Raw genomic sequence first — 1,153,433 nt, 5'->3', positions numbered from 1 at the left:
GGTGAAGATCGATGACCTCTACATAAACAGCTGTTATGCCGCCCCAAGGATGACAATACCAGAATATTGCAACATGCTAGATAGATTGGCAAGAGACGTCAAAGATCGCAACCCCAAAATTATTGATGGCGACTCAACGCTGGGGCAATGGAGTGGGGAAGCCAGAAAACAAAGGAGGAGACGAATCCTACTCGAGATTCTCTCCTACCTAAAGGTCACTCTGGCTAACATCGGAAACGTAAACACTTTTACGCGATGAAAGCTGGACCCCGTTGTAGATCTTATTTTCGTAAGTGATTCGCTGGTCAAACGTCTACACTGACATGTCAGCGAAGAATACACGCATATCGACCACCAGGCGATATATATTACCATTGATAAGGGATCAAGAAACCAGAAACAGGTTGGTCATCAAGAGCACTTCATGAGGATACATTTCCGGAGGAATTGCAGCGGAAGACCGAGTTTTCTGGAACGGCATAGAAAAAGCATCGCAGCTATCCCAACAGATATACCGCCCATGTGACGCTTCCATGTCAAGACATGCACACTCTCGGAAGCGCAACCCTAACTACTGGTGGAAAGCTGAAATAGCGAAGTGTCATACGGAATGCTTGAAGACCAGAAGGCGAAGTTAACGCCGAAGAAACACGGCAGACTATGACAAAGGTACTTCCAATATAAATAGGCAGGCAAAAAGTTGGTGTGGGCCATCACGAAAAGTAAAAATTATTGCTTCAAACGACTCTCTGTTCCATGGAGAGGAGCGTACAATTCGGTTATGTCGGCAATGCGGTATGAAGTCCCACTTGTTTGGTTTCATCTTTTTGAGGATTATGGCATTTAATTAACCGATTTTTTAGCAAAAAAATCGATTCCAAATACTACGAAAAATTGAAAAATGATTCTATCGCGAGATATCGTGTACACCGCAAACCAACTATTTCCCGAAGTGCTCCCGGAGAATCACAGTCACTCGTTAAATTTAATATTTTTTGCAACCGAAGTTTCGGAAAATATTGTTCGATTGTTTCTTTACTATATGGAAATCGACACTATTTGTATTCACAAAAAAAAGATCTTAAAAGCATGCCATCTGTCATCTCTCCGCCTTTAATATGGAGCATCATACTGGAAAGTTTGGTGAAAATACTACTATTATTAACAAAGCTGCAGTGAGTCAAAGTTACCTCTTTGGCGTCAAATTAGTACTCCCTAAGTCAATCAATATCATATCCAATTTAATATCCGGTATGTTAAACGTATTTACACTACGAGCTATGTATAAATGAAACCATCCCGAATATGATTACTTTTCATACCTGAAGCGCCGAGCTTCCGGTTTCCGGCTTGTTTATTTTTCATTCCTGTACTCATTTGGCTACCACGAGTATGGGGGTTAGGAAGTCTGCCCTAACATAGCCCTCCGTAGCACGGTAAGTTCAAACTTACTCACTGAGGCGACCAGATATCAGTGAAGTTCCGCTCAAATACCGTCAGTTATCCCCGACTGAAAACTATTCATTGGGTACGGTCCGCATAACACTCTGGATCACGACAGATGTTTTTCGACTCGTCAGTCTAGATCCGCAGCATTTTGTTAATAGTAGGGTCACCTCGTACAGGGTCTGGCTATCACCACTCACTAACGATCTTGGTAGACAAGAGGCTTTTAAGATAGTGGCTGGCGATTTCAACGCATGGGCTGAAGAATGAGACAGCCGAGAAACAAACGCAAGAGGACGTATATTACCCGAGGTCTTTCTCGTCTGAATCTTGTAGTTGCTAACACTGGATGCGTGAATACTTTCCGTAAGAGAGAAATGGGGTCCGTGATAGATGTCAATTTTGTTAGCGATGTTCTAGCTAAGGATCTGCAGTTGTATGTCAGTGATGAGTATACACATAGCGACCACCAGGCCACCATTTTTGAAATCAGGCATGGTAAACGAATGAAATGGTCTCGGACGAGAGCTGAAAGGTGGGCCACTAATAAGTTTGAAATTAGACCCATGGTTGAACAGAAAGCACGGTGAGATTGATTACGTCCTTACCCAACTTCTAAGTGGGCATGGAGGTTTAAAGTCTTACCTGCACAGGATTGGGAAGGCGCGATCTCCTGATTGTGTGTTCTGCAATGGAGTGGCGGATGACGCTGAACACACCTTTTTCTCTTGCGAGAGGTAGGACGGCCTCCGCCAGCAGCTTTATGCAGACGCAGGGGAGCTCTCTCCAGACAATATTGTCAGAGAGATGCTGAAGAGCGCTGGCAGCTGAAGTCGTATTGCGCATTATGTTCGGGCTCTTCTTACTACGAAGAAGATTGAACTCGACCGGCGGAGGGATCGGACGGTAAGGGGTTCCCTGATCTAACAACAACTCCCTTCCTCCCCTCCCCTCCCTTTGGTGAAAGGAATTCCCTGACTTGAAGGCTCCCAAAGCCGGGAGAGCAGGAGGGCTAGCCCGAAGTAATGTGTCAAACGGTTCCAGGCTAGTTCTCTGATGACAGGGAGGTGTTTAGTTGGTAGTCCGCCAGCGTGCTGTTGCGGGAGTCCAACACTCTGTGCGTAAACGCATTCACCTACCCTACTCCAAAAAAAAAGTTGGAACGCAAGTTCAAATTCATTCCAAGCCTGCACTTAAGTACTTAAGTGTAATGATTGACCAGAGGTTAAATTGCAGATTGCAAGTGGAGGGTGCAGCAACCAAAGCATATAACATTGGAGCGTTGGTTGCGAGAATGCTACCAAATATAGGTGGCCCAAGGCGAGCCGTCGACTCCTTATTTCGAAGGTAGTCAGTTCGATTCTACTGTATGCAGCCCCAGTATGGGCAAATGCACTGGAAAATATAGCAAATAACAGAAAGATTGGAGCTGCGTATCACATAAGTGTACTCCGAACATGTTGCGCTTACAGAATAATATCCAATGAAGCAGCTTGCATGATAGCAGGAATGGTCCCGGTTGAGATTCTGGCGAAAGAAATACAACGACTTTACGACCGAACGTACCCCACTGGAGAATCTCCTGCCCATCGGTGAGAGTTCGCACGAACTGAAACTGTCGCGGAATGGCAAGAGAAGTGGGACGAGTCAGAAAAAGGCCGCTGGACTCACAAAATCATATGGGATATCGGGAATGGATCGAGCGACCCCACGGCGAAGTAGGTTTCGTCCTAACTCAATTCATGAGCGGACACGGAGGCTATCGAACATATCTGTATCGATTTGGGCTTGATGATTCGCCATATTCCAAAGTGCCCAAATATTGCAGAGGAGCAGAACACGTCTTTTTTCATTGCCCCAGATTCGAAGCCCAAAGGCTACATTTGAAGCTACAACCGGGGAGCACTTTATACCCGAAAATATAATGGAACTTATAGTGAAAGCAAAGGGGATATGGACCGAAGCCGAAAAAGTGAGTGCAGCCATCGGAAAGAAGCTTAGGCAGGAAGAAGTCATCCGAAAGAATGAACGCGAGAGGAACACGAATATTAACATGAGCGCAGAATAAATTCTGATCCAGCCCCGCGACGTATTAACAAATGGGAGTCCCCGGGGAGAGTGGAAGGAGAAGGAGGTAGTTTTAGTGGGTAAGAGACCCACATAACCGTGTGGCAGGAGCCTGCGGTAGCTTGCATCGGAAAAAAAAGACAAGAGGCTTAGCCCTTGGGAAGCCATATATCATTCTTGAAGAAAGACATATCACCATATCCTGCAGTGCACTGTTTGACCCCGAGGTTGCAATTACTCTCATGCATAAAAAGACACGTTACTTCTGCTGAAAATTACATTATCTTATTTCGCTTATCTTTTCTTGCTCAAAAATTCTTGAAAAATAAATCAAGGATGGGTTGATCGCGTTCTTTGGCCCATTTAAAGCAAAAGGGCAACACAGCTTTGTAAACGTGGTCAATTCTAAAAGTTTATTGCAAAATATATAAACTTTTCAGCACCGACCTCTCAATAAATTACAAAATTATCCTTTATTCATTACATTACTCGTACAAATGTCAACGTACCAACATATCCGGTTTCTGTTCACTTTTTCTTCTAGGGTCCTCATAATATTTGTGTAACCAAAAACCTCCTTCTCCTCCTCCTCCTCCTCCTCCTCCTAATAAATACTAATAACCACTCCCTTGAATAAACAAAATTTGAACCCCTATATTAGTTGAATTGCCCTCCTTTGATCCCTTGTTTGCTGCTTCAGACCTATCATGTCTTACATAAACAATCATCATTCAGATTTATTCAATATCTTTGACCCAATTAGGTTGGCATCCATCAAGATGCGTCAATACGCACTGAAATATTGAAAGATTCCCATGATGGATCCCGAACTGTGCCCAAAGTTATCTGACTGAAGCATTAATCAAAATTTTATCGAGTCCAGAGCAATACGAAATGGACTCTCGAATTCTTCGTCCCTGTAAGCTGCTGGGCTTAGGCAAAAATCCAAATATATACAGTTCAGATATGTCCTTGTATGAGGAAGTTGAACTGTCCGTTTGACCGGTAATCTACCTAACTAAGGAGGGTCTCAAAAACATTCTCCGATACAATTTTATGGTTATTTGAAGAGCACTCACTTGTTATGTGTGCACGGATGGAAAGGGGGCGGAAAATGGCAAAGGCAAGATTACCGAATGATAGCATATTGCTATTGTGGAATATTTATGTTCGCCTGAAAAACCGATATGTTGCCATGAATTCCTGCATGATGGAGTGCTTGGCATGTATCTAGCCGCCCACAACTTCCGATTCATGTCGATATTATGTCTCCAAGGTGCGATTCTCTGTCGGTGTTATCAGCAGCTTCAGATGGAAAAGTTCTCAAGAAAATTCAGGGTGAAGTCTTCAAAAGATACACAAGTGTCCGCTCCGGACTGATTGTATCTCTTGATCCCTTAGTCCTTGAGTAATATATCACCAAGGAATGAAATTAGTTGTAATTCTTCTAAGAGGACTCAGGATAGATGTCGCAATGAAGATTAAGTAAGATAGAAACGTGCAACTCTTTGAACGTTTGTATTCTTTTAATTCGAAAGGAAAATGGTCAGAGTTGATAATATTTTCATCATTATCCTTTCTCGAAAACATTTGGCTTTTTTCACAGGAATCTTCCACATCCACTCTTCGTAGGGCAACAGCTCCAATTTGACAACACTTATGTGATTCGAGAATACGTGTTCCGAGAATACACTTGAACTCCTGAGTCCTATCTACGATCGAGGGCTATTGTTCTCAACGTAGAATGTTCCTGTGAGGCATTTGTTTTATTCCCAATGCTCCCCCGCTATCTGATCAAGTCGACGTTTGGTTACTTGAATGACATAAAGACGACACTTTTGTATTGAAGACGAAATATAACGGAAAGAGAGGCAAGTTAAAGACAAGATTTCCAATTTCCCTGACGTGCTGAGACTGGGTATAGGTGTACCGATAAGGTAAAGGAGGATGAAGTGTGATTGAATTGAATCGACAGGTTCGACTGGTATGCGATGTGTGTAAGGTATTCGATTTTACAGTATTTTTTGTTTGTGTTTTCTAGGTGATAAGGACAACGGTTGAAAAGGACACGCTTCTTGCGTGTTCAAGGTAATGTTTATCGAAAACGTACGTGTATGGTTTCATTTTGTAGACTGAGAACCGAAGTAGAAACATATTAAAAAGTCAAAGGTTGTGAATGTGTTCCTTAAGACGCCAGTAGATATTTCGAACCGTCCATATAGCGTTAAATGTAACTTCCTTGTCCTAAAACTGACATGCGGAATTTGCTCTAGCTCATTGGTTAGAGCTCTGGCTTCATAATGGTTCCAATGAAATCCTCAAATTCTAATCGATATCCTTACATTTACAATGAAATGTCTGAAACTTTCAACAGTTCCTGACCATTATTTTGCCACCACAAGCCAACTATCAATTGGCAACATTTCAAAACTAATCGGCTTAGGTTCCGGACAGCACATCGTACATGCATATAAGGATATTTTATTGTACTCGTATATGGTAAGGTGAGTATTCTATTTCAACTAATCGCCTGAAAATGTGTGATGTCCTTTCATAAGAACGTTTCATTGGAAACGGGCAGTGTTGCGAATTATCAACTAAATTGGCAATGAGTTCTGACCGTTATCCTGAATACGTGCTAACCTCCTGTATGAACCTTCGAATCATGTGATAACCATACAAATATATATGGACACGTGTCTTACATAATCCAGTTAGCCCTGGATGAACACGTTTCTATTTACGGTTGAGAGTTATTTGGCTCAAATCCAATTCTGTAAGCAAAGGTCCTTCAATGTTATGTTATTATATGCAGTGCATAGTTTGCTTTTAAGTGGAAAAAAAAAAACAAAAAATAAAAAGAAGCTAATGGTTATGGCCGTTAATAAGTTGACTTTTTCACAACGATGTTTTTGGATCATTAGAAACAGATCAACTTACACAGAAGTCTCATCCTCATGCTATCAAGAGATTTTGGGCGGAAGCTGACTTACAAGATTTTATTGTTTTCTGTTTGCTTTTACTGTCTGCTTTTAATTCTGTGCTCAGAGCTCCCCTCGGACACCACCTTATTGTGGTGGGGGAACTTGTGGTGGTTTACTATTACACTAAGGGTAGGACTGCAGGACTGCAACTCTCCAAGTTGTAAGAAGCCACAGACTTCGAATCCACCCTCGACTTTGAGAAATCAGAAGTGGCCCAGGCACGGATTTTGGGGGCTTCACCTAATTCATGTTCCCCCACGGAGAAATCTGTATAAGACAGACTATTCACTTCAGTGAAAACCTACACCCAGTGTCTACGACACGGTCAGCCAAAAAGGATAGTACAGCAACTCCCTTAATGACAGGAACTGGATATCTGACTACGGCTGTCCTGTCGGTGACACTTTTGCGTAACTCTCCTAAAATACGGGAGAGGAAGTCTCGGCAGAAGGAAACTTTACTGCAAAGGAGCAGGGACTACAGGGTTACCTGGCAGAATCTTTTCCTCCGACTGTACCCGGAAAAACGAAAGAAAGGGAAGCTGGTAATTTGAACACAGCTGGTCTAACCCCGGTATATGAAAACAGATCCATGCAGCCCAGACTCCGTGAACCTAGGAGGGCTCCTTACCGACGACAGCAGAAGGCCTGCGAAAGAAGGTGAAGTTTCTTGGGAATGCGGACATGGACGTTGCTACACCACCAAGTATGACGATATCCAGAGAAATCGGAGGCAAGAAAGTATTAGAGTGCACTTATGGCTACAAACATAAGAGTTAGTCAAATCAACCTGCAGCCTGCCAAAGCTTCTTCCTGTCTACTAGCGGCAAATCTGGCAAAGTTGCAGGACTGTCCTTATATATTTCTGGTTCAAGAGCCATTTTAATAGAATCTGTGGTATTGGATCAGTCAAGGGGACTAGGATCTTCTTCAACGAATGATCCTCCAGACCGAGGGCCTGCGTTCTGATGTCAAAATTGTTAGAACCAACCATTCTGAGACAATTCTGTTCCCAGGACCTAATTGCAGTCAACTTACAATACCAGGTTGATGGTAAGAGGAGAAACATCATAGTTGCCTCTGCCTACTTACCCTATGATTCTTTGTTGTGTATGCAGAATCAAGTGGCCTTGAACTTTTAATAGGTTGTGATGCGACCACTCAGCATATTTGTTGGGGCAGTAGCAGGTGGTCAAAGGGTAGTATAAGTCCCAGAGTGAAACGTAGATTGGTACCCACGATGGAGCATAAAACTTGGGAAATGCCTGCTGAACCAACACCAACAGTTCTACTACCAAACCCTATCTCCAACTCCACGTGGTGACCGCTGGGAGCTCTTTCGTAATGAACAGTTGCAGACGGAGAAGGATGAAAGCGAGTCTCCCGCGCCTAAAAACCGGACAAACTGTACCAACTGATCATCCAGGTTGGGGGTTGGGTAGGGCTGACAACCCTATACGGAAAACCGATGTTACGGAGTCACGAAAGGAGCCTGGGACAGGATGGACTTAACAACGACGAACCCGACAACGACAACGGATTAACAATTTGCGCATTTTATCATGGAACGTGCGCTCCCTGTACACAGATAAAGCTGATGAGCAGCTAGCCGATACCCTGTCCCAATATAGGGCTGATATAACAGCGTTGCAAGAGATGCGATGGACAGGGACCGGTTTCCTGGAGAAGAGGCGCTACACCATATATTATAGCGGTCATCCAGTAAACCATGTGCTCGGAGTAGGTTTCTTAGTCAGCCAAAAAATGAAACCTGCTGTTATCGGCTTTGAAAACATAAGCGAACGGCTATGCACTCTGCGCTTCCGAGGCAAGTTTAGAAATATAAGCCTCATAAATATTCACGCTCCTACAGAGGAGACTGCAGAGTCGGCTAAGGATACTTTCTACGAGGCAGTGGAACGAACCCTCGAAGTCTGTCCCAGATATGATATTCAAATCATGCTTGGGGATTTTAACAGCCAAGTAGGGAAGGAGTTCTTATTCAGGCGATGCGTTGGCTCCCATAGCTTACACGAAAAAACAAATGATAACGGCCTGCGGATTATTCAATTAGCAGGGTCACACGGAATGGTTGTTGGAAGTACCTGGTTTGCGCGGAAAGCGGTCTACAAACATACGTGGGCCTCTCCAGACGGGACCACTTTCAACCAAATTGACCATGTGTTGATCGAACGCCGTCACCTCTCAGCCTTGATGAATGTTCGAACATATAGGGGGGCCAATATAGACTCGCATCACTATCTCGTTGGCATGGTGCTCCGAGCTCGAATAACAATACCACTTAGAATCCCCTCTGACAATCAGGTGAGAGTTAACACTGAAGCCATCCACAACACAACCCTCGCGACACCTATAAGAGGGAAATGGATGCCGCAATAACTGCAGTCAACAGAGGACCTGGACATAAAGCATCAACAAATGATCTTCACAAAAACCTGAAGAACGTTATCATGGATACAGCCACAAACATACTTGGCCCCAGCCGCAAAAGGAGTTGGAACGGCTGATTTGACGATGAATGTAAGCTAGCAACGGAACGGAAGAATGCCGCATACCGAGTAATGTTGCATTCTCAAAGAACGCGGGCACACGCAGAGACTTATCACGAACTCCGTCGAGCGGAGAAGCGACTTCACAGACGGAAAAAGGAAGCCTGGGGTCTGTGAACTCGAAAAGTACAGGGAACAACCGCACCAAGCACGCAAGTTTTACCAACAAGTCAGCAGGATGAAGCCTTATACACCTCGATGCTCATCCTGCCGAGACAAAGGGGGAAATCTGATTTCCGACAGAATGGGCATATTAGCGATGGGTTGAGTACTTTGATAAGCTACTGAACAACCAGAACATCGGCGATTTGGAGGTCGCGCCAACTGAAGATGACGGACAAATACTGCCACCACCAAGTTTAGAAGACACAGTTCGTGCAATTCATCGGCTAAAAAATCATAAGCCGCCAGGAGCTGAGGGAATTACAGCCGAATTGGTTAAATATGGAGGCGACCAGTTACACCAAGTGGTTCATCAACTTGTGCTCAAGGTATGGGACAACGAATCAATGCCTGACGATTGGCAACGAGGCATTATCTGTCTCATACAAAAAAGGGGAGATATCACATAGTGCAGCACTTATAGAGTTATCACGTTGCTGAGTACCATCTATAAAATATTCTCCTCTATCTTGCTAGGCCGGATAGCCCCATATGCCCAGAACATCATTGGCCCATATCAAAGAGGCTACACTCCAGGCAAATCAGCAACAGATCAGATTTTCTCTGTGCGGCAAACGATGGAAAAACTGTTGAAATATGGACAACAGTTGCACCATCTGTTCATCGACTTTAAAGCCGCCTATGATAGCATAGCCAGGGTAAAACTGTACACGGCTATGGGAGAATTCGGTATCCCGACGAAATTAATAAGACTGACTAGGCTGACCCTGACCAATGTGCGAGGCCAGATAAAAGCAGCAGGATCACTCTCAGGACCATTCGACATCAACAACTGTCTACGATAAGGGGATGCGCTATCATTCGTCCTCTTTAACCTGGCCCTCGAGAAAGGGATCCGTGATCCTGAGGTAAATGCAAGAGGTACGATCCTCTTCAAGTTCACCCAACTACTGGCCTATGCTGACGATGTCGACATAATGGGAAGAACCGCCCGAGATGTACAAACTGCCTTCATCCAGATCGAGCAGGCGACAATTGGCGCGAGATCTTGGGTTGCACATCAATGAAGGCAAAACAAAATATATGGTGGCAACGTCAGCACCGAAGACGAATCATCCAACAACATCAAACTGCACTGGTCAAACACGAAGAAGAATAAGGATAGGATAATACAACTTTGAGACCGTTGACAATTTCTCCTATCTAGGGTCGAAAATCACAACCGATAAAAGCTACGATGATGAAATCTGCGCACGGTTGTTGTCAGCCAACAGAGCCTATTTCAGCTTACAAAGACTGTTCCACTCGAAACGTCTCACCATAGGGTCAACGCTCTTATTGTACAAGACTGTGATCTTGGCAGTCCTCATGTATTCCTCGGAAACTTGGGTTCTTAACAAGAAAAATTGCGAACTCTTGGCCGCGTTCGAGAGAAGAATCCTCCCAAGAATTTTTGGCCCCTACATGAGGATGGACAATTCTGTAGCCTACACAATGACGAAATCTATGAGCAATACCATAGCCGTCCGGTTGTGGATAAAATCCGGCTCAATAGGTTACGGTGGGCGGGTCACTTAATCCGTATGGATGAGGATGATCTCACCCGGAAAGTGTATAAGGGCAATATCTATGGTAGAAAAAAAAGACGAAGCAGACTCTGCCTAAGATGGAGCAATGACGTAGGTCAGGACGCCAGACAGCTTTTAGGGATATCGAATTGGTGGACCTCGGCGCAAAACCGGAATGTCCGGAGTTCCATATTAAGGCAGGCCTAGACCGGATACCGGTTGTTGCGCCGTTGATGATGATGAGTAGCAAATGCAATCCTGGAGGTGGGAAGCTGTTTGATTTTATCACTTCAGCTAGTCTGATAACCGCGAACCTAGGGTGCGCCCTACGTTCGTGGGGCCAAGAAGAAGTGAAGTAATTGACCTAATAATCTGCACTTCAAAGTTGTCAAAGTTTATTAGAAACTAGCGAGTGTTAGATGAAATCTCACGCTCCGATCACCATTACTTAGAATTCAGTCTGTCTATTGGTGGTGAACAGCCTGTTAGACAAAGACGGAATCCTAAGAAAACGGATTGGACGAAGTTTAATGAACTTCATGGTGACAAAGTTTGGTTCCCTAGGGGAGTAAGGACTCCTTTGAAGGCAGAAGATCAATTAAAAACTCTGAATCGCACAGTTTTGAAGTGTGTTGAACCCCTTGTTTGTCCTATTTCCCGAGGCCAACGTGGCAAAACGGTTCCATGGTGGAACCGAGAACTGCAGGGACTCAGGAAATCAACCAGACGACTTTTAAATCGTGCTTGCAAAAGCAATAAACATGAAGACTGAACTGGAAAACGTTCGAAACGAGACTCTTTTAAAGCATACCGTGACGAACTGCAAGGTAAAAGGGAGATTGTACAGAGTTCTTAATAAAGATGAGTCGGCCAAATTGAACTCTCTTAGAAAACCGGATGGTACTTTCACGAACTCCAGAGTTGAGTCTACACAGACTCTCTTGGAAGTACACTACCCGGGAAAACAGGCCTCAGAAGTGGGAAGAAGTGAATTGGCGGTTTCTGCAAACCCTTCAACATGAAGGTGTTGCAAGGAGAATTGGGACACTGCGAGAGCGGTTGTTACTACTATCAATTGAACACTTCAAAGCACCTGGCATGGATGGCATCTACCCAACGATACTAAAGGAGGGTATAGAGCACATAGAGCAACTTCTAAGAAATATATTTCGAAGGTGCCTTGCTCTGGGTTACGTGACTTCCTCTTAGCAGAAGGTGAAGGTAGTCTTCTTACCAAAGCCTGGAAAAGAGGACTATTCAAACCCAAAGAACTTCAGGCGAATCAGCTTAACATCATTTTCGCTGAAATGTCCGGAGAGACTGGTTGAACGTCATATTCGGGAGAAGGTACTAAGGCACTAAATGAAAACCAACATGCTTACCAACGTAGAAGGTCCTGTGAGTCTGCTCTTCATTCTTTGGTTTCAAAGATAGAGGATGCAATTCTGGAGGGTGAGAACGCGATGGGGGTATTCGTGGACATTGAATTGGCTTTTTACTGTGCGCCCTTCCAAAAGCTCTGTGATGCCGCTAGAACGCATGGTGTTGACGAAACTCTAATAAAGTGGATCTACGCTATGCTAACGTAGAGATTGTTATGTGCTGAAGTGGGTGTTGATCGTTACCTAACAATAGAAGCGACGAAGGGCTGCCCTCAAGGAATTGTGCTATCGCCTATTCTGTGCAGTATGCTGATCAACTCAATACTATGCGAACTGCAAAATGTGCCAATACACGTTCAAGCTTATGCAGATGACGCAGGTTGCTGGTCAAGATTTCGGAATGGTGTGTAGAAATACACAAGGCGTCGTTGATTTGATTGACAGTTGGTGTCTCAGGCATCAACTTTCAGTAAATTCAAATAAAACCACAATGGTATTATTTGCAAAAAGGAGGAAACTGAATGGTCTTCGCCTTCCAGAGATGACGGGTAGAACCCTTCAATTCTCCGAAAATGTGAAATATCTGGGAATTATTCTAGACAAGAAGCTTCTTTGGGAGAAATATGTAGAGATAAAGATGAAACGAGCTCTCGCAGGTTATGGGTTGTGTAGGTAGACCTTTGTCTCGACATGGAGGCTTACACCTCAGGTAGTAATGCGCTTATGCATTGGTAGTGTGGTGGTTTAAAGTGAAACAAAAACGTTTTCGGTGTGAACTTGCCACACTGCAAAGAACTGTGTGTCTGGGTATCATCGGTACCATGAGCACCACATGCGGCGCAGCTCTGAATGCTTTACTCAATTTGTAGCCTTTGGATTTGTTTATTCAGAGCACTGCAATGAGAGCAGCTCATAGACTAATTCGATCCCACAGTTTTACTACGGGAAAACAATGGAAGTGGGTCCACAGGGCATTGGAAGACCCATTGGAAGAACTGCATCTAGTTTTCGCAATGCCTTCCGATTCTTAGATACTCGTACATCTGTTTGGTAGAAGATGTGATGTTATCTGGAAACAAGAGAAAACTATGACGAACCAGAAGAATGCATGTCAGGATATACTGACGTCTTCTACACCGATGGTTCTTGAGCAGGAGTATACCTCAAATATAAACGAATAAAAACTAGAAGTGGACTTTTCCTTTGGGACAATACACAACTGTCTTTCATGCTGAAGTATATGGGATCCTTAGGGCGGCAATCTGGATGATTGATGGGCGATTGAAGGGCAGGCGCCTCGCAATCTGTAGCGATAGTCAAACTGCATTGAGCGCATTGAGTAGTAGTTTGATCACTTCAAAAATCGTTCAGGAATGTGGGAACCGATTGAACTCTGATTCTAGATTCAATATGATGGATTTACTATGGATTCCTGGTCATTGTGGTATAAAGGAAAATGAAGTCCCAGATGCCTTAGTAAAAGAGGCTTCAACTTTCCCCGTGTCCGAACCGGAACCAGCAATTGGGGTGTAAGTAGCATTGACTGATGCTGCTATCAAAAGCTGGGAACAAGCTTCCCATAATGACGGGGGAGGGGGCGAAGCCTTAATGCTGCTAGGTAGACTAAACTTTTCCTATCAAAACCGAACAAACATTCTGCAAAGTTATTCTGTCGAAAAGTAGGAAAATTTGCAAAAGTACTCGTATTGTAACTATTCTGACTGGCCATAATTCACTAGCTGGACATATGTTCTGAATAGGAATTATTCAAGATAATACATGTCCATCCTGTAATGAGGAAGCGAAATCTACAGAACATTTCCTATGTGGGTCCCCCCCTCCCCCCCTATAAACATATCAGATATCAGATTTTTGGCGCTGATGTGCTCCAACTGCAGCGACTAGCATCACATCCACTAACCAAAATTCTGCGATACATAAACGAATCCGGGATATTCCGTTAGACGGAGGAATCGAGTACAATGTACCACTAAGGTCTGAGTGCTCGGAGGCTTTGCCTCTCCCCTACTTCGAACACACACTGTGCTCAGAAGATCTACAGCCTTCCTTCATCCTGCTCCACCAACTATATGTCTCCCTTTGTTTACCTTTCTACAGCAATTATGAATTCCCACTACCCAAAATTTCTAGATTCTCCGATCTATACCTGAGGGTTGAAAGGTTGAATTTTCAGCCGATTCCCTTGATGGGGTGAAATCTTTAACCCCGATCAAAACTCAATCAAATAACCTGCACTGGGTGTGAGATATCATATATAGCTCACACAGAAACTCACTGACGAAAAGGACAACTGGTTTTCGAAATACTGGTATATGAGGAATAAAAAAGAGGAAAATCAAAGACTTGTGGCCGTGGTTTAGTCGAAAGCAAGGCGGCGTTGACTATTACCTACCTCAACTACCCATGGGCATTTTCAATCTTACCTGTACACAATCAAGAAATCATAACTGCATTTACTCCGAGGAGGTGATGAACTGCATCGCCTGTCGACAGAAGGGGGTTAAGTGTCCCCGGATACCATAGTTTAGATCATGCTGCAGAGTGAAGACATGCGGAAAAGAGCGGCAGGAATAGAAGAGCTAAAACTCGCTGAACCGCGGGGCTATGCTTCAACTCTGGCTAGACCTGGCCTGATGTTATGTCCTAGACGCAACAAGCGGGGCTTTAGCCGGTAGTCTGTGTGAGACAGTAATCCTGCACTTTGTGAGTAAATACTGAACTCGTCCCTACCCCCAACAATAAGACACACAACGGAAACATCCGAGAATATTTTACAGAATTTATTTAATTATGTCATGAAACTGCATTGGTCCTTTCCACGGTCCTTTAATTCTTCCATAACATTTTACGAAATTTTACAAAATACCAAAAATATCCTCTCATTTAGATTCTTATGATTTACATGTTTTCACAAATGAATTCAGACAATAGTAATGGAAAATCAAATTGGACAACATTTTCAATTCAATTAAAGATTGGTTTGGGTAAAGGCAAAACTGCGGAAAAAGTTCATGCACCTTTGAGAAGCTAATTACTTAATAAAGTACTCATCCCGATAACGTAGTTGCTTACAAATTTGATTCTCATTTCTAGATAACTTAATTAAAAAAATAAATTACCTCCTGAACCGTTTTTACTCCAGTCGCTGTGGTACTTTAGTCATGATTTTTTAAATTATTATTTCTCAATTACTCCGGGGAAGTCATTACTGGAGAAGCTGATAAACCAAAAAATTCTTCCTATTTACGAAATACATTAAGAAAACGAATTATTTGATATTAAAACCAGTCAAAACGCGCTTTTACAGGAAACAGGACTTCGGTCAATACTGGATAAAATACCCAAGGGGATTGAAGGACGGACCTAATTTCCTTGGGGTCAAGTTTCCCACAGAGGAAAAAAATCCGCAATCAACTTGATGGTGACTTACAATCCGTAATGAAATGGGAACAACGACAATACCTAATAGGGTACAAAAATGATCCACAACCTACAGAATTGGGAATAATGGGCATAATCAGGACTGAAACTGTAGAAGTCAACACGGACGCTTTCGATCTCAGTGTGCGAGTCAAATTGTTAGTGGCTCCTGAATATAAAGCGCTGTAATTTCGCTTGTAAAAATACCGATTTTTTGGTAAAGTCAATTGAGCCCAGAGCAAGGAGCCAGCGCATTGAAATAAAGGCTTCATAGAACAAAGTATTGTACATATTTCAATCTCCTCGCCAAAAAGCGATTGGAATTTTCACAGAATTTTAGAATTTCAGGACAACAAACATCCCCTCGAGCGTCTAAATGTTTCCAGTTTTTGCCGGAAGCAATCAACAATAACGACAGCTATTTTTTCTAGGGCCGGGTAAATAGTATCCTGAAGCGAATGACTGCTAAAACCCTATTCCGTATATACTGTAATGACCTGTGCGCTACGCCCCATTATACATAACGATATTCACCCGACCTCAAACCGCCAGAAGACACTTGTTGAGTTTAATTCAGTTTCGTTGTTTGCCTGGTGAAAGGTCCTTCGCTTAACAGCGGGTTTCTTCCTTGCGAAGGACATAGAACCGACGACTGGAAAGTAAGTGTATGCTTCGGGAATCTCATTGGAATAGAGGGAAAGCTTTTTATCCTATAATGATGTTTATGACATGATAGAGGCAGTGTTAGGGCTCTGAGGAAGAAGTTATGCGGGAAAGGAGGCGCATGTTAATTTCGCGGATAGTTGTGATGATGATTTCAGATGAATTACCGAATTCCGGAGATTCTTATGCTAATAGAATATTTGCTGCCGAATTATTTGATATTAAGAGAAACACTAATTGGGAGGGAATGATTGCTTCACTGAGTTTTATCCTTCAAATACACGTGAAGCACAAACATTGAATTACTTTACATTTATTGAAATAATAGAAAAAATGTTAGAGTTGCAAGGATCTATCTATCAATCAATGAGAGTAATGCGAAATGCAATGCGTGCAATTGTCCAGTAAGTCAAAAGGATAGAAGAGAAGAAGAAAAGTTTCCGGACTTTCTAGCATAACAACTTTGAGGCTTGAATCTCTAACCAATTGCCTCTAGAATATTCAACCTCTTCATCGCAAGTACAAGGTCATCTTTTGCTCCAAATAAATCGTAATCATAGAATCGTCGAAAAAATGGCATTAGAATTACGTCTCCGCCAAATCGCATTACAAACCGGTTTACAGCTGCCCTCGTAAATATCCATAATAGCTACCCCTGGATGGATTGGTAGGGGAAACCACTAAATTTTGAGGTTGTTTTACACAATATTGCCATTACGGATTCTATGACTGTTAGAAGTAATCACTTTACGTTAAAGTCTACTTAGGACATCACAAAGCTTCTCCAAGTGCTGGTTGGGGCGTGGGTTTGTCGGGAGAGGGCATTTGAGATCACCAAAACAATATTTCCACGGAGAACCTTAATCTGTTGTAAACACCTTGCTCTACACCAAACACGAAATAGACTTCTGGTCCAATTCTGAGGCACAGATTAATGGTTCACCAAATAATTAGCAATAGGAAGCTCATCAACGCAAAATAAGAGTTACAGTTCCTAACAAACACCGAAGACAGCAAAAACTGTTCATGAGGGATGTCAGCGTTAAAGTCCAGAACTCGAAACTTAGTAACCATTGCCTTAGCATGGGCCGAAGTTTTGTCCAAGAATTGCCCTTAATGCTGCCGCGCTGGTAGGTATACGTAACGACTTCATTCGATGATGCGAACAAAACTGTGTCGTACCACCATAGAGAATGATGGGATGGATCCACGGCTGGGACTTGGGGCTAGTCAATGATTTGAACAGTTAGCAAAATTCCCAGCTGCTCATCCCAGCGCAATCTTCTTTTTTCGTACGTACACCGAGGTAATAAAGCTTAGAAAGACACGCCACCACCAGAACTGCCTCACCTGATATGGTTCTAAAAGTACTGCCAATCTATAGTTTGAAAGCGTATTTGCCAACACGGGTGAAGAGTAAAGTAGGATGGAATGTACCACTCTGGCTAGAAGAAACCCCCAACAGTGTTTCAGTCCGACAATATTCGGCAATATTATTTGCGCTCTTGGCACGAACGTATATCCACCGACGGCCCATTTTTACGGTGTTCCTATTTCTACGGTTTGTTATTAATACCGCTTCCGTTTTTACGTCCGCTAAGGTCAACTCGACTCCATTTGGCCAGTACATTAGCACTCTCACTCGTTGCGTCACGTAATCACATTATCTGGGTGCTCTGGTGTAACAAGCACAGCTAGATTATCTGGGACAAGAAGAGCAAACATCCCATCGTACATAACATTTCACAGCAAGGGATCCTTTACCAACCCCTCAGGTAGCGAGGACAGATACCGGCCCTCATCCGTTCCGTACCAGAGAGTTTGAAGCAAATCTTCTTACTCCTCCGAGTGGCCTCTTTTAAACGGCCAAGCAGTTACCTGTGTGTTTCCTCTCGATCATCGCTACTGGGCTTCACCTGAGCCCCTTTCGACGGAAATATGCAGTTCGCGAACTTACAATTTCGTTGTTCCACCAGTAGTTCGGTTGACTACTGGGGAGCAGAGCATAATACCATCACATGCTTCCGTAGCTCATCCGGTAATTTAGGTGACTTTTTCTCTGGCCATAACATCCAATGTGTCTGGCCGGAGTGCCATGAAAACATATCCCTGTCTAAAGTTGTCCAGGTGAGCAACCTCCCCTCCCCCCTTTTATTTATATTTATATCAATCTCACCAACGATTTGTCTTGTTTGCTCTCTTCTATACGAGGCATCTGCTGCTGCCTGCAATGTGCCGATGGTCCACACACACCTTCCTTTTACAAAGTAAGCAATCTCCCAATCCGCGTCTCCTGCATTGACCTGTCATTTAGGCTGATGCCAAAGCCAAGGCATCTGCAGTATCGCTGCACGTGCGCACGTGCTCCTTAAGCCAAAACTTAACCCAGTATATTCTTACACTTCTTGCTGGTAATAGCCTGAGTCCTGCCTCCATCGGTAAGCAGATGATAACAGTTTGTGTTCCTCAGCGTTTTCACTGCTAACTCAAATCTACATTTTCGCAGATTACAATGATCTCCTGCCGGCTAGCCCTTATGCCAGCTTTCTGTCCTAACCATTCCCGGATTCGGCTCTAGAATTTGTCCGCGATTACATCCTTGGATTCCTGAACTTCAACATTCTTTCTGGGATCGTTTAATACTGCTGATGTTGTCTCCTAAATTGAGAGGTGGGGTCTGTCTTCTCTTTCTTGACAATGTTTGTATATAATGAACATTACATTACACTCCTCTGATCTTTTTTTATAGAGGTGCCACCTAAACCTTCGCAATTACGTGAATTTCTCCGGCCGCTTCGGGCGTCCTAATCATGTGCTCCACTTTTTTGGAAGTAGGGCGCATTTCACTCTTCTAGGTTTACTGGCTTCTTGATTTATTCAACCGTTCGCGCAGCCTCTTCCCCGGTTTCTCCTCTCTCATGTTTTGAACACTTACTGTGCAACCTGGCTCACTTTTTGATTGTGCCTTGCCGTACACTAAGCGGATCCCTCTGATCATGGTTCTTATATTCTGGTGAATATTCCCCTTTGATGAATTCCATGACCTCCCTATGGGCGGGGAACTGTGAAAAATCGAACCTTTTATGAATGGATCCGTAGATGAAGCCAGTCTAATCCCTACGATGCTGTTGTAAAATTATAATCACAGTAGCTAATGTTTCCACTACTGAGGCACTGCGCTATATCGACAACCAGGAACCCGCTTACCGACTCCCAAAAACCGCCGATACCAGGGTTTCGAAGCCGTTCACCGTAAGTTTATACCACCTCTTCTCCCCCATGTTTGGTTTTATTTCTGGGTATTCCATAGCAAAGTTCTATTCACGGACCGGCGTTTTGTTCTCAGCTATCTAATCTATGCACATTTCCGGATGCATGCATGTGCATGCCAATAGTACATTCGCCGAGCATTCCCTTATTCGCCCGAAGGGACGCACCTCATGGAAAATTTAACAGGTCCTCTATTCAACGTAACATAGGTTGGAAATCTGGGTCAAGCGATCAAATAGCCGCTAGCTACCTAAGATAAGAAACTAAAGGTTCGTGACAGAAAAAATCCACTGATCCCAAATTGAAAGGTGTCAAGCGTTGCCCTGGAAGGCTGAAGGATGAACTAGACTGCTGTTGAAGGTGGTCTAGAGAGTGTTGACCGCTGCTAAAAATGCTTTCGAATGGAGGAACCTTGGTCATTTCAGGCTGGATGGGTCGTGCTAAAAACGTCGCCTGCTGAGAAATCATGATTCTGTGATGTATCCACAGAACATTCACGTTGTGAAGATGGGCAATGCCTGGTGGTGCTCCAAAAGTTCTTCAATGTAGTTGAAGTTTCTGAACTTTTCAACATATAACACCAAAGTGATATTCAACAGAACCACCGCAGTTCGAGAATGAAGCTAGCATACAGAGAGCGCAGGAAAAAAGGCTACCATATCAGAGAAGGAAACAGAAATGTTCGTGACAGCAGACTTTACCGGCCTTTTCGTCTGTCCGATATACGCTTTCGAGCAATCTGAGCAATCGATTCTATAGATACCGCTCATCTCATCTACTGTTTTTCGGCCCTCTTCCCTGGCAAGCTGAAATTTCAGCTGGTAGATACGACTTGATCCTCCAATTGTATATAGGTTACTTCGTTCTATCCTTAGTGTGTGCCTCCAGATCATCTTATCTATGATGGTGCTATTGCATCCCTTCTTCCTTACAGTGGATATAATATATTGTTTTTGGATCTCGAAGTCTTCGTGGGTGGAATTGTCAGAAGACGGTGGGTCATCGTGCCATAGGCTGCCATTTTATGTCGGTATGGTGAAAGGGCATATAAGAGGTGTAATCCCGTCTGTCCGAGTTTATCAAGAGCAAGCACAACGCCACTAATAAAGAATATGATAAGGCCTAACTGGCCTAGATTCCTCTATAACAGGTCGCAGGAGGACGAAAGAAATTCCAAGGAGAAGACAAAGGCGGTTGTCCCAACAGTGCAACAGGCCACTCAAGTGCAATTTACCCGCACTGCCATCGAATTACGGCCACATGAGAGAGTGCGGAAAAAGGAGGGGGCCTCCTAGAGAATCAACAGTCCCCTAAAATAAAAAAGGAATATAGGCAATCCCTAGAAGCGGAACTACAAGTTCATAAAACCCAAGGGAAACGAAAACACTGAATGGATGAAAGTTACCAACAAAAAAGTGAAAAGGAAAGCAAAAGTGCGAATTCCCCCAGCAGCCATAGTTATCTCTAGCAAGAGCAATCCAAACGGATCTAACATGAAATGTCAACAGAATGAGCAGAACCCAAAAAGGGGATCTCATGTTTGACCTGAAAATATCCAGTGTGTACATAACTAACAGCTCTCAAGTAAAGAATGCTTCAGTACGTGTCCAAAAATATGAGATCTACATACAGTATAAGGATGTCGATGAAGTGACATCGAAAAGAGACAATGCCTTGAAAGAACAATTCAAGTAAAAAGAACTTGCGAGGAGTCCCTTGTCAATTTAAGAAAAGCCTACGGCGATACTGAAACGGCCGCAATACAATTACCAGTGGAGACACAATACGATTACCAGTGGAGAGTTGTTGGCGACCGGAAAAATGAAGATTGGATGGGTTGTCTACCGTTTGAGAGAAAAGATCTCATTTTAGAGATGTATTGAAGACAACCCTCATGTTTTGACACCATACTAAAGTGTGCACCAGCATCATAGATCAATCCGATCAACACCGAAGGTGTGAAGGAAAAGGCCACATTGCCAGGGGGTACAATGGGGACCCTAATGCCTGTTGTGCGAAAGAAAGAAGGGACGGAATAGCCGACACATTGTCAGAAGTGGTGAATTCCCGGAATTCAGGAAGGCGATGACTACAATAAGGAAATGATGTTTGTTCAAATAAATCTAAATCGTTGCAGATTTACTTGAGTAGACCACCTACGAATCGGTGATAGAAATTGCCATTATAAGTGAAGCTTTTAGAAACCGTCACTATGGCGTACGGGTTACAGATTCAACTGATGACACGGCCTTGGGTGTATATATGTTTACAGCTGCTATGCTGCACCAAACCTAACACTGTGTGAATCCGAGGAAATGTCTGACGGTATGCAGGACCGGCCAGAGGTGAACATAGCATAGCCATTCAGCTGGGGGTTGGTTTTAATGAATAAAAATCCCACACGCTGACAGGTCCAAGCCAGTGCCTGGAAGTGACGATTTCAGAAGGTAGACAGACAGTGGAGGTTAAGAAACCTGAAAGCTGACGAAACGAAGAAGCAAATGGTCCAAAAATAAACGAAGGCTAACACAACCAAAATTAATTAAACCGGTGGATAACACAAGTTGATTCATTTTTTTTAAGATAGCGGTAGTTAATAGTTAAACAAATAAAGTTATTTGATATAATACAAATTTTCAATTATAGCGTGCCTAAACTGTGTACGTCTTTGGGTAGGTAGGTATTAGTGGCGGCTCCGAGGAGCCCAATGAGCGCTTTGGTGCGCCGTTTTGATGCCACAAACTCCTAAGGCCGTGACTGTTGTTATGGGAGCAGGGAGGCAGAGTCCAGCCGGCTCGGATCTTCAGAGCCAGCCCGTAGCATTCACGAAGGAAAGCAGCTCTCCCACCCTGCAGCTAGAAATCTCGCTGAGATCCCCAAAGAATGGTTTACCCAGTGTCCGCAGCCTGACTCTAGCCAGAGCTGGGCAATCGCAGAGAAAGTGCATGAGGGTTTCCCTTGCTTCTCCGCAGCTTCGGCAATGCGAGTTGTAGAGTATGCCGAGCCTAGCGGCATGGTCCTCTATAGGCCAGTGCTCCGTGCAAACCGCCGTAATCTTGAATGCATGTACGTCTTTAGTGCCGATTGCACATTCAAAACGAAATATTTCTAAACTACGAGTAATTCCTTCAAAATTCAAGTTAAAACTTTTTTGCAACTTCCACATCATAACCATTTCCTCTTGCCAAGATGTTGGTATATTTTCACCATCACATCATTGATCAATAGTCTTACCCTACATAACATCTAAAACCACAGATATTAAAAGATTAGTCAAACTTTCCTCCATCAAACGGACGAAATCCTTCGCATTTTATTTCAATATTTTGCTCGTTTACCTTTTCCTCATTCAATAGCTGAGAGAAACCTAAGTGGATGCATATTATGGTGAAAAGGGAGGACTTGGAACGTTTTCATTTGGCCAACGAACTAGGATATGATAGCTGGACTAACTTTATCCGTGTAGTCCGAAAGATTAATGGCTTTGGCTGTCGACAATGTTATCGGAGCTCCTGGAAGGTATTCTTCAATGGGAGGTACTTCTTTGAAAAATTTTCGTTTAAATGGTTTTGAAACCGACTTTTGCATAGCAATGGTGGTGTTTCAGATAAGTGGCAGAGGGAAAAAGGAAATTCAGGAAATTTCAATTCAAACCATGAACAAAATGTATTCATATGTGTCTGCACAGCTAAATTACGCGATGCTCTCACACGGGCAGAAACAATCAGAGCAAAGATATCAGTATTCACTTTCTTTAGTAATTTTTCAAGATTTTGTGGCACAGCAGGGTTCGATTCGATTGACAGTTGCCACCACCGGTGTTCTCCGTGGCGGAGTAGGCCTGAATTAGGTCGAAAAAAATAGTGGAATTTAAAAAATGAATTTTGACATTTCAATTAAGAAAAGAATATATACAAAGTTTTTAGTTTTTCATCCACTTTATGTAATAAAGCTATTTAAATTCTAAAATTAAATAAACTTTTTATGATTAATTTCCTTCTGCGGTTTTAACCCATAAACATCAAGTTTGTAGACTTTATAAAAGGGTATTGCGAAATCTAGAAGCGTGGTCCGATCGAAAGCATATTTATCGCTACCAAGCTGTACTCCTGAGGAAACGGTTTGACGAATCTAGTTGCATTAAAGACTTGCGGAAAGCTCAAGATTTCCTCGAAAATTTGAATACTCTACTGCACGTCAATCAGATCGAAAGTTAGAAGAAGCACAATTTCGATATTAATTGGGTCCGACAGTTTCATAGTAAAAAGGATCTCCGTTAGAGGAACCAAATTATTGAATCATATCATATACAACTGGTTATCGACGCTACACAGCGACAGTACGCTGACTTGTGGTCACCTGAATTTCAACTGACCGGAAGCGAATATTTAATCAAGTCGACCATATCGCATAGCAGTAGATTTAGAAGTTGCTTTCTGAAAACGCGTAACATTCTAAAGAGCCTGCCGGGATAAGCACATGGAAGCAAACAAAAGTGCCTTTTTCTGTGGTACTGACATATATGTCGCCCATGGCCCTAAAGGACGTTACTACACTTGGTTGACTTGACTGAATGCGGAAGCATGGAGGGGGTCAATAAACGTAAAAACCTGAGAGCTCTGTTGGTGGCTACAAACGAGAGTAAGCACGTCACGCAGGAGTATCATCGCCATGAAGATTATGAGATGGGCAGCGTAGTATACGACAAAAGGATCTCTACCACCGCATTGGTGAAAGAAGCGAAAGCTGCCGCAAACAATGATGCGGTCAGGGGCATTGAAGGTAGGTTGCTCAGCCATAATGATGAACTGAGCGGGGAGAAAGAGGACTTCACCGCAATTCTGTGTCATATAACATGCCACAACAATTTTTTTTTTGTGGGGTCCAAAGTCCGCATCAGCAATGCCGGACTGGACCAAATGGGGAGCAACTCACTCCCTCCTTTTTTGATCCACAGACCCCTCGTTTAGGGCTTAGCCCCCAAATTTAAAAAAAAATGTCAGGCGACCTCACCTCTACCCTGGCTTTACGGTTTCTTACGAGGGCAGAGGCAAATCCTCAGACGCTGCCTCAATATGATTCGTAACCATGTTGTGTTCTGCGAATTATATAAAGGAGCACTTAACATCTGCGAGCCACTTTGGTCACGCTGCTCCCAGGGCTAAGGTGAGGCAGCGTCTGACGATTTACCTCTGCAATGGTAAGAAACCATAAAGCCGACATCGCCTGACATGACATAAGAAGCCCTTCTAATATTCACCCGTTTTGAGTGCAATAATTGGAGTGGTATTTGTGCGCTTTCTAATGCCGCCAAAGTATTAGCTAAAATCATCATGAAGGACATCAGAGAGCAAAGCTTGATCGACACGGAGCGAGCAATTTTGTGTTATGGATCCTTGTGTACTGACAATATTAACATGCTGCGCATCTGCTCATCATCATCAACAGCGTGAAAAGCTAGTATATCTGAAACACTCTAGCGTTAAAAAACATAATTTTAAGCTGAAGTTAAGGGGACCCCATCTGTGCAAAAGGGAGGGTGTATTTTCTTGGGGATACAACCATTCAAGGCATCAAATGAAGGGTTCTCCAGCCCCACGTTGACGGTGGAATTTTCGAATCCCAATATGAATGGTGGATTTTCTCTTGCTGAGGCTCGGAAACTCTCGGCGTTCCCACCAGATTATACCACACAAGCCGAGCCTCACGAGCAATTTTATCGTTTGCTTTTCAAATAAGGGTCTATACAGAATTCTCGAGTGGCACGGTCTCCCAAGATTCGCAGTCTATTCCAAGCGGTTGTGCTATCGGTACTGAAAACCTTTCGATGGTGGAACATGATCCGAACTCCAAGCGCAACATAACTATTCTGACGGACAACCAAGCAACTATAATATTAAGGCTTAGTATTCACGTCCCATTCTCTAGGTTGGTGGGGCAATGCACGGAGACGGTGAACAGTCTGGGAACACCCCCAAATGAATGAGTGGGCATAGTCTGCGTGCAGCTGGCGACTACCAAAAGTAGAATTTATTCGCACTACTATCTGAAGTCCGCGGCTGCTGCGGACTTCAGATGGCAAAAGTCGCATTGCCTAAGCTGCGGAGAGAAAACGCATATAGCGTTACTTCTTTCGCTTCTACGGAATCCTATAAGACTTCCATCAGTTGATATAGGGCAATTTCGGTTTATCATTCTTTCCCTTAAGCGTATTGACATCGATGTAGGGATGTATTGGAACTTTAGTTGTATCATAATATAGCCGTCTATGAACATCTCCACCGTTTTGAGCACGAAAGATTTTAGGCAAATTGGTCTGAAAGAATTAGGCTGGATAGGATGCTTCTTATCCGCTGTTGGAAACCTTTGCCGCTTCCATGCGCTTGGTATATACTGCCAGGCTACGCTGTCCCTTATCACTTTAACTTGTAACTATAACTTGTAACGTGAGTATCTGTTGAGTTGACTTAATCCCACGCTCTTCTTACATACTGGTGGATGCAAAACATACCTAAATCTCTACCGAGGTTTGAAATACGGCATCTGCGTTCAAACGCAACGCCACGTTTGAAACCCGAAGGTCTCTTGTCCGCGTGGGCGTAACTACAACCCCTATGAAACTCGCACTAGGGGGCCAACCATTACAACCAAGCTGAAAGGAATTCTCCGGAGACAATTTAAATTCAAAGGGTATCCCAGTTCCTATTTAGGCATTACTACCCCTGTTAATGTTTCGTGACCAAAACCACTTCGGATGAGCCTCCGTGCAGGCTCGTGCGCGGAGGTGGAAAATTTTTGAAAGACACGTCTGCAGCAGCTCCGCGTACAGACGTCGGGTGAATGTGGGATTCGCTAGCACTAGAAACCATTCCCGATTCGCCAAGTCCCCATTAGTTCGGGATTACTTCGCTAGGTGTTTACCTTTAGGCACTCGTACTTCTATCCCTTTCACCTTTCTCTCTCATCTCCTTCGACCTCAACATTCCCACAAATATGCAGCCCGGGCTCACATTCGTTCCCAGCGCTTGATTCAGGTTTCTCCTCTCCATTGGAAACCTTGGCCAGTGAAGCGTTACATGCTCTGCATCCTCCTGTGTTTCACTGCATATAGGACAGTTTAGGGCATCATGCAGCAGGTGGTCAAAGGGTAGTATAGGTCCCGGGGCGAAACGTGGATTGGTACCCACGATGGAGCATAAAACCTGGGAAATGCCTGCTGAACCAACACCAACAGCTTTACTACCAAACCCTATCTCCACCTCCACGGGGTGACCGCTGGGAGCTCTTTTTTGACGAAAAGCTGCAGACGGAGAAGGATGAAGGCAAGTCTCCCGCGCCTAAAAACGCGACAAATTGTACCAACTGGTCCTCCAGGTTGGGGGTTGGGTAGGGCTGACAACCCTACACGAAAAACAACTTGTTACGAAGCCACAACAGGAGCCTCGGAAAGGACGGATTTTAAAACGACGGACCCGGCAACGAAAAAGGAACAACGATTTGCGCATTTTCTCATGGAACGTGCGCTCCCTGTACAGAGATGAAGCTGATAAGCAGCTAGCCGATACCCTGTCCCAATATAGGGCTGATATAACAGCGTTGCAAGAGATGCGATGGACAGGGACCGGTTTCCTGGAGAAGAGCCACTACACCATATATTATAGCGGTCATCCAGTAAACCATGTGCTCCGAGTAGGTTTCTTAGTCAGCCAAAAAATGAAACCTGCTGTTATCGGCTTTGAAAGCATAAGCGAACGGCTATGCACTCTGCGCTTGCGAGGCAAGTTTAGAAATATAAGCCTCATAAACGTTCACGCCCCTACAGAGGAGACTGCAGAGCCGGAGAAGGATACCTTCTACGAGGCAGTAGAAAGAACCCTCGAAGCCTGTCCCAGATATGATATCAAAATCATACTTGGGGATTTTAACAGCCAAGTAGGGAAGGAGCCCGTATTCAGGCGATACGTTGGCTCCCATAGCTTACACGAAAAAACAAATGATAACGGACTGCGGACTATTCAATTAGCAGGGTCACACGAAATGGTTGTTGGAAGTACCTGGTTTGCGCGGAAAGCGGTCTACAAACATACGTGGGCCTCTCCAGACGGGGCCACTTTCAACCAAATTGACCACGTGTTGATCGAACGTCGCCACCTCTCAGCCTTGATGAATGTCAGAACATATAGGGGGGCCAATATAGACTCGGATCACTATCTCGTTGGCATGGTGCTCCGAGCTCGAATAACAATACCACCTAGAATCCGCTCTGACAATCAGGTGAGAGTGACCACTGAAGCCATCCACAACACAACCCTCCGCGACACCTATAAGAGGGAAATGGATGCCGCAATAACCGCAGTCAACAGAGGACCTGGAGATGAAGCATCAACAAATGATCTTCACAACCACCTGAAGAACGTTATCATGGATACGGCCACAAATATACTTGGCCCCAGCCGCAAAAGGAGTCGGAACGGCTGGTTTGACGATGAATGTAAGCTAGCAACGGAACGGAAGAATGCCGCATACCGAGTAATGTTGCACTCTCAAAGAACGCGGGCACGCGCAGAGACTTATCACGAACTCCGTCGAGCGGAGAAGCGACTTCACAGACGGAAAAAGGAAGCCTGGGAGAACCAACAAGTCTGTGAACAAGAAAAGTACAGGGCGAAACCGCACTAGGCGCGGAAGTTTTACCAACAAGTCAGCAGGATGAAGCCTTATACACCTCGATGCTCATCCTGCCGAGACAAAGAGGGAAATCTGATTTCCGACAGAATGGGCATATTAGCGATGGGTTGAGTGCTTTGATGAGCTACTGAACAACCAGAACATCGGCGAGTTGGAGGTCCCGCCAACTGAAGACGACGGACAAATACTGCCACCACCAAGTTTAGGAGAAACAGTCCGTGCAATTCATCGGCTAAAAACTCATAAGTCGCCAGGAGCCGATGGAATTACAGCCGAATTGCTTAAATGTGGAGGCGACCAGTTACACCAAGTGGTTCATCAACTTGTACTCAAGGTATGGGACAGCGAATCAATGCCTGACGATTGGCAACGAGGCATAATCTGTCTCATACATAAAAAGGGAGATATCACACAGTGCAGCAATTATAGAGGTATCACGTTGCTGAGTACCATCTATAAGATATTCTCCACTATCTTGCTAGGCCGGATAGCCCCATACGCCCAGAACATCATTGGCCCATATCAAAGAGGCTTCACTTCAGGCAAATCAGCAACAGATCAGATCTTCTCTCTGCGGCAGGCGATGGAAAAACTGTTGGAATATGGACAACAGGTGCACCATCTGTTCATCGACTTTAAAGCCGCCTATGATAGCATAGCCAGGGTAAAACTGTACACGGCCATGAGAGAATTCGGTATCCCGACGAAATTAATAAGACTGACTAGGCTGACCCTGACCAATGTGCGAGGCCAGATAAAAGCAGCAGGATCACTCTCAAGACCATTCGACATCAACAACGGTCTACGCCAAGGGGATGCGCTATCATGCGTCCTCTTTAATCCGGCCCTCGAGAAAGTGATCCGTGATGCTGAGGTAAATGCAAGAGGTACGATCCTCTTCAAGTCCACCCAACTACTGGCCTATGCTGACGATATCGACATCATGGGAAGAACCACCCGAGAAGTGCAAACTGCCTTCATCCAGATCGAGCAGGCGGCGCGAGATCTTGGGCTGCACATCAATGAAGGCAAAACAAAATATATGGTGGCAACGTCAGCACCGAAGACGAATCAACCAACAACATCAAACCGCACTGGTCAAACACAAACACGAAGAAGAATAAGGATAGGAGAATACAACTTTGAGACCGTTGACAATTTCTCCTATCTAGGGTCGAAAATCACAACCGATAACAACTACGATGATGAAATCCGCGCACGGTTGTTGTCAGCCAACAGAGCCTATTTCAGCTTACAAAGACTGTTCCGCTCGAAACGTCTCACCATAGGGTCAAAGCTCTTACTGCACAAGACTATGATCTTGCCAGTCTTCATGTATTCCTCGGAAACTTGGGTTCTTAGAAAGAAAAATTGCGAACTCTTGGCCGCGTTCGAGAGAAGAATCCTCCGAAGAATTTTTGGCCCCCTACATGAGGATGGACGATTCCGTAGCCTACACAATGACGAAATCTATGAGCGATACCATGACCGTCCGGTTGTGGATAAAATCCGGCTCAATAGGTTACGGTGGGCGGGTCACTTAATCTGTATGGATGAAGATGATCCCACCCGGAAAGTCTATAAGGGCAATATCTATGGTAGGAAAAGAAAACGAGGCAGACCCTGCCTAAGATGGAGCGATGGCGAGGGTCAGGACGCCAGACAGCTTTTAGGGATATCGAATTGGTGGACCTCGGCGCAAAACCGGGATGTCTGGAGTTTCTTATTAAGGCAGGCCTAGACCGGATACCGGTTGTTGCGCCGTTGATGATGATGATGATGCAGCCCAAAGCGGTGCAGATGTCACTTGTAGCAACCACAACCGCTTCAATTTTCTCATTCGGCAGAGTCAAGCCACTAGGTGATTACTGTAACAAATACAGCCAAGTCATCGGCAAAGCTTATAATCATAGCCTCCTCTGGGACGGGAAGGACAAGTACTCCATTATACATGATGCGGTAGCAGCACTCATGCTATAACCAAGTACTCTTTAAGAACTTCATCCATCCCGTAGCACAGAGTTCTTATTGAAAGACAAGGGGTAGCTTTCTCCAAACTATAATTAGCTTCGAACTGATAAAGGGGGTAAGTCGCTCCTCCTGAAATATATATTTACATTTAAAATTAACAATTGTAGTTTGGAGGAAGCTACCCCTTGTCTATCAATTTTAGAATAGACTACAAGTAGCAGACAAAAATCTAATCTCTCTCTGAGAGGTAATTCCCAACCAGACTCACCAAATATCTAGGAACACATATGTCATCCAATGCACTTTTAATTCAGCACCAATTGGCGGAACAATAACACAGCAGAATGGCCACCAGAATTCAGTGCATTTTTTGCCAAACTCACCATATTGGCACCGTAAAATCAACGCATACTGGCGCTTTCGACACTGGATAACAGAATGTTGTAGATGTTGTATTCGGCAGTCATATCGGACAATATGATGCAAAATATCCAACTGGCTTATTGTGTTTGTCAAGCATAATTTGTATCAACCTTACTTGCGATTTGCGTTGTATTCCTACACATTGCTGCTGCCTGCAATGACCGAGGCCAATTCATCTAAGCACGGTTTCAGCGACACCTGCCCCATTAGATGACACATAACCCAGTCTAATCTTACTCTTCCTACTGCTAATAGTTTGAGTGCTGATTTCACTGGCAGACTGATGATGGCGGTTTAGGTCCCACGGTAGGCTTTCCGTAGCGTTTTTACCGCCTTAATTAGGTAGAACTCCTTTTCCAAGGCTTCGTGAACCTCTTCCTTTCTGTTGACCTCATCTACATGTATCCTTGTCGATTCAAAAATTTATCTGCAGCTATATCCTTGGATTCCTTGAGTTCCAACACAAGGCACCTTTCTGGAAATTCGGATAGGATTACCTTTTATGCAAGGACAGTTTCCATGAGATCCAGTTTAACCATATATAACTAAGATTTGATGGTGTAACAAATACACGCATCGTTAGGTTGTCTGCAAAACCAGTCAACCTTGCTTCCTCTGGCACGCGAAGACCAAGCACTCCATCATACATGATGTTCCAAAGCAACCAACCGAATACGAATCCAGAACTTTGAAGAATCCCAACTGTGCTAGGGAATTCTTTCGTCAGTCTAGTATTAGAAAAGCTTTTGTGAGAGGTAACTCTCAACTAACTCAGCTAAGTAACTCAATCAATTAGCCAAATAGTAGTTCCTTTCTGGTATCCCCAGGAATTAAGAAGGTGTCCTAGCGAATCATTGGCCGAAGCCCACTTTTCTGCTATTACTGAAAAGGAAGTTGTGATTAGTTTGAACAAATGTCGCAGGCACGTTACTTGCGGTGATTTTTACAGACGTATCTTGCTCATTACAGATCTGACCATCCCCCCGTCTTGTATACATATAAAGAATATTCAAATATTACACTAATAAGTGTCTATTAAGGTCCTCAAAAAAAATTAAACAATTCTTCCTGAAAAGAACCTAAAATTTTAAACAATCTCAAGTTGCTGTAGAATAAAGGATACTCCAATGGCAAAGGTCATATTGTCCCAAAAGTACCATCTACACATGTGTGTACATAAACCTTCATCTCTTCGTCTGAATATTTGTTTAAGTGAATATTATTGTATTATACCAAATTGCATGGGAGGCTTTAATGCGAAACTCAAAGAGCAGTAACTTTGCCTTTTACTCTCCACCTCCGTTCACTTGTTCCTTTTGACTGTTGACCTTTTTAAGTTTCCTCCGTCACATCTTATATTTGCATTGAAAATATTTCAATCCCTTTCGTTCATATTACATACAGTTGTGAGCATATTCAAAAGAAATGTAAGGACCATATATTAGACGTTGGGTCGATTTCCTGAATAATGTGCTACCGTAACTATGAACGTATACAATATGTTATTATCTAGAAGGAACAAGGTATTTGATATGTATATCATACATATGTAGTACATCCACGGTTATTTGGCATGTTTGATGGATTATATTTTGAATTGTTTCAGTACAGTGTTTCATCAGAGAGAGAAAGAAGACATTGTGTTGGTAACCTACCAAGAGTAACTTTATAATCTAATAAGGGATAAAATAACAGAAGAGGAACAAGGCTTTTTGAAATTAAGGGTTCATAGTTGAAACTGAAATCAGTGGATCCCTCTTATACTTTAATGTTTGTCCCCATTGATCCAGTGCAAGTCAAAAAGTTTCCAAATTACCGTATATCCTGTCAAATCATTACTTTTCCGGTAAACCCTTTATTTCATTCTCTTCTATCATTAGGCGACGTTCATTATCTTTTATGGCCGACCAGCACTCGGAATCATAGAATGCAACAAGGATACCAGCGTGACTTCAAGTAGCTTCCGCTTCCGCTGATATGTGGAGCGATTTCATACTGGAGTTTATCATTGGCTCAAAGCACCAACCTGATGCATTTAAACTGCTAAGTTCTGGACAGATCACTGTCGGTGCCGGATTCATTGAAATCAATCGTGAGAAACTGCTGCACGAGATGATCAATCCACACTTGCAGTGATAATATGGTTGCAATAAACCTCGCGCATTAACCACGCCCACGTACCACCACTGTCGGTTCCTCACAATGTGATTCAACTCACTCCACGATTCTCCAAAAAGAGTGGGTCCCTCCTCCGCCGTTCTGTTGTTCCATTACTTACACCGAAATGTCATTCCGTCGTAAAACATTCCAACTACAGTTTCTCTTCACATTGCCATGGACTTTATGGAAATTGAAGAATTCCACACACTGCTCCACAATGATCCAGAGGATGTTAATGTGGTCCCTGCAGGAGGACTCAGATCAGAACCCACCCTGCCCTTTGTCGATCAAGTCCTCGCAGATTTCATTGATGCTTTCCAAGAAGCATGTAAATACCCCTAGAAGCGTGTAAATACCCCTTCAGTTTTCGCACTTTAAAGGGGCGCCCTTTCTCGGTATCTTAACAATTTGTCCACTCGCTGGGAACAATCTACCAATGAGTGGAAGTGGCAACTATGCAAAGGGGGAGGAGCTACATGGATAACTTCCGTAGGGAGGCTATCGAGGTCGCCGATGGTCTTACTCTTGCTAGGAAACAACATCATTTGCATAAGGCAGTGTGTATGTAGACCACTGGACCTTGGATATTCCACGCGGAGTACATAACAATGAGAAAAGGAGTGACAGGGCCACTGCAATAATGGGTACCAGCCGACTTACCTCCACTGCGCAAACCACATCAGATAGTGACTTCGTCATCCCGACAAACCTGGGGAAGCCAGCAAGTAAACCAAAGATGGCACTCGAAGCGGAGAAGATGTGCCTTGAGGTCGATGGGGAGAAGCAACAAGAAAATCCGTTCAACGCGTCTGTCGGCAGAAAAAAAATTGTAAGTGCACGCCAAGTGGCATGTGTCAGTGTCTCCTTTGCTTTCAGTGTCCTATAGTCTAAAAAGGAGATGAGTCCGCCAATTACGGCATATATTATTCATTTCACGGAGCTACTGAAATCGCCAAGGGGCGGAGTCTACGGGGGACCACGCTTTGTGCCACCACAAAGACCCCTCAGTCCCTTAGGACTTAGCCCATAATTATCTGTGGTCTCAACAAGGAAACTAATCTTTGAAAAAATATGGCGATATTCAGTTCAAGCCAACTTGTGAATGTTCGCTCGGTTGCTAATTTTATAACCAGGAAAGACAAGTCCTTCCACAAGAAGAATGCCTCTCTCGCTATAAAAATCTCCATATGGTTTTTTAATAGCCAACTTTGAGCCCTCTCAGGAGCTAAGTGAAGTTTTCTAGGTCAAGTACATCGAAAAGGTGAAACCAATGGATAAAGTACAGTGCTATAACTGTCAACTGCACAGAAGCATCCGTGTGGGAATGGTCAAGACCCACTGCGGAAGTTCCGCATAACTTCGCTACTTCCAGCTTATGAAAAAATGATAGCCGAGCAGAAAGCCGCCAAAAGCTGGAAGGTAATTGAGAAATCCTCAGTTATGCAAACACTGGTTCAACTTTCAGTGAGTTTGATTAACCCCAAGCCACTAGAAAGCTGCGATTCAACCGAACACCAAGCAACCAACCAGTGGTTTACGAGAATCGGTTGAAACTCTTGCTTATGCGACCACCAACGAATTGTAGCTAAGTATAGTCACATTTAACTTTGCGGCCCTGACCTCAAACAACCAACGTGCCAACGCCCAATTGTTTATAGACACTCTGAAAGCAGACTTTTACTATATTTCGGAGACTCATCTTAAAAGCTGGCTTAACACCAATTTCACCGAATATAACATTATCCGGAACAGCTCCGCCCTCCTATTCTGAAAACCTTTTAAGGAAAATCGAGAACCTGCAAATGCTTCAGTTGGCGCCGCAATAAATAAAACTACCGGTGGTAACAGATCTTGGTAACCTCATTAAAGGTAATTCTAGACCTGGGCCCTGACTTGCAAGTCTTAAGCAATTTCTGGTTCAAGTCAAAATACCTCCTTTTTGGTAAAACACACATTGTGGGGTCACAAAGCAGTCAGTATAAATGGGGAAACTCTGCAGAAATGGATCCACAACCTTTTTTGCTCACCAGAATTAAGATGGTTTTACTGGATAAACCGACAAGAGTGAGTAATCAGTCTATCCTTGACTACTTCCTGCTGTCTGACGAAACTGAACAAAGCTTTCAGCTAAAATCCTGCAGAGCATCACCATGTATGTCTGCCCATTTTGCATCTGTGTTCCAAATTTTCCCTTCCCCTCAACTGTGAAGGTGCGTCTTAATCACTATTACATCCTTCGCTCACCCCGAAAGTCAAGTCAGACTTAGCCCCTAAACTAAACTTGAAAAAACGAAGCTATAATTATGGCTACCGACGCCCTCTACGCTGCTATGAGCAGAAATATGAAGCTGATTTATTTGCTTATTTATTTTATGACAGTAAACAGAAAACAAATTCCTTATTACTTGTCCTCAGAGGGAGGAGCAAGTAGATGGCTTACTTTACGCTTACAACTAGAGTAGGAGACAGAGTCAAAGGACCCAAGCTGTAGGGCGTTGTAGGACCGGCATAGCCTCGAGATCGGAGAGTGGAAGTAAATCTCGAGTTCAGCGAAGGGTACTTCAAAAATGTCCGCACTGCGTGAATTATGAGAGATGCATAGATCAGGCAATTGCAGAGTTTGAAACTAGTACACATATTTGGGAAGATACGGCGTTGCTGCAAGAGATTGAGGATGCAGAGTCGTGGAAGGTTCTTTTCATAAAAGAGGGTCCGGGTGAATTTGCGCTGTACAACTTCAAGAGCGCGGCAGTCACGAAAGCGGAAGGGGGACCAGAGTACACAACAATATTCAAGGATGTTTCTGACAAGGGAATTGAACAGTGTTAACGAGGGCTAAATTGAGATAACGTCGGAGGAGAAACGTTAGATAAAACCAGACATTTTGGAAGCTCTATTGATGATGTCAACGAAGTGGGAATTGAAACGAAATTTGTCGTCGAATACTACACCCAGGTTTTGGAAGGAGGTCAGTAATGAAAGGGATGGTCCACTAAGAGAATAGGAAAAGGGTGTTGGGGAGGGTTTAAGCGAATAACATATCCAGTGGCATTTGCTGATATTCAGGGTTAGCTTGTTGACCAAACACCAACAGACTAAATTATAAAGGTTGGACTGCAAGAGAGCACATTCCAGCGGAGACGAAACAGAGGAGAATAATTTAAGGTCGTCTACGTGAAGCAAACACGGGCAAGTGAGGATGGGGGCGAGGTCATTGATAAAAAACAAGAAGAGTAGGGGGACAAGTATGGAGCTTTGGGGAACGCCAGAGAAGGAAAGAAAGAATGAGATGAGTAACCATGAAAATAAACTTTGCAGAAACCGTATGAGAAATAAGAGGAAAACCAGGAGATGACTGAGGGAGGGAAGTTGAGTAATGAGAGTTTAGAGAGGAGAATATTATGATCAAGGTTATCAAAGGCATTCGAGAAATCAGTATGAATAGCATGTACCTCCTATTGTGAATTAAAGTATTAAGCAACGAAGTTGTTTCACCACGAGCTGAAATGATGAAATGAAATATCTTCTCTCCTCTGTAATTGCACTTGCTACTGTTCCAACAAATATGTTGAGCATTCGTATCGCAACCTATTAAGAGTTCAAGACGACGTGATGCTGCATACGCTAACAGATTTCTTAGTTCTTACGTCGGTAAATAAGCAGAGGCAACTATGATATTTTTCCTTTCGCTATTAATCTGGTATTGTAAGATAGCCGACACTAGGTCGTGGGAGCAGAACTGTTTCAGCATAGTTGCCTCTAACCGTCTTGACATTAGGACACAAGCTCTCGGTCTTATGGATTTTTCATCGTAAGAGATCCTAGCTCCCTTTACTGATCCAATGCCACAGATTCTATTAAATCAACCCCACGGCTCTTGCACCAGAAAAATGTGCGGTTGTCCTGCACCTCCGTCAGCATCGCTGTCAGCAGATAGGACGAGGCTAATTTACATATACTCTCTCTAAAACTTCTTCTAGCAGTTTTCAAAAATGTAAAGTAGTAAAAGTTGTTGCGATTCGGCAACTCTCATCCGAGGTAAACAATTCCAGACTCATTTCCCTACTTTCCAACCTGAAATGCTTTTTGAGGGAGTCAGGACAACTAGGCTTGTTTAGCATCACAATCTCACAAATATTATTCTAAATCATCGGTTTTGGTTCCGTTATAAATATGGGACGCAAGATACACTTAACTATGTACCTTCACAACAGTTCGTTTCTAGACTTAACGTCAACAATAAACCAACCGTAGTTTATGCATCAAATCTAGAAAAGGTCATTGACTCCATATAAGTAAGCGGGCTCGTATACAAACTAATCGAAAATAGCCTTCCAATTGCGACTATCAGAATTTCCATCAGCTTTTCCGAAGATAGGCTGCTCTATATGAACGTGGAATATCCTGCCGGTGACATCGGGAATACCGCAGAGATCCCTTTCAGGGCCATTTTATAATGTAGGTGAAACCGGCACTGACATTATCCAATATTCCGATGACACGCTTTTATTCACGTCAAACTTTCTACAAAATAAGGCCGCCAAGCAGTAGAGAAGTACTTAATATTTCTCTGCAAATACTTCCGCTATTCGAAGAAATTCGAAAACCTAACTGTATACTTTCAGGAGACAATCTAAATACTTGGGTTCTAAAAGTATCCACAACAATGCTAAACGCTTGAAAATTCAAATCGGTGGTGTCGACTCGTCGTCATCGGCTTAGCCATTTGGTTGGATGTCGCGAGGCTTTTAAATCCCCATTTAGCGTATCAAGCCACCATTCTTTGGCCCTTTGATCCATTACCATCCACTTCGATGTTCAGACGAATCCTGGAGAATGAATTCTCCTTACTGCGAATTACGTGACCATACCATCGAAGACGCCTCTCCAACAATCTTTCCACGATCGGTGCAACGCCATATCGAGCGCTGGTATCCTTACTTCGAATGTGATCAAAACATGTGACGCCACAAGTCCAACGCAACATCTTCGTCTCCATTACCGCAAGGCGACGTTCATTATCTTTTATAGTCATATATACTCAGAACCATAGGGAACAATAGGACAGACGGTATTGCGGTAAATTTTAGATTTGATGATCACAAAAAACACCACTTCATCCAGGTTGCGTTAATGCGTGAAGCAATTTCATAACACAGTTCTCCATTGGCTGATAGCGTTGACCCGAGGTATAATGTATAAATCGTTCAGTTCTGGGCAGGCCATTACCGCTGACATGGATGTTCCGTGTGACAGTGTTCATAACAAAAACAAAGAGAAATTGTGAGAGGTCGCTTCCTTGATGAACATCGAAGTGGGTTTGATACACCCGCCACACTTCGGACTTCACTGTTCCGATCGTGGTAGAGCAATTGAACTCAGAGCAGAAGTTCTTCTGGCACTAAGTGTTGTCGTAGACCATACCAGATTAGTTCGTGTGGGACACGATCAAACGCTTCCTCCAGATCTAGAAATGCAATGTTAAGGGGGCGATGCTTCTCGGGGTGTTTCTCTATGAGTAACCGCGCAGCGTGTATTACGTCAGTAGTTTCGCAGTTCTTGACAAATCCGGCTTAATTCATGGTTATTTGAACGATTTCGCGAATGCGGTTGTCAAGAATGCGTTCAAAAATCTTCGTGGTTTGGGAAAGTAACCGAATCACACGGTAATTTGAACATTCTGCTACCTTTCTTTTTCCATATGAAACTGAAGAAATGAACAATCCTGTTTCAATCTCCAAGCAACAGAGTTCCAACCTCAAGTACAATTTAGTCAATGATACCTGACACCAATTCTTCTAAAGCATCACCTGCACTACAATACGATGATATAAAACTCAACCAACAAAACTCATAATTACACTAAATCTTATCCAAACACTGAGTATCCTTCCGAACTCAACGAGCGTCCACTGCATATTCCATTATGCAATGAATAAATAAATGCACCCGCACTTAAGTGCATTAACCACGTAACGATAAAACCATAATATCAGAATTGCCCCAACAAATTTAATTTGCTCGCGGCTACGATTAATCCAACCAGTTCCTGCAAAAGCACTCAAAGCTGCATTCGTTGGAGAACCTCTTCGTTTGTAGAGTGGCTGAAATGTGCCATCATTTGAGGCGTGAATGAAATTAATTAAAATTTTCCCTATGGATATTGACATTAAATTTGAGTCGAATGAAAAGCGGCGGCTCTCATCAAACAGACAATCTGGAATTATTTTGAATGCAAGTTGGAAAGTCCAAATACAATTTTCAGAGTAATTTTGAGATGCAAAGGACATGAATAATATTTAATACTCATAAGGAGAGCATATAGCACGTATGTGTATAAAATATATTATATATGAATTCACCCAGCTGCTCGGTAAAGGCAAATGAATCTTCTCATGCAGATCCGTCATCAACAGGAGATAAAAGATTTACGAGTATAAGTGTGTTTACTTGGAATGGTCATACATTGCAACCCTTTGTATGATGGGATTACGCACTGATCCACAACGTACACTAGTTGCCAATATTTAGACCGATTCGTTCGTTGTACCTCTTCAATAAAGCCTTACCGCTCCAGCCTTGTTCTATTTAATTATCTTTGTTAGCCCCAATTAGGCGACCTTCCTTTTCCATAAATCCTTTTCGCATGAATCGTCATCCTATTCAATTGTCTGATGAAACCAACTATTTTGTTCCTCCCTGATCATAAGCTTTTATAAGCTCACATCCTTCTATACCACCTCATGGTTTACTCCAATTGAAGTAAAAAATAGGGATGAGATTTATCTTCCTACGCTACATACAAAATCTGCCTGAAGAGTCGAATTTAAGAATTGAACGAACATATTTGCGTATGTTCTGATTGTACGCAATGGACCCCTAGTTTCTAAAACTGAATTTAGATAGTTCAGAAACCAGAAGTAGCCAAAACTGAGATGAAGGTCATACGGTGCCAGAGTCAAGACAGACGCCGACCTCATAAACAATGTCAGCCGTATTAGACGCTCAAAAAGTCCAAGAATGTTGCCACGGGCAAATTCTTGAGCCAAATCGCAATGTCGTTGGAAGAGGAAGCTAATAAAAAGACTAGCAGTCGAAGATCACTATTATGTGCAAATATGTAGATGAGCTCACCACGAAGGAGAAGATGCGCGAGGCCTTGGAGAAACAACCCGATATTATCGAATTACAAGAATCAGCTTACAGGAAAACTTGAGCACTCAGACTGCGGAGATAGCACTCAAGCTATCAGCACCAGGATGACTAAGAATAGACAGGGTTAAATGTCGACTTGAGGAGCAGGTGGCGATGAAACGATGCTTTAGATACCTTAGTTCCAGTTACATTGCGAAGACATTCACCAGTCCAAATGACAGATCAAAGTAATGCAGGAGGTGCGGAGCAGAAGACCACACAACAAGGACTATGTACTTAACCCAATTTGCTTATTGTGCAAAGGGAACGAGGGCGGACACCATTAGCACATCGCAGGCAGCAGCAGCTGACCGGAATATAGGACAGCCCTCAATACAAATCGCACATGATGATAGCAGAAATCAAACCCGCTTATTGCCCAGGCCCTCACGGGATACGGTGGGTGCTACAGGACCAATCTACACTGATTTGGGTTGGATGATTCACCGAATAACTTGAAGAATCCAGAGCATATGATGTTTCACTGTTCAAGGTTCGAAATAGAGAAGAGCAATATGCACCAAGCGTTGGCTAGATGCGTATCCCCGGAGAATTTATTTGCGGAGATGCTGAGATCACAAAAATGCAGCAAGAGTAGCTGTGTGCCCGGATGGCTGAAGTGGTTAGAGCACTGGGCTATCGTAGCGGAAGGTCTCGGTTCAAATCTCGCTGGTGGCAAAGGGATTTTTTATCGTGACTGGATGCCGGAGACCAGCTGTGAATGAGTACCTGAGTTAAATCAACGTAATAATCTCGAGCGAGTGCAATGTTGACTACATTGCTTCCTATAGGGCACTGTAGTGTACCGTTATGGTCTTGAATAAAGTGCTCTAACACACTTCAAGGCCCGGATCCAATATGGATTGTTGCGCCAACGATTATTATTATTATTAAGGGTTGATGAAAGAGAGAAGAAGGAGTAAAGCGACGTGGAGCAGAAGGACGTGTACCTAAAGGCAAGCCCACCCTATGAATAGCACCTAAATTGATCCTCCGGGGCTGCGCCTACAGAGACCAGGGGTGGTGTTTAGTGGGTGCGAATCCCACAGGCGCCCGCTCTACTTCCGAAATTTGTGTGGCGGAGCTGGAAGGGACGCATCTTTCTAAGATTTTCCACCTCAGTGTACGAGCAAAACAAAGCTGACATCCTTCCACACCATCTAATGACTTTCAAAGTTAGGGTTGTGACTTTTTAAAACGGATTGCATGAAAAGTGTCTGACTCCAGTAGAAGAAGACATCACTCATCGGCAAAATTGAACGAACATACTTGCACTTGCTGTGATACTATCCAACAGACACGCAGTTGATTTTTGACAACAGCATTTTTATGAACATGAAGGAAATCAAGTATTGAGCCGTTATTAATAATCTATTTTTTTCGAAATGAAATACACCTGTTCACATCAAATCAATCCGAACTTCTTTCTCTACCCATGACGTAACTATGGCTGACAGGAAGGAAAACTTCGTAATGAAAAAATTCTATACTTGAGGGACGTATTGGTAACATTACGATCTAAGAAGACAACATACAGGAGAAAATCGGGGGTAAGATATGACGAAATTAACTGGCGCGTGTGTCGATGACGCCTAGATAGTTTACTGGTGTATGCTCCTCACCCTATGCGTAAGAAACACGGCTCTAAGACCAGTAAATACGCGAAATTTTTCCCGAGCAAACGATTGATGAACGTCAAACATGTCCGATGATTTTCTTCCACTATACAAACTCAATCATTTCGCTGGTACGCGAATCCTTAAGATGCAAAAAGTTACCCCGTGGAGAGTAGCTTACGTCGACTCCAAGCACTTTTTTTTTTATGGAATTCACCTTTTGAGGATCTGTGTAAAAGAAAACCTTGCTAAAATCGGTTTGTCTGCCATACGCCCTTTTCTCAGAAACGGATACGAAATTTGGTGAAAAGGTGAGGACTGCGAATTCCGTCGCATGCAATGAGTATAATATTATCAAGAAATGTCGCACTGCACTCCAGAAAAACTGTTGTGCCAATTTAGTGATTATAGTACACCTATCAAATATAATATGTTATGTCATTTAAACATATAACTGAAAGAAGCTTTACTATGTTCCCCTTAAGTATTCTACTTTGCACAAGTACCGCACACTGTGTCAGAACATGTATGAAGGTTTCATCACTCTCCTTACAAAACCTAGGGACAGTGTACCCAGATATCCCTATCTTCCCCAGGTGATAGTTTAGTGAGCAGTGAGAATTCCAACAAGGATCCGGAGGCTCTTCTTGGTAAGATTTAACCAAACTTTTGAACGCTTGAGTTTTTACTGAGCGAACCGTGCGTGTTTAGTCTGTTAAGGCATTCCCATACTAGTTTGGAATTTACCTGTTAAGACCTAAGATTTTAAAGCCGCCTATGATAGCATAGCCAAGGTAAAACTGTATACGGCCATGAAAGAATTTCGGTATCCCCACGAAATTGATAAGACTGACTAGGCTGACCCTGAGCAATGTTCGAGGCAAGATAAAAGCGGCAGGATCACTCTCAACACCATTCAACATCAACAACGATCTATGACAAGGGGATGCCCTATCATGCGTTCTCTTTTACCTGGCTCTGGAGAAAGTGATCCGTGATGCTGAGATAAATTCAAGGGGTACGATCCTCTTTAAGTCCACCCAACTGCTGGCCTATGCTGACGATATCGACATCACGTACAAACTGCCTTCATCCAGATCGAACAGGCGACGTGAGATCTTGGGCAGCACAAGAATGAAGGCAAGACAAAATATATGATGGCAACGTCAGCACCAAAAACCAACCAATCAACAGCATCACACCGGATGGTTGTTGGCAACCAACAGAGCCTATCTCAGCTTACAAAAACTGTTCCGGTCGAAACGTCTCACCGTAGGGTCAAAGCTCTTACTGTACACAATGATCTTGCCAGTCCTTACGTATTCTTCGGAGACTTGGGTTCTTAGCAAAAAGAATGAACTTTTGGCCGCGTTCGGGAAAAGAATCCTCGGAAGAATTGTTGGCCCCCTACATGAGAATGAACGCTTCCATAACCTACAGAACGACGAAATCTATAAGCGATACCATGACCGTCAGGTTGTGAATAAAATCCCGCTCAATAGGTTACGGTGGGTGGGTCACTTAATGAAATGACTAGCCACCGCAACGAGGTCCTGGGAACAGAATTGTCTCAGCATGGTTGCCTCTAACAATTTTGACATTAGAACGCAAACACTCGGTCTCGAGGATTTTTCATCGAAAAAGATCCCAATCCCCTTGTCTGATCCAATACCACAAATTCTATCAAAACGACCCTAAGGCTCTTGAACCAGAAATATATAAGGACAATTCTGCAACTTGCCAGCTTTGCCGCCAATAGATAGGAAGAGGCTTTGGTATACTGCGGATTAATTTGACCAACTCTACATGTTTGTCGCCGTAAGTGCAGTCTAATATGAAAGCGGCCGCTAACTGAGAAGTCTGCTTCGTTCAGTGTGGATTTTACCGGGGTTACCAGCTTGTAGTCACATTCCGCCAAAAGTTCCGCTTTCTTGCACCCAATTTCTCTGGATATCGCCACACTTGATGGTGTAGCAACGTCCATGTCCTCGTTCCCAAGAAACTTGGCCATCTTTCGCAGTGTCTTCCATTGTCGTCGGGGAGGAGCCCTGCCAGGTTCACGGTGTCCGGGCTGCATGGATCCTTTTTCACATGCCAGTGTTAGACGAGTTGCGTCCACATTACCAGCTTCCCTTTCTTCCGTTTTTCCGGGTACAGGCGGAGGAGAAGGATCTGACAGACAAGCCTGTAGTCCCTTCTCTTTTGTGCCAAAGTTTCCTTTTGCCGAGCCTTCCTCTCCTGTATTTCAGAAGAGTTAGGCAGCAGTGTCACCGACAATCCGGCCGTAGTCAGGTTTCCAGCGTCTCTCATTAACGAAGTGGCAGTACTATCCTTTCTACAGTTTTGCCATTGAAGTGGAGAGCCTGTCTTCTACAAATTTCTCCGTGGGACAACATGAATTTGGTGAGGCCTCAAAGATCCATGCCTTGGCCACGACCTGATTTCTCAAAGTCACGGGTGAATTAGAAGTCTGACTTTTTACCACTTGCAGAGTTACAAAGTTTAGCTTCCATCTTCATGCGTTTTTGGACACCCTTAGTGTAGTAGTAAACTAGCACAAGCTCCGCCACTACGACAAGGTGGTGTCCGAGGGAAAGTTCTAAAGAAAGAGTTGAATCCGGTCCTTCCCGTAAATATTCCTAATTAAAGACTGCAATTGGCTTCACTCGTTTAAACCAAATTGTTATCCACGGGAAAGCCAATTTGCTTTTGAGCAGAATAACACTTTCAGATAAACTGCTCTCGAGGCAACCGCCTACAAGCAAACTGCCTCAGTTTGTACTATGATATCTCTACCATAACTGTAAACTGTAGATTTGCTACCCTCGGAAAGATCGCGGGGGGTATCTGCGGCAAAGTTAAATCGAAGCGGTAGCGGTCCTCTGATGATCCCAAGTTACAAATCCAAATCAAAGCAAAAAGACTGAGCCGGCAACATATAAGTTTTATTACTTTGCCGACAAAAGTGCGATCGGTTAGCTTAGGCAGTACTGCTCCTCCCCAACCGATGTGTGGGAGGTTCCACGACTAACCCTAGAGGGGTTCACCAATATGTCGTCATTCAACATGCGCTGGCTTGTGTTATTTGGGAACATCTTGGTGTTCAAACCAATCTGAACACACCCAGAAGAAAATACTAATAGACCAGAAACTTTCCTAACTACCAAACAAGCTATCGGCTCTTCTTCAGGCTTGGCATCGCCCCTTACAAGTCCGTTTATACTGACTAAAGTCATACTCTAACAGTAACCGAATTTCAACTACCTGATAGTCCAATGAATCTTAACGGAATTTCGCTGAAGAAAGCAGCAAGTAGTTGCCCAGATGTATAATCGGTTACTAATATAGATTCACTGAACTTTCCCAAATCTCTGAATCTTTCGAGCCCACAAAACTGTGGAGAACATTCAACCAACACTTGATTTCAACGGAAATGGCATACCATATGGAAGGCCCACCGCTAACTGTTAAGTTGCTTGTAACCATACCTTATTTGCTGCTAACATTCACTGTTCAGGAGTAACCTGGCCGAAAAGGATCTGATATTGGAATGGAAATATATATATCAATATATAATAATCCATTTGTGGTTTTCCAAATGCATATAAAGGATCAATCAACAGCTGGCAAACACCTTCACTTCCAAGGCTGTTTTTGCCCAGATAAAACCGTCAATCGCTTCTTTGAAAATGGGATACTTTGAACGAAATAAAGGGTCCGCCTCGTATTCCTTGGTAACGTGAATTTATATATTACCCCGTAACAAGTTATATATATGCCAGTATATTATAGATACAACCCTGACCCTTCAAGGAACCAATAACAGCTTTTATGGAATCGTGACTATTAGTTTCCATCCAGGTAATTCCCTCTTAAAAAAAACTAGCGGGAAAGCTTAAAAAATTAAATACCCTTTTAACGCTACCATCCATTTGCCTGCATACTTGGGAGCACAGTTTGAAAAAATCCAGCTCTTATTCAGATACCATCAGAAGGTAATTACAGGATTGAAGAGGCAAGATAACCAACGGAAGACCATTTTACCTTCATCAACATCCAATTGGATTACCATTTCACCGTAATTGTACAATTTCTCTGTCGGACGAGACAATGATAAATCGTTTATCCTTAGCTCACCTCGGGAGAGAATGTGTTACTTCACGCAGATGCTTCCATTCCATACGAGAATGTATCCGAAGCAAGTTGATTGTTACTCTTCCAACAACCAACGAATAAATTATCCTGGCCAGCGTCGGGTACCTGTGTAGGCGTAAAGGTGGATGAGTGCTCACCACCTGTAGCTAGTTGGCTTGAAGGAAGATGAATAGTGAAGGAAAATGTCAGACAACTATTTGTGAATAAATTCGGCTAAAATTGGGGCGAATGAATGTGAAGTGGGGTTGAAACATTGAGAATGCTTTGAAACTATCAACTTTTAGTGTGAGTCCTTTTTTCTGAGAGTTTTTATTCTCCTGAAAGGTAGAGCTATTCGTTTACTAATTAGCGCACCTGAGTAAAGGTTTTGGGATAAATCGAATTAATTAGATTTCTGTAAGAACGTTTCGTTTTTTATACATTCTTTCCAAATTCTTCCAGTCAAGCTCCAACATTCTTTTACGATAACGTTCAGGAATGACTCCCCATCTTATACGATGAAAAGTTAAAGTGAAGCTTTTAGTGTGACCTTCCTTTTAGGGCAATAATATGTTCAAATCTTCGATATAAAACACATTATCTCGTATTACAACTGGGTGCAGGGTCGTCTCTTCTTCCTCCTCACATTGCCTGCATATGTGGTGCTGTGGCAATTCAAGGGGCAGTGTCCCGTTAAAAGCCCTACGGGGTCATGTCCCACTTCTTAATGGAAAACAAAAATGACGCTCTAGTGGCCCCGGGTTCCTTCACAAAGATTTTCGCACGCCGGTAGAAATGCTAATTTCTCCATTTGGCTGTATGAGTCCTTGCCATTTTCCCCTTCATTGTATACTTGACAGTGGACGACCGGATGCCAAAAGCTGGTTGTAGTCCCACCATTGTGGATCCAGAACCTTGGTAAGTCAGTCTGCCAGCTTCCTCATTACCAACGATGTTTGATTGTCCTGAGACCCACATCAGGAATGTTTCAGGGGCACCTGATGACGACTCCACACTAGCCAAGTAACCAATGAAATGACATATGGTTGTCATTTTTCTGAGAGGTCAAGCCAGTTTCATAAACGGATTTTCCGAGAACACCCCTCCACCTGATCAGTTTTCCATGACTGACCCCTCGCTGAAAATTATTAAGTCTGTAATACCAAAAGACTAGCGGCAATTCATCGACCATTCTTCTGTTTTGGCGATTAGAGCTACCTGATTTTTGTCAAGGAAGTTCTATATGGACGCATGACGGTGTGATTGACTGCCTTTCTAGGCGCCAATAGTATCAAGCCTATATGCGTCATTAGCTGCTATCCATTTCACCTCCAAACGGATTTGGGGTAAATTTAGAATAGCTACAGCGCCAGAGCAATCTACAAGACTTTTGGTATTGTTCTTGGATATGGTACTTACACGTTAACTTGGAGCCAAGGTATTCGTGTGTTCGTACTAGCTAGATTTCCGTCCGTGCTGAGAAAGGTAGCATGTAGCTGGCCCACCCCTGAACATAACTAGTCCAGGTTTCCTAGCCTTCACCGTGAGTCCATTACGGAGGCACCAACTGTGGATTACATGCAGTGTTGGTTTCAGGCGATCACATACTGTGTCCGCAAACTAGATCGTCCGCAAGTGCTTCTGAGAAGGCCTTTATGTCCTCCAGGAGTCATAGCAAGGTGTTCATTACCAGGAGCCACAGCAGAGGAGAGAGCACCCCTGATTGTGAACAACCCCTAAGAAACCCTGCCCCAATATACTTCTGTCCGACCCATATGTGGATTTTTCTCCACTCTAGAATGTGAAGGACGCAGATGCAGATTGATTCTATGCTATCTTGCTGCATTACAAATCTCCGCCAATGAGGCGCCTAAGGCGAACTCTTTATCAAACATCCCCTTCTCAATTTTTGTCGTTAGCTCATAGAGTGCTGTTCCGGTGGAGTTGCCTTCCTGTTATTCGTGTTGCCTACAGTGAAGTGACCACCTAGGGATTTATGTATCTCATATGAATCGATCTACTAGTCTTTCCAGTCCTTTTAGCAGAAAAGAAGTTAAACTCATCAGTCGGAAGCTTTTTGTATCTATGTAGGTGGGTTTCTCTGGTTTGGGAATAAATATTACCTTCAGAACACGCCAGCTGCTTGGAGTATAAATATGTGCTAGGCAAGCACGCCATATATTCCGAATGTATAGACGCAGGGCATCCATTCTCTCTATTACTAGAACAGGAACCATGCCATCCGGACCTGCTGACTTGTATGCATGAAACAAGTTAAGTGCCCATTTCACTCGTTCCAGTGAAACTACTTTGCATGCCAGAGTCGAATCTTCCGGTTGAGGGCTGTATGTGTCTGTCGGCTCCGAGATGAGATTTTCTTTTTCTTTCACAAGAATCCACTTTAGCTTGGAGATTGCTTGAAGAGAGTTGGACTCTTCGCAGTGTCTCCATGATGATCGTTTGATCGACCTTATGCTCTTCTTTGGAGCTTCATCAGCGTCTTTGCACCGAATCCAGCAAGCAGCTGCCATTCTCCTCTATTTAGCCAACTTCGGTATTTTACCCTTCTTTAGCATCATGAGTGAACAACTGGGTGGAAGTGGACCCATGACCATTACGAAATCAAGCCGTCTGTGATCCCAAAGCTCTGATATTCTCCGCTCTCCGACAAGAACCGCAATGTCAGGGGATGCCACCGTGATGTCGATGACCTCTTTCCTGGCCACGTGGCAGGAAATGGGTTCATTACCCAAATTGGGGATCTACAATTCGGCATTGATGTTGGAACTGCCTCGGCGTAGATAATACGTCCTGCTATTATTCCCATTTTGGCATGAATGGTTCATGGCTCTCATGAATGTTCCATTGGGAACTTCGTCTACATCATAAGGGAAATCAGCAGAGCACCATTGAATCTCATTATCTCCCTGTTCATCTTTTATGGTTTTGATTGTTGTGGTGTCGCCATCACATAAGGCCGTTCGCCGAGAGGCTGTTCGTAGCACGAAGGTAGATGCTTATCCGTGAGTAAAATTTTAACGTCAGCAGGTACCTCCAATTGGAGCCTGGGGTCAGTAGTACTGACAGAAGAGGACTGCTTCGGCTGGTTCGTTAAGGACTGGGTCCCAATTGGGTTGATTCCCATTTGAATAAGTGGAGAATCTAAATCTAGACTCAGGTACTCCAACGAAGAGCTCAGGGTTGCAATAGTAAAACTTAGATTGCAGGATTGAATGCAATGGATCGTCATGATCGATGAACTGTTGTTTTCTTTTGTATTTTAGATTTTTAATTTCTTCATAAATGGCTAGCATAACCTTCGTTTTACAGGGCAAAATAAATCGATCTCGGCAGAGCCCATTTCTGCCAAGGACAAGTTGACCGTTCACGAACGCATCTTAACTCCTGTGACCATTCAGCCCAAGTCCACTTTCCAAACTTTCAAATAAACACAAGTTGAGAAATCCAGTTGAATGAATCGGTTCCGCATAACAGGGCAAAGACGATAACTAAATATTAGAAAACTGGGTTGAAACCTGGTATGAAGTTAAATGAGCGATAAAGTCAGTTAAATCCTACAAATTGCCTGGTTCACAAAGAATCTAGCTTCTGTTCAGGGAATTCTATTCATGGAATGTTATACTCGGCTACAGACCGATCACGCTGGTATCAAAGACAGTCGAAAGCCTACGTGCCAATCACTCTGTGCTCCTTCCTTGTTAAATTTTAATGGAGTCAGTTTAGAAATAGATGGGGGAAAAGCTGATGTTTTACGCTCTGCATCCCAGCCAGAATGCTCACTAACTGGGGAAGCGGCTTTATTCCGTCAATATTGGAGGTTGAATCCGTTTTTAAAAACAAAGGGATGGACATCATAGTCCCAATGGAAGTAACATGAGCTTTTAATAATACTTCCTCTGAGTCTGTGATATCAGTAAGCAGAAACACGCTGTACAGACATTCTAAAATCCATATTCTTTTGACAGTTACCTAGCCTTAAAAGCTAGCTATATAGCTGCATGTAACATTCCCATCTACTAGAAGAGGGCGATCAAACCTGAGTCTGCAAGGGACTCATCTGAAGTGGCTCTTGCCACAAAGCCTCACCTCAGGGTAATTGGCACTATGGGAAAGTATTTACTCCAGAAGAATTTTGTGGGTTGTATTCTGGGCCCAGTTATTTATGTTGAGGGATTTTCATTGTGGTCGTGGTAGCGCCCATATTGTGGTCAGCGCTCCTTCTGGGCTCAAGCTGTAGAAATTGGATGCCATTTCCCTTAGTTGCGGTAGAAGTATTAAATGGAACCGGCGTCCACTTTTATGAAAGCTGGGACAACACACAACTAGTACCGCTGTGCCAGTCACGGCGGGGCTCTGATTATGGTCTCCCAATCAATTCGCTGGACCGAGGAATTATGCCCTCATGGCAAGTACTCAGGAATTTTGATGTACCTCCAGCTACCGTGCACTTACGCCGTGGAGGTATCCTACATGAAAGAAGGCAAATACTAAAAGAGCTTAACCAGGTGCACCTAGACAAATATTTCTTGAGTCTACCAAAGCCCTTAAAAGGAATTTAATTGAGCAAGTCATTTGGCAGTACGTCATACAAAACCTGTGCTAAAAGAGCTCGTGAGTAGGGTCAAACTACTCTACCATGAACCAAAAAAAGAATTCGAAATTTAGCTGGTATATCAAAACCGTTCCGCGTATCCATTGGTGTTTGTAAGGGAATGTAAGACCAATGTATCCATTGGTGTTTGTAAGGGATTGACCTAAACATTCAAGTCGATGAAAAAATGAGCGAAAAGCCAATCAAAACTGCAATGGGCTGACATTCATACTAGATTTTTTCAGGAAAATTAGTGATAATACAGAAAATGTAGAATTCCAAGGTATAGTACGCCATCAATCTCCACAAGCCTTCGCCAAACCAGAACTGTAAGGATCATCTCAGCCCCAATAACTATTCACCAACACTTTCGGGTTCCACTTAGCATTCATTTTATATTAAGCATCGATGGTTATCGTCTGAAATATTAACAAACACGAAAATCATCATCGGCACCGAATGTATTACATAAAACCCCCACAAAATACAACACTAATGACATTCCATTAAGCCATCTTCCATTAGGTGCTGCAGAGGATACTTCTCCCTCTCTACCCACGCCGAGAGCCTCCTCCTTGAAGTACCAGCGTCTTAGCAATTCTATTGAGAATTTCCACAAATGACTTTTTCATGATAAGGAATTGAAATCACGAAATGATGCCAATGGTTTCTGAGCACGCCGCTTACTAAGTAGGTGTTGCTATTATAAACGGCAATCGGCCTGAGGATGAGATATTTCGATGGTAATGGAGTGATTAATGTTATCCTTGAGAAAGATGAACTCGCAAGAGCTTAAGGAATGTGCTCTCCAAATAAGGGTGCATTGACTTCAATGATGTATTGATCAATTTGTGTGCTTTTCTCCAAATTTATGTCGCCTGCAAAGCTGTGTAGCTCTCCTCGATGGTAACTTACTCATACGCCAAATTTATAAGATAGATAAACCACTCAATTCGTCAAGAAGTTAATCTAATATAACTGGAGACAACAAATATCGACTTATCCAATATTACATTATTCTACGTCAACTTAGAAGAAAAGATATAGCACCGGAGCCACATCAAAGGAGCCAAAATCAAAAGACTGTGGGAAGTAACTAAAATCCAGTGGAAAACTTCAACCGCGTGGGAGAAGTAAATCATTCCTCGCAAGGTGACATTTGTTCCATTACAAGGACTCCCACGTGGATAATTTGTTCAGACGGCGTCTCTACTTTACATAGTTGGATTTTGTTTATATTTACTTTCACATAGTTTGCTTTCTTCAACGCCAAAGAGTGAATTGATGAAGGAAAATTTAAGACAGGACTCATTTCTAGAAAACCTAGACTGGTGAGAATACCGTCACCACCTATGTGGATGGCATCAAACTAGAGAGTAGAGTAGAAAAAGTAGGAATGCTTTGAGGTAACTTCGAGACTTTGGGAACTTTTTGGCGTAAAAGGTTAGAGTCTAATATTGAAAATTGGAAAACATCAGAAAGAATTCGAAGAAAGGATGGTGAGGAGAAGCCACTTTGATTATAATTATGATGAATTAAGACTGAAAGAAGTATAAAGTCAACGGTAATTTCAACAACGAATAGCATTTCGTTAGAAAATTTAAGCAAAAATTAATTTAGAAACGCCAAACCACTAGAAATTTAATCATTATACCGGTGAAACCCGTCCTTTATAACTGATGAGAAACATAACAATATATTAAGCACGACTTTTCATTTGATACCCCACACGGCTATACTTAATGAAAAAAAAGTTTGCACCCCCATGTGCAGCCCACCTCCTTCTTAATGTCCACAGTTCCAGTCTTTCCGCTAAATATCTCAAAAAATGCGCACGGCAGATAAGTCCATATCCCTGTGGGGAGATGCAGATATACCATCAGGCGCAAGCGCGGTTGGCGGATAGGGACATACCTATTGATGTGTAAATATGCGTTCATACACTTCCTTTTCAGACTGTGCATGGGCTGGTGTTTGCTCATCTCTGGTGCCAAAACAGCTAAGGGAAGGATACCCAGAACATGAAACCAGTCCAGGGGCTCACAGATCCCACTTTCCCTCCAAATTTCCTATCAATAGGAGTAACCGCTTTTGAGATATAAGGTGTGACTGACAGACAGACAGACCGACAAACGGATTTTAAACGGGTTTCAAATTTCCCCATTCGGCTGGGTGACTCCTTGGAAATTTCACCTTTCAGAGTAAATTTGACAGTGGATGGCCGGATGCCAAAAGCTGGTTCTGGCCCGTCCATTGTGGATCCAGCCAACGATGTTTGAGTGCCCCGGCACCCAAATAAGGAATGTTTCGTTCAGTCGACCAAGCTTCAGCAGCACCTGATGACAACTGCACACCAACTGGCTTGATATATCGTTGCTGTTTAGTGCCGATAATGCTACCCGACTATCGGAACAGATTCGAATGGAGTGACCCCTCTATTTTTGTCGCAGATATCCTTCTGCTGTCAATGAAATAATGCCATATATCTCTGCCTGGAATATGATCGTCATTTTTCCGTTGGGCCAGGCCAGTTTCATAATCAGATTCCCCGAGAGCACCCCTGCGCCCGATCCGCCTTCCATAATTGACCCGTCGGTGAAGATGATTAAATCTGTAATTTGAAAAGACTCAATGCTATTAATCGGCCATTCTTCTCTTTTGATGATTACGACAGTGTATGTCTTTTCAAAGATGAATCTGAAAACCACATGATTGGCCGGCATCAGAGCTACCCGAGCTTTATCAAGGAAATTCCAGAAAGACGAATGACCATATGATTGACCGCCTTTCCACACTCCAATGGTATCGAGTGCATATTCGTCGTTGGCTACTTCGAGTTTCACCTCCAAGTGAGTGAGGAGTGGACTTCCTGCTATATATGTATCCCCTATGAACCGATCTACTAGTCTTTCTAGTCCTTTTGGCAGAAAGGACGTTAGACTGATCGGTCGGAAACTTTTGGCGTCCGTATAGATGGGTTTCCTTAGCTTAGGAAAAAATATCACCCGTGCACTTGGCATGCACGATATATATTCCAAATATATAGACTCAGGGCATCCATTCCCTCAATTACTAGCGCAGGGATGATGCCATCCGGACTTGCAGACTTGTATCTATAAAACGAGTTAAATGCCCATTTTACTCGCTCCAGTGGTACCACTTTGCATGCCAGATTCCAGTCTCTCGGTTGAGGGTTGTATGCACCTGTTGGCCCCGAGATGAAATTTTGGATGTTGCCTGGAAAGTGCACTTCAAGCAAATGATTTGCAGTTTCTTCGACGCTTTCTGTGCACCTCCCTTTCTGTAAACGTAAATAACCCAGCTTCTGGCTACGTTCTTTAACAAGAATTCGCCTTAGCTTTGAGGTTGCCTCAAGAGAGTTAATCTCTCCGCAAAAGCATCTCCATGATGATCGTCTACCCGTTCTTATGCTCTACTTTAGAGCTTTCTGTGCCTCTTTATAGCGGCTGAATCATACATCAGAGCACGATTGAAGAGCATCCTTGTCATTCTCCTCTGTTTCACCAAATCGGAGTTCCACCATGGTGTTTTGCGCCTCTTTGGCATTTAGAGTGGGCAGCTTTCTTCCAAAGCTTCTCTCATGCTAGTTGTGATCATCGGGTTGTCTTCTCAATTCCAGCAATGGATTTGATGCGCCCCCCAGGGATCGTAACTCGGGCGCTCAGTTCTATTTTATACGTCGCTCAATCTGTCTTCCGCAGATTCTGAAAAGGAGTGGGTGGAAGTGGATCTAAGCCCATTACGAAATCAATGCACCTGTGATCTGAGAGTGTGATATCGTTTGATACTCTCCACTCTCCGACCAGAGCCGAATGTCAAGGGATGCCACCGTTATGTCGGTGACGTCCCGCCTGACCACGTTGAAAAAAGTGGGTTCATTACCCAAATTAAGGATCTGCAAATCGGTTCCTACGAGATACTCCAGTAGTCTCGATCCTCTTGCATAGCTGTTGGAACAGCATATGTGGTGACCCTTGACATTACATCCTGCTATTATCCCCATGCCTTTACTTTTGGTATATTGAATAGCTCTGATGAACTTCAGGGGGGAATTCAGACCACCATTAGCATACAACAGGTCAGCATGTTAGAAATTTAGGCCCCTGGCAACCCCATCGACAACCCATATACGTAAATGTCTTTCAGCTATTGATCTGACGGCTTTACAATGCTGCAAATTTATTTGAGAAATATGGCACTTTACCGACGCTTCAGATGAAGATGTCGAGGGTTGCGCGTCCCCTTCAATGGTTTTAGGAGGCGACATTTGTAACGTGGAGGTGTTAAGGTTATTCTGGATACCAAGCTGTGAAAATTTCAAGACCACAAGTCGTCTAATTTTTGCTTCAGATACACTCTCTCTACAATATGGGATAGCAAAAAGGTTCAAAAATAGTTGCTTTATGGAGAAAAGTCATATAACCCATAATTTAGAAGATGAAGTTGAACGCAAGTGGCGCTTAGAAAAGAATAAGTTTGAGAAACTGATCTTGGTCTGCCTGACACACTACAACAAAGTTAAGAGTCGTAAAAGGCTTATTTCCTTAGATTTACTGTCTAGAAATTTCACGGATGTTTGGGCCCCATGCTCGGAAGGACCAAAATTGAACATCTGTATTGACCAATGACCAATGAAGAAGGAACCCCTATATCCATAACCAATGGCCGAAAGATGTTGAGTCTCTCCCTGCCAAAACCAAGAGGAGAAGAGAACACAGCACTCAAGTTACAGGTTTTCTGGGATTTCTTTTAGTTTTTCCCATTTAGTTTCATGTGCGTTCTCGAAACTTCGCGCAATTTCCATTAACTTATTTCAGTTTACGACGGGCGGGTGATCTAATCCATATGGATCAGGATGATCCAGCCCGGAAAGTCTATAAGAGCAATATCTATGGTAGAAAAAGAAGACGAGGCAAACCCTACCTGAAATGAAGCGATGGCATAGGTCAGGATGCCAGACAGCTTTTAAGGATATCGAATTAATGGTCCTCGGCTCAAAGCCGCGCTGTCTGGAGTTCCTTACTAAGGCAGGCGTAGACCAGATGCCGGTTATAGCGCCGTTGATGATGGTGATAGAAAACCTTCTTCCCTTCTGTATCGGAAGTGCTCAATGGTGGATAACTCTGCTCTATTCGAATGTTGATTATTCTGGACCGGAATCTCTCTGTCAATATCCTATCCAATACTGGATCCCTGGATTTGAGGATGCACCTTGCGGATGCGATTAAGGTTGGTTCGATTCACGTTCGCTTCTGACAAACTTACCAGAGCACAATGACATATACCGCAAAAAGGAGGGAAGTGCTACCCAGAGTCCTATTAGCTTGCTTCGCTTAACGCTAGAATGTACAGCCTGTACCACCGGAATACTCAAATGTTCGAAAATGGTATTCTAGAAGGCTAAATACCGTCATTAAGGAAAGTTCGGCTCTTCCAAAATAGAATCTCTGTCCGTCGTCGAAAGCAAAAATAAGTTCCCGTCCAAAACAGGTTAGCCGTTTCAAAAGAATAAGATTCGAGATTTGCGGACTGCTAACCTTCAAAACTCTACGACTTACGACTATTAGAGAATAATTCGAGTGGAAATCCACCCCCCCCCCCTCCAACAGTTTCTGCTTCGAAAAAGTAAAACTTACACTTTACAACTATTTGCAGAATAATTACGATAAATTTCGAAGCAATTCCTTAAATGAGATCGAGTGTGCCTAATATAATGAATCCTTAAACTTGATTACTCTTCTACTTAAAACATTTTTCACCCCCGATTACTTCTATTCATCGGCGTGATAATTACAGAAGAATAAAATTTTCAATTTTCCCAAAATTTCTCAGAGTAAATTGGATCATTTCCGAGGAAAAAGAAACCTAAGAAACCCCAAAACGGTAATTAAATTACGAAAACACAAAATGAAATAAATTCAAAAGTTAATGATGCCAACATTTGCTGTATGCACACGTGAATAAGCAAGTCCTGGCTGAAAAGTTATTTCCCTTGAAAATTTTAATGATCATATTATATAAATGCTTTTCCTTATCTCCTGAATTTTAGGCTGATGAAAATTAATTAAAAGTGGATTTGATTCAAGAAGTCGAATGCGGTAAACACACGAGTGAAATAATTACATAGAAAGGATATCAAATTGTACTTACTCAGAGATTTAATAAGTCTACATTTCATAATTAAATATTGATTAGGCAAAAGGGGAAATTTCAACTCAGACTCGATTCAAAGAGGGTAATTTCGTTCTTGTGGAAACAAATAACAGACTCAGGAGATTGAAGAGATTGCATGATGGATGCTCCGTCCTCTGTTTTTGCCACAAAGATAAAACAATAGTAAATTGTGTATGTTTGCCAAGACACTGTAAGGATTATCTTACTTGAGTTACCTTGCTAGATTTACAGAAGGAAAATGCACACAGTAAAATCTCTTCTTCTCCAAGTCTAACTTTGTAAGGTGTGCACAGCAGACACTGAATATTGAATTCTATATAAACCCTCGGGTCGTTTCAAGTGAAACAAACAAAGCAAAATAAACATTCTCACTCAATGCAAGGAAGGACCTACATAATTCCTAGAAAATTCAACTTCATCAATGATCGACTACATATGTTAAAGCACTTAGTCTCCCTTGAGATACACAGATCTGAAGGTAAAAAATTAAAAATTCTTTAGCGTAATAATGTTTTCTCCGAAAGTAGTTGAAAATACTCAAGGATATGTGATACGAACAAGGACAGCAGAGTCCGACCGGTTCAGAACTTCAGAGCCAGTCCGTAGCATCCACTCTAAAACTAGAGATCTCTTTGAGCACCTCCAATAATGGTTTGGAGGAATCCTACTATCCACACCCCGGCTTTAGCTAGAGCCCTCCCCTCCGCAGCTCCGACAATCCGAATTGTCGCGTCCGACGGAATGTACGTATTTGCACGCGTCTAGCACAAAAAGCCTTGCGATCGGATCTTGTTATACGAGGGCCAAATCCACCTTGACTTGATGCAGATGGTGAGTCTTCGCAGTAGATTCCGCTCCTGACAGTCGCCAGGGGAAGACAGACAGGGTCCACTGAGAGAATACTTACCGCAGAACTCAGCCTGGATGTTGCCATTGAGTACCAAGCCAAGTCGTCCCACCCGAAGTGATAAATGTATGCACGGTAACGTCGGGGTCCGCTTAGGAATTGGGTTAGGTCGTAGCTAACTTGATCGTGCCTTCGTTTGATCCACTTTGAGACATCTGGAATAATCCTATGTGTCCAGCGTCCTTTAGGTGAATCATCCCATATTTTAACATGCTTACCATGGCACATACTGCTTCGTCTGATATTGTACGGACGCACACGACCTTCGCACTGCACTCAATTGACATTGGGCTGTGATTTTTCTTCTATTTGCTTCTAGCTTTCATGCCGATGCCCAGAAGAGGGCTGCATAAAGCAAGATGGAGCTGACAACTCTCGAAAGAAGGAGCCAACGGTTTTACCTAGGGCTGCATACATTCGGTAGCAACCCGTTTGCTGCTAAATTCTCAAGATGCAGCTTTAGCCTTTGCTCAACTGCTGTATGATGTGTTGGCCAATTCTGATCTCTCGCTTGGTGATCAAAACTCATCATCAACGGTGCAACAACCGGTATCCGGTCTAGGCCTGCTTTAATAAGGAACTCCAGACATCCCGGTTTTGCGCCGAGGTCCATCAATTCGATATCCCATCTTAGGTCGACCTCGTCTTCTTTTTCTACCATAGATATTGCCCTTATAGACTTTCCAGGTGAGATCATTCTCATCCATACGGATTAAGTGTCCCGCACGCCGTAACCTATTGAGCCGGATTTTATCCACAACCGGACGGTCATGGTATCGCTCATAGATTTCATCATTTTGTAGGCTACAGAATCGTCCATCCTCATGTAGGGGGCCAAAAATTCTTCGGAGGATTCTTCTCTCGAACGCGGCCAAGAGTTCGCAATTTTTCTTGCTAAGACCCCAAGTTTTCGAGGAATACATGAGGACTGGCAAGATCATGGTCTGCTTGGTGGTGCTTTGACCCTATGGTGAGACATTTCGAGCGGAACAGTCTTTGTAAGCTGAAATAGGCTCTGTTAGCTGACAACAACCGTGCGAGGATTTCATCATCGTAGCTGTTATTGGTTGTGATTTTCGACCCTAGATAGGAGAAATCAAAATCAAAACTACTTCGGTTTTATGCTCTGCGAGCGTTAGAACAGCATGTTCTAGTCAAAAACATCGATCTCATTAATATCTTGTGCCACGATAGTCACTCCGATGTCGTCTGCGAAGCCAGTGATCGTCACTCCTTTGATCAGTTGCAGCTTTAAAGTTTCGTCGTACATTATTACCCACCCGGATCCTTGTGGAGCCCCACAAGTTGTCCTATGCATCTTAGGTCCATCGTCCGAGTAGTAACACAATAGTTTCTCCCGGTGGAATTCGATGACTATGCGCATCAGGTATTTGGGAGCGCCCAATTTGACTAAATCCGCAGTTATTTTGCTCCGTTTTGCAATATTGAAGGCACGTCGCAAGAAACAATCGTGCAAGATTTATTGGCCTCTACTGCTTCCTCAGCGATTTTCCTCATCATACTTATGGCATTGACAGTAGATCTTTTCTTTCGAAATCCAAACTGCCGACCTGAGAGGCCAACCTTCCTTTCTGTGACCGGCACAAGCTCATTATAGATGACCCGTTCGAAAATTTTGCAACGTTGTCTTATAGGCTTGTAGGCCTACAAGATGAAGGATTACCCAAAAATTTATTCGGTTTCGGGCGCGCAATGAACCATCTTGGAATTACTTTAACGGCCACTATCTAAACTTCGAGCTTGATTTTATACGATCTTCTTTGCCGCTTCCAGCGCTTCACCTGGACAGTGGGCAGGTTCGATTCTATCGATCGGTTCTAATTATATCCCGCAACAAATCAGGGTTGGTGATCGGTGACGAGCGTTTACCTTTGATTGATGACATGACTGTCTTACTTCCAAGAACTTGGGTCACCTTTTCTTCTGCGTTTTCAATCGGCATCGCTTCCTGCACAAGTACTTCCTCGAACCTTTGCTTGTTCAGTTTCTTGGATATCCAACCCGTTGCTGCAGTTTTTTCGATACGTTTTGCTCCTCTCTTACGCTTCATCTGAAAGATGATAACCTGACGGCTCGCTCACATGCCATTGGAGATCCTTAGATAATGTTTCGCTAACAGACATAAGGTCTATCACCGATCCTATATCCCGTCTTGAAAAGTGTTGACGCAGCCAGTATTTGCAACAACCACATTCAGACGTGAAAATACTTCGAGCAATATGCGGCATCTTTCTTCTTTCATCCAGCGTAAGACTTGGCGCAGCGTAGCAACAGAATATGTGAATGCCGCCTATCCTAGCTCGTTTGAATTCGTCTTCTGCTCTATTGTTCGTGTCTTCGATTGCTAGGTGTCCATAGGTCCAGATTGCCGCTAAAAACACCATTGTGGAGATCTTTGTAGTATTCACATATGATGGCAACGTTACTTTTATTTTCAAGCACGTTTTGAGACAGCGGATCCTGGCCTGCTTGACAGTGGTTGAAATTCAGGTGCAGGAATTTCATGTACGAAAAGATGAAATCGCCTTCTTGAACGCCGGAAATCTGTAACTGTTATCGGCCAGAATGGTTGTATTACGTCAGAGGCTCAAATCATGCTTCAGCCATCGATAGGCATCCAGTATCTCCAGTACTTCCATTTGGAATATTTTACGGATTCCTCGAAGATCGTACGACTCAACTGCACTATGTATGTCCGAGAAAATCCCAGCACTGACTACGCAAACTATTTTTGAAGAAGAATACTCTCTCATAAGCTTTCCTCAATTCGCTGCACCTACACCCTTTTCTGGTTAGAAAGTTCATAGCAAACTTCCTTGTGAAGTTTAGCTTACATGTGGCTTAGCTCGTTGACCATAGGGATTCACTGTACAGCATCCGGACTCATATGCACTGACAGCACATCACGCTATAGCGTATGTAATGTGGAGGTCCAGATAGAAAAGGTGCCGGAAAACATTGAAGACAGTAGAGTAAGGGTCTTACTTAACACTGGGGTGCCAAAGTATTCAGAGTCCGCATACTAAAAACCAAGCTTCCCATTGACAAATGGAAACAACGTCCAGTAAAATCGCGAGGCACCCAGCAAACCGACTTTCTACAAGGAGAGAATGATGTTGCAATAAAAACAAGTCGGGAAACCGGAAGCTAGACGCTTCAGGTATGAAAGGTTTTGTGTATTTCTTTTATAAAGAGATTTGGGTGTGTATTTGTCCCATTAGCATGTAGCACGTAAAATATGCATATATTATGTGAAAATAGCCACTTTCAAGTGATATTGACATTCATAGTCTCGAATTTGCAGAGAAGCGACAGCTTTGACCTAGTATTACTTTGTTAGCGATAGTGCGATTTTCACCAAATTTGGCAGGATCATGCTCTATGCTGTAGCCTATATTGTTACAAAATTTTGTGGTTCTAGGGTGAACTTAAGGGGGGTTTTCCTGTCAATTGCTAAAAATTATAGTAATGTACTATTATTAACTTTATTTGAACAGGTATCGGTATGGAGGGTATTTCGGAGCCTAGGCACCATATAGTGACAGCCCCCTGATTTTTTTCGGTTGGGTAGTTTCTGAGAATGGGTTCGTTAAAAAAATGACCGCTTTCAACTCCCCGCACCCCCCACATTTTCAATAAATGTCAAAACTAAGACTGGCTTCGAAAAGTACTAATCGAGACCTTTAATTTGATACCCCACATGACTATATTTAATGAAAAAAAAATTTACACCCTCCCTTTGCATGTATGGGGACCCCCCCTTAAATTCGTCGTAAAAGGATGTAACTCACTATATGCGTGAGCGTTCACAGTTCCCACCTTTCTACCAAATTTGGTGCCAATCGCTACAACCGTCTTCGAGAAAAATGCGTGTGACGGACAGACAGACAGACAGACAGACAGACAGACGGACAGACAGACAGACAGTAAACCGATTTTAATAAGGTTTTGTTTTACAAACAAAACCTTAAAAATTGGCAAAGTGATTGCTAAACGGACCAAACAGCATGGAAAAAAGACTAAAATGGAGTAACAGTAGTTCAAATTGGAAAACGACTCTAAACATCATAACAAACTTGAGCTCAATTACAATAACAACGTTTGCACCAAAGAAAAGAAAAGAATCCAATCTTAGCCACACACCCTACTCATCAAGCCGATAATGAGGACCCCTTTGTAGAAGTTTTTTTCGAAATCCACAACAGTGCCAAATCAGAAGACGTCGGGATGGATGTCAATTTATCCAGTGGCGTACTTTGGGAATTCGGCTTGAGAGCTGTGAAGAGCAATAATGAGTTGATGATCTCGGAATTTTGTAATAAAAAAGGGGTCATTACTCTCACCAGGACCTTTGCTAAGAAGTCCTCAGTGATAGTAGTGCAATATTGGGAATACTGGAAAATTATACGATCCGTAATCACCTTCGAAAGAATGAACGGCTCCACTGAATATTCTATCGTCCAGCGGATATCTATCAGGACGACCTTCTTCAGAACATTAACCCAGGAAACCGTCAACACAAACACTTGTGATGGTTCCCTCCTCACAAAAAGATATCGCCGCATGAAACCCGCGTGCTAGTGGATAAATCAAATTTTCAGTTTAAAAACAATTGGCTCGGACTTCGGCGGATTGCACAGTGCATTAAAAGCTAACAGGACGAAACCCTTAAATCGGCAAATAACCGTGAAGAACGAATTGCGGGACGTAATCAATAAGCGAAAAAAGTGCTGCTAACAAGAAGTATCCAATGACATTAACAAAGACCTACAGGACCATAAAGCCAGCTCATCCGAGCCGGCTTGCTACTCGTGTGTTAAATGTATGTTTGACAATGGATGCTAGGGGTCCATTGTACTCGATTCCCCCCTCTAATGGAATATCCCTGATTCGTTTATGCATCGCAAGATTTTCGTTAGTGGATGTGATGCTCCCGCTGCAGTTTTAGAACATCAGCATCAAAAATAGGCGGGGCTTCCACATAGAAAATGTTACGTGGGTTCCCCTTCCTCATTACAGTATGGATACGTATCATTTTGAAGAATGACTATTCTGAACATATACCCAGCCAGCGAATTATGACCAGTCAGAATGCCCTCAATACTTCTGCAAGTCTTCCTGCTTTCGACAGGATACACTTTGCAGTAAGTTTGTTCGGTTCTGACAGGAAAAATTTGGTGAGTTTGGCAGCATTAAGGCTCTGCCACCTGCCATTACGAGAAGCTTGTTCCCAATTAATAATAGCATTAGCGAATGCTACACTCCAATTGCTCGTTTCGGTGCGGGCATGAGGAAAGTTGAAGCCTCTTTTGCTAAGGCATCCGAGATTTAATTTCCCTCTACATCGAAAATACCCGGTACCCAGAGTAATCTCATTGTATTGAAACTAGAAACAGAGTTCAGGCAGTTTCTACATTCCTGAATGATTTTTGAAGTGATCAAAGGACTGCTCAACGCCCTCAATGTAGCTTGACTATCGCTACAGATTACACACACTTCAGCCTAATAGCCGATGCATATTGTTTTTACATCGTTTTTGAGCCATCGGTGTAGAAGGTGTCAGTTTATCCTGACACGGATTCTTCTGGTTTCATCTAGTTTTCTCTCCATTTCAAGATAACTTCACATCTTCTACCAAACAGATATATGGGGTTCCGAGAATCAGAAGGCATTGCGAAAAATAGATTCAGTTCTCCCAATAAGTCTTCCAATGCTGTACGCCCCCGAAGTCCATAGATCTAATCGAATTAGTATATGAGCTACTATCATTGCAATCCTCTGAATAACTAAATTCAAAGCTTGCAAACTGAGCAATGCATTCAGAGCTACGCCGGAAGTCGTGCTTATGGCACCGGTAATACATAGATATACAGTTCTTTGCATGTACTTAGTTTACAGCGAAAACTCTTTTGTTTCACCTTAAACTAACACCCTACGAATGCATAAGCGAACATCGGCCTATTAATATCAACATATATCCACATTACTTCCTAAGGCCTAAGTTCTCATGTTGAAGGAAAGGTCCGCCTACAGAGCCCCCTCAACATGTTTGTTCCAAAGAAGCTTTTGTCTAGAATAACTTCCAGATATTTCACTTCTTCGGAGAGTTGAAGGGTTGTACTCCTCATCTTTGGAAGGCAAGAACCATTCAGTTTCCTCTTTTTAAGCTTTTGTGTAAACACAAAACCTTATTAAAATCGGTTTACCGTCTGTCTGTCTGTCCGTCTGTCTGTCTGTCTGTCCGTCACACGCATTTTTCTCGGAGGCGGTTATAGCGATTGATACCAAATTTGGTGGAAGGGTGGGAACTGTGAAAGCTCACGCATATAGTGAGTTACATCCTTTTACGATGAATTTAAGAGGGGGTCCCCATACATGCAAAAGGGGGGTGTAAATTTTTTTTTCATCAAATATAGTCATGTTGGGTATCAAATTAAAGGTCTCGGTTAGTACTTTTCGAAGCCAGTCTTAGTTTTGACTTTTGTTGAAAAGGTGGGGAGTGCGGAGGGTTGAAAGTGGTCATTTTTTCAACAAACCCATTCTCAGAAACTACCCAACCGAAAAAACAAACAAAATTTCGGGGGGCTGCCACTATATGGTCCCTGGGCTCCGAAATACCCTCCAAACCGATACCTGTTCAAATAAAGTTAATAATAGTACATTACTATAATTTTCAGTAATTGACAAGAAAACCCCCTTAAGTTTACTCTAGAATCACAGAATTTTGCAGCGATGTAGGCAACAGTATAGAGCATGATCCTGCCAAATTTGGTGAAAATCGCATTATTACTAACGAAGTTAAGCTAGGTCAAAGCTGCCGCTCCTCTGCAAATTCAAGACTATGAATATCAATATCACTTGAAAGTGGCTATGTTCATATAATATATGCATATTTTACGTGCTATATGCTAATGGGGCAAATGCACACTCAAATCTCTTTATAAAAGAAATACACAAAACCTTTCATACCTGAAGCATCTAGCTTCCGGTTTCCCGACTTGTTTTGTAAATAATACCATTCCGGTTTTATTTGGATTTACTGATAGTTCATCCCCGAAGCACCAACTATCAATCAAATCAAAGACACGTTGTATTTTTCTACACACCAGCAATCTCAGCGTTAGTATAACATTGACCCACTTAATTAAAGTTTCATTAACACCCTGCTGTCTGACGGTATCACAGAGCTTTTGGAAGGGCGCACAGTCAAACGCCCCTTCAATATCCACAAACACCGCCATCGCGTACTCACCTTTCAAAGTTGCGTCCTCTATCTTAGAAACCAAAGAATGAAGAGCAGACTCACTGGATTTCTCACGCTGGTAAGCGGGTTGGTTTTGCTGCTACTTTAGCGCTGCTACTTTAGCGCCTTCTCACGAATGTGCCACCCAACCAGTCTCTCCAGACATTTCAGCGCAAATTATGTTAAACTGATTTATCTGAAGTTCTTTGGATTCGAATAATCATCTTTCCCAGGGTTCGTTATAAGGACTACCTTAACCTTCTGCCAAGACATCCTCGAAAAATATTTCTTAGAAGTTGCTATAAGTGCTCTTTGCGCTCCTTTAGTATCGCTGTTCTGAAGTGTTCAAAGCATAGCGACTTTCGCCTTTTCATTGGTAGCAACCGCTCTCGCAATGTTCCAATTTGCCTTGCAACACTTTCGTGTTGAAAGATTTGCAGAAACCGAAAACTCTCCCCCTCCCACTTCTATCACTTGTTCTCCCGGATGGTGTACTTCCGAGTAAATCTGTATAGACTCAACTCTGGAGTTGGAGAAAATACCATCCGGTTTTCAGAGAGAATCCAACTTTGCAGCCCATCGTTTTTAAGGACTCTACACAGTCGGGAAGTCTCCTTTTCTCCTTCCAGTTCCTCACACTACCCTCTAAAGAAGTTCCATTTCGAACGTTTTACGAGCCTCTTATATTCACAGTTCCGAAAATTCAAATAGCCTCTTCTCTAAGTTCTTATGCACGACTCAGTTTATTTTCTGAGTCTTCGCAATTTTCACCATGGAACCGTTTTTTTTTCGTCTTGACCCCGTTAACATAAGGGCGCACCCTACGTCCGTAGTTATCTGCCGTTTACGTTTGTAGACGTAAGTGTAGTCTATTTTGAAAACCGCTGCTATCTGAAGAGTCTCCTGCGTCCAGTGTGGATCATACTGAGGTTACCAACTTGTCCTCACTTTCCACCGACAGTTCCTCTTTCTTGTATCTGATTTCTTTGGATATCGCCACACTAGGCGCAATGTCTTCCATTGTAATTGATTGGGAGCCTTCCCAAGCTCACGATGTCCGGGCTGTATGGAACTGTTTTTCCATACCGGTGTTAGACCAGTTGCGTCCACCTCACCAGCTTCCTTCCCCTACCACTCTTTCTTCCACTCTTCCTGGTAGAGGCGAGCCTGTTGTGTCTCCTTTACGACTGAAGTTTCCTTCCGCCGAGACTTCCTCTCCCGTTTTTTTGGAGAAATTAGGCAACAGTGTCACAGGCTGGCCCTAGTCAGGTAACCACTTCCTCCCCTTTGAGGAGTTGTCACACTAGCCTTTCTAGCTGATCGCGCACTAGATACTGGGTGCAGGCTTTCCACTGAAGTGGGGAGCATGTCTTCCACAGATTTCTCCGTGGGGGAACATGAATCTGGTGAAGCCTCCAAAAATCCGTACCTCGGCCACGACCGGTTTTTAAATTCCAGGGAGGATTTGAGGTCTGTGACTCCTTACCACTCGGAATGTTACAATCCATTGCTTCCATCTTCACGTCTTTTACTATAGACTTCCCATTACGACAAAGTGGTGTCCGACGAGGAGAAGGAGGCTCTTAGTTACAGTCATAGTACCGTCCTCTGAATATGTTAGACACTACCTAGCCTTATTGGTATGATGCATGCTTCGGAAAACCAACCGAAAAGTTGAGTAATGCGCCTCACAACTCCAGGTCGTCAGACGAACTGAGGCGTACAGCCATTACTGTCAACAGTAACGCGGGGCGAGGTGAGCCGTCATAAGGACGACAAGGAGCAGCCAGCGTTTGAAATAATAAAAACTTGTTGTTTCTTTCTCGTTGCTAACAAGCACTGATGAAGGGAACAAGTGGTTCCCGAAATATGGGTTTTTGCAAGAATAAATATTCACACCAACGAAAAAGAAACAACAAGTTTTTATTATTTCAAATAATTAATCGTTGGAAACACCGCATAATTTCACTCGGACATGTAAAGCGGTTTAGGGATTTATCCGGATCCATATTTCTATGTCTCAAAGGCTGCGGAGAACCGCACCTGATATAGTATCTAAACATTGATGCGGCACTAGGTACCGCAAGCTCGGTAGAACTAACCAAATACACGAAATCGTGATACGACTAGTTGCTAAATTCTACCTAAGTAGGTATATTGAAAGTTGAATTGGCCCGCTTGGCCACAAAAAGAATTTTTACAATCGCGATTATGTTACTTGGTAACCTCACGGGCGAGTCCGAGCTGCTGATGAATTACTTCGGGATTATAATAGACTCAAGGGTGACTTCCATCGAGCAAATTCGGAGCGAACATTGACAAAGATGCAGCTGGAGGTTTCGAAATTAGCTCGCAAATGACCAATGTCGGATGTCCGGCAGACGCCGTTTGCTAATAAGCGCGATTCAGTCCGTCTCTTGAATGTAAGCCCTTTCACTGTTCTACGGTAGGTTTTCCGCCGGGTAGCAGCACCGAGTTATACTTTATTTTGTAGAAAGCTCTCTCTGTCCAGGTGCCTAATTTAACCGCACCTCTGCAAAAGTTTACTGGGTCGTCTCTTTCACTTGGTTGACAGCTCCCCATTTTACTTTTGAGACTTCATACAGCTGTTCGCAGTTTGAAAAGAAATAACCTTGTGGTCTCTGTAGAAATAATCCTCCTTAAGGTGCTAAGATATGTGACACACAAACGCAGCTGTTTAGTTGGTTGTCGAATCCAACAACTGAACCAGAGCCTCGGTAAGTATTCGGTCTCACTTTTATTGGCCAGTACAATTGCCGATCATCAGCAATCATATGCTTAGCAAATCTGGCTGGCGAAGCATGTCCTGAACTTTTTCGAAATAAAACTTGGAGAAGCTTGGAAACTATCCACATATACGCCGCATACCATAGCTAGAAACAACCATGCCTTGTTCCCTGCAGTTCTATATAGTTTCGCCGTCCAACACTCATGTTCCAAAGATCCCTGTAGGGTTCAATGTAGAAGTATCCTGTACCTGCAAACCCTGAACAACTCTTCAAAAATTAGCGTCGAATTAATTTTGATTTTGCATTCCGGTTACTACCTAAATTCTGGGTATTCGACTCTGGTCAATTATGTAAACACTCCTCCCTTCCACACAGCATGTACCCTTTTTCTACACAACTTCTGGATGAAACACAAAGTATTCACATATGGGTTGGACGGTATGAAGAATATACGGGCCTAGTATGAATAGATTCCGAAAGAAAGGATATATTTTTATCTCGACTCTGATCCTCCAAGGATATTCCTTGTATCCGGGAAACACCTCCTTCCTTATCCCTTTTCATCAGGCCTAATAACAGAATGTCCATCCAACTTTACAGGGTTACACAACACATCCTGAATTATAGCAGATATTAGGAGTGGGCATATGTTTGCGCCTAGTTTATGAATTCGAACATCACGGCGAATCTTCTATAGGGTAGTTTGCGATTATAAGTTCTGTCTAAGAAGGCTGTATAGAGGAAGAGTAAATCCAACGACAAAGAGGTACGGAATGGCACTGCGTATCTTTGGGGTAGGGACAAGGTAGCTAACGTGACCCATGTAGTTAATGTATATTTGTGTCAGTGTGCCTACGGTACTGAAATATGTGTATATCCCCATCCCATATGTCAAGCCATAAAGAACTATGCAATGCCACATGCCCACAGCCACAGTAGATCTACTATAGGCAGTACCCTTACAAAAATGACCCCACTTGCAAATGTGCTTGCAGAAGCTTATCTGCACACATCAGAGACGCTAAACAAAGAAAAGGCATAATCTTCGTCAAATCGTGTTGGTAAGAGAGATATCGGTGAGCTTCTGCTATTCTGGTACTACGGCGTGCTCACCCATATAGCAAAAAGTTGTTTCACGTATTCACTTATGCATAAGCAAAAACTTGCCAATCTCACCAATACATTGGCAAGTCCGGGCGGTATGTCAAACACAGCTGATCGGGTTTTCGGTACATCTCCCTCATGCTCAAGGGCAAAACAATTTGAAATCGTGTGTACTCGCACTGATTTCCCCCCTTGAGGGGCAAGGGGGAGTGAGGTAGCTGTCTAGTATCTAACTGTGCCCATAGCCATGTGCTCAGAACCACGTGGGCACATACCAATCACTGAATAACATACACGGCACTAGCACCAGGCGTTTTGCGCGGAATTTTTCTCCCACAGTTACCGGTCGAAGACGCGCAATGATTTTTCGCTACTATAAATTGTTGAACAGTAAGCTTGGAGTTGAATCTCCTATACAGTTTTGGTTTTATCTCACTTATTTGTATTATTCAGCCTGTCTCTGCCTTCTCTACAACCAATTTCACAACAACGACCTATTTCATAAAGTGCTAATCGATGCTTCCCACATCCTTTAAACAAAATCTAAAAAACCCAATCGGGCCAATTGTTATTACACTTTTGGCAGCCTTACTTCCCTTCACATTCAAATCAAAATTAATGATACCACAAGAAGTAGAGAAAACTTTCTCTAAAAACTAAGTAAAGGGTTCATCCTTCCGTCTCGGTACACCAAATTAAACACAAAATGATAATACCAGACTCCCTTAGCCCTAAAACCAGATTTTGTGGCTTTGAAAATAACATCAATTATCATAAAATTGATTGAATTTCTCTTGTGAATCATTTCATAAATATTTCACCCGAGTAAATTGAAAACTTTCGTCGAAAAGAGATTATTATGAGTAATCCCATTTGCCTAAGGTTATCTTGTCTTTAATATCGTACTAAAACCACTGTACAGAAAGTTGGCTTGCTTCTTGCCGGTTTCCGTTTTATGAATGCTTGCTCCTTAGCCCATAACCCACTTACGTCTGTTTGCATACAGCTGCTTTGTTCTGAAGAGGATTCTCCTAACATATAAATATCTTCACGTATATTATACATATGCCGACTCCTTGTATCTTTCGTAGTCAGAATTTAATCTCGAAAGGGTTGGAGCGAATAAAATGCCTTTATTTCTTTTGCCTTTGTTGCTGCCCCTCGCCACCCACGATCTTGAAAGTCCGTGTTGGATAGAACCCAACAAAGTTGCGAAAGATTCCGAGAACTGTTGTAAAAGTGAAGATAGGACTTCACGTGACATGGAATATAAGCATTTCAAGGGTATCCTTCCCAAACTAATCAAATAAAGATATAATGAGATTTGAGATATGTCTGCATATTTGTGATTCCCTAGTGAGGGCTGGTGGGTGTGGGAAATACCATTAGCACTATTCAAGCTTCATGAATTTATGATTATTTATGGTGGCATTTTAATTGCAGATCTAAGAATGCCTTGGGGCAAACTGAATTTTTGCAATGCAAGTATAAATATTACTAAGTTTTCAAATACCGCATAAAGCTGTCCACAATGATGCACTAACAAACAAAGATTTTAACATGCTTCATGCGAAGGCTGGTAGTGCAGGCTTAAGGTGGACCCTAGCTAATACCTGATCCGAGCTTGGCGCACAAGCTCTCATAAGTACGTATTTGTACCAATCCATACGATGCTCTAATGTGGCAACAAGGAAGAAGGGCCAACAAACCTGTCGGCGATATAAACACCAAGTGGTTGAGCAGAATTTGCTATTCAAGATGCAGTAGGCGCTCCAAAGACTAATCATCCGAGGCCGGGATAGCCTTCTGAGTTCATACATCTCAGTAGAATGCCTGGGATATATACCCCCAGCTCCGTTATTTGCAAATGGTCCCCTAGCGGGAGGTTCATGCGAGTTGAAATGAAGGTCCTGAGGGTTAAACGTGAGTACCTGCTGTATAGGCAGTACTCTTCGGACATGAATTAATTTAGAGACCATCATCAGATCCACGCCATGACTGGCACAGCGTTACTGATTTATAAGGAATGAAGGCTTGGCATTCAGACTAGCGGGTGCGAAGCTCATCAAACACCTCTGCCGAAATTAAGGAGTACGGCGCACTAGTTCTACAGCGCAACTCCATGTTTGAGCCCCCAAGGAGCTCTGCCCGCGAAATGGCCTCAACCACAACCATCATGAAACTTCCCCAAAGGGGTCAACCGGACCAGAACCTAACAGTATCAATCCATGCATAACTCCCTGATGATTGTACAGATAACTACAGAAATCATAATCTAAAGAGCCTTGGTATTTTAGCAGAGAAAGAAGGTGGAACCCATTATTAAGCACTAACAACTGCAACAGCACCAATAACTGCAGCAACAACGATAATCGATACTCACAACTAAAATGAAGGATTTTACCATAAGTAGCTTTGCAAGAATCGGGAAGTTAGCTCTAATGACCAGGAGGGAAGTCGCCGAGATAGAGGCCAAGAAAAATGATCGCGAAACATAAAGATATCTGCACTATATGATTGTCTGAGAACCTTAATGAAGATGAACGACAAATATTGGCTTGCTCTTGCACCAAGGACAAGCAAAATTAAAGAAGATAGGACTGAAAGGGTCGCACGAAAACGAGGAAACTACTAAATTAGCATTAAGTTTCGCTTCAGAGGAATACGCTTAACAACAAAAGTAGTAATTTCCGATTGACTTCGTGCGCAAAAGCATACATATGTACATATATAGTACGTATATTAAATACGGCTCGTACAAACTACTAGACGTACAAACTGTCTTCATCAAAATCGAGCAGGTGGTGCAAGATCTTGGGCTGCACATCAACTGCGAACTCTTGGCCGCGTTCAAGAGAAGAACCCTCCGAAGAATTTTTGGCACCCTACATGAGGATAGACGATTCCGTAGCCTACATAACGACAAAATCCATCAGCGATACCATGACCGTCAGGTTGTGGATAAAATCCGGCTCAATAGGTTACGGTGGGCGGGTCACTTAATCCGTATGGATGAAGATGATCCCACCCGGAAAGTCTATAAGGGCAATATCTATGGTAGAAAAAGAAGATGAGGCAGACCCTGCCTAAGATGGAACGATGGCGTAGGTCAGGATGCCAGACAGCTTTTAGGGATATCGAATTGGTGGACTTCGGCGCAAAACCGGGATGTCTGAAGTTCCTTATTAAGGCAGGCCTAGACAGGATACCGGTTGTTGCGCCGTTGATGATACCCCACAAGGCCACATTTTATGAAAAAAAATGTAAACCCTCCATTCACATGTATGGGGAGACCGCCCTTAAACTTAATAGAAAATGGTGCCGTTTGTTGCATGTAAAGGAAACAACAGATCTCAGGCTCCTACCAATTTTCGTGACAATCGGTTCAGCCATTTCCGAATAAATTGAGTGTGACGGACAGACAGACAGACGGCCTGTGGGGAGTTGCCATATCTCCCATCAGGCGCATCTCTTCATGCGTAGGAATATGCACATTTACGCATTTGGAGGTGTGCGTGCATAGGCATCTTTATGCGGAGGTCGAGTAGGTAGGAGAAAAACACCCATCCGTGGTCGGCTATGGGAAGGATACCCAGAGCAAGAAACCAATATTGAAAAAAAAAGAAGGGAAAAAGTTACGGTACGGGGACTCGGAACCCCAGTACCGGCGCTTTTTGGGAGTGGGCAAGCAGGCTCCCGGCGGTCGATATCCTTCGACTGCAGTGCCTCGGTGGTGGATTACTTGGTCACCGTTGCATCGAATGCTACAAGTAACCTGGATTTACAAGGAGTACATCAATCTGGAGAACGCCTGTTCAAAATATATGGAAAGATGCCCACAAACTGGTCATTCATTAGCCCATAGTGGGGTGACTATACCTGATCGGAACGTGTCGCAGGACTTAGTTTTTGATCCATTTAGGAGAAGCTCGACGATCCTACAATCTTCTCCGAAAGCAACGTTGATGAAGGAAAGAAACCAGGGAAGCTCCCGGAAGGCTAATAAATACGTAAGTGCCCAGTGGGAAAACAAAGCAAAGGAACTGTGTCAGAATCCGGACGAATCAGTGTACTTGGAGGTAAAATAGTAAAGTTGTCTGAATTTAGAAGAAAAATAATAGAATTGTCCGAATTCATAAAGAACAAACACAATGTGCATCAGGCCATCAAAAACATGGTCCGTACCATTCGTGTACTGTACAATGGCGCCAAGGACGAAAAAAATGCCCCGAAGAAATCAAGCGTCACCCAAGCAACACAAGTGACACTCCCTCAAAATCCGAAGAGCGGTAAGCTTGAAAAAAAGAGTAGAGAGGGCGTGAACGATTCTTTCCGGTCCTCACAGGACACGAAAAGGAAAAAATTCCTCTCACCGGCAAAGGAGAAGGCAAACAAAGTTACCAATCGATCCAAGGGTGGTAAAGCCCCAAAAAGGAATCAAGAAAGCATGGACCATGGTTGGCGGAAAGCAAAATGCACCACAGAAAAGAAGATGACGGCCCGAATTATCATCTCCAAAAAAGGTGATATGACTTACGCCGATATCCTCAGGAAAGTCAAATCCGATCCTGAGCTGATTTGCCTTGGAGAAAACGTCAGCCGAATCAGACGCTCCCAAAAAAAGGAGATTTGATACTGGAGCTGAACAGTTGAAAATTCCCTCGGCAAGGTGGAGAAGCCCTTAGGAGAAGAAGCAGAAGTACGGGCCAGATTGTTATACAACGCAAGGACATTGATGAAATCACGTCCAAGGATATCCGCGACGCCTTAGAAAAGCAGTTCGGACCACTTGGCTTGCAAGATTCCGCAATCAGGGGACTGCGGAATGCATACAGAGGCACGCAAACGGCAATCATAAACTTACCAACTAAAGCAGCATTCAAACTGCTGGCGGCTGGTAAAGTAAAAATAGGTTGGGTCGTTTGCCGGCTCGGGGAGCAGGTGCCCCTGAAGCGCTGCTTTAGATGCCTGGAATTTGGCCACATAGCGGCGAAATGCACCGGTGACCGTGACAGTTCAAAAAATTGCAGAAAATGTGGGGTGAGAAAGCCATATCTTCAGGGAGTACAAGACTGAACTTGAATGTAAGCTTTGCAAGGAGAAAAAGGGCGTCGACTGTCCACACGTTGGAGGCAGCAGCAAATGCCCAGTGTTTAGGAGAGCCTTGAATGCAGTAAAGAAATGAGGTTGATACAAATCAACCTCAACCGCTCGCAGACCATCTAAGAGAAGGGAATCCGAGCTGCCATAATCAGCGAGTCTTATCGGAATAATGAGAGCGGTGTCTGGACTGCACATGTAACTGGCAAGCAACAATATGGGCGTGTGGAAATTATGCTATTCAAGAAGTGATTGAGTTTCCAGAAATTGGATTCGTCAGGGCAAAAATAGATGGTATCTAGATATACATTTGCTATGCTCCACCAAGCGCAACGATAGCAGAATTCGAAGGAATGCTAGGTATGCTAGTCTCGGATGCAGGAAGACGAAACCGCAAGATCATAGCGAGTGATTTCTTGCAGTCGCATTAGGAACAACAAGGGCTGTATCCTGCTCGAGACTATCGCAGAGCTAGACTTGGTGCTTGCAAATACGGGAAATGTTTCCACTCCGTAGGACAGGGTCGGACTCAATAATCGATCTGACATATATGAGTACCACATTAGCAAGGAAAATGGCATGGTTTGTCAATGAGCATTATACTCATAACGACCACCAGGCAATTTTCCTCCAGATCGAATATGGGCCATACGGCGATGTGCGTTCCTGCGGAGCTGGAAACCAGTGCTATTGGTAGACCACAATCCCAGTGGGACGGCTATAGAAAAGACAGAGCAAATTATGGGACACAGAACAAGAGCATGCGACGCTACTATGCTGAAGCGGCGAGTCCTCACGAAAAGGCGCTGAAACTATTAGTGAAATGAAAAGATCCCGGAGTTGTGGGATGCATATTTTCGAGCTAGAAGGATCTTCCAACGGTCTAGAAGAAGACCGGACTTCGACGAGAAACGGCAAGTATATGTAAACCTTCGAGGTATGAGCAGGCTATACGGACCAGCAAGCGAGAATGCTTCAAGGAACTTTGCGCAGAGGCAAACCAAAGCCTCTGGGGAGCAGCGTACAGGGTGGTTATGAAGAAGATGAGAGGGCGAACACTACAACTGACCCGCCCGCATCTTCTTCTTCCCCGGATAAAGAGAACCACAAACAACACAAGCAAGCATTCGACGTCTACACCATATCTGCGGTAACTGAGGAGGAACTTGCGCAAATTTTCCAGAGAAATGGTGATAACAAAGCACCCGGTGTGGAAGCTTTTCGCAACAGAGCTCTTAGATTCGCTGTTAACACGAGACCAGACTGGTTTATCAGCGTATTTGAAACATGCATGTTTGAACGAGTTTTCCCCGACTGGTGAAAGAGGCAAAAATTAGCGAAGCCGAATAATCACCCAGGACACCCATCATCATACCGCCTGATTTGCCTCATCGACACGAAAGAAGCTCGAAAGGACCATCTACAATAGACTGCTCCCTATCATTGAATATAAGGATGAACTATCGGAGCGACAATTTGGATTTCGACAAGCCCACTCAACGATCGTCGTCGTAGACGTTGTTTTGAAGCTGTCTCAAAACGCGATATCGTCTAAAAAATGCATGCCGTGGTGACGTTGGACCTCAAAAATGCATTCAATTCCGCTAGTTGGGAGTGGATAAAAAGCTCACTGGCTAAAACGGATGTTCCTAGTTATTTGACTAAGCTCCTCGACAGTTACCTTTCGGAGAGGACATTTGGTACGACACGGATGAGGGATCCCGGCAGAACACTGTGACTGTAGAAGTACCATAGGGCTCAGTTTTGGGTCCTTTCCTCGGGAACATCATGTACAATGGGGTCCTTGTTTTTCACGTGCCAAAGGAGGCACGATAATCGGTTTTGCAGATTATCTAGCTGTGGTTGTCATCGCGAAACAACCTGAAGACGTTAAAGTGTATGCTAACGAAAATATTAGCGCCATGAAAAGGTGGCTAGAGATGGTTTAGCTTGACCTTGCGGAACAAAAGACTGAGGCGGTCTTGAATACCAACCGTATAAGGAACGTAAGAGGAACACGATTAATATTCATGTTGATAGTCACATCATCACTTCGAAACCGGTTATGAAATACCTAGGGGTGATGATTGACGCAAAAATCAATTTCAAGGGACACCTGGACTATTCCTCTGAGAAAGCGACAAATACCAGCGTATCATTAACGTGGATGATGCCGCACATTGGAGACCCAAGATACAGTCGCAGATTATAGATTATGTGAAAGTAATCGGAAGAGGGTAAATATGACTTACCGTTTAGTGGCGCTAAGGGTGTGCAGCGCCTTCATAACAATATCAGGCGCGCAGCATGTGTTACTGCGGGACTGATCCCGATAGACATTCCGTTAAATAAGACACGCTGCCTGTACGAGAAAAGGAAAATGAATCCTCCTGAAAAGGATGCATAATACCGAAAGGCGAGAGTCGCTGGAGAAGTGGCAATGGTTGGATGACTCGCAAAAGGGTCGCTGGACCCACATTTTGATTCCTCGTATTGAGGAGTGGATCCAACGACGACACGACGAAATTAACTACCATCTGACGTAATTCCTGTCAGGACGTGGTGGTTACAGGAAGTATCCGCACCAATTCAGGCTGGATGATTCTCCCTTTTGTCCTGAATGTGGTTGCACACCTGAGGACCCGGAGCATGTTATGCTCCACTGTCCACGATTTTTCTCAGACAGGAGGAGTGTGGAAGACTCCCTGAAAATCAATGAAAGGCCGAAGAATAAAGTGTTAAAGTTGGTTGTTGGTGGACGGTGAACTCCGCAATCAAAAGAATACAGGAAGAACTTAAAACAACGGAATGCGCAAGGAGGACGCGAAGAACGGAAGGTTTGGTCGCTTAGAGCGCAGTCTATCCCGCTTTGCGGCGGTTCCGCAGGGAGGGAAGAAGGATTAAGTGGTTGAGAATCCCACACGCTGCTGCAACCTGGGGCGGCAGTGTCTTTGTAAGATTGCTACCTCGTTCCATACAAAAAAAATATGTTTAGGCAAGGTGTGCATCGCCACTTCCTTCACACTCAACCCCTTCCCCATAACAATCCCTAACTTTCCATCTACTCGCCAAGACTATGTTATAGCTTCAAAGCATCAAACTCGGCACACACTCGATTTTCGTCAATCCTTCAACTACCCCTTTTCCAGGCAAATATTCCAGAAAACTTAGATGTCACAGCCTCATTTTAAAACTGGCGGCATTTTATGTTTTTATATTGTTGTTCTATGAAAAGCAGTATTTGACAAAACTTTAATATTGAAGTCCCTCCATCTTTAAGCGCCCCTTAACACCAAACTGAAGTTACATTTATTATACTTTCATCTTCCTTTTGATCTCTGCCAATCTTAAATTGAACTTACGGAATAGCGACACATCTGCAATTATCTTTGTTCCTCGAGGAGATTACCATTTTCACAATCTTAATAACGTATCCTTGCGGTAGAGTCTGGTCAATGTGAAGGTAAACTTTCCATTGCCTTTGTAAGTTCTATCAAATGACTTCGAAGACGTGGACAAATATTTGAAGATTACTCAACATTGCATTATGAGGGTCTTATGATGTTGATTTGGCAAAGCAATCATTTCATCTCTTGTGGGATGTATCCAAGGAAACCTCTTAATTGAGAAGATGATAGGCATCTGCTGTGGACGAAGAACTTCTATCACAACTTAATCATCAGCACGAGTTCTAGATGAATTGGCATTTTGAATAAGCAAAGTTTTATTAATTGAAATTTGTTTGTGTTTGTTCAGGTAAATAGATACTTCAAAAGAAATTAATGAATGACCGCACGTCAAACGCTTGAAAAGAATACATTTGATTGAGGTCCTTTGATGGACATGAAATTGGTAAATATGTCTATGGTAGATCTAGAAAAGTTTTCTGAACCGCATTTGCACGTCTCCTCTTGAAGTTTTAAAATTATATTTCCATTGTTAGCAGCAGTATTACTTCAATATATCCACCCTTAATGCTAACTCCTTTCTGCCTTTGGAAATCTCCTAGACGGTGAAAGCAAATAACGAGTCCCGAATATCCCCGTCGTCACAAAAGAATTTTCAGGTCACATGTTTCCCTCTTTGCCTTTATCCAACACTCAAAAATATGTTCATAGCCGGAACTAGCATTTGCATGTGTTCCTGTCCGTAGTCAACGAAATATACATACTCATGTACATAATTCCATGAACAAGAGATGAAAATGTACGTTTTCTTCACTTAAAACTTTTTACGGAAAATTCTATACATCTTTAAGATATTATGCAGGATTTAAATGTCATGAAAAAGAGGCTTATCCATAAGTCCAAACGATTGTTTTGGCAGTAAATGACCCTCCAGTTCCATGAATTCGCCGAATTGAGGAAGTACTTATGTAAAATATAGTGGAACATTTTTTCTAGATATTTGGAATTTACATATGTATATGTATATGTAGGCAACATGGTGCAATCATAAAACTCAATTTGTATTTTTCCGACAATCAGAAAGAAATATCACAACAGATCCCGCATGAAACTTTATAGTTCTGGTGCTGAATATTGACTAGCGCATATCTTTATGTCACTGATAGGTTTTTAAGGTTTTGTGTAAACACAAAACCTTATTAAAATCGGTTTACCGTCTGTCTGTCTGTCTGTCTGTCTGTCTTTTTTTTTTTTTTTTTTTTTTTTTATGGATGGAGGTGGAAATCTTAGAAAGACACTGCCGCGCCAGGTTGCAGCAGCGTGTGGGATTCTCACCCACTAAAACCACCCCCACTTTCTCCTTTTCCCTTCCCCGCGGGACCGCCGCAAAGCATTACTTCGCGGGGTGGACTGTGCTTTACGCGACCACGCCTTCCGTTCTTCGCGTCCTCCTTGCGCGCTCCGCTCTTGCCAGTTCTTCTTGTATTCGTTTGATGGCGGTGTTCACCGCACACCAGTTTTCCTGCGATTTCAACATTTCCCCGACGATGTTCTGCGGGCTTAGAGTGGTTTTCAGGGAGTCTTCCAGACTCCTCCTTTCTGAGAGAAATCGTGGACAGTGGAACATAACATGCTCCGGGTCCTCAGGTGTGCAACCACATTCAGGACACAAGGGAGAATCATCCAGCCTGAATTGGTGCAGGTACTTCCTGTAACCGCCATGTCCCGACAGGAATTGCGTCAGATGGTAGTTAATCTCACCGTGTCGTCGCTGGATCCACTCTTCAATACGGGGAATCAAAGTGTGGGTCCAGCGACCCCTCTGCGAGTCATCCCACCGTTTCTGCCACTTTTCCAGCGACTCTCGCCTTGCCGCCTTTCGGCGTTCTGCATCCTTTTCAAGAGGATTCATTTTCCTTGTCTCGTACAGGCAGCGTGTCTCACTTGCCAGAATGTCTATCGGGATCATTCCCGCAATAACACACGCTGCCTCGCCTGATATTGTTCTGAAGGCGCTGCACACCCTTAGCGCCACTAAGCGGTAAGTCATATTCACTCTCCTACGATTACTCTCACACACTAATGCTTCCTCCCAAACTGGTGCCGCGTATAATAGTGTGGAGCGAACCACTCCGGCCACAAGTAATCTGCGACTATACCTTGGACCTCCAATGTTAGGCATCATCCGCGCTAATGATACGCTGGTATTTGCCGCTTTCTCACAGGCATAGTCCAGATGTCCCCTGAAATTGATCTTAGCGTCAATCATCACCCCCAGGTATTTGATAACCGGCTTCGAAGTGATGACGTGACTACCAACGCGAATATTAATCGTATTCCTCTTCCTACGATTGGTAATCAAGACCGCCTCCGTCTTTTGTTCCGCAAGGTCAAGCTGAACCATCTCCAGCCACGCTTTTATGGCGCTAATGGTTTCGTTAGCGTACATTTCGACGTCTTCAGGTTCATTCGCGACGACAACCACAGCTAGATCATCTGCGAAACCGATTATCGTGGCCTCCTTTGGCACGGGAAGGACAAGGACCCCATTGTACATGACGTTCCACAGGAGAGGACCCAACACTGAGCCCTGTGGTACTCCTGCGGTGACGGTGTACTGCTTGGATCCCTCATCCCTGTCGTACCAAAGTGTCCTCTCCGAAAGGTAACTATTGAGGAGCTTAGTCAAGTAACTAGGGACACCCGTGTTAGCCAGTGAACTTTTTATCCACTCCCAGCTTGCGGAATTGAACGCATTTTTGATGTCCAATGTCACTACGGCACAGCATTTTTTAGACGACATCGCGTCTCGAGCCAGCTTCAAAACAACGTCTACGGCGTCGATCGTTGAGTGGGCTTGACGAAATCCAAATTGTCGCTCCGATAGTCCATCCTTGTATTCGATGATAGGGAGCAGTCTGTTGTAGATGACCCTTTCGAGCATCTTTCCTGCCGTGTCGATAAGGCAAATCGGTCGGTATGATGAAGGGTGTCCTGGATGTTTATTCGGCTTCGGGAGCAAAACTAGTTTTTGCCTCTTCCACCGATCGGGGAAAATTCCTTCTATCATGCATGTCTCAAACACGCTGATAAACCAGTCGGGTCTGGTCTTAACAGCGAGTTTAAGGGCTCTATTGGGAACAGCATCCAGACCGGGTGCTTTGTTATCACCAATTCTCCGGCAAATTTGCATAAGTTCCTCCTCAGTTACCGCAGGTATGGTGTAGACGTCGAGTGCTCGCTTGTGTTGTTTGCGCTCCCCTTTATCCGGGGGGAAGAGCGCCGTCACGATATCGAGCTGAAGATGCGGACAGGTCAATTGTGGTGTTCGCCCTCTCATCTTCTTCATAACTATCCTGTACGCTGTTCCCCAGGGGCTTTGGTCTGAATCTGTGCAAAGCTCCTTGAAGCATTCTCGCTTGCTGGTCCGTATAGCCTGCTTAAGCCTACCTCGAAGGTTCACATATGCTAGCCGTTTCTCGTCGAAGTCTGGTCTTGCTCTAGATCGTTGGCAGATCCTTCTAGCACGAAAACATGCATTCCGTAGCACCGCGATCTCTTCATTCCACCAATAGTTTGAGCGCCTTTTTGCGAGAACTCGTCGCCTCGGCATAGCAGCGTCGCATGCTCTTGTTATGCGTCCCATCATTTGCTCTACCTTTTCCGTAGCCGCACCACCGGGACATTGGGCTCCCAATAGCATCTCTATGAATGCATCCTCCTCAAGCCCTTTCACGAACCAGCCCCGGTTTCCAGCCTCACGGGAACACGCATCGACGCATGGCCCATATTCGATCTGGAGGAAAATCGCCTGGTGGTCGCTGTGAGTATAATGCTCACTGACAAACCATGTCATTCTCCTCGCCAATGTGGTACTCACATATGTCAGATCGACTATTGAGCCCGACCCTGTCCCACGAAAAGTGGAAGCGTTTCCCGTGTTGGCAAGCACCAAATCTAGCTCCGCGAAAGCCTCGAGCAGGATACGGCCCCTGGTGTTCGTAGTGCGACTGCCCCAATCCACGGCCCACGCGTTGAAATCACCAGCTATGATCTTGGGGTTTCGACTTCTTGCATCCGAGACTAGCATACCTAGCATTCCTTCGAATTCTGTTATCGTCGCGCTTGGTGGAGCATAGCAACTATAAATATAGATACCAGCTATTTTTGCCCTGACGAATCCAACTTCTGGAAACTCCATCACTTCTTGAATGGCCTGATTTCCACACGCCCATATTGCCGCCTTGCCAGTTTCATCTGCAGTCCAGGCACCGCTCTTATTGTTGCGATAGGGCTCCCTGATTATGGCAGCTTCGATTCCCTTCTCATAGATGGTCTGCGAGAGAAGGTCTTGCGCTGCCTCGCAGTGGTTGAGGTTGATTTGTATCAACCTCATTTTTTTACTGCATTCAAGGCTCGCCTAAACACTGGGCATCTGCTGCTGCCTGCAACGTGCCGACAGTCGACGCCCTTTTTTTCCTTGCAGAGCATGCATTCAGGCTCAGCCTTGCATTCCCTGAACATATGGCCTTCTCCCCCACATTTTCTGCAACATTTTGACCTGTCACAGTCACCGGTGCATTTCGCCGCTATGTGGCCGAATTCCAGGCATCTAAAGCAGCGCTTAAGGGATACCTGCTCCCTGAGTCGGCAAACGACCCAACCTATTTTTACTTTCCCAGCCGCCAGCAGTTTGAACGCTGCTTCAGTTGGTAAGCTTATAGTTGCCGTTTGCGTGCCTCCGTATGCCTTCCTCAGTCCCCTGATTGCGGAATCTTGCAAGCCAAGTGGTCCGAACTGCTTTTCTAAGGCGTCACGGATATCCTCCTTGGTCGTGATTTCGTCAATGTCCTTGCATTCGATGACAAGCTCCTGCTTTCTGGCCCGTACTTGAGCTTCTTCTCCTAAGGACTTCTCCACCTTGCCGAGGAAATTTTCCACCGTTTTGCCCGGAGACTTCTTCAGCTCAAGCATCAAGTCTCCTTTCTGGGAGCGTCTGATTCGGCTGACGTTTTCTCCAAGGTCCATCAGCTCAGGATCGAATTTGACCTTCCTAAGGATATCGGCGTAAGTCATATCCCCTTTTTTGGAGATGATGATTAATTCGGGCCGTAATCTTCTTTTCTGCGTCGTGTTTTTCCTTCCACCAACCTTGGTCCCTTTTTGAGGCTTTGCCTCCCTTGGGTCAATTGGAGCCGGCGCCGCAGTTTCCACGATGTTGGTAACTTTGTTTCCCTTGCCTTTTGCCGGTGAGAGGCCTTTTTGCCTTTTCGCGTCCTGTGAGCATCCGAAAGAATCGTTCGCGCACTCTCTACTCCTTTTTTCAAGTTTACCGCCCTTTGGATGTTGAGGGGGTGTCACTTGTGTTGCCTGGGTGACGCTTGATTTCTTCGAGGCGTTTTTTTCTTCCTTGGCACCATTGTATAGTACCCGAATGGTACGCACCATGTTTTTGATGGCCTGGTGCACGTTGTGTTTGTCCTTAATAAATTCAGACAACTCTATTATTTTACCTCCGAGTAGGGCAAACGATGATTCTTCCGGACTCTGACATAGCTCCTCCGCTTGGTTTTCACGTTGGGCGCTTACGTACTTATTAGCCTTCCGAATGCTTCCCAGATTTCCTTCCTTCATCAAGGTTGATTTCGGAGGAGATCGCGCTATCGTCGAGCTTCTCTTAAATGGATCAACCACTAAGTCCTGCGACATATTTCGACCAGGTGTAGTTACCCCGCTATGGGCTAATACCTGACCAGTTTGTGCCCCATCTTTTCGTGGGTTTTGAACAGGCGTTCTCGGGAGTGATGTACTCCTTTTAAATGCCTCTTTCTCCAGGCTACTTGTAGTATTTGATGCAACGGTGGCCAAGTAATCCACCACCGAGGCACTGCAGTCGAGGGATATCGACGGCCGGGAGCCTGCTTGCCCACTCCCAAAAGCCGCCGGTACTGGGTTTCCGAAGCCCTGCACCGTAACTTTATTCTCCTTCTGTTCCTCCATGTTTGGTTTTATTTCTGGGTATCCTTCCCATAGCCAATTTTTATCCACGGGCGGGCGTTTACTTCCCACCTACCCGGCCTGCGCATAAGCATGCCCATACACGCACACCTCCAAATGCGTATATGTGCATATTCCTACGCATCCGCCGAGCATTCCCTTATCCGCACGAAGGGACGCGCCTGATGGGAGATTTGGCAACTCCGCACTCTGTCTGTCTGTCTGTCCGTCTGTCTGTCTGTCTGTCTGTCTGTCTGTCTGTCTGTCACACGCATTTTTCTCGGAAACGGTTATAGCGATTGACACCAAATTTGGTAGAAAGATGAGAACTGTGAACGCTCACGCATACAGTGAGTTACATCCTTTTACGTCGAATTTAAGGAGGGGTCCTCATACATGCAAAAGGGGGGTGTAAATTTTTTTTGCATCAAATATAGTCATGTGGGGTATCAAATTAAAGGTCTCGGTTAGTACTTTTCGAAGCCGGTCTTAGTTTTGACATTTGTTGGAAAGGTGGGGAGTGCGGGGGGTTGAAAGTGACCATTCCTTTAAGGGGGCCATTCTCAGAAACTACCAAACCGAAAAATCTGAAAAAAATCAGGAGGCTGCCACTATATAGTGCCTGGGCTCCGAAATACCTTCCATACTGATATCTGTACAAATAAAGTTAATAATAGTATATTACCATAATTTTTAGTAATTGGCTGCAAAACCCCCTTAAGTTCACGTTAGCACCATGAAATTTCGCAATAATATAGGCTATACCATAGAGCATGATCTCACCAAGTTTGGTTGAAATAGCACTATTACTAACAAAGTTATAATACGTCAAAGTTGTCGCTTCCTTGCAAATTCAAGACTATGAATGTCAATATCATCCGAAAGTGAATATTCTCACATAATATATGCATTTATTACGTGCTACGTACTAAGAAATACACAAAACCTTTCGTACCTGAAGCGCCCAGCTTCCGGTTTCCCGACTTGTTTAAGGTTTTATGTCTGTCTGTCACATGCACTTTTCTCCAAAACGGCTAAACCGATCCGAACGAAATTTGGTGGACAGATGTGAACTAAGAAATCCCACGCATTCAGTGAGTGACATAAATTTAGGTGGAGTTTAAAGGGGAAACCCCATACATGCAAAAGGGGGGAATTTCAATTTTTTTTCAGCGAATATAGTCATGCAGGGTATCAAATGAATGGTCTCGATTAGTAACTGATATTAGTTTTGGCGTAAATTACAAAGTGCGTAAGTAAAGAGTCAAAATGTACGCACTTAAAGTGAGACAGGAGATTTTCGGAAACTACCCAACCGAAAAATCCGAAAAAAATCAGGGTAGTGCGCTTAGATCTAAATCTAGGCTTCAAAATATGTCCCATTCCGATATATGCTCAAATAAACTTACCAATAGTATATTACCAACTTTTGAAAATTGACTAAAAAACCCCCCTTAAATTCCTAGAACCTATGGCATAGAGGGCCACATTTCGCATACATGTGCCAAATTTCATGGGAATCTGGCCATTAACGCCAAAGTTATACCAGTTCAAGCTTAGCAATTTCGTGCAAATTCACTACTTCAAACAAGTCGGGAAACCGGAAGCTAGACGCTTCAGATATGAAAGGTTTTGTGTATTTCTTTTATAAAGAGATTTGGGTGTGCATTTGTCCCATTAGCATGTAGCACGTAAAATATGCATATATTATCTGGAAATAGCCGCTTTCAAGTGATATTGACATTCATAGTCTTGAATTTGCAGAGGAGCGGCAGATTTGACCTAGCATAACTTTGTTAGTAATAATGCGATTTTCACCAAATTTGGAAGAACCATGCTCTATATTATAGCCTACATTACTGCAATTTTGTGATTCTAGGGTGAACTTAAGGTGGGTTTTCCTGTCAATTACTAAAAATGGTAGTAATATACTATTATTAACTTTATTTGAACAGGTATCGATGCGGAGGGTATTTCGGAGCCTAGGCATCATATAGTGGCAGCTCTCTGATTTTTTCCAGATTTTTCGGTTGGGTAGTTCCTGAGAATGGGTTCGTTAAAAAATGACCATTTTGAACCTCCCGCACTCCCCACCTTTTCAGCAAAAGTCAAAACTAAGACTGGCTACGAAAAGTATTAACCGAGACCTTCAATTTGATGCCCCACATGACTATATTTAATGAAAAAAAAATTTACACCTTCCTTTTGTATGTATGTATGGGGACCCCCCTTAAATTAACTGTAAAAGGATGTAACTTACTATACGCGTGAGCGTTCACAGTTCCCACCATTCTACCAAATTTGGTGTCAATCACTATAACCGTCTCCGAGAAAAATGCGTGTGACGGACAGACAGACAGACAGGCAGACAGACAGACAGGCAGACGGACAGACGGACAGACAGACAGACAGTAAACCGATTTTAATAAGGTTTTGTGTTTACACAAAACCTTAAAAACATCCAAATAAGATACTGTGTAAATACAAAACCTTAAAAACATCCAAATAAGATACTGGCGTCATAATTAGCGAGAATAATTGACATTCGCCTGAAATATTAAGGGGGTCATCCCGTGTGTGGGGTTGGAGAAATCAATTTTTTGTTTTTTCCATGAATCGTATCTATATATAGTGGAGAATAAAGTTAAACAGGTGAGGAGTTTGCAGCGCGGCTAGAGTACTCGAAGAGTTTTACCTGTTAGTTTTTTACCTGAGCCTTATAAATTCGAACACAGGTATAAATATAAAATGATGGAAAACCAATCAATTGTCTAAACTTATTTGCTGTTTGGAATAAAAAGGATAATCCAGTCTAGAGTGAGCACTGAAAGTCTTTCAAGCTATACTCAGTTATATTTTGTTGTAAGTATTGTGCTGTTTGTGTGTTCAGTGATTTTTTTAAATGGATCGTACGAAGGGAGATCGCTTTAACATTCAACGTCATGCTCGCACTAAAAAACGAGTATTTCATGGGAATCGATAGTTATCAGAGAAGAAAAAGGACTTGGCATCAATATCAGCAAAGAAACTTTTAGCAAGCATGAACATGGATGCTCCAATTGCGACAAGTTTTGTATATTGTACATTGGATTTTGCTGGAGGTTTCTCCGGTATTTCTGCAAATTTCTGCAAATAATAAAATATACGTGGTAGGAAAAAAGGAATGCGTAGCACATGTCGAGAAAAGAATGGGAACGCGGCTTAGAAATGCAAAGAAGAATCACAAAGGCATTGGTGGAAAAGGGGCTGGAAAACTTACTGATAAGGTTATTAACAACCTCACTTCATTTTTTGGGCTAGCTATTCGTCGACACGCAAATTCGATAGAAGGAATGAAGCAAGAAATTTGGGCAACTTTTTTTTCATAAATGTTCTACAGAGGAAAATCCTCAGCATCATAATTGTCCAGCAGGCGAGGACAGTTGCTGCAAATGGCGCAAAGCGGAAGCTAAAGGAGAACTGGATAGTTTCCACTACGAGAAAGCACTCTTGACTGAAGAAGTTCAAACAGTCATCAAACCAATCTACGAAGATTTGTCACGAGATGATCTTTTGAACAGATATTTAGGAGCAGAGACCCAGAATAACAATAAGTCGTTAAATGCATTGATCAGGACTTTCGCTCCTAAACACCTTCATTCTGGGGCCAAGGTCAAATAGCCACTTTTCTGGCTGTAATTATTTTCAATGAAGGATTCAATGGCATTTTCAAAATCCTAGTGACAATGGGATGTCAAGTTGGTCACATATGTCAGGTTTATGTCGACCGCCGTAATGGAGCACGAATGATCGACTGACCTCGCTAAAAGAGCCAGAATTGAAACCAGAGAGCAACAATCGGCCTTACAAGACTTTTTTGAAGAAACGGAGGGTGCTCTCTATGGACCAGATATATCAGATTAATGGTGAGTTAAAATTTTTCTGTTGATAATCACATTTAAATTTTCAAATGCATTTTTCTCGAAACTGCATCGTGAAAATCAACTGCCACGATAGCTCAAAATCTATCCAACCAAATTCTTTGAAATTTTCACGACTTCTTTAATACATATTTCTACGGTCCGCAAACTAGGCGAATTGCAATCGGACGGGTCGTTTTTTATTTATTCATAAAAAAAGCCTTAAAAAAACATCAAAATCCAAAAAATCCAAAAAATTAAGTTTAAAAGCCCACCAACAATTTACCTTTTAATATTTTCTAATTATCCTAGTTTGCGGATCGTGGAATATTGTCCACATTAAAATACCGTTTAGTTTTTGTCCTCAGATGAACACAGCGCCCTCCAGGGTGGCAGCAGAAAAACACCTTATTTTGGAGGCTTTTAAGATTTTGTTTGCAAAACAAACCCTTATTAAAATCGGTTCAATGTCTGTCTGTCTGTCGGTCTGTCGCACGCACTTTTCTCAGAAACGACTATTCCGATTGACACAAAATTCGGTGAAAAGGTGGGAACTGTAACACGTAGACATGCAGTGAGTGATATCTTTCTACGTTGAAATAAGGGGGGGGGGGTCGCCATACATGCAGAAGGGGGTGCACAATTTTTTTCACCAAATATAGTCATGTTTGGTATCAAATTAAAGGTCTCGATTAGTACTTTTCGTTATACATGACATTTGTTAGAAAGGCGGGGAGTGGGAGGGGAGGAAAGTAATGATTTCTTTAACGGACCCATTCTCAGGAACTACCCAACCGAAAAATCTGAAAAAAACCATGAAGTTGCCTCTAATACCTCAAAATACTCTCCATATCGATATCTGCTCAAATTAAGTTAATAATAGTAGTAGTTAGTAGTATTTTACCATATTTTTGGGAAATTGAGTAAAAACCCCCCTTAAATTTATCTTAGAGTTATATATGAAGCATATTATCCTCAAGTTTTATCGAAATCATAGTATTACTAACAGAGTTACAGTAACTCAAAGTTGACTTTACCGTGTAAATTTACTGCAATTTAGTTGCATCAATATCACACTAAAGTGAGCAATCTGATATGCTAAATGGATATACATAACGGGCTACGTACAAATGGGATAGTTATGCCCTCAAATATACTAACAGAAGAAGTAAACAAAACCTAGGTTTCATAGGAAGCACCGGGCTTCCGGTTGCCCGACTTGTTTATATCTGATGTAGGTTAAGTTCTTTACATTTGCTAATAATATTAAACTCAGAGTGTGAAGCGTATGAGGTTGACTATTATCAATACAGGGCTTTCCATCAAATGATTTATTTAAATCGCTTTCTAAAAACTAGAGGACAATGGAACTTTTAACTATGTGTCAGGCGCTCGTCGCTCCTCAAATCTTCTTCTTTTTCTTCGGCCTTTATCCCGTTCACAAGCGGGGTCGGTTTCGCCATTTTATTTTATCAAATGCCTGATCTGAATGTAATCGCGAGGCTTTTAAATCCTCATCCAGCGTATCAACCCACCGTTGTTTCGGTCGGCCTTATGGTCGTTTACCATCGACTTCGATGTTCAGACCAATCTTTGGAAGAGAATTCTCATTAGTTCCAATTACGTGACAATACCATCGAGGCGCCTTCGTATTTTTCCACGATCAGTTCAACCCCATATCGATCGCGGATATCCTCATTCCGGATGTGATCAAAACGTGTCAAACGTGATAGCATTGACCCGAGATATTTAAATTGGTCAGTTCTGGGTAGGTCACTACCGCTAGCAGAACTGAGCGATTTGATTATCTCGTGTCAATACTATCAGCCAATGGAGAACTGCATTATGTTCCTCATATAGGAAAACACAAAACCTTTTATACCTGAAGCGTCAAGCTTCCGGCTTCCCAACTTGTTTTAAATATAATTTTCTTACAGCCACATCCTAGTGGTGGTTTCTACGAATTTTTGGAATCCCCCCTTTGCATGTGTGGGGAGCCCCCCTTTCAACTCCACCTAAATTTATACCACTCGCTGTATGCGTGGGATTTCATAGTTCCCATCTCTCCACCAAATTTCGTTCGGATCGGTTTAGCAGTTTTGGAGAAAAGTGCGTGTGACAGACAGACAGACAGTGAATCGATTTTAATAAGGTTTTGTTTTACACAAAAGCTTAAAAACAAAACAAAAGACAAATGGGCAGAGAGACAGAAAACCATTTTACTTCCCTCGGACACCACGTAGTTCTGGTGGAAGGGCCTGCTATAGTTTACTACCACACTGAGGGTGTCCAAAAAACTTGTAAAGATAGAAACAAAAAATGTTAACTCTCCAAATGGTAAGAAGTCGCAGACGTTGAATCTACCGGCGAATTTGAAAAATGAGGTCGTAGCTGAGACACGTTTTTTGGAGACTTTACCAGTTTCATGTTCCACCACGAAGAAATCTATGGAAGACATTCATCGTTGCATTTGCATTTTTTACACAAAACCAAAATCATAACAGCATGTCTACTGAATATCGGAAAAAAATTGACCTAGTAGAGGTCGTACCTCAAAGTTCAACAAGTCGTGAAACCAGAAGCTGGACACTTCACCATCAATACCCAGCATTACGTGCTGCGTGATATAGCTGCTGCTATATCCATATACTATATCACAATATCCATTTTTGCATGCTACTGACATTCTCAGAATTTGTGCTGAAACGACAATTTTGACTTATTATAACTTTGTTAGTAATAGCGCGGTGTCAATCGGTTCAACGGTTTCTGAGAAAAGTACGTGTGACAGACAGACAGACAGAGATAAGATTTTGTTTTACACAAAACCTTAAAAGTACATACTGTGACGAAAATGCAAATCGTGATAATGACAATTAGCTAGGACACCAGTAGGGCGAATATTTAGTTAAAATAACTCTAAACAGATGGCTCTATTGATCTTGTCAAAAGCGTAAAATAGTTTTCTAGTAAAGTATTTGATTGCCTTGCTGGAATGTTTCGCAGCGTATAAAAGGGCCGGAGTTCCCCCCATGGAATCAGTCTAGTTCTAGAGTTAGAACAGATCGCGTGAATTTGAGGCGTATTTATACGCCTCAAATTGTACCAGTTGAAGGAAATGTTCTATAATTAATTGTGCCGTATGCAATATTTAGTGTAAAATGAACGCTTACATTACGGGTTTTTGTTTATACTTTCAATCCAATGATACGAGCCTACGAAATGAAGTACGTAACAATACATTTGGAAAATCGCGTCTAAAAATAGTAAAAAAAATGTGAAACGTGATTGGAGAAACATTTGATTTAATTTGTAGCACCAGGTTAGCAGAGCTCTCCTTCTTTGTTGATGTCTACAATCGAAAGTCGAAATCCTCCTGGAAAAGAGCTTACACCTAAAAAACACCTAAGCGTCCGTACGCCGCTGAAGGGCTCGAAAATACTAAGGACGCTACGTTCCAGGTTTCTTATACCTATGAAAGAAAATATATCTAACAAAATCACTCATTTGGAATATTTTTGATAATATGAGGACTCGGAATATGCAAAACAAAAAACGATTTTTTGAAACCCTGAAAGTAAAGTAACTTTAAATTATGCAGTCCAAATTTTGCTTTCAAGGAATTTTTCTTGAAACCACATTTCCGAAACCAGTAGAGGTGATTCGTCCGAAACCGTCCTCAAGATATGTAGGTGGTTTTCATTTGAACTGCAACCATTTTATTTTCAGGCTGTACCATTTTACGTTGAGATGTCCTTTCCAAAGATTGCGCTTCTTGGCCTTTGTCTATACACTGGCACATGGGGAAGTGTTCTTAAAAGTCGAACGGCCTTATTTTCGTCTCATTGCCTACTTCGCATTTTATGGAACGCAGCAACGTTTCGAGCCATAACTTAATGTTTAACTAAAGTTCAAGGAGCTTGAAGAAAATTCTCAATTACCGAAATTCATGGTAAAAGACGCAGAAGACAAGAAATTGCCTAACAATTACGCCTGAACGAACTAACAATTATTTTGTGTGTTGGCAAGGATATTTGAGTTTCATGGAAAATTAGTGGAATAGTATCGAATATCGGTTCATTAAGAAAAGAATTTGGTACACAGAAGATTTACATGAAAAATTGTATCTTCCACGAAATTCAACCTATCTATATCTGAGCTTAGACGATGGATATTGAATTACCCCAACTTCTTTAGATTCTTCTTTTCAGCGGGCATTCATACCGTAGCATGCGTGGACCTGTATAACTTGAATATGATATCCAAATAATGAATTCTACGTTCATAGATGCCAATAGGGGTGGGGCACAGAAACATGATACCATAGGCTCAAGTTCTCAAGTTCTCCCAGTTCACTTATTTCCAAAATATTCGAAATAATCACCGCAATTATGATTAAATCGACTAAAACTTTCTTATCAAAATTCTTTCAGATTTTGAGGGAGATAGAGGCTTCACTGTCTTGGCAAATCGATTGCCTTTTCCCGAAGCCTCCTGAGGGATGAATGTTATAAATCAGAAGGCAACCCGCACTGTTGCTTGCTTGGTCCTTATATCGATTTAAATTCTAACTTCATCGCGTGTGGTTGTTCGTGTAACGCAATATTTACCAGATCGCTTTGATGTTAAGAATTTCTCCTTAAAAATTTGGTTGGTACATAATACATAGGTGGGTGGGGGATTATGAAATTCCTGAGATGATTTCATACGGAGAAGTATTTCAACCTAAATTAACTCAGATTTGATGTATCCGAGTTATGGAGAAAATTTAAAATGCTCTTATGATGAAAGAAATGGGAAGGATATTGTCTCGAGAAGATGCTGTTGGTGAATCGTTGTTACTGATGTGAATACGATTGGAAGCGAATAAATTCTTGCGAATGACAAGTTGTCAAGGATTCGTTTAAGTTAAAAATGAATTAACTGGAGACACTCAATAGTATTCGAAATTCATTGAAACATTGTAAACAGAAATTGCTTAAATCTGAAAAAACGAAATTTGGAAAGGATTTATGCATAATATGACAATCGGAATTGTCCATGGTAGAGAATAGAAAATACTTCCAAATTATATTGTTATAGAATTTATTTTAAATTGTTAATAACTGAGTGGGTGACGGGCCATTCGAGCAGTACAGGCATAATAACGTTAATATTTAAAATGGTGGTCAAATGGTAGTATAGGTCACAGGGCGAAACGTGGATTCGTACTCACGTTGGAGCAAAGAACATGAGAAACGCCTGCTGAACCAACACCATCAGCCCTACTACCAAAACCCTATCTTCCCTTCCACATGGTACTTACTGGGAGTTCTTTCTCTATGAAACACTGCAAACGGAGAAGGATGAAGGCGAGTCTCCCGCGCCTAAAAACGGGACAAATTGTACCAACTGGTCCTCCAGGTTGACGGTTGGGTAGGGCTTATAACCCTACACAGAAAACTGAAATTACGGAAAACAGCGAAGCCCGCAAGAAAACGAAGCAACGAACGTGCACTCCATGGACAGACCGAATGGTGCTCAGCAGCCAACCGATACCCTGCCAAAATATAAAGATGATTTAACAGCGTTGCAAGATATACGCTGGACAGGGACCGGTTTTCTGGACAAGAGTTATTGCACCATTTCCAAGAATCCTCCGAATTTCGGCAATTTTCCTGGCACGCGGACGCCTCAACCTATATAGGATTTTGAAGCTCAGACCCTCCCCCGATAGCAATGATCACGAATTAAGCTCCTTTTCTTGAAATTCGCAATATTAACGGAGATATAAACGTTTAAAGTTTTTCCCAAGATTCCTCCGAATTTCAGTAATTTTCCCGGTACCCAGACTACCCAACCTATATACCATTGCTGAAATTCGGAGGAATCTTGGGAAAACTTTAAACGCTTTTATCTCCGTTAATATTGAGAATTTCGGAAAAAGGAGTTTAATTCGTAATCACTCCTATCGGGGGAGGGTCTGAGCTTCACAATTGTATATAGGTTGGGGGCTCTGCGTGCCAAGAAAATTGCTTAAATTTGGAGGAATCTTGGGAAAAACTTTAAACGCTTACATCTCCGTTAGTATTGAGAATTTCGAGAAAAGGAGCTTAATTCGTGATGACTACTATCGGGGTTGGGTCTGAGCTTCAAAATGGTTGAACATATAAAGGAGTCAATATAGACTCGGATCATTATCTCATTGGCATAGTGCTCCGGACCCGAAGTACAACACCGCCCTTAATAAATACTGAAGTAGTTCATAACACAGTCATCGGTAACACCTATAAGGGGGAAATGGATGCCGCAATAAACGGAAGTTTTACCAATAAGTCAGCAGGATGAAGCTTTATACACCTCGATGCTGATCCTGTCGAGACAAAATGCGTCCTGTTTAACCTGGTCCTGGAATAGTAAATGCGAGGGGTATAATCCTCTTTAAATCCACCCAGCTAGTGGCCTATGCTAACGATACCGACATCAAGGAAGAGCCACCCGAGATGTACAAACTACTTTCATCCAGAGCGAGCAGGCAGCACGAAATCTTGAGCTGCACATCAATGAAAACAATATATAGGCAACGTTGGCACCAAAAACCAACCAACCAACAACATCAAACAGCACTGGTCAAACGGGAAGAATAAAGATAGGAGACTACAACTTTGAGACCGTTGATACTTTCTCCTATCTGGGGTCGAAAATCACAACCAATAACAGCTACGATGATGAAATCCGCGCACGGTTATTGGCACCTAACAGAGCCTATTTTCAGCTTATAAAAACTATTCCACTCGAAGCGTCTTGCCAGTAGTCATGTATTCCTCAGAGACTTGTTTTCTTAGCAAGAAAAATTGCGAACCGAGAGAAGAATCCTCCGAAGAATTTTTAGCCTCCTACATGAGGATGGTCAATTCCCTAACCTACATAATGAGGAAATCTATGAGCGATACCATGACCGTCCGGTTGTGGGTAAAATCCGACTCAATAGGTTACGGTGAGCGGGTCACTTAATCCGTATGGACGAGGATGATCCTGCCCGGAAAGTCTATAAGGACAATATCTATGGTAGAAAAAGAAGACGAGGCAGACCCTGCTTGAAATGGAGCGATGGCGTAGGTCAGGACGCCAGACAACTTTTAGGGATCTCGAATTGGTGGACCTCGGCGCAAAACCGGGATGTCTGGAGTTCCTTATTAAGGCAGGCCTCGACCGGGTACCGATTGTTGCGCTGTTGATGATGATGATGTTGAGGGGTCTATACCAACTGTAAAGTTGTCTATTTTATGTAAATTTGATGCAGCCCAGAACACTAAACTGCATAGTCTGTTATCCTAAATGAACATATACTACAAGCAATTCAATATTATATTACATTAGGCATTGTTTCCTGCAAAGCCTTTAAAGTAAAGAATTTAGCAATTCTATATCGGTATAAACACCACTAACTAAACACTAGAAAAGCAAATAAAAATCAAAATTAAAAAAAAATAAAATTGATTAATTTCATTGTTTTTATGGATTTGTGCAATCTCCATTTTTAAATATGACTTCATACATAGATAACGACAAAGGCAATTGATTATATCCAACCTAACTATTCACCAACAGTCACTTATTCCCGAAAACTACTTTAGCGTTAAAGTAAGTAGAAAACGTTTCCATGACTATTATAGTTTTAATGGGGTATTTAAAATTATATTTCCGCAAATTTTCACCTACTAAATTCGAGTGGGCCATAAAAATTTCATCCACTTTCAGAAACTTCCTCAACTGTAGGAATGCTGTATAAAGTTTTGAGTAGTCCGAAAGTACTTTTCTTTACTTCTCACATGAAAATCCAACTTTGAAACTATCTTCTACTGAAACGTCTCTAAGACTCAAGTTGCGGATTTTAAATCTTAACACCTCTCGGTTTTAATTAGCGTTTGACTCGCGAAACTTACGGTTTGCTTTGTTTACTTTTGTATATGAGGATTCGCCGAAAAGCACCTTACGGTAATAACCTGTAATCCCTAGGAAACTCCGTCCGAGGAAATTTCAATTCTTGAATTATTTTAATTTTTTCGGAATTAGGCTTCAACCCTTCTTTGGTAATTATATATCCCAGAAAACTAGTTTCCCTCTGCATAAAATTGCATTTATCGATTTGTATTTTGAGATCATTTGCTTCTAGAACTTTGAAAACATCTGTGATTGCATTAATGTGCTCTTTAAGGGACGTGCTGAATATTAGCACGTCATCCGGATAGACAACACAAGTTCTATCTATAAATTTTCGGAGTACATCATTCATGAGCCTTTGGAATGTCGCCGCTGCATTTTTTAAACCAAACGGCATTCGGACAAATTCGTAAAGGCTATGAGGTGAAACGAAAGCGGTTTTATGGGATCTGATGGGAACCTTTGGCAAGATCTATCGTTGAGAAATGTTGGGCTCTGCCAAGTTTATTCAAAAGTGAGTCGATATTTGGTAGAGGATATTTATCGTCTACTGTCACCTCGTTTAGTTTGCGGTAATCAACTACCAACCGCAACAACTCTTTAGATCCTGAGTTATCGCTCTTCTTTGGGACTATTACCAGTGGACTTAAATATTTAGAGGAACTTTTCCTTATTATTTCTTGAGATTCCATTTCGGCTATTTGCCGTCGAACCTCCTCTTCGTGTTTAGGAGGGTAACGATACAATTTCGCGTTTATTTGAGCATCTGTAATCGTTTTAATTTCATGTTCAATAGATGGGGTGCTTGTTAATTTGTCCCCTTCTTTATAAAACAATTTATTGAATTTTTTAATATTTTTTTCAATTGCTGAGTATTCTTCGACGAGTCGATGCAAAAAGTTGTTTTTAACTTCCTCTAATGTACGGCTTGTTTGTGAATTTTATCACTTGTCCGTTTATTGTTTTTTTTCTTAGAAATCAATTAGAGTGTCGAGTGAATTAAGAAGATGGATACCAATTATGAATTGGTACCTTCTTTTGTGCAAGGTTTTTACCTTCCATCTAATTCTCGCCTCAGAAGGTATTTTAAACTCCTTCGGGGCGCGGGTATGTACTTCATACCTAATCACATCTTTATTTATGATAGTACTAAAAAAAATTGAAAACTTTCTTGAAACAGCTAATTGTTTCATCGATAATTGAAAAAGATGATCCGATATCGATAAGTGCTAAATACACCGTATCATCAATTGTTATATTGATCATTGGTAATGTGTCCGAGGCTAGTTGTGAAACAAGTCGGGAAACCGGAAGCTGGACGTTTCAGGTACTAAAGGTTTTGTGTATTTCTTAACATAAAGAGATTTGAGTGTGCATTTTTATCCTCTTTCGGGTGATATTGACATTCATAATCTTGAATACGCAAAGAAGCGACAAGTTTGACGTATTGTAACTTTGTTAGCAATAGTGCGATTTCTACCAAACTTGGCAGAATCATGCTCTATGTCATAGCCTACATCAATTCCGTGGTAGGTTCATGGTGGTGGTGGGAGTTTTGTAGCCAATTACTAAAAATTATAGTAATGTACTATTATTAACTTTACTTGAACAGATATCCATATGGAGGTTATTTCGGAGCCTAGGCTGCCTCCTGACTTTTTTCAGATTTTTCGGTTGGGTAGTTTCTGAGAATGAGTCCTTTAAAGAAATGATCACTTTCGACCACTGCACCGCACCCACATTTCCAGCAAATGTCAAAATTAAGACCGGCTTCGAAAAGTACTATTTGAGACCTTTCATTTGATATCCCACATGACTATATTTGGTGAAAAAAAAATTTACACGTCCCTTTTTCATGTATGGGATGTAACTCAGTATATGCGCGAGCGTTCAAAGTTCCCATCTTGTCACCCGGATTTTACCTATTACCAGTACTAAGTGCCAAGCATTTAAAAGATAAATGGGTTCTGGTAGCAGGTTAATGTGAGAATCCGTCGAGAACTCCCCGCAACATCGAGAACGTATGCAAAATGGTGTACTTCTGCATGGTCTGAACTAGACTGACAACATTAAGGGAAGCCGTGAGGGATTTAGGTACAATACCTACAGCTGACAATATTATGGGCATGGCATGGCATGGGCGTTCCATCCTGAACAGTCACCTTTGTTTGTGAGAGCGAACACGACTTAGTTTAGCCCACAGATGGTGAGAAAACTTTTGGAAATCTGCTTATCATGCGTTCTTAAGAAGCTTTTCATGCACAGCTATATAACACGATTGTTAGCTATATAAAACCTGGTGAACTTCCACCCCTCGTTGGTGAAGTGACTAGCCAGCAAAATTTACGGAGACGGAGAGTTCATTCAGTTTTGGGGCGGTCTGTCAGTTACCCCGAAAGAACTCGCAGTGCACTTGACCGCCAGTTTTCCAGAAAGCACCATCCAAGCGGCGTCATTAGTTTAACTGGACGGAAAAAGCGTTCAACCAAAAATTTGAGACATTTTTGCCAATGAGCATTTATAAAAAATATTTACCAGCGATGAAGATGCCCATAAAATTCACGCTCACAGCCCAAACAAACATTAAATTCTGGCTCACTGCCTAGGCAGTCTGTGTGCGATGACCGTCGAAAGGGCGTATCGAAGCACACACGTACCGGGTTTCCCTATATCCTTTCCGCCTGGCCGGTTGGCCAAATCATTTTTATTTGATCACCAACCGGCTGAACAGCCCAAGTGACAGGCCAGCCGCATCCCATCTACGTTCCGGCCGCTGGTTAACTTTTAATCAAACTGTGATTGGTTATGTTGGTGCCGTCCGTCTTCCCTCTAAGAATTCGAAGAGTTATTAGAGACCTTTCATTTGATACCCTACACGACTATATCCGCTGAAAAAAAATTTTGAATCCTCCCTTTGGATATATGGGGAGCCCCCCTTTAAACTCCACCTAAATTTATGCCACTCGCTGTATGCGTAGGATTTCATAGTTCCCACCTGTCCAGCAAATTTCATTCGGATCGGTTTAGCCCTTTTGGAGAAAACTGTGTGTGGCAGACAGACAGACAGACATTAAATCGATTTTAATAAGATTTTGTTTTACACAAAGCCTTAAAAACATTACCTCTTCGTTTGATCCTGAACTATTTCATCTGAAATGGGATTATTATAATTTATGCTATCAGAATTTTGGGAGAAACCACGACTACTTTTTCTTGATTGATTTCTCTGGACATTATCAATTCCCATAGGTTCTTGCCTATTAGGACCTCTATTTGGACCCCTGTAAAGTCGACTCTGACCAGATTGACGATATTGGCCAGAACTTCTATTATTTGAAAAACTTGGAGATTCTGGAAAACGGTTATTGTTACGAGATTGTTCAGAATTTGAAAAGCGATGATTTTCATTATTGTTTTGGTGGTTCCGATTACGTGAACGATATTGACCCGAAGTGTTATTAGGATTGTTATATTGATTATAGTCACGGTCCTGTTGTTGTCTGTTACCATTCGTCTTTTTTCTGTATTGTTCTGTTGTCGGTCGTTATTTGGGTTGTCTTTAGAATTGTTATCGTAACCATTTTTCCAATTTTTATTACGATCACTCCCGAACATTCTTGAAACATTTTCATTTTTTCCTTTCCTTATTCAGGCCTAATGCACGAATTTTCGAATCTTCTTCTATTCATTACATGAATCATTTCATCAATATCATAAATATCTATAATTTTGTCTAAGAGGATTCCCTGAGTAATTTCTTTCAAGGTATTAGCTAAGATTGAATCGATATTGCTCAAATCTACATGCAAAGTATTTTTATAATATATACATAATTCGTCCTTCTTACACTTTATATTTTGAACTTGTACGGCTAAATCGCTCACTGTACAGCTTGTAAACCGCTGATTCTTCTATAAATCTCGAACGGTTCGATGTCCGGTTTGTATCGCAATTGAAGTGTTTTTTAATGGATTCCCAATTATCAGGTTCCTGGATATTAATAACTACATTCTTCGCTGCTCCCTGGATTTTTTCGAAAAATAAGTGTCTAATGGCTACCCGTCTCAGCTCAGGATCGTTGATGCTGTTGAGGTAAAACTCGGTACTGCTAATTAATGAATTTATTGAAATATCGCCTGAACCAATGAACGTGCTCATATGACGGATTTCCTTTAGGATCCTTTGTGTAGGATCTACAGTGTGGTTTGTGATCATTGGGATTCGGCTGATTGCTTCCGTCAACCGATCTATTTAGTTTTCCCTGTTTTGGTTGTTAACCAGCTGCTGGACCACCGCTGCGAGTTGCGCGAATTCCGCATCTTTTTTTTTGTTAATTAGCAAAATTTTAACTTTTTTTTAATTTCACGTTTACTGACTAACCTTTTTAATTAAACCAGTTTCACGGATACTATATCGAATTGTGTTTCTGATCGATTTGCCTTTTTCGACTATTCGACCGATAATTTAACGATTTCAAGTCGCGTTCCGATTTACCGACTACGCCAATTAACTCCCCGGGCTCCGAGCGGTGACAAAAAAAAGAAAAATAATACAACAGAGTTTTAGGTTTTTCTTTGGAATATTTATTTCGCACAATAGTATATTACAAAATTAGATGACGGGTAATTCGCGGCAACTGGGCGAGATGTTATTGTTATACTTATGCATGTATAAATGCTGACTAAGCATCTGGCTGCTTGCATTTTTCCAGAAATGCGACAAATTCTTTCCAAACGGTGTCTTGTTTCTTCACGTCTAAAGTTTCTGTATGTGGCAGAGTAGATACAGGCACGTGTAATTTGTTTTTATGGTTTATGTACGCTGATGCATACATAACTCGCCTATTTCAGCTTACAAAAACTGTTTCACTCTAAACGTCTCACTATAGGGTCAAAGCTCTTACTGTACAAGACTATAATCTTGCCAGTCCTTATGTATTCCTCGGAGACTTGGGTTCTTAGCAAAAAAATGCAAACTCTTGTGGCGCGGCAGGATTCGCAGCATTCGAAATTTATTTCGAATGTTGCGAATGCGAACGAATAGATGGCGCGGATCTATCCACTTTGCGGAGCTCGCCACGGGAGTGGAGGACCGCCGAGAAAAGTGTGCCATGAGTAAGGGGCAGAAAAGAAACACATGAAGCGAGACTCTCTTCTGCCTCTAACGAGCATACAATCACACAAATTATTTAATAAAGTCACACAAATTATTTAATAAAGTCTAATGGTTAAAATATCGAGTATTGATTGTAAAAACCCAGTCTATGTTCCGGTGTACCTAAAAGGGTGGTTTGCAAAGAAATTAATATTAAAGTTAAATTGGTGACCCCGAAGAGCACAAAGCCCTAGTACTATCAGTATCCAAAGTGAAGAAAGAGAGGCTGGACCCTCACCTGTAAACATAACTATTGAACAACCTGTGCAGCCGATAACTCAGATGACTCGTTCTGTTCCTCTGATCTCGAGCGCGTTAAGCAAGTTAACCAAACATCAGCACCGCAGCCCCAGACGCCAGCACCGCAGCGCCAGACGTTAGCATCACTGCCGCAGCCACCATCGTTGCCGCCGCAGCCGCAGCCATCACCATCTCAAACGTAGCTGACACCAGCATTATTGCCGCATCAGAAATTCAACGAGCGCGACCACCTTTCAACATTGGCAGCAGCAACTTAGGTTATAGATTATTTGGTAATCAATCTTCAAATTTAATTGTTAAAAGTTAAAATTGTGATAATATTTCAATAATAATGATTGAAAATCGCTGCAAGAGACGGCGTTAGGTGTTTCACATCGCGGGTTCTCCGTTTCCTTGGTGGTGTTTTTGGTCTGCGCTGGAGAGCGTCCGCTTCGGTCGTCATTTCTCTGTTCGTGCGTGCATTTGTGGGTGCGGCCTGCCGTGTCGGAGCAAAATTCACCGCGTTTCACCATAAATTCATTGAAAACTATTACTTTTTTTTTTTTTGTTGTTACTCGAGATGTCGTTTGACAGTAAAGACGCGGCAGGCCCATCGGACCCGCAAGTGACCGCCCTCGCCGTACGCGTTCCTCCGTTTTGGCGGCGGAACCCGGAGCTGTGGTTCGTGCATTTGTAAGCGCAGTTCCAAATGTCCGGCATCACATCGGACGCGACCCGCTTCAACTACGCGGTGGTCGGCCTGGACGAGGAGTCTATTCTTCTGGTGTCCGACGTAGTGAAGTCGGCATCGTACACACAGCTCAAGAGCGAGTTGATCAGGCGCCTGTCGGCAAGCGAGTCGGCAAAATTAGACCACTTGCTGGCGGGTTTAACGTTGGGTGATCGAACTCCCAGGCAATTGGGTGGGAGCAAGATTGGCGACGACCTGATCAAGTCGCTCTGGCTGCGACGGCTCCCGGAGGGCACCCAGGCGATCCTCGCTTGCGTCTCCGGTTCCTTGGAAGAACTGGCAGCGACGGCCGACCAGGTGCAGGAGGTGTACGTACGCCCAACCTTGGCGGCCGTTCAACCACCGTCGGATGAGGTGGGTGACTTGAGGCGCGAGATAGCCGCTTTAACAGCCAGTGTGGCCGAGATGCGGGCGACGTTGGACGCTCAGCGTTCGGGCGCCAGATCGCGAGCACGCTCGCGGTCTGCCACCCGAAAAGGGCGATCAGATAGCAGGTCGTCAGGACAGTCCGCGGACCGAGGGATTTGCTGGTACCACCGCAGATTCGGGGATAAAGCGACAAGATGTACGCTACCGTGTAGATTCGCTCCTACCGCAAAAAACTAGGTCCGCGGGGGGTCTTGGCGACGGCCACCCAGAACGCAGCGCCACGTCGCCTAACTATTTTCGACCCCCTCAGCGGGCGCAGCTACCTCATCGATACTGGTGCGGAGGTTTCGGTTCTTCCCGTACCTCGGCAACATCAACTTTTCCCACAACCGCTCAAACTTGCGGCAGCAAATTCCTCCCGCATAAACACGTACGGGTATAGGCAAGTGGACGTGAGTCTTGGCTTGCGTAGGACGTTTTCGTGGCGTTTCATCCTGGCGGATGTCAGCTTGCCCATACTAGGCGCAGACTTCCTGTGTCACTATGGATTGCTGGTGGACTTGCAAAACAAGTCTCTTATAGATTCCACGACCAACCTTAATTCGTCGGGACATATGGTATCTCACCCAGGCAATAATCTTTCCGTTCTTTTAGAAGACATTACCGACTCTCGTGTTCGGGCACTTCTCCAAAAGTTCAGCCAGATTACTACCAAGTGTAGTCTCTCCAAACCAGTGAAGCACAATGTGCAGCACCACATTATCACTACTGGTTCCCCGATCTTCTCGAAGGTGCGTCCTCTACCATCCCAGAAACTGGCTATTGCACGGAAAGAGTTTGAACAACTCGTTCAACAGGGTATCTGCAGGCCCTCAAACAGCTGTTGGTCTTCCCCACTGCATATGGTCCCTAAGCCAAACGGCGAATGGCGCCCATGTGGGGATTACAGAAGGCTAAATGCACAGACTGTTCCTGACCGATATCCAATTCCACTCATCCACGACTTTGCGCATCACCTCGCGAATTGCCGCATCTTTTCGACCTTGGACTTAGCCAAGGCTTATCACCAAATCCCAGTAGCTCCTGAAGACATTCCAAAGACGGCAATATGCACACCCTTTGGACTCTTCGAGTTCACCCAGATGACTTTCGGATTGTGCAATGCGGCGCAAACCTTTCAAAGGTTCATTCACTCAGTCCTGCGAAACCTCGAGTTCTGTTTCGTATATTTGGATGATGTTTTGGTCGCTTCTTCCACTGAGTCTGAGCACTTAGCCCATCTTGAGTGCATATTTCAACGTCTCCTTGAGGCCGGTTTAGTCCTAAACGTTGAGAAATGCAAATTTCTCCAAAAACAAGTGAGATTCCTCGGCCATTTCATTTCCCCTGAAGGAATACAGCCCGACCCAGACAAGGTGCAAGCGATAACAAGCTTCCCGCGTCCAAAGACAGTGAGGGAGTTGAGGAGGTTCTTGGGCATGCTGAACTTCTACCGTCGTTTCCTGCCCAAGGCCGCCCATCACCAGTCCATTTTGAACGCGTACTTGTCTGGCCCCAAAACTAAGGACACATGAGAGATCGTGTGGTCTGAAGAGGCTATCTGCGCGTTTGACAAATCCCGTCAACAGTTGGCCGACGCTACACTCTTGGCATTCCCTCTGCAAGATGCACCCCTAGCCGTTTTTGTTGATGCCTCTGACATCGCAGTAGGTGCTGCCCTTCACCAAAAGGTGGATCAAGTTTGGCAGCCGTTGAGCTTCTTCTCGAAGCAGTTGAATTCCGCTCAACGGAACTACAGTACCTACGATCGCGAACTGCTCGCCGCGTATTTGAGCATCAAATACTTCCGTTTCTCCCTAGAAGGCAGGCCGTTCACAGTGTTCACGGACCATAAGCCTCTCACGTATGCTTTGAAACAGAAGCCCGACAAAGCGTCCCCTCGTCAGCTTCGTCATCTGAGCTTTATAAGCCAGTTTACGTCAGACATCCAGCACGTGTCCGGCAAGGACAATATAGTTGCTGACGCTTTGTCTCGTGTCTCCGAGGTTAACATCCCCGCCTCACTCGATTTCTCGGCTATTGCCAAGGCGCAGGAAGATGACGCAGCATTTCAGAGCCTCAAATCCAACCCCAAATACAAATTTCGGGAGGTGCCCATCTTCGGCTCAAACCTCTCTCTCTGCTGCGAAGACTTGGAAAAGGGACCTCGGCCATACATTCCGGCCACATTTCGCAAGGAAGTGTTCCAAGCAGTTCACGACTTGGCGCATCCCGGCATCAGGACAACAAACCGGTTAGTCACCGGCAAATACTTCTGGCCCTCCATGAACAAGGATATCAATTCCTGGGCCAGAGAGTGCATCGCATGCCAAAAGTGAAAAGTCTCCAGGCATGTAAGGAAAGAAGTGGGCTCATTCCCCCGCACTACCAAGCGTTTCCACACGATACACCTCGACATAGTAGGGCCTTTGCGAGACTCGCATGGTTATAGGTATTGTCTCACAATCATCGACAGGTTTACGCGGTGACCTGAGGCAATACCTCTGAAAGACATTACGGCGCAATCATGTGCCGAAGCCCTCTGTCGAGAGTGGATACCTCGCTTTGGCGTCCCTGCAGTGGTCATCACTGACCAGGGAATGCAATTTGAGTCCACCCTTTTCTCCGAGTTAGGCAAACTCCTTGGTTTTAAACGCCAGCGGACTACTGCATACCACCCGCAATCCAATGGGATGCTAGAACGTTGGCACCGGACGCTGAAAGCCGCCATTATGGCACGTGACGATCCGTCCTGGTCCCAAGTCTTGCCTCTCATCCTACTCGGCCTACGTACAACCCGACGAGAGGAATTTGCTGCCAGCCCCGCAGAGCTGGTATACGGGGAGAACCCAAGACTCCCAAGCGATCCGGTCTTCGACAAGAGATCGGGTCTCACGGAGTCGGGGTTGGTGCGTCTGCTGAGGGACAATCTCCGACGCATCAAAGCGCCACCACCCACTCGATACTCGTCCATACCTGCTTGTTCGCCCAAGGAACTGGACACATGCACGCACGTGCTGATCAGGACGGATGCCGGCCGGAAGCCGCTGCAGCCTCCATATGAGGGCCCGTACCGCGTTCTCGAGCGGAGAGAACATTTCTTCCAGCTCGAGATGGGTGGATGCAGGAAGGTGGTCTCTCTGTCCAGGCTGAAACCCGTGTCCGCTCCGAAGCAGCGTCGTGTCCGTTTTGTGGATTGACGGCGAACGAAGTTCCGGGATCAGTCGCCGAAACCCCTAGGTTTCATCTGGGGGCGGAGTGATGTGGCGCGGCATGATTCGCAGCATTCGAAATTTATTTCGAATGTTGCGAATGCGAACGAATAGATGGCGCGGATCTATCCACTTTGCGGAGCTCGCCACGGGAGTGGAGGACCGGCGAAAAAAGTGTGCCATGAGTTAGGGGCAGAAAAGAAACACATGAAGCGAGACTCTCTTCTGCCTCTAACGAGCATACAATCACACAAATTATTTAATAAAGTCACACAAATTATTTAATAAAGTCTAATGGTTAAAATATCGAGTATTGATTGTAAAAACCCAGTCTATGTTCCGGTGTACCTAAAAGGGTGGTTTGCAAAGAAATTAATATTAAAGTTAAACTCTTAGCCACATTCGAGAAGAATCCTGAGAATGTTTGCCCCCTACTTGAGGATGGACGTTTCCGTAGCCTACATAACGACGAAATCTATGAGCGATACCATGACCGTCCGGTAGTGGATAAAATCCGGCTCAACAGGTTGCGGGATGATCCCACCCGGAAAGTCTATAAGGGCAATATCTATGGTAGAAAAAGAAGACGGGGCAGACCCTGCCTAAGATGGAGTGATGGCGTAGGCCAGGACGCTAGACAGTTTTTAGGGATATCGAATTGGTGGAACTCGGCGCGAAACCAGGATGTCTGGAGTTCTTTATTAAGGCAGGCCTAGATCGGATACCGGTCACAGTGTTCCCAGGGCAGAGGTGATGCAACCTCTGACGATTTGTCTCTGCCCTGGTAAGAAACTGTAAAACCGACTTCGCCTAATACCCACTTTCCAATTAATTACAAATCTCCTAGTGAATCAAATGGAATGGACGCAATAACTTCTGCTTCTAACTCTAAAATGCACTTTGTTGTAGGGCCTAATAAAGCTTTAGCCGATGATTTGCAAACTTTAATTTCCTCTGGATAGCATCTTTTTTGCAATCAAAACTTTATGGTACATAGTAGCACAGAATTTTTCCTAGAATTAACAAATTTTCAAAATAATATATACTGACGTTTGGTCAATTTCGCTTCAGTAATCTAAGAAAGCATTTCGCCACCATTGATTTCACAATTATTTTTAGTGGAAGGTTCCGAACTTTCCAACAAACTTCCTACAGCTGATTGGTCCACTTTCGCCACTTGCGTTAATCTTCTTCTTAGAACGTTTAGCTGAACCGTCTATGTTAAGAGTGGCTGGAATGATCTTCCGGATTGGCCACCCTCAACTACGAAGACAGAGGTACCCCAAGTCCATAGAAGCACCAAAAGTTGGCTTTGCAAGTCCGCATAACCATAAGTGCGGGGGTTATTTTTCTGTTTAATGATCAGCGACTTATATTCCGAAACCTGAGATTGTACTTAATCATCCTTACCAAAATCAAACAAAAACTTTAAATAGAAGATTTTATTGTTACACATAAGGACACATACAAACGTCTTTTTACAACAAATTAAGACCTCCATTGGACACCAATTATTAATGCATTTAATTATAAATTCACAAATTTGCATTTTCTGCTTCGTCAGGAGCAAGACAGTAAATACATCCATAAACCAATAAATTAACTGTGACATATTCAGCAAATATAATAATAAAATTGTCAATTTTTAACACAGTGGCAATGTCGTCAATATTTCCATTAAAAAAGTTCAGTTTCCTACAAATAAATAACTTAATCAGTAAAAACTATTTTGAGGGTACACCACATACTACATCCCAACAAAACAGGCTTGGACATTCGATATAACATGAATATGTTACGCTTTGAATTTGATATCTGTCGGGCAAGTCGATATGAAACGATTAGTCGTAATTACAAAAATAGTTTTGTAATGTTGGAAGAATCTAATACTTAGAATCGAGCGCTTCTGGTTCAATGCAAAATACCAGAAGGAATTTGTCGCTCCATTATTTTACAGTAAATTGTTTTGAGTTAACTTGTGATGTCATCAGATCATATTGTGTTTGTTGAAGGGAAGATACAATTAACTTTTTACTGAAGATAAAGAGCAGAATAGACCCACGCTCTCCACTTTCCGCGAACAAAGTATATTGAAGGCTTTCGTCCTTTCTTATGTGAAACGTTGGTACGGAGGCGAAGGTCTTTTCTTTTTAGGCGAACATTTGATTTTGTGCTGATCCAAGTGCGTTATGGTCGAGAAAGATCTATCACATGTGTTGCATTTTATGGTCTTCTTCGTATTGAAGTCAATCTTTGCAGCACTTAAGATATCAACGGTCCCTCCTCCGATTGCGTCATCGTCCGACTCGAACATGGCAATGATGCGTTTGTGGTCTTCCAGCTTCTGGAAGTTATTGTGATATTTCAGATTATGCTCCTCTAGTGATGCTATCGACTCGAAAATCGTATCACAGGCGTTACAGCGAGCTGTAAAGTTCATTTTCACAGATCCGAATGGCATGTTTAGAGGAGACAATGGAGGAGGGAGATTTGGCGTGCTTGTGCGCTCATCTGCAACTTGATTGAAACTATCAAGCAGTGATTTTCGCCCGTTAGGATTGCTTCGGATTGTTATATTTTGTTCGGTATTCGTTGTGCCTGAAGAATGATCTGAGCTTGTGCTTATGCTGGTTTTCGATGTCTGATGAGCATGCGGAGACTGACATAAAGATGTGCTTCCGGTATTCCGACTTAATCTCCCCGAACTATCACTTACATATCGGATGGTCGAGGAATCAGCCTTCTCTCGCAGAAGATTCATTAGGGGATCAGACTCTAGCGAATGACACCTCTTATGCTTTCCTTCACCATTTTTCTGCTGCTTATCATCGGTCTCTGACCCGGTCTGATCCTTCCCCGTTGATTCCGATTGACCTCCGACATTCTTCGGCTCTCCATTCGTCAAAAGATCTGGCATTGAAATTTCCTCACCACACGAATTAGTTAAGTATTGACAAGTGGCACGCAAACTAAAAATCGTTCTTCGTATAAATTCGTGGGGCGAGATAGCTTTATTGCGACGAAATCCTGCCAACCGATTGAGATTTTCGATAAGACTTAAAAACTTATATTCTAAACAACTATTCATATGGTCCTTATATGAGTCCTCAAACATGAAACGACGGAAGCACGCTGGACATTTTCGCTCCTTCATGTGTTCCGGAATGTTAATAACAATATTGGCGTCTTTAATAAAATCTAAAGACATGATATCGTCTTCGACGAAGCTTTTCTCCTTATAACTAAAATAATCTCTATTTTCTGCACCCTCAGTATCATCGCTGGATGCCGTTTGGAATTCATCCCCGCCCAAGGAATCTGTTTGGTCGAACATGGTGTCTTCAACGTCGTTGCGCTTATTTTTCACAGTGTTTCTTCTGGGCCGCTCGGCCTTGCGGTCGAAGAGCAGGTTGAGATATGCTGTCAAATTAGATGTGTTTGCTACGTTATCCGATCTACCACAATTTTGATTATTAGGAATAATTTTCGTGCTAGTCAGTAACGATTTCGGTGTGCTGCTGAACACGTTGTTAACTAAGTTGTTGGTTTCAGTCTTGCGTTTTTCATTGAATATTAGGTCCTCCTCTGTATACTCCACTCGAAGCTTTTCGATATCAATACCATTCAGATTAGCTTGACCTTTGGTTTCAGGTTCATATTCGATTTGAATTAGACCGTTTCCTTGTCGATCGCGTGTGCGACTCTCCAGAACAGCCTGGGCTGCTCGAAGGCTCAATGTATTGTCGATTACTTGCTGTCGAAATGTGGCCGCATGCTTTAGATATGATATACAGAGTGCGCACATTTTCCGAGGTAATCCATCGTCAGGGCGAATCTAAAATTAGCAAAAGACGATTCGATTAAATTTTGCAAGGGGGAATTTTCATTAGATGAACTTTCATTTGATTTCTGCAGGGAGAAAAAATTTGCTGGCAATATGACGTTTGACTTGAATAAAATTTGATAGTTTGAAATTGGGTGCTTTTTTAAAGTCAAATCGGTTGCAAATAGGAGACATTTACGCATGGTCTACTGAAAAGTGTTCGGAGAAGAATATTATTTATTAACCTTCTTTCCTTTTATTTGAGTAAATTTACACTATTGGTTTTCATTATAAGAATTAGGTTGGTGGTCAACTTCTCGCTTGCATTCTTGCTACTCTTAAGTCTAATTTAACATTTCCTTTCTTGCCATTGCAGTAAGAGTTTTATGAACAATTACATAGCTGTGATAGTTAAAGACCAGATATTTTACAATATATTTATGGATTTATAAATTTATGATAGTTGTCGGATCTATTGCAGTTCGGTTGTCCAAAGCTTGTGTTGATAGGGGATTTGTTTTTGTTTCGGCGTCCTGGCATTGCAATTGTTGGTTTTACTGGTTAGGTCGTTGCTTCTAGCGAGTTAGGATATCCCTTTCCAAGCTCAGCAAAGGTTTGTACTATTCGCATATTTCTTTTTGAGACTCTGTCTGTAGTCTTTATAAAGCTGATACGCTGGTGAAGCTCCAACCGGTGAAGTTAGTACCAGCAAAGTAGATGCAGGTGCTGATGATTTCTCCCTCGTTAACTTTCTTCGTCTGTGATCCTCCCATTTTGCCAGTGTGTGCCACTAGGTATTAGTTAATATTAAGCCAAATTAACCAATTGCAGTGGGAACTCCGCCATACTATTAACATAGTATGCAACACCATCTAAGTGGCAAAGAAGTACCACTGTTCCAGGGTGGAAAAAGAAAAATAGTTCAGCAGAATGTTCAAATTGCCGTCCGATCCGGTTACTTTCCCAAACCATGAAGATTTTGGAACGCATTCTTGACACCATATTCGCAAAATCGTTCAAATAACTGTGAATCAAGCTGGGTTTATCAAGAACTGCGAAACTACTGACGCGATACACGCTGCGCGGTTACTCATGGAGAAACATCGTGAGAAGCATCGCCCTCTTTACATTACATTTCTGGATCTAGAGAAAGCGTTTGAATGTGTGCCAAACGAACTCATCTGGTAAACTTTACGACAACACTTAGTGAAAGAAGAACTCGTGCCCTGGGTTCAATTGCTCTACCATGATCCGAAAAGAAAAGTTCGAAGTGTGGCGTGTGTATCAATACCGCTCCGTGTCTTTGTTGGTGTTCATCAAGGAAGCGCCCACTCACCACTTCTCTTTGTTCTTGTTATGGACACCATCACACGAGACATCGAACAGCTGTTTGATGCAAATGATACTTTCCTAGCATCCAATAGCAAAAATAATCTCAAACAACTTGCTCAAAAATGAAATGATCGCCTCATGCAACACCGTCTCAGGTTGAATCTGAATAAAACTGAATTTTTGACGACCAATCTCCATGAAGCAGCCACAATCACTGTCAGCAGCAGTAATGTGCCCAAAACTGAGCAATTTAGATATTTCGGGTCAATGCTATCAGCCCATGAAGAACTGCGTTATGAAATTGCTTCACGCATTAACGCAACCTGGATGAAGTGGCGTTCCACAACTGGTGTTTTTTGCGCGTCGATCAACTCTAAAATTAACCGTCTCAAATCTAATATTTACCGCAATGTCGTCCGTCCTGTCACTCTCTATGGTTCTGAGTGTTGGCCGACTGTAAAACACAATGAACGCCGTCTTGCGGTAATGGAGACGAAGATGTTACGTTGGACTAGTGGCGTGACACGTTTTGATCACATCCGAAATGAGGATATCCGCGATCGTTATGGGGTTGCACCGATCGTGGAAAAGTTGCGAGAGAGGCGTCTTCGATGGTATGGTCACGCAATTCGTGCTAACGAGAATTCACTTGCCAAGATTGGTCTGAACATCGAAGTCGATGGTAAACGACCAAAAGGCAGGCCTAAACAACGGTGGCTTGATACGTTGGATGGGGATTTAAAAGCCTGGAGATTCGATAGAGCCAAATGGCGAAACCGATTACGACGAGCTGACCCCGCTTGTGAACGGGACAAAGGCTGAAGAAAAAGAAGTGTATATCTGCTCTATGGTTTAATATTTCTCTCGAAATCCAAACTGGTGTTCTGGTACAAGGGTTCTGCTTATTATTATTGGCACTAGCTTATCAACCAGAATCGTTTCGAAGATCTTGGAGAGGACTGGGAGGAGACTAATTGGTCATTCTGATTCCACTTTTGTTCTGTCTTCCGCTGGTTTCTGGATAACTATTATCCTAGCGTCTTTCCAGTTTGTTGGATAATAGCTACTTCTGAGGATTCCGTTAAAAATATATAGTATAGCGATTCTCCTTTTAGTGGCAGTTCTTTGATTAAGGGGGTCATCCCGTATGAAGGCCGTTTTTTTCGCTTTTTTTAGAAATTTTTTGTAAAGAACTGGATAAAGATACAAATACGAATTTTTCACCATATATTTACTAATATCTTGAGCAAGCGTAATATTTTTTTCAACTTGATAGCATAATTCATTATAAAAATACAGAGTAATTTATACACCCATCTCCAAAAAAAGGCGTTTTTCTCCTGCCACGCTAGAGGGGTATCAAGTTCATGTTTAAGCGCTTTAGTTGCATTGTTAAGTGTTTTTTGGAGCTAGGGGATCTATATTTATTCCAATCGGTTTTGGCTTTTCTTTTCGCTCGAAGGAGTTGGAGAATTACGCTATTGTGGTGCTTATAAGTTCTGATTTCGTTATGATGGGCCATTAGGGTGGCTAATTCCGCACATCCTTTAATTGTCGCTACAAGATAGTCTATGTCTACATTCTCGTTTGTCCTAGTATTCCGTAGCCTTGGCTTCGCATTAGTGAGCGTAGCAGCATCGCTCAGAATTAAGTCGATGATATCGGTAATTTTGTTGGGGTCAGAATGTAAGTTGTTCTTAAATATTGATTGAAGTAACTATTTCCGTTTAGGGGTGGTTAGTCGGGAACCCCAGTGGGGGAATTTGGTGTTATATATTCTTCTGCTACAATGAATCCTGTGAATCTAGTAAGTTAAGTTCATCGAATTGTTCCGCTGATATTTTGTGCTTGGGAGGGCAATAGATTGCGGCGAATGTTGATTGTTATATAATGGATATTTTGCAGTGGTCTGCAGACAATTGGGAAATGTTTAATCCGGTTTCTCACAAGGATTGACGCACCCCCATATGTTTTATCTTCCGGGTGGGTGGTATTGTGGCACGTAAAACCATGGATTTTAAATTTAAGATAAGCATGATATCAGTTTGCTTGGTATCTAAGTAGGCTTCCAATTAATTATACCGTTGGCATTCCAATGTGCTATTTTAAGGGTTATCATGATTTGATTAGTTTGGCTAGTATCTCTGTTTGGCTAGTGAGCATGGACTGCATCTTCTGCATGGTAATGGTTAATTGCTGCAGTTGCTAGCTAAGGTTATTAGAATATGAAAAATGTCACTTTGTTGCTAGTTGCTGCTATTGCCAGGTGGTTTTCTGACTGCTTCTGCGTATGTTACGGTCTTTTGTGGGTGGTAATAATTAGTTAGTTGGCTCGTTGCGGGGATCCCGTTTTTTGGACCTGTGCCAGAAATCACGTTATTTGGTACCATATTAAGATTTTCTTGATTCCCTGTTTCTACATGGGCTGCCAATAATCCGTCGGATTTGCCTGCTTGTTTAGGATATGTGGAGCGTTGGCTGATTGAGAAGTAAACCGGACATCCCCTGTAGTTTGCCGTGTGGTTGCCGCGCCAGTTGCTGCATTTTTTTAATTCTGGGTTATTTTTCTCTTTGTTGCAAGCGCTAGTTGGGTGAAGTTCTCCACACGTTTTCGTGTGTCCGAATTCTTGGCAATTATGACATTGGACTGGCGTTGATCTTTTGAAGGACTATAGCGTATGCTGTATATTGGATGAACTTCACCCTTAGGTGCTTTGCTAGATTCTGGGACCAACTCAACGTTAAACATAGGCTGCCTTTGCCTACTATGTAAAAGTTGTTGTCTCCGACTAACTTCTTGATGCCGTTAACTAGTGCCCTATTACTGGATTCAACTGACATATATTTGGGGGTGGTTTCAACTTTATCCTATCCGCTGCATGTACGCCTTGCTGCTTTTGCGTGTTAGGATTAGTATTAGTGTCGTGTATAGGGTAGTAGTTGCTGGAGGCGGTATTATTATCTTTAGTGACTTTGGCCTCTTGCTTAGTAGCATTGGTTTGGGAGCTACATTTTCCTTTTTCCTTAATGATTTCATACCTTTCGATGCCTGTTTGTATTATCCTAGCTGGTGGTGGTTTTAAGCTTGTGCTGATTGGGTTGATCGAGGCTGGATCTTGCACCCCCATTTCAGTGCGATCCGTGATCATTGACTCTGCCATTACCTTTGCATTTATTTGGGAACGATTAAGTCTATTGTGCTTATTAAACGGGAAAATTTGCGATCGACGAAATTGCAAAATAGCCTGAAGCACAGTTTATTGGTTGCAATCGAAGCATAGATACAGCAGATGCGGCACTTTTATTCGCATTTTAGTTGGATCACAAATTACACTTAGTTAACTGATAACTATTGATGTTTGCTTTGCACAGTTTGCACAGCTATAGGCTTGCACTTTCACGACGTTTCACTTATTGTGTGTCACTTGGACTTTAGGACTCGCGTTTGCTTTCTTGAAGTTTATTGTCCTGATGTGAACTATAACTTTAGCTCAAGCAGCGGAATACTGAGTACATGCGCATCATCAATGTGTGGTTGCTTAAAGTCGGTGTCGCGGTCTCAACGGTGAAAAAACCGGTGCGATGTTACTGAAAGGCAACCTACGCTGTCCGCCTCTAGTAAAATTTTGCGCAGAAAATTAAAAATACAAACAGAAAATGACATACTCGGGATTCACAACCGCGGAACGCATGTACTTGTATCCGCATCCAATTGAACTCAAAATGAGTTTAACCAAATCAGTATGTATGTTGGGGCATGTGGAATTTTTACTTACACGCTCTAGGTATGGGTCTCCACTTTTGCATAATTTTGCGATGCCGGTATAGAGCATGAAACAGTTCATGTCTTCCTTTATGGCGCATAATTTCGATCTGATTTAGAAATAATCCGGAGTGCCATGGCTTACAGAATCAGGAGGGGCGTACCTTTGCTCCGGTCGCAGAAAATACAAACTTTAAAGTATACTAAATATAAACTTTTAACATAATACTACAGTGGTGACTCCGAACACGAACAGCCCACCAAATGGAGCTGCGGATTTCACCACACAAGTCATCGTGATCAACCATCCCGGGTCAAATCTCTGTCCGTATTGGATTGTCACACCGTCCACAAGGAGCAAGAACCGGTGTGAAGTTTTCGTAGCGTGCTCCGCTCCGGTGTTCCGCCTTCGCAGTTTTCGCTTCGGTTCTTTTAGTTCGAATCCGCTCTAATTTTGTTTCGTGCTCCACCACACTCTGCTCCAGCGATGTCCACGGAACAAGAACCCGTGACCGTCCTAGCCGTGTGCATACCACCTTTACCTACCCGAAGCACAACGGCATGTCACCTTCTTGTTTACGACCCCCTGAGCAGACGCAACTACTTGATTGATACATGCACTGAGATTTCAATTTTCTCTGTATTCAATTGCCATCGGTTAACGCCTCAGGATTTAAAATTGCGACAGCAATGCGCAGATTTCCTGTGCCATTTATGGTTTGTGGATCTGCAACGCAGATCCCTCATTGATCCTAGAACTAATCTTACGTCATCAGGGACGATCTTCACCTACCCATCCGATACTCTATCCATCATTTTCGAAGCGTTGCCGATCCACGCGTTTGTGCACTTCTTCGAAAATACCGCAACATAGCTACCGAGCGTAGCCTATCCGAACCAGTGAAGCATGGTGTTCAGCACCACATTAACACCACCGGCTCTCCTATCTTCTCTAAGGTGTGTCCACTACCGTAACAGAATTTCGCTGGCGCGCGGAAAGATTTTGAAAAATTCCTCAAGCCGGGTATATGGCGACTATAGATGCCTAAACACACTTTTGAGTAAAACAAAACCTTATTAAAATCGATTCATTATCTGTCTGTAACGCACTTTTCTCCAAAACGGCTAAACTGATCCGAACGAATTTTGGCGGACAGATGGGAACTATGAAATCCCACGCATACAGTAACATAAAGTTAGATGGAGTTTAAAAGGGGCAAAGGGGGGAGTTTAAAAAAAATTTTCACCGGATATAGTCGTGTGGGGTATTAAATGAAACGTCGCGTTTAGTACTTCCCGAAACTGATATTAGTTTGTGAATTGTAAAGTGCGGAAGTAAGGAGTCAAAATCTGCACACTTAAAAAAAATCAGGGTGGTGCGCTAAGATGAAATCTAGGCCTCAAGGGTAGGTAGGTAGGTAGGGATCAGTGGCCGCTCCGAGGAGCCCAATTAGCGCTTTGGTGCGCCGTTTTGATGCCACAAACTCCTAAGACCGTGACTGTTGTTATAGGAGCAGGGAAGCGGAGTCCAGCTGGCTCGGATCTTCAGAGCCAGCCCGTAGCATTCACGAAGGAAAGCAGCTCTCCGACCCTGTAACTAGAAATCTCACTGAGATCCCCAAAGAATGGTTTACCCAGTGTCCGCAGCCTGACTCGAGCCAGAGCCGGGCAATCGCAGAGAAAGTGCATGAGGGTTTCCCTTCCTTCTCCGCAGCTTCGGAAATGCGAGTTGTAGGGTAAGCCCCCTATGGGCCAGTGCCCCGTGCAGACCGCCGTAATCTTGAATGCATTTGCACGCGTCTGGCACAGGAGCTCTCGTGATCGGGCTATGTTATAAGCGGGCCAAATTCTCCTTGATTTGGCACAGCTTGTAAGCATTCGCCATCTCAGGCCCGCGGCTGCTAGGTAGTGCGAGTAGACTCGGCCCCCGACAGCTGCCAGCGGAACACCGACTGTGTTCCCCGAGGGACTGCCAAGAGCAGAGCCTTGCCTGGCCAATCCGTCAGCCCGCTCATTCCCTTCTATGTTCCTATGCCCGGGAACCCAGAGGAGAGTGATCTTGAGCGTGCCGCCCAGATGGTTGAGCGTGTCTCTGCACTGCCCCACCAACCGGGAAGATGTCGTCGTTGAGTACAAGGCCTTGATGGCCGCTTGGCTGTCGGTCAGAATGGCTATGTTACGCTTGGGACTCGAATCACGCTCCAGCCATCGACAGACTTCCAATATCGCCAGTACTTCCGTCTGGAATACACTGGCGAAACCTGGGAGACCATACGACTTGGATACATCGTGTGTATTCGAGAAAACCCCCGCGCCGACTCCATAGGCCATCTTTGATCCGTCCGTAAAGAATACCGTGTCATAGTCTTGCAACACGCCGCCGGTCTTCCACTTTGCCCTGGTTGGAAGGTCCACAGCAAAGTTTCTCGTGAAGTTCAGCTTGCGTGTGACATAGTCCGTGGGGGATGCCCAGATCTCTCGAGGTATTTCATCTAGAATGTTGCTGTGGCCGTAGGACTTCGCTGCCCAGCATCCGGACTCACGCAGTCTTACGGCACTGCACGCTGCAACATATTTGATGTGGAGGTCAAGGGGGAGGAGATGCAGGAGTACATTGAGAGCATCTGCCGGGCAAGACTGCAGAGCCCCCGTAGCACCTGCACACGCGGTTCTTTGAATCCTATTAAGCTTCGTTCTATTGTATTTCTTCTTCAAAGCCTGCCACCATACAATAGATCCGTACGTCAGGATCGGACGCACTACAGCGGTGTACATCCAGAGAACCATCCTCGGCTGGAGACCCCATTTCTTGGCAAGGCTATACAGGCCTTCTTAACCCTCAGTTCTATGTTCAACCTCCAATTTAGCTTAGGATCCAGGATTACACCCAAATACTTCACATTAGAGGAAAGAACCAATCTTTGTTCATTCAGCCGTGGTAGATGGAATTCAGGTATCCTTGTCTTGGTGGTGAATAGCATCAGTTGCGTTTTGGTTGGGTTTATGCTGAGTCCGCATCTTGCGGCCCACAGGCACACCTTTCGCAACGCTCCTTCCATGATGTCGCTCATAATGGACAGAAACATCCCAGATACTAGTATCACCAAGTCGTCGGCATACGCCACCACCTTCACCCCGCTGCTCTCTAATGTACGTAAAATTTTGTCCATTACTATTAACCAGAGCACCGGTGAGATAGCACCACCCTGGGGCGTGCCTCTGTTTACAGCTCTGGTCAAGTGGTTGCCTCCCAGATCGGATTGGATTATCCTGGTACTCAGCATGGATATAATCCAATGCATGAGATACCCCTCCAATCCAATACCGGTCAAGGCTTCCTTGATGGCGCTGGTACTGACGTTGTTGAAGGCTCCTTCTATATCCAAGAAGGCAGCAAGGGTATACTGCTTGTACTGCAGCGACCGCTCAACTCAAACTGATCCGAACGAATTTTGGCGGACAGATGGGAACTATGAAATCCCACGCATACAGTAACATAAAGTTAGGTGGAGTTTAAAAGGGGCAAAGGGGGGAATTTAAAAAAAATTTTCACCGGATATAGTCGTGTGGGGTATTAAATGAAACGTCGCGTTTAGTACTTCCCGAAACTGATATTAGTTTGTGAATTGTAAAGTGCGGAAGTAAGGAGTCAAAATCTGCACACTTAAAAAAAATCAGGGTGGTGCGCTAAGATGAAATCTAGGCCTCAAAATGTGTGCCATTTCGATATCTGCTCAAATAAACTTACTAATTTAACAATATTAACAACTTTTAAAAATTGACTAAAAACCCCCCTTAAGTTCATCCTAGCAGTACTAAATTTTGTACCGGCATAGAGGACGGAGTCCGGATAGCTGACTGGTTAGAGCACAAAGCTATCGTACGGAAGGTCACGGTTCAAATCTCACTGGTGGCAGTGGGATTTGTATCGTGTTTTGACGTCGGATACCAGTCGACTCAGCTGTGAATGAGTACCTGAGTCAGGGTAATAATCTCGGGCGAGCGCAATGCTGACCACATTGCCTCCTAGTGTACCGTTACGGTCTTGGATGAAGTGCTCTAACACACTTCAAGGCCCTGATCCAATATGGATTGTTGCGCCAACGATTATTATTATTATTATAGAGGACAGTATCGTGCATACGCATGGAAAGTTTAATGAAAATCTGAGCGGTTCAAACTTATCAATTTTGTGCGAATCAACCGCATCCTAGGCCATACAAATAAGATGCTGACGTCATAATTAACGAGAATAGTTGACATTCAAGTGAAATATTAAAATTCCATTCATGAAAAATCTACTTCTCCCCAGCCCCCTTTTGTATATGTTATAGGTTAATTTCTTCACATTTGCTTACATTAGATTCAAGGTAGAAACCAGTCGGTAAACAGAAAGCTTGACGCTTTAGGTTATACCTGTTTAAATCAGTTCTGGGCACGTTACTCCCGCTAACAGAACTGAGCGATTTAAATATCTCGAGTCAATGCTATCAGCGAATGGAGAACTGCGTGATGCTCCTCACAAAACCTTTTATACCTGAAGCATCAAGCTTCCGGTTTCCCGACTTGTTTCTACCATCTAGCCAAGGCCTATCACCAAATCCCTGTAGCTCCTGAAGGCATTCCGAGAACGGCAATATGTACACCTTTCGGACTCTTAAAGTTCACCAGGATGACTTTTCGACTGTGTAGCGCGGCGCAAATACTTCAGAGATTCATCCACTCTGTTCTACACAACCCAAACTTTTGTTTCGTTTATATGGGTGATGTTCTGGTCGCGCCCTCTTCAAGAGTCTGAGCAGATAGCATCGTTTCTTACCCAGGGTCGCACACCATCAATCTGTCCGGACCGAAAACCAAAGAAACCCGACTGATTGAGTGTTCCACAGCGGCTATCCAGGCATCTGAATCAACCAAACAACAGCTTCTGGCATTCCCTCAACAAGATGCACCCTTAGCCGTATTTGTCGCTGTAGATGTTCCTCTTAACCAAAAGATGGACCAGACCTGGCAGCCGTTGAGCTTCTTCTCGGAACTACAATACTTACTATCGTGAGTTATTAGCCGCATATCTCGCAATAAAATACTTTCGCTATTCCCTAGAAGGCAGGCCGTTCACAGTGTTGCACGGGCCACAAGCCTCTTACATTCGCGTTAAGACAACAAAGCGCCTCCTCGTCAACTCAGGCACCTGAGTTCAGTTCACCTCCAACAGGTTTCTGGAAAAGGCAATATAGTTGCTGACGCTATGTCACGCATTGAGGAGGACAAGATCCGCCACAATCGATTTCCCGGCAAACGTGGAGGCGCAGAAGGACGACACAGTTCTTCAGAACCTGAGGAGTAACTCCAAATACACTGTCAGGGAGTGCCCCATTTTTGGCTCAATCTCTACATTTAGTTGCGAGGGCTCAGAAAAGGTACCAAGGCCATACATTCCATCCACTTTCCGCAAACGAGTATTTAACGTAGTTCACGATCTGCGCACTCTAGCATTCGGACAACAAACCGGTTAGCCATCGCGAAATATTTCTGACCGTGAACAAGGACATTAATTCTTGGCCCAGACAGTGCATCGTATGTCAGAAGTGTAAAACGTTGAAGCATGTGAGAAAAGAAGTAAGTGTGTTCCCCAGGTCAACCAAGCGCTTCCACACCATCCACCTCGAAATCATTGGCCCATTGCGAAGATCGCAGGGTTTCAGGTATTGCCTCACAATCATCGATAGTTTCACGAGGTGGCCAGAGACGATTTCCCTAAAAGACATTACGGCACTATCATGTGCCGAGACCCTCTGTCGAGAGTGGATTCCACGCTTTGTTGTCCCGGCGATAATCAACAGTGACCAGGGAATGCAGTTTGAATCCTCTCTTCTCGGAATTAGGCAAACTCATGGACTGCAAACGCCACCAGACAATTGCCTACCACCCTCAGTTCAACGGGATGCTCGAAAGATGGCACAGGACACTATAATGGTGCAAGAGGATCCTTCCTGGTCGCAAGTCCGGACTCTCATCCTACTTGGCCTACGGACAGTCAACCATGAGGAGTTTGCTGCAGGCCCCGCAGAACTTGTGTAGGTGGAGAACCTGAGACCCAGTTATCGACTTGTTGCGTCTGTTCAGGGACACCGTGAGTCGAATCAAAGCACCGCCATCCACCAACCATGCGGAAAGCGTTGGAAGGGTGCTCGCCCCGCACGTCTTGATAAACACAGACGCCCCCGGGGCCGTTGCAGCCACCATACGACGGACCTCACAAAGTCCTGGAGCGAGGTCCGCACCAATTTACCCTCGACGTCGAAGGCGCACCAAAGAAAGTCTCAACATCTCGCCTAAAACCTTTCTTCCGGGAGACAAATACTCCTATGGAAAACTGCGAGCACGCGTCGGGCTCGAGTTGCCGAGCTGAGGGAGCAGTGCCTCGGACTTCCGCTGAATCCCCCTAGTTTCAGCTGGGTGTGCAGTGATGTGGAGACCGCACTAATAGATTCTGGCGCTACGTAAAATTTGCCTGCAGCGAAGTACTAGGGCGGCACGCATTCAGTGTCCGGAGTGTCCGGTCCGGCGAGAAAAAATCCGTTGGATCTAGCGATGAGGCTGCACCGCACTAAATGTAAACTTTTAATGCACTAGTTTCCTGCCTGTTCCTTATAAAAGCATACCCTAGAGAGAAAGAAGGATCTTCTCAAAGTATTCTCACTTTAAGTCTAAGTAAGCTTAGCTCCAATTTGCTCAAGGTGGTGGATGCAACCTAAGGAAAGTGACGAATGGGAAGAACTATCCCGGAAGGTCAGGGTGGGAGTCCGTATTCTTGCATAGAGCGCCCCCTTGGCTAGGGCGCTTCACTACGAAAATAACATATTGAAGACCTGAAGACATGGCATCACTTGATCCATCTAAGCAAGTAACATAACGGGATTGTGGTTGCGATTGCGGATTCTAGCGGGCGTCATATTCCACTTCCGTGATGACATGGATTTGTTTACGAAAATTCTGCCATGGACAGTGATAAATACATGCCGCCCACTACACATGTTTTAAAACAAAGGAATTTCTCATAAATTTAGATCTTCATGTTTACCGCTTGCGCCCGGAGGTGGGGTGGGAACGAGTTCCATTGTGCACTTGACTTTCGTCCGTCCGAGCCGAATTCTTGCGTAATTAGAACGTCAGACGCATTTCCTCCCAAGCAATGCGTCAGCTGATATCACCTTTCTAGACCATTCCGATTTCACAATAATTCGGGAACCCCCCCAAGACTCGAATTGGATACTCACACTTAATCCCGTTGTCTCTTCGAGCAGCGTACTGACGTCCTTCTTCCAGTACAAGTAGTCGTTGGGGCTGGCGTGCAGGTAGGCCGGAATCGGAGCAAACACTTCGTACTCCGCTTGGGCGGAGCAGACGCGGCATATGTTCCGGGAGATCAGCGGCACCACATCCGCCTCTGCTTTGTTGGACATCTTCAGCGCAGCCTTCGCCTGTTTTTCGCTTACGGTTCTGCTTCCAACTAGTTTTGTGGGCGCCGCTCGAAACGTTCCAATTAATACTGGTTCGACTTTCCTTTGTCACAAAATGCACTTAACTTAGCTTAGCCTTGATTTGTCATTTACTATAAACTTAAATACATCACAGATTTTGTCTAAAATATCTAAAACAGAGGAATCTTCCGCTCCGCGAATATGGAGCCTCCTCTTGTGTTGTTTATGTTCAATGCCCAGCTGTCACCTTGACGTTGGGAATGATGGGTAGGCGATGCTGCCATATGGACGCCATATATCCGTGTCGGTGAAAACCATTCAAAAATGGTGAAATTCAGGTTTAAATAAATGCGGTCGACAATTCATTTACTTATTGGGATAAGAAATCATGAACACTTAAAATTTCATATTAATTTACGTGAAGGAGATATGATGGCAGAAGTTTAGAGATATAGTACCTGCGATTTTCTTTCCATTTTTATGAGCATTTACGTAGCGATCTAACACACTATTTATCATTTTCTGTTTTTCTTAATTGAAAATTGATTAACTGTGTGTATTGCTGGAGTCAAACAGTACAGTGCATGGTAGACTGACGCGAAATATAGCTCCCTTGGGCCAACCTATCTCTCTTTGAGGGTGAGCTATCTCTCCTCCAAGGTGATGTGTGTCTTTTCTAGGACCAAGCCTCTCGCCTACCAAGACCGTTAGTGAGTGGTGGTAGCAATGCCCTGTACGAGGTGACCCTATTATTAACAAAACGCTACGGATTTGAGAGTTGTTGAGAAGAGTTGAGTTGAGAAACACCTCCGCCAATCCAGAGTATCATGCCAACCGTGCCCATTGGTTAGTTTGTAGTCCGGGGTAATTGATTTTATTTGACGAAGCCTCACTGATACCTGGTCGTCTCTGTAACCAAGTTTAACCTTACCGTGCTACGGGGACTATGGCACGGCGGATCTGCTAACCGCCATACCCGGGGGGATCAAATGAATAATGTTGTAAAAATAAAGGAAATAAAAAAAACAAACTGGTTAACCAAACGCAGGCTCATCTCCGAAATACTAAGAGCCAGGTGATTACACTCAAGCAGGGAGAAGTTGCGACGTCAAGCAGTAGATCCAAGGTAAACATTGGTATACTGTGAGGACAACAACCAACAAACACCACTGCTCAAAAAGCAGGGACAAACAACAGCAGCCCCTAAAAACGGAACCAATCGTGCCAACTGGTCCTTCAGGTTGGGGGTTGGGTAGGGCTGACCCCACACGGAGAACAACATATTACGAAGCCACAAAAGGAGCCTCGGACTGGATTGACAATACAACGACCAACGCTTCAATGAAAACGGAATTACAATTTGCGCATTTTCTCATGGAGATGGAGCTGCCAAGCAGCTAGCTGATACCCTGTACCAATAAAGGGCTGATGTAACAGCATTGCAGGAGATCCGTTGGACAGGGACCGGTTTTCTGAAGAAGAGTCACTACACTATATATTGTAGCGGCCATCCAATAAACCATGTGCTTGGAGTAGGTTTCTTAGTCAGCTAAAAAATGAAACCTGCTTTTATTGGCTTTGAAAATATAAGCGAACGGCTATGTATTCTGCGCTTGCGAGACAAATTTAGAAATGTAAGCCCAATTACCGTTGACGCCCCTACAGAGGAGACTGCAGAGTCGGAAAAGGAATTGACCACATGCTGCGAGGGGTGCGATCCGGAGACTTAGGTTCGCAGCAAGAAAAATTGCGAACTCTTGGCCGCGTTCGAGAGAAGAATTATCCGAATAATTTTTGCCCCCTTCACATAAGGATTGATGATTCCGTAGCCTACATAATAACGAAATCTATGAGTAAAATCATGACCGTCACGTTGTGGGTAAAATCCGGATCAATAGGCGGCGTTGGGTGGATCACTTAATCCGTATGGATGAGGATGACCCGGCCCGGAAAGTCTGTAAGGGTAATAACTATGGTAGAAAAAGAAGACGAGGCAGACCCTGCTTGAGATGGAACGATGGCGTAGGTTAGGACGCTAGAAAGCTTTTAGGGATATCAAATTGGTGGACCTCGGCGCAAAACCGGGATGTCTGGAATGCCTTATTAAAGCAGACAAGACCGGATACCGGTTGTTGCGCCACTGATGATTATGATGATGAAGCAAAAGCTCGTCTGAGATAAATATATCAGACGTCAGGAAGGAGACAGGTCTCAGTGGCGCAGGTGCTAAACATAACTGCGTTATCTAAAGGAAGACCCGAAACCAGAAGAGGACTTTAAGGGGGTCATCCCGTGTGTCAAATCCGCGGAATCGAATGTTATCTAGATATAGTGTAAAATTTATGGGCAAAGTGATTTTTTGATACTCGAAGTCGTTCGGAAAATATAATGTCAAACACGTAATAAGCCGCATGCCAGATTTATGTCGATCTCCATAATAAAGCTCGTATTTATCGGTCCTAATGATGTTCGAATGACTTGACTAAAAGGACACAAATTGAAGCGAAGGCTGCAAATGTGTTTCTTGAAGAAACCTAAGGTTTATGGACTAGGAATAGCAGATTAATGATCAGTTAAAATTTTATAACTAAAAATCACATTCTACTTTTTAAATGTGTTTTTCTCGAAACTGCATATTGAAAATCTGCTGCCACCATAGCTCAAAATATATCCAACCAAATTTTTTGAAATTTTCACGACTTATTCAGGATATATTTCTACGGTCCGCAAACTGGGATAATTATTCATTAAGTAGTTTTTTTTATCCATTAAAGAAGCCGTGAAAAAACACCAAAATTCACAAAAAAAGTTTAACATGGCGCCAAAAATTTAGCTTTCAATATTTTTTAATAATCCTAGTTTGCTGACTGTAGCTAAGTCTGCACGTTAAAATGCTGTTTACTTTTTTTTCTTTAAGATGATCACAGCGCCCTCTAGCGTGGCAGCAGAAAAACATCTTTTTTTGGAGAAAAGGGGAGAAAATCCGGGCAGGTCAGGGATGAAGGCAGGAATCAGGAAGCCCGCCATTAGCTATGGTAGTGCAGTCAAGAGCATTCGACTGGCCATACTGCTAAAAATGTTTCCCGAGCAAACACTCACTCGTTAAAGTAGGAAATTATCGAAGATCTTATCGTCAAGCAGATGTGCAAGGGATGGACTGCGAAACTTGTGTTCACCGGGATACGCTTTCAACCAAGTCATATGCTGATGGACTGCGCGACGGAATACACTGCAGACTGTCCTAGGACCATAATTCCTAAATTGCCAGGCTAGGAAGGGGCAGAACTGTCAATATGTGTTGGGGATGATATACCAGGAGCACACATAGTGACAGCTTTTCTCCCGCAAGCCGCAACAATAGAGACGGAAGATCTCATGGACCTCTTAATCGCTCAAAATGAGAATTTCCATATGTGATTATGGAGAGTCTTCAGAAGCAAGGTGGAGGGCAAGAGTAGACTCCTCACGATTGGGGTAGATGGCCCATCCCTGGAGACAATCAAACTTCGGTGGTGCTATATCAACTATCGATTTGGCTTCATACCTGTGCATGTGCACAGGGAAAAGCCGAGGAAAGACACCTCGGAGGAGACACCGGATGAAAAGCATACCGAGGGTCTCCGAAGAACTCTCGAAAGCCATAGAGATGGAAAGGACTGGATCAGCCAGGGAAGTAGACCTGCTGCCCAGTAAAGAACAGAAGCTGGACGACCTAGACCTAGGATTCCTAAGGCTTAGGGTGGATAGCGATGCGCAGGAAAACGCCATGTCGGAGGAGGAGGGTGAAACTCCGACAGTGGAGAAAAGCTCCAAAGAATAACGGAGCCAATGGCCACTACTAAGATAGCCCAGATAAACCTCCACTATGCGAAAGTTGTATCTGCGGTAATTGCAAAAGCAAGTTCCAAGGAGAATATTGGAATAGTGCTGGCTCAGGAGCCCTGGATGTACCGGGGGTAGATTCGCGGTCTGTAAGAAGGGAACATCCAGGAATTTGGGACTCGTCTTGTGAAAAACCAAGAGCTTGCATAATTCTTAAATGTAATTTAAAATATATCTATCTTTTGGAGTTTTTAATTGGATGAATAGAACCTCCTATGAAGCGCAGGGTAACATGAGGCGAAAAGCTGACGACTGCTGTGAGCCTGTGCCTGAATTTGGGGCAAATACCCGAACAAAAATATGGATGAAAGAAACAAAATACCATTAAAAGAACCAGCAACGTTTGGACCTCAAATCGGCTTCACAAATGAAATTCCAGAAGATGAGAGCAAACGTTGGGACAACTGTTAAGCCAAGGAAGCAGGGAAAACGAAGGAAATCCCGCCCGGATGCAATTGTTATTGAAAGCAGAAGTTACCTTTCTTATGCTGAGATTTAACGGATGGTCAAAGGAGACCCGAAGCTAACCGAACTGGGAAACAATGTCACATGGATCAGAAGAACGCAGAAGGGAGAAGTACTCCTGGAGCTTCGGAAGACGCACGACGAAAGGACGGTCAACTACCAGAACTTCGCTGGTAAATTCTTAGATGAGGAAATTACGGTGAGGCACGAGATAACTGTGGAGTGCAAGGACCTTGACGAGATCACTACGAGATCACGAGGAGAACATATGGAGAGAACTGGTATGGCGATTTCAAATTTCAGACAGTAATGTCGACGCAATAATTGCAATCATCAGCTTTTTGGCCAAACAAGTTGCTGGAAACTAGCAAAGTGAAGATCGGATGGGTTGTCTGTAGGATTCGGGAGAAAATATCTCCTATTATGTGTTTTAAATGTCTGGAGTGTGGTCACATAGCCAGATCTTACACAAGTGAGCACGATAGGTCTGACCGGTGCAGGCGGTGTGGCGAAGACGGACACCTTGCACGAAATTGTGAGAAAGACCCTGAATGCATGTTGTGTAAGGATGGAAGTTTCGATGATAAGGGCCATGCCTCAGGAAACAGAAAATGCCCGATGTAGGAGGGAACCAAAACCAAAGAGCAAATGAGATTTATTCAGATAAATCTCGACCATTGTGAGGCCGCACACGATCTTTTGTGTCAATCAAACGTGGCGATTATTAGAGAACTACACAGAGGAAAAGATAACGCGGTATGGGCCACCGACAAAAGTGGAAAGTAGATAATTTGGACGGAACGACGCTACCCATTCGAAGAAACAACCACAACGCCTGGTAATGGGTTCGTAAGGGCTAAAATTAGTGGTAGATATTACCTTCGTAAGCAATACGTTGATGAGGGACATTACCTGGCGAGTTAGTGAGCACTATATGCATAGCGACCATCAACCTATACTGTTTAGTGTAGTGGAGAACAGGAGACTGGAGTATCCCAAAGAAATAAAGTCATGCCGGAAGATATTTGACGGGGAAATGTTCACTAAGATATTTAAGGACAGTTCAACACCAACAGGTACAACGAGAGGAAAATCTGAGCACATTGTCAGAAACGTGGTCACAGCCTGTGATGCCTCTATGTCAAGGCGCAGAAATAACACTCACAGATTACCGATACCGATACCGAAACCGTGGGGGAATGACGAAATCGGACGACTGCGTGCCATATGCCTGCAAATGAGAAGAAATTATCAACGTGCAAATGATGAGCAGGAAATTGCAGAGAGAAAGGTGAGGTTCAAAACTTATCGAAACGAGCTGTAGAAGGCGATCCGTGAAAGTAAACGGAATCCCTTTAACGAACTCCGCGAAGAGGGCGACATCAACCCGTGAGGAGAAACCTTTGGAGCACTAATGGGTAAGTTGAAGAGAAGCAGGGCTCAGCAGATAAAGTGCCTAGTTTTGCAAAGAATCGTAACCACTCTATTCTCACAACAAAGTAAATGCATTATTGTGGCCGAAACAAAGCATCCCACAAAGAATATCCCAAGTATAATACAGGATGAGCTTACCATTGTCTGCGAAAAGATAGGGGTTAAAAAACCCTAGGCAGGGCGGAATACCGAACGTAGCTTTGAAGGCGACGATAAAAATGAGACCGGAGTGATTCATTTCCACTTTTAATACTTGCATGGAAGAGGGCCCGTTCCCGACTCAGTGGAAAAGAGAAATGCTGGTGTTGCTAATAAAGAGTCGTAAACCACGTGGAGAGCCATTGTCGTATCACAAGTAATTTTTGGGTACTTTTCTCCAGTAATTTGAATCATTTATTATTAATAAAACATAATTATAAAACAATGCCATTTTGATTGTATAAATATCTAATTAATTAAAAAATTAAAATTTAAAGTGCGGATTAGTTAGTAAGTACAGATCAGAAAAAAATTGACTAAGCTTCCCGATTGCTCCGCCAGCCTCGTGAGTTCCACCTCGCTACCCACAGGTAGGCGAACTGCTCAAGCGAGTGAGTTTCACTTTGTGGTGAATTGCATCGTTCCCGTGTGCAGCCCGCACGAATACGTGGTAATTAACTTATGCCTCCACAGTCGTCCTCTACGCGGTAGCGTTATTTTGCTCCGTTAAAGGCCTGAACTGGATACCGTGGGGAGGCTAAAATATTGTATTTTATCTGATTTTCGAAGGGAGCTAGGTTTGGTTGGAGTGGGTGAATAACGTGGTGAATTGTAACGAACCTTAATTAAAGGTAAAGACTAAATCAATAAACATCCCTTTTTTAGTTTTTACGAATTCTTTATTAATATCATAATTTCCTACGTCTTAATATCCTTAAATAATATAAAATGCACAACGCAATTTTTATTTCATATTCAAATATTCTGCTTTGATTTTCTGATAAAATAATAAACATTGTCCAATATTAAATAAAACTAAAATGAAATTACAAAATTACAACAATTTGCTTAATAATTGTAAATAATCATTAATTTTATAACACTTCGGAGCATGCATTTATGGATCTACATAAGCTTACATATTTTCGTATAAATTGAATATTTTCTTTAAAAAAAAATATTTATCGCTTTGTATAGCAGATATGTCAAATAAAACATTAATATTTGGATTTTAACAAGAAAAAAACAAGAAATAATATAACAATTGCTTATTTTCACCAACAGACAAGGAAGGTGTAAAGCATTATAAAAATAATAATTTTTTTTTTCACTCAAATGTTTGAATAAATAGAATTTTAAGGTATTTAATGTGCACTTTAAACTTGCAAAAGAACTTTTATTTTATGTTCATATCTAACTAACTTTATTGCAACCAAAATTTATTGATTGCTTAGATTTCAGGTAAGTATTTTCAACAAATGGATATAAAGCAGTTTAAGAATTTACAGGCCAGAAATCATTTTTGACTAGTCACTACATAATTTCGAAAAGTTTTTGTTTTTTTGCCAAACAGAGCCTAAGTCTAGAGGGAGTATAGAATTTTTAAATCATGATTTTCAATTTAAATATGACAATGATTTTATATTTTCAACGAATGTGTATATTTTAAACTTTTAATAATATAATTTAGCAACAAATTGGTCTATTTTATTTACTCGGATCTATTCCATACAGAGTAATAACATCACTATATATTTTCTTAAAACTATAATTGTTGGTACATGCATTCATTGTTGTTGAATTTAGAAAATTAGCTAATTTAAATCATTAGATTGAAGTCATTTATTTCATTATAAATAGTCGAGCACCAACGTTGATTCGAGATTCATTTCTTTTTTATTTTTCTCTTAAGAAACTGATAAAATTTAATGTAATTATAGGTTTTATCATTATCAAAATGTTCCGCCTATATATATGTATATGTATTCTTTCTTATATATTTTAAAGTCTATTTATGCTAAAAAAGTGCTCAATATTCGTTTTGAGCAAATTAAAAGTTGGAAGACTTTCATGATTTTGTCGTTATCAAATGCATTTGCCTTTTGTAATTAATTCTAATTTATAGAAATATATTACTTTAGAATTTATCAATTTTTTATGTCGCCTAGTGTTTCAATAAAACTTATTTTCAATTTGTTTAAAAGTAAAAACATATCGATGATATATCGGCTTATATTAAAATATCATATTGACGGTAACTTAAATAAATTGCGTTTAACAGTTTTATAGAGAAAATACGCTATGAAGTCTGGAGGTTGGCAGGAATAAGCTTACTGTAAATTATCCTTTTAGTTTTTAATTTTCAATTCGGAATTATAATAAAAGCTGAAGTTTGATCAACAAACTACTTTTTCATACTTCCTTTTAATTTTAATTGCTGATGGTTAAAATATGTAAGGAAAGTTTATTTGAATTTAGGATTTATTTATAAATTATTATAATACATTATAATATGATTTATGATATTATAAATTTACCATTTTTTACTTTTATTTTAATTTTACTTTCAATTAATTCATTTATAGACTCTGAATTAATCCAAGAAGGATGTAGTTACCATTTTCCACGGAAACTCAGGCTTCATATCATGTTTTCTCTTTTTGCTATGCTCAAGCAACAAACCTATAAAATAATTTCTAATAATTTATTTAAAAAATATATATTCCTATAAAACAACAATAACAACGTTTTATCTAAAAATATCTCTTGGAAATATGAAAATTTAAGTATCTTTTCGAGTTTGAAAAAAATTCGCTAAGCTTGCATCTTGCTTATTGCACTTATCATTCTAGATGTGTTATGTCTTTAAATTAAAAGTTAAGTCAAAAATTACAGAAATAATATAACACTTTGTTGCCAAAAGAATTGATACAGCTTGGGTCGATGTTTTTGGTGTTTAGTTGGAAATGTTGGAATGAAGAGTGGGTTGAAACCTGTATTGATGGATACGAGTAGAAATGGATATGATTTCGATTTTCAATTGTTTTTTAATTTATTATATTTTTATATATATAAATAAGTTTATGTAGTCATTAATAAAACTAAGTTCATGTAGCTCCTTCGAAGACTAGTTACCTTGTCGTGGTGAGGGTGTTAGAGTACTAGATGTAAAACTTGAAGCTAATCAAAACCCGAAGCCAAAATAGAACTTCCGCGCCGAGGGCTAAGTGGTCAAAGGGTTTAAAACATGGGCATGAACGGTAAACTCTATGTAGCAAGGACTCCCAGCCTTGTCTCAGGAAAAGAGTACTCTGCGAAATCGACTTTCCCCGGTAAAACAAAAGTCATAGTAGCTAATTATGATAAAATTCACCACACAAAAGCAAAATCAGAATTCAATATCGATCGGACCGTTCAACCCTGAATGAGGAAGCGATCCTGAGCTCACCCAAAAAGGACCCAAGTTTAGATTTATTTTGGGACTAATTCAATTGAGACCCAGTTCTCAACGCAGTAGGCTCCTTCTGTCGGCAATTCTGACCCCGGCCTTCATTCAACGTCACCTGCTGAGATTCAAGTCTTGCTTACGATTAAGCATTTACCTCAGGGCAAAAAAACCGCCCCTGATCAAACAGACTTCGAGTAAACCGCCTCTGGCAAACTACAGTCCCCGGATTTTGTCAAGGTTGAAGGGAAAGGACTGTCCGGGTCATCTGCGGTAAACCGAATTGACAGCGGTTCTCTAGCCATCCCATCTCCCCAACCCAAAACGCAGCAAAGAATGCTCGGGTGACAACTGCTAAATTTCCATTTGCAGCCAAGGCTATCGAAGCAGGTCGATAGGTATTGTATGATGGCAGCAATCCATATGGGCACGATAGAACGAACGAAAATAATCTCAACACCTTCATCTAGGTGTTGCTAGGCATCAGAGGAGAAAAGCGCTGGCATACTGGAATCTTTCCTTTCTGAAGGCGTTTCTCAATCGTGTGTTAAGAAAATTCGGGATCTACTCTCTCTACAGCGCTATTATGAGCTTGGTACTGCCACGGTACTATATCTCTTAGGTACTCTGCTTATTTTCTTTATGGCGAGAATGAAATTTCCAACGGTACACCCATTCGAATTATCTAATATGTCAAGCGGAGGAGAAGGGCATGGAGATATTAGCAGGGCGTGGTATTAACATCCACTATATCTGCTGGGGAAGTTCAAATATCAATACAAGAGGATCTAGTCTATAACCATATCTATCAGGGATCGAACTGCAGATCCTCCACTTTGGTAATAATCCTGTCAGAAGAGATGTCATCGACATTACGCGGGCAAATGGAGCGCGGCTAAGTTGCGCAGCTGGATAACCTAGGTTTACAAGGCAGGAGATACACAGAAAGCGATAAAGAAACGGCAAACCATCTATTTGTGGATTTCCTAGGTAGCATCCAAAATCTCAGCTCAGAGCCGACAACCCCATATGGCCCTCAACGGATAGACTGGATTTTGACATGCAAAGCATTGGAATTACCTTCATGGACGCGGAAAGCTTCAGTCTAACCTCCCTTCTATTAAAAAGGCTGGAAAGACTAGTAGACCGAGTAATAAGGGGTGTGATCTTTAGGAAATATAACCACCATATTCTAGGCGGCGATATATGCCTTTTTATTGGTAGCGGCAGGAGATTTGCGACAAAAATGGTGGGGTCGAAACTATTCCGGCAGTCGGGCAGCGGTATTAGCACTATATAGCAACACCATATCGATCCAGTTGGTCTGGAGCTCCCACTAGTTATGATTTGGCCAACTGAACAAAACAATGCCTGACCATTCGAGCATCACTGGTAATGAGGAGGAGGAGATCGTCACTTGTCTAAATCTACTGTGGCGCGACCAGAGCCAGCATCCTCGGTCTTCGGCCATCCTTCTTTGTAGAGTGAAAGTGCAAGGATTCACCACGCGCAAAGAAAAAAAATTCGTTTCTACGGTAGGCGAAAATCTTCATGAAAGAACCCGGCGCCTCTAGAACAACGTTTTTTTTGCGTTTCAAGAAGTGGAACCTGAAAACCCCTGTAGTGTTTTTACAGAGACTCTGCTTCTTAAATTACCACATGGAAAAATTTGAGTACCAGAGAGACCCAGCAGCTGTCCGGCCTACTAAGACCTCTGACGGTTAGGTTTTTTTGAACGAGGAATTTGCGCTCTCTTTGTATCTAGAAGATGTTCTCAGATTCACAAAAGTTTTTGAACCCCGGGACCGAGTGGTTATTGAATAATCAATTTCAACGGATAAGACAATGGACCTAAGAAAATAGTGTTGGAACTGCAGTTCGTATAGGCAGCGAATGAAACGAACTGAGGAAATGAACCACTTTATCAACCGCTCCTACACGAAATTACAACAGCGGGGCAGGTACAAAGTCGTTTACCACGGGTTTCAGATCACTGCCGCTTTATTATGCGATACAATCTCGTTCGACGCCAAGCTGGTCTTGAGGTCAACGCGAAAACTAGTGGCCAACAGTCGACGGGTACAAAGGTGACGTTATCAACAATACCATACCGCATTGTGGGCAATAGTTTCAGCACTCACTTATACACTTTTCTTTATCATCAAGCTGAAGTTCCCGTTGAATTTCAAGCCGAATCCCAGAGAGCGTGTATGGATTTTTCTAAAATGGATCTACTGCATGCATGGTATTACCCAGTCTTATGAATCTCCACCAGCTCCGATTACTTTATGTCAAATTGGACTGCAGAATAGATTGATGCCGACCCTAAGGGTCAACTTATCGATCCAAGGTGTTGATAGGAGCCAACAAACAACAAAAGTATTCTGAGGTCACCACATCAGGCGTCAGATAGGAAACAGGTCTCAGTGCGCTTTAAGAAGACTCAGGATAGACCTAAGCTTTCAACAGTGGAACCGAATAGAAGGGGAGGGGTGAAATCGGCCCCTCAAGAGGGGAAGTCTCCGAAAAAACAAAGATCCGAACCCAAGAAGGAGAAAATCTGAAGTATCTTTGGGAAGAAGGTAGGAGTCAGAGGTTTTGGCGCTGCGCTGCGCTAGTATGCTACCAAAATCATTTCCGGGGTAAATATACTCAATCGTAAGGGGCAGGAAGGCTTTATCGTCACGCAGATGTGCAAAATTCGCGTTCACGAGTATATGTTTTCGGTCAGGTCTTATACTGGTAGATTGCGCGAAAGAACACACGGCGAAATAGCTTAGGGCCACAGAATCTGCTGAAAGGACGCAAAACTGTCAACATACGAGAGTAGTATAAGAGGGGTGGCATGGTGGCAGTCTATGTCCCCAAATCTATAGTAATAGAGGCGGTGGAGCTTCAAGACCTCTTAATCGATCGAAATAAAGATTTTCATACACTAATGCGGAGAGTTTTTTGAAGTAAAGTGGAAGGCAAAGGCAAACTTCTAACCATCGGGGTAGATGACCGATTCTTGGATGCAATTAAAAGCTATTCTACATTGGAATAATTTTGCTTAAAATATCCTAGGGGCAGATGACTAGTCTGCACGCTTGCTAAAAACCAAGAACTTATTATTATTCCAAATTTTAATTTAAAGCATATATGTGTGTCTTTCAGAGTTCGTGGCCAAAGAACTCGTATCTGCTCAAGCTCCATTCGGGAGGCCGTCCTTGCGTCGGGCTACTTCCCAGAAGTAGATGATGTGCGGAAGTAACGACTCCAATCTTCTAAGGGACCACCTTCGTGAAGGACGTCTTAACAATAGGTTCGAAAACATGGGAACATTGGCGGCCAACACTCGGCAAGAGGTACTAGAGATAACTCCAGGGAACATGAATGGTCTGGTCAGGAACTGCGAAAGTGTCAGATGAATCCTCTATATGGGATCACAGAGTACATAGTGAGATTCAACATTGAAAGGAGGGACGAAAAGTAAGGAATTCAAGGAACAATATCATGGCTTATGTAAAGTTGCGAGATGTTATCAGAAACCAACTGGAACTGGAGACTACGGCGGAAAACCTAAACATTTTGACGAGTATGAGGCTAGCTGACCGGTTAAGACAATTATATTTTCAAGGGATGTACCCCGGTGGATGCTCGAAAACTCTTCAACTGAATGACAAAACCCGCTGGGGACTGGCGGAGGTACAAAAACCCATTGACTACGTACTGACTGCTAGGGGGTTGAACGAACCATAGACGTATCTAAGCTGTACCCAAAGATAGGGCAATATTCTCTATCTGTGGGTGAACATCCTCTATCCATGGGGCAGTAATCTGGTGTGTCCATCAATATCCCAACAGCATTACTGCCGTCTTCATTTCGACATGCAATCAAGTTGGGTCATCATGAAAATACCAGGAGTTGTCAGCGGGGTGGAAAACGGCCTCAATCAAAAGAAGAGTAACATTTTTTCTAGGCGGTATCTCGTTTTACTGATATGAAGGGATAACACGATAGTGAAGTTTCATTTCGACATGAAATTTGAAGCACGACGGAACAAAAAGATGAACTGGGACAGCTTGGCAGTGACCTACGGCTTAATCCAGCAACCGATTATCTGGTATACTGATGGTTCCCTTACAGTAAAGGGAGTGGGTTCATTAGTTTGAAGAGGGACGGTTAAGGGAACTATACCTGACGAACTTACCAAGAATGGAAGGGTCCAGGGTACCCATGAGGCAATAGAAACTCAAGTGCTCGTAGGGCTGTTCAAACTTCACCAGGCGACCTATTTTGTAATAGTTATTGCAAGCTAAATTACCACCAGGGGAAGCAGGGATATATGCAAAACTGTCTGCAGATTCTGTGGACAATGTCCGGCATTTGTTGAAAGTGGGTTATGGCACCTGAGAGAATGTTTAAAATAAGATGCTAGGCTGAAGCACTTAGAAGCAGGACGCACTTAAAATTCTTTTTGGTAGTGTTGCTTCGCCTCTAGACAGAGAAGGGAAAAATCCTGACATGGGTGGAAAATTGTGTGAGTCTCTGGAAATGTTGTAATCAAAACAGTTTTGGCAAAGCCTCTCTATTCAAAGCCACCGGTTCGATTCCGGTGTGGATGTGCCCATAGATGTGATGGAATTGCTTATACCAATAGAAGGCGAGGCAGAATCTGGAGAGTGAATCTATGCTTTGGACGGGACATTAACCCTAAGCGTAATAAATCACTGTAATTTAAGATACATGCTTTGCATAAAAATACTTACCAGTTTACCAGCTCAAGCTATGAAGAGTTCAACGCATTGATTTGGTGGAAGCGCTGCCGGAGCGACTGCCAAGATGGGATGCGATGTAGTTTGCAAAGGATGCGGTTGAGGAACTGCAACGGCTGTGGCTGATACCAGATATTGAGAAGCTAAGGGACCGGAGGGGGTCAGCACTCGAGGTGTGCCCAGCTTTTCGTAGCCAGATACCGCTGATGGTGGATTGGTGTCAATAGTAAGAAGGTGTTGGTGGTGTGCTGCTGAAAGGGTCCCACTCCCCCCGCTTGGAGGAGTTGTTGCTGGGGATGAAGCGGTGGTTGCTGTTGCACTAGATAAGGGTTGATGCTGCTGGGATATGGATGACTGCTGATTGTGGTGGGACTGTTGATGTAGTTGTTGTTGATGTTGTTGTTGATGATGGTGGTGGTTGTGCTGCTGAGCGGCGTATTGTTGCTGTTGTTGCTGCAGGTGTTGGTGCTGCTGAATCGCTGTTGGTGTCGCAGCGACAGTGGCAGTTGTGATTGGAGCGACTGCGGCTGCTGTTATAGGGTGAAATTGAGGATGAAACTGTGGTGGTTGTGGTGGAGGATGCGATGCGGCTGTTGCCATTGATGTGGTTACTACGGTGGGTGGTTGTGATGGGGACGCTGGCGATGGTTGATATGTCGGAGGAATGAAATCGACCGGAAACTAGGTGAAAGGGGTTTGTTTTTCATTTTCTGTCATTTCTCTTTTTTCATATACATTTATATGATTTTTTTTTATCGTAAGTTACGATTGCAATTTTCTAAGTTATACTAATATTCCATGGTACTTGTTCAGTACCAGTGATATTTTAGTAAATATTTCTTTACTACACGCAAACCGGTTTCTTTACATCGCTTATACTTAATGATAATTTTGTATGGATACCTGCAGGAAGGGGCAGAGAAAAGAGAAAAATTTACGAAATGATTTCGTTTTGAGATAAATGAATTTGTTATTTCAAAAATGATGGTTTTGATGAAGGCGACTAACTGCATGCGATTAGTTGAAAATAAAACGTGCCAAATGATAAATGAAATGAAGCTGGACGGGGGACAGTGATGTAATTAATGGAAAACTTATTTTTAATTTATTTTTAGGAATAATTGTTGGAAAGCATGTTAGAGCTTATATAAAAAAAATGATTTATATTAAGGGACTCAAACGCTTTTTAAGGTAGTCAAATGAAAGTGTGGAACCTATTGCAGAGGTGAGGCAGCATCTGATGAGTTACCTTCGCCCTACATGAAACTATCATTCGCTCTTTTGTAAAACCCCGGTCCAAAAAGGGCGGTCTGTGGATCACCAAAGTGCGAGAAGTTTCTTCTTAATTGGCCCGGTTTGTCATCAAATGGATGCGGATAGAAGAGTAGATTTTGCCTTTGTTTGGAATATTTTGTCTCTTATACTGCAAAATAGACAAACTTCGTCTGATACTCTTTAATGTATTTTGTTTTATTACAATTTGTGTGCTTTTTGGGGTTGAAGGAGGACTTCGTCATTTGAAAAGTAACCGCTAGAGAGTTTATACACGTTTGCTGCATTAATCACTGTAGTGTATGTACGAAAGACTTCTGTACTTCCTTGGGGCTGCTCCAAGGTGAACAAGAATATTCATATAATTATCCACATTTTCTATTTTCCCTGCAGCATAACATTTATGGCCATAATTTGCAGTTCGTTACTTAGACTTTTAGCTTAAACATTTTGTTTAAATGTCTTTATACGTTTAAACAATTTTTATTTGCTTTCCGTTGCTTTTAGTTTGCTATACATTGTCGTATTAACAATTAGATGGACGTTGGGTAATTTTTGACGACCGATCCCCATGAAACAGGCACAACCACTGTCAGCGGCGGTGATCTGCCCAGAACTGAGCGATTTAAATACCTAAGGTCAACGCTATCAGCCAAAGGAGAACTGCGTTATGAAATTGCTTCATGCATTAACACAACCTGGAAGAAGTGGCTTTCCACAACTCTTTGTTCTTTGTGATGGACGTATCAACGAATGTCTCTAATCTAAAATTTACCGCAATGTTGTCCGTCCTGTCGCTCTCTATGGTTCTGAGTGTTGGCCAACTATAAAAGACAATGAACGGCGTCTTGCGGTAATGGAGACGAAGATGCTACGTTGGACAAGTAGCGTGTCACATCCGAAATGAGGATATCCGCGATCGTTATGGGGTTGCACCGATCGTGGAAAAGTTGCGAGGGAGGCATCTCCGATGGTATGGTCACGCAATTCGTGCTAACGAGAATTCACTTGCCAAGATTGGTCTGAACATCGAAGTCGATGGTAAACGACCAAAAGGCAGACCTAAACAACGGTGGCTTGATACGCTGGGTGGGGATTTAAAAGCCTCGAGATTGCACCCATATCAGGCATTCGATAGAGCCAAATGGTGGAACCGATCACGACGAGCCGACCCCGCTTGTGAACGGGACAAAGGCTGAAGAAAAAGAAGAAGTTGGGTAAATCACCTCAATTATTTTAGTGTAGTGAAATCAGCTGGGCACTATTACAATGTTTTACAATGTCCCTTTGTGTGTGTCGGGCCTCCCATTACATGATGGAAACAAGTGGTAACGAAGGCTTGGGGCTTTCGAATCATAGGAACGGCGTCTTTCATTTGCTGTAGTTATATGGCGGCGCATAGAGAACATTGGTGCGGAATAACCTCAATTGTGAGCCTTCTCTCCACCACTTTTGACAAAATAGCTCCACACCATCCCAGCTTTCAATGAGGCCAATGGTCCATTATCATCATATTAAATGCTGTGAAAGCAATAAGGCGACAGCAGCGGGATAGCATTAAGACGAACACAAACATCCATGATGCCCGGGATTTAAAACAAGAGGCAACCAGATTTAGAGACTGGAGTTCAATCATCACGATCATCGCATCGGCAAACAGTCCCAGAAGCCGGCCAAACCAATAAAACGCAAACATTTTGGAAAAACTTATGTATTTATTTTTCAACATAATCTCCTTTCAGCTCCATACACTTTTCGCAGCGACGTCCAATAAGTTCGATGTATTTTTGATAATAAGAAAGAAAAATAGCTATTGAATGCCGACATCACCTCTTCATTGTTTTAAAATCTTTGACTACTGAGCCATTTTTTCAAGTTTGGAGACAGAATATAATTTGAGGGGGTTAAATTTGGCGAATATGGTGCATGAGGTAACAATTTAAACTTCAATTTATTAACTTTGGCCATTACAATAACGTATTCGGCAACTGGTGCATTATCTTGATGAAACAATATTTTCTTCTTAGGCAAATACGGCGGTTTTTGCTTGATTTCTTCGCTCAAACTTTGTAATAATTTCGCATAATACTCGCCGTTGATTGTTTTTCCTTTCTCAAAATAGTCAATGGAAATTATCCCAGGCACATTCCAAAAAAACTGACGCCATGACTTTGCCTGCAAACACAGAAAACGGTTTTCTTCACCATTTCTGGAGTCGTTACCTCATTTGGTCGATCACTGTGAGGCTTGTCTTAGTAGCTCGAACGGCCTCCAACTTTGCTACCCAAGGTTTTATTGTTGTAAACGAAGGAACAGGCTCACCCAGAGTAGAATCCAGTTCATCTTTTACATTGCGCTAAGGCCTTTCAAATAAAAGTATTGCATCACACAACGATGATCAATTTTCTCCATTTTCACAAATTCACTGAAAACATTCACTATTGATGGCCGTCAAACAGATACTAAACAACGAGGTTTCTTGAAACTGGAAAAACCTTTGAACTTTAAACAAGTCGGAAACCGGAAGCTGGGCGCTTCGGGTGTAAAGGTTTTGGTCTTTTTTTCTGTAAGAATATTTGGGTACCATATTTTTTTTTAAATTTTTCCGTTGAGTGGTTTTTGAGAACGGGCCCTTCACGTAATTGACCCCTTTCGGACTCGACACTCTTCCCCTTTGCAATCAATATCAAAACTAATATCTGCTTCGGAAAATACGCCTGGAGACCTTTCGTTTGATACCCCACATATTTTCGGTGAAAAAAATGCCCACCCCTCGTTTATGTACCCCTCACCCTTTGGCTCAACATGCAGCAATGTAATTCGCCGCTTGCATGAAAAAAGTGAGTATGACAGATAGACAGACACACTTACAATGAACCGATTTTAATAAGGTTTTGTTTTTGTTGGTGTACCGAACTTTGTTGCAAACAATCTTTCAAAACTTCTCTATCACTTTCCAACAACTACTTTTACACACAATTAAGTGAAAACTATTTCTAGAACCAATATCTCACCAGTGCAGCTTGATGTTGGGGTGGTATGTTTGCAGCTACGTGGGGCGGTGGCGGTGGAGCAGGGCCGTAGTAAGTAGTAGGTGAGACCGGTGGGCTCGGATAGCCCCAATATACGAATGGCTGCGAGTAAAATGTATGCGTCCGTGGTGGTGGAATGATCGCTGCAGGTGGTCCAAACGCTGGGAAACCTCCAAAGGGTGGTCCGACAAGTGTTCCACCTAAAGAAAATACAATTAACAAAAATTAATATGATCTGCTATAATTTCCTCAAAACCCTTAGTCTAATGGAAGGATTAAATAAATTTCAGTTTCATAACGAAAATCGTAAGTCAAATGGTTTTGTTAACAAATTAATCTGATACTTCTAAAAAGTTTTAAAATAATAATAAGAAAAAAATCAAATTATAGAACCCAAAAGATACAATTGTTTGATTAATCGATCGTTATCTGTTTTACATGCTCTTGCTATACATCATCTTATCTTCTCATAGAAAATGAGTTTTGCAATTTATAGTTATGTCAAATCTAGCGCGAACTCCAAAATTAAAGACTGCAATTTCAACTGTGCCAACAGGAAAAAACCATAAATTAAATAAAAAAAAAATTAGAAAACATAACATATGTATGAAAGTATAGATGAAAGATAGAAAAAATAACACATGATTAAATAAAAATATGAAACACTCACCGTTTAGCCATAATTTTTATTTAAGTAAAAATTATATAAACCGACTTTACCACTTTCCCAGACACCACCATATATTTTAAAATGCGATTTTGCTGTGACATTTTTTAGATATCCATTTATTGTTGCACCACAAATATAATCTTTGGTTTGTTTTTTTTTAATGTCCACACCATAGTACCACAAATTGTTGCTAAATAAAATTATTAAGTATTCCGGCTTAATTTTAATTGCTCAATGTTTAGCGAAAGAGAAAAGATTCGACACATACGATGTACATACAAATATAAAATATGCAAAAAAAAATAAATAAAAAAAAAATACTGACTGCCTCTGAGAATTAATGATAAAAAAGAAATGGCCCCCAAACTAGACACACTATCTTCAGACTTACAAAATGTCAAAAATCTATGATCACTGAAATAGAATAAACCAGAAGTACATTGTCCCAAACTAAAAATATCAATGAGAGTAAAATATCACAGGCACGAAAAGTAAATTTGAAAATAGTGGTGGTTTTATAGCGTTTTTTTATTCTTTTGTTACGAGCAATATTTTGTTAGTAGGGTTGATTGCTAAGTTTGCGTATTTAAAGATTGTTTATATTATGTTTGTCCTTTTTAGAAAAGATTCTGATTTTGTTGCTCTCCGGATAATATATTTGGGTTGAAGAGTATAATTAGGTTATATAGGTTAGGTTATTATTCAATTAATTACTTAAAAAACCAACAAAAGGTTTTAGGTGAAGGTAATATTACAAAAAGCTAAATTATTAGGAACAGGTAGGGGTGAATTGTGAATTTCTGACTGAGTAGGGATTATTATAAATACGTATAATACTGTATACTATATAACAATATGGTTTGCTCATGCGTTGTAAGTTAGAAAATGAGGGTCGGTTAAATCAGTAAGACTGGCTGATTTTCCATTAAATTATTTCCGGAAAGGCCTTCTGAATACACAACAACTAGTTTCGTGGAGAAATTTTAATTGCCAATTTAATAACGATGCGATGCAGCCGAAGAAAAATAACATCAAATATATCATTTATATAAAAAAATGAATAAATAAATGAAAATTAATAAAGAAACAACACGGAAAAGGCGCCCTGGATATCCTTTACTTCATAAAAGAGTCTACAGGATACACGTAAGGATAATTAATGCAGGTTATTTAAATATTTAGATATTTCGATTTGATGGTTTCAATTTTTTGTTCTACAAAAGGGAAGAGCCATAGATAATTCAAGATTATGTTTGCTGTTATTAAAAATACAAACAACTTTGCAATCAAACCCTTTCATAACATTAAAGATATTATTAAATATATAAACAAGAAATATATTTTTTCCCGAAATAGAAAGAAATAACTAATTCAGAAATATTGGAGATTAATTTTAATAACATAAGAGGATTTACGCTACAGTTTTCATTTCAAGTAAAACTTTCAAAAGGATAGTTATATTTTTTTATTAATTTATAATTAGCAATATATTGAATATAAAGCGAAGGTCGTAGGTGAAAAAGTAAAAAAATGGAATTTATGTTTTTTACTTTCACTTTTCTTTGTGTTCTTTCTTTTTATTGCAAAGGACCTTCCAAGCTTATCTTCTTCAAATTAAAATTAGATTTAAGGAAATATCTTCAGTTATTCATAAGAAAGAGAGTATCACATGCGTTTTACAGAACTTATAAAAAATAATCATTCAAATATTGCTCGTAAACTACAACACTTTAGTACCACACACATACACAACATACAACTAGAAAAAAGGACCCATCATATCTAAGCCAAAAATTGTTAGATACACTTAATGTGAAAATGCTAGACCCGCCTATAATTTTTTACAGAAACAATGAAATGCCTCAAGTTCCGATCAAGTACAAACCTCTCTACAAGAAACTAATGAAAGCTTATTGAGAAATGTATGCGTCAAAATCATATTTTTTTGGACGAATTTTCAATCGAGTTAAAATATTTCCCGAATCGTAAATGAGAAAGTAAGAATAATCCATAGTAGCTGTTGTTTCCTCTTGTGTAAGAAAGAACCCCCCTTAAATACTATACTGTTTATATATTGTAACAAAAAGCTCCACAGTGTGAAAAGATTAGAATTATACTTTTATTATTGATATTAATTTTCAAAAAATATATTTTAAAAATAGAATAAATCCATTTATTGTAATAATGCACTTGTTAACCTTAGAAGAAAAATAAAGTGTTGTATCAATTATTCTTAAAAATTCTATCCGAATAAATGTTATATAAAAATGTTTTTCTTTTTAATGTATAAAATGAGCAATTCTTCAATTTAAAAAAATATATTTTTCTCGTAGATATATACGAATTTGATTTGAGCTTACTAAAACATTTTTATATAACAAAATTCAAGCCATTATTCTGATATAGCTGCGCTGATCCACTATATTTTATGTCTTTTCTGTCACTAATGCTAGTAAATAAAGTAAATAAATAAGTTTGACTTTAAAAAAAGATGTCAACATTTTTGTCTTTAAAATTGTAGCTGCCTTTTGACTAGGCAATCGAATAAATTTCATTTATGTTGTGTTTCGAATTGTCCAACTAGTTTCACTAGTATTTGTATCGAATTGTTAGTCACAAAATCAATATTGCCCTCCTTGTTTATTGCACGCATGAGAAGAACAATTTGAATTTTGGGAATACGGACTTTGCTCTATTTACGAAAAAAAAAAGTTTTGTTGTATTCGATTCAATTTTATTCAATTTTTTAAAATATGAAGAAGAAATCATGAGTCCTTCATTGCTAACTAAAGTATATTCACTACTGGTTGATTTGGATATCATGGATAAAATAGATTTCATGACCCTCATTTTAAAGTTACGATAATCTTTGTCGGGGTCAATTTTAGAATACTATATATTGATATTGTTATCCAAATCGTACAACTTCAATGTACGTAAAGTGCCACCTAAAAAGGTTAAAGGTCGTATGACAAAATAAATACTATTTATTACCATATAATCATTTCATCTATCGAGTAGCGTTACGTTACGTAAGTGGTCAACATAATATCAAAATTTTTTGATGTTAAAACCATAAATAGCCTTGATCCAACCTACAGAATCCTGAAAGTTTCCCGGAAGCTTCATCCTCTCGGGAATAAATAGAACCTTATTAACACCAAAGCTGCTGATTTGCAGGTGCGAATGCGTGCCCACTTTTTAATCCACTCTGCTGAAGCACCAGTTTTGGGTGAAGGTTGAAAACTTTTTTTTGAACAATCTGCAGAAACGGTACTAGTAAATCTGGGCCGTGAACTTTATAAGGGGGATTTTTTTCTGATAAAGGAGAAGGTCGTGTCTGCATGAGGCGGGGGAGAGGCAAATTCTCTGAACACTCAGGCACTAGTGGGCTATTGTACCCGAAGGTTCATTGTCCCTTGAATTGGAAAGCAGCGTAAGTGCTTGAAACATTTTCAGACCCCGCCAAGGAGGTAAGACTAAAAACGACTGCATGAAGCATTCCATCAACTTGTCTCATAACTATTGTTGATTTACTGGCCAGAACCTCCCCCAACTGTGAAGATTGACACAAGTAGCACTGGTTCTGTGTTGGTTCCGTTTGTCCGATGACTTGGCCATGTAGTCAAAGAGTATTTTAGAAACCACAGTAAACTTAACTGTAGATTTTGCGACCATGCTAGAGCAAATGGGAAAATCTGAAAAGATTTCCGAAAGACGGATGAAACAGGATTTGCAAATGCATGGGGGGAATTTTGGTATTACTAATAACTGTAAGTCAGAACCTGATAGTGCCTATAAAATGTATTGGATTAGGTAGACCCCAAGCGTTGTTCCTACCATCCTAAAGGAGAATGTGAAGTTAAGAATCACATATTTAATAACTATACTCAGCACGGGAAAAGTGATGTGCATAGACTACCCAGATGTGGTAGTCTTCAAGAATATAAAAGAGGAATAAAATTGCATTTCTGATGCTCAATATATAAACGGACTCGGGTACCACCAGATTTAGGGCAAATTAATGCCCTTATTGGGTAGTGGGAAGTAGCCATACTGAAACAGGAGGTGTCCAAATTCGCCTTGGATGCAGGTATTAATAGGAAGGATGAAGGCCAAGTATCAACAGTTGCGCAAGCTTCGGCCAGTAGGTGAATTATGTCAGGAGGCGCAAGGGGTAGGTCCGTAGAATTTGGAACACTTCAGTTGGAGTTCATCCGATTTTAGTATGATATAAACGCGATTTTGTCAATATTTAGTTTCTAATACCTCTGGACTCCAAGGAGCGTGTCTTCTATACTCGTTTATAGAAATCTGACCTGCGATCTGAGGTCCATTGTCTGTTTTCGAGGCTTCATTAGCCTAAGGAAAAAAGATAAATTTTTTTGAGCAGGATGGAGTTAAAACTTTACCGACTTGTTTTTTACTAAAACCATTCACACGGGCGCGTGCAGACAATTGTAAAGCTACTAAAAGCCTCCGGGGATCCATAAGGGGCTGGAATAGTAAATCCTATGTGGCGCACTTAGAAGCACAACTTGGGATAGTATTCAGAGGGTGGGTGGAAAAAATTGCAATAGTCTGCAATGGCATTTCTTTGAGTTACGGTTGCCAGTTGCACTAATAGGCTTGGTTCTCTATACGCTAGATATAGTAAATGGTGAATTAAGACGACGATGAGGTGAGGAGATATGAACATAAGTTTCTAACAACAAGTACACACTCCTCATGTAGTACTCACGGGTGCTTGACAGCTCCGGAGGGACCACCCAGTGTCGTGGGTCATTTGTCCATAGAAGACAGAAAGTCAGGAAACTGACAAAATTTAGAGAGAAAAACCGGACCCGGTGGGACCGCCATATCCACCGTTAAATAAAAAGAAACGCAAAATAGCATCCAATACCATTCTTAATTTTATTCGAATTATTGGTTACCGGAAAATTGTGTATAAAAATATAAAAATCATTCTGCAAATATAAGATTCCAAAGAAGAAGAAGAAGATTCCTTAAAATTAGTACCCCAGCATAACATATTTGATTCAGTAGGTCTCGTCGTAACCATGATTAGTTCAACTAATTTTTCAGTGACACGATGTTAAAAAAAAAGAAAAATAAATAAAGAGAAAATCTAGCGATAGAATAATGATATGCAATCGAGTTAGGCACAGTCCACGAAGATTATATCAATCATCAATCTAGGTAGTTTACGGTGACCCAAATTTCAAGATGGTTCGCTTCATGATGGATATAGATGTTTAAAGGGGGTTGGTAAGATATAGGCGATAGTTCTCCCTCTGGGAGGCCATCAACTAAATCTCCCGCCCTCTCCCCCAAAGGAGTTTTAGGATGATTTCATAGAGGGTGAGCACTGAATTAGCCACACAAAAACTCACCCTAGTTTGCAAAAATCCGCTTTAAGCCGTTCATTCACACGCTGACGAGCGAAGGACGAGTGGCGACTTTAATTTTCTAGACATTTTTGTCCCCAGAGACTAAAATTTGGCTCTGAGAAGTTACTTTGGTGGAAAACCTGTCTGGGAAAATTACTAGAAAAAATGTGTAGAGGAAATTACTTCGCAAATTTCTAAATATTTGCTAGTGTCTTTTAAAACAACCCCATTCGCACTACCTTATGGTCACGCTGAGTAACCATTGCTGCTTGGAGCTTCGTTATAGAATTGGAACGTTGTCTTGTATAAGCGGGGTTGAAGGGAAGAAACCTTTCCAGGGGTGAAAACCATTCGGCCCTTAAACATTATTTTTGGCCCCTTATGTAAACTTTGGACTTGGGGAAAATCATCTTTTTCGTGCCCCTTGCCCCCTATTTATTTTATTACTTAAATGTTGATTTATTTAATTTTTGTCAAACGTCGCTGATTATTTTTTTTAAGATTATTTTTTCGCAGAGCGAATGCAGAAACTAAGGTGATCAGACTTCATTAAAAGTGCTGCTCGCTAAGTCTCTTGCGGGTTGAGCTGTTCTGGAAGTTCCAATTTGGCTGTTATTGGTGTTTCAAATCGCTGGAGCAAACACTTTGTGAAAAACGTACCCTTTCTTCCAATCGAATTCTGCTAGTCAAACAAGATAGGGCTTTTAGATGGGTTTTGCTTCCATTAAGTCGAATATCAAGCGGGCATTTGGTATTTCCATTTTCAGATGGCACGGCGTTGATGAACGCCATCCCTTTTCATTTTCAGCCTCGATCCAATGAGAAGGAATTCTTTTCTTTTAACATTCTGTGACTGTCCGCCACAGTTTTGCCTGTCTGAAAGGTTTGCATTCGACAGGCGGCCGTAATGTGGATGGGATGAAATTTTGACTGTTCTGGCTGCCGTTAATCGAATGAAAAATTATTCGGCCAACCGGTTATCCCGTCTCAAGTCCCTGACGGACATTTCCGGCAAATTACATTTTTCGAGGATGCACGAACTCATCCAAAGAAAGAAGGAACAGGACCCTAAATAGATAGGTAGCAACATTGATGAGAAAAATACTAATAAGGTTTATGATTGTCATTAAGAATTACAAGGGAGAATTTGCTATTGCGCTGCTCAAGGAAGCCCTCTAGGAAGCCAAAGATGCCGCAAAACGGAATGATATCAGAACTGTATACCGCATCATAAAAGAGCTTGTATGTGGGCGCAAATCTTTCGATGGTCATGAGAAGAACGTCAACGGTCGACTTCTTATCCACGATGATGATCAACTGAACTGAACCGTATTACAACCGGTGAGGTCTCTCCTCTTGTGGAAATGGCTATTTGTCGTAGCATGCGGATACGGACTGTTCCTTCAAGCAGAAGAGAAATCATTACGACCATCAATGCAGTCAAACAGAGTAGAGATGCTAGGCTTTATGATTCCCCGCAGAATTATTTATCGCTGTACCTGTAGCTACTTCAAATCTACTGCTTCCACTCGTACGGAAATCTTGGGAATCTCGAACATTTTCCAGAGAGAAGAAAAAGGGGTAGATCGCAAAGATTCCAAAGAAGGGCAACCGTTTTGGGTGTGTTAATTGCAGGTGTATAGTTAAAATAATTCTGGAACGCATGAAAGAGCATCTCGATCGTTCAATCGACAGAGAGCAAGTACGTTTCTACTCGGAACTCCCTGCATTGACCACACAAACATCCTGCGGAGCATTTTGGAGCAGAGCGTAGAGTTTCAATTTTCGTTGCATCTACAAACTAACAGCTATTATCAGAGCAACATAAGATGGCGCAAAATGGCATATGCTGCACCGAGGTAAAATTTCAGAGGATTTTGAGATCCAAAACGGAGGTTGCTAGGGTTGCCTTTTGTCACCGATATCATTTCTTCTTGTTATAGATCACGTACTTTATGCTACCTTGTCCGGTAGACATGGAGAAATTCAATGGACGATTACTCAAAAACCTCGACTACGCTGATGACATCTTTTGCTCTCTCATTCGGTCATAGACTTTGGGCAAATGGGTCTGGATTTGGAAAGAGAGGCAAGTAGAGTCGGACTGAAAGTAAACACCAAAACCAAGGTTCTCAGTCTGATGAGCCATCGCACTCTCCTGATTTGCATTAATGGGCAGAGCATCGAACGCGGAACCTGGAAATATAGTTATTTCAACACCAATATCAAGTTGACACTGTTCTGCACTAGTGTTTTTTGTTATGTTGTGTTGTGCTATATGGGAGTAGCACATGGAAAGTGAATTCCACTGTTACTCAAAAGCTGCAAGCATTCGTCGGCACCTGCCTACGTCGTATCGTCGGAGTCCGCTGACCTGACACTATCTTAAACGGAGAACTTGATCGGCAACGTGATCGGAAAAGGGAAATGGCGGTGGATAGGTCACACATTAAGAAGGGGCGACTGCTGGCTACGCCATGCAGTGGAATCTTCTGTCCCAAGATGAGGGCATTTGGCGCAGAATATTAGAGGAGGAGTGCGAGCGTCTCGGGAAGTCGTGTGGGGAGCTAAAGCGCATTTCAGGTAACAGTGAGCGATGGAGCGTAGGTTTAATTGACATGCAAGAAATCACAGGTTATGAATCAGGTATAGCGGATTATTTGTCAGTTAAAGTTGTATTGTTAATAATCACAGTTTCATTTTTAAATGCGCTTTTCTCGAAACTGAATGTTGAAAATCGGGTGCTACCATAGCTCAAAATCTAACCAAAGAAATTAAGTCATCAAATATTTGCAGTAGTCTGATTAAGATTAAATTGGCGGATACCCGAAGCAGACAGCGCGATGGTTGAGGGGTAGATTCCCAGCTTTCAATTGCTCTGTTTGCGAATCTCACTCATCAGAGATATTTGTGCTCGTCTTTGTGTTTGTCTCACTGCTGTGAGCTTATGATTTGCACATCAGTAAATGTAATAATAATGAAACGAAGCACGGTCTTACTGAGAATAAAAATGGCGGAAGAAAACAATAATAAAAAAAAGATTATGTGAACGTCCGATATTCCACAAAGGTGTGAACAGGAGACATACATGCTTGGAAATGGGATTCAATTGAGAGAGATAGTGACAGCGACTAAGGCGTCACTTATAATTAAATTTTTGCCTAGAAATCCAATGTGATTCTCCTGCTGGTTTCGTAACTCTCACAATATATTTGGAGACTTTTTGTTTTTGACTATTACGGCAATATTATTTAAATTTTATATTTAACAAATATATTCATGAAAAGAAAGCTATATTTTATCTCTTATTTAATAGAAGAAAATGGAGTTTCATATGCAAAACTACAAAAAATATTTTAGAGACATTTGAAATCGCTATGTGACTACAGAAGATGAAGTCTCACAACACCCATGAATCACTGATATGAATTTTGTTGACAATGGATATAAGATCAGTTGAAAGAACCAAAAGTTTTTCTGGTAATGGATCTTATCGATCGGTTTTTCCAGGTGCTGATCATACCCCGATATTTTGAGGACTAGTGGTTCTCTCTGGCAGTGAGTTTTAGTCTCTAAGTAAAAACTGATTAACACTAACTCAGGAGGAGGATGGTTTTTCTAACTAAAAACAAGCCAGAAAAGACGACATACACAACAGTAGACATTCACAATACGAATTCCGTAGGTTTTCCTGGAGCTTGTAAATTACCATAATTTACCTCAGTAGGTCTCGAAAGGTTTGTTGAAAAAAGATGGTCTAGTAATCACCGTAAAGAAGTTTACCGAAGCCATCAAATGGTTCAGGTATTAGAGTAGCCAATAATCATAATTTAAGTGCAAATCAGTAGAAGATTTTTCGATTTTTGACCCAATATTTTCTTACTGAATTACGGACCTCAACTTGCAGAAGTTGCAAAAAGGAAGGACACTCGAGCACTTGTTTTACGATGGCCCTGATCTAGCTAGGGCGAGCGTACGGACACTAGGTAAGCAGTTCTCTGGGGACCTCAAAGAGATCTTGCTTGCAAGGTGGGGGTGCTGATATCCTTTGTAAATGTTATGGGATGTTTTTTTGAGGATGGTTTCTTACCAGGGCAGAGGCAAATCGTCAGACGCTGCCTCACCTCTGCCTTGGGAGTAGCGTGACCGAAGCGACTGCCAGATGTTAAGTGCTCCTTTATATAATTCGCAGAATACAACATTACTACGAATTATATTGAGCGCAATTTCGCCCATATTATTGACCAGAGCTTGGCCAGAGCTGAAAATATTTTTTTGAGAATTGTGGGGTCCTAAGTCCATATCAATTTGATGACGGGGCCAGACCAAATGGGAGCAACTTACTCCCTCTTTTTTTGGATTTGCGCTAAATATAATTCGAAGTCATGTTGTGTTCTGCGAATTATATGAAGGAGCGTTTAACATCTGGGAGCCGCTTCGGTCACGCTGCTCCCAGGGTAGAGGTGAGGCAGCGTCTGACGATTTGCCTCTGCCCTGGTAAGAAACCGTAAAGCCGTCATCGCCTAATATGTTATGGGATGACTCAAAAAATCTAGGCTGGGTGGATTTTGCTCCCCATGACTTTCCAGAAGCAGTCACGATTTTAGAAGTATGGGGCATCAAAATGGCACACATCGGAGTGGCCACTGATGCCTACCAACCTACATACCTCATATACAGAGTATGTGATCGAAACTAGAAACGACTAATGATTTAAGAAAATTGGAAAAAGCTTTCTAATTTGGCTGAAAAGATACTATCTAGTGTAGAAAGGGGGATCTCAATTGTTTGGTAAAATAATTTGGATAGTTCTCGAGATGTTCCATTATTAGTCCTGAAGTGCTGAAGAAGTGCTTATCATATCTGTTTTTTCTGGACAAAAAATATTATAGGCTGATCATCGTTAAGAATATTTTCCCTTTCCGAAAACTAAAGAGCTGATAATGATAGCTTCCTTCATCCTGAATTTGAAGCACAAAAGTAATGTATTTGGTGAAAAATTATATCGAATGTATAGTGTCAGCAAGCAGGGTTTGGTAGAATGTTGCAGTCCAAGAAAAAGCAGAATGACGACGAGGCTTTAAATCGACAGAGAAAACAAACTGTAATTTTAGTGAATTTTGGAAGTATCATATTGAATGAAGAAACCGCTTTTAAGGGTAAAGCGTTCAAGGGATGTTGCGAAGATTAGACCACATCTGTAAATCTGTACCAAGGGAGTAGAATGGGTAAACGGATAGACCCAATGATAATCCCACTGATGATATGAGGTAAACCCCTCGTCGATCTCATTGTCCTGTGTTCGAATCCCGGAATGTCATGGATTTTTGTGTTGTCTCGCTTCTGTAGACTTATCACCTGCTTAGTATTTAGTGTGATAATAATAAAATTGAACCGCACCCTTTTTGAAAATTGAGATCAGTATAGTCTCACTTCACGAAGGAGCGGAAAGAAAACATACATAATCTTACTACTAATCTAAATCTACACAAATGGAACGGGCCTAATAGTGCTGCAAATTATTTCAGCGAGAATCACAAGGATGGCGTCTTTCGAAATTCGACTTGGATTAGATTTGAAAAAGAAAGATTTGCCACACCTTGACCATTTACTGGAAGAATATAATTTAGATACTATCAAAACTAAAGCAAGAAAAACCGTGGAAAGAAGCTGGGGAAAATAATCCAGTGGGAATAACTACGGAACGTTCAACAAGGAATGGAAGGCGCCAACAAAGAAGTGCTCGTATCGGAGCAAGAGTAGAATTAAACCCAGATTTTTAGGACCATCTAAAACAATGCAGAAACTGTAATTTGATCGTTGTTCAATTGAAAAAATTTGCGATCACAAAAAACTAAGGTGTACTACCGACTCTGCTGACGGATTAAAAAAAAATGGAGTAAATCTTGGGTCGAAAAGGATGAATGTGGAAGATTAGGTAACAATTCGACAAGTCGGGAAACCGGGAGCTTGGCGCTTCAGGTATGAAAGGTTTCGTTTGTTTCTTCGGTAAGCAAATTTGAGTGTAGAACTAAGCCATTTGCACGTAACCGGTAATGTGCATTTAACATGTCAGACTACTCACTTTAGTGTGATATTGTTATTTAGTATTTTGGGTTGCAGTCAATTTACACGGCAAAGCCGACTTTGAGCTACTGTAACTTTGATAGCAATAGTATGATTTTGATCAAACTTGGGGATAACATGCTTCATACTGTCTTTATTACTACATTATTGTAACTCTAGGATGAACTTAAGGAGAATTTCTACTCAATTTACCCAAAAATATAGTAATATGCTATTATTAATTTAATTTGGGTAAATATCGATATTTTTATGCCTGGACACCGTACAGAGGCAGCTTTACGATTTATTTTCAGATTTTTCAATTGGGTAGCTTCCGAGAATGGGTCCGTTAAAGAAATCGTCATCCCCGTCTTTGTCAAGACGCCGTCAAAAAGTACTAATCAAGACCTTTCATTTGATACCCAACATGACTATCTTCGGTGAAAAAAATTGCACACACTCCGTTTGCATGTATGAGGGCCCCCATTAATCTCAACGTAGAAAGATGTTACTCACTGCATGTCTGGGCGTTCCTACCTTGTCATCAAATTTCGTGTCAATCGGTATAGTCGTTTCTGAGAAAATGGAGTGTGACAGACAGACAGACATTGAACAAATTTTAGTAAGGTCTTGTTTTGCAAGCCAAACCTTAGAAATGGAATTTTTGGCACGGTGCCTCCTTAAAAGGATCACCGTCTGTTGTTTGGGGGAAAAATTTATTGTTGGAATTCTTCGAGGGCAGGTTAGGGTAATGTACAATTAGGGTAACGTGGAACCATATTGTACCTAGAAGTGAAGTATATTAACCTTGAAGGCAATTTTATCAGTTGCCAGTCAATGTCAACAAATTGGTTTGTTTTATAGGGATTATTTAGGGATGGTATGTGCACGTAATTCGCACTAACGAGATTTCACTCGCCAAGATTGGTCTGAACAGCGAAGTCGATGGTAAGCTACCAAAAGTCCGGCCGAAACAACGGTGGCTTAATACGCTAGATGGGAATTTGAAAGCGTCGCGATTGCATCCCGATCAAGCTTTTGATAAAACAAAATGGTAAAACCAATCACGACGAGCCGACCCCGCTTGTGAATGGGACAAAGGCTGATGAAAAAAAAGATTTGGGGAATGATGTCCATAGAAGAATTTTTCGATTCGCTAACAAAAAAGTCTAAACTCGTGTCTTAGATTTTGAGAAACTAGTTTTTTGCGATATAATTTGCAAAATTGATTGAATAAGGGTAGCAGAAAGGACTATTTTCTGAAATGGAATACCAGATTCCATACAATTTTAGGAGACCTTTTAAAATTATTTTTTTTATGTTTGCCTCATAGTATAGTATAGTTTTCTGAAATATGTATTGTTAATTGTTGAATTTCAGATTTTCATTTTTTTGGTATTTTTGATATTTTTTGCGAAGAATTTTTTTTTTATAAAATAGTAAAAGTGGTTGTTTTCCGATAAGTAAAAATATTTGTTAAATATGAAACTTAAATATTGAAGCCATAATAGTCAAAAATATAAATATAATATTCTTTAATGGTGCCGCTGCTTTGTCTCCTGATTTTATCTCGCTTAATGAAAATAGCAGAAATAAGTAACTTTATTTAATCTCGTGAATTCGCTCGACGGATTCTAGTATATTGCCATTGAGTAACGTAAATATTTGAGCGGTTTCGCCGGAGCTAATATTTATGAAATTATTTCATACTATTAATAAACTCTGTTTAGTAAAACCCCTGGAGTTAAACTATGTGTATACTTACGATCACAAAACTAAACTTGTTTGTATATTTCACTTTATATAATTACCAACTGCAGACAATTGTTATTTTTTCGATTTCAAAAAAAAAGAAGAATGTTAGAAAACCTTTCCCAAATCTAGCTGAAATTGCCAATACGAGATCAGAGGAACGTTTTATTTCTTTAAAATAAAAAAAATGTACAAATATTCCAAAAATCATGAAAATTTACCTAATTATTGGCAATTTCAGTTTGATCAAATTAAGTTATAATTATATACTTTCACAAATAAAAAAATGACGAAAAAAAATCAAAGGACTATGACCCACTTGCGATATATTCCTAGCTACCAATGAGAAATGAGAGTAATTTTTATATATAAACTTATGCTTTACAACAACAATACTTTCCCTAAAGCAGGTAATCGGAAAACAAACATGAGAGAGGAAAAAAATAGTAGCAGACTTAATCAAACGGACACAAAATATTTATATGTTTGTTTCGATTGTTTACAGCTTCCCCCGTAGTAAAGCATTCGATATCTAATTAGAAACAATAAAAATTCTTCTAGTTTTTGCGTGCGTAAACTATTCACCAGGTACTAGTTATTGTAGAGAGAAAAATCTTTCTTGAAAACTTGGTAATGGTTGAGCGATTCGTTTTTTTTTTGTTTTTCTTTTCTGACTTCCGTTAAAAAAAACAGAACCAAGTTTTAGATGAGTAGCCCTTGAGAGAAAAATTTAGGTGAAATATAGTAGAAGCATTAATGCAGGTAAAATGTTCTGTATACAACAAATAGAGACGGACAAAATTGATTTTGCGACTTACACCAACAAATAAATTAAGAAAAAAATTAGGAAAATTACTAAGTTAAATCCATTAAATGCTTGGTTGTCTTTTTAATTAAAGTTAATTATTAATATTTATATGTAGGTATATAAAAGGTATTAATTACTTCATAATGTTTCTGTATATAATATCCTTTTTAGCATATATAGAATTTAGTTGAATTTAATTTAAACAATTGTTTAAAATTATTTATAACTCTGATAGAAATCTAACTAGCAAATTTCAAAAAATAGAAATATTTTCAACTTGAGTTAAATTCAATTTTTCATCTTTATGATTATTTTGATTTTATTCCTTTGTGTTAAGTCTTGTTTTTTCTTTTACTTTTACTTTGGAAAATATTTTTCTTTCCAAATTTCTATATATTTCCCAACACCTGACAAAATTAACTACAAGAATGGAATTTGTAATTTTTAATTTTCTCGAGGAAGTTTAGTTTCGTTGCAACCAACAATACCTTTTTATAAATCTTTTTATAAACAAATTTTTAATTCCCTTTATAACAATTAAAACAATTTCCATTCTTGTAGTTAATTCTGTTAGCCTCTTTATCCATGTTGCAGTTTTGCTTTTTCACTTATCCCAAAAGCAAGAAAGGTGCAAATCATATTATTAATGTATTATTTCCAATTCAGAAATGTTTAGTGTGTTTATGTTAACAAGATTGTACTAAAACATGTAATTAAGCTATGCTTCGTTCTCTATATCCAATAAACAATTAAATGTTTAAACGTGACAATTTCAACAAACACCTTTCAAGCTTGAAAATGACTCCCAAACACGTAAAGAAGGGTTTTGTTTTCAACCTCTGTGAATCGCTAGCCAAAAGAATTTTCTTAATGATCTAAATTTTAAAGCATCCCTGCCAGCAAAGAAAAACTATTTTATTTTTCATTTCACCAAACCAGTAGCGACAGTTGTTCCAATTCGAAAATATTTAGATCATTTAGAAAACCCTCTCCTCATTCCCTTCACGGTTTTCGATTCGATCACAGAGAAAACAAGTAAAAATGACTCTATCACTAACTAGATACTAATCTATATAAATCTAAATTTCCAAAACGTTAACTAGAATATTTTTTTAAAAATATATAGAATGTAAGAAATATGTATATGTTGCATGGAATGGATAGGAGAAAGGTTTTGTCATTTAGGTGAATTCGATCACAATATGAAAATGATCAGCTTCACAAAGGCAGGAATGTTTAATTGTCTTTTAAAACTGTTCGATTTTATATCTAAATTTTTCGTAGCTATGAAAGTATTCAATATTTAAAATAAAAATATCAGTTTTCGTTTAATGGTAGTTCTCGATTCCAATTCATAAATGTGCAGCAATCCAATTAAATGCTCAAGTGAGCAGAAAGATAACATGCGAAGGTGCATGCTAAGATACCAATCAAGAATAAATATAATATTAACAATTTTTGATTCTAGAAATCATTGGATATTTTGAAATAACCTTTTATCGTCATAATTTCAAATTTAAGCTGCCTTATCCAGATGAAATCTAACATCATAAGTCATTGCAATTATACCCCAGGTGGGTAGAAAGGATTATAGAAGCTAGCAGGCGGGCGAGTTAATTGCCTTTTCGGTGCTGCAACGGTGCCAGGATCCTGCTGAAAGGCACTTTCATAGCTACGTTTAATCGTACCCGAAACTGCAGGTTGAAGATGATGGGTAACAGCTGCCGTGGCTCCAGGCGGCGGTGCTAAGGAGAAAGGTGGCACGTGAGCAGGGAGAAACCCCAGTGGAACATGGGTCAAGTATGGACGAGGCATGAAAACATATTGAGGGCTCTGGGGAGGAGCAGCGCTGGTAGGATGATGTGCCAAAGCTAACTGACTGGTTGTGCCTGGAGATGGAAGCAATCCAAAATTCTGAAACATTAGCTGATCATTTTGAGCCTGAGCTACAGCTGCAGCTGCTGACTGACGTGCCAGAAGATTTTGCTGAGCAATGAATTGAGCTTGTTGCTGAGCAAGATATGCCGGTGAAGGGGGAGGAATCGAGAGAGTTAAGGGTCCAGCAGCAACAGCTGCAGTTGCATTGGCCGTCGAAGGTGGCTGTATGGGCAAAGAGTGGGGATGGGCAACTGCTGTGGCAGTTGCTGGTCCATGCGGGGGATGGTGTGAGAATTGAGCAGCAGCAGCAGCAGCTGCAGCGGCTGAAGCCGGGTGAGGGGAAGCCGTGACGAATTGTGGATGTGGTGCGGTTTGGAAATGTGTACTGGGATGACTGACCGCTACAGTTGGAGGAATTTGTGTTACTGTTTGTGGTGTGGCTTGAGCTTGTGGTAACATACCAGGTGAAAGTAGTGGCGCTTTTGACGGTGTCACTGGTGGCTGGAGTCCTCCATTAAGCACTAGATTCATATCATCTCCGGAACATTGAAACACTTCGATGTAACGATATTTTTTACCGAATACCATGAACTGAGTATGCTTCTTTTCGGCAGATTTACGTGCGGCTTCTTCAGAATCCATTTGTATGAAAGCTTCTCCACTTGGTTGACCCTGTGAAAGAGAGAGTATTTTAAGAGACTAATGTAGAGGCGCACCTTAATTTTACCGAATTTGAAGAGAAAGGAAAATACTTATATACTTATAATACAGAAACAATATTAACATATCACACAGTTACTTCAGACTTACCTGCGCATTATAAACCATATGTACACCTTGATATAAAATATTCTTTGCAAATTCTTCTAAAAAATGGAGGATGTGTTCAACACGTGCCTCGTATGGAAGACCACGCAGTCTAATGCAGTTTTTAGCAGAACCTGACGTTATTACATGCTGTAAATAATGCAGGAAAAATAAAAATTTTATTTTTAAAAATTATGTTATCACTTCGCTGATAGTAAAAGAAACCTGTGGTATGAGCGGCATAGGTACCGGAGGCATCTGTGCTATCAAAGGCGGTTGTGGGGGCTCATAAGTTTTCGGGTCCATCGACCGATTTAGGACCTGGAAAAGAAATATCAATTATCAAAGTTTGGAAAATCAAGGTAAGCATATGCACAGTAAAATAAATGAAGGTGTGCAATCAGATTGACAACAGATCTGTGATACGTGATTCGTAGAGCTGTAAAGAAAACCTGTGGTCCGCGATTATGTGAGTGTATATAGGGCGGGAAAAAAACTCAGCCTTTGAACACTTAGACACTAGTTTTCGTTTACTTAATCCATTACTGGGTGTTATGCTATTCGCCGGAATTGGAGTACATCAGCACAAAATTTCTGATGACAGATGTGTCCATGGGCGGGGTACCCCATCGGAAGTATTACATTTCATTGATTCTCTTACAAGGCGAACACATATCGCTTTATTCTGAACATATGTCCAATTAGTGAAGTGGCCCGTAAGGATGCTCACAATGCTTCTGCATGTTTTGCTGTTTTTCGCTACGATAAACTTTGCAGTATGTGTGTCTGATAGAAAAAGTTTGGTGCGTCTTCACCATTTGGAAATCCTGCTCTCAGTTTTCTAAAGTAGTATTAGCCAATGCTACTGATACTTGATTTACCGGTTCCAGTTCCGGCAAGGGAGCAATTGCACCCTCTTTCGCTAAGCAATTCGAGATTTAATTTCCCCTGACGAAGATCCTAGTATACCTTGCCACGCGTAGCCGTCATTTAGTAGGAGCTTTAATTTACCAGAGTCGGTAATTTTTTTTTCCAAAGAAGTTTTCTCTACTGGTCTTTAAAGATGAGACACATCAATTTTCCTACGGTGTACCATCAGATTTCGCTCCAAAACTTCAGAGGTCAGAATAATTTTGAAGTAGTTGAATTTGGCGTAGACTGTCGTTTATTAGACTTAGACTAATGAATGATGACGAGGAAAATCTAGGTAAGAATGGTTGTGAAAAAGGACAAGGAATTTCCTGAGTCGATTGAAAATGACCCTATTGTCAAAGTGTCGTTAAGAGTCTTGATTCTTTATATCCGACCTAAAAGCTAAGTACCGCACCACGGAGTGGTACACTTTCAATTTCCTAATGTCAAGAAACACAAAAACTGAAAAGTCAAATTAAAACGTAACCTTTCTTCTTTTTAATTCATTCTTAACAGCATCTATAAGCGGCATATTTGTGATATGAGAATTGATTTCAAATAGGATTCTTCCTTCAGCCTTGGCCTCTCGGATGCATTGCTTCCAATTATCTCGATCTACAGACGGCGTCCTCCATTTAGAAAATCTTAGAATTGATCTGCAATCTGCGTCCATTGAGCCTCTCTAAAGCTTTCTTGGCTTCCCTTTTGGTCGGCTACCAATGGCTCTGCCGTTTAGCACTCGTTTCTCGACTCGTTTCTTCCTTCGTGCATTCATTTGATGTGACCAGCCCATTGCAATCTTCGATTTTTGGCTAGTGACGATGCTGGTGGAGCGTCAAATAATTCATACAATTCAAGAATGTATCGGACTTGCCAGGCATCTTTATCCTTTTGAAAATCTTTCGGAGGACTTTTCTTTTGAAGAAGAAGATATATCAATCTGCTCGAACACTTCCTTCGCACTAAGCATCGATCGAGCGAGGATCTTATCAGTAACGTACTTCTGGTATAAACTGAGGCCACCTTCCTGACTACGTATTCGAGCACCAAGAAGGTGGAGACGAGACCATCCCCTTGCTTAAATCCTGACAATATAGGAAAGCATTGTGTCAGTTCATGTTGGATTGTTTTCTGGCCTGGTTGTTAATCATGTTGCCTTTCACTAGCTAGACTAACTTCGGTGGGGTTTTAGCTCTATCATTATTCTGTACAGAACATTACGATTTACACTATCGTACGTCTGACAGAAGTCAATGAACAGTTGGTGCACATCGATGTCATATTCCCAGCACTTGCTTAACTGCGAATATCTGCCCTGTTGTTGATCTTCTGGATTTGAAGCTACCTTGGTATTCCCTGATGATGTTGTCTGTATACTCTCCTAGACGTTATTCGATTATATTCGTTAGCACATTGTATCAGGAGAGAGGTTATTAACTACCAGATTCTGGCCTAGCTTAACGAGCATTACAACACCATATTTCTCTGCACCATTGGATCCTTTGGTACAGGGGAGGCTGAAGCTTTCTATCAGAAATTTAATGTGATCCATTAGAGGATTTCTGGGGATGAAATAGTGGTCATGGTAGGAAATCAAAGTATTAAGGTTACATCGGGAAATATTTAGCTGAGCCATATGAAAAGGGTGCATATATGTATGTATACCCGTACCCAAAAAAGTGAGCATACAGCTAAATCTTGAGAAAAGTATATGAATCAATAAAATGTCATTGATTCGCTTAAACAGTCTGAAAAGAAAGGGTACTATCTTGGGAATGAGTAGAAGCGGTTTTGATGAAAAAACTGTCGCAATAAAAGAAGATAGAAGATTTTCCTCATTGTAAGTCTCAGAGCAAATGCAAAAAATCTGCGTACATATCACAAAATTCGGGGATTCCCCTCAATATCCAGTGATAATACATAATTTACGAGTTGATTTGTGCACCTTCACTATTGACAAAATACTTTACTGATTTTGTGTGAATTTAAAAGTATCCTTAATAACGGTTTATTGTGAAAAGGAAATAAGGGTTTGGTGAGCATAAACTGATCTTAAATTTTCAACAAAAAGGTAAAAGTTCCCGTGAAATCGCGAATTTGGTCGTAGGCACCAATTCCTCCGCATAAAAATAACCGCAAATCGGCCGGACTTTTTTCTTCACGATACCGACCCTGGTGACACCCTAAACATACACTACGTGGACATATAAGTGTTTTGAATTCCGCCAAAGGAAATCCTCATTTAACAATATGCGGCGAAACAATTCGTATAAGTTTGAGGAAATGTGATTACCATGGAGTAGTAGTTAAAACCCATTCATTTCAATCGAAATAATGGAATTGGTAAAAACGTCAACATGCCAAAAGAATTCTGGGAAAGCGTCCTTTTTTCAGATGAAAGGAAATTTTGCCTATTTGGGATAAAAAGACGCAAACTAGTGTGGACCTTCTAAATTTAATAAGAGCGGCTTTTGCGATCTGGCTTCGTTTAACAGTGAGAGATTGTCTTGCCCGATGGATGACGCCATGAGTTGTGACCCAAAGGGGCGCAATAAGACCTGGATACGTGAACACTGCGAAAGGGAATATATCGTATTATATCGTAAAAAAATCCTCAACGAGTAGCATGGGCTGGACTGGAAAACAGAAGTTACAACAAATTAGAATGAGTTCAATGTCGTACGTTCGCAGAACGCAGTACTTATCACGATATTTAGGAGATAGAAGAGCTTCACCAATCCTGAAAATACTTTTGAAATCTAGTTTCCAGCATTCAGGGCCTTTAGCGGTCCTGGTTCAATTCACCACTGCTGGCAAAATATCCTCCTGAAAGGAGGTTGTGAGTCAAGGGGTTCCCAAATCGCCGTCTAGCTCATCAAGGCATTGTTTCGGTACGCTTTTTGTTCATTTCCCATGGACTTTGGTGTTCAGGGTAATTTTAACTAGTAAACTCTCATGAGTGGAAGTTACATAATCATATCATCGAAGACGCTCTTCTCACTATTTTGCATTAATTTGTGGAACTCTATATCGACCGCGGATATTCTCACTGTGGACGTGATGACAGAATGTTGCGTTGCTGATTCCACGCAACATCTTCGTCTCCATTATTGCGAAGTAGCGTTCATTGTTTTTAGTAGCCCACAGTAATTAAAATCGTAGAAGGCGTCAGGGTAAGCTACACTGCTTTATATTTTGAATTTGAGGCGTTCTTTGTTGTATCAATGACCATAAATACCAATTGTGGAACATCACTTCAACACTCCATTGGTGCGAGAAGCAATTTCAAAGAACAGTTCACAGTTGGTTGACAGCATTAATCCAAGTTACTTAATCGGTCGCTATGACTAACAGTGAAAGTGCCTGTGTTATGGGCGTCATCAAAAACTCTGTTTTATTCAGATTGAGTTGCAGACCTTACTGTATGATGCGATCGTTCTACTTTTGGGCAAGTTACTGGAAAAATGTCATCTGCATAGAGCAATGTGAAGGACACTTGGCGTTAGATATGCCTTTCACACTATTTTTTCTCGGCTTGATTCATCATAATTTCACCGATGAAACAGTTGATGTCATCCAAATGTGGCTACGATTGGTCAAACTGGACCCGACAAATGAAAAGGCGAGGACAGTTTTTATTACCAACTGTTGGAAAAACAATATTATTGATGCCGGGATTAGTGAGCTCATCTCAAAATCGATCGTTAGACACCAGAGGTTAATGATTGATATCAAAGCACTTTGGGGCTATTTCGACTATAGGAGAAAACAAGTCGGAATACCGGAAGCTCGCGCTTCGGGTATAAAGGTTTTGTGTTCATCTTATGTAAGAGACGCACATTTTTCTGTCCGTATATAGTTACAAATCCAACATAATCCTTCATATTTTTCCAAACTACGAGACATACGTACATATTAGAGCCATAGATATCACGCTCACCCTAAACAAACAAACTGCCTATTACCTACTGTACACATATATGCACGTATCTAAATTTATCGTACCCATATTTCCGATTTACGTCTTATATCTAACTGAATTAGGCACTACCCGCAAAGTTCATTAGCACGCATATATTATATACCTACATACACACATGTCTGGTTGACAAATAACTAAAAAACTAAAACAAAATAATTGTCTGCGACCCAATTCGTAAGAACTCATTTCGTTGTGATATTGACGAATTGATATGTGATGATGACGTCATGCAGGTTGTAGAGTGCACGAAATTAAAAAAAAAATGTAAAGTTTCACCCCCTATAACTTTGTTAATAATAGTTGGATTTTCTTCAAACTTTACCAAACTGTGCACTATATTCTTCATTACACGCATGCCAAATTTTGTACTTCTGGGATGAACACAAGGGGGGGTGCCGTGTAAATTTCTAAAATGTGGAAATATACTATTATTAACTTTATTTGTGCAGATATCGGAACCGGATATATTTTGAGGCCTAGATTTCGTAGAGATGCGCCACTGTGATTTTTTTCAGATTTTTTGGTTGGATAGGTTCTGGGAACGAGACCTGTTACACTTTTTGTGGGTCATATTTTGAACCCTCACTCCCCTATGTTTCATCCAATATCAAATATTGAACCAGATTCAAAAAGTACTGATTGAGGCCTTTCATTTGATACCCTACATGGCTACATTCTGCGAAAAAAAAATTTGCACCCTCCATTCACATGTACGGGGAGCCCCCCTTAAACTTAACACAAGATGGCGCCACTTACTGTATGTAAACGGATCACCAGATTACATACTCTCACCATTTTTCGTGACAATCGGTCCAGCCGTTTCCGAATAAATCGGGTGTGACAGACAGACAGACGGACAGACGGACAGACAGACACCGTCTCGATTCTAATAAGGTTTTGTTTCACACAAAACCTTAAAAAGTAGCAACGCTTGGCTCTTCCCTAGCAGGAATAATACCTATCATGGGAGAGGAGGCGGAGCGGAGGTTCTGAAATAGAGTTGTCGCCAGAGGGACGGAAATTGAAATCGCGTTTTTACGAAGTTATAAGCACACATCGGTTCGCCGCTTGATCATAATAAAACCATATTAAACTGAGGCCCAATTCTTAATATACATAGTGAAGCCATAAGTTCTGTCAGTCGATGCGTATAGCGAGAAATGTTAGGCCGCCGAAACGGGTAACACTGCGTACGAAGGGCACCTAACCATACTTTCAGGTTCCGAAGTTCAGTAGCGCGAAAGAATCGCAATTATTGCTGCAGATAAACGAACGATTCGTTTTTAGGACATTAGCTCGATACTGCGAAACAGCTGATATGATTAACAGGCCGTGGAAAGGGCGCCAGCGTTCCGAACGTCGCCCGAATGCCATGCATGCTGGGCGCGAGCGTGTTCGTTGCAATCCTCTCCGCAAACAGAAACGAATTTCAACTCGAAGTATGAGTCGTATTTTACGAGAAGATCGCGGTCTCAGTACGGACCGGTGGTGCGTTAATCATATGTTATCGCCAAAACTGAAGGAAATACGGCAAACTCGGTGGGTTGCTCCTCTGCAACGATTTCCTGGTTAAAAATATCGCAAAATTCTATTTTCTGATGAAAAAATGTTTTCCATCCAAGAAAAATTCAACCGAAAAAATGATCGAATACAATTGTTATGAAGGCAAAGAAAATGGTCCGCTAGTCCAACGTCGTCACCATCTGACTTCTGTTATGGTATGGTGGGGCGTCTCATATCACGGGGTAATTAATACTCATATCTGCGAAACCGGCGTCAAAAGCAATGCGAGCGTGTACGAAAAGATGTAAGAGGATGTAGTCGAGTCATTGAATGGGCCTCAGGAAGCCCACATTTGAATTGAATTGAATCCTCTGGACTATAGCCGTTGGGTTAAGCTGGAGGAGACTGTCTGCAATCGAACTTACACCGATTTGGAGAATTTGAAGCCCAGCATCTTTCGTGCAGTTCGTGGAATGCCGCTTCATACCGTGCGTGAAGCGATCGATGTACGACCTCATAGACTTCGGGCCTGTATAGCTGATAGCGACGGCCATTTTGAATAATTTTTTTTTTCGTTTGAAAGCTCTATGTTTCTCTTTTCTAATGGTGTACTTTTCGATTGATTTCGTTTATTGCTTCGCCAAAACTTATGGCTATACTATGTACATGGCTTGATGTTATGTAAGATCCAGGGGTACATGGAATTAAAGCTGTTTCCTTATTGATTAACACTGCAGTCTTTGCTAAACTTTCCTGCTTGTTATAAGAATATGTGCTGTCACCCATAAAGTCCTGGTCGTAAACGGTCTTTGCCTGCTTTTCAAGGTATAAAACTGAAAAGGATATACTTTGTGTCATAGGTACTGGTCATTCAAAACTTGGAAGCATTATCATACGTAGTTTCTCCTTGGAAGGATTAATAGCTTCAATATCAATTTATAAATTTGATTTGAACTTATCGTTAGGAATTATCAATCGCGGTTCAATCGAGGATATAATGAAACCAAATATGCCACATATGGAAGAGGGAGGTAAACTCTTATGGGCATAAGGGTACGGACTGCCCGATCGTTGTTTTTCTGAAGATGAAAGTTTTGTATTTTTTGTAATCTCAGAATAATCACTCTTCAAATTTTTATTTGTGGACATAAGAATTATTAAAGAATAATGATAATTTTTCAAGTAGACTTTCACCGAGGGTAAGATTCCCTTAACTGCCTTTGATTAAATATTTGCTAATAAACGTCAGGATTCAAGAAAGTCTATCACAACTCTTTTAAGAAACAACTGCTTCATGTCTTAAATTTCCCGAAACCACAAAAAACCAATATTTTTCAAATATAAACTTACTTGTTGTACTTCTGCAATTGTTGATCGGAATAGCTCAATATATCGTTGTCCAATTGATTCTCGATGCCTAGAAAGAGCTTTAGGTGTATCTGATTCTGCTGCAAATAGCACGAATGCATCTCCAGTTGCCCGGCCATCAGGTTTTTTTACGAATAATACGCCATCCGTTCCATCAAGCACATTACAAGGATTCTCACCCGTAGTGAAAAAGTCCAACTGAAAAAAGATAAAATTTCAGTTAAATTTTGATAATAAAAATTAGATAATAGATAACTTAGTATCAGAAAGATTTTGGGGTAAAAAAATTCATTCCTTTCAAAATCCAAAAAAAAAAGGTGTTTTAAGAATTATAGAAGAAGAATTATAGAATTATAGAAAAGCGGAACAAACAAATTTATTACCCTTTATGGTCCAGCATCCATTAGTTATGTAACAGAAAAGAAAAATGGACACCATATTGCATTTGAGTCAGAAAGATTAGAATATAGAATTGAATCAAGGAAATCAATCTAAAAAGAAAGAGTTTACTTACAACTTGTTTTGCTGTGCAATCATAGGGAAGTCCTCGCATTCGAATTATCACTTGAGCTCCTTTCGAGAGGAATGCCTGCGCCTCATTGGATGCGCCGCCCGCTACTGCCAGGAAGTCATCCCCGGTAGCCCGATAAACTTCGATATATCGGTTTCCGATATGATGCTTATGACGTTTGAGGGCCATATCGCGATGTTCTTGAGATACGAAACGAACCAGAGCTTCTCCGTTGCGACGGCCTTGTGGTGATAAACAAAGAGCTACTCCGCCTCTGTAAGTAAAACGAAGTAAAAATATTATTATTGCGGAAGAAATAGTAAATTTTTTATGCGTCCATAACTGCACTCCTGGAATTTATATAAATTCAACGACCTTCACGTTACATCATTAATAGATAACAAATCGTAACGTGGATTCTTCAATCAATCAATCAACTTTTAGTCTATAAACAGTCCCGGAGTAAAAAACAATCCAAAGTCTAAACTCCATCTGAATAATGGAAAATACCTTATTGTTGGCTCCCCTGCTGGGCGCACTAAAGATCGCTAAATATTCGCTCGGTCAACGCTTCTAGAACAATAATTTGAATATTTCTAGGACTCCACATATGCGCGAGTATCTTCCACACACATGAAAAAGTAACACTGATGCGCTTTAAACCATCTCTTGGACTGACCAATACTGGGATATTTTTGTGGCACAGAGTTAACATCTACGGGGAGAACTATTAAATGCGACAAATATGTCGATTATGGCAATTATTCGACTGAAACACATCAGACGAATATTATTATAACTTTTGTAATTTGAAATGTTCACATTACGCTGATAAAGTAAACGCGAAAAGCGATATTGGTCGACCTTTTCGACTCGTCTACATACGAGCAATTTATGCACACATAAGTACAGTGTATGGGTTCGTACGTACATAATTAGGCATATAGAAAATATTCAATGACAGTAAGTATTACTAGTAGGCTTCCATGTTAGTATTATACTATCAAAACAATGAAATCGTACTTTTTACGTAAGAGCTCTGCCGGAAAAGAAAAGTAACTTTCCGAGAGATAAATCCTTCATGGCTATCGGAACAAGATGCATCGGATTTTATCAGAATCTCAGCCTTCCGTCGGATAATTTACTGACGATACGCAATGTGACCCGAGGTTTACCTGTTCTGGTAGATAAAGGCAAAAACTTCATTCAAATTTGTTTTGAAAAATGTGCTGAGAGTGCAGTCTTTACGACGGACATTGCCCTATTTGCATAGCAGAGCGGTGTTTTGGGAAGCCAGCCATGGCTCATTCATTGCACTACACAGAAATATGTTAGTTATGGGATCATTATCCGCACTAATTGTTTTAAATTTCAAATAAAGTGCATAGTTAGGCTTCCAAATTAGAGGAAAATGTTTACTATTATTTTGAATACTATTAACCCATATTATAGGTTGTGATTGTTTGCTAATGTATGAACCAAATGGAGCAAAACTTGTAATTAAAATTCACTTTTATTGTAATAAAATTTATTGCACCAAAGCAGTTGAAGTTCTATGAGCGGGCATTTTTAACGTCAAGTGCTGGGTTTTACTTTGATCCAGGAAAACATAACGCCACGAGTACTATTTGTCACGTCCATCAAGTTACCCCATTCTAAATTTGGTGTTTCGTTGTCCTTATAGTGGAATCTTCTATGCAACAAATTTGATCCATGAAAGACTTCACGCCCAGTTAAACAAGAAATAGGAATTTTTTTTGAAGAATATGAGGGAGTAGTGAGTTCCCTGTCCACTTGATGACTTGGACTTTCTGGTCCACGGATCCCTATATTTTGGACTGGGACTCAAATTTAAAAAACAAACGACATGCGGTTTCCTCCAGGGTAGAGGCAGCTCAGCAGACACTGCCTCTAGAATAGAAAAAAGTAACTAAAACCAGAATTATTAAGGAACATCTGGTCATTTACGGGAGTAGCTGAAAAGACACGACTTCATTGCAGAAAACGGATCTTCCAAAGGCGGTGAAGTGAGTAAGATATTGAGAAACCAGCAATTACTTGCCTTACCAGGGTAGGAAAGAAGAGTTAACTACCTCGGGAACAAGAGGAGAAACCAAGAGTTGAACAGTAATCGAATATCAAACAAAATCATGGCTACTGTGCCGAAGGCCAAATATTCACAGGGGTTAAACTTACTAACAAAAACAAATCTAAATCTAAGATAAGCATAAACTTTCACCTTAACTATCATGACCTGAAAAACTCTAAGTATTGTAATGGAAAACCAATTGGAAACCAAACCCGCTTGTGGCTCTTTAATCCAGCTCTCAACGAAAAACTAATGTAGGACCTTGTTTCCAACACAACTAATACAAGATGCCACTCAACGTCCTTCTGCAGGCAAAACCGTACCCGCTGGTAAATAATTACATCCAAGGAAAAAACCGCCTTCGGGCAAAATGCTGTCAAGAAAGCATCCTTTGAATGTATTGCGTTCGGGCAAACCAGAAACCTTAGATGACGTCAGCTCTCAAAAACATGAACCTCAGTGACATTTACAAGTTACGGGGAGATTGCTAGAGAGGCGTCTTCGATGGTATGGTCACGCAATTCGCGCTAACGAGGATTCACTTTCCAATATTGGTCTGAATATCGAAGTTGATGGTAAACGACTAAAAGGCACGCCGAAACAACAGGGGCTTGATACGCTGGATGGGGATTTAAAAGCCTCGATATTGCATCCAGATCAAGCACTTGATAGAGCCAAGTGCCGAAACCGATTACTATGAGCCCGTTTGTGAACGGCACAAAGGCTGAAGAAAAAGAAGGGTAGCAACTTCTTGATTTTTTTCAGATTTTTCGGTTAATTAGTTTCTAAGAATGGGTTCGTGAAAGGAATGGTCGCTTTCGACCTCCCGCACTTACCTCCTTCCCTTCCCTCCACGACTGATCGCATCAGAAAGTAATAATCGAGGCCGTGCATTCGATACCCAACCTATTCCGTGAAAAAAAAACTTACCCCCCTCTGCGCAGCACGACCTCGCCGTCCCCCTCCTTAAACTCAACGTAGAACAATGTTACTCACTGCATTTAAGGAGATCCACAGTTGCCATCCATCAAATTTCGTATCAATCCGAACAACAGTTTCTGAGAAAATATGTGTGACCAACAAACACACAAGTAGGCAGACGGACGGACAGAAGGACAATAAACCGATTTAATAAGGTTTTCTTTCTTTTGCACAAAACCTTAAAAAGTTACTGAGCTACTGAAACTGAGGTGAAGAACGTTCGGGAGGACACTTTGTTAATTTTATGAATTTTTACAAATGTTGCGCTACACGTGTCAGCATTTATGCTTTCATCTTAAGATGGGTTAATTCCCGCAGAATATGTATTATATATACCACCTAGAAGTTCCACGGGTTGTTGGTAAGGAAACCTAAACTTCTGCTATGTATTTTATTAGATGTTAACGGAAATGCTTTTCCCAGTTCTAGTATGTCAGTCTCGAAATTGATGACTCATATCCCGGCAACAACAAAATAGTCGAACTTATCATAAAGAGTCAAAAGGTCGATAGGCAACAGTTCCCCGTGGCGGGTATATCAAAACCGCTTCGTGTCTCTGTTGGTGCAGATTAAGGAAACAACTTCTCACCACTCCTCTTTGTTCTTGTAATAGGCACTGCCACACCAGACATCCAACGTCCAGCGCTCTATATCCCCTACTTCCAAAGCTGATCTTGAGCAACTAGTTCAAAAATCATTCCAGATAGCCTCACGCGATGGTCTCAGATTGAATTTGACGACCGATCCCAATGAAATAGGCACGATTATTATCAGTGTCAGTGACCTGCCAAGAACTGAGCGATTTAAATATCTCAGATCGATGCAATCAGCCAGTAATAAACTGCGCTATGAAATTGCTTGACGCATCACTATAACCTGAATGGAGTTCCACTATTGGCGTTCTTTATGATCTACGTATTAACGAACGTTTATAATTTATCGCTGTGTCGTCCGTCCTATCCTCCTCTGTGGTACTGAATACTGGACGACTATAAAAGACAATGAACGGCGCCTCGTGGTAATAGAGATAAAGAAATAGCGTTGGACTAGCGATGTAGCTTGGTATGATTATGTCCGAAATAAAGATATCCGCGAACGAGAGAGGCGTCTTCGATGGTAAGGTCACGTAATTCGCGCTGACGGGAATTCATTTGCTAAGATTGGTTTGAATATCGAAGCCGATGGGAAGCCACCAAAAAGCCGACCAAAACAACGATGGCTCGATATGCTGGTTCGTGGTAAGAGCCTCACGTTCCATCGAGGAAAATGATGCAACCGATCAAACCGAGATAACCCCCTCTCTCAAATGGGACAAAGGCTAAAGAAGGAAAAGACGACGCCTGCACCAGTGCCAGCTCCGTAAAGGAGGGAGAAATGCGGGGAAATGAGCCACTATAATCTGAATGACCGTGTAATACTCACGCATTTCATTGAGTAGACGGGGACATAATTGTGTTTTTAGAATGTTCGTACACCTGCCGACGGTGATATCGAGGGCCTCAGGTTGGTCACTTTCTCCAACTTGTGGCTAAAGAGGTTGGATGGTGGGGGTCTGCAAAACGATTCTCTCACTCTGTCACTGGCTCTCCACTTGTACACCGGAAATGCTGACGCAAGTAAGTGTGAATCTGGTGTTGACTAATGCTTACGGCGACTTCAAGATTCGCTCTCATGGGATGGCAGACATTGGCCCGCCATGAAAAATCCATTCTTAAGTGTGTCTGCGATAAATCTGATCGGAAAGTCAAACGGCTATAACTACACTAGACCAGATACGGTTACCATCGTGAATGGCACTGACTGCCTCCGATTCTGGAGTCTTCTCTGCACTGGCACCCCGGAAGCGTAAAAGGCATAGCCATTCGTCTGCATTGTCGTTTAATTTTTAGCTCACTATACCATCAGGTGCCGCTTAAAATCAGTCGATTGACAGAAGCGATCTTAATGTGGATACAAAGGAACGTGAACATTATTGACACTGCAGAAAGTGAAGAGTGCCTTTTTAAGGTTTTCTCAGTGGTGGTAATATGACCAAGTTTTTGGCGTCAGAACACTGTTTTTTTAAAAGTAATGTCGTAAGCATTAACTCAACTGAATGAATTGAGCACCTTCCAGCAGAAGAATCTCTTTGTGAAGAAATCTGAGGCCGTTAGAGTGACATTAATCTTGTTTATCTAAGATGGATATATGAAAAACCTCCGTTAGGAGATGTCCTTAAATTTGCAAAAAGGTTGCGAGTGGCGGCAGAAGCAGGAATTTGTTTTGTTTAACTAGATCCACGAAAGTATGATTTTATACATAATGGGTCTTTTGCGATATGATGAGATGCGGTTTCCTCCATTTTTCAATTCAAACCTAATCAAAGAAACATCAAAACGGTATTACGTATCAGCAGAGATTTTAGATGTAACGGGGAGAAAGAAAAACTCAAAGTAGAGATTACTTAAAAGTGATGCTGTATTCGCTATGTTTTCGTAACAATAGCGGAGAAAGTTTTGTAAAGTTTTGTCAATTGTCTGTATTAGCACAATATTGGATGGCAGGACTTAATTCAGTCATAATTTGAGTTGTGCTTCGATTGCTCTGCAACGTTCATAAAATGAGATCGACCATATCAGTTGTCAGTTGCTTTATAGATGCGACCGGTGAAAAGTGTGCAAAGATCGGTCAAAACTTGATGACCTTACACCTTCGCTTGTGTGTTGCATACGCTTTTATTTTTATGATGAGAGTTTAAAATGCGCAACTTTCACGAATATTAATAAAAGCTACTCATGAAATATAGAAAAACTTTTACCAAGACGAGGACGTATTTACTATTGCCTTGTCGCAAGAAGTGCGAGTACAAGTAGATCGCGTTAGAAAACATTTCTAGTTAGTTGCAAGTTTTCTCATTGCGTCGTTAAAAAAGCTAAAGGTAAGCTTTTCATCCTTGCTGGAGACCAGCTTGGGAAATGGGAGGAATGCCACAGTTTTAGAAAGTATCACTCTGTAAAGGTTTCGAGCATAGCGAGGACCCTATAATGCGGGTCAGTCTCTATTCTCAAAAAAATCCCATTCCGTTGAAGACTCTATTCCGAGGCCTGAATATATTCTGGAAACAGAGCTTTCCTTCCACCACCCCCCCCATTATGCATAATGAATCATAAGGGTTACTAAGTTATCTAGATGTACCAAAGTTTTGCGGTACAGGTTGAAGGTAAAGGGTACGAAATTATCTTAGCGTCAGAGGTCTATAGGCTAATATTTTGGTTGGTATCCATTCTGAAACCATATTTTCAGGAGCATTCCTTAAATTTATCTTTTATTCCGGTATAGTTAGCAAAAGATACGTTTCTATTTCTTTCATATTCTAAATAGCATAAAAATTAAAATTTGTACCAATTATTACTTTTTCAATTTTTTCCAAAATGCAAAGAAATATTTGAGACGGAAAACTTCTTAGACTCCTACGTATTATAGTTTTAGTGTAGTTTAATGGATGTAATTTTCATATAAAAAAGATGACTAAAATTTGATTTGTACTTACTTTGCTACATTAAGTCCTCTAAAGAATTTTGCTATATCTTGATCGCTGCTTTGCCAAGGTAAGCCACGGGCACGTACTATACAAGAACCGTCAATCTCGTCATCAATTGAGCTGAAAAAATAAGACAATTTGTTATATTATGCGACTTTGATGCAATAAACAATATTCAAATTTGGTATACTTATGGTATGTATAAGAAATAAAACAAGATGAATTCTGATCTCCGTTGTGCCAGTGAAATTCAACATACTTGACCGAGAACGCCGAAATAATACAAATATGTATATGTGGATATAAATTGAATCCTATTTTTATCAACTTCTATCCCTTTATCAGGTCCACAGCTCTAAGAAAGTTTTTTCGATCGAAGCACGACCACCAAAAGGGTTCTGCGAAAGTTGGTTAAAAAAGGCACGCTGCTCTATAAATCCTGCCAAATCGTCCCATATGCGGACGATTTTAACAGAGTAGCGCGATCTCTCACATAAGCAAAACATAACGAATGACGAATACAAACTAGAAAATGTAGACAACTTTATATATTTAGGCGTACAACTGACGAAAAATCGAAATTAATTCGACGAAATAAAAAGACGAATCCAGCTCGCAAATTGAACCTTCTACTCGGTCTTACAGACTTTAAAAACCAACTGGATACATAGGAAAATAAAACTGTGCTATGATAAGGACGTTAAACATGGACCCTAACACAAACTTCCAGAAAACTGGTCAATACGTTCGAGAGGAAGTTAAACGACAGGATGACCAGTGGCGAATCAGATATCCCACCCTGAAATTTTCAAATTAATAAAACTTCGGAAGTTGCAAAGTGGTGGCCACGTTCAGCGTATGGACGACATTCGGATAGTTGAAAGGGTATTCGAAGTTAGGGCAGAATGACGAAAACTTGTAGGAAAACCCCAAAAACGCTGGGTAGATTCTTTTGACGAAGGTAGCGCATCACTTCTCAGATTTCAAAATTGGAGGACGCGATGGATGGATTGAGATGGTTGAACGAAAGACATCCCGAAGGCCAAAATCCGAAATGGGCTTTAGTGCCTCGACGACGACGATCAGCTCAGTTTCACCCTCCTACAATAAACTAATTATATTGACGAGCAGCAACTGACCTGTAAAGGGAAAAGCATGTGACCTGATGAAATATTAGTCGTTTAGTCTAGGTCTCGTCGAAGGTATTGTAACTGGGGGAGGAGGAACACAGTTGGTTTTTTATGAATGTCAAAGTATCATATTTTCGCTACATAAAGGTTATGTAGTCCGTCCTCAAAGACACACGGCCCAAATTGAGACACAGGCTGCACGCCGTAAATATTTATGTAAAATATTTTTAATTTTGCGCAGAAAATATTTGTGGCGAAAACGCTCGATGTGATTTTTTTATGAAATGTTGGCTTAACATCAAGTTTTTCTTTCTCGTGAATTTTCTTAATGAATTTTGGCTTTGTCTGCAAACACGCAAGTATTCAATGAAAAGCACAGTAACAAGACTGTGTATGACTTGCCTGTACTAAACGAAAAAATGTTTAAAAAATCAATAATAGTGCCATCAACTGGCAAGAAAGTAGTGTCTCTTTAATTTTAGCTCAGTATACAGTTGGACGCATGCTATCAATATTTAGAAAAGTAAAAAGTAACCAACTGCAACTATATATGTATATGCAGTTCATTCAGAAGTATTTAATTAAATTTTCCATTGATTACTTGGAAATGCTCTCCTCCAAGCGCCCACGTAAACTAATTAATTCATCTAAATATGCAACTAATAAATACTTTGCAGGTCAAGTATTTGCTGGCGATAATACCGTATAAATAAAACATCCTCTGTAGGAAAACCTGCTAATAGCATTGATTTCCAAGTCAGCAGTATTGCCGGAAAATGCATGCGTGCAATCTACTTTACGATAGTACCTTATCAGACGGGGAGTGTGACAAAATGTAAACATAAGAAATCCGCGAAAAGTTGGAATGATTTGAATGTCAATTGAAGTGTAAATTTACGTTCATTGATAAGTGGATATATTGGACTTTTCACGTGGTATTAGGTTACAATTTGAGAACCCACTTCTACTCTTGCAAATTTGCAAGCCATTCCCTTGTCATTCATAGGAACTCCCAAATTTTTTCCAATATCTCTAAAATTAAGTCTGTGAAAATGATAAATCATTATTTCTTCCTCTTTAGTCTTTGTCCCATTCAGATATGGGTTGACTCATCTTGGTGTGGTTCACCACTTTCCTTGGTCGTAAGTTCGCTCCAGATGGAGAGAGAGGTTCTTAAGTGTAGTATTCCAAACCACCATTCCTTCGGTGAAATTTGAGGCCAATCGGTGCTTAGTGCACGTCAAGAGAAATAAAAGCTTAGGTGAGTGTATTTGGCAAGCAGGCTTTTAAGTGAAAATAGAAAGATGGGTCTCCCTTTAGCAATATAATAATAATAATAATAATAATCGTTGGCACAACAATCCATATTGGATCAGGGCTTGAAGTGTGTTAGAGCACTTCATTCAAGACCGTAACGGTACACTACTTTATTATAACAAATGCCGTATATCGTGATTCAGTTATTCCTTCCTCACTACTTTTTCTTCGTTGTTTATTATTGTGCTGCTCAAGGAAGCAGAAGTTGATGTAAACAGTGATGACTTCACTGCCCTGATGATACATGATAAAAGAACTTGCAGATGGTCGCAAATCTTTAGATGGCTCGGAGGGAGATGTTAATAGTTACTTCTTCATTCATGACGATGAGCAGGGGGATATTGCGTGCGAGTTTAGATTTCCGCTTCCCCTGCTCTTCATCAATTTAAGTAGGCAGGGAAACTGGGAGTGCACCAGGAATTCTCTGCGGACCACGTACATTCCAGTGGAACTAACAGTTTGTAATCCAACGGCAAAAGGTAGCATCTGATATTGGGAATTTGATCTCTGTGCTAGAAGGAAGGAATAAATTATTCCACAAAATTAGTGTGGTCTGCTATCAAATAAATAGCAGACTCAACACCATTTTGTCCTCAAACAAAAGTTGTTAATTTACGTTTTTTAAGACCTGCTCTTTTTGGGGCCTTTTTTGTCTGGAGTATCAAAGTTTCTCCTGGAAGCCAACTACTTATTAGTCTGTCGAACCAATTGTAAAAGATAATCGTGGATGTTGTTAATGTAGAAATCAAAAACTGACACTAATTCTCACTGGAGTGAAAGTTGTGGCGATCATTAACTCTAGATAAAAATTTTTAATTTTTTCCCTCGTTTAGTTTTGATTTTGATCTTGAAACTATCCTCTGTTATACATGAAGGTGAGGTAGGGTTTTGATGAGTTGCATCTGCCCTGGACAAAACCATTAGTTATCTTGTTTTTTACTTTTCGAATACTTGGGTGCGATATCCAAAACGAGGGGTCCGTCGACCAAAAAAGTGAGAGTAAGTTGCTCTCCATCTGATCCGGTATAACATAAACTAGATGTAGACTTGGGATCCCTCATATCCTAAACAAAAAATTTAGCTTTAGCCTAGCTTAGGCTTAAAGTACAGCCAATTTTAAGTTGGATATAATTCGCACCCTTGTCGTGTTTGCTATTATATTAAAAGGTGCAATTTCCGTCCGCCACTTTCGGTCATGCTGCTTTCAGGGCAGAGGTGAGACAGAGTCTGATGAGTTGTTTCTGCCCTTGACGAAACTGTCAGTCATCTTGCTTTTTATCTTTTGAAACCTTTGTGGGTTCATGTGTTCTCAACATCAAAGTAATTGGTCTTGACACTATACTATTTGATTTAAGCATTTCTCACCTGCAAGACCAAGACATTCACAACCAATCCTTTTGCACCTAAAATCCCAACCCTCATCCTCAACCCGTTGTTCTTAAAGAAACAGACTAAGCTAGCCCGTAAACACCATGAATGAGGCTATCAGAAGCCGAGGACGGTATTATCTGTAGGCGTTATTAAGGCTCTAGACTAATGAATCGGAGAAAAAGTAAACGATTATGGAAAATCTAAGGGTGTTCGATCAAAGTATCCTCCCGAAACAATTTCAAACAAAGGACGACGCCCGCTTACGGGCCTAGACGTGTTGTTAAGAGGGCTAAAGTGGCAGTGGAAAGGACCACACTCCAATGTTAGTTATGCTATCTAATGAATATGCTCTCCCCCAGAGTGGCCGACGAGTGGGTTGCTCTAGCGATAGATAGGGCAGAATAGTAAAGAATGAATGGAGACTTCTCGGGAAGACCTGGAGAAACCCAAAGAATATTTTGATGAACCGACATGGATGGCTCGTAGGAGTAATGGTACTCATATTTGAATTTTAATCGTAATTATGATTTTATAGAACCAAATTTCGCGAATATTTTTTTTAATTTGAAATCCTCTCTTTCTACTTTTTCCCCACATGAACCGGTAAAAGGAAATTTCTCCAAAGATAGTAAAGAACCTCAAAGGCCCAGCCTCGCAATTACCTGGGGCAAAAGAGGAATAAGGTTGGCGACGCAATCCGTCATGGATATACCGCGATAACTCTTTCTTCGCGATTGACAATAGTCAATTCAGATGGTCATCCTGGACATCCCTAAATCGGTGAAGCTATTACAACTTGAATAATTCTTTACATTATTTCATAACGGTCAGTTGAATATGGTATGATTATGTTTTATGCCCAGCAACAGGTGCTAGTACAGCAGAAATTGATAGATACGTTCGTATACTTTGGTAGTGACCGTTGGAGCACCAAAAAAATAATTGGCTGGTGTTCTTATCATTTTACAACTGCCGATTTTATCTCAGATAAGATTTGTAATAATGCTGGAACATCTGTTTTTATAGCAGTGTTGGTGCAAGGGCTAAAAAAATTATAATAACACTCATATAAACGTGCATATTAATTTGCATTTTATGGTTATACATTGGAAAAACTCGTATCTCTTACAAGCACCTACGTTGCACAATATTTGTTGCCTGATATTTACCACCATTAAACGTACTCAGTAAAAATTTCATTTTATTACAATGGAGCATTGAAAATGCATTGGACTTGCATCGTGGTATTATTCAGGGAAAATGTAATGTCACACACATCCAAGGAAAATAAAAAAAGAAACGTGTGCATTTTTAAAAGTGTATTAACCCAATGTCATTAGGCTGTAAAATCCCCATTGTGTAATATATTATACATAAGATCATGCCCACATATAAAAGTACTAATGTAATAAAACACGAGAATCTAATCTAGTTCTAATCTTGGTGTCTGAGAAGTATCAAGCGTGTTTTGTGATAAACCACGAAGTGTAGAGCTCATGATAATAAATTAATTTAATATTATGAGCTTGCGCCCATTTGAAGATGGTTAACCCCACAATTGTTCTGATTTCTGTTTCCATATTATGTGTTCAATCTACAGTGCATCCTTGCTCAACAGGGGCTTGTATCCAACTAATCACAGAAGTGGTTCATTAGCCGAGATTTCTTGATCTACGTACTATAATACGTTTCCATTTTTTGTTGAGCAACTTGACTAGAAAGTTATTAAGTTTCAAATAGAAGAATCAATTTTGCAAAGCAATTATATCATAAATTGTGTAATTTGTGATTGCAATGTGAAATGCAGCGTTAAACTACAACACTGTTGGAAAGAGAGAACTAATAACTTTCCAACTTGTAACATGCATCCTAATGGAAAAATCTGTAGCTTTTTTTATCGGAGGAGAATGAAATATTGTTAAAGCGTATTAAAGGAAATATGTCGCTTGACTGGAAATTATAAGGCGAATATTCCGTCTTCTTAAAAATTGTAAGAACTGCAAGCTTTATTCAGTTTTCCTTTGTCTTTAACGCTTATTTGCTATTTATAAATGGTTGATTGTTAGCTTTTCCTAAAATTGTCTATGATTTACTACTGAAGAATAGAAAGAAACAAGTCGAGAAACCGGAAGCTGACGCTTCAGGTGTGAAAGGTTTTGTGTATTTCTCTTATAAAGAGATTTGAGCGTGCATTTGTCCCATTAGTATGTAACACGTAATATATGCATATATTATGCAAAAATGTGAAAACTTTCAAGTGATATTGACATTCATAGTCTTGAATTTGCAGAGAAGCGACAGCTTTGACCTAGTATAACTTTGTTAGTAATAGTCCAATTTTCACCAAATTTGGTAGGATCATGTTCTATGCTGTATTCTACATTACTGGTTCGTGATTCTAGGGTGACCTTAAGGGGGGTTTTCCTGTCAATTACTAAAAATTATGGTAATGTACTATTATTAACTTTATTTGAACAAGTATCAGTACAGAGGGTATTTCGGAGCCTAGGCACCATATAGTGGCAGCCCCCTGATTTTTTTCAGATTTTTCGGTTGGGTAGTTTCTGAGTATGGGTTCCCGCGAAACCTCCCACTGATCAGCCATGCGATGCAAATACGTAGGCATATATGCCTGCGTCCTATTTCTCAACTGATACCAAGTATTTTTGTATTCATTATATGTTATGTTATTTTGTAGACTTAGGAAAAGAATAATTCGTTTGTCGCCCGAAACGTTGCCCCAAAAGGATAATGGTAGAGAGTTGATCGTGCAACCCAAAATGGGTAGTAGTGAAGGCTCCGATCTTCTGTGAGAGAATAAGAGAGTTCGTGCGGAGAATAAAACTTAGAGGGAGCAAAAAGACGAGCTGATCAGATCGATTAGTGAATTAATGAATTTGGTGAAATTCTTAAAAAGTAAACTTGAGATGGTGGTACTTTCTACATCCTTCATTTGAGCTAAGGATTAGCAGCATTAACATAGAATTGGCAGATGCAATAGGCAAGGAAGGGAAAAACGGTATGGGTCCTGGCACAGACCCGTTCAACAAAATAATAAAATTAAAGGTTGGTAATAAAATTATAAGTGCCCCTCCAGAAAGGAAACATGCCTCTTCTAATTCTACCTAATCGACAACTAAAAGAAAGGGAAAAGTTTCGGTGATCGTCAGATATAATCGAAATATTCCACTATTTCTGGAAACCCTTAAAGGCTTAAAGCGTCATTAAGAATTACAAAGGTAGGTAGGACCCCTAATTTTGCTGGGTCCATTGAGGACCATACCAGCATATTCTCTCTTATCTATGAATTAAACGCTCCAACTAGTACCCCACAAACCCTTAGGACTCAGTCTCCTATTATCAGAGTTCTCCATAGGTAAACGAATCCATAGAAATTCCTTTCGAGCCTTACCACGTAGGAACCTCAGTTAAAATTGCGCCGCTAATTTTGTGATGAAGAAAGCCAAGGTTCTCCACAAGGAGAATCATTCGTTTCCAATGAAATCTCAATCGGGATTATCCGTTGCCACTTTCAAGCCTTCTCAAGGCTTCATCGAGGTTTTCAAAGTGAAGTATACCCTTCAACATAAGATCACTCTTGACAGAATTAAGAGTATGTGCAGCGTTTTAACCGCCAAAACTGCGGGCATATTGCCCAAAGTTGTTCGATCGTACAAAAAGCGATTCTCGTATGGAATATCCAAGACTAACAAATGAAACACCACATTGCTCCAACTGCGGCCAAATCGGACATCCGCCAGTTATTACGGGTGTCTGGCATATAGACACTGGGCTGCCTGAAGGTAACAAATAAAAAGTAAGTTATGTCACATAAGCTAAGTAGACACTAACTCAATGTCACATAGTTTGGCCAAAAAGGGTGTTTCTTACTCCCAACCTGCTAGGGGTTAAATTTCCGGTCCAATCTATTTCTAATCTTCTTCCAAACCCTTCCAAAATTTCATTGAAGCTTTCCCGACGTGCCGCTGCCCAAATTTTAGTTGATTCTCTGAATGCAGACTGCTACTGCATTTCAGGAACCCACCAGATATAACGCTATCCAGAATGACTCCAACTTCAGCGTTGCGTTTTCAATCAGGAAAGAATATGATTTTGAGCAAGTTGTTGCTTCTTCCGCTGCGTCCGCTCAGAATCAGGCGAAATTCTATAACAAAGAATTCACCCGTAAATTAGCATATATTAAACCTAATTTTAAACCTCTTCGAGGACACATTCTTAACCTTATTGAAAGGTTTTTCGAAAGAACAGAGAGGGATTCAAACCCTAACGTGAGAAGATTACACCAACAGATCAAAATATTCTCATTGGCGAGAGTCCGTAGGCCCTACCAAATAATGATCACTGACCTGATTCATCCAACCACCATCAATTACCTGAACAAAGCCCCTCTGGATATGAGCAAAGCGAATAAGATTTCGCATGCTTCATATAGTAAAGTATGCATCAGGGAAATGGAACGACCTTTAAGAACGCATTTATCTTGACTGTAAGGCACAAGGATATAATTTATAGGCAAAAAGTAAATTCTCCAAAAGGAGGGTAATAAGGGATTCTTGAAAATCACCGAGTTGATTTGGGGAAGACTTCCATAGCTTCCAAAATTTGCGGATACGATCTCTAAATTGTGTGATATTATCCTCCTTATTAGAGAGAGAAACGATTTTTTGCACCCTCCAGGAAATCTGGACAATATCTGAGGCCGTTTAAACGTAATGGTGGAACAGTTTTATAAAAGCTAAACAGGCTCTATGCCTTTGAGCCAAAGTGGGGCCAAGTAAGAGAAAATCCTCCCAAATTGGTCCACCATGAAGTCATTGGCGGACTGAAGGCTCCTTCAATCCTAAAATAAAATCTGTGCCTTATTCTTCCGAGTCAAGAAAGTTGATCATTCTTGTTCCGCAGAAATAGGAAAAAATATCGTAGATTTCAGAGCTTAAACTATCCGCATTTGTCTCAAATCACACACCGTGTTATTCGCATCTGCCACGCTGTGGACTTGTATTTGTTTTTGTTTGGTGCATCTGGTATGTAGCGAATTCCATGTTGAAAGCAATATCAACATTTATAAATAACTATTTGTGAAATTCTTTTGTAACTAAGAACTATTGAGAAATATTTGCGAAAATAAGTTATAGAATTTTTATAATTTCTGTGCTAAACAGGTTTGTGACGAGCGTATAATTCATATTCAGACATAATTACTATGAAGAATAGAAAGAGTAAAATCCGATTGTAAGATGGGAGAGTATTTGGTAAAACTTTGATGGATTAACTGAGGAAACTACATAAATCGCTTTGCTGATTGTATATGGAATCTTAAGACAAATTAGAAACTTCTGGTATCTCATTTGTTCCGTGACCCACGACGTGATGGAAGAGAAAAACGGAAGAAGAATGGCTTTTCTTATGATAAGAAGCAACAAACTTCATCATCATTATGAACGGGTCAACAATCGGTACCCAATCTAGGCCTGCTTTAATAAGAAAGCACAAATATTGCCGTTCTGCGCCGAGATCTACTAATTCTACATCGTTGTTCCATCTAAGACAGTGTCTCCCAATTCTATTTTTTCTAAAATAGATATTGCCCTTATAGACTTCCCGGGCTGGATCATCTTCACCCAGACTGACCTGTTCATCATAATCTATTGAGCTGAATTTTATCCACAACCAGGCTATCGTGGTATCGCTCATAAATTTCGTCGTTATATAGACTACGGAAGGACTACATCCTCATGTAAGGGCTCAAAAATTTTTCGAAAGATTCTTCTCTCGAAAGTAGCTAAGAGTTCCCAATTTTTCTTGCTAGACACCCGAGTCCCAAGATTACAGCTTTGTGCAGTAAGAGCTCTAATCTTATGGTGGGGCGTTTCGAGCAGAACAGGTTTTGTAAGCTGAAATAGGCTACCTTCACTGTCAACAACCGTGCGCAGATTGCATCGTCATACCTGTTATCGATTGTGAACTTCGACCGACTTTCGAACCAAAACTTGTGAGCCTTTACAAATTCGCAGATTGGAAGAAAATTGATCATTCTCCATTATGGAGAAACCTTGATGACCAATTGGTTTCTGAAATGTAAGTGACCCTCCGAATAGTACCCAAAGTTTTTAAAAAACTTGTTTTCTTCCTGGATTTGGAATTCTGAAGAGTATTTCATTTTTAACTATGCCCACTATTTTTGTAGTTTCTTCCAGCTCGTTCAAGCTTGGATTTACTGAAGAACAGATATTAAGAGCATCTATGAAAGCTTAACAAATCCTGATTTGGAGCGCTTTAGTAAAGTTCTGACTAAAAATAAAAAGTTCTATAACTAAAAATACATTGATGAAGGCAACAAGTAATCGCTTAAATATGCATATTTGCAGACGATGAAACTTTTGATTTTTTATTTTTAATTATATATGAAAGCACTCTATTATATTCCGCTACCTGATTTCAGACAGGATTCTATCAGCTTCTAAATTTTATTTGCGTTCTGAAGAAAAGAAGTGGAATTTGTATGATATGAGTAACAGTGATCTTCATGGTTAGGTGGCTTTCGTAGCGACAATGAATAGTGAGTGAATTCCTGCAACTGCCATCTCTTTAAGATTGGTGACACTTAGAAATACCTTCCGGCGGTCTTGTTCGGTAAGGGAAAGCTCCGCTCTGAAAGTGGAAGTCACTGATACCTGACTTAATCTCTACTTGGGAAAGGAGCAGTTGCCAAGGCTTCAGTCTTTCATCAGTGAGCAGTTCATCGAGCTGCACCGGGGCTTAGCTTTGCCAGGCAGCGCCATATCGATCAAGTTGAATATCAAACTTAATCATGCAACTGTTCGGCTCTTACACTATAGTAGTTGGGGCTAAGAATGGTGCCCGCATCAGATCAGCCCGTAATTGTTGCTAGTGGTATTGGAATCTTTATATCAGTTTTTGAATCTCTCGAAAGCACTGACGGAGAGGACCACAAACTTCTTGCGCTTTTCTTCGCTCTGGCAGTCGATCAGTAGAGTAAGTACTTTCTGCAACTCCACTCACTGGTAATGTTCTTACCGCACCGTCTCCAGGTCGCAAAAACTCGCAGAGGACTGGAAAATTTCCCTGGAGCTTGGATCGTGTCAATATCCCAAATGACAGTATTCAATGAATTTCCCATTAATGCAGGATCTGCACCATGCAGCTGTATGAAGTACAGTACTCTCCACGAGTAATGAGAGGTGCTGACGGTGGTATGGAGAACCAGCAACCATCTGAGAAGTTTAATTGAACGTGGAGGAGTGCGCATTAATCTCCTTCTCTTCATGAAACCAAAAGGGTGATTGGAAACTGGTAACTTTCTGAAAGTTATACCACCGGGCACAAGCTTATCATAATACATATTATAATAGGCAGCATAGTATCTCTGGACGAGTTTCGGATGTTTTCAGGTAATGCGGCTACTGACCTGCTGGTTGTATTCTTTGTTTACCTTAACATTCTATTTCACCCTTGAACTTAACTAAACACAAAGTGAACGACAGAACTCGGGTTTATTATCCTTTAAAAGGAAGAGATAAATTAGTGCCTTCGATAGAGTTCCAAATTATTAATAATAATAATAATAATAATAACTCCGCCGAAGCCGGTCCCAAGCCCGGTTGTGAAAGGAGGAGGGATGGATAGCTTCAGTCTGAATGGCTGTACGCCATCGCAGCGTCTCAGGGGGTAGGTGAGGAAAGTGCAGGAACTTTACAGACTTGCAGATTACTCACTAAGGAAGCTATCTACACACCTGGCAGCTAGGGATAAAATGCACCACCAAAAATGAGAAGAAGGAGAAATTTAAGGTCCGGTACGGATAACCGGCGGGAGTCGTCTGACTTGGTGACTGGGTCGGGCTCTCGTAATGGACAGCACGGCGTCGAAACCGCTAGTCGTGGGGCGGTTCGACGTCTAGGCGCCACGACGACCAGGAGCACAGCTCCGCCTGCTGCAGCTGTTTCGCCACAACCTGTGGCGACCACTTCAGCAGGTTCGCGTAGGAAGCGGATGAAATGGACTGAAGAAATGAACCTCTTCATCATCCGCTCCTACTACGAAATAACGGCGGGGGCGGGTACAACATCTTACCGCCCCTTGTTGCACCAGAGATTCGTCGAGCGTTTCCCGCAATTCGCGCACGTGACTGTGCAGCGAGTCGCAGACCAGTACCGCTTTATTACTCGCAGCGACACAATCCCGGCCACCATCAGGGAACGTGTTCGACTTGAAGTCATCGGGGAAACTGGTGACCGAGAGTCGATGGGGGCAGAGGCGGCGGCATCAACAACATCACGCCGCACTGCAGGCAACAGGTTCAGTACTCGCCGAAGCACTCTTCTCCACCGTCCAGCTGAGGTTTCCGCTGAGGTTCGGGACGAATTCCAAAGAGCGTGTATAGAATTCTCGGATATGGATCCTTTGCATAGACCAGGCATTCCCAGGCTCTATGCATCTCCAGCAACTCCGGGAATTCTATCTCAAATCAATGATGAGATTGCATCTCGACTGTGTGCTGATATGTCGCTGCTGCAACTACAATCACTTGTGTATTGTGGTGCAGTTGCGGCTATCAGATTACACGGTCAGAAGATTCGCTTTCGTGTTATTGGTTTGAGTGACAAAAGAGATCCACCATGGAAAATTCGTCTGGAACGTCGGCGGGACTCACTAAGGCAGGACATTGCTAGACTGATTCAGATCAGCACTGGCAATGCCAGCCGACGGGTGAGAAACAAAGTGCAGAGGGTTTACCGGAACTATGCCATCCCCTGTGAGACACCCGTTGTTGAAATTCTGGACACACTAAAACAGAAACTTTCTGTCATATGCAGTCGGTTACGGCGGTATGGCGAAAGTTATTCCAGACGTGTCCAGAATGCAACATACGCGAGGAACCAGCGGAGCTTTTTCAGATCTCTCAACGAATCCCAACAGAGCGCCCAGACAATACAGTTCTCGGTGACGGAAGCGAAAGAGTATTGGGGTGGACTTTGGGGGTTACCTGCCCAGCATGCTGAGCATGCTGAGTGGATCACCGCCGAAGGCACCCGCCATGTCAATACACCTGGCATGAATTTCGCGGATGTTACCGAAGAGGAAGTTCGACGAGCCATAAACAGCTCGAAGAACTGGAGGGGCCCAGGTCTGGATCGGGTGCAGAATTTCTGGTATAAGAAATTTACCAGCGTACACAGTCGGTTGGCACGCAGTATAAATGAGGTCATGAGTCGGCCGGAGGAATTTCCACCTTTCCTCACTGCGGGGATTACCTACCTTATCCCTAAGAAGGACACGGTGCAGGACCCCGCAGACACAAGACCGATCACTTGCTTACCAACCCTCTACAAATTCATCACGTCCATTATTAGTGGAAGGATCAATGCGCACCTCGAAACCAACAACATTCTATCCGAGGAGCAGAAGGGCTGCCGAGTTGGGTCAAGGGGTTGCAAAGAGCAACTCGTTATCGACTCGGTAGTTGTAGGACAAGCAACTAGAGGCCAAAGAAACCTCTTCAGTTGCTATATCGATTATGCCAAGGCTTTTGATAGCGTTCCGCATACCTGGCTAATCGACATCCTGCATCTATATCGCATTGATCCGAAACTAATAAAGTTTTTGGCGACAGTCATGGAAGGGTGGCATACCACCTTATCAGTCCGTACATCTGAGGGTGCTAATACCTCAGAGCCCATCCGTATACGGAGGGGCATCTTCCAGGGGGATTCATTGAGTCCTCTTTGGTTTTGTATGGCACTGAACCCCCTTTCATGGCTACTGAATGATGCTAGAGGACATGGTTTTGCAATAAAATATGGCCTACGTGCTAAGTGCGAACTGACACACTTGATGTACCTAGATGACATCAAGCTGTATGCTGGTACTGACAACCATCTTAGAAGTCTGTTACGAATAATCGACATGTTCAGCCGTGATATTCGGATGGAGTTTGGATTAGACAAATGTCGAATCCAAGCCATCCGCAAAGGTCATCACGAGCCGCATGCCGGACATAGCATTGGTGACCTCCACATCGAAGCTATGACCGAGACAGACTTCTACAAGTACCTAGGAATTCTGCAAGGAACCCATGCTCGAGTTGGTGATCTGAAGGAAGCTCTGCTGTCCGAATTCCTGCGACGTGTAAAGCTGGTGCTGAAATCGCATCTCTCGGGGAAGAATAAAATAAGCGCGTTGAATGTATTCGCTATCCCTTCACTGGCTTATGCATTCGGAATATTGCCGTGGACGAAGACCGACCTGGAAAACGTCCAGCGGCGGATACGGACAACTATGTCCAAATTCCGAATGCATCACCCAAAGTCTGCCGTGGAGCGGATGAACCTGCCTCGTGACATCGGAGGTAGGGGCGTGGTTGACGTGGCGGCACAACATCATCGCCAAGTCGACTCGCTGCGCGCTTATTTTTACAGCAAAGAGCAGGCGAGTCCCTTGCATGCGGCTGTCTGTAAGGCAGACTGTGGACTGACTCCACTTAACTTGAAGGATCGATCTTTCAATCCTCTGAGTGGGGTGAAGTCGGACCAAGAGCGGATCGAGGAATGGAAGTCGAAGGCAATGCACGGTAAACACGTGAATTGTCTTTGGCAGCCATTTGTCGATTTGCATCTGTCGAACAGATGGCTGTGTGCTGGGGAGCTCTTTGCTGAGACGGAGGGGTTCATGTGTGCCATTCAGGATGGCGTGGTCGCCACCCGAGCTTATAAAAAGCTCATCATGAAAGAACGGGTGGAGAACGACCAGTGCAGAATGTGTGGTTCGGCGTTAGAGACGTTGGACCATCTCATTTCTGGCTGTACTGTTATGGCACCGGTGCAATACATCACCAGGCATAATGCTGTATGTAAGGTTATTCATCAAAACCTTGCATACAAGCATGGGCTGATCACGGGGACATGTCCGGTTTACCGATATGAGCCGCAAGCAGTACTTGATAGTTCTGCTTACAGCATGTATTGGGACCGGCAAGTTCTGACTGATCGCCATACCGCACACAACAAGCCTGACGTACTGTTAGTTGACAAGACGGGTCGCTCCGCGTATATTATTGATGTTGCTATCCCCCATAATAGCAACATTGAACGGAAATACGTGGAGAAGAAGGTGAACTATGAACCATTGGCTCGGGAAATCAAAGAAATTTGGCGTCTCGAGCGGGTGGTTGTAGTTCCCATAATATTGTCAGCTACAGGTATTGTACCTAAATCCCTCACGGCTTCCCTTGATGTCCTGGGACTTTCGCACAGTCTGGTTCAAACCATGCAGAAGTACACCATTCTGCATACGTGCTCGATGTTGCGGGGAGTACTGGACGGATTCTCCCACTGACCTACCACCGGCCACCACCACCAGTGCCCCTTTAGTTTTTAAGTAGGTAGGGTCGTCCGAGCCTAAATGCTTGGCACTTAGTGCTAGTATTAGGTAAAATCCGGCATCTGCCGAGATTGTGATAACTCGGGATAATAATAACAATCGTTGGCGCAACAATCCATGTTGGATCAGGGCCTTGAAGTGTGTTAGAGCACTTCATTCAAGACCGTAACGGTACACTAGGAGGCAATGTGGTCAGCATTGCACTCGACCGAGATTATTACCCTGATTTGACTCAGGTACTCATTCACAGCTGAGTCGACTGGTGTCCGACGTCAAATCACGATACAAATCCCACTGCCACCAACGAGATTTGAACCGCGACCTTTCGTACGACAGCCTTGCGCTCTAACCACTCAGCTATCCGGACTATCCAAATTATTGGTAAACATAAAGTCTAGAGAGAACAGCTGATAATATATGTAAGGAACGATTGTAGTCCTGTTTTGGACTGGGACGATGAAATGAATACGAGAGCTCCGCAACGCAAAAGCGTAGCTCAAAAACCTCTGCATTCCCACACCTAGTCAAATCCAAATATATCACCGAGGAACACTAAAAGAATGCTTAATTTCACAATCTGAGAAAGAAAAGTATTGGCGTTCAATGAAATGGTAAAGAAAGACTCTTCTAAGAATTCGGACAGAAAAATACTATTTAACTCGCGAAAGTATGTTTCTTCAGAGTTGGTTACTCACCATACCAAGGCACACGAGAGAGTTTCGAGACCTGAAGTCAAACACAAAAGTCATAATCTTTTGTGGTACACTAACGCAGAAAAGGATAGGAAACTCTACTTCACATGCCAGAATGTGAAGGTAATAATAATTTCATAGGGGATGAAGCGTGAAGCTGTTCATATTGATATTATCAAGTCACGTGGATATTAGCTGGGATAAATTTTAGGAAACTGGGGTACTTTATGAAACTATCTAAACATGAATCTTAGAGCCGGAATAGTTTGCTTAGTACTTTAAACTTAACAATTTAAGGATCCCACGTTGGGCGCTATTTTGTAATGGATCGAAAGGTTGCATTTTGTAGACTACTTGGTATCCTTACATACACATCGCAATAATTAGCGTTCTTCGAGTTTTCAAGTCTTGGCATGAGCGATGCCTAGGTTGAATTCGTCTGTGAACGTCTGCTGGGTTTGAACAGCTTGAACCCTTCCAATGACTCTTGCCTTTATCGAGCTTGATAGCGTAGTGTTCTATTGCTCTGCTCTGGTCGAAAAGCCGTTTATATTCCATACCTGCCACCATAAATTCTGGCATGAAATTGCAAATTATTATATATCCTTTTCATTACGTATCTCATGCTTTAAAGCTATGCCTCTGAGCTTGAGAAAAACAGTCTATCATAAAATACACCTTCGGCCTCGCAGCGTGAATGCATTGCGCTCACCATAAAAAAAGTGTTGGTACCCTCAAATGTAGCCATGCGACGCCTGAATATGTCATAAGAGAATGAAGTTTCTTTCGGCATATAATGCGCTTACCAAACGAGCAATGCAATTGATTGAATTCAATTTGGTATCCTAGCTTATGTGATTGGGATCAATTATCAATGGCGCAACACGCTCAGATTAGCCCGCAAAGAGCGATCGATAGGGTATCGCACCTACTGTCGAAAAATTGCAAGTGAGGCTATCCTGGTATAGTCATGCACGGGTAATCTGTACTAACGAGAACTCACTGGCTAACATTGATCTGAACACCAAATTCATTGAAGAATGTCTAAATGCTGAGTAGTGATTTGAGAGCTTCTCGACTCCAATTGATCGAGACAAATCGACCCTGCTGAACGGGTCAAAAGCTAAAGAAAAAGAAAAGTTCCTTGGGGATAATATGAAGCAATGCCAGCATTTTGTATTCTGTACCGGATTAAAAATTTATTAAAGGTCATGAATTTTAATTTTATGTAATTCGAATACGCAGAAAACTCTTGGACCGGTTCTGTGTAGAAACAACAACAACCTGGGGTATGGTCTGATAAGACCGATATGCAGACTTTGGTAGCCTCGGTTGGAAATGAATGACTTTCCTGTTCAAGATCGGAGCATTTGGTTAGGGGTCGTTGACATTTTGCATCTGTGAGACCATTTTGGGCCACGAAAGCATTCGCAGAGTGTTATCAACATCCAATATGCACATGACAGATGATCGCATGCACTGCTTGGATTTCACTTCCTTCAGGTCGACCATTTCTGCAGTTTATCTCCTAATGCATAGTTTGACTTTCTGAATACAAATCTGTCACACGTTTGCAAATCAGGAAATTCAGAGGGATTTTCTTCGCTGCGCTCTATGAACTGTTTTTAAGCCGTAAATTAAAAATTATAGAGGCAGAGACAAATTGGCTTACGGAAGATGTTGTGAACCTTTTCTGTGCACTATAATGATCGTGAATTCCTGAGGCTTCAATGCTCATCTAGCTGGGACTGACTTGTGACCCATTTGAAAATGATCAAAAATCGTACCTTCTACGTACGCACGAAACTTGTGCATTGCCTCTACCACGTATGTCACGTATGCAGAGGGAACTTCATCGCCTGTCTCTATTTTTTTAGCCAGTATTGTTTCGTACTAGGTCATATTGGTTGTCACAATGGATACAAAGGTCACATTGGCTGTTACGATGAGTAGATCGGAAGAGTCTGGATTGTGCAAAACTGGAATCGAAAGGGGGGTTTTCTTAATGAATCGGGGATCAAGCCTATGGCTCAGAAAATTAATCGAGACAAATCGACCTTGCTATTGAAAGACCCTGCTAGTTTTCTCAGGCAAATAAACGTGGCGCTTTTTAAAAAGACGAATTGTCAATTGTCAGGTCAGGGGAAACTCCTGAGATACTGCCTATTTCTAGCCCCGGAGCAGTGTAGTCAAAGTGGGCTCTTAAACAGGAGAACTTACTTTGGTCAAGCTTAACCTCAAAACGGCGGTTTTCCGCTTTGGTTATTATATTAATTTATACTTCAGCTATATTTGCCAATATGTATCAGGGAGAGGCTACATCGGCCAGGCTGCTCTCTGAGTAGTGGTGAGGCAGCGGCTGATGAATTGCTTCTATTCCGGTCAAAATTACAAGTCCTCTTTTTAAAAATGTTGACCATTTAGAACAAAAAAAGAGGTCCCCCAACTAAAACACATTGGTCCGGTTATTAAGTGAATGCTGACGTTAGGTCCCTTAATGTTTAAACAGCAGCCGTAGAAAAGTAGTTGCATATTAAACGTCAATATCACCGACAGGACAATTTAGTATCCGCTCGAAATATCAATCGCTCATGTTACGTATTTGTTCTTCTTGATTCAGTGATAATTTAGCTCGCCTAATGTAGATGGACATCTTCGCACATAAAGCAGATTCCCTGTGATGAGCACGACGTCATCCAAATATACATATGAATATCTGTTTTACCCAAAGGCATCTGCAAGACGTGAGATCCATTACAGAGCCCTTGCGGCATCACCAATGTTTGGAGCAGGTACCTAGAATTGTGAAGACGGCCCTAAGACGGTAATTAATCCAGCCTTTCGGAAATAGTTTAAAACAACTTAAAATGAACGATCCTAACGTCTGTGAGTAGGCGAGGATAAGAATCCTTCACAATAATGCTATTAATTTTGAGAGTTCCAGGACAAAGGCGCACTTTAACAGATTTGACAGTTAGGGTGACACCACACGGAAAATTAGGCACCTTAAGACTCAGTAATATTTTCCAGAGCCAGCGTCCGGTCGATTTTGGAATAGAGTAGTATTTTGATGCCAGGAGAGATCGAAAAGAGTCCATGTTTGAGGGATTTGTTATTCTGTATACCGGGAATCTGTAATAAACGGAGGATAAGCCAATTAATATTGTATAACTATAAAAAAATTCAATGCGCCCATAACTCTATTTTTGTGACTAGCTAGAGGTGATGTCGGAGGACCAAACTGCCTGCGATTGTATTCACATCACATTGTGGGCAAGAGGGGTCGAAATAGCATAATAACTACATGAACGGCACCCCAAATACATCAAGGTGGCGATCATTGTATTGTTATTGAATTTCGACATTACAAAACCTAAAAGGACGCATGCGTCGAACAAGGACTTTCAATGTTGCAGAGATTACAGATAGAGAAAAGCTAGACGATCAGAATACCTAGAGTAGGGAGGATTCCTTTGAAAGTTTAGGGTTTGAATAAACTGCCTTTGAACTCACTCAGTTGCTGGGCTTATAACTGTGTTGAGGGAACCATACAAAGGAAGCACACACAGCTCACTCATATTACGGACAAAGTCTGTGGACTGAATATCCATGAATTAATAGAAGGAACAAAAGATGAAAGCTAATAATTTGGAAGCTGGATTTTGTACGTCAACATTATCATAATCAAATTGGAGTTTTCTGTTGAACGTCCCACCGACATCTTTGTAGGAGGCATTCATTGATAAAGGCTGACAATCTAGATAGTAAATGGGTATCGGAAGAGATGTTTTTCTTTACATTAAGGGGCAATACGGTCCAAACGCACTACTAATATAATATCTCGAGGTTTGATTGAATTCTGCTCTGATCAGTAGCCAAATAAACAACAGAAAATTCAATCCTACAATGGCCTGTTTGTATAAAATAAATTAGGACAGATAAATAAAGAAAAATGAAAACAGAAACGGGCTGAAGATGGAACCTTGAGGTACTCCCGACGAGAAAAAAAGTGGAGACGAGATGCAACCACAGGGAAAAATCGATTTGCAGTATCACTTAAGTAAGATCTCATCCAGGAAGTGGTTGAGGGAAATCCAGAAGATTGGAGTTCCGCAAGAAGCACGGAGTGGTCAATTAATTCGTAAGGTTTTAGAAGTCAGTATATATTGTATGGACACATTTTCTTGTATTCAGCCAATGAACAATGAAGCTACCGTGTTGAAACTCAAGCTGGTACCTCATTTGAACAAACGAAACGTAACGACAGACCGTCTCCCAAATTTTGGAGAAAGAGGTGGCCAGTATAATGTCAATGGGATAATAAGAGCTAAATGATAGCGAAGGGAAAGGGGATGTTATATTTAGGTTTTTTTCGAAAGAGTTTTGAAATGCTGTTGCGGGCTCACAATTATCATTAACATTAACACTGTCGAGAAGGAATTATACAATGGGAAGGTACGTAAGAGGGATGGACAATATGATATACGAGATGCACAGAAATAATTGCGCCGAGAGAATAGTGAGGTGAATAGAGAGAAGTAAAAACGGAGGAAAAATGATCTAAAGTAGTGCATAAGGTCAATTAGGAGAATAAGAAATACGATCACTGGTTTTTATATTAACATTGGAAGGAGTCGGCGAATGGCAGAATTTCAAACTTGTGACTAGGCCCCTACTCAATGCCACTTTGTTCTGCTGTTTACTCTAGAATACCACTTTCCCAAAAATAATTGGTCGTCGTGTCAAATTCGTAGACTGGAGGATCAAAAGCTTCAATAGTGGTCTAATAGTGTGATTGGAAGCGGTAGGGAGACGGTTTTCCTAGGTTTGTTCGCAGCTTTCAGCTTCGAATTATGTTTGTGTTGGAGTATTTCCGCTTTTTATCACGTTTTGTGTAAAAGAAAACCTTATTAAAGTCGGTTTACTGTCTGTCTGTCACACGCTTTTTCCTCGGAAACCATTGCAGCGATTGACAAACAATTTGGTAGAAAAGTGGTAACTGCGAATGCTCCCGCATACAGTGAATTTCATCATTCTAGGTCAATCTTAGGGGGGGGTCTCAATATACGCTAAAAGAAGGTGTACCTTTTTTTCAACAAATATAATCATGTGGGGTATTAAATGAAAGGTCTCGATTAGTATGACGCGGATAGTTTTGGCATCTGTTGGAAAAGTGGGGAGTGTGGGGGCCGAAAGTGATCATTTCTTTAACGGACATATTCGCGGAAACTACCAAAGCGAAAAATCTGAAATCATATTGTGCCTAGGCTCCGAAATACTCTCCATACCTATCATCTGTTGATATCTGTTCAAATAAATTACTATATTACCATAATTTTTAGTAATTGGCTGCAACCGCCCCCCCCCCCCCCCCCACTTCATCCTAGCACCCCGAAATGTTGGTAATGATGATCCCACAAAGTTGGTAGAAATCGCACTATTACTAACAAAGATATAATCAATCAAAATTGTCGCTTCTGTGCAAATTCAAGACTTTGAATGTCAGTATCACGCGAAAGTCCACTCAAATATTTTTATATAAGAAATACACAAAACCTTTCATACCTGAAGCTTTCTGTTTCCCGACTTGTTTCACAGTTATCCCTATTGTTTTATTTGGTCTCATAAACACCATTGAAATCACTTATTGCCAGTTTAACTAGTGCGAACGGACATGTGGGCCAAGGAAAGGAAAGGAAATGGTTTTTATGATCGAAGCTAAAAGGAGAGTTCTTTCGTTAAGGAGCAAACATAAATATAGAGGACAATTTTTGTCTTGAAACGTTTAGTGGAAATTGCAATTGTAAAGTTCATACATATAGATAAGATAGCAATTTTTTCAGAAAATTTTTTTCGACTACTTCATTGAGACACATTCTAAAAGAGAGGATAGAATGCGTGTATTTTCAATTTCCAGTTTCTGATAATGGAGTCAAGATAGTTACGCTCCAGCTTTTCTTCGAGGCATTTCGGTCATCCAGACAGCATTAAGTATCCCATATATTTTTTCAAGAAGATTTAAGCTTGACTTTTTTCCCATTTTATGACTCCCATCGAGGGGAGATATGAGCATGTAAAGCCCATTACCATAAGTGAGCCTAGTTTTGCTATTGCAAATCTAACCTTGACCATCTTTCTCTCATTGCAGCGCCCCATTAACAATTGGACGGTTGTTGAGGGCATGTAATCATGGTGTGCTGTTATAAGAAATATTTGTATTTTTTTTTAAATTTGATTCCCCTTGGCGCGGAGTTTTTGCGTAGGTCCGGAATTAAGATTTTAAAAATAAGGAGACCCGTGCAATTTTTAGGATGGGGTCAGATTCTGGCAGTTTTTTTCGGAAGAAAGCTGAGAAAGAGATTGCATCACAGCATAAATCTCCTTTATATAGGAAGTCATCATTACTTCATTAACTCTGTATAGAAGGTGTATTATATAAGAAACAAAATATCAAGGCTGTTACTTTTATAGAAAATGGTAGCGAATATCTCACTCGTGCCGAAATTTATGTTAATACGAGTTTGTGGTCATTTCGTATTCGCATATTTCTTGGGTAAGGAATAAATTAGTCTCAAGTAGGACAAATTAAAAATGTAAGAACAAAAATTATTCAAGAGAGTACAGGATACTTCCGTTTTTGGCTAAAATGCTTTATTGAATTGTCACACAAATAGTATTTCGGAGGATTCCGCAGTATTTCTGGAACAATATGTTGCCTTCATCAGTACGAAATTTTCTCTCTCACACTGAACAAGGGAGAAAATGATTTTCGAAATATGCGGTAACATAGTGAAAACTTTTAAGAACAAACGAAAATATCTTCCACAATTGTTCGTTTTATTTAGTGTCTAAGAGATGAACGACAATTGAGACAGTGTTCTGTCGTATGAGGGTTTAGTTACGGTAGTAACTATGTCAATGTTTCGCCGGGACAATGATGCATCCTGTTCTACTGGACAATCTAAGATATCATATCTACGTACTTACTTCCACAGAAAATTGTAAGTTTTCAGTTTTTTTGAGGGCTGCTGCACAGATCTGCAATCTCCTGTGAATGAATTTGCATTAGACGGAATGCTATCGTTTCCGCAGTTGTATCACATTCAATGTCTTTTTACTCAATCGATTCAATATTTTCAAAAAAATACTACACAATCACTATTCTCTTTGTCTAATCAAAAACTATTCGAACTATCGACGATAACCTTTGCATTTTCGAATTGAAATATTCCAAAACAAATTTTAATCCCAACACACTTTATTCACGGAAATTTCAACACGTTCACGCTACGTTCACGTTACAAAGGAAACTGAATATGTTGCCTGACTGTATGGTGATCAGACAAAATTGTCACAAGTTTTTCAAAAAGTTCGTGTTTTTTTTTCAGAAAATGATATCACAATAATATGAGAGACTATGGGGAAGTAGGTCCCATTTTTTCTTCGATTTTCCGGAAAAAAAAGATTCTCTATGCAGCACCACTTTGACTCCTAGGATTCCAATCTAATAATGCTAAGAGTGTTTGGGCACTAAATACTCGTATTTTTCTCATATGTGTACATACGACGAGCGTTTCACATATAATTTATGGCCAGATCATCATACACTCGCAACAGTTTACGATAAGAAATGTTTTCCATAGTCAGTTGGCTTGGAAAGGTTTCACTCACACGGGCGATAACGAGGAGTCATATTGCATTGTCCCCTATTCAAATTTGGGATAAGATATTTTCTTCAGAATTTTCAATATCGATCTTATCTAATTCCTGACAAATCATGAATTCTAGAGAAAGGACTCGAATGATAAAATGTTGAATTAGGTACCTTTAGAAATCAACAACGACTGGGTCGAGAATGAAAGGACTCTTTTGAGGATCGGTTAAGTTATGCTGAAGGACATTTAATGTCAAGTAAATGACAGTTTGACTATATTGAGACAAATAGAAACTGACTTCAACCATTCACTGTACAAGATCACTCGTTAGCCTTATCAGTTGGCATGGCCAAGTGGAACGCCAGTATAGAAAGCAAAAACAACAATATGTAGAATAGGTAACGTAACATACATACGACGATCATATATAGAATTTATTCTCACTTCATATTATATACATGACATGCAAATGAAGCAAGACGTCCGATAAACGTGAACGCCAAGAAATCAAATCGTCTTGAGTCTGCGAAAAAAGCGATTGATACTGAATTTTGCTGATTTTTTAACAGAAGACATTGAAGAAACTTACCGGACTTGGCAGGCAAAATTTGCGAAGTCCGAGAAAGGGAATTCAATGACCGTATACAATGGAAAGTACTTATTAAGTAAACAAAATCGTAAGAGATTTTAACAAAAGATTTAATCAATTTGTTTCGTTTTATTCATGGAATAGGATATGCGGATATGGAAAGATTAGCGCCAGGTCTCACTGAAAGGGAGATTAGATTCATCATCTGTGAGGTCTGCGTATGATTGCTTACTCAATTTGAAAAGTAGCTTTGTTAGATGGGATACCTAAAAATACATTGGAACTATGAAATAAACATCAATGTGGCTCATTTTTCCTTTGAATATGTCCCCTGGTAGAGCCTTATTCAGTAACGACGGTTAAAAAAAAAATCAGGTAAGTTTGATAAATCTCAGAAATCAGACTTTGATTTTTTGAGCTAATGAGCGCGGGGGATGGTAGTATTGTCGATTCTTATTTTGTAACCAGGCAAAAACTCCCGGCATTCTTCAAAAAATATCTACCGAAGCATACCAATTTAGCATCTAGAGCGAGCATCTCTCTCTATATACTGTAACGATGACTACGGTAACGGAAAAAGTACTACGGAATCTGGAACGTGCGCTGCCGCTTGTAGAGCAGTCATCGAACAGGTCAAAAAGCACCTGTGGCGGTCCAAGAAACGATATTATTATAAATAACCTTACCTACGATGCCATTTCGGATGTGATCAAGGTGTGTTACGCGACTAGTCCGATGCAACATCTTCGTCTCCGCAACCGCGAGAGCCGTTCAATGTATTTTATAGTCTGACAGCACTCAGAACCATAGGAGATAGGGCGGATGACATTACGGTAAATTTTAGATTCGGAACATTCGTTGAGATGCCGATCACGAAGAAAGCCAGTTGTAGAACGCCGCTTCATCATGCGTGAAGCAATTTCATAACGCAGTTCTCCTTTGGCTGAAAGCATTGACCCGAGATATTCAAATTGCTCAGTTTTGTGTAGGGCACTGCTACTAACAGTGATAATGCAACTTTTATTAGGGTCGGTCATCAACGATTCTGTTTTATTCAGATTCAATCTGAGACCGTGTTGGATTGGGCGGTTATTCTTCTTTTGGACAAGTCGCTCGAGACCAGCGTTGCTTTGAGACGCTAGAAAAACATCATCTGCATTGAGCAGTGTATAAGGTGGTGGACGTTGGATGTCCCGTGTGACACTATCCATAATAAGAACAAGCAGTAGTGGTGAGAGGGCGCTTCCATGAAGAACACCAACAGAGACACCAAGCGGTTGAGAAATAGCTTTCGCAGATATAATTTAAGATCCGCTTATAACTGGCTCAAATGAATGACAGCAGAATTGAAATCCAAAACTTACCTGCGCAGGACCCGCTGGGGAATGTTATTGGAGGCATTCGGTGTTCGATGGAATCAGTCCTTTGGAAAGAGGTGTTCTCTGTTGGAATTTAGGCTAATTCAGGAAAGGGGCAGCGAAATCGCCATCCACAATAAAATTCTAAAGCTCATGTGAGCAGCCCTCGTGAAAGCTGCTCGACCTGTAAAACTATCGTTATCTACTTTTGTACCGTGTCTATGGCGTCAAATCATTATCCTTTCATGGGTTCTCTTCATTTTTAGGAATAACCAGAAGAGCCAGGTCTGAGCTATAGCTGGGATGGAGCAACCTTGAAATATTTTTCGGAAAAAGTGAAGCGGCACATCATTCTGATGAAAGATTAATTCAGACCTCTTGAGTTCAGACCTTACCTCAGCAATTATAATCACAACGGCTTTGAAACTTCAATGTGTAGCGTCCTTCTATCATTTGAGTTTTCTAGAATGAATCGTCATGGAAGTTTGTACAATTGGTGTCGATAAAGCAGATAACCATTGTCTTCACTTGCCATCGCAACGTTCTCGGATTTCGAGAACGCTTTTTTCCGATTTCAGACCTTTACTTATTTTTTCGGCAAGTCCTATTTTTGTACTGGAGGAGTTTTCATCCCCCGTACCCTTATTTGTTAACATTTTTTCAAAAAGTCGCCGTTGCTTCCGATTCACGGTTAACGTTTTTCTAACGAGTTTCGTACACAGTAAGCACATCGCTAAATATTCTTGTGATACTTAGCGGACACTCTTTTCCTATCTCAAGAATTTTAGGTATCTAACCTAACTAACTAAATAATGCAATATATTTTAAGAACCATTTATATGACGAAAAGGACAACTTTAAGTTCCAACTAATTACTACGGTAATATAGTAAAATCCCAATAATTCGGATCGTCAAGGGACTGACGACTTGGTGCGAAATATCGGGATTACCAATTATCATCATCATCAACGGCGCAACAACCGATATCCGGTCTAGGCCTGCCTTACTAAGGAACTCCAGACATCCCGGTTTTGCACCGAAGTCCACCAATTCGATATCCCTAAAAGCTGTCTGGCGTCCAGACCTATGCCATCGTTCCATCTCAGGCAGGGTGAGCCTTGTCTTCTTTTTCTACGGTTATATAGGTTCCGGCCTTATCATCCTCATCCATATGGATTAAGTGATTAAGGCGAACCCTACAAAAAATCACCGAGGCGAAGACTAAGGTTTTGCCAAACAAACACAGAGCCTGACTCTAATGAAGCTGATGCAAACCTATTATAATCATTGCAAGATAGGGCAAGATCCTCTGTCACAAACCTGGTGCTATTATCTGTAACAATAGTAGCAGATCTGATCCAAAGATATAACTAATGGTAATATCTGAGTGTTGGAATCGGGCCGTCTAAGAAAGAAAGTCCGGTTCGTTATGGCATATGTAGCTGGCACTTACATACGCCCCCGAAATCATAACCAACGTGATTTAATGTTTGGGTCGTCAAATCAAGGCTTGGGTCGTCAGATCAACAACAAAAGCCGGGTACGATTTGCCGATCGAAACGGCGAAACTGTCTGAAAAATACCAGATATGCAACCACTTTCCGAGGATGAGGCGTGAGGGAACTATGTCGGAAGCGGGACACATAATTAGACGCATAACGGAAGGATCCGACGTCGCTACTCATAAACGGACGTTAAAACTATCGCTGGAATTATAAGATCAGAAAGTTGCGGCCTGCGTATTTTCGAGGAAGAAGAGCCTGTCCGTGGAATAAAAGAAGACTGCATTTCAGCAACAAGGCGGAGCATACACGAATCTTTGAAGTAGACTCAAGCAGATTATACGCACAAGCAAGCGGGAGTGGGTCAAGCAACTTTGCACAGAGGCAGAATTGGATTTGAGTGACAATATTCGGCGATGTTTGGAGAAAGTTGAGATAGTGAAAACAACATTTGACTGGACTCATCTTCTTCTTAATATAATGACGATACTCTTTCCTCCTTCCTATGAAAAAAGTGTAAATCAACACGTGACTTACAAAAAATCTATTGATATTTCCAGAAAAATCATAGGATTCTGGTTTAGATGATGTTGTTAAAAGAGTCCGTAAGTTCGCTGTCAAAACCAGACCCGACGGACATTAAGCAAAATCTGAAGAGCATTTGGATTCTGTCTCTCACAATGAGGTCATTGAACTGATGATGCCAAGCATCGAAGGCTCCGTGAGAAAGCCACATATTTCTTGTAGATGGATTATTTCGTCCCACTCTTTTTAAAGGCACTTTGGTGGACCTGCAGAGTCAAAATTCACCATCCAATAGCTTAGCTCAAAATTCACGTCTAATAGCTTAGGATAATAAGTACTCGCTAGTTGCACCGGAACTAACAAGTGGTGCTTCCTACGGTACTTCTAGAGCGGCAGCTGGTGGAGTTAAGTTTTACGTCAAGAGGAGATCAGTTGGAAGAAGAAGTGTTCTATTCAAGCATGGCAAAATTTATAAATCGGATCCGCATTGATTGTGGTGGTTAAGAGGTAAGACTGCTTGTAAAACAGGCGTATCTTTTGCTAAAAATATGATGTATTCAACATCGTAAAACCCAATATGGACTCTATAATGATTCAAACAATGGGACCGCACGATCTTCAGGATCTCTTTAATTACAGACGCATCACAGGTTGGACAAATCTGAATATTTTATTCTGACTAACAAAGACTTAAGTTCACAACATATTATATTGAGGAAACCCAAACTTTCTTCTTTGAGACTTTCATCAGTGTTTAGCCGAGAGAGGACCAATGTTCGGGGTAGCATAGGTAATGTTGGCTCAATACCATACCGCATTTTGCTGGCGTTATGCACAACCTTCAGTTCTTCTACTCTGTTGTAGGCCCTAGCTACCCTAGCTATAATATGGTTGAAATAAATACATATAACAGCTATTATAATGACACCACCTCTTTAATTTGAAGACGCTTTTCTCATCTGCCACCTAGAACCTCGCATTAGGTGTACATTTTCGCAAAGTATCAGATGTCAAGCAATTTGGGCATCCAACGGGTTTATCGGATGGAAATTTTCACACCACGATGAAACAGCCATATTGTTTTTTCGAAAGAGTGAGAATAGGAATATTGTGAGGAGTGGTGGAGTGGGGTGATTTCTTCGTTCTGTGTTTGCTTGCTTTTGTACGCAAAAGAAAGAAAAAATCATCAAACAAGCTTTCCCCAAAGGACCTGCAGCTGCATCTAACATGCTGACAAAGACAACAATGAGGAGATATTACAATGTTATTAAACTGTAACAAACAACCAGGGTGGAAAGCTCATAGCTCATAAGTTCAAAAAAACAAAAAAAAACCAGCTGAACCTTTTGTCGAGGTTTTTCTCCGTTTTTGTGTCCGGATGGCTGAGCGTTGGGCTTTCGATTTCCCCAGTTGTGTCTCGGGAGACTTCCGCGACCACGGGGCGCGTGTACACCTCCTGCACTTTGTCGGCCGTGGCGGACAACACCTCCAGCGATCCCGAGTTCGCGCAGGCCAAGATGGTGCCGGTGCTCTCTGGGAGTCGGTACAGTCAGAGAGACTTTAGCAGTTCAGAGCCGACCTTATCCCTACCCAGCTGCTTAATTTCTCGTAGCAACTGGCTGGGGGTACGATCACCTAGCGTCAGCTCATTTAGCAAGTGATTAAGCTTTGTTTCCTCACTCACTGAAAGGCCCCGAATCAGCTGCTTCTTCAAGCGGACGTACGAGCACTTTGAGTGCAATGGTCTCCTCGTCGAGACCGATAAGTGCGTGGTTGAACCTTGTGGCGTCCGCCATAACGCCCGCCAGCACAAATTACGCCTCCAACTGACGAAACTACGCAGCCGGATTGCGTCGCCAAAAGGGAGGTATCGCGCTCAACTTGCTCCCGAAATTCCTGGTCCAGCCGATTTTCCCATGGAATGTTGGCTGGCCCACGAAAACGGCGGCACCACGGCAGACAGCGGTTGACGCACAGGCAAAGTACTCGCGACAGAACAAGGCAAAACGGCCCTTGTGCGGTGAGGCGAAGCAAGACGGGCACAATGAATGGAACGGACTTGAAAAAAAAACAGCGTCACACCTATCGTTAATTTTAACGTTGTTCCCGTTCACCGGTCTTCACTCGAATTGCCGGGTTAATTGCCGGAGGTTTTACACTTTCGAATGATACAATGATGACGACGATATAGTTCTTGAAGGTGAAATTTGCACGGGAGTTATGCACTTTTGATGCTCGTTTTCTTTTGTCCACTGGAACTGTTACCAATGCCGTTTTCAACGTGAACACGAACATGTTTGTTTCGACCAACGAAACAGGGTCAGAGTCTTTTATTTAAACACTTCAGCTTATAATGAACAACATGTTTTCACTTTATTGAACCGTAATTATATTTTTGTTTGTGCAATTCTTTTCTTTACGTCTTTTTTTCCTGTCGGCAGACGTGACTCTTTTTTTTCGAAACTCTATTGACAAAACTGACATTTTTCACACCAGTCCGTCAGCTATTAATGCAGCGGCTGAGGCGAATTCATATTGGCGCCTATGTGCCGCCAAACTGTTACGGTCTTGAATGAAGTGCTCTAGAACTCTTCAAGGCCCTGATCCAATTGGATTGTCGCCCCAATGATTATTATAATTACTTTTCTCTTTCCTTTCTCTTAGTTTCGCATGCACAGAAAATAATTTACTTTTTATTTGTAGTGCCAATGTATACATTTCTGGTGGGATAATGGTTGAACGATTAGGAATTTTGGCTCATTCTGATGCAAGTTTCAATGCACCGATCATAACCCAGGATTTTCTTTAATGGCATCTAAGGAACCGAAGTACCAAGGGTTGGACCCACCTTACTGTACTGATTGACAAAGTGACGAACAAAATTTAAGTGCTGACAGATGCGCAATTTTTAATATGTAATTTAGCTCTTCTCTCCTATTTAATTTGATCATCCCCATCCGTCGTGTTCACTACGCATGGTATGTGTAGCTGCCTTTTATTACCTAACATCACTCATATTTCCGATTATCACTTAGAGTTCTTTAAATCATAGATGTGATAATTATATTTGTTGGAACCATCACTTACCTTGCCTGTTGCAAACATAGTTATAGTGTGCCCCTTTTCCACTATCCATAGAGGATCCGTTGCTAACTTTTGGGGGTCCCTTGTCGTCACCTAAGTCCATCTACATATTCCTCATTTACTTCCCTTCATAGAGAATCTCATTTTGTTTATTATTTTTTATCACAAATAAAAAAGCCTAGAGTAAGTTACATCTGCAATATTTCTGGAATAATATTAACCTTGAGAAATCCTTCCAGCGTTATAATTGGATGCTATAAATCATACAATGTATCTACCAAAGTTCATCCTACTATGGTAACTTTTAAAAGTTTTGTGTGTTTGTTCCATATTCCGTTCTTTTTATTGACCATTTTCTGCATATTCCTCTTGACCGTGCAATTCATTCTTATTTGATTTCAATCAATTACTTTGTAGTTTCAATCCAGCTTACAGCAAAAATATATATTTCACAACAAAGATAGCTATTTTCAGCTGTTTACACCTTTGAACTTTCTCTAATTGAGTATACCACGATATGCAGATAACATAAGTATTTCAATTCTCTTTTATCTCCCTCAACGGCCCAGTTATCGTACTATTCAATTTATGTACCCAAATACAATATAATCAGGAATCTCCTACCATTCTTATCTCCTAAACCTAATACCTCTACTACGCAGGGATATCTATGAACACAAATCTTATCTTTTTTCCCAGTTACCCATTATTTTTTTTTTTATTTGATCAGTGGCTAAGTTCATTCTGACAAGTACTGACCATGTTCAGGCATATTATTACAATACGGCCATAAGCGCCTGATCCACTCTTATCTATCTTTCGAATTCGGTGGTTTTCTTAGATTGGGGTTGAAAATATACGGAGAAAAGACATGCGGGTGATAAGATTTAACACCATTCGCCACCAGACTCGCTCAGACTCTTGAACTCTTAACACGACTCTCAGGAAAATTTTTATGATTCACGCGCGCAGAATATTTCGTGATTACCGCCTTGGAACTCGTATTATTTTAATATAAGCTTGAATGATTTCGCTTATCGCGCATGATAATGATAAATGTGAAAAATTTATGACCTTTACAGTGCAGTAGTTAATTTCGATAAGTTTTTGGATAAGTGTTATCAGTTAGTTCAATTTTTATTGATTTTAAAGTTTGATAGTGAAAGGAACCGAGGCAGCATAGTTTTTTCCTTTCGAGCCCACTCACCGACTTGGAATATTTTTGAAAAGTCATGCTTATGAATGCGAGATATGATTGTATTATCTACGTCTATTTATGTAGCCCGTCCTAAATCGGCACTTGAAGAATTATCAAGCGCCTCCAAATACTTAATTATAAATAAATTTTCAGTATTTAATGCAGGAACCTGCGCCTTTATTGCCTCGCCACGATGTTTTAAATGGAAGAAAATTAAAATTAAACGAGGTGACAAGTAAACAACGCCATGTGAGGGGCCATACAATTTTAACGTTGACTTTAATTTAGTTTCAATAATATAATATCTTTTATCTTTTGTACATTTTATGGTAATATACTATAATAAACTAGTGTTTTCATTCGTGTGAAAAATTCCCACGTGGGACCTACAATTGGCAGTAAGAAGGTTCAACTAAATGCATATTCAGTCAGGATACGATAGAACGTGAACGTGACCGTCACCGGAAAAGGGTAAAATAATTACCATATACAGGGAAAATAGGTAGAGTTTAAAAGGAAACTAAAAAATGTGCAATAGGAAGGTTTTTTTTTCAATTACTTTATCTTAAGGGGAGTATCTGTATCGATGTAATTTTCTTGGTCGCTTTCGAGATTTGGAAATTCAAATTTGAAATTTAAAATTTGAGTTGTTGTGAGTGACTGCTTTGCCTCGCAACCTGGCGTGGTATTTTGAGAGGGTGAGAGGAGGGGATTGGAGTCGGTGATACCTATCCACCATTTATCGGTTTAAGTCTATAATGGCTGCGTCACATGTCACTCCTACTCGCCTAGGTTCTGACAGTCCCGTGTACCATGATGATTTTGCTAGGCGCCATTACCTTGCAAATTCCAAAAGCTTATTGCCCTGGGGTTATAAGAACATTCCCGAAGGCGTCTTTAAAGGTGTTGTTAGGATCCATGATCACATGCAGATGTAGGTGAATATAGAGAGGGGGTATTAATGAACGAACGAAGGTAAATATTCTTTTAAGCATTTATCCCAAAATACTGTCACCAAGAGATAGATTGACAAACAAACTTGTAGGAAACAATTACTGCTTAAACTAGCATATGTAAAGTGTTTTTGGACCAAGGAAAAGCACTTTGAGCCAATAGAAGCACTGGCAACTTTGTTTAAGCCTAATCAAGAACTGATATAAGATCTTAGTTGGTAAATTCATAAGCCCCTTCAGGACAAATAACCACTAAGGGGAGCCGGGAATAACAGAGAGTTGTACAGAGAGACTGTGACAAAGTAATGAAATCTCTACACATATTTTAGAAAATGTCATATATTGATTAATAGTGGCAAAATATATTGAGAAGAATATTTAATATCTGGAGGAACGCTAAAGAATCTAAACGAAGGTCACATTTAAAAATTTGTGTGGGCTTAAAATCTAATTACCGGCTGGGCGGGGTGGTCAAATTTATTCCGAAATAAGCGGTTTGGGTTCGAGTAGTGAGCAACATTGTGAGCGGAAAATGGTTATTTCAGCATACAGATTAAGTGTGCAGGAGTGTATTTAGGACAACATGTAAAGAAGCAATGAGTCATAGCAGAAATGATACCTATGGATCTACCAGTGAGCGAAACGTTCTATCTTTAACAGAAAAGTAGTATTTCCAAGAAGCCACTAGGAAAGGGCTATGCGGAAGAAGATGTGATAATTCCTGAAAGGAACTGTTGTAACCGTACACTGAATCCCGACAAGGAGAATTAAATCACCACCTAACACAATTCATTACATTATATAGAAAATATTTGCATCGCTTATAATTAAATGAGTCCCCCGACTACTCTGAATGCTCCGCTACAGTCTGTGGAGAGATCAGAGGATTGTGGCAAGCACAATGATATCCGCAACACAAAGAAGCCCCACGGACTGAATTAAGCCTAGAAAGTGCATCCGCAACATAAACGTACTAGGGTAGGTCTGACTCTCTCTGCGAAGAAGTACTTAATGATAGGCACTCGAGGGTAGAGATGTTTTTAATGAGTGTGAATCCCGCGGACTGCCGGAGGCGGAGGAGTGTCTTTCTAAGATTCCCGCCTTCAACCGCAATTTGTTTGTCTGGCTATAAGACTGGCTGATATATGGTGGTCAAAGGGTAGTATAGGTCCCAGGACGAAACGTGGATTGGTACCCACGATGGAACATAAAACCTCGGAAATGCCTGCTGAACCAACACCATCAGTTCTACTACCAAACCCTATCTCCACCTCCACGTGGTGACCGCTGGGAGCTCTTTCTTAACGAACAGCTGCAGACGGAGAAGGATGAAGGCGAGTCTCCCGCGTCTAAAAACAGGACAAATTGAACCAACTGGTCCTCCAGGTTGGGGGTTGGGTAGGGCTAACAACCCTATACCGAAAACAACTTGTTACGAAGCCACAACAGGACCCTCGGACTGGACGGATTACACAACGATGAACCCGGCAACGACAAGAGCGTAACGATTTGCGCATTTTCTCATGGAACGTGCGCTTCCTGTACAGAGATGAAGCTGATGAGCAGCTGCCGATACCCTGTCCCAATATAGGGCTGACATAACAGCGTTACAGGAGATGCGTTGGACAGGGACCTTTTTCCTGTGGAAGAGTCGCTACACCATATATTATAGTGGCCATCCAGTAAACCACGTGCTCGGAGTAAGTTTCGTAGTCAGCCAAAAAATGAAACCTGCTGTTATTGGCTTTGAAAACATAAGCGAATGGCTATGCACTCTGCGCTTGCGAGGCAAGTTTAGAAATATAAGTCTCATTAACGTTCATGCCCTTACAGAGCAGACTGCAGAGTCGGGAAGGAACGAACCCTCGAAGCCTGTCCTAGATATGATATCAAAATTATACTTGGGGATTTTAACAGCCAAGTAAGGAAGGAGCCCGTATTCAGGCGATACGTTGGCTCCCATAGCTTACACGGAAATACAAATGACAACGGACTGCGGATTATTCAATTAGCAGTGTCACACGAAATGGTTGTTGGAAGTACCTGGTTTGCGCGGAAAGCGGTCCACAAACATACATGGGCTTCTCCAGACGGAACCTCTTTCAACCAAATTGACCACGTGTTGATTGAACGCCGCCACCTATCAGCCTTGATGAATGTCAGAACATATAGGGGGACCAATATAGACTCATATAACTATCTCGTTGGCGTGGTGCTCCGAGCTCGAATAACAACACCACTCAGAATCCCCTCTGACAATCAGGTGAGAGTTAACACTGAAGCCATCCACAACACAGCCCTCTGCGACACCTATAAGAGGGAAATGGATGCCGCAATAACCGCAGTCAACAGAGGACCTGGATATGAAGCATCAACAAATAATTTTCACAACCACCTGAAGAACATTATCATTGATACGGCCACAAACATATTTGGCCCCAGCCGCAAAACGAGTCGGAACGGCTGGTTTGACGATGAATGTAAGCTAGCAACGGAACGGAAGAATGCCGTATACCGAGTAATGTTACATTCTCAAAGAACGCGGGCACGTGCAGAGACTTATCACGAACTCCGTCGAGTGGAGAAGCGATTTCACAGAGGGGAAAAAAAGCCAAGGAGAACCAACAAGTCTGTGAACTAGAAAAGTCCAGGGAGCAACCGCACCAGGCGCAGAAGTTTTACCAACAAGTCAGCAAGATGAAGCCTTATACACCTCGATGCTCATCCTGCCGAGACAACGAGGGAAATCTGATTTCCGACAGAATGGGCATATTGGAGCGATGGCTTGAGTACATTGATGAACTACTGAACAACCAGAACATCGGCGAGTTGGAGGTCCCGCCAACTGAAGACGACGGAGAAATACTGTCACCACCAAGTTTAGGAGAAACGGTCCGTGCAATTTATCGGCTAAAAAATCATAAGTCGCCAGGAGCCGATGAAATTACAGCCAAATTAGTTAAATATGGAGGCAACCAGTTACACCAAGTGGTTCATCAATTTATGCTCAAGGTATGGAACAGCGAATCAATGCCTGACGATTGGCAACGAGGCATTATTTGTCTCATACATAAAAAAGGAGATATCACACAGTGGAGCAATTATAGGGGTATCACGTTGCCAAATACCATCTATAAGATATTCTCCTCTATCTTGCTAGGCCGGATAGCCCCATACGCTCAGAACATCATTGGCCCATACCAAAGAGGCTTCACTCCAGGCAAATCAGCAACAGATCAGATTTTCTCTCTGCGGCAAGCGATGGAAAAACTGTTCGAATATGGACAACAGTTGCACCATCTATTCATCGGATTTAAAGCCGCCGAGAGGATTTGGTATCCCGACAAAATTGATAAGACTGACTAGGCTGACCCGAACCAATGTGCGAGGCCAGATAAAAATAGCAGGATCACTCTCAAGACCATTCGACATCAACAACGGTCTACGAAAAGGGGATGCCCTATCATGCGTCCTCTTTAACCTGGCCTCGAGAAAGTGATCCGTGATGCTGAGGTAAATGCAAGAGGTACGATTCTCTTTAAGTCCACCCAACTACTGGCCTATGCTGACGATATCGACATCATGGGAAGAACCACCCGAGACGTACAAACTGCCTTCATCCAGATCGAGCAGGTGGCAACTGTCGCGAGATCTTGGCCTGCACATCAATGAAGACAAGACAAAATATATGGTGGGAACGTCAGCACCGAAAACCAACCAACCAACAACAACAAACCGCACTGGCCAAACGGGAAGAATAAAGATAGGAGAATTCAACTTTGAGTCCGTTGACAATTTCTCCTATCTAGGGTCGAAAATCACAACCGATAACAGCTACGATGATGAAATCCGCGCACGGTTCTTGTCGGCCAACAGAGCCTATTTCAGCTTACAAAAAATATTCCGCTCGAAACGTCTCACCATAGGGTCAAAGCTCTTACTGTACAAGACAATGATCTTGCCAGTCCTCATGTATTCCTCGGAGACTTGGGTTCTTAGCAAGAAAAATTGCGTACTCTTGGCCGCGTTCGGGAGAGGAATCCTCCGAAGAATATTTGGCCCCATATATGAGGATGGACGATTCCGTAGCCTACATAACGACGAAATCTATGAGCGATACCATGACCGTCAGGTTGTGGATAAAATCTGGCTCAATAAGTTATGGTGGGTGGGTCACTTAATCCGTATGGATGAGGATGATCCCACCCGGAAAGTCTATAAGGTCAATATATATGGTAAAAAAGGAAGACGAGGCAGACCCTGCCTAAGATGGAGCGATGGCGTAGGCCAGGACGCCAGACGGTTTTTAGGGATATCGAATTGGTGGACCTCGGCGCAAAACCGGGATGTCCGGAGTTCCTTATTAAGGCAGGCCTGAACGATGATATATGATAGTTCTGGTAGGTACACTATAACAAAGGAAGGGATGCAATAGTTTCCAGGACGTAGTACGATTCCCCTTAAGTAGTATTTTGAGGACAGAGTTGAGGAGTGATGAAAAATAACATGCAAAATCGTGAAATAAAACAGGTCCATGAAGAAAATTCGAAAGCAAGGAAGGATATTCATGGCTCCAAAGTAGTGAAGTATTTGGCCGGTGTACTTTTCACTTCTTTCCAAGAGATCAAAACGATAGAATACGTCTCGAAAGATAAGCAAATCCCTCGGCATAAAATCTTGTAGTGACCGCGGCTTCGCGACGGAAGCGGAATCTCATTCGCCTTTTTCTGAATTAATTTGCTCAAAAAATGCATTCTATAATGTGCAATTACTTTAACTTTCGCAGCAGATTGCACATCATTGAATGCATTCGGGCGAATTAATCTTGAGAGAGGGGAATGATTTGCAACATCCGTAGGAGAACGCGCATGTTGCTGCAACAAGAACTCTCGGAGTTCAATCGAGTTTAAGGTGAGGATAGCGGCAAAAAGTTGGTTGGTGTAGAGTGGAGTTGGTTGGTTTGTTGGTCTCCCGAATTTCAGCTTCGGGCATTGATTGGTTACCAGGTAAGTTTTCTTTTCAAAATTCTTATAAGTAATATACTGGCTTGAGGAATTCATTCTATCCTCATAACAGTGGATTTTCTTTTGGTGAGACGAGAATTGAAAAATGCCGCGATTCTGAGAGGAAGTTTGCTGGCAAATGATGTCGTGGAGGCGTAGTCGGAAAATCAGGGAATTAGTTTGATTGAGTGTGCGACATCAATAGAATATCGCATTTTTAGCCTCCAAGAGGCCGGAGTGTGTACAAAACATTCACGCATGGGTATAGACACGTTAGTTTTGTACTAATGACACGGGAGGGATCGAAGAGGACTCCCCATACATTCCCGAACGTGTCGACCGAGCACTTTGATGGAGCTTCAGTCTTTGCGGGCGGAACTTCACGGTCAATTTGGCCAACTTTTTAGGTTGCTGTGATAGCTCTTCCCTCTAAGTCATCTTCGGCCATATAGGATAGTCGTTTGATCATCCTATGTCCCTTAGGTTCATTACAATCTGTTGAGTGCCAAATAAGTGCGGAAATGTTATATGTACGTATATGTATAGATCCAACATGCCACCCTCGAATTTTCTCCTATTCTGTCATAATGTAAGTAGTCTTGCTTTCTTAGGAGTCGTCTATAGAATTAATATATTTTATTTCAATTTCTAGATTTCCTTCACTTGACTATCCACCAAGAAAATTTCTTCATTGCATGTAATGATTGTGTATCTTTTATATTGTAAGAAAACGCGATGAGCTGAATAATAAGTAAAATACATATGAATAACAAAATATGAAAATTGCTTGCATTTGTAATCAGGGAAAATTTCTCGAATTAAATAAAAATAACAATTTTTCATTACAAGTTGGAATTGAAGAGAAAAAACTACAAGCGCAATCTGCAAAAAGTACAACATCGAATATAATGGGAAGAAGAAAATATATCTATGTAGTTACATATTATTGTAGATTAGATTGATTACGCAATGTCGTTATAAGACATTTCGTGTCAGCACGCAATTTACGTGCATTGCGTCGTTAGATGGTTGCAAGACTGCAAATTCTAAATGCAATTATATAGTAGCTGATATTTCTATGATATTTCTAACATTGTCTTCAACTTTTTTCTACTTCTTTCTAGTTTTCCAGTCAGAGATTTCTAGTCAACCTGGAAATCGTATTAAAAGTACATTACAAGTACAGTACATTGGTGCGGAAGGAGGAGACCGTGTACATTCAAAATTGAACTATTAAAATCGTTTTTACGTATCTATTTTTTTCAACCTGGTCCTCAACTTTAAAAATACGTCGGTCGGTATCAAGGAGTCAATTCCTATTTGTTTTGAATATTTCGAATTTTGATGCTGTCAGAAATATGTTATACTAAGGATTTTTGCGAAGTACGGTTTCCTTTTTTAGTACAAGGAACTTGAAACTCTCACTCGGATCTTTTAGAGCTTGTGCGCTCCGGCCCTTTTCAGATATAGATACTATTACATGAGCATTTGACATACCATTATTGACAGACCAAAAATAACTTCGTAATGGAGGAGTAGAGCCCTATTTCCCTGGTACCGTCAGCGTCTCCATTTACGTATTATACCAAAATTTTTCCTAAACGCGGTTGCTAAAAAGTTGTGTTGTTAAAGAAGAATCGTGTATAAAAAAAATCTCAGTTCTCTTCGATAGTTGCTTCGGGGAAAAGTTCAATAAATAGGCATGAATTTTTGGCTCAAATGTAGACCAACCCTTTAGAAAGCAATGTGTTCAATGAGCATGCAATGGGTAATATGTTTCAAAATGTTAATCCTTGAGCACTCAGGTAACTGAAAGGATGCAGGGGGGCAACAGTTAGAACTGCTGGCCAATGCAGCTCGCTTAACAATGTTAACGATTACTTCCTTCTCCACTTATTGGAACTTGGAACTTAAAGCTTTTGTATGTCTCGCGTTCAGTCCTTCGTGGAGTATAGGACATCCTTTTGTTGATGGACCTAAGACAACCAGAAAGCTCTAAGCCCACCAAGTTTTTGGGCAATTAGAAAAAGCGGGAGAGATACCAATCGGACGTGGGATATACTAACGTAACTTCCTCTGTACTGGAGCTCACCATCAAGTTCAGCAAGGAGTTGCAACTGTGTAGTGTAATGGAGAATATAGCTGGAATGACGTTGAAGGTATGGATTTGGGTGGCGCATATAACTACCCCAGTATTTTGCAAGTAATAAAGGCAGCTGCTGCGACCATTGCTGGAATTTGAGTAACTTTCAGATCTAATCTTCAAATTAATCTAATCTTCAAAATAACGTTCTGGAAAAATGAATTCTTGATTATAAAAACTTTATCATTGCGGTCCATATATACGATTTTGGCGTGATACTGTGAAGGAACAGTCTTTTAGAAATATTAGTCGAAGACCGCTTTACGGTTTCCTACCAGGGCAAATAGCCAGTCGCTGCCTCACTTCTGCCCGGGGAGCAGCTTGACGAAGCGGCTCACAGATATTAAGTGGTCCTTTATATAATTCGCAGAACACGACATAATTGCGAATTATATTGAGCGTAAATCCGCCGAAACTTTGGGCCAAAACTTGACCAGAACCGAACATATTTGTTTAAGGATTGCGGGGTACTAAGTCCGCTACCACTTGATAGCGGACCGGACCGGACTCTTTTAGAGTCGGTAAATAGAGAGGGGACGGTTAAAGGGCAGTTCAAGTCCCATGGCGAAAACATGGATTAGTACTCGCGATAGAACACGAAGCGTGGGAAACGCCTGTTGAACCAACAGCAACAGCTATCTCCATTTCCATGTACTTAGTGATCGCTGAGAAAAAGCCCAGACGGAAAAGGCAACTAAAAACGGGCAAAACTGTAACAGCTTGCCCTCTAGGTGCGGGGTTAGGTATGGCTGATAAATCCTATATGGAAACCTACATGTTGTGAAGTCACAGAAAGGATCCTCGAACTGGACTGACAATGCAAGGGTGAACCCGCCAAAAAAAGGTAAAACGATTTGCGCATCTTTTCATATCCCCATTTAAATTTGCTTGCACGTGGCGTCTGCCACTTTTCGCAGGGTTGGGGAACTGCAATCCCCAAATTCCACATCGACCGTGTGTATGATGCAGCTGTCGCTCAATACTGGGGGAGCTATCTTGTTGATCGGACGGTAGGTATACTAAGTAACCCGTCTGAGAATATTGTTGAGAATTGAGCTGCTATCAAAAACGCTTCTTTCTCAGGTGGTATGCATGGCATCGGCCACCTCCTGAACGGGCACTATAATATCTTCCTGACTGCCAAATTCTGGAAGCGGATCCATGAACCCAAATCTTTCGATAGTCCTGTGAAAAACGTCAACGTTTTTCCCAGAGAGTGGAAGAAGGTAATGATCATTAAGATTCCAAAGAAAAGCACCCGTTTTGAATGTGACAATTGGAGGAGTATCTGTGTACTCCCAGCCATTACAAAGATAATGGGTAAAATAATCCTGGAACGCATCAAAGAACACACCGATCCCTATCGTCTTGCATTGAGCAAATCCCCTCTTGTTTAAAATTTGGAAATGCAGTTACCTCAACACCAAAATCAAGTTGGGACTATTTTATGCTAGTGTTCTTTCTATGTTACTTTATGATAGAAGCACATGGAAAGTGAACCACTGTTGATAAAAAACTAGAAACTTTTGTCAACACCTGTCTGCATCGCATCGTCGGGGCATGCTGGCCTGGCACCATCTCAAACAGAGAACTTGGTCGGCGCACAGGCTTGGCACTCGTACGCATTGTGATCAAAGGCGGAAATGGCAGTGGATAGATCACATATTAAGAGATGGCAACAATTACATTAATGGTAATGCCATGCAGTGGAATCAACTCTCCCAAGATGGTCGACCAGTACCGCACTTGGCGAAGAACAATAAAGGACGAGTGCAGGCGTTTCAGGAGGTCCTGGGGAGAGCTGAAGCACTTATCAGGTGACTGCGACTGATGGCGCGGAGATGTGGTTAACACGTTATGCCCCACCAAGGGGTGAATGGCAACCTTATAATAAAGTGCTGATTTCACTGCTGCCGACATAGACCGGCTTCTTAGAGGATAGTTTCTGTGCCATATATTATAGGGGCCATGCAGTAAACGATGTGCTCGGAGTAGGTTTCCTGAACAGCAAATGAAACTTTCTATAATTGGCTTTGGAAACATAAACGAATGACTATGCACTCTATGCTTATCGAACCCTGAATATTTGCTGCAGGTATGACGTCAAAATTATACTTGAAGATTGTAACAGCCCAGGTGATTCGTCCGCTCCTATAGCCTGAATAAAATTGTCAATGACAACGGATTGTGGATTATCCAACTAGCAGTGCCACACGAAATAGCCGTTGGAAGTACTTGAATATATAGAGGCAGGGATCGGTATCTCGTTGACGTGATGCTCCTAGTTTGAATAACAACGACACCTCAAATTGCTTCCGACAGTGAGGTGAAAGTGAACACTGAATCTTACAATCACAAAGGCTGCCATAACATCTACAGATGGAAACGGATGACATAATAATGGTAGCTAGCAGAGGTTCCAGGAACGAAGCATCAACGAATGGTGTTCACAACCACCAGAAGAACAATATGATTTGCATAGTCACAAACATGTTTGGGCTCAGCCATAATAAAAGTCGGAATGACTGATTCAATGATGATTGGGAGCAAACGATGCAATGAAAAAACGTTGCGGATAATGAAGTAATTCCAAAAGAATGCGAGAACGCGTTGTAACTTAACATAAACTCCATTGAGAGGACAAGCGGTTACGCAAACAGAAAATGGAAGTCAGGGAGAACCAGCAGTTCTGTGAACTCGAAAAGTATAGGGAGCAGCTATACTAAGCTCCGAGATTAGTAGGATGAAGCCATATACACCTGGATGCCCGCCCTGTCGAGGTAAATAGGGAAATCTGATGTCCAAGCGCGCAGGCATAAAGCGATGATTAAGTATGTGTATGAACTGCTCAACAACGAGATTATCGGCGAGTTGGAGGTTTCGCCAAATGAAGACGAGAGAGAAACGCTGCCATAAACAAGCAAAGAAGAAACAGTCCGTACAATTTATGAGCCTAAGAATCATAAATCTCACTCGTCAATAATGGAGAAATTACTTTGCTAAGTAGCTCCTATAACATATTTTTTGCTACCTTCCCAGGCTGAATAGCTCAATACGCCCAAAATATTAAGCCCATACCAGGCTTCTTTACAGGCAAATTAGCAACATATTAGTTTTCTCTTTCTGACGGTTGACGGAAAAATTGTTAAAATAAGATTATCAGCTGCACTATCTTGTCATCGAGTTTAAGGTCACCTATAATACCATAGGGTAAAACTGTACATGGCCGTGAGAGAATTCTGAATTAATAAATAACTGATTGACTAGGATAACCCTGACCAATAAACGATACCACGCTCATCTGGTCGGGAATCGTGGATTCGCCTGAATAGGTTGCGGTGGGAGCGTCAGTGTGGATAAGGATGACTCAATCCCTTCAAATAAAGCGATGGTGTAGGCCAGAATGTCACGAAGCTTTTGGGGGTTTCGAATTGGTGGACTTCAGCGCAAAACTGGGATATTTGGAGTTCCTTTCTAACTCAGGTTTAAACCGGACCCCGGTTGTTGGACCATTACTGGTAATGCTGAAGTAGAGGAGTAAAGATAAGTTTGACGTTTGAGTGAAAATTCCGCACTGCATATAAATATTCTCTCTTCAGCAATTCAAGGTACCGTTAGCAAATGAGATACTATGTCGAATGAATTTTCAGTCTGAGACTGATTGGGTTGAATTGCTGTCGAATTACTCCATTGGTACCAATGATAGTAATAATGAACGCTGGCCCAACAATCTATATTGGATCAGGGCCTTGAAGTGTGTTAAAGCACTTCATTTAAGACCGTAAAGGTACACTATAGTACATTGTTGGAGGCAATGTGGTCAGCATTGCGTTTGCCTGGGATTATTACCCTGATTTGACTGAGGTAGCCATTCACAGCTGAGTCGAGAGGGTTCGTGGAGATTTTTACTGTCTATAAGTATGTCGGCCAAACCAAAACCAAGTGGCCGAGGAGAGCCTCCATAGTGATGGCACCGGGAGACGCTGTACTCATTTTGGCTTGCCGGCCGTGATGCAGTAGGCGAATGCTCCAAAGGCCTAATTAGGGCGATCAGACCCGAGTCTGCACGGGAACTCATCAGAAGTGGCAAATTGGTCACGAAACCTTACCATGGGAACCGGGATAGCTCCTGGACTCTCATACTTCGGGTGAACTCCCGTTGTATGTGAGTACAGCTCGGTTATTTGCGGTAGTCCCCCTAGTGGGAGTTTCACGGGGGTTGTGGTTATGCTCAAGCGAGAAGAGACCTTCGGGCCTTGGCGTGGTGTTGCGTTTCAGCACGGGTACCGTACTCCTTAGTTAGTAGTTAGTTAGAGATCTAGGTATGTCTTGCATCCGCCAGTATGAATGCTAAGCCATGCACTTGGTATAGACTGGTACCGCTGTTGCTTGTCTCAGCGGGGCTCTGATTGCGGTCACAAAATCAATCCGTGTCTTAAGAAGACCGTGTGATTAAGTCGCAAGACAGGCGCTCGCGTTAAACCCTCAAGGAGTTAACAGTCTATAAATATGTGAAAATGGTAAAATTCTCTTAAGTGATTACTTGCCCAGCGAAAAACCATAAATGAACTGCAATGAAGGGTCAAAATTCGCTTGTTTGACCTTGGAAGGCACACTCGCACAAAGGGCAGCACAGATACAGACATCTCATCGGACGTGTCTTTGAAGAGGAGAAGGGAAACCTTAAAAACCAGAAGTGATTTATTATGTGGAACTTTCACAAAAGTCATCCATAAATATAAAAATCAATTTACTTTGGAAATGAAGTTAAAGAAACCTTCCTTTCCTCCTTTGAAACTTATAACAGATTTTTGGGTCAAACGTTGAAATATTGTGAATGTAATTGTGGATTGAACCACAGATAAGATAAAGGTAATACAATGTAATGAAAATTTAGATTCTAAAAAGGTTAGTTATCAAAATTAATTTCTGGTCAAACCAAGATCAATAGAAAAGTGTGTCTGGCGTCTCGACCTACACCATTGCTCCATTTCAAGCAGGTTTTGCCTTGTCTTCTTTTTCTACCATAGATATTGCCCTTATAGGCTTTCCGGACAGCAACATCCTCATCCATATGGATTAAGTGACCCGTCCACCGTAGCCTATTGTGCCGGATTTTATCCACAATTTGACGGTCATGGTATTGCTCATAGATTTCGGCCACGGAATCGTCCATCCTCATGTAGGAGGCCAAAAATTCTTCGGAGGATTCTTCTCTCAAACGCGGCCAAGAGTTTGCAATTTTTATTGCTAAGAACCCAAGTCTCTGAGGAATACATGAGGACTGGCAAGATCATAGTCTTGTCCAGTAAGAGCTTTGACCCCATTGTGAGACGTTTCGAGCGGAACAGTTTTTGCAAGCTGAAATAGGCTCTGTTGGCTGACAACAACCGTGCGCGCATTTCATCATCGTAGCTATTATCGGTTGTGATTTTCGACCCTAGATAGGAAAAATTATCAACGGCCTCAAAGTTATAGTCTCCTATCCTCATTCTTCCCGTTTGACCAATGCGGTTTGATGTTATTGGTTGGTTTGTTTTTGGTGCTGACGTTACCCAAGATCTCGGGCCGCCTGCTTGATTTGGATGAAGGCAGTTTGTACGTCTCGGGTCGTTCTTTCCATGATGTCGATATAGTCAGAATAAGCCAGTAGTTGGGTGGACTTAATGAGGATCGTACCCCTCGCATTTACCTCAGCATCACGGATCACTTTCTCCAGAGCCAGGTTGAAGAGAACGCATGATAGGGCATCCCCTTGTCGTAGATCTTTGTTGATATCGAATGGTCTTGAGAGTGATCCTACTGCTTTTATTTGGCCTCGCATATTGGTCAGGGTCAGCGTAATCAATCTTATCAATTTCGTCGGTATACCGAATTCTCTCATGGCTGTGTACAATTTTACCCTGGCTATGCCACCATAGGCGGCTTTCCAGCAGGCAGCTTTCAATGAAACCAGAAAAAGAAAACTCAAAAATCGAATACGTGATGAGGGAGCAGACATTTTATAGCAATGTTTACTGAGGTATCAACAGTGAAAAATAAACGAAGGGATGCTATAAAAATGGTTTATCATGAATAGTAGAAGTTTGGGGAATATTTGCCAGCCAGTGATTGGACAAAAAGGTATTGAAGAGAATCTTGACTAACATTTTTTAATGATATTACCCTATTTATCGCATTTATAGTAATTGTGTATGGAAAGAACTCTAAAATCCTATGGTGTTATCATTTAAAAAGTAGAACAATAATTTTTCCATTTTGGAAATGCAAACCAGAAATTTGAATATACGTATTTAGTCGCCCTGAGTGCCTACTCATGAAAGCAGGAAAGCAACCTAAATACTATAGTCACTTAACTGAATAACTTCAGATACTTCAGAAATTTACTCACCAAATACCAGGTTCTAATGTCAAGTTAACAATTTCATTTGATTCAAATTTGTGACCTGCAAAATAAAGATAATAATCAATAAAAATTTCATTCATAATTACACGCAAAACTGGTCGACCATAATATCCTTATCCATATCAATCTCAATCAATCTTTTCAAAATTTATTTTTAGCTCGCTGATGACCATTTTAAATTTAAAGTTTTTTATGGCAATGATAGTGAAAAGGTTACTCTACCATGAAATGCAATGGTAATACTAGAGTATATTATAACAATGTTGACTATTGATCAGGACAATGGATGAATATGGGAGTTAGTTTTTGAATTTCAAAATTACCAGCAGTTAGTAGGGCTTGAATGACCGTAACCATATCACGAGACTCTTTGATGTAGAAATCTGGATCATCGAATGATGTTAAATCTAGCTCTGAAATAAAAAACGGGAAGTAATTAGTTAAAATAGTTATGAGATAGCAGCCTTTATAATATTTTGTCATTAGCCTTGAACAGGCTAAACTATGTATATATATTTGTATCTGAATATTTGGGCAAATGATAATGGATTTTTGATGTTCAGTACAACCGCTGCTTTTATTTGCTATTTATGATTTGCTAAAGGTATGCATACATAATCATATATATTAAATCTGTGCAGCCAATTTTTCTCCTAGTCGACTATCAGGGAGCAGAATAGAATGCCCGTAGAACAACGATAAGGTTATACAGAACTTGGAGGAGAACTTCCATTAGCTTGGTTTTCAGGGTTCTTCAAAATTTTTGATTATACACACACTCACAATATAATATCATCCCTTTTTAGGCAGCTAGCTTCCGGGAATGTCGCTCTGTTAGCTCGTAGGACTAGTAGGTCAACTGCATTAAGAGGGGTGGATATCCATACCAAAATTTATAAGTACTCCCCTTACAGGTTTAAATGGCACCAACGCCACCAACGTCAAAGGGGCATTGAGCAGGTCTTTTCAGTAATGAAATTGGTTCGTTTAAAGTGAAACCAGGAGCCAGCAGAAACGTAAAAACGACTCCACAAAAAAAAAACGAAAGAGGAGAAAAAATCATTAGCAGGGGATGCAGTAATTTTGAAAATAACAAGCAAAAGCTCTTAAAAGGCGAAGAAAACTGAGTAACATTGAGAAAATTAAAGTATGAAAGGGAGAAGTTGTAAAATGACAAGAGAAAAATGAAAACTTTCACGAGGAATCTGATAAATGACAGGATGAGAACACCCGTAGCCAAAGTGGAGAATGATTTGAAAATGAAATATTGAATTAGAGCGGACAAAAAACCGGAATAAAAAGCATGTGATGAACAATATAGACTCCACCCCTATTTACAAATTTTAATTTGAAACAATTATCTCGAGCAGTTGGCTGGCTATTGCCATCTATCTATAGATCCCTCCCCTTCCACTTTTTTCTGACATAAAGGAAACATGGACTTGATGATTTATATGTTCGTCATCTCATCTCCCAAGATGTCAGCCGGCATCACTCCCGAGATGACAAATGTTGCATCATCTGAGACGGTCCTGACGGCAGAATAAAGCTTTATGGCTGCAGTTCTGTAGACCACACATAGTTTGTGGCCCTCGATAAAATATGTAGTGCCTTCAAATGCATCTTGCCAGAGCAACAGAAGAATTCTGAATGTTCTGCTTAAAACTGAGTTTTGCATCTGTATTAACGGCCAAGCATTTGATGGCTAACTTGGAGACGATGATATACATTTTTCTTATGGCACTTGTTGCTTGAAAAACGCTTCCTTTTTTTCCGCAAGTACCAGTTTAGTGCTCTCCACCCGAGCCATAATAGCACTGCTTCACTTAAGTATAACCCAGAAACCTCTATATTCTTTGCAACTACAAACAGTGTCATATCGTCGCCATAAACCATCAAAGAGGCCACCTCCCGAACCAGAAAATTAAATAAATTATTGTGCATTACCTATTATATTCTACAACAGTTCCCCTAGTAGGAATCTCTGTAAGTCAACCGTGGAGACAACATAACCCTTTGGTTCGCCATCGGTGTTATACTGGAGACTCCGTTCATTTAATTAGTTGTCGACCATAGTAGTGAGATAGTTGGTGTGCCAACCGCCATTGGGGCCTCTATATAAGAATTATATTAGCCGAATTGACAGCATTCCTCATGTCCATGGTCATCGTTATGTATGATAATATTCGCTGCCATCCTTGAATTGCATTTTCGGCCTAGTCAGTAACCAATTCGATGGCATCAATTACATGTTGGAGATACCAATCTTCCGAAATTGGACATTATTCCGAACAAAGCCCTCAAATTGACTGCTAGGAGCAGGTCCAAAGGTTGACCAGTGTATCCTAATAGTGTACGGTGGAAAGACTGTTTCCTGCCCAGTAAAAGGGAGAGAAGTTGCTCCCTCAATCTATCGAACTACGAAAATCATAAAAACCATCTGTTGCATCTACTTTATATCTGTTTTCTAGACACTATAGGAGAAAGGGTAACATACATAGGCTGCTCTAGTTCATCGATCTTAAGGGTGATGTATTGGAGTATTACTATGAGTTTGCTGAATCCGTTCCACACTCGACATTATTTGGAAAACTTATGTTGGACTAAGAACACTTTGCGTCAAACTGGGTGCTTCACGTGGTTAATCGAAAGTTACCTTCAGAGAGGTTTCACTGGGATGAGATTTTGCAGGAAACCTGCTGATGAGTATAGTTGCAAAACATCCCGAAGGCATGTATCGTGACTACAAATGGTCAATTTTTAGACCTACGGGACACAAATACGGAGGCGCCTTCATTATAAGTTGCTTGAAAAAAAATGTCACGAAATTGTCTCAAAACGGGTGTCAAGCTGACCTTCCATTTCATATCTTGTAAAAAAGATGAAAAGTACACCCTTCAATATGCCGCGCCGTTGGGTCCGGAGCATTGGACAAGATTGTGAACCAGAAGAAGCTAAGTTCGGAGTTTGGTATTGCGAACTTAGCTACTTTAGTTGAGAGGGTGTACGCAGCTTATGGGCTATCCAGACGGACCTTTGCTCTGACATGGGGACAAAGGCGTTGCTATCATTGGGCCTATGTTCGCTTATTCATCTGTAGTGTGTAGTGTTAAAGTGAGGCAAAAGGGTTTACTACACATTAGCCACCCTGCAAAGAACTCTGTGAAAGAGTATTACCAGTGCCGTGAGCACCACATTCAGGGCACCTCTAAATGCATTACTCAATTTGGAGGCCTTGGAAATATATTCAGGACCCTGCAATGAGATCAGCTCGTAGACTTATTCGCTTAAATCTATGGGTAAATAACGGAAGTGAGGGGCCTTGAGCATTGGAAGAGTTGGTGGAATGCCTTTCGAGTTTCGAGTCGCCAAACATCTGTTTAGTAGAAGATGTGGTTATCCCCAAACGTAGAGAAAACTGGGAACCCCCAGAAAAAAAGCAAAATAGGGTTTTAGAGCAGAAGTCTTCCTATCGAGTAAAAATGAGAAGAAGGCTTTTACCTCGGGACAATATGCAACAATCTTCAGACTTAAGTGAATGTGATCCTAAGAGCGACAAACTGGGTTATTAACAAGCGGTTGAAAGTCAAGCGCATCTCAATCTGAAGCGATAGCCGGGCTGCACTGAAGACGTTGAGTAGTCATGTGATCACCTCGGAAATTGTTCAAAAGTATCGAAACCGTTTGAACTTTATTTCAAAATTCAATACCTCTAATGTCTTAGCAAAATAGGATTCAATTTCCGACATACCCAGACCAGAACCAGAAAAGGGGTCAAAAACTAGGAAGAAGCTTGCAATAATTTTATTTATTTATTTTATTTTATTTAATGAGGACAATATACAGAAAGCAAATTGCTTATTACATATTGTCCTCAGAGAGAGGAGCAAGTGAATGGCTTATTTTACGCTTAAAGCTAGAGGGGGAAATAGAGTCAAAGGACCCAAGCTGTAGGGCATTCTAGGAGCGGCAAAGCCTCGGGATCGGAGAGTGAAAGTAAATCTCGTGTTTCGCGAATGGTACATCAAAAATGTCCGCACTACGTGTGTTATGAGACGAGGCGATACGGGAAGTAATATCCGAGTTGGCGGAGCAGTCCATCAGACAATTGCAGAGTTTGAAAAGTATACACATATCAAGGAAGATATGGCGTTTCAGTAGGGAGGGGAGATTGAGGGTGTGGAGTCGGATAATGAACCCGTGGAAGGTTCTTTATGTAAAAGAGGGTCCGAGTGAATTTGCGTTGTACAGCTTCAAGAGCGCGGCAGTCATGGATGCGGTAGGGGGACCAGACTACACAGTAATATTCAAGGATGTTTCTGACAAGGGAATTGAAGAGTGTTAAGGAGGGCTAGATTGAGGTAAAGTCGGAGTAGGAACGTAGGATAAAACCAGACGTTTTGGAAGGTCTATTGATGATGTCAACGAAGTGGGAGTTGAAACGAAGTTTATCATCGAATATTACACCAGGTCTTTGAAGGAGGTCAGTAGTGAAAGGGGTTGTCCACTGAGAGGATAGGTGGCAAACACAAACGGACTAAATTATCAAGGTTGGACTGCCAGAGAGCACAGTTTAACGGAGACGAAACAGAGGCAAACAATTTAAGGTCGTCTACGTAAAGCAAATACGGGCAGGTGAAGATGGAGACGAGGTCATTGATAAAAAGCAGGAAGAGTAGGGGGTCAAGTATAGAGCCTTGGGGAACACCACAGGAAGGAGAGAAGGAATCAGATGAGTGATCATGAAAAGAAACTTTGCAGGAACGGTATGAGAGATAGGAGATGACTGAGGGAGGGAAGTCTAGTAATGAAAGTTTAGAGAGGAGAATGTTATGGTCAACGGTATCAAAGCCTTTGGAGAAGTCGGTATAAATAGCATGTACCTCCTGTCACGAATTCAAACATTTAGCAACAAAGTTGGTAAAGACCAGAAGATTTGAAGCCGTTGATCTATGTTGCACGAAACCATGCTGCTCTTTGACAATGAGGTGACCGAAGTGCGCGGTCAACCAGTCATAGAAGTATCTTTCCAGAATTTTGGAGCAAGAGAAGGTAAATGGGGAAAGTAGCGTTCATTTAGTTTTTGTTGTAGAGGGAGGGAAATGTGTTTTCTACAGTTAAGGAGGAAGAGATTAGAAAGCCCATCGGGGCCAGGTCCGACATTGGGGTCAAGATTATCAATGAGGAACTCAACCAAGGAAGGCGTAAGGAGAGGAATGGCTAGAGATGCGGAGGAGTCTGTAGTTATGAAAGGTGTAGGAGGGTGGAGGGCTCGAGGGAGAAAACACTGAAGAGAAGTAGGTGCGAGAAGGTCGCAGGATTGTTGTGGGGAGTTGGCAGTGGAGTCAGCGAAGCTGATAGAAGATGGGAGAGATTGAGTTGCATTACGAGAATTGCGAGCGTGAGACCAAAAGGGTTTTAAGTTACCGCGGGAAAGGGTGGCTTCGACGATCAATAGGTACATTTTACGCGCTTTTCTGACCATTGACTTCACAGTAGAACATATGTTATAGCTTTAAAGCGAGCAAGGTCGGCATCATTCTTATAAGCCCGAAACTTCTTCCGCAGTGTATGTTTCAAGCGAATGTTAATAAGAATTTCCGTTGTGAACCAAGTTGGGTACGAACTTAGGCAGGGAGGGGAAGAAGGGACATAACAGGAGAGGAGATCGGACAGGATATTGTAAAAGGTGACTAGAGCTTGATCACACGGTGAGTTGCTTAATATATGTACCCAGTTGAAAGACGCTAAAACTGAGTTCAGACCGTCAAAATTGGCTTTGCGGACGTTGAACTTAGCGGGTTTACGCTTGGTTTTGGGTTTTGAACGAGACAGTTCCGCTTCAAATTCAACCCCGGGGTGGTGAGCGTCAGTTTTGACATACGGTAGGTAATCATTGGTTGAAAAGGAAGAGATCGAGAGTGCGGCCCAAGGAGCTTTTGGTGGTATTGAAATTCAGGGCAGAGCAAGTGTACATCAACGAAGAAAGTCGGAGGGAAGAATGGGAGAGGTTGTTGGAAGGAATTGGAATGCTAGGATGATTAGGCCAGTTGAGCATGGGGTGGTTGAAATCTCGGCAAAGGAAAAAAGGTAGGGAAAGGAATGACAGATAAAACCTGAATACTGCTAGATACACCTAAGTTTTCCCGCCAAAACAAAAAAAAAAAACATATGGCAAAAGCTATCCTGTCGAAAAGCAGGAAGACTTGCAGAAGATTTTTTGGAACACTGACTGGCGATAATTCACCCCTGTTCAGCTATGTGAATGCCCCGTCTATGAACGCATCGGATATAAGATCTTTGGTGCTCATGTGCACCAATTGCAGCTGGTTGCATCACATTCACTAGCGGAAATCATCAGTATATAAACATAACGTAACGATTTCGTTAGATGTGGAAGTTGAGTACAATGAGCCATTTCGTTCTGAATGCTGAGAGTCTATGTTTCTCCCTCACCTCAAACTCACCTACACACATATATGAGCTCTGACCCCACATTGGGCGCCATTTATAATAAGTTCCGAATAGCACGAATTGATCAAGAATCCATTAGATAATCAAGAATTCGCATCTTGATAAGAAAAGGAACTTTCTAGTATACAGTATAGTTGATCGGAACCTGCTCGCAGCAAGCTATCTATACCAAACCCATTTGAATGAACCGGATCGCCGTCTCCTATCGATTTTTAGTAGCAACATAAAGCAGTTTTTTGCACAAAAGAATTTAAGATTGTAATTCTGGTACTGATAAAGACAATAGTTTATGAAGGGGTTGAATTTTAGGCAAGAGACTCTCTCAAAAATATTAAATTGATTACATTGGGATAGAACGAAGAAGTTGATGGATTGTGTTATCATTAAGTTAAATTGGCTTCCAGGACTGATATCTGGAGAAATTCATATTCGAAAGTTTTCAATTCACAAATTCTTTTAACTCACGTAACATACTTCCATTCCATCAAATAACGGTTTACCAATTTTTTCGGGCACACGGATGAATTTCTGACCAAACTAATCGCCGAAGCTATGATTACCTTTCAACCAGACAAAACCGTAATCAATCACAACGAACCAGACACCCCGCATACAAAAACCCGTATGGGCATTTTACAATACATTTCAATTATCACTAGATCTCTTCCACTATAAACTTTGCATCATAATCACATCAAACATAATCAGAGAAATTTATAATCACAATACGCTCCAGGCCAGAATTAACCAAGAACCTGATGCAAAAAGTCAGAATAATAAAATTTAGAACTGGTGGCACCAGACCTATATTTCAAGCTTCACCACAAAAGTCCGATATTGTTCCCGAACGAGTATACGAGGTAAACTTTCCTTTTCGTTTCTTGTTCAATGTCTTCACCAAATTTAAGGCCTTAGACTAAACACACCGGACGAGATGCTAAAGATCACAAACTGCACCACAACAAAACGATGAAGAACTCCGAACTTCTTAAGAACTCGCACTGTTCGTTAAGGGGTGGTTTTGCTCAAAATTTCAAGGAATATTTTGGTGGTGATAATGGAGGAGGATGGGGGACAGGAAAAGAGATATTGGGGATGTTATATTCCTTGTTAAGTTTCTATTGAAGAAGGAGCAAATTAAAGGTGGTATCGGGAGATGTTGATAGTAGATACAGTTAAATTGTGGGTCACACTGTATAATCCTTAGCCTCCACTGTGGGCAAGCATCATATTTTGTGAAACTTCAGTCTGCTCCTATTCACTCTCGTCTTTCACAACGAAACCTCCCCTTAAGTCTGCATCAGCGGGAACTAAGGTCCGCTGGTATTCTCCATATCACACCATCGGACTCCGTTTAAAAATTCTAGCCACGATTTTGAACCCGTATCGGAGTATCACTCTGAACTAAGCGGTATTTGTTTCTAATCTAATTCCCGCGACTTAAGTCAAAAGACGTGCAAATAGTTTGCATTGCTGTTCTTTCCGAGCGACATTTCTTAATAATTGTTTACATGGTTCCCCCATCTGATACTGAAACGTCGATGAAACCTGAAACAGGTTGCTCATTATTCACGCATACGTAGTATGACTACATCAGAAATTTGTAAAGATGACTCAAAGGTTGGCGCTAGATGTTTTCGAAATGATTGGAATTTTAAATGGAAATTTGAGCATAAGATCAGGTTCTTAGATGAATATGTATGATATCAAGATATGTATAAGTATGTAGGTGACTACTGCGAAATTGAGTCGGAAATGCCATCTGTTGGGATTTATTGGAGGACCCAATATAGGTTATCGCATGCACCTTCTCTGTGAGAAGAGACTTTGACCAGTTTATTTCAGTTTACTTTTACATTTAGAGGCAACTAGATCTGATTAGATTCTGTTCTATGATTTATCTCTCATCTTATAATACTCTCGCTGAATCAGAAATGCGCGTTTTAAGTAACTCAAAACCATCGTGGAAAAGTACATCATCGTTGGTACCATGACATCAGTTGCAATGGGATAAATTGCTAGCAAACACTGATCGCAACATATCATTAGATAGGAAATGATCCAAAGGTTCATCAAGGCAACGATGGCTTAATACGTTAGGGGGTAATTTAAAAAACTCCCGACTTTACCCTCACCAACCTTTTTCCAGAGGAACCGTCCCCATTAAATAGTTTGCAGTCGAGGTAACTGACTATATTCAGAACCGCACTGATACCTGGTCGCCGTAGTGAATAGATTGGCCTTACTGTGCTACGGGGGGCTATGATACTGCAGACCTCCTAACCCCCATACTCGTGGGAATCATATGATTAATACAGTAGAAAAAACAACAAAACAAACTACAAACAAGCAGGACCTCGTATCGTACACACACTGACCCGCCAGACGAAAGCACATCTCAGCAATACTCAGCAATGTCTGAGATGAGTATATCCAGCGTTAAAAAGAAGACAGGCCTTAATGTCGCAGGTGCTAAATGGTATCTGCGCTACCTGAAGGTAAGTCTGAAACCAGAAGAGATTCTTAAGGAAATTCAGGGCAGACCTTAGCCTTAAACATCACAGCCAAGAAAGCGAGAAACAGCAGGGATCAGTACACAAGAGTAGGGAAATTCGGAGTAGGTCAGGAGTGAAAACAAGAACCATGTGACCCGCCCTTTGCTATGCTAGTGCGGTCAAGGACATTTGACTGACTATAGCTTCGGTCCGTTTGACACCCATGATGCTCGCGAGCCCAACGAAGTGTCCTGTTTAGCGTTTGCGTTTACCGGCGATTGTTATCCGTTACGTCAGATTTCGGTAGCACTTCATCTTATTATTTCAAAACATTAAGATGAAATGTCACATAAGCTGAGAAATAAAGAAAATTTTCCAGTAAATCATATTACATACAATTACATAAAGTATTTCCTAAATCATTACCTCCCCAAAATTCAGTTTTGACAGTTAAACGCTGACAGACAAACGAAGTGTTATTCACCGCGTTTGTCAACGTGAGCTCTGCGACGCTCGCGAGCGGGGAACCGAACTCGGCTCATATTGCCGAGAGCAAATACTTACTCGTGAGAAGTAGGAAATTATCGAAAACCTTGCCATCAGGCAATGTGCAAGGGATGGAGTGCCAACCTCGTGTTCACCGGGATACGATTTCAGCAAGGTCATATACCGTAGTGCGATGGAGGACACTGCAGAATGACTTAGGATTATTGACCCTAAATTTCCAGGCTGGAAAAGAACAGAATTGTCGACTAATGTTCGGGATGATATACCAGAGGCACATATAATAAGGGTGTATATTCCCAAAGTCGCGGCGATAGAGATGGAGGATTTTATTGGCTTCCCAATTGGTCCAAATGATGATCTGCATATGCGATCATGAACAGTCTTCAGAGCAAAGGCAGATACCTCACGATCGAGTTGGATGCCCGATTCCTGGAGGCAATCAAATGAGAGGCATATTCACATGGAGGAAAGATATTTCGGAGGAGACATTGGATGGAGAATCTATCGAGGTCTCCGAACAAATCGCAGACGATGAAAGAGCAGGACTAAGTAAGGAGGCAGACCTGCTGCCCAATGAATAGGGGAAGCTGGACGATCTGAACCTGGATCAAAGTGGGCAGAGATAGGCAGGAAAGCGTCATGTCGGAGGAGGAGAATGACACTTCGGTTGTGGAGAAAAGTTTCCAAAACTAATGCAGTTAATAGCCAATACAAAAATAACCAAGGGGAACTCCACGATGCTGCATCCGCCAGGGCATTCTCAAAAACGGCAGAGACTGTTTTGACATCGGGGAACCTCCCACCGGTATACCGGTAAACTTCTATGAGAAGAAGGCGCTACCACTTCCCCTCGGTTGCGATACCAACATCCATCACGAAGTCCGAGGAAGCAGCGACACTCTACGAAGAACTGAGTACCCTCTTGAACTAATTCTTAGTAATAACTCGAAAATATACAATATAGGGAATACGCAACATTCGTGACTAGCACTAGACAAGAGGTGCTAAACGCAACACTAGGGAATGCTCTGATGAACGGATTCGTCAAGAATGGGAGGGTGTCGGATGACCTCTATGTCGACTCACAGATTAACCAGATTCGAGAGCAAACTGGAATTCCTATAAAAGGACCTGAACAATAAAATGGTCCATCTACAAATATATATGGTTGCGATTTACCCCTTGGTGGGGTATAACGCGTGAATCACACCTACGCGCCATCTCTCGCTGTTACCTTAAATGCACTTCAACTTCAACCCCGACTTCCCGAGATGCTCACACTCCTCATCGACTATTCTGGATCAAGTGCTCTTGGGGTGGGCATCTTGGGAGAGTGAATTCCACTTCATGAAGTAGCCAGTAGTGCAATTGTCGCCCTTCCTCAAAATGTGACCTATCCATTGCCACTTCCGTCTTCCTATCACATCGCATACGAGCGCCAATAAGATCATAGTGCGTACGAGTGGCAGGCGTGTGCATCGAGCAAATTGCGAGATAGGGTCAGACCAGCGCACTTCGATGATATGACGCAGGCATGTGTTCACGAAGCCTCGCAGCTTTCCAGTAACAGTTGAGTTCACTTTAAATGTGCAACTCCAATATAACGACACAGAAGGAAAACTAACACAGAAAAGCCTTAAGTTGATTTTTGTGTTGGTAATCATCTTAACAATCATCCCTTTCTCCCACTCTCTAGGGAAGCTCTCAGATTCTTAAGACTTCCATAGGCAGATATGCAGTAACTGCAGGTGCAGCAATAATTAACTCTGCAAGAGACCGTCAAGCCTCAGCCACTTTACGCCGTTTGAGTGCAATGATGGCCGGAATAATTTCTGTTTTACTTAGAGATGGTGATCCCTTTCGGGGCCGATATCGGCGCTTCTCTTGTTACGTACATCCAGAAAACAGCTCCTAAATCTACTGCTGATCGTGAAATGGTCGATCTGATTGAAAGAAAGAACCCGATACCGGGTTTGCGTCTACGACCACTTGGCTTGCCAGAGTACAAAAACCTATTGCCGCAAGAGGGAGAGGAGTACTCTCCAGAGTCCCACTAATTACTTTGCGTATATAGTTCTAATTCCCGCTCAAATTAGAGAACGCAAGCATTTTGAGGAGCTTCGCTACCGCTGTTGAAAACCGAAACCAATAATAGTCCATTTTCGACTGTCTTTGGCGCGAATTTAGGCTGTATCCGTCGCGTTATTGGCGTTTCGATAGCAATAAAGTTTTAAAATTTGCAGGCTGCTTAATCACAAATTTCCATGATTTTAGTCACCTTTTATGACACGTAGAGAACCCTTTGAGCGTTTTTTTTTCAGAATCAATTCACAGAACAGATGAACTGGAACTGGCTACCCGTCCGATTATGATAATTAAATAGTCTTGTGAAACGGTAATCTAGCCAGAATGAGAGCAGACCTCCGAAATTTCTTCTACGGCAAAATAAACGGGAGAATGAGAGAGGCACAAAAATGCATGAACGGCGTATAGGAACTCGATCAAGGAAGAAACAGGAACAGCTTCAAGGAATTCTGAGAAGGCATCGAGCAAACCAAAGAAGCATCCACGTTATACAAAGCTTTAACCAAAGAGAGGGCAATATCTGCTGTCTGTCTGAGGAACAAAGATTGGACATTTACAGAGAATGGAAAGGACAGAGTACATCTAGTTTTCAAAACTTATTTCCCGGGGTTCTCCCCCACGGCGAAAGGCGAAAAAATCAAGACCACAGCGAACGGAGTATACGGCGTTTCACCAGTGCTACTACAAAGAGCCCAAAAATTATCTTAGAGTCCTCTAAGAGCGCTAATAGACAGCATAGTCTTAGGATATATATCAAGGACATGGAGGCGAACTAAAGTGTCATTCATTTCGAAAGTGGGTAAAAAGGATCCGTCTCACCCTAAATCTTTCAGACCAGTTTGCCTAACATCGTTCAAACTCAGAACGTTGGAAAAAGCCATAAACAACTATATTAGAACTAATGCTCTAAAGGAAACAGAGGTTAAATATGTGGGAATTACACTAGACCAAAAATACTCTACGCTTGTTGGGGACATATATCGGAAGTCTGTGAGTGCTCTGATCATTCTTGATTCATCACGAAGATACTATAATACTTTGGACATACATTGCAATAATAAGGCCTATGGTTACCTATCAGCGAATAATCTGGGTAGACAGAACTAAATTCAGCAACAAAGAGTTACACAAACTTCAAAGACTGGCTTGCTGTCTTGGCTGACACGTTCGACGGCATCCCTAGTGGTCCTTCTGGTATTAACTGCTCTCCATCTTCACACACAGATGCAGGAAAGGAGGGCCATCTTAAGAATAGCCGGGAGTATCAGTGAAGTGGAGTAACTGGGCGTGGCTGTGACATACAGCTGAAACCAGCAATTCATTACCTGGTACACAGACGGATTCCTTAAATCAGTGGGAGCAGACGCCGGAGTCATTGGTCCAAGGAAAACATACTTTGAACCAATAGGTAAGTACACTTTTATATTCCTGGCAGGAATATAAGTCGTGGGCAGATGTTTAACTTCAATAGGAACTAGGTATATGGAGCAGAACATAGCTATTCTGATCGATAGCCAAGCGGCGAACAAGAAACTTAGGTCCAACGAACTGGCAAGGGGAGAGCAGGGACGCCTCTACATGAACCACCTGTAGAATCGGAAACGAGTTCATGGCTACTACCTTGAAATAACATTTAAAAATGAAGAGGAACGACCGAGGGAATTATACTGAGCGAACCTACCGGGAGTAGAGCGTTTGAGGTTGCTCATAGGGGAATACGAACCCAAGCATTCAAACGAGTGTTTAACCCTCACCAAGAAGAGCCTCCACGTCATAGTAGAAGTACTCACTGGTCACTTCCGACTAAACTATCACCTGGGGCAGATTCTGTGCGGAGAGTGACGAAACATCCGCACATGTTCTGAAATAGTGTCCGGCACTTGTGGAAAGTAGATTGAGGCACCCGGGAGATTATTTAATACAGATGCTACAGATGCCATGGTGAAATACTTGGTTATAGGCTTACTTGACATACTATTGTTAAAAGGTGTACTGAAACCAGTAAGAGGGGCACAATAATTCTTCTAGGATGCAGTATAACTTCTCTTCACAGTTTTATTATTGAAGTAAAATCTCCAAGGAATTTTATATTTTTTCTTCTTGTTAGTGGGGTGCTTTAATTACTTTCTCGCCCACAAAGCCAAGGATTGTCGACAAATAGCTTCAAAACTGGCAAGAAGAAAAGGAGAGTCAAACCAAAGATTTGCATCAGCAATATGGAAGCCCTACTTCGCGCAGATCATCAAGCTCTTCTAGATTGATTCAAACAATTTAATTTGTCTATTAAAATTGAAGGTCTGGGGGGGGGGGGTGGACCACCAGACTAAAATTGTATTGCTGCCAATGATATCAAACACGATGCATAGATAACGCTAGCTTCGTGTTCAGTATCCCGCTTTCAGTTGCCCGGAACCCCAAGTTACCAGAAAGTTAACCCAAACTGTTATTTTTGTTTGAGTCATCATTGACCCTTCTTAGGGGAAAAATCCAAAGGTTGATTCCAACTCCTGTAAATTGCGCAGAATAAAATTTCAAACATAACTTAATTAGAAAACTGACAGGGAGAAATTTAATAAGAAATTTATTTAGTTATCTACTCACCTTTTAACATTTCCGCTATACTAAGTGGCAATGGTGGCAGCGGTGGCATCTGTGGCAATTTTTTAATATCCTTAACGGGCACCAGCGCCCGTGATAATTCTTGTGACTTATATCTAACATATTCTTTACGTAGATCACTAAATCTACAATAGTATGAAGGTAGTTCTATATCTTTGGCACATGCTTCCCGATGTAGACATTGACGGATTGGCAACTGTCCGTCAGCCACTATGCGAAAATTTGATGATTCAGGATCAATTTGTAGAGAGCGTACGTAGGCATCGAACTGAAAATAAAAAAAAAATAATTAGATAGGATTGCACATGATATAGAGAAATTTGAATGTCTTTGTCGAATAAAAAGTAAAAACAAGTCGGGCAATCGGAAGCTTGATGCTTCAGGTATAAAAGGTTTTGTTCTCTATGTGAGGAGCATAACGCAGGTCTCCATTGGCTGATAGGATTGACTCGAGATATTTAAATCGCTCAGTTCTGGCAATGGCAGTAACCTGCCCAAAACTGAGCGATTTAAATATTTCGGGTCAATGTTATCAGCCGATGGAGAACTACGTAATGAAATTGCTTAACGCATTGACCCAACCTGGAGTGCCATTCCACAACTAGTGCCCTTTGTGATCGACGTATCAGCGAACGTCTCAGATCTAGAATTTACCGCAATGTCGTCCGTTTACCGCTGTCTATAGTTTTGAGTGTTGGCCGACTATAAAAGACAATGAACGGCGTCTTACGGTAATGGAGAAGAAGATATTGCTTTAGACTAGTGGCGTGACACGTTTTGATCGCATCCGAAATGAGAATATCCGCGATCGATATGGGGTTGAAGCGATCGTGGAAAAACTGTGAGTGAGGCATTTTCGATGGTATGGCCATGTAATTCAGGCTAACGAGAATTCACTTGCCAGGATCGGTCTGAACACCTTCTTGATGCGCTGGATGGGGATTTAAAAGCTTCAGGATTACATTCAGGTCAGGCGTTTGATAAAATAAAGGAGCAAAACCGATCACGACGAACAGACCCCGCTTGTGAACAGGGCAAAGGCTGAAGAAAAAGAAGAAGATGTGAGGAGCGGCGAGTGCATGGCAGCTCCGTGTCACATAGCTAAAAATTCCATTGCCCCATTTAAGAAGTAGATTCTTCATAAACGCGACTCTAATATTTCACGTCAATGTCAATTATTCTCGTTAATTATGACATCAGAATCTTATTTCCATGGCTTTAGAACCAGTAAATTCGTGCGAAATTGCTAAATTTGAACTGCTATAACTTTGGCGTTAATGGACAGATTTTCATGAAATTTGGCATGTGTATTCGAAATATGGTCCTCTTTGTTGGTGATCCTAAGATGAATTGAAGGGGGGTTTTCAGCAAATTCCCAAAAGTTAGTAATATACTATTAGTACGTTTATTTGGTAGATATCGGAATGGATATTTTGAGATCTAGATTTCATCTAAGCGCACCACCCTGATCTTTTTTCGGATTTTTGGGTTGGGTAGTTTTCGAAAATGAGTCCTATCTCACTTGAAGTGCGCATATTTTGACTCGTTACTCACGCACTTTACAATTCACGCCAAAACCAATATCAGTTTCGAAAAGAGACCTTTTATTCGATACCCTACACGACTACATCCGGTGAAAAAAAATTTTAAATCCCACCTTTGCATGTATGGGGAGCCCCCTTTTTAAACTGCACCTAAATTTATGCTACTCGCGGTATGCGTGGGATTTTATAATTCCCATTTGTCCACCGGATTTCGTTCGGATCGGTTTAGCCATTTTAGAGAAAAGCGCGTGTCACAGACAGACAGACAGACATTAAATCGATTTTAATAAAGTTTTGTTTTACACAAAACCTTGAAAACAAACATTTTGAGTCTCCAGCTTAGCCAAGTTTAAGTTTCATATTACGCATGCATGCTAAAACTCCAGAAAAATTGAAACAAGCAGGAGATTTGATCCTCCAACTTTTCCTTTCACCAAATCTCCTAATCTAAAAAATTGACAATAAGCTTGAAATATGTGAAGCTTTCAAAAATAATCTCCTTTCGAAACTGCGGCATTATTGAAATTTGTCTTGCTTGCGATCAAAAAAGGGCCAAAAAAAATTTCTGAAACGAAAATAATGTCACGGTGTCAATAACCGTATTCAGTCCGAATCTGATATCCAACCGGCAAAATGTAAAATTGATTTGTACGATTGTAACTTGTTTATTTGTGATAAGAAATATTAGCCATTGTATTTTCCGTCTGAGCCCAAAATGCACTTATAACCCAGAAAGCTGAGACCATTACAATCTATTTTTTTCTTTGCAATTTTTTTTTTTGGAAATATGTCGAATTTTTAATGGCAAACATTAACAAGATGTGTATCTTGTAATTTGTATTCAAATGTCGTCAAGATCAAGATTAACTCTCTATGTACAGTTGTTGTTTCAGAGACAGTAAATCATAGGCAAAAAGGCTAAGTAAACCTAACCATCGTTGTTAACAGCCTAACCTTGGATTACCTTCAAGCATAGTTTGTGTTTATATGTAAACGTGATACCTCGAGCAAACTCAGGTGGAATATGTCGCCGTGGTATCTTTCATGTCTGCCGGCGGCATTTTCTGTTTTGAATGTAATAATAGTCTGCAGAGTCTAACGTGTTCACCTAACTAACGAACTAGTCGCGAAAAAATGATAATAATAATAATGTGCAGATAAAATTGCGGTCACACATTTTCGTGCAATATTTTTTTCGAAATGTAGGGACTTTCTCTGAATTTTTGAAATGTGGGAAAAAAAACTGTAAATCCCCGCAAATGTAAATAATAAATAAATTTGACAGCAACTCAAAAGAGTCAACATATGCCTGACTATCGCACTCTTCTTACCCTCATCGAAGGGGAAAAAAGGGGACGTATTATCACAGCGCTAAATCCCATTTTGCCAGTTGTTTCAATACCAACTACTTTGGTCTAGAACAATCTAGAGCGAAAAACTTACCAGGAACCCGTATTCACTAGTTTAGCAGTCGAAACTGACAGTACTCCAGTAGAATCCACTATCCTTTTATGGCCAACGAGGGGATTGATTTAAAAACAGAGAGCGGTCCAGGAGGATGTCAGGACTTCCAGGAAGTCCTTGACAAAATCGGAGCAGATCGCAAAAGTTGATGCTGCGTTACCATGATTGGCATATTGTGCTCCCTCCTCTCCTCTTCATATGAATTCGCGCAATCATTCCGTTAGAATTTTACTAATACGTAGAATGAGAGACTGATGTATGTATGGTATAAAACCGACGCTTCACACCAAGCTCTCTCTCAAAGAAAATCACTACCGACAAGCTATTCTCTTTTATTGACTAACGCTCAAAGCTGTTACCTGGTTTCTCTAGCTGGCTGATCCATTCAGTTGTTGATCTTATTTTATCATCATCATCATCATCAACCGCGCAACGACCGGTGTCCGGTCTAGACCTGCCTTAATAAGGAACTCCAGACATACCGGTTTTGCGCCGAGGTCCACCAATTCCATATCCCTAAAAGCTGTCTGGCGCTCATGACCTATACCATCGCGCCATCTTAGGCACGGTCTGCCTCGTCTCTTTTTCTACTATAGATTTTCCGGGTTGGGTCATCCTCATCCATACGGATTAAGCAACCCTCCACCGTGTATCCACAACCGGACGGTCATGGTATCGCTCATAGATTTCGTCATTGTGTAGGCTACGGAATCGTCCATCCTCATGTAGGGGGCCAAAAATTCTTCGGAGGATTCTTCTCTGGAACACGGCCAAGAGTTCGCAATTCTTCTTGCCAAGAAGCCAAGTCTCCGAGGAATACATGAGGACTGACAAGATCATTACCTTGTACAGTAAGAGTTTTGACCCTATGGTGAGACGTTTCGAGCGGAATAGTTTTCGTAAGCTGAAATAGACTCTATTGGCTGACAACAACCGTGCGCGGATTTTATCATCGTAGCTGTTATCGGTTGTGATTTTCGACCCTAGATAGAAGAAATTATCAACGGTCTCAAAGTTGTATTCTCCTATCTTTATTCTTCCCGTTTGGCCGGTGCGTTTTGATGTTGTTGGTTGGTTGGTTTTCGGTGCTGACGTTGCCACCATATACTTTGTCTTGCCTTCATTGATGTGCAGCCCAAGATCTCGCGCCAATCACCGCCTCCTCGATCTGGATGAAGGTAGTTCGTACATTTCGGGTCGTTGTTCACATGATGTCGATATCGTCAGCATAGGCCAGTAATTGGGTGAACTTAAAGAGGATTGTACCTCTTGCATTTACCTCAGCATCACGGATCACTTTTTCGAGGGCCAGGTTAAAGAGAACACATGATAGGGCATATCGTTGTTGATGTCGAATGATCTTGAGAGTGACCCTGCTGGTTTTATCTGGCCTCACACATTGGTCTGGGTCATCCTAGTCAGTGTTATTTATTTCGTCGGGATACCGAATTCTCTAATGGCGGTGTACAGTTTTACCCTGGCTATGCTATCATAAGTCGATGATATATGGTGCAACTGGTGTCCATATTTCAGTAGTTTTTCGATCGCTTGCCGCAGGGAGAAAATCTGATCTGTTGTTTATTTGCCTGGAGTGAAGCCTCTTTGGTATAAGATAGCGGATAGCGGAGAATATCTTATTGATGGTACTCAGCAACGTGATACCTCTATAAATTATTATTATTATTTTATAGGTCAGTGAAACTGGCAGATGCATGCAAAGTCACAACTGAACTAGGGATGTTCACATCTAAGACGACGCCGAGTTAAAGTGAAACAAATGTCAGAAGCTGAGTGGCCAGGGATGAACTAGACTTTGAGTATGCAAATTACGAAAACGATAAGCACTTTCGGTTTCATTTAGGTCCATGTCTCTGGTGGCTCGACTAGTCCAGGGGAACTTCTTTCTGGGTATACTTTCGGGACCAAACAAGGATTCTACCTTAACAGAAACAAAAAAAGAAAGACGCAGAAGAAGCTTTGCCATTAGGAGGCAGAAGTCGTCGCCTATAGCGAACTGTCTATGATAGTATTCCTGTGTTGAAGTTAAAAATAATGAGGAGCTATGGTAGTCAGTAAGAAGGCGGCTTTCAGTCTGGAAACAACTGTTGTCAAAGTGAGGGTAGCGAGCGCAAGCCTAAAAATATCGATGTTTGAACCTCCGCGGAGAAACACTGGAAAGGACACATGTTGGAACATCGTCCGTGGGAGAAACAGGAGTCTGCAGATGGTCTCCAAAGGAGTCAATACCAAATTCTGAACAAAAATGCAAAGTTAGTACCATCGAAGAGCATAACGAAAACGCTGAGATCAAGCATAAGGCGACTGCTACATCTGAACCCTCACCTTCTCAAAATATAAATATCCGGGGCTTGCTAAATGTTACAGAGGGAGCAAGGTAAGGTTGCATCGTGGCTGGTGGAGATTTCTCGGAGTTGTATTGCGCTCAGTACATAGTATTCTTCGCAATAGTCATGAAATCATTGTTAGCGTATACCGACATTGTGGTGATACTGGTATCAGCGTATATTTTCCACCTTCAATACTGAGATTTTTTAGTATGCGCTGAAAAGGGAGTCAGTGAGTTTTGATGGTAAGCTCCCTCGGCTGAATTATCATAGAATTCCACTTAATAAATAAAATATTTTAGTATGTTCGTTTATTGGAAGTGTTATTGAAAACTCAACATGAAACTGCTGGTTGAGAATACCGATAAAGCTCTCCACGTTTGCAAAAAAGATCATTCGTGGAGTGTGGTCGCAAAATAGTTTTATAGCTACTAACAGCCATAGCTCACTCAATATCCACTTATAGTTCTAATGTATAGTGACAAGCTCGACAGGATCCGAAAAGGCCAGGCCAGGTCTGGCCATTATCAGAGGTATCCGGACAGGGGCAAAAATTCCCTAAACGGATGATTACTCCTACTCCTACTCGGTCATCATACTGGACATGATGTTCCAGGGATCAACATGATGAACGGAAACCTATGGTCATAACAATACCTTGAGCCTACTAAAAAGAAAACTTTGCATATTTCCGACTGACTACACTACATGAAGGCAGGTAGGTGACATTGTGAAGTTTGAGCGGACGTACAACATATCTGAACCGTACAGTAATCCAGCACACTAGTTCTAGACGAAATGTAGCTATCTTGACTGACAGTCAAGCCGCCATCAAAACTTTTGAAACGGCTGTAACATATTCCAAGCTCGTAAGTCAGTACAGAAATGAACTGAACGAACTAAGGGAAATGAGCGGAGCGACGAACTAGCTAGTTTGGGTTCTGCCTTCTAGCAAGTGCAGCCTACGTCCGTTGACTGTCGTGAAAAGCGGAATCTACTTGCACTGCTTGTTAATTGCTGACACCACAGGCGCAGTCTCTATACTAAATTCTTCCACCCATTTAACGGTTATGGTGCTGGGAATTGTACATGAAAGCGGCACACCATAGCGGTAATTGCGTGCCGCTTCGCCGAACGGCCACTTTTATCCACCAATTATATCATTTAAAGGATGTAATTGCACCACTATTGTGATTTGGATGAATATAACTTTATTTAAACGTTATCTCCAATGTAGGAATCGTCAGCCATGAACAAAACCCAACAGTATTCGCCATCTAAATAAACGAATAGCCCAAAAAAAGGCTTCTTAAGGCTTTTGGAAAGCTTCGAAAGTCACTGGTCTGTATATTTCAGTATTACACCCACTAAAACCACTTCCCAACTCCCAACATATTCCTGGCAGAACAACTACAATTCACGCGCGGAGTGAACATGGTGGTAGCTTCTGCCTTCGCCTTTTCGGTGCTACTCTTCTTCCCCAGGTCTCCTCAAGGCTCTTCCTTTCCTCTGCGAATCTTGAGCAATGGAAGAATACATGCTCCGGGTCGTCTGGAATGCCGTCACAGCTAAGACGTGATGCCCGTGAGAAACTGCGTCAGATCATAGTTTGTCCTTTTTGGGGAGGAGGGGGGGGGGGGGGGGCACTATTGTGGCCTCGCTAGCAACTGGAACGATCAGGACACCGTTCTATATTATGTCCTCTAATAGTGGTCCTAGCACAGAGGCCTGAGGAACACCCGCGGAGTTAACATTATACAAGGTGTCCCGTTTATGATTGTACAAATTTTAACCACGTTTTCCTGCATTTAATTTCCCATAATTAAGCCCGTTATTTTTAAATGTCATTTACAACCTAACATAATGAGGCAACTTTTGTCAACTTTGCAAGTTTGTAAGTTCAAAGTACCTTTACAATAATGCATACTGAAATTTAGAAAAATCGATTTTGAAATTTCTTTCAAATTTAAGCAGTTATGTCTTCGGACATACAGGTCTGCAGGATCATGGTTCACTACGGGGTTCACCAGCTTTAGGCAACAACACTAACCTTTGTCGTTTCCTTATCTCTTGTTCCCATCCAAATGGCTAAAAAAACTCCACAAATATGTCCGGTCTCAATTTAACAACCAGCTCAAGAAATTTTTTTGGTATACTGTCGAGGATCGGTGCTTTATTGTCCCCCCCTCCTATACACGTTGGGACACAATGGGAGTCCCTGGAGCCGCCGACAGCTCTCTCTTTCAAGGTGGTACTTGTTACGTGTATCCGAGCCACCCCCCTCGGGACCTTGGTCGAGAAGTGTGTATTGAACCGGTGTTAATAGGCCGCGTTGCCCCAAGCGAGCGCTGATCCGTGAGTTCCGGAATCCGGTAAGCGTAGGTCAGACCTCAGGGAGCTGGAGTAGGGGCTGTGTCTCCGAGGGTCCATCCTAGAGCCAGACTTCTGGAGCGCTTGATACGATAGTTTGCTAAGACTCGACATGCCAGAAGAGTCGCGCCTGATTGGTTATGCAGACGACGTTGTGGCAATTGTCGTCGGACACACAATTGAACAGGCGTAAAGTAGACTTGGCATGTTGATACGACAGATAAGCGGCTGCTCATGGTTTCTTGGTTCTTGTGCTGGAAAAAAACCAAAGTAGCCATCTTGACCAGAAAAAGAATCGCGATCCTTCGCGCCATATCGACCTTTGGTTTAATGTTCCACTTAAAGATGAGGTTTTTCGAGCAAATCAGCATAGCAGCGGACAGGGCTGTAGCTGGTGTCTCGGCATTGAGTTGGCTAATAGCGAATTTTAATAATCGTTGGCCCAACAATCCATGTTGGATCAGGGCCTTGAAGTGTGTTAGAGCCCTTCATTCAAGATCGTAACGGTACACTAGGAGGCAATTTGGTCAGTATTGCGCTCGCCCGAGATTATTACCCTGATTTGACTCAGGTACTCATTCACAGCTGAGTCGACTGGTATCCGACGTCAAATCACTCAGCTATCCGGACACTAGCGAATTTTGGAGGCCCTATATCTACTAGAAGACATCTTCATATGGGAGCAACGCAGTCCGTTTTGCTCTACGGCGCCGAGGTATGGACTGATGCCCTTGACAAGGAAGCGCAACTTAAGCGTCCTGCTCAAGTGCAGAGATGGAGAGCTTTGCGAGTGGCGTCTGCTTATCGCACTGTCTCAGATCCGTCCGTGATGGTGATCGCGGGAGTGATTCCCGTTGCCCTCCTTACTAAGGAGCATAAAGCTATATACAGCCGCAAGGGTGAAAACTTAAGAGATGTGGTTGCCCGTGAAGAACCTCAACGCACCCTTATCGATTGGCAAAATGAGCCAAGAGACAAATGGACTAAGAGGTTCATCGACCATTCAGATCTCTGGCTGAACCGAACGCATGGTGAGATTGATTACTTCCTTACTCAACTTCTAAGTGGGCATGGAGGTTTTCAATCTTACCTGCACAAGACTGAGAAGGCGCGATCTCTTGATTGTGTGTTCTGCAAACGAGTGGACGACAGAGAACAAAATTTTTTTCTTTTGGAAGGCGGGACGGCTGCAGCTTTATGCAGACACAGGGTTGCTTCCTCCAGAAAACGTTGCCAGAGAGGCGCTGAGGAGCGCAGGCAGCTGGAGTCGTGTTGTGCATTAGTACGGGCTCTTCTCATTGCGGAGGATAATGAAACCGACCGGCGGAGGGACAGGACGGCAAGCGTTTTCCTGAACTTAAAATTCGTTCCCTCCCGTCCTTTCCAGTTGGTGAAAGGATTCCGGAACGACTTGACAGCTCCTAAAACCGGGAGAGTGGGAGGGCTAACTCGAACTAACAGGTAGGTGTTTAGTTGGTAGTCCTCCGGGGTGCTCTTGTGTGCGTAAACGCATTCACCCACTCTACTCCCAAAAAAATATCCTTTTCGTCGGTCACTTTTGGAAAGTGGGTTCCATTGTATGGGATAGCCAGCCAGTAAAAGTGTGACCTACCCTGCCACTTCCGCCTCTAATTAAAACATCTGGTAGTAACAGGCCCGTACGGCGATCAAAAGCAATCTTACCGGACTCCGCTTTGGTTTTAAAATTTCTCAGTAATTTTACCTAGATCCGGTACGTGACATTTTGCGCCCCCATTTGTCACTCTGATAATAACTGTTAGTTTCATTCATGCCATCGAAAGCCTTTACGATTTAGATGAATTGACCAAGTTGATGCGAATTAGTACCAAAATTAGGACAGTTCGACATTACATTTTTAATGGAAATTTGCGGGGCCCCTGGCTGTACTATTTCCAAGTTTATCTTAACTTTCTCAAGCTAGTGCCCGGGGTTCAAATCCCGGTCAATGATAACTGAGCTCGCTTGTGTGTTTGCCTCATTATACAGCTCTAGGTATGATGATTTCCTAAATGTAACTGGTTATATCAGACGCGAGGAATTTCCTGTTTTCCTGTAAAAACATTTACTTTGACTTCATTATTGATTTGGCTTTTTTGCACCAGGTAGTGAGTCTACGGTAGTGTAGCCTCCAATAGAAATTAACACCTATCATAATTTGAAACTCGTGCTGAGGTTAACTGTGTCCATACGGCCACCACGCTGTCAACCATACTTCCTTCATGAGACCTGCCCAGGGGTTCAATTTGCAATAAGATTTTAGCATGAATGGGAGTCATTTTCAGAAATTTTTATTTTTCAAAAAAATCTTTAAATACAGGGACTGTTATGCAACCCCTTGCTCTGGATTGTCAATGGAAAAGAAAATAACCCCTGTATTTGGTTCATTTTATTTGCCTTTTTGCCCCATTCACTCTGAGTGTTTCGAGTTGCTTCCATGTGCATAACTACCCCATATCATATGTGACTCAATCAACTCTCAACTTCCTCTAAAAATCATTATTCACCATATTAGGCAATGAGAACTGTGGTCGCATAGTTTTCCTTAACCGCAGCTACTTACTCAGGATTATGCGATCACAAATTACAAATATGTAAGCAAATGGCATAAATTAACCTGACATTGACCGCTCCTACAAACAGCAGGAAATTACTGGGAGCGTGGTTAGAGTTCCTTGTTCGGAGAATACATCACGATATGCAAATATGCTTAAAAAAAATGTCGTCACACAGTCTAACTGAATCCGTTAATTTCGCTATTTGCAAATCTCAGCGGGGAGCATCATTCCAAGGAAATTCAGAGTCAAAACACTTGAACAAATCAAGTAATTTAATTATTTATATTTGAAGAGTCTTTTCCGACAACATATTTCAAAATTGAAATTAATGAGCAGGTTCGGAGGGAACTCTTTTCGGCCAAACACTTGCTGGCCGCCCACTTTTGTTAGCTCAGTGTCGGTTCAGCTGAACGTGTGTAGTTCAGTGGAAATGTTACTCTGCCTGCTTCATTGCCTACTTCTTTTTGGATTTGTTTAAAAATTGGTTTTTGTGCAAATAATAATTATCTGGCAATGTTTTGGAGTAAACTTTGTCAAGTTGGATTCTATTTTTAGCTTCGATGTACCAATGTTTATTTTTTAGCAAATATAATCGAAAAAAACTTCATGTTTCCTAAGTATTCTAAGAGAAGTTATACATTTTTTTGCATTCATCCATGAATATTGTTAATTGTATTCTTACTTTTAACCGCTATAGAAAAAGTAAGAGTTTGAATTTTTCGTTTTCAACGTCACAACATGCATCACATGATTCTTGATTGAATCGAGGATACATTAAAACTTCTGTGAAATGCAATCAAACTACCCACTCAGTGATTTATGCACATATCGTCAATGAAATATGTTTATTTTCACGGATCCATGCCCATTATACAAAATAATATTCACAAAATTCTATTATCCAAGATGAGGAATTATTTTTCCAAAAGAATCGATTTTGATGAAACTTGGTATCCACCATGCTTCATATTATATTTTATACTACTACCAAGTTTTATAGCTCTGAGATAAACTTAAGGGGGGTGTTACTCAATTTCCCCAAAAGTATGGTAATATACTATTATTAACTTAATTTGAACGGATATGGATATGGAGAGTGTTTTGAGGCCTGGGCACCATACAGATGCAGCTTCATGAATTTTTTCAGTTGGGTAGTTTCTGCGAATGGGTCCGTTAAAGAAATTATCACTTTCCACCCCTCCCACTCCCCGCCTTTCTAACGAATCACAAAACAAAGACCGGCTTCGAAAAGTAATCGAGACCTTTCATTGGATATCCCACATGATTATATTCGGTGAAAAAACTGTTTACACCCTCCTTTCACATATATGGGGAGCCCCCTAAATCTCAACGTAGAAAGATATCACTCACTGCATATCTGGGGTTCACAGTTCAGGAGAAAGAAAGTACGGATGAGTATGCAACATTTTGTTAGAGTATGGCGACTGTTTTTGCCCCTCCTCATTGTATTTTCCTATTTAATTGCGAGATTCCACGCAAAAAAGAGAAAATTCTGGCATTTTCTATATTTGCTTTTTTTGGCCTATTTCTATTGGCTAATGTCCACCATCCAGAATCCCCTCTGACAATCAAGTGAAAGTTAACACTGAAGCTCTGTAATACCTATAAGGGGGAAATGGATGCCGCAATAACCGCAGTCAACAGAGATCCTGGAGATGAAGCATCAACAAATGATCTTCACAATCACCTGAAGAACGTTATCATTGATACGACCATAAAAATACTTGACCTCAGCCGCAAAAAAAATTGGAATGGCTAGTTCGATCGCATACCGAGTAATGTTGCATTCTCAAATGACGTAGGCATGCGCGGAGACTTATCACGAACTCCGTTGAGCGAAGAAGCGACTTCACAGATCGAAAAGGGAAGCCTGCGAGAACCAACAAGTCTGTGAACTCAGAAAATACAGGGAGCAACCGCACCAGGCCCGGAAGTTTTATCGACAAGTCAGTTATCGGCTAAAAAATCATAAGTCGCCAGAAGCCCATGGAATTATATTCGAATTGGTCAAATATGGAGACGACCAGCTTTAGAAAGCTCAAGGTGTGAGACAGTGAATCAATGCCTAATAATTGGGAACAAGGCATACATAAACAAGGGAGGGAACCGGAAGCAAGACGCTTCAGGTATGAAAGATTTTGTGTATTTTTTAAATAAAAATTATGAGTGGATATTTGTCCCATTTGTACCTTGTACTTGATGTTTATGTAAATTTTATGTAAGAATAATCACTTTAGCGTGATGCTGACATGCAAGAATTTGCGCTGTAGTGATAACTTTGGCACATTATAACTTTGTTAGTAATAGAGCAATTTCCACCAAACTTGGCAAGATTATGCTTAAATTGTAGTCTATATTACTGCATTTGCAACTGCTCTCTCATGAATCTAGAATGAACCTAAAAGGGGTTTTGCGTTCAGTTACTGAAACTTTATTTGAATCGATTTGGGTATGGGGGGTATTTCGGGACTTAGGCACCATATAGTGGCAGCTTTAAGATTATTTTCAGATTTTTCGGTTTGGTTGGTTCTGAGAATGGATTCTTGAAATAATTACAACTTACCAGCACCCGCCCTCCCCCCTTTACCGATAAATGTAAGGCAATCTTTGAAATGTACTAATCGAAACCTTTCATTTGGTACCCCACAAAAGAAATTGTACACCTTCCTTTGCATGTATTCCCCTAGAAAGAGAAGAACACTGAAAGCGTCCAGCTATCTCTGAATGCGACGCCTATACCACCAGCCACCAGAGACGAGCTGCTCGAAATCTGCAGCGAATAGGCGACAGTAAAGCCCCGGGCCAGGACGAAATACCGAATAAGGCCCTTAAACTCACTATAAAATCTATACATGTTCCGTGAGTTGTTCCGGAGGATATTTCATACGGCACGAAAGCGACAAAAGCTGGTTCTGTTTACTCAACCTGGCAAATCTCCAGGAAGCATTCTCATACAGACTGATATGTCTTCTGGAGACTGTGTAGGTAATCTATAATAGATTACTCCTGGCTGTTCAAAGCCAAGGAGGCCTTTCAGATCGGCAGTATGAGTTGCGTAAAGCCAGATCAACCACTGATGTCATCGAATTGGTTGCTGGATTAGCCGAAGTGCAATTCACGGAAAGGGGAGTACCAGCAAATATTGCGTGGTAGCAACCCTGAATGTGAAGGATGAATTCAATTCGGCTAATTTAAATCTAATACGCAAATCCGTGGCGAATGTTGGTATTCCCACCTATCTCGCAGTTATTATCGATCGTTATTTAACAAAAAGGAGACTTTGGTAAGGCGGACTCTAGGAGTATGTTGTTTTCACGGGTATCTCTCAGGGCTTCGTATTGAGCCCACTATTACGGAACATCTTGTATAACGATGTACTTATATTTCTCTTCCGGAAGAAGTTACAACGGTGGATTATGCCGACGACATAGGTACTAGTTGTGGTCGTAAAGGATCTTGAAGATGCTGAGTTATATTCAGGCGAAGCAATCAGTGTTTTTAAAGGTGGGCTAAAGAGCTCTGATCTGACGCTTGCGAAGGAAAAAATGGAAGCGACCTTTATCGCCGAGCACCCCAAAAGGAATTATGCCGCATTCAAATTAAAGATCATATCGTCAATTCCAAATCGGTCATCAACTACTTGGTAGTGATGATTGACGGGAAGCTCAGTTAAAAACAATACGGGCAGTATTTTACGATAAAGCATCCGCTGTACAAGTGTCAGTTACCGCTAATAAACTGAGTACTGTCTACAGGAGGACATCCCTAAAGGTGTGCTCTGCCTTTAGGACTGTCTCAAATGATGCAGCGTTTGTCATCTCGGGAATGATGTCGATTGACATCTTGTCTGATGAAATGGCGAATATATACAATGTGAACCAATTTTTCCTTTTCCGCAGATGAGGAGTGCCGAAAGGGAGAGATCTGTAAATAGATGGCAAGAGAATTGGGAATATCCGGGAAAGAGTCTGTGGACTCACAGGCTCATCCTTGCCATCAAAGAGAGGTTGGAGGAACGACAGATCAACTGTAATCTTGCCAGTTTTTGGGCACCTCACCCGATTGTCCAAACTGTGATGGAGTCCCAGAAGACCCTGAGCATGAACTCTTCCACTGTCCAAGGTTTGTGGAAGAAAGGAGAAACCTTGAGGAGACTCTAAGAATGGTGGTGGTATTAGAACATCTGGCGCCGAGAATAGTAGCATGCGAGCAAAATTAGCATGGACTGAGACTGGGAGCAAACTGCGAAAGGCAGAGGAGATGAGGAAAGCCGGCTTACGTACGCCGTGTAGAGAAGTAAGGTCACCCAGTTAGGATGAGCTGACTCCGTCCCGTGATGTAATAGTTTCACGGGGCAGGGGGTAGTTGGAGGTGGTTTTAGTAGGTAAAAGCACACTGACGCGTCCAGGTCAGTGTCTTCCGAAGATTTTCAACTCCTCAATAAACACAACTGCAAACAGACGGACAGACAGACAGACAGTAAACCGATTTTAATAAAATTTTGTTTTTCACAAAACCTTAAAAAGAGACACCACGCAGTATAACAACTATAGAGGTATTACGTTGCTGAGTACCACGTATAAGATATTCTCCTCTATTTCGTTAGACCGGAAAGTCACTGGCTTCACTACAGGCAAATCAGCGTATCAGATATTTCGGACACAATGCAGTCGCCGAAAAAGCTTTGAAATATTTTAAGGCTGCCCAACCCTGAGAGAATTTGTTATTCCGAGTAAATTAATAAGACGGACTAGGCTGATCCTGACCAATGTGTCAACGGTCTAATACAAGGAGATGCTTTATCGTACATAATTTTTTCGCTGGAAAAGCGATCGGCGTCGCTGATGTAAACGGCATTTTTCTCGGAGACGGCTGTGACGATTAACACCAAATTTAGGGGAAAGGAACTGTGAGCGCTCACGCATACAATTTGTTCCTGAATCTACGTCGACCTTAAGGTGTGATGCCCATACATGCAAAACGGGGGGTGTACATTTTTTTTCAATAAATAGAGTGATTTGGGGTACAAATGAAAGGTCTCGGTTAGTACTTTCCAAAGCCGGTCTTAGTTTTGATATTTGTTGGAAAACGGGAGCGAAAGCGATAATTTCTTTCACGGACCCATTCTCAGGAACTAGCCAACCGAAAAATCTGGAAAAAATCAAGAGTCTACCGCTATATGGTGCCTAGGTTCTTAAATAAAAATAAAGTATATTACTATAATTTTTAGTAGTTGGCTGAAAACCCCCCTTAAGTTCATCCTAGAATCTAGACATTTTGCAGCAATATAGACTATATAGAGCATAATCCTGCTAAGTTTGGTAGAAATCGCACTATTGGTAACAAAGTTACAATGGATAAAAGTTGTCGCTTCTATGCAAATTCAAGACTTTAAACGTCACTATCAAGGGAAAGTGGGTATTCTCATATAATATATGCATATATTACGTGAGATTATAATAGGGCAAGTTTAGATTTGTTTTGTTTACAGGTTTTTATAAAAGAAATGCACGAAACCTTTCATACCTCAAACGTCCCGGTTTTCCGACTTGTTTCTAATTGATTTCAAATCTTTTATTATCCTAGCCTGTATAAAGCAGGAAAAGTTTTATTCGTGACTTGGGGGGATTGCAGTGTTTCGAGCCTGGCTCTCGCAGAGGAATTATAGGAAGCGAAGAGGAAAGAGATAAATTTATGTTAAAAAGTGGAAAACAGATAAAACTTCAGTTTTAATTGAAGTCGTAAGGATGTAAATTTTAATTTTATAACTTTACATTCAATAAAAATCATTGCTTGGATAAATTCACCCCATAAATACAATGATCTGTAATAAGTCTTCATTAGAAAATGCTGCAAATGAAATAAATACAATTTCGAAAACATGTTATATAGATATGTTCATTATTCCTTCCTTAAATACTTTTATAATCAAGATTAATGATTCCTTGACTGCAATTAGTTCAAATCAATGATGATTTCACCCTGAACCTCTATATTTATCTTATTGAGCTATAATTGATAGCGTAGATAATTGAACAAGTTCTACAATAGTTCTCAGAAAACCAAGTGGATTGGTAAGTTCGTCTTATTTAAATTTAATGTGTTAATACAGATAAAATAGCGTGTTGGAAATAATTTCATATGCTGCACTAATTGAGTAGTTATGTATAAAGCTTATTTTGATTTTAGTTAGAGTAGAGTCGACGGTTGTGATGAAGACAGAGGTTTGGGAGTGACCAAGCGAACTACTAAGTTCGATGTAGTAAACCCCCAGAACAGAGTTTAATCTCAACAACAATTGGCGATTATTTAATTTTGAGGTCACCCCATACTTACCTCCAGTTATATTGAAGTACCCATAAATGCATGCTTAGACCTCACTACCAGCTAGCTCAGAAATGTGGACCCTTCGTATTGAAGACGCCCATTTTGGAATTCTTTTGGAAATCAGGAGAATAAATCTACGCCCTTCCACAAAAAGCAAAGGTTACTGCTCATTACAGATTGTAAACATTGAACCGGATATTTGTAGGTTTGGCCAAGGGTTATGAATTTGAGGACCGGTGTCGATATAGCGTGCAGGAGGTTAAAAACAGCCGGAGAAACTCTTGCAAAAACCCGCTTACTTTAACAAACAAACAATAGATCGTTTGCAATTTCTAAGACGCCTCTTAATCCTATGAAAAGTGATTATGCAAAACTTTTTTGGTCGAAGTACTCGTAAAGTTAGTTTTTCTTATTTTCGGTCGATCGCATTTAATGGGGGAAACCACATTAGAAGCCCTATTTTCACATACCTTTCTGAAATTTATTCACTGGGAAAAAAAATTGGAATTAAATCAAATTTGGACGTTATATTAGTCATATTTCGAACAATTTTTGAGAATTTTCAAAGATTTACTCCAAAAATAAAAAGTTAGGTGACATTATTCCGTTGAAGGTCGTAACTAGAATCCTTCAACTGAGGATCGTATAGTGACTCCAATTTTTACCTGAAGCCGAAATGCTTTTAATTTTACACTATTAACTTGTTTTTTTAAATATGAATCTCAAGACGAGTGAAAATAATCGAAAATTGCAGCCGTTGAAAAAAAATTTCAATTTTTACCATTTTCTTTACTCAAACTATGCATACTCTTAAAAATATGATATTGTCCCCAATGTTCATTTATATTCTTGGTAATTTTATACAGAATCATACCTCCAAATTTCATAATCATCGGTTTATTATTTCTTTGAGAAAAATGGGTTAAAACAAAAAAAAATACTTGAAAAGCGCTTTTCGGATAAAAGAGGATTTCTCACTTGTAATTACAAACCAAATGCACTCGTAGAAGGAACTGGCGCTTTGTATTTATAAATACGCTATTGACATAGCACCACAAGTTTACATAACACGTGACATAAAGGGATGAACTTCCGGACACTCGACCCTGAGCCTGTACCCGATAACTACTCGGTTCTACACTCATAAAATCTAAAAGAACACGAATTTCGCCTTGAAATTTTCAGTGTATTCTCCAATAGCTAAAAAAAATCGATTCTGAAAACCTCCTAGTGTTTCCCCCCTTAATTCATCCGTTTGTTTAAAATCGATTTCATCGACAAAACAAGATACCAAAAATTTTGGGGTGGTAACGTTAAGGTTTACCCTATCATGTTCCCTATGACATTATTTTTGTCTACTTCTAACCTTTTCCAGTTGAGGTTTTCTTACTATAGTAGCAGCATCAATAGAGAATATGTCGGTCCATAATTTCGCATCGAAGGAACCTTGGCCTCTATACCTTATTGAAGACATGATGCAAGAACACTATACATGCATAGTCTTCTTGACATGATGTTATCACTCACAACTAAAACAAGCTAGAAAGCGGAAGTGTTAGATTATTCACTTCAATAAGATTATGACATTCAACATGTAACGCTTTAAGGTCCTATAAATTTATGAGAAGGAGGTAAATGTGACTTATTCATTTGTCAATAGTAGCAGGATTTCCGCCAAACTTTTCGGTTTCGCGCGGGCATATATCATTGCAAAATTTTCTGATTCTAAGATAAACTTTTCCAATGAATTTAACGAAGATAGTTACATGCAGTATTAACTTTATTAGAATAGATATCCGAGAATTGGAAGCCAAAACATATCATGATTTTTTTTAGTAGTGGTTAATGTTTTGCATTCAAAAATCGGGGCATTGTCTCTAATGGTTAGAGACAGCTGAATGCCCTCCCCGAGAGTTAATATCTACACATAAACTGATTTTTCTACAAAATATGGGATTGTTTCCGACACAAAATAGAAAATACATACATTTTTAAATTACAAGTCATATCGTAATACCTAAAACTATATTACTCACAAATTATTGAATTAAATCCATTTTCAGTACAGTAGAAAACTTACCTAAAATTAAAAGAAACAATACATTAACAATAAACATCATCAAATACATAATAAGTAAGAATAAAAGTAAAAATCAAGAAAAAGATATCGTCAGCATTCTAGACATATGAAAGGACAACATTTATTGTCAAATGCTATTACCTTTATCTATATCTCGAATATAGTAGCATTCCCAAACAACTAACATGAGATATAGATTAAAAGAAAATAGGAATTTGAAAAAAATGCTCCATATTATGTCATGATGGTGATTTAAGGAGGTCATCCCGTATGAAGGCCGTTTTTTGGCCTTTTTTAGAAATTTTTTGTGAAAAAGTGGATGAAGATACAAATACGAATTTTTCACCATTGATTTATTTGATTTATTTATATCTTGAGCATGCATAGTAACTTTTCTAGTCCGATCGCATAGTCCACTATTGAAATACAGAGCAATTTATACACCCATCTCCAAAAAAAAAGGTGTTTTTCTGCTGCCACGCTAGATGGCGCTGCGATCATCTTAAAGAAAACAAGTAAACGGCATTTTAACGTCCAGACTTAACTACAGTCCGCAAACTAGGATTATTAAAAAATATCGAAAGCTAAATTTTCGGTGCCGTGTTAAACTTTTTTTTGTGAGTTTTGGTATTTTTTCACGGTTTCTTCAATGTATAGAAAAAAACCTACTAAATGAATCCCAATTATCCTAGTTTGCGGACCGTAGAAATATGTTCTGAATAAGTCGTAAAAATTTCAGAGAATTTCATTGGATGGATTTTGGGCTATGGTGGCAGCCGATTTTCAACATGCAGTTTCGAGAAAAACGCATTTAAAAAGTAGAATGCGATTTTCAACCACAAAATCTTGACTGACCGTTAGTCTACTATATCTAGTCCATAAACCTTAGATTTCTTGAAGAAGCACACATAAAGCCTTGGCTTCAATTCTTATGATTTAAGAGAAGTCATTCGAACATCATTTGGGCCGATAAATACGGGCTTTATTACGGCAATCGACATACATCTGGCATGTGACTTATCACGTGTTTAACAGTATAATTTCTGAACGACTCCGAATATCAAAAAATCACTTTGCCCATATATTTTACACCATATCTAGATACAGTTGATGACAAAAAAGAAAATCGATGCCGCGAATCCGACATACGGGATGACCCCCTTAATGCAGCAGGTGAGGTTTCCTTGGTTGTCTCCTAGCAACTAAAGATACAAAGAGCTGAAGATGCTTTTGAACAAATACAATACTTTTTTTACTTGATAATTTTAGTCATTTCGCCCAGTATGGCAGAGTTTCGTGAAACAAAACCTTGTTAAAATCGGTTTACTGTCTCTCAGTCTGTCATACGCATTTTTCTCAGAAATGGTTATACTGATTGACCCCAAATTTGGTGGGAAGGTGGGAGCTATGAACGCCGCCGTATACAGTAAGTTACATTGTTCTATCTTGAATTTGATGGGGGGTTTCTTTATACAAGCAATTTGGGGGTAGTAAACTTTCTTCTCACCAAATATAGTCATGTGAGATATCAAATGGAAGGTCTCGATTTGTACTTTTCTAAGTTAATCTCACTTGTGACATTTAATGTACACAATGTGAAGGCGGGGGTGAAAAGTGGTAATTTCTTTCACGGACCGTTTCCCAGAACGTACATCTCTGATAACTCCGAAAAAATGACGAAGCTTCCAATATACGGTGCCTAGGCTCCGAAATATAACTGTTCAAATAAAGTGAAAAATAGTATATTACTATAATTTCAATTTTTTGTTTGGGGTAGCCTTTAGCCTGGCCTGGGCTTAAATTACTGCCAGTTTTAAGTGGGATATAATTCGCGCCATTGCCATTATGTAAAAAAGAGCGCTGCTCCCAGGGCAGAGATGATATAGCGTCTGATGATTTTCTTCTTCCCTGAGGGAAACCATACTAATGGACCGAATGTTCACTCAAATGCTTTTATATAAGAAATACACAAAACCCTTCATAACTGAAACTGAATTACCACTTTTACAAATAATCAAGTTTTACTTAGCTATGTGCAATTCATTGAATTTAAAACAGTACTAGAAATCTTTGTTAGTTTCGCGCCCAATGTGGGCAAAGTGCACAATGCTTACGCAGACAAAAGTCACAACATTAATGTGGATAGGTCGACTGAAATTTCAAAATAGAGTGTTCGGTAGCAGATTTGTACTTTATGAATTAAGTGATTAATATCTGCGGCAATTGAAATCAACCGTACTCTCAGGCACCCAGATATAACACAGCCACAGTCTTTCAAACGTACTTGGGCTGTCTTTCAATACTTTCAGTTTCTGCTGTCAATATACTCCTTGTCACCAGTGAAATTTGAACTTCGGCCTTTCATTACGATTACATAGTGCTTTGAACACAAAGCCAACATAATTACGATACTAAAGCGTTCCACAGTGCCACATAAGGAGGTGACCAGCTTCATCAAAATGCCATCTTCATTGCGAACACAAACTGGCAAAGAAAGAGAATGGAGCGGATTTACAAATTACAAAGAAAAAAGTCTCTGTACGTAAGTCTGTTAGTATATATTCGGTCCACGTGAAGCTAAGCAAACAGGTCATTAGGAGAAAGGGTGGTATGAATCAAATACGTGAGAGAGAACAAGGAATATATCCTCAAGAAAAGAAGGTTTGGTCTACAAAAACCATAGATATTCGTCAAGAATAGCCAGGTCATCGTCGAAAGACTGACTAAAGTGGAGGAATACCAGATGACGAAGCTCTTTTTTCAATCGATGTAAATGTTCTTTCTCCGAGCAGCCTGGCAAAAGAAGCAGTAAAATTGTTTGAAAAATGGCTCAGTACCTAGGAGGAACTACTTAAATTTACAGGAAGACTCTATCAGTAAACTCAATGGCCCATCCCATTTATTTTGAACCGTGATTACATTCAGGAAATGGCAACATACAATGTCATGATAAACAGGCTGGTCACAACATCGATGTTGCTCATTGGCAAAAAAGAAGAAGTACTAGAAACAGCTTGATAAAATGGATTCCGAAAAAACATGCATTAAAAAGAAGATACGACGGATAAAAAGACATGGGATTTCAACATTATTCAAACAACCCCTGGCTCAGGAAATCAAAGAAATTTGGCGTCTCGAGCGGGTGGTTGTAGTTCACATAATATTGTCAGCAACAGGTATTGTACCTAAATCCCTCACGGCTTCCCTTGATGTCCTGGGACCGTCTGGTTCAAATCATGCAGAAGTACACCATTCTGCATACGTACTCGATGTTGCGGGGAGTTATCGACGGATTCTCCCATTAACCTACCACCGGCCACCACCACCAGTGCCCCTTTAGTTTTTAAGTAGGTAGGATCATCCGAGTCTAAATGCTTGGCATTTAGTGCTAGTATTAGGTAAAATCCGGCATCTGCCGAGATTGTGATAACTCGGCAAAATAATCGTTGCCTCAACAATCCATATTGGAGCAGAGGTTGAAGTGTGTCAGTACTTCACTCAAGACCGTAACGCAATGTGGTCTCAATGCCACCAGTGGGATTCGAATCGCGACCTTCCGTATGACAGGCTTGGGCTCTAATCAGGCAGCTATACCATTCCACAATGCTACACGTATTCCATTTTCGAGTTACGGAGAGAATTGCAGTAACTGTGGTTTCGTGGCATACAGATGATATCGTTTTATCCTGCATCAAGCTGATGAAGCATTTATTTTCTTTTCTTCCTTTTCCTGCAGTCAAGCATCCTTTAGCACCTCCTTCCAAATTCCTAAACAACATTATAACTTCAAATTATGCAATACCCCTAACATTAACGTACTGTAAACAGTCATTTATCATTTTAGCTTCTAAATTATTCTAAATTCTTATCGTCTACTACCTTTAGCTACGCTGAAATCCGAAAACTTATTGAAATATTATTCAATTCTAATTCATAAATTTACAAATATCAAAAACTATTATGTCATAACAAATGCACTTTGCCTAGCAGATCGTCACAGGCAATGGCGAAACATTTATGTATTTAGGCATTGCAGCGAATCAGCTGAACCGATACAGCATGGGGTTGTTGTCGCGTACGATTATTTGTTCGAGGAAAGTACGGCTAATGTTTTCTTTGGCGAGTGACTAGGTGAAAGAATATTTTTTTGGGAACTATGTGAATATTGGTTGGGGAGATCAAATAGGGATTCCTCTCGAATTAGCAGAATATCGGTTTTATTAAGACCGGAATTTTCTGAGGTTTTTTTTCGTGACATTGTAAATTATGGTTGCGCTGTGATTTTCTATTTGGATTAAATTCTATTGAGCTCTACAGAAATTGACCGCAAAATGAGCTGAATTGATGCTCGTCGGGAGAGTTTCAATTTACGTGCTATATGCATTTAATCTTACCTATAGGCGAGCACATTTTTTTACTGATGCATACTTTAAAGTGGTTAGAAGAAAAAAAATTTTGGGAATTACAAAATTAGTTAATTGCATTTTCATGTATGAACATATGACGACTGCACCACAGTCACTATATTAAGAAGGCAAAAGTGTTGATATTGCTTCATCTATTTAAAATTCCTGAAAGTAAATGCACTTTAAGGGTAGTTGAAAGCAGTTTCCATAGGTGTCATATAATCTGTAGTTACGTTAATATGACGCAAAACGTTATTCACGAGAATTTCCTTCGAAATTAAATATAGAAGCATACATTTATTGGATTTCTATAATACCTTTATTTGCGCAAATGAAACAGAAGTAATTAAACAGCATCCCGCCATCTAATTTTCCATAGAAGAAAATGACATAAAATTTCAAATTGGTCACTAATCATATCTGAAGAATTACCACGAAAGACAAGCTCTTTATAATAGTTACAAGTAACCAGAAATACGTACATTTGGGCAAGTTTGAGTACATTAAAAACTAACTCACTTTTACTTAGTAACAAGACCTTGTAATTGTGGCGATTTTTTATGTATGCACTTAAAATTTGTTTCCTGCAATAAATTCATGACACGAAAACCTATAAAAGGTATCTTTTTAAATTTATGAGTTGCTGAGAGCTCAATAGGTTCATAATTTTTGTGGGGTAATTTTAAGTGAGATCAGGTGTTTCGTTATTAGTTTGGTAAAGTGCTCGTATATGTTATATGATTGAAGGGAAATTTCCCAATGAGTTCCGTAAGAGTAATTTTAGTGAGCATGAAGCCAAAGTAATCAAGATGATGTGCAAAATAAAACAACATTAACCTATTATCAATTAAAATTTTAACTAATTTTCATTGGACGAATAACAAATGATTCCATTTGAGACCGATTTACTTGAAAACGAGTGGAGCAATTATCCAAAACCCTTTACATGTGACGAGTGGCGTCAATCAAGACCTGCTACAATTAATGAACACATAATAACAATACAAAATATTCCTTCATTTTACATTACTCCAGTTTGCGCCCACTTTAATTACACAAAATCGCCTATGGTCTCCAACATTTATTTGGGGGCACAGCGCGTCAGCCACGCCTGCGCACCATGGTTTGTAGCTTCTGGAAATGTCAATCAGCCGTGCCCTTTCCCTCCTCGGCGTTGTACTTTTCCTCCACTCTTCTTAGCCATGCGGCGCAATGATAACCTACATATCGTCTATTCTGAAATAGTGGGTTCACTGTCAAAAGGCGATATTTCCATTGCTGGCTATGCTATAATGGCATATAACAGAGCCTACTATCTCAGAATGGGCGCCGTGTAGGTTACCATACCGTCATATGGCGAGAATGCAAAAGTATAAGTAAGATCTGGACGAGATCACAATCAAGTTTTAGTTATGCGAAGGTCTAAGGCTACAACTGGGCTTACAGTCTATAAGCGAGGCAAATATAATACCGATGTGAAAGCGTATGGAGGTATCCAAATTGCGACGACAAACCTACCGTACGTGTCGGTCAAATGTCTGGTGTTCGGACAAGTAGCACCAACCTACATAATAGATCTGACCTGCTGAATATCTTTTTTTTTTCAAATGGGGCGCACAATTAAACAAAAGCAGCGTAGAACTCCAGACGAAGAAACATTCTCTGAATTATTGCCGCAAGGTACAAATTTGTTATGAAGACCAAATTTCTGATGGAATGCTGAAATCAATAAGTATCATAAAGTATGCTTAAATACGAGAAGGTGATGTCAAACCCGCCGAAATAAGGTAGAATATGAGGAGCTACCCCAACTATACAAGGCTTCCAGGAAAAAACTCCAAATCGCTATTACGGCTCTACTTCAAAGCTGACTCTTATTCCTGGGATTGGGCATACAAAACAGTTATTGTATCCATCAAGGGAAAGCGTTCCCCAACGATTACCTGTCCTAAGTCGCTGAACAACTTAATTAAGGTCCTATTCCCTCAGAATAGTAACGAAGACCTTGCGAGCATTCAAACCCGCATGAAATACCAAAGATAAGCGATGAAGAATTTGAGTGATTAGAGCCGATTAGATTTAGAATAGTATAAATAGAACCTTAATGTCTACAGATGAGCAAACTTGTTAGCACTGATGAAGGGAACAAGTGGTTCCCGAAGTATCGGTATTTGCAAGAATAAATATCCACACCAACGAAAAAGAAACAACAAGTTTTTATTATTTCAATCGATGAAGAATTATTGGAAGCGACCAAGAAGCATCGAAATCAAGGCTCGCGGTTTAGATGGCATTCCGAACATGGCTATTAAATTGGCAGTAAGGGTAGCACCAAAAACTTTGGCAGAAGTATTTATTGCATGCATGAAGGAATATATCTTCCCTGCACAGTGAAAAAGCAAACATTGATACTCATCCCGAAACCGAACAAGCCACTAGGCGAACCTTCATCGTATAGGCCTCGTAATCATGGGCATCCCAGTCACAGAAAGACAAGGCGGTCAATTTGCGAGGCAGCTTGAATTCTACAGAGCGAAACCAACGTTCGATGCGGTAAATTTGATGAAGAACCTAGCTAAATCGGCTATTGAAGGAAATATATGTTGTGCGATGGTAACTCTTGACGTAAAAAACGGCTTTAACTCGAGCCCGAACTTTACACATATAAGTTGTATATTTTGCGCCTAAACGAAGAGATATGGACAATATTCGTCTTCCGCTTGTGCTATTATGTACACTGTGCTTTCGTACCCTGTAAAGCCAAGTAGTAGATGTGAACCCAGGAACATCTATATCCAGTTTGAGAGAGGCTTTTTACAAGTGACCTTGTGACCCTGGAAAGTGATCTGAATGCGAAGGTGGGACATATGATGAGAAGACATTATCTTTACATCCACAACAAAGGTTTGCAGATTTCTGCAGCTTTCTCTTGTTAGCTGCGGTTCATTTTTCGAATTCATGGTTTGCTGTGGCAGTCAGTTGACAATATACGTCAAATCAAATCGATCACATCGCGATCAGTAGCAGGTTCAGGAATTGCCGCCCAGAATATTGATTAGTGCTAGATTGTTAGCTATGTCTCAAGAGAGCATTACTGAATCTGGCTAAAAGCTCTGTTCATGGTTATAAGCGAAAATAAGCACGAGTTATAGCTTTGTTACCAAGGTAAAGTATGAGAAATGCTACGTACACCTTTCGATAATCCTGTAAGGAGCGGTATCCTTACCTTCCCATCCACACAGGAAGGAACATTTCACCACAATTCAGAATCAAAGTCTCATATTCGGATTGGTTCTCTAAACAAAAGTGAAATTATCTTTACCATCAAAGTATTTAAACGGAGTTAAGTCGTTGGTCCTGACGATAACATTGCGCAATTTTGCTACGCAACCCCCTGCAGTCTCTGCGGAACTGTTACTTCCACTTATAATCCTGGGAATCTTAGATTTTCTCCAGAGAATGGAAGAAGGAGATGATCGTTAAGATTCGAAGCAAAAGACGGGTATAATTGTTAAGATATTTACGACGACATTATTTTTTCAAATCACCTCTATTATGTGCGTAGGTGTGGTTATTGTGTGTGGTAATTGTTTAAAACAACCATATTAATTAATATGCAGTATGCCAAAACCTCCTCATGTCTACTGGGAGTACGGCCGGGAAAGTCACAGGATTGCCCTTAAATCTTTCTGGTTCAAGAGCAATCAAATCTGTAGCATTCGATCAGCAAAAGGGCAACTCCGCGATGAAGGTCCCATGCCCGCGGAACAGAAGGAGAATTGGGACCAACACTACCAGGACTAACGATATTTACTTTGAAGTCGGTAAGTTGAGAAGTCACTCAAATAATTCCCTGCTTGTCATAAAAGGCAGCTAAAGAGATTCAGATTTATATGTCAACAAACTGCAACTTGCTTTGGTATCGAACTAATTTTTCGGTTAAGACCTTCTGGTTTCGTCAATGTTTTATGACTTGGTTCGACGAGTGTATCCCCAGAATGCCCGCTTACTCTAACTTTAGCGAGAATGTGTCCTTCTGACGTTATGTATAGGGTGGACATCTTGAGTTTAAGCTAGATAACATAGTGGAACTCTTGAGGGTACTCCTCCCTCACTTCCGGCACTTTGCTGCTGTGGTCTGGCAAGTCTATCATAAGTAAGTGCGAATCTGGTACCGGATTAATACTTACAACATCCGCTAGGTGCGTCTTCATATTCTGGGAACCGTTATCAGATAGAATACTAACTGCGATACTCCGGCCCAGGAAGAGGAACATGTCAATAGTGCGGTGGTAAGTACCAATTTAGAGCTCCGTTCCAGTGAGCCAACTCAATGCAGGGCAGCTGTGGCTTCCGAAAAGTAACCTTTCGATCGTGATTATTGGCGATCTGAATAAGAAGGTGAGTTTTCTAGGCTTTGTGATTGAGAAACACGGTCTTGGGAACCTTAACGGCAATGGTGAGAGGTTTTTGCGACTTTCTATAGCTTCCACCGTCTAGTTATTGGTGGCACATTGTTCGAGCACAGATGCTTCCATAATGTCAGTTGCATCTCAACAATTGGTGAGCACTGGATCACCATAAAAAGTGCTCCTCTCTCCAATACAAAGAAGGTTGTCGGCTACATCCCGTCATAGTTATTTATGATTCTCTCTGTCCTCCACCGGCATGTAAGAACTAACGAATCTGGTAGATTATACAACCTCAAGTTGTATTGAACTCTTAAAAAGATCTGTTGTGAACGTTTAACATATTTTTGGGGAAAGCCGCAAATGCAATCCTATAGGTAAGAGGCTCTTTATTTCATTGTTTCAGCTGGTCTCATGGCTGTGAACATAGGGTGTGTTTCAACAGTTGAACAACAACGTCTGGTTACACTTGAGGAATTCTCAGAATGAATATTAAACATATGTAAGCAAATAGAATTGAGACGGTGAAAGAGAGACTTGAAAGACGTGCAGGGTCTTAAATGGAATGGGTTGGTAGAGTTGGACTCTCATAGAAAAATGATATTATATTTTTCTGGTATGCCTTGCTTGCGAAACCTGCGAAAGATGACAATTCAAACCCACTGAATAGCAGGCAAATCAACTTTGTATAATTCTCGCTGAAAACTAATTGAATATCGCATTCGCGAAGAGGTTCTAAAGTCAGACCCGCTAGATGAGAGCAAACATACGATGTCTACCATCGTAGAAAATCCGTTTGCCCTTGATTTTTTGGTTTCCAAGATAAAGGGCGAAACTTTGAAAGGCGAGTATGCGAAGGGGATGCATTGAAGAGACATTTTACCGTTCGCCTTTCCAAAACAATTTTGATAAGCGATGTGTCGATGATATCTCAGTTAAGTGGACCTACGCTATACTAACCCAGAAAGTACTTCATGGTGGTGCTAAGCGCCTAACAACATAGGCAACAAAAGGCTGAAATACCTGCCAATACACGCGCAATCTTATGGAGAGGACGCGGCTGCGGTAGTTACTGATCGATGGTGTATAGAAATATAATATAAAACGTGCCGTTGATTTCACCAAATCCAAATAAATATTGATGGCCTCCAAAGAAGTTAAATGTCTTTGGAGCCATTGTAGACAAGAAGTTGCTTCGGAGGAAAGGAGGTAAGGTAGAGGTCAAGATGAAGCGAGCTCACTCAGCCTACGGCTATGCAGGCAGACCATTGCCTCGACGTGGGGATTAACGTTCCATTTAGAAATGCATCATTCACATTTTGTCAGTTGCTACCATTAGGCTGATATTTGCTTATGCATCCGTAGTGTGGAACATTTGCCAAAATTGGTCTGCACATTGAAGTCGATGGGAATGACCAAAATTCCCTGGGAAACAACGATAACTTGATACCCTAGATTGTAATTTGAAAATCTCGCGACCATATCCACATTAGGCTTTTAACCGAGCAAAATGGTGCAACCGATCAAGACAAACCGACCCCGCTTTCAAAGGGACAAAGGCTGAAGAAGAAGTAAGTATATATTAAAAGCGCTGCAATGAGAGAGTAGAGTAATTCGTTTAGATCTATGGGAAAAATCTATGGGCATGGAACATTACAATTGTGATTGGAGAAACTGAATCGAGTTTTTGTAATGTCTTGCTATTTTCGAATTCCCATTCAACTGTTTAGTAGAAGATATCTTCAACCATAGCGAAAATCCACAAAAACAGAGAAAACTTAGACTAACTGGAAGAATTTGTGATAGGATATACTGAAGTCTTCTACTCCGCTGACTCAAAAGCAGAACAGGATTCTGAACGAGTCTACTTCCCGAATAAAACGAGAAGTGGTCTTTGTCCTTGGGACAAGCAACGGAATACGGTGGATACACTTTCTGGTCACTACGGCGTAGAGGAAAATGAAATCTCAGATGCAAACGAAGGTTGAATTTTCCCTACGCCCGGACCGGAACCAGCAACTGAATTGTCAGTAATATTGGCTATTGCTGTTATCAGAAACATTAAATTAGTTTCTCATAATAGCAGGTGGCAGAGCATAAATGTTGCTAGACGCACAAACCTTTTCCTGTCAGAACCAAGAGAACATACTGGAAGGTTATCCTGTGCAAAAGTGGGACGACATACAGAAATATTTTTGGCATTCACTAGCTTAACAAAATATCAATCCAGCAATGAGCAAGTTGAACCCATGGAAGACTTCCTTTGTGAATGCCACGCATCAGATTTTGGTACCGATATTTCCAGTTGCAGAGGAAAAGCGTCACATCCACTAACAGAATCTACAGATTAAAGATGGGCTGTGTTTTTAATTAATGACGGAAGCAGGTGATGACGATTACTTGTGTAGAGTTCAGCTTAGATTTCTCGATGTGTCGAAAACTCTTTCCGTTTAAGGATGCGAGGGAATCCTGAGACCGTCATTCAGTTGATGGCGAACGAGATTAATTGGGATGAAAATTTCTTCCTCAATTTCTGGTCCACGGACTCCTCTAATCTGGGTCAGAACCCAAATTTATACAAAAATAGACGACGATTTTGTCCAGAATAGAGCCAACCTGTAAGACATTGTCTCACCTCTATGCAGCGTGACTGAAGTAGTAACTAGTAGTTAGTATTGTTCGTCCCCTTATATACACATGACGAGCGCAGAACTCTCTCACATCCTTAAACAGAAACTTAGATTTGCCATGGCCTTTACTAGTCGGTTTTCGTTCTGAATATAATTCATACTCATGCCGTGTAACTACTTCGGTTATGCTGCTCCCAGGGGAAAGATGAGGCGTGTGATAGGTTGCCCCTGCGCTGGACGAAACCGTCGTCTATTTACATTTTTAGCTATGTGACATAAGAATATAAGATACTTATATGCCCAAGGGTGTCTAACAAATAAAGACTCCAAAACCTTTCTTCCCAGTACTTCCTATTTATTAAGCTAATGGATAACGCCAGACATTATTTCCTGGAAACATTTATTGTCAAATTGCATAATTCCTTAAATACATCTCAATTACGGTCTTCGTCATCTCTTTCAATCACCTCCATCTTTTCTGTGGGACATTACCCCATTATTCTCTACTTACTAATCATTACATCCACTGATCGCTATTCTATCTGTTCTAACAATAGCCTGTAAAACCGCAAGCTAATTTTATAATATTTTCAAGAGATAAAAAGTAAAGGCAACTCAGCAACTTACTTACATACGAGTACATATCTAAGTTTTTGCATGCTCACCTTAGGCACGTGCAAATCTTTAGTGTCTGTTGACCCCGAATTCATTTACTTGGTAATAGTCCCGAAAATAGTTATGCATAATTACTGTGCATTGTTAACTTACGCTTGAATTTGGTCAACTGTTTTCCTTTGTGGATCGTTACAAAAATAAACTCATCCATTCATAATAAATTCAATTGACGAGTGAGTACTGATGCGATTTGGATTAAACGGATTCGTTTGAGTAATTCAGCCAAAGTTGAATGTGTATCATCAAATCTAGTTCACGATACTAAGCAGATGATTTCTCAAAGTATCTTTGGATGTTTTAGGATTGCATTTTTATTCTAATATTGTTGATTTTTAAATTTGAATGAATTTGAGTGTTATTCATAAAATATGCAATTGGTTCACCGTTTTTGCACCAAAAAGGAGAAGACTTTCGGAGTTGGTTATCATTTCTACTTCCAGATGAAAGTGACTACTTCAAACTCTGAGGAGCGTGTTTAAGATTCATTTACGAGAAAGTTCTCCCAAGTATGTTTGCCTTATCCTTCAAACAGATCGACAGAAGAGTGTCTCCAACGCTTCTTAATTCAATCTGATACAAAAAGAAATTATCTGGGAAAAAAAGTGGACCCATGTCAAGTATTCGCGCAGACTTGAACGAGTACGAGCAAATATAAGTAGTAAAACCCATTCCAAGTCGGTGTTGATGAACTTTTGAGAAGAACCGTCTTCGACATGCCTACATTGGATACCGATTGGAATTTTAATATCAAAATGACACAGCACACGACTAATTTGCTTCACGAATACTCGACCAGATCATGTGCTACGAGTATATTACCATAACAATTTCAATACTATTTTTTGCCAATCAAGGAAATCTTCCATTAAGTGCGATGCGACAGAATATAATGGTCGCACTCTAGAGAAAATGTTTGAAAACAGTTTCAATTTAAACAATTTGTTGTTGGGAGATAATGTAACAATTTAATTGTATTTTCTTGGTGGCGTAAGTGCAGACAAATAATGTGTTTGATTGTGGATTAATTTGCGAGATAAACCCCACATAACATAGGTATCTCTACTGTTGATAAAAGATAAAACTAGTCATGACCATTGAGATTAAGAGAATTCGCTTACATATGTACACGTAAAAGTGAAATTGAACTCGCATGACTAATTAACGGTGATAGTGGTCTAGAGCGAACTATTATGTAACGCCGTGAACTGTAAATGGTTACGAACTTTGTAAGAGTGACCACCTCATGAGTTAACGATATGAAGGTGACTATGACAGACGTGCAAATGCAGACGATTTCCAATTGATACTGACCGCTCTCTGCGAATGAAAATTCCCACTATTAAGGTTTGTCTGGGACATGCGATTCTCAGGTGTTAATAAAGCCAAATACTGTTCAGATGATGAACCCACAATTTATGCTGGTACTCGCTTTCTGACAGACCAAGTTTAAATCAACGAATTATACCAGGCAGAGACTGAGAAAGACCAGCGCTATGAAAGTGTTTTTCAGAGACTGACTCTGACTGACACTGTACTAAGAGCACAGGGACACAGAAGCCTCGATTTATACTGAATTTGGCTTTGTCATTTATAAAAACAGGTGATTCTAGCAGCTCGCGTCCTGGTGTGAATGTTTAGGTTTTCGCTTCCTTCATGAATACCCTAAATTGATCCTTACGTTTGGCTCCAAACTCAAGGAGGAAACAAGAATGCAACGAATGAACTGTGAAGCTCCAGGTCATTATTCCGACCTGAACTTCGACCATTCATCAGTTTGATTGTTAAATCTCTGCACTGGTACCTCCGACCCCCGAGAAAAAAATGGAATAAGCGTTCGCTGTTTTAGAGTCAAAATCAACAGACCATTAAAACCTCCTCTCTCTCGAACTCTATCCTCCACGATCATTTAGGTACTCTCAGGAAATATGTTTCAGCACGTGTTGTTCAGTCGCCTTCTCTCACCCTTAAATTTATATCAAAGGAGTAGCGTATTTTAAAGGAGTCAGAATAATTCGTATAATCATCCAATCCAAAGGCAAGCCTATCCTACGCTTAAAACCACTTAAAGAAGAGAAGTTAAAAGGACCAAGCTGTTGTGCGTTGTAACTTCGGCAAAGCCTGGAAATCGGGGAATGCAAGGAGACTTCGAGCTCTGCGGAGGGCATGTTGAAAATGTCTGCGCTACGTGTGTTATGAGACGCCGGACGGCAGGCGATATCGTTAGAGGCTGCGCAGTCCATCAGACCTGAGGAAAGCTTCAAAAATGTACATAACTCCAGATAAAATCTACGCTGATGTAGAAAGGGGGGTTCAGGAAACGAAGGCGAGAGGGGTAGTTCACACGAGGCAAATTTTTCTTAAAGAAAAGGCAACGGGTGAATTTACGTCGCCCATTTCTAAAGGCAAAACAATCACAGATACGGAAAGGTGACCACATAACGGAGCAGTACTCGAGGGTATTCCTCACGAGGTAATTGAAGGGTTCTAAGGAGAGTTGGACGGAGTCAAAATCAGAAGAGGAACGAAGTATAAAGCCTGACAATTTTGCTGCTTGATTCGTGACTTCGAGGTAATGGGTGTTGAAGTGGAGTGAAATTCAGGTATGATAAGGAATGTCCGTTAAGAGAGTAACAGAAGGAAGTGGGTGAGGTTTTAAGCGAGTAGCACAAAGAGTGACATTTTCTGACGTTTAGCGCTAAACCATTACCAGAGCACCAGCGAATCAGAGTGTCTAGGTTAGATTGAAGGGAAATAGAGTCCATAGTCCAGGATATAGCGGAAAACAGCTTAAGGTCGTCATGAAAGAACAAACAAGGACAAGTAAGAAGGGGAGGCTTTTGTTGAAAATAGGGAAAGGGAGATGGACTGACCAGTATTTAAGCAAAAAGTAGTTTGGAAGATCATCGTAACCAGGGCCGACATTGACATCAAGTTCACCAATGAGCTGCACAACAAGGAGAGGGGTAAGAAGGAGAATGGTAGGCGATGTGGAGCAGACTGCATCCATTAGTAGGAGGAAAGAGGAGGAGGGAGAAAGAACATAGACTGAAGAAAAATAGCAGCATGAGGTCGTAAAGGCCTACATTTCAGCGGTGAAATGTAGGCCTTTACGACCTCATGCTGCTATTTTTCTTCAGTCTATGTTCTTTCTCTCTCCTCCTCTTTCCTCCTACTAATGGCGTCAATGATGCCCAGGGGGAAGCGTGCGGAGGCGCTAATGCAGCGATAGTAAGACAATCGACAGAACTACGTAGCGCAACGATGCTGAATAGGGAACATGTCCCTCAAATGGGAGGCAATTTCTAAGTTGCTTGCGGACGCCGTCGGGCTGGTACGATCTTTTATACATGCACTGGAGCAGTGCGTGGCAAATGCAGGCGGAGACTTAGTGGACCGGGGTGACTTAAGTATGAGTATTGTTGGCCGCAGTCGCCGGCAGGGTATAAGCAGAGCCAGTCAGCGGCGCCTCAGGAGCCAAGGCTACGCTGGCAATCAACGAAGCAGCACCTTGAGGGAGTAGAATTGATGGTGATTTTAAGACTGTACCGGTACCGCAGCAGGTGTTACAACGATAGGTAACGTTTGGCACAAATATCTACGAACGCAAAGGGAATCTCTAAACATTTTGCGTGGGAGGTCGTATCACAGTACCCGTCGCATTCTAAAAATTTGGAGCGAATATATTTCCACTCCTTCTAGATAGCAAACATAGTGCCATAAATCGGCGAGGGAGTTGCCATAATAAATTTGAAAATGGGTTGAATACACAGCCACGGGAAGCTAACGATGCCAAATGTTATACCGTCAGCCAAAGGTTCTTCTGGATAAATTCTTTCTTTCGTCAGACATTCCGCAAAATTTGTTTACCCTCTTTGACAGACATGCATGCACAATGAGATTCAACTTTCCAGCATCCCTAAACATTTGACAGCTGGCTTCAAGATGATCCCCCTACTTCTGCTTTAATGGTGTGCATTTTCTTACGATTCGCCATCATGACTGACTGATATTCTTTTCCAGTCAGTCAGGCTTAATCTTTGTCACTACTGCAGCTAAGTAGATCTCTGAACCCTTTAACAATAGCAATCAGGGCCAAGTCATCTACGGGCCAACGATTGCGGAATTTTTTCGGGACCAGAAGAACAAAGACTCCATTATTCAGCACACTCTATTTTAGGGGGTTTAGTACTGACTTTTAACCTGCTCTGGATCCGTCGTCCATCACACACCAAAGACTCCTCTCCGAAACATCTGCAACGTCTGCAACCATGCTTACTCACCTATCTTCCAAATTGTTTTCAGTAGGCAGCTATAATGTTAGGTCTCCGATTGGCTTATCAGCCTTCCGGAAAAGTGAAAATCTCTGCTTTTACACTAGGAAGGGGACATACTTTTTCTATGGCGTGTTTCGAAGATATTTGTGAATAGGTCGCACTCACTCTTTGCTGGCAACTTTAAAGTTTTTTAGGAATGTTATTCAAGCCTGCAGCCTCATTGTTGTTGACTCTCCGCCATATTCCCCGAAATTTCTTCTCCATGATTGGAAAAATCGTCTTTTGCTTTCCACAGGTTGTGTGTTGAAGTGAAAGGTTGTGAGTCAATTAAGTGACATAACCACAGGCAAGCACTATATTAACCACGTTGCTTACAAATATACTTCTATGATTTTGAATGAAGTATTCTAGCAGGTTTCAAGGCCTAGATCCGAATTCGATTGTTGCAACATAAATTATTGTTATTTTTACTATTTTCCTATATAAAGCGGGCCGGATGTTGTGAACCTTGATCTCGCTAACTTTTTATTACAACCCTATACCTCATAACTCAAAGATTAATATCAGGTTCCCCAAGCTGAAGCTTCAAATAATTGCTTTGGTTCTTTCGTAACGCTTCCGTCAAATTATTTTGCTTATATGCGTTCCTGCTTTCTGGTCAATGGCGATACTCTACGTTTTCCTTCCCACTTCATAGTATAGAATTTGGCTGGATTCTTATTAATACGACCATAAGTCCCACTTTTCCTACTTACTACGGGAAGGCATCTGTAAGATCGTTTCAGTATTACCTGCTCTCTAGGCGACACATAACTAGGTTTATTTTAACTATTGGTGCCCCTTCCGCCATACCAGTAAGCTAATAGTTGCAGTTTGCACTTCGGGGAAGCCCTCAGATAAGGCTTTCATACCCAACCCTTGCAAACCGATATGCCAACCCGTCTTTCTTTTCATCCGTATCCTTGCATTCAACGGCAATCTTCTTTTATGCCATTATTGGCCCTGGAAACTCTTCTGCTTAAGTTAAGTATGCGATTAATTCGGTTAATCATGCCCGCAGTTTTAATTTTTTTCTTCGTGTTTTGAAGGAGTATTTTCTGCTCTGCTTAGCTCCTCTTTCTATTCAACCCTTTTACCCTTATTTTATCTTGAGCATTCCCATATATCCACCTGATGTCCTTTATCATAAGCTCGATGTTCTAATAGATGTTCTTCTTGCCTAACTGAGGTAAATATCCCAAAAGAAGGTCTGATCACCCACGAAGTAATGACTGTTGGTTTGAAATCAGATGTCTTCCCGAAAATCGGGTTCCGACTACAAAATATAAAGGATGTCCGGATAACGGAGTGGTTAGAGCACAAGGGTGTCGTACGGAAGGTCGCGGTTCAAATTTCACTGGTGGGAGTGGAATTTCTATCGTGATTTCACGTCGGATACCAGTCAACTCAGCTGTGAATGAGTACGTGAGTCAAATCAGGGTAATAATCTCGGGCGAGCGCAATGCTGACCATATTGCCTCCTACAGTGTACTGTAGTGTGCTGTTGCGGTCTTGAATGAAGTGCTCTAACACACTTCAAGGTCCAAATGGATTGTTGAGCCAACGATTATTGTTATTATTATAAAGGACATTAAAAAACGATTTGATTTTTGACCTAAATAAAGTGCAGAGGCATGCTCAAAATGGTTGCTTTTTCCTTACACATACGAGATGTGTTTAAGCCTGGTGCATAGTTAGTAGGCTATCAACTTCCTCTTGTTAGAAGAAAATGATCATTCTTCGCCAACATTTCTTAGTAAAATTAACCTGGCTAATAAATCTCCCCCAATTTTCAACTATAATTTTTCTTGCTGTGTCACAAGAACCGTGTAAGCCATTCTGCTTTAAAGTCTACCAAATAATTAAAATGAACCAGTTAATAAAGAGTTTCCTAAATTTTCTACCGCTTATCTAAAGTACATACTCCATAGCCTATTATGTCTTGGATCCTATCCAAAAATTGCAACTCGTACAAGATCCTGAAAGGGGATAAATATGCCATATATTCATTTCACCGACTCATAAATTGCATTCTATTTTTTCAAAACATTTTGGAAGTGTTTCGCCTTCAAGACTTCAGCAATACTTGGCCATAATAAAAGTCAATTCATTCCGTCAATTTGAGTCTACGAAAAAATATGGTGCAGTTGCAGTTCATCAGTTGGTGAAAAAATTAAATCGAAATTTTGAAGGATAATTCGGTCATTTTACTAGACGGTCGATAGGCTTTCGGCAAAGTTTGACAAGATTGCCTTCAATCTACAAACACAACATCCATTTTCGGAAAAACTAAATTAAACGAGACGAAGTCTTGTCATGTTACTACCAGGTTAAACAGCTAGCAAGGACCAAATACCTTAGAATTCAATTAATTGGAGGTTGACTTAAATTCAGCTGAGAGTACAAAACCCGTTTCTAACTGGTGATTTACCAATTAAAACTGGTTCTTTTCTAATGGCGCTGCAGGGAGAATTGAGCTTTGGCCTCCAACAACTACTAGAATCGGAATATAAAGTATTGGTCGAGGTGTCTGTCATAACCCAGTTCTATATATATATTTGTATGGTTGCCATTCACCCCTTGGTGGGGTATAGTGCGACAACTACAACTACGCGCCATGAAATGCCCCTCAGCTCCTACACGACTTCCCCAGACCAAGTGCCCTTGGGGTTGCCCACCCATCGGCCATATTCTTTGAGACGCGAGAGTAATGCCAATCATTAAATCAATCAGCGATCTTAGGTGCAACCATGAATAAAATCAAGCTCAACATGCTGCGTTAGGCGGGTCAGTTGATCCGAATGGATGGAGATGCTGAAAGAGTCTACAAAAGCAATATCTTTCAATAGAGCAAAGTCGCGATGCCAATAATTTTTTTGGTGTTAATGAACTCCACCACCCTCAAATGAGATCAAGAAGTCTCAAATTTTCGATTATGCAGGCCTAGGTCAGACAACGATTGAGCCACCATTGGTGATGATAAATAAATCAAGAGAACCGACTACCTGTTCATGTTTGGTCACTCATGGCATAGCTCAAATGTGGAAACCTTATTGGTATGAGATCATGATCAATTTAATACTGATACAATAGAACTATCGGCACTCATATCATTTCGGTTGATCTAGTCCACGGTTGCATCTTCGTCTCATTCAGGCAACTGCGCTCTTATATAATTTGACTCCTACCCTGTTGTGCATAACGATCACGTTACATCGGTTTTTTTAAAATAAATAGGTCATTTACATATAGTACCTTCGATATAATATTACGATTTTAAGAGGTGGCTGCGGTTCCCGTCAGACCAAGTGGCCGAAAGCGCGCGGCCTTGTGACATTATCCGGAAAATTTACACGCATTGCTAGCAGCCGAAAGCTTGGCGACACAAACTCATCGCCCCTCATTGTAAACATTCCTAGAATAGTAATTAATGACAAAGCAACAGACTAATTCTTTAGCTGGTATCAATGCCCAAAGGGATGCGGTATTTTAGGCATGATAGATTTACTAGGCTCAAAGGTTTCGGATTCAAGGCTTCCCTTATTTCAATAGTCCAACCCAGGCAATACCGCCTCTATGTTCCGTAATTAATGATCCACTAGATTCGTCAAAAGTAGGCTCCTACATATCTTCTATATGGGAGTTAATGCGGGATACCTTGAGTTGCAAAGGAGTCTTGTGGGGGATTTCATTGACGCCTAAGTAAATCAGCAGACTCCTTTTCATTATGGGATGCTCATACTGCACTACTTCAATAATCTTTACAAAAATGCAGCACTAATTTTTAGAAATGGGCAGCAGAAATACGAATTTTTGGATATGTCAGACGATGTGGAATGAAACCTTCAAAACTTTGCAGAGAATCGGCTGAACCCCGAATTTGGCATATTCCCGACCTTAATTCCTTCATTTTAATACGTGTTGACTTATTTTCCTGGCAGAATTACCAAATGGAAGTTCATCGAAATTGGAAGGGAAGAGTTACAAACTCTCCTCCGTAAGGCATTTGGTCACTTTCGAGAGTAATATGAATTGAAATAATAAAACTTGTTGTTTCTTTTTCGTTGGTGTGGGTATTTATTCTTGCAAATACCGATATTTCGGGAACCACTTGTTCCCTTCATCAGCGCTTACTTTACGAATGTGGTCGAATGCGGCCATAAAGTAAGCGCTGATGACTTGAAAGTCCTAAAGCAAGTAAGAAAGACTAACCAACTGGATGCTTACGAAAGCTGGTTCATCAACAAACAACCGGTTGACACTAGGTTGAACTCAGATTTGGGTAACTGCTATTCCCCATTGTTTAGAAATGAAATAATCTCGTCTTGTTTTAGGATTGATAAATTAGCTATTAGGAAGTGAATTAAATATTCTTTTTCAGGACCTAGATATAAGTTTTAAGATACATTAGCTATTAGGTAGTTAAATTAAATATTTATTTTCTTTTTCAGGACCTAGATATAAGTTTTTAGTCGTAATTATAATATCATAGTATAGAGTAGTATAAATAGAACATAATGTCTATAGATGAGCAAACTTGTTTGCACTGATGAAGGGAACAAGTGGTTCCCGAAATATCGGTATTTGCAAGAATAAATACCCACACCAACGAAAAAGAAACAACAAGTTTTATTATTTCAATTAATTAATCGTTGGAAACACCGCATAATTTCACTCTGAGTAATATGAAGTTTGAAATCATCATTGTCATCAAGAGCACAACAACCAGGGTTGGCCCGGGGTCGTTCAATTTGCTATTCCTAACAATTTTTTCGCGTCATATTTACCAAAGCAGGGCTTACTTCGTCGCCTCTTGTTGTAAATATTGCCCTTATAGACTTCCCGGTAAAGTCAAGTGACTAGTCGACCGTAGTCTGTTGACCCTGGTTTTAACCCAAACAAAGTCCGAAATGCCCCCTCGTCTGTTATCCTTACTTCTTAGGAAATAAAAACGGTTTGCTTTCCTTTAAGTAAAACATTAAAAAACCAAATGCACTTTCGTAAAAAAGGTAATAAATTAATGCACTAAAATTGAACAATCTATAAACCAGCCCACTTCTAATACAGGCATACTTTTTGCTTAATTATAAAACCATAATTAAAATTTTTCATGTGAGTACGGCACTTTCAACTTTAAAACCGCGTTTATTTCACAATTTCCAACATTTATCGAAAATGTATTGTAGTAATCATAAAGGTGCCATTAGACGTCTACATAAATGCATCGTCTATTATCGCGGTACCAACAAAAGTTAACGTTCATAATTATGTCGGGTATGATTACATGATTCCTGCCAATACCAGATACGGAATGAGATACCTTACCTGGTGTCTGTGGCAATCATGGTTTACAGGAGATGAGGTATAGTAACTGTCCGATGATGTCCATTAAGATACATTCGTATCTACTGCTATGACTCTATGATATATCAAGTGATAAACCGCAGCCACCCAAGCAACGATTATAATTATATTTAATTGTCCAATGTGTAATTTAGGTCGTTTATAATTATCTGGTTGATTCTCTGACTGGTTTGAAGAAGGATATGATCACTAATTTTTTATAAAAAAATTAACATTTGAGATGTAAGTCGGGAAAATAATTAAATAGAATTGGTACGCACGAGATGTTACAGTTGAAAATAGGATATTTGCCTAACTATTTTATGTGGGAACATTATCAAGGGATGGTAAATTAGTTACGAGTAAAGAAACAAGCTTTAATGACAGCCATAGATGACTTAACTGTTTGACATATACAAAACAAATCAGGTGCCTAACGTTTCTACTTGCATAGGATTATCCATTAAAAACCCCATTTGGGTGTCCAAATCGTTAAAAAGAAGCATAATGATGAAGGGAATAAGTTGTTCCCGAAATATCAACTTTTAGAAAAAGTAAACAAAATAAAATGTTTACCGGTGAACAAAAGTAGTTCATCATATTATTCATCAAGTACATATCAAACCTTATTAGTCCTTGAGTAATGGCCAATGAGTACTTAAGAGAGTAAAGTAGGAAAATCAAGACGTTGAAATATTCAGATGTGCGCGAGATTCCGGTATTCCGACTTGTAAAAGCGGTGACCTGGTCTGATTATGCTTCAGGTCCTCACACGACCTCCTCGTGGTGACCGCTGAAAGCCGTCTTCGGACGGACCAAAAGTGTGTAGGGCCGGGCTGGAACTAGGCTCATCCAACTGACGAGGATCTGCTTGTCTGCTGGTCATGCGTTAGAGGCAAGTAGATCTGGCGGGGGGACGGACCGAAGTAACCGGACCCGGGGATCGTCCTCCCTGCACTGGAGAAGATACTAATAGGACCCTAAGCCAACATGGAACAGCATACGCCTAGAATTGCGTGGCCAATGGGGAGCTTGGTCTTTATGAGAACTCTGAACACCTTGGTCATATTCAATTTCAAATGACACCCTTACCCTGGTGGCCGGGCCTGCCAGGCATCCAGTCAGTAGACAGTAGCCGTCAAGAGCAGTACACTCGGTGCCAGCCGTAGCTGAAACCAACTGCAGGGACCTCCCGGAACGAAGCGGAACACGGAATCCACTGCCGTCAAACTTGATGTAGCGAGTACCTGACATAGTACGCCTAACCAGAAACCCTCAACGTCGGGGGGGATTCCTCGAAATTGAAAACCAACAAGAACGTCAGTCGCCGGAAACCGGTTAAGGAGCGAAGGTCCATTGGTGTCCTGCTTAAGCGCCAGCACCAGAAGGCCATGCATATTCTCAGCAAGATTGCTACTGCTGTGCTGCCGGTACTGTCGACGAGCGGGATTAAAAAGGCCTCGCTAAATACCAGGCGATTGTTGACGAACACAATAGCAAATGTCTGGCAGACGAGCAGAAGGCGAAACCTATCGCTCTGAAACGCAATCGATCGCAACATCCGAAGAAAATTGCGCAGCAACAGTCAGCCGACGGGCCACGAACTGCGAAACCCTTCAGCGACGTGACCAGGAGCCACTTATGTGTGGTGCTGGCGGATGGTGATTCTGCTAGCGGCGAAGCAACGCCGGAGGTGTGGACTAGTGGTAAGGCTAAGCAGTCGGGGATGGTCTTTGAGCATCTCTTGGACACCGAAGGCAAACACGCAGGACTCATCCCCTGCTTTGATTTCTCTCAGGTAGTCCGTGGGTTCCACGTTATAGCTTGCGTGGACCAGTTCTCTAGGGACTTTCCCGGTTCGTGCGTCGTTAAGATCAGCGACGCTTGGGAGGACGTAAACCTCAAGGTCATCTCTTACGACGAGATTCCCAAGAGACCGGTTGCTCTCATCTGGTTGCCGAAGATCCACATGGATAAGGACAACCTCGTCCAATTCCTGCACCTTCAAAACCCCGGGATTCCCATGCACGACTGGGTTGTTATCAAGGAGGAGGAACCGAAGACAAACAGCCAACCTTTACTACTCCGTATAAGCAAAGAGTGCCTGAAGGCACTAGAAAAGGTCGACTATAAAGTGCAGTTCGGAGTTAGGAATACAAAGGTAAAAGTGTTCCGCTCTGCAAAACCGGACGATGACCTAGATTCAATCTACGCCGCCAACGAGCTGTTGGAGGAGATGACGATCGATTGTCCGACGGGGACTGACGATTTTATTATTACTTCAAACTTATCGGTGTGTAACTGGGGCAGTACACCGACCTTCCATTTCCTCTACTCGGAGAACTGTGACGGTTGAGAGAAAGTCCTTGATATCACCCTAATAATCGACAATGGGATTCTTAGGGTGGACTATGCACTTTTTCTGCGAATGCCCAGCTCTACCTAGAGTCAGGCTACGGACACTGGGTAAACCATTCTTTGGGGACCTCAGAAAGATTTCTAGCTGCATGGTGGGAGAGCTACTTTCCTTCGGCTCTGAAGATCCGAGCCGGCTAGACTCTGCCTACCTATTCCCATAAAAGCAGTCATGAGCTTAGGAATTTGTGGCATCAAAACGGCGCATCACAGCGCTAATTGGGCTCCCCGGAGCGGCCACTGATACCTACCAACTCTAAAGCGATAAAACCACTGTCCATACGGTTTTTGTATAAAATATATTTATCATAAGTGTCGACCAATAACCCGAAAGTTTCAGTAGTTATGTTTTTTTACTTTTCAAATGAAAAAAGATTGTTAAATTTTCTTGCAAAGTATCTTTTCCTGGTTCACAATCAGAGACTTTAAAGACTATGAATGACTATTTTTTTATATTTGTTTTTTTTTTGTATGAATCTGTAATACATCTAGATATATTCAATTTTGTATCTCCAATAGTCACATTTTGCAAGGTGCATTTCGATTAGAACATAAAAATTGTGGTAAAAGATACTTAAAATATTTGAAAGAATTATTAAGTTCTTACCAAGTTGAGAATATTTTTTTCATAATAAAGATGACTTGCGTTTATTTTATTTTATATTTAAACTAAATAAAAAATAAACTAACAAACTTACATGTTCAATAGCTTCCTTAAGTGTTTTATCTGCTCTTTGAGCTATCGCTAAGGAAAGTTCGGAATTCGCGGGAGCTTCATTTTGTGTAGGCGAGGACGAAGATTCCGACGAGGTTCTGTCTTTGCCGAATTGCCCTTCGGGCCGCAGCAGGTACTGTTGTATGTCGACGATCTGCAAGTACACAAACAAAAAAAGGCCCTCATTAAAAATGCGTCTTTGAAATATTCAAATAACATCATTACGCTGTCCTTCCACCAACAATAAAACAATGTTCTGAGCAATTAAAAATCCCAAACAATCCACTTAGTATTAAAATGAGTTAAAGTGGAAAAGTTTCAAATATTGTCCATATTTCTGTTCAAATATCAGAGAAAAAGTACACAGTCATGGAGTAACGATATATAATTTGAATTTAATTTTGCCGCGGCAACAAGCCATGAAATGTACACGTAATTAATTCGTTAATTTCCAGTTCAAGATTCATGAAAAATTCAAGGGACATTAATAGGTTGAAAGGTTAATATTTTAAAGTGAGCATTGATGGCAAATGGAAAAGACTGCAAATAACTATTCAGAAGCGTAAGCGTAAGCGTATGCAAGACGAAATCGGGTAAAATGAGCTAGATTTGAGGCAAGAGAGGCTTGTACACGTGATAATTTGCATGTTCCATAATGGCGATGGCAGTTGAAGGAAAAAAGTAAATATATATGAGAACACGTATGTACATCCTACGAACAAGGTTTGATATTGTTGCAACAACCACAAGCACACATTTCGACAGAAGCTACAATGAGAGGTTTGTAGGGCCAATGAATATGTAAAAAGTTACCTTTGGCCTTTACTCACTCGTTTTCGCTGTGAATTTTATGCTGTATTACGGATGAAAATATGATAATACAAAAGGAACCGAGTATGCAACTACTGGAACAGTATATGTAGAGTATAATGGGGCAGATTACAACACGTAACAACATTAACATTTATACAAATGCCCGAATTAATATCCAAAGCGTCTCTAGGGCAAGCCTATATCGAAAGGACATTGTGCAAATTATTTGAATGGCGCCGTCTGACCTCCATGAAAATCAACTTTTAATTTCCGCTAAATACTCTTAGGTAGATGACAATATACTGTTGGTTTCATTTTTCACTTAACAAAGATACTTTCTGTCCGAATATCTGTGTCGCATACTTCAGAAATATTTAAATTCAATTTGAATCCATTGCTTGCTCTAATGGGTTTCTTTTCTGATGTATTCCGTGCTTTTCATACATAAATATGTAAACACAAAAGGAAGGCATTCAACTGAACATTAATTCCAAACTATATTGAGCTTTGACCGTGGCAATGACACAATTTGGTATTGGTATCTTTCAAAGTATGATTTAGGAAAATAGGCCAAGGTCACTCTACGCAGATTATATCCAACATTACCGAGCTAGTACCCTTAGATTGGATTCCAGAATTCAATTTTTTTCAAGGCGGTTTCCAAACTTAATCAAGTTCGAAACGTTGTTCATTTCTAGCTCCACAGGTAGTTGATCCTTTTTTTTCCCTTACCATGGTGACCTACATATGTAGAATGTAAGCAAAAGCACAAACAACTAATATGAACAATGAAATTAAGCTAAAATTAGATGTGATTGGAAAAGATAACAATTTCTTAATATTTTCTTCTAAGCGCCAACCTCATCATAGTTCAAATACAAGTATGTACAAGAAGAACCTCATTTCATCCAATAATTTTAATTGTCGATTGAAGAACAACAAGGATACTTACGAGCTGTTGTTGTTGGCTCAGAGTCCTGATGTGAATTCACTTAAACTTTTACATGAAGTAGCTAACAAAGGCCAATTAAGTACAATACTATTCAGACATAGCGCAAAATCGACACTACCAGTAAAATAAACGGAATGTCTAGATAGACCTTGTTCATGTTTTGGCCACTAATGGGGATGTTATTATTATCACAGTCCAAATACCTTTCTTCTTTTTCAGGCCAAGGAAAACAAGGGGCGAGGATAGTAGGAAATGTTTTATTCATCAGTACAGCTAAATCCTCAGGACATGGTGAGCAAATTCAAGCGAGTTTTGAAAAAGGGTGCATCTAACCCATTCATAGGCACATTTTCCATTTTACTCAGAAGCTAAAAATGTTTGGACAACATTAAGAATATTCACTAGAGACGGCTTGCTTTAAATTAATTGAAATAATAAACAAAATTTGGTCCTTAAGGTTAATGATTTTGTTCATCTTCTCAGATATGTATTTCAGTTTGTTTTATTTGAAAGAATTGATCTGGTGAAAGAGTTGGTCCCGTTTAGTGTAGGAACTATTAGAAATCCCCCAAATTTAGTTAGTTAATCGCGCTAAGCCGCCATGCGGGGCGTAATACATCAGTCACATCTTCGCGCCATCAGTTTCGATTCCTCGTAATGTGCTTCGGCTCACCCCACGATTTTCCCAGAATTGTACACTCCTCCGCTATAATTCCACCCCACGTATTTCTCGTCAGGGGGTTCCATTGCATGGGATAACCGGCAATGGAGTTATAGCCCCTCTTTTTTAATGTGTAGCCTATCCACTCCCTTTTCTCTTTTCTGATCACCACGTCCAACGCACGACGCAGATAAAACTTTATGATAGCCTAGAGCTTCTGAATAAATCTGGTGCTTTTATTTATACACTGTAATGGTAAAATGGGATTATCGTGGTCAAAAAACTATTTTAAGTGGCCCGAGACGACCAAAAGGGGAAAGCTATCCCAAAAATCTAAAATGATGGCGAAATTGACCGTGAAGGTCCGCCCACAAATATTGAAGTACCATCGAAGTGCTCCGTCGACACGTCAGCGCCTCTGTTCTAGCCAGGCTCGAGAATGTGGGGCTTGGGGGGTCCTTCGAAAACTTTGATCCCTCACGTGTCATTTTACCGGAATTCACGTGTTCTTCCTGCGCTGGATCTTGAAATATAAGCAAACAGGAGGATTCGCGCAAGGCTACCGAATGACCAACACGCGAACTAAAACTGCAAAATCAAAATAAAAAAACTACTCGACCGCACGCGTGGAGCCATAAAACTCCGGACCTGAGTGATGCAATCGAAAAAGAAGATCCACGACGGATCATATCCTCGATTGATATTTTTCCTGCCTTAAATGTATGATGGGGGGGGGGGGGGGGAGGCCTTCGAGGTTCCCTACCTGCATTGGCATCCTCAGGCCATTATATTGGAGATTGCCCGTTTGTAGAGAGAGTTTTGTGGGGTTTAAAAGGGAGGGGGGCAGAAAAAGAAGTCCTCAAATTAAAGAAATTTAGTTGAATTTCATACTATGATATTTTATTTAAGTCAAAATAAAAAATTAAGTAACCAATCAAAATAATATAAGCGAAAATTGAGAATAAGAGAATAAACAACACATCAGGCGGCCGGGCACGTGGCCCGGAGGGAATCATGCTTTCTTTCTGGCCACACCCTCGAAGGAGTGGAGACGGGTTTTAAAAATTAGTACATTTTGTAGGATGATCATTGTCGAGTTAAACTATCAACTTGTGTAACTTTTCAACATTAAATTTAGCGTAATTTGAAACGAACTGAATTTTTTAAGGAATTTCTTTTGAGCAAGTCTTCGAGCACTGTTGATATTGGTTTTCGAATTAGTGTTTCCAATCTCTCCACTAAAGATGGCACACTCAAAACGCTGTCACTCATTTCCCCAAACAATTCATTCCAGTAGGAACCTTTAAAGTTCCTTTCTTATAGGATTTTAATGACCCCTAATCGAAAACTCAGCTAAATGCACAACACGATCAAATCTAATACACCTAACTTCTGAAATCAAAAACGATCTCCCCTCTGTCCAGCTGATCAGCCGTCCATTCTATTAACGAGTCCCGGTTCCGTTCATGTCTGATTCTACTGACCCTAGCCTTAGACTTCAGCGAAAACAAAAACCAACTCAAACTCTTGCATGCCAAAGTGCATATTCGCTCCACTCCAGGTCAACCAGCAAGTTTAGGTACCAGCAAAAAAGGTCAACGTACATTTTTGCCGGTCAACGTATGGTGGAATTAAAGAATTCTATTAAATTCAAATTGAAATTTGTTTAAATCAAAATGGATTTTTGAGTTCACGGGAAAGCTACCAATTGTTAGATTTTTAAAAAAAAATTAAAATTAACTATTTTCAATGTTGGATCTAAAGGAATGTCAGGATAGGAATTAGGCAATTGAGAGGGGTAATTGAGAAAGCCAAGGCGTGTTATAATGGAAAAAAAAACATAAATAGGAAGATTACATATTATTGAATGCACCCTCCTGGCAGATGGAACCCGGAAAAGGTAAACGACAGACCACCCAATGTTGCAAAGCCGCGGAACTTGTAATGTATATATGTATATAATTTAACTTTAACTTTATTAGTAAATAATAGTAAGGTTTCCACCAAATTTCGCAATATGAAGGATCATATTAAAAGCTATATCACTGTACGAATCTAGGAGGAACTTAAGGGGGGTAGTACATTTACAAAATGTATATTATTTGATGAATAGTATTTTTAGGTCTATGCGCGTGGATCACTATAATTTTATCAACTAAATCTGAAAAAAGTATCGGTGGGAGAATGCAGCTCTAGCAGACTTCGCTCTGGACTTCAAATTGCTCTAAGACTTTATAACAATACAGCACGTGACACTTGTATTAACTAGTAACTCTTACGGAATGTCTCCCCTTTCTTCTGGAAGATGATCAAAATGATCATCTGGAGGGAGCCATTACAATAGCAAAAAAATATCTAATATAAATATCTAATTGCAGCAGAGTGAATCCTTTTGGAAATTCTAACCCTTGATGTCATTTTTTGAAGAAAAAAAAATTATTTACGCATTATATCCTTTTAACACAACAAAGTACACATATTAAATTACACGAGAAAGTAAAAATTAATTTGCTTAGCAATATTGCTATGATACGGCCGCTTCAAGAAATCACTTTTTTAATTGGTTGACAAGACATCTCAACTCTGAAAACTCTGCCAAAAAGGAAATTGAAGTATTATATTACTTAGCTCCCACAGGCCGTATCAGAATCAAGAATTTCAGGTGGAAAACTGACTAAATTGCAGCATTTCTAATATTTAGATAATTTTTCATGCCGCTTATAAAAGGGTTCAATATTAATAAATATTCATAATTTCGGTATGGAATATAGCATACATGTGTACACCAATTGTCAAAATTTGAGCCAAATCGATCCAATATATCGTTCCCAACCATGTCAACTAATCTATACAAGTCGAAAATCGGAAGCTCGAGGCTTTGGGTATCAAAGGTTTTGTGTATTTCTTCTGGAAGTGTATTTAAGTATAGATCGTTTGTACGTAGTTCGTATAGTATATGCATTCAACATGTTAAACTACTTTGGTGTCGTACTGGTATTTAGCGTTTTGGGTTGCAGTAGGTTAATACGGAATAAACAAATTTAAGATGCTGTGACCTTGACAGCAATAGTATGGCTTCGATGGGAATATCATGCTTTACACTATATTACTACATATTTTCTTGACCCCAGGGTAAACTTATGGGGGCTTTATAGTCGATTTTCCGAAAACATAATAATATACTAACATTAACGCCTGGATACCTTATGGAGGCAGCTTTCTCATTTCTTTCAGATTTTTCGGTTGGATTGTTTCTGAGAGTGGTCCATGCTCCATGAAAGAAATAATCGCCGCATTCTCCCTTTTTCCAACAAATGTCAAAATTAAGAGCGGCTTTGGAGAATACTAATCGAGACCTTTCATTTGTTACCCCATACGACTACACACATTTGGTGAAAAAAGGTTACTACCTTCTTTTGTTTAAACTCAATGGAGAAGGATGTAACCCGTTACATATGCATGTGAACATTCATAGTTTCCACCTCCACCAAATTTCGTGTCAATCGACATAGCCTTTTCAGAGAGAAGTGCGTACAACAGAGAAGGTAGTCAGAGCTGAATTTGTAAAACAAAAATAAATGCTGGCTTTACTGCGGGTGTGGACCCAGAAAACTTGTGCTTCGTATCCCCTAATAAAAACGGAAGCTACCTACACGGCAGATCATTCCTTAGAGTCCCCTCCCTACTTCAACATCTTCCGGCTAATGTTTATTGAAGATACCCCCCATACTTATTGTACGATCGTTAAAGCAAATGAGAGATAGGGGAAAGGGGGGAAAGGTGAAAGGATTCTCAAATCGAAAAGTTAGTGTAAACTCATGAAGGAAGTTTTAGTGCCTTTTAAGAGGAAATAAACAAGTAGCCTTCAGAAATTAGCGAAAGAAGCAAAAAAATGAATTCACGGGGTAATACAACAAAAACAATATCCTAAAATAATAACAATAAACAAACTCCGCCGAAGCCGGTCCCAAGCCCGGTTGTGAAAGGAGGAGGGATGGATAGCTTCAGTCTGAATGGCTGTACGCCACCGCAGCGTCTCAGGGGGTAGGTGAGGAAAGTGCAGGAACTTTGCAGTCTTGCAGATTACTCACTAAGGAAGCTATCTCAACACCTGGCAGCTAGGGATAAAATGCACCACCAATAATGAGAAGAAGGAGAAATTTAAGGTCCGGTACGGATAACCGGCGGGAGTCGTCTGACTTGGTGACTGGGTCGGGCTCTCGTAATGGACAGCACGGCGTCGAAACCGCTAGTCGTGGGGCGGTTCGACGTCTAGGCGCCACGACGACCAGGAGCACAGCTCCGCCTGCTGCAGCTGTTTCGCCACAATCTGTGGCGACCACTTCAGCAGGTTCGCGTAGGAAGCGGATGAAATGGACTGAAGAAATGAACCTCTTCATCATCCGCTCCTACTACGAAATAACGGCGGGGGCGGGTACAACATCTTACCGCCCCTTGTTGCACCAGAGATTCGTCGAGCGTTTCCCGTAATTCGCGCACGTGACTGTGCAGCGAGTCGCAGACCAGTACCGCTTTATTACTCGCAGCGACACAATCCCGGCCACCATCAGGGAACGTGTTCGACTTGAGGTCATCGGGGAAACTGGTGACCGAGAGTCGATAGGGGCAGAGGCGGCAGCATCAACAACACCACGCCGCACTGCAGGCAACAGGTTCACTACTCGCCGAAGCACTCTTCTCCACCGTCCAGCTGAGGTTTCCGCTGAGGTTCGGGACGAATTCTAAAGAGCGTGTATAGAATTCTCGGATATGGATCCTTTGCATAGACCAGGTATTCCCAGGCTCTATGCATCTCCAGCAACTCCGGGAATTCTATCTCAAATCAATGACGAGATTGCATCTCGACTGTGTGCTGATATGTCGCTGCTGTAACTAGCGCCCAGACAATACAGTTCTCGGTGACGGAAGCGAAAGAGTATTGGGGTGGACTTTGGGGGTTACCTGCCCAGCATGCTGAGCATGCTGAGTGGATCACCGCCGAAGGCACCCGCCATACCAATACAGCTGGCATGAATTTTGCGGATGTTACCGAAGAGGAAGTTCGACGAGTCATAAACAGCTCGAAGAACTGGAGGGGCCCAGGTCTGGATCGGGTGCAGAATTTCTGGTATAAGAAATTTACCAGCATACACAGTCGGTTGGCACGCAGTATAAATGAGGTCATGAGTCGGCCGGAGGAATTTCCACCTTTCCTCACTGCGGGGATTACCTACCTCATCCCTAAGAAGGACAAGGTGCAGGACCCCGCAGACACAAGACCGATCACTTGCTTACCAACCCTCTACAAATTCATCACGTCCATTATTAGTGGAAGGATCAATGCGCACCTCGAGACCAACAACATTCTGTCCGAGGAGCAGAAGAGCTGCCGAGTTGGGTCAAGGGGTTTGCAAAGAGCAACTCATTATCGACTCGGTAGTTGTAGGACAAGCAACTAGAGGCCAAAGAAACCTCTTCAGTTGCTATATCGATTATGCCAAGGCTTTTGATAGCGTTCCGCATACCTGGCTAATCGACATCGTACATCTGTATCGCATTGATCCGAAACTAATAAAGTTTTTGGCGACAGTCATGGAAGGGTGGCATACCACCTTATCAGTCCGTACATCTGAGGGTGCTAACATCTCAGAGCCCATCCGTATACGGAGGGGCATCTTCCAGGGGGATTCATTGAGTCCTCTTTGGTTTTGTATGGCACTGAACTCCCTTTCATGGCTACTGAATGATGCTAGAGGGCATGGTTTTGCAATAAAGTATGGCCTACGTGCTAAGTGCGAACTGGCACACTTGATGTACCTAGATGATATCAAGCTGTATGCTGGTACTGACAACCATCTTAGAAGTCTGTTGCGAATAATAGACATGTTCAGCCGTGATATTCGGATGGAGTTTGGATTAGACAAGTGTCGAATCCAAGCCATCCGCAAAGGTCATCACGAGCCGCATACCGGACATAGCATTGGCGACCTCCACATCGAAGCTATGACCGAGACAGACTTCTACAAGTACCTAGGAATTCTGCAAGGAACCCATGCTCGAGTTGGTGATCTGAAGGAAGCTCTGCTGTCCGAAATCCTGCGACGTGTAAAGCTGGTGCTGAAATCGCATCTCTCGGGGAAGAATAAAATAAGCGCGTTGAATGTATTCGCTATCCCTTCACTGGCTTATGCATTCGGAATATTGCCGTGGACGAAGACCGACCTGGAAAACGTCCAGCGGCGGATACGGACAACTATGTCCAAATTCCGAATGCATCACCCAAAGTCTGCCATGGAGCGGATGAACCTGCCTCGTGACATTGGAGGTAGGGGCGTGGTTGACGTGGCGGCACAACATCATCGCCAAGTCGACTCGCTGCGCGCTTATTTTTACAGCAAAGAGCAGGCGAGTCCCTTGCATGCGGCTGTCTGTAAGGCAGACTGTGGACTGACTCCACTTAACTTGAAGGATCGATCTTTCAATCCTTTGAGTGGGGTGAAGTCGGACCAAGAGCGGATCGATGAATGGAAGTCGAAGGCAATGCACGGTAAACACGTGAATTGTCTTTGGCAGCCATTTGTCGATTTGCATCTGTCGAACAGATGGTTGTGTGCTGGAGAGCTCTTTGCTGAGACGGAGGGGTTAATGTGTGCCATTCAGGATGGCGTGGTCGCCACCCGAGCTTATAAAAAGCTCATCATGAAAGAACGGGTGGAGAACGACCAGTGCAGAATGTGTGGTTCGGCGTTAGAGACGTTGGACCATCTCATTTCTCGCTGTACTGTTATGGCACCGGTGCAATACATCACCAGGCATAATGCTGTATGTAAGGTTATCCATCAAAACCTTGCATATAAGCATGGGCTGATCATGGGAACATGTCCGGTTTACCGATATGAGCCGCAAGCAGTACTTGATAGTTCTGCTTACAGCATGTATTGGGACCGGAAAGTTCTGACTGATCGCCATACCGCACACAATAAGCCTGACGTACTCTTAGTTGACAAGACGGGTCGCTCCGCGTATATTATTGATGTTGCTATCCCCCATAATAGCAACATTGAACGGAAATACGTGGAGAAGAAGGTGAACTATGAGCCATTGGCTCGGGAAATCAAAGAAATTTGGCGTCTCGAGCGGGTGGTTGTAGTTCCCATAATATTGTCAGCTACAGGTATTGTACCTAAATCCCTCACGGCTTCCCTTGATGTCCTGGGACTTTCGCACAGTCTGGTTCAAACCATGCAGAAGTACACCATTCTGCATACGTGCTCGATGTTGCGGGGAGTACTCCACGGATTCTCCCATTGACCTACCACCGGCCACCACCACCAGTGCCCCTTTAGTTTTTAAGTAGGTAGGATCGTCCGAGCCTAAATGCTTGACACTTAGTGCTAGTATTAGGTAAAATCCGGCATCTGCCGAGATTGTGATAACTCGGATATAATAAGAAAACAATATAAAATGAAGAAAAGTATGAAAATAGGACAAAAATAAAAAGGTAATTAACTTGATAATAAAAAATGGATGCCAACAGAAAGTACAAACTCTCCCAAACCCCAGACTTCAGCTTCAAAAACAATAAGAGAATATTCCTTCCTACGAGTTATTAAGGATGATAGCTGGATAGGATGATATACGTCTACAGAAAGGACAAAGACGGCAACATAACAATAGCAAAACGCTAACTTTCGTAAAGAAAAGTTCCTCAAAGCTGAGATGTTGACATCTCCCTACGACAAATCTTAATTAGAACGCTTTCTCGCGCGGGTCTATTACAATCTATAGTTACCTTTCTTTCCCAGAAATAAGTAGCTTCAACTGATAACTTTTTGACTATTTTCCCCATTCCTTATATCTTATTCAAAAATATTCGATTCCATTTGTTCACTATTACCAAATCGCTTTTGTTATTAAAGCTAACACCGTTTCTTTCGCATTATCATTTAGTGGTATTCAGGATATCAACCGGTCATGCGAAACAAACAGGATTGACCCTCTAACGTGCAACAACGACACATAAGGCTGCCTTTATTGCTAACAAATATTGCCACATACATTTCCAGGTTTACAACTTGGCACACACAAATGTTTTTCCATTGCTGGCATCGATACGTTAGGTAGAAGCGTACCTAATTGTACACTAATAACCAAAGGTACATAAGATCGTGACACTAAATATATAATGGAAAAGGTCTATGATCATGTCTGTTTCCGAAAATATATAAGCATCGAAAAGATGCAGTTGGCGAAGTTTTAAAATATTGGCTTATGTGGCTGTTCAGGCATTTGTGGTGAAAATCATCCAGACCGTTCAAATGACCTTACCATCATAAACGATCGGCGGTTGAAAGTGACTGAGATTGCTGACACTGTTAAAGTATTGCGCAAACATCAAAAGAATTTTTGACTATTTTGAAGTGTAATCGAAAATGGCTTTGGTACCAGTTCATAATTGTTGACGAAATATGAATTCACTACAATACAGCAGAGACCAAAGAATAGTCCAAACAGGGATTTTCCCGCGAATCTGCATCAAGAAAAAAGTAAAGTGATTTCTTCAGCGATCAAAGCCATGACTAAAATATAGTTTCCGTAAAAAAAAAGATGATTTTGTGAAGGACAGAGGCTTATCATGCAAATCTCTATCTGAGAAATTTATCATCCCTTAAATCTTCGGTGGAATTGCTTACTAAGACAAGGAGATGACAGCTAAACAAGAAGCTACTTTGGAAAAGGAAAGAACATCTGGCTGTGAATGAAAACAAGTTGTCTCATATTATCTATGTTATGCAACTAATAAAAAGAGGCTTTCTATTTTAACTCAGGAAAGTGGATCAAGTTGTTAAAGCTGGATCCAGGTTCTAACTACATACATTCACATGGTACACTACTCCCAAGTGCTTCTGGAAGTAGGCTACTATCCCAAGATCTGCAAAATTTCAGAAAATAATATGATTCATGAATGTCGGAAGTATAAAATTTAAGCCACAAGCTAATGACCCACACCTTATTCACTCGGAGGACTGAAAAATTACTGGTTTAGAAAGTTATACCAACTGAAGGCTGAAAAAGAACGTAATCAGATAGAGTAAACATGAATGTTGAAGATAGACAAAATGAAATTTCCGGGTGTTTATTGTCACCCATGTATTTAGTACTATACAAAGGATTGAAGCAAGTCGGGATATCGGAAGCTGGGCGCTTCGGGTATGAAGGTTTTGTGTTAATCTTATGTGGGAAACTCTCTATGCACGATTTTCCATTTGTAGATACCTATGAATACAAAACAGTAAATCAGGTGTGGCAGACAGACGGACAGAGACAGATAGACAAACCGACGGGCAGACAGACGGACAGACGGTCAGACGTACAGACGGACAGACGGATAAGGATCCATTCAAAAGAAGCTCATCAACTTTGAGATCTCCACCAATGCAAAAGGCGATGAAGGAAAAAGTACAGGCAAGATCAATAACTGGCAAAAGTGAAACAGCGTATAAAAGGAGTAACCCTGTCGGGGCTTATAAGGAGCGGAGTCCCGATTCGGGGGAATTACCCTTCACCCAGCTTGGGGCAAAGATAGTTGAGCTGTCCGAGTTTATCAAGGACAAGCACAACGTGCACCAAGCCATAAATAATATGGTGAGGGCCATTAGAGTCCTCTATAATAGATCACAGATGGAGGAGAAGAATAATAACAACACGCCGAATCCCGCTGCGCCAACCGTATCACACGCGACCCAAGTGACGCCTAACCGTACTACCATCGAATCCCAGCGAAATAAACGAGTACGTGAAAAAGAGGGGGATCCTTTAAATAATCAGCAGGCGTCTAAGAGAAAAAAAGGCGGACAGGACATCCTGAAAACCAACACCAACAGTTCAGAAGGAGGAAAGCATACAGCGAATCTAGGAAACTCGACCAGCGTTGCGAAGCCCAAGACGAACGAAAACGATGGATGGACTAAAGTAACCAACAAAAAAGCGAAACGAAAAGCAAAAGTGCGAACTCGTCCAGATGTGATTGTTATCTCCAGTAAGGGCAATCTGTCCTACGCGGAGATACTCAAAAAGGTCAAAGCTGATCCGGACCTAAAAGATCTGAGCGGAAATGTGAACAGAATCCGAAGAACCCAGAAAGGGGATCTCATGTTCGAGCTGAAAAGATCCAGCGGTGGCAAAACTGATGATTTTCGCACTCAAGTGAAAAACTCACTTGGGGAGAATGCCGCAGTGCGTGCCCAAAAACATGAGATCTATACAATGTAAGGATCTCGATGAAGTTACATCGAAAGGAGAAATTTGTACTGTTCTGAAGGAGCAATTCAAGTTGAAAGAACTTACAGAGGGGTCTGTTGTCGGTCTACGGAAAGCCTATGGTGGCACTCAAACGACCACCATACGAGTGCCAGCGGAGGCAGCGCAGATGTTGTTAGCTGCCGGAAGGGTTCGGATTGGATGGATTGTTTGCCGTTTAAGGGAGCAAACTTCACTAAAGAGGTGCTTTAAATGCCTCATGTTTGGGCACTTCGCGAAAGCATGCACCAGCAACATTGATCGGTCCGATCGATGCAGAAGGTGTGGGGAGAAAGGCCATATTGCCAGAGAGTGCAATAGGGACCCCAAATGCCTATTGTGCGTACCCAAAGAGGGACAGGATAACCGGCACATTGCCGGAAGTGCCAAATGTCCGGAATTTAGGAAGGCGCTCACTGCAATGAGAAATGAGGTTTATTCAAATAAACCTCAATCATTGCAGGGTCGCTCAGGATTTACTTGAGCAGACCACGTTCGAATCTAAGATGGAGGTTGCCATCATAAGTGAACCGTACAGAAACCGCCACGGTGGCGTATGGGTCACAGATTCGACTGGTGGAGCGGCAATATGGGCTTGTGGTCGACAAGCCATACAATGTACTGCAAGTCAGGCAGCCAGTGGCTTTGTGTGGGCGAAAATAAGTGGTGTATATGTATACAGCTGCTACGCCCCCCCAAGTTTGTCTGAATTCGAGGAAATGCTTGATAATCTTGTTCTCGATGCAAGGGGACGAAGTCCAAAGGTGATTGCTGGTGATTTCAATGCTTGGGCCCTAGAGTGGGGTAGCAGAGAATCAAATGCTAAAGGGCGCAGTCTGTTAGAGGCTTTTGCGCAGCTGGACATGGCTTTGGCTAACGAAGGTGCTGTAAACACCTTTCAGAAAGGGGGGTCAGGCTCGGTTGTAGACCTGACCTTTATTAGCCCTGCGCTGACGCGTGGTATGTCCTGGTGCGTCAGCGAACGCTACACCCACAGCGATCACCAGGCAATCTTCTTTGAGACATGTGTCGAGCCACAGGGCAAAGAGCTATCATGCCCAAAACCGAAAAAGGTTTCAGGCTGGTCTGCAAAATCTTTGGATGAGCAGAGCTTCTTAGAGGTGTGGTTAGATCAACCTGATATAGCAGGCGCCTCTACGGAAAGAGCTGTCCATCTGGCTCAATGCATCGCCAAAGCATGTGACGCGTCTATGCCTAGGAGGTGCTCATTCCCCAGTAGAAGACCAAACTACTGGTGGAATGATGAACTGACCGGTCTTCGATCAGCCTGCCACCGAGCCAGAAGAGCGGCTCAGAGGGCGGTAGGTAGAGTCGATCAGCGGCAGAAAGAGTGCGCCTATAAGGCAGCCCGCAAAACCCTCAAGCTCGCCATCCACCGAAGCAAGACAAAATGCTTTAAGGAGCTCTGCTCAGAAGCGGACATCAACCCGTGGGGGAGTGCTTATAGAATAGTGATGGGACGATTCAGAGGCCGCTCCTCTCCGCAGATCACGTGTCCCACCCTCTTGCTGAAAATCATCCAGGGGTTATTCCCCCAGCAAGAGGAGAGCACCGACATATTCCAACCACCTCTGAATGTGACGGCAATTCCTCCAGACACCAGAGACGAGCTGCTGGAGATCTGTGACAGAATAGGAGACAATAAAGCGCCGGGCCTTGACGGAGTGCCGAATAAGGCCCTTAAGCTTGCCGTGAAATCCAGGCCGGACATGTTCGCTGAGCTGTTCGAAGCGTGCATGTCCGAAGGAATATTTCCGGCGGCTTGGAAGCGACAGAAGTTGGTACTTCTGCCTAAGCCTGGTAAACCTCCAGGTGAACCATCGTCATACCGACCCATATGTCTTTTGGACACGGTGGGGAAAATGTTAGAGCGGGTAATCTATAATAGATTACTCCCGGTTGTTGAGGGCCAAGGTGGCCTTTCAGATCGGCAGTATGGGTTCCGAAAAGCCAGATCAACCATTGATGCCATCAAATTGGTTACTGGCTTGGCCGAAGACGCAATCCACGGAAAGGGTAGTACCAGCAAATATTGCGTGGTAGTAACCCTGGATGTGAAAAATGCATTCAATTCGGCCAATTGGAGTCTAATACGCAAATCCCTAGCGACGATTGGTATTCCCGCCTATCTCGCTGCTATCGTCGATAGTTACTTAACTGAAAGGAGGCTATGGTATGACACTGATGACGGACTGCAAGAGTACGTTGTTTCCGCCGGTGTCCCACAGGGCTCCGTATTGGGCCCACTACTGTGGAACATCATGTACAACGATGTACTTAATCCTCCCCTTCCGGAGGAAGCCACAGTGATGGGTTACGCTGACGACATAGCACTGGTTGTTGTCGCAAAGCATCTTGAAGATGCTGAGTTATACTCAAGCGAGGCAATCAGTGCTGTCAAATGCTGGTTGGAGAGCTCTGATTTGACGCTTGCGGAGGAAAAAACAGAAGCGGTCCTCATCACGAAGCGCCGGAAAAGGAATTACGCCTGTGTTAGAATCGGGAACATATCATCACTTCCAAGCCGACCATCAAATACTTGGGGGTGGTGATAGACAGGAAGCTCAGCTATAAGCAACACTTACAGTATGTTTGTGATAAATCATCCACTGCTAGTATGGCCTTGGCGAGGATGATGCCGAACGTGGGAGGGCCACGGCATACCTCTAGGTTGCTTATAGCCAGGGTGGTGACCTCGATCATGCTCTATGCGACCCCAGTTTGGAGAGAGGCGTTGTGGATGTCAGGGAATGCTACCAAACTGAGTTCAGTCTACAGGAGGACAGCCCTGAGGGTATGCTCTGCCTTCAGGACTGTCTCAGAGATGCAGCATTCGTCATCTTTGGAATGATGCCGATTAACATCTTGGCAGATGAGATGGCGAATATATACAATGCAAAGCCAACCTCTTCCTCATCGCGGACGAAGAACGCTGAGAGGGAGAGATCCATAAATAGATGGCAAGAGCGGTGGGAACGCTCGGGAAAGGGCCGGTGGACGCACAGGCTCATTCCTGCCATCAAGGAGTGGTTGGAGAGACGACACGGTGAGATTAATTATAATCTCACCCAGTTTCTCACGGGACACGGAGGATATCTCCAATACCTTCACAGGTTTAAATTGGAGACCTCACCCGATTGTCCAAATTGCAATGGAGTCCCAGAGGACCCAGAGCATGTATTCTTCCACTGTCCGAGATTTGTGGAAGAAAGGAGGAATCTAGAAGAGACTCTAGGAGAAGTGCTGGTACCAGAAAATCTGGTATCGAAAATGCTAGCACATCAAGAGAATTGGGATGCGGTCAACTCCATGATCGCATCTATTCAAGATAAATTGCGAAAGGCAAAGGAAAGGAGAAAAGCGCGGTCACGTGCGCCGCGTATAGAAGAAAGGTGACAAAGCTAGAGTGAGCTGACTCCTCCCCGTGATGTAATACCTTATGGTGGTTCCGCGGGGCAGGGAGGGAGTCGGGGGTGGTTTTAGTGGGTAAAAATCCCACACGCTGGTGTGTCCAGACCAGTGTCTTTTTGAAGATTTCCACCTCCTCAACAAAAAAAAAGAAAAAAAACGGACAGACGGACAGACGGACAAACGGACAGACGGACAGACGGACAGACGGACAGACGGACAGACGGACAGACGGACAGACGGACAGACGGACAGACGGACAGACGGACAGACGGACAGACGGACAGACGGACAGACGGACAGACGGACAGACGGACAGACGGACAGACGGACAGACGGACAGACGGACAGACGGACAGACGGACAGACGGACAGACGGACAGACGGACAGACGGACAGACGGACAGACGGACAGACGGACAGACGGACAGACGGACAGACGGACAGACGGACAGACGGACAGACGGACAGACGAACAGACGGACAGATGGACAGACGGACAGACGGACAGACGGACAGACGGACAGACGGACAGACAGACAGACGGACAGACGGACAGACGGACAGACGGACGGACGGACGGACGGACAGACGGACAGACGGACAGACGGACAGACGGACAGACGGACAGACGGACAGACGGACAGACGGACAGACGGACAGACGGACAGACGGACAGACGGACAGACGGACAGACGGACAGACGGACAGACGGACAGACGGACAGACGGACAGACGGACAGACGGACAGACGGACAGACGGACAGACGGACAGACGGACAGACGGACAGACAGACAGACGGACAGACGGACAGACGGACGGACGGACAGACGGACAGACGGACAGACGGACAGACGGACAGACGGACAGACGGACAGACGGACAGACGGACAGACGGACAGACGGACAGACGGACAGACGGACAGACGGACAGACGGACAGACGGACAGACGGACAGACGGACAGACGGACAGACGGACAGACGGACAGACGGACAGACGGACAGACGGACAGACGGACAGACGGACAGACGGACAGACGGACAGACGGACAGACGAACAGACGAACAGACGGACAGACGGACAGACGATCAAACAGACATTGAAAAATGGCACAACTGGCACACACTGTTTCTGTAGGTACAAGTCTGCCAGTACCTGAAAGCAATTTCGACGAAGCACCAACCGACTTACGTTTTATTGTATCTTTGGTACTAGTTTAATACTACGTTCCTTCACACATCAACCCAGGATGGAAAAGAAGATGGGAAGCACAAAAGAATTAAACAAGTTTGCAATAACGTCTCTCTACAGCGTACGTTACGAAGACCTGATCTTCATAACTAAAAGACTCCTCCCAATAGAAACGCGTGATAGTCTGTACTCATCTCTTGAAGGATGTTATGACTCGCAACTAAAATATGCAGACAAAAAATTGCCCGTTTTTGATATGATCAGTAAAGTAGGATGCAGAATAGGAGCTGGCATTCTGGGATCAGTATATGAAATACCTTCATGAGGGCTGTGTCGAATCAAGGGTACCATTTAGCACACCGAAAATAATTATCCTTTACGCGGTCTATAATGCATGCCCTTTATCTACGCCCTCAGGAAGTTTGCACTTTTGCTGGAATCTAAGATTAGATAATCTAATTAATTCTTGGAAACTAAATACCTCATAGAAAGTACTGCGCAGTTTAGTGAAAGCGCAGATAAGTATGAAACTGCCATTTTTTTCAAAGTTGGTGTCAGTGCTCCCTCCAAATCTAGAACTGCAAGGCAGTAGACCTAACTTGATAAATATTGAATGTCAATTGAAATAGAACCTCCGAAAACTTTATTTTGAACAGTGGACCGCCAATAACAAGATAGAGGAATAGCTTAGATTTTTGCCTGCTACTTGTAGTCTAGCCCAAAATTGATAGACAAGGGGTAGCTTCCTCCAAACTACAATTTTTAGTTTTAAATGTAAATATACACTACTACTAATACCACTTAAGTAGCTTTGTACTAATGAAGGGGGAAAGTCGCTCCCGAAATATATATTTATATTTAAAACTAAAAATTGTAGTTTGGATATTTTAGTTGTGATCTGTCTAATTTAGGAGCAGATCGTGCAGGGTTCGTTAAGCACTTTTTTTTTAAATATATCTGGTTTGCTCTTTATTTTGAAGTAGAGAATCATTACTTTAGGGTCACCTTCTTTCCTAGGAAGTCACAATATATAACTCGATACAATAAAAAACCGGGTGACACAATAACTTGACTTTTTGAGTAAACTTAGATGAGCCTCACCGTGTTTCGTAAGTTTTTGACTGAACTAGAATGGATAGCTAGCGTCAGTCATGGATACGAAGGAAAATACAGCAAATAAATGTAGATACAATTTAAAGACATATCAGTAGAACATGCGTGAACTTAATAAAAACTGTTGCGATTCTAGTAAATTGGAGCACCTATAAAATCAGCAATTAATTTGCCCTAGTGGGGCAGAAACTAAAATTTTTCCTTAAGTTGTACACGCAATGAATGTCAAATTTCAATATTAAGAATTTGAGCTTAAGTGACTTGCAAGTATCGATTTGATTGTTTTCTTGAAGATGGCCCGTTTCTGCGCAAGGCCACTGCTTTTACTCAATCTACTAGAAAGCGTTAATTAGTTTTCGAGTATTAGGCCTAATGGTGATTGAAAGAGTATGGAGATAAACTAACTGATTCCGGTTTCGTAGCTTTATGAAGGAGTAGTGAAATTGGAGGTTCATACCTTTCCGAAACTACGTTGACCAATACTTCTTCTTTGCTTAATTTTTCCAAGTAGGCGATAAGATTTTCTGAGTTCTTTGTCGACACATGCAGGGTCCGGCTCAAATTGATGCTAGCTACTAACTGTAACTGTTTAGAACAAGAACAAGAATCCTTTCTCGACTGAACATTGTTTGATAACGAAATTTACCTATAAAAGAAATATTCCGATGATTATCTATTCATAGAAAATCTTCACCAGATAGTTTTCTTTTATTTAACATTCACGGAGATTCGATAAATCAGACTAGTTTCATTCAACTAATTTACTCATCTGTGTTTTTGATACAATGATAAGTACTTAAAAAAATTAGATAATCTCGAATAAGACGTACCGGTGACAAACTTCGCAATTTCGAAACTGATAGTTATATGGGTCAATGTCCTATGAATTAACTACGTAGATATGGAAAGTGCAGTCTTTCTGCTAGAGCAGATTAAAGTCCTTTTAAAAATCGATGTTCCCATTATTAAACAACATAATAATATGCAACCTGTCGCCGAATAGTGACATAGAGCTACCACATCCGTCCTGTACTACACCCGGGCCAAATTCTTCATTCAAAAAGAAAGTTTAGTTATTTTGATGTTTTGAAATAATTAGCTATTCTTTATTGTCTAACTTCAGACAAAAATGCAAACTTTTTCTCCAGCAATAATTCAACCCAACAGAAATTATGGCAAATACTTTCCAAACTTTCCTGAATTTATCGAATGAGTAAACAATCCACCAGCTCTTTTGCCTGAACCAAGGGCATGTAAAATGAAACCGATTCACTGGTCCACTCTTCTAAGATCATGTATACATATCTTTGAGTTGTTAATATTTTTCAACTTCAATTTCTTCCCAAGACTGGTTGACTCTACTTCCGGTCACGAAGTTGTCTCCAAAAGAATAAATCCATTCGTAATCACCTTTCCCTCATTGAAAAATTTCAATTTCTTCACAATAGTCCGCTAACATTTAGATATCTGCACAATAGTTTCTATAAGAGTTTACAGAAATTATATATACATATTTTTGGCACATGTCCATGTACAATGAGCAAACAAGCAGAAATATTTTTGTTCTGCTCACTAGAGCCACTCAATCGGTTTCTCATTAAAAAAAAAAACTTTAAGATGAACTTATGTCGCGAACATAAATCAACATAAAAACCTAAAACGTGCGCCAATGAAGAAGTTTCTAAAATGGAACAAAATTTACATAAAAGTTTATAATTTAACACTTCTAATAAAGATTTTTTTAGGGGAACTTATATCCAGCTTTTGAAGCATAACTGTCAGATATAAAATTAAAGATTCTATTAAAGTGTCCGAAGTATCCGGTTTAAAGTTAGAACTTTAAACTTGTAATTAAGATTTTTTATATATGTGTATCAATTGGTTATATAAAATCTTCAAAAGAGTTTCTGAACAAGATAACGAATAAAGGAGCTCATTTATTGTAACCTTTTTAACATAACTTGTAATCTTGAAATTAAAGGTTTTTTCATAATTAAAAAGTTCATAAGATGTCTTACAATTGATTAAGACTGAATTTAAAATTAAGATGTTTTAACAGGTAATCGAAAATATTTCCAATTCGAAGGAATTCTAAATTTCCCTACTAAATAAGTAAACAACCACATACATAATCCTGATGGGCGAAATCTAATTAGATGCAAGAGTCAGAAATAAATAGTTGCTTCATGTTTATCGCGCTGAAAATATTGCCGCCATAGCATAAAGAACCCACCGGAACCTGAGAAACTGAATTATATTCTGCTTCCAAATCCTGCATTCACCTCCACTTGGTAATCGCTACGAGTTCTTCCGTTAGGTCATTTTAGATTTGACTCTGAGTTTCCGCGTTTTTGGGAACAAAAGGTTTCGATTTTGAGACAAATAGCACGAGGTACCACGTTGAATTCTTTGATAAGATTTTGAAATTATAGCGAAAGAGAAAAGGTTTTGAAAAAATTGTATAAACTATTAGAAGGAGCTGAAAGGTCAGGATGAATTTAATTGTGGATCGCGAGGACTACAGGAAAAATTAATCACCAAGTCGCCCAAGAGCAATTTTACCCAAATGGCTAAAGATATTCGGAAGGAAAAAAGCGACAGCCAGGTGAAAGAACCTTTATATTATAACCGGGTTTAACAGCCTGTCGGAATTAGAGTTCACCAGTGGACAGACCATAATGCCAGAAGAGTGCAATCTTTTTTCCGATTGGGCTGCGCGATCAACATAACTGAAAATTAGTGGGGGCAGATAGTTAGATAGGATGAGCAGAAAACGACAATTATTAGATTCGAAAATATCTTAAATGAAATATACAGGAGCGCAGGTTAGAACAGTAACAATATTTCAAATTCGACAATAGGATAGCTTTCTCAAACAATGGTATTACAAGACCCTTATTCCAAAAAAACCCAACGCATTTATTTTTCTTTTCACATGACCGTAGCTAGAAATACCTATACCTAAGAACCGTAATATATATGGTTGCCATTTACTCCTTGGTGAGGTGTAGCGGGTTAACTACATCTACGTGTCATTGTTCGCAGTTACCTGAAATGCGTTTCAGCTCCCCTTACGACTTCCCGAGATGCCCGCACTCCTCCTCTACTGTTCTGCGCCAAATTCATTTGGGGCGACCTACCCGTCAGCTATCTTGGAAGAGTGGATTCCGCTGCATAATGTGTGACCTATCGACTGCTACTTCCGCCTTTTAATTACATCGCCTACCGGTGGCAGGCTTGTAAGGCCAAGTGCCCCGTTTGTAATAGTATCAAGCTGATTTGACGCAGACTGGTGTTTATGAAGGCATAGAGTCGTCGCATTAAAACGTTCTCTTTGATATTGAGATAACTGCATTTCCTGATTTAATATAAGGCAGCGAAAACGGATCTAGCGCCGTTAACGACGCGGATAATAGCTAGTTCTGTACCACCTTCGGCAAAAACCACATTTTACTAGATATACAAATTGATCGGCGCCTTCGATGCAGATAGGGAGAGTACGATGACCCGTCAGACTGACAATTTTGGTTTTGTTGATGTGTGTCCTCAGTCCAACTCTACTTGCCTCTCTCTCCAAATTCAGAGTCATTTACTTACGGCCCATGAGGAGGGGAGAACAGTGATAAAAAACAGGTTTTTGAGGAAAGATTTTACGAAGAAAGTGCAGTGTTGCATCCCCCTAATGCCAACACGGTCACCAAGACTGTCAACCAACCAAACTCCCCTGACAGGTTTGTCAGTCGTGAACACCGACTGCGCGAGATAATATGTGGAATCGGATGGCACGTGCTGGAGGTAACCCGAATGGTAGCGGTTCGGTGAGATGAGAGCCAAGGTTTTTGATTCCATCATATTATCTCTCTGTCAGGACACAGAGATTTTCTCACGTGTCTTGACTCAATACTCAAATAACTAAACCCACTCGTAGAGACGTGAAGTCTCGAATTTCTTTTCGAAGAGAGAAAAACTGCCTAACAACCTAACAAGGGGAGGACAAAATCAGAAAAAATACTAACGCGGCGAGGGAGTGACGGGAAAGGCTAGCCCCAAGTTAACTCTTGCAACTACAGGATGGGCCTACTCATCGTTTTCCGTTCTTCTTTATGGGGGCTCGATGCCATAGTTGCCTTGCGGCGGCCCTGCCCAACTTAAATGTTTACTGCCTGCTGCTTCAAATATAAGGGGGGGAATGTTAAATACCTGGGAGGACTGATAGAGCTCAAAACATCACTATATTATTTCTTTTATATGTATTAAATCAGTTTTCCTTCCTAAAAATAGAACAAAAAATAACCAAGTCGGGAAACCGGATATTGGACGCTTCTGGTATGAAAGGTTTTGTGTATTTGTTTTATAAAGACGTATTAGTATGCATTTATTCCATTAGTACGTGGTACGTAATATATGCGTATATTATGTGATAATATCCACATTCAGGTGATATTGACATTCAATGTCTTGAATTTGCAAAGAAGCAAATACTTTGACCTATTATAACTTTGTTAGTAATAGTGCCTGGTGGGACAATGTTCTACATTATACCCTACATTGTTGTAAAATTTCGTCGTGCTAGGATGAGCGTGAGGGGGATTTTACAGCCAATTACTAAAAATTATAGTAATATACTATTATTATCATTATTTGAACAGATATCGGTATGGATTTTGGAGCCTGAGTAGTTTCTGAGAATGGGTCCGTTAAAGAAATGATCACTCTCAACCCCCCACACTCTCCACCTTTCCAACAAATGTCAAAACTAAAACCGGCTTAGAAAAGTGCTAACCAAGACCTTTCATTCAATACCCCACATGACAATATTTAATGAAAAAAATAAACAGCGATGTAGAATTGTGTAACTCACTGTATGCCTGAGCGTTCACAGTTTCCACCTTTCCACCAAATTTGGTGTGAATCTTTACAACCTTTTCCGAGAAAAACGCATGTGACGGACAGACAGACAGACGGTAAATCAATTTTAATTTTAAAAAGCTTTCAAATTCCTACAAATTACAGAATAAAAAAACTTTCTTCAACTAGAAATGTTTAGCTGACCTGTTAAAATATGTTTAAATGGTTAATTTTCCCCTTTTCATCTATTTAGATTTGTTTCATTTAATTTGCCAATATTATTTACTTATGTATATACTTAAACAGTTTCTTTATCTTAGAACGACGTTCCTTTCTTTTTATTGAGGGCTCCTATATTATTGATGAATACAAGTTATTGCCAATAGGAAAAACAGCTATACTTAAACCCAATATATTTCATGGAATTCAACAGATCGAATGAATAGATTTATCGAGACAGTCAGAAAACTAAAGAATGGAAGTCAACGCAAGCTAGAATTTTACAGTCAGAAACCTATCAGAAACCGGCTTCCAGGTCAAGAGAGCTTGCTCTGCAATAGCCGTCAGCAATAACCCGAATTCGGATTCGTGTCTGCAACCAACTTGGCCTTTCAGAGTACAAATTCTCACTCGAGTTCAGGAAAACGAGCATTCTGGAAACCCCCGATACTGTATTCGAGGAGCGCGCGCTTATTCCAGAAACGAATCATAGTCCGATTTCGATAACCAAAGGTCGTAACTGTAAGGTCAGTAATTATCCTAGGCGTTGCCGACATTGGTTATTAATACGAGTGGAATGCAAGTGTTATTTAACTAAGAGTGAATGAACTTTTCTATAAATATTAATAAAAGATAAAGATAGGAGACTACAATTTTCAGACAGTTTCACCTATCTAGGGTCGAAAATCACAACCAATAACAGCCAACAGAGCCTATTTCACCTTACAAAAACTTTTCGCTCGAAACATCTCACCAAAGGATCAAAGTTCTTACTGTACAAGACTATGATCTTGCCAGTCCTTATGTATTCTTCGGAGACTAGGGTTCTTAGCAAGAAAAATCGAGCCGAGAGGAATCCTCTGAAGATTTTTTGGCTCCCTGCATGTGGTTGAACAATTCCGTAGCCTACATAACGACGAAATCTATGAACGATACCACAACCGTCTTGTTTTGGATAAAATCCGGCTCAACAGGTTGCAGTGGGCGGGTCACTTAATCCGTATGGATGAGGATGATCCCACTCGGAAAGTCTATAAGGGCAATATCTATGGTATAAAAAGAAGACGAGGCAGACCCTGCCTGAGATGGAGCGGTGGAGTAAGTCAGGACCCTAGACAGCTTTTAGGGATATCAAATTGGTGGAACTCTATGGTTGGTGTCTGGAGTTCCTTATTAAGGCAGGCCTAGACCAGTTGCCCGTTGTTGCACGCCGTTAATAATGAGAATAAAAGAGAAAGGATTTCCGTTAGTATTCTACACAAGCCAGTGATACGGGGCCACGAAAATAATATGTTCAATTACTATGAACGTTTGGAATAGTGTAAAGAATTTGGAATAGTGTCAGGATTCCAATTATGGAAGTCTCGGAGTCTCAAAGGAGATTGGGAAGACTCAGATTTTCGTAAAAACGGTAACCATCGTTGCTTAGTTTGGGGGATTTTTGGTTTTCTTGAAGGCTTAATGTTTGAAGGTGATCTTCACAGAAAAATGAACACGGGAGAAACAATGCAGACTAATGTAGAAGCAACGGATTAAAAGCAGTTTCATTGTTTGAACTTCACAATGCCAAATCGGAAACACTTTCCTTCTTTTTTTATGAATAAGTGAATGCGTTGTACTCCCGTGCAGATAACGCCTCGACTATCCTTTCCCGCTCTGCTGGATTAGGTAGCTTCTTAGTCAGAGAACTTCTTTCGCCAACGAGAAGGAAGAGGAACGCCAGTCGAGCTCAATTTTCTTGGCATGAAAAACGGGTAAGGAAGGTATTGCGCATGAGGTCTCCATTTCTTTGTGCTTTTTGCTATCTCTGACCATGTTGCGGGAGAGTTCTCCTGTGTCTGCATCGAGTTTCCAACGAAAATCATCTCGCCTTCCATTGTAGAATGTATAATCAGAGAATAGTGTCTTGCCGACCTTGTGATATCGTGATAAACGTCATATCAAAAGGTCCGCTTCCAATTAAAAACATTAGTTGCAAAGAAATCAAATGAAAATTTGACTTGAATGTTTAAAAATAAGAGGTTGAAAAGCAAAGAAAAATTATTCACTTAACGTACTACAGGTTACATTACGTGGAAAAAAGTCGCAATTGGTACCAGAACGCTTCAAGCTTCCATCAACTAGTGTCTGCACCATGTCATGTTAGTTTGAGAAAATATCAAATCAAGAACTTCATCGACATACGAGGCAAATACTTATTAACGTGTTGACCAAAAGGCGTAAGTGTCAGTGGATAGGCCTTACAATGTGAAAAGGCGGTAATTCCATAGCTGCCTATGCCATGCACCTCATTTTACTATCTCAAGTTGACTGGTGTGTTGATCGCCGCAAAGCTGCAGGCCGCAAAACAGTAGAATAAGAGTGCAAACTTCTTAGAAGTTCGAGGGAGTTCATGTACCTGAACTCCTGACAATGACAGCGCGGTAAGTGTGACGCGCCATGGCCGAAGTTATAGCAACTATTGGTATAATTAGCATGCAGAATGATGTTTTTACATCTATAGAAAGATTAAAAGTTAAATATGTATATAAAATGGTCATATCCCATCATGAAGAAAAGTTTTTACTTTGATCGTGAAAGAAATTTTTGCAGTGATTCCCTTATGGTCTATCCTGAAAATACAAATTATTTGGTTAATAGTATCTTTGACTATCTTATACAAGTTATTAGCAGCAATCATAAATTAACTGATTATTGCATTTTTTGATTTTTTGTTTTGTGGTTATATTTTCCAATAACAATTTGAATTTTTTGATGAGGATAGAATTATGAAATGACTTTAAGTTCATTTTTAAGGTTTTGTGTGAAACAAAACCTTATTAGAATCGATTCGATGTCTGTCTGTCCGTCTGTCTGTCTGTCTGTCTGTCTGTCTGTCTGTCTGTCTGTCTGTCTGTCTGTCCGTCTGTCTGTCTGTCTGTCTGTCTGTCTGTCACACCCAATTTATTCGGAAACGGCTGAACCGATTGTCACGAAAATTGGTAGGAGTATGTGATCTGCCGTTCCCTTTACATGCAGCGACTGGCGCCATTTTGTGTTAAGTTTAAGGGGGGGCTCCCCATACATGTGAAAGGAGGGTGCAAAATTTTTTTTCCTAAAATGTGGCCATGTGGGGTATCAAATGAAAGGTCTCAATTAGTACTTTTCGAAACTGGTTCAATATTTGATATTGGGTGAAACGTAGGAGAGTGAGGGCTCAAAATATGACCCCCAAAAAGTGTAACAGGTCTCGTTCTCAGAACCTATCCAACCGAAAAATCAGAAAAAAATCTCAATAGTGTATCTCTACGAAATCTAGGCCTCAAAATATATCCGGTTCCGATATCTGCACAAATAAAGTTAATAATAGTATATTTCCACATTTTAGAAATTTACCCGGCACCCCCCTTATGTTCGTCCCAGAAGTACAAAATTTGGCATGGGTATAATGAAGAATATAATGCACAATTTGGTCAAGTTTGAAGAAAATCCAACTATTATTAACAAAGTTATAGGGGGTGAAACTTTACAATTTTTTGTGAATTTCGTGCACTCTAAAACCTGATGACGTCATCATCACATATCAATTCGTCAATACCACACGGAGTAAGTTCGTATGAATTGGGTGGAAAAGAATTATTTTGTTTTAGTTCTTTAATCATTTGTATATGAATATCAATTATTCCAACGAGACATGTGTGTATGTAGGTATATAGTATATGCGTGCTAATGAACTTTGTGGGTGGAGCCTAATTCAGATAGATATAAGAAATATGGAAATATGGGTACGATCAATTTATATACGTGCCTATATGTGTACAGTATTCGAAAATAGGGAGTTTGTTTGTTTAGGGTGAGCGTAACATCTACGGCTGTAATATGTACGTATGTCTCGCAGTTTTGTAGCTGTATACGGGTAGAAAAATGTGCGTTGAAATTGCTTAGATAAGATGAACACAAAACCTTTATACCCGAAGCACGAGCTTCCGGTATTCCGACTTGTTCCTATTTGATTTGACTAACTTTACTTGCCGCTAGTTTTTCTCAGCAGCTTAAGGCTACAATACTTTGACATACAATATTAGTTTTATCATCAAACGATTAATTTGATAGTCAGATTGTCTTTATGAAGCGCATATGATATAATGCGATCAACCAAAAGTCTCCCAACAGAAAAAGTTACAAAAAATCTCTTGTTAATCTTGTTAAAATCACTCATTTGAGATACAATCACACGTTTGAGATTGCAATAGGCAGTGCTCATTTAAGCCTCAAAATGTATCTGCATATAAGATTCAAATCTTTTTCCCACATATATTTTATTTTTATTTTTTATTCAAATTTAGAGAAAATAGAAAAGGTCGCGAATCCAAATCACCCATCTCATCAAATAATGTTGAATTAGTGAAAAGTTCACATCACAGGTTATTGAACCGAAAATGTATTATATTTCATCGATTAAGATGCACTAGTATGGATCACCAAAACGCTGTTATATTTCATAACATGGCCAATGAGTTCTTCCGAAATCGTCATTATTTTCATAATTTGCATAAATTGCATTTGCCACCAAGCAAAGATTCCGGCAACTATTGAAAGAAAAAAAAAATCCACTTTATATTGTTATATATAGATTTGTTTCCTCATACATATGCATGTACATATCCTCAGAGAAAAAAACAAATTCTTAAAAATTCCTAGTAGGTGTTGAAAGACAAACCAGCTCCTTCTTTCGGTGAGAGTCCGGCCATATTATTTATGAGTTATTCAGCAATTTTTTTTGTAAAGTTATATTTTTAGCTGGTTTAATATTATTTTTACGCGGCATTCAGTTAAATAAATAAAAAAAATATTATATTACTTTGTATAGTAAAATTAGAAATAAACTATACAAGTATGTCTATATTGAAAATTCATCTAATTTTATATTACTGTTGAAATAATAAAATATGTTTACCACATTACTAAACAAGTCGGGAAACCGGAAGCTTGACGCTTAAGGTATAAAAGGTTCTGTGTTTCCCTATGTGAGAAGCATACCCTAGTTCTCCATTTGCTGGTAGCATTGACCCGAGATATTTAAATCGCTTAGTTCTGTACAGGTTACTGCCATTGCCAGAACTGAGCGATTTAAATATCTCGAGGGGCAGGTTACTGCCATTGCCAGAACTCAGCGATTTAAATATCTCGAGTCAATGCTTGCAGCCAATGGAGAACTGCGTAATAAAATTGCTTCACCCATTAACGTAACCTGGATGAGGTGGCATTCCACAACTGGTGTGGTTTGTGATCGACATATCAGCGAACGTCCCAAATCTAAAATTTACTGCAATGTCGTCCGTCTACCGCTCTCTATAGTTCTGAGTGTTGGCTAACTATAAGAGATACTGAACGGCATCTTGCGGTAATGGGGACGAAGATGTTGCATTGTACTGGTGGCGTGACACGTTTTGATCATGTTCGAAATGAGAATATCCGCGATCGATATGGGTTTGTACCGATCGTGGGAAAACTGCGAGAGGGGCGTTTTCGGTGGTGTGGTCACGTAATTCACGCTAACGAGAATTCACTTACCAATATTGGTCTGAACATTGAAGTCAATGGTAAGCAACCAAAAAGATGGCCGAAGCAACGGTGGCATGATACGCTGAATGGGGATTTAAAGACCTTGCGATTACATCTTGAACAGGCATTCGATAAAATAAAATGACGAAACCGATCACGACGAGCCGACCGCGCTTGTGAACGGGATAAAAGCTGAAGAAAAAGAAAAAGATGTGAGGAGTGACGAGTGCACGACAGCTCCGTGTCACATACCTAAAAATTCCATTGCCTTCCATTTTTTAGAAAGCGTTTTAAATAAATCATTTGATGGAAAGCCCTGTATTGATAATAGTCAACCACATACTCTTCACACTCTGAGTTTAATATTATTACCAAATGCCAAGAATTTAACCTACATCAAATATAACAAGTCGGGAAACCGGAAGCTAGATGCTTCAGGTATGAAAGGTTTTGTGTATTTCTTTTATAAAGAGATTTGAGTGTGCATTTGCCAGATTAGCATATAGCACGTAAAATATGCATATATTATGTGAAAATAGCCACTTTCAAGTGATATTGATATTCATAGTCTTGAATTTGTAGAGGAGCGACGGTTTTGACCTAGTATAACTTTGTTAGTAATAGTGCGATTTTCACCAAATTTGGCAGGATCATGCTCTATACCGTAACCAACATTGTTGCAAAATTCTGTGATTCTAGGGTGAACTTAAGGGGGGTTTTCCTGTCAATTACTGAAAATTATAGTAATGTACTATTATCAACTTTATTTGAAGAGGTATCAGTATGGAGGGTATTTCGGAGCCTAGGGACCAGCCCCCTGATTTTTTTCAGTTTTTTCGGTTGGGTAGTTTCTGAGAATGGGTTCGTTAAAAAAATGACCACATTACTATATTTGATGAAAAGAAAATTTACACCCCCCTTTTGCATGTATGGGGACCCCCCTTAAATTCGTCGTAAAAGGATGTAACTCACTATATGCGTGAGTGTTCACAGTTCCCACCCTTCTACCAAATTTGGTGCGTATCGCTATAACCGTCTCCGAGAAAAATGCGTGTGACGGACAGACAGACAGACAGACGGACAGACAGACGGACACACAGACAGACGGTAAACCGATTTTAATAAGGTTTTGTGTTTACACAAAACCTTAAAGAAGGGCTAGGGAGAATTAGATTCTTCTTGAATGGAATTTTTATATTTCACTCGAATGTCAATAATGCTCGTTAATTATGACGTCAGCATCTTATTTGTATGGCTTAGGATGCTATTAATTCGCTCGAAATTGATAAGTTGGAACTGCTATAACTTTGACACTAATAGTTGGATTTTCATGAAACTTGGGATGTGTATGCACGAGGCTGTTTTCTATGGGGTTGCAAAATTTAGTACAGCTAGGATGAACTTAAGGGGAGTTTTTTAGTCAATTTCTAAAAGTTGATAATATACTTTTAGTAAATTTATTTGAGCAGATACCGGAATGGGGCATCTCTCGAAGATTAGATTTCACATAAGTGTTTTACACAAACCCTTAAAAAGGTCTGGAGATTCTTGCGACTTTAATATTTCACGCGAATGTCAATTATTCCCGTTAATTATGACGTCAGCATCTTATTTGCCTGGCTTTGGAAGGAGTTAATTCACGCGAAATCGCTAAGTTTGAACTGCTATAACTCTGGCGTTAATAGCCAGATTTCCATGAAATTTAGCGTGTATATATTCCTCTATGCTGGTACAAAATTCGAAAGTCCTAGGATGAATTCAAGGGGGGTTTTTCAGTAAATTTCTAAAAGTTGGTAATATACTATTTGTAAGTTTTTTTGAGCAGATACCGAAATCGCACTTATTTTGAGGCCTAGATTTCATCTAAGCGCACCACCCTGATTTTTTCGAAATTTTAGGTTGAGTAGTTTCCGAAAATAAGTCCTGTCTCACTTTAAGTGCGTACATTTTGACTCCTTACTCACGCACTTTTCAATTCACGCCAAAACTAATGTCAGTTTCGCGAAGTACAAATCGAAACCTTTCAATTGATATCCTACACGACTATATCGGGTGAAAAAAATATTTGAATCCCCCTTTGCATGTATGGGGAACATCAAGAAACTTCCTCTTCAGCACAACACTAACAAACGCAACTAGGATTGGGAGTTAATTACTGAACTTGTAGAACAATACCAGAACGGTGTGGAGAAAACATTCAAGGTTTTAGCCAGCAGGAGTTCGGCAAGTGCATCTTCGATTACAGATGTGTATTTCCCTGTCAAAAAACAAAGAAAAGTGCGACAGACAGGCCGATTTTAGTGAAATATTTTTCCACAAACCCTTAAAATTCAGATTCAGAAATGTGGTAAGCCTACACCAGCGAGATAGCACAAAGACAATTAGAGTGACTAAATCCAGAGCTCGGTTCTCGTCCAACTTCCGCAATTGTTGGGAAGAACTTATTGCTTGGCCGGTTAGTAGCAGAACCAGGCGGACTTGATAGAAGGACTAAGTTCGTAAAGCAAAATAACAAATTCTTATTTTTTTGTTTCAGGATTATAAGATACATCGATCAAAAAAAGTGGAAGGAGTTTCTCTCCAGTTGTTCCGAGAGCCACATATGCGTTCTGCTGACAGGCCTTCCTAGAAAAGGTTGCTTAATGCAAAGACGCTTTCTTCACTGAGGAGAATTTCAAGTCGACAATCTTAAATCTAGGGTTTTACCTTTTGCATCCTTTAAAAGAACTTTTGGGCGACTCCCACAGATGAATTTGAGAGAGAGTTTCATCCCTAAATTAGGCTTGTCAATAAATTAAGATTTCTGAAGGTCATATCGGTTAAAATGTTAGATATTGCCTTCTGTTTGTAGTTAAGTCTAAAATTGATAGACCAGTAGCTTACTCCAAACTACAATTTTATTTTATTATGTATATATATATTTCGGGAGCAACTTACTCCCTTCATCAGTACAAAGCTACTACTACTACTAGAGTAGCTCTCAGTAGTTCTCATCAGGAACTGTACAGGCACTAGCTATTCTTATGCACTGGAATAGATACTGCCATTGATTATATTCAGAAAAAAATACTTCCAACCTTTTTTACTAGAACACCTCTGTTTTTGCGATATTTCGCATTTTCTGAGACCCATTTCGATGCAATGGCCGAATTAGTTGAAAACAACTTTCTCAATTTTTTAAGTTGGAATCCTATCTCGGTTGGTCACGGATGCTTGTATATTTCTTTGTATTTTTTTCACTGCTATAGGATTCTCACTTGCAAAGCATTAGATGTGATAATAATGAGGTTTAAGCATAATTCTAAGGAAAAAGAACTATGCTACATAAAGCAATGTTCTGCACCCTTTCAGTTAGGTGAATGTTCACCTCACTTTAGAACAGGCAGATCCAGGTAGGATGCTGTTATGGAGATAGTGGCTGCAGTTCATCGAGCTGAGACACTCAGGTGCCGCTCTGGGCGGGTACTGCTCGTGGTCATGCTTGATGCAAGAAATGCCTTCAATTACTTAAGATGAACAGATATGCTAAGCACATTTGAAAATTCATTCCACTTATCGAAATATTTTTTTTTTTGGGTAATGAGGGATTATCTTACCTGCTCTGCCTGCTCTATGAGACGCTAGGGGGGGGCAACATTACTGCATACCGAGTACTGCATTCCAGTACCGAGTATTCTTCCGTGCCGTTGCTAGCTTACATTCATCGTCAAACCAGCCGTTCCGACTTCTCTTGCGGCTAGGGTCAAGTATCTTCAGGTGGTTGTGAAGATCATTTGTTGATGCTTCCCCTCCAGGATCTCTGTTGACTGCGGTTATTGCGGCATCCATTTCTCCCTTAATAGGTGTTACGAACGGGTGTGTTGTGAATGGTTTCGTTATTCACTCTCACCTGATTGTCAGAGGGGATTGTAATTCGTCTCGTAATTCGAGCTCGGAGCACTATGTCAACGAGATAGTGATCCCAGTCTATATTGGCCCCCTATATGTTCTGACATTCATCAAGCTGAGAGGTGGCGGCGGCGGCGGGTGATCAATCAGCACATGGTCAATTTGGTTGAAAGTGATCCCATCTGGAGAGGCCCACGTATGTTTGTGGACCGCTTTCCGCGCAAACCTGGTACTTCCAAAAACCATTTCGTGCGATACTGCTAACTGAATAATGCGCAGTCCGTCATCATTGGTATCCCTATGTAAGCTATGGGAGCCGACGTATCGCCTGAATGCAAGATCCATCTCTACTTGACTGTTGAAATCTCCAAATATGATTTTGACACCATACTTGGGACAGGCTTCGAGGATCCGCTCAACTGCCTCGTAGAAGTTATCCTTCTGCGGCTCTGCAGTCTAATCTGTAGGGGCGTGAACGTTTATGAGGCTTATATTTCTAAACTTGCCTCGCAAACGCAGAGCGCATAGCTTTATGCTCTTTTGTTTCATCTTAACCCATCACACTACGATTTTGCATTTCGGATAGAGCAGCGACAGCACACCACTTTGGGAGCAGGTTTCCATTGCTCCTGTTGCTAATTAGCGATCAACACCTACTTCAGCACACAGCAATCTCTGCGTTAGCATAGCATCGATCCACTTAATTAAAGTTTTGTCAACACTATGCTCTCTGACGGCATCACAAAGCCTTCCAACTAATGTGACTCTCAACCAAACTCTCTAAACATTTCAACAAGAATGATGTTACGCTGATCTGTCTGAAGTTCTTTGAGTTTAAATAGTCATTTTTTCCAGGCTTAGATAGGAAGACTATCTTAACATTTTGCCAAAAAGTAGAAAAATATTTCTTAGCAGTTGCTCCAGATGTTCTATACTTGTCATTGGATTCGTGCGTGGTGCTTTGAACTGTTCAAAAGGGCAGCTCTCACTTTTCCATTGGTAATGACCGCTCTTGCTATGTTTCAATTCCCCATGCAACACTTTCGTGTTAAAAAGTTTGCAGGAACCACTAACTCTCCACTTCTGCCACCTAATCTCCCGAATGGTGTACTTCCAAAAGGGTCTTTACTGATATAACTGTGGGGTTCGTGAAATTTCCATCTGGTTTTCTCAGAAAGTCTAACTTGGCCGACTCAGGGGCTCTACACAACCTTGACATCCCTTTTGCCTTCCAATTCATCACAATGTACTTGAAAGGAGTCTCATTTCGAGCACTTAGCAGCCCTCTTATATTCAGTCTCCATTCTTATTGCTTTTCTAAGCAGGATTCAAAAGTCATCTGGTTCATCTGGTTCATTTTCTGAGTTATCGGTTCCACAAGACAATCGATTTACCGCGTTTGCTTCAGGAAATATTACAAGCCTCTTCAAAGCGGCGTAGAAGTGTGCGATTCAGAGTTTTCAATTGATCCTCTATCGCCAAAAGAATTAGTATGGGCGGACCCTACGTCATTTGACCAGCTGAAGTGATAAAATCAAATAGCTTCTCTCCTCTAGGATTATATGGTATTTGCTACTGGACAACAAATTTGCTGAGCGTTTGCATCATAGCGTAAGAGCCCTTAGCCCTTAGGTCTTGCGTCGGTGAATGACACAAAGAATCATAAGGTAAGTAAGCAACTATAATGTTTCTCCTCGAGTCATTAACCTGGTATTGTAAGATGACCGCAACTAAGTTCTGGGAACAGAATTGTTTCAGCATAGATGCCTCTAATAATTTTAACATCAGGTCGCTGGTTCTCGATCTCTAGTCTCTAATTCACATGACACAGTACCATAGATTTTGTAAAACCGAAAACCAGGCCCTTGTGCCAGAAATAAACAAGGGCAGTCCAGCAACTTTGCCCGCCTTGCTTCCAGTACAGGCTAATTTTACCAACCTTGTATGTTTATGGACATAAGTGTAGTCTAACGTAGAAACCGGCGCTAACTGAAGAGTATGCTGCGTCCGTCTTTCACCGAAAGTTCCGCTTTCTTGCATCCGATACTTGGTGGTGGTTGCTTGTGAAGAACGGCAGCGTACACTAACTGAGTAGCAACTCTTTTGACAAAATGAGGCAAGAAGCAGATGAAATGTGCGGCTTATCGACAATTTAAATCCGTGGTGGAATCGAAAGCATGGTGAGATTTATTACTTCCTTACCCAACTTCTAACTGGACATAAAGGTTTTCAGTCTCACTTGGACAAGATTGCAAAAACACGATTCCCTGGCTGTGTATTCTGCCATGGAGTGATGCAAGCTTTCTCCAGAAAGTGTCGAAGCTGAAGAACGGTGGCAGATGGACTCGCGTTGCGCATTTCATTCAGAGTTTTTCTTTTGCGCAGAAAATTGAACTTGAAAGATGGAGCTACCTTCCTTCTCTCGCCTACCGTTTGTGAAAGAAATTTCTTGACTTGAGGGCTCCCTTAGCCGGGAGTGTAGGAGGGCTCTCCGAAGTAATGTGTCAAACGGTTCCAGGTGACGATGGAGAGGTGTTTAGTTGGTAGATCGACGGCGCACCGTTGCTAGAATCCAAAACTCCTTGTGCAAATTCACCTACCCCACCCACAAAAAAAAAATGTTTACTATGTTTTAGCCGCAGATGCATTACCAAATTTACGCAAGACTCCATCTTCGAGTTTTCAATTTGATACAAGTGTACATATACCCGCCGGTTGCCGGTCACTAAGACCGGCAAAAAAACGTAAAGAGTTTCACATGCTTCATTTTTCTTGACCATATCAACACAATCAAGTTTGAGTCCAATGTTTGCGTTGGAAAGCAGATATTGTTAGTAAACATTGCAATTAAAACTGTACTGTAGCCATAATGACCGCCATTGCTCAAATACGTATCTTCCGCAAAGAAATAAATCATCTGAAACCAAACGAAATAATACAAATTTCCATGCCCGCTCAGTGATGTTACTTTACTTGATGGGATCGTATGATATGTAAATTGATATTTCTCCGCTCATTCGTCCACACATTTAGCGCCATTGTTATTACTATAGACATTCATGTGTGAAATATAACTGAAATGTGAGGGCGGTTCGGACGGATAACATTGTCGTAAACGAAAATTTGTTCCGGCACTAAAGAATTTCAAATATGGGGGGCTGGATGTTGCAAAGTGAAATGACCATAAATTGTTGAAATAAAGATGGTTAGTTTGGAGTCATATTTTCACAGAAAATGGCTATGAGTTTGATGTTTCACGAGGAGGAGCGAAGTAAGAGTTTACTCTGTATTGGCTAAGGCTGCGAGGACAAGTTGAATTTTAAATTTAAATTTGAGATATTTACTGACGAAAGAGATTCATATTTTTAATTTGCTTTATTTTTTTTAATACGCAATAGGTTATAAAGTAATATTACCTGGATGTTTACAAAACTTTCTGAATAGCACAGAAAATGCGTGACCCCGAATTTAGTCAAGTTGTATCATTGCAATGTTCTATTTTTTCAAAACGATTCACACTATTACACAATGTTTTCTGTATATTTACATATACAAGTCTTCCCATAAATTCACTTAACAAAAACTTATTTGACAAACTTCAACCCAGGAATTGCCAATTTGAATTGGGTAATAATTAGTAGTTTTCCAAACGACATTATAGTCCGCAGACCAGATATCTTATATCTATTTATACCCAAAATATTATATATTAAATGCGTTAAATGATATCCAAAAATAGTGATCAAATTGGTTCAGGATTCAAATAATAAAAAATAGATATTATACTACACACAAAAACTTAAAATGAATGCCTAGTGAAGTCAGTGGAGTTCAAAACATAAAGTTTTTAAATTAGTCATGCCGATTTCATAATTAATTAATGATGCCAGAAAACCCTATAATATATGTAGGTATCATTTAGCTACAGCTATATATAATGTGCTTATCATTAGCATTTAAAAGCAATTAATATACTTTTCAACAGGTATTAGAAACATGACAAAGTTGTTACAAGATTTGAAGAAGTTAGAACCAGTCTTTTTGCAGAATCTGGCCTGGGTATGGTTTAATTGTTTGTTGATTGATTCCAAAGTTCATTCATATATTAGTGAAAGTCATCATTACATGGCAGAATACTGTATTTTTTAGCGATAATTATAATGCCTAAATCGGATCACTCATATGTTTGGAATATTCGGAAAGTTGTGAAATAGATAAAGAAAATAATCGTTTGTGAGCTAGTGTAACATATGTACGAAGCTTATATTATTTGCAAAGATAACACCAAGTAAATTTGACCCATTTATGCTTTAAAATCTAATGCTCCGTCATGGAGTGGTTCAATTGTTTAAAGTGACGTTATCATCCCGAATAAGAATTTGCAACTAGTTTGAAAGAAGAAAATACTCAGCAAACTGGGAATATCAGATCAGTCAGAATTAACTAAGTTATGCTGTACAAATCCTAGAAATCTGTTGCTTGAGCTTGACTTTAGCCATGAAGAAAGGTACAGGACTGTAAAATAGTCAAACAAGTATTCGAGGTAGACAGCAAAAAGTCTAATTGAAGTTAGTCATCTACTCCTCGTTTGGAAAGTAAACAACCTAAATGGAACCCGATTCCTCATAAATGTCATTGCCCCAAACTGATAACTAATTTACACACGGGGCAGCCGTAGTACTAAATGCTTAAAAATTATATCGGATGCGAAACTGACTTGGTGAGGTGACCAGAAACTGGTAGTCCTCATATATACAAATAATGATAAAAACATGGGTTTATTTTCAAATCTGGGCAAACCTGCACCTTCACCATTTGCCAATTTTTACAGTGATGGGTAATTCCGACGTAATGGCTGACAAAGGTGAACATCTCATATTCATTAATGGAGGCTTTTTGAAGAATTTGTGAAAAAAAAACAACCTTATTCAAATTGGTTTACTTTCTCTCTACATGTCTGTCTTTTTGTTGAAGACGTGAAATCACAATAAGGTATTCCATTATGATGTGGAGTTAGCTCCTCCTCTCCTTTCTTTTTCGTGCGGCGTTCGTGACTGTGTTTTCCAGATCTCTTCCGGTTTTCGCACTTTACCGTGAATCGATCTGATCATCGAGTTGATTGCGTCCCAAACTTCTGATATGCTACCATTCTCCATAGCATTTCACCTAGAGTTTTCTGTAAATTTCTCCTTTGTTCCCTGAAACTTGGGAATTGGTAGAAAACATGTACTGAGCCTTGAAAGACCCCATCGCAGTTTGGACAATCAAGTCCAAACCTTTAAAGGCACTGATGGTATACTCCGTGCCTCCTGAGAAACTGGGTGTGGTTATAATTGTTCTTCCCGCGTCTTCAGATCGAAACTAGCGGGACATATCGTGCTAAATAACCACATGGTTTCCAGGGAAAATGTAAGGTTGGTGGGAGATACAAGGAAATTAAACGTGGCTAAAAATCTGGAATTTTATAGAACACTTAAATGGACTCCTCGATAGGGACCCAGACAAACGGTTACTCCTCATATTCATAAGGCGGCACACTCGTAGGCACAATCATAATATCCGGTCCTTCGACGGACCAGTAATCCGGGGAAAGAATAAATGATAGTGTAATTACCACCCCCCACAGCTAGGAAAGTGAGTATAACCAGAAAAATTCTGGAATTCTTTCCCCAGTGAAACTCAAGCACTGAGGAAGAGAAGAAGTTGTCGCAGATATATGCATATTTGTTGGAAATAAAACTATTTAGTAAAGGAAACCAATCTTATTCAGTTGGCAGAGTAAACCGCTTCTCTTTCAGTGGTTGCATCTCGTACCCATTGCTCTTGGATCGGGGATACCACAGACTTCCACCTTCATCCCATTTCTATTATCATTTGATATGAATGATCTTCCTTCGGCGTTTACCTGTTTTAGTCTTTTATATCAAGAAATTTTCCATTGTTGATTCCCCTAACCTTGACACATTATTTTGATGGTGCGTTCAAAGTTTTGAATTAACAATCAAGCGACAACTTTGATTTATTATAACTTTGTCAGTAATAGTACGATTTCCCCCAAATTTGGTAGGGTCATGCTCTAGATTGTTGCATTTCGTGGTGCTAGGATGAACTTAAGGGGGGGGGGGGGAAGTGGGTTGCAGCCAATTACTAAAAATTATGGTAATATGCTATTATTAACTTTATTTGAACGGATATCGGTATGGAGAGTATTTTGAAGCCTAGGCCCCATACAGTGGCAGTCTCTTGGGTCCGTTAAAGAAATGACCAGTTTCGAAAAGTACTAGTCGAGACCTTTATTTGGTACCTCACATGACTATATTTGGTAAAAAGAAAATGACACCCCCCTTTTACATGTATAAGGATTAAGCAGATATTGGAATGAGACATATTTTGAGGCCTAGATTTCATCTAAACGTACCTTCCTGATTTTTTTCGGATTTCTAGGTTGGGTAGTTTCCGAAAATGAGTCCTATCTCACTTTAAGTGTGTACATTTTGAGCCCTTTCTCGCCGACTTTACAATTCACGTCAAAACTAATATCAGATTCAGAAAGCCCCCGTTAAATTGCACGTAAATGTCACTCATTGTATGCGTGGAATTTCGTAGTTCCCATGTGTCCACCAAATTTCGTTCGAATACATTTAGTCATTTTCAAGAAAAGTTCGTGTGACAGACAGACAGTGAATCGATTTTAATAAGGTTTTTTTTTACACCAACCTTAAAAAAGCTTCCTAATTCTAATTGTCTTGATCGTCTGGGTTTCTTTAATATCCCAACTCTACAATATCGAAGATTCTTGATTGACCCCTGTGTTCGTTTCAAGCTACGGCTCGAGGAACAGCTCTATGGCCTCTAAAATATAATACCGTAATATATTACACAATGTTTTCGAGGTATGTACGAATCGGAGGATTCTTTTGCTACTTCAACTCTCCCTTGCCCAGAATTTTACGTGAACATAATCGTTTGCATCTTGTCTTCATAACTAGCCATTCACAAAAATAAAGTTATTATTGGAGAGTCCTCCATTTATTGTAGATTAAATCCAGATCCATGACCAACTCAGGAACCGACCCTGGAACTTGAGGTCAAAAGGCATTATACCATTATTATGAAAGTGAAAAGGAGCCCGAGGTCTTTCATCCATTTGCATTTCAGCGCTCATTACTCGATTTTTTAGGAAAGAAACTTAACCTCATATACTAGTCCGAGTCTGGCAAAAAAGGATTGTTTAGATCAAATGTACGCATCACTGGCTTTCCTTCTTCCTTTCATTGCAAACAAATCATCAACATAACCATATTTTGAAACACACCAATAACTAATTGCATTCTCAATTACAAAAAATGTAATTCGTTTCAGCGTTTATATCAGCGTAAGCGGCTTAATATCTTACTGCAGTTATCATATTTGATTAATTTAAATAGCCATCAGTTGTTAGTGCAGGTTGTAATTGGTATAGCTTGCAAACGTAAGAAGATTATCCCATCGAACCGCAGCTTCTCAACACCAAAGTCAATAAATTGCGCTCATCACGCATTACATAGATTTCCAGAGATTAATCTGCAACGATGAGATCTAAACTTGATGAATAAATATTGTAGCAATGCCTCTTGACAATCTTAAGAGGTTTATGCAATATATGCTTAAATTGCACTCATATCGGTTTCATAATGAAGATGATGCATATCATGTCATTAGGAATTGAGGAATTGCATCCAGGTAGCATCTTTTTATCTTTAGTGTTTTCAGAATATGCACATCCGAAATGAGCACATCCGCAATCGATATGGAGTTGTACTGATCGTGGAAAAATTGCCAGGAAAGTGTCTTCGATGGTGTGATCATCTTACTCGCAGCATAAAAGTTGATGGAAAACGTATAGGGTTAAAGCTTTACAGACTATAACACTGATAGTGCAGCAAAGTTGACCTAAATGTCAGCATCCGTACCCTCAGTCAAGATTTTTTTTAAATTTTTCTGTCTATTAGCTTCTTAAATACTATATAAAAATGCGACAACCAAACGTCAGATCGAGGGAATTATCAAAAAAAGTTTAATATAAGCTCACCCAAAAAAGCACACCTCAGTGTGAATAAAAGATCGATCAAATCATTAAGATTGCGTGTCTAATTACATTGATGAAATCTTATTATTCCTCTATTGTCCTTCTGTTACAAGGAGGCATCAAATCGCGTGCTTCATTATGCAGAAAAGTACATGAAGAGGCCGAATAGAAAAAAGATACTATATTCATACTTTTCGCCTCATGTACACATAATAGATACTTTGAAAGTCAACTACTAAGAATTTTTCAAGTTTACTTGAATATTTTCTTATTGTTAAATCTCCGAACACAAAGGGTAATAGAGTTTAACGTTTTATTAGTGTGACCGACCACTAGCCTATCATTCTATACATCGTATTTGCATAGAGACAAAATACTGATTGTGCTCAGTCAAAACGCATTCAAATTATATTTGAGATAACTTGAAAGTTGTGCTTTTATTAATAATTTATACAAAAGATTCTAACTATCTTAAATTGCATAAAGGTTGCATAGTGTTTTATTATAATAGATGCCTGGCGTTTTAGGAATTGCATGTTATTGAATAGATGTCCGTGATTTTGTTGGAATCAAGATGCTCCATTATTCTGGTGATATTATACTTGGGAGAAATGTTTTTTTGCCGATAAATTAAGGTAGATTGAGTGATCATTTGAATATTTATTGACGTCAGCTACATTTGAATGCAAATTAAGTTAGGCTTAAATTTTAATTAGAGTTCAAGGTGAGTATCGCTTAGTTTCATCAGAACATTTTCCTTCTATTTGTTTTGGTCAGGTGGCCGACCACCATTATAATATTTATGTTGATAGTTTCATTTCCCAGAGTAATGATAAATTATGTTTTACTATATTATCGCAGACTTGTATGAAATCATTTGTAATGATCGCAGCATTAGATTTATATACTTTATTCAAATTATGTGCTTTTAAGCTTGCAATTTTTCAATAGGGTACTAGTCGGTTACGGCGGAAACTTCGCACGAGTGAGTTTCAAGATTTTACTAAAAAATAGATCGACCATTAGGACGAGGTCAGAGATTGTTTCTAATAAATCCGGAAATATATGAGCAGTAGTGATCGCCGTTGAAATCGGTTAAATAAACAGCTGGTTACCTGCTCAGTCGTAAATGCTAAAGGAGGCGTTATAAACCCCCATTTCTTGTAAATACAATGTTTTATCCTTTTACCTTTACTGAATCCTTCCTTTTCCTCCCCTTACCTGTAAAAAATGGGAATTCAGTTAGTAAGTTTGCATTTTATTAATTTTATAAAGTATTTTTATTTTTGTTAATTATAAATTGTAGATATTTTGTAGACGGTTATATTGAGTGATTGTAGTTGGTTACATTGAGTGATAAAGCGGATAATTATGTGCAAAATTGAAGTTAACGATCTGTGTGCTAGTTGACGGGTAGACTTTGAGGAGTAAAGGACCAGTCACTTTTAGGATGCGATAGCTCGAACTGAGTTTCCAAAGTAGGATTTAAAATGATTACCTTTAAAGAGCATTGTAAGATTTTGATCTACTTTTCTCAGCTGTGTGTAAAGTTTTTCGTTTGGAAAATTTTCGAATATTACAAATATATGAGGAGATCCGTAATTTAACAGTATTAAATTTTCTACATGTTAACTTATACACTTAAGGTCATTGACTACAGGTCAAGTAACCAAAAGAAAAACAACAACTTGCAAATACTATAATAATACAAGAGATGAACTTGAATGTTGGAAAGATCGAGGTAACATTAACATTTACAGAATGATGAGCGCAGAGCATCCGTATGAAAATTTCCTTAGGTCTTGAAAATTTTTCCTTGTGCCGCTCAGATACTTAGGATCAGTTTGGCAGGGATAATATTCGCTCCAATAGTTGGGGCAATATTATTTTGGTTGAAAATGTGAATAAATTAAATAAATTGGAACCATTTTCATTTTTTATTTTCATAGTACCGATTAAAATAATATTGCCTCCTACACATCGCCTGAACTGATTCAAGATACTGGAGCGGTACATGGGAAAGTTTCTTCTTACCGCCCCTCCTCCTTCCTCCTCCTCATAGTCCAGAGAAGCTAAAGAAGGAAAAAAATCTTGCTGGACGAGTTGAGATCCCGAAAAGGAATTATAAAAAGGGTGGACCATCTCGGAGATCAGTGAAACATTTATCGAAAAAAACCGAGAAGGATCAGAAACTTTGATAACAATTTTCAATCAGGCTCAAATCGTCGATTGACGGCAACAGAAGAAATAGTGGGACATTGGAATGCCTCCCGGCACATCGGGTGCCAAACTCAAAGCAGTACTTGCCGACGGATATACGATTTCTCGGATCACCTACCGAAATTACCGCCGATCCAGTTTCTTTTTTTACTAGTATCAGCAATGAATAATGTCAGTTCCTAGGTCTATTTAAAGTGATAATAGGCAACAATCCGTTGATTGGAGAAATACAATAGTTGCAGGTCTTGCTAAGATATCTACAAGGGGAAGAGAGCGAAACCGTTCGGCACCTATAGCTCTAGTCGCAACTGCGAGTGTTCGCGCTTTTTATATTACAAGAACAATTTTCTGATAATCAACAAGTGGCTTGTGAGTACATGGATACAATCCTCGAAGTGAAAAAGCTCAGCTACATATCTGCTAGCGACGTGATTTCCTTGTATAATACTAGACGTAAATGCTTAGCTTGGTTGAGCAACCTAGGGTACACGACTTCTCATTGGGACCCAATGATTATCCTTACCATAATGAGGAAGTTCGATAACGATGCCTTCGCTGCTTTGAAGAATACATCGAGGGTTTCAAGGGGCTATCCCCTGTGGGCAAGTCATGCGATTTCCGCCTGAACAAGTATATGGTGCTTCTGTTCAAGCCCAGCTTTCATCAATTTAACCCCAGCAGAAAAAAAAACCTTTTGCAGCACAAACGAAACGTGGTTGCATATATTGCAATGGGTAAGATGCTGTTTTTATGTGACAAATTCAGGAAGTTATCCGTTGAAGAAAGGAATTGTTTTATAAAGCAGTCCAAAGTATGCCGGAATTCTCTATCACATAGCGACCCAAGGAAGAGCAAGAACAAAGTACCATGTACGTAGTGCAATAAAAAATACCATGCCATGCTACACGTTCAAAAGGAAGTAAGCACAAATTCAGCCTGTCAGCCGATGGGCAAATAAGGTAGGGGCCATTTGACAAGAGTTAAGTATTTCGAGAGCTGATGCTAATGATGTGTGTGTGTGGCAAACAAATTAGGTTTGGCGAAGAGGCGTCAATATCAGGCCTAGGTAGTGTTCATGCTGCAACTGTCCGGAACACAGTTGAGCTAAAGATTAAGTCAAATTCAACATCGAGCTGGCGATAGAGGCTTATGTGTTACCAGCACTAACAATCTTACCAACAGATGTATGCATTAGCGAAAACAGCACTAGATGGGTGAGGAGATGCAGCAGACGATAACTTCGGCATAAAAAAAGGTTGCGTACATTTCAGCTAAAGACGGTGTCACCTGGTTGTTTATTCCGGTGGCAGCTCTATATTTTAGAGGGTTTTGCAAAGCTGCAATGAAATAAGAAAAGCAGCAGTTTAATGTGTATTCGATGAGGCGAAAATAGTTCCGACGTTAGAAGAATTTACGACATTGCTATGCCAGATTGAGTCTTGCTCGAATTCAAGGCCTCTGGTTCCACTATCTAGAAATCCTGAGGGGATCGAAACATTAACAACGGAATACTTTTTAGTGCAGGCACTACGGGAAGTCGATAAATCACAGCGGGGCCTCTATAAACGGTGGTAACAGCTAAAGCCAGACGTTCAAGAGCAGATGGTCTTAGAAATATCTGAACTACCTCCAATCCAGAACCAAGTGGACCAAGTTGTAATCTGAAGTCAGGGTAACTGCGCTCACCCGAAAACGATCTAGATCGCCTGCAAGATGGTCATTGACACGGATTCGTGAAATTCACCCTTGAATCGATGGTAAACTTCAAGCAGGCACGCAAAAGAAACAAGTCGGAATGGTGAACTTATGTTTTTTACAAATCGAGACGAAACTGAAACTTCCAGCACCACAGCCGAATTCACCACCACATAACTATCATCGCCGGGGCTTTACATTACTGAGCCTGCGTGTTCTGATAATCAATCAAAAGCGGCGAATATTTGGTGAGAAATACACCTGCGCGCGTGTGCAGTGAGGGAGCTGTCAAATGAAGTTCATTAAACGGACTTGTATGAGGCAATATATAGCAAGTCGGATGCGTAATGTGGCCCGCGAAAAATTGAACTTTTGGGATGCGTGACATATAAATTTTGTGGACACTTCACGTCATTTATAATATGGCGGCGGTTTACGATACAAATAGTGCCTTCAGCAGTTCTCAAAACGAATTCATTCAAATTAATTACATTCAAAAGTAACAGCCGAAAACAAAAAGCGCTGCCAAATTGCAAATGGCGTAATCTGTCATCAGGACGAACCTTGCCGACGTGGAGCGAACTTTGCCAACCTGAAATCTTGATTGTATATTGAAACGACGTGCGGATTAGAGTTTCTCTCGTCCGCATTACGCGCGCATCTTAATTATGTTTCCCGCTTTATCCTAATTTCGAAACTGGCGCAGACAGCCAGCAGCTGAAGGTAATCATGCACAAGGACATTAAGAAATTCAAATATATAAACGGTTACTGGACTTAATCGTGCGGGCCTCAGCCAGAATTGCAGGAAAAGGTTTTCATTATGAATATGCACTCTTAAAGTCCCACTTGCAGGGTTGCATCCATTCAAGTTTTTAGTAGAAGCATTTACGTAATACCCCTTTTGACCCGGTTCGCCTTTCTAGCGACAAGTCCATTACTTACATATATGGATGAACTGACTGGAACATTTGAGTCAACTAACTTATGAAGGCTGGTCCCAAAAACAGTAACACATGCACGCCTACAAGGGGCTTTTACGCCGGATGCTCCTTTAATATTCGAAGCGTAGACCCTTTCGAAGGCGTTGGAAGAGCTGATCTATTATATATATTGCAGCAGACGATTCTGTAGAAGAGCCGCAAACCAGTGAAAGAAGGAGAGGGAGCATTAAAACGAGTTAATTCGCGCAAGTTGGAATAGGTTGGGCATATCAATCAAATGTAGTGGAATTTCAAAACAAGTACTGAAGGGACTCGAGCAAAAAAAGGATGAATTAGTGTACGCCTTCTCTCGACAGTTCGCAGGATCAAGAAAACGGAAATCGAATTCGGAACGGATTTAGAAAGCAAGGGTCACCGTGGACTAGTGCGCTATCGAACCTCCCAAATATTTAAAAAATCGATTTTATCTTCAAACATCAGATGGCCAAAATGACATCGTCTGCAATTAAATTTTACTGAAAAATAATATAATAATCGTTGGCACAACAATCCATAGTGGATCAGGGCCTTGAAGTGTGTTAGAGCACTTCATTCAAGACCGTAACGGTACACTAGGAGGCAATGTGGTCAGCATTGCGCTCGCCCGAGATTATTACCCTGATTTGACTCAGGTACTCATTCACAGCTGAGTCGACTGGCATCCGACGTCAAATCACGATGCAAATTCCACTGCCACCAGTGAGATTTGAACCGCGACCTTCCGTATGACAGCCTAGTGCTCTAACCACTGAGGAAAATAGGAAAGACTAAATAACACAGAGAAATATGACCGAATTTTCAACGCAAATGACACCATTCCCTTGCGGAAGAAAGAAAAAGAACACTCATTTTAAAAGATAAACCAACTGTAGGCGAAAGCAAAACTATTGGTGTTTTTAAAACCCAATATATTTAAGTTTATTTACCGAAGGGTTAAACAAGCCTTTCAGTGCTAATGTTAAAATCTATCTTGAAAAAATTGAATACTAAAGCCCGTTTGTTAATAGACAATCCGCAGAATATCCTGACTCATTACAAGAAATTTACCCAAACGTTGATGCCTTATTTGCTATTATCCCCTTATTTAACTAAGGAAACATCGCAACATTTAGAGTTTACTGCGCCAGGAATTCATTTCGTTATGGATATAATAGATTGTTGTAAAAAATGTTTATTAAATTGCCATCGGTAAATAGGCAAAAAATTGCTAACTTAACTTTGAGAACCTGTTGGAGAAGGCTTCTTCCTTAGTTATCATCAAATTAATGGATTTGGTGTAGTGATCTAAAAATTGTAAAATTTGTTCATTAACTATGTAGGGTAAAGGATTTCTTTATTTGAGAGACAAAATTTGCAAGAGCACTTGGGTCCCAATTCTGATCGCTTTACAGAGGAAGCCCTTGCTGCAATGACTTTGTAAAATTAACACCCAACAATTGATGAATACTTTCTTTAATATATCACCGTATGGGTAATGTAGGGAAGGAGCCCGTATTCAGGCGATAAGCTGGCTCCCATAGCTTACACCGAAATACAAATAATAAGGGACTGCAGATTATTCAATTAGCAGTGTCACACGAAATGGTTGTTGGAAGTACCCGGTTTGCGCGAAAAGCGGTCCAAAAACAAACATGGGCCTCTCCAGACGGGATCACTTTCAACCAAATTGACCACGTGTTGATCGAAAGCCGCCACCTCTCAGCCTTGGTGAATGTCAGAACATATAGGGGGGCCAATATAGACTCGGATCACTATCTCGTTGGCATGGTGTTCCGAGCTCGAATAACAACACCAACCAGAATCCCCTCTGACAATCAGATGAGAGCTAACACAGCCCTCCGCCACACCTATAAGAGGAAAGTGGATGCCACAATAACCGCAGTCAACAGAGGGCCTGGAGATGAATCATCAACAAATGATGAAAATCTCAACCGATAACAGTTACGATGATGAAATCCGCGCACCGTTGTTGTCAGCCAACAGAGCCTATTTCAGGTTACAAAAACTGTTCCGCTCGAAACGTCCCACCATAGGCTCAAAGCTCTTACTGCACAAGACAATGATCTTGCCAGTTCTCATGTATTCCTCGCAGACAAAATTATTATTAAGGCCCTTCTTCGGAAAAGTTAACGGTGTCTTGAGAAAGTATCAGGAACAGATCAAATTGATTTAGTTAACAGGATATCCAAGAAGATAATTGAAGTCATAGAACTCGATATAAGCAGTGACCCAATCATAAGTTAGATTAGAACGTAAAGGCACCATCATTATCATCAACGGCGCAACAACCCGTATCCGGTCTAGGCCTGCATTAATAAGGAACTCCAGACATTTCGATTTTGCGCCGAGGTCCATGGCCTCATAAAATTGATCTAGCCCCAAGAAATGGAGAAGCGTTCTGGGTTAGAGAATCTGTTTGGAGAAAACGGTTTTTCTAGCCCACCACCTTGTTGAAGGATTACGAAGCACCGCCCATTAGGAATCTTTTTCTAATAGTGTAACCTTGTCTTTCATTGTGCTCAGTAAGATTCTCAAACGACAAGCATTTCAATTACCAATTCATAGTTACTTCTTATTACATATTCAATCTTAAACTATTCGTTAATGACTCTACATTCGAACCATGCTGCCAATTTTGACTATCCGCTCCTTGCTTTTCACTTGACGATGAACTAATGAATTTGGGTAAAAATTATTTTGATTTGCAGTCCATTTTGCAGTAAACCGGAAATCCTTTACTTTCAGATGATCAAGATTGATGACTTTTAATAAATCTCTCCCACAAATGAAGCACTAAGCCAATAACATATTTAACTTTAATGAAAGTAAACATTCTCATTCATTTCATTTTCATTCCTTTTGAAGTCAAAATACAAGTCGAAAACACTATGTATATGTGCGAATGTACAGCATAGATGTATAAAACTAAAAGCTGTAGCGAAGTGATAATTGCAAAAAAGTTCCACAGATGATATGTACTTTCATAAGGGGAGTAAAACATAACTAAATCAACTAACAATTATCTACTATTAGCGGAATGAACCTAATTTTCTTTAATTGCAATGACAGGTCGGAACAACTTGTTAATTAATTCTTCATTAGTGTTCTAGGTTTTGATTATTTCTGGAAGAAGTGTTACACAGAATACCTGGAATTAGGAAAGATTAATTTTCATGTTAATCAAGAGGCGACATTTTTATGGAGATTTGGATTTTAGTTTTTGCAGTTCACGAAAGTTGACCGGAATTGAGAAATGAATTTCAAACAATGTCAACCTTTTTCGTTTCATTCTTAGGGAAATCCGTATTCGATATAAACTAATTGCTCATGAATCAATTTTTCATCTAATTTTACTTTAGATATAAAATTGTATACCATACGTACTTTGCAATGGATGAAATAGTAACAATTGAAACTTTATATTTTCCCATCCTTCTATATACTTTGGGTGCAATAGAGAAGGAAAACACCGATTTAGAGTCTACCAATGTTCAAAATGTTTTTATGGAACCGCGCGGTCGAGCCGCGTGATATTCCTCTTTTACTATATTTTTGGTGCTGATGCAGCCCAAACCACCGAATAACGGCGGGCCTGGTGAGAGGGGGAGAGGGTGTATGATTACTCACGGGCCTGGCGTTTTTCGTAGGCCTGGTATTTCTGCATACTTTTCAATACGGGTATGGATATTCTCTCCACAGCACTGATGAAATCCCCTAAAACCTTTTTTCGACTGTAGGGTTACAAAGCTCGCAATTGCTTCCAGAAAATCTTCCATTAAATTTTAGCATAATTTTGAGAGCAAGGTATCTTTTAACTGGAAAAACCCAGATGATCCCCATTAAAAAAAACTAGGATTAATTCATAAGTTAATCTTTCCAAAATTTTAGATAAACGTTGTGAAACAGTGCAAATTGATCTAACACTGGAAGAAAGTACTAAAGGATCTTTGAGAACTCACGAGGTATTAGGAGTTTTTGTGACTTTTTAACTGGCTCAAAATAACATTCTTTGTGACCTTCTAACCAGAGAAGAAGACACACACAATTGCCCCACAGCTTCTGAGTATACTGAACAACAGATTCGATGGATCAAATTTAGCTTCTACACCTGGCCCGGGGGTGGGGATTTTCTGTTTTTCGTGGATTTGTTCTCCAGGCGATGTCGAAAAATCGAAGGCTATATTCTACTTGTTCCTCTTCGTCTATTACTAGGATAAGGTCTGTTCCTCCTGCTCACCCTCGAGTTTCAGTTATCCTACCTTTTGTTGTCACTTCCATTGGACCGGATGACCGCTTCAAGTGTCGTACGAAACAACTTATATTTGAGTCTCTATGGGTTTGTATAGATTGATTATAAGGCATAGAGATATTTTTGCGTCCTTATATTCCTTTAACCTTCTTTTTTACTTCAGTTTGGGATTTCATGCATAATAGCACCGGCCGCATATGACAACTCTAATGTAGACGGACCACCAGGGTCATACGGAGACACTCCGGACCCGTGAAAATTGTGCGGGCCCTCTATTTTCAGACCCCCTGAGAAAACTCTGGGTTTAGGGAGAATTTCCCTCTTCCTCACTCGACATGTCAACCAGCAACTTCAGGAGTTCATCATTGAGCTGAATTGTTTGAAAGCTGTTCGCGTTTGGCAAAAGCTTTTTTATCTACATTCAAGCCTTAAGAGAAACTTCGGCAAACCTACTGCGTTAGTCTTTCCAGTAATTCAAAAATGGCCACTTTGTAATTGTAATCAAGAAGTCGGTTGCAAAGATAAATCAGCAATAGTTTGCCCCTAACAGTGTAAATGTTGCACGATTACTGAGGTTCAGGACGTACTTGCCTGTCCCGGATCGAGACTTCTGAATTTCAGAGAATGAAGTCTACCTTACACGCAGATAAAGCCATTTTTCCAAACACTTGTGTACTCTGAGTAGCATCGTAGGAGGAAAGCCAAGGGACAGCGTAAATATTAGGAACTCTCCCCGAAATTGAGCAATCTAGTTTTGTACTCTTTTCATTTCAGGCTGGAGGAGTCACCAGCTTATCTTCCCCAAGTTCCTTTGATGGGTCTACTTTCAGACAATTTTTTCAATTTTTATTTTTCCTCTATATCAAGGAGATCCTCTTTCAGGCAACGCGACTGAACACCGATTTCTGTTTTGATAAATTAACAAATGTTTGTCACTTATCCTAACTTTGGTTCTATCTGGATAATATTAGGTTGGGGAAAAAGTAAACATATCTTGTGTTGTACTTATCGCATCGGGTCATATTATACGGCGATTTTAAGACGACAATCTGTGCTACAGGTATCTCTTTGATAGTTTTATGATCGTACGTTTTAGTCTCAAGTTATAGCGCGTCAAAGATGGAGTCCACCAAGCAAGAAATTCGTCATATTTTACATTTTTAATACCTGAGGGGTAAAAATGCAACGAAGGCGGCCAAACAAATTTGTGAAGTTTATGGGTCCGATACTGTAACGATTCGCACAGCACAGCGTTGGTCCCATCAATTTCGTTTCGGTGTAGTGGATGTCGTAGGTACACCCCCTACTGGTAGGACAATCGTCGTAGAAACCGATAAAATCGTCGAAACCAAGTAGACGGGCATGTGAGCATTCACTCGATTGGCCAGGAACTGGATAAGGACCATAAAACTCGTGCCACACGGGTTGACGGAAAAAAATCTCTTGGACCAAATCAATGCCTGCGATGCATTGCTGAAACGGAACGAATTCGACCCATTTTTGAAGCGGTTGGTGACTGGTGATGAAAAGTGAATCACGTATGATAATCTCAAGCGAAAAAGATCGTGGTCGGCGCGGCGAGGCGGCCCAAACCATCGCCAAGCCCGGATTGACGGCCAGGAAGGTTTTGCTGTGTATTTGGTGGGATTGGAAGGAAGTCATCCACTATGAGCTGCTCAACTATGGCCAGACCCTCAATTCGGTCCTCTACTGTGAGCAACTCGACCGTTTGAAGCAGGCAATTGACCAGAAGCGGCCAGGATTGGTCAATAGGAATGGTGCTCTGTTCCACCAGGACAACGCTCGGCCTCACACATCTTTGATGACCCGCCAAAAGCTACGGAAGCTCGGATGGGATGTCCTATTGCACCCATCGTATAGTCCGGACCTGGCACCAAGTGATTACCATCTCTTCCGGTCCACGCAAAACGCTCTTGGTGCTACTAAGTTCGCCTAAAAAGAGGCTTGCGAAAAATGGTTTTCTGAGTTTTTTGCAAAAAAAGGGGGGTTATAAGAGGAGGATAATGGAGTTGCCTTCTAAATGGCAACAAATTTGCGAACATAACGGCGCATATTTGACTTAAATCGGATAATTCTAAGTATATTAAATAAAGCGTTGAAATTCGATCGCAAATTCGACATTATTTTTTCTCCAACCCAATATTATTTTAGAGCCTGTTGTATTTTTTTTCTCCTGAAGACAACCGAATTTGCTGTTCTTAAGAATACAAGTAAACTTCGTATTACAATTTTCTTGTTCAAACTGCTTTTTTTGTGGAGCGGGCCTGACAAGATAGGGGTAATAATTTCCCTGATTTCGGAGTTTTCGGGATAGCATAAAATAAAGATTTTGTAGAAATAATGAAATAACAGCTGCACCAACGGTATTTTCATCTCTACGCCCCTAGATGAAAAGCACATAGAAAGTAATGCACTTGATTTCATTTCTTTGATTTGCATGCACTTGATTTCATTTCTTTGAATTTGGGTTACAGGCTTTTTTGCCATATAAACCACACTGCTAAATTTGTTCACAGAAATTTCCAGAGCATAGACATACTATCTGAATCTGAATCTTGCAAGACGAAAAGGCAGCATCGATGAACTCACAGTAAAAAAACTGAGAGCACTAACAAAAGTAACTGCAGCGCGTTCATAATGTTGAAAGTTTTGCAAAGAAGCAACCTGGGCTAATTAACTGCGGAATGGACTACTCGTCAAAACATCGCCAGAACCAGGAGAGAGCGATCATTGCTAAGAATCTAAAAGAAAAAATCAGCGTATTCTGGTAGAATGTTAATGAGGAATTCAAACCCGGGGGTAACGAGATCAGGAAGCTGGTGTCCAACCAGATCAACCATTCCACAGTTAGAGTCATGAATGGTTAAGTCAATAGAACCTTCGAGCCGCCCAACCTCCCAGTCTCATTGCTCATGATTCTCGATAATGGGATCCAATATTACTGCAAAATGCTTCCGCAGAGTATTTCTGGCAGGAACACTGGGAGGGGGTAGAACTCCCAGTAAATTTACCAAATGTAATAGTATATTATTATGGATGGGCAATGAAATTTATGAGCGATACCATGACCATCTCGTTCTGGATAAAATCCGGCTCAACAGGTTGCGCCGGGCGGATCACATAATCCATATGGTTGAGGATGATCCGAGCCGGAAAGTCTATAAGGAAAACATCTATGATACAAAAAGAAAACGTGGCTAACCCTCAGATGAACCGATAGCGTAGGTTAGGACGCCAAACAGCTTTTAGGGATATTGAATTGCTGGACTTCCGTGCAAAACCGGGGTGTCTAGAGATCCTTACTAAGGCAAGCGAAGACCGGATATCGGTAATTGCTGCGTTGATGATGATGATAATGATTATTATTTATTTTATTTGAGCAGGCATTGTCAAAATGTTTTCAAATTTTTCAATAACCAGTTTCATTGAATGATGTCTTAAAATTTAGGTGACCTTTTCTAGCCCTACCTGCTTGCTCTATCTTTTAGCTGATTTCCAAACTAACTGTATTGGAAAGTACTAATCGAAGCCTTTTATTAAATAAAAAAATACACTCCCCTTTTGAATGCACGGAACCCCCTTTGAGCTCACTGTTTCTATACATTGCATGATATCGCTGTTCCTGAGAGAAGTGTGCGCAACAGACAAACCTAAAGACATTGAATAGATTTTTATGAGAAACTATGAAAAAGGAACTATGCAGTATAGGATTCCCCGAAGGAGTCAACAGGACATACGATAATGGAAATTCATCCTGGATAAAAAAGGGTATGATGAGCAGGTCATGAAAAAGCTGAATATAAAAAACTTCCACGAGTTATGGAAAGATGTACAAGAATACGAAAGTATTATTGAAGATAATAAACCTGGAAACAACAATCCAAAGCCAGAAAAATGTTGATTGGTAAAACTAAGCGACCTCATCAATCGCACCCAGGAAAACAAGAAGCCCCCCCCCCCCCTCGGGTATGCCACCTAGAAGAAGTACACCTGGAAAAGAAAAAATGCATCCGCATAGAGGAAGAAAGGCCAATAATGCATGAAATTCTTCAAGAGGTCTTCGGGCGTTGCAATAGACAATCCTTTAATATTATTGCTAAGCGAAGTCTTCATGAAGAAACTGGAAGAAAAAATGAAAAAGGGAATACTGATGTCGCCTTTCTGTGGAAGTGGAACTTGACTTCTTCAAAAAAAGTACACACATAAAATGCATCTCAATAGCGCCAAAAAAAAAACAGATGGAGTTAAAAAATCAGTCGCTTCATGCCCTTGATCCACTAAGCAATGGTTGAAGGGGGAGGGCCGCTAGCCTCTCAATCGCTCGCCCTAAGTTCGAATCCCAGTGACCCTGAATATTTGTGTTCGCTTAGTGCTTGTCCCTTGCTCAGCATTGACTGTGAATAACTAAAGTATAACAGGTGTTTCAGGAGATCAATCTGCTTTCAACACCCACAAGCGAGAAACAGTAACCCAACCATATACTGAATTCCATACATAGATATCCCTTCCGCTTGAATGAATGGTCAACTTCAGTATGGGTCAATGCCGCTGTGACAATCACAAATGCAGTCCGTGACCGACGGGATAAGGTTTCCAAGGTAAAAATGGTCATTGAAACCACTAAGCATCCTTGCTTTCCCAGTAGTTAATATTGTTGTATATCGTACCTATCTGTGCAGAAAAGGGGTCGATTGACAGGACATAATTGACAAACATATACCAACGGAATTCCCTCCGCTTGTATAATAGAATCACCTCAGAGGGGGTAGAATATACATATATAGTGTACGACATGATCCCAATCAATCATATGCCAAGGTGAAATATCTGAAAGAAGGCGAAACATGGGGCTAACGAATTTGCAAGGTAGATTGATTATTAGAACTAGTATTCATTAGGTGTATCTCAAGAAGTGTAGGACACATCGAAAAAAGGAACTCATCGTTGAAAACAAATTTAGCCAGAGCTGTTTTCATTGTTTTGGACGTGACAGCAGTCCTTTCTGTGAAAGGATACAATTCCCTGGAAATTTGTTTCCGCATGTAATTTTCCGTCGCCTGAACTTTATGGTATCACTGACGGAATGGCATACTTCATCCCGCGTGAAGGTCATTTTTTGGCTTTTTTAAAAAAAATTTGTGAAGAACTGGATAAAAATACAAATACGAATTTTTCACCATAGATTTATTAATATCTTGAGCGTGCATAGTAATTTTTTCAGCTCGAATACACCCATCTCCAAAAAAATGTGTTTTTCTGCTGCCACACTAGAGGGCGCCACGATTATCTTAAAGCAAAAAAGTAAACGGTATTCTAATGTACAGACTTAAACACAAACTAGGATTATACAGAAATCTTGAAAGATAAATTTTTGGTGCCGTGTTAAACTTTTTTTGTGAATTTTGGTGGTTTTTCACGGCTTCTTCAATGAAGGAAAAAACTACTGGATGGATCGTAATTATCCTATTTTGCGGATCGTAGAAATATGTCCTGAATAAGTCGTGAAAATTTCAAAGAATTTCGTTTGATAGGTTTTGGGCTATGGTGGCAGCCGATTTTCAACATGCAGTTTCGAGAAAAACGCATTTAAAAAGTAGAATGCGATTTTTAGCCATAAAACCTTAACTGACCATTAATCTGATATACCTAATCCACAAAGCTTAAGTTTCTTCAAAAAATACATGTATAGCCTTGGCTTCAATTCTTGTCCTTTTAGCGAAGTCATTCGAACGTCATTCGGACCGATAAATACGAGCTTTGTTACAGCGATCGATATAAATCTGGCGTGTGACTTATCACGTGTTTGACACTATAATTTTCGAACGACTCCACTACTACTGACTGCACTATATCTGGATACAGCTGATGCCAAAAAAAAAATTCGATTCCGCAGATCCGACTCACGGGATGATCCTCTTAAGTTGGAAAGTAGAAATGGTAACTGGTATTAAATTTACCGAGAATTAAGAAGGGCGTATTGAGAGAGGAAGTCGTGCTTGTTTTTTTGCGATCTCACCAACCCCGCAAGGTGGCATCCATTGACAGAGAAAATATTGATAAAAGTTGCTCGGTGAGATAATGGTCTTACTTTTCCACGGAGGCGCCGGGTGGAGGGATGGTTTAAGTCGCGTTTACTTTTATACATTCGATTTACGGGGTAGTGAATGAAGTGAGTAATTGAAATAATTGTGGCTCCTTAGCTACTACCATTTCAATACTGTTCATTTTTAAATAAGACTGACCATTCTGTCTATGCTACCATGAGTACTACAAAGTTTCATTTAATTAGTTAAAATTATCTTTTTGATTAACTAAAATCAATTTAAACTTTTCTCTCAGCACTATTATTAAAATTTTGGAGCGTAAATGAAATTCAAACGCACAAATTTAATTCATTCATAGTGGACACATCGGATTACGTTTTTAGAATGTATCTCAACCAATAATTATCCACTGATGGAGCTAAAAGCATAATGATTGTTTCCAATTGACTGCTTAACATTGACGACTCAACACTACTCACAAGCAATTTACCAGAGAACGAAAAAAACCTCAATTTTTCACAGCCTCCGAATCTACTCCTATAATTTTCTCCAAGGAAAATACTCAAGGTTTCATTGCCACATCTTGAGAAACATTTTCTTGTGGGTACAAGCAACCGTTTTAGCAAAGTACGAGTATCTTTTCGACATTAACCGAAAACATTACTTAATGGCACCCAAAGTCATATCCATACCAAAATGACAATTGCATGTAAGAGTTATGATCAAGTAATGTAATGTCTGTTTAATTCGTGTTCATTGCATATTTGTATATTTACCGTAAGTTTTTAAAAATGCAATGATAGTATCGTGTGTACATACGCTTCTATCTTAAAAATCTACTCTAGTATGCCTTCAGTAGAAATGTGAAAAAATGGTTACTTTACGGATCAGAAATGTTACAAAACATCGCGTGCATTTAATGGACGGTCATTAAAGTGTTATTGTTGGCTTTTTTAAGTGTTTAAGATAAGAAGAGAATGGTAAAGTAATTGGGAGTATTTGTAGTAGATACTTAGGTAATGCAAAAGATAGGTTCTGACTTTGTATTTGGAGGAGAACTTAGAATTCTCCACGAATATATTGTGTGAATTTCTGCTGTTATTGGTGTGTGATTTCCGCTGATAGATCCTTGGTTCTAGCTGAAACCAAGTAAAGCGTACATCAAAACCAAATACTAATAGATTTTAACAGTTTGGAATTTACCATGAATTGCAGTGAGAGCGCTCTTTTGTAAAGGTACTCTAAAGGTCCCGATCGTAATAAAATTCTAGAACAAAGCGGAGACCCTAGGTAGGTACAGAAATTTGACTGCCATCAGCACAAAACCCTGATGCTGTCGTCGATTATGTTAAAGTCCGCTATCGTTGAAGGTGGTCAAAAGGTAGTATAGGTTCCAGGACGAAACGTGGATTGGTACCCACGATGGAGCATAAAACATGGGAAATGCCTGCTAGACCAATATCAACAGCTCTACTACCAAACCCTATCTCCACCTCCACATGGTGATCGCTGAGCGCTCTTTCTTAACGAAAAACTACAGACGGAGAAGGATGAAGATGAGTCTCCCGCGGCTAAAAACGGGACAAATTGTACCAACTGGTCCTCCAGGTTGGAGGTTGAGTAGGGCTAATAACTCTACACGGAAGACAACTTGTTACGAAGCAGTAGAACGAACCCTCGGAGTCTGATGGTATGATATAAAAATCATACTTGGGGATTTTAACAGCCAAGTAGGGACAGAGCCCGTATTCAGACGATAACGGACTGCGGATTATTCAATTAGCAGTGTCACACGAAATGGTTGTTGCAAGTACCTGGTTCGCGCGGAAAGCCGTCCACAAACATACGTGGGCCTCTCCAGACAGGACCACTTACAACCAAATTGACCACGGATCACTATCTCGTTGGCATGGTGTTTCGAGCTCCAATAACAACACCACCCAGAATCTCCTCTAACAATCAGGTGATAGTTAACACAGAAGCCACCCACAACACAGCCCTCCGGAACACCTTTGAGAGGGAAATGGATGGCGCAATAGTCACAGTCAACAGAGATCCTGGAGATGAAGCATCAACAAACGACCTTCAGAATCACCTGAAGAACGTTATCACAAATACAGCCACAAACAAAATGGCTGGTTTGACGATGAATGTAAGCTAGCAACGGAACAGAAGAATGCCGCATACCGAGTAATGCTGCATTTTCAAACGACGCGGGCACGCACGGAGGCTTATCACGAACTCCGGCGAGCGGAGAAGCGATCTCACAGACGGAAGGGAACTCTTACTGTACAAGACTATGATCTTACCAGTCCTCATGTATTCCTCGGAGACTTGGGTTCTTCATAAGGAAAACTGCGAACTCTTGGCCGCGTTCGAGAGAAGAATTCTCCGAAGAATTTTTCGCCCTCCACATGAGGATGGACGATTCCGTAGCCTACAAAACGACGAAATCTATGAGCGATACCATCACCGTCCGGTTGTGGATAAAATGCGGCTCAATAGGTTATGGTGGGCGGATCACTTAATCCGAATGAATAAGGATAATCTATGATAGAAAAATAAGATGGGGCAGACCCTGCCTGAGATGGAGCGATGACGTAGGTCAGGATGCAGACAGCTTTTAGGGATATGGAATTGGCGGACCTGGGCGCAAAACCGGGATGTTTCGAGTTCCTTATTAAGGCAGGCCTAGACCGGATACCGGTTGTTGCGCCGTTGATGATGATAATGATGAGGTTTCTTAGTCAGCCAAAAAATGAACCCTACTGTTATCGGCTTTGAAAACATAAGCGAACGGCTATGCACTCTGCGCTTACGAGGCAAATTTAGAAATATAAGTCTAACTAACGTTCACGCCCCTACTGAGGAGACTGCAGAGTCGGAGAAGGATACCTTCTACGAGGCAGTAGAACGAACCCTCGAAGCCTGTCCCAGATATGATATCAAAATCATACTTGGGAATTTTAACAGCCAAATAGGGACAGAGCCCATATTCAAGCGATAACAGACTGCGGATTATTCAATTAGCAGTGTCACACGAAGTGGTTGTTGGAAGTACCTGGTTTGCGCGGAAAGCGGTCCACAAACATACGTACGCCTCTCCAGACGGGACCACTTTCAACCAAATTGACCATGTGTTGATAGAACGTCGCCACCTCTCAGCGTTGATGAATGTTTCAATATATTTAAGGGGGGCGCCAATATAGACTCGCATCACTATCTCGTTGGCATGGTGCTCCGAGTTCGAATAACAACACCACCCAGAATCACCTCTGAAAATCAGGTGAGAGTTAACACTAAAGTAATCCACAACACAGGTCTCCGCAACACCTATCAGAGGGATATGGATGCCGCAATAACCGCAGTCAACTGGGGAATTGGAGATGAATCATCAACAAATGATCTTCACAATCACCTGAAGAACTTTAACATAAATACGGCCGCAAACACACTTGGCCCCAGCCGCAAAAGCAGTCGGAACGGCTGGTTTGACGATGAATGTGAGCTAGCAACGGAACGAAAGAATGCCGCATACCGAGTAATGTTGCATTCTCAAAGGATGCGGGCACGCACAGAGACTTATCACGAACTCCGGCGAGCGGAGAAACTACTTTACAGACGGAAAAAGCCTGGGAGAACCAACGAGTCTGTAAACTCGAAAATTACAGGGAGCAACCACACCAGACGTACAAACTGCCTTCATCCAAATCGACCAAGCGTTGATTGGCGCACATCAATGAAGGCAAGACAAAGTATATGGTGGCAACGTCAGCACCGAAAACCAACCAACAATCAACAACATCGAACCGCACTGATCAATCGGGAAGAATAAGGATAGGAAAATACAACTTTGAGGCCGTTGACAATTGCTACTATCAAGGGTCGAAAATCACAACCGATAACAGCTACGATGATGAAATCCGCGCACGGTTGTTGGCAGCCAACAGAGCCTATTTCAGCTTAGAAAAATTGTTCCGCTCGAAACGTCTCACCATAGGGTCAAAGCTCTTACTGTACAAGACTATGATCTTACCAGTCCTCATGTATTCCTCGGAGACTTGGGTTCTTGGCAAGAAGAGTTGCGAACTCTTGGCCGCGTTCGAGGGAAGAATCCGGCGAAGAATTTTTGGCCCCCTACATGAGGATAGACGATTCTGTATCCTACATAACGACGAAATCTATGAGCGATACCATGACCTTCCGGTTGTAGATAAAATCCGGCTCAATGGGTTACGGTGGGTGGGTCACTTAATCCGTATGGATGAGGATGATCCAGCCCGGAAAGTCTATAAGGTCAATATATATGGTAAAAAAGGAAGACGAGGCAGACCCTGCCTAAGATGGAGCGATGGCGTAGGTCAGGACGCCAGGCAGCTTTTAGCTACGTACTTGATTTTGTCTCCATTTTTCTCTTTAAGATACGAATAAGCTCAAAGTTTCAATGTAACGTAGCGTCCCTTCTTTTATCTGAGAACATACCTCATAAAAAAACAAGATTCCATCAACACGTACTAAAGAAATTCTGGGTATGGAAGCGTCTCTGCAACCGAATCAGCGGTACCATTAGAGAGGAATTAAGGCGCCGGATACCATTCGAAAGACACAATTAAGAATGAGGTACCATTCCCAATCACGCAGATCCAAAAAATCATAGCTTGGAAAACAGAGAGCAAGACTCTCTTCCGTAAACTAGAGGAGGAGCTCCAAGTGCCTGGACGAACTAGTTCAACTTATCCTTTCCAGAAATAAGATGGATTGATCCGCGACTAATCAAGTTTTCCATTTATACTTTGTCAACTTTCATCATTATTCGTGATCTAGGGCCACACTGAAAGATGCAAGGCATATCTGGGATATCTGGCAAACTTTGCATGATATCCTTGGCCACAACGGAGCTAACATTAATGGGCCACAGAATAAACCAATCGGCAGTGACATTTCGCGCCGACTTCACTTCACTTCGACCGGGTCATCAATAAACAAATTTTACAGTGCAAAAACTTCCAAAGGTTCGAACATTCAGCACCAATCTTCCACTTCCACCATGACTCCATGATGTGATAGGGTGAACGGCCCAGGTATCTACTCTAAGATACCGGACGACAGTCCCATGTGCCTGAAATGAGAAATAAGCGACCATCCCAACCACCACCAACGTTCCAAGTTGGTCAAAGTTGTGAACTCCTAAAAAGCTTCATTTGACTTCAACGAGAACACAATTCTCCCCAAAAAGTGCACATCCAACCAGTTCCTGTGTGTATGAGATGGGGGAGAGGCAAAGCCTCTGAACACTCAGACCCCAGTCGTTGATTGTACTCGATCCTGCACTAATCTTCCGTAAGGGTGGGAATTTCTGCTGGTGAAGTTCTTAGAAAGGTGGCAGCCATATATATCATGCAAGGACAATTTCCATCAGAGGAAAATTTTTTCGTTAATTCTCACCCCCTACAATGTTGGGGAGGAAAGGTGCTGGAATGGTCGCCACTCCCATTATCAATACATCCATTTCCAAACTCAACTTAGGAAGTGAATACTAATAGATAAGAATGCATGTAAGTTACGGGATATAGGTCACCTTCTTTACGAATTATTAAAAAGAAAGCAACCAACCAGTGACTGCGACCAACAATTCATCTCTGCTCTGGAAGAAATCTTTGTTGATTGTCTTAGGATTGAAAAGTTCAAACTACTCTTATCTGTGTCAAAACTGTTAACTAATTATCTCACATGCCTAACTGTTAATAATGATGAGTAATGGATAAGGAGGAGGTCATTAAGGAAAGATACGCATCATCCTTTGAAATGCTAATGTATTCTTACTTCGAAATTAAATTTGTGCCGTTAAACTTAAGAAGAGAAATCTTTTTTCCATTTGTTGCAAATATAAAAATGTAAATTATGCGCAAACTAAAGATAGAAAAATCTACAACCGTTCCTAGACCCGAATTACGTGCTTAGTATAAGATCTTTAGTGCCCCGAACCGGGCTTGGAGAGAAACCACAAAAAGGAACACATCGGCTCCCAATCAAAAGGCATTTTATTGCAAGCATAAAGTTTAAAAAGGAATATTTATAGATGTTTAATTCTAAGTATGTTCATTCATTAAAATTCCCTTAAGCAGAGTCGGATATGCATGCGGATTGCCATTACGTTATATTGAATTCCCAAGAAACATTAGGCTCATTTGCATAGGAGCATGCTGTAAGTATGCGTTCGAAGTGTGATATTCCGTTCAATCGCATCCTTGTAATCATAAATGACAAAACATGAGTAATGGTCTGGTCGTAATCGCATTGATTGTTGACTAAACTAAACACCAACGGAATATAAAAATATTATTTTCAGATATGCAGTAAACGGCTTAAAAAATTTATTATGGAAATTAAGATAAGCCAAGACGGAATGCATAAGTTATAAAAATAGAACAAGAAGAGAAATGAAAATGATTGGAATTTTCAAGATAATGGAAACGGATATTGAACTTTGAACAAAAAAATCTATTTTTAGGGAAAAAACCTGTTTGAGTTTTCGTGAAACAAAAAATCTTTTTTCTATTTTCTGTGGGCGGAAATTTTGATGAGAAAGTTGGTTGATGAAATTTAAGAGTTACTTTCAATATGCCATTAATCTGAGCGTAAACCTCTGCATATATCAACCCCAACAATCATTTAAAAAAAATCCAAATTTGAAATATTTTCTTGAGAAACAGCACCTTACTATCTTCGGGAAAGTTGCATCATTTTGGTTTTTTTTTTATTGATCCGTAAATATAATTTTGCACATTATATTCATCTCCTCTCCACTTGAGTATGCCCTCAAACGGAGCAAAGTCGCCGGGCCTGACGGCCTCATTGTGGAACGTTTCCGTCTACCGTCTGCAGTAGCTGCAAAGTAGCTACTTCCACGCACCTGCGATAGTAGGAATCTGGGATCTTTCCCAGTAAGTGGAAGAGAGATAGGGTCGTAAAGATTCCCAAAAGGGGGCCCCATGAATACCATTCGGATCATTGTGAAGCACTGCGCGGAGTTCAATCCCCAATTTACTTGTTCTTCATCAGCTTCGATAGGGTAAACAGTCAATGTATCTGGAATATCCTACACTGGAAGGACATGCCTGAGAAACTAACAGCTATTATTAGAGCGATATATGTTCGCACAAAGGATCATGGTAACCCATGATAAAATTTTGTAGGAATTTAGAAAGTATCGTTCCCATCGACGGCGGCGCCGAACTTGATGTCTCTAAACTCGTTAACAACGCTAAATCCACCTTTGTCTAAAATTCTAAATGCAACCACCTAGGAAACAACTTCCAGTTGAGACTGATTGCTAAACGGCACATGAAAAATGACCATCACTGTTACTCGAATGCTTTAAGGCTGTCATCGGGATACCTGATATAATTTCCAACGAACGTCGGCATACGAACCAGGTACCAGTTGATATATTGATCAGTAGGTGGAAGTGGCAGTAGATAAGTTACACTTTAAGGAAAGGCTTCAAGTCCATTTCATAGCGTAGGCAACATCATCGGACGTACAGGTAGACTTTCGTTTTTTTTTTATTTTGTTCAGCATTTTAAGACAGCTTCTATGATGGGAGGAAATTTGCAAGAAAAACTATAAATAGGTCTCCAGGTAGACGACCAGAAATGAAAAGGAATATCAACAGGATTCAAAGAGAGGAAGGCGGAGCATTCTTAGTCAACTAAAAATGTACTTGGAAGAGTGACACGGGAAGAGCTCAAAGGCATGAGACTGCGATCCAGTGCAAGGACCCACACGAAGTCACACTTAGCACTGGAATATGTACTGCTTTTCTGGAACAGTTCAAAATGTAGGACCTCATGAAGTATCTACGGTCAATCTCAGAAAGATGTGTGACGGTGTACAGACGGAAGCAATATTATTATCAATAGAGGCTACATACAGATTGCTGAATTTCGGGAAAGTTCGCATTGCGTGGGATGGAAAACCCAGCTATAGGTGGAATAGTGAGTTATATGATCTTTAAAACTTTGAACAAAAAAAAAGCGGCGTACATAGCCGAAATGTTTCATGGTACATTAGCCTGGAAATATATTACGCGCGTCCTAATTCCAGAGGTAGCCGTGATAAGATGTGCGAATGATCATCGTTGCTTCCGTCTACATACTCACCGAAATTCTTAAAATAAATCTTAGATTTTACGACGAGTATTTAAGAATATGCGTTCGGAAGACGGAAGCATTCCCTCATTCCTGATTTTTGTACCATATATCAATAATTATTTTATTATTTTTTTTTTTTTAAATTCCGCTACAGTCGGCGGGAATTTTTCAGTTTTTTGTCATTTGCCCTACTGATCTCTGCCAGGCCGTTTTCCACTTAGCTGCGGAGATTGTTGCGTCGGTGGACGCAAATTTTTGGACCACAACCGTTCTCCGCTCCGGTGTTACGTCCAATTCTCTCTTTCCGCTCCCCTGACTCTTTTGAGGTATGTCACGCGAGGAGAAATCCGTGAAAGGCGCGGTACAACCGCAGGCAGTCGCCGTTAGGGTGCCTCCCTTTTGGCGGCACAATCCCGCAGCGTGGTTCCGGCAGTTGGAGGCGCAGTTTTCGCTGGAGGGTGTTACAACGGACGCCACCTGGTTTAACCACGCCTTAATCGGCTCGACAGTCTCGACGAGGAGACCATGGAGATTGTTTCGGACGTGCTTGAGGAGTGCTCGTATGTCCGCCTGAAAGAGTACTTGCTGAATGAGCTATCTTAGGCGGTCGTACCCCCAGCCAATTGCTTCGAGAAATGAGGCAATTGGGTGGGGCTAGGCTTTTTTTAGCCTGCGCGGACTCAGGATCATTAGAGGTGATGACCGCCAGAGCGGACAAGTTGCACGAGGTGTATGCGCGGCCCGTAGTCGCGGAAGTTTCTCGGGGCACGACTTGGGAAATGGAGGATTTAAAGTCGATGGTAACGACATTGGCTGACGCGGTCACCAAGCTCGCTGCGACGGTTGGTACTTTGCGTTCGGGAGGTAGATCTCGATCGCAATCACGGTCGAGGTCTACTTCTCGAAAAGGGCGTTCGGGTATTTGCACGCTGGGACCCTCATCGGCCTGCACGGTTTGTTAATACCATCCGAAATACAGAGCCAATGCAACTAAATGTATCACAGGATATACGTTTGGTTCAACAGACAACTAGATTCGCTGGGTGCCTCGGCGACGGCTACGTTAGGGTTGAGGACGGAGTGATGGTGTGGTGCCAGGAATCTGGATGCCATTGTAGCTTCGCTTCCGCCGCTGTATTAATGGCCATAGTATCGGTAATAGATGGCCTGGCATCGACTGAGGGACAAATGTCAAGAATGACAGGGCAGAAGTGAGACAGCATCTGATGAGTTGCCTCTGGAACTGAATGAAATCGCAAGTTTAATTTTAGCATTTTCCTCACTTGGCTAAAGCAAGGGAATTCATCATCTTCATGGACCGTAAGCCGCTAACCTTCCATAAAATGAACGAGTGCTCATCATATCAATTTCATCAACTAGATTTCATATATCAAACAATTTACCACCGACATCCATATCCATTTGTTGTAATATTGTCGGGGACGCATGACCGCATATTGAGGAGTTGTAATTGCAATGATTAACGAAGCTAGCAGCATCGCAGCCTGCTGACGAAGAATTCAAAATGCTATAGCAGGAAAACAGAGAGCTTTGACTAAAACCCCGCATGGTATAGTGTGATGTGCCTACTGGTACTATCCGACCTTACATCAGTCATCCATTCCAAAAAACTGTTTTCAATAGCTTACAATATTTTTCTCATCCATGAACAAACACCACCGTTAAATTGGTAACACAGAAGTATGTTTGGCCATCCCTCAAACCCGAGTACAGGAATGAAACGTGTGGTCGCGATAATTGTCAGCGTGAGTCTTCACATAACTAGGCCTTCCATCAACTAGATTCGAGCAAGTAGTTATCGTTATATCTTATCACGAGAGATAACGTTACTGTCTGAGCCACTACCTCATCAAGGAATCATCAGGTATGGTTCCATAGATTTGGCATACCACTTCGATTCACCTTAAATCAGAGAAAACAGTTTTAATCGAGGTTATTGCAAGAACCCTGCAACTACCTCAATGACATAACTCACATCAGAACTACAGCATACTATCCTGCAGCTAAAGGTATAGTCGAATATTTTCACCGTCAGCTCAAAGTAGCAACACGCCATGACAGTTGCTGGCCAAAAACATTGTCTGTCGTACTACCAGCTATTCGCATAGCTTGAAAGCAATACTTTGACTACTGCAGATATGATGTATGGTCAACCATCGCACTTCCCAGGGGGATTCTTTGACTCACAATCCAAGAACGAGTAAGTATATATGCCATCGAGTTAAAACAGCAAAATGTTATGCGCAGTCAATGGAAGTGGACAGCAAAACAGTCTTCATATTAACGACCTGGCAACAATAAGCGATGTCTTCATCCCTAACAACAAATCTGCTCTACGCATTGACGCTTTTCTTAAATATACAATGCTAATGTTACCTTTCATGAAAATTGATGAAAAGGATTTTTCAGAGACTGTCCTACTCAGAATAACCTCTCATACCGCTTTTTGCAATTGGATTATCGATTGGGAAAACCAGTCATCACTAGAATTTTTTACATCGAGATTAATGATATTCTCCGAAATTTATGGAGCCATAATCTTAATACACTCAGGGCAAGAGCAGCCATATTTTGTGGAAAATAGAGAATACAACCTTCTGTAGGCTAACTTTCTTGACACCGCCGATATGCCGACCAGGATGAGCATGACTTCCAAGTGCTCTTTCCAAATAAGTCATAAACGTACGTAACCTCCATGGTAAGCTAATTAGCTGTCTGAGATGATTCCTTAAATTGCTTTAACTATAAAAGTTCATAATTTGAGTTCCGTATTGAAGTATTATGTCCGTCTTGGTTTCGTCACTGTTGTGCCCCTAGCCCTGACATCTCACACTTTCAAACTCTTTAGTAAGACGCAATTTCATTGATCCTTACCTTAAAAACAACTTAACAAATTCCACTGAAGTACTAACGCATATCCGCCAAATTGTTTACAAAAAACTATTATTTATCATCTCTTAACATTAATGTAATATTGAAGATCATAACCTTTGCACACTCCGTAAATATTTACATCATAACTTTGTTTGGAGCCATATAAAGACAGGGTTACTTCTAACGCGGCGTGTTTTACCCACCAGACAATCTTCGGTGACGACGAAAATGACTTTTGTAGAATTTCTAAAAGTAAAAATGTTTAGTGCGTATATGCCGGCACTCATTATGTTAATGAAAACCCATTTAAGTCACTTACTGGCTGCGTCCCTTCTACTGTCTGTTGTCTTTCGCTTTCAGTTAATTGCAGGTGAACTAACTGTTGACTTAGAACTTCAATTACCATAAAGGCCAAATAGAAATAGTTATTACCTTAGAAATTGCGTCTCGTCGTAACAAGCACCTGAAGAAGTATGTTCAGTGCTGGTACCGTAGGGAAACTTCTTGAAGATACTAAACATTCAATATTTGTGGACACCTAGTTAAGCCTCAAGAATTACTTAGTAATTTTGCAGGAAGGCACAGTTTTAAGTCGTGCTTAACGACTATCACTTTCATTTCTTAATATTCTTGACTCCACATGAGCAGAAAATGCAAAGTAAACCCTCATTGAATAAATTGGCAAGAAAATCTCATTTACTCGCTAAATGCAATTCTCGATTTAGTTGGATCTAAAATAAATTATTTTCTGCAAATAGAGACATATCGCCTTATTACACCTCGTTCAGGTGCAATATTTGTCTCCAACAACAGCGGAGAGCATCAAAGACTCTTCAAAAATTCCTAAGGAAAACCAAAAAATCTGAGGCAAGTCTAGATAAATGCATATGTATGCGCATACATATTCACCTGCATCATTGCAAAAACTGAAACCCAACACAATCTTAACAAATTTCGCGTCACTTAAATGCAAAAATCTCAATTAATACCGGCGACCAATGTTTGTTCAAAGATTCGTTACATTCATAAAATTGAGTGATTCCTTGAAATTCGAGTGAAGTGGGCAGATCGTAAGTTGGATATCTGAGAGGCAAGCAAGTATGTAATTCCTAAACGAATCGCTAATAGTCATCAGATATCCATCAATTCTGGGATAATCATAGACACTTGTAATAATTGGTGCCAAGTGACACGGTTCCAATTCACAATTCACCGCTCTAAGCTATGTCGTTACAGAACGTAGCCTTAATGTGGTGTAAATCTAATTTTACCAAACAACCAAATAGTTATTTGTATGGTTTAAGGCACAGAATAGATAAAAGTAAATAATTAAGGTGATAGAGATTTTGGAGCGGATTTAGAAAGATAATTTTCAGTTGGTCCAAGCTGCAATTATCGGAATAATTCTAGGACTTACATTGGGCAGCAATAAAATTCAGTGCCGTCAATATTGTTATCCAAATTTATACTCCTTCAGGTCTACCACTTACTTTTTACTTCACTCAAAACGGCTTTTTGCAATGGTTAGTTTAATAGAAATTTCACAAAGGAAAAAAGTCCCAAAACACCCCCAACTCTATTTTAGCAAGTCGTTACCGCTGCTTGCTTTCTCCAGCTCATTTCCGTGCACATGCATTCTCGTAAGTCTCCTGGAAAAGTATGAAAATGCTGCATGATAATCAAATTATGCGGAGAAATTCTTCTAATTCTTTGTAGAAACAATCCCTATTCAGAATTGACTATTCCGTAATCAGATAAAGCGGACTCTTCTATAGAGTTTGTATATTAGACTGCATTCCGAATAACTCCGCCATGCTATTAACATAGTATAATGGTCCCAAACCCGGGTAAGGAGGAGGGTTTGAGGCAACGTAGTTTGAAACATCCTCAGTAAAACAAAAGTAAAATGCTGAGATCAGGGAAAGAGATAAATAGAGTATAATTGGAGTTATTCCACTATTCTAAATCCTCCTCGCGACAAGCCGATCAAGAAAATGCATACAATTTCGTTACAAACAAGATGATCGGATTGAGTTACAAGCCTCGGAAAACGGCTAGGGGGTCCTCCTCAGTCGACGCGCCAGGACGGGTCCTGTCGAGAAATAGGCAAGGGTTCTTGACGCATGGATGGCGTCAGGACGTAAGCAAGTTAGTCCGAACAAAACAAATGCGTGTCTGCACGTTAAATGTTGGTACCCTAACTGGAAGGACCGAGGAACTCACAAGAGCCCTTCGAAAAAGGCGCATTCATATCTGCGCTCTGCAAGAAACCCGATGGTCTGGTGCCAAAAGCTGCGGCATTGAACGCGAACGCGGTAAAAATGGCTAGAAACTTCTCTATTTTGGTAGCCCACACACTCAATAGGGTTTCAGGGGGTTTCCGTGATGCTAGTAAACAAGTCGAACGATTTGATGATCGGCTGATGAAGGTCACCATTATATCAGCTGATCGCACTATTCACTTCTTCACCGCATACGCACCGCAGACAGGTCGACTTGATGCCGAGAAAGATGCCTTCTGACAACTTCTCGATGAAAAGGCTTGTCATGTGCCAGCTGACAACTACATCAGCATCCCCGGCGACCTTAATGGTCATGTAGGTGAAAAGGCAGACGGTAACAGGTGCCATGGGCGAAAGGTGGTCGGAGCACGCAATGAGGGTGGCGAGCTACTTATGAATACATGGTGCATCAAACGATTGACTCATCTTCCTACATTTTATAGCAGGAACAGTAAAACGCAAATCGACTATATTCTCATAAGACGCCGACATTTTACCACTGTCACTGATTGCAAAGCCGTTCCCTAAAAGACCATCGCACCTCAACATCGGCCGCTGATTGCCATCCTGTGAATTAAGCCACCGATAAAACAGCGTGAGGAACACACTGGCTCGCGGCGCATTAAATGGATTTCACGAGAAGAAAGAAGAAATGATCTCACTTACGCGGTTACCAACCATTACGAATGTGAAAAAATCGGGGAACCAAATGAAAGACACGATCTACAAAGCGGCCTCTGCTACTCTCGGGGTCACCAAGCCAGGTAAGCGGTACATCAACCGAGATACTTGGCTTTGGAATGACAATGTTGAAATAAAGATCCGTGAAAAGAAACGCCTCTACCACAAATTCTTCGACAATAAAACACTGGCCAATTGGCAAATTTATAAGAATGCCAAACGGTCCATTGCAAAAATCTTTATGATAAACTGGACACTTGGGATAGCGAGAGAGATCCGTATCGACTCGCCGGACAAGCCGAAAAGCCGGAACGAACGCATACAGGATATCGAACACTTCTGTTGCGTTAATGACAAGAACAATACTTTGCTTACCAAACGTCGAGCTGCAATGGATGGATGGCGAGAATACTTCGAGCAGATTTCTACTGAAGAATTTGCTCATCCTTCACTTCCAGAATCATTGCCGACATTTGGACCAGTTCCACCTGTCAGCGCAACTCCAGTTAACCCGTTGGGGAGTTTCGTCCCCACGTACTCGAGGAGGCGATCAGACCCGAGTCTACAAGGGACTCATCTGAAGTGGCTTCGGCCACGAAGCCTCACCGGAGGTTATCTGGTACCATGGGGACCGGGACGGCCCTTTGAGAGCATATGCTCCAGGAGAATTCTTGGAGGATGTGTTCTTGGCCCGGTTATTTGCGGTTGGCCCCCTAGTGGGTGTTTCATGGTGGTTGTGGTTATGCCTACATCGCGGGCAGAGCTCCTCGAAGTTGCGCTGTACAACTCGAGCGCCGTACCCCTTAGTTGCGGCAGAGGTGTTAGATAGGCCTCGCATCCACTGGTATGAATGCTGAGCCTGCACTCAGCATAAACCAGGACCGCTGTGCTTGCATGGCGGGGCTCTGATTGTGGTCCCAAAATCAATCCGTGTCCGAAGAGGACCGTGGGATTATGCCTACACGGCAGGTACTCACGTGAAACCCCCAGAACTTTCATGTCAGCGCAACTGAAGTCACTAAAACGAATGAAATCGGGGAAAGCAACAGGACCTGACGACATCGCATCTGAGCTCTGGAAAGCGAAGAACTGGGACCCAACACTGTGGCTCAGTGAATTATTTAATCAGGTTATTCAGGAAAGACAAACACCGTCTGACTGACAAGAAAGTACCACTGTTCCAATATGGAAAAAGAAAGGTAGTCCAGCAGAATGTTCAAATTACCGTCCGATCCGGTTACTCTCCCATACCATGAAGATTTTTGAACGCATTCTTGACAACCGTATTCGCGAAATCGTTGAAATAACCGTGAATCAAGCCCGATTTGTCAAGAACTGCGGAACTACTGACGCTATACACGCTGGGCGGTTACTCATGGAGAAACACCGTGAGAAGTATCGCCCACTTTACATTGCATTTCTGGATCTAGAGAAAGCGTTTGACTGTGTGCCACACGAACTCTCTGGTATGCTCTACGACAACACTTAGTACCAGAAGAACTCGTGCGCTGGATTCAATTGCTCTACCACGATCCGAAAAGTAAAGTTCGAAGTATGTCGGGTGTATCAAAACCGCTTCGTGTCTCTGTTGATGTTCATCAAGAAAGCCCTCTCTCACCACTCCTCTTTGTTCAAAAACAAAACTGATTTTTTGACAACCGATCCTCGTGAAACAGGCACAATCACTGTCAGCGGCAGTGATTTGCCCAGTACTGAGCGATTTAAATACCTCGGGTCAACACTATCAGCCAATGGAGAACTGCATTATGAAATTGCTTCAGGCATTGATGCAACCTAGATGAAGTGACGTTCCACAACTGGTATTTTTTGTGATCGACATATCAACGAACGTCTCAAATCTAAAATTTACCGGAATGTCGTTCTTCCTGCCGCTCTCTATGGTTCTGAGTGTTAGCCGACTATAAAAGACAATGAACGGCGCCTTCCGGTAATGAAGACAAAGATGTCATAAAGTTTGAATTTTAGCAGGAGGAGCCTGCGTTTTTACGGTAAAATTATTAAATTTCTTATGCTCAACTTTATTGTAGCTTTTTTTGTAAAATATTAAAATTTAATACCGTAAGTACATACTCACTTATAAAAAAAGGAGTGCAATATTCCAAATTAGACTCACCTGAAAAAATAAAAAAAATAATGGAGTTAGTAGTACGCCATGATAAATTAATCAAGTTACTAGGTATTATATAAGCAAGGGAGAGCGAAAGCTTAATGGACAGTGAATATGGTGATTTCCGCAGTGGAGCAGTGCGCAGGTTTCCAATCTCTGCTCCAGTAGTTTTTCATCGATTTCGAGAAGGCTTTCAACAGGGTGAATTAGAAGCATATCTGAAGTGGGGCTCTACGCAGGAAAGTCATTCTGAAGAAACTAACACACAACTGTTGCCAGTGACATATGATGGCGCAAAACCACATGCTGAGCCGAGCAAAACTACAGAGAAATTGAGGTGCAAGACAGAGTCGAGCTACATTTATTCACCAATATTGTTTCTTCTAGTTACCGGTGATGTTCTTCGTGGTGCTTCGGAGGACGTGGAGTGACATCTTGACATTTTCCCTGGAAGTCCTGGGAGGAACTGTAACCCATTTCAACAAACCAATAACGACTGCACATGGGCGCGATTGAAGCGCAATGCCCCAATAAGGGATGAGTAGCAACCTTATAAGAGAGGGTTAGAGTCCTTACGGATCTAAAGATTTTTCAAATGAATAAAGGCTTCAACAAAATAATATTGATTTGTAATTACAAAAGGGGGGGAGCGCATCGTTTTCGCTCCGGGCCCGGGAATTCTCCGTATGGCACCTATGTGGCCCCTTCTTCGTTAGTACTATTTTCTCTTCTCTGACCCGCAAGGCGGGTCAAAAGGTGGTAGGGGTCCCAGGGCGAAAAAGTGAACTGGTATTCAAGATGGAGTACGAAGCCCGAGAAACGCCAACTAAACCAACACCAACAGTTCTATGCCGAACCCTTTCTCCCCCTCGGACACATTGTCGTGGAGCCTGTTCTACTACTACACCAAGGGTGTCCAGGAAAACGAACTTCTTGGCGACAAAGTGGAGTTCCCTAAGATACTAAAGACTCCTTTGGGAGTTAGAAGATCAATTCGTAGTCCTTTGAAGAGGCTTGTCCTATTTCCCGAGACCAAAGCGGTAAAACGGTTTCATGGTAGAACCGAGAACTATAACGACTCAGGAAATCAATCAGATGACTTCTAGGATGAAAACTGGTTAAACTTTCGAAGTTCACAGTGTGAATATAAGAGGCTAGTAAAACGTTCGAAACGAAACTCTTTTAGAGCGTACTGTGAGGAACTGGAAGGTGAGAGCGAGATTTCCAGAGTCCTTAATAAGGATTAGTCGGCCAGGTTGAACTCTCTTAAAAAACCGGATGGTACTTGCACGAACTCCAGAGTTGTGTTTATACAGACTCTCTTGGAGGTACACCACCCAGGAGAACAGGTCTCAGAAGTGGGATGAAGGAAATGAGCGGTTTCTACAAACTTTTCAACATGAAGGTGTGGCAGGGGGAATTGGAACACTAGGAGAGCGGCTGTTACCAATGAAAAGAAGAGAGCTGCTATACAATCATCTAAATACTTCAAAGAAACTGGCATGAATGGCATCTACCCAGTGATGTATAGAGCCCTCTCTAGATCTCTTGGTCTGGGCTATGTGACTTTCTCTTGGCAGAACGTTAAGGTCTAAGGTCTCCATACCGAAACCTGTGAAAGATGTCTATTCAATTCTAAAAAACTTCAGACAATTCAGCTTAATATCATTTTCGCTGAAATGTCTGGAGACATTGGTTGAGCGTGTTATTCGCGATAAGTTCGCACCCACTAATTGAAAACCAAAATACTTACCAACGTGGAAAGTCCTGTGCGTCTGCTCTTCACTCTTTGGTTTCAAAGATAGAGGATGCAATTCTGAAAAGCGAGTACGCGGTGGGGTTCTTCGCGGACATTGAAGGGGCGTTTGACTGTGCGGTGTGTGAAGGTGAAATGAAAGAGTTTTCGTTGTGAACTAACCACACTGCAAGGAACTATATCTCTGGGTTTGGATTTTTGGATGCTTTAGCAAAAGAGGGTTCAGTTTCCCCTATAACCAGACCAGAACCAGCAATTGGAGTTTCAGTAGCATTAGTTAATGCTGCTATCAAAAACTGGGAACAAGCTATCCATAATGGCAGGTGGCTGAGTCTTAATGCTGCTAAACACATTAAACTTTTCCGGTCAGAACCAAACAAACATACTGCAAAGTTTATCCCATCGAAAAGCAGAAAGACTTGGAGGAGTATCGTGGGCATTCTGACAGGCCATAATTCACTAGCTGGGCATATTTTCAGAATTAGAATTCTGCAGGATGAACCAGTTGTCCTCTTCTTAAATGAGCTTTGATCTGACCTGCTTACAGCCCAAATTGTCCTTAAAATGCATAAATGTTAATTATTTAATTACTTAGGACTTAATTGAGATAATAAAAATTTGTTGTTTCTTTTTCGTTGGTGTGGATATTTATTCTTGCAAATACCGATCAGTGCTAACAAGTTCTCAGAACTCCTCAAGTTCTCAGAACTTGTTAGCACTGATGAAGGGAACAAGTGGTTCCCGAATTATCGGTATTTGCAAGAATAAATATCCACACCAACGAAAAAGAAACAACAAGTTTTTATTATCTCAATTAATTAATCGTTGGAAACACCGCATAATTTCACTCAGATACTTAGGACTATCCATTAATCCTTCTTGATTACCTTTAAATTATCTTTAGTTATTAGGCGCTTCTCCTCGTGAGGGGACAGAAGGCACCATTTTAAAAGCTGATCCCGATCCAGGTTGTTTTCTTGGCTTGGGGTTTTTATAAAACACTGCTTGGTTTTGGAAAAGCAAAGTGTTGTCTGCCCTTCACGAGTAGCCGTGTGGTAGTCGCAATATAAATCAAGCTATTAAACTCTGTCACAATAAGCATGGTAGCCAAACAATCACTCAAAATTCTATCAACAATAGCAGTGATGTTAGTTACCGAAGTAAACATTAATTTTGGAGTCTTTGACCTAGAATCTGGAAAATTTTTCAGATATTCTCTGAATGCGAAGATGAATTGGGTCTGCCACCCCAATTACTAAGCTCCACTTGACAACTGGGTCCATGCAGTGCCGTAATTTTATGGGCCCGGTTATTTGACGACTCCACATCAAACATAAGTAAAACCCCTTAGAAAATTTGTTGGCTAATTGGAAGCGCAACCCGATTATTTTTTACTATTACTCGTTATTGATTGAGAAGGTTTTGTTCTAAAACATGACTTAATCTTACTGGATTTGTTTTCATTTCCGTGACGCAGAAAGAGTTGCAGACGAGAAATTTTTTCAGTTGCTTCGCCCGAATCATGCGACTCCTAGGTCTTTCCTTGTGCTAGTCTATTCCTAGCAGCAATAGACAATAAATTGCTCGGTATATTAGCCTAGAGGCCGGGATCTGCAAACATTCCCCTTTTACCATATGTTCACAATTTAAACGAGCGTAAACTGGTTGGTCGAACCGAGCCGCGTCAGTAGTTCAGGAAGTTGACACTTAACAGCGTTCATAAAAAATTATCTACCGATTTATTGATTGTGGTAATAGCAATTAAACACAGTAAGTGATTCCGCTAGCCGGGCTAGTTGTCGTCGAGCGTACAGCACTGACTGTTTGCGGCGAAGGCTCGAGCAGAAGAGACTGGTTGTTCTCCATGCGGTCCCTCCAACCAGCGGCACTTTTTTACCGCTGGCTCTCCACTCCTGTGGCGAGTTTTAAAACGCCTGGAGAGCGCTGGTAGCGTCACCTAACCGCTCGCATTCGAAATAGATTTTAAATTCTGCCAATCCTGCTGCGCCACATCACTCCGCCCCCAGTTCCCCATCAATCGCGAAGTGAATGCGTCCACCGATCGCAAGCTGGAATGCATTGGTCCTGACCAGGACGTGCGTGCATGCGTCCAGTTCCTTGAGCACATAGACAGGTGCGGACGAGTGCCGGGTGGAAAGTGTGGCTTTGATGCGTCGGAGATTGTCCCTCAGCAGACGCACCAACCCCGACTGTGTGAGATCCGCTTTCTTGTCGAAGACCGGATCACTTGGGAGTCTTGGGTTCTCCCCGTATACCAGCTCCGCGGGGCTGGCAGCAAATTCCTCTCGGCGGGTTGTACGTAGGCCGAGTAGGACGAGAGGCAAGACTTGAGTCCAGGTCGGATCGTCGCGTGCCATAGTGGCGGCTTTCGACGTCCGGTGCCAACGTTCTAGCATCCCATTGTATTGTGGGTGGTATGCAGTAGTCCGCTGGCGTTTAAATTCCAGAAGTTTGCCTAAAGGTAGCCGAAATGTATGGCCGAGTCTTCGCACCAGAGAGAGAGGTTCGAGCCGTCGAGGTATGGTGGCTAACGACATCACTACCAAAACGTCTAAACGCGAAGAGCTGCCCCAATCTTATTGAATGGCTCTTAACCATGTTGGGTACTGTCTTCGTATCTCCGGGGTCCCATTAAAATAATTTCGTAATGCCCCATGGTTGTTTTCAAAGGTAAGGGAAGTAACTGGGGGGTACCGTTGAAACACAGTATAACATCCGATAGACTGGTCAATTCCTTCACCCCGGATTACAAATTTTTTATGGAAGTTTACTCACCCACATAGAGTAGGAGAAACAAACCAAACGGAAACATTCTACTTTTCTGCGTCTAATTATTATATTTGCATGATTAACCTGCATTATTCTCATCTAATATGGTGAGCTATGTCATTATTTGGAACCCAGGATCGACCTGATATACCAGGTTATCTTGGCAGTGTCGCAGCTCTGACAGTGCTCTCTCTATGTAGCAACTCTATTTAAGCCTGTAACAATTAAAGTCAATAGGACTAACTTGTAAATCACATTGAAGAAAGACCTTGACAATATAGCAAAGCAAAATAAATAACCAAGTGATTGAGATGGACTAGCTTCACTATTGTTTAACCTGGTCCTCGACTAAATAATAAGTAACGTACGTGTTAATGCGGGGAGAATTTTTGTATACACCTAAATAAATTGTAGCGTGTTGAGACATCAAGCATGCTCACATTCGCTAAAGAATTTCCACCGAAGCAAAAATGACGATACTGCTATTTGGCTGAAGCAACTGAAGCATCGAAAACAGGAAACCAAGGCACAAAAAGAACTAATTCATTCTTAACACAGGCCTCAAACAGGGATTGGATTTGTCCCTTTTTCCTTGAACTTGTCTCTTCAGTATTCAGAATTTGAGCTGTGGCTTGACGAAATAGCCCCAATGACCCACAGACCTGCTAACTGTAATTTAGGAAACGAGGAAAGCTACATTATATAAGAAGGATGCAGATGTGGTATAGCACAAAGAGTGCCTGTTAAATCGGAAAGCACTCACTTCAGTGTTCTTCAACAAACCAGCCTAAGATGTGTAATGATACGAGCGGAAATAGGAGATCAGGTCCATCATCCTGAGTGGCCGATAACGACCTAGAGGGCAGAGCTATCCCAAAAAATTTAAACAAATTGGCTAAATTGACCGTGAAAGTCCGCCCGCAAAGATTGAAGCTCCATCAAAGTGCTCGGTCGACACGTTCTTGCACGCCTCTGTGCTAACCAGGTTTGGGAATGTGGAGGGGTCCTTTGAGCGCTTTGATCCCTCACGCTTCACTACTACAAAACAACGTGTCTATTCCGATACGTGGGTCCGCACCGGATTCTAGAATAGACGTTAATTAGGATTTCGCGACGGTCTACCGAATGATAAACAGAACACGAACTAAAATTGGAAATTAGAAAAGAAAAAAAGAACGGCTCGACCGCGCGCGTGGAGCGTAAGTCTCGGGACCCGAGTGCCGCGATCAAGGAGGGGAAGATCCACGACGGATCACCGTCTCAATTATTGTCTCTTCCGCCTCAGATCTTGTATGAGGCGCCGTATCCGCCTTTCTCCCGCGGAATTTCTGTTAAAGGACATCCTCAAAATGAATAACTGGCCTGAGGATGTCGAGGAAGGGTTGGAACCTCAGAGGCCGCGCTTCATAGAAGATGTGGGCGGACCTTCACGGTCAATTTAGCCAATTTGTTTAGATTTGTTGGGATAGCTCTGCCCTCTAGGTCGTTATCGGCCACTCAGGATGATCGACCTGATCTCCTATTTCCACTCGTATCATTACAAATTTATATACGGGTAGGTCAAATCTGGTTTATCGGACCGCTTCAACACGGTAACTTTCGGAGTTACTGTGGAAGACGTAGTCGCAACGCCTACGCACTCACGTGCGTCCAATGCAGGAACGCCCTGATGACTGGGACTGGGTTCTGGAACTCGTCAGTTTGGACATACGGGCTTACGAGTGTTCGGGCGCCCGCAACCGAAACAAAAGAGTTTGGGATCCTCCCAACAGTCTTCAAACAAATGTCCAATCTGGCGACAATTCCAGCAGACCAATTCCAAATCTCTTTTTTGAATCTCTGACTGAGAATTTCCTGAGATGTTCCTTATGTCAACATCCTCTTCAGATTCAGCAGAATAGCTGTGTAATTGGTGAGAGAGCCTGCTTGAGAGACGCTCCTCTAAAATTTCACTCTGCTGCACTAGCTTACGCAGCTCGCGAACCGTACTAGCCGGAAAATAGAGAAGTTGCCTCTGAACGTCGGGTCTCAGCCCACGACGTAGCAACTCTACCAACTTGTCTTCCGTTAAGGAATTTTCTATCCTATTGGCTAGCGAACGCACAGCTTTATAGTAACTGTCGAAATCTTCGGATGGACCTTGCATGCACTCCCTCATCAGTTCAAGGATATCCCAGTCATCTAGAAAATCCTTAAACTCATGGCGAAGAGCCTCACGAAAAGAGGTCCACTCGATTCGTCCGACAGACTGGTGGTAGTCCCAGTACCAATCTGCTGCTCTGTCACTGAAAAGGGTGTGTACATAAGTATACAGCAGCAATTGAATAAACACGATCCGCTGATTTTGTATTAAGCGGTCGTGCCTGGCATCCATACGGCGAATGGTCCTCGTCAGAATCAATAAAGTCGTACATATAGTCGAGTCCAGATCTGTCGTCATGTCGTTGAAAGTTCTCGGATCCGGACCTGTCGTCAAGTCCGTAAAAATCAATGTTACGTCTATGGTCAGGTGTGTAAAAATTGTCATTATTGTGACTATGTCACGTCTGTCCTCAAAATGTACTGCACGAGTTGAAGCAGGCTGATGTTGAGCTGCCTGATGCACTGAGTGCGTGTTCTGGTTCGAGTCTCGAAGCGCAACAAATTGCTCTCGAACCAATCCTTCTCCTCGTGAAGCATCTGTCGCCCTAGCGCCCCGCGTGGAAGGATCAACCCAACCCACAGGATATCTCCTCGCTGCCTCATGCCACCGTCAGTCGTCACGGCGTGTTGGCAGGTCAAGCTCAGCTGAGCTCCACTGACCTGGAGGTAGCGTAGAAGGAAGGCGATAAAGGTCGCGAGACCCGTGATCTCGTTGATGTGACATGTCGTTAATAAAGTTTAGAAAAAGAAAATAAAATTGGAAACGACCAAAAGGAAGTCCAAAAAGAAAAAGAAGCGAAATTATAAGGTGCAAGAGATAACGCTTAAGGCGAAAAGAAAAAAAACGAAGCAGAAAGAAAGTTAAAGTTAAAATATTCGAATCAGTCGAAAAGAAAAAAAAAGAAAAAAAAAACAAGACAAAAGAAATAAAATAATGAAAAAGAAGAAAGAAAAATGAATTACGAGGACTCCTCTCTCTCTAAATTGTCAACTCCATATTCAATTCCCGCAAAACTCTCGGATGACCAAAAGGCCATCCCAACCTCATAAGTTTTTTTCATCTGTGTGCAGAAAACTTCCACACACAGTGTTTTTTTTTTCATGAAGAGACAACAATCGAGTTACTCCCCGTCGCAGAATATTAAATAAAAAAAAACCAAGCAAGAAGGGAACGCGAGAATTTAATCTTCCTCGTCTGGAGTCAGAGAACAAAGCGAAGATGAATCATTCAGGACGGAACGGCACAGCATATAGCCGACTACCTCCGTATACCATCAAGGATCCATCTCACCCGTCACTTCATTCCTACGAAGAAGAAAGAATATTTAATTTTCTTCAAATTCTAAAACGAAGAGATGGCCGTTGGATGGAAGGCAATCACCTACGAGACGTTAAATCTCAAGACAAACACAACAAATGACTAGCTCTTATGGTATTCTACCAAGGATAGGACAGGAAACTCTACGTTACAAGGGGGGAAAGTAAAATGAGGCTTAGGAACACTTGCTTCCGGGGAAAAAGGCGTGAAACCTAAAACCAGAAATCTGAACGCAAGTGTACGTGGAGCCTAGCCGGGAACAATATTGAGAATCTAATGATTCTCTATCCGACACCACCAAACGAAGTTGTGAGCCGGAATAGGCTATCTTCCACTTGATTCAGAAAACCTGCAAATAAGAAATTAGGCCTGAATCCAGGAAATGTTGGGCCCCACGTTGGGCGCCATTTGTAATGATATGAGTGGAAATATATCTTTACAGATGAGGAGACAAAAAAATGTTGGATCGATTTTGTCGATTCTGACAATATATCGCTGATGCATACTATATGAACCAGAAACGAATAGACAAGGTCATTAATCCGAGATGTTTGGAGGAAGCATTTTCGGAAGGCTGACCAAGGCTAGAACAGGCTATAACGAAAAAGTGAAGCACGAGGTCTTCTTATATGCGTACACGTTACAAAGTAATGTAGTATTTGTTCTGTATTCCGCATTGAAAATCTATGCAAGCTCTATCAGACCGATCAGACCTAGTTCCAGGCTAAGCACATATTTTACATTCATGACGCATTGTATACATAAAGTACCAAGAAATGCATAACGCAGTAAGATCACGCAAATCACAATTCCAATAAAAAGTGAGTTACAAAACCATAAACAAGGCGAAAATCTGAATACAAATCAGAAGCCTAATTAAGACAAATATCAAATATCCGTAATCCTATCATTGTTGTACGTAAACGATCAATGGTGGCTAATATCTGAACATACACTCTAATCTTATTCCCATTCATTCCACGATGATAATCTTCGGATGAAAACTTATGGCTCACGTCAAAGTCGACGAAATAACATTGAACCATAAATAACAAACAGAAAAGAAGGTAAAGTACGGTGCAGGCAGCGGAGTAATGGTGGGCTTTGTTGGTAATGATGCTGATGACATAAGATCCCAGCCAGCACGTTGGGGCTGGGATGTTACCGCATAAGATATCATGTACTTTACACAAGAATTACATCAATGTTATATGAAGAACTGGATTCGTGTAATTCAGAGGTACGCACGTCTACATGTACGTTGATGAAGCGAGCATCAGCTTCAATGGAATTTTCTGCAAGGAGAAACAAGCGTGATGTAGACTTCTCATTTTCGGTCCATGAGATGCTGGGGACCTCACTCCGTTCCCGTGTGGCAATAATGATTTGAATGACATCACTATCACGACTCCACGTAAAATTCTTCGAAGAATGCTGGTAAAGCGGCATAAAAAAAGTCCAGTTGATGAACGTTGGTACGTAGGCAGATACGTACTGAAATTTGAAAGTATGAATCTGTAAACAGCCTCACATGGATTCAAATCAAACCGGGCAGGTCCAAGAAAGCTCATCTGTTCACCTGGTCAAAACAAAGTTTATGTACCTGGTGCCACATAAGGTTGTGTACATATGACATGTTTTTTTCTGGAAAACATTGTCATGTCATTATTTAAAGCCATCAATATTGCAAATAGACATGCCAGGGTGCGAGTATAATGTCTAAATATGTAAATCAAAACATCAAATGAGAACTACAAGAATGCCTTGAATTTTCGTGTAGTCAAATGGACGGAACTGGATAATACATCACAGTAGGATGCACCGCCTTTCAGAGGTCTCACAAAGTGGATTCATGGATAAAAGAAATTGTACGAGTTACCAGAACCTGTCATCCAAAACCGGTACGCGGTTATATTGCATTTCATCTGAGCAGCATCATTTCTGCTACAGTCCCCGATATGCTAAACAGACAAAATACCAAACAATAAAAAAACTTACAGCGAAATAACAAGGTCTTATTTTAACTGATTTCCTTTTTTCACTTGTTATTTTACCGATCCCAGCAAGAAATGCCACCAGTGAATTGCATAAAAAGATCTTTCATCCTATACCCGCGCACGTCCGTATTTCGATTTTCACCTGTACGCATCGTACAGTTGATTACACCTGAGTTAATAGTGTGGCAGGTCTTAAGCAAGCGTGACTAAGGCGTGACTGAATGTACGAATGCACGGGGGGAAATTGTACGGACTCAGATCTACATATGTGGATTGAAAAAGTGCAGCAAGCAACGCAGAAGCAACTTCTTCTGGTTCCGGAATTCAAGTGTATTGGAGCCGAAGCTTCACTAGGCTTGATATGCTCAGATGCATGGACTGAGGTGGTGTATCTTGAAGAGATCTGTGTGATTCGTGTACTTATGTAATTCAAGTTTTTCCAGATTTCCAACCTGAAAGTATTCATTGTTGCAGCGTAAATTTCCGCTATTTTCAAGAAACTGTTTATTATCGCTTCTCTTGGAATATCTTTTTTTGTCGTATTGTTTTACTTGTCCCCTATTGAGATCTACATGATTTTGTTCAAGTTTTTCCTGAAAGGAGGTTTGCACAACTGTAGAAAATTAAATAGAGCTTCATTGAATTGATTTTCCATAATAAATAAAATTAATTACAATCGTGGTATGGATTGGATGCAAATGTGAATACAGATATTGACCTACGGTAACAAAAGATATTCGAAATTCAAATTGATTTCGAGAAATTATAGCCCGAAACGACAGATAAATCTGAAAATTAACGTTTACATTTTATAAGGGTATTTTCTGGGGATAGAACGCATCATGCCAGTCCATTATTTGAACCCCCCGCAAACCAATGTAAACCTGGATGCATTAAGACGTATGACACACTCCTGCGGTAAATATGATTGAGGTTTTCAAGATAATTTACGAGTAACCAAGTCGAAACAAGTCGGGAAACCGGAAGCTCCGCATTTCAGGTATGAAAGATTTTGCTTGTTTCTTATGTCAACATATTTGAGGGCAGAACTACCCCATTTGTATGTAGCCCATAATGTATATGCAGCATGTTAGACTACTCACTTTAGTGTGATATTGATACTTAGTACTTTAGGTTGCAGTAAATTTTGTACGGTAAAGATAACTTTTAGCTATTGTAACTTTGTTATTAATAGTACGATTTTGATCAAGTTTGGGGGTAACATCCTTCATACTATAATTTATACTACTTATACAGGGTGCGGCAGCACAACTTCCTTTTTTCAAAACTCAATAAAAACTATTGTATGCATCGGAAAATATTTATTTATTTTTTATAATGTAGGTACATGTCTAAAGTTTTTATTTACATTGTTTTGAAGATCAAATCTGTTCGGTGACGTCCCCCATTCTCCATATATTGCGTAAACCGATTTCTGGCGTTTAGCAATTTCTTCTTGGATGTTGGTCTTCAAATCTTGTAGGGTTCTTGGACGGTTCACATAAAGACAAGATTTCAAAAAACCCCATAGAAAAAAATCACAAGGGGACAGATCGGGAGAGCGTGCCGGCATTCCAAATCGCCTCTAATTGAGATAAAGCGCTCTGGAAAGTGTTCCCTCAAACAGCCATCGATGCTCTTGAAGTGTGTGCTGTTGCACTGTCTTGTTGGAACCAAGTGTCCCCCAAATCCAAATTTTCTAGCCGTGGGAAAAAAAAAATTATGTAGCATGTTTACATACCGGTCCGAATTCACTGTCACTGTAACCTCATTTTCCTCAAAAAACCAGGGACCAATAATTCCAGCTGAGGAAATTGCACACTGTGACTTTGGATGAATGCAAAGGCGTTTGATGCAATTCTCGAGGGTTGGTGTGAGCCCAGTAGCGCATGTTCTGTTTGTTAACCGACCCACACAAATGAAAATGGGCTTCATCGCTAAAAAAAACAATAGCACCCTCGGGAACGACATCAAGAAGAAGCTCACACGCGTTCATCCGAGAAATGAAGTCACGTTCTGAAAGTTCCTGCACTATCGCCATCTTATAGGGATGAAAATGAAGATCATCACGAAGAATTCTTCTCACAGAACGATCGGATAGTGCAAGGGCAGATGCGTGTTTGCGCGCAGAACGCCGTGGCGATCGCAACATTGACGCTCTCACTGCTTCAATGTTCTCAGGTGATCTAACGGGCCGAGGGACTCCAATTCTTCCTTTTGTCGCACTTGCAGTTTGTCTGAATTTAGTGACCCATGTAACAATTGATTTGCGGTCTGGGACGGGAGCTAACAGGGCTAAATTAAAGCGATTCCGAAATGCACGCTGTGTTGCAATAACCGAACATCCGCTTGAAAAGTAAACCTCAACGGCAAAGGCACGCTCCTCACTATTCCAACGCATGATGGCGACTGAACCGTGTCGGGACAAAACTTTACAGTATCCCCTCTTGAACGAGACCACTAGCGCTCCGCTATGACATCAATTAACTGAGTGGCGCGCATTTCAAAAAAGGAAGTTATGCTGCCGCACCGTGTATATTTATAACTCTAGGGCAAAGCTAAGTGGGGTTTCAAATCAATTTTCCCCAAAAAATAGTAATATACAATTATTAACTTAATTTGAGCAGATATCGATATGGAGACTGCTCTGAGGTCTGGATACCGTATAGAAGCAGCTTCATGATTTCAGATTTTTCGGTTGAGTAGTTTCTGAGAATGGGTTCCGTTAAAGAAATCATCACACGGAAAGTACTTATTGGGACCTTTCATTTTATATCCACCGTTACTATATTGGGTGAAACACATTTTACATACCCCTTTTGCATGTATGAGGACCCCCCCCCCCTTAATCTCAACTAATCTCGACGTAGAAAGATGGAACTCAGTAAATTTCTAGGCGTTTACAGTTCCTACCTTTCATCAGATTTCGTGTCAATCGGTATAGCCGTTTCTGAGAAAAGTGTGTGTGACAGACAGGCAAACAGACGGATGAGGCAGACCCCAATCCATAGAGAAGAGCGCATAAGTCGGATTTGTCGACAATAAAAGGCATAAGGTCCCCTTCTATTATGTGCTCTAGATTATTGTGGGAGATAGTTTCGATGTTAATCCCCCAACATCCGGAAACAATCTTCCCAATGACAGAAATGAGCGTTGAAGACATTCCTCCAATAATCACAGACAAAGTCTTGGATGTAGTGAAAAAGGTCCGGGATATCGAGATAACAAATCCCCAACAAGGCGCTAAAACTGGCAATGAGAAGGGCACCAAGCATGTTCGCATGGGTATTTATAGACTGCCTAAAAGAAAGGTCCTTCCTCGCAAAGTGGCAAATACAAAAGCTTGGATTAATCCCGAAGACAGGTAAACCGATAGGTTAACCAACATCCTATAGAACTATCTGTCTTCTGTATAGGATAGGCAAGATCCCCAAACGGGTAATCTATGACCGGCTGGCGGTTATTTATCAAATAGGCAGTTTCGCTTCCGGAAGGCTCGGTCAGCGGTTGATACTATCAAACTGGTTTTTGAGCAAGTCAGAAAAGCCTATGACGAAGAGAAATACTACGCACTGGTGACTCTTAACATCAAGAACGCGTTCAGATAGAAACATATCATCGAAACACTCATCACAACATAAACGCCAAAATATATTATATATTAAATATAATCTTCGACTACTTCCGACAACGGAAGATGAATTGAACGATTTGTTGTTAAGCGGGGGTCTGTTTTGGGCCCTCTGCTATGGAACTTAATGTATAATGGCGTTTTACGGCTCCCAGTGGCTAAGCAAGCGATTGTCGTCGGATTCGCAGATGACCTTGGAGTGGTCATAACATCCAATCACCCCGACGAAGTAGAGATATATGCGAATGAGACTATATGGACGATCAAGTCTTGGGATAAAGATCACGGGCTGGAGCTTGCCGAAGACGAGACGGAACTGGTGCTGTTTACAAAGTGGCGGAAACAGAAAACTGTTCAAATTTGCATCGAAGCGCCTGTTGTTAGCTGTCAGCCATCGCTAAAATGCGTGGGAGAAACATTCGACTTCAAGCTGAGCTTGAAACCTCACTTAAAGCTTATTGGGCAGCAAACCACGACTATCAGCTCAACACTGGCAAGGATGATTCCAAATGTAGGCGGCTCGAAATACAGCCGACGATTACTTTTATAGCGAGTTGTCAGCTCTGTTCATTTATTCGCAGCACCAGTGTAGGTGTCGACGATAAAAATCGGAGAAAATCGCAGACAGTTTCAAACTGCATATCGGTTAAGCGCTCTCCGAACATGCTGCGCCTACCGAACAACATGTTATGAGGTAGCATGCGTGATTGTGTTTGCACGAGAATCAGAAAGCGAGCAAAAAAAGCAAAGTTAGCGTATGAGATCATAGGCTTATCCAAGACATAAGTATGTGGACTTAGCGAAATTACGGTGAGATGAGTTACGATCTGACTCAGTTCTTAACCAGACACGATGGATACAGGAAGTACCTCCATAGGTTCGGTCTCGATGAATCCCCCGATTGTCCTACTTGTGAAGGTACAGCCGAAGATGCAGAACACGTTTTGTTCGTCTGCCCAAGATTTAAAAGCTTAAGGAGAAAGCTTCAAACAAAGTTATATAACCGTGTAACGGTGAAAAATCTAATAAGGTGCAATTAAATACAATACGCGATAGTTGCAATGGTGAAACGGATCCACCAGTAACTAAAATCAGCAGAAGTACAGCGGAGACATAGAAGGGAAGCTACTGCAATTTACACCACGTAAAGCGGTTCATCAACTTGTGCTCAAGGTATGGGACAGCGAATTATCTGTCTCAGACATAAAAAGGGAGATATCACACAGTGCAGCAATTATAGAGGTATCACGTTGCTGAGTACCATCTATAAGATATTTTCCACTATCTTGCTAGGCCGGATAGCCCCATACGCCCAGAACATCATTGGCCCATACCAAAGAGGCTTCCCTCCAGGCAAATCAGCGACAGATCAGATTTTCTCTCTGCGGCAGGCGATGGAAAAACTGTTGGAATATGGACAACAGTTGCACCATCTGTTCATCGACTTTAAAGCCGCCTATGATAGCATAGCCAGGGTAAAACTGTACACGGCCATGAGAGAATTCGGTATCCCGACGAAATTAATAAGACGGACTAGGCTGACCCTGACTAATGTGCGAGGCCAGATAAAAGTAGCAGGATCACTCTCAAGACCATTCGACATCAACAACGGTCTACGACAAGGGGATGCGCTATCATGCGTCCTCTTTAACCTGGCCCTCGAGAAAGTGATCCGTGATGCCGACGTAAATGCAAGAGGTACGATCCTCTTCAAGTCCACCCAACTACTGGCCTATGCTGACGATATCGACATCATGGGAAGAACCACCCGAGACGTTCAAACTGCCTTCATCCAGATCGAGCAGGCGGCGCGAGATCTTGGGCTGCACATCAATGAAGGCAAGACAAAATACATGGTGGCAACGTCAGCACCGAAGACGAATCAACCAACAACATCAAACCGCACTGGTCAAACACAAGCACGAACAAGAATAAGGATAGGGGAATACAACTTTGAGACCGTTGACAATTTCTCCTATCTAGGGTCGAAAATCACAACCGATAACAACTACGATGAGGAAATCCGCGCACGGTTGTTGTCAGCCAACAGAGCCTACTTCAGCTTACAAAGACTGTTCCGCTCGAAACGTCTCACCATAGGGTCAAAGCTCTTACTGTACAAGACTATGATCTTGCCAGTCCTCATGTATTCCTCGGAAACTTGGGTTCTTAGCAAGAAAAATTGCGAACTCTTGGCCGCGTTCGAGAGAAGAATCCTCCGAAGAATTTTTGGCCCCCTACATGAGGATGGACGATTCCGTAGCCTACACAATGACGAAATCTATGAGCGATACCATGACCGTACGGTTGTGGATAAAATCCGGCTCAATAGGTTACGGTGGGCGGGTCACTTAATCCGTATGGATGAAGATGATCCCACCCGGAAAGTCTATAAGGGCAATATCTATGGTAGGAAAAGAAGACGAGGCAGACCCTGCCTAAGATGGAGCGATGGCGTGGGCCAGGACGCCAGACAGCTTTTAGGGATATCGAATTGGTGGACCTCGGCGCAAAACCGGGATGTCTGGAGTTCCTTATTAAGGCAGGCCTAGACCGGATACCGGTTGTTGCGCCGTTGATGATGATGATGATGAACTGACGATAGTCAACTGAAATGATCACGTAATCATCCCCCAACCTCTTCATTATTACAGATTTTATGGACACATCAAACTATCAAGTTCACACACAGAAGTCGCCTGCTATGTCTCTTTTGATCTGACAAACTCGTTTTCATTAAAATTTGGATATTATGAAAATTTTATTGATTCAAGTGTGTTTTTTTTTTCCATTCTGGGATCTTCATATGCAACGCACAGCCAGAGCCGGTGAATAAACTTTGCTTACTATTGTGTCACCAGATGGGTCGCTAGGTTCACTCACTGGACCCCTATTGTCCACATAATTAATCGGTAGCTGGCTCTTATGGTCTGCTGAAAGATTGAAGTATTGAAAGCTTCAGAAATGAAAAATGTTTATGGTATTCTCACTCCCCCCCACTACTCTGTGGGAATCTTTTTGGTAAATCTGAGACCTGCTCGGTTTTGCTGACCTCATGTAGAGCGAAACCATCTTTTTTTCAGCCTATCACTATCTAGGTTCCCTGGATTACCAAACCACTTTGAACTTTTTGAAGACTATCTCTATTCGCTGAGCGCAAATTATAAAAATAGATTCATAGATGAAAACAAATTATCTGAAACTAGTTTACACCTTCCATTGTAGACATACTCCAAGAGCCTTTGCCTTTCAGCTAATTTTTTCTGCTAGTCTCCTACTAATTACTATTGTAAGCCAAAAAATTACCTACCTCAACATATTGCATAAAAATTTATGCTTTTTTAATAACGATTAGTTACAGGTTTTTTTTTTTTGAGAAAATTACTGGTGCCCACGTTTAAGGCAGGTTTTATTAACCCGATTTTTGATCAATTTTGAATTTCTTTTCTTCGGGGATTTGCCCAGGCGATTATGCATTAGGTATTGTGATTTGTAAGCGAAAATGATGATCAAGAAAAATCCAAAGTTTCTTTTGCTCAGTTTCTTGTTGTGTAGTAATTTTGGAAAATCCGAAGAAGTTATGTTTTTTCGATAGATTGACATAATTCCTAATGAAAATTTACAGCGGATATCCAAGGTTTTCAAAAGGTTGCCTAGTTCAAAAGCCTGGCCCGGGTGGTCAGCAAACTGAAAGAAATGTTAATACTGATATATGTATGGGTGACTGGCCGATACCAAGTTCTGGAAACGATGAAAATTCAATGAATTTCGTTGGGCCCCATTGCATAAACATCGCTGTGACCCGTCAATGCATTGTTTTCATTAGCATTCATTAGTGAATTGCATTTTTGCCTAAAAAGCTGCTTTCCAAGTGGTCCCAATACAATACGTCTCTGATTAATTAACAAGTCTATGCATTCAGATGTGAATATTGATAAAGGTTCCCCAGACATTCATGTTTATTTATAACACTTTCACATGGTCCAAGGGATCCGGATTAACGAGAATTTTTTATACGTTTACATCAAATTCAAGAAAATATGTATGTTGGGAAGAAATTGAATTCAAGCTGGTTTGCAGCAAAATTTGGAAAGGTCTTTTCGTTTCCTTTAAACATCAAACTCTTCGTTTCAGAACCCTCTAAATTTTGGAGTTGGTTTTCATTGTTTTTCTCTGAATTTAGATAGCAATTACCTATCCAGACTCTAGACCTGTAAAAGTCAAATCAAATTTTCTACTTAACCACAGTCTAATGACTACCTACACCTCAATCATGTCGTTACCATCTACATACATATCTATGCCTTTTCAAATCGTGTTTAATGTGCATATGTACATATGTTATTTGAAATAAGTGCCCGCGTCTAATTATAATGTCTTGTCTGGTTAGGGAAGCATTAGACATTGAATATGTAGATATTAGATGCTCCTCGACCACTTGTCGACATCTACCGCTGGCCCATGTCTTGATAATGATGAGACACCATCATTTACATAAACAGGTCTTCCAGGTATAATTAGCCGGAAAGTTAGCTCAATTGATGCATTGAAGTTGGCAGAAAGGATTGGCACCAAATGTGTACAATCTTAGCAACGTCGAGCAACAAAGTGGACAAGTGATAGTTCAAGATATTTTAAGTGATACCTTTTATGGCACAAACAATTTAATCTACTTTCTAACGATTTCAAGCATGTTATGATATTTAATTACCTTTTCGATGACGACTCATATTTGCTGGCTAATTTGTGAAAGGAAAGGAAAGGTTTAAAGGTACCGTAAGAAAAAAGGTCCATGGAAAATTTTGCCTAATTAAATAACTAAAAGCAGAAGTACAATCACCTTAGCAACTGTGCAGTGTTTTCGGAAAATTACTGGAATATAAGCCATCGGTGTAAAAACGCTAATGATATTGGAAACTCCTGTCAATAAATTAATCCCAACTAACAATCATCATAATTAGCAAGAAAAAGTGAATGGAATATATCTCAAAAATGTAAATCTAATAAAGCCCTCATTGAAACCTCACATTATCTTTGAGATCGATGTCCTTTAAAATTGACTAAATTAGATAGGAATCGGGTTGTTCAGGTTCTGCACTGCAATCGCAGATATTTGGTAATACATTACTGCCAAATCCTTTCACCTCTACGGTCCAGCAGCAATCAAAGCAGGGTGAACAGCGAGTTTTTTTACGCATTAAAACAGAGATAAGTTGACTGATCTTCAATGTTAGGAGTGGCTACGGCATAAATACTACACATAAGAGGAGCAAATCAAGTTCCTAGGGGCCATGGAATTTCATTGCGTATTCACGGGTTAGGTACGAGATAGCTATTTGGTCAGAGGCCCTTGTGGTTCACGTATTGATGCGTTGATAGTGCCAAGATTGTTTTCTTGTGTATGTTTCTCCACCCCACGTGGCAAGCCATAAACAGCTGTACTCGCAACACAAACCCGCAGACCAAAACACCAAATCGAAGAACGTCGAACATGTGCAATGCTTTTTTCCGCCATACAAATTCAAGCAACGTGCTAGTAGACGGAGACGGATCTCCTGTATATTATTCTTGGACTACAGCAACAGAAAAAGATTACGAACTTAGAACCTGATGCATGCACCCCTTGCTCATAATAGCACCCTTAAAGCACTCATCGAACAGGTAAAAAAGAAGAAGATTGATGTACTGATGACCAAGGAGGCAACATAATTAAGCTATGATGTATTTTCAAAAGCGGCAAAAAATCTGGATGACAAGAATGTAACCCAGCTTTTGTCATCAACAAGAATATCGTACGCAAAATAACAGACTGCAGATCAATCAATGGAAAAATTTTCAACGTTTAGCTACTCAACGTACAAATATGTTCCAACAGAAGACAATGACGACTCACTAAACAACTTCTAAAGTCGCCTTGAGTCAGTACTTGACTCAATGAAATCGTCCATCGTATATACTAACACCATAGCCTCCAAGATATAACTAACAAAAATAGCAGCAGGCTCATGGAATTTGCTTGTAACAAAAAAATGCCGGTATCATCAACTTGTTTCTCTCATTGTAAGACTCTCATGAGAGAACATGAACCTCAAAATGGAGGTACGGCGCTCATCCAGGTTGATTATGGCCTCACTGATAAGGGAGCTGCTAGTATCCTAGATGTTTGCAAATGGCAACTGCGATCACTATCTCATCAGTGCAAGTTATCGATGGGGGTAGCAGGTCCACTTCGACTATCAGGTTCGACATTGCATACCATATCCAAGTAATGACATCGAAATATGTCGAAAGGTTAGAAGAACAAATCGTGCAGATGCTCAACTGACACCAGGGACCCAGTAGCATAGGCTTGAAGTCAACGGAAAGACGCAATCAAAATAGCTACAGAGAAAACCATTGGGCACGAACCGCGATGCGCAAGAAATGAATGGTTTGACGAGGAGCATCAGCAGGTCATTGGTGAGAAAAAACGCTGCATAGAAAAAATATCAGGAGCGACCCACAAAAATCAGACGAGAGAAATACGTATAATTGGGACGTGTCAGCAATTAGGAAACGCATGGAATATAGGCTTATATACACAGACGCTGAGCATCAGATTCAGATCTACCCTCAAGAAGTGACCCGGATTGCTAACGAAACATTGAAAATAGAAACAAATTACAGGGCCGAAAATCCAGAAAATATCCCCCAAAAAAAGAAATGACAAATCACCGCCATGAAAGCCTTAAATCCGAAACACATAATCAGCTTCTCGACTTGGTGCCCGACTAAGTTCCACGTACACTTGACTTAATCTTCTAGCTTTCTTTGTTAGGCATAAGACCGTATGGTAGAAGAAAAATGTCAAGTACTATGTGGAAATAGTGAGAACCTTTAATTAATTAAAGCAAAAATGCCTATTCCGGGCCGCCGAAAAACTCCTCGCTCATGGGACACCCTTTCCGCCCACATTTTTTGTCACGACGCCACCTCTTTCTTTAAGTCACACAAGCATTCCATATCCCACTTTATAGAGTAGAGTTTTCTATCTCACTCCTCGTAATATACCGTTATAGTTGTTATTTTCTTTGTTTGCCTTCCTTCGAAATATAAGTCTGCCAAGCAATTGCCTGCCGAAAATCTATGCACTTTTGTGCCATTGATGTTTTCCTTGTGTAGAGAGAGGGGCAAGAGAGTGAGCATGTCATTAGATAGCGAGGAGTACCCGACGTGGAAACTCTAGGTAGGTATTTGGGTTGAATTCAGTGCCAACATGATCTTGGTTAAAATAGATTATTTCCACACCAGGCTCTTAAGATTTCTCATCGTAAAGAGACCCGTTTCGTCATAATGTTAACCATAGTCCCTTACGTGGGAATAAGGCGTCAACCACATCCATGCACCATTGCTGCCGATTCCCGGGAAGGTGCTTCAGATGTCTTCACGATTTTCCGACAACAATTTGATGCACATTCAGAAAAGGTGAAATGTCTGTTTTAGAACTGCACAACACTAATCTTCCTGCAAATTTTCTTATTACAAACAATCTTCTAGATTGTAATAGAATGACCAATTTTAATATTGGCACCGCAAAAAAAACTAGATTCAAGGTAGGGACTGAGGAAGTTTTATGACTAGTGCGGACTGCAGATCTTTCTGATCTCAGGAAACTGGTAAAATAATGTCCACTATCCAATTGAAACGAAAATTCTTAGGGCCCTGCAAGGGCTGTTTTTAAATCTATAACAATGCCATTAAAAATGGTAAAAAACACTTGGTTAGATCTCTACCAATCCATCGAAAGGTATCAGTGAACCAGCAACACTCCCGAAGATTACGTGACTTTAGCATAATCTTGCAGAAATATTTCCATCCACTCCGTAGCTAAAGGATTTGTGCTCGTTGAGGCAGCCCTCCACGATTTCGTGAGGATGGCTAAGTTGACCGATAAATAGTCAAACGGTTCACACTAGCCACCTTTCTTGACATAGAACGAGTTGTAAGCAATATAAATAGCTAGATTAGGTTCTAATAAATGTTAGTGTTGAAAACTGCCTCACTTAATGGATAGTATGTTTGCAATCCACCAGGATAATCGCGTCAAGGCTGAAGGAAAACCGCCTTGCCAAAATAATTAGCAGTACCTGCCGTGTAGGCATAATCCCACGGTCTTCTTAGACCCAGATTGATTTTGGGACCACAATCAGAGCCCCGCCATGACTAGCACAGCGGTACTGGTTTATACTGAGTACCGGCTCAGCATTCATACCTGTGGATGCGAGGCCTACCTAACACCTCTGCCGCAACTAAGGGGTATGGCACCCGAGTTGTACAGCGCAACTCCACGCTTGAGCTCCGAGGAGCTCTGCCTGCGATGTAGGCATAATCACAACCACCATGAAACTCCCACTAGGGGGCCAACCGCAAATAACCGGGCCGAGAACACATCCTCCAGGAATTCTCCTGGAGCATATGCTGCCATGGTACCAGATAACCTCCGGCGAGGCTTCGTGGCAGAGCCACTTCAGATGAGTCCCTTGCAGACTCGGGTCTGATCGTCCTCCTCGAGTACGTTGGGACGGAACTCCCCAACGGATTAACTGGGCTCTATTGTACAGTTAAGTCCTTGAGGGTTTAACGTGAGCATCTGTCTTGCGACTTCATCCCACGGTCTTCTTAAGACACGGATTGATTTTATGACCACAATCAGAGCCCCGCTGAGACAAGCAACAACGGTACCAGTCTATACCAAGTGCATGGCTTAGCATTCATACTGGTGGATGCAAGACCTACCTAAATCTCTACCGAACTAAGGAGTACGGCACCCGTGTTGAAACGCAACACCATGCCGAGGCCCGAAGCTCTCTTCCCGCTTGAGCATAACCACAACCCCCATGATGCTCCCACTAGGGGGCCAACCGCAAATACAACGGGAGTTGACCCGAAGTATAAGAGTCCAATTTGCCACTTCAGATGAGTCCCCGTGCAGACTCGGGTCTGATCGCCCTAATTAGGCCTTTGAAGCATTTGCCTACTGAATCGCGACCGGCAAACCAAAGTGATTACAACGTCTCCCGGTGCCACCACTATGGAGGTTCTCCTCGGCCACTTGGTTTTGGTTTGGCCGATAGGATTGCCGCCCCATCTTCCTCGCCGCCACCTCTGAGCACCTGGCTCTATTGTACAGTAACTTGCGCCAAGAATTGGTTGCAATACCCAAAACTCAAAAAGTGCAGGGATTTACATGTGCCAGCACTACGAATGCTTAACGGCCATGACTTAGAGAGGTTCCAATTCTCAAATACGAGAACTTGAATGCAGGAACTTCCGCCCAAAGAGCTGAATACAACTTCATTTAATTGGCATCACCAGAAAAATTAGACCTACTAAAAGGTACATAAAAATAATTTTAACAAGGACTATTTAAAGGCTATGATCTACTGTTAAATCCAGTGATCTTGTCCAAATATATGGAACTTATTTGACAGTGGAGCGAAAATCTAATATGGCCAAAACGGTCTAATATTATCAGCAGGAGAACGACTGGGGTAAAAGTTACAGATGGAGTCTTGAAAAAAAAAATCAAAATGATACAATAATTTGTCAAGGAATGTTACAAAAGTAACTACAAAAAAATCCCATTTAGCGAACTTAAACCACATGAGAAATTGTAAAAACTACTGATTAAAATCTTACTGGAGACAAAATTATTTGTATGGATGCAACTGACGCCTCCTTTAAAAATGAAAGACGAAGACGACATACGGTTTGGTCCAGTAGTGAGGTGTCCAATCAAACGCGGCCTTAACTCTGCCTATGGAGCAGCATAAATAAAGCACAAACACAACATGAGAATTCTAAATCGGCCATATTTCGACCAAAGCTTAGCCGGAACCTCTTTTAGATTAGAAGAGAAGATTTTATTTAATTCAGATCTAGACAATTGGTATTCAGCATTATTTAAAAAACGTAAAAAAAACTTTTCCTTTTTCAGGATATACAAACAAGTCTTTAGAATGTAATCAAATATTTCTTCTTTTTTAGGTTTAGACATATAATTAAATAGAATAGTATTTTAGATTTAGATTAGTATAAAAATAGTAAATAAACCCACTGGTGAGCAGACTTGTTAGCACTGATGATATAAATCATTACTAGTGAATAGGAAAAACAAGTTTTTATTATTTAAAACAGTCCTGTTGTTTAATATATTGCAGTGCATGTGTGTGGGCGTGGTTTACATTGATGGAACAAGAAATTGTAGTGAATATGTCTGTATAATATTCACAATGAAGTATTTTTAAAGGGAAATATAAAGAAAGCGAATTTTGTATTTCTCCTATAAGCTAGGATTCCAATAGTGAATACCATATTTATAGAAGTCAAACCTTAGAGCCTATGAAACTAGCATGCACATATCCCGCAAGGAAAAAAGATGCCGGCGAATCTACGGACAATTCTAAAATTGTCTCAGCACTATCTGCTATAACCCGAATGGGAATGGTAGTGAATGTCAAATCTTTCCCCCTAAGGCACTAAACAGAAGTACCACATTCCGAAATAAAGGACTTTGTAGCAATTTGGTATTTAGGAAATGAGCTCAGTTTAGTTCATTACATGTAAGCCGGTATATGGTTCTGTTGGAGCAACAATCTATGTGCCACTTACGAAAATCTTAATTGTAAGTAGTGACCAGTAACCAAAACATCAAGACCAGGCATATCTCCAAAAGAGCAGGGTAGAAGAATTTTCGGAGCAAGGCAGAACGATAGACAGAGATCATGCGAAGGTTCCATCATTAATATCATTTGTTAGGTTACAATCCAAAGCCATCTCTCAAGAGAGCACACTGAAGAAATTCAGTATTTGAGAAATATACATAAAAATTGTTAGCCGAAAGGGTTTCTTTCTTGATCAAAAGGTGGCAGTGGATAGGTCGCTCATTAAAAGTGAGGCGACAACTCCGTTGCTTTCTATACCATGAAATGCCCTATCCCGGCCGCGCTAGAGCTACATGGCGCAAAATATGGAAGAAAGGGGGCCTGCAAAACATTTCAACGAACCCGCAAAGGCACTTGATGCTCCCATTAGGGTTCTATGGCAACCATGAAAAATATAGTTTAGTATTGAAGTTTCGTAAATAGAGTATTTGAAGAACTTATTGTTTTCGTGGTTGAAAATAGTTATATTGGATGTTTATTTGAACATCCCCAAACTTCCCTTTTAATTGAAAAGACTAAGCTCCAAAATATAACATCCGTTTCGGGTTCCTGACCCGACTATATGTAAAATAATTATGTTAATGTAAAGTTAGGTGATCGTTAAATTTCAAGTAAAACCAGCTCCCGACTATTAACTTTTTAATGTTGTTAAATTTACGTTAATTTTATGTTGAAACCTTCTTAAAAAAGCACTAACTTTTCGATTTTTGTAAAGACGCATCAATCAAACCAATTCCTAGTAACCTTGTCATTTCGATAAGCTTAATCACAAAAATTTACGAAACTAGTTTATCGAAATTAAAACGCAAAAACAGAAAAAGCTCACAAGGAATAAATTTCCCCTTCAGTAACCTTCAAGCATTATTTTTTCATCGAAAATAAAATGCGGATTTTTCCGGACAATTTGTATACATTTTCTCCAATTCGGATAGCCTTGCAAAATTGTATACTATCTGAGCCCAGATTGCACTTTAATGATATGTGGATGACGAAAAATATACGTTGAAACTGGATTTTATTTGCATCTCGAACGGTGGTAATGAATTTGAAAATTTAAACTGCGTTTACAAGATATTTAACGCAACTATTTCACTGAACTTGTCATGGTCTCATCTTAACCTTTAATGGAAAATCGTAAAATGTGCGGTTAAGGAAAAGGTCACTTCTGAATATTCTGCGAATTTTAATATAAAGTAAGATGATTTAGGTCGTCACATTTGGTTGAGATAAGCACTGGAAATGGGGTGAATCTTCTTCTTTTCCAGACTTGGTCCAATTTACGAGGAAGGTTGGCTCAAAACGGTAAGAATCATTGTAATATTCAAAGCCAATCTTATATAGAAACGAAAACTTCATCGCCCACTCACTTTATTGAAGAGCACCATAGTAAAGTTTGAGAGGAAATGGTCAGCTACAAGCATAAAACATTATTAATTTCTTTAGTTGCCTAGGTAATTTTTAAGGTTCAATATCTGTCTCTTTTTTTTTGAGGAGGTGAAAATCTTCAATAGACACTGGCCTGGACACGCCAGCGTGTGGGATTCTTAATCACTAAAACCATTCCCGTCTCCCCCCCCCCCCCCCAAGCCCCGTGGAACCACCATATGGTATTACATCACGGGGCGGAGTCAGCTCATTTAAGTTTGGTCCCCTTTCGTTTCTACGCGGCATACGTAACCGCGCTTTTCTAGTCTCCTCAGCCTTTCGCAGTTTGCTATGGATAGATACGTCCATGGAGTTGATCGCATCCCAGTCTTCCTGGCATGCTAACATTCTTCGCACCAGATTCTCTGGTACTAGCACCTCTCCTAGAGTCTCCTCTAGGTTCTTCCTTTTCTCCACAAACCTTGAACACATCGCGATTTGGACAATCGGGTCAGGTATCTAGGTTAAACCTAAACAGGTACTGGCGATATCCTCCATGCGCCATGAGAAACTAATTAAGATTATAATTAATCTCACCGTGCCGTCTCTCCAAACACTCCTTGATGGCAGGGATGAGCCTCTGTGTCCACCGACCCTTTCCCGAGCGTTCCCAACGCTCCTGCCATCTTTTTAGCGATCTCTCCCTTTCGACGTTCTCCGTCTGCGATAAAGGAAAAATAGACTTCGCATTATATATATTCGCCATCTCATCTGCCAATGTCTATCTGTCTCTCTGTCTGTCTGTCTATCATACGCACTTTTCTCAAAAACGACTATACCGATTAGCACGAAATTTGGTGAGATGGTAGGAACTGGGGACGTCCAGACATGCAGTGAGTGATATCCTTCTACGTTGAGATTCAGGGGGGGTGCCCATATATGTAAAAGGGGGGTGTAAAAATTTTTTCCACCGAATATAGTCATGTGGGATATCAAATGAAAGATCTCAATTAATACTTTCCGAAGCCAGTCTTAGTTTTGAGATTTATTAGAAAGGCGGGGAGTGGGAGGGGTAGAAAATTATGATTTCTTTAACGGACCCATTCTCAGAAACTGCACAACCGAAAATCTGAAAAAAAAATCATAAGCCTGCCTCTATATGGTGCCCAGGCCTCAAAATACTCTCCATATCGAAATCTGTTCAAATTAAGTTAATAATAGTATATTAGCATATTTTTGGGGAAATTGAGTAAAACCACCCTTAAGTGTATCCCAGAGTAATAACAGTTGGTAGTAGTATAAAATATAATACGAAGTATATTATCCCCAAGTTTGATTAAAATCATACTATTACTATTAGTCTTTACCGTGTAAATTTACTGCAACTGAATATCAATATCAGTCAGATATGCTAAATGCATATACATAACGGGCTACGTGCAAATGGGATAGTTCTACACTTAAATATACTCACAGGAGAAGCAAACAAAACCTTTCATACCTGAAGTGCCCAGCTTCCGGTTTCCCGGCTTGTTTTACATTAGCTGTATATGTGTATGCACGCATATCGACATGGGGATGTAGATATCTAAATATATTATCCAAACATATGTTTTATACACAAATAATGAACTTCTAAAGCAGGGCTCAGCGGCATAGACCTCTTACTCATAATATTTCTATCCGCACAGCTAAACGGCCGACCAAATTTTTGGAAAAAAAAATTATGTAAAATTCAAACAAAATTTAAATTTTAAATATCTATCTGGGAAAAAATGCAGATTGTTACATATGTCCAGTCCAACATCACGTGAAAGATATTTTATAATAAGGGTCAATAGTGAGAAATCGTTTTTTAAAATAAGAAATTGGATAGCGTTTTAATATTCCATGCCAACATAATATTATTCCGATTTAATTAAGATACCACAATAAAAAACGTCAGAACATATTAATATCAATTGCTAAAATACTGTGAATAAAACAGAGATAAGATTATCTAAATAAACAGAGATAAAGCGCCTTGTATTGAACCCCCGTGGTAGGTTGCACTCTACTAATGCGGCTGCTATCAATAGCCACAAGAGCTAAGCTATCAGGAAAATATATAAATTGGGATAAAAATTACAATGACGGTTGGTCAATATTAAGTGCACCTTTACTAAGGAAGGGACAACACAGCCAACAAAAGAGTGTTGCAATTATATCGGAGCATACAATAATCTGAAGGGGAAATATCAGGACTAAACCGTGGATGTATGGTATCTCCCCAGACAAGGTTTCCAATTTTTGCTGAGTCATTAAACATGTATGTAGATTAGCGTTGTCATGATGAAGCACAATATCTTTTCTCTTTATCAATTATGACCTATTTTTTAATTACTGCTTCAACCCGCAGTTGACATTGGAATGAGGCACTATAGTCTATGATAGACAGCATCTTTCTTGCAATCAGTCCTGAGCTTCATTATGTTTTTAAGGTTTTGTTTACAAAACAAAACAAATCGGTTCAATGTCTGTCTGTCTGGCTGTCTTTTTTTTTAAGGAGGTGAAAATCTTCAAAAGACTCTGGCCTGGGCACGCCAGAGTGTGGGATTTTTACCCACTAAAACCATCCCCAACTCCCCCTACCCCATGGAACCACCTTTAGGTATTACTTCATGGGCGGAGTTAGCTGACTTGAGCTAGATCTCCTTCCGTCTACCCGCGGGGTTCGTAACCGCGCCTTCGTAACTTCTTCTGCTTTTTGCATTTTATCCTGGATTACTGCGATCATGGAATTGATCGCATCCCAGATTTCTTGACAAGTTACCATTCTACGGACAAAATTTTCCGGTGATAGCACTTCACCTAGAGTTTCCTTTAAGCTTCTCCTTTCTTCCACGAATCTAGGACATTGGAAGAATACGCGCTGGGTCCTCTGGGACCCCGTCACAGTTTGGACAATTTGGTGAGTTGTCCAATTTAAACCAGTACAAGTATTGACGGTATCCTTCATGGCCGGTGAGAAACTGGGTGAAATTATAATTAACCTCGCCATGCTTTCTCTCCTGCCACTCCCCGATGGAAGGGATCAACCTGTAAGTCCAAGGATCCTTTTCTGACTGGTCCCATCGCTGTTACCATCTGCTTATGGATCTCTCCCTTTCGGCTTTTTTCACCTCCTATAAGGGAGAGATGGAGATGTTATAAATGTTCATCATTTCAGTTGCCAGGATGTCAATCGGCATCATTCCCGAGATGACGAACGCTGCATCGTCTGAGACGGTCCTGAAGGCAGAACACACCCTTCTGTCTGTCGGTCTATTTGTCTGTCTGTCTGTCACACGTACTTTTCTCAGAAACCGCTATACCGGTTCAGACGAAAATTGGTGTAAAGGTGGGAACTGTAAACGCCGAGACATGCAGTAAGTGATATCCTTCTGCGTTGAAATTTAGGGGGGTCCCCATGCATGCAAAAGTTGGATGTCAAAATTTTTTTCACCGAATATAGTCATGAAAGATTTCCGAAGCTGGTCTTAGTTTCATGATTTGTTAGAACGGTGGGGAATGGGAGGGGTGGAAAGTGATGATTTCTTTAACGAACCCATTCTCAGAAACTACCCGATCCAAAAGTCTGAAAAGGCCTCAAAATACACTCCATATCGATATCTCCTCAATTAAGTTAATAATAGTATATTACCATATTTTGGGGAAAATTGAGTAAAAACCCTCCTTAAGTTTATCCCAGAGTTATAAAAGTAGTAGCATAGAGTATAATATGAAGCATATTTTCCCCAAGTTTGATCAAAATTATGCCATTACTAACAAAGTTACAGTAGCTCAAAGTTGACTTTACCCAGTAAATTGACTGCAATTAAAAAACAATATCACACTAAAGTGAGTATTCTGACATACTAAATGCATACACATAACAGACTACGTACAAATGGAATAGTTCTGCACTCAAATATACTCACAGAAGAAGCAAGCAAAACCTTCCATACCTTAAGCGCCGAGCTTCCGGTCTCCCGACTTGTTTCATATGTGGCTCTGCGTGATGTCACCATTCTAACGTACCGGCCTTGTTAATTTTTTTCTCATAAGTTCACAGATTTTCTGGAGGCGCAACCTTTTTAGATTACCAACCGTTCATTGGCATACTCAGGCCATAATAATGGAGAATGTCCCTTTTTACAACCAAACCGATCGCCCACTAAAGCCAAAGGAGAACGGCGGTTCTTTACTCGATTCATAACTGAAATTTCCATTACACCAAAAACAACAGCGATTTTAGGCATAACATGCGTACAGATGATATGGAACAATATATAAATACATAATTGCTTCACAATTATATGAGTCAATCCGTTAGGCAAAAGGCACTTGCTTGCACATCAGTATGGGCAATTATTTTTTGGGTTCCCGAGAAATTATTGCATGACATTCATTTTTGGACCTTTCTACTACATAGAAAATCCCTCGCCAACGTTCGGGAATATAGAATAGTCGACAGCTAATTATTTTAGTTTGGATATATTAATAAAGAAATCATGAAGGCAAGAAGTTTCTCAATATTTTAGACTGCATTCTTTGAAGGATTTCGATGTTGGATATGCGAGCAGATCCCCAAAGTTGGGCACCATAAGTCCAGATTGACTTTATCGGTGCTTTATATATCAGCACTTTGAATTCCAAGGGCAACTCAGAAAATTTGTTGAAGAGCCAGTGCAGGTTTTTGTATCTTAGGTTGGCTTGATTCTTTTTGGCCCCAATATGTTTTTTCCAAGTAAGCCTTCTGCCTAGGTGAATTTCTAGGTATTTTACCTCCTTCGACTGAGGAATGGATTCCACGTTAAAGTTAACTGGGGGACATATTCGTTTCGTCAATGTGAAAGTGCCATGACTACATTTTATTTCATTTACTTTGATTCTCCAGCGGGCCAACCATTGCTGAATCTCTTTCCTGTGATTCTCGAGGTCCTGAAATGCAGCAATAGAATTTGAATGTGTGCAGAGTATCGCCGTATCGTCAGCGAAAGTAGAAGTAAATAGGCGCTCGTTTGTAGGTAAATCTATCAAATACACCAGAGGACACTATCTTGAGGTACTCCTACTTTGATGTTACATTCTGGTGATATAAAAGTTACGATACGACGAGTTAAGATACGACTAGTGAATTTTATGGGTATTCCTAGGCAGCTTTTCCTTAATTTTGTAGAAGAGACCTTCATGCCAGACCGGCCGAGAAGTTCTCTCTACCTTCCAAAGTACAGCTTATCTCGGAGGCTAGTCGATGCACTTGTTCACCAGTTTTATTTTTGTCTTTAATCCGTACTGATGAGAAGGAATAACCCCTTTTTAGTTCAAGTGTTGTTGCAGCTTAGATAGTAGAAGTCTCTCGAATAGCTTTGATAGTGAGAGAAGCAGGCTTATCGGTCTATAAGACGTGACGAACGTAAGATCTTTACCTTCATTCGAGGTTTATTAGCGACAATTTTCAGCATTCCGGAAAACAGCCAAGGCGTAAGGCATCATTAAAATATGTGTTAGTTGAGTGAATACAGATTTCGGTAGTTATTGGATCCTTTTGCCGTAATAAGGTCGAAATCAGGGGCGTTTTTGGGATCAATGTAGTCTTACGAGAATCTCAAGACTTCGGAAACTTTGGAACGGATCGGTTGGTGTGCACCTCTAGAAATTGAAAATGATATTTCTTCCTCCCTTATATGTGGGCTTGGTTGGGAGACGCCTCTCAAGTGTTGAGCAAAGATTGATTTCTCGGCATCACTCCGTCCAACAATCGGATTGGTGATTCGCGCAGGATTGGCCTATTAAGCTCCTTCACCGCTCTCCAAAGGGAATAGTTCGTAGTCGGAAAAGGTGCAACACTTTCAAGGAAACTCATCAGATCTTGACGTTTCTCCTTTTCCAATGCTTTTTGTATAATAGCTCCTTTCTAGCCGCTGCCAGATTCTTTTCCGAATTCGGCGATCTAAACTGTTATCATTCAAGCCTCAGCTGTCGTTTTTTCTTATAAGCTGGTCTATTATTTTTGAACACTTTGGATGATCTTAAACTGCACTTTGGGACTCCGGTGCTCCATGCAGGTCAGCTGATATTAATACTTCAGTGAAACAATGTACAGCTTGGTCGAGTTCGATGTTTGATTGCAAGGACACGTTCACTTTTAAATGCGAAAAGATATATTTCCGATACTTAAGCCAATCAGTTTTCTTTGTCGTTAGTTTGGTAGACTCGGTAGGGATTGGTTGAAGATTTGAAAAAGTTATGAGAACAGGCGAATGATTGGAACTTAGATAAAAGTAGGATTGCGCAGATAGTTGGTTTCTTTTTATATTTGTCATTATGCCAAAGTCGATAAGATCAAATATTTTACGGCGATCAGTTGGCCAGCAGATTGTGTGAGTTTTGCCTCTAGGCAGGATCAGTCTCGAGTCCCATTACGTGTGTTTGGTATTGAAGTCACCAGCTACCATAAATCTTCTACCAACCGAAATGAAGAAGCTCACAGACTATTCTGCAGAGATGGTAAATCTCGGAGAGCAGTGTATAGCAGAAATTGTAACCAGATCTCCCCATTCAACTACGCATATAGATGTGGCTTGCATATAATCCTTAACAAAATGTTTCATGACGTAATGCTTTACTCGATTTTGTATGAGGATTCCTGAACCTTCATGACCCTATCAGGGTGCCTAGTATCGTAAAATTTGTAGCCGGGTATCATAAAATTATATTTGTCGGTGAGATGAGTATCCGATATAAGGTGGATGTCGATACCACTGTTGACAAGGAATACTTGTAATTTAATTTTATGTTGGCTAATACCATGCGCATTGGCAGATTGTACCAGAGCCCCGCAGTTACCACTTTTTTTTGGCAGAGGAATCTTCCTTGTCTAATGGACATTTAGCTGTGGGATGGAGGTTCCCGCATATGACGCATAAGCTTCAAAATGAACAGTATGATTTGGTGTGTCTGAACTCTTGACAATTAAGGCATAGTATAGGCCCTTTTCGTTTCATCCGTTTCTCAAGTGTTATCTTCTGATGTAAGAGGTAACGCAAGCTATAAATGCGATGCGTTTCACCTTTGCTGAGTTTCTTAAGTTCCCGCTCCAGCTCCACCTTAAATAGAGGCTGTGGTACTCTAAATCGGATCTCAATGTTATATACCGGTTTAATCTTAAAGCCCTCTTCTGAGAGCGCTTCAGCGATTTCAGTCGGGTCAACTTCAGGTTCAATGCCTTTAATTTGTACTAATAGCCCATTGCTACTTTTAAAATAGAATGTGTAGTAATTTTTCCCATCTAAATCAAAGTCTTGGTGACTTTACGATAGTCGCCTTCGCTGTTGACCTGGACGTAAACATTGTCCTTTTTCATTGCAACAACATAGAAGTTGTTGGGTCCAATCTTCTGGATTATGGAATTAACTAATGTGGAACTGTTACGCTCACGTAAGTAGATTAGCGGAGGCTTTGGTAATTTTGTATTTTCGGTAAAATGTCCACTATCTTCATTCTCAGCAAAATGTCCATTGGGAAGGATGCTGAACTGATTCTGTGAGTGCTTCCTAGTCGGAAATGTTTTAGCAATTTTTGCCGCACTTTCCTTGTAAGACTTAGGGCTCCTCAAGCATTTGGAGGTGACTAGGATGTACCTATCTAATCCTGCCAATACTTTTTCGGGTGGTCTCCGCCAGTCTTTACTTGCGATTCAATACTGGCCTTATTATTGGCGCTCCGATTGTCATCGACGCTTGATGTTGACATACTTCGGCTTTCCAAGTATTTCTCTAGAGCAGTTTGAATGTGGAGCTGATCGAGGCTGGAATATCTTTAAGGTTAGATGCGTGACAGACAATTTAGCATTATGCAAGCAAGGATGTCTTTATACTTTGTAAGTTAGGATTTGTTCAAGCGGAGCACCGAACCAACTCTTCGGAGTGCTCTGCCGCCAATAAAAAGCGCGTCGCGAACCTGACTTCCAAAACAACACTCAGGAACTTCGTAATCACGAGTATCATTTTTTTCAAAGAAGAAGAAAAAAAGAATCGACAGAAAGGAAGTTAAAATTTAAGGGAAATGAAATTTATTATCATAAAAAAAATGTAATGTGAAGTTGGGATAGCATTTTAAAATTCGAATAAAGGGAAATGGAGCAACACCGTGAGAAGCATCGCCGTCTTTACATTGCATTTCTGGGTGTAGAGAAGCGATTGTCCGAGTACCGCATAAACTCATCTGGTATGCGCTGCGTCAGTACCTTGTATCAGATGAACTTATGCGCTGGGTTAAAGTGTCCTACCATGATCCGAAAAGTAAGGTTGAAGTGTGGCGGCCATGTCAAAACCGCTTGGTGTCTCCGTCGCTGTTAATTAACAAAAGCATCCATTCACCATGTTTTTCTAGCGTCCCATAACAAAGCTGATTTCAACCAAGTTATGCAAAAATGAATCTGAATTAAACTGAATTGTTTACGGGCGATCCTAATGAAGCAAGCACAATCACTACCAAGGGCAATAACCTGCTAAGAATTGAACGATTTAAATCTCTCGGATCAATGCTATCAGCCAATGGTGAACTGCGTGAACTTGCTTCACGCATTTGCGCAACCTAGATATAGAAGACAATGAACAGCGCCTCGCGGTAATGGAGATGAAGATGTTGCGTTGGACCAGTGTCTTAATACGCCATCATATCCGCGATCGATATGGGTTGCACCATTTGCGGCAGCACATCGGAGGCCTGAACCACGACTGCATTGCCATGGTGAATTCGCATCCGCCGACGCACTATACTGCCGCCGCCACGGCTGGCGGCTTGGCACGAGGACGGCGCGTAAACTTCCGTCCTTCTGCATTGACCGCCGCCTCGAACAGACGTTGATAAAAGAAAAGGAAAATTAATTTTTTCTCTCTACACTTTTCATTACAGGCAGCCAACGTCACTGCAAATGGAGTTAATCGATTTTAGGACGACGTCTAATATTCAAAGGAGGCTTCTGATAGCTAATTTGATGCGAGTGCAGACAATTTCTAGTGCGAATATCTCTTTTTGAGACGAGAGCAAATTAAAAGTGATAGAACAAAGTCGGACTTTCTCCAGATTCAGTATACAGCACAATAGGCGACTAAAAAGTGTGAAAATGTTGTGAGACAGGCATCTTTAATGGTATGGTCAGGTAATTCGCGATAATCAGAATTCACTTGCCTAGATTGGTATGAATGTTGAACTCGATGGGAAGTAACCAAAAAGCTGGCTGAAGCAACGGTAGCTTAATACGCTGTATAGTGATTTGTAAAACTGGCGATACATCCAAATCAGGCCTTTGACAGAACAAAATGGCGCAACTGATCAAGACCAGCCGACCCCACTTCGGAACGGTACAAAGATTGATGGAAGAAAAGTAGTCTTGCTATTGTCTGAGTATGTAAAATGACCAAAGTGATGAACACAACGAGACATGGAGAAGTTCAATGGTGAAATTCAACACGATGACATGATTAAAGAAGACTCTTCATCTATAAGCGTCAGGCAGCTTCGATTGTGTCTTTTAAAGGATCTAAAGAAATTAAGATTTGATTTGAAAGCTATTTCTGCTGCTTCCCACAAAGACCAATTTGCATCGTTTCAAAATTCGCAACAAAAGAAGTCACTGAGTATTTAATGATGTACATTATCAAGTAAAACAAAATGAACGAAGATGAATGAAAAAGAACTTTAAACTATTAAACTGGTAGGTCTCATTGGAGAGTACTTCTTCATTTCCCTCATTGATCCACTTTAATGAATGAACATAAATTAAAATGAATCCTTTTCATGAGGGACACTATTTGGAAGTTCTAGTGAACGGAGCTATCTTTCCTTTTCTTAAAGAATAGAACGAAAATCTCATATGAATATACATATATCTAGATATTTTCTCCCTACCCCCAAAAATAACCAAACATTCGGTGACTTTTTTATTTTTATTCTATTCCATCGCACTGCCTTCTTTCCTTATTATCTAAATTGCAGCATCAGTAGTCTATTGGATTAAGGTCAGGTCGGTTCGATGAATATATTGGTTGCCACCATATTTAGAAGTATTACTGGAAGATACCGCCATATATACAAATATTTCTGGAAGATACCGCCTAACACAAGCGGAGACAAAGTTATGCCTTAATTATTTTTAATTCCAGGTTCCGATTTCGGGACTATAATGCATATACTAAGTTGTTCAATAAGTTTTGCGGTTCGATAAAAAAGGGCGTTGCTACTAGCCCAACTTTTTTTGTTATGTTGATACACTCTTCGTATGTGAAGTTTCATTTCAATCTGTCAATTCATTCTTTGTTTACAAGCCATTTAGTATCGACGTGTCAGAGTAGTTTTTACAATGCAAAAAATCTAGTTTTGTGCAGTGATTGAATTTTTAATTTTTTAAGGTAAAGGAAATTTATGAACGAATGATGAGAGTGTATAAGGACTCTTCGCCTTCAACTAGCTCAGTATAAAGGTGGTTGCTGAATTTAGATGTGGTTGTACAAGCCTTGAAGACGATCCACATCAAGGACGTCCAAAAACAGCAACAACACCAGAAATCGTAGAAAAAATTCAGGATATCATATTGGGAAATCGTCTAGTGACTGAAAGAAATTTAGAAGAAGCCCCAGGCATCTCATTATACGGTGTAAGCAATATTTTGACTGAAGTATTGGGTTTCAGAAAGCTGTGTGCACAATGGGTGCCGCATTCGCTAACAATGGAACAAAACCACATTAGAATGCGACTTTCTCAACCACAATTAGACCATTTTCGAAGGAATAAAGTGGATTTTGTGGGTCGATTCACCACTATAGATGAGACCTCGGTCTATCACCATGATCTTGAATCAAAACAAGAGGCAAAGAGTGGAGTGATCCCTGGTTCTTAGGCTCCGAAACGAGTTTATATCCAGAAATCGGCCAAGGAGGTGTTAGCATCAGTTTTTTGGAATGCGAAAGGAATTTTGTTTGTGGATTACTTGCAAACTGGTCAAACAACAAATTCTAAATATTAATGCAATCTTTTAGATCAGGTGAAGGAAAAAATCATGAAAAAAGACCAGGTTTTCAGAAGAAAAGCAATCTTTTTCACCAGGACAATGCACTGTGTCATAAGAAGATTCTGGCGATGACTAAAATCCATGAATTCAAGTTCAAATTGTTGGAGCATTGACCGTATTCACCCCTAGTGACTTCCAGGCCTAACAAATTCATGAAAGTAGAAAGCGTTTTTCATCAAATGATGAGGTTATAAAAGCTGTGGAAGTATATTTTTCAGCCCTTCCAGATTCTTACTTCAGGGATGAAATTTATAAATTGGACTCTTGTTGGAACAGTTGTGTTGATGTTTGCGGAGACTACACTGAACAATAAAGTGTATTTCAAACCATAAAATTGTGTTTTTCTTATCGAACCGCAAAACTTATTGAACAACCTGGTATACTCGTGCAGATGACTAAATAAGGTATATAAAGGCTTCTCAGGTCATAAAATAATCTTCTAGTTTTTACAACATATGGAGAACTAGTTAAGATATATGTAAATAGTGAAAGTTCCGAAAGGTAGTACATTTAAGTGGACACAGTTATACCTAATGTCAAAATGAAAATGATGTATTCAACTGTATAGTATTATAGCACAATATCTACAAAATTGTAACGAACATTTATAGTTTCGTTAAACATTCCTCTAGATACCATTTTTGGGATGTATCTCCATCTTTCATTTTCTCTTTACCAAACTCCTTTTATCAGTCCAAGCGAATCAACCCAGAGACAAAATGTATTGTGAAATACTCAAAAACAACTTTCCAGACTATGAATGCAAAACACATTTTTTATTATTTTTCCAGCCTTATCAAATCTTAAAAATGTTCAGCTCAAAGTTTCATCGAGACAAGAACTACAATCATAAAACGATAAAAAAGATTATCCTAAAATAAATCAATAGAAGACCAACAATAAATGATATTTTCCAGAATAAAAAGTTTTACTTTCGCATTTAACAGCCAACCGAGAATATTTTCATAATTTAGCGCTAATTTTGAAATTATAATTTTCAACTCAACCAACTTACCGAATATTATTAGAGATTTATCATTTCTTCTTCTATGATTAGACAGGATAATCCGATGATATCAGAAGATAAAATCTTTTCAGGCAATTTGCAATTTTTAGTAAGTTTGTTTGGCAAGAAAAAATCTAAACGAATTTTTCTGGAGGTGACGCTACATAATCCGGAATTTCTGATGATGGTTAATTTACACCTTGTGACGTAAAAACAAGTAAGCAGATGTATGCTTGGTAAATTTAGAATATTTTAGAACTATTGATTTGCATTTCTTGAAGCTAAGTCAGGTGAGAAAAATTGCAAGTGATTTCATCTGGTTAGTCATGAGAGCAAATATTTGGAATTGAAAATAGGATGTATCTTGTGATAGAAAACAATGTTTTGATCCTTATATTGTACATATGCATTATTTTAATCTGAACCATGGATCACTTTTCCCGGCCCTGGTTTAGCGGCAAATATGACACTCTTTCTACCCAAATTTCACCTTTAACAAAATACCATCCTGCTGTAAGGCAGTGTCTTATGTCTCATCCCTGCCCTCAATGAAATTCTCAGACATCTTTTCCAAAAAGCGAGGTACTTAGCCCAAAAAGATGGATAAAAAAATGGGAGGATTTTTGTCTCCAATTGGTTCGGTCCTACTTCCAGTACTTCGGGAAGGACGAGTTGGCTGTTGGCCACGGAAGAAAAAGAACTAAGCCGCGAATGGCGTCAAAATCGATCGCAATGCAAAGTGAAATTGGTAACGCCATGTATAAATACCTTCCAAACACCGATGGAACAAAATCATTCCTGTATTCACTCTGGAAAGTTACTACTAAATTTAAATACCTCGAAATAGTGCAAATCACTATTCGGTTGCTTCGATTGCTAAATGGAGGCTGAACAGAAAGCGACAGAGACAAAGGCCAAGCCTTTCTCCAATAGCTGCGGAGTGTCTTCCAATTCAATACTAGATCAGAATTATCGGAAAAAAAATAAAGTAGATCGCCATCGTCGTTATCTGGAACTATCTCAACTTCACAAAATCTCTAAGTAACAAAAAAAAAGAGGATTGAGAAGGCTATGTAAATTAAGAACGCACCATAATCTGCTTATCAAACGTTTTGGTCATGGATGCGTCGAGGTTACGCGTACTACGCTTTATTTCGCGGCATGCATGTACCTCAATAGACACACTGTGGTATTCTCCCAAGCACTCGTCATCACTGGTGACCTGTCTCACCGCTTTTGGCTCCTAGTTACCCTGGAAGAGTAATTCAATTCTTCCAGACAGTATTGAAAGTTTCGAGATAAAGCGTGACATGATGGTGGCAATTGCCCTTCCTGGGTACCTAGGGGTTACTCCAACCATTATAGTACCCTTCGAACTAAATCATAGAACTCCTGGAAGCCCTCGGAAGATCTCTGAACCTATTATTAAATGATTTCCCCCAAATTCAGATTTTAAACTCGGTCTCAAAACTGCGCGCAAAGCTAACTTCAATTGGCCCCAATTCGCTTGTCCAGAAGCTGTTAATACTTGCAGTGCCAATTTTAAGCCGAAATGGCCGAAAAGTGAGGGAATGTTAAAAATTTCAAGAAAAAGAGCTTCATTCGTGAGGAAAAAAAAAATAATAACTGATTCTGCAATGCACGGTTTGTTTAAATTAAAGGTTTCCGATAATTTTCAATCAATTGATGTCCTCCCATATCAACGTTTACGAAGGACGAGGTCGGAGAACTTTCGTGCAGTTAAATATCTGTCCTCAATGAAAGCCTAACTAAAACTAAGCAATCCCAATTGTTGCAAATCATCATCATCATCATCAATGGCGCAAAAACCACTTTTGCGCCGACGTCCACCAATTCGATATCCCTGAAAGCTGTCTGGCGTCCTGGCCTCAGGCAGTGTCTGCCTCGTCTTCGGACGGACTAAGTGACCCGCCCACCGCAACCCACTGCAAGATTATTGTCTTGTACAGTAAGATCTTTGACCCTACGACGAGACCTTTCGAGCGGAACAGATGAAATAGACTCTCTTGGCTGCCAACAACCGTGCGCGGATTTCACTGTCATAGCTGGTATCAGCTTTGATTTTCGACCCTGGATAGGAGAAATTATCAACAGTCCGAAAGTTGTAGTCTCCTATCTTTATTCTTCCCGTTTGCCAGCGCGATTTGATGTTGTTGGTTTGTTCGTTGTTGGTACTGACCTTGCTACCATATATTTTGTCTTGCCTTCATTGATGTACAGCCCAAGATCATGATAATCGTGATAATCATAGCAGCTTGGACTTACAGCACTTAGCTATGAAGAAATGCCGGAATCTTAAATATTAACCTCTTGTAACAAACAAGATACTGTGCACGACAACAGACACAACATTATACAATAGTTAGCATACCGGCTAAAAAGCATATGTCACTGTACCCTTCGGTGGGGTTTAACTTAGGTGCATGTTGGCTATAGTACAACTATTCGCCAATTTTCTCAAGGGGTCTCGTGGTTGACAAAAACAACTAAAGTGGCCACCGCCACTTCAACGAATTCAGGATGACTACAGAGCACCTTACAAGCACGCGTATTGAACAACGGAAATAAAGACAATATTAATGTAAGTTTTGCCTCTTCGTCTGATCGTGTATTTGGAGCCCAGCCACCATATAGTGGCAGCTTCCTGATTTTTTTTTTCAGATTTTTCAGTTGGGCAGTTTCTGAGAATGGCCCCGTTAAATATGATAACTTTCGACCCCCGAACTCCCAGCCTTTCTAACAAATGTCGAAACTAAGATCAGCTTTGGAAAGTACTAACCGAGACGTTTCATTTGATACCCCACATGACTCTATTTGGTTAAAAAAATATTCAAACTCCCTTTTTGCATGTATGGAGACCCCCCCTTAAATTCGACGTAAAAGGAGGTAACTCACTGCGTGTGCGTGAGCGTTCACAGTTCCTACCTTTCCACCGAATTTGATGTCAATCGCTGCTACAGTCTCCGAGAAAACCACGTGTGACGGACAGATAGACAGACAGACTGTAAACCGATTTTCAAAAGGTTTTGTTTTACACAAAACCTTAAAAATGGGGATCCTACTATATGCCATACATGAAATTGGCGGCACTAGTGACTTCAATGAATTTGAAGTGGAGAGGCACTGTGGCCATTCGCAATTTTGTGTTAAAAAATGTTTATAAAAATGGCGCCCAATGTGGGAAAAGCCTAGTCTATCGCCAAATTTTTGACAGTCCTACAAACTACAACTAATTTCAGAAAATTTCACAAAGATGTTTTCAATGAACAGGGAAAAGCTGAAGGGGTTGAAGATTGTTTCCTGCAGCCTATTTGTTAAGCGGCAGGAATACAAAAGCGATATTATAGTTTGGACTTCCCTTGATTCTACATTCAATCGTAATTCATATCGAATTAACTTTTTTATCTTTGTATGTATTTTCCGAACTCCAGAACTGACTTTCGTGCAAGTGCAATCGTTCACTTCTGCAATACTAACATCAATTGCCATTGTAGGCGCTGGTGCCAAGTCGTCCTGACAAGTTTAACGTAGCCAGTTCATAGCAACGTCTCAAAGCAACTAGCTAACATTTTGATGCTCAACGGTATGTTAAGGTGGAGCAATTTTTCAGTGAAAATGAAAACACAATCGACAATCCACACTACCTCCAGGAGAATTTATCATTAGACCTACGATCAATGCAATTTCTAAATTTCAATATCACTAGTTCACTAGGATTGAAGCAATAGAATGTTACCTACTTATCTGGATAGATATGCATGCACAGATACGAAAAATGGACCATCAGTGCCCTAGTTTTCGATACTCTTCAATGAAAAAAGAAATAATCAATGGGCCTCAATATCTAAACCTCCTTAATTGATACTGCGTTTTGCTCATGTAATTTCCATGTCCATGTCCATTGTATCACAATCAGCTATCTTTAAACAGCAAATAATTAGGTTTTTTTTTCAATTTCAACTACCATCTCTTTCCCAATGTGCTGCTCAGTTAGATAAAAGCATCTTTCAACAATCTCTTTCTCTTCTTTCCGTTAGGCATCTCTGATCAAAAGAGGCATACCTGACCTAGAATTGAATTGCATAAAGGCAATTATTCTTTGTACTTTCTAATTATTATGCACTTTTAGAAAGATATACCCCCCATAACTACTCTTTCATGTTCCCACATTCGCTGCACTCAACACGAACTCATTTCGACTTATCCAAAATTAACCTCACTCAATTTGTTGCCAAAAGCGGTACGCTTTAATACAAAATTAAAGGCTTTTTTTGGGATTATACATTCTTCCAGCATAGAGACTGGAAAAAAACATGAAAAATCTAAACGAGAATCTGCAGACTGCTTCGGATCTTCGGAGTTAAAAATAGACAAAAAAATCTAGCATCTATGAGTTTGCCTCCCAAAAATCTGAAGAAGGGCTTGGGAGTCATGAAGCATGTAGTATGTCTATGAGTAATGGTTCCATTGACCCGTCCCAACATCTTAGCTTGTTGATCTTCTTGTACGTACATATCTTTACGTTTTTTTCGCCGTACACGCTACTTCATTTCTTCATCCTCAGCCACCACTATCCCAAGGTATTTGCGATGTACACACTTATCCAACTTCAGTCAATTCTATACTACATTGGAGTTAGTCAAGAAGCGTAGATATAAAAAAAAACAATAATCAATTTTCAACATAGGAAAACGAATCTTCTGTTAAAGCTTTTACGGATGCATATTTTCATGATGGTATTAACAAAAAAAATTAATTGGACAACACGTCTTCAGTGCTAAGTTCCGAGCTTCGAGCTTGTTGGCGAACACAGCATCAAAGCATCTCAGATAGATGGACCATGGATGAGTTGATGATGAAGATGGCGTATCTGAAGACGTGAAAAGACATGAAGACCGAAGCATTGGCAGCATATGGAAAAAATTTCAAAATGTATGCTTTTGGGCAGTAACTAAAGGTTTTTGGAAGGCTTCAATGGTTACAATACAACTTAAAGTTAATCGTCCATTGCAATATTAATTAACACGATTTTAGTTTGTCTTTCAATAGATGATTTCGCCATAAAAGACGTTGCATTTTGTGCAGTTTGGTCTTCATTTATTTCAAACAATTTTTCAAAATTTTTAGCAATCACGACTTTGGTGTCATAAGCAAAAGATCTCGCACTTCACTGTTGAATATATTCAACCAAAATGTGCATATTTTCCATAATCGAAAAGTTTTTTCCCATCAACTAACAGAAGAATTATAAATTCCCCACCATCATTTTAAATAATTTACAAAATTTGTACAATGTTAAGTAATTTTTCACATTTTTTTGTTAGTTCTACCGCTGGAGGTATCCATTTGATGTGCATGGTTATTTGCATCACAGCCATCTCCGCTTTTTTCCTGGTCGTATCTTGAAAAGATCACCTTTCTCATCTCCATCAGGGTCTTTTTGTTAAAACTTCTCAGAGAAAGTTTGCTGGCAGTAACTGAATTGAGTTAAAAGCGGCTACACGTTACGGATACATCACGAACGTATCCATTTGATTTTAACAGAAAATTGATGCGTTTTTAAAACGCTAATGTTTGCTGATCGATGTAAGGTAATATATTTAGTTGACTGATATTTTGAGGTTTCGGTTTTTGTAATGGACACAATAAGCAGTTATAATGGTCCCCATTTAGTATTCGTTTACACGTTTTTGCAGAGAATAATTAATAATTGAAAATATTAATGAATCGACGGCACTTTGCATGAGCCCCGCTGAGTAGTGTTACTTAGGAAGCTTCCTGAAGTAACAGAACATAAATCTAAAAGTAAGTGAAATCTATTAATTTCTAGATTTATGCCCTGTCCCAGTGCCACAATCGGTATCCAGTCTACCCTTGCCTCGATGAGGAACTTCAAACATCCTGGTTTTGTGCTGAGGTCCACCAATGCAAGATCCCCTATCAGCTGCCAAATGTCCTGGTCTACGCCACCACTCGATCTAAGGTAGCATCCGTCATGTCTACTTTTCATACAAATCAGGTAACTGACCTACCGTAACAGATTTTACCCACAACCAAACGGTCGTAGTACCCTTAATGAATTACGTCGTTAAACAGGCTAGGAAATGGTCCAGCCACCTATAGGACGCCGAAAATTCTCCTCTCGAACGCAACTGCGAGTGGGCAATTTTTCTTGGTAAGAACCAATGCCTCAAAGAAATTTTGAAGGAAAAACTGATGATTACATGGGAACTGGTAAAATCATGGTCTTGCATGGGGTTCCAAACGTATGGAAAGATCCTTTCAATGAAACAGTTTTTGTAAGGCAAATTACGCTCTGTTGGCTACCAACAATTTGGCATCATAGCTCTTATCGATTGTGATATCCAACCAAACCCAACTACATAGAAGAAATTTTGAACGGTTTCAAAGTTATGGCCTCCTATATCCATTGTTTCTAATATATGCCAGCAGTTGAGTGAGCGTGAAAAGGATAATCGCTCTTACACTCACCTCAGGGTCCGAGATCACTTTTTCTGGAGCGAGGATAAAAAAAACGAATGATAGATCATCGCCTTGCCTTAGACTATTTTCGATAATGAAAGGAACCTAGTTAGTCTCCCTAATTTTGTCAGAATAGCGAATTCACGCATAGTCATATAAAATTTCACCCTGACTATGCTACCGAAGAGCGAAAGAGTCACTTCTGGTTTGTCATTTAGATCATTTTACCCCCTCTTATTTCCGAACTCACTGTTGAACAGAGGCGTAATAGCATGAGCATGATGCGTCGGCTGAGCGGAGGGATGACTATGACTGCTAACAGTTCTAGCCTTACGCTAAAAAAACCCGAAGTGACCATATTGATTAAAAATGTAATTCCAACCAATTGCACCCTTGTCAACCGGCGAAATGGTTAAAGAGTCAAACTTAACGGTTGAACACCTTGGATCACTTCTTCGAACAAATGAGAGTGACTGCGGAGAAATCTGCAGCAGACGTTTCCCCACTAAGTCGACTGATGGGAAGTTTTAGGGGTCCTATCTTTTAGCATGTCATATGTCGAGCGCACTGCTTCAGAAGTGACAGTGATGGTGGTCATGGGAGTGATCACCATAGTCCTCCTCGCATAGGAACGTTGGTGGTTGCTCGTAATGAACGTCAGCATACACTGCTTGAGTAATAGCTCTCTTGGGGAAACAAATCAAGCGGCATATGAGCTGCTCCGCTCGTCGGCAAATTAGCTCCGTGGTTGCACCGAAACTATGGTGAACCTGATTATTTCCTTACCCAACTCCACTTAGGAGGCTTTCAGTACACAGAATTGGCAGAGCAAAAGATCCTCTGACTGTGAGTTTTACATTAAGCGCTGGACTTCGCCGACCAGACCTTTTCTTCTTGTCGATGAGATGTGATGAATCTGGGTCGTCAGCAACTTTATGCAGACACAGACAAGATCACTTCTTACAACATTGTCAGAGAGGTACTGAGTATCGCTGACCGACGAAACGATGTTGTACATGACGTTCGGGTCCTTCTTCTTTTAAATAAAAGTGAGCTCAACTGGTGGAGGACCAGATGGCAGGGTTCTTTAAACTAACAAATTCCTTTCCTCCCCTCCCGTTGGTGAAAGCAATTCCCTAAATAGAAGGATAGCTAAAGCGGCGAAACGATAAAGCAAGCCTGGAGTTATGTCTCAAACGATTCCGGGCTGGTTCTCTAATGAAGGGGAGGTTTTTAGTTGGCAGTCTGATTGCCAACCGCAACGAGAGTCCAGTGTGTAAACGCATTCACCACTCCTAGCCTCAAAACGCTATCATAAGCAGCCTTGAAGTCGCCCCCTAACCAATTAATATCTACTTCAAAAAAGGCTAATCGAGGTTTTTAATTCGATGCCCCACAGGGATACATTCAGTGAAAAAACTTTCTTTTGTATTTGTATAATATATAGGGGTGCTTTTAAACTCAACATGAGATGAAGTTATTCAGTGTATGCGTTAGGGTTTATAATTCCAAGATTTTGTGTCAACAGCTGGAACCGTTTTTAGCCCTTCTAACGACTATCCTTCGAGAACGAGTATAGATTGAGTAGGATGGTTTTCGTGGATGATAGTCTCAAATACAGCTGTAACCTTGTAAAGCAACGTGTTTCCAAGAATACCATCTCCTGACATAAAAGTCAGCAAATAAAGTACTTCCATAGACAGTCTATGAGAAGTTGTCAGGTATGGCAACAGCGCCTCGACAGGGGCGAATAGGGTCATCGCCCTATTGGACCACATTTACTCGTAGCAATGTGGGCATGGGTAAATGTTGTTATGCCCGAGGTAGCAGCACAGAATCGGATGGGAGAGAAAAGGAACAAAAAAGGAATCATAGATGTTATAGATAGGCGCACAAAAGGAAAGCAATACCGGGAAAAAAGAGCGCCACAATGCACAATATGAAGATAAGGTTAAACCGACTCCTCAAGAGCAACCAAGAGATTCGAGCTTATTCCTTACAACGGAGGACCAACTAAGAGCTATGAGCCTATTCCTTAAGACATAGGAGCAACTATTACTTTGATACTCTTGATGGGATATCTGGTACAAAGCACAAGGTTGAAAAGAATGGAGATAATTAATTTATCTTCACAGGACTCCAACAATCGCCACCAAAAAACCAAGTACCATGGGGCTACTAAAATTAGCCAATTATAACGTGGCTAGCACACTGCTCAAACAAATATTTAAATCCGACATTGCTAAACGGAATAGACAATCAGCGGAAGTAACCGGTGCCTAAAAATTTCGGAATGATACTGATAAGGTCCACCGAATGCTAAGCAAAACTAGAAGGACCGGGGGAGCATAACCAGAAGAAGAGCGAATGAACAACCAGGAACTGAAAATGGAAGGAGAGCCGAATGAAGCGCTGGTCTGATGCTATGTTAACTTTCAAGACTATCAAGGACGAATTTTATAAAAAGTTTAATTAACAGAAGCTGTAGAACTATAAAACGCATTAAGAAAGTGAAAAGGCGGAACACTAGTAATCGCAATCTGAATAGATAAAATATTTAAAATCAGTAGCTAGAAGTTAAATTATCTGCAGGTTCCGAAATAAGCTAAAGTCGGCCAGTCTTGAGATCTGACGTACAATTACTTGCTTAGAACCTGCAAAAGCAATCAAAAAAAGTAGAACTTCTTTAAGGTAGAGAGAAAGAGGCAATTCCCCAAAAACAAAAAAACTGGAAAAATACTTTTAGAACTTGGTAAAGAGCCAGATGGAATGACTGCGGACACTTTGCATGAACGTTCTTACATCCACTATGAAGCTCATACAAATAATTGTGAGGTTGCACAATATATTTTGCAGCTGCTAATGCACAAAGGAATGTAGACACTGCTGCAGCGAGGTCTAGAATGTTCAGGATTACTCTATTTGGGCTACAGATTAAGCCAATAAGATTACTATTTGATTGGGCAAAAAGTACCCTCTCTGAAGGTCTTTATTTGCCTCAGTAAGGGATTTGCCAGAACGATAGTAGATGTGATCATTACCTTCAGTTGCTATGCCCTTCGAACAGTACAATAAGGGGGTATGAAAGAACGCTTGAGGAATTTTTAGCAGATTCTCTGAACGGATCAATTGTCATTGCCATTAATGTCAATGCTTGATCACTGTGGAAGGCATTAAAGCAACAAACACTGTACATTTAGCGATCACCTGGCGATTGGCTACAAGGCGGGATGAATAGAAAGCAATAATGGAAGCAACGAATGACAATGTGGTGAAACCAGAAAGAGGCAGTGGAACTTCAAAGCCTTTGATAACTGAATACTTAAGAGCGAAAAGGAGTTACCAGCGCAATAGCATGCATATAAAACCTCAAAGAGAAAGTCATAAAGAAGAGGTAAATGTCGTTTTCTGGAGCAGAGCTCATAGCAAAGTTATGACTGGGCTTAGGGAAAAGAGGTCGCCACCGATTCACTATGCCCTGTTGCTACGGAAAATAGTGAGTACTCTATTTCCTCGACTTTCAGATTAGAAACCAGAGTGTGATAAAACTCACTTTCAAATCAGCTAGTTACGATCTCATAATGTTGGAACGGAAGGATTAACCCGCCACCCCACCAACAGAAAATCGTAAAAGATTACATCTTTGATAGATAGGTATACTATGACACAAATTATGGGACTGCAAGATACCACCACCAGTTAGGGCCATTATTGTCAAACATTGCCTTTGATGGCGCGCTGCGCCTACAAATCCCTGTGATGGCAATCGCGGCGGCATATACGGCCGATATAACCAAGTGATTTCCAGAAAACTCAGCGAGAATGTACATAGAATAAACAGCCATAAGCGCTAGCAGATTTCACATAGTGACCGGCCGATAATGGGCTCCAATGGGATCAGAGCTAGCAGGCCACGAGACAGAAACAGCACTTATCTTTGTATCATTAAAATCCTGAATAATATGTATCTTGGGAAGTGCTGCCGACGAACGAAAAGGCAGGAGAGAATGCTTCGTACTGAGGATTGAAATATTTATCCCAGTCCCCCCAATACAGCCGGAGGAAGTGCAGTGAAAGGTGTCAACTGATTTCAAAATAAACTGAGGGAAGCAGAAGAAAAGTGAGTGCTCTGGGGAAGCGTAATTACATGAGCAAAATAGAATTTATGGTGGGTAGGGAGGGGTGTTAAATCGACCGGGTATATTTTTGCAGGGTCTCAGGCTGCACCTAGAGTTATATATTTTGGAGAGGTGTGCTTTGATACTGAGATGAACACGGAATAATCCGATCGAAATATCAACCATTAGTCATATTTTTGTGAAAGATGCGTTAGCGTTCGGTCTAAAAGCATTATTCCCGATGAGTAGTCCGCATAAAATCTACCTGGCATAAGACTTTGAAGGCGACGGGAGACATTCATAAACTACTGCAAGAGCACTTTCTCTCTCTGTTCCAGAAGTACTTACACCTGGACTTCATGGCCAAGATTCCATTATGGATTCGGGCACACATTTGAAGCTTAAGAATATTTCAATAAGATGAACTACTAGCAGCGCGCACCCTTTCGCCCCAAACTTGAACATTTGTCATTTACTAAATGACGACCGCCGATCCAGCTCAGCAGCTATCCTTCTAATCAGCCGGTCTCGGTCTCGCAAATTTCATTTTCAGTCCATGGCTTTAAACTTTAAAGTCCATGCCAGCGCCAACAACAACATACATGGTTGCTGAAGTATGCGGCAGGTCATTCCCTCAGCGACGAGCAATCGCTTGCCTAATACCAATAATGTGGAATACGAGCAAGTGAAAATGAACTATGCATTTTAAGGGAAAGGAACCAGTAGTTGGATTGATTAAACCATAAGAAAATTTAACTAATTGAAGTGTTAAGTATTGTATTTGATTGAAGGAAATAATAGGTAAAATTTAAAAATAGAAGTGAAACAAGGCTCTTACCAATACATCTTTCGAAGAGGCACAAAAAAGATTTACTAACAGATTAATATTCTGCTCCTTAAATTCTGATTACATCGACCCATCTCTGCGCCCATTTAAAAGACCATATATCAGGCTTAACATCAGAGTTAAGAGAGATGCATCATTGAATATTTTCGACTTTAAAAATTTACTAATCGTCGAACCTACTACAAACATTCCATTGTCAATATGATTAATGACAAACGATGAATGATTATTCGGCACAAATCAAAGAGAACAAGCATATATTCCTCACTAATTCAATATAGAAAAGTCTATCTGAATGGCAAAGATTGCGCTCAGAAGAGGACTTCAAAATAATACAGAGGGAAGTTAGTGAATTCCGAAAAGGAGAAAATTACACTTGTAGGGTTTTATAAAAATCATTCAAACAGAAGGAAATGCACTTAAAATATTGCCTTAAAAAATCAGAAACTTCTCAACTATTCAATTATTGCAGAATTTTTATATCACATGAAGATACTATCAAAGAGTCATTAAGAAAAATCTTGTAACATCCTATAAAATGGAACAAATAAAATTATAACAAAAAATTGAAAATATCACTCACCTTTGTTGTCGCTGCATCAATAATCACATATGTGAGTAAAATAATTTCTTTTTCATCAGATCCAAGTGCTGGTCCGCTTTGACCGCAAGTAGCCAAATAAAGGGATACTACGTGTCCCGGGACGAGCATTTTAATTTATGTATTTACACTTTGAAGTAGCATCCGCAAATTTCTCTATCCGTTTTGGTAATAATTTCTTGTTCAGAATTCAAACACAATCTAGATTCCTGCCAGCAAGATCTTTTTGCAAAAACAAAAAAAATACTATTTCCGCAAATGGTGTATTTATATTTTTGTGTTGTATTCCAAACTGAACTAAACTGCCGAGCGTTTTTTTTTTTGGTGAAATTTTTCAAACTCCTTCTTCAGCGGACACTAGTATCTATTATTTGACTGGGGAGTGTACGGTTTCGCCTTATTCTTCCAGCAAGCCCACAGCACCTGATGTAATCCTATAAATAATAACATTAAAAAAACAACGTCAATGAGAGTGTTACACGTATTCAATAAAAATATAGATTTACGTTTCTTTAGGAATATGTGTATGTAGATATTTGTATTTGATTGTCATTTCGCTAAGTGGCAAGTGGCGTCCAGCTTTAAGTGAAAACTTCTTCAAAAAGCGTCTTCATGTTCAGCCCACGCAGATTTGAAAAAAAATTATCATTTTGATGCTTTTGAAATAAATTTAAGATGGAATGTTTCGGAATGGAAGACTTGGCTTAGTTTCAATTTCAATGGAAATCAAATTTATGGAAATATATTGTTATCCAAGGCTGACTTTTAACGGGATTTGTTATGTTCAAGAGGGGTTTAAAAATTGTTTATAGTCGAAAGTAGGTAAATAATAGCATTTTGCAGAATGGTCTAAGTTTTAAGGAAATTTTGTGCGCAATTTTAAGGAATAACCAACAGTTATATGAGACAGTTTGGTTCGATAGGCTTAAGAGCTTCAGTAAATCCTACTATCACAAACTCCGTAATTGGAAAGATTTTGCAGTCAGTGGTCGATTTCTCTATAACTCATTTTATATATAATCCATGCAAATTATCCAAATTTATTTGCATTGTTTTTTTTTATTTAGTGAGAAATCGTAATTTTGCCCACATTTAAAAATCAAGATACAAACCTTAAAAATGCATCTTCATTTATCAACCCACTCATTATCAAATTGTACGCAGAACTCCAACTCCTAATGGAAGATTTTCAACTAATTTAATTGGACAATTAATAATTCGTGTCAAGATAATAATCCCAACAAATAGTTTTCTCACAAATGTAAATCAAGGGTTTAATGCTAAGATTTCAAGGATATGGCGCTTATTATGGTATCATATATCCTCTAAACTCGATGTCTCAATTTTATATTTTATAATACTTTTTAATCCCCTGAGTAGATGTCAATATTTCATCAAAGGTAGTAAAAAATGCTGCACTTTAGACACATAGTTCGGCTTTATTTTTTAAATGCAGGCTAGTATTCAATTTGTTCAACTTTTCATGTAGAAAATCTCTCCTTTCTTAGGTTTCTGTAAGCTATCATAGTTGAATTTCGCTTTTAGGATCACCCACATTTTTTCCTTATAGCAAATAGCGATTTAAAGCCATCCTAATTTTAACCCCATAGCCTAGGTAGGACGATACGACGAATAAAATCTATTTTCGCCGATGGCGGGGTCGGAAAATGACTTAATCATATAACCGACGAGAAAATAGGGTCAAGCACTAGCACTTTCAATTGGAACATTAAATTACAACAGTGAACACTATCAAAACTAAAGTTGTAGCATCCACCGATTTCACGACGTGCAAACCATCTTAATAATAATTCATAACACAAGAATCCAATTATATCTAATTCATGAAGCGTATTAGGCCGTGACGTACACTACAGGACCACAGTACGCTGTAGGAGGCAATGCGGCCCGTGAGGATTACCCTGATTTGACCCCGAGAGCTCATTAACAGCTGAGTCGACTGCCACCATTAATATTTGAAACAATATATAAATATTCATCTAGGTGATGTATTGAATTCACCGAATGCCTAGTACTTGCCGAATCCATAAGGGTTAGCCTTTAGCGGATCTGAGATCATTCTCTAGAGCCAGAGAGTGTGCAGATTCTTCATTGAAGAAAAGCTTACAAAGCTGTCTTCATCTGAGATCTAAGAAGGCCGGGCAGCTGCATATGAAGTGCAGGTCCGCCTCTTCCTCTTCCTCACATCAGTTGCATATAGCTGAAACCACCACCCCTACTAGGATTTTCATGTCCTACTTCTTGAGGGTAGATTTAGCACGGGTTCGAATACTTAGGCAACCAAGCCTCTGAATCAGCGTTAGCAACTTCCTGCTGTTAGAAAGTTCAGTGTCGGCCACCAGACGATGCATGCATACATCAGAATGAGTTTTATTATGGACGTATACCTCCAAAGAATCTGTTGCGGTGAAAGTCCCCAAGTCTTACCTATCGCATTCCTACAGCACCAGAGCAATCTGTAGGATTTCTGATATTGTTCCTAGATATAGTGCTTCCACGTTAGCTTGAATGTGAAATGTACTCCTAAATACTTGACTATTTGTACCAGCTGGATCTCCACCCCTGCTAAAGTGGATAGCGTATAGCTACCACACCTAACGTACCTAGTGTCCTCCAGGAGCCATAGCAGGGTACCCATTCCCAGAAGCCATAGCAGAGGGGAGAGAACCTCTGCCCTGTGCGCCGCTCCTAAGACATCTTGCCTCAATGGACCTTTGGCCGACAAATATGTGGATTTTTCTCCACTCCAGCATGTGAGGGATCCCACTGATTAACAACGGTTCAATTCCATGCTGTCTTTTCACCTAAGGCGTATTCTTTTTCGAAAATCGGATTATCAATTTTTGTTATGAGCTCATGGAGTACTGCCTCTGTAGATTTACCTTTCTAGTAGGCGTGCTGATTAAATGGCCACTTAGGAATGTGTGTATCCCTTATGAAGCGATCTACTAGTCTTTCCAGTCCTTTTAGTAGAAAGGAAGTTTGCATCGATATATGCATGATATATGTTCCCAATATGTAGACCAAGGGCAAATATTCCCTCTATTATTAGCACATGAATGATATCATCCGGACCTGCAGACTTGTATCTATAGAGCCAGTTAAATGTCCACTTTACTCACTCCAATGCATGCCAGATTCCAGTCTAACAGTTAAGGGCTGCAGGCACCTGCCAGCCCCAAGATGAGATTTTGGATGCTACCTGGGAAGTGCACTTCAAGCAAATGGTTTGCCATTTCTTCATCGCTTTTTGTGTTTCTCCGACTCTGTAAACCTAAATAACCCAACTTTTGGCTACGTTCTTTCACAAGGATCCGTTTCAGCTTTAAGGTTGCCTCTACAGAGTTAGTCTCTTCTCAAAAGCGTCTCCATGATGATTGTTTAGCCGATCTTATGGTCTTCTTTAGAGCTCTCTGTGCCGCTTGATGACCTAAGTCTTTCTCCTCTGTTTTATCAAATCCGAGTTCCACCATGGTGTTTTACCCTTCCTTGACATCATGAGTGGACAGCTCTCTTCGAAAGCTTCTCTCATGCCAGTTGTAATCATCTGGGTTGTTTTCTAATTTCTAGCAATGGATTTGATGCGTCGCCCATGGATCGTAACTCGAGCGTTCAGTTCTATTTTGGATTCTGATATGGAGTGGCCAGAGGTAGATCCATGCCCATTACGAAATCAATGCGCCTGTGGGCCGAGAGTGTGATATCGTTTAATATTCTCCACTTTCCGAACAAAGCCGTTATTACAGGGTTTGCCACCATGATCTCGATGACCTCTTGCCTGACCACGTTGAAGAAAGTGGGCTCATTATCCAAATTGAGGATCTACAGATCGGTTCTTACTAGATACTCTAATAGTCTTGATCCACTTGCATTTATGTTGGAACTTCCCCAGCATATGTGGTGGGTGTTATTATCCCCTTACTTTTGACATGTTGGATAGCTCTGATGAATCTTCCACTGGGGACTTCTTCTGCGTCATAGGGGAAATATGCAGAGCACCATAGAATCTCTTTATCTCCTTGTTGACTTCTTATAATTAGTTTGACCGTTGTGATGTCACCCACAGATAGGCCGTTAACCAAATTAGCCTGGAGGTCTTTTGATATACAAATGTCTTGCAGCCTAGAGCTAGAGCCGGCAGTCCGTTTGTTCCCAAACGTTCTTAATGTCGGGTATGGGAAAGCCGATAGTAAGGAAAGTTCCTGCCCCATCGGCTCTCTGTCCTGTTTTGCTGCCTAGCAGCATCCAGGTGGAGGTGTTGTTGTTGTTTTCATCGTCAAAGTTTTGCCGTAACATTTTGCGGTATACGCCTACCAACTCGAAACGAAGCTTAATGCTTTACGAGGAAGCAGTCCTTACAGCTAGGTGGAGTTTTCTTCTGAGCGGTCCGCACTGCTCAGTATTGTAACCGGATGGATTAGTGTCGTCATGCAAGACCCATTCATCGGCTTCGATAGCCTTGGCTGCAAATGAAAGCTTAGCCGTTGCCGGCCGAACCCTCGCCGAACGGATGAACCAGAGCAGTGACGGATGAACCAGGAAGATGAAAATTAAACAAATTTGAGACAAAATCTGCCTGCCTGAGGTGGTATGCTTCACTGATGGTGAATTAAGGTTTTAAGATTTTATTTTTGGATAAAAAAGGGAATGCTTGTTTGTATTTATATTATTTAGATGTCGCGATAATATCCGTTTCTTAATTGTACCTTAAAGCTTTAATTAGATTGAAATTTTTTTTTCGGAAAAAATACAGAAGCTCTCACATGTAACAACAACGATGCACTTAAGTACTGAGAGACCTGCACTGTCATCTTTGGCCAATTTACCCTTTGTTTATGGAATGGCTCTATACTTGTAGTTGACCATAGTCAACTGAAACTGTTGTGACTGTTGTGTGCATTGTACAAAAAGTTTGCGTAACCCACAATCAATGTTGCCAAAATACGGCACGCTTTATCTCCCTTGTTGTATGATACAGAGATGTAACACCTTTGTCTATTACCTAAAATTTGTTTGCATGCTTTTCAGAGAAATAAGGCGTGGAATTGTTTGAAGTCCGCCTAGTTAACTATTTTTACTCCAGAATTTGAAAGAAAAATAAAGACTTCATCCTTTAGTACTTTTATTTAAAAATAACCGGTTAGAGCTACCTTAAATTATAACGTCGAGTAGTGTAACAAGAAAATGTAATGGTAGCGAAGGTAAAACTTGTAATATATGGTTGCGTTTCACACCTTCGTGGGATATAGCGCGTCAACTAACCCTTAGCGCCATCGATCGCCACGATTAGTTGAAATGTGTTTCAACTACCCCCCAGGACCCCCCCCCCCCAAATTTCCACGCTCCTGCTCTACTGTTCTGTATCAAATGCCCTTGGAACAACCTACTCGTCGGCCACCTTGGGAGAGTGGGTTCCACTGCATGGCGTAACTAACATTCGAATTGTCACCCCTCTTTACGTGTAACCTATCCACTGCCACTTCCGTTTTCAGAGCTGACCAGGTTCTTCGTTTGAAATGGTTTCAGCCCAGGGTCGCTGACAGGTGTTTACAAAGGCTTGGAATTTTATCTGTTGTTAAACCTCGACTAAATTTGCTTTTTTGGTAGAATGCAAATGTGTGCAGATTTAATTTAACTTTTCCACCAGTTTTGGTATTCTTCCTAAAATGGGTTTGCACTTCTGTTGTGACTTCTTTCTTCAACTCATTTAGTTTTACATACGGACGTCAGATTTGCAGATTTGCCAAAATTGCCTGTTTCTTGTAAATTTAACGAAGAATCAGATTAAAGTAATAAGTCTTATATACTAACGGCCCAGATGCGATATTTGTACATGACATTCTTTTTACTAAAAACTACTGAATACTTTACAACTTCGCTGAATAAAGTACATTTAGTAAACAGTACCGAAATTTCCACTGGAAATTATTCGATTACCATAGTTAAGCTTCGTTGTCAATGGTTAGTACTTGGATCGAGGACCAAGTTGGAACAATTTCATTTATTTTTCTAATTTCTTTGATTAATTATAAAATAGGAGTAATTAGCTAAAGATAGACAAATTTTATAACTTATGAACCTTATGAAAAGCTTGAAAATTAAAGTCATGAATTCATCAATTGAAAATGTACGCCCGATTTTTCTCAGCCATAAGAAAAGGTATCCAATCAGAAATTATTTAGTTTAAATATTTTTTTAAATCTAAGAAACGAATGCACAAATACCTGCAATTATGTATATATGCATATACGTACGAATTAAACGACAAAATTGTTATTTTAATGACATATTTACCTAGATACGGACTGAATTCAATCTGAGTATATCTTTTACGATATATGTACATATAAACTGTCGACTATGAATATAAACACAATAAGAACTTCTAGCACTTATCGCGAAGAAATAACCGTTCGCAATGGTCAAAATAAAGCGCGTGACTGTTATTCTAAACATTTTTCCATGAATGAACCCCGGGGAGTAAACAATTTCTAGAGTTGGTCCAACGGTCCTAGTCTGTATGCATGAAGCACAGAAACATTCACCACTGCAAATTTATATTCAAACAAAGCAAAGAAAATTGTAATTTTCAGTTTGGATTTATGACTTTAAGATTTTGTATAAAAAATAAAAACTAATTAAAGTCGAGCCATCACCTGTTGACTGCCTATCCGCCTGCCTGTCTACTACACCTAACATATGCCTAGCAAGTGAAAGGAATTCCGTAAACCTGTGGGAATTTCATTATGCCACACAATTTTTAATGGGAGTATTCTATAGTCGAAAAAGGACCTACAAAATCATTTCCGATTTTCCAAATCTTAATAAATTTTTCAACTAACTCTCAAAGTGTTGATATACTGTACAGTCAGTGTGATAGGTTAAGAAGATACTGTTTATGAAGAGTTAAAATTGAAAAACAAAACACAGTAAAAAGGTTCTCTTTTCCTATAATTAGCATTTCTTTCACAGTTTATTCAACGAAAACGATGGTTAATTCCCGATATACAGTATTTGTGAAATATAAGTACGTTTCTTAGATTTAGGTCCATTTGTTAAACACTGGCTAACAAATTGGCACTGGCTACTTCAAACTCTAATTATAATAAATATCATGGTCTTTGCAAGGCTTATAATAGTCCCGGAAAAAGCAATTGCACAGCATCTGGGCCATAAAGTACCCCCGATGGCTAATAACAAGCTTCCATCTTCTTTTGTATCATTCTATCTAACCGGCCACACCTTTATGTTTCCTCCTTTCCCAGGTCCCAGTGCTCTTACCCATTCAGGTTGAGCACTTGGATCCATTAAAAGCCTCGTCTGAAAGTCGTCGCTAAGAGAAAATATTAGTCTTCTGGAAGCAACGCTGATTCCACATTCACTTATCAGCGTATGTCCAGTGTAACCATTGCTAACTTACAACCGCCCTGGTCTCAAATCCACCTAATCCGCAAGCACGACCAGCCTTCTTCTAGTTTCATAAATTTTGCCCACTCGTTTCCTGATTTGCCTCAATTATCGTGTAACTTATTCCGTAAAAACTTTTCTAGGATGTGTAACTCCTCTTTCCCTTCCTCTTTTCTCCCTAGACTTAGTTTAGCATGTTCTGCATATTCCGCAATACCCTCTCCTTATCCTTTCTTTAGCCGAGTGCCCCAGTCCTGATTGGCTCGCTAACTTCTATTTGCTAAAATTCTGTCAATATATTTCCCTTACACTCTGCAAAATTCTTTTCTACAAATGTCTGGGAGGTTATCATTTTCCTGCGTTGTGAAAAAAGGCTCTCCCTTTCATCAAAAAGTACCATCCAATTCTCCTCTTATCATCATATCTTTTAGACATATGAAAATGACTGGTTGGCGGCTCACTTTACCTGCCTGATAGCAAAAGAGCAACATGGCACAAGAGCCTATTCTGGGTCCACTTTTCATTTTACTCTTCATTAAGGATTTCCAGCTTTACTTGCTTGACGATAGTTTAGTTTAGCTCAGTAAAGATAAGTCGCTCCAAACATTCAAACCTTTATTAATCCCATTGTAGTTACACTTTACACTAATGATTTTAAGTTCTTTTCATCTGTAGCTTCCCTAGTAACTGTATGCTGAATTTAGAAACTATAGTTCACTGTCGATCTGTAAATTATTTGGCACTAAACATAATTAAATGCAATTCAATGTGCTACTCTCTCTAACCTTCTCGCACTTTGTTTTTATCATCCGACAACCTCGGTGTAATTTTGGATAACTGCGTTTCCACAGACAATGCCTTGTCAGTGCAATCGCGCTTCCAGACCGGCTCCATATTGCGTACCACTTATGAGGTCCTGATGAACTGCCCCGCCTGCCTTGACATCACATACCATACCAGTAATCTATGAACTTTCGATGTGCCTTATAACGGAGCTTTCCATTCCGAGACCATATGAGCGCAATAACGCATAGCTAGGTTGGTTTGGAAAACTCCTCCGATGCGAAGGTGAGAGTAACATGTGGAGAAAGGAGGAATAGCTTACGGCCCCTTGCGAGTGACGGCGGCGCGACTGTTGCACCTGGTCAATCGTTGAGGAGATATTTTTACTTTTTCGTTTAGAGATAATGGGGGAATAATCCTGCTATTAAAGGAGACAAGGTTCGGGAGCAAACTGTCCGCCGGGGTTGGGACCGACATGTTAAAAGTGCAGGTCTCACCGAATTGAAAGGGATATATATATAATACAGCAAGAAAACAAAACATGGATTGGAAAGCTTCGGTCCAACGTTAAGGAGACCCAATGTCAACTGCTTTTGGTCGTCCGCAGTACCTTACTAGTGGGCGTCGAATGTTAAAGATGCGCGGAGGGATTCGAACTAGTTCCACCGACGAACCCGTTCAGAAGAAGCTCTATTCTTTGTAAACTCTCCCCATTCAGCAATAGGAGGGGAGGGGAGTGTAGCGAGAGAAAATCGATGGAGGAGATTTTGACAATCCGAACAACGTTAAATGCAATTACTAATCTACAATTGCATCTATCATGCATCTTATAAACACCAGAATATAAAGGCTATAACAAGAGACGCCTAGTTTGCCTACGGAAAGGTCACGGCCGAATATTCGCAAAAACAACGAGAAAAATTGTGAGTTTGAAAAGACAAATGACACCCACTCAGAAAAAAAAAACAGAATAAAAGAAACCGGGGATGGGATCCTAAGAGACAACCGGCTTAACCTTCGAACGAGCGGACAAGACTGAACTTAATAGTAAGAATACGAAAGAATATCGCATCTTACACAGAGAGAAACAGAAAAAAAAAATCGGCAAACACTTACTTTCAAACAGGCTGAATAATCATACGCAGATATTCTCCGAACAATCAAGACATCAAACTATCCCAGAAAGGAGACCATACCGGGTTAAGAAATCACGGAATTTAGCCGCTCAAAAAGCCATCCAGAGAGAAGAAATAATTACATACAGAGAAGAGATCACCATTCTAAAGACGATGATGTTATCATCATGAATAAGGAAGTTCACGAGGCCTTGGAGGAGGCCTTCAAGGTTTTCGGACTTCAGAAATCTCCGGTCAAAATGGCAAGGAAAACTTACGATGAGAATCAAACTGGCACATTAACTTGCCACAGGAAGCAGCACGGGAAAATAATCGACTTAAGGATCAAGGATCACCTTCGGAAAGTATATAAAAGAAGGAATGTTACCTTGATCTCAAAATGGCGCTTGTTGAGATGTTTGTGTACAACATTGGTCAAAAGCAAACCTATTTTTGGGCAAATAGGTAAAAGGTTTTGAACCGTGATTATGCACCGCCGCACAGTACCATCGTTGCCCGTGAATTTCAGACCAACCAATCAACCTCCTAGCACCTTCCGAATTCAATTTATTTGGCTTCCCGCGATTTCCTTGTATTCAATCATATCGAAAAACTGCCATGGAGAACATGTTTCAGGAGAATGACTGACGATAGAAGCAACTCTTCGGACGCTACCTCACCTCTGCACTGGGAGCTGCGTGACCGAAATTGGCTATAGATGGTAATTGCCACCCGCTCCTTTATGAATAATCCCGAACAGGACATGACCGCAAATGTGGAAGAGAGTTTCTTTTCCTACCTAGTGGGAAAACAAGTATTAATATTGTTTCAAAGCCTACTAAAAGACCTGGATCATAATATCACATGACCTGCCTGTTCGGTGCAGGTGTTAGAAGTAAAAAAAAATAACCCAATGGCGAAAACTGCAAACGAATTAAAGGAGCAATGGTTAAAATAGGTTTTTCTGGATACTTGACAAGTTTGGTCGAGAATTACTTCCCAGAAAGAACTCTCTGGTACGAGACGGATCAGGGCTGCAAAAAGTACATCATAATGGCGAGGGTGTTTCAAGGGTGGACACTGGACCTACCGCTGTGAAGGACTATTAAGTATTTATATTTCTAGGACGAGAAGACCATGAAGAAGGTTACGATTGTGAATTTCGCAGATAACTTGGCTGTGGCGGCGGTCACCTAGCTTTATATGGGTCACGGTGATTGCTATAAGCAGTAGCTGTCTAGCGTTAAATTGAACCTTTTACGCGGTAACATATCGGAAGGTCACATTGGGATATTGTACTGTCCAAAATTCGCAAGCGAGGGAAGGAACCTGAACAAGATGCTGAAGATGGACGTGCGCCCGTGTGTTGAAATGGACGTATGTGGGGATATGCACACGTCGAAAGAGAACTGGCATACAGTTGCCTCTTCAAAAATACAGGAAAGCTAAAGGCAAACTCACCCCGAAAGATTAAACCTAATCGGTCCTCCCATGGTACTACTTTCAACTCTTCAGTAATCGAGCGATTTAATACTAGAATGCTTTGCATCATGTCTATCTAAGTAATCAATTAAGCAGTATCTAGACTTTGTAAACGCTCTGAAAATACTTAAGCAGTTTCGAATCATCTTAATGAAAGCATGTAAAAGTAAGCAAAAAAAACTCCCTCGAATAAGAACTTTCTTTTCCCTGTTATCGCTCACTGATTACGAAATTGTATTATTGTGTCAAATCAGGTACATATATATGTGTGTACATATTCGGATTGGTAAATATTCCTATATCCGGATCAATATATAGTTTGTAACGTTATTCTACTCCAAGCTTCGTATACAGATGCATACGCGCACATCTTGCAATCGATAAAATCTAATCAAACTGTCCAAATATTTAACAATATATAGTAGACATATGGTATCATTCAATGCACACCGCAATTTCTAAATGTATATATTGTAGGTAATACCTATGCATACCTTTCTATTACATTTTATATATATACAAATTGCACCCACAATCTTCTATTAATACAAAATTTAAACATTTTATCGTTATCCATTTTTTTCGTTTTCATATTTCGTTGCCTGTTCGTTGGTAAGCTTTTATTTGATTATTATCTTGACAAGATTACTAAGAACTCGCCAATAATCAATATTTGATTATCGTGATGCAATGATAATAATGCTGGCATTCCAGTAGGAACAAGTTAAAAGTTGCTTCATCTAAGTTTCTTGGGGAAAAAATATTTGTTGGATTTTTTTTTATTTCTCCTAAACCTTGAGTAGATTAAACGAATACAAATGATGTACAGATCCTGAGTCGCATGATACTGTTAATATGCACATCACACGTCGAAAATGAAGGTTGATTTCACAAAGACACAAAATGATAATTAAACACACTGTCTAATCTACCAGAACTTCCGAAATTTCGGCAGGCACATTTGCATCGTCAATTCCTTCCTGAATTAGCTTTTTTCCTTCTGCTAGAATGTCCGTCATTTTTCCAAATATTCCTTCTCATTTCTTTCCTCGACGACTTTATGCTGGCGCATACACTTTTTGACCCAACTGCCAAAACCAGCTTACCAAGTCTTGTAATCTGAAGACGGTTATTGAGCTTGCAAGTACCTTTTTAGCACTGGAGTAGTAAGAGCCGAAGCAGACTACAAGGGGTCAATATCAATTAAATTGACAAACCACGTATGTAATGATAATTTTAGAGATAGGAGATCAAGTCGATCCCTTGAGTGGCCGATAACGACCAAGAGGGCAGAGCTATCCCAAAAAGATAAACAAATTGGCAAAATTTGACCGTGAAGGTCCGCCCACAAAGATTGCAGCTCTATCAAAGCTCTCGGTCGACACGTTCTTGCACGCCTCTGTGCTAGCCAGGCTCGGGAATGTGGGGGGGTCCTTTGAGCGCTTGGATCCCTCACGCTTCATTACTAAAAAAACAACGTGCCTTTTCCGATGCGTGGGACCTTCACGGTCAAATTTTGCCAATTTGTTTATCTTTTTGGGATAGCTCTGCCCTCTAGGTCGTTATCGACCACTCAAGGGATCGACTTGATCTCCTACTCCACTTTTATCATTACACGTATCAATATTTCCAGAAAATTTTTTTTATCAATGTTTATGTTTAGTTGTATTGTTAGGAGCCTTAAATGGTTTTTTGAGTTTAAGGAATCGGGTTTTTCCCTGTCCATTTATCTGTCTTTCTTTCTTTTCTTCAAGATCAAAGATAGCGCGGAGGCAGATTGGACAGCAACCCTGTTTGCTGAGTCATTAACAAGTGCCCAGAATAGAGCCTCCCAACGCTGGTAGTGGATGGTGTAAACGATTGCTCTGACACCCTATGCAGGAGAGACATCACTGGTTGCAAGGCTACTATCCATTAAAGTGATGCTCTTGACAAATGCTTACCCTATGTACCAAATGGGTGGTCTCCAATGCCGAATAGGACGGAACTCAATTAGTATCTGACGAGAGGTCTTATCTGATACTATGGGAGCTGGGATAGCTCTCTTGAAACCGACTTTTCTTTAGTTTTGGCTGTAGCTGATACCCAAAATTACGGGAAGAGTTCCGGTTGTAAAGAAGACAGACGTATCATATACGCTTGGAAAACATTGGTATGAATGTCAAGCGTGCACTTGACATAAACCAGAACTTCAACTTTGAAGTTATATGGCGCTGATGGACGTTTCCCCTTCCTGTTGTTTCTACCTTAAATGGGCAGCAAAGTTATGTAAGTATTCGCTGAAAACACTTCATTTCTGCCTGTCTGGCTTCGTGGCTATCTGTGTATTTTTATTTTTTCTGTCGTTGAATGGTAGAAAGGTCCAAAACTTACACAAAATTATCACTTACTAAAACCACCCCCTTCTATTTTACTCTATTTGCTGTACTCCTGAAAGGTACTCGATCGCAGGGCTCAATCCGAAACTGCTACTCGTTATTGTTCTCCCATTCTCATTTTTATTTGGTTCCTTCCTTAGCTGTATATATACACATAGTTCTGAACTATGCATGTATGAATGACTAATGCTTAGATTTGGGTCTAAGCCTCTATTCCTGCCAGCGTTAATCTTTTCAGGTGTCAAATATCTTTCTGCAGTAATCGTTGAGCAATGAAACATAAATCACCCTGACGCAAATCGAGAAATATGGCGAATCGTCTTCACCAAATCTATGTAGATATGTGCCATGTCCTCCATGTTTGGTTAAAAATTATCTCATATTTCAGTTCGTCATGGTTTCTTTCAAGTTATCCTTTATTAACCGAAATTATGCGAAACGATAACGACTCATCCACTATTTTTTGCTATTCTGCGATAGACTACCCCCAAACCAGTTGTCGATCATCAGGAGCATCCTTGCTATTCTGCTCTCCTAATGTTATCCGGTAAACCAACAAGGAGACATTGAGATTGTCCTATAACACTAATCTTTGGTACTGCCCTCTAGATCGCTACTACAATGGAAGATGTTTTAGTCGCTGTATGATGGATGTGCTTCTTGAAGTGCAGCAATTTATCGATAATTACTCCCAAGGATTGAAGCCCTGGTTGCGAGTAAAGCAAACTTCCTTCCCCTACTGGTCAGTGCTACTTCTGCTTAACTTCAGCAACTGATAGGCCAATATTTTCCAAAGAGAAATTGGTCTCTTATATCGCTTCGTTTGCATTTTAATATGATTGGACGGTTACCGATTGTCGGAATTACTTTCGGTTTATTGTCTGAGATGACGCATACGTCTTCACTAGTACCATTAATTTTGCAGTTAAGAAGGCCTCGATAAGTTGGTTTCATCTTGCAGAGTTGACTGCATTCTTTCCATGAGTTACATTTACATCAATTTTTTAAGATTTTGTGCAAAACAAAAACCTTATTAAAATCGGTTTACTGTCTGTCTGTCCGTCCGTCTGGCTGTCACACCTTAATATCTCAGAAACGGTTACTCCTATTGATTCGAAATTTGGTAGGAAGATGTGTGTGAACATAGTTCCACGTTGAGTTTAAAGGGGGTCACCATATATGCAAAAGGGGGTGTAAATTTTTTTTTATCGAATATAGTCATGTGGAGTACCCAATGAATGGTCTCAATTAGTATTTTTTGCAGCCGGTAGGGGAGGAATGCGGTAACTGAATCTTAGCTACACTCTTCTAAGTTTAGCATGAATCTCGAACCGTGGAAGAATATGCCTTCTCGGTACTCCGGTGTATAATTTAAACCTGAAGAGGCACTAGTGATATCATCCGTGCCTCGTGGCGAAAATTATAATCGGTCGGCCCATGCTATTCCTGCCACTATTCCTGAATAATAAGAAACAGCCTGTGTGTCTACCAACCCTTTCCTGAGGGTTCCCATCAATGTTACCATACAATTCGTAATTCGTCGCTTTTCCGTGTTTTTAGCCCGCCATAAAGAAGAGACGGACTTCATGCTGTATATACCAAGATTTCAATCGACATCACTCCGGGGCAACGAATACTGGATCATCTGAAACTGCTCTGAAGGCAATGCCTCTTAAGGCTGTCCTCCTGTAGCAGCACTCAGTTTATGCACACTATATGCTGTTTGAGGAGCTTTTCTCCAAATTGTAGCTTCTAAAATCAAAATCAAACTCAACATCCCCCTGGCCACAAGCAACCTACAAATATGCTGCAGGTTCCCCAACCATAGAGCTTGATTCGCAGCGGACGCTTTGCTGGCGCTTCGCGATGAAGATTGCTTCTGTTCTTTCCTCCCCAAGTGTCAGTCCCGAATTTTCTAAGCCTTAACAGCAGCGATTGTTTCGCTTAAATATAATTTCATATCTTTTAGGAGCCTTGAGATTACAATCGATGGTATATCACCGGCATAACTCACCACAGTACATCAGTGTATATGAAGTTTTATAGAAATGGGCCCCATACAGAGCCCTTTGGATAGCTCTATGTCTCCGTCTGCCTATCAGTGTATCTATCTCTCTGCCGGTTCACGAATTGATACGAAATTCGATGCACCCTATAAGGCTGAACTTAAGGGGAAAAGTTTCCATATACGCAAAATAGAGGTATAACATCGAAAATAGTCATGTGGGATAACACTTAGTGTAACAAATATAAATGGGACTGACTTTTTTTCCAAGATTCCGAAGCAATTTTATACCTGGAAAGGATTGATGGACAGGAAACCGGTACCTTTACTGGAAAGAGGAGACTGACCGTAATTCTCTCAAACCCCTTATCCCCTTGTCATCGAAAGAAAGTATGAGCGAGCACAGGGTGCACAGGTTCGTGGAGCGAAAAATTGTTTTTGGAAAGGGAAAAGTGAAAACGATCAAACTTTTGGAGCGATTGCGCGCACAGTGCGGAGAAAATATCGTTTCAAGGACCAGGGTATTTGCGTGGCGTTAGGGATTCTTTGGAGGGCGCGAAAAAGTCTATAGTCTAAGCCACGGAAAAATGTTTCATCTTGACTTTCCCCATGATCGACGCACTATTAATGCACAGTATTACTGCGTTATCGTAATTGGATGTCGAATACCAGTCGACTCAACTATGAATGAGTACCTGAGTCAAATAAAGGTAATTATCTTGGACAAGGACAATGCTGGTCTCCTGCAGCGTAGTGTGACAGTTTCGATCTTGAATGAAATGCTTTAACACCCTTCAAGGCCCTCGTCCAATTAGATTGTTGCGCCAACGATTACTATTAATATTACTGCGAAATGCTGGATGCCGCAAAATTGGAATTTCTGCAAAAAAGGAAGCTAAAATCCGTTAGAAGTGTGGTTCTTCTTCATGACAACGTAAGTCCTCAGGTAGCCAAAGCGAGGAAACGAAAAGTGATCTCCTTTGGCTCAGAAACCTTAAGACATCCTCCCTACAGTTAGGACTTGTTTCCTTGCGATTGCCATCATTCTGGGCACTAAAGAAACGTTGGTACGCCAGTGGCTTCAAGAACGTCAGGAGAAATTTTATGGCAAAAATGCATTTCCTTGGCAGGAGAGTATACAGAAAGTATAATACTTTTGTAAATAAAATATAATAAACTGAATATTTTTTAAAATATCAGAGAACTGGAATGATAGGCTGAAAAAATGCAGTTGCAAATCAAGGACCTGACCACAAAAAAATGAAAATGAAAATGACAAGCCTGGATGTCATAAATGTCGTAAATACCCTCTATATTACTATTTGTCTAGAGAAAGTTTGTAATGATATCTTATTATATTTTTTTATTGAAATTGGCTGGAAAGTCCCTGGAGTTAAACATCCAACTATTACCGACAAACTTATAGAAGAAAATACGAAACCTTCCATATCAGAAGCATTCAGCCCCCAGTTTTGCGAACTGTTAAGCTTTTTTTCTGGTGTTTAATATTGAACTCAAACAAAATGAACAAAGAGCGGCACAGCATGCTGATTGTATCAGATGGGTTAAGAACTGGATCCAAAAAGTGATCACTACTGACACGTGAACTGAAGGAAATGGCATTAAGTAGTAAGTTAAGTTATTCCAATAATCGAACGAATGAACAGAAATTAGGTCTAGCTCCACCCAATCTTGCAACCAGCCCAAGTTCTGAAAATCTAAGGTACTCGGTGATAATAAGACCCTGCCAGAGTCGAAATAAAAGTTATGTACCTCCCCTTAAGTCAATTTTACTAAAGTCACTAACCTTCTTCCTTCCACAAAACTTCACGCCAGAGAGCATTACTCCCCTTTTTCCTTCTTCTCCCCAACCCCCTCCCTCTCCCGAATGGTCTGGACTTTGTCCAATAAGCGTTATAATCATAGAGATTATTATAGAATTTAATTTGTAAAAGTAGCAAAATGAAATCCTGGTGGCTGCAAATCGTCAAGGTAAGAAATTGTTCCCTGCGAACATTGAGGAAAGTTTACTGGAGTTTGTTGATCACTATTAGCCCTGGTGTTTGTGGTAGGGGATAAGTTATAACTTCTGAGCACTCAAGTCGTGGTGACTCATTGTACTTAATGTATCGGCCCTTGACTAACCTTCAAAACTATAGTCATTTGAGGTTCCTGGGTAATGTATTTGAACTGTGTTCTCCTGCAATGATTTAAGCGAAACTTTACTACGATGTTCCCATCCAGAGAATACCGGCTACCGGGTAATGACGCCGTGTTTTTTACTGACAAATAAAAAATAAACCATTGAATTGGAGAGAAAGCTTACTGTGCAGTAACACCTTCAAGAGTATGCCAGTGTTCTTCAGCCTGATATACTGATGATACGCTAGACCCCACGCAAAATATAGCTGTCTTGATTAATGAATAAACCCCCAAAAAATCTTTGGCGGTGAGTCGGCATAAGTCTACTCACTAAACTTGTAAGGTGCAGACTTTAGATGAATTACTACTTTTATAAAATCGATGGATTACTACCTTTGGAAATCAAGAAAAATGTATACTCCCCCCTTCTCCAACCCTAACCCAGACACTTGCGAATCGGGAGAAAATTACGACGTTTTTCATAAGACAGTAGCCGATTCCACTCGGGCATGGCGATTACAGCCGAGTCTCATCTTAATTAACTCTTGCCTGGAAGCATCACCGCAATTTATTTGGTATCATGGGTACTTGAGTCGCATATGTTCTAGGGGAATCCCCGGATGATGTGCCCTCGGTTCAGTTATTGGCTGTTGGGCCTTTGTGGAAATTTTATGGTGGTTGTGGTTGCATCTATCTACGTAAGTTATCGCGATTTTTTCATATTCTAAAACGAGGTTGAAGGCTTTGTATATTACACAGAACCGTAAATCAGTTCTTTGATTGATAGACAAGTCTAGCTTCCTTCAAACTACAGTAATTTGTTTTCAATGTAAATATATATTTCGGGAGCAACTTAACCCCTTCATCACTACGAAGCTACTAAAAATAATTGCGATTATACGGTTCTTCGTCCTTTTTCTGCCTGTCACATGTTACTTACACAAAATGGAATAGGCAGATGCGCTAGTAGAACGCTTTGATTGCAATGAATGACATAAATACTAACAAGGAGTAATATTTTTCTCTATTTTTCCTCTCCCCACTGATAAAATTGACGGAAATCTTATTATAATTAACTAAATTTGAGTGATATAACCTTTGAGGTTTGAGAGAGAATAAAGGAAATATTTTTAGAGTTTCGCCAAAATACATATTTTTTTATTTTACTCAAACAGTGTTTCAGTCAAGAGCTACGTATCTGTTCCATCTTTAGTGTTTCTGCTTCGGATATAATAATTTTTTACACAAAATTCCGTATATAAAAGAAAAAAAATATTCGAAAACGGAAAGTGTTTCTTTTATCCTTTCCAACTCTTTTAACGCGGGCAGGAAAAACACTCCACCTCCTCAACTATAATGTATGTACGCAAGTGATTTAGGAAAACATTTTCTATTCCACTCATATCAAAATTTTCAACATCACTGATGAGTATGCATATGTGACTTGTAACTAACACCGATAATTACTATTCTTAACCATCATATCTCGTAAAATGTACATAAAAGTGCCGATAAAAAATAAACGTGTTTGTATCTATTTATATGCAAAGGTATATATTTGAACATATAAAAGCTTCAAGGCTGAAATACTTTATTGAATTTCTATGACGTTACAGCCAATGTTAAACTTGAAGCTGTTACTTTGACCTTTGTGCAACCACCTCATAGCAAGAATGTTCTTATCTAAACCTTATCACTAGAGTTTTCTACTGCGCCCTCGACTCCCACGGTGACAATCAGATCTGATTAGAAAATTCAGGTGAAATATTTACGTTATGATTTTTATCTTGAGAATGAAGTTCTTATGCTCTCGTCACACCAATAATTTGTAAAAAAAAGTCAATGAAAAAATAACAAATTAGCGGTCAGATCGCACCACATATGTACTCGTATCTGGTCCGATAGAAATATGATATTTGGTTCAAAGGTAGCGGAACCGTGTGCATTCAACAGAGGAAGTTGATGAGATGATGAGATGAGCCCAAACCCATCATCCACGTCCATTTGCCCTGAATAGTCCGCATTTGACCGCGGCCTTAACGTGAATAGGATGTAGTTGGTCTGTCAGTTTTGTCTATTCCGGCGGTCAGTGATCGAATGAAAAATAATTCGACATGTTTGTTTAGGATATGAGCGAACATTTCAAGTTTGTTTAGGCTGCGAGCGAGAATTTGATGGTCATCTTTATTGCTAATGAACATGTGTGATACTATAATGCTCCCACATAAAAATATCTCAATATCTCTCGCCTAAAGGCCTTCCACGTCCAGAGTTAAATTAATGATATTGCGGCTTGCTGGTACGTGGGTGGTGCTTTCAGTTCAAATGCTTTCAGAGGGGGGGGGGGGGGTCTTCCGGCGTAACTGATAGCCCGAACTGAACGTAGATAACAGGCTTAGCGTAGGAATGTAGCAATACACATATTGGAAAACCCGAAAACTGATCAATACCCTCCCAAGTGTCCTTAACCATTAATCAGGATCAGGTAGAACGAATATCATCATCATATCATTTTTTATGGTTACTATTTTAGGGTTGAATGCACGCTCGTGCACAAAGGGTAGTAGTTTCAGCTTTGCCAATTGGTCGATTGGTGTTCAAATGACTGGCTGACAAATGATTGATTGATTTACTCCAAGCCCTCGTTAATAGTGCCACAATGCAAAATATAGTAAGTAACGTTTTTGAATTCCATTTAAGGTACCCTAGAATCCAAAGCGCTACGCATGGGGGGATAATATTTATCTGCAACCAACCAATCCACCTCTTTATCAAAACCAATCAACAAATCTCTGTATGTGAGGATCTGGCTCCCTGAAATACTTTCTGAACTTACGTATATGAGGCATTGACACAACCAACGTAGCTGAGGGATGCAAAACTAAAGGACAGTCAAAAAACGAATCGGTTATGACCTTACCGCAAAGACAGAGCTAAGTGAACCTGGGAAAGATAGCGTTATCGGGGTCCAAAGCTCGTTTTTGGTTTACTAGATAGAAATAACATTAATCTCTCATATTATTCTCGAGTAGGCTCCACTTCTTTACTTTAGTTTTGAGTTATACCCCTTTTTCCCTGAAGCATTACTATCCCAACTTATAGAGTTGAGTTTTCCTTCCCGTTCCTTCGTAAGCATACCTCAAAAGGTTGCCATTGTAGTGTCGGTCTTGAATCTTATAATCTCTTATATAATTGCGTTCGAGAACCCTCTGGTCTATAAGTTGGAAACAATTGTCGACCGAGGGACTTCTTTCCCTTCTTTGTATTAAGCGATAACTTATTTGTTCAACTATGATAATTTGAGGAATTTTTCAATCCTTTCTATTTCTTGGTAAGCTATTGATGGAATATGGAAGCATTTGTCTCATGCTGTGCCTGCTCTGTCCTCGGCCTCATCATTCTCTCTCTCTCCTGACAAAAATTATTTCAATTAATTTTATTACTAGTAACACCGCAAGATTACACTTAAGTGGACTTTTACTAGCTGTCTCCCAGCCAGCTAGTAAAAGTCCATAAGGGGGGTCATAACGGGGCGCATCGAAAACCTCACTACACCACTAAGACTTTAGACAATTCAGTTTTCTGGTACTCACTTTCCCGAGGAGAGGACAAGAGAATCCTGTAATGTGACACCTGTAACCCTTACCGTCTCGTATTTGGAGGCTCGTATTACGGCTAAGCTCATTTGTTAAAGAAGCCCTGAACGAAGAACTACGTTCGTTTACTTGTATTGATCTTTTTTTCAAAAATCTATCTTTCCAACAATATTGTAAAAACTAGTAAAAATTGACTATTTATTCAAATCTAATTTTTTTTTTTGCGATATCATAATAGAGGGTCGGACTCAGGAATTCCAGCTGCGTAAATTAGGTACATGCGTAGCTCTCCTAGAAAAGGAAGCAGAGAATGGACTTGTGAGGTAATTTGCGTTTTGATCTGTATAATAGCTTTATTATGCCAAGCTCAATCAAAGGTGAATACTGCAAAAGAATGTTATCTAGCTTTGTAAGTTTTTTTTATTTCAGTAGCAAGTTTATGTACCTCCTAGATTACACCATATTTACTTCTGAATCCGAGTTGCTAGTGAAGAAATAGCAATAAGCTAATTGGCTCGTAGGGTCTTCCCCTGCTTTTGGTATCATCATTATTGCAGATATTTTCCACGCATATGCGGTAAGATTTGAAAATAACACTAAATAGATGTGTTAAGTGTTTGATAATTCGAATTTGTTTTATTATCTGTTCGGTGATACCATTTTGCCAAGGAGCTTTTGAAGTTTCATGCTGTGTTGATTCACCTTCTGCAGCAGTTTGTATCTGACACTATATGGATTCACTTTCTCGAAATTGGATGCCAAATTAATGTCCTCAGTTTCTTCAATGTACACATTAAAAACTTAGTTAAAGTGCTCAAGGAAAGTTTTTGTACACCAGAGTTAAGGTATGGAGTAATTTTTCGTCGGTTGAGGAAGAATAGAAGAAGAAAAGGCATCTCCCTAATTTGATCAATAAATCATAATCAAGAGTGGTCCAGATTTAAAAGAATCAGATCAACCATATCACGACCAGCAATAGATATAAAAGCTTTTATCTAAATATGTGTAGCTATAATTTGATGGAAGCATACCATAGTTGCGACCCTCCGCCCGCGGGGGAGCGCCATCCGCGAAATTCAATACGAGTCGTTTTCATGGTTCTTTCATTCACTTTTTGCTAGTTGGACGATAGAAATTTTAACCAACCCAACCAAGAATATCAATAAGCATTGGGCTACCATCAAAAGTATTTTCACCATTGGCGCTGTTTCCGGGCACGTCCGAAAAGGAGGTTACAGAAATTGAAAAAAAACCTTGAAGGAGGATCGATGGCGGAGAGCACGTTTCCTTGCGCTAGCCAGGGAAATTCCGGTAATAAAATTGATTTTCCGCTGCATTGAAGAGCTTGGTGCTGGCTGTAAGCCGATGGTCATATAAGGAACGATAGGCTTTTCATTCAGCACGCCGAGCAGCTTAAGAGATAGGAAGACTTCTTCACCACAATTCTTATCATAACATTCGATTGAGTTCCCCTCCTTGGAGTAAGTACTGTAACATATGGGCACGAACTACTCCTCTAAACAGAAATGAAATCATTTTCATTTTCAATGCGACCATACGGAGCAAAACCGCTGACCCTTACAACTTTTGAAGCCTTTGCAGACTTGCTACTTCCAGTCATCCGTAAAATTTAATAATTCAAAAAGGGAAAGATCGTTAAAACTCGAAAACAAGCCCCCGTTTTCAGTACGGCAATTTAGACGAGGAGTGGAGGAAGTATTTACGTGTTCATTGCCAATAATAGACAATATACACCTGCGGATCACGACTCGATTTTGAGAAGCTTTTCGACAGCGTCAAAAATGGGTATATTTAGACGTCCCCGAAGTTATTCGTTATCATGGTGACATATAATTTTGCAAAATGCGACGTGCTGATTTCAGGTAAAAGGAATTTAAAGTCTAACGCGGTGTCTCCTAAGGTTGTATTCTATCAGCAATATTATTTCTTATCGTTATCGATGACATCCTTCATGCTGCCTCGTCTAGTAAACGTGAAGGAATTCAAGACGACTACGCGAATGACGTATACTTTTCCTCTGAAGTTTCAGAATAAGGCAAGCAGAGTCCAGCTGAATATGGATGCTAACAAAACTAAATTCGCACTCATCTTGTCTAAATTTATGGACAGAAAATGGGGGTTGATTGATCTGTATTTCCGGAAAGCGTTGTTCCCTCAACGAATCACTGAACTTAAAGTCGCTTCACGCGTTAACAGCACTAAATTCGCCTTTGCTATTTTGTCAAAAATCTGGAAATGCAGACTCTCAACACCAATATCATGTTGAGGTCGTTTCGCACCAATGTTCTCTGCTACTTCTTGGGAACAGCATATGGAATATGACCATTACTCTTATTCGGAATTAAAAGTAATGAAGTTAAAGCGCTGTTAATGATGAAAACACTTCATAATTAGAATTTGTTCTTACATTTACACACGATGGTCTTTAAATCATACAGTTAGGGCTACATATTGTCTCTGCATCCCTTGCTTAAAACTGTTCACAATATCATCAGTAAGAGTTGCGTTTAGAAAATATATCAACCAGCATTTTTTTGTGAAAACCCATCCGTTTCATGAAACTCCCATGGAGCATTCAACACAAAGGCATGAAAGGACATTTGGAATAAAGTCGGAAAGTAAACGCCTTTCAGATTACTGACGAAAAACCCGGACTTCCAGTGCACAGGCATTCACTGGTTTAACTTATAGTGGGTTTTGCCGAGGACAAGACAGGGAAGTCAGCTCTATTACATAAGCTCAGTAGAGGCTTTATAATAAAGAAGTCACATTTTCGAGCAGAGTACGGAGATAAGACAATCAATGAATAAAGACAATACTTTAGAAATACTGACCCAAGCGAAGACGGAACCTATCCTGAACTGAAATTTAAAGGGATTAGTTAGTAGTTCCCGAAATATCGCTAACTGTATCTTACTACTAGCGAAAAGAAAAAACCGTTCAGTTATTTACACTAGTTTAAACCCTATATACACCGCAAGGACACAATTCTTAAAGGAATTTGAGACCCAAAACTTCATTTTTGGTTTGCTCCATAGATATAGCACCATTCTTCCAAGGTGTTTCCAGGCTAAGTTCCACATACACTTAGCTTCATCTTCACAGTATTCTCAGTCACACGGCTTATTCCTATAAAGTAAGCATATCTTCGCTTGATTACTATCTCACTTTATGGTCGGCCTTATACGATCAGTGCTTCATCACCCTGCCATAAGTCAAAAAGTCATCAAAAATGGAGTCATGAAATGACTGATGGACTGACGTGTTTAGCATAAACAAGACGACAAAAAACCACTTTTGTTGCATGTTTTAAAGATTCGGAAGTAATGTTTCGATTAACAGTACAATGACAACTGCACATCCCCCAACTTATCATCAGTCATGCCAATCTGACAGACTTTATTTAAATATTTAAATTTTCATCAGTCATTGCAATTAAAATACACTGAACATCAGTTTGCCATAATTTTGTCATCCAAACTGATGCCAGACTGATGAAATCCTGTCCTTTTCTTTACTAGTATACAAAGAATATTTTAATTTTTGCATTCATATTAGTAGATCTAGGAAGTGATTCCCTTCTAGAAAGCACTGCAAATGGGGATCTTTCCGACCATTCGTTAAAAGGTATTTCTAACACAAACTTCTTGAAAGTGTCCTTCACGTCTTGCATGAAATATCATTCCTTCCTCTTCAACTGTTAAAAGTAAGATATCCTTTTTTAAAACGTAAAAATGTGCACCTTTTCTTCACATTTTATCCGTTTTCGAAGGGGGGAAGAAATGATTTTTTTCCACTGAACGCAACGGCAGACACCTTCCTTCCTGCTATTTCCTTCAAAGCATTGAAATATTTTTGAAGTTGTGAAGGAGCAATCGATAATTTCTCTGACTAATTTTGACATGAATGGTAAAAGCTTTTTAACCAAGAAAAAGGAATTTGTATACCCGCCGTTGAATTTTGCAAGGACAAAAAGGAATGTAATTGGCAAACTCGAGAAGCATTCGTCAGAGTTTCACTCTGTACGGATAGTATTAAAAAAATATGTGGTCTCGCCTCATTGTTTTTAAGAACCAACTTATGTCTGAAAGGTGACCTGAGTGAACACCACAGGAATATTGCTCATAAAATCCACTCAATTGATGGCATACGCAGACGATGTTTATATTACGCCCGATCAATACCTCATGCAAAGGAAGGGGTACTAAAAACTGAAATCAGCGAAAAAACTAACGGCCGGGAGAACAGAAGGATGCAGGGACAGCCACAAGGGCTGAGCTACTCCAAAATCTGGAGGAAATGGCAAAATTAATCGTACCGATGCGTCAGCACCTAAATGCAAGTCTACTGTCACAAGAGGCCCGTCGGAAAGCGCTTCCAAACCTCTATGCTACGTAGACTCCGAAATATTAGAGTGAGGCGGCCCTTTTACTGCTTCAGTGGAATTACACTTCGGTGCCAGCGAAAACGCTTGGCGAATTTGGTGATTTTCGCCACTCGGCAATTCAACGATTTATTATAACTAATAGAACAGATAAACATCCTAACTGTAAGGAAATCAATTTGCAATTTCAAAACGTGAAATTTAAAGTAAAATGTGTAAATGGGACAAAGACAAACAATACTGTTATATTTAGAGAATGCCAGGATCTAGGGCAGGAGAGACATCGATTGCGACACGCCGTGGGTCTTCCCTCTCGATGGTGGCATGGTGCTTTTTTGTATCTTAAGTTGTGATATTGCTCCCGGCATTGACAAACGAGACTTCTTTGTGAGAGAGTCTTAAAGTTTCTGAAAAGACCCTCCCCCCCTAAAGCTCCGGAGAACGCCCTACCTAGAGGTGTACAAGCGCGCATCAGCGAGACACTTCAGTGGAGCTGCACAGAAGACCTGGTGGACTTTCACGGTCAATTTCGCCATTTTCTTTAGGATAGGTAAGTCCTCTTGATTGATTATGGTCAACGCGAATTTTCATTTGGTCATTTCACAGTCCAAAACATCATTACCAGTACGTAGAGTGATCATGAATGGAAAGGACTAGCGAACTCAATGCCGGTATGAATTGTACCAATTATTTCATAACCTATCAGCATATCTTGATCTAATTGTAAAAAAACACACAAACATAATTACACAAAAACTGGGTCCCAAGGTCAACTTTTTAGGACAGAGCGCATGAAAATCGACAACAAAGAAATCACGAAAAGAGAGGAAGAACTCAAATGGCAGCCATTTCTAAAACGTTAGATATTGTCTTCTCTTTGTAGTTAAGCCTAAAATTGATAGGCCAGTAGCTTACTCCAAACTACAATTTTATTTTATTATGTATGTACAAAGCTTTGTACTGAAGAAGTTAAGTTGCTCCCGAAATATATATATACATAATAAAATAAAATTGTAGTTTGGAGTAAGCTACTGGTCTGTCAATTTCAAATGGCAGATCATTTTTAAGGTTTTTAAGGTATACTAAGCCAACAGCGTATCCGAATGGCTCAGTGGAAAGTGGTGGCAGGGGGATTTGTATTGTCATTTGACGTCGGATGTCTGTCGACTCAGCTTTGAGTACCTGAGCGAAATCAGAGTAATAATCACGAGTGAAAGTAATGCTGACCACATTACCTCCTATAAGGTACTGTAATCCTGTGGTGTACCGTTACGGTCTTGAATGAAGTGCTCTAACGCTCTTCAAGGCCCAGATTCAATTATTATTATCAACAATAGAAAAGTAAAGAATCCAACATAAAAAAAATGCCACAAAGCTAATTGCAGAAAAATTGGTGATATGAATGTATGTGTTTGGTTTGAATGAAACAGACACAATAAAAGTCAATGAACTACCGGGAACTGAGTGATTTACATATTTCCGATAGGTGCTTTCAGCCAACGGCGAACTGTCCTTTTACTGCTTCATGCCCTCTAAAATATCTCATGCATGTCCCAGATGAAGTAGCGCTCCATAACTGGCGACCTACGAGAACTTCTCAAATTCAAAATCCTCCATGGTTCCTAGAGCTAGGCAGTTACCAAAGCAAATAAACGCCGCCTCGCGGTATTAGGAACAAAGAGTTGCGTTGAACCAGTGCCATAGCGCGCCATGACTACGTTTGCATCGAGGGTATCCCGGACCGATACACGGTTTACATCCGTTATGCAGAAGTTACGAGGTATATATGGCGGTATAGTCATTTAAGCCACGATAATGAGAACTCACTAGCTAAGATGGACCTAAACAATCTATAGTATCCGTGATTAGTGGCATGCAGGTTATTTTGTTTCGCCTTTGTCTTGCACCGAGCTGACGGGAGCCATTTGCTTAAATGCTGCAGTTCCCCTTTCGTCTCCTATCTAGCATCCATTATCCTCCCGTCAAATTTCTAAATCCCATCCTTACATCACATAATTCGATAACACTAATTGATTTCTCATTTAGAATGATAATTTTAATTTCTTTTTCGAATTTTTATCGCAAAACGTCTTATGTTCAAATTCCTCGAAAGCCCAAATTCTGTTGGAACATTATTCATTTACAATACTTAAAAATATTGACCTTTTCTTTTGTTGTTTTCCTTATAAATTGTGTAGGCTAACCATATTCACATCCATGCCAGCGAATGCATTTTGCCTAGTGAATCGTCACGGGGAATGGCGAAAAAATTATGTACTTAAGTATTGCTATGAAATAACTAAACGTATGCTATTCCTGAAATTATTGTTGGAGCGGTTGCAGTAAAGATTTCAGGCTATTGCGGATGTTTTGTGCGGGAAACCGAGATAGCCGTACGTCATGTTCCCACAATTATTGACGACGGAAAGGAACATGCTGGGGGTGTGTCACCTTATAGTTCCTTTCATTCCACAGGTCGTAGAAGGAGCACGGTACTCGTTTTATCCTGAACTTGTTTTCGATTGATAGTTTGGCTTCTTGTTTATGTTCAAATTGTTTATCGTATGATCATTCAAAATTTGAAAGGGGTTTAACTCTCTTTGCTGATGCAATTAACACTTTGCCTGTATGAATCGTATATGCTGCTGTGATGAAAGTCTCTTCTCAGACGATGGCGCCGTATATGCTGCGGCGCATTCCTATGCGTATGGATAGCGAACGCTTTCTTCACAGCAGGCATTTGTGTTTTTGCCCTGACGTGGCAGGGACTTGCGAAATTACAAAACAGCAACCCATGTAATTGAAAAAATGTATTAAAGTAATGCATATTTGATAATACATTCATACCAACTTAAAACGAAACCACTACAAAGTGAGGCTACGCTTATCCCGTTCGCAATCAATTTGAATCTTATATGAATTACACACATTATATGTATGATTGCAATAGTCATGAATTTTGATCTGATGGTTAGAGCTCTGGAGAGTTTAATATTTTACTTAATTCCTCCCGACTCCCGCTGAACTCACACTAATCAAGACCATTTCTATTGTTATGGCCTGAGGACCCCAAGAAAGGGAGAAAATCCAAAAGACCGCCTAAAAATCTCCTGCAGGAGAGACGTAGACTGAGGATGTGACTCTTAATCACCGCGTTAGGATTTCGCGCAATCGAGTCGGTATTTTTTTCTTGTTTCTCCATTTTCGCTTTGCGTTCGCTGTATTTCAACTTCCCGCGATATTCCTATTTGTTTTTCTCAGATTCTAGTGCAGTCCCACACATCGAATTAAAAGACATTAAAGAATCGTTACTTTCGGTCAGGTTGCTCCCAGGGCAGAGGTGAGGCAACGTCTGATGAGTTGCCTCTGCCCTGGACGAAACCGTCAGTCAGCTTTTTCATTCTTTTTTTGAAAACTTGGGTTTAACTCAAAAAAGAGGAGTCCGTGGACTACGAAAGAGAAAGTAAGTTGTTCGACTTGGGTCCGGTTCATCACCAAGTGGGTGCGGACTTAGGACTCCAAGCATCCTCAACAAAAAAATGTAAGCGGTGCTTAAAAGCCAAAAGGGACCTCTCCCCACATTCGCTAGCCTTCCATTATTTGTTATTTATTTTCACAGGCTATGTCACCATTTCTTTAGGTTTCTTAGGTAGGTCTGGCTTAACTTTGACTTTAACTTTAACTTTGATCAATTAGGATGGTCTCCTAACATTCGCACAATCTACCAGTTATGCTGAAATTTCGTAGGCTAACACACAGATGGCACTATTGGTATTAAATCTATATAGTTTTTAGTTAACCCTAACCTTCAAAAGACACCTGTGCAAATTTAGCAACTGTCAGACTATTAGTTTGTGGGATAGAACATTTTAAGTGAAGCAACTTTTGTTAGTTTGAAGAAAATGGATAGAAAGAAATTTCGTATGTAAATACAGCATTGCTTTTTGGAAGAAAAATACGGTTGAAACCAACGCTTGGCTTGATAAACAATATGACATTCGGACTTTGCACCAGCAAAATCACCCGTTAAGAACTGGTTTGCTTGCTTAAAGAGAGCGAAATTAGCACCGAGGACGATGCACCCAGTGGACGCCCCAAAGAAACTGATGAAAACATTGAAAAAGTCCACAAAATAATTTTGGATGACCGGAAAGTGAAGTGAAGCTCTAAAGATATCAAAGGAAAATGTTGGCCATATCGTCAATGAATGTTTCGGTATGCGAAGACTCGTGAAGTGGGTGCCGCGCGAGCTCTCACAATCGACTAAAAACGACAACGAGTTGACTGTTCCGAACAGTGTTTGAAGCTTTTCCTCTATAAAAATCCGAATTTATACATGGATATGTGACAATGGACAAAACATGGCCCTATTTTATCACACCAGAATCAAAACAATCACAATCTGAGTGGACTGCACGTGTTGAACCAACTTTAGAGCGTGTAAAGACGCAACAGTTGACTGGCTAAGTAAGCTATGGCATCACTATTTCATATAATATTCATCGACTATCTTGAGGAGGGAAAAACCATCAACAGCAACTATTACATAACGTTATTGGAACTTTTTAAGAATGAAATCGCCGGAAAACAGCCCCATTTGAAGAAAAAGAAAGTGCAGGTGCATCAAGACGATGCACCGTGTAACAAACTAACAAAATGACGGCAACATTGCATGAATTGGATTTCAAATTGCTTCCGCATCCACCGTATTCAGCAGATTTGGCCCCCAGCTCGCTGGAAAGAAATTTAGTGTAGTTGAAGAGGTAAGGCAAATCGTACTATAAAATGGTATCAAAAAATTATATGACCGCTATAATCCATGTATCGCCCTCGAAGGCATATATACCTGGCGTACCACGACGTAAGTGACAAATGCAGAGCTGCATGCGGTCAGCGCGTGTCATGGGTTGCAGATAATGACATGACCCACCGCGTCAGCTACGAATATCACAAGCTAATCTTGTAAATAAGTAGATGTGAGCAAGCAGAACGTTTCCATTTGTGTTTGTCTTCCTAAACCCTTTCCTCCTTCCTGGAGAAGTAAACCTCCTTAAAAAATCTGTAATCCGATGTGAAGGAATCGACGCGCCTGTCGGATGAATTTCAGTGACGTTACACTGCGGCTTCCCACCATGGGGCATTGTAACATTGGGGCTCTGTTGCAAGGCTGACTGCTTCCTCACTACTCTTGGGAAAGAAATTGGGGATAGTATTTCAAATTGTGTTCATGGGACCCCAGGGACGCGAAGACAGTACCTAATCGAGCCTATTACTGTATCACGGATTTGAAACGGAATCCATCAGGGTACAGATGTCGACTCCATGACGCCTTCATAGCCCGCTTTCGGGATCTAAGTCATGTTACGGAGCAGAACGTCGTCAATCAATACCGGATGATAGTGAAAAGCAATGGAGGTACCCTACTAACTAGGCAAAAAAAAAATTCCACGAAGTTTCACTTGAGCTCGGTATGGAGTCTTTCCCAAATCGGACTGAACAAAGCAGCAATTCGAATACTCCACCTATAAGGCACTCCATGAACCCAGTAATCTTGGAGTGAATAACATAAGTAATCGCAGGAGGACTTTACCGTTCTGGGTGTTTCGACTCAACAAAGAGGTGAAAAGTTGAGAAAGGCGATTGGCGGTGTAACGCAAGCACTTTTTGAGATTCCATCACCAAGAGTACCCAGATGTGTTGCGAACATCAATGGAAACTACCCCCTGCCCAATGAGATGCCAATCGAGGAAATCCTTGAGATGCTGAAGCAGAAATTTGCGGTATACTCCAATCGCATCAGTAGGTATCAAAAAAGCTTTCAGCGAAAGACATACGGCACTTTCTTCTTCCAGAAACAAAGAAGATTGTATAAAAATCTCACAAACTCAAGCCAGGAAAGTGACCTCGATCTGGATAAGGCAGCAGACTTCTGAAGAAGTATTTTGAGCGAAGTCAGCCTTTGCCATTTAGAAGCAGCGTGGCTCCCCGTCCATGCGAACCCATCCCCGAAATGACCGTGCCTGATATAACTGAGGTGGACGTAGAAGCAGCCCTTAATAAGGCAGATAATTGGAAGGCGCCAGGAGCTGATAAGATTCACAACTTCTGAATGAAGCTGTTCAAGAACACTCACAGGTTATTAGCAAATCATTTTAATCAGATGATTGCTGACCCTAAAGTATTTCCACAGTTTTTCACCTAGGGGATAACTTCTATCATCTCAAAGAACAGGGCCCCTCTTGCCCTTCAAAATGTCGAACAATTACTTCTCTTCCTAACATTCCTAACATCTCAAAACATCTTGATGTTCACAAATTGATACAACAGCTTATATAATCGGTACGGTGGCTGTAAAGCAGGGTGTTCACCAAAAACGAAAAATCTCGATAGCCTACACCGATTATAAATCAGCTTTTGACTCCATATCGCATTCGTGGTTACTACAAGTATTACGCTTATACAAAATCAACCCGAATGTGGTTCTTCTTCTGAGAACAGTGACGACGAATTGGAGCACGGAGTGTGACATTTTCCAAGGCGACTTTCTAAGCCCACTGTGGTTCTGTTTAGCTTTGAATCTGTTATCTCATCTTCTGCGTGAAATCAAATATGGATTCCAAGCTAAACATGGCATATTGTCGAAATGTATATTAAGTCATTTAAGGTGTATTGATGACATCAAATTCATCACCATCACCATGGACCAAGTCAGCAGGGATATTGGCATGCAGTTGGGTTTGGAGAAATGTCGCATAAAACAATTGTTCGGGGAAAACACACCGACAACAATAACATCCGAATTGAGGGTATGCTTTCGGACGACGTCTACAAATACCTCGGCATATTCCAAGCTACAACACCTGTTGTGGCAATAGTAAAATCTAATTTGAAATAATAAAAAACTTGTTGTTTCTTTTTCGTTGGTGTGAATATTTATTCTTGCAAATACCGAGATTTCGGGAACCACTTATTTCCTTCAATACAAGCTAACAAAAGATGAAGGGAACAAGTGGTTCCCGAAATATCGGTTTTTGCAAGAATTCACACCAACGAAAAAGAAACAACAAGTTTTTTATTATTCAAATAATTAATCGTTGGAAACACCGCATAATTTCACTCAAAGTAAAATCTAAGTTGCTGGAGGAATTTGAACGAACACCTTCGCATTCCCGTCCTATATATTTTCGGTGTAATACAGTGGAGTAATACGGATTTAGAATCTGAATCTGTCAATACACGGGTAAGGGTAGTTCCTGCAAACAACAACGTGCACAATAGAGCTGCCGAGAAATTGAGGATCACCATCCCACGTCATCAGGGTGGAAGGTGGGTACCTGTTTTTTAAACATTGCACTACAATCAAGTGCATTCTCTTCGTGAGTTTTTCTTCGAGAAACAATCCTCTAGCCAAATACATCAGGCTATCGTCATGGCAGATAATAAATTATCTCCTTTGAAATTGAAAAGCAGAGAATGAGAACCCATGTCGAATGTTACTTCAATCCAAGAGAAGATCGACATGTCGAAAGAGAGAGAGATCATATAAAAAATTTGTTGTTGCCAGTCATTGAGATCGAACCCTCCAACAAAACGTTATCTAATGGTGTACTTTTCTATGAGACCGAAGCATTCCTAACTTCAATTCAAGATGCTTCGGTCCAAACAAAAATTCATGACTCGTCAATCACTAACTCCAGTTGTAGGTTATGCAATTGTGAAGAGGGGACCGTCCAGCACATAACATCCGCGTACAAGATGTTGAGCAGTACCGAGTACACCAATCGTCATAACTCCGTCTGCAAGATTTTCCATCAAAACCTTGCGTTGAAGTATAACTTAGTGGCAACTTACCATCCTTACTGTAAGTATACTCCGCAGAGAATCTTGGAAAATGATCGGGTCAAACTACTGTGGAATCACACTATTGGGGCCGACCACAGTGTTAATCAGAACAGACCCGATCTAGTTCTGCTTCTCAAGGAAGAACGAGCGTGCTTTATAATCGATGTAGCCACACCGTTGGATCGAAACACTGTAGAAAAACAGCAAGAAAAATTCCGGAACTATGGCTCCTTTGCGGACGATATGAAGCAGACTTGGAGACTACAAAAGATCGAAGTAGTCCCAGTGGTAACTTCAGCGATGGGCTTAGTCCCGCAGAATTTAGATAAAGCGGTGAAAACGCCTTTGAATGTTGCCTTCAGCCCGTCCTTAGGTTGGTCGCCCCTCGGTCCGGTTGGCCGGGAAGAAGGTCCGTGGGCTTTTTGAACTATATATATATATATATTGAAAAATAAAATCAAAAAAAATTTTCTATGTTAGCCTAAGAACTTTCCAGCCTGACAATAGGTCATTACATGTCAAATCGATGGAAAACTACCCAAAGGCCAACCGAAGCAGCGAAGACTTGATGTGTTGGCTGGTGATTCAGATACCTTTCGACTTCAGAGAAAGTGGCGAACTCGATCTAGGCGAGCCGAACCTGCTTCCAAACAGAACAAAGGTTTAAGAAAAAAATAGGATAATAGCACCAGCTTATGAATTATATCGCAGAATCCAAATGTGTAGAGCAACTAAATTCTGAAGATCTGGCTTAGGTGGTTGGCAGATAAAATGTTGAAATTTGAAGTCAAGCCAGGTACACGTCAATTGCAAATATGGTGCGAATATCACATTCTAGAAAATGTAGTTTGCACAATTTTAGAAGCAACCACCGAACTTAAAATAAAATTAAATCAAAATACCCCAGATTACCCCATAAATTAGAAGTCAGCATATTTGCAGGTTCCTTGTGCTTTACATGAGGGAATAAAGAATCATTCACAAAAATATCAAATGAACCGATCATTGCTGAAGTTAGTGGAACTAGATGCATAGAATTATAAAACAAAATAGAAAAAACTCGTGGTTAGCGAATTAGATACTTCGATTGTGATAGATATTTTAATGGAAAATGATAGCAAAAGGCTAAGGCCAGACTTAATAGAGACCTAGTTTCATACAACACATCTGATGAAGTAGTGGAGCAATATTCGAAGGAAAAGCGGGGGTCAAAAAAATGGTCACTCACTACTAAACTGTACCTGTTGCTCTACATTTTCCCCTCCCGGGTGAATCAGGTGTAGCATAGAAAATAATTCAATCATAATTGAAACTCCCAATAGAGCGATCCAAGTTTTTTCTTTCATTTCCATTTCAACTAATGGCATCGACCTGATAAAAAAGGCCTAATTTGAATAATTTGGAATAAATTCACAAAGCCAATACGCCCGTATAATAAATTCCAGCATACCACACAGGTACCATACTGAAATTCCAACAAATACTCAATTCTGAATGGGACACAAAACCTATTATCAGCCAGTCGAGCAGAACTTGTTGGCTGAGGTAAAAGCAAGTGGGGCCAACGTTACAGCTACATAAGAGCCAGGAATGAAGAATAAGGTAAAGAAAAATTGCCAGAAATATGTGATTGTCAACGAAATCTCATGAAGCTCCGCTAATAAATTTTATTATACCATACTCTGCCACTCACGCCTTCAGCCATAGCATTGTTCGGTGCCTACATAGCAATTCGCGACGTATCTAAGTATCTTTTCAGTTAAAGATATCAACTTGTTGTCACCGTACATTATGTTTATTGTAACATACTATATAGTGTGTGGAATGCATAACGGACGAATCAGGTTAATGATGTTCCAAAGATTGCGGTCAAATTGGAGAAATTTTTTTTCGCAAACTCCTCCAATAAGAAGATTTTGTCGTATCTGAGGAAAAGTGTAAAGAAAATGTAAAGTGTAACAAACTGTAATGCAGTAAACAAACTGGGATCTATGTAATTTGATTACAACTCTCTGTGGAAGACTCGGCAGAATAGGTTGTTTCGTAACGGAATCGATGCCTTCTGAAGAAGGCAATTTGTCCAATGATGTCTTGTTTACAGTTTCTTCGGAATGCATACACAGTTTTCTTTACCTTGTTGTAGTCTGGTTTTCCCCAGTCCATGTTCCAGAGCAAAAACGTTTACAAGCCAATGTAGTTGTAAATTCCAACTTGATTTTAAAAGAACCTGTTGTCAGGTCTGGGACATAATCAACAGAACAACGCAGAATCTAAGACGGTCCCTTGTGGCACGCCAGATAAATCCAAAAACCCTTACGTGGAAAGCACGAATCGCTCGTAATCACACTAATTGCAAATGATTACGTTAAGCTGATTTTAATCGCTTACCGTCCCGAAATCACAAAACCTATACCTGCCACCAGACAAGTCTGATGGAAAGCCGAAAGAAGAGCGGCCGTCATCAGGTGTATCTATAGAACCATAAAACACTCTCGCAGACATACACGCCCGATATCGTATTCATATATCGACTTTAGAATTTCATACGCGCGGTTTCCCACAAAGGCAAACACATGTTAACACGTGTCACTTTACCTAGTACTGGAGACCAACAGGTATATTTAAAGGTTAAGGTAAACCCAGGCTTAAGGTGCACAACATTCCAGGTCCTAGGGTCAGTGGTCGCAGGCGCATCCCTAACCGAGGTATCTGAACCCAATAGGGACAAATTAAGCAAATCGATTGTTTATACCGTGCGAGTGTTTGATATTAAAATCTCAAACGAAAATCTTTTAAATGTGGTGGAAAATGGGGTCTGAAGAGAGAGTTTCCATCTGAGACTCTACTGTAAATTGTGTTGTGTTTCGAGAAGCAACACCAGCAAAAAGAGCAACAAACTTGATGTCCGGTTCCGTTCTGTTTTGTTGATGCATTCAAGCGCGTAGGCAAAGTTTTAGGCAATCGACGTAAAATATTCTTTCCTCCAAAAAACCACACCACATCGCGAAGAAAAACCATAATAAACGATGGAAGAAATTTTGGATAATTTAATTCAATTCTTACACAGAATTTAGAAGCTCCGCCGCTGGTTGTAGAATAATTTAAAGTTTTTCACACTTGGCCTGGCTCTTAGGATCGCCGCTCCTTTGCTCTCGTCGGATGAGTGATTGCACAGAATTACTTACGAATATATCACAATATTATTCCAATTTTTTAGATAAAACACTAGCACTTGGCGGAAAATTTCAACAATTTTGATGTCAAATACTTCAAGCACTGCCTGCAAATTCAACGTGTCTTTTTTGCACAGAAACTCTTGACCAGGGCAAGGGATCGTAGGCCGGCCTCAATCCCTAACAGACGAAATATAACCTTAGTACCGTTTATCGGTTGTTCTCGGAACAGATTATCAATGAGAAAATCGAATTGCGGGAAAACTAGTTCGATTAGATTTTTCAAGCAAGATCACTTGGAAACAACAACAAGAATTGATCTCTTCAGTACTTCTCCCTCAAACCCGGACGAATCAATTTCGTGAAAACTGATTTTCCGCGTCTAGCTCGAATCCTCCCGATATTTGAGTAAGTCCACCAAATCGGGAAATTTGGCAGGTGGAAAATCCGCTGCAGCGAATATCAAAACGCAATCAATATCTAACAACCGATTAAGGGGTTTCAGTTCTTTTCGACGGTATGTCGCGGACAGATAGTGAAACGACGACTGACGGTAAATAGCCATTCAAGTAATTTTCTCAGTCAACCATTTCATTCCCACATTCTATATCTATCCACTACACCATTGGCAACGTGATCCGGCCAGGTGAGATAATCAACTCCGGTAAAGGTAAGGGCAATACATACGCGCAAACGAGTTTACTGATATACGAAACCCCGAGCTGTGGTGTACATCGACTACACTTACCGTAACGAACACACTCAAAATCTCACCTGGCCTGTTGAATACGGTAGCACAGATCGACGCTCTCTATCTTGCCTACAGGGTATGACCATTTGAACCACCATCTCCTCTACACTCATTCAGTAATGTCCGTTGCAATTGTCATTTATATTATTATTATTTTTGTTGTTGCTAATGAAGCGGTTGTTGGCGAGGGGCTCATATCAGGCTGTATAGTTGACTGTATTTATGAAAGGTATACCTATATTAGTAGAGCCACTGTATGGTGTGTTGCTGACAGTATGATATGTTAGGTGCAACTAGATGAGTAGCAAAATCAGCTAGAATGACAGCGAGGTGAATTGAGCGTAACCTGACTCCAAGTGAAGCATACAATATGCTTTTCGTCCCCTGAATTCATTTAGAAAAGATCGACTAGGAACACTTCTCGTCTCGGTTAGATGCAACCCTGCTCAAGTTTCCAAAGTAATCCCTCCTTTAAGTAGAGCACTTGACCCTATGCCATGGCTCACTCTTCAGGTGAGAATTTGGGAAGACGTTACACCAAATTCACCTTGCTCTGCTCACCATAACAAATTTAGCTACAGTGTCTAGCAAATTTGTTGCTGAACTTTTTGTAACTAAAGTGTAGTATTTCAAACAAGCAAAAGCAGATTGAGAGGATTTTGTTTATTAATTGATTTAGAACTTCGGATCTATTTCATTTTATGTCATTCAAGCCTGATAATAGCTGGTTCCAAGCCCAGGTAAAGGAGGAGGATTTTAGGCAACGCACTTTGTACTATCCTCAGTAAAACAAAAATAAAGTGCTGAGATCAGAGAAAGAGATAAATCAAGTGTAATTGGAGTTATTCCTCTATGCCAAATCCTACCTGATTTCTGTTTTTGACAGGTCCCACGACAGGCCGACCAAGGAAATGCATCCAATGTCGTTAAAAACAAAATGGTCGTATTGAGTCCTAAACCTCGCAAAAATGCTAGGACGTTCACCTCAGTCGATGCTGCAGGACGAGCCCCGGTCCTGTCGCGAAATGAGCAAGTGTTAGATACCTGGGTGTGCGTCTCCAATTTAACGAGCACATTAAAGTCGCGCTAGAAAACGCTCGCAAGGCATTCATGTCTCTTCGAAGACTCTTTTATGCTCCAAATCATGACCGAAATTTTACTTTGGTTAGACCAGTGCTCACCTTCGAGTGTCCTATCTGGTTTAATTTGAGTGCTAACCAAATGGAGAAAATCTTTGAAAGGAAATGTCTGCGTGCTTACACAAGGACTGCTTCATCAAACTATAAATATTAGGTAACTAATGAGGAGATGTATACAGTTGCTGCTGTGCCGAAAATCGACACAGTTATCGTCAGATTGAATCGGAATCATATAGTGTGATTCATTTCGCATGGCGAGAACGCTTGGGTTTCGCAGCCGTTCTATCCAAATGATGGATATTTCGAGAAAACACTCACGACAGGCTTCCTTCCTCCCGAAGCGTTCGTGTATCTTGACAGGAATGGTCTAATTCTTGATTCTGTCGGTGATCCGGTTATGTATCATATACATAGGCGGGCCACGGACAAAAGGATAGAATATCTCCCGAACTTGACTGTGGGGCTCCGGAATTCGGCTGGAGATACTCCAGAGCAAGAGTAATTGATATTAAGCATGTTGAAAAGGAGAAATCCTGGTACTGGTGGCTGCGAGATGCCGATTAGCGACGGCCGTGCTGTTCTGTCATTTGTGTTTTGGTGGGACTTTGTAAATATGTACATGCTTTTGCCTTCAGTTGCAATATATAGTTACATATTTTATTATTCTTTGTCTCTTTGTTAATATTACAACTATTGAATTACTTTTTCTTCCTATGGATATTATTATTGTAAAGAAAAAAAACAGAAAAAAAACAAAAAAAAAAACAGAAAAAAAATATATAAAGCGAAAAGAAAAACAGAAAAACAAATACAAATTTTTGACTAAAAAGTAAAAAAGAAATAACAATAAAAAAGAAAAGCGAAAGTAAAAATTATTTTTTCATTTTAATTTAAATTGTCTGTTGTCTTATTTGCCTTATGGAGGTCATCCTGTGTTAAAGCCGTTTTTTTTAGATTTTTTTTTGTGGAGAACTGGATAAAAATACAAATACGAATTTTTCATCATATATTTATTAATATCTTGAGCATGCGCACCAATTCCAGCCTAATAGCTTAGCTTATTATTGAAATACAAAGCAACTTATATACCCATCTCCAAAAAAACTGTTTTTCTGCTGCCACGCTAGGCCCTCTAGCGTCGCGTGGCATGGATCATCTTTGCAGACTTAACCACAGTCCGCAAACTAGGATTATCAAAAAATATGGAAAGCTAAATGTTTGGTGCTTTGTTAAACGTAGAAATATGTTCTGAATAAGTCGTGAAAATTTGAAAGAATTTCGTTGAATAAATTTTGGGCAGTGGGAGAAGCAGATTTCAACATGCAGTTTCGAGAAAAAAGCATTTAAAAAGTAGAATGCAATTTTTAACCAAAAAATCTTAACTAACCATTAATCTGCTATCTTAGTCTATAAATTTTAGGTTTCTTGAATGTATAACCTCAGCTTTAATTCTTATGATTTTAGGGAAGTCATTTCGATAGGCGCTTTATTAAAGAGATCAACATAAATCTGACATGTGACATTTTACCTGTTTAACACTCTAATTTCCGAACGACTCCGAACATCAAAAAATCACTTTGCCCACAGATTCTATACTATATCTAGATACAATTGATGCCAAAAAAATCGATTCCTCGGATCCGACACACGGGATGAGCCCCTTAAGAGCAAATAAAGTAATTTTATAATAACTTTAAGTCTAAATTATTTTTTTTTTGAGTTACTTTAAAAACATTTTTGTATTAATTTTGAATAAATTATTGATTAGATTAAATAAACAGTTTTAATTATGATAGCTTTAAGAACAATAATTGAAGTTAAAAGTATCTTCTCAAGCGATTAAACATTAATTATTACTCTTATATTCCTTTTCCTGTGTCCGAATAGCTCAGTGGTTAGAGCACTGGGTTGTTATACGGAAGGCCGCGGTTCAAATCTCGCTGGTGGCAGTGGGATTTGTATCGTGACTTAACGTCGGATACCAGTCGACTCAGCTGTGAATGAGTACCTGAGTCAAATCAGGGTAATAATCTCGGGCGAGCGCAATGCTGACCACATTGCCTCCTAGTGTACCGTTACGGTCTTGAATGAAGTGCTCTAACACACTCCAAGGCCCTGATCCAATATGGATTGTTGCGCCAACGATTATTATTATTATATTCCTTTATTTCCCACTAAGGCCAAGAGAATTTTGTCGGATTATTGACCATTTCCCGACAACTTATCGTAAAATTAGATTTTGGTTCCTTACTGTTTCTCTTCTCTGTCTGTAAACTGTTATCAAAAAATTTCGAGAGCCCACAGTGGCCATTAGATTTAAGTTATTTTTGTTAGTTTAAAAGATTGTTTCATTGTTCATTTTTCCAATCAATATATTATTGTTACCTATTTCTCCCTCTCCTTACCTCTCTCGTCAGAACTTAAGTAAATCAGTCCGAACAAATGAAATACGTAGTGGTCAAAGGGTAGTAGATCCAAACGTGGATTGGTTGGCCTGCCGAGCTAACACCAACAGCTCTACTACCAAATCCACGTGGTGACCGCTGGAAGCTCTTTCTTACCGAAAAGCTGCAGACGGAGAAGGATGAAGGCGAGTCTCACGCGACTGAAAACGGAAGAAAATGGCTAACAACCCTACACGGAAAACAGCTTATTACGCAGCTACAAAAGGAACCTCGGACTGAATTAACAACACAACGACGAGCCCGACAAGGAAAACGAAATAAAGATTTGCGGAATTCTCGTGGACCGTGCATTCCCAGTATAGATCGAATATTGCTCAGCAGCTAGCCGATACCCTGTCCCAAAATAAGGTTGATGTAACAGCGTGACAAGGGATGCGCTACTCCACAATATATTCTAGTGACCATCCAATAAATCATGTGCTCGGAGTAGGTTTCTTAATTAGTCAAAAAATAAAACCTACTGTTACCGCTTTGAAAACATAAGCAAACGGCTATGCACTCTGCGCTTGCAATGTAAATTTAGAAATATAAGCCTCATTAACGTTCAGGCCCCTACTGAGAAGACTGTCCCAGGTATGATATCAAAATCATACTTGGGGATTTTAACAGCCGAATAGAGGCGAAGCCCGTATTGAGGCGATAGGTTTTTCTCCCATAGCATACATAACGATACTAATGATAACGAACCGGGAATTATTCAACTACTAGTGCCACACGGAATGGTTGTTGGAAGTACTTGGTTTTCGCGGAGAACCACCCACAAACAGACGTGAGCGTCTCCAGACAGGATAGCTTTCAACCAAATTGACAACGTGTTGATCGAACGCCGCAACCTCTCAGCTTTGATAAATGTCAGAACATATAGCGGGCAATATAGATTCGGATCAATATCTCGTTGGCATAGTGCTTCGGGCTCGAATAACAACACTACCTACAATCCTCTCTGGCAATCAAGTGAGAGTTAACGATGAAGCCATCCACAACAGAGCCCTCCGTAACGCCTGTAAAGGGGGAATGGATAACACAATAACCGCAGTCAACAGAGATCCTGGACATCAACAAGTGATCTTCGGTGACTTTACAGATGGAAAAAGGAAGCCTGGGAGAACCAACAGTCCTGTGAACTTGAAAAGTACAGGGAGCAACCGCACCAGGAGGAATCTTTTGAAAACTTTTAATCGCTCGTATCTCCGTTATTATTGTGAATTTCAAGAAATATGTGATCACTTGTTTAGAGTAAAATCAGATCTTTCAAATGGTATATAGGTTGAGGGATTTTGGCGCTGGGAAAATGGCCGGGAAATGAAGGAATCTCTTAATAATAATCGTTGACGCAACAGTCCATATTGGATCAGGGCCTTGAAGTGTGTTAGAGCACTTCATTCAAGACCGTAAAGGTACACTACAGTAAACTGTAGGAGGCAATGTGGGCAGCATTGCGCTCGCCCGAGATTATTACCCTGATTTGACTCAGGTACTCATTTACAGCCGAGTCGATTGGTATCCAACGTCAAATCACCATACAAATCCCACTGCCACCAGTGAGATTTGAACCATATGACGAAATCTATGAGCGATACCAGAAACGTCTGGTTGTGGATAAAATTCGACTCAACAGGTTGCGATGGGCGCTTGTTGCGTCGTTGATGATGATTATTTGAGGGGTCTGCTTCCTAAGGTCATATGTTCCAAAATTGGCGAAAATGGTAGCAGATATTCCATTTCAAGCCGGATCGTATGTTATAAAAACGCGTTTAAGTACGGCTTTCCTTCAGGGCCTTCAAATTCGCCTTTAGGATCACCAGTCGCGTGCTCCAAGTTCACATGTTCCGCCTAATATCACCAAAGTCGAGCTAATCTTCCCCATAATAGGGCATAGTATCATCCCGCCGGATTGAGTTAGAGAAGTCTAAAAGGCAAACACGATTGCAAATCCTCGCGAATTATTGGAAGTTATCGAGCATTTTGGACGTATAACAGATGTACAGTCGAATGTTGCCGGTTTGGAATTTCAAAGCAGATGAAAGCAGTGATAAAAAAATCTACGTGGCCAAATAAGATGGATCCGAAATAAATTCAAATACTAATATTTCTATCAAAGGAGAACCATATTATCTGCAGGACAGCGCAAATTTCTCCTTCGTTCATTAAAGAGAAGAACGCACTGGACATCACAGCTTCACAGATACTTGCCAGTAAGTATGTGAAAAATGCCACGAAAAAAGATGTGAAAATTCTGTTAATCAAACATTTCGTCGGCAGTTGGTATAAAAATGCACGTTTATCGCTTTTCTGTGAAATGATACCAGATTTTGTTGCTAGGATTGTGGATGATGTTGATGATCCTGAAAGCAACGCTAACTCAATGGTTCAAGAATAATAGTTTTGCATACATAGTCAAAGGTGTGACCCGGAAAAACCATTTATTTAATTTAAGGTTGCTTTGTTCAAATTTTTGTTTTTTTTTGTGAGAAATGCTATTTTTAGTATATTTAAGGATTTCTGTAAAACCCGCCTACCCCATCGAACCACCTAGCGTTTCACCGAGCGTTTCCTCGAATTTCCTCCTTTCTTCCACGAACCTCAGGTGTCCAATTTAAACTTATACAGGTGTTGTCGGTATCCTCCATGATGTTAGGGATCAACTTGTGTTTTCAACGACCCTTGTTTGAGTGATCCCATTACTGTTGCCATTTAATTATAGATATCTCTCTTTACGTTTTCATTTTCGCTTCTGATAGAGGAGAGATGGACTTGGTGTTATATATATTCGTCATCTCATTTGGCAAGATGTCCATCGGCACCATTTCTGAGATGACGAACGCCACATCATTTGAAATGGTCGCGAAGGCAGAATACTCACTTAGGCTATTCTTATGTAGACTGCACTTAATTTATGTGCGCTAGATAAGATATCCAGGGCTGATCCCCAAACTGAAGCTGCATAAAACAAGAGGGAGTTGAAAGTGATGATATGACTTCCAATCCTAATGCGAACGAAATTTCTCCCCCGGCGTTTGGTGATAAGGACCGCTTCCGTCTTTTTCCCCGCGAGTGCACGCCAATCAAGTCCTAACAGCACTAATTGCTTCGCATGAGTACAACTCAGTATCTTCGAGACGCTTTGCAATCGTTGGCGTAGTCCATCACTGTTGCCTCCTCCGGAACCGGAAGATTAAGGACATCGTTGTACATAATGTTCCACAGTAGTGGACTCAGTACGGCGCCCTGCGGGACACCTGCGAAGACAACGTACTTCTGGCGGCAATTTTTTTTGAGTGTTATACCAAAGCGTCCGCTCTCGCAAGTAGCTGTTCACAATGATAGTGAGGTAAGTGGGAGTATTAATCGTCGCCTGGGACTTATCTACATGGCTCTAATCTGCCGAATTAAACGCATTTTCTACATGCAGGGTTACCACCATGCAATATTTGCTGGTACTACTCCTCCCGTGAATTTCGCTTTCGGCCAAGCCAGTAACCAATCGGCCAAGCCAGTGGCATCGATGCTATTAACAGAACATACTGGTCCCAGGCCCAGGTAAAGGAGGTGGGTTTAAGGCAATGTACTTTATACCATCCTCAGTAAAACAAAAACAAAATGCTGAGATCAGGGAAAGAGATAAATAAAGTATAGTTGGAGTTATTCCACTATGCTAAATACTACTTGATCCATCTTGGTGAGAGGACCAGAAAGAAAGAAAATGCATCCAATTTCGTTAGAAACAACACAATCGGATCGAGTAACAAACCTCGGGGAAATGCTTGGACATTCACCTCATTCGACGTTGCAGAATGTGCCCCAGTCCTGTTGAGAAATGGGCAACGGTCCTTGACGCGTGAATGGCGCCAGAACATAAGTAAGTTAGTCCGAACAAAACAAATACGTGTCTGCATGCTGCTTCAGCGATACCTGCTCTCTAAAGCGAAACATAACCCAGCCTACTTTTAGTCTCCAGTTTGAGTGCTGCCTCCACTGATAGGTTGGTGATGGCGGTTTGTATCCCACCGTAGGCTTCTCGTTACATTTTTACCGCTGACTGTTGAAGTGCAATGAGGTCGAACTCCTTTTCCAAAGCCTCATGAACCTCACTTTTTGTGGTGACCTCTATATCTTCGCAGTCTATTGAGATCTCTCGGGTTGCTAGCACTGATTTCGGATTCCTGTTCCAAGGAATTTTCAATTTGACTCAAGCATATTTCCGCCGTTATATCCTTGGACTTCTTAAGCACCAGGATAAGGTCTCATTTCTGAAACCGTCGAATGTGGCTAGCATTATCTACCAAATTGGTAAGTTCGGGGTCTGCCTACGGTCTTTTGAGGATAATAATAATAATCGTTGGCACAACAATCCATATTGGATCAGGGCCTTGAAGTGTGTTAGAGCACTTCATTCAAGACCGTAACGGTACACTACAGAACACTGTAGGAGGGCTTGAGGATGTCAGCGTATAACTCTTCGCCACGCTTGAAGATAATGATAACCCCCGATCGTATTCTCTTCCTATCTCTCTTTTCCGAAGAGCCACTTTTCTCCAGGCTTCCACATCCTCTTTAGGGGGTTCGCACCCTCCCCTCGGAATTGCAGCTACATGAGATTCACCAGCAGCTTAAGCAGCCTTACTTGCTCCACCTTTTTGGGAGTTGAGCCTTTTTTCTCTTTGGGGATTACTGACCAGTTGACTCGTTCAACCTTTCCCGATGCCTCTTCCCCGGTTTCTCCTCTCCTGAGTGTTTTGTGGGCGTCACTTGTGTTGCCTGTCTTACTTTTTCGCCCAATGCCTTCACTATTCTTTCATCCTGGCCTTGCCTAATGCCTCGAATGATGACCCTTATACTTTGATGGATATTTCGCCGTTTCTTGATAAATTCGCAAAGCTCTAGTATTTTATTGCCTAGTGCCGTGAAGATAGCTCCCGATTTGTCGTTGCACCTTATGTCGCTCAAGTAATTACCCAACATTGTTTCCTCCATCCCGTACCCCGCTACACCTTCCCCCTTGGGAATAGCATTTTCGTCCGCGGTGGCTTCTGCCTGTAAGTGTGGGGATCTACAAAGAATTGACCTTCTTCTGAACGGAGCCGTCAATAGTGCGAGTTCTACTCCATCCATCGTGCTTGTAACATTTGATGCCACAGTAGCCTAGGTTCCCACTACTGCGGCACTGCGATCGTTGGATATCGAAGACTGGTAGCCCGCGTGCCCACTCCCAAAAACCGCCGGTACCGGGTTTCCAAAGCCCTGCACCGTAACTTTCCCTCAATTCTTCTCCTCCATATTTTTAAGGTATCCTTCCCATAGCCAATTTTTATCCAGGGGTGGGCGTTTTTATCCCCACCTACCCGGCCCGCGAATAAGCATGCCCATGCACGCACATCTCCGGATGCGTACATGTGCATACCCATGACACATCCGCCGAGCATTGTCTTATCCGCACAAAGGAACGCGCCTGATGGCAGATATGGTAACTCCACACAGGATACATAGTATACTTATTATACCAAGTCGTGGTGCCCAAAGATGGAGTAGAGACTAGCTGCTAAGAAACTGGCCTCAATACCATTGTTTTTCAGGTGAAGGTATATGCAATAAACTTGCGTGTCTGGGAAAGGATCTACATGGTGATGCCAAGAAAAACTTCAAAGCGCTAATAGCCAAAATCAAAATAACGTTAAAAGGAGGTGCAAAGTACCAATAGTGAAGGCATCCCAAATACCATTTGAGGGACCAGAGCCTGCACCTGTAATCAACAAAGCCACAACTGCGAAAACTGTGCGGGGCTGGGAGCTGAACTATAATGCCCATCAATGGTTAGAAGCATAGCAAATTAATACTTCGGGATGAGGCAGCAAATCAAAACAGCACACGGTGGCAATCTGTACTGAAGACCCAGTATATAGACATTACCATGAAGAGGAAGAATGACGGTCTAAGAAATAACCACCCCTGAAAAAAGATCTTGCTCATATAGACCTATTAAATTATCTCTTCAGGCTAGCGACTAGGATGCACTTTTCGGATAAACGAATTTTAGGGAGACATGCAATTAGCCACAATTTTTCATGCCTATGCGCAACTTCCATACGACTATACGACTTCCTCTCTCCAAATATAAGTCAGGATGCAAGAACTACTTCAGAGTCAACTTTCCATCATATTTTAGACTAGGAGAGAGTATCAGTACTACTACGATTGAGTGAATGTTTTCTCGTTACCAAGATCATGCAATCACGCATATCCTTTGTGCCTTAACTTCACCTGCGAAATCTTACTTCCGGTTTCCATATCTAGATCTTGCATGGGCTGGTTTACAATAGGGAATATCTCTAGAAATCAGAGCATAGTAGTACACAAAGTATCACCTCTTTAATGTGGTGTTAACACTGGAAGTCAATTTCCAGTTTAGGTACAAGACGTGAACTTCGTAACCTTCATACTTCACTACTTCATAAGTAGCCAGCTTCCGACAAGTAACGTTTCTAGACAACCTCCTTCATGCAGTCATTAAAAATCACAGAGCTCACTTGCATCACAATAATAAATGCAAGGCAGGCTGATGCGACTTGATTGTCATTTAAGGTAATTCACTCATTTAAAGCAAGACAGTTGCATCTTAGTAAAGCGTTTCTTAAATTTTTAATTACAAAGTTGAAAAACTGCATTTTTGTCAGATTATGATACCGTTTTTATTTGCTGCTGGAATTCATCTTTGATGTTGCGAAAATATATTTATGTGTATTAAATTTATGGAAATTTTAAACACCATTATCATTTTGATTACGGCTCGCTTACAAAGGATAAGTTGAATGTTTGCTTCATTAACTTTCCATTGTAACATCTGGATTGAAGTAAATTAAACCTGATTAATGTGATAACGGATGTAAGACGGTGGCTAAGTTTCATTAAAATGAACAATAAGTATATAGGGTAGTTTATGCGTTTATTTCTTTATAAGAAATTAATTGTGTTATTAAATATCTGAACTTAAAAGTTAGCAGCTTTATATGATGATGTTTTGTACCGGTTTTATTCCACCTGCACTTAATTAATTAATTAATGAAATATAAACTTGGCTAAATGATTCGAATTTTAATCCATAACTAATTAAATTCCAAAACTGTAATCGCTTCAATCTTTTCAATGTTTATAAGAGGTCCAGATAACTACTTACCACACTGTATAAATTTCATCCAAGCAAGTGTAATAGTATATGATGGCCAATATCTCGTCTCCTAAGCGGAGTATAGTGTGTCCAGCACGCCCGCCACGCAATGCCTACACTCTTCCTCTACTGCGCTGCGCCATGTATTTCTAAGACATCCCACTCATCGGCCACTCTGGAAAAGTGGTTTTTATTGCATGAATTCTTCGCCCTTTCAGAAAGTACGACCTATCTACTGTCACTTCCGCCTTATAATCAACACCTTCCATCTCCCGGTATATGGCCAGTACGCCGACTTTGATTATCATTTGAGATTATCTCAGACCAGAGTACACCAATGACTTGCCGGAGGCAGGTGTTGATGAAGGCTAGTAGCTTTTAAGTAGCAGAGATTGTCACATTCCATGTTCTGCTCCCATATAACAACACAGAGAGTGGGGAACAACCTAAACCTGATGTTAGTGTTGAAGAATCCGCATTTCTAAAATTAATAAAAACAGAGAGGGGGGATCTAGCGCTGGAAATGCGTTGGATAACTGCAAGTTCGGTACCCTCATTATCAGAAACAAAGCTTCCAAGATAGATGAATTGATCGACACCTTCGATGTTCTGCAGATGTAAATTGGAAGAGTGCGGTGACCAGCCAAACTGAGAATGTTGGTTTTGTTTGTGTTTATCTAATTTGACCTAATGCAGAATGCAACATTTGTTGCTGCTGATGTCACCAATTTTGGAGAATCCAAAACGGAAACCAATGTACTCTCTGCCGACCGAACCTTTGAGATGTTCTTCGATACACTCCACAATTATTTTAGCTGTTATCTCTGCCACAGCATGGAACATCCATAAACCTCCCTAGTTGTCATTCTCGACACGGGTGCCCTTTTTCGTAATCTTAGCGATCATCCAATTCTTCACTTTTCTGATGAAGTTCCTGGATTCTAACGACTATCATGTATATCAGATCGTCAAACTCAGCGACATCACTTCCTTTGAATGCATTGATTGGTTGAATAATTTTACTCCTATTTGAAAAAGCACTCCGTATCCACATCTTGCGGTGGCTAACCCATAAATGTCCATCCCTCCTTTTAGTAAATTCTTAATTCTCACCACAGAGGAGAGCCACTATCTCAGAGTAAAGATTCAACAGAATAATAGTCAATACTATTTATAAGACACATCTACTTCCTTGAGGCCCATGTATGTCCTTCCTCAAACTTGACACTGAAATTAACGGAGTTATTTTCAGTATATTAGACCTATATATGTACCTTATATATCATTACATCTGTAGTTCACAGCGGGAATGGAGACCAATTAAAAAAGACAAGTCGAGAAACCGGAAGGTGGGCGCTTCAGGTATGAAAGGTTTTGTTTGTTTCTTGTGTGAGTATATTTGAGTGTAGAACTATCCCATTTGTACGTAGCTGGTTAAGAATATGCATTTGGCATATCAGATTTAATACTTCGGGTTGTAAATTTTGACGGTAAGGAAACTTTGAGCTATTGTAACTTTGTTACTAATAGTATGATTTTGATCAAACTTGGAGATAATATGCTTCATATTATATTTTATACTACTACCAACTCTGGGATAAACTTAAGGGGGGTTTTACTCAATTTTCCCAAAAATATGATAATATACTATTATTAACTTAATTTGAACAGATATCGATATGGAAAGTATTTTGAGGCTTGGGTACCGTATAGAGGCACCTTCATGATTTTTTTCAGATTTTTCGGTTGGGAATGGCTTTGTTAAAGAAATCATCAATTTGCATCCCTCCCACTCCCCGCCTTTTTAACAAATCTCAAAATTAAAACCGGCTTCGAAAAGTAGTAATCGAGACCTTTCATTTGATATCCTACATGACTATATTTGGTGAAAAAAAATTTTACACCCCCCTTTTACATGTATGGGGACCACCCTAAATCTCAACGTAGGAGGATATTACTCACTACATATCTGGGGGTCTACAGTTTCCACTTTCTCACCAAATTTCGTGTCAATCGGTATAACCGTTTCTGAGAAAAGTGCCTGTGACAGACAGACAGACAGACGGACAGACAGACAGACATTGAACCGATTTTAATAAGGCTTTGTTTTACAAATAAGGTTTTGTTTTACAAACAAACCCTTAATAATGAGTAATAATAATAATAATAATCAGGGCCTTGAAGTGTGTTAGAGCACTTCATTCAAGACCGTAACGGTACACTAGGAGGCAATGTGGTCAGCATTGCGCTCGACCGAGATTATTACCCTGATTTGACTCAGGTACTCATTCACAGCTGAGTCGACTGGTGTCCGACGTCAAATCACGATACAAATCCCACTGCCACCAGCAAGATTTGAACCGCGACCTTCCGTACGACAGCCTTGCGCTCTAACCACTCAGCTATCCGGACAATTAATTAATTAATTAATAATGAGTAGTAAATTTAAAATTGGTTAGTTAGTTAGTTAGTGATGAGGTTCGGTATAACACATGAATGCATTGCGGGCTCAAAATTCCATCTCCGGTTCAAATTCATTTTGAATACTAACTAATCATCCCCCTAACAAATACCTGACACTGAACCTCTTAATACGTTTGCTAATATATTACGCAAAATGTTGCTTAACAGCTGATTCCACAATATATAGCACCATAAACCGGCAAATTATATACATTAGATTCAGGAAGCTGCTGTTAATAAAGGGGACAATATCTCCACCCAGAAAGGAGGAGTCCAGGACTAGACCAGTTACATAATCGACTTTTGTGAATCCTCACGAGCCCAGAATGAAATTTCAATGAAAAGAAGAGATTATAGGCCGACCGGCATAATTTTCACCTGAAACCCGTATATTTCTTACCCTGGGCCCCGTTTTTCCCCATAATTTTGACCCAAAGCCCGGATTTTCTTTCTACTGCCCAACCAAGACGTCTTTGCTGCGATGTGAGTTCACTAGTTGAGTTTGTTAAATTATTATCCTGTTAAGGGAAATTACACTGCGTCCTAGAAGAACAAGTGTACACCATGAACTTGTTAAAAGATATTCCCTCGGCCGCAGACCGTTGCCATTGACAGTGATAGTGCGTGTTTCATTGGAGTGGTTACCAAAATTCTGCTTCAGTCTTACACCGTAGGAGGGGGGATATTAACGCCCAGCGATTTCCGATCACGGAAATGGAAGACCGAATTGGGGCAATTGATCACGACGAACCGACCCCACTTGTAGGCGAAGCAAACGCTAAAGAAAAAGAAGAAGTTGGCGATTGTGTTGCATGAGGCGATGTATCCACTTTTGGACAAGTTGTTCGAGATCAGCTTTTATATGAGACACTAGGAAGATATCATCCAGCTTGGTGAACACCAACACATGACATAAAACATGAAGCAGTTTTGATATGCCCGCCTCCATGGGAAATTTTACGTTTCGGATCACGGAAGAGCAACTCAACCCACCATGCGAGCTGCACTAGATATTCCTGCAAAACATATCAAATGAGTTCGTGTACCACGCCTTCCCTATATCAAGAAATACGATATAGAGAGGACGATGCTTCTCACAATTCATATCATTAGCACAATAGAAGTGTTCGATATCCAGTGTACATTGGTGTCGGCTCTTAACAAGTCAATACAGATCTCACCCGTCATCCCGGGTAACCAATTTATCATAAAGATCTTTGTAATGGACCGCTGGAATAACTGCGTTCGCTATCATTGGTTCCCGGCTGGCATTTCTGTAAGTTTGTCCTTTAGAAAACCATATATTGTCAAGTACAAATTCAAAATCGGAAGCGCCAGAAAAATCGACAATACACTCGTCATTTCATTGGGCGTTCCAAACCCATTTTCTCCGTGGCACCTGCTACAGTTTAGATTCTCACCTACATGGCCATTAAAATTGCCATAAAATAATAGTATAGCAGGGCGGAAACGCCCGCTGAACGAAAACCAACTCTACCACTACACCCTATCTCCATCTCCACGTAGTAATTGCTGAAAGTTCTTTCTAAATAAAACACTACAGACTAAAAAAGATAAAAACGAGTCTCCCGCGCCTAAAAACAGGACAAAGTGTACCAACCAACCTGGGGGATACTTCAAGCTGGAGGTTGGGTATAGTTGGCAATCATGGAGTGCAACTCTTACGAATCCACAAAAGGAGGCTTAAGTTGGATGGATTTCGCAAAGACAAAGAGGGAAATTTGATTTACGACCTTAGGGGCATATTGGAGCGATGGTTTAGTATTTTAATGAACTGCTCAACAATCAAAATATCGAGGAATTGGAGATCCCGCCAATTAAAGACGACGGACAAATAATGCCACCACCAAGCATGCAAACGAGGTATCACTTTGCAATAAGATATTCCCAGCAACCTTACGAGGCCGCATAGCCTCTTACGCGCAGAACATCATCGGCCCATACGAAGGAAGCTTTATTTTAGGCAAATCCAAAACAGATCCGATTTCCTCTCTGCGGTATGCGTTGGCGCAACAACCCAATTGGATCAGGGCCTTGAAGCGTGTTAAAGCACTTCATTCAAGACCGTAACGGTGCACTACAGGATAGCCTGTAGGACGTAATGTGGTCTGCATTGCGCTTCACCGAGATTATTACCCAGGCATTCATTCGAAGCTGAGTCGACTAGTGTTCGACGTCAAATCACGATACAAATACCACTGCCACCAGTGAGATTTGAACCGCGACGTTCCTTACGACAGCCTTGTGCTCTAACCACTCAGCTATCCGAAATATAGCCATGATAAAATTCGGTATCCCGAGATAGATATATAAGACTGACTAGGCTTACCCTGACAATGTGCTAGGCCAGATAAAAGCAGCAAGATTACTCTTTAGACCTTTCACCATTAATAAACAAGGCCTGGGCTTGTAAAAAGTGAGCCGTCATACTGATATAAATGCAAAAGGCACCATCCTCTTTAAGTCCACCCAACTACTGACTTATGCTGACGATATTGACATTATGGGAAGAACGACCCGAGATGTACAAAATGCCTTCATCCGAATGAAGCAAGTAACGATTGGTGCGATGCCTTGGCATCGCATATTAATGAATGCGAGAAGAAATATATGGTGGCAACATTAACACCAAATGAGAAACAGAAACGACATCAAGTAGGACCAGTCAAATGAGAAGAATAAAGATAGAACAATACAACAATAAAACCGTTGATAACTTCTCCTACCTAGGGTCGACAATCACAATCGAAAGCAGTTACGACCAACGACCAAGTCCGCCCTGTTTTAGCTTACAAAAACTGTTTCCCTCGAAACATCTCACCATAAGGTCAAAGTTCTTACTGTATAAGACAATGATCATGCCAGTCCTCATCTATTCCTCGGAGACTTGCGAATTCTTAGCCGTGTTCGAGAGAAGAATCTTCCGAAGAATATTTAGCACCTTACAGGAGAATGGACAATTCCATAGCGTATATGGCGACGAAATTAAGTTGCGGTCAGGTCTCTTAATCAATTTGGGTGAAATATTTGGTAAAAAGAAAAGAAGACGTGGTAAACTCTGCCTGAGATGGAGCGATAGATTAGGCAGGCCTAGACTGAATATCGGTTGTTGCGCCGTTGATGATGATGATGGTCGTCAGATCACTAGCGAATAACGATATATACGTCAACAAACACATTACAAGCCTTTATGTCAAATATTTGTCAAAAGGCGGCTGTCTCGACATCTGCCCGACCTGTCTGGAGTGAAGAAATGAATCGTGCGATTAGCTGAGATACTTTACTTTATCTATTTATTTTGCCCTCCTCAGGAAAAACAGTTGAGAGTTTAATCATATGTTGAATATGAGAGAATTCTACCAATCTTTTCATGACTCGAAGTCAAAAGGAAAAGGATGTGAGGCTAAGGCAGCGGATATGGAGGAGAAAATGAGCTGAATGCAAATCGCTACACATGATGTGGCTTTTTTTAAACCAAACCAAATTAAAATTGAAAAAGTGTTCATGGTGAGGAGAGGGTGTAGTGGTTAATTCATTTAATGGAAAATAATCTTGAACCATCTTTTTGTTCGGTAATTGCCCGTTAATTGTTTCCTTAGTTGCAATTTCCTGGTTCCGACTTTTAATTTCTTATATAGAATAGAATTAGTTTTATTAAGACTTACTTATAATAACAGGAGAGTGACATGAACTTGGTAGTATCAAATCGTAGCCAAAATAGACCGTACGCCATTTTTTCAACAATTCCTTATTTTAGTAATTTCAAACATGACGTTTATATGAAAACGTGGCCCAAAAACTGCTCTACATTCACAACCACCATTTTCCATTCAATCTATCTGAAATCTGCTACCAACAGTCGCTGCATCTCAGTATCGCAAATTTATAGCAACGAAGCGCCGCCTATTCAGCATTATTTGATTCGAGTGTATCTAATTTGGTTGATACGCGGCATACTCGCAGCATTCATCTGCTTCTCCGCCACTATTGTGGGGAGCGAAAACCGACGCCGAAGCTCCCCAACAGCTCCATTGCTCCGCACACAATTCACAGGGCATTAAGTTTCTTAATTAGAAAAACGCAGATTTATTGTTGGTTGGCTCCTCCTCCACTGCTACAGAGACGATCTTCTGATTACAATCGAAAGTGATTTTATTATGCAGCAGGCATTCTACAAAGAGCCAACAACATGCGATTTAGTATCAATTAAACATTTAGATTCGATTGCATAATGTGCATTCCCATTGGTTGCTGGATGCACCGATCATGCAACGCGGAAAAGTTGGGATTCTTTTGGTTTTTGTTCCAGTGTAATGGCGCTAAAGGCGTGCTTTAATGTTGCGTGATGATATTAGAGGAAACGCAATCATCTAACATAAATAAATATTTCATAGATTCCAATATAATGAGATGCATTCTCAGATTTTAATTATATATTTGTTGAGTTCGTAGGTGCCACTTTTTGCAGCTCATTGTGAATGGTAATCAAATACGATTTTTATATGTTCATATTTGTAAGAACACACGGTGATTTGCAGGTTTTACGCAAATGCTGGTTGCATAAGGGTACGTAGAAACTAAAGATGTTATGTCTAGCACGTTGTGAATCTTGTAAACAATGAAATTAAACACGAATAACTTTAAGATTATAAAGGATGCATAGTAAAATGTCTTTCACTGGAAGCGGTCACTTACAATCCGGATATTATTTCAAGGAATAATATTTACATATACTGCCATTAAACTTAGGAATGTATGCCAAAGCAATCCCAAATTTTTTACTAAAAGAAAAACTAGAATTCTAACAAGTCGGGAAACCGGAAGCTAAACGCTTTAGGTATGAAAGGTTTTGTGTATTTCTTTTATAAAGAGATTTGAGTATGCATTTGTCCCATTAGTATGTGGCATGTAATATATGCATATATCCACTTTCGAGTGATGTTGACATTCAAAGTGTTGAATTTGCACAGAAGCGACAGCTTTGTTAGTAATAGTGCGATTTTCACCAAATTTGATAGGATCATGCTCTATGATGTAGCCTATATTCTAGCGTGAACTTAAGCGGGGTTTTCCTGCGAATTACTAAAAATTCTAGTAATGTACTATTATTAATTTTATTTGAGCAGGTATCGGTATGGAGGGTATTTCGGAGCCTAGGCACCATACAGTGGCAGTCTCTTGATTTTTTTCAGATTTTTCGGTTTTGGTCTCAGAGAATGGGTTCGTTAAAGAAATGATCACCTTCGACCCCTCGCACTCCCCACCTTTCCAACAAATGTCAAAACTAAGGCAAGCTTCGGAAAGTACTAGCCGAGACCTTCCATTTAATACCCCACATGACTATATTTGATAAAAAAATGTACACCCCCCTTTTGTATGTATGGGGACCCCCTCTTAAATTCGACGTTAAAGGATGTAACTCACTATATGCATGAATGTTCACAGTTCCCACCTTTCTACCAAATTTGGTGTCCATCGCTATAACCGTCTCTGAGAAAAATGCATGTGACGGACAAACAGACAGCTTGGTGAAAGGGACATCTCAGCAATGCGCAATAAGCGACAAAGAGATCCCAACGAATAGGTACAATCACCCCAACGGACAGCAAAACGCAAAAAGGAGAAACCAATGCCGGCGCAACCTAGGAAGACAGGAGACGCAAGCTTTTCGGCCCACCCGGAAAAGGCTACTAACCGCGCCGAATAATCTACCTGGACTAAAGTAGAAGGTAAGAAACGGTTGCAAAGGAAAGCCAGGCCGGACACACTGATTAGAACAAAAACCAGCGAGCTGACGTACGCGGAGATTGAGTGATAATGTTATGCGTATCGGACGTACGCAGAAAGGTGATCTGTTGCTGGAGCTTAAAGCGGGTGAAGATGTAGGCGACCATCAAAATGAGTAGAGATTCGGTGGTGATAGAATGTTAGGACTTGAATGAAGTCGCCACGAAGTCTGAGATCTGTGAAGCCTTGCAATCTCAATTAGGACTACAATCAATGAGCGAGGCCAATGTGCTACGATTTAGGAAGGCGTACGGTGATACACAGATAGCGTCGATAAATCTTCCTGTCGAAGCAGCAAAAAAGGCGATAGCAGCTGGCAAAGTTGGTATTGAGTGGGTGGTTTACCGGATACGAGAGCAAAGTCAAGTGCATAAATGTTTCAAGTACTGGCAGTTCGGCCACATTGCGAAAACCTATACCAGCTCACAAGACAGATCTAGTCTGTGCCGCAAGTGTGGAGAACAAAGCCATTTTGCGAAGGATTGCGACGGAAAGCCCAAATGCGTGTTCTGTGTTGTAACGAAAAATAGCGACAGCGCCCAGATTGCAGGAAGCAGTAAATGCCCAGTTTTCAGAAAGGCGGTCATAAATAATTACAAATGAAGTTTATGCAACTAAATCTGAATGACTGTCGAGCGGCCCAAGACCTGCTTTCCCAGAGCCTGTTCGAAAATAATGTCGACATAGCTATTGTATGCGAACAATATGAAAATCTCCATAGCGGATTCCCCTTCAGAAGGAAGAAGCCCCAGTGGGTAGTATGCCGCGGAGGAATACCCAAATGAAGAAACTCTGCCTCTCTGACTTATTGAAACTTAAGAAATGCAAGGATTTAACCGCGTAAAAATTCTCAAGCTAGATTGGAAAGTCCTCAGGACAGGAAGCCGATATAAGGGTTATCAAACTGGCGATTTCTATAGTTTGCAAGGATATAGATGAAACCACCAAAAATAAGGAAGTATGCGAGCCCATCATCAACCCACCCGTGGAGGCAGTACTTAAATTGTTGGCAACAAAAAAAGTAAGCGATGGATCATGTGCTGGCTTAGGAAGCAGGTGGGATCGAAATGTACTTGACTCCAGTCACATCGCGAATGCACATGCACCAGTTCGAATGATAATTTCATGCAATGCACGAGAAGCAGAGCCATATTAGCAAGGACTGTAGTGCAAATGTGTGAAACATCGGCAATAGCAAACGCCCGGACTACAGGAGAGCCGTGTATCACCATCATCAACGGCGCAACAACCGGTATCCGGTCTAGGCCTGCCTTAATGAGGAACTCCAGACATCCCAGTTTTAGGCCGAGGTCCACCAATTCGATAAGGAACTCCAGACATCCCAGTTTTAGGCCGAGGTCCACCAATTCGATACCCCTAAAAGCTCTCTGGCGTCCTGACCTACGCCATCGCTCCATCTTAGACAGGGTCTGCCTCGTCTTCTTTTTATGCCATAGATATTGCTCTTATAGACTTTCCGGGCTGGATCATCCTCATCCATACGGATTAAGTGACCCGCCCACCGTAACCTACTAAGCCGGATTTTATCCACAACCGGTGATATCATAGATTTCGTCGTTATGTAGGCTACGGAATCGTCCATCCTCATCCTCAATCCTCAATTCTTCGGAGGATTCTTCTCTCGAACGCGGCCAAGAGTTCGCAATTCTTCTTGCTAAGAACCCAAGTCTCCGAGGAATACATGAGGACTAGCAAGATCATTATCTTATATAGTAAGAGCTTTGACCCTATGGTGAGACGTTTCACGAACAGTTTCTGTAAGTTGAAATAGGCTCCGTTGGCTGACAACAACCGTGCGCGGATTTCATCATTCCAGCTGTTATCGGTTGTAAGTTTCGACCCTAGATATGAGAAATTATCATCGGTCTCAAAGTTGTATTCCTTTGGTACGAATCAGGTTTAATAATTGCCAGGCGGCGCTGCTCTTGCCGAAAACAAGCCTTTCAAGAAATAATGGAGCATCCGCAGATGGGATTCATCAGAGCGAAAATGAATGGAATCAACATATATAACTATTATGCTCCACCAAGCGCAACACTTGCCGAGCATGAGCAGGTGCCGAGAGCGCTGGTTCAGGACGCAAAATTATTTTAACGCGTAGGCTCTTAAATGGGGCAGCCGAACAACTAATGTGAGAGGACGCGCTCTATGCGAAGCATTCGCAGAGCTAGACGTGGTAATCGTAGATGTAAGAAAGTCATATGTACACTGTCAGAGGATGAGTTCTGGGGCCCACAGTGGATTTGACATACATGAGCACCACTTTAATCAGGGGTTCTGGTTGTGGCCTACAAATTAGTCCTTCTACCAGCAAACCTCATCAACTGAAGACACGATTAGCAAGCATCGAAGACCCCAAGGAATATAGCGAGAAAAGCGAAATCAATCAGATAACCTGCACCGATTGTGAAAAATCATATATAGGGCAAACTAGAAGATGAATAACAACGAGGTTCAACGAACATATAAGGAAAGCAAAAAGCAGACCAACACATGCCCTCAAATCATTGGTAATCAGACACATCATACATCACGTATCAGAGAGACATACAATAACGGAGGATAACCTAAAGGTAATTAAGGGGGTTAATGGACTTCCGCAAATTGGACGCCATAGAGAGTCTCATCATCCGCTAGATACGGGAAGAAAAAAGAATTAACAGTGATTTAGGTAACATTAACAGTTGGCTTGCCCGGTTAATGAAGTAATCAAATTAATTAGTAATTAAGGTTTGGATTTAGATTCAAGGACAAGCTGGACCAGAAGTAGCTCTGACAAAAACTCACCGCGGAAGAGCACAGCTGGTCCTCGAAATACCGGTATATGAGGAATTAAAAACTCACTATTCGGCATTAAAAATTAAAAGTTGTCACACACAAACGACACACACAACCAAAGAAATCAATACTTGTCCAAAGTGGATCGTGGGGTTAGGCCGAGACAGCCGGTACTCACGTAAAAGTACCAGAACTTAACTGTCGGCATATGTTGAATAGTAGCCAATTTATTACTTCTTCCACGCTTTGTATTTTTCTACCTGGGTCCACGCACCCTCATAGTTGCACTACATAGTCACGCTGCTTTTACTCTATCGAGCTTCTAGGCCCCTTTATCAGTTCGAGTGACATGCCCCTTTAGCTTTCAAATACTTGCGGGTTGGCTCAAGAATCCCAAAAGATGATCCCTTCATTCATAACTTCGTGGCAATTAGGAATAGGTTTCCATTTTTCCTCCTGAGCATTTTCCTCCTACCAAGACTTATTGCAGATTAGCCTGTTCGCTTGCACTATTAAACATCATACTTGGGTTCGGTGAAAATGACCACCCCTCTGTACCACTTGAAAACGGTCAATTTTTCAATTTTCAAAATCATTTTTATTTAAACCAAATGTTGAACTTCAATAATATAGATCGAGAAAAATGAATGAAAAACCAATCTTATAATCTAACAAGAAAAAATGGAATAAACATTATGGCCACTTTGGGCACTCATTGTTTTTTACTAATAAATAACAAACTATAATTAATATAGCAAAATACATTACAATGAAAAATAATATGTAAGTTTTCGGGAAATGGTCAAAAGACCCGATAAAGTTAGCTTTGTCTTATTGACGAAAATTAAAAGAAATTCCCTAACCTCATTCTGCACTTTACATCTTAACAAAACTACTTCTGAAATTTAAATTTATTCTTAAGGCTAGTACAAAAATATACAATATACAATTTATTTATCTTAAAGCTAATAAAATGAATGATATATGTATTTAAAGATATTCTTATATTTCACAATTTTTTTTCTTTTTTGATGAGTGAAATGATCACAATACAATATAATAAAATATATAATTCATAACGACCGGAGGTGAAAGTAACACTCGTATAATATTTATATTATTTGCATAGGCCCACCAAGAAACAAGTGGCAGAACTGAGCACGGCCACCACTAACCAACATCTCGCAGCCACCGGTACCAGGATTTCTCTTTTTCATCCCGCTCTCGGTCTGGAGTATCTCCAGTCGAATCCCGGAGCCCCCACAGTCAAGTTCGGGGGGTATTCTATCCTTTTGTCCGTAGCCCGCCTATGTATATGATACATAACCGGATCACCGGCAGTATCAAGAATTAGAATATTCCTGTATACACGAACGCTTCGGGAGGATTGAAGCCTGTCATGAGAGCTTTCTCGAAATCCCAAATACTACGGCTGCGAAACCCAAGGGTTCATGCCATGCGAAATAGATCGCACTATGTGATTTAGAATCAATCTGACGGTAACTGTGTCGATTCTTGGCACAGCAGCAGCTGCATACATCACTTCATTAGTTACATAGTGCTCATAGTTTGACGAAGCAGTCCTATTAAGCCCCGTGCAAGCACGCAGACATTTCCTTTCAGAGATCCTTATTTTCTCCATTTGGCTAGCACTCAAATTAAACCAGATAGCACACCCATAGGTGAGCACCGGTCTAACCAAAGTAAGATAGCAAATAATCTTAACCTTCCGGCTAAGATGTGGAGCATAAAAGAGTCTTCGAAGAGACATGAATGCCTTGCGAGCGCTCTCTAGCGCGACTTTAACGTGCTCGTTAAATTGGAGACGCTCTTCAAGACGCACACCCAGGTATCTAACGCACTTCTTATGAGGAATGCGCTCAGAACTATCCTCGTTCGCGACAATGTGGAAATCTCTCCAATTCCTTTTCAAGTTCCTACTGGTGTACCCCAAGGAATTTCGAAAAAGAATCGTTCCACACTTTTGCGCGTTGATTTTCATCCGCCAACTGTTCGTGACGAACTTAATATTATTGAACATCTTCTGAAATTCAACTTTCACCTCAGTTACCTTCTTGTGTGCCGTGTAGGCTATCAGATCGTCAGCAAAGGCAACCAACGATCTTTTAGGAGATTTATTAAAATCGAAAGAGTTGAGTAGTTCGCCGGCAAATACCGCAAAAAGTGTAGGCGCAGTTAGTGTCCCTTGCTGTAATCCATTCAGAATATGAAATCCTCTACTAGTAGTGAGATTTCCCTCCGAAATGACAAAGCACTTGCCATACAGCATTACGCTACGAGGTGGCTGGGAAACTCGTTCTTCAGGAGCCTGGAAATCAGTCCATCCATCCAGGCGGTTTCAAAGGCCTTCTCCATGTCCATAAGGCAAGCACCTACGCAATCACCATTGTTAATCCGCCAGCAAATATCAGACATTACCTTCGTTATTGCATGTATTGCCGAATGTCGAGATCGAAATTCGAATTACGCATTCGACAATAATTCCTTCTTCTTGATATGCCCGTTCAAGGCTTTCAATACCAAAACCTCAAACACCTTGCTGATGTTAGGCAGCAAACTGATTGGGCGGTAGCTCTTAGAGCTGGATGAATCGTACCCTCTCTTTAAAATCGGGAATACTCGGGCTTTCTTCCATTGTCCTGGAAAGAAGGAATTGTTCAATAAATTATTGAACAAAATGCAATAATTAGGAATGGTAATGTCTGATAAATGCCTGAGGACCACTTTGGGAATGCCATCCATACCGGATGATCTCTTATTGTTTACTCTTCTAAATATGGAAGATAACTCCACACATGAGACAATTTAATCAAGCAGATTATCACTCGGTATGAGATCAGCCTGCTACGCAGAGCTAAATTGGAGAACTATAGTGCCCTTCAGGCTATATTTGAAATTGTGGACACCTCGTTCTACAATTTCCGAAAGTCGTGCTGGTTCTAAGTCTGTTCTGGGCCGATGCACCCATTCAAAGTGCTCCCCTATAAGTTCGAGTTTCAGAGCATCATCCATCACGATGTAATCGCCTCGCGCATCAACAGTTACACTATTGGTGTCTATACTTAAATCAATAAGGGGTTGTATGTCGCTACCACCGACTTTAATTCTTGGCACAGTTACTCGTGACTTCTTTCGGAATAACATATAATATTAATCTTTGTAAACATGGAATCTGAATCGCTTGGTGAAACACCCTTTAACTTCTCCTGGGCTTTTCACTTTTTTCAACCGTTTTATGGCTGCAGTTTCATATCCTTCCATATTATTGCGAGGTTTAATGTTAGGGACGACTTGTTCAATTGTATCCAGTGTCAAGTTCTCCAGCTTGGGAAGATACTAAAGTATTTCCTCGTTGCTCAAGTTCCTGTCACCTGGTGCAATTGTACTATCGTTTTCCCCATCAAGAGGTGGGAATTCCTCTTGATATCGCCGAATAAACTTCTCTTGGAATTTCTTCCAATCTGTTTGTTTAAAGTTCAGCCTGTGGACGCCATTGTCCATCGGCAGAAGGCGAACTCTTCGTCCACCAAACAGAACTTCAATAAGGATAGCGTTATGGTCGCTATCGTAAGAAAGAGTCTGTAATTTCCGTTGAGGATTCCAAAATTTAAAGTTCAGGCGCGCGTCAGCAATGCACAAATCCTGATAGGAATTTGCCCTGAGCCAGGTTGAACTATGCTTAGCATTTAAGTCGCCAGCCATAATATAATAATTATGCAGCCTGTTCAGTTCGAGTATCGTAAACAGAGAATGCAATTCCTCCTTGAATTTGGCTTGATTGTTTCCCACTGCATAAACTGACAGATTGTATAAATTCCCTCCTCCAAGCAGTGAAAACAGAATACAAGAGACTTCGATACATTTAAAAGTTTCAAATTCAGGCCTATTAATATCCCTGAAACGATAATGGGGACCCACAAGTATTCATTTGACAGTTCACTGCTGAGTGACCATAGCGCTGGCATCTTCGGCACTGGACTATTTCGCCCCACAGCAGGCGCTCAAAACGAATGGCTTGGTAATTAAGCAACCTGATGCCGATCAGATCGCTTCCCCGTCTCTCCGGGCTTATCTGCACGAAGAAATACGGCAGGATTCGTTTTTCCAAAACGGATCTCCTCATACTAAAGCGTGACACTGAGAGGAACTTGACCTCAGTTCCCGTCTCCCGGAGCATTTTGAGCACCTCATCCAGCTCTTCAGCAACCAAGCCTTTCAGAAGGAAGGTTTGCACCTTCTTCTCCTTTGAAGTGTAGGCGAAGTGAGGAGCCTTCACTCGCTCGAGGACCTCCCGTGCTTTCTTAAAATCTGCTATTTTGCTACATTTGACTTGGACTATCTCGGCCCCCATCATTTTAATAATAAAATCCGAGAAACCCGCGCTCCCATTAAGTAGAGTGGCTAAATCTCTACCACCTAATTCATAAACATTATTGGGGGCACCCTTTCCCCTTTTCTTTATTTCGAGTGCTGCTTGTGGCCCCGGTCGGATCACTTTTTAAATTTTCAATTCTACTTGTGATATTCTTTACGTTAGTTAATATTTTTTCTTCAATTTTGTTTTTTAGAAACATAGAGCAAAAACTCACCCCATTTTCCCTCTTCACTACTATAACCAGCCTGGTTAGCACCTTCTTCTGGCACATTTCCACCGCCACCGTTGTCCCTGTCCGGACAGACTCGCTGCCGAAAACTTGTTCGCCCTCAAGGCAGCCCGGCTCCTCCATGGCTGCAGAAGTATTTGGAGAAAGCTTCACTTGTTTCCTGGCTACCTTTGAAGAAGGCGGGCTCGACTCCCCAGCCATTAGCTGCACTGTAAACTTTCCATTTTTCTTGATGACATTTGATTTTTAAGATCTTCGTGTGTCTTCGCCAGCTCGCTATTTCTTCTTTCAAGGTTGGCTATCCTTACTTTGGCTCTTTTGAGGTCTGGATCCTCCTGGTTACGGACTCCACGACCGATCTGAGTGCCATTAGGCCCTATGGTGGGGGGCCGGTCTGGTCCGCCACCCGTCGACGGCTCGCCCCTCATTCCCGTCCACAACACACAAGCCAAAATACGAATTTTTTCTCAAATTTTTTGGGGAAAACTTAGATAACAAATCAAAAGTAAGGTAGTTTAAATTAAGTTTTTAATTATATTTTATTAATTCAGTAATATAAATATCTTTTTATATTATCGATAAAAATTAATTTAATTTAAATTTTAAATTGTTTTTATTAATGATAATAATTTGGAGACACGTCCGCTCCTTGGTCCTCACACTTTTAAACCTTTTATTCGCCTTCGCCTCAGGAAGTAATCCCCAGTAGCGAAATCTGAAACATTATCTCTTATGAAGTAAGACAACTCCTCAATGCACTTCTGAATATTAATTGGGAAAACCTAAAAGAAAAGAAAGTTTAAAAACATGTTATATTTCTCATTTTCATTTTTCGAGACGTAGATATGCGTAACAATTTCAACTTCAACAATCACCTGGACTGCACTTTACCATGTCCGTGCTCAATCAGATCTGGTAAGATCAACTGGTAACATGTTTCACAGGTGTTTAATCAAGAATCTGATGCAGGTAAACTAATCCATCCGCATGTATGGTATGTCGAAAATAAGTTATATGAGCCGAGAATATGCAACACATAAACCAATACCCTTCCCATCAAGTGATTGCTGGAAAAGTTGATTAACTTCAAGCAAAATAAACATAAAAGCAACAACAACCGATAGATTGCCTGCAACCTAAAACTACTCTTCAACTTTAAGATTTCGGTGAAAGCCTTATAATTTTAATAGTCAATACCTGTCTAATTTTTTTCTCCTTTTTTCGAGTCTATGCCAAAATGAAAATATTCCCAATTGTTTAGCATCGTAAAAATGCTTGATTGCAAACCAAACTCAAAGCAATCAATCTTCTTGAAAGTTTCGGCAAATTTAGCGGCGGTAGCAGCATGAATTCTACTCTACCTTAGTAGACTTTATTATCTGAAGGTGTTTCTTCGATATGTGCTATCTTAAGATACATGAGTACCTATAGACGGATGAACGGACAATTAGTGTTCCGACAAGAACTGTTGGAAAACCCAATAATCTTGTTTGTGATTAGCGCTTTATGCTCGACTGGTACAAGCATCTCCCCTTCGGCAGTTGGCAGTTTTTGTTGGTCTGCTGTTCCCAAGACGTGGGGATATGAATGAAAGATTATTGAAATTGTATGTTGAAGATATCGCAATCTGAATCTTTGGTTGAAGTCCTTGTCTTTCACGAATTTTAGGAAATGTTTACAAGCATAGGACTCAGATGCGTTAGCAAACTAGAATGATCGGGGGATTATTTTTTCTGAATTGATATGAATGGACAAATTCCTAGCTCCCCTTCTAATGAGTACCAAAGGTGTATTGACCTTATAGTCCCTGGCTTAGGTCCCTGACCTATGCTGTAAGTTTCGTGTAACATTACAAACTTTTTGCGAAGATGAGTGTGATTTCTTCCACTACAAAAAATGTACACAAATTGATAGTCTAATCCGAGCAGCCCCTCTTCGCGCCTCAATAGCCCCATCCATTACTGCTATACTACTGAAAAATTTAGCAGTTTCCTCAACAAAGCAGTGGAAAGTACAATTTGAAATTTGCAATGCAATTTACGCTTTTAACTAAAAAAATATAAATATGAAAAGAAGGGAAATGGAGAAGATCAAAAGAAACCACTCCACTGTTTTTTAGAGTGGCTCGCGAAAGATTACCACTTTAACCGTTCAAATTCTAAAAGTTCAAATTATACTATACATTTTTTTTCGGATTCACTTATATTACAGGTAATTCCACTTTCACTTAGCAGAAAAATGAATAGATTACTGACAAAAGCCGCCCGCTTTGTTATCTTTTTGATGGCAAACAGAAAGATTTGGCGATGGACCGGCTTTCCCGTAGCGAGCAACGTGTGCTCCACGGTCGATTATATCAAGACTTTTAGGGAATCCCCAAGCACTCCAACGGCGATGGGAGTACTCCTTTCGAATGGCATGGACTGAGCGGTTTGGCAACTTGAATGGGATTACTCTGCCACCTAAAAATCTTTGTTCGAACAATTGGGCCCAATTCAATGAGGCTTAGTGTTGCTCTCAAACGATCAAGCACGCACTCATTGATATTATCTACAAAAACGGTAACAATGAAGAATTGAACCATGACATCCGAAAAGTAATTCTTCTAATTGAAATTGCGCATTGCAAAAAAGAAAAAAAAAGATAAACTTAAAAAGTGATTTAACCTGACTTCTTCATTTATACTCCTACCCCGTGCAGAAAACATCTAATGCTATTTAAGTCTCAAGCACAAACATGTGGATAGGTTGTTTGGCTTGGTTACTAACCCTTGTTGGCGATCTGGCTCGTCCACACACTTGCCAAGCCTCAACAAACAGTCGTAACGCAAACGTGTGGACAGGGTTTTTTTCGGCTAACCCAGGATGTGGAAACTTCCAAAGACATCACTAGAAACCGCTGAAGTGAACTATTCATGGACGTAAATGCACGGCTACGTACTAAACCACACCCGTGCATCCTTCAACCGCTCACCCCGCGGAACTGTCTTTGGATATTAATTCACGAGGCCGGTTAGCAATTATGCTGTCATTCCTGTATCGCCATCACCCGCCTTTCCCTTACCACTATCCGGAGCTCTTTTTGTTAGTCACGATTCCTGCCATTTGTCTTCCGACTGAAGCATGAATATTGCATGCTCGGCGTCTCCTTCCTCGTAGGGGCAGGTTCGGCATGATGGCGAGAGCAAAACTGAACTAATGATTAGAGGTAGCAGCACTCTATTGACGTATTTCATCATCATCAACGGCGTAACAACCGGGATCCGGTCTAGCCCTGCCTTAACAAAGAGCTCTAGACATCCCGGTTTTGCGCCGAAGTCCACGAATTTGATATAACTAAAAGCTATCCGGTGTCCTGGTCTACGTCATCGATATTGCCCTTGTAGACTTTTCGGGTGGGATCATCCTCATCCATACGGAATAGTTGACCCGCCCACCGCAACCTATTGAGCCGAATTGTATTCAAAACCAGTCGGTGGTGGTATCGCTCATAGATTTAGCCGTTATGTATGCTACGGAACCGTCAATCCTCATGTAGGGGGTCGAATGCGGCCAATAGTTTGCAATTTTTCTTGTTAAGAATCCAGGTCTCCGGGGAATACAGGAGGACTGGCAAAATCATTGTCTTGTACTGTAAGAGTTTTGCCCGTACAGTGAGGCCTTTCAAGCAGAACAGTTTTTGTAAGCTGAAATAGATTCTGTTGGCAGCAGTTATCAGTTGTGATTTTCGACCCTAGATAGGAAAAATGTTCAACGGTATCAAAGTTGTAGTCTCCTATCTTTATTCTTCCCGTTTGACCAATGCGGTTTGATGTTGTCGGTCCTTTGGTTTTTGGCGCTAACATTGCCTCTTCCCATAATGTCAATATCGTCAGCGTAGGTTAGCAGTTAGGTGGACTCGAAGAGGATGGTGCCTCTTGCATTTACATTCGCATCGCGAATCATTTTTTCCAGGGCCAGGTTAAAGAGAACGCATGATAGAGCATCCCTTGTCGTAGACCGTTGTTGATGTTGAATGGTCTTGGAAGTGATCCTGCTGTTTTTATCTGGCCTCGCACATTCGCCAGGGTCAACCTAGTCAGCCTTGTCAATTTCGTTGGGATACAGAATTGTCTCATGGCCATGTACAATTTTACCCGGGTTATGCTGTCATAGGCGACTCTAGAGTCAAGGAAAAGATGGTGCTATGCTCTCATAGGCGGCTTTAGAGTTTTTTAATCGCTTACCGCAGAGAGAAAATCTGATCTGTTGCTGATGAGTGAAGCCTCTTTGGTATGGGCCAATGATGTTCTAGGCGTATGGGGCTATCTGAACTAGCAAGATAGCAGAGAATATCTTATCAGCAACTTGATACCTCTATAATTGCTGCACTGCGTAGTATCCCCCTTTTTATGTATGGGACAGATGACACCTCGTTTTCAGTCGTAAGGAATTGATTCGTTGTGTGACACCTTGAGCATCAGTTGATGAACTTCTTGGTGTACTTGGTCGCCTGCATATTTAACTAATTCGACTGTAATTCCATCGACTCCTGGCGACTTATGGTTTTTAAGCCGGTGGATTGCTCGGACTGTTTCTTCTATGCTTGGTGATGACAGTATTTGTCCGCCAGTATTTAAGTTGTTGAGCAGTTCATCAAAATGCTAACCCATCGGTTCGATATGCACATTCTGTCGAAAATCAGATTTCCCTCATTGTCCCGATAGGATGAGCATCGAGGTGTGTAAGGCTTCATCCTGCTGATTTGTTGGTACAACTTACGCACCTGGTGCGATTGTTCCCTGCACTTTTCGAGTTCACAGACCTGTTGGTTCTGACAGGCTTCCTTTTTCCGTCTGTAAAGTCTTTTCTCCGATCGCCGGAGTTCGTGATAAGTAGATATGCGGCATTCTTTCATTCCGTTGGTAGCTTATATTCATCGTCGAACCGGCCATTCCGACTTTTTTGAGACTGAGGTCAAGTATGTTTATGGCCGTATCAGGAGATAGTGAAAATCATTTGTTGATGCTTCATCTCTAAGATCTCTGTTGACTGCGGTTATTGCGGCATCGATTTCCCCTTATAAGTGTTGCGGAGGGCTATGTTGCGGATGGGTTCAGTGTTAACTCTCACCATCTGGGGGGATTCTAGGTAGTCTTGTTATTCGAGCAAGGAGAACCCTGCCAACGAGATAGTGATCCGAGTCTATATTGGCCCTCCTATGTTCTGACTCACGGCTGAGAGGTGGCGGCGTTCGATTAATACGTGGTCAGTTTGATTAAAAATGTTCCCATCTGGGGGGCGCAAGCCAAGTACTTCCAATAACCATTTCGTGTGACACTGCTATTTGAATAATCCGCGGTCCGTTATCATTTGTATTTTGATGAAAGTTATGGGAACCAACGTATCGCCTGAATATGGGCTTCGTCCCTACTTGGCTTTTAAAATCCCATGCTATGATTTTAATATCATACCTAGGACAGGCTCCGAAGGTTCATTCTATTGCCTCGTAGAAGGCTTCCTTCTCCGACTCTAGAGTCTATTCTGTAGGGGGTGAACGTTAATGGGGTTTATGTTTCTAAATTTACCTCGCAAGCGCAGAATGCATAGCAGTTTGCTTATGTTTACAAAATCGATAACAGCAGGTTTCATTTTTTTCGCTGACTAAGAAACCTACTCCGATAACATGATTTACTGGGTGGCCATTATAATATATGGTGTAGTGGATTTCCATTGCCGGGTTCGTCTTTGTATTGTCAGTCTAATCCGAGGCTCCTTTTGCAGACCTATGTCATCTTTATCGGGGCCAAGAAAGTGGAGAGCAGCAGAGATTGGCCCGCATGAGGGGAATACATTCAAAAAATCTAAACCTGAACCCAAGAGGACCAGGATAGGTCAACGGTGAAAGGAAGAATTAGGAAGCCCGCCATTAGCTATGCTAGTGTGGTAAAGGGCATTTGACTGGTCATACTGCCAAAAATGTTTCCCGAGCAAATCCTCACTCGAGGGGAGCAGAAAACTATCGAAAACTTTGTCGTTAGGTAGATGTGTAAGGGATGGACTGCGAAACTTGGGTTCACCGAGATACGCTTTTGACATATACTGGTGAACTGCGCGACGGAAGACACTGCATTGTGGCTTAAGACTATAGTTCCTAAATTGCCAGGCCAGGAAGGAGCAGAACTGTCACCAGGATATACCAGAAGCACACATGGTGACAATGTTTCCCCCGAAAACCGAGAATGAGGATCTCCATACGCGATTATGAAGAGTCTTCAGAAGTAAGGTAAAGAGCAAGGGAATAGAAACCGATGCCGATGACCGATGCCTGGAGGCAATCAAACGTCGAAGTTGATGGCAACTACCGATTTGGCAAGATATCTGTGCATATGCACAGGGAAAAGACGAGAAAAGACACCTCGGAGGAGACACCGAGTGGAAAACATACCGAGGTACCCGAAGAAATCACGGAAGCCACAGAGGCGGAAAGGATTGGATCAGTCAGGGAAGTACTTAGGAAGGACAGCGACGCGCAGAGAAGCGCCATATCGAACGGGAAGGGTGATACTTCAACAATAGAGAAGAGCTCCAAGCAATAACGGAGCCAATGGCCAGCATTAAGATAGCCCAGATAAACCTGCACCATGCGAAAGCTGCATTTGCGGTAATTGCAAGGACAAATTCCAAGGAGAACATTGGAATAGTGCTAACTCAGGAGCCCTGCGTGTATCGCTGGCAGATTCGCGGCCTGCGATGGGGAAGCATGCAGATAATTTGGGACTCCTCTTGTGAAAACACAATTTAAAACATATATGTCTTTCAGAGTTTCTGACCGGGGACCTTGTAGCTATCCAAGTGTCACTGGAAGCCCGGGGGAGCACTCGAGAGACAACCGAAACAAGTCGCTAGACTGGTGAAGTACTGTGAGAAGAAGGCGTTACCGCATCTCCTCGGCTACGGTGCCAACGCCTATCACGAAGTCTGGGAAAGCAGCGACACCAATCGCAGAGGTGAGTACCTTCTTCAATTTATTGTTAGCAATAAGTTAGAAATATATAACATAGAGAACACTCCAACATTCGTGACCAGCACTAATGACTCTACTCTAATAAGCGGGCTGGTCAAGAATTGGAGAGTGTCGGAAGAGCCCTTTACTTCTGATCACAGAATAATCAGATTCGACATTGAGGGCAACTCCGAAGTAAAAATAATAATAAAGAATCCCAAGAGAACAGGTTGGGATTCCTATGCAACGCAACTGAGCTACAACATGGCTCACCTTCAAGGGGGCGGCAACATCAGGAGCGAACTAGAACTAGAAACAATGGTGGAAAACCGGAACACAGTCGTCATTGACGCATATGAGGCCAGCTGTCCGACTAAGACAGTTATGTCATCAAGGGTGTACCCTGGTGGAATAGGAACTAAGCCACAATGAGAACAGAGGTACGAAAATTCTTTAACCGGGTAAAATAGACTAGGAACTGGAAGTGCAAAAATCCACTGACTGCGTGTAGGAACACGATCAGGCAAGCAAAACGTTATAGCTTCAGGGAATTCCATGAAGGGATCGAACAAACCACAAAAGCAACCAGTCTTTACAAAGCTGTAGCAAAAGACGGGGCAATATCTTCTCTCTGTTTGAAGAAGGAGGATGGGACATTTACCAAAAATGCTAAGGACAGAGTATACCTGCTTCTCAGAACTCATTTTCCAAGATCGCCTCCCGCGGCGGCAGGCGACAGCATTCTGCCTGATACCCCAAAAAGGAATCAAAGGGGAAGAAAAGAAAACTTGAAACTAATAAAAGAGGTATGCCCGGAAGCTAGAGTGAGGTGAGCAGTAGGAACTTTTAAACCATTGAAATCACCCGGAGTAGATGGCATCTTCCTAGCGCTAATCCAGAGAGGCTAAAAATTATCTTAGAATATTGTTTAGTATATGGGGGATCTTAAGTCCACAGTCACATGATGTTGGACCGGACCAAGTGGTGCCGTGGACGAAACCGTTAGTCCTTGATAACCATCTTATAGTCTCTTCTAAGGGTGGTAAGGGGCAGCATAGCCCTGGAATATATACCAAGGACATGGAGCTACCAAAAGTGGTCTTTATTCCGAAAGCGGGTAAAAAGGATCCTTTTCACCTTAAGTCTTGCAGACCAATTTCCCTAACATCGTTCGTATTAGAACTAATGTTCTAAAACGTAGTCCCATACATCAGTGTCAACACGCTTATCGCGCAGGACAGTTAACCGAAACTGCTCTATATCAGCTGACGGATGCACTACGGGATGCCATAGAAACAAAAGAAATAGCACTGTGTGCGTTTTTGGATTTCGAAAACAGTAACATATCCGCAAGGGAGTGGGAAACATCTTGGCTTTTTGAATGGGCAAAATGCTAGAGAATAGGCAAATAGAAATATCAACTGGTACAAATTCTATTGTCATGAATACTACAAGGTTTTCCACAGGGCGGGGTACTATCACCGCTGTGGAATATGGTAGTGGATGAACTTCTGGTCCAGGGTTTCGCGGACGACGTTTTTTAATCTATATGTGCAAATATGATGATACCCTATGAGATAGAATCAAAGCTGGATTAAGCGTTACTAGGATCTGGTGCAGGAAGGCGGTACTGCGTATCAATCCAGCCAAAACCACCATAGCACCATTCATTAGGAAATGTAAGCTTGATCACCTGAAAGTCATAAGGTTACATGACATGGAAGTGAAACGAGAAACAAAGGTAAAATTTCTGGAAATTACACTAGACCAAAAATTACTCTGGAAGATACACGTCGGAAACACTTTTCGGAAAGTTGGAAGGGCTCTGATGATTTTTAGATCCATAGTAGAAAAAAAATGGGATTACAGCCCAAAAATACTACTTTGGATATACACTGCAATAGTTAGGCCAATGATTACCTATGGGGCGGTAATCTGGGCAGAAAAAACTGAACTCATCACACTTGCCAGGGAGTTACACGAACTCCAAAGACAGACTTGCTTGTGTTTCAGTGGGGCGATGAGGACATGGAGATCCTTCTGGGATTAACCCCTCTCTAGCTGCACAGGATGACCGGGAGTATCAGTGAAGCGGGGAGCTGCCTAAATCGAAAGAAGATTGATATTCTTTCTAGGCGATATCCCGAATTATTGATACCAAGGGATAACATGACAACAAGGTTTCACTTCGATAAGAAGTTTGAAACACTTTGGAGTAACAAGGCAAACTGAGAGAGCGTGGCTATGACATACGGTTTAAACCAGCAGCTGATTACTTGGTACGGGGTCATTAATCCAAGGAAAATGTACTTAAAACCAATAGGTAAGCACATTAGCAAATTCCAGGCGGAAATATACGCCATAGACAGATGTTTCTCCTTTAATCTGCAAAGGAACTACAGGGGCCAGAAGGTTGCTACTCTGCGAAGTGCTCTAACACACTTCGGGGCCCTGATTCAATTTTATTCTTGCACTAACAATTATTATTATTATTATAATTTCCCTAATTTTATTTTTTGATATTCCACCTAGCTCATTTCTTTATTATATTTTTTATATTTTCCGCGGCTTTTTGTTTGCTATTGTTATTATATATATTTGCACTTTACTTTACTTTATTTGTTATAGAAATATTTAATTTTTTATAGGTAAAATAGATAAAATGCTTAATGCAACATCAGGCAAGTTATCACCTGGCCAGTGTATTGGACTCTTTGACCAAAACTATCGCCCAAAACACCTCATTGTTCAACCAGACTTTTCACCCCGGACCCACTTTCTAGTACTTCGGGTTAGCTTCATTTTGTAGACCTATCGAACCTTTATGTTCTTATCTAACTCATGACTATGCTTCTGCTTGCCAAAGCCCACAGTCTATAGTGCTTCCAATAGCAAGATACAATTATATTCCATCCTAGATCAACCGTCCCTAAATCTCTTCAATGCCATCACCGGTTGTCAGATAGCAACTTGTCAGCGTAAACTCCTCGATTCCTAAGTCCACGTAGCCGCATTTTGCGGTAGATTCAGACTATTTTTCTTAGGTTGTCATATCACTTCGATAACGGTTTCGTCTACATTTAAATTTCGCTTGCATTCGTACCGAATTGTCTTTTTCTGAAAAAAAGACATAACATATTCACTACGGTTCGGTTTCTGTGTATATTATAATTGTAATAATCCTTGGCCCAATAATCCATATTAGATAAGGGCCCTAAAGTGTCTTAGAGCAGTTCATTCAAGACCGTAACAGTACACTACAGTACACTGGAGTCAATGTGGTCAGCATTGCCATTGCCAAGATTATTACTCTGATTTGACTCCAACATCCAGTCACGATAACTAATATGACGAATTCTCGCTCTTGCTCTGCGCAATTTAGCGCTATAACTTTGATCTTAATTTCCTCCACGCGAGTGATATCAAAGTGTTTTCTTCTTCCTCTTCAAAGGCAAAAGAGTCCAAGTTTCGTATCTCATCTTTTGCAATCACCCTTAGGGTTTCAATGGAAGCAGCTTCTTGCACCACGATCTATTTTTAAGGTTTTGTGTAAACACAAAACCTTATTAAAATCGGTTTACTGTCTGTCTGCTTGTTTGTCCGTCCGTCTGTCTGTCTGCCTGTCCGTCACACGCATTTTTCTCGGAGACGGTTATAGCGATTGACACCAAATTTGGTAGAAAGGTGGGAACTGTGAACGCTCACACATACAGTGAGTTACATTCTATTACGTTGAAATTAAAGGGGGTTGCAAAAAGGGGGTGAAATTTTTTTTTTATCAAATATAGTCACGTGAGGCATCAAATTAAAGGTCTCAGTTAGTACTTTTCGAAGCCGGTCTTAGTTTTGACATTTGTTGGAAAGGTGGGGAGTGCGGGGGGTTGAAAGCGATCATTTCTTTACGGCGGCCATTCTCAGAAACTACCCAACCGAAAAATCTGAAGAAAATCAGGAGGCTGCCACTATACGGTGCCTGGGCTTCGAAATACCTTCCATACAGATATCCCTTCAAATAAAGTTAATAATAGTATATGACTATATTTTTTTGTAATTGGCTGGAAACCCCCCTTAAATTTATTCTAGCACCACGAAATTTTGCAGTCTAGAGCATGATCTTACCAAGTTTGGTGGAAATCGCACTATTACTAACAAAGTTATAATAGGTCAAAGTTGTTGCTTCTTTGCAAATTCAAGACTATGAATGTCAATATCACCAGAAAGTGGATACTCTCACATAATATATGGATATATTACGTGCTACGTACTAAGAAATACACAAAACCTTTCGTACCTGAACCGTCCAGCTTCCGGTTTCCCGACTTGTTTCTTCTTGCACCATCACTTTGACCTTTTGGAATATTCCAAAGTAGAAGAAGGGAACCAGCACTTATCTTCCTCATAGCGTCTACCCTTGCAGCTTATCTGGCTGAATATTTCCCTTCAAGGCTTTGTGTTAAACTATCTCCTTCTATTGATGGGATAAGTACGGTCTTTGTCCTACTATCATGTTTTCTCTGTCCTACATGATGCAGCTTCATTAGGGCTTGGACTTAAGGGGGTCATCCCGTGTGTCGGATTCGAGGAATCGAATTTTTTTTTTTGACATCAATTGTATCTAGATGGGCAAAGTGCTTTTTAAGGTTTTGTGTAAAACAAAACCTTATTAAAATCGATTCAATGTCTGTCTGTCTGTCTGCCTGTCTGTCTGTCTGTCTGTCTGTCTGTCTGTCACACGCATTTTTCTCCAAAACGGCTAAAGCGATCCTAACGAAATTTGGTGGACAGATGGTAACTATGAAATCCCACGCATACAGAGAGTGGCATAAATTTAGGTGGAGTTTACAGGGGGGCTCCCCATACATGCAAAGGGGGGATTCAAAAATTTTTTTCACCGGATATAGTTGTGTAGGATATCAAATGAAAGGCCTCGATTTGTACTTTCCGAAACTGATATTAGTTTTGGCATAAATTGCAAAGTGCGTGAGTAATGAGTCAAAATGTACGCACTTGAAGTGAGACAGGAGTCATTTTCGGAAACTACCCAACCTAAAAATCCGAAAAAAATCGGAGTGGTGCGCCTAGACGAAATCTAGGCCTCAAAATATGTCCCATTCCGATATCTGCTCAAATAAACTTACTAATAGCATATTACTACTTTTTAGAAATTTACTGAAAAACCCCCCTTAAATTCATCCTAGAACTTCGGCATCTTGTATCAGCATAGAGGAATATTTCGTGTACACTTGCAAAATTTCGTAGAAATCTGGCAATTAACTCCAAAGTTATAGCAGTTCAAACTTAGCAATTTCGCGCGAATTTACCGCTTCCAAAGCCATGCAAATCAGATGCTGACGTCATAATTACCCGGAATAATTGACATTCGCGTGAAATATTAAAGTCGCATTTATGAAGAATCTACTTATCTGCAGGACTTTTTAAGATTTTGTGTAAAACACTTATGTGAAATCTAATCTTCGAGAGATGTCCTATTCCGGTATCTGCTCAAAAAATTTACTAATAGTATATTATCAACTTTTAGAAATTGACTAAAAAACTCCCCTTAAGTTCATCCTAAGTGTACTAACACACCGACTGCACCGACATAGAGGACAGCTTCGTGCATACACATGCCAAGTTTCATGAAAATCCAACTATTATTGGGAAAGTTATAGCAGTTCAAACTTATCAATTTCGTGCTAATTAACAGCATCCTAAGCCATACAAATAAGATGCTGACGTCATAATTAACGAGAATAATTGAAATTCCAGTGAAATATTAAAATTCCATTCAAGAAGAATCTAATTCTCCCTAGCCCTTTTTAAGGTTTTGTGTAAACACAAAACCTTATTAAAATCGGTTTACTGTCTGTCTGTCTGTCTGTCTGTCTGTCTGTCCGTCACACGCATTTTTCTCGGAGACGGTTATAGCGATTGACACAAAATTTGGTAGAAAGGTGGGAACTGTGAACGCTCACGCATACAGTGAATTACATCCTTTTACGTTGAATTTAAGGGGGGGGTTCCCATACATGCAAAAGAGGGGTGTAAAATTTTTTTCCATCAAATATAGTCATGTGGGATATCAAATTAAAGGTCTCGATTAGTACTTTTCAAAGCCGATCTTAGTTTTGACATTCGTTGGAAGGGTGGGGAGTGCGGGGGGTTGAAAGTGATCACTTCTTTAAGGGGGCCATTCTCAGAAACTACCAAACCGAAAAATCTGAAAAAAATCAGGAGGTTGCCACTATATGGTGCCTGGGCTCCGAAATACCTTCCATACCGATATCTGTTTAAATAAAGTTAATAATAGTATATTACTACAATTTTTTGTAATTGGTTAGAAACCCCCCTTAAGTTCATCCTAGTACCATGCAATTTTGCAGTGATGTAGGCTATAATATGGAGCATGATCTTACCAAGTTTGGTGGAAATCACACTATTACTAACAAAGTTATAATACCTCAAATTTGTTGCTTCTTTGAAAATTGAAGAGTATGAATGTCAATATCACCCGAAAGTGGATACTCTCACATAATATATGGATATATTACGTGCTACGTACTAAGAAATACACAAAACCTTTCGTACCTGAAGCGTCCAGCTTCCGGTTTCCTGACTTGTTTATATTTGATGTTGGTTAAATTGTTGGCATTTGCTAATAATATTAAACTCAGAGTGTGAAGCGTATGAGGTTGACTATTTCAATACATGGTTTCCAACAAATGATTTATTTAAATTACTTTCTAAAAAATAGATGCCAATAGAATTTTTAACTATGTGACACGGAACTGCCTTCAGTTCACAAGCGGGGTCGGCTCGTCGTGATCGGTTTCGTCATTTTATTTTATCAAATGCCTGATCAGAATGTAATCGCGAGACCTACAAATCCCCATCCAGTGTATCATGCGACCATTGTTTTGGCCGCCTTTTGGTTGCTTACCATTGACTTCGATGTTCTGACCAATACTGGTTGTTGAATTCTGGTTAGCGTGAATTACGTGACCACACCATCGAAAACGCCTCTCGTGCAGTTTTTCCACGATCGGTGCAAACCCATGTTGATCGCGGATATTCTCATTTCAGACGTAATCAAAACGTGTCACGCCACCAGTGCAATGCAACATCTTCGTCCCCATTACGGCAAGACGCCGTTCATTGTCCTTTATAGTCAACACTTAAACTATAGAGAGCGACAGACGAACGACATTACAGTAAATTTTAGATTTGGGACGTGCGCTGATACGTCGATCACAAAGAACACCAGTTGCGGAATGTCACTTCATCCAGGTGGCGTTAATGCTTGAAACATTTCATTACGCAGTTTTCCATTGGCTGGTAGCATTGACTCGAGATATTTAAATCGCTCAGTTCTTTCAATGGCAGTAATCTGCCCCTCCAGATATTTAAATCGCTGAGTTCTGTCAATGGTGGTAACCTGCCCAGAACGGAGGGATTTAAATATCTCGGGTCAATGCTATAAGCCAATGAAGAACTACGTTATGCTCCTCACATAGGGAAACACAAAACCTTTTATACCTGAAGCGTCAAGCTTCCGGTTTCCCGACTTGTTTGATATTCGAAGTCGTTCGGAAATTATAGTGTTAAACACGTGAAACCCCTCCCCCCCCAGATTCATGTCGCCCACCGTAATAAAGCTCGTATTTTTCGATCCGAATGACGTTCGAATGACTTCGCTAAACGGACAAAAATTGAAGCCAAGGCTGTACATGTGTTTCTTAAAGAAACCTAAGGTTTATGGACTAGGTATAGCAGATTAATGATCAGTTAAGGTTTTATGGCTAAAAATCGCATTCTACTTTTTAAATGCGTTTTTCTCGAAACTGCATGTTGAAAATCGGCTGCCACCATTGCCCAAAATCTATCCAACGAAATTCTTTGAAATCTTCACGTCTTATTCAGAACATATTTCTACGGTCGCTAACTAGGATAATTGCGATTCATTCAATCGTTTTTTTTTTATTCATTGAAGCCATGAAAAAACACCAAAATTCGAAAAAAAAGTTTAACACAGCACCAAAAATTTACCCTTCAATATTTTTTAATAATCCTGGTTCGCGGACTGTAGTTAAGTCTGTACATTAAAATGCCGTTTACTTTTTTCTTTAAGATGATCACAGCGCCCTCTAGCGTGGCAGGAGAAAAACACCTTTTTGGAGATCGGTGCATAAATTGTCCTGTATTTCAATAACCAACTATGCGATCGGCGTGGAAAAATTACTATCTACGCCCAAGATATTAATAAATCTATGGTGAAAAAATCGTATTCGTATCTTTATCCAGTTCTTCACAAAAAAATTCTAAAAAAGGCAAAAAAAACAACACATCACATCATCCCGCCCCCTTAAGCACCTAAAACCCAACCAAACTTTGAAAATTGGCTTGCATCACTAAAGCTAAACTTAGAACCTGGCGGATCTGAACTGTTACAGGTTTATACAATAGCTCCACCATCGTGGTTGACAAGGCTCGACTTGGATTTTCAGTTGGGTATCCCCAAAGTCCTTATATTACAAATCCTGGACCCTTTGGTTCGAAAATTCGAAGTCAGTCCCGAAATATCCGCCCTGATCTGAGACTCGACTATCGGTAATATCTCCACGACCTAAAAGTTTTGAAAAGTTTGAAACTCTGAAACTGCTGTCCATGTTAGTATTCTTTCAGAACAAGTAGCACCTGCTGTGAGTTACCCCTCAACCACCCAGTTCACACGAGCATGAGGAATAATCGAATTCACCTCGGATCATAGAAAAAGTAACCTAAGGAGCGCAAAATATCTATACTTTCCAAAAGCACTCTACAAGTCATCCAAGAGCGGAAATTTTAGCGGCCAATTTGGAACCCTGCGAATATAATCACCCAACAACTGCGATTTGTTGTGCTGTGCTCCCAACAGTTTTCTCGCAATTTCTTTCATCTCCTAGCTGTATTTATACATTTTTTATCCATGACAGCAGAGAAAAAGAATTAAAACATAATTTAAAAACCGATTTTGATCTAAACATCAAGATAATCCCCCACAGAGGTCGAGGACCGTCCGTGGCCGAATTGAATGATGTTAAAATTTCTGTCCGCGATGACTAAAATATCCGATTGGGGACGGTTTCAGAAAAAAAACTAGTTTGTAGGTATATTCTGTGGTGGCATCTTTTTTGTTTGTTTGTAACCAATCGATTCAGATACTTTGGCTCCCAAAAGTGCAATAAACTCTTCGGATCCCCAACGATAACTGAAAGTGTTTTTGGCCTTTTTTACATACATAATTTATAATTTTTCGGATTGAGCTCGGAAAAAGAGAAAGTGTGTATCTCGTTCATCAGCATCCATCGAAAATCATGTAAACCATTTAATTTTTTCTCTTGGTCTACTTCAGTTTTGGACTGGTTTATGCAACTGTTGTGATCCAAGCGTAATTTAATGCCTCATTACCCGAAGTGGTAATGTAGAATCAGATACTCTAACATCTTCCACGGTAACGGCCAAACCAGATAACAAACCAAACCAGTCGGTTAGTCATATGTAGAATCCAAGTGGATATTGCATAATTACTTGGTTGCTCCTCTCAACTGTGTATCTATAGATTCGTATTGATCTATAATCACGAGATTAATGAATGGGCAGAGAGTTTCCGCTTTGATTAACTCTTACCGTTGCAAGGAAACACAACTTCAAGCTGTGCCCCATAATCATCAGGCATGCATTAATGAGTTTAAATATATCTTTCGTAGAAATATCCAACGACATATCTAATGAGCCATCAAATATTTCAACCAGATACATATGTATAAGAAAATGCTGTGAGCTGGTTATCGATTCACCTGCGGAGGTAGAAAAGATAGGTTTGCCGATAATAACTAAGAAGATCGCATTATGTACGACAAGTGAAAACAGGTGCTGCTCTACTTTTTCTTTTCCGAAATATTACAGGATTTCAGAACATATGTAGTGAAGGATGATTTTTTTATATATTAAATAAAATAGAAAATCTTAGAAAGAAAGCTTTCGCACCTTCCCGGCTCCATCTGTTTCCGGAAGCTTGTTTTGTATCGCGACTATTGGTGCGTTTGCCGCACTCAAATTTTCTTTCGATCTCAGCACTTCGTCCATGAGATCATGCTTAGGAAGTTGTTCAGCCTCCCTCTTTCATCCACGAATTTTGGGCATACATACCCCGGATCCTCAGGTGTAGTGGTATATTCGGGACAATCCGAATCTCTCGTAAGGAACTGTTTCAGGTGGTAATTCAATTCTCCGTGCATCTGCTCAACGCATCTCGCAAATACACGGGATCAATGTATGGGTCCAGCGGCCTTTTCGAAAGTATTCAACCATTACTGCCATCATGTATCATCATCATCATCATCAACGGCGCAACAACCGGTATCCGGTCTAGGCCTCCCTTAATAAGGAACTCCAGACATCCCGGTTTTGCGCCGAGGTCCACCAATTCGATATCCCTAAAAGCTGTCTGGCGTCCTGACCCACGCCATCGCTCCATCTTAGGCAGGGTCTGCCTCGTCTTCTTTTTCTACCATAGATATTGCCCTTATAGACTTTCCGGGTGGGATCATCCTCATCCATACGGATTAAGTGACCCGCCCACCGTAACCTATTGAGCCGGATTTTATCCACAACCGGACGGTCATGGTATCGCTTAAAGATTTCGTCATTGTGTAGGCTACGGATATGTATGTATAGCTCCGTCTTTTCAAAGATCCGCCCTCATCCCGTAGCATTCGTTAGCCTCAACCGATCCTGTCCTATAAGCACTGTCCCTTAACACCGTTGACTGGGATGGTGGAATCAACAATATTTTAGTCCTCCGATATTTGGCATCCTCCTTACCTTGCTGCCTCTTCCAGTGCGTAGCCGAAGTGTCCTTAAATTTCAACCTGGCATCGATCGCTACTCACAGCTTTCTAATAATCGATATTGAAACGACCTTGTATTTTCCAACTCGGATTTTAATAATACTCTTTTTCTGCAATTGGTATTATAATAAAAACCACTTCCGTTTTTTCATCCGCCAAGTCCAATTCAACTCTGTGTAACCATGGTATGATGGCATAAATCGCTTTACTTTTATAAACTTCCAGATGCTTGGGGTGTCTCGCAACTACCATCACCCCCAGGTCGTTTGCAAAACCAATCAACAATGTTTCCTCTGGCACAGGAAGGCCAGGCACTCTTTCATACATTATGTTCCACAGTTGGGGTAGAGTGCTATGAAGAGGCCTGTCCTATTTCCCGAGGCCAAAGCGGTAAAAAGGTGCTATGGTGGAAACGAGAATTGCAAAGACTCCGGAAATCCACCAGACGTGAATATGAGAGGCTCGATAAGTGTTCGAAACGAGATTCCTTTAAAGCATACTGTGAGGAACTGAAAGGCGAAAGAGGGACTTCCAGGCTGTGCAAAATCCTTTAAAGGGGATGAGTCGGCCAAGTTGGACTCTCCTAGAAAATTCGATGGTACTTTCCTGAGCTCCAGACTCTCTAGTAGGATGACATCTATCCAGCAATGCCAAAGGAAGGCATGCAGCACCTAAACCGATTGCTAAAAGATATTTTTCTAGCATGTCTTGCTTTTGGCTATGTGCCTACCTCGTGACAGAAGTTTAAAATAGTCTTCATGACCAAGCCTGGGAAGGATGACTATTCTAATCCAAACAGATCAATTTGACTTCATTCTTGCTGAAAGGTTTGGAGAGACTGGTTGAGCGTCAAAAAACCAAAAAAGGACTAACGGTTTCGTCCAGGGCAGAGGCCTGGTTTTTGAATGCTTGGGTGCTATGTCCCAAACTAGGGATCCGTGCACCAAAAAACGTGGGAATAAGTTGCTCCCCATTTGATTCGGTCCAACATCATGTGGATGCGGACTTAGGACCCCCAATATCCTAAAGAATCTAAGAGTCGCTCTAGATAAAAAGCTTCTTTGGAACAAATTTATAGAGATAAAGTTGAAACGAGCACTCACAGGTTATGGGCTCTGCAGACGTACCTTAGCTTCGACATGGAGACTCAGGTCTCATGTGGTAATGTTGATATACGTTGCCATGATTAGGCCAATGTTCGCTTATGCATCCGTAGTGGGGTGGGTTAAGGTAAAACCAAAGAATTTTCGCTGTAAACTGCACATCCGGCGCAGCTCTGGATGGACTACTCAATTTGCATCCCTTTGATTTATTTATTCAAAGCACTGCAATGAGAGCAGATCATAGACTTAATTGATTAGATCTATGGAGAAAAAAAGAACGTCGGAGCACAGAGCATTGGATGAGTTATTGGGAGTACTGAATCCAGTTCTTACAATGCCTTCTGATTCTCGAGTCCCCATACATCTGTTTGGTAGAAGGCGTGAAGTTACCTTGAAACGTAGAGAGAATTTGGAATTTGCAGGGGAATGCGTGGCGGAATATACTGACCTCTTCTACACCGATGGCTCAAAAACAGAACAGGGCTCAGGAGCCGGGGTCTACCTCTCCAATGAAAACGAGAAGCGGGCTTTTTGCAACGGGCCGCCGCATCGCAATCTGCAGTAATAGCCACGCTGCACTGATGGCTTTGAGTAGTAGTTTGATCACCTCGAAAATCGTTCAGGAATGCAGAAACCGTTTGCTTTCGCAAAAAGGGTTCAATCTCCACCATGCCAGGACCGGAACTAGCAATTGGAGTATCAGTAGCATTGGCTAAGGCTGTTTTCAAAAACTGAGAACAAGCTTCCCACAATGACAGGTGGCAATGTCTAAATGCTGCTAAAATCACCAAACTTTCCTGTCAAAACCAAACATATATTCCGCATAGTTTCGAATAGCAGGAGCACTTGAAGCAGTATTGTAGACATTCTGACTGGCCATAATTCACTAGCACACATGCTCAGAATATACTCAGTTAACTCAAGATGACGCGTGTCTCTCCCGTAATGAAGAAGTGTAATCCACGGAACATTTTCTATGCGAATGCCCCGCCTATGGACGCATCAGACATCAAATCTTCGGTGCCGATGTTCTCCAGTTGTGACGGGAAGCATCACATCCTCTAACGGAAATCGTGCGATACGTTAACAAATCTGGGGTATTCCGTTCGACGGGGAATTCGAGTACAATTGGCCATCCACGGCCTGAGTACTCAGAGGCTATAACTCCTCCCCCACCAAAAACACAGACACGCAAGGGTCTTACCATGGAAGCTTAGAGCCGCCTCTCATTTCAAAGAAGTCTCTCTAAAAGGTAACTCTTGATTAAGCGAGCCTAATAACCAAGAAAACCGAGTTTAAACGAACCAACCCCAGCTGCAAAAACTCCCGACATATAGCGTCATCACCGTGCAGCACTTACCAATTGCCAACTCCTCCCGAACAAAATTCGCCCGAAATTCCTCCTCGGTAACCCCATATATTATAATAAGAGGGCGGGCTATAATTATTTTGAATAACAGCGACGCGCACCTATAAGGGGGGCCCTGTAAGTTGCTTATTGCATTTCGATTTGTTTTCCCGCTAAAAAATGTTTCCTTCTCAAAAACTCCAGTAGAGGGATAGCTACCCTAGTTTTTTCACTTCTATTACGTTTCCAATATCGGGGAAAATGGTCTAGTGGTCACTATGTGTGTAGTGTTTACTCACTCAATAGACTTTCATTCTCGCCAATTTGCAATTAAGTGTGTCACGTCAACGATTGAACTTAATTTTCTACCCCGGCGTGGGTCATAATATCCAGCTTCGCAAAGGTTTCAAGTAAAATTTGGCACCTTGTGTTCGGTACCCGTCTTCCCCGTTGAAATCGTTCCCCGTGTTGAAATCGCCGGCAATAATTTTAGGGCTGTGATTTCTAGCACCCAATCTCAACCTGTCTAGCATCCTCTTATACATATTAAAAGATGAAAGGAGCAGTTATGGACTTCATTTTCCCCATACCATTATCTGTTGTAGCGTTAGGTGCCACAGTAGCCAAGTTTCTCACTACTGATGGTCATTCATTATGGTCGCTGGATATAATGAAAAGGAGCTCCTTTGCCCACCTACGAAAACCACCGGCACTGGGTTTCCGAAGTACAGCATCGTAAGAAACTTCCTTTCTTCTCCTCAATATTCAGTATATCTTCTGGACATTCTTTCCATAGTTAATTTATATCGCAGCTTCGAAACACGGTCGACAGAGAGCCTCAGATTCTCCTCCTACACCATATCTGCAGGTCTGGTTGTGAAGGCCGAGGAGGACGAAAGGCAAGGATCTGATGATTGCAGCTGGTATATCAAAGCGCGGGATCCATTGCCGACAGAGGGCCTCGCACATGATAGCGCCGTAATGTCAGTCAGAGGTATTGCTTCAGGCATCGCGTAAACCAATCGATCATTGTGAGGCAATACTTGTAACCGTGCGAGTCTCGTGAAAGGCCAATGATGTCGAGGTGGATGGTGTGGAAGCGCTTGATCGACCGAGGGAATACGCCTACTTCCCTTCTACGTGCTTGTTGATCTTACATTTATGGCAAGCGATGCACTGTCTGACGCAAGAGTTTACGTCCTTGTTCATAAACGGCCAGAAGTATTTTCTGGTGGCTAACCGGCTCGTCGTCCTGATGCCTGGGTGCTCAAGATCGTGTGCTGCATAGATCGTGTACTACAATAGCCCAGGTCCTTTGTCTGATATCTAGCCGATTAGGTACGAGTTTAAGCTGAAGATAGGAAATTCTTCCAGGCTCTGAAGCTCTATGTCGCTCTTCTACACCTCGGCGATTGCCGTATAATCGACCACGGCGGGGACTGAACAAGAACCTTCGCACATCTCATTGGAAAGGGGAAAATTATTTCGTGGATTTATTTGATTAATAAATTTTCTTTTTTTTTAAGATATAAACGGTCTGCACTCCTAGGTGGTCGAAACAAAAAGGAAGATATCGTACCGCGCCGGTGCGTAGGCGGAGGATTCGCTCAATGTGACACACTGCCAGCAATGCAGTGCGTGGTTCACGTCTTCGCTGTGACGCCACAACTTTGATACAGAACATGACATATGCCGCTCGAATAATAGCTACTTCCGAAATGGCCCCCTGCGCATAGCATTCCCACTGTTTATGCTCTCAAAAGGCTTCCCTAAAGTAAAGATAAGCAGACGGAACGAGATTTAAACCCCACAGACTGTTCCAAAACTATCCGAAGAATGTTAATGTAGTCAATATAGGGCGCCCCAGGACGGGAACCAGTCTACTCGTTGTCAACCGAGGTGAGGTGTTCCTAATGCATTCCAGGAGAGTAGAAATTACGCAAATACCTTAACAACTGTTTCATTCAAGATGATCACTGACTTAGAAAAATCTTAGATTCCCAGCGGAGACTACAGAAGGAAGACTAGCACAGAACAGTCTGATCTTGATTTTGGGGTTGAGATAATTGCATTTCCGGGTTTTAGACAAGGAAACGAAAACGGATCTAGCAATCTTAATGCGTCGGGCAACATCGAGTTCGCTGCCAGGCTTTCCAGATATATTTGTATGTTTTGCCCCCTCCCCTTCTCTCCATATCTACATCCATCACCCGGTGAGAGAGCATGTCCTCGTCATAGTCGGGTGTTTGAAGAAAGGTGTCATAGCCCATTGAACTCTTCCACGTCTACCAGACAAGCTAGCATAAAGAACATCCTCGACAACAATAAGAGAAGCGGCGACCCTGGCGGCACATGATATTTTGGGTCACCATATGTCGCTCTCATATAATGATCCTAATGTGTAGAGCATTCTAGATATACTCCCTGTTCACGCTGTCGAAAACCTTCTCGAAATCGACGAAAAGCTGGTGAATCAAAGATCTAAATCCCGCGCACTGTTCCTAAATAAACCATAGAGTGTTGATGTTGTCGATGCACGAAGAGCGGGAGCGGAACCTAGCCTGCTCTCTGTCAATCAAGCTTTTGAGATGTTCTTTAATACACTCTAGGATTGTTTTAGCTATTATCTTTGCAACGGCTAGAAGCAAGCAGTACCCCTTCAATTATCATACTCAAAACGGGTGCTCCTTTTTGCAATCATAACGATCATCCCCTTTTTCCACTCTCTGGGAAAATTCTTAGATTCCCAAGATTTACATACGAGTAGAAATAGTAGATCTACAGAAACTGTAAGGGCAGAGATAAATAAATCTTCTTGAAGGCCGCCAAGTCCAACAGCTTTGCTCCGTTTGAATACATTGGCGGCGAAGATGATTTCTCTTCTGCTTGGAGGAATAGTCTGTATCCGGTATGGTAACTAACCATTTCATTGGATGAGATACGGTTAGGAACCAGTGTTCTTTCCACTTCATCACTAAAAGAAATGAACATCCTGCAAGTACAAACACGAGCTATGACAAAACAAGATATACGAACGGATATTGAGACAAAAATTGGAAAAACACCTGAAACATACCCAAAACAGCAGCCTGATCAACTGCACGTATTGGAAATTATCTCACCATCCGAGGTTACATTACTACCAGAGCTTGATGAAGAATCGACCGTTAATATCCTCTCAAAGAACCATCGAAAGGTTTGCAACCATACGCTAATTCTTTCATGATGCGGTATACATTTCTGAGATAATTACGCTCTGTGGCATCTTGCGTTTCTCCGACCAGCGTAATAATAAATTCCCTTTTCTCATGGTACACCCTACGTCGAACCCGGGATTTCGCACGGTATCGGAGTTCGAGCGCGTCGCGCCCGCTATCATTTGCTGCGGTCAATATAGCCGTCAATCCCTTCTGTTCGTTGATCCACTTCCACGATTCCGCAGTCAGCCAGACCTTATGGCGCCCATTTCGGACGGTGCCGACGACCTGTGTAGCACCCAACAAAAGATAATTTTTGATTGCGACCTAATGTTCATCGATATTCTCAAAAATATGTCCCCCACTGCCGAATGACAACTGGACCATACAAATGCTTGATATTGAACTTGGGGAGTCACAGGTCTCCAACCTTGCAAAAAATGGCGAATGCAACACGCAAGCTGACTTATGCGACCACCAGTGCCTCTCTTGTTACGCACTTCCATGAGACAACTTCTAAATCCACTGCTGATCGCAAAGTAGTCAATCAGATTGCTCGTACGGTATCGGTCAGTTGAAACCCAACTAACATTATGGCAGGTTCTGTGCTCGAACAATGTGCCACCAATGACGAAGTGGTGGAAGTTGCAGAAATCCATAAACCTCCCACCATTATCGTTACGGTCACCAAGATCATGTTTCCACATCGCATGTCCGAGTAAGATGTTGGCATTCAAATCAGTCATCACAATATCAATGTGACCTTTAGGAAGCCGCCGGTGAACAACACGTAATTGCTCGTAGAAAGCGTCCTTATCCACCATATCAGAAGCCTCCTTTGGTGCAAAGCATTGAACAATTGTGATGCTCCTTAACCTAGACCAGAATGTTGCCTTCAGAAGTCTGTCAGAAACCGGCTCCCAGGACAAGAGACCGCGACTTGCGGCAGCTGTCAGAGACAACACGACACCAGATTTATAGTACGTCTGCTACCACATGCCTTTCCAGAGTACAAAAACATATTGCCGCAGGAGGGAGAAGAGTAGTCTCCAGAGTCCCGACATCTTACTTCGCTTAGGACCAAAATGTCCAACTTATATAGTTGGAATTTCCGCTCCAGTTGGATAAGGCAAGCATTCTGAGGAGCATCGCAAAGAATCTGGAGAGTACGCCGAATGCTTGATAATCTTCCATTCGAACTACTCGAGAGGGGCTTTGACAGTTTGTACTACGTATAGCTAGCATTGCCGTAAAGGAAGATGACTTGACCTTGCCAATTCCATCCTTTCAGTCAAACAGCTTCATTTACGTGTTATAGCTTCCAAACTTTTCCCAGGGCGCTAGTTCTTTTCAGTCCCTCTCAACACAAATCTTTAGCCTCTTAAGTTGGAAGGGGGATACTTTCTCAAAGGGTGGCTGTTTTCAGAGAGCTAACGAAGGAACGACAATTAAAACTTCCATGGAATTATTGTATAATCCACTTAAGCTGGAGATAAATATCAATAAATATGTGTTCCCTGGCTAAGAATTCAACAGTTTCTAAAGTCAATAGCGAATACCAAATTTTTTATTTTAAATGAGATGTTGCTTTTTTATGGCAATTATTTCCCCTGCTTCCTGTTTCTTGTTAACATCTGGGAATAACACCTAATAAATCAAAAATATACAATCGGTATCTATATGCACATATCGTGAGATTTCATAGTTTCATTTCTTATATGTAGTTCCGTAATTTATCTTAATAATCTCTAAGAAGATTGAGTTTCATGTTCAACTGATTTCGATGGCGTTTTTTCCAATAATGTCCGAAGTAAAAAATTGAAACCACTTTCTTGCTTCGTTATATGTACACAGACCTTATATGTAAGTATGCAGGTGGTTAATTCATTTGCCATCATGCATTAGATATTCCAAATCTCCATGCTTTTTACCTCATCAAACGTTCAGATAATTAAATGTTACAAATTATGCAAATCAGTAATTGTTACAAAGCTCTCATCTAGGGAAAGGTTGTAATCTTTGTTGATTTATTGTACCAATTTGAAAGGGCCAGTTATTAATTTCATTATTCAAATTGGGTTTATTTGCTAATGAGCCCTACCGCTGGTAACGATGCAAGTCGATGAGAATTTATCAATATTCGAATGGTTGGAAATTACAATCAGTCATGGTACTTCCGTCAAGCGCAACTAATCCGAAAACTTAGAAAGAACAAAGACATACGACCACTTTCTACCAATTAAGATGCTTTCACCTGCTTCCAAATAGTAATTTTTACATTCTCTTTGAACATGGAATATTAAAGGCACAAGATCATCCGAATATTGCGAAAACCTTTTGAATCTGACTGACTTCTAGAATGCACTCCTATCGTGGAATAGACTCCACTGAATCGCACTATATTTTTGTTGAAGTTTCCATTAATTTGCCTATCTTTTGCCTTCATCATCATCAACGGCGCAACAACCGGTATCCGGTCTAGGCCTGGCTCAATAAGGAACTCCTGACATCCCAGTTTTGTGCCGAGGTCCACCAATTCGATATCCCTAAAAGCTGTCTGGCGTCCTGATCTACGCCATCGCTCCATCTCAGGCAAGGTCTGCCTCGTCTTCTTTTTCTACCATAGATATTGCCCTTATAGACTTTCCAGGCTAGATCATCCTCATCCATACGGATTAAGTGACCCGCCCACCGTAACCTATTGAACCGCATTTTATCCATAACCGGACAGTCATGGGATCGCTCATAGATTTCGTCGTTATGTAGGCTACGGAATCGTCCATCCTCATGTAGGGGGGCAAACATTTTTCGGAGGATTCTTCTCTCGAACGCGGCCAAGAGTTCGCAATTCTCCTTGCTAAGAACCCAGATCTCCGAGGAATACATGAGGACTGGCAAGATTGTCTTGTACAGTAAGAGCTTTGACCCTATGGTGAGACGTTTCGAGCGGAACAGTTTTTGTAAGCGAAAGAGAAGAACATCAAAAGCTGATTTTTCAAATTCTAAGTTCTAAATCCACATCCATCTAATGGTGGACCGGGTCAATAAAAAAAATCCACTTTTGGACCTTATTTTAGGCAATTTTATAAATTAGTGGGTGACGATTTCGCCTAGACCAGAAGCAATTATTAGAAGAGTAAACTTGGCTACTACTATCAATTAAGTTACTTCCAGGGCTGAGGTAAAGTAGCTTCTGAATAGTCGCTTCTGCGCAGAACTAAACTGTCAGTCGTTACTATAAAAGCAGTTATGTAGTATGTTTAAGCCTTGGCTTGCACTTGCATATTTTTAAACTTACGGGAGTTCCCTTTCTTCTTCAACAGCTTTTCAAATCAAACCAGTATTTGGTCGTGTGCCCAGGTGTCATAATTCCCCAGTCTAAACGATAGAAGTTGGGTTTTCCGTACGGAAGCTCGGTCCAAAAAGCCATAGCAGGTCGACTAAATGTGTACCGCCATCACCACTTTGAAAAGCGAGAAAGGATCGTATGCGCTGTAGGGAATCCCAGAGAATCAAAGGAAGGAAGTTCCAGGAAAATCGCCTAACTTTCTTCTTTCATATTAGCGAGAAGTGCCTATGAGCGTAGTTCGAGCGGCCAAGCCAAAAAACGTCGACGAAGCAATAAACTTGCTGAAAAAGATGTCCATCAGGAAGGAGGTTCTAACAAGAGTGTCATTACCCTGCGAAAACCAGTACTATATGAGACCATGCAAAGCAATGTTCACCATTCAATATGTGATTCTTTGAAACTGCTGCTTTTCGTTTGCGGAAAGATCATCAACTTAACTCCCATTCATGAACTCTGAGTGAGAGACTCAATCGTTAGAGGGCTCCATTCATCAACTAACATAGCACAGGCGACACTTAAAGGCTTGTCTACGCCTCAAACTGTGCACCAATGATAAAACACTAATGAAGCTAGAATCCGATACGCCTGAAGCCTGGTATTCTCTCCAAGCTACATGGGCCATAACCAGGAAGCACAAACTAAAGAATTCTATCATCTGCCATTTTCTTACTACATGAGGAGGACTAATATTCTAAGGAATTTCGACGCTAATGCAAGGAATACGTTATGAAGGAGTTCCGAAAACAAACGCCAAAGTAAATTATTACTACTGTCTACTGTATGTAATCTGCAAAAAAGACTGAACTTCAAATTGGGATATATGTAACGGCAGGAGAATATCTAGAAATTACTCTTATGACAGGTGGTGCCTATGTGAATTGTCGATGGTCAAACGACCATCCTTGGTAGCCGGACGCGACCAAGAATGGAGGGCTAACCCAAAACCCCTAAAAAAATTGAACTTGAAGATGCACCCGCAAATATTGAAGCTCCATCGAAATGCTTCGTCAACACGCACGCCTCTGTGCTAACCAGGCTCGGAAATGTGGCGGGGGGCCCTTTGAGCCCTTCGATCCCTCACGTATGAATTTGAACAGATATCAGTATGAAGGGTATTTCAGTGCCTAGGTTTCCTGATTATTTTCAGATTCTTCGATTGGGTAAATTCTGAGAATGGCCCATGAAAGAAATTACCATTTTTCGGCACCCGCCCTCCTCCATGTGAATTAGATGTCAAAAGTAGAGCTAGTTTGAGTAACTGAGACGTTTCATTTGATATCCCACATAACTATTTTTAGACCCCCTTAAATTCCACGTAGAACGATGTAAGTCATTGTACGCGCAAGCGTCCACAGTTCCCACCTTTCCATCACGTTTGGTATCAGCAGGTGTAACCGTTTCCAAGAAACAGGCTTGTAGCAGATAGATAGACGGACAGACAGATAGACAGACAGTAAACCGGTTTTAATAAAAGACAGCTCGGCGCCTGTCGACCTAGCACTTCGATGGAGCTTACATACTTACGGGCGGGCCCTCGCGATTAATTCTGCCATCTTTTTAAGTTTTTGGGTTAGTTCCCTCCTCTTGAATGTCTCCGACCACTAAGGATGGTCGTTTGAACATCGATAAACCGCATAGTTTATAGAAATGGGGCCCAACGTGGGGCCCGAATCCACGACCCTGAGATTAAGAGTCTCATGTTCACCGTCTTGGTCATCTCCGGCCACTAAGGATGGTGTTTTGACCATCGACAATCCTCATAGTCATTACAGTGGACGGAATAACAACAGAAGATGTGAAGAATAAATCGAAGATTCCGAAAGAACCTCGGGGCCCTATAAGGATTGCCTTTAAGGAAATCATCACGACAGCCAAGGCAAGATTTTGGTTTGACTTCCAATTCATCAATAACATCAGTGCCACGGCAAGAACCAGTAACATTCTGTCCAAGGAGCAAAAGCCTGCATCCTTTCTAAGGAGATCGGACTAATTTGGGCATTGTCAACTCATGAAATACTGGAACTTCTAATGAACACGCTTTCCACTCTAATATAAACTACATTACATAACAGAGTAGATTATAGATACTCCATGGGTTCCTACAGGTGAAGGATAGAATGGGCAATGCAAATAACGAGACCAATGGATATTATTTGAGCTAAATACTAGGTGTCCGGATAGCTGAGTGGTTTGAGCGCAAGGCTGTCGTACAGAAGGTCGCGGTTCAAATCTCACTGGTGGCAGTGGAATTTGTATCGTGATTTGACATCGGATACCATGGCCAATGCCCTGTGCACCGACCAAGTTCTTTGTTCGAAATAGTATCAGGCCAGCGAATTTCGACGACACGTCACAAGCAAAGGAGACGAAGGTTTAGAACTTCTGAGTAACGGTGATGGTCACTTTCGATGTGCTCTTCCCATTTAGTAACATAGAAAGAACGTTAACACAGAGCAGTATCAAGTTAATCTTGATCAGACTGAACCCTTCTCTTTCTAAATCTAGAGTCGTTTGGGCAAGGTCTATGACTCGAAGAAAGTGCAAACAGATGTCATCAGAGTAGCCGAGGTATTTAAAGAAAAAGATATTATGGTTCGTTAAAACCCTCCGTATCATCCAAGAAGCGAGGCCTCGATAATAAGAAGAAATTAAATCGATTATAAGACACAGAGATTGCGAACTCCACTTTGAACCTAAAATTCCTCTGAGATTTTACCTCGGTACAGCACATAACATTTTGTATCATCATATGTAATTCTGATAATACTAGTTTCTCTGGGATGTCTTTCCTGCACGCCAAATACGCTCTACCGCCAAAAGCTTTAACAAAATCGATAAAGTGCAAGTGTAGCGAAGATCTAAACTTCGCGCTCTGGTCTAAGATAATCCATTGGGTGTTAATATGATTACTGCAGGAAGAGCCAGCCTGCTTTCTGCCAATCAAACTTTCGAGATGTTCTTTGATGTTTTCCAGGATTGTTTTATCTATTATCCTTGCAATGACGAGATACTCCTCCAATTGTGTCACTCCAGACAAGTGCCTCATCCCCTTCCTCCACTCCCAGGAATTCCCAAGATTTCTGAATAGGTGAAACTAGTAGATCAACAGAAATGGTATGAGCGACGATGAATGTAGGGAACAGTTAAGTTTAGAGATTTTACTCCTTTAAGTACATTGAAATGAATAAATGCTTCACGGTTTCTTACCAGGGCAAATCGTCACACGCTGCCTCACCTCTGCTCTGGGAATAGTGTGACCAAAGCGGCTCCCAGATGTTAAGTGCTCCTTTATATAATTCGCACGGCTGCTAACTTTATTGAGAGTAAATCCGCCCATAATTTGGCCCAAAGCTCGGCTAGGACTGAACATATCTTTTTAAGGATTGCGGGGTCCTACGACCCCATGCACAAGAGGTGTGGTTAAGAACCGTGGTAAAGTGCTTTATTTATTTATTTATTTATTTATTTATTTATTTAATGAGGACAATACATAGAAAGCAAATTTCTTATTACATATTGTCCTCAGAGGGAGGAGCAAGTAAATGACATATTTTGCGCTTAAAGCTAGAGAGGGACATAGAGTCAAATGAACCAAGCTGTAGGGCATTGTACGACCGGCAAAACCTCGGGATTGGAGAGTGAAAGTAAATCTCGAGCTCGGCGAAGGGCACATCAAAAATGTCCGCATTACGTGTGTCATGAGACGAGGCGATACGGAGAGTAATATCCGAGTTGGCGGAACAGTCCATCAGACCATTGCAGAGTTTGAAAAGAGTACACATATCAAGGAAGATACGGCGTTGCTGTAGGGAGGGGAGATTGAGGGTGCGGAGTCGTGACGGATAATCAACCCGTGGAAGGTTCTTTTTGTAAAAGAGGGTTCGGGTGAATTTGCGTTGTACAGCTTCAAGAGCGCGGCCGTCACGGATGCGATAGGGGGACCAGACTACAGAGCAGTATTCAAGGATGTTTTTGACAAGGGAATTGAAGAGTGTTAAGGAGGGCTGGATTGAGGTAAAGTCGGACGAGGAACGTAGGATAAAACCAGACATTTTGGAAGCTCTATTGATGATGTCAACGAAGTGGGAATTGAAACGAAGTTTATCGTCGAATATTACACCCAGGTCTTTGAAGGAGGTCAGTAGTGAAAGGGGTTGACCACTGAGAGAATAGGAAAAGGATGATGGGGAGGGTTTCAGGGAATAGCGCATCCAGTGGCATTTGTTGACATTCAGTGTTAGCTTGTTGAACGAACACCAACGGGCTAAATTATCAAGGTTGGATTGTAAGAGAGCACAGTCCAATGGAGAGGAAACAGAGGCAAACAATTTAAGGTCGTCTGCGTAAAGCAAATACGGACAGGTGAGGATGGAGGCGAGGTCATTGATAAAAAACAGGAAGAGTAGCGGGCCAAGTATAGAGCCTTGGGGAACACCAGAGGAAGGAGAGAAGGAACGAGATGAGTGACCATGAAAAGAAACTTTGCATGAACGGTATGAGAGATAGGAGGAAAGCCAGGAGATGACTGAGGGAGGGAACTCTAGCGAAGAAAGTTTAGAGAGGAGAATGTTATGGTCAACGGTGTCAAAGGCTTTGGAGAAATCAGTATAAACAGCATGTACCTCCTGTCGTGAATTCAAACGTTTAGCAACAAAGTTGGTAAAGACCAGAAGATTTGAAGCCGTTGATCTATGTTTCACGAAACCATGCTGCTCTTTGACAATGAGGTGACCGAAGTGCGCGGTCAACCAGTCGTTGACGTATCTTTCTAGGATTTTGGAGCAAGAGGAGAGAAGGGAAATGGGGCGGTAGTTCACAGCAAGGGAAGGGTCACCGCTCTTGAGGATAGGAATGATGAGGGCCTCTTTCCAGAGACGGGGAAAGTAGCATTCGTCTAGACTTTTGTTGTAGATTATACACAGGGGGAGGGAAATGTGTTTTCTACAGTTAAGGAGGAAGAGATTAGGAAGCCCATCGGGGCCAGGTCCAACATTGGGGTCAAGGTTACCAATGAGGAACTCAACCAAGGAAGGCGTAAGGAGAGGAATGGCTAGTGATTCGGAGGAGTCAGTGGTTATGAAAGGTGTAGAGGGTGAAGGGCTCGAGGGAGAAAACACTGAAGAGAAGTAGGTGCAGAGAAGATCGCAGGATTGTTGTGGGGAGTTGGCAGTGGAGTCAGCGAAGCTGATAGAAGAAGGGACAGAATGAGTGAGTGAGTGAGTGAATGAGTGATCCATAAAACTGCTCTAGAAACCCAATCTCATTTCACACTTCTACTTAAAGAAACAAAAAGCACTCTTTGCATAGCTCGGTCACTCATCGCTACACTAGGCAGAAGATACTTTGAAGGATACCTTCCCCTCAGACCTGATGCTATCCGAGAGTTGTACTTTACTGAAGATGGTTGGAGAGGAAACTAAAATCAGTGCAAGAGTTTCCTCTTTTGTAACAGAAGGAAAAACACGTTTTGTTTATCTCAATTCATTACATAAAAATATCATAAAAGCTCCCAAATCTGATTACATCATTGGCACGAAATTCTATCCGGGACATTGCACGTCGACAATACGTTTCTGCCAATGTACCTCAGCTTTCCGAGAAGCTCTTTCTTCTCCTTTACTATTTTGCGCCGAGGTCCACCAATTCGATATCCCTAAAAGCTATCTGGCGTCCTGACCTACGCCATTGCTCCATGTCAGGCAGGATCTGCCTCGTCTCCTTTTTCTACCATAGGCTCTGTGGGCTGACAACAACCGTGCGCGGATTTCATCGTCGCAACTGTTATCGGTTGTGATTTTCGACCCTAGATAGGAGAAATTATCAACTGTCTCAAAATTGTAGTCTCCTATCTTCTTCTTCTTCTCGTTTGGCCAGTGCGGTTTTATGTTGTTAGTCTGGTACTGACGTTGCCACCATATACTTTGTCTTGCCTTCATTGGTGTGCAGCCCAAGATCTCGCATCATTCACCGCCTGCTCGAACTGGAAGAAGGCAGTTTGTACGCCTCGGGTGGTTCTTCCCATGATGTCGATTCGTCATCATAGGCTAGTAGTCGGGTAGACCTCTTGCGTTTACCTCAGCATCACGGATCACTTTCTCCAGGGCTAGGTTAAACAAGACGCATGATAGGACATCCCCTTGTCGTAGACCGTTGTTGATATCGAATGATCTTGAAAGTGATCCTGCTTCGTTTATCTGGTCTCGCACATTGGTCAAGGTCAGCCTAGTCAGTCTTATCAATTTCGCCAGGATACCGAATTCTCTCATGGCCGTGTATCATATGCTATCATAGGCGGCTTTAAAGTCGATGGAAAGATGGTTCAAGTGATCAACAGTGTTTCCATCGCTTGCCGCAGCAGAAATCTGATCTGCCCTACCTAACACCCAAACTGCAAGACCAGTTGGTACAATTTATCCCGTTTTAGGCGCGGGAGATTCACCTTCATCCTTCTCCGTCCGCAGCTTTTCGGTAAGAAAGAGCTGGCAGGGGTCACCACGTGGAGCTGGAGATAGGGTTTGGTAGTAGAGCTGTTGGTGTTGGTTCAACAGGCGTTTCCCAGATTTTATGCTCCATCGTGGGTACCCACGTTTCGCCATAAGAAGTGAATACTAACCATATGTATATTTGTACATACAGAACCGGCAGTGGCTACGGCCTACGAAATGTATCTGTAAGAAAAAAGGCCTTCAACACCTTAGGTAGCCAGGCAATAATCAGGGACAAATTACAGGACTTTTAAATGATGAGACAAAATTAATTACATTGAAGAAAAAATTTATTTACAAAGAAAACATTCAATACAAATAAGTCGAAGTTCTTAACCTAAATCTATTAATTTATGCAAGTAATCCCAGCGGTACGACTCTTTTTTGAAAGTTGCGTAGATATTTCGTTGGACTTACGTTTCAAAGGCGCTGTCTGTTGCTCTGTACTTCGCCTCTCACGCACGAAATTCTATCCGGGACATTGCACGTCGACAATACGTTTCTGCCAATGTACCTCAGCTTTCCGAGAAGCTCTTTCTTCTCCTTTACTATTTTGCGCCGAGGTCCACCAATTCGATATCCCTAAAAGCTATCTGGCGTCCTGACCTACGCCATTGCTCCATGTCAGGCAGGATCTGCCTCGTCTCCTTTTTCTACCATAGGCTCTGTGGGCTGACAACAACCGTGCGCGGATTTCATCGTCGCAACTGTTATCGGTTGTGATTTTCGACCCTAGATAGGAGAAATTATCAACTGTCTCAAAATTGTAGTCTCCTATCTTCTTCTTCTTCTCGTTTGGCCAGTGCGGTTTTATGTTGTTAGTCTGGTACTGACGTTGCCACCATATACTTTGTCTTGCCTTCATTGGTGTGCAGCCCAAGATCTCGCATCATTCACCGCCTGCTCGAACTGGAAGAAGGCAGTTTGTACGCCTCGGGTGGTTCTTCCCATGATGTCGATTCGTCATCATAGGCTAGTAGTCGGGTAGACCTCTTGCGTTTACCTCAGCATCACGGATCACTTTCTCCAGGGCTAGGTTAAACAAGACGCATGATAGGACATCCCCTTGTCGTAGACCGTTGTTGATATCGAATGATCTTGAAAGTGATCCTGCTTCGTTTATCTGGTCTCGCACATTGGTCAAGGTCAGCCTAGTCAGTCTTATCAATTTCGCCAGGATACCGAATTCTCTCATGGCCGTGTATCATATGCTATCATAGGCGGCTTTAAAGTCGATGGAAAGATGGTTCAAGTGATCAACAGTGTTTCCATCGCTTGCCGCAGCAGAAATCTGATCTGCCCTACCTAACACCCAAACTGCAAGACCAGTTGGTACAATTTATCCCGTTTTAGGCGCGGGAGATTCACCTTCATCCTTCTCCGTCCGCAGCTTTTCGGTAAGAAAGAGCTGGCAGGGGTCACCACGTGGAGCTGGAGATAGGGTTTGGTAGTAGAGCTGTTGGTGTTGGTTCAACAGGCGTTTCCCAGATTTTATGCTCCATCGTGGGTACCCACGTTTCGCCATAAGAAGTGAATACTAACCATATGTATATTTGTACATACAGAACCGGCAGTGGCTACGGCCTACGAAATGTATCTGTAAGAAAAAAGGCCTTCAACACCTTAGGTAGCCAGGCAATAATCAGGGACAAATTACAGGACTTTTAAATGATGAGACAAAATTAATTACATTGAAGAAAAAATTTATTTACAAAGAAAACATTCAATACAAATAAGTCGAAGTTCTTAACCTAAATCTATTAATTTATGCAAGTAATCCCAGCGGTACGACTCTTTTTTGAAAGTTGCGTAGATATTTCGTTGGACTTACGTTTCAAAGGCGCTGTCTGTTGCTCTGTACTTCGCCTCTCACGTTTCAATATTTCAGGGTCCAGATATTGATTCAATTCTTTCCGTTTCACATACCGAGCTTCAATTTTCATTCCCATCTTTATCATTTTCTCAGCTTGTGAGTGAACTTGCTGAACAAATCCTTGAATGCTCTCTGATAAGTTCACGGTCGAAGTCCCAACGGCTGCAATCTCAAGTCCAATAAACCACATTGAACAAAAAGATGTCATAGAATTACCTTCATGTCGGTACATATCGAAACATTTTGGATGAATATGGGCCAAAGATACTTGGGGGTTACGATCCAGGTTGCCCACTAATAAGCGTACTTTCGCTTCAACGAATCCACACCATTTTAAATGGTCTTCCGCTGTACTGGAGTTTGCTAACAACATAATGAAATGCCGATACTTATAAAAGAACCGGGGAGGCTCTAACAATTGGTCCCATGTCGCTTTCCCTTGCATTATCTCCAATGATCCTCTCTCCTGTCCTCTTGCCCCGTTCAAATTCGTCCACAATAACCTTCCTCGTAGATTCGGTGACGTTAAAAGTAGAATTCTGCTGTGGATATGATGGTGTTATAATTGGCATCAGGTGAGAACGATCAGACAAATTTATTCGAGGATCCCAGACCGGATGACCCAAATCTGCGTCGTCTACTGGTGTAAGCAACACCGGCAGCGGCCACTTCCACATGGAAAAAATCAGAAAGAATTTTTGTATAATGGTAGCAGGTGCAGCATTTGGATATAATTGACAAACTCGAGCCACTAACATAGCCCACGTCACTCCTCCAAAATAGCCAACGGAATTTGAATAAATTCCACGATTTTTAGCCCAAAGTTTTATCGCTCTTAGTGTCGAACGAAATGTATCTACGTTCGGAACTAGCTTCAGTATCTTCTCCGTAACGCGCCGACCATTCAAACTTCGCAACGATTTCGGATCCAGATACCGCAACAACTTGTCGTTTTGCAAATCAATATCACCGGGAATGGTTTCGAGGTCTAAACGTGAGAACAACAAATCGACTTCCACGCCTTCGAAATTCATCTTAATTACTGGTACAAATGCTTCTTCTATGGCCAGACATTTCTTGACTCCAGGGTGCCCCTTCAATAGCTCAAAAAATGACTTGAAAAAGTCGGACCTCTCAATACAGTACGGGGCCACACATAAAGCATCAATATCGGCTCCTTTGTGATGCACTCCTAATAAGTATGATCCAAATGCAAAAACCTTTCCTCCCAACTTGTTGGCTATAGATGGCAAAACATTCTTGGAGAGAGCTACGGCGCGTATCCACTGTTTCACCAATTGGTTCAACTTTTCCAAAATCTCACCGCGATGATTTGATTCCGCTGTAGTTTCGAAGATACCATGAGATTCCAGTAGCTTATTCAATTCGTTCGTCTTACAAATTTCGTCTGATGTTGGGTCATCCCAGCTGATTGCCGAAGTCATCCCAAACGTTTTCCTAGTACCGACGGGCTTAGCGCTAACCGTTAAGGGAAAACTTGCCTTGGTATTATTTCGTTCTTTTCCAGCTTTCCACATCTTGGACTAAATTAATTCTAATAATAATTTCTAATTTTTCCAAAGGTTTGTCAAAGGTAGCTTATATCAGCGAACCAATCTTTTTAAAGATATGGAGGTATCTGCTCTATTTAGTATTTCCAAGCTATTTATATCATCCTGGAAGGTTCCTTAATTACCTTTCAATTATCGTCATTATAATATCCCCGCATCAATAGCCATTAAGCTAACAATCCTCAAAATCTTATTGGTAAATTTAAATTAATTAATAACTAATTACCCCATATTATTGAAAATCCTGGTTTAATCCTTTTAATGACTTCCAGTTTTCTAATGAGAATAGAATGGCTAGGCCAATTTAACTAAACGATGCCAAGAAACAAATATGCAGTGGTGTTTTTTTTTTGGTTTCTGCAACCTGCCAATTTCGACACTATCTTATAACTTACACTTTGACGGGGATCCTGATGAAATAGGCTGGACCTAAGTAAAATAACATTGTACGATTTTTGACGAAACTCTTGTTCCTTTTTAAAGGTGGACAATGTTGTTGTTCAGGTGCATTGCATAGGATTCCTAATCCTTTCTCCTGAGATTCCTTATTATTCTTTTTATTTCGGAGTTACCCTCAATGTCGAATCTGATTATCCTGTGATCAGACATAGAGGGTTCATCCGACACCCTCCAATTCTTGATCATCCCTTTCATTAGAGTATTTCCTAGAGTTATGTCTAGTACCTCCTGGCTAGTGATGGTCACAAATGTTGGAGTGTCCGTAAGTTATATATTATATTTCTAACTTATTGCTAACAATAAATTCAAGAAGGTACTATTCATTGGTGTCGCTGTTTCCCCAGACTTCGTGGTGGGCGTTAGCATCGCATCCGAGAAGAAGTTGTAACGCCCTCTTCTCACAATACAATAGTTTTGCGATTTGTTGCGGTGGAGCCCGCATTTCGTCTTCTGGGAAGTATCCCGATGCCACGACTGCCTCCCGCATGCTCCACCCGGCTTTCAATGAGGCTTGGATAGCTACAAGGTCCCCGGTCAGAAACTCTGAAAGATATATGTATTTTAAATTAAGCTTAAGAATTATGCAAGCCCTTGGTTTTTCACAAGATGAATCCCAAATTACCTGCATGCTTCCTCCTTGCAGACCACGAATCTGCCTCCGGTACACCCAGGGCTGCTGAGCCAGCACTATTCCAATATTCTCCTTGGAACTTTCCTTGCTATAACGGCAGATGCAGCTTTCGCCATTGGCTCAGTTATTGTTTGAAGCTCTTCTCCACTGTCGAAGTATCGCCTTCCTTCTCCGACATGGCGCTTTCCTGCGCGTCGCTGTCCACCCTGAGCCCTAGGAGTCCTATGTCTAGGTCGTCCAGCTTCTGCTCTTCACTGGGCAGCATATCTACTTCCCTGGTTGCTCCAGTCCTTTCCGCCTCTATGGCTTTCGAAACTTCTTTGGGGACCTCGGTATGCTTTTTATCCGTTGTCTCCTCCGAGGTGTCTTTCCTCGGATTTCCCCCACGGGTATGTTGCCAAATCGATAGTTGATATGGTAACTCCGACGCTTGATTGCCTCCTGGGATCGGTCATCTACCCCGATCATGAGGAGTTTACCCTTTCCCTCCACCTTGCTTCTGAAGACTCTCCATAGTCGCGTATGAAGATGCTCATTCTGAGCGATTAGGAGGTCCATAAAAACTGTCACCATGTGTGCTCCTGGTATATCACCCCCAGCACATGTTGACAGTTCTGCCCCTTCCCAGCCTGGCAATTTAAGAACTATGGTTCTAACCTATTCTGCAGTGTGTTCTGTCGGGTAGTCCACCAGTATAAGATCTGGACGAAAACGTATCCCGGTGAACACAAGCTTCGAAATCGATCCCTTGCACATCTGCCTGACGACAAGGTCTTCGATGGTTTCCTGTTCCCCACGAGTGAGTATTTGTTCCGGAAACATTTTTGGCAGTATGGCCAATCGAATGCCCTTGACCGCACTAGCTTAGCTAATGGCGGGCTTCCTGAGTCCTGCCTTCACCCCTGACCTACCCGGGTTTTCTCCCCCCTTGGGTTCAGGTTGGGAGTTTTTGGGCATTCCCTTCATGAGAGCTAACCTCTGCTACTCCTCGCTTTCTCGAGATGAGAGAAGACTTAGGTCTATCCTGAGCCTTCTTAAGGGCCTCTTCTGGTTTCAGGCCTTCCTTCAAATAACGCAGGTACCATTTAGCACCTGCGCCACTGAGACCTGTCGCCTTCCTGACGTCTGATATATTTATCTCTGACGTGCATTTGCTTGTCCCTGCTTTTTCAGCAGTGGTGTTTGTTGGTTGTTATCCACGAAGTATACCAATGTTAACCTTGGATCCGCTGCTTGACGTCCCAGCTTCTCCCTTCTTGGGTGTAATCTCCTGGCTCTCAGTATTTCGGAGATGTGCCTCCGCCTGATTAACCCGTTTATGTGCGGTACGAGGCCCCGCTTTATTGGTTTTCGTTTTTTTATTTTTATTGCTGGTACTCATTTGATTCCCATGAGTATGGAGGTTAGGACGTCCGCCGTGCCACATCCGCCCGTAGCACGGCAAGGTCTAACTTACTCACTGAGGCGGCCAGGTATCAGTGAGGCTCCGTTCAAATACAGTCAGTTACCCGCGACTGCAAACTAACCAATGGGCACGGTTCGCATGACACCCTGGAGTGAGGGAAGTGTTTTTCGACTCCCCAGTCTAGTCAGTTAACGCAAATCTTTCTTACTAAGTAGTAGCAACATGTGGATACCAATTTCCATAATATATGATCTGCGATTAAAAGGCAAAAATGGCAGTGTCTAGGTTTCATATCGGGTGAGAACGATATTTTTATTGTATTATGACGGAACTAAAAAGTCACTCTAAAGACCGGGGAATGGTTATAAGCCAATTAACTACTAACTTACTAATAGCGTCGACACATAAATCATAGAGCTTGCCGATGACTGTTATGTCCAATTTACATTAATCATATTTTGAAAGACAATCAGAAGGAGGCGTCTGCTATGTATTTATTGCCGCCACATTCATTTGGAAACTGCAGCCGGATTATTCTATTTCCAATAATTTGCAATAAGATTACAAATTCAAATGTTGCTGTTAGCAAGTGATAATAATTTACTATCAATTTTTTCTACCGTTTTCCTACTCTAGAAGCAACAGCGCAATTTAATCCTCAAATAGTTAACATTATTGATCCACCGACACTAACTTATGCAAAGCTGATAATTAGGCGGTTAAAAGATATAAACAGACCGTTCTCAATACCAATTTCATCCACATGAATAAGCGCAATAAAATGGCGTAAGTGGTCTTAAAACGGCGAACGAACTGTTTGCTTCGATTGCTAAGAAATAACTGCAATATTAAGCCTCTTTACTAAAGAGAGAATGTAACAATTTTATGACAAGAATTCTGGTTATGATTTATTAAATATTAGTAGTTTACAAAATAGCATAAACTAGGTACAAACAGAAGTTCGAAAGTCTAATTTAAAATTGCAATAAACCAAACAATTATTGTTTCTTTCTAATGACAGAGCGGCACATATCTAAAGGATCCCATCATACAAACAGTTATTAACCAACTACCAAACCCAACAATTCGAAATCCACACAAGAGATATTCGTAACTAAATGTATCTCACTTTTTATGAATCAAAATTGAAATCTTACAAAGCAAATGATGGCGCTACATCAAACTACAGCAGTTTAGGATTAACGCTCATTGAAATTTCCACCACTCTCGTCCTATCCTTATTTCCAACGGAGCATCACAGATCAAAAAGGGTCTCATTGTTTTCACTGCAAGCCAAATTTGTTGCAGCCTCAACATCCCTCAAATTATATTTTTAAGCCTTAATTTCATCTTCTTCCCACAACCTCTTCCAATTGGGCTTATGCATTTGCAATAGTTAAAAGGATCCACAGCAGAGTAATTTACCGCGAGATAGTCCCATGGTTACCCCTCCGCATATGCATTTGCGGTCCAAAACGGTCCAAACTGACTAACAACCATAATTTGGTGACAAAAACAGTTCGACAAAATGTGATTCCCTCCAGATCTTCCTGAGGAGTTTTCTATGCCATAATAATAAGAACATAATAAGTAAGAACATTTCCGCCTTTTCTTGACGTGTGACCTATTCACTGCTACTTTTGCCTTCGAATCTGGTCTCCTCTCTTTCCAAATTCATAGCCATTTAACTAAAATCCATGAAGCGGTGAAAGTTCAAACAGATGTCATCAATATTTATCGTCGGTTGAAGACCTCCACGTCCTTTGGGTAAAGCTGGATGAAGAACGTCCTAAATAACAAGAGGGAATGGTATCGGCGAAAGAATCCAGCCTTGTTAGATTCCGCTTTGAACCTCAAATTTCCATGAAGCTTTACCTCAATGCAGGCGGGCAGAACAATTTGAAGGATACTCTTCGGGTGGATTTTGAATTTCGCTGTTGAAACTAACTTCTGTATTTTCTACGAAACCAGAACATCTCCTTTCTCAAATAAATTCTGTTCTCTTCTCGCTATGAGAGAAGCTATCGCACCAGCCACAGTTTCCGATAAAATTTACATTTAATTCTCTCTAAAAATTGAAGTGACTACACTGGTGGACCAGTGATTTCTTTGACCCTTGGCTAACACTTTTTATTCATGAACTTGGTCTGAATGTTCGCTTTTCTTTTATTTTTGATTTTTTGTCTACTGGAGAGCAGGCTTCTCCTCAGAATAGTACCTTTGCATGCACAATTGCATGTTGTGTCAACTGACTACACTTTTCCTTCACCCTTCGTTTCAAACCATTTCTTCCTGTCAAAGCCATCAGGAATAGCAAGAATAATCGTTCGGAAACAGTAGGCTTAGTACGCTGGATGGTGTTTTGAAAGTTTCGCGACTTCATCTAGACAAAGTCTTTGACCGAGCACAATAGCGATACTTACCAAGACAAGACAACCCCGCTTCTGAATAGAATAAAGGCTGAAGAAGACAGACCACCCAACCCATCTGCCCTATTTTATTGCTAAATATTTTTTGTTACTGCATTCACGCCCGTTGATTACCTGAGGGTTGCTAATTACTAGATAAAAAATGCCTCCCCCCCTTTAATATAGAGGTACCTTCATATGTATTGCTGATAATCGATCCAAATCTTCTTCACCGCAAGGAGTGTATGATTTCAAAGTGGGTTAATTTCATTAGGAGGAAGGGAACAGCGGTAGATATGAATCCTCTTGACCTTTGTTTCTCTAAAGTCCAAATAGCCGTTACAAGAATGCAACCACTGAGCTATTTAAATACCTCGGATCAATGCTATCAGCCAATGGTGAACTGCGTTAAGAAATTGCTTCTCGCATCAGGACAATGTCGTATCTTTCGCACTCTATGGTTCTGAGCGTTGGCCGACCATAAAAGAGAATGAGCGGCGCCCCGTGGCAATTCAGTAGAAGGTGTTGTGTTGAGCTAGTGATGTAACATACCATGATTCCATAAAAAATGAGGACATTCGCGATTAACATTGGGTTGGTCCGATCGTAGAGAAATTGCGAATTGCGTTGATGTAAAATCATTTGCCAAAGTTGGTCATGAACATCTAAGTCGATGGAAAACGACCAAAAGGCCGGCCGAAACGTTGCTAGTTTGATACGCTAAATAATGTTTTGAAAGTCATCAAACACATGACAGAAAATGCCGGAACCGATCAAGACGAGCCGACCCCGCTTCTCTTCTTTTTAAGAGCTGTGCTATCGTCGTTACCCTCTTATGTAAAACTCCTCCTTATGGGCAAACTAGCATCAATTGAATTGATTCTCCGTCTTCCGTAAACACAATAATACAAAAAACGAAAATCATAATCGCGGTGAAGCACACTGATTGACCCAGGATAAATGCATTGTACACTCTGGTTTCAATTAATCGGTATGCCAAATCGGCATGCTAAACCTATGGCTAGTACTCTGGTTCACCGCGCCAGCCCATATTTTGCACCAAAAACGGCCTTTACTGCCTTCTTCTCACCGTAATTCAACTGTCCCTTGAAATGCTCTGGTCGGAATTTTGTCCAACCGAGCACCACAAACCACGACTCGTATATCCACACGTTGGCTCCAACACCAGTAATTCGTGCGCTACTGTTATATTAGGGAAAACATGTTTATCTCCATATACTACCAACGTGTTATTTTGAAAGGTTTCACTAAACATGCATTAGGCTTTTTGCAACTACTGTTTGAAGCAGTACCTCCTACCGTATTGGAGCCTTCAAGTACTTTCAAACATCCTTTCACTCTTCCGAAATTCAGGCAATTTATTGTTGGGCCTTCTACTGGGGAAAATATAACTCCGTAATGTGGCAAGTTCACTTCGGGGTACGTCCGGTATGATTTGCTAGTGCAACGCCAGCTTCATGAATGTTTGCTCGATAATTACTTCCGAAGATCAGCTTAACGTACTTCTTATTCTTGACCGTGAAAGTCCAACCACTTAACTCATTTCTCGAGTCGTAGACAACTGCCTGATTATAACTCTTGGTATGATGTTCAGTGACCTCCTACGGAAAATCGTGGACTAACAAGGCCATACATTAAAGTATGGATTTTAGTCTCCATCTTTTGCGGTTACTGCAAGGTGCGTTTCCTTGGCCTAGGAGCCCATTTCTGATGGATTTCTAACTGCAGGATTCCGATCCAGATTAACGAGGATTGCAATTGTACAATACTATCCATCAACGGAGACTATAGTGGAAAAGGATGCTTTCCACGAGCAATTAAACGCAGTTCAGAGGAGGCTTCCTAAAAGTGACATTGTGGTCGTGATGGGTGATCTAAATGCCAAGCTGGGATCTGACAACACCTTACCCGGACATGTGACGGAAAAACACGATCTTGCCAACCGAAACTATAACCCTGCGAAATTCGAGGATTCCTGCAACTTCCACCTCCTCGTCATTGGTAACACATTATTTGAATACAGAGCCTGCCATGAGATCAGCTAGGTTTCAACTGACCGACACCTTACGAGCAATCAGATCGAATACTTCGCGGTCAGCAGTAAATTTAAGAGTTGCCTTCTGGGCATGCTTGACAAGAGAGGTGCTGAAATCGGTCTCGAAAGAGATCACTATCTGATGGTGGCTTGTATGTTGAGGACGTCATTTCTCGCAGGTTTGGAGGGCTGCAACTCCCCAAGTTCAACATCAACCGCTTCTATGATCCACCTGCCGCTTGACAGTGGGAGAGCTATTTAGATGATCGAACAGCTGATGTACTGAGTAACCAACCTGAGAATATCGATGAGCATTGGACTCCCAACAAAAATGCTCTTTTCTCGAGTACCATACAGGTCGCCGGCCATGTCCCGAAAGAGCATCATAAAATCTGGCTGACTGCAGAACCGTGGAAGCGGATCGATGAACGGAAGAGGTTGAAAGTTATATTGCCCGCAGCGAGTAATAGTGGGCCTGGCGCGCTTCAACTTCGATACCGAGCAAAATTCTGAAAAGTTTAGCGTAGTGAACGCCGTGACAAAAGAGCATTTTCTATTGTGCTGATCAAAGAAGCGGAATATGCCACAGATCGCAATGAATTCATAAATGTATACTGCATCACGAAAGAGCTTGAATTTGGTCGCAAATCTTTCAGTGGTCCTTTGAAGGACGTTAACGGATGACGAACAACTGAAGAGATGACAAGAACGCTTCACCACGGTTCTTAACAGTATCACATCTGACTAGTCAGCATAACTTGCGGATACGGACTGTTCTTCCAAGCAGAAGAGAAACCATTTCGGCTACCTCAAACGGAGTAAAGCCGCTGGGCTTTTGAGCTTTTGAGTAAAGTTGTTGATATAAAAAATCCAAAAACCGTTTCCTTTTACTTTATTAAAAATTATTTAGTAAATAGCAAAATTATTTATTAAATAGCAAATATGCTTATATTTTCAGTGCTTAGGTTTGGAAATAATTTTTAGTAAAGTAAAAGGATACGGTTTTTGGAGTATCCTTTATACGCGCAGAGTTGTTTATCGCTGCACCTGCAGTTACTACAGATCTGTTACTAGCCCTCGTATGCAAATCTTAGGGATCCGAAGCCTTTCCCAGAGAGTGGAAGAAAGGAATGATCGCCAAGATTCCAAAACAAGTCGGGAAACCGAAAGCTCAGCGCTTCAGGTATGAAAGGTTTTGTGTATTTCCTTTATAAAGAGATTTGAGTGTGCATTTGTCCCATTAGCATGTAGCACGTAAAATATGCATATATTATGTGAAAATTTCCACTTTCAAGTAATATTTACATTCATAGTCTTGAATTTGCAGAGAAACGACAGTTTTGACCTAGTATAACTTTGTTAGTAATTATCACCAAATTTGGCAGGATCGTGCTCTATGCTGTAGCCTACATTTTTGCAAAATTTTGTGATTCTAGAGTGAATTTAAGGGGGGTTTTCCTGCCAATTACTAAAAATTCTAGTAATGTACTATTATTAACTTTATTTTAACAGGTATTGGTATGGAGAGTATTTCGGAGCCTAGGCACCATATAGTGGCAGCCCCCTGATTTTTTTCAGATTTTTCGGTTTGGTAGTTTCTGAGAATGGGTTCGTCAAAAAAATGACCACTTTCAACCCCCCGCACTCCCCACCTTTTCAACAAATATCAAAACTAAGATCGGCTTTGATAAGTACTAATCGAGACCTTTAATTTGAAACCCCGCATGACTATATTTGATGAAAAAAAATTTACACCCCCCTTTTGCATGTATGGGGACCCCCCTTAGATTCGACGTAAAAGGATGTAACTCACTGTATGCGTGAGCGTTCACAGTTCCCACCTTTCTACCAAATTTGGTGCCAATCGCTATAACCGTCTCCGAGAAAAATGCGTGTGACGGACAGACAGTAAACCGATTTTAATAAGGTTTTGTGTTTACACAAAACCTTAAAAAGGACCCATTTCGAGGGTGGCAATGGAAGGGGTATCTTCGTGTTCCCTGCCGTTGCAAAGATAATAGCTAAAATTATCGTCGAAAGCATCAAAAAACATCTCGAAACTTGATCGGCAGAAAGCCCCTCCTTTTGCATCGGAGTTTAGGAGTTTAGATCTTCGGGAGATGTCTGATGTTGAAGTATACAACGCGCCATTGATTTGATTGGCAGTTGGTGCTTCAGGCATGGACTTTCGATAAATCCAATAAAACGCCATTGGTATTATTTACAAAAAGGAGGAAACTGAAACACAAAATAGTTTCTCTCCAAACCTGGGCTCACTGCAAAGAACTGTATGTCTAAGTGTTACCGGTGTTATGTAGACGACATCCGGCATAGCTCTAAATGCATTATTTCAAACGGCATTATTGGAAGAACCGGATGAAGTTTTTACAAAGCCTTCTGATTCTCGGATCCTCATACTCCTGTTTGGTAGACGATATGAAATTATACTCAAGCGTAGAGAAAACTGAGTGTAATGAAAAAGAAACCGTTTCAAAGTATACAGAAATCTTCTACACCAACGGCATAAAAACAGAGCAGGGCTCGGGAGCAGAAGTCTACCTTTCGAGTCAAAACGAGAGATTGGTTTCTCCCTTGGGGCAATATACAATATGCTGAAATACATGCAATCATAAGGGCAGAAACCTAGGTGATTGGCGAGTGGTTAAAGAGTAAGCGTATCGCAGTCTGCAGCGATAGCCAAGCTGCATTGAGGTCGATAAGCAGCCCTTCAATTATCTCAAAAACCGTTCAAGGAATGTAGATTCCATTGAATTCTATTTCTAGATTCAATATGGTGGAACTACTCTGGATACTTTATCACTGTGGTGTAAAGGGATATGAAATCTCGTATGCACTAACAAAAGAGGTTTCAATTTTCAACATGCCATGACCGAAACCAGTAACCAATAGCATTAGCTAATGCTATTATTGAAAAATAAGAACAAACTTCACAAAATGACAGGTGGCAGAGTCTCAATACTATTAGACCCATCAAAATTTTTCAGTCAGAACCAAGCGAACATACTGCAAAATTTATCCTGTTGAAAAGCAGGAAGATTTGCAGAACTAATGTGCCATAATTCATTAGCTGGACATATGTTCAGAATAGAGATTCTCCAAGATGATATGTGTCCATCCTGTAATGAGGGACCGGAATCCACGAAACACTTTCTATGTGAGTGGTCCGTCTGTGGACGCATCACACCCTGTTGTACATAAAGAAATCCGAGATATTTCGTTAAACGGCGTAATCGAGTACTCTAGGATCTGAGTGCTCAGGAGCTTCGCCCCTTACCCACCTTAAATACACATACACACATGCCTGTAACTCACCGTCTCCCGTCGTACTTGTATTCCCAGTCGCGTATGGTTCTCATAGCCGGCAGTCCCACATGTGATGTTTGGGATGCATATCTTCAAAGTCAAATTCATCCAACCTCTCATTTCGACCAATGCCCTAAGGCCCTGCTCTCCATGTTCAATGTTATCTATTTTAGGCTGCCAGGATTTAGAGATTTTGCTAGCATCTGAGTTTAGATCTACACTGGGATTATACGAACGTCGCCTAATTATACGAGATAATATAGGTTTTAGCCCTTTCGTACCTCCTTCGTAGATTCTTCCTGATACACAGGTTCATCGAAAAACAATGCTATGTTGGCCAATGCAGTGTCTTGGGTTCAGTTCACCTATCCTAACCTCAGTCCGGCCTTCTCTTTTACTACCTGTGTACTACAGTATATGATCTCTCAGTTGGTTATCACTTCAATCATTCCACTCCTTCCTAATTATTGAATTGAAATCGAAGCACTCCCGTTGGATTTGTAATTGCATTAGTGATTTTGCTATGCCACAGGTACCCATATCTCGTCCAACGGAGCCTGTGCGATGCGAGTCCTTTTCATACCAGGTGCAAGAATGGCGATTATAGCAACGTTTCCATGTCAAGGGTGGATCTGTACTTCATGTCACTGATGATACCACCATAGCACGTAGCACCACGTAGCACTTCATAGATAAGCGAAAGCTTCACCACGATTTGATATATCCAGTATACCATGTGTGGTTTCAATCCCCCAGTCTTACCTACAGATGTTTCCGAGGAGAAAATGCCGAGTTACCACTGTTAATTACATCCTCAAAATGTTTGTTTTAATTTAACTTCGTATCTAGGATCACTCCTGGATATCTTGAATTTGGGTTCATTCAGTTTTTTTGCTGGAAACCAGGAGACTGATCTTGTTGCAATTTATCTTAACACTTCCCCATTTACACCATGTTTCTACTAGGCCCACAGGTTGTTTCATTTGCAGGAATTTTCAGGGATGGGTATACTAAAGTCAAAAGTATATAATTGAGCACAATATCCATAATTCAGTGCCGAATAAATCTTTTTTGTCTTTAAGAAACCACAGTCATTTGATATTGATGGTCACAGAGCCAACTTTCGAAAATCGCTGGCACTGGAGATATTACAAATCTGTCCCTGAAAAACTAACTTCACACAAAAGTTTCCTTGAAAAAGCGTTTTATTTTGGATAAAGTTTATTAAGCATAAAAACTACAAAATTATATTCGTTGCTCATTAAACGTAACACAAATCTTTGGATTTATAAACGACATTTGTGATGATTCGAACAAATATTCGAATTACAAAATAATTTCATTTTTAAAATTCCGGCTTAGCTCTTTATGTGGCAAGACGATAGAATTCAACAGAATTTTCTCCGACGGAACATTAACGAAACATCCTGCAATTGAAAAGTTGAATTTGTATATTTGTTGCTCTCTCTTTTAAAGGACAACTTACCTAAAATAGTTATTGATGGATTAAGTTTCCCTTCCTTATTGAACAATGGAGGATTATCCATTTTAGCAAATGGCTTATTTGGATCAGGGTCACTGGGCGTGCCCTCCACTCGAGCCCAACAACCAATATTTGAACCACGACCGACTAAAATGATGGGAATATTTACAGAGCTGGTTTCATAGAAAATTTTACTGAAATATATTCGAAATGAAGTACAACCCAAATAATATATAATAAATGATTTAGATTTTCTCCATTTGCGAGAAAGCTGTAAACTTAATACAGCTGCCGTTCGCTATGTATAGATCAAGAAAGAAAAAAATTGCAAACGACAACATCCTCCGCCGATTGATATTCGGGCTTTTCCAAAAAATTAATTTTGGCACAAACCACAGTTCACTTTCACTGAAATCTAAACTGCACAATCCAAAATTTCAACATTAGAGTTGAAAAAAATTTATAAGCATCGGGAAATCCAGTTATTTATAGTACGCAATGGGAAAAAAATTGAGAAACTAAATTGGGGAAGTTGCTCCCATACAATCATCAAATGAAGTACCAAAAACTGAACTAATATACCTTGGAAATTCCATTCGAACAACGAAAATTGTAAATAAGAACTCGTGATTAAAATAAGCGTTGCCAATGAGAAAAGTATGTGCCAAATTACACAAGTTACCTATGCTATGCAAAATCAAAGTGTGGTCTTTGATGACGGCATTCTCTAGAATGATGGATTCGCGAATTCGCACGCCTGGTCCAATCGAGACCCCCGGGCCAATGGAGACATTCGGTCCTAACTATTGTGAAGAAAAAAATGTATTTGTCACTTGAAATTTATGGATAGTTATATTTACGTGAGCAGTAGGGTGAACGGATGCTGTCGGATGGATATATACATCGGGATATATAGTGCAAATTAAGCTTCCATCGCCATCTCCGATCTCTTTGGTTCCAGCATTGGCCAGTCGCTCCGGATGGGTTTTTCTGTAAAGTTCTAAATAGAAAACGACACCATTATAATTTTAATACTCATTAGTATTAAATTTCATTGATCGCGTTACCTAAATAGTGACGATTGGCGTAAATGGCAGACCCTGCAGTTTTTATTTGCGACCACCAGTTGTTGACCTGAACGGAAATGAATCGTGCACGTTTTAGTTATTTGCAATTCAGTTTATTTTTATATGATATGCATTTAGTTTACTGTTTTTCATTAACCCAGATTTAAATAGTAAAATGGTTTTTTTTTCCTAATTTTAAAGCCAACAATACATTCCTTCCTTTGCAACAAGGTGATTGAACAAGGGAGTATCTGGATGCCTATATAATTCGTACTAATCAAATTGGTAGGTAGGTAGGTAGGTGAAACGCGGTGTCAAGATTAAAGAAAATAAATTCACTATTGCCAGGTAACTTAGTCGTTAGTAGCACCGTGCCAGACACTGATTTGTAACTAAAAAGCAATTATTCTTACATAATTTTGGCATATAGACAAATAGACCCGGGTTCGATGAACCTTGATTACCTATCTTTGGTGTCAAATGCCTTGCATTCATACACGGACATGCCTAACATACACAGCATATCCTTTAAATAACCAAACAAAAACACATGGAGACGAAAAAACAGTCCTCAAGTTTGTTAATTTATAGCACGATTCCTTGATTTTTTCTTGTTACCGTTTTTTATAAGTTTCAACAATCTCAAATATTGATGTTACATGCGCTCAAAAAGCGCAAATATAAGATAACGCGCTCGCTTTGGGTCGACCCGGCTACAGTCTCCTCAACAACTAAGCGATGCACGGAGCTTGGCTACGGTGGCCGCCGTTTAGGAAGCAGAAGAGGCCCTTCTTCCGAATCTTCAACAAATGTGAATTCATCCGGAAGCCGATTAAGCTCAATCCTGAAACCGAGTCACTGGAATTATTATAGTAAAAAATCTGCACACCAAATAGCCAAAAATGATCAACACTGTAAGCCGTACAAACTTGTACTTGTACAATGTACGATAGAGTCTACCAAATGCATGAAAAATTAACCTTTCATGTAAGAAAAATCCAAAGCTTCGCATACACCATAATTGCATACTTTAACATGCAAAGAAGAAGTAATTATGATTCTAGCGAACAAGCATTACTTATCACTTAGAAGCATATGCATTTCCTCTTACTTCAATCTGCATTGCAAAACATCCCCATAATCGGGGCTCAACAGCCGTCGTCGCCACTTGTACTAGGTATATTGGTGTGTCGCAAAAACACACATTATTACTCAGTAATGTTTAGTGATGCTGTGATATCACATCGACATGACAATTACAAACCATCATTTATCACAAGAGTAATACCATTACCACTTCTCTACTAAGTGGTGATGGGATGATGTTGTGATATTAAGTGTTGCTATAATGTTTGGATCACGCTCGATGTTGGTAATATGATATTGCACTTTAAGGTGGTATCACTTTTAATAATTGTTTAACTTACGCAATCGAGAAAACTTCCTCTACGAAAAATTCGTGGATCTGGAATTCAAGGTCGATCAGGTCATGTACCGTTGCGATGTTCCTGATGTCACCGTACTTACTAGGGCCCAACCGCACTTTACTGATTCGAAATTGATTTTTCAACAGGACTCCGCGCCAACCAACAGGGCGAAAAAGATTAATGGGTGGTACAAAGTCCATCTCGCTCTACGCGTCGAATACAAATCCAATCTACTAAAGAGTGTACTCGATTTTGGAGAACAGGGCCTGCGCTAAGCCCCGCAATAGTCTCAAGTCACTAAAGTGGAACGGACTTTCACTGGAAAAATTGCGTGGCTACACGAAAAATTTTCCGAACCATTTAAGGCTCTGTATTGCTGCTAGAAAAGGTTGCTTCGAAACAGCAGCAACAGTAGCATTATTTACGGTTCGTTTTTTGAAATGTGCATAGATGAAATTTCGAACGTGGAAATACTTAATTACTGTTTTTATTTGTTTGCATTGTTCAGCACGGTCTAAGATACTCACATGGACTCTTGCAGTGCTGGTTCCTCAATATCAACTACCGTGGTCAAAGTCACTTCAATAGTTCAATAACGTCGTATATCATTCATCGTTCAAGATTAGGAAATATACTTCAGATTTGGAGAATATGATAAATCTTGCATCACGGAAACTTGTGTTTTGGCCAAAACCTCATAAACAGCGACTGTATTTTATAGAATTGTGTTATCATCCGAAAGGTTCTATCTACCCGACTCACGATATTCTGAACCTACTCGCAAAATTCTCTTCAACGAGGCGCACAGTTAATAGACCATTCAAAACGAATCTCCGAAGAACACTTCTTTTGGAGTCAACCAAACATATTAACATTCAAAACTTCTCGATACGCGATTATGTCGTTTTCGTTAAGCTTTACGCATTCAAACTTGGAGCTCGTTTCTGGGATCACGTTTGAAACGTTACGACTCATCGCCTATTATAGTACAATTTAAAAAGTTTGGGTTTTTTTTACAGTTTTTATAATAATAATCGTTGGCGCAACAATCCAATGGATTAAGGCCTTGAAGTGTGTTAGAGCACTTCATTCGAGACCGTAAAGGTACACTACAGTACACTATAGGAGGCAATGTAGTCAGCATTGCGCTCAAACGAGATTATTACCCTACTTATCCACAGCTGAGTCGACTGGTATCCGACACCCAGTCACGATAACAAATCCCTCTGCCATCACTGAGATTTGAACCGCGACCTTCCGCTACGACAGCCCAGCGCTCTAACCACTTGAGCCATCCGGACACGCTTTTATTGAATCTTTTAGTGCTCGATTCGTAACTAACTCACACTATTCCGATGAGTTCATCCATGGTGGCTGTGATCGGGGGACCTAGACCTTTTTCATAAATGGAGGTGGGAATATCAAAAAGACGATGCTACGTAATTTGCAACGGAGCGTGAGATTCTCACACACTAAAACCATCCCTGCTATTCGGCTCCGACCAACGTGAAGTATTATTTCGCAAGGAAGGTATGGTCTACAGCACGATATTTAGATCAAGCATCCAAATTGTCCGGATAGCCGAATGGTTAGAGCACAAGACTGTCATACGGAAGGTCGCGGTTCCCCTCCAATTTCCCTCGATGCGCTCGGCCACAAATCACCCAAAAGTAATTATCATTTTTTCGCCACTAGGCGTAGCGAATTAGCAAATCGAAGGATTCAAGTCACTGGTTTTGTGATTGAAATATTCGATCATTCCCAGAAGTTTTAATCCCAACGGCTTAGATCTAGTACAGACCAACTGTTCGGAGATTGCCATATCATTCTATTTGGGCTAAAGTGCAAAATCACAGTCGAGAAACCAACCCACAAAGCAAGCTCGATTCGAATTGAGAAGTTTCTGCAACGATGAACCCTTCTGTTACTACTATTATCGTTAGGAGACCAAATGTAAACCCCATGCAAGTGGGCCGTGAAAACGTAGGCGGAAAATAAGCTCCATCACTTCGAGTTGAGCAGGTCATAAGTATCAGGAAAATGAAATATCATTTAATTCTACTGAATCGAAAAACCGAACGTCTCCGCACTTCCTTGGAAAATAGCCAAAGACATGCAAACACTCACTAGACTCCTGCTTTTCGTAACTAGCTATATTATTATCAACCTTGATAGGGAAAAACGTCTCCCACTTATCCTGGGAACTACACAAATTTTGAGTCGAAATTTTACAGTCACCGAAATAGAGCAACACCACCAGCTTTTCCTCATCGATTTTCATTTTCATTCATTCCACCCCTGATGAGCCACGCCGAATAACCTCGACACATTCAGAAAGGATCACCTTTTATGGCTTACATAAAGAATACGTAGTGATCATCCTTGGGCTTAAGACGGGAAAGATCGAAGGGAAGGAGTTTTACGCCTTACAGAAAAACGCGCACCTTTCCGCCAAAGGTTAAACGCGGAAAACAAGCCAAATTCAACCAGCACTAACTGGTAAAGAAAAACTATTCCTGACGTCTTTATGGACACTACAGATGCCTCAATGGTGTTACTTCCTCTGATGGCTACTCCGTCGCTAATCTATACATTTTTTTCACAACATTTGCACGACTGCAAATCCTCTCAACACTAGATTTGACTCAAGATTACAGTCAAATATCCGAGACAACCGAAGACTTCGAAACACAACTGTCATAAAGCCACTCAACCTCTTCGAGTTCAGGGTAATAATATTCAAACTATGTAATGCAGCACAAATCTTTCACTGCTACCTAAACACTACGCCGCGAGGTTTTCATTTTTGCTTTGGTTATATTGTAGACATTCTAGTTGCTTCAGAATATCCAGAAAAACACTAGGAACACGTCAGAACTGTCTGACTCGAGCAGGATTGCTTAACCACCAAAATCGAAATGCCTTTTAGGCGTAGATTGTGTTGAATATCTAGGACGTCAAGTTACCAAGAACGAATTTATACCACTAGCGCAAAGAGTCAATGCAATTGTGCGAATCAAGAGGATTGTTACAATCGATAGACTCAACCCTTTTTAGACATGTTGATTTTTTAACAAAAGTGTTTGATAGATCTGCTATAATCCGAGCTACATTGCATCAATTGTTCGTCGGAGCCGAGAAAACGGACAGGAATCCAATTAGTTAGACTCCCATACTTGAGTCTGTCTACAGGGACGCTAGTTAGTCATCCTGAAGGAGATACTATTTTAGTGATTTCATGCGACGCTTCATATACAGCAATGAAAGACTTTCTCGACCATTCTCATAACGCCAATTAGAAATGATAAGTGATGCGGATACCTAAATTAAAATCTGAATTTACTATAATCAACTACTTACTATACGACAACCTGAAAAAATACTGAAATTTAACCGTTCTGATATGCCAGCAGTTAAATTCAGCTCAAACGAAGCATCTGCCGACACACATTTGCTTGCCTCTTGGCTAGCCAATTCGTTCGTTTCCCTCATACATCATTATCAAAATTATGTATCATAAGCCCATCGAATTTCCTGATACTCGATTTAGTTATGTAAACACTGTCATTGTGGGTAAACGTGCCTAATCTCATGGATAACCTTCTCCATCTTTAACCCTTGTTTATGGCCCACAACAAGGTGAGCTGAATCGATCTACTTCCAATAGTTCTGCTTGGTACACCTTAGGGGAAGCCATCCAATCTACATATGTCACTGTCTTCGACACAATCGAGAGCAGCGCATGAACCTTCGCAAGTAGCCGCCCAACAGGTGATGACATCTCACCCTGGGGTGCCTGGAACCTGTGCCTGAGAAGCACACAAAAAGATTCTCTTCACCTAAAACAGAAGACTTATTCCAGTTCCTTAATTGCTGCTTGACTGCCACTATTGTTTAACTGGCGGAACGTTATTAACGATAAAGCTGTCTACAAATTATTTTCTTTCAAGTAACTAAGCAATATTTAAAATGACGCTGACTACCAAAATCTATTTCACAATGAATTCAAATAAAGTTGGCTACAAGCTCACCTGCTCTGGAATACATATTCTACAAACATAACAATTTACAAAATACTTAAAATTATAGTATACTTACAGGTAAAGCAAATAATTTGCCAGTCCCAGCAAGTGGCGTCAAGACCTCCTGTTCCCATTGAATATGACCCTGATCGCGTCCATTATGTCCATTACCAAATCCATGGTACTCCAACTGTCGCGAATGGAAAATCGACGACATCAAATTGAAAACTTCCGTCGAACAAACGTACACTCCACAATTGATGAATGTTGATACATATGAACTTGGTTTCTCCACATAATGCGAAACGGACCCGTTATCCTTATCAAACACAAGGCAACCATAGTGAACAGCTTGCTGTCGTGTCGCTTCCGTGCTCATAATTGTAATCATTGCTTTTCCTTCACGACTCATATGATAGTCGTGTAGAGCTTGCAATGGAAAATCGGCACAAACATCACCGTTTAAAATGAAAAAGGCTTTGGGATTGCCAATGCTGATCTGATCACGGAAGTGATACATTCCACCAGCTGTTCCGAGGGGTGTGAATTCTTGAAGGTACCTGTAAGTTAGAAATGGATATTATTAAAACTGAAATGTGGAATTATAAAACTAATCTCGAATCAAATCTCTGGAATAAATACTATCTCTGATGCCAGTAAGATAACCAAAGCAAAATTCCATCATATTTACAGCAGCTGTAGCGCAGAAAATTGTATAGGTCCTTTGAATACAATGCTGGAAATGCCAAGATACACAAGACCTTATGTCGGTTGCAAAACAACTGTGGATCTCAAAAGTCAGATCAGAAGGCTAATCGGGAAAGTAAGACCAAATCATCGAATCTTATTCCAGGATGTTTCTAGCAAGGGAGACATTTTTAGATGTACAATTTATGACATATGTTAGAGGTAAAGGCTATCAAAACGAAGCCTACGGCCAAAAGTAAAAACAGGGTCTTGGAAGAGTTCAGGTAGAATAGAGGTTTTTCACCAAGGGATTAGGAAAAAAAGTTGGTCAGCTTTTTAGGGAGTAACAACGCATTTGCAGAACTTCAGTGAACCACGGTATCTCGGTTATATTAACGACACAATTCACTGGCGGGAGAGAGAGAAAAGCAGTTAGAGATCAGCAGAATGGAAGGGTTATTGATTAAAAATAAAATTAATAGGAGGCTCCGAATAGACCTCCGACTGACTCTTAACGAACGATAGTTGTACAGAAATAAATGTAGTTGCAAACAGAGCCTCTGGAGTAACAAACGCTAAATTAATGGCTCTGAGTGTAGATCTCAGAAGCGGTTTCAAACGCAATAGAGACAGAATGATCCTTACGGAACGATTCGATGACGAAAACTTAGTTCGTTAGGGCTTTGTGGCGTAGCCATTATAGTCTTGAATAAATTGCTCGCTTCAAGACGTTGGTCCAATTGGATTGACGCGGCGACGATTATTATTACAGCAAAGCAAAGTTAAAAGTCTAGATATATTTGTGATCTGGGTGGGACTCGAAACCCAGGAACTTAGTTGGTATCTGACTTACCCTCTGACAAGCTCAAAACATGCATATTCACTAAATCTGAAAACCAAATACTATCCCTAAAAGATTTCACTTCCAATTACAGGCGTCAACACAACATAAACGGATGGCATTGTACGGGACTACGTAGCAGCAGCCACTTTGTATTTCCCATAAAATCCGCACCACCCATGAAAGAATTAAAGGGCCTGTTAACGACTGCAAGATATACAACCTTCAAGTTGTTGCTTCTAATATGCTGCGTTGGGGTATATCTAATGAGCCATCATATGGAAATCGGTAAAATCAAAAATTCAGAAAATCTGCATCGCAACCCTAAAAATCTTTCTAAAAAACCGGCGTTCCATCAGCGCCTTTGATAATACCTCGTTCGTATCAGCCACAAGAAAACAAAGCGTAAATAGCAATATGCGTAGACTTCAACGATCATTGCTGGAACTTCAAACACATGACGAGACCTGTACGCCATTTACAGGAGACTCCGTGGGAGAAGTCCTACCTCCTCTAATCTGGGACCCCGCGGTGAGCTAAGTGCTTACCTGATAAAACAGAATGGCGCCATCATGTCCCATCAACGTACTTATATCGGGAAGATTCCTCTAAACAATCTCAGAGCTTGTACCAGCTGATAAACTCAAATTTTCATGAATTTTTTATAAACAGCTTTAACTATGTTAACAAATAGGGCCAAGTATCTGGGAGTGAAGACATGGAGACCGAAACTACGCGCAAAAGCGAGCCATTAGAAACTGTTCCCGCTGTCTCTCCTTTACGCGTGATATGAAAAATGCATTCACCCTTGTCCTAGAGACTAGATAATTATTATTATTCTGTTAAGGGAAAGTCGCATCGCGTCCTTAAAGAACTATTGTGCCCCTTTTACTGGTTATAGTGTACCTATTAATCATAGTATCTCAAGCAAGCCTAGTATATTCCCTACTTCCAGACCTTTCAACTTTGAAACTTTCTTTTTCGTTGGGGTGAATATTTATTCTTGCAAATACCGATATTTCGGGAACCACTTGTTCCCTTCATCAGTGCTAACAAGTCAGTAGTATTATTTCAAATAATTAATCGTTGGAAACACCGCATTATTTCACTCAGACTTTCAACTTTGTATCTGGTATTAAATGTTCTCCCAGATCCCTTGACCTACTTTGCACAAGTGCCGGACACTGTTCCAAGACGTGTATAGAGGTTTCATCAAACTCCGGACAAAACCTGCTCCATAGATATTCCTAGCTTCCCTAGGAGCCGGCAGTGACCAGCGAGAATTCTCACTATGATTCGGAGGTTCTTTTTGGTGAGGTTTAAGCAATCCTTTGTGCGCATAGGTTCGTAGACCCCAATAAGCACCCTAGACTGCTCCACCCCTGAAGAGATAATTACGAAGGACTGGAATCACTAGAGTAATGACCATTTGACGGATCACATACTGTAGTGCAGAAGAATCGATTGATGTAGGGGCAGAACGAAAGAACTTAAAAGGAAGGAACCCCATTGCAGGAGTGGAGACTACACTTGGAATCACAAAACCGTACTCAAAAGAACCATGCGAAATTGGAAGCTGAAGCAATTAATCCATCGATGAGCGACAATGAAACATAGCAATTTTCCAAGATAGATAGAGAAATCCGAAACTTTGGTTTGCGCGGAAAGCGATCTACATATCCCTAAAAGCTGTCTGGCGTCCTGACCTACGCCATTGTTCCATCTCAGGCAGGGCCTGCCCCGTCTTCTTTTCCTTCCGTAGATATTGTCCTTATAGACTTTCCGGGCTGGATTATCCTCATTCACACGGATTAGGTGGCCCGCCCACCGCAACCTGTTGAGCCGGATTTTATCCACAACCAGACACCAGCGTGGTGTCGCTCATAGCTTTCGTCGTTATGTAGGCTACCGACTCGTCCATCCTCATGTAAGGGGCCAAAGATTCTTCGGAGGGTTCTGCTCTCGAACGCGGCCAAGAGTTTGCAATTTTTTTTGCTAAGAACCCAAGTCGCCGAGGAATATATGGGGACTGGCAAGATCATAGTCTTGTACAGTAAAAGCTTTGACCCTATGATGAGACGTTTCGAGCGAAACAATTTTTGTAAACTGAAATAGCCTCTGTTGACTGCCAACACGTGTGCGCTGATTTCATCGTCGTAGCTGTCATCGGTTGTGATTTTCGACCCTAGGAAAAATTTTCAACGGTCTCAAAGTTGTAGTATCCTATCTGACGTTGCCACGATGTTCTTCTTCTTGCCTTCATTAATGTACAGCCCGAAATCTCACCTCACGCCTGCTCCACCTGAATGAGGGTCGACTATAAATCTCGGGTTGTTCTTCCCATAATGACAATATCGTCACCGAAGGCCAGTAGTTGGGTGGACTTGAAGAATCACTTTCTCGAGGGCCAGGTTGAATTATTTATTTAATGAGGACAATACACAGAAAACAAATTCCTTATTACATATTGTCGTCAGAGGGAGGAGCAAGTGAATGGCTTATTTTACGCTTAAAACTAGAGAAGGAAAGACCCAAGCTGTAGGGCGTTGTAGGACCGGCATAGCTTCGGGATCGGAGAGTGGAAGTAAATCTCGAGCTCCGCAAAGGATACATCAAAAATGTCCGCACTACGTGTATTATGAGACGAGGCGATACGGAAAGTAATATTCGAGTTGGCGGAGCAGTCCATCAGACAATTGCAGAGTTTGAAAAGGAAGATACGGCGTTGCTGTAGGGAGGGGAGATTGAGGGTGCGGAGTCGTGACGGATAATCAACCCGTGGAAGGTTCTTTTTGTAAAAGAGGGTCCGGGTGAATTGGCGTTGTATAACTTCAAGAGCGCGGCAGTCACGATTGCGGAAGGGGGCCCGACTACACAGCAATATTCAAGGATGTTTCTGACAAAAGGAATTGAAGAGTGTTAAGGAAGGCTGGTTTGAGGTAAAGTCGTAGGAGGAACGTAGGATAAAACCAGACATTTTGGAAGCTCTATTGATGATGTCAACGAAGTGGGAATTGAAGCGAAGTTTGTCGTCGAATATTACACCCAGGTCTTTGAAGGAGGTCAGTAGTGAAAGTGGTTGTCCATTGAGAGAATAGGAAAACGATGTTGGGGAGGATTTAAGCGAATAACACATCCAGTGGCATTTGTTGACATTCAATGTTAGCTTGTTGACCGAACACCAACGGACTAAATTATCAAGGTTGGACTGTGAGAGAGCACAGTCCAACGGAGACGAAACAGTGGCAAACAATTTAAGGTCATCTGCGTAAAGCAAATACGGGCAGGAGCATGATATGGCATCCCCTTGTCTTAGACCGTTGTTGATGTAGGAATGATATGATACCTTTATAATTGCTACACTGCGTAATATTCCCCTTTTTATGTATGGGACAGATAATGCGTTGTTGCCGGTCGTCAGGTATTGATTCGCTGTCCCATACCTTGAGCATCAGTTGGTGTACTGCTTGGTGTCGCCTCCATGTTTAACCAATTCGGCTGTAATTCCATCGGCCCCTGGCGACTTATGGTTTTTAAGCCGGTGGATTGCACGGACTGTCTCTTCTATGCTTGGCGGTGGCAGCATTTGTCCGTCGTCTTCAGTTGCCCAACTCGCCGATATTTTGGTTGTTGAGCAGTTCATCAAAATACACAACCCAATGCTCCAATATGCCTATTCTGTCGGAAGTCAGATTTAGCTCTTTGTCTCGGCAGAATGAGCATCGAGGTGTATAAGGCTTCATCCTGCTGACTTGTTGATAGAACTTCCGCGCCTGGCACGGTTGCTCCCTGTACTTTTCGAGTTCACAGATTTGTTGGTTCTCCCAGGCTTCCTTTTTCTGTCTGTAAAGTCGTTTCTCCGCTCCACGGGGTTCGTGATGTCTCCGCGCATGCTCGCGTTCTTTGAGAATGCAACATTACTCGGTATGCAGCATTCTTCCGTTCCGTTGCTAGCTTACATTCATCGTCGAACCAACGTTCCGACTTTCTTGCGGCTGGGACCAAGTATATTTGTGGCCGTATCAATAATAACGCTCTTCAGGTAGTTGTGAAGAACATTTGTTGATGCTTCATCCCCAGGACATCTGTTAGCAGCCATTAAAGCGGCATCCGTTTCCCCCTTATAGGTATTACGGAGGGCTGTGTTGTGACTGGCTTCAGTATTCGCTCTCACCTGATTGTTAGAGCGGATTGCGGGTGGTGTTGTAATTGGAGCCCGCAGCATTATGCCAACGAGATTGGGATCCGAGTCTATATTGGTCCTCCAATATGTTCTGACATACATTAAGTCTGAGAGGTGGCGGCATTCAACAACACATAGTCAATTTGGTTGAAAGTGGTCCGGTCTGGAGAGGCCCACGTATGTTTGTGACCGCTTTCCGCGCAAATCAGGTACAATAACCATTTCGTGCGATACTGCTAACTGAATAATCCGCAGTGCTTTATCTTTGGTATCCCTATGTAAGCTATGGGAGCCGATATATCGCCTGAATACAGGCCCTACTTCCCTACTTGACTGTTGAAATCTTTATGATTAATTTTTATATCATACTTGGGACAGGCTTCTAGGGTCCGTTCAACTGCTTCGTAGAAGGTATCCTCTGATTCTGCAGTCTCCTCTCGTTTATGAGGCTTATATTTCTAAATTGACCTCGCAAACGGATCTTCAAAGCCAGCCCGTAGCATTCATGAAAGAAAGCAGCTCTCCCACCCTGCAGCTAGAAATCTCTCTGAGGTTCCGAAAGAATGGTTTACCCAGTGTCCGCAGCCTGACTCTAGCCAGAGCTGGGCAATCGCAGAAAAACTGCATGAGGGTTTCCCTTCCTTCTCCGAAGCTTCGGCAATGCGAATTTTAGGGTATGCCGAGCGTAGCGGCATGGTCCTCTATGCACCGGTGCCGCGTGCAGACCGCCGTAATCTTGAATGCACTTGCACGCGTCTGGCATAAGAGCTCTCGTGACCGGGCTATGTTATAAGTGGGTCAAATTCTCCTTGACTTGGTACAGCTCGTGAGCCTTCGCCATCTTAGGCCCGCGGCTGCTAGGTAGTGCAAGTAGACTCGGCCTACGACAGCCGCCAGCGGAACACCGACTGTATTCACCGGAAGACTGCCAACAGCAGAGCCTCGCCTGGCCAATCCGTTAGCCTGCTCATTCCCGTCTATGTTCCTATGCCGGGAAACTCAGAGGAGAGTGACCTTGAGCGTGCCGCCCAGACGGTTCAGCGCGTCTCTGGACTGCCCCACCGGCCTGGAAGATGTCGTACAAGGCCTTGATGCCCGCTTGACTGTCGATCAGAATAGCTATGTTACGCTTGGGGCTCGGATGTCGCTCCAGCCATCGACAGACTTCCAATATCGCCAGTACTTCCGACTAGAATACACTGGCGAAACCTGGGAGACCATACGACTTGGATACACATAGGCCATCTTTGATCCGTCCGTAAGGAATACCGTGTCATAGTCTTGCAACACGCCGCCGGTCTTCCACTTTGCCCTGGTTGGAAAGTCCACAGCAAAGTTTCTCGTGAAGTTCAGCTTGCGTGTGGCATAGTCCGTGGGGAATGCCCAGATTTCCCGAGGTACTTCATCTAGGATGTTGCTGTGGCCGTAGGACTTCGCTGCCCAGTATCCGGACTCACGTAGTCTGACGGCACTACACGCTGCAACGTATTTAATGTGGAGGTGTAGGGGGAGGAGATGCAGGAGAACATAGAGAGTATCTGCCGGGCAGGACTGCAGAGCCTCAGTAACACCTGCACACGCGGTTCTTTGAATCTTATTAAGCCTCATCCTATTGTATTGTTTCTTTCTTCAACAGACTTCGAAATTCGTCCCTGCGTGCGCCCTCCAAAGGTCTTATAAGTAAACAAATTACCTTATGTTCACATTATACAGGCTTTGCATGTCATTAACGAATTGCTCCATTTCGGACTGGGCATAGTATCCAATTATAAGGATTTCCTTGAGCTCCTTTAGCCGGACGCATGCCTCGATGTGGTGTTGGATGATGGGCCGGCCGGCGACCGGGAACAAAGGCTTCGGGACGTCCAAGGACAACGGCCTGAACCGGGTGCCTATAACCATAAAACCACATTTAATCCTCATTTAATAGAGTGAGTTTTGATTTCATACCCTTCTGCGATCCTCCTACCAAAATCACCGCCTTCAACATAATATTTTCCAGTAACTCAAACAAATTACAAGCTTCAGGCTACGTGTTCTCCGACGTGACAAATCTCTCAGAATTGACGACAGACAACATAGGTGTCATCAGTGTCAAAAGTTTGACAAAACCCTAACAGCTGACTAATGATAACATTAACAGGTTGAGAGCCTCTGATCGGTTGCCACGGGCTGCAAATGTCAACACTTTTGTTTACAACACATTGGAAAGTTCTTGTGGTCAGTCTTGTTCGTAAACAAAGGCGGAAAAACGTGTGAAAACTCCATTTTAAAGTGAACAACATTCAATTTGTTTACGCCAACAACAAGTTGACTTAATTCTCTCAGTGCTAACTTAAAAGTTTCGGTGAAATCGATAAAATTCCACTCATAAAAATGAAAAATTTGGTCGTGACTAATTTGGAAGTCTAATTGGAGTGACTCTTAGCTGAGATTCGAACACAATGACTTCCAGTATACCGGTTCGGAAAACAACTGAAACGGTTCGAAAAATAGTAACGGATCTCGATCAACCAGATGAGCCAACGGTTGGGGCGGAAGTTCAAAAAGTGAGAAAACCACATCGCCATGTCCATCGCGAAAGGACTAAAGAAGCGAAGAAAGTGAGCCGGAGTTTTCCAGCGGAACGAAGTCGAAGTTTTGAGAGGGATTCGAAACATTCGACTGGATATTTGCAAGTGCTCGTAAGTGGATAATGGATTGAAGTAAAACAAAACCTTGTCAAAATCGTATTTATTTATTCAGAGCATTGTAAGAAGAGCAATTCATAGACTAATTCGATTAGATTTTTGTGAATATTTACAAATTAATATTTGTTGAAGTTTGCAATCTAAGATTGGGTTTGGGAATGAAGGGTTGTTTGTCACTCCCTCCTCAATGACCTCCGCGTTGAGGGAAGGGAGCAAAAAAGTGACCTTCTTCCTGACCGTGGTGAAAGGCTGGCGACGCTGCCGAAGTGACAATCGCTAGGCTGACGGAATAAACCAAGACGGGCCCGCCAGTGTAGGAGGCGCCGTAGTCATCGGAGGTCCCCAGTCCAGTGTGGTGGATGGCTCTTACGTCTCAGTTGGCGTCTGACCCGAGGATGAGCACGGTACTGACGCTGATACTGGCTAGTGATCGGGCGTCGCAAGTGACAACGACGACAGAGGCGATGGTTTCTAAGAAGATGGTGTTTGGTCCGCCTGTACCATGTAGGCTGACTTGAGGTGATCTGTCGAAAGTGTTTTCTCGACACCGTTAACATCTACGAGGAAGGTTGAATCGTTAAATCTCAGGACCACCCGGTCCGGGCCTGTATAAAGCTGCTCTAGCGGCTTCTTGACAGCATCGATACGACGGCAGACGTATTGGAAGGTGGCGAAATCCTTGAAAACGAATGGATGAAGTATATGTATCTAACCGGGGTACTGGACGGATGGCGTTGAAGAGCCGCCGGAGTTTTGAGACGAAGTCGTGTGAAGTAGATTCGGTGGAACTCTACTACCCGATGAGCTCGCCTGGTATGCTCAGCGATGTGCTGAACACCATCTCGGGCGATGATGTTTGCAAGCCCTCCTCAAGGTGGTGCGGAGACCCACAGGGAAGTGCGCGATGGCAGGACGTCTCTGGAGTACACTTCAGGGCCGCCTTGAGTGTTATATGCATCCGCTCGACCATGCCGTTTGCTTGCGGATGTTATGGCGTCGTGTACACATGGTGTGTGCCCACAAGGCGGCCGAGGCGAGTCATCAGCTCCGCCTCGAATTGGCGGCCTTGATCCACTGTGATATACATTGATGAACCAAAGATGGAAATCCAGTGGTCGAAAAGGGCTCTGGCAACTGTGGAGTCCTTGACGTCTCGTACGGGCACCTCCTGAGGCCAGCGAGTGTAGCGGTCGATGATCGTGAGGTAGTTCTCCTAGCCTTACAAAGTGGGATCTTGACCAGGTCTAAATGAATCTGATAAAAGCGCCCATCCGGAATTCGAAAATTGCCCCGGCACGGTTATGGCGATGAACCTTCGAGAGTTGACAAGGAAAGCACTGTTTGGCCCATTGGAAGACGGCCTTACGAAGACTGGGCCAGAAGAACTTAAGCGCCACCCTTTTGGCGGTGGCGCTCGGGTGTTAGAGCTGGTGTGAGTATCGCTACTCGGTTTCTGATAATTTCCTCGAAAAGAAACCCAAGGGGACACAGGTGTCGTCAGGTCGTTGCTGACCGAGTACCGCGCCGAGGGTTGTGTTCGAGTCAATGGTCCGGAAAGCCAACGGTTCAGAAGGCTCGAGAAAGACCGTGGTTGCTGCGAATGCTATGTTTCTTTCGAAAACGGCGTCGGCGTCCGGTGTCCAGTTTACCTTGGACCATTTGGTTTTGCACCCTTTTAGCCACTCAGAGAGAGGCTTCTAGCAATGGGCCGCGTGTGGAATGCAACCCCGTTAATAATCGATCATGCCGAGGAAGCGCCTAAGCTGCAATGAGTCAGCCAGTTTTGGAAACTCGATGAAGCACGCGGTGAGGGGTGGGAATCCTTCGCTGTTGACAGAAAATCCGGCAAAGAGGACCTCTGGGAGACCGACTTGGCTCTTACCCCAGTTGATCCGGAGATTGGCTTGGCATCGTCTTTCGAAGAGCTGACCCAGGTGTCGTTCATGCTGGTCGTGACTGTCAAAAAAAACTAAGATGTCGTCTTGGTAGGCCCGAACGAAAGAGAGCTTTCTGAGGTGAGATGGTTCATGGTGCGCTGCCTGGTCTGGGTGACGTTCTTCAGACCCAGCGGATTCCCAAGAAACTTAAAAAGGCCGAAAGGCGTAGTGACTCGATGTGCAGAAACCAAAAGTCCGGGCTGGAGCGCCAGAAGGGAGGCAGCTTGCACTGACTAATGTTACTAACCTCGTGATGGCTGACTGACGCGCGTTCGGGTAGGAGTGGCCTTTGGAGTTGGTCGAAAAAGAAGGAAGAATCTCGTTCTTCCTCGAGGAGGTAGCGTCCATGCTCATCGCGCGCTCCTCACTCCCACATTTGACAACCACTGCCGGTGCGCCCTTTTGGAAGGACAGAAAGATGCACATTCCGTCGGATATCTCCGCCTTGAGATCCATGAAACAAATGCACAGAAGTCGTACAAGCACCGCCTTATCGACCGTGGGGTCCCGAAACACACCACGCCATAACAGGCATGTGCCACTTGGCAATAATTAAAGTTAAAGTTTGTAAGAGTGACACGGTAGAACTGTCGTAAGCGCGCCTGAAAATTCCGCAACAGCACGCTTATGACGATGGAGAGAAAGAAACACGCGGGGTACTCCGAAAACGCCGAGCCACAACAATATGCCGGTCACCGTGCACCGGTGCCTCAAACGCAAACAATAAACGGGGTCACCACTTTGCAAATTAATGTCGGCTGAAGTTTACAATCTGAGATTGGCATCGCTACATGCCACGGGAATGGAAGGCCAAATTAAAGAGAAGGATCCCTCAAAGAACAAAAGGCGAAAAAAATGCTGTCGACCAGAGAGAGTACCAGAAGACATACATATTCTGAGCAAGATTGCGAAGAATAAGAGAGTTGGTACTGTAGACGAGCCAGATGAAAAGGACTTCGCACCATATCAGATGATTCTTACTGTCTTTAATCGCAATCATTTTCAAGATTAGATCAAGCACCAAAGCAAAACGAGCAGAGTGTACAAAGACATGGACGCCAAACCACCTTTACAAACAATGAAATAATTGGCGATGGTCGCTGGCGTACGCACTGCGAAATCCTTCAATGACATGGATAGGAATCACTTACAGGTGACGCCGAAGATGTCCTATCGGAGATAGTCATCTAAAATCTCCTGGCCGGTAAAGGGGGGCAGGAGGGGCTTTAATTCCCCCAGGTGGTTCGTGGGTTGGACTTGATAGTATGCAAGGACCAGTTCGATTCGCGCGTCGCTAAAATCAGCAACGCCGGAGAGCGTAAAGCTCAAGGTCATCCCATAGGACGAGATTTCTAGGAAACCGGTTGCTCACAGGAAGCAAAGATGCTAAAGTCAATAGCGTAAAGATGTGTTCCTCTACGCGAAACCGTACGACGACCTGAATCCAGTGGAAGCCACCTACGAGCTGTTGGAGGAGATGTTGAAGGGGACTGACGATCTCCCTATGCAAACAGTTTATATTGGGGGAAAAGCGTGTATATCTCCTCGGCTTTCAAGGCTCACGAACGATTAACTCCTCCTCGCAGCAAAGAAAGACAACCTGTTGCTAAGCTGGGATGTCAATGCAAGGCATACGCTTTAGGAAAGCTCGGAAATCAATGAACGAGGTGAATCTCCCTTTGACCATATTATTAACACAAACCTATCGATATATAACACGGACAGTTCACAAACCTTCCATTTCCTCAGCTCAAAGAACTATGACGATTAGGAGAAAGTCCTTAATATCAACGTACTAGCCTACAATGGCACATTCAAGTGGTGAACTGGAGATCCTTCTCAGACCACAGTTGGATACTTTTCAGTCTAAATCTCGCTTTAGGGGTCTTCAACCCTTTTAGAGACCCTCCACTGGAGAAAATCTGGTCAGGTTGTCAAGAACAAACTCTTAGATGCGCGAATCAGTAACACTGGCACGACAGATGAACTAGAATCAAAGGTCGGGGCTTTGGAAGAGGCATTTGAAACCGTCTTGAAAGTCTCATACCTTGCCAAATATAAGAAGAAAACATTGCCACCATGGTGGCATAAAGATCTGTCCACGCTGCCACAGGCATAAATATTGGGAGCCTGAAAAGTTAGAAATCGGCCATCAAAACTACCAGGAAGCGGTCGTGGCTGAACTATTGTCAGAACATTGAAAGCTCCAACGAATTTTCGCGACTCAGTAAGATTCTATCCAAGGAACATAGGTGCCCGTACTTTCTTAAAAAGTCTTCGGATATCGGATGATAGCTTCGGGTCAAACTTTGGAGCTGCTAGTACATACATACTTCCCCGGCAGCAAGGTGGACTGTAAGGTAGAGCCTTGCTTGGAGGGTATGTAGCCCCAGACTTGAGATTATCAAATCTGTAATTACCGAGGCTAAAATCAACTTAGCTAAAAACAGCTTCCCCGCATATAAATATCCGGTGATGACATAATGGCAATTAAGCTCCAGAAACACCAAGAAAGGGATGTTGTCAGGGATGTTTTCCGCCGTTATGAGTAACATTATGGAAAGCCCACTGGGAAAGATGTTCCTGTGGGCCACAAAATACGAACTCAGGCAAACAAAACAGAGCTGATGTTATTTACCATCACCACATCCTTCAGCGACTAAATGAACGGAAAATGTTCCCTTCCTCTTATGTAAAGTATCTGGTTGCGATCCTGGATCTTAAGTTGAATTGGAGACTGAACATAAATAAGAATGACTATACAGCTTTCTATGCCTGCAAGCGGATCGTTGTGAGGAAATGAGGTCTTCGGCCGAGAGTAGTTCTTTGGATGTACACAGTCCTGATTCGTCCCATGTTAACGTACACTAAATCAAGCTCAACAGGATTCAAAGAAACGCGTATGGATGTGCTGCTAGGTCTCAGCGACCCGGCAGATGCCTCCAATGTACTTCTCCACCTTCTTTCCCTGAACTTCCAGGTTAACTATGATGTCAGATTACATGAGTGAGGAGGTTAGACAGCTAATTTTTGCGACCATAGTAACGTGATGAAGTCCCCCGGGTACTCTTTGCTCGACGGACTGTGCCACACGTAAGCCGAGCTTTACAACTCAACTATGGACTTTTCATGCAAAAAAGTGAAGAACTGACGATGTGTTGCAAGATTCACAAGACACAATATTCTACGCCGACAGATCAAAGATGGTCTGTGAAGTTTGTGCAGAGATTTTCTCAGATACACACAGTACAGTCTCTTGCTGCGACCACTGGCGACTTTCAAAGGTGGAATATACCCACACCACTTAGTAACCACTGACTTCAGATGGCGAAGGTTCAACACCTGCCCCAAATCTAGAATAACGTGGCCCTCCCATAACAAGATCCTATCACATATGCTTTAGGGCCGGATGATTTGCATGGGGCACTGGTCTATAGAAGACCACCCTATCACAGTCGGTATACCCTACAATTTGCATTGCCGAAGCTGCAGAGAGCAACCCTCAAGCACTTCCTCTGCAATTGCCCAACTGTAGTTTAAACCAGGCTGCTGACGCTATGTAAACAATTCCTTACGAACCTCAAAGATATCTCTAGCTGTACGGTGCGGAAATTGCGATCCTTCGTGGATGCTACAGGCGAGCCCTGAAGATTTGATAAGGTAGACTCTGCTCCCATCCTCTCCCGTGTCGGCCACTGGGATACCTATCTCATGCTCTATAATATTAGTCATCCATTGCAAGGGATAGGGAGCGATCAACAGCTCAAAACCGTTCTCGGTCACACTGCGCCCAGCGCACGGGGCAACATCTGGTGAATTGCCTCCAAACTGAATGAAACCGTCAAAATTAGGTGTTTAGGCAAGAGAGCAACCTGCTTGGACCAAAAAAAAAAGTACAAGTAGCTTCTCTTCAATTGGTCCTCTAAATGAAAAAAGCTTTGCTCATATCTCGATAGGATCGGGCCTCACCTTTATTGAGTAACATTTTCTTGGGTTGATGACAGCGATTTCCATTTTTTTATCGGTCTGTCGTGTTAGCAGATATATAATAGTTTAGCCCGAAAAAGACTTTGATAAGGCCGACCATAAAAAAACTGAAATTCATTCATTCATTCATTCAATCAACTATTAAGAAATCATACCATTACTCCTAATTCCAGGTCCAGACAAAGGATGAGCAAATCGAGAAACTCCTCCAAAAAGTCACGGGTCTGCACAATTACAATGACCAATTTTCTGTTGAAAACGAAACCCTGCGTTCAGAAATCCACACATTGTCGGGAAAGTTACAGGAAATGGCTAAGCAACTTACAGAATATGAGGACCGGGAATGCTCGAAATGCCTACAATACGCAAGACTTCACGATGAACTAAGTAACGAGCACCAGTCTCTTCTGAAAACCAACAAAACCCTAACCGATGACGTCTCCATGATGAAGACCCTGGTCTACCGCTTAAACGTGCAACTCGAGCGTTATCAGGAGATCCTTCGCAAATGTAACGAAAACGACGAAGACTTAACAGAGCCTGGGACCAGGACCCTCTCAGAAGACAACGAAACAACAGTCCGGAAATGGGGCTCTGTCAAAACTCACACTCTGGCTCCACTCCTTAACGCCTACGAAGAAATGCTCAAGGAAAAGGCAGATTTGATACTCCAGCACGATCGTGAGATAAATCGCTTCACGGGTCACTTAAAGGTAATAATTGCGGAAAATGAAAAGCTTCACGCTGAAATGGACGAGCTAAGAAAAGGGAAAGATGGTTGGCTTGAAGATAAAACTCGGCTGCAGGCTCAAGTCGAAATATGTCGTGGAAAAGCCGAGGTGCAAACTAGACGAGCTGATATAGCCAAAGAGAAGTTGGTTGAAGTTCTTCGTTGCTATGAACAAAAGGTTCAAGGCCAGTCCCTGGATATCGAGAGGCTGCAAGAAGCGTACTCGCGCGCTAAGGGTGAAATAATTTCGCTGAGAAATGCCCACGCCCATCCGGACACAATCGTCGAAAGCCTCAAGGAATGCCAAAGACTTTTCGAGGAATTGAAAGCCCAACATGACAACGAGAAAACCAGAATATCCAACGATCTTGCAGAATGTCGCAAACTCCATTCAGATATGGAGGCCACCGTATCCAAGCTTCGCGAGGAGAATGCAACTTTACGAGCCTCCGCTGATCAGTATAGACAATCCGCAGATTCTCTGAGGAAAAAATATACGTCCTTACGATATAAGGTACGAACTGTAATTGATTCCCGGGAGAACCTAAAGTCGAAGCTTCGCACGGCCTTGGAATGGGCTCAAAAATTGGACGAGAGTCGACAGAAAATGAAGACGAGTTGGGACGACGTTAAAGGATTGGAGACTGTTATACGTCATAAGGAGGCTCAAATTCGAGGTTTACATGCGAGACATGCGGAGGAAATCGGGCGGCTGGAAAGGAAGCTCCAACAACGTGAGGAGACTATTAAATGTATACTGCAGGAGAAGGCGAAGGTGAACATTTCGCGGAAAATGGAATAAAAAATTTAGCGGAGTTTAGTTGTTGTGGAAATAGAGGTCTTCGATTAGTACAAATTAGACAGTTTTTTTGTTATTGTTTCTTCTCAATAAAATTTTATTCATAGATCGGGCGTTGTTAATTTTTTCAAAATTAAAGCTAAATCAATCTTCTCTTTTCAGAATAGCTTATTAAGGACTCCTCCTCCTCGTCAGCAAGTGTGGAGGCCGGCAGGACGCGGTATAGGTTTTGAAGTGGAAGTTCCCAATTTCCATAGAAAGTGCAAGTTAATGAGGGTACGCCTTAATTAATGTGAATGAAGACACAGTTGCCCTTCCACCAATGGCCAATATATACCAGGCCTTGAAAATCCCCAATTAGCGTTGTGAAGCACCGTTTGATGCTTCAAACTGCAAAGACCGTGGCTACCGTGGGACGAGCAAGAGGATCAAAATCTAGCCAGCCCATAAAGTTTAGGAATGATAGTAACCTCCCGCCCCTAACCTGCAATCAGAACTGCAGAGCCCCAGTAGCAACTGAGCATGCGGTTCTTTGGATCTCATGAATCTTGGTTCTATTGAATTTCTTACTCAGCGCCAGCCATCACACAATGAAATTATACATTAAGGTGGAGCGAACCATGGCTTTGCACGTTCAAAGAACTACATCTGCCGGAGACCCCATTTCCTTGCGAAGGTGATGTGTAAATCAACCCTCCAATCCTATTCTGAGTCACCTTCTCACTTTATTGAATGTTCAATTTATATTCAGAAAGGCAACTAGGTTATGTTGCTTGTTGTGTAACAAAAACACAACTGTAGGTTTGCATTTAAGATAGGCGTCCTCAGATTTGAAGAAGGACGACCCTCCATGATCGTCGTTAAGTAGAGGTCCAGGACGCGCTCCCGATGAAGATGATTAGCCGAAACTCATTCGCGGACTCATTGCTGCGCCTGCCCGAATTCAGTAATGAAAACCAAAGGCATACGTTTCCAGGAGTGAGGTCCGAACAAAATACAGCCCCAATCAACCTTACCGGCACAACCCATTCTTGCTGTTTCTACAGCTTAACTGGAATTATGCCGTCTTGGCGCAAGGACTTTCATGCGGATAAACTGTTAACAGCCCGATTGATTTTATCCCCTTTTGTCCTTTTGTTGGTTAGTAAGGTGATATCAAGCACCTCCAGTTGTGGGAGTTGGTGTACTACCCCTGTTGCACGCTTTAGACTAAAGAAGTCCAAGAGCGAGATTTATTCTTTCATTGATTGCCAAACTGCCCCAAAGTGTGTGCCCCATATTGATATCGCAGTTTATCGATAGGTTGGCCCTTGCTGCAATGATAGACGTCAGATGTTGTAAATCTTCTGGAAGAGCTGATCGGTGAGCCATGTATTTGAGGAAATATACACGTTCTCCGCTCCCGCCCGCTCCAGTTTGACCACAGTTAAGTCACTGGAGCTCAGATCCGGACACAGAAAGATGTGTAGTCTCTTTCGGGCAAGGATACATTCTCTAGACCTGTTCGGATCAGTATCTTTTATGGAACGGAATAAATTGATGATTTTACCTATTCGAATCCAACTCCTGTATTATTAGGATGTCACTGCATTCCTCCCGAAAGAGCATCAACTAGGGCACCCTTAGAGTGTTGCAAATTTATCTGCGCTTCCTCAACATTGTCTGCTTACATGATTGATCTACGTAGAATCGTCGACTGACTCCAAAGCGTCGACATATTTCGCAAAGCGGAGCACTTTAACTTTTGTGTTCCAGATTCCAAAACGCACTTTATAATCCGCTTTTTCCAATGCCTAAAAGTGTTCTCCGTTTATGCGAAGTAGGGAAGGTTGCCTGTTCACCTTTATGCAGAATAAAGAAGCTTGACTGTTCACCTGGTGCTTTCTTTCTTCATCACCACCCAGTGGTCTATGGATATCCTAAGGTAGTATTAGCAAAAGGTGGTTTTCCAAGCGTTTGCTGTAACTTTAGTCGGCAATCACCTGGTATTTAGCAAGATCCTCTTCGTCCGGTTCGTTCGACGACTAAAAGGAGGGCCTAGAAACCTGCAGAGGCCATTTCGGTTTCGTCCTTCGACTGACGTGCAAAGGCAGCTACTGGCTTTTGAAATGTGCGTATGCTCCTGGGCAATGGTATCGAAAACTCCCCAAATGCTGGCTTTCTTCAACTTGAGCTAGAATTCCAGAATTACAAAATAGGTATTCTAAAGAACGAGCTTAGACAATGGAACTCTACAGAATACCCCTCTTCTTCTTATGACACCGTGCCCATTGTATTCCGGAAACCTTCCGGAAGTAAACGTGTATTCGTTGTTTTACTAATGCTTACGGCAACCCCAATGGATGCTTCATTACCAAGAAGAATGAAAAGCATTTCAATAGTATAGTGCTATACACCAACGGTAATTCATTGCAGAATCGTGGAATCGGATTGACGGGCGTAACGGATTGATGACTCTGTTGTTCGCTGCAAAGGGTGGCGAGGGTGACACGCTTGGGATCTGATGTCGTGCCAAATCACTGCTTGCATCCCTCTCCAAATCTAAAACCATTTGGCAAGAGTCCATGACTCGGTGAGAGAGTAAGTAGATGCCATCTACCCCTCCACGGTCCTTAATCAAGACAGCATGGAGCACGCCACCACTAAGATGAAAAAGTATTGATTACCGGATGCAACCCTTCCATAATCAACTTTCGGCTTCATACTCTTCTGAGGTTTTATTTCGTTGCAGTTTATACGGTACTTTCTCCGCACCGACGGAAAGAGCTCTCCATGAGATACAATGTATCGTCGGGAATATGACGCGTTCATGCCTAAAAGATGCGCACTCTCCAGCAGAAAACCAGATAACTATAATAGTTGAATCGTGAAATGGCTAGCCTTTAATCAGCCTGTTACCGAGCCAGAAGAGTGGCTTAAAGGGCAGTAGGTAGAATCGATCGGGGACAGAAAAACAAGCTCGCAAAAACCTACGCAGGTAATCCAACAGGCGAAAGGGAATACTTTAAAGCGTTCTGCTCGGAGAGGGAAGTGAACTCTTAAAGGAGCGCATATTGAATCATGACGGGACGATTCAGAGGTCATTCATCTCCACAGATCATGTGCCTTACCCTCATCCAGGGGTTATTTCCCCAGCAGGAGGAGGGAGGTGACACCTTCCTAAACGTACACCGATTTTGGCAGTCACCAAAGACGAGCTGCTGGAGATCTGCGGTAGAATAGGCGACCGTAAAGCCCGGGGACTGAGCTGCTACTGCTGTCTAAGGCTGGAAAGCCTTCAGGTGAACCGTCCTCCTAAAGACCCATATGCCTTCTAGACTCTATGGGGAAAATGTAATTTACAATAGATTACACCCAGTCACTTTCAGAGCGGCAGTTTTGGTTCCGGAAAAGCAAATCAACCATTGATATGATTAAAAAGCTCACTGGCTTGGTCGAAAGTGCAAGTCACGGTGGTGAACCTGAACGTTAGGAATGCATTGAATTCAGCCAATTGGGGCCATGTATAGAAGCGCCGTCAGAGAAATTACGCCCGCTTTAGAGTGGGGAATCATATCATCACTTCCAAGCCGGCCATCAAATACCTGGGAGGTATGGTAGATGCAAAACTCAATTTTAAGCAGTATATACTTGCGAAAAAACATCCACCACTACCAAGAATGATGCCGAATTGAGGAGAACCGCGAACTATTTGCAGGCTGCTCATAGCCAGGGTGGTGAGTATCATCTTGCTGTATGCAGTCCCGGTATAGGTGCTACCTGAACTGCGTGTTCTAACATAAAATGAGTGCGGTCTATAGAAGAATAGTCTTAGAGGTGCGCTCTGTCTTCAGGACCCCCTCAGATGATGCGTAGGCATCTCGAGAGCTAATCTAATTGACGTCTTGGCATACGGGATAATGAACAAATATAACGTCAGTTCGATCCTTTATCGCAGGTGAGAAAACCAAAAGGAAGAAATCCATAAGCGGATGGTAGCAACGATGGGACCAGTCAGTAAGGCGTCGTTGAAGTTACAGGTTGATCCCTTCCATCACAGAATGGCTGAAAAGAAAGCATAGGGAGTTCAATTATAATCTCATCCAGTATCGAGAGATCAATTATAACTTCACCCACGATTCACGAAAGATACCGTCGGTACCTTTGCGGGTTTAAATTGAACACCTCACCTTAGTTACCAAACTACGATGGAATCCCGGAAGACCCAGCACACGTATTCTTCCAATACCCAAGATTGGTAAAAGAAAGGAGAAAACTAGAGGATCGTCATCATCATCAACGGCGCAACAACCAGTATCCGGTCTAGGCCTGCCTTAATGAAGAACTCCAGACATCCCGGTTTTGCGCCGAGGTCCACCTATTCGATTCCCTAAAAGCTGTGTGGCGTCCTGACCTACGCCATCGCTCCATCTTAGGCAGGGTCTGCCTCGTCTTCTTTTCCTACCATAGATATTGCCCTTATAGACTTTCCGGGTGGGATCATCCTCATCCATACGGATTAAGTGACCCGCCCACCGTAACCTATTGAGCCGGAGTTTATCCACAACCGGACGGTCATGGTATCGCTCATAGATTTCGTCATTGTGTAGGCTACGGAATCGTCCATCCTCATGTAGAGGGCCAAAAATTCTTCGGAGGATTCTTCTCTCGAACGCGGCCAATTCTTCTTACTAAGAACCCAAGTCTCCGAGGAATACATGAGGACTGACAAGATCATTGTCTTGTACATTAAGAGTTTTGACCCCATGGTGAGACGTTTCGAGCGAAACAACTTTTGTAATCTGAAATAGACTCTGTTGGCTGCCAACAACCGTGCGCGAATTTCATCGTCGTAGTTGTTATCGGTTGTGATTTTCGATCCTAGATAGGGGAAATTATCAACGGTCTCAAAGCTGTAGTCTCCTATCTTTACTCTTCCCGTTTCACCAATGCGGTTTGATGTTGTTGGTTGGTTGGTTTTTGGTGCTGACGTTGCCACCATATATTTTGTTTTGCCTTCATTGATGTGCACCCCAAGATCTCGCGCTGCTTGCTCGATCTGGATGAAGGCAGTTTGTACGTCTCGGGTTGTTCTTCCCATGATGTCGATATTGTCAGCATAGGCCAGTAGTTGGGTGGACTTAAACAGGATCGTACCTCTTGCATTTACCTCAGCATCACGAATCACTTTCTCGAGGGCCAAGTTAAAGAGGACGCATGATAGGGCATCCCCTTGTCGTAGACCGATGTTGATCCTGCTGCTTTTATCTGGCCTCGCACATTGGTCAGGTTCAACCTAGTCAGTCTTTTCAATTTCGTCGGGATATCGAATTTTCTCATGGCCATGTACAGTTTTACCCTGGCTATGCTATCATAGGCGGCTTTAAAGTCGATGAATAGATGGTGCAACTGCCTGGAGTGAAGCCTCTTTGGTATGGGCTAATGATGTTCTGGGCGTATGGGGCTATCCGGCCTAGCAAGATAGTGGAGAATATCTTATTGATGGTACTCAGCAACGTGATACCTCTATAATTGCTGCACTGTATGATATCTCCCTTTTTATGTATGAGACAAATAATGCTTCTTTGCCAATCTTCAGGCATTGATTCGCTGTCCCACATCTTGAGCACAAGTTGGTGAACCATTTGGTGTTATTGGTCGCCTTCATATTTAACCAATTCGGCTGTAATTCCATCGGCTTCTAGCGACTTATGATTTTTAAGCCGATGAATTGCACGGACTGTTTCTTCTACACTTGATGGTGGCAGTATTTGTATGTCGTCTTCAGTTGGCGGGATCCCCAATTCGGCGATGTTCTGGTGGTTCAGTAGCTCATCAAAGTACTCAACTCATCGCTCCAATATGCCCATTCTGTCGGAAATCAGAGTTCCCTCATTGTCTCGGCAGGATGGACATCGTGGTGTGTAAGGCTTCATCCTGCTGACTTGTTGGTAAAACTTCCGCATGGTGCGGTTGCTCCCTGTACTTTTCGAATTCACAGGCCTGTTGGTTCTCCCAGGCTTCCTTTTTCCGTCTGTGAAATCGCTTCTCCGCTCGCCGGAGTCCGTGATAAACCTCCGCGCGTGTCCGCGTTCTTTGAGAATAAAGCATTACTCGGTATGCAGCATTCTTCCGCTCCGTTGCTAGCTTACATTCATCGTCAAACCGGCCGTTCCGACTCTTTTTGCGGCTGTGTGTTTGTGGTCGTATTTATGATAACGTTCTTCAGGTAACTGTGAAGATCATTTATTGATGCTTCATCTCCAGGATCTCTGTTGACTGCGGTTATTGCGGCATCCATTTCCGTCTTATAGGTGTTGCGGAGGACTGTGTTATGGATGGCTTCAGTGTTCACTCTCACCTGATTGTCAGAGGGGATTCTAGGTGGTATTGTTATTCGAGCTCGGAGCACCGTGCCAACGTGATAGTGATCCGAGTCTATATTGGCCCCCCTATATGTTCTGACATTCATCAAGGCTGAGAAATGGCGGCGTTCAGTCAGCACATGGTCAATTTGGTTGAAAGTGGTCCCGTCTGGAGAGGCCCACGTATGTTTGTGGACCGCTTTCCGCGCAAATCAGGTACTTCCAACAACCATTTCGTGTGACACTGCTAATTGAATAATCCGCAGTGTGTTATCATTTGTATTTTGGTGTAAGCTATGGGAGCCAATGTATCGCCTGAATACGGGCTCCTTCCCTACTTGGCTGTTAAACTCCTTCGAGGGTTCGTTCTACTGCCTCGTAGACGGCATCTTTCTCCGACTGCAGTTTCCTCTGTAGGGGCGTGAACGTTAACGAGGCTTATATTTCTAAATTTGGCTTGCAAGCGCAGAGTGCACAGCCTTTCGTTTATGTTTTCAAAGCCGATAACAGCAGGTTTCATTTTTTGGCTGACTAAGGTTCAAATCTCACCTGTGGCAATGGAATTTGTATTGTGATTTGACGTGGGATACCAGTCGACTCAGCTGTGAATGAGTACGTGAGTCAAATCAGGGTAATAATCTCCGGTGAGCGCAATGCTGACCACATTGCCTCCTATAGGGTACTATAATCCTGTAGTGTACCGTTACGGTCTTGAATGAAGTGCTCTAGCACACTTCAAGCCCCTGATCCATTTGGAGTGTTGTGCCAAGGATTATTATTATTTTTTCCGAATTGTCACAATCTCGCAGATGCCAGATATTACCTGATACTAGCACGAAGTGCCAAGCATTTAGGCTCGGACGATCCTTCCTACTTAAATACTAAAGGGGCGTTGGTAGGTCAATCCGTCGAGACCTTCACGCAATATCGAGCACATATGCAAAATGGTGTACTTGTGCATGGTTTGAACCAGACTGTGTGAGGGTCCCAGGACTTCAAGGGAAACCGTGACAGATTTAGGTACAATACCCGTAGCTGACAATGTTATGGGAACTACAACTACTCGCTCGAGACGCCAAATTTCGTTGAATTTCGAGCGAAGCGGAACGGTTTTACATCAGTGACGGTGGTAAATTGCCAGTGACTTATGAGGATGTAGTCGTTTTGCGTTTTACTGTTCCCATAATAAAATAAATGAAGATGCGTCAAACCTCTGATAAATCATGTATTGACAAGTGCAAGGTCGTGAGTATGTGGAAAATCAACTATACACCCCCCATCTATGCGTGCTATATCCCCCCATGGTACGCGTTGCGTCTGCAATACATACAAAAATATAAAAAATTGAATTTGTCTCTGAAAATTGGATAAATAAATAAAATAAAGATATGTTGGCAATTCGGTCTTGCCTGAAATCCGTCTCTTTCCATTTGGGAATTCTCTTTTCTCCTACATGCATGCATCACTTCCGCTCACGTGCAAACGCTTACCAAATTGGGACTGTCAACGAGGAAAAAGTATAAACGAAAAGTTCCGTTTGATGATTAATCGCGTTGGGGAACTCCGACTTCCTCTCTCGCGTTCGTCGTCAACAATGCAATTCATCCCATGCGAATTGCGGCTGCGCCGGTGTCGCCATTCCGAAGAGAAAAAACTGCATCGATTCAACTTTCTTTCAACTGAGCACTTCCCCGCACTGCGTTCCTTTCCATCGACGCATCGATCCGTTGCTTGCGTGCGGCTTTCTCTTTGTGCCGCCGCTCTCGCTGCCTCGAGTCAGTCGCTCACTGGCCACTTTCCTGGTGGGTGCTTGCTTGCAACGGAAAATCGTGGAAATCCGCTGTCCTCCGCGGGTGAGAAGTTACACAACGCAGCGTTCGATCGTGGAGCCTCAGATCTCGGTCGAGCGCCAGAAAATTATCGAATTTCGCAACTATCAGTGGCGCAACCGTGGATAGTTTGCCCCAACTCGGAGCGATCCCGATCTGGAGTTAATTTGGGCCATTTCCGTGCGTTCGCCGAGAAGTGCTCGACGCTGGCAGCGTGCGATAAAGAAAAGTCGGAGCCGCGATAAGAAGCGATTCGCGTGCGAAATTGGCGAAAGGTTGATTGCGGCGGCGGTGGTCGCGGCGTGGCTGGTAATCGAGGAGTTTTCCCGTGCAATCTGTGAGGCTCGGTGGTGACAAAGACGACGTGGACGTGAAAATCCGCTGGTTCGTGTGTTATCGATTTTTCCGGGGGGAAGTCACCCCTTCGACGTGTGCGGGTAGCTTTCCACGGCGAACGGCCGCTTGTCACCGAAGCACCGCGAGTGCATTGCGGGGGAGAAGTTGAATGAGAAGTGTAGGTGAAGTTTGTCATTTTCAATTTCCATTCGGGAAAAGTCTTTGTGATTCATTCATGCTCGTTTGACGGCAAGTGAAGGAAAATCTCAGCAAAAGGGGGCGACATGGAGACGGTACGGAATCGATTTCGCCCAATTTGAGGTTATGGATTTTCGCAGTGGAAAGCACTTTCTTATCAGAAGTTGAAGTCAATCGCATGGGATTGAATTCAACCCAGGTAAACAGCTGAATCGGACTAATTATGTAAAGGTGTGAAAAAGGTTTCGCGGAGATTCGAAAGATGTTGGCCCCACGGCGGCGGCATTTCACGGCCACTCGAGTTCACAGCGGTTCGGTGCATGAGACGGCATTTCTCTGTTGTTGGCCTCGAGTGCGCTCGGCCTGGTCTTCTTTCCGCGCGTTGCTGGTAGACGGCAGCGACCTCGAACTGGTTCTTGCGTTCTCTGGCATTTTTTTTTTGCCTTGGCACAAGTTCAATGAAATCTGATCTCGGCGCTGTATTTCTTTTCTGCGCGATTATTGCGCTTGGCGTACAATAGGTTTCCTCCTGGCGGCTCGTATTGTTTACGATGCGGTGGCTCATTCATGACGTATCCAGAGTACCGTTAGTTTGAAGGATCAGTGTTGCAGGTTACGGCCAATGTGATTCGTGATTGAATGTAGGCGAAGTGCTTCACTGCTTGACCGGAATTTCACAGTGAATGCTCGGGGTCTAAACGGTTGAAAATCTGCTCAACAAAGTTTAAGTTCTTATTTACGGCTTGCTCCTGCCAGCGTACCACGACCATTTAAAATTGACGATTTGAATGAAAACTGGGAAAATTATAATAAAATGCTGCCTCTCGCATTACGTTCAATTAATTACACGCCGAGCAAATACTCAAAAGTACTAAAAGTAGGTCATAGCATTCTGCACTGCAACTTGAAAATATTTGCAGAAATCTGGAGTGAAAAGATGACTCAAGTTATGGTGCCTACGTAAAGTACGAATGCGCAGGTTATGGAAGAGGAGATAGTGATTCAGCGCAAAATTGGTTCATTATGAGGTGGCAACATATGCGGAGAAACGGTGACATTGCACTCGGGAGGTAACCATGCACAGTCGCCGACTAGGATGCAGCTGAAGGGCATATATCCTACTCGTTACAAAATGTTGGAGAAAATCAGTTGAATATGGCGCTAGAGTTGAAGGATTGAACTGAAAAAGCACATTTTCTAAATCCATGTCATGTTTCATTAAGTGGTTCGCTCCCCATCCGACACCACCTTATCGTGGTGGGGAAGCCTGCAGTAGTTTACTACTACACTAAGGGTGTCCAAAACATGAATATGGAAACAAAGGATTTAAACTCCCCAAGGGGTAAGAAGTCGTCGCGGACGAAGCGTGGATTTTGGAGGCATCATCACATTCTTCTTCTTTTTCTTCAGCCTTTTTCCCGTTAGTAAGCGGGGTCAGCTCGTTTCGGTTTCGCCATTTGGCTCTATCGAATACCTGATCAGGGCGTAATCTCGAGGCTTTTAAATCCCCATCCAGCGTATCAAGCCACCGTTGTTTAGGCCTGCCTTTTGGTCGTTTACCATCCACTTCGATGTTCAGACCAATCTTGGCAAGTGAATTCTCGTTAGCCCCTCTCTCGCAACTTTTCCATGATCGGTGCAACCCCATAAAGATCACGGACATCTTCATTTGGGATGTGATCAAAACGTGTCACGCCACTAGTCCAACGTAACATCTTCATCTCCATTACCACAAGACGTCGTTCATTGTCTTTTATAGTCGGCAACACTCAGAACCATAGAGAGCCACAGGACCAACGACATTGCGGTAAATTTTAGTTTTGAGACGTTCGTTGATACGTCGATCACAAAGAACACCAGTTGTGGTTTCATAACGCAGTTCTCCATTGGTTTATAGTGTTGACCCAAGGAATTTAAATCGCTCAGTTCTGGGCAGATTGTGCCTGTTTCATGGCTCAAGTGGCTCGAGATCGTTTTTGCTATCAGATGCTAGGAAAACTGCATAACGCAGATGCTAGGAAAACATCATCTGCATAACGCAGAGACACGAAGCGGTTTTGATACATCCGCCATACTTCGAACTTTACTTTTCGGATCGTGGTAGAGCAATTGAACCCACCCCACTAGTTCTTCTGGCACGAAGTGTTGTCGTAAAGCATACCAGATGAGCTCATGTGGTACACGGTCAAACGCTTTCTCTAGATCCACAAAGGCAATGTAAAGGAGGGCGATGCTTCTCACGGTGTTTCTCCATGAGTAACCGCGCAGGGTGTATTGCGTCAGTAGTTCCGCAGTTTTGGACAAGTCCGGCTTGATTCACGATTATTTCAACGATTTTGCGAAAACGGTTGTCAAGAATGCCTTCAAACATTTTCATGGTATGGGAAAGTAACCAAATCAGACGGTAATTTGAACATTCTGCTGGACTACCTTTCTTTTTCCATATTAGAACAGTGAGAACAGTGGTACTTTCTTGCCAGTCAGATGGTGTTCTTCCTTCCCGAATAACCCGGTTAAAGAATTCACTGAGCCACAGTGTTGGGTCGCAGCTCTTCGCTTTCCAGAGCTCAGATGCGATGTCGTCAGGTCCTGTTGCTTTCCCCGACTTCATTTGTTTTATTGCCTCCTCGACTTCAGTTGTGCTGACTGGTGGAACTGCTCCAAATGTCGGCAATGATTTTGGAAGTGGAGGATTAGCAAATTCTTCAGTTGAAATCTGCTCGAAGTATTCTCCCCATCTATCCGTTGCGGCTCGACGGTTGGTAAGCAAAGTACCGTTCTTGTCATCAAGGCAACAGAAGTGTTCGATATCTTGTGTGCGTTCATTACGGCTTTTAGCAAGTCGATACAGATTTCTCTCGTCATCCCGAGTGTCCAGTTTATCGTAAAGATTTTTGAAATGGTTCGCTCGGGTGACAGCGACCGCTTTCTTTACTTCCCGCTTGGCATTCTTATAAATTTGCCAATTAGCAGGTGTTTTATCGTCGAGAAATTTGTGGTAGAGGCGCTTCTTTTCATGGATCTTCATTTCAACATCGTCATTCCAAAGCCAAGTATCTCAGTTGACGTACCGCGACCCGAGGACTGCAGAGGCCGCTTTGTGGATTCATACCCCGCAATAGATAAATCTGTAGAAGGCATGCTTTCCGACTCAGTGGAAACTAGCCAGAAAAGAAAGTACGGAAACTCTTAACTTGGGAGAAACTGGAAATCCAACTGCGGGCGGCCCGTCCGCGGTACTACAGCCCAAATCTACTCGTAAACGGAAGAGGAAAGCTCGGCAGAAGGGAACTTCAGCCACTGAGGAGGGGGACTGCAGGCTGAATCCTGCCTGTCAGAACCTTCTCCTGCACCTTGACGTGGACGCTATTGGTTTAATGCCGGTATGCGGAAATGGATCCAAGCGTCCCGGACATCGTAAACCTGGAAAGGCCCCAAGCCGGCGGCAGAAGAATGCACTGCGAAGAAGATGGAGCACCTTGAGAGTGAGGACATGAACGTGGCTGTACCACTAGGCACGGTAATGTCCAGAGAAAGTGGAATCTTCGGCGGAGGGTGGGGATACCCACACTGGATGCACCAGACTCCCGTTCCGTTAGCAGTAATAGGCGCAAGAAGCGTAAGATCAACACATTTGTGGTGGTCAACACATTATTGTGCTTCGCACCAGGGCTTACATCCACCCGTCCCGCGGGGATTAGGACCGAGGTGATCAAATCAGCGAGAGAGATTTCAATGAAGCTGGTCCCTCCCATAGAAATACGGACAGGAAGGATGAGGACGTATGCGTAAGTAGCAGCCTTAGTTCTGATCGCCGCCGTGGGAGTTTTCTCCAAGGATAGCAAAAAATCAAAGGGACAATTTACCATCCTCCGGAAATGCCTGTGGAAAAAAAATGCTGGAGCCTGGAACGAAGCTAAGATTTAACAATCAAGGTTTTCGCGATGGGCTTCTCCATTTTGAGTGCACGGATGAGGCTAACTTAAAGTGGCTCCAGCAGGTAATCCTGGGTTTGGGTTCTGGCGGTCGGTCCAAGTTCAATCCAGTGGACACTGAGCTGCGCAGGACAGAACATGTCGGTTACTACGGGCCCTCGAAAGAAGATAGAGGACACCATTCGCATGGTGGGTGAACAGAATCTGGGCACGGATTTTGGACACTGGAGGGTAAAATTCAGGAATGCCAGGAAGGATAAATCTACAAATGTGGAGGGTTTCAGCTTGGTATTCAAACTAGACCAAAACAGTCTGAATATGGTCAGGGGAAGTCACCATATGATGCTTCATTTTTTTCCTAGATAGATTGAAACTCAATCATCAAACTGTAAAGATGCATCTCCATTTTGAGAGCGAAAATCAATAATGGTCTTCCACTCACAATATAGAGCAAATTGTAGCACTATCAGTGCGATTTCCCACAACGGACGCGGGGAGGATAGTACATACAATGGCGGAAGCCCTGCATAGGGGTTTTCCATTACACATTACACTAAGTTTCTGCCGAAAAACATAAAGATTGGTCAAATTAACCTGCAGCATGATAAAGGCTCCTCCTATTTGTTGGCAGCGAGGCTGACAAAGCTGCAGGAGTGCCTCTACATTTTTCTGGTGCAAGAGCCATTTGTTTGATTTAATAGAATCTGTGGCATTGGATCAGTAAAAGGGGCTAGGGTCTTCTATGATGAAACATCTATGAGACCGAGAGCTTGTATTTTGATGTCTAGATGTTTAGAGACAACCATGCTGAGACAGTTCTGTTCCCAGGACTTAGTTACGGTCATCGTACAATATCAGATTAATAGCGGGAGGAAAAACATCATAGTTGCCTCCCTTTATTTACCCTATGATGCTTTGTATCCTCCACCGACGTAACAACAAAGGGATCTGGTACGCGTATGCAGAATCGAGTGGTCTCGAACTCTTAATAGGTTGCGATACGAATGCTCAACATATTTGTTTTGGGGCAGCAGCAAATGCAATCCAAGAGGAGAGAAGCTATTTGATTTCATCACTTCAGCTGGTCTTTCGTGGGACCGAGAAGAAGCGAAGTAATTGACCTAACAATATGTAGTGTTAGAGTTGAGTAGACACTGGCGGGTGCTAGACGAAGTCTCATTGTCAGATCACCGATACCTGGAATTCAATCTGACTATTGCTGGCGAACAGTCTGCAATATAAAGACGAAATCCTAGGAAAACGGACTGGAAAAAGTTCAATGAACTTCTTGACAATAAAGTTCAGCTCCCTAGGCGACTAAAAATTCCTTTGGCGCTGGAAGATGAATTGGAAACTCTTAACTACACACTTTTAGAGTGCTATGAAGATGCGTGTCCTATTTCCCGAGGCCAAAGCGGGAAAACGGTTCCTTGGTAGAACCGGGAACCATAAAAATTCAGGAAATCATCCAGGCGACTTCTGAAATGTGCTTGCAAAAACAATTAGAACGAAGACTGGTTAAACTTTCGGAATTCACAGCGTGAATATTACTGTACTGTGAGGAACTGGAAGGCGAACGAGAGACTTCAAGGCTGTGCAAACTCCTTAAAAGGGATGAGTCACCCTTAGAAAACCCGATGGTTCTTTCACGAGCTCGAGACTAGAATCAGTACAGACCCTCTTGGAAATACACTATCCGGGAGAACGGGGTAGAGTTGACGGTTCTTGTAACCACTTCAATACGCAAGTGTTGCAAAGTGAACTGGAGCGCTGCGAAAGCGGTTGTTACCTATGAAAAGGTGAGAACTTGCATACTTTCCTTTGAACATTTCAAAGCACCTTGCATGGCGGGCAGCTATCCAGCAATGCTAAAGGATCGTATGAAGCACTTAGAGCGATTGCTAAGAAATATTTTTCTAGCAAGCCTTGCTTTGGGCTGTGGTAGTCTTCATACCGTAGCCTGGGAAAGATGACTATTCTAATCCAAAGAACTTGACACAGATCAGCTTGATTTCATTCTTGCTGAAAGGTTTTGAGAAACTGGTTGAGCGCTACATTCGTGCATTCGTGGGAACGCTTTTAGGTCGCATCCACTTAATGAAAACCAACATGCTTACCAGCGTGGGAATTCCTGTGAATCTGTTCTTCATTCTTTGGTTTCAAAGATAGAAGATGCAACTCTGAAGGGTGAGTACGCGATGGCGCTGTTCGTGGACATTGAGGGGGGCGTTTGATTGAGCGCTTTTTCAAAAACTTGAAAGAGAAGGCAGACGCAATCTGCAAAAAATATTATTCTGCTTAACAACCTCAAGATCTGTTCAGCCTGTTTTGGAACGAAAGTTTGACAAATTTGGGTACGAAACGTGAAAATCTCCCCTGGATAATCCCACCACATTAATTTTGACCAGCATTTGCCATCATTGTCCCTTTGATGGTTTTATGAGATTATCCCCTGTATGCTGAAATTGATTTTTAATTGTCTACCGTTGCGTTACCAATGACAGATGATGAAGCCTAGTCAATTCCAGTCCAAGTTAACCGCAATTGCGTATCTTGGTTCGAACTGCCGAAAAAATTAAAACTAAGTCATGTCCGCAAACACAACTGAACCTTCAAATGCCAAATGAGAATTATCTATAATCAGCGGATCCCCATCAATGGTTGATGCTTTAAAAAAAGAAGGAACTGCTGTTAATCACCCAATTATTTGTTGCTCTGAATACAGCCACAAAGGATGAAAAGATTAAAACTCACCAGACGGGAGAGTTGTTCCCTAACCTAATTTTTTGTACAAAAATTAGCTTAATTGAAAAAGATTTCGTTGCCGATAATCATGAAATCTTTAATCTTCTTCATGTTGCAGAATTTTCAATCTCTATTTAGTGTAGAGAATTGCTTATAATTGGTGCTCTTTTCGTGTATCCTGAAAGTTCTTATCGGTAAAAGCTCTAAGATTATAATACATACGCATGGACTTCAACTGCTTAATGCATGCACATATGTAGTTTGTAATAGATGAACTAGAGAGGCTTCACTCCAGGCAAATCAGCAACAGATCAGATTTTCTCCCTTCGGCAAGCGATGGAAAAAGTGTTGGAATATGGACAGCAGTTGCACCATCTATTCATCGACTTTAAAGCCGTCTATGATAGCATAGCCAGGGTAAAACTGTACACGGCCATCAGAGAATTCGGTATCCCGACGAAACTAATAAGACTGACTAGGCTGATCCTGACCAATGTGGGAGACCAGATAAAAGCAGCAGGATCACTCTCAAGACCATTCGACATAAACAACGGTCTACGACAAGGGGATGCCCTATCATGCGTCCTCTTTAACCTGGCCCTGGAGAAAGTGATCCGTGATGTCGAGGTAAATGCAAGAGTTACGATCCTCTTTAAGTCCACACAACTACTGGCCTATGCTGACGATATCGACATCATGGGAAGAACCACCCGAGACGTACAAACTGCTTTCATCCAGATCGAGCAGGCGGCGATTGGTGCGAGATCTTGGGCTGCATATCAATGAAGGCAAGACAAAATATATGGTGGCAACGTCAGCACCGAAAAACAACCAACCAACAACATCAAACCGCACTGGTCAAACGGGAAGAATAAAGATAGGAGAATACAACTTTGAGATCGTTGACAATTTCTCCTATCTAGGGTTAAAAATCGCAACCGATAACAGCTACGATGATGAAATCCGCGCACAAAAACTGTTCCGCTCGAAACGTCTCACCATAGGGTCGAAGCTCTTACTATATATGATCTTGCCAGTCCTCATGTATTCCTCGGAAACTTTGGTTCTTAGCAAGAAAAATTTCGAACTCTTGGCCGCGTTCGAGAGAAGAATCCAGGTGGACCACATTGAGTAATCCGGTGAGGTTGGCGGCCAAACGTGTTCGTCCAAAAAGCCTGAAAGGACCTGTTGACATAATACGATTGTTGAGTGGACCGAATATTCCGATGTGCGGTCTTACTGAGCCATAAAGATAGGAACCCAGATCATTATTGAACGCCTTGTAACAATGACTTTTGCGGATGCCGTTTTCTGCTGGTTTTTCTTGAGAGCTGGATGGTCTTACTAAGGTTCGGTTGTGAAAATTTTCTCCTCCATGAGGAGCACCTTTTGGAAACTAATCAGTAACCAAACAAAGCATTTGATGTGATTTCTTGAGTTTTTCCGCTTTCGTCAGCGAATTATGTTTACATTCTCCAGATGAATGGACGATCTACAGTACTATAGATGGAAGAATGACCATTTCCATGCAGTACATGTTTTACCCACTTTCTCGCTAGGTTACCTGCAGCACTATCATATTTCAGGATCATTTTTATCAAGTATATATACTTGCCGTAATCTTTGCAGTTAACCATAGAGCGTCACTCATGTCGCATGAACCAAGTTTCGTCAAAACCTTAGAACCTTTGGGTGAACTGACGATAATTTCGCATGGGTGGTTTCCTATTCCACTGCCAAGGAGAACTTAGGGGCCAGTTTTGCAGCATTTATTTATTGCGATGTTGGTGACTTTTAATAGAACCTGCGTACGATCTTCCGTGCGAACCAAGTGCCCAAAAATCCAAGGCATTGTATCAGCTTACCAAACTCTAAAAATGGAGCATGAATCAACACTCTTGCTTTAATCACTCGTTGGATTTCAGAATTTTTCTCTTATCACAAAATTGAGAATACGCAAATCAATATGTATTAACGAAATTCCCTTTAAATCTGAAATCAAACACAAATTATTCTCCCGATCATATATTATCTACCATTATTAATCTGCAATGACGCAGTTGCCTAATCTAATTCGGTTAAGATAAACGTAAAGTTCTAATCATGCTTCCATATCTTCACTAACTACCTTGATAACGGAACAGTCATGTATTTAAAGAGATGACATACATATACAATCGCAAACAAAACAATTTTTTCTACTAGACGCTTTACGTAGGCACAGGTGCTTTGTAAATGACGTTTTGAGGAGATACAAGGGTTACTGAGCAAACCTAATCCAGAAATCGATGGAGGTAAATATTCCTACGAGTACATTGGGCAGTGACAGTACCCAATAATATTTTAGGAAGGAATATTCCGGATTCGTTATCGTATCGCAGGATTTCCGTTAGTGAATGTGATGCTACCCGTCGGAACTGGAGGACATCGCCACCAAAGATCTGATGCCTAATGCGTCCATAGGCGGGGCATTCACATAGGGAATGCTCCGTGGATTCCGCTTCCTCATTATAGGAGGAACACGTATCATCTTCAGTAATTCCTGCTTTTCGACAGGATAAACTTTGCGGTATGCATGTTCGATTCTGGCAGGAATAGTTTGGTATGTCGAGAGGTAGACTCCGGCTCTAGAACCCTCTTCTGTTTTTGAGTCATCGGTGTAGAAGACTTCCGTATATCCCGCCACGCATTCCTCTGGTACTTCCCAGTTCTCTCTACGCTTCAGGGTAACTTCATATCTTCTACCAAACAGATGTATGTGGACACGAGAATCGGAAGGCATTATAAGAACTGGATTTAGTACTCCCAGTAACTCTTCCAATGCTCTGTTTCCCCATAGATCTAGTCGAATTAGTCTATGAGCTGCTCTCATTACAGTGCTTTGAATAAATATATCCAAGAGCTGCCAATTGAGTAGTGCATTTAGAGCTGTGCCGGATGTAGTGCTCATGGCATCAGTGATACGCAGACACACAGTTCTTTGCAATGCGGTTAGTTTACGGTAAAAACCTTTTTGTCTCGCCTTAACCAACCACACTACGGATGCATAAACGAACATCGGCCTAATGATAGCAACGTATATCCACATTACCACATGAGGCCTGAGTCTCCAAGTCGAGGCAAAGGTCCGTCTGCACAGCCCATAAGCTGTGAAAGCTCGTTTCATACTTACCTTTACATGTTTGTTCCAAAGAAGTTTTTTATCTAGAGTGACTACCAGATATTTCATTTCTTCGGAGAGTTGAAGGGTAGTACCCCTCATCTCAGGGAGGCAAAGTCCATCCAGTTTTCTCATTTTTGTGAATAATAGCATTGTGGTTTTATTTGGATTAACTGACCGACCATGTCTGAGGCACCAGCTGCCTATCAAATCAACAGCACGATGTATATTCCTACACACCGTTCCAAGATCCCGATCCAACAGCAAGCGCAGCCATGTCATCAGTATAAGCTTGAGCGTGTATTGGCAAATTTTGCAGTTCGCATAGTATTGAATTGATCAGCATACTCCACAGAAGTGGCGAAAACACACCTCCTTGCGGGCAGCCCTTCGTTGCTTCTGCAGTCAGGTAGCGATCGACACCGACCTCAGCGCACAGCAATCTCTGCGTTAGCATAGCATGGATCCACTTAATTAAAACATCATAAACACCATGCACTCTGGCGGCATCACAAAGTTTTTAAAAAGGCGCACAGTCAAAAGCCCCTTCAATGTCCACGAACATCCCCATGGCGTACTCACCATTCAAAGTTGCATCCTCTACTTTTGTGACCAAAGAGCGAAGAGCCGACTCACAGGACTTTCCACGCTGGTAAACATGTTGGTTTTCATTAAGTGGGTGCGTCCTAAGTGCGTTTCCACGAATGTGACGCTCCACCAGTCCCTCGAAACGTTTCAGCAAGAATGAAATCAAGCTGATCTGTTTGAAGTTCTTTGGATTAGAACAGTCATCTTTCCCAGGTTTCGGTATGAAGACTACCTTAACCTTTTGCCAAGAGGAAGGCACGTAGCCCAGAGCAAGACATCCTCGAAAAATATTTCTTAGATGTTGCTCTAAGTGCTTCGTACCCTCCTTTAGCATTGCCGGATAGATGCCATCCATGCCAGGTGCTTTGAAATGTTCAAAGGACAGTATGGCAGCTGTCATTCATTAGTAACAACCGCTTTCACAATGTTACAGTTCCCCTTGCAGCACTTGCGTGTTGAAGGGGTTGCAAGAACCGTCAACTCTCCTGCCACTTCTCTCACCCGTTCTCCCGCGTGGTGTACTTCCAAGAAGGTCTGTACTGAATTCAGTCTGAAGCTCGTGAAATTACCGTCGGGCTTTCTAAGAGAGTACAACTTGACCGACTCATCCCTTTTAAGGACGCTGCATAGCCTTAAACTCTCTCTTTCGATCAGAGTGAAATTATGCGATGTTTCCAACGATTAATTAATTGAAGTAATAAAAACTTGTTGTTGTCCAGCAATGGAAGTTTCTCCTACGCGGAGATACTGAAAAATGTCAAAGCTGACCCCGACCTAAAAGATCTAGGCGGAAATGTCAGCAAGATTCGAAGGACCCAAAAGAGTGATCTCATATTTGAGCTGAAAAAAAAGCAGCCTGGGGAAAACTGATGGCTTTCGAACTCAGATTAAGAACTCACTTGGAAAGAATGTCACAGTACCCACCCAAAAACATGAGGTCTATATACAGTGCAAGGATCTCGATGAAGTGACATCCAAAGAAAAAATTGGCACTGCCTTGATGGAACAGTTCAAGTTGGAGGAACTTGCCGAAGAGTCCATTGTGAGTTTGCGGGTTTTCCGCATGGCAGTACTCAAACGGCCACATTGCGGTTACCAGTGGACGCAGCGCAGAGGTTATTGGCAGCCGGGAAGGTTCAATTCGGATGGGTTGTTTGCCGTCTGAGAGAGTAAATTTCTCTAAAGAGGTGCTTCAAGTGCCCCGCGTTTGGTCATTTCGCGAAGGTATGCACCAGCGGCATTGATCGGTCCGATCGATGCAGAAGGTGTGGGGAGAAAGGCCATATTGCCAAAGCGTACAATAGGGACCCCAAATGCTTATTATGCGAAGGAACTAAGGGATGGCATTACCGGCATATTGCCGGAAGTGGTAAATGCCCGGAATTTAAGAAGGCGCTAACTGCAATGAAAAAATGAGGTTTATTCAAATAAACCTCAATCATTGTAGGGTCGCTCAAGATTTACTCGAGTAGACCATCTACGAATCCGAGGTGGAAATTGTCATCATTAACGAACCCTGTACAAACCGTCACGGTGGCGTATGGGTTACAGACTCGACTGGTGGAGCGGCGATATGGGCATGTGGTCGACAAGCCACACAGACATACAGCGGCTTTGTGTGGGCGAAAATAAACGGGGTATATGTGTACAGCTGTTATGCCCCACCAAGCCAGACACTGCCCGAATTCGGGGAAATGCTTGACAGTCTTGTTCTCGACGCAAGGGGTCCTAGTCCAAGGGTGATTGCTGGTGACTTCAATGTTTGGGCCCGTGAGTGAGTGAGAGTGAGAGCAGAGAGACAAATGTAAGGGGCCGCAGTCTATTAGATGCTTTCGCACGGTTGGATATCATTCTGGCCAACGAAGGATATGTAAACACCTTCCAGAAAGGAGGGTCTGCCCCAATCGTAGACCTAACTTTTGTCAGCCCTGCACTGGCACGTGATATGTCCTGGTGCGTCAGCAAGCACTACACCCACAGCGATCACCAGGCAATCTTCTTTGGGCTATGGGTGGAGGCACCGGGCAGAGGACCATCATGCTCGAAACTGAGAAAGATGTCAGGCTGGTCTGCTAAAGCTCTCGATGAACAGACCTTCATAGAGGTGTGGTTAGACCAACCTAGTAAAGCAGGCACCTCAACGGAAAGAGCTGTCCATGTGGCCCAATGCATCGCGTCCATGCCTAGGAGGTGCTCATTCCCCAGTAGAAGACCAAACTACTGGTGGAATACTGAACTGACCAGCCTTCGATCAGCCTGTCACCGAGCCAGAAGAGCGGCTCAGAGGGCGGTAGTCAGAACGACTAAAGGCAAAAAGAGCACGCCCCTAAAGAAGCCTGCAAAACCCTCAAACTCGCCATCCAACGGAGCAAGAGAGAAAGTTTTAAGGAGCTCTGTTCGGAAGCGGACGTAAACCCGTGGGGCAGCGCCTATAGAATCGTGATGGGGCGATTCAGAGGCCGATCACCTCCGCAGATTACGTGCCCTTCACTCTTGTTAAAAATTATCCAGGGGCTATTCCCACAGCAAGAGGAGGGCATAGACAGCTTCCAGCAACCTCGGAACGACACTGCAATACCGCCAGTCACCAGTGACGAGCTGCTGGAGATCTGCGCTAGGATAGGAGATAACAAAGCTCCGACTGAGTTCTTAATTCAAATTTGCAAATCATCCCCAAGTGAGTGGGTTTCATCCTTGTTGATTACATGATATGTCCTCTAGTTCCCTCCCTCTCTTCTCGATTCTGTGCTATTTGATTATTAACCCTTATGCAAAGAGCCTTTAGACGAAGTCTAGAAGAATATTCTCTACCCCCAAAGGTCTACGTATCAAGGAAATCACCGCCCAACTAAATGCTTTCTAAACTTTGCACTCGGCAGCGTAATTAAAATCTATCTCCGTAATAAATATCGGATCAATCACGTTGGCAAAACACCAACATTTTGCCGCCACTATTAACGCCACAGCATTCAATCAGTCACATGTTAGTACTTTGATAATAATTAGCAGTCGCAGTGATATAGGTTATTTTTAACTTTGTCTTGAATGCGACGGCATTGTAAGGACGTTCAGCAGCATGTCAAGGCTGAATAAAGATTAGATAGCGAAAAAAGAATGAAAACAATTTCAGATTTTCAATTTTATATTCATTCACTTTGTATATTTTTAACTGCATTGTAGTTATTCGGGATTGACAAAAATAGGCACGTTTTTTAAGGAACGTTTTCCACATGTTGCCACTTTCGATCACGCTGCTCCCAGGGCAGAGGTGAGGTAGCGTCTGATGAGTTACCTTTGCCCTCAGCGAAACCGTTAGTCCTTTCTTTCTGTTTAGTATTAACTGACAAAATAGATAGGTGCTGAGAGATAAAATATAAAAGATTTCACCTGCAATAGTAAATTTTGTAGATAAACTTTCCAATTATGATTTTGTTTGCCTTGTTCTATAAGTTCAATGAGCGCGGTGAAGGATCATAAAATGATAAAGCGTTTACTTTTTATTCTGATAAGTTTTCTTATCTATTTATTGTATTTATTAATTCCAGAAACTGAGAAATCTGGGTATTGTATTTTAATGGTATTATTGGTACCTGTTCACATGTTGTTTGGTGGCGAAGTAGGGGTAGTGGCGATTGGGTGGAGTTCAGAGACGTCCTCAAGAAGTAGTTTTGTGATGTACTACCAAATATGGACTTTGGGGAGCGATTACGTGTTAAAATACAGTGACCAAATGAATCCTCCGATGATTACCATGGAAACATTAGAAAGATGGTTGGGCGTCAGGATCACCTGCCATGAAAAGTCAGTTTCTAGAAAACATTATCCCCGTAATACATCAAGTCCTTCCGACATGCAAACTGGCATCTGGTCGCTGTTCCCGGCGTTGCTTTTCGGAGTTAAACACTGGAATGTTGGCAAGGCTAAACCTGAGATCGGTACTTCCGAAAACATTTGGGTCTGAGTTATTTGCAGTGTTGGGACTGAAGTCAACGTGGGTAAGGATGTGAGGACTGCTTACAAAAGTGGATTTTCGTTGCAATGAATGCTTTTAAAAGCACAGGGCTGAGAATGAATGACCCAACCTAAAAAATGTGCGAATCTAGAAAACGATGGAAGATAGGGGAATTTCGTTGAAAGTTGTATAACGTAGAACTTTATTTGAGTTTTTCAATTGATGTTGATGTTAACATTCCTACTGACCGATATGTTTGGAGCTGGACATTTCGGACGATGCCTTTCGGAACGTAAAGTTGAGGGTCAACTGTCAGTGGTAGAAGAGGAATTTACTTCGTAGGGTGTAGGTCGGATATCAGCTGACTTATTTTAGTTGTGGGTGACCTGAGTCAGATCTTAAGCAACGTTTGTGAATTACGTACAAATGGAACTGTCGTGCAGAAATCTACAAAACCTCATGTTGCAAACAACGAGCTTTCACATCGGACTTTCGTAATATACTAATACGCAGAATGGTTCTGGTGCCCAAATTCATGACGATCCCCAACCTCCTTGATTAACCTCAGACAATGAAACATTACGTGAGCTGAATTTGTAAGTGTAGCGATGAATTCAGGACATTTGGAGATTCACCAAATACAAGTCGTGAAGATGGAAGTGGAAGGCCACACAGTGTTGTCGGTGCTACAAGACGCTGGCATGCTATGATGCCCAGTTGGTGCCTCCGAAATGACGAATGCTTCCTATCTACAGGCGGAGCATTGAAGATAGCGTAGTGTCTACTAATGGTGATATCAAATTTGATGTTGACAGCGCTGATTTGTCCCGCCTTCTCCTCAGCGAATCGCTCGGGCTACGGAAAGTGGCGTCCCTGAGGCGTCCGAGTAAGTAGCTTTGATCTCTTACCAGCCACTATACATGCACGCTAGGTAAGGCTGCTAGGTTTTCCGGGAATTCGAAGGACTCCTAGACGGTATTTCCTGTTATAAGCTGAAATGGACAGTAACAGAAGACGCGTGAAAGGAAGAGACAACCGTACTTCCCGCTGAGAACATTTTATAAGCCAAACGACTGGGGGAAAGGGCGGAAAGGAGAAGACGCATATGAAGGGGATTTCATCCAGGTAGTCCCCAGGGCAAAAAGAAAAAACAGAAGCAAAAGACAAAAAACAACCTGGTCCAGAATGGTGGAGCAACAAAGGAAAGGGCAAGGAAACGAAGGATGACTGAATCGCCAATTCTACTCGTTTCGCCGACGGAAGACGAGAATTTTATAGAAGTCCTCAGCGAGCTGCGCTATAAGATTAAATCCTGAGGCAGTAGAGCAGAAGTGCCTTCCCTACGGAAAACGAAGAGTGACGGAGTCCTCATTGAATTAGATCCCAGGAGAACCGGTTAGGGCATGTTTTGTGATGCGGTCAAAGGGCTACTGGCAGAGAAGGCTCTGGTTTCTAGCCTATGTGCTCTTTAGAAATCCCAAATGTTGACGGCCTTACCTACAACTAATGCCCGTGTAGATATCACCTGTGCGAATTGTTAAAGACTAAAACGTGAGGAAACCTCTTGACAATGGGAAAATCAGAATTAGTTGGATGTTATGTACGAAGCTGCTTAGAGTACGTGCACACGTCTACAATCTACTGTAGATGCAGGCAAGTAGGAAACAAAGTGAAGATTTGCAACCAAAAAGAGAGTTCCGTTCTCTTTAGACATTGTTACTCCTTTTATGAGATTGTTGCATATACCGTGGGATCGAAGCGGTATTCAGTCCAGCACAACTCTTGTGTGGGTAAAAGCATCGAGCAGTATTGGAACAACAACTCAGTCTCATAGCATTTCGATTTATCAGGTTCCGTTGCAATTTGGTTCCGTGACGGCGCCTAACTTCGGATTCGGACCCAAGGCCGGGGGATGCGTTTTAAGCGTCCATCCAACACCGAATGCGACAATACCGAACTTTTACTTTGCTTCCGGTATGGAAGAGCGGACCCTGGTAGCTTTGATTTTAATTCCAGGGGACTTGAATATGGTTTGCTACATCTAGACTGCAGGGGGCAACGGATCCTCGAAATGATGGCGAGAACGGGGCTTATAGTTTTAGATACCGCATCTACACAATTTTCCGGCACTCATGCCGCGAAATAAACATTTTTGACGTAATCTTCCCGTCGAAATCACTGGTGTCGTTGGCCCTTCTGGATTTCTGGAAGCCTTCTCGACTAGCAACCACCAACACGTTCGAAGTGGTGGGCGTACACCAGCCCGGCGCTCTCCCACAAGCCCCGCCGTTTAGCACATGTTTGAATGACCGGGTAGAGGGATGCACGAGAATGACAGAGAGCAGATCAGCTTTCAAAATTCCGCAGCGCTATAAGTAGAAGCAAAGCTTGTTTCTGGTAGGAACTAATTGACGAGGCGAAGGGGAAACCATGGGAACTCGGTTATTAATTGGTTATCCGAAAAGTTGGCGTTCTGCAAAACAAATACGAATACGCATTATTCAGTATGCATTCACTTCTGGCTGATGTCAACAGTGTCGAAGGCGCCATCATCCGAATCTACTCCTTGGTACATTCAACGTTTGCCTAAAGGTGAACTTTTTTCGTTGTCGCTGGAAGGTGACGAGGTTGGCGCAAGGCAGATCAACGTGCAGATCAACTGCTGTGCGACTGCATCGTCGACCTATGTAACTGATTCCGTCTTCAGTGTCCGATTATTCTACGTTTAATTTATCTGCGTTGACACAACAATATCCTATCATATGTATTCTAGAAACCTGGGCTGATAATAAAATAGTAAACTCTGAGCTCTCCGACGAGTATTCTATTTTACGCTGTGTCAAGGACCGGGCTGCATCACTGTAGAATCCTAATGCTACTTTCCTCACCTTTGGAAAGAGGACCTCAAAAACAGAGATCCTAACGGTGGACTACCGCTCTATTTCACTTCTCTCCTTTTGTTTTGACAGGTAGGTCAACGACTGGTTGACAGTTGATTCAGGTGTTATCATAGCGAACGAGCGATTTGACGTTGTGAATTGCCAACCTACTATGTCTAACCTTCTTGACTTTATCAAATTCCAAATTCCTGTTTTAATTCACAGCAGAAAGTGTCCGTCATTTATACGGATTTTTCTAAAGCCTTTGATTGCATCCCAAGATTATGCCGGTTCTACAACGTCCTACAGCTTGATTTCTTTGACTCTATCTCTCTTCAGCGTAATTTGTGGGCTAGCATCCCTTGCTATGGAAACGTCATCCATGTCTCGGATGAGGACGGACTTGTCAGTAACAATCTTTGGCTTATGTAATAATAATAATAATCGTTGGCGCAACAATCCATATTGGATCAGGGCCTTGAAGTGTGTTAGAGCACTTCATTCAAGACCGTAACGGTACACTAGGAGGCAATGTGGTCAGCATTGCGCTCGCCCGAGATTATTACCCTGATTTGACTCAGGTACTCATTCACAGCTGAGTCGACTGGTATCCGACGTCAAATCACGATGCAAATTCCACTGCCACCAGTGAGATTTGAACCGCGACCTTCCGTATGACAGCCTAGTGCTCTAACCACTGAGCTATCCGGACACATCCGGGCTTATGTGCTCCTCGATAATGTCATCAGGGGCCACCAAAGTACTCATCTTCTCCAACTTGAGCGTAGTTTCAGCATTATAGGCTGATTATTGTGCTTTCGTTCCAAAAGAGATCATCGTCTAATGGTGGTTTACCTTTGCTTTCGCGTTGCGTCCTTCAGTTCTCGTAGTGTTGGAGTGTGCGCCATGACGAAAAAAATATTCCGCTGGTCAAGAAAGCGGAAGTTACGCAATGATCTCAGAATCGTTTACAGCATCACTAATAAATTTGCATATGGTTGCAAATCTCTTGATCGTCCCACCCCGGCGTCAACCGTCAACTTCTCATTCACAATAATGAGCGGCTTAAAAGGTGAAAGGAGCACTTAATTACGGTTCTAAAAACATATCACATCCGGTGAAGTCCTGCCGCTCGTGTATAATGGCTTGCAGCGGTAACGTGCGGATATGGACTGCTCTTTCAAATAGAAGCAAAAGCACCTTGGCTATCAATGCATTTAAATTAAGTAAAGTGGCAAGACTTGACCGTCTTGCCGCAGGGCTATTTGTCTGCTGTTAACCAAAGTAGTCCTGGCATGGAGAGAGGGGTAGAGTAGGTGAATGCATTTACGCACAGAGTGTTGGACTCCCTCAACAATATGTCTTCGGAGTGCTAGCTAAACACCTCCTCCTCATTAGAGTCTTAGCCTGGAACCATTTGTCACATTATTTCGGGCGAACCCCCGATTTATCCCGCCTTACGGAACCATCAAATCAAAGAATTCCTTTCACCGATGGGAGATGAGAGGAGGAAGGTAACTAGTAGTTTAAGTAACCCCCTGCCATCCGGCGTCACAATCGGTCGAGTGTAATGCACAACAGGACTCCATTTGTCGGCGCTCCTCAGCATCTCCTCAACAATGTTGTCTCGAGAGAGATACCCTGTGTTTAAATAGAGCTGCTGACGAATCCCATCCCACCTTCCACAAGAGAAAGGTCCACAGCTCCATTGCTAAACACACAATCAGGAGATGGTGCTTTTCTAATATTGTGCAGGAAAGATTTAAAACTTCCACGTGCACTTAAGAACTGGGTAAGGAAATAATTAGCCTCACCATGCTACCAATTTATCCACCCACCTAAGTTACCAATGAGCTGCGCAGTCCATCTGCCTCTAGTTTCAATTTTCCAAGACAATTGCCACTTATCTAGGGTGTGTTTCCATTCTTTACAAGCCACTACCTGCCATGTCTCTTCTCCTTTGCGATTGTATATAGCTTTACGCTCCTTAGCAAGAAGGGCAACGGGGGTGATGAAGACGGTAACTCGAGGTTGTCTTTCCCTTTGCTGATCAGCGCAAGTCCCGCCATTTTCTAGTGAGAAGGGAAAATGATCCCTTTCAGGCCAGGGTTGGATGCGCCGAGCAGTAAGTCTGGCTGATGTTGGAACACAAGTTTGTACTATATATCTCTGCTGGGATGCCATCGGGTCCTGGCGCCTGGCTCTTCCAACTTTTTTATATAGTGCGGTCCATCTGTTCGACCTTAAGTGAACAGGGTTTCAACAGAGCCCCGATTTGTCGGGTTACCAGTTTGTGCTCGAGTCTCCACGGATCCCCATTCACCGCATCCACCAGATCATCCCACTAGCGAACTTTGCTCCTGTTTACTGCGCTGCAGTCTGGGTGAGGCATACCCCATTCAAGTGCTCTGGAATTGAAGTTACCCCCGTCGAAAGTCCGGCATCATCTCATTCGGCGTTATACCTATAGACACTGAAAAACATCGAATCCAAACAAAGCAATTTTTTCGGCCTTTGGTAAGAACCTCCAGGTGGGTGCGCTCCTGAACGCAGATGGCAGCGGTACCTGATATTAGCGAACTGCGGTAGCAAGTCATGAGCGTTTGCACTCCGGTGCATATTGATTTGTAGGATGTAAATCATGTTGGCTGCGTTCTAGCTTTTTCCAGTTCTGCTCTGAAGACTGCGCAGTTTGCGCAACGTTCTCATCAGACGCGCCACGGTCCCTGCATAGGATGCAATTCTCTTTTTCTTTGCAGGTGTTCGCTTTATGATCTGCCTGACCGCATTTGCTGTATCTTACCCTTCTGTCAACTCCCCGACAGGTTGCAGACATGTGCTCCTAATTCAAACATCTGCAACATTTTGATGGAGTGGCCCGGATTTTTATTTCTGTGAGGCAGTCAAGGTCTGGAATTTCCAGAGGGCGCGTGGGTTCCTGGCTAGAAACGAAAACTTTCTCTCTGAGAAGTCCCTTGATTGCTTCACTGAACGTACCTTTATTTACTGTTCTTGGGCCTTATTCGACTAGGACTCCACCACTCTTCATTTTTCGAATGGAAGACACTTTTGTTCCGCTATCTTCGGGCTTGATCTTGTAACGGATTTCGCTGAGGGCTTCTGCAAAGGTCTCGCCTTCCGTTGACTTAATAAGCAGAGCTCGCGGTGTAGTCTTCTTTCGTCACAAACCTTTTCTTTTAGTGCGTCATTCTTCGTATCCGCCTTAATTTTAAGCAGAAATTTTTCTGATGACGCAGCGTGTTGTTGCTTTTGTCCCTCTCCGTCTTCTTCTTTTGTCCCCTGGAGAGTACTTGAGTGAAGTTTTCGTCAGATGCCCCTTTCTTCTTTCGTTTTTGACACAGTTGGCTCTGCAACGGGCTATCTGCGTTCCGTTTAGCGCTCGAGGTGTTCTCAACGGGAAGCGCATTTTCTGTTGCTCTCCATGTCTGCAGGTGGTACAAAATTTTCTCCAGGAGTTCCTCCAACTCCATCAGTCCGTTTTTACGCCTTTGCTTACCTTTTTTTTGGAGGAACGTCAGAGGCCGTATGTGCTTCACAGCTGCCGCGCATTTTTTGACAAGACTTTCTTCTTCAGTTTTCGCCAGAGTAGTGGATAGCGCCCCCACCCGGTTATATTCAAAACTATCTGGTGAGTGTAAGCAGTTTCCACTGCGTCTCTTTCCGCAACTATAGGACTGCATGGTACTGTCTTGGTTGCCGTTTCCTTCGCCGGTGCTCCATCACTTTGCGAGTCTTCTTCTCTGTTTGCGCATCCCGATGTGTCGCAGGAACTGGGGTGAGCGACACATTTTCGTGCTGCGTACAAACGCAGCCAACTCAGTCTCCATTCCCATTCATTCGTATTGTGCAGGATTATAAACAGCTGTGCAACGCCAGGTGCTCGCAACCACGTGGCCGCACACGAATCCACTGCGTCACATACGCGGTACTAACACCTGAGTAAATGCGTGAAATTGTTCAAGGGCAAGTGATCTAAGAACGTCGAACATGTGCAATGCTTTTTTCCACCATAAAAGTTTAAGCACTGCGCCGGTAAAAGAAATTTCATGTATGTAGTCTTCTTGTTGTGGACCCCGCCTAGTAACCTCTTGAGATGATCCCCTAGAATGAAAATATTCTGAAAAATTCAACAAACATTTCAATTCTCTAAAAACGGGAGCGGTTTCCAGTTATTAATGAAAACAAACACATGCGACCCCCGCAAACAAGCTCGACAAATACTCAATCCAACAATAACAAATCACCGGTTCGCCTACGAAACGCCGGCCCAAAACAAATCCCACGATTGCATTTGCCTTTCCAATTTGTCGTTGAAAGTACATGACCTCCTCAACACGAACGCTGCACTCCAGTCGCTTTCAACTTACATTCAACAAGAACTGCAGTTTCAATTCCAGAGAGTTGGTTCCGTTCCAAGAGCGGAAGGGTCGACTTTTCGCAGCTTCCCGCTCTCCGTACTCCGCCAGTGGGCAAAAACCGGTTGTGAGTGTGTTCACGCTGTCATTCAACTTTCCTCTCCTTACTGACTACGGGAACCGTTTGTTTGCCTGACAGCCGCCGACCGGCATGAAAGTGCATTGCACGCCGCGGAGACGTTCAGTCAACATGAAAACAACATTCAAAACAGAGACAGTGATAAAGGCGCGAGGGCGACGGATTGAAGAGAACTCGGCCGTCTTTCAGGGGCACGAAAACTGTGCGACGCGTCACATGGCGCATTGATAAACCGGCGTTCAACGTCGACGGAGGGTCAGAGTGAGTGTGGTCGCCGCTGTTTTGTCGATTTTTTCTCGTTGATCCAAAATTACCTTCGGACGAGAAGTGTTTTCATTGCTTTGAGCGTTTTCCTGTGTTGCGACGGTGCTAATTGGATTAGAAACGAAATACGAATTTTGTCTTGTGGTTTGCTGCTAACGCCGTCGTTTGCCAAGTTCCAAACGTGTGAGTCGTGTTTAGTGGCCCGCAGAAATCGAAGCCTCGCAAGAGTCGCGAGGACGAAATCGAATCCTTTCCGTCGTCTTCGTTGGGTGTAGAAGTTTTGTGCTGAAGTGCTGAGATTTTCCTTTTCCTTGCCGAAACGAAATTAGTTAGGAAAACGAGGGTGGCGCAGAGGCGCCTGACCTCAATCAGCTGAATAACCTCTAAGTCTCCTTTTGGTTGCAGGACCTTAATCCCACAGCCAACAGGGGAGTCGTGCCCTAACATCGGACGAGTGTTGGTGCAGCGCAAGGACTACGTATTGAAGGGAATCGAGTGCTGCTGTCATCGACCGCGGCATCTCGCCTGCACCCCTCCGCCTCGCGCACCACCCCAGCTGTGGCGAGAACCAATGCAGTGCATTTCCTAGGGGCGGAAATGCTTTGTTCAGGGATAGTAACAACAAAGTGGAAAACTTGTGTTTGAAGTGAATTGGACCCGATCGGGTGGCAAGTGTTCTTATTTTAGCCCCATTTGTTTATGATTGTTCCTTTCAACCCTTGGTGCAAGTGTTTGCCTGTCAACGAGTGGATAAGTGCAATTCATAGCAGAGAAATCAAAAGAAGTGAAGATCCCTTCCCCGAATCAGTGCAGTCTTAAGTTCCTCGTTCGCCTGCAACGAAAATTCAATATTTCCTGGGGACGGATGGGATGCGACGAGAAGTGAGTGAAGTGCTGCCTCCATTCGAATTTGGCTCGTAAATGAGAGGATTGCAATGTCTTACGTTAGCAGACAATTGTTTTGGATTATTAAGTGAAAACTTCTTATATTGCATCGGAACGAGCAGTCAGCGGAGAAGTGGCAGGTGAAGACGACGGCAAAAGGTGAATAAACGTGGTAACCGGAGTAACGACAACGCCAACCACGTTCAGCGGCGATGATGATGGATCGGGAAAGCCTGAGCGAGTGGGCTAAAGATAAGCCGCTCAGCATTCTTCAACTGGATCCGGCCGATCGGGCGGTCTTGAGAATTGCAGGTAAGGCTCCAGCTTGTGTTTCTTTCAGAAGATTAATTGTGTCTTGTCGCCGCTATCTGCGGTTCTTAATAGCTCAAGATTGCGATAGGAAAATGCTCGAGATGTTGGCAAGTTTGGGTTAGAGATTAGTTTGTTTGCGCCCATCGCTTAGAGAACGGTGGAATAAAGTGCAGTAGCTTGGAAACGTCTCGAGCTAATGACGGCACTTCATATTCACGTTGCAGCCTGAAGAAGCGAAAAACACAGGAAACTTGCCGCCACTTGTAGTCCAATAAACGTCTTCAGAGTTCATCAATGGCATGCAGACTTGCTTCATGACCTTTGTCCCAGACTGGAAAAACAGAAGTTACCTTTTCGGTTACAGTATTTTGTCAATTATGTCGCTGATACCGTATTTCCGAAACCAGTAGTTCCACCGAACAAAGGACGAATTCTCCCACAAGTGAAGAGGAAAACTGGTTCCCGAAATATGGCGCCGGCAATGGGAATGGTATTTGTTATCTTGTAAAGGAAACTTCTTTTGCTTTTCCAGTCTTGCTATTGTAATGTAATACTCAATTATTAATTATTTCATATCTTAGTCAGAGTAGTTTGTCGAGCTTCACGATATACATATGTAGGCATGGCTGCCAGGAATAACTCCGCAGCTTATTGAGCAGGAAGATCCAAATATAGCTAACTAAATTCATATTTCGGTGATCAACGCGTTCAGCAATACTCTTTGGATTTACCTCAGCAAAAAGCAAATTCGCTCCTTTCTGTTCTACAAGTTCCATTCCTTAAAAAGCCGAGCTATTGTTCTATCACAGGAACAACTGGATGTGTAGCTTCGACATTGCAAGCAAGAATAATTTTTGGGTCACCGGGCAACAACAGCTAGCCAACAGGAGATGCGAATGGATGCGAAAAAATCTAGAATTTGTGTATTCGCGTGGAATTTCGTTTTCGTGGCAGTCTTGACGAGTTTTCCAGTTTTCGGTAGGTTTTAGTTTTATCGCATATTTGTTTTCTGCTAACGTACATAATGTTAGGAGGCGATTTACGAGGCATGTAACGTAACATTAAAATTGCTGCAGAAGATGGAAAGGAGCCGTTTTGGGAGTAGGGTAGGTGAATGCGTTTACGCACAGAATGTTGGACTCCCGAAACAGTACGCTGTCGGACTACCAACTAAATACCTCCCTGTCATCAGACAACTAGCCTGGAACCGTTTGATACATTACTTTGGGTTAGCCCTCCCGCTCTCTCGGCTTTGGGAGCTTTCAAGTCAGGGATTCGCTTTCAACGGGAGGGGAGGGGAGGAAGGCAGTTGCTAGTTCAGGGAACCCCTTACTATCAATTTTTTTCAAAATAAGAAAAGCCCGAGCATAATGCGCAACACGATTCCACCTGTCAGCGCTCTTCAGCATCTCTCTGACAATGTTGTGTGGAGAGAGCTCCTCTGTGTCTGTATAAAGCTGCTGACGAAAGCCGTCCCACCTCTCGCAAGGAAAAAAGGTGTGTTCAGCGTCGTCCGCCACTCCATTGCAGAACACAAAATCAGGAGATCGCGCATTCCCAATCCTGTGCAGGTGAGACTGACAACCCCATGCCCGATTCAGCACAAGTCTAAATTGTCGATAAGATGCGAAGTTCATCTGTCTCTTGGCTCATTTTGCCAAGAGAGTTGCCACTCGGTAAGGGTGCGTTGACGCTCTTCACGGGCAACCACCTCTTTTAAGTTCTCGCCCTTACGGCGGTAGATAGCTTTGCGCTCCTTGGCAACATTCGCCATTAGCCGACTCAAGGCTGCGACACTAGTTATAGCCCTTTCCGCAGCTGCTTTGATTTGGTCAAAGAAGCTCATCTTCGAGTCAACCGTTAAACCAAGGTATTTAACCGCTGGTTTTGGCTCTATAGTCAATTCGCCGATCGATATGGGACGCAGGGTCGGGATTCTCCTTCTGGTCAAGGTGGCTACTTAGGTTTTTTTCAGCGCAAGGCTGAAACCGTGAGCAGTCATCCATCCGCTTACCCGTCGAATCAATATGCTAGATCTGCTTTGGGCCTATTTAATAGTGCGTCCGGCAAGAAGTGCCGCAGCGTCGTCTGCATAATCGACCAGGCGCGACTCTTTGGGCATATTGAGTATCAGCAGACTATCGTAGGAAGCGTTTCAAAGGTCCGGCCCTAGGATGGATCCCTGTGCTACTCCCGACATGATTTCCAACCTCCTCTGACCTTCTAGCATCTCATAGAGCAGGGAGTGGTCTTTCAAATAATCCCTCAATATCCGCAAGAGATAGCTTGGCACGTGGAATGAGTTTTCTAATGTGTCTAGTATATTTGTCCATCTTACGGAAGACATTTCTGACATCAAGCGTTATGAGGAGCACTATCCGTCGAGATCGGCGGCTGTGTGCCTCGGCTCGATGAACCGCATCTACGACCTCCATAATAGCATCCACTGTGGATCTCCCTGTTCTGAACCCGAACTGCCTTGGGGATAAGTCCCCGGCAACGCGGATCGCTTCAGCGAGTCTACTTCTGATGACTTCCTCGAGCACTTTCCCGGCCGTGTCAAGCATATACAGCGGTCGGTATGCAGACGGGAGTTCCGGGTCTACTTTATCCATGTTGATCAGCGCGAGTCTGGCTGCTTTCCAGCGACAAGGAAAAATGCTCTCCTTCAAGCAAGCGCTGAACGCCTCAAGCAGCAAGTCTGGCGTTGGCGGAACACCAGTTTGTAAAGTTCCGGCGGGGGTGCCATCAGGACCTGGCGCCTTTTAGTTTTTCATAGTGCGAACCACTTCTTCGAGCTCTCTCATTGTGAAAAGGGGGCAATCCTCGACGCTTTCCGCGCTATCACCTGCACAGGACGTCCGGAGAACAATGCCCGTACAATGCGGTCCATTTGGTCGGTACTTAGTATGCAGGACCACCGCAGAGCCCCGATTTTCCGGGTGACAAGCTTATAGTCATGTCACCACGGGTCCTCATTCTGCCAGTCGCAAGCTTTGCTTTTGGTTATAGCGGTGTGAAGTCTCCTTTTTGCTGATCTATAGTGTGCCTTTATGGCGCATGCCTCCTTATTCGCGTGCAAATGTTGCGCCAAACGGCGAAGTTTATGACACTCCCTCCGTACGTCGGCAATTTCTGCCGTCCACCAGTACATAGAAGGCTTGTCGCGGTAGGGGCCCCAGCCGGGGCGTGGGAGCCTCACAAATCGTCATTATTAGATTCATCACTGAATTTACGACCGTGTCAGCTGCGACGCTACCACCCTCCGGAGTGTGCTCCAAGAGCTTTGAGTAGCTTCTCGATGTTCACCCCCGCGACATTCCACAGGCAGGGGGAGCGTCGCATTGGTGCTCACCGGCAAGTAGCGTCAACCACTTCGAACGCGATGTGCTGGTCAATCACTTTCCGAGAAGTCTTCTAGGACTCGCCACCCGTCCACCGATGATGCTAGAGATATCGACGAAAAAGTGATGTCAGGAATGCTTCCTTCACAGCCTGGGCGCCGAAACGTTGGGGTGGATCCGGTGTTTAAAACTATGAGCCCGGGTCTCGCCGCTATTTTCAGAATCCGTTTCCCTAGAAAGGAGATTACACACGAATAAAATGAACATTATGAACTTTGATTTGGAATCATAGCCTTAATAAAAGGAATTCGACCGACGATGCGATCTTCCCCAATCATTTCTGTGAGTTGAGTTTAAGAATACACTCCATGTCTTTCCTGCTTTTGGTAAAAGGCAACTAAAAAGGATTAGTGGATTTGTGGACTAGTGACCTGCAAATTACGAGACTTTCTGCTACCGAAACTTCAACAACGCTTCGGATAGGGACTGGCCTCACCGGTATCGCCTTTGGCTTTCGAAAATGGACTATGCTTGATTTCTGGAATGTGGGCACGCTCCTCGACAGCGATGGGGCTCCTCAGAATGTGTACTTCCTACAACCCGAGCGAAAATTCCCATGATATAAGCTATATATTTTGCTTTTGCTGGGCCTAAGCGAAATAAGATGGTAGGATGTGCAAATCCGGTGTAAGATTGGTTCTGACAGCCATCGCAAGGCGCGCTCTCTTCACCTGGGAGCCGTTTTCTGAAAGCTTATGTCTGCTTGATTCTGGTCCAGATAAAGTGTGATGTTCCTTTATGTGGCCCAGTGAACAATGCTATGTACTAATGTAGACTTCCGATGTAATGAAAAAGGAATGCAGGGTGGGCTTAAACAACACCTTACTTGTGCATGGGTTGGGGATATACGGTCTTGCCAACCGTAATGATAATGGTGGGAAGTTTGTGGATCTCTGCAGCTTGCACCGCTACGTCATTGGTTGCACATTGTTTGAGCACAAAGCTTGCCTTAAGTTCAGTTGGGTTTGAATTGACCGGGGTTTCAATTGAGCGAATCGATGAACGGAAGGAGTTCAAGGCTCTCTTAATCGTTGTGGGTGATGGCTGTCGTGACATGCTCTAAATCCCGGGAAGTTCAGTACAGTTGCTATTGCGCTTGTTAGGGAAGCGGAGCAGAATGCAATGATTTCAGAAGTGTATACTTCATCATCTGTGATCACAAATCTTCCGATGGTCTTGTGAAGGACGTTAATGACTCCTTATCCGCAATGACGAGTAGTTGAAATGACTAACCACTCTAACATGCGGATACGGAGTGTTCCTTCAACCAGAAGAGAAATTACCTCGGCCATCAAAGCACTCAAACGGAGTAAATCCATTGGGCTCGATGGTCTTTCCGTGGAGTTAGCAGCGACAAGCTTGCACTCGTACAGAAATCCTGAGAATTCGAAATCTTTTCCAGAGAGTGGAAGAAGGTGATGATCAATTCTAAAGAAGAGTACTCGTTTTAAGTGACATTTAGTAGGATATCTGCGTGCCCCAAGTCGTCGTAAAGATAATAGCTAAAATACCCCTGACACGTTTTGATCTCAACCAAAATGAGAATACCCGCGATCGATATGGAGGTGCAACGATCGTAAAAAAAATGCAAGAGAGGCATCCTAAATGGTAAGGTTACGTAATTCGCACTAACGAGATTCTCTCGCCAAAATTATTCAAAACATCGAAGTCGATGGTGAAGCCTCGCGACTGCATCTAGATCGGGCATGTGTAGAACCAAATGGTGAAGCCGCTCACGACGAGCCGACCCCGCTTTTGAACGGAACAAAGGCTGAAAAAAAGAAGAAGGCTCCTGGAACATCTCGAAAGCTTCATCGACAGAAAACAAGCCAGTTTCCGGTCTAAATACTCCTAGATTGTCCACACCAATAGTTCACGGATCATTTTGCGACAAAGCGCGGAGCTAATATCTTCGCATGATTTGCTTTTCACCAATTTCGAGGAAGCTTTCGACAGTGTGAAAAGGGAGTTATCTGAGGTGCTCTACCGAGAAAGGACATTCCGAAAGAACTGATGGGTATAAGTAGAGCAACATAATATCACATACAGCACCGACGTAAAATCTCGGAGTAACTTGAGATCCAAAACGAAGCTCGCCAGATTTGCATCTTGTAACCGATATTATCTCTTCTTGTTGTCGGTGACGCTCTTCCTGCGGCCTTGCCTGGAGTACGTGGAAGATTTCAAAAAATCGCTTCGACTGCGCTGATGACATCTGTTTGCTCTCTCACCGGGTCACAAAACGGCTCTGGATTTGGAAAGAGAACCAAGTATAGTTAGATTGAAGATAAACACCAACAAAACCAAGTTCATCTGACGGACTATCGCACTTTCGCTATCTGCATAAATAGGCAGAGCATCCAAGGCGTAAATCAATTTATATGGCATAACTAGTAAGCTTGGTTTTTGCCAACGGTGTCACTCCATGCCTTTATGAAAGCCTGCCTGCGTCATATCATCGGAGTACGATGGCCTGATACATTTTCCAACACTAAGGAGTCTAAACCGAATTGAAAGCAAAGAACAGAATTAATACATTACATATAAGCACAAACACGCTTTCCGGTATATCTAACAATACAAACCAGCTATTCTGGTACTAAAGTAAAAGAAGGAGACATATAAACATGGAAATTCCTCTCTCTAAAAAGGAAGAACAAAATTAGAAAGAAAGCTGGTATTGCCTGAAAACTGATTCCTCCAATAATTTCGTAGATATATATGGTATGATAACGCCAAGGATTTCTTCGGGTAAGTAGTTCGATAAACGGGTCTGGAAATATTATACAAAGGAAGCATGGGCAACATAATGTCCTCAATTGGAGTGAAACCAACAATTCACCTTTTTTAAAAAAAAAATATTTCGTGATTTGGTAATTTCTTTCCACTTGTCCTATCAAGAAGTTCTTTAATGCCTGAATTGCGCTCAACTGACAGATTATTCAAAGGTTGCTTTTGACAAATACTTTCTAGTCACGAATCCCATGCCGCTAACTTTCATCCATTTGAACATTATCCTGTTTTCAATCTCAAATCGTCTAAAGGAGAGCTGGCACCTGACAGTTAATATTGAACGTGACCTAGAAATTCCAGACTTAATTGCGCAACTTCTAGTCAATGAAGCGTTTTTATCCAATTTGGCTAATGAAATTGGATATCACTTGTGGCCCTGAACTATTTGATAATGCATGGAGATTTTATTCTTAACTTGAATGCTGACTGGAACGTAAGCACCCTTGAAAAGGTGATTTATGTAGTAAGCCTGAAGCTGATATTGATGTGATTGAAACTCGATGGTTGCGCATTGATTGGTTGGATCGATGGAAGTGACGATCTTGATGCATAAATTTGATTAATTTAACAGGTGGAAGCAAGTCAGTGTGAATTATTTGTTTAGAACCTTCTGATTACAATTAAAGAAGGAAATATAAATTGGAGAAGGAAGGTCTTGTGCACGGAATCAAACGACAAACCTATAGGCATGACAATTCAGCTAAAATGCAATGTAAAAATGAGATAATCGTCTGAAATCTATCCAAATCAGAACACCGTGAAAAAGTTCAATCCTAGGGATCATATCCCACTTCAGATTCTTCTCAAGGAAGACATCATAGAAAGGTCCTACCTTAACTCTCGGTCATACAGAGATATATCTCTTTTCTCTGTCTTTGGTAGATCCATGACTAGGATTATAGTAGAATAATAGGATATGAAAATATCCCATCTTGTGGCGGATAAGGAGTTCAGCTGGCGAACTGGCAGGTCCACTAAAAACTGGAAAACTTTTTTTGTAAGTACGCCCTTCAAGTCTTAGTCTCTTTGGTTGTCGAATGACTCCCAGAAATTAATCTTGTGGAAGAGCGATTTCTTTGATAGAAAGGCATTCCTCGAAGGCGTCAAAGAGCTGTGTGGGTGAATGCTGACAGTGGCATTCCATTGCAGACCCAAGTATATGGAGCTCGATGATGGATGAAGTGTTGAGCAAATTTAGTTCGATACCATTTTCATTGTATAATATTACACGCCAGTTGAACGAGCGAAAATGGTAACAATTAATAGACTTTTGTTTGAGAATCGAGTAATTTCTAAGTCCGCCATTCAGTTGCTGGCAGACCGCACCAGTTGGAAAGCAACATACTTCCACGGTTTGGTCCACGAACCCCTGATTCTTGAGCAAGCATCCAAGTTGCAAAAAACATATGATATGCGGTTTCGTTCAAGGCAGAGGCAGCTCATCAGACGCTACCTCACTTTTGCCCTGAGAACAATGTGACCGAAGTGGTTACAAAGCGGCATTAGCTCCTTTCTATCAATTCAAAAACACATGGGTATGAATTATAATGACAAAAACGGCTTTTTAAAATTCAGACCTAAGCCGACCGAGGCAAAACTGGACTTATTGTTTGAGAATCTAAGTATTCCTAAGTGCTTCGAGGGCGGAGGTGAGGCAGCGTCTGAGTTGCCTCTGCCCTGCACGAACCCGCAAGTCGTAACGATTTATGTTTAGAATAACTATTCCATTGTGAAAATCTAAGGTGAATTGAAGAAAGTTTTCAACACAATATTGGCTTCTGCATGAAACACTAGTGGATTTAGGGCAGGTCTTCGACAAGTTGGTATTTGGGCAACAAAAACGTACAGAAAAACAATGACAGAGTCGTTCAAACGATAACATTGCCCAAGTACATTACTCAATGGAGAATGAAACATCAGTCAGATGTCTTACAGCGCTGCTCAACATTAAGTCGTCCACATTGCACCAAATTATTTATCTCGATTTTATTTATTTAAAGATAATACGCAAAGATACTACAAATAGACATTGTCCCCAGAAGAGGGAGAAAAAAGAAATGTTAACTTACGTTAAAAACTAGATAAAAAACAAGAGTCTAGCGCGCATAGCCTCTGCATCGGGGATTAGAAATAAAGATCAAGCTTCGCGGAAGGCACTTCGAAACTGCGATAATAGGCGGAACAGTCCATCAGGTCAGTAGAATCCTATGGAGGGTAAACATTTCGAGGAAGGGTTTGCATAGTTTTAAGTAAGGAAGATTAGAAAGTGAATTTAGGTAGGATACTTCATACGAAGACGAAGGATTAAGTGGAAATGCTTCCAACTTTCTCTATGGTAAAACAATCACGGTTGCGGTATGCGACCAGATAACAGAATAATACTTAAAAATGTTATGTATGAGAGAAATGGAAAAGTTTTAGGAGGTTTAGATCAAGTCAAAGTAAGGGGAGGTTCATAATATCTAGTTAACGAAGCGGAGCTTGTTATCGAAAGTTACATCGAGAGTTTAACTCTGATATGATAAAGGGCGGTCACTAAGAAAATAGAAGAACTGATTGGCAAAGAATTTGGGAGAGTAGCACAGTGAATGGAGAGGAGGAGGAGAGAGAAACTATAGATGAAAAAGCGTGAGGTCATCGGCATAAAGCAAGCAGAGGATCGCAAGGCTGTTGATTTAGAATAAAATTAACAGTGGACCAGAGCACAACCTTGCGGGATACTATTTCTCCCAAAGTTGCTGAAGTCTAGTAGTAGATACTAGCGGAGGATCGATGTTCCACAAAGCTGTGTTGCTCTTTAGCGATAAGGTGGCCAAAGCGCACAATTTCCCAGGCGTCATATCTTTCAACAGGTGGAGAGGAGGGAACTGAATTGTTTGGTTTTTAACAACAAGAGGTTAGGAAGACTATGAGGTTCAGGGTTAACTTAGGGGTTATAGTTGACAGTGATTTTACCTATAATCGACTAAGAGAAAGATAAGAATGTATATTGCAGACGATGTATTTCTTATTAAAGATTGTACTCAGAGGGAGGAGGAAGTAAATGGCTTACCTTACGCTTAAAACTAGAGAAAGACGCAGATTTAAAGGGCAAAAGTTGTATGGTGTTGTAGGACCGGCATAGCCTCGGGATCGGGAAGTAAATCTCGAGTTTCGCGAAGTATACTTCAAAAATGTTCGCACTACTTGTGTCATGAGAGTCGATGCGGAAAGTAATATCCGAATTGCCAGAGCAGTCCATCAGGCAATTGCAGAGTTTGAAAAGAGTACACAGATCATGGAAGATACGCCGTTGCTGCAGGGAGGAGGGATTCAGGGTGCGGAGTTTTGACGTTTAATTAACCCGTGGAAGGTTCTTTTTATAAAAGAGGGTCCGGGTGAATTTGCATTGTACAACTTCCAAGGGCTCGACAGTCACGAACGCGGAAGGGGGAACATACTGCACAGTAATATTTAAGGATGCTTCAGACAAGGGAACTAAAGAGTGTTAAGGAAAGCTGCATTGAGGTAAAGTCGGAGGAGGAACGTAGAATAAAACCAGACATTTTGGAGACTCTATTGATGATTTCAACGAAGTGGAAATTGAAACGAAGTTTGTCGTCGAACTAACACTAACAGAATAGGAAAAATAATGTTGGGAGGGTTTAAGCGAATAGCACATCTAGTGGCATTTGCTGACATTCAGTGTTAGCTTGTTGACCGAACACCAAGGGACCAAATTATCAAAGTTGGACTGCAAAAGAGGACAGTCCAGCGGTGACGAAACAGAGGCAAATAATTTAAGGTCGTCTGGGTAAAGTAAACACGGGCAGGTGAGTATGGAGGCGAGGTCATTGATAAAAAACAGGAAGAGCAGGGGGCCAAGTATAGAGCCTTGGGGAACGCCAAAGATATTTCACACTATCAAATTTATTGGAAAAGATGTAAGGAGGTGAGATTTATATAAAAACATGAGAAAGACTTTCGGAAAAGCTTACTGCAGTGATAAGGGAGAATGTGATGCAATCCAGTAGGTGCAGGAAAGGAGGTAAACAAATAAAATCAGAATTTTTCATTTGACGGACCATTTCATCTTTTCTATCGGCAGAACAGAATTTTGAAAATGTATAATAGGTAAATTATTTGCTGGAGTAGTTATAGTGGCGTACGGATATCATACCTGAACTATAATAGTAACAGGTTGTTTCTCGAGGTCCAAGATATAGAAATTGGGAGGAAAAGGGGAATAGGGATTCAAGAAAGGTGGAACAGAAGAGAATTGTTTAAGGGATTACTAGGATGAATGTATGGTAAGGTAACAGTTATTAGACAATCTTTCAAAGAACTCGTTTCATAGAAACGGGAGTTGATGCAGATAAAATATTTAAAAAGGAAGCAACCAAAAATGTTTAAAAAATAATGCCCAAGGTTTCATAATCGTAGAGGAGCATGGCGACAGAAAAAGAATTTTTCTTATATTAGAAATCGATATCATTCGCCAAACCAATAACAGTGGCCTTTTTGTTTGACGGTACTTTGTAACCCCAGAAATTTAGAAATGTATGAATGTTTTGGCTACTAGGGGTTATAAGGGGTGAAATAACGGTACAACATTTTGGGAAAAATTGTATTTTTGCATGTAACCTCATAAGGGTAAAGATCTGTGAGTTCAAATTCAGCATATATATGCACCTTAAAAATATCTATCGTTTGACACCACACTCGATAGAAAATAGTATTGCATAAGGACATAAAGGACATTTTTTTTCGATTTTTTATATTTACCGTTACTGTTGATTAATGCTTAATTTCACATCCTTTTTGTAATATTCATGTGGACTAGACAATTTTTTCCTATTCACCGAGGCGAGTCTTCTTTAATATGAGCATTAAATTGTTTCTAATGTTTGTTTTCGACTTTTTTATATATTCATGTTGATGTCATTTCTTTCCTCCGAAGAATTTTTGGCTCCCTACTTGAGGGTGGACGATTCCGTCGCCTACATAACGACGAAATTTATGAGCGATGCCACGGCCGTCTGGTCGTGGACAAAATGCAACTCAACAAGTTGTGGTGGACGGGTCACTTAAACCGTATGGATGAGGATGATCCCACCCGGAAAGTCTATAAAGGCAATATCTATAGTAGCAAAAGAAAGAAGACGAGGCAGACCCTGCCTAAGATGGAGCAGTGGCGTAGGTCAGCACGCCAGACAGTTTTTAAGGATATCGAATTGGTGGACCTCGGCGTAGAACCGGGATTCTGGAGTTCCTTATTAAGGCAGTGTTATCGTATTGCTTTGTCCATCAAAAATGTGTGTATCCGGATGACTCAAATGGTTAGAGGGCTACGCTGTTGTAGCGGAAGGCCGCGGTTGAAATCTCAGTGGTGGCAGAGAGATTTGTTATGGTGACTGGATGTTGGATATCAGTCGACTCAGTTGTGAATGAGTACCTTTGTCAAATCAGGGTAATAATCTCGGGCGAGCGCAATGCTGACCACATTGCGTCCTACAGTGTATTGTAGTGTACTGTTACGATCTTGTATGAAGTGCTCTAACACACTTCAAGACCCTGATCCAATATGGATTGTTGTGCCAATGATTATTATTATTATTTGTCCATCATTTCTCTTACAATGATGCTATAAGGGGAGTTTCTATTTTTGATGAAATCCTCAGTTCCGAAACTGTGGCCTATCTGTATTCCTATGCAAGAGAAGTTTTTCCTATCTAGGGTCGAAAATCACAACCGATAACAGCTACGATGATGAAATCCGCACACGGTTGTTGGCAGCCAACAGAGCCTATTTTAGATAACAGTGTTCCGCTCGAAACGTTTCACCATAGGGTCAAAGTTCTTACTGTACAAGACAATGATCTTGCCAGTCCTCATGTATTCCTGAGAGACTTGGGTTCTTAGCAAGAATAATTGCGGACTCTTGGCCGCATTCGAGAGAAGAATCCTCCGAAGAATTTTTGACCCCCCTACATGAGGATGGGCGATTCCGTAACCTATATAACGACGAAATCTCTGAGCGATACCATGACCGTCTGGTTGTGGATAAAATCCGGCTCAATAGGTTACGGTGGGCGGGTCACTTAATCCGTATGGATGAGGATGATCCCACCCGGAAAGTCTATAAGGGCAATATCTATGGTAGAAAAAGAAGACGAGGCAGACCCTGCCTAAGATGGAGCGATGGCGTAGGTCAGGACGACAGACAGCTTTTAGGGATATCGATTTGGTGGACCTCGGCGCAAAACCGGGATGTCGAGTTCCTTATTAAGGCAGACTTAGACCGGATACCAGTTGTTGCGCCGTTGATGATGATGATGAAAAACAGTTTATTCTGGAGAATAAAGACATGTTCAAGTCATAATGTCTGCTGATTTCCCTTCCAAAAAAATACTGTAAATTAATGATAATTTGTCTTTCAGGTAATTAGTGAATTTTAAAAATGAAATAATAATAGAAATATTTCAAACTCCCGTTTTCGTCTGTCATCACGGACAACACCTCCTCATCCTTTTATGAAAAATTCATGAAAAATTGTGATTCTCCTTTTAATGTTTTTCTTTGAGTAACTTTTCACGATCACCAAATCCTTAAACAAGGACATACCAAGAAAAAATTTTAGGAGCCTATAAGGGTGCACTTTTTTGAATCTCGAGTCCCCAGAGGTCATGGACTTAACGAATGAGAGGAAGTTTCTTGCCTATTGGATCGGAATATCAAATGGATAGCGGACTCAGAGCTTCCTGATTTCCAAAAACAAAGATAATGCATGTCTCAGTAACGCGTATAGCGTTCTTATTGGCCAACAGAGTATGAGGTTTTCTACTAAATGTGAAATCTTTGTTGGAAAATCTACTGTAATTGCAGAAATACTAGAAAGAGGCGTTCACTTTACGTCAAAATGATTCATCCGAACCAACCTAATCGAATTTCATTTACGAACTTTGATTCTCACTATCATAAATCTATCAATTAACCAATTTAGTTATTACTTGAATGCAAATATCTCCCACAGTCTCTTGAGTTCCAGTTCGTGACAAATGAATGGTAAAAGCCGCGTGTCCAATGGAACAGATGCAAACATTAGCCACCGGAGCTGAGAAAACCCAGATCCGCCGTCCGGCGAACAAACGGGTTTACTGCGATGCATCAGTTGAGGTTCGATGCGTTATACTTTCAAATGCATGCACGCCATGCGAACCCTACATATGTAGCTCTACCTCTTGCGCACCATCGTGAAGCCATGAGACAGCCAACACACCCGTTTTCAGCCCATGCACCAGAATATGCATCTGTTTAATAAATTTACTTCACATTAGAGTGCATCTTTTAACTTTGTACGCTGCACAAGTACACGGTATATATCTCTCATGTGGCTGGCTACAGTTAGCGTAAAATATGCATAAAGTAAGCGTGCGAGTAACTGAACGTATGTAGCTCGTAACTAGATACTTTAATTAAAATGAACCCATTCCTGGGTTGTGTGACCTGCAGTAGTTTCAACGCTATCGTGTTCTATTTTCATTGCGGCGTTGTAATTGCGATAAGCGCCGTAACGTTTCGTAAATGTGAATTATAAATTAGAATGGTGCTTTCACAGACGCACCACACACACCCAGAGTTCTGGCTTTGGACAGTCGGAATTCCTTCTTTGGACTTTTTTTTTGAGGAACCACGAAATTCTTATTTATAGTGCAAAAGGGATTACCTCGTTTAATTACATACTTTGTAAATTTGGCTTCGGGGGAACTCGTAATGAGTTTGTATCGCATAGAAAGACAATACAGCTTCCACTATCGGGATGCCTGGCCCTCCGAAATTCTAGAACACCTTCCAGGTCGGCAATAAAAACGAGCCAGAAGCCCACCTGTGTGAAACGATAAAAGTAACACTAGACGTAACCTAGCTTAATTAGAAAGATCCCGCGGAATATACTATTTATAAACAATTTTTTTAACACGTTGCGTTCCAGCACATGATACGACTGTAACCCTTCTCTTCGGTATTCTCATTATTCTAATTAAACTTTGGTTTCTCAAGTTTTTTTTCCACTTTTACGGCCTGATCGTGATTCGGTGATAACATGCGCGAAAATGTGATGAGCTTTTTCCGTAGAAAACCAGTTGGCCAACTGTCTTATTTATGTGTTTTTAACGTATTGTGTGTACGAGTGTGTCGTAAATTTCAAGGCGGCCATAAAATGTAAAGCAGAACACCTAAAGCTCTATTGTTGTTTCCTTTTGCCTCCCTTACGATGTGGATAATCAGCAAATTTAAAACTAATTGGTGGATTTTGAATGCTATTCGAACTTCCTGTGGAATAATGAAGTCAGTTTGAGGAACATATAATGTTACTGCGGGGAAATCTATTTATAATAGCTGTTGCACTAATTTTATTAAGTATAGTAATTATTGAAACGAGTTAAAGTGGTTCTTTTGACTGGAGTAAGTGTTCACCTGTCTTTTTTTCTTTTTGATTCCAAGCTTGCAAAAAAGAAAAGAAAAGTAACCTTCTATGCCTCTTTTCAAATTGGTTCGTCCTTGATAGAATAAACATATAGTAGAACTGGAATTTTTACCTTGGATCTTCACCCGATGTACATGCCGATATTAGGATTAGGTGAATCATAAGAGCCAAGAAACAAAAAATTAAATTTATTTTTTTCGTGGAGCTCAGCTTTTTCACCGTATAATGTGTGTGTTACAACGTTTTTCGATAACGATCACTTTGAGCTTGGATAGTACCCTGCACATATAAATGTAAAAAGTCAACTAAAAAAGTCATTCCGCACTCCGCAAAAATGAGGATTCTATCACCCCTCGTGTTTTTAGGGTCGCCCTTAGGCCTTTGCTCTTTAGTGATTTCAGCAGCTGCGGGACATTAACATGCCGTAATTGGAGAAATTTTCTCCTTTTTGAGCTTTAAGGCACCAGCAGCGGAGGCTCTGCCACTTGGAATTTGGGGAGCACTTAGACTTTTAGCACTCACCTGTTGCTTTTTGGGATTTTTCCGCCGACAGACGAAGTTGAAAGGATCTTCTTGTTGTCCCTCGTCGACGACCCTAAGGTACATATTTTCTGCTTTGGTTCACTTGCGGGCTCCTCTCGCGTTGGAAGTCGCTGCTTGACGTGGCTCACGCACTGAAGGATGGTTAGCGGGTACTTCTGCTGGCTTGGTCAGGGCAGCAGCATGCTGCCCCACGTTCATGGCGAGAAAAACTGCCGCCAGCATAGATTACAGGGATTTCACTATGTCCCTAAATTCGCTGATCGTTTTCGTCAGCCGCTCGATTTGAGTGCGCTGATTCTCATTTTTCTGCAGGACACCATCATATTTGGCTCGCATTTCGTCGAGCTTACTGGCCTCCCTAGGCATTTGTTGCTGTTTTTCGAAATCATTATCATCGGATGGCATGGGTAACTCGTCATTCTCGGAAACGTTGTTAATACGCTGGACATCCTTGGTAGTTTAGCGGCGCTTAGAGCCGCATTTCTCATCACCTGAAATTGCTAAAAATCTATTTTTAAAAATTGTTTTCTTAGTTTATGAAAGGAAAGGAAATTTAATTTTGAAAGTTGGTTGGCACAGAGTGCCTAAATTTTGTTGGTATATAAGTTGAAAAAAGAATTAGGTTTTTTTCCTTATCCTGTTAATATTTTTATTTTAATCCGAATTAGGTACTAGCACTGGTGAAGGAGGCACGTGGTCTCCGAAACGATTGTATGCGGGAAAAATAAAAATATTTACAGGATAAGGAAGAAAAACCTAGTTCTTTTTTCAACTTATATACCAACTGTAAAAAAAACATGGACATTAATTTCAACTTTGTTGGTGCTAATACAAATCTCTGTTTCTAAAAGCTGGCAATTGGTAGCGGTCGTGAGAATTTTCCCTGGGTAGGCATGGGTGCAGGTTCCTGGTAGTCCACTTTCATTGAGCCTGAAAAAAAAAAGCATCTGCTGTCCATGGCAGTCAGATACAGATTGACATCGATGATTAATCTGACGATTTGCTCCAAGATTTTGCAGGAAGTTGAGAGGATGAATATACGCTTGTAGATTAAAAAAAAACTAGGTTTTTTGCTTATTTCTTATTTTTTTTTATTTTCTTTAGCCTACAATTGTTTCGGGGACCATTTGCCTCCTTCATCAGTGCTAATACCTAATTAATCGATTTGTCTTAAAATACGCCTGGAAGGGACTAATTTTGCAGAGCATTTTCTAATAATAATGGTTGGGATGGTGTCAAGCCTGGTCGACTTTCTGTTTTTAAGGTTTTGTTTGCAAAATACGCGACCCATGTGACCGCGCTTTTCTCCTCTCCTCTGCCTTTCGCAGTTTATTTTGGATAGATGCGATCATGCAGTTGACCGCATCCCAATTTTCTTGATGTGCTACCATTTTCGGCACTAGATTTTCTGGTACCAGCACCTCTCCTAGAGTCTCCTCTAAATTCTTCCTTTCTTCCACAAATCTCGGATAGTGGAAAAATACATGCTCTGGGTCCTCTGGGACTCCATCGCAACTTGGACAGTCGAGTGAGGTGTCCAATTTAAACCTGTATTGGCGATATCCTCCATGCCCCGTGAGAAACTGGGTGAGATTATAATTAATCTCACCGTGTCGTCTCTCCAACCACTCCTTGATGGCAGGAATGAACCTGTAAGTCCACCGACCCTTCCCCGAGCATTCCCACCGCTCTTGACATCTATTTATGGATCTCTCCCTCTCAGCATTCTTCGTCTGCAATAAGGGACAGATTGGCTTCGTTTTGTATATATTCACCATCTCATTCGCCAAGATGTCAATCGGCATCATTCCAGAGATGACGAATGCTGCTTCGTCTGAGACAGTCCTGTAGGCAGAGCATACCCTCAGGGCTGCCCTACGGTAGAATACTGCACTCAGTTTGTTGGTGTTAACTGACATCTGCAACCTTTCCCGCCAAACTGGGGTCGCATAGAGCATGATTGTGGTCACCACCCTGGCTATAAGCAACCTAGAGGTATGCCGTGGCCCTCCCACTTTCGCATCATCCTCGCAGGGCCATAATAGCAGTGGATGATTTATCGCGAACATGCTGTACGTGTTGCTTATAGCTGGGCTTCCTGTCTATCACCACCCCCAGGTGTTTGATGGTCGGCTTGGAAGTGAAGATATGATTCCCGATTTTAATACAGGCGTAATTTCTCTTTCGGCGCTTAATGATGAGGACCGCTTCTGTTTTTTCCTCTGCAAGCGTCAGACCAGAGCTCTCTAGCCAACTTTTAATAGCACTGATTGCCTCGCTTGAGTATAACTCAGCATCTTTGAGATGTTTTGCGACAATAACCAGTGCTATATCGTCAGCGTAACCCACCACTGTGGTTTCCTTCGGAAGTGGAAGATTAAGTACATCGTTGTACATGATGTTCCACAGTAGTGGGCCCAATACGAAGCCCTGCGGGACACCCACGGAAACAACGTACTCCGGGCCCGTCATACCAAAACCCCCTTTCAGTAAAATAACTATCGACGACAGCAGCGAGATAGTCGGGAATACCAACCTTCGCTAGGGATTTCCGCATTAGATTCCAATTGGCCGAATTGAATGCATTTTTCACGTCCAGGGTTACTACCACGCAATATTTGCTGGTACTACTCTTTCCGTGGATTTCATTTTCGGCCATGCCAGTAACCAATTTGATGGCATCAATGGTTGATCTGGCTTTACGGAACCCATACTGCCGATCTGAAAGGCCGCCTTGGCTCTCAACAACCGGGAGTAATCTATTATAGATTATCCGTTCTAACATTTTTCCTACAATGTCCAAAAGACATATGGGTCGGTATGACGATAGTTCACCTGGAAGTTTACCGGGCTTAGGCAGAAGTATCAACCTCTGCCGCTTTCATACCGCTGGAAATATTCCCTCGGACATGCACGCTTGGAATAACTCGGTAAACATGTCCGGCCTGGTGTTCACGGCAAGCTTAAGGATCTTATTCGGTACTCCGTCCAGGCCCGGCGCTTTATTGTCTCCTATTCTACCGCAGACCTCCAGCAGCTCGTCTCTGGTGACAGGCGGAATTGCCGTCACATTCAGAGGTGGTTGGAAAGTGTTGGTGCCCTCCTCTTGCTGGGGGAATAACCCCTGGATGATTTTCAGCAAGAGGGTGGGACATGTGATCAGCGGAGCTGAACGGCCTCTGAATCGTCCCATCACGATTCTATAGACACTCCCCCACGGGTTTACGAGCAGAGCTCCTTAAAGCATTTTCTCTTGCTTCGCTGACGGTGACGGGCTGATCGAAAGCCGGTCAATTCATCATTCCACCAGTAGTTTGGTCTTCTATTGGGGAATGAGCACCTCCTAGGCATGGACGCGTCACATGCTTTGGCGATGCATTGAGTGAGATGGACGGCTCTTTCCGTGGAGGCGCCTGCCTTATCAGGTTGATCTAACCACACCTCTACGAAGGTCTGCTCATCCAAAGATTTTGCAGACCAGCCTGAAATCTTTTTTGGTTTCGGGCATGATAGCTCTTTGCTCTGTGGCTCGACACATGCCTCAAAGAAGATTGCCTGGTGATCGCTGTGGGTGTAGCGTTCGATGACCCACCAGGACATACCATGCGCCAGCGCAGGGCTGACAAAGGTCAGGTCTACAACCGAGCCTGACCCCCTTTCTGAGAGGTGTTTACAGCACCTTCGTTAGCCAAAACTATGTCCATTCGCACAAAAGCTTCTAATAAACTGCGCCCCATAGCATTTGATTCTCTACTACCCCACTCTAGGGTCCAAGCATTGAAATCACCAGCAGTCACCTTTGGACTTCGTCCCTTCGCGTCGAGAACAGGTAAATCCTGAGGGACCCTGCAATGATTCAGGTTTATCTTATTATTTCCTCATCGCAGTGAGCGCCTTCCTAATGCACAATAGGCATTTGGGGTCCCTATTGCGGATCGATCAAGGTCCCAAGCATGAGGCATTTAAAGCACCTCTTTAGTCTGTCTGCCACACGCACTTTTCTCAGAAACGGCTGTACCAATTGACACGAAATTCGGTGAGAAGGTGGGAACTGTGAACGCCCAGACATACAGTGAGTGATATTCTTCTACGTTGAGATTAAAGGGAGGTCCCCATACATATAAAAGGGCGGTGTAAAAATTTTCTCCGGATATAGTCATGTGGGGTATCAAATGAAAGGTCTCGATTAGTACTTTTAGAAGCCGGTCTTTGAGATTTGTTAGAAAGGCGGGGAGTGTGAAGGGTGGAAAGTGATGATTTCTTTAACGGAACAATTCTCAGAAACTACCCAAACGAAAAATCTGAAGCTGTCTCTATATGGTGCCCAGGCCTCAAGATACTCTCCATATCGATATCTGTTCAAATTAAGTTAATAATAGTATATTACCATATTTTTAGGAAAATTTAGTAAAATCCCTCTTAAGTTTATCCCAGAGTAGCAGTATAAAATATAATATGAAGCTTATTATCCCCAAGTTTGATCAAAATCGTATTATTAGTAACAAAGTTACAGTAGGTCAAAGTTGTCTTTACCGTGTAAATTTACAACCCGAAGTACTAAATCGGACATGCTAAATGCATATAGATAACGGGCTACGTATAAATGGGACAGTTCTCCACCCAAATATACTCACAGACGAAGCAAACAAAGCCTTTCATACCTGAAGCGCCCAGCTTCCGGTTTCCCGACTTGCTTTTTGCTTGGGTATATAATGGTATGGATTTAAAAGGGGTGTATGTATCAAACATTGGCTTCCGCATCGAAGCTCTTGTCACGGATGTGGAGTGTGAAGTGGTGAGTTTTGAAGCTGGATTTGGGGTAGATTAGATCTAAAGGATTGGTTAACACCTTACCAACCGGAAGCCTATTAATAGGCTGTTTGTCGCCGACGCTTACCGACCGGCCACGGCGATAAACAAACAATATATATATATAGATTTTGGTATATTATCATCATCATCATTAACGGCGCAACAACCGGTATCCGGTCTAGGCCTGCCTTAATAAGGAACTCCAGACATCCCGGTTTTGCGCCGAAGTCCATCAATTCGATATCCCTAAAAGCTGCCTGACGTCCTGGCCTACGCCATCGCTCCATCTCAGGCAGAGTCTGCCTCGTCTTCTTTTTCTACCATAGATATTGCCCTTATAGACTTTCCGGGTGGGATCATCCTCATCCATACGGATTAAGTGACCCGCCCACCGTAACCTATTGAGCCGGATTTTATCCACAACCGGACGGTCATAGTATCGCTCATAGATTTCGTCATTGTGTAGGCTACGGAATCGTCCATCCTCATGTAGGGGGTCAACAATTCTTCGGAGGATTCTTCTCTCGAACGCGGCCAAGAGTTCGCAATTTTTCTTGCTAAGAACCCAAGTTTCCGAGGAATACATGAGGACTGGCAAGATCATTGTCTTGTACAGTAAGAGCTTTGACCCTATAGTGAGACGTTTCGAGCGGAAGAGTCTTTGTAAGCTAAAATAGGCTCTGTTGTCTGCCAACAACCGTGCGCGGATTTCATCATCGTAGCTATTATCGGTTGTGATTTTCGACCCTAGATAGGAGAAATTGTCAACGGTCTCAAAGTTGTATTCTCCTATCCTTATTCTTCTTCGTGTTTGACCAGTGTGGTTTGATGTTGTTGGTTGATTCGTCTTCGGTGCTGACGTTGCCACCATATTTTTTGTCTTGCCTTCATTGATGTGCAGCCTAAGATCTCGCGCCGCCTCCTCGATCTGGATGAAGGCAGTTTATACGTCTCGGGTCGTTCTTCCCATGATGTCGATATCATCAGCATAAGCCAATAGTTGGGTGGACTTAAAGAGGATGGTACCCCTCGTATTCACGTCAGCATCACGGAAAACTTTCTCCAGGGCCAGGTTAAATAGGACGCATGATAGCGCATCCCCTTGTTGTAGACTGTTGTTGATGTCGAATGGTTTGGAGAGTGATCCTGCTGTTTTTATCTGGCCTCGCACATTGGCCAGGGTTAGCCTAGTCAGTATTATCAATTTTGTCGGGATACCGAATTCTCCCATGACCGTGTACAGTTTTACCTTGGCTATGCTGTCATAAGCGGCTTTAAAGTCGATGAAAAAATTGTGCAACTGATGTCGATATTTCAACAGTTTTCCCATCGCTTGCCGCAGAGAGATAATCTGATTTGTTGCTGATTTGCCTCTTTGGTATGTGCCAATGATGTCCTGGGCGTATGGAGCTATTGGGGCTAGCAATATAGCGGAGAATATCTTATAGATGGCACTCGGCAACGTGATACCTGTATAATTGCTGCATTGTGTGATATCTTCCATTTTATGTATGAGACAGATAATGCCTCTTTGCCAGTCGTCAGGCATTGATTCACTATCGCACACCTTGAGCAAAAGTTGTTCCGACTTTTTTTGCGGCTGAGGTCAAATATGTTTGTGGCGGTATTTATGATAACGTTCTTCGGGTGATTGTGAGATCATTTGTTGATATTTCATCTCCAGGATCTCTGTTGGCTGCAGTTATTGCGCCATCCATTTCCCTGTTATAGGTGTTGCGGAGGGCTATGTTGTGGATGGCTTCAGTGTTAACTCTCACCTGATTGTCAGATGGGATTCTGGGCGGTGTTGTTATTCGAGCTCGGAGCGCCATGCCAACGAGATAGGGATCCGAGTCTATATTGGCTCCCCTATATGTTCTGACATTCATCAAGGCTGAGAGGTGGCGACATTCGATCAACACGTGATCAATTTGGTTGAAAGTGATCCCATCTGGAGAGGCCCACGTATGTTTGTGGACCGATTTCCGGGCAAACCAGATACTTCCAACAACAATTTCGTGTGACACTGCTAATTGAATAATCCGCAGTCCGTTATAATTTGTATTTTGATGTAAGCTATGGGAGCCAACGTATCGCCTGAATACGGACTCCTTCCCTACTTGGCTCCTAAAATTCCCAAGTATGATATGATATCAATATCTGGGACAAGTTTCGAGGATTCGTTCTACTGCTTCGTAGAAGGTATCCTTCTCCGACTTTGCAGTCTCCTCTGTAGGGGCGTGAATGTTAATGAGGCTTATATTTCTAAACTTGCCTCGGAAGCGCAGAGTGCATAGCCGTTCGCTTATGTTTTCAAAGCCGATAACAACAGGTTTCATTTGTTGGCTGACTAAGAAACCTACTCCGAGCACATGGTTTCCTGGATGGCCACTATAATGTATGGTGTAGTGACTCTTCTCCAGGAAACCAGTCCCTTTCCAACGCATCTCCTATAATGCTGTTACATCAGCCTAATATATTGGAGCACGGTATCGGCTAGCTGCTTGGCAGCTTCATTTCTTTACAGGGAGCGCAGGTTTCATGAGAAAGTGCGGAAATCGTTATTCCGTTGCCGGGTTCGTCGTTGTGTTATCCACCCAGTTCAAGGCTCCTATTGTGGCTTTGTAACTTCTGTTTTCCGTGTAGGGTTATCAGCCCTACCCAACCTCCAACCTGGAGGACCATTTAGTACAATTTGTCCCGTTTTTAGGGGCTGGAGACTCGCCTGCATCCTTCTCTGTCTGCAGCTTTTCGTTAAGAAAGATCTCCCAGCGGTCACCACGTGGAGGTGGAGATAGGGTTTGGTAGTAGAGCTGTTGGTGTTGATTCAGCAGGCGTTTCCCAAGTTTTATGATCCATCGTGGGTACCAATCCACATTTCGCCCTGGGACCTATACTACCCTTTGACCAGATCTAAAGGATTGGTTAACACTTTACCAACCGGAAGCCTATTAATAGGCTGTTTGTCGCCGATGCTTACCGACCGGCCACGCCAATAAACAATATATATATATAGATTTTGGTATATTATGTAAACTAAAAACGTTTGTCATAACGAAACAAATTTAACTTAACATTGATGTCATGCTGTTGAAGGCGGGCGGCGCATGACTCTCTCGGTGAGTTGGATGTTAAGAATCGGGGCCACAAATACCAGTAACGGTTTCCAGGAATGTATGATAAATATATTGGGGTTCGGATTTATGCCTTTCTTTCTGCAAATCAGGAAGTGTTGAACGTGAGAGTGAGAGTGGGAATTCTTTGCATTATAAGTAGGGAACACCGGGCTAAAGTGGGAGATGCTACAGCAGAACTTGCTGCCAGTGAGCGGTGTTTATGTAGGATTCAAACTAGGAAATATTTTTGACGTTTAAGTCGCCACCCAAGAAATTCCACTTCATCTAAATTGCACTGATGCATGACACAATTTCATGGCTTAGTCCACCATTGACTAAGATACCATAACCGATCTGAGATACTTAAATCGCTCAGTTCTTCGCAAGTCGCTGTCAACGACAAGCAGCAAAATGCTTTCTCTTGATCCAGGAATGCAATGCAGAAGAGGCGTTACTTCTCACGTAGTTCTTAACAAATCCAGCTTAATTCACATTTGGAAATGAGTATGAGTAGGCCAAAGTGTGGAAAAGTATCCTACAATATAAAAATCTCGTACGAAAAATCACGGTACCAAGTTTTTCGATTACCACATTCGATTTCATTATAGGCAGATCTTTCCTTTTATAAACTTCATGAACGAATTTTGTGTGCGCAGATCTTAACTAAGCAAGTCATACGTCAAAAATTTGGTAACCTTCGAAATAATTATTTAGTTTTCAATTCTTCCAGAACTCAAAACAATTTCGTGCCCTATTCAAAATTATTGACGTACACAAACACTGCCCGCTCATACAAAGCTTCTATTCCTTGTACTCGGAGTCACCTATTTAAACAGTTGCCCAAAATACACAAATTTCACCACCAAACTTACCTTTGTTTACCTATTGAGTGTGATAAGTACTGTTTGGGTCTTTGTTCGATTGGGTGTTTTTTCGCGGTAATTTTAAATGGATTAGTTCATGTTTTCCAGAAAAAAACTGGGCATTACAGCAAGAATTTATAAAGTACTTGAATTAGCTTTCAAGCAAACCGCGAAGTGTTTGCTTACATGAGTTACTGTGAGTACTAGACGTGCTTGAGAGGATTCAAAAAGAATCTTTGGGGTGTAGAGGAGTTTATCGTACAACTCACTTAAAGACAGCGTGCTAGTATGCACAAATGGGGATTTATTCATTAGAATAGGTGGATGAATCTGAGTCTGATTCATATCTCGGATGGAACCGGAACGAACTAGAGAGCCATTGGTTCTGGCTAAGCCGTTCGTGACTTATCTGTAGAAGCTTGCTTCATATTCGTGATTATCAAACATGTAGAAGTGTCCATTTTCTAAAAAAAGAGTCAAAATTGTTTCGAATTATGTGCAAATAAGCACAGCAACGTCTTTAAATTTCACACTCAATGAAATACAGCTCCATCTTATAGGATTAACGTTTTAAGGCAAAAACACTCCCAAGTCAGCTGTTTTCAAATATTTTGATATCTACTTCTGCACACATATAGCAAACGCAACAGAAACTGTAGATGATAATCTTCTCTTAAACATCTTTACGTTGGAGGAACCACTTTTTGCATGTTTACGGCACGAGTGTAATATTTGCAAAAGTGGAATGGGTTGGCTAATTGTTTTCTTGCTTCCACACATTGGCAGGCTGTACACATTTATCTTATTACGTGTCATGCTGGATACCATTAACCTTCCTTAACATATTTCTTATTGTGACATGACAAGCAAATTTCGGTGTGAATTTAAGATGGACATCGATTATTCAGGGAAATATGAATTTTGAACAGATTTGGATTTAGATAGCATCTTTAAGTGCTATGAACATCAGAAATAGTCAGATGTTTGTATCTTATTTGCCTTTGTTGCAGAGCCATATTGCTGGGTGCAAATGGTTTTCCAAGTCTACCAAATTAAGACCAACAGTGTAAGACGTTCATTTTTAACGTCATGCTTGTTACTTCCCTAATTGAGATAGTCTGGGAACTGTCAATTATTTAAGATATCTTTCCATTCAAAGAGCACAAAATTGGTTCGTCAGAGATATGTACATCCAGCAACTTTGCTGAAGTCATCGCTAAAGGTCTGGTTCAACACAAACATTCCTAATTGACACTTCGATTCAAGAAATTACGAATAGAGTGCTAAAGAAACGACTTCAAACCTCTAATTAATCAACATTCGAAACGTTAGTTACGTACGTATCTATCATGTACTCCGTATGCATTCCATCGAGGAGCTTCAAACAGCTATAAACCCCTTCAGTAACGCTCCACAAACACAACTCAAGATATGTACGTCGGATGTATTGTTTCTGGATCGTTAATCATTTGAAGTGCATCATCATCATCATTTCAGACTATTGCTCTGGAATTATGTTTTTTATTTGATGCAATCAAGTGATTCGGAAAAGAGGCGCAGAGTTTTTGCAGTCTCTAGCTAACACAAGTGTGTATATTCGCTGCCCCACATCAGGAAATCTTCCACCTGTATTACGCCTCGTAGGCAGCAAAAACGTCCGGTTATTACCCACCTGGCGTGTATATGAAAATCTATATTGCAACGTCTTGTCCGGGTCTGAACAGTTGGAAATATGCTATAGTTGCATTTTTGAGGGGAAATAGGTGCATGCCAAAAGATGGATTCTTTCGTTGAAGTTGAGTGTGGAGATTGCACACCTGAGTACACACTTGGACTCATGCGAAATGAATGTCAAGTGTTTTTGAATTCAGGTTTTGATGAAATGGGAATGAGATCATATTGTGATGTTATAATTGTAGAAATAACTGCGTTAAATTAAATTACTATTGGAAGTGCTTTTTGATATTTTGGAATATTCTCAATTTTATTCTGCGTACTGAGTATTGGATCCCTGTAACGATAAGTCTCTCCATCGTCAGAATAGTTCCCTGACGAAACCTTTTGACACACTACTCCGCTCTTTCTTCTTAGGTAGCTTTCAAATCAGGAAGTTCTTCTCACCAATGAGAGGAAGAGGAGGAAGTTGTTAGTTAGTCAAATGCAACACGGCCCCATTTGTCAGCGCTCCTCAGTATCTGTCTGAAAATATTATCTGACGAGAGCTCCTCTGTTCTACAAGAAAAGAAGGATATGATCGTCATCATCCCTCTTCCGATTGCAGAACCCACATACAGGGATCTTATCTTACCGGTCTTGTGTCAGTAAGACTGAAAACTTCTATGCCCGCTTAAAAGTTGATTGAGATAGTAATAATCAACAAGTCGGGAAACCGAAAGCTAGACGCTTCAGGTATGAAAGGTTTTGTGTATTTCTTTTATAAAGAGATTTGAGTGTGGATTTGTCCCATCAGCATGTATATGCATATATTATGTGAAAATTTACACTTTTAAGTGATATTGACATTCATAGTCTTGAATTTGCAGAGAAGCGACAGTTTCGACCTAGTATAACTTTGTTAGTAATGGTGTGATTTTCACCAAATTTGGCAGAATCATGCTCTATGCTGTAGCCTACATTGCTGCATTTTGTGATTCTAGGGTGAACTTAAGAGGGGTTTTCCTGTCGATTATTTAAAATTATAGTAATGTACTATTATTAACTTTATTTGAACAGGTATCGGTATGGAGGGTATTTCGGACCCTAGGCACCATATAGTGGCAGCCCCCTGATTTTTTTCAGATTTTTCGGTAGGGTAGTTTCTCAGAATGGGTTCTTTGAAAAAATGATCACTTTCAACTCCCCGCACTCCGTACCTTTTCAACAAATGTCAAAACTAAGACCGGCTTCAAAAAGTACTAACGGAGATCTTTCTTACTTGATGAAAAAAAAATTTACACCCCCCTTTTGCATGTATGGGGACGCCCCCTTAAATTGAACGTAAAAGGATGTAACTCACTATATGCGTGAGCGTTCGCAGTTCCCACCTTTCTACCAAATTTGGTGCCAATCGCTACAACCGTCTCCGAGAAAAATGCGTGTGACGGACAGACAGACAGATAGACAGTAAACCGATTTTAATAAGGTTTTGTGTTTACACAAACACTCCAACGAATTGCGCGGTTTATCTGTCTCTCGAAGTGACAGTGACAGCATACACTATGGATCTTTCCAAATCCCCTGAAAATCATTTCGCTTCAATAAGTTTGATTAGGTTTTCGTGTACCTTCCAAGCGGTGTTAAGTACATAGAGGGGTTGGTATGCGGATGGCAGCTCAGAGTCTCCGCTCCCTTCTTTCATTACCGCGAGCCTCGTCAGCTGCTCAACTTTAGATCCGGCCGATGGTAGAACACCAGTCTGTGTACCTCTGGCAATCCTCCTAGAATAGATGCATTTCCTATTGTTTCACTCCACATTGCAAATAACCCTCATAGCTAAAAGTTAGGTAGCAAACTTGACATTATTTTTCCAGGCCAAAATCGCAGAGAATTGAAAATCATAACACAAATTCGTAAGCGATAGTCGTCTTTGGCATTCGACAGCCACAATCGCCACTTGTACCAGGAAAAACGGTGATGCTTGGTGATATTTTTTGTAATCTGATATCACATCGGCATGGGGAATACAAAGCATTACTTTCAACAAAAGTTCTCTACTGGGTGGTGATGCAGCAGGTTATGATGTTAAGCGATGTTGTGATGTTTGAATCACGTTTTATACTTCGAAGAGTTATCACCTTGGTGAAAGCATATTATATCATCATCTCTACAGTGTATAACTAAATTTCCATGGATCGTCGACTCGTTTCTGACAGCAGCTAATTTTGGTTTTGTCAACAATTTTGGGAGTGATTTAGGCAGCCAGTTCTTCAGTTCTTACGTGCTTTTAGATATCGTACTGGGGAGTCTCCATTTAGCTGATGTGTACACCGCATTCTAGTGCATGCCTTCTCCCCGTCCCGCCTCCTATAAATACATAAAAGACGGGGCATAGACAGCGATCTTCATCATGGTTATAACTGAATTTACACCCGTTTCAGCTATAGCCCTGTAGTTCCTAAAGTGGTGTTCTGGGATGATGGCGGAAGACGGGACAATGGTGCACGCACGTGGTGACACCGAGAAACGCTGCACTTACTTTGGCTTGCTGTTCGTGACGCAGTAGGCAAATGCCCCAAGGTTTAATAAAGGCTCTCCGACGGGAGTCTGCACGAGAACTCATCTAAAGTGGGGTCGGGCACGAAACGTTACCAGGAATATACCGGCACCCTGGGCACCGGGAGAGCCTTCTGAATTTACATGTTCGGGGGAATTCTTGGTTAATTTACTTGGTTCTTGGTTAATTTACCCCATAGGGGTTATGGTTCACGTGCAAGCGGGCAACAGACCTTCGGGCCTCAAACGCGGAGTTAGTTATCAACTTGGGTACCGTATTAGGTAGTTCGGTCGAGATTTAGGTAGCTCTTGCATCCATCAGAATGAATGCTGAGCCTTGCACTCAGTATAAACTGGTCCCGTTGTCTTTGTTACAGCCGGGCTATGATCATGATCACAAAATTAATCCCTGTCTTAAGAAAACCGGGGAGTTAAGTCTACAAAATAGGAGCTCAGTTAAGCCACCAGGATTTAATTTCCAAAAGTATCCTCCAGCGCAGCTTTGCCTGTCTGAGGAGCTTCGGCGAATCTCTTGGACGCCGAGAATAGCGTCAATTATTTCCTATGCGATGCGTTGATAGTCGGGAAATCTTTCAGAATTCGCCAACCGTCCATCGATAACTTTAGTGATTTCGACAGGAAGGATACGTCGGGGATGCTGTGTTAGCAGCGCAGGTTACGATATTTACAACTATCTAACTACCATTCAAACACCTTCACATAAAAATCTCTCTAACCAGTATCTGATTGTCCGTGTCTAAAATGGCGCCCTCCTGAGCAGCGAACTTGACTCGTAAATCTGGCATCTTCACATCTGGTGTTCGATTGATGTTGCAAAAAGTTGCTCTTAAACATCGAATCGAAACAAAGCGTCATCCCTAACCCAGTTGATAGGTACTTGTTGTATCGAAATACTATGAAATTGGGTCCTTGCTCTGATAAGCACTAGGTCAACTTTTACCTTCACCGCCAGCTGCGTTAGCAACTCGTAAGCGGTTTCACTTCGATGAAGACGTGGGTCATTTTAGCCGCGTACTAATCTTTTCCATTTTACCCCGAAAACCGGGCACAATCCTGAGTCTGAAATATACCCAATGCTCTGACCAGTCGCCCCTCAATCCCTGCAGAGGACACAACTTTTCTTGCCGTTGGAAGTCTTCCCTTTTTGATTTACTTGCCCCAGCCAAATTGTAGTGTGGTTATAGTCCAAACACATATTTAATACTGTAACACTTTGTAAATCTTGATCATCTAATTGATTTCACTGAGGAATTTCGTAAAAATCTTTCCCTCTGTCGGTTCAATAAGCAAAGCTGTTGGTCTAATCCTCCTTTGTTTCTTTACATTTTCTTTTATTGCTCTACCTTTCGTGTCCGCCTGGAATGCACTGACCGGTGCGGCGGGTTGTTTGTTCATCGCTTCCTACTGAATCCGACCGATTCAGCAACTTGCCTCCATGGTCCGCCATATACAGCAAACGAACTGTGTAATAGTAAAATAAAGTAGTCTAGTAGTCCTCAGCCCGCATCCTGTTAGGAATGAACCGGACCAATTGGGGAGAAATTTTCTACCACTTTTGTGGTGTACAAACACCTCATTTTGGACTAAGCATCCATGTTTCTAAAACTTATCAGATGCTGCTTCACTTCTGCCCTGGGAGATAAAGGTGAAAGTTACTTCTTTACATACAATTGCAAACATGATATTGGAGCGAATTATTTCCTAGTAAAAACGGTCTTCATTCAGTGGTCAATTGACCGAAGCAAATTTTTTCTTAGGAATTGAGATCCAATTAATGGCGACCGGACCGATTGGAAAGAAACTTTCTGCCACTGCCCCGGGGTGCTCAGAGGTGGCGGCGAGGAAGACGGGGCAGCAACCCTGTCGGTCAAACCACAACCAAGTGGCCGAGGAGAACCACCATAGTGGTGGCACCGAGAGACGCTGTATTCACTTTGGCTTGCCGGCCGTGATGCAGTAGGCGAAGGCTGGAAAGGCCTAATTAGAGCGATCAGCCCCGAGTCTGCACGGGGACTCATCTGAAGTGGCAAATTGGTCACGAAACCTCACCAGGGGTATACTGGTGCCTTGGGAACCGAAATAGCTTCTGGACTCTCATACTCAAGGACTTAACTGCCACTGTCCCGGATGAAAAACCGCTCAAATAAAAATCTGAAGACTTTCAATCGGGTAATCTCGGTGACCAGTGAAAATGGCCACTTTTCAAGATTATTCACCCTGAGAATAATGGTTGCAACGAATAGAGTTATGTGCCGTCGCTTTGTTATTTTCACTAAATCCATTATCATGCCTCGATAACGTTCCACACTCACACTTACATTCGCTCCATCATCGTTTTCAAAAATGTCGCCCCATGATCATATCCGCGCAAACAACGCACCAAACTATAACTTTTTGGTCGCAAAGAGACCGCTTTTCCATTAATCGAGGGCTATCAGGGACATAAAATTAACAATTTTGCTTAGAAAGATAAATGTATCTCTTCAGGCATAATAATTTTTCACTCAGACATGTTTGCTGGAAACTCCCCAACGCTGGCTTACCTGGCTTCGTTATTTTCATTACCGACATGTCATTAAAATTACCGCAATTCACAAATTTTAAAATTTTATATTGCTATCCCTTGGAGCGCTTCTTATTTCTCCTTCTTCCAACTTCCAGTAGGATTTTTCAGAAAGGAACATTTTATTTTCGCTTTGCCCTAAAAATGTCATAAGATAGGAATCCCAAAAGCTGAATTACGGTGAAGCTAGGGGCATCGAGAAGTGTCGTTCCGCAGGTCATCAAGGTGCGAATGCAGATACAATGACCTATGAGGGTTCGAAATAGCCAGGTTCCTTTGCACAATCTCGAAGTTGCTAACACGGCGTCATACAAGCGCGTATAGCTCTACACTCCCTCCGACGACTCTCAAAGCTCCCAAGTTCGTTACAGTACCCATTCAATAAAGGACGCATAATGAAAGGGAAGGATCTTGTAAGTTGGAATTAGAAGTAACAGTCAATGGAAAGGTTGAGTTTCCTTGAAGAGAGAGTTCCTTCTTACAGTTTAGAATGTCGACTACTAGTGTTGCGAAATTCAATAGGAGAACAATGAATAAGTAAACAAGAAGCGTCGATATAAAATTAGACTCCGAATTGCTCTTAAATTGACCGACTGATAACAGACTATAAGCAACCAATTGTCGTATATGTATGGCATTCATTTACAGCAGAATTAATTTACAATTTATGATTGATCACTGTAGCATCTTTGGCTATTCAATGGTTTGCAATACGCTGTGCTAGCCAATTCACGAAGCAGGCGGAATTCTTGTAATTTTTTGAAGTTATAATTAGGTACTGGTGGGCCTGCACAGTAGTTTGTTCCTACTTTCCGACTATGCGACCTAGTTCTAATTATGGTTAAATAAAGTCAACCCCAGAATGTTTTTTGACTACCTTGTGTGTAAAATGAAACCTATCGATTTATATACTGTCCATTGCACATCGCTAAAGAAAAGAAAGTGAGGTCAAAATCTACAGAATTGAAATGTGGGGCAAGACTCATTTTCAAAAATTAGCCAATTAAAAAATACAAAAAAGAAACGTACCATCACATTGTACGAAATTTTGACTGCAAAATACATTCCTTCCCCATTTCTATTTAAATAAAGTTAATAATAATATATATTTTTATATTTACCGGATCTATATCTTCATTATATCATCATCATCATTAACGGCGCAACAACCGGTATCCGGGCTAGGCCTGCTTTAACAAGGAACTGCCGACATCCCGGTTTTGTGCCGAGGTCCACCAACCTACGTCATCGCTTCATCTCAGGCAGGGCTACCTTGTCTTCTCGTTCTTCCAGAAATATTGCCCTTATAGACTTCATGGGCTGGATCATCCATACGGATTAAGTCACCAGCCCACCGCAACCTATTGAACAGAATTTTATCCACAACCAGGCGGTCATAGTATCGCCCATAGATTTCGTCGTTATGTAGGCTGCGGAATCGTCCATCCTCATGTAGGGGGCGAAATATTCTTCGAAAGATTCTTCTCTCGAGCGCCGCCAAGAGTTCGCTAAGAAGTATATTATGTAGGGAACTAATTTTCGCACCAATACTAATGATAATATAGAGCACGATCCTGGAAAGTTTGGTGCAAATCCTTCTAATTCTAGCAAAGATGTAGGAATGTCAAAATTGAGTTTTTCATGTGAATTTATCACTCAAAATAAGGCATCATATCACATTAAACTTAATAATTCTACATACTGAAAATCCGAAAATATTATTGCCACCTATAAACTACTAAGTAAGCTGCTTAGAACCTCGCTTAAATCAGCAAGTGAGATGCGTTTTGAAGATAAAAACCGTCTAGAAAACTTAAAACCTATTCGCACCTAACGATAAATTACGAATTTTTCCATTTATAAAGTGTCCACCACTCACCAGCAGATTAATTTTTATAAGGTAACAGTCATAATCTAAATAAACTACAGTAAACAAACTGTAAACATATCGAATACGTAGGCCTAGATAACAAAAACTCTTATCGGCCAACGAAGTATAAATGCAAAGGCTTTTAGAATTAAAATTTGGTTTACTGGAATATCTAATTATACGCGTCGTTAGTTGATTTTGAACTTACATGCTTTGCAAGGTGGATCTAGAAAAGCGACGGACTTTGCTCAATGAAAACATAAGTCAATTAATCGCATATCTGTCGATGCGATCATTCATTAATTAAAAATGGAATTCGCTAGAAATGTGTATTATAGGCATGTTGATGGAAAATCAGCCTAGATCAGATAAACTATTATTGTTCTTCAAGATTGGCAGACATATGTATGTAAGCTTACATTTTTCATAGTAATGAAATGATAGTGCCTCTAAATAAATGATCGGCGTTTGATTGTCATAGAATTAGGACTATAAAATCTTTGGGTGAAATTCCATAAACAGTAATAATGAAGTTCGGTATTTATTACACCTATGTATTTTGGTAGATTTTGAATATAAGTATCGGCTGTTGATTAAACGGTCATTCCATTGACTATTGCCAATCACGAGGACATAATATGCCATTTTGGAAACTATTGATCCCTTTACGGAATTGCCGTATACTTCGGAAACGCCATTGTACAGAATATCACCTGTCTGTCTCTACGGCGCATCTGGACTCATTCCGGAGAAATCTTAGGCGATATTTTAAGAAGGGCTTTGGTAGAAAACAAGGGGCAATCTAACGACTCGACCGTGGACCCATGATCTATATCTTCAGGCCTAGACTATATTAGAGAAATCTGAACTAATATTGTCTTCATCATCAACAGTAATATTGTACTTACTATAGAGATTATGTTAGAAAGTCGGCGAGAACTACTACCATCCTCTTTCTAGAATTCCCAAGATCCGAATTTCGTCTTCACTGAACTGCAAATTGATACATATGTCACTTTCGCTTCTAGTTTCGATGTAACACTTGCGAGTAAGCTAATGAAATTCATTACATTCGAAGTTGCTTTACCCGAGTGCACCATCACTTGTTATAGATGCGAAATAATTTCACTTACTAAGTCGAAAGTGTACATCTAGCTGATCCTAATAATAGCAAAAGCATCATAACAATTAGCAAGTGGACCAGTCAACAGCTGCAAGGCAATATAAAGAAAAAGATGTAAGAAATGTCACTTTTATCAAATGAAGAAGCAGATTTTCTCTCTGCGGCAAGCGATGGAAAAACTGTTGGAATATGGACAACAGTTGCACCATCTATTTATCGACTTTAAAGCCGCCTATGATAGCATAGCCAGGGTAAAACTGTACACGGCCTTGAGAGAATTCGGTATCCCGACGAAACTAATAAGACTGACTAGGCTGACCCTGACCAATGAGCGAGGCCAGATAAAAGCAGCAGGATCACTCTCAAGACCATTCGACATCAACACCGGTCTACGACAAGGGGATGCCCAATCTGGCCCTCGAGAAAGTGATCCGCGATGCTGATGTAAATGCAAGAGGTACGATCCTCTTAAAGTCCACCCAACTACTGGCCTATGCTGACGATATCGACAACATGGGAAGAACGACCCGAGACGTACAAACTGCCTTTATCCAAGTCGAGCAGGCGGCAATTGGTGCGAGATCTTGGGCTGCACATCAATGAAGGCAAGACAAAATATATGGTGGCAACGTCAGCACCGAAGACGAACCAACCAACAACATCAAACCGTACTGGTCAAACACGAAGAAGAATAAGGATAGGAGAATACAACTTTGAGACCGTTGACAGTTTCGACAGGGTCGAAAATCACAATCGATAACAGCTACGATGATGAAATCCGTGTATGGTTGTTGTCAGCCAACAGAGCCTATTTCAGCTTAGAAAAGCTGTTCCGCTCGAAACGTCTCACCCTAGGGTCAAAGCTCTTACTGTACAAGACAATGATCTTACCAGTCTTCATGTATTCCTCGAAAACTTGGGTTCTAAGCAAGAAAACCTGCGGACTCTTGGCCGCGTTCGAGAGAAAAATCCTCCGAAAAATTTTTGGCCCCCTACATAAGGATGGACGATTCCGTAGCCTACACAAGGACGAAATCTATGAGCGATACCATGACCGTCAGGTTGTGGATAAAATCCAGCTCAACAGGTTACGATGGGCGGGTCATTTAATCCATATGGATGAGGATGATCCCACCCGGAAAGTCTATAAGGGCAATATCTATGGTAGAAAAAGAAGACGAGGCAGACCCTGCCGGAGATGGAGCAATGGCGTAGGCCAGGACACCAGACAGTTTTCAGGAATATCCAATTGATGGACCTCGGCGCAAACCCGGGATGTCTGGAGTTTCTTATTAAGGCAGGCCTAGACCGGATACCGGTTGTTGCGCTGTTGATGATGATGATGAGGAAGCAGATAAAAAAAAACCAAAACTAGGAAATTGAGGAAAAAAGGAATCATAAAAATACTATAGTATAGGGGGGATAGGATAAGGATATTTCGATTTCCTTTCTAGGTGGTAACGGACTAGCCTAAAGAATAATGGAGATCACATGTAGGCTTTAAACGGGAGATATTACAAAAATTGAATATTAAACTTAATGTTAATAGTCATCGATGACTCGATCCATCGATTTTTCGGTAATATTATTTTATTTAAATTGAGTTGGAGGTATAGGAAAAAGGCGACTCTCTATAGAAAACTCTTTTATGATACGGTGATTTTTTGGAAAAGGTGTCTGACAATCTACTGAACAACTAATCAGAATGTTAGGTTGTTGCAGATGAAATTTCGGATTTGGTAGTAAAATTTCAAACAACTGTAATTCTTATGAAAATAGATTTTATCAATCGAAATTAGCACCTAGAGATTCGACGCACTTCTCTCAGCGAGATACAAGAGCATTTTTGCCAGTTCGTAGAAGTCCAACTTTCTGTGAAGAAATTTCTCGAAGGCAATTTTGATAGCTGCTTCATTGCTAAATTGTTTTTCCGCCAAAAAGTGAAAGTGAATGTTTAAAAAAGTATTAGGTTGTTGCAAATGAAATGGCCGTTTTTGTACAAAAATTTGAAACTACTGTAAATCTTACAAAAATTTATTTAATTAATCAAAATAGGTGCCAGTCGATTCAAAACACTTCTCCCAACGAGATTCAAGAGCATTTATGCCAGTTTCGTAGAAGTCCAATTTTCAGGGGTTGATAAGCTCATTGAAGGCAATTTTGATGACCTCTTCTTTCCTCAATTGTTATTCCGCCAAAAAATTATCCAAATGCTTAACAAAGTGGTAGTTGGTTGGCGAAAGGTCCGATGAATATGGTGGATGAGGCAGAGTCTGATACTGCAATTCGTTCGACTTTTGATCCGTTGTTTTGGAAACATGAGGTCGTGCATTGTCGTGAAAGCGTATCACACCATCTCTGTTGACTAATCTCGGCCGTTGAATACTCAATTTTGGGTGCATTTCCTCGAGTTGGGCACAGTATTTCTGTGCATTTATCGTTTCTCTAGCTGCCAAGAAAGAATAGTGGATAACTCCAACTGTAGGCCACCAAACAGTCTCCAGTACCATCTTCGGGATGAAGGTTCGGTTTCGGCATGTGCTTCGGTGGCTCATCAGCATATAGCTATTGTGCTGATCGGCGCCGATTGTCGTATAATATCGACTTTTCATCGCATGTCACTATTCTGTGCCAAAAGGGATTGCTTCTGTTGCGGGAGAGTAAAGAATTCTTTTATTTTGTAGGCTGTATTCTGGATACATTAGGTCATTTTGAAGCAGTATCACTTTGTTTCTGTTGAGTAATCTAGGCTGTTACATGTCACTATTCTGTGCAGAAAGGGATCCTTTTTGTTACGGGAGAGCAGAGAGCTTCAAATTTCCATTTGAATCGGCATGTTTTGTTTTGAAAGTTCATGCGGAATCTTTATTAAACCTTTCCAAGCTGTTCCAAATGCAACTGTCGAATAGTGCATGCACAATTTCTCTGCAATGTCTTTGACAGATGCATGTGTGTTAGATGCCACCACAAAGCGCAACTGTCGATCGATGGTCCTGGATGTCCTTGTGGCTCAATTTGACGTCTCACGTCGCTCGACCAACATTTTTCGAACCACCGCTGTATGGTTCGTTCGTTTACCGTATCAGATCCAGCTGTCCGGCATATGTTTCTGGTTGACTTCGCTGCGTTGTGGCCAAGTTTAAAATCATAAAGAAAAAGGAGGCGATCAAATGTATACAGTGTTTCCTGTTCACTTCTTGCTGTTCACTTCTTGGGGAATCCACACAGTTGGATTGTGCTTCAATTTCACTATCATCACGCTTAATGCTGTGCAAGTGATAAGCTCACAGCAACGAGACAAACACAAGGCTAAAACAGACATCAATGGTGACTGGGATTCGAACCCAGAGCAGCGAAATTCGGAGGCTGACGCTTTACCCCCTCAATCATTGCGCCGTACATAGGACTATTTATTTATGTACCGTATTATTCAATACCACAAGCGCCACTTGGCGGCAGTTTGACACATCAAAATCGCAGCTAATCTTTCGCTGGTAACTGGAATGATGCTCTTGTGTCGGTACGCTTGACTTGAAACTCACGTTGCGGCTGCCAATCTTGTATCAGATCAGCTGTAGTTTGTTTATAATCTTGACGTGCGTGCGCGACCTCCTAGTCCTGTGAATTATACTCTTTGGGGTGGCGCATCACCCCTGTTACTATTGACGTTTGCCTGATCTCTTTTGTTTACAATGTCTTCTATCAATGTAGACGACCCGGAATTCCCAGATTATGTGAGAAGTTGTTTTGATGATGATGAAAACGAATGAAATTCGTCAAGTTATGAAGAGGATATAGTGATGACAGATAGTGAAACTTGAGACGAAGTCTTCTGATGATGAGGATGAAATGGAGTATGCTTTGAATATTGTAAAAGTTAAGAATGACCATAAATGGTCACTATTACCACCTGAGCGATCCAGAACACAGTCTCGCAACCTTGTAAAAATACCAAAACCCAAGACGATTTTGAACGTTTCATCCAAACTCAGTTCTCTAAGCTTGCTTATTGACCGAACCATAATTGATATATTGTTCAGTACACAAACATTGAAATAGGTATTCGGGCTGCAAAGTATTCTGACCAACGATTCGTTCATGGAACGGATGAAATTGAAATAAGGGGTCTTATTGGAATATTGTACTTAGCTGGAATGAGGAAAGATGGTCATCTGAGCACTGAAGAAATGTGGTCAGGATCCTCTGAGTATGGACTTGTTATGAGCGAAATGCGATTCAAAGTTTTGGTTGTTTGTTTGTGATTTGATGACAGAAATACACGTGACAGGTCTGACAAATTTGCACCAATTCACGCCTTGTGGTTTGTTTTTATTGATAACTGTGGCAAAAACTGCACTCCTCACATGTATTTAAAGTTTGACGAACAACTTCTTGGTTTCCGAGGGAAATGTCCTTTCAGGGTGTATATAGCCTTTAAACCTGACAAATATGGCTTCAAAATTCTAACAATGTGTGACGCTAGAAGGTTCTACACGATTGATGCCATTCCATACATTGGTAAGGAGAATCGCAGCATAACAGATAGTGTTCCTTCATTCTATGTAAAAACCCTAGCAGAAAGTGTGCATGGACGCAACAGCAACATAACTTGTAGCAACTGGTTCACTTGGCAGAAGAAATGCTAAAAAAATTTGGTCTGACACTTGTTGAAACAATGCGTAAAAGTAAGCGAGAAATTTCACTTTTTTTTCTTTCGAACAGAAAAAACCAGTCCTGTCATTTCAGTTCGCTTTTGATGGGAAGACTACCATTCCCTAATCTAATCTGTTATTTTGATCTCGGATGCCAAAAAGTCAAAACTTCCTGCACAAAATGCGGGAAACCTGCGTGCAGTGATCATCGCAAAGAGGTGTGTACAAACTGCTTCAGCAATTAAGAGTTTTACCTAAACAACACGTATTATGTGTATCATGTTTTCATAATTTAAGTGATGATTTAACTGTATATAAACGCATAAACCAAACAAAAAAGAAAGTTTTATTTACTTAATAACTCCTCGGGGTGACGCTTCACCTCATGTTACCTACCCGAGTTACAAAAATCATGTTACCAGCGGAAGGCTAACAAATTGTATCCTTTTAATAAATGAGCTTACGACGTATTAGCAAAATTTTGTTTTGTCTTTTCAGGTGAGTTTTCATTGAAAATATTGCAACAGCGTGAGTAATTTCTTAAAAGAGAACATATTGACTGAAGCTAATCATATGATATATTATTTATATCGTAAAAAGATAATTTATATTCTTAAACGAAAATATATTCTGCTGCCAATGAATAATTTGAATTCAATGGCCCGATCCTTGAACCGCCGAGGGACACAAAAGCTAGCAAATTAGGTCCTATAGGAGCTGAAATCTAGAGGTATCGAACGACGATTTTGCCGAACTGTTTTTTGGACGGTAAAAAAGAAAATCGTTTTTGCATCGAGTAATAATCGTTGGCGAAAAATGAATTCAGCACGATAACGCGAAACGCCAAAAGTCGTCTGTAAAGCCCGGTCAATCGTGAACACAAACGTGGAAGCATTTGGTGGGATCAAAAGGGTGTAATCTACTATGAACTTCTAAAGACTGTTCAGACTATGCTGATCTACTCCCAGCCTTTTTAGCTAGAATTGACACCTAACATATCCTCATCAAAACATAAATTTCGAATGCTGCCAATCCTGCTGCGCCACAAGACCATTAAGGGAGACTTCTACAGGAAACAACTCATCTGTCTAAAGAAAGTTATAGCCGAAAAACGTCCAGAATATGCTACCAGTTCATAACATGACAATGTTTACCCTCATGTTGTTCGGATTGAAAACTATTTGGAAAATAGATGACGAGAAGTTCTGTCTTAACCGCCTTACAGTCTAGATCATTTGTTTTGATCTATGTAAAACGCTTTGAATTCAGAACAGGGTGTCAAAAATAGGCTCGAGTTACTTTTGTCTTCAAAAGATGAAAGCTTCTTCCGCAACGGAATTCAGTAATTGCCAGAGAGATGGGAAAAATTGGTGGCTGGCGTTGGACAAAACTTCGAATAATATATCAATTTATGTTATCTTTCAAATAAATTGTTTTTCAGGCAAGAAAAGGGACCGAATTAAGTTGTACACAAAACATATAACAAAAATCCTATGGTCGCGTTTTCTAGCAAACGAGGCCAAGGGGCGAATGGCGATGTATTTTTTGCAAAGCAGGTGCGACCACACTACACCTCCGATTGTTCCGAACACTTTACCCAGTACTTTTAACAACTGCAGAAACAGAACGTTGGTAATTTGCAGTCAGTATATCCAACAGAGGCTGCTAGGCTAGACAATTGACGGCATGACTCTTCGAACTATAGCACAAACCACACGGATAACTACTTTCTGCATCCCAACATATAGTACGGCCCTAAGATTGATTGTCTTCAACGCCTCATTTAATTCTGGCGAAACTAACCTCATAACTGAAAAAATACTACCGGACTACTTGGATCTTCGGTAGGTCCCTTATCTATCATACTTCATATAGTCTGTCAAGGGGCTATAGTTCCGATTCCTTCCTTGCTCCTTCTCAACAATGTTCCGGTTCAAAGGTTCATCGATTAAGAAGCGCCTCTGTTCTTTCTTAAAATACAGGTGGGATATTCTATACTGCCCAGCCCTCTTCCCACAGACGTATAATAGATTGTCAAATGTTCATCGTTACGTAATGTAAAATTGCAGTTGGTAACTAAGGAATCGTGAAGAATGTACTGTTTATAATTTTTCGTGGATAATGAAGCATCTTTAATATTAAGTGATGCCTCTGCTCCGTGGAACCTTACACCATTAGCCAACCATTTGATGAAGGGACGTGGGAAATCATTCCCTGCTCTTTAAAGAAGTTCAAAGAAGACTACGAAAGAAGAAAGAGGGGTATTTTTCGGTGGAGTTCATATTAAATCGTAAATTGAAAGATTAAAGAGCAATGTTGATTTCCAATTATACCGGGTGGGTAGGCTCCAAACACTTCTCGTGAAATTTACTGCTTGACCCAAATTAAGATTACTTTCCCAGCTTATGTCGAGAAGATTTTTATAATATCTTTTTGGTTTCTGGAAGAGCTAGTTTTTGTTTGCCCTTTGACGAAAGCTTGCAAGTTACGGCTTCTATACTTCGAAGATTTTAGTAATTCTCATATCATTGGGCAGAGTAATTTCCAATGATGTACGAAACAAGTCTAAACACTCCCATCGATGAATTTCCAAGAATTGCCTATCTGATCCGCCCAATCTCCTTTCTGTACACTGTAAACGACATGGTCCTCTAGCGTGTACCTATACCATTCGCTCGAAGATGCTGATTATAGGTCGAATAACAGGGACAGTTGCAATATAAATAAAGGTTATAAACTTCCTTCTATCAACGACAATAATAATTTTGATCACGGAAGTAAACTTTGGTTTAGGCATCTTCGACCTAGCTTCCGAAATAATCGAATTCTTAGAATAATTTGATGTGAAATGTGATTACAGCTTATTATAAATTGAGTTACTTTTCGGTTACTAACCTTGGATGCCTTATAGGTGAGTAACTGAATTGTAGGAGTAGCTTTGAAGAAGGGAGTAAGTTGCTCCCGAAATACATAATAGTAGTTTGGAGTTAGCTACTGGTCTATCAATTTTAGTAACTGAATTGTTTTTTTGATTAGTCCAGTTAAGAGATGTTTCCACACCGAATTCAGGCGAAGCTTTTAGGAAATTTGTTGCCTAGTTGAAAACAAGCCAATAGCCCAGACGATAAATTCATTGGTTTAGTTTTTACAAGCTATACGATTATAAAGTCAACCTTCCTGCCCATATCCCTGTGAAAACGCTTCGAAATATTATTTCGCAGGAAAGGATGTGGTCTACATCAGCACGCTTACATCACGCATCTCTCGTGGACGTTTTGCTATCGCGGTATTTTTTGTAACTAGCATCTTCGATGATATGGTCATATAATTCACACTAACGAGAATTCACTTGCCAGATCAGGTCTTTGACACAGTAAAATGACATAACCAATTAAGGCGAGCCGACCCAGCTTCTGAACGGGACAAACGCTCACCTTGACCGGATTTACATCCCTTGGGGCTCAACTTGACATCGATCATCTACATACTGGGATATTGACATTATTGTTTCCCCGGGGGTCGGTAATAAAGGCGCCCTCATCTTTCGCTGAATACCTTTTGACCATTCAAACCACGATTTGGTGGAATGAATGGTTTCACTTCCATATAGCTCCCCCTCTTCGAGACACTTTTCAATTATAATCATCGTAAATTTGTCCCCAAAAGAAATCAACGTTGCCTCTTCTGGCACGCGGAAGCTAAGCGCTGCATCGTACATAACGGTATCCCGACACGATATTCTTTCGGTTCGTCATCCGACTCACACCAGGGAAACCTCCCCAAGGCGTATGAGTTAAATAGTCAGGGAAATCCAGTGTTACTAAAGTGCCCTTAATCCAACCTCAGTTAGTCGAATTAAATACATTCTGCGACCATCATCGCGCTGGATTTGGCAAGGGGCATTTCCCGAGGTGATTGATTGTAAAGCGACCTCGTTGACATCCATGACGCAATTTAGTGTTTTAACACTACCTATATGTGTTTCATCAAAAACTCTTTTTTGAGATAGGATGCAAATTGTCATTATTGTCTGGCATGGATATGATGACATTATCCACCCTCATTTTTTCGAGTATTAAAACTATAGATTTTCTTCAAGATAGCTTTATTCATATTAAAGATCTTACAGTTTGGAAGCGTTTTCATAATCCAGTTATTGGAGATTATGTAAATAAATGCGAAACGAAAATACTATTATATATAAACGTTTACCAGTCTCTCAATTTGCTCCTCTTGCATCTGTAAAATTGAAAATTACGTTTAAGCTCTTCCCCATCGTCAGTTCCATTTAAGTAGCAATCGATTAAAATGTGCTCCAAGACGCTCGAATCAAGGTCCTTTACTGTGTAGCATCCATTAACATCCCTTTCCTCCTGGAACAGTTTGATAAACATAGGATTGCCACGCAATAAAATGTGACGTTCTGCGTAATATCTCTTTCCTCCGGCCTCAAGGACAACATCGCCAAACGATGGATCTTCAAGTAGCTTCCTGACATTCGCCTCCTGATTTCGATACTCAAATTCAAATCTATCTAGCATATCTGGATGTATCATCATAGCAATGTTGACGCTAATATTTAATTGTATTACAACGCGTCCTTCGTTAAGAAATTTATGCTTTCTGTCAAAGCATAGATCGGAATGCATCACTTCAGGGTCACCAATCAACGTATCCCTTGATACTTTTTCAAAGTTTTCCGAACTATTGAGGTATATCCTTTTCAAGTTGCCATCTAGAACGGCTGTGTCGAATTTTATGGCAATTGACTTGCTCTGAAGCCATCTTGCTTTAAGGTAGATTGAAATAAAACCATCAAACTTTTTGGTAACCCCCGTTGGGAATATTTTCAGTTTAGCGAAAATTCCGTCACTAATTGTGACGATTCGTTCAAAGAATTGACGACGATGTGTTGATTTTAAATATTCTAAATAGTTGGTAAACGTTACCAAAAATCCTGAAGTTAAAATGTAGTCGTTGTATTCCTCTGAAATCTTTTCAATGCCGATGGATGGTGCCATTTTTCAAAGGTTCTGCTATTCAGTTGAGCTCGTTTAGTCAAATATGGTTTTGAAAATTTGACTTGGAATTTTATTGCACTTTTTTCAATGAAAGAGTAGGTCCTAAAACAAAAAGTTGGTCATAACTTTTCCAATCATTTAGGGGAAATTAAGGACACTGAAACATATAATAAAAACATATTCCCTAAAAGTTCAACTCAATTCCTTAAAAGTTCAACTTGGCTTCATCTAGATATAGGAGTTCCTGGCAATTGAGGTGTTCTAAGATCGATTTCGTATGGGTTTTTGCTTGGCAAATTTCTCTTTCACATCTCATTCGAAAAATGCAAAGTTTCATTCGCGAAGGCAGTAAATATGAACTCTTCCAAAAGTTTACAACCAAGGAATGTCCTTGAAATCCATTATGACTTCTCCACAAACTATACTACACAATGCCTCTAGAAAATCATCTGCAGAACACTGCTTTCGCAAAAGTTCCTCGCAAGCTTGTGAAAAATATAAGCATATTGTGCTGAGATTGGACTCCTTCTCGAAAGGCACGTATCGTTAACTGAATCTTCGAAAAATTGCTTGTCATCTAATTATTATCATCAGCTAACGACCCCAAAGCCCTCCAGATTATCATAGTCTCATTGTCCCGTCGATCTCAACCACCCCACCACTATGGAGTCCTTCCGTGTTAATCAGATCCGCAAATTATGATTCCTAACCATAGGGGCAATTGAAATGTAAGTCATATCTCTCTCTATTTTGAATCTAAGGTGCATGCGCTTCCTTGTTAGCGGAAGCATTTCAGTAAAACCATATTCTTTCTAGTGTAATCGCTAGGAACATCATAAATGCGCATTTACTTCCAAACCTTCCAATTTTTCTGGGATTAGCGATCACGATGCCTTAGTCCTTGACTTTTTACATCCGGACCGGGCGATTAATCTATTGTCGTTAATGGCACCTTATACACTCAACTTACTCAAGTTCAATCGAGTTCAACGATTCAGCTTCTGTCGGGTACCTCGCAACGTAAGACATCGGAATCAGTTTCTAAGTCACCTCAATTGGTATAGTCGCCCTAGACATTGCCAGCAACGTTATCGTCTGACAACTGTCAGCTACTTCTCCGTCTAGATGTCAACCGCATGAACGTTTTAGTGCTGCTTATCAGTCGAAAAGAACTATTTTCAACAAATTGCCATCATGATACGTCGTAATACTACCATCGAAATTTGATCAGTTCCTGGTTTAAGCATCGATCATTATCCCCAGGTATATAATGATCGATTTTGAAACGCCCGCGTGATTACCAATCCGGATTTCGACAGTGTTGTTTTTACTGCGTCTTATATTTCGCCAGGTCCAATTTCACCATTTGGAGCTATCTTTAGATGGAATGGTTTCACTTGCATATAGTTCTACGCCCTGGGGTGTTTCACAACTACTACCACCACTGCCAGGTCGTCTGCAAAATCAACTAACCTTGCTTCGATTGGCGATGATCGAGCAATTCATCATTCTGTTAAGGGAAAGCCGCACCACGTCCTTAAAGAACTATATTCATCATATATTATGTTCTACCGCAGGGGCTGCGAACATCTGTTGTCACAATATACTACTTCGGCCCGTCGTACGTCTCGTACCAAAGAAGTCTCTCCGAGAGGTAACTCTCGATTATCCGAGCTAAGTAACCAGGGACACCCAGTTTAGCCAAGGTGCCCTTAATCCAACCCCAGTTGGCTGAGATAAATACATTTCTGACATCCACCGTCACCACCGCCCAGCGCTTACCAGCGGTCGATGCCTCCCGGACCAGATCTATGACCATTGCAATGGCATCGACCGTGGACCGCGCTCTGCGAAATCCATACTACCGTTCCGATATACTACCCGCTAGCCCGACGAATGGAAGCAGTCTGTTGTATATCACCTCCTTCAACATCTTCCTCATAGTGTCTAAAAGACAGATAAGACGATATGAAGAGAGTGCGCCAGGTGGTTTTTGGGACTTCGGGAACAGAATCAACCTCTGGCTTTTTCTCTTCCTTCCGTACCATGCAGGCCTGATTTTTTAGTCAGCTTCAGTGCTTTGTTCGGAATCCTGTCCAATCCCGGAATCTTATTGTCCCCAGTTCCTCCACAGATCTCCCGTAGTCCCCGGGGATTGAGAAGACGTCCTACTGAACTATGGTATGAGGTCCACTTTCTTCCTGTTGTGGGAAAAGGTGATTTTCGTCCTCGAATCTTGTTCATCACAACTTTGTACGCAGCACCCCACGGGTTTCTTTTTGTTTCAAGGCACAACTGCTTGTAGCAATTCCGCTTATTTTCCCGTATATCCTTTTTAAGGCTACTTCAAGGATCGCTGTCTAGCATCTCCTCATATTGCGCTACTGTTGCAATGGGAGGAGCATAACAGCTGTCGATATGGACGCCGTTGATTTTTGCCCGTACAAAGCCGGCTCTCGGGAATGCTATTGTTTCTTGAATGGCTTGTCGTCCACATGCCCATATCGCCGCATTTTCCAACGAGTCTTTCACCCACGTAGCACTAACATAATTTCGGCGAGGTTCACATACTACCACCACGTCCACATGCGACCCTCGAAAGGTTTGCGGGAGCAGGTTTTGAGCTGCCTCGCAATGGTTGAAGTTGATTTGTATTAACCTCATTTAACGTGTCGGTCGTCTCCTGCCTTTGCACTACACCCATTGTGGATCTTCCGTGCACACTTCCTGCATCTTCTCGACCTATTGTGCTCACTAGTACATGCTCCTGCAAAGTGACCAAAATCAAAGCATCTGAAGCATCTCTTGAGAGATACTTGCTTCCAAAGTCGGCACACGACCCAACCAATTCCAACCTCGATCTGGTCTTTGCACTCGATTACTATCTGTTGCTTTCGAGCTTTCACGCCTGCTTGCTCACCTAGCAGAATTTGTTTAGCTTCAGCATCAGATCCCTCTTTTGCGAACGCTTCATACGGCTCGCACTTCCGCTCAGGTCTGTCGATTCCCAATCAGTTTTGATTTTCCGAACAATATCGACGAAAGATATATCTATTTTCTTGGAAATAATGATTGTTTCCGGACGAATCTTATTTTTCTCCTTTTGCCGCTTTTTACCGCCCACTTTTGTCCATTCTTCGGGTTTACGAGCTGTAGGCTTCCCCCTTTTGTCAAAGTCGGAGCCGTAATCGAAGCCTGGGGCTTTCGCCGGCTCAACTTTCTTTGGCGAAGGGGCTTTTTTTCTTGGCCGTTTGTTGGGCACCAAGTAGTTTACTTATTCCGTTCCTATTCCATTTCTTCTATTCTTACCTACCTTATGTTGTGGAGGCTTCATCTGTGTCTCTCGCGTTCGCGTGACTTTGCGACATGACGTTTCGGGGTTTTTCTCCTCCACCGCCCTAATATAGGATAATTTAATGCCCCGTATCAGAGCCCTGATGTTTTGGTGGATATCCCGTCTCTCCTTGATGAACACACATAGTTCGTTTATGCGTTCTTTCAGTGAAAGAAATGCTGTTGCAATTTGCTACCTTTCACGCTTGTCTTTTACAGCTTCAGTAATTATATCGATCCGGGGACTATCCAAGTTCCTTTCTGCGTTCCGTGACGAATCCAGACTGCCTAGGGGTAATGTTGCCTCCGGTGGTGACCATCCAAGCTTTGAGCTCTTACGAAAAGGATGCGGTGAGGATCTTATTTCCACTCCACTAAGATCTCTTATAGCATTAGATGCCAAAGTAGCCAAGTTTTCCACTACTACTGAGGCACTGGATATCCACGGCCGGGAGCCTGCTTGCCCACTCCCAAAAGCCGCCGTTACTGCATTTCCGAAACCCTGCACTGTAAATAAACTACCTTTCTCATCCTTTATATTTGGTTTGATTTCTGGGTGTCCTTCCTATAAGCCAATTTTTATCCATGGGTGGGCGTTTGCTCTCCACCTACCCGGCTTGCGCATAATCGTTCCCATGCACACACATCCCCTGATGCGTTGCCCATAACGCATCCACTGAGCATTCCTTTATCCGCACGAAGGGATGCGCCTGATGGGAGGTTTGGCAACCCCCAGGGGGACTCATCCCTTCAGTTATATGTATTACTATACAAACAATGCTGGGAAGGGCCTAATTAAAGTCATTCCATTTATGTAGCTAGAGACGTCTTTACTTTACAATGCATATCCATACACTAAGGCTATCGCGTGTTCCCGATCGAGTTTCGTCATTCCAGGAAACTTAATAAAGTCAAAGTGCACCCAGAATAACAAGACCACTTGCCATATACTTTCAACACATGCACGCAAGCAATTAACTCCCAATTCCAATCCTCCTTTACTTTTATTTTTCTCGCCGTTAGCATCAATTACATTCAATTTGATGTTTCAAAAAGGAAATTCTGATTGAAATCACAGCTGTAGGCAGCCATAAAACCGAATTAGACCTGCACCAATGCAAGATCCAGACGAAAGAGTTATCTGCCCTGAAACAATACAAACAGGAGAAGATGACACACTCTTCAAAATTTATAACCTATCATCAAAACACTGTTCACAGCTTCCGGTGACATATCGTAAAACATTCTCCTCTTATTTCTCACTGTCATGTTCTTGTGAAAATTGATGCATGCATGCATGTCAGATCCATGTAAGGAATGAACTTACGACGGGTGAATACAAAAACCGCATCATAACTGGAGTATTGTAAACAGATCGTCAAGACAAGACCGACTACAAAACAATACCTCGAATAGCATTAAAATCTTCCCACATATGAAAGGTAAGATGATGTATGAGGTTTTGTTAGGTCTTGAACATCTTTTGAGATTGAGATACTTCTTGAGATGTACAATGGCGCTTAGAAGTTTATGGTGCTTTCATTTGAAGTGTGTTTTTCCATTTTCAGAGTGATGGGGGATTGGTTCTGGCTCAGTAATCCTCCCTTAATAATCAAAAACTGAGAAACTTCCGTTTTATGATAAAATAATTATATCTCCTGAGATTGCCTTTCAGGGCCAGTTGTTTTGGCCCCGAAATGCTGGTTACTTGCTAGAAATACATCCCCAAATCGTAGCCTAGCTTTCAATGGAGAGGCTGAAGTCACTATCACTATTGTCACGAATTCCATCCCAAACTTTCGATGTTGAGTAACCGATGTTTTTCTATTACGCAACTCCAGAATTCAACTCTGAGCATATGTAGTGCGTCTCAAACAGTAATTTTTATGGAGTTGAGTAAGAACGAACAATCTCTTCGAAGCTGTACTGTTAATACCACATATTGACGTCTAAGATGCCGATTATCCACCACCGGCTTTTTCAAACGGGAAGTCGAATCAAGTTCAAGTCGGTGGAATAGGCGTGTATACTCCATATGAGGCAACCGGGGACGTGTGGGACGACGAAGAAACCGTAACATATACGATCAATGACACTAGAACCATTTAGAAACATTTCATATGAAGTAACAGAGGGCAATTGCACGTCTACTTCCTCTTTCCATCCAAACGAAGTAGTAAATCTTAACCGTGCGGATGTGTTCATCTGAAGACAATGGCCGACGAGGTTCTGCCAATTACCACTACTTCTACTTCTTTTATTAGCCGTTTATGCAATTGCGGCTATAATTATAGTACGTGCCTTGAGAATTAATCAACCCCAGCTGATAAGAGCGTACACGCACCGTCAATCAAAGAAATGGTTGGCAAATTAAATTGTATTTGAATTTGGACGATGAAATTATAGTTGATGTCAGTCACGGTGTGGCGTCATTCTATTGGAGCCAAGTTCAATTCAACTACTCCAATCCTGACCACAAATTGTTGCCACTACTCGTTGACTTAAACCAGGCAGTTAACAGATGTCTAAGTAAGCCCTTCCGCTAAACCGTCTCTACATATCTAAATTAATGTTTTCCAAGGACTGAAAGATATTATAGATTAACAGATAAAGTTCTTTTCACAATCTTGTTCCCTCTGTGGAATCCAAACTTCATGATCCACCAGATAAACAATTAATCTTGACAAAAAGTCAGTCATCCTTAAACTGTCTTATCACGACAGGAAGAATTTTTATGCGTTATTCAAATAAACAAGTTCATCGTTGTTGATTTGCTTGCCGATATGATACCACCAATTTAGTTTGTTAATTTCAATTGTGTGTACTCGCTGCAGGTTGTACACCGTGAAAATTGTTCAACGATAAAATTAAACAGACAGAAACAATGATATCATACTTTTTATTGTAGTCGATTGCTCGTCAGTGAACTGTATCTAATTTGGTATCATAAAGTGGTGTAAAACGCCTAGAGAGGTGTTAAGAATCTGGTGGAGGTGGATGACATTTCGGTAGAAAAGGCGTTGACGGATGACTTTTTGATCATCAAGCAAGCATGAGGGAAATATCCAATGCAAATACACACTTCCTACTACTAATTCCCGCATCCTCCAAATCTTTTTCCCAAACTAGTTTCCGCTACGAAATTACTACAATTCACATCAAATTGCGAGAATCTATTCCGTCCCTTCAATTACTTTGTCACTCTTTCCATTTAAACCATTACACATTCCGGAAATGACTACATGTGACGCTGGGATGCCTGGGGAATTAGACAAGATAAATTGAAAAGCAATTAATTGCACCTACAGATGATGTCAACACATTCTGAGTAAATTAATAGATTAGCATTCATACTTAAAGCGACACCATCCATCACCGTCGCAACGGATCTCGCTGAGTGAAAATAAAGTTCAATTGAATAGAATAAATGATTCACTTCACTATTCAAATAAGGAAATGGGTGATGGATTTTAGTGTCAAGAATGAAGTAGTTGGAAAGTCATACAATTGAAGTCGACAGGAATTCGCACACATTAGAGAATGGTGAATTTGATGATGAGTACCATTTGTCTAGTTGAGGTCAGGTTTAATAATTACCGTTGGACCTCTATGATTACTGAACTCTTTCCCGTAAAATTAGGCGCTAAGTGCATTAGCTGTGATTGAAGTTTTTAAAAGTCATTGTCGAAAATGGCCCTAAATTTGTCTTTCATTGAAGATAAAAAATCTGGTGTAATAGATTCATTATGTATGTCGATTATGTAGCATGCTGGCCCCAAGCCCAGATAAAGGAGGATAGGTTGAGGCAACGTACTTTGTAATATCTTCAGTAATGCAAAAATAAATTGCTGAGATCTGGCAAAGAGTATTGTTGGAGTCATTCCTCTATGCTGACCTCTTTTGCTGGCAGGTCTTGCGATAGGTCAGCGAAGAAGCCGCATTAAATATCGCTATAACCAAAAACGATCGCGTTGAGTCCTTTGACTTCAGCCAACGCGGGAGGACAGGTAGCGGTCTTGTCGAGAAATGGGCATGGACGACGTCAGGACGCAAGTAAATTAGTCGGAGTAAAACAAGTGTGTGTTACCACGCTAAATGTGTACCCTCACTAAGGAAGAAATCTCAAGAACCCTTCGGAAAAGGCGCATTAATAATTGCGATGAACAAGAAATTCGATGGCGTGGTACCAAAAGCTACGACAAAGAACACGAACGCATTAAAAATGACTGTAGACTTCTCTATTTTGACAGCCCACACACTCAATATGGTGTTGGTATTGTCATCTCTGAGGGTTTCCGTGATGCCATTAAAGAAGTCAACCGATTTGATGACCGGCTGATGAAGCTCAACATTATATTAGTTGATAATACTATTTACCCCTTTATTGCGTACGTACCACAGACAGATCGACCCGACACCGAGAAAGGTGTCTTCTGGCAACTACTTGACACAAAGACGACCTGTAAGGTGCCTGCCGATATTTTTTTTTCGAGTTATCACAATCTCGGCAGATGCCGGATTTTACCTAATACTAGCACTAAGTGCCAAGCATTTAGACTCAGACGATCCTACTTACTTAAAAACTAAAGGGGCACTGGTGGTGGTGGCCGGTGGTAGGTCAGTGGGAGAATCCGTCGAGTACTCCCCGCAACATCGAGCACGTATGCAGAATGGTGTACTTCTGCATGGTTTGAACCAGACTGTGCGAAAGTCCCAGGACATCAAGGGAAGCCGTCAGGGATTTAGGTACAATACCTGTAGCTGACAATATTATGGGAACTACAACCACCCGCTCGAGACGCCAAATTTCTTTGATTTCACGAGCCAATGGCTCATAGTTCACCTTCTTCTCCACGTATTTCCGTTCAATGTTGCTATTATGGGGGATAGCAACATCAATAATATACGCGGAGCGACCCGTCTTGTCAACTAGCAGTATGTCAGGCTTGTTGTGTGCGGTATGGCGATCAGTCAGAACTTGCCGGTCCCAATACATGCTGTAAGCAGAATTATCAAGTACTGCTTGCGGCTCATATCGGTAAACCGGACATGTTCCCGTGATCAGCCCATGCTTATATGCAAGGTTTTGATGGATAACCTTACATACAGCATTATGCCTGGTGATGTATTGCACCGGTGCCATAACAGTACAGCCAGAAATGAGATGGTCCAACGTCTCTAACGCCGAACCACACATTCTGCACTGGTCGTTCTCCACCCGTTCTTTCATGATGAGCTTTTTATAAGCTCAGGTGGCGACCACGCCATCCTGAATGGCACACATAAACCCCTCCGTCTCAGCAAAGAGCTCCCCAGCATACAGCCATCTGTTCGACAGATGCAAATCGACAAATGGCTGCCAAAGACAATTCACGTGTTTACCGTGCATTGCCTTCGACTTCCATTCATCGATCCGCTCTTGGTCCGACTTCACCCCACTCAGAGGATTGAAGGATCGATCCTTCAAGTTAAGTGGAGTCAGTCCACAGTCTGCCTTACAGACAGCCGCATGCAAGGGACTCGCCTGCTCCTTGCTGTAAAAATAAGCGCGCAGCGAGTCGACTTGGCGTTGATGTTGTGCTGCCACGTCAACCACGCCTCTACCTCCGATGTCACGAGGCAGGTTCATCCGCTCCACGGCAGACTTTGGGTGATGCATTCGGAATTTGGACATAGTTGTCCGTATCCGCCGCTGGACGTTTTCCAGATCGGTCTTCGTCCACGGCAATATTCCGAATGCATAAGCCAGTGAAGGGATGGCGAATACATTCAACGCGCTTATTTTATTCTTCCCCGAGAAATGCGATTTCAGCACCAGCTTTACACGTCGCAGGAATTCGGACAGCAGAGCTTCTTTCAGATCACCAAATCGAGCATGGGTTCCTTGCAGAATTCCTAGGTACTTGTAGAAGTCTGTCTCGGTCATAGCTTCGATGTGGAGGTCACCAATGCTATGTCCGGCATGTGGCTCGTGATGACCTTTGCGGATGGCTTGGATTCGACATTTGTCTAATCCAAACTCCATCCGAATATCACGGCTGAACATGTCTATTATTCGCAACAGACTTCTAAGATGGTCGTCAGTACCAGCATACAGCTTGATGTCATCTAAGTACATCAAGTGTGTCAGTTCGCACTTAGCACGTAGGCCATACTTTATTGCAAAACCATGCCCTCTAGCATCATTCAGTAGCCATGAAAGGGGGTTAAGTGCCATACAAAACCAAAGGTGATTCAATGAATCCCCCTGGAAGATGCCCCGCCGTATACGGATGGGCTCTGAGGTATTAGCACCCTCAGATGTACGGACTGATAAGGTGGTATGCCACCCTTCCATGACTGTCGCCAAAAACTTTATTAGTTTCGGATCAATGCGATACAGATGTAGGATATCGATTAGCCAGGTATGCGGAACGCTGTCGAAAGCCTTGGCATAATCGATATAGCAACTGAAGAGGTTTCTCTGGCCTCTAGTTGCTTGTCCTACAACTACCGAGTCGATAATGAGTTGCTCTTTGCAACCCCTTGACCCAACTCGGCAGCCCTTCTGCTCCTCGGACAGAATGTTGTTGGTCTCGAGGTGCGCATTGATCCTTCCACTAATAATGGACGTGATGAATTTGTAGAGGGTTGGTAAGCAAGTGATCGGTCTTGTGTCTGCGGGGTCCTGCACCGTGTCCTTCTTAGGGATAAGGTAGGTAATCCCCGCAGTGAGGAAAGGTGGAAATTCCACCGGCCGACTCATGACCTCATTTATACTGTGTGCCAACCGACTGTGTACGCTGGTAAATTTCTTATACCAGAAATTCTGCACCCGATCCAGACCTGGGCCCCTCCAGTTCTTCGAGCTGTTTATGGCTCGTCGAACTTCCTCTTCGGTAACATCCGCGAAATTCATGCCAGGTGTATTGGCATGGCGGGTGCCTTCGGCGGTGATCCACGCAGCATGCTCAGCATGCTGGGCAGGTAACCCCAATACTCTTTCACTTCCGTCACCGAGAACTGTATTGTCTGGGCGCTCTGTTGGGATTCGTTGAGAGATCTGAAAAAGCTCCGCTGGTTCCTCGCGTATGTTGCATTCTGGACACGTCTGGAATAACTTTCGCCATACCGTCGTAATCGACTGCATATGACAGAAAGTTTCTGTTTTAGTGTGTCCAGAATTTCAACAACGGGTGTCTCACAGGGGATGGCATAGTTCCGGTAAACCCTCTGCACTTTATTTCTCACCCGTCGGCTGGCACTGCCAGTGCTGATCTGAATCAGTCTAGCAATGTCCTGCCTTAGTGAGTCCCGCCGACGTTCCAGACGAATTTTCCATGGTGGATCTCTTTTGTCACTCAAACCAATAACGCGAAAGCGAATCTTCTGACCGTGCAATCTAATAGCCGCAACTGCATCACAATACACAAGTGATTGTAGTTGCAGCAGCGACATATCAGCACACAGTCGAGATGCAATCTCATCATTGATTTGAGATAGAATTCCCGGAGTTGCTGGAGATGCATAGAGCCTGGGAATACCTGGTCTATGCAAAGGATCCATATCCGAGAATTTCATACACGCTCTTTGGAATTCGTCCCGAACCTCAGCTGGACGGTGGAGAAGAGTGTTTCGGCGAGTACTGAACCTGTTGCCTGCAGTGCGGCGTGGTGTTGTTGATGCCGCCGCCTCTGCCCCCATCGACTCTCGGTCACCAGTTTCCCCGATGACTTCAAGTCGAACACGTTCCCTGATGGTGGCCGGGATTGTGTCGCTGCGAGGGATGAAGCGGTACTGGTCTGCGACTCGCTGCACAGTCACGTGCGCGAATTGCGGGAAACGCTCGACGAATCTCTGGTGCAACAAGGGGCGGTAAGATGTTGTACCCGCCCCCGCCGTTATTTCGTAGTAGGAGCGGATGATGAAGAGGTTCATTTCTTCAGTCCATTTCATCCGCTTCCTACGCGAACCTGCTGAAGTGGTCGCCACAGATTGTGGCGAAACAGCTGCAGCAGGCGGAGCTGTGCTCCTGGTCGTCGTGGCGCCTAGACGTCGAACCGCCCCACGACTAGCGGTTTCGACGCCGTGCTGTCCATTACGCGAGCCCGACCCAGTCACCAAGTCAGACGACTCCCGCCGGTTATCCGTACCGGACCTTAAATTTCTCCTTCTTCTCATTTTTTGGTGGTGCATTTTATCCCTAGCTGCCAGGTGTGTAGATAGCTTCCTTAGTGAGTAATCTGCAAGACTGCAAAGTTCCTGCACTTTCCTCACCTACCCCCTGAGACGCTGCGGTGGTGTACAGCCATTCAGACTGAAGCTATCCATCCCTCCTCCTTTCACAACCGGGCTTGGGACCGGCTTCGGCGGAGTTATTTATTATTTTCTTTTTTATTTCATTTTTTTTATTCTTTTTTCTTATTTTCTGGGTACGGAGGTAAAACGTATTTACTCACAAACAGCCGGGCCCCTGTCTCAAAAAGACTACCGGCTAGCACACCCTTGTGTGAAACAAAACCTTATTGAAACCGGTTCAATGTCTGTCTGTCTGTCTGTCACAGCCTATTTACTCAGAAACGGCTAAAGGGATTGTCACGAAATTTTGTAAGAAGATATGTTCTATATGTTCCTTTAGATGCAATGTGTATAATGTAGTAGCGCTATTTTGTGTTGAGTTTGAAGGGGGGCTCCCCATTTTTGCAAAAGGGGAAAATGGTCATGTGGGGTATCAAATCAAAGGGCTCGATTAGTACTTTCCGAAACTGATCTTATTTCTGATATTGGATGAAACGTTTGGGAAATTGGGCTCAAAAGTGTAACAGGTTTAGTCCTCAGAATCTACCCAACCGAAAAATCTGAAAAAAAAATCACAGTGATGCAACAATATGAAATCTGGGCCTCAAAATATATACCATTCCGATATCTGCACAAATAATAATAGCATATTACCATGCTTTAGAATTTTACCGGAAAGCCCCTCAAGCGGGGGTTCATCCGAGAAGTACGAAATTTGACACAGCATCAGCGATAACATAAAAGATAATTCTGAAAAGTTCGCATTTCAGGTAAATTTCTTGCATCCTCAGACGTGTATGACGTCATCGTTTTAGATTCCCTTTCCTGCCTAACTAGACATATAGGTACCTGGTTACCAGTGGTTTTTAATTTACGTACATAACATATACATATATGTATGCTTTTAGGCGCAGAGTAAAGTGCAAATGCGTGAAGATGCGCACAGGTATACATATGTATGCATCGTCATGCGGTAATACAAAATGTTTGTTTATTAAGAATAAACACAGTATTTATGTCATTGATATGTATGTACATACGAGTATCTTGGAGTTTGGCAAAATATGATGGAATAATTCGTATTCTTAGCTATGTACGAATAGAAATTCGTGCATAGAGAATTTCTTACATAAGATGAATACGAAACGTTTATACCCGAAGCACCCAGCTTCCGGTATTCCGGCTTGTTTCGTCTTAAGTATGATTTGAGTTTAGCCTGTTTCATGTGTCGTCGCTGTGTAGCATGACGTCAATTATGGTGTCCGAAAACCCTTGACACCCTCGCGTCGATAAACGGAGGCGATGGTGCTCCTCTCCAGAAAAAAAGGTGTGGCAGGCATAATCACATCCTTGCAGTAAATGCAGTCGGATGACCGTAATTACCCGATTGTGTGCAGGTAAGACTGAAAATACCCATGTCCGCTGGGTTATGTAATAGTCAAACTCACCGAGCTTTCGATTAAATCATCATCGCACTACTTTCTTATTTCTCTTCGCCGTTGACGCTTGCGGTACATTTCCTTACTGAGGGATTCGGCTCATACAGAACCATAAAGGACAGACTAACGCACTCATCAGCAAATGAAACCTACTGGATATAGGTCGTACGACGGTGCACATCAGCCGTCTGGGGCTTCACACATCTGCTCAAAGAAGCCTATCTTCCTAGCTATCATGATGCCGAGATATTTCACCGCCGACTTCGACAAGAATAGGGACGAGGTGAGCACTTTCGCTTTGAATAGGACGATAGATCCCTGAGCCGCCCCGATGTGACCTTCATTTTACATTGTCTTTCCCGGATCTCGTTGAATAGAGCCCGGTCCATTACAAAGTACCTCAGCATCCGCAAATGATAGCCTGGAATATGGGGACGATTTTTCAGCGCCCTAAGCGTGTGATATCACCTCGAAGAATTAAAGGCATTTCCTAAATCTAGCATCAAACGGAGCATCACTCTTGGCGACTGTATGCCTCTGCCGCGTTGAATGTACTGAATAGCAAGTATAGTTGGATGCTTATGTTTTTTTTTTCTATTTCATGGATAGGACCGCCTCTTCGAGTTCCTTTACAGTCAAGTCAGTGGGCATTCCTCAGTGCTACCCTTCTAGATGAGGCGGATATAAAAAAGTTACTGAACAATTTTTTCTATCTCGGTGGATACCAAGTTACCAATATAAGCCCCATGGCTCCCTGTTAACGTTGTTGATTAACTCCGGCTAGCTGCGTGTTTTTTGCCTTGTACTCTGTGGACTGTGGTTACCCCATCTTGGCCTCTTGCACGCTGAGCTATGTGCCGAGGTTGAAAGTCTTCAATGGTATGAACATGTGATTCGCGCTGATGAGAGCTCACTTGCTAAAACTTGTCTAAGCATCGACGTCAATGAGAAATGTCTGAAAGGCCGACTGAAGCAACGATGGGTTGTACGCAAGATAGTCCATACAGATCAGGTCTATGACTAAGAAAAATGGCCAACAGGACCAAAGCCAAAGGAAAAGTAGAAAAAAAACCTTATTAAAATCCGTTCTATCTGCATGCCCTTTCCTCCGGAGGTAGAAACCTTCAAAAGATACCGCTACATATATTAACAGGTGGTTAGACAGTTATTCATTAAAATCGCCCTCTATTACATGCCAGGGGTTTGTTGTAATAAACGTACCAGTTAGGGATGGTCAAATTATCACCCAAGTTTCCTGGAAAAAAAGTGGCGAAAATTGACTGTATAGGTCCGCCAAATGAGAATGAAGTGTCCGAAAGAATACTGGCACGTTTCCGAACCTGGTTAGCACCCTGCTTGCAAATGGCGCCCAGCGTGGGACCGTTTCTTAATTTTTTGCAAAAGTGCATCTATGGAGTATAATTAATTTCAAATCCAAATTTAGATTCTGGTTTATCGAATAGAGATTATGTCAACTGCGTTTCCGGTAAGATTCCACGTGCAATTGACTTCATCTTCACAATTCGGTTCCACACCTTTGTCCTAGGAAAGAAGTGTTTCTTGGCTCCTTCGGCGAGAGCTACCTGTGTCTAAAAATATCCGTTGGTAATTGTCTTTTAATCATATTTGTATATTTTTAAGTATGGCCTATAAAAAATCTATTACTTCATTTATAATATAATAAATTTTATATAGGTTCTATAAAAAAAACGAATATGCAAATTTACTCAGTTTTGAAGAATTTTCATATTCCCAATAAATTATTTGAGGACGGAAACATACGTCACCCACAGCTACGCTGCAGTTCTGAGCAAATAATCTGAAATTCCAAGCATCATTCGAAATTCCAAAAGATATCTATAAAAAAACTATCCGTTTGTATATTTCTCAGAAAATAGTTTCTACGTTAAAGTAATTATGACGAAAGATATAAATTGGGTGGTGATGAAATGAAGGCTTTGATGTATGCACTTTTCAGATTTTTGGTGTTTTTTTATAGAATGCAAATTGTATGGGGCGCTTTTCAAAGAATAAGCACTTTAAAAATCACCCAAGCTGCTGCATATGAATTTAGGTTTTTTTAATGCTGTATAGCTCCCACATGATTTATTTCACTCAGAATGATAAAACTGGCTTATGTTTATCTTCTCGATGCGAAACTGTTAATGTGTTTGTAAATTGAGGGAATTGAAGGTATGAAGAAATCATTTTGGCGATAATCATATCGAAGTAGATGAAATCGTATATTTTTCTTCGTTAAATCAGGCGGAATTTAACCAACAAAACAAGCCATCGATCTACTCTAATGCGACTTGCTCTGGTCAAGGTGTCTGCATTCCATACCATACAGCCAGGCCCATATATCAATTCATAGTCAACTTTTTCTGAAGGCGAAGCATCTGGCGAGTGGTCCTTCTGGTTTTTGACATTTGCTTCAACCTTGAATATGTTAACCTTCCTGAGTGGTGGCAATGGTAATTTTGCATCGACCATCTTAATGCCAAGCGTTCTCATTCAGAAGTAAAGTAGATCCTTGCCGCCTAGTTCAGAATTTAGGTTCGCGTTGTGCGTCCCTCTTCTCGAGTGCCGCATTGAGAGTCTCACCATTAAAATCTATGATCAAAGCAAACTTCTTATATGCCAAAACAAACGGTTAGACACCTTTCCTTCTTCCTGTTTCGGCTAAAACTGAAAAAATGCAGGAAAAGCTTTGATTCCCAAAGGTAATATTTTAAGGGAGGTAGCGTAAAGAACTGAATGTAGTTTTACCCCTGTCTACCTGCCTGTTAAGCACTTGGCGATGCCATTGCTTGAAGAGAAATATCTCGAATTCCCAAGCTCATTCCAGATACCATCAATCCACAACAATGCGTACTATATGGGAGCTCCCAGGTTGCTATACATACCCGAAATGTCCTTTCCCCACACTTCAGTTTCTTCTTCTTCCTGACTAAAGGTGTCCAATAGCTCTAACACTTTCTTTAACCGCTTAAGCAAAGTTTATGATTGGGCAAATTCTCGAATTCAGACCTAAAATCGCAAAGATACACTTCATCCTCTATCACGATGGTGACCCCAACGGGTTTTACTACGGCATTATTTAAAAATGTACCCGCATAATTTTCCGACGAAGGCAAACGCGGTCCCCTTAAAGATGAAATTTAATTCAACGATCCTCTCCTTCCTTGGATCTACATTTTTGTCCCCAGTTCTAATTCCCTTAGTATTGATCCCTCCCAGTTTCGAGGCTTTGAAACTAAACCGGTGGCTTCATGCTTCCGAATTCCTACTGTGCAGTCCCTTCGAACTTGACTGAAAACCCTGATTATGCATTTCGCTACTTCGTACCGACGAAAAACTCACCATATTGTCTCAAGATTATCTTCCTGAATGGCCTCCTCGGTCCTCTGATAATACTCATCTTCTTCAACATGATGAATATCAATCTGTCGTCGAGACTTCCTTGACTTAACTGCTGAAATCCCTGAAATACAAGAGGGATCCCTGGTTCTCGATAACATTAAAATTACAATTGTGCCACCCAAGCTCAATTTCACTCGACCTGTACTATCCGAGACCTGTCACTCGAAAGCTACAAGCGGGGTGCGCTGGCCTGAAACTAAAACTATTTCAAAAGAAAAAAATTATCGGCGCACAGACCTGTTACCCGCACGTACTGTGGTCTTAAGGCGGAAATGGCAGCGGATAGGTCAAACATCAGGGAGAGGCGACAATTCCATATTCCCTGCAGTGGAACCCACTCTCCCAAAAATACCCATGAGTGGGGTGTCCAAATCTGTCGGTGGTAGAGCGGCACCTAGACCTAGTGGAGTAGGTGAATGGGGACCCGTTTATAAATTGGTAACTTGAAAAATCCTCTGCGAAAACCCTGTTCACTTAATGACGAACAGATAGACTGTACTATACTTTTACTATTCCTTCATAAACAAGTTGAAAAAGGCAGTCCTTGTGAAGAAAAACGAGAAGGCGCCAGGTAGATGGTATCTCGGCATCCGAACTGGTTTTCATTGTCTGCCTACTACTACTACTGTTAAACGCATTTAACGCTTGCTCTGTATGCTTGGCACAAACAGGAGTAAATACGTTGATGCGAAACCTACAGCCATTGACTTATCTCCAAAACAGTTCACTTTTAGAGTCCGGAGATGGTGGAGGCTTTTATGCAGCGGATAAGGCTGCAACCGGGGTTTCGTAATTAAGTTAACCAATGGCAAACATTGAAGTTTCTACATCTGCTCGACGGCGTGGAGGTGTGGGATGATGTTCTGGACGAGGAAGTGTATTGTAAGCACCTTGCGGCAATACAGAGACGGGGAGTTTTGCGGGTAGTGTCTGTCTATCGAACTATCTCTGAACCGACCGCGATGATGATGTTCGGGGGAATGATTCTCATTGCTCTTCCTGTTTTTCTTGTGGAAGGTGGAATGGGATTCATCAACAACTTGATGCAGATACAGAGGAGCTCTTTCCAATCAACGTTGTCAGATAAATTTTGAGGAGCCCTGACAGGTAAAGTCGTGTTGTGCATTATGCTCGTGTTCTTTGTTTTACAAAGAAGATAGTGCTCGATTGATGGAAGGGTCGGATGGCAGGAAACTAACAGTTATTTTTCTCCTCTCGTCTTTCGTTGATGAAAGTTATTCGCCGGCATGTCGGTCGGGTTCAGCTTAAATCGTGCAGCGATTGATGGACAAAGTCATCCCTGCACACTTGCGCCTATATGCAAATATAAATATCTACACTTTATCTGAAAGATAGGTGAAGGTTCACTGAGGGATCCCTCACAGCAGAGGGAGCGGGTGCCGGTGTCATTGGTCCAAGGAAAATGTACTTTGAGCCAATGGGCAGGTACACTAGCATATTCCAGGCGGAAATATACGCCATAGACAAATGTGCCTCATTTAATCTGCAAAGGAACTACAGGGGGCAGAACATAGCTATTCTCACCGATAGCTAAGCGGCGATCAAGGCACTTAGGTCCAACCAGGTGAACTCTACACTGCTATGGGAATGCCTTGAGAGACTGAATACACTCGGCTCGTCCAACAAGGTCTGGATACTTTGGGTTCCAGGCCATGCTGGGTTGGAAGGCAACGAGGCAGCGGACGAACTAGCCAAGAAGGGAGCAGGGACGCCTTTACACGGGCCAGAACCCTTATGTGGAATCGGAAACGGTTTCATGGCTATGACTCTAGGAAATGAAGAGGAACGGTTGAGGGAACTATACTGGGCGGGCCTACCACGGATGGAGCAGTCCAGGGTGCTTATTGGGGGATACGAACCCATGCGCACACCTCACCAAAAAGCTTACTTATACCTCACCAAAAAGAACCTCCGAATCATAGTAGGAATTAGGGATATTAGGGATATCTACGGACACTGCCTGCAGGTTTTGTGAGGATGAGGACGAAACCTCTATACACGTCCTGGGACAGTGTCCGGCACTTGTGCAAAGTAGGTCGAGACATCTGGAAGAACACTTAATACCAGATGCAAAGCTGAAAGATCTGGAAGTAGGGAACATACTAAAGTTCCTAACGGTTACAGGCCTGCTTGAGATACTATGATCAATAGGTAAACTATAACCAGTAAAAGGGGCCAATAGTTCTTCAGGGACGCGGTGCGACTTTCCCTTAACAGAATAATAATAATAACTGAAAATTCCTCTAAAATCTTTTGCATACGCTAATAACTAGTACTTTCTTGTACACATCACTATTAACAATTAATCATAAATTAACTGGACTAGAACTCCTACTTAATTACAACTCTTCATGGGCCCCAAATCAAAGTGATCTAAGAATAAAAATCAAATGCAAATCCAATTATCAACTTGATTTCATGTTATTCTTCACATGATGCAATTTTCGCCGGCGGTCATCATCAATCCAATATTTATTCATTGATAATGAGCAAATTATCCACTCACTGGTAATTGTTGCCCGCTGACCCAAATGCTCGTTCATCTATGACAAACTGCGGTAATTAGTGCAAAATAATTTGTACATTGCATGTTGCAGAAAATTAATTGCCTGCAGATACGTTCGTGATTGCTTTGCTGATTAAATGGCGATTAGATCGGCGATTGTAGATATATATTGTTATATAAGTTTAGAATAAGTACTTATATGTATGCATGCATCACAGAGAATCGTAACAAGTCCATCTTAAAGTTCTAAGAAGCAACATCTCGTATGAAGTCTGTGATTCTGAAAGGTGAGCCGTGACATGATTCTGTTTTTTTTGTATGAAAATTTGTTTGTTTGTTTTGTAGAGAAGTGGGAGAGTTCACTTAATGCGCCGGTCTGCCTATTTACCACACCTATTTTCTTAGGAACGGTTACTCTTATTGATACGAAATTTAGTGGAAAGGTTGGAACTATGAATCCTCTCACATGCAGTGAGCAATATCAGTCTGCTTTAGCTTTACGTCTGCAATACATTCAAAGGGGGAAGGGGGGTGCATTTTTTTTCATCGAATATAGTCATGTGGGGTGTCAAATGAAAGGTCTGGATTAGTAGTTTCTAAAGCACATTTTTGGCATTTGTTGTAAGAAAGAGAAAGGCGGTCTAGGCCTCTAGGCCTATCTTGCAAGTGGGTATCTGTTTAAAGAATAGTTGATAGTAATATGTGACTATAATTATAATTTAATCTCTCTTCTTTAGATTCTGATATTTAGTTAGATAATACGCCGCTCGTTCGCAAACTCAAAATTTTAATGGATATTCAAAGCCTGGGGTTGGCGAAATACGCTAATGACTTCATGCTTCTTTTAAATGCAGGAACATCAATTTAATAAAGCTAGGTATTTCCCTTGGTCTTTTTGTGGACTGCTTAGAAATTCATGCGTATTGGCAAGTTTATCGCAACGCTGTAGTATCAAAGGGGGGTTCAAAAAGCGCGGTCATAGCGATTTTACACAGTTTGAACGAATTGGAGTCTGATGAAATGCCTCGACTATAACGATGTTGGGAAACATTTTTTATCGCGATATATTGCAATCAGTTCTTAACGTGCTCCCATCAGTCGAGGAGAATAGTATCCCCACCAAAATTAACAAAAAACTCCATCAGTGTTATCTTGGTTAAAAATTTAGAAACTATTAAACCTCAAATATCTCTCATTAACAAGAACTACATTGCAGGAAAAAGTCTTTTAGTGAAGCGCAAAGCCAAGTTCTTCAGCTATTCTATCTAGCTGGGGAATTTTTTTTTAATACACGGAGGTGTTATAAAATCTTAGAAAGACACATCCATTCCAGCTCTCTCCCCTGTAAACGTCAAAGCTGTAGTGTGGAATTCGCACCCACTAAAAAAGCACCCCTACGTCTCTCCTGTCTTTGCCCCACGGGACCACCATTTAAGCATTATTTCACGGGGCAGGCTTGCCTCCCGTAGGCCTTTATGTTTCCAACTCTGCAGTCTTCCGCTTCTTTCCTTCCTTCAGCAGCTCCATTCTGTCTTTAGGGTACAGCCTCTCCATTTCTTTGCGCTCTTCTTACGCGTGCTTCTCTCAGGAGTTGGGTTTGGATGACCGAAGTCCAGTTTTCCTTCGACCTGAGCATTTCCCGGATTATTTTTTTGGGGCTCACGCCTTGGAATCTCGGGCAGTCAAACAGTCCTCTGGGATCCCATGACATCTGCAACAGTTCGGGGAATCATCCACACCAATGCGATGCAGTATCAGGAATAAGCTTGTATGTCCACCGACCCCTCGACAACTCGTCCCATCGTCGTTGCCAGACTCTATGCGACTCCTCTCTTGCCGTTCGTCGGTGATCTGCTTCCGTTATTGATGGACCCGCCTGCCTCCGTTCACACAGGCATCGGGTCTCTCTCGCTAATAGGTCAATAGGGACCATCCCTGCGGTTACGAAGACCGCATCATCCGAACTAGTTCGAAATGCGCTGCATATCTGCAGTGCAATCAGACGATAGGCGGAATTTATCTTCCTCCAATTCGGTGCGCCCACGCACGCGACGTGTAGAACAATATAGACCGCACGACCCCAGCTATCAGAAGTCTGCTACACTGTCTTGGTCCATCTACGTTCGGCATTATCCTGGCAAGGGCCGTGGTGGTCTTAGCAGCTTTTTCACAGGCGTACGATATATCCCCTTTGAAATTTAGCCTGGCATCGAGAGTCACGCCAAGGTATTTGATGGTCGGCTTTGTGATGATTATATGGCTTCCAACCCGCAGACTGATCGTATTTCTTTTCCGCCGATTTGTAATGAGGATTGCTTCCGTCTTTTCCTAAGTCCAGCCCACCAAGCCATGACCGTCTCGGTGGCGTAAATCTCCACATCCTCCGGGAGTTTTGCAGCGATCACTATGGCTAGCTCATCTGCAAAATCGACTACCGTGGCCTGCTCTGCTACGGGAAGCAAGAGCACTCCGTTATACATCACATTCCAGAGCAGAGGGCTCAACACCGAACCTTGCGATACCTACGCTATGATGATGTATTTATTGGGCCCGTCGATCGTCCCGTACCAGAGGGTCCTGTCCGACAGGTAACTCTCGATTAGCTTAGCCAAGTAACCAAGTGCATTAATTCTGGCCAATGACTCCTTAATGCTCCCCCAGTTGCGGAGTTGAATGCATTCTTCACATCCACCGTCACCACGACGCAGCACTTACCAGGTAGTTCCCCTCACCAATGCGGTGCTCACGTACGTGAGGTCGACGATAAAGCCCAGGCCTCTCCCTCTGAACGTAAATGAGTTCCCACCATTGACAAGTACAATCTCCAACTCCGCAAATGCCTGGAGCAGGATACGTCCTCTCTCGTTTGTCCTTCGGCTACCCAACTCACAGGCCCAGGGATTGAAGTCACCCGCTATGATTTTCGGGGTATAACGACTTGCGTCCAGCACCAAATGGTGCAGCACCTCCTCGTACTGCGCACGTGTTGCGCTAGGATGAGCGTAACATCTTTGCTCTCACGAGACCAGCTTCTCCACGTTGCATAGCTTCCTGAATGGCCTGCCCGCCACACGCCCATATCGCTGCTTTACCGGTTTGGTCCCTGTTCCAGACACCACCACCGTAGTTGCGATAGGGTTCACAAATAATGGCAACGTCAATTCCCTTCTCTCGAATGGTGAAAGGAGGTCTTGCGTCACCTCACAGTTGTTGAGATTGATTTGAATCGATCTCATTTAGGCCTTGTATTTAGCGCTCTCCTGAACACTGGACATCTGCTACTGCCAGTTATATGTGGGTTGTCGATGTCCTCCTTTCCTTCGCACAGCATGCATTTTGGGTCAGCTGTGCATTCTTTGGCGATATGTCCCTGTCCGCACTTTCTGCACCGCTTTGATCTATCGTGGGTGCTGGTGCATGCTGCGTCTATGTGCCCAAAGTCGAGGCACCTGAATCATCTCTTCATGTCCACTCGCTCTCTGAGCAGACAGTTGACTCAGCCTATCTTCACTCTGCCCGCTGCTAGTATTTTGAACGCTGTCTCTGCTGGCAGGCTGATAACTGCAGTCTGCGTTCCCCCATAAGCCTTTCACATCGATTTGATTGCCGACACCTGCAGTCCCGGAAGCTCGAACACCTTTTCCAGTGCTGCACGGACATCCTCCTTCGTGGTAACCTCATCGACGTGCTTGCACTCGATAGTTGCCTCCTGCCGTCTGGCGCTTACTGCAGCCTGCTGACAAAGGGATTTTTCCATTTGACCGAGGAATTTCTCCGCCGTTTTGTCATTAGACTTCTTTAGCTCCAGCATGAGGTCTCCCCTCTGTGACCGCCTAGTTCGGCTGACGCTGTTTCCTAGATCCCTAAGTTCTGGGTCGACTTAACTTGCTAAAGGATGTAGACATAAGCTGCTTCGGCCTTTTTGGAAATGACGATCGCTTCTAGCCGTATCCTTTTCCTCTCCTTCCTCTTCTCGGAGACAACCTTGCTCCATGGCTCCGTGCCTCGCACTTCACACTGTTTCATTTGCAGGCATCGCAGCTGCCGCCTTTTGTTTGATATCTTTGGCTGTTTTCATTGTCTGCTCCGGTTTCTTTGGAGAAGGGCGTTTCCTTCTGTTGGGAATTTGTTGGGGTCTAAGTGGTGTCATATGTGTCACTGAATATGCAATTGGTGCAATGGTTAACGCCTCTTAATCGACTAGACGCTTTGAAATATGCTCTGAACCAGTTGAGAGAGCCCCAAATATGGCAACCCCTTGTTAATCGAACCCTGAGCTATCGCAACCTTGCGACCTAAGTGATATACAATTCAAAAAGGGCCCAATCGCGGATATAGTTTAGAGGTAGATATTCCCTACGGCACTCATACCTAAAGATCGAGATCATATGTCAAACTGTGAGGGTCATCAAAGATTAAACTTTTTATTTCTGGTTTTGCTTTACTTGGGGATTCTTCTGTCTTCGTGTTTTTAATTTCTTGTCTTAACCCTGCGACTAAATTCTGATCTTGAGTAGAAGGTTTGTTGGAGACAGCTGAGAAGTTGAAAGGTTAATTTCGCCACTAATGACTAAGGTGTCGCTAATATATTCAGGGATTCAGAGAAGTATTGAGCCATTATTATTATTATTTCTGCCATTCTTTGGTTCGCAGACTCCTCGCCTTGGAGTCTTCAAAGTGAAATTTTCCGTAGATAGTGTGTGTAAAATGTCGTCATTAGCTTGACCGTTTGTCATATTTGTGATGTGTTGTAGAAGGATTTTTGGGTGCTCTTGCTTAAAGTCACCGTAGACGTTGATTACTTTATTCTTCAGTTCGCTCAAGTCGAAAGAGACCGTTATAAATTCTTTTGTCCAGGTTAGTAATGACGCATCTCGACTTGGTTGCATTGGTATTCCTCCCAACGCGAAAAATGCTTTTACATAGGCAAAATCTATTTTGGGAAAAAGGATGACTGACAGTTTCATTGAGGGGGGTGGAGGGAGGATGTCGGCTGTTCGCTTATGTATATTAGCATACAAGAATTGGGTGAAAATTACAACTAGTGCGAAAACTGCCTTTTCAGGCTTAGGCTTGGCCCAAGCAAATTTTTTATTTAAGGAAAGAGAATGATTATGCATCCACCTGATGACAAACCAGATAAATTGGAGGGAGACTTTCTCTGACCTTTTTAATCCGCAGATGCCTCTGCTCTAGACGAAACCATCAGTCGTCCATTTTTTTAAATTTAAATTTGGGTGCTTAGTCCGAAAAGAGGAGTCCGTGGATTAAAGAAGTAGGAGAAAGTGTCTCTCCACCAACTCAAGTTGGTTGATTTGTTCTTCTGCTGTTGTATGTTTCTACAGTCAAGTTCATTAATGTTCTGCGTACTGAGGTGTCGCGAAACAAGGGTTATGAAATACAAATAAATACTTGAGCCTAAATGGGACTTCTTTCAGTTAAAATGGACAACTGGCCTGTACTTGCCAAAAATAGCGCCACAGTTGTAGCGTCAGAGGAAGGAATATCCTTTCCTGGAGGATTAAGTAGAAAGATCGTCCGCGTGTCCCCTGATTGCTGTTCAGTCTCGCCACCTGAAGGGTTTCTCTCTCCACGTAGCGCCATATATTGAACCAGCAAGAGAAGAGCCTCGGCTCGCTAAGCTCAACACGGTCCGCTTTTAAGAGCCGGCTGTCGTTTGGACGTAGGAAAACCATCTTACTGACCTAGTATCAGACACCTTGAACAGCTCGTCGGTGATTATTAACCAGCATTGGAAACCAAGTTCCCCTGTAAGCTAGGGGTGTAAAAGCCACTCAAAGTAGTCCCCATTTGTCACAATAATCGACGAAAAGGGATAGAGGTTTGTGAGCTAGAAATCTGCAACTCTCGGAACTGATTTTACTTCGCATCTTTCGGCTACGACCTTTTCCTTTCGTAACAGTTTATGGTTGGATTGAATTCTGGAAACTCAGGTGGACATTGTGGGATTAAGCGAGGTAAGATAACGGCTCTTCTCTTCTCCTTGTACTGTTGTATTCTGGAAAATCTGTGCGGCTTCATGTCCTGAGAGTCGGTTTCAGGGAGAATACTAATTGTAATATTTCCGTCCCGAATGAAGAATATCTCTATTGCATACGCACCATAGGGACTTTCGATTCTGGGGAGAAGGAGGTTTTCTATAAACAATTCGACGCAATCCAGGAGACGCTACCTAAAAGTTGCGTTGATTTGAATGCTAAGGTAAGCTCTGATGACGTCTCCCTTGAATGTGGATAGTGAAACACAGTCTTGAAGATCGTAATGACAATGGTGAAATTTGTGTGGCTTTCTGTAGCTTCTACCGCCTTGACATTGATAGCACATTGTTCGAGAACAGAGCCTTCCATATGGTCAGTGTACTTGCTAAGTACTAAAGAAGGTAGTGAGTTACTCTTGAAGTAAGTATATTCAAAGGGTGAAACTACCTGTTATTTTTATAATTAAAAACTACAAGGGACAGGGCTGATAACTGCTAGGCTAAGCAATGGAATCTAATATCCCAAATTGGTCGACAAGTGCATGCCCATAGAAGCACATGATACAGAGTCCTCTACAATTCTGCGTGAAACTTCTCGGGAGAATCGGAATCTGCTAAATCGCATTTTGTTGAACAGGCAGTAATGGCACGTAAGTCTGATGGATTCGCTGTGCTTCATTTAGTAGTGTGCGCCATGATAAAAGGAAATTTGCTATTGTGCTGATCAGGAAAGCAGAAGCTGCCGCAGTTGAATCTCGAAAGAACTTCAACATGATCGCAAATCCTTTGAAGGTGCTGTGATAGACGTCAACGGTTGACTTCGGTGCGGTTCTCAGTCATATATCTTCCGATGAAGTTCCACCTCTTGTGAATTAAATGGCAAGTCACTGCTCCTCTATGTAAGAGAGAAATCATATCAGCCAACGATGCGCATAAGCAGGCCAAGGCTGTTTTGTTTGACGATTTCACTGCGAAACTTTTCATCGCCGCTCCTTGTGTTTCTGCAAAGCTTCTACTTTCACTTGTTTGTAAATCCTGGGAATTCGAAGAGAAGAAATGCCTGCATGCGGTAATTGGAGGGGTACTTCCCTGGAGTCCTAGAGAGAAGGTCTTCGACTGCATGAATGAGGAGTGTTTTGTACGCAAGAGGAAAATTCAGCAGCAGGAGTAACTCATGGACAGTGGCCCCCACCGTTACTCGCCTTCGTTGACACCTGTCTCTGCCGTGTGAACTCTGACCCCACATAATCTCGACCGAAGAACTACATTGATCTACAGGCCAGGTATCGGTGCATGTGTTGTAATTGGGTGGTGGTGGTCGTTGCTTGTTATGCGATGCAATGGGACCATCTTCCTCAGAGTTAGCCGGCCTAGAAGCACATGGGGCAGAACAATAGAGAAGGAGTGTAGGCTTCTCGGGAAGGCAGGAGAGAACTGAAACACATTTCGGCGAACCGACAAAGATGGCGCATAGATGTGTGGAAAGTGCTTGTCTATTTAGTGATATTGACAACCATATAAACCAAAATGGCTCGCTGGTCCTTCTTCCGCGGTGCTTTTGCCCCATGCATCCAGCCTATGAGGTTGACATTCAATTAGGGCTAATGAAATAATGTAAATAGTGTTACCTATCCAGCCAGTGATATGTTGATACTGTGGCAAGGAGTAGCGAAAAAAAAATATGCCAAATCTAGTTGCCTGCGAAGCTGGTCGATTCTGATTGTTTCATAAGAAATTTTTACTTAAAATTAAAGAGGTCAAAACGACAGCCTATTTTTTGTTCCAATGCAGAATTTAGTTGCTCAGAAGCACGTAACTTCCAACCAGATTAAGGATCTCCGTTGTACAAAGATATTTTTTTACTCACAAATGAGTTGTTTGGATGTAAAAAGTTTTTGCATCTCTCTGACATAGCAAGTTTAGATACACTTGTTAAGAGATTAAATAGTTGCAGTAAGCGTTGTAATTGCCATTTTAGATGTCGTGATTGAGGAGGATACGGCTATGCTCTGTTATGATATATATTGGCAAATAAGAACCAGTTGTTAAGCATTCACAACTTTACATACTTTTCCTTAAATCCTTCGTTCTACTTTACAATTTCACCGGCGTACTTATTCCGTAATACAAAGGGTAATTGACATAAGCCTTTTCGAATTCCGGAGAGCACTTCACTCCGGTTGAAACCATGCGAAATTGAATTACTTTAAGAAACCTGTTCAATAGAATCATAAATCTCTCGTGACTACGCATGTATCTATAAATAACCGAGTAGCTTTGGAATCATAGAAAAGGCCACGAACCAAATGCCTGATATAATCCCATTTGAGGCTTAGAACCTTTGCCAGCAAGTATTACATATTTGATCGCAATTGAACAAATCACGCAAAAGTAATAAAAACGAAAGAAATGAAGCAAAAGTGAACAGGATTTAGAGATTAGCTGGCATTATCGTGGTAGGTATATCTTATATCTAGTGCGCGAAGTCTACATTAGATAAACCAATGTTAGTTTTTCTATCCATCTTGTGATCTGTGAGAACGTTGTGCAATCGTGCGTTAATGATCGCTCAATAAATAAAAGATTTTTGCTCAACTTCCGCGGGTAAATGGGTTCAAATTTGAAAGTCTGCTACAATTTTGGTAATATCTTATACTTTCAAGTTTTACTTCCCGTTAATGGGTGGAAAAATAAAAAAAAATCATTGATGGATCCAGTTAAGATACACGAAAAGAGCTGAATTTCAGTGCAAATATGCATCATTCATTGTTCGAGAGATGAATCTTTCTCGTATTTACGTAACATGTTAATTTCATCCAAATATCTGAAAACCAGTCTCTCAGATATTTGCAAGAATTTGCTCAACATTGTTAACAAATCAGAATATTCAACCCCCTGCGGGTATGGACTTGAGCTTAGCCAACGATCAGCAAATCAAGTCGGTATTAGCATGGAACGAACCTCTCGAATAAACACTTCACTATCATCAGAGCCAACTTAATGAAAGGCAAAGTGATCTTGCTCCCCTTGTTGTCGGATGATGGCGGCCAAATCAACTTTATATGCAAATCAATTCAAAAATACTTTCAGAGCCATTGGATTGTGGAAAAATAAGTGGTAAATGTTGTAGTCATTTATTGCTGTGACATAGATTAGTTCTGGGAATGGAGGACTCCAAACAATTTTTCGTTGGCAAAGTAGATTGATTCGTTATGAAGGAATTTATATTTGAGTTTATAAGAATAAGCTGCAATACCGACTTGATCTTGAAAGTATGCTTTCAAAATCGTGATTTTAGGCAAAACACCCCATCGACTTCAGAATGAGTGTCGCCGTTTGTGATGGTCTATCAAATGGTCTTGCATTCTGAGGAATTGGTTATAAAAGGAAAAACGTTCGAATTACCTTCAATAATTGGAAGCTAAAGGCTGAACGTCCCTATACGACCGTTACCTTCGGCTCTTGACAGTTCAACTTCCATTATATCGAAGCATGTCAAATTGAACCTCCCCTAGTTCTTCTCGAAAGGTTCGCCCTAATGCGTTACAAGCCAGTTGTAACGACGACTTTCTAGCTTATTTTTTGTTAGCTAGGGACCTCGCATACTAACTGGCAGAAGATAAATTTCTATATATCAACTAAGCCATTAGCATAAAACCTGAGAAGCGCCTGTTGAACCAACACCAACAGCTATACTACCAAACCCTACCTCCACCTCCACATGGTTATCGCTGGGAGTTCTTTCTTTATGAAAAGCTGCAGACGGAAAAAGATGAATACGAGTCTCCGGCGCCTAAAAATGGGACAAAAGGTACCAACTGGTCCTCCAAGTTGAGGGTTGGGTAGGGCTACACGAAAATCGATGACAGGACAGGATGGATTATACAAAGACGAGCCCGCCAACGACAACGAATTAACAATTTGCGCATTTTCTCATGGAACGTGCGCTCCCTGTACAGATCGAGTGCTGCTGAGCAGCTAGCCGATACCCTGTCCCAATATAGGGCTGATGTAACAGCGCTCTTGCAACGCTGCTGGACCGGTTTCCTGGAGAAGAGCCGCTACACCATATATTATAGTGGCCATCCAGGAAACGGAGTAGGTTTCTTAGTCAGCCAAGAAATGAAATCTGTTGTTATCGGCTTTGAAAATATAACCAAAAGGCTATGCACTCTGCGTTTGCGAGGCAAGTTTAGAAATATAAGCCTCATAAACGTTTATGCCCCTACAGAAGGGACTGCAGACTCGGAGAAGGATACCTTCTACGAGGTAAGTATGATATCTAAATCATACTTGGAGGATTTCAACAGTCAAGTAGGGACGGGGCCCGTATTCACGCGATACGCCGGCTTCTATAGCTTACATAGGGATACCAATGATAACGGACTGCGGACTATTCAGTTAGCAGTATCGCACGGTTGTTGGAAGTATCTGGTTTGCGCGGAAAGCGGTCCACAAACATACGTGGGCCTCTCCAGACGGGACCACTTTCAACTTAGTTGACCACGTGCTGACTGAACGCCGCCATTTCTCAGCCTTCATGAATGTCAGAACATATAGGGGGCCACTATCTCGTTAGCATAGTGCTCCGAGCTCGAATTATGACACCACCTACAATCCCCTCTAACAACAGGTGACAGTGAATACTGAAGCCATCCACAACACAGCCCTCCGCAACACCTACAAGGGCGAAATGGATGCCGCAATATCCGCAGTTAACAGAGATCCTTGAGATGAAGCATCAACAAATGATCTTCACAATCACCTGAAGAACGTTATCATTAATACGGCCACAAAGATACTTGGCCCCAGCTGCGAGGAAAGTCGGAACGGCTGGTTTGACGATGAATGTAAGCTACCAACGGAACGGAAGAATGGTGCATTCCGAGTAATGTTGCATTCTGAAAAAACGTGGGCATGCGCAGAGACTTATCACGAACTCCGTCGAGCGGAGAAACGACTTCACAGAAGGAAAAAGGAAGCCTGGGAGAACCAAAAAGTCTGTGAATTAGAAAAATACAGGGAGCAACCGCATCCGGCGCCCAAGTTTTACCAACAAGTCAGCAGGATGAAGCCTTACACACCTCCATGCTCATCCTGCCGATACAAAGAGGGAAATCTTATTCCCGACAGAATGGGCATATTAGAGGGATGGGTTGAGTATTTTGATGAACTACTCAACAACCAAAATATCGGCGAGTTGGCCAACTGAAGACGACGGACAAATACTGCCACCACCAAGCATAGAAGAAACAGTTCGTGTAATTCATCGGTTTAAAAACCATAAGTCGCCTGGAACCGATGGAATTACAGCCGAATTGGTTGAATATGAAAGCGAACAGTTACACCAAGTGGTTCATCAACTGATGCTGAAGGTGTGGGGCAACGAATCAATGCCTGAAAACTGGCAAAGAGGCATTATCTGTCTCATACATACAAAGGGAGATATCACACAGTGCAGTAATTAGAGAGGTATCACGTTGCTGAGTACCATCTATAAGATATTCTCCGCTATCTTGCTAGCCCGGATAGCCCCATACGCCCAGAACATCATTGGTCCATACAAAAGAGGCTTCACCCCAGGCAAATCAGCAACAGATCAGATTTTCTGGCAAGCGCAAGCGATGGAAAAACTGTTGCAATATGGACATCAGTTGCACCATCTTTTCATCGACTTTAAAGCCGCCTATGACAGCATAGCCAGGGTAAAACTGTACACGGCCATGCGAGAATTCGGTATCCCGACGAAATTGCTAAGACTGACTAGACTGACCCTGACAAATGTACGAGGCCAGATAAAAGCACCCCGCAGCATTGATTCGCAATGCCGATGTAAATGCGAGAGTCACCATCCTCTTCAAGTCCACCCAGCTACTGGCCTGCGCTGACGATATCGACATCATGGGAAGAACAACTCGAGGTGTACAGTCTACCTTCATCCAAATCGAGCAGGCGGCGCGAGATCCTGGGCTGTACATTAATGAAGGCAAGACGAAGTATATGGTGGCAACGTCAGCGCCAAAACCAAAAGAACGAACAACATCGAATGGCACTGGTCAAACTAAAACAATGAAGATAGGAGACTACAACTTTGAGACCGTTGATAATTTCTCCTATCTAGGGTCGAGAATCACAACCGATAACAGCTATGACGATGAAATTCTCGCACGGTTGTTGACTCCCAACAGAGCCTATTTCAGCTTACAAAGACTGTTCCGCGCGAAACGTCTCACCATAGGGTCAAAACTCTTACTGTACAAGACTATGATCCGGCCAGTCCTTATGGATTCCTCGGAGACTTGGGTTCTTAGCCGCGTTCGAGAGAAGAATCCTACGAAGAATTTTTGGTCCCCTACATGAGGATGGACGATTCCGTAGCCTACATAACGACGAAATGTATGAACGGTACCACGATCGTTAAGTTGTGGATAAAATTCGGCTGAATTGGTTGCGGTGGACGGATCTTGAAAAGTCTATAAGCGCAATATCTGTGGTAGAAAAAGAAGACGAGGCACACCCTGCCTGAGATGGAGTGATGGCGTAGATCAGGACGCCAGACGGATTCTAGGGATATCAAATTGGTGGATCTCGGCGCAAAACCGGGATATCTGGAGTTCCTTATTAAGGCAGGTCTAAACCGGATACCGGTTGTTGCGCCGTTGATGATGATGATGACTTGAAACTTTTGAGTCCTTTCTCTACCAGTGGGAAATACTTTCAGTTGGAAGGATTCATTGTGTGACTATATACGAGGCATCTAATTAGTCAATATCGAAATTATAATTCTATCGCGTAGTGCCCTCTTTCAACGGTTCAAGTGAGATTGGCTCACTTCAATATTCTTCTGTTCCGTAATCCTTCATTTAAATTCCAAACATAGCTGCACTTCTGTTATCAGAACATAGATTGTTTTTTTTTTGTAGAAATCATTAGTAATTATCCTAGATTTGCTTCTTAATATTGATAGGAATTTAAGTAATTAACTATCAATAAATGATATAACGTAATTGTCTTCTTCTCTTTTTCAGGTAAGATCAAAATATTTCCGGTTTCGATTCTCATGAACTAGTAAGTAGCCATACAACGATTTGAGAATGCTAATTCTAAAGCCTTCACAAGACTACCTATAAAGCAAGCCAGCGATAAACCCTCACCGGTTTCAAGAAAAATTATACTTGTTTTAGATAAAAAAGATTGAGCGGATATTTGAAATAATAAACCTTGTTTTTTCTATTGAATTGATTTTTACTTTGCAAATGCCGATATTTCGGAAACCAGTTGTTACTTTCATCATGCTAACAAGGAGAACTTGTTAGCACTGATGAAGGGAAAAAGTGGTTCCCGAAAAGGAAAAACAAGGTTTATTATTTCAAATAATTAATCGCTAGAAACACCGCGTATTTACATTCAAATTAAGCGGATAACTTTTCAGTGTACATATATCCTAATTGTATACTCTTTTCCTGTGCGAGACTTTTGGACCGAATGCGTCTAAATAAGTAAAATATTAGCGTTCAATTATTTTATCACAAATAGTGAAAAATTTCCAGTTCTAGTCACTTCGAAACACGGTGATAGTGGGATGGATACACAAAATTATTCACTGGCCTAGAGGGGCGAGTTTTGATTTTATTTCAAAGAATTTAATAAAACTTGCCTTTGAAAGCTCTCCCGTACGTTAATATCAGTAATTTGAAAAGTTGATAAACTGTAGATTTCAATTCACTGACTTCATGCCAATATTCAATATTTAAAAAGGAGTTTCATTAATATCATCAAAATTAAGAATAGTTACATTAACTGCAGACCGCAAATTCCCCTCACAAAAGCCGCAAATAATTTCATTCCATCGCATAAATATCTAGTTATAATGCAACTACCACAACTATAAGGAAGCCAATATCAGTCATCATTGAAATCCTCACTATTTAATGGAGTGTTTATTGCTGTTTTTCAAATCATGTCTATTAAACACACACTTTTTGAATTCATTTAAAATTCACTAGACCACTAGACACCATAGACTGTTAGATATCCTTGAAAGCAACCCTTGGGATTCCTTAGCGTTGTTCAACCTTTATAAGGTTTTGTGTAAAACCTTTGTGTAAAATAAAACCTTATTAGAATCGATTCGATGTCTGTCTGTCACACCCGATTTACTTGGAAACGGCTGAGCCAATTATTACGAAATTTGGTGAGAAAGTATGGTCTGTGAAACCTTTACATATAACAAGTGGCGCCATTTTGTGTTGATTTTGAGGAGGCTGCCAATATGTGTGAAAGAGAGAGGTACATTTTTTTTCAGCGAGGATGGCCGTTTGGGGTATCAAATGAAAGGACTCAGTTAGTACTAATCGAAATTGGTGATATTTTTGATGATGGGCGAAACATAAGGGAGTGAGGACTCAAAACATGTGCCCCAAAAAGTGTAATAGGTCTCGTTCTCAGAACCTATCAACCGAAATCACAATCCATACCAAATCTAGGCTTCAAAATACATTCCATTCTCACATCTGCTTAAATATAGTTAATAATAGTATATTACCACATTTTAGAAATTTACCCGAAAACCCCTTTAAGTCCATTATAAAAGTACAAAATTTGGTACACTTATAAGTAATATAATATATAGACTATAATTATTTTATAATAGATATTCGTTGGCGAGCCTTTATATTGGATAGTCTCCACAAATTTAGGGATATATGGAATGGTGGTTTCAAAATTACTCTTCAAGTCATTATTCTTGTAGCTTTTTTGCCGATATAAAACAGTAGAAGATAAAAATAAAAGTAGGTAGCTTGCTCCTACTACAATATATTTTAATAGTTAAGGTAGCTTAAGGTAGCTTAAGTACTGAGGAAGAAAGTAAGTAGCTTTCGAAATACGTATTTACTAACTATTAAAGTATATTGTGGTAGGAGCAAGCTACCTAGTTTTATTTTTATTTAGAAGAACTACAAGCATCGGAACTATTTTAAGTAGAAGATATATTTGCTTTCAACTAACATTTTTTGATTGAGTTACCACATAAACACTATTTCGGGAACCATTTGTTATTACTGTAATTCAGTAAGCAATTTTTAATTAAAAACTACACACTTCATACTCAACGCTGCTTTTTCAGCCTCTATTCATTTAACATAAAATTTTCACTATCTTTTCCTGTATTATACCAATCGGTAAATAAATTTCATCATAATTTGTAATAGAAATACAGAAATCCTCAAAGGAATATTAATGTGGGGTGAGCAAACCTGATGCAGTAAAAAACCCTTCAATTTCATGGCGATTTTTATGTATTATACATAATTTTGAACTCAGTGAATATCCAACAAGCAAAAATATCTAAATTGGATTAAATATACACCAAAACGCTAAAAGGTGTGGAAGTACTGTGTTAAATCTAAAGTTTTCAAAAGTGGCATGGAAGAACATTGGCAGTTGTAGATACATATGTAGTGCGATGCATATTCAGCAGAAACCAAACCAAATTCCTCAATCTTAAAGATGCACAGTTTTAATCTTAAGAAAACGAAAATGAAACATTTAAAATCAATAAATAGATTTGGATTATAATACTTTCCATATTCCTCTCCATAGAACCAACATCTTCAGTATTCAAAAATGCGAAGAGCAAAAATTAGAAATTTTGGCTGAGGTCTATGATCCCATAATGTCTTCTATAAATATCACACACACTTAAATATAGAAATAATATAAACACGATTTGTACTTTTTTCGCGCGAATTATACAAATCGTGGACGAACCAGGCAAGTTCCAATCATTTCACCTACTTTAATTGTTAAATTAATTACCCAGAAGCTGTTTTTTTTCTATAAATACTTTACAAGGTTAAGTTGATTTGATTCTTACTTGAGCAGAACCATCTTTTTTCTTAGAAATTTGTTCTATCACTGAAGTATAATAATTACAAATATGAGAAAAATTTTATGTAAAATATGCCCGAATGTAGTTCATGGATTGTTTTAGCTTTTTTGATAATTATATTGCCCGTGCTGCATGTCGCAATGAAATGGTTGAATTGACATGGTTTGCGTTTAAAATATTTGAATGGAAATCTCTGAACCGTTACTGCAAGTCTGGTACGCACATGTATTCGGTCCTAATTTTTTTAAGATGCCTTTCAGCGTTTCATAAGGTCGAAGATCTGAATCCTTATTTATGCATATTAACAAATAAAAAAGAAAACGGTGCTGGCAGGCAAATAGTGAGCATAAATATGTTGGAGAGCACCTACGAAAGCATATAAACAATTCAACTTCATCATTCCACGTCCTTAAGAGGATTAAATAAGCTCATGTTGGCTTTTCGGCTTCTGTTCAACTACCGTTTTCTTCATTAGTGCCCACAAGTTTTCTATTGGGTTTAAATCCAGGCTGTTCCCAGGCCAAGTCAGCTGCTTTACTTTACTTTCAACCAGAAAGTTGCGTACTTCCAAAGCAAAAACGGTCAAATAATTCGAAAACCTTCCATATTTCTTATAAAACAGCTAGAGAAAATGTAAAAAAATATTACTTACAATGTGGGATCTGTGACAGGGCGCAGAATCATCTTGAAAGATAACTCCACTTGAATACTGGTATTGCTCATCAGTTCAAGGTATCAGATGCTCCTTCAAGATCCGTTTATAGGCTGCACCATTAACTCTTCCATAAATTAATAAAAGTCCTTTTACACCATAAAACGAAAAGCACTCCCAGATCATCCTGCTCACCGGCTGGCGTACTGTGGTCTGAACTCACTTCCCACTGTATCGCTCACCTGATCTTCTCCATACGTAGTGGATCCCATCCGACCCAAAAAATTAAATTGGGATTCATTGGAGAAGATTACAGCTTGCCACTATTCCAGAGTCCAATTTACATGCTCCTTTCCCCATAAATAGCATTGCTTCCGCATTATTCTGTTTAAGAAAGTCTTCTTTACGGGACAGCGGCCATGAAATTCGCCCTCTCTGGGCCCCCAACGAACCGTTAATGCATCGATTTCTGTCCCAATGGCATCTTTGAGCGCTTTTTTAATGTCCGATGAGCTTTTAAGCGGATCCCGCAGGCAGAATCACGGCACCAGTCTGTCTTTGACTGATGTAGTCTTTCTCGGTCTTCCAGTACCCCGTTCCCGAACAATAGATCCAGTGTCCCGGAATTTTTTTCAAAAATCAGCTACAGCGGACTGACTTAAGCCCACAACGTCCGCTATTTTTTGTGTGCTATATATTTTATGAAATAACGTAATTATTTCTCCTTTGTCGATATCACTAATTCTACGTGTTTTGACATTTTTTTCATTAACGCACTTCAAAAACTTACCACTGCGAGAAACTACTAACGGTGCAAATACTTTTTTCATATCTGTATTTATACAGCAAAAAAAAAACTGCTTGTCAATTCAAATTAAAAAAATCGACTTACACTACTACTATAAGTAGGGCGCATTTAACTGATCGGATTTTTTTGCCCAGTACTGTATATCTATTATAATAATATACTATTATTAACTTTATTTGAAAAGGTTTCAATAAGGAGGGTATTTCGGAGCCCAGGCACCGTATAATGGCAACTTCGTGATTTCTTTTTTCAGATTTTTCGGTAGGGTAGGATCTGAAGATGAGTCCGTGAAAGAATTGATCATTTCTCAGTTCCCGCCCTACTCCCTTGTGCATTAAATGTCAAAATTGAGACCATCTTTCAAAAGTACTTATCAAGACCTTTCATTTGATACTCCATATGACTATATTCGGCGAAAAAAATTTGAGCCCCCCTTTTGTATGTATAGAGACCCCCTAAAATTTCATGTGGACTGATGTCACTCATTGTATGCAGGTGCGTTCACAGCTTCCAGCTTGTCGATTGATATAATCGTTTGTGAGGAAAATGCGTGTGACAGACAGACAGACAGTAAGCCGACTTTAAGATTTTGTTTTACACATTTTACAAGTCTAATTCTCCCCAATGCAAGTGATCACGAATTAAGCTCCTTTTTGCGAAATTCTCAATATTAACTCAATTAGGGTAGGATAGGTGAATGCGTATACACACAAACTGTTGGACTTTCGCAACGGCGCGCCGTCGGACTTCCAACTAAAGACCTACCCATCATCACAGAGCTTGCCTGGAACCCTTTGTCACATTACTTCGGGCTGGCTTTCGCCTTGGGGAGCTCTTATATGAGAAAATTCACTTCATCAACGGAAGAGGAAAGGGGGAAAGAGCTTTTGGTTCAGAGAGAGCACTGCATCCGGCTCCCCCGATCAAGCTCTATTTTCTCTACAAGGACCCAAACGTAATGCGTAACACGACTCGATTTGTCGACACTCCTTAACAATTCCTTGATAATGTTATCTGGACAGAGATTCTCCTTATTTAAATAAAGTTGTTGACGCATACCATCCCACCTTCCCCAGTCAGGATATCGTGCCTTTCCAATCTTGGAACACCTCCATTTCCACTTAGTAGGGACGTAAGGAAATAGTCAGTGCCACCATGCTTCCAATTCAGCTCTAGAGCGATATACTTTCTTGCTAAGAGCATGCCCTCTCCGATGTTGGAGCACTAGTTTGTATATCTATACCGGGATATCATCGGTCCTGCCCCCTTCTTGTTTTTCATAGAGAGGGCTGCGTCTTCCAACTCTTTTATATCTTTTTATAATATTTTTTATATTATTGCTATTTTGTAGTGAATGAACTAAACAGGGGTTTGCGGAGAATTTACATACAAATACGGTAATATATTTGATCGAATATCGAAATCAAGAGTATTTTAACGTTTAGATGTTATATACAAGAACATCAGATTCCAGGACTGGCTGTTGTAAGAATGAAGGCTTGAAATAAATGACCACTTTCCTACCTTGCCTCATTTTGCCCTTTATAGTTGATGTTGAAGGTAAGACCTGTTTCAGAAAATATTGATTGATGCCTTTTTTGGATGCATCACATGGCTATGCTCGGTGAAAACACACGTAGTGGCATCGGTAATAGATGTATCACTACACAGCTGTGATCAGTAACCTTCTGAACGTCATATCTGTTTGAACGTTTGTTTACGATCATCATGTTTTTCCTCTGCCTTAAAAATTCGAGCCAACTGAAAGTGGTTTTAGATTTGTTTGATCAGAAACCATGGGAAGTCATAGCAGGTGAATTCGTTAGTGCGGATAATGATGGCATTGTGTGGTGAAAAGACAATCGACAACAATTGCGATTTTTTTATAAACTGCTTCACGCAAACGTTCCATAGCGTCCATGTATGGGAATCTTCGTAGTTCACCGGCAGACCTTCTGGCAAAACTTTATACAATACAATACCGTTCTACTGAAATGAGGTTTAAGCCGAGAATTATTCTCTGGATATACGCAGTCGTGGTACCGTCCTTCCTATTGTGCGGTGGCAGGCATTGAGCAAAAAGGACAATAGAATCAAGCTTAATAGGATTCGAAACCGCGTGTGCAGGAGCTACTGGGCCTATGCAGTCCTGCGCGACAGATGCCCTCAATGTACTTCTGCACCTCCTTCCCTGGACATTAAGGACGTTCATAGTAGCATAGACGGAACGAGCGACGTGACAGACTCGCCAGGCGGGGCTTTGCTCTTGGCAGTCCCTTGATAGCCACCGACTGAGTCTCGTTGCCGACTGTCAAGGGAGGAATCTACGCACAATATCAACACCTGTTGTTCCCAGATGGCAATGGCTCACCACCTGCGTCAAATCGGATAAGGTTTGCGAAGAGAAGAACTCGGGCACTTTCTTTTGCTATTCTCCAGCTCTAGTTTTTGTGTCTTTGTAAAGATGATCTTGAGGAGAGTTAGCGGATCGGTCAACCCGATTAACAACCTTCAAAGCAAGAATGAGTAAACATAGTCAAAAGAAGTCAAAAACAAAAAAGATAATATCTGACTGAGTAAGAAATGGAAAAATATGTAGACAGCTTCATTTGGAACTAATAATCCCGCTTTTTCAGCCTTGGGAGCCTAAGACAGCGAAGTTCTGAATTGGATTGTCTACATCTCTTCGATTGTAAGGTTTTCAAATAATTATCTAACGTTGTACACTTTTTCCGTTATCGTCGTCCTTTAGGTTATTTTCTATTTACTTCGTCGTTCAGACCAATTTTGGGCTGCCTCAGCGCGCTATACGAGGTAATTTCATAAGATGAAAGTATTCGGAAACGGTGCCTGGGGAATTTCTACCCCTCCGGGCATGGAGAGAAAATTAGGCCCCACTATTATGTCTTTTTAAGGTTTTGTGTAAACACATAAACCAAGCATTGGTTTACCGTATGTCTGTCTGTCTGTCCGTCATACGCATTTTTCTCGGAAACTTTTGTAGCGATTGACACCAAATTTGGTGGACAGATGGAAACCCCCATGCATACAATTACACCCTTATGTCGAGTTTTAGGGGGGTCCCCATATATGCAAAAGCGGATGTAAATTTTTTTTTCATCAAATATTGTAATGAAGGGTATCAAATTAAAGGTTTGGGTTAGTTCTTTTCGAACCCGGCCTTAGTTTTGACATTTGTTTTAAAGGTGGGGAGTGCGGGGGGTTGAAAGTGATCATTTCTTGAACCAACCCATTCTCAGAAACTATTTACCGAAAAATCTGAAAAAGTCAAGAGGCTGTCACTGTATGGTGCCTAGGCTCCGAAATACCCTACATACCGATATCTGTTCAAATAAAGTTAATACTAGTACATTACAATAATTTTTAGTAATTGGCAGGAAAAGCCCTTTAAGATCCTTTTAGAGTCACAAAATTGCAGCAATGTAGGCTACATCATACATACAATCGCACTATTACTAACAAGTTATAACAAAGTTATAATAGGTCAAAGCTATTGCTTTTGTGCAAATTCAAGACTATCACTTGATATTCTCACATAGTGCATGCATATAATACGTGCTACATACTAATGGGATAAATGCACACGCAAATCTCTTTATAAAAGAAATACACAAAACCTTTCATACCTGAAGCGTCTAGCTTCCGCTTTCCCGACTTATTTCATTTCAATTTCTCTCTGTTTTAAGTCCGGACCCGGGGGATCTCTACTTTCCACCCCCTCTCGTCAGGCCTATGGCCAATAAACCGAAGACGTCTATTAAGTTTCACCCTCTGTTAATAAGACTTTCCTAAAGCTTTCCAATTCTTCTTCTCATGAGCTCGGCTGTTTCACAACAACACAAATAAATGCTTCCTTATTACCTGATCGATCCGTTAGTGAAAAATACATTTTATTGTGCACTAGGATGCAAAGGTACTTAACGTCGCAATGCTAATTATTATACATGAAAAAGGTAACGGGTCATTGCACAATTAATAAAAATGATTCAAGGTTGCGGTAGATTTAAAAGTTTGTAGATTTGAAGCTTGAAGTTGAAATTAAAATGATCATTTAAAGTAAATTTTTAAAGGATGCTGATTTGAATGGAGTGGGGATGGGATGCAAATAGGGGATGGAATGAAGAAAATAATAAAAGACCTCCAGACCGAACATAGCTAGCTATGCTGCAAAGAATTTTTATACTTGGCCATAAAAAAATGTATATATAATAAAATCTTTACTGCTGAAAATGAGCTGACAGATACACCGCAAACTTTGAGTTATCATTACCCCTCCAAATCTTCTTAATGAAAACCATCTTTTAGTAGATGAAATATATAAAGATTATCTTTTCTAATTAGCTTAATTGAACACCGACACCGTCTTAATAATATCCAACCATTTTCTATCTAATTTATTTTTTATTATTTATTGGTACCTATAAAAGTATCTTAATTTTCTCTCTCCTCGTATACACACACCTACAATTGATGTCACTGCAAACAATGACATCAGACCGTGAAAATATCTCAATATTTCATTAGAACTCAACTGATCTTATTTTCAATCAAGAAACTCCGTTGTATAATAAATTAAGTGACTGAATTCAATTGTAGTTACACATTCTTTGTACCACAGGTCATAATCCAAAGAATCCAACCCTGAAGTTACTTAGATATATATCTGTGAATGAGTCAGAAGGTTAGGTAATCTGCCATGTTTGATTTTCGAGAAAAATACATACTAATTTCACTCTACAATTCTATGCAAATATAAGAACGGTTAACCATACACTGCCGGGATCGTTAAAATGCTTCCAAAATTGCTGAATGCGTTGCTGCTTTTGCAATATTTTGACGTATTTTTTCTGGGCAAATATAAAAATACAATAGGAGAATGGTTTAGTGGATATGGATAGAGATAGGTAGTTACGTGCTAAAGTAAATTTGTGGAAGAATTGTTCTTATTTGAATAAAAATGTGGAATGCAAGTATTTCAGAGGTGTAGCTGTTGGTGCTTTAAATTTTTTAATTTTTAATAATACAAGACGTTAACGTCGTTTCCTTAGCTAGTAAAATGTTATTTATGCGCAAGCACCGATATTTCGGGAATAATTTATTTGCTTCATCGGTGCTTGGTCTTAAAGTGTTATGTCACTGTTTTATTATCCTAATTAATATCTTGACCCTGAAACATTGAAATAACAAACATATTTATTTTCAGTGGCCTATTATTACATCCATATGTAATTGGTTGCCTGTCCCATATCAAGATAATTATGTGGCCTTTGTTGATAATTATCTTCATTGGGTGCAACTTTTTGAAAAGTGTATGGCTTTTCGATTCAGGAATATAATGCAATTTGTATCTGATTGGCAATGCCTCGCGCTCTCTGCCGCAGGGTTAAAATTGCCTGTAATGGTGTTAATAATAATCAGATCGAAAATAATGTCGATAATTTTTACTAATGACATTCACGGAAAAATATCCGACACTGGTGTGTTGGCACTTAGCGTTCAACAAGGCTGGTTTGATGATTCGAAAACAATCTAACACTTTTTTTCAAATTCTCTGAAAGAGGTATTATAATACTTAGGATAATGAAATCTGAAATTCTATGAGGCTACATGCAAATAGACGGAATATCAGGAGGTTGACGCAATAGTTAAGTATTGTAAGAACATCCGGTTTACCGGAGTTTGACAAGCAACGACAACTTCTCGACAATCTCAAAAGAGCAAGAAAAGCAGCGATGTCGAAATTTGGGATAGCCAGACTATCCAAGAATTATTGACTGTCATTTCTCTCAGTGCTTGCGGAAACAGAGGCCGAATGGAGACCGTGTGGTGACTATAGGCAACTAAATACACGGACTGAACCAGATTTCTACTTCTTCGGACATAAAGGGTCTGCCCCAAAAGTTCTCGCAATGGTTTTTTGTAGTTTGCAACGCTGCTGAGGTGGGGGAGGATCGGAGGCTTCGAAAAAACTGATGGGGAATTTAAACTTCGAAACGAGATTGGTGCCAGTCGTTGAGACAATATTATGCTTCTCGCAGAGGTACCTACTGCACCCTAGTGGAGAAAAACATTGACCAGATTTTGAAGCAGCATTGTGCATTCAAATTTTCTGTGAAACTGAGTAAATACGGGTCAGAGATTCTCATAATGCTTCGGAAAGGATACAGTGACGATACAATGAAAAAGAGGCAAACTTTCATGTGGCACAAGAGGTTTTGGGAAGGTCAGTAGTCCGTCAACGACGACTATCGCTCGGGACGCCCATTGGCATTACAAATGGAGGACTCGTTGCAAGAAGCACGTCAAGTTTTGAACAAAAATCATCCATTAAGTATTCGGCTGATTAAAAAGAAGTGCTGAATACCCAAAACAATCATTCATCGTCTTTTAACAATTGATTCTGAAATGAGGGAGGTCTGCGTGGAAATGCTGCCGAAAGTCCTGACAAGTGAGGTGAAGAAGCAGCGTTGCGGGAATTTCATGAATTCTACGAAATAGATCCAGAATCTAGGACAGAGCGGTAAGACGAATTTGAATATGATCCCGAATCGAAACGCCAGAGCCACGAGTGACGTACTAAAGAGTTTCCTCGCCCGAAAAAAGCAAAGACAAGGAAATTGCGGATTAAGACGAAACTCATTGTGTTCTTTGATCGAAAAGATATAATTCACAGTGAATGTGTGCTCAACACTCAATAGAAAGTTTTACTATGAAGAACTCAAACGGTTCCGCAACAGGGTTCGACGCGTCCTAAGATATATTTTTAAAAATTGGATGTTGCACCATGGGCAACGTGCTAAGTGATACCACGCTCATTGTCTCCGAATTGATGTAAAAAATGGGTGTTTCCCAGCCGCCGTACACCAATGATCTGGCTTCAGCAGATTTCTAGATTTCTTTTTGTTCTCATGGATTAAAAGGATTTTGAAAGGAACTCGGCATGAGACAATGTAGGCGATAAAAGAAGCTGCGGCGACCACGCTGAAGAAGATTCTAGTTGTTGACTTCCAGGGGGCTTTCAATGATTGGTAATGGTGCATCAGATAAATGAGAAATTTATATTGAGTATAAGATTTTCTAAAAAATCATTCAGGGAACTTTTGGGTCAAACCCTGCATTCAAGATTTCTAACCGGTTTTTGTCACTCGACCAAGTGGAAGCAATTTGGAATTTTTGATCAAATGGTTCTGTCCGTTTCTCGGTAAGCTCAACTTGTACAAAAGGTTTGTACCTAGAGCAAATACAGTTCAAACATTTCTAAATGATGTTTTACAAGGAAATGTCAAGAAAGTCCGTGAGTTTCACGAACAATAAATAAAGTCTTTCAGGAATGTACGTAAAATTTGGCATTGCCTGCTCACTCCAGAGTGTGCAAACTGGCAATATTCTGCGATGCGTTAGATTTTATCAATTGTGCTGCATTGCACTAACCTGTTAACCGAGCATGGGAATCTTTACGCCTTTTTCGCAGAAACTTAGTAACGTAAGTACATTTATACAGCAATTAAACAATTGCGAAACATGCTTGACATAGTTTTCACTATTTACATGGATTCCAAGTCAATCCTTTTTATGCTTAATAAAAAAAGTCCATGGCGCACCTGGAAACTATATTGACCAGTCCTCCACTGACGTTGGACATGTGTCAGCAGAAGAAAATGTCGTGACAGATACTCTATCCCTGATGAAATATAGGAGCTAGCAGATGCTCAATGGAAAGGAATTTTGAGAGCAACAAAATGACATCTCTCGAACTGAAATTGGTCAAGATTTGGAGATCGAACTTGTCGCTAGTGTGTAATGTGCAAATTACGGTGGCTCGCTCGTTTATACCTGTGCATTCAGGAAAATGATCCGCTGAATTTCTCATCCGCAGATGAAAGCCATGTCGAAAAAAAGGATTTCCAGATATAGTTACGCTCGTTCGTTCCTTCAATATTAAGAGGGAAACAACGGTTTGAACGGCATAATCATATGCCTTTCTCAGAAGTATACAGCTGCGTGTATAGATTGCTTTTAGAGTTGGGAAGCATCTACAGCTGGGAAAGCATTTCACTAGCATTAGATAAGCAAGATTCGAAACACTGCTACATGTTCCAACAAACGAAGAACGACAACTCGAGTCGCATCTGTTCAGCGAACTAAATTAGCCGACTGGCACGACTCAAATAACCATCAATAAATCTCAGTCCAATATGGATTCTATGTGCTTTGTAGAGGTATCAAGTTTCCACTTTGAGGAGCGAGAGGATGCTTGCCAAAAGGACGCAGCCTCCTGGAGTTCTAACAGGACTGGCGTATGAAGAGGAGAACTGTTACTAAATTCTCACTTCGGATTACCGACCATCCTGGAAACTAAAGATTTACTTGCACACTTGTAGCAGAATGTTGAGGATGTTATGCTAGCTTATGTTTTATTGGCTTACAGAGTCGAAAATTTTCCTTATATCCACGAGACAGGCAATTGCAGGTGTTTCGAGAATTAGGAGGGCGTGTTTGACCGAATAACCTGCTCAGTTCGTAAACAGGAAATCTAGGATAGTATTATTATTCCTATGATTAGAAAAAAGAATTAGACTGTACGTCGATAAGATGATACCAAAGAGGTTTTCTAACTGGAAGGTCGTCAAATAACCACATATTTACGGTTGAATAGGTGCTAAAGCAGTGCTGGGAATTCAGCATTGACGTCCATATCATCATCATCATCAACGGCGCAACAACCGGTATCCGGTCTAGGCCTGCCTTAATAAGGAACTCCAGACATCCCGGTTTTGCGCCGAGGTCCACCAATTCGATATCCCTAAAAGCTGTCTGGCGCTCCATCTTAGGCAGGGTCTGCCTCGTCTTCTTTTTCTACCATAGATATTGCCCTTATAGACTTTCCAGGCTGGATCATCCTCATCCATACGGATTAAGTGACCCGCCCACCGTAACCTATTGAGCCGGATTTTATCCACAACCGGACGGTCATGGTATCGCTCATAGATTTCGTCATTGTGTAGGCTACGGAATCGCCCATCCTCATGTAGGGGGCCAAAAATTCTTCGGAGGATTCTTCTCTCGAACGCGGCCAAGAGTTCGCAATTTTTCTTGCTAAGAACCCAAGTTTCCGAGGAATACATGAGGGCTGGCAAGATCATAGTCTTGTACAGTAAGAGCTTTGACCTTATGGTGAGACGTTTCGAGCGGAACAGTTTTTGTAAGCTGAAATAGGCTCTGTTGGCTCACAAGGACCGTGCGCGGATTTCATCATCGTAGTTGTTATCGGTTGTGATTTTCGACCCTAGATAGGAGAAATTGTCAACGGTTTCAAAGTTACAACCTATCCTTATTTTTCTTCGTGTTTGTGTTTGACCAGTGCGGTTTGATGTTGTTGGTTGACGTCCATATGACAGTGTTAATGTACTGATCAAAATAACCCTTGAGTTAGGAATTCCAGCAAAACACTCCACACAAAATCGAAGGTCACAATCAAGAATAGCTTGACAGGTGCATTTGATACAAACGTTAGATCGATGCAATGAGATGGGCTAGCAAGTTATACGAAAGTTCCCTGCGGAAATAAAAGACATGATGTTCTATTTATTCCTGTCAAATCGTTGCATATCCGGACGATATAAACATTATGGCGCGATCTTTCACATCAGTGAAGGAGATTTTTATAAACCTCGGCAAAACCGCAAACGAAGTTGGTCGACGAAAATTATAAGGCAAACAAGTCAGAAACCAGAAGCACGGGGCTTCAGGTATTTTTTGATTTTTTATGTAAGACAATTTATCTCTTATATGCCACCATAATTCTTTTTTGATTTTTTCCATTTAATAGTTTCTGAGAAGGCATTCTTGAAGTAATTGATCCTTTTCAGGTCCCTTGCACTCCTCTTTACATCTAACTTGAAAACTGATTCATGGTTATATTCGGTAAAAAAAGTTGCACTCGTTTCTTACTTGCCCTCTACTTGATCCTGCCAATTTTAAGAGCTTCGCGCTTGTACAAACCAATGAGAAGACCTATGCTATGCCACGGGTGTGAAATATGGCCCCAAGTACAAAGCTTTCAAAAAACTGGTCAATACCTTATGGGGGAGAGTTCTAAATAGAATAATAGTTCAACCATGAGTTCTATTAAATATTTAGTAACCCTAAAGTCTCCAAGATAATTAAATTTCTGAAGTTGCAATGGATTTGCTACCTTCAACGTATGGGCGACACTCGAATGCCCAAAGAGAAAACAGAAGGACGAAGACCAGTGGGAAAACTCCGAATACGCTGGGAAGTTTCTGCTAGTGAAAACAGCGCATCACTACTCGGGGTTTGAAATTGGGGAATGTAATCGATGGATCGAGCTTGTCGGAGGAAAAACATCCTGAATGGCGACGGCGACGGTTATTCCTATTGTAATGCTCATCGAGGATTAGTTTGCTAATCTGCTGGTGAATTTCGTCGGAGGTTTAGAGGATAACGATGGATCTACATATAGCTGTCAAAATGGAAAGGTTTTTCTCTTTTAAGCAATATGAGTTATATGGACACACTTGCAGTTTGTGAGGCAGTAGGCGTACAACATGCAGTGATTAATTAGAGAGGACAGAAATGGACTAATGGACTTTGTCAATTCCGGTCGTGCCTGATAATACTCAACTTAATGAGGTACAGTCAATAAGTCTGTTGCGAATTTCAGGGAGGCGATTGATGCATCGACTTCGGAAGTTAGCTTTTTCAAGGGAATTTTTTTCGGGTAGAATACCATAGGACCTGGCGGCCAAGTAACGGAGAAAATATTCGGAATTCTCTGTATATATTTAGGTTAAGTTTTAAATTTGACAGGTGATTGCTATACAACATGAGACTCCTATCCCGGATTAAAGTATCGAAATGTGAATTTCATTCTTCAAGAAAGAAGTAGGCTTTTTTCCTATATATTTGAAGTCATCCAGGAGGGAGTTGAGGTTTTGGCAATTGACAGTGCAGATTAGCACAAGCTCATTCCATGCTTCCTAAATAACTTCAGTGTACCAGGGAACTGTACTATCAATCATGTCATTGGATACCCGGTGGATTCGAGGAAGTAAATAGTTGATGTCCAAGTCAATGATCCTAATATAAATGAAAAGATTCCAGGAATATGATGATAAGTTGAATAAAATAAAAATGTCCTAGATGATTTGGCAAACTGACGCAGATTGGGTAATACATACAGGTGGGTTACCGTTGCAAAGTGAAATAGCGAAGGAAACGGAATGGATAGCCAAGTTAAGAACGGTGTTGAAATTTGTTGTGTTGTATCGGATTGGTGAGCGTTCCTTTTGGCTATAGTTTCAACACAAAATTAGAGTACTTGCGGTAGTTAGGGACGGTTGCAACAGTTCATCTATTTATGCTTTTCATCTGGCGCCTTGGAGTAGTCATCTGGCTCGTACATGCCGTAACATGACACAACGATATTGAAGCGTCCCAGGTCTCTGCCAGCTTTAGCATTGCAGAATTTGTTGGTTTTTATATGATCCACACGAAGCGTACCAAAGTGCAGTTTATAGCTATTGGTATGAGATCGTTGATCCCGAAACAAGCTGCAAGCCATAGGGTCATTCTAAGGCTCTCTTGCTTTGGCTTCGTTGTGATGAAAGGTTTGATGGAAAGCACAGCTTTTAGGTTTTCAGTAATACCCTTGACGAAATTTGTGCAGTCGAAACTGCAAATGATGAAGGATATCGTCTTCTCTAAATGTAAATGGTGGTGTAAATGGTTCTTCACGACAAGGTCTTTGGTCGCGGAGTGATTCTTATTGGCTTTGAGGAGGATCTGGTGGTTGGAGCTTCTTGATTTCTTAACTAGGAAGTTTTTCGTAAAGGAGTTTGATGTTGTCGTCTGAATGGACCTGAAATATTCGATGTGTTCTACAACTGCTTTGTTGTTGTCCACTGCACGAGCAGGATAGTTGCTAGGTTGGTTTTGTTGGGGCGACTGGCGTAATGTCCATTCGAACTCATATCGTTTGCTGTTGCGATTGCGCGGGTTGTTGCGGTTGCACCTGACCTTCTTACCTTCACTGTTCTCCGAATAGTTTCCTCCTTGTACTCCTCGGACCAGCTTTTCCAGGGAATTGTTCTTGGTCAGAACCTGCACTAGTTTCTGACGAAGCATTTTGTTGGATGTCCTATCTTTAACTGTGTCGTTTAACTCCCATTCCGCGCCAGATTCGACATCTGATGTGACCGTTGATTTAGTCGCATACGCATTCTCTTTCCGACCCTATTTCCTCTGAGGCCGGATTACCTTTAGTCTCGCGGTGCTTCTCGTTTGTCGCTACCTTTTTTTCCACGTCAATTCGGAATTTTTTTAATTCCATTATTTTTGTGGATTTGGTGCCAAAATCCCCTTTTTTGTCTTTTTTTTACGAATTAGTTAAGCATCGCTTTTTAAATAAATGACTTTTGCTTGTATTTTGGACTTTGTCACTTCACCGAGCCATAATGCTGTTTGTAAATAATTTGCGATGTCATGGCATCAATTCTGCAGAACGAGCACTATGGATTCATGCACACAATTGTTGCGCTACAAAACACTTTTTGATACTGAACCACATATCAAAGGCATAGATTATCTTCACTGAAGTGCTTGAAGTTTCATCATTTTACGGGGAAGGAATGTCAGTTTCTAGGAGAGGAAATAAAGTTGAACTTTGCCCTTCCATGTAATTGGGTTTCAAAGTTGCTTGAAGAAATGTCATATTCACGTTCGGCCTGTTGTTGATGGACAAACATGTTTAAGCATATCTATTCCTATGATGCGGTACCAAAAGATTCCAGGACATACTAGAGCTACAAAGATGGCATCTGTACGCTCAGGGTTTCATCCATAGAATGAGTTAAATACTTATTTAAAGGACACAATCTTAAGATTCCTGCCCAGAGTTATGGTTGTGCAAACTGCCTAAGAAGTACATCTGAAAGAGATGTTGTCCCAGAATACGTCCCACTTTGCAAGCATGGGTTGTTTAGTGGTTGTCAGATTACTGACTATGATCTTTAACCATTACCTGTTTTATTCTAAGTTGCCTCAAATCATTATGTTATAACTGATTTTTAACGATTAACTTGGCATTGTGCCATTACATAGGCCTTTGAAAAAGATAGGCTGAACTTCTTGCGAAGACACCATGTCTCAATAAGGACTGTAGGAGAAAGATGGGGAGTATTTGGGTTTGAAGTTTCGTTACCAACAGTCTACAATGCTTAGACGAATTATACATGTATTTCTCCTGTTTACCCCTTTGTGGAGTATAGGCATCCATGCAGTTTCACGCTTCAATGAGTCAGTTTCACTATCATTACACTAAATGGTGTTCTACTAATAAGCCACCAGCAGCAGGACAGCACGAATATGAACACAAACATTCAAGACGACCAGAATAACGAGATCAAGAGGCTGGCACTCAACCATCTCGGCCACCGCACCCGCATATATGTGGAAATGTCTTAATATCTTGCAGTGATACTTCTCTCATATCTAAAAGTAGTTTTCCTTGAACTCCTAGCCTTTTGGTTTGATATTGTCGCAGAATCCACCCGTCGTCTTTGAAAATTGCAATCTACCGTTGTCGTCCTGATTGAGAGCGTTTCTCTATTCGCCGTTTCTGAACAGGAACGTATGGCTACCCGTAGGTAAAACATTGGCGACAGGTACAATACGGAATAGAGTCTCGTGCGAGCTTTAGTGTCATTAGGGTCTAGTACAGGTTCGTCCGTTGAAGACTAAATTCCAATACCATAATAACCATAATTGATATTCGTTTCCAACTGAATCTGTGAGTAACGTGAACTTAAACTTTGATGATCATCAAAATCGAAATTTTGTAAACATTTTTAAAAATGTTGCTGGAGTACGGCTTGTAACCAGATTTCACCGTTTTCGAATGCCTTTTACTGACTCATTTGTGGCGTATAAGGCATTATTATCACCCTTAATTCTGTACAAGTGCACAGCAACGGAGTAACACAGAAACATGCATGACGGACAGGGATTCGAACCCCGAAAACGAGGTCGAGAAGCTAATGCTCAAACAACTCGACTATCGGACCTCAGTACCTCAGTAATCCCTGTGAGCACTTAGCTCTCGCCGTGGTAAACGTATTCGAATTTGAGTTTTCATTGCCGTTTAGATTCAAATTCCCCCCTAGTTCTTCAGGTGGCTCAAACGGTCATTGAACCTTCAAAAATACAACTCCTTATCTCTTGATGGTTTGAATTTTAATTTCGGTGATTTTCTAATTTTTGTATCTGAAAATACTTCTACGGTATCGTTCCAGGCCCGAAATTGAATTTGCTATCCAAATTTTTAAAAGGCGAATTTATCACGTTTGATATTGGGTGGGACTCGTATACCACTTCGATTATTTAATACCCAATTAATTCAAATCAAGAAATTTATCAGACCTGAGATCAAGTCAAACCTTTTTGCATATTTCTCAAAGTCAAACTTCATATATCATTCGATCATCTCTCCACCTACACTTTTACATATTCGAATTTTAAATTTCCTTTTAGTTGGCCAATTACTACTTCTGATTGTCTTAACTGCTAACTGACTCGAAGAATAATGACACAATATTTGGCTGCTTATCTAATTTCTTCAGTTTAGGTCTTATTAATCAAACGACCGTACCCAAAATTTTTCGTGTTCTATTTGCGTGCCATGATACAAAGTGGACAAAAACTTTTGAATTTGCCATGACATCTGCAGGTCAAGGCACAAAAATAAGCTTCATTTTTTTATGCAATCTAATATGGAATCCAATAGGTTTATTATTCCAATTATGTTTATGGGAAGCGTTCATTAAGAAAACCCACTTTCGTTCTTGTTGATCGAATAAATTATGGGGAAGAAATATTAATAGTGTAGGGTGGAATAGCATATTCTGTATGATTCCGCAAAAAGAGACGGAGGATATGTATCTTAGGTCCTTGTGGGCAATATCCACCACTTAGATAAAGATAATAAATTAAATTTCTGCTTCAAGGAATACGTCTTGTCTAAAAAATTCTAATCTTCTTTTAAAAAAGTAAAACCTAGAGCGTGTCAAACAGTTTTTCGATCACCCTCCAAATTAAAGCAATGGATGAAAGAGAATGTTTTGGCTAAAAGCCGCTAGACATAAAAGTCGAGTTGGACCTTTATTGCAAAAAATGTATCGAATTTCAGCAGCAGTTAGTATGCTTTGTGTGTTGTGTGGTCATGACATTAAAGCCACATTGTGACACTGTGGTAGCCTGTACCCATATGCCGTCCCAACTGACTAATTTCTACTTTTTTGCAATAAATTTTACTCTCAAATGTTATTCGATGAGGTCATGGATTGAATGTTTCCAATCCAGTCCAAAAATACGCACAAATATTTACTTGAGTTCCCGACAATTTCGTCGTTCAATTAATATTCATAAAACGTTCGCCTGGAGTGCGTGGCGATTTCAATATTCCCAATTTATTCAGCCTGAAACGATTCTTAGTTGCCTTTCTCCTCAATATTTGGTTCCTAGTCATCTAGAATTTTGAATCATCACTTCTTTGTTGTTGTAAATCTTCTTTTCTTTGTTAAGGTTTTACTAAGTATTTCAGGAAGAACAAAATTAAATGAAAATATAAAATGACCTTCTTTTCGTCCGCCTCTGCTTTCTTTGTTGAAAAGAAATTCCGTAGTTCTGTTCAATTGAATTTGATGCATTGATAATGGAATTTACAGGAGATTCCTTTATATAAAATGCACTCAATTAACTTATGTTAGCAGCAACTGCAGAAATTGCAAGATGAATTTCTCTTTTGTTGATAACATTATTTATAGTGTAAATGGAGAACTTTCGGAAGGGAACTCAGGTTCTACTTTTATCATATTAAATTCTTTGATATGTGGCAATATATTTTTCTCAATTTAGCAATATTGCAAAAAGCAAACACGTTAGCAATGACCTTCAGATGGTCCAAGTCACATCTTAGTTCCTAAAAACGTTACCCATCACTGCATCCACATAAAATACTGCTAAATGTTTTTCAGTAAAAAATAATGTATCAAATATAAATGAAGAATAGTCCACTCGGGCGGCTGGGCCCCAACCGGATGAAGTTCATTTCAAAGTTTTGCAAGGTCTTGTGTTTTCATAGTGAATGATTTCACTGGAAATATGCTTATTAAGACTATTATATCCGAGAGTCATTATTTTGTGACACTCTTTGAATTTATAACATGCATTTCATAATAGCTTGTATTGAGCAGCAATTAGCGTAAGGTTGGCTCTTTAATCATAAACCACTATGAATTTTCATAAATCAACCTAAATACGAGATACATTATGCAATCAGGTGTTTTTAAAGATTTGTTGGTAGAGAGAAAAGATTCATTCATTCACTTTTAATTAAATATTTTTTTCTGAATTAAATTAAATGTTCACAGTTTTTAATCAATTGCCCTTAAAGTTTCACAAAACTGGTTTGTTGTAGTCGTCTCCTGACGACATTTTTCTAGCTGACTTCGAAAAAAATTTTAATTTTTTATCAAAAATACACGTGACAATCCGGTCCCTTCAAGTGCGTCTCTCTTGCCAAGGACCAGATCGCCGGGGAGTCATAGGTTCTCCCCATACACCAGATTAGGAGGGCTCTCAACAAACTCTTCGCGGACGGCTATACGAAGACCCAAGCAGAACGAAAGGACGGCTTGTCACACGCCATAATGGCTGCCTTCAGTGTCCGATGGCAACGTTTTAGCATTCTATTGGACTGCAGACTCTGCTGGCGTTTGAATTGAAGAAGCTTTCGAAGCTCTCAGAAAAGAGTCAATTTAAATTGCATTCCCTAATTTGTGGTGATTACAGCGGGAACACCAAAGCGCAGAATCCACTCTCGACAAAGGGCTTCAGCATATAACTGTGCTGTAATGTCCTTCAGAGATATTGCCTCAGGCCACCGTGTAAATCGATCAGTTTGTTAACTTAAGAAATGAACTTAATTCCTTCTTAGTATGCCTAGTGACCTTACACTTTTGACATGCAATGCACTCTCTGACCCAAGAATTCATGTCCTTGTTCATGAACTGCCAGAAACATTTGCTGGAGACCAGCCTGTTAGTTGGCCGAATGGTGGGGTGCGCAAGATCATACAACGAGCGAAACACTTCCTTACGGATATATGGACTAGGTTCTTTTCCAGAGATCTCGCAGCAGATAGAGGAAGATAAGTTGAAGATAGGAAACTCCTTAAACTTGTATTTAGAATTCAATTGCAGGCCGTGAAAAACTTCGTCATCCTTCTGCGCCCTAGCGATTGCTGAAAAATCTACTGCGGCTGGGATGACAAAGACAAAGCGTCAACAACTAAGTCGTTTTTTTTTTAACGGACACATGTCAAATGTCCATGTTGGTGTAGGCTGGGTGCCGAAATTGGCGAGAGGGTGATCTGTCGAGCTTCTGCTTTAAGGCAAAAGTTAGAGGCTTATGGTCTGTAAACATGGTGAACGGCCTGCCTTCAAGGAAAGAGCGGAAGTACTCGATGCTCAAATAAGTAGTGCCTATTGGCTACGGGTGCATTTGGCTGAGGGAATGTCTAAAGTGAAGCTTGGTTGTTTGAAACGCTTAGAAGGCTTCTGGAAACCGCACAACATCTCCCGATTCTTTGGTCTTAGGACCAAATAGAAAGGCATTAAGTAAAGCCTAGTGCCGACGGGCTTTGGGCAGGAAACGACGCCAGAAGTTTACCATACCCCAAAACTTAGCGTGTTTGATCGTCATTGACAACGTAAAGCTTGCAATTGCTTGCACCTTGTTGTCTGGGTTAGGCTGTATGCCGCCAGGGACGACGGAATGGCCTAAAAATTTCACGTGCTGCTGGAGAAATCTGCACTTTCCAACGCTAGGCCATTGGCAATTAGTTGTCGAAAAATGCACTCGAAGTGCTCTAAATGCCTGGATTCAGAAGGAGACGCAACCAGAACTTTATCCAAATATACAAAACAGATGTGTAGGCAGTGCAGAGAGGATGAATCTTTGAAAGGTTTACGCCACATTGCACAGTCCAAAAGCCATCCTAGTGAGCTCGAAAAGTCCAAAAGGTGTGCATATTGCCGTTTTCGGAGTGTATTCCTTGACTAAGTCTAAGATTGAGAAAATGCGGCAATTTACGATGGATTGCGCAAAATCGTGGATGACTGGATGGTATTGGTTAGGAATCGTGTGGGCATTTAGACGTCTATAGTCACCAAAAGATTTCTACTCGCCATTGGGTTTAGGGGCCATGTGAAGTATCGAACACCAAAAACTGTTTGAAGATCTGCGAATACCCTGCTTAAGAAGTTCATCGAAGACTTTCTGCGCAATTGTGAGCTTCTGCTGTGCTATGTGGGCGCGCCTTAGAAAATATAGGGAAGCCAGTAGTGACGATGTAGTGCTGAACATCATGCTTAACTGGCTCAGAGAGACTCCGCTCGGTAATGATGTTGCGGTACTTTTGAAGAAGTGCCCAAATACGTGGGTAAGTCAATGAGGAACCTGCTGTGCAGATCCATTAGCAATCCACAGAGGCACAGGAAATCTGTGCCTAAGATGAATATGGAATGCTAATATCCGCGGTAATAAAGCGCCAAGAAAGTCCTAGACTCCTGTCCACCTGCCTTTTGTCATACGTATAGATCGACGAAGAATTTGCTGCGCGAGTTTCAATGATTGCAGTGTTAAATTATCATTCCGAGGTACCGGAAGAACCGATAATCCAGCGCCTGTATTGACTAGGTAGTTGTATCGACTCAAGGGGTCATATGTACATAATGCGATAACGTGATGTTGCATTTCTGGTGGCAATCGGCAGAGTTCCTGGCAAGTCTGGCTTTCTGGTGAAAAACTACAATTCGCTTGTGGACATCATGGATTTTGTTCGCAGTGTCCAGAGATCCCAAATCTGCACCGGAATGGCCTGTATGCTATCCGGAAGCTTCTGTAGCTACAAAGGCTATAATAGCTCGGTGCCGTCTTTGTCACCATCCAGCTGCTTCATTTCACGCAGTAGCTGGCTTGGCGCACGGTCACCTAACGTTAGTTCTGCCAGTAAGTTTGGCCGTGCCGACAGGCGTTTTATGAGCTACTCTTTTAGTCTTTTGTAGGAACAGTCCTCGAGAACGACGCAGACAAGCTCAACTGTCTCCTCATGTAGTCCGACAAGGGCGTGACTAAAGCGAGTGACGTCCATTATCTTGTTTCTCTTCCGCCTTTATCCCGTTCACAAGCGAGGTCGGCTTGTCATGATCGGTTATCACATGCCTGATTTGGATGTCATCGCGAAGCTTTTAAATCCTTATCCAGCGTATCAAGCCACCGTTGTTTCGACCGGCCTTTTGGTTTTTTACCATCGACTTTGATGTTCACATAAATCTTTGCAAGTGAGAATTACGTGACCATACCATCGAAGACATCTCCGTCCTGCTCCGTCTCTTACGGCCTGCTATTTTATATTTGCTTGTTTTTTTAAATTAACAACAAATTTGCATTGTGAACAGTAAAACAAAGCTGTTTGGTTCGTTCCCTTAACGATACATACAAAAAATGTTTTCCGGATTGCTCATTCTTCGGCTTTAGTGGCCCTTGTGTAGGTAACTTACGTGCGGATACCGATGCTACATTCACAAAAGCACTTGCACTGAATATTGATCCTGGAGAGGTTTGAGGTGCATTGACTGTTGTAGTTGTTTCTTAAGACTTTGGTTTGCATATCTTCAGCAGTAGCAGCTCTCGACGGGAAACCATGCTTATAATGCTGCGGACTTTTTTGCCCAACATATTCTTCTTGTCAGTCTTCGAACGAAGTTCGTCAAGTATCTCGACGGTTCGAGTTTGCCGAGTAAATTCATCTCGACTTTGCTCCAATGTAGTCACTACCGTCCCTATCCAACGTACGCTGTTGTTGTGTTTTGACTTTTTGCGACACTGTTTGGTCCGTTTGGTTACTACCTTGCGGAATTCATCATGCTGCATCCATGGTGAAAAATCTAAACTCCTTTTTTGGCAGGATCGACGTTAGCTGTCTTTTCTCGTGGCCCCTTTTCCGACCTCGATCCCGATAGTGTCTTCTTTTTTTGGCCACTACTAGTCACGTTTTCCACTGGGACAGCGACCCTTTTTACCTCATCGGTAGGTGGTTGAAACACCTTCACGCTTGTTGCAAAGCGATTTATAGTAGAATCTCCCATTTTAGTTACAAGAAGCACTGAAAATGGTGTATTGCCGTTCCTTTTAAAAATGTTAGCTATTGCCGGTTGTGTCGTCGTAATTCGCGGGAACTGATCCTCGTGCCTTTCTATGTGAGCATGGAGTTCACGCATGGGTTGACACAATTCCATCTGACAGTTCGTGTTCAGAGCCGGGATCAAACACTAGTCAGGAGTCTCAACTGAGCTGTACTGTCAACGTAATAGTGCCATAGTTTCGAACATACTTGTGAGATTACGTACGTGCCAAGATTATCATCGGGGGCAACTGTAACGTTAACCCAAGAGTCGTTTGCACAAGATGTCACTCTGGTGTAGTTATCATCGCTCACTTTGATTCACCACTAGGCTGTGAGTCGACTAGGGCCGGAAATAAACGAGGATCGTTGCAATCCAGCATCTCTGCTCTGTATGTCCAATTCTCGATAAGGACGCCTTCGTCAGGCTTTTCCATCTGTACTTTAAACAGACTGGATAAGGTTATTCCGCTGTAGCCCCAATGTGGATAAATATGGGAAAACAAAAAATTCTTGTGTTGGAATCGGCGAAAGCTGATTTGGTAGCATCGCCTCTTTATCATGTCTAGAATTGATATCAATGCCACTGATTATTAAAAATTCGTCTGATAATCAAATTCCCCACGTGACTTTGTCCAGGGGCAGGTTCCGACTTCTAAGGGCATCTGGGGAAATAAGTCTGTTTGGTTATCGAGAAGCTCCCATACGCTTTGACTTCCCGCAGTTTGGTGCAATCCGTAACACTATCATTGTGTATGCTAGGCAAGTCCGCAATATCAACGTTCCAAGCCAATCATTTGAGACAATTCATTCACTACAAAATCTGGAAAACAACTGTTATACTTTCTTTTGTTCATCTCATTCATAATTCTTCTTGATGAGTAAATACTCATTGAAGCGTGTCAAGAAGTTTTTATTGGGTAAACTTGCATACTGTATATCACTAGGTGTCATTTCTATTGTTTCAAGTGGCATAATAAGTATCAAAAGAAATAATTACCCCATACTTGATTGGGCACGAGACAAATTTGTTAATGCATTTAACGTGCTCTCCTTTTTAACCATTTTTTCTCCATTTATTGAATTTTTGTATTCATTAGATAAGAGATTATGAACTGCTATTTTTAAACTTGCCTCCTATAGGGTACGTGAATGGAATGCTCTATTTCAGGCCCCTTCGTAAAAAATTTCGACGTACCTGTGTGTTTGCGAACTAGTTACCAACTATTGAGCCTTAGTTACGGAAAATTATTGATCTTTGCTTCAGCTGGTTAATCATAAGTTGTCCTGACGTTGACTCTATTTATCAAGGGGAAATTTTCAGAATACATGGGTCTGCACACGTCAGTGGGAGGAACTTTTACATAATAAAGCTCTCCCCTATTTAGTATTGACCTCTGGTTACTGCCGTATTAGCAGTCATATTCTGAGGTGCCTGGAAATCGCCAGTTCCACCTCTCATGCTCTGAGAGGGGCAGATTATCAGTAAAGATTAACGACTCTTCTATAGATAGAGTGGCAGCTTTTAAAAGCATGCTCCTGCTTTGCTTTCGAATTATCTTGAGGTTTCTGTAGGTCGTCTTATTAGCATGCTCACTTTCATCCTAAATCTATCCTGCCGATCGTTATCTGATCCATTCGTATGGTTGTACTTTTGCTACAGCATTTTCGCACCGTTTAGTTTTATGGTGTATTTTGCTGGATGGAGAGGTCTCTTCCTGACCTCACTTCTATGAAGATGTCGTTGACATAGGTCAAATTTCCAACTGAGCCATACCACCTTTCTTATTGGTGTTGACACCTTCTTTAGCTAGTATTATACGCAATTACGTGGTGTCATCTAATAAATCGAGTTCCCTTGTGTTAGTCTTTCCACTCACGCACACGAAGACCCCCCTGTTATCGTTACCAGCAATCACTTTCCGGCTTCCTCCCTTTGCGGTGAGAACGAGATATGCATTGCACTCTCAAAAAAAATTCGCAGCAATAATTCAATTCGATTTGAGTTACTTTTCTCTACTCATTATAGGTAGTATCTTTCTAAACTCCGGCCATTTGCCAGTCCGGTGATATGTCACTTATGCTTTGCCTTCTTTCATTTGCGCAAGTTGCGTTTAGAGTCCCTGTTATATTAAGGAGTAATATACCCCTTCTTCGCATATTTTGTGCAGCGAGAAGAGCAATCAATATCACTAGTGCAAGTCTCCGCAAAATGTTCAGCCGGCACGCTGCAGACCTCCTCGTCCTCCGGATGTGGTGAAAATCACCGATATATATATATGAGAAATAATATCGGCGGCTACGCGTTAGACCTTAAGTTCCTCTAAAATTTTACTTTACTGGGTGTAAACACAAAACCTTATTAAAATCGGTTTACTGTCTGTCTGTCTGTCTGTCTGTATGTCCGTCTGTCTGGCTGTCCGTCACACGCATTTTTCTCAGAGACGGTTATAGCGCTTGACACCAAATTTCGTAGAAAGGTGGAAACTGTGAACGCTCACGCATACAGTGAATTACATCCTTTTACGTCGAATTTAAGGGGGGGTCCCCATACATGCAAAGGGAGGGTGTAAAATTTTTTTTCATCAAATATAGTCATGTGGGATATCAAATTAAAGGTCTCAATTAGTATTTTTCAAAGTCGATCTTAGTTTTGACATTCGTTGGAAGGGTGGGGAGTGCGGGGGGTTGAAAGTGATCACTTCTTTAAGGGGGCCATTCTTAGAAACTACCAAACCGAAAAATCTGAAAAAATCAGGAGGCTGCCACTATATGGTATCTGGGCTCCGAAATACCTTCCATGCCAATATCTGTTTAAATAAAGTTAATAATAGTATATTACTACAATTTTTTGTAATTGGTTAGAAACCCCCCTTAAGTTCATCCTAGTACTATGAAATTTTGCAGTGATATAGGCTATAATATAGAGCACTATTACTAACAAAGTTATAATACCTCAAATTTGTTGCTTCTTTGAAAATTGAAGGCTATGAATGTCAATATCACCTGAAAGTGGATACTCTCACATAATATATGGATATATTACGTGCTACGCACTAAGAAATACACAAAACCTTTCGTACCTGAAGCGTCCAGCTTCCGGTTTCCCGACTTGTTTCTGTGTTGCCCATATAGCACATGGAAAGTGAACTTCAGTTACTCAAAAGCCACAAGCTTTTATCAGTACATGTTTGCGTCGTAACATCGGAGTACTCTGGCTTGACAATATCTCAAACGAAGAAGTTGGTTGGCGCACAGGCCTGGCGCTCGTATACACTGTGATCGGGAGACGGAAGTGACATTAAAGAGGCGCGACAGTTGCATTTCAGGCTACGCCATGCAGTGGAATTCACTTTCCCGAGGTGGCCGACGAGTGGGTCGCCGCAAAGGCCCTTGGCACAGAACAGTAGAGGAGGAGTGCAACCGTCACAGGAAGTCGTAGGGGGTGCTGAAGTGCATTTCAGGCAACCGCGAACGATAGCGCGTAGGTGCGGTTGACGCATTATATCCCACCAAGGTGAAGGACAACCATATATATAATAGCTATTAGATTCTCCGGAATGTCGCTATTCCATAGACCATGCTAGATACATTCGCGGTCGAGAACCTTCTCTAAGCGGATGAAGAGCAAGTGAAGCGAAGATTTTAACTCCACGCACTGTTCCAAAATAATCCGTAGTATGTTCGCAAAAAGAACCGCAGCGGAAACCAGCTTGCTCTCTGTCGATCAATCTTTCGAGGTGTTCCTTAATACGTTTCAGGATTAATTTGCTTATTATCTTTGCAATGATTGGAGGGCCCCTTTTTCGGAATTTCGGCGATACTCGGTTTTGGAAATTTGTTGTAACTGATGCTATTTACCACGAAGACAAATGTAGCATAATTTCTCCTTCGCGGTTAAATGCACAAAGATTGGCATACACCTGCAATGTAAAGTATCTGCGTGTGATCCTGATCATAAGTTAAATTGGAGACTGAACATAGAACTGAAGTTTAAGGCACGCCTTACAATACAGTCTTCTACACCTGCAAGAGATACCATCAGATATTTTCTTTGCGATTGTCCAGCTCTAGCTAGATCTGTGAACACAGACCATTTTTTGGGGACTTCGATTTCTGATTACAAGGTGGGAGAGCTGCCGGCCTTCGTAAACTCTGGTCCTAATGATTTGAGCTCACAAAAATCAAGGTCTTGGGAGTTTGCGGCATCAGAATGGTGTACAACGGTGCTAACTGGGCTCCTCAGAGTGGCCACTGATACCGATATTATACCTAGCTTTCTTCTACCAATTCCAAAAAGAGGCTCTGAATATTTCACTCATAGGCAAAGTAAATTAATTAACTTAATTTTCAGTATCGTAAATTCAGAGCAATTCGGAAATCCTCACAAGTTTCGTGTCAACTTCTACCAAATGTATGTACTCGTGTGCTTGTGCGACCACCCGGCTCAACTATACAAGTAAAATCCAATCACCAGGCGAAAATTGCTCCAACCACCTGAACCTTAAGAGTCCTTGAACCACTCCTAAAGGTTTCACTTGGAATTACAAAATATCACTTTCTACAATTTTACTTCTCGCAGTTTTTAAATAAATAATACAATGAGTGGAAGGATCTCCAATGACATATTGCAATTCAAATACAAAAAATAACAATGCAGCCATAACCTTATTTTTAAATGAGGCAAAGGATGAACCCAAAAGACCAAGCTAGACGGGATTATAGTCAATTCTAGACTCAGGACAATAAAAATAAAACAAAAGCTTCGCGAAAGGTACTTCGAAAATCCTAACATTGCTAACGATAGATCATGATCATGATCATCAGCCCGTTAGAAACCTTGAAAAGACTATTGGCAACCAGAATTAAAAAACATATAGGGGAAGCACGGTTAGCATTATAGAAAGGACGAGCAGTGAGTGAAATCCAATCATTAGTCAAGCACATGGTAAATAACAATCGCAACATCAATATGGATAACAACGAAATGCTACACACGTTACAAGGAACACGGACATCCTGGAAACTTCAAAAATCTCTAGACTACCCATAGGAAAAAGGATGAATTTCGACCGCGGGAACACTCCATTCTAGTTCTTCAGCCTAATTAATTAATTAAATTATTGATTAAGCGTCAATTCAATCTGAAATTCCGTACAAATTAATGGCCAGCTAATTATTCAAGTTTGTCCTTTATTAAAAAACGATTTTTTCAATTTATTTGATCACGCTAAGATCTCTGCTGGTTCCAACGTGTTATAGATGACTCCGCCAATACTATAACTTTTAATAAGACGACATTTTTATAAGCTTATAGTTACTTTATGAATCTAATACGGAATGTCATCATACTTGACGCGTATCTTTTCAATTATGTGTTCTTTTAAAGAGTTTGTTGATGGGGTTGAAGAGTTTTAGTCTAACAATTTTCTATAAATGATGCAAAAAAATTTCCAAACTCGAGGCCATTCTTTTCCAACGGCTTTGGTTCCCTTTTACACAGGGGAGTTGACTTAAAACTACAATCAAACCCGATTGTCGCCTCACAGGAAAATATAATAATTTCGCTTGCAATATCCAAATAGTCTATCCAGTTGAGCTCTATGATAACAACAACGCCATAGCAGTTCTAACGAATTAAAAATGTAATTAAGTATCTATCAAATGAAAGAGTGAATGCTTTAGGGTGATAATATAATACATTGAATGGAGATTTTCCGAAACGAACGTTGCGAAAATATTTTTTTACATTTAAATTTTTCAAAATAAACATTGCAAAAGCAAATTTTGTTAGTGGTGGATTTGGGTAGTAAGTGAAGGGTTTTGGTGTAAATGAGATCGGAATAATACGAATGGTAGGGAGAGAAAAAACTGAGGACAACTTGGTTTATGCCTCAGATGATTCTAGAACAGGCAAAAGGAATTATGGAGAACCTTGGGCGGTCATATAAACGGCAATAGAGACTACAAGATGATATTCACGTCAGCCTAATCAAGCTCCACTTGAAGCACTGATTAAGTTGTAGAATGAGGTGTCCCGTAAAAGTGGATGGTGCTGGATTAGTTAATTTCTTTGCCACTGTCTCTCCGCCAAGGTCCTAGCCAGCCACAAGAAATATATTTTCGTTCTCCTTCTCGACTCCTCTGAAATCTATATATTGATTATAACCTGATGGATACAGACTTCTACTTCCTGCCAAATCCACTGAAGCTATTTCCACGCTGATTTTCAAAATGCCTATGATATGTAATAGTTTCCCGGAAAATCTCATCGAACATCACTTATTCATGTCATATTGGTAATTTCTTTCTGCAGAATCGAAACGCTGCAAAGACTAAAAATAGATTAATCAGGGATAGAGTGGTCCTGAGTGCACTATTTACCTAATAACGGGTCGTACCTTTTTTGCGAGGATTAACCTTTTTTTTGGACGAATATGCAAAAGATTTGCTGAAGGTCATAAGTCAACAATAAACTCTGCCCTGCTGGGCAACGTGACAGCCGTTAAGTAGATTGCAGAGTCAGGATCACTCTATTCCCAAACAAAAAATTCATTTTATTAGAAGCAGCATAATTTTTTGTTAAAAGAGTAGTATCTGATGGTATTGTCTAAGACAAAGGTAACTCATCAGACGCTCGCTCATCTTCGCCCCAATAAAACTGACTAAAACTGTTTGCAAGCAATTGGTTGTTATCTTATATTGTTTCCCATACTCGGATTATATTGACCAACTGTCACTCAGGCCTGAAGATGATTTTAATGTAGGTAGGGACAGTTATAAATGACCGGGTTGATTAGAGGGAAATTACATCCTAAGGCAAACTTTAACGATGTCACAAATTATGTAAAGACTCAACGCAATCGCCATTTTCCAGTTAAAAATTCTTTATGCAAGCATCCAATAAATAAGGGCAAGTTCGGTCACTGAAAGGTTGATAATAATGTCCTTAGCGAGCTTTTTTTACAATGAATTTCTTCCCATTTAATATGCTATTAGAAATAGAAGTGTCATTATAGATATTTCAAAAGTAGCAAAAGATGATTTACTTTGATTGTAGGATATGTTCTCAATATTTCATGCTGAAAAGGTCATGCTCTTTCCACAAAAGCATCTGAAACTGGGACAAGAATGCAAAAGCAGATTGCAATCATGTGCACATTCACAGATTTAAATTCGCTGATCCAAATAAACATTTGCAATGCATTCCAGTCCAGTTTGAAAATATCACTCACATGAAATATTCTATATTTTCGAGACAACTTTTGAGAGCACTTCACATTGGCATTTCAACCCAGTCCAGTTAAAAAGTCATTGAAACGATCGATAAAATTAGAATTGTAAAATATGTTAATATTCTTATTTATGACTAACATTTGAGCTGATTAAATCCGAGCATAGGTTAAATATGGATGGTGTTGAATGGCTAATAGGAATAGGAATAATAAGTGTTATATGGTTTTTGTGATGTTCCTCTTTGTGTTGATAAAAAGAAGAAATTTCGCTGTTAATCCGATTTGAGCATTTCAAAATAACTCAATCTTGAGAGAAAAGTAAAAGAACCAGATTCGCTTTTGAATTGACGTAGCTTATGTTAATTGGCGAATTTATTTGAAGGTGAGCAGTTCAAGTTCAAGACAGGGACAATTTGTTCGTCAGATTAAAATGTGTTTCCCATTCGATACTGAAAGTGTAGCAATTTGTTTGTTGATAACATTTAAATATAGAAAAAATGCATTTTCTAAAATAACGCAAGATTACGCAGTTCTATTTTTGAGGTTGATTTGTTCGTCCTTGGTATTATAATGCTCAGTACAACGCAAACACCCATGAAACTGAATTTGTTAATATTTTCACTTTTTTGGCATTCACCTTTTAATAAAAACATGTTCGTTGTTACATTTTATGACGGAGCTGAATTTATTCTTTGCATATGTGCATCCACAAGATTTGGGAGCACAATGACAAATTTCCTTTTATCAAGGCGTAGACTGTGCTGAGCTTTTCGGAATTTCACACGGTTAAGTAGTTGACCATCACTCGCAGCGATCAATATCATATCCTGTATATATGTATCTACCGTGCCTCATCCCTCTCCTGTACGAAGATTTCTTCAACAGATTATCATAAGTCCTAACCGTACTATTGCCCTCTCCCTTTCATCTTCTGTGGTAACTTTTGTCTTCCTGTGTTCTCTTAGCGTGATAATTCGGGCCTTTCATCCCTTTCTAATAACTCCTTCCACACTTCGTGTCATTTATCAACTTTCACGAGCACCTGTGCAGCGCTCCAATTCAACCTCAAATTGTACTCGTGATTTTAAATCGCACTCAGGAAATTGTCCTTTCCAATCTTCCTGTGCATTGTTTTTCCCAATCTCCTCATACTCCCGTTTATGGTGCTCCTCACATCCCCTACCCTGTTCTCGAGTTTCATGATTAGATCATCCAATTCAACTCTCCTATGGTGCACAAGTCTGCCAAAATTAATTTTCGCAAGTTTCGAACTGGTTCATCACTGAAGTGCACAAGAAACTTCGTCAAAAATTTACTGCTACAAAAAGTTCCTGCTATCTGAAAACCATACTGACTTCGTTTTTTTATCAAAATTCTGGATTTCTCTGTCATATCATCACTAGTTAAGTCCAGAAAGGAATCTCTCTCAACGCAGAAATCTCAAACTCGCAACTCCTGGAATCTAGCCCATCTCTCTCCTTATCTTATCAAAATCGCCCACTGTCGCTCGCTTCCGTTAACTATCTTGTGATTTACTCTGCCACTACTTATCTTAAGTCTAGGTTCCCTCTTTTTCCTCTCTTCTTCTTTATCACGACTGGATATAGGCTGTCCCGTGTCTCCTGCCGCCCCTCTTTATCTCTTTCTTTGCGAGTACCTTATTGACAACCTTAACGCCAATGTTGGCCCTGATTACGATGGTCTTTCAAACTTTGTTTTGATTGAAATTGATCTCTCCATAATTTTCAACAAGAGCCTCGATAAGAACCATTTTTCTAGTTTGGTGAAAGAGACCCTCACCATCCCATTAGCAAAAGTGGCGATCGCACTTTTGTTGAGATTTACCGTGTCCTACCGCTTCTTTCCTTTGTTGCAAAATCCCGAAAATGTATGCCAGCGACTGATTGTCCGTCTTTTTTGGCCATTTCATAGTGAATGAGCAATACAACTTTGTTAAACGTAGGTTCTCCAACTTGCTCAACTTCGATAAATGGCTAGATACTTTTCTCCATGGAGTGCACTCTCAACGTTACCATATGACTGGTAGCATGGCTTGACTCTTACCTTTCCAAACGATCCGCGACTCTTGATGGCTGCATAACCCGCTCTTTTTTCCACTCTTCTGATAACCCTTCTTTATTCTGGGCTGCATATTGCTTTCATTCTTTATCAACGGCCTCCTCCTCAGTTATCTTTGCTTGTTATACGCCGACTGTGTCTGCCTACAATAAAACCTAGACACTCTGATTCGCTGGTGTTCCGCTAATAGATCAGTGCTAAACGTGACATGCTAGTGTCACTCGATCTGTTACTTGGTCAAATTCTCATCCACTGCCTTTTCCTCCTCTCTTGACGGATATAACATATCACAAGGGTCCTCAAAATGTTTGGTTTCTCCACCTCGAATGGAAATTTCAACGATATAAGGTGGACATTCGAGGCTTAAGCGAAGTTGGATGATTGGACTCTGGAGAGTACTCCTCTGACTCTTGCAGCGATGCTATCCCAAGACGCACTCTTTTGACTTGGAAACCGGTTTTTGACAGACTTTTGACTGCAAGATTCCAGTCAAAGTTGAAGAGCATCACAATTGTACAGCGCAATGCACCGACAGTCACTTCCGATATAATGGAAGAGAATGCTTTCTACGAACAATTCAACGCAGTTCAGGAGAGGCTTCCAAAAGATGGCATTATGATCGTGATGGACGCCAAAGTGGGTTTTGACATCACCTTGCTTGGACATGTGATGGTGAAAGCACGGTGTTGGCAACCGTAACGATATTGGTGGAAACCATAAAGCATTTCTGCAGCTTCCATCGGTAGCGCAGTCAGAGGTGGGGATCTACATCACGTGAGCAATCAGATTGACCACTTTGTTATTAGCAGTGCATTTAGGAGTTCTTTTCTAGATGTTGTGGTTAGAGCGCTGGGTTGTCGTAGTAGAAGGTTGCGGTTCAAATCTCACTGGTGACAGAGGGATTTGTTATCGTGACTGGATCCCGGATACTAATCGACTCAGCTATGAATGAGTACCTGAGTCTAATTAGGGTAATAATCTCAGGTGAGCCCAATGCTGACCACATTGCCTCCTACAGTGTACTGTAGTGTACCGTTCCGGTCTTGAATAAAGTGCTCTAACACACTTCAAAGCCCTGATCCACTATCGATTGTTGCGCCAACGATTATTATTAGTATTTCTAGATGTGCGTAACAATAAAGGTGCTGACATCGACCTCCGAAGGAATTACCATCTGATGGTCGCTTACGTTTCCTTCCGTGTTGCATCCGCCACTTCTCGCAAGGTTGTGGAGCTGCGACACTCCTAGTTCAACATCGACCGCTTATATGATCCAACTGTCGCTCGACAGTGGGAGAATATAGGTCGTCGACCACATTCCGGAAGCGCAGAAAATGTCATCTCAGAGAAGTCGACCAGGATTGCATATTATCACCGATATTATTTCTTCTTGTTATTGGTGACGTTCTTCATGTCGCCTTTTTCAGAGAACGTGGAGGATTTCAATAGACTATGACATTTTTCTCAAACACCTCGACTACCCCGATCATATCTGCTTGCTCTCTCATCCTGTCAAAAAATTTGGTCAAATGGTGGTGGATTTGGAAAGAGAGGCAAGTATAGTTGAATTGAAGACAAACACCAACAAAATCAACGTTTTCAGTCTGATGGATCATCACTTTCTCCATATCTGCATTAATGGGCGGAGCATGGACGACGTCGATTGCTTTGTATATGTAGGAAGTCTGGTTTCTGCCAACGCTGGCAATGAACTGGATGTAGCTCAACGTGTTAACAGCGCTAGACTCACCTTCGCTGCCTTGTCTAAAATCTGAAAATACGGTTATCTCAACACCAATATCAAGTTGAAACTGTTCTGTGCTAATGTTCGTTCTGGATTGCTATTTGGGAGTGACACGGAAAATGACCCCACTGTTACTCAGAAGTTCCAGGCCTTCATGAACACTTGTCTGCCATGTATCATCGGAGTACGCCAGCCTGATACTATTTCAAACGAACAACAAGGTCGTACGTGTTGTAATCGGAGGTCAGAAGAAGCAGTGGATAGTACACACATTAAAGGGGAGGAGGTGAAAATTACACTCCTGAGTCATGCAGTGAAACCCACAGAACATTAGAAAATGTGTTTGGGCACCTCGGGAAGTCGTGGGAGTAGTTTAAATTGATTTCAGTGGATCGGGTACTATAGCGCGTTGGTGCGGTTGACGCGCTGTACCCCACCAAGAGCTGAAAAACAACTCTATAAAGAATCAAATGGTTGCAACAACATTTTTTTCTATATCGAAAACAGATCCGTGAATTCCGAAGTGAATTTAAATTGTTGACTTTTTTCGCCGTATTCTGCATTGAAGATAATTTTCCACAGAAATGAAGATTCTGCATCAAGGATGACTTCTTGAGATAACTTACAATGAGATGACTGGTCGACCATTAGGTAGAAGGTGCTACTGGGTACACGTATCTAAGGTATAGCAAGGCGAGGCAAAGCCACAGGAAAGGCTGTTAATCCTGCTGGCTTTACATGACTACCTCGCTGTGTCAGCTTAACTCCGCGGTTTTCTTTGGGCATGGATTGATTTGGAGTCCACAATAAGAGCCCCGTTGTTATTGGCACAGCGGTACCGCGTGATACTGAGTGCAACCTCAGTGTTCATACTGGTGGATGCGAGGCTTACCTGAAGCTTCCATCGCAATTAAGGAATACGGCACGTGTGTTGCATCGCGGAACACATTTCCGCAGAATTCTTCTGAGACATATGAACTCGGAGTACTATCTCGGCCCTTCATGGTACCAGATGACCTCACTTGAGATAAGTCCCGTGCAGATCCGGGTCTGATTGCCCTAGCTAGGCCTTGAAGCATTTTCCTATTGCATAATGACCAGCGCAATGCTGACCACATTGCCTCCTAGTTTACCGTTACGGTTTTGAATGAAGTGCTCTAACACACTTCAAGGCCCTGATCCAACATGGATTGTTGCGCCAACGATTATTATATATAATGACCAGTAAGTCAATGTAAATACAGCGTTTTCCGGTATCATCAATCGGAGGCACTCCTGGGCCGGTTGGTATTGACTCGACCGACAGAGTTGCTGCCCCGCCTGCCACTTCGTCATCCTCAGAAAGTGCAGGGAAAACTTTTTCTTAGTTGGTAAAATATCTATAACTGCCTCAAAGTTCTTGAACTTTCAATTGGGTGAAATATATCCGATCGTTTACATACCTATATATGTGATACAATATAGATAAGAAAAGATCTATTGCAAAAATGTGTATACCCTTCTCTTTCGCAGTGGACGGATCTAAATCATAAAATTAACAAAACCCACAAAGAGCTGATCACAGAATCTGTGTCAATGTCAAACTAATTATCATAAATTTTTTTATCTTTCTGACTCAGCTTGCAGATTCCAACTCGACCACTTTCAGTTTCATTTCATTTCACTAGTTTCAGACTAATCGTCTTTCTGTTTCCGTTCGACATTTATTGCTACTGTATGAAATCGATGCTTCATTTGCTAAAACTCCAAAAATTGTGCCATGGGAAAATTAGTCATTTTGTGATTTTTTTTATCTTTTTCATTCAAAGGAAAATCTATTTTGCATAATAAAGCCAGCGTAGATTTATGGCGGTGTAAAGTTGAATGTGTAGATTTGATTTGTTGCTTTTTGAAGCTTTATTGTTGTAGTGCAACAATAGCAAATGTTGATGAGTTGAATAATTGGTTTTAATGACTTCATTTAGATAAAAGTGAATATTATGATGTTGCAAAGAAAAAAGTGATATTTGTTTTTTGAAAAGAGAATGTAATATCTCAAATATAACTAATGCATTGTAAAAATCTTATATAAAAATTTTCTTATTATTTCGTCAGAAGAAATTGGAATGCATTTGTATTTTTAGCTTGAACCCTTCCTTAAAAAGTTTTGTTGGGGAATACGAGCGAGGATTTCAAAGTGAAAGATCAACATTTGATCAGATATCCCTAAAGAGGGGAAAAACTCAGATTGATTTCAAACAGGCATACGGAAACATCGCTCCGTATTGTACAAAATATTGTCTGAATTTGTAGTTTCAATGAAACTGATTAGATTCCTCAGAAGGACAATGGAGCAGTTTAGCGATCAAGCATAGATACAAAACGAATTAACAAGATGTTTCGGCACAGATTTTGGATTAAAGGAAAGAATGCAACGGAGCCGGGCTGAGGCTTGATGAAGTAGCGAAGAAAGTTGGCCTACAGGGAAAAAATTCTAAAATGTTGACAGAAACCAGAAGAACGGCCCCATTGAACAAAACACGACATTAAACGATTACAACTTCGAACAAGTCGATAGCTTTAAATACTTAGGTTGAACTATCCCAAAGGGAAATAACGAAATCAATGGCGGATCATGATTGTCAACAAAATATTTTACCGCGTATTGCCAGCTATAAAAAAAAGCAAATCAGGAAAGCCGAAGCCAAACGCTTCAGGTATGAAGGATTTTGTGTATTGCTTACATAAGCATTTTGTTACGAATTTGCTTTTACGTAATCCTAACGCTGTCATCAATTATCAATTGTTACCTTCTTCGCTATTCGTACTAGTTACGCTACTTGCTTTACGTAGGCTTGTATCACTGGATTGCGTAACACTAAACAAAAACCCGTCCTATAACTTTAATATAAGCGTTTGTTAAAACTAAATTAAACAACCGTACTGCATAATTAATTATAGAACACTTCCTTTAATTAATGCAATTCGAGGCGTATTTATAACCGACAAAATCTGTTCTAACACTGGAACTAGACTGACTTTGTGGGTGAATTTCCGGCCCATTTCTACTCCGTGGAACATTCCAGAAAGGCATGTAAACACTTTACTAGAAAACTACTTGGCGCCTTTGACAAGATCCTCTTGCCGACATTAGAGTCATTTGTTAACAATTATCGTAACTAAATATTCGCCCTACTGTTATACAATTTGGCGCCTTGGCTAATAGTCATAACTACAATTTACATTGATGTCACATAATTTTCCAAAATGATTTTCGTCACATTGCCCGCCTAATTTGTTCGTCCCGAACAAAAATTATCGCTATCTTCCTGGTGTTCCGAATCGTGCCCATTTGTCCAGGTATTGCAATTTCTGACTTTATCCACTTCGTCTAATTTAGCTAACAGCGTCATTAAATTCATTCATTTTCCAACGAAGTCCTTCCAATTTCGATTGCGACTTTCGTTTATCTTCGTTCTTGGGCTGTAGACTCTGGAGCTATACTAGTTAGTCCCCGAAGGAACGGCGCCATATCAGCATCTCCCTTGATCACATAATCTTACGCAATCTGATCCAAAACATGTAGCCACATAAAACTGCTATAATTCCGGTGACATCCAATGCTCACTATTTCAGGATGTCTCAAAACGATGCTCCATGTCGTTACTCGTAACACAACTGTCAACATTTGTACAACTCTACGACCATCATTTTTCGAAACGTTGAACACGTATCTACTGACTTGCAGAGGACTTTGCCGTTGTTCCGCAAATTTTGACCGTTAAATCCTCCCAGCTTCCTCTTTGGTTCTGCTCCTCCAGATTAATTGTTTCCTTTACTCTTACCGCTTTTCCAGAGCTGTGCATTACTTGTTCGAAAGTCAGCTTTTTCTCTGCCGTGGCACTTAAAAGATAAACGCTATTGGATCGCTCTACGATACTCACACGTGAATACCCCTTACATTTCAATTTTCTTCTATTTATCTTCCTGCTTTCTTCACAGTAATTATCCCAAAACTCTTTTCCTTGTCCATTTATCCATCCATTCTGCTACCTTCTGCTCTACGATACTCACACGTGAATACCCCTTACATTTCAATTTTCTTCTATTTATCTTCCTGCTTTCTTCACAGTAATTATCCCAAAACTCTTTTCCATGTCCATTTATCCATCCATTCTGCTACCTTCTGCTTCCTGCGACGCTTCTTATAATGTTACGTACCTTCCTCTACTCCAATCATGGCACTCGCTTCTAAACATGGGCACAAGTATTATGCTCTTCAATTTTACAACTCGGCGAACCATTGTCTTCAAGTCACTAAGCGAGTTGTAAACTGTTGCTAGATTCCTTGCCGTCCAGCATATGCATGTTGCTATTTATATCCTTAAAGCTCTCAAGTTCTGCTCAATTGCTTCTCGCCACTTAACACTTTCCGTCTGCCAACGTATCACTTCTCGAATAGTCATCTCCTCCGGCTTTGTACTGTCCTGTATGCTCATCCTGCTTACAAATTTCTTCCTCCTGTTTCGTACCTTCTCGCTTGGCCTCCTCCTGCCATTTTACACCTTCACTTATGACCTCTCCATGGTCTACTGCTTCTCAGCAGTTTCGCTCCTCCTCATTAGACACCTCCTGACTGGTCACTTCTTGTGATTTTCGAATATCCTGACTGGACTGCAACTTTTCAACTTCCTCCTGTCATTTTTCAACTTCTTGCACTATTTCTTTCATCGGTTTTGGAATCTCATTCCCTGTATACTCACTTCCTGATTATTTACTTTTTGAAGCACTAGCTTCTCACTCTGACACACTGCAGTTCCCTCTTTTTTTCCTGAGATTTTTCAGAGGAATCTTCCAATCGCTTTGTTGTTTCTGTTATCTGTTCTACTACTTCTGGAGTGCCTTCATACTGCGACTTTTCATTCTCTCGGCGCGCTACTTCCTGAGCGCTTTCCTTTTATTCTTCGTTCACCTTCTTTTCGTTAAATATTTCTTCCAACAATTACTTGCATTTTTCGTCTTGACATCTTAACCATTCCTCATGTCATCTTCTAGATTCTTCCCGTTGCTTCCTACATTCTTCCCCTTGCTTTCTAAATGATTCTCCTAATCTATCACAGCTTGGATTAGAGCTGCTATGTCGTTGTTCTTTACCGTGGACGTTCCAGCTGCTTCCTCACGACTCTCAACAGACGGTGTTAGATCACACTGGAATTTACGCTCCTAACAACTTCGACCTATTGTAGCTGTTACTAATAGTGTGATTCCTACCAAACTCATGCTTTAGTATAGCCTATATTACTAGAAAAGTTGATGATTCTAGGATAAACTTAAAGGTGGTTCCCAGTCAATTTCTAGAAAATATTCTTGTAATAAATACGGTAATATATTATTATTAATTTTCTTTAAACAGTTATCTGTATGGAGAGTATTTTGAGGCCTAGATGCCAAGTGCTATTTTCAGATATTTGGGTTGGGTAGTTTCTGAAAACGGCTCCTTGAATTAATTGACTTTTTGGAACCCCTGCGCTCCACTCTGTATAACCAATATTAAAACTAATATCGGTTTATAAATACTAACCTAGACACTTTCAGTCATGTGGGGTATGACTATACTCGATGCCTGTATGGAGATGCTCGGTTGTCACGGCCTGGTGAACCGCCTTGCCAAGCCGTGATACTTTCCATTGAGCGTCGATTTTATTTTCGGGAATAAAATAAACACTGGCGAAGACAAATCCAAAAGCTCAGAGTCTTCTTTCACATGATGAATAAGATTCTGGTAGATCCATTTTCGGTTCGCCGTTTGTTTTTCTGACAAGACTCACGGCACCAACTTCGCGCACACTTTCGTCGTGGCTAAATTTCCTGTCACGATTTCAAAAGTTTGGTATTGACAGATGCTCAAGTCATCAGGAAGCATTCTGATACTCATCCTACGATCTCTGTTTAGTAAATTTTTCTCTCGCGACATATTTTCGTCGGTTTTGCTGGCCTCGTCTCCCGTTTATCTGAGAAACAAGTCGGGAAACCGGAAGCTGGACGCTTCAAGTACGAAAGGTTTTGTGTATTTCTTAGTACGTAGCACGTAATATATGTGTATATTATATGAGAGTATCCACTTTCGGGTGATATTGACATTCACAGTCTCGAACTTTCAAAGAAGCAACAACTTTGACGTATTATAACTTTGTTAGTAATAGTGCGATTTCCACCAAACTTGGTAAGATTATGCTATATATTATAGCCTACATCACTGCAATTCCGTGGTGTTAGGGGGGTTTTGCAGCTAATTACTGAAAATTATAGTAACTTACTATTATAATAATAATAATCGTTGGCGCAACAATCCATGTTGGATCAGGGCCTTGAAGTGTGTTAGAGCACTTCATTCAAGACGGTAACGGTACACTACAGTAGACTGTAGGAGGCAATGTGGTCAGCATTGCGCTCGCCCGAGATTATTACCTTGATTTGACTCAGGTACTCATTCACAGCTGAGTCGACTGGTATCCCACGTCAAATCACGATACAAATTCCACTGCCACCAGTGAGATTTGAACCGCGACCTTCCGTACGACAGCCTTGCGCTCTAACCACTCAGCTATCCGGACACATGCACTTACTATTATTAACTTTATATGAACAGATATCGGTACGGAAGGTATTTCGGAGCCTAGCCACCATATAGTGGCAGCCTCCTGATTTTTTAAAGATTTGTCGGTTGGATAGTTTCTGAAAATGGCCCCCTTAAAGAAGTGATCAATTTCAGCCCCCCCACTTAAATTCGACGTAAAAGGATGTAATTCACAGTATGCGTGAACGTTCACAGTTCCCACCTTTCTACCAAATTTAGTGTCAATCGTTCGTTCCTTTTCCATCCTATAATTTCCGATTGAATTTTCTATTGAGAATGCAAGAGTTCACGAATTTTGTAAACGTAGAAGTCAAGCCTGGCGAGGAGTGATCAGAGATTTCCCGGGGGAATAGAAATTTCTGTGAAAAAGGGGTAATGGGGTCTTACATAATTATTTTTGAAGCCAGACTAATATAATTTTCACTTTGGGTCCTCTTTTTCAACATAATTTTCACGCTGGAGTGTCAATTTTCATAGTATTTCGGCCGTATATCCGCCTTCTTCATTATTGATGGCGGGCTATTCCAAGGCTGACGAAAGAAAAGTGATTGAAGTAAGTTATTGTTAGAATTCTTTAAAAATCGTGATAGGCGTTTGACTAATATTTGGTATATACGGTTAGCTAGTAATGGAGTATTTAATAAAATAAAATTTGGGAAATGCAAAAATTCCAACAAACTCATCTATACATAAAAAAACCTATCGAAAAAGCAAATTCACTTGCAACTCCTGCTGCGTACATGTTTTTTCCAATGTATTAGTTAGAATGGTGCTTTGACCGTTTACGGGGAGAGTTTCTCCTTCGGTCCACATGACCCGATTAAAAGGGGTAAGTCTGAATTTTTGTTCGGTCTTCCTATCGTAATCAGTCGACCATAAGGTTCCTGGGGACGTTCTTATGGCCAAAGATTTATTAGACGGTGCGATGACCGATTTAGTTGAATATCATCCTCTCGATCTAGTTAACTCTTCGATTCGTCATGGATGTTTCTGTTAATCTTTGCGTGCTCAAGTGTGATGACAATAAAACTGAAGCACAGTTTTATTAACAATCAGAATTAGAAAAATAGTAACAATACGAAAAAGAAATTAGATTCCACAAAGGCGTAAACAGGAACCATAGAAGATTTATTGCACACTGTCGGGTTTTTTTTTTTCAAAATAATGCAAGCACAAAGTGAATAATTTGAATGGAGTTTCAATATAAACAATCGATTTTCCCTTCAATTCAATACTCCTCAGAATCCAAACCGACACCTACTACTATCCTTACAGCGATAATAAGACACTTCCAACAATCTAAATTCAATTTAGCTTGTCATGAATATTTATTAACTACGTCAAATTAGGCGCCAACTAAAAATAATCTAAGACAATTTGTTAGGCGGCAGTAGTTCCCGTCAATCCATTTAAGATAAGAATATAAAGTACTTCAGAGCTCTCGGGAAAAATGTATATTCGTTTAATCTGCTCCACCAATACGTCAATCATCATAGAAATGTCTTTTTTGGTCTAATTTACTTCTCTTTTGAAATGTAGTCAATTTCAATTGAAGCTTGTTTGGGTGAACATATGTCTTCTGTTTGACATGTTTGCGGCAATAAATGTGTTTCGTATATCATTTTCTAGGAGATGCCAAATTAATTTTGTTTTTGTTGATGGTAATAGGAATTTCTCCAATTTAGAAAAAAGAAGTTTTGGAGTTTTTGTATATGTCAGCATTGTATAAAAATAACTGTAATAGACGCACAGAGATCCTAAAAGCAAACGTTCTAATTAGTGTTCTTTCTTTCTTTTTAGGTATGTACATTTTTTGGATTCTAGATCATGGAAAGTAAGCAATGATAAAATATTTAGAATTGAACCTACAACTGCATATCAATATGGCTAATTTTAATAATTAATCAATCAAAGGCAAATGTGTGAGGATTCCATCTATAAGAGGTTAGAGATTTCCAGCAATTGAGTTCAACAATTTAGTGGACATAAGTCCAGAATGAAAGTTGAATCCTTCCCTCATCGAACTTATCGTATTATAAGAATATTGAAATGACACATAAATAACATACAAATCACACATCAGTGTCAAAGTTAATTCTAATCAAATGTGATCTGAACGGGCGTATCTGGAGTAGACCAAAAATTGCAGATTTGGTGGTTTTATGGTTGCACAAATTCCACCACCAACACAAAGGGAAATTCGACCTTAGCTGATGCCAGTGCAACTTTTTGATGAATGCCAAAATGCATATAGGGCGAATTCGGTCTCACCGAAAGCTGTGTTAAAGTGGTTTGGATGATTCCAGGCTGGACATTTTTTCTTCGCGGTGAGTTCCACACATTTTAAATGGCGTTCAGGAGCATGGGTTCATTTCGCCATTTGAGACACTTGAATCGTGGAAACGCAGAAATTTCGAGGGCAAGTGCAATGAATAGAGCTAATAAAACCGGCAAAATGGAACACGGCTTTATGTAATAAGTATACCAAGAGTTAACAGGCTAGGTAATCTCATAACCAGCAGAGATGTCGAACAGCATCATCGCTTCAGCTGATTCACAATGACTTGTTTCGCCCGATTATGTTCCGTGGATTCCGCTTTCTAATTACAGGATGGACACGTATCATCTTGGATAATTCCTATTCTGAACATATGCTTAGCTAGTGAATTATGGCCAGTCAGAATGCCCTCAATACTTCTGCAAGTCATCTTACTTTTCGACAGGATAATCTTTCATCATCACTATCAACGGCGCAACAACCGGTATCCGGTCTAGGCCTGCCTTAATAAGGATCTCCAGACATCCCGGTTTTGCGCCGAAGTCCACCAATTCGATATCCCTAAAAGCTGTCTGGCGCCCTGACCTACGCCATCGCTCCATCTCAGGCAGGGTCTGCTTCGTCTTCTTTTTCTACCATAGATATTGCCCTTATAGACTTTCCGGGCTGGATCATCCTCATCCATACGAGTTAAGTGACCCGCCCACTGTAACCTATTGAGCCGGATTTTATCCACAACCTGACTGTCATGATATCGCTCATAGATTTCGTCGTTATGTAGGCTACGGAATCGTCCATCCTCATGTAGGGGGCCAACCTTTGCAGTATGTTTATTTGGTTCTGAATGGATAAATTTCGTGTATCTAGCAGCCTTAAGGGGGTCATCCCTTGTGGAGGCCGTTTTTTATCGCTTTTTTTTAGGAATTTTTTGTGAAGAACTGGATGAAGATACAAATACGGATTTCACCATATATTTATTAATATCTTGAGCATGAGTAATAATTTTTCCAGCGCGATAGCATAGTTCATTATTGAAATACACAGCAATTTATACACCCATCGCCAAAAAATGGTGTGAGAACACTTCTCGTTTTTATTCGAGAAGTAGATTCCTGCTCCAGAAACATTTACTGTTTTTGAGCCATCGGTGTAGAAGACGTCAGTATATCCTGATACGCATTCATCTGGTTCGTCCCAGTTTCCTCTTCGTTTCAAGATAACATGATACCTTCAACCAAACAGATGTATGAAGATCCAAAAATCGGAAGACATTGCGAAAACTAGATTCAGTTCTCCCAATGCCTCTTCCAATGCTCTGTGCCCCCACGTCCATTGTTTCCCCATAGATCTAATCGAATTAGTCTATGAGCTGTTTTCATTGCAGTGCTCTCAATAAAAAAATCCAAGGGCTACAAATTGAGTAATGGGACTAGAATACCCAGACACACAGTTTACAGCGAAAACTCTTTTATTTTACCTTAACCCACCACACTACGGATGCATAAGCGAACATCGGCCTAATGATAGTAACATATATCCACATTACTACCTGAGGCCTAAGTCCCCATATCGAGGCAAAGATCCGCCTACACAGCCCATAAGCTATGAGTGCTCGTTTCATCTTTATCTCTACAAGTTTGTTCCAAAGAAGCTTCTTGTCTAGATTAACTCCCAGATATTTCATTTCTTCGGAGAGTTGAAGGGTTGTAGCCCTCATTTCTGGAAGGGAAAGATCATTCAATTTACTCCCTTTTTGTAAATAATACCATTGTGGTTTGCGTGTATTGGTAGATTGTGTAGTTCTCATAGTAGTGAGTTGATGAGCATACTCCACAGAAGTGGCGATAGCACACCTTCTTGAGGACAGCCTTTCGTCGCTTCCGTTGTTAAGTAGCGATCAACTCCCACTTCCGCACACAGCAATCTCTGCATTAGCATAGCGCAGATCTACTTTATTCGAGTTTCGTCAACACCATGCTCTCTGGTGGCATTACAGAGCTTTTTGGAAGGGAGCACATTCAAAGGCCCCTTCAATGTCCACGAACACATCCATCGCGTACTCGGCTTTCAGCATTGTGTCCTTTATCTTTGAGACCAAAAAATGAAGAGCAGACTCAGGACTTTCCGCGTTGGTAAACATGTTGGCTTTCATTTAGTGGGTGAGACTTTAGCGCCTTCCCGCGAATATGACGCTCAACCAGTCTCTCCAGACATTTCAGCGAAAATGATGTTAAGCTGATTTGCCTGAAGTTCTTTTTTTTCTCAGGCTTTGGTATGAAGACTACCTTCACTTCTCGCTTTTTCATTGGTAACAACTGCTCTCGCAGTGTTCCAAATTCCCCTTGCAACACCTTCGTGTTGTCCCAGTGCCATTTGGAGAGGCCCACGTATTTTTGTGGACCGCCGAACCAGGTACTTCCAACAACCATTTCGTGCAATACTGCTAACTGGATAATGCGCAGTCCGTTATCATTGATATCCCTATGTAAGCTATGGGAGCAGACGTATCGACTGAATATGGGCTGCGTCCTTGCTTGACTGTTGAAAACTCCAAGTATGATTTTGATATCATACTAATATCAACTGCCTCGGAGAAGGTATCCTTCTCCGAATCTGCAGTCTCCTCTGTAGGGGCGTTAATCCGTTATCGTTGCCGGGTTCATCGTTATGAAATGCATCCAGTTGTGGTTTCGTAACTTCGGTTTTCCAGGTAGGGTTGTCAGCCCTACCCAATCACCAACCTGTAGGACCAGTTGGTACATTTTGTCCCGTTTTTAGGCGCGGGAGACTCGCCTTCATCCTTCTCCGTCTGCAATTTTCCATGAAGAAAGAATTCCCAACGATCACCACGTGGAGGTGGAGATTGGGTTTGCTAGTAGAGGTGTTGGGGTTGGTTCAGCAGGTGTTTCTCAGGTTTTATGCTCCATCGTGGGTACTAATCCGCGTTTCGCCTTGGACCCACACTACCCTTTGATCGCCATGCAGTTAATGCGAAGAACAATGTTTACGCGGTTTTGGGGGAAATAATGCCCGAACACTGGTGCACAAGAAACTTGCCTCGCCTCTTCACCTTCATCAATAAAACGTACGTTTCTTGAAGATTTGCAGGCCGGGGGCTTTTCAGGGCATTTGAATTTGGTTAAAATTCAAAATGTTGATAATTAAACATGTACAGCATTTTTCCAAAAACGGTCTTTGAGAGTTTTGTAAGATTTCATCATAGAAATGATTTCTTTCCTTAATGAAAATAATGCGGGGAGTCTATTTCTATTAAGGGTAGCTTTTAGAACTGGTTGGCGATGAGGGTTGACCTTAAATAGGTATTTGGTAAAATAGAATCACTTTAGGATGCGTTTGAGTTGAACTGGTACTTGCTTCTATGTGCCTGCCGATCAGTTGGATTGTTTAGATCATGATTGCCATTTTTCACTAATTGTTTAATCTGGTATTTTAATGATGCAATCGGCCAGGAGGTTGGGGTGCTAGCTTCTCATCTTTGACTTCATGCCCGAGTTCGAACCCCAGTCAGAGCCATGCTTGTTTGTGATTGTATAAAATATATATTATAGAATAGTGCCAGAAGTCTACTTAAAGTTTGAGTGCTGAAACTATCACTCCCTCTTTTAAAAAAGCCTGTCATCTTCCCAGCATTCACGTTGATTCAAGGTTGAAACTATGTTATTTTTATTTGTCATTTTTGTACTCAGTACGGGAAAGATTCAATATTTTTCGAATGGTGTACTAAATACGGCGACATACAGTAAAATAAAACAAACAAAAAATAAATGACCTAAAAGTCTGCTGGCTTGATTAACGTCCAAGAGAAATTATCCTGAAATTTATGTCACTTTTGAAGATTATTCTTCCACTGTCCAACTGCATTCAATAACACAAATTTTTTGCAAATGCCATAAAGAACATTCCACTTCCTGGTTATGCAATCAAAAAAGAAACTCCCGTCGAATTGGTATTCACTGTACCCAAAGGCTTCTCTGATTCATGCAGCCATTTCAAAACTATGCGAGACAATCCTGGATGAGCTCACTATTAATGACTATGCCAACAGCCAGAATGTATATTTAATGTTTACTCCTGGCAAACTTATCTGTTGACCTACAGAGTTTTCCTTCATTTGCTGGAAAGCTTCATTTCCATTTTTTTCTCTACACGAAGCTTGTCGCATACATAGATATGAGTGTCATCGTTGAACGACCTCGTTTGACATGGAGTGAGGATAAAATCCATTAGAGCAATGACATCATTGGCGTATGCAGGAAATGGAAATTGAAGCCTGTTGATTGTATTCCGCAGGACATTTATGGCAGAAAAAATCCAAAGGAAGAAAAAATGGAATATACTGTACGTCAATGAATGGGTTTTGCGGAGGTCCTATGCTCCAACTAGGAGCGACACAGAAGAAATACTGCACATTGTATGGCGCTAGTATGTTTATTTTGCGGATAAATTGCGGATTGTTTTCTATCTTCTTGTCAAAGGAAAGGTAAATCCTTTTGAAGAGAAAGTTGCAGTAGAATCTCAAAATAGGATGCGCATTGCATGGAATCCTAAATGTTTGAGTAGAAGCCAACATTCAATTTCATTTGCTATTCCATTTTTAGATGAAACTAATTGGATTTCATCTGGATTAAGGATCGACCATGCTCATAAAAGATGGTCCAATTCGTGTCATCAGAAACGCTTTCAAGTGATGAAAATGAATTTAATATTAGAATCTGTTTAGAACATCTAAATCACATAAATCCAAAACAAATATGAATTCAGATTTACAAGGTCTGAAAGTTACCTGCGAGGAAATTTAAATTTCAAATTAATTACATTTCGAATTAGCAACTTGTTCCTTAATTTCTTATCAAAATTCACAAATCGTATCTCCTCATGTTTTGGAGGTAGCTAAGGTTTAGCCCAAATTTCATTTTCTATTCAGATTCATGCTAAACTGCTGACCTTGAGTTTTTTCCACAGCTTTACCGACTAAGTAGATTATGTAGTTTTCAAGTGGTGGTGTCGGTGGCGTTTGAAGATAATATAAAATATCTCCTGACACGGTCAAATTAATTATGAGGACGGGATAAAGGTTTTGTTTCTGATGTGTAGATCCGCCTCGGATTTCATTAAATGTTTCTTCCTCGATGCTATACAATGTGGACGAGCTATAGTTTCCATGCTTTATATAATGAATGAAATAAGATTTTTAAAGATTTTGTTGCCAAATTTTCATGTTTTTGGATTTGGGTTAGAAAGAGAAATGACTTGGTTTAGGTATGTGCAACTATACGTTTGTTTAGGTACAAGGTACCCCGTTCATCACTCTTAATAGAGGTATTATGGAAAATAGCAGGCTAACTTCAAAAATGGTATTAGAAATATAGATATTGTGGTGACTTGATAACAAGCAGTTTTATCTAGTCCCAAAAAAAGAAAAAAACAATTAGTAATTCATACCTTCGTAAGGTATTGATAAAGGATCTTCATTTTTCCGTCGTTCTGTAAGATACCATTTTATCGCACAAGAACGAGTCTATCTCTTTTTAAGGTTTTGTGTAAAACAAAACCTTATTAAAAGCGATTCACTGTCTGTTTCTCTGTCACACGCACTTTTCTCCAAAACGGTTAAACCGATCTAAACAAAATTTGGTGGACAGATAAGAATTATGAAATCCCACACATACAGTGAGTGACATGAATTCACGTGCAGTTTAAAAGGGGGCTCCGCATTCTTGTAAAGGCGGATGTACAAATTTTTTCATCGAATACAGTCATGTGAGCTATCAAATGAAAGGCCTCTATTAGTACTGAGCGATTTAAATATCTCGAGTTAATGCTATCAGCCAATGGAAAACTGCGTTATGCTCCTCACATTGGGAAACACAAGACATTTATACCTGAAGCGTCAAGCTTCCAGTTTCCCAACTTGTTCTATTATACATTTAGGGGTATCGTGTCAAATTTTCCATTTATTAGGCTGTTGTACATGAAATGGTCGATCTCGCAATCAAGTAAAGTTAGTTTCAATTTTGCTGTATCAAACCACCACGAGTTGGCGTTGTTGGTGTGTAATGGAGTATAAATACTCCTACATTTAATAAACGAGTCATTTCAGTTTTGACCATCGTTGTGATAACAGTGAATAAAAAGGAAACAAGTCGGGAAACCAGAAGCTTGATGCTTCAGGTATAAAAGGTTTTGTGTTTCCCTATGTGCGGGGCATAACGTAGTTCTCCATTGGCTTATAGCATTGACCCGATATATTGAAATCGCTCAGTTCTGGGCAGGTTATTGCCATTGCCAGAACTGAGCGATTTAAATATCTCGAAGGGCAGGTTACTGCCACTGCCAGAACTCAGCGATTTAAATATCTCGAGTCAATGCTATCAGCCAATGGAGGCCTGCGTAATGAAACTGTTTCACGCATTAATGCAACCTGGATGAAGTGGCATTCCCCAACTGGTGTTCTTTGTGATCGACGTATCAGCGCACGTCCCAAATCTAAAATTTACTGTAATGTCCGTCTGCCGCTCTCTATAGTTCTGAGTGTTGGCCGACTATAAAGGACAATGAACGGCGTCTTGCGGTAATGGGGACGAAGATGTTGCATTGCACTGGTGGCGTGACATGTTTTGATTACATCTGAAATGAGAATATCCGCGATCGATATGGGTTTGCACGGATCGTGGGAAAACTACAAGAGAGACGTTTTCGATGGTGTAGTCACGTAATTCACGCTAACGAGAATTCAACAACCAGTATTGGTCAGAACATCGAAAGCAATGGCAAGCAACCAAAAAGCGGCCAAAGCAATGGTGGCTTGATACGCTGGATAGGGATTTAAAGGTCTCGAGATTACATCCTGATCTGCCATTTGATAAAATAAAATGACGAAACCGATCACCACGAGCCGACCCCGCTTGTGAACTGAAGACTGAAGAAAAGGAAAAAGATGTGAAGAGCGACGAGTGCACGACAGCTCCGTGTAATATAGCTAAAAATTCCGTTGTCCTCTATTTTCTAGAAAGTGATTTAAATAAATCATTTGATGGAAAGCCCTGTGTTGATAATGGTCCACCTCATTCGCTTCACAATCTGAGTTTAATATTATTAGCAAATGCCAACAATTTAACCAACATCAAATATAAAAAAGAGCTAGGGAGAATTAGATTCTTCTTGAATGGAATTTTAATATTTCACTCGAATTTCAATTATTCTCGTTAATTATGACGTCAGCATCTTATTTGTATGGCTTAGGATGCTGTTAATTAGCACGAAATTGATAAGTTTGAACTTGACACTAATAGTTTGATTTTCATGAAACTTGGGCTGTGTATGGACGAGGATGTCCTCTATGCCGGTGTAATTTAGTACACCAAGGATGAACTTAGGGGGGGTTTTTTATTCAATTTCCAAAAGTTGATTATATACTATTAGTAAGTTTATTTGAGCTGATATCGGAATGGGACATATTTTGAGGCCTAGATGTCATCTAGACGCACCACACTGATTTTTTTCGGATTTTTAGGTTGGGTAGTTTCCGAAAATGACTCCTGTCTCACTTCAAGTGCGTACATTTTGACTCCTTACTCACGCACTTTGCAATTTATGCCAAAACTAATGTCAGTTTCGGAAAGTACAAATCGAAACCTTTCATTTGATACCCTACACAACTATATCCGGTGAAAAAATTGTTGAACCCCCCCTTTACATGTATGGGGAGCCCCCCTTTAAACTCCAAATTTATGCCACTGGGGGGATTTCATAGCTCCCATCTGTCCACCAAATTTCGTTCGGATCGGTTTAGCCGTTTTGGAGAAAAATGCGTGTGACAGACAGACATTGAATCGATTTTAATAAGGTTTTGTTTTACACAAAACCTTAAAAAGGATTGAAAAAAGCCAAGAACGTATACTTTTTCTGTATGAGTTCAAACTCGGTCATAAAGCAGCGGAGGCGACCAAGAACATTAACAGCGCATTTGGAGCTGATACGGTAAGCGAACGAACCACACGCCGGTGGTTTGAAAAATTCCGGTCAGGCGACGTAAACCATCAAAGTGAGCCACGTGGACATCCAGGACCATCGATTGACAACGTCGAACTGCGTTTGCTAGGCGAATCCGGCGCAAGTTAGTCTGTGAGAGACAAGGGAGAAACTAGGTGTACACTATTCGACCGTTTTTTCGGCACTTCCAACAACTTGGAAAGGTGAAAAAGCTCGACAAATGGGTTCCGCATGCCCTTACGGAGCAAAACATGGCGCTTCGAATGGAAATTTGCAGTTCCTTTACTCACCAGCAACAGAAGCGATTCCTTTTTGCACAGAATAGTGACATGTGATGAAAAGTGGATATTATACGACAATCGTCGCCGATCAACACAATGGCTAGATGCTGATGAGCCAGCGAAGCATATGCTGAAACCGAGCCTCCATCCGAAGAAGGTAATGGCGACTGTTTGGTGGTCTACAGCTGCAGTTATCCACTATTCTTTTTTAGGGCCTGGAGAACCAATAAATGTACAGAAATACTATGCCCAACTCGACGAAATGCACCAAAAATTGAGTATCCAACGGCCGAGATTAGTCAACAAAGATGGTGTGATACTCCTTCACGACAATGCACGACCTCATGTACCCAGAACAAAGATTCATTCAGCCTCATCCACCATATTCACCGGACCTTTCGCCAACCAACTACCACTTTTTTAAGCATTTGGATCATTTTTTGGCGGAAAAAACAATTTAGGGACGAAGAGACTGTCAAAATTGCCTTCGACGAATTTATCAACACCCGACAGTTGGACTTCTACTAAACTGGCATACATGCTCTTGAATCTCGCTGGAAGAAGTGTTTTGAATCGACTGGCACCCAATTTGATTAAATAAATAAATTTTTGTAAGCTTTACAGTCGTTTCAAATTTTAATATCAAAACGGCCATTTCATTTGCAACAGAGAGCATACAGGCAAGGATTGCGACACAACGTTAAATCAGTGGAACGAAGGAGGAAACGAGACTTTCCAGAGATGACAGTAGAAATGGCAAACATAACAGAGGCAGGTGAACGATGTATCTCAGGATAAACTTCTAGTTAAAGCAATTGTCCGGATATTAATAAGCTCCATTTTTGGTGATCATCATCATCAAAGACGCAACAACCGGTATCCGGTCTAGGCCTGCTTTAATAAGGAACTCCAGACATCCCGGTTTTTTGCCGAGGTCACCCAATTCGATATCCCTAAAAGCTGTCTGGCGCCCTGACCTACTTCATCGCTCCATCTTAGGCAGGGTCTGCCTCGTTTTCTCTTTCTACCATAGATATTGTACTTATAGACTTTCCGGGTAGGATCATCCTCATCCATACGGATTTAGTGACCCGCCCACCGCAACCTGTTGAGCTCATAGATTTCGTCGTTATGTAAGCTACGGAATCGTCCATCCTCATGTAGAGGGCCAAAAATTCTTTTTTCGAACGTGGCCAAGAGTTCGCAATTTTTCTTGCCAAGATCCCAACTCTCTGAGGAATACATGAGAACTGGCAAGATCATTATCTTGTACAGTAAGAGCTTTGACCCTATGGTGAGACGTTCCGAGCGAAACAGTTTTTGTAAGCTGAAATAGGCTCTGTTAGCTGCCAACAACCGTGCGCGGATTTCATCATGGTAGCTGTTATCGGTTGTGATTTTCGACCTTTTTGGTGGTGGTGAACGTATTTTCTTCGGCTGCGGAAGATGGGCAAAGGAGAGAACAACTCGAAACAAGTCGAAAATTGACAGATGCAATATCAGAAAATTGTTGGGAAGGTGATCCAGTCCGGAGAGCATTTCATATCAAGATTAATTGAAGATATTTTTCGGAAAAGGATACAGTCTCTCAATGAAGCATCAAAAAGACCTAATCAACTAAATCAAGACTTCTAGGAAGAAAATTTAGATCAAAGATTTCCACAAAGCTTTAAATTTAAATGTTTTGACGGTAAGTGTAAGCCCAGATATAGGATACGGTAGGCTTAAAAAATCGTGCCTCCGCGAAGCGTGGAAGAAAAAGGTGTTTTTAGTTGGTAATGCTGTGGAAGTAGTCCTTTAAACGATTTATTGACCTTACACGCCTGAATGAAAAAAATACCCATTACCGAGTTAGACATTAACTGGAAAGGACCGATAAAGTTAATTCAGCCTCAACTTTTCAAAAATTACTCAGCAAATGAATTCTCAGACCACTTTGGAAGTGAACCCCGTAGGAATCTTTATTAAACACAATATGAGCATTCGACAGCCAAGGTGTGCGGGTTTGGAAGATGTAGATTTGTATTAGCTATGGTATGCTTCATCAGCCTGTCCTCCAGCGTACATTATTGTTGATGAACAGCGAAAACCCAACGAAATGCAGTTCTTTGTTAAGTTTTGCTAAATTGGACAGAATAGCCTGTAGGAGGCAATGTAGTCAGCATTGCGCTCGCCCGAGATTATTACCCTGATTTGACTCAGGTACTCATTCACAGCTCAGTCGACTGGTACCCGACGTCAAATCACGATGCAAATTTCACTGCCATCGGTGAGATTTGAACTGCGACCTTCCGTATGCCGCCTAATGCTCTAACCACTGAGCTATCTGGACACTTAGCACTTAATTAGTGTCTAGTCTTAGCACTTAATTAGGATTATCCACACGGTGTCAACCATGTTATTTTATTCTAGCTAGGGAAAGATCCTGCAGGAAACTTACTAGGCCAAAAATGAAACGACTGTCAAGTTGGCTAACGAAATCAATGGTCCAATAAACTCATTTAGAGGTTTGATTAAAAAAGGAGAGCTTTCTTCTGAACGGCTCAATGTTAAGATGATTCTTCGAAATAAAACTTAACTTCTAATGGAATAATGAGCCTATGCTTCTTTCGGGTCGTCATCAAACTGAAAAGAATTTACTAAGAATTTCCTTCAAGTTTGAAGAAATTCTAAGGAAACATCAAGTAACTTGTTAGCAAAGTGAATTAGAACCTTGAAAGGGCTCTGCTGTGAGTTGAATATACATTTTTGGTTGGTAATCCGAGGGTTGTGATAGGGTCCTACCAAAGCCATGAGAGTGATTACGTACACTAGTTAGTGGTTATTGCCTCAGCGAGTGGGGGAATATTAACTGCTACAAACGACTTAGGAGATAATGATATAATAGTACTCGCATTGATCAAAGAAGAGCTGCTTGAATTCGCAGTAGAATATGGAGAAATAAAGCTTTGGGCACTGGTAACATATGTTTGACAAATTGTATATAGCATGCATTGCATAGGAAATCCTCCCATCATTATAGGAATGGCAAACTTTGTGGAATTTAAAGCTTGTAAACCTTCAGGCGACCCATTTTCTTATTGCAACATACATCATTCATGCAATATGAGGAAAGTCCTGAAGTCCTCTTGGCAATTGATGTCGTGGAAGTTTTCCGTGGGGTGATCTTACTTCTGAAATTATTATCGGCTTGGCCGAAAGTTTTCGGATGTGAGGAATATTAAATTCAGATGACTGCAACCAAATTGGAAAATTCGTAACGACCCGGAATGGGTTATTGTGTTGCTTATATGATATGCACTGATGATGGTCTCAATTAGTATATTGTCTCCATTGGTAACCCAAAGGACTGTGTTCTGCGCCCACTATTGTGAAACATGATCAGTTTTATATCCAATCTTTTACACGGATAACACCCAAAATAATAAGATTGATGAACTTGATATACATACTTTTAAGTTGCCAGGCCTGCCCAACGTCAGGCGGAAAAAGGAGTAGGTTCTCCCAAGATCTGGAATTTTCTCAGGCGACAGATTTGCAGACAAGTAAAGAAATAGTTGAAGCTAAATAGAGGCGACGCATAATTTTCTCTTTACGTTAGGAGCTAGGTCGGGAAGAAGTGGTTAAGGATAACTGATTTTTTCAAGGTGGACAAAGGGCAAACTGAAGAAATAACCAGGGTATTTAGTGAGTCAAATGGGCACCAAGATGTCAAGCGGCTTCAGAAAAGCTTAATGTTTGCAACATCGATTGCTGGATGCAATAGTTTTATATTTAGCATGAAGTCACTAGAGTCCTTCAAAGGAATATTGCGATGTCTTTATCCTTTTGATTATGCAGCAATTATTCAGATGCTGATAGCTGGGAGTTGAGGTTCCCACTCTAGGTGTGAGCTCGCGAAAACAGCTCAAACGTTTTTAGTAGGGTGCGAACGACAATAACAAGACTAATTGATGTTATGATTTTTCTTCCACTAACCTATGCATGGAAGATAAAGCTGACATATTTTTCTGGCCAAAATATCTTTTACATTATCATACATAAATCGGAAATCGTTTTCAATATTTAGCAATAGCCGACTGTTGATCGATTTCAGAGCCTGAAATAACCATCAATGAAAACATGTATCTAATCGAATACGTCACTGATTCATGGTCCCTGCCTTGTATACCATTCATGACAAAGTAGGAATTTCTTTGTCACCAACGCAGAAATGAACAAAAGGCGCTAGACGTGTTCAGTAAATCGCAATTTGGCTGAATGTTGGCTTTCTCATCACAATCTTCTGGTTTTATTTCCATTCTTTGTTTACAAATAAGATTTCTCGATATACAAGCCGATAACGACACAAGATTTTTTCAATGCTTTATTACAAAGAAGTAATTAATGATGGTATTACCAATCAATTAAAATGCTTCAAGAGCAATTAGTATTCTTCAAAGACTTTATTGTGTAGTTCAAAGATAAACAACTTTTTAATAGTTCCTTCTCAAGGCTTTATCTTTCGATAACTTATCATAAAATGATAATTTATGTGTGTATGAATCCTTCTTTGTTGAAAAAACAAAACACAACCAATCAAAGGAATTATTGAGAAATTATATGTAATGAAAAATGTTCTTGGTATTGTTTGGATGTTTATGTTTTCCATGCCTTATTCTATTGATTTAAGAATGCTAAATTTTATCATATATACTGAACTATGGAGTTAAAAATAACTACAAATTTGATTATCCAACATGGTTACAAAGATATAAGTTTTAACAATTCGATTATTTACTATCACCCTTATTCGCACAAAAGGTCCACCCGACGGTCCTGGAGAAGGCATTTGAAATCTTTTTTAGAGTCTCATGTTCGGCAAAACATCGCTAAAATATACTTCTATCGTGATGAAACGAAATCTTGTCAAATCTCAGGAAGATAACCAGGAAGATCATTAACATCTGCTATAGCCATAAATAATGCTAGCCATGCGAGGACTGCCTGAAGGGATATAAATCGGATCCGGTCCTGTTTGGAGTATTGTCAGAGTTTCTAAAGTATCAGCAACTTTTGGGACTGATTAAGATTCTGAACGAGAACGAAGGAGCTCATCCTCTCTTAAAAAGTTAGAGGGCTCCTAGACAGAATATTCTGGTGAGAATCTGGAGCTGCTACTTCGAACGCACTTTGCGGCCAGTGAGTAGAATTGCGCTCCGTAACATTCGCGTGGTTTTTATACCGAAAACGAATGGGGGCGGCGTGAAAGTCCGTGAAAGACCTTCCGCCAATGAGCCTCACCTTTTTGGGGTTTAAGGCATTAAAGCGCGTCCTGGACCTTAAGGGAAATCATCTTGAAGTTGCCCAAATCCAAATCTTAGCACACCTGTCTCAAAAGCAAATCCACAGAGGCGGTTCTTCACGAGATATTTATCAAACTTGAGGGATGTATAGGGGGCATTCAGCAACGTGGGTACTATAAGGGATACTCTAATCATAAAAGGATTGGAAGGATGTCTTACATAATGCATAGTATTCATGCTAAAATTTAAGATAATCAAATTTCATCTGGGAGGTATCAACTTGACTTGAGCTGTGAGTAGAGGCACGCCTCATGATGATGCTATCTCTCCGCTTTTAATAGCGAGGGTGAAGGGAGCGAGGAGCGTATGATGACGATTTGGTGATATTGGTGTCACGAATATTTCCCTCCGTTATTAGTGAGATTATGGACGCCAAAGGTATGCCTGTCAGCTGCAAGGATGCGGTCTCGGCATAAATTAAAAAAAAGTGGGGTTGATGCTACTTACCGCCAAAACAATGATGTACAAATTCCATCTTTCATGGCTAGATATTGAAAGATAGGCGCCTCCAGTGTAAAATATTTTGATGTAATCCTGAATCTCAAGGTAAATTGAAGACTAAACATAGAAGTGAAGGTCAAGGATGCTTGCATAGCTTTCTATGCTCGCAAGATCTTCGTGAGAAAATGGGGTATTCAGCCGAGGATGCTTGTTTGGATGTGCACAACCACGTGTGGCGATCTGCATTGAACAAGGAATAGAATAGGACCAAACTTAATAGGATCCAAAAAACCACATGAATAGATGCTTTGCAATGAAGACCTTTGTCCATAGTAATATCCTAGATGGAGTACCTCGGAGATGCAAGCTGAGCTGTACGGAGTGGAAAATAAGTGATACATTTATTTATTTATTTATTTAAGTTAATGAACAATACACAGAAAAATGCTAACAGAGCTTCAAAAGGGTACACAAATCCAAGAAAATTCGACGTTGTTGCAGGCAAGGGGGTTGAGAGTCCGAAGCCAAAAAGGATAGCCCACGTGAGGAAAGTTCTTTTTTAAAAAAAAGAATCGGATGAGTTTGCTATACGTTATACAGCTTCAAAAGTGCGACAGTCACCATTTGCAGAAGTGAGACCAAACTATAGAGCAGTATTCTAGAATGTTTCTAACAAGGGAGTTCAAACTGTTAAGGAGATCGAGATAAAGTCGGAGGAGGAATAAAGTGGGAACTGAAATGAAGTCTGTCTTCGAAAGTTACACCTCGGTCCTGGAAAGAATTCAGTAGTGATAAAGGTTCTCCACTAAGACAGCAGAAACTCACTGATGTGTAATACCAGCTTGTTCACAGAGCACCAATGCCAGAGAGTATTTAGATTCGATTGCAAGAGAGCGCAGTCCAGCGGAGACAAAACATGGGTAAACAATTTAAGCTCCTCTGAGGATAGAGGAAAAATTATTTATAAAAAATATCAATAGTAGGGGGTCTAGTATAAAACCTTGGGGAACTACAGAGGAAGGAGATATGGAACGGGATGACTAAACATGAAAGGAAATTTTGCAAGAATTGTTTGATAGGTCGAAGGAGAGCTATTAGATAATTGAGGATGGTATAATTTTCTTGTTAACGGCATGAAAGCTAGAGTCAATAGCCGTCCTAAATTACAGCATTTAGCTACGAAGTTAGTAGAACCCAGAAGATTTGAAGCAGTAGATCAATGTTTCACAAAACCCAAAGCGAACGGCCAACCATTCGTTGACGTATCTCTCGAAAATTTTGGAGCAAGAGGAAAGAAACAGGACGGTAGTTCACAGCTAGAATAAGGTCTTCGTTTTTAAGGATGGAGATAATAAGCGCCTCTTTTTTAAGCTGAGGAAAGAAGCAATCTTCGAGACTTTTTCAAAGATTACACTCAGGGTGAAGCAGAAATAATGTACAGGGTGCGGCAGCATAACTTCCTGTTTTAAAATGCGCGCCACTCAGTTAGTTGATGTCATAGCGGAGCGCTAGTGGTCTCGTCCAAGAGGGGATACTGTAAAGTTTTGTCCCGACACGGTTCAGTCGCCATCATGCGTTGGAATAGTGAGGAGCGTACCTTTGCCGTTGAGGTTTACTTTTCAACCGGATGTTCAGTTATTGCAACACAGCGTGCATTTCGGAATCGCTTTAATTTAGCCCCGTTGGCTCCCGTCCCAGACCGCAAATCAATTGTTACATGGGTCACTACATTCAGACAAACTGCAAGTGCGACAAAACGAAGAACTGGAGTCCCTCGGCCCGTTAGATCACCTGAGAACATTGAAGCAGTGAGAGCGTCAATGTTGCGATCGCCACGGCGTTCTGCGCGCAAACACGCATCTGCCCTTGCACTATCCGATCGTTCTGTGAGAAGAATTCTTCGTAATCTTCATTTTCATCCCTATAAGATGGCGATAGTGCAGGAACTTTCAGAACGTGACCTCAATTCTCGGATGAACGCGTGTGAGCTTCTTCTTGATGTCGTTCCCGAGGGTGCTATTGTTTTTTTAGCGATGAAGCCCATTTTCATTTGTGTGGGTCGGTTAACAAACAAAACATGCGCTACTGGGCCGACACCAACCCTCGAGAATTGCATCAAAAGCCTTTGCATTCACCAAAAGTCACAGTGTGGTGTGCAATTTCCCCAGCTGGAATTATTGGTTCCTGGTTTTTTGAGAAAAATGAGGTTACAGTGACAGTGAATTCGGACCGGTATGTAAACTTGCTACAGAATTTTTTTTTTCCCACGGCTAGAAAATTTGGATTTGGGGGACACTTGGTTCCAACAAGACGGTGCAACAGCACACACTTCAAGAGCATCGATGGCTGTTTTGAGGGAATACTTTCCAGAGCGCCTTATCACAATTAGAGGCGATTTGGAATGGCCGGCACGCTCTCCCGATCTGTCCCCTTGCGATTTTTTTCTATGGGGTTTTTTGAAATCCCGTGTTTATGTGAACCGTCCAAGAACCCTACAAGATTTGAAGACCAACATCCAAGAAGAACATCCAACATAACACCTGCTATGCTAACAAGAGTCGTGACAAACACCAGAAATCGATTTGCGCAATGTATGGAGAATGGGGGACGTCACCTAACTGATTGGATCTTCAAAACAATGTAATTAAAAACTTTAGACATGTTCCTACATTACAAAAAATAAATAAATATTTTCCGATGCATACAATAGTTTTTATTGAGTTTTGAAAAGAGGAAGTTATGCTGCCGCACCCTGAAGTTAACAAGGAAGAGATTAGCAAGCCAATCGTGACCAAGACTGACATTGGTGTCACATTTGTGGTGGATCGTAGTGGAAGAAGAAGATTGAGTGGAGCTACGTGAAAAACGAGTGGGAGTCCAAAGCGGTTTCAAAGCATCACGAGTAAGGGTGGCTTCTACGCTTATCAAGTATTTCTTATGCGCTTTTAAGGTTTTGTATTCTGTTCATTATATTTTTGGGTGTAAAGTACTCCCCGGTTGTAGCTTCCAATGCAGACCTCTGGGCTGCCAATTTCGGGTAATAAAATAAAACGTATTGTGCGTCCTCTGCAGGCACTTTGAGCAATATAGCGAATAATCATGCTCAAATCGATACAGATATGTTCGATGACCTCCGTGTCCGCTCAAGAACTGGGTTAGGCCGAAACCTACTTCGCCGTGGGATGGCTCGATCCATTTCAGATCAGCTGCTTCATTAGATATTGTCATGTAAACGCAACATGATCGGAGGGCACTTACGCGATACGGAGCTACTCTTTCTCTTATTTGTTGTATTTTTCAGTGCATCTTCCCACACTGTGGCTGCATATAGTGAGATCGAACTGATCACCTTCGAAATAAGGAGTCGGCGGCTCGGCCTTGGGCCCCCTATATTTGATAGCATTGCCGTAATCAGTGCTCCAATGTTATATGCCTTGGTTGTTGCACCCTCCACATGTGGTTTGAAGTTTAGCCTCTGGTCATTCATTACGCCTAAGTACTAGAGCACTGGCTTGGAATGAATTGTTTGTGTTCGAACTTTGATCTTCACGAACGTGCACTTTCTGCGCTTGGTAATAAGTACTACTCCCGTCTTATGTTCTGTGAGATGGTAACCAGCATTCTCTAATCAAAATTTAATGTCATAGACTGCTTCATTTGCATAAAGCTCGACTTTTTTCGAGGAGGCATGCAAGAACCGTCACACCAATGTCGTCCGCGAAACCAATGGAGGCCACACCAGTAGAGAGGCCTAGCGTCAGTACTCCGTTATACATAAGAATCCACAAGAGTGGCCCTCCACATGTCGTTTGTATAATTTCATTCCTTCATGTGATTCGCAACACAGGAGACTATCGATTAGGAAATCGGCAACGGTATGCACCATGCACTTCGACACGCCTAAGTTGATTAGGGATTCAAGTATCTTTCCCATCTCGCGAAATTGGAGGCGCTCTTCACATCGAGTATGATCATTGCATAACATTTGTCTTCGTCAAGTCCGGTCTTAGCTTTGTTAGCCACCAGGATAACTGCATCCATCGATGATGTTCCCTTTGAAAACCGAACTGATTCTCAGAGAAACCACCTTCCTTTTCGACACTTGGAACTAATCTGTTATAGGTTATTCGTTCGAATAGTTTCCCAGTATTATTTAGAAGGCATATCGGCAGGACGAAGCTTCAGCCAAAGGTTTGTTTGGCTTGGGAACTAGTATTAGCTTCTGCCTCTTCCATTGTGTAGGAAGTGCTCCTTCTTTAAGGTATGTAGTGAATGCCTTGGCAAACATATTTGACTGCTGCCTTGAAAGCTTTATTGGGGATGCTATCCAATCCAGGTGCTTTACTTCCAACTATTTTTTCCGCAGCTTTGAAGACCACTTTTTCATTTACCATGAGAACTTCGGCGGTGCCTATCTCGACAGTGGGAAAATTAACGATACTCACATTTTGTGGGAAAACACCCGTTACTATTCCATTAAGCAGATTAGGACAAGAAATTGCATACATCAAGGTACATCGTTCTACGTCGAAATTAAAGGGGGAGTCAATTTTTTCCCCCAATATAGTCAAATGAAATGTCCCGGTTAGTACTTTCCGAAGCCGGCCTTAGTTTTGACATTTGTTGGTGCGGTGGGTTGAAAATGATAATTTCTTTCACGGACCCTTTCTTAGAGACTAGCCAACGTGCAAATATAAAAAAGTCAAGAGACTGCCACTATGTGGTATCTAGACTTCGAAATTACCTCCATAACGATATCTGCTCAAATAAAGTTAATGATACTATATTACTACAATTTTTAATAATTGACTGCAAAAGCCCCCTTAGGTTCATCCTAGAATCACGAAAGTGCATGATCCTACTAAGTTTGGTGTAAATAGCATTGTTATTAACAAAATTCTAATAGTCCAAAGTTGTCGCTTCTGTGCAAATTCAAGATTTTGAATGACAATATCACGCGAAAGCGGATGTTCTCACATAATATAAGCATATATTACGTTCTAGGTACTAATGGGACAAATGTCCACTCAAATGTTATTATAAAAGAAATACACAAAACCTTCCATAACTGAAGCGTCCAGCTTCCGTTTTCCGACATGTTTATACATTGTCTTCACAGTGGGACACATAGCATTAAAGGAGCAAGGTCTGACACATTTTTAGGAGCCGGAAACTTCCTCCGCAGTGCATGCGGATGCCTTCACGGATTTTTGTAGTAAACCAAGTCGGATAAGACCGTAGGAATGCAGGGGAGAACAAGTATTCATAAAGGGAAGATTGGTAGAAGTTGTTGGAAGGAATTGGAAAGCTAGGATGATCATTTGGAGGCTTAAATCCCCGCAGAGCAAGAAAGAGAAGGAATGGAAACTGACGGTAAAGAGTACAGACAAATTGTCAACCAATCTTCATGCAGATGAGATGAATAAGCACAAAACGGAGTTTAGACAAAGTATGATACATTGAACGAAACGGAGTTAGGGGGGAGATACGTAAGGCAACACAATTATAAGGGGAGGCAGAAGAGAAGAAGATGGGCTCGACGCTGGTGGACTTACGTGATGTAGCTCGGTTCCTGTCGCAGCGCAAAGTGGAAGGGTGCGCGGAATTTAATATTTTACCGTCAAGCCAGGTTTCTGAAATACGGATGATGTTGGTTCTTAAACCCCTACCATTCTGGTAAAATAAGCGGACAGTGAAAACAGGGTTGTGGGATTTTCCAGGATATTTCATATCCAAATACTGACGACACTGAAGGCCTGTTAATGGAAGGTGCACGATTTGAGTGGCAATAGTAACGTAGTCATTTTGATCGCCAGCTAAGTAACTATTAAAGTCATCTACTCGGTGGAGACACATTCTAAATTAGTTGGACAGTGCAGATACACCCCAAATAGTCTGCGCAACACGATCAAAGATGGTATCCTTTGGGTCCCCAGTCATAAGAACATAGAGGGAAATGAACGGGCCGACGGACTGGTCAGACCGGGCTTCGCTTTTGATAGTTCCTAGGTGAATGCAGTCTGCATCTTACTGGCGAGTGATTCCAGACATCGTCACCACTCAGTCGGAATCTGGACCTTGTACAACAAAATCCGATGATGAGAATTTTTGTCGGAAGTGCCAAACTCGGCATAGGAGATTCTCAGGCACTTTCTTTGCGATTGCCTGGATAGCAAGGCTGTGAACACTAGATAAACAATTCTTCGGGGCCTTCAAAGATATGGAGCTGGTATCCTTCATGAGCGTTACGGGCCGGTGTTGAAAATCTGACCTGGCTTGATTGTGCCCCCTATTGTTCTTCTCACAGCAGTCACAATTTAGGAGCTTGTGGAATCAAAACGACGTACCACAGCACTATTTGGGAATATCTGTATCGTAATCGTTTCCAACTATAAAAAAATCTGAGCTATCTACAAGAATCTAACAACTTCTATCGGAACATTCCCTAAAATTATTTCATAAAACCAACCACCTTTCAGCAAATGAGACAACACAAACATCCGCTCACATTCCACATAATTTTCTGAGACATTTTATGTTGGAAAAACATATCTATGTAACTCCAGTGTATATATTTTCTTGTAATTGCACAGTCGATAGATAAATAACGGTGTTGTAAAACATTATGACTGATAACGGTTGCCAAATGGCGTGTTTAGCCCCAAAATTATTACACATGCCACTCAGAAACTAATACGATTCATTCGTCAACATGGGGGATTTTCACCACTTCACCAGAAGGCTTGATCATGTTCAAATTGTTCGAATTGATGGCAACCCAGACAGCATGATAAGACGCAGAACCTATAAAACAATTCGATTAATTGGAAGAATTTTCCCCAAGTTACCATGAAGTCATCATCATACAAAAGCTATCATTTAATTAGTTCTTGAAATATCGGTAATTATATGAGTGATTCAGATTTGCTTCTCCCCGCCCTTTTGAAAAAGTTTTGAGAGTTATGCCATCTTCAAAACTACTAGTTTTGCAGTAAATACACATTTCGAAGCCGACAAGTGTAGGATCAGTTATAAAATAAAATAACACGACTTCAAACAGAATATTGACCCCCAACCAAGTCAATCTTCCAGATTAATTAGAACACGCACAGTAATTAGCCCCTTTTCTGGTCCCAGTTCCATTTTCCGCTCGATTCGAATTGTTTACATAATTTCCCAGCATATTTTCCTCGATCTTCCCTCTTAGTCACCCAATGCAAAGAGGCCTCCCGGCATAGCTTCATTTTCCCAGCAGTAATTTGCCTGAGCGTCTGTCTGCGCATTCGTTGGATTATTTGAATTTAATTTCAAGTGCATTCTTATCATTGTTCAATGTCAGAGTCAGCCCCTGACGCTTCAGATGCACTTCAAAGGCTTAATCTCTGCGTCATGGTTCGACGGTGGCTCCAATCACATACGGACGCGTATGCAACTCTAATGAATGTAAAAGCAACAAGTCCGCGCAGCAAACAAGTTGTTCAGATACGAGCATGCACACGATGCTGTTCATTATCTTTCTTAGCTTTCTTTAGATTAGCCGATTTAATTGGAATTTTGCTCTTCAGATATTTTCCCTGAGAGTAATTTCCTTAGGAATTATGTAATGTTGTGTTTAGGCGGTGAGGGTAAAGAATTATCATTAGATGTAAATGAAGTCATTTAGAGCAATAATAATTAGTGTTATTGAATAAAGTGCATTTCTGCATCTCTGATTTAGCGTTAATTGAAAATAGGTTGTTTTGATTGCGAACTGTGCACTTCCTTGAATTTTTCTTTTTTTTTTTGAGTTTTGAGATTAGTACAAAGTAGTAAGAGCTTGTGTAACATAAAATAATTTTCTTTTTTCTTTTTCAGGTAAGTCGACAACTTGCATTGGTATTACCAAACCTCATAAAGTAAGTTATAGCTCCTAAATATGCACATTCGAGAACATATATATATGGCTATCAGTTACCCCTTAGGTTATAGCGCCTTACTTAGAAATGTGCTTGAACTGCCTCCAGATCTTCCCGAGAGACTAGCAACCCTCCCTTATTCTGTGCCAAGTATTTGTGGGGTGACCCACTTGTCGATCCTCTTGGAATAGTCAACTCCATTGCATGGCGTATTCGGAAGTGGAGTTCTTGTTCTTCCTTGTGTATATAAGCGTGTTTGTGTTTATGGGGGTAGATTTCCGTTAGTGAATATCATGCTACCCGCTGAAGGAGTATATTAGCCCCAAAAACCTGATGTCAGATGCGCCTACAACCGTGGAACTCATATAGGAAATGTTCCATGGATTCCGCTTCTTCATTAAAGATAGACGCGTATCATCTTCTGATAGCATACTATTATTCTGAATATGTGTATGCCTAGGTAGTGAATTATGGCCAAAATGCAAAGAATACTTCTAAAACCCTTCCGGTTTTTCGACAGCACAAACTTTACGGGAAAATTTTGGTGTGCCTGCCAACATTTGGGCTTTGCCACTTGTCCATATGGGAAATGTGTCTCCAGATCTTCATAGCAACATCCTGTCGACTGCTACTGACACTCCAGTTGCTGCTCCCGGTCTTGTCATGGGAGCAATTGAATCCTCGTTTGCTAAAACATTCGATATTTCCTTGCCCGCTACGTCACAACAACCAGGTGTCCAGCGCAGTTTTATCTTATTAAATCTAAATATAAACTTCAAACGAGTATTACATTGCTGGGCGATTTTTAAGGTGATCAAAGGACAGCTTTATGTCCTCAGAGTTGCTTGATTGCTAGAAGACCTGCGGATACCCTATTACGTATTATTTTGGTGAGCCCCTATGCGGTTGAGTCTAACTTTCGATCTCCTGTATGGGGATCATAGAGTCAAAAGGCGTTACAAGAACTAAATTTAGTTCTTCTAATGATCTGTGTCTTACATCCGCTGTTTTTCCCATAGGTTTTGTATAGTGTCGAATAGAGTCATTTTCATTATTGTTGATGATGTTTTTGCCTTGCCTTGCAAATCTTCAGAGCCATCAGCCGATAAATTGAATCCACCTGTTTACTTCTCTGAGAGTTTGCAAGCGTCTCTACCCACACTGGTGGCCCATAAAGCAGAGTAGATCGCATCACTTCGGCTGAAAGCAATCTTCTACCGTGTTTTGGCCCACCGAGATTCGGTAACATTCTTGCAAGTGTTGCGATGACTCTAACTGCCTTTTGGCATGCATATGCCCTAGGTGCTCACTGGCCGGCTTAGAGACGACCATATGTCCACCAATGTTTTTCCGTCCACCGTGTTTTTTTTCTATTGCACGTTATTTAAGCCGCTTCAGTTTTCTCATTCGTCACGTTCAATCCGGCCTTTTCCAGCCAAGTCTTTACCGCTCTCACCGCTTCCGTCATTTAAACCTCTTGCAACAATTACAGTCAAGTCATCTGCAAAGCCTCCTCTCGGGTCGAAAGCACAAACACCTCATTATACTTAACATTCCATAGTACGGGGTCCAGTGCCAAGCCCTGTGATACCCCGACGACGATGTACTCTTTGAGACACCTATCCGTCCCGTACCAGAGAATTCTCTTTGAGAGGTAATTCTCGATCAGACTCGCTAAGTATCCAGGAACACGAGCTGACGGAATCGAATTGGTTTTTGACATATAGTGCCAACGCGGCATAAGATGGGCTCGCCGAAATCGATAGAGGTGCTGCGACGGGTCATTATCGCTTTCAACAATAAATAACAGTCTGTCGAGGATGACTCCCTCCGTTATATCCAGCAGACAGATCATATGATATGATGCTGGACCTCTAGATGGGTTCGAGAGACAACACCAGTTTTTGTTGTTTCCACTGAACAGAGAATATTCCTCGAGCCTAGCCCTCTTTGCCAGCTTAAAAAGATCGCCTCCTTTAAACGGCCGCGATCGTTGCTCTAAGCCTCTAGCAAATCTTCCTCGCCAGGAAACATGCGACTCGTAGACTTACGATTGCGTTGTTTCGCCAGCAGTTGGGTTTCCTATTGGGAGGCGGTCGCTTTTTAGCATAGTAGCATCGTATGCCTCCGCCACCCAGTGGATGAGCTGGGTCACTTTTTCTATAGCTGGCCCACACCTCCGGCGGTAATTTGCCGCTAGCGGAATTACCACCTGCCAGCGCCACACGCAGTTCGTGGATCATCGACTGGCTATTGCTGCGCACTTTTATTCAGATGTTGCTAAGGGTTCGAGCTCTTGCCCACTCTGTTCCGCTTGTGATCTTACTCGACTTCGTCTTGAGATTAATTTCGTTTCAAAGCGATGGGTGTCGCCTTCTGCTCGTCTTCCTCGCTAAATACCTATCGCCTGGTAGTAGTAGTTCTTTCATCCCACTCGTCGACAGTACCGGCCTCTTTATTCTTAGCAATCTTGCTGAGAATACGTATGGTCTTCTGGTACTGGCTCTTGAGCAGGACACCAGTGGACCTTCTTGTCGGTTTCTGGTGACTGATTTCACTGTTGGTCTTTACTTTACCGGGATCAGCCGCGTCGAGGATTTCGAGCTAAGAGTACTATTCCTGATACTCGCTACACCCAGATTGATGCAATGGGTTCCAGGCTGGAAGCCGATGTCCCTCTGCCGCCTCGTTTCGGGAGGTCCCTGCGGTTTGTTTCAGCACAGCGGTGCTACGGTTGGCACCGAGTTTACCGCTCTCGACGGCTACTGTCTTCTGGCTGGATGCCAGCAACTCGTCCTCCGATGATGCGCCTGTAATCACCCCCTCTTCTTATATCGTCGGTTTATTTAGTTTTAAAATGTCTTGGTCACACGAGTATTCCGGAAAGAATGTCCACCCTGGCTAGTCCGGCCACCAGGGTAAGGGTCTTATTTGAAACTGAAGGTGCCCAAGGCATTCGAATACTAAAAACCTAGCTCCCCATTGGCCACGCAGCGATCGGCGTATGCTGTTCCATCTTGGCTTGAGTTCCTATTAGCACCTTCTCCAGTGTGGGGAGTATGATCCCCGGGCTGTTGCTTCGGTTCATCCCCCCGCCAGATCTACTTGGCCATAACATATGACTAGCAGACAAGCAGATCTTCGTCAGAGGGATGAGCCTACTCCCTGCCCCACCATACACACTCTTGGCCCGTCCGGATACGGTTTTCGCGAGGACGTCGTATGAGGACTTGCCGAATTATGCAACTTTGACCACCCCGCCACAAAAATTTGCTAATTTAAAATAAATCTTTAAAAAAACGCTCAAATTGGGCATGATATTATTGTGCCATCGGGGCGAAATATTGAAAATTGCTAATGCAGTGATGAAAATCTTGAAAAAGTATAATTTAGTAAGAAAAGGAAAATCCTGCGAACAACCAAATGAGTTATTTCTCAATTAGTTCGATTCAAGGCAATAAGGAAGCAAGGGTGAATCACTTATTTCGTTACTACAACTTGTATCATTAGTTAGTGCACTTTGTTCTGAAAAGTTCTTTTGCAATTTATCCCTTATTCAGTTAATTTTGTGCTGTGTAAAACTGAAACGATGGAGGACATTAACTCACGCACGAACCTCGAAATCAATCTTTAAAACATTGATATCTTACAATCTTGGTTTATTTTAATGTTTGGTTTTAATTATCTTGTAATCTGTTTAAAGAATGCCTTAAAATATCTGCGCAGAATAACAGCAAACAATTTTTACTTGGACTTTTACTCAAGATCACCCATATTCTATCCCTATTATGGAGCAAAACTATTGCACTGTCTGTTTTTATTTTCTTTATTTTTCTGCAGCTGGAAGTCAAAATTTAACTCTCCAAAAAATTATTACCTTTTTTGGCGATGGAACAAATCATCAATAATAAAAAATGTGTATTTAAAACAAAACCTTATTTTTATTTTGTTACCATTAGGGACTAGTGGAGTGCTTGTTCCTACCGTTTCTTGAGGATTGCTTTATTTTAATTAGGCTTACATCTTTTTTCAGTTTCCATCTCCCTTAAATCATTGCCTCTCAAATCAATCACCTCCATAGTTTGTTCGGTATAATGAGGTTTCCACTCACTTCCTTCCAACGGAATTTTATTCAGTGAAATCATTAAATCTTTAAGTACGCTGAGTCTTACTACTTTTCTTCATCGCTGTACTTTTTCCATTCAACTTTGTTCACTTTTCCCAATTTTCATTCAACTTATCTCATACACAATCCACATCGGCAATACAGTGTCCAAAAGTTCCATGTTTCTAACAGATGGCGCCAGCTGGCCGTTTTCCCATTTTCCTACGCTTCCACCTCGACTATATGCAAATTTAATTAAAAACTCACTGGGGAAATGTAACTGAAAACTTTATTGACGGGTTGCGTGTCAGAAGGCAGTTACGGGAAGAGTTCAATAGAAGTTTTATAACGTTCATAATTCAAGGTACTTCTATTGGTTTGCCTGGGCGGCAAATGGAGTTAATTCAATGTAATTCGGCGTTCATTGGTTTGCACTCATTAGATTGCCATTGAAGGCCGTTAACCTATTAATTTTCCGCAATAGTTCGCCCACTTTGAGCCGGTTTTCCACATTACCGGCAATAATAAATCAATGCATTGATGCGTTGTAATGATGCAATTTGGGAGTTGGTTCGGAATGAGATGCGGAAAGTGGGCGGTGCAGGGAATTTATGAGTTGTTATAGGTGTCGGCGCTGTTTATCTAGATAAAGCGGCACTACTGTAATTTGTTGAAATGTTTATTAAAGTTGGATTTAAAAAAAAAGTGGAGATGTTAATACACCGAAGAAAGTAGATTTGGTATTGTTAGGTCGATCAAATTGCCGCAAACTTTCTTATTTCGATATGCCTAGTCAGTCGTCATTTGTGCTATTTTGTTATTTTTTATTTTGTTCCGGTTTTGGCTTTTCTTCAAAATCGAAATGAGGTTTCTATCATTTGCCTAATATTTGCTGCCATTTCTGTCGCGAAGGAGGTTTAAGATGGCAAGGAGACGAGTCTCGGGGATCCCAAATTGAATGATTTTAAGAACCTCGCTTGATATGAAATTTTGGCGAGGGATTAGCAGATAATTTTCAATTTTTCAAGGCCCGCTTTTCCTTTCTACACCATACATATTGTTAGAATTAAAACTAAGCTAAATAATACTATTCCGGTCATATTTAATTTCAGATTTTTATCATTTACTGTCAATGAACGAATTTATGCTGCCACAAAATATATATATGCGCACCTCACAACTACCGCCTGGTTATAAATAGGAAAATATAACCCCCTTTTAGGATAATAAAACCGAAAATGAAAGTATATCCGTTCCCTGCGATTTACAACAGCTAAGATTATCAAAGATGACCACTAAACTGCCAGAAGCCAATCAACTAAAAGAAGTTCTTATGTAGATAGATAGCAATCTATTTATAGAGGTGATAGACAGCTGGTTTGCAAAAAAGGAATACTTTGAACCGGGGGTTTTTTTTAGTAGTGTAGGTGAATGCGTTTACGCACAGAGTGTTGGAATCTCGCAACAGTACGCTGTCGGACTACCAACTAAACACCTCCCTGCCATCAGAGAACTAGCCTGGAACCGTTTGTCACATTATTTCGGGCTAGTCCTCCCGCTCTCTCGAATTTAAGAGCCTTCAAGTCTGGGAATTCCTTTCACCAACGGGAGCAAAGGGGAGGGGAGGAATGGAGTTGTCAGTTCAGGGAACCCCTATCGTCCGATCCCTCCGCCGGTCGAGTTTAATCTTCTTCGCAATAAGAAGAGCCCGAATATAATGGGCAATACGATCCCAGCTGCCAGCGCTCTTCAGCATCTCTCTGAAAATGTTGTCTGGAGAGAGCTCCCTTGTGTCTGCATAAAGCTGCTGACGAAAGCCGTCCCAACTCTCGCAAGAGAAAAAGGTGTGTTCAGCTTCGTCTGCCACTCCATTGCAGAACACACAATCAGGATATCGCGCTTTCTCAATCCTGTGCAAGTAAGACTGAAAACCTCCATGCCCACTTAGAAATTGGGTAAGGAAGTAGAGGGTTGAAAGTTATCGCAAGGGCTTGTGCTTTCTTTGCATCGTTATGGGGCTTTTGCTTTGAGTAAAAGCGAAGTTTTTAGATGCGCAAAAGAAACGAATTCTAATAACAATATACACAAGGACCTACCAGAAGAAAGCCAAATGCAATGACCTTAACTGAAAATTCAGCAGATTGCATAAACGTAGGAACCGAAAAGTAAAAAGGCAATAAGTTTGTGAAAAACGAAAAAGCTGACTGGCGGTTTCGTCCAGGGCAGAGGCAACTCATCAGACGCTGCCTCACCTCTGCCCTGGGAGTAGCGTGATCGAAAGTAACGATAGATGGAAATCGCTCCACTTAAATATAATCGCAAACACGTGATGGTTACGAATTATATTCAAGTGAAATCCGTCATGCGATTTGAAAACTTGGGTTTAACATAAAAGAGAAAAGTCCGTGGATTACAAAAGAGGAAGTAAGTTGTTTCCCAAGTGGTCTGGTCCGTCATCAAGTGGGTGCGGACTTAGGACTCCCAGCATCCTCAACAAAAAATAACTTTGTAATTTCAGCAGAGTATTTAAAATAGTAAAGATACTCAAAGGTGATTTGCAAGCCAAAACTAGCAACGGTACAGATAGGAATGTAAATTTAATCACTGCTAGTGGTTTAATAAATAAAAGATTGCATATAGGCTAAACGAGAGCGCTGCATCCTTGCAATTGATCCCTCGCCCATAGAAGAAGCTGATATTGGTATCAAAAACCAGAAATCAAACAAAGCACCAGGTGTTGACCGCATACCATCGGAACGTTTGAAAGGTATAATTCATCCATAAGCTAATCCAACAAATATGGAATAAAGAGAAATTGCCGAATGTCTGATGCAACATTCATCCTGTCCATAAACAAGTGAAGCTGAACGCTTGATCAAATTCTGCCTTATGTTATCCCTTACACCAATCTCAAATTTTGTGCTACTAGGATGAATTTAACACCCTTTTTTTGGGAAGGGTAGGTGAATGCATTTACGCACACAGTGTTGGACTCCCGGTTCGGTACGTCGTCGGATTACCAACTAAACACCTCCCCATCGTCAGAGAGCTAGCCTGGAACCGTTTATCACATTATTTCGGGCTAGTCCCCGAACTTTCTCGCATTGCGGAGGTTTCAAATCAGGGAATTCCTGTCACCAATGGGAGAGGAGAGGAGGAAGCGAACTGTCAGTTCAAGGAACCCCCTGCCATCCGGCTCCTCCACCGGTCGAGCTCTATCTTCTTAGCAACGAGAAGGGCCCGAACGTAATGGGCAACACGGCCCCACCTGTCAGCACTCCTCAGCATCTCTTCGACAATGTTGTCTGGAAAGAGATCCCCTGTGTTTAAATAGAGGTGCTGACGAACCCCATCCCACCTTCCACAAGAAAAAAACGTGTGATGGGCATCGTCCACAACTTCATTGCAAAACACACAATCCGAAGATCTCGCCTTTCCAATCTTGTGCAGGTAAAACTGAAAATTTCCATACCTACTAAAAATTGGGTAAGAAAATAATCAATCTCATCATGCTTCCGATTCAGCCAGGCACCTAAGTTGCCGATGAGCCGCGCAGTTCCATTTTGCCACGAGAGCTGCCACTCGTCTAGAGTGCGTTGCCGTTCTTCACGAGCATATTGCGTATGGCTTGACGCTCCTTAGCAAGAAGGGCAACGGGGATCACTCCCGCGATCACTATCACGACCGGCGACAGTGCGGTACGCAGACGCCACCCGCAAAGCTCCCCATCTTTATACTTGCGCGAGACGTTTACGTCACAGAGCGTAAGCACATACCTCTGCGCGTTGAGTAGGACAGACTGCGTTGAACTCATCAGGAGACGTCGCCTGCTAGACATAGGACCCCCAATGTTTGCCATTAGCCTACTTAACGCCAAAACTCCAGCTGCAGCCTTATCCGCTGCTGCTTTGATTTGCTCAAAAAAGCTCATCTTTGAATCAATAGTCAACTCGAGGTACTTTACCGCTGATTTTGACTCGATTATCGACTCGTCGAACGGTATGGGACGCAGGGTCGGAATTCTCTTTTTAGACAGGATGACTACTTCGGTTTTTTCCAATGCAAGAGTGAAACCATGAATAGTCATCCATCCGCTTACCTGTCGCATCAATATGCCGAGTCTGCTTTGCGCCTGTTCGACAGTACGTCCAGCAACAAGCGCCGCGACATCACCTGCATAGCCGACAAGGCGCGAGTCTTCTGGCATGTCGAGTTTAAGTAGACTAGCATAGGTAGCGTTCCAGAGGCCCGGCCCTAAGATGGATCCCTGTGCTACCCCCGACGTAACCTCCATCCTCCTTTGACCCACTAGTGTTTCATAGAGCAGGGAGCGGTTCCTCAGATAGTCTCTCAATATCCGTAAGAGATAGTTCGGCACGTTGAAAGTATTGTCTAGTGTGCCTAGAATGTTTTTCCATCTTACGGAATTAAAGGCGTTTCTGACGTCAAGCGTTACGAGGAGCACCACTCATCGACCTCGGCGGCTATGTGCTTCCGCTCGTCGAACGGCGTCCACGACTTGCATGACAGCATCAACTGAGGATCTCTCTGCTCTCAAACCAAACTGCCGGGGAGGTAAATCTCCAGCAGCGCGTATTGTTTCAGCAAGTCTACTTCTGATGAGCTTTTCGAACACTTTTTCAGCAGGTCAAGCAAACATAGTGGGCATTATGAAGACGGCAACTCGGGGTCGCCTTTCCAGCGCAAACCTCGTCTCCTTCCAACGAGCAGGGAAAGTGCCCTCTTTCAGGCAAGCGTAGATTGCGCCGAGCAATAGGTCTGGCCGGTGTTGGAATACCAGCTTGTATACTTCTGCTAGAATACCATCGGGTCCTGGCGCCTTATTGCTTTTCATAGAGAGAACTGCCTGTTCCAACTCTTTTATAGAGAAAAGTGGACAGTTGTCTGCGCTCTCCCCGCCGACGTCATCATCCCATATGGGGTGCGCAGGGAATAGTGCCCTTACAATGCGGTCCATCTGCTCGGCCTTCAGTGAACAGGGTTTCCGCAGAGCCCCGATTTTTCAGACTCGACCAGATCTTGCCAGCAGTGAGCTTTGCTCTTGTCTATAGCACTGCGGAGTCTCCTTCTCCTTCGCTTAACCCCCTTAAATTTATCCTAGAAGTACAAAACTTGGCATTGGTGTAAGGGATAACATAAGGCATAATTTCTGAGTAGATTTCTAAAATATGCAAATACACAATACAATTATACAATTATTTGTGCAGATATGGAAACCAGAGGCCTAGATTTCGTAGAGATGCACCAGCGTGATTTATTTTAGATTTCTCGGTTGGATAGGTGCTGAGAACTAGATCTGCTTCACTTTTTGGGACGCCCATTTTGAGCCCTCACTTCTCTATGTTTCACCCAATATCAGAAACTAGATTTTCTAAAAGTGATGGGTTCGATGTGGTCACTGCCAAACTGTAGCTACTTGGTGATGCGTTAGATCCTGGAAGGTGTCTACGGTCGTCTTTGCGTACCTTTTCTTGCTCAGGCCAAAAATTCGGCCCGGAGCGAAAGAAATTGAAGGAAATCTTCTCATGGTGTTTTGTGTGAACACGTCATGCTAGGTACTGTATGATTGCATTGTTCTTGTTTTCTGTCCTACGGTATTGTAACAAAACAAGGCTAATTCGGTAAACAGTCATATAACATGCTTTTGCCATAATAACATTGGCCCTTTGCCTGTGTGGTCTATCTCATCAATCATGTATGTCTGCTGGTTATTTTTACCTTGGCTATTAACTTCAAACAGTTCACCCTTCCAGGTTGCTTTGAAATACGACGAAACAACAGCCTGCGGAGATGCAGGGTTCTGTACGTTTTGCGCATAATCAAAGGATAAAACCATCAGTAAATCTTTGGCTGCGTTTTTGGCAAGTGCAATCTCATCTTGGTAGAATTTGCGTTTACTTCGGTTCGATTCAAATGATGCAAATACTCCCTCGATATAAGAACATAGTTCTTCCCTTTTTAAGGTTTTGTGTTGAAAAATTGGTTTACTATTTGTCTGTCCGTCGCGCGCATTTTTCTCGGAGACTGTTGTAGCGATTGACACCATATTTAGTGGTGGGAACTGTGAACGCTCACGCATACAATGAGTTACATCCTTTTACGTCGAATTCAAGGGGAGGTCCAAAAGATGCAAAAGGGGGGTGTACTTTTTTTTCACCAAATATAGTCATGTGGGGTATCAAATGAAAGGTCTCGATTAGTACTTTCCGAAGCCGGTCCCAGTTTTGATACTTGTTGGAAAGGTGGGGGAGGTCGAAAGTTATCATCATAACGGACCCATTCTCAGAAACTACTCAACCGAAAAATCTGAAAAAAAGCATGAGCCTGGGCTCCGAGATACCTTCCATACCGATATCTGTTCAAATAAAACTAATAATAGTATATTACTATAACTTTTAGTAAAGTTAATCTTAGCACCACGAAATTCCAGTGATGTAGGTTATAATATAGAGCATGATTCTACCAAGTTTCATGGAAATCGCACTATTACTAACAAAGTTATAATAGGTCAAAGTTGTCGTTTCTTTGCAAATTCAAAACTATAAATGTCAATATCACCCGAAAGTGGATACTCTCACATAATATATGCATATATTATGTGCTACGTACTAATGGGACCCTCTCTTTATATAAAAATACACAAAATCTTTCGTATCTAAAGCGTCCAGCTTCCGGTGTCCCGACTTGTTTTAAAAATGTTTTCTTGTGCATGGCGGTTTCCAAATTCGCCTCTTGGCACGATTCCATGTACTTATAGATATATATCGGCCTTGGAGAAGACTGACGGCAATTTCATAACTCGAAAATTTTAGTCAGTTAGGTAAGCGGCCTGGCAGTGGTATGGCGAACGATCCTCCACATGAATGAACAAATTTGACAGCATATTCCACATCAGCTTGGGTGTATACTCGGGAAGTTCGACAGGGAGTACGCCCAGATACGGTAAATTCGCGCGATAAGTTTGAATTGCTATAACTTTGGGGTTAATGGCCATGAAACTTAACATGCGTATGGCAGACATTATCCTCTACGCTGGTGCAAAATTTGGTGCTCCTAGGATGAACTTAAGGGGGATATTCCAGTCAATTTCTAAAAATTGATAATATAATATTAGTAACTTTATTGGAGCAGATATCAGAATGGGACATATTTTGAGTCCTAGATTTCATATAAGCGCATCTTCCTGATTTTTTCGGATTGGGCAGTTTCTGAAAATGAGTCCTGTCTCACTTTCGATGTGTACATTTTGACTCCTTACTCGCGCACTTTACAATTCACGTCAAAACTAACATCAGATCCTGAAAGTACTAATTGAGATCTTTGATTTGATATCCTATCCTTTCGCAGGTATGAAGATCTCTCCTTAATTTCCATGTAGAACGATGTTACTCTCTACATGCGTAAGCGTTCACAGTTCATACCTTCCCACCAAATTTGGTGCTAATTGGTATAACCGTTTCTGAGATAAGTGCGTATGACAGACAGACAGACGGTTTTACAAAAACCTTAAAAAAAGTTGCCACCTAGCCAATATTACTACGGATGAAAGTGACGAAATAATTGCAAACATCCAGCTGCCGAATAAAACTTGCTACTCAGTTTTTCCCACTCTAAAACAAAATGCATTCACAATAAGACGAAGCTCTACATCTGCAAAAGGATCACCTTACGACTAGAAAGACTACATTGGGCTACAGCGTATGGATGACGTGAGAATACCTAGAAGAGTATTCAACGCGAAAAATGATTGAAGAAGGGCAGTCGCAAAACCAAGGAAAGATAGAAACACGCAGTCGATGTTATTAAGTGTAAGAAATTAGATTACGTGCAAACTGGATCGAAACAGACGAAGAATATCGAAAGAAACCAATGGCCGAAACGGGTTGACGCGCTGCTATGAAAAATTGTCAACTATGATGCTTTCTACGACCGATTACACGCAGTTCAAGAGAGGCTTTCTAAAGCTGGCATTGTGATCGTGATGGATGATCTGAAGGTCAAGATGGGCTCTGATAACACCTTGCTAGGACATATGATGGGGAAACAACAGTAACAATAATGGTGGAAGGTTTGTGGATTTCTAAAGCTTCCTACGCCTGCCATAAGCTCAGTTGGGTTTCAACTGACTGACATGGTAGAAATTGAAGGCTCTATTGACCGCTACGAGTGACAGTGGGCGTGCTTCACTTGAACCCAGAGCGAAATCCCGGGGATTTGCTATCCCACTGGTGAAGCAGAAGGTGGCGCAGAACATTATGATTTCAGAAGTGTATACTGTATCGCAAATCTTATGATGGTTCGGTGAAGGGCGCTAACGGTCAACTTCTCATCCATGATGGCGAGCAACTGAAAAAGTGGAAAGAACACTTCACCACGGTTCTTAACCGTATCACATCCGGTGCGGTTTCTCCGCTTGTGAATGAAATGGCTAGTTAACGCAACATGTCGATAATGACTGTTTCACCAAGCAGAGGAGAAATCATTTTAGTCGTCATCGTATTCAAAACGGAGTAAATTCGCTGCACCTGCAATTGCAGTTAATGCAGATCTATTACTTTCACTCGTACGGAAACTTTGGGAATCCGAGAGCTTTCCCAGAGAGTGGAAGAAGGGTATGATTGTTAAGATTCCAAAGAAGGAAATCTGTTTTGAGTGTGATAATTGTAGGGGTATAAGCGTGGTTCCTGCCGTCGCAAAGATAATAGCTAAAATAATCCGGGAACATCCCAAAGAACATCTCGATAGCTTGATTGACAGAGAGCAGGTTGATTTCTACTCTAGATTCTACGGATCATTTTGGAACAGTGTATTGAGTTTAGTTCTTTGCTTCACCTGCAATTCATCACCAGGGTTGCACCCTATCACTGACATTATTTCTTCTTCGTCCGAAATTCGATAAAATATTGTTTTATAATAAGCATTAATTTTGTCTTCGTATTTGTGGGAATTTATGGGGATTCCCGGGCCAAATTTGCCTAATTTTCATGTAGTTCATGATTTCGGGGACAATTAATCGTGGTGAAGCTCATCGACTTTGATTAATTTATTATTTCTCCGTGAAATGATGCCGGCCACAGCTATAGCTTGATCTACTTTCCTATGTTAAATTATATGTAATTACAGCTATGCCTGTCCTGAGTTCATTTAAATTAACATGAATAAAGTATGTATCTTACCGGAGTTCAACTGCAAAGTAATCAGATACACTGATTACGATTTTACATAATTTTACCTAAAGGTAGGATCAGGAAATAGTTGATTATAGACTGACTTTCAGGCCTTACGGGTGTGTAAGAATTGTGGATTCATCTTAATAGAACTTTCCCAATTTGGTTGGTTTGCGTACCGCGTCAGAAGATGTGCCTGGAGTTAAAGTCGCCTCCAAAGATCAGATTCCAACTACCGTCCTTGGATTTAACTAGCCGGCACAGCGGAATTGGTTTGAATGCTTCTGATCCTAATTACCTTGGTGTTGCTCTGGAGCAGTTGACATTATGCCTGCTAACTTGGTTATGCCTGGTTGGAAGGGAGACATGGAATTGGGAGTGATGATGTCTTGCTCCATAAATTCATAGAAAGTTCTATTCCAGCGAATTGTTGCTGCTCGTGATTGATCGTCGGTTCCGTGGAATACAATTTTTTTTTTGGCATCCCATTGCATCTAGATATAGTGTAGTGTAGTGGGCAAAGTGATTTTTTGATATTCGGAGTCATTCGGAAATTATAGTGTTAAACACGCGATAAGTCACATGCTAGATTTATGTCGATCGCCGTAATGAAGCTCGTATTTATCAGTTCGAATGACGTCCGAATAACTTCGCTAAAAGGACAAGAACTGAAGCCAAGGCCGTACATGTGTTTCTTTAAGAAACCTAAAGTTTATGGACTAGGTATAGCAGATTAATGGTCAGTTAAGGTTTTATGACTAAAAATCGCATTCTACTTTTTAAATGCGCGTCTCTCGAAACTGCATGTTGAAAATCGGCTGCCACCATAGCCCAAAATCTATTCAACGAACTTCTTTGAAATTTTCACGACTTATTCAGAACATATTTCTACGGTCCGCAAACTAGGATAATTGCGATTCATTCCAAAGTTTTTTTTTATTCATTGAAGAAAAAAAAAAACGCCAAAATTCAAAAAAAAGTTTAACACGGCAGCAAAAATTTAGTTTTTAATATTTTTTATTAATCCTAGTTTGCGGACTGTAGTTAAGTCTGCACGTTAAAATGCTGTTTACTTTTTTTCTTTAAGAGGATCGCAGTGCCCTCTAGCGTGGCAGCAGAAAAACATCTTTTTTGGAGATGGGCGTATAAATTGGTCTGTATTTCAATAACGAACCATGTGATCCGGGTGGAAAAATTACTATGCACGCTCAAGATATTAAAAAATCGATGGTGAAAAATTCGTATTTGTATCTTTCTCCAGTTCTTCACAAAAAAATTCTGAAAAAAGCCTTCACGCGGGATGGCCCCCTTAACCAATTGTTAACGCTCTTTACGGGTGGAGTCACTTCGGAAGGGGCCATTTGAATTGGGGTCTTGAGTAGGACTTTTCTAATTACTTCAGCATAAAATACACAAGTTTTTGACTTCCAGTAAGCTCCATCGAATTTGTATTATACATTGCTTAGTTTGTCTGCTTCGTTTTTGCTGCCATTTTAAAGGTTTTGTTGAAAACAAAACAATCAATTTACTGCCTGTCTGTCACACGCACTTTTCTCAGAAACGACTCTACTGATCAATACGAAATTTAGGGGAAGGTGGGAACTGTGAATCCGCACGAATGCGGTAAATTACATTGCTGCACCTGGAACTTAAGGGGGGGGAGGGTAGGAGGGCTTATCAATTTTTAATAAGGAGAGTCGCTAATTGTTTTTTCATTATGGCCATCATGGAATCAAAAGCATTATTTGTAAGGGTGTGGGAGCAAATTCAGCAAACTCTTAGATATCCATTTTATAAACTTTAGCTTCTTATAACAAATCGGGAAACCGGAAGCTGGCGCTTCAGGTACAAAAGGTTTTGTGTATTTCTTAGTACGTAGCACGTAATATATGCATATATTATGTGAAAGTATCCACTTTCGAGTGACATTGATAATCATAGTCTTGAATTTGCAAAGAAGCAACAACTTTGAAGTATTATAACTTTGTTAGTAATGGTGCGATTTCCACGAAATTTGGTAAGATCATGCTCTATATTTCGTGGTGCTAGGATGAACTTAAGGGGTTTCGCAGTCAATTATTACAAATTATGGTCATATACTATTATTAACTTTAATTGAACAGATATCGATGTGGAAGGTATTTTGGAGCCTAGGCACCATATAGTGGCAGCTTCCTGATTTTTTTCAGATTTTTCGGTTGGGTAGTTTCTGAGAATGGCCCCTTTAAAGAATTGGTCACTTTCAACCCCCCGCACTCCCCCGCGTTCTAACAATTGTCAAAACTAAGACCGGCTTCGAACAGTACTAACCGAGACCATTAATTTGAGATCCTACAAGACTATATTTGATGAAAAAAATGTACACCCCCTTTTGCATGTATGGGGACCCAAACTGGGTTGAAGCAAACACAAAAAGCATAAATAAATTTCACTGATGTATTGTAAACGGATGGCAACACTAACTTTTTTGTCACCCATCTGATACAAATTTCCGCCTTCGCAAATGGTCAAAATGCGCCTAGCACTGACTGATATGGCAATACATAAGTATTGCGATTAGTTTGTGACGAATTTCCCGTACATTAGCACTTCTAACACCAGCCATTGTTCTCGATACGATGCAAGCAAATGCTGCGAAAATTGACGCTGTAAACGGCATGAATAAAATCAAAATATTTTTATATGCACAACTAGCTGGTGTATTGTCCATTGTTCGCGACTAATGTTAAAGCTGTTAATGACAAAAAAGAGATAAATAAAAGACAGTCATAGTATGACTAATTAATTAACACTGAGACGACTGTTTGATTAGGCTACACAGACTGTGAAGAAGTTTTCGTTTTAAAGATTTCCGCTTTATTTAAAAATTTAGGCGGGTGGTTGAAGGTTTTCAACATTTTGCGGGTTGTTTTCCAGCAGCGGTTTGATTATATTCACAGAGAGGAGAAACTTGTCAATAAAGTCAGGAAAAAGTCAATGAATTGAAGAAGAAACCAATTAAATTGATCAAATTAACGCATGGTTCCTTAGTGCTAAATATAGGAGGATGGAATACCCTCCACCTTAGGTAAATATATGCATGGTGTCGTATATATGGGTGTTGGCTTTCGGGGAACCCTTGTTGAAAAATAGTAACGTATGAATAGAGCGTCGACCTCTCGTTTCGTGACATTAACATATATAAATGTTTAGATAGCAATGTGAAGAATGAAAAAGTACACACTGAGAAACGTGTGCGAATTTCTAGTTGCTACACATGAAAAGTCGTTGTAATTTGAATAGGAGCTGATTGAAACAGGTTTGTGCACTTATAAGGGGTTTTCCAGAATATTATGGCAATACAGGCCCTGCAAATAGCAGGTTTTGCCTCTCTTATTGAAAATCGAGGTGGTTATCTCTTTAAAAAATTACGGCTCTTCAGAATGGAACTATTTTGGTGTCGAAAAATAGGGTTTAATTTTGAAGACTTCCCCAGAGGGGACAGGGATGATATGAAGAGGAAGGCGAAGGTCCTTTCTTTCCAGCTCCGTTAAAAAAATGCGGTGGCCGTCCCTCTTAGAAAGTTATGGCGCGTTCTGATTATCATCTTGAAGGGCAGGGGGTAAGGACGATTTCAATAAGGAGGAGAAAGGCTTACATCCTATAGCCCCACTGAAAACTCGTGGAGTCAACCCTCCTTAAAAAGTTACGGCCCCGAAAAGGGCTCATTTCATCTCATTAATAAGCTTATCGGTAAGTCAGAGATGCGGCGGGGGGTGAAGGTAGAAGTAGCAACTTAATGATATAAATAGCCAAGAAGCAACAAGAGCGAAATGAGTTGTTCGCCTGGAAGATTTTGGAGAAAGACTCAATTTTTGTGAGCCTCATGAACTGGGCTGCGGGCCGAAACTTTTAAGCAAGGCAACTTGACCAGCGTTCCAGTTTTCTAACTGGACTATTTTCTAATAGTATAAGTACTTGAAATTCAACCTGATGGATGTCATCCGGAGTGCCAAATTAATTTGCTTCAGGCATGAGGAGACCAACATGTGCAATGAAAAGGTTGTTTGAGATAAGCTAGTAATGAAACCCTCAGTTGTGGCATTTATGTAAACAAAAACGGTTGTGAAGTAGCGATTTAGGGTGAAAAACTGAGCCGTCGTTTGCTGAGCATGGAGTTATGTCATCCACCTTTCAGTAGCTGTCGGAGGATAACTTGCTGCACTTGCAATTGCGGCCAAATTTCCTTCTGCAGATACTTCCAAGTAGGGTGGTTTGAGCTGCGTACTACTGTCATTGGTTCCCTTGCCGTTAAACAGAAGAGTGAATGGTCGAAAACATGCTACAATTTTGGAGGGGGTAGGATTATTCCGATGATCGTTTCATCCTATTTACTCTGACGAAATCATGTGGGTATGGATATAAACCCTTGTGAATGAAAAAATGGCGATAAATAGCTGAAGTTGAACAGACAAGTTTCATTTGGTCTCTGATCTTTTCAGGAAAAATTATGGAAGAGCGGTTTCATGAACTGGGCGGTTCCATGAACTGGGCGGTTCCGTGAACCAATTCAACTGCCGACATCCTCTTTGAAGCCGGTAAAACTACAAAACATTCTGATACACAGTGTTGCTTTTCAAGAGCGATCCTGGCAGACCATATGATTTCATGGAGTTAATTGTTGTCGAGTTCAATTACAGTGATGGATTCGATTGCTATGAGACTGTCGTTCCAACAAACTCTATCCAAGAGAGAGTGTCTGCTGTAACATTGCCTTTTTTTGCGACACTGATGATTTTTGTGGAAAATTGGTTGTCTTCAACTTTTTATTTGAAAGTACAAACGATCGACTTATGGCCCGTTTTGATTATGAACTTTAACCTTTAATCAAATATTACAAGAATTTTATACGTCTGCAATTTCCTGTATATGTAGCCTGAGTCGCTGAACGCTTTTGAGAATAGCCCTAATTGCCATATCGAAGTTACTCGAAAACTGTCCCGACTGCGCCAGCTGTTTTTTGAATCTATCGAATATTTAGTCAAAATCGGGTGAGCAATTAATTCATTGGAGCTTAGGAAATGAGAGCATTCATGAGGTGCTGTCAATAAAAATAAATGGTGCCCAAACGGTGACCTTTTATTCTACATTTTTAACCGAGTCGACTTTAAAACATCTTTTCATGCGTTGATAGTCAGGCTTTACATTCGGAACCTATCGAAGTCAGTTTTATATTGTTCTTCATGCTCTTGTGCTCTGAAACAGGTAGTACGTAGTACTAAAAAAAAAATCGAGACCTCAGAGCGCGATATCTACGATATCAAGTGCAACATCGGAGTAGGAGCTGCAGGTATCTGGAGGTAGTAAATATCAAGAAAAATATAGCCGGCGCAAGCCGTAGCACCACAGGGACCTCTGGGAAACTCGGCATTGGCTGGCTGATAAAGCACACACTGCCAGAAGCTATTGTCGGATGTTAACTCCATTAACGGCAGCCTAGTGCTGGAAGGGTGGACCAGCGGTGAGGCCAAACTGGTCATCGAGCGCCTCCTTGACGGGAAAGGAAAATTGACTGGATTTATCCATTGCTTCGATTCCTCCAAGGTTTCCTGTGAGTATCATATAATAGCATGCCGTTGAGATCAGGAATGCCTGAGAAGACAGTTGCTAGCTTCTACTTGCCAAAGATCTGCATGGATAAAAGTAAGTTCATCCAATCCCGGTACCCTCAAAAGTCCAGGATCTTTGTGGACCACTGAGGGGGGATCAAGGGCGAGGAATAACCTCAGGTAAACAGCTGCCGACAAGCTAGCGCAAATAATAATGCAGCTTACTAGGCTTCTTTCGGGAGGAAGAGGTGGATATCGTATTAATAGCAAATATTACCGTATATTTCATACTACGAAAGACATTTATCCGAACAGGCCTGGAGCATGTATTGTCACCAGAGAGGGGCTATATTCCTCTCTGTGTTCCCATCCGGTTTCCAAAAACCTAACCGTGGTAAAATTGGCACAGGCATCAACTTTATTATTTACACAGCCATATCAATAGACGGGATTGTGACGGTAGGGATGAGGTCCTGAATATCACCCTACAAGCAAACGATGGGAATTTGAAGATAGAGAATTGGAGAGTGTCTAGTCAGAGGTCTTTCTCCGATCACAGTTGCATACTTTTCAGTCTAAACCGCGCTGTAGAGGTTGCGTTTTCTTCCAGTGCCTTGTGGAAGCTTAATTAGAGGAAGTTTGGTCAAGTTATCAAAACCAAACTTACCGGTGTTCCCATTTGTAATGTTGGCACAGTAATTAACTGGTGTCATAGGTTCTAGCTCTACTGAATGCATTCGAGATCGCTTTAAGAGTGTCTCTATAGCAAAAAGACATTAATACCACAGGGAGGGAGCTTTCAATATCTGCTGTAAGTGCAAATACTAGTAGTCCTGCTTAAAGAAGTATAAGTCGGCCCTCTGAATTGCGATCCTGCCGGGATTACAGTCAGAACATCAAAAGAATCAACGTGCCTTCGACAATTAGTAAGATTCTGGCGAAGGAACATAGGAACCTATCGTTTCTTAAAAAAATCAGAGGGTTTCTGGACGAAATCTAGTTTGGCCGCACTTCCCCGTTAGCGAGGTGGGCTGTGAGTCCAAAGCTCCAGTTGTTTGAGATTCCGGATGATAAATTTATCTAAATATTCTACGCATATAAATCTCAGAAACAGCAAGAAATGGTTGTGGTTTGTAAAAATTTATCGCAGTGGAATTTCGTTTCCATTCCGAACCCAAGGTACTTTTGGCGAATCAGTCCTACCTCCTTCTTATTGAAGAGGAACCGGGTCTCCGGCCGTGGATGGTTCTTTGGATGTTCGTAGACGCAGTTGGTCCCATCCTAACGGTTCTCCTGTGTGATGACCAGCTCTGAGCAAGAAATACAATAGAACCAAGCTTAATAGAATCCAAATGACCATACACGGAGGTGCTACTGGGGCTCTGTAGGCCTGCCCGACGGATGTAATCAATGTACTCCTACATCTCTTCCTCCTGGAACTCCATACTATCTCCTCTGTACCATCCAGTGCTATCCGGCTCTTTAAGTCCGGATGTTGGAAAGCGAAGCCTTACGGTCACAGTGATATCTTAGATCACGGGAACTCTTCCTAACACACTTTGCCATATGTAAGTCCAGCTCCAAGAGAAATTGCTGTGGGCATTCCAAGCAGGGTAGAGTGCAGGATGAAACAGTACTTATTATCGACGGATCAAAAGTAGTCTGCGTAGTCGGTGCACAGTATAACCAAGTCGTACCGTCTTTCAGGATTCACAAGTGTATTCTAAGTAGAGGTATTGGCGATACTGCGAGCCTGTCAATGGCTGGGGCATGATTTGTGTCTCAAGCGTATCGTAATAATTCTGATCGACAACCAAACGGTCATTGTTACCCTGAATTCGGTGGCGGCATCCTCCAGATTGAGAAGGCAAGACAGAGATGCACTAAACAGTCTTGGCATCACCCTCATCTGGATTTCCCCCATAGGAACTTAAAGGCAAATTTGAATTCTACTTGGAATTTACTCGCGCTATTTGACAGCCGCTGACACCAGATGGCGAAGGCTCACCACCTACGTTAAGTCAAGTTCTGCAACAAGACCCGATCACGAAAACCTTGGGGCTAAACGCGCGGAAATACGCACCGGATTACGGAGGTTTGCACGGGCCACTGACTTATAACGAACATGCCGGCGGACCCTAAAATTCGCATTGTTCAAATTGGTGAAAGGATGGAGAAACCTTCAGACACTCCTTTTGTGATTGCTTAGCTCTAGCTAGGACCAGGCTGCGGACACTAGATAAATAAATCTTTGACTCAAAGAGAGTTGTAGGTTGTAGGGTGCCAACATTATAGGCTGGCTCTGAAGATCTGGGCCGACTAAATCCTGCTCCGTTGCCCTACCCACAGCGATCACCATCTTAGAAGTTTGTGGTTTCAAAACCGTGCACCACAACACTAATTGGGCTCCTCGGGTGGGCCACTGGCATCTTCCTACCATTAATGGCAATTTCCCAAGCTCCACATTTTGAAGCAACAAATGACGAATATCTGTTCGTTTCATCCGTATTCTACCATATAGACTTCTTATTCTCAAAAGAGTCTCATAAATATCCAGCAAAAACGCTGACATTCTTTCCAGCTTCGTCAACAATCCATATGATCATTAGTGTGATGTAATTAAAACTCATATCCAATAAATCACCTAAATTAGACATTACACTCGCATAAACGGTAATTTAACGATTGATCAGATGCCAACCTTGAATGGAACTAATAGATACATTGTATAATGCCGCAAAGAAGCTGCTTATGACCGCATCATCCTAGTTGGAGATCACACGTTGATCTTGGCTGTATCTAGCATCGCTTTAATGTCGTCTTCATGTTGTTCATGTTAATTACCAACATTAACACGGTGCAACATTCCTCGGAATCTAAACACTTCATCCCAATCCATTCATCGACTTGTGAAGTTAATCTACAAGACACGATCGTATAATCTCAGCTTCCATGTCTGTCATCATCATAACTATAACGGCTGCAATGATATGTGATGATTATCATGATTATCTATGGTCATATGCAGTCACTATGATTAGGGAGCGGCGATCAGTGTGCGGATTCAAAGTGTCTTTGGGTCTTTCATCTAAAACTCTATTTGTGTCAGAAATATTTAGATGATTTCCATGCAGATGCACTTCCAGAGATGTTTACACGTGTAGAGTGTGTCCTAGAAACGGAGGGATTCTATGGGGGTATTTTCGGATGGAGTTGTTTACGGATTGAACTTCATTAATGCAAGTTGTAAAAGGGATATTAGGGATAGAATTATAACGGTATATTAGAAGAGAATATTGCTCCGAATTTTCAGTTCCAGTTTTAAAGAGATTGCGTTTTCAGTGCCTCACGTTCAATATGAAACCACCTTCTAATTTTCCGCCACAAACTGTACAGATATCCACAATTTTCCATGCATCGACCGTAAATCATTTGAATTATCCACGAAAACTGCACCAATCAACTCTGGCTACCGAATTCATTTCCTTGTTGGACAAAATTAGATCAGCCATCATCATTTCTGTGAACTGAATAAGCATTTAAGTTTGCGTTGAGAAGAAAAAGGGCGAAGTGTACATTCAAAGACGTTTGTCTGTCCATCATCAGCAATAACAAACATTCCCCCGGTAATTGCTAAATTGCAATTTCACGTAGAATGCAAGCAGCTGGGCAGACGATAAGAGATGACGACCGGCCAGCATCATGATCGTGATGGCCTTAGATGAGTGTTTTTAAGGAGGGTATCTATCGGATGTCTGGGTAAAGAAGATGAAGATGAAAAAGAGAAAAGCTTCGAGGAGAATTTACTGACTTATCTGGGTTAATATCTAACAATTCTAACTTATTTTTATAAGCTAACCCCGCCTTGAACCTTGCAAGGTTCCGTAGGTTTATACGGACCCCACATCGACTTTTGGTACAGAAGCCCTAATTGAAGTCTGGCTTTTGTGGGACTTCGCTAAGACCCTCACAATTTCTCTAGAAAGATCCGGGATCCACTTGAAGTAACAATTGTGATGCAAATTTGCTACTTGAGCCCGAGACCTACATCTTTCTACAAACCCATCCCCTTAATGGAGAAGTACTTTTTCATAGAGGTTATTGGACTTTTGATCCCGCATTCTCATAGATACAAATATTTGCATAGCTATGACAAAAATTCGTCGTCCAAGTCATACATCATTTAGATAGCGCGAAGCAATGAAATAGATCATCAGTTCGCTTATTGGATTGCCAAACATTAGATGTTAGTCACACAAAAACCTACTCCAAATTACGGTTCCAAGCAAGTCAGTAATAGAAAAAAAGTCGGCTAAATCTTTCGGCCAACGATGAAGACTGCGAACTAGTTTTGATAGAGCAAATTTACGAATTTCGCAATCCAATCAGTCAGCACTCGATCAGTTGACCAAAATAGGAAAACGTCGATAAGAGGTTGTTGATAATGTTCTTTGCATAGGCCCCTGCGTCACATCTAACTGGGTGCATTCCGGACGGATGATCTCTTCATGCTTTGAATTGTAGATACACCGAATTGCTCACGATTGACTACTTCATGGGCTATGCTTCCATATGTGTACGTTTTGACGCAAATAAATGTGCAATTGAGCCCAATTCAACTAATCAATTTAAAATCAGTTCAGTGGAGCTAATGACGATTGATTGTGATAATCGAGTGTTTCAGAACCCGATTTTTTAGCGATTGCTGGGGGAACGCGTTTGAATATCAATCAAATAAATCTTTGGGTAAACTTGTGTATTTTGAAAATTTTTGAAAAGTATCGTCACCTGGAATATGATTAATGAATAAGGAATTTCAGTACTAAATATTTTGTTACGTTTAGATTAAAGACCGTGAAATTACCGAGAAAAGAATATAAAAAAGGTATGGACCAGCTTTTTGATCCAAAAACAAGGTCAACCTGTCAGGTGTTGCAATTTCGTTTTACTGCGATTAGTTCGACACAAGTCAGGGGATAATTAATGAAAGTTCATCCGCCAGTGAAGGTTACGGTATCTGTAACAACAAAAGATGTGTATAAGACTGGACGATTCTAGCTTCTCAGTATTTCTCAGTGAAAAAATCAGAGCCTCTCGGTTTTTATCAAGAGATTTCCGTTTAGGTGCATGTCCGCATGTTACATCATTAGCGGCTTTCCATTTCACCTCGAAACAAAAGGAGGCGAATTTAAGATACCTCTAAAGAAGTGGGATTTTACATGACTTCTGCTGTTACTCCTCGAGTGTTTGGTAGCCAAGTCGAACTTTGTTCTTTAACTGGTTTTTCTCGAGCACGCCTCGGAAATCTAGCTGCCCCTCTAGAAACCTTATTCAAATTGGTTCAATGTCTGTCTGTCTGTCACACGCACTTCTCTCAGAAACGACTATACCGATTGACACGAAATTTGGTGAGAACAGTGAACGCCCAGGCATGCAGTGAGTGACATTTTTGTACGTTGAGATTAAGGGGGGGCGGGGGGAGGGGGGACCTCATACATGCAAAAGAGGTTTTTTCACAGAATATAGTCGTGTTGGGTATCAAATGAAAGGTCACAATTAGTACGATGCCGGTCTTAGTTTTGACATTTGTTAGAAAGGCGAGGAGTGGAAGGGGTCGAAAGTGATGATTTCTTTATCGGACCCATTCTCAGAATCTACCTAACCGTAAAATCTGAAAAAAATCATGAAGCTTCCTCTATACGGTGTCCAGGCCTCAAAATACTCTCCATATCGTTCATGGTTCGTGGGAAAATCAGTCTAAAACCCCCTGAGCATGTTTGCAGGATGATGTATTTCTGCATGGTTTAAAGTGAACTGACAATATTATAGTAACTACAAACAACCTCTCGAAATTCCAAATTTCTTTGATTTTTTGAGGCAGTGGTTCATAGTTCAATGCTATGTTCGGCTTATGGCTCGTAATGATCTCTGTAGATGGCTTCGACACTTCTATGAAGCAAATTCCATCCAAATATCACAACAAACCTCCAAGGTGGTCATAAGAACCAGCATATAACTGGACGTCATCTAACTACATCAAATGCGTCAGCTCGCACTCGGCATGCATGCCATATTTTACGGCGAAATCATTCTGTAGTCATTTGGTGGTTCAATGCCAAAGTCAAAGAGGACTCAATGAATCCCTCTGAACGATGCCTTTCTGTATGTGGATGGGTTTTAAAGTGTTAGTACCCTCAGATGAATTCACTAGTAAAGTGGTGTATCATCCTTCCATGGGGGACGCCGTCAAACGCCTTGGCGTAATCGATATAGCAACTAAAGAGATTTGTTTGGCTTGCCCTCCAACTTGCGAGTCGATAATGGGTTGTTCATTGCAATCCGTTGGCTCAACACGGCAGCTCTTCAGACAGAATATTGCAGGTCCCAAGAGGTGCGCATTTTCCCTTCCACTAATCACGGTCGTTATGAATTTGTAGAGGGTTGTGTCTGCAGGGTCTGGCAACGTGTTTTTTCAGGGACAAGATTGATAATCTTCGCAGTGAATAAGGGTGAATATTCCTTAAGTCGACAAATGCTATGTTCCAACCGACCATGTGTACCGGTGATTTTTTTATAACAGAAATTCTACCCTCAATCTAGACCAGGGCCCTCCAGTTCTTCGAACTGTTTATGGCTCGTTGAACTTGTTCTTCAATCTGACAGCCGCAACTGCATCATTATACCCAAGTGATCACTTTCATCATTGATTTGAAATAGAGCCTGAGAATCCGGTTTCAGAAATTCCATACACACTCTTAGGAATTCATCCTGAACCTCAGCAGAGACTCCATGTGAATAGTGGAGAATAGTGCTTCGGTGAGAACTGAAACTGTTTGCTACGTATGCCGCGTCTCTGCTCCCATCGGCTATTGGTCGCCAGGTGCCGCAATGACCTCAAGTCGAACACGCTCTCTGATGATGGCCGTGATTTTGTCGCTGCCTTGTTTTACTGGTCTGCAACTCACGGCACAGTCACAACAGGCAGCGGTGTGATATTGTACCTTACCCCGCCGTTATTATTTCGTAGTTAGAGCGACTGATAAAGATGTTCATTTCTTCAGTCCACCCGCTGCCTACGCAAACCTGCTGCACTAGTCACCAGATTGTAGTGAAACAGCCGCAGCAGGCGTGGCCATGCTCCTGGTCATACTGACGCCTAGACGTCGAACCACTTCCCACTACGGAAGCCCGACTCAGTCACCAAATCAATCGAATCGAGCCAGTTATCTGTATCGGACTTTAAATTTCTCCTTTTCCCCATTTTATAGGTTTGCATTTTATACCTAGCTCACAGGAAACTATCAACATCCTCAGTGAGTAATCTGCAAGACTATAAGGTTCCTGCACTATTCTCACCTCCCCTTTTAGACGCTGCGGTGACCTACATCTACCGTGGCTGCGGCTATTTTGTTATATTATTCCTAAAGAGCTATTTTTGTCTATGAACCATAGATTTCTACTACAGTCTTTTCGAAATGAAAATGTGAATTCCATTGAATAACCCTTAAATTTGAGGAGTTCCGACTGATCCCCAACTCCTGTACAACTCATACTAAAATTAAGGGCTGCCCCAGCACCAAAATTTTATTAATGACGTTAGTGGACTGAAGTGTCCACTCCTCCACATTCGCATGGATCAGCAAAGAGACGTGCAAGCGCGTGTCAATGAGGCACCTCAGTAAAGCTGCATTATTTGTGGGTGGACTTTTATGGTGAAATTCGTCATTTATGTTATTTATCTTTTTGGCATAGCTCTGCCCTCTAAGTTGTCCTTAATGATGTCCATTCTTCCTATTGCAGCATCCATTTTTTATTGAAAGTAATATAATATTACCACAGGTATACTAACGGACCAAATGTATGTAGATATAGCAAGCTTTACTGTTATTTTGGTCTCTATTTTTAACATATGTATTGTTCTCAACTAAGTTTAATATTCATAATAGATCGCGGTAGTGGATAGTGCCAATCTCTCCTAGACTGAAATCCGGTATTTTGGTTTCCTTTTTACTTGAATTAACACTGTGACCTCAGTGCCCGCAGCCCACGAGTATACTTTATTCCACTGATCATAGAGGGGAAGAGCCCGGGAGCTGAAACCACTACGTTGTTCTAACTCCGATTTCTTCCAGTTTTCTCCTTTTAGAAACGCACTGGTATCCGTCGTCCAGTCACGATGACCAATCCCTCTGCCGCCAGTGAGATTTAAACCGCGACCTTCCGCTACAACAGCCCAGCGCTCTAACCGCTTAAGCCATCCGGACATAGGATCTCCTTTTTTTCCTTTTTCCCATAATGATAATAGTCCTGTGTGGGAGGCAATAGGTTTTGGTCTTTCCCACTATTATTGGAGTGGACCTTCATAACTTTCATCACGTTTCTTGTGATAAGCTGGAACAGTTCAAATTTTTCCGCTCCAAGCTGCATTAAAGGAAATTTCTTCGGGTCAGGGATCTGTTTTCTATCAGTCGTTAGCCAGGTCGATTTGTTTACCTATTTCCTCATCTATGCAGGATATGCAGGGAATTCTCCTCAACCTTATCTTCTAATAACACGCAAGGAGGGGAAAGATCTCAGAATCGAGAAGATTGTCATGATCGACTGTACTTACTTATCTTGAGGTGCTGTCTGCGTCCGCTCCTCCTCTTATTCAAATGTAGGCGGTACCGTAGACATTTTTATCGAACTGTCATCTCTCCTGGGCTCATTGTCCTTGTAAGGTAGTATTTCGTTGTAACATCGTCTTGACTAAATCACTTGTTCATCATCGAAACGTTACTCTTGAGGAATATTGGTCGGATAACTGCTTGGTCAATTCTGAAACCACTACTGGGATTCCGAGCTACTGCGCCGGACGCTTTCTCCTTATGTCATCTTCCATTTTCGTTTTGTATTCTGGGTGTCATTTCGATCCACGCATCAAAGCTGTCCAAAGATACTGCATGAATACATATTATCACATCAAGAAGTAAACGCTGTCCTGCCCATCATCTGCAGACACGCCTGAACTGGATATCTGACAATTCCTTGTCGGTCTGCCTACCTCAGTGTCAATCGGTGACGCTCAATTTATTTCAGATTGGCAAAACCTATGGAGAATGTTTATTTGGGACATGACGGATCCTAAGTCCACATCTACTTGATATTGGACCGGACCAAAGGGAAAGCAACTAACTCTCACGTTTTTTGTTCCACGGGCCCTTATAAGTTTATATTTCGTTCATTGTAAATAAAATGAAACAGTTGCGAAGCACAATCGAAACAGCTTGGAGTTATGCTTGCGATTAGAGGAACCGTACCGAAAACTCAGATTTTAGAGTAAAACACCTCTACACATGCATACCCATCTAGATTGTCTATCCTTTCAAGCCTTTATAAAATTCTGCCTGTTCCAATGATATTACATGCTCACAGATGAGAGTGAAGTGTTCCGCGAAAACACTGTCCAAGTCATTTTAAAACAATGACTCTTCAAATTCGTCCATTCATTTCTAAATAAATTTGAGATCGGAATGCACAAATTTCACGCTTTCTTCTGGCTCAGAGTCAAAATCATGGCCCCGCTGGTACACACACATAATACCCCTGTAAACATTCATAATCGGCGGTTAGCCAAGTTTTAGCCGGGTCCGGTGAATGGCTCCCCACAATATAGTCTGCTATTATACATGCCTAATGTGAAAACCATCACTAGCTGTGAAATTGGAAAATCTAGAAGTCGTCGGTGATTGAATAATAATCAAGTAAGTTGATCAGGAATCACTATTTTCAACAAAAGTGAATTCCAGTACCATCTATGCGGCTCCATCTTTAAGGTATTGTTTTGAACATTGGTGTCAAATTTTGGAAACCCTTTTCTTTCTTCAAAACGACCCAAAGCCTTTTCTTCGTGAACATTGTACCAACATATTTTGAAACTCAAATTTTCAAACACAAAACACAATCATGCATTTTCCACCCTGATTTCCGCCTCTTTGTTTTCTCTTCTCCATTTTTCACTTATTCCGTCATCGAATGGCTCGTCACGTCAACCTCTTGTGATCTCCGTCTCCAATCTCTTTGAATTTTACAGCATTTTCGTATGTTTATTCGAAATCTAATCATTTTCTTCCCTGAATCCTACATTCCCGGCGACTTCACGATTTTGAATGTATACGTCAGTTTGCCGGTAAGATATTTTTAGCCTCTCCGTGCACATCTCATCTTGATCTTGATGTGGGCCATGCCGCAATCATGTGGAAAATTCTTCTTTATAATTCGCTAATTGTTCAGATACTGTTGACGCTAAGTGGGAAAATTCTCACTTTGCTGGGAGCGCGAAAAAGTAGCTGATATTCGGCATATTGTCACAGAAAGAACCCATGTGGACGGATCTCTTTCACCATGGAATATAGTTCGCATGTCGGGACGGATTAGTTCCAACATCACATGTGATGAATTTTCTTTCAGGGAACGTGATTTGAAAAAGTCTAGTCTTCAAAAATATTCTTCAGAAACTGGGTGAAAATGTTAATGACCTTTGAGAGTGGATTATTGCCTTAAATTATTGAACATGTTTGGTTTTCCTGAAATATATTTCGAGTTATATTTAACGACCAAGTTCCTTCATAAATCATCATGTTATTTGGATGGGCTTTGTAATATTTTCCTATTGCCAAGTCCAGATTAGATTGTTAAAAATAAGATACTTATATATGCATTTATTGCGCCTCGACATTAGGAAGAATGTTTTGTCTGATAATACTTGCAAATTGATTTTGATTGATTGACTTGTTATTTATAAACTTTGTGAAAAATAGTTTGGTTTCCTTGAATGTTTTGATAAATGCCCAGTACCCTGACGCTTAGCTTTAGATTTGTTTGATAATTTATAGTTTTGTTATGCAAACATGTAGCCCACTCATAGAACTTTATTGGAGTTTCCGTATTCTGGATATTCCTCTTGATTCTTTGGCAGAAATTAATTTCTAGGTTATTTGGGCGATCTATGCCTTTTTGTAGGTCTTCCTGGGTTTCAATTGCCAGAGACCTTTCCTAAATTAAATCGTGGGAGTGAATGGTCGATATAGACTCTAGGTTCGTTAGGGTATTTTCTGAGAAAATTTTGGATCAATGGTTGGACTTTGGATAAATGCCTCGAAGGGAAAAGTAAGACAACAGAGAACGGCCACCTCGCAAGTCGCACCATTGATGCGAACGATTCCTATATGGATCAGGCGGAAACTCCCTCCGTTCATCAAAGGGTGAACAAATAAGAATGAGGTGTTCGTCAAGAGTACAGTGCACGATTGACATTCATTCTAATTAAAAACGAGCCCTATCTAACGCTTTGATTATCTTTGGGTTGGAAAGGAAGGGCCAGTCTATACCGAGCTCAAGCAAAGGATCTTCCAACCTTCCTGGTAAGAACTACCGCGAACATGAAACTAACACAAACGGGCAATCGCAAATAATCTGGCTGGAGGGAAGCTTCTCAGAGGTTATTCTGATCTCCGTACTACTCGATCAACAAGGGGTACACACTGAGGAGGCAGAGGGTTGAAATATAGCAGCACGTGGAAAGCACTAGAATTAACTTTGAAGAGGTCGCCAGTATACTCAATTTGAAAGTCGCGCTGAACATTATACCGTTGCCATTTACCCTTTGTTTGGTATAGCGCTCCAGTGTGGGACTCCACCTCTAATGAATACTTTTTAAGTTTAACCACCGCATCCTTGTAGCGCTGCGTCTTTTATGTACACGCGTCGCAGGGCAATTTACTAAGACTCATTAGGCGCAATTGACCTTAAGCTACGGGAGGCACACGTCAAAGTCGCCTCGTAGGGTAATCAGCTCAGCGCCGCAACGTACGGCCCTCCTGACGCTGCATCGCACGGCCGTTCGTCTTAAATCCACATCGCAGCACAAAATGTTCGTCAGAGTTGCTGCATCACAGCTTTTATAACCCCGAGCAAGGCAAACACTCATCTGGTGGACGTTGAAAAACCGCCGCCCTCCGACAAGAACGGTAAGTTGAGGAGGCAGCACATAGCGCGCTTCGCAGATACTAACGAGAATAGTTAATCTAGTGTTGACTGAGCTCAAATTAGGCGACAAAAAGTCCTCGGTCCTATTCCTTAAGATGATATATTTGGCAAAAGCCCAACTCCTAGTGACACCATTAAGTTTCTTTGGCTTCGGGAACTGTCCGCTCGAGTTCGAGCTATACTCTACCGGTTGCGAATCGGGTTGAAACAAAAATCGTGGCCGACATGCTGACAAAATACTTGCGGAATGTAATTCCTGGCCCACAATTTCAACCGTTACTAGTAACGTACGGCTGCAGTAGAACAAAAACAAGCTGGAACGTATTTTCCACAACAGAAACCGTCGTAGATTTGGCTCTTGCAATCGTTATACACGGCACAGAAGCAAAAGCAGCGACAAACGTTTTGGTAGTAAGGCTCAAAAATGCCAACCTTCTTTCCATATTCAGAACCAGTCGAAAAACTAGAATCGTCGTCGCCTAGTAGTGCAATAGGTGGCGAAGACACAGAACCGCACAGGCTACTAATTTTCTGCAGACATACGGGTACTGAGTTCCTAATCGACACAGGAGCGGGTGTTTCCGTTTTTCCGCGCCCAAATGCCGGTAAATGGGAAAAGCCTGCCGAACTCAAACTTTTCGCCGCCAACAATGCAATAATAATTACATATGGTCAAAAACTTATTAACGTGGATTTCGGTACTTTCATGTTGCCGATGTTGCACGGCCGATAATTGGAACAGATTTCCTCAACAAATTCAACCAGTTGGTCGATGTCAAAAGCAAACGCCTAGTCGTTGGTACTACGCAACTTTGTGCAATGGCAAGGGCATTACAAGGGCAACACTCAAGCGTGTCCGTTCTATAGAACAACAAATTCTTCCAGGTATTGACCCATTTTCCGCAATTAAACATTTCTGCCAGCTTTTTAAAAGCGCAACCACATAATAGCGTCCACCGTATTATCACGGCAGGTAGTCCAATTACGAAACATCCCTGACGACTGCCACCTGAAAAATATGCTTTGGCAGGGAATTTGTAGACTATGTGACACTCCTTGGTTTAGCCCTCTCCATTTGGCTCCAAAAAAAGACAGAAAATAGAGACCGTGTGGCGATTATCGCCGCCTAAACGCAGCAAGAGTGCCCGACAAATACGCGTTTATCATCAGGTACCAATTCATCCAGTCGATATCGCCAAAACGGCCATTTGAACACCATTCGGCTCTTATGAATTCAGTCGAATGTCCTTCGGGCAATGCAGCACAAACTTTTCAGCGCATTCTGGATACGGTTCTCCGCGGCCTACCTTTATGTTACGCTTACCTAGACGATGTTCTAGTTGCATCTGCAAATGAGGAGGAGCACATTGAACATTTACGACAAATTTTTGAACGTCTGTCAATGTTTGGAACTAAAATAAATCCGTGAAAATGCGTGTTTGGAAAAAAGAAGATAGAATACCTCGGTAACTTAATCGATCAAAATGGAACCAGGGCAATCCCAACGCGAGTGAAAGCAATGTAGTGTGCCGTTACGGTCTTGAATGAAGTGCTCTAACACGCTCAGGGCTTTGAGCCCTGATCCAATTGCATTGTTGCGCCAACAATTATTATTTATATCCAATTTGTTGCCACCGTCGACACAAACCACGCTTCTTGGATATACACATTGATCAACGTCTTCAATGCTCTGCCCATTGATGCAGATAGGGAGATTGCGATGACCAATCATACCGGCAACCCTGGTTTTATTGGTGTTTATCTTCGGTTCAACTCTCCTTGCCCCTTACTGGTCACAACGATAGTATCTGAAACTACGGGATGGATGCTTATACAGAGTTTGGAAAGGTGAAAATGGTGAAGTCACATGAAAATTACCAAAAGCCAAGAGAAAGGACAGCAGTTGATCGTTCAAGCAATGTGTAAGGGGACTGAAAACACTGAGGCATGAGGATTTTTTGGTCCATAAGTTGAGGTTTAAAAGTACGTACACTCAGAGTATTCATTTTCTGCTTGTCGTAAAGGGATTTAAATCTTTGGGCTAAAAACCTCCTAATTTTGAAACTTTGCTACCACCGAAACGTCAACAACGCCTCGGATGGGAATTGACCTGACGGCTTCAACCTTTGAATATGGAAAACGATTAATCATTAGTATATGAGATGTGTACATGCTCCTCAATAGCGGTATCGAAAGTCCCCAGACTTCTCGTTTTCTCCAACTCGAGTGAAAGTCTCAGCGATATAAGCTGGACATTCTGGACCTAAGCGAAGTGAGATGCTGAGACTCTGAAGACCCCTCCCTCTCTGGCGGCACTGTGCTTTTGCACTCTGGAAAGTCAAATGCCCGCAGGCGCAAATCCGGTGTCGAATTGTTGCTGACAACTAACGCAAGGCTAACTCTCTTGATAGAATTCTAACCGCAAGATTCCGGTCTAGGTTAAGGAGCATTCCAATTGTACAGTGATATGCGCCAACGCAGATTTCCGGTATATTAGAGAAGAATTCCTTTTATAAGTAATTATACGCAGTTCAGGGGGGATTTCTAAAGCTGACGTTGCGATCGTGATGGGTGATCTGAATGTCAAGGTGGGCTTTGACAACACTTTGCTGTGACATATGATGGGGAAATACAGCTTTTACCGCCTCGGCTTTGGTGTTGCTCGAACACAGGGTTTACCATAAGGTCAGTTGGGTTTCAATTGACCAACAGTAGATTGAGAAGTTGTCTTCTGGATGTATGTAATAAGAGAGGTGTTGACATCGGCTCACCATTTAATAGTCGCTTGCCGGCACTTGCCTCTGGCTTGGAGAGCAGTTCAACATTAATCGTTTACCTGATTCAGCTGTCGACAATGGAAAGGTTACCTTGATCGGACGACATATATCTTGAGTAACCCGCCAGAGAATATCGATGAGCGTTGGGCGACCATTGGAAATGCTCTCTTCTATCGCTAAGAAGATAGCTGACATAATGCTGGAATACATCAAGAAACAGCTCGAATGGTTGACTGACAGAAAGCGGGAACTCACGCTCTGGATCCTCCTGCATTGACCACATCACCACCCTGCGGTTCATTTTGGAACAGTGCGCGGAGTTGATGACGGTGCCACTGAGCTTGATGTGGATCAACGTATTAACAGTGCTAGAACAGCTTTCGCTGGACTTAAATCTGGAAATGCATTTATCTTAACACCACACTTCTGTGTTGTTATATGATAGTAGCACATGGAAAGTGACGACCACTGTTACTTAAAAGCTCCAAACTCTTGTGAATATTTGTCTAGACGTGTTGTCGGGATACGCAGGTAGCCCACATATTGAGGGGAAGGGATCCACTATTCCAAGATTGTCGACGAGTAGGTCGTCCCAGGAGAACATAACGCAGAACAGTGAGGAGGGGTACAAGCTTCTCGGAAAGTGCGAAGGATGTCTTAAATGAAGTAAAGCCCTTATAGTGAGCGTCAAAGAGAAATTACATTCTACAAGTGATCGAATAAAACGAGATTCGGCTTAAAAACTAACTCTGGGACAGTAACCAGTAGTCTTTTAGGCTGAAGAATGTATGATTCTAAGAGCGATAGCCTTGGTAATAAACAAGCGATTGAAGGACATGCCCATAGTAACCTGTATATTCAATACAGTGGAACTACTTTGGGTGTCTGGTCACTGTTTCATAATGAGAATTCAAATCTCAGGGGGTTCAATTTCTCTCATGTCGAAAAAGGAGCATTGGCTGATGTTGCTATGAAACACCGGGAACAAGCTTTCCATAAGAACAGTTGCAAGAGCCTAAATCCGCTAAGTACACCACCTTCAGTAGCAAACAAACATACTGGAAATCTGACTCTGTAGAAAAGCAGGAAGATTCACTAGCTGGCCATATATTTAGAATAGGAATCCTACAAGATGGTAAGTTTCGGTCTTGTAATGAAGAAGCGAAATTCACGAAACATTTCCTATGTGGACGCATCAGATATCAGATTATCGGTACTGACGTTCTCCAGTTGTGGTGTATAAACAAATCTGGGGTATTCCCTAAGGCGGGGGAGTTAAGTGCAATGGATCAGTGCCATATGAGTCCTCAAAGACTATGTCTCTCCCACATTCTGTTTACAAGTGCGACTTTGTTGTGAAATCTGAGTTGGATGCAGCCACAGTGATTCAGGTCGCATCAGTCTTCAGCCTCTCACGTGGATGAATTCATCACTACGTTTTCCTATTCAATACATCAGGGTGACGTTGCCATTGTTGACTTTTAATATATTATTAATTCAAAAATCGTCACATTGAAACCTTGGCTTGTCTGGGCCTGAGGGTGATGCGAATTTTTTCAACAGTATTTATGTCAAGTGTCAATATGAGGGATTAACGTAGCAGCTGCTCTTTTTAAGGATGCGTGATCATCAGAGACGCAAAGAATTAACTCTGTCACGATATGAATAAGTAAGAAACACGAACCCACGATGCATCGAATTAAACCAACCAACCACCAACCACCACAGTATCTAAGATGGAGGAGATCGTGGAGGCATTGTTCTTATATACATCCAGGTCAACAGTATTGATATGGGGGATCCACTGCAGAATGTTCGTTGTTCAGAAAAAAAACAACGGGCCTGCATGCTCTCAATAGCGAAGTAATAAAGCTGTGAAAATCGAAGTGGTTATCCGTCAGGAGTCATAAAGGTATAATTCCCACATTCCTTTCTATACAAGTTGATGAAGTCACAGTTAAGTTTAAACCAGTGGTGGAATACCTCGTTTTAATGGTAGACTGAAAGATGGCCATCTTGGGATATCCCGGAAAGGCAAGCCATTATATATGGTTCTAAGGTGTTGGCTGGTACCCTTCTTGGGCAGACGCATCGTAAGTGCCTAGTTGGTGACACCAAAAATAATTCCGATCGTGTTGCACGTTATGAAGCAGACATAAGGGAGGACTATTCACTCAAGTATGACTTGCAATTTAGAAAACTAGTAAGAAGGGTATCAATAACAGCTCAGAGATCACGAGATAAACCTGACGACCTGCCATTTTATTATTCGCAAAGCAAACTTAAAATTAGGCAAAAGAAGCATTTCGGCCCCGCGATGTTTCAGTCCCGTTGATTCGGTCCTGTCCCGTAAAATAAAAAATACCACATTCTAGTTCGCTTGTTTAAAAATATGGTCATCATAATATAAACAATAAACTAATACCGTAAAATAAAAACCTTTTCTCCGTTTGCTGAGTCGTCACTTTAAAAGCTACAATTGTTTGATAAAGTGGTATGACCCCTGCCATTTGAGATAGTTCTGCTCAACTGCGCCTTGTGCATTCCAACTAATAACTTAGTTCATATTTTTTTCATGGCATAACTAACTTACTCAAAATAACTATTTTTTCTTTTCTTTTTTTTCCAGGTAAGAATCGAGGAAATGTAAATACAGTTTTAAATCTGCCGGAAAAAGAACCAGGTAACAACTACAAGGAACATTTTTCAAAACAACTTCATGAATTTTGAGCTAAAAAGAATTTTATATAAAACTCTCCACTGCAGCAGAACTTATTTGGCTCTAAAATCTTAAATTTATTGGCTTGGAGAATATGGAATTTTAAAGTTTTTTTCTTAAAAGTGTATTTGAATGAAGAGCTGAAGGTAACATTCAGTTAAGTGGCTGCCTTCCAGATTTGACTAGGTTATCATTAGCATGGATACTATTCTGGCTAAAGCTTCGTGGATGGTTTTGGTACTAACATTGCTAAATGCTGCTTCTATGTCTAGGATCGCAGTAAAAGACGTATTGTTCGTATAATTTCCATCAATTCTTACTACTTGTCTTGTGAAGAGCATTCTCCGTAAATTTTACTATTACTGAGGTAGGCGGATCGAGTACTGGAGATGGGTGATTGGCTCATAATCTTCCATAAACGCATGTTTTGAACACATTTCAGGATTGTTAACGCAAAGGAGGTAAGCTTAGTTGGTCCAATCATTTGCGGATTCTTAGCCGCATCTATACCTTCTGATTTATTAAGGATTCTTTGGTCAGAATGTTTTTGAGATGTTTCAAATATGTTGACAGTATTTCGATTGGGATCAGTTCTGTACATTCCTGATGACACTCTTGCACAAGTTCGTCTAGTCCTTGCTTGGCTGCCAGTACTTATGCATGAAATTAGAAAGATCTCCAATCCATAACGGCTTTAGCATCTTTTTTCTTCTTTCTTTAAAGTCCTATATTTTGCCTTCAGTTCGTCTTTGATGCGGATACCACCAATAAGAATACTGTGAGACTTTGACCCTAACCACCTGACCAAACTTCCTTCAATCCATCATGCCCGGGCTTTTTAATTGTTTTGAGGACAACTATTACAAGATTCTGATTAAAGAGTATCAAACTATGATCCGGAAAAGATCGCTTGTCGGACATTCTCCAGTTCTTCACCTTGACGGTTCCATCAGTATATAAGGACCTTCTTTCAGCCTCACAAATCCTTGAAATTGGAAAGAAGAAGAGAGTTAGTACTGATAGTAAGCCTCGTTCGTTGATTTTTGAGCTGCCCTCGAGTGCGCGCCTTGCGTTGGCATTGTGGCTTATTAACAAGTTAGCTAACTTTGCGGTTATAAAATGAGTTAAATGCTGTCGCTTCTCCGTTAATGTTTTCAGTAATGTACGCTTTGCGCCCACCGATTCCAGTTTGATCCGCTAAAACGTATGTGACATAGAACAATATGTATGTATATGTCTGCCAAAAATATAAGCTTTAAACCGTCCCGATCGGCATCTTCTTGGCTGCAGATATGTTGTAATGTCTTGTATAGAAGAAGACGTCGATATCTTCTTCCCTGAGAAAGAATAGCAACGACGTCTAGCCTTAAAGATTGCTTATAACAAAACCCGATCATGAGAGCTCCTGTGCCAGACGCGTGCAAATGCATACCAGATTACGGTGGTCTGCACGGGGCACTGGCCGATAGGGGACCATGCCGACAAGCTGGGCATACCCTACAATTCGCATTTCGGCAGCCACGGAGCAGAGGGGAAGCCCTCAGGCACTTCCTTCGCGATTGCCGAGCTCTAGCTAGAATCAGACTACGGACACTGGGTAAACCATTCTTTTCTTCGTGAATGCTACGGGTTGGGTCTGAAGGTCTGACCCGGCTGAATTCTACCACCCTTTTCTTATAACAGCAGTCAGAGTCTTAGGAGCTTCTGGCATCAAAGCGACGCAACACAGCGCTAATTAGGCTCCTCGGAGCAGCCACTGATACCAACTTAGCTACACTTCGAAGATCGGAGCATTTTGACCTTAGCGTAGTTTGTGATCCGCCTTTTCCAATAGCACCAGACATTCTTCGTTAATCAGGAGGAGAAAAGGAAAACTATTTTTTGGAGGCTCTTCCTCCTTTAACATCACCTGGTTGTTCTTGTCAATGTGAATTTTCGGCAGCCAAATATGAGCAGTGTCCGGATAGCTGAGTGGTTAGAGCACAAGGCTGTCGTACGGAAGGTCGCGGTTCAAATCTCGCTGCCGGCAGTGGGATTTGTGTCGTGATTTGACGTCGGAAACCAGTCGACTCAGCTGTGAATGAGTACCTGAGTCAAATCAGGGTAATAATCTCGGGCGATCGTAATGCTGACCACATTGCCTGCTACAGTGTTCTGTAGTGTACCTTTACGGTCTTGAATGAAGGGCTCTAACACACTTCAAGGCCCTGATCCAATGTAGATTGTTGTGCCAAGCTTAGAAAGTACCGGAAGATGATGATGATCGCATATTACTACGTGGTACTGGCTGATCAACTAAGCTTAGTCAAAACATAAAGTCAGTCTGGTCCGACGCACTATCAAGGATGTACTCGATGACTATCTCATATAACTTGCCCTCCACACTGTTTCATACTTCAGACGATAGTTTGGTTCTAATAGACCTATCATTCGTCAGCATTTACACGTACGTGACACCTCGCTGAAGAACTTCGACGACCTTGCATTGTTAAGCAGGCGTTGTTGCTTTGGTTTTCAATGAGGAAACTTCCCGTTGTCATCATAATCAACCAATCAATGCAATGGAGTGTGCCTTCTATTGGCTTCTCAGGTGCTTGATGTTGCGTCTACTAATACATGCCTCTCTTACCTTGAAACTCTTGAACAGAAAATGGATAGCCTTTTGCTGCTGGTTGTTAGAGTGTACTCCAGTGGATTCCATTTTTCTGAGATTTCCAGTCGTGATAAATGGCGTAAGTTTCTATAAGGGGAAGTTCACGATGTCGCCGGTTTCAATGTAGGTGTACTAAGAGGGGACATCAGTGGTTTCCAAGTCGAAAGCCCACAGTTTGCCTTCTCTGTCGCTTCCGAGGGTTACCACAGTCACCAATTTTGGCTTTTTCGCCTGGCTGTGAGCAATCAGCTCGTCTTCCATTTGATATCTTTTTTTATGTTTGTGCTTTTAGAGTGGAGTATATGCTTGGTGCCACAAGGATGAAGATGTTGCTGCAAGGGGGACAGGCGAAGAGCTTTTGCTTCAGCTAATGCATTCAACAGATATAATTGCCCCTCAAACATGGCCAGCAGCCAAGTTGACCCTAATGAACTGGAAGAACCTACAACTAGCTTCTCTCAACATACTTATGGTCTTCGTCAGAAGGCAGGTTATGTGAGGTCTTGCCTGTTGATGAAGTCGTAATCCGAAGCATAGATGACTGAGCAGCCATACTTGTTCAAGTATCTAGAAGGGTCATCACGCTATGCTTGCGAACATTCTTCAAATCAGTTTCTAAACGGGGGTTAGTAAAGAAAATGTTAGTTTATCAATTGTATTTCCGGTGCCTTGTCTAACAACATCCAGATTGTGGTGCTAATTTGTCTAGGTGCTAGTTTTGCCATAATCTAGAAGCCAGAGGAAACAGTCTTTCATACAGTAAGCTTAATAACCCTTTTCAAAGTTGCTGCTGCTTCCTTCAGCCTTGTTAGGAGAAAGTTTTGCTTGGGACATTTTTTTCCTGGAACATAGATCCGCGTATCATGTTAACTGCACTTACAATAAGCTCCCGCTTTAACTTTTTCGTTGAAAACTGAGTTCCAATAAAAGAAAGAGGATTCGTTCCCGGAAAAAAGGGCTTAATTCAGACTGTCCCCCGATGAGCTAATGATTGCCCCCTCACTTGTGTTCTTAGTCCTTGGCTTAAGATTTGATTGTCGATTAGTTGCAAGTTTCTAACAACTCATTAAGTTTGGTAGTTGGCGGCAAGAACACGGCATGCCCTTGCAAACAGCAGGGTTGGTTTAAAAAAATAGTAATTCGGTATCTTTACCCATTTAGGTCTCCCACAATAAAATTTGAAGAGAATATTACACATTAACTGTCGAACGTGAGAATCATATCTGATTCTTTCCACGTAAGAAAGTATTGAAAGATTGGAATTTCTAAGACTTTGCAACTCAGAGTGGATTGCTTCTGCAAATTATGAAGAAAACCACCTTTTCCAGTTTGATATTAAGAACTATTCTGTCGCCCACATTGGGCGCATTTTTGATAAACGACACAAATCCCACATTGGGCGCTCCTTTATTTGGTAGATGTCACACGCTCGCATTGATTTTGCAATTTTTGGCAAGAGAAGGATTTCGTTGTTTTATCTCAAATTGATTTAGAAATTTTGCAATATATAAGCTGATTTGCGAAGTCTGTCAAAACGAATTATGCGGTATCTACATTTGTTTACTGTCATTTATTTCATTTTTTGAAGATTTTATCTGAAAATTTGTGAGGGGATAAAAGATTCCAAATTTCTTATTCGATTCATTAATGTGTAAATTCCCCAAAAAGCTTAGTCCTTGTATTTTGTTAAATATCTAGATAGACGGATGGCATTTGTTGGTCCCTGGGGAGTCACAGGAGTAATACAAGTGCTTTTTAGTAAACATGCTCTACTAGAGGGTTTTCATCCCCAAATTCCTACTAGTGTAGTGTGAATTGAGCAAGTGAAATAGATGCCTGAATTTTGAAGTTTACAGTATCTAAATAAGGCGATGTAATATACAATCTTCGATCGAAAAACGTCTGGTATGTTTAGCGGGTTTTTTTTCAAATGACTTACTACAGTATAGAATCCACACGCTTGGAGACCGTTGCCTGACTTTAGATACTTTTGCAGTGCAGAAATGAGTTACACATCTCCCCGTGTTGCGACGTTCTATGTTCGCTCCATTGTGTGCTTTGATTCAATGGGGGGTCTTGGGCCGCCGCTACACCACCTCATAATGCCCCTGCACCGGAAAAAAGCATGTTTCCATTCGGTGACTAACAATCTTCACTAGGGCCGCTACCGCTGCCGGCCGGTTGTAGAACGCCACAGTCGTGCGTCGATGCCCCATAGTTTTTCTTTCTATTGAATTCACTTTAGCGTGGATCGGGGCTGCTATCTAAGAATTGAAAGTCGGCAAAAAGCATTAAGTTCATCTTTTTCGATGCTTTTTTACTCGGAAGGCATTCGAAGCGCTCCACGAACGAACTGGGCACTCACAGTATTAAATCGGTCGTGTTTATGAACGTTTACTACCCGGTACGATTGTGCCTCGAATTCGTTCGCGCTTGGGGCCTTCTTTCTCGGGTGAATTTGATGTGAGAAAAAGTGCCATTTTCCTTGTATCTGTTTTGAAAATTGCTTTAGGATATATTTTCTAGTTCAGACACGTATTATCTTCTGAATTTCGCCAAGCGGAAGAGAAAATGCTGACGCAGAAACGGCAAAAACAAGCATGCATTCTACGCATTATTTCATGATGTTACAGTGATATTACCTTTTAAAAAATTAATTAAAGAGGATTAATGAGTACGAAATGATTGATACATGGAATTCTTGCGGATGCCCATTAAATCTATGACATTGATAGTGAATAAAATATAATACGTGAACAGAAATGAGTGGAATTCAAAAGCAAGACCGCAATTTCCTCGAAAAAGCTGTGAAGATAACTTAAATATCTAAAGTTGTTCAATCTTTCATCGGAGTACCCAGAATGCAATAACGTTGAAACAGCTGAACAATAAAAAATGATAAATTTTTCACCCATAGAGTGTATATCGAAGACTTGTGAGAAATTAAGTCACAAGATACAACGAATGAGTTGCTTGTGATTGTCATACACATGTGTACATATGATCAATGTGATTGCCACAGTTTTCAGCGACTACATACTCACATTATTAATAATAATATTATATGAAAAGTGCACGAGTATATTCCATGGGATTTTGGTTTCGTTCAACGTATTCTTTCCTATTCCCATACATTTGCTACAGATTTATCGTGATTTATTGTTATTTCATAGGCCTCGCTCTCTTCGTTTTCTTTTCGTAGCTTTTGCACGTCGAGAGTATCTTATGCGGCATTTCAGTGTGTTATCACTGAAAAACCTGTGCCTCAGATATTTTTCACATTATTACAAAGAGGAAAACAAAGAGAGCAAGTGCCTAGACGTGCTAGCTGCTACGGAGAATAGAGAGATGTGAATTAGAGTTAGATAAAATGACAGTATAACGTTACCAGCTGAGAATATTTACATTCACGAAAGCCTGCGTAGAAAAGCCACTATGATCTAATGTTTGGTTATCTATATATAAAACATATTTTGTCAGTTATGTTTCCAACAATTATAGTTTTTTTTTTAAAAATGGAATGACTTCCATGACTTAAAAATTGTCATATCTAACGAAATAACAAGGGCGCTATCTTTTATCTGTTAAATTGCATATCATCGGACCTATTGAAATATGACATGTAACGGCGTTTATATGCATATTGTAGTTAAATTTTTGATTTGACCAAATAGTACGAGTATCTTAAATCGTCCCCCGAGTAACGACTGAGATCACTTTTATTATTATTTGGGTTTTTTCATAGTTTCCTTGTCAAGTTTATACATTTAATGTAGTTGAGGTATTGAGTGTTGTTTACAGTCTTATCTATAAGTACTGGAGTTAGATAGCGAAATTTCGTCATTTTCAGAAAATACGACAGAATTTTACCTTTGCGGCTTCCCGTCAAAGTGAAAAAATGGTAGTCATGTAAATAACAGCAGACATCACTATACAAAATCAGTCATTGAATATTTTAAGTTTGATATGGATTGTGTCATATGTTGATAGGCTCGCTATGTAGATATGGTAAGGGAGTGATGACTTAATCCATCTGCAAGTACGCTTTTTAAAAAACGTACAGTTGATACTGTCTTGTGCCACTATGCTCTCCGTGATATCATGTAATATGGACAGTTGGTCCCCGAAATACGTATTTGTCTTCTTTTTTTCGTCAGTCTTTGTCCCGTTCACAAGCGGGGTCGGCTCGTCGTGATCGGTTTCGCCATTTGGCTCTATCAAATGCCTGATCTGGATGCAATCTCGAGGCTTTTAAATCCCCATCGAGCGTATAAAGCCACCGTTCTTTCTTCTTCTTCTTCATCGACTTCGATGTTCAAACCAATCTTGGCAAGTGAATTCTCGTTAGCGCGAATTGCGTGTCCACATCATCGAAGAAGCCTCTCTCGCAATTTTTCCACGATCGGTACAACCCCATATCGATCGCGAATATCCTCATTTCGGATGTGATCAAAACGTGTCACGCCACTAGTCGAACGCAACATCTTCGTCTCCATTACCCCAAGAGGCCGTTCATTGTCTTTTATAGTCGGCCAACATTCAGAACCATAGAGGGCGACAGACAGCTTTTAGGGATATCGAATTGGTAGTCCTCGGCGCGAAACCGGGATGTCTGGAGTTCCCTATTAAGGCAGGCCTAGACCGGATACCGGTTGTTGCGCCGTTGATGATGATGATGTTTGAGGCGTGGAACGTCACTTCATCCAGGTTGCGTTAATGCGTAAAACAATTTCATAACGCAGTTCTCCATTGGCTAATAGCGTCGACCCGAGGTATTTAAATCACTCAGTTCTGGGCAAATCATTGCCGCTGACAGTGATTGTGCCTGTTTCATGGGGATCGGTCGTCAAAAATTCAGTTTTGTTTAGATTCAATCTGAGACCGTGTTGCATGAGGCGATCATTCCATTTTGGGACAAGTTGTTCGAGATCATTTTAGATACTAGGAAAACATCTTCTGCATAAAGCAGTGTGTAGGGCGCTGAACGTTGGATATCCCGTGTGACGGTGTAAATAACGAGAACAAAGAGGAGTGGCGAGAGGGGGCTTCCTTGATGAACACCAACAGAGACACGAAGCGGTTTTGATACACCCGTCATACTTCGAACTTTACGTTTCGGATCGTGGTAGAGCAATTCAACCCAACGCACGAGTTCTTCTGGTACTAAGTGTTGTCGTAAAGCATACCAGATGAGTTTGTATGGCACACGGTCAAACGCTTTCTCTAGATCCAGAAAGGCAATGTAAAGAGGGCGATGTAGTTCCGCGGTTTTTGACAAATGCGACTTAATTCACGGTTTTTTCAACGATTTCTCGAATACGGTTGTCGAGAATGCGTTCAAATATCTTCATGGTATGGGAAAGTAACTGGATCGGACGTTAATCTGAACATTCTGCTGGACTACCGTTCTTTTTTCATATTGGAACGGCGGTACTTTCTTGCCAGCCAGATGGTGTTCTTCCTTCCTGAATAACCCGATTAAAGAATTCCGTGAGCCACAGTGTTGCGTCCCAGCTCTTCGCTTTCCAGAGCTCAGATGCGATGTTGTCGATTTCATTCGTTTTATTGCCTCCTCGACTTCAGTTGCGCTGACAGTAAGGTCCTTGAGAGTTTAACGTGAGCACCTGTCTGGAAGACTTAATCCCACGATCTTCTTAGGACACGGATTGATTTTGTGACCACAATCGGATCCCCGCTGTGACAAGCAACAACGGTATCAGTCTTTACCAAATGCACGGCTTAGCATTCGTACTGGTGGATGCAAGACCTACCTAAATCTCTACCGAACTAAGGAGTACGGCACCCGTGTTAAAACGAAACACCACGCCGGAGCCCGAAGGTCTCTTCTCACTTGACCATAACCACAACCCCCATGAAGCTCCCACTAGGGGCTAACCGCGAATGACCGGGCTGTACTCACATACAACGAGAGTTCACCCGAAGTATGAGAGTCCAGGAGCTATCCCGATTCCCATGGTACCAGTATACCCCTGGTAAGGTTTCATGACCAATTTGCCACTTCAGATGAGTCCCCGTGCAGACTCGGGTCTGATCGCCCTGATTAGGCCTTTGGAACATTCGCCTACTGCATCACGGCCGGCAAGCCAAAATGAGTACAGCGTCTCCCGGTGCCACCACTATGGAGGTTCTTCTCGGCCACTTGGTTTTGATTTGGCCGACAGGGTTACCGCCCCGTCTTCCTCACCGCCACCTCTGAGCACCAGTTCCGCTAACAGATGGAACTGGTCCAAATGTCGGCATGATTGTGTAAGTGGAGGATGAGCAAATTCTTCAGTTGAAATTTGCTCGAAGTATTCTCCCCATCTATCCGTTGCGGCTCGACGGTTGGTAAGCAAGGTATCGTTCTTGTCATTAATGGAGCAGACGTGTTCGATATCCTGTGTGCGTTCGTTACGGCTTTTGGCAATTCGATACAGATCTCTCTCGCCATCCCGAGTGTCCAGTTTATCGTAAAGATTTTTGTAATGATCCGCTCGCGTGACAGCGACTACTTTCTTTGCTTCTCGGTTGGTGTTTTTATAAATTTGCCAATTGACCAGTGTTTTATCGTCGAGAAATTTATGATAGAGGCATTTCTTTTCACGGCCCTTCATTTCAAAATCATCATTCCAAAGCCAAGTATCTTGGTTGATGTGCCGCTTATCTGGCTTGGTGACCCCGAGGGTTGCAGAGGCCGCTTTTGGTGTTCCGACTTGTTATTCTTTAGTTCAGACACCTGATTCCTGGCAAAGAAATGTTAATGCTGAGTAAATAGACGGCCTCGAAATCATCCTCAAATAACTCAAATAAAAGAGAGTCAGGAGAGTGAATTCTTTTAGGCCTTCAGTTCAGGAGGAGGGGGATTAATTTGTTAATGGTTTTAATAGTACGGGGACATGCAAGAGCAGCGCTGTTTTGACAATATGTTCTGTCTTTTATTGCGAATAGCTAGCTCAAGCTCAATTTTTTTTCTCAACAATTCACTGTAAAACTACTTGTCACCTATGACTATCTTGTCAAAACACAGCGGAATAGGGGCGGTGGTTAAACTTGATTTTTGAAATACGTTGTCCCGGTATCCATTAGCCGAAAGAGAGGAATTCGAGTTCCTCGTGGATGATGCGATAGGTTGAACCACGATTGGCAGTTAAAGAAGGCGTTTGCTCATCACGATAGCAATTCGCCTATCGGCAAAAACCACTTTTGATTTGGTTGAATCTTCTGAACCACGGTGTTGACGGCCACCCCGTTCCCATTCATTTATCACACTCATCCATCAAAAAAACCTTTTATGTGACGCAACACTCGGTCCCCGTATTGTGTCGACCAAAACCGACTACTGGCAGAGCGGACATGCTTATGCTATCACTGGAACAATGCAGTCTGGTGTTAGTCGTTAATATATTACTATAGTAGTGCCGACTTTTTGGTGGATGCTTTCAGCGCACTTCCCAAACTCAATCCATTTTTTAGAGCTCCCTTCGTACCGCCGTTGGTATAATGTTTCCAACTATCATCTTTCTCTTCACCTCAACATCTCCTTCGCGACTTTGGGGGATGCAATATTTAGGGTGTTGTTTAATTTTCTTTCTTCTTCTTTTCCTTCATTTCACCCTTTTTAGTGGTTTTTTCCAAAATCCGCAGTCTCCTTGGGCGAATCCCTTTCTCTTGCCTGGTAGAAATAGTGTGCACTATCTCAGCTAATGCTGCCCTAAATGCACTACATACTCTCAGCACAATTGGCTAGTGTACTGAGGTCACCTTTCTCCGGTGTAGCAGTATAAGATCGAGACTCCAGAAGAAATTCACGCCGATATTTTCTGGTTGCACCAGTGATTTGGTTGCCTCCTGTGCAAACATACAATACAGTGTCACATATGATAGTTATATCTCCTCCTCAAATGGCCTGGTGAACCAGTCAACGATCCCTGTTTTGCTGCTCCGGGAATACCTTCGATTGTCACTTCCTCCGTTTCTATTGTCAAACAATGATGCTCAGTTGGTCACTACTAGTGCTTGCCCACGGGCCAGATGACCCTTGTCAACAACGAGATCGACAATTGAGACGACAACGTCGGACACCTGCAGCGTGTTGATTGTCATTCGTTTTCCACAATTCCATATTGGATGACACTCTCCTCCATACTTCCTATAACTTAACAATCTATCATGCTGTCTAGTGTAGATGCAGTGAAGCATTTCTTTAGAAGCACAGTACTGACCTGTAGCCTTCAATGATTTCGAATATTTAATGCCGACCAAAAAAACGAACGCCATCTAGAGGTGAAGACTAGTATCACCTGTTATGATCAGGTCTAAAATGAGGACATTTGTGATTGTCATGACATTGCCCATATCGTAGAGAAGTTATAGAGAAACACTTGGGATGGTACGGTCATGTCATCTACGCTGAAGATGACTTCTTAGCCAAATTTGACCTAAAGATTTGATGGAAACGATCGAGAAATCGTCCAAAACCTTTCGATCCCACCTGGACAAAGATTATGACAGAGGTGTGGAGAATTTGATTCCGACGAATCAACGCCGCGACCGAACAGGACAAAGGCTAAAGAAACAGATAAACTAGTGCTGATATTCTCGTTTATTTCGTCATTTCTATTTCATTATGACAACGGAGATTCATATCTTCTATTTATGAACATTTCTTTCCCTCAGTTTGGCTGGCCCTATTTTAACATCACCTGGGGTAGTTTCATTATTGCCACTCAATTATCATCACTCTGAATCCATCTCTGTTGGAAAAATGAAAGCAAAATTGAACTCGTTCTGATTTTAATTCGAAAACCTAGGCAATAAAAAGAATATTTTATCGCTATTGCCTTCCAAACTCCTGAAGCAGTTTCGCAACATACTCATATGCAAATTCAAGTACCATACTGGTATCATGACGGATTGTATTCTTGACGATGCTTTGGCAATTAATCATTCATTCAAGCAGAGCTCTCTGCAGACAGGCTGAACAAAATAATGCTCCACATCCCAGTCTGTACCTTGGGGAATTTTACTTTCTGGCTTCTACGATATGTAGGTTCAATTACAAAATCCAATTTATTCAAGTCTAACATGTTTAGCAACTGCCTATTCGCACTAGCCAACTTTTCCTTACGAAGTTCTCTCTGCAATTTGTCAAGATACATGTTTTCTTATTTTTTTACTTAGTATCCAATTAAGTAATTAAACGCTTACTAGAGTCGTCTTTTACCTCCTAACTTTTTGAGCTCTTGGTCGGGGGTATATTTTTTTATGGGGAGTAACTATTATCCAAGCGGAACAAAGCTGGAGGTTAAAAAAGATCATTATAAATAAGTTAGGTATGGTTTTACTTAGTTGTCTTCATAAAGATATAATAAATTATATGTAACAAAAAGAATTGGTGGGTATTTAAGTCAAGGAAGTTAAAGTCCGAATGTTTGGTGATTTGTATGTTAGTGCCTCATTGAGCTACTATGGAGCCTCGAGCGCTATGGTTTTGCAAAGGTAATGACAAGAACTACCATATTTATCATCAAAATTGACGTATTATTCATCAGTGTTCAGTTTAGAATAATTACCGATCTTTTAAAATATTGTAAAACAATTCGAAGAATTTTTCCCGTATAGGATTTTAACACATATACGGTATTGCGGGAACTATTTGTTCCCTACTTCAGTGTAAGCTCTCCATCTTTTATCTCACACTGATAATTTGATGGACATACCTATTAATTATAATATATCGATCGAGCCTACAATAGACAAAATCTTTAAGATGATTCTTACTTCCAGGTGTTTGATCCTAGCGTCTGATATTAAGTATTCTCGCAGGTGCCTTAACCTACTTTACAGTGTTGGACACTGTCCCAGAATATGCGCATATGCAGGCTTCATCACACTTCCCACAAAATCTGCAGTTAGGATCTGCAGAAATCCCTTTTTGTCAGGTTGTGTTATAGCGACGAGCGCTTCGATGCATATTCCCCTATGGCCATTCTGAACTGATCCGTTTGTGGTAAGTTCACCCAGTATAGTTCGTCTTCATTCTTCAGTGGCACAGTCATGAATCCCTCCGCGATCCCACAAAGGAAGGGGGAAGGATTATGGTCCTTATAGCGCCATTTTTGCTCATTTTCTGGGCTGCTCATCCACTGCCTGATTGCCGTCTAACCCGAAATGGTGTCAACCCAGAGTATCCAGATCTTATGGTACGAGTCAAACGTATTCAGTTTATTAAGATATTCCTATACCAGTTGAGAGTTTACCTGGTTGATCCTAAGTACCTGGATAGCATCATTGTACCATGAGTTGGCCTAAGTAGTAGGTCACTGGCACGCTCTTCAAACTTTTTATGGAAATGCAACTTCACCTAGCAAAAATGTCAATCTTTTTCGATTGGGCAGCTTCCCATCTCACCCTCTCCACCAAGGTCGCCCTCCTTACCTCCTTACCTTGTATGTAAAGATGAAGTGGAGTCAATCCAAGAAGAACTTCCAGGCATGTCGTTCGGTACGCCCTCATTGTCCCAGCAATACACGCATAAGTCAATCTTTTAAGTTTGTGTATTATCATTGTAGTATATATCTAGCATAGTCTTTTTCGGGTGCATTCTTCTTTTTTCCCTGCTATGGACCTACAAATCATCAAAACCCTGATAGCTTTCCGATATATGGATCTTTTTCAGTCTAGTGTAAATTTCTCAATCTAACTTCTCTCATGCAATTTAATATCTAATGATCAAGCTTGCACTTCCCAATAGGTGGTACGATGGTGCCCTTGTCTGGATTGATGTGCATCCCGGCCCTCCTATAAAAGGTACTAGTGATTCTCAATAAAAATAAAAATTATCACATAGGCTATCCTCGTGTTTGCCCCTATATATTAATATAATAATGCCAGCGTTACCCTCAACCTTTATTCGGGTATTTGTTAGTTCTCCTAGAAATTCGTCAACTATTGTACTCAACGTTAGCGGTGTTAGTACTTCACCCTGTCGATAATCTTGTGTTCATGACAATAAAATTGCCACTTGTACTCCTGCCTCCTGTCCATCCAGTAGACCAGAGGGTTCCCGACTCCCTCGCGGATTAGGATCACTTTGTATGTCTGCATGCGATGCGTTGGCGAAAGCTCCTCCGGCGTCCGAAATCGCACACAGCGCTATTTTTTTGGTTTCTATAGAATCGCGTAATACATTCGTCAGTTGATACAGATCTACAGATGTAATCGATTACGCGTTAGAACGTTAGTTCTAATACAGTTGTCCAGAACGTTCTCCACTGTTTTCAGTAGAAATCATGTTAGGGTGGAAAGGATCCTCTTTGCTCGCTTTCGAAATAAAAACCCCTTTTGTCCACCTTCATGTCCTTCTTATATATCCCAAGGCCCACTTCAAGTGGCTTGAAATTTAACTGTCCAACTGACTCTGATTTTCAGACAATTACTATTTTTTGCTTTCAAATTTTCATCTTTCCTCCTTTTTTGTCTGTGTCCCACCGTGACCTAAGACCCCGGGAAATGAGTTTTGAGAAACAGATGGATGTATCCTGTTCTCCTTTTTCCCAGTAAATGTTCCATTTCGTTTTTCATTACGATGGAGAAAGAATATTGCCCTATCTTTCGTTATAGTCTGTTTCCTGTTGAATTCCTGCACGGTATTTCCTGAAGCATTTCGTTCTACTTCCCTGATCGCGTTACTGTCAGTGTGTTTTTGTCCCTCGGCCAGTTTCCGGTTTGTTTCGTCCCGTTGAGGAGTCTTCGGATCTCTGTTCTTATTCTGGCTAGGTTCCTGTTCCACCAAGGTAATTCTCTTGATGAAGTGACCGTCTTAATTGCATAGTTAGCCTTATATGTGTCAATGGCGTCTCTTTTAAGGCGGATTTCATCCCAAAAGCATAATTTTTTTTTCATCGGCACGACAATGCAATTGGATCTGGGCCTTGAAGGGTGTTAGTGTGGTCAGACCAGACATAACTCAAGTAGTCACTCACAGCTGAGTCAGCTGGTATCCGACATTTAGTCATCCAGTGAAATTTAATCATCTGGACATCAGGAGAATCTCAAATTACCTTCATATTTCTTTCGTGGAGTCTGCCTCCGATATGCCCAGGGTTTTTGAGGCAGCACTGTCCCAATGTTGTCCTTAGAAATTACCATTGAAGTCACTGCAGCTTTTCAATGGTGGGCTATTTTATTCCCCCCACTTGAATTTAAAGTGTTCTGACGCGAAAATTGCATGTAATTCTGTGAAGTTCAACTTATTGGATCATATATTATCAAAATTTACGTGTGTTCAACCTCTTGGCAAGTTTTATAATATCCTCTCCAATCTCCTTTCCTGTTATGTCCCTTCTTCCCAACTTGGTTCACCACGGAGATCCTTAATAACATCCGCCTGAAACATGCACTGCGGAAGAAGTTTCGGATTCCAAAGAATGACGCCAACCTTGCCCATTTCAAGGCTATGGGCTCCACTGTTAAGTGGTTGATTAGAATAGCGCATAAGAGATACTTGTTAAGCTTCGAGACCGCCCTTGCCCGCGGTAACTTCAAATCGTTTTGGTCCCACACTCGCCATTCTCATAACCTCATCTAATCTCTCCCTTCTTCCATCAACTTTGGAGTGCCTGCCAACTCCCAATAACAATCTTGCGACCTTCTTTGTTCTTACTTCTCTTCCGTGTTTACCCCTCAACCACTGCGCCCTCTAGGTCTCTTCTCGGTCCAGACTGCTTCGAGTCTCTCGCCATTCCTCCCTTCACGCCTTCTTTGAGAGACCTTGTTGAGTTCCACATTAGTAATCTCGACACCAATGTTGGACCTGGTCCCGATAGGCTTTCTAATCTCATCCTTGTTAACTGAAAACAACAAATTTCCCTCTTTTTATGTATTATCTTCAACAAAAGTTTAGAAGAATTCTATTTTCCGGATCTTTGGAAAAAGACCATTATCATCCCTATCCTCAAGAGTAGAGATCTTTCACTAGCTATGAACTACCAAAATCCTTGAAAGGTTCGGCTACGACTGGCAGAGAACAGCTTGGTTTCGGTCTACTGCGTTGAAGGCTTTGATAACGCTGACCACAATGTTCTCTTCTCAAAACTCTCTCTACTCAACTTACCTGCCTCAATTATCTTTTGGCTTTTCTCCTATTTAGTATCCGGATAGCTCAAATGGTTAGAGAGCTGGGCTGTCGTAGCAAAAGGTGTTATCGTGGCTGTATGTCGGATACCAGTCGACTCAGCTGTGAATGAGTACCTGAGTCAAATCAGGGTAATAATCTCAGGCGAGCGCAATGCTGACCACATTGCCCCCTACAGTGTACTGTAGTGTACCGTAATGGTCGTGAATGAAGTGCTCTAACACACTTCAAGGCTCTGATTCAATATAGATTGTTGCGCCAACGATTATTATTATTTTCTCCTATTTTTCCTACCATTCCTGCAGAGTTTATTTTTCCTCTAGTATTCCCCAAGGTTTTTTGTCACTAACCTCCCCTCCATCCTCACTTATCCGTGTTTGGGTGGACTATCCAGCACGGATCCGCATCCTCAATCTCCCTTCCCGGCAGCCTTCCTTAATATGTTTGTCCTTTTCAAACTCTGTAATTGCGCCGCCTTTTGTATAATAGTATACTACGTAGTGCGGGTACTTTTGAAGAATCCTTCGCGGAACTCGACATGTACTTTCATTCCCCGATCCTAAGGCTACAACGAACTACAGCTTGGGTCTCCTTCCTTTGCTTTAAGTGTAGGTTAAGCAATTTGCTTGCTCCTCCCCCTGAGGGCAACATTTAACTAGGAATTTATTTTTTGTATATAGTATCTAATTAAATAATTAACGAAGTAAATAAATGTTGACAATTGTCAATGCAATGCAATGTCGGAGTGTCGTCCTTTTCCTCCGACATGACATTTCCCTGTGACTCGTTGTCTGCCTAGCCTCAGCGAATTCGAGTCTAGGTCGTTTAATTTCTCCTCCTTAATCGGCAGCAAGTTCACTTCTCTACTCAATCCTGCCCTTTCTACCTCTGTGATCTCCGCGATTCATCAGAAATTTCGGCCGACTTTGGATTGGATGTGTCCTCCAAAAGATGGTACCGAATCTATAAACCGAGCCTCCATCGCTGCGATCTTGGTAAGGCAGACTATCACCATGTGTTTCCGTACTGTATCATTCCCGGCACATGTCAACCATTCTACTTCCATTTCTGCCTCCCAGTCTAGGAATTACACCGTGTCCTCCATCGTGCAGTCTACCTAGAGAACTATAAGACCTGGTCGAAAGCGTATATAGGAGAATGTAAGCTCGGCACTCAATTCTTTACATTTTTGGCTGACGAGAGCATGCAATTTTGAACGTTCTGAAAAGAGATGACCATGCCATTGAAAAAGTATTTTTTGACAGCTACAAAAAAAAATGGTTTTTTCAAAGTCATTTGATTGGAAGTCAGGAGTCGAGAAGACTTTACATTTATATTAATAAAATTATTTGAGTTGTGCCTTCTACGCCCCATAATAAGCGCTAAGAATCATATGAAGTGATTAAACTGATGTATGAACTCAACATTTGCTTCGGAAATGATTTTGGTAGTACGACCAGCATAACTAACGGTAGGTCTCGTGGTTAATACCTTCACCCCTGACATAGGTAGATAAGTGTTAGTAGCCACTCCAAAGAACCACATCAACGCTGTGGTGAACCGTTTTAATGCTACAAGTTCCTAAGAGTATGACTGCTGTGGTAAGAGCAAGGCGTGGGAGTCCAGCTGGCCAAGATCTTCAGAACCAGTCCGTAGCATTCACGAAAGAAAGCAGCTCTCTCTCTGCAACTAGAGGTTCCCTTGAGATAGCATTGCAAAGGAAGTCCCTGAGCGTGTCTCCCTCTTCTCCCCAGGAATGTAGGGTATGTCGAGTCTAGCGGTATGGCCCCTCTGCTCCATGCAAGGCGCCATAATCTTGTATGTATTTGCACGCATCTGGCACGGAGCTCTCGAGATTGGGTCTTGTTATAGGAAGGCCAAATCCTCCTTGCGCCAAGTGATGAGAATTGGTCATCTGAAGTTCGTGTTTACTAAGTAGTTCCTCCTTCTTGAATTCGGATTTAGATTTGTTGAAAAATGATTCCGCTGTTTTTCTCTTTTTCGGTTCTGCGATTGAAGACTTAGGTCTATTCTAGGCTTTCTCAAATGTTTCTTCCTCCGTGGGCGACCAGATATCAGCCTCTGTAGAAGGACAGGTAGCTACCGACTGCCAACTATTCAATAGGCACAACTCACATGACAGCCGGGATTGGAAGAGGTGTTTTTCGACATTCCAGTTCGGAGGTGTAGCGTTGCTAATAGTAGGGTTAGCTCGTATAGGGTGTTGCTGTTATCACGCAGTTTGTGACTGTTAGTTCTTGCTAGACAAGCGCTTGGCTTGTGGAATGCCACATGTCAACCCTGGAGAGCGGAGGCTTGGCTCTCAGAGCTATATTCCGAAACAGTCGATTCTTCAAGCAATGCCTATACCCACGCGAAAATCATCTCGACTATATTTATTTCAACATCAGAAAAATGAATTGATACCAAAGTCAAGGCTGCTATTTCTAGCCTTTTTTGAAGCAACAGAGCGTCAAGCAGACTTCAATTGCTGAGTAATTTTCCGGTTGATAACACGTGCCATAAGATAAGGGTAACGTAGACTATTTATCATTAATTAAGTGTGTAATAGACGCATTTATAATCCTATGATTTATTGTTCTCAGAAGCTTAACTGTTTAGTTATATACTCTATCTAAGTTCATGTAATTTCACGCTTGGCAGGGCTTCAAAGAATTTGAGAATTGTTTTCAGTCTATGATCCCAATGCTTACTCCTGATTTAATTTTGCATTCAATATTTGGTTCTGGTAGATTAAATTAAATCCCATTGGAATTCAGTTTTTTTAAATCAATTCATTTAATCTTTTCTATATATAGTTCTCACCCAAGCTCTTTCATTCATTTCATTCATTCAAATAAGTATGAATGTTTGTCAATGCTTTTTCACTGTAACCGCAAAAGATACTCTCTGGAATTCGAACTTAAGAAGGTCATGAAAAGAAGACGAACAAGACAAATCCAATCACATAACACCGCCAACGACAAGAATATGCGAGTAACCAGCGTTTGGAATCTGCTGGAATCTGGCCAGACGAGAAATAGAGAAAACCGACTAATAAATAATAACAGTAGTGGCTGAGGAGAAGACCGGCTTAAAAAAAACAACAATAATCGGCAAAACTTTTAACAAATCAGCACCAGAAAAACGACGACGGTCCACCATTTCTACAACTTCTTCTGCAAAGTAAAAAATAGGAAGAATGGGATGCAAACCCTATAACTTACTTAGACGAAAGAAATATAAGAGAGTGATCGAAATTCAAGGAAAAACATAGAATATAGATACATTCCATGTAAATAAAGAAATAAAGATATTCAGTATGCATTGCATACTGAAAACTAGTTCTGAAGATCAGATGCAGCTTTCTTGCGATGGAGAAAAGAAGATACATACATCGTGAAGAGAATTCGAAATATTAGTGGAGGAATGTCTGTGGAGTGGCAATAAAAAATTTGCTATGTATTTAGGATGAAAAGAGAATTCATATTTATATGTTAATGATAGAGTTAATATCTGGGGCAAAAGATAGTGTAAATGGATGAGTGAATAGTAGTAGTACGTGTCTTTTGTTTGGTTTTAAAACTGAAAGGATTTTCTTTCTCTGCTGGAATATGCATGAAATGAAATTATTTAAGCAGAAGATACATTAAAAAAAATATAGCCCCACTTCCTTGTTAAAATGATTTATAATACTTGTAGGAGTTCTCGAAAAATTAACATATATGTACACCTTAGTTGTTCGAATGCGACCTGTACGTAGCTGCTTCTGGTAACTTCTACTGTAGAGGAACGAAATTGTCACACTTTTCATATGTGACCTCTACACTGTCATTTTCGTACCTCAAGTACAATCAGATCGATATTACACGATAACAAGAAGAGATATTATTTATCATCATCATTAGCAGCCCAACAACCGGTATCCGGTCTAGGCCTGCCTTAATAAGGAACTCCAGACGTCCCGGTTTTGCACTGAGGTCCACCAATTCGATATCCCTAAAAGCTGCCTGGCATCCTGACCTACGCCAATTCTCCATCTTAGGCAGGGTCTGCCTCATCTTCTTTTTCTACCATAGATATTGTCCTTATAGACTTTCCGGGTGGGATCATCCTCATCCATACGGATTAAGTGACCCCCCCACCGTAACCTATTGAACCGGATTTTATTCACAACCACACGGTCATGGGATCGCTCATAGATCTTGTCGTTATGTAGACTACGGAATAGTCCATCCTTCGGAGGATTCTTCTTTCGAAGGCAGCCAAAAGTTCGCAATTTTTCTTGCTAAGAACTCAAGTCTCCGAGGAATGCATGAGGACTGGCAAGATCATTGTCTTGTACAGTGAGAGCTTTGACCCTATGGTGAGACGTTTCGAGCGGAACAGTTTTTGTAAACTGAAATAGGCTCTGTTGGCTGACAACAACCGTGTGCGGATTTCATCATCGTAGCTGTTATCGGTTGTAGTTTCTTATCCTTATTCTTCCTGTTTGACCAGTGCGGTCTTCGATGCTGACGTTGCTACCATATACTTCGTCTTGCCTTCATTGATGTTCACCCCAAGATCTCGCGCCAATTACCGCCTGCTCGATCTGGATGAAGGCAGTTTGTACATCTCGGGTCGTTCTTCCCATGATGTCGATATCGTCAGCATAGGCCAGTAGTTAGGTAGACTTAAAAAGGATCGTGCCTCTTGCATTTACCCCAGCATCACGGATTACTTTCTCCAGGGCTGGGTTAAAGAGGACGCATGATAGAGCATCCCCTTGTCATAGACCGTTGTTGATGTCGAATGGTCTTCAGAGTGATCCTGTTGCTTTTATCTGGCCTCGAACATTGGTCAGGGTCAGCCTGGTCAGTCTTATCAATTTCGTCGGAATACCGAATTCTCTCATGGCCGTGTGCAGTTTTACTGTGGCCATGCTATCATAGGCGGCTTTAAAGTCGATGAATAGATGCAACTGTTGTCCATATTCCAACAGTTTTTCCATCGCTTGCCGCAGAGAGAAAATCTGACCTGTTGCTGATTTGCCTGGAGTGAAGCCTCTTTGGTATAGGCCAATGATGTTCTGGGCGTATGGGGCTATCCGGCCTAGCAAGATAGCGGAGAATATCTTATAGATGGTACTCAGCAATGTGATACCTCTATAATTACTGCACTGCGTGATATCTCCCTTTTTATGTATGAGACGGATAATGCCTCGTTGCTACTCGTCAGGCATTGATTCACTCCCCCCATACCTTGAGCACAAGTTGATGAACTACATGGTGTAACTAGTCGCCTTCATATTTGACTAATTCGGCTGTAATTCCATCCGCTCCTGGCGACTTATGATTTTCAAGCCGATGAATTGCACGGACTGTTTCTCCTATACTTGGTGGTGGCAGCATTTGTCCGTCGTCTTCAGTTGGCGGGTCCTCCAACTCGCCGATGTTCTGGTTGTTCAGTAGCTCATCAAAGTACTCAACCCATCGCTCTAATATGCCCATTCTGTCGGAAATCAGATTTCCCCCTTTGTCTCGGTAGGATGAGCATCGAGGTGTATAAGGCTTCATCCTACTGATTTGTTGGTAAAACTTCCGCGCCTGGTGCGGTTGCTCCCTGTACTTTTCTAGTTCACAGACTTGTTGGTTCTCCCAGGCTTCCTTTTTCCGTCGGTGAAGTCGTTTCTCCGTTCGACGGAGTTCGTGGTAGGTCTCTGTGCGTGCCCGCTTTCTATGAGAATGCAACATTACTCGGTATGCAGCATTCTTCCGTTCCGTTGCTAGAATACATTCATCGTCAAACCAGCCGTTCCGACTTTTTTTGCGGCTGGGGCCAAGTAAGTTTGTGGCTGTATCAATGATAACGTTCATCAGGTGGTTGTGAAGATCATTTATTAATGCTTTGTCTCCAGGACTTGTGTTGACTGCCGTTATTGCGACATCCATTTCCCTCTTATAGGTGTCGCGGAGCGCTGTGTTGTGGGTGGCTTCATTATTCACTCTCACCTAATTGTCAGAGGGGATTGTAGGTGGTGTCGTAATTCGAGCTCAGAGCACCATGCCAACGAGATAGTGGCCCGAGTCCTATATTGGCCCCCTATATGTTCTGACATTCATCAAGGCTGAAAGGTGGCGGCGTTCAATCAGCACGTGGTCAATTTGGTTGAAAGTGGTCCCGTCTGGAGAGGCCCACGTATGTTTGTGAACCGCCTTCCGCGCAAACCAGGTACTTCCAATAATCATTTCGTGTGATACTGCTAATTGGATAATGCGCAATCCGTTATCATTGATATCCCTATGTAAGCTGTGGGAGCCGACTTATCGCCTGAATACTGGCTTCGTCCCTACTTGACTGTTGAAATCTCCAAGTATGATTCTGATATCATACTTGGGGCAGGCTTCGAGGGTTCGCTCAACTGCCTCGTAGAAGGTATCCTTGTCCGACTCTGCAGTCTCCTCTGTAGGGGCGTAAACGTTTATGAGGCTTATATTTATAAACTTGCCTCGCAAACGCAGTGCATAGACTTTCGTTTATATTTTCAAAGCCGATAATAACAGAGATATTATTACTAACCAAAAAACAGTTTAACGGGTATTTCTTTACCCTTTAAAATCCCATCAAATACCACCTTGAGTCAGTTCAGTAGTTTCTCTGTGATACTCATCCTGTTACAAATATTTCACGTGCTTCAAGAGGACTTTCCTTGATTTCACTGAAAACAAAGTGAAGCAAAAAGACGCTGATCCACTACAACTTGAAGATTCTGATTCTGAGGTGTTGTTAGTGAAGTTCCATGTAAAATAAAATCCTCCAATCTCTCCAATTTCCCATTTGTGACACCTTGCACTCTCCATCTGCTTCTGTTCCCCCTTAACTCTCTTGGCATTTTTAGGATCATATTTTTAATTTTGTACGCCACAAAGGAAATGTAGCTTGAATGATGACGTCATATCTACTTGCATTCTTTGTTACATTTCATATTGAAGTTGAGCCAAAGCAATAAGCGGAGGTTAACAAATTTTGTGATAATGGTTTTTCCAAGTAAAATACCAGTGGCAATTACAAAACTTAAAACTTAGCTCCAGGTTTTCAAAATCCTTCTTTCAGGATATATATTGTAACAGCGCCATCTAGGACGAGACAAGGATTGCGGATATTCAGATGTCCTTTCAAGTAAACCAGTTCCATATTGAGGAACACGTAGGTGCCCTTCTTGCTGGTATCTAAGGGCTAAGAGCAGACAGGGTAGCGTTCTTGTTTTTCAACTTTGCAGGCCTCTTATTAGTGCTGTTGATGATAATTTTTCTCGAGAATGAAAATCATGAAGCATAGTGACCTACTCACTTTCAGATATATAATGCTGAGGTCGCGTCTTCGAAGATGATGAAAACGATCCGTGGGTGTCAAGACCAAAAAAGCGTTATGCGTTTGAACCTGCGGTGGTATTGCCATTGTTGTTTTGACTAGTTTTCTCTTTTTGTCATCTCGTTTGGTATTCTAGGTACTTCCAATGACTGAAAACATATTTCTAAGAATTAGAGAAATTCTACTGATGATCACAACCGATTTGCCAATGATTGGTCGTATAGTATGAGGGTAATCTTATCAAATTTTCAATGGCTGCTTAAGGTCATCTTCGTGTCTTATTTGCAAGACCAATATCTCCTAATCGAAACTTTTCAAACCAACGCCTTCTGGTTCGATCACTAGCGGTTTCTTCTCCAAACGCCATATTAATATTTTTTTCAAGTTTAAGCTCATACAAAAAATTAGCCAGAAGAATTGAAAGAACTCACGAACATTGATATCAGTTTCTAGAAACGTTTTTCAGCTCCTTCTAGGACTTCGCGCAATGTGTTCTTAGAGCATCCAGTCGCCATCCTAAGATAGGAAATTGCATTGCATAGCATACCTTGCAATGGGGTTACAACACCGACATAGTTATTCGTTCGAGTCTGACTCGATGCAGAGTATCTTGATGGTATAATGAAACCAGCTGCTGATGAACTTTCGTGTAATAGGTCACTGACTTGGAATAGCCCGAACTGGATGTCAAGGTATCTGAATTTCCAGATTTTGTAGAACGCAACGAATGGACTGTTAATATGTCGAAAATATCCATTGAGTTCATTGACACTATCTGTAGAAAAAAGATGCTACCAAGATATGCAAATTGAGCAACGTCTTCAATCTTCTGGCTATGAACGCAAATATGATGAGTACATTGGCCTGTCTGATAATACATAGTTGTTAGTTTCTTCCGAATGCCTCTTCTCTGCAGTGCACTCCAGGAACGCTTCTGGTTGGAGTTATCGAAAGCTGTCTCACATTATATGAAAAGCAGGAGAAGCGGGATGGTATGTAAACTTCCTACACGATCTGGATGTAGTTAGTATAGGAGGATCAAGAGCGGTTGCTTGCGGCAGCTCAGATCTGGGAGCTCCTCCTTTTCCAGTTATAGTTATCGCATGAAACACGGGTGTTCTAGTTTCTACGGTCTTGAGAAGGAAGGTCATCTCGCACTTCCTGGGAAAGATCTAAGATTCCCAGGATTTTCCCTTCAGCCTGTTCTAACTGATCGCTTATCTGACTGGTCATCCAATCCAATCGATTTTGTGGCAGGGCCTGTACTTGAACAATATACCACAAATTAGGTTTTCATTTCAATCCCCAAGACCAAGTAAAGTGTTATCATACCACCTATTCCGGGCATAATAATACAATAATACAATCAGAGGCCGTCTTTTCGGCTACATTCAATTTCTCATGGAAAACCTCCTTCTCCTCTGTACCGAAAGTATCCATTGGTATGTAGAACTGAAGTATTGAATTCTGATTTTGGACCAGAATCTCCCAATCAAGGTCGTATTTCTAACCTATTCGCAGTCCATGAACCTGTGTCTTGCAAATGCGGTGATTATTAGTCCGATATTGGAGTTATGTTAGTTGCCAACAGGCTCTCCATAGTCGCATCATCCTACTTTCCCAGGGCGTCCAATTTGGGGTATTGATATATATTGGAATGGCAAACTAGCGCAATCGATGAATCTTCACTTATCCGAACCTCGCATGAAGTTTTGCCAACAATTTAGTTGGTTGGTACGACAAGCAATGATAACTCAAAAGGGGAGTTACTATCTCGGCCGGGTATTTGCCGTCTCCACTAATAATGATTTCTATTAGCAGCTCATAACGTTCAAAGATATTTCACCCTCTACAGTTGGTTCAAAAACCTTTCTTCTTTACCTACTTACATTATCTTTACTTGCAAATCATCCATTCTCAACAGGCTACCATTTGCACAACCTAATACAGGGCAAGGGAGTTCATTTGGGTTCTGCTTAGTTCACAGACGGGGGGGATGGGTTAGTGAATCGTTCCCATTTTTCTGAGATAATGAGGTCTCAGTCTATGAAGGTTTTAATTTCCGGAAGTCTATTTAAACCTTATGCAATATTGTCGTAACATCAATCGCAGCCCGGTCTTATGCTGAGCATACAGTCTACTCGCCACCCCATTGTGTCCAGTATTTACTCCATATTCTCTGCAAGTATAGCCAAAGTCGCTCACTGAGATCAAGCCCATCGGATTCGCATAAAAATGAGATGAGACTAGAAGGGCATTCGAGGAAAGTGGAGGCTCTCTCATGGTACCCAATAATAAACGGAATGGCATTGCCATAGTGGAGTCTGCAGTGATTGTTTTTGCTATCGCTCTTTTCTTCATTTGGTTTTTTATGATGACAAGTTTTAGTGAGTAACGTGTCACGCGGTAAAAATGTTGCTGAAACTGTTTTATTGTTGAAAACCGCTTACAATGATGATGCTATGGGAAAAACTCAAGAAGACGAGTGGTTTGCTAGGTGTAAAATTCCTACATATCGTTTGATGACAAATCTTGCTCTGGGATTCAATCAACTGTCCGAATCAACGAAAAGATAAAATTTGGACTAAAAGATCTTTGATTCTGAATTGTTCAACTGATCAGTAAATAGTGGATTATCCTGGAGTTTAGTTCAACGAATTTTAACGGAAGATTGGGGAATGAAGAGACCTGCTGTCGAGTTTGTTCATTGGGCTCTGACTGACAATCAAAAAAATCAACAGTTGTTGGTTATAAATATCATGGTTTCACTATCCCACGCACCTTACCCGTCTGATCTGGCTCCGTCGCGTCGTCTCTTCTCTCAAAATTTTTAAACTTTCCCAAGAGTCCAAGGTTGTCGTTCGGTTTGTATGACGCAAGAGCTCAAGATTTTCCTATTGAATGGTATGATCTTCGACTATGTGCGCTGCAACTGATGATCTTATGACTTTTATTTCCGGATACTACTTACCGCTTCCTTGATGTGTTCCTTGAATCTAGTATTTATCAGGCGCTTAGTTATTTGGTAGATTCCGCTTTTTTCCTCCACTGTCGAAGGATCCTTGACGCAGATCCAACACACGAGATGACCCCCTTAATAGCGGTGTCAATAATATGCCGTCGTTTCTTATTGAAGCCGTATTACGAGAGAGGGTATGTGATCTCTCGGTAAATCATGCAATTATAGGCAGCCATTTTTTGGGAAAATGTATGCTGTGAAGCTGCTAGTATCATCCTCTGCGTTGCTGTTGGCTTTCCAACTCAAGTTTCCCGCTAAAGTTGACGACATTCGGGTCCAGAAAGGGTAGAGCATCATCCTTTTCTACATCTAGCATAAAGTCGATTTTATGATGAATCTTGTTTATTGAGGAGATGACGTTGTCGACATCATCTCTTCTAACAATCGCAAATACGTCGTCTACATTCCTAAACCATACCTTAGGCATTATTCCCCTCGACTCAATTTCTTCTTCAATCGATGACATGAACCTTTCAGTGAGTAACGGCGAGATGGGGTTTCCTATTGCTATCCCCGAAGTAGTTTTGTAGAATCTATCCAGAAACGTAAAATAGTTTTCGTTCATGCAGAGGCTGGCAAGGTTTGCATAAATTCGAATTTTTCTCCATTTTGCTCCATTCCGGGTCAGATCTAAACTTGCTCATCCATCTTTTGAGTCCAAAAATTGACTCTTTCGCTGGCGTGTTGGGAAACAATGCCTTCTCGTCGGACGATACCATTACCTCGTCCTCACCCATCCTCTCATTGTGTTGCAGCTTCAGTTAGCCACTGAATACTTACTACTCGTCGTCCCAAGAGCCTGGCACTCGTCTCCCTCGCTGTGGATTTTCGGTTGACATCTGATTCTTGGAAGCGCAGGATTTGATATTCGGAGTCATCCAATGTTCAGGTACACCGCCCTAGCTTCCTTCAACGCTCGATCGACCCTTTTGATAGGCTCGGGAAGCGGGTTGTTTCGCAATTTGAAGAAGTTTCCACTCTTCAGTTTCCGAACAACAGCCTGGTTATACTTAGCTATGTCCATAACGACAACGTTGTCCCCTTGTCCGCCTTGAGAAAATATAGCGGTTTACCACGACGTTCGCGTATTGTTACAAATTTTTGACGGCGCATTATTTCGAATGGTTTTGCTTATACCCGAACGAATTTCATCCTTAATGTACTCGCGTCAACTAAGCTATAGTATCAATACAAAGCTGTAAAAGCGGTGAATGCTAACATGCTCGCAGGGGTGGTAGTGAATAGATCACACATTTTAAAGGCCGGAATATTAGTTAGTTCTAAAAGGGGGGTGAGTGTACTTGCTGATTTTGGTAGGCAATGGAGTCTCTGATGATAGAGTGCACAACAGATAAAACGGCGAGGTTATTTAAAAGGAGTGGGGATTTTAGTCCGGGTTGAAAGACATGCCATCAGGGTATTCCAACTGTTGAAGAACTCGATCGGCGTGCGGTCCAGGTGCTCGTTGATGTGTTAATAAAGCGAATTTGGTAGTAAACAGATCACACATTAAGGAAGAGCGACAAGTCCATTACGGGTTATGTTATGCAATGCACTCCACTATACTAGGGTGACCGATGAGTGGATGGTCCTATACCCTCCTTTATCTCTGGTTGAAAAAGAAGACGGGACAGAGCCTACCTCAGGTGGAACGATGGTATAGACCAACACTCCAGACATCTCTAGCAGTGGTTTGCAAAACCAGGATGTCAGGAGTTCTTTACGAAGGTAGTTCTAGACAGGACAGGAGTGGGTTAACTTCACAATAATTTCTTATCCTGGTGATCCTCTTTTCTTAGCTTTAGACTACCTTCTTACAAAGGCAAAGTAAAACACCTTATTACAACAGTCTCTTGAATTCTTGTCATAAACTTTCATATTCCTTTCGTAGCTCAAATGTTATTTTCCTTTGCATTTAAAACGGATATGAGGTTCCCAAATTTACAAAGTCAGAAAAACCCGAGCATGTACAATCTGACACTCATTTAACATTACCAAACTGTCGATCCATTCCTTTGATGCCGAAAGACGGGAATACATAATGAAATCCCATTTAAGATTGGTGCCTTCAATATGCTCGGAATTCGACCCAGCAATTACCCCACATAAACGAATGCTTCCTTCATTGCTGCGTAACAGATCGTTATCCTCCATCATTTTGCAAACAGCTCAACTCGTAATTTAATGCAAAAATGTGCATTTTCGAGAGTCAAAACATATGAACCGTCTAAATTGCCGCAATATATTTAGATCTGCGACATTTTAACGTTCTGGAACGAATATCTCATCATGATCTCTCCGCCAGGATATGAGGGAGAGTGAAGTTCTTCTGACGGATGAAAGACGTTGATCCGCAATTTCATTGCTTTGATGTTAAAATCGACAAACGGCTCAAAATCCGCTCCAAAAATAATCAGTGCGGATGCTGTGTAGGACTGGTAGAAGGAAGACGTTTTTATTGATGCAAATGTACATATATGTATATTGTATCCTTGGCTGGAATCCGAAATAATTTTTTTACTTAAAAATAAATCATCAGGTTTAATCCAGGACTATTTTCAGCTGAAATGGATATTTGATTTTGTTTTGCATGACTTTAGGAAGGATTCCTCTGATTTTCCGAAATTCCGATTGTCCACAAGCGCTATTTCTCCAAAATTGGTTAGAATGAGTTATCATGCGAATGCCCACAGTCTTAATCTTTATTTATGTTTAGCTCATGCTCAGATGAATCTACTTCCATACATCTTTAACGACTCACGCGATAAAGATGCTTTCTCGCTGACTTACTTCACCAAAAAGAAGGAAGCCTGCTGTGAAATCATTCTTCAAGGCTCCACACCAAGTCGAATACCATCAACGGTCGTTTCCAAAAGTCAAATTTTATGGCCTTTATGATTTGTTTACCGCTCGTTGTCGCGTTTATCTTCCAATTTCTTTTTTTAGCCATCATCTCTGGCGGTTAAGGGAATTCTATATTTACCCGCGATCGAAGGATGTCTGGAATTCTGTATATTTTCCCTCGATTTGTCTCTGCCAACAAGTTCCACATAGAAGTCTCAAATGAGGGATGATCCAGATTTAAAAATATAATACAAATATAATTGTCACAGGAATCTTCAATATCGGAAAAGATGTACAACTGCAGTCTGCTGAGGAATGTAAACATTGTCTGCGATCGTGCATGGACTATGCATGATCGGTGGATTTGGATCATTTGTGCAGGTGCATAGACGGGAGTGCAAGCCTATTCCGTGTTTATTTTCTCATAGGGATTCGTTTCGTTTGGATGTTTCTTAAGCAGGAAATTCTTCTCGGGGAAAGTGACATCCGTTTTCTGGACCTTGTTTGCCTCAAGACTATGCAGAGATCATTTGTCAAATGAGCTGAGTACTTCTGGTATCTAAATGAATCATTATTTGTAATGGCTCTCCGCTACTTGGTTGCTGATAGATGACTTCAATCGAATTCTTATCTTACTCGTTTCCGCATTAGCCATTCATTAGTAGAATAATCGACTAAAATACATACTGAGTTACATTAATAGACTTAAAATGGTTTATAAGAATTTCCATTGAAGCAAAGGGTTCAGCATTCCAAAATGTGGTGGCAATACTCTATCAAATACAAACCTTTTCCATTTAGGCCTTTTAACTTTGAAATCGACGACCGTTTAGGAATGTACCTCAGTTAGAAGCTCAAACTACAAAGCTGAGCTTATGTAATGAGAAAACTGTGTGAAAGGAAACTACGATTTTCCATCCTCAAACGGTGACCAAATAGATACTACCGGAAAGTTATTTATGGAAGCAAACGTGTATGCACACCATTCCGACCTTTCTTCTTGCAGGGGCCTAGGTACAACCAATAGATTGCAGTTAATTGAACTTGCGTGCGTGTTAGTCACATTGTGATGGCATTCGTCTAATAATAGACAAGTGGCTTTATCCATCTTTGGACATGTGAAAGATATTTTCTTAGAAGCACCAACTTATTCAATGTTCAAGTAAAATGTTTTTCCTTTGAAAATTCTTATTAACGGGTGTATTGAATATAATTAAAAAACTTTTTTTATGGTGATTGCGGTGAAGATTATAAAGCCAGGTAATTAGATAAGCAAAGCAAGCGACAAAATAACCTTCGAGACTATCGATGAACAATACCAAGCGGAAAAGTCTAGTACTGGTGGCTTTACAATAAGAGAATTGTTAAATGACTTGCTAGAACCTAAGGCATGTAACCGTCACTCATTGTCTGAAACGAGCGCGATTTGAATTAAAATGATTGAGGAAAATATTGGATAGAATGGAAGGGAAACTTGAACAGAGTTCTAGGTGTTCTGGTTATAAAATTTGGGAAGTTCATCCCCATCTACTTCATTTATTTCGCTGCTTCTACTCTTCGTCGAATGCTTCCAATTTTGGGCTCATACATTCAAATCATTTTTACACGCAAACATTTTTCTTATGAAAATATCAAATGTCTCCTCCAAGGTCGCTCATTCATTTCTAAAAGTTAGACAACTGAGAACCGTGTTCTGTTTTCTATCATAATCACCTATGGGTATTCAATTTTATTTCGAGTAGACGATAGCCTTTGCGCTATATGAAAAACTAAGTTCTACGCTCTTTGCATGCTTTTCTTTAATGATTAGAAACGGAAATCTTAAAAGGGTGTCGCTACCTGAGGTTGGAGCAGTGTGATTCGTACCTAGTAGAGTCATCTCCACTACATCCATTGTTTTTCTACTTATAATCCCGCAGGACTACCGTGAAGTATTACTTTGCACCGTATTCTAGACGCAGTCAAATTCTTAAATATCAGCTTTTGATGTGGAGTTTACTGCGATCTGGCGCTCCTTAGAGTCGTACGAGTATGCTCATATTCCTGACGCTTCCCAAACTACTTCTTCAGGTACCTCAGGCACCGGGTTCTTGGGTGTAGCAATGTATCCAAAACAACCAGATTATTCATGAACCCAAAGTAAAATAGTATATTTCCTATAAACATAAGCGGTGTGTGACTGCATCTCGATTCTCTATGGTCCAGTATCATCCTTCTTAAACACGCTGTCTGTTTCCAAGGTCTCATCTAAGTGTCCGTTACAACGATAATTACCCTGAGGTGCTTATAGTTCAATGTTGGTATGACCTCGTAGTTACTGTCTCGTATATTGATAGTATTCATTTTTCTGAGGATGGGATAGGAACCGTGTCCGAAATGTCGGCAGTCAATTGTCAGAAAACCGATCACTTGTGTATATCACTTTTTACAAAACATACAAAATCTTGAGAAACGTTTACCAAAACTATATATAACTTCAGGTCTTTGTCTGTTTCGTACCGTATGTGTCTCTCCAAGAGGTATTTCTCAGTTAACTAAGCCAAATGGACACCATCCCGATGTTGCCAAGATGCTCTTAGATCAATGCCAATTAGTCGAGTGAAAAGCATTTCTGACATCCCCCGTCACCACTGTGCAGCACTCATTTCAAATCTCGATATTGCATCAACCGCTGACTAGATTCGCCAATACCTATATTGCTTCACATCAGGATCACTCTTGAGACCATTCAACATCGAAAACGGTCTAGGACAAGGGGATGCCGTATTATGCGTCCTTTTTAATCTCGCCCTGGAGAAAGTTATTTGTGATGCCGGTATAAATGCGAGAGACACCATCCTCTTCAAGCCCAGCCAACTACTGGCCTACGTTGACAATATTGACATCATGGGAAGAACAACACGAAATGTGCAGTCTATCTTCATCCAGATCGAACAGGCGGTGATTAGCGCGAGATCTTGGACTGCACATTAATGAAGGCAAGACAAAGTACATGATATCAACGTCAGCGCCAAAACGAAAATCGAAAGAACGAACAACATTGAATTGCACTGGACAAACGAAAAAAATTGAAGATAGAATACACTACAACTTTGAGATCATTGAAAATTTCTCTATTATAGACCACCGACTTCCTGAACAGGAGTAGCATATTGTATATCACGCTGTCCAGCATCTTTCTCATTGCATCATTTAGAGACGTTCGAAGAGAGTATGTAAGAATTCCAGTTGTGAAACTAATTTCCATCTTTTGTTCAGGATGCAGGGAGTGAGTCTGAGTTTGCGTCCACTTGATGGCGGACCGGACCACTTAGGAAGCAACTTACCTCCTCTCTTGTAGTCCACAAATCCCTCGTTTTGAGTCAACTCTCCCATAGCTTCGTATTTCTCTCAGGGAAAATTTTCTCTACCATTCCCGCTTCTCTCTGTAACTGGAAATCGCAATATCCCTACTATAGTTAGAAGAAGGCCGGAATCTTTCGCTCGTAGGTAAAGTATTTACTCTCAGAGGCAGAACGAATTTGCTGGTTCCATCTATTAAGTTGGATAGCCTTCTGGGTAGCAAACGCTGTCTTGCAATGATATCGTTCAACACGCGTTAAGATAGCTTTCCCGTTTTCCCCATCACCTGTTTCTAAACCAACTAAGAACTTAGACTATATTATTGTGAAAATGGAAGAAACGATAATGGAAGGCCATTATCGTTTCTTCCGTCTTCGAGCCCGATTTTCCTCTTTTAGATTGTGAGTCACGTTTCAAGCGTTGACCAGTATCATGTCTACCTCAGCAAGGACATGGTGTAAAATTTACCATTTGGTTTTCGTCAATCAGTTATGCCTCGCCCTACGCAAGATCGTAGCCTCGTACAGTAAGAGCCTTGACCCTATGGTGAGACGTTTCGAGCAGACCAGTTTATGAAGCTGAAATAAGCTCTGTTGGTTGCCAACGACCGTGCAGGGATTTCATCGCCGTAGCTTTTGTGATTTTCGACCCTAGATAGGAGAAACTATCAACGGTCTCAAAGTAGTGGTCTCCTATCTTTATTGTTCCTGCTTGACCAGTGCGGTTTGATGTTGTTGGTTGGTTGATTTTTGGTGCTGACGTTGCCACTATATATTTTGTCTTGCCTTCATTGATGTGTAGCCCAAGATCTCGTGCTAATCGCCGCCTGCTCGATCTGGATGAAGGCAGTTTGTACGTCTCGGGTCGTTCTTCCCATGATATTGATACCGTCAGCATAGGTCAGTAGGCCACTGTCAGTATGCTGACAGTTGAAAATTCGAAGCATCCAAAGCATCTCTTTGATCATCGGCTTCTTGTCCCTACACCTGACTTACTTTATCTTCATGTTGCTTGCAGTAGTCAGCTTGAAGGCTGATTCCGCTCAAGATCTAATAATGGTAGTCTATGTTCCTCTGCAGGTCTTCTGCATGTCCTTTGTGGCGCTCTAAACCACAAGGTAGAATTGCAATTAAGATATCTCCCTCTTTGTATTTTTATATTCTATGGCTGTCTGCGCCTTTCAGATTCGTACATCAATTTCCAGAACCCGCTTGCTTTTGCCGCAGGAAGAACCCACTTTTTCGTTGGCTTTATTAATTTGAACATTAAACCTCCTTCTGCGTTCGTCTGATATGTCGTAGCTCTGAAGTAGCCTTAGTAAGGGACAATATAATGTCTCTTATTATTAGTTAGGTGAATATTCCGCCATTCTTTTATGAGTTCACACATTTATCTGTTCACCGAGCGAAAAAAATGCTAGTTTTGCTTGATCGCACAATTTGCACTGAATGCATGTGGTTTCTTTCGGGGATCATCCACGTTCCATTGTTATTTCTACAACAGTCTGTGGCGGCCTCATGAGCAGGTAACTCTTCTTAAAAAAAATTAGCGTTTCTTAAGTTATATGCCGACATCATCTCGAGTAGCACCACGGGCCGCTGAAACCAAGTTTTCCACTATAGAGTTATTGCTTTCGCTGGGTATTGACAGCTCGGAACCAGCTTGCATAAGCTTCGATCCTGCTCATTAGTCTATTTACCCGTCCTGTGTTCTATATTGGTTTCTTGTTCTGGGTATCCTTTCTATAGCTATGTTCGCCCATGACTATGGGTATTCCTCCTACCTAATCGACCCAAGCATAACTATGTTATGGCCGTGCAATTGTGTGTTCATAAATAATCTACTGAGTATATCCTTATTCGCAAGCTGAGACATTTTTTTGGCTCAGCCATGGATGGGGAATCTCCAATATGCATCAACGGAAATTACTAAGGTGCGCGATTTGAAAGTGTACACCTATGTACTAAACCACACTCGTGTACTACTTCAATCGCTCACAACACGGAACTGTCTTTAGATATACCGGACAGCAGTTATTCTCCTATTCTTGTGTTTATTACAATTGCAACTACACTCTTCACCCGTTCTCCGACTGTAGCATATGATCCATAAAGAAACGCACGTTCGAAATGTTGGTCTTCCATGTTGCGAAGCGTCCGCAAAAGAATAGTTTATGGTATGCGTCTTTGTTTTGGTTTAAGCAAGTTTTACATGTTGGGGACTCATCGTATTTGTATTTACGGTAGCCACCATGACCAAACAGTAACCGCGTTCACTAGTAACTATAGTCTCCTTGATGACGATTAATCCACGTATCGATGTATCTATTGGCCTTTCGCTGGGCTATGCCAATGGATCTTCCATCTTATCACTGATGTTGTCCTTTATTCGGTCTTGATAATTTTTACGTTGTCTTCGATTGTCCTTCTCCTAGCGTAAGAATCTACGCTAGGAGAAGGACAATTGAAGGCACTCTTCGCAACAAGCCATCAATATCTAACGGTACGTCGATGGAAATCATTTGAAAGCCATTAATGACTCTTAGAACATATATCCTGTATGGATGCGATAGGATTTTTTTGATTTCCTTGGGCGTTAATGTTGCAGCCCATACAACGTCATAGACCAATACCGAGCTAATGACTCGAGAGACCAATACGTTGTTGAAGTATCTAGCTCCACCGATATTTGGTATCATATGCGTTGCACATGTATCTCAGATTTTAGTTGATTATCGAGCGTTACTACCAGATATTTGACAATCTTCTTGCTCCTTATGATCTGATTTCCAACTAGTATTTCGATGTATTCCAGGTTCTTTCAACTTGTTTCTAAGATGACTTTCGATTTGTCATCCGTGAATACTCGTCTAGTAGTTTCAAGTCAATCTTGGATCTTTCGGATCGCTTCATTTGGTGCTGCTCTGATCTTGTGGATGTGGCTTGCCACCACAACCAGCTACATTCTTACTCCACATTATAAGATGTGTGCAGATTTTTCGAGGTATTTGCATTTCGCCTTCGAGGTATCTGCACCTTAGTATGTATAAGAAAAATGGAGGCTTATGAGGCGTATGCAATGATGATAGATTAAGTTTGGAAGTTCTACGATCGTTTTACGGTAGGAGGCTAAATAACCCCATTCGGTTGAATGAGCCATTATGATTTCGGCCTTCAGTTTTGACGGTGAATAATATGTCCAAATATTAAAAGCCGACTCCTGTCTTATCAGTGTGGAGCCAATCCGCCAGCCTCTTTATTAGCAGTTTAGTTTTTCGAATAGTTTGGCACCTAAATCAGGAATGTTTTGTTCAGCCGGCTAGGTAAAAGTGTAGTGCCTCTAAAGTCGTTTGACTATTAAAACAAATTTTACTGGTATGGCCTCGTCAGTTTTATCGAAGGTACACTTCTGTTGTCACTTGAATGAAGCTTCGCTCTATCTAGAATATGGTACCCATTTTTTAGAGGACTGACGCTTCGACGGAGATTTTCAACAATATTAAAGAACCTGTGGCGTCTGGGGACCATTCTTCTGCTCTGCTAATTACTATGGATAATGTTGTCTTGGAAAAGAATCAGGAAATCATGTTTTCCGTTGGGAATAGACCCACCTTATGTTTCTCAACTAATTTCAAAACGGATGGATGGCCGTAAAGTTTGTGAATTTCAATTGTATTCAGTCTAGATTTGAATGAATCCGTCGCGGGCAGTTTACGTTTTAATATTATTGCTTGCAATATTTGATTTTTTTGGATTCGGGAATCATAGAATCCAAACTTTTTTGAAAGTGCAAAATGTGGTGCAAATTCTACAGTACCGTATATCGAAAGATATCCCTCTCTCTAAAATATCGCAGAAGAGTACCATCTAAAACGTACTGACGCACGGCCATAGAAAGCATTTAACGCAACGAAGTTTCCTAGTAGGAGCATCGGCCGACACCCCAATTTTCGGAAAGGGACGTGGTTTAAAACAACCTTGCCTCGTCCAATGTGACTAGAGTTGGAGTATGTTTTTTTTTCGTTATTTTCTTTTTTGTCTGGCAGATTGATGCTAACAATTCAGGATCACATGGGATGTCGTAGACACTGATGTCACAATTTGTGAATTCCACAACTCTCCCGGCTTCCCTATATTTGCTGTTTGCGTAACAGATTCACACATTCTGAAGCAGTTATAATAGGTGGTAGAAATGGCATGAAATGGTCCATGTCAGAGGCAGTTACTGTGGCAATTCCCAACTTTAAATGTCATGGTGCAATCGGGTGATCATTTAGAAAACCATATTCATTCAATTATTGTTTCAGTTCATCGAGTCGTTAAGAAGAAAGCCCAATGTGAGTCATCTACTTGCCGTAAATCCTCCAATCCCAAGAAACTGAACAAAGCATTTGGCCTTTCCCTTCAACATGAACTCATCTAAATGAGCATTTTCTGCTTGATCCATTTGGGAAAATAGGCTTCCAGCCCGACTGACAGGAAAAGCCAAAATCAATAAACTAATCAAAGGAGACAGCCACTTCACACCAGAGATAGTATAAAACCAGTTCAAATCATTGAAGGGAGTTTAAAATGCATATCACTTATCGGTAGGTAAAAGGAGCCGTAGGAGCGACATCACATTGATATTTTTTAATTTATTAAAAGTCGTCAAAGGCCTGGGTAAAGCTTGAAATTATTGAAAAATTGCCATGATTGACTGTCAAATTACTAAGAGCTGGCTGCGCTCTATTTTTTTTCTCGACTTTGTATTCTTCGAATTAGCATTTGCTCAGTAGTTTAGGGTGAGGCAGCATCTGAAGAGTTGCCTTGCCCTTACGGCGGTAACTATTTTTGTTCTATGCGTCCAATGAACAAAATATCTTAAGTAACTCTCCTCATGCTGGTTTTCTACCGGGTAATTTACAACTGGTTGTTCGATTCGATAATGAGGTTTTTTGTTGTATTATAAATATGAATACATTGTTCTAAACACTTTATTGACTGTGCTTGGACTATAAGATGCAGCTAACAATTGAGAAATCATGAGGCGCATGTAGCGAATAGTTAATTTCTAACCCAGTCACACCCGCAAACACCCAATTTGAGAATGGCTAACTCACAGATCCAATCGCTGTAGAAAATAATCAATCGTTTTATCGTTTCCGTAATGGAATTTGGCAATGCAACAATTTTGCGGTTCTTCACATATTTATAGGTTTTATTAGTTGCTGACATGAAATAATGGATTAATCTGCCATGAATTATAAGCCATTCCATTGATATCATTTTGAATAGTAGGCACTGGCATACCTTTGCTGTTCTGATGCTTAATTTTCCTTGACATCGCAAAGAATCGAGGAAGGAATGTACAATTCTAGTAGAAACAGGCAACACAAGACAAATTATTTGGTTAATAAAAAAGATTTCAAAACACATTCGCGTCGTACACTGTTTCAGTGTTTTATAAGAACACCGCACACCCATATAATCTCCTCTTTTTTACTATTTCTGCTTTTTTCATTTTCAATAAAATTGTGCTTTAAATGATAAGCCGACAACAGTGAGATAAGCACAAAGTCGAAGATAAGGACTCATGACCTAAACAGGATTCGAACTCGGGGACGAGAACCAGGCGTCGCAGTCAGCATACCGGCCGAATCAGATGTTTTATCGTTGTTTTATCAAAACATAATTCACTTTTCAACCAAGTTACCTAATAACCCAGTCATCGATGTTCCGCTGGCAACTTTAATTTATTCAAAAGTTCAAAGGGAACATATTTCATTGAACCTATGCACTGACATACGTACTGCTCGCTTAGCACTTGTAACTTCACTTTTCAGCCATCTGTTTCGAATTACATCTTGTCCAAATCTTAAAGCCAAGGTAAATCTGATACCATTTCATTGAAAACCATAACTCGTTTAGCCCACTAAGCTTTCATCGGCTCTGTCACTTTGTCATGATGATGATGTGTAATTCAACTGAAAAGCAGATTACTTAACCTCGAGACGGGCATATGAATAACAACCCAAAGGTCTACGCCTAGTAGCCCGATTGGTACTCAGCAGTTTAAGAAACAAGATCAGAATTTCAATTCACTGGAACCATGAGCCCATATGTCGATCGCATTAGAGGAACAGTCAGACCCCCATAATTGAATTTCTAATTAGTTTCTTTTTTATAGTCATTTGTCAGCAGACTTTTTCTGAGAAGAAAATTGAGAACAATCAACAAGATCCATATTGTGCGGTGATCGTGATCACTCCACTTCATCTTCGTCTAACTCAAAATGTCTGGATTAGAATTTATAGATCCAGGCGAAAGGCACGAGGTTGGGTTTTTAAATATCTTGGCATTAAATCCCTGCTGAGAATTAATTATTAGTTTTGTGAGTAGACGTTTTCAGGGAAGACTACCAACAAAGAATGAGTTTTCAAATCGTTTTCCTGAAGAGCTGTCGTAAAAACAAATATCCATAGAAGAAATTGCACGGAAAAAAGATGATGGATCGGAGAGTTTACTCCACAATCTGTACTGCAGTTTTATGGTATTTCTATGTTTCTTTTCCAATCTTACACAATAGTCGGCACTTGCAGCAAGCAGGCATTGTAACTTTCCTCTGCTACTCCGATTCACATTTAATTTGATTTACATAAACATTAAATGCAAACATTCGAATGTACGCACTTTCAATTAAAACTTGAGCAACAAGTACTTCACATCAAGTGAATGTGCATATATTAAACCAGTTTAGTTGCCTATAAAACTCAGGAAAGCTCCGGAGGAAGGTGTAACAGTCCAAATGGCCTTTACCAGACATTTGCAAAGATCCTTGCCATTTTCCTAACATCATCCCACATGTGGTTCGTAATGATTTCGGGATCATAAACGACCATATGTTTCTCATTGCGATTTCAAAATCAGTTTACGATGTCTGCACTGTCTTTCTTGCATATGCGGCACTGCACCGACTGTTACTGCATTGTTTGTTTGTGCATTTTCTTTGGTTTTTGTTCTCGGAGTTGGTCTCTGGAGAGTTCCTAGAAATTTGTACCATCATAAAATTGGGGTTTGTATTCTTTATTCTGTTTAATTTCTTTTGTGGTTTTGACTGTAGAATTCCAAGTAATTTACCAATATACATCTCCTAAACACAATAATATTAATCTCAGTCCATATTTCAATTGAAAATTTCCGTATTGGGTTCATAGCTAAGGAAGGGGATATTTCATCCAAATTGCTCTCAAAAAGTGGAAATTACTAGAATCCCTATTGATTATAAATACAAGTTAAAATTTGCCAGTCCCCTGGGTTTATGTTCTTTATTTTCCACTCCCGACATTTTGTATCAAACCGTCAGTCGCTTGAAGATATGAATTATTGGGATTCTACTGTTTCACTTTAAAGTGTAATTTCACATTACTATCATCATAAGCAATCGAAACATCACCAAACATCACAACATCATCAACCAATAGAAGAGGTGGTATTGATATTAATAATAATCGTTGGCGCAACAATCCATATTGGATAAGGGCCTTGAAGTGTGTTAGAGCACTTCATTCAAGACCGTAACGGTACACTAGGAGGCAATGTGGTCAGCATTGCGCTCGCCCGAGATTATTACCCTGATTTGACTCAGGTACTCATTCACAGCTGAGTCGACTGGTATCCGACGTCAAATCACGATACAAATTCCACTGCCACCAGTGAGATTTGAACCGCGACCTTCCGTACGACAGCCTTGCGCTTTAACCACTCAGCTATCCGGACACTAATATCACCCTTGTGATAAATAATCTTTTATAATGTAAAAAACTAAAGCCAATGGTAAAGTTGATTGTGCTATTCCGCCAGAACCTAAGTGCCGCTACAGTCGTCGACACAGGCTCCCACGCTTTTGCATTAGCCAGGCTCCAGAATGGGCACATTTTAGTACCTCTGATCTTCCCGCAAGTTAATTGCGTCGTCCTAGCGACAGCCGAGCTCCACGCTTGAATACTTCACCACAGCCCGTTGGAGAGGCTACTGGACTCCTAGACGAATACAACCGCCATGAACAAGATCATCCGCACTCTTCGTTGCGCCAGTAAAGATGCTAAATTTTGTTTTGTATAAATCCTGGATGGATATATGGCAAAAAAGTTGACACATTGGCATGAAATAAAAAAGTGTAGCAAGCAACCACTACAGACTACGTCAGTTTCATCAATGTACCGTACCCTCCATTACTTAGAAAGTAACTTCTGCCGTCCCCTAGTGGTGAAATATTTTCAGGCCGCCTCGCTCAGTGCAAAGGAATGACAAGTGCCGATACGCAGTACTAAAATCCTCCAATGTCACTAAATGTTACAATACAAATTCACGCTGCTTGTAAGGGATCTTTACCTCGGCATTCGCTCCACAACCGGGGAGAATCTCGTCAGAATCCTTCAAACTTGCGAATATCAAATTTCCCGTTGAAATTATAAGAAAAGTTCCGCTCCCAACCCAGGTGAAATCGGAGAAATTGCCATCAATTCGAGAGGGATCCAAACACTATCCACTACCAACTTCCTCCTCTCGTGACCGAGCCCTTTCCAAAAACTATCTCTGCACACATCTTCACACTTTTCTCCCTCAAGTCCAAGTGCTTGTGCTATCATGAGCTCGCACAAGAAAGAAAACCTGCGGATAAAAGCAGAATTTCCGGCTTCTTTTTTGCGGTTACTTCAAGCGGCCTTTGCTGTTTGCAAATATTACCGCACGTATTCACATTCTGAAAAACTTATAATAGCTGCCTGGCGTCCTGCTTACACCATCGTTCTATCTCAGGCAGGGTTTGCCTCGCCTTCTTTTTCTACCATAGATATTGCCCTTATAGACTTTCCGGGCTGGATAATCCTCATCCATATGGATTATGTGATCCGCCCATCGCAATCTGTTGACTCGGATTTTATCCACAACCTGACGATCATGGTATCGCTCATAGATTTCATCGTTATGTATGCTACGGAATCCCCCATCCTCACTTAGGGGGCCAAACATTCCTCAGAGGTTTCTTCTCTCGAACGCGGCCATGGGTTCACAATTTTTCATGGTCTCCGACGAATACATGAGTAAGCGCTTTGACCCTATCATAGGCGGCCTTGAAGTCGAGGAAAAGATGGTGCAACTGATGGCCATATTGCAGTTTTTCCATCGCTTGGCGCTGAGAGAAAATCTGATCTGTTGCTGATTTGCCTGGAGTGAAGCCTCTTTAGTATGGGCGAATGATGTTCTGGGCGCATGGGGTTATCCGGCTTGGCAAGATAGCGGAGAATATCTTATAGATGGTACTCAACGTGCACTGCGTGATATCTCCCTTTTTATGTATGGGACAGATAATGCCTTGTTGCCAGTCGTCTGGGATTAATTCGCTGTCCCACACCTTGAGCATTAACTGGTCGCCTCCATATTTTGATCGGCTCCTGCCGACTTAAAAATTAAGCCAACGATAAAATAGGGCAGTGGTGTGAAATCTTGGATCTTTAGAGAGTTTCGCGGCTTAAAGCTCCTGAGGGCTTTCAGGTCTGATATTATCATAATAATTACTGGGAAGTTTGTTGAGAATGACGAGCTCTCAGCTACTGTTGTGTCCTGTGTATCTTGCATTCACTATGATGGTTATGAAGTTATGAGTGATGAAAGTTGAATGTTGAATTTCGTCAATCACAAGAGCAGAGCTACTCAAAAACTAAAAGAAACGCGAAGTTTGACTGTGCCATTTCGCTAGCGCCTTATTTAAATATTTTGAGAAATATTGAGTTCAGGGATAATATACACCTTTCCAAACTTCGTTTCAGATTTGAGAGAGGGTAACCCTCTCATACGTCATCTCACCTCCGAAGACGGGGCCTATCTCATCCTCTTTCAACATAGACATTGCCTTATAGACTTGACAAGCTTCACTTTTGGCTTCCATATTTTCTGAAGTGTTGCAACTGTACCGATGTATGCATCGAGGTAGACTCTCTGAAGAATTTGAAATCCTAACTGAAACCCGTCAGGATTACCGATACTATTTTCTTTTTCTATACGTGACGTTCTTTGTATTCTTCCTCTATAGCGCTACAGTCCGATGTCGGCTCTTGGCCTTCTTCGTCTTCACTCTGCTTGGTCGAATAATTGCGTTTTTCAATTTCGAAAGCCGACCAGCGTGCACGTTACATTGTTCACTTACTCCTCCCATCTGCTTCTGGGTTCACCAGGTGGTCGTTTGTATTACACCTTGTCTTAGAGTAGGCGCTTTGGAATTTTTCTGATGTCTATACACTCTACATGGCCTGCTCATTGGAGCCTTCGAATGCTAATATGGATGGCGGCTTCTGGTTCTACATTTTTTGTTACCTTGGCCTAAATTCATGGTACGGCTCAAAGGACCATGACATGACTCTTCAAACATCTTAACTTCACTGATGACATCGGCTTGCTCTCTCATTCTCTGTATTTGGACAGGAGAGCCAAGCGAGGGAACGTGTAGGGAATTAGGGCCGTTAAAAAAAGGGATTTCGAACTGTAAGCAGTCTGTGTGATCCCTACTCAAATCCTGAAAAATTTGCAGGGCGAACTACTCGCATGGTATGAATTTTAAATGTGTTTTAACATCAAATCAAATAGAATTGGTCATCTGAAAACAATGAAGATAGGAGACTGAAATTTTGAAACCGGTGAACATTTTGGGGTCGAAAGTCACAATTGAAATGACGAAATTTGCGCACAGTTGTTGGCAGCCAATAATGTATCTTTCACTTTACGATCGCTGCTCCATTAGAAACGTCCCATCACTGAGTCTAAGTTCCTAATGCACGAGACAATGAACTTGCAGTGCTGATATACTCCTCGGACCCAAGTGTCCATAAAAAAAATTACTTTTGGTGACGTTTAGGAAAAATATTCTCCGGATAATTCTGACTTCTTTCAGGAGAATAGAGGATGGTTTTGGATAAAATCCGGCTTAATAACCTTCGGAGAGTAGATCATCTAATCCCTATGGGTGAAGAATAATATGACGCGGCGAAACCGAGATGGTTGGAATTCCTTATTAAGGCAGGCCTGGACAGGATACTAGTTGTAGCGCTGTTGATGACGATGATAGTGAGTTAAAGCACATGCCTCGGATTTGGTTAAGCGTCTTCTTTAAATTCTAGTAAAAAGTAGGGGCGCCTATAAAGTCTATATATACAATATGAGACTATTTGACGTATGAGCAATATCCTATCAGAAGAAAGGTGAACACGAGAATGCATATGCTATTTTTATTGCTTTGCATTATCTAGAGCAAGATTTTTGAGGCTTCGTTGTTTTTTCGACCTTTTATTACACATTCAGCCAATGTAGCACCGGAAAAAAGTCGTGCCAAGAAGGTTTCGAAGGGATTCAATGAAGTTAGAAATCAGGTTTCATTATATTTTTAACTCTGCGGAATTCCAACTTTGGCAAGCAACGACTATCAGAGGCTGAATTTGTAATAATCACACGATCGAAAACTTGGCTCCACAACATATTTACCCATTTTGATGTGGAAAATGAGATCTTTCACTTCATTTTGATTCATACACATGATACGGATTAGCAACAATCTACCACATGTACCCATGTGCAAATAATCCAGACAAGACAAAACTGTGTCTACTCGTCTAACCAGCTGCTGTTAAGAAAATAGACTTAACAACTTAAGCGAGTAACACAACCAGCTGTTGATCGACAATCTTTCGCTACTAATTATCCGATCTGATCGATGCTATGTCACTTAATTGCCGGTCTCAGTTCTCTATCAAGGCATGTAGGAACTGTATAATGTTATAATCGTGGGTAGCCAACTCGTTTTTGGCCACGATCATGTGCGCCTTGTCTCTGGTAAATCTTAATTGGTGTAGGCGTGCTTCATATCACCTCAGGCTGAATTTTAGTCACTTTCTCTGTTGGCAATGTCGTTTAGCCAGTCCTCGTATAGAAGATACGCAATAATGTTTCATATCCTAGATAGCTTTATGATCAACAGGTTTTATGTTGATTCTGCTTTTTCGGTAGAGTTGATTTCGTTTGTTAGTGCAGTAGCGAGATCTGAAGTAGGTTTCGCCTCTATTTATATAATGGTCTGACTACTCTAAATATCCTGTAGGAAAGGAATCGAATTACGAAACTTAAACAAAATTAATAAAACCATAAAATTACGTGGAGACATTTCACGTTTAATATCAGGTCAGCCAGCAAGGAGTCAAATATATTAATCATATGGTATAGGCGCGTTTAGGCCATTTACTTCGCTAGTTATGCGACAGTACATTTTCCAAATCACAACGAGAAACGTTCAGTTCGGACTCACACATTAACTACTCATTCCCCGATTAATTTCACTGACAATGCCTTAGTAGTGCCCGTTTCCACTGCATACTGTCCACCCAACTCAATCTTTAATAGACGTGAGACGAATGCCAGCATAAATCCAAGAACAATGTCCAACAGTTGCAAAAATTTAAATACGTGGGCTGCGCAGCCAACTATTAAATCATGAGATTTCCAAATATGTCTTCATCACTTGGTTTTCACTTTCTTTTCAAAATGACACAATTGTCATGGAAAATTGGCACAAGGTCTCCTGTTACTTGTCTGATTTGTTTTATTTTCCAGTTTTCGGTTTCTGGCTCTAAAAATGAGAAAAAGATACAACTTAAATTACCCTCAATATCTTTTGAGGCAATGGAAGCAGACATGACCACCAATTATTATATTGTATCGTGCAAAGATACGAAGCATCAATTTTGGTAACGCAAATTGCCCGATTTTGTCGTGAACTGATGAATACTTACTGAGCTTGAATGAGGGTTAATCATGGTCTTTATAAATAATGATATGGTTGGGGATATGTGAGGAAATCATGAAACAAGTGAAGCAAATTTTGATCAATGTTGATAGATTGTTCTCGAGATTTAGGCTGGCCTGGACTAGAATGAAAAGTTTGTCAAATCTCAATGTCAAATAAGGATGTTGGGGTCGGGTTTTCTTCCTGCTCAACCCGAAAATTTGACGTGAATGTGACTCTACAAGGTCTGTAAATGAAATAATGAGGTTAATTTATTTCAGTCACTTTATTCGAATAGAATCACAATTCTCTTTAAGATAATGATGATAATATCCTTTTGAAGTCATTGCGACTCGGCTATTAGATATTTAACGTTTTTAGAAAAAGTCAAAAGTCTGGACATTTAAAGAGGCTGCAAAGCTACAGGAATGGTTTTTGTTGTCTAGAAACTCATTTGTTGAACTTAATGTGTTCTTTTTGTCATGATGCGCTCCCAGCTATTTGTAATGGTTAGTCTCACAAGCAGGGTCGTAGGGTGGAAAAACCAGGTCTAGGATACAAATAATGTGTTGCTCGTTAGCTGCTGGGTTCTGTCGTAAAGAACGACATGGCTGCGGTGGATCTTGGTGATGCCGCCTTATGTGGTAGGAAATATGTCGAAGAAAACAGTAGTTCAAAGGTGACGGACTTCTTAGTGGGATTTAATGTGCATTTGGGTTGAAAAACAATCGGTGGTGTCTTCGATTAAGGAGGGTTTTGAAATTGAATTGGCATTGATTGGTCCTTAAATTGCATACGAGTAACGTTAAAAAGTTGTTTAATCGGTGATGGGTGAGGCTGTTCTGGATGCTTTGATGGATTGTCTGGATGCTTTGTCAGGATTGATTGCCAATAAGGGTGGTTTCACTCTTTCCGTGGATCATGCCACCGACTCTGTAAACTGTGGTTCAAATTCGTTTAATGATGTGATGGGGTCTTTTAGATTCTTAAGCTGACGGCTTGTTGGAAGAGTCTAATTTCACGGACGCACGGTTTGAGTCGAATCTTCCTCAGATGCATTCCCACTGTGATTATCATCCAGAAACCACTCATCCGGTAACTTTAGGATGGTATAAAAAAAGGATATAAGCGGCGAAAACGTTTAAATCCTCTTTTACGCTGGTGCTAACGTCAAGTTTATTCATAAGGAAAACGTGAACCCAGCGCGGGTTTTCTGATGGCAGCCTACTCAGCCACTCAACTAAAGATTGTGTAAATTGATAGACTAGCGGCGCGGCTACCGGCCAATCGGAATACCTATCTATAATACTATAGTTAAACAGTATCGATGGTCGGTAATAGGATAGAAGTGGTCTCACGATGTTATCAGGAATTATAAAAAGCCGATAGTCGTCCTTGATATGCCTTCTCCTTGTGGATATTTGTCAACTGGTGTTTGTGCAGGCCCAATGATGTACATTCCTTCGCATCTCGGGCCACACGAACGGCCGATTGGGCCATGTCGGATTATCGATGGCCGAAAATAGTGGGATTCGCTAAACTGTTTCTGATTTATCGCCGTTGTAGTGACGCAAGCAGTCATGCAGCGAGCTCTATAAAATGGCAGCATTTGGAACAAATCGCCGATAGTAATTCAGGGATCCAAGAAATCGACGAAGCTGCTTCGTAGTGGTTGGTCCTTCAGAGTTGAAAGGAATACCAATGGTATCCGAAAAAGACGACGTCGTTTACACTGAAAATTCATTCATTTGTTAGCTGAATCGCTGAGTCTGCTAAATATTAGGTATCTGGTAAGTGCTGCTGGTGTTTTCTGGGTGGCTCGGAGCTGATCTACATATCATCAATATAGCGATATACTGATTTATATATCGCATCCATAAATCGCTGAAATTATTGGGTTGGGTTCTTGAGTCCGAACGTCGCGATGGTAAACTGAAATAATTCGAATGGTGTGGTAACTGCTGTTTTTGGAACAACATCACCTCTGTTGGGAATTTGGTAAAATGCACCGAGAAGGTCGATTTTTGAAAAAACGCTGCTCAGTGACCATATTCTGAATATACAGCATAGGGTTATGATCTTAGAGCGTGATGACATTTAACCGGCGATAATCACCAGACTGTATCCACGTTCCATCCTTTTTGGGTGCGAGGTGTGGAGGGTTCGCCCATAAATTGGCGGATTTTTGGTAAAATTCTTTCCGAAATAAGTAGCCAAACTCCTGTTTCGATTGTTTTAGCTTTCCATGTGGTAAGCGTCGGGGTCGCTCGCTGATGGGAAGATCGCTAGTTACAGTGTTATGTATAACGTTGTGAGTTTTGTTTGTTTCCTAACATGGCTGGTTGGTAATTTCCGGAAATTCATCGAATAGGTCACAAAGTTTGCAATTGCTTATAACCGTCAATAATTATCTAGTTTGAACTTGTTGTTGGTCTCAAGTTACAAAGTTGTTATGAGCGATTTCTTGGATATCCGAAACTTAAAGTAGCCTTCATTTGTTTTTGGATGTGGTGTGATTTTCTATATATGATGGAGCGCTTAATGTCTTCCCCCAGTTGCTTGATGGTTTTTGGAACCATTCAAGTCTTCCCGATTACTCTTCATTTAAGTTCAGTGGAAGAAAGAGTTGCGTTTAAAATGAGGAACCGTTTCCTCCTGTATTTCAAATTGGTTGCATGAAGTTTTACCACACGCCAATAACATCAAGCCTTTATGTGTCGTTAGTTTCCTTCCATTTAGAATACGGTGAGTGTTGCGGATAGCGTAGTTTTCATCGCTGGAATATACTTACAAATCCAAGCCTCTGGTGGCAACTTCTGGCTGTTAACATATTTTAGCCTCGGCTGCGAGGCGATGCATACATACATCAAAATTCTGTGTAAGCTGAATCATTGTCGTAGTGAGAGAGCCAAATAACCGGCTATTCCTATTTAGTTACATGTAAACAGTTGCTTCATTTTTTTAAATCTTGATGGTAATTCTGTTGTTGAATTAAGGAGCTATTGGGTCCTCATCTTTTTGTTGACGAAGCCGATTAATTGGCAGAAAACTATCTTCTATTTTTTGTCGTTCACGGACGTCTCATATTGAGCAAAGTATCCAATTTTTTAAAAAACGATGAGTAACGATTTGGTACAAAGCGTAGGCACCTGACCAGATCCCTTATCTCTGCACTGCGAGCAACGTGATCCAAAATGGTTCCCAGGTGTTTTTCGCTCCCTTATATATATGAACAAACAGAGCAAGGGTGAAAACCGCTTGGTTCAGGCCTAAGTCGCACGAAGCAGAACTATCTAGGAAGAAAGGTAAAGAATGTGATAAGAGTTGCATAACATGGTTAGTGGTTCGTCGAAGATTGCTCTGATTGGCTTCATGAATGTTTTCAACTTGTCTTACCAATCGAAAATTCAATCTCTGTTTAAATGAAAACTTGACAAGCACAGTTTCCGTTTATAGCATTCACAGAGTTTTTGTGTCAATTTTCCGAACAGGTGGAAACATTTTCCGATGGGATTCACCGTAGGAAGACATTGCAAAAACGACGACCTTGTAAAGCAACTGCCATAAGGAAATCTTGGTAAAATAAAAATTTGTTTTCGCGCCTTCCAGGTATTCAGATCTTGTTATAAACTGAGCTGATTAAGGTTACTACTTCCTGCTTTTTGGTTCATAACTTTTTCATAACTGGCGAGTTGCAATAGAATTATTACCCGTTGTTAACTACGTCAACAATAGTAAAGATTGCACCAAACTTTTCAATTTCATTGCATACGTCCCTTCGAGAAAATAGCAAGAAATTGTAATGTTTTTTTGAAAAGCTTTAATTGTTGTATTAATTACGTTAGCGATAAGAAATTGTCCGGATAGCTCAGTGGTTAGAGCACTAGGCTATCGTACGGAAGGTCACGTTCCAAATCTCACTGGTGGCACAGGAATTTGTATCGTGATTTGACGTCGGATACCAGTCGACTCAGCTGTGAATGAGTACCTGCGCCAAATCAGGGTAATAATCTCGGGCGAGCGTAATGCTGACCACATTGCCTGCTAGAGGGTACTGTAATCCTGTAGTGTACCGTTACGGTCTTGAATGAAGTGTTCTAACATACTTCAAGGCCCTGATCTAATATGGATTTTTGCGCCAACGGTTATTATTATTATAAGAAAAAGGATTATCTATCACCTTGTCTTCATAGGCTAGTTTCAAGTCCACCACCTTAAAAACGAGAAAAGAGTAAACAGGATTTTTCCCAGCGACCCGCAGGCAATACCGCATTCGCAAGTATGGCAGTTGAGCGTATTACTCCACAGCTTCACTTTTACTCCCGCTTCCTACACATGGCCAGATATCAAATTAGATAGTGCAGACTTACGAATTAAAGCTCGAAATTCAAATTTCTAAAAATTTCGAAGCAAAACTAAGGTAAAAGCCACCTAGAAGCACTTCACAATTAAAGAGCAAATAAAAACAGACAAGGTTGTAATCTGAATTCAGACCCTTGAGTAGCATAAACAAATTGGGATTTACGTCATTTCGGAGAACGTATTAGCAAATTACGCCAACCACTCCGAAGCAAGTATCTGAGGATTACTTAAGATAGCATTCGAGTAACCACATTCGGTGACTAGAGCACTACGAATGCGGTCATGCATTTCAATCATAATAGCGCAAATTATAGTTCCTTCGTGCCGAGGTACTCCCAATTTCGGTCTAAGGTTAATGACAAACTACGACAATCACACGCCTTTCTAACCATACCAAATGACAACAATAACTCAACTGTTGTATCTTGAATGGCCTTCTTAATCATAAAATTACACCACCTATTTATTTTTGCACATTCCGCAACTTTACATATTATCTTTACAAATAAATACAATACCTGAAAGCTTCGTCATTTCATGTGGCAGGAGCACAATAAATAGCTTGATAATGACTGTAAAAAGATAGATATGTGGTTGTCTGTATGGTTTTCAGGTTCACGCTCGTATTTGTTCCCCTTTATTGTTATTATTAGTTCTGTTCGTGATTGTTATCTAAACATGATGACAAATTTAAGTTTCTGAACGATGTCAAATCGACTATGATCAATAGCCAAAACAATTTTTGTCAAGGTTAGTTTGTCACTTACACGTAGTGGTTGAGAATAACAAGCTTCTTAAGTAGGATTTAAAGTTTGATATTTAAGATAAATATATAAAGTACAGTACGGGACAGGCACCTGGATGAGTTTCTTCATTAGCCGAAAGCTGTCATACGAACAAAGGAGCAGTGGTAGTACTAAGCGTTTGCTATCTGGCTATCCCAAAGCAGGTTACCATTGAGAAACTTTCAATCTCCCGGGATTTGGATGATTGTCCGTTCTTTTAAACAACCGTTGGTTTAGGGTTCTATGTGATGTTCCAATAAGATCTTACACCGGTATGATGCCGCAAAGTTCAGTGGTCAAATATTTTCACGTTTTCATAACGAAGCGACACATTCGGACGGCAGGTTTTACAGAAGGTCACATTGAATTCACTTGCCAAGCCTATTCCCTCACGAATTAAGAAGCCTGTTTGGGATGCGGATGAAATTTAAAGTAATACACCTACATAAATGCTCACATCCTTCATTTTCCCGAGAGCATAACATTGTTTCAAATTTCTAGTTCTCTTCTTAATTTTACTTTCTTATCAACACTTCATTTCAAAACTGATCCTGAAAAATGTTTACTAATCTCCTCAGTCCGCTGAAGAGCAAGAAAAATGTCTCTACATTTTGTTGTCATCATGCTATGTAATATTGTATTGACAATTAGATGGTAATTATAGTTATATTAGCACGAACTTGGTTGGTGGCATTCGGATAAGCGAGTCTTTGTTAGTCTAGTTCTGTCAGAGGAGACACTTGTTGGTCTGCCCATAATAAAAGAGATGCCAGCATTTTAATCGTTGCAAACGATTTCTTTTGACAAATCTGTATGCAATTATGCAGCTTTTTAAGGTTTTGTGTAAACACAAAACCTTATTAAAATCGGTTTACTGTCTGTCTGTCTGTCCGTCTGTCTGTCTGTCTGTCTGTCCGTCACACGCATTTTTCTCGGAGAAAAGAAAGGTGGGAACTGTGAACACCCACGCATATAGTGAGTTACATCCTTTTACGTCGAATTTAAGGGGGGACCCCATACATGCAAAAGAGGGGTGTACATTTTTTTTCATCAAATATAGTCATGTGGGGTATCAAATTAAAGGTCTCGATTATTACTTTTCGAAGCCGGTCTTGGTTTTGACATTTTTTGAAAAGGTGGGGAGTCCGGGGGGTTGAAAGTGGTCATTTTTTAACGAACCCATTCTCAGAAACTACCCAACCGAAAAATCTGAAAAAAAATCAGGGGGCTGCCACTGTATGGTGCCTAGGCTCCGAAATACCCTCCATACCCATATCTGTTCAAATAAAGTTAATAATAGTATATAACTAGAATTTTTAGTAATTGACAGGAAAACCCCCCTTAAGTTCTAGGATCACAAAATTTTAATTTTAAACAAAGTTATACTAGGTCAAAACTGTCGCTTCTCTGCTCTGCTCAATACTATGAATGTAAATATTACTTGAAAGTAGAAATTTTCACATAATATATGCATATTTTACGTGCTATATGCTAATGAGACAAATGCAAACTCAAATCTCTTTATAAAGGAAATACACAAAACCTTTCATACCTGAAGCGTCTAGCTTCCAGTTTCCCGACTTGCTTTGGTTTCAAGCTTGTTATTCCGAACTCCCTGCTTTTTGGCATGGTAACGAAGATTATGCTGAAAATGTTCAGTTTCCTATTTTTCATCAGTTTTCTCGAACTTTTCGCCTCTTTAACCTTCGCAGCTTTACTTTAGTATAGATGTTCAGTGTGAAGGTCAGATGGTTGTTAAATGGGTTACGGTTAGGCTGTCTAATCAATTTTTTGATTCAAGCCACCGTTGGTTTCCGTTGGCGAATTACATTGGGACCGATTGGTAAAAAATCGATTTTATTTAGATTCAGTCTCAGATGCGATCATTGCACTTTTGGTCAAATTTCTGGTTATCGATCTTGTTGTGAGTCGATAGGAAAACATCATCTGCATAGAGCAGTGTGAAAGGAGCTGGAGTTTGGATGTTCTGTACGATAATGTTAATGACGAGAACTTGATAAACACCGATAGAGACACGAAGCGATTTTGATACACCTGCCCCATTCTGAGCTTTACCCGTTGGATTGCAGTAGAGAAAATTAACGTAGCACATGATTTATTCTGGCATTGGGTGTTGTCGCACAGTATATCAGATTAGTTTATTTGGTGCAGATAGTAAATGCAGGAGTTTAATGTAGAGAAGCCAATGCTTCTCACGATGTTTCTCCATAGTAATAGAAGTCAGTAGAAGAGAGAGACCTGTAGAACTCATAGTTGGTTCACGGTAATTTAAAGAATATCCTGAATGCAAGTGTTAACATTAAAAAAAAATCTTCACGATAACAACCGATTTGGACGCTCATAAATATTATCCGGAATATCGCCCTCTGAGCCAGAGTAGAGGAATGGTTCAGGCTTTCCTCCAACTATGTATAATTTGAACCTAAAATTCTTCGTTATATGCGGTGATTTACCTTGAATCGCTGTGCTGGTTTACCCCATATCTACATGTGTAAATACGGCAGATTCTACCGAAGCAGTAAATATACAGCGAATTTAGAGGCTCCTGTGATACATATACAGAGATCAAGATAGTAATAATTACTTGACAGAGAGGCTTGCAGGCTATCGTGAACATGGCCCTTGCATCTGACAGTTTTGGTGATCAGCCATCGTTTCCAGTCCAGTCATTTTCATATATGTCTACAAAGAAATGATTCTTCACCAGATGTCTCTTTGTCAAGAAACGTTGAATTCTGCGTATCTATATATTGTATGGTTGCCATAAAACTTCATATAGAGTATTCTAGTCTACATCACAGCGTCCAAACCACGGGCCCTTCTCGCTTGGTCCAAATAGTGGAATTTCTTTTGCATCATTACTGTTGTTGTGTACTAATTTTCTTCTAACGTCATCATCTCCTCCACAAGTTTACGAAGTCCGACTGAATCTGAATCGATGTGAATATTTCCTATAACCACTATATCCCGAAAGGAATTGATCAGGTGGCAATTCTCAGAGCCTTCCCCTGGCCAATTTCTCAATACACGGCGACCCTTTACGAGATTCTTTCACCGCCATCTTCTGTGTAGCTCCTCTTTAGTGGTTTTTCGGAAGGTCATATCCACTTCGGATAGAGTCTTTCTATAGTAGAGATTGTGCGCCTGCTAGATCTCGATGGACCATTCCCGTGATGCACTGTACACGTTCAAGCACGATTGGCCGATGCGGCGAACTCCGATTCACAGCGTTGTTCGACTATATTTTGGCCTCTCGACTTTAGACATTAGGGCTTGCCAAAGATGAATTAGATCGCGGTTTTCTATCGCGCATTTGCATTCACAATTTCCTCTTAAAGCTCAGCTTGGCACTGATTACCTCCAGATATTTAAGGGAGGGATAAGGTTTTCAGCGAGAAAAAATGCACTTTTTTACGATTTTTTTTAGAAAAATGGTTTTAGCAATTTTTTTGAAACCTCTTGTACATCAATAGTAGCATTTCCCAGAGCGCCTTTGGAAAAACACGATTTGTTTTGTTCACTGTATCTCAGCTACAAATTATTTGAAAGAAAAAAACACTCGAATTTAGTCAAAATATGAATGAATCTTCCCCTCAACGGTCTCAGCCATTTAACGCGGAAAGTAAAAAACCCCCTAAAATAAAAAAAATGTGAAACTCACCGTTGGGGAAGGTACCTTATATGCCAAATGTGTGTACCAAATTTGAAACGAATCGGTCAAGTAGTTTTAAAATGCAAATGAGCAGTCTTTGAAAAAGCGGTTTTGAGAAAAATGCATTTAAAGTTTGAAAAGCTTAGAACTACAATTGGAGGGAGCGGAGCTGTTCGATAACTGTGAGAATTTCGCTCGAATGGAGTTGAAATTTTGGGGAATATATTCGTGAAATGTTTAACTACAAGAAATGACAAAAAAAAAAACAAAATGGTTTTTCTGAAAGTGCAGAACCTTTCTCTGTCTAAACAGAACATTCCCTTCTTTTGTGCGTGCTTCTATAATACAATTTTTAACAATTGTAGTTATTGTTTCTGGAATTCTGGTAGCTGAAAACTGCACTTGGTGGATACTTTTGATTTACCGGATGCTACTCTCTTATAAAAGGTATCTCTCGAAACAAGAAGACTACACAGAAGAGATCCGTCTCCGCGCGCATTGCTTGAATTTGTATGGTGGAAGAAAAGCTTGCACATGTTCGACGTGTTTGGCTCCGGGCGAAAAATTGCGCGCATTGACTCTGATGTTAGTTCCGTGTATGTGATGCAGTGCATTGGTGTGCGGCCACGTAGATGATGTATGAGGATTGTGTAGCGACGTACTAAGAAAAGGTGCATTCGGTGACCTGAGCGTTTGTATTTTGTCTCATTGGTTTTAGCTTTTGTAGGACATGCCAATCCTGCAATTCAACGAAAGAAGGATATTGTCAAGTGCGACATTATCAATTCACCCCAGTAAAATGCTTAGTGGGAAAGAGTTGAAAACAGCAAAAATGCATACCAAACGGAATACTTTTGGAAAACTTATGCAGATTACAAATGTAGTAAAAACCTAGACCGAATTTAATCTCGTAAATAATTTATTTTTAAAGAAAAAATCGAATCTAATTAAGAGACTTCAAAACAAGTCAAAATCTCATATATCTTGAACTACGCAATTAAGGATCACCACGAAATATTGATAACACTTGGGGATGCAGTTGCAATGATTTAAGTGTATAGGGCGACTATCCGAGTTGATCAAAGTTGACCAAGAAGGCAGAGATACTCTAAAAACCTAAAGAGATGAGCAAACTGAGCATGAATTTCCACCTGGGCTGTTGAACACTGCCTTAGGTCATTGATGAAATTTCGTTGATGCGTGGAATGTCGCCCGAAGTGGAAACGCAGTAGGACACGGACCTAAAATAGAGGAACAAAAAAAAAATTATCGGCGCGAATACGCGCGTGGAGCCTAAAATTCAAAAAATCGCTTTTTAGGAGACGCCTCCTCTGCGAATTACGGCCATAAAAATGGAGGACGCTATTCTATCAGTGTGAGCTATTTCCTCTTGGTCGATTTCGATCAACTCGGTCTTTGACAGTTGTCCAAACCACTTAGTCATTATAAATGGCGCCTATTGTGGACTAAGGTATCTTTTTTCGGCAACCTCCTTGTTGCTGCAGGTTTGTATCACCTCAATGTTTTTAAAACAGTATCATCATATCAGAGCAGTCTTATTCTTTAAAAACAAAAAGAAATCTACCGAAGCCAAGTGGGAACTCCAGAAGGGCTGAAAAAGCATTGCCACGGAAGCGTATAGTGATGCGGCTGGGAACATTGATATTTTTTAATACTCAGGTAGCAGCGTCTTCTTTGATGCACAAAGGATATCTGATATGTGAATCTTTCGCGATAATCCAAATAAACACCGACGCATAAAAACGCTTTCACTTTCGATTTGTTCACCATAGCGCTTTGTTTCGAGTCATGCTCAAATGTAAATATTTCTGGCTTTGGCGATACTCGGTTTCAACGCATTCGTTAGTGATTAGTAATTAGATCTTTGAGATGAGTTTCACAAAATCAACAATACTGATGCAACCCACGGTCGGAGCAGAATGTCCTTGACCGTATTGTGAGTTCCCACCATTTTGCTCAAGTGGGTTTAAATACGTCGTAATCGGTAAAAGGATAGGGTACATGTCACCGTCTTCTGTGGACTGCTATAGCATTTCCGGTGGAAGCCTTGCTGAAGCAAAATTCCAGAAATTGCAGTTAATGTCTAATAATGAAGGGAGATATATTTCGATCACGCTAGCAGTTACTGTGGGGAGATGTTTCCAAGAAAACTAAATTATTTCCTTATATAGAGTTAAATGTATATATGTTTTCCTATAAATTACCAAAATGTGCTATAAAAACTAAACTTACTCTTCCAGCAATTCCCTTAAAACCTTGACTGCCATAATTCACCCAGAACACCCCATTAGATTACATATAAAGCTTTGGAACTAGTAATCAATTCCGTCAAAAAACATATTCAGCTTTCCACCCACATCGTGTGTTCTACATCGAAATCACATCTGACTGAATCACCATATTTGATAAGCATCTCTAATGAGACACACGGATGCCGGCTCGACAGAAAAACAAGCCCATCAAGAACCATATCAATCGAATTTCTGAATTTCCATGGAAATCTAGATGCTTTCTCACATCATGACACCTTAGGCAACATCTCCCAAAAATAGTTCTTCCAGCGGTCGAAATTCTGTTCATTTCAGACGTGTATATTCTTAAGAGGTGGCTACAACATTTGCCTATATGTACATATCTAGCCAAATAAGGTCCAGATTACGCATAATACTAACTTACCACCGTCAAGAAGAGACTTCCAAAATGTCCCAAATTTTGTTTTTAATGCCTCCTTGGTCCGTAAACGATTGAGTAATCAGAAAGTTGAAAAAAATATATGGGCATCAGACGTCCAAGACGATTGAGCCAATCATAACTCCTAATTTAGGAAGTTACGAGTTTTACGCTGTTATTTTTTGAAAAGGAAAAGTTTTACAATTTTTTAATGGTTTTTCCTTTTGAAGTGAGCTCCAAAATTTGTTGTTGAATTTCGCGAATAAGTTTTGGGCAGAAAAACGCTGGAACGACTTATTTATCGGAGGAAATTGCCAATTTGGCAATAATTCTACAACACTTGTAATTTTCACTTGATTAATTATCAATTTAATTTTTTATGGCGTGCGATGAGATATTGTTGTGCACTTTTCATCATATTTATTTTAACCCCCTGAATTCCATGAAAGATATGAAGTAAATCAGTTGCAGTCTGAAATTATGAGGCCTTGAATCATTTTAACAATGAAATCACTTTTTGGCAATTTAAATTATTCTCAGCGAGCAAAGTGCAAAATTACCAATTACATGTTTCACATGCCAAAAATAGTCATAAAAATTGCAGTGATAATTCGGCCCCCATGCAATTGTCTCCTATGACAGAGTAATCAAATGGGCCGGCAAAAAAATAGAGCCTTGTCATGAAATGAAGCAAGCATTTGACATTCATCTAAATATAAATGCACTTGATCTCATCAGTTTTCTTGAAAATTCTCCAATCAACGAAGGGGTTAATCATGAAAATGGTAGCGACAGCACAAGTTATAGCTTTTTAATTTTTGGTAATTTAAGTCAAAAACTGTCCGAAACGGCCTCGGTGCCGCTGGGTGATTAATGCATATGAAGTTTGTTTATGATGACCATTAGCATGCATATAGTCGGTCATATTTAAATGGAAGCTGTTAAGCAGCAGCGGCGCTGGGGAAACCTTATTTGAGACCAAGGTTCGGAGAAATGAATCATAGAAACACTTAGTGACATATGGGTAGCGATTTCAGCTGAATATGTGGGATGGAAGTGTACTTGGACAACTTTTACTTCTTTGCGGTTTAGTTGATTTGATTTGCGTAAATTAAAGAAATTATTTGTGACCACCTGTTGCGGAAATGTTTGAATATTGTGCTTTGATGGGTGGACTATACTAAGCTATCAAATATCATTATTATTATGTTGTGTTATGATGCCTAAAATAGGAAGGGGAGCATCCCCTCTCTTCAACTCGCTAGTTGCTCGCAACTTTTTAAGGGGTCTGCTCACTGGGAGTTTTTGACAGGCCTAGAAAGACGGAACCTTTTTCCTTCTCCCGCATACGTTTTTTTGCCCCCTCTCTCTACGCGGGTGCGTTTGATGAATCAAACGTTATCATTGTAAGGTGCTTCTCTTCACGAAAGGAGGGGTGGGTGACCCAATTTTCCAGCGGGGCTAGAGAGAAAGCATTTTTCGATTCTTCGTCCATACTATCCGTACCCTGTCAAGGAATGTGATTCAAAATTGACCCTACCGTTTTAAATTCAAAATAACCGCATTTGGAAATGCCATAACTTTTTAAGGGGCAGAAATCATCCCAATTTGGAGAGAAGAATCCTCCTTCTTCCTGCTACAGTCCTCCCCATTCTCTCTTCCTCGGTGGTGGGGTTTGAAAATTCAAATTTTACCAGAATGTCATAACTTTTCAAAGGCAGGACCGCCACAATTTTTCATTGGGATGTATCTTGTGCCACTTCGCCTTCGAGATAGTTATGTTTTCTGCACTGTCTGGTTTCCTCAAGGTAAGTTGCTGTTTGCTTGGGGTTCGGTAGATGCCAATCCCCAGAAAAGTGCCAATCTGTGAACTGCACGTTTAAAAATACCAGACTTCGTGTATATTCCTGCCACCCTTGCTAAACAGTCGTTACCGTAATGCACCTTGATAATTCTTCCCAGAGGCCATTTATAATGAGAATATTATTTTCTCTGTCCTACCGTTAAGGCAGCTAGATCATTCGAGTCGCTGGATAGGGGTGTCAGTGGCTTTGAATTAAGAATTGTTTCCACTTCTATGCTCATATTTCCTCATAGGTTGGTGTTTTTAGGGGGATGAAATGAATAATAATCTGTCTTGTGCTGCATCCTTTCAACATTTTCTCCTGTGTGTGAGAATATATCGTTGACATTAGATCGCCCCGTTGCCGTTTTATTCCTACAAAATTGGTGGCATCATCGCAGTAAATGTTCTGATAATGTCCACGTCGTCCAACAAACCGTTTGAGTTCCCCAACGAAAGCATCAATAGACAAGTCACAAATTACTTCAAGGTACCCCACCCTCGTGCTGAAGCAGCGGAATACTGCTACATAGCTATTTTGTGAACGACCTTCCAGATAGGGTCGCAGAAATCCACTACGCAGTTGATGTGTGGACGTGCTGGTTTCACTCGATTTTCTGGGGACATGCCACCACTGTTCCTTGTTGGACAGTGCATGAATTTTGATAATTCGGCGCTCAACGAAGACTGGCTGTGCTTTGGTTTGAGCGAGGATACGGCCGAAGAAGTTTTTTTTCAGTTTTATTTGTGCTACTATTCGCTAGAAGGCAGCCCCAGGAGAATGTAGAATGGCATCCAATATGGAGTCAAGAAAGGATAGTTCACACTCATATAGAGCTCCTATAAACTGCTGATCTTGATTGCAAAATTCGTAATATGGTATGGTGGTTAGAGAAGTGAAGTCTCTAAGGACTTGTTATTAGTGGGTTTGGTTTGACACTTTATTTCTCATAAGTAATTGTGATTAAGTTATCTCAGATGGCCTTTTCGGTTAGGCGCTGACAGGTTTTCCTGCCCAAGATAAACTCTTGCAAAATTCTCATCAAGTATGAAGTCCGCGTCGTCATCGTCTATCTCGTGGTATAGGGAAAATTAAAGATTAAAACTGTATACGGGGATTGTCCATTAAATGCATACGTCACACGCCTTTCACTCTCCGCCGAAAAATTCAAAATAAAAATTTCAGCCAAAAGAAACAGGATATTCGTATTTTGCGACCATAAAGGCATAATTTTGATTAGTTCACAGGGACTGAAAAAAAATTAAAAGGGAGGAATCTTACTTTTATTCTGACCGCCTCTATCGGTTGTACAATTTCGGTTCTAACACGGCCAATCGCATGAAGCAGCTCCTGTACTTCCTCTGACTTGACGCCCTCAGATTCGCTTCACCGTTCGCTTCCCTGAAGATGCACATGGGTGGAAAAAGGTTCCAACAAACGCTGTCTCTGCTTTTATAAGTTCTTCCTTCCGGCGTTTTATTCTTTTGAAGTGCCTGACATTCTTGAATTTTTCTAGGCTGGTTGTGAGAAGGGGAGGGATAGTCGGATCATTGATTCCTCCCAAGTCGAGCTTGGGTATAACATTATCCAGTTGAATAGTTCCTTAAAGTAATCAGTCCATCTACTTTTCGTGGGCCCTGTTTTCCAAGAGGATTCCTACTTTGCTTTAAGGAAATCTAGTCCGAAGTTGAAATCCTGCTGAAAAATAATCCATTTTCTTGGATCGCTAAGAAATTTGACGACCTATTCACCAAACACCGTAAAGGTCCTTGTTCTGAAAAGTGATCGTACTTTTCAGATTCAAATCTTGTAATTTTCCGCTGTAGAAATAGATATTGTTTATACAAACTGATCTGAAATTTGTTTTGGATCCTAAAAAGAAAGTAATTTACCTTGAACAGGAGCATTTCACTCAGCCACCACTGTCCCTAATGAACATATCAAATATTTGCATTCGCGACCACTAACTTAGCTACCGAGCTAGTAACATCCACCTCTGTACCCGACTCCCAACTCTCTTATGCGGTGTCTACTTCGAGCAGGAGGATCCGATTTGATGGCAGTTGTTTTTGATGTTCCTCTGTGAATCAACCGTTTTAGCAGAGCAATGAGGTGAAGCATCATCATTTGAAGAGATTCTTACCAGCCTACGAAAAATATATTTACATGCCGTAGAGGATTTCTGAAGTAAAATAAATTTACCGAGGCAATTATCCCTTTGTGCATTATAGCACGTCAACCACACCTACGCGCCATCGTTCGCGGTTACCTGAAATGTGCTTCAGCTCACCTCACGATTTCTCTTTACTGTTCTGCGCCAAATGCCTTTGGGGCGACCTACACGTCGGTCATTATGGGAGAGTGAATTCCACTGCATGGCGTAGCCCACAATGTAATTGTTGCCACTCCTTCATGTGTCATCCACTGTCACTTCCGCCTTCGGATCACAGTACGTACGAGTGGCAGGCTTGTGCGCTGACCAAGTTCATCGTTTGAGATAATATTAGGCCAGCGTAATCTGATGATACCGCGCAGACAAGTTTTGACGAAGGATTGGAGCTTTTGGGTAACAGTGGGGTTCACTTTCCATGTGCAATACAAAAAAACAATAACACAGAGCCGTCTTAACTTGATCTTGGTGTTGAGATAAGAGAATGAAAGTGGGAAGAGATGTCATCGTAGTCGAGATATTTGAGGAAAGATTTCATGGGCCATTGAACTCCTCCAAGTCCTCCGGACAAGGTAGGATGAAGAATGTCACCGATAACAAGAAGAAATAATATCACCTGATGCAATCCTGTCGAACACCATTTTGGACCTTCAAGTCCTTTGAGATTTTACCTCGGTGTTGCACGTGACATTTTGCGCAATCATGTCTCACTCTGATAATGGCTATTAATTCCTCCGGAACGTTCCTCCAGTGTAGATCATGCTAGATACACGCTCTCTTAACGCAATCGAAAGCCTTTCTAAAATCAATGAAGAGCAAGTGCAGCGAAAATTTTATCATTGTTCCAAAATGATGCGGTGTTTATGGGTGTTATGTGGTCAACTCAGGAAAATTCGGAGCGAAAACCAGCCTGGTCTCTGTTGATTAAAGTTTCGAGATATTCTTTGATACGCTCCAAGATTATTTTAGCACGTAGACACTCCTACAATTATCACACTCAAAACGGGTTTCCTACTTCCTACTCTTTTTCTACTCTCAGGGAAAGCTCTCGGATTCCAAAGATAGGCATATGAGTGGAGCCAAGCGGCTTTACTCCGTTTGAGTGCATTGATGGCGGAAATGATGTTTTTTCTGCTTGGAGGAAAAGTCCGCATCCACATGCTACGGTGACTAGCTGTTTCATACGGTTAAGAACCATGGTGAAGTGTTCTTTCCACCCCTTCAGTTGCTTGTCATTGTGAATGAGAGACCGACCGTTAACGTCGTTCACGGAATCATCGAAAGATTTGCGACCACATGCAAGCCCTTTCGTGATGCGGTATACACTTTGGAAATCATTCTCGGAATTTCGCTCGGTATCGGAGTTCGAGCGCGTCGCAGCCGCCACCACTCGCAGCGATCAATAAAGCCTTCAACTTCTTCCATTCATGGACCGGTCTCAACGATTCTGCAGTCAGCCAGATCTTATGATACCGCTTCGGGACATGCTGACGACCTGTGTCGCACCCGAGAAAAAAACATCGTTTATGTCAGCCCAATGCTCATCAATATTCTCAGGCGGGTTACTCAGCATATTTGCCGTCCAATTAGCATAATAGCTCTGCTACTGTCGAGCACCAGTTGGATCATACAAGCGATGTTGAACTTGGGGGGTTGCAGCTCCTTAACTGCGATAATTGTCGGACGCAACACCCAAGCGAATGTAAGCGACCATCAGATGGTGATCCCTTTCGAGGCTGATGTCAGCGTCTTCTCGTAAACTCCTAACGTTACTGCTGATCGCGAACGGCATCGATCAGTTGAAACCCAATTGACCCTATTGGAGACTATGTGCTCAAACAATGGTGTAAGCTGCAGAAATCCACGAACCTCCCACCATTATGGTTACGGTTGCCAAGGCGGTGTTTCCCCATCACAGGTCCGAGCAAGATGTTGTTGTTGGCATCCAGATCCCCCATCACGATCACAATCTCACTTTTAGGAAATGAAAGCATTCGTCTCCATTGGTACATAGCACTGTAGAATTGCGATACCCCTTAACCTGAACCGGAATTCAGAAGTCTCTCGCAAACCCAGGTGGGGGAGCCGCCAGAAACGGAAAAATCGCCATCGGATTCGTGTCTGTTACAACTTGGCTTTTCAGAGTACAAAAGCACATTGTCATAAAAAGGGCAAGAGGGAGAGAAGTACTCTTCAGAGTCCCCGTAAACTTATTCGCTAAGGTCCAGAATGTCCAACTTATATCGTTGGAATTCCCGCTCGAGCTGGAAAAAGGGAGCATTCTTAGGACCCTTGCTACCGTTGTCGAGGAGCGTGTGCACATTCCAGAAACCAATCATAGTATGTTTTCGATAGATAAAGGTCGTAAGCTCAGAATTCAAAAAGAATTCTGTTACACTGTTAGAATACTTGCAAAAGTTGGTGGTTAATCTTGAAGTACCATACCACAGTCACTGGGAAACCTACAGTCCACAGCCAATAACTGGAAGTTGTGACCCACTCTAAGACCCATCAGCTCAAGTACCTTTCTTATCTACAAATTATTCCTCAGTGCTCCTCTCCAACTTATTCCTTCGATGCATCATTCGTGAGGAAAAACTTCCTAAGCTTTCTTCGACTATTTTTTTCAAACCAGCTAAGGAAAATGTTGTTTCACTCATTAGATAATTTCCTCCGGAAAATTCTTATTCGGAGATGTAACGCCTCCTCAGTGGTAATACTTGCTAATAACAACATGTGGGCTGAAAAGTTCGCTATAACCACAACTAATTTGTTATGTTCTGTAACATAAAAATCTCACTGAAAAAGATCGACTGCTGCAGGTCATACCTCCCAAACATCTAACTCGTTTCCTCAACAATTCTTCCATTTTCCTTATTACGATTTTCATACTCCATCGTTCTATTACACTCGGTACGACAACAATCTTAGTTTTATCGATCAAAATATTTTAAGGTTGATCTTATAAGGTAGTCAATATCCAATCGCTGACACAGCCATTGCGGGACACCTACCGCTTAAATGATCTTTCATGATATTCTCTTCAGGAGACAGATTTGGTTGTACTATTGATATAATATTTAGAGGAATGATGTCATCACAAAAAGAAAGATGCAAATGGGTAGGTAAAGAGGACGAAGAGTGAAATGAAATCGAAAACCATACAAAGAGGAAGTGATATAATGATCTCTCGAGGGCTATACGTGAAGCAGTGCAGAATATCTGTAACAGGTAAATAGTACGATCAATGCGCCCGATTTGGTTATGTAGATTTCATTCGCTTTCATACTCAACACACAGACCTCACTCAATAGATACTTTGACTAGACATAGATGGAGGTTTTTCGCACTTTGGAATGTGGAAATAGGTTTAACGTAGGCACCGGCTTGTGTAGGTGTTGCACACCAGGGCTGAAAACTGATTGTTGGAGCTGTTTTCCGTGGAATGTCAGACAACTAATATGTTTTGCAATACAGATATGAGTAATTGAACATATGTTGCCATGATCGAAATAAGACCCGGAAGAGTTCGAGAATTTTGGGGTACCTTATAGTGCATCTTAATCTGGATAGAGTAAATTTAATTGCCGCTAAAGAGTCAAAGTCTGGAGAGCCATAAATATATATCTTAAAATATCTGATATTAGGTAGAAGTTATGAAATACTATAGCCTTGCCTATGTTTTTTTAACTGATCAAACATACTTCTTAGAATTCCTAGAATTTGTTTGTACAGGGCATCTGGCGCCTCTGTACTTTCTTTGATCAATCAATCTTGGGATCGTTGTGATTCAACCACGCATACCAATTACCATCTCGTAATATTCCATTACGGATTAGTCATGCAAATACCGAAAGCAATCCTTTACTTTTCATAACAATTACCCATCAAACTCGGAGATTGCGTCCATATGGTAAACACCAATTCCCCGTCAACTTGATATCCAATCGACTGTGACAAAAAGACCAGTAAATAAAAACACACCCATCCAACTTGCCAAACGAATCCAATTAGCCTTTCTTCAGGTGTATACGGCGACAATACACCTTTTTGATTTTGTGAGTGCCATTTTCGGCAGCAAGCCAACCATAACGAGCTGATATATGGTCGCATAATTTTACTGGTGTAGGTTCCTTATGTGCTTTCTAGCCTACGCGCACTTATTCAGCCATTGATTCGGTCTGCGCCAATTTGGCGAACTCAACGAACAAACTAGAAATTCCAAATTTGATGAAAAGCCTACGATTTTCTCCGTTCCACGGAATCTTAACTTACATATGTTAGTGGATTTGAAGTGGAGATAAGTCAGACATCACGCTGAAGATATCTTGCCCGCTTTTAATTGCTTACTTCTTCGCAGATGGACGCAATAATCAAGCGTTGACGCAATCGAGTTCGATGTGTATTAATGGTATGACAAGGCAAGTATCGTGTCGATGACTTGATGGAGACTGTGTTTTTAAGGTGGTTTCTCTTTAGTTTTGGAAATCAAAAACAGAAACTTTTCACCTGCAGTTTGATCAATTACCCCGGAAACATATATTACCGGCAGCCTTATGTCGCTTCTCTTATTCTCCAGCGAAACAATCGAGTTTCTAATCTTTTTTTTCAATTCATTTTTAGTTACTTCTTTTATTTTGTGCCAAGAATTTCGCTAATTACAACTTACCTTTCAATATTCAAAATATGGCCATTTTTTCGATGACCAAAAACTTGAACCCCACCTTATGAAAATTCATCTTTAAATCCATCATATCTAAATAGCCGCGATACATTGCACATTTATTAATCACTTAAATCAATCTTTCAATTGAATATGCCTCATTTGTTTACTGGATTCCGAAATTCTAAGATAACTTTATGATGTATCTTGGCGCAAATATATGCAAAATCATTGACCATTACAATGGATGCATCCACTTAAAATGCACTCGATCAGACGCCAGGCGTCTGAAGTTCATATCGGACAATTTGCTTGCAATTCAGTTTTGTGGTTTTCTCCTATTTTTTTTTGCAGAACTTTCACTTGTGAGCGGTCAATTTTAATTTGTTAATATTAAAAGAAACTTAAAAGAAAGGAATATTATTGATGTCCAATTTTATGGACCGAGAAGAATTGCTTTTGTCTGGGCAATCAAACAACGAACATGGAAATGTTTTTGAAGTATCTTAATTTGCACAACGTGATTAATTAATTTCGCTTGATTGTTGGTTGTTTGAAAATCATTTCTTAAATATTTTTAATTGATTAATCTAGAATTTGATTTGTCATGATTGAGCAAATAGAGCATCGGAAATGTGGTTTGTTGAAGCAAGATGTCTGGTTGAAAAGACGTTTCAGTGACCTTCGTCGATTTTTACAAGATTGAATTAGAAAAGAATAAATTTTACAACTTGAAAGTAGAAGGGAAGGTTAAAGTTATATAGGAAGTAGACAATTTCGTAGAAATTTGATGGCGTTGACCCAGGGTGCAACAACCGGTATCCGGTCTAGGCCTGCCTTAATAAGGAACTCCAGACACCCCGGTTTTGCGCCGAGGTCCACCAATTCGATATCTCTAAAAGTTGTCTGTGCGGTTTGATGTTGTTGCTTGGATGGTTTTTGCTTCTGAGGTTGCCACCATATATTTTGTCTTGCCTTTATTGATGTGCAGCCCAAGATCTCGCGCCAATTGCCGCCTGCTCGATCTGGATGAAGCCAGTTTGCTCGTCTCGGGTCGTTCTTCCCATGATGTCGATATTGTCAGTATAGGCCAGTAGTTGGGTGGACTTAAAGAGGATCGTACCTCTCGCATTTACCTCAGCATCACGGTTCACTTGCTCGAGGGACAGGTTAAAGAGAACGCATGATAGAGCATCCCCTTGTCTTAGACCGTTGTTGATGTCGAATGGTCTTGAGAGTGATCCTGCTGGTTTTATCTGGCCTCGCACATTGGTCAGGGTTAGCCTAGTCAGTCTTATCAATTCCGTCGGGATACCGAATTTTCTCATGGCCGTGTAGAGTTTTACCTTGGCTAGCATAGCCATAGGTGGCCTTAAAGTCGATGAAAAGATGATGCAACTGATGGTCATATTCCAACAGTTTTTCTATCGCTTGCCGCAGAACGAAAATCTGATCTGTTGCTGATTTGCCTGGAGTGAAACCTCTTTGGTATGGGCCAATATTCTGTTCTGGACACATGAGACTATCCGACCTAACAAGATAGCAGAGAATATCTTATTTGCAGATGGTACTCAGCAACTTGATACCTTTACAATTGCTACACTGCGTGATATCGCCCTTCTTATGTATGAGACAGATAATGTCTCTTTGCCAGCCATCAGGTATTGATTCGCTGTCCCACACCTTGACCATCAGTTGATGAACTGCCTGGTGTAGTTGGTCGCCTCCATACTTAACCAATTCGACTGTAATTCCATCGGTTTCTGGTCACTTATGGTTTTTAAGTCGGTGGATTGTACGGACTGTTTCTTCTATGCTTGGTGGTGGCAGAATTTTTTCGTCGTCTTCAGTTGACGGGACCTCCAATTTGCCGATATTTTGGTTGTTGAGTAGTTCATCAAAACACTCAACCAATCGTTCCAATATGCCCATTCTGTCGGAAACCAGGTTTCCCTCTTTGTCTCGGCAGGATGAGCATCGAGATGTATAAGGCTTTATCTTGCTGTTTTGCTGGTAAAATTGCGCGCTTGGTGCTCCCTGTACTTTTCGAGTTCACAGACGTGTTGGTTCTCCCAGGCTTCCATTTTCCGTCTATGAAGTCGAATCTCCGCTCCACGGAGTTCATGATAAGTCTCCACGCTTGCCGGCGTCCTTTGAGAATGCAACATGCTCGGTATGCCGCATTCTTCCATTTTGTTGCTAACTTACATGCATCGTCGAACCAGCCGTTCCGACTTTTCTTGCTACTGGGGCCAGGTATGTTTGTGGCCGTATCAATGATAACGCTCTTCAGGTGATTTTGAAGATCATTTGCTGATACTTCATCTCCAAGACATCTGCTAGCTGCGGATATTGCGGCATCCATTTCCCCCTTATAGGTGTTACGGAGGGCTGTGTTGTGAATGGCTTCAATATTCACTCTCACCTGATTGTCAGAGGGGATTCTGGGTGGTGTTGTAATTCGAGCCCGGAGCACTATGCCGACGAGACAGTGATCCGAGTCTATATTGGCCCTCTATATATTCTGACATTCATCAAGGCAGAGAGTTGGCGGCGTTTAATCAGCACGTGGTCAATTTAGTTGAAAGTGGTCCCGTGTGGAAATGCCCACGTATGTATGTGGACCGCTTTCCGCGCAAACCAGGTACTGAATAATCTGCAGTCCGTTATCATTGGTATCCGTGTGTAAGCCATGGGAGCCGACGTATCGCCTGAATACGGGCTCCGTCTCTACTTGACTGTTGAAATCTGCAAGTATCTCCAGTTATGTCTTTGTCGATAGAATCGGCCAGATGGATCCTATGTTTGCCCTAATAGGCATGTCCATTGTAGTTTGGATAGTCTTTTAATCGTGAAGACGTCTGGCTTATCGTCCGTAGCGTAGTGCAAACTTTCAATTTTCAGACTTCGAACTTTATTTTCCAGAGAATCATCTTCGACTGCAGCTCAAATTTTCTGTTTAAAGTCGTTTTGCACTTATAGTAAGCTCTTCTGGCTTTTTTGGTCCATAGTTCCGTCTTATCTAAGTTATCTTTCATTATTTCAGTGATTGGAGTGGGGAATATTAACTCCAGTTTTTTTAGTTTCTTAAGGATTTTATCCATAGTATAAAACCAGGGGGTTAAAGAAGGTTCTCTGCCTCGGGATATACGAGGACGGTTCAGTAAGCACTCGTGTTTGACGACAGATAAATTGTTGGCCCGATAGGTGCCCCGATTGCTCATGTTGGACAGCGAGCGGATGCGGCTGTTAACTTCGAAACAGTGTTTGGAGCAGTTTAAGCGAGATCCGAAGTAGTTTTTGCATCGAGTTGTCACGGCTGAAGAAACCGGGATTCATCATTATACACTAGAAACTAAGCAACAATCAAAACAGTGAATCTGCTCCAAAGAAGGCGAAGACGGTCTCATTTGCCCGAAAGGTCATGGCAACAATTTTTTGGGATGCGAACGGTGTTATCCTTATGGAGTTTTTAGAAAAAGGAAGAGCGATCTCTGGACAATACTACAGTGAATTATTGGACCGCTTCGACAAAAAATTGAAGGAGCACGGCTGCATTTGCGCGACTTCTTCTTGTTCTTTAATATGAAGAAATGACTTATGCGAAAAGGATTTTGCTCAAACAAGGAAGTCATCGCCGAGACAGAGTCGTATTTTGGAGAGTTCGACAAATCCAATTTTTTTGGAGGGGCTATAAAAAAATGGCAGGAACCTTGGGAGAAGTATACCTTTCTAAAAGTGGACTACGTTTAAAAAAAATGGAAAAAATGGTGGCCTTATTTCTAACACGGGATATACGCACTTTCGGAAAGCCGGGAAGTCTTACTACAATTAATGTGGTTCGTAGCATAAATATTATTCATTTAATAAGTGAAGTAGTTCTTCAATTCAATATGTTCTGGTACCTTTGGATCGCCTCGTTGTTTACGTTGTTAAACTTTTTTTTTCATATTTAGAAAGATGGTATTTGCTTGTAGTGAATCATCTGCTCTGTCGTCCATCGTGTTCAGCTCTCTCAGACCCAGTCACCCTGAACAAGTGCAACTGTTAAAATCATTCAATTGTTTTTGGTAACAGCTAGTGTTAACCGCCGAGCTTTATCATAGACATATGATGGACCACGCCTTTTCGTCTCACCAAATACAGAGTATCGTCTTCCTACCCATGCGGTTTTACGGTAGATGTGGATACTTTCCCGTTTCCTTTGTTTGCAACATTGATATCACCGCCTTTAATATGCCGAAATGATTCTCAAACACCTTTTGCGATGGAGCGTCCTTACCATAAGTTTAACAGTTTTCTTCACATAAAAAGAAAACACAATAGTATGCAAGAGCTTTATCAGTTTATCACTTATTGATGGCCTAACAAAATGGCATGGATATCAAATTTCTATGACACACTGCATTGGTAGACCATCTGACGTTCTTTTGGTACTTTTTTTAGTCCATTTTCCCAGCTTTTAGATCTCCCAACCTATATACCATTTGGCAGGTCTACTTCTCTTTTAAACCAGTGAATTAAGCTCGTTTTCTCGAAATTCTAATTATTAACGGGAACACTTTTTTCAAAAGCTTCCTCCACTTTCCAGCCATTTCCCCAGCACCTAAACTCCCCAAGCTACCATTTTGCAGATTTGATTTTCCTCTAAACCAATTCTATGCTGGGTTTCATTTCTGTCTGTTTTATGCAGTCTGCACTCCAAAGGCTTCAGGTGGACATGCATTATGGCGAATACTATGAAAACCGTCGACCATCCCTTTGATTCCGCTGGTATTGAATTTTGGTTTCTTTAGACAATTTCTACTCTGGTTTCCCGATAAAGGCATTTGTGTACTACGGCTGGCATTCCTGGTGCCTTTTTTATAATTGGTGACTGTTATCTTGATTGATGCGAACAGTATTTCCTCTGATGCGCTTCCTGGTTTCGTTTCTTTTGCTACCCTGGTTTTCTCGTTAGGTTTTTACCATCCTGGCAAGGCCATCATACCAAGGAAAAGGGCGACCAACCGTTCACGGAAGCATTCTTCACTTCCCTGGTAATTCGACTAACAAATCAGTACTACAAAAGAAAAAGATGGACAAGTATTACGGGGATAGATAATGAATTCGCGGAAAGTCATGATGTTTTTAGCTTCAAACTAATAGCTTTATGCTCCATTTAGGAGTTTATGACAATGATATAAATGCAATGACTGGGATTTGAGGTTAGTGGCAGCGTTGGTAGCCCTTCTTAATAAAACTGAAGCTTTCCATATCTATCGTCCTTTATTCGTAGTTCATTTGCGACTAATTTTTCCACACACAGGGGTATGGAAGACCGCTGATGGGCCGATTTATTGTTTTCGAGATGTTCACAGTTACTTGGAGCTTCCTTCGAGAGAATTTCAATTTTATTGGCATTCCGCCAGAACTGTAGAGACAAAATCCGGGCCCAGGGTGAAATTTATGTGGGTTTGGAGTGAATACAAGGGGTCCGTTTATTTTTATTCCTTTTCTCACATACATTTCTATTATGGGCCCCCGAGAAAACTTCGGGTCGAGTACAAATCCTCCTCTTTCCACCCTAGTCTCGTCAGACCTGCATTCCGTAGCTGAGATAGCCAACTCATCCCCCCTTTCCAATGCATGCAGAGTGGATTCCAGGGCGGCCCGGGTTCGCGAAGGTGCTGGAGTTCTGGCGAAGTGGAGGCGATCGCGACTATTCTTTGCAGAAAGCGAATGCTATCCAGCATTTGGTTGGTGGTATTGTTGGTGGTGCGTTCAATGATTTAGTCACTGTTCGCGTGTGCTGCCGGGTTATTTTCGGTCTATGTGAGAATGTTTGTTTTCGCTGCTGCACAAAGCGGTAATGGGGGACCTCTTCATCGTTTTTCCTTCTTATCAGAAAAATTAACTTTTTCGCGATATTCTTGGAGATCTGTAGTAGCTGAAAGATGTGGCCGGGGTGGTTGAAGCGGATGATGCGTTGTAGGCACGAAAAACACTTATCTGACATGTGTCAAAAAGTTTTCACTGGGTAAAGAGGTCTTTGCCATAAATAGTGGGAAGAGGGTTGCGTAAAGAGAGAGTTATCGCTGAATTTTCATTGATGTCAGGACTCACGAGGAATTCTCGTTTTTTGCTTACTCCAGAGGTGCCTGGAACATGTATCTAGCTTTAAAATATACTTTCAAAATAAAGTTTGATTGTGAATTTCAGAAAAAAAAACATTATATAAATTGAAATTAAAGTGATTTTCAGTTTGTATTACCACCGGACAAAATGGGTTAATGATTTTCATCTTAGGTCTCCGGCAAAAAAAATTTATTTTTTTTTTAAATATATCCGTCAAATTCATTCAATTTCAATCCGTCAAATTCATTCAATTTATAGCTTTTAACAACAACAAAGAGAAGAAAAGATACACCACCAAACATATGTATCTCCTCTATTAAAAAATGTTCAACTTTATCACTATTCCCACGGCAAAACGCCAACAATACAGGGCCTAAAAGAAATGAGCCCATGCGTCTTACCCGCAAATTTTCCGATATCAGCTAAAACTAAACCAGTTCAATAACCGTCCTACTATTGCTCAACAAAGTATCTTCTACATCGGCTCTGATCGTGAGAGTACGAAACATTGATAGTACCCATACTGGAAAAAAAGCCACGGCCCAATCTATTCAGTTACTAATTAATTCATTAACCGGGCGTCGTGATGATCATCATCAATGATCATTTCGCTATTTTTCTTCATTTCATTCCGTTCAATTGATCCAACATTAATGAATAATAAAAAAAAAAAGTAGGCAAGTTCCTTTCATCTACCTAGATACGAATATTGCACGGTCAGTTGATATTTACTCAAACGTTCGTACGTATCCGCCGCTCACCTGCCTGGCATCTTACCGAATGTGCCGTGAACTGTTGATGATGTCAGACAGGTGAACCCGGCAAGTGACGTCATCGACGTTCATAGACGATATTCGTCACTATCTTTTCTGAGTGTGTATGTTGCGATTAAATCCTTATTTGTATAAAATAATGTTTGTGGTGGTGTGAGAGTTATGTTTTACCAAGAGAATTCCGTTTTATTGATATGATCTTTTGGCCCCTGCAAGCGCTGATATCTAGTAACCAAGTGTTGTAGATAGAAGATAGCTTCATTCATTATTATGTTGCATTCACAACAAAGATCTAGATGCTGTATCCACAAATGTACTGCCGTTGAAGAATTAGAAATTAGATCTTTAGTACGGCTTGCTTGATATAAGATTACTAAGGCCCTAGAGGTTTGAGCCGTACTTGTACGCTCTAACACCTTAAGTAAAGCTAGATATAGAAATGATACGTGTTGCGGCCCCAGCTGGAAACTGACATCTTTGCTTGTGAGTTTAATTATTTCAATCTTCTCCGGTTTACTCTACGCTGGATAAAATATTATAGTAATAAATACGCTGCATCGCACACAGAGACCATTGGTGGACAAAGTGATCACTCAGTCAGATTTGCATGCAAATTATTCATCTTTTCGATGAATCCCATCTATGTAATCATTAAGAACTCAGCGAGCGTTGTCTAACTCTATTTGAACTGGTTTGCAGGCCGAGGTAGTGGATAGATCGCGCGAACCACGTCAATGGGGTGTCACATACAGGTATGCCTTGCCGAGTGAGGATCGGTGAACACAAGGTAGGTTCTGCCGGGGCAGGTTGTTGATGATGATGGGTTCTTCTAAGTTCTTCTTGGTCGGCTCGTACACCATCCGGAGTTAAAGAAACTTGAATTTCAAATTTTTCAACTTGAAATTCCAGTGTGTCATACTGTTGTTGTTGCTGTTAGTAATACGTGTTCGCGATCGCCGATCGTATAACTTATACACTCATTCCCCTTGCGGGCTGCTAACACATGAGTATCTGTTGTGTGTATGGATACTTACTGCGATTTCAGATATGGGAAAAATATATTCAGATAAATGTGCTCGCTGGTTATTTTCAACGATTCTTTATGGGAGTGTGAGTGGTGTGGGCAATGTGTGCGGTATACCTTCTTTTGAAGATCTTTTTTAGCGCATTTTCTTACCTCAATCGTAAGCTGATCTTTAGTCTTCTGTTGTGTCTTATATCGAGCGGTTCTCTGGTTTCATAATACATACAAACGATCATAGAATTTTTTCTTACGACTTTTTTTATTCTTTTTGTAATATTTGTTAAATTATATTATGTAAAGTCTGTACTAATTCCATTTCTAATTCAATCCACGCGAGTTGTTGATTTGTTAACTCTACTTACTCATGGGTACTAATTTTTGATACTAACTCGAGTATCTACACTTCGACACGATCTTATTGTACGTAATAAAGTTGGAAACATAATGGCGAAGTGATCTCAATCGTGTCGTGATCAGGTTTATTGTGGCGCTCTAGAATTTGCATTTCTAACACAAATACCGAGGAATGAGAAAAAGTCAAATAAAAATTTTTGAAATGTGCTAAAAAATTCAAGTTCTATCAACCGAATGTAAATTGAAGTGCTAAAGATTGGACTGAATGCGATACCACGGTTGCAATAACAAGTGATCACATGGACTGTACTAATGAATGCCAAGAAATATCCAGTTTAATAAAAATTCAATAAAACGTACGCTGTTAAATGTTTTATTGCAGAAAAATTAAAGTGTTTCAAGAAGTGCTTTAGTCGCGTTGAAAAAATGCTTACTAACATGCTCACCGTCATGGCGATCTGATCAGTGGATCTAACTAAACGTGATGATTTGTTGAGTGGCCGGACGAACAGCACTGATAAATCTGGATTATTACGTACAACACAACTAACTTTTTTGATGAAATTCATAAATATAGATTTTAGCATAGCTTTAAGTTTCACTGGAAAGTACTTGAATGGGTTCTTATTGGCGAGTGAGGTTCGATCCACTCCTCTGTTACGGATATTTGTTGCCTTACTTTGCTCATGCTAGGAATTACATGACGGGATTGGTTTCGCCTTTGAGATATTGGCGTAATCCATCATTTTGAGTTCTTTTAACCTATTAAATATTTTTTACCGAGAACATAATCTTTCTTCAATTATTCACCATAAAAAACTCAATTCGTAGAAAAACGATCGTTTTTGTGATTAGGTTCGCAGATCCACTGTATGTGTGATTACAACTGGCCCAATTTGCAGAACCGGATATTTGTATTATTTTTTTCATATTAATTCTGGCAGTCGATGATTCCGAAGAAATCGATTTGGTTTATTAAGTGAATAACATCCCAGCTTTTACAGCGGTACCTTTGAAATTAGACAGGGTTCGATTTTTATACTTCAAAAGGAGATTCGTAGTCATCAGATAGGTTGGATAAATTTAACATTGTGATGCCTTGAAAGATAACTTCGTGTTTCTAACTTTATTGAGTTACTTTATCCTCATTACGACTTTTATCACAAACTGTTTTAATTTTAAATAACAAGTTTATGTTGTTTCATCAATCCCCCAGATTTCAGATAACTATTTTCGTTTTTCAAGCCCCCTCCTTGCTAAGAATGTCGCAACAAATAAATTCACCATTGTATCTGCTAACTCAAAGCTATCTAACTTAATTGCATTCTTTTGATTGTTGTCATATATAATATGTTTGATCATCAGCTCTTGAAACCTACCAATTAGTGCACCTGGTAGTATCACGAGAGAAGAATTCGAACGCAAACACATAAAAAAATTTAAAGCTCCATTTTAGCGAGTTTTCGTGATACCATAAAAAGTTGCAAATATAATTAGCGTGGGTACCCTGCTTTACATAGAATATCCTACTCATTTGACTTGTCGCAATAGCAGTAATGTCTTGTGATGAGTCATGGAACCTCGAAGTAGTTCGTTAAAATACTTATCGGAAATGAGCTTTCATCGTTTGAATCATTCAGTGGAATTACGAGAGCGGAAGACCTCAAAGCCTTGCACAATAGCTAGGATATTGATGACGGTTGGTTCATTGTACAGGCTTGACATTTCTTTTGTTGAATTCCTTTTCATCATCATCAACGGCGCAACAACCGGTATCCGGTCTAGGCCTGCCTCAATAAGGAACTCCAGACATCCCGGTTTTGCGAGAGCCACCACTTTTTCTATAATTTTTTTCTAATTTCATGAATTTCATGAATCCGCGCTTCAGTTTCATTATTACCTCATTTAATGCTATGCCAGTGGTAAGCCTACAGCATTAGGTGAAAACCAAAGATGTACAGCAATGTCCATGACGAAACTGGGATTCGAAATTATGAATCGAATTCGGGATCCGAGATCGAGGGGCCCTGTCACACACTTTAATCGGTGGTGCAACAGTCCAGGATATCCTTGGTCCACCTCTCCTCGAATTTTACAACTTCTTTCAGTTTAAATGACTATGATGATGACTTCAGTAGTCACTTATTTGTTTTTTTAGCTGACGCCTGTCTGTCATTCATTCGACATGTCAAACCTGTTGTGGCTTTCCGAGTTTTATCAAAGTTAATGCGAACACATGATTATTTCAGAAAACTCTTCAATCGCTGAAGTAAAAATATAAATTTGGAAGGGCTGGGCAACTTTTGGAAGGTTACTTTTTTCCTAGTCTTGTCTCTTAAGGTTATTATATTATATTAGACACAGGGAATATCGGTGGATATACCGCCAAAAAATATAACGACTCGCAACAAGTGAATCGAAATGGTTTAGTTCGACTGGATGGCATATAACCTGAAAGCTGCAAATATACCATTTCTTTAGTCATATTTAACGATTCGTGCTGAAAAGCGTATGGCAAAAGGAACTTTTAAAAAAGAGAGAACATAGAGAAATTTTTGATCCTGACATTATTTTGGATCTCAGTATATACCTTAAGTTTGATAAATTTTGCTCCGCCATCGCTCAAGAGCTTGACTTTAGAAATATCTGGGCATTATTTATTGTCATGTTGATTTTCTGATCATTTCCCTCAGTAGCAAGTTGGTCGTCGGTTCTTTCTCAATCGCGGTTAGGTCATTGTCCCATCATTTTACGTCGTTATTCCTGTTCTTAAAAAGGAAAAGACCAGCGCTGTTGGTACCTTTCGGTTAATCCGCAGGGCAGTAGTTTGCAACAACTTGACGTTCGCATAAAATCATAAATGTTGTATTTTAGCTCGCAGACTTCATTGCTAATATAGTCATATCCTTCATGCTGGTATCTGCAGATATTTTTTACCGAGTCGCCACAGAAAAGAGTAGGCCTACGGCTTGAGGTGCAGGTTCATTGAAGCGACCAGAGAAAATGTGATCCTGATCAAATCGAATCTCTATTGTGGACCTAATGTTTCACTGAAATCGATGTCTAAAATTGCTATGGGTCAGCAGATATTTTAGACCTTTCCTTTGTCGTTGTCGCTCCCTTTCAATTGGAAGGTCCGTTTGCAGTTCATGCATTGCAGTGATTTGCTGATTTATAGGCATTTGCACCAACATCTAAAATTGAGCATCAGAAAGCGACAGCTGTCCTGCTTGCTTCGTCACGCCTTTTCTGAAACTTTTGACCTGCGCCTGGGATTATATCAGGCTATTGACCTGAAGTTGTATACATCCTCCGATGTGGCTATGAAAGGGGCGGGGGGTATACATCTGAGCCCGTTTCTTGTTACGGACTACTAGTTGCTCTGCTTCGGGTAATAGCGACGGATGTAGATTGTGGCGGAGTTTTTTTTACTGCATTAATACTTATCCTTGTCCTGGCAAAGTAGCATTGTTCTGCTTTCAGGTCTCATTTGCGTTGTTCTGGTTTTGGGATGTATGTGGAAGTCTTCCCTCCGAAAGGTACGAGGCCACTCAGGACAGCGCTCTTGTTATTTCCAAGTTCAGTTGACATTTTTTTCCTCGCAGCGTTTGACTCTATTAGAGCCTTTGAGCGTGAATGTCTTCGTACTTAGGGAAAAAATCCTCTATTAGTTCAGGTATAAGGAAAACGTTGTTGAGAAATCTCCTTAGTCATCGACGTTTAGAATTATCTGGGCTCCGTGAACTTCTTGCAGATATGGAACCATTGAAAGTAACTAATCATGCGATCCCTGGCTTCAGAGTCAATCGAACAAACACTGCTGTTCTTGTCGTGGCCTTGGTCCGTTGAAAGAAACCTCACTAATAAGGGCTTCACCCACTCTGTCACCTGTGAGTTGCTTGCAGAAATTATTCTTTGACAATAGAGGACTTTGCATCAAGGGAGGACTTTAACGTTCTTCTTTCACTTAGAAATTTACAAGTACTTTTATGTCTTGAGTGCTCATCTCCAAAAAAGGATTTTCTTTTGTTACTCCTAGTAGAGTTTATCCAATTTCGCTGAGTCATGAGATGTAAGAGAAGTTCTGTAGCTCTTTATGGCCTCATATGTCGGTTCCTATCTGCTGGTGAAGTGTTGCTTCCTGGCGGGATGATCAGAGCCTTAATTTTAATAATAAGATGATAAACACTTTCCACCTCGGATTACCAACTGATGCACAAGTTCCTCGAATTTAGCTACATGAGTAGCTAATTAGCCACTTGGATTTGTGGAAACAGAAGGAGGCGGGTCTTGAGCGTTTGATGCTCGTAGACTGCAGCGAGAGAGTTTGAATGTCACATGAACTTTGTCACGTTTTGTTCCGGGGTCGAGTTTTCCAGATCGGATTCGACACTTTTCGCGGTCATGAGCTTTGTCCGGATGGAGTCAAGGGACCCTCAAATCAAAATCTAGTATAGCAAGCCATCTTTGTTCCGGTCGGTCTTTTGGTGGTTTTCTATCGACTTCGATGCTGAGGCCAATTTTAGCTACCTAGTAAGCACTCGTCAGCGCACATTGATGATCATACCGTGGAAGACACCCCTTTCGCAATTTATCTACAATTAATGCAACCCCATATCGATTGCGGATCTACTCATTATGGTTATTATGAATTAACGTTAGGATTCGCACTGCCATTTTTAGATGACAGACAAAGAAGCTCCACTCTTGGTTTTCTTTAAAATCTATTTTAAATCTTAACAGAGTGAACTGTTGTGATTGTTAGTGTCAACATTACCAAAGCTCGTTGTCCAGTTAGGTTGAATAATGCTGTCCCAATGATGACTTCAACTACTACATCGGAGCAGTGGTTTTGATGGATATTGTTAAATATCATAAAATCAATCCACATGCTTACATCTGACATACCAACTGCCTTAAATAGTGCCACTTCAGTCGAACCTGTTCTGTGCCATTAGGGCAATAGGCTTCGCAAGGTGTGTAGTCGTTATAATCTCTGCTTATGCTTAAGTCCGATTGATTTTTGTGTCCTTTGGAACATGGGTGCAATATTTCATCTTGGTAGTGTCTAAAATCGCGCTAAATTCATAGCCTCCAAGGCAGTATTGCAGGGTCACCAGAATGACGGGGATTCACGCGGTCCTTGTTATATTTCTCAGTTCCGCTGGTGTTCTCCTCTTAAAGAAGTGTTACGCTTGTCGAAAGCGAACTTATTTGCTCCATCTGCAAAACATTCTGAGGTGAGGTAAAAGGTTGACTTGTTTTTGCGAACATCACTTAGAAGGACACTAGGCTTACCATCAATTTTTGAAATATCTGGATATGAGAAAAGCTGCCCAAACAGTTTATATGTACGTTTCAAAAACTTTCGATTTCTTATGGTATGGATCTCTATTAACTGTGAGGGAAGCTGTCATAGCTGTTTGATTAAGTCTGTGTATTTTAATATGGATGCTACGCAGATGTTTGTTTTCTTTAGACTGAGTCCTACAGGGCTGCATTCTTGATCCATTGGTCTTCCTTAATTATTTCTTTCGGTATTCTATGTATGTGTGCACGGCTTAAAATGGTATTCTGTTGATTCTGCAAAGCCAAAGGACTGTGCGCAATTGAGGGCCTTCTCTCCGAACGCAGTGGTATGTAGGGCATTTCTGTGTATTTTTTAATACTTTACCATGTCTCATCTTGCAGTATTCGGATTTTTTAAGTGCTATTTAATTCTCCCAATCTGGAATACTGTGTATGTAAAATTGGATGCGGCTCGATCCTCTGGTGTCATTCTTTACTCTCGCTAAGATCCTTTCACTTGATTAACGAAGTTCTTCTCACTTATGGTGAACAAAACTGGATACTCTGAAAGCAAAAGCAGAGCTCACAAAGTGTGAAATTCTATTTTGAGGCAGATTTGAAGATATCTTTGTTGCTTTCAGGATACTACGATTGAATCGCTTGACTCAATAATAGTGGATTTTCGTAAAGCGCTAGCCTCGTTTCCATCCAATGCCGTATTTGATAGAAATTTTTACTGAGATACGCAACTTTGGATCGGTAGAGAATGCCCGTTAAATGACCATAGGTTTATTAGGATCATAGGTACAGTAAGTCCCTGACTGACAAATTAGTCATGGAAGAGAGATCAGACTCAGGGGTGCTTTCAAAAAACCTGGTTATGAAACTAGTTCCGCCTTTCGGCACTGTATTCAAGGCGAAGATATGGGCCTTTCAGTTGCAAAAAAATAATGCCTGCGAAACACTCGCAAGGACACGCCATGTGAATATAGTCCAACTACCACTCGACGTTATTAACACGGAATTGCAACCATATAAAGCCAGCCGAGACAAATCCATCTTAAATCTAACGCTCATAGACTCATTTTTGAAAATTTAAAAGCATTTAAATATCTACACGCCAAGGCATTTCCTTTTCGATTTAGTTGATAAATTCAACTTTTTCTGTTGGCTTATCAATAAAAAAGTATCGGTTATAAAAGGCAAGCCTGGCACTCTCCCCCTTGGACTTGCGATTGTTGCGGGATAGGGGAGGCAGAGTACAAGCTTCTCGCAAAGTCTTGAGGAGAGCTGGAGTTCACTGCTTGATAGTGTTGGCACTCACATGTAGTCGACATGTCACACCGCCTATAAAACGTCAAAGTAAACATATGTTATCGGCCAATTTGAGGATGAGAACAAAACGGCGTTGAATTTCATATGCAGCTCAAGGGCTTCCTCAGAACTTACACCAATATATTTCGGAAAGATCTTCTTCAGTGAAAAATCAACACAGTTTTTGTGTTAGGAAACAATCTCAGATTCAAAAGATTGTGAGCGCGTCACAAGTTGCTATCTGAATAGATGTTTCATGAGATAGTACAGTAGGAATAATGTATGACATATGACTGCTTGGGGTTGCGAGCATCACAATTTCCTAATTTTTGCGCTAAGGAAGTGAGGAGTGAATTTTCAAAAACTCTTTGAAATTAATTACGTTTCATTTTGGCGTTTTTTTAGGTAGATTGTTACGTCTGTGGCTTTAACGGGTTACACACGGCCCATTGTTACGAGAGTGTCCATCTTGTTAAATTTGCAACGATTTAGCGATTTAGGGACACCAATTAACAAAGATGTCCCGAAAGCTTTCTGCAGTCCTGCCGGTTACATTTTCTAGGAGATTGTTAAGTCATAATCAGTGTTTTTTATACGTTTTTTTATTTAGTTCAGCCTAATATTACGAAAGATTTCTTGAAAATATGCCAAGAGATGTCGCCTTTAGCCTAAAGATACTTTTATCTAAAATAGGAAAAAATTTAACTCACTTTCCTTAGTACGATTTTTTTATTTCCAATCTGAGGTGCTTGCCCAAACGCTTCGTCAAATACGTATGATATCAAATTCCAATCGATAGGCACCTCTTAACAGAGTATCTTCCATCCGGTATATGCCATCTGAGATATCTGCATTTCAGTAAATTAAGGTGCAGATAGCAAGTAAGTAGTCTCGTCTGGCCTCGTGTTTACTTGAATTTTTTCTGCTTACCGTAATTGTTGTCTGAAATGTTTAAATATTTGCGAATCTAATCGAAATATAAGTGTTGAGCTAACTGAGCACAGATGCTCAGTCCGCTACTATTCGACCAATCAATAGCAGCATGCAATATACTAGATACATGCATGAAACTTCCACTTAATCAATTAGTTAAGATATTTGCTGACGTATTCAAACTTAGTGGAATACAATAAAAATCAATTAGTGTTTCTATTGGGTAGGGGTGGACAGATTGAATGAAGAAAATCACAACTATTTGCTGTATTGGACATATCCTTTGAGCTGTTCGTAATTCATAGTGCGAAACTGTTTCAATTGAGAAAAATGCAAAATCTAAGCTAAAATTTCAAGCTTCCTCAATATATGTTGGTCATTCTCGAAATAACTCACGTCCTCCTTAAAGAAAGTAGAGAACTGCGTCTTGTACTCTTCACTTATCTAGTTTGAAGAAGACATTAACCTGGCCCGCCACTTCTGCGAAAACAATAATTTTCCTAATTAGGTCTGGAAGTAATTGAGTATTGGAAAAGCAGGCAAACACTTATCTGATGGCAGTCTAGTAGTAACAGCGATTGCGAAATACAGTCTCCGATAATAGAATCAGAGTTGTTTCGCCTGGTGTTGTTACCAAGACACAACCTTGGCGCCATCATTTCTGCCAATACGATTAAGTCCATCAGCTTAATAATACCAAAGTACCTGAGCTAATCCCAATTGTTCCATTTTGGGTGAAATACTCCTTCCTTCTTAATAGACTTTCAGTCGCATATATGGTGAAGCGCCGACGACCAAAATAAAATGGGGCCCAAAATAACACAATGCCAAGAGCTTGCTTGGTGGGCTTGGTGTGTTTGCGGAAATCATTTTATCGTAATGCATTATCTTGACAAAAAAAGTTGAAAGTAAATATTGAACGCAATGTAGTTTATAGTTTCCGAAAGAAAATCCGTAGTATAACGGGCTAATGCGAGTGTGGGATGGTGTGATAACTTCTAATTAGCTTTGGTTATGACTAACGAAATTTCCGCTGGTTTAGTTCCTTTGGGTAAGATAGTTTTATGGTAATGACGGTCCGTTGATTTTTTGCATATCATATAAAAAAGTAAATTTGAAGAATGATTAGGTAATGCTCAGTGGGATAGAATGGCGGACGATAAGCTTAGGTAACGAGTTGATATCTTATAGGCCATGGGGGTATGTGTTCATTTCCTGATAACTTCAGTCAATGTAGTACAACATAAAGTCGTAGAAGTGAAGGAAACTCAGATCTGAATAGTGTACTATTTTTTGTACGTGTCCCTCCTTGTGACGCCCTTATGACGTATTTTAATCATAATTTTCGGGTTTTATTGTTAAGTGGATGATGCTTTTTAAGGTTTCGTTTGCAAAACAAAATCTTATTAAAATCGGTTGAACGTCTGTCTTTCTGTTTGTCCGTCTGTATGTCTGTCTTTTTTTTCTTTTAAACGTTGGAAGGTGGAAAGGTTCAAAACCTATCGCTGGCTCCTGCCATACGGTTATGTGAGACATTTACTCACTAAAACCACCTCCTCCTTCGGTTACCCCATGGGACTGCCATTTCGGTATTACATCGCGGGGCAGGATCAATTATGAACTGCGGCTCCTGTTGTTATTTGTAACTTTCCTTCGGAGCTCTTCCCTCCTCAGCAGATTGTGGATCGGCTTCATTAATTTTTCGACCGCCCTCCAAGATATTTCAGAGGCTAACATGGGATCCACGATATCCTCGGGCGTCAATTTCCGTCTCCGCTCTGTGTGCGGCGAACCGCGGGCAGTTAAAAACAACATGCTCCGTATCCTCCGGAATCATTACGCATGTCGGGCAACACGGGGAGTCGTCACGCCTGAAGCGATAAAGGTATGCACGTTACCCTCCGTGTCCGCTTAGGAATTAAGTTAGGTGGCAACTAGCTCACCGTGTCTTCGTTTGATCCATTTAGAGTCATCTGGAATAATTCTGTGTGTCCAGCGTCCTTTAGGTGAATCATCCCATCTTTTTAGCCATTCCAAAATAGATTCACTTCGTGCCAATTGCCTACGATAGGTATTGGATTCGCCGATTGTGTATGATGAGTCATAGAGGCGTTGACCCTCTTTCGCCAAGATGTCGATGGAGATCATGCTTGCTATCACACAAGCTGCTTCATCTGAAGTTGCACGGTAAGCGCATGACTTTCGCACTGCACTCAATCGGTATGGGGCTGCAATTTTTCTTCTATTTGCTTCCAACTTCAAAGACGGGGTCCAGACTGGAGATGCATAAAGCTAGATGGAGCTAACAACCCTCGAGATCAGGAGCCGACGGCTTTGCCTAGGACCACCTATATTTGGTAACATGCTTGCCAACAATGTAGCCACTCTGGAAGCCTTGGTTGCTACATTTTCCAGATGGGAATATCAGCCTTTGGTCAACCATGACCCCTAGGTATTGAAACGTTGGCTGCCACTGTATGATGTATTTACCAATCCTGATCTTTATTGACGTTTGCTTCCTTCGCTGACCTGATTTCAAAAATTGCCTCATTTGTGAGTACCTCGATCTCATCAATATCTTGTGCCGCGAGAGTGACTCCGCTATCATCTGCGAAGCCAATGATTGTTACTCCTTTGGGTAGTTGCAACTTTAAAATTCCGTCATACATTATTATCCACAGGAGAGGACCGAGGACTGATCCTTGTGGAACACCGCAGGTTGTGCACCAGGTATTTAGGAGTGCCCAATTTGACTAAAGCCGCAATTATTTTGCTCCATTTGCCGTACTAAAGGCATTCTTCACATCGAGAGTAACTACTGTGCAAGATTTATTGTGCTGATGGCATTGACAATAGATCTTGCCTTTCGGGATCCGAACTGCCTATCTAAGAGACCACCCTCCTTTTCTGTGATTGGTACAAGCCTATTGAAGATGACCCGTTCGAAAAGTTTGCCGATGCCGTTTAGCAGGCATATGGGTCTATAAGATGAAGGATCACCCAAAGGTGTATTTGGCTTCAGGGTTAGCACAAGCTTGTGTTTCCTATACTGTTCCGAGAAAATCCTATCTATGAGGCAAGTCGTAAATGTTTCAGCGAACCACCTTGGAAATGTTTCGACGGCCAAATTCCACACGGAATGAGGCTTTATTTTCGTCAATCTTCTTCGCGGCTTCCAGGGCTCCTTTCTTGGTTATCTCGGGAATCTATCTGGACAGTGAGTAGGTTTGATTCACTTGAAACTTATGGGAAGAGAGTGCTAATGCTATCCCGCAGCAAATCAGGGTTGGTGATCGGTAGTCAGCGCTTTCCCTTGGTTGTTGCCATAACTGCCTTGTATGAACCTCCCCATGGGTCGAAGTCCGCTTCCTTGCATAATCTCCTGAAGTGTCCAGTTTTACTTCCAGAGATGGCTGCTTGCAATTCTTTCCTCGCCTTCTTATATCTATCTGTCTGTCTGTCACACGCACTTTTCTTAGAAACGGTTATACCAATTAACATAAAATTTGGTGAGAAGGTGAGAACTGTGAACGCCCAGACATACAGTGAGTGATATCCTACGTCCACATACATGCAAAAGGAGGGTGTTAAATTTTTTTTTCATCATAGATAGTCATGCTGGGTATCAAATGAAAGGTTTCGATTAGTAAATTAGTAGTCGAAGCCGGTCTTAGTTTTGAGAATTGTCACAAAGGCGGGGAGTGGGAGTGTGATCGAGATCTTGAAGTTGACGCCTCAACCACCTCTGCCATTGCACTATCGATATGGTGCTTTAGTTTGAAACAGACAGGAAGGCATGGATGAACATCTGTAACAAAACTAGAGCTCAAATCTAGACGGCATTACGTAAACCATCGCATTATCCAATTGCTTACCATCCCGCCGATGAAATAAGGGTCGATATTTACTTCTGGTACTGATGTCCGAAATTTAACTTCTAAGAAGTTGTTAATTTAGTGTATGAGTGAAATATTCACTGAATCTCATTGTCTTGTCCGTGTTTTAAGCTAGTTAGGTAAAAAGAGTTCAGGTTTGATTTAAGTGGTGTAAAGTCCACTTGAACTATATGAAGGGTGCTCATATTTTTGAAACCATTTTTTGTAAAAATTGTAGCTTCTACATCCCAGTACGGAATTTTAATTGTACTCCTAAATGAGAGCCACAGTTATATTTCCAGTCTATCTTTTTTGTGTACATTCCCACAGTCAAATGATACTCATCAGTATCACTTCTGTTAACCTTCACACATTTCAATAAACAAGTTTTCCACCTCATCAAAGACGGAACACAGGATAAGATACCGCTTACATACTTTACGCCAACATTTGAATTCATCAATAATAAAATCTTCCACGCGCTCAGTTATTAAATATTAAACATTTATCCACGGTGTTAGCACCTTCGTAAAGTCCAACTTATGAGTATGTATTTAAAAGTATTTATCTACTAAAATTTTGTTATTGGTTATGTTAGCTTTGCAACCATTAAATTGTACTGTTTACTGCAAGTAAGAAATGGTAAACGTAGGTTGCTAAGTGGACATGTTTACTTCGATCAAATTTCTTATAAATTGCCTGTGGAAGCTGACTTGGGTGCTATCATTTCGCCTTCATTGATTCTGCTTTTTATTGAAATAAAAGTAGTTTGTGCGAAAAATCGCTAAGCGGGTCTTATACAAGCTTAATTCGAGACTCCTGAAATTCAAAAAAGGCAAATTTGTAAATGCCGCTTCGAAAACATGCATTGATTTCCCTCATTACTTTTAAAGCTGATTAAAGTAACCACCAGTCCACTCTCATGGAATGAATTTTAGTATTGCCCTGCCAATAACCTTTCACTACCTACTATGAACTTTGGGGCGTTCGACTCTCTTCTTCCCAGGTACCGTTTTCTCAGTTGACAATACTAGTCTCAAATCTTCCTGCCTCCTGGCCTTCCTGCGGCGCCCTCAATCTCCATGTTTCATAAACTCCCCACAAATGCGGACCTGTTGTTAGATAAATAGACAACATTAGAGTGCAGTTGAGATGATACTAACGAAGAAGAAATATGTCATGGTGCAATCAGCTGGAGTTCAAGAAGTTTGACAACAGTACAAGAAGAATCCAAGAAACGCGCACTTCTGTATTTGAAACTTCAGTTTTCAGACCTCGAAATTGTCCCCGCAAAGCAGATCAAGTAATTTCAGTAAGCACTTTTGTGCTCCGGGGTTACCCAAGGCAGAAAATCCGGGGCCAGGGTGAAAGTTATGCATACTCCTAAAATTGGTGTCAGGGGGTCGGAATAGAGACTAAAAAAATAAAATTGATTGCTCAATTTCAAGTGGAGGGAGAGGGTATTATTTTCACCTAGGGCCTTTATTGAATTAAAGGAATAATGTGTGAGCCAACATTTTCATTTCATGTTCACACTGCGCCCGAATGTTTTCTTACGGCTCTGGGTTGGCATAACTTTGACCAATATTCCAGATGATGAAAATTTTCTGGATATGCACTCTATCTCATCGTTCCTATGATACGAAGTGAGAAGGGGGACGGTTTCAGAAGGGCTCTGAAAATCCTTCAGTGCCTAGGCGAAACTGTAACTGTTGCACAAATAAATAATGCTTACCACGTGCATCATAAATATCTCAGGCTTTGTTTTGTAGTTTTGATATAGTTTCTACTTGAAGCTAATTCAACTAAAGATGCCAAAAATGTTAGTATCTGAACTGTGATCGTCGATCTTCATCACAAACAGAAACATTCGTGACGTATAATCCAACTCTATCGAAATAGAGTGAACCTTTCACCTGTATTTTGTGACTACTTCAGTTTGGAGATACGAACTATCTCTAATTAAATTAGGTTGACTGCTCTTGTCAATCAGCGCCTTAACCATTTTCCTGTAGACGAGAATATTGCTAATAATCGCGTTGCTTTTGCCCTTCAATTTACTTACTTTTTTTATTACTTCTTGGGTCATTTCTAGAATGACCACAACGATGAAATATGCCCGAGGGGATTACAACGAAAAGAACTAGGACGTTTGTTCTTATGAATGATTTATGGCCGAAACAGCAATGATTTGATAGGCTTAATGGTGATTCAAAGACCTCTTGACTCCATCTAGACTCAGTCTGTGACCATAAAAAGTGGGGAACCCGATCTAGACGAATCAAATAGGACAAAGGTTAAAGAAGATTTGTCACCTTCTTTGTCTCGGCAATTATAGTGTTTTTTCTTGATATCAGTGGCGAGTTTACTAGCTTTCGTTTTTGAAATGTTATCTTACTTGGAATTTTTTGGACCTTCTTCGAAGTCCTATACTAGATTCTGTTGTAGACCCCCTCTTAGGTTTGAAGTTTTTCATTAAACTCTCTAATACTAGTGGTTCCGTATTAGATTATCGTGCTTCCGGGTCATTGTCGATACCGTCGGTAACGTAAGTCAATTGAATAATGATTGATAAATTTCAGTGCTAGTGACCTTCGGGTTGAGCTCCTTCGCAAGAGCCTTTTTCACCTTTTTCTGTATAATAATAATGACTGCAAAGACTCTTCTAGATATCACTGAAGGTCACGGACTTCTTCTGCAATCTCACTTTTCTTTGCTGGGTCCGTTGATATTGTCTTTATTAGAGTCACTGCACTCACGTTGGGGTTGCTAACTTTTTTGCGTTTAACTTTAGACGAGAATTTGAGATATTTTTTTGTTTGTGAGCATTTATCAAAAATGTTCATTAGCGATAAAGATATGCATGAAATCCTCGCTCACGGTCTAAAGAACATATCTGGCCGGTTGGTCGAATCATTTTTCATTTGATCATCCTATCCACGTTACAGCCGCCTGTCAAATGCGCACCATTCAGACGTAACTGAAAGGCAAAACTGTACGTGGATGGCGGGCTCAAAGAGTGTTGCTCTTTGGTTTCGTGAAACATAGATCTACGGCTTCAAATCTTCTGGTCTTTATCAAATTTGTTGCTAAATGCTTGAATTCACGACAGGAGGTACATGCTATTTATACCGATTTCTTCAAAGCCTTTGATACCGTTGACCATAACATTCTCCTCTCTAAACTTTCATTACTAGACTTCCCTTCATCAGTCATCTCCTGGCTTTCCTCCTATCTCTCATACCGTTCCTGCAAACTTTCTTTTCATGGTTACTCATCTCGTTCCTTCTCTTCTTCCTCTGGTTTTCCCCAAGGCTCTATATTTGGCCCGCTTTCTTATAGTCCAACCTTGATAATTTAGTCTGATGGTGTTCGGTCAACAAGCTAGCACTGAATATCAACAAATGCCACTGGATGTGCTATTCGCTTAAACCCTCCCCAACATCCTTTTCCTATTCTCTCAGTGGATAACCCCTTTCACTACTGACCTCCTTCAAAAACTTGGGTGTAGTATTTGACGGAAAGCCTCGTTTTAATTCCGACTTCGTTGACATCATCAATAGAGCTTCCAAAATGTCTGGTTTTATCCTACGTTCCTCCTCCGACTTTACCTCCATCCAGCCCTCCTTAACACTCTTTAATTCCCTTCTCAGAAACATCCTTGAATATTGCTGTGTAGTCTGGTCCCCCTTCCACATTTGGGACTGCCGCGCTCTTAAAGTTGTACAACGCAAATTCACCCGGACCCTCTTTTACAAAAAGGACCTTCCACGGATTGATTATCCGTTACGACTCCACACCCTCAATCTTCCCTCCCTACAGCAACGCCGTATCTTTCTTGATTGTGTACTCTTTTCAAACTCTGCAATTTTCTGATGGACTGCTCCGCCAACTCGGATATTACTTTCCGTATCGCGTTGTAGTGCGGACATTTTTTATGTACCCGTTCCGATCCCGAGGCTATGCCGGTCCTACAACGCCCTACAGCTTGGGTCCTTTGACTCTATTTCCTTTTCTAGTTTTAAGCGTAAAATAAGCCATTCACTCCCTCCCTCCCTCTGAGGACATTATGTAATAAGGAAATTGCTTTCTGTGTATTGTCCTCATTAAATAAATAAATAAATAAACACGTGTTTTGTATCTTCTGGGGTGGTAACACATTTAAGATAATTAGGATACCTCTGTGTCCCGTGAGAAACTGCATGAAGTGGTAGTTTACATCCGCGAAAATTGGCAACTTCCAATATTAGGAATGAGTTTATGATACAACCTGGTTTTAAAGGTCACGTAAATTTTTAGGACTATCAGAGGATAAATTGAATTTATCTTCTTTTAAGTTGACCAGCTTGTCAGCGTCTCTACCAATATGGCTGATGTATGCAGCAGTAATGGACGTCACCATTCCGACTTCGATTCGGCCCTCTGACATTCAGTAAAATTCTTGCAGTGAGTAGTGGCACTAACTGAATTTTAACAGGCATACTCCAAGCACTCCTTGAAGCTCAGGTAGCCTTCTAGGTGATCATAAATGCGCTACCACTTTTATAGGGTTCTCCACACGATTTCTAGTCATGATTGCATTCGTTCTCCTAATACCTCTTGCGTCTACGTGGAGTGAACACGTATGAAACTCATACTATTACTCGTACAATCCATTGTAATTTCCAACGATTGGCGAAGGATTTTTGCACACGGACCATTCCATTATTTTCTCCATTGTGTTCAGGTGGCAGATAGAACAATATGTCGCTGAATCTCCTGGTTGTCTATTAGGTTTGGATTAAAGTACCAATTTCTACTACTTACGCTGGATTTTCCTTGTCCTTATTTCAATATTATTGTAAATATTATACACATGATGCATTCTACGTTAAGATACTTAATTCAAAGATCGAATGAACTGATTGGTGTATGATAATACACGAAATAATACACAGTTTTTATGATGTAATATTAAAAAGATACAATGAGTAACGTTTCTACTTTTAAACTGTCCGCTATGCCCTATACTATCTTGCCTTGGATTTAAAATTCGTAAAAGGCTAACCCTATGGATAAACAAACCAAATCCAAATATACTTTCGTCATCACTTAATGCATTCGTCAACATTACATAGTGGCTTTTCCGCTTTTTGTATTGACAATTGCATTATCTGGAACTCTTCACTGCCAATGGTTCGATATCGATTACTTTCCAGTTAAACTCATTATAAAAAGTTTATTTAATAACAAAAGATTGCTTGTGTGTGTATTAGAAAAGATATAAATTTCTTTTGCCATTCTCTACTATAGTTCGTCACGAAAAAGAGATAAGAAATGTTTTCACGGGATCAAACGTTCGAATGAAAGTTGAGTGTATGTGAAAACTTGCAACGAGCTAAAGCTTAGTTTTACCTAAAAATGCAAATTCTGATGGAAACATCTGGAAAAACAAGAAAATTATCTTAGATCATAAATGTCCAGTATAATAAAATTCAAGTGCCATCTAAAAAGCGACGAAACAAGACAAAGTCAGTGTCCACCAACAATACAAACTTCTATCCAACACAACCTGGAGAGAATGTTGCAATCTCTCTAAACTTGAAACCATAAAAGTTGTAAAGTGAGTGTGATATTTTAAGTGCCAAGTTCAAGAAAATAAAAATCTAGGATAGAAGTTTGCGAAGCGGCTCAGCAACAACACTATGACTACCCAGTCTTACTACAAAGATCGTCTTGGATTTGATCCTCGCGAAGCTCTCTACGAAAGTGCAGATAATGTTCATAGTGCGGGTGGACGGCATAGCAGTTCACCGGCACGTCACCATCATCATAGCAGCAGCCATCACTATCAACAATATCATCAACAAGTGCAACAGCACTCTCGAATCTCAGTATCACCAGGAAATCATTATGATTATGATAGTCCGGCAGCTAAGAAGCAGAGACAGAGCCAAGGTGGATACGAAGATGCTCTGACTCAATTCAAAGGTACTATGTCGATATGGGAGTATTTCATTGAGAATACGGACATATTAGGTAGGTACCGGTCGATGTGATTAGGCTTGAGGATTTTCAGTTTTGTGGAATGCGAGTGTCCTTCCTGCTCGAAGTTGATGGATTTGAAGTGCATTTTTCGTTTGGTTTGATTTGAAATTTAAATGAATCTGCTGTAAGTATTAAGGCAAGCGCAATCTAGTCTCGGTAATATTAATTTAATGCGGAGCTGCTTCAGATTACTATAATTAAGTATATACAATTCATGCGATCAGACAAATAGAGCGAAGAAATTCAACTAGATGACACAGAAAAATGGATGCCTTTATTTAAAAGCCCACCTTTACAATCGTTTCGCAATTGTCGTACACCATCTGTTCGTATCATTAATAATGCAATCTTATTTCGAAGTCGTCGGCTAGCTGCTATTTATCTTTTTAAGTAGCCAAGAAAGTGAACAAACAACGTGAGTGGAGAAAAAATGTCAAGTGGCAACCTTCCAAAGAATGCAACCAACGCATTTTTTTAGTTTTTTTGCTTCTTTCTGATTCACTATCTGAAACCTGTATCAGGTATTTTCTAGGTGCTTGAGATGAAGTAACAACGTTTATTTATTTGTCTGAGTCAGTAAGAGGGTAATTTGGTATTTCATAAAAACGTTAATTCCACTAATCCGAAAGTGCATCAGACAAATTCCATTGTGAGCTATGACGTATGGGTTGGCTGACCGGGAACTTTTTATAAGTTTGGAGGAACTCTGCCGCTTTATTTTATGCTAAGAACTTTTTGATTTGGGTCAAATGTATGGAATTTAAGGAATCCGCCGAAATAAAAATACAAATAGAATTCCTTAAGTGAATCTTCGTTTAGCAAATTAGTCATCTTTCAAGAGCTGCGTCGTCACAAATAGCTAATTTCAGTAAAGTTGCACAATCCCGAGTGTGGTTTGTGGTTCTTCAAAAAAGTCGCGATGACGAAGAAGAATACTTTTCAGGTACTAATTGTCAGTTATGGCTAAAGGTTTATATATAATTCGTTATAAACTGAGTTAATATTGGGTGGAACCAGAAAAGATTGCTGACAGGTATGCCAATATTACTTCCATTATTTCATCTTGGAATAATAACATGGTTGAGAATCATCGATACCTTTTAGTCAATCAGTGAATCAATGAAGCAATTTCCGTTTTGCTAGAAGTTTCGTTCAATTCAATAAATAGCCTTTTCAAGAAAATTTTGCACTAAGGAAGGGAACAAGTTTTCCTGAGTAGTTGTATATAGACATATGAAGATAGCGAAGGAATGGGGTACGGGGAATGAGTCCTTTATCCCAAAAAGGAAGCATCTTTTTTTAATTAACATTCAAATAGACTTTTCCAAACAATAAGCATATTTATTTTTATTTTTTTCGAAAATTAACAGGAAAAGTCAGTTGTGAATCCGCCTCGTTCGCGGCCCACAGGTCTCGACCAAGGAGTGGTCTCTCAGATAACCCCTCATATGCGAAAAAGGTAGACCGGCATGTGTAATGAATCTAGCATAGCTGCAACCTTACGGAAATGAGGGCATTTCTCATATCAAGCGCTACGAGGAGTCGACTTAATGGTTGGACAACACCTACTGTGGATTTTTCTGCTCTAAAATCGAACAGTCTTGGGGATAAGCCCCCGGTAGCACTTATTGCTTCGGTGATTGTGCTCCTCATGAGCTATGTAGAGCATTCGCGTCTATTATACAGAATGATCCGTATATAGACGATAGTTCAGTGTTTCCTTTGACTTAGTTGACCTACGCCAGCCTTGACACTTTTCAGCGACATGGAAAATTGTCTCCTCCAGTTAAACGTTGAATGCGCGGAAGAGTAGGCTCCTAGTGCCTTTTTTCATACAGAAGACAGGCTCTTCCAGGTTTTTCATGGTGAAAAGTGCGTAATCCTCGACTTCTTCCACGCTGTTGTCATCAACCGGAAGTCCATCTGTTCAGCATTGAGTGAACAGAGTTTCGGCAGAGTCTCGTCTTTCTGGTAATCAGTTTTCACGCTTCCCCATCCGCCCAATCGACTAGCTTGTGTTCAGAAGCGAGCTATTTGTTTATCACGCTGCGATATCTAATTTTTGATGGTCCGTATCTTGTCATTTTGGTGCATGAGATGATAAAACTAACGACACTCTTTCTGCAGGACGGCAGTAGGAGATGTCCTTTAGGGCATTGACGCCCCATTATCGGCTGTAGCGCTGCAAACTCCGGAGGTGTCCTCCAACATGGCTCTGCCATTTTTGGGAACTCCCGCTAATTTCCCGATGTTGACCTTTGCGACATTCCACGACCATGGAAAGTGCCGGGCCTAGGGCACATCGACTGATAGCCTCAATCACTTCGACCGTGATGTATTGATCATCATCCGTTGCAGAGTTTTCCAGAACTCGCAACTCGTCCGTTGACGACACCATTAATTCCAACGAGAAGGTCGGGCATGCTTTCTTTCCAGTCCGGACGCTGGAACTTTGGTGTGAATCCAAAGTTTAAAGCTACGAGCCTCGGTCTCACCACCATTAAAAGAATCTGTTTCCCTCTGGAGGCTGGACCCATGTCGCCATTTATTCGTTATTAAATAGTTACTGAAAACCATTATCTCGTAAGATCGAATCCAGAAAAAGGCATCCCCTCGGCCTTCGACACAAACGCAAACACTGAAAAAATCTTATCCCTAAACACCAGATCTAGACAAAGCCATCCCCTCGGCCGTTAGCTCGAATCTGAAACCAACGGCAGTGGGTAATAGCGCCATGTGGCTGGGTCTTTCGGGACTGTTTGCTGATCCGCAGAAAGTTACAATTCGTATGGTTATTCTGTTTTTAAAATCCGCTTAGGATCCAGTTGGAAGAAACTGTGGAACACTGTGCATAATAGTCCACTGGTTAATCTAGTCCACTGGTTATTCTAAGGCTTACACAGGAAGTACCGAATTGTTTCATATTCTGGATCCAGTAGTCATTTCAATGGCATAATACCCAATGTAAGGATTTCTAATTCTTGTAGGAAGTAACGGGAGCTCGGGTTGAAAAATAAAATGATGACATTATTGCCCAAAATCATTTTAGTTACGATTCCGAGGATGAGGATTTAAATTACGAATCTCCCATGCGCAAGTGGAAAATTTAATTGAAATGGACCTTTGACATGCATGGCTCGAAATTAAGGATTGGCATGGTGTTATTGAAAATCTCCTATCCTTAAACATAGATAGGGACGATATACCATCCGATCAATAAGTTCTGTCAGCGAATTTCCTTTCTTTTGGTTTCAGCTCATTTTTCGCGATCCATTCGCTAGATTGGTAGACAATTTCGACATCGGCATAAACCCAAGTCTTGTCACCAGTAATAATGCATTTGATGAATGTGGGGTCATTAGCTACTTTGGCAAGCGCTTCTTTTGGGACCCCTTCTCCAGGTTTTTTTGGAAAAAGTCCATAAAAGATATTGATAGAATCTATTATCTCTCTAATGCCAACACGACAAATTTCGACCATAATCTGTTTCACATTTTTTGTGTTATCATTGTTAACAGTGTTGGACCCACCTGAGGCAAATTTGCTTCGATCTCACGACTCTCACTGGACGCTTTTTAGAACAATTCATTCTCCCCCCCTTACCTGCGGCATTTACTTTTCGTTTTCGCAAAATTTCGAGCAAACTGGTTATTCAATTTGCCTCTTCCATAATAAAGATCGCCTGACAAACTTTTCGGGTAGTGTGGGTTAGGCAGGATTCAGGTCTTAGACCGTCGTGGATATTGATTGATATCTATAGTGATCTTCCTGCTTTATCTGGCCTCACAAATTAGTCAAGGTCTTTCTAGTCAATCTTTTCATTTTCGTCGGGATACCGAATTCTCTCAGGGTCATGTTTATAGGTGACCCTGAAGTCGATGAGAATCTGGTGCAACCGATGGCCATATTTTAACAGCTTTTGCATCGCTTACCTCAAAGCGAAAATTTGATCAGCTGCCTATTTGTCTGGAGTGAAAACTCTTTGATATGGGCCGATGAATTTCTGCGTATGTGTGGGTTTCCAGCCTAGCAAGATAGTGAAGAATATCTTTTAGATGGTACTCAGTAACGTGTTACTTCCATAATTGCGGCTCTGCGTGATATCCTCCTTCTTATGTATGGGCCACATAATGCCTTGTTGCCATTCATGAGACATTGATGTGCTTCGTCAGATTTTGAACATCAGTTGCTGGACTGCTTAGTGTAGTTGGTCCCCTGCGTATTTAACTAATTCAGCTGCAACTCCATCGGTTCTTGCCGACATGATTTTTAAGCCCATGAGTTGCACGGACAGTTTCTTCAATGCCTAGTGGTGGCAGTATTTGTCAGTATTTGGCCAAAATTTTGCGTCTTGAGCAGTTCATCAAAGTACTCAATCCATCGCTCCAAAGTGCCCATTCTGTCGGAAATCAGATTTCCCTCTTTATCTCGGCAGAATGAACATCGGGGTGTATACGGCTTCATCCTGCTGATTTGTTAGTAAAACTTCTGCGCTTGTTGCGGTTGCTTCCTGTACTTTTCGAGTGAAGTTGCCTCTCCATTTGGCGGTGCTCGTGATAGGCCTCTGGGCGCGCCCGCTTTCTTTAAGAGTGCTGCATTGCCCAGTATACAGCGTTCTTCCGGTCCAGAAAGGTGGCGGCGTTCAATCAACATGTGGTCAATATGATTGAAATCGGTTCCATCTGGAAAGGGTTATGTATATTTATAGACCGCTTTCCGCGCAAGCCAGCTACTTACAATAATCCACAGTCCGTGATGCTTCTGTGTTTACATTGGAGCTATGGTAAACGACGTATCCCCTGAATAAGAGCTCCGTTCCTACTTGGCTGTTAAAATCTCCAAGAATGATTTCCATATTATACTTGGGGCAGGCTTCGTTTGTTCATTCCAATACTTTGTAGAAGGTATTCTTCTCCAACTCTGTTGTCTCCTCTGTAGGGGCGTGGATGTTAATGAGGCTTATATTTCTCAATTTGCCTCGCAGACACAGAGTGCATAACCGTTCGCTTACGTTTGCGTCCTAATACATGGCGTAGCACTTTCTAGCTCCTGCCACTTCTTCGTTCTGATCAACACATCTACGGGTAACTGGCCTGGGCGTCGACGAACTTCTTCGTTTGAAATATTATCAGGTCATAATACCCCGCTGTTTGGGTCTTTAGAGTAATAGTGGAGACCACTTTCCATGTGCTACTCCCATATAGCAACACAGAGAGAACATTAGTATGGAACGGTCTTACCTTGATACTTGTATTGAGATAATTGTATTTTTATAGATTTTGAACACAAGAGCGAAGTCGGTTCTAGTGCTGTTAATACGTCGGTGGATCTCGAAGCCAGGAAATACCCTGTCGGGAGAAACAATGTTTCCGAAATATACAAATCGATCAACACCTTCTATACTGTGCCCATTAAAGCAGATAGAAAGAGTGCGATGACCGGGCTTTTCTTCGTTTGAGTGCCGAGAAGATTTCTCTTCTATTTGCAGATGGAGTCTACATCCGAATTGATAGACCTCGGCACAAAAGCGGGATGCCTATTAAGCCAGGCCTAGACAGGACACTGATTGTTACGCTGTTGATGATTCTGTATCTGCATGCTACTGCGTATAGCCATTTCAGCCACGAGAGGCGGATCTTCACCGGATGTGAGACGGCTGAGAACTGTAGTGAAATGTCTCTTCCACTTCTTCAGCTGGTCATCGTCTTGAATGAGGAGTCAACTTATAAGGCCATCGAAAGACGTTCGACTACCTACAGATTCTTTCGAGATGCGGTATATCGTTCTGAAATCGTTGATTGGCATCTTCCGCTTGCCTTACGAGCGTAATAATAAATTTCCTTTTACCACAGAGCACACTACACTGAACGTTCCGATATTTCGCACGGCATCAGAGCTCGAGCGCGTCACGCTTGAAATCACTTGCAGCGATCAATATAGCCTTCAATCCCTTACATTAATTGTTCCACAGTTAGCCACAACTTGTGACGTCCCTTCAGAATGTGGCCGATGACCTGACTAGTGCTCAAGAAAAGACTACTCGTAATGGGGGCCCAACGTTGAATCGTACCCTCAGGTGGATTATTCAAAACAACTACCGTCCAATATGCAAGATAGCCCCCCACTGGTGAGCTACAGCTGGATATCAGTCACTGGTCACTGTTGAACCTGGTAGATCACAGCTCGCACACTCCTGCGAGAAGTGGTGGATGCCACACTCACCCGAAAGCAAGCAATCATTAGATGATTATTCCTTTCTAAGCCGATCTCAGCGCCTCTTTTGTTAATCGTATCCAGAAAACAACTCTTAAATCTACTACTGATCGCAATGTGGTCAATCTGATTGCTTGGTCAGTTTATTCCTAGGTTCCTAGGTTTCTTATCTATCTTTGCTGGATCGTTCATGAAAAGTTGAAACTCCCCGTAGAATACAAAATGGTCGTTTATAAAACTATTAGTGAACCAGTTTAGGTATCAGTAAACTAAAAAGGTGCTAGGACCTCAGTAAGATATTTCCGAACCCAGCAATGTCAAAAATGGAATGAAATTCTTGAATGCATGAAAAATATTCCATAAGAAGCAGCAGCCAGCTAGGAAATACGTAACAATTTAGGGTGGTCTAAAAATTTTGAAAACGCCTTGAACGCGGAATCAATTATGAAAGTTTTCTTGTTTGGCAAATAAATTTTTAGTAAATTGCCATATATACAGCACTTCGGGGATACTTTTGTTCCGTTTGTGAAGACTTCTAGTCAGGTTTCTTATAATCGTGAAAAAATGAGTAGCAAAAGGGGTTACTTCCATTTCTGCAGATTTTCCCAACGATCAATTCATATCTTCATTGTTCTCATTTTCTAGAACAGAAAAAAAACATTTTTAACTTAGGTGAATCTAAATCCCTGGATTGAATTTGCACCTAACAGCATATTACCAATATTTGATACTATCTCAACCAAAACTATTTTGATTCTAATTCAAATATCTATTTCTATGGGAGCATAATTTCAAGACATATTGTTATTCCATAAGAATTTCCGTTTAAAAATATTAATTGTGTCATAAATTAGTTTGGAAGTGACGATTAACACATTGTTTTGACATTTTGTTAAGAAGAAGGATGAGTAGATTCACCTTACTAATTATATTCATCAGGTAGTATCGATTTGCATTAACGGCTTCTGCAAGGTCACAATGAATTCAGAGATTCATTTTGAAATACACATTTTATTCCGGATTAGTTGCAGAGCCATGAAATGCTTCCACAAAAACTTAGACATTTTTTAATTCAAATTCTTTTGTGATGATTCTACATAATTTATCATTGAAACCTAAGTCGTCCGGAAATCAGACAGGTTCTTTCATCCTTTTCAATAGCTCTTCGCATCAACATGAATTAAAACTGCATTTGACAGAAAACAGTTATAATTTTTAAAAAATCCGCCAACATTCTCATCTATTCATACATTTGTCACGTTTTATCTTCTACACTAGACGACCTTTAAAATAAACAATTCTGTAGTGTAGACCATCGACCCCAATTCAGAAGTCAGTATCATCATAATTTTCACGTTATACTTGCTTCTTAATTCTAGCAGCCAACTTGAAATGTCATCAAATTTACACTATAAAAGATAAACTATAATGCAAAGTATACCACTTCAATCTGTTCATTGAATTTGATGACAATGAACTTTATAAAAATTTATTGATGGCCTTTTCAACTGCAAGTGGTTTAGTGGCTTGTTTGTTGAAATGAACTCCGTTTGCACGGATTGGAAGGAAATTGTCAAAAAAATTCAATTCGGTATATAAAGATATTTATAGATTTTTATAAAAAGATAACAAGTTTGTTGCAGACATTTTATAATTCATAGTATTATAGATGGTTTAATTTTATTCATAATTTTCTACTATAAGATTTATTGCGCTTGCCTTATACGCTTTTCCTTTTCAGATTTTTGGAAATATATTAACATCCATAAATGCATTTCGAATGCATTTAAATTGCATTCAATCAATTTTTCGAAAATACTTTCGAAATTTGAATGGTTTTATTGTTTATATGTTACCTGTTTGTTGCATACTCGTTAAAATAAGCTAAGCGCATCGACTTACCTATTTAACAAATAACCAATATGATTTTAATTTGAATTAGCATTAAATTTTTCCTTGCCTTTTGCTATTATTATTAGATAATAAGTTTAACTGCAAATGGCCTATGGTTTTTGTTTTTATGAAAATTTATTTTTGGATGTGTGAGAGAAAATTACCTTGATTAGTTGTTTTTCATATTATTTGATGGTTTCTTGTGTTTTACGTGTTATAATCAAGTTTTACCAGTTTCTAATGAGGCATTTTAGCCTTTTTTCTTTACCAAAAAACGACGACTCTTCTAAATAAAACGAAAGACTTAAGCCAGTAACCGAATAAAGTGAACATAGTTTTGCTGTCATCGTTGATTTATGCTATAAGGGTCAGATTTATTTTGGGAATATAAACGTATATAGTAAATTTCAACGCGAAATATTTCAAAATAATTCATCATTTTGGATATATATACTTTTTTATTTTTGCCAAATTTTTTTTTGTGTTTAATTTTGACCTATCCTGGAATTCAAGGGAAAATTGTTCTGCTAGTTTTAGACTTTAATATTGTTTTTCAACTACACAAATCGGTCATCATACCAGGTCATTTGCCCTATGCTCCAATATTTGAAAGAAATAATTTTTTTCAGCGATTACTTTTCTTTCGAAATTGATTTCTTGAAAAATCTTCCATTTTCTTTTCTCTTCTTTTTATATTATTGATTAAATTCAGTCCCAGCAAAAACATCCGTCGCTTCTCATTGTTTTCGAGAAAACTGGCTAAGAACCCACTGTGCGATCACTTCCTCACAATACCACAATTCATTCTCAAATAAATAAATACTACCGAGATTTTAGCGATTTTTTCAATCGTGCAGTACACCAAGTGTGTATATTACATTGTTAAACTTGCTTCCCAAAAAAAAAAGAAAATAATTATCTAAAAATTGATATTACATACAAAGGAGCATGTTTGTTTGATGAATATTTTAGCACTTGCGTCATGTTTACCACACTTTGCAGTATAAATTCTCATACGTTTCAATGTTTATAATAAATCCAAACGTATATGATTGTAATCTATGTTATTGATATTCAAATAGGGGCTTTAAGTTCGCGAATTTCACTAATGGTGAACGACAGGAATAACTTCATTAAAATGTAAAAGGTCGCCAGTTTGGTGTATCTTATTATGTAAAAGATTTTTTCCTAGTTAGCGCCGCTTTTAAAATTCATTTTACGATTTTTACATTTAATGGTTGCATTTAGAGAATGATCAACATCCGTGGGATATTTTTCTGGTCAAGGTTTTGCTATTATGATGTGGCTTGGGACGTGAAATAAATTTGAATATTTCAAGTCTCCATTTAGAGATTTTTTAAGCTCGTATTGAAGATATCCAAGAATTTTTATGAAATATTTCGTGAGCTGAATGATTTTTATTCAAGCTTCACTTTCTTTTCTGTTCTAAAACATTTCAAGAATATAGATTTCTAGTGGCCTCAATTCAGGAAGAACTGGAGTATTTCATTGACAGAATTTACAATCGGCTATTAACGTTGAAAGGCTACGAATTCAACGCAAACATTTTAGAATGTCATATACTAGTTTGCGAGCAGAATTTAGCAAATGGGGACAAAACCTCCGTATCAGTGATAGCCTCCGTGTTTTGCTTTAGAAATTTCCTCTGAATATTATAAATCGGAATTTCACGACAGAACTCTTTAGCATCTTGATGTAAACCTCTTATTTCATATAGGTTCTCATACCTATCGGGTCTGCCGGTTTAATGTAGATTTTTAATCGGTATTTAATATTAGACAAAAATCAGATTAGAAATAATTATAAGTTAATCACATCGTTCCTGTTCATTTCTCTGTAGGGTTTTCTTTTTAGTTTTTATTGTCCACCATTTCATTTTCAATGAAACTGTGCGGGGCAAATGATTATCCAACAACAGTGGGACAAAAACAAACGTAGGCATTGATGATGCAATCAGGACCTGACCCCACGTGATAATTGAGAAGCTGATATTCAACCAACTTGATCATAACGCCGTCTCAGAGCAGAAGCTTGGTTTCTTGCAAAAAAAGTCCCAGAGGTAGGTTTCGATAGCTAATTATTCAAGCTATTCTGCAATGATGGAAATCGAAAGGAGCATTTAGAGAATTAGGTAGACTCCTCTCTGTCTCCTGCAACTTTTACAGCGCTTATCGCCTATGGTGAAAAATTTTGTCTTTTCAGTTATCCAAAATGCAGAATAACGTTTACAGAACAAGCAACATGCAAGATGCCGTTCATTGTTTTTTATAGTCGGCCATCACTCAGAACCATAGAGAGTGATAGGACGGACGACATTGTGGTAAATTTTAGATTGGAGACGTTCGTTGATACGTCGATCACAAAGGACACTAGTTCTGGAACGCCACTTCATCCAGGTTGCGTTAATGCGTGAAGCAATTTCATAACGCAGTTGTTCATGGATGTTTGTGTTCCTTTATCTCGCCCCATTGGTCGCTGAAAACTCAAGCTAACAATAAGAAAGAAGATACTGTGAATGATTTGTATTGTATAGAGAAGTGAATAGTGTACATACGTTATGCTAACGAAATTTACATTTGATTCGTCAATTAAATCAGAGTTGCTTAATCCTTAACCCAGAATCATACTTTATTTCGAAATCAAATCAATGGAAAATATATTTAATTCCAGCAACACAACGATCAGAAACCTTCACCATTGCCCCTAATTAAATTCTCCGAACAAGGTAACCATACATGAAAACTGCATACAATACCTCTCAAGTGTGGGTTTGCATCCCAAACCTAATTATATAACTACCAACTCCTGCAAAAGCCCACACACCCTCAATGCACTTTATGATTTATTGATCAAAATCAGTTGGCAAACATCAAGGCATTCCGCTTCCAATCTAGATTTCCAGACACTCCAAAATCAATTTGGCGTTACAATTCAGCCAACAATGCAGTCTAATTTCGTAGTCTAAATAATGGTTACGAAAATAATAGACAGTGGTTAAGTAAAAGTTCAGTTTCATTGAAATTAATACAATGCACAATTTTAGTGAATGAAAGTAAGATGATATCAAAGATCTTATAATTGTTGGGTTTTGGTTGATGGAGTTTGAATGATTGCGCAAGTAATGGCGAGAACAGTGAGTTTGGAATGTACATATGAATATGTTTGGAAATATAAATAGAAAAGAAAGTTGTTTAATTTCTTCTATTAAATCTATTTTTATAATTGAGAGTTTTAATTATGAAATAGCGGTCAGATTGATGACGCAGTTTAATAACTCTGGACCTTAATTCTTAAAGGATTAATATCTGACAGTTCGAATTTACTTGGTTCCTATTTGGTCAGTATTTTTCAAAATCTAGTCATTAAAATAATTTAATTTTCATTTATTGCTGATTAGTTGACATTCAATAGAAAAGATAGAATCGACTTACGGATATACCCCGAGGAAGCCATTTATCTTACATCTTAAGCTTATGGTACAGAACTGATCCAAGTTTCATGAAACAACAGCAATTCCAAAAATATAAATAAAAAGATTAGAATAATAATTAGATAAATGAATCATCAAACCAATTACGAAAGAGCATGTATCCTTTGAATTTCAGGAATTTAAACGTATGGCAAGCAAATGATAAATCTTTTCTTAGAATTACCTTTTTTTCTAAGTATCCTGAATTCCTTGAGCTGATAAAATTTTCTTATCAATTAATCATAAATTATGGTTTAGTTGCGTATTTGTTATTTTTTTCTTATCTAAAAAAGAATGTAGGTGGATACTAGTAGAAAAGGTTTCGTATTGTACATACCTTTCTATTGATTTTTGCCTTTCGTTCTTCAAGATTGAATCCCTGGGTAGATGTTTCCGCATTTGATAATCTCATATCTCGATATGAAGGGTCTTTATAAAAGGTAGTTGCCTTATAGATTCTTTCATTTCGAAACTGCAAGTTAACTAGTGCGTGTCATCAATTGTGGAATTATTTCATTGTGTTGTTTTGATGGTTTAAAAGTTGAAGTTTTTGTGCTGAAATTCATCATGTATCGCGTTTTCTCAGGTAAACTTTTTTTAGTTTGGAATTATCCTCTTTCTGATCTGAAGCGTAATTACTTCACTATATGCCTTTTATTTGATCTTTAGAAAGCTATAATATAAATATACTTTTAATAATCTGGTTTCATCTTACAAAGTAAAATTTATAGCTTTTAAAGACTTTTGACCATTATCCTTTTTATTAATTCCGACGACTAATTGGGGTTGTCACCTCGTTCAAAATTGCTTGAACATGGTGAACATCGTTGATACTATGGGATTCTACTGATGTCTGTCATCCTTTCACTGGAGAAAATGGAATTATAGATTAAACTAACGCATACTCGTATATTGCAGTGCATTTATTAAAAACTTAAATTTATAATATTGGAAACTTTCAATCAATTCAGTTCTTTGCTAAGCTGTAGTTGAAATACATATAAGGAGGTACTAACATGGCAAGGACTATTTCCTGACAGAAATAATTTCGTTTAACTCATGAGAGCAAATGCAAGAGGATGCAATGGTTCTGTCCTTTAATGTGGTTTACCCATTGAACATCTTTTCCATGTAACATACAACCCATTTCATGGGTTGAGAAAAAGAGTTCTTTTAGGTTGTAGTTACCATTTTTTCAGTGCCTATAAGCCCACTTCTCAGGCCGCAATACAAGAAGATGTTTCAGTTTATGCATGTTAATTCCGTTGCTGTAAATCAGTGAAAAAGTTAGAACTAAATTATTCATTTGGGGAATAGTGGCTTTACAGGTTCGCCAGCAAATATGTGCAGCTCAATTGCCTAACCAATCTTCGCGTTACATCTCAAGCATTCTGCCCAAGCCGTGGATCATTACAGTACCTTATCCAGCAGCTTCTTTTAAATATTCTATGCTTCGCGTTTGATTTAGTCCATGACTTCCAATAACGTTAAACCCCTTCATGTTAGCATGTTTTTCTCATGCATTCCCAGCAGCTAGTACATTCATCTATATTTGAAGTTGGTCTTATACTTCTCATTTCGTAATATACGTAATGCTATTCTTCAAAAGCTAATCTCATTCGCCTTGATTTTACTTTGTTTCGTTAAATTTTACAATCCAGCTTTCACTCTATTCGTTTATGTGATCAACGGCTGAACGTAATCTAGTTGCAGCTTCATCAGTATTGGTTCTTGTTGTTAAAACAGCTGTGTTAACAGCACACTTTGATGTTTTAGCGTCAGCGCAGTTTAGTAAATCTTTGGTCGGCCTGGACACAGTGCGTTAAATGGCTTTTTCAAACTAGAATATTTCTCTTCATATACGACTCTGAAAAATAGCATTTGAGGCTAAAGGATTTCCGCATTTGCACCTGGCTTATTTACTTGAAGATTGAATGAATTATGTCTTGAAAGTATGTTAAAAACGCTAAAAACTTGTTTCCCTGAATAAGATGATGTCATTTTAATTCAGCCGATATCCCTACACGCTTCAGCAAGGCTGCTAGTTACGCTTGAACAGTCGATAGGTAACGAGTGGCCGGAATATGTATAGGGACCTGTTAGTTTCAACTGTGCAGCCGCTCAGTGATCGACTGAAGAGCGACCAGCCGTTTGATCTCAAGGGTCTTCAGGCTAGCCGGTACATGAGTGGGATCAGGCGCCAGCCGTTCTGTTCGTCATATGATTTTTATGTCATTTTTCATGGCAGAGTACAACTGACGGTGCCGTTTGATGCACGTATGGAGTTGTCAATTCAAAAGACACGTAGACTATCGAGGCGTAGCTGACAGGCCTGCCGGGACGACTGGCGTTAATTTTACTTGATACAACTCTCCTTAACCAATGCTAATTGAAGTGTTAAATTTTAATGAAAATGATGTTTAACTTCCAAAAAATTACATTTGTTGGTTGCCTTACACCCTGCATATTTTGAAAGTGTCACGAAAATCATTCACAGCTTGTTTCACGCACATATGCGCGCAAAAACAGTAACTCTACCATTATAGCGAAGAGAACATTTTGTATTTTTGAACGATTACGTCGCATAAATGAAGCACCGAGTGCTCAACTCATTAAAACATGGTTTAAAAAATTGAAAAGATTGAAGATTGAAGAAGTGAGGAAACTATGGAAAGCGCGCGTCAGTCACACCGATCGAATCCCATTTTTCCGGTTCGCAAAAGCCCAAGTATCTTAACTGTTCCTAAAAGTTTCCTATGCTGTATAACATGCAGAGACTTGTGTTTCCGCTACACAAAATACGGTTGTTTTAAGAGTTGAAGCCTTGAAATGACCCCGACAGGCTTGACTTCGCTAATCAATAGCGATGTCGACACCAGAATTAATTGGACCCTACCCTTTCGCTGATTTTAATCGAAATCCTAGTTGGATCATATGTCTATGCGGTCTATATAGGTTTTTTGTGCACTTTTTCCTTGAAAATTGATCCAGGTGATATAAACTGGCTTCCACGTGGTCTTGAGTTTACACCAATGGATTTTTCTCGAGGGTTTACCTTAAATTAAAGGCATACGGTAACCATCCTACCTCTTGGGATCAATTAAAATAAAAGATCCGAGAGCAAAATTTCAAACATTGTGGAAAGTCAGTTTCATTTTTAGAGATCATCTTTTAATGATGATTAACGATTATCTTTTGATGATGATGATTTTCAAGAAAAGATAAAGGCAGCACTACTTATAATGACAGATAAAGCCCTGACAAAACCGCTTTTTGCCGGAACGCACTCAATAGTTGCAACACAAACGTATCGTAGTTCGTTACACCAGAATAGGCATCTATTATACATATATTGGCTACCACGTTGTTTCATCTACTCCTTTTGCCAAAAGCCTGGAAAAGGAGCAATTTTTTCAGAGTGTGATTGAACGGTTTATGGTGCTTCTAGCATTATTCTATTAGTTTTCCTTTAATTCTTGCCCGAATTACATAGATCAAGTTTTTTTGCAAAATAGAGATACCAATGTGCCTTTTCCGAAGCCCTTTTGCCGGTTTCCTTGTCTTAAATTTGTGTGGTTCGGACTACTTTACTTACGTCACAGCGCCGTTTTTGTGTCAAGTACTGTTGCCCACATCTCGCTGGACCCGAGTCCACCCTTTTGCGTCGACTCAGGTGGATGCCTTAACATACCTTTCAAGCACGAAATTTTGTTTCTGCTAATGGCATACAATGTTTCGCCTATCGTGGGAACTATTACGAGGAAAGAGGGTTTAGTATATTGCAGTAACCTAACTCAAAAAGCTGCGAGATGGCCAGAGTAACCATCTGATGAGCGACGCGGCCTAAGCTATCCCAAAACCCAAAAAAAATTGGGTGCATGCAGGTCCGCTTGAACCTGATTAGATCTACTGAAGTGTCCCGTCGGTAAACGTTAGCACGACTCTGTGCTAGTCAGGCTGGCGAATGTAGAGGAAGAGACCACTCCAGTTCCTTTCACTTCATCGTCAAAAATTGTTCTCATCTAATGGGCGGGAGCGTATAAGAACCTGAAATACAAAAGGGAATATCGTGACAATAAACATGGACGCAAAGTTTGAAAAGAAAAAATAAGAAATGCCCCCATACGTGCACGTGGTGCCGTAAAACTCGTGAATCGGATGCCATCATCAAGAGGAAAGATCCACTGCGGATATCATCCCCAATCGATATCTTCCCTGTCTCAAACGTTAATTAGGTATGGTATTTGGGCCCCATTCTATCTTGCTATCCTCTGGTCAGCTGATTCTTGCTTGAGTACCAGGGCCAGGTTCCCCTTTGAGTCATATAAAAGCAACGGAGGCTCTGAAAACATTGCCGCGCACAGCTTCAAAATATTACAAAATTACAAAGACATTCTTACAGTGGTCATAGATCCCTTAGAAAACATTGCACTTTACCTACGTGGACAGGGGCATGCACATAATATTATGATGCTAGAGATAATACAAAAGACGGTTAATTCTTATATTTAGTTCCAAATTTATGTAACGGCAATGCTGTGTATGTGCTGTAGCTATATTAATCCGTGATTCAATCTTGCTCTTTCTGCTCTCTTTTTATCAAAGTAAACTCATAATTATTCCTGCCTTCCCGTAGCCTTTCGTCCACGTCGTCATTGTCTTTCGTCAGCAGAGTTTCATTCATGGAGGCGTCCTTGTTGGAATTTTTACTCTTGAGTTCATCCTATAACAGCAATACAGTATCGAAATTTAATTTGCGGTCGCTTGATATTCTGTCATCTAAAATGCTAGGGTTCCTTTTGGGGGTGTTACAAAACTTGTCTTTGTCTGCGCCTTCTTTCCCGTCTCTCGGATCGTGGCAGTAACAGGCAACTAAATATCTAAAAAAATGTCTTACCACGGATCGCGCAAAGCTCCTCCTTCATGGTTTGGAGTTGACGACGATAGATTTAAGTTTGCCGTCAAACACAGAAGTGACTTGGAATTCTTACTTGTGGATGACTTTCTGCTACTAAATTTTATGTGAGTTGGCGTCATTGTTATTTAAATTGTTAGGAGTACCCTCAGCACGCCTGTTCTATACAGCGCTATGACGTTTCAAGTTTCAAAGGAGTAGTCCTTGGCGGTTTGCCGGAGTTGTTACCCTTGAAGCTGTCCGGTCCGAGACTGATTAGCTGGCTCTTTAACAATGCTTGTAAGAATTTGTGTGAAGCAATACCTTATTAGAATCGATTCGATGTCTTTCTGAAAGTCATACCCGGTTTATTCAGGAATGGCTAAGCCAATTGTGAGGAAATTTGGTGAGAACATGTCGTCCTTGAATCTCTTTACAAGTGGCTACATTTTCCATTGAGTTTAAGGAGGGGGCTCCCCATGCATGTGTAAGGGGGTGTAATTTTTTTTTCAGGGAATATGGGCGTGTGGGAAATCTAGGGCTCAGAATACATCCCATTTCGATATCTGCTTAAATAAAGTTAATAATACATTATCACATTTTTCAAAATGAACCTGAAACACCAATTGCAATTTAAGACGTGTATGATGTCATCATCATATAAAGGGAACTTATACGAACGGCGAAGTTACAGTTTGGAAATACGCGAATGGGAAAAGGTGAATAGGGTATTTCTCACACAAAATGAACAGAAAACCTTTATACCTGAGGCGTCCAACTTCTGATATTCCGACTTGTTTTGTTTCGAAGATGTATGATATTGAACCCTCTCTCAAGCTGTGTTTCGCAGAATTTATCGTGGTATTTACTGTCGGTCGATTAAGATAATTATTTCCACAAAATTCTAACATTTTCCAATCAATTTGCTACATTTACCAGTGCATATTTTCATCTTCCAGCGGTAGAGAAAGAGATACAAATATTCTCGCTTACTTCCCATACAGCCAAAAATCGATCGATCAAATGTTGCAATTCAGGCAAAGTTGGGGATTTTGGTATTTCGTATTTTTACTCTCACCATTTTGGGTATAACATCTTCGAAAAAGAGTGGGCCTTGCATTACTGGATTTTCCTTTGAAACCTGTTTTCTGGCAGAGTTGATTACTCGTTCGTAAGCATCTTTAGTTACAATTGGGCATTTTCTACTTATGATTCTTTCAATTTTTGCATTGGAAACAGTAAATAATATTCAAAAGCAAAAATAATTTTGTTGTTGTTTTGTTTTGTTTGTTGTTTTTATTTTTCCTCTAAAAACTACGAGGTCAGAAAAATGCCGCATTCTACTTTCATTGTTTTATGGCATAATTTATATTCAAACGAATTCCAGAAATAGTTTTTAAATTAATAATTCTACCTTTCTCTCCTACAAAAAACCCCAAACATCCGTAAATGTAACAATGCACAGCACAAAATTAAAATTTCAACCAACAAATCAAAATTTCCACGATGCATTTTTACACGCTATAGTAACCCCAAGTATCCCATTCGAATCCAAACTTCTTTCACACCACGTACCGTATCTCTTTTTGCAAATTCATTATCTTCCTCATCACAACCTGATGATACTCGTAATTTTTAAGTAGAATTTTGAGAAATTTTTCGCAAAGCCGAGTTTTTTGTTGCCATTACCTCTCTCATCATCTAATTTCCTGTTTCCCAGTTTGCCGGTTGGCTGATTAGTTTTTTCTGAATCGGATTTTGTATCTTTTTTCTGTTTTACTGCTCCCAACTTGGCTTTTATTCGTCCCCGGTTGCAATGGCAATAGACGGTGCGGTAGGTGAAAAGTGAATCTTATTAACTTGACGTCATTCACCTTTAGTGCTGAAAACTAGTTTTTAGAAATTTTAAATTGCATTTTGTCAAGTTTTGTGCGGAAATGAAGTGGAATTGTTATTTAGATAATTTGGGAGGAAATGGCCAAGTGGTGATTTGACTATGATTCGGGGCTAATGAAATAAATATCAGGTGGAGATGATTGTAATATACAGATGCATTTCAAGCTAATTAAAATTATACTTGGTTCTTAGATCCACCTTTCTTTTTAAATAATATCACAGGTTTTGTCGGAGCTTTTGTTAATTTTTTAATAAAAATCTTGGAGTTTCTCTGGAAATAACGTATTTTATTTATCTTCCTCTTTAAAGTTGGATAAGTTTTCCATTCATTCAAAATATAATAAGCAAGAAATATTTTATGGTTTTCTGAATTTAGGTGTGACTTTCCAAAGTCTGCAAGGCTAAAAATTAAAAAGTTTCAGCAATAATTAATGAAAACCCAAAAGATTTGAACTGGGTTTTTGCCAAGATTTAAAAATTAAGAGAAAATTACATAACATTTATAATTGAAGGCTTCTGGCTTTGTTTATTTAGAGTAAACGATTTCATTGTAACGGGCCATTTGAGGCCATCTAAAGTAACTATTTAAACAAAAACACTACATATTTGTTTTCTTAAACTATTTTTCTATTGTTTTTCCATTTTCACCTTGAAGTAATATGCAATAAAATATGAAACCTGGTTACGTTTTCCGTGATCGCTTAGGAAAGTTTTGCTTCTTAATATTTCCATTGGATTGCTCTTGGTAAAAAGATTGGTAAAATCTAGATTAAGTGAGTTTCATATATTCTCACTTTATTGCAATTGAACTCTTTTCATTCTGTTTAAATTGAACAATTTCTATTAAATCGTTCAAAACTTTTCCGCGATGTTACTGTTCTTGCACAATTTAATTTTCAGCTATCTACCTCCTTTACCTTACAATTTTTTAATGGTATGATCCTCTTGTCCTGTCATTCAAGCTCCGGCCGGCTTGTCAGTTACCCTTGAACAGTTCTCAATCAACTGGCGGCCGAAACGGGTGTGTGGTCCGGAGGGTTGTTGATCGATTGAAAAACGATTATGGTGTATGTGTTTTCAGTGCCAGAGATGGCCTGATAGACTGTCTACTATTCAGGTGTAACTGAACCTACCGGATCATGTACGGCTGACTTTGGACTCCTTCTGTAGAGTGAACATCTTTAACTTCAAGTCGTCCTTTGCAGCACAAATTCTTCAGCTCGAAAGGTTTCGAGTTTCGGGATTGAAAGCTCTAAGGAGAGGAGAGTTCCAAGGTCGACCAATCGTCAATTATTTTGGAATCGTGATCAGGATGTAACAGAGTTTTAATGTCCTCTTCTTTCTGACATCACTTCATGGTAATCTTTTTTTTTCTGGAGATGATAATGTCATGAAAATGAAAAACCAAATTTCGTCGACGAAATTCGAAAATCAGCATAATTTCAGTAAAAAGAAATCCTATCGAAATCTCACCCTGACTGCAATGGCGAACAAGAATAGAGAGAAACCTTTGCCGAGCTTCATGTGCATGGGCAATCATCGTGTTCTTCAATGTTGGTGGATAGGCCAAACAAAATTGAGATACTACGCCACTACTCCTGTGCAATTTCTGTCTCCCACAAATACCGAATAAAGGAAGGTTGTCTCAAGTTGAAGCATCTCAAATGCGAAATTTGTTCCGGTTGGTACGAAAAAATGAAATTTCCGGAACGGAAGGAATTCTTGCAGGAAAGGTGTTCTCAATTGTTGACGTGACAATACAATTGAAGAACGGTGCGGAAATCAAGACTAAGGCTATTCCTCCCTTGCGACAAGTTGGTCAAGAGGTTAGCTGACTCAGCCTCTCTTTTCGAATGTTGTTGGGATCCAATTTCTTGTCTCAACTATTTCAATTTCTTGCCCCAAGCAGTGCGGTGGAGGTCCCTAACTAGCGACTTGGATGGGTACTGTTTGAACCCCTTAGAAATATTTACTTCGAAAGTCAATACGGCATAGTTAGATGTGGAGAAAGAATGCTGTGAGAAGTTAATCCAGGCAGATCGTTTCCGGTAAAAGAAAGTGGGGAATTCTTCCCATGAAGTAGTGCAAAATTTTTTTGGCGGCAAAAATCCGAACTCAATTAAAAATCTGACGGGCTAATGAAGGAATATCGAGATTTAGGCTGTATAGAAAAAATTCGAAAGACACTTAGAAGAGACACTAATGGGGAATGCTATGTAAATCTTCCACATGAGTGTCATCCATGGGCATGCAACTACGGCGATACTCAATCTTATCAGTCTTAATCAGATCATTCTTCCTCTTGCGAAGCTCTAAACTTACATTTTCAATATTGTCACTTGCATTTGGAAACTTGAGTATGTTTTTTATAGACGATCGGGGCTATGCAGAACTGGAGAGGAGAGAGGCTCGTTTTCAGAGCGTCGAAGGCCGAGATGGCTTCCTCAGACTAGCAAAACTGACTCTTTTTCTGAAGCATGTCTGTCAAAAGTGCAGTCAGCGAAGCGTAATTTGGCACAAATTGCTGATACCACCTACACATTCCGAGAAACCGCCGTTGCTTGACTATTTTTGGCCACGGAAAATCTTTAATGGCGTGCGCCTTGTCGTGATCGGTACAAATTGTCCCATTACCGATGATGTATCCCAAGTATCGAAATTCCTTCATAACAAACTTACTCTTCCGGATGTTCAACGACAAGCCAGTGCGTCTCATACAGAGAGCCACTTCGTTTAAGAGCAGCAGGTGCTGGTCGAAGGTCTCTGTAATGAGCAGCAAGTCATCTAAATATACAAAGTTTTGATGATGTAAGTGGGCAGGGATGACCTTGTGCATCAGGCGCTGCATGGTTTGAGGTGCATTGCAGAGACCAAACGGCATGATCACGAACTGATAGAGCGGCCTCCCTGGGACGTTGAAGGCAGTGTTATCCTTGGAAGCCTCATCAATAGGAATTTGCCGGAATGCATTCTTCAGATCGAGACTCGTAATGAATCTAGCCTTCGGGAGACGACTGAAAATCCCCTCAATGAGAGGTAAAGGATAAACGTCCTTCCTGTTAAATCGGTTTATTATTCCCGACATCGATGACGTGTGTCGTTAGACTTGTACGTCCTAAGTCATCCGACTCGAAGGACGGAAAACTGTCAATGACAGCCTTGCTCGCTGGTGTGTCGCCAACTGGTGTTGATTGACGTTCTCGACATTTTCGATTGAATATATGGAAGGTGTAAATAAGTCCTGTCCGAGTCCGAATTTGCGCTCCAAGGTAAAGACTTTGAGTTAAGGACGGGATAAGGAGAAATGGCATCGATTTCGTCCGATCACGAAACGTGACGTCCGCCGACACGCTGCCTACTGTCGAGTGGCTAGTCCCATCAGCTGTCCTGAGATCGATACGATCGTACGGGCGAATATCATTGCTGGGCCGACTTGTAAGAATGGCAGAGTAGTAGAGACAACGGTTGGGCATTATTCGCCGCCAATATTGGCGTAAGCGAAGGGTTGAACGCTTAAGCTTTTTCGTTGCCATCTCTGCTATTCCGAAGATCCGCTCTCTGGCAGCACTTTTTCTATTCAATCTTGTGTATGTTCCATGCTTCCACTTCAGGGTTGAAGCTAAGGAGTAAAACCTGTATTTTTTTTGGGTTTCAGCTTCGTAAGTCCTCGAATCCAAAGTAACAGAACCAGGATGCGTTTCGCCAGTGATATTCGCGAACGCAACGGTTGGCCATAGCTTCTCGGCCTAAATAAACGTCCACAAAATTGTCCTTCAGACTAATGGTCCCATTTCGGCAAATGGCATTTTTCATAACTCTCATAAGGAAAGGACCGGAAAGCATAGAAACTGTTAAGTAAAGATGGATGCGCTTTCGTGGAAAATCAATAGTCTCTAGGAGCTAATTAGTTTGGTTTATAGCTTTTTAGACCAGTAAGGTCGATCTTTTTTGAGAAAATGGAAGTTTTCGATGTATGTTTTTTTAGGAATTCATAAATCACAGAGGATCATCAACTTTCCGTCCACCAACTTTGCCCATAGTATAGCATCTTTATGATTCGTTTTGTCCTAAACTCTTAGTTCTTTTATCCCCGGGTCTAAGGTCAAATCGAATATCGATATTGTTGGCAATGGCATGTGAAGGAACGAAATACCGAAGGTCTTGGCCCACCTTCCTGTCTTTCGATTAAATTTAAATTTTTCTCTTCTCTCGGTTGATAATTGTCTACTTTTTCGAATTATCATTTTGGTCATTTACAAACCACACAAAGTTATTGAAATCTGGCTCTTATATCGCAAGTTTCACGAAAGTGAAACACTGGAAAAATCGAAATTAAATTGCGATTAAGCTAGTAATTTATGATACTAGTGTGTAGCAAAAGCAAATAAATTATTATATTTTAATATCAGGATGAAAGCATCTAAAAAATGACGGCCAATTATCAACTAATTAAATGTTAAACGACTGAAAATAAATGTTTAACCATCGAACCAGATGATTATCTACCGCCAAACATTGTATTATTGTATCTTTACTTTTACTTATTTCTGACCATCCAATAACTGTCTCTTCATCAGTCCAATTATGATTTCAACCACTAGAAAAATTGAAGCTTAACTACTTAATTATAACCATATAAAGGAGTCGATTTGAAAATATAATAAGCCCCAATTAGTCCTAGTTTTTCTCCACGAAGAGACGTCTTGAAATTTTCTAAACTTCATTTAGCAGGTTACATTGTGTGTCATACCACGTTACTCATATGTGTTCCATTCGGAAAAAGATGGAAAATATTCGTCAGATTACTCATGCCAGTTCATCTGTTTATCTGTTTATCTTTTTATCTCCTCAATTTATCACATTCTATATAGGACTGCAGGTAATTCCTGTACGGCAAACATTTAACTCACCTTTCTTACTAATAGCAAGCTTTATTTGAACTTCTCATCTAATTTCGTTCTTTCCTTTATTTTCATCCACAGATGAACGAGATGCCATACAAAAGAAGACTTTTACAAAATGGGTCAACAAGCACCTCAAGAAGGTAAGTCGGAAAGATAACCATCAACATTGCAAGAGATGTGAAATTGGAGAAAGATCATTCACCTTACATTGCGATGATCAGATGGTGCATGCTGAGTTTTTTGAATTTTTTTTTGTTCATTGTATCTTATGCTGGTGTTGCCCAGTTTTGTTGTTGTGCTGAGTGTTTGTTGTTATGGCTGGTGATATGCAAGACTTACATATATCCACTGAATGAGATGATTGCAGAACAGTTGTTGATGTTTACTACGAGGAATTTATGAATGTGCTTCACATGTATTCACGTAGCCGCACATAGTGATAATGCAAAGTGTTATTTATTATCATAAATTTTTCAAACGAGCACCTGTTGATTTGCAGATAGTATAACATTAGCCTTAATGACTCTCGAATTTCGGTGAATTGAATCGGTTATGTAGATTTGTCTTAATCGCGGTTCATTTCAATAGCGGTAGGAATAAAATAATTTCTAATATTTAAGGTCAGAAACTTCTTTTAAAGCTCAACTGCATCATATAATATATCATTTCAAAACGGAATTACCCTGAGTTTGTTGATATGTTTATCTCTCTATCACACTTTCCTAAGAAACATAGTGCTCACTACAATTCTACCCTAATGTATGTTCATCCATTCACTGGTCAACCTACTATGGTAAGGAGGACCACTCCAAGGTGCGTTTTGATCTACACATTGTCGTAGTCTGTATTCCTTCACTTCACAACAAACATATCTAAGGTTCCATGAATGTATTCAGCCCCTCCCATGACCTGACAAAAAACTTAAATATGTTCTCTATTGTTTTCCGTCACATAGTTCTAAGCTGATCCATCCATCAACCATAATAATTCTAATGGCTTCCATTGCATCGCATACCTTGCAATGGAGTCGCCGCTCAATGTTTGCCCTATCCGCTGTCGTTTCCGTCTTCCAACCAACACATTCAGGAGCATCTATCCCGTATGCCGACGAAGTTCTTCATGTTTTATTATCTAAGGCTAAATTATGCCAACGAAATGACGCCGATACGAATTAACGAAAGCTTGAGGCCTCCAAGCAGCAGTGGTGATCACTTTCCATGTACTACTCCCAAATAGTAGCATATAGAGAATATAATGGTGGAACAACCTAAACTTCATGTTGAAATAGTTGCATTTCAAATTTTAGACGAATCAACGAGGCCGGAATTAACGCTGGAGATACGTTGAGCCACATCGACTTCCATTCAGTCGTGTGTAGACACAGCGCTTCGCAGATACATAAACTATTCGACGCCTTCGCTGTCCTACACATTAATACAAAGAAGAGTGCGACAACTTGTCAAATTCAGAACTTTGATCTCCAGGATTCTTATTTTCAGTCCACTCCACTTGTCCCTTTTTCAAATCCAAACAAGGAAACCATGGTCCATGACTCGGTGAGATAGTAATCGAATGTCATCATCGTAGTCGAGATGCTTAAGGAAAGATAACATCATTCGTTGAACCCCTTCACATCCTCTAGCAAAGGCAGCATGAAGGATGCCTTCGACAACCAGGAAAAAAAAGTCAGTGACAAAGCCCAAATCTCACGGACTGTGGACTTCGAATTCCTCTGAAATGTCTATTCACGCTGTCAAAAACCCTTCCGAAACGGTGAAGGAAGTGGAGGTCTAACCTTTGAGCAATGTTCGGTGGATATTATCGTGGTCGGTACAGGATGATTCCAAACGGACGCCAACCGGCTCTCTCTCACTGAAGTGTTCGAGTTGTTCTTTCATGCATTCCAGAATGATTTTAGCTAATTTCAGTTAAAACTGGTACTCATTCTGGATTCGAGCTTCTGATCCCCACCCCGTGCTTCTGTCGTCGAACCATACATTCTGCATTTGTTCGTACTTCATCGGTTGGAGATTAAAGACAAAAAACTGGTCGAATCGCAGTTGTTTGATCAGAGAAAGATTTCTCGTTGAGGGAGTTTGTAGTCGAATGGTGCAAGGCCCGGCGAGTACGATGGATGAGGCAATACATCCCAGCCAAGTTTGGCTAATTTTTGTTGAGTGGCTACTGCCATGTGCGGTCTGTCGTTGTCATGATGGAATATGACTAATTGCTTGATCCAATTTCATTAGCTGCGTGCAGTAGACCTTTGAATCGATTGTTTTTCCTGGAGCAAGCAGCTCCTAAAACACTACAACACGATGATCCCACTATATGAATAACAAAATCTTCTTCGGATCCAGACTGGCCTACGGAGTGTTATCCGATGGCTCGCCAGCGATCTCTTCACTGCACTATCTTGTCGATGATCCGTTTTTCGTCATCAATTACTATTTGTTTGGTGTCCGAATGGTTCAAGTGGTTAGAGCGCTGGGCTGTCGTAGCGGAAGGTCGCGGTCCAGATCTCACTGGTGGCAGAGGGATTTGTTATCGTGACTGGATGTGGGACACCAGTCGATTCAGCTGTGAATGAGAACCTGAGTCAAATCAGGGTAATAATCTCGGGCGAGCGCAATGTTGACCACATTGCCTCCTACAGTGTACTGTAGTGTACCGTTATGGTCTTGAATGAAGTGTTCCAACACACTTCAAGGCCCTGATCCAATATGGATTGTTGCGTCAACGATTACTATTATAAATTACTTTTTGTTTGAGAAATGTGTCGCTTTTGTGCGGTGGGTCAGGTTAGCTTAGACACTATAACATCGAGGCTAGACGTAACCAAGCTTTTGCAACCCCAACGGTTGCATGATCTGCAGGGTCTCCGCAATCTCCCGGATCTTTATCGCCATTTGAATCAACCTCGATGGGCCGACCATTGCGGGGTACAACTTCGAGGTTTGTATCCACGGAACAAAATGTGTAGAACCATTTCTGAACGCTACGTTTTATTAACGCATCGTCCCCATATTCGCCGCAAATCTTTCGGCGAGCTTCCGCAGCTCGTTTGCCTTTCTTGAAGTAATGAAGCATACTATGCCGTAAATGCACCTTATTCTCTGACATGTTCACAGTCCTGTAGCACTGACAGAGCTAGTGCCAATGAAAATAAATTTGGCAAATGAAAATAACTCACTGTCATTTTTCTAAAACACATGGATTTGAATTCCCCAATTAGAAAACCAGAATCGGAAATATTCGGAAAAAATTGTGTTATTAACCAAAACCAAACCGAATGTATGGAAACACCCAATACGGCAAATGCGTGGGTTTGCACCTAGTGCGTTTTAATTTAATTGCAAAGCTCTATCCAGCAGCATCATGTAGTAGGTACGAGGGGGTTAGCGCCGTTGAAAACTAATGAGTACCTCTGGAAGGTGTCAAATAATTCCGGTAAATCCTTTTCATTCAATTTATATTCGCCTGCTGGCAATACTAACCCTGATTTGAATCAACTTAGCAATGATTCGCCATAGAGAGTCATAGCGACCTTCCGATCCTATTTTCCATGGTTAGCCTCGGTCGCATAAACCACCCTCATTAAAGCTCGTTTTCTGACGATGAAGCCTTGGTAGTTGCGACTGCATCACAGTATACAAGTGACTATAGTTTCAGCAATTAAGTGTCGGTTCACAAATTAATTTGAGATATAGTTCTTAAAATTATTGAAAATTCGTAGAGCATGTAAATTCCTGGTCTATGCAAGTGCTGGTTGAACTTCAAAGGGGTCTCAACTTAGCTTTTGAACAAAAGTGCTTCAGGAAACACTGAAATTGTTGCCCGCAGTGCGTCCTGGTCTTGCTGATGTCATTATATCTGACCCCATCGACTCTCAGTGTCCGGATAGCTGAGTGGTTAGAGCGCAAGGCTGTCGTACGGAAGGTCGCGGTTCAAATCTCACTGGTGGCAGTGGAATTTGTATCGCGATTTGACGTCGGATACCAGTCGACTCAACTGTGAATGAGTACCTGAGTCAAATCAGGATAATAATCTCGGTCGAGCGCAATGCTGACGACATTGCCTCCTAGTGTACCGTTACAGTCTTGAATGAAGTGCTCTAACATTCAGAGATTCAACATGGATTGTTGTGCCAATGATTATTATTATTATTAACGACTCTCAGCCACCAGCTTCTTTGGTAAAATAGTCTTCAGCACACTGAAAAGTCTCATGATTCTATTGCAAAGAACATTCGACAGGGTGTAAGTCGTCCATAAACTGCTAATAACAGATTACGACTCGAAGTGAAAAAAGATACTAAAGGCATCTTGTCGGCAGCGAATTCACGTCAAACCTGAGGTATGTCCAAAAAGTATCCGAACAGCTTTTATATTTTTTTCCTAGAGTGTTTGAACAGCCTCCGCAGAGCATGAGCGTCAACAGTAAATGAACTTATCAGTAACTTATAAAACCCAATATTTAGTTCATGCACAGCCTATATTTGTTTATAAGATCTTTTCTGCGTTCGTCCAACCAAGAGATCGGTTAAACGAATTTGCATAGAATTCTGCTTCAAACTCGGAAAACTTAATTCGGAAACTATTCAATGCAGATGCAGAAGGCCTTTGGAGGATGTGTGTATGGGCAAAACAAAAATAAAAGAGTGGTAAAATCGCTTCAAAGGTGACCGCATACATGTTGATAGTGATTCACGTTCTGGTCCTCTTTCAGCGGCAACGACACCGGATAATATTGAACGCGCGAAAAGGGACTTGATTGTACGCAAATTGAAAGATTATCTTGTAATTTCCTGCCCTTAAAGATGCACTCAAAATGCTACCACTGCCGACTGTAGGATTTGCACAGTATATATGTGCATGAAATGTGTTTAGTCAAGCCTACCGAAGGTAATGCATCATTGAGCGGTAGTCATAGTCCAACGAACCTAGTATAATCTGGGGTGTCAATCGAGTCTCCTCATTTATATAGAAGTTTTCAAGTGGACGTCTGCCTTCTACCTTGCTTTTGAGTAGGCTCTATGTATTTTCCGGTCGTCTATCTATTTTACATAGTTTGCCCAATGGAGCTCCTCGAATTTAATACGGTCGGTGGCTTCCAGCTCGTCATATCCTTTTTGCAGTTGGTTCGCCGTCGACCTTAAATTGGTCTGAAGGCTCATCGCTTGAAGGCTTTGATTGACTGCTCTCCGGTCATCGCTCAGGTCATGCTGCAATAGCACAGGATTTGTGGTTTTAAAACACAAAAACCTTATAAAAGTTTCTAGATATACAGGCCTTTCCTGTTATACTCTAAAAGGTTTTTTTTCTTAACAGAATTAAGGTAAGATAATCATTCAGTGTTCTTAGTGATCTGCTCGAGAGTTTTAATGGCGTACCAGAGACGTGGTACGCAGCCACGTCCGTTAAAAAGCGTTCCGGATTTCTCCGAAAAATGTGAACTCAACACATCCTTGAATTAATGCTCCGATTTTAAAGCTATCTTCATCGATCGAAACACAAAAGATTCGCTGTTGACTGTGGTGTGCTGATGTCCTCTGCAGTGGCTTCCTACTATACTATACCGGCAACCATTAGATTTTCGATATGAAAATAACAGCTGACGCGACAAAATCAGGATATAAACATCTTGGAATTCTTAGAATTTATTCAATTATTGAAACAGCATCTGCTAACAAATCCCCTTCTCAATATTTCCACAAACTTTGCGTTGTAATTGATATCATCTGTATGTGATATGTTCACACGCGACAATTAAATTCACACAAGGTCGGATCTCAATTTTACTGCTGCAATGTATCTTCAATGCGATTTTCTGTATAATAGCCACCATTTAAATAATTGCATCAAATAACCTTTACAGTATCTATTTTTTGCCCAGCGGGGACTAATCCTCATAAATTATTATGATTCTCTGAAAAAAGATGCTAACCATAAAATTCATCTCAGAATTGCAATATTCGCAGGGTCAATTATTTTGTTACCGCGCAGAAACTATGGGAGACCTTGTAAAAAAGATACTTTAGAAAGATCTCAAATAACATCAATTCCGTTGGAATTCATATATTGTCTTAAAAGACTGAGCTCATGGCATTTTGTTATTTTCTTGACGAGAAATACGCGGGTAGAATTTGTTAGTAATGCTTAATGTATGCATGAATAAAACAGTGATTTTCACCCGCTTTGGATGTGAGTAAACTAGCTCGATTCGAAGAAAACAATAAAATGTAGCAAACTGCATAATATTGAAGCATCTGCAGATGTGAAATGTGTGGTCCGGAACAATCGAAAATGAGAATAAAAATTTACACGAAATGAATGTGGAAAACAATGGCGTTGAGCTCAACTGAAAGTTTAGAAGGAGAAAACAATGGAATTTGCAGTGAAAAGTAATCAATGAATATTTAATTTTTGGGGACTTTCTATCGTAAATCCTGAAGTGTTGAATAAGATGGCAAACTGTGGGTAGTTTCTGTTAAATGATTGGCTTTATTGCAGGAGGGGTTTTCAACCGTTCAATTGCAGTTTGCAGAAATTATGTAGGATTCGGTTGAAATGTATTGAAATGTTCTTCATTCTTCCAAATATTAGAGCACTGACGGAAGATCTTCCGTTCTCTTAGACGGAGCCTTTCCATTTGGCACGAGAAATTATCGGACTTAAAGCTGATTGAAAATAAGGAGAGGTCTGATAAGCTGCTACTTAAATTTCTGGGACATTAGGGGTCTATGCTTCAAAATGGAATGCTTCCTGCATTCATCATTGCAGACATCGTTTGCACGGATAGTGCCTTCGAAATATGGGATATATACAAAGGAAAGACGGGAGTTCATTGTCATCTCTAAATAGAAGGGGATGGGGGTACTTTGGATATCCATCTTCATTTTTGCTTATTATTCCTTAGGTCCAGGAAACCGAGTATGGTTGGTCTCTTACGAAAGATTGCGGGAAGAATGTCCGTTTTAAAGGCAAGAAGTTAGCTTTCGTTAGTCCACCCGAACATCGAAGCCGGGATGATGTTCGGGGTAGCGGACCACTGGGAAATTATCGTGGTGATTTAGAAGATGGATGAAGAGTATTTTTGTGGGATGATTGCGTCAGAATGATGAGATCGATGAAAGTGGCGGAGCGGAATTGACTCGTTGACCCCAGTTTCGAAACCTTGGTCCCGAAGGCGCAGGGTGCAACAGTGGGCTTCACTGACTGCTCTATTGGCAGATTTCCAAATTTTGATGCTTGTACGTCTTAAACGATTCCATGTTGAGTTCACCTGTTATTTCTCGGCCTTTATACTGGCGATTTTCGGATATAATTCCTTTTGTTTTCGTTGCCTTTTCTGGTGTTTGGTGTGCCTAGGAAAGGGGTAGATCATTAACAACCTTGTTTGCTTAAAATTCCTTATACTACTTGCATGCACGGGTTTTCGTTTCCCAGGAAAGGGTTTTGTTATACTTTCAACAAATCGATCAACTAAACTTCTTTGGAAGCAAAAGCTATTGAACAACCTCTCTACTCATTGATCTGGTGCCCTTCTATATAGTTAACACTTGCAATTGTTCCGGTAATAGGTATTGGGTTGCCCTGAAAATTCCTGCGAATTTTCAATCAAAATCCGAATGAATAATATTTTTCCATCTTTCTGTAGCGTTGCTATAAATTAAACACTTTTCGCTGTCTGTTATAATTCTTCTCAAAAATGGATCGAATTTGCTGTGAATCGCTGACACAAATGGACCAGTGCGAGTATTTTCAGTTAAATCGTGTGACATCCATGCAACTCTTTTTCATTTGAAGTTTACTTAAATATTTGAAAACAGTGTTTTTCACCCTAGCTGTGATCTCCGGAACCATAATTTACAGATCCGAATCTATGGTCAGTATCCATGGTAGGCGGTCAGAACAAGCAAGACTTTCAATATTTACTTCTCCTGAATGAAGTTTAGCAAACCACATCTGTAAACAGCCCATATTTCATCGAGTAAAAGGGATTAGGAGAGCTCTAGAAACGTCAAAATGAAAGGAAATAGTCGGTTGCCAGGGTTCCTGATCCGGTTCCTGATATTCGTTGGAACCTATTCTTTACAATGAGAATGCAGCTCCAGTTTGTCCATCGATGCAAATACATCTAGACTACGAACATTTCGCCTTCGGTTTTCTTTATTTATCTGTGATATTAATTGTGGCCATTTTGGCCGTCAAATAAAATATTCTTTTGATCGCTTTGCAATATCCAAAATTATAGTTAGTTTCGTGCAAACCATTCAAATTTAAACAAAAACAAAAATAGATTTAAATTATTTGGTTACCTCACTTCAAATAATTTGTTTTAAAAATTATCCCTTCTATATGGAATGCCGGTCACAATAACTTGTTATGTCATGTTTTCTACCTTTAATTGCCACTTGTTGTCTCTTAGAACCCGCGCGGAGGTAACAGCTAGTTTTCTTGCAGTTCCGTTAAATACGTGACAGTAACAATATGAGTATACTAGTAGCAGAGGTTTGTGGCAAAACTGTCGGAGCTACGTTATTCGAATGTGTTCAAAGAATTAAGCGTATTTAACATTATTAGACTGTTGTCCACTTTTCTCGGACTCGAAATGAAATACTTTGTCCTTAGATTTACGTAGGGTAGCGATCGGCATTGGTAAGAAGCTGCCTATTTTTGGGAACATTACAGTGAACTTGTTACGGCTTAACTACCTGGAGCTGTGGTTCATCACTTATTAGACACTTGTCTTTCCTCGTATATCTCGTCGGCATCTACTCGCACGAGCGAAGAGCTTCCAACTCTCAAACTGAATATGGTTCGCGTTCGTGATGTAGTTGCCTTTCATCAGTGGAAGAACTATCTTCTCGATTGAACAACAAACATCTTGCATAGCTTCATCATCATCAACAGCGCAACAACCGGTATCCGGTCTAGGGCTGCCTTAATAAGAAACTCTAGACATCCCGGGTTTTGCGCCGAGGTCTACCAATTCGATATGCCTAGAAGCTGTCTAGCGTCCTGACCTCCGCCATCGTTCCATCTCAGGCAGGGTCTGCCTCGTCTTCCTTTTCTACCATAGATACCCTTATAGACTTTCCGGGTTGGATCATCCTCATCCATACGGATTAAGTGACCCGTCCACCATAACCTATTGAGCCGGAATTTATTCACAACCTGACGGTCATGGTATCGCTCATAGGTTTTGTCGTTATGTAGGCTGCGGAATCGTCCATCTCGATTCTCTCAAACGCGGCCAAGAGTTCGCAATTTTTCTTGCCAAGAGCCCAAGTCTCCGAGGAATACATGAGGACTGGCAAGATCATTGTCTTGTACAGTAAGAGCTTTGATCCTATGGTGAGACGTTTCGAGCGGAACAGTTTTTGCAAGCTGAAATAGGCTCTGTTGGCTGCCAACAACCGTGCGCAGATTTCGTCGTCGTAGCTGTTATCAGTTGTGATTTTCGACCCCAGATAGGAGAAATTATCAACGGTCTCAAAGTTGTATTCTCCTATCATTATTCTTCCTGTTTGACTAGTGCGGTTTGATGTTGTTGGCTGGTTCGTTTTCGGTGCTGACGTTGCCACCATATATTTTGTCTTGCCTTCATTGATGTGCAGCCCAAGATCTCGCGCCAATTGCCGCCTGCTTGATCTGGATGAAGGCAGTTTGTACGTCTCGGGTGGTTTTTTCCATGATGTCGATATCGTCAGCATAGGCCAGTAGTTGGGTGGACGTAAAGAGGATCGTACCTCTTGCATTTACCTCACCATCACGAATTATTTTCTCGAGGGCCAGGTTAAAGAGGACGCATGATAGGGCATCCCCTTGTCGTAGACCGTTGTTGATGTCGAATAGTCTTGAAAGTGATTCTGCTGCTTTTATCTGGCCTCGCACATTGGTCAGGGTCAGCCTAGTCAGTCTTATCAATTTCATCGGGATACTGAATTCCCTCATGGCCGTGTGAAGTTTTACCCTGGCTATGCTATCATAGGCGGCTTTAAAGTCGATTAAAAGATGGTGCAACTGATCTCCATATTCCAGCAATTTTTCCATCGGTTGCTGCAGAAAGAAAATCTAATCTGTTGCTGATTTGCCTGGAGTGAAGCCTCTTTGGTATGGGCCAATTATGTTCTGGGCGTATGAGGCTATCCAGCCTAGCAAGATAGTGGAGAATATCTTATAGATGGTACTCAGCAACGTGATACCTCTATAATTGTTGGACTGTGTGATATCTCCCTTTTTATGTATGAGACATATAATGCCTCTTTGCCAGTCATCAGGCACTGATTCGCTGTCCCACATCTTGAGCGCAAGTTGATGAACCACTTGGTGGCCCCCTCCATATTTAACTAATTGGACTGTAGTTCCATCTTCTGGTGACTTATGGTTTTTAAGCCGATGATTGCATAGCTTGCTGGAGAATATTGATGAGCATTGAACTGTTTTTACTTCTCTTTGTCGCTAATGAGGTTTTCGGTCAGGTCCAAAAAAGGCGCCATATAATCTGGCTTACTATGGGAACATGAAATCGAATCGATGAGCGGAAGGAATTGAAGGCTCTTATCGCCACTGCAAATGATGCCCTTGAGCGCAGATACCGCGGCAAATCTTGGGGAATGTAACGTAACGTACGCCTTAGCGAAGTCATCGGTTCACTGCAATGATTTTATCGCTGCTCAGTATAGTGTAACACATTACAGTAAAACTTGTAGGTCGTAAGTCTTCCCATGGGCGGATAAAGAACGTTAACGGTTGGCTCCTTCTCCACTATGGCAAGCGGTTGAAGATTTGGAACTTCACTTTGGTCCTCAATCGTGTAATATCTTGTGGATGATATAGTACGCTATCTTAAAATACGGATATCGGGGATCAATGCGCTCAGCCAGTGAAAGGCTGCCGAATTTGACCGCGCTCCTGTGCAACTACTCCTTGCAGCCCCTTTAGTCCGTCCAGATTTATTACTTCCACTTAATCGTAATGGGAAGGATCGTTAAGATTCCCTAATCCACAAAACTAATGACTAAAATGATTCTGGAACGAATTGAAGAATACCTCGAAAGCTTTATCGATTAAGAGCAAGTTGATCGTCCCGCACCGAACTTATCAGCACCCGACGGATCTTTATAGAACAGTTTAGTCCAACTGCTCTTCATCAATTTCGAGAAGGCTTTCGCCAGCATGATTTGGAATGCTCTACGTAGGAAATGTTTTCCGCAGAAATTAACATTGAAATCCAAAATCAAATCGAACAAGGTTGCATTCTATCGTCAGCACTATTTCTAACGTTGTTGTTTAGAGGACGTGGTGGACTTTAATTTTTAAGTTCTCAGTCTGACGACCATCGTACTTTTTCTATCTTCATTGATAATGCATCTTCGTTCCGTTGCGTCTGCTGATGACAGCGCTAAACTCGATGTTAACGGATGCATTAACGTTAAACAAACATTATCACTATTTTATCCAAAATCTGAAAGTGCATGAGAATCCTAGGGGTTTAACGTGAGTACCTGTCTCGTGGACTTAATCCCACGGTCTTCTTAAGACACGGATTGATTTTGTGATCAGAGCCCCGCTGTGACCAGCAACAACGGTATCAGTCTATACCGAGTGCATGACTCGGTATCCATACTGGTGGATGCAAGACCTACCAAAATCTCTACCGAACTAAGGAGTACGGCACCCGCGTTGAAACGCAACACCACGCTGAGACCCGAAGGTCTCTGTTCGCTTAAACTCAACCACAACCCCCCCACAAGCTCCCACTAGGGGGCCAACCGCAAACAACCAAGCTGAACACACATACAACAGGAATTCTCCTGAAGTATGTGAGTAGAGGAGCTATCCCGGTTCCGATGGCACCAGTATACCCCTGGTTTTGTGACTGTTGCCACTTCAGATGAGTCCCCGTGCAGACTCGGGTCTGATCGCCCTAATTAGGCCTTTGGAGGCGTCTCCCGGTGCCACCACTATGGAGGTTCTCCTCGGCCACTTGATTTTGGTTCGGCCGACAGGGTTGCCGCCCCGCCCCTGAAAGTGCAGAAACCTTAACACTTATATCAAATTGAAGTTATTTTGCACAGCCATTCTCTCTGTGTTATTATATGGGCCTAGCATTTATAAGTGGCCACTACTGTTACTCGGAAGCTCTAAGCCTTCCTTAACATCAGTCCCCGGTGCCTCATTGGTGTTGTCTGATCCGACACAAACTCGAATGAAGAGTTGAGTTAGGGCACGGATCAGGGACTGATAGACGTATTCATTAGAGGACGAAAGCGGCAGTAGATCGGTCACATTCTAAGGATGGGTGACAATTCCGAGTTATGCTATACATGTGATTCCAGATGTACTTCAGCTCCCTTTGGGTCTTCCCGAAAAGCTTAAAGTCACTCCTCCTAAGCTGGGATAGTGGGAGTCATCGCCTTTGCTTGATGTGTGACCTACCTCCTACCAGTTTCGTCTTTCGATCAACATATCCACAAGGTACTAGGCCCTTGCGCCGACGAAGTTATACGTTTGAAGTTATATCCGGTCAGAGTACCCCGATGATCTTCGGAGGCAGGCATTAACGAAGATTTGAAGCTTGCATTGTTAACCTATTTTATAATACAATCTTTCCAACGAAATTATTGTATAAGTATTTCGAGGAAATAAATTGTTTTTTTAGTATACGTCGCTATTCTCGAACACGATAATTATCATATATAAAATTTGCCTGATATTATTTACTTACTAACTAACCGTTTCAAATCGGGTTTCCACCAATTATCTTGTCTTCTAACCAATGGATAAAAACAACCTGTCCTCCCTAGTTCTCAACTAAAATAACGTTTTCAATGTCACGTAACGGTGGCAACATCTAGTGAGATTTGCTTGTTGAGACAAAACGAAGGTTAAATAAATCTCTTGAAATTGTTGCAATTAGCATTTGTCACTTGATTTCAATTACAACTCATTCATTATGTGTCACATTCAAACTAAGCATTATTCTTGTCTGCCACCTATATGTGCAATTATTGGTCACGATGACCGTGAGCTACATAAGATACAATCTAAATTGACATGATTTTCTCCTTAGAAACTATAATCGTGAATCAAACAATGCACTCAAGAAACTGTGCTTTTTTTTTCTCAATTTAAATACAATAGCGCATTTCCGATGTGATTTCGGTAGTTAGGTCTACTTTCCGGTGTGATGTCTAGATACAGTTGAGGTTTTCAGATTGCTGGGAGTGAAAATTATTTTATGTCAGTGCAAATCATTAGCGTTGCATGGCATCTCATGCAAATTATATATTTTTTCTCATTGAGATGAAGATTTTTAATGTACATCAATAGAGGCTTTCCTGACGGAATACTTTTTACTGATCCATGTACAATATCTCGGGAACCATTTGTTCATTTCCTCAATGTTGGATGATGCACTTTCTGATTGGGATTATCTTCTCAAACTTTGAAAATTGAGAAATTTCAACATATCTGTAACTGTCAATCTGTATTATTTCATGTAACTCCTAACTTAATACTTCAATTGTTAGATTCAAGGCACTATAATATCCTTCGAAATGCAGTTAAGCTTCCAAAGATTATTGCGTGTTGAATATGTCTCTTAGCCAATCTTTTAAATGTAATTGATTTCCATTGTGAGTTAAAAGATCAACAGAAGATTTCAAACGAGAAATGTTTGGACTAGAACGGAAAAGTCTTTGTTTTCACTTCCAAAGATGTTCAGACTGGAAAGCTTCCGTATTTCCATGAATTTTACTGCCGGTGTTAAATCATTTCAGCTTAAAATTGATTAAGTGCATTTATTCAATTAAATCCAAATCCAACTCCAACTTTTCATCAACATTCGACAGAATTTTTCCACTAAACCCATATTTTTCATTTCAATTCGCTTTCAATCTGAATAGAAATTAAAATTTTGGCACTGAACCACTGACCGATGTGAGTGAAAGCCTAATTTAAAAATTAACGGCTCAGTAAATATAATGCTGAGTTAATTCCAGGCGCAGCTGTTTCTCTTTCAATAAAAAATTTGCATACATTTTTATTCCATTGCCATCTATGCAATGATGTCTATAGAATTTCATGACTTCAAAGGCGTTTACTTATGCACTCAGTTCAGCTCCACATACCCAAGCGTGTCTAAGATGCAGATATTTGATTTGCGATATTATGAAATTGCCTCTTGAGAGCATTTCAAATTACGGACGTACGCCCGCACCAGTGACTCTGTGGATATAATAGGAAAGTGTACATATCTTAGCCTATTAATAATTCATAAATGGTTTGAATAGATTTTATAATGCTTCACGAAGTCTATGCATTGACAATTTTTTTCAGGACGCATGATGCAATCTAGATAAATACTGGTACCATGAGTGAATAATGAGAGTTTCTGAAGAATTTCGAAATGATTTGAACACCATATGGTTGCGATTTAGTGATCTTATTGACACCTCCTGTTGTTAAGAGATATTTGCTAACACAACTGTTGAGTAGTGGTCAATGAACACTCTACCGTACTTTATGCCGTTGTTTGCTAATATGTCTTACGAAAAAAATTATGCTACTTTTGGGGCTAGATCAGCATTTCATGTTACTATAAATAAGTCCATTCCAGCCCGTTAATCCATTATGTTCGGTTGAAGGAAAACGATTCATTCAGATGCCACCCACTGTAACAGTTGAACTTGGTTCAATTCTTTTGCGATTCTTTCCCACCTCCTTCACGAACGAGCAAGGATTCCTCTCAAACTAACACTTGTACAGTAATATAAAACTGTACAAGTTTATTCAGAATCATGAAAATAGTGGGAAAACCTCTTCTTATGGTAGTTCTCTGTTGAACCGGCTGCTTGGAATTACCTAAGTTCAATTTATTTAAAAAAGGTGGAAAAAGGTGCGAAACAACATTGCGCTGCAGTAAGATCTGTTACAAATAATTTCAGACCCCTCTAGTTGACATAAACGTGTTATATTCTGAAGAAAAGTTAATCGAATTAGAAAAAATGCATTTAAACAATGTAGCCACCTCGAAAAATAGCAATTCTCTAAATATGAAGATTACTTCCTGAAACAAAAGATTTAAGCCAGAAACCTCGATCAAGTCACGCATTATTTAAGCAGCTCGGCATATATATACTCTTACATAATGTCAGGCAAACCACACATGTTTAAAACTTGAGGGGGCAACCAAGCGATTAACACAACCGCATTCGCTACATTATTTAAATCGGCGTGCACCAGGTAGGTTTCGTCAAGAACTGCGGAAGTACTGATGCAATACACGCTGGGCGTACTTTATGAAGATACTCCGTTAGACGCATTTACTTTGACCTACGTTGCATTCCTGGGTTTGCTGAAGGCATTTGACCGTGTATCACACACTCACTCACAAATCATGCGCAAGGTTAAACTGTTCTACCGCGATCCGAGGAGTAAAGTTCAAACTGTAACAGCAACATGCCCAGCACTGAGGTATCATTTAAATATTTCTAGTCAGTGCTGTCAGGCAACGGTATAAAATTGCTTCAAACATCAGCGCAACTTGTATGCGTTGGCGTTCCTTGCGATCGGTACTTCAACGAGTGTCTCGAATCCAAGATTTACCGTTATGTCATCCACCTCTATGGTCCTGAGTATTGGCCGACTATAAAAAACAATGTACGATGCCTGGCGGTAACGGAGGTAACGATGTTGTGTTGGACCAGTGGCATAATACGAAATGAGGACATGCCCGATCAATATCGACCATGCAAAAATTTTAAGAGGAACGTCTTCGTTAATGTGGTATTGTAATTTACGCTAATGAGAATTCAATTATTAAGATTGGTCTAAACATTGAATTCGATGGAAAGCGATCAAAAGACCGGCGGAAACAACGATGGCTACATATGCTGGACGGTGATTTTGATAGCCTTCAGTCTCCATCCAGATCCGGACTTTGACCGAGCCAAATGGTGCATCCGATTAAGACGAGCCGACTCCACTTCTGAACGGGAGAAAGGCTGAATTAGAAGAAAGGACTGGTTTGAGTAGTAGCATCAAGTCGTTGTTGAAGAAGCTAAAGTTACGATGCGGTCATAATGTTATTAAGGAAAAAACCGGCCAACGACTGATTGAGTTGCAGTCCATACATATAAGGTGAAAAATCGTTTAATGTGGTACTGGTCAGGAGTTTGGTCAGCCTAATAATGAACGTTTCGGCATTTCACGTGTCCATAGATGCGGAAAAGTACATCGTCTGAGAAAACCAAACGGCTGAAAAACTTCCAATTAGTTGCTAAGTCGGGTTGAGGTGTCGATGGATCAGACGCTTTTCATAATCCACCAGTATCAGCTTTTGAGCATATTGAAGTTTGTAAAGATGGAATTTTGTATTCTGTGGTAAAATGAAAATGTTTCAAAAACATCAACACAAGGAAAATGCATCTGAGATGGCATTCCATCTTTCCGAGCTTATGATCCCGAGATGAGATGTGAATGTCCACGACATTTCATCAAATCTTTGAGCTCGGATTGAATATTTAATTTTGCTTTTTGCGATTTGACGAACTAGAAAAACAGATTTCAGTCCTTCATTAATAACAGTTATGCTACTGTGTCCTTCAATTTGAAGAAAAAAACTAACACCTCTTGATTGACTTTGTTGATTGAATCCTGTCATCTGGTTCGCAGCTTCTCAGGTGGTCGTCGTCTTATTTAGATTCTTGCTCTCGGGATTCATCTCGGAATCTTTGATTCGGCCATGTTTTCATGCTTTTGGGCTAATATAAAGTTAGAGGCTATTGACTTATCTAGCTTTGTGTCTTATTCGCCATTTGATATCCTTTGTTACTCGGCTCCATATTCGAGGTCTCGTTAGCTTCTACTGCCTTCGTTTTGGCCTATTTTGTAGTCTGCGTCTAGCTGATTAATTAATGTCTTCTATGTTGTCAATTTCGTTTTCCCGTGTAAGTTGTTGTTCTCCAATATAGGCATCATCAAGTAATATGATCCGCCTATGGATTTCCTTCATTTCATAGTTTTCGGTAGTTATTAGTGGCCGCCGATAGACAAAGCTGTTCGTTTGATTTTTTTATTTTCGGCTTATTGTTTTTCTTGTCTCGCCTAGTTTCATCAAAGGTTGTTTGGCGTTGTATTCTCATCTCATACGGTTTGGAATTTTCCGCGCCACTTACTCCAGCGTAAGGCTTAACAACTTTAGGCTTTAGCCCATCGCAGAATCTGTCCTGAAGCTTCATGACGATTGATCTTGTATTTTCGCCTAGACTGACTTCATTTTCATTGTAATAAGTACAATGCTGCAGGATCGATACTGTTGTATGCTCGTTACACTTTCTCGCCAATCTCTTAGCACGAATTTCGATAACCACATGTTATCATGGAAAATATTGCTAGTGCAGTATTCCTGCCTTTAGTAATTCCACTCCACTCAGCTTCAATGCTTTGTACTTTCCAAGAACTTGTTATTCCTTTGATTGATTCCAACCACTTGAAGGTCCGGCATTGTGGTGCTAAAAAATTTCTTGAAGTAATCAAGCCACCTACTATTTATTTTCTTCGTTTTTTCTAGAGAGCTCCTCTCTGTGTCCTTTTGGTATACTGGAATTCAACGAAACCAAATCCTGTGGCTATACACCTAGTGATCTGCTGTTCGGAACATAAATTTTTTTTCCCCTCGTCCTTCTTCAATTTGAAAATAGGGTCGTTTAGCTGATTATGTTACTGAGTCTTGCAAATTTTGTCAGTTGTTTTCCTTAACTCTACGTACTTGTCTTGGTAGTCGGCGCTGCGTATATTGGTTATATGCTGCATTTTGTTGCATCCATGGCGGAAAAAATAAAATTGCACATTGAAATCTGCTTATTTTCATTCAACTAACTATAACTACATTAAATTTATCTTTTATAGCGTCTGGAAAAACTTCTGGAAGGCTATAGCCAAGCATTTGCCTAATTAGGATTCCTTGTATTACTTCCCTTCCCAGTGTTTTCTTTGGGCTCCTCCTTTTCTCTGTGAATCTAGGACAATGGAGAAAGGGGTTCTCTGGGTATTTAGGAAGCTTGTCGCAGCTGAGACAGTTAATAGCATCTGGATCGTTGAGGAAATTATTGCACACAATCTTTTACAATAGTGGTTCCAACACAGAGCTTTGTGGAACACCAGCGGAGGCAATGTACTCTTTGGATCCATCGTTCGTGTTGTTCTTGCCTGCTAGATAGCTGACGATATGCTAAATTGCTGGGTGTACCTTATGTCGCCAAAGACTCCCTTATTGGGCTTCAATTGTCTGGAATGGATGCATTTTGAATAGCAAGGATAATCACTGCTCAATACTTGCTAGTAGTACCTTTTCCGTACAGCGCATTTTCAGTTGAGCCTGTAACGAGTTTGACGCCATCTATGATTAATCTGCCTGTAGGAAAGCCGAATTACAATAGAGAGCAGTCTGTTAAAGGTTTTTCACGTACGAAGATTGTCCACCAGGTGGCTTACTAGTTTTAGGTAACGTTAGCATTTTTATACCTTAGGAAAGACCCCATCTATTAAGTATATCTTATACAGATTCTTCCTCTTCAGCCTTTATTCCGTTCAGAAGCGGGCTCGGCTCGTCTTCATCGGTTGCGCCATTTTGCTGTATTAAAGGGTTGATTTGGATGCAGCCGCGTGACTTTCAAATCACCATCCAAAGTATAAGCCACCGTTACTTCGGCCGGCCTTTTAGTCGTTTCCAATCGACTCCGTAGTTCAGACCAATTGAAATATCGTTAGAGCGTAAAGCGGCTATCTGCCTCAACTTAATACGCAGCCTCCAAGGCCCGATTTTTGTTGTCTCCCAATCTATTGCAAATCTCTGGCACTTTTTCCGTCGTTACTACGGGTATAACTACTAACTAACGGTTTTGGGAGATTTTCGTCATATTTGCACTCCTGAGGAGATAAATCTCCAAAAATTTTCAGGAGGAAAACGAGACCTTTAGCTGCCTGACTTTTGAATCTTACCATTGTAACTCTGTAGTTTATATTCGCTTGCATGTTATTTGGTTCTTTGCTGTATACGCATTTTGAGGTTTTTCAAGCTTTCTTGTAAATACGCTGCTTCATCTCTAGGTCGTTTCTACCCACTGTTCTCCACGAATGATTATGCATTATCTCAACCATCATTAATCAATATGATGTCTAAATACACAAAGGCCTCCTGAAGACAACGCCTTCTTGCATTTGTGCGTGAATTTTCCCTATTCTGTGATCAATGCATTAAATTCACTGGCGAACTTGATGTCCGTCCTTTCGCGTCCGAGGCTAACCTACCGAACATGTCCTTAAATGTACAGGAGACGCTTGAAAAATCTCTTCAGAAAGGCTTATTCCCCAAAGGAACAAATCAACCATCCAATACTGACTTTCTCAAATACAAGAAATCTATACGCTGCCTCAATCAGTAATTGGATGGTCGTGGTATGGGACTTTCTGAGGGTAGCAATATATTCCTCTTTTAAATCCTACAGTTTAAACTGTTTGCTATGGCAATTAAATGTCCGTATTAAAAGTAACCTTGTCTACGGTTATGCTCTAGCTAAAGATTTCACGCTCTTGAGTACGCATCGCAGTAAATTTTTTCTTCGACTTTTTCCTCGCCGGATCTTTGCAGCATCCTGCTGATACTTTTCCCGAAGTTGTTAATATCGGGATCCTGCTCCACCATAACCTGTTGACATTTCCCAAATCTTTAAGGTTGAAGTCATTTTTTTTTTGTTGAGGATGCTGGGAGTCCTGAGTCTGCATCCACTTGATGACAGACTAGACCACTTGGGAAACAACTTAGTCCCTCTCTTGTAGTCCACGGACTCCTATTTTTTGAGTTAAACATCCAAGTTTATCAAAAAAATTGACTGACGGTTTCGTCCAGGTCAGAGGCAACGCATCAGACGCTGCCTCACCTCTGGGAGCAGCGTGGCCGAAAGTAGTGACAGGTGGTAATCGGTCCATTTATATATAATTGAAAACACAACATGAGTGTGAAATTTGTCGTAAGTTCAAATCTAAACCAGGCCGGGGTGATTTTTTTTTGTTGGGGTTGCTGGAAGTCCTGAGTTCGCACCCACTTGATGACGGATCGGATCACTTGGGAAACAACTTACTTGGAGTCATGTTTCTTAATATGCCTGCGCAGGATGTACTTACCATGTAAGAAATGACCACTGCGCCAGGCGTTTCTCCATTTTCTACTTGTTTGGCTCGCCTTTAGTCCAACCATCACGGTTTTTTCGATTGGAGCTTCTTTGGTGTCACACACGCCTTAATCACATGTCTTTCTCAAAGTTGGCGCATTTTAAATTCTAAGCACGTTTTGCTTGGCTAACTATTTCTTCTCATTTCTTTATCCTCTTTTGTTTCTTCGGACACCTGCGTACCTGGGTACGCTTAGTTGTAAACTCATCCTCTCGCGACTTATTGTGCAGCATTCCGATGGCTCTAGCTATATTCTTGATTGTTTCCTATAGATTCTGCTTATCTTTAACAAATTAAGACCACTCAACAATTTTAGCGCCCAGTAAAATAAAGGATGTCTCTTCCAGGTCAGACTTCTATTCAATAGCACTTTTCTGCGACAAATGTACCTCAATTCCCGCTTCCCCCACATTTCGAGGTGTTTGTAGAACTAATATGACCCATGGCTCTTACCGCCCAAAATATTGTAGGAGATCTCATTATCGTTGAGCTTTCCCTGAATAGATCCAGCTCTCGATTCTGAAGAGCTTCCTCTAGCCCCTAGTTGGGGTCCTGTTGATGCCATTATGATTTTAAACCCACAATGTTCTCTTCTGTCCTTTTGTTGTATTTAAACGCCGAGCATTCTCTTACCCTCACGAAGGGACGTCTCTGATAGGAGATCTGATAACTCCCATATTGAGTACCCATTGATTACTAAATTATTAAATCTGCTTAGGAAATACTAATTGGTTTCGAAGTCTAGATTTCTTAGTCTGATTCCTCCACACTGTTTTGGTAGCCCTACGAAGCTGTCACTAATATTGAGGAAGGAGATGATTAGTTTTTGTGGACGTGTGGAACAAAAAACTGAGGCGGCTTCTTTTTCATAATATTCTACATACTATTGCAGATCTTGATCCATATCACTCCGGTTCTTCATAGAGTTATTTTTAACCTAAGTAGGTTACACGTGGTTTCGGGAAAAACCCTAATGCCAAAAATAGACTCGTTTTTATTATTCTGATGGACAAAACTATAAAACTTAATTAACGAACAAAATCTAATCTTCCTTTATCTCTTCTTCGTGATGTTTTTTACGCTTTTCATGTTCAAGCGAACATAAATAACGCTTTCTGTTAAATTTTAAAATATTTGAAAACAAACTAACAAATTTGAAACTGACTAGAAAAAAAAAAACACCAAACAGTTAAAGTATTCATATCACATCATATCGTTTGTCTACTAATTACCTGATATTAGCATAATTATTAACTTAGTTTACCTTTAATAGTGATCTGCTATTTGCTTAACATTTATAAGTCGTAAAATGTTAAATTGTCGGTGAAACTTTGAAATTCAAGGAGATAAACACATAAGATATGATGGAAATGAGAAGTTGTTTGATTGATTGTCTTATTCTACATGTATCGTAGTTGCAAATCCACATTGTTTTTTGCTGACGTTCGTTTAGCGACGAATTGTTTTTTTGTTTGCGTTCTACGGAAATATGAATGAAACGTGCTGACATGCGTTGGAATTGTTAAGTAGGTTCATTCAAAATTTCTTTTTATCAATGACTTGAGCAAAGTCCTTCGGTATTCTACACCATTAGGTTATAGATTTTTTTATCGTTTCAAACTTTATAGAGTAATGTGGAGAATAAATGATATTTGATGTATGATGGCTTCACCTAGTTTGCTATGAGTATGGCAACCAAACGTTCTACTTAATAACGGGGAGCAATGTAGGGGCAGAAGAATCCAGTTCGAGAGGCAACCACTAAACCAGACTTTTACCGAACATGACTTTTCGGACTATAGCACAGGTTGCAAAGATGGTCGCTTTTTGCATCTTTATGTATAGTCCAGCCCTAAGATCGAGCGTTTTCAGCGCTTTATGTAAACTTTGCGAGACTAATCCCGTCGCTGAAAATACGACTGGGACTGCCTCGATCTTTTGTAGTCTCCAAGTCTGCTTTATATCCTTCGCCAAGGAGCCGTAGTTCCGAATTTTGTTTGCTGTTTGTGTTCCGGCCCAACGGTAAGGCAACATCGATTATGAAGCACGCTCGTTCTTCCCTGCGAAGCAGAACCAGATCGGGTCCATTGTGATTAGACTGGGTCGGTGGCAATACATACTGTGATCCCACAGTAGTTTGGTCCCATTATTTTCTCTACGGAGTATACTTATAATAAGGATGGTATATTGCCACTAAGTTATTCTTCAACGCAAGGTTTTGGTGGAGAATCTTGCAAATATCATGTACTGGATGATCTCCTCTTCACAGTTGCGCAACCTACAACTGGAGTTGGCGATTGAGGAACCGTGAAGAATGCACCGTCTGTAGTGTTCTGTTGGGAGCGAAGCATCCCGAATTGAAGTTAGGAATATTGTGGTTTCATAAAATAGTACACCATTAGTCAACCATTTGCTGGAGGCTTCGATGACAATGCCAGGCAACTACAAATTTTTAATGTGACCTTCGAGAATGGGTTTCTCTTTCCACATATCGATCTTCTATTGGATTGAAGTAACATTGGACATGGGATCGCATTCTTTGCTTTTGAAGTTCAAAGGAGATAATTTATTATTTGCCATGACGGTAGCCTGGTGTAATTGGTTAGAGGATTGTTTCTCAAAAAACAAAAAAAGAAACTCACAGAGAGAATGCATTTGATTGTAGTGCAATGTTTTTAAATCAAGTACCCACCCCTCTTCCTCCCTGGTGATGTGGGATAGTGATCTTCAATTATTGTGCATGTTGTTATTTGCAAGAACCCGTCTATTGACAGATTCTAAATCGGTGTTACTCCACTTTATCACACAGAAAGTATATAGAAGGACGGGAATGGCGAAGCTGTTGATTGGTATGATTTTATTTTCCCTGAACAGCTCTGTTTTCAGGACAAGATCCAGACGCGTGCAAATTCCCCCAGCAACTTAGATTTCATTATTGCCACAGCAGGTGTTGTTGCTTGCAATATGCCGAGGAATTTGTGGACGTCGTCCAAAACCATACCCTTAATTCGAACGTCATTTTGGTTGTATTCTTAATTTTCGGTGTGTTTTCCCCGAAGCATTGTTTTTATGTGACATTTCTTCAAACCCCATTGCATGCCGATATTCCAGCTGAACTTTGGCATACATTTTTATGTCGCCAATATACATTAAATGACTTAATGTACATTTCGACAATATACCATGTTTGACTTGGAACCCGTATTCGCTTTCAATAGGTCACGCATGATTGGTATCTCTCCCCATGTTTGTGAAGATGCCGATAGCTTTGTGCTCCCATTCTTTGTCATTGTTCTCAGAAGAAGAACCACATTCGGGTTGATTTTGTACAAGCGTAATAATTGTAATAACGGCGAATGCGATATGGAGACGAATGCTGATTTTGAGTCGATGTAGACTGTCGAGATGTTTGATTTTTGGTTCACAGCCTGCTTTACAGCCACCATATCGATTATAAGCTGTTCTTTGTAGCCCTTTGCGTATCCTTTTTGCTCCTCAGCTATAAATTTATGAACATCTAGGTGTTTTGAGATGTTCGCACAGAGAACTGAAGTGGTAGATGGTAGGAAGACAAGTAATTGGTCGAAATTTTGAAGGGCAAATGACACCCTTTTCATTGGGAATGAGAAAAGTTAACCCCTTGGTGAAAAACTACTTTCAGATCGGCAATCATCTGATTAAAATGATTTGTCAATACCCTATGAGTGCTTTTGACCCGCTTCAGCCAGAAGTTGCAAATCTTATTAACTCCTGGCGCCTTCCAATTACCTGCCTTTTCAAGGGCTGTTAGTTACGTCAAGCATCAGTCTGGGGATTGTCTCGCATGAACGCATAAGGCGTGGGAGTCACACTGCCTCTAAATTGCAACGGCTGGGTTTGCTTCAAACACTCCTCGAGAAGCCTTCTGCCTGATCCAGATCGAGATTATTTTTCCGACCTGAGTTGCTGAGATTTTTAAATCTCCGTTGGTTCTGGAAGAACACGGTGTTGCATGTCCTTCGCTGAAAGCTCTTTTGATACCAACGGAAGTGATTGAAGCATACCGCAAGTTTCTGCTTCAGCCCCACGAGGATTTCTTCGAATGGCATGACATTGGACAGATGATGATGCAACGCATCTGTGCACTTTGGTGATGGATTTCCAAGAAGGGCTTGCGTGACACGGCCAATCTTCTCAACTCAACTCAACGCAACTCGGTTGTTATTCACTATCACCTGGTGCTGGTTGACGAGGTTCTGTTCCGGAACATGATTTAATTCGGGTTATGAACACATCGTAGAGTCGGTTTCTGTACCCTGATGGCTTCCGTTGCCAATCCGTGACATGGTAATAGGCGCATAAGATAAATTCATAAACCAACCATAATATGCCTAGTTCTTCCATCCCTGGTGATAGGCGGCATAACCGCCAAGGGCGAAGAGCCGTTGAGCGACTCTTAACCGTGCTGGGTACTGTCTTCTGTCCTTGGAGTCCCATTAAAATTATTTAAAACGTCCCCAATTTTTTCCCCACGAGTATTGGGGAAGCTGTCAACCCTGCATCAGAGCTCCGATGTTGCAATGCCCCATGGTTACCTCCAAAGGTAGGGAAGGTATTTGGAGGGGAGCTGCTAAAATACAGTGTAACGTTTCTGTAATTCATCCGATAGGCGCGTCGATTCCTTCACCCCAGATTGTGGATTTGTTACGGAGGTTTATTCTCCCAGAAAGGGAAGAATAAGTTAGAGAATACGAACACGAATGGAAACGTTCTGCTTGTCCGCGGCAGGATTAACCTGCGATATTCGTAGCTGATCCAGTGGGTCATGTCATTATCCGCAACCCCCATGACATGTCATTCTGCAAACTATTTCAGGAACCATTTCTCCCCTTCATCAGTGAGACATATTCTGAAAAAAGGAACCAATCTTTTTTGGAATATAAAAAACGAAAAAAATTGCTACTGCGTTCTTTAAATATTACAAATTTAATGGTATTCAGGGTATTCATTTCCTGCTCAATTTGTCTGAAGTCGAGATGTGAGATGGGTAAGTGATGTATGTAATGTCACAAAAGCGTAATATCGCGTCCTTACAGCGTAATATCATATTACCATCAACGATGGTGATCAAAACACCAAGCACCATTTAACATCACAACATCATCCGATCACCACCTAGTTATCGGGGGCCTAAGCCGACTATCACTTGCAAATCTGTTAGTTTTATGACTCCCTGCTCTCTTGGTTGGTTTTGGCCTGGAGAAATGATTTGAGGTGTGTTTCTGATACTTTATGGTTATGGTGATTCTTTGTTTAATAATAAAAAGCAACGTAGTACCAGATAAAGATATAACTTAGCAAAAATGTAATGTGTTCGACACATCATACCGTCCTGAGTACAGAAGTATATTACCTAAATTTCTTTGATCTCTTCTTGACTTCCTTCAATGAATATCTTTATCAATTTCCCACTTATCATTGCTGTACATTTTGTACCATGTGATAAACATCAAACGCAGGGCAAATATCTTTTTAGTGATAAGTAATACCTACTAATTTTAGCTGCCGTAATGAAAGGTGATGTTTGCGATATCACAATATAATATCACTTTCTTCAAAAGGTGACGTGATACCACATCACCCACAAAGGTGATGCTTTGCGCATCCCTAGTCTAAACGGATTTTCTTCGAATATTAGCGAAGTTGAACTGTTACATTGACAAATATAAAATATGGCAAATATTCATCAGTCAGTACATAGTCGTTTTCCTTCTCTAATTGGGCTTCTCTAGTATCAAAAATGTAAAGAAGGAATTATCGAAAGGTAAAACGATATCCTTGATTAAATAGATTAGTTGTAAGTGTATTTTTAGTTACTTATTTTACTTAAAAATGTGAGGTATGGTATGGTATCGTTTTCTTTCACTTAGAAATTAGCTAGCTTAGCCACACACAGCAGTTTTATAAAAACTTTAGACTTACAAATTAACGTAACAATTGCACTTGTGTGTTTTTCTTGTTTATGGAATTCTCGATAATTATCAACAATTAACTTACCCTTGGTTTTAATTTTTTTCTATTACAAGCAGCACTGGAAGTATGCAGCGAAGGTATTGTGCTTTTTTTCCTATTACATCATTGCCATTTCGTACATTTTTTGTACTAACCATTCCAGTATATAAGATCAATACATACGAGTATTCCCGTATATCTTGGACACAGTCCTTAAAATTTATTTGATTGCTTTCCACAAAACTATATGAAACATGATTAGTTACATCCTTTTTTAAATTTTTACAGACATATACTATGTTACATGTTTGTGTTTCCATCAATGGATCACCCTGTTGTCCGCTCGCTGTAAGTTGGAGAAGAGTTAGATGTTGTGGTTTGATGAGTGTTTTAGATGTTTTTCTGCTAGTTTTGTTTTTTCAATAATTTTTGGATATTTTTTTTAACTTGTTATGGTTTTTGATGGATTTTTCACATTTTTCAAGATGTTTTTTTTGTCTATTTGGATGAATATCATACAAGTGCACGCATATATGATGATGCATTGATTTTTATAACCCTTTTGTGTGAAGTTGATCCCTAACTAGGATTCGCATGTGTTTCTCATTTTCTCTTTTTGTAAAATCAGCTCCTTGAAAATAGATTAATTTTTAATGCTTTAGGAATATAAATCCAACCAAAAAGTTTCAGTCCATGAGGTCATTCTTAAGTTCAAACTTGTTTTAAGAAAACATTACATTTCATGATTTTAAAATTTTGAGAGAGTTCATTCAGTAAGAGGCAAAGTTTATATTTGAACCTTCATACGAACAAATCATTTATTTGATTATTGGAACAGTCTTGGCGATGAATTGGTGCGTTTTTGGTCGCCTTCCTCAAATCAAAAAAAGGATCAATTTACTCCCCATTTGCATATTGAGATAAATTACTTGCTTTGTAGAACATTCACTTTGTTTACAGTATTGGACTCGAAAAAAATCCTAACATTGCGCCATGTTTCCTTCGGTAAGTTGTCATATTCAATAGATTAGATCCTTGGCAGCCACACAAATCAGATAATCAGCGCTTCGTAGATTGTTTTCTCATGAAAGCTTAACTTGTTCTTTGACATAATACACATATCACTGTAAAAGAAAATTGTTTTTCGTATACTCTTCCATGATGAAGTTTTAGCCACTGGATTATCATTATCATCATCATCACGGCACGACAGATTCTTGGCCTCCAGAATACATAGTCTCCAAAAATCTTGACCGTTGACCGCATTCTCTAATTGCCAACCCTAAATGAAATTCTGCAGTTATATATCTTCTCCTTCTATTTCTTTCATGGGTTTGCTTGAGGTCTATATTTTTTCGTGTGCTTGGGAATACGGTCTACATTGCGCCTGCCCAACTTGTGAATGGATGGATGGTCAAAGATTTCGTACGACGTTATTCGTACTCCGGGTTATATCTGATTCTCCAATCTCCAATTCCAAGTATGCATTGCAACAGTCGACGCTCAAATATGTTAATTGTATTTTAAGATGCTTTTGCCATGGTCTAAGTCTGGTAGCCACACAGGTCTGATGATAGTCCTCTAGGTGTGGAATTTGCTCTTCCTGTACACCTTTTGGATGCTGTGTAAAATTTTTAGAGCGATTAAAGCAAAACTACAGGAGATATGCAATTTTACCCATTCGAAAATCTTAGTCCCTCCGCCCCATCTCGACCCTTCATGTTTTCAAAGTTCGGCGACGAATATAGTTTAAAATCGATTGCACCGATCTTTTTGAAATTTGGCACACACTTTCCCTATATAATTCGCGAGCTAACGCTGTCGAGTTTTTTTTAAATTTGTTCTTAATTTTTATTTTACAGTAACCGTACCCCTCCCCTTCAACGTTTCTTGATTCCGCTTTTATAAAAAGTTGAGGGTTTTCTAACCAATTTCGTACAAAGAGTTCAATCTCCTCATCACCATTGAATTTTTGACTTTATAAAACTTCCTTTAGAGATCTACCACCTGGACTGTAGTTTGGATTGGTGCATGTCTCAAATGATTCCATTTAATTTCCTCCGATCGGGTTTGAGATAGAATGATTCCATCTTTTGTTTGCCAGTTTGCTTCAATTTGTCGTTCTGGTTTAATTTAGCAATTAAAAATAACGGTAAAGCTTTGTTCACCTTTCACGAACATAATTTTTTGGCGGAAGAAATTTTTTTGAATCTATGTTCCATCGCAGATTACCATTCAATTGGGAAAGCCTCCCATAATAAGCCAAAAACGAAACGAAAATCTGGTGAAAAAAGATATCTCTCTGAGAACTGAATTACTCATTAATTATTTCATAAGGCGCTAATCTTCCTCAAAAATTTCCTCATTGGGGGCGCCTCGTTTCCCGAGCGTAGACCGCCACTAGTGCCTGTCTCCTTCTTAAGACATTGTGAAGAAAAAATTTTTTGAAATCGGTTTACTGCCTGCAATAACATAGGTCATCTAACGGAACACCATATTGGAAAGTTCGGTGGAAGTCTTTTTACTATTTGCAAAAATAGAATAGGATTACTGTGATTTCCTTGAGTGAAATCACTGCATTCTAATTCGGGGTTGATAAAAATCATAATTTTTTTTTTGGTTTTTGATCCAACCTGGAATCCAAGTATTTCAACTTCAACAAGTGCTACCAGATTGGCACCTGGTATCAATCCAGTGGAAAATACTTTAACAACCTCAACACTTCTGACAAAAAATGCAAATCATAGCCACTGTGCACGTGTTGATAAAAGATTGTAATGTAAAGATATTGAGTCAGCTCAAGTAATAGTCAAGTAGACAGATTGCGGAAGCTACATCTCGGGCTTATGATGCGTTGACTTACTCTTCGAGGATTTGTCTAAAAGTTACCGCTGGACTGCGGTTTAAAATTTATTGGTAATTTTTTATTGAGGATGCTGCTCTCAGGGCAGAGGAAAGGTGAGGCTGCGTCTGATGAGTTGTCTCTGCCTTGGACGAAACCGTCAGTCAACTTTTTTTATTGATAATATTATATCCAGCTCATCATCCATTTGACGTCTGTATTATTGGTTGTATTTCAACGTTTTCCCTGACGGAGGTTGGCTTGCGATTTGTAACCTGGTTTTGAATATTTTGCTAATGCATGAAAAATATTTTTCTGATTTTACTTGAAGGTTTCTTTAGCATATCACCTAAACTCGTCATGGCCATCCTTTTTGGTTCGAATGGGTCGTTGAATGTACTGTATGTGGGATTTCGTTTTACTTGTTTATTGCATCGCTGTTTATCCATTGTGTCATGCGCATCACTTTCGAGGCCTTTTCTTAAAATTAACTTATGCGTTTTCGAAACTAAGCCGTCTCATAGCTGTTAGCGTTGAATTTCATAACGCGGCTCAAATAGTTCAGTTATAGTTCGCCCAAAGGAGGAAGTAATTAGACTTTAGTAAACGCGCTTAGGTCTAAACTTCTGATTATTGTGCTTTCTCGGATCAGATATTTTAGAAATGCCTCGTTCCTTTATGAATATTTCGATGTGAGAAGCACGTCGAGCTTAGAATCATATTTTTACTGCTTGGGAAATTACTTCTTTTCTAAAACTTTTTGGGAACTGTCCAGTCGCTTGTATCTCCTCCAGTCTAGTCCCCATACTAAAGACCCCTATTAAGATGTTTACGTTGTTCGGGAGCAGCAAATCAGATGTCGTTTCTAGGATCTTTTTTCCTTTTCTTTAATTGGTGCATGATTGCTGGTAAACTATATATCAATACTTGTAGGTTCTTCACCAGTCGCATAATTATTTTCGATTGCTAAAATACACAGGAAATTGTGTTAGTGATTTAAATATAAAGATTTTTGTTTTTAAAACTGTGATCAGATTATATTTGGCTTTGGCGATCTCAGATCGTCTCTGCTCTGCGATCGAAACGGTCAAAGCCAAATATAATTTTTGAAAGTACCGGGCGCTCACCCACGAACAGAGTAGTCCGTGCACTTAATAGAAGGAGTAAGTTGCTTCTCGAACAAGTGCAGCCCACCATCAAGTTGATGGTGGGCTCAGGACAACCCATTCCCAATTCCCAAACAAAGAATTGTGATCAGAAGTCAAAATTTATTCAATTTTCAAAGTGAAATTGACTATGTCACTCCAAAGTAGTTCGTGGCCTCAAGCAGATTGTTTTTAATTTAGGGACATCCCTATTGTAGTTGCTCGTATATATCAATATAATAGTTTGGGAGCCATTTACTTCCTTCTTCAATGCTTACAACCGGATGGTACGTAACTGGCTCCCGAAATATCGATATATATGCCAACAATCTACTTGTTTCATTCAAACACTAAAGTAAATTTATTTCATTGTAACTTAGAACTTTTAAAAGTTCAAAGTGTTTTACAATTACAGACGCAATGAGAAAAAAGCATCTTTAATTTTTTTCATTATTGCAAAAAAGTGTACGTTATTAGCGATCTAGAAATAGGCAAGCTGTATAAAGTGGCTTGAAAAAGATCTGCAAAAAGAGATGCTTGACGTCAGTAAGTTGAATACAGTCCTCTAGTTGAAGAAACGATTTGAAACTATCCCGGCAGTGATTAAACACAAAAAAGAAATATATCATGTGCACATTGATTTAAAAACTTAGTCGTTCGTTTTCTCCATTGAGGACTATATTATAATTATTGGTGGGTGACAAGTTCAGAGCATCGTTTCACTTCTTGAATCCCCTTTAATATTAATTTTTAATGCAAATGTATACAATGAATTCATCAGGGACTGGTTTCTATGATATCCCGAAAGTGTATATATACTACTTGTTCGCCTGAATCATGATATCCTTTCTTTGCATGGCATAATGCCTTACTGTATAAGGGCTGCTTTTACATTTTAAATTATTTAAATTATTAATTAATAAATGCAGGGCAAAATATCACTTTAGTGATAAGTAATAATTGATAATATCCACAGCCTAGTTAAGGAAGTAATATTGGTAATATAGCATTATATGCACAGTAAGGATAATAAGAGGTGATGTTTGTGATATTACTTTGTAATACATATTACCTTTCTCAGAAAGTGAGGTGATATAATATGACCTACTAAGGTGACATTTCACGCTACCGAGACACCAAGCAATATTCACACTAAGTTCTCGTCTTAGTAAAAATAACAATGATTGAGCAAAAATGTTGATACTTAACGGAAAAAAATAACATTTAAAACCCTTTGTTTTTATGTTGAAAATACTGGAGTATATGTCCCTCTTCAGACAATTAAAATTTTCGTGTATGTCAAGATGTCGGCTGAACAATTTAAAACGATGATCAAAAAAAAAATTTAATTGAAAATGGTATTTGACTTCTTTGGCAGATCTGGTCAAATCTTGTGAATATAGTAGTTTTTCACTTCAAAATCAATTAAATCAAATGATAACTGATGGGGGTTCGGTTGGTGTAGGCAATGAAGCATAGTAGGGAGTTCCTTTAATAGGAAGCAACAATTTGATGAAGCTGCAAATTAGCCTGTCTTCCCATTTTTTAGTGGAGATCTTCAGATTATAATTATTTCCAAAGCAACCTTGGTGCTAGTGCAGAAAGCAAAATTGAATTCCAATTTCCACATCTTGTATAGATGCTCTGGAACCCCCGATTTAGTTGATAGACAAATAATTCTTAGATTAAAAATCCACTTAAAGAAGATTCGCAGTATGACTCTTACGTATTTAAAAATAACCTCCGAAGAAGAACGTAAATAACATAAAAAATCTGAACACAAAAACAGGAAATGATAAAACAAAGTTCAAACTAAACGATGTTTTCACACCTGTCAATTACAAATTAATCATCAGATAATATGAATAAAACTAAGGGAACCCATTAGACCTTTAAAACTTTACTTTGAGCTATTCATTAATTATTGAACAGCTACTTACCATATATGATGTGTATACTAAGATAGCTAACTATAATAATTAAAATATAATATAAGCAGAGGCGTATAATGTATAATCTGGGTGATATGTAAATTTATATTGATACATAAAATAATATTCTGTTTATAATGTACATATGATGAATTTTTATACCTAATACATATACCATACACGGTAAATTCATTACTCTTTTGTCGACATGAAATAAAATTTTAAGAAGAAAGAGATTGAACTATAAAAATATAATCTAATCGTAGTAAATTGATATTACACTTTTTTTCGCTTAGTGTAATTTCGTCTATAAATACAATAATAACATTTTTTACTACGTGTAAGTTTATTAATTGAAGTCGTAAAGCATCACGAAGTGATGAATTACTTCTCGACTATAAAAAAACAGCTTAAAATGGTATAACTGTTATTTTGTTGTAGCTATTATAGTACAATAATCTCTAAATAAACAGTCTAGAAATAGCTCTTCAATGGAAATACAGACGTGGAGTTGTTACAACTAAACCCTATTTCCGGTAGAGGAAGAGGGTTTTGGAGGTGGTTATACTTATTTTACTTTTTTTTGCGTTGGAACTTTGAGTGCAATTTTTCATTGTGATGAATTTCTGTGGATGTGCCAAATACTTATCTTGCAATTGTAAATATTTGACTTACTTTGTACATTTGTATTTATATTCATACCGATGAATCACTTTGATATTCACAATGTTTCGGGTGCTTACTTTACGATGAGATAATTTAGTTGACGTGTGAGCCAAGTTTAGAGCTGTTGATAAATCAAAATATTAAAATTTGTAGGTCCTACAAATGCCATGTTTTTATTGGTTAACAATCTTATAATTCAAGTAATTGTGATCACGAATCTTTTTTAAATATGGGAATGATTGCACTTCGTAATGAATATTACTATTTCTGACTGGAAAACTACCCAACGTTTTTTGTGTCTCATCAATAATATTTTAATAATATCTTGGAATTGATTAACTAAGGCCTAAGGCTTAAAACAAGCTTATCTTTGAGAATTTTTCTAACGAATTGTATTGTATACATTAATTTAATTCCTTTTCGTTTACATTGTTATACTCTTGATATATAAATAATATTATTAATGTTAATACTGTCAATAATTATAATGTTATAAAAAAATGTTTTAAAACAAAAGTAGTCCACTTGCGCTGCAAATCTTAGGTTTGGATGGCGCGAAACCAAAAATTCAAAAAGATTTATGATCAATGAACAAGGGGCGAATGGACGATATCACAGTAAAATATGCAAGTAAAACAAAATAGCAGATGGATGAAGAAAAATTGGCAAAACCAGCTGCTTTTTGCACATTTCACTGCACAGAATAAGGCGTTTGAAAAAATGTTTAACTGAAAATAATCGACAAATGCATTTAATCGGCATAAAGTAGACCTTCTGATTTGTTTTCATCTTTGTCCAATCTGAGATTTGAGCCAAATAGCTCGCAGGAGAATGAGCGTAGAATATGCCTTTCAGCTAATACAGGTGGTCCCGTGCCAACTCTAGTTTTTGTAAGTGGTAACACTTTCGAAAAATGTAAAATAGCAAGAAACAACTTTTAAAAATTGTCTAGACAGGAAAGTTTCCTAATGATTTACTATTTTAATTTTAATATTTGAAATTCTCAACATGTCGATTTAAATAAATTCAAGTTGTAGAGCTCAATTTTGACGACGTTGGATTTATTCAGTTATTGCCTGTTATTACTGATAGACGAGTACAGGGTGTATCTGAAAGAGTAACTCATGTGTTCTGAAGTAGCACTCTTGTCCCTTGGTCTACCGTTAACAGTGGATTTTCCACGCTGGAATTCTCTTCAGGACTTGTGTCATGTCTCTATCCAGTCACTAGAATAAGAAAAACTCGGAACGAGCCACGCCAGATGAAGACATAATGTGCAGAAAGTTCGTAATACATTGAACTCTGACCGGCGACTGATAAACTGAACGTAAGCGAAATTTCAGTTTATTGTATCGTGACATAAGAGGCGTAACTGGTACCTAAAACAGAAGGCCCATGGTGTAGCAGTGAAATCCATTGATCCGTTTCAATTTTCTTAGACAGAGTAGTCACTAGTGACGAAACATGGTGCTACAAATACGACCTGAAAATAAAACATTCGAGTTCTGAGTGGCGCAGCGACCAATCTCCAAAGCCAAAAAAGGCTCTCACGAGCAGGCCACACGTCAAAAGCATTCCCATTGTCTTTTTTCGATCTGAAGGTTCACAGGGAATTTATACCTGCCAAGGGACTATTATCTATTTTACATGGACTGCTTCGCTGTTTGAAAAATATTTATTCTTGCAAATACCGATATTTCGGGAACCACTTGTTCTCTTCATCAGTGCTAACAAGTCCGCACTACGTGTGTTATGAGAGGCTTTGCGGAAAGTAATATCCGAGTTGGCAGAGCAGTCCATCAGGCAATTGCAGAGTTTGTGAAGAGTACACATATGAAGGAAGATACGGCGTTGCTGCAGGGAGGGGAGATTGAGGGTGCGAATTCGTGACGGATAGTCAATTCGTGGAAGGGTTTTTTATAAAATGGTGTGGGTTGTAGGCAAGGAGGGGGTTTCTCGCTTTTATTAAGGGCTCCTGATAATGGACAACTTATTATGACTCCTAGAGGATACAAAGGTTTTTGCGCAAACATTTGCGCGCCATCCAGTCGCACTGACCATATGGTTCTTAGATCTTAGATCTTAGATTAGATCTTAGACCTTTGAGAAGACATACTCCATCGTAATCACCATGAGAGAAGAATGGTCGATAAATGGCCACGAGTCTTTTAGGATAACATATATAATAATCTTTACCGACAGGTCAGTCATGGAACCCTGATCGGGTTCAGGGGTGATCTTGGAAAACCCAGACATCGAACTGGCCCGACCTATCTCAAAATTACGACCATATTCCAGGCGGAGCAGAAGAAGAATGTTTGGGAAAAAAGGCGAAGTCACACCATTCGAACTAGTTCCGACAGCCGGGCACCATTACCAGTACTTAACATCAACGACATATCAGACCAGATGGTGTGGAGTTGCCAGCAGCAGCATCGCTGGTAATGAAGAAGCTGAGAGACTAACTCGCCAAGGATCTGGATCCACCATGGTTGGAGCTAAAGCAAACATTTCGCTTCTGGTCATCGACTGTCAAATCAGTTCTGAAGGGTGAAATTAGAATGATTCACGCAACCGACTCGAGAAATTTGAATTTCTGACGGCATGCGAAAATCTCTGTGAGAAAACCCGGGCCCTATAGAGCCGTATTTTTATTGTCCCTTAAGAACCAGGACATGAATTGATGGCGCCACGGTTCCCTAAACTACCACATTGGAAAAATTGGAGTGTTCGTATCGGCTATATGTAGCCAATGTGAGAAAGAGGAAGAATAAAAATGCAGCTACTCGGCCTCCACCGACTTGAGTTGAGAATGTCTCAGCAATTTTCTTCAATGAAGAATCTGTTCACTCTCTACCTCTGAAAGATATACTCAAATTCACATTAGATTTTCAGAGGGCAGTACAACCGCTCAAACAAAGGCCTGAGTGCTTGAAGCTGCGGCACCTCCCACCTTACTAAACTAAATTAGGTTAGATCAGATTGAGGTAATGGAGGAACCGTACAGGGAAGCACTCAGATTTCATAGGCTACCCCCTGATACGTCTATATAAGCATTTTGCTGGGTGGGACGCTCGTAAATTTTTTCGAGTCCAATCCAACGGCAGAGAGTAAGTAGATTCTTGATTAACAAATATCTCTCCGTATATGACCGATGGCTTCCCACAGATTGATCATTGTATTTGTTTATCGAATTTTTCACCAAATTAAAACAGATTTCATATTTTATCATGTTTCCTATATTTTGTCTTACCTTTCGTCCGATTTCATAGCCACCCATTGCATCCGCTTCACATTTGCTGTTGGTACTTTCAAATATTTTCTAAATATCATCTGTTAGATCTGTAAGCAGTTTCTATGATCATTTTCACCGGCTAGTATATTTTAGGAAACCGATCCAGTGCGTTCCTTGCGCCATTGTGTTGTCAATCCAGACTCAGACTCCTTTCGTGGTTTCGTAACTGGTCGTATCCCGTGTAGGGTTGTCGGCCCGAACCAGCCTCTAACTTATAGGTTGGCGCAGTTTATCCCATATTTAGATACGGAAGACTCGCCTTCATCGTCCTCCCTCTGTAGTTTCGCGTTGAGAAAAAATTCCCATCAATCAATCCGTGGAGGTGGAGATAGGACTTGGTAGTGGAGCTGCTGGTGTTGGTTCAGGAGGTTTCCCCAGGTATTGGGTTCCGTTCTCAGTATTAATCCACGCTCTCGCTTTGGGGCCTTACTACCCTTTGACCGAAGGTTAAACGGTTGAATACATTTAATGGCTTAGAGTGACTGTTGGATGTGAGACAATTGCAACTCCATTCCAATTTAATCTACCATGCAGTCAATCTCCTTTTTGATGCTTTAACTACCAATGAAATCATTGCGACGGTATAATATTGCACCGTAGTGGTTGCAGATTGGCAAAAATATTCTAATGGTGCACCTTGAGGCATGTTTATGTTAACTAGTTTGGCTGAAAAATATTCTATAGATAAAAAAGTAAACCATGATATATTTATTTATTCACTTAGAATGTTTGACCTTTAAATTATGTGCTGTTTGTTTTGAGATCTTGAGAGTGAATTTGTGAAGCATTAATAATTATATATTTTTTGCTTGCTATTGTTATTTCGTCATTTTCAACTTCTGATACAAATCATTCTTCATAAAAGCATTCTAATTTCGATATTCCAATTTCAGGCTTCCCGACGCGTCGACGATCTTTTCGAAGATTTACGAGATGGCGACAATTTGCTTTCTCTCTTGGAAGTTCTTTCTGGCGAACACCTTGTAAGTATTACTTCTACGTTACATTTCATCGAGGTTCCTTTTAAAATGTTCCATATTATTTTCATTTTAGCCAAGAGAAAAAGGAAAAATGCGTTTTCACATGCTTCAAAACGTTCAGATGGCTTTAGATTTTCTCCGTTTCAAAAAAATCAAATTAGTCAATATTCGAGCTGAAGACATTGTCGATGGAAATCCAAAATTAACTCTCGGTTTGATCTGGACGATTATTTTACACTTCCAGGTAAGTTTTAGTTTTAAAGCTAGTTTTAAATGGTGCTGCATTATCTTACTTTAATATATTAGCAATAGATATTTTGGCCTATTTTATAATCATTTCAAGAGAAAGCTTATCTACATTTTAGCATAAAATCTTCGATTTGTTTAGAATTTGCTTACATGTTAAGAGTTAGGTATTTTTTTTCTAGACGAATTTCAAGAAGAAAGAAAATTTTTTTATCTCATAAAAATTGTGTATATTTTCTCCTTTGCACTACAACCAACATCACCATTATCACAATATATCAAAAAAACACCTGTCCCCAGTGGAGGAGGCGGGTAAGTTTTAAGGAAGGCAAAGCAGTCGTTCTTGTGTCTGAGCAGAATAAACTGTGGAATAGAAAAGCAAAATAAAACGCCAATGCTTTGTTGCTTCAATAGGCGCTTTTTTATTTTGCAGAAATAATGTTGAGTTGTGTTAATATGCAGCAATTTATATAATATTTTTGAGGTTGTTACAAACTTCCTTTTTGATGTAGTCTATAGTTTGAAACTTGCAAACTTGTGAGGAAATTTAGCAAGATACAAGGGAGAATTTATAAAAATGAGACCATCAGTATTATATAAGTTTATACCCTTTATTTTACTAAATGTTTGGAATAACTATATTTAAAGGCCGATTTTCAACGTCTACTTATTAATTTTCTTGCATGCATACGATAGCAAACAGATCAGGTTTTCAATATTTCTTTTTAAATTAAGTCTGGAAAAATTACATTTATTAGGGCTTTGATGTCATTTGTTAGTTGTGTTGTATTTACTACACTTCTACGCTACTCCAAAAGTAAATTGAAAATATTCAAAAAGTTTTTCCAAGCTTAATTGAAAAAATATAAAGAAAAAAAAAAGATTTTAAATTACCTGTAAAGACAATAAACACACAAAACTCTACATATTGAATGGATGCTAAGTCTGCAAATATTCTATATTTATTCTATTACTGTATGTTTACCATTGTATCTAACTTTTAAAATTTCTGCATAATCACTAAATATGTGATGGCATTTGGAATTTCCTAATTAGCTCTGAACTTCCATCTTTAGAAGGTGATGTCGCTGTTTTTTTTAGAAGACTATCAAACATTTAATTTAACAATTCCAAAGAAAGTATATGGAGCATAAAAATAAATTACTAAAGAGATGACAAAAATTGCCTATAATTGAGACAATTTGCGACAAAAATCTACTCATTTTCTAATAAATCACTTATACTTTACGTTTCGTCGTCAGTCCCATCTGTTCCAACCCACTTAAACTCTTGATTATTATTGTCATAAAAATTGTATTCGATTAAGTTTCCAACCTACCCGAAAAAAATATATATTGTATTTGATATAATAATAATTTCTCATTTGCTGAGTTTAGCACCCATAAAAATGTGCTCCGGCCAAGAATAAATATCAACTAAAGTTCTGATTTCGTCATTGAGAATACACCGTAACTAGGAGCTGCCTATCTTGAATATTTGTAGCAAAGCCTACGCTTTATTATCAATACAATCCATGGTTCGTTCTGTCGTATATGTGTATATGGGTGTTCTATTAAAATTGAAATTACTATGGGTTTAGTTAATTTGCACATAAATTACATAAATTGGTTCTGAATTGCAAAAATGGTCTGAATTTGGTATTGGTTAGTGAGATTTAGTGATACCGTTTAGAGTCAAATGTGATAATTTATTTGGTTGATACCACCGACCATTGGGTAATCGGTTATTATTAGGTTTGGTTAGGTTTGATGATCTCAGTAGATGTTTCGATTTTTATGTAATTCTCATTGCAAATGCACAGAAATTTAAGATTATCTAGAAAGGCGCGGCTAAACTGTAGCTAACATTTTTATGTCCACAGAATCATTTGAAAGTATTTGATTTGAAAAGTATAAACCCCATTCTAAAATAATCCTAATTATTCAGACAAAAGGTAGCTTTTGGGCATGTATGATAACAGTAGCTCCCCTTCAAGTATCCATAGATATTTTTAGGAAGAACATATAAAGCTTTTCAAATTCATTTCAAAATAGAACGATTATTAATGCTGACGTCAATAGACAACTTCTTCCTAGAACTCGTTTTGTTCCAACGTAAAGGACTTTCCTATATTTTTCTTTTGTAGGGTGAAGTTCTTCTCCTGGCTCCGTTCATCCTAAAATTCAGTTTTAAGATTATTAGATTAGATACCTCATCTGTTAAGTAAATAGATCTGCAATAAATAAGGTGGTTACAGTTCCTTAAACAAGGTCGTTGAGCATGAGACTCGTAATCGAATCCTAGTTGCTATTCTGAATCATTAGATAGATATTTTTTTTTAAAAAGTAACAGGAAAAAAGATACTTTTGCTGCATTAAGCCCCGCAAAAACTATTTTATATTGACAAAACACGTTGTGTTCGTCCATAGATCAGGATCAATGGCATTTCCATAATTGCCGCGGGATAAGAGCGAGTAAAATCTCCGGAAAGATAGTGAAAGGCAAAAGAATTATCAACGGCGTAACAACCGGTATCCGGCCTTAATAAGAAACTCAAGACATCTAGACAACAGCTCCGAAGTCCATCAATTCGATATCCCTAAAAGCTGTCTGGCGTTCTGACCTATGCCATCGCTCCATCTCAGGCAAGATCTGCCTCGTCTTCTTTTTCTACCATAGATATTGTCCTTATAGACGTTCCGGGTTGGCCCATCCTTGTCCATACAGATTAGATGACCCGCCCACTGCCATCTGTTGAGCCGAATTTTCTCCACAACCAGACAGTCATGATAATCTACGGAAAGGCAAAAGAATGGTGGACGCAATTGTGGAAAGCTTATAAGTAAGCCCCTAGTTCCCACGTTTCGGTGAGGCACAAGGGCACCACAGAATAGCTTTTATTTTGAAGGCAGCAGCACGGCCAAATAGGAAATTTAGACAAATGATATTGGCTAGGTTTTGGAGGACGAGCGAATGTTTTATTACTTCCTATTGTACGATCAAGGGATAACGGAAGCACAAACTTCCACTTTGCTGGTAGTGCGATTGTCAGTCCTTAAAACAAAAAAGCACTGCAAAGTTCGATTCGTCTTTATCACAAAACTTTGGTCACAGATGATACAAAAAGCGAACTTTGCTGTCTGTCTTTGTTACACAAAAAAATTTCATTATACTGCATAGTTATTTCGTCGAAAACGAAGGCCTTGAAGCTCTTGGCATCTTCATGGACCAAATTTTTTCATAAAAAAAGTAGATCCGCAGATATGTTGTTCATTCCATTATCCTTATTATTATATTATATTAAACAATTATAAATTAATTCTTTATAAAATCAGGATGCGTGCTTCATGTCGACATTCCAATTTTCAACTCATTTATGTCCGAAATAGTCATATATGTTTTGCACTAGACCAAACCATATTCATTTGCATTTCCAAATTTTCTCCCAAATGGCACTTGTATAAGAAAATTCATATTTTTTTCATGTTAGACTAGATATATTTCACATTAAATCTGATTGTTTGTCTTTCAATTAGACTGTAGATTTTGCCAAACCATTTTTGATGGAATTAGCTCACCACTAAACTCATTTTATAAACCTAGATTGAAGTTTCTCGAATTTCTTGCAGGCGATTGTTCTTTCCCATAAACTGACCGAATTGATTACTCGTCCTCAGTAATAACCTACCGGAAAAATCATGTGGCAACCTGAGTAACAAAAAGAGAAACATCACAAGATTTTCTGTCTTCCTCGTTTCTCTGAGAGGGCTCATGGTCTATCCAATCAGCTAGCTCAATAGCAGCATCCATGGTAAGAATTCTTCTTTGGATTATGGTCGAATGGAGTTGCAACCTTTTCGGCAAACAGGTTGACTGTGAAGATGTCGTTGTTTGTAATGAAAATCCACGAAAACCCTGTCGTCTTTTTCAATTCCTTGCAATAAATCGTCATCTCTTATCAATCATAGACCTCCTGTCCGAAATCGATTGGCAAAATGTGGCGTCTCTGATAAATGTACGATAAGGTCTTGGTCAACAAAGAATGTATGTACATACCCTTTCATTTTACAAGACGTCCTGAGATTCACGAAACCAGCAAGTCTATTTGGCCTAATACTTAGTGCTACGTCTAACCTAAAACCTGTGGCAGTTTGAGCTTTTTTGGTGATATTTCTTATCAAAACCACCAATCTTTGCTTTTTTGCTTCATTTCAGTCGTGTAGTAATGAACCCAGGTAGCTTGGTAATGCCCACATGGACTCTCTCTTGGCCAGGGTGAAGAAGTTGAGCAACGCTGCTGAGAGCTTGACTACTATCTAATCAATCGAATTATAGGATTTAAATTGGAAATATTATAAATAAGACAGGGAAAAGGGGAATCGCCAGGCGTAATTCATGAAAGGTTGGTCAAACCTTCCGAGTCTCTCTTTAGGCCTGGTAGGTAATGTTCTTTTTGTATTTGGCCACCTTCACCTTCGCATTTCTCGCTAGATCGATACTACGGACTGAACTCTATCTTTTCAAGGACATTATTCTGCATTTTTTGTGTTTTGTGGGTTTTTTGTTGAGAAGTCCGAGTTCATTTAGTTTTTTGTTTTTGCCACTAGAACTAATTCTTATGTTCCCTATTCTCTTCTCACGCTAGCAGCCACGTACGGCCAATAATGTACTTCGTATCCCGATTCAAATTATTAGAATGCTCCAAAATTTCTAGGATTTTCGCCAAAATTCGTTGTTTTGATCCGTTTACCTTAATAACGATGAAATTCTTTCCTAATTACACCCTGCCAACTCCAGCAATATCATGTTGCACTGTTGTTACAAAGTTGAGTTTTGATATTTCTTCTCGGATCCTGCTGATCTTGCTTGATCTACGGCGCTCGTTTCGAAAGGTATTTTTTGCTTCTTGGAAAACAGTGTTTCTTATCCTTATGTCGGAAGTACCATTGATATATTATAATTTGACCCGACCACTTGAAATATTAGTATTGAATTCCGCTTACCCGACAATGCCTTGTGCAGGAACTTACCCTCGCAATCATTTACCTGAAATAGTTCTCTCATTTTTTCATCGTGAGGTAGGCCTGATCATTTTATAGAGTTTTCTCGACCCAATTTAGCAGAGGTTTAAAAATGTCCTGCTTCTTATTTTCGATAAAGGTGGGAAGCGGCGTTCAAGAACCGATCCCATTTCGTAAATTTTATATTATTGTGCAAATTGTTTACATGGTTCAGACATATTTCCAAAGGTCATACTCCCAAATTATCAACTTATAATCGAAATATTCCATACTTTATATTTTTGGTTAAAAGGATAAAAATCCGCACAATCGAGGAATTTCTGTTCGAATCTCCTCATAAAAATTCAAATTCGAGCTGACAACAGGGGAAATAAATGAGCTCATTATAGCACTGTCGAACAGCTTGTAAAGTTTCCCCAAAGCCAAGAGAAAAACATTTTTAGGGCATAATATCACTAGCTTCGCTTCATGTGGGATACTTGAGATGAGATTAGCCCTTTGTATATTTAGGTTTACCAAGAGGTCCATCGTTTGCAATTTGATGTTCTTCAACGTCTCTAGGCTGGAGTTATGCAATAAGGTTCCCACTCCTATCTCCAAGCAGGTAGCAAAGATTGGATAAATCTTACAGCTTGTCTGTGCGTTTGGCGTAAACATTCTTTTTTGAAATTTGCCGAACTGAAGAAACAGCACGATCACTTTTTCCTGGTAAGACTGCATGAGCAACCTCTTTGATAACAAAAAGCAGCAATATCGACGACAGGGTGCAACCCTGGCAGGTTTGGATTTGAGCTTCAAATCCCTCAGTGTTGCTTCAGCGCGTTGACGCAAGTGAAATCGTTTCTATTAGCAACAACTTATACTTATGAAATTCTTTCTGTCAAGGCGTATGCAACACTGTACTTCTCATATGTGGTCAATCAATAGAGCTCCAGCTTGTCGCACTCACCACCACTTCAACCATCTACAGAGCTCCCAGCTCCTTACGTTAATCGATATGCCTCGACCTTGCGACAGGCAGCCATATTTTGCAACGTCTTTTTGGGATCCGGACGATAATTTCATCCACTGCTGCTCAGAACTTATCAATATTATCGGTCTGGTTTATTAGATTTGGTGTAGTTTGCCCAAGAAGAAAGTTTTTTCATGGAAACAGCCCTCATGTGAGTCGATGTAGTGGCGACCCACAAGTGAAGGTGAGCCACCATGTTATGATGGTTCCTTTCGAGGGCAATTTCAGCTTCCCTTTTATCATGCCCTAAGTCTACTGCTGATCGTGATATGGTCGATCTGATTATACATCTGTTTGTCGCGGAGTGGATTAAAATCTACGAGCAGGCGAGGTGGTGAAAGTTCCAAGTGTCTACAAACTTCTCATCGTTGTAGTGACGTCACACATGCTCGAGTAAGTTATTGTCAGAGCCCACCTTTCAGATCACTCACCATCACCATAATGTTACCCCAAGGAAGATCTTACTGAACCGCGTATAGTTGCTAATAGAAAGCACCCTTTTTTACTCTATCGGAAAACTCCGTTGATACATAAAACTGTACATTTGTGATGCTTCTTAACTTGAATCGGAATCTTGCAGTGAAGATCCTGCCAGAAACCGGCTCCTAAGTCATTAGAGTACGCCTTGCGGTAGTCGTCAACAACAGTCTGGCACTGGTTTCGTATTTGGCACCAGTGGCTTTACAGTGTACCAAAGGCAGAGTGCTGCAAAATGAAGGCAGGAATATCTGGCTGAGTCTCACTATTTCACTTCGCAAGGCTCAGAACTTCTAGCTTATACCGGCCGGATTATTACTCAAGTTGGAGAAAACGAGCACTTTGGGGAACTCAATACCATTGCCGAGAAACGCATATGCATTCTGGAAACCAATTACCCTTTAATCAAAAATGACATTGTAGTAGCGATAAAGTTCGAAAATTTGCAGTCGTTAGCCTACTTCTTCTTTTTCTTCAGCCTTTGTCCCGTTCAAAAGCGGGGTCAGCTAGTCTGTTAGCCCACTAAAAATTTCTATTCCTTTTAGTCACCTTTTATGATAAACATGGAATACTTTGAGCGTATCCCTGAACAGCAGCTCAAAGGGATGTTTGAAATCTCCTTGCTAATCGCATTTCCCGCCAAACTTATTCTACTAACGAAACTCAGTCTGCAAAAATGTTGAAAGGTATCTTTCGCAATCATATTCGGCCTATCCTATATTGCTCATTTATATTTACATATATGTATGTACACGCTCATTATAAGCCCTAGAAATGGCACCCAGTTGGAGGAGAAGAAACCTAAATTTCTCTTTCGTTAATGCATTATTTTCCCTATGGGAAACAAGCAATTCCAAAAGAAACCTCAAGAAAAAAGCCGGTTTGAATCCTTATCCAATTGAGCAAAGGGTGACTACAATAATAGGTCTTCTGCGCATAACAATTTTTCCATCTGCAAATTTAAGATTGTTTTCGCTTCGTGATCTACGTTTTGTTTTTTTGTCACAAAGTCTTAGTTTTAGCTCTTAAATGGTCCCCAATTTTATATACATCAAGATGGTTTCTACCCCTGAGTAGTTTAGAATTCTCACGGTGGAAATTTTCTCCCTCCGTTAAAAAGAGTTCCAACGGCCAAAGTTAACTCGGCGAAAAATTGGATTTGCAACAAGCAGGTTTTGCTTGTAGTGAGTTTTTTTGGTTCGAATCGTCATTTAATTAAACCTTATTGAAGTTGTGTAAAGAGCTCCTATCAAACAATTGATTTTAATATGGACCTTAGAAAACGCTTGAACGTTAAGCAACTTTCTGATAATATTCTTTTCATCTATTTGCAAGGGAAAACTGACATAATGCATGTTGCTTAATTCAGACATCAAGTTCTCATACAATATTTGAAGTTGCATCTACCATTGAAAATGACATCTGCGCCTATGATTGCATTTCTCAATCTACATTTATTTTCACTCAAGCTTGATTTTCATAGCAGCTCTTCCCTATATTGCCGCTTATCAGCAACCATTGCTTCTCTTCCTTCAACTGAGGGTGAAATGCATCATTCATCGGGTATCTTTCTGGTTGCATTATTCACACTATTGTATCTTTAAAAAAAATCTTGATTCCTGTAGAATAATTAAATAACAAATTTCAGCTCATTCCACCACTTTCCCAACTGATTGTCAGTATGAGCAAACAAATGAACAAACGGACATTGAAACGAGTGGAGATACTATCGGATTTTGAATTTTTAGTTATACCCGAAAGTAGATGCGAAGTAAGTTGTTTGAATATATGCGGCTTTGTGGTTCTGGGCGCTTAAAAGCTTTGCATATGAAATTTAGGATTAGATTGATACCATCGAATGGAATGGTTGAAAAATATGAATATGATATATGAAATATTATTAAGCCATTCAGTTGACATTGCGACAATGTGGCGGGCTGCTGTTTTTAGCTTTGAAGTCAAGGTTCATATGTGCTCCAAGGAAACGATATTCGAAACATTCACTTTTCGGCGCTATTTCCTGATCCCTTAAAAGTACTTTGCCAAACGCCCTTACCTTCTATTTATTCTGTGACACCAACTTGAACGAAACAAGCTACATCCGCCTCTGTTGAAATAAATCTAAATTTCTGTTAAACTAAATTTAACAACCTCTACGACATTCTCAATATCATAAACACCCTCCGTCTGGATATTATGTTTATTTAAAGTAAGGCATCAAATGAAAACCATTTGCCAAACCAAATATGTCATATCAGTACAAATAAAAACTGAGTAGTAGGTTGAGCTAGTTTCCTTCCCAAGTATGAATATTCGCGAGGAACTGTAGTGGGCATAGTAGGTTGTTTACCAGACGATGGTCTTTACAGAACCAGTGTAGGCTGCAAGTTTGATCAGACCACATCAATCCAAACCTGGGTGAGATCTGAAGGAAAAAAATATATGGAATGTTAATAATGTCACTTTACCATTTATCGCTGGTTTCAAATTATGAATTAAATCAGCAAAAAGAATTATTATTTTCAATAAAAAATTTATGCTGGTTTTAATACAAACAAAAAAATATGAAACCGTAAACATTTGATTTCCTCCTGGCATCATAGGGAAATATTTTGTGAATGAAAATTTTTCCAATAGACATGAAGCACTCATGAATGTGATATTGGTGATGCCAGAGTGTATTTTTAAATCATTCAAACATATTCAAATTTTGTTTATACGTATTTTGCATGCCGACTTCTCTGCGAGAATGGCATTGCATAATTACGATGTAAAAATATCGCCCACCTTTGTTGTCCGCGAACATTAGCCGGGGGCTACGAAAGCAGTGACATTGACAATGAATGAATGAGCATTCGGCATCATGGATGAAATTAAATGCCAAGTTATGCAGAGGTCATGATGTCATATCAATGTAATCAGATCATGTTGATATCTGATACATAAGTACACTGTACATATTTTTAATCCATAAATACTGGCGAAAAACAATTTTGATTCATTATCTGTTATGATATCGAGTTATTCGTACTTTAGATATACATGATGAAACCTGACACCTTAAGTTTCACGCAGAACTATTAAAGCTATGGAATATGTAATGATCCGTGCCTCTATTGATTATGATTTAACAATTTTGAATGATTCAAGTCATTCAGTGATCACATGCCATTTAAAGGTTTGCTACTGTTTTGAAGCAGGTTGTTATCTTCGAAAAACATAGACCGGTCAATGTGTGAAATGCCTATTAAACCATCATATAGGTATTAGATCACATCCAACCGCGGCGTATATAGGCGCGCTTTCCTTATTTCTATCGTCATCATTGGGTCCATTCATGAAGTTGATCAAATTCTAATCTTCCTTGAATACAAGCATTCTTCACATCGGACTGCAAGCAGCTCACTTTTCCTCTAGGATTTTAGTTTTGTCCAGATCCTCTGGGACTTCATCCCAGCTTAGACTTCTGCAATTACTACTGGAAAGTTTCGAATATTCTACAAGTTGACCGACTCTTCTTCGCCCATTTTTGTCGCTATTCCTATTGACTTTTAAATCTACGTGGATAGGTTTCTCGTTATATGTCTTTCCCATTTAATCAGCCAGATGATCAGTTGGAAGAATTCCCGGGATGAATATTTTATCATCTGAGGAGATGGTCCTGAAGGCGAAACACACTCTCGCTGCTGTTCTTCTGTAGACCGCACTCACTTTATATGCGGTAAACAAGCTAAATAGTACGCCTTCTCAAAGTAGCCACAGTGATTTGGTATCAGTGGCAGAATAATAATCACTAGATTTGACAAACGGCGCCAAAAAACATCGTCGCCACAGTCTCATCTACCTGGCCCTATTAACAAAATATATAGAATTAAAAGGAAAATCTAGCTGGCACTGATACCCACCATAAGGTGTAAATACATTGTAATGATTGATGAGAGTGGGCGATAGCGGAAAGACCATCCGAACTGGTCGAAGCCCACCAAGAGCACCGAGCTATACCAGAAAAAATAAAAAGCTGACGAAATGCGGAATCTACTGAAGTATCCCATCGACACGTTTTTGTATGCGTCTTTGCCAGTCACACTCTTTTTGGAGACTTAGTTCCTGACGTATCTTTTCAGGAGGAACCGCACTGGAATATGAAATATATAATGGAATATCACGCGAAGTTGAGATACAATGACATACACAATGCTTGGGCCATAAAAATGGAGAATTACCCTTACAAATTAGACCCAACGAGTGGCACAACCTTCGTTTGGTTTTATAATGATAAACCTGTGGTAGACAGCTTTTTTCCAGCTCCTAACTTCGTTTTCTTTGCGTCGAATAGAGAGACAATAGTTTCTTTCGCTGGCTAGTCCTCGCGACTTTTCTCCGGACGCAGGTGCTGCTGAGCCTCATTTTGCCATTCCACTCTGTAGAGTACAATTTCCTATCCTTTTCTTGGTCGCATGCCTTAAGAACTTATAGTTGCTTCTGCTCGTCTTGAGTGATTGCCTTCGGAAAGTCTGTGGATCTATGGGCCTTTGCGGCTTCACGCTGAAAGGTATTGCCAACCGAACTTCTGAGGAGTGTCTTTCCCTACTTTCGTGTAGAACAATCCCTTCGATCAATTGTTTGAAAACTTTAATATTCTTACTTGTTCTTTGAAATTACAGGTGACATGAAACTTTAACACGGAAACAGTGTGCTAAAGCTGTGTCTATTTTTTTGTCAATATTTCATTCTCACTTTGTTTTCGAATTCCAAAACAGGAGATTAAACCCTCGCGATTCCCTTTTATTTGATTAGTAATTTTGTACTCTACGATGGAAGCAACTCGGTTAATATTTCGCGGTTTGATTAAAGCACTTTGTACGGGAGTTTTTCTATTCATAATGTGATCTAATTCTATGGTTGAAGTGGTACTTTGTGCTATCAATGAATTCTGCGAGATATTTGTACGGCCTCATCCGAGGTGCTCCTGAAGGAAAACTACATTATTAGGGTGGGTTTGTAGACCTCACTCACTTTGCATTAAATAAGCTATGGAGTTCTCCTACTCAAACTGGCGCTGCATCGAACCAGATGCAGCTTACCACCCTATCCACAAACAATCTACTAGTATACTACGGCCATCGTCCATTTGGCATTATCCGTAATTCACGGCGCTTTCCAATTAAAGCCGCTTCTGTTTTTTTCTACAAATGTTAGCAAAACTCTTTTATTGTTCCGCATAACTATAATTCAGCAGCCTCGTCATTGTAACCTCCTCTGATACCGGAAAATTCAGTACATCATTGCAAATGGTAGTCCACAATAGTGGTTTCAATAGAGAACTCTGCGGGATATTCGGGGAGATACTCTTCTTATGTCTTCACCCCTTGAAAGAAATGTTGATAACATATTTTAATCCGATTTGCCATCTAAAACAGTCGTCACGCCTGGGTCAAGTTTGGACTTTACCTCGGTCTTTGGAAAAATTGCTAACCATCCTTGAAAGCAAGGTACTCCTGGGAACAGCTCGACAGTGCAATGGATAGCCAATCAGGTACAGCAGAGAAATATGTAATATGAATGACGACCCGAAAATCGATTCAAGAATACCCAAAAATATATTTAAAGGGAAAATAGATCGCTCCAGGCCGCCTGGAAGCCGAGAAATCGAAGGGAGTCGGCGCCGATAGCGTATCACTATTAGGAGGAACCATCTGACGCGGTCACTGGATTAGAAAACTAAGGCTCGAAAGTGGCTACAAAGAAGAAGATGGCCAGTCCAGCCTATAACCCACGCGAGGTTTTTGTAGGAATCAGTTACGTTCGCAATTGGATTGATCCTCCAATGTTTCAGATTGATATGATTTAACTTAATTTTCCTATTTTGTTTCTAAGTGTCCAGTTCGTTCGAATGGAATACGTCTCTAGTCTCTGTTGCACTCCCTGACAATATGCTCTTTTTCCACCACTGTTTTTGCATCGATCAGACTAATCAATGGGAGTATACATGACTTCACGAAACCCTCATACATAAGTCATTTGAAGCTCATTTTTACTGAAGTCTTATCTCCATCTAATATGAACCTTTCCGGCGGACAACACCATCTAAGCTGCCTACGCTGGTAGTCACTGTCGCATTGTGCTCAGTACAACAAGCATTGATCGTTCAGATGCAATAGATTCTTCTCCTCATCCATGCACCTTCAATTCTTCCCTCAAGGCAGTGCAGATTTTCCCTTGGATGCGACTTTATCCTTATACTTGCAGTGTATACATCGCGTTTTTGAACTTAACCGTCTATCTGCTACACGCACTCTTCTTAGAAACATATGAACCTATTAACTAGGAGGTCCCACGTATGCAGCGAATGGGATGATTTTATGTTGCGTTTAAGGGACCCTCCTCATATGCCCAAAGGAGGGAGGTATTTTGTTTTCCTCCGAATATTGCCGTCTTGGGTACCAAGTGAAAAGGTTGATTAATACATCCTAGGTTCGAGTTAAGGCACAAATTAGAGGAGTGGTAGATCTTAATGTGCAGAATTGGTAAAGGGAGACTACACCGACACACAGTACCGAGGCAGTAGTTCAAAGCATCTAAGCATCAAAATTCTTAAAGAAAAAAACACTACAATGCCTCCTTATGCAATCTTGGATAATAATAAATTTATCTTTTTGGTACTACATGCTGTTTTTCGTCTTGGTGTCTCTACGCTCATTGTGACGCCATGTCTAATCAAAAGCCGTATTGAAAATAGTTTCACTGCAAAAAAGAGCTCCGGAAGCACAGATGCGCGAAAGTATCAAAACTTAAATGCGATTCGTAGGTAAAGACGGCTTTTTCGCAAAATTCCAAACCCGTTTTTGATGACTTCAGGATGCAAACGGCGAGTGTTTGGTTTCTTTTCAAAGCCTAAATCTTCTTGCATAATTTAACTAGTTGTAGCGGAAATGGTGCCGATTTTATGCATGATTATCCGCAAGGGGGTCGCAATTCCAAAGAATATCCTCTGCGACGAGAACAATGTTTTTGTTTAACCGCAGGGTTCAGCGGCTTTTAGGCGCCACTCGAGGTGGGACTAAACCAGTTTCATGGGATTTTTTTCGTGAGCCATCTGCATCCTCAGAGGAGCGAACATTTCGAGATACGTTCCATATGCATATATGATCAAGGGCAAATTTGGACAAGTCCAAGGCGATTTGTCAAAGACAAATATCCAGTTCTTGAAAGGACTCCTGGGGTCTTTAGCTTCAGCTTTCAATTTTCTTTTAATTTACAAATGAATATAAACATCAGATATTTGAGAAAATATTGAATCCGACGTCCACCAACATGTACAAACCATAAAAGGTGATCTCACTAAGTGGCCGCAATCATTAAACAATCAACAAGCAACATAAAACAAAAACAATACGAGTATAGTATATTGATCGTGGGTTGCATTTTATTGTAGATTTGACCTGAATTCTGTGTATGTTTATCGTCCGGGGAAAATACAATATCTCTCAAGCCTTTAATAGAGAATTAAATTGATTTGCTATGATCAAAACAATTGATCTTAATCAACGTAGAGATCGCGCCACATAAAGTGCCGGGTCTATGGGAAAGCCGCTACTTAGAAATTATACCAGAATAAATCTAAATCCAAAGCACCTATTCAATGCGGTTTATGTCAGAGAATTGTCTTTATGCGATTAGAATAATGGAAGTAGCGTCAATAATGGTCACCGATTATGAGCAGAGGTGATTGTGATATTTCAAGGACTAAAGAGACTAGAATAATACTTTTCAGTGCAGCAATTTTGTCTATGTTGGTGCATTTATCCAACTTTGAATGGATCATTTAATCAACTTTGTGAAGTGTGACCTCATGGCATAACACAAGGATTTGAGCGATTTTCACAAATGTTTGTTTACATAAATAAATAAATAATTATTGCTTTAAGAAACGATCTCTTCAGATTTTTTCATTAACTGACTCACATTAGCGTCCTAATCAGTATTTTCGAGAAAAGTTAATAGGGAAATTATTTAGTTGTAGGCATTATCTGGAACTCCTAAATATCCCTTATAATTGTGGGCTTATACATAGCAAAAAAAGTGAAAAGTTCAGGTTTCTTCTGAATGAGTTCGTTGTGAATGATTGATTCTACATAGTCCTCTTTATATGGCCAGTCTTTCAATATCATCTGTTCCCCAAGTTCATCAACGGAATTCCAGATATCTTAAATGTTGAAGCATTAAAACGACCTCATTGAACGGCTTCTTGGCAAACCAATTTCTCCGACTGTTATTCCTATTTAATTGCTACTTTGACGACATTGTTGATGGCGACATATGTCTTTTTTGCTTAAGGTCTTAGTGAACATATGGTGGCAACAAGTTCTCTTAATTCATGGTCATCATTTCAAGAGCATTTCACCTACGCATGAGTTTAATTTGCCTCATTTGTAAATGATTTTATGTTGAGACAGTAATCAATGATATGTGGGTTAGAATTAGACTTGGAGGAGTCGAATTCATATTTTTTTGCCAACCTCTAGCATTTTGTGGTGAATGGAAGAGAAATCAAAAATTGTCTTCAATTACCAAATATGAGAATAAAATCGTTATGTGGTTAGATCGATGATACAAGCGAAATATTTTTGAGGAATGATTACATAAATTCAGAACAGTATCGACGACAAAATAAGAATTTGGGCATAACATATTTGGAAAATATTATGCTTCCCGAAATTGGAACCTCCTACATAATTGTATGATGCCAGTCACTCCAAACAAATGAAACCCACAACATAAATATTCCTTCTGAAAAAATAACATATTTTATGGCAAAATATATGAATGGAAATATTAAAATTCATGAAATATTTTAGTTACATCAATTTTTGACACCACTAGTATGGTGAGCAGATGGACAGACAAAGCTGTGTATCTTCTGACTACTTCTAATATTCAAGTCAAGTCCGAGTCAAGAGGAAGAAGCTCTTGACTCGGACTTCCCAGATACAGCTCTTAGGTCTATCAGCTAAAAAGATTCCGCAGATTTTCACTGGAATCTTCAAGTCCTCCCAGTTTTTACTATTGGGCGATTTCCTAACAGCTTATCTTCGAATGCCTTTTTAGGTATTCGCTTAGTGTGTATTCTAATTTTCAAAATTGGACGACTACTATTGTTGCTGGATCCTGGTTGAGAAAATATAACTGGTTGTTTTATTAGATATGTTAATCCCAATTGCCCGAAGTAGGCGAATTTGTCCACATTTTGCGGGTTGAAGTTACTTATTTTGCCATCTAGTCGCATTTTCTTCTCGTTTTCACCGTAGATTGATTGCTCATCACACTCTTCTCTCCAGATAGTCACAATATTAACAACGCTAACTGCGTTTGAACCAAATCTGGAACTGCAAATTTCTTAACGCCTTTCCAGACCAATGTTCTTTTTGAGCTGCTATACTCGAATAGTGACGGTCGCTGTTACCTGAAAGCTTCAAACCGTCAGTAATTATCAGTAAAAGTGGTTCTTTTCCGTTAGTATTTTATTTTAATGCACATATACCGATATTTCGGGAATCACTTGTTCCTAGGGGACAACGCCATTGTGAGTTATGACATGCAATTCAATCCACTGTCCCAGGTTAGCCGGCAAGGGAAACGGAAGCGAACAGCCATGTCTCTTAGGTGTGGTTAGTGGACTAGGGTTATGTCAACCATATAACAAAATTTTCTCGCTCTCTGGTATGCGGGCATCGTCCCAATTATGTGCAATAGACAGAAGAAAATGTCGTGGATTTCTATTTTCAAAAGGTTGAATTAAAATCTCTAAAACTGGCAATAAGTTTTTTTTTCTGGAAATTAAGTGGTCCTAAGTCCCTATTCCCTTTATGCTGAACCGCACTAATATCGAGAAGCGCTACTTACGGTTTCGTCGGTATGACGTCTTCAGACGCTAAGGATCAGTGTAGCCGAAAGCTGCATGCGTTGTTGTTGTCAATATATAAATTCAAAAGTCCGAAATGGGTGTTATCGGGCGGTAAAGTCTTCACTCTTTAAAACTGGCGTCTGCGAGTTGTCAAAATTATCTGCCATGTTGTCAACTTATCGTTTCCCGTGTATTTTATCCAAGAGGATGGAGTGTTGTAGCTTTTAGCTGTCATACTTTCATCAGAGTCCACCGCTGAAAGACACTATTCTCGAAACAGCCTGGAGAGCTCCAATTTGATTCTAGGATTGATGTTGCTCGCAAGTCCTACTTCAGCCTGACTAGTTACAATGAATGCTGCGGATACCATTCTTGAGGCGCTTAAAGAGCATAGAGGGCATCCTATCTTCTTGTTTTAACCTACAATTTTTTTGAAAACATACCGTTAATTCAACTGATGGATATACAAATACAGAAAAGACCTCTAAACCGTTTTAGCTCCTACATTTTCGAACATTACTAATGTTTTGCATCTAGTAGTTCATGTTACGCATTTTTCGAATATTTCAACAAATGAATGCCAAAAGTGGAATCAGAGGTTCAATAGACAGTTGGTATTGGCATGCCGACCAGAGTTCTTGGTACTTTTGTTCCTTATTTTAACAGAAATTCGCTCACCTAAATTTAAACAGAAACAGTTGAGTCAAAAAACATTTCAGTTTATTCTAAAAAGGAATCAGAGAACTCCAGAAAAGGGTGTTAGAAAAGACAAGGAAATTCCATATAAGCGTGCTACAAAAGCCTTCAATAAAGACGCCAATCCGAGCAAGCACTCAATTGGATTGACCTGGTTTTGTCAATAATGAAAAAGAAGCCTCCATACCTTGTCAGACAAGATTTGGTCTAAATTGTCCAAATTCCTAAAAGTTGTTCAGTGACGGATTGAAAGTACGGAATTTGATAGAAAGAGTCAAAAACAAGCTGTTACCAATTCGATTGCAAAGAATGTTTTCGGCATGAAGGAATTCCGAGGCTTCAAGTGAGAAGGACGGGCAAGAATGATCTTGTGGGACTGTTTCACTTGATGTTATTCCCGTTTTTTTCTTAAATCATCAATTCACAATAGGATTCGGAGCAGTATCGATAGGCGCAGCGGTATTTAACATTAAGTACAGGTTTTCTGTTCCTTTCTCTTCTTTCTTCTTTTTTGAACTCTTATGTAACTTTCAGTTCATCACTTTATAATCTATATATCTCTTTATTTGAGTTGATCTTTATTATTTGTTCTGAACATATTGTTGCCACATCGCCTCTTCTATCGAAATCCATGATTACCATTATTTTCTTAATTATGGAGTATCTATCTATTCTCCCCATTTTCCGGCTAAATTTGTTAAAAGCGAGCGAGTTTTCCCCCTAATTCCCTCTTCACCACATGTGTTTTGATCGCGTAACTTTAATCAAGACTTATAAAGTTCTAGGTAGAACAAAATTTCAGCTAGAAGCTCAGTATATCCTGATCACACTCCGGAATTTAACACATTTATTCTAAGGGTTCTCCACTAAAATCAAAACATCTCATAATGGCGTTCCAATTTCGTCAATTTGGGAGATTTTCTCTGATTTAAAGTAGGCTATCCAGGGATTTTGCTGTCGATATTCATTGTCATATCTTTCAATCTAGAATCCTTTAAACATATAATAAATTCTTAGCTAATTTAGTAGATTGACTTGAATTTGCTGAGTTCGCTTCTTTACGTATTGTCGCACTCATGCGGCATTATTGTCGTTGTGAAAAGGAGCGATCAAAATCTGTAACCATTTTCGATGACGCTGTTCCCAAGGCAGAGACAATGCAGCGTCAGGTACGTTGCTTATGCCCTGAACGAACTGCCAGTCGTCCTTTTAGTTGTTTTGTTGAGTGCTTAGCCCAAAAAAAGAGGAGCTTTCTCCCCAACTTTTCTGTTCCGTGATCAAGCGCAGGGGGATCAGGGCTCTCTCAATCACAGGTGTATACTGCTAGATATTTAGGGCCTATGATGTGTACGGATTAGCTTCAACAATACATTGGCAGCGTTAGAAACGTACATATTTCCTTATTAATTGGCAGGGAAGCAGTAATGTTTCGGGCGAGACTCTTGTGGAAGACATCAGTATATATTTGCTTATATTCCAAACTTTTCTCGGCATTTAAAAACAATGAATCGCATGATCTTGTATTTTTCATCTTGCTTGATGAGTGTTTCAGTTCTAAACAAAGAGTGCGCACTCCACGTTCAAAATTCGCAACCCATTTTCCATATTTCTTCCTCAGTTTTTGTCTCGCTAAGCAGTCGGGTCTGTTCGTCGAAATCGAAATTACCACTTTTTCGGTCGTAGGTTTGGTCCCAGAGGAGTCAAGAGACACTCAAATCACGATCAAAGATGTCAAGTCACCGCTGTTTCGGTTGGCCGTTTCCTATCGACGTCAATGTTCCATAATGGGCGTGAAATATATCGATCCCAGATGTTTTCATTTCAAATGTTATCGTAATGTGTTACGCCACTTGTGACCCATAGGATTCGAGGCTCTCGACCTGAAGAACTAGGCGGCTCATGGTAAAATTTGTTAGTGGAGTTGTCGGTGATGTTCCTTTTTTGGCTACAATTTGCTTTATTTAAACTTCTTTTTCTTCAGCCTTTGTCCCATTCACAAGCGGGGTGGGCTGTCGTGATCGGCTTCGCCATTTGGCTCTATCGAATGCCTGATCTGGGTGCAATCTCGAGGCTTTCAAATCCCCATCCAGCGTATCAAGCCACCGTTGCTTAGGTCTGCCTTTTGGTCGTTTACCATCGACTTCGATGTTCAGACCAATCTTTGCAAGTGAATTCTCGTTTGCACGAATTGCGTGACCATACCATCGAAGACGCCTCTCTCGCAACTTTTCCACGATCGGTGCAACCCCATAACGATCGCGGATGTCCTCATTTCGAGGGTCAGTTGTTCCTTTCTTCAGTGTTGATTTTTTTTTTGGAAAATGACATAAACGCTGAGGAAGAAAATGGCTGATTCCCAAAATACGGGATTTATTTTTACCAAAAAAGGAAGATCCTTCTCTTTTTTTTTCTTTTCATCTCTTGGAAGATATTAAGGATTTTTTTTCGAAGGATAATTCAATTTTGACTCATTTATTGGTGTGATGGACCTGGTCTTAGGAACAGAATTCATTTTTTAATTCATATTCATTCCGTAGTTTTTCTGGAGATCGGCTGATTGCTTGGCATCGTAACGCATTTTTAAATATAACTGGGCAGGTATGACCTCCACGTTACGCTTAATCAAATTAGCCTACGCCAATTTGTTGATGAATATTAGATTTTCACCTACCCAAGCTGTCAACTCGTATTCTTAGAGAGCGCTCATTAGTCGCTTGAATTTGTTTTCCCACATCTTAACTTTATCGAAAAAAATTTTCCAAAAAATAGTAGTCTCTATCTATGTATTTTTCTTAGAAGCAATGCGTTAGAAAGTTTTGAACCTTCCTTTTCATTTTTTAGTGTTTTTTCCTCTTGAATTAATTTATCTTTTTTATAGAGAACTGTGTACCTGGGCACAAATAGTGTCAAATAATTATACCTTGATCGAAAACTTACTAAGAAAATGATTACGATCTTGATCTTTATAATGAAAACAGTTTCCACGGAAAAAGAAATCTTATCTATCTCTTATTAAAAGTCATATAAATTAATTGAAAGTTTTTCTCACATATCAATGGATTTTGCCATCTGTAAATTGCATTAATTGTTTAATTGGAGTAGCGCTGGTCCAATAAATAATGATATAAAATTGAGTATGTGGGAGTGCACTTCGATATGGCTAACTTATTTAAGTATCCAGAATGTGGAGTCAATAGTAAGCAATTTAAGTCATATTATTCAAATACAGGAGTCTCGAATACCATTCTGAGAGTTCATAAAAACCAGCCACCTCATAACAACGTCCGTCCCCTTCCTGTTTGCTATAATTCTAATAACGATAACAATTCTAATAGAAGTCAAAATTGGAAATGGTTTCGCTGTGAATTTTTTCATGAGTACAAGTTACCAAAAAAATGCCGTTTTTCTAAAACTAAGCTTCTTGAGAAGAACAAACTCATGCTCTCCTAAGTGACCTTTTGACATCATCAAAACATCATACTCATCTAAATTCCACAATCTTCACAACGAAAGAAAATCATATACTCATTAGCCGTGATAAAAAAAATACCCGGCATAGAGTATATCTATGTAAGTTCGCGAAATGAATGAAAATTGCATGTTACATACTAGCGTACCTAATGAAAAGAATGGTCCGGACAGATAATGATGAGACGGAAATGAAAGGTGCAAAAAAAGATACCACGAAAAAGTCGAGGTAGAATGCAAAGAAAGCAACACAATGAAAAACTGTGTGGAACTTATTCACATTCTACCAGCGAGTAGCGACCAACACTCCATTGTATTCAAATATAAAGTCTGCTGCTGACTAACTAGCTGACTGAGTTTAACAGGGTTAACTAAGCGTGACACCATGTTTTCATTGCCGAGAATGAATCAAAAAAAGTTTTTATTTCAGAACTGTTTTGCGTTTAAGGAGATGGTTCTGACTAAAGTTCTGATTTTGGATGATGCTTTACCATGTATCCTAATAGATGAATATGATGCATTACCATGAATCCATAATACTAGTTAGAACCCTAGGTCAGCCCACATATCCAGTGGATTAGCATGGTCTGTCTTTCCTAAATTTATGCATAATTTCTAAAGCACAATTTAATATAGATACCAATTTTCAAATTTCAATTTCAAATTAGACTGCCATACCACCGATTGTTATAATTATTGCAATCTGCGGCAAGCTCCAGATACAATTTTCTTAAAACCGTAAAAGTGCCCTAGTTAAACCCTTAGCAATTTTCTTCAAAATCAGACACTCACCTTTAAAACATAGATTTTCCCATGCCAATTCATTTTTTTCAGCCGGCTTCCACACATACACAAGTAAAATAGAGTAATTGATTTTTCTGGTTATTACTTCCGATGCACCTATTTTGTATTACCACGGTTACAATAAGAGCGGAATAATTGCAGATTTCCTTTCAGAGGAAGTATTTCATGCCGTCATGTCGAATTACCTTTAATAGTTTTATATATAGAGGGAGTAAAAAAATAGGTTTCCCTTCGTATGCTTTTAGAAAGATAAGCTTCATCGTGATTGAAGGTTCATTGCAATTAACGAAGATATCTTTTCGTCGATAACAAGGTGTCATCATCAACATAATATAATTGTATATAAAAGGAAAAATCGACAAGTTTTGACTGCTACAGTCCACCAGACCCCAAGCGCTATTTCAACAAAGCGGCGATCCACATGCAGGGAGGGTCGTCCTGTATCTATCAAGATTGAAAAAGTAACAGCGTCTGTTTGCCTGGAGTTAAACAACTCGTTACACCGAATATCAATAGGTTAGAGGGAGAATCCAAAATGGTAAACCTTTAAAAACTCTGCCTTGATACATCTAGGCTTATTTAGGTGAAAATAGTTCCTTTACGCATACCAATCCTTAACTGTGAGTGATAGGAGCAGAAATTTACTTAGTACTTATCGGTAAAAAATTGAAAGCACTTCAGATTTGAATAAAACAAAACCATCTGAACCTATTTTTAAAAGGTTTTAGTGGTTGCACTTTACCCCATTCAGGGCCCAATAAAATATACACGCTAAATTTGCTTTCTGAGGCCATTATATAAAAGAAAAATTAAGTTTTTATTTTAAAAAATTGTTGCGTTAACAAAACAACAGAACAATTATCAAAAATATTATAAAAATTATAAAGATGAGTTTCCGTAAATTTCGTAATCTGAATTTAACTTTTTAAAGTCTAATGGATCGCATGATTTCTCTGACAATGATATTGCTGACTGTAACCAATTTTAAAAATAATATGTAGTTTAGGTTGCCTATTTTTTAGAACTAAAAATAGATAATTATAATTAATTGAACAAATAAATGATAGAAATTATGCTAATTCCTGAATTTATTAGAGTTACACGAAGTACACAAAAATTAATGCGTTGGCTGTAACAGCGTTTCACGTGTACACAACTTCATGGGGCTACATAGTGCAGAACTTTAGGAAATACCTTAGTATGGAATGTGTTAAATGTGCTAACTAGTGATAGAGTAAAGTAAAATCAGTAGTGTAACTAGGGAACTTTCTTGCAACCTCATTTTTCTGGCCAATAAACGGGTTTTGAAATTGTGATAAATTCCATTTTCTGCCTTGATTCATATTGTTAAATTGTTAAAAATCATTTAATCTTTCAACTATTGCGTGGTAGAACCACTGATTCCGTTTCCTTTTTTGTGCCTATCCCTAAAAGGCTCTGTTCCTGTCGACTAATGAGATGTTTACCTTGTTAACGGCGGTTTGTTTTTCGGCCATGCACTGTGGTCTCCGCGGAGTGATTCTACATTACATCAACTACCTCCCTGGATAACAAAAATACATCGTTACCAATATCAAACACTAGCCATACTATACTTGCCTCTAGCTATTCTATTTAGCTTCTTTCATTTGCCAAGGGTTCGCACCCTAGCAACTTTTGATGGGGACGTCGTTCAGATTAGTCGTCCGGTCTTTTGAATAACTTCAATGTCGTCCAGACGCTTCCTTTGGAGGGCGTTCTTAATCTTCACGAATAAAAAGACGCTTGAAGGCTCAATTGATCGCTGCTAATGATGGCAGGCATGATGCGCTCGAACTCGGATGCCGTGCGAAATCCGGGGAATTTAGCGCCGTGTGCTATTGAGAGACAGAAGCAGAAGATGTGATACGTAATGATTTCAGAAGTGTATACCGCATTACGATAGAACGTACATGTGGTCGCAAATCTTTCGATTGTAATGAGAAGGGCGATAACGGTCGACCCCTCATTTGTGATGACGAAGAGCTGAAAAGGTGGTAACAAGACTTTACCACGGTTTTTAACCGTGTCACATCTAGTGAAATTCCACGTCCTGTAAATGGAGTGACTAGTCACCGTAACATGCGGATATAAACTGTTTCTTCAAGCAGAAGAGAAATCATCTCGGTCAATACACACAAACGAAGTAAAGACACTGGAACCAACGTTGTCTCCGCAGAGTTATTTATCGCTGCACTTGCAGTTCTGTTATTATAATTTCACTTCTGCGGAAATCCTGAAAATCCGAGACCTTTCCCAGTGAGTGAAAGAAGAGGATGATACTTTAAGCTCCCAAATAAAGGTGTCCTGATAGCTGAGTGGTTAGAGCACAAGGCTATCCTGACGTCGGATACCAGTCGACTCAGCTGTGAATGGGTACCTGAGTCAAATCAGGGCAATGCTGACCACATTGCCCCCTATAGGGTACTGTAATCCTGGAGTGTACCGTTTCGGTCTTGAATGAAGTGCTCTAACACACTTCAAGGCCCTGATCCAATATGGATTGTTGTGCCAACGATTATTATTAAGGGTCCTTGCCCTGACTGTGACAATTGGAAGGGTATCAGCGTGCTTCCTTCCGTCGTAAAGATAATGTTGCTATATGAGAGTAACAGATCAAAACTGGCCACCACTCTCTCTCGAAAGCTCTAAACTTTCGTTAACACTTGTCTGTGTCGTATCATCGGGATACGCTGCCCTGATACTATTTCAAACGGCCTGTTACCCGGACGCGATATGATCGAAAGGGGAAGTGGCAGTGGATAGGTCACACATTACATTATGAGGTTGTAGCCCACTTCCCCAAGATGGCCGGCGTGTGCGTATCCCGAAAGGCATTTAGCGCAAAACGATACAGGAGGAATGCCATCTCGGAGTCCTGGAGGGAGCCGGAGCGGATTTTAGCGAACCGTGAGCGATAGCGTAGGTGTGATTGATGGGCTATACCTCACCAAGGGGCAAATGGCAATCATATATATAATTCAAAAGCGCTATAGGTTTTTTTTATTACTACCACAAGATGCAAATAAAGCAAGTGCCACAAAATGATAGGGAAATATTATAGATATGCTACTTAATCTGAAAAGAGTACCATTATTTCTCTGGGCGACGATCGACTGTCATGTAATTCGCTGGGACGAGGAACCTAAGAATGCTATCTACATTAAATGAGACACTATGCTATGCTTGTTTGTGCAGTTTTTTCTCTAAATATAATTATATAAGTTATTGGGGGGAATCCAACGTCCAGTGCTGTGCACACTGTTCTATGCAAATGATGCTTCCCTAACGTTCCATAGCAAAGCTGGTCTAGAGCAGCTTGTTCAGAAGAGGAATGATCATCTGCAAACGGTGTGAAACCGAATCTTAGCAGAACAGTCGACCATAATCAATGAATCGGGCACTATCACTGTCAATGACGGCGACTTGCCAATGGTGAACTGCGTTATGAAATTGCTTTATGTATCAATGCAACTTGCCTGAAGTGGCGTTCAACAACTGGCGTTCTTTGTCATCGACGCATCAAAGAATGTTTCAACCAAAAATTGACCAGTGTCATCTGCCATAGATAAAAGCTGATCGCGAAGTTAATGATATATGCTAAGCCGTGTAGTAGAAGCTTAATTGCGTTGAATTATGATCTTCTTCGTTTAGTCTAGCTTTGTCTTACTGGGGAAGTATTCACTGGTCAATGTTGAGCTTTTCTACCAAATTCTGCGTAGACTTGGTCGATATTACGATTGTTCAGAGCAACCTCAAAGTGTATTGTATCTCCAAATTTCACGAAATAAAGTTTCACCAATTTTCTGGGATTCCGCCACTGTTTTTGCTTATAAGCTTACTCGTCACAATTCGGTGCATAAGTCATCATATGCGCGTTTCGAAGTGTCCAGTACTTTTCCATTTTGGAGGTTAACAAAAATGTCAAAACTGATTTGTTAAAAGTTCGCTCAGGGCAGCCTGATACGGGATTCGGTAAGTGCTGGGGAAGGGCTACAATATTTTCCGAAGAATTTGTTTCTTCGTTCTTCATTATCCATGTTTCGTTGTGGTACATCAAAAAAAAATCCGGTTACGGTCTTATAAATGCGAAAATTGCTTTTTTAGAGCAAATTCTTTTAGTTCCTTGCACGTTGTTTAAGTTGGTGACATTGCTCTTCCTGATCTCGTATACGTCTTGCATGAACATTCTGTGTATTTTACGACTTGCGAGTAAGACATGCTGTACAGGCCGCTGAAAAATTGGATGAGAAGACAAGAGTAGCCAACATCAAATCGTCATCAAAAAGCTGTCCAAAATAATGTGCATGTTTCTGCTGCTTTTGGATTTCATCGCTAGTAGGAAAATGTAAATGATTGTAGCTAATAGTTTCAAATGTATTTAAGCCTGGCAAATATCTATATTTTTTTCAATAAATAGTGTTTTTTATGTAAAAAAATCTTTGGATCTGAACCTATACAAACCCTGGGTTTAAACAAAATTCACAGCAAAGTGTTGCATCCTCCCATCCCAAAAGTTAAGTTCAGGTTTCTGCGAACTTGACATTCAATTCGTGCTTCGGGAATTGGTGTAATTGGTGCTCCTGGAAGGCTTTGTGGAGGTTGATCGAGATTAGCTTTCGCTACTTGACAAAGTACATATGAAAAATCCAGAAAGTACATGTTTCCAGCGGAGTACCACAAGGCTGATTTTTGGAACCACCATGGGCGCTTTTTTTCATCTCAGTAGAAACCACGATTGTAAGCAGACTCAGTCTTAGTCGCTATCTGGAAATATCCAGAGAGGCGGCGACAGTAAGGTCTCTGAAATGCTGGTTAAATACGGTCCTACAGCCTTTGATATGAAAAAAATCCAAAAAATCATGATTTCAAACCCGTAATGAAATGAACCTAGTCAAAGTTTAATGGAGTGGTTCAGTCAACACCAGCTAAATTTGAAGGAGCATTTAGAGAAGGCGGCAAACCTTTTGCAATGATAACGCCGGCTTGCTGAAATATACCTATAAATTAGATTTCTTCATAGTTGGAATGGTGTTCTCTGTGAGGTCGCCTATGTGAAATAAAGACGCTGAATACCATTAGAATCAAAAGGCTATGACTTCGTTTTACTATTAATGATTGTGAGGATGAAATCGTGTTTAGAATTATTTCAGACGGTCATTCCACTTGCACTAGAAATGCGTCCAGTATACGGGTATGTGATTAGGTGGAATACAGATCACGTTCGAACACAGAATATATTGTGAGTCATATGGTCAGTGACATCGAAAACAGGGTGATTCTTCAAAGGGACGAAGGACGAATTTGTAACTAATGTCGATCGAAGTATTCACGGTCAATATTTATTTATCATCAAAATTTAAATTTGATTCCTACGGAAAGCATAAAATTTTAATGAGTAAACAAGTATGAATATATCGTGGGTATATTAAATTACCTTGTACGGTCATAATACCATTATACATCACTCATCTGCCAAACATTTGTCAAGCCATCACCAAACAAAAGGGATGACATAATCACTGACACCAGATAATACGACAAAATCACAAAACCGATTCATTTAAAATCATGACGCCGGCATGAGAAAAATGTGCGAATCTCATAATTATTCAGCTTGACCGCATTGCTTCATGTCATGGACTCCGGTAAGATGACGCAACACATCATCAGAACCAGGCGACAAATAGCAAGGCACAAGAAGCAACAACAAACTCGTAGCATCTATGGTTTACAATTGCGACTCTTTTCGAATATATATAGATATGTATATATAAAATCAAGCCTGGCATGTAGCATGTTTACTTGCACTTATTTCCACCACCAAATGAGTATTTTGCCTTTTTCAACTTCTCCAAAGTCGCGCTTTTTGCTAGGTAGTTTGCCTTTAGATACATTTTCAGCCTTCTTTTCGTCTTTCCGTAAGTTTTTTTGATGCACTCTTTCCTATACATAAGTGAAATTACAAAGGCATGTAGAATTTTTTGGATGGAGTTGAAAAGGTGACATAGACCTGAGCTGAACCAGAGAACTTTCACCATATGAATATGTTAATGCTTGTGGAAGATGGGACAAAAAAGTTATGGCTTGAGTTAGGAGTAATCAGAGCGGAAAATCTAAATTGTCTGCCACTTGCCAAATGAGAAAGATGGCCCATTTGGCCGGAAGCAAAAAGACTCCCAGCCCAATCTGAAGATGATCAGTCATGTTGCTAAAAAATTAATCGACTTTGAGACTTTCCGTACCATTCACCTAAGTCAGAGTAGGCGGTTTGGCTTGGGTGTCTCGTTGCCCTTCGAATTGAAGTCTGTGTAAGCCTCACCTTCCTGAATTGCTAGATTGTTATCGTAGGTCGTAATCCAGTCCGCAAAATTTGGGGTGGTCACGGGTAAAATGGCTTAGAGACTACGTGAATGATTTATCGGTTTTATCCATTCATTCATTCGCTATATTATTAGATATTCAAAGCAGACTTGAATAACGTTACTCCTAAACTAATTCTTGAAAAGATGCTTATATTTCGTTACGGATTTATAAACCGAATATGTCAACATAAAGCCTCGTCATATATCTTAACCTCCCATCACAAAAACTTTGTTCCCGATATGGTTCTGACCAGAGCTCTTCTAAATCTATCTCACATGAGACAGTCTCACCTGTCCGCGACCTGCTTGCCGCCTGTATGTGTTGCCTTCAGTAGAAGCCGCCGACCCACACATACCGTATAGTAAACAAAATTGGCTTCATTTCGCTTGCTAAGCCCACACCTTGCTCAGGTGAATTAATGACGGTTAACGTCGTGCACATGCAATTGTATTAGTGTTATACTCCCCTTCAAAATAGCAAGTAAAGAAAGGAAAAAAGAAAAACCAGAACGAAAACTTACATACGTATCTAAAGCTCGGTATGTTTTTAGAAGCGAACCTTAGCAAAACCTACAACTTACCATGACTATATTTGATGTTCGAAAAATTCTTCTCCATGTTGCTGCTCTTTTGCTTGCTCTCTGTTTGGTTTACCTGGCCATGGTGTATTCTATCTGCTATTGAAGCACCTGGTGGAGCCCCTCAGGTTTCAGTCTTGTGTCATATGTTCGTTGTTGTCGACGCACATAGCTTTATTGCGATTTTTTTCTCACTTGGCGCGTATCTCAAAGATATCGAAACCGAAAACCGATTTCGAGTTTGTTATTGTTTATAATAAATTTTAGCCCTTGTTGTCTCTAAACTAAAGATAGCCCTGAAGTGTATAAAATAGTATTGAATCCCTAGTAATCAACCCCTTCTGTATAATATATCAATTTACGTGCGAGTGTTACGAATTAAGTGTGAGATGTGCATGTGTATCTTGTTACCAATAAATAGGTGACAACTGACGGATTATCTACTATTTGCACTGAATCGGTATTTGCGCATTTAAGATTGAAAATATAAATAATTCTAGTGCATCGTGGATCAATAATATTATGATCAGAATTGCTGAACTTAGGAGTCAATTTGCAACACTTTTCAAGTGGATAGAAGTGATATATAAATATCTTTTATCTATTTGAAATCGAACGTTCTAAACGATGCTTCCATATATAATTTTTTTCAATGTGGCTGAAATATATTTCGTATTAGCAATACTAATTCAATTCATTTACAGTTCAGAGATACTAGAACTGAGAATTTAGAGAACTAATTTGGCTCAATATATAACAAATTCTAAAAAATATTAGTATTTATCATTTAATGATCACAGCTAGAATATGAAACGTGTGTTTAGTAGAACTTCTTTTTCATTAACCTTTGTCCCGTTCACAAGCGAGGTCGGATGTGTTTTTGACAGAACTGTTAACGTATATTTCTTTCAATCCACTCTTATGTATTTCAATTAAATCAGCTCAGAGATATTAATCTATTTCTAATTTATGTCTACTGAGAACTGAGGTCCTATTTCTTTAGTGAGGAGTTAGAAACATGAGCCTTGTAGGCCCAGTTTAGCTCCACAAAAGATAGAAATATCAGATATGAGAGACTAGTATTGTCCCTTACCTTATCTACACTAGTTTTAATAATAAATAGATGCATACCTTTAAACTTCCGCTCATGATCATGATAATGGTCTTCATTATCATGATTCATGACTAATTCCGCCATTACCCCATCATCTTTAAAATACCGGCCTGGAATTGCCATTTTAGCTTTTCACCATCTCTATGGAACATACTCACACTGTCGGCACTTATTTCATTCTTTATTTCTTCTCCGCATAATAGTTTCAAATAATTGTTATAACGAAACCCACCTATGTACACAAAGAGCACATCCACATATGTAAGAAAAAAATATATCGTTCTAGTTTGTGGGTTCAGTGCAATTTTTTTTAGATACGTATGTATCATGCATCCAGCATGTCGGTCCGTCATAATTTCCACAAGAGTGGAATTGTAAACGTACTGAGAACAAAATTAATTATTTAGACTTTATTTACTTTCCCTTGTATGTTCTTTTTTTTGTTAATTGTACAAAAATTGATTCCGTTTGTTGTTAACAGTAGGAAGGAAATTGGAAAAAGTTTATGGATGAGTTGTAAAATCAATTTGTAGATATTCTTTGTTTGTAGGCTGGGAGGCTCTTTTTGTTAGTGGTCCGATATTCGCTTTCAGAGGAGTGAGAAGGTTCAGGTGCAATATTGCTAAATTTCCTATTCATCTCTACAACATATTTCCAAATGTGTTTTTTTTCGGGAGATCCAAAAACCTCGATAGCTGAATTTCGAAGCTAATCAACTTTCCTTAACGAGAAGTTCGAAAGTTCCTCAAACAAAATACAAAGCTAAATGTTCAGGTTTCTCGAAAACACAAAATGAACATAAACATCCATGACGCAATCGGGATTCCAATATAGGGACCCAGGCCGTTAGATGGTATCGTTGATCTAGGAAGTTTCTATTAAAAATTGGGTCTTTTCTTGAATCAATAAATATTTCGTAAACTCTTTCAATGAATTCTATGATAATTCCCTGGAAATACGCTGAAATGTTGCAATTCCTTGTAAAATTTGCTTTACTATTGTCCTGTATTTCTTTATTATCTAGCCCCTAGGTTTCGACAAGGCCATAGATGGCAATTCGGGTCGTGGGTGAAAATTATGGGGAAGCTCCTATTAAATCTTTTTTCATTTAAACTTCTATTCCGGGCGAATCTCTGCTTTCACCATCCTCTCGTTAAGCCTGGGTTTTGAACCTAGGGAAAAAATACAATAGGAGGCAGCTTAATGGGATTCAAAGAAGCGCGTATGCAGGTGCTACAGGGACTCTGCAGTCCTGCCCGGCAGATGCTCTCAATGTACTTCTGCATCTTTGCATCTCCTCAAGGAGAATTTAGCCCACTTATAACTTAGCCCAATTACGAGAACTCCTGTGCCAGACGCGTGCAAATGCATTCAAGATTACGGCGGTCTGCAGGGGGCACTGGCCCATAGGGGACCATACCGCTAGGCCCGGCATACCCTACAATTCGCATTGCCGAAGCTTCGGAGAAGGAAGGGAAACCCTCATGCACTTTCTCTGCGATTGCCCAGCTCTGGCTAGAATCAGGCTGCGGACGCTGGGTAAACAATCTTTGGAGACCTCAGAAAGATTTCTAGCTGCAGGGTGGGAGAGCTGCTTTCTTTCGTGCTTCTGGCTTTGAAGATCCGAGCCGGCTGGACTCTGTCTCCCTGCTCCCATAACAACAGTCACGGTCTTAGGAGTTTGTGGCATCAAAACGGCGCACCAAAGCACTAATTGGGCTCCTCGGAGCAGCCGCTGATACCTACTTACCCTACCAGAGAGCAAAAACGTTCAGACATCACACCAAAAGCAAGGATATCCACATTTTTGCTTCTTCAGCTCATATCTAAAACATGATATGCCTAGAATCATGTCTAAAAAAGCCAACGCTTCTTAGTCTAATGTTGTTCCAAAATTCTTTTATTTTCAATTCAGCGAGTTGCTAAGCTCATATACTACTGACCAGGACTACAGTATATGAGAATACCATCTTTTTCGGTGTCGCGATAGTCCAATTGGCGGATTGACCCCCTTTATCAATGCCTTCATATCCTTCAATCATAAGATTTCTCCCTCAAGATAAAAAAGTTATTGACATTCTCGCTGTTTTCGTTGCATCCTTAGATTGCATTTTATTTATTTGGATACTTAGAAATTTGGCATCCTAAGTGAACCGAACTGTTGGCTTGTTAAATTCGTGGTGACGTTCTGCCAAGGTAAGGTATTCCTCAATGTGGCGACCGCATTTTTTTCGGTTTTGCGTGCGCTAACCTTAATCCCCTTTTTTTGCTGCTCCACTAGCTTCTGAAAAATTTCTGTCAATCATCCACCAACATATTGAGGATACCAATAGATTCGCATCCTCAGAATCTTTTTGAGATAGATTGGAAGGAACAACTGATTGTTTGTAATACCCTTTACTTGAACTTTACAATAGACGACTTTCTTTCACATTAAACGCCAAATATTAGCGACTGAAGTCCGTCATGCAGCTGAGGCCTATCTAATTTCTCCGGTAGAAATGGTAGTTCCAGTACTTGAAGTACAACAACAAACAAGTTTGCACTGATGAAGGGAACAAGTGGTTCCTGAAATATCGGTATTTGCAAGAATAAATACCCACACCAACGAAAAAGAAACAACAAGTTTTATTACTTCAATTAATTAATCGTTGGTAACACCGCATAATTTCACTCTGAGTTCCAGTACTGTTGGAATTAAGTGAAGGCGCCGATCTGAATTTTTCAATATTTCATTTCATGTTTCAGTTACAATTTGAGTACAGGATCTAGATGTTGATAACATTGGTGTAAATTAGAGACATTCAAGTTATACTACTTACACAAAGGCAACAGAAACGTGCCCTTATTTCAAAAGAAAAATCTAGAAACGTAACACACCAAAGTGGTTTGTATTCCGAAAGCTCCCTCTCCTGACAAATGAAGAAACTAGCTAGAGAATCGTAGTTGCCAGTGCGAAAATCTGTTTCAGGTTTGGCATCAGACAACTGAAAAAGAACGAAGCATTTGGCATAGCCAGATCTACCACTTACTTGTAAACCACAGCCACCCCGCATTCTCTTCAACGCAAAGAAAACACTTTCACAATTGCGAACAGTAAGAATCCGACAGGTACGCGGAAAGCCAATCGTCATTGGGATAGTATGGGCGACCAAATTCAGCATATCCTTTTTCATTGCAAAATTCACTGACAATCAGTCTACTTCACCCAGCCAAGAAGAATAAATCTGTAATCGGGCAACTAGAAAGATCCTTCCGGGTTCCAACCGCAAATGCCCGTATTCAAAGACTTCAGGAAGGCTATGCATATCAGACCTAAATCTACAAAACACTAATTTGACAAAGGGGAAGACGGGATAAGACAGTTCCCGCAACATGGCGAAGAAAACCTTCTAGCATTTAGTTGCTAAAGCACTTATTTCAAGAGGCTCCCTTTTTGAAGTCACTGACTTTTATCGTTACGACAAACACAAAACCTCGCCACAAAAATGACAAGGGCGTACTATGAACGAAACTGTAGGCAATTCTATTTTCTATAGGTCAAACTAGGAACGAAACTACGGTCCGCAGGCTTAGTAGGGATAAGTCTTGTGACCCATAATTTTGTGAAGATGAAGCCATTGCACGTAATTCCTTGCCCCTAAAACAAGTTGGGAAGCAGATGTCATTTTTACCCGGCAATCTCAAAGTAACGTTTGGAGCCGAAATAGGTGATTTACATGAGTTCCACATTCGTGAAACTTCCTTTCAGAGTCCTATCTTAGGAACCATTTGCTATGATCATGAGAATTGAGTATAGTCATAGTAACTTGACCCTCAGTGAGAGATTTTCACTGCTTAAGTTGAGAATAATGCTGTTTTGGGGAACTACCCCGGCCACTATTGAGGAAGGCCTCACAAATTATTTGTTTCTCCTAATAGTAGAGCCCTTTGAGCGACGAGGTTTCATTTTAGCTCTCGTCTAAACCCAGAAAGAACGCGAGAATAGAAACTACTCGGGGATGGTTTACCTTTTGTCACTCCTAGCATACTCTATTTTGGTTTCTCTGCTAAGATCTTTCAGAATGTTGTCGACTTGTTGCGCAAGAATTCAAGAGAATGTTTAGTTCCTTTTCCTTTGATCTCCTTGTTTCAGGGCGGACTAAAACTGATCCAAGATTTGTCCGTCGCTAGAATACTCGAACGACATTTTGAGCCTTAAATTTTATACTTATGTTAGTTTTTGTAATAGCAAAGGGTTTCTTTCATTGACTATCGTCAGCGCTTAAGTCTCTCCTTTTGTAAAATTTAGATTTTTACGGTTGAAATCGCCAGATGTCAAACGAAGGGTTTGGGGCTCAGAGGATATCGTCCTTGACATTTTTTTATTTTTGTTCATGTAGGGTTTCATTACATCAGATAATGATGAGGAACCTATGGGGGATACCCGTCTACAAGACAAAATCAAAAATGACCACTGCCTAACAATTGCATGTAGCAGCAAAAGTGGACTTTCTGTGGTTAGTTTGATGACCTAACCTAGAAGTACGTTATTGACCTGCTCGTAAATTTTGGGGATTGTTAGAAGGATGGAGATATGCTTGTAATTGTCGACAGAGGGAATTTTCGTTGTTTTGGATACGGTAGTGGTCTGGATACATTTCCAGTTCTTGAGAAAGTACGCATTCAACCCACAATAGTTTATTTAAGTGGAAAGGAAGACTAAAATGAATACCGAGCTTATTTAAGAAATCTGGTTGGAATTTCATCAAATCTAGTAGGCTTTTTGTTTTATTGGAATTAACGACTCTTTTGGGCTTGACGAATCTAAATTCCATACATTGGGGAAAATCGTGTATCCTTACATAGACGTTGGAATTAGGCTCAACCGCGCACGAGGAGCCGAGCATGGTCGGGGGGAAGAATCTTTTTCGGGTATCAGGTGGCTGTTAGCTGCAACCTACGGTCGACTTCTTTTGGCCGCAATATAGGGACTGCGGCACTTAGTCGTTTTTTCTAGCACGACTCAAAAATCCTAAAATACAGATGGCGTAAGACCTAGATAAGAGTCTATTTTGGCTTCAAACTTCATTTGATTAAAGTATGTTAGCTAAACACTAATGAAAGGAGTAAGTAGCTCCGGAAATGTCTTGTTGGACAGGGAGAAACTACTTGTTTCATTTTATACGGTGTTGGTGTTTTCCGTCCGATCTTGGACGAATTTTTTTTGGCCTTTCATTCTCTTTTGCCAGAAACACGAAAAGAATGCGTTTCAGCTCTTAGAGGAATTACGGAAATACTCGGCAATTGCTGTTTTTTCCGGCCTCTAACCGTAGATAAAATAATCCTTAAATACAACAGTCGGCTACATACCATCCGCTGGCAGAGCTTGCCTATGCAGAACAAAGAAAGATATGCAGGATGTCGGTTTATGTATTGGCTTATTCGGCTTCGGGGCCATTTCCATTTCTTTTTTAACAAGCTGGGAATACCTCCGGAGATAGATTTGCTGCCGTTCTAATTGGCTACTTCGATCAATATTGAGGGTTGCGTTATCTCGGACTCTTTATGCAGCATCCAGAACTTTGTTGTCTTTACTAAAGATATGTCTTCGTCACTAATGAATACCAAGAACAATCTCATAACTATCTCACATTATGATATGGGCACTTGATAGTTTAGACCTTTTTCCTTTATTACCAACATTACCAATTGGTGGTAAAACCACTTGCCCAAGGTTCAGAATCTGCCTCACCACAAAGTCGCTCGCAGCAGCCCTATTTCACTTTTCATGATGGACCAACGGTGCCTTTGCGTCTGTACACTCGAATTGTTTATAGTCTGGTGTGTTTCTTCATCGTTGATTTCATCTTTCGGCCTGCAGGCATTCCTTTCTACATTTCGCTATTTCCGCATTCCACCAACAGTTACGGTTTGGCTTATGGGGGTTTATGCGTGGCATGGGAGCATCACACCCTCAATTAATTTACGAGACCATTTGCGTCACTTTACGGGTAGCATTCCAGTAAATTCGGTATCTCACAGCAATATCTCCACAAAGGTATCCTCATGGTGATTCTGATGGCTAACCCGTTTTTGGGTGATTGCAGGTTAGCGTTTATTACTACGAGTCGCTTGTCAATCATCATATTATGTCACTTGCTAGTTTCTATGCGTATACTGTTCTCTGACATGCTAGTGTAAATGCTGGATCGGCGAGTCAAATCTATGTAGCTCTCCACGCCTAAACGTGTTTACATTTCCAATATTGGTCAAATTGATGTGTAGGCAGTAAAAGAGGATCCTTCGCCTTTCGTTTGTTTCCCAGAATCCTCGTGCTACTGTTCAAGTGTTGAAGTCGCGGCAGTAATCTTCGGGTTGCGAAGAAAAGATTAGAACGCATGCAGTGCAAGACATCCTTCTACGTTGAGTTTAAGGTTGTCGGTATACATGCATTTTTTCACTGAGTATTATAATGAGTGTCAAATGAAAATCCTTGGTTAGTGGGCCTCAAAGTAGTCTTCATTCCGATATTTACTTAAATAAAGCTAACAATAGGATATTACTATATATTCTAAATTTTTCACCCTAGAATCAGAAATATGGGCTATACTATGAAGAATTTTAATGGTGGAAGCCCTGCTTTTATTGACAAGATTTTAATAGGTCATAAGAAATAAAATAATGTCGTCACATTGAAGTGGATATAATTTGACAGAATGCATCTAAATTTCTTACATAAAAAATCCACAATACCTGAAGTGCCGAGCATATCTTTTCTATTTTTGAAAGGTAATTCCAAGGAACAAATTTTCTTTTTTTAGTTGCGTTACCTGTTGCGCTATTTCGGAAGCCATTTATATCTTTTTTTTTAGAGAAGATCTCCCCAAAGAAGGGAACAACTGGTTCCCGAAGTGCTGGGTGTATGGGAAAGCAATAAAAACCCCTAACCAAAAACGGAAATATTTTGTCGTAAAATCTCTTTATAGATAACCGTTCTTTACACAGATTTAATTGAATCTCTACACTTTTCATCACAAAGAATATACATAACTATCAACTGAAAACAATCTTCCAATTAGATTGAAAGTTTTATTGATTAATTCTTGAACATCGGCATCTTCTCCTAAAGACTCCTACATGTAATTAGTGTCACTTCCAGACAGCTTGTGCCATCCACTGAATTCTGGAACTAATTAAATTAAGCAAGGTCTTCACCATTGATGTAGTTACAAATCTATCTTATGCCTATTTGAATGCGTACAAATATACTGTATTAAAATGTTGATTTTGTAAATACTACGTTTAGTCGCTATTTGACCATATGTGTACGCCACGGATTAAGCGGCCAGTTGACTTTACGTTCAGGTGATAAATAACATCAACATACGCATATGGACATGAAACTATTGATATTTTTTTTTGACTCATTGAAAATGGTAGTTTGGTGGAACTATATAGTCACTGAGGGTAAATTTTTCAATTTGTTGTTTTTCAAATTATGGCTTCTTGAAAAATTTCTGTACCTTACACGGATTGATTTGCGCTGAGTTGCACAGTTTTCCTTGATGGTCTTGTAGGTCAAGGAAATTGTTGCGTGGGACTAGTTTAGCATAAATGCGGCATGTTGCTAATTGAAATTCCTTAGGCAGCATTGAAAGATATGATGAATGATTTACAAGTGCTTGTAACGCAATTTTGTATGATTAACCGTCTCAGGGGCCAGTTAATTCTTTTACAACTCTCAGATAGTTTGGGTGGAAAAGCAAGGCGTTAATAATTTCTAAAATCAACAAAAGATACATTTGTTGATATAATATATCATTGTTGATCAATCTACCACAGAACAAAGTATCTGGAATTTAAACTATCTTCGAGGCTTTCTGCATAGTCATTCCATAGAAACTTTCTGTTCAGCCGGTGTAGAATTTGATGAGATAAATCTCAAGGTGCTAACGATATTCGACTTTAACGTTTTTTCGATTGATTCTTTTCTTCAGCTCCAGATTTCAGCAAAAGATATATTGGTCTAATGAGTGGTTAGTGTGCATTCCCCTGAAGGGAAATAAGAATTGTGGTGCTGATCTTCCTCTGGAGCTTAATGATTTAAGTGATTTATCAATCACATACTGCAAAGAATGATGCACAGAACTTTTTATATTGGTGGTTCCTTAGGCGAGGTTTGGAAGATAGAAATAAACATTATACTATTCTAAGACCTAGACCAAGTTCCGTAGAAGAGATAAATGATTGTAATAAACTGCTTTTTCGTCCAACTTCCTAAAACCATCCATTCAAAATACTTCCAAGCAAACTTTTCCCATATTCCCATTCGATAACTTCTTTGCCTCTAATTGATTGTCGAGAGCCACTGTCTTAAAATTTATCAGATTTAATTTTCTTATTTCTGTGGTCCAAATGAAGCCATTCATACTTGGTCTTGAAGTTATTATGAGGTTGCGGTTTTTGGCTATTGCCTTACTGAAGTTCAGAATATGACTCATTTCTCTTACGCTATTTCTACCATTGCTTTGTATCACTTCTTTTTTCGATAGTTTAAATCTCAAAGATCATACCTTTCTATTCTTCCGTGGTAAGATTTTTCGACTGAAATCTAAGTCTTTGTAGAAGAAGAGAAAATGTTTTTATGATTTCATGGAAATCAAGCACTCAGAGGCTTTCTATGGTGATCACGATTGTCCATAATGGTCGGATGTGGAAAGAGAATGAAGAATAGAATGAGCAAAACAACCAAATTCTGACCGTCTTTCGAAAATGGAGAGCGGGATTAATCGTGGTGTGGTTATTTTGGTAGTTTTAAAACTATTTTGGTAAAGGAAAGTAGACCGATGCGATTTGTATAACATTATGGATATATTTTTAGATTAATTTTTAAATATGAGTATCTGAATCTCTGGAAGATTTTCCTAAATTTTCGCCACTTTTAAGGTTGTCATGGTATGGTCAGAATTGCATGATAAATTGACCTCACGAAAAATGGACAATGAGACCATGCATAGTTACAGCCTCTCTTAGAGCTTCTCCACGACTTATTCAAAGCTTTCCCGCTTATTACCTTTGTTCTATAGAAAATAGAGAATATTACGAATTCCGAGGCAGATAACAGCAAAACCCACTTACCTCAGTATAGATGTATATAATCACTCACCGAGAATTCTATTGCACCTATACGTGTGGATGGAAAAGTTTTCAAAATTCCGCGGAATCTTTGCTATTTTCTTGGACCATAGCTCATTAACAGCGATTCTCGCTTGGAAAAAATAATTGCTGCCGGTTTTCAGTGAACTCCGGAAGCTTGAAATTGATGTATGGATCAAGAAGTCAACAAACTTCATGAAATTTCTATTCTATATTACCAGCCATTTTAGAAAAAAAAAAATTCATACAGCGTTTGGTTGTTAGCAGTTTTATAATTCGGAATAACTCGGAATTCAGGTATTCAACAGTAGAACTCTAGATAAAGGAGAAAATCTTTCCAGTAGAATATTGGGTGAAGGTTAAATTGTTTATGGTTCAATCCTCGTGAAAGTTCATGGCGTTCACCTTCTCGTAAGAACTATGGCGAGTGGATTTTTTATATTCTCAATTCTCAACCGTGTCCTCGCAGGGGGTGAGGATGCGGATGGTGTATAGAACGAAGAGGAATTGCAATAGACACCTCACTTTTAGAACGGGGTTTTTCCTTCATTGGCATTGAAAAATTGCAGCCCCAAAATTAGTGATGGCACTTAAAATAGGCCGGGAAGGGGAGAGAATATTTTGATATCATTATAGCAAATTTTGGCTTATCAACGTCAACCAGGAAAAACGAAGTTCCCCTTTCTAGCCCCACTAAAAACCCGTAACGATCACTACTCCTTAACAAGAATCGCAACAAGGGGCATTTTCATATCAACAAACTTATTAGTAAGGCATCCATTGCTAGGGACGTTACAGAGAGGATTGCATGGCGATAGTTGCTTTACTAATAATCTTTTTATAGTACGAAATTAGCTCTTTTCTGGGATGCTATAACTTTTTGAAGGGATTGACCACCGCACTTTAACGGAACTAGAGAAGAGGGATCTTGCTCTTCCTCTTCTCCATCCTCTCCATTTCGAAGTGGGGTTGGCAAATCAACCTTGGCCATGATGATATCAAAACAGTTCCCATTTGAAACGCAATAATTTTATATTGCCGATCGCCAGGCAATTGTTTAAAAAGGTTGTTGAGAGAATATCTCCCGCTACTGCCTCCATGCTCCTTTCACTCCCACCGGCTGTAGGCTTCAAAATTAAACTCTACCCGTACGCCACAATATTTCAAGAGGACGTGACCGGCGCAATTTTTCAACGGAGTTACAGAGGGGGAATTCCCCCTTCCTCCAGGGGTAGGCTGAAAAGTATAAAATTTGCTATGATGATACCAAAAAAAACATTTTGAGGCGCCATACTTTCTGAAGGGGTTGATGTCTGCCATGAGTATTCATCCGGTTTGAAAAGGAGTTGTCTTCCCCTTTCCTTCCGTAAGCTATTCATCTTCTCCGCTATTTTTTTTTAAAGCTCTGATAAACGTCACACGACGTTGTATCTAAAAGTTCATAATTCCAACACTAAAATTAACCCACTGTTCCATTCGATGACATTTATCTCTTTCCAGCATGGTGATGCATATTAGAAGCTATATTATTGCCATGGATCTAGGACGGACTTAAGGGTGGTTTGCAATAAATTTACAAAATACAAAAATATGCGATTATTGACCTCATTTGAGCAGATATTTTAATGCCTAGAGGAGTATACATGGAACTTCATATTTTCCCAGATTTTTCAGCCGGATACTGAGAATGGTTGAAAGAATTGACCATTTTTTATCCCCCGGACTCTTCCCTGCTTTGAAAAGTACTAATCAATACTTTTCATTTTATATCCATCATGCCTATATTCAGTGAAAGGACATTTCGCACTCCCCGCAGATGGCGGGGAATATGAATGGCGGAATCTGTTATTATCACGTTCACTAAGCGAAATTATCGCAGTGAACTTCCCCTCCTCGTTCGATGAAGCAACTTTGAGTGTTCATCATTGAGTAAAAGTGTGTGAGATTGAGAATTGACAAGTCTACCCACGCTAACATGTCCAGGTTTCAAGTACAGTCAACGTATCAGAGTGCTGATAGTTTTTTATTTTCTCCGAAGGTTGTGCTGATAGTCACTGGATATTTTACCTTTACGCACCTATCTGATGGTCACTAATAACTCTGGTGCAAAGGTTCGTCCCAACCAATTCGCGGACTTGCCTTCCACAAGATGCAGGTTTAGACATAGTACATGCTACATGCATTCCAAACTTTATCCTCAAGAATGCAAAGCAGATGACACTATTTCACTAAGCACTTGTGTCCTACAGTCAGGGTAGTTCGGAAGATTTCAAAATTGAAATGAAAGTCTCTATTTTGCCTCCAGGATGAGCCCGGGCCCGAGGAATTGCTCAATTCACTTCTTGGGGCACGATTAAGGGCCAATTTTATCTTCTAAAGTTAAAAAACCTGTGACATTTATCTTAACATTAGTTAAATCTGAATAATCTTGTGTTGTCACCTGCTGCTCATTTCTTTGTTTAAAAAACAGTCCAGACTTTTTACATTAAGACTGTTAATGGACTAAAGATTCAATATCACAATTTTCATATCCGAAGTAGTACTTTTTTTACAGAAACAGGTCCTCGGACTAGAGAATTTAGTTGAAATAAGGAAATAATAAAGGGGCTCACATGAGTTTCTTTTTAGGCCCGTATTTTCTTCCTACGTCCCTACCTTCAATTCATCCGTATAGTAACAAGATGTCCTTGATAAACATACTATAGAGATATATTTCTTTGAGTTCCTTTTGACATTTACAGTAAGCCCTGAAACTTAAGTCAATGACACCGATAAACAACGTTTATTTAAAACCTACTTAATTTTACTGATAAATACTCGTTGTCACCACTTTAAACCGTTTTCTCTAAAATTAAACATATTACCAGCTTACAATTTTTAGATTTTAGAACCAACCATGTCTTCCATAACCAAATTTCACTCCCATCCAGAAACTCTACACCTTGAAAATATTGTACAATTGAAACTGTTTATCTTATTTCAACAATTTTACACATTATAAAAACTAAATTCCGATCTGCCAACGCTATTTCACTATTGGTTGAATTATTCAGCAGATTTATGGATAATTTGCAAAATTCTGCGAATTCTGAACCTTCAAAAATGTCTCCATAGTACAAGTATAGCTGCCTCAAAGTATCTGTAAATATTGCTGAAGAGCCACCACTTCCATATTAGTCGACATACTAAGTATGCGTTTCTGTAGGCTAGACAACTTCGATCAACGCTCACACAATTTATAATAAAGATACTCAGATATGAGTATCTTAGATGCATATTATTGTCGCCCGTGGTTTCCACAATCGATTGCCATATAGGCTCAATAAATTGTTGTGTTGCGCGGTGTTGTTTTATTATATAATTAAGAATGCATATGACGTCAGACGTCGCGTAGTCAGACTGCTCCATAGTTACGGTCACAGTCTGAGTGGCATTTTTGAAGGAAGTACGTATATGGGAGTTTAGTTGTTTTTGCGGCCAATAACAATCGGAGGTGGTTTCACCTGGTCCCGGATGAGTGAATGGTAAATTGTGAAAGAGAAAGGTACTAGGAAGTCAGATGCCCACCTTTATGGCTGTCAAGAGTCGGTTAGTTTTTAGTAGGAGAAGAAACTAACAAAAAATTCAAAAGCCTCTATATAATGTGGTAATTGGTAGCTAAGTTGTTCCACCAACCCAACTGAACATCATCATAATAGTACGGTCCCCCGTAATAGTTGAGTTGTTGCAAGACATCCGCTAAGATTTTCCATCAGAACGGAGTTTCCAGACGTTCGGGATAGAGGGTACTGATAAATAAGAAAATTGATTGTGCACTTTTAAGGACCCGCACAATTTTCATCCCCGGGTTTGGATCTCCTCTTTATGACGATGCTGAAAGGGACGCACTTCCCAGCCTAGTTGGCGATGAATTCGAACACTCAATATATGAACGTGTATTAGCGTCGTGATAGATTGTGTTGTTTTTTTTTGTCTAAATTCGGACAATTTGAGAAATTTAGATACGTTAGACTTTTAAACTTCTTCAAAAGCTCGTTGAGGAGGCATCGACCCAATCCACTTTACTGAGGTCGAATGATGGACGATCGTTAGCCCTCCTCCTCTTGTATAGTCATCCAAGCCGCAATTACTTAATTTGAAGTGAGGAGGCTACTCCCGATATTGTCTTTTAATACTTATAAAGATGGCTAGTGGTATAGGGAGCGTATAATAAATCTAATTTCACAGATTAAAGAATGAGATAAGAACTTCATAAGTTCTTGGTGTGATGGCGACTGGTGATGCTATTATAGCCTGAAATGCCTAACGGTAGAACAAAGCATCTTTATCCAATGTATCGTTAATTTGACACCACAAGAGAGATGAACATGATTGTTTTGAAGAACACTAGAAATTACCTTTGCGAAAAAGTGATATCACTCGTACAAAATAATTTATTATTATAGTACACTCAGCAGCCGATATTACCAAATATTATCTATTGCTGAGGTGATTTCAATTTCTGCATCTGCTCGTTGTCATGATCTCTCAGATCATGAAGAGGACCCCAAGGAACCCTAAGAGGACCCCAAGGATGCAAATGGGCACGCTCTCATGGCCCCCATTGATGCTAACATAAGCAAGTCTTTGAAGGTTGCATGGCTCCTTGAGTGTGGTATTTGGTGTCTATTTCGCTGTCCAAATTAACGCACGATAGGTACTCATTGGTCGCACTATTGCAGTATATTTTCATCGTGGTATTTTAGGTTTTGTGTGTCTGTTTAATCGCTCAAGTATGGTTCTCGTGTCCTCTTCCTTTATTATCGTGAAAACATCGTCCATATTCCTTACCCACACTCTAGGGGACGTGCCCCTCTTCGAGTTCTTTTTCCAACTTGTTCATGAAGACTTCGCTTAGGGCCGGTGAAAGCAGGTTCTTCATTAGTGCTCCCGAAGTTGATTTATAAAATGTCTCCCTGAAACTTAAAGTAGGATCCGCTCATATATGCTGTTGCCGATTTCTTGTACGATTATACTTTCCTCCTACACTCTGCAATATCCTTCTAAGCGTTGAGCTATTCCTAGAACAAATGTAGTGCATCTCTAACTCGAATTTCTCGGAAAAAGGACTTTTAGGTGGAATGACACCATTTTGTCATTGTCCCGTATTGTTCTTACTTCCTACTTTTGTTCAGTCTGTTGATGAGGTCTAAGCTGTTTTTTAAGGATCTCCCACCTGTTTGTTGTCCAACCTTTTAACTTCGCTGAGGAGCCACTTCGCAATTTTTCCCCTAGGTGAGTTAGTTTTGTCTATTATGGGAAGACATTTTATTCTGAACAGGTTGGGATTAGATCCGAGATTTTCCAAATAATCCCTTTAGATTCATTGAGGATCTTTTCAACCCTTTTGATGGATTCCGGGTGAGATCCGAGATTTCCAAATAATTCCCTTAGATTCATTGAAGATCTTTTCGATCCTTTTAATGAGTTCCGGAAGGATCCTCACTTCCTTATTTAAAAGAACAGCTTTTTTCGCAACTTCATCACGATATTCCTGCTTGTTTATGTTTACGTTTCTTTGTTTAGTTCGCCAATTATCCTCACATGATCGCTTTGGTTTCCGATTTCTTGTAGTTTAGTTTTAATAAAAAACCTCTCGGATACGGGCCTGCAGTTTTTTCTTCAAAATTCAACCTTTTTTCTTTATTTCATTAATGTCATCCCTTCTCGTGATGATGTTTTTGGTTACTTTCAAGTGGACCGAGTACGCGTTGAGTGTGTTTATGTTATATCTTGTTATATATAGAGACTTGATATTTTGTTCATTTGTTTTCATACCGAGATAATCCTTTGAGAGTATAAGCTACAGGAGAATTCTGGCAGGCGAGGCAAGGAGAGCGAGAGGTTGGCACACAACTACCTCAATCATCGCACCTTCGATCTCGTATGCCATATCATAAAAGTGAAGCAGAGTCTTACTGAAAATGAAACGTTCGAAAGGATAACAACACGGAAGTCGATGTTGTGTGGATGTTCTTTGCTCCACAAAGGAGTGACCAGGATACATAAATCTCTATTCACTGCAAATTTTTCTTTTAACGTAAAATTTTCTAAACTATTCGTCCGACTTTTATCGCCTGTTGATAGGGATAATACGTTAACCCAGATTAGATTCCGTTTATTTTTCTTTTGAACCCAATCAAACCCATCCCCACGCACAATAACGCAAGTTAAATATATAATCAAACTCTAATTTAAATATTACTCATTTTTTATTTATTGCTGGACGATAAGATAAAATAATGATTAAAATTGTATAGAAAAATTAAAACAAGGAGATTTTTTCTGCATTTAGTTGTTTGTAAACCGACTCAGAAATATGGGTACATTCCCGGAATTGGTGCATCTTAAAACTATCTGCCGGAATTAGATCTTGCGAGTTCTTATAAAGCATACTGATCTATCTCAACTAGAAATTAAAATTTATCTATATTTTCAAAATGAGTAAATCGCTACGAAGCCGACTCTAAATATAACTAAGTATCTATGGTTCCGTGAAACGATCTAGCCATGTTCAACAATTCTGATCATAATCTGTTAATCCAGAGTGCCTACTTCCAGCTATCATTAGTATATTCCGGTCATTCGTATAGGCGTAGATGCATGTAGTTACTTTAAAAATGTTTACCTTTGTTCATTTGTAATCCAGAGAAAAATCGGTGAAGCCATAATCATAGAATGTGCGCTGGTAGTATTCTGTAAGCCGGTAACTTACAGTCGACAAAGAAATTTTGAATGGACCATCAAAGTGATTTTGAATTGTGTAACGACTTTTTGCGAAAAAACGGGTTTGCTGTAATTCAAGAGTTGGATCATCCTGTGCTTATGAAGTGAGTGAAGTTTTAGTGTGAATCAATGAGACTAGTCTCTCCAGAGGAGAAAGAATCTGCAGTGATTGAATGATCAACGTGCAATTTAGTCATCATGTATAAAATCGACGATGAATTTCGTCCAGGAGGGCGAGTTTTTGTCAAAGCAACCCACGAAAATCAAGTTCCAGTGCCAGAAAGAAAATCCAGTTTGAAAAAATTCCCAGCCACTGTTGCCAAAGGTCCTGCGATCACAACAAATTTGGATGATCGTAATATTCGATTTCAACACGAAGTGAAACATGAAAGAACGGTTGAAGCCCTAATTACCGATTATCCTCCAAACTATGTTCCTCCAGCAGCTGGTGTTGGTACCAGCCAAAAATCAATAACACATACAATTCCAAGATCTGGCACATCGAGCAACAGTAAAGAGGTGGTCATTCAAACCAGACACAATGGCTCATACCCTGGATCTGGAATACCTGAAATTCCAGATCACATAAATTCCCTTCAAGCTGTCACCCGAAATAAGCGTGTTTCCACTGAAGTTTTGGGTTCGAGTCTTGAAACAACGAAAACATCACAACGCGCACCAGATGGTCATCGACGTATAACAACACATATTGTACGTAAAGTGACTACCCTGAGTCGCGCCGAAGAACACGCAAATGCACAAGATATGCTGAATAAAGCCAAGGATGTACGCACGACCAGCATTGGATATGAAGAGACACGAGCCATTGAACCGAAACGCCCTAAGGTAACATGAACAACCAACAATGTTTTGTTGTAAAGGTTAATTAAGTGCACAGGTGGACAAGTACACTGGTTAAGTATGGACTGTAATCTATCTAAGAGTCGCACGTGCTGAATCAATGAGTTTTCCACAAAGTTCCGGTCTAGGGCCTATAGTGTTCTCAACTTGAACTGAGTGTTCCAATGTAATTAGGGACGAATACATGATCATTTTTAAATGACTAGAAGAAAAGCAAAAATTGCTGCTGATTTAACTGTTTCTGTCATAAAGCAAAGTAACATCATAAAGTACAGTCTTTAATTTAGAAAACTTTAATTACTTCCGTCCCAGTGAGTTTTATTCTCAAGATTTGAATCTCATTAAATAAGAAATTTTCTATATTTCTGTTAGCTAATTCTACTTTGTCGGCTGCATCAGCATCATTAACATTAACTTCTTTGCATCAAGTTATTTTTATATTAAATCTTTAATCCTATCTCTATTAGCCACCAAGTTCCACTTTCCATATGTTGACTCGATCAATCTTTTTTGAAAAGGAAAGTTTCTTAGTGAACTTGTTTTCCTTGCCACTAGCTAATAACTGTCTAATTTGGACTGTTCGATTCTTAGTTTTTTTTTGTTTCTAAACAGCTTTAAAATCTTATTCGCAGTTCCTACATTATCCACTTCGATCCGCAACTATAAAGTGTAGTGTATATTACGGTAAAGTTGTTACATACTTTTACGGTCATTCGATATGACCATTTTGAAAAGATAAATCCAAAACACTACTCTAAAGCTGGTCTCTTTTCGATAAGATAAATTCCTCTGGAAATGTTTTTCATTCGCTCGTTCTGACGCAAGATCTTTACATAGATTTTAATTTTCTCTGGCACTTTAAGTTGAGTAGTTTTTACGTAGAAATCTTTGTATGGACATAACTAACTCATGACATAACAGTCTTATATATAGGTAGAAAGAATCATGATCGATAGATAGATATTCTGATCTAGAGACTTGTGCATCGCATCTTGGTGAAATTAAAGATAATAGAGTTACAAATTGGCGACGTCAGATGAATAAGGTTATTAATTTCCTTTGAGAAGATTAACTATCTTGTGGGATATACGGTTTCATTTGACCACTATAATGGTGCTTGGTCGCTTTCACGGGGTGTCTATTTTAATCAAAATGATATAATTGAAGTTTTGTTCTATGGAACAATTTTGTAGTTTTTGTCGTTACGTATATAGACTAGTAATCAGAAATTTGTTACAAAAGCCAAATTAGGGTTTCAGATGGTCCAAAAATTCTTATATTATCTACTGCTTTTCGTAAAAAGAAGTATTTCCAACGGCACAAATTTAAGTGAAATTAAGACTATAACGAAATACTGGCATAAATTCCACTATTTTTAGAACAATGACCAAAGAATTCAAAACCAGTTTAACATCAGGACTACAAATTCCCAGCTAAGGTCTTTAATTTTTTTCTGAGACATCAAGGATGCGTGTGATGTGGCGTTGTCGTAGTGAAACATAACATAATTCTGGTCATTTTTTTTATCAATTTCTTTCTTCTACAGTACCAATTGTTAGAGTAAATATTCAAATGATTCTTTTGACCAGAGGATAACAACTCACGATGCCTCCAATCGCAACTAAACAAAAGACCATCGTCCTTACCGTCAATCTTGGTCTTCGTAATGTTTGTGTAGGTTCATCATATTTTTTCGCATAAGATCCCTTTCGCACAATATCCTAAAATTGAGCTTCTTTTTGTAACTATGCAGCTCATTTCAACCAGCTTAAAACTCATGACATAACAGCCGAGCATTGTATTAAGTGCCTAGGCACTGCCATTGTTCAATTTATTCTAAAATTCTATTGGCTTTTTTTCACATCTCTGCACCTCATTTCCATTTTTTAATAATAGCAGGATCTTTCAGTATTATGTTCCATATCGCGGCTTAGAGTATCACGAAATACCATAATTCTAGTGTGAATTTAAGGGGGACTTTGTAGTTAGTCTACAAAAGATTGTAATATACTATTTTTAACTTTATTTGAGCAGACATCGATATGGAGAATATTTTAAGGCCTAAATGCGGAGTCGAAACACAACCATTTTTTTTCAGATTTTTTGGTTAGTGGTCCATAAACAGGATATATTTGGATGAAAAGCAATTAGCACCCGACTTTTATTATACATTGCTTAGTATCTACGTGAAAAGATATGATTCGTTATATATCAGAACGTTCTCTGTTCCAACCTTTTCGCCAAACTTCGTGCCAATAGACGCAACCGTTTTTGAGAAAAGTACGTGTGAGAAACAGACAATGAACCGTTTTTAATAAGTTTTTGTTTTTCAAAAAAAAGAAAAAAAATCTTAAAAACGGCACAAAACATTTAAATCAAACCTGGCACGGAACAAACCCATTTTCCATAACGCCCTCATACTTTTGAGTATTAACATTACAATTAACTGTGCAAACAATGCAGAAGGAGTAATAGAAGTTTCTTTCTATTGGATCGAGCCGAAATATTTCATTTCCTAGTAAATCGAATAACCCACATCTTTGCAAATCCCAATCCAAACCACGCACTGTTAATGCATCCTCTAAAAAACGAGAACTTGCTGCTCCAGTTTCTAGGAATGTTAATATAGAAGTTCGATATTTTACCCCAAAAATGCAGGCACAAAAATAATGTTATTTTATCACAGTAGATAACAAAAATGAGGACAATAAAAACATTCTAGCGTCTAATGATAGGATCTGTCTTCTCAAATGGTTTTATCCTGATCGTCTACCATTGACATATAACTCTCAAACTTAACACAGTCCACGAATCAAACACCTCGATGTTTCTTCAGGGCAACCTTCGTACTTCCCCACTAACCAAAGTTAGAATAAGCGATAAGCTACATTCTCACCAAACGGTAGTGGTGGGCTCAGAAGAATATCAGAAATCCAAGAGCTGATAATAAATATGGGGAAAGATAAGCAAACCTCGTTGGTTAGGAAAGGAGCTCATAAATATCACCAAGAACCTATGTGTTGTAAGCAAAAAGAAGTAATGATTTCTAGCACTTCACGAACAGTCTCACTGACGATAACTAAGAAACTTAAACCTTGCTTAACTTGCTGGTCAAAAATCGATGTTAAAAATAGAGAAATTTTCTCGACATACCTACAAGAGGTTATTCAATCGAAAAGTTCGAATAGTAATCCATCGTTATCTGGATCTGCAGAAGGTCAATCCAAAATCATCGTGAAGACTTTCAAAGATCTACCACTGGCTACAAAATTACTATTAGTAGGGCCAAAATTTTTCAGAATCTACATTCTGTCAAAATTTTCTTTCACGTTTGTCAATATTTACAAATAGTGCCTAGCGCTAATCAGCATTCATGTAGTCACATCTATATGTACATTTGTGAATAATTCTTCGTTTCTTCCCACTCACGTCCAATCACAATTAGTAGCTTACGAAATTCATCAGTATCAACAAATACCTAACAGATCGAAAAATGGCTGACTGTTCGTAAAATCATAGTCAACGAAGTCGAAGTGCGCTTTGAGCTGCCTTCCAACCAACTTGAATGGAGCCTACATTCCATTGTCTAATAAGGTCAAATACTTCGGTTTATATTTAGGCATTGTAGTGGATAGGCGATGGTCACAGATTACCCTAGGTGATCAGAGATGGCCTAAAGAGACGTAGACATGGCTTGCACGCCTCTGTGCTAGCAAGGCCCGTTTTCTGGGATAGCTCTCCCCTCTAGGACGAATCCAATCTATTTAGTCATTGCGGCTTATGGTTGACAGGTGAAAGACAATTTAAAACAGAAAGGCAGCTGGTGAACTTCAAAGAAAGGAGTTCGCGTTGACTACAAAGCATCCGTTCTATATTTAAAATGGAGTGCAAAGTCCTTTGGCATAGAAAGTCTAAGCATATGGGATATACATGCTATTATGAGCACAATCCAAAATTCTGTGTACAATAAAGCAAGCAATTTGAGTTCCTTATGATTTGAAGCCAAGGGATGTTGAGCCTCGCTTTTTCGCCTGTGAACAACTGCTGCAGACTCAAAAAAGGAAGAGCATCGTTACGGGTTTTGAAAAATGTATTCATTACTGCAACAGAAGAAAGTCACGAAGACTGCCCAGTCATGCCTCTATGTCATCGGCTTGGCTGGATATCCACGTTGCGAAGTTTATTTTGTATATTTGGTGGTACCAATTTGGTATTCTGCAAATAAAACCATCACCTGGAACGGTATTAATTTCAATTGACGCGATTGATTCGAGTTCTGCATGAAAATCGGCCACAATATAAGCAAGGGCATAAAAAGTTATTCTACAGCATGAGCATGCTCGGCGTCAGATTATGAAATCCGTTAAAACCTACCTGGAAATGCTCAAATGAGAAGCCCCCCCGCCCTATTGTCCAGATATTTCGTGGTTCAATTATTACTTGTCCGTTCAATGGTTAATGGTCTGACTGATCAGCAATTCCGCTCACACAAAGGTATCAAAAAATTGTTTGATTCGTAGATAGCCTCAAAAGATGCTCCACAATGATCCGAAGCGAATGGAAACGAATCTGCTCAGTGTAAATTAAACTTTCGGGGTATTCTTTAACACGATCCGAGAATATTTTAACTACTACATTTGCAGCACTCAGATACCCATCCATCCATTCACTCCCTGGAATCTACGAAGGAGTGGAAGTAACAACTCTAATGAAACTCAAGGGACAGCAAGGAATAGTTCCTTCTTCAACGCGTCACTCACTATCAGAGAAATTGTATTTGCTCTTTAATTTTAAGAGAACAATCCTTCACTTTCACGAAAGCTTATCCATGAACAGGACAGTATGTATATTGCACATGCACACCTAAAGATATTATTAAGCGAACGAGTGCGGGAAATGTGAATGGAAACAATTGCTCTCGAGTAGGGTTTATAATCAGATATCCAAATACAGGTTGAATATGTAGTTTAGAACATTGTATGCCCACCATTTTGCTGCACCTTCTCACTTATATCCCTGCTCCATCCCTTACCATTTTGCTCCGCCTTTTCACTTATATCCCTGCTCGATCCCTTAGGCTCGTGTCACTTGTATACGGTTCCATTTGGCTCCGTCCGTTTTGATCACAACCGAAGACCAACGGAACTAAATGAAACCCTTTATACACGATTCCCACTCAGTAAACTGTACATTTTACCGAAATAAAACCCGACAACTTTTAATAATTTACTTACTACTTACGCTGTGAGGTCAAACCCAACCGTGAGCCGTGCGTGTGTGATTTGATAAAACCTATTCGTGTCGCGAGAGCATTGCTGTAGGGTTTCAGTTAGGTGCCAAACAGTCACCGAACTGAAACCGAATGGTCGTTTCACTTTTGTCGGTAGCGACCGAAACTGAACTTAAAATGAACTGAATCCAATGGACCCGTATACATGTGGTACGAGCCTTATGTGACATTTAATCGCTCTTATTAGCTTCCTACAGTCAATTGAGTCCTCGAGTCTTCGAAATGTAAGTTCGCTGAACTTAACTTAGTAGCTTTGTCCTTCCAATCTACAGTCTGCAAGGTTTTCTCTATTTTATTGTCGAAGTTGATTTTAGAGTTGAATAGCTATGCCACCCAGTTATACGGTTTCTCATTGGCAGTGTCAATGCTAAGGTTGGATTAGATCTTGATGCTCAAGATGCTGCTTTTTCGGGTCAGAAACACATGTTACACATCTGTCCTTTATGCCCTACTTTGAAACGAATATGTTTCAGAGAATCCCTTTTTGAAATGAGAAGAAACAGGCGTTGTAATTTCTCAGTCTCATTTCTCTCCTCTGACTATACTCTGAAAACATGCAAAGATATCCTAATAATTGCTTAGCTGCCCACTTTAGTCCACATGGCAGTGCAGAAGAACAGCATGGCTACGCCAAACGTCGGTCTATCGTAATCATGTAAGTTTACAAACTGTGTAACTTCAGTCTTCGAACCACCAGATGTTACTTTTTAAACATGTGGGAATTCACTTTACCTTATTCATTATTATTCGTATTTCCTCCTATCCTAATTGTTCATGCCGAGTTTCTTTTCATGGTTGCTAATATTACCCCTACTTCTGAAATTCAGGTGTTCCCCAGAGCTATATCCTTTCTCGGGTTGATTATCATCATAATCAACGTCGCAACAACCGGTATCCGGTCTAGGTCTACTATAGTAAGGAACTTCAGATCACCAATTCGATATCCCTTAAAGCTGCCGTCGCCATCTCAAGTAGGGTTTACCTCGTCTTCTTTTTCTACCATAGATATTGACCTTATAGACATTTTCGGCAACTACCGCAACCTATCGAGCCACAACCAGACGTTCATGGTATCACTCATAGATTTCGTCGTTATGTAGGCTACGGTATCGTCCATTTTCATGTAGGGGGTCAAAAATTCTTCGGAGGATTCTTCTCTCGAACGCAGCCAAGAGTTCGCAATTTTTCTTGCTAAGAACCCAGGTTTCCGAGGAATATACAAGGACTGGCAAAATCATAGTCTTGTACAGTAAGAGCTTTGACCCTAAGGTGACACGTATCGGGCGGAACAGTTTTTGTACGCTGAAATAGGCTCTGATGGCTGCCAACAACCGTGCGCGGATTTCATCGTCGTAGCTGTTATCGGTTGTGATCTTCGACCCTAGATAGGAGAAATTTTCAACGGTCTCCTACCTTTATTATTCTCGTTTGATCTTATTCTTATTATTATTCTCATTTGATATTGCTGATTGGTTGGTTGGTTTGATGACGTTGATTTTACTAAGCATTTAACCCCCTAAATTCTCCGGAGTTATGTAAGCTCTATCGCTTCATTTAACTGACATCAAAAATTTATTATTAGTGAACATAATAGACTGTGAATATATGGTATATAGCTAGTTTCATTTAAGAACCTACTTATTTTCTAAATAAATAAGTTGAGTAGAGAGAGTGGCTTTTGTTCTGAAAGGCAAGCTCATCTAATGGTTGATGACTTGAATTGTATCTTAAATTAAGCTATCTTAAGTCGACCATTGACACCATCGTATTAGGAATATTAATACCTAACTAAGGAAGAAAAGAGTGTATTTATTAGTCACTTTCTTTAAAAGGGCCTTTCCAGTACTATCATAACTCCTTAGAAAGCTCCGACACCCGATTAGATCTAAGCTCTCTAATTTTAAACTTGCGCACGGATGCTATTCCGTCCTGTCATGTGAGCATCAATTTCTGCTTTTAAAAAGTTTAGTCTGGGCTTCGAGGAATTCCGGGGGCATTCTCCTATTATCTGATACTAGAGATGACTGCAAAAGTATGACCAGAATTTCATCCTTTAGAAAAATCTCCGAAGTGCTCGTTGAAGAGGCTAAATGCCCCTTGTATAAATTCAAGAATAACTTTTCTTATGTGAAGAGTTCTACAACCAACTCAGCACTCAACTTAAACATTTTTCATGAAAATTGCCATGAAAGGTAGCATATTTCGAAATGTGCATTACCTGTGTGAGTGTCTTAAGGACATTCAGAGAATATTCAAAAGTGATGCCAAGGCCATTTTTAATTATAGGAAAGTGCCTTTAAGCCTTACTCTTAAGGTATAACTCCAAGGGCGAAAATAAGTTTAAACATCTTTTTTGACCCAAATTTGAAGTTTGTGCAATACAAGGTTTCCAAGGATTCGTTTAAAGATGATGATTTCTGTCGAGAATTTAAGAATTGTGACTGAAAATTGTCGTAAATCTGAACAGATCATATTCATTTCTTATACGCGTATTGAAGCGTCACTGAATATGTAGCGAGATGAGGACTTAAACGATTTGAAATTCCTATTATGAGCTTGTTAGGGATTCAATGTATAAATTTGTGGACACCAACTCTCTTATTACTGTAGAGGTTATGATTTAAATCTTGGGGCTATATTCAAATACGACGTCGCCGCTGCGACAATTATGGCAGGCCTCTCTTTGTGGTCACAATTTCAATCGGTTTTTGAATAGGACCGTGAGGTTAATTCTTCACGCCAGGAAATTGCGTTAAATTCCCTGAACCTTCATTTCTAAAATGATTTTCAAGGGTTTTTAATTATTCGGATGGCCTTAAAAGGATAGTATTTTATCTCGCTGTACCTGGGAGCAAAAATTAAAACTAGACGAAAGTATGCTTTCAAGATATTGACTAAAACCAGCAGAATTATGGGACATTGCTGTCCGGGAAGAAAAAGAACCATTCGGCCTAGTAATTAGCACTCATTTTGATCAAATATTTCCCATTGAACATTGCTATCGAATATCTGAAACATTAGCAAATACATGCTCTGGTTAAGCCCAATTTCAATCATGGGAGAATTTATTCTCAAGTTGGTTCCCATACACCCACCTAGTTACTAAAGTTAGAAATAAATTGATCAGTAGGAAGTGAAGACATTATTACCCATCTGTTATACGTTTGCTGTTCCCAAATACAATAAGTGTCATTCTAAATATGGAGAGGAATTATATTTCTAAAAGCAGGTCGTTGGAAAAACGGAAAAAATGTACAATTCATTGAGTGCACACAATCGTTCTTTTGAGATTATCGTATGTATCGTATGTATTATCATATGTACGGTATCTTAGAAACCACTTATTCCCCTCTCTAGTGAAGGTTGCAACGAAGAAGAACAAGTAGTTCCCGAGATACTGTATATGTGGTAATTCAATACGAAAATGTAGTCAGAAAACAAAGCTTCTACTGATTTGCATTTGAGTTTTTACTTTTATTTCTTAAAAATCTCTGCACTTTCCGAAACCATTAGAGGTGTCTGTAGATGTAAATAAATTTATTCAAACTTTCCCTTGAGTCTTGGCCTTACTTACAAAATTAGTTCAAATTAATTGGCACAATTTTGCCATCAAAACCATCAAAAAACAAAAGGTCGAACCTTCTTATATAGACCATCAAATTTCATCAAAATCGGGTTCTTATGCAGGACAAAATTCATTAACTTGAGATATTGATCAATAATTATTAATTAAGATAGAAATTTGGCCATCAACTTTGGTTGTTTTGATTTCACTCTCCGCAATTAGTGGTCATGTAAGCTTCAGTCTCAATCATCTTAAATTAATTCCGTATATCTATTATTAATTGAACATTCGAAAATCATAAGTAACATCTAAACGAACGGTTTTATAAAAAAAGGTTTTGACTGACCTGGTCGTTTTCTACGGCGTCTAGCCACATTCCTACCTAACGAAATATATTATTTTCCTCAAACTTCTTGTTCTGTTTCTCTGCAAAACATTCATAGGTGTTGAAAAAAACAGAGGTTACTTTAAATTAACGAAAAAAAGTACTTTCTCATCATCGACGCTTCTTAGCGCTTCGTATTATCTGCTTTGTTTCTGCATGTTGTTCCGACTACATTTCCATCTGAAAAGCAAGAAACTACCCGAGATGGCTTAAGTTAAATTCATTTCTTAAGTTTAAATTTATTATCGATTAAAGGCCAAATTTAGGTTTAATGCCGATGTACATATAGTTTATATATTGTATAAATGTAGTGTCAATGCAACAGTGACTAATATATCTTTTGTATCTTTGTCTCATTTTAGATCTCCGATATAGTTGTTGGTAAAGAAGACAATGTATCAGCTCGTGATGCTCTACTTAGATGGGCCCGAAGATCGACAGCACGCTATCCTGGTGTACGTGTTAACGACTTTACAACATCATGGCGTGATGGATTAGCATTTTCAGCATTGGTTCATCGCAATCGACCGGATCTGCTTGACTGGCGAAAGGCACGATCCGCTCGTCCCCGTGAACGTCTCGAAACTGCTTTCCATGTTGTCGAAAAAGAATATGGAGTTACACGTCTACTTGATCCCGAAGGTAAGAATAAATTTTAAAAATCACTTTCTAATTAGTATTTGATCTTCTTTGCTTAGTGATGTGATATTAAGTTATGTATTTTGTGAATTTGATCGTGGGCTCAAGATTCACTAATAACTGCTCCCAATGGTCAACTACTCTGATTTATAAATCCACTCAGTGTATCGGTTATATTATCAATTATTAGGATAATGGTAAAAGGTTAGAATAACGTAGGATTCAATAAAGGACCTTGAGGAATTTCAGTCGAAGAAATGAATTGGCTAAATGTGGAACATTCAAAATATACTCTGCGGGATCGGCTAACAATATGACAAAATTGAGTAGAGTGAAAGCAGTACACCAGTGTCTTATGAAGTCATGTTACTATTTTGTTATAAATCAGACACGATGTATGGTTAACCGACTAATGATGTAACTTTTGAGAATTTCGGAGCAGAAGAAGAATAAGCACAGGGATCTTCATTTTTGTGGATACGAATAATAAGGGCCTACCTATCTTCTTTTTCTTCAGCCTTTTTCCCATTCACAATGGGGGTCGGCTCGTCGTGATCGATTTCCCCATTTGGCTCTATCGAATGCCTGATCTGGGTGCAATCTCGAGGCTTTTAAATCCCCATCCAGCGCATAAAGCCACCGTTGTTTCGGCCTGCCTTTTGGTCGTTTACCATCGACTTCGATGTTCAGACCAATCTTGGCAAGTGCATTCTCGTTAGCACGAATTACATGACCATACCATTGAAGACGCTTTTCTCGCAACTTTTCCACGATCGGTGCAACCCCACAACGATCGCGGATATCCTCATTTCGGATGTGATCAACACGTGTCACGCCACTAGTCCAACGTAACATCTTCGTCTCCATTACCGCAAGACACCGTTCATTGTCTTTTATAGTTGGCCAACACTCAGAACCATAGAGAGCGGCAGGACGGACGACATTGCGGTAAATTTTAGATTTAAGACGTTCGTTGATACGTCGATCACAAAGAACACCAGTTGTGGAACGCCACTTCATCCAGGTTGCTTTAATGCGTGAACCAATTTCATAACGCAGTTCTCTATTGGGTAATAGCGTTGACCCGAGGTATTTAAATCGTTCTGGGCGGATCACTACCGCTGACAGTGATTGTGCCTGTTTCATGGGGATCGGTCGTCAAAAATTCAATTTTGTTTAAATTTAATCTGAGACCGTGTTGCATGAGGCGATCATTCCATTTTTGGACAAGTTGCTCCAGATCATTTTTGCTATCAGATGCTAGACGTAGGATATCCCGTGTGACGGTGTCCATAACAAGAACAAAGAGGAGTGGTGAGAGGGCGCTTCCTCGATGAACACCAACAGAGACATGAAGCGGTTTTGATACACCCGCCATACATCCAACTTTACTTTTCGGATCGTGGTAGAGCAATTGAACCCAACGCACAAGTTCTTCTGGCACTAAGTGTTGTCGTAAAGCATACCAGATGAGTTCGTATGGTACACGGTCAAATGCTTTCTCCAGATCCAGAAATGCAATGTAAACAGGGCGATGCTTCTCACGGTGTTTCTCCATGAGTAACTGCGCAGCGTGTATTGCGTCAGTAGTTCTGCAGTTTCTGACTAATCTGGCTTGATTGACGGTTATTTAACGATTTCGCGAATACGGTTGTCAAGAATGCGTTCGAAAAAAAAAGTAAGGGCCTACCTATGACTACTGAAAAAAAAATTAATCACAGGGAGGCTGGGATAATCGGCAATACAGTTAGCGAATTCGTCCAGAGTAGAGGTAATTCTTCAGACCCTGCCTCAACTCTGCCCTGGTAGCAGCCTGATCGAAAGCGGATGCGGGAGAATACCGCCTAGTTCGGATTTAAGCCGAAAAAATCAAAACTACTTCCGGATTTGTCATCCACTTCATAACGGATCTGCTCATCTACGAAAAACTGTCTCCCAGTTTTTTTGTTCATGTTTAACTTATTTTGGGTGAAACATTCAATTTCTTTATAAACGATGGCAAAGAGTTCTGTCTAAGGTTGAGGTAGTTCATCAGACGCTGCCTTATCATTGGCCTGGTAGCAGCATGGCCAAACAAAAACCAGGCATGGGTGCGAATCACAGTGCCAGCCTAATTTGCACTTTAATCGTCAATTTATACTTTAAGCTGATCGAAGCGCAGCTAGCTTTTGTTTTAAAGTAGCAGGAGATAGTTTTTCTCCAATTGGTACGGTACCTCATCAAGTGAGTCATCAGGGCTAACTCAAATCCCAAAATACAATGAACAAGATTCGTTCGATTATCGGAAGACAGAAAGGAACCAATTGGGTAAAAGGTATTGAGAGATTTGTAGCACGACAAATTAGGTAGGATGTGACTCCAGTTAATTTTTGGGTTACGATGCGAACCACTTGGGGAGCAACTTACTCCCTCTTTTGTACTTCCCGGACACCTCTTTTTTTGAGTTAAACCCAAGTTTACAAATTGAATTCAGCTTTACGAATGTGAACACACGGCGATGCGATTAAACAGGACATTCACAGCATAGTGAAAAGAAGTGGAAAGGATAAGGAGGAGTTATTAAAAAGGATTGGTTAGACAGGATTATTAGGTCAGCAAAACCACATGTTCTGCTACTTAAGCGCAGAAAAAAGAAAACGTTACCATGAGAAATCCAGATAAACCAAACTATCAAACAATTCTTCGTACAGTAGGGAAAATTATACACAGGAAAAGTGTGCACAACAAGCATAAACTGGAATACTGTTAAAGGAAGCAGCTAAGATTATGCAATTGCAGCTCGAAGTAAAAGAGATAGAAAAACAGGACCGAAACGGGATCATGCTTAATTGCAATCAAAACCCCTCCTTTGCCAGTCAATTTGTGCTGTGCAGTAGAGTCCTTGTCGTGTTATGTTGAAGGGATTTTGACGAGGCAGGCGATCGTCTTTGAAATATATTCGCGAATTGCTGCGTTTACAAGATTTGATGAAGGCACCTTGCGGCCAGAAAGGAGGATTGACCAGTGAATCTGATTTTTGCTTTCTGCAGTCATGTATCTATTAATTAACTATAGTACCGTTATTATTCGTCTTAACCTTCATGGATTTTATTTGCGAGTCCTTCATTTCTGTGAGGATTAAACTCTACATCTTCATTATCTCCCTGAAGAAGAAGTGTCCTAACATTAATCAAATTAATTTTGAAAGACTTCTCCTGTGAAAAACTAATTCGAATTTCGCATTCCTTGGAAAATTTCTCGACCTGTAAGATCCTGCACTGAAGAAAGATCACATGGTTTCCGAAATTTGATAGAAATCCGTGTAATATGCGATACCACATTGCAGAAGCATCAGGAGTTGCTCGAAAAACTGTTCCCAGATATCATCATGGAAAAATTCAGAAAGAAACAAATGGGTGCCGTACGAATTCAAGGACACAAATAGAAGTGGTTTCTTTATCAAATTAGTATAGGAGATGCAAAATTTAAATACGTAGTTGCATTACCTTAGCACCAACACGGTCACCAAGGCAGTCGACCAACCAAATTCCCCTGACAGGTTTGCCAATCGTGAACACCGACTATGCGAGATAGTATATAGAACCGGACGGCACGTGCTGGAGATGATATGATTGCTAGCAGTTCGGCGAGATGAGGGTCGGGGTTCTTGGTTCGCAAATATCAGCTCCCACAGTCGGTGTTCACGACAGCAAACCTGGTAAGGGAGTTTGATTGGTTGGCAGCCTTGCAACGTCGTACTCTCATTGTAACAGGGTTGGCGCCCAACGTGGGGCCACAGTTACTGCGTACGTAACAAACACCTTTCTCTCCACCTCCCGTATTTGCCAGACATAACCCTTTTGATTATCGATTGTTTTGTTTGATGCAGTTCCGCCCCTCAGAACAGTACCTCAAATTCGGATTGATCAATAAATTACATCAAAAATTTTAACGAGCTAGCAAAAATTTACCACGAAAATCGTCAAAGGTCACTGCTAACGACGACAAACGTTATACTCAAAGGAAATGCATTATTTGTACATGAAATTGAAGGCTTTATCTAGCATACTTAAAATGATGAGATTTACGTCAGATATGCACCGTATCGAAAACGGATTATCATTTTGAAAGTAATTGCACTATGTCTTTGATCCTATTGGCAAAAGACTAGGGCAGTCGATTTTCTTGGGCCTCTCTTCAGACAAATTTTTCATCAGCAAAATCATTTGCCATGGACAAAGACCTTTGGCAGCCATCTGTTGGCAATTCCAGGATGTAAGGTGGGTGCAAAAGAGCCTCCCAATCCCGCCCCCAGAGCTTCTGGTAAGTTACAATGGATGTATCCAATATGTTGGAACAGAATCCCTCTACTATTGGCTGACTACTTCTGGATATTCGCTGGGTGTAATCTTTGACAGTACAGGTGCACAGCAAGAATGCTATAGAGGACAGCTTGTAGTAAATGATTCTCTGATACCAAACACACAGCAAAACCTCCTTGGCCATTAATCCTTCCAGAGCATGATGCATCTTTCATATCGAAATTACCGTACCAGAATCGATGAAATAAAACTTCCACGGCTTGTGTTCTTTGTGATCGACCGCAATGTCGTCCTCTATGGTTCTGAATCTTGAGCGATTATAAAAGATAATGAACGGCGTCTTACGGTAATGGAGATGAAGATGTTGCGTTGGACTAGTGGCGTGACCCGTTCTGATCACATCTAAAATAAGGATATCCGCAATCGATATGAGGTTGCGCCGATCATAGAGAAATTGCGAGAAAGGCATCTTAGCTGGTATGTTCACGTAATTTGCGCTAACGAGAATTCACACGCCAAGATTGATCTGATCGAAAGCAATGGTAAGTGACCAAAATGGTGGCCAAAACAACGCTGGCTTGATACGCTGGATGGGGATTTAAAAGCCTCGCGAGTGCATCCAGATCAGACTTTTGATAAAATGGCACAACCGATCACGACGAGCCGACCCCGTTTGTGAACAGGGCAAAAGGCGAAGAAAGAAAAGAAGTATCAGGATCATAAACACTATGCATATTTTCAGCCGCTTGCCTTGCGTTTTCTTCTTTATCGAAAAAAAAACTATAGAATATTGGCTATTGCTCTCTTCTTTTTACTACACCTAATACTTTGATAATTAGTTTAAATAAATGAAAGTTTTAGACTATTTCTAAGGTCCATATTTGAACTCATATTGTAAATAGTTTATTGTGCTATAATCATATTTTCTTCTCCTTTTCAGATGTCGACACAAACGAACCCGATGAGAAATCTCTGATCACGTACATATCATCCTTGTACGATGTATTCCCAGAGCCACCCCCAATTCATCCACTATACGATATGGATTCACAACGTCGCGTACACGAATACAAAGAACTCGCACAACAATTCCTTTATTGGTGTCGTGAAAAGACCGCTTACCTTCAGGAACGATCATTCCCCTCCACATTGATCGAAATGAAACGACTTCTGAACGATTTGAATCAATTCCGCAACAATGAGATACCGCCAAAGAAACGTGAAAAGACAAAGTTGATTCAAGTTTACAAGGAGCTCGAACGATACTTCGAAAGCATTGGAGAAGTTGAAGTTGATGCCGAGCATCAACCAGAGGCGCTTGAAAAGGCTTGGTATCGCCTACAAACAGCTCTCTCCGATCGCGATCATATCCTTCAACAGGAAGTCGAACGGTTGGAACGGCTTCAACGTTTAGCCGATAAAGTTCAACGTGAAATTAAACACACAGACTCAAAATTGACCGATATTGAAGAACGAATTGTCGAGGAGGGTCGACGTATCGAACGACTTCATCCGGTCGACGCTAAGAATATTGTAGAAAGTCTCGAAACCGAAATTCGTCATTTGGAAGAGCCAATACAAGAAATGAATCAGGATTGTCATATTTTGAAGGAGGGACGATATCCGAATGCAAGTGAATTACAGAAGAAAGTTTCCAAACTTCATCAAAGATGGTCCCAGCTACGTACAACATTCCATACGAATTTGGTACAGAAATTATCAGGCCTTAGATATCCCGTCCATGAGACAACGATAACGCGTCAAACGCGAACTGTTGTCGAAGCAAGACAAATAGATACAAATCCGTACTTTAGAGATTTACAAGAATATACAGAATGGTGCCAAAATAAATTGGTAAGGAGTAATTTTAGGTGAATTTTGGTGCTGAATGTAAGGACATAGCCCCGTTGCCTTGACCTTGTATTCAGTAACAATTTCACCTTAATGGGTAAAAACTATTTCTAAATTCAATTATCTTTTTACAGAAACAACTCTTAGCCGCTGACTATGGTTCCGACTTGCCATCGGTTAAAGCCGAACTGGAACATCATCAACAAGAGCATAAGGTTATCGATCAATTCCACTCCAAAATCCTGCATGCCGAACGTCAACAGACAAACTTCACTGGTGATGAACTCAATCTGTACCAGCAAAGATTGAATCAACTGCAAAAACTCTACGCCGAATTGTTGAGTACATCGACAAAACGTTTGTCCGATTTAGATACTCTTCAACACTTCCTGGCTCAAGCGTCGGCCGAATTACAATGGCTGAATGAACGCGAACAAATTGAAATCACTCGCGATTGGGCTGATAAGAATTTGGATTTGTCGGCTATTCATCGATATTATGAGGTAAGGAAGAAGTACATAGCTGTAAACGTTAGATATAAGTTAAGGGGAATATTGGTTGTAATTGGGTCGAACTTTTGAAGAAATTTCAAGAAAATGAATTTATTTAGACGTGAAATTCAATTTCAGTTTAATTTCAAGCGAACATATGGAAATGGGGATGAGGTAAGTGGAAAATGCTCACCCCCTGGAATGTTTAATTTTTTTTGGCTTATTTCTGGTGTTGCATATCATTTTTTTCGTGTTCCTTTTAATTTTTAATTTTGCTTTCCAAATTAAGTATTTTTTCTGCAAAACATAATATTCCTTCCGAATGAGGAGGTAATAGTCAAAGCCTTCTACCCTGTATAGAATACAGAAACTCACCCCTTGGTCGGGTCTTATGTGTCTAATCAGATCTCATTCGCTTTGCGGGCTTACTTAGAGTAGTGCCCAGAAACGTGGCGATTCATTCTTTTGAAGGCGATACAGTGGTTAGCTCTCATTTGGAGTCTCGGAATCGGAAGAAGCCAAATGAATTGTAATTCCTCAATGTAGTTCCTCAACATGATATAAAAAATATCACCACACTTCTTTCATATCTATTCACTAAGTATTTGAGGCATCTGTCCAACATCATCAAACTTTACACCTCTTCCGAGCGAAATTATTCAAATTTTGTGGCCTTTCGCCCCCAAAATAATCACTGAATCTTTCACTAATTACCCAGTTACACCAGCTTTTCCATGCCAGCTCTGGTATATGTGTTATGCGATTAGTCATATTGCGCCTCTTCTATCTCTGGAGTCTGCGACATTGAAAATAATTATCAGTGCATTTCTTATTTTAGTACTACAGGACCAAAGGTCAGATACATGCTAAATGAGTTAATGTGAAATGCGGTCAAGGAGATCACTTTGTTGATGAAATTTTATTTTGACCAGAAAATGAGATAATTCTTAATATGAAGTCACTGTTATGAGCGTTTTATTTAATTTGGGCAGATGATTGCGGAATGATACCCAATTTTTCCAATGGGCATGGACAAATTTTATTATATTATGGACACCATATCCTAAAAGAAATCTCGAAAATTATCCAGGGAAAACACAAGCCATTTCCCATTTGGCTTAAATCTGAGAAAAAACAGAACAGCGATAAACATTATCTTCGAAGCTGCTCTTTTTTGCGTTTTCAAGATATCTTGCTGGCAGCTGATAACTAATAAATTTTCTTTTTTTTCCACAGAATTTGATGTCTGAATTGGAGAAACGTGAGATTCACTTTGCAACGATCCTTGATCGCGGTGAAGCACTTCTAGTTCAACAGCATCCAGCCTCCAAGTGCATTGAAGCTCATCTGCAAGTCCTTCAATCGCAATGGGCGTGGCTTCTCCAGCTCACACTATGCCTTGAGGTGCACTTGAAACATGCTACCGAATATCATAAGTTCTTCAATGAAATTAAGGACGCCGAACAATGGTTGGCTAAACGTGATGAAATCCTTAACACGAAATACTCGCAATCCGACTTCGGTTTGGATGAAGGCGAATCATTGCTCCGGGGGATGCAGGACCTCCGCGAAGAGTTGAACACCTTTGGTGAAACAGTGATCGTTTTACAAAATCGAGCTGAAACTATTGTGCCTTTGAAACAACGTAAACAACCAGTGACCCGTCAAATGGTTGTGCAAGCCATTTGTGATTATAAACAACAAGGTCCAGTGAGCCTATCTAAGGGTGAGACTTGCACGCTCCTTGACACATCGGGTCGTGTTAAGTGGACAGTCAGTAAAGCAAAGATGGAAGGATCAGTTCCAGGAGTATGTTTATTGATCCCACCTCCAGATCAAGAAGCAATCGACGCTGCAGAGCGATTGAAGCGACTATTCGATCGTTCAGTGGCCTTGTGGCAGAAGAAACATTTGAGGTTGCGTCAAAATATGATCTTCGCTACAATTAAGGTTGTCAAAGGTTGGGACTTTGATCAATTCCTGGCTATGGGCCCTGAACAGAGAACCGCTATTCGACGTGCCCTGAATGATGATGCTGACAAGTTGTTGAGTGAAGGTGATCCTGCTGATCCTCAACTACGACGTTTGAGAAGAGAAATGGACGAGGTGAATCGTTTGTTCGATGAATTTGAAAAACGAGCCAGGGCTGAAGGTAAAATTGTTTGTATATATAAACACATAGAGTACCCATCAAATTGATCTAGTTTGCATCTTCGCTTACGGCTTGTCTCATTACAAATAGTTTGCAGTAAGATATCAATTTCCTAATTTTCTATTGCCTATATTTGGACTTCAAGTCATGGTTAAATAATTTCTACACTTTATTAGATTAGTACAACAAACAATCAGTCGCGTGAGTAGGTAGACATCGCGCAATACTCCCATTCGAATCCAAGTTGGGGTATACCAATGACTTTAATTAAATAATTATCAGAATTAATCTTAGCATCTCCAACTAAGTCAGTTTGTTTGAAAACGAAAGCATTCAGTTTAGATACATTTCGCCGTAAGACAAGATCAATTGTTTCAACTTCTTCAGAATGAGAAAAATATTTCGTTCATATCGTGGTACTTACATTTAAACATTAAATGTTTAGAAAGCTCAATTTTCTAATCTTATTTTAACATTTTACAGAGGAAAGCAAACAAGCTAGTCGTATCTTCTCGGAAGAATGTATTTCTATACGCACAAAACTGGAAGACATGGCCAGAGAATTGGATTCAATTATTCTTGCTCCAATGGCTCGAGATCTTGACTCCTTGGAGCATGCTGTCCACAAACATGATGACTACAAGCGTAGATTGCGTCTGCTCGAACCAGAAGTTAAACATCTTCAAGAAACATTCCGCACTATCGCCCTTAAAACGCCTGCTTTGAAGAAGAGTTTGGATGTTGTCCTTGAACTCTGGAAGGAGTTGAACACTCAGAGTGATCTTCACGGTGATCGATTGAAGTTGTTAGAAGGATCTCTAGCTGGTCTAGAGGATAACGAACAAGTGATTTCGGAATTAGAAGGCACTTTGGCTAAACATCAGGATATGCCTTCAACTGCTGATGGTCTGCATAATGTGTTTAAACAATTGTCGGCAATGCAAGATATTATCACCCAACAACAACCCCAAATGGATAAGATGAATGATGCTGCCGATCAATTAGGCCGAATGGGTGTACCGACTAAGGTGTTGGGCGATTTGAAGCGGTTACATGCTAATGTTGAACGTTTGAATGCCCGTTGGAACAGTGTGTGCTCGCAGTTAGCTGAAAGGTAAGTCAGTTTTTCGTCTTTTTTCTTTGTCTTAAGCAGCCTGATAGTACTTGAAATACAGTCTGATTACAATCTTATCTATCATTAGTTTTGAAGACATAGCCCAGTTGAATTTTACCCCATTAATAGATAATTACAAAACCACGCCCACAATTACCAACGATACAAACAATCGTTTTTATGTACCTCGGATATGGATCATTAACTGCTTTAAATCCACCTGTGAGCATCACCATTGTTTTTATCTAAATTATGGTTATAATGTGCATAATCAAAATCACGGATCGGATGTGTCATGTCTTCTTTTCATACTACACATCTTTAAAGTCTTAAGTTGTCTCGTCTTGTTTTCTATGCTTCATTGAGTTTTTGGAAAGTGTGTCTTATATCATTTTCATTCAATTAGGTTGATGATATTTAATGGGTCCATTGTTCTCGTAAATATGTGCAACGATGGGAATCTTGTAAGGTAGCAAAAATACCTGTTTGATATGACCATTTATGAATTTAATGAAGCATGCGAATGAGCAGTGAATTGATGATCGTGAAGGCAAGACATTTTACTTTTTATACGAAGTTATGATTGATCGTTAGTCAGCCGTGTTAAGGCAACAGACCAATTTACTTCATTCAGCTTAATTTTTCGTAAATCATTTTTAATGCTTGGTGTAGTTCAATGATTAATCATGTTCTTTTGAACGTTCTTTTTCAGTCAATCTATGCAGAAATATATATATTGGCATTTTCCAAACTCTTCTCTAAATCCCGATCAGTAGAAGGATATTTAGATGTGCTACCAAATTTAGAACAAAAGAGTAAATCATCCAACCATATCCCATCCGTAATTTTGTCGAGGCACCAGAATATGAATAAAGCCACACCGTTACAAAAATTCCTATTCTGATTGGCTCTTTCACTTTCTCTTATCTTGTCAATTTGGTATTTCATACATTCACTCCATGCCCTTGGTATCCACCAACCGGTAGATCATATTAAGCTCTCAGATTCCTGGGGTGTATATAAGAAATTGGAATGGACCATTTCGATTGGGATTAATCTGCGGCTGTCTTGGATTTTGGGCACTATGCCCGCCACCGGTACGTTAGTGATTGCCATATTTTCGCAGGTATACTTCAGATCTCCATACAAATTTGATTTGGCGTTGATCACCACCTCCAGGTACGTGACACCCGCCTTCAAAGTTAGGGTATAGCAACAAATCTTTTCCTATGGCTTATGATCAATACCGCCTTCACCTTTTGTTCCAGCCAAGCACGATCACTGTTAGACACATTTTTGTAGCAGTGGTGGTCTTAGTAGCGTATACTTCAACAGGCAAGTAATTCGCAAAACAAATTGTACTAGTCTTCCTCTGTACGGGATGAACGGTGACCCCATTGTAAGTCACGTTCTATAGGATTTTGTATGTGGCGATGCTCTCCTTGCGGAAAGATAATGCTCGATGAAAACCAAATTGTCGCTCTGGTAGGTCATCTCTGTATTCTTTAATAGAGAAATTTCTCTTTAGTATAATAATAATCTTTAGTATCCTCTCTATCATGTCTACAGGCCATATCTAGCAGGTCTGTCGGTTGCTTATTGGGCTTGGGGAACGACCTACCTCCTCTCGCGAACGGGAAAATTTCTCCATGCCTGCCTCCAATCAACCAATAAATCAGTGGGACCTGATCTTGGTAGTGAATTCAAAGGCTCTATAAGGAAAGACATTTAAACCAGGAGCTTTATCATCTCCGATATTAGAATATATTGGAATTTTGAACACCCCTGTAAGAAGTAAATGGCAAGGAGGGGGAAATGTATAAGAAATAAAACTATATTGCATAAAAATTGTTTCCCTGACTATATCCATATTTTCAAATGAAAATTGTAACTAGTACTTTATAAAGCAGGTCTTAGTTTTGAAGTTGGTTTTAAGGGGTTGGGAGTGGGATTAAACGGACTGTTTCATTCTTGGAAATTACCCGACTGAATAATTTAAAGCAGTATCCCGATGGAATTATTAGTTTTTAGATATATTGAAAATTTGGGATGAACGGAATTTGAATCCGTAGTAATAGGGACGCCCGCAAAAACTTTTAAGGCCAAATAAATAAATCCCCTGGAATAGAAACATCCAAGCACTTCATTCAAGACCGTAACGGTACACTACAGTATACTGTGGAAGGCAATGTGGTCAGGACTCAGGTACTCATTCACAGCTGGGTCAACTGGTATCCGACGGCAAATCACGATACAAATTCCACTGCCACCAGTGAGATTTGAACCGTGACCCTCCGTACGATAGCCTTGTGCTCTAACCACTCAGCTATCCGGACTTGCAGTCAATTGCCTATTGGAAAAAAGTCCCTGTTCGAACAATCCCAATTCCAGGTACCAGTTTTTGGCAACCGATTTATCTCTTCATTTTTTTAATTGCAGCACGTCCTAGTATCAAAATAGGCGGATTTCGCTACTATCAAGTTCACGGTAACTGGCGGTCCCAACCCCTTCGACATTCTTGGATCCATTTCTATGCTAAATCATGGGCTTTTCTGCTAATAAAGGGTGCAATGCTTATATCATTCTTTAATTCCTGAAAGGAATGTTTCCATAGAGCTGTCCCTAGTAATGACTGGCTTAAAGGCTACTACTTCTGCAGCTCAATGGATCTGTAATTCTAAGACGAATAAGCTTTCGAATTTTCTTAAGTTAGTCCTGAGCTTTACAGTGAGTGCCTTCGTCCACTATGCAAGAGCTCTGTGTGCCACCGTGGGGAAAATTATTATTTTCTAATATCACTAGATCATGTTCGGCTTCGCCATTCCCTCTCAAATTCGCTCCTGCAGATCAACTATGAATTTGTCATGGATTTTATTTATTCGATTTTTTAACAAGAGTTTTTGATCTATGGTATAGGGCCTACTACACTCACATTAGCCGTAGCGAAGTACATTTGAGCTAAACTAAACCCCCAGATAAGCATTCACTTTAAGTCCCTCTTGAGATTTTGGCAAATTTCCCCTATATCTCTGGATCGTCGATGTCTCCCTGATCTTGGTAAGACGACTGGTCACAGTGCCATGAGTGACTAATGTGACTGAATTAGTAAGAAAACAGCACATTGCCTAGGTCGTTACACTTTTTTTACACTTCATTCTTAATATTTGCCCCCTTCCTAAAACTCATCTAAGAGGAAGTCTACCTTCGCACTCTGGATGAAACCCCTATCGCTACTAAGTTATCTTAACAAAGATTAATAGTATTCCTTTTCGCTTCAATAGGGATAAGCTATACCACTAAGTTTTGGATTCATCTTATACATACTCTAATCTTAGCCTTAGAGCCTCGATGTGTATAACTGCCAGCATATTAGTAAGGTCATAACATTCTCTGCGATACCACAAGAAAATGCTACCTTCGGCCTTCATAGTTCATCTGGTTAGACTATTTACACGATGCTTATATAGCAAGGTCTAATTTCTTCGGCAATGAGGCTCACTTCCATCTTCCATGATTTATAAATAAGCGGATCATGCGCTATTAAAAGAGGTTAGCGTAACTTAATTCTAACTTCACCAGCGGTTCAAACATTCCCAACGTCTGACTGTTTGCTATGCACTATCGGAAGTCGGTATAATTGTTCTGTAAGGCAATTGTGGTGATTCTCACTATTAAGTCAACAAGATTTAAAAGATGTGTAGTTCCAGTAAGACAGTGCCGTAAACATCAATAACAGGTTGTATATTGGACATCTTCTAAGACGCCTTATAACCTTAATGGCCCTGCGACTCTTTTTATGAGACTATCTCAAATCACTTGTTTACAACAAATTTTCCAGTATTCCGGCTCACCTAAAGACCAACCCACATGATACTTCCACTCATCCGGTTTGACAAAGAGAAATAAATTGTCTGATACCATTTTAATCGGTTTGCATGAACGTTCTTGTGATCGCATCTGTTGGTCCATCCAATGGTGTAAACTGTCGCTTTTCCACGTAAACTAAGGGTCCTAATTTCACATGCTTCTGTGTCGATCAGACCGATCAATGCCGCTGGTAGATGTGCTCTGGAATTGGCCAAAGATGACTTACTTGAAGAATTCTTTATTGAAATCTGTTCTCTTAAACGGCAAACAACCGCTACGCTGCCTCTACTACTGATCGCATTGTGGATTTTCTGAGTCTCAGGTTCGAAAAATTCCTCCAATTCAAATAGTTGTTTCAACCCATTCATTTCTTCTCATTCTTTTTATTCACGAGCTTAGGTCATCCACCATTTTGATGTCATTGTTTTAATTCTATGGCAGGCTTTTGCACTTGGGGCACATGTTTTCCGCCTTCCGAATTTTTAATTTTGTTTTTACCAGTGGCAGTTAAACCAGAATGCTTTTTTTTCCTCTTAGGTGCCTGTTGATTTCTTAGAGTTTCCTCTTCTTTTTTCCGCGCTCTTTTGTTTGGCTATAGGTTGATGGCCATACGATTTGTTATCACCTGGTTTCCTGCGACATTGTTGAGCGAGTAAGTTTGTTCCTGCTGCAACCTATTATAAAGGACCTTAATAGCTCTAATCACGTTTTTAAAGGCTTATTTTTGTCCTTTACATACTCAGACCGCTCAATCATTTAAAAGGCAGTTCTTCCGAATCAATGCTCTGTTTTTTAATTAGTTTTGGGATTACTCTTTTCACACACTACTTCATGTTTGGTATTTTCTCTGAACTTTATCTTTCTACTTAGCATTGGAGATTTTAAAATTAATGAAGTTCTCCTGAATGGGTTCATTTCCTGGTACTGGGGTACCTTTTGCACAGATCTTATGATTCTTTGCCTTTGCTATTGGTTTTCTTGGTAGAGTCGAGCTTCGTTTGAACACCTCCTCCAAATCTAAATCATTTGTAACATTAGATGCCACCAATCCCGAAAATCGCCGGGACTCGCATTTCGAACGCCTGCATCGTAACTTTTTTCTTTCCCTCATCTTCCATTTTTATATTTTAAATATTCCAGGTATTTTTCCTAAAGTCATTTCGTTCCACGTACCAAAGTCAGTCTGAAATAAAAATACGTGAACGCATATGTATTTACACATCAATAGTTGTCTGCCACGCCTCATGGAAGATCTGCCAACTTCTCGTGGGTCTATTTGTCTGACTGTGGGTCAATTAGTCTGCCTGTATATTTGTCTGTCTGTCTATCACACGCACTTTACTCCAAAAAATGTTATATCCATTGACACATTTGGTGAAATCGTTGGAACTCTGAAATCCTTGAATGGACAGATATACAAAAATATGTGCAAATTAGAGGTTTCAATTAATATGTTCGGAAGCAAGAGCTAGTTTTCATATTAATTATAAAGGGGGAGTATAGGGGTAGGGAAGTGATCACTCATTTTAAGGTGTCATTCTCAGAAACAACTCAACCGAGAAATCTGAAGAAATCGTGTTGCCTTTTCTACATGACATCTGGGCCACAAAACATTCTTCAAATTAATATCTTCTGAAATAAACTTAATGATAATATACAAATTACTATATTTTAAGAATTCATTGCATTACTAAAACTGTGAAATTTCATACAAATGGGATAGTATTTAACTAAGAGACGAACGAGTGAAGTTTTAATATTCCCGCCAAGTTAAAGACTGAAATACCAAGTGCCAAAAAGGGAAACCCCTGCTGAGATTAATTAATAAAAAACAAAAATAATTCACAAACATTTACTTATTTACTAATTTCAGACTACGTGCCTGCGAAACTGCCATCGGTTTAATGAAGAACCTTCAAACTAGCATGCAAGTTGAAGAAAGTTGGGTAGATGGAACTGCGGAAAAATTATCAGCTATGCCAACAGCCACATCAGCTCTTGAGCTGGATGTAAGTATGCTCCCATCATTATTCCCTCTCCTCACAAATATTCAATACATTCCTCCCAATATGCGAGTATCGAAAAAATTAGTAATAAATGCGATGCTAAATTCTTATCACTACTCTACCACCAACAAACACCATACTTTTGAACCTTTCAAATATTTCCACAGAAAGGAAAATCTTTTGTTTATATTTTTTCGCCTTTTTTATTTGATTATTATTTGAATATTATAAAAGAAGAGTCTTAATTTTGGATAAATATGAGCAAACATTCGAAATAGATGAAGGATGAATCATAAATAGGAGAAAGAGAGAGAAAAAAACACAAAATCGTCTTATTGTGTTTGTTCTATTTGGAATATGTAAAATATTCACGAAAATTATCAAAATTGTGAGTCCTATGGTTTTGGGCGCGGTGTGAATGGGGTTGTTTTATTTATAAATATCATTGTTATATATTTGTCGTTTAGTACAGTTTTGCAACGGGGTAAAATGATGTCAATTTGTAAATATTAATTTTAGTTTGGGGTTAGCTTATTGTTTTTAGTCTTTAAGGAGTTGAGTAATTTCAAATTTTTATTATTTTAACAAAGGTAATACTTGCACACAAATAAATGCACTTTATGTGAAATTGATTTCGAAATTTCACATAATCCTTTGCACACAGTAGAAGCACCGTAGTTTCTAACAAAAGATTACCCTCTATCATTGAAATGCAATCAATAGTTTTGATTTTTCTTCAATTTCTATGACTTTCACCAATTCAATATTCTCAAAATTATATCGAAAAGAAATCTAAATTTTCTGCTCTTCAATTCTTCAAAGAATGCGCAAGTTTTTTAAATGCAGTTCAGCTAAGAGGGTTCTCCTATTTATCACCTTTTGAATTTATTTATGTACTTGGCTTTAGAAAGGATGAGCATGACTTTCCTGAGACATGAACGTTTTTTTCAATGGATTCTAGAAGAGTTAACACTAGGGCGAGGTTCTAATTTCGTAAGAGAAATTTTCCAGCTTCTAGTTTATATTCTCAAATGCTTCGAATGGCAGACACATTTGAAACATTAAATTGGCTCGAACTATTGATTGCAATACTAAGGGAAAAACTAGATAATATGACCCACAACCCTCTTACTTCATCCCACCATTAAAATTTCATTCCCCATCACTTTAATTCCCAACAACTTCCTTATCTACCACAAACGACCAAATACCTCTCCCCCTCCTTTTTCCAAAACATAAATAAATTTGACAATATATTTTTTTTTTGTATTGTTATTGTAAATACTAATTATATGTATTTGAAATTTAATTCCTTTATCAACAACACCTTCACCTTCACCATATCTACACACCAACCCTCAAAACAACCAAATCCAACAAAATTGGTCATTGGAAATAAACCACACCAAAAAAAAATTTCGTTGGAAAATCTAAAAATCAAAATATATTAATGAAACCCTTAAAAATAATAAATTTTAACGAAAATTAAAATAAAATCATCAACATCCAACCAAATCCACCACAAAATTTACCAAAACATCAACTACCACAATCGTAGAACTTACTTGGTGCGGCAATTGAGCGTAAACCAAAAATTGAACAAGTTAACCTGACCGGAGGACGACTAATCCGTGAAGCTAAGGTAATTTTTTTTATGTTTTTCTATGAATTAATTAGAATTAATGGTGATTTATTACATGATTCAAAAAAATGTATAGAATTTTGACCTGAGGGTTAAAAAAGAATGGATGGATTTAGAGATGTGAATGATGAATGTTTGCTTTAAGAGACAAACAAAAAAATGAGTTTTGTGTGTTTGTTGTATGATTTGTTGATATGTCTGAAATTATATTAGTGAGAATGTGTGCAACTTATTTATTGCTTTTTAGATTACAAAAAAAAAATCGAGAAATCAAAATTTTTTATTCAAAACTTGAATGTAGGAGTAAAATTTTAATTATTGGAGTCGGGATCGTAAATTGTCCAAAACCTTCGATAATATCGTGCTAACAATATCAATCTGATTAATCTGCAATGGTTCAAAGTTACTTTCAAGAGTTTGAGTTGATATGCTTTATAGTTAAAAAAAATAATTAGAGAAATTTTCTTTTGCCACAATAGCTATATTTCGGGAACCAGTAGTTTCCTTATTTAGCTTTTACCTTGTTAAATTTTTTTCGGAAAAATAAATGACTGGGTAAATCTCATTTCCTTAAGAGGAAATCGCAACCTCCCTTTAGCATATCAATTTGAAACTTAAGTCTTTTAACCCTACCAAAAAAGCATTAAATAACTGCTTATTTAGGGAAACTTTATGTAGTAATAATATGTAATTCACTTTATGGTTAATTACTTAACTAGAAATAATTCCTCAATAAAAACAATTAAATATATATAAATAACTTTCGTAACTTAACCCCCGTAATAAACAAAATAACATCACTACTACAACAAATCAACCAAATTAAATTCAACATCGAATTGTGAACTACGCTGGGAAAAATTCGACCCGTCCTAAACTAACAAATAAAAACCAACAAAAAAAATAGATCTACGATAGTAAGTGTCTTCACTACATCGACTGGCTGGTGGAAGTTAGACCATCATTCTCTCCGCCAAGAAGAGATCTGCGACCCTTAGGTGCTGACCCAGGTGCAACCGAAGTTTACAGTCAACGGTTGGACATTTTGAATTTGAAATACGAAAGGCTACTCGAGACATTATCGCAACGTTTGAAGACGGCCATCGAGGTGAATGGAGCTGATGGTTTGGTAAGTACACATTTCTTTTATATTACTTCAGAAATTTTAAGGCAAAATCGTACTCGAGAAGGTGATATAAACGTAGGATTACGGCAAGATCGTATGATGGTCATTGGCATTTTAAGATTACTTCGATGATTACATGTAGGACTTTTTTCAAAAACATCATTTATTCGTACATGAATTCCCCCCGTATTCACTTCACTCTCTGCAGTTTATATATTATTAAAATATTTTTTAATACATCATTCAGATATGATCCCTGCTTATCTAACACTCCTGTAACCTGGACCGAAAAAAATAATCAATAATAGATATAGTTAGATAGTTTTCCTTTTATTGGCTAAAATTGTATCATACTGTATTTCAGGAACCAACTGTTCCGTTCACAAATGTGCTCTCTTCTCTGATTATGGAGAAGTTGTTTGGGTTTCTTTTTAACGATTCAAATTTAGCGAACAAACGAATACCTCGATTGCATAAGTCATTTATTATGCACTTTGAAATAATTTGTTAAGGCCCTTTGAGGTTGTAATTTGCCTCACCAGTCATCTCAATGCTTTTCAAACCTAATCAGCTGACATTGAGAAATTCGAATAGTCTGCTAGATATATCTACAAAGTGTTCCATAGTAAAAAAGAGGACAATCTTCTATGATACCGTCCATACCTTTCCAGTGACACTGATCGTGTATCCCTTGGTCGTGCCACACATAGGTAAATCGTGCAAATTTTGTAGCACTATAAGAATTTCTCCGTGATCGGTAAAAAAGGTGGCAGTTTTTATAGTGAAATCGCCGTTTGTCGCCTTTCTAGAGATTCCTCCGCTGCGTGATTATAATTATTCTTTCTAGTTTGGCTTTTGGTTAGTACGCCCAGGGTGTCTTTCTTGCTTTTGGGACGAGGCATTTTCCTTAAGGCATCCGAGTTGGTGTTAATTAAGGCTGCCCCTTTTATATTCAACCTCATAACCGTATTCAGGCAGCTTATGATAGAACCGCACCAATCGAGTAATTAGGTCTATCACGTTAAATACACCGACCTATGATTCATGAACAGTGTAGCGGAGTTTCTGAACGATAGAAAAGATGTCCATACACTCTATACTGACTTCTCGAAAGCATTTGATTTGATTTCCCATTCCCTACTTCCCAAAATACTCAGATCGTACGGCTTTCTTTCAACTGCTCTTTCCTGGTTACGGTCGTACATAAGTGGTATATTATGTAAAGTCCCTTTCAATGATATTGCCTCAATTTCTTCTCTTCCTTAATCAAGGCTCCATTCTTGACCTGTTTCTATTTTCAGTCTTTATAAATGACATGCTGACTGAACAAAGCTGCCTTCAATTAAGCCTCGCCTGAATGTGAACAAATGTTGTACGTTATGTTACTCATTGGAAACTTACTCCGGCACCCATTTATTACCCTGATGGTCAACTTTTAACAGCAATTGAGTCTCGCAAGGACTTCGGGGTGACGTTTGATAGCAAGTTTCGTTTTAACTTTGATTATATCGATGTCCTCAGTGGAGCTTCTAGAATGTATGTCTAGAATGCTTTGTCCTTCGTTCTTCCCACCAGTTTATAGATATCCATTCTCGAACCATCCCTTTTAATTCTCTTGTCCGCAATATTTTCAAGTATGCTTCCGTAATATGATCCCCCTACTACAATTGTGACTGCCTCACACTAGTGTCAATTCGAAGGAAGTTTACTCGTCCTCTCATCTTCAAAAAGAACCTTCCTTCTCGATTGAGTGTACGGTAACCGCTGAGATACGTGTTCGTGAATCATCTTATAATGTTCGCACCCTTAGTGTTTTCGAGGTGTCTTTTGCGGAGCTTTTGTGTTAGTTTTATTCTCCTGTGCCTGGAATGCTTCGCGAATATAATCACCTGCAGCTTGATCCTTTGACTTCATCCTTTGCCTCATTTAGGAATAATGTTGTGGCTGCATTGTAAATTTATTTTGTACTTGTATTACAATATATAATTAGAGATTCCTTCGTTTATTGTACCACTTATTTAAAAGAAAATAAGCCTGAAAATAAGCCTTGAAGGTCATCCAAGAAGATACACCCTAAAAATTGTTCGAAATAATTTGTGGAAATCAACAGCGACTCTGCACTTCTTAGATACACCTGGAGCTGATTTTTTAGAAACCAATAAGAGAGGTAATTTCAAGGACATTTGCTTGGTGTTCTGATCCCCCCCCCCCCCCTGATCCTCTTTTGTTTCTGGCACAAGGAAGCCTGATCTGCTTTTGTGATGTAATGCGGAGGTTTGACTGGGCTGAAAGTGTAAAACGCAATGTACCTATCATCGTCAAGCAAGAGCACACCCATTGAGGAGTCCGAAGCTTTTCAATAAGTTCGGGAGTAGAGTCTTTAGCCAAACTAGGTGTTAACTGGGCAATTTTGGAAGAGAGGTGGACCCGATTTTCACTGCGGCCAAGATTTACTTCCTCAGACCCTACAAGTGAGATATAGAAATACAAAACCTACAGCAAACTATAACCAGACAACATATTTTCTGGCATAAGAAACGAATAATTTTTCACTTGAATATTCCTAGTTGTACTGTCTTTTATCTCCGCTATTACAATTTCGACTTATTTCAGCTTAATACCTTAGAATTGGGCCTGGACCTTTACTTTATTTGATCAGAAGTACTTGTGTTTATTACTGCAGGATGAGTTAGTAGAAGGCAACATTTTAGAATATATGAAGAGAGTTAGACATTGAATTTGCAAAAATGGACAAAATCGTTTCCATTGGGGTCCTTACATAATAGTTTTGTTAAAACTGTCTTAGATTATTACGTCGTGATGGCTGAGGGGCAGTGTATTGGCCTCGCAAAATCATTGCCGTGGGTTCGAATTCCAATCGATATGGACGTTTGTCTTCATTCTGTATTGGTCCCCCTGCTGTGAGCTTACCACTTGCGCAGCATTAAGAGTGATGATATTGAAACTGAAGCCCAGTTTCATTGAAAATGGAGAACAAAAAAAGCAACAATAACAACAAACCAAACGCACCACCACTTTTTACCCCTACCTCGCTAACTCAGTCATAGATACCCATCATTCATTCTAAAACAAATGCTTCATTTTATCCATAAAACTAAAATTAATTGAAAAGCACTACAAAATCCATTCATGCCAACTATTCTTGTCAACCATTAAGGTAGCTACTGACCTCAAGTAAGACCAGCTGTATGAAACCAATTATTACCTAGCGCCCACGTAAAATCATTTACTATCTAAATCATAACAAGCTATTCGTCCTAAATCGCCACCATCCACCGCAACTCTTTAGACATTGAGTTGTGTATGTACATTCAGTTGACCATAATGCCAACAATATCAACGAAAAGAAGCAGAAAAAATGAAATACTTATAAACAAGTATTTTTCATATAACTATCAGGATTAATAGATTTAGGAGCAGTGCACTGACAAATTTTTTTAAATTTATTTTGTTGAATGTTGAATGTTTTCCAAGAATTGAAACGAAGTTGCAATCAATTTTCAAACTATACCACATGAACCAAAAATGAGTGTGTAGTGGAGAAGTGCCTAACTTTAGAGCTTATTCTTCTATGGATAAATCGTTAACCTGAAATGGAATAGCTACAAGCTCGACACCATATAACCTGGAAAATGTGCTTGTGACAACGGGACTCACTTTTCAATCATCAAGTACAAAACATTAAAAAAGGTAGGATAGCATTTAGGATGCGAAAGGAAATGATTTAGGACGACGTGAATCGTTTTGCTTTGGTGAAGGAGCGGATTAAAAATAGGAAGTAGTGACCAACATAAAAGATTTTTCAATCCTCCCTGTCGAACAGTCGGTTATCATTGTTGTAACGAATGATGATGACCTCAGATGCTCAGTAACTGGAAAGTTATAGTGTGACTGACATCTTTATATATCTATATATCTTTTAAGGAATCTGTTTGTAAATCTATATCATATCATTCTTGCTGGTACAGTGATGGAACATTTATTTTCATTGAGGTGAAGCCTCCCCATTCGTCTCTACGAAGCTGCTAGGCTAGAAGATAAATCCAAAAGGGGGCAAAATTCTAATTAACTATTAAAGATTAAATTAAATTTTTGTATAGTGGATTTTTGAAGCGAAGGATAGGGCATAATGATATGAAGGCACCGTTTTCACCAGTTGATGCATTGTTATCGTGAGGGGATGTCGCTTAGATTGTAGTTATTAATGACGCTTAGTTAAACAATTTTTTGAAGAGTCGAAGTGGGAGTTGCCTTGAGGTTGTGCGACAGGTACTTGGTATCGGAAGCCACCTTCGAGGTCATCCACATTCTGTTCCCGCAAAAGATGATCGTCTGACAGTTTTGAGAGTTAAGAGTAATGTTTCATTTTGTAAAATACCGTTCGACTGCGTACAGGTGCAACCGATAAGGTTATCGGCATATTGAAATCTGCGTTGGGTTACTATTGCGTGGAGGTTTAGGAATGACCGTTATAATTAGAGAAGGTTTGCAGAAAAGCGAAACTTTGTGGAATTCCAGCAAAACTTCTTTATGGAGAGGAGAGTAGTTGTTGAACTTTTACTCGTGGTTACTGTCTGCCAATGATTCATCTATGAGGCAGGCAGATGAACCTCCAGTTCCCGTTTCTAAAGATAGGTGCCGCTAAGTATGGTGGGCGAATGATTCAATTTGGTGTTCAATTATTAAGGATTCATGCCAGGGAAGATTTCAAGAAATGGGAGCGTATTTAGATTAATGATACCCACCAAAAAGTCCTCAAAGTACAAATTGCGGTTTCTTGCATTGCAAGTATAACGTGCCTGGCTAAATTGGAGGATGTTTAGAGCAGATAATTAGAGACTATGATTTGCCAACTGGGCGGGGTTAGCTTACCTAGGTAGTTCTGATGATTAAGAGGTTGTTCAGATAATATGGTTGGTTGGGACAATGAAAGAAACTTATAACAAACTGGTAAAATGGGGATTGTCGCAGTCATGATAATCATCTTGTCTGCCAACAAAATGTGCCATACAAATTGAATGAATAGCTGTCGTGACGCCTGATGCGGGTACCTGATCATGTTCAAGCTACACCTCACACCCAAGTTAGTTCGAACCAATCTATCGCGCTTGCACCCTGCTTCGAAGAATGAGCTTAGATTTGGTTAATTCGGGCTTGTTTTAGGGCCTTCCTTCTCGCCATAACTTTGGAAAGTTACTTTACTTACGATAGCTTTATGTTTACGTTTGCGTATTCGTATTTGTATATAATTTGTGTGATTTGGGGATACCATTCAGAATTGAGATTAGAAGTTACCGCGATCTGACATTTTTTTGCCTTTTAATCACTGGAAATCGATCGAAGATATTCTTTTCACCACAGACAAGTTCAGTGGGCAACTTCTCTGCCATCTTATCCGATAATTGTATTTATTTATTTCGACGCAGTTGATGCGTCCCTGTTGATGTTCTGACTTTCTAAATTCAAGATTTCATTGAAGGTGTTAATTGTTTGATCAAATGGGAATCAGAATTTCAAGGAAGATCACATGATAAAATCATCACGGCATAGGTTTGCTGCGAAGATGAGCGATCAATTGTAATGTTATTGGTTCCTTAAAAATTTCAATTTTGGCAATATCATTCGAAGCCGTAATTTTTTTCCATATGATATTGATATTCAGATTGTTTATTTCAAATAAATCACAGACAGGAAATCATTGCAAATATTTAGAGAAGAGAAATATTAAGGATAGCGTTCTATTAGCATATCTTTGCGATAGCCATTCTCGTGCTCGTATCCAGATAGTTTATTTCATGCATTAAGTCTACGAATTCTAAGATTCTCGCAAAGTTTTATCAGTAATATTATATATACAAAGCCATTCCAAAGAGCTGATTACAATTTACCGTGTCATATATGGTTAAATAAACACAAAAGAAATTGCCGTAGGTTATTGCACTATAGTAAAAGCTATTTGAATATTTGGTGTACGATAATATGTTCGGTAAATAAAATGGTCCCGCGGAAAGAAATCGCATTACTTCATAACACATAAACATACGAGTACATAGCTTGCTCCGTAAATAAACAAACTCGTGTAGTTATTATCCAATAACCAAATATAGATTGTGATTTCATAGATATCCGAATACACTTCCATCTTAAGTAGTGTAAATTGATTAGATTCAAGTGTCAAGATAATAGATTAACACTCTTTTGTATCGGGGCCTGAAAAGCCTCCCGCAACATTGTTTATATACACAGAAGAATTTAATGTTTTCATTATTCCAAGTGGTCATTACCTGGCAAAATGTCTGTTACTCGCATTTATCGTTGCAAATTGTTTTGAAAATTGAAAACAGTCGATGACATCATTTTCATAATATTGTACGTTCGTTTGCTTGAATTGTTTTGAAAGCTTACTTGTATGCTGAGCATTTATTGTGAGCTAGTGTTGGTTTGATAAGCTAACCGGCCTAAACGTTGAAATTGCACACCAAATACATATCAACGCTACCGATTTTATATTGAATACACTCGTAAAATTACAGAAATGTTATTACAATTTGGAAATATAAAAATCTTTTTTGTAAAATTACAAATGACTTATTGTATCGACTTGAAATCGAAGTTCGTTTAATTGCATCAAATTTGCGGATGTTTTGACAGAATCTGATATCTGCGACTTCAGCTTGCAGCTTAGTCATTTTTACTTAAATTTATCAAAAGGGGCAGGCTTTATGTTTTATATAAAAAATTCAACAAAAAAAATGCATCTAAAATCTTACATCAATCATTTCGAAAGACATGGATATATCACTGGAAAAAAAAATCTTATCTAGAGAATCCGAGCCCGCAACTCTAGATATTTAATCGCAACACCGATGTTATTGACGAGAATTAAAGTAAATCGAATAAATTTGACTTGCAATTGCTTAAACATTTCAAAACAATCAATTAAAAGCAATGACTTTGAAACTCTCTCTTCAAACAGGAATTTAAACGAAAATGCGTTGCATTCATTGAAGTTCGCATCACCTCACTTCTGGAAAGCACTTATCGTAATTGTTCCGGCATTCATTAACTCCTATTTTAAAATGCTTCGTCATATTGTTCATTCGGAATTAAAAGTTTGATAGACTAGTTTTTGTGGTCTATAACACATCCATAATTCGCAAAACCTGAACGATGATGCAAGCATAGTAAATTCTTATAAATGATTCACTGAATTGAAATTCTGATAGGAAGTAACATTGTAGGAAAGTGTTTTCGTATTATCAGAACATGTGTTTCTTTCAAGGCAACTAATTATCTGGAAAGATCTCCCGATGTATCTAAAATATTTAAAAGTGAGAGTACAAAGATTAGAAAATGATGAAATTAATTAACTAGATGTTTTTGGTTTTTGTCTATTAAAGTTCAGCTCAGATGAATATGATAAAAAAAACAAAGACGCATAATTGAATTACTCATTGAATGACAATTGAATTATCTTCGAGCCACAAAATTTAGAATATCCGCTAGATGACAATGAAGCCTAGTAGCGAATTCAATCGACACCTTGCGAAACCTCTGCATGTATTTTGTACAAGTAACTCTGTACCAAAAAGGTTAATTCATTGAGAAACGTCAGATGCTGTTGTGCTGCTATAAAGGTTCTATCAAGAGTTTATGAGTATCTTGGCTCAAGTAAAAGGAGATACTAGTGAAACTTGATTTTCTTGGCATATTTTTCCTGAAGGATATCCATGTCAGTCATTTTTCCAGGGAATTCCCGAATGCTTTAGGTTACATGGCTATCGCAATGAATAACTCATAGTGAGATAATGGATCAGGTATTATTCCTCTACTTTCCATTTGACGAAAAACAATAGGCAATTAGGATAGTATTGATAAGATATTTATTAACTACGTAACTTGGTTGGATACAACAACTTGATAGTAGTAAGTAAGTAGTAAGAAGTATCGTAGAAGTAAATCTATTTGCTCCTTATGTGTTGCAATGTAGAGCCAAGCCTGTTTTGGTGGCTGAAGGGTCACTCTCCCCATTGGAACCTGGATAGAGATTTTAATAGAGTAAAGGTATAAAGAGGGTTCACAAAATTTCCACTCTGGACCCGGAATATCTATCTATGGCACTGTATAGAATGTTTTTTCAAAATGCAGGACAAATACATAGGTAGCCCTAAAATTCTCAAAAAAACACAGACGAAAAACATATTCTCCAAAATAAGTCACTTTATTCTTTTACAAAATATTCACTTTTAGGTTTTATAATGTTTAATACCGGGTGCGGCAGCATAACCTTTCCTTTTCAAAACTCAATAAAAACTATTGAATGCATCGGAAAATATTTATTTATTTTTTATAATGTAGGTACATGTCTAAAGTTTTTATTTACATTGTTTTGAAGATCAAATCTGTTAGTTGACGTCCCCCATTCTCCATACATTGCGTAAACCGATTTCTGGCGTTCGTCATGACTCTTGTTAGCATAGCAGGTGTTATGTTGGCAATTTCTTCTTGGATGTTGGTCTCCAAATCTTGTAGGGCTCTTGGACGGTTCACATAAACACGGGATTTAAAAAAACCCCATAGAAAAAAATCACAAGGGGACAGATCGGGAGAGCGTGCCGGCCATTCCAAATCGCCTCTAATTGAGATAAGGCGCTCTGGAAAGTGTTCCCTCAAAACAGCCATCAATGCTCTTGAATTGTGTGCTGTTGCACCGTCTTGTTGGAACCAAGTGTCCCCCAAATCTAAATTTTCTAGCCGTGGGAAAAAAAAATTCTGTAGCTTGTTTACATACCGGTCCGAATTCACTGTCACTGTAACCTCATTTTCCTCAAAAAATCAGGGACCAATAATTCCAGCTGATGAAATTGCACACCACACTGTGACTTTGGGTGAATGCAAAGGCTTTTGATGCAATTCTCGAGGGTTGGTGTCAGCCCAGTAGCGCATGTTTTGTTTGTTAACCGACCCACACAAATGAAAATGGGCTTCATCGCTAAAAAAAACAATAGCACCCTCGGGAACGACATCAAGAAGAAGCTCACACGCGTTCATCCGAGAATTGAAGTCACGTTCTGAAAGTTCCTGCACTATCGCCATCTTATAGGGATGAAAATGAAGATCATCACGAAGAATTCTTCTCACAGAACGATCGGATAGTCCAAGGGCAGATGCGTGTTTGCGCGCAGAACGCTGTGGCGATCGCAACATTGACGCTCTCACTGCTTCAATGTTCTCAGGTGATCTAACGGGCCGAGGGACTCCAGTTCTTCCTTTTGTCGCACTTGCAGTTTGTCTGAATGTAGTGACCCATGTAACAATTGATTTGCGGTCTGGGACGGGAGCCAACGGGGCTAAATTAAAGCGATTCCGAAATGCACGCTGTGTTGCAATAACCGAACATCCGCTTGAAAAGTGAACCTCAACGGCAAAGGCACGCTCCTCACTATTCCAACGCATGTTGACGACTGAACCATGTCGGGACAAAACTTTACAGAATCCCCTCTTGAACGAGATCACTAGCGCTCCGCTATGACATCAACTAACTGCGTGGCGCGCATTTTAAAAAAGGAAGTTATGCTGCCGCACCCTGTATTTTTGTTTCGCACTCGAACAAATCAATTGTCGATGCATTTATTCGAATCTGAATTGCGTATCTCAGAAACATCCTTTTCTGATGTTGAAAAAACGCTTACCTTGCATTTTCAGTTTAAGAAAAGGAAGCCGAAAGAATTCATTATTAAGTGCTAAATTAGGGAAGTATAGGAAATGAGCCAATAATTCCATGTTTTTCTTTCCAAATAATCAAATGTTTGATGTACTGTGCGCGAGCCGACATTACGAGGATGATGCAGCAATTTTCGTTGTTTTGTTATTTCTGCGAAAACTTCAGGCGTGTATATCAATTACAGTTTGCGGTTCTTCAATGTTCAAGGGCAATTATAACAACTGGTCTAGACTTACGGTATAAGTGCTTCCTGAAGAGCTTTTGATAGTTTTGATGCATTTTAAAATACCAAAATAGTTACTGTTATCTTGGTTGCCTCATATAAATATATCAAAGTTTTATCATTTATTTCGATACTTTGTGCGATTGTGAATTGATTTTATCATTTTCGGTTACCAATTCAAATTTTTAATCTATCCAATTCAATTTTCAAGTTTCGCTTCGATGAAATTGTTTGGAGTTTCATGACTGCAGAAGTTTCTTTACTTAGAAATATTTTTATAGCATCCTCTAAGTCAGGAAAAGAAACAGCCTGGTGATAAGACTGGAGGGAGGCGGTTACGTACGCAACCACTGTGGGCTCACGTCGGGTGCCAACTGTGTTACGCACGCAACAACTGTGGCCCCACTTTGGGCGCCAAATCTGTATACTTGGTGCCACAGTTGTTGCGCACGCAACTGAGTTGGCGCCCAACGTTGGGCCACAGTTCCTTCAAAGCCATGACGAGATAGTACCATTTGATTTCTAGATTGAGGTTACAACAAAAAAAATCAACCGTTTAAGTTTGCGGTATTTAGGCTCCTCCCCAACCCCAGAAAACGTCAGTATCCATAAAAAAAATTCCTATGAAGAAAAAAGACGAAAACCACCCGCCGACCGAGTAGATCAATCAATTGAAAGCCTTAATAAGGAATACAAAGGATAGGGTTGGGAAACTCTACGTTTTGTGAGGAATCTGATTGAAATTTGCTGATCTAAGTCCCTCCCAGAGGAGTGACGGCGCGAAACTCAAAGCTACGATCTAAACCAGACACCCACAAAGTCAACAAAGACGCGTCGATCAACTTTATTTTAAATATGTGATGAGTCAATAATTTGAGCTAACTCCTCGGCAAATATTTAGAAGGTGAGTTTCCGATGGGCAAGTGAATGGACAAGGTCCATTCTACTTCTTTCTACATTGATGAACAAAATCCTTCTAAGTTCGTTAAGACATCAGAGTATTCGCAAGCGAAGGGAGCTGTGATCCTAATACCATCAAACCGCATTACTACATGGATATTTTAGTGCTGTTTCGAAAGTGGGTGCTGCATCGAATCAAACAAATGATAATCAGAAGTGAAGATTACGTAGGGTTGGGCGAAAGCCTCCAACTTAGCTTTTCGGAAGGTGCAACAAAAATTCTTTGGCATGCCTATTGCCCCATTTCGCGTTTTTCGCACAGTGCCCGGCTTCCGTGGATTTTTTCCACTCAAACTAAATCACTCGTTTCGATCACCAGATGCACAGCAACGCCTTGTTGCAAGGATGTTGCATTTTGTCTGCGATAATGACATGTTTGGTTGGTAGTTTTCAGGATACCAGGTACCCAGGATAAATTTACAAGGGAATTTGTGTGTGGAATCGATATTTTGTATGGGCACGCCTAATATTTAGTTCTTCCATGGCTTTGTAATGCAAGTTCTAGCGCTCTCATGGTGAAATACATATAACGCTACCTCATCCGGGATGGTTGTTTTCCCTTAAACGTTGCCCCATCCTGCTCTAGCTGGGTGCAGCATACTTACGCTTTTTTGGGTTGGATTATGTGGTAACAAATCCCAATGAGTAATTCCTCGAATATCCTACCAAACACACAATGAGACCTCACGAGGATGAAACTTTGGCGTTTAATGATTTTGTAGAGAACACACTTCTCATCTCCAGTGACGAAATAGGAAATAAAACCTTTCGATTTTTGCCTATTCAAGTATGAAACGCAATTGCTGAAGCGGTCTTCCTTGTCCTTCGTCAAATTTTCCAGTATAACCGAGTGATCGGATTATTCCTTTCAAGGTTGTACGATGTGCGTTAAAGCCTCTTTTATAGTTCAGGAAAAGTTAGTTTAGCACCCTTTATCTATTTCCATATGGAAAACGTCGTTCATTCAAGATTAAGGCTATGGATGGGCCCCTACTTTGGTGATCTATTTCAATAAGGCAGATTCTTCTTTGTCTTCGAATATGCAATGCCTTGATTCTTCTTTTGTTTCTTTTTCTAGTATTGTACCCATATTTCATTCAAAATTATGTATTTCCATAAAATCTCGGTAGGATAACGATACAAGAACGTGATCACAAGATTGCGTTCATCTCCACTGAAAGCCAACTTAGCATCTACCTCTCCTTCCAACATTTAATACTCGAGCCTGTGGATTACTTTTATTTTTATGTGAATTTGGTTCCAAATTAAAAAAAAAAACATCTGATCGAATCTGAAAAATTTGTTTGAGGGATAAAAGTCTACGTCAAATAAAATATTTTTCTTTGATAGTTGAGAATTTTTTGAACTATTCTAGATACTAACTAACCGTCTGTCTGGTGATTTTCTTCAGCCCAATCCTTTTGGTCGTAACAACAATACCAAATTTAAGACCCCTTACCTTCTCCAATTCAAAGCAGTGTTTACATATCTATTCTAATCTAAACTATCCTCAACCATTTTTTATTGAGATAGTGATCTCGTTTGTCAATGTATTATCTTTAAACCTCAGATTCGAGAACTTAAGCTTTGATATGAAAAGAAAAAAGCGATTTATATTCAAATGTGGAAAAAACTGGATTTTTCAAAAATTCGGCTTTGAATACAAATAACCATGCCGTGGATTTCTTGGAATATAGTGTAACAAAATAAAAGGAGAATATTATAAATATTATCTTAATGGTTTCGAAACTCGCTTTTCAACATGCATTCTGTGTTGTTTTCTCTTCATTTGCTAATTCGTTGAAATAAGGCAAGGTCATCAAAAAGAACAAACTCCAATGAGCATTTTTTTAATACGCGATTCAAGTGGAGGCAGACTATGACATCACGTCAAGGTGTAGGTGGAGCACAAAATCAACATTTGCATTCCCATTGTTCCAAACGTTGTTGATTGAACAGTCGTAAACAACACAAAATTCATAAACCTTCATTTGGCCGGATAATTTAGCATTCGAATAATTGAAAGTATTAAATTGGCACAAATAGAGGCTGGAAACGGGCGACTATTGTTTACAGAAGTGGTTTTTGCAGCCGGGTGTATTCATTTACGGTTTTGATGCAAAAGGAATTAATGAAACAAATGAAATTTTTAATATCATGTGTTAATTGATATTTCCATTTAGTTTTCAGTGAATTTTTGAGTAATTACTCCTCTCAAAATTAAGCTTAGTTAATTGCAGGGAAGCCCCTTTTTCCTCTTGTCTGTCATCACGGATTTTCAATTCTTATGGAATAATGAATATTGATTATTAGCCTATAAATTGAATATTCCTATTAGAACGATAGAAAAAGATCTAAGCGGTGACTCGTTTTAGATACTTTTTACGATGTCCACTTTACAAGTATGTTCTATGTTTTTGTTTCAATTATAGAAACTCATTAAAATTTTTGCATTTTTATTAGCTTCTAAATAAGGAAATATTTTTATGGATAATACATTGATTATAATTAACTTGTATTTTTTATTTTCATTTGTATTTCCATGAATCCATGAAACCATTCCTTGACTGTCTGAACCACTGCATTTCATTTTCGAATAAGTATTATTTTTACAATTGAATATTGCGTGTTTAGCACTGATAGTTCCATTTAATTTGTATCACTGTTGACAATGAAATATCCACGACAAGGCTTGCAGGCCAATGCTTATTGGAGACGCTTATGTCATGACATGAAATTAAATTTGATAATATAATAACAGCAATTTGATGACACTTGGCCTTGAATTAAGGTGATTGGAAGATGCCTGATGTAGTCTAAATAAACACCAATGAATGGAACGAGGTTTCATTGACGGCCTTTTAACTTCATGCAAATTATTATAATACCAGAAATATTTTGATTTGCGTGCTTGAAAATTAATCCGACGCCTGATTCCTGAATGATTTCATGTAAATATACGGAACTTCTAAAATTGCTGAAGCTGAACCAATTTTAAAACAAACAATTCTCTACCGATGTTACAACAAACTTCTTCTTTAGTTCTGCACAACTACATATGCAAATTAACACGGAAACATTACGTAACTATTTATTCACCTCTCAGGTAGGAAAAAACAAAATTTCGCCTGAATAGTAAATTAGCCGGTCAACATAAAAAAATCACCCAACCACTATCATTAACCATGCATTAAAAAACAACAATTTCTATTCCAGAAAGAGTTATGTATGTATATTTTAGAGGTTTAATCGCATTGTGAATACCAACCTATGACTATATATTGGCCTTGTAGAATTTTTCGCCGGTTAATTTTGTTTTTTCTGGCAAGGTTTTTCTGCTTTCATATTCTAGTTACTGTTTCATTTCTTCTTCATTCCGTATGTGCTTTTCGGGATATATGTATGTTGAAGAAAAGTTCAGCCATGAAGTCTTAATCTACAAACTATGAAACAAGTTTTTGAGGTTTAAGGGGATAAGAAAAAGCCAGGAATGATCACATTAAGATGCAGTATATTTGCGTATCTCGTTTGAACTCACTAAACCCACTTACGGCTCAACCCTCTGTTGACCGAAGTAAATAATGCTTTGAAATATGTATAATCTTGGATATGTGAACCTCTCGAAATCTTAGCTTCTACAAAACGAAAAGATTTACAGTTTTATTGTTACTAAATGGTTTCAGCTTGATGCTACAGAGAAAACACTGTCTTTAGAAACTCTTATTCGTCATAGAACCTTGAAAAGTAGTTTCATAGTGACTACGTAATAATTCTGTGAGATTTTACACTAAACTCATCTAATTTGCCGCCAAAAAAAACTGAGATTTTATACAAAACTATTTTTTGTTTGATATTAATTATGTGCGAAATCCCACAAGGGCCTCATTAGTCATTACCTTTACTTACCTTAACATCGAAAGAGTCTCCAGTTGCCCAATTTGATTGTATTCGACGCCTATTAGTTCCGCAACTTTGGCGATAATTGCATCAACTATGTCCCATGCTGCTAATTTCATTATTTCTGGGTCGGTTGCATGCTTTTACGATAAACGTGCAGCTTTTTCGGATTTTAATCAAATTTGTAAAAAATAAATGTAGTTAATTGAGAGCATTTTTTATGTACATACATAGCTGGACCGTACTTCCTGGGACTGCTAATCTCTTTTTCTCCTTCGATAAAATTTTCGGTATATGGACTGTGGCGATATTAATGGCGTCTAAGCTCATACTAATATTTTGACAGCCGGTCTCAATTAAACAGCTACGACCGGCCGGGAATTAATAGATTTAAATATCCTGAACAAATGCTGTCAACCCAACGTTGAGTGCGCGGGATTTGCTTCATGTATCAGCTTAACTTGAGTGTAGCTGCGTTTCACAATTGGCGTTCTTTCTGATTGAAATATCAACGATCGTCCCATTTTGCCCCGCCATAAGGATAGATAAGAGCACCATCGACTCCACTCCACTTATTGGATTGCTCCTCCCACGGTGCACACCCTTTTTCTTCGTTTTGCCTTCCTCATTTCATTGTTAAATCAGAGTGATGGCCTTACTCACTGCATTCCGTACTTCATCCAACTCTAATATTTCTGGAATTGTAGTTTCAAACCTAAAGGATTGAACAAGACGTTAAAATAGTTATCGTCTCACACAAAAAAGTTACGTCCTATGTGATGAAATTAGATCCTGAAATCATCGTGTCCAGTGGTGGACTGAGGGAGGTGAGAACTAACTTCACCCAGGTTACGCTTCAACCAAGTCTCGATCGTTGCGATCAGTCACTATGTTCACCTTCCTTTCAGCTTTATCGAATAGCCAAGAGTCGCTCCAATATCCGATGTTCTCCGCAATATCGTTGATTCCGGCCTCTAGTTCTCATAGAAATATTTTACTTCCGCGCCAAGTACATAGACCGGTATCATACCGACAATCATACACACAGGGCTTGTAACTCTTAAGAGTATTCTGACAGTGTGCCGTTGTCAACAATCTTCTGTGAGACACCAACCTTTGACATGATATTGTGTTAGTTTGCCTCTTTTGGGAGTAAGCGCACGCAGCTGATTTTCCCACGAACACAAACAGCAGATGTTGAGTACTTTGTGGAGGTCAGGTCAGCTGTCTGGCGTCCTGGCCTACGCCATCTCTCCATCTTAGGCAGGGTCTGCTCCGTCTTCTTTTTCTACCATAGATATTGCCCTTATAGACTTTCCGGGTTGGATCATCCTCATCCATACGGATTAAGTGACCCGCCCATCATAACCTATTGAGCCGGATTTTATCCACAACCAGACGGTCATGGTATCATCGCTCATAGATTTTGTCGTTATGTAGGCTAGGGAATCGTCCATCCTCATATAGGCGGCCAAAAAATTCTTCGGAAGATTCCTCTCTCGAACGCGGCCAAGAGTTCGCAATTCTTCTTGCTAAGAACCCAAGTCTCCGAGGAATACATGAGGACCGGCAAGATCATAGTCTTGTACAGTAAGAGCTTTGACCCTAGGGTGAGACGTTTCGAGCGGAACAGTTTCTGTAAGCTGAAATAGGCTCTTTTCGCTGACAACAACCGTGCGCGGATTTCCTCATCGTAGCTGTTATCAGTTGTGATTTTCGACCCTAGATAGGAGAAATTATCAACGGTCTCAAAGTTGGGTTCTCCTATCCTTATTCTTCCTGTTTGACCAGTGCAGTTTGATGTTGTTACCTGGTTGGTTTTCGGTGCTGACGTTGCCACCATATATTTGGCCTTGCCTTCATTGATCTGCAGCCCAAGATCTCGCGCCGATTGTCGCCTACTCGATCTGGATGAAGGCAGTCTGTACGTCTTGGGTGGTTCTTCCCATGACTACGATATCGTCACCATAGGCCAGTAGTTGGGTGAACTTAAAGAGGATCGTACCTCTTGCATTTACCTCAGCATCACGGATCACTTTCTCAAGGGCCAGGTTAAAAAGGACGCATGATATCTTGTCGTAGACCGTTGTTGATGTCGAATGGTCTTGAGAGTGATGCTGCTGCTTTTATCTAGCCTCGCACATTGGTCAGGGTCAGCCTAGTCAGTCTTATTAATTTGGTCGGGATACCGAATCCTCTCATGGCCGTGTACAGTTTTACCCTGGCCATGCTATCATAGGCGGCTTTAAAGTCGATGAACAGATGGTGCGACTGTTGTCCATATTCCAACAGTTTTTTCATCGCTTGCCGCACAAAGAAAATCTGATCTGTTGCTGATTTGCCTGGAATGAAGCCTCTTTGATATGGGCCAATGATGTTCTGGGCGTATGGGACTATCCGGCCTAGCAAGATAGTGTAGAATATATTATAGATGGTACTCAGCAAAGTGATACCTCTATAATTGTAGCACTGTGTGATATCTCCCTTTTTATGTATGAGATAGATAATGCCTCGTTGTCAATCGTCAGGCATTGATGCGCTGTCCCATACCTTGAGCATAAGTTGATAAACCACTTAGTGTAACTGGTCACCTCCGCTATAAGTCCATCGGCCGCAGGCAACTTATGATTTTTTAACCGATGAATTGCACGGACTGTTTCTCCTAAACTTGGTGGTGGCAGCATTTGTCCGTCGGCTTCAGTTGGCGGGACCTCCAACTCGCCGATGTTCTGGTTGTTCAGTAGCTCATCGAAGTACTCAACCCATCGCTCCAATATTTCCATTCTGTCGGCAAATAGATTTCCCTCTTTGTCTCAGCAGGATGAGCATCGAGGTGTATAAGGCTTCATCCTGCTGACTTGTTGGTAAAACTACCGCGCCTGCTCGGTTGCCCGGTTGTTCCCTGTACTTTTCTAGTTCACAGACTTGTTGGTTATCCCAGGCTTCCTTTTCCCGTCTGTGAAGTCGCTTCTCCGCTCGACGGTTCGTGATAAGTCTCTGCGCGTGCCCGCGTTCTTTGATTCCTTACTCTTTAATATGTCAGGTGCACCTAAAACATTTTAAAGGTCACCTTAGGTAGATTTGTGGACGCTTTTTAAACCCAGGCGCAGATGAAAGGAGTGTCGCCAAGCCGCTATGGATTTCACATTCTTCTGGTCAACGATGAACACGTAAAACTATTGGCATGTCTGTCCGCGTTTTGGGGGAGGAGAAAGACGCGTGAGTAAAATTAGTTTAGTTTTGTAACCTCATGGGAGCAGCATATAATTTTCGCCCCACGTGTGGATTTTCCTCCCTTCGCAGTTTTCGGCGAATTCCGATGAGCATGAAATCCCGAAGCGAAGTAAAGTTATTGAACTAATAAAACATGAAGACGCGAAGATGGATTTTTTTGTTTGAGAACTCATGTTCAAAAAGAATATGTAAAAAGGGGTGTTTACATCTGGAGCTGCTTCCAGAGCAGAGGTGAGGATGAGTTCTCTCTGCCCTGGACGATTTGTTAATCAATCAAGACAAAGATCGAACTAATTGCTAGTACAAATAACGCCCCCCGCGCAACCAATCAAGACGAGCCAACCCCACTTCTGAACGGGACAAAAGCTGAAAAAGGGAAGAAGATGATAAAAATGAAGTGGTACAAAGAGGAGATGCTGCTAACAATTAAATATTTTACCGTCAGCCTGGCACAATACAACAGACATTACAGAACGTGAAATCTTTCAGGAGGATTCGTTTTTGTTATGTTTGGTGGTTATTTACCTACCTTTTTTTGCAATACACCACGACAAGTGCTAATCTATCGTGTTTGGCATATTGCAATCTGCTGATAACTTTCATTTTTAGCCACTTCAGCAGTAAGGTTTTTAGTGATTATATTCAGAAGCATTATTATCTTCAAATTCTCCCGTTAATGGCCTCTTGACCCAATGATGTGGACAGACTTTCTAATATTGCATTAGAAATTGCACAAAACCACTGACTCAGGCTTGATGATATTTTGCTTATTATCGACCTTTATCTGCCTCGATTAATCAACACAAATATCAATTCGTAAAAAAATTTACATTTTTTTAACACGAATCCACTTAACTTGGACTTCGTCTATAAGTGACGGTGATTATAAGCCGGAGAGGAAAAAGAATTATGAAAAGCAAGCACCATTCAACGTGATTATCAATTGATATTTCTATAAAAAGTAATGCTATCAAAATATATTTATTGAAGAATGAGTATATTAATTGAAGAATGCATGTTCAGATAATCGAGTATCGTTAGTTACTTGTTGAGAGAAACAGCACTTAGACTGATCATAGATAAGTATTTTTTTGGGCAGCAAAGCGACGACAAGTTGCAAACGACCCTATCAAAAATTTACTTTTAAACTACTAAAATCAGTTTTTGCCGAAAAAGGAGTATAACATCCTGTTATTTGTTTCAGTTCTTAAACAGTCATTATATAATTAAAAATATTAAGATAACACTCATGAAATAACTCCGGAAAAATTATTGCATCCGCCAATTGTTTAAATTTGGAATTAATCGGATAAAATTCACCATTAAACTCCCACATAAATCGTAAAATACGGAACATGTCGCCATTTACTTCAAGACAAAAACAAAAACACAAAATTCTTTGAAACATACTTGCATGACCTCGAAATTTTCTGAACGAATTCAATGTCATTTCAGAGCTATTAGCTTTATATTTACTAAATGGATAAGATATTTCTTTTAATTGAAAGAAATGAAATCCTTAGCGCCTAACATAAAAAAATATGTGCCAATTGCGGTGATGTGGGTTTCAATTTTTTGTTCCTACGAAAAAAAGAGGTAGTAAAATTTGTCGGGAACGTTTCGAATTAGGCAATACTACTTAAAATTCAAGGCGAACTTCTATTGTATATAGAAGCCAATATGACGACATATTGGACATCACTTTTCAGAAGATAAATTTATATAATTTGAATATAGAGATATGGTATAGTTTTAATATTTCGATGGTTGGAAAATATAAAACCATCTGAAACGAGGGAAATAAATTTGAGTGACAAGAACCCATTTTAAAACTGCTTTTCCAATAATTGGATATTTTGTTGAGCTCATCGATTTAGCTTAGCCTGGAGTATAGAAAATAGCTTCGGACCCCAAAACCTGTTCGAACGATTGACGAAACGTTCATTAAACTTCTCATTTCCAAGAATCTAGTTGAACTACTCCATATAAATCCACTAGAATTTGTCTATTTTCTTTATCTCCTTGCATGGTTTTAACCTGAGGTCAGTTTGGTAAGCTCATATACACTGGCTACTGGAGGTGTATAACATCATTGCATGCAAGCCTTTTAGATTTATTATGTATACATCACACGAAGCTCAAACTGGCCTAGCCGGTATGCCTCTATTTCGCGTAATCCAAAAATAGATCGTCAACGTTGGAAGTGATGTCGTCGCCTCTGGTTCAAGTAATCTCATTACAAACTTATATTCGTCTAGCGAAAATACACAGCCATGTGCATATCTATATATATTTGTGTAATTCCTCCCTTTCACTTTTTAGACCACCCGATTCAGAGAACACACTTTACTGATAACAGACACCTAATATCGCACAATAGTAAATTGTATCTAAATGCTCATTGATGAATATCTTAGGGCCGGAAAATTCATCTTTATAAGCTCTTTTCCGGCATATTTCGCACAAATACTACTGATATATAAAAGATAGTTACACAGTAAAAAAACGGCCGGTTCTCGAAGAGAGTGGGACCCCCCAGCTTTGAGATTGAGCCTCAAAACTCCATGCTTTAACTTTATCTAAAATTCAACTCGTATAGCATGTTCAGTTTTGAAATGGTCGTCGGTGTGCGCTATTAACGCTCTAACCAAAGCTTTTGTACGCGATTTATAATATTTTTTTGTAATACAAATTCTAAAAAAAAATATAAAATAAATCTAGATTTCGTGCAAAGCGTGTACGTGTGCGCGAATAATTTGTGATTTCCATAATAATAATCTGTTAGTGTATATTTTGATAATTATATTTTGTGGTTTTGTTAAAGTATTGTAATAATCTTTTCTGGTTTTGGAAGCTTCGGAAGCCAATACAGAAGCAGTAACAGATATTGTGTAATGAGTTTTAATGAGCATGTGGAGAGTGAATCTTTTCTTCGGGGTTTAGGAGAGTGCAATGTGCCGACACGATGTAAACGCTATCAATCATGATTAGTGCGAAACTACTATTTAGTGCCGGTCTAAAGAACACGTTAATATAATCTAGGATTAATCCCAAATGGAAATGCGTATATCTGAATCTGTGATGAATTTAATATCTTATTATTTCTCATCTACTCGGAGTATATTTTTACCGGCATGTGAAATATATTCTTAACTTTAATATTTATCATAGCGGAACAATTCCAGATAAGCTATTTTATTAATAGTTCTTACCCTTGGATTCAGCGAGCATGTTATTCGAAATTCTCTAAAAATGTTATATATTAGGAGGTGGAAATAGTACCCCTTCATAATAAACCATATTTTGCGGTTTTGTCCTACCAATTCAGACTATTCACGTTCAGTAAATCAATGAATATCAATATCATTGAATGTGCCTTTAATAAATTTTATCATTTTTTCAATAAGAATCATTTCCTTTATTTTCAAAAGACGCAGCTATATTTTTATGGCGAATTTCCGATAGAGATTATTCGTGTTTTATTTTGAGAATCGGTTGGATAGGAAAGCGAGCATTTCTGTTAACAATTTGTTTTGGAATTCTCATTTCGATATTTTTTGAAGAATTAAAATACAATTGAATCCCAATAATTCCTATCCGATTATTCGCATTTCTCGCTAATTCGTACAAATTTGCCGTCCTCAGAGTTAATTTTCTTTATTTTGTATTCTCGATAATTCATACCAAACCGTCAGTCCCTTGACCATACAATTTACTGAGATTCAACTATAATAATCCGTGTTTAGCAGGGTTAAAGTTTAGAGAATATTTGTTAGCCCCAAATTAAACAAAATAACCAAATTGGACACAGTTTCTCCTTTTATTGGAAAAAGTTGGTTCCCGAAATATAGTATAGGTCTGAAAATCACACAAAACAATTTTAGCCAATGAGAGGGAAACTCTCATTAACGTGTTTATTTTGTTTAATAGTTAACCAGCTCCCAATTTATTCTCAACACAGAGAATATATTGTTTTGCTGCTTTTTATTATTTTCCATCAAACGCTTCATTTGCAAAATCCCAATTTTTATGATATGCGACGATGTTATCTATAAAATTTATCTTTATATACCCCTTGCCTGCTATCTTCGTGATATGCTTTTAAAATGAGATCACGCAATAATTAGTAATTCTCAATGTTGACCTTACTTTGATGAGTTCGTCTGAGAAAAATAAACATTAAATTTACATGACTAAGTGCGTTGACATAATTTACTTAGTTTTGCTTCTTTATTTCTTGGTTTTCAATGGTTTCTGGTATGATGAATAGGAAACAGATAATTCATTTTTATAGTAGCTTTCTTCACTCTGTTTTCAATATGCTATACCCCATTCATAGGCAATTTGAGTGGAATATACTAAATTCATAAGATTATATATTTAATATTTTGGATAATCGTTTGAGGTCAAATTTAGGGGTTTTGGTTTTCTTTTCTTTTCTTCAGTAGATATCTTACCATATGAACTAAAACTAAAAACAAGATCCTAACGCTGAGTTATAAACAGAGAGTTTTGACCGGCTTTTCCAAGGTGCCTCATTATTTATTATAAACCCATTACCACGGTGAACGACTCGTTTTTCTTGAAAGCAGTTTATTCCAAAAGTAATTGAATATTCAATTGCAATAAAAAATCTTTTGGTAAAAATTAATGCCAATGGCAGCAAAGATTAGCATTCAAGAAGGTGTGGCTGCATAATTTGCCTTCTTCTTCAAAACTTTGGCCAGCTTTATATTCACATCCGTCTGCGTATTCAAGGTTGAAATTTGCATTGGAGATGAGGAATAAGTATAACATCACTAGCCAAAGTGTAGAATCACTTGGATTTGAGGTAATTTGTTGGAAGGTTAGTAGTACCTGCCCTATGAGTGTATCTTTGCTGTCCTTTTCTAAACTGGGGTTTATTATTTTATGACCACAACCGGAACCCTGTCATTTAAGGTCATAGGAACAGCATGATATGATCCTCAAAAACGCATATAGACGGGGAGATATTTTGTGAAAATAAATCTCCGTAGAGCTAGAATTTCACAGGATGTTTTCGATTTCCGTGTCACCAAATAATATCCACAGTGTCATAGCTTCTTTATGCAATTTTCATGAATTTCCACTATGATCAGGAGGACATGTGTGGTTTGGTAGCCACAAACTCGCAATATTTGCCCAAGCGCAAATGACTGCCAGAAAAATAATTGGCAGACTTTAGTCTTTAACGCCAGCGACAGTGCTATTTTAGGCCGGTAGCCATTATTTTACTCTGTTTTACCTAGTTCCTTATTTGTCGATTTCGCCATATTTAATTTTGTTATGAATTTCGTCGTATATAACTCTCCTCCTTGAGCTTTTCACGTCGAACAAATGCCTTGACACTTATATATGTGACATCACTTAACGACCAAAAAAAATAACAAAGAGGATGTGTATAATTTAGGCATATAGTGTGAAAGTAAAGAGAACAAATTGTGAAAATACAAGGGCTCAAGTATTATCTCTGATTTGAGGTCCTGCAAATGCTCCCGTTATGTGTCCATGAAGAGAATCATATGAATGGCTAACCTCTCACACTCAAATATTTAGACCAAAAAAAAAAGATATGATCATTTATATCTCTGACCCTATATGAATCACAATTGTTGAAGACAATATACCAATTTTCGCATGGAACGGCTCGTTGTATGGATGGTTTGTCATACATTAAGTGATGGGGTGAATACGTACAGTTTGACTGAGAGGCTCGGAAACATGTCTTTTTGCACTCGCCTAAGAAGAATATCCCAGATATCCGTACGATGGCTGGAATTCATTGGTTTAATGCAACCTTGTGCATAATATTACCATTGTGGCCAGGATACCATAGAGCACAGATTCTGGCAGAGTTTGCCGTCTTCACCACGTTGTGGATCATACTCGCAAGATAGTTTACTGGATCAGTAGTTGCAGGCATGTAGTGAGTCAGTGATGAGTGCACAATTTCCTAATATTTCTTTCCCATGCTCTCTCGATAGCTTGCAGAATACTTAAAAATGTCAGCCGATGACACTATGACATTATTCATTTTGTACCTTAAACAAAAATTTTACCTCTGAGAAAAGACAGCTTAATTAGCAATATTGCCCGCCACTGCATCAAGTGCCTATCATTTACAAGGCACTTCAGCTCTACTGCACAGGCTTTTGCTGTCTCTGAATTGTGCTAGGAGGTACCAGTGTTATAGGAGAAGATTACAAAGAGGTCGGAGCAAGGGTAGGGAACATTAACGCTTTTACACTGTTGAACCCTTCCTAAAAATTGCTGTAAATTAAGATTAGGTCATTTTGGCATGTAGAGTTGCGCAGCTGCAAGCGAAATTAACTTCCTGTCAAGGTAACATTAGTGTGAATGTGGGATCATATTATATGATCGGTCTTATGACGGGATTTGTAGATCCTTAGATTTTCTTTGGGGAGAAGTCCCCAAGTATGTCCTACGGAAAGTTCCTGCTAGCCCTTTCGACCTCGTTTGTAATGCGTAATCTACCCGAAGTCTGAAGAAGCCATTTCGTCTTCATATGGAAACAATACTGCTCGACTTCTCAAGGTTCAAGCTAAATTTGATTGAGAGCCTAGATTGAGCAGTTGTATGTGGAGATAGATTATCCTATCCGTACCTGATGCAGATTATAACTTACAAAGCCTACAATTACAGTTTCTGGGATATTTTTCGGTGGAGGGGTAATTTCTCGCGCTCTGTAACTATATGAAATTATACTTGCCAATAAAGCGTTCTATCAAGCGCTATCAACTTTGAAAAACAAAAATACACGTAAAAACAAAGTTGACAGTTTGTAGCATGTAACATGCACAATGAAACAGACCAGAGAGTAGTCTGGGAGTAATTAGGGGAAACTGTTAGCTAAAATATTTTATTAATATCATACAAATAATATATTTTGGGGAAACAACTATCCTCTTGTTCAGTGATCTCATCTCTCTTCTGAACACTAGCTTAAAAGAATAGTTGATTCCCGAAATACAGTATTTTTGTAATATTAATAAAAAAATGTTAACGAAGCCAGTGATTCATTTTTGTAGTAAATTTTAGAAAAGCAATTAATTGGCCTCCATCATAATCCTTTTTTTATTCTGTGTGTTTGAATATAGCATCCGAACCTTCTTCCGACCCCATATTGATCTCAATTCGTAATTAGCTACAATGCCCAATGGATAGACAAGGTGGGTTTGTTGTAGGATTATGTTAATGTTGGCCCATACAGCCTATTGGCTTATTGTATGACCTAGTAAAATTCATTTACGGGAAAATTCCCACCCGAATTGCTAGGATAAGAAGATAATCTACTTAATGAACCCGATAAGACCCTTATTCAGGGTTTGTTAGTCCCCAGGTGACATGTTTCGTCTGCGAGAATACCAAGCATTTCAATTATTTTTGAATGGTTACGCGGATTTCGATCAAGGCTTGTCATGCTGGCCCCTTTCCTCTGCGTTGTTTAGGAAACTAATATGAGCACCACTCTTATTAGGATATTTCTTTTGAGGCCAAGTGCAATTGGAGCGTTATGTTCAATTTCATCATTAATAAGCATCTCTTCATATAAACTAAATGCATCACTGCTTTGACTAAAATGAGTGTTGAATGGCAAACAGAAAGTATCGAGGGTCTAACACATAAAAGTTCATTATCGTTGCAAACGTTTTTGTGTGCGTTTGAGGCGTTTTTCTTGATAGCAAAAAACTCATTTGTTAAAATGGCTTCTTTACGTAATTATTGACCGGTAAATACTGACTGGTTTTATGTTAACAACCTGAATATCCAAGGTCGAGATTTGCATGACAGAAGTGGAGCATTAGTAGTCACATCGTCAATTTAATCGGATGTGAAGGACAAATAACTGATATTCTTTTCGTATTTAAGGCTTATTTTATTGGAATACTACCATTTAAAAATGCAGAGTCAATGCAATATGGTCGGCAACTACAATCACCAAAAAAGAACCGACCAAACAAAGACTAAGCCTAAGTCTCCGTGGAGCATGTACTCCACAAGATATTCTCAAACTCAAGCTTCCTGATGATCAGGGAAATATGTGTGGATCTGATTATAGAATGGGCAGGCCTGACCGGTTGCACAAGGATTCAATTTTATGACATTATGTCTCTCTTATAGAAGCCCTCACTTGGTGACAAGTCCGGACTGTAAGGTGAAAGCCTAAGAACCTGCCAGCTAAGCTCCGGTAACTTCTGACGTGTTACTATCGACCTATGTAGCCTCGCGTTGTCCTGGTGAAATACAATTAATCTTCTATAGAAGATATATTGACTAAAACTATATGCGATTGCTTTCTTGAGATGGTTCATTTGCTAATAGTGTAGGCTTGATTTATGGTAGATAATTCCTCATCAATTCCAACTAAAATACAGCAAAATCTCCTCATCGTCTATTCTGGCCAATTTCAAGTTGATCCATCCACTACGGGTGGTTAAAAAGATGAAGAAAGTGTATCATATTTTTCCGCAATATAATTTGTTAACCACGTAAAACTAGGGATCCTGGTAATTGATTACTGGTAAACATGATTCGGAAGACCCCGGAAAAGGCAGCTTTTAAAATTAATGGAATATACTAAAAAACTTTTAAATTTTAGCTGTATTGGAAAGCTCCCGGAACTTTCTGAGGTATAAAACTCTTTTGTCTAGGTCCAATCAAAAAATCCTTTATTCCAAAAACAAGGAAAATTATTAAAAGTTTGTAAGTTGCCATATCCACTGAATCCGATTGTTTAACATGTAGCAAAAGACATAGAAAGATGGGAGGAACATGCTCTAGATCAGCAAAGTGGAATTCAATTTTTCCTTGCTAGATGTCATTGATTGAGTGAATACATAGATTTCCAGAAGTGAATTATGATCCTCTCCATATGAAATTCTTAATGAAAACAGAAGGTTGTTCTGAGCGTTCCACACTAAACAAGAGAACAAATGGTTCCCGAAACAATACTGCCAAAGAATAAAATTTAATCAAAAACGGATCAACGGATCGGTGTTTCTCTTTCACTAAAAAATAACTAAATTTGAACTCTGAAACACATAGATAGAAAGATCACTGATAGTATGGAGACATGCGCTTATTGTAAACCTGATAAATAATGAGAATAGAATTTCACCTAAATGTTGCTCCGTTGATGAGGTTGGACCGGTGATGCGCATGAGTGGCATTTTTAATGCGACTTTATGCTGAAGAATATTTCAGGACCATGTGCTTTGCATGCAAATGATAAAATGGCTGCTAATTGGATTTTCCAGCTCCATATCGATAAAAGGCACACCTGGTATTTGGTCAACCAGGAGTTTAAGCAAAGTGAAATAAGAGGGACGAGTTCAGCTTTTATTACTTTTGATTTACACTAAATTCTATAGACGATTTATGGGGAAACGCTAATCAACTGATTGGAAACACATTTTTCAATATTTTTTTTTGATAAATTGAACAAAATAACTTTAAACCAAATTTTGAGTACAGCCGTTGTACACGCGAATTGTTTTCTTATTTTTGTTGGTTCCAATCGTTCTGAATAGAATTAAATTGTGATCATTTTTCGATAGAAAGTAGATTATGGTGTTTATTGCACCTAGAGTATGTTTACCAGTATAAAAACAATTGAAATCTTTTTCATTTTTAGGCCGAAGCATTTTATTTGGATATTTATTTTTATTTATGTGTACGATCTGACACTGAAGAAGGGATCAAATGTTTCCCGAAATATAGTATTCGAATAAGATACTATATTTTAGCTTAAAAAAGTGAAAACTTCCAATTATTACATATTATAATTTGCTTTGAGCTGCACAGACGTCGATAACCATCCAATTAATTAATTAAATCAAGAGATTTTCACAAATTATGACGAATACTATCTTAACTCCATAATATGCATTCAAAATAAAATTGTATAAACTGACCATTTTTTAATGAAGATATAGAGAATGCTTGCCTTTTCTATAAAGATCGAAAATCCAGTTTAAAATTCAGTAAAAATAAAAAAAAACTATTCTCAGCAGACTTCATTTTATCATGAAAATGTTGGCAAAAAAAGCGTCCATGAATCGTTCGTTACCAATCAAAAGCTTTATCTGATCAGATAATATAAAATAACGGATGAACCACAAACCGCCAAAAATTAGCATTCTACAAAATATCATTCATAAACTATTTTCTTTTATTTTAACAAATTATTTATATCAGTATCTCAGTCTACAGTCATTTGAAATTTCAAAGGTCATTTTTTATAGAATTACAAGTTTTTTTCATTGTCATCAACAAATCATCTTCCATGTGCCTATGTTTCTCACCGCTATTGAGAAATTTTGTGTTAAAAATAGCAAATGTTTTTTTACGTTCATGAGAAAAATTTTAATTACCTCCAATGTCACTTAAAATTTAAGGGAACAGCATCAAACCGCTGGACAATAATGCCACAACCATGACTAACCATTGCTGCAATCCCCTTCGTTTTCGCAGTTTCGGTTAAAGCAAGAAAGCGAAAACGCCACTCGTTATTTAGATATTTTTTAGACAGATCTAAAATAGCTACCACACAAAAACCGAGTGCCCTTTTGCCGATAATTGAATGAAAGTGGAAAGAACAACCATGCCTGAAAGATTAAAATATCTCGTATTTGCCCCGGAAAAAAACAAGTGTTGCAATTCTCTGCTCTATAGTAATGGTTTTGTAGTCAGATGCATTAACCGCCAGACATATCGCTGAGTTATAATTAGTCATGCTTGTGTGTATTATTTATGTGCCTATACTACTATTTAATCATAAACTATTTTTAGTTTTTAGATAGATTAGCTACTGGTGCTAATTTCACTGAGCGGAAGGGATCAAAATAAAATAAAAGGCCTTATCTAATAATTGATAATGGGGAAGATAGACTAGTTCTTTTAAGACTGTTTCAAGATTGGGCATGTGGTTTTATTTTATCTGCTGAGAATACATGCACCAACATTATAAAAGTTTGTCCATGCGGACGTCCAATGAGCACCCAAAAACAATGGAAGGAAAAAACAAACAAGTGCAGAATAATTGATTTAAATACGACATTCCATGCAATGGAAAGTAAAAATGATTTAATAAATTATTCAAATTGTCTGACTTCATCACAATAAGGTCACGACCAGTCGATTTGAAGACAGTCCACCACATGAATGACGTTATCCAAAACGCGATCTTGAAAAATTATAGCTCCCCATTGTATAATCTACAATTCACATTGGAGGGAGCATTCATCGCCACAGAAGAAAGCTTGAACTTGAGCCGACCGGCTAGAAAAAAAAAATAAAAAGGAAAAACACAACAATCTATTTATTATACTACGCTCAAAGTCAACATGTGGCAAATGTTGACGGACTTAGAGCGCCAGATACATATACCATACATTACCTTTGCATTATGTCATCTCCTTAATAGCGCGAGCATGTTATGCGAAGGCACATTGTTCATTACTGGCAATAATATAATAACTTAAATCAACAATTTTTTTTTGTGGTAATTTTAGGATTCTGCTATTTATATAATGTTGTGTGGATGGCAAATTCAATAGGTAATTCATCCTTTAAAAACATATATTGGCAGCTTTTATCACTATAAGATTGGAATGTTTTGATTCTGAACAAGTGGGCTCGAATGCCTTCCACCGCCTTCATGACTCCAAACCTGAGAACATGTTATATAAGTAAATGACTCGTAAAGTTACAACGAAGACCGTGACTGAGAATTGTAAAGAAGCCAATGATGAAATCAAGACAATCATTGAAGCCTACATTTATCCCTCATGACGTGTTTTTATTCCCACTATATAAAAAATATCAGCTTCTAGAGACGAATAGTCAGAGCATATACGCCGAATTAGGTTCACTGTTAATTAAACCAAGATTCTTGAAGTATTTGGAACTCAAGAACAAGTTTGCTAGAATTTTAAAGCTCCTACATGCTTTTCCTCGGTTATGCGAGTGCCCTTGACATTTTGTATAGTATGCTAATTGGAGACTTTTTTGTTGCGTTGTTCGAGATTGTGGTATCGGATTTCAAGTGGTCAATCTGAGAATCTGTATTGTATTTTGGATAATAAGTTTACATTTGAGGGTATTGGCATTAACTATGAAGGAATTCAATTTGAAGCACAATAATACAGAAATATAGTAGTTAGACTTTCTTAGTGGATTTCAAGTCTTTTTATTACTAGAAAAATTGGAGATTATCCATTAATGAATTATTAGCTGGGTACCAACTTAATGTTATTTCATGATTTCCAAGGGAGGATTTCTTTAACAAATCAATAAGAACTAAAAAAGTTGGAACAAGAATGAAAGCATTGACTTGCTAAGTTTGTTTCTTGAAAATCACTTACTTACGTAGTATTGATAATTGCCGATTAAATAGCATTTTATTCCATTTAAATTTAGACCATTCTTCTGAATAAACCATTCATTGTTTTAGCAACACAACTAACTTCATTTGAAATAAATAGTTTCTCGCTGGTTGACTCAAAACTTTATAAATATAAAGTTAGTGGGCAATTAACATCATATAGGTAGTGATATTGAAAATTTTGGTGGAAAATTTTCGTCAGGAGTCAAAGTTAGGATTTTTCATGGTTTTATTGCACTCAGAAATATCATGCATTACTTTAACGTGATTGAGCAACGCAATTCCCTATTCTCTTTTAGTTTCTTATATAAGAAAACCGCAAAATAAAACCTCACTTTCAGTTTCCGGTGCATTTACGCCAAATAATGAAACCTTCCGTCGCTTTATCGGCTTCCGGACCATTTTTTTTTTCGAGACAATTTCGTGGGAGAAAGAGAAAAATCTTTATTCCCGTTAATATAACTGAGTAGCGATTGGTACGATGGGCGGATTTGTTTGATAATTGCTCCTTGCCGCCATAGCTTCGGTATCAACTTCTTCTTTATTGTGCTTTGATGAGCAATTTTGTTGAGAACGATTTTGTTACTACGGAAAGTCGTCCGATACCCAAAATGGCATTAATCGTTTATTTATCGATATGATAATATCTGAACTGATAATACAGAACATGTTAATTGGTTGAAGATTAAAATCTCCCGATTTAGAGACAACCCTGGAAAGACTGGGATGATCTTCTCTAAATCGGAAGATTTTAATCTTGGGGTTAACGGGTTGTTGGTACCAAGTATAACATAAGAGCAATAGTCTGCTTGTTTCAATTTTAGCCCGTACAGGTATCCGAAAGTAAGGATACTTCTGTTATCTCGGATGGCAAGGAAATCAGGTACTGAAAAAGCTTCCAGTTTTGCAAATTTTTTTCTTGCCTTGCAATAATTCGGTTCAGCAATAAGAGCAAGTGTCATTTAAGGGTGCTATTTCATAAATATTGAGGTTGGGGTGCAAATTTATCTGCTTGGCTGTCCTTCTTCTTTAGGGGCTGCCAAAGTATTCATGGAGCTTCTCTTTCTCTTCTCTTCTCAACTTGCATTTGTAAAGTTCTTAGACTTTTGACAGCGATCTTTCCTTGGATGGAAGAATGAAAAATTGTATTCTTCACCGATCACTTGTTTATATACAATATAACTACTATTTCGTTCCATCCATTACTCACATATTACTCAAATCATACAGTTTTTTTTCTTTGTGTTTTTTCATGCCGTTCGTGTCATCTTCTTTGTGGAGGATATAAGCCCCTTGGTTCAAAATTAAATCTTTTCTCGCCAAGATTCTATTATTTTGGTTGAATATTTAAAACGACAAGGTCTGCAGCCGATTGGTCTAGGAGGTTTGACTGGCTGATTTTTGTTTTTTTTTTTTTGTATTGTGAAACAAACCTTTACCTCTCTTTTTCCATTCTTCCGCTGTTTCCATCTAGGACCTTGATTCTGTCGATGAGTTTTGAGGGTTTCTTCTCGCAGCAAAGCATTATCCGCTTGAAGAGTTTGGAGTTTGGTAAGTTTGGCCGTCCATTATTCTCTTTTTATTGGTCTTGCTGCTTTCATCGTGTGATAAGTATCTAATGAAAGAAACTTCGTCTTCATCTGCATAGAAATTTTGCTGTGCGAGCAATTTGAGTCTTAAAAACGATCTCAATAATCTTGTTGAGACAGAACGTCAAGACATACACAACTTAGGTCGTCGAATACCCTACTTTTAAAATCCACTGATGAGGAGTAACGTCTCTCTGGCTGTCAGAACACATTTCTAGAACTCTCCGCGTCCTCGTACTAATTAAGGTAATTTTCAAAATGTGTTTTTATGAAGTAACTAATGAGCAATGACAAATTCTCCTCCTTCTACCCTTGAGGACTTTTTCTTCTTTCTATTGCTCCAACCTCTCTCTCTGGTTTAAATAGGTAAACCGCTGGAAAGTTACCTTTTTTACGGAACGAAAATGGTCACTCCGCAACGAGAGAGTTTACTAAAGTCAATATTTCTGAAAAATGTAGTTCACCGAATATTATTTTCGGAACCGAAGTTTATCTAAACCTTTATCTTGTTGATCCTGGAAAATACAATAATATATATCGTCCTCTCAGACGTCAAATCTAACAATAACGAATCCATCTTCAACAGCTGTGAACTATGCAGAAGCCAGCAGGAGTGCCTGGTCGTCCAATGCCTCCTTTACATATGGTAGGATCTTAAGTTTCCGCTGGAAAAGAGCTTACCAGAAAACTTGAGTCTCGGGTTTCAGCAATTGAGAAACGTGGGGATGGCATTCCCTATTGGCGTGCTGAGCTTTCCAGCTAAAATGTCCATCTTGCTGTCAATTTACTCATAAAATTCACGAATTACCATAATGCACATTTTATACCAGCTGTACCCTCTTACTATACTAAAAGGATTAGCATAACTTCTACTTTTAAATTCATCGGATATTCAGATATTCAATGCAAGAAAAACACCTAAATTTTTCAGTAGCTGTTCTTTTCTTAACCCCCTTTGTTGCAAAAACTTGACCAGTTTGGTGATTATCTACAAATCAGCGACCTAGCATTTGTTCGTGATCATTTACATTTGCACTTTTTCTATTTAAAACTACATGTAGAATGCGAGTATAATATATTTTCAACTACCTGTAAAATTGACTGAAAAATATTGAACGCATAGTTTTGAAATCTGTGTGCTTTCATATGTAGATAATCCCCTCTTCTGATGCTATTGTACTCACTGAATATCAAATCTACATAGTGAGCTCTAAACTCATCCACCAGCCATTGTATCTTCTTACTTATTGCTGTTTTTTTCTTCAAGAATTCTGAAACATATATTGTAATTTGAGATTTAAATCTCATTATCTACTTAGCGTACATAAGTAGGTATCTTTTTCGCATATGATTACAATTTTCATTCATTCATAAAATAAATAATGTTGGGGCTTCATTAGCAATTACTATCTGCGTATGTTCAGATATCTAACTGCCTTGCTATTTATGAACCGTATATTATTAATTTATCGTGACATTGTCTCCTATATGAATGGAATTTTTAGCTTTTCACATGAAGTACGTTTCTCGATCACGGCAGATTCGTTGTTTGGATTATGTTACAGTTGCCAAGTTTTAGGTAATTTGAATTGTTCTGTTTATTATTTGACAGATTTTGATAAATAAAATCGAGACTTAGGCAAAATATTATCCAAATCGGATCGAATTACTTACATATGTTTCTTATCAGTCTTGCCTTATAACACTCATTTGAGTGGAACATATAAAACTAGTTCTCCTTTTTTCTTCCTTTTACTCCTGAATTTGGTGCTCAGTCAAATTCGTAATTTTTTAACCAAATTCAAAATTTTCTCCACCAATTTCCTGATTTTCCTAAGCAGTTTCGTAATTGAATTATTGTCAGACAGTTTCATCGTTTTGTCCTTAATAACAGGTCAGATATTGGACAGGATGAAGTCAGAAACCTTTTCAATATATCGAAATTAGCAATAATTGCTGTTACGGAAACGAATGATGCATGATTAGATGTCCTTGCAACTAACCATCCAATGAAACTCTCAATTAAAGTTGAACAAATTATTTAGAGTTTTTAATCTCGCAGCGCAATCGTTGATTAAACGCGTCACTTTATAAAATCTATAAAGCGATTGGAAAGGATCCAAAACCCAAATACTTTTTGTTACATAGGTGATAAATTTGCTGCCTTTACATACAAAACATGAGATGAATACTTGACCAAAGAACACTCCCAAAATCTTTTTTTTTATCAGAAAAGCGAATGGTTCAATTAATATCAGAACGAAGAAGTTTTGAAGAAACCTAAAAAATAAGAAACAGAGAGTGATACACAGTGATAGGAACGGCCTGTCTAAGGGAGACTGCCAAGAAATTGTAAATAAGTAATCGAAATTACTTCAAAATATATACTTTTTATTAGGCTCCAGGCTCTGATAGAAAATCTATAGTACTTCGGATCGTCCAAAAGGGGGACTCCCACCGAGCCCGGAGTTTATTCCGCGGTCGGAATAAAAAACTTACAAAATTAGGTTAATCTTGGAATTGATTTTTACCCTGGCCCGGTTTTTCCCCCTAATAGTAATGCAGTAGTGTGCGGAACAATTATACAAATTATACAAATTTTTTTACATAAATACATACCTTATGGTCAAAAAGTATAAATAAAACCAAAGCGACTTAATTTTCAGGCAAATTTATTTTATTTCCTTCAAAATGTGCCAGCGCTTCACTGACTTGTCCATGCACCACTGGTAGGCCGCCAAAGGAATGGTATTTAGCTCTCTCGTCACATTCTGCTGTTTCGGCTTCTGCTTGTCTTCGAAGCGTCACTCGGCCGATTGTTAACTTGTCTTCATGTCAAATTTGTAGACCAATGTCTCATCATCGGTAATTATGCGTTTCATGAAGAAGAAGAGGAAGAGGAAAGAATTCGGAAGAATTTCGGAAAATTCGCTTCAAGGTCAATTCATATTTTCCTAGAATTTTCTCTTTAATCTAGGCTCATATATTTTCAATCGAATTAGGCGATGCCATTTTCCTCATCCTTTTATGAGCTCCAAAGAAGGCACCTTGATTGTATGTTTATTTGGGCGCAAGACGAATTGGTTAGGAAGTGAAATACAAAACACGTAGTATGACTACAGAACCCCAAAAAGAGATTTCATAGGAAAATCACGTTACTTCCAGGACGATCCTGTGCCAAGCAAGTCGTTTGGCAACGTGCCTTTCGAAAAACACTGGTTCGTTTCGCAAAAAAATACCATTGTAAATTGTTCATCCCTCTTGGCCATTTTCTGTAATGAACTGTAATCCGGGAGCTCATCACCGTTTTGACATAGTTTATACCACTGTACTAATTTCTTTTTGTTGATTCTAAAAATTCTATTTGAAAATTGAATGGTTGAAATTTTCCTCTCTGTTTGCAGGGTGATGCAAAAAAATCGGGTCTATTTTTATTGAATTTTCTATTCCAGCCTCCCTCCCCCAGAAACCTCAGGCCTGGGAGATCACACCTTTTTAACCCTCTCTCATCAGGCCTAACCTTTTTCAAAACAATTTTAATTGCCCTACAAAACCGAGATGATTTTCTTTCTATGCTTCTTGTTATGCTAAATTATCTTGGCACCACCATTTGTTTTTATCCACGGAAGCGCTAAGGCAAACGGAATAAAGAGTTCAATCAACAAGATTTAAACATTTTTCTGGGGTCCCGCTTTCGCCACCATCTTCAGACTCTGATTCTATTTATCCATCTTCCACATATTGGTGCTTATAGTCAGCAAGGCCAGAACTAGCATCGCCGCTAATATTGCATTTTTTGTTGAGGATGCGGGGAGTCCTGAATCCACATCCACTTGATGACGGGGGGAAGCAACTTATTTCCTCTCTTTTTTGGGTTAAACACCCAAGTTTATCAAAAAAGTGGATTGACGGTTCATAGAAATGGAGCGATTATCACCTGTCACTACTTCCAGTCACGCTGCACCCAGGCAGAGGTGAAGCAGCATCTGATGAGTTGCCTCTGCCCTGGACGAGACTGCGAGTAAACTTTTTTGATTTCATTTTGCCTCCAAAACTAAGGGGTGGAGGGGATATTTAGCCGCAATGATTGGTAATTCTACTACTGAAGTGAGCCTAGAGCCATTTACTAAACCTCTTTGAAACAGGATAACTGTTAAGTCAATTGACCATCAAGCTTCTGTGAAAGCTACATCTCAAAATACATCCAAATATAGATAGATGTAATAAATGGGTATAACCATGAGCAAACGGCATTTTCAAAAGAAGTTATCAGCATTAACAAGCAAAAATGCGAAGATTTTATTCTGATAGTATTGCAAAAAGGTTGTCCCTTCTACACCTACTCTCTTCATTCAATCCATAATTTTTTTCCAATCCATAAATTTTATTAAAATATCTTCGCGCGTGGGAATAATTAGGCGATGTCATCAGAATTGAGCACATGATGCAAAAAAGTAGAGGAGGAGTGTAGGATTCTCGGGTAGACCTCGAGAAAGTTTAATTTAAGTAATGGAATTGGGGTATTGTTAAGGAAGATACCTTGCCTGTTCAAATAATTATTCTGAGAAAGGTGAAATATGAGAATGCATTAATACTTGACTCATGATTTCTCAATAACAACACCACCATATATTCCAAAGGCATTCGTTCAAAGCGAAAGTTTGTATATTTTGAATATTTCCTGCCAAAAACAAAAAGAAAGCCTAACATACATCATACGGTTCTACATCTGCCGGCTCTAAAAATAAATGTAGCTATAATGATCTTTGGTTAATTTTAGGATGAAATTAGAAGGAAACTTGTATGAAAACATATAATATGTCAAGTATTTTCATGAACACTGAACTGTTTTGTGTTGGAAAAAAACGCTATATAACAGTCAGTCAAACGCCTATTACTGTCTATTAAGCTTCAAACGTAATGTCCTTTTGGTTGAGTTCATTATCGATATTGGATGCGCAGTCTTGTAGACGCCCTGTGTACGTTGAATAAATACCACAACCAGGGCAAAGTTAGTATGACATCATTTTTAACAAAGAAATTTCAAATGAGTTACCAATTATTATTCTATGCAGCCAAATTAATGGGAAACCCCCTATTAATTGATATTAGCTAACGGGTGGAAAACTGAAGGCCCCTTGGTCGTGCTTTCGAAGTTTACATTTCAAAAGTGTCGAATCGGTGTGGGGACAAAAAATCAAAACAAAGAATGACTTGCCCTGCGCTTCCTTGGTTCGATTCTATATTTATCCGCCCAGCAGGGGCTTAGTTCAACGATTGCGTCTTCCAATATCAACCATTTTATTTTATACTGAAGTTGTTTTTTGTCTATTGATTCTTATGCTTTCCCTTTCAATTTTAACACCTTCAACTATAACTGCATTTTCATTCAAACTAGGCTCTCAGTCGGTAACACCAAATAACCCGAATGTGAGTGGAGAAAGCTTTCAGCTTTTCCTCATGCATATATCATATACGTATACATCGGAACGTATTCAAGCTGGGAAATTGCAAGGCGTGGAAAGCGCTTTCACTATCAGATGGTTTTTCTCGGCCGGCATCGGTCTCCGCTCTGTGTGTGCTGGTTTGTAAAATCGATACAAAATTAACATAGGTCGTTTTTCACATAGTCTTATTGTGATCATATGGTTTTCTCTCCCGACGTCTCAGTTTAGTCTAGAAATTCAGTCCCAGAAGCTTTTTTTGCTAAATAGAAATCCGGTGAATCGAGACTATCGGTGTTAGGTTAGAAAAGAACAGTAACGTATCCTCTCCATTTTGCGGAATAAACGAGGATTGAAAAGCAAGTTGATGCAGTCTGTTCGGATTGAATCCTTGTTTCCTTTATTTATTGAAGACTAAAGTCAAATTACCTCTAATTCAAGCTCTCTAATGAAGATGAAACATCATCAATCAATCCATTAAAAATGAAGTGATAAAAGGTGCAGTTAAAAGTAACAAAAATCTCGCGTAGTGCCGATTTAATTGTGATACTGTGCACACCTACAATAAACACAACCTTGAGTCAGTGCAATGCCAATTACAAACAATGACGAGTACGATTTTGCCTTCGAGTTCAAGGTATGGATAAAACTTTACTTTGAACGCCTGAAAATTTTCGTGTGGTGATTTTTCTGAGTGGTACCAATATGGTCTAATCGATTTTTATCGGTTTTATTTTTTAGCGATATGCGGAGAGCCTTCAAAAACCTTTACGTACATATCGTGTAGAATTCAATTTGGGTGCACCAGCTGGCGATGGAGTACCCAGTGAGGACATCTACACAACGTCGTATAGTCAAACGCAGTAAGTAGTTGAATTAATAGAATTGATATAGATAAGAGATATGTTTATGACTATCCTGAATGATAAGAGTTTATTAAAAAAAATCCCAACATTATTGAACGAAATAGAGAGTTGCTTTCGACTGTAAGCTCGAACAACATTTACCTAGCAACAATAAGTCATCTGCATCAAATTTTTGTGATTCATGCTTGTGGAATTTTCGGTCTGTAATGTATGTAAATGTGGAACACGTTCCCCAAACTAACATTTTAAATGAGGTAAATGCTTGGTAACTCCACATTTGGTTTATTAGCCTAATATTGGCCTTTTATGGCACTTGACCTACTGTCAATTTTGAATCGGATAGAAAGTTCTGGCATTCATGTGCTCCTCCTCTCCTTATCTGAACAGATTATGTTTCCTACACTCGCATCCGCTTTTTCTTGATGAACATCCCACGATGCAAGATATCCTTCGGCTTCGAAATGGTAATTAACAGAGATCGATTCAAGGTATCTGTTGGCTTATCGTAGTGATAATCAACAAGAATTCAAGTCCCATGAAGTTGAAGCCTTTTTTAATATTAATTAATATTAATTAAAACACATGGCAGCCTTATTGAAATTACAATTGCGGATTCTTTGTCCTCAAGAGTTTTTCTCCATCGAATAAACTAACTTAAGCAATAAAATTTCATTTAAGCTTTAACATGCCAAGGACTCCTCCAAACAGAAATTACTTTCGACTTACTGAGGTAGCAATTCACATGGAAGATACAGGGATATTAGTGCAAAAATTGAAGCTTGTCTAAATATCCGCTTGTATTGTGTTCATATCATTCAAACTATCGGAAAAAAGCGCAGTTTGCACATTATTTCAAATGTTACATGTTATCCTAGGACATAAAGGAGGATTCCATCACGGCTCAAAAAACTCCATTTAGTAATTCAAATTTCGTTTGCTCATCGGTGGACTCTGGATCTGTGTTAACCTTGCGAAGAATATCTTCATGTTCTCCCTCCTCATTTGGAGGAAATAATAATCTTCGGACTCACCCTCTTCTTGGCTTGCTTCTTCTCGGAAGTTACTTTTCTCTCCCGCTTCATGTTCTCTCTTTGGAGGGCATTTCACAAAACAATACTTTTACCTTTCACTGCTTTCTTGGAAGTCCAGTCCTTTTTTATCTTCCTACCGGATCGATACATTCAATTGTTCCTACAATCTCCTCTTTTCATGTTTTGAGAGGGCATCTAACTGTAGGAAGATGATTCTACTGAATGCTTTTACATTTCCTGTACCTTCCCATACACCAACCTGGTACTTTTTATTATTATTATTATTTATTGCCTGTAAAGATGATAATATCCACAGAAGATCGAGCTGCTTTTATGTGGATTTAACGCCTAGCCCAGTCTTAATATTACCTGCAATAAGATGCCCCAGTAGTCAAATTTCCCATTTCTTAGACATAAATGGGTCTTATCCCTATGTTAGGATGAATAAAGCCAATTTATTTACCATATTGGGCATAATATAGCCAGGAAGTAGCTATATAGGAAGCTAACTAGGACACACTGGTTACCATTTTTCCTCAGTCTCGTTGCATTTCTCGGTCCTTCCTCATATTTTTTGATTAAAATCCGTAATTCGAAAAGCTACCGTCTGAAAAATAACTCATTGAATTGCCATCTCACCTAGGCGCAAAGTGATTTTTTTTTCATGTCTACCAACATAATCAAACGTGGGAGCAGGGTAACGCATCAGCCCTTCGGGCCATGTAGCTGACCCAATCGCGCTGTCGTTCTTCTAGTTTCCTATCTACTGAACCCCTGCATGTCCACATATACACTATGGTGCACCTTCCCCCGACCCTTTTTGCAATGAACTTCCTGCACAAATTGATGATTCGGCTCACACGTTGTTTTGAACCTAACTAAATTTAATTTTCGAAAATTTCAACTTGGGTTTGACCCTAGCCAACTAATGTAACGTCTTGTCGGACTCAATATGCGATTAAGCTCTCGCCTTTTCTCATTACTAATTTGGCTGTCCTGATCCCTGCTCAGAACTCTTGTGAAAAAAATGTTCTCAAGAAGCAAGCATGCGTCCTGAACACGCCATTGTGTGGGATTAATACTCACTAAGATCACGCCTAAATCCCTTTCCCTCTTACCCGGTGTCGTTTCTTAAAAAATTGGATATGAAAAGCTCGAAAGAAGTTTTAACGAGACACTGTCCCTCAAATTACCACATGCACAAAATTAGGCTTTGTATTTTCAGCTATATGTAACCAAAAGGAGGAAGAAAAAGAAATGACGCTGCACTGCGTATCCAGCTGCCCGGTCGCCTCAGACGAAGATACTTTAGATCCGCAAAAGCTTAGGAACGTCGCATAGGCACCCTCACCAAAGTCAAGTACACAAGCGTGGAGCTAGTTTTCTCTAGCTAGGCATCTTCTATTCGCGTGGCTGCTAACCGCGTTTTCTTGCTGTGCTTTACTTAGTTCACGGTAGATAGATTTCATCATGAAGTTGATCAGATCTGTCAGCGTTTTACCTATTGACTACATGTCTATCTATGTGGAAAGAGGCAGTGTAAAAAGATCAGTTTTTTAAGGAGGTCCTAGTTTTGACATCGGTTGTGGAGAAGATGGAAAATGAAAAAGTTTAAAAGTGCTAACTGAATCAGGGTGTATCCTCAGAAACTACACATGCCATCTAAGCCTCTAAATACACCCCATCCCGATATCTTTTCAAATAAAGTTAATAGCACCTTACTATTTTCCTTTAAATTTGCTAGAAGCGTCCTCCTTAAGTTCATCCTAAAGGTAGAAAATTGGGCAGTAAAATAAATCACGACATATGGGCATGATTCTATGAAGTTTGGTGGAAATCCTACTATTAATAACAAAGTCATTTTAAATCAAAATTGTCCCTTCTGTGAAAATTTGTTGCCCTCGAAAACGTGTATATCATTGAAGGGAGTAGTCTAACTTCTTAATTTCATATTTACTACGAGCTGTGAGCTATTTCCAAATGGAATGGTTATGGACCAAAATATTCTTACATAAGAAACAACGCTTTTCATATCTAAAACACCAAGCTTCTAGTTTCCCATTAGTGGACGGTGCTCTTTGAACGTTCGAAGCCCTTTGGGAAAATGTCACCGAGGAAATCCTCAGGCAACGCATCACCGAAGCCCCAAGTCAAATGATAATCAGACTTCCTTGAGTGCTCCGCATATATCGTTGCCTGCAAAAGCTTTGTTTACCCTTATCGATTCCCTGGGTCAAAACAGTCTCGAAAATAAACTGTCGAAGATTACCTCTTCAGACTCATCATTGTCGCTTGCAGATAAAGTCAGTCCTTTGTCGACTGCTTTGATAATTTAGATATCTAAATATACAAATCCTGGGATATCAAATTGACGGACCAAGCAAACTTCATCTCTGTAGAAAAGTTTATATTGTGTGTGTGTGCTTACCCATAACTCTTTGGTATTGACAAGATTTGTCTCAGAACACAGTGCAATTTGCTGTGAATGCACTTGAGTCCAATCAGGCGAATAATTCCGACATAGTGTATTGCTGACCACATTGTCTCTTAGCGTACTACCACGGACTAGAACACATTTCACAGCACAAGTTAAAATTGAAGTATTGCTCTACCGATTGTTGGAACAATAAAATAACATTCTTGTTGAAGTGTAGGCGTTGAAATATGCCCTATATGTACAATTCCGAATCCAATTATTCTGCATTGATCTATAAGACAGTGATCCATCTGGTTGTCTCACACTCCTTGGACACATTTTAGGAATTCAATGATAGCATCCAACTACTAGATAGATCTCTTCTGGGGTGTAATCTACTAAAAACGTTACGTTTTGTGGTGCTTTTAGCCATCCGGAGAGGAATCCCAAGTGCGCTTCAACAACAACTGCCCCTGCCCTTTCAATTTAGACTGAGCTAGTGTTGTGTGGCCCCTTCCGTTGGCCAAGAGAAATGGTACTCCATCATATGTGAGAGGATAAGTTCGGCTAACTTAAAGAAATAGAGCGAGTCGTAGCGTCAAGCACTTAAATAATATTAGGCCTGTTGTCCCATGATTAAAGTGTAGTTGTATCCTCCTCTTCCTAGTATAGATGGCCTCCATCCCTCCTCCCCCTCCGATTTTCTCCAGATGATAGTTTGGAGTTTTCATATTTCCTTTTCAGATGATACAAAAAATGCCATTTCAGTGGCACTCGGTGTTTTCACAAGGATTTTCATCTGCCGGGACTGTTCTACAGATCTATCACCTCCCCTGAACACAGTATAGTTTTCTCAGATCATAGATACTGGTCCTGTACATTTCGTCCCATAGCAATATACCGAATAAAGTGCGGGCAATATAATATTTCACAATGAGCCGCTTAGGTCTCAAATACCGATCTTTATCGCAGCGCAGTGCAAGTTACCGATTCAGAATATAAGCCTAGCTTACTCAAACACTGACGACCTAACCAGAATGCAATCCTCTGTGCGTAGTTACCTACAAAATGATACCTCATTTCAAAAAATTTCTACTCATTTCGTTTTTAAGTTAAACAGGGTTTAAACGCATTTCTCTTTCTAGCCAAATTGCTATAATGAACAGAGCCTGCATTGTTCAAACATTGATTACTAATTAACACTATATTTCTTTCCATAGGTTCAGCACATCAAAAACAACATCTTCAAAAACGACATACGATCAAACTGATTATTTACACAGAATCGAATCATCAGGTAGTCGTGAAGGGTCACCAACAAAGAAAGTTCGTAAACATGACATGCAATCAGATATCCATCAACGCAGTCCTGACAATGCATCATCCGTTCAATTCACGGAAATACGCAGTCAGAAACGGGTTGAACGCAATCATGAAAGTGTCGGTACCGATTCAAAACAACTGCTGGATATGCCTGGTATCGTAGATCCTAAAACCGGTCGAATTTTAACAGTTGGCGAAGCTATTCATATGCGTATCTTAGACGTACGAACCGGAGAAATAATCGTCAATGAACAAAGGATAACAATACAAGATGCAGCTCGAAAAGGTGCTATCGATCCTAATCTCGCTGAAAATTTACTACAACCCGGTGCTGTTATCGATCACAACGGAAGACATTTAAGTTTACTTGAAATAATTCAGAAAGAGATAACTGACGCTGAAAATGGCTACGAAACGGCTGAGAAAAGGATAAAGGTAAAGACCCAGATTGAAGAAGGAATAGGTGAAGATGAGGCGAAAAGTATTGCCGATGCTATTGCTGCTGGACAAGTAGATCCAAAAACTGGGGTGTATCGTATTAAAACAGGTCAAACTATAAGTATAGCTGAAGCCTACGAACGGGGCTATCTGCGACGACATGAATCCGTTACAATTAAGTCAAACGCCCTATCCTTATCCGATGCTATACAACACGGACTTGTAGATAATAGCGGTTGGATATCAGATCGGAATTCCGGAGACAAATTCAGACTTGACTCGGCAATTAGTAATAATCTCATTGATCCAAATATAAGAGAGGTGGTCGATGCGAAGAATGATGTGAAAGTGACCCTAAATGAAGCCTTAAAAGCAGGAATTTTGAATGCAAAGACTGGACGCTACATGAATGCAGTAACAAAGGAGAAATTGACTTTTGTCGAAGCGAAAAACCGTCAATTGATCGTTAAGCCATTCACCTTAAAAGACGTTTGCGATTTAAATCTTATTGATAAGAACGGTAAAATAACTAGTCCAATGCGGAGGGAAAAGTTAAGCATTATACAAGCTATGGAAGCAGGAGTCTTAGATAGTGACAACGTCAAATGTGTCACTAAGCAGAAGGGAGAACTAATCACTTTATCGGAAGCAATCGCTGATGGAGTGATTCTACCGGCGGAAGCCAAATACCGTGACAGTATTACTGGTGAAATTATGTCAATTCCAGATGCTGTAGATAGGGGACTAATAAGCTCAGTTTCTCAGAAATCTATTTTCAATATTGATGGATTCAAAGATCCTTACAGCGGGGAATTCGTTAGCTTTAATGCAGCTTTGGGTAAGGACGTTTTGCGCCGAAAGAATGGCGAATTTCTGCTGGATGCAGGCAAAGGTAATTTTGTTGATCTGAAATCAGGCATTGAAGCTGGCCTAGTACGACCAGAAGTTTTCGAAATGTTAAATCGACCGGTTGGCGTCCAAGATGCTAGTGGTCGTGAATTGACAGTCCTCGATTTGGTCTATCTTGATTTGATCGATCCAAAATCAGGGTACTTGTTAGATCCAAATACGAAAGCAGTAGTTCCTTTGGATACAGCTATTGAACGAAAGTTCATAACACCTGAAGGTGCCTTACTAATAAGTAGCTTACTAAATATAACCCTAACAACCGAAACTGTTACAAAGACAATTAAACGGTATGTAACTGTTACATCAGAGGCAACCGGCGGTCAAGAGGAGGTTGTACTTACCTTTACAGAAGCCGTGCGCCAAGGTTTCATTGATGAGAATCGACAACTTTTCAAGGATCCCAAAACAGGAGAAATCTTCTCAGTTCAACAAGCTTTAGCTTATGGTCTTCTACTTCCAGATTCGGATGAAACAGTTCCACAACCAAGTTCCCGAAAACAAACCAAGTCCACTATTACAATAGTTACAAAATCATTCTTACCTGAACTTGAACCTGAACAAATTGAATTGAAGTCCAAAAAGGTTATCCAAAAATCTGTTGACTTCCCTATTCCCCAAAAGGCTGATGTTGAATACTCCACATTCCACACTACTACTGAAACTAAGGTTCAGAAGAAACGTGATTCGAAAACCGTTGTTTCAGAATTCATAAACGTTGAACGGCAAGGTCAACAGAACATTACAGAACGACAACTCTACGAGATGCCGCCCGAGGGATGGTTCTTAAGTGATGCTATTGAGCAAAAATTGTTCGACCCCGTTACAGGTCTTTTCATAATTCCCGGAACTGATCGTTTGGTGAGTTTCCAAGAATGTATACAACTTCAAATCATCAATAGGAAGTCTGTTGAAGTGTTAGATCCAAAGAACAATCGTAGAGTCACAGTTGGCAGAAGCTTTGAGAAAAAGATCTTGGATAGCACGGGCCATTACAATGATAATGGTAACATATTGAACATGAAAGAGGCGATAAATTCAGGCAAAATAATATTAGAATGTCCAATGGAAGTCGACAAAACTAATCAGAGACTAATCCAAATCACAAAAGTTACCGGTCAACCAGATCTTGTTGAAGTTTCCGTTCGTTTAGACGAAAATCCACCACAGTTCGTCCAAATCAAAGGTTCAAAATCAAATCTCAGTAGTCCAGAACCTGTACAAATTGGTCCTGGAGCAATATATGATCCATCTACCGCATTGGTAATTTTCCCGCAATCTGGCAAATCAGCAAATATCATTTCTGCAGTTTCTGAGGGCAAGGTAGATTCAGACCTTGTCAAAATTGCTGATCCCAAAACAGGCAAACAAATAAGTGTGAGGGAAGCTATCAAGAAAAGAATAGTCGATCCGAACACTGGGGAGATCGTAGATAAATCTGGAAAGAAAATTGATTTGATTAATGCCGTTAAGACAGGAGCTCTTGTAGTGGTAGGTGCTCCGTTAGTAGCCATTGAAAGTGCTTTACAATCACTGAAATTCATAGTTGATCCAAAGACTGGGGAAAAGATTCCAGTGGAGGTGGCCGTCGAACGAGGACTTATTTCAAGAGACCAAGTATCGTTTGATTCCACCTCATCCACTCCTAGTACTAGAAGTCCTGAGAAGGTCAAGACCATGACAATAGAATCCATTAGTTTAGACGACGAAAGTCTTCCGAGTGAAGGAGAACGCACTCGAGCAAGAATTACGACTGAGCCTAAATATCTCGTTTCGATCGGGAAAGCAAAGTCAGTAACTCAAAGCCCAGAAAAAGAAGCGAAACTGGTTGTTTTACAGAAAATGCGAAAACAAATTGTGCAACCTAGAGATGCTCTCCAAAAGGGAATGATTGATCAAGAAACAGCCGATATACTTGAAAACAAGGCTAATTTCACGTCTCCTGAAGGAGACATTCTAAGCATTTCGGAAGCGATTGAGCAAAATTTGATTGATGGACAGAAGGGTAAGATCATCGATCCACAAAGGGGAGATACTCTAAACATACAGCAAGCAATTGAGAGAGGAATTCTCGATGCCGATGGTACCAATCATTTGCTCATTCCACTGGCAAAGAGTCTATCAGTTCCACAGCTCATAGAACAAGGTTTAATTGACCCCAATGACAAGAAAATCTTCCACCCTGAAACGGGAACTCCACTGAGCGTGAAGGAAGCTATTATTTGCGAAGTTTTAGATCCTCTGTCTAAGCTTCAAGAACCTAAAGTCACTCTTGAGAACGCAATCGAAAGTGGCATCATCGATGGAGACAAGTCCTTGGTGAGCACGAAGATTGGCTCCGTAGATCTCCTTGAGGCCGCCAGTCAACAAGTTTTTGATAATGTTGACAACAATAAATCGTTTGAAAACATTCCACCTGTAGGTATGACCTTCCCAGTAGGAGTGAAAAAGGGATTAATTGACGTGACAACTAAGGAAATAATTCATCCAATTACTGGTGAAAAGCAGCCACTTCAAACCGCAATTGAAAGTAATTTCATTATGGCTATCCCCCACCCGCCTAGTGCAGACAATATTACATTAGAAGAAGCAATTGATTCGAAACTTGTTGATGCGGATAAGGGAGTAATAAAACACCCTAAAACAGGCGAGCTTGTTCCTATTAAAGAAGCTGTAGAATCAGGATTGCTCACTGTAAAGCCCCTTCCAGAATTTGTCGCCAGCCACTCTACTCTGCCATTGACGACAGTGACCGAAACAGTAACATCCGTTCACACAGTAACAACTAAGACAATTTCTCTATTACAAGGCTACGTTATGGTCTCTAGTAACAAGGTCCAAAATACTAGCACTGGGGAAATTATTTCTATTGAAGAAGCCAAACGTCAGGGTATCATCAAAGACGAGTCCGAAATTAAGGAAAGCTTTGCCACAAAGGAGATAAAACAAAGTTTCGCAGATGCTTTGAAACAGGGCTTAGTTAACATCAACGAAGGAACATATACAGATCCTCAATCAGGGGAAAAGATAACAATTCAACAAGCTGTTTCTGATGGTAAGCTCGATATAAATCCTGAAAGTAGTTCGGAGGTTGTCGAAGAGAATAACTTGACAATAACCCAAGCCTATCAGAACATATATGATGAGCAAAATAAGCAATTCCGCGATCCTAAGAACCCCGAACGGTTAGTCACCTTGACAGATGCCATGAAAGAGGGCATCATCGATCCACAATCTAGGGTATATGATATACCAACAGGAAAAATGCAAACACTCGAAGAAAGTGTAAAGCAAGGACTGATCGATGCGAAAACTGGAGAGGTCAAACAAAAATCTGGTGTTTCAGTAAATGTCAAGGAAGCTGCGAAACTTGGTCTGCTGGCAGTAGTTGGAGCTCCAGTGTTGGCAGGCATGGCTGTAGCCGGTGCTGTAAAAAAAGTTGTAGGGAAGAAAGATAAGTCACCGGAATCCCCTATCGCCGTGGAAAAACCAGTTACCAAAAAACAGGAACCTCAAGTGAAAGACGTTAAATTGCCCAAACAAAAAGAGCCGTCTCCTACAGAAATTGTTCCCCCGAAACCATCTGAAAGGAAAACTGTGGAAACGGTGGATATTCCCAAACATGTAGTCACTACAATAGATAAATCATTAGAATCAGTTTCGGAGGTGCCTGCAAAGATAGAAAAACCTACGGAAGAGCCGAAAGTTACCCAGACCACGGTTATTACCGAAGTCAAATCGCCAGTATCGAAAGAATCATACACATTGGAGACTATCTCTGAAAAGCCAAGTGTTGCTGAAACCATCACCGTGACAACAACTACGACAACCACGACCACTACAACTTCTCCAGAAGAAGCTGAGCCGCAAAAACAAGTTGAACAGGTTGAAAGCACGCAGCATATTGCTGACTACTTCAATCCAGAAAAACTTGCAGAGATCGGGGCATATGATACGCAGACCGGTCATTTCCTAGATCCTGCAACTGGTCAACGAGTCACTTTCCAGACTTTGATATACGAATTGAACATTTTCGACCCGGCAGTTATCTTTGTCAAAAACTTCAGTACCGGCAACTATGATACATTGGAATATGCTTTGGAACGGCCGCTATTGGATAAGAACACAGGACACATGGTTGATCCGAAAACGGGAAAGAAGATACCATTTTTCGAGTGCGTAAATCGTCAATGGATTATCCAAGACACGAGTGTTTTGGAGAAAACACCACCTGCCGATCACATCATTGATCCCGAGACCGGTTATGTCATCTTAGAAGATGGACGTAAAATCACAATTGCTGAAGCCTTGAATAATGGCGACTTAGATATCCAGTCGATTTCAGTTCATGATCCTGGTAGCGGTGAAGTCATTCCACTTCGAATGGCGATTGAATTAGGCTTCGTTGACTTGAAGCGTGGAACCGTATATTACATCGAGACGGGACAAGAAATCACCATTACGGAAGCTTTCAAATTAGGCATTATTATCCAAGGATCACGGAAACCAATTTCGCTGGAGGCAGCTGTAAAGAAAGGACTCTACGATCCAGAATCTGGAAAATTATACGATTCTGAATCGCAGAATCAAGTTGATGTTCAAAAATCTATCGAAATTGGTTTAGTGGATCCAAAAATATCGATCATAGTTGATGCAAAGACCCAGAAACCTGTAGATTTGAACAATGCCATTGAAAGCAAATTAGTTGAGTCGGAAACAGGCAGAATAAAGGATACGAAAACGAATGAAATGGTACCATTCAATATTGGTATTGAGCGACAAATATTGCAAACAGAGAATGTAATTTGGAGTTTGATGGAAGTAATGCAAAAAGAATTCTACAACAGAGCGACTCAGATGATTTTAAATCCGATAACCGGAGAAGAGATTACATTGAGAGATGCAATCGATAGTGGATTTGTTGAAGTAGATTCTTGTCTCGTTCGCGATGAGAAGAATGATCGTTTGGTTCCAGCTAAGAGGGCGATCAAGGATGGCCTCCTCAGCGAAGAAACGGGCATGCTTACATATCCTCTCATAAGTCTAGACGAGGCATATCAGAAAGGATATTTAATCAGCACAAAATTGCCTCTGTCGATTGTGGATTGTCTGCTTCGAGGTCTGTATGATCCAAATACTGGCAAATTCACAATTGAAGGACGAACCCTAACTATCGCCGAAGCAATTAAAGATGACATTTTAAGTCCCAATGAATTGATTATTCTAGATCCTAAAACCAACAATGTTATCTCATTAGTTGAGGCTATCAAACTTGGATATTTAGACCCAGAAGCAGGCGTCCTAGTTGATCCTTATTCAGGCTTGAAGCTTACTCTGACAGAAGCACTAGAAAATCGTATCCTTATTCCACCTAAACGGAAACGCAGCATTCCTGATGCGGTCTATCGTGGATTATACGACCCTAAAACAGGAGAGTTCAGCAACACAGTGACGCGTGAGAAGCTTTCGACAGAACGCGCTATTCGTAGAGGTGTCTTGGATCCCGAATCGACTATAGTAAATATTAGCGGAACTATACTTCCATTTGAATTAGCTGTTGAAAATGGCTTGATCGACGCAAAGCGAGGTATAGTGACGGAAAACTCAGGAAGAAAGATCGACTTCAGAGAAGCGTTTGACCGCGGCATTCTGGTAGAAGTCAAGAAACCAATTGGATTATCTGAAGCCGTCGTGAAGAATGTTTATGAAGAAGATACTGGTCTGTTTATGGACCCTAAAACGGGGTTGAAGTTAACATTCGCGGAAGTGGTTGAACAAAAAATGATTGATCCAGAATCGGTACAAATTCGAGATTTCAAAACTGGTCTATACAAGGATATTGATTTAGCTCATGCTACTGAAACGGGTGTCATTGATGGTAAAAATGCGAAGGTTGTTTACAATAATCAGAAGATTACTCTTAAGCATGCATTCGACGTTGGTATTTTGGCCGATAGCAAGGCCCCTATCAGTATCCAAAGGGCTATCCATCAAGGACTGTACGATGACAAGACAGGAAAAATCGTTGAACCGAAGAGTGGCAGGAAAATTACCTTGCATGAAGCAATGCGAAGATTCATCATCAATCCCCAACTTCCTTGTTACTTTGACGATCATAATGAAAAGTTAATGAGCTTGACTGACACCTGTCGAGCAGGACTAATAGACCGCAGAGAGGGCGTCTTCCGAGAACCTGGAAGCGATTTGTTTATTCCTCTGAATGAAGCCATGACACTTGGTCTTTTGGTAGATATTGAAAGTGCTGGATTCGGTTTATATGAACTGTTGTCTATGGGATTGTACGACATTGCAAGCAGACGAATTGTCCATCCAGTCTGCGGCAGGCAGCTTACTCTACGAGAAGCATGCGTTGAGGATGTCGTCAGTATTTCGTCAAGTTTGATAAAGAATCCTCTGACTGGAAAGTATATACGCTTAGGTAATGCCATTCAAGAAAAATTGATAGACGATTTGGATGGCACGTATGTAGTGGGCCATGATAGGAAGATTGATCTTCAACAAGCTAGGGCAAAGGGTTGGATTGTTAGTAACAGAAAGTTGTTAACTATGGAGATGGCGATTAGAATGCAATTGTTCCGTCCTGATACTGGCAAGTTTGTCGATCCTTCCTCGGGAGAATATTATGATCTTTTGGGGGCAATTGAATGTGGGCTTATTGATCCGGATACTACAGTGTTTAAAAATCTAGTTACTGGTGCTGATATTCCATTGCGGGAAGCTATAACAAATGGTGATATTGATATCCAAAAAGGACGCGTTCTTGATCCAAAAACAAAAACATCTTATAATTACGATATTGCCGTTAATCGAGGTTTGTTAGTGACGGTTCTTCGGCCACTCACCGAGCGACCAATAACCCGCCGTGATAGCGTTGATTTGTTAGGTCAGTCTCCAATAAGTAAAATGATAATAAAACCGCGTGAAATGTCTTTAGATGAAGCGATCCGCTATGAAATTGTGAACCCTGAAACGGCTGTGATAAAAAATCAGACAACATTCAATTTCATTCCTTTGAAACTGGCGATCGAACGAAATCTAGTCGATATTGAAAAACGTACTCTAGTCGATCCAAAAGCGTTATTCTTCGCATTCGATCCTAGCCTTATTGTTTATGTTCGTGAACCAGTCGCGTTTGAAAAAGCCGTTGAAACAGGATGTCTGGATTTGTCGACCGGCAAACTGACTTATCCACCCAATTCCGTATCTGCATTGGAACCTGCGGCGACTAGCCCCGCGACTGAAACTGATACAAGCTCACCAACACCGGAAGAACCTAAAATATACAGTCTGAAGGATGCCACTACTCTGGGAATTTTAGATCCAGACACTGCTCTCATTAAGGATGGCGCTAAACTTAAGCTTGTCCGACTATCTGAAGCGTTTAGAAAGGGCCTTATGGATTCCGATAAAGCAAACGTATTAGACACGAAAACATCGAAGCTGTTATCTCTGCAACAAGCTTATGAGACGGGTCTCTTGATAACACCTAAACGATCTTTCGGGCTAATTGAGGCAATCACCTATAATTTATACAATCCGACCACGGGTGGATTCAATGATCCTTTCCAAACAACCAGCGATATTATAAATAGAAAACGATTGACTCTAGCCGATGCAATAGCATCAGGGCTTGTTGACCCGACTACAACGATGGTGCGCGATCCAAATAATAGTGATATTGTACCTTTGGTAGCAGCAATCAGTTCTGGTCTAATTGATCCCATTACGGGACGACTAATCGATAGTTATGATAAAAATAATAGTTTGGATTTGGTGAAAGCAAACGAAAAGGGTTTGTTGCTGCCAGCTGAACAACGGGTAAGTCTTAGAGGATAGCATGCAGCTTCTGTTATTTTTAAACAAATGTTTACATGAATGTGGTGAAAATCATCTTTTCTACTTTTGCATTCGCTACTTATATATTAACTGTCGTCTTAAACTATCTTTTTTTCTGAATAATGTTTCTACTTCCTGTTTTTCGTTCTTCGATTTTCAGTCAGTTCGTTTTTTCATTGAATAAGTAAATGTTCTTTTTGATTGTTAACACAAAAAAGAGCCTTGCGAGATGGCCTCTTGGTCTTTTACCTTCCAACCAAGCTATCTTTTGAATGTGTAATTTATATTTGTTTGCGAAATGCGCCTGACTTGATGTTGCAACTTTGCCTTTACGCAAATCACATGTGCTTACAAACATTATTTTTTTCATTTCTCTTTAAAAAACAACCGATGTCAGTTCAAGGTATTCGATTGATTTCACTGAGGCTAGCATAATGCCGACCTGAACGAGCTATTTGAAATAACCTTACTGTATTTTTTGGAATATTATCAGGTTGAGCAAAAAGTCGTTGCGTGTTTTTTTCTAAAGTGACTTATTTCTGCAAAGAACAACATTCAATCAATGATATTTTTTCCGTTTTTTTCGTTGACCTTTTGCCATATTTCCGTCAGCTTCATAATTTCCCATTCTTGAGGAGACCTGCCTTTATTAGCAAAAACTGAAGAAAGTGTCGATTTCCTCCATTCAAGGAGTTTTGAAGAGGCCGAAACAAGTTGCAGTTGTGACGGCTCCACGTGAAGCCAGTTTGCTAGGCTCATCCAAGCTCTAATCATTTTTAACCGGTCAACAACGTGTTTTCTCGTATTGTCGTGGTGGAACACGTCTCCTTTACAATTGACGAACTCCAGGCGTTTCTAAATGAGAGATGCGTTCAAACTGTCCGATTGTCGTACTTTCCATTCTTCGGTTCCTTGGCAAGATCTCAAAAAACATTACATCCTTCTAATCACGTGACACTCAAAGCATAACCTTCCTTTGATAAAATTCTGCTTTTGGAATCATTTGAGGCAGATCTTTACATCGCTACCAAGCCCGTTTGTGTTCCACGTTCTCGAAAATCATCCACTTCTCATGACTAGCTATCATTTCTTTCGAAAAGGATCGTCTTCTTGACGGTTCAGCTGCATATCGCAGATGCTAATATATCAAGTGAACTTTGAATTCATGAGGAATCGAAATATTGAGCTGGTTCATGTATCCTAGCTTCTTTCAATGCAAGTGAACGCTCATTTGACAAGCCTCTAATATTTCTGCAATGTCTGGCGTATTTTAACGTGGATTTAACTTGATCGCTGCCACAATTTTGTGATCATAAAGTATTTTTAATATCAAAAATTCCTATCGCAGAATTTCTTAAACCAATTTTGGCACTGACGTTTCTTCGAAGCACATGATTTTTCACGGGCTTCATTCGCGTTCTTCCCTTTACGAATATATGACGGAAATTCAAAGTTTACTCTTCCATTCCAACCTCTTTTGAAATCTTTAAAACTCAGCCAAATCGCATAATTTTTCTAAAGAATCAAGCTTAAAGTGTCAGATGTCAATGGCATATGACAAAAGTTTATACGAATGATCACAATGGAGCCAAAAGTATACCGTCACTATCTGCTATAAAAAAACGCAATCACTTTTTACTCAATAAATTTGGAAAGTAAATTTTCAGTAAATTTTGAATTGCCTTGAATTTGGATTTCAGTACCAGAGGCAGTTTCTTTTTAAAAGGATTTTCAGAGATGCACTCTTGCAAGCTTCCCATAAGATACTTGTGTTAATCGTGTTAATGTTTACTGAACTGATGAAGAGTGGACTCTCATACACAAGCTGATATGTATCTTTCTCAACCAATATATAACTTTCCGGCAGATCTTCGAAATAACCTGCATCGCTTCTGTTTTCTTTCACTCCCTCATCAAAGCCTTCATAAAATATTTTAACTTCTAATAATGTTGCATTTTTCAGCTTGAATTTGTATTTGTTAAGAATATCTGTTTTGTCTCTTTAAATCATCTTCTCGGGAATCATGTTCGTGTCTCACGTAATAACAATGACTTCATACCTAGACAGATAGAAAACGGACCGTTGGTGATAATGCCTAGGAAGCATAAGACATTTTACACATTTTTGAATGCAGAACTATTGGCCATTGCTACACTCGTCGAGCGACAATCGCTGTTTGACTACTATTTGTACTTCTACTTCATTACATGCATCCTTTGTCCTCAACTAATAGCATCGGCAATAATACGCTTTTATCTTTTCAAGTACTTGAAAAATATTTACTGCATTTCTGCAACGGCGGCGAATGCTTTCATTGTGATCGATTTTTTTAAGTTACCATAACATATTTTTTCCTTCTCTTGACCATATCTAATTCAGAAAGATTTCATCTCATTTATTTATTAATTTATTTATTTAATGCCTCACGCTCTTAGTTGTAAGTGAATGAATAAGAAATTGACTGATGGTTTGACTGAGCGGCTTTATGCGATTTTTGGCAATATTTTTTTGAAAGCGAGTGCGGGAAGTTGCTTCAAATATGCACACACGTTGTTGGTGCCGATTTCAAAAACTGTTTTGTATTTCTTTTGCTCCTTACGGTTTAAGGCAATAATTGGCATTGTAGCAAGTAAAGATACTTCGCATTATGAATATTCATCCCTAATCCTTCCAATTTCGCATAAAGTTGTCAGCGACCCTCCGTCGCGCATCCCAAGGGTAATTTGTTGCTTGCATTTAGTCATATACTCTGTCAACGAGTAGTATCATAATTTATACAAGACATACATATTTAAACATGAATATTGTTTTTACTATATTGTACGCTCTTCTAAATTTCCTTTGAAGGAGACCATTTTTTGACTATTTTTCCCTTTTATTTCAGGTATATTGTTTGACTTTTCCAAAACTTCATTTTTTTCTGAATTACTTTAACAAATTTTTAATACACATTAACTTAACATTTTGGTAGCACACTTGCGAATAACTAACAGCATGATAAAGACAATATTTTAAAAGTAAAAAACAAAAAGGACATTTTTAGCCACGCAGTCACGCCGGAGACTTTTTCTAAAAAAGTTTCCATATTCCAGTGCTCTGTTGCATGCTGCATATATACAATACAAAATAGACGTATGTTTGGCTGTTCGCTTGGATGAGTGAGTGCTTTGCATGTGGTTGTACTGAGTCGTGTATGGTAAGAAGTGGATGAAAACATGCCCAAAAGACGAATTGCAAAATTGGTTTTGAAGCTTTTTTCATAAAGTTTACTGGCAGCCTAGATATATGAATCACAAAAAGGTCGCCACGCAATGTTTGCATGTTTGTTTGTTATTGGGTTGTGGCGTAAGAGTGCTTCGTTTAGGTTCACGCTACATTGAACTCTAAGGATACATCAATATCATCAGATGCATCTATCTGAACACAAGCAAACTTTCAGAATACTCTGTTTAGACATGTTGTGTACTCTGTGGTTTTTGTTGTTTTATTTCTCTTTTTGTTGGTTTGTAGCTTTATATGTGTTTTTATTTTGTTTCATAGTTTTTTTCCAAGTTTTTTTCGCTATTTTCAGTTCAACATTTTGACGCCCTTTTGTGTTTTTTTATGAAAACGAAAATATATTTCGACCATACTGTTAACTATTCAAATTCTCTATCTTACTTTTAAATTCTCCATTTTCCTTGAAGCAATTTACTCCTTTTCCCTGCCTGCATTTCAACCACATTGTATCCAACTTACTAAAGTGTTTTCTTGTTTTAATGAAAATTTAGCAAGCCGTCATTGAGAAGTTCAACTTATGCGAAGAGGCCCTTACTGGTTTGCTGAAATGGATAGCTACAGTGGAACAGAAAATAGCCAGAATTGGTGGACCCAAGGAGAAGGTGGATGATTTGAGAAATCAAATCAACTCTCTCAAGGTATTAAAACTTCGAAACGAACAGTTAATGGATGAGTTGTCTTGAAATTTATTTCATTAAATTATAATTGCAACACCAAATAATAAACTCAAACTATATCAAAATCTCTCTTTTCAGCAAATCAAAGACGAAATTGAAAGTCAATCACGTCCAGTAGCTTCCTGCCTAGAACAGGTACGTCAAATAGTCCTAACCGGAGGCGATGTTCTTAGTGCTCCAGAAGTAACAACATTGGAAAATTCCGGACGTGAATTGCGATCTCGGGTCGATCGTGCTAATGATCGCACACTTCGTCTCCTGAAACGTTTGGAGAGTGCCCGCGATGAGTTAACCAAGCTTCGTTCAGAACTTGACATATTCTCAGGTTGGCTACAAACAGCTAGACGCACCCTGGAAGATAAGGAGCGATCACTGTCCGATCTTACCAGGCTTTCATCTCAATCCGATTCGATTCGTGAATTTGTTAGCGATGTAATCGCCCATCAAGCCGATCTTCGTTTCATAACAATGGCGGCACAGAAATTCGTTGATGAAAGCAAGGACTTCTTGCAAGCTTTGAATGATTTCAGAACATCGCTGCCTGATCGCTTGCCGCATGTAGAACCACTCGCAAGCTCGGAAAGTCCAATTAGGCAAGAAGTGTCATTAGTGTCGGCTCACTACAAAGATCTATTGCATAGAGCTAATACATTATCTGATCGTCTATCGGGTCTCGGTGGAAGACAAAGGGAGTACCAAGATGCCCTAGATAAAGCCAGAGATTGGTTAAGAGGCGTTCAACCACGCGTATCTTCTGTGTTGTCCGATCCAGTCGCTGCAGATCCACAAACCGTTCAAGATCAAATGAACGAAGCTAAATCCCTTCACAATGAATTCCTAACCCAAGGTCGATTGGTCGACAACGCACAACAAGCACTTGATACTTTACTTCATTCTTTGGCCGGCCAGCTTAGCCCATCCGAAGTAACAGCTTTAGAAGTGCCAGTGGAAGATCTGAAAGACAAGTACAATCAACTTTTGGACGCTTTGGGAGATCGTTGCAAACTCCTCGATACAGCCCTAGTACAATCACAAGGCGTTCAAGATGCTTTAGATGGGCTTGTTGGTTGGGTCAATCAAGCAGAAGACAAATTCAAACTGCAGTTCCGTCCAGCATCACTTATCAAAGAACGTCTCCAGGAACAAGTGCGAGAACATCGCTCACTGTTGGCTGATTTACAATCTCATCAGGCTAGCATCGATAGCGTAACAGCATCAGCTCAAGATCTTATGGCGTCTGCATCTAATGCTCGCTTGGCCAAGAAAATCGAATCAAAATTAGCCGACGTTACAGGCAAATTCGAAAAACTTTTAGATAAGGTCGTGAAACGTGGCGAATTTTTGGATGAAACTCTTGCTCAACTTATCAAATTCGATCGCGACAGTTCTACATTAGAACAAGAACTTTGCAATCTCCAAGAATCGCTTGAAAGCCGCGAGCTAGCTTCATTGACTGCCGACGATCTAGCCAATCGTATGCATGAAATGTCACGAATGAAGGACAAACTGCGTCCAATGTATGAAGATTGTACTCGCTTAGGCAAAGATTTAATTTCACAACGGGACGTTACCGATACGGGACCAGTGCGCGATCGCGTCAAGGCATTAGAGAATCAATGGAAGAACTTGGATTCATCGCTTGACGAGAAAGCCAAATTATCGAAACAGAAGGCTGAGCACTTGAGTGCCTACGAGAATTTGAAAGATCAGGTTCTAGCCTGGTTAGCCAGTATGGAAGCAAGAACCAACGCCCTTGCACCGGTTGCGGTAGATGTTGAGCTAATGCGTCAACAAAGCGAAGAGCTTAAACCCATTATCAAAGACTACCGTGACTATGGCACATCAATCGACAAGGTCAATGACCTAGGTGCTCAATATGATGCTTTAATTCGTCCAGATAGTCCTGGTCGCAAGCGTTCATCTTACAGTCCTATCAAGAGAGTAAGCCCATTAAGACGCATGTCAGGAGATGCTAGAACACCAAGTCCAACTAAAGGTGTACATATGAGCCCATCAATCTCTCCACTTTCTCCTGGATCTAGTGGATTTGGTAGTCGCCGTTCCTCTCAAGATGGCTTCCAGATCAGCGAAATGACTCCAATTCAACAACAACTGAGTGAAATCAACAACAGATACGGCTTGATTGGAGTCCGTCTCAACGATCGCCAAAATGAATTGGATACCCTACGTGAAGAAGTGAAGAAACACCAAGAAAACCTGAAAACTTTATCCAGCTTCTTAGATAAAATCCAACGCCAAGTACCAAAAGATTCTATGGGAAGCAAAGATGAAGCTGAACGTTGCACTAAGCAAGCTAGAAAGGTCCTGGAAGATATGTATGAAAAACAAAGTCTTTTGGATTCTACGAAAGCCCAAATCAGAGATCTATTACGTCGCAAGCCCGATGTACCTGGTGCAGATCGTTTGCGATCCGATCTCGATACGGTAGCAGATCGTTGGAAGAATCTCAGCGATCTTTGTAAGGATCGTATCAACTTCTCCGAGCAATTACGCGATTTCCTAGATACGCACAACAACATGATCAACTGGTTAGACAGCAAAGAACGTATGCTCACTGTTCTGGGGCCTATTTCATCTGACCCACGAATGGTGCAAAGCCAAGTCCAACAAGTGCAAGTCCTCAGGGAAGAATTCCGTACTCAACAACCACAATTGAATCATCTTCAAGATATTGGTCATATAATTTTGGATCACTTGAAAGAATCGTCACCAGAAGGACAAGCTGTTTCCAAGAAACTACGTGATGTCCAAAGCAAATGGGACGATCTGGTTGGCCGATTAGACGAACGCGCCAACAGTCTTGGTGCTGCAGCTGATACCAGCAAAGAATTCGACGCAGGACTAAGTCGCCTACGGGAAGCACTTCAGACCATTAGCGATAACTTGGACGCTCTTCCCACTGACCGTGATCATCAAGAAAATCTACGCAAGATCGAAAATCTTGAACGCCAATTGGAAGGACAACGACCTCTACTGGCCGATGCTGAGGAAGCCGCTAATGCACTGTGCAAGGTTTTGGGAGATGCAGCATCACGTGCCGACGTCAAGGCCCGCGTTGGAGCCCTCGAAAAACAATACCAAGCTCTTCAGAAGAAGCTGGATACCAGGAAAGCTGAAACTGAAGCTGCATTACGAGATGGCCGACAATTCGCTGAAAGCTGTTCCAAAACTCTTGGCTGGTTGGCAGGAGAGTTGTCCAATCTTTCAGATCGTCTTCAGGTCTCTGCCCACAAACCAACTCTTCAACATCAAATCGACACACATGAACCCATTTACCGCGAGGTTATGGCACGAGAACATGAAATTATCATGCTTTTGAACAAAGGCAAAGAGCTCACAGCTAAGGCAGGTACCACAATTGACAGGTCGATCCAACGTGATTTGGAGCGAATCCAACAACAATGGGAGAAGCTACGACGCGATGCTGTAGACAGGCACACACGACTTCAAACGTGCATGGAACATTGCAAAAAATATGGCCAAACATCAGAAACTTTCCTGTCATGGCTGCGAGGAGCTGAAGATAAACTTGCTGATCTCCGTCCAGGCTCTCTGAAGAAATCGCATTTGGATCAAAGACTACGCGAATTGCAAGCTTTCCGAAGTGAAGTTTGGAAACACTCCGGAGAGTATGAGAACACCAAGAGCTTAGGAGATACTTTCTTGGCTGCATGTGACGTAGATAAGGAACCTGTTAAAGCTGAGATCCAGGATATTCGAGAACGGTGGGAGAAACTCAACAACGATCTTTTGAACCGTGCTCAAGAACTTGAAACTTGCGCTCGCCGCTTGGGAGATTTCAATGACGAACTTAGAAATCTTGATCATGCAGTGGGACGATGCGAAGATCGTTTGGCAGCTCATGATTCCTTAGGTGGAGCAGCTAAAGATCCGAAACTATTAGAACGAGTGAAAACTATCAGAGAAGATGTGAACGCCTTGAAGAAACCTCTTCAAAGTCTTAAATCATTGGCCGGCGACATAATAAGCGAAACTCGTGCAGCTGGCGGAAATGCTGATCATATTTCGGAAGATGTAGATGGAATTGCCGACCGCATTGACGATTTACAAAACCGCTTGGATGACCGCTGCGGACAACTGCAATCAGCTGCAACCGCTGTCTCACAATTCAACGAACAAGTTAAGAAGCTTGGTTTGGACTTAACCGACCTTGAAAATGCAGTCGATTTGCTCTCACCACCAGCCCGTGAAGTTAAAGTAGTTATGGGACAAATCAAGGAAGTTGCTGACATTCTAGACAAAATTGATAGAACTACAGAGCAATTGGCTGATGTGGAAAAATGCGGAGAAAAGCTAGTCGATTCCGGATTCTCTCCAGATACAGTCCAAACACGTGAACAAATTGCTGGTTTGAAGAAGACTCTGGGACGCCTGGATAATCGCTCACGGGATCATGAAGATGCCCTCCATAGTGCCTTGAACGCCCTTCAGAAATTCTATGATGAACACACTGGTGTCTTAGAAGATCTGAAGGACATTAGTGATCAACTGAAGGGTATGAAACCAGTTAGCTCTGAATTAGAGCAAATACGTAATCAACAAGAAGACTTCCGCAAGTTCCGCGCACGAGAAGTAGAGCCCGTTTCACAGAAAATTGATGAGGTGAACCGCGCAGGACGAGATCTAGTTCGATCCGCTCAAAGTGGAGTTTCAACAACGCAGATTGAAAAAGATCTTGAGAAATTGAACAAGCGCTGGAATGACTTGAAGGAAGGCATGAATGACAGAGAACGTCGTTTGGACGTCGCCTTACTCCAATCTGGAAAATTCCAAGAGGCTTTGGATGGGCTTGCCAAATGGCTTTCTGATACAGAAGAGATGGTGGCAAACCAGAAACCTCCAAGCTCTGATTACAAAGTCGTTAAAGCACAACTTCAAGAACAAAAGTTCCTTAAGAAAATGCTTCTGGATCGGCAAAACTCCATGTCATCTTTGTTCAACCTCGGACAAGAAGTTGCTGCAAACTGTGCACCATCAGAGAAGGCAGCAATTGAACGCCAATTGAAAGAACTCATGTCTAGATTTGATGCTCTGACCGATGCCGCTAAGGCTCGTGAACAGGATCTAGAACAGGCTATGGAAGTAGCCAAACGCTTCCAAGATAAACTCTTGCCATTGGTCCGTTGGTTGGATACCACAGAACGTGCCGTTAAAAATATGGAACTTATTCCAACTGATGAAGAAAAGATCCAACAAAGAATCCGCGAACACGACAGACTTCATGATGAAATCGTTTCGAAGAGACCTGACTTCACGGAATTGGCTGATATTGCAGGACAATTGTTGCAGCTCGTTGGTGAAGATGAAGCAATTGGCCTAGGAGAGAAGGTACGAGGAACAACTGAACGTTATACTAATTTAGTGGAAGCAAGCGAAAATGTTGGTCAACTGCTTGCTGAATCCAGGCAAGGACTCCGTCATTTGGTTTTGACTTATCAAGATCTAGTCGCTTGGATGGAAAGCATGGAGAAAGAGCTACACCGTTATCGCGTAGTACCAGTTCATACTGAAAAGATTTTAGAGCAGATGGACCATCTTGTCGAATTGAACGAAGATATTGCCAATCATGCTCAGAATGTTGAATCAACAGTGAACGCAGGCTCTGAGCTAATGAAGCACATTTCAGCTGATGAAGCTATTCAACTAAAGGACAAACTCGATTCCTTGCAGAGAAGATATGGAGAGCTTACCAACAAGGGAGGTGATCTGTTGAAACAAGCCCAAGAAGCTCTTCCATTAGTCCAACAATTCCATGACGCACATAATCGGTTGGTTGATTGGATGCAAGGCGCAGAAAGTGTACTGGCAACCGGAGAACCTAGACAAGCTGACATTTTACGTCTTGAGACAGAACTTTCTGAAATGAGACCACTTTTGGAAACTTTGAATTTAGTTGGTCCACGACTATGTGCCCTCTCACCTGGTGAAGGTGCTTCTACCATCGAAAGCTTGGTAACCAGAGACAATCGTAGATTTGATGCTATTGCCGAACAAATCCAACGAAAGGCTGAACGGCTTCACTTGAGCAACCAACGGGCTCGAGAAGTTACCGGAGACATCGATGAACTTTTGGAATGGTTCCGCGACATGGACGCCAACTTAAGAGATGCCGATCTACCCTCCATGGATCCGAAAGTGGTTCGGGCTCAATTGCAAGAACACAGATCAATTAACGACGATGTTTCCAGCCAAAAGGGAAGAGTACGAGATGTTACGGCCACAGCTAAGAAGGTTATTCGTGAATCACCTCAAAATGAGAATACAGCTGCCTTACGTGAGAAACTGGAGGATTTGAAGGAGGTTGTGGATACAGTGATACAACTTTGTGGAGATCGACTTTCAGTTTTGGAACAGGCCCTGCCACTCTCAGAACATTTCGCTGATTCGCATATTGGTCTGTCTACTTGGTTGGATGATATGGAACATCAAATTTCGATGCTTGCAATGCCTGGCTTACGAGCTGATTTGATTACTGCTCAACAGGACAAGAACGAGAGATTGCTGCAATCCATTGCAGAACATAAGCCTCTTCTCGATAAACTTAACAAAACTGGAGAAACGTTGGCAGCTTTAGTTGCGGACGATGATGCAGCGAAAATATCCGAAATCCTTGACTCTGATAATGCTCGTTATGCCGCTCTTAAGACAGAACTTCGTGAACGCCAACAAGCTCTAGAAAACGCCCTTCAAGAATCAAGCCAATTCTCTGATAAACTTGAAGGCATGCTTCGAGCCCTGGCTAACACTGTCGAACAAGTCAACCAACTTGACCCGATTTCAGCAATGCCTCAGAAGATCCGAGAACAGATTGACGATAATTCAGCTCTTATTGATGATCTGGACAAGCGTGGTGATGCATTTGCCGCTGTTCAACGGGCAGCGAACGATGTCATTGCTAAGGCTGGAAATAAATCTGACCCAGCAGTTCGTGACATCAAGAAGAAATTAGATAAATTGAATAATCTCTGGAATGATGTACAAAAGGCAACAAAGAAACGAGGAGGCTGTTTGGATGATACTCTGGCTATAGCGGAGAAATTCTGGCGTCAATTGCACGCTGTAATGCAAACCCTCCGAGACCTAGAGGAAGCCCTTTCCTGCCAAGAGCCACCAGCAGCGCAACCTCAAGAAATTCAGAAACAACAGGTTGCACTTCAAGAAATCCGACAAGAGATTGACCAAACTAAGCCTGAAGTCGAAGAAGTTCGCCGAACTGGAAATAATTTAATGTCACTCTGTGGTGAACCAGATAAACCTGAAGTTAAGAAACACATTGAAGATCTAGATCATGCTTGGGATAATATCACCGCTCTGTATGCTAAACGAGAAGAAAATCTGATCGATGCAATGGAGAAAGCCATGGAATTCCATGAAACTTTACAAAATCTTCTCAAGTTCTTGAATAAGGCTGAAGATCGCTTTGCTAAACTTGGTCCACTTGGATCAGATATTGATGCCGTGAAGAAACAGATCGAACAATTGAAACTATTCAAGGATGACGTAGATCCTCATATGGTTGAAGTTGAAGCTCTAAATAGGTGAGAAATTTCAGTTTTGTCTAAATGTTTGTTGTGTTATTTTCAACCGGAATAGAATGTATTTGTATCTATTTGGGTGTGCAATTATTTCTCGGCCTGGTTATCATCAGTCAAAACTATTCAGTACTTCTTCTGATTTGTAATTTTAAAACACTTTTGGTGATTGGGTTATACTGAATTTTACAAAATTTATAGCACGCTTGTGCGCATAAGTGGCAAATTAAAACAATAACTGTTCCGATTGAAATATATTCAAAGAACAATATTTTCTTAATATATATTTCTACTTTTGTGCAAATTTTCTCTTTTCCAATATTAACTCAAATTCAATCATTTCTTCGCAAAAATAATTCTTACAATCAAACGATCAACATCCTAATGAAAAATAAAACTTTTAAATTCATGTAACGAATATACACATCTTGTGCACATACATATGTTTACTTAAATCTCTGCCTCATGCGTGAAACTCCATGTATCGTTTCCAACAGAGCTCTGAACAGGCAAGACTTCAATTTTTAGTATTTTATATAGTTTGTGTGTGTTTCATGAAACAAGAGTGTTGCTTGCTATCGCTTCTATCAACTGATTATCATTCCTCCTTCTTCTTTGGTGTGGATTGAAATCAAAATGGATATTGAAACGAATTCTTTATATTAATACGTTGAATGTTTTCATGCTTAGTGCCGTTTGTTATGTCATCAATTTTCATTGTTATGGAATGCAATTAACATTTAGCTCTAAATTGGACCATCTTTAGCCCACCCCATTTATCGTTATTGTCCTACTTTGTGTTGAAATCTTCTAGAGTTGGTAATGCAGTAGAAATCCTCGGAAGGGAGCTTACCTAAAATGCTTTTCACCCACTTTCGATTCAAATATTATTATGGATCTCGCTTCACCTCTTTGTAAAGCGTAGGACACCACAGAGCCTCTTTTTCTTATTCTTACTTTTTTTCTGTATCATTTTCATCATACTTAATACTGTGCAAGCCATAAGTTCAGGCATCGAAACAAGCACAGACACAAATGCAAACATCCATGACGAGATGGAATGAGAACTCAAGGCAACAAAAGCCATAGAGAAACCCCCAACCAAATGGGCCATTGAACCGACAAAAGTGTGGATGGGAATATGAATGGACGGATTCCCTTTGGGAACACTTCTCACACTGAAAACCAACCAGATTATAGATGTATGTCCCAGTATTTGTCTCCATACTTCTATCGTATCACAATGTGATTTGTGTATCGCCGTCAATAATATCTTTGCCCTCATGGCAAATGATTTCAGCCTACTCGAAATCCAAGCTTTTCAACTCTCTCCCTCTTTAAATTTTAGAAAACATATTGATTAGAACATCCATCAAATACGAAACTCATTGCAGAAAAATTTAATCAACAAATTCATGATTTAATTTCAAATATGTGAAAGAATCTAGCGATTTTCATCCTATACTTTGTCCACCATTTAACTAGTTTGAAATCATTTAATTTAGGAATCATTTTCTACTATTTCTTGTTTGAATCAGTTCTTTAGTAGGTCATGTTCTAGGATAGATTACATATTAAAATTAACCTCATTTCAATTTCATGCGCTATTTAAAATGTAACCATTAACATTACGCAAATCCTATAATTCATTTAAGAGTTGTTCCCTTTTATGTGAACTTCATTCAAGTCTGATCAAACATTATGTGGAACCTAGCAACAGTAATTCCATCGTTAACCTATACAACGCATTGTAACCCTTTTAATTGTATTTGCTTTGCTTGCAATCGAGTTCAACATGATTAAATATAATAATAACTCGCATATAATCACTCAGGCAAGCCGTTGAGCTGACGGAGCGAACATCTGCTGAACAGGCAGCATCAATCCGTGAACCTCTGAATTCAGTCAACCGAAGATGGGAAAATCTACTCCGAGGCATGGTTGAACGCCAAAAACAACTGGAACACGCTCTCTTACATCTTGGTCAATTCCAACACGCCCTCAACGAACTCTTGGTTTGGATCGGAAGGACAGATACTACCCTCGATCAATTGAAGCCTGTATGTAGTCGCTTGCTTGGAATTAATTAATCAAACATACATAAATCAATAAATTATATTACGTTATCTCTTTCACAGATTCCTGGTGACCCACAACTCTTGGAAGTTGAACTTGCGAAACTCAAAGTTCTTGCAAACGATATTCAAGCTCATCAGAGCTCAGTGGACACCCTTAACGATGCCGGAAGACAACTTATTGAATCCGAGAAGGGATCACTTGAGGCTTCAGCTACCCAAGAGAAGCTTCGAAAACTCAATGACCAATGGAGAAGTCTTCTACAAAAGGCTTCAGATAGGCAGCACGAATTGGAAGAAGCTTTGCGTGAAGCTCAAACATTCAACGCAGAAGTTCAAGATATTCTTGGATGGCTGGGAGATGTTGACAGTGTGATTGGAGCTAGTAAACCTGTTGGAGGATTACCAGAAACTGCCACGGAGCAATTAGAACGCTTCATGGAAGTATATAATGAACTCGAGGCCAATAGACCTAAAGTGGAGACCCTTCAAGCGCAAGGGCAAGAATTCATCAAGAAACAAAACCAGATGAATGCTCCATCGAGCAATTTGAATCATACGCTCAGAACGTTGAAGCAACGTTGGGACGCTGTTCTTGCTCGAGCTTCCGACAAAAAGATCAAACTAGAAATCGCTCTTAAAGAAGCTACTGAGTTCCACGATACACTGCAAGCATTCGTTGAATGGCTTACTTCAGCCGAAAAACAACTTGCCGGTGCTTCACCAGTTTCCCGTGTACTAGAAACAATCCAAGTTCAGATCGATGAACATAAAGTTCTCCAGAAGGACATCAGCACTCATCGCGAAGCAATGTTGCTCTTAGATAAAAAGGGAACGCACCTCAAATATTTCAGCCAAAAGCAAGATGTTATTCTTATCAAGAATCTTCTTGTTTCTGTTCAACATAGATGGGAAAGAGTTGTAGCCAAAGCAGCAGAACGAACTAGAGCTTTGGACCATGGCTACAGGGAGGCACATGAATTCCACGATGCCTGGTCCAACTTGTTGCAATGGCTCAATGAAACCGAAACTATCATTGACAACCTTTCTGAAGAGGCAGCATCCAGTAATGACAAACAAAAGATTAAGAAGCATTTGGACAAGGTGAAAGAAACCCAACGGAACTTATCTGCCAAACAAGGCCAGTACGATACAACCATGCGTAATGGAAAGAATCTCATTGATCGCGCTCCAAAAACAGACGAAGCAGTTCTCAATCAAATGTTGACAGAACTGAAGGAAACTTGGAGACGAGTCTGCACCAAGAGTGTTGATCGCCAACGAAAATTAGAAGAGGCTCTACTTCTATCTGGACAGTTTTCCGAAGCTTTGCAAGCCCTTTTGGAATGGCTTCGTAAAACACGTGCCCGACTGGCTGAACAAGGTCCAGTACATGGTGATCTTGAAACTGTGACCGCATTAGTTGAACATCATAAACATCTCGAACAAGACCTTCAAAAACGAGCAGCACAAATGCAAAGCGTCTTGAAGACAGGCCAAGAGTTGGCACGCTCTGATGACAGCAGGGAAATTTCCAAGCAACTTTCTGAAGTCCAAAGGCTCTGGGAAGATGTTGAAGATCTTAGCTCGAAACGTGGAAGTCGCTTGCAAGAAGCATTGCGTGAAGCTGAACGTCTTCATAAGTCTGTGCATATGCTCCTTGAATGGCTTTCCGAAGCTGAACAAAAGTTACGATATGCACAGGCTGCTCCAGATGACGAAAATACAGCCCGTGAATTGTTAGAAATGCACACTAAATTCATGCGTGAATTGCGAGAGAAGGAACGCGACAAGGACGATACCTTGAATTTGGCCCAAAATATCTTAGATAAGGCACATCCTGACGCTATACCCATCATTAAGAACTGGATGACTATCATACAATCGCGATGGGAGGAAGTGTCACAATGGGCAATTGGTCGTCACAATAAACTTGAAAGCCAATTGCAATCGCTCAAGGATCTTGATGACACAATTGAAGAGCTCTTGGCATGGCTCGCCGGATTGGAAGCAACACTCATTAGTACGTATTGAAACAATATTTGATGAAGTATCTTATGGTGATGCGCTACTTAATATTTTTTTTCAATCTAGATCTTGAACGAGAACCCTTGCCTGATGAAATTTCTGTTCTGGAACAACTTATTGCGGATCACAAAGAGTTCATGGAGAATACAGCTCGTCGTCAGCCAGAGGTGGATCGGGCATGTAAACCGAAACAACCTTTGGCTGGTACGAAAGAAGCTCGTAAGCCTAGTCGTACCGCGAAAACACCTGTGTAAGTATTTTTCACGTTTTCTTATAATTATGAGAAAATTTCCTGCACGATTTTTTTATTATCTTGGTGAATATATAGAACGGCTGAAAAGTTCTGGGATTTATTTTCCGAAGTTAGGGCATTTTTAATATAATTTTTTTTGTTTTTTTTAACTTGATCAAATATATTCGGAAAGGTTGTTACGAAATCTTACATGTATACTCTCCGATAAGAAAATGAAGGTACGGCGGCTAAAAAATGCTTAGGATAGTAAGTGATCAAATTGAATTGTATACTTTCCATTGTTGGTAAAATTTTTTATTTCGCATCAAGCCACCGTTGTTTCAGTCGGCCTTTTGGTGACCTACCACCGACTTCGAATATGCCCTTTTCGCAATTTTTCCACGATCGGTGCAACCCATTATCGATCGCGGATATCCTCAGTATCAACAGCCTCCAGAATGCTCGCTTTCTCCAACTTGAGCGGAAGGGGGGATTAAGTGAGATTAGATTAACTGTGGAGAACACTCCCCTTCCTCTTGCTGCGGCACTGTGCTATATGGAAACGTGACGATGGTAATCGCGAATCCATGAAGACCGTCTACAAAACGATTGCGTCACCGATGGAGCCAAACCAATTTCGTAAATGTTATGTCCCAGCGAAAACGTCGACAGGTTTCTTCCAATTCTCCAAATCTTGAGCAACAAAAACTCTCGATTAGTATGTTAAACTAAATAATTGAATTTCGTCCGATCTATGGCGATCTGGTTGATGTTGAGATGCTCTCAACTTCCTTTTAGAAATATGACAACTACGACTTTACCACCAAATGCTTCATCAGCGAGAATGATGCCTTAAGGGGGTCATCCAATGTGAAGGCGTTTTTTTGGCTTTTTTTAGAAATTTTTTATGAAGAACTTGATAAAGATTCAAATACGAATTTTTCATTATAGATTTACTAATATCTTGAGCGTTCATAGTAATTTTTCCAGTCCGATCGCATAGTTCGTTATTGAAATACAGAGCAATTTATACACCCATTTCCAAAAAAAAAATGTTTTTCTGCTGCCACACTAGAGGGGGCTGCGATCATCTTAAAGAAAAAAGTAAACGGCATTTTAAGACTTAACTACAGTCCACAAACTAGGATTTTTAAAAAATATTAAAAGCTAAATTTTTGGTGGCGTGTTAAACTTTTTTTTGTGAATTTTCAATGAATAAAAAAAACTACCAAATGAATCGCAATTATCCTAGTTTGCGGACCGTAGGAATATGTTCTGGAACAAGTCGTGGAAATTTCAAATAATTTCGTTGGATAGATTTTGGGCTTTAGTGGCAGCCGATTTTCAACATACAGTTTCGAGAAAAACGCATTTAAAAAGTAGAATGCGATGTTTAGCCATAAAACCTTAACTGACCACTAATCTGCTATACCTAGTCCATAAACCTTAGGTTTCTTCAAGAAACACATGTACAGCTTTGGCTTCAATTCTTAGAAGCGAACATGTCGATCTTTTGGGCACTATTACTGTTCATGAATTTTCTTCAGGTCTGGCAATTACTATTCATTCAAGTGTGCTTTTAATTATTTTTAAGGTTTTGCGTAAAATCTTATGAAAATCGATTGAAGGTCATACGCATTTTTCTCAGAAATTGCTGCTCCTATTATTATCAAATTTGGTAGGAAGTTAGGAAGTATGATCCCGCATGCGGCGAGTTACATCGTTCTGCGTTGAATTTAAGAGGGGTTCCTATACATGCAAGAGGGGAGTTTAACATTTTTCAACCGAATATAGTCATGTGGGGTATCAAATCAAAGGTCTAGATTAGTACGTTCCAAAGCTAAATTCTAAAATTTGATACAAAGGGGGCAAGTTCGGGGGCTGGAAATCGAAAAATTAGAAAGAATCACAAAGCCGCCACTATACAATGTTTTGGCTTGTAGTATTCTCCATATCGATATCTGCTCGAATAAGGTTAATAATAGTACTATTATTACTATACATTTTAGAAATTGAGTGGGGACCTCCCTTAAATTCCTCCTAGAATCATTGAATTTTGCAGTAATATAAACTATAATATACAGCATGATACTGATTGGTAAAAATCGCAAAACTTTTCACACTTGCAGCGTCTAGTTTCTGTTTTCCCTAACTTGTTTATGGATAGTTAAGTTTTAATTTAATTATATAGCCTTACGTCATTACCCAATAGTTTTATAGTGTGTAATTACCTTTTAAATAAAATCCAGAACTTTTCAGCCACTCTGTATATTTTATGTATTGCGACAATAGTCGATTTTATTTGCATGGTAGATTCTGAAATTTCAAAGCAGGCATACAAGCTTATAGATATTTTACCTGTCACCTCAACTACATTCAAATTATTTATCGAATACTCCAGTCCAAGAGATGGCAATTAGCGTTAAAATTCTGAAAAATGCCGACAACTTTGCTATAAATAATATTTCGTAATTGTAAATCGTTCTATTCTCAAATTTAGTAACCAGTCTTTTAAGTGAAAAGGAAAAAGAAAGATCTTTTTTGGCTGCAATTTTTTTATTTGGACAAATGCCATATATTGAGAATCAGTTGTTCCTTATTTATTTTCTACACACTGGGGGAAGAAACAACTCATACCCTAAATATAGTATTTTGTCCAAACAAATAAAATTGTAGTTAAAGAAAGAATATCTTTCTTTTTAATTTCTACCATTTTAATTTTAATTTCCACCACTTTATTGTGTTAAAAATCGGTCTCCCTTTTGAAATAAACTAAATATGTTATTTCTTATCCTTTTACTTTTGTAAAGCAATGTTTGCCTTATGTACTTTTCCAAATTCTTTTAATTTTACGCGGGATAAATAAAATTTTGAAAATTCGTCGATGTAAAAGATATTGTGGAATATTTCAAGAACTCACCTTATGTTGGAGTTAATGAAAAATAAATCGGTCCGAAAATTGTCTAGAATCAAGAAGCTTTATCAGGGTCGGCCAAATATCGGTATTCTTGTTGGCCGCTTATAAAAACTATTATATTGCCAATGATATTATTGCCGTCTAAGTTTGATTATTGCATTCTGCTGTTAGTAGCTTTTCATTATCAATGCATGGTTTGTTTGTTGTTGTATATTTCTTATGTGTGTATTTTGTCTCTCTTCTCTTTGTACATTATTTGTGCCTGTTATTGCACTTTGCTGTACACAACAATATGTTTTGCACGCTGTATTCATTGTTTTTTGGAATCTAACGATGCTGTAATTTGGATATGCGAATAACTAGTCGAGGTTCAACTCACGATCTTCGCGAGCATTCTCCAGATTATAGCGCCGGCAGAAAACCAAGGTTTGTTGTTTTTGCATTTATATGTTGTCTTTTAGTTTTGATTTTGTTTATTATTAGTTTTGTGATGTTTGTATTTATACAAGGATTGGCGTCCAAAATTTTGCATGCTTTTCATTTGGAGTAAAAATTGTATATTTGTTTCTTTAATGTTTTGGAAGCACCATTTTGTACATATATTTTATAAATTTCTTTGTCTTTTTTGTTATTTCATTTAGCTTCAAAGGATCCACCCACGGCCTTAATAATCGAAGAACAAGGTTAATATGTTTTTCATATTCATATGTTTATGTGAGAGCAATCGTTTATTTGTTGTTTTTATGTTTTCATTCAATTCAAAAAAATCTGAATTTTCCACCGTTATTATGTAATTCTGTCAATTCACTAGAACACGATTTCTAAAAAATAATATGTTCGCTTGTGTCCTACATATGATCCAGCTTTTCAGATTATTTTGAATATAATGTGTGTTTTTCGCCTATGAGGATGAAAATGCTTTCACACTAGTGATAACTTTACATAGACAGCATGTCCGTTTTGAATATTAACAACTTTTCGTTTTGTGTTTTTTCTTTCTATAATTTATTGTAGTCGTGTCAGCCCTAGTCGTGATATGCATACACCAGAACGGGATCGTTTACCACACTATGGTCCTCGATTCTCGCCAAGGTAATATACATTACGAGAGGAATACAATTGTAAAGGATTTCATGTATTTAAACTTGGATTCGTCTTTGCTTAAGACAATCCAGTCCTATATGAATCTACAGATGAATTTTCTTTAGTATTAAGGCTTTGTACTATTCCGAGAGGAATATTGAAACTTTTCGAGCTTTGTTTGTAGTGTACATTGTGAATGTTCGAATGACGTACTCATATCATATATCTCAACATATGCATTGATAATTTCATTACTTTTTGATTTGAGTTAATGCTGTGGTGTGTATGGAACTCCATTCAACGGGGTTCCGAATTAATTGAATTAATTATTCATCAAAATTTTTTTTTTTGAGACAGTTTGGAAGTTTTTTGAGAAACAAATTAGTCTCCTTTTTTGTTTACTTTTTTTTAGCGATTCAACTGTTCATTTATATTTTTACAGATTTTATCCAAATTCTAATATACTTTTTATATAACTTGTAGCAGTGCCAATGTTGCCGAAGCAGAGTTCCGTTCACCACGTGCCAAACTTCTTTGGGATAAATGGCGTCACGTGTGGATGTTGGCATGGGAACGACAACGTCGTTTGCATGAACATCTTATGTATTTACAAGATGTTGAACGCGTACGTCAATTCAGTTGGGATGACTGGAGGAAGAGGGTATACATCAATAAATATCTCCAAACATGAAATGTTCATTTCATACTGACTTTCTTTACAGTTCTTGAAATTCATGAATCATAAAAAATCACGTCTCACAGATTTATTCCGTAAAATGGATAAGGATAACAATGGTTTGATTCCTCGTGAGGTATTCATTGACGGCATCATAAATACAAGTAAGTAATACATCATATAAGCTCTTGAAACCACAGATAGACAAGCACTTTCAATTATGTTTTTCAAATGTAAATAGATAGGATACCTTAAGAAGAACGTAGTATTGCCTTCCTACTCAGACAAATTTAATTGATGTCAGACAGGAGAGAATATCAAGAAGATGTATCAAGGCTTCTAATCAAAATGATGGTCTAACCCGTTTGAACATATTGCACGATGATAAAAAACCCAACCAGATTTTTTAGTTAAATATGGTCGTCGCTCCACGAATTCTAAGAGGCGAAAGATTTTAGATTTCATACCTAGTACTCTTAAAGCCTGTACGAATTATTCTTGATAAGTTGAAGGAATGTAGGTAATTAGTTCCAAGTACTCAGGCCTCACCTACGTATTATTCCCTAATACCTCTATTCAGATAGTTTCCTACTCGCGCTCGCTGCAGGAACTTAAGGCCGTCTCGTCAAGGCAAAGGGCTTGCACATTCTTCGTTGACGAAGACCTTTTCGAAGCGTCTTCCTCTCCTTAGCTCTGAAGGGACTGGATATATGCATTTGACATAGAGCGCTGCTCCCTTCTGCTCCTTAGATTAGTTGCAAATAACAAACTCCTGATTTGATCCGGCTGATAGTTGAAGGAACAGTGTCCTTCAGAAGTTCTAAAAGGATTTGCATATGCCAAAGATTTTTGTTTGTTAAGAATCAGGTTTCATTTTCTCCATGCAGCGATATCAATCTTTCAGAACAGAGTTATCCGTAGATAATTTGATGCCAAGAGCCGTTCCCACCATTAGAGAACTTGCCCCGACAAGTCGATTATTATTCTCGTTATCATCATCTCATTATTCGGGTGTCCGGGAATCTTTAATAAGAACTCAGTCGACTGAACGGGACAAAGACTAAAGAAAAAGAAGAGTCGACTGAGATTTAAGGGAAAATGGATTTTATTAAACTTGAATTATTCACGAATTATATTGTGCTAGTCTTCCATAACGATAAGTGCTCTGAATAGACGATATTTCTAGTCGGGCTTTTGCGTGAGAAAATTGGGGCACCGACAGGAAATCGCTGGCATTGTAACTAACTTTCTTAATTGGCATAACTAATCCGTTCATCGTAATTCCATTTAGGATGCATCGATTTTGGCTCTTTTGTAAAATTCCTTCCATGTGGTGATATATTGTGTTCGTCTTTATGAAGAAGAACTTTTACAATAATCATCTAGCGTTTCTTCAGAGCTTCGTTTAAAAACTCCGCTGGCCACTCTGCTCTGCTTTACCATAGATTTGGTTATTATTATTCTTATTCTATCATGATGTTAACCCCTTGAATCTCCGTGAATCGTGTTCTGAGAAACAATTTTTCTTAAAAGTCCTTTTTCGTGCTGGTAGGACCCAAGTTTGAATATTGTCCAGTCGGTCTGCTGCGGTTTTTAAAATAAAATAGTTGGAGGTGGTTCCGTGTCAATTACGAAATTTATGCGGCTATTGTATGGGAATGTGATATCGTTTGATACATTGCTTCTCTCCAAAATGAGTCGCTATATCATGGTATATCATTGTGATATCGATAGCTTTTCTCCTAACTATTGACAATAGTTGTACGTAAGGTCGCGGTTGAAATCTCACTGGTGGCAGTAGGATTTTTATGGTGACTTGGCGGCGGGTAACAGTTTACTCAGCTGTGAATTAACAGCTGAGTCGATTGGAACCTGAGTCAAATCAAGATAATAATCAAGGGCGGACGCATGGCTGACCACATTGCCTCCTACGCCTTGCCTCCTAAATGAAGTGCTCTAACACACTTCAAGGCTACGGACCAGTTAGGTTGGCAAAAATGAGACTTTCACTGAATTTGAGAGTCTACAGTTCTGTTCCTACCAGTCCAGAAATTTAGATCCTCACAGGTGAAGTTAAAATTTTCAGTACAGAAATAATAAGTGTTAAGTTTTCAAAAGGTTTTTTATGAATGTTCCACTAGGAATTTTGTCTTTGTCATAGGGAACAGTCAAACCATCATAGGATCTCCCTAGTTCTGTCCTGCCTTATATGATTAGTTGGTTAACATTGTCACCACCATACAGTTGTGGTTCGAGGTAGTCTGGAATTCTTTCAAAAACACCATGTAAGAAGGGGGTCTAACTATTGTTGATATAGTAAATTATAGTAGCGTGTCAGAAGTTTGATCCCACTCAAATTATCGTGTAGAGATTGTTGCGGACATCAAGATCAATGCTTATTCATTCTGAGTCTATAAACCGGGGGAGTATAATTTGAACATAGCGCAATAACATTTGTCAGGGTTGGTCGCACCCCCTCATATATGCTTGACACTTACCGAAATGCACCAGACGTCAACTTTGGGTAAACCAGAAAAAATCACGAAAATTGGTCATTTCCTAGTATTTACGGCGGACAGGCTTTTTATTACTTTCATTTATGATTGATTGGTTAGTTGTTCGTACAGATCACGATAAATTTCTATACCATTGCATGGGTGGATATTTAACTTACCGTTTATTTTGATATTGCCTATCCAATCTATTCAATGTAGAATTTGATTTGAGAATCTTAAGAAGGGCAATGTCAAGGAAGGTTGAAAATATAATGGCATGGTTCCTATAATTCTGATATCTGAATTGTCTGTTTGACAAATAAAATGGCCACGTAAACCGACAATATTAACTTTCGGTAATTTTTACCATTAGTTGATCAAATCCGTTCTATCATCAATTTTCTCCTTACCGTGAGATCTCAAATTAGATTACTTGCTCTCCGTAGCCGATGGACAGCTACAATCGTTCCTTGACATTTGTTGATGACGGTCCTTTTGCACTCATTTTCCATAGAATTATACTAGCCCAATAAATCTTCCGTTCGGTCTTCTCCATAACCAAATACTGACCGCTTGCTTCCTTCCAAACTCTATATAGGCACATCCCAAAGTCTAACACTCCGCTTTTCTGTCCGCCCTCCCTTTTACACCACTCATAGCTTCATGACATTCTACAGTTGCCCTTCTATTTTTCGTCTTCTTGGATGGCCTCTTCCTGAGGATTTTGAATTTCTCGGTTGGTCTCCTCTTCTCTTGTCTTCTGCTCCACTTTTAAATTTCCAAACTCTGGCATCTTTGCGGCTTGTACAGTTCTACTACTATTTCCAAGTGGTACGTGGATCCCGAGATTTCCGTATTGTTACGTAAATCCCCGAAACTTCCAAAGTCGCAATTATGGTCCTCTCATGTTGGTATGAGAACTTTATAACAGATAACATTGCATGCTGCAATTACCCTCATGCCTTGACTCTGTACATATGGTATAGCTTTAATAAATGTTTCACTGGAAACTTCGTCTTCTACATATGAAAAGTAGGTAGAACGCTAAAGTATCTCTTTATCTTCCTCTTGGCTTTTTATGCTTAGTTTGTGATGTTTTCATCACATTAGTCGTTAAACAAGAGAGCTTGAAAGTTTTTTTTTGAAATTACCACGCAGGAGTGGAGTCTAGCACTATCATTGGCATACTACAGGTCAGCATGTCAGAAGTTTGAGCCCCTGACCAAGTTGTTCCACTGCCTCAGCGCCATTACGCTCCACATCCAGCTCAGAGACCCTCATCAAAGTTAGTCGCGCATTCTTTCATACATCGCTATACACCTACCGGCTTAAAGTAAAGCTTTAATGTCTGGCAATTAGCCATTAACGACCGAGTTTTCTTTACTAGCCCTTATTTTGGGGATTCCCCGGATCTGAATCTTATTCAGGTTCTTTATCCATGAGCTCAAGGCTGCTTCCTCACTCAGAGATTGATCGATTTTTTTTATTTGATTGATTTTTATTTTATGTTGTGAGTTTTATCATGATTGGCTGCCATGGCCTTTGTTTTACCGAAGAAAGTCAGTCGATCTCGGCAGAGTCCCCTTTTACCAAGATAAGGCTAGTACCCAGAGTTCATCGTTCACGACCATATCTTAACCCCTGCGACCATTCAGCCCTCGACACGGTAGTTAAAGCTTGGCTGCCGGTTAACTTCAGGTTTCACTTCTGGTTCCTTAGATGATTTTCCTTACTGAACTCCCTCACCGAAGAAGAAGAACCGATATACGTAATATAAATATGCTGCAGAAAGTAGAGCCAACGTATATTATTTTTCGTAAAGGAAGCTCACTGTCTGCTTGATCGACGTCTTTTTATAAAACCCAAAATTAAGGAGGTTTAAAAAATATCTTCCTCAATTGCTTCGAAAAACTTCCAAGTACAGGATTCCAAATATTATTATAAAAATTAAATCGTTTACTAAAATTGTTGCTTCGATTTCAGAATTCGATACATCCCGAATGGAAATGGGTGCAGTAGCTGATCTATTTGATCGTAACGGTGAAGGTCTCATTGATTGGCAAGAATTTATTGCTGCACTTCGTCCCGACTGGCAAGAGCGTAAGCCATGCACCGATGCTGAGAAGATTCATGATGAAGTCAAGCGACTTGTTATGTTATGTACCTGTCGGCAAAAGTTCCGAGTATTCCAAGTTGGAGAGGGTAAATACAGAGTAAGTATGAAAACTTTCAAAGCTTATAAAATATTTAAATCACATGAGCTTTTACTTATAAACAAATGATTCTAATTTTAGTTTGGCGATTCGCAAAAATTGCGGTTGGTTCGTATTTTGCGAAGTACAGTCATGGTTCGTGTCGGAGGAGGTTGGGTCGCTCTGGATGAATTTTTACAGAAGAATGATCCATGTCGAGGTAAGTTTATTGAACTATTTTATGAATATAATATTATTTATGAAGTAAGTCGTAGTATTACGAAATGTATTTAAAAAAAATTAGACAATAATGATGCCAAAACAGAAAAAGAATACCCAAATAATTGTGGATAGTAAATAATAGTAACTTATTCAGCTAACAAAGTTTACATAAGAATATCAAGGGTAGATTAAATTTAAATAACATTCAAACAAACCTCCGAAGGAAATGGTCATTTAATAAAATTTTCTGATTAATATTAAAATTACCTTTAATCAATTAAAACGAAGAAAGGAACATAGAAAAACATACTACCCCAGAACAACACAGTACATATATTTCAGATAATAAAAAACAACTTTAATAGCTAATCAGGGATACTCTTAGGGCGAATTAAAATTGATTAATACATGCGCTTCACTTTATAAAAGTCTTCCATTTTTTTGTTTAGTGTCAAAACTAACTGCATATGTTTAATGTGTTTTGTTTTATTTTCTCCTATAACAAATAACTATTATTTCGACAAGCGCCACTTATTCCTTCATATGCTCAATTTAAACAAAAGCTTTCGCTTTCTTATTGTCAGTAAACAAAGGCGCTTGCTATAGTGGTCAAAAACTATTTATTTGTGTTTCAAACTTAAATCAGATGAAGGCAAGTATTTTTTACGCAATGTTCAGACATAACCTGCCTTATAGCTTTCTGAACTGACAATAGGAATCCTTAACGATTTGGACAAATGCATACTAGCAATAAGAAACCATTTTTTCTCCTTTTGTATGAATTTAGAATATAAATTTCATATCAACTACCAATCAATGAAATATACTAATGCGGAATCTCTATTTCATTTTTTCTCACATCTTTTTCGAAAACCTCCCAAAATGGTATTGTGATTTTATCTTTTTTCGAAATTTACCTATATTTTGTGTTCCTACAAATTCTGTACACAACAACACATTTTTTGAATTTTTGCGAACAATTGGTTTGAATGGCAAAATTTAATTTTGCATATTTCTTTATTTGATTGCTACGAAATTTATCAAATTTTTCTTGGGTGAAATTTCTGATTTTTTTAACGCCAATTTGATTTCTATGTGCGTGTGGGAAAACACATAACAAAATTTTAACTCAAAATTTTGATATATTTTTCTTACTTTGTACAAATTTTATATATACCCGACATAAATTGGGTCACACTAATCGAATTTGAGCTTGCTTTAAATTTGCATTTTCGTCTTCTATTGCCTTTTTCACACTACCTAATTATTTTGCAAAATTGGCTGTTTTTTCCTGAATATAGTGGCCATTGTTTTGCCACTTCCGAATCCAAATGATCCTAAGCAACATGAAGCATGCTGCCCTCTATGTAAGCAGACATTAAATGATTTACTGTTGGGTAAATCTTCTAGTCCGAGTTTCAAGCCGTTGCATTATTACAAATATAACCACAAATGTGTTAGTAGTGATAGTTATATGCATAGTAACTGTAGTAAAGTTGATAGTTTCTATACAAGCAAATCTGATTTTCTCTTATTAAATGAGGACGCAAAGAATTCAAAAGATTTGAACTAAATGAATTACTTATTCAGATTGCCATCTTATTGATATTTTTCTTCTTATCTCCTTAAATTCGGATTGCTTGTATACCAAAATATTTCTGTTGAAATGAAAAGAATACTCCGTCCATTTAGAGAATATTTCAGACTACACTACAATAAGTACACAGACATATTTTTTTCTAAAATTGTGAATGTCACCGGCGTGCAGATTCCCAATGTTCTCCTGAAAAAGGAAAGGCTTTTTTGCATTGTTATAGCGTGATACAAGCCTCCTCCACCACATAATTGTTTGTGTAATTTAAATCGCTGCTGCTGGTTAACAAACTTAAATTAGAGATCCCTTCTTCTTCGATTTTCATCTTAGGAAGATGGGCTGGACTCTTATTCACTATAAAGAAATAATCAATCAAGAAAATGGCTCGCCATTTTTGGTTATATTTGAAATGGAACCTGAACTCTATAGCTTACAAAATAAATGACCCCCAAGTTGATTTATATTTAAAAGTCCCTCTGCTTCCGTTTTTATATATCTGAAATTCCTTTATCAATGTTCGTATCGAATGGCAATATTACAAAGAATTTATCAATTGTTATAATTGTTACCATTGGTTGTGTTCAATAGCTTCAATAAATAGGATGTTATGAAACGTTTATTCCTGTATCTTTAGTGTTCTGCATTTGAAGCATCGTTATATTTTTTTTATTAGAAAAACAATATTAATTTTACGTAAATACGGGAACGGAGCCTCTATAATGAATCCAACTATATTTTTGGGATATTGTTTCTATTTTCTAACTAACTTCGTATGAAAAAAAAATTAAATGAAAGCTTCTACTAACAAAACTTTAAATTAACAATAGATTTCCTGCTAAGCTTGCTTTGAATATTGATTGTTGTGTAACCTAAACATTCACTTTACACTACCACTTAGAAACTAAAAACAATTCTACACATACTCTTGTTTTGGTATACGTTCGGGCACTGAATGAATCAGAAACGTTTTCTCATATACAAATTGATTGAGTTTTTAATTTTCTGAAGTATGAGATTCTGGTAGACGATAAAATAAGTGCCTGAGCAGTTAAGCCAGTGTTATTGGATTTTATTGAGTTGGCATCGATTTCATTTTAGTTAAATAATCATTTATTTGGGTTAAGAATTAGTTTTAACTTGGATATTTTCGATTTGTTGAATTCAATGTAGTTTTGATTAATTTTATCATTGTATTTTGATTGGCGTTTGATAATATTTTATGTAAAAAATTCTATTGAGGCTTTCAGTATTGTAATTTGTAATTAAATATATTTTTAGAAACGATAAGTTTTATGGATGAAATTAGATGTTTAGTACTCAAAAGTCGTAGATTTAAGTTATATAAGAAGAATTTCCCAAAACAAATTTTGAGAAAATACTTCAATGATAGTTTTGGGAATTCTTCTCATAAGATTCGTAAGTAGTTGTGTGTGGTTTTCGTGTTACCGTTGTTGTTTTCCTTATCGTCTAATTATTGACGAGTGAAATCAATGTTATTAATTTGATATAAATTTATTTTTTGGCATTATCAAACGAATTTCTTGCATCAAAATGTGAAGTGACACATACATATAAATTAACCTCCAATAGTACTAAATAGAACTAAAATACAAATAGTAAAAATTTAAAAACTCTGGATTCAATATTCAGAATACTGTATCTCTCCAAGAGTTCTTGAGCGACGAGGAATTAAACCCACCTCATTTTTAAAGGAATTACAGGAATTAGATTCCTTCTTGCACGATCATTTCTTGACCTCTCATTCCTGCAAAACACAGTGAAACTCTGTGAAAAGAAAGGATTAATATAGATTATATTCCTCTGGGTCAAACATATGCAATCCAGACTGTTTTTCCCGTAAATATGTATTCATTTGCTACATTGACTTTTCACAATTGGGAAACGTAAAATTTCTCAAAGATATCTTCTTTGAAATGACTCTCAACTGAGTAATCATGAAATCGTCATCAACAACAATTTTATATTTGTACAAAACCTCGTCCTTGAGCCAGCTTGTAGATTTGTATAGTCATCCATGACACAAAATAGCCAGCAATAAAGATATATGAATGTTAATGAGGCCCAGAGAAACTCTCAATGATATAAAAATAACATTTTCAGATTTGGTAAAATGTGGAAATGTGAAAATTCAATTCATCGTCATGAGGAATCTATTTATATAATAGTTCATTCAAAATTTGTTCAAATAAATCCATAATTCGTAGCAGAGACCTAACGAAAAACATCATGAAATTAATAAGCTTATAATATTTCTGTAAAATTTACTGTTGTCGTTGGCATTAGTGTACATCTGTATATTGAGCAGGACATCACTACCCTTCATACAATGTATGAAAATTGCCTTTCTAGTTCTTTTCTAATGTTTCATGAATGTTCTTATAGTTCTGGCTGGCCCCGGTATTGGCAGATCATGTGGCATATTCCACGTCATCATTCTTAAATTCGCCTTTAATAAAATGGCAATTGCTTACCAATTGAGTAGCAGACCTCACCACCTTATCTATATTTTAATATGTGTTCGTAATTATATATTTCGGATTCTAAATAAGATTTCATCTTGAATGTAAGAAATTCGGATCAAAATTTTGTTTTCTAACTGGCAATTAATCAGAGAAGAAGAATCACACGCACATATGCCACATTGTGGCGATTAGGCATAAATTATATTCATTTTTTTAAAATAATTTACAATTTTTTCATTTGGTTGTATTTCGGTTCTTATTTTTTATTTTTTTATTTCTTTTCCATTCTCGTTTGCTTCTGCTGTACACATACAAAAACACATTTCTACATATTGTACAAACCACTTCTATCCTATTTTTTGTAAATTTGTGTCTGATTCCTCAATCCTTGTTTCCTTCCCATATTTTGTTTATTCCTTCAAAACAAAAATTGATTACTATTATTATTTCCCTTTTATTTTTCATTTCCTTTGTAACATTCCCATCCTATTACAATCCCTTTTATACATACATGCAACACACAAAAAACACAACGTGCGTGTTTGTGTGTGGCCGCACAAAATCTCAACATGGTGGTGATTCTGTTGTTTTGGACCTTTTTCTAACCTACAAATCAAAAAATATCAATCGAACGAATGCACAAAACGAAAAATAACATACAAACGTTAAAACGAACGATTGAAAGCCAAGGGACGTACAAATATCGAATTACGAGAGCAATTCATATTGGCTGATGGAGTATCACAAAGCATGGCCGCTTTCAAGCCTCGTATGTCAGCATCATCGCCTCATAATGGTTCATCGTCGATTTTGAGCAGTCAGGGTCCAATTACAAAGGTAAATTTTACAGTAGTTGTTTTTAAAAGGTATGACATCTAAGTGAGGGTTTAATGTGGGGCCAAAAGAATCTGCAATGGATTATCATGCAATTTACAATTGTTAACGCTTTATTGTTTAAAAATCAAGGTATCATCAGAACCCATTGGGAAATTATTTTTTTCATTTAAAATTAAAGTTTTCTTAAAGAAGTAGTAGTAACTATAAAAGGAAAAAATCTGTAGATTATCTTGGCTACATATTGGCCTTTTTATTTTATTATTTATATACTTTATTGCACACTCCTAACATTTTTGTTGGTCGGGACCCAAAGGCGTGATGAAACGTCCAACTATAAGAATCAGAAGGCTTTTATACCGATTTCACAATGTGAAGTTTGTAAAACGGTGAGTATTTTTGTGGTTCGTTCGCATGTTGAAAACGACGTTTTAAAACCAAAATCCCCAAAATTTTGCAATCAAAAATAAGAAAGTATAAAAGCCTTCACTGGGTAAGTACAAATCGATAAAATGGCATACAACTGCGTATTATTTGAATTTGGCATGTTTTTGCTTTGCCATTTGTATATATTTTGCAGGGAAGCCTAATGGAACAAAAAATAGAGATCGGAACGGGGCATTCCATTTTCTTTTGTAAAAAAGTAGATGTTTTTTATTGTAATTATTCTATTTTGCTCGCTATTATGTTTGCACAATATTGAAGGATGGCACTAGTAGTTCTTATTTGTTATAAATATGATTTTTTGTGTGTATAAGCTAATACTATGAATGATATAGGGTAACGACGTATATCTGGGCGAAGATTGCACTTTATAAAAGCGAAATGTAGAATCCCAAATAGCGGACAGCTTTCTTTTCGTAAATCAGAAAAAAATGTATAAAATTGTCGTTTCTGTAGCAATGGGCTTCTATCCTTACGAAATCCCCAAAGAGATTCCATAAGGAGTAACAAAATTATCAATCACGACATAGATTGGAAATTTTGTAACAATGTTGTTAGCATGAGCTGGATATAAATTTAAAGGTATAAGCCTAGCAACAATTTAATTAATAGATAGAATTGATAAAAATGTAAAATAATTTCTACGAATTTGAGGGGGGCGCGTAAGTAACCCTGAATAGTGAAACTATTGAATGCGAATTTAATTAATACGATAAACAGACGAATAGCAGAGCCTATGACGTTGGATTCTTGGATTTTCTATTATGAACTTTGATTTAAACCTTCTTTCGTTCGGTACCCACGGTCTGCATCAAGTCCATCTTTCTTTCGGTCGTAAACTTAGTCTGAATGGAGCCGAGAGATTATCGCCATTTAGCCTGCCAAATCATCGCTGTTTCCTTTGCCCTTTGGTTCGTGTTCCATCAACTTGGATGGTCTATCGGCGGGCTATCATCAGTGCGGATGATACGACCAATCCACATTCAAGATGCTTTTCTGTAGTTATCTCAATGGATGCGAATGTCGTTATTTCGAACATAACTTAGTGAGCTAAACCGCTGATCCAGTGCAATATCTCTATCTCTAGGCGACTATTGAGCGCTAGGATGCATGGAGGGCGGCAGGTCGCTCCGACAATATTGCTCTTGAATCCTATTCAGAATACAAGCAATATGCGAATAATAATAAAAAGTCTATGATAAAGTTTCATCAGTTCCACAAAGTCTTCATGGTTTCAATTACTAACGAGATTCTTGTGTTTTCTATATCAATGTTCCTTCTGATAGTCAATAATATCCATTTTCGATGCTGTTATCCTAGAAGGCAGTCTAATCTTCGGGTACACTAGCGTATTGTACCACCGACTTTATCTTCTTTTATTAAGCTTCTTTTGTGATTATGCATCTGCTTCAATATAAGTACAAAGTTTCTTCTTGTGCCAAATTTTATCTTGATTTCTTAATTTTCGATAAATAAAATGATGAAAACGTGTATGTAGGATACGGTGAATGCAACTTTTTCAAGTCCAAGTGATAGGTGCCCTTCATTCTAGGATATTTTCTCATGAATTTAGTAGCGATGGTGCTTGTACGTAGACCTAACTTTGAAATTACATATTTAGTTTATTGTATGCGATTTTCTATTTTCCTCGGAATCAAAATAAGAGTTTTTTTTTAATTAAAGGCTGAAATGTATTTAAATTCAAACCCTTATTAAGAGTTTAACGACAGCAATAGTACTTTGCAATCGAGATTGTGGCCTGTTTTAACAAAGTTTTCCTCCAGATATATCGTTGTAGCCGCCGTGAATTCCTTAGTTTGAAGGCTTCATCTATCTTATTTGCGAATATATTGTGCTTAAACCAACAGTTCGACGGCCCAATTGATTCGTATCCTGGTTGAATTATGCATGTTGGTGTTCACCTTTGTGTAGGCAGACTTATCACTTGGGCAGTGTTAAGTACGAGCATGAAGAAACTGTACCATAATCTCATTGAAAATCGAATGAGAGAAATACAATTAACACGAAAGGACATTGTGTCCCTACCTACCAAAAAAGAATAAACAAGAGTCACCGTATCATCAGCGAATATGAATAAGAAAGGTTTAAACTTCCGGCGAAATTTTCTCTGATTCTACATGCAAACTTTACAACAGAATGTTGTTTACAATAATGTTTGTCGCCTGATAAATCCTCTCGTGGAGTGTAGGGCACCCACTTGTTCTCTTCTATCTGACCGATATTTTCTTTTTCCCATTATATTTTCATTGAAGCTGTATCAGTTTCATAATTATTACACTTGAACAAAAGATGAGAACCAACATCCATGACGACGGGGAATCGAAACTGGGGCAAAGAGATCGATGCACTAACATCCAACCAACTCAACCATTTCGCCGTCCATAATAAACCGAAAGTAATACGTATATCTTGCAAATGCTGTCCACATCCGCAATGATCTGATGAATATTATATTTGGGAGCTATTGCGAGAAATGCGTTTTCGATTGTATGGTCACATAATTCGCGCTAACGAGAATTAACTTGCTAAGATTGGCCTAAACATCGAAGATGGTATGCGATGGTAAAGCCGGCCTAAACAACGATAACTTGATACGCTGGATGGGGATTTGAAAGCTGTGCTACTACATATAAAACAGGTCTTTGATACAACAAAATGGCGCGACGAGTCGACCCCGCTTGTGAATGAGACAAAGGCTAAAGAAAAAGAAAAAGTATTGCATCAATCTATCTTCTGAAATATTTGATTTTGATCCTGAAATATGTCTGGATCTCGACCTCTCTAAAGGTTTTCTAATCAGTTTTGATATTTACTGTTAATCGTCGTAGTCATTGTAGCACTACAGCTCCTTCAGGCTTTAGCTTCCTGCAAGCAGCTCTTCCATTTTTCTCGTTTGATCGATGTGCAATCGTCGTCGTTAGGATGAGCTCAGAGCTTGTTGGATTTTCGCACTGAACTTTGGCCCTCAGTTTTCCCAACATATACGTATAACTTTCAAGGTATTTGATCTTCGTCTATTCGTTGTACACGGCCTGTTCATTGTAACTTCCAAAGTCTTAAGATTGTAGAGAATATGCTTCATTCACCAGTGACTTATTTCCCAATCCCCCCCATTTTGTCAGTACAGCTTTTACTCCAATTTCCTAACACTTTTGTCAATATTTTGTATAAAGTACATAGTAGTGATATGCCTCTCTAATTTTCGCACCTTAGTTTGCTCTTGATCTCAGATGTGCTGAATAACTTTACACGACATTTAATAACCTCGACTGGGATCTCATCAATGCTCGACGTTTTATTGTTTTTTTTTTCACATCTGATAACAACGTTGGTTTATTGTATAAGTATAAATTCCAATGGAATTCCAGCTCGATCTCAGGATGTCCGGAACTATACTCTCTGCACTCACTCTAATTCTCAGCTTGGTACAAATTGGGGACAGTGAAACATCACATGCTCTGGATCCTCAAGAATTATCCAGTCCAACTCGGTACAGATGCTACCTATTAATCAATGTGTCTTGTGAGGAAGTAGATAATGTTGGCACTCTTTGAAGAGTCACCCATCACCATTTAACCCCTCGCCCCTCTCCGCATTCTCTGGGTTTTTTGCTGTCGACAACTTCAGTTAGGCTATCAGCAAGGCCGAAAATTGTAGCCTCTTCTGGGACTGGAAAAATAAGCACTCCATTATATGTACCCCCACTACAACAATGTATTCTTTGGGACTCATATCCGTATCAGAGAGTTCTCTCGGAGAGGTTACTCTCGATCAGACTTGTGAGATATCAAGGTATACATAAGTCAGCCAATGCGCCTTTAATTCGGCTCCATTTTTGACATCCAGTGTCAGTGTGCCAAAATTCAGTTTTTGCCAAGTTTGTCACGTTATTGCCTCTACCAAAAACTGTACTGGCGTTTCGACAGGCCGTTGTCCCTTTCAACGATTGATAACATTTTGTATTTGGTAACTCTCTCATCTTGAATCATCTTGAATTTAAACGTGAAAAAACCTGAAAGAGAACCCACGTGAAGCATCGTTAAAAACCATAACCACACCGGAATCCATAGATGAAGTGCACAATATTGTGTCTAGCGATAAATGCGTGCAATAGCTGAGGTTACGGGGAAGATGCGAAATATGTTGCACAAATAATTATTGAAGTTAGGGCTTTGCACAAGACGGATGCCGTATTTACTGAATATGGATCAAAAATAAATGCACAAACGGTGTTCGTAACAATGTTGGGACCGATTTAATAGCGATTTGTCACCATGAATCATGAATAGGCCAAACACCATAGGCCAGAAACCAAACAATAGTCGAAGAAGTGTGGTTAGCGTCAAAGAAAGTAAACCGATCGCATCTGCTGAAAAGGTAATGGCCAGTGTATTTTAGGATACGAAATGGATCCTGTTAATTGATTGCCCTAAAAAAGGCAGGACAATTAGAGGCAAATATCACTCCAACCTCTTGACCAGGTAGATGTCGAAATTTCTGAGGAGAAGCCTGATTTCAACAAGAAGAAAGTTATCATTCATCAATATAATGCGTCTCCATGTACTTTTGCCATGAGGAAACTGTCGGATTTGGAATACGATTTGCTTGCCCCCCATTTTTTTGATTTAGCACTCTCAGGAAAATTGTTTCTGGCGAGCGTACGTTCTTCGCATCCAATGAAGAAGTTGATAGGGCTAAAGATAGATATTTTCACAGCTTCCAAATTTTCAATTCCGACAAGGAATACTGATATTGGAGAAACGGTAGATCATGTGCGTTGAAGCCAAGGGAAATCATGTGGAAAATGAAATCACAGTTTCTCATTTTCAAGTCTAGTTTTATTAGTTTACACTTGTGTTCAATTGGATTGAAAACATATTCTTTATTATCTTTAGTATCAAATATGCAAAGGTAGTTTTTCAATCAGCTTAAATTCATTCGAATTTGTTCTATTATTGAACGGAACACATCATGGTCCTCTCTCTAATGGGGGTGTGTGCTTTAAAATAATTTCAAAGCATTTCACATATCAGACCCTTAAAGGCAACGCGATTGTCATTAATCCCATGTGGAGCATTGGGCTTCTTTGCCAGACGACCGATTCGCCGGCCATCCACGGCATAGGATAGCTATTAATGAAAATGCCAACCCTCGTATGTGACCTATCCACTACTACTTCTGCTTTCTAATTAACACATTTGCGGCTATCTGGTATGTACCTCAACGAACTTCTTCTTTCAAGATTCTGTCGGACCAGAATAATCCGGTAAAAAAGATGTAGACGAAGGGCTGAAATTTTCGAGTAATAGTTTCGGCTACTTCCTATATGTTGAACTCATTTTGCACTACGGAGGGAACAACTTGTTGCGGATGTTGAGGTACCTGGGTTTTTAGATTCGCGCATTGAGTAATAGTGAACCTCTATCTCAAAATGAAAAGTTACTGTTTTAATTGAAAACTATCCTCTTTAACCATCCCATTAAAAACCAGCAATACATATCCGCAAATAGTTGGAACTCACCAAAATCGTAGGTTAAAGTTTTTATGGAACCAAAGAGATATATGTTAATCTGCTCGAATTCGCTGAGATTTCTTGATGAATCAAGTTACAAAGCTGTTCTTTCAGAACTTGTGACATATATAATTGTTTGGATCTATAATAGTATGGGTCTGATTGTAAACAACCGTCCTCTTTCTATATAATTAGGTAAAGTCTCTCTAAAGTGGAGAATAATTATTATGCGTTCTCAAGTTTGCACAAGAAATTGTATCAGCCCAGAAATATCTGTGAAATTAAACAGGATTTATGTTATAAATTGGAATTATCTAGCTTTTTTCAATTAATGTGTGTCACATTTTAGTGATGTCCTAAAAACACATCTATTCGTGGATATTTAAGTTAATATTATTAAACTGCATTGTCGCTTATCATGTACTGTATATGCTTATAATTTTGCGAAAGCAGCGATAATTTAAGTCTGTATGTCATTGTTACCTTCATTTAAAGCACTACGGAGGAGGTTATGCGGCACAGTCATAGCGCATGTATTCAAAATTGATCCGGTGTTTATACACAGAACATATATAAATGTGAAATTGAAGTGAACATGACTTTTTGTTTATGAAAAAAAAAAATCGTACAGCCATCGAGTATCATGTTTTATTCTATTCAATTACAAAGCACAGTCCTAGAGCATAGAAATATCAATTGAATTTAAATGATCATTCCATCTTCGGCGGAATTCCATGTTTTGTCATCAAACAGAAGTGAAAATTACAAAAAACATAAATGCTTCCACTTACTGGAATGTTTTCTTACTGTTCTTATTGTTATTGTTTTTTTATTCTATATTCTCGTAAATTATCGCTCGTCCATTCTGTCCGTCATCACTTTTATACATACAAACAAAAAAAATAATAGTCGACGAACATTTAGCTGAACTTATGCCAATATTTGAAAGACTGCGTGCACAGGAGCAAATACCTTGTGCATATCCATTACACATGGGAGCTGGCGGCACAGTTTTCGTAAGGAGTAATAATAGCCGTTCAGTTCCATTAAGCCCACATGCACCTCATTGTCATCCATCGACACATTGGGTAAGTTATCCGGGGTAATTCTCTAAAGCAGATCCTGCTTGGAGGAAATTTGGTAAGAGATGTTGTGCAATCTTTGAATATCTATCACAACGATTCGTTAATGTATAAATTTCTGATAGCACCCAATTAGTACTGGGAATATAACCTGTATTTGTCATATTTAGGTCAGAGAAAGGTCTGCTCGTTCAGTGGCTATGTCGCGTCCATCACGGTCATCACTGTCTGCTTCAACCCCAGATTCACTGAGTGACAATGAAAGCAGCTTAGGTGCTGCAGGACGTTACACACCACGAAAACCTTCTTACACAAGAACTCCTGGATTAACACCAGGCGGTTCACGTGGAGGTTCTAAACCGAACTCTCGTCCGGCTAGTCGTGCAGGCTCGAAACCACCTTCTAGGCATGGATCTTCACTATCACTAGATAGTACAGGTAATACAAAGATTGAACCCTTATCATGATATCACAGTGCTTAAATTTCAATAACTTTTCCAGATGACACCCCAACACGCATTCCTCAAAGACGTCTCGGTAGTACATCGACACCAACTTCATCAGCGACCGGCACAACGCCGCGTCCATCTCGATTGTCAGTAACATCAACTGTTACTACAACAACTCGTACACCGATATCGTTCCGAACTAACGGTGTACCAGCACGAAAGACAGCTTCTGGTTCCGCAAGCCCAGCACCCACAAGGTAATTCCTAATTTCCACTTTTAAATAATTCTAAGCTCATCAACTTTCATAATTAAAAATCAATTGAAATATTGCATCCTTTTGGAATGTCTCTTTTTATTCAATTCTACATTTAATAATTCGCTTTGTTATTAATATCTTAATTTTTGCTTTCCCTCAAAGATATTTTTTTCAAAAAAGATATTTTAATTTCTAAATGTTTTTCTTGCATTTATCCTCCTTACTTACTGAAAATAATCAAATATTAAAACACAAATCGAATTGGCACCACCATAAACTAATGATTATTGCAAAACTTGAAATCTACAAACTAAAACCACTAAAATATACTGAAAACACACGAAAAATAAAATTGGTAACGATACAGCAATGGCGGAATAAGTAGATCATCTAGCATACCGGCCCTAAGTGCATTAAGTGGCTTACGAACTAGGTAAATTGTTTTCTTGTTTATGTTTTCTTATATTAACTTTTATGTTATTCGTATTTGGCTTGATTTTATTAGATAACAATCTATACTTGCTCATCTTTAGGAATTAAATTTCACTTTATACTTTGCTTGCCTAATTTAGTGAATGTTTAAATATCTACGAAAGCCTTTTCTGCTAGACATCCCATTACATTCATACATTCATTTATTTTTAAACGTGTCACTATTATTAGGAGTAGTTGTAAGTAATTTCCAGTAAATCATATTAAAAATTTGATCCTGTTAATATAAAGCCGCTCACGGATACCAGTAAGGCAACATTCAAATGATAAATCATTTCCTTCGAGTGGCTCCAGTTCAGCTACGAATAGCTTATCATTAAGCAATTCAGGGTAAAGTAGTTTAAAGAAGAAAAATTCGTTGTGTTGGTGAATTTCCTTTTAAGTTATTTCGTGTGTCACTGGTTCTGTTTCATCTTTGATTTTTCAGTTCGCTTCTTGCGCTGCAAACATAGATATTTTTATATACGTTACTGTGTCATTTTTTGCTTCGCAAAGCGCTTCTAGTTTGTACCCCAACATTGAAGTCTCAAGTCGTTTATAACACGTCGACTGCATTCCCTTCGCCATGATATTGAGTAATTATATATACAGAGACAATTACCCAAGCCTTGTGGCGAGTTAGAGCAATTAATATAAAGATAATAACCCTGCCTAGCAGGCTAACTGGAATTTTTATCCCGATTTGACTGAGATATTTATTCAACATTGAGTTGACTGATGTTCCACGTCCACCCTACTATTTAAACCGTTTTATTACCATTGAGGTTCGAGTCGCGATTATTTAGTAAGAAAGGCGTTCTAATCACTGATTTCCCCGGTCAACAAGTATACAATCACGTCTATCCCTTAATTTTAAATTTTTTTTTGTTCGTATACGGAGATGGAAAATCTTAGAAAGACACGCCTGCTCCCGCCACAGGATTAGAACGGACGCGTGTGGGATTTACATCCACCGAAAACCACCCCGGGCTCTCCAGCTCCAGCTCCGGGAGACCACCATTTACATATTACTTCGCGGATTGGATTTGCCTTTAGACACTCGCACGTCCGCTAATTTTTGGTTTCCTCCAAATATCTTGACTTCTCATCCGCCAAAGTCAATCAGGCTCTTTCTAGCCACATCTGCTGGGTGTTTTGCTGCAATAAATACAGCCTGATCATCTGCAAAGCTGACAATCGTAGCCTCTTCTCGGACAGAAAGAGCAAGCAATCATTATACATGACTATCCATAGCAGGGGACCAGTAGTTGGTTGACCGCTGTGGTGCCTCCATTGTTACGATGTATTGTTTGGGTACCTCATCCACCCCGAAGCAGAAAGTCCTCTCTGAGGAGTAATTTTCGACCAGATTTGATTAATATCTGGGAACATCTATGCCAGTCAACGCTCCTTTAATTCAGTTCTAGTTGGTCGGGCCTAGTTTTCACTGCCAATTTCAAAGTTCTGTTAGGAATGCCATCTAAACCCAAGGCCTTCTCATCAACAATCTTACCACATACTTCCCGCAGGTCCTTCCCAGTTATTGTAGGTACTACGTACTCGTTCAGTTGGACCGCGGTATGTCTTCCGTTGTTCCGCGGTATGTCTTTCGTTTCGTGGTGAGGAAACAGAGTGGCAACTATCTCTGTCAGGAGGTATGCGCACGTCACCTGAGGTAATCTTCGCAGTCTTTTCACTACCATTCTGTAGATCCACTCCAAAGGTTTATATCGGTATGGTCACAAAACTGAAACAGTTCTTTTTATTCCTCCGAATGGTTTATTTTAAGCGACTCCAAGTTAACGTGGAAGCACCATATCCAGCAACAATATCAGAAATCCTGCAGATTGCTCTGGTGCTGTAGGAATGCGATAGGTAAGACCTGGCGACTTTCACTAAAACGGATATACTCGATGTATACATCCATAATAAAACCGATTTTGATGTATGCGTGTATCTTCTGGTGGCCAAGGCGGAACTTTGCTAACAGCAGGAAGCTACTAACGCAGATTCAGAGACTTGGTTGCCTAAGTATCACGGGAGCAATGGATACTACGCCGACTGTGGCACTTGGAGCTATCCTAAATTTACCCCCCGTTCACTTGGGGGTGAAATGGAAAGCAGCCAACGACGCATATAGGCTCAATACCATTGGAACGTGGAAAGGCGGCCAATCACACGGTCATACGTCTATCTTGAAAAACATCCGATAGCCCTGATGCCGACCGATCATATGGTTTCCAGATTCGTCTTTAAAAAGACATACACTGTCTTAATCACCGAAATAGAAGAATGGTCGACAAATGATCATGAGTCTTTTCAGATTACAGAGTTAATAATCTTCACCGACGGGTCAGTGATGGAGGGTGGATCGGGTGTTCTCGGAGAATCCGATTATAGAACTGGTCCGACCCCTCGAAAAAATAACGACCATATTCCAGGCGGAGATATATGCCATTTCATTGGCAGCAAAAGAATGTCTGGGATAAAAGTGGAGGGGTCGCACCATTCGAATCTGTTCCGAAAGTCGGGCAGCATTATCAGCACTAAATGGCAACGGCATATCAAATGAGTTGGTGTGGAGTTGTCATCAGGTGCTGTTGAAACTTGGCCGACTGAACGAACCATTCCTGATAGGGGTGCCGGGGCACTCTAACATGGCTGGCAATGAGGAGGCTGACAGACTGATTCGCCAAGGGACTGGATCCGCAATCTACTGTCAAGTCTACTCTGAAGGGTGAAATTGCAAGGATCCACGCAGCCGAGTGGAGAAATTTGGACTCTTTCCGGCAGGCGAAAATCCTTATGAAAGAGCCTAGGGCCACTAGAGCGGCATTTTTGTTGTCCCTTAAGAAGGGGGACATGAAAACCCTAGTAGGGCTTTTAACGGGACACTGCTCCTTAAACTACCATATGAAAAAGATTGGGTTAGTGATTTCGGCTATGTGCAGCCAATGTGAGGAGGAGGAGGAGAAGACGGCCCTGTACTTTTTATGCAGCTGCCCGGCATCCTCAGATCTTAGACGAAAACACCTTGGCAAGGTTTTCTTCAATGAAGAATCTGCACACTCTACCACTGGAGAATGTTCTTAGATTTGCTAAAGCCTGCGAACACCGTAGGCGGGAAGCCATTGAATAGGCGATTTACGGGGATAGTACAATGTGCCTAACAATGGCCTGAGTCCTCGGAGCTGCGGCTCCCCCCAGTAAACTAAACTAATTAATTAACTACCCTTTGACAAAGTCAGGACTTCGACACCTTAATTTCCTGTCTTCACTAGGCGTTGAGTTTCCTGTTGGAAATTGAACGCCTCGTCAGGAAGATATTAGTATAGTGTTCATTCAAGTGCCTATTCTCTTCTTCAAGTAGGCACTCACGTACGTTAGGTCGACAATCGAACCAAACTCTTCCTGCGGAAGGTAGGTCCAATTAGCCCTCATGTCTAGCTTCCTTCCAGTCTGGCAATTTAGGAACTGTGATCCTAAACTATTCTGACTGACCTCCGTTGCGTAGTCTGACAGTGTAAGACCTGGTCGGAAATGATTTCCGCAATATGGCCAGACGAATACCCTTGTACTAGCATAGCTAACGACGGGCCTCCGCACTCCTACCCTTGCCCCTAACATATCTGGGATTTTCTCCTTCTTGGATTCGGATTTGGGTTTCTTGTGTGCATTCTATTCTTGTGGACTGATCTCTGCTGCTCTCCTCTTGTTCAGTTCCGCTATTGTTGGCTTAGGTGGTCTATCCTGAGTCTCCTTAAAAACTTTCCGGTTCCAGGCGTTTCTCCAGGTAGCGCTGACATAACTACTAAAATTCCTTGTAACGTTTTTTCTTGTCATTCTTGTTTTCATGTCGTGATGATGCAAAAGCCGCCAGGACAGGCCATCTTCTTGGTTTCCCTTCCCAAGAGTGATTTTCCTACGTGCATACATTGCTTATGCTTCAGTGAATAACCCATTCAAGGCAACCCATCCGAAAAAACAGCGCACTAACAAATCCCAATTATCGTTGTCTCTTGGGTGTTCAGCGAATCGAAATTTGTTGCTTTCAGGTTACGATTATTTAGTTTTGAAATTGGTTGAATACATTTTATTTTATAAATCTTAGTGTTTCTGCTTAGAAATTGTACAAAACCAAATGATAATAGACAATAAATGGTTGTAGGCTGCCCAAGCCATTTGTACAATATAAAATTTACTGGCTTTGTACGTGGCGTGAATCGATGCTTTTTTATGTAGTTGAGATAATTTTCTGGCCCGAATTAATATCGTTTGTAAATTTTCATAGGCGTAACTTGAGTGGAAGCTCAACACCGTCTGGAATGCAGACCCCGAGGAAAGGATCAATGGAACCACCGACAAGTGCTCCACCGCGGAAATCACGTGGAGGAACACCAACCAGCCAACGGGAGCCTTTCAGGCTATAAATGACATCACCTATTCCGCACTAAAACATCGAATGTATTTCTATCATTCTTTGCAGTGTTAATTGAAATTTCCCTAATTTCATAAATAATTACTGTTCAGATGTTTAACGAGAAGTGGATATTGTAACAAACACACTTACTTATTAAAATGCAACGGGACCATTTTGTTTATGTAACTTTTAAATTTACGTTATCTTGTGTTTATACATTAGGAAAATGTTATGTTTGCTTGTTAGAATACTATAAAGAAAATGAAACAATTGCCAGCAATCAGATAAAATTATGTACCACGGTACATACTACGCCAGCTGAACATATACAAACAAAAACATACAAGATACAAACAAAAATCAGAAAGACTAACATATTAACAATGGATTTCGAACTGTTGAAAATGTTATATACTAATATACCTACACCCGCAACAACGTCACAGTTGATTAACAAACGTTCGGAAGTGAATAGAAACATTTATGAAAAATACATATTTCATTTTGTGCCGAGTGCACAAAACCATGGGTTTATGTAAATAGCAGTTAGATAACTAAACAAATTAATTCGTAAATTGTATAATTTTCTACTTATAGTAGTTATTTGGTTAAGTGTCAGTAAAACTATGAAAGTGAAAAAATGATAACTGAAGTAACTAAAACGTGATTTGGTAAAGAATTCGGATGAAAATATAAAAAATGGAAAGTGTACGGAAAATTTATTATATTTCGAATAGTGCGAAACGCTTGATTATCTTGTACGAAAGAAATCGCCAGTTTTTTCGTATGACAAAATCGAATTGTTTCGCTAATGAATAATTACATAATTCGTAAACGCCTAATACATATTCTCTGCCAGCTACTATTCCTAGTTAATAGTCATAAATAAAGAAAGAAATTTAATTTCACTATAAATTATTCATCTGAGAACACTGTAGACCGAACACCACAATAACAAATTATCTTAAAATATTTTTTGTTAGATTCATAGATATTTTGATTTTCCGTGCGCATATATAAAATATGATATATTTTTATTAATAATTTATAAAGTAAATTCTTTTTTACTAAAAAAGTCATAATTTTAAGCTCAAAGTGAATATAAAAGTATGAAAGTTATAAAAAAATAAAAAATGCTGATAATATAGTACCAAGAGTTATTAATTTATATTTAACATTTCTACTCGATTTATATTTTTTGTTGTCATTTGTTTGCTCTTTATTTAAAAAGAAAGAAATATTGCTACTTATCTATCAAATGTGTTTCATTTATTATTATTTATATTATTCCTCGGAAGTTGATTTTTGTTACTTTTACTTTATAATAGCTTTATTTGAAAGGGAGGAAAAATACAAAAATAAAATCTTACATATAAGCAAAGCGATAATATTATATTGTTCTTTTCTGCTTATTACAATCGAGAGTATATTCTCGACCAAGGATTCTTTCTGATGTAGCATTAAAGCTATTAACAAGGATTGCAAAACTAATCTGGCTTTTTTATGTTTTCCTCTTACCTTTGTGTAACTCGAATCCAATCCATATGCCAATTAATTTATAACGAACAAAAGAATCAGAAAATATTGTAAAAAATATGAAAAATATGGATATATAATAACAAAATTTGCTTAATAAAACGAAAATAATATAACGTCAACGGTTTTTTGTATTGATACAAACTTACCAATTTAATGAGTATAGTAATTGGGAGTGGCCAGAATAACCATCCAATCGTGAAGTGTAAATCGACCCTGTGGGTTCATCAGCACCCACGTGACACGCGTTTGCTAGTTAAACTGTGTAATATGCGGGCGCTTTTGATATGATAGATTGAATGGTGGCCAAATGGGCAGACGCGTGGAGCATTTAAAAGAAAACTAGAGAATATCTAAATAAATCGATTCTACAAGGCCGAACTGAAGACTGAATTGTTTCAAATAAACTTGTTATCTGTCTCGATTGAGCTTACATAGTTTCATTCTATCTAGAATGCACTTATCGCTCCTTTGGCTTGGGATATACAAGGTAAGTAATATGCAAAAAGATATCCTCAAAGACCAATTGTGTGTATGTATGTTAGTATGTTAGATGGGGGAGAAGGAAAACCTCTACGTACGTCGAACTTGGTGGTATTCATTTTGTTTCGCAGGATTTTCGTTAGTTGATGTGATGCTAACCGCCGCAGCCGGAGCGCATTATCGTCATCATCATTATCAACGGTGCAACAATCGGTATCCGGTCTAGGTCTGCTTTAATAAGGAACTCCAGACATCCCCGATTTTATCCACGACCAGACGGTCGTGGTATCGCTCATAGATTTCGTCGTTATATAGGCTAAGCGCGTGTCTGGATAGCTGAGTGGTTAGAGCGCAAGGCTGTCGTACGGAAGGTCGCGGATCAAATTTCACTGGTGGCAGTGGAATTTGTATCGTGATTTAACGTCGGATACCAGTCGACTCAGCTGTGAATGAGTACCTGAGTTAAATCAGGGTAATAATCTCGGGCGAGCGCAATGCTGACCACATTGCCTCCTAGTGTACCGTTACGGTCTTGAATGAAGTGCTCTAACACACTTCAAGACCCTGATCCAATATGGATTGTTGCGCCAACGATTATTATTATTATTATTATATAGGCTACGGAATCGTCCATCCTTACAGTCTTTACAGTAAGAGCTTTGACCCTATGGTGAGACGTTTCGAGCGAAACAGTTTTTGCAAGCTCTGTTGGCTGCCAAAAACCGTACGCGGATTTCATCGTCACAGCTGTTATCGGTTGTAATTTTCGTTCGTCCACCATATACTTCGTCTTGCTTTCATTAATGTGCAGCCCAAGATCTCGCGCCGCCTGCTCGATCTGCATGGAGGTAAACTGTACATTTCGGGTTGTTCTTCCCATGATATCAATATCGTCAGCGTAGGCCAGTAGTTGGGTGGACATGAAGAGCATGCATGATAGGGCATCCTCTTGTCTTAGACCGTTTTTGATGTTGAATGGTCTCGAGAGTAATTCTGCTGCTTTTATCTGGCCTCAGACATTGGTCAGGGTCAGCCTAGTCAGTCTTATCAATTTCGTTGGAGTACCGAATTCTCTCATGGTCGTGTACAATTTTACCCTGGCTATGCTGTGCAAGTGATGTCCATATTTCAGTGGTTGGGTCAATGATGTTCTAGGCGTATGGGGCTATCCGGCCTAACAAGATAGGGGAGAATATCTTATAGATGGTGCTCAGCAACGTGATGCCTCTATAATTGCTACACTGTGTGATATGTATGAGACAGAAAATGTCTCTTTACCAGTCGTCAGGCATTGATTCGCTGTCCCACACCTTGAGCACAAGTTGATGAACCACTTGGTGTAATTGGTCGCCTCCGTATTTAAGCAATTCGGCTGTAATTCCATCGGCTCCTGGCGACTTATGATTTTTGAGCCGATGAATTGCACGGACTGTTTCTTCTATACTTGGTGGTGGCAGTATTTGTCCGTCGTCTTCAGTTGGTGAGACCTCCAACTCGCCGATGTTCCGGTATCCAATTTTCTAAGAGAGTCCAGCTTGGTCAACTCAACCCTTTAAAGGACTCTGCACAGCATGGAAGTCTCTTTTCGACTTCCAGTTTCTCACAGCATGCTTTAAAAGCGCTTCGCTTCGAATGTTTTACTATCCGCCTATATTCACCCTGTGAGTTCCGGAAGTTTAACCAGTCTGCATTCTTCATTCACAATTCCTCTGATTAATTTCCTGAGCTTTTGCAGCTCGCGGCTCCACCGCCTTGGTCTCGGGTAATTGGATAAGTCTCTTTCAAGGATTCTAAAAGTGTGCAGTTGAAAGTTTCAAATCGAACTTCAATCGCCAAAGGAGTCCTCAGTCAAGTCAGGAACTGTTTTTTGTTGTCTAGAAATTCGTAAAACTTTGTCCAGATCGTTTTCTTAGGATTCCATCTTTGTATTACAGTCTGTTTATCTGCGGTCAGTCTCTAATAAACTCTAGCAACTTTGAAGTGCATATTCTTAATGTTTAAATTACTTCCCTTCTTCTTCGCCTCACAAACGTAGGAAGTGATAAAATCAAATAGCTTGTCTCCTCTGGGATTGTATTTTTCCCAACAAAAAATTGAGTATGCGCATCACAACCTATTAAGAGTTCAGCAGCACTTGATTGACATCAGGATGCTAACCGCTGATCTCTACTGATCCGTTACCACAGATTTTGTTAAAACGAATCCAGGGATCTTGAACCAGGAATATATAAGTGTAAACTAAGTGTAGGATTTATCCGTGGGAGAACGTGAAACCTCCATAATTCATGCCTCGGCCGCGACTTGATTGCTCAAAATTGCAGGTGGATTCGAAGCTTGTGACTGCTTACCACTTGGAACATTATAATCTGTTGCTGATATCTTCATGTGTTTTGAATACGCTTGGTGTACTAGGGGTGTTCAAAGGGAGAAAAGAAGAATGTTGACTCAAATTAATATTAAGATAAGGATGCTTTGAAAGAGTTTTGCATTTGCGAAATGATAATGATATTGACACGAATTAAATAATTTAGATAATTTGAAAACTCATATTGATATGTAATAATGTGTCTTGGCTGAATTACTATCATGAATGGAACAATGTTGTATTATAGGAAAAGTTTCGGTTAAGGGTCAGCTTGTGCATATAAGTCAAGACTGGTATAACTAATTCGCGTGGAGCAGAGAAACCCCAGAAACGATGACCACCATCTAGAGAGAATATTCACGATGGATCACATCCTCAGTCGATGTCTTCCTTGCGTCAGATCGTCAAGCGGCGCGGTCTTTGCAATTCCCACTGATTTTTGGCATCCTAAGGCCATTAAAATGGAGGACGCCCCCTCCCCCGAGCTCTATGGGCAATCTTACTTAGGATTTTTTTTTAATAAATCCACACATAGCTAAGACTACTAACACTCCTGAAGACATGTATGGGGGCGTTGTTGTACTGACAAATACAGTCTTCATCCTCTTTCTCATCAATGAAAGAGTTAGGAGCACCTACAACGTTTCATTGTACATAACGGAATTAATTTTTCTAGAAATGAAGCAATGAGTCGCATAAGACCTCCTCCTTCAAAATTGCTCTTCGACATATGAACATCTTCTTGTCTTATTTCATGGTAACAACAGAACAGGTATTTTTTAAGAAACTGCTTGCACTTAGTTTTGTCCCATTTTCTGTAAGAAGTTAATTGCAAGACATATACAATGTGTCTGTTCAACATAGGAAGTTCTAGCAGGAGCTCTTTTACGGGGAAGGAGGCTTTACCAGAGGCTGACCAAAAAAATAGCACAAGGAAAGTGGTGCTCCAGATCAACGAGGGCGTAGTGCTTCGAGTTACTGAGGAGGGCTGCGAGAACAATGTGATAGGATCAGCGAAGTCCACGCCCCAAATCTGGATAGCATCCCTAACAGAGGCTTGAAGCTGACAGCTGAAGTACCTCCGAGGCATGCCTAAAAGAAGGAATATTCCCTGCTCAGTGGAAAAGGCAAAAGTTGGTGTCGCTTTTCAAGTCGAATAAGCCGCTTGCAGAGCTAACAAGCGATTTCACATTGGCAGTTTGGTTAACGAATCAGTTATTTGGCATCTTGGAAACGAAACACATCAAAATAATATGAAAAGAAAAAACTAACAGAAAATTATTTAGTTACAATGTAATACATTCACTGTAGAATATATCAACGTTTTGAAGAAAAATTTTCTGCAATAATCCTAAGTTCCTGCATGCCTGGAGTGACTGCTTAAAAAATCTTCAGAATCAAAGAGCGAATCCAGTTCAATTTGATTGTGGTAACTGATATTGTTCGGTTAATAGGATCACTCACATAGTTTTTCATATGACTTCGCCCGTTTAACACCATTATCCTCCCGCTTAATGGGATCGCTTTTGCGCACAAACAACTTTTCACTTGTCTGTACCTGGACTTGTATCGATGTATTTCTCGTTTTTGAATTTTTCGAGCGTTTTCTCTTTTTAGCCTAAGTAACAAAACTCAATTAGCAAAAATTATACAATACGTCGAGAAATGAACTGCTTTCAAAACGTTGTGCCACAGTAAGGCCTTAGTTAGCTTTGCTAAAACAAAAAGGACCAGACATTTTTTTACACGCTAAAAAAAATAAATTTAATGAAGTATGTATTTCTTCTTACGTATGAATCAACGATTATAAACGAAAGAAACTGCCAAACATTTAGCAATTATTCTAATAAATCCTATAAGTTCCTTGTGTTTGATTCCTCAAAGTTCCACTGATAAGACGTCAGTAAAATGCATCAGGCGAAATATTCTGATAATTTCAGACCAGTTCAACTGACAAAAAAGTGACAACCTGTAATGGACCATCAGAAAACATGAAAATGACCCTCGTTAGAAATCTGAAGGAGATTTTTTGGATAACCGATTGTAATTGGTCAATCGAAAAACCACAAACCCGTCAGAATACTCATCAAGAAAATTTGCCTGATACATTTTGCTGACATATTGTCAGTGGAATGTTAGGGAGTGAAACACGCAAGGATAATCAGTTGTTCAGCGAAATTGTTTTTCAATCAGTAGAAAATTCATATTGGTTTATTAGACCACTTCCGATATGTTGAATATCTGTGGAAGTAAAAAATAAAAATGCACTTTAAGTTAATTCAATGAAATTATTTTCTTTATTACAAAAACTATACTATATACAATGCAGTAATATAAAGCCATTTCTATGTGCAAATTTATAAAGAATAAAGTTCATATGCCATCAATTTTACTTTGTCAAAGTGATCACGTTAAATGAGGTCTACTGTATAATTATTATTCATTAAAAAAGATGCACTTAATAAATCACTTTGGTATGTATTTGCAAAATTTCAGTTCATGAGTAAGCCAAACGGCAAGTGATAATAACACGAGTGATCCAGATTGATGCGCGGCTGCCAAAGAGACCGGAACATATGTCAATAAAGTTGATATACCTAATAACACTTGAGTCCATCCCATAATCGCGACAGCATTTGCAGCAGAATATGCTCTGCGAGGTAGAATTCTACGTCTAGATAGAAGCCATAGTCCAGAAATAAGAGAAAGTGTTGTTACGCCCAAAATTCTGTGATTAAACTGAACTGTAGTAGGATTTTCTGTTATATTAGAAAGTTTTGGCTCAAGCGCCATAATATCACTGGGAATCCATCGATCAGCCATTTTTGGAAATGAATTGTATACAAGTCCGGCATCTAAACCGGCCACAAATGCTCCGGACAATGCTGTTAAAAATATCATGCCCTTGGTGGAATGCGCAAACCAGCGGAATCTTTTGACGCTTTTAGTAACTTCACCTCTCAGTTTTTCGGCAGGAAGTAAATGATCTAAAGCTGACCATAGGAATAATGTATACAAAACAAATGCAAATGTTAAATGCGATGCAAGGCGATACTGTGAAACTCGTGGGACGTCGCTCTCTTTATGGAAACGATCTTCTAGTCCTGATTTTACCATGTACCAGCCCATTAAACCTTGTGCTCCAATCAAAGCCGCGAATGCTATTGTACGTATTTTCATTCCACGCGAAAAATATCCTCTGGTCCAGAAATATACAGCTGGTAATGCGAAAAAGGCTCCTATCGCGCGTCCCCACATCCGATGTGAGTATTCCATCCAATAAATGAACTTGAATTCTTTTAAAGTCATATCTGGGTTTTTGCTGAAAATATAAAACGATAATTTGAATTACTATCATACTATTTATACTAATATATATTACTATTAAAATATTCATTGGTTCAACTATCGCCCAATACTTTGCATATTATGGTCGGTTCTTTACCCATATTGCAGGGTTTTTAGGTTTTCTCATTTAATAACAAAGTAGAGGAAGAGGGGCAAAGTTTTCTTGGTTTTATAAAAAAAAAATTTGTTAAAGGCGGACTTTTGTTATTATAAATTAGCAAAAAATTACAATACCAAATTCAATTAATCAAAAAAATATTGAATAGAATGTTTTTAGTGTAAAAATTTTCAGTAAGACTAAAAATGACTCATTCTTTCCTATTTGGAAAACCTTGACACCTACGGGCAGCATTATCTTTCGAAGTAATTATTAATATTGCGACGAAAATCATTTCGGAGTTTTAATGCGAATGGAAAATTAATGCGCAAAAACACTGGAAATACCATATTTAAGTGAATTTGCTCCATATCAAGACTATGTTTTCTCCCTTTTAATGCATAATATTCCTGAATTTTCCATAATTAAGCCCATCATTAAAATTTGTACCATTGTAACGCCAACACTCTGTAAAAAGTCCTTAACGCTGTGTTTGACAGGATCCTTCATTAAAGAGTCAGGTTGTCTTCTGACAAGAAGCTTTCTTTATAGAAAGTTTAGTTCCAGCTCTTGTATTAAAAAATAATCTCCATAACAACAGAAAAGGAATACCAGAGATATCTTATGGCTGTTTCGTTTCGTATACAAAAAAACACATATAGGGATAGATCTGACCATCCTAAATATAAATATGCAAAAGCTCAAAATGAGTGGTTAGAGCACAAGGCTGTCATATGGAAGGTCATAGATGAAATCTCACTGGTGGCAGTGAGATTTGTATTATGGTTTGACGTCGGATACCAGTCGACTCAGCTGTGAATGAGTACCTGAGTCAAATCAGGGTAATAATCTGAGTCAAGCGCAATGCTAACCACATTGGCTCCTACAGTGCTACTGTAGTGTATGGTTACGGTCTTAAATGAAGTGTTCTAACACACTTGAAGGTCCAATTGGATTTTTCAAGCTCATAATTCCGAATGATTTATCGCAGCGGAAATCAAAATTTCTCAGCTTATATACATGAAGAGTCGACCGAAGTACAAAATCGTTTTCCTCAGAGTCCAATGCATTTTAATCTTTACATTCTACATATACTTACATAGATCTACAGATCTTTAATAATAAAGTTTTTGATGTTGGTTTCCCAGTAAGCAAATGATCTCACCTTACTCTCCTCCTGTTATTTTTGATTCAATTTGGAGGATGTCTTTGAAGAGCGCCGCCCTAAAAGGGCGATCAGACCCGAGTTTACAAGAAACTCATCTGAAATAGCTCTTGCCACCAAGTCCCATCGTATCTTATCTGGTAGCATGGGAATCAGTAAGGTCCTCTAAAAGCATATGGTTGAGGATAATTAGATAGAACTTGTATCAACTGCACTCAGTTTGAACCTGTGTTACTCTCTAATTTGGACCCCAAACCAATGCTTGCCCGAAAAGGACCGTGGAATTATGCATACACGGCAGGCACTCACGTACACGTATAGGATTTTCATTCAATTTGGGGGTTTCACTCTAGTATTATATCATAGATCAGATTATCAAATTTTCATTCCAAATGGAGCGAACAATTAATCAATTATTAACAATAATATATATGTAAAAGCACAAATAAAGTTGAAATTAATGTCCATGTTTTTTTTACAGTATATATATAATGTAAGAAAAGAACTAGGTGTTTTTCCTTATACTGTAAATATTTTTATTTTCCTCCCGCATACAATTGTTTCGGAGACCACGTGACTCCTTCTTCAGTGCTAGTGCCTAATTAATTAGGTGCTTTAGGTAGGTAATAGCTTTAGTTGCACCATTTTTAAATATTTTCCTTTATTTTAAACTTATATAGGTACCACACAATATGCATTAATCAATGTTGCTAACAGCTTTTCTTAATAAATATTTACTTACAAGTTATAGGAAAAAAACAAAAAATGTCATTTCACCTACTGCAACTATATGTGACCCCTTAAGGGACAATGACAATACCGCTTTAGCAGCCCTAGGTTCTCTCACAAAGATGTTCAGGAATTTAAATTTGTTCATTCGGCTGCGTGAATTTTTGCAATTTCACTCTTCAGGATAGACTTAATAGTGGATGAGGGGTCTCTGGTGATGTGGGTCATCATGAATGTTTCGTTAAATTGGCCAAGTTCAAGCATCAACTAGTGACAACTTTACGCCAACTGGCTTGATATGTCGTTGCTATTCAGTGCTGATCACGCTGCCCGACTCTCGGAATAGGTTCGAGTGGAACGAACCCACCATTTTTGTCCCAAACATTTTTCTGCTGCCAATAAAATGGCATTTACATATTTTCGCTTGAAATATAGTCGTCATTTTTCTGAGAGGTCGGGGCAGTTCCATACTCGGGTTTTCCGAAAAGAAATCCTTGACTGACCCGTCTTTGAAGGTTATTAAGACTTGTGCTTATCAGTTGACCATTCTTGTCTCCTGGTGATCTAAAAACAAATCTGGAAGCCATATGATCAGCAGGCATCAGTCTCACTTGATGATTGACACGTGATTTTTAAATAGACACATGTTCGTATGATTGGTTTTTTTTAAAATATTAGTGATCATCCCCTTCTCCTCTTTTACCGGCAAAGATCTCAATTTCCCAAGATTCGCGGGGAAAAGTTAAGGCCCACGAACTTGATTCGCTTGAGCCCATCGGCAGCAAAGGTAATTTATTTGCGGAATAGTCCGTATCCGTATGTTACGCTAGTTTGCATATCATTTACAAGAGGTAGAACTTGACAGGAGGTTATGCGATTAACAGTCGTGGTGAAGTGCTAACCATTAACGCCCCTTTACAAGACCATTGAAACGCTATCGACCACCTGCAGCATATGGTGTCCAAACTATTGTTATTTGCAGTGGCTTCTCTTCGCTTCTTTGCCACTGCGCACGTTACACTGCACTTCTCGAACTTTGTCATGGTAATGAAGTTCTAGCGCGTCGCATTCACCCTGCTCGCAACATAGCTTTCAACCCTTTAAGTTCTTCGATCCGTCTTCATATTTCCATAGTTAACTAGGTTGGTTGACGCTTTTTGATTTCGATGTGGTCGGTCTGACTCTTTTTATTTTGTTTTTAAAAATCATTTGTGCCCGAACAATGTGCCACCAATGATGAAGATAGTTATGTACGGTCACCATTTAAATGCCTTCCAACAAAGTGTTATACTCGAATTCTCCTTCAATTGAAAGGGGGAGAGGACTCTGGAAGCGCTCGATACCATTGTTAAGGAGACTATGTATACTCCAGAAATAAATCAAAGTTTATTTTTCCAGCCAAAGGTCGTAGCCATTGAGCCAGGTGCTGTTCAAAAGGCTTACGTTGACGTTTTATTCAAAAAAACACAAGGACAACTCGTATCGTCAAGCTGTAGCACTGCGGCAGTGAGTCCCACTATGCTACCTAAGCTCGGCATGGTACGTACAAACTGTAAAGGAATATCAGAGGATTGCATAGAACTAAATTAAAGGCAATTTTCAGGGAAGTGACGCTAGTATCAAGAGGCTCCAAAACCATCAATTTGGAGGCGTCGCTAGGATGAACCCGATTTTCTAACAAAATGACGAAAAAACAAGCTTTATCGTCGCGCTTCCGACTTTGCGTGGCAGCTCAACTGCTGGTTTGGCATCGAGTCACCGAATTTTTCTGCTTTTCTATTATCTGTGTTCATATTGTGAACGCGAATTGCTACTTTTAGGTTTTAGAGTTCATGCGGTTATTGTTTTAATACGAAGATTCCCAATTCTTCTACAAAACAATGCCGCATTATTTTGATACATAGCACTGGATGCGCTCAGAGTACTCTGGTTTGGTTGGGAGATTTGACATTTAACTTTTACTAATTTCAACAAAAAAGAACCTCACTCAGCATATCGATGAGGATTTCTTTCTTCAACAGCCAACGTCGTAGATCTCGAATTGGTAGCAAAGGAAGTTTGATAGAGAATGAGAGAGAGCCCTCTTTTCATAAATGAAGAATAGTTTTTGTTAAATTTAGAGCAGTATGCAATATTATATAAAAGAGACAAGTCGTTTACGTACATTTTAAATTCCGGAAATTGTTTGTAATGCTCGAATTCGGCTATCCATTCCTGTTCGGTTTTAGGTCTTGATTCACCCAGCAGTTTCCAATGCACCATTGAGAGGCCAGACTCGGTCAATCGTGTTACCCCACCTAGAATGACCAACAACTAAATTATCCAATAACAACCATCAGTCATCGGAACGAAAAACAAAACTAAATGGGTCAGGTTTGATACTGAAACCACGAACTATCACTTATTAGAATATTTTTTAGCAGACATTTGTACAATTTTATTGTGTTATAGTGTTCAACTTTTGACTTAAACTAGTTTTGATGCCTTAAGCAGATCGTGAAGTACTATCAATCGCAACACTAAGCACTCTACAAACACTGCAAAGGAGAACTATATAACCGAAGGTCGCACCTAAAATGACCGCAACAAAGACCATTCCACTGCATCCCAGGAGCCATGTCCCGACGAGTTTTTGCCCTTTCTGCTGTGCTCCAGAGTTTGTTGAACAAATGGCCACTTGGGGCAAGGCCTTTCTAGGGACCAAGAAAGTATTCTGAAAATAGAAATTCGTAGAAAAGGCATTGATGTCACATGATTTTACTTAGAGAGTTGAAAGTCATAATTTACCTGCAGTTTGTTCTTCGGTACTAGATTCCTTTGCTTTATCGAGTTGGTCATCAAGTTCCTGTATAAATTCGTGTGTCTACATAGTAGGGAAGGACGAAGATTGTATGCCGTTGAAGAGATCAAGCCTGGAGCCAATCTTAGTGCCGAGTTCATTTTGCCGGCCGGGTTTTTGTCATAACCTGATTGTGCTTCAGGGACTGAGGCTTGTCAGCACGTACACAAACTTTTATATAAACACACGTACTATAGAGCTATTTGTTGTCGATGAAACGAAACAATTACCCGCCCGGAAACTCTCCGATCTATTGCAAACGCAGTAGGTCGTTCCGATGATGATTGCATTCAGAACGTCACAGTGACAACCACAAGTGCTAGAAGCGCGAATGGCGTTTGAAACATAATTGGCTGCGCAGCGAAGCTATTTGAGATTGAATAAGCTTGTCCAGGATCTAGACACCGTTATGTGTATAATTTCCAAAAGTTTATTGATCCACTAGTTTGTCGCCTCTAAGGTATTAACTTGGAGCACAAATGGAACTGAATCATGCCAGTTTGTTTGTGGACCATTTATAGGTCAAGGCCACATTTATTACAGAATAGCATTCATCTCATCACATGATTTTAATTATTGGTTCAAGTCATCAAATAAAGTCCTGCGGAGACACAGGATACACATCCCGGAAGTTAAATGATCATTTCCTACAAATTAAAAACTTGACGAAACTGTGCTGACAATTGAGCGGGGATTCGATCAATTCAGCTAATGCATTTTGACATGTGAGGACAGCAGATGATTTGAGGTGACGGCTGACGCTCAACAGCTGATTTTGTTAACATTATTATTTTCAACACCAGTCGAAAATTATCAGTAGGTTGGATGCTTTGTTTCGTTTGTTGACATTTCGCGGTCTCTTGTCCTCTAAAAATTTAGCGGTACGATGCATCCTTTACTTTTACTGTTTGCTTGGCAGTGCACACTCGTAAGTATCCAAGTTTGACTCAATAATTTTGGTTTTTGCACTAATTCTGTGGATGTAAATATCTTTCAGTGATTTCTTAGATCCATGCCGTATCGCGAATCTTTTTGTAAAGAATATTCAGTGTTAAATGGGTGCTAGGTGTTTGTTGCATCGACTGGTTGCGTAAATTTCTCTAGATTGAGGTGTTGGGTTGTTTTGTCGAATTCGATACTGAGCGGAAGAAAATGTTCAAATTCTCTCAATTGGTTTCGAGAGCGTGCAAACCAATAAGCCTAGAACAACTGCTGCAGTCCAATTGCATTTGCCAAAAAATACTCGGTTACCAGTTGTCATCATCATCATCATCTTCACAGAAGAAAAGGAGATCGAGCAAACAAAGATCCACTAGTCGTAAAAAGTTCTCAGGACCAGAAGTTACCGGAAGTAATTCGACTATGCAGGATGAAAGTGTTCCGTGTATAGCGGAGGATAAAAATCTGTCGTCCATGTCCCAGTCTTGTTCCACAAATAGCTCGGTAGAATGACTTGGAAACAAACTGCAAGTTAAACATTTCCTGATATTTTCCTTTCAGGTACCATCGGGACAAGAAACAAATGCACGCAGAGATTTTGAAGAGATACACTTCGCTAGTGATATTAACAAAATGGGGAGTACTTCTGACCAATCCAAAGGGACACTCTTCACTTTTATGTCGTACAACATTTTAGCTCAAGACCTGTTGCAAACGCACCCGTATTTGTACAAATCCTGCAACCCGAAACATTTGGAGTGGAAGTTCCGATTAGACCGTCTTGCAAGTGAAATCCTAGCCATTCGCCCAGATATTTTGTGTCTTCAGGAAGTTCAACAGAATCATATTCCGTCAATTTTGAAGGCGCTGAGCGCGCTGAATTTTGAACACATCTTCAAGAAGAAAACGGGAATGAAAACGGATGGCTGCGCTATACTTTATAACAAAAACGTTTTCGACTTAGTTGAGAAACACACTGTGGAATATTACCAGCCAAATGTTAGGGTAAGTAATCATTTAATTTTGTAGGGAATTCCAGTTTTGTCTCAGGATTTCTCCAGTAGACCTTTTGGACGATATATACTATTCACTATTCGTCAAATTAACTTTTAAGTCTATAAGAGATGAAAATAATTCCATATGTTTCAAAACAATTTAATTTCAAGGTGGATGTTGATAGAAAAAGCTGACGGGTGTAGTTTTAATAGAGGCTATGGTGGCAGCAGATTTTCAATATGCAGTTTAGAGAAAAACGCATTTAAAAAGTAGAATGTGATTTTTAGCCATAAAATCTTAACTGACCATTAATCTGCTATACCTAGTCCATAAACCCTAGGTTTCTTGAAGAAACACATGTACAGCCTAGGCTTCAATTCTTGTCCTTTTAGTGAAGTCATTCGAACGTTATTCGAACCGATAAATACGCGTTTTATTACGGCGACCGACATAAATTTGGCGTCTGACATATTTACGTATTTAACACAATAATTTCCGAAGGACTCCGAATATAAAAAAATCACTTTGCCCATATATTCTACACTATATCTAGATATAATTGATGCCAGAAAAAAAAATTCGATTCCGCGGATCCGACACACGGGGGAGTGGGTAGCAAAAATTGAAAAAAAAAATCAAAAATTGTTTATTAGCTTAAAAAATTCTTCAGGTTGTTCTGAATCTAGTGATAAGTCTAAAAATCATAACTGACAATTAGAAGAATTTGAAAAAAATTATTCAATTTAATTGTTATGATTTGTGAGCTAGCGGACCATGAAATCAGTCAAAACCAAGACTATTTCATATTAAAGAGATGACATGTGATGAAACAATATGATATATATGATGATATATTATATCATATGAAGAGAGCTATAAAAAGAAACTAAAATGCATAGATAATTTTTTTTAATTAATTCACAACTTTCGATACATCAGAATGTTCCCCTACTATAGGAGGTGCCACCTTCCTCTTCCAAATATGATTCTTCCAATTTCCTTTTGGCATTTCTCGTTCTTTGCCGCGCTTTTTGTGACGTCTCCACATTTTTGCTTTCCGTCTTTTGAATTCTCTCGATGTCAGACTTCTTGAGAATGCCACAACAGAACTTCCCTGGTTCAATTACTAGGTGATGAAGGACTCTACATCGGGCTATATTTCCGTCATTGCAGGTAGTTAACGCATCATAACCCCCAAACTCAAAGGTGGTCTTTGGAACGCGAGCCCAAATGACATTATTGAAACTTTCGTTCGGGTTTTGGGTTCGGCCATGAACATACTTTCGCAACAAGTCAGGGTGGGCCAGTTGTCGAAATTTAGGCTTTATTTCAACCATCACTGCCCTTCTCAGGTGAAAATGTTTTGAATGATCATACGCAGTATTTTCATTTTGACATTTCAGAAATTTGCACCAAGATGGTTTGCCTAGGCCATGAATGGGGTGTTCGTTAGACGATACAATGTTGAAAAACTACTTTTACCCAAATTATTACCCAAACTGCTTCTTTTATACTATCAATAGTATTGTTTTCAAGTTGACGGATAGCATTACCATAAAAATTTAGTATCGCTTGCATCCGTCAACCTGTTTTTTCCTCCAATTGGTTTTTCAATTTGGAGTTTTTTTTTCCCCCAACTTTAATTTTAAATTGCGAAGACGGGTCCCCATTCTTTTTTGCACATGGTCTATGCAATCCAATTTGCGTATTTCGAAATCTGGTCCATACACCAAGGTACTCCTTATCACGCACATCGCAGTCCTGTTGTGACCTCTCAAATATCTGTTTGGCCCCAGCAACTTCCATCGCCCTCCTGGAGCCAATGAAATTGCCTGGCTGTCGCCATCATGCTCATTTTTCAGTTTGCCAGAGCAGTGGCATAACTTTGACATTACTGCAACGTCAATGACTTAAAATAAAATAGAGCATAGAATTTTGACTCAAATAACTGGTTTTGTGTTGCCCTTACCTTACAAGTATCAATGGAGGTCGCACTGACAACACCATTCAGGGAAGTGTAGCCTCTCTTTTGCCATATGTCATCGAGAGCCACACTTATGTCCCTACAATTCGGTTCCACGGCTTCATTTACTGCATTCGCCATTGATCCCTTGGCCGCCTCTTTGGCAGCAGAAGCCAAGATGCTGTCGTATGCAACATGTTTGGTGATGGGAGGAGGCAGGTTCATAAGGCCGCATAAAATGTTGCTTGCAGTAGGACCTTTACCGATTGACCTGAGGGCATAGGGGAACCTGTCAAAGTCGGTTTGACCGCCTAAAAATATATATAAATATCATAAAAAACAAACTCAGAGAGAAAAAGCGACATTTCCACAATAACATCATATTTGCCTTCTTCCGAGTCATAAGTAATTTTAGAACAATTCCAAAAATTGCACAATTTTTGCACAGCAATTGAAGTTTCACAGCAAGACCACGTCTGAAAATTACTGACACCCCTACCTTACCATGACTAGTTATACAACAACTCATGTTCCCCAGAGATTTATTGAGAATTTCTATTCGAAACATAATGATTGGTAAGTAAATGAAAGTAATTAGAAAAATTGCAAGAAATTACTTTACATACCAAAATTTATGAAATTATTATTTTCATTTCCCTCCAAGCTGCCGTACTCCTCTAACTGGTGACTCACTTCCGAGAAGGAAGAGTCAAACGATTTTTCTGAAAGGGAGGATTCCGGGGTGGTCACCCTTTGATGTACTTCCTGTACAGATTCTGTAATGGAAGGTCCGGGTGTTGGCTCTGGTCTTCTTCCCCTAAACATTCTTTCCTTTTTTAAAAAACACGTGTGCTTCGGGGCGTCGCATAAAACTAATATAAACTAATATTAAATGACGCGAAATAACATAAGTTGTTAAAACACGAATTGAGGTTCACTTATACACGCTTCTCCGGGCTTCACATATGTCGATTGATCTCGATTTTTTTTGTAGAATCGATAACAATCGTTCTCGCTGCACCCTGCAGGGATAGTAGAGGGTTGAAGCAACAACTATATGAACTGTATGAAATATGAATCGCCGCGTTTTTTGCCTCCCCTGAAAAATCACGTTTTTTCCGAATTATGTTCCTTTTTCTCGGAACCAGATGAACTAATCGTTCTAGAATTTAGAGTATAGATTAATGCTTCTTTTTTCACTATGGTAGAACAATTTTAAATACATTACGTACATTCCGAAAAAAATATCAAAGTAGGAAGAACAGCGGGAATTTTTTCACAATTTTCATGTTGCTCTAAAAAAAAGAGTACAATTTAGAATCATTCTTTCTACCTTAAATGTCAACTACAGATAAACTGACAAGATTTCAATAAATTCGGACTATTACTTTTTGAGAAAAAGGATCAAATATACGAGGTGTTTTCCCATGTGGATAAACTTGCTACCCACTCCCCTTAAGAAAATTAAGCGTAAATCTTAGTTTAATTTGACGAATAGTGAATTTTTCTTGCAAATAGTATAGAAAAGTATATGACTGAATTGCAAGCTAGAGTTATTATGTCGCCAGCAGTACTAATAAAAATAGTTTAGTTTACTGGGGGAAGCTGCAACCCCGAGCACTCAGGCTATTGTTAGGTCCATTGTACTATCCCCGTAAATCGCCTATTCAATGGCTTCCCGCCTACGGCGTTCGCAGGTTTTAGCGAATCTGAGCACATTCTCCAGAGGCAGAGAGTGTGCAGACTCTTCATTGAAGAAAATCTTGCCAAGGTGTCTTCGTCTGAGATCTGACGAGGCCGGGCATTTTTGTCGCATATAAGAATTCCGATGTAGTGGAAAAGAATGCTTTCCACGAGCAATTACACGCAGTTCAGGGGAGGCTTCCTAAGGTGATATTGTGATCGTGAATGTTGATCTGGATGGCCAAAGTGAGGTCTGACAACATCCTACTCGGAAATGCAATAGAAACACGTTGTTGGTGACCTCAACGGCTTTCATGGCCTCGTCATTGGTGGTACATTTTTTGGGCACAGAGCATACCATAAGATCAGTTTGGTTTCAACTAACGGACACCGTACGAGCAATCAGATCGAAAGGGATCATCATCTGATGGTCAGTAACGTTCCTACTTCTTACAAGGTTGGGGGCTGCGACTGCATCGGCCGCTCGCATGATCCAACTGTCGCTCGACAGTGGGAGATTTATCTCGCTGATTGGACGGCGGATACATTGAGTAACCAGCCTGAAAACATCGATGAGCATTGGGCTCCCACCAAAAGCGCTTTTTTCTCGAGTGCTTTTTTAACAAATTATTGCTGACAAAGGAAAAAATCCTTATTATAATATTCTAACCATTATGGGGGAGGGGGGGTGAATTTGTTAAAAACCTAACAAGCATGACAAACTGATCACCTTATCTTTACCGCTTTGGAAACTGGTTTCATGCTCTGTCAAAATCAGGTAACATGAGCTGTTTGGATTTACATTTAGAAAAAGGATGAGCAGAGTACCAAAGAACTTGAATTAATAATAATTGATTGAAAATGACTTTACTCCGATACTAATTGCGATCTTGTGGAACCGAAAATTTGGTGAATATAAATTAGTTTATTTAATAATAAAATTTGTTATTAATACACTAATCAAAAAGTTAGTTCATAGTTTCTTTATTCATGTATTTACAGTATTTGGACCGTGAAAATGTAGCCCTAATAGCAAAGCTCTGCCTCAAACAGCAACCCTCGTCATGTTTCATCGCATCGACAACCCATCTTTTGTATAACCCACGACGTCAAGATGTTCGTCTTGCGCAAATCCAGTTACTTTTAGCGGAATTGGATCATATATCTTTTAAAGGATTTGATTGTCAAGGAAAAATACGTCGCTTACCTATACTTCTATCGGGTGATTTCAATTTGAAACCACATTCGGCACCTTACAATTTGCTCACCCAAGGAAATCTAGCTTATCACAATTTAACACAACGGACTTTAGAGCCACCCACCGATGCGAACCTAGCGACAACTGGACATATTTTTTTACCTTCAGAACTCGGTATAAATGATAATTGTCAACACTACGATGTAGTCAGTCAAAGCTATAAAGGACAAGCAAGGGTAAGTAAGCAATCAAGAGGACAAATTTAACATAAAAAAATCGAAGAATCACACTCCATGACTGGAACAACAAAATCTTCTCTTTCGAGTAAGTCTCTCTACATTTTTATCCACTATCATTTCAGATACAAAACACTGACAAAAATAGAATGTTGGACGAAAATAGAGATTTTAGTAATAAGAACCCTGATGAGAAAGATCCACATAATTTATTCGCGACTGGTCAATTACGACACGCTTTGAATCTAGTATCTGTTTATGATCATCACAATAGAAGTGAAGCAACAACCTTTCAAGATAAGTGGGTAACCGTCGACTATATTTTTTACAGTCAACATTTTAGTCCAAGCGTCGATTCTGATTACGACGGTTATTTGATATTGCAGTCTCGCTATTCGTTACCCTCAAAGAAAGATTGTTACAAAATGAATCTTGTGATACCAAATGCGTACCTAGGCTCCGATCACTTGTCATTAGCAGGAAGGTTTTATTTTCAGGGCCCGAAATCGAACGGAAAAGAATGCGTTCCCAAAGATAAATAATTTTAAGATTTGAAGGAATTAAAAATTTCTGAAAATACATATATGGTCACCAATGTGGAGCAGAAATTGTTTTAGATACGTTTAAGACTTTGAGTTTAGTAATTTATAATTTTGACTACTGTTGCTAGTATTTGCCTGGGAAAATTGGTATTAATATTCGAGATACAATGGAAGTAATTACTCATTTTCACGCAGATGTTATGGCGATTTTTTTTTTGTGAATACGTTAACCTGTAAAATAATTTTCCAAAAAATTTTTGAAACCCGCCATGTTTATTGGCAGTCACACTTCGACATCGATTTGTTAATAAGTTTAAGCGTAAATGATTTCTCATGAACCTCGGGGATTTTTCGAAAAAAGAAATGTAAATATTTTTTTGAAAATACAGCAAAATTTTTCAAAATTGAATTTATTTTTTCTTGTCCGCTGAAGAGTGTTACATACATTTGTTCTTATCTTCTTTTTTATCGTTCACTTGCGACTAATACCTTCGCTATGACAACAATAATTTGCTATTTGAAACTGCGTATCATCGTCCTCTTAATAAAATTTGAAGTCTTGTTCTGCCAGAAATGGTACTTAATGCAATTTGATTATTCGATGTGATGATGTTAGAGTTTTTTTTAATTCTAACTTTGATAATAAAACAGTTCTCATTTTTAAGGGTTTGTGTAAAAACGAAACCTTATTAAAATTGTTTGACTGTCTGTCTGGCTGCTTTTCCGGCTTATTTGCTTATCACACACGTTTTTCTCAGAAAAGGTTGCACACTGAGGTGAAATTTGATGGACTTATGCACACTAAAAAATTGGAAGCATACGGTGAAAAGCAGGATTTTGCGTGGATTTTGAGGGGGTCCTAATGCAAGCGAAGAGGATGTATAATATTTTTTTCTCTGAATATAGCCGTATGGAGTATCGAACGAAAGGTTTTTAGTTCTCACAAGAAATTATTATATGTCGGGTTCGACCTGATATAAATTTCAAAGTATATGTAATTATATAATCTTATATAGCTCCAAAAAATATAATTTTATTCGTTCTTTTATCCATTAGATATATTGATTTCCTGAATTAAGAACCGGAATCGAGTTTATTTAATATAATTATAAAAGAACAAGTTTGAATTGGAGAAATAAAAATCGTTAAACTTTAAAGAATAAAATCCGCCTCGATGAGCTTATACATCTTTCCACAAAATTAAACATTCACCGTATTTTTTCGAAATTTGTTAACAAATTTTGGTTTCTTGGGAAATTTGTTGATTAAGATACTTTACTAGTGCATAAAGCAAAATTACTTTATTTCCGAGTTATCACAATCTCGGCAGATGCCGGATTTTACCTAATACTAGCCAAGCATTAAGGCTCGGACGATCACGAATGCAGAATGGTGTACTTCTGCATGGTTTGAACCAGACTGTGCGAAAGTCCCAGGACATCAAGGGAAGCCGTCAGGGATTTAGGTACAATACCTGTAGCTGACAATATTATGGGAACTACAACCACCCGCTCGAGACGCCAAATTTCTTTGATTTCCCGAGCTAGTGGCTCATAGCTCACCTTCTTCTCCACGTATTTCCGTTCGATGTTGCTATTATGGGGGATAGCAACATCAATTATATACGCGACCCGTCTTGTCAATTAACAGTACGTCAGGCTTGTTATGTAGAGTATGGCGATCAGTCAGAACTTGTCGGTCCCAATACATGCTGTAAGCAGAACTATCAAGTACTGCTTGCGGCTCATATCGGTAAAGCGGACATGATCCCATGATCAGCCCATGCTTGTATGCAAGAAGTTATAGTAAGAGGATATTGATTGTAGAGGTAAGCGCTTTTTTGTGAAAATAACCCCCACAAAAATTGTACGTCCACTATGTTTTTCGTGTTTAGGGTCTACATTATTGGGTTGGTTCTTTCAATTTCTTTGAATTCCTATTGTTCTGTTAGTGTTATCTAAAGGAAAGATATTCTTTCGTCCTGCAAACGATGGGACGACGTAAATTTCTTCGTGAAACTGAGAAAACTGAGATTTTTGGTTATCATAAATGTGCACATTCTAATCGGTGGGTAATGAAACGAATTTGAGGTTGTTATGGTGTTATTAACAAATTTACTTAGAATTTGCACATAACAGTTTATATACAAATTTTCTAATGTAATTAATTTCAGTCTTAGGGTTACTAGGGTTACTTGAGGACCATTGGCTTCAAGCTGCTCAGATTTCTATATCAAAATGACCAGCGTCGTTTCTGATCAAAATCTCATTGAGAAGAATTGAGCAATCCTTGTTAGACGTTATAAAATCCAACCAACTTAAAGAGTTTAAAATCTCAATTTCGTTTACTTGGGGTGAATTAATTTGTTCCAACTTAGAAGAAAATTTATTCAAGTCGTTTAATTACGAAATTAGTATAACCATTTTCAAAAAATAGGAAGGACGTACAATTTTATTTATTAGGAGTGTTGATCCGTTGTGAGTAAAACCGGCAAGGCTGATAATCATCGCATTAACCAGCCGCTGCAATGCTTGTTGATCGATCACTTGCATTTCAGTCGAAATTGCATTTTTGAATTTACAATTGAATTGAAAATACGCGACACAAAAATGCGGCTTTTTCAATTACCTTAAAAATTCCGAGAATGATCAAGCTAAGTGTGAGTGTATAAGTCATGATCATGAACTCAATTAGGTGAAACGCTGCGTTGCCTTGCTAAGAGTTGAAGGTGACATCGTCTATTTTTCTACGGGCAAATCATGATGACTATCGGATTTTATCCGTAGAGAAGAAAAGCAAGACGCTCTCAACAGATGACTGACAGAAAATGGGAGGATCACGCCAATAAACTCTCTTGAAGTCCTCATTTTTTCCAACGGACCATGAAAACTAGAAGAAAACAACGAATTTTCAGAAAGAAATAAAATTTCTAAATTAAAGTTAATACGGATGTTAACTAAACTAAACTGAATTTTTGACGACCGATCCCCATGTAACAGTCACAATCCCTGTCAGCGGTAGTTATCTGCCCAGAACTGAGCGATTTAAATCCCTCGGGTCAACGCTATCAGCCAATGGGGAGCTGCATTATGAAATTGCTTCACACATTAACGCAACCTGGATGAAGTCACGTTTCACAACTGATGTTCTTTGTGATCGACGTATCAACGAACGTCTGAAATTTAAAATTTACCGCAATGTCGTCCGTTCTGTCGTCCTCTACGGTTCTGAGTATTGCCGACTATAAAAGACAATGAACGGCGTCTTGTGGTAATGGAGACGAAGATGTTGCGTTGGACTAATTGCGTGACACGTGTTGATCACATCCGAAATGAGGATATCCGCGATCGATATGTGGTTGCACCGATCATGGAAAAATTGCGAGAGAGGCGTCTTCGATGGTATGGTCATGTAATTCGTGCTAATGGAAATTCACTTGCCAATATTGGTCTGAACGTCAAAGTCGATGGTAAACGACCAAAAGGCCGGCCGAAATAACGGTAGCTTGATACGCTGGATGGGGATTTAAAAGCCTCGGGATTGCACTCGGATCAGGCATTCCATAGAGCCAAATGGCGAAACCGATCACGACGAGTCGACCTTGCTTGTGAACGGGACAAAGGCTGAAGAAAAAGAAGAAGACGGATGTTAACTATATTGAAGCCAATGAGTCTTGTGAAAATTGTTCAACGCTGTTTGAGCCCTTTTGATGTCTTTACGCTCTATATAGCCTGTCAATTGGATCTTTTGAATCCTAGTATGGATGTCGACTTTTGGTTCGTCGTAAAATAAGTACAACTCACTGTTGTATCTCATTCGCCATCCGCCGTCCACTCTCACTAGGCCTAAGATTCTCCTGACGACTTGAGGTTCGAAAGCATTGACTTTCCTTCCTGATTCATCGTCCACGTCTCGCTGCCGTAACACAAACACGATCCTTTTCGGTCGTGCCGCAATATTTATATTATCTGCATAGGGCACTATCTGGGGTGACTTCCACTGACATATTTCGGATTATGTACTCCAGAGTGATGTTAAATAATGTTAAGGTCCTGCTCTAATCCGGTGTCTGATCTGAAAGATCGTCATTCTGATGAATCTAAAATGTTTCGTTGAAACTTCAAACTTAGTCAATACTTCCGTGTGCTAGTTTGAAGTCAACATAAACTTTACGGACATCAACCTTACATTCTCAGCACTTTTCCAGTAGCTGCTTTACTGAGAAGATTTTCATCAATCGCTGTCTTTCCACATTAAAATCCCTCCTGGAAACCGCAACATTATTTTTTTTTAAAGATTCAAGTCTTCCTTCGATTTTTTTTGGACAGTACTTTGTAGTATTACACAACGATATTCTTCTATAGTTGTCCCAGCAGACTTCTACGCTAACCTTCCCACATAGATTTTTCAGATTAAAAAACGTTTAAGTGCTCATTAAGCTTGGTCGTCATCCCTACAATTCTGGTTTTTAATAGTTCCGCATAAATTGACTTTTAGCAGTGTAGGTGGTAGGACCGGTGCATGTATGGCCTCTGCTCCCCCTGACGTGCGGAGATTGAGTTTGTGACACTGAGGAGTTCCTCGGAATATTGCGCCTATCGATGTTTTATTTGCTCCATGTTTCCAATAAGATTTCCCCGTCAGGTAATACAAAATTTAGTTCTAGGCGGGAAGCTTGGCGTCATTCTTTTAGTCAAACTTAATCTTACATTATATCTTTTAGACGATATCCTTCTATCTGCAGATTTCGTTATCTATATGATTCCGTTTCCTCTTCAGCAAACTTTGTCAGCAGTACGTCTTAATTCTACGTATTTCTCTGGCTTTTGTTGGTCACTTTAGTCGGGGTGCGCCTGCAACTCCTATTACTTGATATCCGGTATTGATATCTTGGTATGATGAAATAGTGGTTGCTGTCACAATTTGCATCGCGATATGAACGCGCGTTGGGGATGCAGTTCTTTCAATCAGAAACGTAATCAATTTGGTTCAGCGTCGTCCTAGCTAGTGAAGTCTATGTTTTCTTGTGGATCCTGCGGCGAAAGAAACAAATCGATGAAATCGCCATATTTGTGTTGCAAACGAATTCTATGAGCTTCCGTTTTTGTTAGTTATATTGTAGAGACCAATAACACTCATTCATTTAATGAGTTATCCTTGTCTTCAATTGAAGCTTAAATTAGCCAAACTTTGAAGAAAATAGTTTTCACGCTGAACACCAATTCTTTCGCTGAAGTCTGTGATGTTGTCTGCGAATTTTTTGCGGACGACAAAAATATGCCATATTTTCTCTTTTTTCGCGTTAGTGAATAGTATACGTTCAGCAGGATCAGCCAGGTTTTTTTTTCCGCAGATATTAATTACCCTTATCAACTTTCCCGTATCCCCACCCACGTGGATAATTCATTCCCTTTTATTGTTGCCTTAAATAGATAAATATGGTGCTAAACCAGGCCTAAAACTCAAATTGCCGCTTCGATGGGGCATCCTTGTATTGTATGATAAGGAAAAGTTTGTTATAAATTACCGTCTCAAGATTTTTGCCTATTTCGTCTATCTATAAGGCAGATCGGGCGGTATGATCGTGGGTTCCAGTTGCTTGTTGGGCTTTGATGATAAAAGTTGAAGCCTAATTATTCCTATCCTCCGGCAAATCTCCACAAATTCCGTCTCAATTACCTCAACAGTGATGAAGACATAAAACACTGGTTTGTACATTCTCCATGCCCTTCTATGCTGGGTGAAGAGAGTCTTTAATGTATTAAGAAGGAAATGCACGCTGGTCAGCTATGGTGCTCGTCCTTCAGCCCCCTCTGGCTAATTGGCTCGAAAGCACGCAACCCGCAACTACACGATTTATTCGTTCCAGCAATAGTTTGACCGCCTACTGGTGAGAATTTGCCGCCTTGACATGCTTTCATTATGCATCTAGTGTTGAGCTACTTTTTTTAAGCAGATTCATCCATCCAGCCATGATTCCCAATAGCATCTCTACGAACGCATCCCATTAGAATTGTTCATGGACTAACCTCCATTTCCAACTCCTCATGCGCCTGATGATTGCTGTGAATATAGTACTAATTAACGAATCTGATCATGGTACTCACATACGACAAATCGACAATTGAAGCATTTCGCAGGCGAAAAACGGCCCCTAGTTTTCATAGTTTCGACCGTCCCAATCCACAGCCGAAATGTTAAAATGATTTTGAGGCTTCGAGTTTTCGCATTCGAAGTTAACACACCTAGCATTTCCCCATATTCTATCATCTTGGGGTTTGACGGAGCATAGCAGTTATACAAGTAAATGCCAGCTATTTTTCCCTGAAAAAGCCGAATTTCGGAAACACCATTTCTTGGATGGCTTGATTTGCACCCGCCTACCTTACCATTTCGGTCTAGGTCGCACTGCTGTTGTTGCGATAAGTTTATGTTTGATTTTGATTTTTTTTTAATTTATATTCTTTGGAAGTAGATCCTGCAGCGATTGAATTTGTATGAACATGAGAATATTGGAACTCTAGAATTTGCATGTTTGAGGAGAAAAGTTTTCTTCCTTTCCTTAGGTGCCAAGCTTTACGATAAGTAAACTTGAATCAGGAATTTCCTTTTAATATATGGATCAGTTACTTAAATTCCGTATAAATATTTGACAGTTTCATTGACATCACACCTAATGACGAACCAAGATTCGAATTCGGGGTAACGCGGTCGAGAAGTTGACGCTCATCCAACTCAGGTATAACAATGTTTCTATTCTCCAGATTGAGATCGCACTCAATTCAATTTAATTCAATCATAGGATTTGGTTAATACTTGGATCGTGGGAATAACTTAAGTGGGAGGATCGGTTTAGAAATTATAAGGAGAGCAATTCTGTTCTTATTTATTTTTTTCCCTTAATGATCTGCATATTCCGATCCCAATCTTAAAAATAAGTTATCATTTAACACTATTAGCAAAGATATTTATCTTTACTTCCTTTCGCATGTATTACGCGTGTTTGGAGATCCTGGCCACGCTTTATCGCTTTGGGAAAGCGGAATTAAAGCAATTGTGAAAAGGATCGCTTTCCATGTATAATAAACAATATTTTATTATAAAAATCTAAACATAGAATAAATACAAAACAGTCTACTATTTTTTTTTACAAAATTCTGATTTGGACTTTTTTGTTCTCAAAAAATATTATGCATAAAAACTGAAATTTTCGGTAGGATCACTATTGCAATCGACAGTTCCGTTATAATTTGGTTTCATGCCGCCATGGCATCATACCATGTTTATTAGCTCCATAGACTTTCAGTCGACTTTGGCGGATGGGGAAAATATTGTTATTTAAGTTGCTTTCAACGCCACTTATCAAATCTAAATTGTTAACTGTTACGTCGGTAGGATGCATGTGATTATTCGGTGAGCCGTTGCATCTAGGTTGATTAATTGGTGACGAAATGAAATTGTTTCGATTATTTCGCAACTGGTGAGGGTTGTTAGTTGAAGCACTGATGGAACTACTTGTTGTGGGTTGTGGATGATTATGGAAATTGTTTTGAATTTTTCGTGAGTTTTGTTGCTGCTGTAATCGTATTCGACATTGCGATGTGTCGGAATGTCGTTCGGATTCGTTGTCGTCAGCACTATCAACATCACCTGGAACAATTACTTTTGTCAGTTGGAAGCTATTATACTCAGAACGGTTACAAAATTCAAAGTTCAAATAAGACCTTTACTACTGCAATTAATATCATAATTGCCTTACCATCACTACTATTTGTGCTCGTTATAAAATGTTCATTTTTATTGAATTTTCGAATTTTATTTCGTCGATAATATTTAAATTCACGAGGCAAAGTATAGGACCTAGGCAATGACACCTGCAATTGTAAGATTTTATTAGAATAAAAAAAGAAGACATTGCAATTTGTCTCTCATACTTGACTATCTATATCGGATGGCGCGTGATTGCCGTTCCGTTCAGCAATTATGCTTTCATCGGCAGCCGATATGTCCAGGTTTTCATCGCCACTGCTGAAAGTTTGATTTCTATCAGATTCTTGAATTCTGTAAAAAACATCTCAATTTTAAAAACTGGGAACTTAAAATGTATAGACTTTACTAGACTGTAGGCTACGTACCTATAAGCTGTTTCCCTTCCAACCCAATCGTAATAGACCCGTGAATTATCTAAATAATGAGGTGCCAGAAGGATTTCGGGCGTTTTTGCTCTTTGCATTTGCCTTTGTGTGAGTTTATTTGCTACCGTACTTTGGTTTTGTGGTTGCATAATAAGTGAAGGAGTCGGCGGGGTTGATTTGCTATCAAGTTTCGAACGAGGAGGAGGAATTACATTATAAGGGAATGGCAGATTATCTGCTCCAGGATTGGCATTTTCAGTACTACTACTATAAGTTCCGGATATTTGTCGGGGATGATTGATTTCGAGGAAAATATTTTGATGATTCAAATGATCAAACATTGTATTCCGAACAGGGCTACTTGTAACATTACGTTGATTCAACGGAGTCGGTTGGTTCGTAACCACGTTTCGATAACTATCCGTAAAAGGGTTCCGTAACCCATTGTGTAGCATTTTGGTGCGAGGTAGAACTTGCCGAGTAAGGGAATTATTTTCCGCACCTGAGACTTGCGATGAAGGAATTGGCGAGATATTACGGACGTTCGGCTGTTCCAGAGCAGGAATATTAATTCCACTCAACCCAAATGACGAATATAAGTTATCAAACTGAGATGTGAACTTATTTAAGTTGTTAATTTCGTCTAAATCATTAAAGCGTTTATCTAAATCCATGTTTGTTGCGGTACACCATTCAATAGGGTCTAAGTTTATGTGCTTCTTGGCTCTTGGAATAGGTTGTCGTGGTAATGAAGTTCTTCCATCGTCACCGGAGCCTAGAGTATTCGTTGCAGGCCCGCCAAGCTTTCCTTGTTTGATTTCTTCTTCAATGATTTTGAGTTCAGCTAATTGCTTCTGTTTTTTCTCTTGAAGTTTTTGATGAATGTTTACCCGCGAGCCTACACTACCTTCGTTTTCACTAGATTGTGACTGGGAAAGTGGTCGTCGCCAGAATGGTATTGGCATTGGTCCATTAATTGTTGGCGATTCAGAATTCAATTGTGACGCGAAGCCAAGCGTTGGTGGAGGAATAAAAGTTGTTGGTTTCTTCTTCTTTCGTTTTGTTGCTCCACTGAAAGTAGGAAATGAAATATATTCTAAGTTAGATAACTAATAATTCCAAATTTAGACTAAAGGTATCCGATCGGTAAAAGGAATAACATAAAGCAAATTCACTTTAGTTTTATATTTTTATATTACGAGCGAAATCGTTTGAGCAGTCGAATCATCCAAAAAAATGATAAAGAGAGAGAAAAAGACTATTTAAATCGAGATAAGACAAGGAGGAGTATACATTCACAGGGATGGCTGATAACATCAAAGAAAGGAAGAAAAAGGAATGAATTCGTTCGATGAAAAAATGCACTTAGTAATTCACTAATTATTGTTAATAGAATACAATGATGAAACATTCGATTTACCCTTCCGTGTTTAAATCCTGGTTTCGATAATAGACGTCGTCCTCACGTGAACTGTACTGTACTTGACTTAGCATAGCTCCGTTAACAATAAAATGAAGAAGAACAAAAAAATTGTGAATGCAATACTATAGTGGTTGAGCATGTATACCGCTATTTCTGGTAATATATCAAGCACCGTAGTAGCAACCAAATAGAGATAAGCGAATTAAGTGCACCGGCCACCAACAATTTGTTTGTTAGAGGTTTCATGGTTAAGTTAATAATGGCGCCGGATTTGGAGTCCAATCGCCTCATTCACAATTTAATTTGACCAGAGAAAAAATTGGACAGCTGGAAATTATTATCCTTTTTTCTGCTCAAGGTTCTACTTAGTGACCAAAACGAATCCTCTCTGGATGGCCCGGACCTTCATCGCTTAGGAGACCTACATTAGCGTCCTTAGTATATACTTGTCGTGTGAAACCTTCGGAGGGATTTCAGTCACATGATGGGATATCCTCGGAAGGTTTCGGAGCTTGATCTAACCTCTTTTTCGTCGAAGATGGACTCGTTAGAATATCAATAGATCCTATAGAGTAGGTTAAAACTATTTCTGAGAAAAGTTTGCCCTCTTGTTGGAAACAGTAGGGTTTAGATCCTGTAAACATGATTTTGATACTTAACATCACCATCGCTACGAAGATAAATAATTGGTGGTATTACTTTATAAGGGCTAATTCCAGACGCTAATGAACGTATAGAATCATTGGATGTTAATCATACAACAGTTTCGAAACCAAACCAACAAATGGTTCAACTCCTGGATAGCACCAAAAGACATGTTTTTATTCGAATATGGAATTTTCATGGTGCCAGCAAGATGGACTCGCTTGCTTCTTCACATTGCTTGCAAATAGCTGAGCTTGCAATCCAGATTTCCGATAGATTTTAGGCAGCAGGTTCCATTTAGAAACCCTAAGCAGTAATACTGACGAAACAGCTCAAAGATTCTCCGGAAACGAAGCGATCCAACGAATATTCTGATAATAAAGTGAAAATGTTAGTACTTGTCCCCGGGAAAATATCAACTGTACTTTGTTAGAAGAAATGTCTGTTAAAAATATATGGGAAAGTTTCCTCACACTTTTTCTCTAGGTCTAGATTAAAACTGACCCAAAAATACTCACTAATTAATTCAAAGTATATTTGTGGCATATATAGTAGTATAAATGAAGGGAATGCATTTCCGGCAGCAAATCTACGAAATATCCGTGGAAATTTTTGAAGAAAAAAGGTTACCATCAAGAAAAGGGGAAACCATTCTGATTTGTCCACGTGGCCACAGGCCACCGGCGACCAGTATTAAGATTCACGAAGGATTCTCATTCTCTTTCTTTGATGTTTACATTAAAAATTCATTCAGCTATCTCCTCGCCTTATCTTACAACAAAGCATTTTTACTATTCCTTTTGGCCAAGTTCCTAATTTCCCTATATTCTACCTGGATTATTAAAATTTACTTTTTCTTGATTATTTGGTTTCCAAATTAATTCTAAAAATATCCTTCTCGCTGACTACTGTTTTAACTCCATTAATCATCAGACCTAGAACACCCTGGAGATGTAAGATTGATAAATTTTGTGTTTGTTGATTAATACTATTCATTTTTGCTGACTTTAAATTAGTCCGAGCAAAACCAATGCGTGTCTGCACGCTAAATATTGATACCCTCATTGGAAAGACAAAGGAACTCTCAATAGCTCTTTGGAAAAGGCGTGTTTGATATTTGCGCTCTACAAGAAACTCGACCGTTTGGTGCCAAAAGCTGCAACATAGAACGCGAACGCGGTAAAAATGGCTGTAAATTTCTCTATTTTGGTAACCCACGGACTCAATATGATGTCCGCATTACCATCTTAGAAGGTTTCCATGATGCCATTGAAGAAGTCGAACGGGTTGATGATCATCTAATGAAGCTCACTATTATATCAGCCGATTGCACGATTCGCTTTTCACCGCATAAGCATCAGAAAACAGGTCGATCCGAGAAAGATGCCTTCTGGCATACAAAGATCTGTAACATGCATGACTATATTGTCATTGCAGATAATCTTAATGGTCACGAGGATGAAAAGGCAGGTGGCAACAGGTGCCATGGGGGAACAGGGTTTGGAGGACTCAATGAGAGTGATGAACGCAAAAGTCGATTTTACGGACACTTACGATCTTGTACTTGTGAATTGAACATCGGTGGTTGATTGCTGCCTTGTGTGTCAAGCCACTGCTAAGCCAGCGTCAAGATCATTCCGAATGTAGAAGAGACGTGCAACCAGATTAGAAACTCGATTTACGAAGCGGCCTATGCAACCTCCGAAAGTTGCACTTAAGCTAGGTAAGTCGTTCATCCACCGAGATACTTCACTTTGGAATGACGACGTTCAAATAAAGATCCATGAAAAGAAACACCTCTACCACAAATTTTTCGACGATAAAATGCTGCCCAATTGGTAAATTTACAAGAATGCCAGCCAGGAAGCAAAGAAAGTGGTCACTGCTACCCGAGCAGTCCATTACAAAGACCTTTACGATAAATTGGTCACTCGGGATGGAGGGAGAGATCTGCATCGACTTATGAAAAGCTGACACCAATGCACACAGGATATTGAATACATTTGTTGCGATAATGATAACAACAGTACTTTACTTACTGATCAACGAGCTGGGACGGATAGCGAGAATATTTCGAGCAGATTTCAACGGAAAAATTTGTTGACACTTCACTTCGTGCTCATATCATGCAACACATTTCAGTCGGCAAGACAATAGCGGAAATACAATCTTCGTTGAAGAGGATATCAGACACCTCCCCTCCTTACTTGTCCCTGTTTGCTCTATGCAGACGACCTTAAGCTGTTTTCCGCTATATCGTCGCCTATGGACTGTGTTTCCCTTTAATCTAACCTGGACACTCTGGTTCGTTGGTGCTCGACTAATGGTTTAGCGCTAAACGTCAAAAAGTGTCACTGTATGTGCTACTCCCTAAAATCCTTACCCACTTCTTTCTCCTACCCTCTTAACAGACATTCCTTATCCTGCCTAAATTCCACTCAAGACTTCCAAGTCACTTTCGACAATAAGCTCCGCTTTGACACCCATTGCCTCGATGTCATCAATCGAGCAGCAAAATTGTCGGGCTTTATACTTCGCTCCTCCTCTGATTTTGACTCCATCTAATCCTCCTTAGCTCTTTTCAATTCCCTCGTGAGGAATACTCTCGAGTATTGCTCCGTGATCTGGTCACCCTCGAGTAACTGTGATTGTCTTGCCCTTGAAAATGTGCAACGTAAATTCACCCGCTCCTTCTTCTTTAAGAAAAGCTTCCCTCGTGTGGACCCGCTTCCGCTTTCTGAACCTTCTCTTCCTACAACAGCCCTCCTATCTGGATCTATGCACCTTTTTTAAACTTTCCTCGGGTCTGATGGACGGCTCTGCCGCTGACGAGATCACCTGCCGTCCTGCGTCTTATAACACACGTAGCGCAGACATTTTCAACGTGCCCTTCGCAGAGCTCGAAGTCTACTTTCATTTCCCGATTCCTAGGCTTGGTTCTTTTAACTTCTCTACTTTAAGTAGTTTTAAGCGTAGGATAAGTTTTTTGCTTTCTCCTCCTCCTGAGGACAATAATTAATTGGAACTTACTCTGTTTGTTGTCCGTTAAATTAAATTAAATAAATTAGAGAACAGAAAATTGAAGATGAAAAAATGCAGCTTGTGACTATTAGTGTACAACTATTTGACAAAGTTTTGAAGATCTTCTCAATATACTGTCCATTCCGATCCGGTATTAAAAAAGAATATTTCGCTCGACTCTTCCAGTTCATCGGAAACTCCCTCATCTTAGGAGGTGACTTTAACGAAAACAAGTCGGGAAACCGGAAGCTTGACCCTTCAGGTATAAAATGTTTTGTGTTTCCCTATGTGAGGAGCATAACATAGTTCTCCATTGGCTGATAGCATTGACCCGAGATATTTAAATTGCTCAGTTCTGGGTAGGTTACCGCCATTGCTAGAACTAAGCGATTTAAATATCTCGAGGGGCAGGTTACTGCCATTGTCAGAACCCAGCGACTTTAAGCATCTCGAGTCAATGCTATCAGCCAATGGAGAACTGCGTGATGAAATTGCTTCACGCATTAACGCAATCTGGATGAGGCGGCATTCTACAACTGGTGTTCTTTCTGATCGAATATCAGCGCACGTCCCAAATCTAAAATGTCGTCCTTCTGCCGCTCTCTATAGTTCTGAGTGTTGGCCGACTATAAAAGACAATGAATGGCACCTTTCGGTAATGGGGACGAAGATGTTGCATTGCACTGGTGGCGCGACGCGTTTTGATCACGTCTGAAATGAGAATATCCGCGATCGATATAAGTTTGCACCGATCGTGAAAAAACTGCGGGAGAGGCGTTTTCGATGGTGTCGTCACGTAATTACACGCGCGATTACATCCTGATCAGGTATTTGATAAAATAAAATGACGAAACCGATCACGACGAGCCGACCCCGCCTGGGATAAAGATTGAAGAAAAAGAAAAAGATGTGAGGAGCGACGATTGCACGACAGCTCCGTGTTACATAGATAAAAATTCCATTGCCCTCTATGTATTTTTTAGAAAGCGATTTAAATAAATTATTTGATGGAAACCCCTGTTTTGATAATAGCAACCTCATACGCTTCACAATCGGAGTTTATTATTATTGGCAAATGACAAGAATGTAGCCTACATCAAATATAAAAAAAGCTGGGGAGAATTAGATTCTTCTTGAATGGAATTTTAATATTTCACTCGAATATCAATTATTCCCGTGAATTATGACGTCAGCAACTTATTTGTATGGCTTCAGATGCTGTTAATTCGCACGAAATTGATAAGTTTGAAATGCTATAACTATAAATCGTCCTAGGAGTCCTAGGAGGAATTTAAGGGGAGTTTTTCAGTAAATTTCTAAAAGTTAGTAATGTACTATTGGTAAGTTTATTTGAGCAGATATCGGAGTGAGACATATTTTGAGGCCTAGATTTCATCTAAGCGCACCATCCTGATTTTTTTCGGATTCTAATATTGGGTAGTTTCCGAAAATGAGTGCTGTCTCACTTTAAGTGCATACATGTTGACTCCTTGCTCACACTTGCAATTCACGCCAAAACTAATGTCAGTTCGGAAAGTACAAATTGAGACCTTTCATTTCATATCTACACGACTATACCCGGTGACAAAAAGTTTTGAATCCCCCCTTATACCACTCGCTGTATGCGTGGGATTTCAAAGTTCTAATTTGTCCACCAAATTTCGTTCAGATCGATTTAGTTGTTTTGGAGAAAAGTGCATGTGACAGACAGATAGACATTGAATCGATTTTAATCATGTTTTGTTTTACACAAACACTTAAAAATTGATTCTAGGGAACTAGGTTAACAACACACAGACGCAGAGTATTATTTGAAGCTGGAAGAGCACAAAGATATAATACAATTTCCACTCCAGCGGTAAGTCTACTACTACGACAAGGGGATGCCCTATTATGCATCCTCTTTAACCTGGCTCTCGAGAAAGTGGTCTGTGATGTTGTGGTAAATGCAAGAGGTACGATCCTCTTTAAATCCACCCAACTACTGGCCTATGCTGACGATATCGACATTATGGGAAGAACCACCCGAGACGTACAAACTGCCTTCATCCAGATCGAGCAGGCGGCGGGAGATCTTGGGCTGCACATCAATGAAGGCAAAACAAAATATATGGTGGCAACGTCAGCACCGGAAACCAACCAACCAACAACATCAAATCGCACTGGTCAAATGGGAAGAATAAAGATAGGAGAATACAACTTTGAGACCGTTGATAATTTCTCTTATCTAGGGTCGAAAATCACAACCGATAACAGCTACTGACTGTTCCGCTCGAAACGTCTCACCATAGGGTCAAAGCTCTTATTGTACAAGACTATGATCTTGCCAGTCCTCATGTATTCCTCGGAAACTTGGGTTCTTAGCAAGAAGAATTGTAAACTCTTGGCCGCGTTCGAGAGAAGACTCCTCCGAAGAATTTTTGGCCCCCTACATGAGGATGGACGATTCCGTAGCCTACACAATGACGAAATCTATGAGCGATACTATGACCGTCAGGTTGTGGATAAAATCCGGCTCAATAGGTTACGGTGGGCGGGTCACTTAATCCGTATGGATAAGGATGATCCAACCCAGAAAGTCTATAAGGGCAATATCTATGGTAGAAAAAGGAGACGAGGCAGAACCTGCCTGAGATGGAGCGATGGCGTAGACGCCAGACAGCTTTTAGGGTTATTGAAATGGTGGACCTCGACGCAAAACCGGGATGTCTGGAGTTCCTTATTAAGGCAGGCCTAGACCGAATACCGGTTGTTGCGCCGTTGATGATGATGATGTTATATGTAGGTGTAATTCATGCGAGTTTTAAGAATTACGTTAATCTCGGAGTTTTGCGTTAAAAGAGATTGGTAAACTTCGGGCTTTTACGATAACCAGTCCCAGTATAGGAGTCTCGGTATCCGCGTAAACTACCATGTAACATTATATTACCTAATTGGCACCCTTAATAAATTATTGTAAATAAATTACAATTAATGTATTTCCTTTCACTTAGCATTATAAAAAAAATATTAATTTCTGCATCATGAATAATTGTATATGGTAATCATTCATTCCTGTGATATCGGTAACACTAGAAAATGTAAATAAAAAGAATAATGTTAAGGCTTACCTTCCAACAGGATTAGAGAACCGGCAATTGAAGACACCTGCTATAGGAGGCTGGTCATTATGCCTGTTTGAAATTGACTTAGATCCAACACTGTTATCCTTCACTTCAATGCCGCATGTTGGATATCGACCACCGTTTTCGTATCCAAGCCTTCGTACATGAAAGTACCTTTAACGAATTTTCTCTATTAGCACTTTGACCTCACTTAAGCACGCAAATTAATTACCTATAGTATAACACCATGAAAAACATTCCCAACGCAAACGCACTCAACACCAATATCGGCACAAGATACCATTGTGACGGTTTGTTTGGCCACACGCCAACCATCCATAGGCAAACAAGTAACGAGTTCTCCAGGAACATAACAATGTAAAATGTAAACATTTTCTGGCGATGATTCACTTCTTGTAAGTTGATGTAAGCGAAAACATAGACAAATGCAATCAATGCAGAAAGCAAAGTTTTGCGCAGACGAGATATGCGCTCCCCGTGGAATACATTTTTCGGTGAAATCAGCCACAGTAACATAGAAAACCAATGCAGAATAATGACCAGGAACACCCAGTAGTTGTAGAAGGATGCATAAACGGTAAGTGATGCAATCCGCGACGTGACAGTTCCTAATCGCCATAAAAATTGAAATATCACTCCAAGCCACGTTAAAACTAGACGGTGGACATTCTGGAGACGCACATTTTTGCTGAAGCTCGCCAGGGCCCAGCAAACACTGAACAATGATAAAACAGCGGAAACAATATTCAGATCCTTAAACGTCCGCTCCGCTTGCTGTTGGACAGCTGCTGGCTGCTGTGATACAACTCCAACAATGGAATGTCCACTGAGACTTTTGAACTTCATTTCGGCCGTGTTCATAAGAAACTTGCTATCCGTTTGAATGGTTATGAGAAGATAAAGCTGAAGTAAAAGCATGGGGGCTGCCTCGCAAAATCCGTGAACAAGGCGAAGCATACACAAGTCACGAACTTCATGTTTCACGCGTCGCAGGTCCACGGGAACGAAGAGCTTTGCATACCTCCATAGGACTCCCAGTTGGACAACATGCAGAGCCACAACCGTGTATCGTTGAAATTTCACGTTCCTTTTATAACTGATGGACGGGCAAACGTCCTTCTTATCCAACGTCCCATTGTGGTGTGAGTTCGAGGATGTTTCCGCCGAGTCCTTGTGTTTACCCACTTCGCTCCAGTACCATCGTAAGGAGACTATTTGCGAGACTAGAAGCGAGGACAGTACCAAGCAAAGAACTATTGCGAAATATCCAACTCGGCCGCGTTCGAATAGCGCGTATCCGAGCACTACGTCGAAAACCACATCACAAAAGTATCCAGCGAGTGAAATCACATTGAACAGGACATCACAGAGTGGTAGAAATTCGGTCATCATTCAATTATTTACAATAAACAAGGCGGGGGATATCTGGCTCATACGAAAGATTCAAGCGAGTAACCCGCTTTTGGTCAATGAACTTGGACGCCTTCTAATTCGATGCTTTTCACATTCTGATGGATTGATTGTGACTTATAAGCGATCATGCTTGGCGAACGGCGCGGAGAAACCTTCTATTTGGGCCCATGCATTCCGACGTCAAAGTCGCTGAGGAATTCAAAAAAGGACCCGGAAAAAAAACAAAACTCGAACGAAGCGTCAAAAGTAACTCATCTAGAAGACAGTTGGTGCATGTGGTAGTGAGCCAGTAGTCGAGCACTATGCAGGAGGAAATATTTAACTTTGCAACGAGTTTTTCAGTTAACCGAGGCCACTTTCCATGGAATTATTTGCACACTTTGTCAGTTATTGTCACGTTGTCAGCACGTTCACTTCGAAAAGTATTCTCACTACCGGAATAGGGCCAAAATCGTTTAAAATTCCGCGATCGTGCACAGCGCGTTTGACACTTGTTGAGTCCGCTCGTAAATTGTATGCGTGAATACTTGAAGCTGAATTCATGTACAAAACATTCCATTGATCTTAACATCGAGCGCCGCATTCCTGACGGTGGGAGTGAAATGAGTAAAGACTTTCAGGTTGTGCGAAAGGAATAGCAGAGCCCTGATTGGATCCATGTGTAATGGGTAGAAGTTGGTTTGAGTATTTAATGCTGCGACATATTCAGCCAGGAACTCCTAGTGAGATTATTCATGATAGGACCGTTGGGTTTGAATGGATGAAAAATGTTTAAAGTTTTAGGATTTGCAGAAGTTGTTTTATTTTTAAATAATGTAGCAAGCAGTATGAATGTTGTTTATAAAATATCGATTACACTTGTAAACGATAAAAATTGATTTCCAATTTGTCTTATTATCAGAAAGCTACAGCAGCTTATCAGCAAGTAACAATAATGTTCCATAAAAAAATTTTTTTCATTAGAGAAATATGGAATGAATGGAAGAGAATATAAAGAAACGAATTCAGTTTATTTATACATTCCAATACTAGGTACAAATTCTCCTGGTTGGACTTAAATGCGTTGTTAGCTCAATGACTGTCGGCTAGGATTGCAATATTCCGCCCACTACAGTTTTTTCGGAAGTTAGATTTTCCACCTGAAATATATTGGTATGCTGACCCAATGGCTTTAAGTACATCTTTCTTGAATTAGTGTCCCTCGCATCCTCTCGTTTTGCTATGAGAGACTCGTGAGTGTACCACGTAATCAGTTTTTGATTTAAGGGGTTATGCCTAGTTTCAAAGCCAAAAAAAACGCGTTTTTTCATAATTTTTTTTATAAGGGGACCTTTTATTTAATGAATAAATTATTATTATGTACAGTTCGTGTATTTCTTATATTTGTAACTTCCGTAGTCCGTTTTTAAAAATATGAAATTGTACGGCCTCCGCAAACGATCTCCTAGGAGGTCCTTCAAAAAAAGGTGCTCGGTGGTGAGCAAGAAAAAAAATTATGTATAATAGTTGATTAATAAATACAGATATTAATCGAAGCAATAGCGAAAATTTTGATTTTTGAAGAAATGGCGGCTTTATAAAAAAAGTTCCAATTTTCAAAGAAATTTCTAATATAAAGTGGTCACAAAAATCGAAATAATTGTTAAAAAGTTTATTCTTATTAATATTAATACCTGGGAAATATATCTAAGAATATTTTGTAAAAATTTGAAAGCGATCGGTTCAGCCGTTTAAGAGAAATCGTGCTCCCCGGGTTTTGAAAACACAATGCGCTTTGAGTCCTCTTTTTCGACGTAAGCATGGACATTGGGTCCAAGTGATATTCCCAGGGCTCTCATGTAATAAAGGAGAGACGTTTTCCTTTCATTAAACATGCCGGCAGCAACGTAAGCAGCTATTTCAACGATTTTAGAACCAGATGGAATAATTTTTGGAGAAATTTCCCACATTATCTGATTGCTCTCGTTGTTATTTTGAGTAAAATCGCCGACACATCTCTCTAATAATATTTTATTACTGAGGTCTGTATAAATTGGGAGTAAAGCGTCAGCTACATTAGGTGGTAAAGACTTCTATAGTTACAAACACAATAGCGAGGGTCTTCAAACGTATAACAGGTTAGAAAAAAAGCTGCTACTTCGGTCCATTCTCCGCCTACTTTCGAACGCTTAGAGACGGTCTAACAAATATGCTTGTATCTTCAAAAATATTTGTCGGATGGATTTAAATTTTTTAGAGAATGCACTTAAATGTATGTCATCATCATTATCAACGGCGCAACAACCAGTATCCGGTCTAGGCCTGCCTTAATAAGGAACTCAAGACATCCCGGTTTTGCGCCGAGGTTCGTCAATTCGATATCCCTAAAAGCTGTCTGGCGTCCTGACCTACGCCATCGCTCCATCGTACATTTTAAAAATCGATTTTTCCAAAATTACAACTAGACATAACCCCTTAAGCCACAGATCACTGTTACGGCGTTCCAATCTGCCTTGTCGTCCCATTGCGTTTCAAACTTCTTATCGAAATGAAATTGTTATGTTACCCCGCGGTATCAGTAATTCGGGATGCAGATGTAGTATTTAGCGCAAAAATTCGTAAAATGTTATGCTAATGAAACTGCAATGCCCGCAAAATATAACAGTATCAACACTTTGTAATTCTATGCTAAATTGAGCATGTTACATGTTGATGCTTTCATCATAGAGAGAGCAATTGGTATGCAACTATTTCGCAGGTAGTTTTTTCGAAGTTTCATTGTAAAATAGGCAACAGAAAATAAAACAAGTCGGGAAACCGGAAGTTGGGCGCTTCAGGTTTTGTTTGCTTCTTGTGTGAGTATATTTGATTGTAGCCCGTAAAGAATACGCATTTAGCATGTCAGATTTTGTACTTCGGGTTGTAAATTTACATGGTAGAGACCACTTTGAGCTTCCAATAAATCTGAAAACTAAGACTGGTTTCGAAAAGTACTAATCGAGACCTTTCATTTGACACCCCACGTGGCTATATTTGGTGAAAAAAAATGTTACACCCCCCTTTTACACGTATGGGGACCCCCCTAAATCTCAACCTAGAAGGATATCATTCACCGCATGTCTGGGGGTCCCGAGGTCCCACCTTCTTACCAAATTTCGTGTCAATTGGTATAGCCGTTTCTGAGAAAAGTGCCTGTGACAGAAGACAGACAGACAGACAGACATTGAACCGATTTTAATAAGGTAAAAATTAAAATATATCAAATTAAAAATTATTTTAACCGTTATTGGAATAAGCGTCGAAATAAGCTGTACGTAATTTCTTTTTTAATTTCGGAAATTTTACCAACTTTCCTCTAAACTTCCAACCTTAGTTTTCACTACCATTTGCAGTATTGTTAGGTGTTTTGGAAACAGGCAAATAATCGCTTTTGATTTCTTTTTTAGTTTAGCTGCCAGATTTTGCCTATGAAGGAAGTTATTTCCTGTCCTTCGATCGAAAATGTTCGTTTCAAAAAAGGTGCTCTACAACGTTTGGTGCGGGAAGTTAGAACCAAACAAAAATCTTTTGCCGTAACTACCCACGTATTCTCAATATTTGAGTGTAAAGAACACGCTTCCATCGAAAATAATAATCAATTAAAAAGAATAATTTGAAATTTCACATCCGCTTTGTCAAGAAAATGGCCTGCTATAAACAGTTTTAGCTCCACTTCAGGTCGGCCTTCAAAGAACTTTGCAGAAGTGAGAAGTGAAATAGCGAGAGTTTCATTTATCGATCATATTATGGCATATTGCCAGCAAAAAAAAAAATGTTATCTTGATACAGTATCTATTACTGATGTTTCAGCGGAAGTCACTCTACAAAGCTAAGTTGATCACACGGTGCAAAGGATATTGAAGGTACAAAAGATGGTTATAGAGCAAACAAGGTAGCGTGAACTAGTTATGACGTATATGACGTACAAATGGGGCTGTGATGGAAGCAGTGGCCACGCAACTTACAAAAAAAAAAATTCAGGAGTGCAATCTAGATAAATCCGAACAACATTTGTTTTCTATTTGCATTGTTCCTTTACGGCTTAAGAAAAATTCCAAAATCCACGACCATCATCTACTCCATTCTGTAGACCACTCGACATTCTATTTCACATAGAAACCTAGTCTTCAATATTACCGGAAATTGAAAAAGTCAAAGATCAAATTTTCACAATTGCTGCTCAATATGAAACACAGTTTTCACTTTAAGATGATAGATAGAAAATTATTTAATACTATTGCAGGAGACCCATCTCAAATATGTGGAATATGCAAGGCAAACCCAAAAATTATGATCGAGAAGTGCTTGACCGTTTCAATGAAATTAGATGCCTCTACATCATCATCATCGTCGGCGCAACAACCGGTATCCGGTCTAGGCCTGCCTTAATAAAGAACTCCAGACATCCCGGTTTTGCGCCGAGGTCCACCAATTCGATATCCTTAAGAATTGTCTGGCGTCCGGACCTTCGCCATAGTTCCATCTCAGGCAGGGTCTGCCTCGTCTTCTTTTTCTACCATAGATATTGCCCTTATAGACTTTCCGGGCTCGATCATCCTCATACATACCCGTGACCCGCCCACCGCAACCTGTTGAGCCGGATTTTATCCACAACCAGACGGTCGTAGTATCGCTCATGGATTTCGACGTTAGGTACGAGTAGGCTACGGAATCGTCTATTCTCATGTAGGGAGCCAAAAAATGTATGGAGGATTCTTCTCTCGAACGCGGCGAAGAGTTCGCAATTCTTCTTGCTAAGAACTCAAGTCTCCGAGGAATACATGAGAACTGACAAGATCATTGTCTTGTACAGTAAGAGCTTTGACCCTATGGTGAGACATTTCGAGCGGAACAGTTTTTGTAAGCTGAAATAGGCTCTGTTGGCTGCCAACAACCGTGCGCGGATTTCGTCGTCGTATCTCCAATAACAGCTACGATTTGTGTGTGATTTTTGACCCTAGACAGGAGAAATTATCAACGGTCTCAAAGTTGAAGTCTCATATTTTTATTCTCCCCATTTCACAAGTGCGGTTTGATGTTGTTGGTTGGTTGTTTTTTTGTAGCTGAGGTTCCCACCATATATTTTCTCTTGCCTTCATTGATTTGCAGCCAAAGATTTTGCGCCAATCGCCGCTGCTCGACCTGGATGAAGGCAGTTTGTACGTCTCGGGTCGTTCTTCCCATGATGCATCGTCAGCATAGGCGAGTAGTTGAGTGGACTTAAAAGAGGATCGTACCAATCGGGTAAACCCGTAAACCTCAGCATCACAGATCATTCTTTCCAGGGCCAGGTTAAAGAGGACGCATGATAGGGCATCCCCTTGCATTTGACTGTTGGTGACGTCGAATGGTCTTGAGAGTGATCCTGCTGCTTTTATCTGACCTCGCACATTGGTCAGGGTCAGCCTAGTCAGTCAGAGCATAAGTTCACTCTAAGATTTAACCAATTCGGCTGTAATTCCATCGGATCCTTGCGACTTATGATTTTTAAGCCAAAGAAACGATACATAGAAGCGAAAAATCAACAAATGAAACTTAAGTTCAAACATTTTTTGTGAATGCTTCACAAAAAATCACCGCTCTCTTTGTTGTTGTTTATCTACAAATCGGTGCTTAACCCTGTATGAACTTATGGAATTTAAGTAGCGGGTTCTGTCAAACCATCCAACATTAATCTGCTTTAGTAGTCTCAGTCTAAATTTCCGAGATGTATATCCGGTGCTCCCTGGTATTTCCGGAACGTTGATCTCCATAAAGACTTGGAAACCAGGACGATAGTGGAAATAAATAAATTGAGTGTTCTGTTAATAAACACACAAGCCACACTGAGGAGTCAAAAGAGCACCATTGCTAAGAGAGTTTTGTCTCATCGGAAATTCAAGCGGCTGAAAGGAATTGACTCCCCTCCCCCCTCCGCCTGTACTGGCAGTTTAAAACAATGTTGCTGTTTTTTTAATTAACTAATATTGATCACCACTCTAAAAACTTGCGCCTTAACTTAATTTAAATTGAATTGAATTATGTAAATAATTTACTAGTTTTTAATATTTGAAATTCATTTGAAGCTTCCAATGTATGGTTGAAATCAAATAACAAATTATTAGAAAAAAATATATAAAGTCCGCAAAAGGCTGGAGTTGGCCATCCGGCGGTGCAAGAGTATTAAGAAGGTCTACTCGGAGGTCGACGTAAACCTATGGAGTAGCGAATCGTGATAATAGGATTCAGAGGCCATTCATCTCTGCAAACCGGATGCCATCAAATTGGTTACTGGCTGGGCCGAAGATGCAATTTATGGGAAGGACAGTACCAACAAATATTCCCTGGTGGTGACCCTGGACGTGAAAAATGTATTCAATTCGACCAGTTGTAATCATATGAAAATCTCTAGCGAAGATTGACATTCCCGCTTATCTCGCTGCTATTGTCGACAGCTACTTACTAAAACGGATGTTTTGCTATAGCACCGATGGGGGATCCCAGCAGTATGTTGCCTTCGCATTTGCCCGACAATGCTCCCTATTTAGCTCACTGCGGTGGAACAACGTTTTTGGAAAGATTCCTCCAATTTGCGGCCATTTTCCCGCCACCCGAACCCTCCAACCTATATACCGTTTGAAAGTTAGTCTTCCTGCTCCGGCGGTGGGTTTCGGTGACTACATACATAGTAGGCGCGAAGCATCTTGAATATGCTGAGTTATACACATGGGCATTCAAATTGGGAATGATATCACCGCTTCCAAGCCGGCCACCAGATCCTTGGAAGTGATGATAGACACAAAACGTGCAGAATGTTTGCGACAAAACATCTATTGCAAGCATGGTCCTGGCGAGAATGATGTTGAACGTTGGAGGGCCACGGTGTATTTCTAGGTTGCTTATAGCTAAGTTGGTGAGTTCGACCTTTCCCTAGGGGAAAAGGATCGCAAATCTAAGCTGACGCTCATAAAGTGAGGGCAGTCTAAAAGGACAGCCTGCTTTGTCTTCAGGACTGTCTCAAATGATAGAGCGTTCATCACGTCGATTAACTCGTTCGCAGATGAGATGACTATCGCTCCTGTATCGCCGAAAAAGATCTCCGGAAGGGAGAAACATGCAAGGATGGCAAGAGCGTTGGGAACGCTCGGAAAGGGGTTGATGAACACGTAGACTGATCTTTACCATCAAGGAATATTTGAAGAGACGGTATGGTGAGATACTCAGTTTCTCAAAGGACGTAAAAGATATCGCCAGTATCTGCACCTCACCCGATTGCCTGAGCTGCGATTGAGTCCCTCGAAAGAAAGGAAGGACCTAGAGGAGACTCTAGCAATGAGAAAAAATATCGAAGTTGTGATGAAAAATAAAATAAAAATAAATAAATATGAAAAATAAGATATGAAATTTGTTATCTAGTGGAAAAACTTCGATTGCAACTGAACAAAGTTCCTTCGGAAAAAGCTTCCAATATACTCGAAATACTTTCAAAATAATATTAAATCTGTTTCTGATATTCGTTAGCACTACTGAAATCCGCTGAAAATGCGCCCCTAATAAGTTGATTCCCTGACGGTTTTGCTGATTTTGCTGCAGTTACTGTATCTTGTGCACGAACCGATTCGGGATCCTAATATGTAATAAAGTGCCATCTTCATTCGAGTGGTGTCGTTTAGGTTTGACATGTCATTCAAAAGTCGGTAGTGGGATGGGGAATCAAAGTGGGTTTAACTCGCCGCTGGCCACTTGACTGTGTACTTTGTGCCTCGTTGGTTGTTTTAAGGTCTGTGCTGTCTAGATTATTTACATTTGAATAATTATCCGCTTAGCTGTATAATAATGGAGGTGAGTTGACCTAATCAACCTTTGAGTCAACATATTTCTAATTGTTGACTGTTGTAGATTGAAATTCTCGCCACCTCCGGCTCTAAATCATTCGGGAAATGCAAGGTGAAGCCGCAGACGACAGTAACAGAGCTGAAGGATATAATTAAAAGTCAAATAAAGAAGGCACCTCATCCAGATCGACAATCAATTCGACTGGAAGCCCGCGGGAAACCAGTGAAAGACACTGAGACCCTTCAGTCACTGGGAATCCGCGATGGGAGCAAGCTCTACCTCAAAGACCTGGGCCCGCAAATTGGCTGGAAGACAGTGTTCCTCGCGGAATATGCCGGCCCACTGGCCGTGTACTTGCTATTCTATCAGCGGCCTCAGCTGATCTATGGCGCAGATGCTTCGTTACCGATTTCCACCACGACACAGTGAGTTTTCCTTAGACCTTAGCATGGCGCGATAAGACGCGAGTGAAAGTGACCGACCTTTAACCTATTTCTACATTTTTTGCCCGTCCGCAGTATCGCAGCGGCTTGCTGGTCAGTGCATTATGTAAAGCGGCTGATGGAGACGATCTTCGTGCATAGGTTCTCGCACAACACGATGCCCATACGGAACCTCTTCAAAAACTGTTCTTACTACTGGGGCTTCGCGGCTTATGTGGCTTATCACGTTAATCACCCGCTGTTCACCTCACCCTGCGCCGTTCAGGTGTTCGCTGGTCTGGCTGCATTCTTGGTAAGACTTGTAAGACTTTCACTGTAACGAATCGAGTAATTAACTGGATGCTTTCGATTTGTTCGCTCATCTTTTTTGGCTGATAGCTCTGCGAATTGGGCAATTTCTCTATTCACGTCAATTTGAGAAATTTAAGGCCCCCAGGTTCGAAAGTTCGGAAAATCCCAAGACCGGACGGCAACCCATTGACGAGTCTGTTCAAGTGAGTGCCGCATTTCTCTTTTATCTATGCCGGAATTAATTGTCATATTTTTTATTGTTATCTTTATGGTAGTTTCGTGTCGTGCCCCAACTATACGTACGAAATCGGTGCATGGGTGTCGTTCTCCGTGATGACCCAGTGCATTCCAGCGTTCTTGTTCGCGATCGCCGGCGGTTGGCAGATGGCTGTCTGGGCGCTGGGCAAGCACCGCAACTACAGGAAGGAGTTCAGCGACTACCCCAAAGGGCGCAAGGCCATATTCCCCTTCGTTTTGTAGGGGGATGTAAATGGAAGTCAGTTTTTGTCTGATAGCTCGCACTGTGAGCATTTACCATTTTTCATAGTAGTTCTATTTATGTAGCTGTTCCAGGGATTATGTTAGGTAATGAGGCATTAATACATATAAAGATGTAAGTGTATGACAAAGTTCATTTCATTCAGTTTCATTTTGGTGGATCAAGCGATCAATTCTGTCTAGACTAAGTATGGTGGAAATATAAGGATTGGAGAAGGAAAAGGTTTTATTTTTATTCATTAATCGCATGAAGTAGTTAGTTAACTGGGGGGAGCCACAGCTCCGAGCACTCAGGCCATTGTTAGGCCCATTGTACTATCCCCGTAAGTTGCCTATTCAATGGCTTCCCGCGTACGGTGTTCGCAGACTTTAACGAACCTGAGAACATTCTCCATAGGCAGAGAGTGTGCAGATTCTTCATTGAAGAAAACCTTGCCAAGGTGTCTTCGTCTGAGATCTGAGGATGCCGGGCAGCTGCATAAAAAGCGCAGGGCCGTCCCTCCTCCTCCTCACATTGGCTGCACATAGCCGAAACCACTGCCCCAATTTTTTCGATACGGTAGTTTAAGGAGCAGTGTCCCGGCAAAAGCCCAACTAGGGTTTTCATGTCCCACTTCTTAAGGGACAACAAAAATGCCGCTCTAGTGGCCCTAGGCTCGTTCACAAGGATTTTCGCTTGCCGACAAGAGTCCAAATGTCTCCACTCGGTTGCGTGAATCCTTGCAATTTCACCTTTCAGAGTAGACTTGACAGTAGATGGTCGTATTTCAAGAGCTGGTTGTGGCTCCACCATTGTGGATCCAGACCCTAGGCGAGCTAGTCTGTCAGCCTCCTCATTACCGGTGATGTTGGAGTGCCCCGGCACCCACATCAGGAATGTTTCGTTCAGTCGGCTAAGTTTCAGCAGCACCTGATGACAACTCCACACCAACTGGCTTGATCTGTTATTGCCATTTAGTGCTGATAATGCCGCCCGACTGTCGGAACAGATTCGAATGGTGCGACCCCTCCATTTTTGTCGCAGACATTCTTCTTCTGCCAATGAAATGGCATATATCTCCACCTGGAATATGGTCGTCATTTTTCCGAGGGGTCGGGCCAGTTCTATAATTGGATTCTCCGAGAACACCCCTGCGCCCGATTCATCCTCCATGACTGATCCGTCTGTGAAGATTATTAGGTCTGTAATCTGAAAAGACTCATGGCCACTTGTCGACCATTCTTCTCTTTCGGTGATTACGACAGTGAATGTCTTTTCAAAGACGAATCTGGAAACCATATGATCGGTCGGTATCAGGGCTACCGGATGTTTTGCAAGGAATTTCCAGATAGACGCATGTTCGTTTGATTGGCCGCCTTTCCACGCCCCAATGGTATCGAGCCTATATGCGTCGTTGGCTGCTTTCCGTTTCACCTCCAAGTGAATGGGAGGTAAATTTAGGATAGCTTCAAGTGCCGCAGTCGGCGTAGTACTCATTGCTTCAGTAATACTTAGGCAACCAAGTCTCTGAATCTGCGTTAGCAGCTTCCTGCTGATAGCAAAGTTCAGTCTTGGCCACCAGACGATGCATGCATACATCAAAATGGGTTTTGTTATGGATGTGTACATCCATCGCATGAAGTAAAGGATGAAGGATAATAACGATATGGCTTTCGTTCCGATTGGAAGTTCCGAGGTTGTTGATGACCAAGGACTACTAACTTTCGGATGCCTTTTGAGCTTGAAAGCGATTTTTTCTAGTAATTAAGAAATGGCGATCGGTATGGCTGTAGGGCAACCATACTTCGACTTACGTTTTTCCGGCTAACAACTTTCGTAAAATTGAGAAACATACTTTCAGTTAAGATGTTTTAGTTTCTCCTTGGAACGATTTTTGATATATCATTTATTTATTCCAAGAAAATATACCCAAATATACAACAGAAAAGAAAAACGGAAAAAAACAAAAAAGTTAAAATTATTACAGTGCCAAATGACGAAGACAAATGGCCAAGCTGCCAGCGGTTATACTTTTGTAGTTTTTTGGCGCAGGGGAATAAAAGTAGTATAAGAGCTCTGCGAAAGGTATCTCGAAAACGCTAGCATCGCGGACGCCATAACAGCTGTCCACTACGCCGTGGCTTGGTTTATAGAGGACACATGTATCAGGCAGAGATCTGCCCTGTTGAAAAGGCCACATATCAAGAAATGCCTGATTGTCTGGCAACACGTATAGGGAAAGAATGTCGCGGTACGTTCCCAAAAACTTAAGATCTATATATAGTGGAAGGATCCTGATGAGATGAAATCCAGGGAAGAGATCTGCACTGCCTTGAAACAGGAATTCAAGTCGGATGAATACAGAGAAGAATCCATCGTGAGTTTAAGAAAAGTTTATGGCCGTCCATAGGGGAAGTTAGAATTGGACGGGTCGTTTGCCATCTAAGGAACCAGACCTTTAAATAGGTGATTCGACGACATGCATTAGCGGTATCGATGGGTCCGATCGATATCGAAGGTGTGAGGAAAACGGACATACTGCCAAGGAGGGACCCTAAATGCATTTTATGCATAGAAAGGCAGTGATGTTATAACCGGCATATTGCGGAATGGGAAATTTCCGAAATTTAGAAAAGCAATGAAAAAATGATGATGATAGAAATAAACTTCAATCATTGTTAGATCGCAAAGGATTTATTTGCACAGACCGAATCGCACGGAAAGCTTAACAGTGATGTATGGGTCACAGATTCGACTGGTGGAGCGCTGATATGGGTGTGCGGTTATCAGGTTATACGATATACTATAGGTCAGGCGGCTAGTGCCTTTGTGCATTTCTTTCTTCATGAAAAACTGCAGACGGAGAAGGATGAAGGTGAGTCTTCCTCGCATAAAAACCGATGTTACGAAGCCACGGAAGGAGCCTCGGACAGGATGGATTTTAAAACGACAACGGATTAACGAATTGTGCTTTTTTTCATGGAACGTGCGTTCCCTGTACAGACTGAATGCTGCTGAGCAGCTAGCCGATACCCTGTCCCAATAAAAGGCTAATGTAACCTGGAGAAGAGTCGCTACACCATATATTATAGCAGCCATCCAGTAAACCATGTGCTCGGAGTAGGTTTCTTAGTCAACCAAAAAATGAAACCTGCTGTTATCGGCTTTGAAAATATAAGCGAACGGCTGTGCACTCTGCGTTTGCGAGGCAAGTTTAGAAATATAAGCCTCATACACATTCACGCCCTTACAGAGGAGACTGCAGAGTCGGAGAAGCATACCTTCTACGAGGCAGTTGAGCGGACCCTCGAAGCTTGTCCCAACTATGATATCAAAATCATATTTGGAGATTTCAACAATTAAGTAGGGACGGAGCCCGTATTCAGGCGATACGTCGGCTCCCATAGCTTACATAGGGATACCAATGATAACGGACTGCGGATTATTCAGTTAGCACTATCGTACGAAATGGTTATTGGAAGTACCTGGTTTGCGCGGAACGCGGTCCACAAACACACGTGGGCCTATCCAGACGGGATCACTTTCAATCAAATTGACCATGTGTTGACTGAACGCAGCCAATTCTCAGCCTTGATGAATATCAGAACCTATAGGGGGGGCCAGTATAGACTCGGACCATTATCTCGTTGGCATAGTGCTCCGAGCTCGAATTAAGACACCACATACAATCCCCTCTGACAATCAGGTGAGAGCGAATACCGAAGCCATTCACAACACAGCCCTCCGTAACACCTATAAGGGCGAAATTGATGCCGTAATAACAGCAGTCAACAGAGATCCAGAAGATGAAGCATCAACAAATGATCTTCACAACCACCTGAAGAACGTTATCATTGATACGACCACAAAGATACTTTCCACTAGCCACAAGAATAGTCGGAACGGCTGGTTTGAGATAAATGCAAGCTAGCTACGGAACGGAAGAATGCTGTATACCGAGTAATGTTGCATTCTCAAAGAACGCGGGCACGCGCAGAAACTTATCACGAACTCCGTCGAGCGGAGAAGCGACTCCACAGACGGAAAAAGGAAGCCTGGAAGAACCAACAAGTCAGTGAACTAGAAAAAGACAGGGAGAAAGTGTACCAGGCGCGGAAGTTAGTAGGATGAAGCCTTATACACCTCGATGCTCATCTTGCCGAGACAAAGAGGGAAATTTGATTTCCGACAGAATGGGAGCGATGGGTTGAGTATTTTGATGAGCTGCTCAACAACCAAAATATCGGGCAGTTGGAGGTCCCGCCAACTGAAGACGACGAACAAATACTGCCACCACCAAGTATAGAAGAAACAGTCCGTACGATTCATCGGCTTAAAAATGGAGGCGATCAATTACACCAAGTGGTTCATCAACTTGTGCTCAAGGCGTGGGACGGCGAATCAATGCCTGATGACTGGCAAAGAGGCATTATTTGTCTCATACATGAAAAGGGAGATATCACACGGTGCAGCAATTATAGAGATATGACGTTGCTGAGTACCATCTATAAGATATTCTCCGCTATTTTGCTAGGCCGGATAGCCCCATACGCTCAGAACATCATTGACCCATACCAAAAAGGGTTCACTCCAGGCAAATCAGCAACAGTTCAGATTTCCTCTCTGCGGCAAGCCATGAAAAACTTGTTGGAATATGGACATCAGTTGCACCATCTTTTCATCGAGTTTAAAGCCGCCTATGAAAGCATAGCCACGCTAAAACTGTACACGGCCATGAGAAAATTCGGTATCCAAACGAAATTGATAAGACTGACTAAGCTGACCCTGACCAATGTGCGAGGCCAGATAAAAGCAGCAGGATCACTCTCGAGACCATTCAGCATCAACAACGGTCTAAGACAAGGAGATCCTCTTGAACCTTGCCCTGGAGAAAGTGATTCGCGATGCCAATGTAAATGCGAGAGGCACCATCGTCTTCAAGTCCACCCAATTACACACAACCCGAGATCTACAGTCTACCTTCATCCAGATCGAGCAGGCGGCGCGAGATCTTGGGTTGCACATTAATGAAGGTAAGACGAAGTACATGGTGGCAAAGTTTAAAGATGTTAGCCGGCGACTTTAATGCGTGAGCCACCGAATGGGGAAATTCGCATTTGCAATTGCACGGAGACTAATGCAAGGGGGCGGTGCTTATTAGAAGCATTTGTCCAGTTAGATGTAGTTCTGGCCAACGAAGGTGTTGTAACCTATCGGAAAGGGGAATCCGTTTCAACTATAGATCTGACTTTTGTTATGCTGGCACGTAATATGTCCTGACAAGTTAGCGAGGACTTCACATACAGTGGCCACCAGATAATCACCTTTGAATTAGGGACAAAGCCACATGGCAGCAGACCCGCACGCCGGAAGCCAAAATCTAAAAGAACGCCACGCGGTCTTCAAAAGCAATGAATGAACAGACATCCATAGAGGTATGGCTAGGTCAGGCCAGAGTAGGCTCCATATATAGAGCTCTTCATGCCACACAATACATCACGCTAAAGTATGTTACGGATTGATGGCTAGGATATGCTCACTTCCCACTAGAAAACCCAATTGGTTTACCACCGAGCCAGACAAATGGCTTGGAGGGCAATTTGTAGGATCGATCAAGGGTAAAATGAGCATGCCTATAAGAAAGCCCCCTTTACACTCTCTATCCAGCCAAGCAAGAGAGTATGTTTTAAGAAACACTCTTCGGATGCGGACATAAACCCTTTGGGTAGCGCTTATAAAGTCGTGACGAGACGATTCAGGGGCCGTTTATCTCCGTACTCTTGTTAAAAATCATCAAGGGGTTATTTCCCCAGCAAAAAGGAGGTACTGACACGTTCCAACGACCCCTGCTGGAGATCTGAGGCCGAATGGGCGATAGCAAAGCCTTTTCGTGAAATGTCGATTGAATATGTTTGCGGAGTTGTTTGAATTGTGCATGTTTGAGGAGATTTTTCTTACATCATGCAAGCGGCAGAAGCCGATACTACTGCCTAAGGCTGGAAAAGCTCGAGGTGAACCATTCTCATATAGACCCATATGTCTACTAGACACTAGGGGAAAATGTAGGAGCGGGTAAGGGAGATATCACACAGTGCAGCAATTATAGAGTTATCACGTTGCTGTACCATCTATACGATATTCTCCGCTATCTTGCTAGGCCGGATAGCCCCATACTCCCAGAACATCATTGGTTCATACCAAAGAGGCTTCACTCCAGGCAAATCAGCAACAGATCAGATTTTCTGTCTGCGGCAAGCGATGGAAAAACTGTTGGAATATGGACAACAGTTGCGCCGTCTATTCATCGACTTTAAAGCCGCCTATGATAGCATAGCCAAGGTAAAACTGTACACGTCCATGAGAGAATTCGGTATCCCGATGAAACTAATAAGACTGACTAGGCTCACCCTGACCAATGTGCGAGGTCAGATAAAAGCAGCAGGATCACTCTCAAGACCATTCGACATCAACAGCGGTCTACGACAAGGGGATGCCCTATCATGCGTCCTCTTTAACCTGGCGCTCGAGAAAGTGATCCGTGTTGCTGATGTAAATGCAAGAGGCACGATCCTCTTTAAGTCCACCCAACTACTGGCCTATGCTGACGATATGGACATCATGGGAAGAACGACCCGAGACGTACAAACTGCCTTCATCCAGATCGAGCAGGCCGCGCGGGATCCTGGGCTGCACATCAATGAAGGCAAGACAAAGTATATGGTGGCAACGTCAACATCGAAAACCAACCAACCAACAACATCAAACCGCACTGGTCAAACAGGAAGAATAAGGATAGGAGAATACAACTTTGAGACCGTTGATAATTTCTCCTATCTAGGGTCGAAAATCACAACCGATAACAGTTACGATGATGAAATCCGCGCACGGTTGTTGGCAGCCAACAGAGCCTATTTCAGTTTACAAAAACTATTCCGCTCGAAACGGTGAGACAATGAGGTTCAAAACTCTTACTGTACAAGACAATGATCTTGCCAGTCCTCATGTATTTCTCGGAAACCTGTGTTCTTAGCAAGAAGAATTGCGAACTCTTGGCCGCGTTCGAGAGAAGAATCTTCCGAAGAATTTTTGGCCCCCTACATGAGGATGGACGATTCCGTAACCTACATAACGACGAAAGCTATGAGCGATACCATGACCGTCCGGCTGTGGATAAAATCTGGTTTAATAGGTTACGGTGGGCGGGTCACTTAATTTGTATGGATGCGGATGATCCCACCCGGAACGTCTATAAGGGCAATATCTATGGTAGAAAAAGAAGACGAGGCAGACCCTGCCTAAGATGGAACGATGGCGTAGGTCAGGACGCCAGGGGGATATCGAATTGGTGGACCTCAGCGCAAAATCGGGATGTCTGGAGTTCCTTATTAAGGCAAGCCTAGATCGGATACCGGTTGTTGCGCCGTTGATGATGATGATGATAAGACTGCCCCTGGCCAATGTACGAAGCCAGGCTCTCGAGACCTTCCAAGCTGGCATTGAAAAAGGTGATCCGTAATGTTGATGTAAATGCCAGAGGTACCACCCTCTTCAATTCCACCCAACTCCTGATCTATGCTGACTATATCGGTCGATATGTGCAAACTGCCTACATCTAGATCGAACAGGCAAGACGAAATATACATATAGTGGCAACATCACCACCAAAAACAAAAGAACCAATAACATCAAATCATGCTGGTCAAACGAGAATAACAAAAATTGGAAACTACAATTTTGAGGGCGTTGACAATTTCTCCTATTTAAGGTGGAAAGTCACAACCGATAACAGCTACGATGGTGAAATCCACGCACGTTTGTTGGCTCTCAACAGAGCCTATTTAAGCTTACAGAAACTGTTTCGCTCGAAATGTCTCACCATAGGGTCAAAGGTAATAATGTATAAGACAATGATCTTGCCAGTCCTTATGTATTCTTCGACCTGGTTTCTTAGCTAGAAAATTGCGAACTCGTGATCGCGTTTGAGAAAAGAATCCTACGAAGAATTTTTGGTCCCCTACATGAGGATGGACGATTTCGTAACCTACATAACGACGAAATCTATCAGCGATACCATCACCATCCAGTTGTGGAGAAAGTCGGGCTCTATAAGTTGCGGTGGGCGGGTCACTTAATCTGTATGGATGAGGATGATACAGCCCGGAAGGTTTCTCAGGGCAATATATATGGTAGAAAAATAAGACGAGGTAGACTTTGACAGCTGTTAGGGATATCGAATAGGTGGGCCTCGGTGCAAAGCCGGGATGTCCGAAGTTCCCTATTGAGACAATTTGCTTTACATCGTTTGAACTCGGACCAGGGGAAAAGGTCATAGACAACTATATTAAAATTAACATTCTAATGCGTAATTTCCGACAAAGTGCCAGACCAGTGTGCCTACCATGTTCTTCGTTTGAGCCAATGTAAACCGATGGTACAATGCAGACAAGCATTGACGAAGGTTTAGCGATTTCGAGTGACAATGGAGGGACAGGAACGTAGAGGGCCCAAAAAATATAACATGTGCTTTTTGTCACAAAAAGTGGCATACATACGACGAATGGGTCAAACGAAAAAATACAAAAATGTCAAGCGATGACGGCTTTACGGTTTCTTACCAGGGCGGAGGCAAATCGTCAGACGCTGCCTCACCTCTGCTCTGGGAGCAGCGTGACCGTAGCGGCTCGCAGATGTTGAGTGCTCCTTTATATAATTCGTAGAACACGACATGACTACGAATTATATTGAGCGCAAATCCGCCTTATTGACTAGAGCTTGGCCAGAGCTGAAAATATTTTTTTTTTTAAATACACCATATTGCACCATATGTAAAAGGTACAATTATAATGTTCAAACTTACCCTGGGCAAGATAGTGGCTCTAGAAATAACAGAACAGGGAGAACGCAACAGGACAGCGAAACCTGGGAAACTGGGGAAAATGGGAATCCCGACTTCAGGGAAACTCCCAAAAGGTCGGGGTAAAATCGTTAAATCCGAGCAACAAAATTAGCATAGGACACTCATGCATCGTATAAGGCAATTTTATTGGTCCGGGTTCCTCTAGACGTAGGGGCACAATGGAAAGTGGAGTTGATCATCGACCCGGGCGCAGACGTAAGTATAATCAAGGAGGAATCGTTGAGGCCAGGGACCGCAATAAACCAAGCTGCAGCTTGCATTTTACAAACCCCATTTCGGAAATGTTGTTCTGTTCTCAAATATACTCACACAAGAAACAAACAAAACCTTTCGTACCTGAAGCACCGAGCTTCCAGTTTTCCGACTTGTTTGGTTTTCCTAACTATAAGCAAGCCGGACAAAACGACATACCTACACAACAGTAGAATTAGTTTCTTTGTTGCCATTTTGTCCGAAATAGTCGATGAGTATTAGGTTTGCTATGGTTCTTGGTACCCTCTCAAACCTGCTATGAAGGAATTAAAGCACATTTGTTTCAGTTTTCTATATTTACAGAAATACACTTATAGACTAAACAATCAAATATATCGGTTGATATGCTATTCCACAAATGTTAGCGTCCCTTGGTACCCTCATGTACCCCGATTCACCCCATGATGTTCCAAAAGAGTTTCTCACAATCCAGTACTTTCCAGCTTCAGGATCATCTTCAAAGCCAACAATATTCATGTAATGCAGCTGATTTGAAATTCCTTGCTTGCATCTGCGCTCGTCATAGATTCCCGATGCATAGAACATGAACGAAAAATTCAAAGGATCAAAACCAACAACGACAACGCCTTCTTCAGCCACTGTTTCCAATAATTGATCCTCATTCATGGGCATAACGTTCACGATTTGAATTCCAGACGTCCCGTAGTCTTCCTCATCATATCGACATTCCTTTGCACCGCCTTCATAAGGATACTTGCTTAGTTTGTTAATGTTTCCTTTGTCCAGGACATACTCAAACCCATTCCTCGGTGTCATACCGCCACAACCGATTTCTCTGGAGATGCAATCGATTAGATTTTGTTCGGAAAATTGTTGCAATCCGGAAGGATATTTGGAATCATGTGCTTCCAAAGCAGCGACAGTTGCGAAAGCCCATCCTGCGTTACATTGTGACTTCCCTAGAACTGTCTGGTCTCGGATCGGGTTCACAGCTCTTTCTGTTCGCCAATCTTTGGAGAAATATTTGGTGGCCTGCCTCTTGTCGCGCTCCTTCCAACCGTAAGTGTCTTTACTAAAGGACCCTCCTATCCAGCGATCGGTTGTGTTGTGGTATGTGTAAGAAGTCGACGGAGCCGATTGGAAGATGTTGTAGAATTCTTGTTCAGTCCAATCGGCGAATTGATTAATGCCTAGTTTGAAGTTGAATACTCCTTGGTTGTACAAGAAGTTATGAGATGCTATCCGTTCCTTATTTCGGTAGTAGTTGTTCTTCCGCATTACATCCTCCATAGGTTTGTATTGTTTGTTGTGTCGTCTCTGTTGAGGAGCAACATTTCAAATGAGAATTACGTAAAAGTAATAATTGCAGAGAGGCTCACCTTGAACGTATTCCATTCTGATACCAATTGCAGATTAGAAGCGCTTAGCGCTACTGTCGCCAGTAAAACTAAAATGATTTTCATTTTGTCTGGAAAATATGAGAAGCAAATTAAAGCATTTAATTTGAGCTTCGCAGTGCATGTTTTTCATTTGGAAATATTTTTTTAAGGTTTTGTGTAAAGCAGAACCATATTAAAAGCGATTCACTGTCTGTCTGTCACACGCACTTTTCTCCAAAACGGCAAAACCGATCCGAACGAAATTTGATGGATAAATGGGAACTACGAAATCCCATGCATATAGTGAGTGACATAAATTTGGGTGGAGTTTAGAGGGGGGCTCCTCATACATGGAAAGGGGGGATTTAAACAAAATCATCGGGTATGGTCGTGTAGGCTATTAAATGAAAGTACGATTAGTACTTTCCAAAACTGACATCAGTTTGTGAATTGCAAAGGGCGCGAGTAAGGAGCAAAATGTACGCACTTAAAGTGAGACAGGACTCATTTTCGGAAACTACCCAACCCAAAAATCCAAACAAAATCAGGATGGTGGGCTTAGATGAAGTCTACGCCTCGAAATATGCCCCATTCCAATATCTGTTCAAATAAACTTACTAATAGTATATTACCAACTTTTAGAAATTTACTGGTAAACCACCCTTCATCCTAGGACTACCAGCATATTTCGCATATACATGGCAAATTTCATGAGAATCTGGCCATTAACGCCAAAGTTATAGCAGTTCAAACCTAGCAATTTCGCGCGAATTTACTGCTTTTAAACCCATGCAAATAAGATGCTGACGTCATAATTAACGTATGCAATTTCGAAGTTGCCCATCCATCGAATTAAGCCACCGTTGTTTCGGCCGGCCTTTTGGTCGCTTACCATTAACTTCGACGTTCAAAGCAATCTTGGTAAGTGAATTCTCGTTAACGCGAATTATGTGACTATACTATCGAAGACGCCTTCCTCGGAGTTTCTCCACGATCGATGCAACCCCATATCGATCGCGGATATCCTCATTTCGGATGTAGTCAAAACGTGTCACGCCACCAGTCCAATGCAACATCTTCGTCTCCATTACCGCAAGATGCCGTTCATTGTCTGTTATAGTCGGCCAACACTCACAACTATAGAGAGAGGCAGACGGACGACATGGGGGCAAATTTTAGATTTGAGACGTCCGTTGATATGTCGATCACAAAGAACACCAGTTGTGGAACGCTACTTCCAGGTCTCATTAATGAATGAAACAATTTCATTACGCAGTTCTCCATTGGCTGATAGCATTGACCGGAGATATAGTCAATGCTATCAGGTCATGGAGAACTGCGGTATGCCCATCGCAAAGGGAAACATAAAACCTTTTATACCTGAAGTGTCAAGCTTCCGGTTTTCCGACTTGTTTATATTTTGTTTATTCGGGACTGTCCAGTTCACCCCAAAGCCTTTATCATACGAAATACAAGATAGGGGAAAACATATTTATAAGCTTAATGACAAATTATTATCTTATATTTAAATATTATTTGATAAAGGCTGCAGAGTGAGTAGAAACGAATAAAAGAAAAACAAACAATTATTTCTGGAACAGTTTTAATGCACGAACCATTTGGACGAAAAAGGACTCGGATATACCGGAATACTCATTCAAATTCGAAAAAAATTATGCTCCCAATCACTACTCTAAATATAGTACTATAATTTACTATTGTCTTCCAAGCAGGTCTGAAGAGAGACGGGTGGAAAGGGAAAGATTCCCGCCGGCCCCGGACTTTTTTAGGGGGCCATTGTATACATTTTTATGGAAAATGGGATAGTAGGGGTACCCGAGAAATTCTTAACCCAAACTCTTATGGCTTTCATCCTGTACCCCATTTTTCGGCATAATTTTCACACCGGGCTCGGATTTTCCTTCTACGGGCCTGCTTCCAAGGCTAGTCCCGAATCGTGATAAAAGAGGGAGGTTTCAGACAACATTCTTTGAATTATTCCCAGTAAAAAAAAAAAAACGTCATATCCGACCTCTCTCAGTAACAAGTTCTGACCAAGAAAACGCATTCAATGTTTTTAACAAAAGTATCGTGAGAATAAAAAACTTCGGAAAAATGCTAGGACATTCCCCTCAGCCAACACAGCAGGGTGTATTTAGAAGACTGTGGGAATATACTACTGCAGCGAGTACTCACGTGAAACCACCAGCACGTAACTCTCAGCGCTACTGAAGCCGAAGAGACATAAAACCTGATAATATCGTAGCATGGTCAAAGGGTAGTATAGATCCCAAGGCGAAACGTGGACTGGTACCCACGATGGAGCATAAAACCTGGGGAACGCCTGCTGAAATAACACCAACAGCTCTACTACCAAACCCTACCTCCACCTTCACGTGGTGATCGCTGAGAGATCTTTCTTAACGAAAAGCTGCAGACGGAGAAGGATGGAGGTGAGTCTTTCGCGCCTAAAAAGGGACAAATTTTACCAACTGGTCCTCCAGGTTGGGGTTCGGGTGGGGGTGACAACTCTACACGGACAACAACTCGTTACGAAGCCACAACAGGAGCCTCGGACTGGACGGATAGTACAACGACGAACCTGGCAACGATAAAGGAATAACGATTTGCGCATTTTCTCGTGGAATGTGCGCTCCCTGTACAGAGATGAAGTTGCCAAGCAGCTAGCCGATACCCTGTTCCAATATAGGGCTGATGTAACAGCGTTACAGGAGATACGTTGGACAGGGATCGGTTTCCTGGAGAAGAGTCACTACACCATATATTTTAGCGGCCATCCAGTAAACCATGTGCTCGGAGTAGGTTTCTTAGTCAGCCAAAAAATGAAACCTGTTATCGGCTTTGAAAACATAAGCGAAGGGCTATGCAATCTGCGCCTGCAAGGCAAATTTAGAAATATAAGCCTCATTAACGTTCACACCCTACAGAGGAGACTGCCGGGTTGCAGAAGGATAGGAGAGATAGAGAAGGAGCCCGTATTCAGTCGATGCGTTGGCTCCCGTAGCTTACACCAAAATACAAATGATAACGGACTGCGGATTATTCAATTAGCAGTGTCACAAGAAATGGTTGTTGGAAGTACCTGGTTTGCGCAGAAAGCGGTCCACAAATATACGTGGGCCTCTCCAAACGGGACCACTTTCAACCAAATTGACGACGCCGCCACCTCTCAGCATATAGGGGGGCCAATATAGATTCGGATCACTATTTCGTTGTCATGGTGTTTCGAGCTCGAATAACAACACCATCCAGAATCCCCTCTGACAATCAGGCGAGAGTTAACACTGACGCGATCCACAATACAGCTTTCGGCAACACCTATAAGAGGGAAATGGATGCCGTAATAACCGCAGTCAACAGAGATCCTGGAGATGAAGCATCAACAAATGATCTTCACAATCACCTAAAGAAGGTTATCATAAATACGCCCACAAAGTATCTATTTGGGTCGCAAAAAGAGTAGGAACGGCTGGTTTGACGATGAATCTAAGCTAGCTATGGAACGGAAGAATGCTGCATACCGAGTAATGCTGGATTCTCAAAGGACGCAGGCACGCATGGAGACTTATCACGAACTCCGCCGAGCGGAGAAGCGACTTCACGGACGGAAAAAGGATGCCTGGGAGAACCAACAAGTCTGTGAACTCGAAAAATACAGGAAGCAACCGCAGCAGGCGCGGAAATTTTACCAACAAGTCAGCAGGATGAACCCTTACATACCTCGATGTTCATCCTGCTGAGACAAAGAGGGAAATCGGACTTCCGACAAAATGGGCATATTGGGGCGATAGGTTGAGTACTTTGATGAACTACTGAACAACCAGAACATCGGCGAGTTAGAGGTCTCGCCAACTGAAGACGACGGATAAATATTGCCACCATCAAGTATAGAAGAAACAGTCCGTGCAATTCATAGGTTTAAAAATATAAGTCGCCAGGAGCCTAAGGAATTACAGTCGAATTGGTTAAATATGGAGGCGACCAATTACACCAAATGGCTCATCAACTTGTGCTCAAGGCATGGGATAGAGAATCAATGCTTGACGACTGGGAAAGAGGCGGCATCATCTGTCTCATACATAAAAAGGGAGATATCACACAGTGCAGCAATTATAGAGGTATGACGTTGCTGAGTTCCATCTATAAGATAGCTATAATCAGTCTTGCTAGGCCGGATAGCCTGGCCTTGGAAAAAAGATCCATGATGCTCAGGTAAATCCAAGAGGTATAATCGTGTTTAAGCCCACCCAACTACTAGCTTATGCTGACAATATTGACATCATGGGAAGAACCACCCGAGACGTGCAAACCGCCTTCATCCAGATCGAGCAGGTCCCGCGAGATCTTCGGCTGCATATTAATGAAGGCAAGACAAAGTATATGGTGGCCACGTCAGCACCAAAAGCCAACAAACTAACAACATCAAACCGCACTGGTCAAACGAAACCAATTTAGATAGGAGTCGAAAATCACAACCGATAACAGCTACGATGATGAAATCCGCCCAGGGTTGTTGCCAGCCAAAAGAGCCTATTTCAGCTTATAAAAACTGTTCCGCTCGAAACGTTTCATCATAGGGTCAAAGCTCTTACTGTACAAGACAATGATCTTGCCAGTTCTCATGAATTCCTCGGAAACTTGGGTTCTTAGCAAACAAAAAATACGAACTCTTGGCCTCGTTCGAGAGAAGAATCCTCCGAAAAATTTTTGGTCCTCTACATGAGGATGAACGATTCCGTAGCCTACATAACGACGAAATCTATGAGCGATTACGGTGGGCGGGTCACTTAATCCGTATGGATGAGGATGATCTCACCCAGAAAGTCTATAAGGGCAATATCTATGGTAGAAAAAGAAGACGAGGCAGACCCTGCCTGAGATGGAGCGATGGCGTAGGTCAGGACGCCAGACAGATTTTAGGGATATCGAATTGGTGGACCTCGGCGCAAAACTGGGATGTCTGGAGTTCCTTATTAAGGCAGGCCTAGACAGGCCTAGACAGGCCTAGACCGGATACCGGTTGTTGCGCCGCTGATGATGATGATGAATGCACTCAAACGAAGTAAAGCCGCTGGGTTTGACGGTCTCTCCGCAAAGTTATTTATCGTTGCACTTGCGGTTATTGCAAATCTGCTGCTTCCGCTCGTATGGAAATCTTACGAATTCGAGACCTTCCGACAGAATGGGAGAAGGGAATCATGGCGAAGATTCCAAAAAAGGGCACCTGTTTTAAGTGTGATAATTAGAGGGGTATCTGTGTGGTTCCTGCTGTCACCAGCATATTAGTTAAAATAATTCTTAAGCGCATCAAAGGACATCTCGAAGCTTGATGGACGGAGAGCAGGCTGGTTTTCGCTTCGGATTTTCCTGCATGGACCATATCAACATTTTACGATTGATTTTAGATCAGGATGCGAAGTTAAGATCTTAGCTAAATCAAGACTATGTAAATCTAGAAACAGGATATTTTTTACCTTTTACCTTCGGAGTTCAGCGAGTTCCTTAGTATCCGAATTCGTCACAAGTAGTTAAGTGCTTCGGAGTTAGCGGAGCATTACCTTTGCGGAAAAATTCACTAACACGCAATTTATTTTATATTTTCCAATAAAAAGTTTTCAATTTAATTCTTGTAATTTTAATTGAAGGCGAAAGATTTCTACGTGCTATCAATTCTCGTGTGTTATTTCAATCCTTGAACAGGGAAATTCCTACCAGTGAGAAACTTTCAATTTCGGTATTTTGATTATCTGATTTGAATACGAGAAGTTCTATGCTCTCTGAACATGGCTATAAAGCAAATGAGCAAAATGGCTTCAAGCCTCGTCTTTATGAACAATTAAGGATCAAATATAGGGTTAATTGTATCTGGTAACGAATGAAATCGGGGAAAGCCACAGGACCTGACGACATCGCATCTGAGCTCTGGAAAGCGAAGAGCTGGAACCCAGCACTGTGGCTCAGTGAATTCTTTAGTCGGGTTATTTAGGAAGGAAGAACACCATCTGACTGGCAAGAAAGTACCACTGTCCCAATATGGAAAAAGAAAGGTAGTTCAGCAGAATGTTCAAATTATCGTCCGATGCTTTTACTTTCCCATAATATGAAGATTTTTGAACGTATATTTGACAACCGTATTCGCGAAATCGTTGAAATAACTGCGAATCAAGCCGGATTTGTCGAAAACTGCGGAACTAAGCAATACACGTTGCGCGGTTACTCATGGAGAAACACAGTGAGAGGCATCGCTCTCTTTACATTGCATTTCTGCAATTCCCCATGAAACAGGCACAATCACTGTCAGCGGCAGTGATCTGTCCAAAACTGAGTGATTTAAATACCTCGGGTCAACGCTGTCAGCCAATGGAGAACTGCGTTATGAAATTGCTTCATGCGTTAATGCGACCTAGATGAAGTGGCGTTCCACAACTAGTGTTCTTTGTGATCGACGTATCAACGAACGGCTCAAATGTAAAATTTACCGCAATGTTGTCCGTCCTGTCGCCCTCTATGGTTCTGAGTGTTGACCGACTATAAAAGACAATGAACGGCATCTTGCAGTAATGGAGACGAAGATGTTACGTTGGATTAGTGGCGTGACACGTTTTGATCCCATCCGAAATGAGGATATTCGCGATCGTTATGGGGTTGCACCGATCGTGGAAAAATTGCGAGGGAGGCGTCTTTGATGGTATGGTCACGCAATTCGTGCTAACGAGAACTCACTCTCCAAGATTGCTCTGAATATCTGAACAACTGGGATGGATGGTGATTTGAAAGACTCGCGATTGCATCCTGATCAGGCTTTTCATAAAACCAAATGATGAAAACGATTACTACGAGCCAACCCCGCTTGTGAACGGGACAAAGGCTGTAGAAATGCGGTCAAATGGTAGTACAGGTCCCAGGGTGAAACGTGAATTGGTACTCACGATGGAGCATAAAACCTGGGAAATGCCTGCTGAACCAACACCAACAGCTCTACTACCTAACCCTATCTCCACCTCCACGTGGTGATCGCTGGGAGCTCTTTCTTAACGAAAAGCTGCAGACGGAGAAAGATGAAGACGAGTCTCCCGCGCCTAAAAACGGGACAAATAGTACCGACTGGTCCTCCAGGTTGGGGGTTGGGTAGGGCTAACAACCGTACACGGAAAACAACTTGTTACGAAGCCACAACAGGAGCCTCGGACTGGACGGATTATGCAACGACGAACCCGGCTGTGACAACGGAATAACGATTTGAGCATTTTATCATGGAACGTGTACTCCCTGTACAGAGAAGAAGCTGATAAGCAACTAGCCGATACCCTGACCCAATTTAGGGCTGATGTAACAGCGTTACTGGAAATGCATTGAACAGGGACCGGTTTCCTGGAGAAGAGCCGGTACAGCATATATTATAGTGGCCATCCAGTAAACCATGTGCTCGGAGTAGGTTTCTTAGTCAGCCAAAAAGTAAAACCTATTGTTATCGGCTTTGAAAACATAAGCGAACGGCTACGTACTCTGCGCTTGCAAGGCAAATTTAGAAATATAAGCCTCATTAACGTTCACGCCCCTACAGAAGAGACTGCAGAGTCGGAGAAGAATACCTTCGAGGCAGTAGAACGGACCCTCGAAGCCTGTCCCAGATATGATATCAAAATCATACTTGGGGATTTTAACAGCCAAGTAGGGAAGGAGCCTGTATTCAGGCGATACGTTGGCTACCATAGCTTACACGAAAATACAAATGATAACGGACTGCGGATTATTCAATTAGCAGTGTCACACGAAAAATTGTTGTTGGAAGTACCTGGTTTGTGCGGAAATCGGTCCACAAACATACGTGGGCCTCTTCAGATGGGATCACTTTCAACCAAATTGACCATGTGTTGATCGAACGCCGCCACCTCTCAGCCTTGATGAATGTCGAACATATAGGGGGTTTCTTAGGTCATCACTATCTCGTTGTCATGGCGCTCCGAGCTCGAATAACAATACCACCTAGGATCCCCTTTGGCAATCAGGTGAGAGTTAACACTGAAGCCATCCACAACACAGCCTTCCGCGACATCTATAAGAGCAAAATGGATGCCGCAATGACCGCAGTCCACAGAGGACCTGGAGATGAAGCATCAACAAATGATCTTCACAACCACCCGAAGAACGTTATCATGGATACCGCCTCAAACATACTTTGCTTCAGCCTCAAAAGGAGTCGGAACGGCTGGTTTGATGATGTTGCATTCTCAAAGAACGCGTGCACGCGCAGAGACTTATCACGAACTCCGTCGCGCGGAGAAGCGACTTCATAGCCGTCTATGTAGTCGCTTCTCCACCTGGGAAGCCTGGGAGAACCAACAAGTCTGTGAACTAGAAAAGTATAGGGAGCAACCGCACCAGGCGCGGAAGTTCTACCAACAAGTCAGCAGGATGAAGCCTTATACACCTCGATGTTCATCCTGCCGCTCATCCGACAACCAGAACGTCGGCGAGTTGGAGGTCCCGCCAACTGAAGTCGACGGACAAATACTGCCACCATCAAGTTTAGGAGAAACAGTCCGTGCAATTCATCAGTTAAAAACATAAATCGGCAGGAGGCGACCAGTTACACCAAGTGGTTCATCAACTTGTGCTCAAGGTATGGGACAGCGAATCAATGCCTGACGATTGGCAACGAGGCATTATCTGTCTCATACATAAAGAGGGAGATATCACGGAGTGCAGCAATTATAGAGGTATTACGTCGCTGAGTACCATCTATAAGATATTCTCCGCTATCTTGCTAGGCCGGATAGCCCCTTACGCCCAGAGCATCATTGGCCCATACCAAAGAGGCTTCACTCCAGGCAAATCAGCAACAAATCAGATTTTCTCTGTGCGGCAAGCGATGGAAAAACTTTTGGAATATGGACAACAGTTGCACCATCTGTTCATCGACTTTAAAGCCGCCTATGATAGCATAGCCAGGGTAAAACTGTACACGGTCATGAGAGAATTCGGTATCCCGACGAAACTAATGAGACTGACTAGGCTGACCCTGACCAATGTGCGAGGCCAGAAAATAGCAGCAGGATCACTCTCAAGACCATTCGACATCAACAACGGTCTACGACAAGGGGATGCCCTATCATGCGTCCTCTTTAACCTGGTCCTCGAGAAAATGATCCGTGATGCTGAGGTAAATGCAAGAGGTACGATCCTCTTTAAATCCACCCAACTACTGGCCTATGCTGACGATATCGACATCATGGGAAGAACCACCCGAGACGTACAAACTGCCTTCATTCAGATCGAGCTGGCGGCGCGAGATCTTGGGCTGCACATCAATGAAGGCAAGACAATGTGGCAACGTCAGCACCGAAGACGAACCAACCAACAACATCAAACCGCCTATTTCAGCTTACAAAAACTGTTCCGCTCGAAACGTTTCACCATAGGGTCAAAGCTCTTACTGTACAAGACTATGATCTTGCCAGTCCTCATGTATTCCTCGGAAACTTGGGTTCTTAGCAAGGAAAATTGCGAACTCTTGGCCTCGTTCGAGAGAAGAATCCTCCGAAAAATTGTTGGCCCCTACATGAGGATGAGCGATTCCGTAGCCTACATAACGACGAAATCTATGAGTGATACCACGACCGATCGGTTGTGGATAAAATCCGGCTCAATAGGTTAGGGTGGGCGGGTTACTTAATCCGTATGGATGAGGATGATCCCACCCAGAAAGTCTATAAGGGCAATATCTATGGTAGAACAAGAAGACGAGGCAGACCCTGCCTGAGATGGAGCGATGGCGTAGGTCAGGACGCCAGACAGATTTTAGGGATATCGAATTGATGGACCTCGGCGCAAAACTGGGATGTCTGGAGTTCCTTATTAAGGCAGGCCTAGACCGAATACCGGTTGTTGCGCCGTTGACGATGATGATGAATGCACTCAAACGAAGTAAAGCCGCTGGGTTTGACGGTCTCTCCGCAGAATTATTTATCGTTGCACTTGCGGTTATTGCAAATCTGTTGCTTCCGCTCGTATGGAAATCTTACGAATTCGAGACCTTCCGACTGAATAGGAAGATTCCAAAGAAGGGCACGTGTTTTAAGTGTGATAATTAGAGGGGTATCTGTGTGGTTCCTGCTGTCACCAGCATATTAGCTAAAATAATTCTTAAACGCATGAAAGGACATCTCGAAGCTTGATGGACGGAGAGCAGGCTGGTTTTCGCTTCGGATTTTCCTGCATGGACCATATCAACATTTTACGGTTGATTTTAGATCAGGATGCGAAGTTTAGATCTTAGCTACGCTTGCTCTATATCGATTTCTAAATTAAGACTATGTAAATCTGGAACCAGGATATTTTTTACCTTTTACCTTCGGAGTTCAGCGAGTTCCTTAGTATCCGAATTCGTCACAAGTAGTGTTAAGTGCTTCGGAGTTAGCGGAGCATTACCTTTGTGGAAAAATTCACTAACACGCAATTTATTTTATATTTTCCAATAAAAAGTTTTCAATTTAATTCTTGTAATTTTAATTGAAGGCACAGGGAAATTCCTACCAGTGAGAAACTTTCAATCTCGGTATTTTGATTATCTGATTTGAATAAGAGAAGTTCCATGCTCTCTGAACATGGCTATAAAGCAAATGAGCAAAATGGCTTGAAGCCTCGTCTTTATGAAAAATTAAGGATCAAATATAAGGTTAATTGTATCTGGTAACGAATGAAATCGGGGAAAGCCACAGGACCTGACGACATCGCATCTGAGCTCTGGAAAGCGAAGAGCTGGAACCCAGCACTGTGGCTCAGTGAATTCTTTAGTCGGATTATTTAGGAAGGAAGAACACCATCTGACTGGCAAGAAAGTACCACTGTTCCAATAGGTAGTTCAGCAGAATGTTCAAATTATCGTCCGATGCTTTTACTTTCCCATAACATGAAGATTTTTGAACGCAAACTTGACAACCGTATTCGCGAAATCGTTGAAATAACCGTGAATCAAGCCGGATTTGTCGAAAACTGCGGAACTAAGCAATACACGTTGCGCGGTTACTCATGGAGAAACACAGTGAGAAGCATCGCTCTCTTTACATTGCATTTCTGCAATTCCCCATGAAACAGGCATAATCACTGTCAGCGGCAGTGATCTGTCCAGAACTGAGTGATTTAAATACCTCGGGTCAAGCCTGTCAGCCAATGGAGAACTGCGTTATGAAATTGCTTCACGCATTAACGCAACCTAGATGAAGTGGCGTTCCACAACTAGTGTTCTTTGTGATCGACGTATCAACGAACGTCTTAAATCTAAAATTTACCGCAATGTTGTCCGTCCTGCCGCTCTCTATGGTTCTGAGTGTCGGCCAACTATAAAAGACAATGAACGGCATCTTGCAGTAATGGAGACGAAGATGTTACGTTGGACTAGTGGCGTGACACGTTTTGATCACATCCGAAATGAGGATATTCGCGATCGTTATGGGGTTGCACCGATCGTGGAAAAATTGCGAGGGAGGCGTCTTTGATGGTATGGTCACGCAATTCGTGCTAACGAGAACTCACTCTCCAAGATTGCTCTGAATATCGAAATCGATAGTAAGCGACCAAAAGGCCGGCCTGAACAACTGGGATGGATGGTGATTTGAAAGACTCGCGATTGCATCCGGATCAGGCTTTTCATAAAACCAAATGATGAAAACGATCACTACGAGCCAACCCCGCTTGTGAACGGGACAAAGGCTGTAGAAATGTGGTCAAATGGTAGTACAGGTCCCAGGGTGAAACGTGGATTGGTACTCACGATGGAGCATAAAACCTGGGAAATGCCTGCTGAACCAACACCAACAGCTCTACTACCTAACCCTATCTCCACCTCCACGTGGTGATCGCTGGGAGCTCTTTCTTAACGAAAAGCTGCAGACGGAGAAAGATGAAGGCGAGTCTCCCGCGCCTAAAAACGGGACAAATTGTACCGACTGGTCCTCCAGGTTGGGGGTTGGGTAGGGCTGACAACCGTACACGGAAAACAACTTGCTACGAAGCCACAACAGGAGCCTCGGACTGGACGGATTATGCAACGACGGACCCGGCAACGACAACGCAATAACGATTTGCGCATTTTCTCATGGAACGTGCGCTCCCTGTACAGAGATAAAGCTGACGAGCAGCTACCATACCCTGTCCCAATATAGGGCTGATATAACAGCGTTGCAAGAGATACGATGGACAGGGACCGGTTTCCTGGAGAAGAGCCACTACACCATATATTATAGCGGCCATCCAGTAAACCATGTGCTCGGAGTAGGTTTCTTAGTCAGCCAAAAAGTGAAACCTATTGTTATCGGCTTTGAAAACATAAGCGAACGGCTACGTACTCTGCGCTTGCAAGGCCTTTTTAGAAATATAAGCCTCAATAACGTTCACGCCCCTACAGAAGAGACTGCAGAGTCGGAGAAGGATACCTTTTACGAGGCAGTTCGTTCTACTGCCCTCGAAGCCTGTCCCAGATATGATATCAAAATCATACTTGGGGATTTTAACAGCCAAGTAGGGAAGGAGCCCGTATTCAGGCGATACGTTGGCTACCATAGCTTACACGAAAATACAAATGATAACGGACTGCGGATTATTCAGTTAGCAGTGTCACACGAAAAATGGTTGTTGGAAGTACTTGGTTTGTGCGGAAATCGGTCCACAAACATACGTGGGCCTCTCCAGACGGCCACCTCTCAGCCTTGATGAATGTTAGAACATATAGGGGGGCCAATATAGACTCGGATCACTATCTCGTCGTCATGGCGCTCCGAGCTCGAATAACAGTACCACCTAGGATCCCCTCTGGCAATCAGGTGAGAGTTAACACTGAAGCCATCCACAACACAGCCCTCCGCGACATCTATAAGAGCAAAATGGATGCCGCAATGACCGCAGTCAACAGAGGACCTGGAGATGAAGCATCAACAAATGATCTTCACAACCACCCGAAGAACGTTATCATGGATATCGCCTCAAACATACTTTGCCCCAGCCTCAAAAGGAGTCGGAACGGCTGGTTTGATGATGTTGCATTCTCAAAGAACGCGTGCACGCGCAGAGACTTATCACGAACTCCGTCGAGCGGAGAAGCGACTTCATAGACGGAAAAAGGAAGCCTGGGAGAACCAACAAGTCTGTGAACTAGAAAAGTACAGGGAGCAACCGCACCAGGCGCGGAAGTTCTACCAACAAGTCAGCAGGATGAAGCCTTATACACCTCGATGCTCATTCTGCCGCTCATCCGACAACCAGAACATCGGCGAGTTGGAGGTCCCGCCAACTGAAGTCGACGGACAAATACTGCCACCATCAAGTTTAGGAGAAACAGTCCGTGCAATTCATCAGCTAAAAAATCATAAATCGGCAGGAGGCGACCAGTTACACCAAGTGGTTCATCAACTTGTGCTCAAGGTATGGGACAGCGAACCAATGCCTGACGATTGGCAACGAGGCATTATCTGTCTCATACATAAAGAGGGAGATATCACGGAGTGCAGCAATTATAGAGGTATTACGTCGCTGAGTACCATCTATAAGATATTCTCCGCTATCTTGCTAGGCCGGATAGCCCCTTACGCCCAGAGCATCATTGGCCCATACTAAAGAGGCTTCACTCCAGGCAAATCAGCAACAAATCAGATTTTCTCTGTGCGGCAGGCGATGGAAAAACTTTTGGAATATGGGCAACAGTTGCGCCATCTATTCATTGACTTTAAAGCCGCCTATGATAGCATAGCCAAGGTAAAACTGTACACGGCCATGAGAGAATTCGGTATCCCGACGAAACTAATGAGACTGACTAGGCTGACCCTGACCAATGTGCGAGGCCAGAAGATAGCAGCAGGATCACTCTCAATACCATTCGACATCAACAACGGTCTACGACAAGGGGATGCCCTATCATGCGTCCTCTTTAACCTGGCCCTCGAGAAAGTGATCCGTGATGCTGAGGTAAATTCAAGAGGTACGATCCTCTTTAAATCCACCCAACTACTGGCCTATGCTGACGATATCGACATCATGGGAAGAACCACCCGAGACGTAGAAACTGCCTTCATTCAGATCGAGCTGGCGGCCCGAGATCTTGGGCTGCACATCAATGAAGGCAAGACAAAATATATGGTGGCAACGTCAGCACTGAAGACGAACCAACCAACAACATCAAACCGATTATTTCAGCTTACAAAAACTGTTCCGCTCGAAACGTTTCACCATAGGGTCAAAGCTCTTACTGTACAAGACTATGATCTTGCCAGTCCTCATGTATTCCTCGGAAACTTGGGTTCTTAGCAAGAAAAATTGCGAACTCTTGGCCTCGTTCGAGAGAAGAATCCTTCGAAAAATTGTTGGCCCCTACATGAGGATGAACGATTCCGTAGCCTACATAACGACGAAATCTATGAGTGATACCGATCGGTTGTGGATAAAATCCGGCTCAATAGGTTAGGGTGGGCGGGTTACTTAATCCGTATGGATGAGGATGATCCCACCCAGAAAGTCTATAAGGGCAATATCTATGGTAGAAAAAGAAGATGAGGCAGACCCTGCCTAAGATGGAGCGATGGCGTAGGTCAGGACGCCAGACAGCTTTTAGGGATATCGAATTGGTGGACCTCGGAGCAAAACCGGGATGTCTGGAGTTCCTTATTAAGGCAGACCTAGACCGGATACCGGTTGTTCCGCCGTTGATGATGATGAAATGAGAATATTCGCGATCGTTATGGGGTTGCACCGATCATGGAAAAATTGCGAGGGAGGCGTCTTTGAGGGTATGGTTACGCAATTGATTGATCTGAACATCGAAGTCGATGACAAACGACCAAAAAATAGGCCGAAACAACGGTGGCTTGATACGCTGGATGGGGATTTAAAAGCCTCAAGATTGCACCCAGATCAGGCATTCGATAGAGCCAAATGGCGAAACCGATCACGATGAGCCGACCTCGCTTGTGAACGGGACAAAGGCTGAAGAAAAAGAAGAAGGTATCTGGATAGTTGAGCTCTCTTGAATTTTAATTGCATCATAGGTGTTTGTGCGTATCTTTGTGCTTGCCCCTGCTGCTACAGGTTTTTCATTTGGGCAGTATTAGGTATGATGATTTTTAAGTTGAAGCATAGTCTCATTAAAAATGATCAAAGAACATAAGTTTTACCGTGAAACCATAGCGTCCGATACAGTTTGGAGTATGTGTTAATGTGTTTGGTATTATTGTCAATCCTCAGTCAGTTGTTGGTTCAACCAGTTTACTTTTGGTGATTTAAGTCTGTGAAATGAGCGACTTGCATAAAATTATTACTAATGCTTGCTGTATCGAAAAAAAGAAACAATTTTCAGGGTAGTTAAAAAAGTTGAAGAAATTGATGCTCGATGAGTCGACTGATGCGTAAACAGAATAACGATCTGAAGCCTACTAATATTTTCTTAATTACAACGAGTTGCATCCATTTCTCAATGGAATTGCAACGTTATATAATTGGTTGAATTTGCATTTGTCATTTATTCATTGAATAGGTATCGAGTCGCTGATCTGTAGTACACATTTTCAGAGAAAAGCAAATGGTTGGATTACTCGAGACTCACATGATGCAAAACTACAAAACAAATTTGGAGAAATGTGGTGGAGGTGCTTACACGAGTGAAACACATAAGAGGGGTCTGAAAGAGTTGTTGATGGTATATTTTCAGCGAATATATGATATAGTGGAAAATAGACCATATATTTTACACTCATGTGTGTAATTCTGAACTACTATTCGATTTGCCTCCCACTTTCAAGGTACTATTCAAGGCATTTTTACTTGATATCATCAAATACACTGTTCATGGGAAAACTGAATAGCTTAAGCTTAGCCACTAATTACATTCACACATTCAGCATGGAACTATGGGTATTCTGCTAGTCCTTCAGTTGATTTCACTATAACTGAACAGGAGAAGTCACTACACCGCATAGGCACTAGCGTATCCATTTTGGTGCGTCAACCCTACCGCATAAGTAATGTCCTTTGGAAGCTCACTTCAATCCCGATTTTCACTTATTAGAAACCATTTTTCAAATTACCTTCTAGAATCACTAAATGTATATCTAAACGACCACTAGAGAGTCTAACATATTTAAGAGGCGAATTTCTGTGAAAGCGCCCCACACCATTTGCTTTGGTCTTATATAGTTTTTCTGATCGCGATGAAAAAATTATCTCGAAAAATTTCCTCCTCCCTTGCATACTTTATATAATATTCGCGTTATCAGTGCGACTAAACAAGGAATTCGCCAGCATTTCTTTTAATCCTACTTTCACAATAATGAAGACACCATGGGAGATATTTACGAACTCTTAACGTATAAATTTAAACAACTTCGTTTGGAGAAGTTTGCGTTCTGGGGTAGAATTTCACCTGGGAAATCTATGCTTAATGTGTAAATATGGTGTTATGTAACATTTTGCAGACTATATTTATACTAAACTTATGTCTGGCAATGAAAGTGTATTATCTAGAAAAATGTAACTTTTCCTGTTATGCTTCGAAGGAGTTCCGTGAGGGTACGAACAGTCCAATAGCCTTAGCGCAACATAACAATGTTGCTTTACAGATTTATTTGCTTATCAGTATTCAAAGCAGTAAGACATTTACATACCAATTTAATGCCTATGATTCATATAGCTGCAGGGGCTGACAAACACATATGTATCTTTATGAGGTGGTTTATCGTCAAGTTCCTGTGGAGATTGATAAATAGGGAGTGATACAAGCAAATTTATTGATATGTTATTTTCTAATTAGCTAATTTTTTCTAATTCTAATTGTGCTGTTTGAGTTGGTTGAATTGTTTCTCTATATAAAAACCATTCCATAAACCCCTATGTGGGGAATAGCGCGTCGCCCACACTTACGTGAATTCGCTGACGGCTTTTGACAGTGTACTTCAAAAATTATAGGACAAACGGTTTCGTCCAGGGCAGAGGCAACTCTTCAGACGCTGCCTCACCTCTGCCCTGTCCGGTCCAACAACAAGTGGTTGTGGACTTAGGATCCCTCACTTATCTTAAACAATTTATTTAGCTTTAGCCAGCTCAGGCTCAAACTATTGGTTTCGATTGGATATAATTCGCACCCTTGGCGTGTTTTCCTGAAAATATAAAGGAGCGTTTTCCATCTGATGCCACTCACGGTCACGCTGCTCCCAGGGCAGAGGTGAGGCAGCGTCTGAAGAGTTGTCTCTGCCCTGGACGAAACCGTTTGTCCTATAATTTTTGTAATGCTTGGGTGCCATGCCCCCAACGAGGGATCCGCGGACCAAAGAGACGTGGGAGTAAGTTGCTCTCCATTTGGTCCGGTCCAACAACAAGTGGTTGTGGACTTAGGATCCCTCACTTATCCTAAACAGTGTACTTCAAGTTGCTGCGAGAAGTTTGCATTCCTCCCACACTGATTTGCGCTCTAGAACGACCTGCTGGGAATTGGAAACGGTTGTTGATTGATTCCTGTGCACACATCTCAATAATACCGCATGGCTCGCTCTCAGCATTTGGGAGCAGGTTTTCGATAAGATCTTGCCTGTAAGATTCCAGTCCAGATTTTCGATGTAATCGAGAAGCAGACTACTACGATATAAATAAATCTACATAGCTCAGGAAAGGCTTCCTACAGGTAACATTGCGATGGTGGTAGGTGATCAGAAGGCCCTGGTGGGCTCTGAGAACACCTCTTCCGATAAAGCAAAGGAGTAGCATGGCCTTGCTGACTATAACAAGAATGGTGAAAGGTTAGTAGATTTATGCAACTATTATCAACTTGTCATCGGCAGCACATTGATCGTCGCAAAGTCAACTGGGTTTCGACTGATTGGCTATGGACCTCTAATTTAGTCGACTATACCACAATCGGCAGTGGATTTAGGAGTTGTCTTCTGAATATGCGTAACAAAAGAGCTTCTTACATCGGCCTTGACCCATACCTTCACTTACTTCATCTGTGTGGATGCGAAAAAACGAAAAATATTGATCTACACTGGAACGTCATCAAAAGTACATTCCAAAAGGATGTTAGACCACCTGGCTGACTGTAGAAACGTGGATGCAGATCTATGGCTACGAGCCGGGTGAACGTACCATCATTATGTTGTTGAGTAAAGCAGAACTTGTAGGTGGTCGTAAATCTTTCAATGGTTCTGTGAGTGGCGGTGACGGTCACAATGATGACCAGATCATCATGTAGAAGGAACTCTTCACCATGATTCTGGGTAGGAATGTAGGTATCATTGGCTAAGTAGCAATTTTGCTACAGTCAGGGTCTGTCGCAGTGCTTGCGTCCACCAGGGGACTGTCAAGAGTGGGGGCCAGCTCATTCGCTTTATGATCTTATGAATGGGAATACAATCCGACACTGTCTTCTCAGGCCATCTTTGATCCGTTGATGAAGAATTATTATCACCATAATCAACGGCGCAACAACCGGTATCCAGTTTAGGCCTTAATAAGGAACTCCAGACATCGATATCCCTAAAAGCTGTCTGGCGTCCTGGCCTACGCCATCGCTCCATTTTAGGCAGGGTCTGCCTCGTCTTCTTTTTCTACCATAGATATTGCCCTTATACACTTTCCGGGTGGGATCATCCTCATCCATACGGATTAAGTGACCCACCCACCGTAACCTATTCAGCCGGATTTTATCCACAACCGGACGGTCATGGTATCACTCATAGATTTCGTCATTGTGTAGGCTACGGAATCGTCCATCCTCATGTAGAGGGCCAAAAATTCTTCGGAGGATTCTTCTCTCGAAGGCGGCCAAGAGTTCGCAATTTTTCTTGCTGAAAACCCAAGTTTCCGAGGAATACATGAGGACTGGCAAGATCATAGTCTTGTACAGTAAGAGCTTTGACCCTATGGTGAAACGTTTCGAGCGAAACAGTTTTTGTAAGCTGAAATAGGCTCTTTTGGCTGACAACAACCGTGCGCGGTTTTCATCATCGTAGCTGTTATCGGTTGTGATTTTCTACCCTAGATAGGAGAAATTGTCAACGGTCTCAAAGTTGTATTCTCCTATCCTTATTCTTCCTGTTTGACCAGTGTGGTTTGATGTTGTTGGTTGGTTCGTCTTCGGTGCTGACGTTGCCACCATATACTCTGTCTTGCCTTCATTAATGTGCAGCGCAAGATCTCGCGATAATTGCCGCCTGCTCGATCTGGATGAAGGCAGTTTGTACGTCATGGGTGGTTCTTCCCATGCTGTCGATATCGTCAGTATAGGTCAGTAGTTGGGGGGACTTAAAGAGGATCGTACCTGTTGCATTTACCTCCGCATCACGGATCACTTTCTCGAGGGCCAGGTTAAAGAGCACGCATGATAGCGCATCCCCTTGTCGTAGACCGTTGTTTATGTCGAATGGTCTTGAGAGTGATCCTGCTGTTTTTATCTGGCCTCGCACATTGGTCAGGGTCAGCCTAGTTAGTCTTATTAATTTCGTCGGGATACCAAATTCTCTCATGGCTCGTGTACAGTTTTACTCTGGCTATGCTATCATAGGCGGCTTTAAAGTCGATGAAAAGATGGTGTAACTGTTGTCCATATTCCAACAGTTTTTCCATCGCTTGTCGCAGAGAGAAAATCTGATCTGTCGCTGATTTACCTGGAGTGAAGCTTTGATGAAGAATACTGTGCCCAAACCTTGCAACGCATTGCCGGCTTTGCACTGTGCCCCGTTTAAAAAGCACACCGTAAAATTCCATTTGAAACTCGACTTGGGTATTCGTTATCTGTTGGAAATGTACAGTTACTGAGGTACTTAGCCTAGGATATTGCTATGGTCGTAGAGCTTGTCCAACATCCGAACAAGCTAAATAGGACTTGGTTTTATAGTATATCTTACTCAGGGTCGGACACAATATAAAAGAAACGTAGGTTAGGATGGGGCGAATGGCGCATGTGTAAACTAAAGAACTATCACCAGCTGAAGACTCAATTTTCTTACAAAGGCTTTACAGGTCTTCTTACCTTAACAATTCTGAGTCGCATAACATCTGGTGAAGTTCCACTTTTTGTGCGTAATATGGCATTGTGGAGCATCCTGCTCTTAATCGAATTCGAGCATGCTTTCGACGATGTGAACAAGGAATATATTTGAAGTTCCCTACGCAAGAAAGGTATTCCTGAAAAGTAGTAGCTATTATAACACCAACATGCAATGTGGTAAAATGTCACATGTTCCATCGAGGTAAAACTACAAAAGAATTTAAGCTGAAAACCGGAATTCGGCGGGGTTGTACTCTTGTTACCGATACTTTTCCTTCTCGTGGGGGGATTCAATTGATGAAATCATATTTTCTCAAACGCTTCGACTAGCCTGGTTTCAATTAATTAGAATTAGAAAAGGGTGTACGCAGAAGCCAAAAGGCCAACCAGCTCTAATTTAGTGTCCGCCGAAATGTCTCTGTGCCAATTAGCTTCAGAAATATGGTGAGTTCCTTCCTTCAGTAGGGTCTCACGCCATTTCTTAATGACCCGTAGCCTTGACTGGTGCGTTGCTACCACACCAAAACTTGAAAAACCAAAAAGGGGAATATCACGGGAATCTGGCGAAAAACGTATTCGAAGCTAAAATGGGAATATAAAAAAAATACCAACCCGTCCGTGGATGTGGAGCCTTAAAATTCGAGACCCGAATGTTGCGATGGAGAAAGAAGGTGCACGACGGATCACATCCTCAATCTAAAATCTCTAGGCGACTTAGTTAAATCCGTGGCACTATAACCTATTAAAAATTATAAGAAATATAATGATAGCAACAAACAACAAATGATAACACCTTTAAGAAAAGTGAAAAGAATCGATAATCAAGATAAGAAATATAAATAAAAAAGATGGAAATTGTAATTGTGTAAATTTACATAACATGTAACAAATGAAAACTATCCCAAAGCAGTTCATCCAGAGCGCTAAGGAGAGTTTATATCAATTATAATACAAACAAATATTTTATTGACACCACTGGTATAAGGTCCTCTTTGTCTCTTCCTGCAAAACATGCAATCAGCGCGTATGAAGCTGAGTATATATCTATATAGTTGCCACTTGCCCCTTGGTGGGGTATAGCGCGTCCATCACACCTACACCCCATTGCTCGCGGTTAGTTGAAATGCGCCGTAGCTCCCCCCACGACTTTCCCAGACGCCGACACTCTTTCTCCATTGTTCTGTCTCAAGTGTCCTTAGGACGACCGACTCGTCGGCTATTTTGGTAGAGTAGATTCCTCAGCAATGGAATTGTTGTTCATTCGCTTTCGCTATCCGATCACCTTAGGTATGGGTTCCAGGCCTGCGCGACCAAGTAGGGCTAACATTTCATGTGCTATTGCCATATAGCAACATAGAAAAAACACTAACACAGGAGAGTCTTAGCATTTCCAGATTTTAGATAAGGCAGCGAAAGCGGATCTAGTACTGTTGATGCAAAGGGCAACATTCAGTTTTGCGCCACCGTCGGCAGAAACCACACTTTCTAGATAAAGAAATTGATCGCCGCCTTCAATTCTCTTTCCATTAATATCATGACCTGTCAGACTAAGGACCGTGGTTTTGTTGGTATTTATCTTCAGTCCAATTCTACTTGCTTTTCTCTCCAAATCCATAGCCATTTGTTGAGCAAACAGATCAGCGTAGTTGAGGTGTTTGAGGAAAGATGTTATTGTCCATTGAACTCCTTCACGTCCACGACCAGCTTTGGTCCTTAAAATCTTGTGAGACTATGCTTTGGTATGGTATTTTGCGCAATCATATGTGAGTCTGAAAATATTAGCTATTAGCTTTTTAGCCTCCATATACACTCCTTGTTCACATAATCGCTTTCTCGAATTCGATGAAGAGCAGGTGGAGCGAAGATCTAAACTTCCGGCACTGCAAAGTGATTCGTAGGTTGCTGGTTGGTTGTTAATGCAGGGGGTCCGGACCAGAAACTAGCCTGCTCTCTGTTGATCAAGCTTTTGATATGTTCTTTGATGCGTTCCAGGATTATTGAAGCCATTATCTTTGCGACGGCAGGGAGCACGCAAATACTTCTCTAATTATCATACTGAAAACTTTTTTGGGATCTCAACGATCATCCCACTTCTCCACTCTCTGGGAAACGCCTTGGGTTCCCAAGATTTCCGTACGAGTGGAACTGCAGGTGCAGTGATAAACAACTTTGCGGGGAGACTGTTATTTGCCTTCTGCTTGGAGGAACAGTACTTAATCGCATGTTCCGATGACCGGACATGATACGGTTAAGGACAGTGATAAAGTGTTCTATCCGCCTCACGAATAGCTTGTCATCGTGGGTAACGAGTTGATCGTTTACGTCCTTCGCAGGAACATCGTAAGCTTTGCGAACACAAGCACGCTTTTTCGTGATGGGTTATCCACTTTTCAAATCATTCTGCGGCATCGTCCGCTTCTCTGACCAGCGCAAAAGCAAGTTTTCTTTTGTCACGGTATACACTACTTATTGGGATTTCGCTTGATATCGGAGTTCGACGGCGTCACGCCCACCATCACTTGCAGTGACCAATAGAGCTTTCAACCCTTTCCGTTCATCGATTCGCTTCTACGATTCCACCGATCTTATGACTCCCTTTTGGGACATGGGCGACGACCTATGTAGGGCAGACCAATGCGCATCGATTTCCTCAGACGAGTTACTCATTATATCTTCCGTCTGATCAACACAATAGCTTTCCCACTGTCGAGCGACAGCTGCATCATGAAAACGGTCGATGTAGAACTTGGTCGATCTGATTGCTCGTAAACTGTTGGTCAGTTGAAACCCAACTGGCCTTATGAGAGGCTCTGTGCACGAACAATGTGCCACAAATGACGATGTGGTGGAACATTATCGTCATGGTTGCCAAGTCATGTATTTCATGTAGAAATGATTTTAGGTAAAACAACGCATTCGTTTTGAGAATGATTCGTTTTGAGAATGATTCGTTTTGAGAATTTTAAATAACGCATTTTAAATAATGCTACTAATGGTAGGTGTGTTGTCCAAAAAAAATTAATACTTTCAAGGTCAAATAACGTAAAATCCGTAACTTTTGCTGAAAGTTATCTAAAGGTCTTTTAAAAGTGTTTGAAAAGGCAACAAATAACGGAGCTATGAGCAAAATAAGACCTGGTTTACTCATGCAAATTGAAAGTAAATCGAATCCTTTGAGAATCTACTGTATTTAAACCCTTGCAATAAATTCTGAAATTCTGGTGGATATAGAGTGGGTAGTTTAAAAAAAATGTGATTTGCCCTGGAGAAATAGTTCATATCCGCATGTTCCGGTGATTAGTCATTTCATCCACAAGAGATGGAACTTCATCGGATGTGATACGTTAAGAACCATTATGAAGTGTTCTTCCACCGTTTAAGCCGCTCGTCATCGCCATGAGGAGTCGACTGTCCCTCATCGGACCATCGAAAGATTTTCGAAAACATACAAGTTCTTTAGTGAATGCTGCTTAAGTCACTGAGATCTGCGGTATCTTCCACTTACCTAACTAGCGGAATAATAAATTCCACTTCGTCATGGCGCACACACAGTTGGATTTGCCAGAAATTCACATGGTATCAGAGCGAGTACATCGCGCTCGCAATCACTTGCAGCCATCAATAGAGCTTACAATACCTTCCGTTTATCGATCCGCTTTCAAGACTTCGTCGTCTACAAGATCTTGTACCGCTCCTTCGCGACGTGGCTGATGACTTGAGGAGCGCTCGAGAAAAGAGCGCTTTTATGGCTGCAAAATGCCCATTAATTATGGATTATTCAGTGTATCTGCTGTCTGATCAGCCAAATACCTCTCCCACTGTCGAGTGACAGCTGGATAATAAATGCGGTCGATAATGAACTTGGTAGGTCGCAACTCTCCAACCCTGCGAGAAGTGACAAACGCAACATGCAGACGACCATTAGATGGTAATTTCCTTCGGAGCTGATATGAGCGTTACTCTGAATTGATACATCCAGAAAACAACTCTCAAACCTACTGCTGATCACAGTGTCAGAGCCCACCTTGACATTCGGATCACTCATCACGATAACAATGTCAACTTTAGGAAACCTCTTTTGAACTGCGTGTAATTGCTTATAGGAAACATCCTTTTCCACTATATTAGAAATTTCCGTTCGCGAGCGCAGCTTCTCCGGTGAAGACAGCGAGCCTTATGGTAGCTGTCAATAACAATTCGACACCACTTGGTTTTACAAAGTATAAAAGCGCATTGTCGCAAGAACGTTAGGAGTCTTCTCCAGGGTCCCACCACGGTTAAGCCCAGAATGCCCAGCTTATATCATTGGAATTCCCAAGTAAGTTGGAGAAAGCGAACATTCTAAGTTTCCCCGACCATTGTCGAGAAGTGTGCACGCATTCCAAAAACCAACCATAGTCCGTTTTCGATAACCAAAGGTCGTTGCCGTGAGCTCAGTCCCTACCCGAGACGTTGTTGAATTCCTTATTACCAGAGAAAATCGGCTTGAAAGGGATATGTATGTCGTCAAAATACGAAATGACTTCTTCTCCAACCTCCACTGCATGTACATAAACAGGAAGCTCTTAAGGATGGAAAATATATCAAGTTGTTAAGTTGTAAATTCCTTAAGAAAGTATCGTAAACAACACTCACGACCTAGAAAACCATTTTTTCTAACAAAATATGTTTCTCGTTAGTTAACCTCACAATGAAAAATAGGTTCAAGACCAATTTTAATAAAAAGCTTAGCAAAATGTGCTTCCAGGGTAACAAATCAGAATAGGATGATTCAACGATTTCATGAATGGAATTTTTGCTAAACCTTGTTGAATTTTGTTGGTGAATGATAGCGTGAAAGTCCGCATAGAGATATATAAAGCCACTTAAAAAAGTAGATACAACACGAGGTGTTTATCAAAATAATATAATAAAATATAGATATAAACATATCTTAAGTTGCATCCAAGCTTTAGTATTACGCTCAGTTTTTTGATAAAACAAAGAACTTTTAGAACCCCTCGAAAGAAGGATGAATTTAAATCAAAATAACTCGTGGCCTAGAGAAACATGCTGGTACAGACTGAAGTGAAATCACCCTTGCCATCAGTGTACTCAAAACGAACAAAACCCCTCCACCTAACAGTCTCCCGCGAATTCTTTCCTTATACAAACTGAAGGCACTAAAAGAAATTGCATCATGTCATCATCATCATCAATGACGAGACAACCGACCCCCGGTCTAGGCCCGCTTAATAAGGAACATGCCGGTTTTACGTGAAGATCCAGCAATTCGATATCCTTACTAACCAATTATTTCCAATTTACCAGTGCTGTTCGATATTATTGCTGCCACCATCTATTTCGTCTTGCAAGGTTAAAAACAATATATGATAAAGCATGCCCTTATTGATATATAGATTACGACATAGAGCACCATACCAAAAAGTTTGATGTAAATCCTACTATTATTAGCAAAATCATGATAGACGAAAGTTAGCTGTTTCGGGAAAATTCACTGCACGCTAAGACAACGTATATACATAAAAGACTGGTATCGCGTTAAAGTTAACAATCTGACTTACTTAATAATATACACCATGACCTTTGTAGTAATGGAGCCATCGACTCCCATATATTTTTATATAAACAATCTACAAAAACATTCGTTTCTAATACGGTTTCCAACTTGTTTGCATTGAACAGATAATGCTTCGTTGTCAGTCATAAGACAGTATTTTCCTTTAAGAATGATTTGATAAACTGCTTGGTGAAGTGAGTCGCCTCCATTTTTAACCAATTTCAATATAATTCCATTCACTCCTGGCCACTTATAGTTGATAGAGAGGTGAAGCAATTGGAATTGTTTCCTCCATGTGTGGTGGTGGTAGTATTTCTCCTTCGCCTTCTGTTGATAACACTTCCAAGTCGCCTATGATATGAGATTAACATATATGTTATGGTTCGATCTTGCTGACTGTTTGGTAAAACTTTCGCTTGCGGTGTGGTTTCTCCCTGTACCTCTCGAGTTCACAGACCTGTTACTTTTCCAGGTTTTCATTTTTGTTCTGAGAAGTTGCTTCTCCGCTGGCCACAGTTTTGTGAAAGTCCCTGCGCGCGCCCGCATTCTTTTAGATTAATACATTGCTCAGTGTGGTTCGGCCATATGCATGCCGATATTGTATGTTAATAAGTGTATTTTTTGGTACATCCCGAGCAATTGTGAAAAGTCGGTGAATGGAAGGATTGCAGTGAAAACAGTTGACGATATCGCCTGTAATTGTGGTGAACATTTTCGGGGACCTGATTGAGATAAGCACCTAAGGCGTTGTATTTTGTCTTTAGTAAGAACGCGAACAGGGGTCTTGTTAAAATTTAGGTCTCATTCCATCCCATCCCACCCCATTGTGATATCTGGTCAAATAAAGTTAATAATAGTGTACTACTATATTTAAGAAATTTGCCCGAAAAACCCCCTTGCGTTGTTAATTCTTGAATAACTGCCAATAACAAAATTTACCAGGTCAAAATTTTGTATTTCAGATGAAATTATTGCACTCTAAGACTTGTATGACGTCATCATTATAACAAGTCGGGAAACCGGAAGCTGGGCGCTTCAGGTATTAAAGGTTTTGTTTGCTTCTTCTGTGAGTATATTTGAGTGCAGAACTATCCCATTTGTACGTAGCCCGTTATGTATATGCATTTAGCATGTCAGACTACTCACTTTAGTGTGATATTGATATTTAGTTGCAGTAAATTTACAGGGTAAAATCAACTTTCAACTACTGTAACTTTGTTAGTACTAGTACTAACTTGGATATAATATGCTTCATATTATAATAAACTTAAGGAGCGTTTTACTCAATTTCCCCAAAAATATGGAAATATACTATTATTAACTTAATTTGAACAGATATCGATATGGAGAGTATTTTGAGGCCTAGAAACCATACAGAAGCAGCTTTATAATTTTTTTAGATTCTTCGGTTGGGTAGTTTCCGAGAATGGGTTCCTTAAAGAAATCATCACTTTCCACCCCTCCCACTCCCCGCCTTTCTAACAAATGTAAAATTAAGACCGGCTTCGGAAAGTACTAATCGAGACCTTTCATTTGATACCTAACATGACTATATTCGGTGAAAAAAAATTTTACACCCCCCTTTTACATGTATGGGGAGCCCCCCTTACCCTCAACGTAGAAGGATATCACTCACTGCATGTCTGGGCGTTCACAGTTCCCACTTTCTCCCCAAATTTCGTGTCAATCGGTATAGTCGTTTTTGACAAAAGTTCTTGTGACAGATCGACAAACAGACAGACAGACAGACAGAACAATATCCAATGAAGCAGCTTGCGTGATAGCACGAATGGTCCCGTTCGAGATTCTGGCGAAAGAAATGCAATGACGACCGAACGTACCTCACCGGAGAATCTCCTGCCTGTCGGCGACAGTTCGCATGAACTGAAACTATCGCCGAATGGCAAGAGAAGTGGAACGAGTCAGAGAAAAGGCCGCTGGACTCACAAAATCATATGCGATATCCGGAAATGGATCAAGCGACCCTACGGCGAAGTAGGTTTCGACCTAACTCAATTCTTGAGCGGACACGGAGGCTATCGAGCATATATGTATCGATTTGGGCGTGATGATTCGCCAAATTGCCCAAATATTGCAGAGGACGCAGAACACGAGTTAACGTTAATGATAAACTTTGCTATTTGGTAACGTTTATTTTGTTCCTCGTTGCAGAGGGCCAGACTATACAGACTGGAGGTACTCAAACAACTGACTTGTTTCTTACATTCTAATCTCTTAAATAGGATTGTCTATGTCTAATGAGTAGATAGGGAAAATACATAACACATTTCCCTATGACCCATGATCCTAATTATTTTATTATTAGCATGGAAAATACACAACCTTCTTGGAAGAAGGGTCATTTGTGATCATCCTCTCATCACGTGATGACTTACAACATAAGATACACAAGATAACGTTTATCTGTTAATGTGTTGTCGCCGGATCTGCATCAAATTATTTTCAATCTGTTTCAAAATGAATTGAACCCTTGGTTCCATATTGGATTCGTCGACTTGTTCGTTGTTGACCTTGCCTACGGTGTTTGTAGTAGAAAGTCGCAGTGATGACAAAGATGCCTAATAAAATAGTGACGCTGAACAAATAGAATGCTTGTTGCAACTTGACATGTTCGGTCTTCTGGCTTATTTTCTCCAAATTTTGTATGTGGACCTGTTGAAGATATGCAAGGGAAACGAGTGTAGAGTGTTCAGATACCTTTAATTTAAAGATGCTGGCCGTTAATGGTTCAATCCTTGATGTTTTTATTGATGTCGGGTACAAGGTTCCGTTAATAAAGACGTCGTTGGAATGAATCACGAGACAGGTTCCGTTTACGTTTACGTCTTGACCATTTTCGTTGACTATTGCTTCCCCGTCGTTGATAAGCAGGGTGTTCTCGTCGATCTGCATCACTGGCGGTATGTGATGTGCAGTTGATGTTCCGCATGTCGCCGTGTCGTTGTTAAAAATTTGACGCAAACAGTGATCGCGTACATCCTCTTGGCAAAATGGTATTCCTGTCGATTCTTTGCATAAATGCAACGGTTTATTGCCCGATTTACACATACCGATGTGACTATTATTTAAATTTAACATAATATTTTCATGGACCACAGGAAAAATTCTAACTAGTGGGCAAATTTCCTTAATTTTAGGTATTTTAACAAGAAATTTTAATAAACTATGATCAGAATAAACTGTTACACTTGAGGCTAACAATATCTCATTAATACTTATACTAGATACTTCATTATTTAGTTGTTCTATCTCAAAATTTTGTAGAATAGTAGGGTTTACAATGTTAAGTTTGGCAAAAATCACCGAGTAGACGACATTATCTAACATGCTGATAGCTTTTTGATTTCTTACGGATATGAGTTGAAATAGATTGGGCCCAATAGAGTCATTGCTTTGAGAATAATAATTGCGATGTAACACATTAATTTGTGTTGTAAGTTCTCAGCTGCTGAGCAATGGGCTCTTTCGTGTTCGTTAGCGATAGTTTCGAGCTGATCGTCTCTATTGGGAAGATCTATTACAAACTTGATAGTATGCTTGAAACGTACTGCCGGGAAAAGCATAATCAGTTCGCTTTGAATTTTTCCCAGTACCTCATGTGGACAAAAAATTCCGTTCACTACATTATAATTTATAATGTTTTTCAATACCAAATGTAGTGACTGAATATCTTTAAATCGAATATTATGTCGATGATAACCCGGAAATGGCATTGATCTGATTCTTGAAGCCATTTATTGGTTGGGATACCGTTCGAATATGCTATGTTAATGATACTTGACTATTCGGACATGCTTCATCCGTAATTTCACTCTCACCTAGGTGCTGGATCTGTTGGCGCGACAGCGCGTCGGCTACTACATTACTACTGCCAGGTTTATAGTGGAATTTTGGAGCAAATTCTTCAATAAAGCTTCTCCAAGGCTTGAGTTTCGTATTGGGGTTACGATCAGATATAGAGAATGTAAGCGGTTGATGGTCCGTGAATATACTCAGATTGGTAACCCCATACAAATAGTTTCGCAGAGTTTGGAGGGCCCATACTATGGCCAGCATTTCTCGCTCATTTGTCGCAAAGTTTTCTTCTGTAGGCGTAAGGGTACGCGATACAAAAGTGATGGGCTTCCCATTTTGCGATAGTACAGCTCGTATAGCAACAGAAGATGCGTCTGTAGTGAGCTCAAAAGGTTTAGAAAAATCTGGAAAAAGAAGAGTCACATCTTCAGATGCCAGGATCTTCCTCAGCCTATTAAAAGCGTCCTTGGCGGCTACGGGTAAAGTTATTTCCTTGTTCTTAGATTGATTTGTTCCAATATCACCATTTTCGCCACGTAATAATTGCGTTAGTGGTTTTGCGATTGCTGCATAATTCTTTATGAAGCGTCTATAATATCCAGATAAGCCTAAAAATGCCGTCAAGGAACGAAGGGTCGTTGGCTCTTTATATTCTAAAATGGTGCGGACTTTGTCTTCAGATGTCTTCAAACCTTTTTCAGACACAGTGAATCCAAGAAATTCTGTACTTGTTTTGAAAAAAGTTGACTTTTCCAGTGCTAATCTCATGTTCGCGTTAAGTAATTTTTTAAAAATAATTTCAATATCTTTTGTGTGAGTTTTTGCCTCCTTAGAAAAGATTATGACATCATCGATATATACATGGCAACGAATGCCTATGTAATCCCGTAAAATATCGTCAATTGCTCGTTGAAAAATTGCAGGGGCATTCTTAAGACCGAAAGGCAAACGACAGAATTCGTATTTGCCATTATTCACAGAGAATGCTGTTTTCTCTCTGTCTTTTTCGGCCAAGAATATTTGATGGAAACCTGATTTTAAATCTATGGTTGAAAAAAATTTCGAGTTGGCGAGATTTGCGAGGATCATTGATATATCTGGTATCGGGTAACGATCTGAAATAGTTTTTTCGTTAAGTTTACGAAAATCGACTACTAGTCGCATTTTCCGATTACCTGATTCATCCATTCCTTTTTTATCGACGATCCAGATTGGGTTATTGTACGGTGACCTACTTTTACGGATAATACCAGAGTGAAGCATTGATTGAACCTCTTTATCGACAAAGTCTTTGGCTGACATTTGATAAGAATAGCTTCGAGAATAAACGGGCTCATTCGTCGTGGTTCGAATTGTAGCCACAACTGATGTATTGTAGGGTAAGGCTTCATTTGGGTCGGCAAAAACTTCAGAGTTGCGGTTTACAACAGCTTGAAATCAGAACAGACTTCTTCAGGGATATTCTTATATGTATCCTCCAACCTATTAACTTGAGCACGTTCTATAAAACGAAGGGGTTCAACGCCTCCTTTGTATTTTATTTCATTGGAACTTGTTTCTACAGAGGCACCGATTTCTTTTAGAAAATCATAGCCTATAATTCCATCGAAATCATTGAGGTTTGATAATATAAAGAAAGTTGTTTCCTTGCCTAAGATTCGTATTGTGCCTTTTTTTTATGCATATGTAGAACCATTAATGGATGAAACGTAAAAAGGTTTCTTAACGGCCTCGACCGTTTTTAGAAACGGAAAATCCTTTATATAATTTTTAGCCGCTCCAGTATCTATCAGTATTTTTAATTTTTGACCATTGCCTGCCGTTTTTTCTATGAACGGTAGGCGGGAACTAATGCTTAAAAAGTTGAGCTGATCACCTGTATATGAGTAGTGGTCAGATTCACTTACGGTTTGATACACATCCCTTTCTTGTAAATTTGCTTGATTTCGATTGCACATGCGTTCAGCGTTTTGTACATTTGTGTAATTAAGACGCTGTGTATTGTTATTATTTCTATTACGCCGCTGATTTTTATTTTGCTGTGTATATTGAAGTCTCTGATTCCCATGAGGGATGTGA

At 40.7% G+C, this 1,153,433-nt stretch overlaps 10 protein-coding genes, 2 long non-coding RNA genes and 1 pseudogene across 68 annotated transcripts; 5 read left to right on the top strand and 8 right to left on the bottom strand.

Moving 5' to 3' along the window:
• Window positions 1-106,049: 106,049 nt before the first annotated feature.
• On the bottom strand, window positions 106,050-121,260 carry LOC119655379. Its single transcript, XM_038061247.1, has 2 exons — window positions 120,821-121,260; window positions 106,050-108,457 (listed from the first exon to the last, which is right to left on the bottom strand). The coding sequence occupies exons 1-2, from the start codon at window positions 121,004-121,006 to the stop codon at window positions 106,733-106,735; spliced, it is 1,911 nt and encodes a 636-aa protein (XP_037917175.1). The 5' UTR covers window positions 121,007-121,260; the 3' UTR covers window positions 106,050-106,732.
• Window positions 121,261-127,668: 6,408 nt separating this feature from the next.
• On the bottom strand, window positions 127,669-434,845 carry LOC119654801 (RNA-binding protein fusilli). Of its 2 annotated transcripts, none has more exons than XM_038060355.1 (15): window positions 434,180-434,845; window positions 397,923-398,374; window positions 275,673-275,843; window positions 232,039-232,324; window positions 218,200-218,289; window positions 217,862-217,916; window positions 171,538-171,648; window positions 164,942-165,212; window positions 164,410-164,625; window positions 156,888-156,983; window positions 156,666-156,812; window positions 156,317-156,527; window positions 139,274-139,491; window positions 134,982-135,668; window positions 127,669-129,777 (listed from the first exon to the last, which is right to left on the bottom strand). In XM_038060355.1, the coding sequence occupies exons 2-14, from the start codon at window positions 398,049-398,051 to the stop codon at window positions 134,994-134,996; spliced, it is 2,676 nt and encodes an 891-aa protein (XP_037916283.1). In that variant the 5' UTR covers window positions 398,052-398,374; window positions 434,180-434,845; the 3' UTR covers window positions 127,669-129,777; window positions 134,982-134,993. The 2 variants fall into 2 exon arrangements, with proteins under 2 accessions (XP_037916283.1, XP_037916282.1); XM_038060354.1 differs by having other exon boundaries at window positions 127,670-129,777; window positions 156,867-156,983.
• LOC119654802 lies at window positions 209,248-210,083 on the top strand. The gene is made up of 3 exons (XR_005249848.1): window positions 209,248-209,330; window positions 209,401-209,916; window positions 209,980-210,083. It is a non-coding gene; the product is annotated as an uncharacterized LOC119654802 (long non-coding RNA).
• A 27,294-nt stretch (window positions 434,846-462,139) lies between the features above and the next one.
• LOC119655991 lies at window positions 462,140-462,877 on the bottom strand. Of its 2 annotated transcripts, none has more exons than XR_005249975.1 (3): window positions 462,699-462,877; window positions 462,377-462,643; window positions 462,140-462,283 (listed from the first exon to the last, which is right to left on the bottom strand). It is a non-coding gene; the product is annotated as an uncharacterized LOC119655991 (long non-coding RNA). The 2 variants fall into 2 exon arrangements; XR_005249976.1 differs by having other exon boundaries at window positions 462,377-462,568.
• Window positions 462,878-496,616: 33,739 nt separating this feature from the next.
• Window positions 496,617-501,578, bottom strand: LOC119654056 (annotated as a pseudogene).
• An 8,192-nt stretch (window positions 501,579-509,770) lies between these two features.
• LOC119655715 (mannose-1-phosphate guanyltransferase alpha) lies at window positions 509,771-524,399 on the bottom strand. 2 transcript variants are annotated; one of them, XM_038061748.1, is made up of 8 exons: window positions 524,244-524,399; window positions 523,987-524,185; window positions 516,659-517,142; window positions 511,134-511,200; window positions 510,927-511,066; window positions 510,749-510,869; window positions 510,070-510,213; window positions 509,771-510,010 (listed from the first exon to the last, which is right to left on the bottom strand). In XM_038061748.1, the coding sequence occupies exons 1-8, from the start codon at window positions 524,281-524,283 to the stop codon at window positions 509,910-509,912; spliced, it is 1,296 nt and encodes a 431-aa protein (XP_037917676.1). In that variant the 5' UTR covers window positions 524,284-524,399; the 3' UTR covers window positions 509,771-509,909. The 2 variants fall into 2 exon arrangements, 1 of the variants encoding a protein (XP_037917676.1); XR_005249946.1 differs by having other exon boundaries at window positions 509,986-510,010; window positions 510,649-510,869.
• Window positions 524,400-524,529: 130 nt separating this feature from the next.
• Window positions 524,530-532,493, top strand: LOC119654055 (protein Cep89 homolog). Its single transcript, XM_038059220.1, has 2 exons — window positions 524,530-524,977; window positions 531,081-532,493. The coding sequence occupies exons 1-2, from the start codon at window positions 524,738-524,740 to the stop codon at window positions 532,437-532,439; spliced, it is 1,599 nt and encodes a 532-aa protein (XP_037915148.1). The 5' UTR covers window positions 524,530-524,737; the 3' UTR covers window positions 532,440-532,493.
• An 8,082-nt stretch (window positions 532,494-540,575) lies between these two features.
• Window positions 540,576-1,066,157, top strand: LOC119653756 (dystonin). 50 transcript variants are annotated; one of them, XM_038058712.1, is made up of 36 exons: window positions 540,576-541,123; window positions 563,587-564,378; window positions 857,215-857,276; window positions 883,448-883,468; window positions 883,659-883,718; window positions 894,143-894,232; window positions 894,303-894,473; window positions 950,299-950,578; window positions 955,817-956,730; window positions 956,862-957,230; window positions 957,369-957,392; window positions 958,455-959,370; window positions 959,854-960,484; window positions 966,225-966,360; window positions 967,916-967,999; window positions 968,907-969,128; window positions 1,007,386-1,007,507; window positions 1,012,178-1,021,463; window positions 1,025,253-1,025,399; window positions 1,025,517-1,033,018; window positions 1,033,510-1,033,521; window positions 1,034,847-1,035,072; window positions 1,035,151-1,037,110; window positions 1,037,182-1,037,365; window positions 1,040,628-1,040,690; window positions 1,040,906-1,040,947; window positions 1,041,279-1,041,356; window positions 1,041,831-1,042,008; window positions 1,042,070-1,042,187; window positions 1,046,502-1,046,731; window positions 1,046,813-1,046,930; window positions 1,058,730-1,058,908; window positions 1,059,073-1,059,340; window positions 1,059,404-1,059,608; window positions 1,060,332-1,060,430; window positions 1,064,371-1,066,157. In XM_038058712.1, exons 2-36 carry the CDS (start codon window positions 564,279-564,281, stop codon window positions 1,064,507-1,064,509), a joined length of 25,236 nt encoding a protein of 8,411 aa, XP_037914640.1. In that variant the 5' UTR covers window positions 540,576-541,123; window positions 563,587-564,278; the 3' UTR covers window positions 1,064,510-1,066,157. The 50 variants fall into 50 exon arrangements, with proteins under 50 accessions (XP_037914640.1, XP_037914642.1, XP_037914644.1 ...); XM_038058688.1 differs by lacking the exons at window positions 540,576-541,123; window positions 563,587-564,378 and adding exons at window positions 747,815-747,915; window positions 833,112-833,789; XM_038058690.1 differs by lacking the exons at window positions 540,576-541,123; window positions 563,587-564,378 and adding exons at window positions 816,215-816,324; window positions 833,112-833,789.
• Window positions 1,066,158-1,071,157: 5,000 nt separating this feature from the next.
• Window positions 1,071,158-1,077,413, bottom strand: LOC119654224 (cytochrome c oxidase assembly protein COX15 homolog). The gene is made up of 4 exons (XM_038059441.1): window positions 1,077,010-1,077,413; window positions 1,076,794-1,076,935; window positions 1,076,387-1,076,519; window positions 1,071,158-1,072,205 (listed from the first exon to the last, which is right to left on the bottom strand). Exons 1-4 carry the CDS (start codon window positions 1,077,160-1,077,162, stop codon window positions 1,071,350-1,071,352), a joined length of 1,284 nt encoding a protein of 427 aa, XP_037915369.1. The 5' UTR covers window positions 1,077,163-1,077,413; the 3' UTR covers window positions 1,071,158-1,071,349.
• A 381-nt stretch (window positions 1,077,414-1,077,794) lies between these two features.
• LOC119654222 (protein angel) lies at window positions 1,077,795-1,085,027 on the top strand. 2 transcript variants are annotated; one of them, XM_038059439.1, is made up of 5 exons: window positions 1,077,848-1,077,989; window positions 1,078,059-1,078,504; window positions 1,078,562-1,079,005; window positions 1,083,645-1,084,076; window positions 1,084,202-1,085,027. In XM_038059439.1, the coding sequence occupies exons 2-5, from the start codon at window positions 1,078,214-1,078,216 to the stop codon at window positions 1,084,616-1,084,618; spliced, it is 1,584 nt and encodes a 527-aa protein (XP_037915367.1). In that variant the 5' UTR covers window positions 1,077,848-1,077,989; window positions 1,078,059-1,078,213; the 3' UTR covers window positions 1,084,619-1,085,027. The 2 variants fall into 2 exon arrangements, with proteins under 2 accessions (XP_037915368.1, XP_037915367.1); XM_038059440.1 differs by lacking the exon at window positions 1,078,059-1,078,504 and having other exon boundaries at window positions 1,077,795-1,077,989.
• Window positions 1,085,028-1,091,690: 6,663 nt separating this feature from the next.
• On the bottom strand, window positions 1,091,691-1,102,879 carry LOC119655870. Of its 2 annotated transcripts, none has more exons than XM_038061997.1 (6): window positions 1,101,179-1,102,879; window positions 1,100,953-1,101,120; window positions 1,092,754-1,093,824; window positions 1,092,553-1,092,646; window positions 1,092,378-1,092,492; window positions 1,091,691-1,092,268 (listed from the first exon to the last, which is right to left on the bottom strand). In XM_038061997.1, the coding sequence occupies exons 1-6, from the start codon at window positions 1,102,357-1,102,359 to the stop codon at window positions 1,091,862-1,091,864; spliced, it is 3,036 nt and encodes a 1,011-aa protein (XP_037917925.1). In that variant the 5' UTR covers window positions 1,102,360-1,102,879; the 3' UTR covers window positions 1,091,691-1,091,861. The 2 variants fall into 2 exon arrangements, with proteins under 2 accessions (XP_037917925.1, XP_037917924.1); XM_038061996.1 differs by having other exon boundaries at window positions 1,091,694-1,092,268; window positions 1,092,553-1,092,679.
• A 7,180-nt stretch (window positions 1,102,880-1,110,059) lies between these two features.
• LOC119655714 (very-long-chain enoyl-CoA reductase) lies at window positions 1,110,060-1,111,667 on the top strand. Of its 2 annotated transcripts, XR_005249945.1 has the most exons (6): window positions 1,110,060-1,110,219; window positions 1,110,277-1,110,638; window positions 1,110,732-1,110,948; window positions 1,111,035-1,111,150; window positions 1,111,223-1,111,532; window positions 1,111,592-1,111,667. XR_005249945.1 is itself a non-coding variant. In XM_038061747.1 (5 exons), the coding sequence occupies exons 1-5, from the start codon at window positions 1,110,214-1,110,216 to the stop codon at window positions 1,111,425-1,111,427; spliced, it is 906 nt and encodes a 301-aa protein (XP_037917675.1). In that variant the 5' UTR covers window positions 1,110,060-1,110,213; the 3' UTR covers window positions 1,111,428-1,111,667. The 2 variants fall into 2 exon arrangements, 1 of the variants encoding a protein (XP_037917675.1); XM_038061747.1 differs by having other exon boundaries at window positions 1,111,223-1,111,667.
• Window positions 1,111,668-1,120,877: 9,210 nt separating this feature from the next.
• On the bottom strand, window positions 1,120,878-1,138,142 carry LOC119654574 (procathepsin L-like). Of its 2 annotated transcripts, none has more exons than XM_038060028.1 (3): window positions 1,138,026-1,138,142; window positions 1,121,935-1,122,023; window positions 1,120,878-1,121,872 (listed from the first exon to the last, which is right to left on the bottom strand). In XM_038060028.1, exons 2-3 carry the CDS (start codon window positions 1,122,016-1,122,018, stop codon window positions 1,120,913-1,120,915), a joined length of 1,044 nt encoding a protein of 347 aa, XP_037915956.1. In that variant the 5' UTR covers window positions 1,122,019-1,122,023; window positions 1,138,026-1,138,142; the 3' UTR covers window positions 1,120,878-1,120,912. The 2 variants fall into 2 exon arrangements, with proteins under 2 accessions (XP_037915956.1, XP_037915957.1); XM_038060029.1 differs by lacking the exon at window positions 1,138,026-1,138,142 and adding an exon at window positions 1,127,430-1,127,530.
• Between the last annotated feature and the right edge of the window lie 15,291 nt (window positions 1,138,143-1,153,433).

The sequence above is a fragment of the Hermetia illucens genome, chromosome 4, assembly GCF_905115235.1.
Source record: "Hermetia illucens chromosome 4, iHerIll2.2.curated.20191125, whole genome shotgun sequence".
In the NCBI taxonomy this organism is placed as follows: domain Eukaryota; kingdom Metazoa; phylum Arthropoda; class Insecta; order Diptera; family Stratiomyidae; genus Hermetia; species Hermetia illucens.
The sequence above is the reverse complement of the archived record's forward strand: the minus strand, read 5'-3'. Positions and strand labels throughout refer to the sequence as shown.

Bases quoted from the DNA above. Each gene is read 5' to 3' on its own strand.
- LOC119654801 (XM_038060354.1), bottom strand. From the start codon at position 398,051: ATGCTCGTCCCGGGACACGTAGTATCCCTTTATTTGGCTACTTGCGGT. The intron at 218,290-232,038 runs GTGAGTAGATAA...TTTTTATTTCAG, and splicing joins TATAGCGGAAATGTTAAAAG to AGCTAGATTTAACATCATTC. The intron at 156,528-156,665 runs GTAAGTCTGAAG...TCTCTTTCACAG, and splicing joins ATATGGTTTATAATGCGCAG to GGTCAACCAAGTGGAGAAGC.
- LOC119654055 (XM_038059220.1), top strand. From the start codon at position 524,738: ATGACTTCCAGTATACCGGTTCGGAAAACAACTGAAACGGTTCGAAAA. The intron at 524,978-531,080 runs GTAAGTGGATAA...TCCTAATTCCAG, and splicing joins CTGGATATTTGCAAGTGCTC to GTCCAGACAAAGGATGAGCA.
- LOC119655870 (XM_038061996.1), bottom strand. From the start codon at position 1,102,359: ATGATGACCGAATTTCTACCACTCTGTGATGTCCTGTTCAATGTGATT. The intron at 1,101,121-1,101,178 runs GTAATTAATTTG...AATTCGTTAAAG, and splicing joins TTCATGGTGTTATACTATAG to GTACTTTCATGTACGAAGGC. The intron at 1,092,493-1,092,552 runs GTATGAGAGACA...TTACAATTGCAG, and splicing joins CATCCGATATAGATAGTCAA to GTGTCATTGCCTAGGTCCTA.
- LOC119655715 (XM_038061748.1), bottom strand. From the start codon at position 524,283: ATGTTGAAGGCGGTGATTTTGGTAGGAGGATCGCAGAAGG. The intron at 517,143-523,986 runs GTAATTTGTTTA...TCTAACTTACAG, and splicing joins CTGTATAATGTGAACATAAG to GTACCTTCAAGAATTCACAC. The intron at 510,011-510,069 runs GTAAGTTGTCCT...TTTCAATTGCAG, and splicing joins TCCATCAATAACTATTTTAG to GATGTTTCGTTAATGTTCCG.
- LOC119653756 (XM_038058688.1), top strand. From the start codon at position 833,504: ATGACTACCCAGTCTTACTACAAAGATCGTCTTGGATTTGATCCTCGC. The intron at 894,233-894,302 runs GTAAGTATTACT...TTTTCATTTTAG, and splicing joins TTCTTTCTGGCGAACACCTT to CCAAGAGAAAAAGGAAAAAT. The intron at 968,000-968,906 runs GTAATTTTTTTT...CAAAAAAAATAG, and splicing joins GACTAATCCGTGAAGCTAAG to ATCTACGATAGTAAGTGTCT.
- LOC119655714 (XM_038061747.1), top strand. The intron at 1,110,949-1,111,034 runs GTAAGACTTGTA...TTTGGCTGATAG, and splicing joins CTGGTCTGGCTGCATTCTTG to CTCTGCGAATTGGGCAATTT. The intron at 1,111,151-1,111,222 runs GTGAGTGCCGCA...TCTTTATGGTAG, and splicing joins CCATTGACGAGTCTGTTCAA to TTTCGTGTCGTGCCCCAACT.
- LOC119654574 (XM_038060028.1), bottom strand. From the start codon at position 1,122,018: ATGAAAATCATTTTAGTTTTACTGGCGACAGTAGCGCTAAGCGCTTCT. The intron at 1,121,873-1,121,934 runs GTGAGCCTCTCT...GCTCCTCAACAG, and splicing joins CAGAATGGAATACGTTCAAG to AGACGACACAACAAACAATA.
- LOC119654222 (XM_038059439.1), top strand. From the start codon at position 1,078,214: ATGTTCAAATTCTCTCAATTGGTTTCGAGAGCGTGCAAACCAATAAGC. The intron at 1,078,505-1,078,561 runs GTAGAATGACTT...TTTTCCTTTCAG, and splicing joins CTTGTTCCACAAATAGCTCG to GTACCATCGGGACAAGAAAC. The intron at 1,084,077-1,084,201 runs GTAAGTAAGCAA...CTATCATTTCAG, and splicing joins GCTATAAAGGACAAGCAAGG to ATACAAAACACTGACAAAAA.
- LOC119654224 (XM_038059441.1), bottom strand. From the start codon at position 1,077,162: ATGAACTCGGCACTAAGATTGGCTCCAGGCTTGATCTCTTCAACGGCA. The intron at 1,076,936-1,077,009 runs GTAAATTATGAC...TTCTATTTTCAG, and splicing joins TACCGAAGAACAAACTGCAG to AATACTTTCTTGGTCCCTAG. The intron at 1,072,206-1,076,386 runs GTACGTAAACGA...TTATATTTTCAG, and splicing joins CAATTTCCGGAATTTAAAAT to CAAAAACCCAGATATGACTT.
- LOC119655379 (XM_038061247.1), bottom strand. From the start codon at position 121,006: ATGTCCAACAAAGCAGAGGCGGATGTGGTGCCGCTGATCTCCCGGAAC. The intron at 108,458-120,820 runs GTGAGTATCCAA...TGCTAATTTTAG, and splicing joins AAGAGACAACGGGATTAAGT to ATTCGCCCTGACGATGGATT.